The sequence below is a fragment of the Heterodontus francisci genome, chromosome 19, assembly GCF_036365525.1.
Source record: "Heterodontus francisci isolate sHetFra1 chromosome 19, sHetFra1.hap1, whole genome shotgun sequence".
Lineage (NCBI taxonomy): Eukaryota > Metazoa > Chordata > Chondrichthyes > Heterodontiformes > Heterodontidae > Heterodontus > Heterodontus francisci.
In genome coordinates, this window is record NC_090389.1 from 49,848,368 (window position 1) to 50,738,342 (window position 889,975).

The window sequence follows — 889,975 nt, forward strand, 5'->3', positions numbered from 1 at the left end:
TTGGACCACAGAAAGAGCCACCGGATAACGAATGATAAAGGGAGCAACCTGGAGAGTTTTGGTGCACAAATTCAAAGAAGACAAAGGGAGAGACAAGAAAGGAGGAAACACGAGCCGTCTGTGCCAATAGCGCCGGTGGAGAGTAAAGGCCACCCAGACTAGAATATCAACTGCCTTGGTTTTGTTAAGTATAGCTTTTTGCATTCATATATCATCCTTATATCTGGTGTCAACTTGTCTGAATTCTTATTGTCTGGTCCAAGAACAAATGATAAGTAAGGTTCTAAATCTTACACTAGAGACAGCTGATGGGTAAGTGACGGGGGAGTGGTGCATTGAGCAGCTTGAGAGGTTGGTGGAGTGGTGGATAGGAGATATCATATGAATCTGCATTCACTGACCTTGACTACTCATGTGAGGTCATTGTACTTTCTCCTGCACTGAAGCCAGCTTCTTGGGGTCAGAATCCTGGAATTGACCTCCTAGGCCAATTGCTGCCATTCCCTTTTTAGGGTTGTGCCTTGAGGGCTTCCGTTACCCCAGCCGAAACATGGCATCTCTCCTCCTTTCCACGTCCTGTACGAATGCCTCCAGTGCCACATCAGAAAATCTGGGATCCCTCTCTCTTGAGTGTTGCTCCATTTCCTTGCTTTTGTTTCAATCCAAGTCTTCCACAGATCGTCAGCAACAACTCCTGTATAATGAGTGTGGCTCACCTTTAAGAGGTGAAGGCTAACTGAAAATGCGCTAGCCACACACACTGTCAACAGCTTGTTCTGCACTGGCTGTACCCTGAAATCATTGAGATGAGGAGGAATCCGAAGCATGTGCGCTGCCTGCCTCAATGGCACTGGGATCAGGGTGATTGCACATCTTTATCCCTGCACCCGAAAATGGGCCTTGCTGAATGTTTCCCCCTAAGTGACTAATTTCTTTAGAAACTCAAGATATTAGGACGTTATTTTCCGGAAGGTACCTGTACAGAAATCAACTCATTGTCGAAAGCATTTAAACATTACAAAGCTGTATTATCAAAATGGCATTAAAAACATGTTCCATTTTTACGTTCTTACAGAATATTTTTACTGATGAAATCTTAAAACCTAGTTTCTTTTTTCTGATGGATTGGTCTCAATGATAAACTGTAGCCTTTGCTGCTTATAGCTTTTGTTTTTTTCAGCAGCCAACAGTACTTTCGCCAATGCTTCCAGATCTCTGCACAGCTGTGCATTTTGCTCTACTGCTATGAATTGCCTTTTGACAAACTTCCATTTAGCAACTCTGCATTTGGCTTGAGGCACAGCAAGTCATCATCTTGCAGCTTTGCATTTTTTCGGACCACTTCAAGTGTATATTCTTGGAGAATATTTCCATTCTCAAAAACAGCAACTAGAAGGTCCTAGAAACAAGTAAAAAAGTTATGTTAAATATTTATAAGAATGCAATAATATTCTCCCCACAATTTAAAACTTATGCCTTAATTCTGTTGTAACTTGTATTATTAAGGACATTCTATCTTTAGATGCCAGTTTTAGATTAATTATAAAATTTAGTCAAGCAATAATCTCAGAACACATCTCCATATTACAGAAATGTTTAGAGTGAGTAAACCCTTTCGCATAGATTCTAAATGTGCCAAAGCCAGGAAGTGAATACTGAAACTGCCAAACAATAGTAGCAGTACAACAATCTGTTTAGATGGCATTTACAACTAAATATGCTGAGAAAAAAAGAGAGATTAAAGGGATGAACGCATTTCTCCTCCAAGAGACTGAGGTTATCAGATTTCAGTTAGCCTGGGGTCAGGAACACTGCATGGGCTGAATTTTACGCCACCCCAGTGAGTTGGATGGTGGCATAGGGGAGGATGGGGGCGGCGTAAAACTGAGCGGAAGCCTCCGGGAGGCCAACTGCCCAGCTCCCGCCTCCGGTCAATGCACGAAGCATTCGGAATAAAATTAATGAGTTAACAACACAAATAGAGACGATGGGTATGATTTCGTGGCGATTACTGAGACATGATTTCAGGGAAACCAGGTTTGGGAATTGAATATCCAAGGGTACTCAGTATTTCGGAAGGATAGGCAGGAAGGAAAAGGAGGTGGTGTAGTTTTGTTAGTAAAGGAAGTGATCAGTGCTGTTGTGAGAAATGAAAAAGGCACTGGAGATCAAGATGTCGAATCAGTCTGGGTAGAAATAAGAAAGAGCAAGGGAAAGAAGTCCCTGGTGGGAGTAATTTATAGGTCCCAAACAGTATTTCCACAACAGGAAAACCAGGAAATACTACGGGTTTGTAAGAAAGGTATGGCAATAATAATGGGTGATTTTAATATGCATACAGGCTGAATTAATTAAATTGGCAAGGGATAGCCTTGAGGGAGAGTTCATTGAATGTATTAGAGATTGTTTTTTGGAGCAATATGTTCTGGAACCAACTAGGCAGCAGGCTAATCTAGATTTGGTATTATGTAATGATGTGGGATTAATTAATGATATCATAGTTAAGGATCCTCTCGGGAAGCGTGATCATAGCATGCTAGAATTAAAAATTCAGTTTGAGGGTGAGAAACTGGAGTCCCAGACTAGCGGTTTGGAGTTAAACAGAGGAAATTACATCGGCATGAAGATAGATTTGTCCCTAGTGGACTGGGCAGGAAGACTAAAAGTTAGGACAGTTGATGAGCAGTGGCAGATGTTTAAGGAGATATTCAATTCCTCCCAACTAAAATATATTCCAGAGAGGAAGAAAGATTGTAAGAGGGCAAAAAAAACATCCATGGCTAAGCAAGGAAGTTAAGGATAACATAAAGACAAAAACTAAGGCATACCATATTGCAAAGGCCAGTGGCAGGCTGGAAGATTGGGAAACTTTTAAAGATCAACAAAGGGTTATTAAAAAAGTAATAAAAAGAGCAAAGGTAAATTATGAAAGAAAACTAGCACAAAATATAAAAACGGATAGCAAAAGCTTCTATAAGTATATAAAAGGGAAAAGAGTAGCTAATGTGAATGTTGGTCCCTTGGAGGATGTGACTGGGGAGTTAATAGTGGGGAACACAGAAATGGCGGAGACACTAAATCAGTGTTTTGCCTCAGTTTTCATGGTGGAGGACACCAGTACAATCCCAATAGTAACAGGTAATGCAGAGGTTATAGAAAGGGAGGAACTTAGAACAATCATCATCACTAGAGAAAAAGTACTGAGCAAACTATTGGGATTGAAGGCAGACAAGTCCCCAGGGCTTGATGGCCTACATCCTAGGGTCCCTAAAGGAAGTGGCAGCGGAGATAGCAGATCCATTGGTTATAATATTCCAAAATTCCCTGGATGAGGGGAAGGTTCCAATGGATTGGAAAAATGCTAATATTCAAAAATGGAGGGAGGCAGAAAGTAGGAAACTATAGACCAGTTAGTTTAACATTTGTCGTTGGGAAATTGTTAGAATCCATTATTAAGGAAATAATAACAGGACATTCAGAAAGTCAAAACACAATCCATCAGAGTCAGCATGGTTTTATGAAGGGTAAATCGTGTTTGACTAATTTGCTAGAGTTCTTTGAAGATGTAACAAGTAAAGTGGATAATGGGGATCCTGTAGGTGTAGTATATATTGACTTCCAGAAAGCATTTGATAAGGTGCCGCACAAAAGGTTAATATACAAGGCAAGATCATATGGGGTTAGGGGCAATTTATTAGCTTGGATAGAGGATTGGCTAACCAAAAAAACAGAGAGTCGGAATAAATGGGTCCTTTTCTGGTTGGCAAGATGTAACTCATGGGGTGCCACAAGGTTCGGTCCTCGGGCCCCAACTATTTACAATCTATATTAATGACTTGGATGCAGGGATAGAAGGTAACATAGCCAAAATTGCAGAGGACACTAAAATAGGTGGGATAGTAAGTTGCAATAAAGAAATAAGAAATTTACAAATGGATATGGATAGGTTAGGTGAATGGGCCAAAATTTGGCAGATGGATAAGTGTGAGGTTATCCATTTTGGTCAGAAGAATAGAAAGGCAAATTATTATCTAAATGGAGAGAAGCTTCAGAGTGCTTCGCTGCAGAGGAATCTGGGTGTCCTCGTGCATGAATCGCAGAAAACTAGTATTCAAGTGCAGCAGGTAATAAGGAAGGCAAATGGAATTTTGGCATTTATTGCTAAAGGAATAGAGTATAAAAATAGAGAAGTGTTGCTGCAACTGAACAAGGCATTAGTGAGACCGCACCTGGAGTATTGCATACAGTTTTAGTCCCCTTACCTGAGGAGGGATGTAGTTGCATTGGAGGCAGTTCAGAGGAGGTTCACTAGATTGATTCCAGAGATGAGGGGTTTGTCTTATGCAGAGAGATTGAGAGGTTTAGGCCTTTACTCTCTAGAGTTTAGAAGAATGAGAGGAGATCTAATTGAGGTATATAAGATGATTAAGGGGACTGACAAAGTAGACGTAGAGAGGATGTTTCCTCTTGTGGGACAATCTAGAATGAGAGGTCATAGTTTTAGGATAAGGGGTAGCAGATTTAAAACAGAGATGAGAAGAAATTACTTCTCTCAAAGGGTCGTGAGTCTGTGGAATTCACTACCCCAGAGTGCGGTGGATGCTGGGACATTGAGTAAATTCAAGGAGGAGATAGACAGATTTTTAATTAGTAATGGGTTGAAGGGTTATGGAGAACGGGCAGGAAAATGGAGTTGAGGCCGAGATGAGATCAACCATGATCGTATTGAATGGTGGAGCAGGCTCGAGGGGCTGAATTGACTACTCTTACTGCTGTCGCCACTTAACAGCCACTTAAGGGCCATCACCTGCCTCCACGGGTAATTTACCCATGACAAGTTGGTGTGCTGGGGACGTGAAAGGCCGTCCAGCAATAGCTGCCGGCCTTTCCGCGCACCGGGGGGGGGTGGCAGGAAGGCCATGGCAGGAGGGCACATTGAGGGCGGCCTCCACCTTCCAACCCACCCCCGGGACCCAAGACACCCTCCCCCCCGCCCCAAAACAACCACTCACGAGGGCACGACTGATATCACTGGTGCGGCATGCCCAACTTACCTTCCGTCTTGGCTCCATGGTGTTGGCTGGGGTGCAGTCCCAGTAGTGGCCACCGCTCCCGGTGGCGCTGCTGGGTCTAAGAGCTGCCGGCCCGCTGATTAGCCAGCAGCTCACTGAGGTGGGACCTCCTCCCTCAAGCGGGTGGAAGTCCCGCCTTGGGACAATTAAAGACCGGGAACCCGTAAAATGCGGGACGGATCCCCGGGATAGGCAGAAGCGGGTTCTCTGTATACTGTAACTTTTTTTCCTCCAGTACTAGCTTACTAGCATGTTGTTTCTGTATACGATAAAGACTTCTACAGCAACAGCATTTGTTTTCTTTCTGGTAGCAGACACTACCTTTTAGAACTTGGGCAGAGGTCTCCCATGGCTGTGTCCATGGTTGTGTGGAGCACCCCACACAGCAACATTTGAAAGTCACTCCTACATGAAGTTGAACTTCGTATATGTTGTGCTCTACCTGACCCAGAATGCTGACCCTTTTTGCTTTCATGAATGCTTGATCAGATTTAAAGATTTGAGCTGTCCAGGCGGATAATCAGATTCATCTAAAACATGCTGCCAAATTTCACTGTCAAAGAGTTGCAGCTGTTAATCTCGATTATAGGCACATAAACCTTTCCCTTTTTCTCCACCCTGCTATCCATCCCTTTCTCCATGAGAACATGCACCTTTTCAGAAGAAAGTACACAAGAATGGAAGTCATTTGTTCTCCCTACCTCCTCCGGATTCCCCTTCCCTTCTTGTATTGTTTCAATGATTCCATCCGAATTTCTCCTCAGAGTTAGCTGGCCCCTCTTTGAACCTTTGATGGGATCTGTTACTGGCTGTTTATAGACATCCAGCTAATGATAACACACGAGACACACAAATAGTTAAATGTTGAACTATTTACACTTTTGCAAAGCACACACTTGATCAGAGAATAAGCAAAACATTTCAAATCCCATTCATTGCTCTTTAAAAACAGAGAAGTTCACAAACAGTAAACAGGGTTCTTGAAAATAACAGCACTTGCTAAATGATTAATTACATGTGCAAATACAGTAGGATTGATTTTCTGACCAGTGTCATCAATCACCAACAGAAATCAGGTGAATAGGGAAAGGAAAGTCGGGCTGCTGGTGCTTCTGCTCAGTCCCTGTTGAAAATGTGCTCGAGGGCAGTTGCACTCTTGTGAACTTCACTTCTTTTTACTTTGAGCAAGAGCCGAAAACAGCACTCATCCAGCATTCTAAGAAAGCACGTAGGGATGTTTTCTGCTGTTTGGGCAGACCTCCTGATTCTTCTACTCATGAAAGGCAGGTGGTAAAAGAGGAAGTGGAACTCCCATTTTAAATAATGTTCGGACATGCTAAATTGGACAATGGTATTCTCTGGTGAAAGTATGTGCATGCTAGCTAACTCAAAATGTGAGTAGCTTTACCATGCTATGAAGTCTAATAATGTAGAAGGTTTTGAAATCATTCAAGACAGTCAAAGTGTCTTCATAAGTATTTGCAAATATAAATGTAAACCAAAAGATGCAATTTCTGAATTATCTTCAAACCATAAAACAGGCATGCTGTTTCAGTCCTTGAACACAATTTTTCAACACCCACCTTGGGGTAGCACTCATTAGTTGTGTATTCTCAGGACAACAAATTTAAAAGGGAATGTGTCCTGCTGGCAGGGCACCTTGCACAGTCGAAATGCATAAATTAAAAGTCATCAACTCACTGTCCACAGCTTTCTAACCATAAAATTGCATGGTTTGCCAATCATAGGCAGTGTGTGCCCAATTTCCAGTCTGCACTTGTAAAATTATGCCTAAAACTCAATATATTTTAAACATTCTGGTTTAAACCATATCCATACATCAAAAGCAAACAAAACCTGGTGAAATGTGTTATAGTTATTGAGATGACAGATCCACATTCAATGGATTAGCATAATTGTGGGGGATAAAAATGAGACCTAACTTTGTATTCCTCTCATTATAATCACAGGCCAGTCAGCTGATACCTTCTTGCAATATCCATTCACATTCTCAAAGTCTTGATTTGCCACCATCTCTACTCCTTATTTGAGATTTTCTTATTATTTGTAATTCAAGCCAGTAACCATTTTTACCCCTTTTCCATTTTGTTCAACGTAACTGCATTTGAAAGAGCAATTCAGTGTATCTCTGTTGAGCTTTTGCAGAAGAGCACCACCGCATCCAAAACCAATATTTTCTGTACTCCAGTGTTCATTTTTAAGAGCTGTTAGGATCTGGAAGACAAAATAAAATCAGATTTTACATTAAACTTCTGTGGATGAAATTCATTCATGACGCCAATAAAAAATATTGAAAAAAGAATCCATGTACTTTTTCTATGGAATGTAGATTTATTGCATCTCCTTGAAAGAGCCGGATGAAAGATGGTAGTAGCTTATAGCCCTGACAGTTCAAGGTACTTCCAAAGACTTCTTCCAGAATTCTCAGGACCTGCAAGTATGAGAAAATGCTCACTGCTTATTCTTTGCTTAATAGTATTTTAAGACATCAAACTGTGGCCTTTTTGAATTTTAAAGATCTACGTAAAACCTGTACATCACCTCTGCTAGATCTCAGCCATCTTGCCTCATAAATGTTAATGAAGTTAATAATTTAGGCATGACAATAGCAGCAGCTAGCTCTGTAAAAAGCAATGAATTGTTTATATAGTGCTCCAAGAAATATTCTGATAGTGATCTATTTTAAGCAATTTGTTTAGTTTAGAGTTTAGTTTAGAGATACAGCACTGAAACAAGCCCTTCGGCCCACCGAGTCTGTGCCGACCATCAACCACCCATTTATACTAATCCTACACTAATCCCATATTCCTACCACATCCCCACCTATATATTTCCCTACCACCTACCTATACTAGGGGCAATTTATAATGGCCAATTAACCTATCAACCTGCAAGTCTTTGGCATGTGGGAGGAAACCGGAGCACCCGGAGGAAACCCACGCAGACACAGGGAGAACTTGCAAACTCCGCACAGGCAGTACCCAGAATTGAACCTGGGTCCCTGGAGCTGTGAGGCTGCGGTGCTAACCACTGCGCCACTGTGCACACTGATCTGCATGGACCACCCAGGGATAAGTAACGTCCTCATTACTTGCAGGATCTTCCTATCAAAGGATCAATTCCTACATGAAAGTAGATATGGGGGAAGTACCAGAGGATTGGAGAGTGGCAAATGTGACACCCTTATTTAAGAAAGGGTGTAAGGACAGTCCTAGCAACTACCGGCCAGTTAGTTTAACGTCAGTGGTGGGTACATTTTTAGGAACAATATTCAGGAAAAAAAAAATCAACAGGCACTTGGAAAGGTTTGAGTTAATTAAGGATAGCCAGCAGAGATGTGTAAAAGGCAGATCATGCTCAACTAATTAATTGAATTTTTTGATGAAGTAACAGAGAAGATTGATGGAGGGAATGGGGTGGATGTTGTCAATATGGATTTTAAGGAAGCATTTGATAAAGTACCACATAAAAGGCTGGTTAACAAATTTGAGGCTCATGGAATAGGAGGGTCAGTATCCCAATTGGACAAAAAAAAATTGTCTTAAGGACAGAAAACAGCGAGTCGTGGTAAATAGTTGCTTTTCAGACTGGAGGATGGTAGACAGTGGTGTCCCCCAAGTGTCAGTGCTGGGACAGCTGCTTTTTTTGCTATATATAAATGACATGCATCTTGAAATACAGAGTAGAATTTTAAAAATTGCCAATGATATCAAACTTGGAGGAGTGACAAACAGTGAGGATGATATGAACCACCTGCAACAGGACATAGATAGACTAGCAGAATGAGAAAACAAGTGGCTGATGGAATTTAATACTGACAAGTGTGAGATGATGCTTTTTGGCAGAAGGATACAATACGGTGAGGCAATATAGACGTAATGGTGCCATTCTAAAGGGTATGCAGGAACAGAGGGACTTGGGGGTGTATGTGTATCAATCTTTGAAGGTGGCAGGAGATATTGAGAGAGTGGTTAGAAAAGCATATGGGATCTTGAGCTTCATAAATAGAGGCATTGAGTACAAAAGCAGGGGAGTTATGCTGAACACTTATAAAGCTCTGGTTAGGCCCCAACTAGAGTATTGCGTCCAGTTCTGGTCACCACAGTTTAGGAAGGATGTGGGGGTCCTTGAGAGGCTGCAGAGGAGATTTACCAGAATGGTGCCAGTGATGAGGGATATTATTTACAAGGTTAGGTTGGAAAAGCTGGGGTCGTTCTCCATGGAACAAAGGAGATTGAGGGGAGATTTGATAGAGGTGTACAAGATTAGGTGAGTTAGACAAGGAATAACTGTTCCCATTAGCTGATAGTACAACAACTAGGAGACACAGATTAAAAGTTTTGGGCAAGAGATGCAGGGGGAATGTGAGGAAGAATTTTTTTACACAGTGAATGATAATGACCTGGAACTCGCTGCCAGTGAGAGTGGTGGAAGCAGAGACAATCATTGATTTCAAAAGGAAATTGGATGGGCACTTGTGGGAAATAAACTTGCAGGGCTACAGGGATCGCGTGACAAAGTGGGAGTGACTGGATAGCTCAGTGGAGAGCCAGCATGGACTCAATGGCCAAATGGCCTTCTTGTACGTCATAAATGATTCTAAGTATGTTATGTGGGGAGTGGGTTATATTTATATGCTTGGGTTCAAATTCATCCCAGAAAAAATGTGAAAGTAGTCTTATCATTGTGCTCATTCTGGACACCTAAATTTATGAAAAAAAATCATTGTTGAGATGTGGATATCACTGGAAAAGCTGACATTTGGTGCCCATCCCTAAAGCCACCAGAGAGCTTTTAAGAGTCAACTAGGTGGGTGTGGGACTGGAATCACATATAGGCTGGATCAAGGAAGAACAGCAGGTTTCCTTTTCTAAAGTGCATTAGTGAACCAGTTGGATTTTTATGACAATCCAACAGCTTCACCGTCACTGAAATTTAATTTTAGTTTCAAATATTTTGTAAATGAATTTAAATTCTCAAATTACCATGGTGGGATTAGAACTCACATTCTGTAGATTATTAGACCAGGTCTCTAGATTACCAGTCTAGTAACATAACCACTACATTACCATATTGTAATTAAGACTGCGTAGTCTCAATCCACTTCCTTGACAGTATGAGGCTAAAGCATAAAAATGCTGCCAATTGGGTATAAATTGATAATTTCAGGGAGTTTAGAGGTATGGAAACAAGTCATATTCATGTAATAAAGGTGCTTTGCTGAGATTGAGTTTGAGAGATATTGCTGGGTGGAGCAGAGGGAACTTTATTGCTTGATGCCCCAATTGGAAAATGTTCCATTCCCTAGCAGTATCCCCACCTGAACAAGCATAAACAAGGAGAATATTGCTCGGCGATGGGTAGAATAATTTGGCTGCAACATTTTGATCTTCAGGAGCCAAAAAATGTTTTTAAAATCTCTCTTGCCTTGCAGAAGAGCATGAAGCTGCACCCCAAATCCTGCCTTTCAGGTTGTGAAAATATCAAAGAAGCATTCAGCTAACACTGGAGTGTGATTATCTCAATGAATGCAACTGTGATCAGCATCCTTTTTGATCAGGAGCTGCAAATCATCTGCTAATCCATCAGCAGCCAAGCTTTTATTATGTTCATATGGACACCACTAAAGAGTTTTGTCAGATGATATATCTTTGTGCTCAAAAACAAAAGCACAGCACACAATGATGCAATGTAATATATGCAGCTCTGATGCTGGAGGACCTGCTTTTAAAAATCAGCAACACAGCAAGAATATAAATGGAATACCTGCATAACATTGCAACAACCTTATTTGTTTGGCCAATAATTGAAGCACATATGGTCACCACTTCCCATATTATCTACAACAGTAATCATTTTTAATTATGCAAACATCATACTGTTGGTTAAATACACCTTAAAATTATACGGATACACACAATCTTTAACTACAGTACCACTTTTCTTTCCCACTCCCTGCAACACCATTTCCTCAGTCAGCATAACAGAATCTAGCATCTAGCATGTAGGCATCTCCACAGACTCTGCCAAACTTTGACTGATAATCCATGAGGTGCAGCTCAGCCAAGCTCTCCCTCCATATCTCTCTCCTAGCTAGGCAACAAGGCAAAGGCAAAGGCCAGCAGACTTTGGGGTAGTCCATGAATGTCTGCCATGGTCTCCAAGCTTTCTGAAGTACACAATCAATTCAATATATTCTAACCTTCTAGAGAAAAATAATAAAATATCCAAGTAGTTAGATGTGTTAATATAAACTATTTAAAACAACTTCTAAATGTATCAAATGGCAAAACTATTCATGCTAGTCTTTAACATATGTTTTACATTCAGTTCTGCATTTGTCTGGTTAGCATAAGTGAAGTGCACTAAATAATGCCATCTAATTAATGCGAGAAAAAGGTGATTCATTTGCCTCCAAAACTCAAATTTTCATTGTAAATATGCAATAATGGACTGGATGTTTCCTCTGGAGGCGGGGGGAGGGGGAGGGGGGGGATGAGGGAGGTGGGAAGCAGAGGTCGGGACTGTTTCCAAGTCCCAAAACCACCCACGGGGAGAAACAGTCACTAACCAGCATCTTCACAGGGGCGTCCCCTTAACTGGCCTGGAGACAGGTTCGCCATCCTATTAAGTACAGAGAGTGGGCTCTCGAAGTTGGAGGGCCAATCAGAGGCCTTCCAGCTTGGAAGAAGCAGCAGGCTGTAATGGAAGGTAAGTAAGAGAGAGGGCTCTTGAAAATGTAAGCACCCTCTTTCCAACTTTATTGAACGATTAATTAAAAACTAGATTCAGCAGCCAGGCCACAATGTGGGGGAAGGGGGAGGGGGAGGGGGATCCCCTCTACAGGGTGGCCTGTGGCTGCTCCTGCACCCAGGCAGGCAGGGAGGGCCTCTGGGCCTGTCTGGAGTGTGGGCACCCTGACTTGCCACCAGGAGGCTGCCTCCAGGTACCTAAACTGTCCCCCACCCCCTGCGGGAAAGGGGAGGCCGACTGGAAAATTCCAGTTAGCTTCCTTTAATTGGCCTCAATTAGGCTCGTAATGAGCCTGATCAGCTACGTGGATGAGTAGCCCTGCCAGCCCCCTATCCCATCTCCACAAAAATTGCCTGGAGGTGGGATGGAACCAGGGAACCGGGACGCTGGTTGGCGGGGCTATTTTTAATTCCCACCTGCCTCCAATCCCAGCCCGAGGGAGACTGAAATCCAGCCCAATACGTTTACTATGACATGCAGTCACTCACTAAACTGAAATTGTAGTTGCAGAGAGTTTATATCTACCTACAATAGCAGTAGGGAGATAACAGCACATTCAGTACACACGCTTACCTGCACTGGATTCTGGGATATCACATCCAGCGTTTATATGGGAACAGTATTCCAGATGTAGAAGCATAAATCTTGTACAAAATCATAGGCATAATAATAGCATAGATTCCTTAATATTAGTTTCTAAAGTACCTCAATAATGGTCTCTACAGGATCCCCTGAATCAGGGCGAATTAGCAGCATTGAATCCTTGTTCCTTTGTTTCACACAATCTTTAAGATCATCTCCCCAGATTTGCTTACAGGCATTGAAAATGTCATAACTGTCACTGACTACTGAAATAGGAGTGGATGGAAATTGTTTGAGCAAATATTCAAATGCATCCTTTTCCCGACTCCTTCCCCAAGAGATGATAGTACTGTGAAAATAACAAATTGGATGTAAATGTCTCAAAAGTGCAAACATAAATTGCTTGAAATGTGCAAATAAACAAGGTCTGACTTCCAAAACTAAAAGTGTTGTCTTCAAAAGAACAGATGTGTCTTTGGTGTTCGGAACAGTGATTATCTTGATCAACTGAAAAGGTAACGTGTGCCAATATTATATAACTTCATAATAATAGGAAAAGTTTACAGCCACATTAAGTTATGACAGGATTCAAAATTACAAAATCAGACCAAGCAAAACCCCCTTTATACCCCTCCACAAAGGCAGGCGGGGGCCCCATGAATAAACGTAAATTGTGGTCCTCAATGCAATTTTAACACAAAAATGGTGGAAATACCACACAACATGAAACCCACCAGTAAAACCTAAAGAAACTGGTCTTTCAGAGCTACTGAAGCAGTATTTAAACCACACACCTACAGGTAATTGGATTATAGGATCCACGTGCCATTGCACTCTTTGGATTGCCAGGAGAATTATTAGCTTCTTGAATTCTTCTTCCCAATTTACTTTGTCTTATTTGCCCTCAGTAAGCTGCATCTGCTTATCATGGATGCTATTATTGCCACCTTGATTTGGATGGGGGAAGAGGTTGGGCAAAAGGAGCAGCAGCAGCCTCAACAACAAATGCCAACAGAAGCTGTGCCTATTAGAAGACAGCAGGTGAGGAAGGTGGCACAGTGGAGGCCTTACCCAGCATACAGGGTGTACAGGCCAAGAGTTAGTTGCTTGGATCCACCCAAAGAGCAGTGCATTAGCATGCAGTGCTTCTCAAGGCAGGCTTTTGCAGACCACTGCAGCCTCCTTCAACTAAACCTGCTGCCTGGTGGACCATAAGAACATAAGAACATAAGAAATAGGAGCAGGAATAGGCCATATAGCCACTGAAGCCTGCTCCGCCATTCAATAAGATCAGAGCAGAACCGATCTCGGCCTTAACTCCACTTTCCTGCCTGTTCCCCATAACCCTTGACCGCACCCCCAAAACCTATCGTTCAAGAATCAGCTCATTTCAGCCTTGAAGGTATTCAGTGACTCAGCCTCTAAAGCTCTTTGGAGTACAATATCCCAAAGATTCACAACCCTTTGAGAGAAGAAATTGCTCCTCACCTCCATCTTAAATTGGTGCCCCTTATTTTGAAACTATGCCTCCTAGTTCCTCCATGAGGGGAAACAACCTCTCAGTATCTACACTGTCAAGCCCCCTTAGAAGCAGGACAAATCTAACCTGGCCAATTACCGTCTTATCAGTCTACTCTCGATCATCAGTAAATTGATGGAAGGGGTCGTTGACAGTGCTATCAAGCAGCACTTGGTCAGCAATAACATGCTCTCTAATGCTCAGTTGGGCTCTGACAGGGCCACTCAGCACCTGACCTCATTACAGCCTTGGTCCAAACATGGACAAAAGAGCTGAACTCTAGAGGTGAGGTGAGAGTGACTGCCCATTGACCAAGTATGGCATCAAGGAGCACTAGCAAAACTGGAGTCAATGGGAATCAGGCAGAAAACTCTCTGCTGGTTGGAGTCATACCTATCACAAAGGAAAATAGTTGTGGTTGCTGGAGGTCAATCATCTCAGTCCCAGGACATCACTGCAGAAGTTCCTCAGGGTAGTATCCTAGTCCCAACCATCTACAGCTGCTTCATCAATGACCTTCCCTCCATCATAAGTTCAGAAGCGGGGATGTTCACTGATGATTGCACAATGTTCAGCACATTCACGATTCCTCAGTTACTGAAGCAGCCCATGTCCAGATGCAGCAAGACCTGGACAACATCCAGGCTTGAGCTGATAAATGGCAAGTGACATTCACACCGCACAAGTGCCAGGCAATGACCATCTCAAACAACAGAGAATCTAACCATCTCCTTTGATGTTCAATAGCATTACCATCTCTGAATCCCCCACTATCAACATCCTGGGGGTCACCATTGACCAGAAACTGAACTGGACCGGCAACATAAATGCTGTGGTTACAAGAGCAGGTAAGAGGCTAGGAATTCTGTGGCAAGTAACTTACCTCCAGTCTCCCCAATGCCTATCCACCATCTACACGGCACAAGTCAGGAGTGTGATTGAATACTCTCCACTTGCCTGGATACTTGCAGCTCCAACAGCACTCAAGAAGCCCACTTGATTGGCATCCCATTCACCATCTTCAACATTCACTCTCTTCACCCCCAACGCACAGTGGCAGCAGTGTGTATCATCCACAAATTGTACTGCAACAACTCACCAAGGCTCCTTCAACAGCACTTTCCAAACCCACGACCTCTACCAACGAGGACAAGGGCAGCAGATGCATGGGGACACCACTACCTGTAAGTTGCCCTCCAAGCCACACATCATCCTGACGTGGAACTATATCGCCGTTCCTTCACTGTCGCTGGGTCAAATTACGAACATACGAATTAGGAGCAGAAGTAGACCATTCGACCCCTCTAGCCTGTTCCGCCATTCAATAAGATCATGGCTGATCTGTTTGTGATTCGAATTCCACACTCCCATCTACCCCTGACAACTTCTGACCCTGGAACTCCCTTCCTAACAGCACTGTTGGTGTATCGACACCCCAAGAACTGTAGCGGTTTAAGAAGACAGCTCACCACCACCTTTTCAAGGGCAATTAGGGATTGGCAACTGGTAAGAAAGCATGCATTGCTGAATAAGGACTTCTTAAATAATCGGTTGGATACCTACATTAAAATTTTCAAAAAGGAAAACTAGGATCCTACATTTAAATTTTAAAAACTGGCAGCCAAGATGATCACCACAATTTGCATTGAAATACCTCACATTCCAGGACATCAAATTGGAGACGCCTGTCTAACAAGGCTCCCATCCAGGACAATGGCTTGGATAACTGAGTAGTTTATCCAGTATCACCCTTGTTAGCGGGACAATCAAAGCCATATTGGAATGTTCATTAGTGGAGATGTACCTCCAGGGGATAACTGTTGAAACAATGAGATCCGAGAGAGATTGAGAATTCCTTGACTTGAATCTAATTAAATTGTAAACGAGGACACTGGACAATCATGTGACCACCTCCCCATCTGTGAAAAACTAGTAGTCTTTTGCAAAAGGACAAGCTCCTGAGACTTTGACGGTGCAGAGTCCATAGGGGGGTGTCTCTCTCTCTCACTCCCTCCAGGTGACATTGGGCATTCGAAGCTTGACTGCTGGCTGGAAGAGATCCAAGACAAAGACCCCCAGGAGGAAGACCACCTGCTCCACTGTCTCCAAGAACATCTACCAACCAAGAACATCAGGACTCCAGATTCAGCCGCAAGACAGCTGAATTAACAGACACCACAGACTGTATATTATTTTTATTTTTCTGGACTCTAATCCAACCCAAACTATTCCTCTCCACTCTGTAATCTGCTAGTGTGCATGATTCTCGTTGGTGTGAGTTAAGGTGTAGCGTAATTTATTATTTTAACTCGATTGGATTTTGGTTAAGTACAATAAACTCACCTCTTTCTTGTTTAAACTCAAGAAAACCTGTCCGATTGGTTCTTTCATGATCACAACAAAGGTTAAGTACTCACTGAAGTGGTAAGCACATCCATTGTTTAAAAGGGAATAAACCCTGTTGCGGTCAAACAAAGAGAAAAATTTTCTCTGGAGTTTCGAAGAATGAGAGGTGATCTCATTGAAACCTACAAAATACTTAAAGAGATAGACAAGGTAGATGCAGCTAAGATGTTTCCCCTGGTTGAGGAGTATCGAACCAGGGGACACAATTACAGAATAAGGGGAAAGCCACTTAGGACAGAGATGAGAAGAAATTTCTTTACTCAGAGGGTTGTGAATCTTTGCAATTCTGTACCCCAGAGGGCTGTGGAATCTCAATCATTGAGTATGTATAAAGCAGAGATTGACAGATTTCTAAATACAAATGACATAAGGGGATATGAAGATAGTGTGGGAAAAAGGCATTGAAGTGGAAGATCAGCCATAATCATATTGAATGGTGGGGCAGGCTCGATGGGCTGAATGGCCCACTCCTGCTCTTATGTTCCTATGTTCCTATGAAGTGCTAAGCACATCCACTGTTCAAAAAGGAATAAACCCTGTTGCGGTCAAACAAGGAGAAAGACAAGAGGGGAGCCTTGAGACCCCTCCTCACCCGATTGTAACAGCAATAAGTGTTGGCCTAGCCAGCAATGCCCACATCCCACAAGCAAATAAAAAACAGTGTAACCTCACTATTTGAGAAAGGAGAGAGAGAGAAAACGGGGAACTACAGACTTGTGAGTTTGACATTAGTAGTCGGGGAAATGTTACAATCTGTTACAAAGGATGTGATAACTAGACACTTGGGCAGAGTCAACATGGATTTATGAAAGGGAAATCATGTTTGACAAACCTATTGGAGTTTTCTGAGGATGTTACTTGTAGCATGGTGTTATGGCCAGGTGAGGAGGGGGATCTCAGGCTGTCCTCTTGCCCCTTTCTTTTATGTGACCGCAATAGGGTTTATTCCTTTTAAACAGTGGCGGTGTTTTTACCACCTCTTTTTCCTTTACTGTGATCGTGAAAGAACCAATTGGGCAGGTTTTCTTGAGTTTAAACAAGAAAGAGGTACGTTGATTATACTTAACACACTAACCCGATTAAAAATAATAAAAATACGCTACACATTCACACACACACTCACATGAGAATCACACACACACAAATAGATTACAGGAGGGAAAATAGATTTTTTGGTTGGATTAAAGCCCAGAATTAATGGAACTTAAATATAGGCCGAAATTTTACGCCCCTCCCCAAAAGAGCAGGAAGGTGGCGGGGGCGGGGGGGTGTAAAATGCAGCGGGAGGCCCTTCCCGACTCACTCCCTCCTCCGCCACTTTATGCATGGGGCTGTGGAGAAAAATGGCCCGCCCGCCCCAGGCCCATCAAGACCCTTAAGTGGCCACAAAAGCAGATGGCTCTCTGATGGCCTGGGGAGGGGGGGGGGGCCCTCATGATCAGGCAGCCTGTGCCCGATGGACGGCTGCCCCCGCTGCCCCAACCACCCCCAGCACCCAAAATGCCCCCCCACCCGCCGTCCCTCCAATCGACCATCCTTGCCTCGCCGGGGCCCGACCGATCACCCCCAGCGAGGCACCAAAAACTTACCTTGGTTCCGGAGCACCCCGACATCTTCTTGTGGAAGCTGGGATGCAGTCCCAGCAGTGGCCACTACTCCTGGTGGCGCTGCTGGGACAGAATGCTGCCAGCCCTCTGATTGGCTGGCAGCTCCATTAGGCAGGACTTCCTGCCTCAATGAGGTGTAAGATCCACCTCAGACCAATTAAAGGCTTGGGGATCGCAAAGTCTCCCATCCACCAAGGGTAAAATTCCAGACATAGACTATTAAGTGGATGATCCAGTAGTCCTCGGCTGAAGCTATATTCTTGAAGTTCTTAGTTGGTCAAAGGCTATTTTGGCTGGCTTTCTTTGCTCAGGGTTTTCCTGAAGGCAGAATCTGTAGTTGGCTCTCTTCCCCTGGTTTCTGGCTGCAGCAGTCTGTAGGCTTGGCAGATTCCCCCAGTCGCAGACAGTTTTCAAACTTGATGTTTTCTGGGGAGAGAGAAAGGAGAGAGAAAAGGAAGCACGCAGCTTTCTGCTGCTGCACACTCAGTTGCTGCTTGTCTTCTGTCTGTGTAACAAAACTTCTAGTTTCTTCAGAGATGGACAGACAGTCATATGGTTCTCTCAATCCCCTTTGTTTTTCATAAAGTTTTCTGGAACCTTCTAATGAAATTCAAGGTTCCACATGCTCTAGCTTGCCAATTTACACTTGGTGGGGGGGGGGGGGGGAGGGGGGAGGGTAGCGGGGGGGGAGGTGTTGGCTCTTTCAAAGTTAATGTATGAGATTGCCTTGACTGCCATGCTAATGAAGTCATTTTAGGTAATTCAATCACTTAGAGCAAGCCATTGTGCCATTGTCCTCGCTTGGCTTCTTATTAGACTTTCTGGCTCCAGTTCAATCTCCTGGTATTTCAGATGTAAATTGCTGTGTCCATCTTGTCTGTTAGTTTTTTAAAAGTTACTGTAGGATTTTTTCCCATTAAAAGTAAGTTTCCAACTGATGAAATTAATATTTCCCATTTGGCATATAGGATTTTCTTGACAATAGAGAAAGGACAGCAGTGGATGTGGTGTATTTAGCTTTTCAGAAGGCTTTTGTTTAGGTCCCACACAGGAAGTTAGTTAACAAAATTAGAGCACATGGAATTGGGGGTAATATATTGGTATGGATTGAGAATTGGTTAACAGACAGAAAACAGAGAGTAGGAATAAATGGGGCATTCTGAGGATGGTAGGCTATTAGTAATGGGGTCCACAAGGATCAGTGCTGGGGCCACAGCTGTTCACGATCTATATAAATGATTTAGATGTGGGGACCAAATGTAATATTTCCAATTTGCTGATGACATAAAACTAGGTGGGAATATAAGTTGTGAGGAGGATGCAAAGAGGCTTCAAGGGGACCTGGACAGACGAAGTGAATGGCAAGAACATGGCAGATGGAATATAATGTGAATAAGTGTGAAGTTATCCACTTTGGTAGAAAAAACAGAAAGACAGAGTATCTCCTAAATGGTGAGAGGTTGGGAAGTGTTGATGTCCAAAGGAACCTGGGTGTCCTTGTTCATGAGTCACTGAAAGTTAGCATACTGGTGCAGCAATCAAGTAGGAAGGCAAATAGTATGTTGGCCTTCAGCGCAAGAGGTTTTGACTTCAGGAGTAAAGAAGTCTTGCTGCAATTGTACTGAGCCTTGGTGAGACCGCACCTGGAGTATTGTGTACAGTTTTGGTCTCTTCATCTAAGGAAGGATATACTTGCCATGGAGAGAGTGCAAAGGAGGTTCATCAGACTAATCCCTGGAATGGCGGGATTGTCTTATGAGGATTAAGGAAACTGGCCTGTATTCTCTAGAGTTTTGAAGAATGAGAGGTGATCTTATTAAAACATACAAAATTCTTACAAAGATAGGATGTTTCCACTGGCTGGTGAGTCTAGAACAAGGGGACATAATCTCAGAATAAGGGGTAGACCATTTAAGACAGAGATGAGGAGGAATTTCTTCACTCAGAGGGTAGTGAATCTTTGGAATTCTCTAACCCAGAGGACTGTGGAAGCTTAATCATTGAGCATGTTCAAGACAGAAATCGATTGATATCTGGATACTAATGACATCAAGGGATATGGGGATAACATGGGAAAGTGGCATTGAGGTAGATGATCAGCCATGATCTAATTGAATGGTGGAGCAGGCTCAACAGGCTGAATGGCCTACACCTGCTCCTATGTTCCTCACCAATACCCTGTGTAGTTATAGCAAGACTTCCCTACTTTTATCCTCCATCCCCCTTGCAATGAAATCCAATATTCCATTTGCCTTCCTAATTACTTGCTGTACCTGCATGCTAGCTTTTTGTGCTTCATGTATGAGGACACCCAGATCCCTCTGCACTGCAGCATTCTGCAGTTTCTCTCCATTTAAGCAATATTTTGCTTTTCTATTCTTCCCATCAAAGTGGATAACCTCACTTTTCCCCATATTATACTCCATCTGCCAATTTTTTTGGCCACTCACTTAACCTATCCATATATCACTTTGAAGACTCTTTGTGTCCTCTTCACAAGTTGCATCCCCACCTTTCTTAGTATCATCAGCAAATTTGGCTACAATATACTCAGTCCCTTCATCCAAGTCATTAATTTCGAGTCATATAGAGATACAGCACTGAAACAGGCCCTTTAGCCCACCGAGTCTGCGCTGACCATCAACCACTCATTTATACTAATCCTACATTAATCCCATATTCCCTACCACATCCCCACCTTCCCTCAATTCTCTTACCACTTACCTACACGAGGGGCAATTTACAAATCAACCTGCAAGTCTTTGGCTGTGGGAGGAAACCGGAGCACCCAGTGGAAACCCACGCAGTCACAGTAAGAACTTGCAAACTCCGCACAGTCAGTACCCAGAACTGAACCCGGGTCGCTGGAGCTGTGAGGCTGCGGTGCTAACCACTGTGCCGCCCCATAGTATAGATTGAAAAAAGTTGAATCCACAACACTGATCCCTGTGGCACTCCACTAGTTAGTTTGCCAACATGAAAATGATCTATTTATCTCAACTCTCTGCTTGCTGTAAGTTATCCAATCCTCAATCCATGCTAATATATTACCCCCAACACCATGAGCTCTTATCCTGTACAGTAAACTTTTATATGACACCTTATCAAATGCCTTTTAGAAATCCAAATGCACTCTGTCTACTGGTTCCCCTTTATCCAGCCTGTTTGTTATATCCTCAAAGAACTCTAACTAATAAATCTGTCAAACATGATTTTCCCTTCATAAAACGATGTTGACTCTGCTTGATTGTATTATGATTTTCTAAATGTCCTACTATTACTTCCTTAATAATGGATTCCAGCACAGATGTTAGACTAACTGGCCTATAAAAGTATTATATTTGCATTTTTTCAATCCACTGGGACCTTTCCAGAATTAAGGGAATTTTGGAAGTTTACAACCAATGCATCGATCATCCTGCAGCCACTTCTTTTAAGACCCTAAGATGCAGGTCATCAGGTCCTGGACACTTGTCAGTCCAACTGGTTTGTCTAGTACATTTTCCTCTAGTGATAATGATTGTTTTAAGTTCCTCCCACCCTTTTGCCCCCTGACTTTCTTCTACTACTGGGATGCTTTTGGTGTCTTCTATCATGAAGACTGATAAAAAAATGTCTCTGTCATTTCCTTGTTCCCCATTATTAATTCCCTAGTCTTATCCTCTAAGGGGCCATTTATTTTAGCTACTCCCTTCCTTTTTATATACTTGTAGAAGCTCTTACTGTCTGTTTTTATATTTCTGGCTAGTTTACTCTCAATCTATTTCCTCCTTTTTTAAGTCACCCTTTTCTGGTTTCTAACATTTTCACAATCTACTGGCCTACCACTAATCTTCACAACATACAATGCCTTTTCTTTCCATTTGATATCCTTAACTTCCTTAGTTAGCCAAAGATGGTTCATTCTTATCATATGGAATATATTTTCTCTACCGCCTTACCTTTTAATCTATTTTTCCAGTCCACATTAGCCAACTCTGTCCTAATACCTTTGTAATTGCTTTTATTTAATTTAAGATTTAATTTAATTTAATTTAAGAGTTTCAAACACAAGTTTCTGAATGTGGAATTAATTTTATGATTATTCTTCCCTAAAGGATCCTTTACTAAGAGATCATTATTTATTCTTCTTTCATTACATATTACCAGATCTAAAATAGCCTGTTTCCTGGTTGGATTCACAACATATTGTTCGAAGAAACTGTCCCAAATACACTCTATGTACTCATTCTCAAGGCTACTTTTGTCAATTTGATTTGTCCACTCTATATGAAAATTAAAGTTGCCCACAATTATTGCAATACCTTTCTTACAAGCCCCCATCATTTCTTCATGTACACTCTGTCCTGCAGTGTAGCGACTGTTAGGAGCCCTATAGACTACTCCCACTAGTGACTTCTTTCCCTTGATATTTCTTATCTCCACCCAAACATTTTACATTTTGATCGTCGAGCCAAGATCATTTCTCACTCCTGTACCTACCTCACCCTTTACTAACAGAGCAACTCCAGCTCTTTTTTCTTTCTGTCAATCTTTTTGAAATGTCAAGTACCTCTGAATATTCAGTTCCCAGCATTGGTCATCTTGCAACTACATCTCTGTAATTGCTAACAGCTCGCAACACATTTATTTCTATTTGTGGCATCAATTCATCTGTCTTGTTACGAATGTTGCATGCATTCAGAAAAGGAGCCTTTAATTTCATCTTTTTATTATTTTTCCCTACTCTGACCCTATTTGCTGGTGCACTCTTATGCTTGTACACTCTGCCCCTTCCTGTCCCACTCTGGTTATCTTACCCATATTGCTACTCTGCAATATTGCCTTATCCTTTCTCTTTAACTTTCTTAATTTCTCCTCACTTGAACCTTCCCCCCACCACTATTTAGTTTAAAGCCCTATCTACAGCCCTCAATTCATCAGGACAATGGTCCCAGCATAGTTCAAGTGAAGCCCATCCCAATGGAACAGCTCCCTTTCTCCCCAGTACAGGTGCCAGTGCTCCATGAATTGAAACCCATTTCTCCCACACCAATCTTTGACCACGCATTCAACTCTCTGATCTTATTGACCCTATGCCAATTTGTTCGTGGCTCAGGTAGCAATCCAGAGATTAGCTTTGTGGGTCTGCTTTTTAATTTTGCCCCTAGCTGCTCATACTCCCTCACCAGAACGTCTTTCTTGGTCCTACCTAAGTCATTGGTACCTACGTGGACCATGACAACTGAATCTTTTCCCTCATACTCCAAGTTCCTCTCCATGCCTGAGAATATGTCCTTAACAATAGCACCAGGTAAACAACAGTCTTCAGGACTCACATTCGCAACGGCAGAGAACAGCATCTATCCCCCTATGTATACTGTCCCCTATGTTAATTGTGTGACAATTGTTTAATTATATGCAGGTGGAGAGTATTAATTGTGGCTTAGTTGAGCAGTTATAAGGAGATTCTTACTGAGCCTGTGAAGGGTTTTGAGTGAGGAGCTTTTACTCTGTACAATAAATATGAAACTGAATAAATATAGGCACCACCATTATCCTTCCACAACAAGCTTTGTGGAAGTTAACATGGTAGCAGAGGATTGATTAGATTAGAGATACAGCACTGAAACAGGCCCTTCGGCCCACCGAGTCTGTGCCGACCGTCAACAACCCATTTATACTAATCCTACACTAATCCCATATTCCTACCAAACATCCCCATCTGTCTCTATATTTCCCTACCACCTACCTATACTAGTGACAATTTATAATGGCCAATTTACCTACCAACCTGCAAGTCATTTGGCTTGTGGGAGGAAACCGGAGCACCCGGAGAAAACCCACGCAGACACAGGGAGAACTTGCAAACTCCACACAGGCAGTACCCAGAATCGAACCCGGGTCCCCGCAGCTGTGAGGCTGCGGTGCTAACCACTGCGCCACTGTGCCGCCCGATGGCTGCCAAAAGCTAAAGGTTGGAAGCTAGAATTTTTTTTCTACATAGAAAACTAAAATCTCACTGGCTATTGTGGAAAATATGGCAGAAAGCAAGTGTAAATTGTCAGGGTATGATTATGCTCTGATGTTCTCTGAGTCTGAACCATATGACCAGCAGAAGAATGAAGTGGATATGTGGACACGGGTTACAAACCTACCAAAGAGGAAACAAGATATGGCCTTGGTGTTGTCACTTTCTACTAAAAGTAAAATCAGAAGTAACTTGTTTTGTGAACTGGATGCTTGTTAGTTGGATACTGATGAAGGTTTGGATTATCTGTTAGAATTCTTGTATGAGCTTTACAAGAAAGATGACCTACTGAATGCGTATGAGGCACAGTCAGACACTTTAGATTTTGGAAAACAGTTGTTATTCAATGGAAGAATATATCATGGACTTTAACAGATTGTGCAGAAGATTGAGGAAATTCAATTTGGAGATCCCTGGTTCAGTGCTACCATTTACATTTCTAGATTGTGCTAACGTGTAACATATGGACAGGCTATTGTTTCCAACTGGGGTCCAATTCTTGGAAAAAGACTCCCTGTTAGATCAGATGTCTGCTGCCTTAAAGAAATTCCTGGGGAAACTGTCATTTCCTGCAGCCCTGGTAGAACAAACAGGGCATTCTGCGGTGACACAAAGAATGGAGGACTCAATATTTACTGGATTTCGCAATGGTCCAGATACTAGACGCAGGCATAAGTACTATGGAAGCATTAATGACAGGAGGAATGAGGATGAAAGCACCTTTAGCAGGTCTGAATATTACAGTGGAAGACAGAATTGGAACAGCGGTAATAGGCAAGTGAATCCCAGGAATGCCCAAGGAACAGTTAATAGGTGCTTCAGGTATGACTCAAAGTATCATTATGCAATGAACTGCCTAAGCGGAGGGGCAGAGTCTTCCAAATAAAACACAACACAGAGAATTCTGAGGCAGAAGAGGAAGATACTGATGAATCTGAATGAACTGTACTAGTCACAAAGTGGTTCAGTCCTGTGATAAATGTGTTTGTTGTGGATTCATACAACTGTGCTGTATTAGATAGTGCTTGCACATCAACAGCATGTGGAACAGATTGGTTACAATGTTATCTGGATTCACTCAGTTATGAGGATTGATGCAAGGTTAAGGAGTACTACCAGCTTTAGGTTTGGTAAGGACAACACATTGAAGTCACTGAAGAAAGTACTAATTCCATGTAAAATATCTGGAGTAAGCCACTTTATCAGTACTGATGTAGTCTCTAGTGAGATACCTTTACCGTTGAGTAAACCTTCAATGAAAAAAGCACAAATGAAACTTGATTTGGAACATGATAAGACAATTGTTTTTGGAAAGTCAGTGAATTTGCAGTTTACCCAGACAGGGCATTATTGTATCCCCTTAACAAAACCTGATGTTTCTAGTCAGAGTAAGTATTAATGGCATCAGGGGAAAAGAATCAGAGAGATAAAAAAGCAAATTGTCTTAAAGTTACACAGACAATTTTCTCATCCTTCTTGTCAAAGATTAAAAACTCTGCTAAAGGAAACAGGTTTGATTGATGAAGAGCATATGAGGTTAATAGAAGAGATTAGTGAAAAGTGTGAAATCTGTAAAAGGTTATCGGAGGACATCATCGCATCCTTCTGTAAGCCTTCCATTGGCATGTGATTTTAACAAGGAGTTGCCATGGATTAAAAGGTATGGGACAAAGACAAGAATATTTTTATTCTACATTTTATCGACCTAGCAACTAGATTGAGACTTTCTAGAATAATAAATAGCAAGGGCCGAAGGGTGATTGTAGATAAAATCATGGAGAAATGGATAGGAACTGGACTTGGGGCACCAGCTAAGTTTCTGACTGGTAATGGAGGGGAATTTGCCAATGATGAGTTCAAAGACATGTGTGGAAACCTCAACATTATGGTTATGAATACCACAGCTGAAAGTCATTTCAGCAATGGGCTCTGTGAAAGGAATTACGCGGTGATTGATGAAATCCTGCATAAGATCTTAGCTGACCAACGAAACTGCAAGTTGACAACTGCCCTGGCATGGATGGTTCATGCAAAGAATTTGCTTCAGATGGTTGGAGGGTATAGTCCCTATCAATTGGTCTATGGGTGGAATCCCAAAGTGCCTTCTGTACTATGAGACAGTCCTCCTGCTCTAGAAGGTATTACAATTAGTTCCCCTTTTTTCTACACATTTGAATGCTTTACATGCAGAGAGACAGCCTTCCAACAAGGCTGAGGTCTCAGAAAATTCGGAGAGCGCTGAGGCATTGTTTAAGGCCATATGAGGCGGAATTTAATTCAGGAGATTTGGTATATTATAAAAGAGAGGGTCCTAGGGAATGGAAGGGGTCTGTTAAAGTAATAGGTCATGATGTTAAGACAGTAGTTATCAAGCATGGAAATCAAACTGTTAAGGTTCATTCCTCACAATTAATTGGGGTTGATTACAAAATCTCAGAATCTGAGCGGCTGATAGAGGGAAACGAGGCACCTTGTACTAAAAATGATGGTGATGTTTTGTGATGTAGGTCCTGAGGAACAGAGTGAGGCAGATCAAGGGTTGGTGTTACAACCAGGTAGGACGGGTCTAGGGGTTCCCTCTCAGCCTTTCCCTGGATTAACCGTAACAGGGTTTAATTTTAAAACACCATGTCTTCAGCTTCCCCTTAGTGAATCCTTGTTCACTGCTCCAATTGTAAGGCAAAGAAATCAAACAGGTTTCCTTAGATTTAAACAAGAAAGGTAGAAGTTTATTAATCTTAAACTCTAATCCGGTTAACGACTACGAATATGCGATGCAACCACACTAGCATGCATACACAATCGACATATACGCAGATATAGACAGAAAAAAGTAGAAGGAATAAAGGGAAAAGTTTGAGGCAATATCTGGTAGTTACAGCCTTTTAAGTTCAATGTGGAGTTTATGGGTGCCTGTAAGTCTTGCAATTTGTTGGGGTCCATTTCACACTTCAACTTGTTCTGATGTAGGAGTCTTTTCGCTCTTGGGGTTTACGTGTCTTCCGTGGGTCCGGTGGCTTGGGAGAAAGTGAGAGAGAGAGACAGCCGGGTAAGTGTCTTGCTTGATTCAGCTTTAGTTGCACACTGCCTTCTCAATTCAAACTGTCCTGTGGTTAGTTCAAAAAAGCCTGGACCTGCCAGTTAGTCATGTGACCAGCTGGTTTAACCAGTCCTGGCTCTGTGGAGTGTATCATCATAGTAGGGCCTGGCATGCGCTTCCTTACACCTTCAATGTCTGGTGATCAAAATCTATTTGGGGTTAATTGGAGCAGAGGATAGTCCTTTGTCTCCACAAGCAGCATCTCTGAGTCTGTTGTGGTTGTTGGAGGTCAATCATCTGAGCTCCAGGACATCACTGAGGGAGTTCCTCAGGGTAGTGTCCTCGGCCCAACCATCTTCAGCTGCTTCATCAATGATCTTCTTTCAATCATTAGGTCAGAAGTGGGGATGTTTGCTGATGATTGCACAATGTTCAGCACCATTCGTGACTCCTCAGATACTGAAGCAGTCCGTGTAGAAATGCAGCAAGACCTGGACAATATGCAGGCTTGGGCTGATAAGTGGCAAGTAACATTCACGCCACACAAGTGCCAGACTATGATCATCTCCAACAAGAGAGAATCTAACCATCTCCCCTTGACATTCAATGGCATTACCATCGCTGAATCCCCCACTATCAACATCCTAGGTGCTACCATTGACCAGAAACTGAACTGGAGTAGCCATATAAATACCATGGCTATAGGAGCAGCTCAGAGGCTAGGAATCCTGAGGCGAGTAACTCACCTCCTGACTCCCCAAAGCCTGTCCACCATCTACAAGACACAAGTCAGGAGAGTGATGGAATACTCTCCACTTGCCTGGATGGGTGCAGCTCCAACGACACTCAAGAAGCTTGACACCATCCAGGACAAAGCAGGCCGCTTGATTGGCACCCTACCTACAAACATTCACTCCCTTCACCACCGACGCACAGTGGCAGCAGTGTGTACCATCTACAAGATGCACTGCAGCAATGCACCAAGGCTCCTTCGACAGCACCTTCCAAACCCGCGAACTCTACCAACTAGAAGGACAAGGGCAGCAAATACATGGGAACACCACCACCTGCAAGTTCCCCTCCAAGTCACACACCATCCTGACTTGGAACTATATCACCGTTCCTTCACTGTCGCTGGGTCAAAATCCTGGAACTCCCTTCCTAACAGCACTGTGGGTGTACCTACCCCAAATGGACTGCAGCGGTTCAAGAAGGCAGCTCACCACCACCTTCTCAAGGGCAATTAGGGATTGGCAATAAATGCTGGCCTGGTCAGTGATGTCAACATCCCATGAATGAATAAAAATAAAATTCATAAAACTGCCAAAGTAATTTTCAATTTTAATTTTTATCGGGCTAGGAGGAGCAAAAATACTCTTTTTGGGCCCATAAAAAAAAACTTCTCTCTCACAGCCTCTCAGAGAATGGCTCTCCACTTTAGGCTTGAGCTGGATTGCGGCGTCTGTTTGGTGGCTGCAGCTCACTGTTCACATTCATATGAGGCCCAAACCTGAAAATGCAATTCTCCTTTTTGCACAGCAATGACCCGCAATGAGGCTCCATTCAATGAATGACCAGGAAATGTATTTTTTGTCAGTGTTGCTTCAGGAAAGAATATTCATCAGGACAACAGGAAAACACAATGCTCTTCAAATAATATTATGGGGCCTTTAATGTGCACCAATCCACCAGAACAGGAACTCAGTTACCATCTTTTCAACCGGTCAGCACCGCCAACAGGCAGCACTCCATCGGAGCACTGTTAGATTATATGCTCAAATCCTTGTTTGGCTTGAACCTATAATCTTTTGACTCAAGAAGCCAAAAGTGCTACCAACTGAGCTATGCTCAAGATTGCAGCAATTTTAAGATTAAATGATTAGTTTGCAGCAATTGAATTTGAAGTTACCAAAGTGATATTTCAGCAAATTCCTGTAGTGTTAATTTGTGGAACAACTTTCACTATAAAAGCTCGTGATTTTGCACAGCAGTATTACATTCAGTATTACAGCCAATTACAGATGTTGCCTAAACTATGGCAATTTAGAAGAAATAATTACTAAAAGCCAGATGTAAAATACATTTTAAAAAACAAACCTAACTCAGTTACTGATTTAGTTTAGTTTAGTTTAGTTTAGAGATACAGCACTGAAACAGGCCCTTTGGCCCACCGAGTCTGTGCCGACCATCAACCACCCATTTATACTAATCCTACACTAATCCCATATTCCTACCACAGCCCCACCTGTCCTTATATATTTCCCTACCACCTACCTATACTAGGGGCAATTTATAATGGCCAATTTACCTACCAACCTGCAAGTCTTTTGGCTTGTGGGAGGAAACCGGAGCACCCGGAGAAAACCCACGCAGACACAGGGAGAACTTGCAAACTCCACACAGGCAGTACCCAGAATTGAACCCGGGTCGCTGGAGCTGTGAGGCTGCGGTGCTAACTGGTCCCTTCCGTACACTGGACGGGTGCTAACTTCAGCATATAAGAAGAGCAGTGTTATGCCAACTTGCTTTGTAGAATGATAATTTTCTTTAATCCACTGACTGGAAATCTGAATTTATATTTTTTGAAGAAATTAAGAAATTACAGATGTAGGATGACTTGGCTAGTTGCTTAAGATGGCCACCTAGTTTGCAACACTGTATCCTACATTGCAAGACCTGTGAAATGGAGAAAAAAATGTCTGCTCATCCTAGCAGGACCTAAGATCCAAGAAGTTTAAGGGAACTGTTTGTTCTCTTTCTTTTAGCAAGAAGGAATATTGCTAACTACTATGCTTGAATGACGGAGTGACTGTCACGTGACAAGTCCCTCCCCATCTATGGTTTTAAGCTTGTGTTTCTCTGCAGTCGAAAGGAGAAGTTTCTGGACTCTGATACGTGCAGACCCAAATGGGGTCCCTCTGTCTCTCTCTCTCTCTCTCTCTCCAGTTCAGCTTACAAGCTTCGAACTCTGCCTGTTAACTGACCACCTTTGCATACTCCAGCGACAATCAGAAACCTCGTTGGAGGAAATCATTTGCATCGATGTCTCCAACAGACCCATCAAACCAGTCATTTACCTTTGCAAACTAAAAGCCCCAGGACCACCAAATTCAGCTTGAAGCCAGCCGAATCACCAAACCCCACAGACTGTATATCCCTTTTTCCTATGGACTTGAACTCAACCAATCTACCTTTCCCCACTCTGTAACCTATTTGTGTGTGTGTAAACCTCTAGTGTGTGTGTAGGAGTCAAAGTTGGCGCGTAGTATATTATTTTCATTAGTTTGGTTTAGGTACAATAACGTTTCCCGCTTTCTTTGTTAAACGCAAGAAAACCTGTCCGATGGTTCTTGTTATGATCATAGCAAGTAAGTAATCAAACACCTGCTGAATTGGCCAGTACATCCACTTTAAGAAAGAATTAAACCTGTTGTGGTCAAACAAGGAGAGGGAAAAGAGGGAAGCCCTTCAACCCCTCCTCACCTGACCGTAACAACAGATTTCAATTGGTAATGAAATCTGGCTTCCTGGGAAGAGTCACTAGAACAGCGTCAAGATGATACAAACACAGGAAACAGCTAAAACAAAGACCTAACCAGGTACACCAAATGTCATATAGTTGAGCTCTATACCAATGTATTATTGCAGTGACTTGCAAGATATAATAAAATTGCAGTAAAAAAGTTACATCTGCACCTTGTAATGAACACATGGAATCAATAAATGCCTCAAAATCATACTTTACCTACAAACAGGTTTAAAAAAAGTTTATGAAAACAGAAGTCCTAAGTGTAAGATAATGTATGCACAAGCACATTAATGCATATTGTATTCTGCAATAGGAACAAAAATATGTTATGGGAATTAATTAGGTTCTAAGCGGGGCTAAAGTGTGGCGAGTCGAAGAGACTTAGTAGTTGGCAGGAAAAAAGACAGAGGCGCAAGGGGAGAGCCAACTGTGTAACAGCCCCGAAAAACAAATTTTTCTGCAGCACCTGTGGAAGAGCCTGTCACTCTAGAATTGGCCTTTATAGCCACTCCAGGTGCTGCTCCACACACCACTGACCACCTCCAGGCGCTTACCCATTGTCTCTCGAGATAAGGAGGCCAAAGAGAACAAAGAGAAGCACTTGATTTGAATGTATTGTCCCATCATACACTGACTGTAGATTCATCACTTTATATTGCAAAGTGTGTAAAAAATCCCAATTTCAGATTCTGCTGGGCAATCTTTCCCATAATGTTCATTACCTGTGTTCTGCTGCTGGGATTGAAAATCCAGCCATTTGGCAGTTGTAATACTGTTGAGCCATGATAAGCCCTGCCACCGTGTCTGTGCTTTGGAAATTTACCAGATGGGCCGCACCTCCTAGAGCTGCAGACTGTAAGGAAAGTGAAACAACAAATAAAAAAATAACAGTACCAACCAATCAAAATCTGCGCAGAGTCAGGGACACTAATATAGCTTTTCTAAACTTTTAATACTCAACTATTTTTCCGTTTCAATTACAATCATTAGGGTGAATTTTAACGCCCCCACCCTGTAAACCCTGACCCCTGGAGGTGGGTTGACCATTTAAATAGCACAATGAGGTTGATACCTCACATTCATCTGCTTTATGTGATATCATAGAATAGAATTATAGAATGGTTACAGCATAGAAGGAGGCCATTCAGCCTGTCATGTCCATGCTGGCTCTCTGCAACAGCAAATCAGCTAGTCCCTCTACTCCTCTGCCCTTTCCCTGTGGCCCAGTAATTTTTTCTTTTCAGGTGCTTATCCAATTCCCTTTTGAAAACCACAATTGAATCGGCCTCCACCACACTCTCAGACAGTGCATTCCAAATCCTAATCACTCGCTGGATAAAATTTTTTTTCCTCATATCACCTTTGGTTCTTTTGCCATTCACCATAAATCTGTGTCCTCTGGTTCTCAATTCTTCAGCCAATGAGAACAGTTTCTCCCTATATTCTCTGTCCAGACCCCACCCCATGATTTTGAACACCTCTGTCCAATCTCCTCTTCTCTAAGGAGAACAATCTCAGTTTCTCCAATTTATGCTTGTAACCAAAGTCTATCACCCGGAAAGCTTTTTTTATAAACCTTATCTGCACCCTCTCTAAAGCCTTCATAGCCATCCTAAATTGCAGTGCCCAGAATTGCACACAATACTCCAGTTGAGGCCAAACCAGTGTTTTATAAAGGTTCACCATCACTTCTTTGCTTTTGTACTCTATGCCTCTATTTATAAAGCCCAGGATCCCGTATGCCACCTTCAAAGATTTTGCCCATATACCCCCAGATCTCTCAGTCCCTACACCCCCTTTAGAATTGTACTCTTTAGATTATATTTTTCTTCTTGTTCTTCCTACCAAAATGTATCAATTCATACTTATCTACGTTAAATTTCATCTGCCACTTGTCCACCCATTCCACCAGCCTGCCTACGTCCTCTTGAAGTCTATCACTCTCCTCCTCACTGTTCACAAGACTTCCAAGTTTTGTGTCACGTGTAAATTATGAAATTGTGCCCTATTCACCCAAATCTAGGTCATTAATATAAAGCAAGAAAAGTAGTGGTCACAGTATTGACCTCTAGGGAACCCCAATGTACACTTTCCTCTCGTCCAAAAAACAGCTGTTCACCACTATTCTCTGTTTCCTGTCAATCAGCCAATTTCACATTCGTGCTGCCACTGTCCCTTTTATTCCATGGGCTTTAACTTTGCTGACAAGCCTATTATGTGGAACTTTACCAAACACCTTTAGGTGTACACCACATCAACCGTATTACCCTTATCAACTCTCCCTGTTACCTCAGCAAAACACTCAATCAAATTTTGATTTACCTGTAATAAATCCATGCTTGCTTTCCTTAATTAATATGCATTTGTTCAAGCGTTAATTTTGTCCCAGATTTTCATTTCTAAAAATTCTCACCACCAAGGTTAAACTGACTGACCTGTAGTTGCTGAGTTTATCCTTATACCCTTTTTTGAACAAGGATGTAACATTTAAAATTCTCCAGTCCTTTGGAACAACCCCTGTATCTAAGGAGTATTGTAAGATAATGGCCAGTACCTCCACAATTTCTACCCTTACTTTCCTCAGCATCCTTGAATGGTCGAACCCATCTGGTCTTGATGACTTACCAAGTTTAAGTACAGCCAGCCTTCCTAATACCACCTCTTTATCAATTTTAGGCCATCAAGTACCTCAACCTACTTCCTTGTTCACAATGACCTCAGCAGTATCTTCTTCCTTGGTAAAGACAGATGCAAACTACTCATTTAGTACCTTGGCCTCCAAACATATATCCACTTTTTAACCCCAGATCAGCCCCACCCTTCCTCTTACTACCCTTTTACTATATATACCTATAGAATACTTTTAGATTCCCTTTTATGTTAGCTGCTAGACTCTTCTCATAGTTGTTCTTTGTCACTTCCCCTCTTAATTTTTTATATTCAATCTGGTCCTCCATTGCATTATCAACCTGATATCTATCATATGCCCCATTTTTCTGCTTCATCTTACTCCCTATCTCTTTCATCCTCCAGAGAGCTTTGGCTTCGGTTGCCTTACAATTCCCCCTGGTGGGAATGTACCTCATCTGTACCTGAATTATCTCCTCTTTAAAGGCAGCCCATTCTTCCTTTAAAGTTCTGCCTGCCAATCTTTGATTCCAATTTACCCGGAACAGATCTGTTTTCATCACACTGAAATTGGCCCTCCTCCAATTAAGTATTTTGACTCTAGATTGCTCCTTGCCCTTTTCTGTAAATAACTTAAACCTTATGATACTATGATCACTGTTCCCTAAATGTTTCCCTACTGACATTTGATCCATTTGACCCACCTGATTCCCCAGAACTAGATCCAGCAATGCAACCTTCCTTGTTGGGCCAGAAAAATACTGTTCAATAAAATTCTCCTAAATGCATTTCAGAAACTCTTCCCCCTCTTTGCCTTTTACAGAATTACTATCCCAGTCTATATTAGAAGAATTAAAGTCTCCCATTATCACTACTCTATAGTTTTTGCACCTCTCTGTATTTTCCCCACAAATTTGCTTCTTGATATCTTTCCCACCATTTGGTAACCTGTAGAATACACCCAGTAGTGTAATGGTACCTCGAACGTTTCTTAACTCTAACCAAATAGATTCTCTCCTTGACCCCTCCAGAACATCCTCTCTTCAGCTCAACCTAATCTCCTACTGCCATCCCTCCTCCTTTCTTTCCTTCCCTATCTTTCCGGAACACCTTGTATTCAGGAAGATTTCGTGCCCAGTCCTGCCCTTTCTTTGAGCTAGGTCTCCATTATCACCACAACATCATATTCCCATGTGGCTATTTGTACCAGCAGCTCACCAACCTTATTAACCATGCCTTATTTACCACACCTAATACCTTACTACTTCTTACTTCAGATTTCCAGCATCCGCAGTATTTTGCTTTTACTTCTTACTTTATCTGCCTCTCCCAATCCATCATGCGCCTTGTTTCTCCTTTCTAATGCTACATCTTGATGCCCATCCCCCTGGCAAGTTAGTTTAAACCCTCCCCAACAGCACTCGCAAACTGCCCTGCAAGGCAGGTCCAGGTTCTGTTTAATTGCAATCCATCAGCCTGTACAGGTCCCACCACCTCCAAAACCAGTCCCAGTGTCTCAGGTATCTAAAGCCCTCCCTCCTGTACCATCTCTCCAGCCACGCATTAATCTACTTTATCCTTCCATTTCTATACTCACTGGGACATGGCCCTGGGAGTCATCCAACCTGCTTGCTAATCTCTTTCCTAGCTCCCTAAAAGCTGCCTGTTGGACCTCATCCCTCTTTCTACCTACGTTGTTGGTACTGATATAGACCACGACCTCTGGCTTTTCACCCTCCTCACTCAGAGTGCTCTGCAGCCACTCAGTAATATCCTTGACCCGAGCAGCAGCGAGACAATATACCATCCTGGATTCACCTGCAGCCGCAGAAATGCCTGTCTGTTTTGCTATCTATAATATTGCTTAGCACTACTGCTTTCCCAACCTTCCTCCTGCCACCTGTATAGCTGAACCCCCCAGTGCTGTAAACTTGGCTCTGGCTGCACTTACCAGAGGAACCATCACTGGTTGGAGAGCAAGATACATTCAGGGTATTTCTGCATTATTTTCCTGATCCTCCATGACTGTCTGGCGGTCACATATTCCGTCTCTGCCTGCACTCCCTTAAAATTCAGGGTGACCACATCTAGAAACATGCTATCCACATAGCTCAGCCTCGTGGATGCACCACAGGTGACGCCAGCTGCTGCTCAAGTTCTGAAACCTGGAGCTCAAGCTCCTCCAGCTGACAACACTTCCTGCACATGGAATTGTGCACACTCCATGGGACTGAGGTACCCTGCCATGCCTCTATTTGTTAGACGAACTAAACTTCAACAGAAATAAACTGAAGACTTATGAAAGAGTAATCTCAAAAAAGCTCACCAGCTACTCACCAATCAGCACCTTCCCTTGTGCTAACACCACTTTTAGCTTTTTTTAACCTCGCTCCCTGACACTCATTCTCTTTCTAGGCTTTGGCCGCCCTACTGCCCCATCCCCAAACTCCTCCAGTTCTGCAATCCTTACCTATGGGCTTTCCGATCTTGTTAAAGAAAGAAATTACTTCCTATTTACTGACCCAATTTACTCAGCCTCAGACCTCCAACTGCATACTTATTGTGACGTCAATATTGATGTCACTATCAGAATTCCGAGAATCCTCCAGTGTTTGTACTAGACAGCTCCTCCTTCAGTGCTCTGCATTGACTGGGGATTCTCCCTCTCTGCCGTTCCCTTTTAAACTGGCTGGGTCCTCCCTTGGTGCTATCCGCGAACTGGCATTTAACCCTGGCCAGCCGTGTTTCCCAGTTCATGGGAAATCTCGCAGGTCAACTGAGTTGAGGACAGCTTTGGGGAAAAGGTAAGTGCACTTGCAGCACTGCTTGTGGGTCAGAAGTAGCAGGAGTCAAGGTTCGGACATCCACCACAAAGCTTCCACTAGAGGCTACAGGCTCCTTACCTGCAGCTACAGTCTGCTCTGAAGCACTTCCTGCCTGACTGTAAGCCAAGCCTGTCAATCAGGGTGATTCCTGAATGGGGATCCTATCAAAAAATTCACATATTGTGAAGTTAAAAAGCTCCACATCATGTAGGGAAACCCGAATTGCCAGGATTCCCACTCAAAATTCCAAACCCTGCTCACCAAACCTGTCCCTGTCAATACAGGGGCCAGAGAATCACAGAATCTTACCAAACAGAAGGAGTCTGTTTGGCCTATCCACTGCCTGTGCTGGCTCTTGGAAAGAGCTGTCCAATTTAGTCCCACACCCCAGTTTTCTCCCCGCAACCCCAAATAAGTCCTCTTCAATAGTTACTATGGAATTTGATTCCACCACACGTTAAGGTAGTGTATTCCAGATCTTAACAACCCTGTGTGTGAAGAAATTTCTCCTCAATTCCCATTTAGTTCTTTTGCCAATTATTTTAAATCTATGACCTTTAGTTACTGACCCACTTGCCAGAGGAAATAGAGCAAACAGGGAGAATCTATCAAAACGTCTAATTTTGAAAACGTCTAACAGATCACCCCTTAAACTTCTCTGCTTTAAGGACAGCAATGCCAAACTTCTACAATCTATTCACACAACTGAACTTGCTCAGTTATTTGGCTACCAGATTATATACTTTTGCAAATTATGCATTGGATCAGCTGCTATATTATTTTGGTAACTGCAGCCTAGAAATTACTATTGGGCATTTTGGCCAACAAATGATTAGTGCATTTTTATGGCATCCTTTTCATCAGCAACTTTAGCACAGGTATCAACCGACTTAATTCCCCTCTGCACAAATAGCAGAGCTCATTAAGGGTGATGGTGGCGTAGTGGTAATATCAATGAGCTAATAATCCAGCAGCCTAAGCCTAGTGCTCTGGGGTCACTGGTTCAAATTCTACCATAGCAGCTGGTGGAATTTAAATTCAATTAATAAAAATCTGGAATTGAAAGCTAGTTTTAGTAATGGTGCCATGAAGCTATCATCAGTTATCATAAAAACCCATATGGTTCACTAATATCCTTTAGGGAAGGAAATCTGCTGTCCTTAACTGGTGCTATGAGAGTGCTTCTATTTTTTTGTAAAATACTTTTTAAGGACTTACAGTTGAATTATGGACATGGATTCATCTGGAATCTTGGAGAGATGCTGAACTTTGTGTTTTTTGAAAAGAAGTCACCAGAAGGTTCCTGGACTTGGTTTGTAAACAAGTCTTACTGGCAGGCACCTGTCTGTGGATAATCACCCAGCAGCAGTTGTGTTTGACTTGGGGAGATGGTTACGAAGAAGTGACAGGTCAAGATTTTTAGAGGTCAGGAGGCTTGACTTCTTGACTGTTTTTAGTTTCATTTTGAACTGTTACAAAAGACAGTTGTTTTTTTGCCTGCCAGAAGAAGACCCAGCTCATCTCTCTCTCTTGAAAAGAAACCTTGCATACAGTGCCAGTTTCCTATTTCCAACTGTATTTGAAGAAACCCTGTGTATCGAATGTGTGGGAACTGAAACCTTGTTGCTGCATTTCCGCTGTAAGGCCTATCTGAAACCTCTGTAGCTGCATTTTTTGGAACGCCTACCCAAACTGATCTTCAACATTGCCTGGAAAGAACTGTTCTAGGAAGATCCTAGTGACAGATACGCATTTAGGACATCAAACCAAAACCAAGGACAAGTATTTTGCCTAAGTGTTTTTTTAATTTTCTTTGTAACAGTGCTGTAAACAACAATCCTTTTTATTTTTCTGGTTAACTGGGTATATATGCCTATGTGTGTGTGAGGGGCTACAATAAATAAGGGGCTTTAAGATTCCAATTTGTGTGTGTATGTTTTACTTCATTATTGGTTAAGACTTGTTTTATAATAAACTGATCATGTTGTTGTTTATTAAAGAAACCTGGATGGTGTGTTTTATTCTGGGAATAATAGAGTATTTGATTGACCGCCTCGGTAAGTGGGAAAATTTAAATATATGTTATGACGTGTGGAGAAGTGGAACTAGAATAAACAGTGCACTCCTCCTGCCTCGGTTGTAACAGTGGTTTGGCCTACATGTGACTCCAGACCCACAGAAATGTGGTTGGCTCATAACTGCCCTCTGATATGATATAGCAAGCCACTCAGATCAAGGGATGGGATGGGCAACAAATGCTGGCCTTGCCAGTGATGCCCATATCCGATGAAATAATTTAAAATATCACTTGTTAATATCAGCAAACATAATTTCTAGGTCCATATTGGTTAACTTGTCCAGATAAGTAATGGTGAAAGACAACTGTACAAAAAACACTTTCTAATTTTCTGCACTGTGAAGTCGCTCTTGGATAGCCAAATCAAGAATACATATATCCATTCCCTCATGTTCAAATAATATGCTGAATCTCTACATTTTTTATTACATCTCATCCCAATTTTATATTTAGAGTGAGCTCTTATGCCTCAACCTACAAGCACAAGTTGAAGAGATTAAGCGCAATGTTTGTCATCGTTTGCAGGATGAATGTTCAGTCTTTTGGCAAATTGCATAACATTACATATAGTGAATCAAGGATGCCATTTTTCTGGTGAAGTGTGGAACTGTGAAATGTGAGCTCTGCAATTCCAGAGGATATTGAGAAATTGAGAAAAGCCTACAACAAAACTAAAGGAACTTCATTCCACTCAAATTATAATTTTTATGGAAGCATGATAAAATGCATATTTATCAGAGCAACACAGTCATCATTCCTTTCCATTGTAAACACAAGTGCTCCAGAACTTGCTGCACCCCTAGCCAAGTTGTTCCAGTACAGTTACAACACTGGCATCTATCCAGCAATGTGGAAAATTGCCCAGGTATGTTCTGTACACAAAAAGCAGGACAGCTCCAACCTGGCCAATTACCGCCCCATCAGTCCACTCTCAATTATCAGTAAAGTGATGGAAGGTGTCATCGACAATGCTATCAAGCGGCACTTGCTTAGCAATAACCTGCTCAGTGACACTCAGTTAGGGTTCCACCAGGGCCACTCACCTCCATACCTCATTACAGCCTTGGTTCAAACATGGACAAAAGAGCTGAACTCCAGAGGTGAGGTAAGAGTGACTGCCCTTGACATCAAGGCAGCATTTGACCGAGTATGGCATCAAGGAGCCCTAGCAAAACTGAAGTCAATGGGGATCAGGGGGAAAACTCTCCGCTGGCTGGAGCCGTACCTAGAACAAAGGAAGATGGTCGTCGTTGTTGGAGGTCAATCAGCTCAGCTCCAGGACATCACTGCAGGAGTTCCTCAGGGTAGTGTCCTAGGCCCAACCATCTTCAGCTGCTTCATCAATGACCTTTCTTCAGTCATAAGGTCAGAAGTGGGGATATTCGCTAATGATTGCACAATGTTCAGAACCATTCTCGACTCCTCAGATACTGAAGCAGTCCCTGTAGAAATGCAGCTAGACAATATCCAGGCTTGGGCTGATAAGTGGCAAATAACATTTGCACCACACAAGTGCCCGGCAATGACCATCTCAAACAAGAGAGAATCTAACCATCTCCCTTTGACATTCAATAGCATTACGACTGCTGAATCCCCCACTATCAACATCCTAGGGGTTACCAATGACCAGAAACTGAACTGGAGTAGCCAACCAAATACAGTGGCTACAAGAGGCTTGGAATCCTGCGGCGAGTAACTCACCTCCTGACACCCCAAAGCCTGTCCAATATCTCCAAGGCACAAGTCAGGAGTGTGATGGAATACTCTCCACTTGCCTGGATGGTTGCAACACTCAAGAAGCTCGACACCATCCAAGGCAAAGCAGCCCACTTGATCAGCACCCCATCAGAAACATTCCCTCCACCACCGACGCACAGTGGCAGCAGTGTGTACCATCTACAAGATGCACTGCATCAACGTACCAAGGCTCCTTAGACAGTACCTTCGAAACCCACGACCTCTACCAACTAGAAAGACAAGGGCAGCAAATGCATGGGAACACTACCACCTGCAGGTTCCCCTCCAAGTCACACATCCTGACTTTCAACTATATCACCGTTCCTTCACTGTTGTTGGGTCAAAATCCTGGAACTCCCTTCCTAACAGCACTGTGGGTGTACCTACCTCACATGGACTGCAGCGGTTCAAGAAGGCAGCTCACCACCAGCTTCTCCAGGGCAATTAGGGATGGCCAATAAATGCTGTCCTAGCCAGCGATGCCCACATCCCATGAATGAATAAAAACAAACCAACATTATTTTGCAAAAGGATTGCATTCTGAAGGTTGATTTTCACTTTCACAACAAATGTATTTAACTGATCGATCTATATTGTGTTATGTGTCAGTTAGTAAAAATTTTAAGAGTGGTAAGTGGGGGATATTAGACATGAGTGACCTTTGGGTTCAAGTGCTCAGGTTTAAGTTCAGAGACACTAATAAATTTTAGCATGTATGGTACATGATAACTGAAGAAAATTAAATGTTTCCTCAGATGTTGGCATGTCAGGACAGAAAAAGCACTTGGTCGACAAAAAAAAGATAGATTTGCTTCCAAGATGTATTTTAGAAAATATTTTACAGTGAAGTAGATAAACCATGCAACACTAGCTCAACTTCATTCATCCTTTAGTGAGGCAGCAGAAAATGAGACCAAGCTGGTAATTCTATTGGAAAAAATGAACAGGTTTATGTATTTAGCAGAATATGTGACCGATATTAAAGGATTCTGAGACCACCACATTCAACATTTCACATGCACTATTGTAAATTCCCATTAAAATAGTTTAATGAAAATAACCTTTTAAAATTTATATTTACTTTTAATCGGAAGTTACAATTTTTTTTAAAAAGGAAATTGCGCCTCGTATGTTTACAAAACAAGAACAAACAAAATAATTGACATTTCATTGATGGTGTCAGTGGAATTGCTTTGTAGAAATTACAGGCCCAAGAGCATGAGAGAGACAAATAATCAGAAGAATTATTTCCCAGCTCACTTAGATCATGTTAACTTTGCATGTTTGAGAGAGATGCAGCAACATCTAGGATTCTGATCACAAGGGCATATTTACATTTTTAAGAATATGCACAAAAACAAGAAGAAATCTTCAAAGCACAGCATTAAAAACACAAACTACACCCTAAATTATAATTTTTATTCAACAAACCTTTTCTGATGTAAACCACACCACTTATTATAGCTCCAGCTATGTGGTTTTTGTCCAGCCAAAGCCACCAATTCTAAATACGTTATTAGAATGCTGCCTTACACGCTTTTACTAACATTGTGCCTTACTGATAGAGCAGCTTGGCATAGAGGTGGAGTGCAATTTTCTGCGGGGAGGAGGGGCAACAGCAGAGTCTGTGTCGGAGCAGTGAGTGACCGACCATAACTTCAGGATTTCTGCATTAATCTGCACTTGAGCTAAGTCCTGAAGTTTGGTCAGTTTCAGAGGGGTAATGACAGCAAACGGGGAAAGTTTGCCGTAAAAAACCTCGGGCAAGATCTGGGCCAATAATTCATAACAAAAATTGAAGTACATTTAAATTTCTATCTTGAAAAACATGTATTTTCTCCTCACATATACATGATAATACATTTTTTCCTTTATTAAATGAAACCTTGTAGTGTTGATTGAATTCGTACACAAGATTCTGAAGGGCGCTTTCTTACAGAGCCATTCATTTACATAGGGTGAGTCGAGTAAGACTGAGCATCCTGTTTTGGTGAATTTGTAATTTTAAAGCGCAAATTTTTGCTACTGTACCAAGATACCAGCTACTTATTACCTCTTGTTCCATTAGTTTCACCTCTCTAAATTTTGCTGTCTTTGAGACTTGGACACTATTCTCTGCACTGCCAATCCACCAATACCTGCACAGACAATGGACTCACAAGCCTCAAGGATGGCAAAACTGCAAACAGCAAAACCAGTGGAGCAAGTAGTAATAGGTAGCTAGCATCATCGTCAGCACCTTGCACTAGTATGAAATATTAGTCATTAGGAAAAAGGACAGAAACTCCTTCAGCCCCGAATCTTGCTTTAAAATGATCTGATAGTGATCAATACTGACTCAAAAGTGGAACAGTTTTGAGTTTTGAAAGTGCATAAAAATGTACATTGCAGGATACATTTGTTTAATTTGCAAACTGTAAGAATGCACAATGTATTTGAAAGATAAATGTACCAGAAAAAGGTAGCATTATTGCTTTGGGCAGAGAAACAGTTCTAATGTATGCAATTTGCATGGACGCCAGTTCATTCTGATGGAAGGAGATTTTTGTGTTGACCTGGTAGCACTTATTGTGTGGGCTTCTGCATGATGAACCAATAGGTGTGCTACCACCTGTCAACTGTCTTCGGGGGAGGAGAAAGTTGGAACAATCATGTACCCATATTTGTAAATGAAAGTACCCTGGTCGCTGCCACTGATACTAGCTTTTTCTTCAAAATTTCTATTTTATTCAATTGAATTTAAATTCCCCACCTGTCACAGTGGGATTTGAACTCAAGTCTCCAGATAATTCATCCAGGCCTCTGGATTACTAGTCCAGTAACTAGCTACCATACCCCGATGTACATTTCTACATTTAGTTTAGTTCTCTACTGTATTGTGAACACTGCAATAACATAAAGCATTTATTTCTGTCTTATTTTAATCTTTATGGGGGAAAATTGGATAAAGCTAGAAAACGGGCACAGAGATCACAACGTGTGATTAACCCATACCTGTTCATAGCGATGCAGGCAGCACACAAACATCATCCTGCCTGCTGATATAAATAGTACTGGCATACTTTAGAGGGTAGCATAGAGCCGGGATCTGTACATGGTGAGTCACTGGGCATGAGTGGCCTGCAGCCAGAATAGGGAGAAAGGGTTGCGCAGGTGCCAACTTGCCAGAGGGCAAGGTCTGACGAGTTCTGCTGCTGAGGACTCAGATGAGGGCTTCCATCGGGCGCAGTACAGAAAAAGGCTGATGGTCCTGCTCATAGAAATACTTGGTGTATTGGCTGGTCTGCCTGAAAGCCTGCTGTCACTGTCAAGGAGCATGGAGAAGTCCAGCTGCAGCTTGGCACAGGGCTTTGCACAGAGCAGGGAGCCCATTCTTTACAATAAAGAACTCCATGAGAAAAATGAGATAGGATTAATTAGTGACTTCATAGTTAAGGTGCCCCTAGGTAGCAGTGATTATAATATGCTTAAATTTTAAATTCAGTTTGAGGGAGAGAAGAGTGGATCCAAGACTAGCATTTTAAACTTAAATAAGGGCATTTATGAGGGCATGAAAGCAGAGCTAGCTAAAGTGAACTGGCAAATTAGGTTAAGGGATAGGTCAATAGAGATGCAGTGGCAGACATTTAAGGGGATATTTCAGAATACACAGAATAGATACATTTCAATGAGAAAGAAAAATTCCAAGGGTGGGACCCACCATCCGTGGTTAACTAAAACAGTTAAAGATAGTATCAACCTGAAAGAAAAAGCCTATAATTGCGCAAAGATGGGAGGCAGGTCAGAAGATTTGATAGAATATAAAAAACAGCAAAGAATGACTAAAAGTTGATAAGGAAGGTAAAATTAGAGTACAAGAGAAAGCTAGCTAGAAATATAAAGACAGATAGTAAGAGTTTCTATATACATTGAAAAAAGAAAAGAGTTAACAAAGTGAGTGTTGGTCGATAAAAAGTGAGTCTGGGAAATTAATAATGGATAATAAGGAGATGGCAGATGAATTGAACAGGTATTTTGCATCGGTCTTCCCTGTCGAGGAAAGAAGTAACATCCCAGAATTAGCTGTAAGTCAGGAAATGGAAGGGAGGGAGGAACTCAAGAAAATTACAATCAACAGGGGAGTGGTACTGAACAAGTTGTTGGAGCTGCGGGCTGACAAGTCCCCGGGCCCTGATGGACTTCATCCTAGGGTGTTAAAAGAAGTGGCTAGTGAGATAGTTGATGCATTTGTTTTAATTTTCCAAAATTCCCTAGATTCGGGGAAGGTTCGATAGATTGGAAAATAGCAAATGTAACTCCTTTATTCAAAAAGGGAGGGAGACAGAAAGCAGGAAATTACAGGCCAGTTAGCTTAACATCTGTCTTAGGGAAAATATTAGAAGCTATTATTAAAGATGTTATAGCAGGGCATTTAGAAAAATTCAAGGTAATCAGGCAGAGTCAACATGGTTTTGTAAAAGGGAAATCATGTTTAACCAATTTATTGGAGTTACATGTGCTGTGGATAAAGGGTAACCGGTGGATGTATTGTACTTAGATTTCCAGAAGGCATTTGATAAGGTGCCACATCGAAGGTTATTGCAGAAAATACAAGCTCATAGTGTCGGGGGGTAACATAGTAGGATGGATAGAAGATTGGCTGGCTAACAGGAAACAGAGAATAGGCATAAATGGGTCATTTTCTGGTTGGCACGATGTAACTGGTGGTGTGCCACACGGATCTGTGCTGGGACCTCAATTTTTTACAATTCACATAAATGACTTGGATGAAGGGACCAAAGGTATGGTTGCTAAATTTGCTGATGGCACAAAGATAGACAGGAGAGCAACTTGTGAAGAGGACATAAGGGGGCTGCAAAGGGATCTAGATAGGTTAAGTGAGTGGGCAAAGACCTGGCAAATGGAGTATAATGTGGGAAAGTGGGAAAGTGGGAAATTGTCCATTTTGGCAGAGAGAATAAAAAAGAAGCATATTATCTAAATGGTGAGAGATTGCACAGCTCTGAGATGCAGAGGGATCTGGGTGTCCTAGTGCATGAATCGCAAAAGGTTAGTATGCAGGTACAGCAGGTAATTAGGAAAGCTAATAGAATGTTATCGTTTATCGCAAGGGGAATTGAATACAAAAGTAGGAAGGTTATGCTTCAGCCATACAGGGCATTGGTGAGACCACATCTGGAGTACTGTGTAAAGTATTGGTCTCCTTATTTATGGAAGGATGTAAATGCATTGGAGGCAGTACAGAGAAGGTTTACTAGACTAATACCTGGAATGGGCGGGCTGTCTTACGAGGAAAGATCGGACAGGCTAGGCTTGTATCTGCTGGAATTCAGAAGAGTAAGAGGTGACTTGATTGAAACATACAAGATTCTGAGGGGTCTTGACAGGGTGGCTGTGAAAAGGATGTTTCCTCTGGTGGGAGAATCTAGAACTAGGGGTCACTGTTTAAAAATAAGGCGTCGCCCAGTTAAGACAGAGATGAAGAGAAATTTTTTCTCTGAGGGTCGTGAGTCTTTGGAACTCTCTTCCTCAAAAGACGGTGGAAGCAGAGTCTTTGAATATTTTTAAGGCAGAGGTCAATAGATTCTTGATAAGCAAGGGGGTGAAAGGTTATCAGGGGTAGGTGGAAATGAGGAGTGATCAGTTCAGCCATGAACCGATTGAATGGTGGAGCAGGCTCGAGGGGCCAAGTGGCCTGCTCCTGCTCCTAATTTATATGTTCGTATGTTCATATGTTCGTACGTAACATATGCAGGCCCAATGCTGATGCAGTGTCTGATAGCTGATGTCTCAGCTTCCATCATAGCACAAGCAGAAGCCAAGGTGTGAGTGCTGCAATGGAAGCTCAGAATGAGATCATGAAATCGCAGCTTGTTGACGTGCAGGTTCAGACTGATCCCTTCTTGGCTGCAGATACCAGTGCTCAAAGGGGCTTTCAGGGTCCCACAGCAGTCCAGCAATCTGTCCTCCAGCAGATTACAAAGATTGCTGAGGAGCTTCCCTGGGGGGGAGTGACAGTGGCTCCGTGGAGCACAAGCCTGCTGTACTTTCTCAGACTGATGGCATTTGGTCTCTCACCACTGCCACTCCAACAGTGCCCCTACTGTTGCCTCTCACCCAACCGGCCCAGACTGCTGCAGTTCTGATGAAAGGTTATTGACTTGAAACGTCAACTGTTTCTCTCTCCACAGATGCTGCCTGGCCTGCTGAGTATTTCAAGAATTTTCTGTTTTTCTTGCTGAAGTCCATGCTAAGGTGGTGCAGATTGAAGCCAGGCCTTTTAGGCCCAGAGTTTTTCGAAGACATTTTGCAAGGCCATCTACAGTCTCCCCCAGTGAAAGTCAGCAGCCTTCCACCAGCCATGCTGCAGCCTCATGGGTAATACTGCATAGGAGCAACAGGCCAGGCAAAGACACCCACAGGCACTAGGGGAATGCGCAAGGGTGATTAGTTGACCTTTGTATGGAATGCTGGATGTTTTGTTGGATAAAGTTAGTTTGGGGATTGTTTTGTGGTGGCTTTTATTTCAGCATTGCAGCCAAGAGGATGCTATGATGGTAACAGAGGGAATGTAAGGTGTGGAACTGTTTTTGGATTTGGGATTGTGTTCAGTGGAACTATAATCAGATAAAGCGATCGTAGACAGATTGAATAGAAAGGGCATGTGTTGCCCCCTCCCTTCCTCCTGCTCCTCCGCTTTCCCCTCTTCCTCCTGCTCCTGAGCTTGCATATTGCTGGTGGCAAGGGTTGTATCCTCATGATGGCGAGGTTTGGAGGACACAGCAGACCATGATGAATCAGGACATATGCTCTGGTGAGTACTGCAAGACTCCGCCAGAGTTTTCCAGGCAGCTGAGCTATTGCTTCAGCACCCCAATGGTCTGCTCGATGATGTTTCTCATGGTAGTATGGTTCTCATTGTACACAGGCCAAGTGTGGTTGGGTTGCAGAGAGGAGTCATGAGCCAGGTGTTAAGCAGATAGCATCTAGCAGCCACCCTTTGGTTTAATGTGGTGGCTCAAATACTGAGGGAACAGCGGACTGTGTAGAATGAAAGCATCATGACTGCTGGCAGGATAGCAGGCATTCACCAGTATGACTAACAGCTAATGAAGTACTCCCATTGACACAGGACTCAAATAAACCAACACACTGGGCTGACATCTCGTAGGCCCTATTGGAACACACTCCACACCCTATAAACCGACAACAGCCCCACCTCTTGATGGCGCACCTCTTGGTTGACTGCTAACATCATCAATCACAAACTGGTAACTGACCCGTGTGGTGAAGTCACAGGTTTCAACCTCCCATGGAAAATCTGGAGAACCCTCAATCACTTCAGAACCAGTCAGGGAAGATGTGGCCACTTGCTCCACAAATTGAACACGAGGACCAGCTCAAATTGTGACTGTGACTATCCAAGTCGGACCATTGCCCAAATACTGAACTCTTGCCCAGTGGGATCCATTCCTGGCGGTATCACAAGCATTCACACTGCATCAGCTAAAGTCGCTGAGTGGATTGTTAACCTTGACATTGAACTATAACTGCATCCAAAGCCTTACATATATAAAAAAATCAGTAAGATGTGCTGAGCATGGTCGCTCACCAACTACACATTCAATGAGTGGTAAACTTTGTGGTTGCGGCACATCTCAGCATTTAGATGCAGCACCCGCAGGGCCACCTGTGTGCAGTCAATGGCACCCTGTACCATGAGGAAGTCTGCTATCCTGGCAAAGCCATGAGCACATTCCGGCTGCTTCTCTCTGGTCACAGAGAACACAATGTCCTCCCCTCTCTTGGCATAAAGAGCGTCAGTCACCTCTCTGATGTAGCACTGGACGGCAAACTGGGAGATGTTACATAAGTCGCCAGCTCCAGCCTGGAAGGATCCTGGCACAAAGAATTTCAGGGCTACGGTCACCTTCACAGCCATTGACAGTGCCCTCCTTGCCCTGCTCTGAGGTGGCAGAGTTCTGTGAGCACCTACTTCGCAAAACACAGATGATGCACATGCTGCTCCTGGTTTAGGTGGATGTAAGAGAAATGCTCTAGGAAGACCCTAGGTGGATAAGGCCTCAGCTGGAAGCCCTTCTCTCCCTCCTCCCTCTGTGATCAGATTATCCTTTTCTTTCTCTGTTCCATCTCCATCTCATGCTGCAACACAAGGGGAACGGTAACTATAGCATACATGACTGGGAGCAAGTGGTCTGACAAGAACCTTTGAAGTCACAACCAAGGCCTTTTCCCCATGAAGCACCACTCCCTGTCGACTTCATCAACTTTAACCAGCTCTGCAAATCACCAAGCACTTCCATAATCTCAAACAGAGCCAATAGAAATTAATCAGCAACTAACCTGCAAGTCGTTAATGATCCCTTTAAATAGTGCTAGTCTGGGGTGGGGGCATGGAATGCATGTTCAACTGTTGGTGTTAAAAAGAGGGCGTTCGCTGGTGCGATGAGGTTGAAATTGGCAGTGCTGGCATTACACATTGGCTGATGTTTTGATCTGCTTATTCTGCCTGCCCTAACGCCCTCACCAAATGACATTTGACACAGGCTGTGCCGGAAGTGTGTGCACAAGGCGCAGGCATCATTTTTTTTATCAACACCAAAACCACAGATGCAACAGAACCAAAATTTGCAGCCCAGATCTTCAGTCAACCAGGGAGTTCTAGTTTTCATTTCCCTTATTTTCCCCTTCATGGGAATATATCTCCTCCTCTTTAAAGGCCTCCCAGTGTTAAATTATTGTTTTGATTATCAATATTTGATTCTAATCCATCTGGGCCAGATCCATATGCGACTCACTGGAGTTAGTCCTCCTCTGATTAAATATTTTTACACTTGATTGTACCTTGTGTTTTTCAATAAGCATTCTAAACCTGATGATATTATGATCACTGTTCCCCAAATGCTCTCTCATTGAAACATGCTCCACTTCACACCCCAGAACTAGATCCATGACTGCTTTCTTCCTTGTTGGGCTGGAAACACACTTATCGAGAAAGTTCTCTTCTACACATTCAGGAATTGGTCCCCTTCTTTACCGTTTAAACTGTTACTATCCCAATCTATATTAGGATAGTTGAAGTCCTTCATTATCACTGCTCAGTAATTCTTGCATCTTTCTGCAATTTGCCTGCAAATTTGCTACTCTATCTCTTTCCCACTATTTAGTGGACTATAGTATACATTCAGTAGCATAATAGCTCCTCTATTGCTCCTTAATTCTGACCAGACTCTGTCTTTGACCCCTCAACTGCATCATCCTTCTCTAGTCCAGGAAAGTTCTGAATTTCTGAATGATGTCTACCTTTTTCTAAATGAAGATTTCTGTAATGTGTCAATTTATTATTCATCAACTGCATTTAAGGAATAGTGGTTTTACAAACCTGCTATTAGCCAGAATGCAGAGAAAGACCAAATTGCTGACTGGGATATTGTCTCAAAGCACAAGTAATTTCAATAACTACATCTAAATCTGAGATTTGCAAATGCAGTTTAGCACAAAATGCCATCTATAGAAGCTAAGTAACTTTGCATTTTACTAACTTTACGGCTCATTTTAAAAATGTTTGTACTTAGAAGCCACAGGAATCTGGCTTTTAAACTAAAGCAAGTAAACACAAAAGAAGAAATTGGGAAGAATCCTAAATGCAATCCTGTTCAGTAAGTAAAAAGGTACAGCCTTCTATTTTATTTGTTATTCGGATGTGTCGCAGGAAAGGCCAGAATTTATTGTCCATCCCTAGCTGCCTGTGAGCAGGTGGTGGTGGTGAGCCATCTTCTTGAACCGCTGCTGTCTATTTGGTGTAGCTAACACCCACAGTGCTGTTAGGGAAAGAGTCCCAGGATTTTAACCCAGTGGCAGTGAAGGAATGGCAATCGAGTTCCAAATCAGGATGCTGTGCGACTTGTAGGGGAAATTGTAGGTGGTGGCTTTCCCTTGCATCTGCTACCCTTATGTTGGAGGGAAGGTCATTGATGAAGCAGTTGAAGATGATTGGGCCTATGACACCACCCTGAGGAACTCCTGTGGTGATGTCCTGGACTGAGATGATTGGACTTCAGCAACCACAACTATCTTCCTTTGTGCAAGGTATGCCTCCAATCAGTGGAGGGTTTTTCCCCTGATTCCAATTAACTTCCCACTAGAGGGGGAGATGGTGGTATAGTAGTAATATCACTGGACTAGTGATCCTATGGCCTGGGGCACTGGTTCAAACCCCACCATGACAGCTGGTAGAATTAGAATTCAATTAATTAATAAAAATCAGGAATTGAAAGTTAGTCTTAGTATTGGTGCCATGAAATTGTGATCAAAAACCCATCAGGGTCACTAAGGCCCTCACTTTAGGGAAGGAAATCTGCCATCCTTACCTGCTCTCTGGCCTCCATGCAACACCAGACCCACAGCAATGTGGTTGACTCTTAACTGTCCTCTGAAATGGCCTAGCAAGCCACTTGGTCCAAGGGCAATTAGTGATGGGCAACAAATGTTGTCCTTGATAGTAACATCCACATCCCAAGAAAGAATTTTAAAAAGCTTAAATTTTGCTAAGGCTCCTTTATGCCACATTCAGTTGAATGCTCCCTTGATGTCAAGGGCAGTCACACACACCTCACCTCTAGAATTCAGCTCTTTTGTCCATATTTGGACCAAGGCTGTAATGAGGTCTGTAGCCGAGTGGTCCTGGTGGAGCCCAAACTGAGCATCAATGAGCAAGCTATTGCTGATTAAGTGCCGCTTGATAGCACTGTTGCAACACGTCCAAGCAGAATTTTGCCTTGTCTTAGTTCTCTCACCACTTACCGCTGGCCCGGTCTGGCAGACATGTCCTTCAGGACTCAGCCAGTTTGGTCAGTAGTGGTGCTACCAAGCGACTCTTGGTGATAGATATTGATATCCCCTACCCAGTGTACATTCTGTCCCCTTGCTACCCTCAGTGCCTCTTCCAAGTGGTATTCAACATGGCAGAGCATTAATTCATCAGTTAAGGGAGGGTGGTAGTGGTAGGTGGTAATCAGCAGGTCCTTTCCTTGCCTGTGTTTGACCTGATGCCATGAAATTTCATGGATTCTGCAGTCAATTTTGAGGACCCCCCAGGGCCACTGCCTCATGACTGTATACCACTGTACCCCCACCTCTGGTGATGGAGGAGTCCGGGACATTGGCTATAAGGTCTGATTAGGTGAATATGACTACATCAGGCTGTTACTTGACTAGTCTGTGGAACAACTCTCCCAATTTTGGCACAAGATGTTAGTGAGGAGGACTTTGCAGTGCGACTGAGCAGCGTGTGTCATTGTCATTTATGGTGCCTAGATTGATGCCAGGTGGTCTGTTCAGTTTTATTCTTATTCAATTTTTCTGTTGTGGTTTGATACAACTGAGTGGTTTCCTTGGCCACTTCAGAGAGCAGTTAAAAGTCAAGCAAATTGCTGTGGACCCAGGTTCACAAGATGGTAGATTTCTTCCCATGAAGGGCATTAACAAACCAGATGGGTTTTTATGACAATCCTGTAATTTGATGATCACCAACAGTGAGAGTAGCTTTTTAATTCCAGATTTATTAATTGAATTTAAAATCCCCCAGCTACTATGGCAGGATTTGAACTCACATCACCAAAGCATTAGCCCACTCTTCTGGGTTCTTAGTTTAGCAACCTTACCATTATGCTACCAATTGATACCAGGCTACCTTACACCTACCTGACCCAAGCCAAGGTTGCATTATGGTTTGCTCCCAAATTAACTTTTGTAGCTGGCATGAAACAGTAAAATGGATTCAATGCTTTACACACGATGAGCCAAGCTTTTAATGGAGCTTGTCATATGACTTCAGTGAATACTACATATGCGCAATTTCCCTTTTCTTTCCCCTAGTTTTCTCCCCATCATGCCCCCCAACCCCCTAACCCCCCAACATACACACATTTTCTTAACTTGTGGAGACCTTAACCATACAGCACAGACTAACTAATTCAACTAGATCACGCCGTGTGACATGCAGCACCTTTCTTTCATCAATGGCTAGTGATATGAAAAGAATTGAGCTGCGGCAGCAATGATCTTTTCTTCAAAGACATGTGAAATGACTTGGCCAGTTTCATTTGCTACACCCACAGGTGCTAAATCTGCTAAATGACACATCCATAGTGTTGTATGCCAGCGTAGGTAACAGTTTCTGATCCCAATATCAAATTATTGTCAGTTTCACTATTCCTAAATTAAACTAAAATAATTCCAAGTTGATTAACACTGTATTTATACATCCACCAATTCCAATAACAGTTACACTGAAACTGGATTGTGAATAGAGCTAAAACAGCATGAGTCTGCAATTAATAGACTGATCATTCTTACCATGCTGCTTGATCTGAAGAGGAAATTGGGAAGTTATGAATAGGTGATGTCAAACTTGGCTTTTAAAAGCCAGAAAGAGGAAGGAAAGACTGAGAGGGTCAAGAATTTCCATATCGCTTGTGGAAGGATGATTTAGAGTAGGAGACTGTGTACATGAAACTTGAATTCAAAACCAGGAGGGGGAAGATTGTGCAAGGCTGCTAACTTGAAGCTCAGGAAGAATATGATTCAAAGGAATAACAAAATTGTGAAGACTAGAAAAAGGAAGAGAGGGTTGGAGGTTACATGAAGGGATGAATTGGCTAATAGGTTACTGTTGCCATTATATCCTGCCCAGGAGTGCAAGAGAAAGTGTGAGAGTAATTTCCCAAATATGGAAGCAGTATTCCTATGTTGGATGGACTTGGGCATTCTAGAGAGTTGTAATTGAGGTAAACGAAGTGCTTGTTTGGCATGAAAGAAAATAAACCTCTTGGAAATAACTTCTAACATTGAAGGAGATGTGAGAGTACTATTTGAGGCCAGAGGAGTTAAGAGCAAAAATTTTGATTGAGAAAGAGGGAATGTAGCCATCAAAGATGAAGGGCAGTAATTGGTTAGATTCAGAAGAGACATGGCAGCAGATTTTCAGCTTGTTGCCTGGGCATATAACTAACATTGAAGATCAGCTGCACATTATAGAAACCACCCTATTTTTATTTCCATTCCAATCAACAATGCCAACTTTACTCTTGGGTGGCAGTAAAAATCTACCTCATAACCTTGGACGAATTAGAAAACAAAATTTTCACTGTTCCATTGTTAAAGCATTGGAGGATATCAAGAATCAGCCATCGGACTGACAAAGCATCGCACTGGAAGTTGTGAATACGATAGGTGTGTGATATGATAGAAGTTAAGAATGAAGAAAAACTGCAGATAAGGTTTAATGAAGAGCAGCAGTGGCCGTTGATATGAAGAAAGAATAGCATGGGAGAGAACAGAAATATGAAGAGTAATTAATGGAAAAATTATCAAAGGAGGAGCTATCAACTTTAGCACCGATTGCATGGTGTGAGAGAAAATTAGAGGATCATGAGCATAGCTTTGGTGAGCAATCACATGATAAATTGTTTTAAAAGGGACAATGCCAGACCCCAACATGAGCTTTGAAGGTAAAAGTCAAGTTGTTTTTCTTCCTTTTATGTGCGCCTCAGCAGGAATTGTTTGTAAAGAGAATTGTTGAGAGTACTGAGTGTTGGCAGGTGTTCTCAAAGATGGAGAAATGAAGGGATGTGCTCACCTTTGCTGCTACTGTGAGGTGATTGAACCTCTTCCCACATTGAATGCAGGTTCTGGGGGTGATGCTGCTATCACTGACCCTCTCAGTCACCTCTATAAAAATCTGCTGGATATTCTGCCTTGGGATTATTCCTCTGGATGTCGAGGAGCAGTATCGCCATCCACCAAAAAATACAGGGAGGTGTTGGAAAACCTAGGGACAGCTTTTCAACTCATTACTCCCAAGACAATAGTGTCTACACTGATCCAAGATAATAGTGTCTACATTGTTCCAATAAAATGAACCAGAAGGACATGTCACTGAAAAATAGTGTATTGCATATTGTTAATTCAACACTAGCGGGCACCACAACAGCAGTAACTATACTGTAGAATTGCACTCCAATGGATCCACGAATATTGTCTGTTATATAAAGGAGAATATTCCTCAAAGTCTAAAATAAATGGAGCCACACCAATTTTGCATTTCCTGCACATAACTGGGTGAGTTAAAGATGAGATAACACATTGTCATGAAGATTCATTAATGGGTATCCTTGTTATTGAACCTGTTACTAAATTTGCCCATTGCAATTTTGTTAATAATATTAGCATTAGTTGGAAAGCCTCACAGCTCCAGCGACCCGGGTTCAATTCTGGGCACTGCCTGTGTGGAGTTTGCAAGTTCTCCCTGTGTCTGCGTGGGTTTTCGCCGGGTACTCCGGTTTCCTCCCACCACCAAAAGACTTGCAGGTTGATAGGTAAATTGGCCATTATAAATTGCCCCTAGTATAGGTAGGTGGTAGGGGAATATAGGGACAGGTGGGGATGTGGTAGGAATATGGGATTAGAGTAGGGTTAGTATAAATGGGTGATTGATGGTTGGCGCAGACTCGGTGGGCCAAAGGGCCTGTTTCACTAAATAAAAATAAATAAATAAATAAAAAAATAAATTTTAAAATTCCTGCTGGAGTAAATATGTATAAAGACGCTGGATGTGAAATGCATCTCCATAGTACTGTTGGAGGTGGTGCAATGGAGGCTTAGTGCCAACATGCTAGGCTGTGCAGTGCCGCTCGCTGCTTCCAGCGCAACCTGTGTGGCAAGGCCTCTTCAAAATGGAGCCAGCACAAGTGTCCCCAGCCTGTGAGACAGTGCTATCCTGGTGTCACACAGCCCAACCGGCTGATGAAATGCCAGGATACCTAATTTAGACCATGCTGATCCTGGCAACAAATGTGTATATCACTTTGACGTGCAGAGATGCAAGATGAGCCCTTAACTAATGTTTCTTAAAGGGCCAGGCACCCAAATTGCAGAAAAGGTAATTTTTAATAACTTCTGCTATTGCAAAGTGTCTGGAAATACTCGGGATTGTTTTTGAAAATGCTGTAGTGAGTTTCTGGATTTTCCAGATAGTGTTGCTGCATCCTGATAGGGAGGGCAGCAGATTTGGTGACCTGTTCACACAAAGGTTGCAATAGGTATGGGGGTAGAAACAGCAGTGCCTCTGGATCCGCAGCACAACATGTCAGATGCAGCAGTGGCTGCAGAGAGCAGAAGCTCTGCACAATGCCCTCTGCCAGCTTGGAGCAGTCTGGGGAAACCAGATCTACGTTATTATTTTCAGCTTTAACAGATCCAAGGATATAACTTTGTCAGCAGGTAAATGATCATATTAAACCAACAACATTGCTCCCATTGGTTCAGCCTTCAGCAGAATTCGGGGGATTGGAGGAAAAAGGTGCAAAATATTTCCTCCCAGGAAATTAGAATCAGTTGTTCAGGGCTTCTGTTTTGAGGTCTTATATCATGTCAGAAAATGTTATTTAACATCTTGTTCAGAATAATGTTCATTTATGGATAGAAACATGCTGGAGATGAGCTTTAATGGGGTCTGTATGAACAGTCCACACATAAGAGTGTGCATCAACCTTCAGCAGGAATTTAGCTCCTCAAATACAAAAATCAACAAAATCAAAGATTAAGATAGTGTGCTGCTTTATTTATTGATCACTTACAAGAGATATTTATGCCCAAGAAAGCATGTTGCCCATGAAGGTCTTTTTAGGATCATGAGGTGCAAAGCTGCAAGCTTCAGTTGGTTTAGGGGCCAGTTTGTGACTGGGTCCATGATCCGAAGAAGTGAGCATCCAACCTTGTAATGTAGGCATTTAATTACCAGTGTGGAGTCTGAGATTCTCACCTTGAATAGGTCATTCAGACCATCAGATCCAGACAATTGTTCACTCTAACTTTTGAAGATAAATTTCCATCATTTTCACTGAGATGCACTTTGTTACAACACTTAAATGGCCAATTAACTTACAAAACTGATAAGCTAAAAAAATTCAACAAACTGCCAGCAATGTCAACCAAACAGTAACACATTTTCCTCCATGTATTAGGACTCTTTGTGGCAAAGGGAGCACAGAATGGAAGAATTTTAATTCAAAAGCTTAAAAATTAATTCATACAATTATATTCAGAAGCAAACCACCCTGAAAAATGTTAGAATTTAGAGGGAGCAAAGTGAACGTAAACCATATTTATTCGAAAGACATAAAGGAGTGTTCATGAGTCTGCATCCAGGCATAGCCCACAAAAAAAAATTGGGTTCATTTCTGCTAAGGAAATCATCTGATTGTCCTCCATTAATTTAAAATAGAGGAAACAATCTGCCCAATTTTCTGATATTCAGTGCACCTTGGTTCCAATGTATTAGTTGCAGAGCAAGGAAAACTTCTCATCATTGGTCAACACTACACCTTCTGTCATTTTAATTAGAACTTTCTATCTTAGAAGCTAAATTTCTACATTGCAGAAACAAACCCTTTGACTCATGTTAATGCAAAAGAAGTTGTTAAAGCAATTACAGTCTGGCACATTTGAGTGGCAGCCCTGATTCCCTCGCATACAAGACATGGAAGCATTGAAACCCAACATATTTGAACAAATGATCTAAATAAAAACTACCAAATCTTGTTTCATTTGATTGAAACATCTCCAAGTTCACATGTCTGCTATATTTACTGTCCAGACATCACTGCAATCATGTGCATCAGAATGGTTTATTAGTCATCCCAAAACAAAATTACATTATAAAGCACAGAAGGACAATTACATCCAATGTGAAAATGAAATTTAAAATAGTAGTACCTCTTGAGAAGAGACTCCCCTGTAACCAAAGTCATGTAATTTGAACTCCAGACCATCCAAACTTCCTGATGTTTTGTGTAAGTACAGAGCTAGAATCTTCTTAAATTCCCTGGATATGGTAGCAACAGTGATAGGATACCAAACCTGAACCAGAATAGTCTGTTGAGAAAAGCATTTAGATTTATTTTTGCTCAATAATTACTGGAGAAAGCCTAAGCCTTAAGGCCGACTATTCAGCACATTTTAACTCACAGAATCTCAAAGTCTGAAATTCATTACTTGTTTAGGGCCAATATTGTTAAACAGTTGTAATATTTTCAATGTATTTGGGATGCAGAGATTATGGTGGTGGAAATTGGAGCAAGAAGTAGTTGCATCCACTCCTCTACAACCTGGCATCAAAAATGGAAGTGGGATAGCATGAATCACTCGAGTTCCCACTAGTCTTACCTATCATGCTCCCAATATACAGTATGCCTACAACAGGCTGAAATAGGGACCACAAAAGTAATTCAGCCCATCATATGGCTTGGAGCACTGATGAGAAGCAGATTTTGCCACTTATAAAACTGATTTCAATCTTCACTAAAATTTCTAATGCAACCCGCTGCCTCTGCCTCCAAGTATTTAGCCACCACTGTATTTTTCTGACCATCTCCCTCAGTGAGGGGAGAGAGACAGTTGGTGATGTGTAGCTCAAGCATAGGGCAAGGCAAGGAGGCAGGCCTCCATGAACTATCACAGCTGGTACAGGGATTGAACCTGTGCCGTTAGTATTTTTTCTGCATCACACTCTAGCCATCTAAGCTAACCGATACCCCCCTCCCCACCAATACTGTTGCAGACACCTGTTAACATTATGCTAATTGCCTGACCAAGGAATTCTGACAGGATCAGGCATCAAGGTGTAATAATAAGCAGTGAAAACAAACCTCAATGTAGTTTGTCAACCAAAAACAATTGGGATCTGTATTCTCCACTGTAAAAAGGACATTCCCACGAGGAATGATGCTTCCTTCAGGAATGGCTTTAATACGAACTGGTAAATGTCCATTGTGTTTCTGAAGTAAAAGAAGATTGCAAGACACTTTCAGATTACGTTTCAACTAAAGGAGGCACTTTCAGTTAACATGTTTCAATCGAAGAAAAATAAGACTTCATTTTCTTTTCTAGCAATACAAAGCCCTCTTTAGATCTATTTCACTCAATAGGACGTGAAAACCAACTTAACAGATGGGCTGGTAGTGCACTAATGCACTGTGGTGACAAACTGTAGGCTATAAATTCAGATACAGGAAGAGAAAGATTTAAAAAAGACAAAAAAGTCAATCTAAATCAGGTTTGCCAACAGTAAAAATAATGAAAAAAGGTTTCACAGATTTCTGTAGACTTTAGATAAACAGATAACATAGTCAGATTTTTTTCAATCACTGAAAATTTCCAGTTCACTTTGTTATTTGCTGTAGGCCATTAACTTGCTGCAGATCATCAATGTGCTCCAGTGCATGGGTAATATATTTTTAACTCAAGTCACAAAATTACAGTGATCAGGATAATTTTTGGCCTTTAGGATGGATCTTTGACAGAGTGAAAAAAAATTCAATACAAATTCTGGATTATAGGGAATAATACAAGCACAGCTGCTGACAGAGGCGATTCAAAGCCCCAAAACAATAATCCCCTATTGAACAAATTTAATAAGGGCACCCAAGTTCAAGGTGCACGAATAGTGATTGATATTCAAACATGAAATCACATTACTGAAAGCTACATATTTGTATTTACAGTTTAAATGTGAAACTAATACAGAATAAAAATGAAAAAGAAACATTCTGCATCATGAATAGGTTATACTCATAGGCTTGAACCAAATGGAACTACTTATACATTCTAATAAATTTTCTAAAGGAATAGTTTTCTACCGTTATAATGTATCGCCATCCTTCCTCATGAAAGACAGATTGCTTGAAATGAAGCTCATAGATTTGTTTGGCTTGTTGAATCTTTTCCTCTGTCACAACTGAACCTGCATAAGATTTATTAACAAGAAAAATTGGTAATGTGTCAGGGCAAGACCCTAATGGAGAAGGTCTTCCAAAAAACAGATACCCTCAATAGAAAGAGGTAACTCAATAAATACCTGAAATTATTTCATGAATCAGGAAACTTAAACAAAGTTAGGTACTGAGTGTACTCCGCGAGCCACAGGGGGCACAATCTAAATTATGCTGGTTTTGCACCAACCAATTATAAAAAGAAATGGCTACATTTAGGCAAAAAAAATTAAATACTAAAATATGGACAACAATGTAAGCTGCAATCTACTTCAGCCATATTGCTGTTTAACATGCTTCATTCCATATATGTGAAAGTAATAGCAAGAGAGGACACAAGGAGAACAATAAATTTCCTTGACCCTCCCAAATCCCCAGAGCTATTTTGTTGCAATTGCAAATGGAGATTAGGCTGTAATGACCATACAATTTCAGGCAATCGTGATATTAAGCTATTGAATTCCAGTAAAAATAGATTGGATATTATAACAGAGGCAAACTGCAACTGTAATTTGTAGATGGAACCCAGATTACTCTGAAGGCTTGGTAATTTTTCAACTCATTGGAAATGATGCAAGAATGGGCACCAACGAAGTTCATTCATTTTTATTCCTGTTCCACAAGATCACTGGTAAAAATTGGCAAATGTCTGGCAAAACTATGCCGTTATATCAAAAAAAGACTCACATCCTCATCCCCATTGATGTGTAGGAAATGTGGACTCTGTCATTTTCACTGGCTTTTTTACAGGCTGGATTTTAAGAGCCCGCTGCCGATCTGGTCGGCGAGCTCAAAACATGGCGGCCTGCATGTCAAAGAGCAGCTGCAATCTCCCGTGCGGCACCTCATTTAAATAGCTGGGTCAGCCCACTCTCCTAAATACTGTGGAGGTGGCGGGCTGATTGTCGCCGGCAATGGTGTCAGTTGCCTATGCGCAGCTGCAGGTGCCATTTTTAAAGGGCAGCCAGCCCTCCCGGCATATTTAAATGTTGAAAGTCCTAAACCCCAAAATTAAATAAATAAATTTCTAACACCCCTTTCCCACCCCCAATAACAATTACAATAACTATTTGCCCATCCCCCCAAAACACTTTTACATCTGACCTTCCTCCCCAAACTGCGCAAAGTTTAAGGTTCAACCCTTCCCACCATCCCCGACACCCATTACGTGTACTAAACCCTGTCCCCCCCCCTCCCACACTGATAAACTTACCTCCTACCCCCTCCCCACCAGTGTGGCGCCGCATTTTCCCGAACGGGATTTGAAGGCACGGGAGTGCCAGCCCCTGCACTGAAGATCGCGACTGGCCCTCAAGTTCAAGGTAAGTCTATTTAAGTTTATTTATTTTATTGATTTGAATATTTTGATTGAAGTCCCGTCGCCCAGCGGCGGGGAGGTGCGCCTCAGAGCCTCGCCGCCACCAGGAGGATCTGGCAGGGCCCTCACGGCGTCGAGATCTGTGGCGGGCCTCATTCGGAGCCAATTTCAGGCTCCCCCCAGTCCCCCCCGCCACCCACCATGCAACCCAATGCCTGGGGAGAACAAAATCCAGCCCCAGGAATTGAAAATTTAAGAGAGAAAAAGGATAAATAAAGGAGATATAGGAAAGATTACTGTTCCCTTTTCTACTGCTAAAGGGCTGTCTTTAACTCTTTTTGTTGTAAGAATACTGAAGGTATGATTGGACTGTGAGAACTAACATTTTCTTTAGTTTGACTTTTCTTAAGTTTCATAAGAGTCATTTGGAAAGGCACTTGAAGAACGAACAAGAAAAAAATAATGTAATTTATCTTTTTTTTTAAAAAGGCACAGACTATTCTGCTTTGTGTTTGGTTAATAAGTATTGGTCTGAATAGAACCATAGAACCGTAGAAAAATTATGAAATTACGGCACAGAAGGAGGTCATTCAGCCCATCGTGTCTGCGCTGGCCGAAAAAACTAGCCGCCCAATCTAATCACACCTTCCAGCACCTGGTCTGTAGCTTTGAAGGTTACGGCAATTCAGGCACATGTCCAGGTACCTTTTAAATGAGTTGAGGGTTTCTGCCTCCACCACCACCCTCTGGGTGAAGAAGGTTTTCCTCATGTCCCCTCTCATTCTTCTACCAATCACTTTAAATCTGTGCCCCCTGGTAATTGACCTCTCAGCTAGGGGAAACAAGTCCTTCCTGTCTACTCTATCTAGGCCCGTCATTATTTTGTACACCTCAATTCAGTCACCCCTGAGCCTCCTCTGTTCTGAGGAAAACAACCCTAGCCGATCCAATCTTTCCTCATAGCTGCAACTTTCAAGCCTGGCAACATTATTGTAAATCACCTCTGCACTCTCTCCAGATCAATTATGTCCTTCCTGTAATGTGGTGACCAGAACTGTACTCAATACTCCAGCTGTGGCCTAACCAGCGTTTTATACAGTTCCAGCATTACATCCCTGCTTTTGAATTCTGTATCTCAGCCAATAAAGGAATACATTCCATAAACCTTCTTCACCACTCTATCTACCTGTCCTGCCACCTTCAGGGACCTGTGGACATGCATTCCAAGGTCTCTCACTTCTTCTACCCCTCTCAATATCCTCTCGTTTATTGTGAATTAAAGTTGGAATTATTAAGGTGAACTAACCTGTTAAGTAATGTAAACTCGAACTTCATTGATGGCCATAGTGAAATTCTGGTTGTTGTGATAAAGGACGTGGGGGTCTTTAATTCCGGATAATAAGGCTCACACATCTAAAGCTTGGCAGTTTAGAATTTTAGATGGTTAATGGTATGAATTGGAATTTGGGATATTTGAGATGATCCTATTTGTTTATTCATCTCGGTCGTAACAAAAAGAATCCTTGGATTAGAAACCTCTAACAAAAAGATGTTAGAAAGTTTGGAAACAATTGGAGTTTTATCTAAAATGCTGTCTTCTCTGATGGATATGTTTTGCTTTGAAGTTGAAACTGTTAATGATTTTTGTTGTTTTCAATCCCCAAGCATAAATTTGGAAAAAGTTGAAGGAAAATCTACCAAAAAGAATTTTAAAAAACTGTTTCAAAAACTGTTTAAAAAAATGGAGTTTGGTTTGGAGTTTTGTTCTTTATTAATCAGGATTTTTTTTTAAGAAGTTATGTAAAGTGACACAATTGCATGTATATGAGAAGTTTCCTCTGACCCCTTGAAAACAAGCAGAGAAGTTAACCCTTTCTGCTGACAGCTGTTCTCTTCCACACAACTTTTGTATTACTGAGTGTAAATTTATATATTAGGCTTTATTAAATGTTCAGTTTCTAAATTGATAGGTATGTTTAGGCAAATTAACCCATTGGGCTCTGGAGCACAGTGGATTTTTTGTTTTTTTAAACAGGTGTCAATGGATTCCAGGGCCACATGAGTACTGATACCACAGCAATTAAAGAATTTAAGAACTTATCTGCAGACATCAAGGGCTGCATTTTAAAACTCCGCCACCAAAATAGGCGGCAGGCATAAAAAATGCAGCCTGCATGCACGGGGACCATGTTGCTGAGCTGCCGCGATTTCAAATGCGGCGGCTCATTAGCATGGCAGCTGGGCCACCCCCCCACCGATCACGTGGAGGGGGTGGGTGAGCCGTCGCCAGCAATGGTGTCCAGCGCCAATGCACAGGCCCTGGCGCCAATTTTAAAGGGTTTGCAGCCCGAGATGAGCTTTTACATTTTTAAAGGGCCAGTTGCTTTAAAGGTTAAAAAATGAATGGACAAGTCTCCCATCCTCCCCCCACCCCATGGCATATCACAACATTCCTGCCCTCTTCCCCAGAATACCTATATTGAAAATTTGAACTCCCCCCACTAGCACCCCCCTCCCCCCCACCTCCACCAACATTCGGCACCTTTGTCCTTTACCCCTTCCCATCACCGCCCTCCCAGACCAAACTGAGGCATTCTAACCCTACTCCCCCCGCCACACGGAAAAAAAACTTCCATCCCCCCCCTCTCCACAGGGGTCGCACCGTGTTTCCCCAAATGGGGATTCAATGGCGTGGCATCACCAGCCGCCAGAATAAAGATTGCAACATGCTGGAGGAATTGCTGCAGCCTGCATGGTAAGCACCGAGTGGCAGGGGGACCTCCATGAGGTCTCGCCACCACCGAGATCGGTATGGGGCCTGCCGCCGTCAAGGTCAGTGGCAGGTCCGTACCAATCTTCATTACCCACCCCACCCCCTGCTCTGATCTCGGTGGGGGCTCAATTAAATGGAGGGGGCGGAGTGGCCACCCCCGATGACATAGAGGGGGTGGCCGCTCCGTCACCAGCAGTGACATCTGGTGCCACCGCACTGGCGGCATTTTTAAAGGGCTTCAAGCCCTTTGCTAACACTTGCATTTTTAACTGGAACAAACGTTCAAAATTAAAGCTACATATGTAGTAACATTTTCACTCCCCTCATCCACACCCCAAGGACGAATCAATTCATTAATTTCCTATTCCCCCCAAGAAACTTTTATGCAGATTCCGACCTTCCCCCCCGACCTTTATTAACCTTAAACCTTAACCCCTTCCCACCATCCCCCTCACCAATCAAAAGACTGTTCCCCACTCCCCCCCACCCCACCAAGGTGAGAATTTCACTGCTCCCCCTTCCCCACCATGGGACAGCTGTCGAGACCAGGTAGGTATATTTGCATGTTTTTAAATTCATTTTAATATTAAAATGAAGGCCCCGCCACTGAGCAGCGAGGGAGCCACACCGAGGCCTCGCCGCCGCCGGTAAAATGCGGTGGGGCCTTCTCGGCGTCGGGGGTCGAGGCGGGCTCTCCCAGAAGATTTTTCCGGGCCCCCGTGCCACGAGTCCCGACGCCGGAGGGCTTGTAAAATTCAGCCCCTAGATGTTACCTCTAAACTAGTCGCAAGCACTTCTGTCTTTAATGTAAAATGCCATGTTAAACCACCAAGCCTGGGCATAGTTAGTTCTGAGATTTGTATGGATAAAATAAATTGATATGAGTAGCTATTTCAAACACTCAAAGGGAAAATTTACCTGACGTTTAAGGGGATAATCAAATTTTCATTTCAAAAAGCTAGGTGGTTTCTGTAAATATCAAGAAATAAGGTTCTTTTGGGAAGAATTAAATTGAACATTAACAAAACCTCAACAACACTGTTATTTGAATTTGGGATAATTTTGAGATGCAAAAAGTATGCGTAATTTAGCAAGTAACGTTTGAGAAAATAAATTGTCATCTAAGATAAAGAACAAATGAACAAAATATGGTAATGCCTGGAATCAAATGGGAATGTTTGATTTCTGTTTTAAAGATATTATGCGTACTGGACAGTAAAGTTTCTCCAGAGCTCAAAAATGAAATAGCATTGTAATAAATGGGAATTGGAAATTAAATCTAGCTGATGCAAGAGTTAATAAAGGAATTTTGGGAACAAACATTGTCAGAATTAGAATTCAAACTGTTAAATTAATGTAGTGCAGAATTTCCAAGAAGTCCATAACTTTCCAGTGAAAGTCAGGAAAGTGGAGATAAGACTAGTGATTTGATAGCTTTCTCTTGGAGATGGTTATGGCCTTGTGCATGATTTCTTTCATTAAAAGAACCTAATCTGATGATAGTCTGGCCACTACCCGAGACATCAGGACCATGCAGGGGGAAATAAGCAAAGATCTCAAACAGACACCCCCCACCTTTTGATCTTTTGATAAGATCACCTGAAAGTCCAAGAATGGCTTGTATCGGATAGCACATGTGTGGCATGATACTGGGATACCAGTGTAAGTGTGCAGATGTAATGTGTTACATGTGAAGTAACTAACATGTGGGAATGCATGGTGAACCTGCACAGAAGAAAGGGTCTCAGACATGTTCAGCTTGACAACAGGACAACATGAAATGGTTAATGTGGCCAGTAGAGTGAGACAATATTTTAAATCGTCAAAGCATATATACATACTCCATAGAGAAACTGACTTTAAAATAATAAGGATAGCATTAAACCACTATTCACGGTAGGAGGGAGTAAAATTCAAGTAAAAGGAATAAAGAATTTGGATCAGGACAATTGAAGATTAGAAGGGAATAGTATTTAGTAAGTATTATCCACAAGTTGGATACGGGTGAAGAGAGAGCTGGAGAATCTTTTAAGTCCATGCTTGATTGGTTACTTAAATTACATGTACTTATGTGCTAATAGTTTCGAACATTATTAAGTGAGGTGATCAGTCGTTAGGGACTATCATTGTTAAAACTCCAGAAAGCTTGTTGTTGAAGAATGATATGGAGCCCATCTTTGCTCAGTGTTGCAATAATTGTACAGAGTAAAGGGATTATAAACATGTAGCTCCTCACTCAAAACCCTCCACCAGTCTCAACAAGTGTCTGCTTATATGTGCTCAAGTAGGACCTCAATTAACACCCTCCACCTGCTTATAATTAAAAAATTGATACACAATGAACAGATTCCCTTCTTTCTCTTAGATTAATACTTAGTGCTTAACATGCTCAGACATTTCAAAATAAAATCAAAATAAATTCCATATTCTATACAAATTATTACATCGTGAGATGCCCATTCTCTAGGAACCCTCACAATTTCTTTGTACAGGCACTTCTTCTTGTGAAAGCACCGGATAGCGGATGATTTGCATCTACCCATTTAAGTTGAGAGATTTCCTTTCTCTCCCACATATATTTCAATTTAGCAAGGTCAACCCATAGTCTTTTCTCACTCACAGTTTTTGTAGAGTGTACATTATCCCACAAGGAATGATTTTTACATAACATTCAATGGGTATCATCTTCAGTACACCCCTTGTATAGAATCCCACTTAAAATATTTGACAAATAGAACCTCATATCCACTGCCTCCACAAGACCCAGTATTTCCACAGCTAAAGTGCTTTGGACAATTCTTTTTTATTTTCTTAGCTTCCCAAGCTAAAAGGCAACATTTCCCATTTTTACCCTTCAGAAATATTATGAAATCAGCTGCACTTGAATACCCATCAGGAAGATTAGCATGTGAAGCATCACGAAAAATAATTAGCCTCATATTCTTTGGGTCACCTCAAGAAGGGAACTTAAGTATGCATTTCTCCAAATTTAATTTTTTTAATGTTACCTTTGCCCTTAAAATATTCTCAACTTTCGGATGTTTCATTGTAGTTGTTACGCCAATGTGTTTTGTTGAATGATAATTTTCTTTCGTCCACTGACTGGAGATCTGAATTTGTATTTTTTTTAAAGACATTTTTAAAAGACACACTGCCAGCAAATTCATTCTTTCAGCTTAAGATGCTTACCTAGTTCGCTACACAGTGTCCTACATTGCAAAGGATTGTGAGAAGGGAGACAAAATGTCTGTACATATACCAGCAAGAACCAAGACCCAGGAAGTTTAAAGGAACTACCTGTTCTCTTAGCAAGCAGAGAAATACTGCTAACTGCTATGTTTGAATAACTGAGTGACTGTCATGTGACATGCCCCTCCCCCATCTGTGATTTTAAACTGGTGTTTTCTCTGCAGCAGAGGAGAAGCAACTGAACTCTGACATGAGCAGACCCAAAGTGGGGGGGTGGAGGGAGGAGTCCCTCTCCCTCTCTCTCTCTCTCCATTCCAGCTTGAAAGCTTTCAAATCGTGCTTGTTGACTGACCACCTTTGCATCCTCCAGCTACAATCAGAAACCCCATTGGAGGAAATCATCCACATCACTAACTCCAAGAGACCCTCTGAACCAGTCATCTACCTCTTCAAACTAAAAGCCTCAGGACCACTGAATTCAGCTAGAAGCCAGCCAAATCACCAATCTTCACAGACTGTATACGGTTTTTATGGACTCTACCTCAACCAATCTACCTTTCCCCACTCTAACCTATTTGTGTGTGTGTAAACTTCTAGTGTGTGTGGGACGGTGAATGTTGGCACGTTGTTTATTATTTTATTAGTTCGGTTTAGGTACAGTAAAGTTAACCTCTTTCTTTGTTAACAAAAGAAAATGTGTCTAATTAGTTCTTGTTATGATCATAGCAAGTAAGCAATCAAATACCTACTGAATTGGCCAGTGCATCCACTTTAAGAAAGAACTAAACCTGTCGTGGTCAAAAATGGAGGGAAGAGAGGGAAGCCCTTTGACCCCTCCTCACTTGACTGTAACAGTAGTACTTAACTCCAGCACATCAGAACTAGCATCAGGTCTAGTCTGAGTGTACAACCAGTTTAATTGAGCAATCAAGCGTTGCAATTTCTCTGTCTCTTCTTTGGATATATCATCATCTTTCTGTGATGATCGAGCACAATTAACTGGGATGGGAGTAACACTCTCTGAATAGGATTGTTGATTTAACGTTATTCCAAACTTACTCTGCTTAATATCTAAACCAATACAAGCCTGACTCCCAATCTTAAATTCTACTTGATTTTATGAATAACACATTTCTCAAATTCCACAATACCACCCCATGAGAAATCATCAACGTGCATCATAAAGGTGCCTGAAAGTTTTCCTTTATGATACCAATAAAACATTGCAGAATCTGCTTTTAGTTGAACACAATTAATTTTCAGCAACATTGATCTCACCGAGAAATACCACAACCTGGAAACATCATTATGGCCATAGACGCATTTGTTGAGTTTCCAGTTTTCCTTCTGAATTTCTGCCTCTTTGGGCAGTTTCAAAAATGCTTCTCTCTGAAAAGTATCACCCTGCGGAAATGCAACTTTTATGTCAATTGATCTACACTTCTATGAATATGTGGCCAAAAGCGCTAAAAAGATTTTCAAGATTACTTTTCCAGCTGTTGAAGAATCCACTCAAACACCTGTATCACCCAGTCACTCTTCAAAACCCCTCACAACTATCCCTGCTTTAGCCTTATAAGTCCCATCCGGAAGGACCTTTTCAGTACAAATCCATCTATGTGACCAGACTAGCTGTCCCTATTTGGTACCTCAGAATAAACTCCAAACTCTCTCCAGCTCTCTAATTCCTTATGTTTTGCTTTTCTTATTAATTTATTCTCAAGTTTATTGGCAGCCACTAAAACTTCAGGGTCATGAGGACGTCTGCTTCTAGTTTTATTGCAAGACTGTTCTTCAGCCTTCATTTCATTGTGGAATCTGTTCTAACTACGGCCTCTTCTAACACTGTGATGCCTTTCGGGACTGCTGCTGTAAGATCTCCTTCTCTCAATATTGGGGGCTCTTTCTCCAGTATGTGATCGTTTCCCGAAGCAACAGACCCACTATTAGAACTTGCACTGTGCTTTCTTACCCTCCACTCTTTCACCCCATTCTGCCAGTCCATGGACCTTGCTTCTTGGCCATCATCCTGAACATTGAACCAATATTTAAACTTGCCAGTAGACTTTCCTGCACGTCCCACAATTGTATCATCCCTCTCTTCATTAGACTCCTCCGCAATATATGTCACCCGAGTACCCACTCGGGGCAATTGGCCCCTGGATGCGATAGCTCTGTCCTGTGCATCATGATCGCTCACATTACTATCGTAACCTTGATCCACCGTATTCTGTTCCTCAGGACCCGCATCTCAAAAGACATGAACAGTTGAGGTACAAGGCGCCTCATTTCCTTGTAGATCAGCCCTTCAGATTCTGAGATTTTTTTAATCAATCCCAATTGATCATGAGCAATGAACCTTAACAGTTTGATTTCCATGTTTGATAACTACTGTCTTACCAACACGACCAGAGCCCTTCCATTCCCTATGAACCTCTCTTTTAGAATACACCAAATTGCCTGAATTAAATTCTATCTCAGATGACCTTATACAATGCCTTAGAGTGCTTCAAATTTTCTCCGACATCTCAGCCTTGATGAAAACCAATCTCCCAGTATGTAAAGCATTCAAATGTACAGAAAAAATTGAATTAATTGAGGTACCTTTTAGAGCAGGAGGACTGTTGCACATTACAGAAGACAATTTGGGATTTCGTCCATTGACCAAATGATAGGAACTACGCCCACGAACCATCTGAAGTGAATTCTTTGCATGAACCACCCATGCCAGAACAGTAGTCAACTTGCAGTTTGTTTGGTCAGCTAAGATTTTATGCAGCATTTCCTCAATCACCGGGTGATTCCTTTCACAGAGCCACTGCGGACAGGATTTCCAGCTGTGGTATTCATGACCATAATGTACTTGTTTTTACACCATATTTTTACACACCTCTAAACACGTCATTGGCAAATTCCTCTCCATTATCAGTCAGAAACTTAGCTGGTGCCCCAAGTCTGGTCCCTATGCATTTCTCCATGATTTTATCTATAATCACCCTTTTCTTCTTGCTATGTATTATTATAGATAGACTAAATCTGATTGACAAGGCTATAAAATGTAGAATGAAAATATTCCTGTCTTTGTCCCATACCTTTATATCCAATGGCAACTACCTCGTTAAAATCATATGCCAATGAAAGGCTTACAATAGGATGTGATGGTGTCCTCTGATATTTTTTTATACTTTTCACTAATCTCTTCTATTATCCTCAAATACTCTTCACAAATCAAACCTGCATCCTTTAGTAGGGTTTGTAATCTTTGACAAGAAGGATGAGCAAATTGACTGTGTAACTTTAAGACAATTTGCTTTTTATCTCTCTGATTCTTGTCACCTGATGCCATTAATACTTATTTAACATTCTGACTAGAAACATCAGGTTTTGTTAAAGGGGCTACAATAATGCCCTGACTGGGTAAACTGCAAACCCACTGACTTTCCAAAAACAACTGCCTCACCATGCTCCATATCAAGTTTCATTTGTGCCTTTTTCGTAGAGGGTTTACTCAACAGTAAAGGTATCTCACGAGAGACTACATCAGTACTGATAAAATGGCTTACTCCAGCTATTTTACATGGAATTACTACTCTCTTCAGTGACTTCAATGCGTTGTCAACACCAAACCTAAAGCAGCTAGTACTGCTATACTCCTTAACCTTGCATCAATCCTCAGTACTGAGTAAATCCTGATAACTTTTTAACCATTCTGTTCCACATACTGTCGATGTGCAAGCACTATCTAACACAGCACAGCTGAACGAATCTACAACTAACACATTCCTCACAGGACTAAAGCTCTTTGCAGCTAGTACAATTTGCTCAGATTCATTATTATCTTCCTCTTGTGCCTCAGAATTCTCTGTGTCATTTGTCATTTTGAGGACTCTGCCCCTCTGCTTAGGGCAGTTCATTGCATAATGATACTATGCATCAAACCTGAAGCACCTATTAACTGTTCCTTGGGCATTCCTGAGATTCATTCACCTATGACTGCTGTTCCAATTCTGTCTTCCACTGTAATAATCAGATCACCAGTGCTTTCATCCTCATTCATCCTGTCTTTAACTCTTCCATTGTTCTTATGCCTGCTTCCAGTATCTGGACCATTTCGAAATCCAGCAATCATTGAGTCATTGAGTCCTCCATTCTTTGTGTCACCGCAGAATGGCCTGTTTGTTCTACCAGGGCTGCAGGAAATGACTGTTTCCCCAGGAATTTCTTTAAGGCAGCAGACATCTGATTCAACAGGGAGTCTTTCCCGAGAACCAAACCGCAGTTAGAACTAGGGGCCTATCCATATGAGACACCCTAGCACAATCTAGCAATTTAAATAGTAGCACTGAACCAGGGATCTCCAAATTGAATTTCCTCAATCTTCTATACAGTCTGTTCAAGTCCATGATATATCCCTCCATTGAATAACCATCTACTTTCCAAAATCTATCAAAGTCTGACCATGCCTCATAGTTATTAAACAGGTCATCTTTCTTGTAAATTTCTTGCAAGAATTCTAACAAATGATCCAAACCTTCATCAGTATCAAACTGACGAGCATTCCACCTCACAAAATACTTTACTTCTGATATTACTTTTGGTAGAAAGTGACAACACCAAGGCCTTACCTTGATCTCTCTTTAGTAGGGACATAACCTGTGTCCACATATCCACTTCATTCTTCCACTGGTCATATGATTCAGACTCAGAGAACATCAGAGGGTAAGCATACCCTGACAATTTACACTTGCTTTCTGCCATTTTTCAACAATAGCCACTGAGAATTTAGTTTTCTATGTAAAGAAATGTTTTCTTAATTTCCAGCCTTCACCTTTAGACAACCATCCTCTGCGACCATTTTAAATTCCAGAAAGCATGTTGTGGAAGGATGATGCTGGAGCCAATCTTTACTCAGTGTTACATTTATTGTAGAGTAAAAGGATTACAAACATGTAGCTCCTCACTCAAAACCTCCCCCAGTCTCCTTAAGTGTCTCCTTATATGTGCTCAAGGAATACCTTAATTAACACCCTACACCTGCATATAATTAATCAATTGATAGAACAGTAACAGGTAGATACTGATCAAGGTCCCATTTTATAGGAATCATTTTTCCCAGTTACATGAAGTGTTAGGCTTTTGTCATAAACTACAAATCTCACATCACTCACAATCCTCAGGGATAGTGGAAAGGGGAAATAGGATGCTGAAAACAATACTAGAAAACTTATGTACAGATCACCCCACTTAATGGGCTCACATGCTGCCTATGTGTCTCATGGCCAAATGATCCACGCCCCCCCCAAGACAACAAGACTCTCACCCGATCATGTGATGACTAGAAGGTTAATGAGGTTAATTCCAGGACATCGCACCCTCACTGGCACGGTCTCCATGACCAAAGGGACCCTGGAACAATATGTTTGTGTATCCTACACATTCCACCCAACCATCTTAATCCATCGGAATTACACTTGAGATATCCTGAGCCTCGAGCGTTGTTCAGAAAGAGGAGGAATTTATATGTTTCGATGTAATATCAGGAATCCTGGGAAGGCAGCATGCATATTCATTTTAGACAGTGATATGAGTGTCCAGAAGTGGGGAGGGGGCGGGGAGGGCAGGGGGAAGAGCATCAGAGACACATGTACCTACATACAGAAATCTACTGTGTTATCACTAACACTCTGAAAATGAAACATGGAACGAGATGGTTCCCCATCATAGAACCCATGTTCTGCTTCAAACCTACTCAGATTACCCGAATAGGAAGCAGTGTCTTGTTTCCTGTGCCGGTCCACAATATCACCGAATTAAGAATGAACTTCGGGGTGCCAGGAGGAACATTAATAGCAGTAGCTCAATTTGGACACCCCATACCACCTTTGCCTCTAAATCTGAAATCTATAATCGCGAGAATGACAACATCCCAAAAACATCTGGTTAAGATGAGACAGAACAATGAACAAAGCGGAAAAGCGATTTAAAAATTGGGAGTCATAGGTAGGAAACCACATATAACGTGGACAGCAGCCTTGGGTAAGGATGTTGTCCCTGATTCTTTTACTTATCCAGGTGTTTTTAATTCTAGTGGTGGTTGTAGTTATATGCTAGCTGAGATGAACTGATAGAAAACTTAAATTTAGAACTCAAATGCTTAAGAAATTTATCCTAATGAAATGATTAATAGTGACAAATCAATGCTATGCTGCATTTCGTCCTCAAGCTGGGGACTTGTAGGAAATGTGGACGCTGTCATTTTTACCGGCTTTTTAATATCTTTTCATATTATGAATTTTATGTACCTTTTTAACATGTTTTGTATAAGCTTTTGGTCAATGAAAAGTTTTCAGATATGGCAAGCTGAGAAAATACAGCTTGTATAGCTCAAGCTAGTCAAAACCACACAGTCAGGCAGACTGATATCATGAATAGATAAAGGGAAAGAGAAAGAAGAGGTGTCAAAACTATGCAGCAGATGGTAGTCGAAATGTAACAAAGAAGTGGGGTGCGTCTGGTCGGAGATGCATGACCTACGGGGCCCTGAAGTGATAATCATGGGTGCAGAAGTCAGCAAGTCTGGCAAATGTTTGGCTTGAAAGAGGACAGCAATGGACTGCTTGTGCACAAAGGACACCTTGTTTTGCACAAACATACACATGTGTCCAGGTTAAATGTATTCATGAAAGGACTGACAGACAAATGGTGGAACCAATTGAAGTTATGATATGTCACAATTAACCACAGAGCGCGCAAGTAGATCAGAGCACAGAAAGAACCACCGGCAATGAAGAATAAAAGGAGTGTCCTGGAGAGTTTTGGTGCACAGATTCAAAGAAGACAAAGGGAGAGACAAGAGAGGAGGAGTCACAAACTATCTATGCCACTAGCACTGGTGGAGAGTAAAGGCCACCCAGACTAGGATATTGACTGCCTTGTATTTGTTAAGTATAGCTTTTAGCATTAATAAATCATCCTGCTATCACTACATCAGGTGTCTCCTTGCCCAATTCTTTTTGCCAGGTCCAAGAACAAATTATAACAAAGGTTCTAAAACTCTTACAGTGGAGATAGTAGGGGGCAGGGGGAAGAGGAGTACGTCAAACAACTAGAAGGAATCAGATACATAAAAAAACAAATTCTGAAAACAATTTTTACAATGTCAGCAAACAGCATTTTACAAAGGTCTTCTGCCAGGCAGGAGATTTGAATACAGTTCTTGCTGGTATATTATAGAGCCTGATAAAAGGAATTTACAGTATAGCTAAGAACCGAGGATGATTTTCATTTTTTTATTCTTTCACGGGATGTGCACGTTGCTAGCTAGAGATCCCTAATTGCCCTTGAGAAGGTGGTGGTGAGCAGCCTTCTTGAACTGCTGAAGTCCATGTGGTGTAAGGAAGGGAGTTCCAGGATTTTGACCCAGCGACAGTGAAGGAACGGCAATATAGTTCCAGGTCGGGATGGTGTGTGGCTTGGAGGGGATCTTGCAGGTGGTGGTGTTCCCATGTATCTGCTGTCCTTGTCATTCTAGATGGTAGAGGTTGCGGGTTTGGAAGGTGCTGTCGAAGGAGCCTTGGTGCTTTGATGCAGTGCATCTTGTAGATGGTGCACACTGCTGCCACAGTGCATCTGCCACAGATGGTACACACTGCGGCCACGGTGAGTTGGTGATGGACAGAATAAATATTGAAGGTGGTGAATGGGGTTCCAATCAAGCGGGCTACTTTGTCCTGGATGATGTCGAGCTTCTTGAGTGTTGTAGAAGCTGCACTCATCCAGGCAAGTGGACAGTATTCCAACACATTCCCGACTTGTGCCTTATAGATGGTGGACAGGTTTTGAGGAGTCAGGAGGTGAGTTACTCATCACCGAATTCCCAGTCTCTGACCTGCTGTTGAGCCACAGTATTTATGTGGCTGCTCCAGTTCAGTTTCTGGTCAATATTAACCCCCAGGATGTTGACAGTGGGGGATTCAGCGATCGTAATGCCATTGAATATCATGGGGACATGGTTGGATTCTCTTTTGTTGGAGATGGTCATTGACTAGCATTTGTGTGGTGTGAATGTAACTTGCCACTTATCAGCCCAAGTCTAAATGTTGTCCAGGTCTTGCTGAGGTGCCGCGAATGGTGCTGAACATTGTGTAATCATCAGCAAGCATCCCCTCTTCTGACGTTATGATGGAGGGAAGGTCATTAATGAAGCAGCTGTAGATGGTTGGACCTACGACACTACCCTGAGGAACTCCTGCAGTGATGTCCTGGGACTGAGATGAATGACCTACAACAACCACAACCATCTTCCTTTGTACTCGGTATGACTCCAATCAATGGGGAGTTTTCCCCCGATTCCCATTGACTTCAGTTTTGCTTGGGCTCTTGACGACAATTCATTGAATTTGGGCTGCTTAGGGATGTGTTCTACTGCATCCCACCTCCCAGCCGACACACCGAAATAAAAATGATAAGATCAAAAGTTATGCTATATTGTGATTTGTTTACTCAACAGTTTTCAGTCTTGATTTTTTTTAAATCCCTGGTCAACAAATATTTTACCTGATAGATATTTCTTCAGGATATACTGTAATCCGAAGAACACAATTTCTTTGAACTCATCACCTTTTCCTTTACGACATTCAAAATAAGAGTAGATTTTACAAGTGTCTGGTGGATATTGTTTGAAATGAGTAACCTGAGAAAACAAAAAAAAATCTTTAGTGTCAAAGGGTTAGTCAACAGTTTTAAGTTTCAAAATAAAATTTTCCCACACCAAAAAAACACTGCAAAGGCAGCACAGTCATATCTCACAAACTTTTAAAAAGTTGATTGTCATATTGCACAAAGGAAGAGAAAAAGAAAGCCAGTGAAGAAGGAGGAGGAGAAGAGAGAAAGAGAGAGGGGGGGAGAGAGAGAGAGGGAGAGAGAGAGAGAGAGAGAGAGAGAGAAGCAGGAGGGGGGAGTGAGAGAGAGGGGAGGAGGAGAGGAGGAGGATAGAGAGAGGAGGTGGGGAGAGAAAGTGAGGGAGGAGGAGGAGAGAGAGAGGAGGAACGAGAGAGAGAGGAGGCGAGAGAGAGGAAAGAGAGAGGAGGAGCCCATGACCCCATGAAGTCTCATGGCATCAGGTCAAACATGGGCAAGGAAACCTTCTGATTACCACCTACCGCCCTCACTCAGTTAATGAATCAATACTCTTCCATGTTGAACACCACTCGGAAGAAGCACTGAGGATAGCAAGGGTGCAGAATGTACTCAGGGTGGAGGACTACAATGTCCATGACCAAGAGTGGCTCGGTAGCACCACTACTGACCAAGCTGGCCATGCTCCGAAAGACATAGTTGCCAGACTGGGCTTGCGGCATTGTGGTGAGAGAACCAACAAGAGGGAAAAACCTGCTTGACCTCACCCTCACTAATCTACCTGTCGCAGATGTCTATGACAGTATTGGTAGAAGTGACTACACATAGCCCTTGTGAAGAAGAGGACCGTCTTCACATTGAGGATACCCTCCATTAGTTGTGTGGCATTAACACTGTGCTAAATAGGGTGGAATCAGGACAGATCTGACTGCTCAAAACTGCGCATCCATGAGGCACTGTGGACCATCAGCAGCAGCAGAATTGTATTCCACCACAACCAGTAACCTCATGGCCCAGATATCCCTCAATCTACTATTAGCATCAAGTCAGAGGAGCAACCCTGGTTCAATAAGAAGTGCAGGACAGCATGCCAGGAACAGCACTAGGCATGCCTAAAACCTAATGAAGCTACAACACAGGACTACATGCATGCTAAACATCAGAAGCAACATGAGATAGACAGAGCTAAGCTATCCCACAACCAACAGATCAGATCAAAGCTCTGCAGTCCTGCCACATCCAGTCATGAATGGCAGTGGACAATTGAACAACCAACCGGAGGTGGAGGCTCTACAAACATCCCCATCCTCAAAGGCTGGGGAGCCCAACACGTCAATGCAAAACACAAAACTGAAGCATCTTCAACCATCTTCAGCCAGAAGTGCCAAGTGGATGATCCATCTTGGCCTCCTGCTGAGGTCTTCAGCATCACAGACGTCAGTCTTCAGACAATTCCATTCACTTCACGTGATATCAAGAAACGACTGAAAGCACATACAGCAAAAGCTATGGGACCTGACAACATCCTGGCTGTAGTACAGAAGACTATTGATCAAGAACTAGCTGTGCCCCTAGCCAAGCAGTTCCAGTATAGCTACAACACTGGCATCTACCCGACAAAGTTGCCCAGGTATTCCCTGTTCACAAAAAGCAGGTCAAATCCAATCCGGTGAATTCCCACCCTATGAGTCTACTCTCAATTATCAGCAAAGTGATGGAAGGTGTCATCGACAGTGCTACTAAGCACCACTTACTCAGCCACAACCTGCGCACCGATGCTCAGTTTGGGTTCTGCCTGGGCCACCCGGCTCCAGAGCTCATTACAGCCTTGGTCCAAACATTCAAAAGGTGAGGTGAGAATGACTGGCAGCATTTGACTGAGTGTGTCATCAAGGAGCCCTAGCCAAACTGAAGTCATTGGGAATCGGGAAAAATTCTCCACTGGTTGGAGTCATACCTAGTACAAATGAAGATGGTTGTGGTTGTTGGAGGCAAAACATCTCTGTCCCAGGACATCACTACAGAAGTTCCTTAGGGTAGCTTCCTAGGCCTAACCATTTTCAGCTGCTTCATCAATGACCTTCCCTCCAACATAAAGTCAGAAGTGGAGATGTTCACTGATGATTGGTACTGAACATTGTACATTCACAACTCCTCAAATACTGAAGCAGTCTGTTTCCATATGCAGCAAGATCTCGACAACATTCAGGCTTGGGCTGATAAGTGGCAAGTAACATTCGCACCACACAACTGCCAGGCAATGACCATCTCAAACAAGAAAGCATCCGACCATTTCCCCTTCTCATTCAACGGCATTACCATCACTGAACTCCCCTGGGAATTACCATGGACCAGAAACTTAATTGGATGAGCCATATAAATACTGTGGCTACAAGAGGCTACAGGTCAGAGGCTGGGAATTCTGCATTGGGTAACTCACCTCCTGACTCTCCAAAGCCTGCCCACCGTCTACAAGGCACAAGTCAGCAGTGTGATGGAATGCTCTTCACCTGGCTGGATGAATGCAGCTCCAAGCTCCAACAGCACTCAACACCATCCAGGACAAAGCAGCCCACTTGATTGGCACCCCATCCACCATCTTAAACATTCACTCCTTCCACCATATGAGCACAGTGGCAGCAGTGTGTACCATCTACAAGATGCACTGCAGAAAATCGCCATGCCTCCTTCGACAGCACCTTCCAAATCTGATATATCTACTACCTAGAAGGACAAGGGCAGCAGATACATGGGAACATCACCACCTGCAAGTTCCCCTCCAAGTCACACATCATCGTGACTTGGAACTAGATCACCATTCCTTCACTGTTGCTGGGTCAAAAAACTGTAAGTCCCTCCCTAACAGCACTGTGGGTGTTACTACACCAGATGGACTTCAGCGGTTCAAGAAGGCGGCTCATCATCACCTTCGCAAGGCCAATGAGGGATGCGCAACCAATGCTGGCCTTGCCAGCGACGCCCACATCCCATGAACCAATAAAAAGAAAGCCATTTAGCCTCTGCAGCTTGTTGGATACATCGTAATCTGCCCTGACTCCCAAAATGCACCAGGACTCCTGCTGCCAGGTGGTGCACTCTATCGGTTGGCTGCCCAATAGCTAAAATTTAGCCCAGTCTATGTGAAAGGGTGCACAACATCTCATCTCCTTATCAGGGCACCTAACAACACCACCAAATGTACAAGAGCAAAATACTGCAGATGTTGAAAATGTGAAATAAAAACAGAATGCTGGGAATACTCAGCAGGTCTGGCAGCAACTGTGGAGAGAGAAACAGAGTTAATGGGCTGAATTTTGCCAACGGTGATCAAGTCACTTCGTTGGGGCCGAAAGCCGGAGCTGACCCTGTGCTGGTGGGTGTCAGGACCCTGGGGTGGCATTTTATTGGTGACTGCTGCTTAATGGGCCTCCATCCAATGGAAGACGGTGGTCCGCCTCCCAGAGCTGCTGGCCCAATCAGAGGGCCAGCAGCTCAGCAGCACCACCTTGCAGGGTTTTCTTTTGAATTGGCCACAGAGAGTTTGAACTCAATAACACTGTTTGCTCCTGGACTGAGAAGATTTCTCCTCTCTGCTCCCATCTCTTTCTCACAAGTTTCTGAATCCACTGAAGACACATGATCCCAAGAGAGAAATGTCTTCTACAGCAAACAAGGTTTAAGAAGAATACTGGGCCCCAACGAAAAGCAAGATCTACCTACAATCAAGGATTCTACGGTGAGCTCGAAGAACCGTAACAAAAACTCTTCAGATATTGCCTCAAAATTTTCCACTTTAATTTTCTTCTGCTCTTTTCCGTCTCCATTTGCATGTGTGTATCGTGTATGCATGCTAGCATGGGTGCATCATGTATCCTTAGGCGTCAACTGAACTCGAGTTTAAGTTTAATAAATTTCAATCTTTTTTCTTTAAACCTAAGAAAGCCTGTTTGTGCTGGTTTCTTTGCCTTATAATTGGAAAATGGTGAACAAGGATTCACCAAGGGGGAGCTAAAAACACGGTGCGCTTAAAAGTTAACCCTGTTATCGTAAGACCAGGTGAAGGCTGAGAGGGACCCCCAGACACCTTTCTCACCAGGTCGTAACAACTGCTTTCCAATAGTAAGGCAATGAAATCAGACAGGTTTTCTTGGATTTAAACAAGAAAGGTGGAAGTTTATTAATCTTAAACTCTAATTCAGTTACAAATGTGCGACGCTAACCACATTAGCATGCATACGCGATAAACACACATGCAGATAGAGACAGAAAAAGTAGAAAGAATAAAGGGGAAAAGTTTGAGGCAATATCTGGAAGTTATTTACAGTCCTTTAAGTTCAATGTGGAGTCTTTGGATGCCGGTAAGTCTTGCTGTTCGTTGGGGCCCAGTGCACGCTTTAACTTGTTTCGATGTAGGAGTCTTTTCTCTCTTGAGGTTTATGGGTGTTCAGTGGGTCCAGAGGCCTGTGAGAAAGCGAGAGAGAGCAAACCAGGAGAGAGGCTGTCTTGTTCCAGGTTCAGTTACAATCTGCAGTCTGACCCCAAACTGTCCTGTGTCTAGTTCAAAAAGCCTGGACCAGCTGGTTAGTCATGTGACCAGCTGGCTAAACCACTCCTGCGTTTGTGGATTCCAAAGCTCTCGTTGGGGGAGGTTTGGTGCTATCTGCCACCCCGACAAGAGGTGGATCACCATTGCCCAGCCCAATCTCTGTTAATTGAATCAGTGAGCAATTCTTTTGTCTCGCCAAGCACTGTCTCTTAGTATGCAAATGTCCTCCAGCAAAGTGTCTGGTAATCTCTTGTAAAACAAGTCATTTCTTCACTCCAGCAAGTTTAAAATTAATGTTCATATGATAAAAATTAATATGCCTCATTCTTGGCAGGTGGGGGTCCTCATGATAGTAAGATTCAGTATAACAATAAAATTAAAGAAGTGCAGAGTCAGTCATAGTATTTAAGTTAGTTTTCATTAATTAGCAAGAAAACCTGATGTAATGGTTCCCAGGATTCATGCAGCTGCCAAAATAGCATTAACAATAAAAAGATGAAAATAAAATGTCGACATGGTTATAAATGCATTCAAGCAATAATAATACAAGGTTGCAACATTGATTGCTGATGGATAAAATCTTTGCCCTCAGGATTTTAAATCTTCAAGAATTTAAGGATTTTATATATCATTTATATAAATGATATTTATATATCATTGAAAAATATATCATTTAAATATCATTTTATATAAAATGATATGCCAAATAAGGAATATTAATTAATTGGTTGGAAACTTACATTAAACTTTTAGTGGAAAAAATCCTGCAGTTAACTTTGAAAAAACTGGAAGCCAAGATGGCCACCGCAATTTGCATCTGAAACACCTTTTCACATTCCAAGGCCTCCAACCAGAGACAGAGGTCTGAGAATCATGAACCCAGAACAATGGCTTGCTCTAAGTGATTGCATTGCCTAAGATTGCTTCATTAGCACAGCATTCAAGGCAATCATAATGCCTTGCCATTGAAAGAGCAAACCCCTCCAAGTGTAAAAATTGGCATCCTGGGGCCGGGGGAGCCAATTCCAAACCTTGAATCTCATTAGAAGGTTCCAGAGAATACACTGAGACAGACATGTGACTGTCTGTCCATCTCTGTGAAAGCTGGGCATTTTTTTGAGTGCTGTATCTCTAATCTAATCAGAAGTCAAGCCAGTAACTCAGGCTGTGCAGCAGCAGAAAGGCTGTGTGCCCCCCTCTCTCTCTCCAGATAACACAATGTTTGAAAACCATCTACGACTATGGACCTCCAAGCTTACAGACTGAGACAGACAGAGACCAGGGGAAGAGAACCACCTACAAGTCTGCCTCCAAGAAAGCCCTAAGCCAAGCGGGTCAGCCACAAAGTGCACTTTAACCAGCCAAAGACTTCAAGAATACAACTTCAGCCGGAAGACCACCAAATCATCCAAGCTCACAGACTGTATATTTAATTTCTATTTATTCTGGACTCTAATCCAATCACAAAATCTACTTTTCACTCTGTAATCTATTTGTCTGTGTGTGATTCTCGTGTGAATGTGTGCGTGAATGTGTAGCATATTTTTATTTTTTTTAGATCGGGTTTACATTGTTAAATATAATAAACTCACCTTTTTCTTGTTTAAACTCAAGAAAACCTGTCCTATTGGTTCTTTCACGATCACATTAAAGGTAAAAGATAAAACACTCACTGAGTTGGTAAGCACAACCATTGTTTCAAAAGGAATAAACCCTGTTGCGGTCAAATAAGAGGAAGGGAAAGAGGGGAGCCTATGACTCCCCCTCCTCACCTGTTCTTAACTATATATATAATGTATATAGTTATGGCCAGGTGGGTGATGGCTTTGTTCCCAATGTTCACCTCCCAACTAACCACAGCAAGTGTTTTTGTTACTAGTGTTTTAACCCCTCATGTTTTACTTGCCAAAAAGACAGATGACAGTTTTTCTCATAGGTTTAACAACTATTTATTTTAAACAAATCCCGAAATGATCGCAACACCAGTCACGCACGCATTCACTCTCATATGCAAAGTCTATTGTTTCAGGAATAGCCTGTGGGATCCCCTCAGAAGGTGAATTTTTAAAGTTGTAGGCCTGTTTGCTGGTTGTCTGGCATTCGTTGGGCTATTGCAGTCTCCTGGCAGTTCATTTTCTGGGGTTGAAGACAGTGCTGATGACTTAGTTCAATTCTCACCAGTAGAAAAGTCATTTTTGCTAAATGACTCCTTTGTCTCTGCTGTCGTTAGTTTCCAATTTGTCACAACAGGGTTCAACTCTATTGGCTGGAACCGATTTCTCTCTCTCACAGAATCATAGAATTGTTACAGTGCAGAGGGAAGCCATTCAGCCCATCATGTCTGCACCGGCTCTCCAAATGAGCAATTCACTTACTGCCATTCCCCTGCTTTCTCCCCATACCCCTGCACATTCTTCCTTTTCATATAACAGTCTAATTCCCTTTTGAATGCTTCTATTAAATCCTGCCTCCACCACATTCTCAAGTAATGCATTCCAGATCTTAACCACACGCTGCGTGAAAAAGTCATTTCACTCTTTCTTTCTCCTTCCCTCACATGCGCACTCTCACTCTCTTCTTCATGGATCTGTTTTGTGTCCTCTGATCTCTCAGCCTTGCTGAATTCAAGCTGACCTTTGTTGCACTGAGAGCTGAGGACAGACCAGACTGATGTTGCTGTCTCTAGTCCTGTCCTGAAAAGACTCCCTGTTTGTTCCACAAAATGATTATCTTTTAAGGTGAATTTTTTACAAGGGCTGGCTTCACCCTGTGACTTCAGGTTTCAGTCCTAGCTGGGCTGGATAATGGCCTTGATGTTGGCCACATTCTGAGGAGATGAGGGTGGTTCAAACTCCATTGTAATGGAGGTTATTCAGAGACGAGAAGTCTGCGAATGGTCCTGTCTCATTGTGCTTGAGTGTAGCTCACATCCAGGTGTGATGATCTGTCACATTTCCATGCAGGTGGGGCTTAATTGGTTTTCAGTCTTTGTGGACACGGTTGTGGATTTGAGTGGAAGAGATACTGAGGATCATGTGTCTTGCCCTCCATTTTGTTGACAGCACATGTACCAGTCTCTTTAAAACTGTTCCAATTTTTTAAATCACTTTTCAGTTTGATTGTGTATTTTCCTCGCTGCACTTATTGTGATCGTGACAATACTGTATATCCAAACTGGTCATGTAGCATAACTTTGTCATAATCACCTGCTTTTCTTTGTACAGTGGATAGTGAAAATTGCCCTGAGAAAAGGAGCATAACCTTTAATCTAAAGCTACCTAAAGCTACCAGGGCACTGAGGAAATGGCTTATTACCTGCACCAGATTCCACCCCCCCTCCCCCCCCCTTTACCCCCCTTCCACCCCCCCCCACCCCCGTCCCCTTCCCTGCTCCACCCTCTCAGCTCACCCCCTCACAACCCCGTCCCAGCCCGCCCCCCCCCTCGCACCATCTTCACCCCGCACCCCCTTCCCCTGCACCCCCATCCCACCCCCTCCCTCTACCCCTCCCCCTTGCATCCCCTCCTCCCACCGGCACCATCCTACACCTGTGTAGGGGCCCCAACAACCCCACTGCCTTGTGGGCGTCTCGGGAGAGACCAAGGCTAAGGGAGTAAACCCTAACAGAAAATCCGGAGCGGAACCCCGTAGGCGGTCATGTGTCACCTTTGGCATGTTTCCGGCAGTTCCTGCAGCCATACTGGTGCCAAACGTCGTGTCCTGCACTCCTTTGGACCCCACCAGAAAGGCCGAGAGGGGGGTTTTGACGACTGGGCAACTCTCAACCCCCATAAATTTGCCCAGGCATGCGCCATGGAGAGGTCACTCCATAGTTGCCTCACAGCGACTAAAACAACACGGAAGGCAGCAGTTACGGGTTATAAGTCCAGATAAATTGGCGTAGAAACTGGGCGCCACGGGTTGCCTTTGTCGGTGGGAGAGGTCATTGCACCTCACTGGACAGCTACCGCCCGCCTCAAACCGGGCAGCCCCCGGTCAATAAGGTTCTGTCCCGCCACAGTCTGCCTGCTTCAATGGGTGCTTGGAGCTCAGGGTCATTGCCCGAAAGGTGGACTGATACACCGCACCAAACAACATGAAAAAAGGAAAGAAGGTACCAGCCCTTCGCTTTGCAAGCTGGAACGTCAGAACTATGTGTCCTGGCCTGTCGGAAGACCTTACACAAATCAACGATTCTCGGAAGACCGCCATCATTAACAACGAGCTCAGTAGATTCAATGTGGACATTGCAGCACTTCAGGAGACTCGCCTCCCCGCGAGTGGCTCTCTAGCAGAGCAAGACTACACCTTCTTCTGGCAGGGCAGGGATCCTGAAGAACCAAGACAGCATGGAGTGGGCTTCGCCATCAGAAACTCCTTGCTCAGCATGATAGAGCCTCCCTCAAATGGCTCGGAACGCATACTGTCCATCCGACTGCTCACCACCTCTGGTCCAGTACACCTACTCAGCATCTATGCTCCAACACTCTGCTCCGCACCTGAAGCTAAAGACCAGTTCTATGAACAACTCCATAACATCATTAGCAGCATCCCCAACACCGAACACCTATTCCTGCTGGGGGACTTTAATGCCAGGGTTGGGGCCGACCATGACTCATGGCCCTCCTGTCTTGGGCGCTATGGCGTTGGAAGGATGAATGAGAACGGGCAGAGACTGCTTGAGTTGTGTACCTATCATAACCTCTGCATCACCAACTCGTTCTTTCACACTAAACCCTGTCACCAGGTTTCATGGAGGCACCCAAGATCACGTCGTTGGCACCAGCTAGACCTCATTGTCACAAGGCGAGCCGCCTTAAACAGTGTCCAAATCACACGCAGCTTCCACAGTGCGGACTGCGACACCGACCACTCCCTGGTGTGCAGCAAGGTTAGACTCAGACCAAAGAAGTTGCATCATTCCAAGCAGAAGGGCCACCCGCGCATCAACACGAGCAGAATTTCTCACCCACAGCTGTTACAAAAATTTCTAAATTCACTTGTAACAGCCCTTCAAAACACTCCCACAGGGGATGCTGAGACCAAGTGGGCCCACATCAGAGACGCCATCTATGAGTCAGCTTTGACCACCTACGGCAAAAGTGCGAAGAGAAATGCAGACTGGTTTCAATCTCATAATGAAGAGCTGGAACCTGTCATAGCCGCTAAGCGCATTGCACTTTTGAACTACAAGAAAGCCCCCAGCGATTTAACATCCGCAGCACTTAAAGCAGCCAGAAGTACTGCACAAAGAACAGCTAGGCGTTGCGCAAACGACTACTGGCAACACCTATGCAGTCATATTCAGCTGGCCTCAGACACCGGAAACATCAGAGGAATGTATGATGGCATGAAGAGAGCTCTTGGGCCAACCATCAAGAAGATCACCCCCCTCAAATCTAAATCGGGGGACATAATCACTGACCAACGCAAACAGATGGACCGCTGGGTTGAGCACTACCTAGAACTGTACTCCAGGGAGAATGCTGTCACTGAGACTGCCCTCAATGCAGCCCAGCCTCTACCAGTCATGGATGAGCTGGACATACAGCCAACCAAATCGGAACTCAGTGATGCCATTGATTCCCTAGCCAGCGGAAAAGCCCCTGGGAAGGACAGCATTACCCCTGAAATAATCAAGAGTGCCAAGCCTGCTATACTCTCAGCACTACATGAACTGCTATGCCTGTGCTGGGACGAGGGAGCAGTACCCCAGGACATGCGCGATGCCAACATCATCACCCTCTATAAAAACAAAGGTGACCGCGGTGACTGCAACAACTACCGTGGAATCTCCCTGCTCAGCATAGTGGGGAAAGTCTTTGCTCGAGTCGCTCTGAACAGGCTCCAGAAGCTGGCCGAGCGCGTCTACCCTGAGGCACAGTGTGGCTTTCGTGCAGAGAGATCGACTATTGACATGCTGTTCTCCCTTCGTCAGATACAGGAGAAATGCCGTGAACAACAGATGCCCCTCTACATTGCTTTCATTGATCTCACCAAAGCCTTTGACCTCGTCAGCAGACGTGGTCTCTTCAGACTACTAGAAAAGATCGGATGTCCACCAAAGCTACTAGGTATCATCACCTCATTCCATGACAATATGAAAGGCACAATTCAACATGGTGGCTCCTCATCAGAGCCCTTTCCTATCCTGAGTGGTGTGAAACAGGGCTGTGTTCTCGCACCCACACTTTTTGGGATTTTCTTCTCCCTGCTGCTTTCACATGCGTTCAAATCCTCTGAAGAAGGAATTTTCCTCCACACAAGATCAGGGGGCAGGTTGTTCAACCTTGCCCGTCTAAGAGCGAAGTCCAAAGTACGGAAAGTCCTCATCAGAGAACTCCTCTTTGCTGACGATGCTGCTTTAACATCTCACACTGAAGAATGCCTGCAGAGTCTCATCGACAGGTTTGCGTCTGCCTGCAATGAATTTGGCCTAACCATCAGCCTCAAGAAAACGAACATCATGGGGCAGGATGTCAGAAATGCTCCATCCATCAATATTGGCGACCACGCTCTGGAAGTGGTTCAAGAGTTCACCTACCTAGGCTCAACTATCACCAGTAACCTGTCTCTAGATGCAGAAATCAACAAGCGCATGGGTAAGGCTTCCACTGCTATGTCCAGACTGGCCAAGAGAGTGTGGGAAAATGGCGCACTGACACGGAACACAAAAGTCCGAGTGTATCAGGCCTGTGTCCTCAGTACCTTGCTCTACGGCAGCGAGGCCTGGACAACGTATGCCAGCCAAGAGCGACGTCTCAATTCATTCCATCTTCGCTGCCTTCGGAGAATACTTGGCATCAGGTGGCAGGACTATATCTCCAACACAGAAGTCCTTGAAGCGGCCAACACCCCCAGCTTATACACACTACTGAGTCAGCGGCGCTTGAGATGGCTTGGCCATGTGAGCCGCATGGAAGATGGCAGGATCCCCAAAGACACATTGTACAGCGAGCTCGCCACTGGTATCAGACCCACCGGCCGTCCATGTCTCCGTTATAAAGACGTCTGCAAACGCGACATGAAATCGTGTGACATTGATCACAAGTCGTGGGAGTCAGTTGCCAGCATTCGCCAGAGCTGGCGGGCAGCCATAAAGACAGGGCTAAATTGTGGCGAGTCGAAGAGACTTAGTAGTTGGCAGGAAAAAAGACAGAGGCGCAAGGGGAGAGCCAACTGTGCAACAGCCCCAACAAACAAATTTCTCTGCAGCACCTGTGGAAGAGCCTGTCACTCCAGAATTGGCCTTTATAGCTACTCCAGGCGCTGCTTCACAAACCACTGACCACCTCCAGGCGCGTATCCATTGTCTCTCGAGATAAGGAGGCCCAAAAGAAAAGAACCTACACACTGCCAATGCAGCATTGCTGCAAAGAGATTTTGCTCCACAACACTAAAAAGTTGTAGCTTAAATTAGAAGTTAAGGCTCAGCTTGACTCCAGGGAAGTGCAGAGGGAGGCTACCTCAGAGAAATGCAGAGGACTACCTCCACAGAAGTGCGAGGGAGGCTACCTCAGAGAAATGCAGAGGACTACCTCCAGAAAAGTGCGAGGGAGGCTACCTCCAGAGAAATGCAGAAGGGGGCTACCTCCACAGAAATGCAGAGGCAGCCTACATCCTCCTTTACTCCACTTCGGTTGGGTCCTGACTGTGGATTCACACTACCACTGCACCAACATGCAGTTGTCTTTTTTTTTGTTCTTGGAGTGTGGCTTGGCAAGGCCACAGTTATTGCACATGCACAAGCTATATTGTGCAACTTGTTTCTCCAGTTAAAAGATAATAAAATGATCCTACCCTATCAGGCATCACAGTTGACAGTATATTTACGAAGCTAACAGTTAAACTGCAACTCTCCAGAGCATGCTTTCTCAAAAAATATATCGATGTGTTAACATCTAAGTCTGCAGGTGTTCTTTTAATAGAAGAGTTGCAGCAAGTACTGAGTGGGGCACCCCAGAGCATGGTGTTATTGTTTCAAATTTACACAAATGATTTGGATTCAGAATTTCAATGCAAAGTACTCAAATTTGAAGAGTATATCTGCAGAAGTTTAAGTAGAAAAAGGAAACCAAAGGGAGTTCTCACATACAAGTTTGAAGTAACAAATGTAATTTTCTTTAAACTAATATAGTCATTTGAGTGAAAAGGAAATATTTCTGCAAAGTATGAAGTACAGATGCATTTCTTTCTGAAGCATTAGCAAAATAACTTCACACTTTATAAAAACCTATATATACTTCGATTGTGTATGTGAGCAGTGTCACCGATAATAAAAACAAGAAATGCTGGAAATACTCAGCAGGTCTGGCAGCATCAGAACTGATGAAGGGTCATTGACCTGGAACGTTAACTTTGCTTCTCTCTCCACAGATGCTGCCAGACCTGCTGAGTATTTCCAGCATTTCTTGTTTTTATTTCAGATTTCCAGCATCGGCAGTATTCTGCTTTAATTTTAGTATCACCGATAAGTTGGACTTCATCAGTACTTATGATGCAGCAACACTTTTATACAATTGCAAACAGCACTTTTTTTACTTAGATGCTGGCCAGTTTCAAAAAACTGCTAAACAACAACAGTGGCTGTTTGACAAATTGATACTGATCTTACTCTGAACCATCATTTTCAGTGATGTTCCAGATAAGCCAACAAACAGCAACACTCTCTTATTCAACTGCCCACTGGTCTTTTTGTTTGACCAATAAATGCTGCACGGGACAGATACCACAGCTACTTATCGTCTTGTCATTCCAGCTCAGCTATGGCTGGCTGTGTCAGGCAACAGATTCTCCACTTAAACATAGATGTATTTTAAATCAATACCGTACCCTGGTCAAGAAACATTTATTTAAAAGCGTCAGTCAGGATTAAAATGACCAGAATTAGTATTGCACGTGTTTAGATCCAATATATTACATATCACACTTAACAGATAGCAGCCATAAAAAAAGAGCTTCCGCACAGAACATGTCAGTAAGCATTTTCCCAGCTGTTCTACTGCAGTTGCTGTCACTGCCAGTGGTAGACGTGCCAAGTATCACTATTACACACTGTATGGCTATAGCCTGCTCAACCACCCCCTCCCCCCAGTCCGAGACCACCGGGCACAGGTAATAAACAGCACTTGACGGCCGGCTCCGTACACAATGCTAATAGCTGGGAGCTGGCAGTGACACCGGGGCCCTTCACTGTACCTTGTAGGAATCGGTGGCCAACAAGATGTTAAAGTCGAAGGAAGCGTCATTCGCGGCGGCTTCATCCATCGCCCCGCAACTCTGTACTCTGGCTCTCACTGGCAGACTAGGGCTTGGAGCAGGACGGGGACCGGGATCCGACACACTGAACGTCAAGCCGGCCGCAGCGTCACAGCCCAGGGGCGGAGCCAGGACAGAAAGTGAGGGAGTCCCGGAGCAGGGAGTCCCGGTGCAGTGCCCACTCCCGGAGGAGAGAGTCCCGGTGCAGTGCCCACTCCTGGAGGAGAGTCCCGGTGCAGTGCCCACTCCGGGAGCAGGGAGTCCCGGAGCAGTGCCCACTCCTGGAGGAGAGAGTCCCGGTTCAGTGCCGACTCCGGGAGCAGGTAGTCCCAGAGCAGTGACCAGTCCCGGAGCAGGGAGTCCCGGTGCAGTGCCCACTCCCGGAGGAGAGAGTCCCGGTGCAGTGCCCACTCCCGGAGGAGAGAGTCCCGGTGCAGTGCCCACTCCCGGAGCAGGGAGTCCCGGTGCAGTGCCCACTCCCGGAGGAGAGAGTCCCGGTGCAGTGCCCACTCCCGGAGGAGAGAGTCCCAGAGCAGTGACCAGTCCCGGAGCAGGGAGTCCCGGTGCAGTGCCCACTCCCGGAGGAGAGAGTCCCGGTGCAGTGCCGACTCCGGGAGCAGGGAGTCCCAGAGCAGTGCCCACTCCCGGAAAGAGAGAGTCCCGGTGCAGTGCCCACTCCTGGAGGAGAGTCCCGGTGCAGTGCCCACTCCGGGAGCAGGGAGTCCCGGAGCAGTGCCCACTCCTGGAGGAGAGAGTCCCGGTTCAGTGCCCACTCCGGGAGCAGGTAGTCCCAGAGCAGTGACCAGTCCCGGAGCAGGGAGTCCCGGTGCAGTGCCCACTCCCGGAGGAGAGAGTCCCGGTGCAGTGCCCACTCCCGGAGGAGAGAGTCCCGGTGCAGTGCCCACTCCCGGAGCAGGGAGTCCCGGTGCAGTGCCCACTCCCGGAGGAGAGAGTCCCGGTGCAGTGCCCACTCCCGGAGGAGAGAGTCCCAGAGCAGTGACCAGTCCCGGAGCAGGGAGTCCCAGAGCAGTGCCCACTCCCGGAAAGAGAGAGTCCCGGTGCAGTGCCCACTCCTGGAGGAGAGTCCCGGTGCAGTGCCCACTCCGGGAGCAGGGAGTCCCGGAGCAGTGCCCACTCCTGGAGGAGAGAGTCCCGGTTCAGTGCCCACTCCGGGAGCAGGTAGTCCCAGAGCAGTGACCAGTCCCGGAGCAGGGAGTCCCGGTGCAGTGCCCACTCCCGGAGGAGAGAGTCCCGGTGCAGTGCCCACTCCCGGAGCAGGGAGTCCCGGTGCAGTGCCCACTCCCGGAGGAGAGAGTCCCGGTGCAGTGCCCACTCCCGGAGGAGAGAGTCCCAGAGCAGTGACCAGTCCCGGAGCAGGGAGTCCCGGTGCAGTGCCGACTCCCGGAGCAGGGAGTCCCGGTGCAATGCCCACTCCCGGAGGAGAGAGTCCCGGTGCAGTGCCCACTCCCGGAGCAGGGAGTCCCGGTGCAGTGCCCACTCCCGGAGGAGAGAGTCCCGGTGCAGTGCCCACTCCCGGAGGAGGGAGTCCTGCAGTGCCCACTCCTGGAGGAGTGAGTCCCAGAGCAGTGCCCACTCCCGGAGCAGGGAGTCCCAGAGCAGTGCCCAGTCCTAGAGGAGGGAGTCCCGGAGCAGTGCCCACTCCTGGAGGAGGGAGTCCCGGAGGAGGGAGTCCTGGAGCAGTGCCCAGTCCCGGAGGATGGAGTCCCGGTGCAGTGCCCACTCCCGGAGGAGAGAGTCCCGGTGCAGTGCCGACTCCGGGAGCAGGGAGTCCCAGAGCAGTGCCCACTCCCGGAGGAGAGAGTCCCGGTGCAGTGCCCACTCCCGGAGGAGAGAGTCCCGGTGCAGTGTCCACTCCCGGAGCAGGGAGTCCCGGTGCTGTGCCCACTCCCGGAGGAGACAGTCCCGGTGCAGTGCCCACTCCCGGAGGAGAGAGTCCCAGAGCAGTGACCAGTCCCGGAGCAGGGAGTCCCAGTGCAGTGCCCACTCCCGGAGCAGGGAGTCCCGGTGCAATGCCCACTCCCGGAGGAGAGAGTCCCGGTGCAGTGCCCACTCCCGGAGCAGGGAGTCCCGGTGCAGTGCCCACTCCCGGAGGAGAGAGTCCCGGTGCAGTGCCCACTCCCGGAGGAGGGAGTCCTGCAGTGCCCACTCCTGGAGGAGTGAGTCCCAGAGCAGTGCCCACTCCCGGAGCAGGGAGTCCCAGAGCAGTGCCCACTCCCGGAGCAGGGAGTCCCAGAGCAGTGCCCCGTCCTAGAGGAGGGAGTCCCGGAGCAGTGCCCACTCCTGGAGGAGGGAGTCCCGGAGGAGGGAGTCCTGGAGCAGTGCCCAGTCCCGGAGGATGGAGTCCCGGTGCAGTGCCCAATCCCGGAGGAGGGTGTCCCGGAGCAGTGCCCAGTCCCGGAGGAGGGAGTCCCGGAGCAGTGCCCACTCTCGGAGGTGGGAGTCCCAGAGCAGTGCCCACTCCTGGAGGAGGGAGTCCTGGAGCAGTGCCCGCTCCCGGAGGAGGGAGTCCTTCAGTGCCCACTCCTGGAGGAGTGAGTCCCAGAGCAGTGCCCACTCCCGGAGCAGGGAGGGCCAGAGCAGTGCCCACTCCCGGAGCAGGGAGTCCCAGAGCAGTGCCCAGTCCTAGAGGAGGGAGTCCCGGAGCAGTGCCCACTCCTGGAGGAGGGAGTCCCAGAGGAGGGAGTCCTGGAGCAGTGCCCAGTCCCGGAGGATGGAGTCCCGGTGCAGTGCCCAATCCCGGAGGAGGGAGTCCCGGAGCAGTGCCCAGTCCCGGAGGAGGGAGTCCCGGAGCAGTACCCACTCTCGGAGGAGGGAGTCCCAGAGCAGTGCCCACTCCCGGAGCAGGGAGTCCCGGTGCAGTGCCCAGTCCCGGAGGAGAGAGTCCTGCAGTGCCCACTCCTGGAGGAGTGAGTCCCAGAGCAGTGCCCACTCCCGGAGCAGGGAGTCCCAGAGCAGTGCCCACTCCCGGAGCAGGGAGTCCCAGAGCAGTGCCCAGTCCTAGAGGAGGGAGTCCCGGAGCAGTGCCCACTCCTGGAGGAGGGAGTGTCGGAGGAGGGAGTCCTGGAGCAGTGCCCAGTCCCGGAGGATGGAGTCCCGGTGCAGTGCCCAATCCCGGAGGAGGGAGTCCCGGAGCAGTGCCCAGTCCCGGAGGAGGGAGTCCCGGAGCAGTGCCCACTCTCAGAGGAGGGAGTCCCAGTGCAGTGCCCAATCCCGGAGTACTGCCCACTCCTGGAGCAGGGAGCCTGCAGCAGTGCCAGCTCCAGGAGGAGGGAGTCCCGGGACGGTGCCGACTCCGAGAGCAGAGAGTCCCGGAGGAGGGAGCCCTGACTCTCGGAGTGCTGGTGTCCGGGCCGGGTTCCAGCACATGCTCAGAGCACAAGCACCGCTGGCAGATTGCAACAGGTACAGGAATGTGATTTCACCCCCACCACCCGAATTACACCAGCGTGGGGTGAAGATGCCAGTTAGTGAAGATGGATAATTCACCCCGCGGGAGGGGGCGTTCGAGGGGGAGGGACAGGGGCTAGAGAGCGAGAGAGGTAGAGAGGGTTAGCGGGGCTTGATAGAGGGGTAGAAAGAGGGTTCAAGAGAGAAGTGGCTCTAGGGGGTTGAATGAGCTCTGGAGGTGGCTAGGAGCCTGGGATTCGGGTGAATGGGGAGATGAAACAGGGGGTCAGGGAGAGAGCAAGACAGGAATGTGGGTTGTGCAATGGGGTGTCAGAGAGAGGGAGATTGGGGTGTGGATGGAGGGTTGGGAAAGAGTGAGACTGGTAGTTGAGGGGTAGAAAGAGGGAGATTGGGGTATGGGGTGTGTATGGGAACCTGCATTTTCTGCAAAATTCTGAGCAGCAGTAATGTTGTGGGTACGAGTAGAGCCGAGAGGATCAACCAGTAAATGGCTGGGTGAAGAGTGAGGACCTATCTCTGTGTAAGTAGGGATAGATAGGCGAATGTCGAACAAGAGAACAGAGACTGAGGATTCTTATTAGAAGAAGGAAAGTTCTTGAACTGAGGCTTATTAGACCATGGGTTGCTTCACCAGAAATGTCTATTAACTGTAGAACCATAGAAAAATTATGGCACAGAAGGAGGCCATTCAGCCCATCATGTCTGCACCAGCTGAAAAAAACTAGCCGCCCAATCTAATCCCACCTTTCAGCACCTGGTCCGTAGCCTTGCAGGTTCCAGCACTTCAGGTGCATGTCCAGGTACCTTTTAAATGAGTTGAAGGTTTCTGCCCCCAAAACCAATCCAGGCAGTGAATTCCAGACACCCACCACCCTCTGGGTGAAAAGGTTTTTCCTCATGTCCCCTCCAATACTTCTACCAATCACCTTAAATCTGTGCCCCCTGGTAATTGACCTCTCTGCTAGGCGAAACAGGTCCTTCCTGTCTACTCTATCTAGGCCCCTCATAATTTTGTACACCTCAATTAAGTCACCCCTCAGCCTCCTCTGTTCTAAGGAAAACAACCCTAGCCGATCCAATCTTTTCTCGTAGCCGCAACTTTCAAGCCCTGGCAACATTATTGTAAATCTCCTCTGTACTCTCTCCAGAGCAATTATGTCCTTCCTGTAATGTGGTGACCAGAACTGTACACAATACTCCAGCTGTGGCCTAACCAGCGTTTTATACAGTTCCAGCATTACATCCCTGCTTTTGTATTCTATACCTCGGCCAATAAAGGAAAGCATTCCATGTGTCTTCTTCACCACTCTATCTACCTGTCCTGCCACCGTCAGGGACCTGTGGACATGTACTCCAATGTCTCTCACTTCTTCTACCCCTCTCAATATCCTCCCATTTATTGTGTAGTTCCTCGTTTTGTTTGCCCTTCCCAAATGCATTATCTCACACTTCCATTTGCCACTTTTCTATCCACTCAACCAAACCATTGATATAATTCTGGAGACTACAGCTATCCTCTTCACTATCAACTACATGGCCATTTTTTTTGTCACCAGCAGATTTCCCAATCATGACTCCCACATTTAAGTCCAAATCATTAATATATACCACAAACAACAAGGAACCCAACACTGAGCTCTGTGGAACACCGAATGAAACCGCTTTCCATTCGCAAAAACATCCGTCAAATACTATCCTTTTTTTCCTTTCACTGAGCCAATTTTGGATCCAACCTGCCACATTCCCCTGTATCCCATGAGCTTTCATTTGATGTAAACTAGAAATTCATTTAAAAGAGAATGGGATAAATATCAAAAGATCTTGGGGTAGGGGTGTGATTTATAGGAGCGAACACATGCACTGGGGGCCGAATGGCCTCTTCCTGTACTGTCATTTCTATCATTCTATGAAAGCTCTTCTTGGTTTGACTCTAAGCTCAGGGAGTGGGTTAGGTATGTTGATGTTGAGCTGAGTTTGGACAATGTGAGAAGCGGCCCAAGCACTGAGCGACTGCCCCTTTGTGAGATCTTTTGGTTTGGTTCGGGTCAGTCTGTGACATGTGAAGTCCAAATACAGATTGGCTGTGACTGAACTCTCAGTTCAAAATTGTTACCTTCACATATAACCTGAGTCTGAACCAAAGCTCAAGGAGATAGGGAGAGAGATTGGGCCTTTTAAAAGAAACATCAACTGCGGAGTCTGACCGCACCTTATGCAGTGCAGGGGGATTCTGGCTGCAGTTTTAGGATGAAGATCGACGGGTTATAGTGTTAGTTAAAAAGAAAAAGAAAGACCTGCATTTATATAGCATGTTTTACAACCACAGGACGACGCAAAACACTTTACAGCCAATGAAGTAACACTGTTGTAAGGTAGGAAACACAGCAGCTAATTTGTGCATGGCAAAGTCCCACAAACAGCAATGTGATAATGACCAGATAATCTGTTGATTGAGGGATAAATATTGGCCAGGACACTGAGGTTAACTCCCTTGCTCTTCTTCAAAATAATACCATGGGATCTTTTACATCCACCTGAGTGGGCAGGCAGGGCAGCCTTGGTTTAATACTGGAAAGATGGCACCTCCTAGAGAGCAGCACTCCCTCAGTCCTGCACTGGAGTGTCAGCCTAGATTGTCAAGCTGAAGTGGGACATGAACCTCGAACCTTCTGACATAGAAGCGATAGTGCTACCAACTAAAACACAGCTGACACACTATAGGGTATCAAAACTTTACATCTATTACCATCAGTGAGGAATTGTTGGTTATGAAGGGTTACCAGTATTAGTATAAGTTATCGGTGCAATTTTAGTGAGGTACTATTAATTACTCGTGGAATGAAAGGTCTTCCTACCTCTGTTTTCCACTCTGTGAATTGCTTGTCCACCTTGGAGTTCCATTTTTCATCAATTTGTGGGTGGCCTTCTGGTCTTCGAGTTTCTCACATAATAGTCGCTGGCATGAAATCGCGAGCGAAACTACAGATGTCATGTGGCATTGTGTCACGTGATCAAACCTCCTGGAATAACTAGACAACTCTAGTTAAATAAACTGCAAAGTGTTTAATAAAAAAGTGTTTTATGATATAAAAGATAATCAGATAAAAAGATAATAATAGTCAGACAGAAAAGAACAAATGAATGTACAAATAGCGTTGGGTGAAAAAACATGACAAACTGGAGAAAATAGACAAGCAGACCTGCAAATGAACCAGAAAGTGCAAACAAAACACAATGGGGGAAATTTTAACCCCCATAGATAGACTGGGAAGGTGGAAAGCGGAGGGTGGGGGGGGGGGGGGGGGGGGGGAGGTTAAAAATAAACTAATGCAAAACTGGTTTTAACAGGTGGGCAATTAACCTGCTCTCCAGAGGCAAGTCAGTTATTACAATATTTTAATGAGGCTGCGTACCTAAGATTTTGTCTCCATTCCAGATATATTGCTAGGTGGCTGGGTTTCCTGTGCCCTGGGAAACCCAGCAACTAAAGAGCAGTGAACGTGGCGAGAACAGCTGGATGGAACAGGTAAGTGCCTTTCCAGCACAGCCTGTGGGCCAAGAGTGCTTCCCCCAGCCCACCAAGCAAACCTACGTTCATCCCTACAGTCGTTCCCCCTCCCCCAATGCGATTAGACCCTGAGACCTCCCCCCAAAAGTCCGACTACCTCCAACGTCCATCTCTACAAACCCACCACTCCCTCTGCCCCACAACCCTCCCAATATCCAACCTCTGGCTGCAGTTTGGTGCTGTAGATCTACTCATCTGACGACCAGCCAACCTCTCAATCCGGCTGGAAAACGGATTCAAAAAAATTAAGAGATCCTGCCATTAATTTCAGCAGGACATCCAAAAAACCTGTAATACTGGGATTCCTGCCTGCTAAATCTCCACCCCCACCCCGCACTCCCTACCTACTATTATCAGGGCCAATGGATCTACCGAAGAAGAAAAAAAACTGGGTCAACACCAACAACACAGAGCACAACCAACACTGACAAAGGGTCTGCACTAAACATCAACCCACTGCCCTATTCCCAGGCCTCCTTTTCAAAAAGATAGTGTATCTTTTAAATAAATTAAAGATTTTGTGACCTATGATTTATGTGATGTTAGCTTATTAAAATAGTAGATACTCTGTCAATACTGGAACTTTATTTTATAACTGGCCACCTCTCAATCTCTGTTCTATCCTTTCAGTATGTTGCAGTTTGGTTTTCTTTCTCTTACAAGTCATACTTAACTCTGTTTAAAGTTTTAGCAAAAAATAAATGTGAGAAAGCAAACTAAGAGTGAATAATGTGATTCTGGATATTCTCTGTTTGCTAATAGTAAGTTTTCCTCCCACGTGAAAGTTAGCTCCCCAAAAATGTATTTGCGAAGGACTGCAAAAGCCTTGTTAAAGGCTTTTAGTGATACAATTACAGACATTTGCAAAGGGGTAAAAGAAGCAAAAATTAAGTACTTAACTTACACATAACTTTGGGTCTGCCATAGGTACCCTCGCAGGTTCAGTGATATCAATTATTCCTGGAAGGGAATCCCGTTCCTTTCGTGTTCCAGAGTTGACTCATACTGTCTAATGTCTATTTTTATGATAATGTAACCCAGGAGATATAATTATGCATGTTCCTTGACATGCAGCCGAATATATGTCCTTTGTATGTACTGGTGGATGTGGTATCCTGAGATTTTCACAAGGCTTTGATGAAGTCCCCCACAGGAGGTTGGTTAACTAAATTGAAACACATGGGATAGGAAGTAATATACTGGCACGGATTAAGGATTGATTAACAGGCAGAAAGCAGAGAGTAGGAATAAACAGGTCATTCTCACATTGGCAGACTGTGACCAGTGGGGTACCACAGGGATCAGTGCTTGGGCCCCAGCTGTTCACAATATATATCAATGGTTTGGGTGTGGGGACCAAATGTAGTATTTCTAAATTTCCGGATGACACAAAACTAGGTGGGAACGTGTGTTGTGAGGAAGATGCAAAGCGGCTTCAAGGGGATTCGGACAGACTTAGTGACTGGGCAAGAACGTGACAGATGGAATATAATGTGGAAAAATGTGAGGTTATTCACTTTGGTAGGAAGAATAGATGTGCAGAGTATTTCTTAAATGGTAAGAGATTAGAAAGTGTAAATGTACAAAGGGACCTGGGAGTCCTTGTCAATAAGTCACTGAAAGTTAACATACAGGTGCAGCAAGCAATTAGGAAGGCTAATGGTGTGTTAGCCTTTACCGCAAAAGGATTTGAGCACAGGAGTAATGAAGTCTTGCTTCAATTGTATAGAACCTTGGTTAGATTGCACCTGGATTAAGGTGTGCAGTTTTGGTCCCCTTATCTCAGGAAGGATATGATAGCCATTGAGGGAGTGCAACGAAGGTTCACCAGACTTGTTCCTGGGATGGTGGGACTGTCCTACAACAAGAGATTGGGGAAACTGGGCCTGTATGCTCTAGATTTGCGAAGAATGAGAGCTGATATCATTGAAACCTACAAAATACTTAAAGGGATAAACAGGGTAGATGCAGCTAAGATGTTTCCCCTGGTTGGGGAGTCTAGAACCAGGGAATACAATTTCAAAATATGGGGAAGCCACTTAGCACAGAAATTAGGAGAATTTTCTTTACACAGAGGGTTGTGAATCTTTGGAATTCTCCACCCCAGAAGGCTGTGGAAGCTCAGTCATTGAGTATGTTTGAAGCAGAGATTGACAGATTTCTAAATACCAATGACATAAGGGGATATGAGGATAATGTGGGAAAAAGGCATTTAAGTGGATGATCAACTGCAGCCTGTTCTCCAACTGTGTGGCACAATTCAAAAAACTCCAAGTTGGCCAGCAGGTTTGTCATGTGACTAGCTCCTTATTTGGAACAACCTGCCCAGTGAGGTTTGTGGATTTTCCCCCAAGCTTGGCAGGCATTCTCAGTGAGGGGGGGTGGGGGGGGCGGGTGGAATGTTGGCCTTTTACACATTCAATGTCTCTTGATCAAAATCCATCTAGTTAATTGAATCAGGGAGCAGTTCCATTGTTTCTCTTATTCAACTGTCTTTTAGAATGCAAATATGCAGCCATATTTTCAGCCACTGCTGTGGCCTCTTTAAGCAAGTTATTTCAAATCTAATAACAGTTCAAAATGTTCCATATGATGAAATTAATATATCCCATAGTTGGTAGGTGTGGTTTTCGTCACAATCTGCAATTTACTGTTTAACCTTACCAATCTGGACAGAGATTAAAGTAATCACAATTATTCTTCCAATATTATCTTTTTTTTAAATTCTTTCATGGGATGTGGGCATCACTGGCAAAGCCAGCATTTGTTGCCCATCCCTAACTGCCCTTGAGAAGGTTGTGGTGAGCTGCCTTCTTGAATCGCTGCAGTTTGTTTGGTGTGGTTACTTCAACCTACTGTTCGGAAGGGAGTGTATAGCAACAGGCCATACATGAACTAATTTTAGAGGTCTACCTATATTGTAAATGCTAAGAAAGTAGAAAGGCAATACTGTAAAATCTAACATTGTAAGACTGTTGTTGGAAGGGAACAACAAGCCTTAGGAAAGAGTTAGGTCAAGGTACAAGTCGCATTGAATCCAAGACAGAGAAAAACAGTATCCATACCATTTTCCTTTTCCCACCCACCCCCTCCCCCTGCCCCCACCTCATCCCCATTAGTTTAATTCCTCTTCCACAGCTCCAGTTAACCTCCCTGTGAGGTTATTGGTCCGAGCTTTGTCTGGGTGATGGTTGTGCCATTTGTACAATTCACTGCTGTCTGAGAACTGCTTCCAATGACCCAAACATCTAAAACCCTTCCTCCTCCACCACACTGCTAGCATTTATCTCTCTAATCTGGCTGTTTCTGCATTGACTAGCACATTTGATGGTAGTTATCTTGAGAGTACTACCTTTGGGACCTGCTCCTTAATCTACTTCCTAACTCCTGGAACTCTCTTTGTACATGAATCTTATTCTTCTCTATACCATTGGTTCCAATATGAACCATGACTTTTGGTTCATCACCTTCCTTTAACAGATCATCTGCATCTATTCAATTACATTATATTACCCAGACAGCCGGGAGGTAATACACCATTCAAAATTTGCATTTATGGTTGCAAAAGTGATGGCCTATTTTTTTCACTATAAAGTCTTCCACTACTCTCCTTCAGTTCTCCCCTCATGGGCAGCCACTTTTTCCATTGTGTGATGGCTGTCTTCCCCAAGTTGTTATTCCTGGAACAAGTATTGAATATTGAATGCAAACACTATTGAATTCACAGTTCTGACAAAAGTTCATCGACCTCAAATGTCAATGCTGTTTCTCTCTCCACAGATGCTGGCCTACTGAGATTTTACTTACAACATTTTCTGTGTTTATTTCAGATTTACATCATCTGCAGTATTTTACTTTTGTGTTCACTATTGAAAATTTATTTACCAAGGCAATGTACTCAGGATACCAATTTTTTTTCCTACTTCTCACCTTGGTGTATGGTTACCTGATTGCAATCATCATCATCTATCTGCTTATGGGATGATCTCCCCTTGGAATATGCATTCCAGAAGTCCCTGTATATGTGATGGAGTGTCTCCTGCTGTCCCTCAAGCTCAGTAATTTCCAGCTGAGCATATGTAGTTGTAGACACTTTCTGCAAGCATGTTACCCTAGATGCTCACACCATCCAGAAACTCCTATATCCAATGAGATTACAACTGCCATTGTAAACCTTTTAAACTACATCTAGCTTTTGTTGCATAACATATAAAATTTTGAAGCAAGTTCCCACTGCAATCTCTTCCTCTGCTCTGTGCTGCTCTCACTAGTTTACTGCCCACCTAGGCAGCATATTTGTATACACCAACTACTACGTAACTCCTCAATGTGCAAAGAAAGTAAAAGTTTCTAATTTTTCTGTCCATAGCTTCAGACCAGGTGACCCTTCTGCGCTGAATTGGGCCAAAACCCTCCCTTTTAAATGTTTCACACGTTTGTTTTTTATTAAAAATAAAAAGTAACCGGTGTTTCTTTTTTATTGTGTGGAGAGTTTAGTTGGGGGGAAAATGAGTAACCTTTTACCCCAGATAGTTTTCAATTTAATTTAGAGAAGGAGATCATCATCTGTCATTTTAACTCATCATACAAGGCAAGATTACATCATCAATTTCATTACATAGATACATGCCAGGGTTCCCTGCCAAATGTATGGAACAGTTTTGAAAAACTTGATAAATATTTATTTCCTGTGGAAGAAGTTCTTGGGTAAACCATTAAGCAAATAAAGGATAGTTAAATGAAACCATATACACCATGGCTACTTCCGACTGGCAAGGAGCTCGGACAACGGGCTATAGGCCATTTCTTGACTGGACTTCTATCAATCAGTTCCAAATTAATATATTCTAAATGGCTGCCTGGAGCATTTATCCCAACCTCAGTTGTTGGGATTTTTCATTCAATGGCAAAGGAATAGCGCTCACTATTCATTACACTTATAGCTGCCCACAGGTTTTTGGATTTTGTGCAGTATTTCACAGTAATTATAGAGCCATTTCAGTGTGGCATTCTCTACAGCGGATGTGGGACCTATGTGAACAGGGCAGCAACAGTGTGTCCCTTCAACCAATCTGATTGAAGAATCCTCACTGAACCATGCAGAGTCTAATCCAGGAAGTGTAAATTAAAATAATTCAATGCAACATCATGTACATAAAGCTAAATAATGAGAGGGAAAGAAAGATTGGATTAAGACAGAAATAAAACAGACTGGGAAATTGTTTATGCTTTTTTAAAATCTCAAACATGTTATGGACAGGTGGGAAATGACATGACTGGTTTCCACTAATCACCTCTCAACTGACCACAGGTAGTGTTCTTAAATTAGTGTTTCAGCCCCTGTGTTTTGTTGGCCAAATAAGCACAGTGACAGGTTTTCTTGTGAGGTTAAAACAGAAGATTATATATTTATTAAACAATAGTCACCTGAAATGTTTGCAACACCACCTATGCACACATTCGCTCTCTCATGCATACTCAAGAAAAGCTAGATAGAAGGTAAAGTGGTGTTAAGAGTTCATGGTGTAAATGTTTGTGTTATCAGGAAAAATCTGTGGGATCCTCTTTGAAGGTAGGTTTTAAAGTTGGAGGCCTTTTAGTGTGTTGCCTTGCCCTTGCTGGGTTGCTGAAGTCTCCTGGCAATCAACACTTCAGTTTGTATTGTACTGGTATCTTGTAGTTTAATTTTCACAGGTGATGGAGTTGTTCAAAAGGCATTCTCTTATTTCTCTGCTGCAGTTGGTTTCAACTATCTTAGCTAGGACCTCTCTCATGCAAACAGGGTTAATGTGTTCCAGTACTAGCAGACTTGGGTGTGTATTTCAGTACAGGAGAAGTTATGTGTCATTTGATTTTTCCCTCCATCTTGTTGAAGGCAAGTGTACCAGTCTTCTTAAACTGTTCTTTTTTATATAACTCTTTGGTTTATTTTTGTATTTTCATCACTTTCCGTGAGCGTGAGAAACAATATTTAAATTCTGAATGAATGAGACTCCAAGCTTATACAAATCAATTTTCAGTGCCAAGAAGGTGGTTTTGTAGTAATTAAGACTTATCACCAATGTTCTCTATAAGCTGTGTGACCGGCAGCTGCCCAGCAACCCGAAAGTCCCCACGCAGGCCACACACATGTCGGATCCTTTACATTACTGGGCACTTAACGAAATTGCCTGCGCACTCAAAGGAAAATACAGGGAACATTGTTGATTACGCAGTTAAAAATCCAATTACATTTGAATGAATGAAACCTAACCTTTTCTGGTGTGCTTATTTGATGCCTACTGGGTAAGTACTGCAACTACACGCCTTTCATGTGTTATAATGCCAATTCTCTCGGTGAGATACCAGTGTCGCGAAATCTGTGCAGGAACACGGCAAATTACACAGAAACTTCCTGATTTCTGCATTTAATTGTGCATGTGTGGACTCTGGAAGTTTCCATCTGACATAGTGCACAATAATGTCAATAGTGTCATTAGTGTCTCTGTTCTGCTTACTGCAAAATTTGGCTCATAACATCTCGTTGCTTCCTAAAATTTGATTTTTTGGCATATCTGTCTGCTCAGTCAGTGTTAAAATACAATAACAGGAATGTTTGACCTAAATGTTGCTACTTCAATATGCTGCTGCTGTGTGTAAAGATTGTAAAATGAAGAAGGAAAATATATTAGTTACCTTTTTATGATCTTAATTTTTCAAATGATAGCATTCTCCATACAAAGCACTACCTTCTTTCATCCCTGCAGGCTTTGATAAAGGTTTATATCTAGAATTCAAGGTGCATCATCTAGTTAGATAATGTAGCTGTAAGTCAAAGTGAATGAACAGCACAGACACCTGGCCTTCTATAGAGGACAAACCAGTCAGTCACATGTCAACAATGAGGCTTGTGACATCACATTTTGCATGTTGAGTACATAATTCCTGGATCAATAAGATGAAAAGACAGTTCCTGTGGTGTGTAGAGAATGCTTGCATTCAAAGAATTAACAAAGGTAATTGTTAAATATGGTACAATGGAGGGAATGAACTCCATCATCCAAATAGCATCAAAACAAAGAGAACTAACCAGGGGTCCATTAGTGATGACCATCATCCAGCTGGGTGGGACTGCACTCACTTGATTCCATTCTTATCTATCTGACTGTCGCCAGAGAATTGCCTACAATGGCTTTGCTTCCTGTTACCTCTGGTGTCCACTGAGGATCTATCCTTGGCCCCTTCGTATTTCTTATCTACATGCTGCCCCTCAATGACATCATCAGAAAATACAGCATCAATTTTCACATGCATGCTGACAACATCCAGTTGTACCTCATGACCATCTTTCGCGAGTCTTCCACTGTTTCTAAATGATAGGAATGCTTATCCGACATCCAGAAATTTCTTCCAATTAAATATTGGGAAGATAAAAGCTATTGTCTACAAACTCCATTCCCTAGCCACCAACTCCATCGCTCCTCCAGCAACTGTCTGAGGCAGAACCAGACTGCTCGCAACCTTGGTGTCACATTTCACCCCAAGATGAGTTTTCGACTACATATCCATTGCTAACACTGCTTATTTCCACCATTGTATTATCATCCAACTCCACACCAGCCTCAGCTGATCTGCTGCTGAAACCTTAATTCATGCCTTTGTTACCTATAGATGAATCTATTTCAATGCACTACTGGCTAGCCTTCCACATTCTGCCCTCTGTAAACTTGAGGTCATCCAAAACTCTGCTGCCCATGCTCTAACTTGCACTAATTCCCATTCACCTATAACCCCTGTGCTCGCTGACCTACACTGCCTCCCAGTTAAGCAACATCTCAACTTTAAAATTCTCATTCTTGTTTTCAATTTCCTCCATAGCCTCATCTGTAATTTCTCCTAGCTCCACAATCCTCTGAGATAGGTACACTCCTCTAATTCTTGATTCTTGAGCAATCCCAATTTTAATGACTCCAGCATTGGTAGCCATTCCGTCAGCTTCCTAAGCCCTAAGCTCTGGAATTCCTTCCCTAAACCTTCACCTCTCTTCCCTCCTTAAAACGTACCTCTTTGACTAAGCTTTTGGTCATCTGTCTTAATGATTCTTATGTGGCTCAGTGCCAAATTTAACGTTTCTGTGGAGCACCTTGGGACATTTTATTACATTAAAGGTGCTATAAATATACAAGTTGTTGTTATCACTGATATCTGAGACCTTTGAGACAGAATACCTAGCTAGAGGGCTATTTCGTTGCAGATTAATTGACAACCTACAGAATAACCTGACAGAAGAAACATGAGTAATCATTAACGTAATTTCTAATTTTTTTCTGACCCTTGCCACTGACCAATAAGTCGCCTGCAATGTGCAATGTTTACAAGGGTAGGGTGCTATAGTCCAGAGTGATGGATCATGCTTGCTGCCAACATTAATACGAGCTGGAAGATAAATCTTGCTCTTACACAAAGAGTAAGTAAGCATCTTGCAGTACAATTGGAATACCCAGTAGCACTGGGTACATTGTGTCCAAGCAACTTGCTCTTATTGCTGACAGCAAGCTTAACTAGCAGAGTGCTTTTAGATAGTTTAATAAGATCTGTTGATGAAGAAAATAAGAAATTATGTAGGGAAAGAATCCATTTGATTGGTGCAATTATATGTGAATCATATACAACTACTGTCATGGCCTCCAACTGGCCTAATCTAAAATTCCTGCAGAAGGCAACATATACATAGAATTGAATCATAGAATGGCTACAGCACAGAAAGAGGCCATTCGGTCCTTCTGCTCATCGTGTCCATGCTGGCTCTCTTAAGAGCAACTCAGCTATGCCCCACTCTGCCACCCTTTCCCCATAAATCTGCAATTTTTTTTTCTTTTTGGATAATTATGTAATTCCCTTTGGAAAACCTCGATAGAATCTGCCTCCACCACACTCTCAGACAGTGCATTCCAGATCCTAACGACTCACTGTGTTAAAAAAGTTTTCCACATGTTGCCTTTGGTTCTTTTGCCACTCACCGTAAATCAGTACCCTCTGGTCCTCAACCCTCCCGCCAATGGGAACAGTTTCTCCCTATCAGCTCTGTCCAGACCCCCTCATGATTTTGAAAATCTCCATCAAATCTCCTCGCAACCTTCTCTAAAGAGAACAGCCCCTGCTTTTCCAATCTATCCATGTAACTGAAGTCTCTCATCCCTGGAACTATTCTTGTAAATCTTTCTGCACTCTCTTGAATGCCTTCACATCCTTCCTAAAGTGTGGTTCCCAAAATTGCACACAATATTCCATTTCAGGCCAAGCCAGTGTTTTATGCAGGGTCACCATAACCTCCTTGCTTTTGTACTCTAGGGCCAGGATTTTACCCGGGGTAGAGACCCTGTCCACCGGCTTACAAGTCAGGGGTGAGCCTGCCTCCAACAGGACTGGGAGCCACACAGAAAATTTAAGTGTCCCAGGCCACGAGGCCTCGTGGCGGCCCCCCCGCGGATCGGCGACAGGAGCCAAATTTAAATATTTAAATTTAGTTAAATTAATGAATTAATACTTACCTGCTTCCGCTGTCCATTCTTCTGCCCTATTGGTGGCGGCAGCCATCACTCCCAATGCGGGACACTGGTGGGGAGGACGGAGCAGGTAAGTCTTTCAGTGCAGTGGAGGGGAGCAGGATCAACCTAGTCTGTTTGGTGGAGTGGATGGTGGGAAGAGGTTGAAGTTAAAAGTTTGTGAACTTTGGGGGGGTGAAGGTCAGGTACACAAGGTAAGTATTTTTGGGGGGGAGAGAGCAAGAAATGAGAGTATATTTTTTTTGGGGGGGGTAGGACAGGGGCTTGAAACATCTATTTAATTTTTTAAAAATTTAACACTTTAAAATGTAATGATGGGGCTCGAAGCCCTTTAAAAATGGCGTCGTATCTGCACAGTGGCGCCTGACGCCGTTGCTGGGGACGGATCGCCTAATGAGCCATGGGGTTTAATACTGCGGCGGCTCCGTGACAAACGGTCTGCCATAGTTTACGGCCGCGGCCGTTTTCAGCAGCGGCAATGTAAAATCCAGGCCATGGTCATCATATTTAGTATTTAATATGCAATTTAATACCCTTAGTAAAATGAAAAGAAATATACATGGTAATAATTTTGTTTTGAAAGATTTTCTTTAGGTTTTTTTGATAAGCGGCTTTTTACCATAGATGCAGCACAGACTGTGCCTTATTAAACCCAGAAAAAGTGGGCTGTGTGAGATTTAATTTGATCACTACATACTCAGACTGAGACCACATTCACAAGCAATAAATGTTTAATTAAATAAAGTAAATTAAACAAGCTAACAATCTACAGAATGTAATAATAGACTTGCATAACTAGCAGCCTAAACCATTAAACAATCTGCAGTGACTAACTACAAATGGAAGTCAGTTTTGCACAATCACTGAGAAAAAAATTCCTACAAATCTCTAGCATTGCATTGAGCTTTGAAGCTGGCAGGACACAGTGGCCGGAATTTTAAGCACCCTGCGGGAGCGGGCTGGAGACGGTGGGTGGGGGGGAGAGGCGGGCGGGGGTGGCGGTGGCGGGGTTTGGGGTCTAAAATTGGGTGGGAGGTGGGGAGTGCCATTCCTGGCGCCTTCCTACACTCACTGCAATTTTACAAGAGGCGGGGGAGGTGACCTCCCCAGGCCAATTCCTTGCCACTTTAGGGCCTCCTCCTGCCACCACTGGTAAATTACCAGTGGCAACCGGGAACTTCAACACCTGGGGAGGCCGTCCGATAATACCAAGCGGCCTCCTTGCACGACGTGGGGGGTGGGCCCTCCTGATCAGACAGCCTGTGCCCCATGGAGGCACCCCCAGCGGCACAAGTCACCCCTGCTGGAACACCTCCCCTGCCTTCTCAACCAACCTTCCCCTGACTCGGCAGGGCCCAGCTGATTATCCCCGGTGAGGTCCCATGCACACCTTAGTCCCGGGGCCTCCTCCATTACTGGTCCTCTCAATGGCAAAGGAGATTGAGGGGACATTTGATAGAGGTGTACAAGATTATGACGGGCTTAGATAAGTTAGACAAAGAAAATCTGTTCCCATTAACCGATGGTGCAAGGACTTCAGGGCACAAATTGAAGGTTTTGGGCAAGAGATGCAGGGGGAATGTGAGGAAGAAACATTTTTACATAGTGAGTAGTAATGACCTTGTGGTGGAAGCAGAGAAAATCAATGATTTCAAAAGGAAATTGGATGGGCACTATAGTGTTCTGCTGTGTTTTCTTAAGTTTCTATGTAATAATAATATCATGCTTTATATTCAGATTGAACACCAACACTACTTATTGTCTTAATTATCCACATTGTATGATTTCAGGTCTCTGTTTGGTCCGTGTCCGCTCTCTGTGAAGTCATGTGCTGAGTGTGCCTCTCAAAATGGTGTCTCCTCATTATATATGTATGATGATTGTTATATATTGTTATACTATCTGTAACTAGAAACTAATTAGCTACGAACTAGTTGTTATGTGTAAGTGTTCCAGTGGGGCCACATTCACGGCTGCACTGGACAGTCATGTGATATGTAACAGAAAACCAGATTCACCAGTCCAACAGCAGGCAGCATGCTGGCTGAACAAATAAATGAAAAGAAGATGTAACACGGTGGCAGCAAGTGTCTGTGAGTAAACCTAGAACATTTTAAGAGAATTAGATTGGAAAAATTGACCCAAATTAGTGCCAGAGAGAGAGAAAGAAAAACTGAGTGATTCGTGCGAAAACGAAAAACGAAATGATAGCCGGGACAGGAATGAATGTACAGCTACAGCCCATAATGAATTGGGAAGCTGATGATGTAGAGGCATTTGAGAAGTTTAAACAGAAGTGCAGATTGACATTCTGTAGTTTCCCAGAAGGCACAAGTGAAGAGGAGAGGGTCAGCTATATCCTTCTGTGGGCTGGAGATAAAGGATGACATTTATTTAACAGCTGGGACCTAAGTGAAGAGGACAGCAGAAACCCAAACAAAATTTTTGACAGATTCAGCAGCCATCTCCAGCCAAAGTCAAATTATCGGATAGACCAATATGAATTTCAAGGCCTCAGACAGGAACTAGGTGAGCCTAATGGCGATTTTGTAGCAAGATTGAAAAATGCAGGCAGAAAATGTAAATTTAAGGACACAGATGAACAGCTGATAGATCAGCTCGTTTGGGGTTCTGCATATCCTGAAGTACAGAAAGCTCTAATCAGACAGGACAAACTCACAATATTGCAGGCTGTAGACACTGGCAGAGCACATGATGCCACGAGCAGACAGATGAAGACACTGACTACATAAATGGCTAGCCTTCAGTTAAGCCAAAAGAAAGGGAGCAGGGTTGATGCAGTGAAACAACAACAAAGAATGTGCACCAGAGAGAGAGAAAGATGTGCAGAAGCTGTGGACGACCACATGAATTGACAGAGAGAAGGAAATGTCCCACGTATGGATCAATCTGCAGAGCTTGCAGAAAGACCAATCATTGGACAAAGATGTGCAGAACAAGGGCAGAAGGTAGAAGACGAGTCACCAGAGCCAGAGTAATAGGGCGAATGAGTAGGAATAGAAACTACAACGTCCATATCCTGGAAGATGATGATGGGTTTGAGAACATAATAGACATAGGAGCCATACAACTGCATGAAATGTCTGGATGTGATAGTTCCCAGAGAAAAGAAATTCACACAACCATTCATATCAGGAAGAGGGTGAAAAACCACTCAGTGGAGTGAAGCATATGTTCATGTACAACAGCTGTTGGTTATACCACGCAGTTTGTCCTCCAGAACATTTCAACACCTTGGTGAGGCCGCACCTGGAATATTGTGTGCAGTTTTGGTCTCCTTATCTGAGGAAGGATGTTCTTGCTATAGAGGGAGTGCAGCGAAGGTTTACCAGACTGATTCCTGGGATGGTAGGACTGATGTATGAGGAGAGATTGAGTCGTTTAGGATTATATTCGCTGGAGTTCAGAAGAGTGAGGGGGGATCTCATAGAAACCTATAAAATTCTAACAGGACTTGACAGGGTAGATGCAGGAAGGATGTTCCCGATGGTGTGGGAGTCCAGAACCAGGGGTCATAGTCAAAGGATACGGGGTAAACCTTTCAGGACTGAGATGAGGAGAAATTTCTTCACCCAGAGAGTGGTGAGCCTGTGGAATTCGCTACCACAGAAATCAGCTGAGGCTAAAACATTGTATGTTTTCAAGAAGGAGTTAGATATAGCTCTTGGGTCTAAAGGGATCAAAGGGTATGGGGAGAAAGCGGGAACAGGCTACTGAGTGGGATGATCATCCATGATCATAATAAATGGCGGAGCAGGCTCGAAGGGCCGAATGGCCTACTCCTGCTCCTATTTACTTATGTTTCTATGTAACACAGGTCAGTGCATCACTGTCATGAAAACATGCTAGGTCAAATGACGATTTTTTAATCCACCGGCTGGAAACCTGAATATTAAACTGGTGAAGTCAAACCACTCAAACTCTGCAAGCTTTGAACTCTGCCTGCTGACCGTGAGCACCGAGGCATATTCCCTACTGCAGACTGTAGTGTTCAGTGGTTTAATTGATCTGTGTTTGATTGTGTCAGTCTGTTCATTGATCGGTGCTGACTGTGCTTAATTCTTAATACTGAGAATAGTCAAGTTTCCAGAGAGACCAGACAGAGACCCCTTTGAAGGATATCAGCCGCATTGCTACATCCCGAAGAACCTCCAGATTAGAGACCACATCCTCAAACTGGAAGCCTCAGGACCATCAAAGGAAAGTCATGTGACAACCAAATTCAGCCTGAAGCCAGCCGAGTCACCAACCTCCACAGACTGTATACCCCTTTTATTTCTCTGGACTCTAATTCAACTAATCTATCCTTCCCCACTCTGTAACCTATTTGTGTGTGTGTACGTTTGGGCATATTTTATTATTTTACTTAGATTGGTTTAAGTACAATAAAACTAACCACTTTCTTTGTTACACTGGAGAAAACCTGTCCAATTGGCTTTTTTTATGATCACAGCACATAAACAGTTAAACACTCACTTAATTGTCAAGTATATCCACTTTCAAAAAGAAATAAACCTGTTGTGGTCAAACAAGGAGAAGGAAAATAGGGGAGCCCTTTGACCCCTCCTCACCTGATTGTACACAAGCAATAGCAAAGTGCTGTCAAATAATGAAAAATAATGGCCCAGCTTTTGCAGGAGTAATGATGGTTACACTGTCAGCGTTTGCTGCCATTACTCCTTTGAAACTGACAGCAACTTCTGGAGACCACACATGCACAATTAAACACAGAAATCCAGAAGCTGCTGTCAGTGATTCTATGGGCTGAATTTTGTTCTGTCCTTGGAGGCAGGCATGGAGGCGGGTAGGCAAACAAAATGGATGGGGACGCTATTTCCGACATTGTCACTTAAGGGTCTCTTCCCACTCCAGTTCAATTTTGCTGAAGGCGAAGGGCCTACTGCCCCAGGTAAAGCCTGGCAGTCTCCGAGCAGGGTCGGGGGTCCATCCTTTGGGAGCAATCCAGGATTGAATGTCAAATTTCTCTACTATGATAAAATTCCACATATTTTAATTTTATAAAAGGGTTGTTTACAATAATTAAGCTTTTGCCTTAATTTCATGTATATTTCACTCTGTTAAATGCAATTAAAAGTGAAGGATAATCAGTGCATTTTACTTCCTGGTTTGCTGTCAGTGAGAATATTTCAATGTGATTGATGTTCGGTGACATCACTGTTTCTGGATGCCAGGAGGTCCCCTTGAATTGGCGACAGATTCAAATTAAAATTGGGAAAGGGGAAATCTGTGCCACAGAGATTGCTAGATCATTGTGAGCAGCTTTCTTCAAGGTCAGTGGTGGGCACTATCACTTTGCCGCTGACCGCGAAATCTGGACCAACATTAATCTTATTTAACAGAAATCACATATGAAGTAAGAATGCCTCTGACTAAAGGCAACTTTGTGATAAGCAATTGCCACTGTATTTTGGTGCAACAGACAGGCATGCATGATGTTGGAGACAGCAGCAGAAACAGCGATGGACAGTGAACAAAAGGTACATCACAAAAGCTGCACCATTTCAATGTTACCAGAAGATGCATGATATGCTGCTAATCTACATACAGCTGCAGTGCCTGTTATGTACTTAGGTAATCAAGAGGGCACCAAGGACAAACTAATTGCACAAGATACAAAGTCAAATTCCACATAGTTTCCAAAATTGAACAGGAGCAGGCTTGTTGGTTGTCCCCAGCTATAACCACACCCTGATACCAGAATATCTTACTGATACAAACGTGTTTCTCTTTATTGGTCAAATCAGAGGAAGGTGATGATATCTGACGTCCCTGGCAAGAACTAGCAAAATATAAAGTGCTGGAGCTCCTTACAGACCATTTGCAGTGGTCGGAACTTAGTTCCACAATTGCACACAAGCCAAAGGAGTTGGTGCACTTGTACATGCTGCTGAGATAAAACAATTTACTACTTTGATTTACAAAGCATTTCTCAACTAATCGATTACTTTGATGTACAGCCACTTGTTATGCAGGCAAACAGCAGTCAATCTCTGATCAGCTAGGTTCTCGGAACAATAAATAATAATAACCAAGTAACTTATTTTAGATGGTGTTCATTGAGGGATAAATACTGGACAAGGCACTAGGAGAACTGAAAGTGTTCTTGGAATAATTGTGTGAAATATTTTAGATTCACCTGAACAGGCAGGTGGTGCCTCAGATTGACATTTCATCCGAAAGATATCACTTCTGACAATACCGCACTCCCTCAGTGCTGTACTAAATCATCAGCTTAGATTGTCTGCTTAATTCCCTCAAGTGGAGCTTGAATCCATCATTGGCTGATGCAGAAATGAGAGTGCTACCAACTAAGGTAAGAAAAAGGAGAGAAAGGACAGTCGAAAAAATTACTTGCTTTTCATCAATAATACCATTATTCTGAGCCTTGCTCCTATCCTAAAATATATTAATGGAAAACATTTTTTTTCTGATTCAATTCTAAAGGACAATCATCACAAATTCATGCAGAATTGCAGAGGATGGTAATAAAGTAGTCTGGAGGAGGTATGGATGAATTTCCTCAGGGCTGCTCTCACTCCACCATTGTAACTTCAGCAGAAGTTTAGCTCAAACTCCAATTACACACATAACTTCACTGAAGTTATGGCCGCGAAGTGGGATGGCCATGAGGAATCACTTGTAGTATTGCCATTTTTTATTTTTATTTTTTATTTTATTTAGAGATACAGCACTGAAACAGGCCTTTCGGCCCACCGAGTCTGTGCTGACCATCAACCACCCATTTATACTAATCCTACATTAATCCCATATTCCTACCACATCCCCACCTTCCCTCAATTCCCCTACCGCCTACCTATACTAGGGGCAATTTATAATGGCCAATTTACCCATCAACCTGCAAGTCTTTGGCTGAGGGAGGAAACCGGAGCACCCGGCGAAAACCCACGCGGTCACAGGGAGAACTTACAAACTCCACACAGTCAGTACCCAGAATTGAACCCGATTCGCTGAAGCTGTGAGGCTGCAGTGCTAACCAATTTCTCGGAAAAATTGTATTCAGCAAAATTGCTCTCAACCTGCATCTGGATTAGCATTTAAATTGATAGAAAAGGTGGGTTATTGACTCTTTTTATGAGAAAGAGCAAAATATAGCCCAAAGGGCAAAGGAATAACTCAAAAATTTGTCAACTGTAGCTATCAGATTAATATTTTCACTTATCAGAGAGGGGAAAACAGCTGATTTCACAGAATTTAAAGCAGGTATGTAACAATATCAAAAGAAAAACACAAAGGGACAGTTTCTCATCCTCCCACCAGATAGGAAGTGATTGTGACACGGTGAAAGTGGTGGTGCATAGCCTGCCACAGTGCCAATATCACTGTGACGTCGCCGAAGATGCAGACCCATCACACTGTAAACAGTTCCTCTACATTTAAATTGGGGTCCCATCATACAGGTAGAATCCAATCTTCAATTTTAACTTGAAATAAAGAGGAAGCCACTGAGTGTTTGACCTGTACAGGAAGCTGACTGGCCATTTGGAAAAATATTTAAAGGGGCCATGATATGACAGTTTTTGGATCAGTGGATCTTGCTGGAATCTCACCAAGGAATAATGTTTTAGGAGTCTTTGATTCTGCTACAAGGCTGTTACCGGACTGTGCCTCCTGCAGCCAAACCTAGAATCCACAGTGAGGGATAGCTAAGCACTGCCTGTGACTGTCAAGGTACTGATAACTCATAGTGTTTTCACCTCCAGTTCATTCCAAGCTGCAGCAAATGACATGGCATACATCAACCAATCAGCCGTTCACTCCTGCTTCAAGCAGGTGATAGATACTGTCTTCCAAAGGGCCAGTATGTACGTCATGTTCTCCTTGAACAGCAGGAACCAATAGGAGAGGACGTTAGGCTTTGCAGTCATAGTACACTTCATCCAAATGTATTATAGATTGTAAACATGTTGCCATTCGGGACCATGAGCCAGAGCATTCCAGAATGGGAAGGAGTATTATTACAGGTACACATGATAGACTACATTGACAACATCAAATAAATGAAATCTCTTTCAGCAATAGGAAATGATCCCTCTTAATTGGTCCTTGCATATAATATATTTAAATAAAAGTTACATAAGATGCTGATTGACTTGATACAGATAAAGGTGGGAGACCATGAATTAGTTAGTATGTTAAATGTGTAAAGTAATTTACAATGTTTTTTGCAATATATTTTATCACACTTTTATGTCAACTGTTTGTATTAGAAAAGTTTACATTCACATTTATAATGGAAAGTCCAAAGTAAACTTCTCATATGATCTAACCACTTGGTGGCTTTGTGTCCAGTTTATGAACAGCTTCACAGAGCCTCGAAGAAAATTTTTAGTCTTTGTCCACCGTTTTGTTTCTCCTTCTGGTATATATGTGTTTCAAGTTTATCTTCTTCATTTCTCAATTTGCTGAAATTCATGGAGTCTGTCAGCCTGTAGTCTGTTTGTTCCCCTTTTTAATTGACTGGAAATACTATAGTTCGAGTACTTTAGATGGGTCAGTTTTTGTCCAGTGTGTGCAGGAGGGTTTTCTGACACAGTATGTAGACAGGCCAACCAGGGGCGATGCCACATTGGATTTGGTACTGGGTAATGAACCCGGCCAGGTGTTAGATTTAGATGTAGGTGAGCACTTTGGTGATAGTGATCACAATTCGGTTAGGTTTACCTTAGCGATGGGCAGGGACAGGTATATACCGCAGGGCAAGAATTATAGCTGGGGGAAAGGAAATTATGATGCGATTAGGCAAGATTTAGGATGCGTAGGATGGGGAAGGAAACTGCAGGGGATGGGAACAATCGAAATGTGGAGCTTATTCAAGGAGCTTTGATAAGTATGTACCTGTCAGGCAGGGAGGAAGTTGTCGAGCGAGGGAGCCGTGGTTTACTAAAGAAGTTGAAGCGCTTGTCAAGAGGAAGAAGAAGGCTTATATTAGGATGAGACGTGAAGGCTCAGTTAGGGCACTTGAGAGTTACAAGCTAGCCAGGAAGGATCTAAAGGGAGAGCTAAGAAGAGCAAGGAGAGGACACGAGAAGTCATTGGCGGATAGGATCAGGGAAAACCCTAAGGCTTTCTACAGGTATATCAGGAATAAAAGAATGACTAGAGTTAGATTAGGGCCAATCAAGGATAGTAGTGGGAAGTTGTGTGTGGAATCAGAGGAGATAGGGGAAGCGTTAAATGAATATTTTTCGTCAGTATTCACAGTAGAGAAAGAAAATGTTGTCGAGGAGAATACTGAGATTCAGACTACTAGGCTAGATAGGATTGAGGTTCACAAGGAGGAGGTGTTAGCAATTTTGGAAAGTGTGAAAATAGATAAGTCCCCGGGGCCAGATGGGATTTATCCTCGGATTCTCTGGGAAGCTAGGGAGGAGATTGCAGAGCCTTTGTCCTTGATCTTTATGTCGTCATTGTCGACAGGAATAGTGCCGGAAGACTGGAGGATAGCAAATGTTGTCCCCTTGTTCAAGAAGGGGAGTAGAGACAGCCCTGGTAATTATAGACCTGTGAGCCTTACTTCGGTTGTGGGTAAAATGTTGGAAAAGGTTATAAGAGACAGGATTTATAATCATCTTGAAAAGAATAAGTTCATTAGCGATAGTCAGCACGGTTTTGTGAAAGGTAGGTCGTGCCTCACAAACCTTATTGAGTTTTTCGAGAAGGTGACCAAACAGGTGGATGAGGGTAAAGCAGTGGATGTGGTGTATATGGATTTCAGTAAGGCGTTTGATAAGGTTCCCCACGGTAGGCTATTGCAGAAAATACGGAAGTATGGGGTTGAAGGTGATTTAGAGCTTTGGATCAGAAATTGGCTAGCTGAAAGAAGACAGAGGGTGGTGGTTGATGGCAAATGTTCATCCTGGAGTTTAGTTACTAGTGGTGTACCGCAAGGATCTGTTTTGGGGCCACTGCTGTTTGTCATTTTTATAAATGACCTGGAAGAGGGTGTAGAAGGGTGGGTTAGTAAATTTGCGGATGACACTAAGGTCGGTGGAGTTGTGGATAGTGCCGAAGGATGTTGTAGGGTACAGAGGGACATAGATAGGCTGCAGAGCTGGGCTGAGAGATGGCAAATGGAGTTTAATGCGGAAAAGTGTGAGGTGATTCACTTTGGAAGGAGTAACAGGAATGCAGAGTACTGGGCTAATGGGAAGATTCTTGGTAGTGTAGATGAACAGAGAGATCTTGGTGTCCATAAATCCCTGAAAGTTGCTACCCAGGTTAATAGGGCTGTTAAGAAGGCATATGGTGTGTTAGCTTTTATTAGTAGGGGGATCGAGTTTCGGAGCCATGAGGTCATGCTGCAGCTGTACAAAACTCTGCTGAGACCGCACCTGGAGTATTGCGTGCAGTTCTGGTCACCGCATTATAGGAAGGATGTGGAAGCTTTGGTAAGGGTGCAGAGGAGATTTACTAGGATGTTGCCTGGTATGGAGGGAAGGTCTTACGAGGAAAGGCTGAGGGACTTGAGGTTGTTTTCGTTGGAGAGAAGGAGGAGGGGAGGTGACTTAATAGAGACATATAAGATAATCAGAGGGTTAGATAGGGTGGATAGTGAGAGTCTTTTTCCTCGGATGGTGATGGCAAACACAAGGGGACATAGCTTTAAGTTGAGGGGTGATAGATATAGGACAGATGTTAGAGGTAGTTTCTTTACTCAGAGAGTAGTAGGGGCGTGGAACGCCCTGCCTGCAACAGTAGTAGACTCGCCAACTTTAAGGGCATTTAAGTGGTCATTGGATAGACATAGGGATGAAAATGGAATAGTGTAGGTCAGATGGTTTCACAGGTCGGCGCAACATCGAGGGCCGAAGGGCCTGTACTGCGCTGTAATGTTCTAATTAAAACTTTCATATGGGCAGGAGTAGGCCAATCAACACCTCAAGTCAGATCCACCATTCAGTTAGATGATGGCTGATTTGTACCTTAACTCTATTTACCCACCTTTGTTTGATAACACTTGATACCCTTACATAAGAGCATAAGAACATAAGAAATAGGAGTTTGAGTAGGCAATTTAGCTGATCTTCTACCTCAGCTCCACCTTCCCACACTATTCCCATGTCCCTTAATTCCCCTAGTACCCAAAAATCTATTGACCCCCGTCTTGAATATCCTCAATGACTAAGCATCCATGGCTTTCTGGGGTAGAGAATTCCAAAGATTCACAGCCCTTTGAGTAAAGAAATCTCTCCTCACCTCAGTCCTAAATGGCCGACGCCTTATTCTGAGACTGTGACCCCATGTTTTAGATTCTCCTAACAAGGGAAACATTTTCTCAGCATCTACCCTGTCAAGTCCTTAAGAATTTTATATGCTTCAACTCAATCACCTCTCATTCTTCTAAATGCCAGGGAATATAGCTGAAGCCCAAGTACTGATCCTTGTGGTTCCCCACTAGTTACAGCCTACCAACTCGAAAGTGTCCCTTTTATTCCTACTCTCTGTTTTCTTTCCATTAAACAATCCTCAATCCATTTTAATATATTACCCCCCACCCCCAATCCTATGATTCCTACTTTTGTGTAATAACCTAACAAAAATCTATCAATCTCAGTCCTGAAAACTTCCATTGACCCAGCACCACAGCTTTTTAGGGAAGAGAGCTCTAGATTTCCATTACACTTTGTGTGAAAAAGTGCTTCCTGATTTCACTCCTAAATGGCCTATCTTTAATTTTAAGATTGTGCCCCCTTGTTATGAATTCTGGCACCAGAAAATAATTTTTCTGCATCAACTCCATTGAATCACTTCATCATTTTAAGTACTTTGATTGGAATACCTCTCAACGTTCCACACTCAAGGGAATAAAGTCAAGTTTGTCCAACCGGTTCTCACAGTTTAATTCTTTAAGCTTAGGTATCATTTTGGCAAATCTGGTTTGTACTGCTCCAAAGGTCAATATATATTTCCTGAGATTCAGTGCTCAAAACTAAGCACAGTACTCCAAATGGGATTTGACCAGTGTCCTGAAGCATCACTTCCTCACCCTTGAGATCGGGATGAGACACGTCGGACAGGAAGTCCATCTTGACATCCCATCCCAATTTTGTCTATGGTGGCAAATATGGAGACGGAGGTTCGACGGTGATGTGGCAGGCAGGTATTTAAGATAGTTAACAGGCCAATTGAATGTGATTTTCTGCAGTGGATTGAATTTTGTGAATGGTGCACAGGTCTCATGGAGCTTCAGAGGTTCAACTCCTTAAAGGAGGCGACATGGAGGTGGCAGGGCATGGCGGACTGCAAGGCGAGGCCATTGGGAGGGCAACCATCGAGGGCCTGGTGGATGGGAGGGCTGTGTGCATCACGTCAGGAGTGAGGGGAAGGGTGGTTGAGCTGCAGGGGGGCCATTACAAGGAGGGCAACAGGCAAGTGACACCTGGGCAAGGCTCACAAGTGGGGGAAACAAGAGGGGGCTACTGGCAGGGAAGGACTGCTTTTCAGGGATAGGCCACCTATCATGAACCTGATTCATCAAGGCTTCAGGGACCCCATTGAAGAGGTGCCGCAGAGTGGGATGGAGGTCCAGGCGCCTGCAGTGGCAGCACAGCACCCTGTGAGGCCGCAGGAGGGGCAGCAGTGGCCTCCGGATGCTGGAGAAGGGCCCAAAGAAGAGAGAGAGGGGCCTACCCCAAGTAGAAGGTGGTAACCTCCAGACAGAGTGTACAGGTTGAGGCTTAACTACCCACAGTTGTCAGACAGGCAGTGGCAACAAAGTCTACACCTCTCCAGGGAGACTGTTATGGACTTGTGTGCCATGATGCAGGATGTGCTGCACCACAGGGGACTTGTGGGAATCCAATGCTAGTGGCCCTGAAAGGCACCATGGTGCTCAACTTCTACGTCACCGGATCATTCCAGGGATCCACAGGGGACATGTGTGGGATCTCACAGTTAGCGGCCCATCAGTCACCAATGCCTTGTTCAGGAGGGCTGGAAATTATGCGCGCTTCCGCACAACTCCCAACTCACAAGCTGAGAGGGCCATTGGGTTCGGGGCCATCACTGGATTCTCCCAAGTGCAGGGTGTCATTAACTGCACGCATGTGGCATCAAGTCTCCTGAACACCAGCCAGCGGTCTTCATCAACAGGAAGGGCTCCACTCCCTCAATGAACAACTGGTCTGCGACCAGTATGATGGATCCGCAGGTCTGTGCACGTTTCCCGGGAAGTTGCCATGATGCCTATATTTTGAGGCAGTCCCAGGTGCCTGAACTCTTCCGGCCTCCCTCACACCTCCCGGGATGGATCTTTGGAGACAAGGGCTACCTACTGAGGACATGGTTAGTGATGCCTATGAGGAGCCCACACACAGATGCAGAGGAGAGGTATAACGCCTGCTATGGGACAACATCAGCTACCATAGAGCAAGCCTTTGGTCTGCTGAAGAGATTCAGGTGCCTTGATTGGTCCGCTGAAGTCCTTCAGTACGCCCCATGAGAATTTCCTGTATCATCACGGTTTGCTGTGCACTGCAAAACCTGGTCCTGCAGAGGGAAGAGCCGATGAGCAATGAGGAAAGTGAGGAGCGGACTGCCTCCTTGGATGGTGAGGATGCGGAGCGGGAATATGGGCATGCGAGGCCAGATAGAGTCATAGAGTCATTTACGGCACAGAAGGAAGACATTCAGTCCATCAAGTCCATGCAGGCGTTCCAAGGAGCTATGTTGTCACTCAAACTCCTCAGCTCAGTCCCTGTGGCCCTGTAAGTCTATTTCTCTCAGTTGGCCATCCAACTTCCTCTTGAAGTCATTGATCGTCTCTGCTTCCACCACCCTTGTGGGCAGTAGGTTCCAGGTCATTACCACCCGCTACGTAAAAAAGTGCTTCCTCATATGCCCCCTGCATCTTTAGCCCGAAACTTTCAAACTATGTCCCCTAGTCCTTGCACCATTTGTTAATGGGAACAGCTTTTCCTTGTCTAGCTTATCTAAGCCTATCATAATCTTGTATACTTCTATTAAATCTCCCCTCAATCTCCTTTGTTCTAAGAAGAACAAACCCAGATTTTCCAACCTAACCTTGAAACTAAAATCCTCCATCCCTGGAACCATTCTGGTAACTCTCCTCTGCACCCTCTCAAAGACCCTCACATTCTTCCTGACGTGTGGTGTCCAGAACTGGATGCAATACTCCAGTTGGGGTCTAATCATAGCTTTATAAAGGTTCAGCATAACTTCCCTGCTTTCATACTCAATGCCTCTATTTATGAAGTCCAAAATCCCATATGCTTTACTAGCCACTGTCTCAGTATGGCCTTCAAAGATCTGAACACATGCTCCCCCAGGTCCCTCTGTTCCTGTACATGCTTTAGAATTGTGCCATAAAGTATATATTGCCTCCCCCTATTCCTTCTGACAAAATGCATCACCTCACACTTGTCATTATTAAATTCCATCTGCCATCTCTCTGCCCATTCTGCCAGCCTATCTATGTCCTGTTGCAGGCGGTTCATATCATCCTCACTGTTTGCCGCACCTCCAAGTTTGGTGTTGTCAGCAAATTTTGAGATTTTACTCTGTATTCCAAGATCCAAGTCATTTCTATATATCAAAAAAAACGAAGTGGCCCAGAACTGACCCTTGGGGAACACCACTGTGTAACATCCTCCAGTCCGAAAAGCAATCATTTACTACGACTCACTGCTTTCTGTCCTTAAGCCATTGTTTTATCCAATTGGACACTGACCCTCCTATTCCACGAGCTTCAATTTTGTTAACCAGCCTTTTATGTGGTACCTTATCAAATGCTTCCTTAAAATCCATACAAACAACATCCACCGCATTCCCTTCATCAACCTTCTCTGTTACTTCATCAAAAAATTCAATTTGATTAATCAAGCATGATCTGCTTTTTACAAATCCACTCTGGCTATCCTTAATTAACTCAAACCTCTTTAAGTGTCCGCTGATATTTTCCCTGATTATAGTTTCTAAAACCTTACCCACCACTGATGTTAAACTAACTGGCCTGTAGTTGCTAGGACTGTCCTTACACCCTTTCTTAAATCAGGGTTTCACATTTGCCATTCTCCAATCCTCTGGCACCTTCCCCATATCCAGGGAAGATTAGAAGATTCTGGAAACCCCTTCCGCTATCTCAATCCCCAGTTCCTTTAGCAACCTAGGATGCAAGCTATCTGGACCAGGTGACTTTTCTACGCTCAGCATAGCCAGCCTTTTTAATACCTTCGCCCTCTCAATTTTTATCCTACACATTGCCTCTGGTCTCTCTGCTTCTACTGATATTTTGTCAGTCTCCATTTCCTTAGTGAACACTGATACAAAGTACTCATTAAGTATATTAACCTTGCCCTGCACCACTAAGCATATCTTACCATCTCTGTCCCTAATAGGCCCCACACCTCCTCTTACCACCTCACTTACTATTTACATGCTGGTTGAAGATTTTTGGGTTCCTTTTATGTTGACTGCCATTCTATTTTCATATTCTTTCTTTACCAGTCTTATCTTCCTCTTCACCTCTTCTCTCAACATATAGTATATGACCTGGTTCTCACTTGATGAGTTCACCTGGCATGTATCATACAACCTCCTTTTTTGTTTCATCATCATCTCTATTTCCCTCATCAACCAAGGAGCCCTGTTCTTGCTTCCCCAAACTTGCTTCCTTATTGGAATGTTCCTAGCCTGTACCTGGATCATCTTTTCCTTAAAGATAAACAATTGTTCCAGTACAGCTCTTCCTGAAAATGTTTGATTCCATTCTACCCTGGCTAGATCCCTTCTCATTGCATTGAAATTAGACCTCTTCCAATCTAGACGTTTTACCTTATTTCATTCCTTGCTTTTCTGCATTACTAGTCTAAACCTTATGATATGATGACCACTCTTACCCAAGTGCTCTCCCACAGACACTTGGTTCACTTGGCCCACCTCATTTCCCCGCACCAGATCCAGCAATGCCTCTTTTCTAGTTGGGCTGAGAACATATTAATCAAGGAAGTTCTCCTGAACACATTTCAGAAATTCACAGCTGGGGGCAAGGAATACCATCACTCAGAACTCTGAGTCTGCAGGAAGAGAAGACCTTAGACATCATAGGCAGACAGACAAGAGAGTCTGTGAGAAATATTGAGGTTGGAGGTGAAGTGGCATTGAAGGTTGATAAAAGCTGGGAAATGCTTATCATAGGTGGTCTCAGTTTTTAAAATTCATTCTCTGGATGTGGGTATCACATGCAAGGCTGGCATTTATTGTAGCAGTGCATTGCTAGAGAATGCATATAGGTATGGTGTGTGTAAGAATGTTATAAAGCACTATCAAGGGACTGACCTATTTGATAATAATTAACAATCTAGAATCAGGGACATTTCAACTTCTACATGATCTCCATTGATTATTATGCTTGGGCTGAATCCTTGTTTTCTTTACAATACAGCAAAATGGGTTATAAGGTTCTTTGATAATACTTAAGATAGCCAAAAGTCCCAGACATCTCCTGGTAAAGAGTCAGTTACAAGCAAGAGTTGAGGAAATCCCAAATTAATGTGGAAACTGATTCTATTCATCATATCAAACTAGGATTCTTTTTAAAACAATGTTATAAATTGTATCATTGAGTATATTTTTGATTATGAATTATGCATAGTTTTATAGCCTTACAGCTTCACGTGGACTGTGGGTACTAATGTGACTATATAAGGTGGATCATAATTACAAAAATAAAAGTTTTTCACCATTAATTGGAGCTCTTAAGAATTGTGAAATTTGGAGTTAACCTTTGACATTATACCCATAATTTGTTGATAGATCTTTCTAAGTGGTGTTTTATGTGCTAATAGATTTCACTGTACTATTGATTGCCTGGCTGTCTCTTCTATCAAAGCATGTATTATATAAAACTAAAGCTGCAAGCCTGTGCTTGGATGGAATGGGGGTAATTTTCCAATTACATGCTGGCAGTGAAGAGTCTGCCTGCCAGTAGCACATAACAGAAAATTACTCACAGTGTGTTTTTCTGCAGCACTAATTATGATCTGTTTCATATAAGCCCAATTGATATCTGAACTTTTTAGTGTTTTGATCTAATGGGTATACCATAATATACCATAGGTTGCAACTTGCTGCTTCAGACCACAAACACATTACAGCTAGTCATACAGCTAGACCTTCCACTTGGAATTCCTCTGAATATACTCTTTGATACAGGTCAATATTGTAGCAATTTATTTAGACATAGAGCTCCCAGTTTAGCTGTTTACAATGCTAATACAATCGAACATAGCAAATGCACAAGAAAACAGAGTGGAAAATCAGTGTCCCTCTTTCGTAAGGGTGCGTTTTGGGCAATAAAACTGGCAGGTGCAAGAATTTCCTTTATGAAACAGGTGGGAGCATGTAAATCAAATGGAAATGATGCAAAAAAGGCATACAAACATCTTCTTTACATTAACATTGAGCATACTACAGTTTTCAAGAACAACCGTAGATTGGGCATTGAGTTGCTAGGCTGTGCCTTATGGTCAAAGGTTACAGTTTGATGATAAAGCAATTTTGGAGATGCTGTCAGTTACTTGGATAATTTTGAAGCACCTGTGCTGTAGTGAATTGTTAGACTAGCTTTGTGATTGTAGTTTTCAGCTGTCAGCATATCCCTTATTGGTTTGTTGTAAGATATTGCCATATATTCTTGTTGTTAGTACAATTTCAAGGACCAGCAAATACTGAGATGTCTGATAAAATCATTAATATAATTTACTGTATGCAGTGCCCCTGGGCTTGGTACCTAATAATACTCACTGGCAACAGATTGATTGGGTCAAAAGTGTGGCATCTTGATGTCTTATGCTGGCCTAAGCAAGATTAGGTAAAAGTCTCAAAGGGGATCTGGTGTGCTGTATCTTTGTCGGGTTAACTGCATCTCCCTAACCTGATATGTCCCATCTATGTATCTTTAGTTTAGAGATACAGCACTGAAACAGGCCCTTCGGCCCACCGAGTCTGTGCCGACCATCAACCACCCATTTTTTATACTAATCCTACACTAATCCCATATTCCTACCACATCCCCACCTGTCCCTATATTTCCCTACCACCTACCTATACTAGGGGCAATTTATAATGGCCAATTTACCTACCAACCTGCAAGTCTTTTGGCTTGTGGGAGGAAACCGGAGCACCCGGAGAAAACCCACGCAGACACAGGGAGAACTTGCAAACTCCACACAGGCAGTACCCAGAATTGAACCCGGGTCGCTGGAGCTTTGAGGCTGCGGTGCTAACCACTGCGCCACTGTGCCGCCCCTGTATCATTAGTACATAGGTAGGTTTACCTGATATGTCACAATGCCAAGTGATGTTTCAGCTCCTTTGCTGCAATCGCACGTGTATTGCTACTATTCTTCGTTCATTGTTCTCTCTGCATGAAGGATCACAGCTGGTAGACATGCCTTCACTCAGCTATCTCTCTTTGATATTTATTAGAGAGAGGGCTATTCATTCCTTGCATTTCCTTCTACATGCAGATTAGTTGGCACCATTCCTGCTCATTAATGTTCCTTTTCTTACATCTTCCCACACTGTGATACTGACTCCAACTTGTCTTAGCATTTGGGAACTAACCTCGTCCTTCTTAATACTGTTACGACCAAGGCGGGAGTAATGCACTGTTAATTCAGTCCCACTACTCCACGGGTCACAGCATATTAGTAAAGTTTCCCACCTACTGGAAAAATAGCCAAATTAAACACTCTATTTGTCCACCAGAATAAAGCACACCAACGCAGATTTATTCAACAACAACAAAATTAACTATTTATTCATAAATAAGTCTTAAACAATAATGAGATAAATCTATATGTGAAAAAGATTATTTTAAAACTTCTTATTCTTCTAACCCTCATGCACAAACACATACATTAAAAAAAAGGTTAATTGGGGAAAAAGGCTTTTTCGGTTTATAACTGTTTCTTAGGAATAATAAAATAATTGGGTTGTCACGGACTGGTAGGATATTTCCAGGTCAGTGAGGTCTCCCAGAGTCAAATAGTCAGATGCCACTTGAAGTCCCTCCAGGCAAGGTTGAATAACAGTCACTGTTGGGTCAGTATTTATGGCGATTCGTCTGCAACAGGCATCACACAGATCTTTCAGCAAAAGGGTGTAGCAACAGGTCTACTTGGGTTTTGAAGTACACAAGTGGTAACAGGAATCACTCTTGAGGCAGGGATTTTTCAGAGACTGGAGGCAATAGGAATCTGCCCCCTTTTAAAATGCAGGGTTTCCTCTCAGCAAAGGAGCCTTTCTCCATAGAGAGCAGCAACCCCTCTTTTCCTGCGTCTTTTTTCTATCTCCAACGGTCTTTTCCTCTCTCCAGGCAGATCACAGCCACAGCCTCAAATGTAGGATTTCTATTCCCAAGAGAGGCAAGTGTTCTTTTACAGAGAGTAGGTCTTTTCCTCTGGTCTGCAAACAGGTCCCAGCCAGTTCACTGCATGCTGCTGGTCCAGCCCACACTTCTTTCACAATGCAAAGTGAAGCTAAAATCCATAATCAAGTCATGTGACAGTCATAAATCTTCCTGTCATTTCCCTGTTGAGCTGCTTGGTAACAGGTGCCTTGTAGCTTGTGCACACTTCACTCAGTCCACAATTCAAATATCAGCTCTTAAAGCACTTTTTTCAAAGAAAAATAGAAGCACTCACAGAACAATACCTACAACTACAATTTAATGTTAGTTTAATATGTACGAATATAATTATTCTACTTAGTGTGTTTACTTTTACACCCCATGGTACAGTGAGTACCCCCTCTGGAATCTTATTGTACATACTACTTGGAGGAAGAAAAGGACGGCGAGGAAGAACTTATGAACACCAAGGAAATAAGGCACTGTTGTAGGAGGCTGTGGTGGAGGTGGGCTGTAGGTAAAGTTGAAGTATATGGTACAACTTAGTGATTTTTTTTTTTGACACACGGGCTAGGAATTTGATCAACTGAAGGTAGGAGCACCTCGATCTGTACACTCTGCTGTGAGTGCATCAGTGGGTGTATGCTGTGTGTTCTTGGCACCACCTGGCCTTCCTCCATTGCTCCACCTCAACTGCTTCCAAAAACAAAGATAATGGAGAATTCCCAATGGGGAACACATTGTTGCCTTTTTAGAATGGGAGGATGAGAATCCCACAGCAGAAGGAATGAAGATAGGTGGTAAATCAAATGTCTGTAGACAGAAAATAGCCAAATAAGCTTTCAGTGAATGCTTTTAAAGTTTCTGCAGGGCCCTTGAACCTACTTCACCATTTCTGCAACATCTACCAATGGGACATGATTCGTGCTGATCTAAATGATATGATTATCATGGAAAATAATTGCCCAGCGGTCAGCAGTAAAGTGACAGCACTTGCCACTGACCTTAAAAAACTGTCCACAAAGATCTAGTGAGCTCAGTGGCATGGATTTCCCCTTTCTTAATATTAATTGCAATTGCCCAGATTTTGCATTAATAATGGTGACAAAACTGTCAGAGTTTGCCATCTTTACCCAGTTTTCATACTTACGACACCCAGCTCTATCTTACCTCTCTCAAATCCTCCATTGTCTCTAAATTATCAGACTGCTTGTCCAACATCCAGTATGGGATGAACATAAACTTTCTCCAATCAAACACCATTCCCTAGCCACTGACTCCATCACTTTCCTGGGCAACTGCTTGAGGCTGGAACAAACTGGTTGCAAACTTGGTGTCATATTTGACCCTGAGATGAGCTTCTGACCACATACTCGCGTCATCACTAAGCAGTTTTGTATAACTAATTGACTTGCTAGGTCATTTTTTAAATTCATTCATGGGATGTGGACATCGCTGGCTATGTCAGCATTTATTGCCCATCCCTAAATTGCCTTTGAGAAGGTGATGGTGAGCTGCCTTCTTGAACAGCTGCAGTCCATGTGAGGTGGGTACACCCACAGTGCTGTTAGGAAGGGTATTCAAAGATTTTCACCGAGCGACAGTGAAGGAACGGCGATATAGTTCCAAGTCAGGATGGTGTGTGGCTTGAAGGGGAACTTGCAGGTGGTGGCGCTCCCATGCATTTGCTGCCTTGTCCTTCTAGGTGGTAGAGGTCGCAGGTTTGGAAGGTGTTATCTAAGGAGCCTTGGTGCATTGCTGCAGTGCATCATGTGGTGGTGTAAGGAGTGAATGTTGAAGGTGCTGGATGGGGTGCCAATCAGGTAAGCTGCTTTGTCCTGGATGGTGTCGAGCTTCTTGAGTGTTTTTGGAGCTGCACCCATACAGTCGAGTGGAGAGTATTCCATCACACTCCTGACTTGTGCCTTGTAGATGGTGGACAGGCTTTGGGGAGTCAGAAGGTGAGTTACACGCCTCAGGATTCCGAGTCTCTGACCTGCCCTTGTAGCCATGTTATTTATATGGCTACTCCAGTTCAGTTTCTGGTCAATGGTAACCCCCAGGATGTTGATAGTGGGGGATTCAGCGATTGTAAGGCCATTGAATGTCAAGGGGAGATGGTCATTGCCTGGTACTTGTGTGGCGTGTATGTTACTTTCCAATTATCAGCCCAAGCCTGGATGTTGTCCATATCTTGTTGCATTTCTACATGGACAGCTTCAGTATCTGTGGAGTCACGAATGGTGCTGAACATTGTGCAATCATCAGCGAACATCCCCACTTCAGACCTTATGATTGAACGAAGCTCATTGATGAAGCAGCTGAAGATGGCTGGGCCTAGGACATTCCTCTGAGGAACTCCTGCAGTGATGTCTGGAGCTGAAATGATTGCCCTCCAACATACACAACCATCTTCCTTTGTGCTCGGAATGATTCCAACCAGCGGAGAGTTTTCCCCCTGATTCCCATTGACTCCAGTTTTGCTCGGGCTCCTTGATGCCATACTCAGTTAAATGCTGCCTTGATGTTATTGCTAAGAAAGTGCCACTTGAATGCACTGTCGACGACACCTTCCATCACTTTACTGATGATCGTGAGTCGACTGATGGGGCGGTAATTGGCCGGGTTGTCCTGCATTTTGTGTACAGGACATACCTGAGCAATTTTTCACATTGCCGTGTAGATGCCAGTGCTGTAGCTGTACTGGAACAGCTTGGCTAGGGGCGCGGCAAGTTCTGGAGCACAGGTCTTCAGTACTATTGCCGGAATGTTGTCAGGGTTCATAGCCTTTGCAGTATTCAGTGCCTTCAGTTGTTCCTTGATATCACGTCGAGTGAATCGAATTGGCTGAAGACTGGCATCTGTGATGCTGGGGACTTCAGGAGGAGGCCGAGATGGATCATCCACTTGGCACTTTTGGCTGAAGATTATTGCAAATGCTTCAGCCTTAACTTTGGAATGATGTGCTGGGCTCCCCCATCATTGAGGATGGGGATATTTGTGGAACCACCTCCTCCAGTGAGTTGTTTAATTGTCCACCACCATTCATGACTGGATGTGGCAGGACTGCAGAGCTTAGATCTGATCCGCTGGTTATGGGATTGCTTAGCTCTGTCTATCACATGCATATACTGTTTGGCATGCAAGTAGTCCTGGGTTGTAGCTTCACCAGGTTGACACCTCATTTTGAGGTATGCCTGGTGCTGCTCCTGGCATGCCCTCCTGCACTCTTCATTGACCCAAGGTTGGTCCCCCGGCTTGATGGTGATGGTAGAGTGGGGGATATGCCGGGCCATGAGTTTACAGATTGTGGTTGAGTACAATTCTGCTGCTGCTGATGGCCCACAGTGCCTCATATATCACAGAATCTTTACAGTGCAGAAGGAGGTCATGGATGCCCTGTTTTGCATTACTAGATCTGTTCGAAATCTATCCCATTTAGCACGGTGGTAGTGCCACAACAACACGATGGAGAGTATCCTCAAAGTGAAGATGGGATGTTGTCTTCACAAGGACTGTGCGGTGGTCACTCCTACCAATGCTGTCATGGACAGATGCATCTGCGGTTGGCAGATTGGTGAGGACGAGGTCAAGTATATTTTTCCCTCTTGTTGGTTCCCTCACCACCTGCTGCATACTCAGTCTAGCAGCTATGTCCTTTAGGACTCGGCCAGCTCGGTCAATAGTGGTGCTATCGAGCCACTCTTGCTGATGGACATTGAAGTTCCATACCCAGAGTACATTCTGCGCCCTTGCCACCCACAGTGCTTCCGCCAAGTGGTGTTCAATATGGAGGAGTACTGATTTATCAGCTAAGGGTGGGCGGTAGGTGGTAATCAGCAGGAGGTTTCCTTGCCCATGTTTGACCTGATGCCATGAGACTTCATGGGGACTGGAGTCAATGTTGAGGACTCCCAGGGCAACTCCCTCCCGACTGTATACCACTGTGCCACCACCTCTGCTGGGTCTGTCCCGCCGGTGTGGACAGTTAAGAGTCAACCACATTGCTATGGGTCTGGAGTCACATGTAGGCCAGACATGGTAAGGTTGACAGATTTCCTTCCCTAAAGGACATTAGTGAGCCAGATGGGTTTTTACAACAGTTGATGGTAGTTTCATGGTCCTCATTACTGAGACTAGCTTTCAATTCTGTATTTTTATGAATTAATTGAGTTTAAATTCCACCAGCTGCTGTGGTGGGATTTGAACTCCTGCTCTCAGAGTATTAGACGGGGGTCTCTGGATTACTTGTCCAGTGACATCATCACTACGCGGTCCTCTCCTGTGGGTGTACCTGCACCAGATGGACTGTAGCAGTTCAAGAAGGCAGCTCACCACCACCTTCTCAAGGGCAATTAGGGATGGGCAACAAACTCTGACCTTGCCAGCAAAGTCCACATCCCATGAAATGATTTAAAAAACACTAAGACTACCTATTTCCACCTCTGTAAAATTCCCAACTCCACCCCTGCCGCAGCTTATCTGCTGCAGAAACCCTCATGCTTGCCTTTGTTACCTCTAGACTTGAGTATTCCAATGCACTCCTGGCCAGCCTCCCACATTCTACCCTCTGTAAACTTGAGGTCATCCAAAACTCTGCTGTCTGTGTCCTTACTGACACCAAATCCCATTCAACTATCACTTCTGTGTTCACTGACATACAGTAGCTCCCAGGTCGAAGCAATGCCTCGATTTTAAATTCTCATCCTTGTTTTCAAATCCCTTCATGGTCTCATCCCTCCCCATCTTTGTAATCTTCTTCAGCCCTAGAACCTTCCAAGATACCTGCACTCTTCTCATTCTGGACTCTTGAGCATCCCAAATTTTAATTATTCCACCATTGGTGGCTGTTTTCTGCTGCCTAGGTCCTAAGCTCTTGAATTACTCTCTAAACCTCTCTGTTTCTTTACCTCTCTTTTCTTGGATAAGATGAATTGCCTCACTGTAAGACAAAGTATATATCGGGAAATAACGGAGGTGTGGAAGAAGGGTGCTACAATTAAAGGCCTGCTCAGGTCTGCAAAAAACCCCCCAACTTGAGCCCAACAGAACCACATCTGACCCGAGCCCGACCCAGCCCGAGTCCTTCCATTTTTTCCCACGCCCGACCCGACCCGACCATCAGTTAACTTACCTTCCGTTTTTCACTTTGTTGCTGATCTGCATAAACTTAAAATAACTGTAACAAAACCACCTTTCTAGCCAAAAAATTACAATAGCAGTGGAGCCATTTACCTGTGATAGAATGTGTCTGACCCGGCCCGACCCGAGCCCGAACGCCGGACCCGGAAATGCAACCCGACCCAACCTGAATCCGACACATGTCGTCGGGTCCCATCAGGTTCGGGTCGGGTAGCATGCCTTTAGCTACAATTGTCATGGGTGATTTTAATCTGCATATTGAGTGGACAAATCAGATTGGCGGAGGTAACATAGAAGACAAATTTGTAGAGTGCATCAGGGATTGTTACTTAGAGCAATACATTGCAGAACCTACCAGGGAACAGGTTATTTTAGATCTAGTAATGTGCAATGAGGTAGGATTAATAAGAGATATCGTAGTTAAGGATCTTCTAGGGAATAGCGATCACAAGATGGTAGAATTTCAAATTCAGTTTGAGGGTGAGCAACTTGGGTCTCAGACTAGTGTCCTCAACTTAAACAAGGGAAATTACAGAGGTCTGAAGAAAGTGTTATCTAAAGCGGTCTAGGAAAATAGATTAAGCGAAAGATCAGTGGATGAGCTGTGGCAGACATTTAAGCAGATATTACATAACACTCAGCAAAAATTTATCCCAGTCAAAAAGAAGGACTCGTGAGAAGGATGAACCACCCATGGTTAACAAAGGCGGTCAAGGAGAGTATCCAATCAAAAACTAAGGCATACAAAGAGGATTGGGATTTTTTTTAGGAACCAGCAGTGGATGACTAAAAAGCTAATAAAGAGGGAGAAAATTGATTATGAAAGTAAATTGGCAAGAAATATAAAAACAAATAGCAAGAGCTTCTACGGGTATATAAAAAGAAAGAGAGTAGCTAAAGTGAGCATGGGACCCTTAGAGGATGAGACTGGAGAATTGATAGCAGGGAACAGGGAAATGGCAGAGAATTTTAACCAATATTTTGCATCAGTCTTCACGATGAAGGACACTATAAACATCCCACGGATATCAGATAAGCAAGGAGCCAATGGGAGGAAAGATCTTGTAACCGTCTCTATCATGAGGGATAAAGTATTTGACAAACTAATGGGATTAAAGACAGACAAGTCGCCAGGTCCTGATGGCCTACATCCAAGGGGTTGAAAAGAAGTGGCTACAGAGATAGTGGAGGCATTGGTCGAAATATTCCAGAACTCACTGGGTTCCTGGAGGGTACCAACGGATTGGAAAACCACTAATGTGACACCCCTGTTCAAGAACAGATGGAGACAAAAAGCAGGAAACTATAGGCCAGTCAGCCTAACATCGGGAATTGGGAAAATACCAGAGTCCATTATTATGAAAGAAATAGCAGGACATTTAGAAAAGCTTAATGCAATCAAACAGAGTCAATATGGTTTTGTGAAAGGGAAATCATGTTTGACAAATTTGCTAGAGTTCTTTGGGGATATAACAAGCAGGGTTGATAAAGGAGAACCGGTAGATGTAGTGTATTTAGATTTCCAGAAAGCATTCGATAAGGTGCCACATAAAAGATTATTGCACAAGATAGGAGTTCACGGTATTGGGGGTAATATATTAGCATGGATTGAGGATTGGTTAACTCACAGAAGACAGAGAGTTGGGATTAATGGGTCTTTTTCAGGTTTGAATGACGTAACTAGTGGAGTGCCACAAGGATCAGTCCTAGGGCCTCAATTATTTGCTATCTATCTTAATGACTTGGAGGAATTCTGTGTGCAATTCTGGTCGCCACACTACGAGAAGGATGTGGAGGCTTTGGAGAGGGTACAGAGGAGGTTTACCAGGATGTTGCCTGGTCTGGAGGGCATTAGCTATGAGGAGAGGTTGGAAAAACTCGGATTGTTTTCACTGGAACGACGGAGGTGGAGGGGCGACATGATAGAGGTTTAAAAAGTTATGAGCGGCATGGACAGAGTGGATAGTCAGAAGCTTTTTCCCAGGGTGGAAGAGTCAGTTACTAGGGGACGTAGGTTTAAGGTGCGAGGGGCAAAGTTTAGAGGGGATGTGCGAGGCAAGTTTTTTTACACAGAGGGTGGTGAGTGCCTGGAACTTGCTGCCAGGGGCGGTGGTGGAAGCAGATACGATAGCGACGTTTAAGAGACATCTTGACAAATACATGAATAGGAAGGGAATAGAGGGATATGGGCCCCGGAAGTGCAGAAGGTGTTAGTTTAGGCAGGCTTGGAGGGCCGAATGGCCTGTTCCTGTGCTGTACTGTTCTTTGTTCTTTGAAGGGGCAGAGTGTAATATATCCAAATTTGCTGACGATGCAAAAATAGGTGGGAGGACATGTTGTGATGAGGACATAAGGAATCTGCAAGGGGATATAGATAGGTTGAGTGAGTGGGCAAAAACATAGTAGATGGAGTTTAATGTAGGAAATTGTGAGGTCATACACTTTGGTAGGAAGAATCAAAAGACAGAGTATTATTTAAATGGAGAGAGACTTCAAAAAAGTGCAGCACAGAGGGATCTGGGTGTTCTTGTGAATGGCACACATAAAGTTAGCATGCAGGTGCAACAAGTAATTAAGAAGGCAAATGAAATTTTGGCCTTTATTGCTAGGAGGTTAGAGTTTAAAAATAGGGAAGTCTTGTTACAACTGTACAGGGTGTTGGTGAGGCTGCACCTGGAGTACCGTGTACAGTTTTGGTCCCCAAAATTTAAGAAAGGATATACTGACATTGGAGGCAGTTCAAAAGAGATTCACTAGGCTGATTCCTGGGATGAAGGGGTTGACTTATCAAGAATGGCTAAATAGGTTAGGCCTTTATTCATTAGAGTTTAGAAGAATGAGGAGTGATCTAATTGAAACGTACAAGATTCTGAGGGGGCTTGACAGGGTAGATGTTGAGAAGATGTTTCCACTAGTGGGGGAATCTCAAACTAGGGGACATAGTTACAGAATAAGGGGACACTCATTTAAAACTGCGATGTGAAGGAATTTTTTCTCTCAGTGGGTAGTGAATGTCTGGAATTCTCTACCCCAGAGAGTTGTGGAGGCTAGATCACAAAGTATTCAAAGAGAAGGTAGATAGATTTTTGAAATATCGGGGAGTTGAGGGCTATGAGGAGCTGGCACAAAAGAGAAGTTGAGGTCTGGGGCAGATCCGCCATGATCTTATTGAATGGCAGGGCAGGCTTGAGGGGCTGAATGGCCTACTCCTGCTCCTATTTCTTATGTTCTTATGTTCTTATTTTAAGATACTCCTTAAAACCTACCTCTTTGACCAAGCTTTTGGCCATCTTCCTTGATATCAACTATTACTTTACAACGCTCCTGTGACGTTTTATTATGTTAAAGCCGCTATATAAATAGAATTTGTTGTTGTTATTACTCAGTGAAACTGACAGCAATGTCTGGATTTCTACATCTAATTCTGCAAGTGTGGACTGTTACTGGATGCCAGACATCCCCTGCAGATGATGTTGCATGTTGTCTTAACCTCTGACCACTCAAGACGGGATCAGTAATCCAGTAACGTGGACTCTTCATTTAAGAATGGTTCTGCATGTACAAACAGGCTTCACTGCAAAGGTACTTATTTAAGACTTCCCCCAACCCAGAAGTCACATGGTGTGTTACATCACAGCACTTACACTTTTGGCAAGATAACATAGCTACACCTCTTAAAGGTGTACACACAGAGACCCCTTTTTCCCCCCTCAAATAGGTAAAAGCTAACTATATACAATTCAACAACAGTAATAGAAACATGCAAGTACATTAGTCACGGTAATGGAAGGGTGGTTTGAGCAAATGGCCTGATTTAGAAACAGGATAACAGTTCTTAGAATCCGGAGCAGGTGAGTGTGAATTCGGCTCTATGGAAATGGAATGCGTAGACTCTGCCTGGGGAGTTGTCCTCGATTTCATCCAATGGATCTGGGATCATGGACTGTTCTGATCTGATGACCTCTATTCCTACGCAGTGTAGCACCAGTAGAAGTAGTAACTTAGTACGAGCATGGTTCTGGATGAAACCTGGAGACTTGTGCAGTACTCTGTGTACCAGTTACAGGATTCTGTATCATGACCTGTTTTCCTTCCACTAATTTTGAAAGCTCACTCCCAGCATGACTGTCGTGCATTTCTTTCATCTTCTCCTGTTGCTCCAGAAGAACGTCCCTGACTTCAGGGTAGATAGAGTGATGGAAACTAGGAAGATCAGAACAGATCTGGTGCCCTAACATAAGCCCAACTGGGGATGGAATTGTAGAATTGTGCAAATCCTGACTCGTCTGCTGGCATTTGATAATCAGTGATTTGACAGTGCGAATTATACGCTCTGCAAGACCATTTGAACGGGGGTAATGAGGTGAAGATGTGGTACGCCTAACACCCCATTTCAGTCACCTGTCATGAAATGATTTCCCAGTGCGCTGAGGCCTGTTATTGGAAATCACCTCCTTGGGTGCTCCAAATAGACAAAAGATAGCACTGAGAGTGCTCACTACTGTAGAGCTCAATGTGTCATGTAGCCGGCGGATGATTGGATATTTGGAAAAATAATCCATGACAACGAGGTAGTCGCGCTATTAACGTGGAACAAATCCATGGCAATCTTAGCATATGGGACTGCAGGAATCTCATGAGGGAGGAGCGGTTCTTGATTTTGACATGGCTGGTGAGCCTGACACACCTGACATGTTTGAACACCGGATGCAATGTCGTCATGTATCCCCGGTCAATGGACAGTTTCCCTGGTAAAATGCCTGGTACAGTCAATGCCCATGTGTGATCGATGAAGCTGTTGGAGTATGTCAGCCCATGGTGCTCGAGGGATCAGTACTCAGTGTACCAGTTACAGGATTCTGCATCATGACCTGTTTTCATGAAATGACGCTATGCGTGATTCCCAGCTCATCTCTGAAGGTCCAGAATGATCTGATGGGTTCAGCTATGGACTGAATGGAGTCCAGCCAGCCTTCCACTATGGTCTTCCAGAGCTCCTGGAATGTGAATTCCACTGCTGTCTCTGCCCGAAGTGGACCAGGTCGATATACCTTACATCCTCTAGTTCCACGTTGACGAGGTCAGTCTGCCATTAGACAGAAACATCTTCAGTCTCCACCAGATTAGGCAACCAGTTCAGCATGTCAGAGGTGGTCATCAGCTTGTCCTGTTTATACTTCACCTAACAATCATACTCCGGTATCTTCACCAGCAATCGCTGAAGGTGTGGTGATGTGCTCATCAACGGGCTTCCACCAAATCATCTCAAGAGGCTTGTTGTCGGTTTCCAGCACAAAGTGTTTACCGAAGAGGTATGTGTCGAAATGTGTAATGCCGAAAACCAGACAAGGGCTTCCCTCTCGATGTTTGAGTAGTTAGCTTGGGCTGGCAACAAAGCCTTGGATGCTAAAGTGACCAGCCTCCCCTTTTGTAGTAAGCAGGCACCCAAACCCTTCTGTGAGGCATCCACCTCAAGCATGGTAAACTCTGCTGGGTCATAGAACTGCAGAATCAAAGTGTTCCCTGTCAGCGAGGTCTTCAACTGGTTGAAGACATGCTGGTGGTCTTCATATCAGGGGAAAGGAGCATTCTTTTTCAGCAGATGTCTTATTGGGGCTGCTTTCTAAGCAAAACCCAGAATGAATGAGGAAAAGAAATTGAACAGTCCCAGGCATTGTTGGAGGTTTTCCTTGTCCTGTGGGACAGGCATTGTGTAGACATTGTCCAACTTGCCTGGGTCTGGTCAAATGCCTTGGTCGGAGTATATGCAACTGGAGAAATTGATTTGTCAAACATGTATTTCACACTGGCAGCTGTTAAAGACGAGGCCTTCCTTCACTGTCGCACATATCAGAGCATGCAGGTTGCAGTTGTGCTCTGCTCTGGTCATGCCCACCGGAGCAATTTCATTGGTAATACACACACATCCTGGCACCTGACTTGTGTTGTGGTCCATCTATTGCTGGAACACATCTTGGCTAATGGACAAGTGAAAAGGGAGCCACTGGAAGTAGTACCTACCAAAAGGTAAGTGTTTAGCTAAGTGGACCAACCAATAGCCATTCTTGGCATCTAGTTTGGAAAAATAACAAGCACTCACAAACTTGGGGTTCAACTCTTCAAGTGTCGGAATCTTGTGCTGGCATCTTTTGAAAGCCTGGTTCAGCCTGCAGGGGTCCAAACATACTCGCAGGGAGTCGTACTTTTTCACTACTCAGGTGAGGGAGCTGCACCAGTCAGTGAGGTTCTGGACACGCTGTATGATAACATCTGTCTCCATCTTATCCGGAGCTTAGCCTGGATATGGACACTACACTTTCGGGGTTGATTGATGGTGGGTGTGGCATTATCCCAGAGCTGCAGTGTAGCATCCTCCTTGAAGCTGCCTATTTTGTGGAAACAGTTGGGGTAAAATGATGTGAGATCCTCGACAGAGCAGACTGGTTTGTCCTCTATGCTTGGCTCGCTCCCATGGTGATGCCCAGTGCCATGGATGGTTACCAGAGTCAGATCCCTGCATGCCTGTAGTCCAGCCACAGCAGGTCCAGCCCTTTGGATAATGTCATTGTATTTGCATTTAATTTTGATGGATCCTAAACACCAGATCAGGGACCCATTGTATGCGGTTAGTTGAGCGTTCATCGGCGTCACTGTGGCTCGCCATTTACCCGGATACATGCCTTTTAAGATGCTTAGAGGTAAAATATTCACTCTGGCACCTGTGTCCACCTTTGCCCAGAGTGTGCCCCCCTTTCTCGGACATAGAACATGAATAGATGCAAGTTTCAATGAGTTTCATGACATTGACAATGTGAAATGACTGTTCTTCTTGCCCACTTGAACTTGGACTCACACCATCATCATCATCATGTTAATGTCATCTGCAACTTCATGGATGTAACGGTTGTGATGTGAAGTATGACTGCAAAGCTTGTCAGGGCTTGAAGGCTTCTTACAGTCTGTCTGATTGTGGTCAGGACTCTTACCAGCAGCATTTGTCTTGGTTTTCTGACACTGGTGTTTCCAGTGACCCGTGACACCACATGTTTTGCAGATGTCGTTAAATACTGGGCCACCCTTAGGCATATGTAAGAGCCCACACCTTTAACATGTGATAGATGGTTTCCTGTACTTGTAATCCTTACTCAATGCAGCAATGGTATTTGCAGCACCTGACCTGACTATCAGTTAACTTACCTTCTGTTTTTCACTTTCTTGCTAATCTGCACAAGATTAAAATAACTGTAAAAAAACCACCTTCCTAGTCCAAAAATTAAATTAACATTGGAGCCACTTACCTGTGATAGAGTGTGTCCGACCTGGCCCGACCCGAGCCTGAATGCCGGACCCGGAAGTGCAACATGACCCAACCTGAACCCAAAACATATCGTCGGGTCTCGTCGGGTTCGGGTCAGGTAGTATGCCTTTACCGGTAACTCCCAGAATAAAACAGATCAAACCCGGTATCTTTAGACGACAACTAATTAACTATTTATTAAAACTAAATCATAAAGACTTTTAAGATAAACTATGTCTAATGACCTTATAACTTCTTATTTTAATCTAACTCCCCCATTCATACATATACACTCAAAATTAACAGCAGTTAACCAGTTTTAAAAGTGGTGGTTTTTAAAAATTAGCTGTCTCTTAAGAATAAATAAAATATGTAAGCCTTTGTGCGTTTACGTTCCTGATGGATGAGGTATTCTGATGTGGAAATAGTCAAAGGCCACTCGAAGTCTTCATGTGTATTTGATGCAGTAGTCTGTTTTTAATAAGCATTCAACTCTTTGGCTGCAGTAGGCATCAACAGGTCCTTCAGCAATACAAATGATTTCTTGAAAACAAGGCTTATCTTCTTTAGTCAATTAATTTGGCCCGTAGCTCCCTGTAGAACTTTTGCTGAGAGAAAATAGATAGCTATCTTCTCTTCAGTAGCACTCCTCATTTGAGAATCTGTCAAAAGTAACTGGTTCAGACCTTTTTTTGCCAGTTTTACACACGGTCAAATTGAAACATTGAACCATGTGACCTCTCTCTCTCCTGCTGTCACCTAGGGTAACAAATGCAGCTGCTGGCACATTGTACCTTAGAAATTCCAGAACTTTCTCTCCCTTAGAGGTGCACTGTTTTTAACAGAGTCTTAAAGGCACACACTGTTTTTAATCTGAGGAGAAAATAAATACAAGTCCATGACACTAAGCAACAGCGAGAGAGATGTGGTCACATGCCGTATTGTATCAGTTTGTGTGTAAAGACTGGCCAGAACCGATTTGATCTGGCAGACCAGCAAAGCATGCTCGATTTTGTCTTTCACTCAGCAGAAAATCTATATTGGCCTAAAGGCTGTGTTTCACCTAAAGTGGAAAAGCCCCCTGGAAAGGAATCTTTGCATTGTTTGAGGGAGCAAATTCCTTTTTACTTCAAGAAGTCTTTGCCACAGGAGTGACTTTCTGTTGTCTTTTGTGTTTCTGGGAGTTCTGGAATTCTCAGTAAAGTTTCTACTGATAGACTGCTAATTCAAAAATCTAAATAGACCTGTTGTTATACTCCTTGTTGAAAAATCTGTGTGATGCCTACTGCAGCCGAAGAATGTTCATCAACTCGCCTGGAGACTTTGAGAGGCATCTGACAATTTGACTCTGGGACACCTCACCAAACCAGGAATGTAACCCACCAGGATTTAGAACCCAGTTATTTATATTATTCCTAAGAAACAGCTCTAATTTAAAACATCATTTTAAAACCGGGTAACCATTGGTTTTTAAATGTATGTGTGTGTATGAGGGTTAGGAGGAATAAGAAGTTATAAAGTCTTTTCAGACATAGATTTATCTCAGTATTGTTTAAGATTTAGTTTATGAATAGATAGTTAATTTGGTGTTGTTAGAGATACCTGGTTTGGTGTGTTTTATTTTTGTGGGTTAATAAAGTATTTAATTTGGCTAATTTCTGGTAGGTGGGAAACTTTAATAATATGCTGTGACCTTTGTAGTAATGGGACTGAATTGATAGTGCATTATTCCCGCCTCGGTCATAACAATACCCCTGGATTTCTCTAAAAGAGCCCTCTGGTATGCCTTTATTATTGTGGATGCAATCACAAGCTGGATGATGCAGTCTCCCAGCTCAGTCTCAGTGACATCACATTCACGGCCCTTAGCTCAACATCGACTGACAAACTGGTCAATGGATTCAGTTGGCTGCTATCAAAAAGATATGAATTTGAGATGCTGGACCCAAAAATTGAGTGTGACACGAAATTGATCCTCTAATGTGGACCAGATTTTCACAGGATCCATCTGCTCTTCTTCAGTAAGACCAGAAATGTTAAGGCGATGTAAGCCTTCATTGCCAATGGCAATGCATATTTTCACTGCCTGCTTCTGTGGATCCGCGACTGCTAAGTCATCAAACAAAACTCGACACTTTGCTTGAAGAGCTGAAATTCTGATAGCAAGTCAGATGCTTTCCAGTTGATGGTAGGGAACTGTGCTGTTATTCTTGTAATGACTCACTGCCATTGCTTTTAAAAGATATCTCCTGCTGTGCAGGCAAACTGAAATAGCTGTCTGTTTATCCACCTATGAACAGGTGTGGAGGGTGTGGCGCTATCTCCTGCTATGCAGACAGACAGAGAGCTGGCTGCAGTTCCACCTGGAGGATGCGGCATTGTGCCCAATTCACGCACTTTTGTTAGCACCCCCACCCACTCCTCACAAAGCAGTTAGCCAGGGAAAAGGCAATGGCAGCCAAAGCTTTTTTATTTTACTTTTGGCCGGGTCAGAACAGGCTTTGGACAGCATGATCCTGGAGCAACCTGCAGCAAACTTGGACACCGTGATCCTGGACTGACCTGTTTCTTCTTTTGATCACCGGTTCAGCAATTTTAAAATCAGGTACTCACAGCTTTAAAGAAACTTGGCCTTTTTCTTTGTGTGGCTCTTCATGACTTCAGACTGGTTCCTCTCCATGACCTCGCACTGAAGTAGAGCACCACGATCCTGATCTTCTGTTCCAATTTTCGTCTTTACATTTTTGAAGTTCTGCTACGTGGCCTGGCCTTCAAACGTGCACTGTGCCACCATATTCCATGTTGTTTTAACCTCTGTGTCATCTGTAACTATACACAAAGCATTGACCACTCAAGATGGGATCAGTAAGTGGACTCTTTATTTAAGCATGCTCCTGCATGTACAGACAGGTCTTCACTGTACAGGTACTTACTTAAGACTGCCGCCAACCCAGAAGTCACATGGTATGTTCCATCACAGCTCTTACACTACTGACAAGATAACATAGCTACACCTCTCAAAGGTGTGCACACAACAGCTGGTGACAGAATGTAAGGTGAAGTGAATACCATGGAGCTCGCTCGTTCTTTGTGGGCAGCTTTCTTCGAGGTCAGCAGTGAGTGCTGTCACTTCATCACTGACCACAAAATGAGGGCCATAACTTCCCAATGATATTACCACCTCATTTAAAGACACCTGAACAGTTATGAGGGAGCCCTTCCACTATGGACCAGGAATGAAGGTGGACAATTGGGCAAGGGCAAAAACCGATGGTGGGCATGACAACATTTACTGTCCCCTCCCTCCAAAATACGGCCTGAAAATCATGCAGAAAATCCAGCCAAAAGTATGCAAAACTGAGCATGTTTTGAAACACAAGTCACGACGGCTGCTTAATATCATAACTCGCTATGAAAATTGGATTTCACATTTATGAATGGGTCTCCAAAATCCTTTGCACTGCCTGTCATATCATTACTTTGCAGCAGGGGGCGTAGAGTGTAGAATCCGTTAAGAACTACTTTAGACTGAAAGTAATCCAGTCAAATGTTGGGTCGTTTTATGTGAAACCTTTAACAATTGTGTCAGAAAGCACGAAGAAAATTATATAAGGGGATGTTAGGAAAGCAATGCTGCTTGATTTGAATGAAAATTCCAGTGGAAACTTCGTCTGTGTGCAGAAATCCATAATATTACAAAGCCAATCTAATATGAGCCCTAACAAATGCTGTGTATTCGTGGTTATCGCAATGCTGAAAACTTAACTTATTGATCAGTAGTGATCGGGGTATTTTATTGATCAGTAGTGATCGGGGTATTTTATTGATCAGTAGTGATCGGGGTATTTTATTTCAGAGAACGACAGAATTCACAAAATCTTGTTTTATCCTCTGCTTCCAAAATTATAGTTTTTTAAAAAAAAAATGAATACCAGTTTATCTGAATAGTCAGGAAATTATTTTTGTTTTATTTCTTTTTTGTGCATTTATAAATATGATACAATTTACTGATTGTGGCGGTTGAACTTCAATTATACAATGAATCGTTGATTTCTGATGAAACTAATTTATTTAATCAGTTCCATGCATTGTATTTAATGACAATGAAAGGCGGTGAGATGCCTTCCCTCGGGTACAGTGCATGTACAATGTTGTTACATATTGTGAGTCGAATTAAATTTTCAAGCAATATCATCGTTGCAGTTATGAGTTCTCGTCTGCGGCGGTCCTTGTTTGGAGCTTTTATCTGCGTTGCAGACCTGTAGCAGGAAGTGGTGGCCATCGATCACATTTTATTGACAGAATCCGGCAAGCAGAAAGGGATTGTGGATGAATAAAGCCTCGATCCCGAACTGTGCACATCCTTAATACCTTCTGTCGGTGACAGGAGAGTTAAATCGCAAAAACGTAAGCAATCGGCTTCCTGCCTGCTGACAATCCGTGCAAAGCAAAGGAGAGCTCGCTTCCTCTCTGCCTCTGTTTACTTGCACAGTGCCTGTAGCTGCTGTTCCTCTGCTTTATTCTCTGTGTATGTGCCAGAGCGTGAGGGAGTGAGTCTGCAGGTAAGGCACCACGATGTTGGACCCGTCGTCTAGTGAGGAGGAATCGGAGGAGATAGTGGAGGAGGAGAACAAGGAGGTGCAGGCTCCGGCCCCGGGGAGTCGCCTCTCCCCGAGCAGGACCAGCGAGAGCAGCGGGGGTTTACAACCCAGCAGCCGGAGCAGCAGCATCCGACCGTCCAGCCCCAGCCCGTCCGTGGTGAGTGAGAAGGAGAAAGAGGAACTCGAGAGGCTGCAGAAAGAAGAGGAAGAGAGAAAGAGAAAGCTTCAGTTGTACGTCTTTGTGATGAGATGCATCGCCTATCCGTTCAATGCCAAGCAGCCCACAGACATGGCGAGGAGGCAGCAAAAGGTAAGCCAGCCAGGGAGGAGGAAAAAAATCTATGCCCCTCAAGGCATCAGCAACCTTTCTGGTTGGAAGGGGCATCACGTCCTCTGCAACAGCTTTAGCCTCGTGTTAATCAGCTGTTGGCACAAAAAAAAATGCAAGCCTTTTTTGACATTGCTAATGTCTCAGCTCTGCCCGGGGAGATGCTGGAAATTGATCGATCTGAGTGCTTCTTACTGCGGTAGCAAGACTCATCCAGTTCTCGGGTGCCCAGAGCAGCTAGTCTGCAGAGAAACACTTTATTACACTTGGCGTCCTTTAAATAGAACCAATAATTAGCACTTCAAGGTGACTTCTTAATTATGGCGGGGAGGCTAAAAGCAACTTTGCGGTTGTTTTGGATTTGTGGCTCGGTTTCAGAAATTGCAATCAAGCCAAACTCTGCCCAGCTAATGCAAAAACTTGATTTCAAACGCATCGCTACCAAAAGATCTGTGAATTGCCCTTTGTTCTCAGAACTGCGCATATTTTATCATTGACCAACAGTTCATATTGCGATAACGAGTAAAATGGTGCCATTAAATAAACCGATGATCGATTTGCGACGTGGTTTATCTGCTCATTTTGAGGAACACTATCCTAATAGACAAATAATCACACCTGCACTCCGATATACAACATGGGGCGTCATCATCCTCATGTGTTGATCGCTGTCACCGCCAAGTGGCGCTGGCAATGGTTATTACTTCCAGCACATTCAAAATTAACGCGAGTAATAGCTTGTATCGAGCTTAAATGTATGACTTCCAGCTGCTGTATATAAACTAAAGTGTACGTTAGAACACTCCTTAGTTTATGGACCAGCGTTGGGCTGTTACCACAGATCATTTCATGTTGCCCTAGGATAACAATCCTTGCTGCTTTTGTACTGCATACAGTACTCACTGTCCCTACTGGCACACTTGTCATTTGGAAATGTCTGATTTCATTTACGGAATACTATGCTTGGTTTTTTTTGCAATTTAGTTCAGACCCTTATCTCTGAAAGTGGAGAACTGAAAAAGCTTTGCTTTTGTGGATGAATTTCAATCTTCCACACTTTGCGTATCTGAATATTAACTGTAAGCAATTATTTTAGATGATACTTGGAAATGACACATTTTGTAGCGCATGCTGAATTATTTTGCAGTAAAGTAATTTAAATGTAAAACTCCACTAGTCTGAAAGGCTTGAACAATAAATTAGTAATTTAAAGTCACTATAAATCCCAAGCTCTGAAGAAAGAAATAATACACCAATTTACTGCTGTTTGGGTGAAAAAAGGTAATATTGATACAATTAATATTTGTTTAAATCTCTCTTCAAATTAGATTGTTGTGGGTCCAAATGACACAATAATTCAATACTTCCCCATTGTGACTTTGTTTAAAACAATTTTGGTCTGCTTAGAGAATTATGCTGAAACGAAAAGGAGGAATAGTTTATGCATACAAGCGTAGTGATATTTTGTAATTGTACTTAAAAGAATTCTGCAGGTCACTATCTTTAATGGAGGAGCCAGATTTTCAGTCAGAAGCATAATTACTCTACAACTTAAATCTGTGAATTACCTGGACTTTTCATAATAAGGGCATTGTGTCCTGCATGATTTGAAATGAAGTACGAATTTTCTGCACAACAGTAATATCCAATAAACTGCCAGATTAAATGCACATCATATACTCTAGTAGTTGTGTCCGAAATATAACCATGAATTATATTGCTTCACCTGCAAGGCTACGGACCAGATGCTGGAAGGTGAGATTAGATTGGGCGGCTAGTTTTTTCAGCTGGCGCAGACACTGGCGCTGAATGGTCTCTTTCTGTGTCATAACTTTTCTATGGTTCTGAATTGCAGTGTCTCACTGAAGAGTTATAACGTGTAGGAAGTACAGAAAAATCCTGTATACTTAGGTGACCCACATTATGAGGTGACATCACCCAAATTCCTCTCAAAAAAGGGAAAGTCCATGGCTATCGTATAAGATGAAGGTCAATATCATAGAGCTTCTATCCATCAAGCACTCACCTTCATCTCAGCTGGTATTCTGGCATCCAGAAATACATTTTCTCGTTTTATCTAATTTCCACCAGAGTATGCCTATCCACTGTTGCTGAACCCCTTCAGTGCCATTATATTTAAATATCAACTCCCTCCCGTTTTCAATTTAATAAATAAATTAACCTCTTCGTTCTCTATCCTGCAAGGCTGTGTCTGATTTTAAATCAGCAGTGGAAGCTTGAGCTGAATTTGGGAGGGGGGAACAGAGACACCCAACAGTAGCAGCTGATAGCGATGCGATGATATGACCCTTTGCTGCTGAAGTACCATGTTTTGTTCCGAGAGAAATTCAGGGAGAATATGACTTTGTAGAAGACAACACCACCAGCAGAGTCCTTAATTTCTTCGATTTCTAATGAGTGGTGAGAATTATTCATCCTTGGGAGTTGTTAATCGTCGATTAAAACACATTTGTAGTGTAAATATGAACAAGTTGAGTTGAATGACGCAGCGATTCAGGTTTAAATTCTACTTGACCCATAGAATTACAAAAGGCAATGAAACATAATTTAATGCCTTAGTGGTTGAAGCTGTCAGGGCACCCAGCATGCTTAATATCAATCTGTACTTTCATTTTATAAGATAATTAATTTTTCTTTACTTTAATCAACTGCTGCTTACCTCTTGATGTTCTATAATGATAATCTGCCTATCTTCCTGCATCTGACAATCATCACCTGCAATAATTGGTGACACAAATATTTGGTCCTAAAATGAGTAAAAGTAGAAATATCATAGCCTTGATTCTGCATTGAGCAGTAAGCTATAAATTGTGGGAAATACCTTCTCTAGGTACTAATGCTGGCAGAAACATTTACTGCCAAATTGGTGGAATAGGATAATTGAAGGCAGGTCAATGAGATTACTCACCCTTATTCCATTGTTCCAATTTGAAAGTGCCACTGGAGAGAGGGCCAGCTGGAGCTTAATTTCAGCCCTGAGGCATTAGGAGTTTTTTTTAAAAAGATGCTCCACTTCTACAAGGCTGGTATGGGTACGGTAGCATATTGGTTACGCTACTGTGCTAGTAATCCAGACGTCTGGACTAATGATTCAGAGACATGAGTTCAAATCCTTTCATGGCAGCTGGAGAATTTAACTTCAGTTATATAAATAAAAGCTCGAATAAAAAGCTAGTATCGGCAAAGTTCCCACCAAGCTGGGTCTGTGTGCAGCCACACAGCAGCCTGGAGAGTACTGCACAGACCTTATTCCGTGTTAAGTACCACATGCAAAGAAAGTGTAAAAGTACCGCACGTTGAAAAAAAAATTCGCTGTCCGCGTAGAACCAGAAAATTTTAAAGGAATCATTGTATCAGTAATGGTGGCCATGAAACTACTGGGTTGTCATGTTTTGTTAAAAAACTTAGTTCATTAATGTCTTTTAGGAAAGGAAGTCTGCTGTTCTTACCCAGTCTGGCCTATACGTGACTCCAGACTATTAGCAATTCCCTTTGAAATGACCTAGCAAGCCACTCAGTTATATGGCGATGAGCAATAAATGCTGGCCTTGCCAGTGACATCCACATGCTATGAATGATTTATTAAAAAAAAAAGTCCTCTCCTCAAGGAGGCAAGACTCCAGCAAATATATATATTTTTTTCGACAGGATCCCACGAAAGTTCGTCTAAACATTTTCAGAATACCTCTGAACAGGCACTTGGATAGTATAGTAGATGGGTTTTGCCAGAAAATTGAAATTTGGTGCTTGCTATTGAGAGAAAAATCTAGGCTAGATATTCTGGAGAATAAGAAACCTCAGCAAGAGATATTAAAGCAGTAAATTCACTTTGGGGTTTAACTTTGTCAGATTCATGATGTTGCCTGAACTCATTGGTTAAATTATTCCTTTGCAGTTCCTCTCAGTTGTCCATTATTCTCTATTTAACAATGCATATTTTTACATTTTTAGTATATATATTTCCAAAATATAATTTGACTTCTAAATGTACTATATTTGTATTATATTGCATCCACATTATATTCCATACAGTTTCCTGTTGCATCCATTCACGTTGTAGATCTTCCTCTATATTTCAACAAAGAGCAAAGAACAAAGAACAGTACAGCACAGGAACAGGCCATTCGGCCCTCCAAGCCTGCGCTGATCATGATGCCTGCCTAAACTAAAACCTTCTGCACTTCCGGAGACCGTATCCCTCTATTCCCATCCTATTCATGTATTTGTCAAGATGCCTCTTAAACGTCGCTATCGTACCTGCTTCCACCACCTCCCCCGGCAGCAAGTTCCAGGCACTCACCACCCTCTGTGTGAAAAACTTGCCCCGCACATCCCCTTTAAACTTTGCCCCTCGCACCTTAAACCTATGTCCCCTAGTAACTGACTCTTCCACCCTGGGAAAAAGCTTTTGACTATCCACTCTGTCCATGCCGCTCATAACTTTGTAAACCTCTATCATGTCGCCCCTCCACCTCCGTCGTTCCAGTGAAAACAATCCGAGTTTTTCCAACCTCTCCTCATAGCTAATGCCCTCCAGACCAGGCAACATCCTGGTAAACCTCCTCTGTACCCTCTCCAAAGCCTCCACGTCCTTCTGGTAGTGTGGCGACCAGAATTGCACGCAATATTCTAAGTGTGGCCTAACTAAAGTTCTGTACAGCTGCAGCATGACTTGCCAATTTTTATACTCTGTGCCCCGACCGATGGAGGCAAGCATGCCGTATGCCTTCTTGACTACCTTATCCACCTGCATTGCCACTTTCAGTGACCTGTGGACCTGTACGCCCAGATCTCTCTGCCTGTCAATACTCCTAAGGGTTCTGCCAGTTACTGTATACTTCCCACCTGCATTAGACCTTCCAAAATGCATTTGTCCGTATTAAACTCCATCTGCCATTTCTCCGCCCAAGTCTCCAACCGATCTATATCCTGCTGTATCCTCTGCCTTTTTTTTTCTCATCCTATTTAAAATTCTCCTGCTCTCTTCTGCTCAATAGTCATTCAGAAACTGAATCCTGATATCATACCTGAATCACTGGTCATTTCCATTACCACATTTGCTGAAGACAGGACAAAGCTTTACTTCTAATCAAATGATCTAATGATATTTAAGAGCCACAATTACACACGTTACAGTGCATTATTGGAAATTAAAGAACTTCTTGAAGTTTGATTGTTATCTATAAATGTAAGGACATGTGTGCAATGTATTCCAATGATAAATCATTACTTTTCATTTTGCATCTTCAGTTTAAATGTATTTCAAAGTTTTAGTTCAACAGCAATAGAAATCACTTGCATTTATATAGTGCCTTCAAAACTGAGAAATTGTCCCAAGTTGTTTCACAGAGGCATAAAAAAAAGTGCTGAGCCATTGAATGAGATATTAGGAGAGATGATCAAAAGCATGGTTAAGGAAGTGGTTTTTAAGGGGGATTTTATAGAAGAATAGAGAGGATGGAAAGGCTTAGGGAGAAAATTCCATAGTGGGACCCTAGGCAATTGAAGACGTGGGTATCAATGGTGGGGTAAAGTTTAGGGGAGGTCAAAAGAGGCTAGAATCAGGGGCATAGAGAGTTTGGAGGGGTAAGTTAGAGGAGATTAGAGAGGTACGAATGGGAAAAGCCATGAAGGAATTTAAACGTTAGAATGAGAATTTTAAATTTGAGATATTAATGGATTGGGAGCCATTGCAGGTCAGTGAGGGACTTGGTGTGGGACAGGATACAGACAGCAGAATTTTTTATGAGCTGACATTTACAGAGGACAGAAAATGAGAGCATTGGAATAGTGACGAAAGCATGGATGAGGATTTCAGCAACAGATGGACTGATATGAGTGTGGAAGCATCAGTGTTGGCCTTTGTAATGGAAAGGTTTGGAAGCTCAGCTTGGAGTCAGAGGATGCTGACATTCCAGACAGTCTGGTTCAATCAGAGACTGTGGCCTGGAGGAGGATAATATTGCATTTGATGGTGAGGGTGCAGATTTTGTGGAGGGGTCAAAGATGTTTACTTTGATCTTATCAATGTTTAGCTGTAGGAAATTGCATTGTTATTTTTGTCTCTTTTACCTATCACAACTCTTCTAAGAATGCAAAGTGAAAAAAACACAGATATTCTGAAAGTACTACAATCCTTTACTTTTCTCAGATTCCAAGTTAATATGCAAAATATTTCCTCCATTAAATGCCAGAAGAGTTTTCAATGCCTCAGCAATAAAGACTGCAAATTTAGCAGTCCAAAATGTCAAATAACACAGCTGTACGAAAGTTGAATTATTTATCATGTATTTTTGATGGAGTATACTTTTCTCTATCTTTAGCCCAAAGTATACTTATAAGCTTGCCAGCTCTTCCCTTTTAAAATAGTAAACTAAAGAAGCTATCACTATTTTAAAACTGCAAAAGCATTAGTGAGTAACTATCTTCAGCTATGCTAGGAGTAATTACTTCTATAGTTACCATAATGTTATGTTTACAAAATAGTTTAAAGTAAAATAATAGGCACATCTGTAGAATTCAGTGTGCGGATATTGGTTATGTAATCTTTTAAACTGATAAATTTTGTCTCAATACATTCAAGGTGTCATTATATTTGCTTACACAACCACAGTTATAACTTCAACAGTTATCCATTGGTTCTAAAGTTCTTTGAGACATCCAGAGGACATGAAAACCAGTGTGTAAGTGCCCACTCTGTCTTTCCTTTCTTTTCCTTGTTTCTTGCATCATAGAGTCCATTGATTTCATAATAACAATGACGATGTCTATTTATATAGCACCTTGGTAACTTCTGTTTATATAGTGCCATCAATAAAATAAAACATCCCAATGCTCTTGGTAGGAGCATTATAAAACAAAATATGACATGAGCCACATAAGGAGATATTAGGTCAATGATCAAAAGACTGGTCAAAGAGGTAGGTTTGAAGGAGCGTCTTAAAGGAGGAAAGTGAGGTGGAGAGGTGTGGGGAGGGAATTCCGGAGCTTAGGGCCCCGGGCAACAGACAGTGCTCAAGAGGCCAGAATTAGATGAATGCAGATATCTCGGAGGCTGGAGAGATTACAGAGACGTGGAGGGGATAATTCTAAATTTTTACAAACTGAATTTATCATACAAATTTATGCAGTCTAAAATAAGTATAATCATTCATTCATATATAACTGATAGCTGTGAGTGATTACAAAGATGTAATCTAAAGTATTCAGGTAATGACTCAAAGCTTTGAAGGAAAGGTAGTTCATAACTAATCTGTAACCTCGTCTTCATTTCCTTATGTCTGTACCTTTTTATAAAGACACAATATTCTGATCTGGAAGTGGGGTGCTGGGTGGGGGAGAAGAGTTGATTCAGTTCTAATCCATTTTATGCTAGCAGCAGATTACAGTGCACTTCACGTCGTTGATTTGTGATCATATTCATACAATGACAATGTGATATCTACAAATGAATCAGGGAAAATATGTAGTTAGTTGCTGTGTAGTATCTGAAATTAAGATTTTAACATTTAGCATGAATCGTGAAACAGATTAGCTGTAAAATAGAGAAATTCAAAGTGGAAAAAAGCATATTAATGTGCAGACCACTTTGAACTTCAGAAAAACCACAGGAAGTTATGTCAACATTCCTGTTGATCATTATGAACATGGTGCTCGCTCAAAAGCATCAGTTCAGTTCTGAGGAAACCAGGAAAAATCTATGTTTCTATCAATGGGTGTCAGAAACTGCATTGAGCGCACTCACATTTTTGATCCTTAAGAGTGATGCTATTTTACATCTTTCTGCAGAGCTGTGCCCAGCTACCCACAATTCACAGTCACTTCCTATGGTAGACGGAAACATTTTATTAGAACCAAGTTTTCTTACAAACTTTTTAGGTGAAAAATATAATTACAAAACAACTTTGAGGTTGCTTCACACTGATAGGACACTTTATTGAACACAATTAATTCCCTGTCAGACAAAGGATTATAACTAAAGCAAAAATTAAAATGCTGCAACATTGTGCCAGCCCCAGTCTACATAAAAACAGTCATTAAGCTTACTCAGACATTACATTTTTCCCACTTCTTCTACTTGAAGTGATTTAAAGATGATAGAGTTCAAAAATAAATTGATTATTTTTGAAGATTTACAATCTTTTTAATGAAAAACATAGATGAAGGGCTAATACAGAATGCCACCAAGGATTAAAAGTGTGAAATGAAAAGATGATGTGACTCAGGAACTCAGTGTTTCTGAAATTATTAATTAAAATAGTTCTTGGAATTGTAGGCATTTTAATCATGAGGCCAGCAAAATTAGGATTTTTATTAAACATTTATTTTCTCATTTTGACTTGTTCCCCAGTGCTTAATAGTGAAACTATTTTGGAATTGTTCCATTCATAACATACTAGAAATAACAGCAGGATTAAAAATTGCTTTATTGATGAGTATTTAGAAGACTTTTAGCATATTTATATGCTGTCTGGTAGTACTGACTATCCGTTCAGTATAACAGTGATTCATCATGACTAGTCACTATATCAAGAGTGATTTGGCTGATGTCTAACTATCCTATCCTCACAAAAGTACTTGAACGATCATGCATAGTGAACAGGTGTGTCACTGAGTAGCAGATAAGTAGATTGTAAACACGATATTTCTTGGTTATTTGACTGTTATCTGTGTAGAAATATTAATGATCAGTCAAGAAGCAGCTGACCTCAGAATAAATGTATTGAGTTTGTGTAATGTACCAAAACTCATGATTTACTGCCCCAGCACCACCAACTTAAGTATAAACCAAGTGACAATTCATTTGTCTCCATAGTTAGTTCAGGTGGAATTGCATTTGAAGGTCTCTTCCTTTATAGGTGCTGCCATATGTCAATAGTGCAGCTTAAGGTCTTATTCATAGTAAACTATTGAAAATGGTATACTTGCTCATATAAGGCAACAATGCCACGACTTCTGTTTGAATTTTACATGTATTTGATGCAGCATTGAGTGAGGGCTGGGCTTTGCAGTCAACAGTGAAGCAACTGCCATCGCCCCCAAAGAAAGCTGCCCACAAACAATGTTCCCTCTAATCATCTTTTTGGAGTGCATGTGTCATTTGTTTAAGTGCATGGCCCCTTGAAATTTGTTTGTACAGCTGGGCACATGTGGTAACTTAAAGAGGTCAACTTGTGCGGACTTTCGGCATGATGCGGAGCCGTGCAGCTTACTAGGAACATTGCCCATAAAGATCTAGGGATCTCTATGGTGGAGACGTCCCCTTTCCTGACAGCAGCTTAAATCTGGTGCCAAGTCAAGGGGATCTCCAGGTGTCCAGCAGCAGTGATATTAGCAAGCAGGTAAGCAGCCAATACCACTGAGTTATGGTCACAGACAGCAAACCAGGAAGTAAAATGCACTGAATCCCTTCACTTTTAATTTAAATTCTCAGGTCGCAAAATAAATGATTATGATAGGTTAAGATAGAAGCTAAAATACTATAAACAAAACTTTTTTAAAAAATGTAAAAACAGGTGGAAATTTGTGTAATGGAACAATTTGACTTTCTACAAATATAAATTAGCTTTTCAGGTGCAGTGTGTTTAACAGTAATTATGAAGTTAGTATGTTGTTAAAACCCAGTTACATCTCATTCAACAAGGTGTAACTTTTTCAAGGATTTGATTTTTGATATCAATTTGATTGCATAAGGATTGCACTCTTTTTTTTGGGGGGTGGGGGGGACCTCAACAGTGCACCCTCTGGAGGCGTGTAGAATCACTGATAGCAGCTTCTGAATTTCCATGTTATTCTGCACATGTACACTCCTGAAGTTGCTGTTCGTTTCGTTGAAGTAATAACAGTGAATGCTGACAGTTTTGCTGCCATTGCCACTGCAAAGTCCAGGCCGTAGAATTTCCAACATGGAAATTCCAACATTCTATAGCTCTATAGGATATGGGGCGAAAGCGGGAACAGGTTACTGAGTTGGATGATCAGCCATGATCATAATGAATGGTGGAGCAGGCTCAAAGAGCCGAATGGCCCACTCCTGCTCTTATTTTTTATGTTTCTATCAAACAGATCCAGGAAACATCATGTTGGACAGTTTGCTGTTTTTCTTCTTACCTTTAAGCAGTACAATATTTAATCTATCACGTTTTGTGCATTCCTAGTTTCAAGTAATATATATTGTTTTTGTTGAATGTGAAAACAAATATTAAAACACACTTTTAGCTTGATCTGTAAACTTGCATTATTCTGGAATACTGATACAGGAATACCACCATACGAATTAGGAGCATAAGTAGGCCATTTGGCCCCTCGAGCCTGCACTGCCATTTAATAAGATCATGGTTGATCTGTTTGTGTCTCGAATTCCACACTCCCATCTGCCCCCGATAATCTTTGATTCCCTTGCCTAACACGAATCTGTGTACCTCCGCCTCCACCACCTTCTGAGACAGAGAATTCCAAAGTCGCACAACCCTCTAAGAGAAATAAATTCTCCTCATCTCTGTCCTAAAAGGGAGACCCCTAATTTTAAAACAGTGCCCTCTAGTTCTGGACTCCCCACAAGAGGAAACATTCTTTCCACATCCACCTTGTCTAGACTGTTCAGGATCTTATATACTTCAATCAAGTCTCCCTTAACTCTTCTAAACTCCAGTAAAAACAAGCCCAGTCTGTCCAACCCTTCCTCATAAGACAACCCGCTCATTCCAGATATCAGCTCATTCCAGATATCAATCTAGTAAACCTCCTCTGAACCGCCTCCAACACATTTACATCCTGTTTAAACAAAGAGACCAAAACTGCACACAATATTCGAGATGTGGTCTCACCAATGCCCTGTATAACTGAAGCATAACATCCTTACTTTTATTTTCAATTACTCTTGTAATAAAGGATAGCATTCCATTAGCCTACTTTATTACTTGCTATACTAACTTTTTGTGACTCATGCACTAGATCCCTCTGCACCCTGGAATTCTGTAGTAGTTCTCCGTTTAAGTAATACTCTGCTTTTTTATTCGTCCTTTCAAAGTGGACAATGTCACATTTTCCCACGTTATACTCCATCTGCCAGATCTTTGCCCACTCACTCAACCTATCTATATCGGTCTGCAACTTTCTTATGTCCTCTTCACAACATACTTTCCTACCTATCTTTGTGACCTCTGCAAATTTAGATATCATGCCATTATTCCCCTCATCTAAGTCATTGATATAAATTGTAAAAAGTTGAGGCCCTAGCACAGACCTCTGCGGGGCTCCACTTGTCACATCTTGCCAATCAGAAAAGGACCCATTTATGCATACTCTCTGTTTTCTGCCAGCCAGCCAATCTTCTGTCCATGTTAATATGTTACCCCCTCGAGCAAGAGCTCCTACTTTGCGCAATAACCTTTTATGTGGCACCTTGTCAAATGTCTTCTGGAAATCCAAGTACAGTATGTCAGTGGGCTCCTCTTTATCCACAGCGCATGTCACTCCTTCAAAGAACTACAGTAAACTGGTTAAAAATGATTTCCGTTTCACAAAACCTTGCTGGTTATACCCGATTACCTTGCGTTTTTCTATGTGCCCAGCTATAGTCTCCTTAATGATCAATTCTAACACCTTCCCCACAACAGACGTCAAGCTAACTGGTCTATAGTTACCCATTGTCAGCCCACGGCTCCATCAGTTTGCTCAGTTTTATCATGTTTATTTTATATTAATTCATGGGATGTGGGCATTGCTGGCAAGGCCAGCATTTATTGCCCATCCTTAATTGCCCTCGAGAAGGTGATGGTGAGCTGCCTTCTTGAATACAGTTGTGTGCCTTGCTAGGCCATTTCAGAGGGCAGTTTAACAGTCAACCACATTGCTTCAGGTCTGAAGTCACATATAGGCCAGACCGGGTAACGGTAGCAGGTATCCTTCCCTAAAGGACACAGTAAACCAGATGGGATTTTACAAAAGTCTGGTGGTTTCATAGCCACCATTACTAAAAGTAGCTTTTCTCCAGTCACTATGGGGAGAATTTGAACTCATGCCGATAGATCATTAGTCCTGGTTTCTGAATTACTAGTCCAGTAATGCTGCGCTCCGGTTGATCAACGTGTACACCCTGGTTCAATGCAGCGAGTGGCTGACCGTCTTCCAGCAGCTCCCACTGCTGCTGGCGATGTCCAGGCTGGTCATCCTAGGTAACCATCCAACAGCTGGATGATCCGGCAGAGACGACAGCAAACTGGACGCTACGTCCAGATTCCTAATAGAAACAGTTAAAGATGCCAAACTGTATGACGTCTTCAGCAAACCTGCAGACGGAGCGCAGCGCAGATACACATGGTCAAGATCGGACAGGTCTGCCCGTTCCAGGATTGACTTCCTGTTTGTGTCCCATGCTGTCACGGTCAGATCCACTGACGTCAAGTCGGTGTTCTTCTCCGACCACTGCCTCTTACTGGCTGACTGTCACTTACAGGATGACCAGCGGTTTGGCAGGGGGACATGGAAGCTGCTAACCCCAGAGAACGTTGAGGAACTCAAAAGCGATTACAAAGGTTGGAGAACCGCGAAACCCCGTGAAATCACTGGTGGGAAGCGATCAAGGAGAACATCAAGAGGTTCTTTATCCTCAAAGGTGTTCGGAGGGTGAGAGAGAGACAGAGGGAAATGTCCCGACTCCAGAAAGGTATGCAAAATCTGCTCCGGCTGCAGTCGATGGGGGTCGAGGTCAAGGAGGACCTCCAAGAGGTGAAGAGCCAGCAGGCCTCGCTCTTTGCCACAGAGGCTTCCAAGATCATCTTCCAGTCAAGAGTCCGCTCCATTGAGCAGGATGAGATGTGCTCGCGTTACTTCTTCCAAAAGGTACACACAGAGAGCTCTGTTATCAGCAGCCTGAAGGAAGAGGATGGCTTGGTAACGTCTTCGCAGTCCGACACACTAAGGATCAGCAAATCCTTTTATGCTGGGCTGTATGACACGAAGCCCACAGACAGCAGAGCCTCCGAGTCCTTCCTGTCATCTATCACAGAGGTCTTAGATGACAGCAGGAGGGAGAGACTGGACAAGCCGCTAACTCTGGACGAGCTGACAAAGGCCGTCAAGTCCTTCGTGACGAGTAAAACTCCTGGAAGCAATGGCTTACCGGTTGAGTTGTATTCAGCCCTGTGGGACTGGGTCGGCCCGGACCTGCTGGAAGTATACGAGAGTATGCTCCTGGCCGGTAGCATGTCAGAATCCATGAGGAAAGGCATCATCACCCTCATCTACAGGCGGAAGCGGGAGAGGGCAGAAATCAGAAATTGGAGGCCCATCTCACTGCTTAATGTTGACTACAAGATTCTGTCCAAAGTCGTAGCCAGTCGAGTCAAGTCTGCTGTGGAGTTGGTGATCCACCCTGATCAGACCTGTACTGTACCCAGCAGGAAGATCTCCGATAGCCTCGTGCTACTCAGGGATACGATCGCCTATGTACGGGACAGGAGGGTGGACACCTGCCTCATCAGCCTGGACCAGGAGAAGGCTTTTGACAGGATATCGCACACCTACATGGTGGACGTGCTTTCCAAAATGGGGTTTGGGGAGGGAATCTGCAATTGGATCAAACTGCTCTCCACTTTCAAACAAGCGCCAAGAGGGGGTGAGAAGAGCCCTCCCCGTCAGATCCTTCCTGCACACCCGAAGTCTCACCCCCTCCGTACAATGCCCTCGAGGTGGCTGTGGTGGGGAAGAGATGGTTGCCCACCTCCTTCTGGTGTGTCTTTGCAAAGCAGGTGTGGAAAGAGATGCAGTGGTTTTTGTCGAGGTTCATCCCAAGCAGCTCTTTAACACAGGAGTCTGTGATCTACGGGCTGTTCCCAGGGACGCACACCGAGACAAACATCAACTGCTGCTGGAGGACTATCAACTCGGTGAAAGACGCCCTTTGGTCTGCCCGAAACTTGCTGGTCTTCCAGCGCAAAGAGTTGTCCACGACCGAATGTTGCAGACTGGCACATTCCAAGGTCCAGGACTACGTGCTGAGGGACACACTATAGCTTGGGGCAGCCGCAGCAAAGGCTCAATGGGGAAAGACCACTGTGTAAGGTCCTCCCACCAAGCTGAACGGAGGGGCTGGATCCATGGAAAACCCTTCGAACTGTATCGGGAAAATTTTTGTTTGCTGTAAAATGTATATGGCATGAAAAAATAAATGGAAGGGTTGTGAGGCAACTCACTCCTGTATTGAAGGAGACTGACGTCCTTTGCACTGTTCGTATTTTTTTGACTTGCTGCTGTTTGGAACTGTTTTGTCATGTATCTTTTTACAGATTTTTATGAATAAAGTATATTTTAGAAATAAAAAAAAAGTAACATAACCAGTATGCTACCATACACCATGTGACAGATAAGGTTGTTATATTTCTTTGTGACATGGTCACTGTGTTACAGGGTTATTAACTATGCCCTCATATATTAAAATCAGTATTTTTCCCTATTTCTGTAGTGTAGCCAGCAGAGTGTATGCCTGAAAGTGTTTTCTTGTGGATTAGCTACAGCTGTTTCCTTTTGTTATCAGACAGCTAAATCAGTCTTGCATAATTCATGATAACAAGGTGTTTGCACTTGATGATAAAAAAGAAACTGATGTTTAATTTACACAGCTTCATGCAGGATTCATTGGGCTCCCCATATACACTCCCCAAGGACACATTGTACAGCGAGGTCGCCACTGCTATCAGACCCACCGGCCGTCCATGTCTCCGCTTTAAAGACGTCTGCAAACGCGACATGAAGCCCTGTGACATTGATCACAAGTCCTGGGAGTCAGTTGCCAGCGATCGCCAGAGCTGGCGGGCAGCCATAAAGGCGGGGCTAAAGTGTGGCGAGTCGAAGAGACTTAGCAGTTGGCAGGAAAAAAGTCAGAAGCGCAAGGAGAGAGCCAACTGCGTAACAGCCCCGACAACCAATTTTATCTGCAGCACCTGTGGAAGAGTCTGTCACTCTAGAATTGGCCTTTATAGCTCAGTTGCCACTGTGTGGTTACTTTAAAAAGTTTTGTCCTTGGAAGCATTGTATGAGAAATGGAATCCTCATTGAAGTGATGTGCGTGTAGCTGCTTCTTTTGTGTAGATTGGTCTGAAGCTGCAAAGGATGGTTCAGTTACAGCGTGTCAAAGACTGGTGGAACTGTTCTGCAGAGAAGCAAGCAAGACCTATCTTTTGAGAACCGAAAATGCTGGAAATACTCAGCATGTCTGGCAGCATCTGTGTAGAGAGAAACAGAGTTAACGTTTCAGGTCTGTGACCCTTCATCAGAACTGGCAAAAGTTAGAAATGTAACAGTCTTTGAGAAAGTGAAAGGGGGAGGGGTGGAAGAACAGGAGGGAAGGTCTGTGATAAGACTGAGGGAGGAGAGATTAAATGACAGATGTCATGGAACAGAATGCAAATGGAGTGTTAAATAGTTGTAGCGAAAGATAAAGATGCTGCCAGACCTGCTGAATATTTCCAGCACTTTCTGTTCTCATTTCAGAGTTACAACATCTGCAGTATTTTGCTCTTGTATGTTTTGTTTTTATTTTTCGTCCATTAGGGAATTCATTTTAGTTTCCAGACACACACAATATATTTGTGTATGTCACATATACTTTAACAAATGAAGCATAATTTAATTTGTGATTAAATGATGTACTGAGTTCAGATGACTACTAAAAAAAAAAGTCCCTGTTAAGTTGTATGTCAAAATAGCAGATGTGCTCATTGATTGCTGCAATCAGGATTTGAGGTCCTAGACCATGTCTACATTAAAATCAATAAAACCTCAAGGTCAATTAAGACATCTTCTGGACAATAAATTGTTTTTGCACTGTTGAGGGGAAATAGTACATCAAAAGATTTGAAATAATTTCCATAACTTTTTAAAACAAAATGACTTAACAAAATTATAACAGAAATATAATTCAAGCACAGCTTCATAGTATGTCGGTGCTGGCTGAGTTGAGGGACACTGGTGATCTGACTAAAATTCTTTTTCTGCGCCCTAGCATACAAGGCTACAGGCCAAGTGCTGGAAAATGGGATTAGAATAGATGGGTGCTTGATGGCTGGCGCAGACACGGTAGGCCAAAGGGCCTGCTTCTGTGCTGTGTAACTCTGACTCGAAGGCTAGAATGATAAATTGCAGAATATAAATTAAAATTTCTATTTAAAGGAAGAATGTTTACATTTGATGCGACCAAACTGAGATCTCATTTAACAATTTAAGACTTCACATTTAGCACTGGAAATTACACCAGACCTTTTAAAAGGTAGGATAGCTAGTTAGTGAGTGAAATTTAGGGCTAGAGTGGCGATTGCTTTGAAAAGTTATTAGTTGTTTTTTTTAAAATTGGAAATCAGAAATGGCCAACTTGTCAAAAGCCAGCAAAATAAATTGTTAAATTTTTGTGGTTTTTAATCAGTATACTTAGTGGGTTAGGAATCTCCCTAATATTCCTAATGTAACTACAAGTGTACCATGCAAGAAATGTTGAAACTCAGACCATCAATGTGACTTTTGACAAGTTGGCTTTGTTTTCATCAATTTACTTGAAATCTGGATTGCAGGCTCTTAATTCTCTTATCTTCCTGTATTATTTCTCTCTCATATCCCGCTCTCACATTCCCTCTTTCAATGTTTTTTCACATTGCCTCCATGTCTGTAAGTTACTTTTCCTTGCTTCCTCTCATTCCCTCTATCCATGCCTTTTTCCCTGCCTCTCACTTATTCTTCCTGTTGCTTTCTCTTTCACTCTCTCTCTCCTTGTCTTTCCTGATTCTGTTATTTATAGTTTATAATTTCGGTGTATACTCAATTAGTGTGCACCTGAGACATTATCATCTGTCTTTACAGATACTGACACATTTTCAGCTTTTCTTTTTAAAAAAACATGCTAATCATAAAGTGTTTTTTTAGAAACCGAACTGAATTTAGGACCCATCTTCATTAAGATGTTGTGATGTAGCTGAAGATGATACAACGCACCCAGCATTAAGCAGTTAATATATTACAGTTAGTTCAAAGCATATAAGCTTAGAAATGTAAAAATCTCAAGGCTGGAAGAGACCGTAGATCCATATAGTCTATTTCCTTCCATCCTATGCCATACCCAATAATGGCCTGGATTTTATGGCTGAATTAACAGTGAAGCTATCAGTGCTTATTGTTATTTTGGAGTAAATCGGACAGCAACTTCCAGTGTTTGCACATGTCCAGTTAAACACAAGAATTAGGAATTATTTGTGAGTTTCCTGCTCGTCCCAGGAGCTATTCTATACCAGTATCTTGCCAAGAAGCTCAACTTTCAAATATGTGGAATGGCTGAATTTCTGGCACTTACATGTTAGATACACACTAAAGACACCAGGAAATGTTAGGACTTGTTCATTCAAGAGTAAGTGAATTTTTAACAGCATGATAAGTCTTAATCACTGACAAACAACCTCTCATGCATTGAAAAAAATAACTTTTACATGTGTAGATTCTCATTTCTTCTGCTTTAAATCATTTTTTGAAATTTTATAAATATAAAAAACTTTGTTTTTGTATTTTCTTTCTGCCTCTCTCTCTCTCTTTCTTATTCCTGTTGTTCAATTCCTCTGTATTTTGCTTTCTGTACACGATTCACCTTTGATCAAAATATTCTAACTTGCCCTTCCTGGTTTAGACTCTGTGTCTCAGTAAGGATTGTTCAATCTGATCGGTTACGGAGACACCCTGTTGCTTGACTTGTTCACGTAGGTCCCAGATCCCCTGTTTAGACTGCTACTCTCTAATGCAAGTTCCAGATTAATAGCCTCAGAAAATCTATGGACAAGCGTAAGTGGAATGAATGGCCAGTATCGCTGACTGTGAAACCTGTGCCGTTATGTTTTTCTTCAAGCTACTTGCTCCTTCTCCTACAGCCTCTCTTGGTAAACTGTAGTAACCCAATCACCTTCTCGAATGTTTCTCTCTGTAAACTTGAGCTCATTCAAAACTTTGCTGCCTGTATCCTAAATTGCACCAAATACTGTTCACCCATTATCCCTGTACCCCCGATTTACATTGGCTACTGGTTGAACAGTGTCTCAATTTAAAAAATCTTAACCTGGTTTTCAAATCCCTCCCTTGTCCATCCCTATCTGTGTAAGCTCCTCCAGCCCTACAACCCTCAGATGTTTCTGCACTCCTCCTCTAATTCTGGCCTCTTGTGCATTGTTGATTTAATTGCTCCTGCATTAATAGCTGTGCCTTCAACTGCCTAAGCTCTAAACTCTGGAATTCCCTCCCTAAATTTCTCTAGTCCTCTCTCTTCCTTTTTATGATGTTCATTAAAACCTTATTCTTTGTTTTTGGTCACTTGCCCTAATATCTCCTTTTGTGACTTGGCATCAAATTTTGCCCCGTCATGCTCCTGTGAAGTACATTGGAACTTTTTACTATGTTAAAGGTGTTAACTAAGTGCAAGTTGTTGTTGCCCTGCCTGAATCCACCACATCTCAACTCATACTCATGCCCCCTTTTTCTGTTGTCTTATTTCAATATCAGATAGCCTGACTGATCCTCAATATCCCTGAGCCTTATTAATTTTAAAACCTTGAACATATCCCTCCATAATCTTCTACTGTTCAACATTGTGAAATATACTGCCTGATTTGTTGTAGCTAACTGTGGATTTTGTTCTTCTGCACTTTTTAACATCAGGACTGAGTGTATAGTCAGGGCAGCTCATAAAACATTCAAAGAGTCAAACTTCAGTCACAGAAGAGCCACATACAGTTCAGAAGATGCCATTTGTTTGGGCTAATAAAGATTAGCAAGGCATATGCACCCCTCTTTGGCATTAAAAAAAAGCCATTTTCATTCACTGCAAAGCTGGCCGACTATATTAACAAGAGTAGATGCAGTCAGAGTGCAAAGCAAATGTACAACACATGGAATCATACAGCACAGAAGGATGACAGTCGGCCCATTATGTCTGTGTCTCTTTGAAAAGCTATCCAATTAGTCTCACTTCCCTGCTGTTCCTCATAGCCCTGAAAATTTCTCCTTTTTCAAGAGTTTATCCAGTTCCATTTAGCAAATACATAACTGTGCTAAAGACAATTGCCCCTGTAACTGAAGGTGAAATACATTGAAATCTTTTGGGAACTGAATCACTTACTAAGTTCAACACATTTATAGTCAAACAGTTTAACTGAGCTATACTTATTTGAAGTTTCTAAGCATTGATTAGAATTGTATTTATATTTTAAATATAAATCACAGGTAATCAAAAGCAATTTATTAGCCAGACACGTACGGAAGTGCTGTCTTGTTAAATGTTTACCAGCAGCTTCTCGCATCCCAGGAATAAATTAACAAATTGTCTTTCAAAACTGTATAATCTGAGCAACAGTTGTCAGTTGATTAGATAACTACCTGAACAGTCACCATCCAAAAGAGAGAACTTCTTTTTACATAGCTGTTTCGTTTGCTGACAAGCCTTCCACCAGTAGTTTTGTATAATCACATTCTTACTTGTCACCAATATCCCTTGTATAAATAAGACAACTTTTTTTTTAAAATTTGTGTTATTTTAGTCATAAACTTTTTTCCATTGACTTTTTTTTTACTCCTCCCCTCCTAATAGCATTGATTCCCTGCTGGCGTGCAGTTTCTATGTGCACCTTGAGAATAACCAAAGTAGCTGCCCTAAATCAGATTTCGTCCAATTGGCCAATGGGCACTGTTTGGCATAAATGCTAAGATTGCAGTTTGTGGAATTTAAGGGCTGTATTTCAACAAGGTGGACACTTCTATATTCAACAATTTTTTAATTTATACAGCACCTTTAATGTAATAAAATGCCCCAAGATGTTTCACAATTGCCCTATAAAGCAGGATTTGACCTGAGCCACATAAGGCGATAATAGGGCAAATGGCCAAAAGTTTAGTCAAAGAAGTCGGTTTTAAGGAGCATCGTAAAGCAGGAAAGAGAGGCAGTGAGGTGGAAAGGTTCAGGGAGGAAATTCCAGAGTTCAGGACCTAGGCAGCTGAAGACGCGATTAAGTGGTGAAGCGATTAAAATCTGGGATACTCGAGGCCAGAATTAGATGAGCGCAGATATCTGAGAGTTGTGGGGCTGGATAAGATTCGAGAGATAGGGAGGGGTGAGGCCATGGAGGGATTTGAACACAAGGATAAGAATCTTGCTTGACCAGGGAGCCAGTGTAGGTCAGCGAGCATAGGGTGATAGATAAACAGGGCTTGGTGCGAGTAAGGCCATGGGCAGTGTTTTACTCCAGAAAGCCAGTTGGTGAAGGATGGAACTGTCATCAACCTTTACACACTTTTATATTTATTTACAGAATTACACATTACAAGCATACACCTCTTAACCAAACAACCACAGTTTTAGTCTGTGCCTGTTTATAGCAGGCTGAAGTGAATGCCGAGTTAATGGTCACACAATTAAACACAATTACTATACAATTAACAGGCAGCAGAGTTTTGGATAACCTCAGGTTTACAGAATGTGGGAGGCCAGCTAGCAGTGAGTTGGAATAGTCAAGTCTAGAGGGCACAAAGGCATGAATGAGCATTTTAGCAACAGATGAGCTGATGCAGGGGCAAAATTGGGCGACGTTACAGAAATGGAACTGGGCGATCTTGGTGATGGTGTGGTTATGTGGTCAGGTGCCCATCTCGGAGTCAAATGCAACATCAAGGTTGCGATCAGTCTGCTTTGGTCTCAGACTGTTGCCAGGGAGAGCTGCAGAACGGAGTTTGGAGCGGGGACCAAAGAGAATGGTTTTAGTGTTCCCAGTATTTAATTGGAGGAAATTTCTGCTCATCCAGTGTCTGATGTCTGATAAGCAGTTTGATAATTTAGCAACTGTGGAGGAGACAATAAGAGGTGGTGGTGGGGGGGGGGTGGGGGGAGGGGGGGGGGGTGGTGGTAGAGATGGGTTTCGTTAGCATACTTGTGAAAACTAACACTGTACTTTCAGATGATGTTGCCGAGGAGCAGCATGTAGATGAGAAATAGAATGGTGTCAAGGATAAATCCTTGGGGGAAACCCAGAAGTAATGGTGTGAGAGTGGCAAGAGATGCCATTGCAAGGAATACTCTGGCTACCATTAGTTAGATAAGAATGGAACCAGGTGAGAACAGTCCCACCCAGCTGGATGACAGTGGAGAGGCATTGAAGGAGGATGTTGTGGTCAACTGTGCCAAAGGCTGCACACAGATCGAGAAAGATGAGGAGGGATAGTTTACCTTTGCCACAGTCACATAGGATGTCATTTGTATCTTTGCTAAGAGCCATTTTGGTACTGTGGCAGGAGTGGAAACCTGATTGGAGGGATTCAAACATGGAGATCTGGGAAAGATGTGCATGGATTTGGGAGGCAACAACACATTCAAGGACTTTGGGGAGGAATAGGAGAATGGACATGGGCAAGTAGTTTGCAAGGATGGTGGGGTCAAAGGTTGGATTCTGAAGGAGAGGGATGCTGATGGCAGATTTAAAGGAGAAAGGGACAGCACCTGAAGAAGGAGAACCGTTAATAATATCGGCTTAAATGGGAACCAGAAGGGGAAGTTGGGTGGTCAGTCGTTTAGTGGGAATGGGGTCAAAGGAGCAGCAGGTGGGTCTCCTTGACAGGTTGAGCTCAGAGAAGGCATGAGGAGAAATAGGAGAGAAACTAGCAAAGGTTTAGGGTTGGGGCAGTAGGGGGAGCTTTAGAGGAAGTGTAGTCTGGTGGGCTAGTAGAAGAAAGGGATGTGGCAAAGGCAGCTGATTGGATGGTCCTGATCTTAATGACAAAGAAGTCCATGAGCTCCTCATAGGTATTATTGGAGGTGAGGGTGGGGGAGAAAGGATTGAGGAGTTCAAGGAGATGGTTTGCAGTAGAGAAAAGAAGCTGGGAGTTGTCTCTGCATTCTAGGATGATCCTGGAATAGTGAGCAGTTTTAGCAGACAAGAGCAGGACCTAATAGTGCTTTATGTGGTCCAGCCAGATCTGGCAGTGAATGGCTGAACCAGTTGCCCACAATATCCATTCAAAACTATGTCTCTTGGATGTAAGAGAGCGGAGATTTGGGCTGTATCATGGGGAATGGCCAGGGTGAGAGAGAGTAATGGTTTTCATGGGGACAAGAAGATCCAAGGTGGAGGCGAGGGTGTGTTTGAGCAAATTAGCAGCTGCAGAAATGTCTTATTATTCTTACAAATATGGTTTTATGCCCCACATTTTCATGGTGATGTTTAAAATTATGTTCCATATACATTCTCTGCAGATATACTGGATAATTCCACAGTAACGTTTGGTTGTATGCATTAATGTTCACCTGCACTGGCCAGAAAGAAGGTTTCTCAAAAGTTATTTCATATTAGGTCCCAGGCTATCTTTCATAGAATATATGTTTTTAACATAGCCAGATTGTATTTCCAATTGTACTTCATTTACAATTAAATTATACTAAACTACATCACATTAAATTAAGGATATATGTTTCTGTGGACTTTTGGTCAAATTTTATGATTGTATATGGTCAGAAGGATAAATTTCACAGACCTACTGTAAATATCTTAAATTGAAGCCAATCAAGCTGGCCAATTTGGGGTAGGGGGAGCAAAAAACAGAAAGCAGCTTAATACCAACTGAAGAATTCACTTGGAAAAGCACATTTTTAGAACACGGAAAACCTCTTCACATTAGCAGAAGCTCACAGCTGAAATCAGTTGTGATGTATGCAGGCAAGTCATTTAGAAATCCAAATGATGCTTAGTGTCCTCATTAAAGGAGACATATGTAGACTCAGGCTTGTAACATTTGAATGCACATATTGTTACGACCGAGGTGGGAGTAATGCATTGTTAATTCAGTCCCACCACTCCACAGGTCATAGCATATTAATAAAGTTTCCCATCTACCAGAAATTAGCCAAATTAAACACTTTATTAACCCCCAGAATAAAAACACACCAAACCAGATTTCTTTAAACAACAACAAATTAACTATTTATTAATAAACTAAATCTTAAACAATATTGAGATAAGTCTATGTCTGAAAAGACTTTATAACTTCTTATTCCTCCTAACCCTCATACGGTTAACTGTTCTTTTTGTAAACATGTTTTTAAATCAGAGCTGTCTCCTTGGAATAATAAACTAACTGGGTTGTAAGTCCTGGTGGGTTGTTTTCCCAGGATCGATGAGGTATTTCAGACATGAATAATCAGATGCTACTCAACGTCTCCAGGCAAATTTGATGAACAGTTTGTAATGGATATGCATTCCAGGCAACTCGGCTACAGTATGCGTCACACATCTTTTAACAAAGAGCATAGCAACAGCTCCATTTGGATTTTGAATTAGCAGTCTAACAGTAAAAACTTTCCTGAGAATTCCAGAACTCCCAGAAACACAAAACGCAACAGAAAGTCACTCCTGAGGCAGAGACATCTCAGAGACTGTAACCTCCAACAACACAAAGATTCCTTTCCAGGGGTCTTTATCTTCTTTAGGTGAAACGCAGCCTGTAGGCCAATGTAGGTTTTCTGATGAGAGGAACAAATCTTCCTTCAGGGAGAGAAGCTCTTCTGGACGACCAGAACAAACCGGTTCCAGCCAGTTTTACACACAGTCAAACTGATGCAATATAGCATGTGACCTCATCTCTCTTGCAACTGCGTAGAAACAGGCTTGCAGCTCGCACTCACTGTTCCCAGAGAGAGAGAGAGAGAAAAACCTCCTCTCCGTCTTAAAGGCATATAGACCCCCTTAGTTTTTAACAGAAAAAAAACACTCCCATGACACCTCCACCCTTGGCAAAATGAAATGTCATTCTTGAATGTGTTTCATTGCAATGCAAAACAGAAACTGAAAAAAAACTCCAAACATATTTTCACATTCATGCCCCCATTCTGTGTCCGAGGTAGGTCACACTTGCTTTTGCGAATTCACTTTTTGCCAGATTTACCACTAAGTCCACTGCTTGCAGTTTTTTTAAACAGAGTTTCTAGCTGAGTTAAGTGTTCTTTCCAAGTGTTACTTTATATTAGTACTTCATCAAGATACACGACACAGTTGGGAACGCTGGCTACCACCTGATTCATTAATCTTTGAAAAGTTGCTGGGGCATTTTTTTTAGCCCGAATAGCGTCACTCAGCACTGATAAAGGCATACAGACCCCCTTTGTTTTTAACAGAAAAACACCTTCCCATGCTGATCTAGCTACTGTAGATGTGGGTGCACAAATTGCCAGCAGGGACTTTGCTGAATACATTGCTGGCAATTTTAGCAAAGTTTTTGTAATGAGAAATGCTATAGAAATAGAAATTGTGTAGTTCTGAATATCCACTATTTTTATGGTGTATTTTTTAAAGGGCCTTTCCAGTTGTGCAGAATCCATGAAGCCACACAGGTTGTGATACAGCGTAGGTGTGTCAGTTTCTATATTAGTTATAAAATTAAACTGGAGTATGAAAGGATAATTTTACAAATTATAAATTGTATTCTGTTAATTTCATAGTAACTGAAATAAAACAGGTGTGGAAAATCACAATGCACTAGTTGTGATTTACATCATTATATAATACTTTGAAAATATTAGACTTCCATGGTCTAGAACTCCTATTGGCAGCATCTATAGTTATTCTGGCAGAAGTTCACCTGTAAATCAACTGAATTGCTGCCATTACAGTTAAGTAGTATTTCCCCAGAGTGCCAGTAATATCACTGCTCGTCCATATTACCAGTTCATACAAAGAGACCTGAAGACAGCCTGGTTAATAATCTCAACTTTGTGAACGTGATAAACATAAACATGGGGATACTGTCAACACAAGACTGAAAAATAGCAGCATAGCAGGCACCAAATTAGGGCTATTTTTAACATGGTTTGCCCAGTGGAAATGGTGTAGTAGAGGAGTTAAAATTGCAGCAAAGCACTCCATTACCACTACATCATCATGTTTATTGGGGCAGGCTGTGTGGCACCCCCAGGTAGCCTCATAATTATTTGCATTATCAAGTGGCAACTGGGTGGAGCATGCGCTATTCACAATATGCCCAGTTGGACTCGGTGCTGAAAAGGAACACATCTAAAATCATTACTAAACAATTATTTTTGTCAGGCCAGAAGGAGTGGGATGTTTCCACAAGAGTAATGTCAGTTGTTGCCAGTTCCACCTCCCCTACCCCCACCCCACTGCTCCTCCACCATAGTTGGGATTGCCATCCCCTGCTATTGCGGTGGCGAGCAGCAGCAGGGTGCTTAATTGAGGTATGCAGCTGGCCAACACCATGGTGTTAAGGCCCTGTCCATTTCCAGTATTCTGCCTGTTGCCTGCCCGTTCTATTCCTGGATTTAAAATCCTCCCCAAAGCAAAGGAAACAGGCTTCAATTAAAGTATAGTCAGGCTGTTAATGGATGAAGCCCTGAAGCATCACACTAAATCTGTAGGGTTTATAAAACCCTCAAGCTTGCTAAAAGTGCAGTATAGAACTCATTAGGCCAGCAATACAATTTGTCGGATAGAGATCAGTTAGGCACACAAGACAGCTTCTGTTTTTAACTTCATCACTGACATCACCACACAAATGTAGTTAATGTAGGATCGCATTAAATGGGACACCTGTCTATATCTGCAGGAATTCATCAGAACTTTGAAACTTTCCAGCGAACAGGTTTTAAAAGGTCACATCATTTAAGGCAGTCTTTGAAGGTTTAAAAAATAGATGTGCCCCATTTTTCAGGCGTGGGGGCCACGATGTGTGACCTGCCCATTGTGCTGATAATACATGTTGCAAAGACAGCTTGTCCCTCTTAAAGTTGGACTGAATTCAAGGAGGTTGCTGCTGAATACTATTGCTGCAATTCTAAACAAGGAAAATGAAACACTAGGGCAGAGTGAGAGCTCCAGAGTCAGGGATGTGGCGCTGGCGACCTTAGTGGTCGAGTTGGGCTGGAGGAGAGATGCCATGATTCCTTGGGGGGCCAGGACGCCCTCAATGACTGCCCTCGGAAGGGATTGGGAGCAGCGGCCAGAGAGGTCAGCTGCCTGTGTCTGGACCCGATGACCTGGCAGTAGTGTCACAAGATGTCTAATGACCTTATGTGGATGTTCAAGGTCAGGTGAATGCATCTTCACATGATATCTCCTACTCAGCACATCACCAACCCCTTATGTTGCTCAATGCACTATATCCCATCACTCATCCAGCCACAGTTCCCTAGCACTCAGGACTCACTCCTAACATGCAGATACTCCACCTCACTCTCACGTACCTACCAATGCTGCCAGCCTCACACCCACCTCTCGCTGTCTCCACATACATCCAGTTATTCAGTTAAGGCAGGCAAATCACCCAAACACAGTGATACACAATCACTGACATTCTTCCCTCTTTCTTGTAGGGCAGGATGGCACACAATAGAAGGAGGTAAAGCAGAGCCGGTGGGAAACAGGAACGCCTGCATCTCCTGAGACTTATGGAGGAGATGGCTCTCCGCATCAAGGGATCAGCTGCAACAGAGCCTGTGGCATCCGCTGTCACTGAGAACATTGAGGAGGATGCTATGTTCCTGCTTTATGCGCCTGCTCAACTCCCACCTCACCCTCATTCTGTTATCTAGCATGATGAGCAAGCTGCAGATGATGTGACCATGGACCTCCTTGCTTTCCATCCCAAACTTCCCCTTCTCATTTTCTGCTTTCAGATACCCGCAAAGAGCCTCCGTGACCCAAGGAGGCAGAGGGAGAACAACAGTGCAGCACTAGTGAAGAGACCCCATCACTTGATCTGACACTCGCAGCCACCAGCACAGATACTGGCACTGTGCTTACCTTGGAGGCTGGTATAGAGCTGGGATTAGCACATGGTGAGTCACCAGGCATGAGTGGGCTGCAGCCAGGCTGGGGGAAAGGATGGCGCATTTTTCACCTCACCGCAGGGCGAGGTCACAGATGGGTTCTGCTGCAGAGGATTAAGATGAGAACTCCTTGGAAAGACATGCAGGACAGCGCTGATGGGCGTGCACACCAACATGCTGGATGCATTGGCTGGCCTGCCTATAGCTGTTGTAGTCTTTATGTGAACAGGTCTCCAGATCCTCTGCCCTACCTATTAGGATGCAGCAATACTCTCTGCCAAAGTCATGAACTCACCACAATACCTCCAAAACCATTCAAGAGTACTTCCAGCCACCTTGCAGTAGCAGAAGTTCTGCAAATTCACCTTACCTGCAAGTTGGGTGCTGACCTTTTAAATAACATTAATGCTGGGCCCCTCACAGTGGAAAGCTTGATATTCATAGAATTATAGAATCATAGAATGATCACAGCACAGAAGGAGACCATTTGGCCCATTGTGTCCAGCTCTCTGCAAGAGCAACTCACCTAGTCCCACTCCTCTGCCTTTTCCCCGTAGCCCTGCAAATAATTTATCTTCAGTTAATTATCCAATTTTCTTTTGAAGGCCTCGGTAGAATCTGCCTGCGCCACACTCTCAGGCAGTGCATTCCGGATCTTAAACACTTGCTGTATAAAAATGTTTTTTCCCATGTCGCTGTTGCTTCTTTTGCAAATCACCTTAAATTGGTGTCCTCTGGTTCTGGATCCAATGGGAACAGTTTCTCCCTATCTACTCTACCCAGACCCCTCATGATTTTGAACACCTCTATCAAATCTCCTCTCAACCTTCTCTTTAAGGAAAGCAGTCCCAGCTTCTCCAACCTATCCATTAACTGAAGTTCCTCATCCCTGGAACCATTCTCATGAATCTTTTCTGCCACCTCTCTAATGCCTTCACATCCTTCCTAAAATATGGTGCCCAGAACTGCACACAATACTCTAGTTGAGGCTGAACCAGTGTTTTATAAAGGTTCACCATAACTTACTTGCTTTTGTACTCTGTGCCTTTATTAATAAAGCCCAGGAGCCCATATGCTTTATTAACCACTTTCTGAACCTGCTTTGCAACCTTCAATGATTTGGTGTCTTTTACCACCCCCCACCCCCCAACCCCCCCCCCCCCCAGGTCCCTCTGCACCCACATAGCCTTTAGAATTGTACCTTTTATATTGCCACTCTGTTCTTTCTACCAAAATGTATAACTTCACACTTCTGTGCATTAAATTTTATCTGCCACTTGACTGCCCATTCCACTAGCCTGTTTGCCTCTTGAAGTTTATCACTGTCCTCCTCACAGTTTACAATACTTCCAAGTTTTGTGTCATCCATAAATTTTGAAATTGTGCCCTGTACACCCAAGTCTAGGTCATTAATATATATATATCAAGAAAAGCAGTGATCCCAACACTGACCCCTGGGGAACCCTATTATATACCTTGCTCCAGTCCGGAAAAACATCTGTTCACAACTACTTTGTTTCCTGTCATTCAGCTAATTTTGTATCCATGCTGCTACTGTCCCTTTATTCTATGGGCTCTAACTTTGCTGACAAAGCTGTTAAAAGCACTTTATTCAAATGCCTTTTTGAAGTCCATGTCACATGAACTGCATTACCCTCATCAACATTCTTTGTAACCTCATCAAAACACTCCAAGTTAGTTAAAAATGATTTGCCCTTAACAAATCCATGTTGGATTTCCTTTATTAATCCACATTTGTCCAAGTGACAATTCTGGACAAAATTAATAATCATTTCTAAAAGTTTTCCCACCACTGAGATTAAACCGACTGGCTTATAGTTGGACAAGAGTGTAACATTTGCAATTCTCCAGTCTCTGGCACCACACCTAAGGAGGATTGGAAGATTATGGACAGTGCCTCCACAATTTCCACCCTTACTTCCCTCAGTATCCTCGGATGCATCTAACCCTTTCCTGGTGACTTATCAACTTTAAGTATAGCCAGCCTACCGAATATCTCTTTTTTTTCAATTTTTAGCCCATCTAGTGTCTCAACCTCCTCTTTCACCAAGTCTTGGGAAGCATTAGCTTCCATAGTGAAGACAGATGCAAAGTACTCATTTGGTACCTCAGCCATGCCCTCTGCTTCCATGCGTAAATTCCCTGTTAGGTCCCTAATCAGCCCCACTCCTCCTTTTACCACTTTTTTACTATTTATGTTCCGATAGAAGACTTTTAGATTCCCTTTTATGTTAGCCGGGCATCTTGTCTCATACTCTTTCATTGCTTCTCTTATTTGTTTATTCACTTGTCCTCTGAACCGTCTATATTCAGCCTGGTTTCTCACTTGTATTATCCGCCTGACGTCTGTCATATGCGCCCTTTTTCTGCTTCATCTTATTCTCTATCTTTTTTGTCACCCAGGGAACTCTGGATCTGTTTGCTCAACCTTTCCCTCTAGTGGGAATGTACCTTGACTATGGTGAGTCATGTACGCATTTGTAAAATGGATCTGGATGGTCCAAATTAGGACAATGGGCGTCACATTAGCTGGTTGGGGATTGTGTCATCAGGATAGAACCATTTCAGCTGCTTCTGGCACATGCAGGGAGCACCCATGTGAAGCCCTGCTCAAGGTGGAGTGCTGAGCAGACCACGCTGGAAGTGACACACACCCCCAGGAACGTGATTGGATTTTGTTTTGCCGCTGGATGTGACACGATGGAAATTAATTGCATCTCCTATGTATTCTAAAGACAAATGTTGAGCATCTCATTATCTTTGATCTATTTAGATCTTGCATCTCTTCAGGGTACATGCAAAGAAATTTTTCCAACAACATAGGCCAGAATTTTACATCCTGCCCCGTGCTAGGTTAGGTCTTTGATTAATCTGTGTTCAGTTTGTCACAAGCTGGACTTCCTACTCCCTAATGCTGCACACTACGGCAACTAGTATTTATATAGCACCTTTAATATTGTAGAAGGACTCAAGATGCTTCTCTGGCCGTTATCAAACAAAATTTGACACTGAGCCATATAAGGAGATATTAGGGCAGATGGCCAAAAAGCTTGGTCAGAGATAGGTATTAAGGAGCATCTTAAAGGAGGAAAGGGAAGTGGAGAGGACTAGGGAGGAAATTCCAGAGCATCGAGGGCCTTTAGGTGGCTGTGAGGTAGAGCTGAGTGTCATCATTGCATATGTGGAACCTGAAGCTGTTTATTTGGATGATATTGCAGAGGGGCACACTGAGGATGAGATGTCGGAGAGGGCCAAGGATAGATCCTTGGGAATCACCAGAGGTAATGTTGCAGGAGTGGGAAGAGAAGGCATTGCAAGTGATTCTCTGGCTATGACTGTATAGATAAGAATGGAACCAGGTGAGAGCAGTCCACCCAGCTGGACGATGGTGGAGAGGTGTTGGCAGAGGTTGGTATGGTTAACCGTGTCAGACTTTTACAAAGCTTTGTGTAGCCTTGAAGCCATCGATTTAGAGACATCAAGTTCCAATAAGCCTCTCAGTTTTGACGATATCCTTGCATAATGTTGCATCATCTGATCCTTTTGAAATTCTCAGCCAGCCTAAGGTATTTTCTTTAGAGCGGGTATGCTGTACAGTGAATACTATGCAGTAATTCAGGAGGGTATGGTTTTCCTGTTTACTTTTGTTACCACAAAGGAGGCAATGGAATTTGTGCTATTAGCTGGTGTTTTCTATTGTCATGGAATCATCAGCTAGTGAATGCAACCATGATAAAGTAACAGCTTTGGATACATTTCATCCTACTGCAGAATTAACAAGCTAGTTGCTTTATAGTTTATCGAACAATGGGAGAATCTTGCCACCCATAGTTAATGCATAGGAAATAAAACATGTATCAATGAGAACATGAGAATCAGCTGGAAATTGGAGACAGATTGCTGCTATCATGAATACGACCACATTGTTGATTGCAGTTGTACAATTTAATCCCATAGATTTTAGTTTATAGAAGGTGCTGTGAAAGAAGAAAAACACTTAGGAACCAGATTAGTGAATTTCATAACACCATCTTATATGTGGCTAAACAAATGATCCACATTTTATCAAATTCTGAGCTTGGTCCAACTGTTTCATTTTACTTGGAACTCTCCTTTCATTAACTGAGCAAAATTAATGATACTTCGTAGTGGATAAGGTATTAAGTTTGTGACATTTGTACAGCATTGGTACATTATACTTTGTACAATATATTCAGGTGTTAAGAAATATTTGCATAATTTAGAGACTGCACATTATGAGAACCAATATTTCACAGTTTGGATGAGATATTGTTAACGGTATATGCTACCATAGGTGAGCTTTTGTGTTATGTGATTTTCTTTGGTATTTTCTTTTTTTAGTTACCTAACTTTCACTACAGAACTTGGCCAAAAAAGGAAGTGGTAAGTTGTATGGTTTTGAAAATAAGATTAGTGGTATAAAAACAAAATGCTGGAAATACTCAGCAGGTTTGGCAGCATCTGTGGAGAAACAGAGTTAACGTTTCAGGCCTGTGACCTTTCATCAGAACTGGCAAACATTAGACATGTAATATGTTTGGAGCAACTGAAAGTGGGGAGGGAGAAAGGAGACCAAAAGGGGAGGTGTGCGAGAGAGGGGAGGGCAGGACAGATTAGATGACAGAGATGTCACAGAACAAGAGGCAAAGGGCGTGCTAATAGTTGTAGTAAAAGATAAAACATTAGTCCAGAGAGAATGTTAATGGCAGATTATTCTATAAAATTAGTGATGTTTGGCAGTAGAACTATAGCAATTTGTCGTGAAGCTGTGGTGTCAAGTAATCTGTGTGCTAGCTTTATATGATTATAAGATGGGCACAAGGGTCATGTTTATCTGAATGTTTGTTTAGTTTTGCAATTTTATCTCTTTCTGACATCCATACAGCATTGCTGCTCTGTTTGAACTGTGCCAGTACAACAACAACATTTTGTTTATTCAGTGTCTGGGTAATCTTGGATGAATAGACTTGTTCTACCAGAGCTCACAGGTCTGAGTAATGAGTTAGTTGAAGACCTCTGCAAAAGCATTACCAAATTAATGTGCGGTGAAAGCTGCTAATGGATGAGGCAGTTTGCCAGTATTTTGTAATTTCCAGCCTCTGTCCTTCTTTAAAGCATACATTAACCTTCTCTAAAATGCTTCCATTTCTTTTTCTTGCTGATGTGCAAGGTTAGGACAGTTCAGTAATAACCTATTCTGTGGTACTGTAGTTTGATCTGTACAGTATAGAATAAACCTCCTATTGGTGTGTTGTGATCTTATTTCTAAAAATAGAAATAACTGCAGGCAGTGCATTTAATTACCTCAGCACCAGTAATTACAGCAACTGGATCTGTTTCAATACAGTATTAGTTACCTTTTGACAGTCTTCACAGAGATCTAATGGAGCAGCATAAAGCATTATGATTTGCAACAGTTCCTGTTCATTTCAAGTGCGTCAGCATGAGTTACATCTATTCATAGGACATTGAATTAACAGTATATACTGTAAGTTAATTTGATGTATTAGTTTATGAAACACAAACTCTTAAATACTTATTTGGATGGCTGATCCCTTTGGTTGTATGAGGGACATCTACTCATGCTTAACAGAAGTTAACAAACTTTGAAAGGAACATGTATTGACCTATTTTAATAAATTAATCTTCTTTGACCCCATTTTCTAATGGTAATAGAACAGCACCATCTTTGATTATCTCATCTATGATTCTTACAACCTAACTGCAAGCAGACGAGGTAACTTGTCAGTAGTACACTAGGAATTAGCAAGTATCCTAGTGACATTTGCTGTGTATTGTTAATTTTGCTGATGCTGCTCGGCTGTCCAATTTGGCCATTATGGATCTCTTGTCTGTAATATCTATTGGAATGTCACCTATCCATTTGTCAGTTAGTTATTTGAATACGATGAACATGGGTTGGGGACCATCGGCTAACTACTTGAAAAAAATAAGCTCATAATCCAAAATTGATGTCTGAATGCTTAATGCAATCGTGACCTACAGTCCACTTTGACCTCACTGAAATATGCAGTTGTTTGTATGTAGTAAAAAGCTACCTCTCTATTCCTTTTTAAAATCCTTTTAATCTTGGATTATTTTTCTGCTTTTCTCATGTCTTATGTAACATCTGGCAGAGACACTTTTTGGTTTTGCAATAAAAAGGCAGCTTACATTTATTAATTCTGGCTGGGTACTGAATTCACTAACGTCACAAATATGGACCAGTGGTCTATGCAGATACACATGGTGACACCACCCTCCATTCCTGATAAATGGCCAGCTAGAAAATCATCAAGATTGAAAATTAAATGGTAATTAAATCTTCTCTGAGGTGATTAAAGCTCTGTACTGAAGGGCCCTGTATAAATATAGTGAAAGGTTAGCAAATCGAATGACTTCATGCTGCAGTGCTTGGGTCATTTACCAATAGTGAATCATGTCTCATCAAGGAATGGAGCAGTCTGCATTCAAATAATATTTAACTGTACCGCAGACATGTTGACAACTTTACAATGTAGAAGAACTCTGTTCAACCTCATAGTGAAGTGTTCAAACAAGTGGGGAATAGGAGGAGTAAATGGGGGATTTTAACCCTACCTGCCTGGCAAAATCTGGGTGGGTAAGCATTTAAAATCCACAGGGTGACTACGTCCTGGCCAGATCCTGCTGTTGCCAATTATTGCCTGGATTTCTGGGTGGGTGGTTAACTTATTGCCCAAAGCCAGTGGGGTCCTTATTTAAAATGCAGTTTGGGGATCCGGTGCTGTCATTAACTCCAGTCTGAGCGGGAAGCCACTGCAGCGCTCGGCCAAGTGACGGCTTGTCAGAAGAGGATCAGGAGCAAAAGAGACAATTCAAGGCTTGTTTTTCACTTATCTCTGTGGAGCCAGGAGAAGCAGGACTGCAACTCTGGACCCTGCAAGGAATGTTAAGTCTCCCTCTGCTTCAGACTCCAGCCTTTCCCTACCGCAGGACACCCCAATAACCCTTGTCCCCGCACTTAATGAGCATGCCAGAGGCCAACAGGTAGTTAAAACCATTCTGACCACACTTTGTCACATGCAGGTAGAAAATTAACTGACTCCCGCAGTTTCCCACTGCTAGTTAAGATCGTCCCAGCATGTCTTCCTCTCAGGATTGTATTGCAAGGGCCTCTGTTGCAATGTGGAACAAAATCTAAAAGAATGGTATTATATGAGCCTTTATTTCCTTACTGTATCGTACCTTTGAACAATATCTGGATGTTGTACTTCATCATCCAGTTAAGGAATACTCAAAAAACATGTTGCACATTGTCTTTGGCTTTTTGAGTTTTTGTAGTTGTTGTAACTTGCTAACAGTGTGGTAGACATTTTGCTGCAAATGAATTCACACCACTGATTACTGATACAGAAATAAAATACTGCGGATGCTGGAAATCTGAAATAAAATCAGAAAATGCTTGGAAATACTCAGCAGGTTAGGCAGCATCTGTGGGCAGAGAAATGTTTCAGCTTGATAACCTTTCATAGGACTGGGAAAAGTTAGAAATGTGATAGGTTTTAAGCAAGTGAAAGGGGGAGGGTTGGAAAAGGAACAAAAGGGAAGGTCTGTGATAGGTTGAAAGATAGGAGAGATTAAATAACAAAAGGGTTGGTGGTGCAAGGCCAAAGGGAGTGGTAATGCGACCAAGTTGAGAAACAAAAGACATGTCTGGAGGTGGTGTGAATGGTAGAAGGTTGAACAGCTGCTATCCAAAAGAGAAAAACAACACAGTCAAACCAAAACCTGTAAAGAAAGCAGAATCAAAATGGAGTCAGAAATTGTTGTATTCAGTGTTGAGTCAGGAAGGCTCTAAAGTGTCTAATGGAAAGATGCATTGCTGTTCCTTGAGCTTGCATTGAGCTTCAGTGGATACAGAGGCTGAGGACAGGGAGGTCAGCGTGGGAGCAAGGTGGAGAATTAAAATAACAGGTGGCCGGAACCTGCTGGGTCAGGCTTGTGGATTGAATGGAGGTGTTCTGCAAAGTGGTCACCTAATCTGCATTTCACTAATGTAGACTGTGTTGTGAGCAGTGAATACAGTTTACTATTGAAAGAAACACATGTAAATTGCTGTTTCACCAGGAAAGAATGTTTGGGGCCTTCAATGTTGAGAGGAAATGATGCAAAAGGATGGGTGTTGCATCTCCTGTGCTTGCATGGAAAGTTGCCAAGGGAAGGAGTGGGGGTGTAGGTGTTTGAGGAGTCGATCAGAGTGTCGTGGAGGAAACAGTTCGGATGCTGAAAGGGGAGAACAAGGAAAGATGTGTTTGGTGGTAGTGTAATGCTGCAGGAAGAAATGGTGGCAGATGATCCATTGAATACGGAGGCCGATGGGGTGGAAGGTGAGGACAAGAAGGTAGCTATGGGGATCAGTGGGCTTTTAGTGAATATTGGTAGATAGCCTATCTCCAGAAATGGAGACTAGAGAAGTTGAGGAAGGGAAGGGAAGCATTGGAGATCGACCATGAGAAGGAAGCAAAGTTGATGTTGTTTCCCAGTTCAGGGTAAGAGGAGGAAACGGCACCAATACAGTCATCAATGTACTGGAAAAAGAGGTGAGGGAGGGGCCTGAGTAGGACTGGAACAAGGAATATTCCATATATCCCACAAAAAGGCAGGATTTTCTAGGATCGATGTGAGTGCCCTAGCAACACCTTTTATTTGGAGGAAGTGAATGGAGTCAAAGGAGAAGTTGTTCAATGTGAGAAGGAGGATGATCTTGGATGGAAACTGGTCAGGCCACTGATCAAGGAAGAAGCAGAGAGCCCTCAGTCTGTCTTGGTGGGGGATGAAGATGAAAAGAAGACATCCATGGTGAAGAGGAATTGGTTAAGGGCCTGGAAACTGTTAAAATGGCAGAGGGCATCAGAAGAGTCATAGATTTAGGTGGGAAGACACTGGACAAGGGGAGAAAAAAAGAGTCGAGATAGGAAGAAATCCTTTCAATGGGGCAGTAATGGGGTGAAATGATAAGACTGCCCTGGTAGACCTGTTTGTAGATCTTGGAGGTAGTAATGGGCTTTTCAGCATTGGGAACTATGAGGTTGGAGGCTGTGGAAGGAAGATCTCTAGAGGAGTTAAGGCTAGAGACAGTCCTGGAGATGATGGCTTGATGTTCAGTGGTGGGGTCATCATCCAGAGGGTGGTAGGAGGAAGTGTCAGAGAGTTGACATTTGGCCTCTGGAAGGTAGAGGTCAGTTCGCCAGACAACAACAACACCGCCCTTGTCAGCAGATTTGATGATAATGTGAGGGTTGGACCTGAGAGAATGGATTGTAACAATCTGAGGGAGACAGGCTAGAGTGAGTGAGGGGAGCAGAGGAATTGAGATAGCTGATGTTACACCAGCAGTCCTCAATGAAGAGATCTATGGAGGCTAAGAGGCCAGAGGGAGAGGTCCAGGTACAAGAAAAACACTGGAGATGGGTAAAAGGGTCTGCTGTGCGGGGAGAGAACTCCTGGCCAAAGAAGTGAGCGCAGAGGCAATGGAAGAACTGCTCAGCGTGGTACTGAGCTGGAAATTCATTGAGGTAGGAGAGTAAGGGGATGAAGCTGAGGCCTTTTCCTTCTCTCGCCCTGAACTGGAAAATTTCATCCACTTTGCTTGCAATCTTCACCCTTCTTTTACCTCCTTCCCAAGATCCACAAACAGGACTGCCCTGATAGACCTATCATTTCAACCTGTTCCTACCACACTGAATTGATTTCTTCCTATCCCAACTCTATTTTTTCTCCTCTTGTCCAGTCTCTTGCCACCTACGTCCCTGACTCTTCAGATGCCTCAGTCACTTTCAATTTCCAGTTTCCTGGTTCTAACCATCTCCCCTTCACCATAGATGTCCAGTCTCTCTACATCTCCATCCCCCACCAGGATGATCCAAAGGCTCTCTGCTTCTTCCTTGAATAGAGGCCCAACTAATCTCCATCCACCACCCTCTTCCGCCTGGCTGAACTTGTACAACTTCTCCTTTAACTCCACTCACTTCCTCCAAATAAAAGGTGTTGCAATGGGTGCCCACATGGGTCCTAACTATGCCTGCCTTTTTATGGGATATATGGGACAATCCTTGTTGCAGTCCTACTCAGGCAACCACCCTCACTTCTTTTTCTGGTACATTGATGACCGTATCGGTGCCGTTTCTAGTTCTTGCCCTGAACTAGAAAATTCCATCAACTTTGCTTCCAATTTCCATCCTTACCTTCACATGGTCCATCTCTGATTCCTCCCTTCCCTTCCTCCGTTCCTTGACTACTCTATCTCCATTTCTGGCGCAGGCTATCAACCAATATGCATTTTCAGTCCACTGACTCCTATAGCTACCTCGACTACACCTTCTTGCACCCTGTTTCCTATAAGGACTGCATTCCATTCTCCCAGTTTCTCTTGTCTCCATCACATCTGTTCTGATGATGTGTCTTTCTTCTTCCTCAATTGAGGGTTTTCATGCCCCCCCCCCCCACCTCCTGTGGTTGACACGCCCTCAGCTGTGTCTGTTCCATTTCCCGCACTTCTGTTCTCACCCCTTTCTCCCTCCCAGACCATGATAGGGTTCCCCTTGTCTTCACCTTCCACTCCACCATCCTCTGCCATTTCTGCTACCTCCAACATGATGCCACCAACAAACACATCTTTCCCTCTCCTCTCCTTTCAACATTCTGAAGCGACTGTTCCCTCCTCGACACCCTGGCCCACCCTCAGTCACACCCAACATCCCCTCTCCTGCACATGACACCTTTCCATACAAGTGCTGGAGATGCAACATCTGCCCTTTTACGTCCTCCCTGTTCACCATACAAGGCCACAGATACTCCTTCTAGGTGAAACAATGATATATGTGTACGTCCTTCAATCTAATCTAATTTTAAATTTGTCCAATCATAGCCAGAGTGTCAACTGCAATGGATTCTGTTCCTGCTCCCTCTTTATAACTTCTGGTGTCCCCCATGCTGCCTCTCGGCGACATCCTCCGAAAGCATAGCATTAGTTTTCACATGTACGCTGTCACCATCCAGCTCTACCTCACCCCCACCTCTCTCGAATCCTCCACTTTTGCTAAATAATTAGACTGCCTTTCTGAAATCCAGTACTGGATGAGCAGAAATTTCCTCCAATTAAATAGTGGGGAGACTGAAGCCATTGTTTTTGGTCCCCACTCAAAGCTGCTTTCCCCAGCTACCAACTCCATCCCTCTGCCTGGCAACAGTCTGAGACTAAACCAGACTGTTTGCAACCTTTATGTCCTATTTGACCCCGAGGTGAGCTTCTGACCACATATTTGCACCATCACTAAGACAACCTATTTCCACTTCTTTCGCATCGTCCGATTTTGCCCCTGCCTCAGCTCATCTGCTGCTGAAAGACTCATTCCTGCCTTTGTTACCCCCTAGACTTGACTATTCCAACACATTCGTGGCTGGTCTCCCACATTCTACCCTCCATAAACTTGTGGAAATCCAAAACTCTGTTGCCTGTATCTTAACTTGCACCAAGGCCCGTTCACCAATCATCCCTGTGCTCGCTGACCTACATTGGCTCCTGGTCGAGCAACGTCTTGATTTTAAAATTCCCATACTTGATTTCTGATCTCTTCATGGCCTCTCCGTAATTATCTCTGTAATGTCCCCCAGCTCCACAAACCTCTGATATCTACATTCATCTAATGCTGGCCTCTTGAACCTCCCCAATTTTAATAGCTCCACGATTGGTGGCTGCGCCTTCAGTTGCCTAGGCCCAAACTCTAGCACTCCCTCTCTAAATCTCTCTGCCTCTCTACCTTGCTTTCCTCCTTTAAGACACAGCTTACCTCTGACCAAGTTTTTGGTCATCTGACCTAATATCTCTTTATGAGGCTAGGTGTCATTTTATTTTATAGTGCCCCAAGAAGCGCGAGGGATGTTTTATTACATTAACAGTGCTATATAAAAATAAGATGTTTCCTGCTGCTCACAATGCGGCCCCTCTACATTGGGTAGTCCAAACGCAGGCTGGGTGGCCACTTTGCGGAACACCTCTGTTCAGTCCGCAAGCTTGATCCCAAGCTTCCGGTCGCCTGTTGTCTTAATTCTCCACCTTGCTCCCATGCTGTCCTCTCTGTTCTCAGCCTCCTGCAGTGTTCCAATGCAGCTCAACACAAGCTCATCATTCCGTCAGACACTTTGCAGCCTTCTGGACTCTACTGAGTTCAACAATTTCAGACAGTAACCTCTGCCCCAATTGTGCTTTTTTTTCTTTACAGGTTTTGGTTTTACTGCCTTATTTTTCTCTTTCTTTGCTTTCAGGTGGCAGCTGTTCATCCTTCTGCTGTTCACACCTCCTCCAGATGCATTGTTTTTGTTTCTTAACCTATCCCATTACCACTCCCTTTGGTCTTGCACCATCAACCCTTTTGTCAATTAATCTCTCCTGTCTTCCATCCTATCACAGACCTTCCTTTTTATTCCTTTTCCAACCCTCCCTCTTTCACTTGGTTAAACCTATTACATTTCTAACTTTTCCCAGTTCTGAAGAAAGTTCATCGACCTGAAACATTAACTCTGTTTCTCTTCCCACAGATGCTGCCAGATCTGCTGAGTATTTCCAGCATTTTCTGTTTTTATTTCACACCATTGATCATCTTGGGTTGACTCAAAGAACTCGACATAAGCTTTCAAAATTAAAAGGACAATGAAACCAATATTGGCTGAACAACTTTAGTTTGCATACTCAATTCATTGCTGTATTAACATCTATATAAGCAACAATAATTTTTGAAGATTTGCCTTTAAAGGGAGTGGTTTTGTTCAGTAATCTATCACTGAAGCTGACATAGTTTATTTCATTAGAATATATAACCAGTGTTAGAATTAAAAATCCAGTAATCTTCCCCCTTCTGACCTGTTAGCAAAATAATTTTTCTGCTTTTGGCACAGGTAGTCCCATATTGCCATTTTTTGAGTAAGTAATTAATTTGGAGGCTTTTTGAATCTTGGAGGTCCAAAGCAAATGTTATCTTTTTTTTTGTAGGACCTGTGTATTTGATTTGCAAGTTGCAAATAATAGTTTTAAGGTCTTGCAATGTGCCAATCAAAATCTGATAGTTAAAATTTAAAAATGGCTTTTTTTAGACTAGCTCGAATGTTGATAGGATATTAGTGCCTTAGTAAATGTTTCACTTTTGTGTGTAAATAAACTATAAAGTCTCATGATACATTGTTGTAAAAATATTGCAATATATTATTGCTATGCGGAACATATGACACAGTTTGACATAGTTGTAGGTGTCTTGAGGATGATCTGAGTAGTTTGTGTTCATACTTGCCATGTTTACTGCTGGTGGGGTGGGGTTTGAAATGACATTATACTACAGTCTGAATAATTCTTCAGATTCAGCTTTAGTTAGTACAAGATCTTTTTTAGAGTTTAGTCCATCTTCCACAAAGTCTCCATTCATATTAATCAAGTGGTGGTTTCTCTCAGCACATCTAACTGCATTGAAGACAAGGTGTTTGCCCATGTTGGGGATTAATTAGCATCTCTGTAGAGAACTCAGCAGGCAGCTATATGATTTTAATTATGCATATATGCATAAGGACAGTTTTATATAATCTGGTAATAAAAACCTTGTGTCAGTACCATGCGCATATTGATTTATCATTGAGATCCAATTAATTCACTAATGTAGCTTAGGGAAGAAGGTCTGCTGTCTTATCCTGGTCAGGTCTGTATGTTACTCCGATCTCATACATATCTGATTAAATCTTAACTGCCCTCTGAAGTAATCAAGCAAGCTATTCAGTTGCATCAAACTGCAACATAGCACTTCAAGTGAGCAGCCCACCACCACCTTCTCAGGGTAACTAGGGAATGAAGGTGATTGACCTGGAACATTAACTCTGTTTCTCTCTTCACTGATCTGCTGAGTATTTCCAGCATTTTCAGTTTTTATTTCAGTTTTCCAGCATCTACAGTATTTTGTATTTGTAATGGCAGCCAAGAGTGACGTCTCAACTCATTCCATCTTCGCTGCCTCCGGAGAATCCTTGGCAACAGGTGGCAGGACCGTATCTCCAATGCAGAAGTCCTCAAGGTGGCCAACATCCCCAGCATATACACCCTACTGAGCCAGCGGTGCTTGAGATGGCTTGGCCATGTGAGCCGCATGGAAGAGCCCAAGGACGCATTGTACAGCGAGCTCGTCACTGGTATCAGACCATGTCTGCGCTTTAAAGACATCTGCAAACGCAACATGACGTCCTGTGACATCGACCACAAGTCGCGGGAGTCAGTTGGCAGTGACCACAGAGCTGGCGGACAGCCTTAAAGGCGGGGCTAAACAGTGGTGAGGTGAAGAGACTTAGCAGTTGGCAGGAAAAAAGACAGAAGCGCAAGGAGAGAGCCAACTGTGTAACAGCCCCAACAACCAATTTTATCTGCAGCGCCTGTGGAAAAGTCTGTCACTCTAGAATTGGCCTTTATAGCCGCTCCACGCGCTGCTCCACAAACCACTGACCGCCTCTCGGCACTTACCCATTGTCTCTCGAGACAAGGAGGCCAAAGATTCGAAAGAATGAATATTGCCAATGTCAACAAATCCCACATCCTGAGAATGAATTTTTAAGAATCAGCAAAAATTAAAATATTCCAGATGCTGGAAATCTGAGGCAAAAACAGAAAATTCTGAAAACACTTAGCAAGTCTTTCAGCATCTGTAAAGAAAGGAAACTGTTTTGTTGATGGGCTATGTTAATATTCTCCTCTTTCTTTGCAAATACTGCCTGTCTTACTTTTTTTTTAATTCATTCATGGGATGTGGGCGTCACTGGCTATGCCAGCATTTATTGCCCATCCCTAATTGCCCTTGAGAAGGTTGTGGTGAGCTGTCTTCTTGAACCACTGCAGTCCATGTGTGTAGGTACACCCACATTACTATTAGGAAGGGAGTTCCAGGATTTTGACCCAGCGACAGTGAAGGAACAGCGATAGAGTTCCAAGTCAGAATGGTGTGTGACTTGGAGGGGAACTTGCAGGTGGTGGTGTTCCCATGCATCTGCTGCCCTTGTCCTTCTAGTTGGTAGAGGTCGCAGGTTTGGAAGTTGCTGTCAAAGGAGCCTTGGTGCGTTGCTGCAGTGCATCTTGCAGATGGTACACACTGCTGCCACCTTGCGTCGGTGGTGGAGGGAGTGAATGTTTGTGGATTGGGTGCCAATTAAGCGGGCTGCTTTGTCCTGGATGGTGCCGAGCTCCTACAGTGTTGTTGGAGCTGCACCCATCCAGGCAAGTGGAGAGTATTCCATCACACTCCTGACTTGTGCCTTGTAGATGGTGGACAAGCTTTGGGGAGTTGGGAAGTGAGTTACTTGCCGCAGGATTCCTAGCCTCTGACCTGCTCTTGTAGCCACGGTATTTATATGGCTATCCCAGTTCAGTTTCTGGTCAATGGTAACCCCCCAGGATGTTGATAGTGGGGAATTCAGCGATCATAATGCCATTGAATGTCAAGGGGAGATGGTTAGATTCTCTCTTGTTATTGCCTAGCACTTGTGTGGTGTGAATGTTACTGGCCACTTATCAGCCCAAGTCTGGATATTGTCCACATCTTGCTGCATTTCTACATGGGCTGCTTCAGTATCTGAGGAATCGCGAATGGTACTGAACGTTGTGCAATCATCAGCAAACATCCCCACTTCTGACCTTATGATTGATGGAAGGTCATTGATGAAGCAGCTGAAGATGGTTGGGCCGAGGACACTACCCTGAGGGACTCTGACAGTGATGTCCTGGAGCTAAGGTGATTGACCTCTAAAGACCACAACCATCTTCCTTGTGTGAGGTGTGACTCCAACCAGTGGAGAGTTGATTCCCCTAGACTCCAGTTTTGCTAGGGCTCCTTGATGCCATACTCGGTCAAATGCTGCCTTGATGTCCAGGGCAGTCACTCTCACTCTCACCTCTTGAGTTCAGCTCTTTTGTTCATGTTTGAACCAAGGCTGTATTGATGTCAGTAGCTGAGTGGCCCTGGCTGAACCCAAACTGAGCATCAGTGAGCAGGTTATTGCTAAGAAAGTGCCACTTGATTGCACTGTCAACGACACCTTCCAACAATTTACTGATGATTGAGAGTAGGCTGATGGGGCAGTTATTGGCCGGGTTGGACTTGTTCTGCTTTTTGTGTACAGGACGTACCGGGGCAATTTTCCACATTGCAGGATAGATGCCAGTGTTGTAGCTGTACTGGAACAGCTTGGCTCGGGGCGCGGCAAGTTCTGGAGTACAGGTCTTCAGTACTATTGCCGGAATATTGTCAGGACCCATCGCCTTTACAGTATCCAGTGCCTCCAGTCGTTTCTTGATATCACGCAGAGTGAATCGAATTGGCTGAATGGCATCTGTGATGCTGGGGACTTCAGGAGGAGTCCAAGATGGATCATCAACTTGGCACTTCTGGCTGAAGATTGTTGCAAATGCTTCAGCCTTATCTTTTGCATTGATGTGCTGGTCTCCCCCATCATTGAGGATGGGTATAATAGTGGAGCCACCTCCTCCAGTTAGATGTTTAATTGCCCACCTTTATTCATGACTGGATGTGGCAGGACTGCAGAGCTTGGATCTGATCCGTTGTTTATTGGATCGCTTAGCTCTGTCTATCAAATGCTGCTTCTGCTGTTTGGCACGCAGATAGTCCTGTGTTGTAGCTTCACCAGGTTGACCCTTAATTTTGATGTATACCTGGTGCTGTTCCTGGCATGCCCTCCTGCAGTCTTCACTGAACCAGGGTTGGTCTCCCGGCTTGATGGTAATGGTAGAGTGGGTGATATGCTGGGCCATGTGGTTGAGTACAATTCTGCTGCTGCTGATAGCCCACAGCACCTCATGGATGCTCAGGTTTGCATTGCTAGATCTGTTCAAAATCTATCCCATTTAGAACGGTGGCAGTGCCACACAACATGATGGAGGGTATCCTCAATGTGAAAATGGGACTTTGTCTCCACAAGGACTGTGTGGTGGTCACTCCTACCAATACTGTCATGGACAGATGCATCTGTGGCAGGCAGATTGGCGAGGACGAGGTCAAGTATATTTTTCCCTCTTGGTTCCCTCACCACCTGCCGCAGACCCAGTCTGGCAGCTATGTCCTTTAGGACTCGGCCAGTTTGGTCAGTCATGGTGCTACCGAGCCACTCTTGGTGATGGGCATTGAAGTCCCCCACCCAGAGTACCATCTGCGCTCTTGCCACCCTCCGTGCTTCCTCCCCTTTCTGCTTTTGTTTCAATGCAAGTCTGAGGTTCTGACTATTGCTCAACCACTGGTTTTTCATGCTTCGGTTTTTTGTATATTTGTTGCTGTCATCTTGTGCATTTTCCCTGCTGTTCCACATGAATTGACTTGTTTCTCCTGCAGTATTGAGGTGGTTTTCAGCGTGCAGCTGATGCTGAGACCACTATTGGTTTCCTGGCTTAGGGTAGCATTCCTCAGTGATTCATATCAGTACTCACTATTTGTTTGAGGCATTGTTTCTTCAGAAACAAAAAGAAATGGGGGAAACTAACAGAATAATTAATGCTGGGTCACTTTTGTATCTTTGCACTGGCTGCCTTTAATGCTGTCTGACTCATCTACCGAAAACAGTACTTTGATGCATCAAAATGAATGTTGTGTAAGGACAGATAAATAATGAATAATTCACTTTGCTAAACTATGAACCATATAGCTGTTTACAAAATTGCTTGGGGTTATTGATAAAAGTGATGAAAGCTCCTTGACCCCATTACTTTTGGGGGAAAGAGCAATGGGACTTGAAATTGAGAGCACTCATTAAAATAAATATCCATAGCAAAATCATGAGTTCAATTCATTTTAGAATTAGGGTACAATAGAATTCTCCTATATACAAATGACGATATGAACAGGAAATGTTTTCATTTGAATATAACTGAAATAGCAAGTGACAACATAAAGGAACATGCAGGGAAGGAGTGGCAATCCTAGTGGATGTAGGTGGAGAGAAATGCTTTTGGGGCGATGAGGTAGTGCTAAACCTCTCTGTAGGAATTTTCCCTCATTCCCTGCTGAAATTCCATCCATTTACTCTTTACAAGTCTTTTTGACCTGTTAACTTGCAGACATTATTAGTTTTTATAAGAGTGCTCCCTCTTGAGTTTCTTTGTTCATCCAGTGAGGGATATTGGGTCTAGAAATGAAACATTTTTCATTTAGGTTAAGCAGAGAATCTGGAGTTTTGTTGTATTTACCTTTGGGGTATAGAGAAAAACCCTGAAGAATTTTGCATAAAGAAAGTCTAGAAATTATAATGTGCAATATTACCATTTAGATAGTTACTTTTAATGTGAAAGGTGCCTCAAGGTACTCCATAAATGGAAAAATAGAGGAAAGATGACAAGTTATCAAGGGAGGGATTTGAAGGAGTGACTGAAAGCTTGCTAGAAAAGATTGGTTTTGAGAAAGTAGAGGAGATTTAGGAGTTTACATAGGGTGTTTCTGAGAGTATGTCCAAGGCAATTGAAGGTTCTCCCACTAATGGGACAAAGAAAGGGAGAGATGAAGAAAAGTCCAAAGTTAGAGGACCGTGAAAGGATATGGCAGACAACTGGTTTAGCCATCCACCGCCAGACCTGACTGGACCACATAAAGCACTATTGGGTCCTGCTCTCAACTGGTAAAAATGCACACTATTCTAGGTTCATCCTGGAATGCAAAGATAACCTTGGGCTTCTTTTCTCTTCTGCAAACCATCTTAAAGCTGTCTCCACTGTCTCCTCCACCCTCACCTCCAACCATAAATGCAAGGATTTCATGGTCTTTGGGTGGGCTCAGGTAGTGATAATCAACTGCCTCCGCTGCGTCCCTACCTTCCGATAGCCCACCAGGTTAAACTTTCTCTAAAGCTTCCCCCTGCCCTACCCTGAAATCACATCCTTCTCTAGTTTCTGTCCTATCTCCCCTCTCTGAGCTCAGCTGGTCCACAAAACCCAACTCTTACACGTTTGACCCTATTCCCACTAAATGCTGACTGCCCAACTTCTCCTCCTGAACTCCCTGTTAGCTGATATTGTTAATGATTCTCTCTTTTCAGAAAGGGTGTAAGGACAGTCCTAGCAACTACAGGTGAGTTTAACATCAGGTGTGGGTAAGGTTTTAGAAACAATAATTAGGGAAGAAATCAGCAGGCACTTGGAGAGGTTTGAGTTAATTAAAGATAGCCAGCATAGATCATGCTTGATGAATCAAATTGAAATTTTTGATGAAGTAACAGAGAAGGTTGATGAAGGTAATGCAGTGAATGTTGTTTATGTGGATTTTGTGAATGCAAAAGTACCGCATAAAAGCTGGTTAACGATATTGAGGCTCATGGAAGAGGAGGGTCAGTGTCCAATTATATAAAGATTTGGCTTAAGATCAGAAAACAGGAAGTCGTGGAAATGGTGGCCCGCCCACACAGGATACATGCCAAAGAGCTGCCGCGATCTCAAGCATGGTGGCTCATTTAAATAGCTGGGGCGGGCTGCCCCACCACCCCTCCCCCGATCATGTGAAGGGGGTGGGCTGTCCAGTCCGGCAATGGTGTCAGCTGCCTATGCACAGATGCTGACACCGTTTTTAAAGGGCTGTCAACCGTATTGGCTTGTATAAATATTTAATGATATATGGAATAAAATTAAATGAATACATTTATTTTGCCCCTCTCCCCGCATAAATTAATTATTTGCCCTGCCCCCCCCCCAAACACTTACTTTTACCATCTGACCTTCCCCCCCCCCCCCACCACACTACACAACGATTAAACTACAATCCTTCCCACCATCCCTTACACCCACAACGTTAATTTGACACCCCCCCCCCCCTACCCCGCAACCGCATTGATAAACTTATCTCCTCCCCCCTCCCCAACAATGTCATGCCTTGTTTCCCCGGATGGGGATCTGAAGTCACGTGAGTGCCGGCCGCCAGGCCAAAGATCGTGGCAGGCCATCAAGAGGCGACATAAGTATATTTAAATTAATTTAATCGATTTGAATATTAAAATGGTGGTCCTGTTGCCCAGTGGTGGGGCGGCCGCCATGGTGCCTTGCCGCCGCCAGGATGATCGGGACAGTCCCTGCTGGCGTCGAGGTCCGTGGCGGGCCTCATCTGGGGCCATCTTCAGCCCCCCCGCCCCCCACATCCCACCACGGATCCTGATGTTGAGGTTTCCTTAAAATCCAGCCCGTGGTAAATGGTAGCTTTTCAGATCGGAGGATGATCAACAGTGGTGTTCCCCAAGGGTCAGTGCTGGGACCACTGCTTATTTTGCTAGAGAAATGACTTAAATCTTGGAATGGAGAGTAGAATCTCAAAATTTGCTAATGACACCAAACTTGGAGGTGTGGCAAACAGTGAGGATGATGAGAACCACCTGCAACAGGACACAGATAGGCTTACAGAATGGGTGGGCAGGTTTCAGATGGAATTTAATACTCAAGTGTAAGGTGATGCATTTTGGCAGAAGGAATAGGGAGAGGCAATATAGACTTAACGGCATAGTTCTAAAGATTGTGCACAAACGAGGGACCTGGGGCACCATGTATATCAATCTTTGAAGGTGGCAGGACATGTTGAGAGTGGTTAGTAAAGCATATGGGATCTTGGGCTTCATAAATAGAGACATTGAGTACAAAAACAGGGAGGTTATGCTGAACCTTTATAAAGCTCTGGTTAGGTCCCAACAAGAGTATTGCATCCAGTTCTGGTTACCGCACTTTAGGGAGGATGTGAGAGTCCTTGAGAGGGTGCAGAGGACAGTTACCAGAATGGTTCCAGGGATGGGGGATTTTAGATGTTTAGAAAACATTAGATTTAAGGTTTTGGGCAAGAGATGCAGGAGGAATATGAGGAAGAACTTTTTAATGCAGTGGGTAGCAATGACCTGGAACTCGCTGCTCGCAAGAGTGGTGGAAGTGGGGATGATCAATGACCAAGAGGAAGTTGGATGGGCATTTGAAGGAAATAGACTGGCAGGGCTATGGGGATTGAGCAGGGAGATGGGACTGACTGGATTGCTCTGTGGAGAGCAGGCATGGACTTGATGGGCTAAATAGCCTCCTTCTGTGCCATAACTGACTCTGACTGTATGACTACCAGAGAACATTTTCCAGCAGAAACTACAGTGATCTGAACACTATCTTTTCATAAAATGACTTAAAAGGTGGGACATTCAATCCACAAAGTTATATACAAACACAATTTGCAGCACCTGGTCAATGAAACAAAATTTTCTCACTAGTCATTGGGATGCTTTCTTTATGGCAATTATGTATTCCAGAGCTGGATCACCAAATGTTCTGACATTTGAAGCAGTTAGGTGGATCGTTGCCTACTTGAGAAGGACGAAGGTATTGATGCTGCAGGTGCATTGTGATTGACTAAAATTTTAAATTGCCGTGAATAGCATTTAAATTATGTACATTCCATAATTTTGTTGGAAGTCCACTAATTTCAACAAAATGCCGCTATTTATCCCATTTCCTGAGAAATTAGGAACTTTGGTCCCTTACAGCAGAAGAGCAGAGGGGTAGGGAAGCATGGGAAAACTGGCAGAGTTGAAGGCTCCCGTAACCCAGGGATCTGGCAGAAGAAAGACAAGTAGACCCCAGGGTTATGGACCACCCCACTGGCTATATACCAATAGGGGATCCCCACTCCGAGTTCCAGGCCACACCTCCTCCACTCACACTAGTCCATTACCAGCGCCTGTCTGAGAGAAAATGGGAGCGGTGGTTAAGATCTAAAGTTTTTGAACTCGGTGATGAGTCCACAAGCTGTAAAATGTCTAATAGAGAGATGAGGAGCTGTTCCTTGCATCTGCATTGAGTTTTAAGAACATAAGAAATAGGAGCAGGATTAAGTCATTCAACCCTTCAATCCTGCTCCGCCATTCAATGAGATCATGGCTGATCTACTTCAACACCATTTTCACGCACTATCCCCATATCCTTTGATGTTTTTAATGTGTAGGAATCTATTGATCTCAGTCTTGAACATACTCAACGACTGAGCCTCCACAGCCCTTAGGGGCAGAGAATTCCAAAGATTCACCACCCTTTGAGTGAAGAAATTCCTCCTCATCTCACTCCTAAATGGCCCGCCCCTCACTCTGACTCTGTCCCCGGGGGAAACATCCTTCCTTTTTGTGGAACAGTGTAGGAGGCCAAGGGCAGAGAGGTCAGAGTGGAATGGAGAATTAAAGAGGCAAGCAACTGAAAGCTCAGGATCATGCTTGCAGACTGAACGAAGGTGTCCAGCAAAGAGATCCCCAGTCTGTGTTTGGTCTTACCTGTGTAGACAAACCGCATTGTGAGCAGTTTGTTAAATTGGAAGATGTACAAGTAAACCGCTGTTTGATCCAGAAGGAGTGTTTGGGGCACTAGACAGTGGAAGGGAGAAAGTGAAAGGGCAGGTCTTGCATCTCCTCTACTTGCAGGTGCAGGAGGAAGTGGAGTGAGTGTTAGAGTTTATAGAACAGTGGATTAGGATGACACGGAGGAAATAGTCCCTTTGAATGCTGACAGAAAAGAGGAGAGGAAGATGCAATTGGTGGTAGCATCTTGCTGGAAATGATGGAGGATGAACCGTTGAAGGCAGAGGTAGTGGTATGAAAGGTGAGGACAAGAGGGATCTTGTCACAGTTCTGGGAGGGAGGGAAAGCAGTCAGGGCAAAAGTGTGAGAAATTGGATGGACGCCTTCAAAGGCCCCGTCAATCGTGGTAGAGGGCAACCTTCCGCTGATGAAAAAGAAAGACATTTCAGAAGCTCTGATGTAGAAGATACAATGAAGAAACGAGGAAAAAGGAAGAGTCCTTACAGGAAACAGGGTGGGAGAAATTATAATCGAAGCAGCTGCGGGTATCGGGCTTTGAGCAAACATTGATGGACAGCCAAACCCCAGAAATGGAGATCGAGAAGTCCAGGAAGGAATCTCCAATGACCAGCCTTGAGCAAAGTATCAGCCATGGTATGTACCAATATGGTACCTGTCATAGTACACAATACAGAATGGATTACAAAGGGGATGTAGCACCACATTGGGGACAGAGGTAATGGCCCTATTCTACTTTATCTAATTGATTTATTGCGAATTTGTACTGTGTGTTAATTCAATTCTTCAACCTGCTGAAGCTACAACCCAGGACTACTTGTGAGCCAAACAGTGTAAGCAGCATTTGATAGACAGAGCTAAGCGATCCCACAACCAACGGATCAGATCTAAGCTCTGCAGTCCTGCCACATCCAGTCGTGATGTAAACAAGTAAACAACTAACTGGAGGAGGTGTCTCCACAAATATCCCCATCCTCAATGATGGGGGAGTGCAGCACATCAGTGCAAAAGATACGGCTGAAGCATTTGCAACAATCTTCAGCCAGAAGTGCCAAGTGGATGATCCATCTCTGCTTCCTCCTGAAGTCCCCAGCATCACAGATGCCAGTCTTCAGCCAATTCGATTCACTCCACGTGATATCAAGAAATGACTGAAGGTACTGGATGCTGCAAAGGCTATAGGCCCTGACAACATTCCGGCAATAGCATTGAAGACCTGTGCTCCAGAACTTGCCACGCCCCTAGCCAAGCTGTTCCAGTACAGCTATAACACTGGCATCTACCTGGCAATGTGAAAAAATGCCCAGGTATGTGCTGTACACAAAAACCAGGACAAATCCAACCCAGCCAATTATTGCCCCACCAATCTACTCTCGATCATCAGTAAAGTGATGGGAGGTGTTATCAACAATGCTATCAAGTGGCACTTGGTCAGCTATAACCTGCTCAGTGACACTCAGTTTGGGTTCTGCTAAGGCCACTCAGCTCCTGATCTCAAGCCTTGGTTCAAACATGGACAAGAGAGCTGAACTCCAGAGGAGAGGTGAGAGTGACTGCCCTTGACATCAAGGCAGCATTTGACCGAGTATGACATCAATGATCCCTCGCAAAACGAGTCAATGGGAATCGGGGTGGGGCGTAGGGGAATCTCCCCGCTGGTTGGTGTCATACCTAACGCAAAGGAAGATGGTTGTAGTTGTTGGAGGTCAATCATCTGAGCTCCAGGACATCACTGTAGGAGTTCCTCAGGGTAGTGTCCAAGGCCCAACCATCTTCAGCTGCTTCATCAATGACCTTCCTTCAATGATGAGGTCAGAAGTGGGGATGTTTGCTGATGATTGCACAATGTTCAGCGCCATTCGCAACTCCTCATATACTGAAGCTGTCCATGTAAAAATGCAGCAAGACCTGGACAATATCCAGGCTTGGGCTGATAAGTGGCAAGTAACATTCATGCCACACAAGTGCCAGGCAATGACTATCTCAAACAAGAGAGAATCTAACCATTGACCAGAACTAAACTGGACCAGCCATATAAATACCATAACTACAAGAGCAGGTCAGAGGCTAGGATTCCTGCAGCGAGTAACTCACCTCCTGACTCCCCAAAGCCTGTCCACCATCTACTTGGCACAAGTCAGGAGTGTGATGTAATACTCTCCACTTGCCTGGATGGGTGCAGCTCCAACAACACTCAAGGAGCTCGACACCATCCAGGACAAAGCAGCTCATTTTGATTGGTAGCCCATCTACAAACATTCACTCCCTCCACCACCGATGCACAGTGGCAGCAGTGTGTAGCATCTACAAGATGCAGCAACGCACCAAGGCTCCTTAGACAGCACCTTCCAAACCCATAACCTCTACCACCTAGAAGGACAGGGGCAGCAGATGCATGGGAACACAACCACCTGCAGGTTCCCCTCCAAGCCACTCACCTTCCTGACTTGGAACTATATCGCCGTCCCTTCACTGTCACTGGGTCAAAATCCTGGAACTCCCTTCCTAACAGCACTCTCGGTGTACCTAAACCACATGCACTGCAGCAGATCAAGAAGGCAGCTCACCACCTTCTCGAGCAATTAGGGATGGGCAATAAATGCTGTCCTAGCCAGCGACGTCTACATCCCATGGACAAATCATAAATAAAGTGACAACAGTATATACCATTAAATAGCTTGTGCCCTTAAGGGCTTTCTAAAACATTTGCTTTCCTATCCACCATTAGTCTTAAATTATACTCTAAGAAGGTTACGCCAATGCCATGATTCTGTGTTGTTTAGCTATTAGAAAACTTTCATTACTTAATGGCACTGTGCAAGCAAAAGAAAGTGATGTGTGTGCAAATGTGAAAGACCAAAAGACTTAACATATGCTGAGTGAGTAATGCCAAATTGTGTTTCAAATCTAATTTGAAAATTACAATCAATTTGTCAGAGTTCATTATGCAATTAAAATATCTGTCACATGCTTAAAGCTTGTACACTCATCAGTCAAAAGACATTTTATTGGCTTGCTTCTGTTTTTCTATATTCCTACATGGAAGAGTTAAAAGTAATTCTTTATGCCTGTCACTTGTTCTTGTGTGAAGTATTTGATGATTGAAAAGGATATTAAATGGGGAATAATGGATAGCCAGAAGTGATTACAAAACAACAATGTCATTGAAGGAGTCAGTGATGCTGTAAACCCACAGATGAAATTACAACTTTAAATTCATGCCCATATTTCCATTATTTTTATTCTACACTGCCAGATCATCAGTGGTATTGTACACAAAAAGTGAGAGGATGTGACGGTGGATTTTAACTATCAGTTGGCTGGCCAGCGGAGCAGGTGGATCAACTGCCCGATTTCCTCAGGTGGGAGGTCTGGTATCTTTCAAGGACCAGGTCTCAATAAAGTGCTGTCAGTGAGCTGTAAGCCATGAATGGGCAGCCTGCTGCAGTTGGGGAAGTGAGAGTGGAGGAGCCCAGGGTGGAAGTGACCCATGTTGTGGAGCCTGGAGGAGTATTCCAGGCCCCACAAAGTAATTCTCATACTTACATTTTTGGACAGAGCTCAGTAGGCCATCAAATTACATTGGGATCCTACGTACATCACAAGACACTGATTTACATAGTTTAATGAAGCTCCCGCCTAATTCTGGTGGACTCTTTGGCTGCCAAGCACAAAATGACATTGGAGTGGGAATGGTAAGTTCAGAACTTCCATTTTAACTGTATTACTGTCTGCTTCTGCTTAGCGAAGGAGAGATTTTTAAATCCCTAGTTTTAAAATGATGGACGTATTATACAAATTCCATGCTATTTTCAGCATAATTTCAATGTATAATAGGGGAAAGTTACTTCATTTTCATTGTAAAATAGGCTGAAGCCATTTGCTCCCCACACATTGAATCCTGGGTGAGCTTGTAATGAAGGTGAGTAGCATTGCAGCTCCAGGTTTCCTGCTTTTACATCACAATACACTTGGTAATTTAGAATGCGAATTATGAGGTGCAAGTGTTGCCAGGATCAGATGAGACAGGTGGTAGTGAGGAGTTTGTGAGCCTGAAGAGCAAGAAGAGTTGCACTGATGCAGCTGGGACTTTGTGCAGTGTTTTTTCTTTGGCATCTGCCTAGACATAACTGAACTAGCTTCTGAGAGTGTAAAACCATTGGGATATTTTGACCTCTCAATCACCCATCCTTATCAGGAGCAGGTGTAGTATATCCTATGAGCATGCGCCTGTATAATAATAAGGAAGTAGTGGAGGAGTAGAAGCTGCTCAGTCAAGTAACAATTAAGTAGGGTATACCCCACCAGTTATTACCCTCTTCCAAAACAATATACAGGCAACACAGGTCATTTGAGGATCTTAGTGAGAAGTGTATAAGAGTGCACTTCATCAAAGAGGAAGTAGGAGATTTCTGCCACCTATTGCATGAGGATCTGAAGCTAGTCATCCGTCTGTAATGCTCACTGTCTCTCTGGCTTTTCAGGTGTTGACTTCACATGCTTTTATTGCACAGGATTATTTCAGGCAGTCACAGTCAGATAACTGACCCCTTCCCGGGAAAGTCATAGTGATGCAGCACCGAAACAGGCCCTTCGGCCCACCGAGTCCATGCCGATCATCAACCACCCATTTATACTAATCCTACATTAATCTCATTTTTCCTCTCACATCCCCACCTTCCCTCAACTCTCCTACCACCTACCTACACTAGGGGCAACTTCTTTTTTTTTAACAATGGCTAATTTACCTATCAACCCTCAAGTCTTTGGCATGCGGGAGGAAACCAGAGCACCCGGAGGAAACCCAGGTCACAGGGAGAACTTGCAAACTCCGCTGAGGCAGTACCCAGGACTGAACCTGGGTCGCTGGAGCTGTGAGGCTGCGGTGCTAACCACCGCGCCACTGGGCAGTTTGTCACCTTTGGCATCATAACAAGGCAGCAATGAGATAAGGTCATCCAGTTTCAGTCAAAATAGAAGTTGTGAATTTACCATTGCATTCCCACTCCAATGTCATTTTGTGCTAGGCCCACCCTGGCTCCTCTGGAAAGTTCCCTTAATAGGAGCTGCTTCCACTCATTGAATGTACAGATTGCCTGTTGTCACAGGATCCGACACATCAATGCGAGATGTGCTGGAAGTTACGACAATGTATTCATTCTTTTAAAATCATGTCACTGGATAGCTTGTGGGTAAGTAAGCCTGCTCCATGCTTGCATAGATAATGACCCAACCAGGAGTGGCCTGAATAACAGCCAGGGAACACTCTAGTGAGGCATATACCTCTACAATAATTGTCACTGAGGAACACTTTCATTGGCACAATAGGATGAGAGGCACTCTATAGTATGCTGCAGCTTGTGTATCATGCATAGTTGTAGCCTGTTGTGCCCTGCACAACTTTGCCGTACGATATGTCCTAGACTTAGATATTGCTGTTGAGGCAGCCTGTGTGCTTTGGAGGCAGAAGTACATGGAAGAGAATTAAGATGACTGTCAGAACTCCTTAGTAACTACTGCAAGTGGCATTTTAATGCATCTCCTCACTGAAGACTTCTCTTCTGTTTTAACAGTCTACCTTTGACATTAATGCTTTACCTTCTTCATTCTCCAAATTGAAATAAAGGACCAATCCTTCATCCCAGACGTGACCACATATCCAGTCTTCTTTGCTCCATATAAATAACAAACATATGTTCAAATTCTATTTTAATATAACAAAGCACAAAGTGAATACAAGCCAACCTATTCTTTCCTAACACTGTGCTTCTGTCTTTCTTATATTTTATTGCTTCTCCTAGCTGCGAGACCATGTTCTACAAAGAATCATGGCACAAAGGTTGTCCTCCTCTCATGGCAGCTTGCTTCTGTCAGGGAGCCATTTCAGGCTGCATCTTCACAGCTTGTTATTGTGCTGCCTTTATTTTGTTGGGGTGGGGTGCGGAGGTGGTGCAGTGAAGAGTGAGCTGGTGTCCTAGTTAAGGGGTTGAATATTTTCTGATACTGGTCTACAGTCCTCAGCACCAGTACCACCTCCCTCCACATTGCATGAGTGTCTGCTGTAGCAGACGCCCAGTACTGGATCTCTCCTGCATTCTATTTCATACTGCACAGTTTGCAGGTTGGATTTAATGAAATTGTGATACCTATTTTCTTCCCTGTTGCTTTCTTGGCCTGCCTATTCCACAGTCTCCTAAAATCACACAAAAATAGTCATGGGAATTTAGTCAATCTAGCTGATAGTCAGCTCTGAGTCTCACACTATTCCTTGTGACTCTGCTGCTCCTCCGCGCTGCTGCTGCAGACTAAAGCGAAAACTGGCTTTTTAAAGGCCACATTCTAATTTCCATGCAACCCCATTTATTACTTCAATTTCACATGAGTTCTACACCAATCACTATTCCAAAGTATATCCAAATATACTTGCCTGCTAAATTCTTCTCCAGACCTCATGTAGAATTCATTTTCTATTGGCAGTGCAATTCACCAAGTGGAACTTTGTCATCTGTGTGTGTAAATTTCTACATGTTGACCACAAAGCTTACCTGGGTGTTATCATGATTTTAAGTCGTGTTTTCATATCAACATTTAACATTGAAAATTCCTATGTAAACATTTATTATGGGGAAAGCCTTTTCTAAAGATATAATTTCTTCATTTGTCATCCTAGTTTGCTGATGCAGCAATGAAACCACAGAAAATTATTTCTGGGAAATAAAGTTTGTCTGCAATTTAATTTCCCAGTCCACAATAAAGTTTGAAACATAAATAAAATGTTATGTTTCACAATTGGTAAACTAAATTTACATGCAGAATTGTTTGTATCTTTTAATATCTTCATTAAAATGCCTACCTGAAGGAATAGGTTAGGCTCAAAAGCTGAGATGTGACTTGATATTTTCCTCTCAAATCAGTTGGGAATAATTTACATTTGGATTCAGTCTTTGATACTCAAAGACCTGTTCCAAAGTTTTCTGGCCTGGACTTTGCAGTCAGCAACGAAGCAAGGGCACTCATCACTGACCTTTAAGAAAGCTGCAATCAAAGATCTAACGATCTCTCTGGCAGGAATTCCCCCTTTTTTGATGGAAGTTGCGCCAAGTCAATGAGATGTCTTGGCGTTGTTACAGCAAGGTGAGAAGTGGTAGAATGGCTCTGCTCTCTTTCTGCCTCTTGGTTGACCGCAGCAGGCGTTTTAAAAGAATTTGCTTGTCAATTTAGTGAGTGTCTAAATGTGTCTGTGTCTACTTCTTGTAAGGTTTTAAAGGAAAAGGAAATAGCATTTATTGTTCTTAACACTCGATAAATAAAAATAATAAAAAACGCTGCAACTCACGCATGCATCCAAGAGATTCACACAAACACACAGAAGTAGGTTACAAGGAGGGAGAGTAGGTTAAAGTGTTTGAGTGTCCAAAAGAAAGTTAATCATATAGGAATCCTGTAGGTTGATGTGTTGGATGGAGGCCACGTTCGGTGATTTTTTGTGGATTCTGCGCAGAGACGATTCAAAGTCGAGACGGACGATCTCTGTCTTTTCCTCTGAAATCAGCAGCTGTTTGATTAATGTTGAAGAGGCTGCCTGGGGTGTTTGGCTGGGCATATACTGGCAGGGCACACGGTCACAGAATGGCTGGAGAGAGAGGGAGACCACGAGTTCTCTTCTCGCTGTTATCCCCTCATGGTCTGGTAGTTTCTGATTCAATCTGGAGAAGCAGACCTTTTCTAACACAAAGGGTTCGCTTGCTACCACCTGAGCTCTATTCCCAATCGAGCCAGTTACCAAATATGGTCCCAGCAAGCTAGAAAACCCTTATTCCAGATCCTTTGTCTAAAGTGATGAGTTTAACTGGCCCACATCTACCTGAATAAACAGATTATGTCTGTGAGTAGTTCAGGTAATGAGTCATTCACACTCTGTCTAACTGATTGCTCTGGTCGTTCACTTGCTGACAGCCCGTCTCCTTTCTGATAGCTTTGCAATTTGCAAGGTGAACTCCTGTAAATGTTCAGCCATTTACAAACTGCAGTTTAGGCCACTTAAAAATACTGTTTGTCAGTCTTTTTTAAAACTTATCCTGTAGTTTCAACCCACTCAATAAATAAAGCCATTTTTGATGAAGCATGGTTTTATAACAGCATGCAGCAGTAGTGATGGCTGCTTACCCTGCTTGCTGACAATCATGTTGAAGTATTCTCTCAGGCAGCAAGCCAGGAAGTTAAAATCAATTAAAATCCTTCATGTTTAATTAAAATTTTCAGATCGTAAAATAAATATATAACTGTATTAAGATAGAAGCTAAGATAGACAGACTTTTAAAGAAAAAAGTTTTTAAAATTGTGCTTTTTAATCATTGTGGAGTAATTTGATATTCCATGAATATAAAATTAGCTTTTCAGGGCCAGCAAGGGTGTTCCGTAATTATGAAGTTAGTACTGCATTTTTTCCCTCAAATCTGGGTTCAAATTTCTGGCTTCACTGGACATCAAGATCATGCTTCTGCATTGGACTACATTGGAAAAAATGTAAGACTCTGCTTCAGTCTATGATCTGCTGCCTGTTTTGTTTTTCTGATCTATGAGCTGTGGAAAAGTTCTGGAAAAATCTAGATCTAGATCTTCTTTGAAACTTGGCTTCAAATTTCTGGACTTACTCAACATCAAGAAGATGCTTTGGCTCTGGACTACACTGGTTATAAAATAAGACCCAAATTTGTCTCTGACTTGCTGTTCTGTTGTGATATTTTGAAGTAACTTTGATCTGTTTACTGTCCATCACCCATCACTGCTGTGATTGAGAGACTTCAGTCTCCGACTGAGCCTGTGACTGGTCACTGGTTATACTGTTTTTTTCGCTTCAGCCTGTTCCTGGCCAGAAAATCACTCGTTTGTGCTGAGTTCACTCTTAAGCGATGTATAGTCATCTCAGATTGATCATCTGAGGGCGTAGTAGCTGGAGGGGTCGAGGGATGGGGATGCAACCTGGAGGTGGGAAGCAGCGACCTGTAGCTGCTCCCTTCGCACACCTGGAGGACAAGACCTACCTTTGTGCCAACCTTTGGCCCTGCCAGTCGGTGCATTCAACATTAACAACATCGAGAGCTAATGGCTGAGGGAGTAAACCCGACAAACTCTGGAGTGGAGTCCCATTAGGCGGTTAGTGTTTCCCTCAAATTAGGATCTTCTGGCAACTCCTGCAACCGAATAGGCCCCAGACATACATCCTTTTGTGTTTTCTCTAGAAACCGGCCTATGAGGTCGTTGGGGGGGGGCGGTGGGGGTGAGGTGGGTGGTGTAGATGCTAGGCCAGTCTTCTCCACCTAAAACCATGCCTAGGCTATGCAGCAAACAAAGAAAGGTAACCTTTTGGCTTGGAAGCTGGAATGTGAGGACTACGTGTCCTGGAATGAACAGTGACCCACACTGCACAGCAAGTGTACGCAAGACAACCCTAATTGACTTTGAGCTACGCAAGCTTGGTGTCGACATTGCTGCTCTACAAGAAACCAGATTAGCTCATACAGGCTCTATTTGAGAGGCTAATTACACCTTCCACTGGCATGGAAATAGTGCTGAAGATCATTGTGAGCATGATGTAGACTTCGTAGTGAGCAATCAGCTGACACAGTCAATTGAGCCACCAGTAGCAACCTTGGAGCACCTCATCTCCCTGTGGTGATCATCCGATGGGGGCACAGTCAACATCATGTGCGTCGATGCACGCACTCTGAACACCAGCATCTCGGATAAAGAGCATTTCTATGACTCCCAAGATGATGTTCTGAGGAACGTCCCAAATGGCGTGAGGCTATTCATCTGGGGTGACTTCATCGGATGTTTTGGGGGCAGACAGTGATTCATGGCCAACGTTCCTCAGTTGTCATGGGGTGGGCAAGATCAACAATAACAGACCACGCTTTTTTGAGCCTTGAGCCCCGAATGAACTCTGCATTACCAACGCATTCTTTCAGGGCAGACATTGCCACAAGGTATCATGGTGTCACCCAAGGTCAGGTCATTGGCACCAACTAGACCTAATCATCACAAGGAGGCACGATCTGCCCAGTGTTCTCCACATCTACCATAGCTCAGATTGCGACACCGACCACTCTGTTTCAACAGCAGAGTAAAGATGCAGCCCCAAAAGTTCCACAGCTCGAAACATGATGGCCCATCACACATCAACATCCCTTGCATAAAACTCATGGACTGCCTCTCCCATGCCTGTAACTTGTTCTCCTTGACTATTCTCTTTTGGGCCTCCTTATCTCGAGAGACAATGGATACGCGCCTGGAGGTGGTCAGTGGTTTGTGAAGCAGCGCCTGGAGTGGCTATAAAGGCCAATTCTAGAGTGACAGGCTCTTCCACAGGTGCTGCAGAGAAATTTGTTTGTCGGGGCTGTTGCACAGTTGGCTCTCCCCTTGCGCCTCTGTCTTTTTTCCTGCCAACTACTTAGTCTCTTCGACTCGCCACATTTTAGCCCTGTCTTTATGGCTGCCTGCCAGCTCTGGCGAATGCTGGCAACTGACTCCCACGACTTGTGATCAATGTCACAGGATTTCATGTCGCGTTTGCAGACGTCTTTATAGCGGAGACATGGACGGCCGGTGGGTCTGATACCAGTGGCGAGCTCGCTGTACAATGTGTCTTTGGGGATCCTGTCATCTTCCATGCGGCTCACATGACTATAAGCATCAAGAAAACTGTGGTCATGGGACCAGGTGTTGCACCTCCACCCATATCAGACTAACATCCCACTGAAAGTGGTTAGCAAATTCTGCTACTTTGGGTCCATTCTGTCCCTTGATGCACAGCCCGATAGGGATGGCAGCTACCACTTTTGGCCGACTTGCGGAACGCGCATGGTGTGACACCAGCTGACCCTTAGCACCAAGCTGATGGTTTACAAGTCCTGTGTTCTCAGCACCTTGCTGTATGGCTGTGAAACATGAACAACTTACAGCTACCAGTAAATGAAGCTCAATAATTTCCATCTTTGCTGTCATTATGGGTATAACCTGGCAAGACAAAATCACAAATGTGGCAGTCCTCTCAAAGGCAGAGCTCCCAAGTGTGTTGGCACTGATCAAAAGAGGCGGCTTCAGTGGATTGGACATGTCCACAGGATGGCAGATGGTTGCATAACCAAACATCTACTGTATAGTAAAGTAGCCGGGGCCAGACGACAAGTGGAGCGCCCAGAGCTCAGCTTCAAGGATGCTTGCAAGCATGACCTGACGGCCCTAAATGTTGACTATTGCACTTGGGAGTCACTCGCTGGCGAAAGAGGGAAATGGCGGCACATGCTGTGGACTGGTGTGCACTATCACAATGACCAGTTGCTACAGCAGCTTGGCAACAGGCGCCAACTGTCGTATAAAGATGTAAAGGGTTAATACTGAAGACAGAGAGACCCCTCCCACTGTATGAGCGATGATGTAACAGTCATGAAATAGGCTTGAGAAGAAGGTATAGAAGCACAAAGGATGTGAGCTTAGGTGGCTTGAGGAGAGTGTATATAGTAACAGTAAATAATAGAGTTGTTAGTTAACCTTTACCGGCGTCTCAGACTTTCTCTAGAATGCCCTACAATGCTACTAATACAGCTAAACCCAATATGGTGGCAGTGGTAAAACAGCAGTGAAAGTGAACAGGAGAATTTGAAGTTCTCCTTACCTTTGGAAGAAAAACCAGGTGAACAACAGAGAAATTTAAAGATAAATACTGGCCCAGTACAGTAAGGAAACCACTTGCGTGCAGAAGGGGCTGTGAAGAGCTCCGCAGCTGTGGTGAGTCAGAGCACAGAAATACAGGCCACACCACTAACTCGTAGTGGCCTGCAAGTAGAATCCAGCGATCGGGTGAGTCACGATACCGACGGTCTTGGATCGGTTTAAAAGCCCTTTGCAAAGCTTAAAGTAATTTTCTAAAGGCATTGTGCTCAAAAAGTGGGAAAAATCGGGGAAAAACCCAATTGTTCACTTGGGTTGAATGCGAGGGTGAAGAGTAGGAAACCCCCGAGAAGCAAGGGAACTCTTGAAAAGCATGGAAAACTCCCGAAAACATGAAGGCAAGAAAGCCTGAAAAGAAAACAAAGTGACTTTCTCAAAGGGGAAAATCCTGTTAAAACAGCAGGGAGTTCTCAAACAGTTCAAACGCCTCCATTAAGGCAACCAAGCCTCAAAAAAATAAGCTGAATTTCTTGAAGAAAGGGGAGCACCCAAAAAAAGTCTATTAAGAAAGCAAAATAGATCCAAAATTGGAAATGCCTGAAAGTTTTCAACATCAAGAGGGACCCAATCAGATTCAAAATTGGCTATCATGGAGAAAAAGGTTCCCAAGGTTTACAATCACTTCGCAACTCCATACAAAATCTGAAGTGGAACAAGTGAACACCCTCCACTATGATGGATGACAGAATTGTATGACAAGGGATCTACGAGGCTACTGATAAATTCGAAGATATACTCCACGCCTTTGATAAATATTTAATCTCCATACTGTTACGACCAAGGCGGGGAAATGCTCTGTTAATTCAGTCCCACTTCTCCATGGGTCACAGCATATCAATGAATTTTCCCACCAACTGAAGAATAGCCAATTAAAACTCTATTTCTCCCCCAGAATAAAGCACACCAACCAGGTTTCTTGAAACAACAACAAAATTAACTCTTTATTAGAACAAAAAATAAGTCTTAACATCGAATGAGATAAATCTATATATGAAAGCTCCTTATTTCCCTAGTCCTCATATGAACCTACGAATTAGGAGCAGGAGTAGGCCTCTCGGCCCCTCAAGCCTGCTCCGCCATTCAATAAGTTCATGGCCGAACTGATTACTCCACATTTCCACCTAACCTTTCACCCCCGTGCTTATCAAGAATCTATCTACCTCTGCCTAAAAAATATTCAAAGACTCTGCTTCCACCGCCTTTTGAGAAAGAAAATTCCAAAGACTCACAACCCTCTGAGAGAAAAAATTTCTCCTCATCTCTGTCTTAAATGGCGACCCCTTATTTTTAAACAGTGACACCTAGTTCTAGATTCTCCCACAAGGGGAAATGTCCTTTCCACATCCACCCTGTCAAGACCCTTCAGGATCTTGTATGTTTCAATCAAGTTGCCTCTTGCTCTTCGAAATTCCAGTAGATACAAGCCTAGCCTGTCCAATTTTCCCCATAAGACAGGGTGCCCATTCCAGGTATTAGTCTAGTAAACATTCTCTGTACTGCCTCCAATGCATTTACATCCTTCATTAAATAAGGAGACCAGTACTGTACACAGTACTCCAGATGTGGTCTCACCAATGCCCTGGGGAGCTGAAGCATAGCCTTTTGCGTTCAATTCCCCTCACGATAAATGATAACATTCTATTAGCTTTCCTAATTACGTGCTGTACCTACATACTGACCTTTTATGATTCATGCACTAGGACACCCAGATCCCTCTGCATCTCAGAGCTCTGCAATCTCTCACCATTAGATAATATGCTTCTTTTTTAGTCTTCCTGCCAAAATGGACAATTTCCCACTTTCCCACATTATACTCCATTTGCCAGGTCTTTTCCCACTCACTTAACCTATCTATATCCCTTTGTAGCCCCTTATGCCCTCTTCACAAGTTACTTTCCTACCTGTCTCTGTGTCATCAGCAAATTTAGCAACCATACCTTTGGTCCCTTCACCTAAGTCATTTATATAAATTGTAAAACATTGAGGCCCCAGCACAGATACCTGTGGCAAACCACTTGTTACATCTTGCCAACCAGAAAATGACCCATTTATGCCTTCTCTGTTTCCTGCTAGTTAGCTAATCTTCTATCCATGCCAATATGTTACCCCCTACACCAAGAGCTTTTATTTTCTGCAATAACCTAAAATCTAATTAAATAAAACAGAGATGCAGGGCCAGGAGATGTGTTGTACCTGCATGATGTGGGAACTGGTGGACCCCATTGTGGTTCCTGGTGAACACATCTGTAGCAAGTGTTGGCTGCTCGAGGAACTCCGGATCAGAGTTGATGAGCTGGAGTCTGTGCTTCGACACTGCAACACATCAGGGAGGGGGAGAGTTACCTGGACGCTGTGTTTCAGGAGGCAGTCATGCCCCTTAGATTAACTACCTTGAATTCGGCCAGTGGTCAGGGACAGGGGGGTGTGACTATGAGTGAGGCAGCTAGAGGAATCCAGGAGGCAGTGCTGCAGGAGCCTCAGCCATTGTCCTTGTCCAACAGGTTCGAGATTCTTGCTCCCTGTGTGGATGAGAGCAGGGACTGTAGGGAGGATGAGCAAACTGACCATAGCACCGTGGTACAGGAGCCGTTCAAGTGGGGGGAGAAAAGAGAAATGTAGTCGTAATCGGGGATAGTATAGTTAGGGGCATAGACACTGTTCTCTGTGGCCAGGATCGAGAGTCCCGAAGGCTCTGTTGCCTACCTGGTGCCAGGGTTCGAGATATCTCACCTGGGCTGCAGAGGAACTTGGAGTGGGAGGGGAAAGATCCAGTTGTCGGGGTCCACGTAGGTACCAACTATATAGGTAGAGCGAGGTTAGAGGTTCTGTTGAGGGAATTTGAGCAGCCAGGGGCTAAATTAAAAAGCAGAACCAAAAAGGTAGTAATCTCCGGATTACTACCTGAGCCACGAGCAAATTGGCAAAGGGTCAATAAGATTAAAGAGGTAAGTGCATGGCTCAAAGATTGGTGTGGGAGAAATGGGTTTGAATTCATGGGACATTGGTACTGGGGAAGGAGGGAGCTGTTCCGATGGGACGGGCTCCACCTGAATCATGCTGGGACCAGAGTCCTGCCGAATCGTATAACTAGGGCTGTAGATAGGGCTTTAAACTAAATAGTGGGGCGGAGGGTTCAGTTACATGGAAAAACAGGAAGTTAAAGGAGAAGGTAGGAGTGCAGGTTAGTAGTGAGGCTGATTGTTACCAAACTGCAAGAAGTATACTGGTTAAACCAGAAGAGAGAAATAATAAACAGGCAAATAAAGCGTCAGTGCCGAGGGACAGGTTAGGGGGTACAGCCCAAATAAGAGTTCTATGTACAAATGCACGGAGTGTAAGAAATAAACTAGATAAACTGCAGGCACAAATTCGAATGGGAAATTATGATGTGGCCAGTGCGGAGACGACTGCAGGATGGTCGGGACTGGGAACTAAATATACCTGGTTATAAAGTTTACAGGAGGGACAGGGAAAATGGCAGAGGGGGTGGAGTAGCGTTACTGATTAGAAATAATATCACCTCATTGGTGAGGGAGGATATAATGAGGGGAAAGCATCCAGTGGAGACCTTATGGGTGGAATTGCGGAACAGAAAAGGATCTAAAACTGTAATGGGGTGTTGTGTATAGACCCCCTGGCAGCAGTTCTGAGGTGTTAGATTGTATAAATGCACAAATTAGGCAAGTGTGTAACAAAGGCGGAGTAGTATCAATGGGGGATTTTAACTTACACATAGATTGGGAAAGGCAGACTAGCACCTGTCAGAAAGGTCGTGAATTTCTGGAATGTGTCCGGCATAGTTTCCTACAGCAATATGTCCGAGATGTAACAAGAAGACAGGCAATATTAAATTTAGGTATGAGTAATGAGCCAAATTTAATTAGTAGCCTAACTGTACGTGAACATTTATCAAATAGTGATCACAACATGATCGAATTCAAGGTAGCGTTTGAAAGTGAAAAGCGTGGATCAACTACTAGAATTTTAGACTTGGGTAAGGCTGACTTTACCGGGATGAGACAGAGACTGTCCATGGTAAACTGGGTAGATCTGTTAATGGGTCAAACGACTGAAGAACAGTGGAGAATATTTAAAGAAACATTTAATGAAATACAGAGCGAGTATCTACCCCTGAGAGGAAAAAGCTCCACTTCACAGAAAAAACAGCCATGGATAACTAAAGAGATTTGGGATAGCATAAAACAAAAAGAAAGGGCTTACAAAAATGCAAAACGCAGCACAGATCCGGCTGAATGGGATCGATACAAAGACCAGCAAAGGGTCACAAAGCAGCTTATAAGTGCTACTAAAAGAGATTATGAAAGGAAACTTGCAAGGGACATCAAAATCAATAAGAAGAAATTTTTTAGTTACATAAAGGGAAAGCGGGTGGTCAAGAAGAATGTAGACCCACTAAAAGCTGAAAATTGAGATATTGTCATTGATAATGGGGAAATGGCAGACATGTTGAACAATTACTTTGCCTCAGTATTTACAGTTGAAAAGGAGGATAACTTGCCGGAAGTCCCAAAAAAATTAATTGCCGATAGGGGACAGGGACTTAATACAATTAACGTAAGTAAATCATCAGTAACAAGGAAATTAATGGAACTAAAAGAGTGAGAAATTCCCAGGACCTGACGGTTTCCATCCGATGGTGTTAAAGGAAGTAGGGGAGCACATTGTAGATGCCCTAACTATAGTCTTTCAGAGTTCCCTAGATTCAGGAGTGGCCCCTCTGGATTGGAAAGTTGCACATGTCACTCCACTTTTTAAGAAGGGTGACAGGGGGAACCAAGGAAATTACAGACCAGTTAGCCTGACATCTGTGGTGGGCAAGTTGCTGGAGTCTATAATCAAGGATAGGGTGACTGAACACCTAGAAAAGTGTCAGTTAATCAGGGACAGCCAGCATGGATTCATGACGGGAAGGTCATGCCTGACAAATATCATGGAATTTTTTGAAGAGGTGACTAAGGTAGTGGACAGGGGAGTGTCCATGGATGTTATATATGGACTTCCAGAAGGCATTTGATAAAGTCCCACATAAGAGACTGTTAACCAAAGTAGAAGCCCATGGAGTTGAGGGCAAATTATTGACATGGTTGGAAAGTTGGTTGAGTGGTAGGTGACAGAGAGTGGGGATAATGGGTAAGTACTCCGATTGGCAGGATGTAACTAGTGGTGTCCCGCAGGGATCTGTGTTGGGGCCTCAATTATTCACATTATTCATTAACGACTTGGATGATGGCATAGTAAGTCATATATCCAAATTTGCTGATGATACAAAGTTAGGCGGCATTGTAGACAGTCTAGATGATAGCATAAAATTGCAAAGAGATATTGACAGACTAGGTGAGTGGGCAAAACTGTGGCAGATGGATTTCAATGCGGGCAAGTGTGAGGTTATCCATTTTGGACCAAAAAAGGATAGAGCAGGGTACTTTCTAAATGGGAAGAAGTTAAGTACAGTGGATGTACAAAGAGACTTGGAGGTTCAGGTGCACAGATCTTTAAAATGCCACGAGCAACTACAGAAAATAATCAAAAAGGCTAATGGAATGCTAGCCTTTATATCTAAAGGATTGGAGTATAAAGACACAGAGGTTGTGCTGTAGCTGTACAAAACCCTGGTTAGACCCCACTTGGAGTACTGTGAGCAGTTCTGGGCACCACACCTTAGGAAGGATATATTGGCCTTGGAGGGAGTTTATCGTAGGTTTACAAGAATGATACCTGGACGACAGGGGTTAAGTTACGAGGAGAGATTACACAAATTAGGTCTGTTTTCGCTCGAATTATGAAAGGTTAAGGGGTGATCTGATTGAAGTCTTCAAGATATTAACAGGAAAAGACAGGCTAGATAAAGACAAACTATTTCCACTGGTTGGAGATTCTAAAACTGGGGGGCATAGTCTAAAAATTCGGACCAGACCGTTCAGGAGAGATGTTAGGAAGCACTTCTTCACGCAAAGGGTGATAGAGGTTTGGAACTCGCTCCTACAAACAGCAGTTGAAGCTAGAACAGTTGTTAATTTTAAATCTGAGATAGATTTTTGTTAAGCGAAGATATTAAGGGATATGGGCCAAAGGCAGGTATATGGAGTTAGGCCGCGGATCAGCCATGATCTCATTGAATGACGGGACAGGCTCGAGGGGCAAAATGGCCTACTCCAGTTCCTCTGTTCCTATAATAACCTTTGATGTGGCACCTTTATCAAATGCCTTCTGGAAACCTAAGTACAATCCATCCACCGGTTCCCCTTTATCCACAGCACATGTAACTTCCTCAAAGAACTCCAATAAATTGGTTGAACATGATTTTCCATTCACAAAACCATGTTATCTCTGCCTGATTACCATGAATTTTTCTAAATGCCCTGCTATAACGTCTTTAATAATAGCTTCTAACATTTTCCCTATGACAGATGTTAAGCTAACCGGCCTGTAGTTTCCTGCTTTCTGTCTCCCTCCTTTTTTGAATAAAGGAGTTATATTCGCTATTTTCCAATCTAATGGAACCTTCCCCGAATCTAGGGAATTTTGGAAAATTAAAACTAATGCATCAACTATCTCACTAGCCACTTCTTTTAACACCCTAGGATGAAGTCCATCAGGACCCAGGGACTTGTCAGCCCGCAGCTTCAACAATTTGTTCAATGCCACTTCCCTGGTGATTGCAATTTTCTTGAGTTCCTCCTTCCCTTCCATTTCCTAACATACAGCTAATTCTGCGATGTTACTTGTATCCTGAATCGTGAAGACCAATGCAAAATACCTGTTCAATTCATCTGCCATCTCATTATCCATTATTAATTCCCCAGACTCACTTTCTATAGGACCAACACTCACTTTGTTAACTCTTTTCTTTTAAAAATTACCCTCTGTCTCCTGCCACTAAGCCAATTTTGGATCCACTTTGCCAAATTGCCTGGATCCCATGGGCACTTATCATCTTAAGGTCCCAGATGGGAGATTGGTTATCAAAAGCCTTACTGAAGCCCTTGTAGACTACATCAACTGCTTTACCCTCATCTACACATCTGGTCACCTCCTCGAAAAATGTAATCACGTTTGTTAGACCTGATCTGCCCTGACAAAGCCACGCTGACGATCCTTAATTAATCCCTGCCTAAAGTGGAGATTAATCCTTTCCCTCAGAATTGTTTCCAATGGTTCCCCTACCACTGATGTTAGACTCACCAGCCTGTAATTACCTGGTTTATCCCTATTACCCTTTTTGAATAATGGTACCACATTCGCTGTCCTCCAGTCCTCTGGTACCTCTCCTGTGGCCAGAGAGGAAAATTTGTGTGAGAGCCCCTGCAATTCCTCCCTTGCCTCACATAACAGCCTGGGATACATTTCATCTGGGCCTGAAATTTATGCACTTTTAAGCCTGCTAAAACAGCTAATATTTCCTCCCTTTCAATGCTAAAATGTTCAAGTATATCACAATCCCCCTTCCTGATCTCTACACCTGCATCGTCCTTCTCCATAGTGAACACAAATGAAAAGTAATCATTTAAAACCTCACCTATGTCCTTCGGCTCCACGCACAGATTGCCACTTTGGTCCCTAATGGGCCATACTCTTTTCCTGGTTATCCTCTTGCCCTTAATATACTTATAAAACGCCTTAGGATTTTCCAATATCTTGCCCGCCAGTGGTTTTTCATGTCCCCTCTTCGCTTTCCTAATTACTTTTTTAAGTACCCCCCTACATTTTCTATACTCCTCTAGTGACTCTGCTGTTTTCAGTGCTCTGAATCTGCCATAAGCCTCCTTTTTTCCCCTGATCCGATCCTCTATATCCCCTGACTTCCAGGGTTCCCTGGACTTGTTGGTCCTACCCTTCACCTTAATGGGTACATGTTGGCTCTGAACTCTCATTATTTCCTCTTTAAATGACTCCCACTGGTCTGATGTAGACTTTCCTACAAGTAGCTGCTCTCAGTCTACTTTAGCTAGATCCTGTTTCCTGGTTATCAGCTCGTACTTATTTATTTCTATTTGTGCTCTCAGTTCATCTGTTTTGTTTCAAATGCTACGTGCATTCAGATACAGAGCTTTAGTTTTGTCCTTTTATTATTTTTGTAACCTCTAGCCATATCTGTTCATTACTCTTAGATTTGTACACTCTGTCCCTTCCTGTCACAGTCTGTTTATCATTTCCCATATTAATACCTTTCTCTCTTGCCTTGTGAATACTCCTTGATTTACCATATCTTCCCAAATTTGATCCCTTGCCCCCACTATTCAGTTTAAAACCCTCTCTACTTCCCTAGTTATGTGGCTCACTAGGACACCAGCCCCACCACAGTTCAGGTGTCGACCCTCCCAATGGTACAGCCACTACTTTCTCCAGTACTGGTGCCAGTGCCCCATGAACTGGAACCCACTTCTACCACACCAGTCTTTGAGCCACACATTAATTTCTCTAATCTTATTTGCCCTATGCCAATTTGCATGTGGCTCAGGTAACAATAGAGATTATTACCTTTGAGGTTCCCCTTCCTCATGCACACATACATTTTTTAAAAACAGTTAATCGGGAAAAATAGGATTCTGGTTTACAGCTGTTTCATGTGAATAAAAGGAATAATAAAATAATTCAGTTTGTCACGTTCTGTTAGGAAATTCTTTGGTTGGGTGAGGTGTCCCAGAGTCGAATAGTCGGATGCCACTCAAAGTCTCTCCTTACGAGGTTGATGAGGAGTCTGTGATGGGTAGGCATTCAAGGCAATTAGGCCACAGCAGATGTCACATAGGTCTTTCGGCAGGGGTGTAGCAACAAGTCTGCAAGGATGTTGCCAGGACTTGAAAAATGCAGCTATGAGGAAAGATTGGATAGGCTGGGATTATTCTTGGAACAGAAAAGGCTGAGGGGAGATTTGATTGAAATGTACAGAACTGTGAGGGGCCTGGATAGAGTGGAGGTATTTACCTTAGCAGAGAGGTCAATGATTGGGGGGGCATAGATTTAAAGTGATTGGTAGAAAGATTAGAGGGGAGATGAGGAAAAATTTATTTCACCCAGAGGTTGGGGGTCTGGAACTCACTGCCTGAAAGGATAGTAGAGGCAGAAACTCTCAACTCATTTTAAATGTGTCTGGATATGCACCTCAGGTACTGTAACCTGCAGGGTTACGGACCAAATGCTGGAAGGTGGAATTAGGCTGGGGGTCTCATTTGTTGGCTGCGCAGACATGATAGGCCAAATGGCCTCTTCCTATGCCGTAAACTTTCTACGATTCTATATCGTGCAGCTCCAATCCAATAACCACAGTTTCAGCCTGCTCATATATATATGAACACAAATGAATTTCCAGTTAATGCCCACCACCTGAATACAATCAAAGATCCAATTAATATACAGTTAACAGTGTGAGCTGTCAGAGGAGGCTTCGTTGTGATGGGTGCCACTGCCATGTTCATACAGTGGATCACTCACCACATGTTGTTGAGAATGGTTTCCATGCTCTGTTCAAAGCTCCAATACAAGTTCGAGCCGTTGTCCTTCGTGCTCGGAGCTCACTGGCAAGCTGCCCAGTGCACCTAATATTTAGTGTTGTATTCCCATCGGCCCTTTTCAGCAGACGGATACCTCAAAGTCAGCATCTGAGTCCTCAGCAGCAGAGCTAGTTTATGATCTCGCCCTCCAGTGAAGTGGCACCTGTGGAGTTCAACCCCTGCTGTAGCTCTTGCGCACTTGTGGCAGGTGATTCACTATGTGAAGGCTGCTCCTCTAACCTAGCTTATAAAGTACTCGTGCTGCCAGTCCCTTTGCAACTCCCTATTGGGAGTGGAGCTTTATTGGATTTACCGTTATGTTTAATATGTATAATTTGATAATAGGGCCTGGTGCTTGTCACTGTGTGTCATGATATGTCTTACTAAAAGAAGAAAAACATACAAAAATGGAACTAAAGTACCCCCATGAGCTTTTTCTGTATATCTTGTATAAAGTGTAGTATAAGCTGGCATGTGGTTCAAAAACATAACACATTTTAGGATGTTTACGACATCAGTCTTGACATGTTGACATCTCATCACATCCCTCAGCTTCTGTGTCCTAAAGCATATTGTGTTTATTAGAAGCATCTTTATTCCCCCACATTGATAATAGTAGACCTGAAGAATCATGCCAAATCAGTGGGAAAATGCTTAAGACATTGTCATGTGGCCTTTTCTGCTTGAATATTTAAAATATCAATTATCTGCTTTGAACAGTTACTGTGGTAGTCACAAAAAATAGTACAATGTGATACCTTCAGTAAAACGCATCACTTTTTGGCTATTCGGATTGCCTGCTCATTCCATATATGCTTTTATTTTATGGAAAGGGAAGGTTAACAGATGGTTTGACTAAAGTTTTTCATTATAGACCTGGATTTAGTTGCTAATGCTATTATCATGTTTTTTGATTGAGCTAATCAGTTTTTTAAAGGGATGTAGGAACAATTTGATGGTATAATAAAAGAGCTGTTGTAAAGGAACTTTGAAGCAATTTATAAATTATCCATGTGTATCACAAAAGTTGGATCTCTTAAGGGGACATTTTGAACTAAACTATGACTAAACTTAAATATATATTTTGCATAAAAAGAAAAATATTTACATCATTTGTACACAAACGGGTACTTATTGTGGCGAATGATAGAACCTCAGTAATCTGCAAACTGATAGCACTGAAGCATTGTCTAGTTTCCATGCTTCTACATGTCTAAAGCTATTCTTTATTAAATTATTAAATTTATCTGTTAATGATTACAACCACACATGAGAGCTCAGAATCTAATTCATGAATTATTTAATGGTAAAATTTGGGAATGAATTGGAAAGAAATATTTTTGTCATAAAATAGCCAGAAGTCTCGACAGTATCTTCCTCACTGGTTGTTTTATAATTGTTATGAAAGTGCTTCAAATAAAAAAAATGTTTTTTGAGGACTCATGTTTAAAAATTGTGGAAATGGATTCATTTGAAAGACAGAAGAGATTCCATAGATGCTGGACTTTGTTCTTTTTTAAAAAAAAGAGATTTTGTTTAAAAACAAACCCTTACTGGATGTCACATGTCTTAAACTAAGTAAACAGCAGGAGCCTTGGTGACGAGGGGAGTTGTTTACAGAGAAGTGACATGTCAAGATTTATGGTGGTCAAGAGTTGGTTTCGTTTTGGATATTGTTTTGAGTCTGTAGGGGGTATGCCTGCTAAGAGAAAAGCCACCAGCTCATCCTTTTTTCACCTCTTTTGAGAAACCTGAGAATCCAGTGTGATAGCGGAAACCCCTGATGCAGTGATTGTCCTGGAAAGCCTGCCAGACTAATCCTCGACGTTGCCTGAAAAGAACTGCTCCAAAAAGATCCCAGTGACAGCCATCTACGTGCATTTGGACACCAGAAAAAAGGGCCATTTGGGAAAATTTCATATCTTATCCTTTTCCTTCAAGAATTAATAAGTATTTGGCCAAAGTTTTTTTTTTGTCTTTTTTGTAAATAGATCTCTGCAGAGAAAACTTCTTTATTTTTTCTTTAACCTCTATGTGTGTGTGTGTGTGTTGGGGTTAATTTAGAAGGGAACTTTCATATTTCAACCTGTGTGTTAATAAGCTTTGCATCTTTATTGAACAAGTCTTGCTTTATCTTAAATTAATAATTTTGTTGTTTATTAAAGAAACCTGGTTGATGGATTTTACTCTGAAACTAAAATAAAGTATATAATTGGTTGTATTGATAACTGGGTAAAACATTTAAATATATGTTGTGACCTGTGGAGAAGTGGAACTAGAGAAAGAGAGTGCACTCCTTCAATCTTGGTCGTAACATAATGTATGCATCTAGTTGTCTTGTGCCTGCATATTTAGCTATGAAAATAATTCTTTGTTAATTGGGAGTATTCAGATTAGATGGCATAGCATGAAATATGGTTCAAATATTGCACCCTCATGAAGATTTGTATGACTTGCATGGCTGGGGGAGGAAGAGGGTCAGAGGTGATGTGATCAGCAACTGGGTTTTATGATATTCACCACTCATTTGATGTTTAAAATGTATGAGAGCCATCATGGTTACTAAGTGCATTCACAATAAAGGTGTTTACCATGTCGCTGCACATAGGGACCAGAGCAATTTCTCCCTCTGTGTTGTTTTCTTATCCTCCTGGTATGACAATGGTAAACGATGATAATTATGGTAAATGCGTAGGTAAATGGCTTATACATTGTAACGTAGTTATTTTACTATACAGAACAAACATTCCTGGAAGAAGACAGGGTTCACGTAATTCTGAAATATATCATGATCCTTAGTGTACTGAGATACTTTTTAAACATTATTCCAGTAGTGTGCTAAAATTAAACTGCAGCATGTCTTGTTCTGTTTAATCAGATTTCTCGTCAGCTTTCATACAGCACTTTATTCTGGGAGGAAAAGAAGGTTAGAAGATTGTTTGCACAGTATTATTTCATTTTTCTCTTGCATTATTTGACACTTGATAACTGAAGTACAGTCCTGAGCAGCAGTGACACACTGAGGACAGTCATGAAAGAAAATTTACAGTACAAGTAGGAATTGGCTCTAATATAATATAAAATAAAAACAAGAAATGCTGGAAATACTCAGCAGGTCTGGCTGCATTTGTGGAGAGAGAAACAGAGTTAACGTTTCAGGTCAGTGTCCCTTCATTAGTACAAGTAGTAATTGGCTCTTATTGGAACTATATGATATGATATCTATTCAAATGTTGAGCTACTTTTATCTTGCAGCTTATTTTTTTCCTCTTTGGTCCTGAGCAATGGGGATAAAACTCTTCTTGTTTTGGGGATTCAATGGCATAACAGGCTACAGCTACATCCTTTCATCCTTGGAGCATGGATTTGAATCTACCTGGGGAAGCTGGGATAAGAACCTTCTTTCCCTGTCACATGCATGGATCCTGTGTGAAATTAATTTGGGGGCACTCAACCCAGTTCCGAATGAGTGCAGGTGTATGGCACAAACTATCTATAGTCAGAGGAACATACAGGTGATGCTGTGGTCGCAGATATGAATCCAGGATGGTATGCTGCCTCTCTGGTGTCAGGGCCAAAGATGTCATTGAGCCGCTACAGAGCATTCTGACCAGGCGGGAGCGGCGGGTGGGTGGGAACAGCTGGAGGTCATGGTCCATATTGGCAAAACTGACATAGGTACAAAGAGGGATGAAGTCCAGCAGGCAGATTTGAGAGAGCTAGGAAAGAAATGAATAAGCAGGGCCTCAAAGGTAGTAATCTCTGAATTAATCCCGGTTCCAGTGCTAGCGAGTGCAGAAATAGAAGTAAAATACAGATCAATGCATGTTTGGAGAAATGGTGCAGGAGGGAGGGCTTTAGATTCCTGGGGGAGTTGGAACTTGTACAAGCCGGATGGGTTGCACCTCAACAGCACCAGACCAACATCATCATGGGGAGTAAAAACAGAAAATACTGGATATACTTAGCAGAACTGTTCTGATGAAAGGTCATTGACCTGAAACATTACCTCTGTTTCTCTCTGCACAGATACTGCCAGACCTGCTAATTATTTCCAGCACTTTTTGTTTTATTTCACATCTCCAACATCTGCAGTATTTTACTTTTGTGTTGTCAAGGGGAGCTTTGCTAGAGGAGGGTTTAAACTAACTTGGCGTGGGATGGAAAGCTGAGCAAAGATTCAGAAGGGAGAGAAGTGAAGCTGGCAATTAAAGACAGAAAATTAGTAAGCAAGTGTGGAAGGCAGAGAAAACAAAGGCTAGAAAATAGACAACAAAGGAGTTGTTCAGTGAGTAATGGTATATACTTCAATACCAGAAGTCTAGTGAATAAGACAGATGGGTTGAGGGCAGAAATAGACTCTTGGAAGTATGATTAGCTATTACTGAAACATGGCTTAAAGAAGGGCAGGAATGGCAGCTCAACATTCCTGGTTTCACGATTTTCAGACATGTTAGAGAGGCGAATGAAAAAAGGAGTGGTGGGGTCGTAATATTGGCTAAAGAAACAAGTACAGTTCAGAGAAGGGATAATATGCGAGAAGGACAATTAAATGAGGCCTTATGGGTTGAACTGAAGATCAAAAAAGGGGCAATCACATTGGGAGTATAGTATATACCCACAAACAGTAAGAGGGAGATAGTGTTATGACCGAGGTGGGAGGAGTGCACTGTCTTTTCTAGGTCTACTTTTCCACAGGTCACAACACATATTTAAATGTTTACCTAGTTACCTATACCAGGTCCGTACTAGACCTGGTATTGGGGAATGAGCCCGGCCAGGTGGTCGAAGTTTCAGTAGGGGAGCATTTCAGGAACAGTGACCATAATTCCATAAGTTTTAAGGTACTTGTGGATAAGGATAAGAGTAGTCCTCGGGCGAAAGTGCTAAATTTGGGGAAGGCTAATTATAACAATATTAGGCAGGAACTGAAGAATTTAGATTGGGGGCGGCTGTTTGAGGGTAAATCAACATCTGACATGTGGGAGTCTTTCAAATGTCAGTTGATTAGAATCCAGGACCAGCATGTTCCTGTGAGGAAGAAGGATATGTTTGGCAAGTTTCGGGAACCTTGGATAACGCGGGATATTGTGAGCCTAGTCAAAAAGAAAAAGGAAGCATTCGTAAGGGCTGGAAGGCTAGGAACAGACTAATCCCTTGAGGAATATAAAGACAGTAGAAAGGAACTTAAGCAAGGAGTCAGGAGGGCTAAAAGGGGTCATGAAAAGTCATTGGCAAACAGGAGTAAGGAAAATCCCAAGGCTTTTTATACGTATATAAAGAGCAAGAGGGTAACCAGGGAAAGGGTTGGCCCACTCAAGGACAGAGAAGGGAATCTATGTGTGGAGCCAGAGGAAATGGGCGAGGTACTAAATGAGTACTTTGCATCAGTATTCACCAAAGAGAAGGACTTGGTGGATGATGAGCCTAGGGAAGGGAGTGTAGATAGTCTCAGTCATCTCATTATCAAAAAGGAGGAGGTGATGGGTGTCTTGCAAAGCATTAACGTAGATAAGGCCCCAGGGCCTGATGGGATCTACCCCAGAATACGAAGGGAGGCAAGGGAAGAAATTGCTGGGGCCTTGACAGAAATCTTTGCATCCTCATTGGCTACAGGTGAGGTCCCAGAGGACTGGAGAATAGCCAATGTTGTTCCTTTGTTTAAGAAAGGTAGCAAGGATAATCCAGGAAATTATAGGCCAGTGAGCCTTACATCAGTGGTAGGGAAATTATTAGAGAGGATTATACGGGACAGGATTTACTCCCATTTGGAAACAAACAAACTTATTACCGAGAGGCAGCATGGTTTTGTGAAGGGGAGGTCGTGTCTCACTAATTTGATTGGGTTTTTTGAGGAAGTGACAAAGATGATTGATGAAGGAAGGGCAGTGGATGTTATCTATATGGACTTTAGTAAAGCCTTTGACAAGGTCCCTCATGGCAGACTGGTACAAAAGGTGAAGTCACACAGGATCAGAGGTGAGCTGACAGAACTGGCTCTGTCATAGAAGACAGAGGGTGGCAGTGGACGGGTGCTTTTCTGAATGGAGGGATGCGACTAGTGGTGTTCCGCAGGGATCAGTGCTGGGACCTTTGCTCTTTGTAGTATATATAAATGATTTGGAGGAAAATGTAGCTGGTCCTATTAGTAAGTTTGCAGACGACACAAAGGTTGGTGGAGTTGCGGATTGTGATGAGGATTGTCAGAGGGTACAGCAGGATATAGATCGGTTGGAGAGTTGGGCGGAGAAATGGCAGATGGAGTTTAATCCGGCCAAATGTGAGGTAATGCATTTTGGAAGATCTAATGCAGGTGGGACGTATACAGTAAATGGCAGAACCCTTAGGAGTATTGACAGGCAGAGAGATCTGGGCGTACAGGTCCACAGGTCACTGAAAGTGGCAACACATGTGGACAAGGTAGTCAAGAAGGCATACGGCATGCTTGCCTTCATCAGTCGGGGCATAGAGTATAAAAATAGGCAAGTCATGCTGCAGCTGTACGGAACTTTAGTTAGGCCACACTTAGAATATTGCGTGCAATTCTGGTCGCCACACTACCAGAAGGACATGGAGGCTTTGGAGAGGGTACAGAAGAGATTTACCAGGATGTTGCCTGTTCTGGAGGGCATTAGCTATGAGGAGAGGTTGGATAAACACTGATTGTTTTCACTGGAACGACGGAGGTGGAGGGGTGACATGATAGAGGTTTACAAAGTTATGAGTGGCATGGACAGAGTGGATAGTCAGAAGCTTTTCCCCAGGGTGGAAGAGTCAGTTACTGGGGGGCATAGGTTTAAGGTGAGAGGGGCAAAGTTTAGAGGGGATGTGCGAGGCATGTTCTTTATACAGAGGGTGGTGAGTGTCTGGAACTTGCTGCCGGGGGAGATGGTGAAAGCAGGTACGATAATAGTGTTTAAAAGGCATCTTGACAAATACAAGAATAGGATGGGAATAGAGGGATACGGTCCCCGGAAGTGCAGAAGTTTTTAGTTTAGGCAGGCATCAAGATCGGCGCAGGCTTGGAGGGCCGAATGGCCTGTTCCTGTGCTGTACTGTTCTTTTTTCTTTGATATGTTTCATCATATACTCTGCTCTTTATTCCAGAATAAAATACACCAACCAGGTTTCTTTAATAAACAACAAAACCAAGACTTATCCAGTAATGAAGCAAAGCATTAACACAGATTGAAATACAAAAGTCCCTTTTCAAGTACCCTACACACACACTCACACACACTGATTAAAGACAAAAAAAAAGAAATTCTCTCTGCAGAGATCTTTTCCAAAAAAAACAAAGAATACTTTGGTCAAATACTTGTTAATTCTTGAAGAAAACAGAAGAGATATGTTGTGTTGCTCAATGGCATACAGTCTGGCATCCGAGAACACATAGATGGGTCACTGGGATCTTTTCTGGTGCAGAACTTTTCAGGTGACGTTGACCAGCCTTCCAGGAGCGTCTCAGGAGAAATGGGGCACCAGGGGTTTTAGCACTCACACACACTGAACTTTCAGGGCTTTTCAGAGAAGTGAAGAAAGAGATGAGCTGTGTGTTTCTCTGTTGGCAGGCTGATCTCCAACTATTTTCAACACTAGTCCACACCACAACTGACCCAAAACAATATCTCAGAAGCGAAACCAGCTCCTGACCCTCATAAATCTTGACATGCTACTTCTCTGTAAACATCATTACCACAAGTCACCAAGGTTTCTGTTTATTGAGCTTAAGGCATGTGACATCCAGTAAAGGTTTGTTTTCAAACAAGACCTCCCAGTGTCCCTTCTAAAAAAAAATCCATGGATTCTTTTCAGTTTTCCCAAATAAACCAATTTCCATAATTCGAAAATACAAGTCCTCAAAAATATTTTAAAAATAGAAGTACTTTCACAACAATAGAAGAACAAATAGGTAGGCAAATTTCTGAGAAGTGCAAAAACAATAGGGCAGTAATCGTGGGGGATTTCAACCACCCTAATATTAACTGGGATAGAATCAGCATAAAAGGTATAGATGGTGCAGAATTCTTAAAATGCATTCAGGAGAACCTTTTTAGCTGGTACGTAGCAAGCCTGCAACTTATAGCAGGTGTATTAGTATTAATACGATTTGCTCGATTATAAGCAGTGGACAGTAAAACCACAAAGTATTGAATAAAAAAAGTGTCAGTAACCAGTTTTGCTTCCAGCTCTACCTTCTCATATAGGAGCCATCAACATCCTAAAGAGAAGAGAGACACAGTACTTTTAAAGACAATGAAATCTTGCAGGCTGTTAATTGTGTTTAATTATATGCAGCTGGAGGTGTTATTAGGGTCTTACTTGAGTATATATAAGCAGACACTCTGAAACTGGCTGAAGGTTGAGTGAGGAGTTGCATGTTTGTAATCTTTTTACTTTGTAAAATAAATGCAAGACTGAGTAAAGATTGGCTCCAGCATAATCCTTCAACAACAAGCTCTCTGGAATATAACAGGCTGAGCTAAGGCTGGCAAATATATGTGATCCTGTCACTCCGTGGCTGTTTTACTATGTTGCTGATCTAAACATTGGCATTGCAGTATTGACACACTCAACTCTTCAGATGAATAGTTAACAGTACAAACTTAAAGACATTTAATAAACACTTCAATTTTTCTGAAATTAGTGAAGCTCTTAAAATAAGTAGAGCGGATTAAATAATTAAGCCAATTGCATTTTTGAATTGCCCAAAGTAGCCATTGCTCTTAATAAGTAGTGTCTTTGTAATTGATTTACAAACATATGGATTAGAAGCTGGAGTAGGCCACTCGGCCCCTCGAGCCTGCTCTACCATTCAATAAGTTCATGGCTGAGCTGATTACTCCAGATTCCCACCTACCGCCAATAACCTTTCACCCCCTTGCTTATCAAGAATCTATCTACCTCTGCCTTAAAAATATTCAAAGACTCTGCTTCCACTGCCTTTTGAGGAAGCGTTTCTAAGACTCACAACCCTCTGAGAGAAAAAATTTCTCATCTCTGTCTTAAATGGGTGACCCCTTATTTTTAAACAGTGACCTCTAGTTCTAGATTCTCCCACAAGGGAAACATCCTTTCCACATCCACCCTGTCAAGACCCCTCAAGATCTTGTATGTTTCAATCAAGTTAGAGATAGAGATACAGCACTGAAACAGGCCCATCGGCCCACCGAGTTTGTGCCGACCATCAACCACCCATTTATACTAATCCTACACTAATTCCATATTCCTACCACATCCCCACCTGTCCCTATATTTCCCTACCACCTACCTATACTAGGGGCAATTTATAATGGCCAATTTACCTATCAACCTGCAAGTCTTTGGCATGTGGGAGGAAACCCACGCAGACACAGGGAGAACTTGCAGACTCCACACAGGCAGTACCCAGAATTGAACCCGGGTCGCTGGAGCTGCAGTGCTAACCACTGCGCCACTGTGCCGCCCATTGCCTCTTACTCTTCTAAATTCCGGTGGATACAAGCCTCGCCTGTCCAATTTTTCCTTGTAAGACAGCCCGCCCATTCCAGGTATTAGTCTAGTAAACCTTCTCTGAACTGCTTCCAATGCATTTACATCCTTCCTTAAATAAGGAGACCAATACTGTACACAATACTCCAGATGTGGTCTCACCAATGCCCTGTACAGCTGAAGCATAACCTCCCTGCTGTTGTATTCAATTCCCCTCTTGATAATCGATAACATTCTATTAGCTTTCCGAATTACTTGCTGTACCTGCATACTAACTTTTTGTGATTCTTGCACTGGGTCAGCCAGATCCCTCTGCATCTCAGAGCTCTGCAATCTCTCACCATTGAGATAATATGTTGCTTTTTTATTCTTCCTGCCAAAATGAACAATTTCACATTTTTCCACATTATACTCCATTTGCCAGATTTTTGCCCACTCACTTAACCTATCTATATCCCTTTGTAGCCCCTTATGTCCTCTTCACAGGTTACTTTCCTACTTATCTTTGTGGAAGTGGAAAATGGTTCACGCCATTTGCTCGAGGTAGCTGGCTGCCTGCAATAAACATGGATGGCATCAGTGTGGGGGCCATATTAGCAGAAATGAGAGTCCCCGGATTTGTAAGTGTGGCATTAGTTGGTAATTGATTGGGAAATGGGAGCCATAGAGTAGGGATAAAGGGTTAGTTCTCTGATTGGCAGGATGTGATAAGTGGTGTTGCCCAGGGATCTGTACTCGTGCTTCAGCATTTCATTATTCCTTCATCCATGCACACACACATATAGAGAGTTGTAGTTGACACAAAGTCAGGAGGCATTGTAAGTTGTGTGGATGGGAGGAGGCAGTTCCAAAGGGTCATAGATAAAGTAAGTCAATTGGTGAAATTATGGTAGCTGGAATTCACTGTAGGGAAGTGTAAGGTCATCCATTTTGAATGTGAGAAAGAAACATTGAAGTATTGTAATGGTGGATACTAGGAGCTGTGGAGGAGCAGAGTATTTAGGTGTCATGTACACAAATCAGTAAAAGCCCATGAATAGGGCACACTAATCAAAAAAAAAACTGATGGAATCTTGGCCTTTATTTCAAGGGGATTGGAATTCAAAAGTGAGGAAATCATGCGTCAGTTGTACAGAGGCTTGTACAGACCACATTTGGAGTGCTGAGTTCAATTTTGGACATGGAATCTCAGGGTAGATATTTTGGTCTTTGGAAGCTGTACGGTACATATTCACCAAAATGTAACCAGGGCATAAGGGGTTAAATTATAAGGACAGGTTTCATAAACTTGGCGGCATTCCTTTCGAAGATTGATGGCTCATCCAATTGAGATATCTAAAACCTTCAAATGTACATGTTGAAGAAATACTTTGAAGCACAATGTTTGAAATTATTATGGTTTAAAATCCCTGCAGTCATTAAAACACATTTTATTTTTCATTGTTAAACACTTTCCATATCCCTTTCATGATGCACAGCTGGATGATGTCATCACCGTAGGTCACAAGTCAAATTAGTGTCCATCTTCAATTTTAAAATGGATGGTGAAGTCAGGAAAAGTAGATTCTGGCATAATTGTTCAACTTCACAAGGTTAATTTTCGGAGTCGAAAGACATTTCTGTCACTATTTTGAAATACTGGGTTGCTCAGTAGTTGAATACTGTTGCGTCTATAATGCTATAGCTTGTTTATCTGCCATGGCCTCAACAAGAAAATGCAGCAGTCTGGAGTAACTGGTAGTATTATAACTAATTAAATACAACAGGATACCATACCTGTGATTCCTTGACTGTGATATCAGAGAGAGACTGAGTGGAAGACAGACATTTCCTACAGTAAGTGAGCGAGAGATGGGAGGCCTGTTTTTTGAGGCAGCCCTTGCATGCTGTTAGCAACTGGTCTGTTTAATGGAATTGGTCGCATCAAGTTTGCAACCACTTCACTCCAGTACGAAGATGCATGACATAAGGAAATTCAGGCAGGAAGAAATGTGGTTTTTATATTACATCAATGTTAAAACAAGACCATTTGCTATGGGAGTGATTGTTATTGCAGTGCTGTATTACTCAAGCATGAAGGAAAAACCGAAAACATTACACTATAGTTACAGTGATGAACCATGGGGATATTAACACTCCAGTTAAAAAAAAAATCAATGTGTTTAGTTCCAATTGTTTAGCTGAGACTAGCAAACACCCTACCTCAGGGGAATAGTGACTGAAAACACAAGGCAAGACTGGGATTCGAGCTCTGATCTAATGCTTTAGGTAAGAATGATATTAGAAACAACAACAATTTGCATTTATATTGCACCTTTGACATAGACGTGACTGGTGACTTTGAATCCCCAGTTGCATGCAAAGAATAACACACCCGATTCCATTGAGGGAAAGAATAGGGTGGTTCAGTGAGGAGGTTTGTTCGCTGTTCTTGGTGGTGGTGATCGATTGGCGGCTCTCTGTCCTTCTCAAAGTGCAATTTCATTCCTCATACTGCCTTTCGTACTGCCTTAAATTGGAGAAATCCCAGAGGAATAAGCATGCTTTCAAGATTGCAGCTATTGACAGAATATATCAGCCTGTTGAGAAGACCTAATGGTGGTTCAAAAGGCCTGAAACACTGCAGATTTGAATGAAAAGCCCAGTGGACTACCAGCATGAGTTGTTTAGCGAGAATGCCACCAAAAATAGATTTAAAACAAAACTTTTTATATAGCAATATTGATGCAGCAGTTTTCTGCCTCTTCAAACTGAGTAGCTTACAAAACTTTCAATGTTTATGTATAGTTATGTATTCTTCCTGTTTGTCTTTTCTAGATAAATAAGCAGCAATTGCAGACAATGAAGGATCGCTTCCAGGCTTTCCTGAATGGAGAAACACAGATTGTGGCAGATGAGGCCTTTATCAATGCTGTGCAAAGTTATTTTGAGGTAAGATAATTTTGCTTGCAATATTTTGAATGTAAGGGTATTTTTTTCTTTCACCCCGGTCATTACTCACCTGTTAGAAAACAATAAATTGATATTGCTGAATTACGTTATTCGGACATTTTTCCTGAAAATATAACTTCATTTATCCAGATTTGATGGTCGTTTATAAGGTGCCATTAATGATTCTGTTACATCACAATTACTGAGTTCTGATTATCCACCTACTTAAAATGTGCAGTTTTCTATATTGTGGTGCATACCTACTATTGGTATTGCCAGAAATTTCTCATTGCGCCTTTAACTCTTGTTGTCGTTCTCTCTTCTCTCTGAATGCCTCTTACATAATTCCTTTCATTGACATTTCTATACCTCTTGTTTGTCTGACTCTTGTTCTTACTCTTGTACTCCCTCTTTCTGGGAGTCTTTACGAAATCTTTTTGTTCTGTTTCTCAAACTCTTTATGTACCTCTTACACACTTCCTCTCTGTATGTCTCTCATATGTTTCTCATCATCCTCTTTTCTCTCACAGAGCTCTGGAATCTAAGGAGCTCAACCCTAGGATATTTGTAGAAATAATCTTGTCTTTACCTGGCAGTGTGGGCTACCATGCTTTTTTTATTGAGTTTGCTCATATATTTCAGCCTTAGGCCGCAAACCTGTCATTTCAGCCTCCAGGTATCTGGCTACCGCCCCTTCTTTCTTCCCAGTCAGGAGGGAATAAACAGGAAGGCCAGAACCAGGATTAGAAATTGAGGATGCAGGGCTTATGCAAGAAGCAGGGAGTAAGAGGGGACACTGGTCTGCTCGGGTCTGAGAGGGAGCATATAGGGATGGAGTAAGTGGAGAAGTAGGGCTGGATTTTAAAGTCCCTCCGCCGCGGGAACGTTGATCAGTGCAACGGAGGCCCGCCATCGACCCCTACGGCGACAGGCCCCATGCCAATCTGGGCGGCGAGGCGCATGGCAGCTGCCTTGCTGCTCAGCAACGGGACCCCCATTTCAATATGTAATCTAATTTACATACCTGATTTAATAAGGGCCTCGTCGCCTCCTTAATCGCCGCACCGATCTTCATTCGGGTGGCCGACAATGCCGCGCCTTTGAATCCCTGTTCAAGGAAATGTGGCGCGACACCTGTGGAGAGGGAGGAGGAGGGGTTTTTTCTGTGCGGGAAGGGGGAATGGGGTGACATCACTGCAGATTGGTGGGGGGGGGGTGGAGGGTGACGGGGAGGGGTAAAGGGCAAAGGTGTGAAACTTTGGGGTGGGGGGGTGCAGGTCAAATTCTTAAACAAATTCCGGAGGCAGAAAGGGCAAGAATGTTTTGAAATGCCATTGCGGGGGGTGGAGGGGTGAAAATGAATTTAATGGTAATTTACTCTTTTTTGGTCATTGAATTGACCTGGCCTTTTAATTTTAAAATCTCTATTAAGGGCTGTAAGGCCTTTAAAAATGATGCCGTTGCCTGCGATGGCTCGCCCACCCCCTCCATGTGATCACGGGAGGTGGGCGCCGCAGCCATGCAAATGAGTCACTGTGTTTGAAATCACGACGGCTCCGTGACATGGTGCCCGTGTGGGCAGGGCGCATTTTTTTACATCAACCGCCTACTCTGATGGCAGACTCTTAAAATGCAGCTTGTAATATCAGGGAGTAAGTAATAAGAGAGGCTGAAGCCTCCCTGCTTCCCAGAAAGGGTAAGCAGAGATGCTGGAGCCTTTAGGTGCTAAGAAATGGTAGCAATGTGTGAGGCTGAGACGTGGCACATATGTGCACTGTCCCTTCCCCATATCAATATCGGGTAAACTTCCAATGCTGTTGCCATTGGAAAAATGACAGCAACACTGCTTTGATTTTTAATCTAACCAACTCCTCAAAAACCCAGTATGTTATAAAATAGACTTTATGAAATATTTTGCTATGAAACTTGTAATAGACCTCCAATTGATATTCATATTAGGGTCCTCATTTTGCCTCCAGTTCCCAGCCCCATCCTGTCTGCTCATTTCAACAGTGCAGTGAAGTGCAGCATTGGGAGCTGGCAGTGATGAAGTCCAGCACTAGGAATTTGTGGCAGTGAAGTCCAGCATTGGATGAAGATTGGGAAAGACCTGTAATTGAGGGATAGGATCTAAAGCTGGAGAGTGGCAGCAATCAGGCACAGAGTTAGTGAGCAGGACCTGAAGTTTTTAAGACCACAAGGGAACTGGAGCTGGCAGGGGATATAGCTCTGGAGAACAGTGGGAGTGTGGCAGAAAAAAGCATGTTTGGCACAGATTAGCTGAAGGAGGAAAAAAGAACATGGCAGCCACTTAAACTAAAACAAATTATCTGGGCATTTATCTCATTTCCCTGTATCATAGCAGTGACCACACTTCAAAGTATTTCACTGGCTGTGAAACATCCTGAGATCATGAAAAATACTATATAAATGTAAGTTCATCCTTTGGTCTTCTCCTGTCCCCTTCCCTCCCATACTCAGATGATCAATCTCTTCTGAACCCTCTCCAAAACCTCCATGACCTTCCTCGAGTTTGGTGCCCAGAATTGGACAGTAGTGCCATTTTTTTCAACTTTTTTATCTGCTATTCTTAGATCAGTTAATGTTTTGTTGTTGGACATTTGAGAATTTGATTTGAAGTTTTGTATTCCTACAAGTTCTTTTGGTAGTATCTAAAAAAAGATTAATGGCAGTAATTTTTGTTTAAATTACTTCACATATTCTAGGTGTTTCTGAAAAGTGATCGTGTGTCCAGAATGGTACAAAGTGGTGGGTGTTCCGCCAATGATTCTCGAGAGGTGTTTAAGAAACACATTGAAAAGCGTGTTCGAAGTTTGCCAGAAATTGATGGCCTCAGCAAGGAGACAGTCCTGAGTTCGTGGATGGCAAAGTTTGATGCTATATATCGTGGTGAAGAGGATCCACGCAAGCAACAAGCCAGAATGACAGCTAGTGCAGCATCAGAGCTGATCCTCAGCAAGGAGCAGCTGTATGAAATGTTCCAGCAAATCCTGGGGATCAAAAAATTTGAGCATCAGCTACTGTACAACGCATGTCAGGTGAAGGCATTTTTTTTTTTGTTTTCCATTATGGCCTATCCTATTGACTCAATGCACTGGAGGAAAGCAGATTGCTGCTACTGTTTGATTCAGTTACTTGGTAATTTTTTTATGTGATTCCAATTTGTCCAACAGCCAGAGGCAACAGTTTTTAAAGAATGATCATGAGGTCTCATTTGGTTAGGAAATAGAGATAAGGAAGTAGAAAGGATTGGATGTCTGAGAGATGTTAGCAGCCACCTTTTAGAGTGATAGCTCAAGAAAGTTCCATCTCTCAATATTGTTAAAGATGTGCAGGTTTCCAGGGTCCATTGTGTTTGCTGTTGAATGTACTGTCTGTCACATTACTATATATTTTTTCTGGTAGCCAAAGCAAAACAATAGTCACATAACTCTCAAATTTCACTTGTTGAAATAAAAAAATAAAACTTGTGTTGATGGAAGAATATTTCAAAATTTGACGAATCCATGTCAGCACACATTTTTCTTAAGCACAGTGGGTATAAATTTGTGTTGGGTGGAAGTGCAAAGGAATGATAGTGAATCGGCAGCCTGTTTTTCACTCTGCCTGATTTTCTACCATTTGCAATATTAGCAATATAAAGTTTAAGATACTGGTAAGAATCTGAGAGAGAGTCTAAGAGATGAATATATTGTATCTTGTCCATAATGGAGGGTGATGGCAATTGGCTGAGATTTGTTTGCTCAAGACACTTTAAAGCCCCATGTATTACTGTAATGAGAATTAAAAATAATCGCTACCATAAACATTTGATGGCGACAGCAATTAAGCAAGTAAACAAAGTGGGCTGAATTTTACACAATGAGTCGCGGCAGGGGGGGCCCGTAAAATTCAGTAGGGCGAGGCCTGCCTTGAACCCTGCCGTCAAGAAGGGCCTGCCGCATATTACTGGCAGCGGGGGACCTCGGTGCAGCCCGCCTTCATCTGAATATTTAAATGAACAGTAACAAGATGTAAATTAACTTACCTGCAGGTAGTGGCTGTCCCACGCCGATTTTACGGCTACCAAACGCAGCTCACGCGTGAGGCAAGACACTGGTGGGGGGCGGGGGGGGTGGGGAAGGAATAAAATTTTCAGGGTGGGAGGGGTGGGGGAGCAGGGCAAACACTTTTTATTGGCTGTGGGGATGGTGGGAAGGGGTTGAAGGGCAAAAGTTAGAAGGTTGGGGGAATGTTCAGGTAGGGAATAAGGTAGGTTATGTTGGTATCGGGCAATGAAATGATCATTGAGGGGGTTGGGGAAGGGCCTCCATCTCCTCATTATTTATTACAAAAAATTCACGCATACTGCACCTTTAAAAATTTAAATCTCTGCTAAGGGCTTAAAGCCCTTTAAAAATGGCGCCTGCACGGTGGCGCCAGACAATGTTGCCAGGGACGCGTCAGCTGCCCCCTCTATGTCATCGGGTGTGGCCACTCCACCCCCTCTATTTAAATCAGCCCCCGCGTGTAATATCGTGGGGGCTGTGCAGCGGCATTTCCATGTCGGAAGGCCGCCGCTCTCACACTGCGCCGCTGCAGAGCGCAGCACGCTGATAAAATTCAGCCCTGTATTTTAACTTTCAAGTGCCCCTCGGCCCCACCAATTCGTCACAGAAGTTATTTTTAAATAAAGTAGTACAAGCAATGAATTTTTTCACTTGGACAGATGGAAACTAAGCAATGGGAAAGAGATCAAAATCAATTTATATGTTGGGTCATTTAAATGAACAGGCATGGTATCTTGTGTCCTAACATGCACCAAAGTGTGTCCTGTAGTGCAGAGCATGCAGACGGGTTGATGAGTGACATTTTCTTGTGTGATTTTGTTTTTTTAATTCATGAATAAGCTTTGAAACACAAGCATAAAACCACTGCTGTTCTATGTATACATACAATATGTTTTTATCAGAATAATAGTAGTCTAAATACCTGTCATACCAGTACAAATCCCTGTCAAAATACTGTATTTCTCTTAGTGACATCTGCTCTGTTTAGACTGACTCTACAAGTACACTGTTTTGGGAGTCTGATCTAAAATAAATTTTTTGATTGTTGACAATTGCTCCAAGCCTGGAACTTTAGTCAGAAAATTCCAACTTTATTCTCTGTTAATTGAAAGAAATTTCCTATCAAACAAAAAAAACTGCAAATACTGGGAATCTGCAATGGAACGGAAAATAAAGCAGATCAGTCTATAAGAAGGTATGGCAGATGAATGTGCTGGATATGTACCCTTATCAGTTCTGATGAAGGACACGGTCTTGAAAAATCATAACCTGTCTTTTTTCTGCTGACTAACCTGTTCTGTATCTCCAATAATTTTTGTTTTAATTTGAAATTTCCTGTCAAATGTTTCCAATATTGAGTTACAATCCAGTTTCAAAAAAGTATTTTTGCCCAGGGATTTATCCCCATGGTGATGTAGCTGCTTGTGCTTGTGGATTGTTCTTTAAATTTTTTCTTAAGCATTTTGTTCTCTTGACGCAGGTGTTTGCATTGATGTAATTTAGTGGCAAATTTTGATCAGTGCTTAAAAGAGAAAATAGGGTAAAAACATAACTATTACTTTTGCTCCTGTAGTAAATGCAAGTTGCTGCATTTTCTGGAAGAACGTTGAACTCAGTTACAGGATTTAGAGAGTTGGCGATGCTAAAAAAGAAAGAACTTATATTTATATAGTGGCTTTCATGATCCTGAGATGCTCTAAGTTTTTTTTTACAGCCAATTAAGTCCTTTTGAAGTCTTCATTGTAAAATTGGAAATGTGGCAGCCAGTTTGTGTACAGCAAGGTCCTACAAACAGCAATCAGATAATGCCCAGATAATCTGTTTTATAGTGATACTGGCTGAAGGGTAAATATTGGGCTGGACCGGGGGAGAACTCCCCTGCTCTTCTTCCAATGGTGCCATGGGATCTTAGTTGAACATCTTGTTACGACCGAGGTGGGAGTAATCCATTGTCAATTCAGCCCGTTACTCCACAGGTACAGGTGCATATTATTAAAGAGGTCCCACCTACTGGAAATTAGCCAAATTAAACACTCTATTAACCTCCCCCCCCCCCCACCTCCCCAGAATAAAACAGACCAAACCAGGTATCTTTAAACAACAATAAATTAATTATTTATTAATAAACTAAATCTTAAACAATATTGAGATAAATCTGTATATAAAGAGCTTATAACTTCTTCTTTATCCTAACCTTCATGTACACACACACATAAATTCAAAAACCAACGGTTAACCACTTTCAATAAAATTAGAGCTGTTTCTTAGGAATAAATAAATAACTGGGTTGCAAGTCTTTGTGGGTTACGTTCCCGGTTCGGTGAGATGTCGCAGAGATGAACAGTGAGATGCCACTCAAAGTCTGCAGGCGAATTCGATGGACAGTCTTTAATGGATAGGCGTTCAAAGCACTTTGGTTGCAGCAGGCGTCACACAGTTCTTTCAGCAAGGAGTACAGCAACAGGTCTATTTGAATTTTTAAATTGGCAGTCTATCAGTAGAAACTTTACTGAGAATTCCAGGACTCCCAGAAACACAGAAAGGCAATGGAAAGTCACTCCTGAGGCAAAGACCTCTTCGAGATTAGAAGTAAAAAGGATTTTGCTACCTCCAACAATACAAAGATTTCCTTTCCAAGATTTTTTCTCTCCCCTTAGGCAATAAGCAGCCTGTGGATCAATGTAGATTTTTCTGCTAAGAGAGAGAGAACCTTCCTTCAGTGAGCACGCTTCGTTGGTCTCCAGATCAGACTGGTTCTAGCCAGTCTTTTATACACAGTTAACTAATGCAATACCACTGATGGCTTCTCTTTCCTGCTGTTGCCTAGGAAACAGGCTTGCTGCTTGCACACACTGTTCCCAGAGAGGGAACAACTCTCAGTCTTAAAGGTACACTGCCCCCCCTTAGTTTTTAAAACAGAGGAGGAAAAAAAGCTACTCTTCCATGACAATCTCATCTAAAAGATGGATGAAGGCCAAAGGATCGTAATTTAGATTCACTTGGGCCAGTCATTCCAGACCAGGAGCTTCGATTGTAGGATTGTTGAATGGATATTGTGGCATTGAGGTTTGCAGGTGTAAATATGATGCTTCCCTTAACTCTCTGATACTTTCACATTGTGGCTGGATGCAGTCAAGGGTCGAAGCCAAGGGTGGGATAAAGGGTATGTACTGAGGTTAACAAGTTGTGTCAAGTGGTGTTCCCCAGGGAGCTGATCTGGGATCTCGACTTTCACCACATTTATTCATGAGTTGAATGAAGGAATAGAGAGTTGTAGATCCAAGTTTGCAGATGACACCAAATTAGAAGGGTCAATAAGTAGTGCAGATGGGAGCAAAAAGCTGCAAAGAGAATAAACATGAAGTGAGTGGGCAAAACGATGACAGATGGGGAGAAATTTTCTCCCCCACCGTGGGTTTGGAGGCAGGGAGAGAATAAAATCAGCTGGGATGGTGGCGGGGTGGGGTTCCGTTCCCACCACCATCCAGACTCCGTCAAAATTTAGTCCTGGGTGGGAAGGCCTGTGAACGAGCTTCCTGCCCCGCCACCAATTGAGGCCCTTAACTGGGTGATTAGCCCCCAATTGCAGCTGCAATTAGCCATGCAGCTGGCGGCCTTGTCGCCGCACAGGAAGCACAGCATGGAAAACCGTGCAGGCTGCTTCCCAGCTCTGGGGAGGGCCTCATTTAAAGGTACAGTGCCTGAATGAGGGACCCGGCATCGGGAAGGAGAGTGCCCGCTGAGAGCCACCCGCTGTCCTTACTGGTGACCCTCCTCCCCCGTGACCCCCACCCTGTGAGACCCCTCCCGCCCTGAGCTATCTGAGGTCTGGTTCGAGTGACACTCCTTGGCCTCCGGTAGGTACTCCTCCGCGGTGGTGGAGGTGGTGGTGCAACTGCCAGCCTCTGATTGTCTGGCAGCTCTCCAAGAGCAGGACTTCTAATGATGGGGTCCTTGATCCTGTGGAAGGCCCGCCGCTGTCCACTTAAGTGTTGATTCGGCGGGCCTACCGGAGAAGAGTTGACGCGGGGATCTCGGCATTGCTTTTTACGGATGTAGATACCCCCGCCGCCAGGATAAAATTCCCCCCCATGGAGTTCAATGTGGGCAAGTGTGAGCTTATGGGTCACAGTGAGCATGATTCACAAGCAAAGCATGGGCTTCTGATCCAGCAGGAAGCAAGTCCTGTTGCAGGACTCTGCCCAGAGAAGTGCAGACTCCTAATCTACTCCTTCAGATAGAGCCAAGAAAGTGGCTGCTGACATGTATACCCTTGGTGCCAAGTTTGGATTTGTATCTGAAACCCCTTCACCTGCTGCCTCTTAATTGGCTCTGCTGCTGCTCGTGCTGTTCACTGATTTTGCTGCTGATGCTACATCTCTTGCACTACTTCTTGCTCCATCCAAATGAAACTGGTGGTAATAGCAGAAAAGGCTTGCTGAGGGTAAGTAAGGCAGAAATGCCAGAAAGAAGCAATCTGCAAGTTGAAAACTCTCCTGGCAATCCAAACAGCACAACGGTATGCAGATTGTATGATCTAGTTACATGCAGGGTTTCTTTAAGTACTGCTTCCATGGCTCTGAAAGACCAATCCTGCTTCATTTCACTTGCAATTTCTTATTGAAAACAACTTTAGGGTCTTAATTGCATTATAGAACTCTGATTCACATGTATTCATAAGGCCCCTGTCTGCCTTGAGCAAGTTTCTTGGCAGATAGTAACAATGCATGGTGGCCAGCAGGAACTTGTGACTTCATTAAGCCCAGAACAAAACAAAACCAGACAAGAGATGCTGGAGGTACAGTTCTAAATCAGGGGCGACTGTTGAATGGTTTATCATTATTAATCTTTTTGTCATAAAGTTGTGTTGCTCAAATAGAAAATATATGGCCAAATAAGGCATTCCTGTATTTAGAGTATGACTCAAACAAATGGTTATGCTTTATTGTCAAATGGCTCTGGACATTCTGTAGATTTGCTACTTTGTCCTTTGAATTATGAAAGGATTTTTTTCATTAGTATTTCACTCTGTTATCTTGAGAGAGATTAGGAAATTACTGAAGATTCCCCTGAGGTTGCCAGCTCTCTCCCACTCTGGTTTAATGAAAAACATCCTAAAACTTTTGCTGAGCATGGTTGTAGATTGTAGCATGAAGACAGCATCATCAATATATTTCATAAACTTCGAAATTTTTTTAAAATTACACTCTGCTGGATAGCGTCCAATTAATTTCCCAAATTGGTATTGTCAAACTTTATCCTGATTTTAACCATTCCATGGGTCACCATCATTAACACCCTGTAAAAGCCTGAATTTGTAGTTTAGACCCTTAATAGCAAGATGGTCATCAAAACTGACGAGTAAAGGGAATGGCTTTGAGTAATGCAGATTATTTGTTTTGCAATGAAGTGTTTTTTGTAATTTCTGTCGAGAAAAAGGTGTATTAAAGTATATACTGCAGCTTCAGCAAGTGTCATGCTTTGTGAGGCCATCCTCTGTGTGCACTTTCATATTTTTATTTGTATTTGATGCAGGACTGAATTAGCTCAATCTATGCCTACTCATTTGACTTGACAAGTTAGCACATTTTAGGTTGCATTGTATCTAAATCTTAATTTACTTATTTCATAGTTTTATCTATACAGTATAGAATAACTCAGAAAAATAAAACACCATAATGACCAGAGTTCATGGTATATTTCCAGTGCATAGGAAGGAATAAATATGGTACACTCAAGGCCAACACATAAAGTTCAATTTAGTCCTGCCACAGTAATGGCCTGAATTTTGTGACAGGATTAATGGTGAGCATCGCCGTTATTTATGGAGTAAATAAGACAGCAACTTCTGGTGTCATGCACAATTAAACATGGAGACCAGAAGTTGCCGTCAGGGATCCACCACTCCTCTACAGGGTGCATTGTTGCAGTCTTCGCCAATTGACCTGGCATTGAAATAAATACAATGGTGTGAACTTGCCTACTAATTCCCCAATAAAGATGCCATGAAGAGCTAGGTCTGCTGCAATTAGTGGTAAATTAATTTTTAGTGCAATGATAAGTGATAATAACTGCCAAGAAATCTCTCCAGCCCTGAAAATTTAAATTACACTTGTACAGTCTCGTTCCTTCAGAAGTTAGTTCATGTTTGAGATTTAAAAATATATTAAAATAATTTTTGTTTTACATTTTCTGTCTGTCTCTTCTATTCTCTCCCTCATTCTCTTATCTTTCTTTCTCAATCTCTATTTTGCTTTCTCTACATTATGTAAATCTAACTTTTCTTCCTACTTTATACTTCCTGGTATAGATTCTGTGGCGCAGATTTTGACAGGGGTGGATTTTTAAGTGAGTCAGTGGGGAGCTGTTTTGGCCGAGAAACCTGGTGCTATGGAATCTTAATCTGGAAGCGGGTTGGCTGCAACCACCCCCCCCTACCCACCCCCACCCCGACCCCACCCCACAAAACTGGCAATGGGCAGGTTGGAGGCGGGTTGGGGTCAGGGCCAGTAGCTTTACTGACTTAATGGTAGGGGAGGTTAGGGTGGCTTTCTAAAAAGCTTGGACAGTTTGAGATTTGAGTGCAACGTTGAACAAGATACCCAGCGACGGTGACAAATGGTGGTGTGGTGATTATGGTACTGGACTAGTAACTCAGATATTGAAACTTCAGATTTCACCATGGCAATTTACGAACCTGAATTCAATAAATCTAGCAATTTGTGAATTGTTGTAAAAGCCCAATTGGCTTACTAATATCATTCAATGAAGGGAAACTGTCATCCCTACTGGTCTAGTTTACATATAACTCTGGTCCTATGCCATGTGGTTGACACTTAATGCTCTCTGAAGTGGCCTAACAATATAATAAATATGTTGATCAGGTTCTGAGTTTTCTGATTAACCACTGCAGGTGGACACACAGTGCACATTGTCATGAAGCAAAGTTTTGTGTAGTTATTAAGTCCAATTATGCTCGACTCTTTGTGTTTTTATTGGCGCCATTTGGCCTTGGCTTTGTTACGTTTACAGTTACCACGATAGTCCTTTCATAGAAATTCTGGTGGAGAAATGAATGATCTTTATTGTGATAAGTGACACATAAAGTGGAAGGTGTTTTTCCGCCAATTTGAAATTGGTGCAAGTCCAGAGTAAAACTGGAAAGCAGTAAATTTGTCCCAGATGAAATATTTCTTCTCCTTATTTTCCTCTTTACCGAACAATGCAGATTGCAGAGACAGCCTTGGTATCCTTTCTTACACATTATCATTGGAACAATAGTTATTGTGATGGTGAATGTAAATAATTATATCGGCAAGTAAATGCAAAACATTACAAGTTTAGCCTGGTGTATTTGGAATTAAATAAAAGATATTTTATTGAATTGTTTCAAAATGACAAAGGAAGGTACATATTTACTTTACCTCATTCTGTCAACCTTTTCTTGTTCTATTTAATGCTCAAGGATGATTGTGAAGTTCCAGTGCAGTGGCATCATAAATGAGGATAGTGGATTATGAATAGCATTTCTCAATTGTAAAGCAGATTTTGGTGGTGCCACAGGAGGGAGAGAACTACATAGAATGTCCACAGGCAGACAATCTGCAGCCAACATTTTAAAAGTGGGATTTCCACGAGGTGATTAAGGGACAGCAGTAAGTGTGCAGTTATGTCTCTTTGAGATGCAGGCTAATGGCATACTTTTGATAATTCAGTCATTTTCTAGTCTGAAATTTTTAAATTATCCAATACTTTGAATTAAACAATGTATGTAACATAGCAACGTGAGAATTTGGCACTTAATTCAAAATATTAGATAATTCCAAATGTTTAAGTGGTGTTGAATTAAGAGGAATAGACTGTATTGGCAATTCAGCAGATGATACTTGCTCTTTAAAAAATTATTATAAATATGTCACAACTGGCCATTACATGTCGTTATTGTGTTACTATAGTTCACTGGCCCTAATAAAGCTACAGTAAATGAAAACTTGGATCCAGAAAGTGATCACGGGTGCTGTAATTTTATACAAAGGCAGCAGGAGCAATTATCTTCTTCTAGTGTTATCTCAGTAGAAAATTAGAAGCCTTAAAGATTACAATAGAATTAGAATTAGAACATTACAGCGCAGTACAGGCCCTTCGGCCCTCGATGTTGTGCCGACCTGTGAAACCATCTGACCTACGCTATTCCATTTTCATCCATATGTCAATCCAATGACCACTTAAATGCCCTTAAAGTTGGCGAGTCTACTACTGCTGCAGGCAGGGCGTTCCATGCCCCTACTACTCTCTGAGTAAAGAAACTACCTCTGACATCTGTCCTATATCTATCACCCCTCAACTTAAAGCTATGGCCCCTCGTGTTTGCCATCACCATCCGAGGAAAAAGACTCTCACTATCCACCCGATCTAACCCTCTGATTATCTTATATGTCTCTATTAAGTCACCTCTCCTCCTCCTTCTCTCCAACGAAAACAACCTCAAGTCCCTCAGCCTTTCCTCGTAAGACCTTCCCTCCATACCAGGCAACATCCTAGTAAATCTCCTCTGCACCCTTTCCATAGCTTCCACATCCTTCCTATAATGTGGTGACCAGAACTGCACGCAATACTCCAGGTGCGGTCTCACCAGAGTTTTGTACAGCTGCAGCATGACCTCGTGGCTCCGAAACTCGATCCCCCTACTAATAAAAGCTAACACACCATATGCCTTCTTAACAGCCCTATTAACCTGGGTAGCAACCTTCAGGGATTTATGCACCTGGACACCAAGATCTCTCTGTTCATCTACACTACCAAGAATCTTCCCATTAGCCCAGTACTCTGCATTCCTGTTACTCCTTCCAAAGTGAATCACCTCGCACTTTTCCGCATTAAACTCCATTTGCCATCTCTCAGCCCAGCTCTGCAGCCTATCTATGTCCCTCTGTACCCTACAACATCCTTCGGCACTATCCACAACTCCACCGACCTTAGAGTCATCCGCAAATTTACTAACCCACCCTTCTACACCCTCTTCCAGGTCATTTATAAAAATGACAAACAGCAGTGGCCCCAAAACAGATCCTTGCGGTACACCACTAGTAACTAAACGCCAGGATGAACATTTGCCATCAACCACCACCCTCTGTCTTCTTTCAGCTAGCCAATTTCTGATCCAAAGCTCTAAATCACCTTCAACCCCATACTTCCGTATTTTCTGCAATAGCCTACCGTGGGGAACCTTATCAAACGCCTTACTGAAATCCATATACACCACATCTACTGCTTTACCCTCATCCACCTGTTTGGTCACCTTCTCGAAAAACTCAATAAGGTTTGTGAGGCACGACCTACCCGTCACAAAACCATGCTGACTATCGCTAATGAACTTATTCTTTTCAAGATGATTATAAATCCTGTCTCTTATAACCTTTTCAAACATTTTACCCACAACCGAAGTAAGGCTCACAGGTCTATAATTACCAGGGCTGTCTCTACTCCCCTTCTTGAACAAGGGGACAACATTTGCTATCCTCCAGTCTTCCGGCACTATTCCTGTCGACAATGACGACATAAAGATCAAGGACAAAGGCTCTGCAATCTCCTCCCTAACTTCCCAGAGAATCCTAGGGTAAATCCCATCTGGCCCAGGGGACTTATCTATTTTCACACTTTCCAAAATTGATAACACCTCCTCCTTGTGAACCTCAATCCCATCTAGCCTAGTAGCCTGAATCTCAGTATTCTCCTCGACAACATTTTCTTTCTCTACTGTAAATACTGACGCAAAATATTCATTTAACACTTCCCTTACCTCCTCTGATTCCACACACAACTTCCCACTACTATCCTTGATTGGCCCTAATCTAACTCTAGTCATTCTTTTATTCCTGATATACCTATAGAAAGCCTTAGGGTTTTCCCTGATCCTATACGCCAATGACTTCTCGTGTCCTCTCCTTGCTCTTCTTAGCTCTCCCTTTAGATCCTTCCTGGCTAGCTTGTAGCTCTCAAGCGCCCTAACTGAGCCTTCACGTCTCATCCTAACATAAGCCTTCTTCTTCCTCTTGACAAGCGCTTCAACTTCTTTAGTAAACCACAGTTCCCTCGCTCGACAACTTCCTCCCTGCCTCACAGGTACATACTTATCAAGGACACGCAGTAGCTGCTCCTTGAATAAGCTCCACATTTCGATTGTTCCCATTCCCTGCAGTTTCCTTCCCCATCCTACGCATCCTAAATCTTGCCCAATCGCATCATAATTTCCTTTTCCCCAGTTATAATTTTTGCCCTGCGGTATATACCTGTCCCTGCCCATCGCTAAGGTCAACCTAACCGAATTGTGATCACTATCACCAAAGTGCTCACCTACATCTAAATCTAACACCTGGCTGGGTTCATTACCCAGTACCAAATCCAATGTGGCATCGCCCCTGGTTGGCCTGTCTACATACTGTGTCAGAAAACCCTCCTGCACACACTGGACAAAAACTGACCCATCTAAAGTACTCGAACTATAGTATTTCCAGTCGATATTTGGAAAGTTAAAGTCCCCCATAACAACTACCCTGTTACTCTTGCCCCTGTCGAGAATCATCTTTGCTATCCTTTCCTCTACATCTCTGGAACTATTTGGAGGTCTATAAAAGACTCCCAACAGGGTGACCTCACCTGATCAATTGTTGTGCACATCTTGTAATCCACTAAAATAGGCTATTCATATACTTTTTACAGGTGATTGGCACATGCAGTCTGACTGCAGAAGCTTTCATTAACATTTCTACAGACACATTCCATTGCACTCCAGAAAGGAAGCTACAAAATTAAACTGTCTTTTAAGACATGAAATTCAATCATCACCTAAAGCAAATAGTATTGTAGTGTATCTGTACTTGTGCTGCTTACTTTTAGCTTGTGACTGAATTGTTATTATCTAGCTGTTCGGTTCAAGGATTTAAATGAGTGCGTGACTCTATATTGTACGTATGATGCAATTATATTTCTCATCTTTACAACAAATTTGGCCAGCTGCTCATGAAATTAATATCTGCTACTGGTCTTCACTGAGTATGTATTATTTTGAAAGACTTACTTTTCTATCTAAAATTTACAACAAATCTAATATTGTAAGTTCTTGGTATTGATGGTTTATTGGTCATTGAGGAATCTTTGTGCATCATGAAATTATTTTGGTTCAATAACAGATATCATTAGTTTCTTATTTCTTGGAGGAGGGCTATGAATGCATTGGATGACTTTTGTGATTGTAAGCCTTTCTAAAGATTTTTGTTAGACTCAGGGATTACTGGAGAAGTTAGAAAATATACCATTAAATGGCCAATAAGAACATAGGAGCAGAGCAAGAGTAGGCCATACAGACACTCGAGTTTGCTCTGCCATTCAATAAGATCGTGGCTGATCTTCTACTTCAGCTGCAATTTCCAATATTGACTATTAGAACACAGTGGCACTGAAAATTGCTTTTTAAGCAAAATGGCTTTTTCGCAACAGGAAGTTTGGGATATCAAAATAAATGTGGTGGTCCAAAATGTCACAACCACAACATTTGCGGAAGTGTGTCCTTTGGCTGCAGCCCTTTAGCATTCTTCAGTTTGGGAGTAGTGCAGTACTGTGGGAGTGCTGCATTGGTGCAGATGCCATCATTCGAATGAGACATTAAACTGTGGCCCTGTATGCCCTTTCAGGTGAACATAAAAGATCATATGGCAAATATTACTAGCATTAAAGGAAATCCTAAGCTTTTCTATAGGCATATAGATAGTAAAAGGGTGGTAAAAGGAGGACTGGGGCTGATTAGCGACCAGAAAGGGGATTTACACATGGAAGCAGAGGGCATAGCTGAAGTATTAAATGAATACTTTGCATTTGTCTTTACCAAGAAGAAGATGCAACCCAGGCTATGTTGAAATAGTGGGTAAGGCAGACACTAGAGAGGTTTAAAATTGATAAAGAGGAAATATTAGATAGGCTGTCTGTGCTTAAAGTGGATAAAGCACCAGGACCAGATGAGATGCATCTGAGGGAAGTGAGGGTGGATATCGCATGTTAGAGAAACCTATAAGCCTATTTATGAAGAAGACACAGACACTAGGATGCTTTGGTGGAGATTGTTTATTGTTTGTCTGCTTACTTCGTAGATCACTTCTGCTCTCTCAACAACACCAGCCAGTACGGGCTGGCTCTTTTACATATACACACTTGAATACAATTAACTAACTGACACCCAACACCTGTTCACCCTGTTATCTTGAACTACCAGGTATTTATCATCCATTAACAGAACTTCAGACCCTAATATCGCAGAGGCATTGACCATAATTTTTCAGTCTTCCTTAGACTTGGAGGAAAGACGTGAGGGCATTGGAGAGAGTACAGAAAATATTCACGAGAATGGTTCCAGGGATGAGGAATTTCAGTTATAAAGATAGATTGGAGAAGTTAGGATTGTTTTCCTTGGAGAAGAGAAGGCTGAGAGGTAATTTGATAGAGGTATTCAAAAATCATGAGGGGTCTGGACAGTGTAGATGGAGAGAAACAGTTCCCACTCATGAAAGGATCAAGAACGAGAGGGCACAGATTTAAAGTAATTGCTAAGAGAAGCAAAAGTGACATGAGGAAAAACTTTTTCACACTTTTTCAATATATTTATTTTATATTAATTAACTAATTAGTGCGAGACAGCGAGGCCTGGACAACGTATGTCAGCCAAGAGCGACGTCTCAATTCATTCCATCTTCGCTGCCTCCAGAGAATACTTGGCATCAGGTGGCAGGACCGTATCTCCAACGCAGAAGCCCTCGAGGCGGCCAACATCCCCAGCTTATACACACTACTGAATCAGCGGCGCTTGAGATGGCTTGGCCATGTGAGGCGCATGGAAGATGGCAGGATCCCCAAAGACACATTGTACAGCGAGCTCGCCACTGGTATCAGACCCACTGGCCGTCCATGTCTCCGCTTTAAAGACGTCTGCAAATGTGACATGAAATCCTGTGACATTGATCACAAGTCGTGGGAGTCAGTTGCCAGCGTTCGCCAGAGCTGGCGGGCAGCCATAAAGACGGGGTTAAAGTGTGGCGAGTCGAAGAGACTTAGTTGGCAGGAAAAAAGACAGAGGCGCAAGGGAAGAGCCAACTGTGTAACAGCCCTGACAAACGAATTTCTCTGCAGCACCTGTGGACGAGCCTGTCACTCTGGAATTGGCCTTTATAGCCACTCCAGGCGCTGCTTCACAAACCACTGACCACCTCCAGGCGCTTATCCATTGTCTCTCGAGATAAGGAGGCCAAAGAAGTGCTAGACATGACAGTTAGAGGGGTGATGTGCTTCACCTGTGAGATGTGGGAAGTCCGTGACGCTTCCAGCGTTCCGGGCGACTACATCTGCTGGAAGTGTACCCAGTTGCAGCTCCTCACAGACCGCATGGATCGGTTTGAGCGGAAACTGGATGCACTTAGGAGCATGCAGGTGGCGGAAAGCGTCATAGACAGGAGTTTTAGAGAAGTGGTTACCCCCAAGGTGCAGGCAGATAGATGGGTGACCGCTAGAAAGGGCAGGCAGTCAGTGCAGGAATCCCCTGTGGCTATCCCCCTCTCTACAAGTATACCGTTTTGGATACTGTTGGGGGGGGTGGCCTATCAGAGGAAAACAGCAGCAGCAGCCAGAGCAGTGGCACCATGGCTGGCACTGTTGTTCAGCAGGGAGGGACAAAGCGCAGAAGAGCAATAGTTATAGGGGACTCTATAGTCAGGGGCACAGATAGGCGCTTCTGTGGACGTGAAAGAGACTCCAGGATGGTATGTCGCCTCCCTGGTGCCAGGGTCAAGGATGTCTGAACGGACAGAGGGCATTCTGAAGGAGGAGGGTGAACAGCCAGAGGTTGTGGTACACATCGGTACCAACGACATAGGCAGGAAGAGTGATGAGGTCCTGCAGGGGGAGTTTAGGGAGTTAGGTAGTAAGTTAAAAAACAGGATCTCTAGGGTTGTAATCTCTGGATTACTCCCTGTGCCACGTGCCAGTGAGGCTAGAAATAGGAAGATAGTGCAGCTAAACACGTGGCTGAGCAGCTGGTGTAGAAGGGAGGGTTTCAGATATCTGGACCATTGGGCTCTCTTCAGGGACAGATGGGACCTGTACAAGAAGGACGGGTTGCATCTAAACTGGAAGGGCACTAATATCTTGGTTGCAAGGTTTGCTAGCGTCACTCGGGAGGGTTTAAACTAGTGTGGCAGGGGGGTGGGAACCAGAGCAGTAGGATAGCTAGTGAAATAAATGAGGAGGACATAGTAAATAAGGCCAGTAGAACTAAGAGGAAGAGCAGGCAGGGAGATGTTGCTGAGCACAGCGGGACTGGTGGTGTGAAATGCATTTGTTTCAATGTGAGAAGTATAACAGGTAAGGCAGATGAACTTAGAGCTTGGATTAGTACTTGGAAATATGATGTTGTTGCTATTACAGAGACTTGGTTGAGGGAAGGGCAGGATTGGCAGCTAAATGTTCCAGGCTTTAGAAGCTTCAGGCGGGATAGCGGGGGATGTAAAAGAGGTGGGGGAGTTGCATTACTGGTTAAGGAGAATATCACAGCTGTTCTGCAGGAGGACACCTCAGAGGGGTCATGCAGCGAGGCAATATGGGTGGAGCTCAGGAATAGGAAGGGTGCAGTCACGATGTTGGGGGTTTACTACAGGCCTCCCAACAGCCAGCGGGAGGTAGAGGAGCAGATATGTCGACAGATTTTGGAAAGATGTAAAGGTAACAGGGTTGTGGTGGTGGGTGATTTTAACTTCCCCAATATTGACTGGGACTCACTTAGTGCTCGGGGCTTGGATGGGGCAGAATTTGTGAGGGGCATCCAGGAAGACTTCTTAAAACAGTATGTCGATAGTCCAACTAGGGATGGGGCCATTCTGGACCTGGTATTGGGGAATGAGCCCGGCCAGGTGGTCGAAGTTTCAGTGGGGGAGCATTTCGGGAGCAGTGACCATAATTCCATAAGTTTTAAGGTACTTGTGCATAAGGATGAGTAGTCCTCGGGAGAAGGTGCTAAATTGGGGGAAGGCTAATTATAACAATATTAGGCAGGAACTGAAGAATTTAGATTGGGGGCGGCTGTTTGAGGGTAAATCAACATTTGATGTGGGAGTCTTTCAAACGTCAGCTGATTAGAATCCAGGACCAGCATGTTCCTGTGAGGAAGAAAGATAAGTTTGGTATGTTTCGGGAAGCTTGGATAACACGGGATATTGTGAGCCTAGTCAAAAAGAAAAAGGAAGCATTTGTAAGGGCTGGAAGGCTAGGAACAGATGAAGCACTTGTGGAATATAAAGACAGTAGGAAGGAACTTAAGCAAGGAGTTAGGAGGGCTAAAAGGGGTCATGAAAAGTCATTGGCAAACAGGATTAAGGAAAATCCCAAGGCTTTTTATACATATATAAAGAGCAAGAGGGTAACTAGGGAAAGGGTTGGCCCACTCAAGGACAGAGATGGGAATCTATGTGTGGAGCCAGAGGAAATGGGCGTGGTGCTAAATGAGTAATTTGCATCAGTATTCACCAAAGAGAAGGACTTGGTGGATGATGAGCCTAGGGAAGGGAGTGCAGACAGTCTCAGTCATCTCATTATCAAAAAGGAGGAGGTGTTGGGTGTCTTGCAAAACATTAAGGTAGATAAGTCCCCAGGGCCTGATGGGATCTACCCTAGAATACTGAGGGAGGCAAGGGAAGAAATTGCTGGGGCCTTGACAGAAATCTTTGCATCCTCATTGGCTACAGGTGAGGTCCCAGAGGACTGGAGAATAGCCAATGTTGTGCCTTTGTTTAAAAGAGGGGTGGCAAGGATAATCCAGGAAATTATAGGCCGGTGAGCCTTACGTCAGTGGTAGGGAAACTATTGGAGAGGATTATACGGGACAGGATTTACTCCCATTTGGAAACAAACAAACTTATTAGCGAGAGACAGCATGGTTTTGTGAAGGTCGTGTCTCACTAATTTGATTGAGTTTTTTGAGGAAATGACAAAGGTGATTGATGGAAGGAAGGGCAGTGGATGTTATCTATATGGACTTTAGTAAAGCCTTTGACAAGGTCCTGCATGGCAGACTGGTACAAAAGGTGAAGTCACACGGGATCAGAGGTGAGCTGGCAAGATGGACACAGAACTGGCTCGGTCATAGAAGACAGAGGGTATCAGTGGATGGGTGTTTTTCTGAATGGAGGGATGTGACTAGTGGTGTTCTGCAGGGATCAGTGCTGGGACCTTTGCTGTTTGTAGTATATATAAATGATTTGGAGGAAAATGTAGCTGGTCTGATTAATAAGTTTGCGGACGTCACAAAGGTTGGTGGAGTTGCGGATAATGATGAGGATTGTCAGAGGGTACAGCAGGATATAGATCGGTAGGAGACTTGGGCGGAGAAATGGCAGATGGAGTTTAATCCGGACAAATGTGAGGTAATGCATTTTGGAAGGTCTAATGCAGGTGGGAGGTATACAGTAAATGGCAGAACCCTTCGGAGTATTGACAGGCAGAGAGATCTGGGCGTACAGGTCACTGAAAGTGGCAACGCAGGTGGATAAGGTAGTCAAGAAGGCATACGGCATGCTTGCCTTCATCGGTCGGGGCATAGAGTATAAAAATTGGCAAGTCATGTTGCAGCTGTACAGAACCTTAGTTAGACCACACTTAGAATATTGCGTGCAATTCTGGTCGCCACACTATCAGAAGGACGTGGAGGTTTTGGAGAGGGTACAGAGGAGGTTTACCAGGATGTTGCCTGGTCTGGAGGGCATTAGCTATGAGGAGAGGTTGGAAAAACTCGGATTGTTTTCACTGGAACGACGGAGGTGGAGGGGCGACATGATAGAGGTTTACAAAGTTATGAGCGGCATGGACAGAGTGGATAGTCAGCAGCTTTTCCCCAGGGTGGAAGAGTCAGTTACTCGGGGACATAGATTTAAGGTGCGAGGGGCAAAGTTTAGAGGGGATGTGCGAGGCAAGTTTTTCACACAGAGGGTGGTGAGTGCCTGGAACTTGCTGCCAGGGGAGGTGGTGGAAGCAGATACGATAGCGACGTTTATGAGACATCTTGACAAATATATGAATAGGAAGGGTATAGAGGGATATGGGCCCCGGAAGTGCAGAAGGTGTTAGTTTAGGCAGGCATCAAGCTCGGCGCAGGCTTGGAGGGCCGAATGGCCTGTTCCTGTGCTGTACTGTTCTTTGTTCTTTGTTCACACAGAGAGTGGTTATGTTCTGGAATATGCTGCCTGAGAACGCGGTGGAGGCAGGTTGAGTTGAAGCATTCAAAAGGGCATTAGACAGTTATATGAAAAGGAAGAATGTGCAGGGGTATGGGGAGAAGGCAGCGGAATGGAACTGAGGGAGTTGCTCTTTCAGTGAGCTGGTGCAGACACGATGGGCCGAATGGCCTCCTTCTGCGCTATAACGATTCTGTAATTCTGTAAAATATTACATTTTATGTAATACTATTCAAAGAAGAACAGGGAAGTCCTCCTGGTGTCCTGCTCAATGTGTAGTTCCGTGGTTGCACTCTCTCCTCTTAGTCAGAACGTTGTGGGTTCAAGTGCCATTTCAGAGATTATAACACGAAATCTAGGCTGACACTCCAGTGTAGTACAGAGCATTCTGCACAGTTGGACATGCCATCTTTTGTGTCAGACATTAAAACTGAGATAAAAGCAAAATACTGCGGATGCTGGAAATCTGAAATAAAAACAAGAAATGCTGGAACCACTCAGCAGGTCTGGCAGCATCTGTGGAAAGATAAGCAGAGTTAACGTTTCGGGTCAGTGACCCTTCTTCGGATCTAGCAAATATTAGAAATGTCAAAGGTTATAAGCAAGTGAGCCGGGGGTGGGGCAAGAGATAACAAAGGAGAAGGTGTAGATTGGACAAGGCCACATAGCTGACCAAGAGGTCATGGATCAAAGGCAAACACTATGTTCAAACTGAGACCCCGTCAGCTCTTGGGAGGATGTAAATGGTCCTGTTGCACTATTTTGAAGAAGAGCAGGGGAATTCTCTACAGGTATTCAGGCCAATATTTATCCCTCAACTAACATCTCTAGAAAACAGATTATCTGGTCATTGCCACATTGCTGTTTGTGGGTGTTTGCTGTATGTAAATTGGTTGCGCTATTTCCTATATTACAATAGTGGCAGCACTTCACAACTGTTTAATTGGATGTAAAGGGCTTTGGGACATCCTGAGTTCATGATGGGTGCTATACATATACAAACTCTTCTTTCTTTTCAATCAATATCACTAAAACGGATTATCTGGTGATTCATTCCACTTTTTGCTAAAAACCGAAGTCAAAGCTTGGTGCTGAAATTCCCACTTGGGCTGAAGGAACTCCTTCAGTTTCATGTCTACAGTCATATTAGAAACAACTGACATTTCTGTAGTGTTTCTCACATACAGAAGGACATTCACAGGTTGGAGAGGAGAAACAGCTACAAGCTCCTTCGACCACTATCAACTATTTCTTTTAAATAACCTCATATTGACTACTGGCAATATATGCAAGGAATTCATAGGGCTCGGTCTTGACTTTATGCAAGAGCCGAAAATGGGGATAGCAAGGCAGCAGCCCATTTTACGTCTTTCCCGATTTTTATTTCCATGGATGTAAAAATCGGAAGAGATGTAGACAGACTGATAGCTCGCTATCACTCTTTCACACAATCACACAAAGTCAAGATCTACCCCCATCGACTGTCTACATCCAAAATCAGTCATCTGGACAGCTACCTCTGCCTCCTCAGACTCATTAGCAACAACAACTTTCATTTTTGTAGCATCTTTAAAATGGAAAGACATCTCCGGGCACTTCACAGAGGCGCAGTCTAAAAAATGGACACTGAGCCAAAGTTATTAGATGGGGTGATCAAAAGCTTGATAAAAAAGGTGGGTTTGAAGGATGGTAATATAGGACGAAAGGAAAGTGGAGGAGTTTTGGGAGGGAATTAGAGAGTGTAGGGCCAAGACTGCTAAAGGTATAACTACCAATTTTAGGGCAAAGGGAGCAGAGAAAGTTTTCAATGGCAGCAGGGGGATCATTGGACTGGGGAAAGTTACAGATCTAGAAAGCAGAAAAGCCTTGAAGGGATTTAAACATTGAGGCCCGGATTTTCCTCTCAGCATTGAAGGAACGGCATTGGCCATTTACCTCACGTACAGTTTCCATTTTTGCAGGCGTGTCAGCAGAGTTCCTACTAATCCAGTGTCTGTTCCTACAGTGGATGTGTGGCATCTGTGATCAGCAGCGAGACTCTACAACCAATCAGATTGAAGAATTCTGATTGCGACATGTGGCTGACTTTTAACTGTAACAACAGGCAGGTTTAGGTTGGGTGAGGGGGATGAAAGTACCAGAAATCTGTTTCCCAACCCAAACTCACCATCAACCAGCTCATTTCCAGCTATTACTGAATCCGGAAGGTGGGCTGGTAACCAACCTGCTCCAAGGAGGCAGATTGCGGCTTTAAATATGATCATGAGGCTGCGAGCCTCATTATAATTCTGCTTTTGAAATTTGGGTTTCCAGAGCATTGGGAACCTGCAGCTTCCTCAAGGCAAGAACTTGGCAGATTCACAGGGAACATGCCCTCACACATACCCCTGGATCCAAGGACCTGCCTGAGGAGCCTCTGTGATTGGGGCCAGTCCCAGTGGCTTTCCCCGTTAAGCCTCTGACCCCGCCCTTGCTACTCCCATGCCTTCCAGGCCCTGCTACCCCCACACGTAAGGCCCCGATCCCATCTCCCCACTACATGGCCTCCCCGCATCAGGAACCGACATCGCTTGCGCCGCTCACCCCCCTCCAGTGAAAACCCCCTTCCCTCTCCAGTCACCTCCACCAACCCCCTCCAGTCGACTCCTGCCATCCTACACCCAAACCCCGATCACCCCCCTCCTCACTCCAGTAGATCCCCTATTCCTGGTGCAGACTTGCCTGTTGCTGCAGCCATCAGGAACTGGCTCTCTGCCTGACTGAAAACTCGGCTGCCAATCAAGCTGGGTCGCTGGGTGGGGAACCAATCACTGCCATCATTAATTATTTTTTAACGATCTGCAGCATAATTTTCTTAGGGAATTTTTTTCATATTTTTTCATGGAATGTGGGCATGACTGGCAAGACCAGCATTTGTTGATATCAATAATTGTCTTCAAGAAGGTGGTGGTGAGCTGCCTTCTTGATTTCCTGCAGTCCATGTGGTGTAGGTACACCCACAGTGCTGTTGGGGAGGAAGTTCCAGCAAGTGAAGGAACGGTGATATAGTTCTAAGTCAGGTTGAAATGTGACTTGGAGGGGAACTTGCAGGTGGTGTTGGTCCCATGTATTTGCTGCCCTTGTCCTTCTTGGTAGAGGTCACGGGTTTGGAAGGTGCTGTCTAAGGGGCCTTGGTGCGTTGCTGCAGTACAGTTTGTAGATGGTACACACTGCTGCCACTGTGCGCCAGGGGTGGAGGGAGTGAATGTTTAAGGTGGTGGATGGGATGCCGATCAAGCTGGCTGCTTTGTTCTTGATGTTATCGAGCTTCCTGTGTGTTGTTGGAGCTGCACTCATCCAGGCAAGTGGTGAGTATTCTAGCACACTCCTGACTTGTGCCTTGTAGATGGTGGACAGGCTTTGGGGAGTTGGGAGGTGAGTTACTTGCGGCAGAATTCCCAGCCTTTGACCTGCTCTTGTAGCCATAGTGTTTATATGGCTGCTCCAGTTAGGTTTCTGATCAATGATGATACCTAGGATGTCGATGGTGGGGTATATAGCAATAGTAATGTCATTGAATGTCAACGAGAGATGGTCAGAGATCTTGTTGGAGATGCTCATTACCTGCTACATGTGTGGTGCAAATGTTACTTACCACTTATCAGCCCCAGCCTGAATATTGCCCAGGACTTGCTGCATGTGGACACAGACTGCTTCAGTATCTGAGGAGTTAGGAATGGAACATAACATTGTGCAATCATCAGTGCACATCCCCAGTTCTGACCTATGATGGAGGGGAGGTCATTGATAAAGCAACTGAAGATGTTTGGGCTGAGGACACTACCCTGAGGAACTCCTGCAGTGATGTCCTGAGGCTCAGGTGATTGGCCTCCAACAACCACAAGCACCTTTCAGCCAGTAAGTCAGCGGAGAGATTTTCTCCCTTGGATTCCATTGAGTTCAATTTTACTTGTTGCCATACTCAGTCAGACTGTATTGAGGTCTGGAGCCAGTGGCCCTGGTGTAACCCAAACTGAGCTCTTGTGAATGCTTCAGCCTGTCTTTTGTACAGACATGCTGGGCTCCACCATCATTGATGTTGGGAATGTTAGTGAAGCTGCCTCCTCCTTTTGTTCGTTGTTTAATAGTCCACGATCACTCACAACTGATATGATAGGACTGGAGTGCTTTGATCTGATCCATTGGTCGTGGGATTGTTTAGCTCTGTGCTAACATGATGCTTCTACTGTTTAGCATGCACATAGTCCTGTGCTGTCGCTTACTTGGTTGGCACCTCATTTTTAGGTATGGCCGGTGTTGCCACGCTCAACATTTGTAAAATTCATTTTTCAGGAACACAGAGGTTGATCAGCAGTAATTATCAATTATTACGCTGTTACTAACTCACTTACTGCTGAATGCACTCGCCCTAACCTTTTCATCCATCTTAAATGTGAGTAGTGGGTATTTATGCCACCTTCATGCCATGACAGTGATTTTGGTCCTGAATCTACCTGCAGGCATTACAAAAGTGCACCCTGTGCAGGAACTTGATATTTCTGACAGCAACCTCTGATTTCCACGCTTAACTGCACATGTATGGATGCCAGAAGTTGCTGTCAGATTTACCCTGCAATAACAGCGAGAGTGCCAATAGCTTCAGCTTGATTATTACAGCAAAATGCAGGCCGTAGGAACTTTAAATTTGAGGTGTTGGGCCAAGACGAACAGGAGTGATGGATGAGCAGGATTTGGTGTGGAACAGTATGTGGGTAGGAGTGTTTTGAATGCGCTGAAGGTTATGTATGGTGGATGACGGGAGGCCAGCAAGAAGAGCATTGGAATATTCAATTTTGGCCTTGACGAAGGCATTGATGAGGGTTTTTGTGGCCAGTGGAGGTGGCTAGTGTCTTGGAGTTGGAAATAATGGCGGGGAAGCTCAGCTGAGGATCAAGTAGTATGCCCAGATTGTGAATAGTCTCATTCAGCCTGAGACAATGACTTGGTGAAAGGTGGAATCAATCGCAAGGGTATGCAGTTTGCGACCGAGGCTGAAGCTGATGGCTTCAGTGTTCCCAATGTATAACTGGAGCAAACTGTGGCTCACCCAAGACTACATATTAGACAAGTAGTCGGACAATACAGAGCAGTGGAGGGTAAAGCCTGGCTACCCGACCTGAACCCGATGAGACCCGACTATATGTTTCATATATGTTACTATATGTACCCATATGTGTTTCAGGTTTGGGTCGAGTCGATATTCCGAGTCCAGCATGCGGGCTTGGGTTGGATCGGGCTGGAGAGCGCTGCTTCCGGGAAGTCACGGGATCAGGCTTACCCATGATTCCCTACAACTCCATCTGCAGGAATAGCCTGCTGCCGGAACGGATGAACGATATTCGTGTCGGGTCGGGTCGGGCGCGAAAATAATTAAAGGGCCCGGGTCGGGCCCAGGTTGGGTTTTAATTTTATACCCGAGCCAGGCTTTAGTGGAAGGATCAGCACAGGTAGAGCTGGGTGTCGTCAGTGTATATGTGCAAACAGTGCAACGTGTTCAAGTGACCGTGCGTAGATGAGGTAAAGGAGGCATCCAAAGACAAATCCTTAGGGTACTCTGGATATAACAGTGGGGACAGAAAGAGAAGCCATTTTTTAGATATGTTCTGGCTACAATTAAATATTTAAGAATGGAGCCTCACAAAGCCGATCCCACTGAGTTGTACAATGGAGGAAAGATGTTCGGTGAACTTGCTAATTGGTATTAATGCTAAATTATGACATATTTGTGCTGCAGATCCACAATTGCTCAGAACTGGGTTCAGATTCCCTCAGTTTCAGGCTATATATAGCCATCAAAGAGTGGATGTTTCCATTCAATTTCTGTGGACTTTGGTATCTTCTTCAGGTATCTGAGCTGAAAATACAAGTTTTCTGGTCCACTGTTGTTAGCAAGTCTCCGCAAATCTTAATTTCTTCAACATACAGGTATTGTTGTTCTTAGGTTCATTCTGTTATAACATTGCATTTTATGATTGTTCGCCCTGAATTTGTCAGTTCAAGTAGAACTCAAAAATCTTTCTGGCCAAATGCATTAACAGATGGTGCACTGAGCTAACATGTGGCCATGTGTTCGGGCTGAGAGCATGCAGGTACAGCAGATTCATGTTGCAATGCTGTTGAACTAGTGTATGTTTATAAATGAATAGGAATTTTCTTTTACTTCCATTTTAGGGGAGTAGGGAAGGTAAGCTTTAAAAATAAAATGTCAGATAGGATGATATGTTAGCATAACTGTTGTGGTGCATTGCTACACACACCCGTTATGGCATCCTGTCAATGGGAATGTTCATTTAATATGACAATTTACATTGCTGCATGCATTCTAATGAACACTAATGGTTTATAGCAACATTGCCAACATTTGCAATTTTGTTAATTATTTGTTTTGCACTATTGCTTTATTGCATGTGATTTAACAGCTTAGAATTTTTTTTTCATTTTTCATTATATCTGCATGCATTAAAATAGGAATGCAAAAATCAATAAATCATTAATGAAATTCTGTGGGTTGGCAATTTTACGACAGGATTGTGTTTGATGCTTTATGTGTTATGTTTTAAGTCATCGTTTTAAATGATCCATTATCATACTATATTCAAAGCAAAGGTCAGATTACTTACATGCAAAATACAAAGTATTAGAATTGCCTACTCTTCTCCAACCTAAAGAAAACCCTATCTTCACCACCACCGGTAGTTTCCCTCTGCTATTGATAACTACTAACATCACAAAAACTCCCTGGCATAGTGTTTTCTGCTATTTGCCTGAAATTGGCCAAACCAGCATAAAAGATCAAGGATTTTTAGGTCCAAGTTATGTCAAGTTTCCGAGATCGCTAATGCTGGTTTAAAAAATATCATGCTGGAAGCTGGTCCCACCCACAAAAATGACCACACCCCTAGACCAAAATAATTAGCGGACCAAAATAATTAGTGTGGCCCTTTCTCTCGATTTGCAAGTGTTCACAAAGACTCTTCAAATAAACTTTTTAGGTGCAATGGCACTAGTAGCCATATTTTAAATGTTTTTAAAATTAAAAAATATTTAATTTACTAAAAAACTGACTACTGTATACCAATGAAACTAGGAAATGGTTCAATATAATTTTTTCAATGATTTAAAGTCAGGTTACTCACAAGCGAAGAACTAGACACAGATTAAAAATGCTTATTTTTTGTGATAAAACCCATTTTCAGCTGTATAAATAAAATTACACTAGGTTATCTCTCTTAAATGTAATGAATTTTTTTAATGCGAGGTACATAAAATGAACAATTATGTTCTATTATGCCGACGGATTGTCCTGGTTCATAGAACATTTTACCTTTGATTATGTAAATGAATTTGAGCGCAACTTGAACCATAACGTCACTTCAGAAAATCTGTGTAATTTCAAGTGCAATTTACATTCAGATTGCTGATTGCACCCAAAGAGGAAACTCTACCCTCATGTTTATTAAGTAGCTTTCAGTTTTTGATTTCCCAGTAGGGTGGTTTTCATTCAAATAGTTCATGAGGGGATAAATTGTGAGGCAGTGCATTTGGGGAGGGCAAACAAGGCAAGGGAATACAGAATAAATGATAGGAAACTGAGATGTGTAGAGGGAGTAGAGGGACCTTGGAATGCATGCCCACAGATCCCTGAATGTAGATAAGGTGGTTAAAGAAGGCATATGGGATACTTTTCTTTTAGCTGAGGCATAGAGCGGGGAATTTATGCTCGAAATTTAGCTGTGGCCTAACGAGTGTTTTATCGAGTACTGCATACTGATCACCATATTACAGGAAGGGTGTGATCACATTAGACATTTATGAGGATGTTGCCAGGACTGGAAAGGTTTGCTGTGAAGAAAGATTAGATAGGCTATAGATCTTTCCTTTGGAATAGAGGAGGCTGAGGGGAGATTTAAAATAAAAACAGAAAGTGTTGGAAATACTCAGCAAGTCAGGCAGCATCTGTGGAGATGGAAGCAGAGTTCACGTTTCAGGTCTGTGACCTTTCATCAGAACTCTGCTTCTCTCTCCACAGATGCTGACCTGCTGAGAATTTCCAGCACTTTCTGTTTTTATTTCAAATTTCCAACATCTGCAGTATTTTGCTTTTATTTTACCAAGGGGAGATTTAATTGAGGTGTATAAAATTAGGAGGGGCCTAGATAGAGTGGATAGGAAGGACCTATTTCCTTTACCAGAGGGGTCAAAAAACCAGGGGACATAGATTTAAATTAATTGGTGGAAGATTTAGAGGGGAGTTGACAACTTTTTTCACCCAGAGGGTGGTGGGGGTCTGGAACTCAATGCCTGAAAGGGTGGTAGGGGTAGAAACCCACATTGCCTTTAAAAAATATTTGGATATGTACTTAAAGTGCCTTACACTACAGGGCAACAGACCGAGAGCTGGAAAGTGGGATTTGGCTGGACAGCTCTTTTTCAGCTGTCAAGGACACAATGGGCCAAATGGCCTTCTGTGCTGTAAATTTCTGTGGTTTTGTGAAAGTGCCTGGAGAATGAGCGCCGTTTTTAGCTTATGCCTGATTTCAAATTTTGGAATGAAGTTCTTTTAATGAAAAATTACTATTCAGTTACAAATATCCATTTCCTTATTTTGAGGTCTTGGTCCCTTGCACCATTCTCTCAGCATCCTGAGTCCCCGCTCTCCTCTTTATGGCGAATAGACTCCCTCTTTCTGTTTGTTTTCAATTGGTAGCTTGTGGAATAAACAGTACATTAAAATCTATTTGGAGAGCCATCTTTCATTTTGTTAGTTAGAATGCCACAATCACTTCATATGCAAGTATGTATGGTGAGAGACAGATTTCACCACATATAAAAGGAATATACAATTCTGTTACTGAAATACACAAAACAATTCCAAATGCAGATCAAACAGTTAATTGAATTAAAGTCTTCACAATGGGAGTGTCACAGGAAAATCCTATTTGTCAATGAAACCATCTGCAAATTAAATAAATGAAGCCAATCTGATCTAATCTTTGAATATTATGGCCCAGATAGTACACAATACAGACAATATGTGCTCATGCATTTTTGTTAAATGTGAAATATTACAGAAAACAAACTAAAGTGTAATTTTATATTTGTTTTAAAAATACCTATGTATGAATTATAGGACTTGGCTAGAAAATATTTCACTGTTTAATTGCTGGAAAATGTGAATTAAGGTACATTGAGTCCTCTGCACAGAGGATGATCACTGATCTGCATGCACTACATGCAGATGTTGCACTGATATTTCATAATTAAATATAAGGCAAACATGCTGTTCCATTGAACAAAATAAATTAAATTCACAATTATAATGTATTCTGGAGCAAGAGCTGATAAATATCTTCTCAAAGAGTTTCAGAAAGAATTTGATGGATTACATCTGAGGAATAGTCAATTAAATTCAAGAGCAATGTTGAAATGTTATTACTGCTGGATCTACGCCAGTTTACCTGTTAAATTTTAAAGTAAAGACAATGTGATTGGTTTATATTAATATTCAGTGATTATTTGGTAGCTTTTTTTCTTAGTCTAGGGATAGACTATATAAAATATTCTACATAAATATGAATGAAAAAGGCTAAGCTTCCACCCACCATGTACATTATCCCCTCTCAACCTAATTATTTCCAAGGGAAAGTCCTGTATAAGTATGCACTGGTTCCCTAAAGAATATTGTCACATCTCCACTTTTTAACCATGACTTTCTGCCTTTTACAGTCATCAACTGCTCTGTCCACCTCCCAGCCTCATTTGAATTCTTGATCCCAGTGCCAAAGAGCATTGTTTCATCTTTTTAAAATTAAACTAAACGCTGCAAGAATCTCCTCATTAATGAGACGCCAAGTCCAAGAATCATATAACACAAAAGGAGGTTATTTGGCTCTTGTCAAAGGTTGCTCTTTGAAAGATCTATCCAATTAATCCCCCCCCCCCCTTTTCTTTGCTCTTAGCCCTACAAATTTCACCCTTTCAAGTATATATCCAATTCAATTATCCTTGATGCTCTTTTCTGTAGTATAATTCATCTGGGCTGATTTTAACTCTATCTACTCAACGGGAATGGAGCAGACAGGTGGTATAAATGGTGATCATGCACTTTCCTCTCTGTTTCTGACATGCTCCTACTTATTGCCATTTTAACTGCCAGGTTTTTGGTCATATTGGAGGCACCCACCTGCTCGTACAGGCCTCACAAGGAAATCTTGGCGACCACTTACTTTATGTCAGTGAACATCCCATCAGGCACTTGATAGCAGCCTCTTCAGGCCCAAAATCTTGCTCCTGTCCGCTGGACAGGTAGTTATTCCCACTGGATTTGGTGGGAAGCCAATCTCCAAATGGAACTGAGGCCCTGTAATTAAAAAAAACTCTCCTCAGTGGCACAGTCATGTCGGTTTGGCAATGGCCCCAACCCCTCCAAATCACACACGTGCTCTGCATTAATTTTGCGCTATCAATGGCATATGAAGCAGTGTGCCCAAATTTGCAGGCAACATGCCATACAGATGTGACACACCAGTTCTCTATAGATGGTTAGCATAGCTTCTATCAACTTCTATCATGTAAACTAAATTCTTAACTCAAGGACAGATGAGTATTTTCTGTGAAAATAATGAGGACTGTATGTTTGTGGGCTTGTGTAGAGTCTAGAAAAGCCAATTAATTAATTAATATTTCACATTGACTTTAAGAAACAAATTTATAAATTTCCTGGGGCTCCCCTGACTTTGTGGAGCTTCACAGATTTGTACTGCCCTTGCAAAACATTCTTTCTTTTGGTTCCGAAGAAGGGTCACTGACCCGAAACGTTAACTCTGCTTCTCTTTCCACAGATGCTGCCAGACCTGCTGAGTGAATCCAGCATTTCTTGTTTTTGTTTCAGATTTCCAGCATCCGCAGTATTTTGCTTTTATTCTTTCTTTTGGGCCTCCTTATCTCGAGAGACAATGGATACGCGCCTGGAGGTGGTCAGTGGTTTGTGAAGCAGCGCCTGGAGTGGCTATAAAGGCCAATTCTGGAGTGACAGGCTCTTCCACAGGTGCTGCAGAGAAATTTGTTTGTCGGGGCTGTTGCACAGTTGGCTCTCCCCTTGTGCCTCTGTCTTTTTTCCTGCCAACTACTAAGTCTCTTCGACTCGCCACAATTTAGCCCTGTCTTTATGGCTGCCCGCCAGCTCTGGCAAATGCTGGCAACTGTCTCCCACGACTTGTGATCAATGTCACACGATTTCATGTCGCATTTGCAGACGTCTTTATAGCGGAGACATGGACGGCCGGTGGGTCTGATACCAGTGGCGAGCTCGCTGTACAATGTGTCTTTGGGGATCCTGCCATCTTCCATGCGGCTCACATGGCCAAGCCATCTCAAGCGCCGCTGACTCAGTAGTGTGTATAAGCTGGGGGTGTTGGCCGCTTCAAAGACTTCTGTGTTGGAGATATAGTCCTGCCACCTGATGCCAAGTATTCTCCGAAGGCAGCGAAGATGGAATGAATTGAGACGTCGCTCTTGGCTGGCATACGTTGTCCAGGCCTCGCTGCCGTAGAGCAAGGTACTGAGGACACAGGCCTGATACACTCGGACTTTTGTATTCCGTGTCAGTGCGCCATTTTCCCACACTCTCTTGGCCAGTCTGGACATAGCAGTGGAAGCCTTACCCATGCGCTTGTTGATTTCTGCATCTAGAGACAGGTTACTGGTGATAGTTGAGCCTAGGTAGGTGAACTCTTGAACCACTTGCAGAGCTTGGTCGCCAATATTGATGGATGGAGCATTTCTGATGTCCTGCCCCATGATGTTCGTTTTCTTGAGGCTGATGGTTAGGCCAAATTCATTGCAGGCAGCCACAAACCTGTCGATGAGACTCTGCAGGCACTCTTCAGTGTGAGATGTTAAAGCAGCATCGTCAGCAAAGAGGAGTTCTCTGATGAGGACTTTCCGTACTTTGGAGTTCGCTCTTAGACGGGCAAGGTTGAACAACCTGCCCCCTGATCTTGTGTGGAGGAAAATTCCTTCTTCAGAGGATTTGAACGCATGTGAAAGCAGCCCTCGCAAAACATATAATTCTGTTAATAACATACAGTCACGAATGTATTCTGTGTGGGAGACTTCAATGTCGTTCACCAAGAGTGGCTTGGTACCAGCACTATTGACCGAGCTGGCTGAGTCCTAAAGGACAAAGCCGCCAGACTGGGTCTGCGGCAGGTGGTGAGGGAACCAACAAAAGGGAAAAACCGACTTGACCTCGTCCTCGCCAATCTACCTGTCACAGATGCATCTGTCCATGACAGTACTGATAGGAGTGACCACCTTACAGTCCTTGTGGAGACGAAATCCCGTCTTCACATTGAGGATACCCCTCCATTGTGTTGTGTGGCACTACCACCGTGCTAAATGGGATAGATTTTGAACAGATCTAGCAACTCAAAACTGGGCATTCATGAGACACTGTGGGCCATCAGCAGCAGCAGAATTGTATTCAACCACAATCTGTACTCTCATGGCCCAGCAGATCCCCACTCTACCATTCCCATCAAGCCAGGGGAGTGTGGGGCGGGGGGGGAGGTCGGGAACCCTGGTTCAATGAAGAGGGTATGTCAGGAGCAGCACCAGGCATACCTCAAAATGAGCTACAACACAGGACAACTTGCGTGCTAAACTGCAGAAGCAGCATGTGATAGACAGAGCTAAGTGATCCTATAACCAATGGATCAGATCTAAGCTCTGCAGTCCTGCCACATCCAATCGTGAATGGTGGTGGACAATTAAATAACTAACAGGAGGAGGAGGCTCCACAAATATCCCCATCCTCAATGATGGGGGAGCCCAGCATTTCAGTGCAAAAGACCAGGCTGAAGCATTTGCATCCATCTTCAGCCAGACGTGCCAAGTAGATGATCCATCTCGGCCTGCTCCTGAGGTCCCCAGCATAACAAATGCCAGTCTTCAGCCAATCTGATTCACTCCACGTGATATCAAGAAATGGCTGCAGGTACTGGATACTGCAAAGGCCATGGGTCCTGACAACATTCCGGCAATAGTACTGGAGACTTGTGCTCCAGAACTAGCTGTGCCCCTAATCAAGCCGTTAGACAGCATGGTTTTGTGAAGGGGAGGTCGTGTCTTACTAATTTGATTGTGTTTTTTGAGGAAGTGACAAAGATGATTGATGAAGGAAGGGCAGTGGATGTTATCTATATGGACTTTAGTAAAGCCTTTGACAAGGTCCCGCATGGCAGACTGGTACAAAAGGTGAAGTCACACGGGATCAGAGGTGAGCTGGCAAGATGGATACAGAACTGGCTCGGTCATAGAAGACAGAGGGTATCAGTGGATGGGTGTTTTTCTGAATGGAGGGATGTGACTAGTGGTGTTCCGCAGGGATCAGTGCTGGGATCTTTGCTGTTTGTAGTATATATAAATGATTTGGAGGAAAATGTAGCTGGTCTGATTAGAAAGTTTGCGGACGACACAAAGGTTGGTGGAGTTGCGGATAATGATGAGGATTGTCAGAGGGTACAGCAGGATATAGATCGGTTGGAGACTTGGGTGGAGAAATGGTAGATGGAGTTTAATCCGGACAAATGTGAGGTAATGCATTTTGGAAGGTCTAATGCAGGTGGGAGGTATACAGTAAATGGCAGAACCCTTAGGAGTATTGACAGGCAGAGAGATCTGGGCGTACAGGTCCACAGGTCACTGAAAGTGGCAACGCAGGTGGATAAGGTAGTCAAGAAGGCATACGGCATACTTGCCTTCATCGGTCGGGGCATAGAGTATAAAAATTGGCAAGTCATGTTGCAGCTGTACAGAACCTTAGTTAGGCCACACTTAGAATATTGCGTGCAATTCTGGTCGCCACACTACCAGAAGGACGTGGAGGCTTTGGAGAGGGTACAGAGGAGGTTTACTAGGATGTTGCCTGGTCTGGAGGGCATTAGTTATGAGGAGAAGTTGGAAAAATTCGGATTGTTTTCACTGGAACGACGGAGGTGGAGGGGCGACATGATAGATGTTTGCAAAGTTATGAGCGGCATGAACAGAGTGGATAGTCAGAAGCTTTTTCCCAGGGTGGAAGAGTCAGTTACTCGGGAACATAGGTTTCAGGTGCGAGGGGCAAAGTTTAGAGGGGATGTGCGAGGCAAGTTTTTTCACACAGAGGGTGGTGAGTGCTTGGAACTTGCTGCCAGGGAGGTGGTGGAAGCAGATACGATAGCGACGTTTAAGAGACATCTTGACAAATACATGAATAGGAAGGGAATAGAGGGATATGGGCCCCAGAAGTGCAGAAGGTGTTAGTTTAGGCAGGCATCAAGATCGGCGCAGGCTTGGAGGGCCGAATGGCCTGTTCCTGTGCTGTACTGTTCTTTGTTCTTTGTACAGTACAGCTACAACGGTAGCATCTACCCAGCAATATCTGCCAGACTGGGCCTGCAGCAGATGATGAGGGAATCAAAAAGAGAGAAAAACCTATTAGACATTGTCCTCACCAATCTACCTGCTGCAGGTGCATCTGTACATGATCGTATTGGTAGGAGTTACTACTGCACAAGCCTTTTGAAATGAAGTCCTGTCTTCACACTGAGGATACCCACTATTGTGTTGTGTGGCATTACCACTGTGCTAAATGGGATAGATTCAGAACAGTATAATAAAAGAAAAATACTGAAGATGCTGGAAATATGAAACAAAAACAACAAGTGCTGGAAATACTCAGCAGGTTTGGCAGCATCTGTGGAGAGAGAAGCAAAGTTAACATTTCAGGTCTGTGACCTTTCATCAGAACTGATTCAGAACAGATCTGGCAGCTCAAAATTGGACATCCATGAGGCACTGTGGACCATCATCAGCAGCAAAATTTTATTCAACCACAATATCAAGGAACAACTGAAGGCACTAGACACTGCAAAGGCTGTAGGTCCTGATGACATCCCAGCTGTAGTATTGAAGACTTGTGCTGCAGAACAAGTGGGCGGCACAGTGGCACAGTGGTTAGCACCGCAGCCTCACAGCTCCAGCGACCTGGGTTCAATTCTGGGTACTGCCTGTGTGGAGTTTGCAAGTTCTCCCTGTGTCTGCGTGGGTTTTCTCCGGGTGCTCCGGTTTCCTCCCACAAGCCAAAAGACTTGCAGGTTGGTAGGTAAATTGGCCATTATAAATTGCCCCTAGTATCGGTAGGTGGTAGGGAAATATAGGGACAGGTGGGGATGTGGTAGGAATATGGGATTAGTGTAGGATTTGTATAAATGGGTGGTTGATGGTCAGCACAGACTCGGTGGGCCGAAGGGCCTGTTTCAGTGCTGTATCTCTAAACTAAACTAAACTCTAAACAAGCTTTGCCCTAGCCAAGCTGTTCCAGTACAGCTACAGCATTGGCATCAACCTGATAATGTTTAAAATTGCCCAGGTATGACCTGTACATGAAAAGCAGGACAAATCCAACCCGGCCAATTACCGCCCCATCAGTCTACTCTTGATCATCAGTAAAGTGATGGAAGGTGTCATCGACAGTGCTATCAAGCAGCACTTGCTTAGCAATAACCTGCTCAGTGACGCTCAGTTTGGGTTCCGCCAGGGCCACTCGGCTCCAGACCTCATTACAGCCTTGGTACAAACATGGACAAAAGAGCTGAACTCAAGAGGTGAGGTGAGAGTGATTTGCCCTTGATACCAAGACAGCATTTGACTGAGTATGGCATCAAGGAGCCCTAGCCAAATTGAAGTCAATGGGAATCAGGGGGAAAACTCTCCACTGGTTGGAGTCATATCTGGCACAAAGGACAATGGTTGTGGTTGTTGGAAGCCAATCATCTCAGCCCCAGGACATTGCTGCAGGAGTTCCTCAGGGTAGCGTCCTAGGCCCATACCTCTTCAGGTGATTCATCGATGACCTTCCTTCCATCATAAAGTCAGAAGTGGGGATGTTCATTGATGATTGTACGATGATCATTACTCCTCAGATACCGAAGCAGTCTGTGTCCATATGCAGCAAGACCTGGACAACATTCAGGCTTGGGCTAAGTGGCAAGTAACATTCACGCCACACAAGTGCCAGGCAATGATGATCTCAAACAAGAGGGAATCTAACCATCTCCCCTTGACATTCAACAGCTTTACCGTTACTGAAACCCCCACTATCAACATTCTGGGGGTTACTATTAACCAGAAACTGAACGTGAGCAGCCACATAAATACTGTGGCTACAAGAGCAGGTCAGAGGCTGGGAATTCTGCAGCGAGTAACTTGCCTCCTGACTCCCCGAAGCCCGTCCACTATCTACAAGGCACAAGTCAGGAGTGTGATGGACTACTCTCCACTTGCCCGAATGAGTCCCGGGGGGGTACAGTGTATCCCAGCGGGTGTGGGGAGTCCTCCGTGGGCCACAAATTGTCCACAAAGAAGGGACCCCCCCACCCCCCTAAGCCCACAGGGAGGGTGCCTCATTTTCCAGGGAGGGGCCTCCCTCCCGCCACCAGTAAGAACCCAGTGGCGGCAGGAAGAGGACCTTAATTAGCCGTCAATATGCCACTTAAGGGCCACAGTTGGACTCGTGGAGGGAAGGCCAACATCGGCCTATCCCGCCTCTGGGAAGATCGGGTCCGGCAATTCCGGCATTAGGTTCCGTGGTGGCCGCTGCCGCTCCAATTCTGCGGCACCCCCTGCCAATTCTTTCTGTCTACATGATAGATTTGAAAAGGATCATGAATTCCATTGTGTGGGTGTGTGGCAATCAGCACAGAATTCAAGCAACAAATAGCCATGTGATACATGGTGTGTGTATGCTCTGCTGTTATCAGCTGTTTGGTTAAAATACTTTCGGAAAGAGGAAAAGGAATTCAATCAAATCACATAGTGACAGTCCAGGTTACAGCAACCTATATCTATATAGCACCTTTAATATAATAAAACATCCCAAGGTACTTCACAGGAGTATTATAAAAGGTAACCTTTGACGATATCTGTACAGCACTCGTGTGTATATTTATATAATCCTTAACATCAGCAGGGTTGCTCAAAATTGATAGAGACTGTGGTCTAGATTTCTACATTATGAAGAGTTGGGAAAGGAAAGTGAAGAAGGGCAGCTGGGTAAGCAGGCAGCTGAGGTCTTGCTTCAGGAAGAAGTTGCCCAAGAGGATCAATTGCCAGCTGCAAGACAGCTGGGCACAGATCAGAAGGGACACCTTCGTCTAAATACAATTGGTGCTCACTACCAAATTGGTTCTGCCTTGATGATTCCCCCTTGGGCAAATATATCAACCCATTTGTTTGCTGACATGTAGCTCTTTTCCACAATTACCAAGGCTTCGCTGGGAAATGATTCTGCTACTCTTTTTCTCACTGCTATCCCATCCCATCTTGCCCCACATCATTCTGTATGCATCCCATTCGTGATTAGAAATACTTTAATGGAGAGAAATCTGCATGTCTTTATGCTATTTATTTTAACTACAGTGCCTGTCCTTCATGCATAGAAATTGAGTAGACTAGGCCTGTATTCTCTGGAATTTAGAAGAGTGAGAGGTGACCTCATTGAACCATATAAAATTCTTACAGGGCTTGACAGGGTAGATGCTGAGAGGAAAGTTCCCCTGACTGGGGAATCTAAAACTAGGGATCACAGTCTCAGAATAGGGGGTCGGCCATTTAGGGCTGAGATGAGGAGAAATTCCTTCACTGAAAGTTTGTAAGGTTTTGGAAATCTCTTCCCCAGAGAGCTGTGGATGCTCAGTATATTCAAGACCGAGATCAGTAGATTATTGGATACTAAGGAAATTAAAGGATATGGGGATAGTCTGGGAAGCTGGAGTTAAGGTAGAAGATCAATAGGATCATGGTTGATTTTTACTGCTGCTCCTGTTTATTATGTTCATATGTTCTTTCAGTCCAACCTCTCTTTGGTGCACTCTTTGTGGTCGGAGGTTTCAGGTGGCTGGCTGATCCTTTCAGGCAGGAGCTTTAGTGCACTTTATTGGGGTAAATTTTCAATTTAACTCCCAGGCGTAAAACTGGGATAGTGGATTGGCCATCTGTTATGGAAGCTGCCCAAATTTTCATTCCCACAGTGGAATTTTCTGTAATAGATGGCTGATCCAAAATGTTATTTTTTTGTCAACACGGCAAGTTGAAAATTATTCTATTGTCCTTGGTTGTGGGCTGTTTTTCCCTTTAAAAAGCAGGGTGTGCCATGGGCAGCTGCTGTTCATTATATATGATACAACCCAGATGTCATAAATCATTGATTAATGGGGTGAGAACAGGTGCAACAAACAAGGAAATGCATATCAGATGAGTCAGTGCTTCACTACATGTTCAGCAGTGAATGTAGGTGCATTTGTAGGGGAAGGGAAGGAGTTGAAAGGTATTGTGGTGCCTTCTGCAAATTGCTGGTGATTTTTTTTCAGATTTGTTTTTGGGATGGCTAATTTTGTCGTCCGTCCCTAGTTTCTCTAAGAAAGTGCACCTGGGCCTTCTCTTTGTGTTGATTATGTACCCATGTTAGGTAGGGAATTCTAGGATGTTGACCAGTGGTGAAGAAGAAACACCAGTATATGTCCAAGCCAAGATGATATATGACTTTGAAGGAATCTTGCGGGTGACGGTGCTCCCGCGAAATTGCTAATCTAGTCCTTCGCAGTTGGAAAAGACGTAAAATGGCTGCCTTGACCGTTTAAATTGCTATAGCCAGTTTAATGCTATAGCAGCATCAGATTTCCTTTCCTAATGTTCCCCCCAACGTCAAGCTCACCATAGGTGTTGTATGATTGCCTTTAAGAGTGATGTCTCTTTAAGATATTAGTATGCTAATGAGCTGAGTGCCAGGATGTAGTCATGTGACTCAAAGCCAGCATCACTTTGTAACTGTAATACCTAGAGATAGGTCCTGTAAATAGTTAGCTCAGCACTATATATACTTGTTAACTGTAAATAAACAATTGAACTCCAAGCATCTCATTTATGTTGCATCAGACAACATAAAAGGAACTCATTACATGATGGCATCTCCTCATTACATGGTGGTAGCTATGGTGAGAAGACAGAATCCAAGAATTTAAGAACACAGGAAAAGAGCTTTCAAAGCTACCTTCCTATAGCTAAAAGAGAGAAAGTTAAAAAAAAAATACTGGCCCAAATAGGAAAAGAAGAAAACACTTACCTCAAGCTGTAGAAGACAGAGCGCTGAACGACATGCTGCAAATCAATCACTGCAATTGGGTGAGTCATTGTCCCGACGGTCCAGGAGTCCCCGTTGAAAAAAAGCTTTGAGGTTCTTGTGAAGTTGATTTTTTTTAAAGGCTCAGGAAAAGAAAAAAATCAGGGAAGACCCTATCTCAGGCTGATTGATTGTTTTCAAAGGCTCCTCCAGGCTCATTGAGGTCCACGCCATTTCAGGAGGTACCCGACAGCAAAAAGCACTGGAATCCTCCATTCACGCAGCCCACAGCTAAAGCCTTAAAAAGAAAAACGCATTAAATCACTCAGCGTGAAGTGTTTTCATTCACTTAACCAAAGTTTAAAAAACATAAAACCACTCAAGTGTGAATAATTGCCTATTGAATGGCTGTATAAGCAAACTAGCAGGGGAAAAAAGCACTTGAAATGCCTATTGCACAACTGTGTAAACAGACAGACTGGAATGCTGGAAGCTAGATAAACAGACAAGCACTGCTAGACACTTGTTCCTGTCAATCAAAGCAGTGAAGAGAGTTTTTATTAAAAGGGGAAACAGTACAGACTCATAAAATAAGTCTTAAAGCAAGTTTTAAAGCAAAAGAACAGCAGAAGTATGGATACCAAATTTCCCAGCATGAACTGGAAGACCATGGATATCCTATCTGAGTTCCAGCTTTTCAAACAAAGGATGCAGTTATGCTTCACAGACTAAGTAATTGTAGAATCAGAAAAACAGGCTGTAAAAAAAATGATAGCAATTGGAAATGAGGGATTACACAGAATCAATACCTCGGGCATATCTGAAGAGGACCAGAATGATCCCACAAAGATATGGGAAATGCTGGAAGATCGACTCAGATTAAGAATGAATTTTAGAATTCACCACCTGGAACTGATGTTCTACAGGCAACAGCCACAGGAATCAATAGACCAGTTCATCGGTAGATGCCATAGTAAGGGCAAGGAATGCGATTTTTCAGAAGTTGAGCTGTCAGACCAAATAATGGAGTTGGTGATTGTATCGACACACATTGAAGCATTTCAGAAGGACCTCTTGGGAAAAAGAAAGGTCACAGCATTGATGCACTGCTGGGAGATGGCAGGACGTATGAAGCCATTGTACCTGGACAACAGCACTTGCAAGCAGTAGGCGCAACCAACAATATTGGCACCATAACCAAGACAAAAACAGCAAGCAATCTGTGTGGTTGGTCCCACTCAGCACGACACTGTCCTGCATTTCAAGAACTGTGCAAGGTATGCGGTGTATTCCTATGCAGGAATTCTGTCTCCAAAGACGCAGCCAGAAGGCACGGTAGAGCACAAGTAAACAGCAAACAGGGCAACAGCAGCAAGGAAAGCACCAGAGACCTGCGCAAACGCAAGCCAATACATGAGGTCCACAGCAAAACAGACCTGACATTAAAGTCTGGCTTGGGTATAAAGCTAAAACCTGACCCCCATCTCGACCCGACCACAGCTAACCTGAACCTGACCCGGGCCCGATTAGATTTGATTAGAGATACAGCACTGAAACAGGCCCTTCGGCCCACCGAGTCTGTGCCGAACATCAACCACCCATTTATACTAATCCTACACTAATCCCATATTCCCAACAAACATCCCCACCTATCCCTATATTTCCCTACCACCTACCTATACTGGTGACAATTTATAATGGCCAATTTACCTATCAACCTGCAAGTCTTTTGGCTTGTGGGAGGAAACCGGAGCACCCGGAGAAAACCCACGCAGACACAGGGAGAACTTGCAAACTCCACACAGGCAGTACCCGGAATCGAACCCGGGTCCCTGGAGCTGTGAGGCTGCGGTGCTAACCACTGCGCCACTGTGCCGCCCGAGTCGTTTAATTTTTTTTCATGCCCAACCCAACCTGAAAATATCAACCATATCGCTAGTAGAGAAAAAAAACACATCAAAATGTAGATTAAAAAGAAAACAATATAAAACAAAACCTGACCACAGCCAACCCGACCCGAGCCTGAATGCTGGACACAGAATATAGACCCAACCTGAACTGAACCCAACATGTAGTTGGGTTTGGTCAGGTTCAGGTTGGGTAGCCAGGCTTTACCTGAGATCAGATTCAGAGAGAAGCAATTCTCAGACAGAAGATTCCACATAGTGATCCTGACTCACCATGTTGATGAAGTCAAACAACTGGAAGCTTTTGTCACCATTAACATCACGTGCCCAAAGAAAGCTGGAAAACACACATTCATGGTAAAGACTGACACTGGCACTAGTGCAAATATCCTACCAACCCCAATCCTCAGAGATATTTACCTATGATACAACCGACAACTGCCAAGTTATCTGCATACAACGGGTCATTCATCCCTTGCAGTCACACATTAACAATGCAATGCAGATACAGCAAGTTGGCATGGAAACCACAAATGCTCTACCTAGTCAACACGAGCGGACCAGCAGTGGCAGGACTACCAGTGTGTAAGGACCTCAACATCATAACTATCCACAAGTGCATTGCCAAGGGGAAGTCTCCACAGACTGGAATCCGTTCGCAGACTCTGACCAGCATCAAACTGTGCAGTCTGGAAACCCAGCAACAGCACAACTATGCCATATCTTCACCTCTGCTATCTAGAGAACTGCCAGCACCACAATGAGCCAGAACGGACAGGTATCTCCTTGAGACCAAATCCTCCTTCCCTGATAAGTTCTTGACCTTGAGCCCCAAACCTTCAGATGCGGAGAATGAGGTAAGGCAAAGTTCAGGCAATGTCCTGAAGAGGCAGGGGAGGAATGAGTTGAAGCATTGTCTGTTGACTCTTCGAGATGAAGTGCCGGAACTTTCCAAGAATGACAAGGCCTCAAAGGTAGTCATCTTGAGAAAACCAGAGTATGGTAGCAGGCTGAAGGCAGAGCAACAGAGACTGAATGCAGAGAGGGAGAAACTCCAGAAAGCAACAGATGAGACACAAATTCCCGAGCAAGAGTTGTCAAATCACTGAGATGATATATGGACTTTTGAGCCTCTATATTTGTAAATTTCACTATCTCTATCCATGTGTAAATAATTTTGACATCTGATTTTATGTATTTTTACTTTTAGCATACGAGAGTTATCTTTGGAAAGAAAGGGGATGTTGTGTGATTGCCTTTAGCAGTGATGTCCCTTTAAGATCTTGGTATGCTAACGTGCTGAGTGCCAGGATGCAGTCATGTGCCTCAAAGTCAGAGTCACTCTGTAACTGTAACATCTAGAGGCAGATCCTGTAAATAGTTAGCTCTGCACTGTATATACTTGTTAGCTGTACATAAACCTATTTGAGATCTTCAACCAACTGAACTCCATGCATCTCATTTATGTTGCATCAGACAACATAAAAAGAACTCATTACAATAGGAAACGTAAGTAACACTGGAAGCCTGCTGATTATATTAAAATAGTGTTGATAAAGGAAAATAGGACAGGTTTATGGCAGGGTCGCAATGGTGACACACCTCTGGAGGTCAACCTGGCATGGAGGGAATTCTAGGCCCATGGCTTTTAATTTTGTATACAGCAATTTTGGTTTCTTCATTAGTCACTAATAGAACATTGATGAATTGATCTACATAGAGAAGTAGCAGTAGCCCTCATTCCAGAAACATGGGGCTGGATTTTAAGAGCCCGCCATCGCTCTCAGCGGCGAGCTCAAAATGGTGGCCAGCATGCGCAGGCTGTCCGATGCCAGCAATGGCATCAGCTACCTGTGCACAGGTGCTGGTGCCATTTTTAAAGGGCAGCCAGCCCTGCCGGCAAATTTGAATTTTTAAAGTGAACCTGCCAAAATTTACAAAATAAAATTTTAACGCCCCTTTCCAACCCCCGAATAAAAATTTCAGTAAGCTTTTGCCCTTCCCTCCCCAAATCACTTACTTTTGAATTGTGACCTCCCCCTGCACCCCCCCCCCCCCCCAAAGACTGCACAGAATTGAAAGTGCACCCCTTCCCACCATCCCCTACACTGATGATGCTTATTTGACCCCAAAGGTCATGGCGGGCCTGGATGTTTCAAGGTAAATTGATTTAAATTTATTCATTTCATTAATTAAAATATTTAAATCCGGGTCCCATCACTCAGTGGCGAGGGGGCCTCCTCGTCGCCGGGAGGATTGGGCTGGGCCCGCCTGGCGGCAGCCTCCACTTCAGGCCTCTGCCGCAACCATCTTTCGGCCCCCTGCCCCTGCCATGGAGCCCGACGTTGGGGGTTCAGTAAAATCCAGCCCATGATCTAAGCGCTATTCTATTTGCTAGTCTTTTGCCTTGAACGTTTTTTAAATTCATGGCAATATAAGCAGAAAAAGTCATGTAATGAAATGGAAATGGATTATATTGGGGAGGAGAAGGGGGTCAAACTATAACCACCCCATTTGATTTAAGTACTTATCACATGGAGAGAAGGTTCATTTCGAGGTCTGCTACTCCCATTGTGAGCAATCTTCATGCATCTATTTATAGTCACTTGTCAAGAAATTTGTAAAATAGGTCACCCACATCATATGTTCATGCTGATTGCAATTACCTGAAAATCAGATTTTTGCACCATTTCAAATCATTGATTAGCATAAAAATTGCAAGTGTGACCTCAATACGCTGGATTTCATGGTAAAAGAAAGCTACAAGCAGCAGAATTGTCACTATAATAATAATGAACACCAAAGATGTACAGTTAAATCTGAATTATTTTAATTTGGTTGGTTTATGGCCAGATTTAAGTGCATCAGAACTTTTATTTTGGTTCTTAATATTGTCTTGACAGTTTGTGTTGCAAAATATATGACAGTGTTCTGCAAAGGATACATTGAATTCAACACGGATCCTTACAGCACATCCGTGGTTTTCATTTCAATCCAAAAGCCTGAGTAGAATGAATGTTTATTTTGTGGTAGAGATTGAATTTCCTTCTTGGATAGAGGACTGTTAGGAGATCAGAGAGATGGCTGTGTCCTTGAGCTGGTTCATGTTTCAGGATTTTTTTTTCCACAGAAAATATTTGGGAAAAGATCTACTTTTAATAAAGCAAAATACTGCGGATGCTGGAAATCTGAAATAAAAACAAGAAATGCTGGAATCACTCAGCAGGTCTGGCAGCATCTGTGGAAAGAGAAGCAGAGTTAAAGTTTCGGGTCAGTGACCCTTCATCGGAACGATGAAGGGTCACTGACCCGAAACGTTAACTCTGCTTCTCTTTCCACAGATCTACTTTTAATGTTGGGCATTCAAAACAACGGGGATATAAATTTGTCTCGGGCAATAACAAATCGGCAGCCTGTTTTTACACTGTAGCTGATTTTCTTTTCCATTGAATTCTACTACCAGGACAAACTTATACCCATTGAGCATTCTCAAGAGTTCAAAAAGGGCTGGATTAAATGTGGTTTGTATGCTAAACAGAAATTGTTTTCTGCATAGCTGAATCAATAATTAATTCTTAAGCATACCCTGTGCATTGAAAAACACTTCGGGCTGGATTTTAAGAGCCCGCGGTGAATCTCGGCAGTGAGCTCAAAAAATGGCGGCCCACACGGGCCGCACACCAAAGAACCACTGCGATCTTAAGCGTAGCGGCTCATTTAAATAGCCGGGGCGTCACCCACCCCCTCCCCAATCTCATAGAGGGGGTGGGCTGTCCATCCCTGGCAATGGAGTCAGCTGCCTGTGCGTAGGTGCTGGTACCATTTTTCAAGGGCAGCTAGTCCTCCCGCCCAATTTAAATTTTTAAAGTACTACACCCCAAAATTAAATAAATAAATTTCTAATGCCCCTTTCCCACCCCCCCCCCATAACAACTACAATAACTATTTGCCCTTTCCCCAGCTAAAATATTTACCTTTTTACATCTGACTTCCCCCCGCCCCCTGTTCTCCACCCCCCCCCACCCCCCCATCACCCCCACCCTGCATTGTTAAACTTACCTCCTCCCCCCTTCCCCACCAGCGCGGTGCCTCGTTTCCCCGGATGGGGATCTGAAGACGCAGGAGTTCCGGCAGCCGTGCCGAAGATCACGGCAGGCCCTCAAGATCGCAGGCAAGTCTATTTAAATTTTTAAATTTTATTCATTTGAATATTTAAATTGTGGTCCTGTCGGCCAGCAGCAGGGCTGCCGCCATGGAGCCTTGCCGCTGGGAGGATCAGGCCAGGCCCTCCCGGTGTCGGGGTCCGTGGCAGGCCTCATCCGGAGCCATCTTCATGCCCCTCCAGCCCTGGAACCCGACTCCTGTGGGAGAACAAAATCCAGCCCTTCATGTGTATGGTTTCGGGAAACCCTTTGATCTCTGTCGGCCTGTGAAAAAAGAGATAAGAAAAGAGGGACAGAACGGCTTTGAAACAAGAAACCTATGAGGGCAGTGAGGATTGGTAAACAGAAAGTTGTGAGAGCCACCTTTTAGAGAAAAAAAGAAATGCTAGAAGATAGGAGACATATTTAAGCTAAGTAACACTATCCCCACTCGTGGGGAAACATGGCGTATTTTTAATCTGATGTTATTAAACAAAGTGAAGTCACATTGATTAAGTAAGTGAATCTGATCATAGCTGGTGCTTTATATGCACGTGCAGCTTAATGATTCATATCAACTCTTGTGTCAGAGTAATTGAGGAAATAAAAGTTCGAATGGCATAGATCACAAGGAGATGCTATTGTTGCCTACCTGGTTCCCACTATTTATTATACAGGTGGATATAGGGCAGTTTGAATCACCTGCCATGAAACTAAGATGCTAAGACTACATATGGAAGCAACTGTTGTCACTGAATCCAAGAAAGCATTACAGTAGATTCAAATTTGTAACAGACTTCTTTGAGTTCAGGTACTGTGACTCTGGAAGAAGCAAACACAGATGCTACAGTAATGAGGCTGCTGAAAAGTCTGGAGTAGCATTACGACTGTAATAGCAATATAGGACAAATTGGGAACACAAAAAATATTTTAAATTCAAACGCTTTTAATCCATTTGTCATTTCAGCTCTCTTTTTCCCCCATTCTCCTTTCCCAGTGTTACTTCAATTTTTTAACTCTTCAAATTTCTTTTCACTTCATTTATCTTCTGTGCAATACTGCTCTAAAATAAACTGTTTTGAAACCTTTTTAAACAGCTGGATCTAACTGTACTCTTTCGAGGTAGCAGTAGTTTTCAAAAAGTCAGTTGAACTTGGTCTTAAAAAATGTTGGTATCATTTTTTATCAAACCAGAAGGCTCATGGCTCACAGACATCGAGATCAATGTTTGGCATATCTTTACAAATCAAAACGGCAAGGGACTATTAACGAACAAATAATAATTTGTTACGGCCAAGTGAGGAGTGGGGGGGGCTGGGGGTCTCAGGCTCCCCTCTTGCCTTCCCTCTTATTTGACCGCAACAGGGTTTATTCCTTTTAAACAGTGGTGTGCTTACGACCTCCATGAGTGTGTTATCTTTTTCCTTTACTGTGATCGTGAACGAACCAATCGGACAGGTTTTCTTAAGTTTAAATAAGAAAGAAGTAAGTTTATTCTCCTTAACAATCTAACCCCGATTTAAAAATACTAAAACAAAAGCTACACATTTACTGTCACATTTTCATGAGGATCTCACATACACAAATAGATTACAAAGTGAAACGTTTTTTTTGGTTGGATTAAAGTCTAGAATAAATAAAAGTTAAATATACCATCAGTGGGGTTGGATGATTTGGTGGTCTTATGTCTGAAGTTGTACTCTTGAAGTCCTTGGTTGGTCAAAGTGCACTTTGTGGCTGGCCTGCTTTGCTCAGGGTTTTCTTGAAGGCGGACTGGTGGATGGTTCTCTTCTCTGGCTGTAGCAGTCTATAGGCTTGGAGGGTCCACAGGCGCAGATGGGTTTTCAAACTTGATGTTTTCTGGGGAGAGAGAAAGAGACAGGGAAGTACGCAGCCTTCAGCTGCTGCACACACCGACTTACTGCCTGTCTCTAATATGTGTAACGAAACTCCCAGTTTTTTCAGAGATGGACAGACAGTCACATGGTTCTCTCAATCCCTTTTGTTTTTAATGAAGTCCGAAGTCTAAAACCCAAAAGCTCTCTCAGGTGGTGTTGTGATTGTTCATCCCCTGGAGGGATGTCTCCATTTTTGAATGTCTCAGGACGACTTTGAATTTCCCACTAATAAGGATGATCTGGATAATTTACTCAGTTAGCCAAAGGATTGTTCTGGCTGGGCTTCTTGTTAGACCTTTGTCTGCAGTTCGATCGCCTGCTATTTCAGATGCAAATTGTGGTGGTCATCTTGGCTGCTAGTTTTTTTTTTAAAGTTAACTGCAAGATTTTCTCCATTACAAGTCAAATGTAAGTTTCCAACTGATGAAACTAATATTTCTCATTTGACATATAGGGTTTTCTTGACAAATTTGTGTTATGGTTCAAGACATTTAGGCATTAAATAAGCAATAGATTTATGCTACACATATGATGAACTGAACAGTATATGTAACATGTCTGAATGTGAATTAACAGTGTGACTGGATTTACATAATTGCGTAACCCCACTCCTTCACAGCATCCACTCACCCCCAAAAAGATTAAAACCTGTATTTAGCAAAGATTATGAGACCTTCTACTTCACAGAATAAAACTAGGCAACTCAAAATGCAACTTAATAACATAACCTCCATTTCTGACCAGTATTTCCCAGGAAGGTCTCAGATCTAATATCTAAGTTGACCAGTGCCCATCAGGGCAGCATTAGAATTGCTACAAATTGGTCACTGAGTCAGTGAGGGGGAAATCAATCAGTGTTTCTGTTCTGAAGTGCTATGTAGTGACCCCTACTGGATTTTTACATGTGTGGCTGTTGAGTGAGTACGGGATCTTGCTTGGTTACAATGTCCTTCTCGTTGTGACCATCAAGACTCTCACATAAATCGTGGCCATGTATGAGTTACTGGCACATGGAACTGTATCAGGAGAGGAGAAAATTGTAGGAGAGGAATAAATTCAAATGCAACAGTCTGTTCTTGCATAGAAAACCTACTGCGGCTGCAACAGGATCACAAAACAGTGAGAGCACATTAGATTTCTAGGATCTTTATCCTTTTCCACAGCTGTGTGCAAAACAGCTTCCAACATCAATACTTCCCTTCCCCTGCTGCAACAACTGTTTCACTGCATAAAACATAAGAATCCTCAGTAGGAACTACATTTCTAGAAAAGCCAACAGGCTTTTCTGTTTACTGTGGTTCTGTCATCACTATTTATTTTTTGTCTGTATTTGTTGTGTAATGTTATTTAAATATGTAATAATTAAATTTTAATGAGACTCCTGCTGTTCCAATGCAAAGCAGTTACCATTCTTGATTGTTGTACCATAGAGAAATGGCAGTTAAGTTCATAGGTTCATTCCCCTTGGGTATTTTGAAGGATTTTTTTACATATAAAATGAAAAGCAGCCCAGATGTGATCATTACAGCATTGTTTCTTCAAATTAAAAGGAAATTGGACATTGCAACATAGTATTCCCACTTAACCACCATGGTCTGATGTGCGCTGCCATTCAAAATGGTAGTAGCCATAGAAATATATAATGAGGCTGTGGTCCACCCAACAATTTAACTTGTTTCCATGGCAATTGTAAACCCCAGCAAGTGAAGAAAATGCCATTTTTTCCTAAATTTCTAACAGTGTTGAGATGCATTTGCAATGCATTAGATGATAAACACACAATTTAGTTATCGCAAGAAATATCAAAGCAGAGTTCAAAACTATGAAAAAAATTATACAAGAAAAATAAAAACTTGCTGATAAAATATGATATTTTCCCTGAAATCATGCCTTTGTGGATCATGATAATATGTAAGTGGGAGATATTAATCCAACAGTCTGTGTTTAAACCAGTCTGTTCACAACCTTGGTGTCACATTTGACCCTGAGATGAACTTCTGATCACATATTTGTGCCATCACTTAAGACTGCCTGTTTCCACCTCCGTAACGTCGCCCAACTTCGTCTGTGTCTCAGTTCATTTGCTGCTGAAACCCTCGTTCTTGCCTTTGTTACCTCCAGACTTGACTATTCGGAAGCACTTCTGCCTGGTCTCCTATATTTTACCCTCTGTAATTTTGAGGTCATCCAAAACTCTGCTGCCCATCTCTTAACTCGCATCAGATCCCATGACTCTATGACTTCTGTGCTCGCTGACCTACATTGGCTCCTGGTCAAGCAACATCTTAATTTAAAAATTTTCATCCTCATTTTCAAATTCCTCCATGGCCTTGCCCCTTCCTATTTCAGTACCTCCTTCAGCCCCACAATCCTCCAAGATATCTGTACTTCTGTAATTCTGGCCTCTTGATCATCCCCAATTGATGCTGCACCATTGATGTATGTGCCTTCAGTTGCCTAAAGGCCCCACGCTCTGGAATACCTTCCCTACACCTCTCCGCCTCACTTTCTACCTTTAAGAGATTCCGTAAAACCTATCGCTTTGACCAAGACTTCTGACCTAATATCTCCTTATGTGGCTCAGTGTCATATTTTGTTTTATATAATACTCCTGTGAAGCAGATAGGGACGTTTTATAATATTAAAAGCGCTTTATAAATATAAGTTGTTGCGGACTGGATGTAGTAATGAAGTTGCTCATATGATTTGAAAAAGAACAGAAAATATGAATTCATCACATTGTGCTTTACACCTAGCAATGTATATTTTCTTCCAGATCATTTCATGCTATGGTTGATTGGCTCACAATTTGGAGTGTAGCAATGTAAACCACCTTCTTCATACCAGCAAAATCCTTCCTTATTTTCACCCAAATAATTGGATGGCTGCATTGACCCAGTCCATGACCATCCAGTTACAGCACACATGAAGTTAAGCTTCGATATTTACAAGTAAGCAGGGAGGGAACGGCTTCACAGAGAATTAAAGGTTATTGAAGGCAACCGTAAGCCTGATTTAATATATAAAAATGAATAATATAATTTTCCATAATATTTTCATGATAAAATGTGATTATGTTGAGAAAAATGTACTTCATAGATAGGCTTTTGATCTCTTTTCTTGTATGACTTATCAGAAACTCAAATGAACATGAATGTGTTTTAGTCATAATATTGAGATTATTATAGTTGCTTCCCCCTTTGAACTCTGCCTAATTATAACGGTGCTAGGTAGGAACAATATACAATGCATGAGCATATTTTCCCTCCAATTAATTTTGAGTGAAAAAATTTGGTTGTAAGCATAAAATAGGGAAAACATGAGAGTTATAGAGACCATCTGAAAACACAAGTGTATGTATTGAAAGATATTAAAGTCCAATAGAACTTGAATCAACTGTAAGTAAGCAGGAAAGAGCATCAAGATTACATAAAATTACTTCGAATGTACAGCACAGAAGCAGGTGTTACGACCAAGGCGGAGGTATTGCATTGTTAATTCAGTCCCACTCCTCTACAGGTCATAGCAGATCAAATAAAGTTTCCCACCTAGCGAAGAACAGCCAAATTAAACACTTTATTTGTCCCCAGAATAAAGCACACCAAACCAGGTTTCTTTCAACAACAACATCTTTAACTATTTATTAGAAAAGAAATGATAAGTCTTAAACAATAATGAGATAAATCTATATGTGAAAAGATTTTTAAAAACTCCTTATTCTTCCTAGCCCTCATGTGAGCACACACATACATTCAAAAAATGGTTAACCAGGGGAAAGGAATTTTTGGTTTACAGCTGTTTCTTAGGAATAAAAAGGAAAAAATAAAATGATTGAGTTTACCACATTCTGGTAGGATGTTTGTGGTATGGTGAAGTGTCCCAGAGTTGAATAGTCGGATGCCACTCAACGTCTCTCCAGGCAAGGTTGATGAACTGTCAGTGATTGGTAGGCGTTCAAGGCAATTTGTCTGCAGCAGGCGTCACACAGGTCTTTCAGCAAAGGGTGTAGTAACAGGTCTGCTTGGATTTTAAAAAGCAGCATTCTAGCTTTAGAAGCTTTCTTAAGATTTCAGGGTTACCCAAAACACAGGAGGCAACAGGAACCACTCCTGAGACCGGGATTCTTCAAAGACTGGCGGCAATAGGAATCTGCTACCTCTGACATACAGGAGTTTCTACTCTGAAAAGCAGTCTTTGTCTACAGAGCGAAGCAACTTTTTTTTCCCCCTGGGTCGTCCTTCTCGCTCCAGACAAATCACAGCTACCTTTCAAATGCAGGATTTATTTTCAAGAGATGTAAGTCTTCCTTTACAGAGAGAGGTCTTTTTCTCCAGTCTCCAGGCAGATTTCAAACTGGTTTCTCTTTGTCCAACTCACTGGTCTTTTCACAATCCAAAAGTGAAAATAACTTCAACAATCAAGTCACATGGCAATCATAACTCTTGACCTGTCATTCCACTGCTGAGTTGTTTGGAAACAGGTGCCTTGCAGTCAGTGTATGGCACTCATTTTAAACCCACCAAGTTCCAGCAATCAATGTCCACAGAGAAAAATCCTTTCCTCAGTTTTTAAAAATACACAGAATTCTAACCTTTCAATACAAAAACAAAACTCTTGTAACACAGGCCATTCGGCCCAGTGAGTCTATGCCAGTGTTTATGCTCCACAACAACCTCCTCCCATCCCACTTCATCTAACCCTATCAACATAATCTTCTGTTCTTTTCTCCCTCGTGTGTTTACCTAGCTTCCCCTTAAATGCACCACACATTGTGTGATACATCTTACCAATGAATAATGCATTATGGTCGTGACAACGTAACCCCAAAGTATTTGAGGATTACTACATGGTTAATGCACAAAACAGAATTTCAGCAATGAGTAACTTGTAGCAATAATGTAGTAACAAAGATGTCTGATAATGACTGCTCTCAAGGGTTTGAAATGTGTTCCAATCTGTTTAAAAGAAGCAGCAGGGTAATTGTGGCTTATCACTTCTTGAGTTCTTTGATATTTATGATGCTTGTCACTCAGTCAGATCCAGTATTTCTTGTCTTGTTCATTTTCTCTTCCTGCCTGAACAGGGATTTAGAGTGCTGGGCTTTCTAATCTCCCTTGCCTCGTGGGTGTTTTCTAATGGCTCACAGCTGGGTTGTGCTTTTCATTACATGTGTATGATAATTTTAGATAATGGTTGAAGGGAAAACAAGTGCACACCTGCAGCTAGTTTGTTACCTGTAATTGTAAAGGATTAGTGTATAGTTAATTAAAATTAAACAATCCATTTGGGCGAGTTATTGAGCAGTAAGACTTAGATGCCTACATTCAAAACATTATCAATAGATGGATTTTATTTAAGTCCAGCAAAAATGGGCTTCAGCTGGCAGCTTAGTGAGTGTATCATGTCAATTTTCTGATTGGAGTTTTGCGCCGTAATTTGAATAGTCCATTGATGATGCATGAAAAAATTGCTCAGAGAGCTTGGCCTGTAGCACGCTTAGCTGGGGAACAGGAAACTTGGCAAGGCAGCAGCATTTCAAGAGTGGCAACTCAACATTAAAGGACAGGTTGTGGTGGTGACAGAAAAATTGAGTAATTGTTCACAATGGTACAGAAGAGATGTGGGCAGCAGGACCACTTTTGTGGAGTGAAATTGGGATTGGTAGCACCTGTTTTTTGGGTGCCACGGATGCTGTTTGGGGACCAAAATGGCATCCATGGTGCACACGAGCACTCTTAGGGCAAGGCTTGCATGACACCATATTTATGAAGGTGTTAACATGTGTGCAGTGAACAGGCACTGGAAGTGTGCAGAGACACACAGAGCAGGACAAGTTGGTGGAAAAGGGAAGAGGAGTGGAGAGAGAAAGTCTCTCAGCAGGAGGCTATATCTGCCCAAGGTGTTCATGGAGAAATTCGCTTATCTGAACCTCAATGAGGAACAACACTGTGGGAGACATCTATACTTAAGTAAGGATGTATTCACTGAAATCTGCCTTCTGCTGCAGCCACAACTACAACCTCAACAGGGTGGGGCTGTGAAGGTGATCATGGCGCTGAACATTTATGCAGCTGTCTCCTTCCTGGAGCTGGAGATATTTGCAACATCTCACTGCTTATGTTCACTGTTGCACTGATGCTCTCTTCATGGAGATTTTTTTATTTGTTCATGGGATGTGAGTGTCCTTGGCAAGGTCAGCATTTGTTGCCCATCCCTAATTGCCCTTGAGAAGGTGGTGGTGAGCTATCTTCTTGAATTGCTCAGTCCATGTGGTGTTGGTAACACCCACAGTGTTAAAGTGCTAAATGCATTTAATTCTGTCTCTTGACAGAGAGAAGCAGGCAGAGCGAGTGTGCAGCTTTTTTAGGATTGCAGACTTCCCCGTGGCTCAGGGTACCAGTGACTGCATGCGCATTGCTTTACAGGCACCATGTGTCAACTCTGCCCTATATCGGAACTGAAAGGGATTCTACTCCCTCAACGTCCAGCAGGTCAGTGCGTAGTATTCTGCAGTAGTCCGCTGTACCAGTTGCATTTCAACCACCATGGCAAACCAAAGGGTCACTACTGGGCAATGTTAGACTGCTTTCTGCTTTTATTTTCTTTCATTACTTAAACACAGTCGTGGGAGTCAGTTGCCAGCATTCGCCAGAGCTGGCGGGCAGCCATAAAGACAGGGCTAAATTGTGGCGAGTCGAAGAGACTTAGTAGTTGGCAGGAAAAAAGACAGAGGCGCAAGGGGAGAGCCAACTGTGCAACAGCCCCGACAAACAAATTTCTCTGCAGCACCTGTGGAAGAGACTGTCACTCTAGAATTGGCCTTTATAGCCACTCCAGGCACTGCTTCACAAACCACTGACCACCTCCAGGCGCATATCCATTGTCTCTCGAGATAAGGAGGCCCAAAAGAAGAAAAGAAAAAAAAGAACTTAAACACAGCATTTGTTGTAACAACCGCAGAATCAGATCCTTGTCTTTAATGAGCTCAGATTACACAATCCAACATGCATGCTCAGTCAAATCATAGAGCACATTTCCATTTATATGATTCTTTATTATTGAGTTTCCAAATCATTGCAGAACTCAGGCACCGAGCTCAGTTCCAGCCTGACTACAACAAACAGTGGTTTGCTCTGAACACTTATACCAATTCTAGCTTTGATCTGTACATCCCATGCATACGAACATTAATTCACAATACATTAAAAGACACACAATACAGACTTCAGATAACAAGAAGATGCACTCATGTTTATCAAGCTCTCCCAATTATTCTGTTACCATGGTTGCATGATCCACCTGCGCATTTTAATGACTCTATTACTATGAACAGTGACTAACAAATGTCCTAAACCCTTAAGATTTGAATGAGTGACTTCCCCACTTCTTCAGCTTCTTATCCTTCAACAAAACATCCCTGTTCAGCAGAACTGAAAGCAGCTTTTAACCCATTGTGCACTGATCCCACAAACAGAAAATTACATTAAAATACATGGGTAGTGTGAACCCACATTCCCCTGCTTCTTCTCTCTGTTCTTTCTGCCAGGATTTATTCTGGTTGCATTTGTGCAGTCATTTTACCACTTGGTTGATGACTCCAGTGTGCAACCCATGCACAGGCAGGCAGCATGCATACAATGAAAGCCATTCTGTCACATGAAAAGGAGTCAATTACTGCAGTAAGGAGGGATGACATCTTAGAAGGTTCCTCAAATGAGGCCATTTGGGTAGAACTTAAAAACAAAAAGGGGGCAGTCACTTGGCATGTACTACAGGCCTCCAAACAGTCAGGAAGAGATAGAGGAGCAGATATGCAGGCAAATCTCTTAGAGGTGTAAAAATAATAGGGTACTAATAGTAGGCGATTTCAACTTCCCCAATATTAACTGGGATAGTCTCAGTGCAAAAGGCTTAAAGGGGACGGAATTCTTAAAATGCATACAGGAGAGCTTTTTGAGCCAGTACGTAGAAAGTCCTACAAGAGAAGGAGCAGTACTGGACCTAATCCTAGGGAATGAAGCCAGTCAAGTGGGAGAAGTGTCAGTGGGGGAGCATTTCGGGGATAGTGACCATAACTCTGCAAGATTTAAGGTAGTTATGGAAAAGGACAAAGACAGGCCAGAAATAAAGGTACTGAATTGGGGGAAGGCCGATTTCAATATGATAAAGCAGAATCTGGCCAAAGTGGACTGGGAGCAGCTACTTGTAGGAAAGTCTACATCACATCAGTGGGAGTCATTCAAAGAGGAAATAGTGAGGGTTCAGAGCCAACATGTACCTGTTAAGGTGAAGGCCCAGGGAACCCTGGATGTCAAGGGATATAGGGGATTGGATCAGGAAAAAAAAGGCTTACGGCAGATCCCAACTGCTGAAAACAGCGGAGACGCTAGAGGAGTATAGAAAGTGTAGGGTGGCACTTAAAAACGTAATTAGGAGAGCGAAGAGGGGACATGTAAAAACACTGGCAGGCAAGATAAAGGAAAATCCCAAGGCATTTTATAAGTATGTTAAGGGTAAGAGGATAACCAGGGAAAGAGTAGGGCCCATTAGGGACCAATGTGGCAATCTTTGTGTGGAGCCGGAGGACATAGGTGAAGTTTTAAATGATTACTTTTCATCGGTATTCACCATAGAGAAGGATGATGTAAGTGTAGAGATCAGGGAGGGGGATTGTGATATACTTGAACATATTAGCATTGAAAGGGAGGAAATATTAGCTGTTTTAGCGGACTCAAAAGTGGATAAATCCTCAGGCCCAGATGAGATGTATCCCAGGCTGTTATGTGAGGCAAGGGAGGAGATAGCAGGGGCTTTGACACAAATTTTCAAATCCTCTCTGGCCACAGGAGAGGTACCAGAGGACTGCAAAACAGCGAATGTGGTACCATTATTCAAGAAGGGTAGTAGGGATAAACCAGGTAATTGCAGGCCGGTGAGTCTAACATCAATGGTTGGGAAAATATTGGAAAAAATTCTGAGGGACAGGATTAATCTTCACTTGGAGAGGCAGGGATTAATCACGGATAGTCAGCATGGCTTTGTCAAAGGGAGATCGTGTCTAACTAACTTGATTGAATTTTTCGAGGAGGTGACTAGATGTGTCGATGAGGGTAAAGCAGTAGATGTAGTAGACATGAATTTCAGTAAGGCTTTTGATAAGGTTCCACATGGGAGATTGGTTAAGAAGGCCCATCGGATCCAGGGCAATTTGGCAAATTGGATCCAAAATTGGCTTAGTGGCAGGAGGCAGAGGATGATGGTTGAGGGCTGTTTTTGCGATTGGAAGCCTGTGACCAGTGGTGTACCACAGGGATTGGTTCTAGGACCCTTGCTGTTTGTAGTGTACATTAATGATTTAGATGTGAATATAGGAGGTATGATCAGTAAGTTCGCAGATGACACAAAAATTGGTGGTGTTGTAAATAGTGAGGAGGAAATCCTTAGATTACAGGACGATATAGATGGGCTGGTAAGATGGGCGGAGCAGTGGCAAATGGATTTTAATCCTGAAAAGTGTGAGGTGATGCATTTTGGGAGGACTAACCAGGCAAGGGAATACACAATGGATGGTAGGACTCTAGGAAGTACAGAAAGTCAGAAGGACCTTGGTGTACTTGTCCATAGATCACTGAAGGCAGCAGCACAGGTTGATAAGGTGGTTAGGAAGGCATATAGGATACTTGCCTTTATTAGCCAAGGCATAGAATATAAGAGCAAGGAGGTTATGATGGAGCTATATAAAACGCTAGTTCTGCCACAGCTGGAGTACTGTGTACAGTTCTGGTCACCACACTATAGGAAGGATGTGATTGCACTGGAGAGGGTGCAGAGGAGATTCACCAGGATGTTGCCTGGGCTGGAGCATTTCAGCTATGAAGAGAGACTGAAAAGGCTAGGGTTGTTTTCCTTGGAGCAGAGAAGGCTGAGGGGGGACATGATTGAGGTGTACAAGATTATGTGGGGCATTGATAGGTTAGATAGGAAGAAATTTTTTCCCTCAGCGGAGGGGTCTTAAGCCAGGGGGCATAGATTTAGGGTAAGGGGCAGGAGGTTTACGGGGGATTTGAGGAAGCATTATTGCACCCAGAGGGTGGTTGGAATCTGGAACGCACTGCCTGAAGAGGTGGTAGAGGGAGGAACCCTCACTACATTTAAGAAGTATTTAGATGAGCACTTGAAATACCATAGCATACAAGGCTACGGGCCAAGTGCAGGAATATGGGATTAGAATAGTTGTGTGCTGTATGGCCGGCACAGACACAGTGGGCCAAAGGGCCTGTTTCTGTGCTGTATATCTCTATGACTCTATGAGAGCAGACACTTCGCCTGATGAAACAACACTTCCGCTGCCTGGACAGCTTTGGATGAGCTCTGCAGTACTCAGCAGAGTGGATGTCAAGATTCATGGTGGTCTGCTGTATGCTGCGCATCCTCACCATTCAGAGGCACAACCCTTGCCACCAGCTACATGGCGAGCAGCAGGAGGAGGAGCAGGTGCATGAGAGAAGGAAGAGAGGAGGCAACCTAGATAATGCCTTTCTGGCCATGCTGTCTGTTAAGAACTCATCCAAATGCGATACCAGTAAATGCAACCTCAATTCCTCATTCAGCCTTCCCTGCCCTCTGTCACCGACCATCACCCTGCCACTTGGTCACAAAGCAAAAATAAAAGCCACCACAATATAAACATTCCAAACCAAATTTATAATTGAAATTATGCCATATTGCATACAAAGTCAACTATCACCCTTTTGCATTCCCTTAGTGCCTGTCTTCCATGTGCCTTTGCCTGTCCTGGTGCTCCGATGTAGTGTATGCCCAGTGGCTGCAGCGTGGCTGGTGGAAGGCAACTGACTACAAGTTTCCCTACAAGCCACACATGATCCTGACTTGGAACTATATCACCGTTTCTTCACTGTCGCTGGGTCAAAATCCTGGAATTACCTTCCTAACAGCATTTGGGTGTACCTACCCCACATGAACTGCAGCGCTTCAAGAAGGCAGCTCACCATAACCTTCACAAGGGCAATTAGGGATGGGCAACATCCCATGAATGAATAAAAGAAAATATAAGAGCAGGTCAGAGGCCGGGTATTCTGCCTTGAGTGACTCACCTCCTGAGTCCCCAATACATTCCAACATCTACAAGGCACAGATTAGGAGTGTATTGGAATACTCCCCATTTGCCTCAGTGAATGCAACAACACTCAAAGCTTGACACCATCCAAGACAGAGCAACATGCTTGACTGATACCCCATCTACCACCTTAAACATTCAGTCAAACCACCACAGGTGCACCGTGGCAGCAGTGTGTACCATCTACAAGATGCACTGCAGCAAAGCACCAAGACTTCTTTGACAACAACTTCCAAACCCATGACTTTACCATCTAGAAGTCCAAGGGCAGCAGGCACATGCGAACACCGCCATCTCCATGTTTCTCTCCAAGTCACACAGCAACCTGACTTGGAACTATATCGCCATTACTTCATCCTTACTGGCTCAATATCCTGGCCATACCTACACCACATGGACTGCTGTGGTTGGAGGAGGTTCACTACCACCTTCTCAAAGGCTATTAAGGATGGGCAATAAATGCTGGCCTCATCCTGATAATGTATTTTTAAAAAATCAGACAGCACAAAGTTGGCATGCTGCCCATATTGCAGTCAATGAGGTAATCGTACATCTTCCAAACCTGCGACCTCTACCAACTAGAAGGACAAGGGCAGCAAATACATGGGAACACCACCAACTGCAAGTTCCCCTCCAAGTCACACACCATCCTGACTTGGAACTATATCGCGGCTCCTTCACTGTCGCTGGGTCAAAATCCTGGAGCTCCCTTCCTAACAGCACTGTGGGTATACCTACCCCAAATGGACTGCAGCGGTTCAAGAAGGCAGCTCACCACCACCTTCTCGAGGGCAATTAGGGATGGGCAATAAATGCTGGCATAGCCAGTGACGTCTACATCCCATGAATGAATAAAAAAAAAATCTTGATCCCCACCCTGTTTTTGGGGCCATTGAATTGAGTCCCCTTGATATTCAAGGCTTGGAGGGCCCTTTGCAGTAAAAGCACAGGTGCAAACTGCATCTCTCTATCTCTGTAACCTCCTCCAGGCCTACAACGCTTTGAGATATCTGTGTTACTCCCAATTCTGGCCTCTTGTGCATCCCTGATTTTTATCTTTCCACCGTAGACAGCCGAACTTCCAAATACCTAGGCTCAAAGCTCTGCAATTCCCTCCTTAAACATCTTTGCCTCTCTACTTCTGTCTCATCCCTTTAAGACACTGCTTGAAACCTACCTCTTTGAGCTGCGTCTGTGGCTCTGTGTCAGATTTTGTTTGATAATGTTCCTGTGAAGCCCCTTGGATATTTTACTATGTTTAAGGCGCTATATAAATACAAAGTTATTGCTGCATGGAGGAAGGTGACTGACTGAGTCAATGTAGTCATCCACTTTGAAATTGAGGAAGAAGTTTGTTGTTGTTGGCTCTCTAAGAAATATAAGCTGATCGACCAGAGCTTGAAATGAAGTGGGTTCTGAGAAAATGTCTACAATAAAGACAATACAAGTTTGGAATTGCCATGTCTTCTGCAAGGTACCAGTGGACACAACCACCGCCCTTTTACGCACACTCTCAATTCTGCCAAAACTATATGGCGTATTTGAGGAACCCTAAACAGGTGCTGAAGCTTCCACACTGATGTGCTGTTCTCCTTTTAGGGGGTTTTTCAGTGAAGTCAGCTGCCATGAATGCAGAGGATGACTGTTCTGTAAAAGTCATCCAGCTGTTGCACATGAAGGCATCATTTCTGCTTCTTAGATAATGACCCTTAGCATGCATATTGATCTTTGTATGGTCAAATACCACCTGAATTGTAATGATTGTAAACTCTTTTGTGCCATGAGTTGATGTGAAAAGTTCTTATGCCCACTATAACACACTGCATTCGAGGGAACTCAACTCTGTGAAAGCTGTCCCCTCTGTCCAGTTGATGCCTCCTTTACACAATAAAAGTTTACGAAGGTGTTGCCCCAGTTAAACATGGTGCTTGCACCCAAAATTCCACCCATTTTGTCATGTCTGTTTACACCAAAAATTCCTGCCAATCTCTGCCGAAATGTGAAGAGGTCATGCTAAAAAAAACATTGTCTGCTGTAGTAATGCTTACATCTTCACAACATAATTTGTATTGAAGCATAATGTGTGTGCTTGCTGATGAGACGGTAAGTAAGTACATCATGCTGTCCGATGTTCAACCAGAAAGATCTGGGAGGCCTCGGGTTTTATCCCTGATCTGTGCTGGGGTAGCCAATGTGCTTCCTATAATTCTTAAGTTGAGAGGAACTATAAATACTGCTGTGAAATAGGTTTACCAGAGGAGGTTTTTTGTGAGGTACTAATAGTTATTTTTCTCACCTCAGTTAACCTGGAAAAGCCCATATAGCTGTAGATACAGGTGAGAGCTTACAAAATTCATCCAGGTAGGTATGTGATTCTGAGGTTTGTTGAGATTTAGGCTGCGATTTAACTCCCCCAATCTTTCTTTCCCCACCACCCCTTCCCCCTCTCCTGCCAGCCTGGTGAGGCAGTTAAAATGGAGCAGGGACTCGCCCACTCTTTTCCCCACCCTTAACTGACCAACTGCAATATTAAAGGCAGTCAGCTACTAGTAATATGCAATTTGTGATCCTCTGATGTACATAGGGCCCTGATTGTAAGTCGATGGAACAAATGGCTGATGTTTACTTCTACTTTTTTTTGTGGTGCAGGAGGAGAACATTGCTACTCCTGCTCCCACAGAAGAACTCTGGCTTTCTCTTGGCCCTGCAAGGCATAGGAGCCAGCTAATTTTCTGCCTTCTCCAACTGGCTATGTCAGAGCAACAGTTTGGGGCCCACAGTTCACCATAAATGAGGCCCTGGCCTTAAAATAGTTCCAGCCTCACTGGAAACAATGTATGGGTGCCTGAAAATATAATCACCCCATAGTGTATGTTTTACAGTAGATCAATCATTATTCAATCATATTATTTACAAAGCATTCTTCTAGAATTACATTTGCACACCCTCCCATAACCTCCTGCATGTTGTAGAAAAAAGTCTTGAAATCACTGCCTGCATTTAGTGCTACTATAATTTTTCAATTGGATGCTTAAATTCCCTCACTAATTGGTTACCCTTATCCTTTAGTTTGGTAATCACAGGCCGAGATAAGAAAAGCAGTAACTTTAGTGAAAGTTGACTGCAATCTGTTACTTTCTGCAGCCTTGACGTGACTTATTTACACTTTGAGTAGGTGGTGATGAATGTTTTTTCCAAGTTACTGTTCTGACAAATATTTGCCTACAAGATTTACTAGTCAAATTTGTGGACGTCTAGTCGCTAATTTAAAAAACTGACTTTTTGTGAGTAGGTAAATATAAGTTCCTGGTGTTTGAAGCATAAATTTTTAGTTAGCATTATGACAAAGTATACACATATTAAAAAAGGAGCCATTAATAATAAACAATGACCTCATGAATGCTAATAGATTTTCCAGAAATTACAGATAGGCCAAGTAATGAAAAGTGTCAGAAAATTATAAGCCTAGGATAACATAGAAATTGTTCTGTCCTATTTGCAATTAATTGGGAAGTCGAAGTTTGCCGATAAGAGTTGTCCTTTAAACTAACTTTCAGCTTTTAGATCATATCACTCAAAGATCTGCCAATGTAATTTACTTTGCATCGCAACTCTTAAATATGTAGTTAAAAAATAGCCTGGATAAGCTATGATATTCGTGCAGACCTCCATACTGTCATCCTGACCATGGGCGCAAAGCAGCAGAGGCAAGGGGGCGGGGACCTCGAGTTACCACCAGGTCCATTGTTCTTTTAGATCAGCAGGGAGGCAGAAGTCTGCCTTGATAGAGAGAAGTGTATGCCTCTTGCAGCTGGGGGCTCCTCTCAGGGTGTTCCTGGTACGGGCAGCTGCTCCTCTGCCATGGTCACCAGGTCATCCGATATCCCAGCCGAAAGAGGGCAGTACTGCTTCTTTGCAGGAGGCCCACAGCATGACAGGGCTGTCCAGGCCCAAGGCATCCTGAGAACGGTCGCCAATGTCATCTGTAGCCATGAGTCACCAAGGTCAGCAGGCAGCCTCCACCTCAGCCAACAGCACAGGGGCACCACATAAGGGTTCACGCAAGTGAATTAAGATGTGCACTTAGAAAATGCTCAGGTTTTTACAGGTGAGTGTTTGTCTATCATTACACTGTCTGCCTCCATTATGACTGTAAATAAATCTTTACTGCTATGCATGGACTCCCTCCCTTTTCCCTCCATCAAGGGCTTGATCCTTCACTGCATCCCAGCCTCTAGTAAGAAGTTGGAGGCAATCACTGATGCTGTGAGGGCTCAACTCTAGTGCCTCACCTGATCAGCTATGCGCGGATGGACAATGCGTCGTTAAGGAAGGAATAGTGAAAGATGGCTGCATAAAGGAAGGTCTTTATTGGATAAGGTACAAGGACCATAAAGGATCAAATGAAATGCAAATGTCTAAGGGAATTGCGAGCCTCCCTTGCATGTCTCTTATATCCGACGTCATTTTGCCCCTGGGGTTCTTCATCTGGCCCAGCTTGCCCATCTTTCCACTCCACATCCTCATCGTCCGAGGAGGTAGTCCGCTCCTCACTTTCCTCATTGCTCATTGGCTCTTCCCTCTGCAGGGCCAGGTTGTGCAGTGCATTGCAAACCATGACAATACTGAAAACCCTCGCCAGGGCATACTGAAGAGCTTCACCGGACCAATCTAGGCACCTGAATCTCATCTTCAGCAGACCAGTGGCCTACTCAATGGTAGCTCGTGTTGTCCTGTGGCAGGCATTGTACCTCTCCTCTGCATCCATGTGGGGGTTCCTCACAGGCATCAGTAGCCATGTGTCAGTGGGTAGCCCTTATCTCTAAAGATCCATCCCTGAAGGCTGGAGGGAGGGTGGAAAAGTTCAGGAGCCTAGGACTGCCTCAAAATGTAGGCATCGTGGCAACTTTCAGGGAAGTGTGCACAGACCTGCAGGATCTGTTTACGGTGGTCGCAGACCAGTTGTACATTGAGGGAGTAGAAGCCCTTCCTGTTGATGAAGGCCACTAGCTGGTGTTCCGGAGCCTTGAGGCCAGATGAATGCAGTTATGACCTCCTGCACCTGAGGGAATCCAGCGATAACCTCAAAACCAATGGTCCGCTCTGCACATGATTTAGGATCCGTGTGGAAGTGCACATAATCTCCGGCACTTCTGAACAGGGTGTTGGTGATCTCCTTGATGTGCCGATGTGCTGCAGACCGTGAGATTCCTCAAATGTCTCCTGTGGATCCCTGGAATGATTCAGTGGTGTAGACATTCAGTACCACAATGACTTTCTTGGCCACTGGCATCGGATTGCCACCCAGTTCTCTGGTATGTAGCTCATTATGCTTCATTGCGCACAGGTCAGTGATGGCCTTCCTGGAGAGCCGTAGTCTTCATTGGCACTGCCTCTGGGACATCTGCAGGTAGTTGAGCCTCGACCTATATACTGTTTCTAGAGGGTACCTCCTTCTGTGCTGGCCACCTCCCATTCTCTCTCCTCTTCTCCCTTCTGCTGTGTCCAGAGGCTGCTGAAGATCCTCCAGTGGGATCATAGCCCATTGTGGTGTCGCTGAAGTTGCCTGACCCTCCCTCCCTCTCAGGTACACCTCGTCTTCAGTGGGGTCCCTGAAGCCTGGTTGAATGAGGCCCATGATAAGTGGCCTCTTCCTTAAAGGCTGTCTTCCCCTGCCAGTGTTCCCCTCTTGATGCCGACACTTGTGACCCTTGCCCAGTTGTCACTTTCCCGTTGCCCTCTTGAATTGGCCCCCATGCAGCGCAGGCAACCTTCCCCTCACTCCTGACACACTAAGTTCAGCCTTCCATCCACGGTCCTTTCAGGCCCTCAATGTTTGCCCTTCCAATAGCCGCCCCTTCCAGACAGGCATGATCTTCTGCCTCCTTCAAGGAGGAGAGACTCTGAAGCCCCATGAGACCTATGCGCCATTTATAAAATTGCATCTGACAAATAAAATTGCTTTCAGTTGGCCATTTAACTAGCTTAAATGCCTGCCCACTGCATCACCGTCAGTCCTCTGCCCTCCATGTTTTCTGCCATGGACAAAATCAGGATGGGATGTCACGATGTTGGACTTCCTGTCCGTGTCCTGTACTGATTTTATGTCCCCCCGTGCCTCCTTACTTGACCACATTGTTCCCTTAAAATTCAGCCCTTTAAGTCTCTGATTTCACCTGTCCCCAGGTGCTCACTCAGACTAAAGCCTACAGTGTACAACCTTAGGATTCTATTTGACCTGAGCTGAACTTTAAGTCCCACAACGTATGCATCTCAAAGATGGTCTATCTCACAGGATTTTTGAGCACCATCCTACGTAGGCTACAACTCATTCAATGCTTCACCATCTGTATCTTATTTCGTTCTGAACTCTGCCCACCTGTTCCCGATGTCTTACTAGCCTTCATAAATTCCCTTTTGCAAATGTGTTAATTTCAAAATCCTTTTTTTTTTCATTTTTATTTTGCAAACCCTTCCAGCCCTATTGACAACCTTTTTTTTTGATATTCTACATTCAGTTCCTCAGTCCTGTCCTTCATCCTTAATGGCAGAACCAGGCACCATTACAATGTCTGCATTCTAAATTCTCTTTCTACCTTTCTACCTTTTACATATCAATCCACAAGTAAAAATCTCCTTGAAACCTGTCTCTTCAACCATACCTTTGGCTACCTCTCCTAATTCTGAATTTCGACTTTGCATCTGTTTTCCAGACCTAGCTCCCATCATCCACCTTGTGACATTTTGCTATTGCTGTCTTCACCAGTAGTGATAGTCTGTCATGGATGCATAGTATAACAGCAACTTATATTTATATAGTACCTTTAACATAAAATGTCCCAAGGCATTTCACAGGAGCATTATGAAGCAAAATTAGACACTGAGCTACATAAGGTGATATTAGGGCAGATGGTCAAAAGTTTGGTCAAAGAGATATGTTCTAAGGAGTGTTTTAAAGGAGGACAGAGAAGTAGAGAGGTTTAGGGAGGGAATTCCAGGCAGCTGAAGGCACGGCCACCAATAGTGGAGCAATTAAAATTGGGGAATTAGATGAGCGCAGATATCTCGGAGGGTTGCGGGGCTGGAGGGGATCACAACTATAGGGAAGGGCGAGGCCATGGAGAAATTTGAAAACAAGGATGAGAATTTTAAAATCAAGGCATTTCTTGACCAGGAGCCAATGTAGGTCAGCGAGCACAGGAATGAAAGGTGGATGAGACTTGGGACGAGTAAGGACATGGACAGCAGAGTTTTGGATGACCTCACGTTTATGGAGGGTAGAATGTGGAAGGCCAGTCAGGAGTGTGTTGGAAATAGTTATGTATAGTAAAGAAGCTAACAATCGTTTAGCTACTACTGACAAACATCAGTTTTTAAACAAAAAGATTTAAGGTGGACTGGCCTCCTAATGAACATTTACAGTTACACTTTAAAATATTTTCAGCTCATGTTATTATCAATAATTTACTTAATTGTGAAAGTTTAGAAACCTGAAAAGCTAGACTGTAAACTGCTATATGCTTCGCAATCTATTTGTTAGTTAAGAGTATCTATTTGAGTCTCATGGCTGAAGACATAACATGCTGGAAAATAGCCTCCTAGTTATAAAACTGTCAGATTGGTAATTTCCACTGCTGCTGTGGACCATTTCTGCTCTGGAATAACCAGACATTTTTATGTAAAGCAACGTAATACACATACAGAATGTTAACATGGAATTTTGTGAATTACAGTAGGTTTGGTGAATTACCTAAAAATCGAAGGGGCAAAAAAGTTAACAATTGTATATTAGAATAGCATTTAGTATTTGCCCAAACCAAGGATGAAAAACAGCAGTTTACTGAACAAAAAAAAAGACATAAAGCCTAGTGCCCCGATTGTAATCCTGCCTGCCCAAAGGAAACTTGATAGAGTACTGACGGCTGTATTCTTGACACGCTGCCATTCACCACCATTCTAACCATGTACTTTTTGGAGTTGTCTGAGGGAAATGCCAAAGGCAGGTGAGGTCCTCATGAATACATGTAAATTGGGTCCTATAAGTCAATTATAACCCCAACAGCATTTTAACGACAAATTGTAGAAGTCCCGCCCAGTAAAATGTAGTGAGAATGGTCTCTGAGCCACTGACATAGTATTTAAAGGGGCAATCACCTACAAGTAATTGAATTATAGGGTATGCATGCCTTTCTGGTCTTTGGATTGTCAGGAGAGTTTTCAGCTTATAGATCATTTCTTTGTTCAATGCCTTATTGCTGTCAGTAAGATTTTATTTATTTATCTTGCCAATTTCATTTTGTTGGAAAAACAGTTGGAGGAAGCAACAGCTGGGCCCACCAGAATACAGCAGGTGAGGCTGTCAAAGTCACCATAGCCCTTAAATTCTTTGTCACTAACTCCTTCCAACTTGCTGTACACAGCTGTGTGAAGCAGGTCACTATGCCTTAGCAACACAGGTATTAGTAGAGCCAGGGGACCACCAGGATCATTATTGAGCACACACTATAGGGAAGCTGAAACAGAATTTGAGGTGTCCCAACAGGTCTTGTGCTCACTACAATATGACCCACAAAGTGTTGCTGGTATTGTGGTGTGCTGCATTCTGCATGCCCCAGCATTAATGAATTTGGAGGAGGCTCAGCAGCAATCCTCATTGGATAAGGAAGGACTTGGAGAAGACAATGAAGCAACAGAAAGAGGAGGGCCACCTCAGTGCCTTGTGGCAAGAGATGTGAAGGATAAAGTAATTGCACACTGATTCTGGTAATCTGCTCATTTCTCTGCCCTCAAAAATTACTTAGGATCTTTCTGCATTAATAGTTCTTGTTACATCTTTTGTTATTCCCTTAATCCTGCGCTAAAGAACCATTCAGCCAACTTATCAATAGCATACTCCCATTGCTGACTCAACCACATGACAGACCAAAGTGCCAAATCTGATAAATTTAATATAACTAATGTAATAAATGCTGTCAATTCCTTTTGTGAGTCCACAATCTTACTTGAGCTATTTAGAGAGGTCAAGGTCAAATACATAACACTTATATCAAGGAAGGAAATGAAATTTCATTAAAAACGGAGTTATTTCTGCAATTAATAATTCTTGTATAGATAAGACTACTTTTAACTTAGTTATGTTTTAACATTGAGTGATCATGTTTAGAAACTCCCACAGTAGCATCGCATAGTGTACCTGAGTTACCTTTGGAGTACTTTACTGAATTTTACTTCCTTCATAGACAAAGACTTTTCTCCTCAAACAAATATGAATGCATGGGCACATTCAACCAGCTGCAGTTATAGCAAGCATAAAGATCAATTAAACCAGATACCTGGCCAACATATTAAATACAGTGTTACGGCCAGGTGAGGAGGGGGTCTCAGGCTCCCCTTTCTCCCCTTCTCTCGTTTGACCGCAACAGGATTTATCCTTTTTTAAAACAATGATTGAATTTACCACCTCAGGGAGCTCCTGCTCCTGTTCCTCTAACGTGATTGCATAAGAACCAATCAGACAGGTTTTGTCTGCTGTAGGGGGAAGTGACTGATACCCTGCTTTAATAATAAACCCATTATTTTATGATTGAAGATGTATCCATATTTATAGTTGTCAGAATCTGGTGTAATGTTATGCCTTTAGATCTTTATCAATAACATTGTAAATCTTTCACAGCTATATCACAATAGATCTATATTCTGGATCTAAAGAAATTACCAAGTCCACCCTCTCTTAATCACAATCATTTTCCATGGAGTGGTGCTGGATCTTGACAAGGAAGTCAGAGGAGTTGGTTGACCTGTCAAGAGAAAACTTGCTTCAGTAATAGGCACTATAGCTGCAGTCCCTCCTGGTCTACAATATGATTTGGAAATGGAGCACAAACAGCAGAGGGGGGAAGCTGTGAGCAGAGGGAGGAAGAGGAGGAAGGCTCTCAAGAGAAGACTCTTTCGAGAGCTCTTCTCCCACCTCTACTGCAACCAAGAGCAGTATGTGAGGTGCCTACGTTTCAACAAGGAGGAGGTCTGCCATTGAACTATGCCACTCCCTACAACCCGACCTGCAATTTTACAGCAGGGTGAGTACAGCGCTGCTAGCGGCAGTCAAGATCACCGTGGACCTTAATTTCTAAGTCAGTGGATCCTTCCAGGCAGGAGTTGGTAGCATTAGCAACATCTCGCAGTTTACCAGAGGCCTTGTATAGGATGAGAAAAAACTTCATCGTCTTCCCGCTGAGCAGAGAGAAGCAAGAGGAGCGAGCACATGAATTTGTCACAATAGTGGAATTACCAATGGTGTAGTGTGCAATCGACTGCCAACATGTGGTTCTGTGGGCCCCACATGTTAACAGGGAGATGTTCTGTAATCGCAAGGGCTACCACTCTCTGAACATCCGGTTGGTGCGTAACCATGCCAAGGAGATCCTCTCAGTGAATGACTCATTCAGCGTGTGCCAGTCAGCTGTTGCCACCATATTTGGCCCACCACAAAAAACCAGAAACTGGCTCCACATGTGGCTAGTGACACCCCTCCACCACCCAACCATGCGAGGACAGTGTTCCTATAATGACACACGAAGCAATGGTTCTGCTGCCTGGACCACTCGGCGGGTGTGGGGAGGGCCCTCTGGTACTCAATGGAGTGCGTCTCCAGGTTCGTGGTGGTCTGCTGTGTCCTCGATAACCCTGCTAGCCTGAGGATACAGCCCTTGCCACCAGCCGTTCAGAGGCCACCTTGGAAGAAGGAGGAAGAGAAGAAGACAGGGAAGAGGAACTGGGACCCCTCCACTTTGGGCAGTCAGTCTGTGAGCAGATACAGAAACTCCAGGTCACTTGCAATGCCATCTCCACATCACTATTGTTCCATAATTCCCCATCTTTCAATCCATCTGCAACATACCATCACAGCATTTTCTTGGCCCAAATCCTGAACGAAAAGCTACTGACAAAAGAAATTCCATACCACATTTATCCAACATCGCTTCCAATAATATACACATAACTGAACTATTCACCCTAATGCACTCCCTTCGTGCCTGTCTTGCGGGCATCTTTGCCTGTTCTCGTGCTCCTCTGCAGTGCTACCACAGTGGCTGCAGCATGACTGGTGGAAGGCCAGGCCTTATGGGCCATTTTCTGACTGCACTGCCTTGGCATGGACAGTAGCAATATGGGCTGACTGGTTGAGAGGCAACAGCAGGGGCACTGGTGGTGTGGCAGTGGTGGGTGCATGAATGCTGTCATCCTAAGAGAATATAGCAGCTTTGTGCTCCATGGAGCCACTGCAACTCCCCCAGGGTGGAGCCTGTAATCTGCTGCTGTACAGATTGTTGAACTGTTGTGAACTGCAAACCCCTTTTGATCGCTGGTATTCGCAGCCATGATGGCAGCAGTCTGAACCTGCATGGCACCAAACTGGGATTGCATGGCAATAAAGAGAGATCTCATGACCTCAGGCTGAGCTTCTTTTGCAGCACTGAGACATTGGGTGGTTTCTGTCTGTGCTGCAATGGAAGCTGAGACATTGGCCACCAGACGCTGTATCATGGCTGGGTCCGCAAGTTCTGGAGCTGGTCATCACTTCCACACTGGAAAGGGTGGAATCCATGCTCTGTGCGATGCCCTGTCCCAAGTTGGAATTTCACTCCTCCATGCTCCTTGACAGTGACAATACGCTGTCTGCCAGGCCTGCCAATATACCAAGCATCTCTGTGTGCATGCCCATCAGCACTTTCCTGTAGACCACCCCATCAAACTCCTCATCTGAGTCCTCAGCAGCAGAACTCATCTGTGACTCACCTTCCAGTGATCTGGCACACAACTATCCTTTCCCCTTGGTTGGCTGCAGCCCACTGCCGACTCTATACTATCCTTTAAAGTGTGCACAGTATCAGCATCTGAGCTGGTCGCTGTGGGTATCTGATCAAGTGACCGTGCTTCTTCATCAGAGATCTGGTGTAGCTCTCATCCTTTCTGATAAGATAGAGGTCTCGGAAGCAGTTCTTGAGTATCTGAAAGAAGGGGAGCAAAAGCAAATACTGCAGATACTGAAAATCTGAACAGAAAGTGCTGGAACTACTCAGCAGGTCTGGCAGCATTTGTGGAACAAGAAAGAGTTAAGATTTCAGGCCTTTTATGGTTCTGATGAAAGCTGATGCCAGCCATGCATTCTGCTCGGTCCCTTGTTGAACGTGCCGCCAGTCAGCAACACATTCCACGCTGGGCTGCACGTTGAAATCATTTACATGAGCAGACAGCACAACGTTTGCGTGCTGCCTGCTCAACAGGTCCAGGCGCAGGGAAATCCCGCATCATGATCCCAAGCCAGAGAATGGCCCATTATTCCCCTTAGATATTAACAGCTGCTCTTCAGCTTTCTCCAGAAGCTCCAACAGCATTTATACAATGAACAAAATCATATTCGAATGAAAGGGGCCAGGGAATAATTAATTACTGGTTACAAGAAAGTTTTTTTCAGAATAGCAGATTTAAAATAGGAACTTGACATTAATCAAGCATTTGAAGTAAATCTATGGGACAAATTCTATGATCTTGCCGTCCCAGTGGAAAAGCTGCACTCAAAGGTGCATAAGGTTGGAGACAGTGCTGCAACATTTGAGGCCCAAATCACAAATTTATTCCATTACTGATGATAAGTCTAATTCTCCACGTTGAGCATATGTTGGAAAGAGAGATGGGGATATTAACAGTCATTTACTAACAAAAGGAGAAATCATTTGAATTGACCACAAAAGATCCATGGAGAAGATGTTCCATATTTCCAATTTCTTTCGGAAAGAAAATGAGGCTTGTCACCGAAGTTCTGCGCTGTATTATCCTACAATTCAATGAAGAATGACTAAAGGAAACCTACATTTGGTACTTTATTTAATTACAAACTGGAAGATTTTCATAAGATATTCTCAGTAGTCTGCTCACGTTACTGAAATGAATTTCTACAATCTAAAATCAATACATCTTCAACATAGCAATGCTTTTAATCTCCTAAAGCTCCAGTAAAGGAAAATGTAAATCTGCAATTAATTCATGTCAATCAATATTAACCTTCTAATTTTAGGTTGAATACAAAGAAGTGTCAGGATTTATTCTATGATAATTTTGGCTGTTTAAGTGGCGCAGTGGTTAGCACCGCAGCCTCACAGCTCCAGCGACCCGGGTTCAATTCTGGGTACTGCCTGTGTGGAGTTTGCAAGTTCTCCCTGTGTCTGCGTGGGTTTCCTCCGGGTGCTCTGGTTTCCTCCCACAGCCAAAAGACTTGCAGGTTGATAGGTAAATTGGCCATTATAAATTGCCCCTAGTATAGGTAGGTGGTAGGGGAATATAGGGACAGGTGAGGATGTGGTAGGAATATGGGATTAGTGTAGGATTAGTATAAATGGGTGGTTAATGGTCGGCACAGACTCGGTGGGCCGAAGGGCCTGTTTCAGTGCTGTATCTCTAAATCTAAATCTAAACTATACCTGATAACTAAAATCAAAACAAAAAACACTGGAAATAGACAGCATATCTGTCAGCATCGAAATAGAAAAAAGTCAGATTAACATTTCTGGTGTTGACCCTTTCATCTGGCCTGTTCTGACAGGGTTTGCATCCAAAACATTAACTTGTCTTTTCTATTTTCAGATGCTGGCCAAGCTGGTGTACATTTCCATTTTTTTTATTATTTCAAAATTTCAAACTTTTCTTTTTATCTGAATTAGAAAGCCATATTTATCATGAATGTTCTTAGCGATAGTAAAAACCTGCTGTAAAGAACAAGGGTATTCAATGCATTGTATGTTAATATTTAAGTCACAGCCTGAATTCACCCACAAACCATGACAAAGTGCTTCAGTTGCTTTGTCAAATCAAATCCACAAATCTCATCGAGAAGTGACTGTGCAGTTCAGCTCATCAGTCTCATAATATTAATTCATTACGATTATACTGATAAAATTAAAAGAACCCAATCAAAAATTAATCTAATTTTGGGGCGGCACAGTGGCGCAGTGGTTAGCACCGCAGCCTCACAGCTCCAGGGACCCGGGTTCGATTCTGGGTACTGCCTGTGCGGAGTTTGCAAGTTCTCCCTGTGTCTGCGTGGGTTTCCTCCGGGTGCTCCGGTTTCCTCCCACATGCCAAAGACTTGCAGGTTGATAGGTTAATTGTAAATTGCCCCTAGTATAGGTAGGTGGTAGGGAAATATATAGGGACAGGTGGGGATGTGATAGGAATATGGGATTAGTGTAGGATTAGTATAAATGGGTGGTTGATGGTCGGCACAGACTCGGTGGGCCGAAGGGCCTGTTTCAGTGCTGTATCTCTAAACTAAACACACAGGTTTGTTAAATATAAGGAGGCTTATTAACCCTGACACCACTGCACAGATTGCAAAGCTTTTAGTAGTGCTATCACTTCGTGATCGTGTCAGTGCCGAGTGTAGAATTGCCAGAGTCATGTATAGGATCGAACCGGATTGGGAATCAGTAGCAGCAGAGAAGAATAGAACTTCAACTGGGGGAGGATTTTCAACCCAGGTATCTCCTCAGAAGATTAGAGTTTTGTAGAGATTTATAAAGAGCTGGAGCAACAGGGCAGACGTGGTATAAAAACAGAAAGTGCTGCAAATACGCAGCAGGTCAGGCAGCATCTGTGGAGATAGAAGCAGAGTTAACATTTCTAGTCTGTGACCTTTCATCAGAACTGGCAGACTGTGCGCCAGATTAGCATTGGAGACTGTTTGATGATCAGCCCACTCTACATGCTTCCAGCGAAAGCACAGCACACCTGCATTAGCACCCTGTCAGTCAGGCTGCGCCAGAAGTGACCGGAACCATTCGATCTTGGGGCTTTCATAGCACTGGCACCAGCAGTGCTACGGAGCAGAATTTCATGGTCCTAAGGTCCTATCAATTCTAAAATTAATTAAATGGGACTTTGTTTTATTTTACAATGCAAGGAACATGAAAAGTTAGCATACAACTCCCCCTCTTCCTGTGTCCTTTCTCACTTCCATGAAGGAAAAGTGGTAAGGAAACACTGACAAAAAGCATAAAACAAAATACTCTTCCTTGGGGGCCAAGTCTGCTCTATCATTTATGTCCAGTGGCTTAAACAGTATTAACATGCATGTTTACATAGCCAACTACCATGAGGAAGCTATCAATTTGAAACTCAGATCAAATCCTCTAGCTTTCATAGTACATGCCTTGGCTCTGTAGTGGCACGCTTGCCTCTCGGTCAAAAGGTCATGGGTTCAAGTCCCACTTCAGAGACCTGGCCACACAAAACCTCAGCTGGCACTTCAGTACAGTACTGAGGGGGTGCTGCACTGTTGGAGGTGCCATCTTTCAGGTGAGACAGTAAACTGAGGCTACACCTGCTCCCTTAGGCGGAGGTAAAAGATCCCATGACACTATTTGACTAAGAGCAGGGGAGTTCTACTGGTGTCATGGCCAACATTTATCCCTCAACCAGCACCCAAAATCAAAACAGATGATTTGGTCATTTATATCATTGATATTTGTAGCTGTGCACAAATTGGTTCATTCTGAGGTCATTAAAGGTGCTATTTAAATGCAAATTCTTCCTATTCTTTACATTAGTATTGGTGACATTTCTGAAACTGCATCGATGCCAGGACATTTGTCCAGTGAACACCTTCACCACAGTTGGCATTATTGGATCTTCTACTGGATATCACTGCTCTCTTTGAAAGTACAGAAATGACACATCACTATTGGAAAGCGCAGAGATGACGCTATAGGGGTCATCACTGATAGTGTTGCTAGGGCAGTGACCTGTCATCTCCTCAACTGAAGAGGAAAACTTTATTGGGAGGAGGAAAGCTACTCACTAAGAGGTAGTACCATCTTTGAAGGCAGCATCTGTAATTTTGATGCTATGTCCAATTATTTGTCAGTGTTAATGTATTATATGATATTAGGAAAACTGTTAATGATTTTTATAGACTGTCCTACCTAACATTAGAATCAGTCCAACCATGGCCTCTTTATTGGTTACAGCAGAATGAGTCTATAATCCTCAATTTATGCTCTCGCTGTGTTTATTAAGGCATCTGGTTGCATAGGGCTTGGAGAGGCAACCAGGATATCGATTATCATCAGAAAAGCAATGCATTGGCATTTGACAATAAAGTAATGTTAGGCAGCCTTGATTGCACTTTCTTAATTACGTTGATACTGTTCTGGCCTCCTACTACATACATTGCCTTTCTGGGGGCTTATCTTTGTGAATTTAGAGGGGATAGCAGTGTTGTTGAAGGAATGTTCCAGAATAAGCTCCAACAGTGACCTCATCCCTGATTGTTTGTCTGAAAAATACTACTATATTTATGATCTTTTAAAAATAAATGTTAAACTGTTCATTACTTTGAGTAGAGGAGCCAGGGAAAAATAGGATTTAATGCTTTGCCACAAAGTAATGTTTCAATTTCTGTTTTTGAAATAGCAGCTCTAATCAGCACAGCAGCCACTACATGGGAGTTTGTTTAAAAAATCCATTTTTATCTTCCAAATAATTCTGAATCTTGAGAAAAAAAACATTCTAAGGATTAAACTTGGTGTATTATTTTAAAATATCTGTTTGTATTGCACAATATGAATCCCCTCAGTATAACTGATACGGCATTTTTCATTCATTCTTGTGTAATGCTCAGTTTAGCAAAAAAGAAAAATGGGCGCAATGACATATTTAAGGAGTTTGAAGGGAAAAGAAAGGTTTTAGATGACAATAGTCTGCAAAGACAGAGGGTTGAGGGTAGCTTTTTTGAGAAGTGGAGTGATGATGGCAGTATTGAAAGGAAGGAGGTTAGAACTTGTAGAGAAGAAAATAATTTACAATATCAGCTGGTATAGAGACCAGGAAGGAAAGTTAGATGATCAGCAGTCTAATGGGAATATGGTCAAGGGAGAAGGAGACGGGTCTCATTGATGAGATGAGCATCAAGAGGGCATGTGGGGAGATAGAAGAGAAACTATAGAGAGACATGGGTTTATGGAAGTGGGGAACATAGGGTAAGTATTGCTTGGTTGGAAAGAGGAAGAGGGTGAAGCAGCAGAGAAAGCTAGATGGGAGATCTCAATCTCAAAGAAGTCTATGAACTTGTTAGAGGTGAGGGTGGAGGGAGTAGAATAGGGGGCTTAAAGATGATTGTGGAAAAATGAAGCTAAGATTATCTTTGCTGTTCAGGTTGTGTTGTGGTATTGCTTTAACTGCTTGAGTACGAGTAACATACTGTTGAATATGTAAATAATTTAGTATACATAATGACAAGAAGTGATGCAAGCCAACATGTAGTTATAGCAGTTGGAGGAGTATTAGTCAACAGTCAGCACGTTTATCTTAGAGCTCTTCTGTAATTCTACTATTTTGGAATAAAGAACCCTTCATTCAACCTACAATTCAGCCTCAGATTTTTTGGGACGTTTGTGTTGAGAACTCAATAACACAATATTGTGGCAGCAGAACACAACAGTGTAGCAGAGGTGCTCAAAGTGCCAGTGATGTTCGATACGGGACAGTAATCACGAGCATCACACCGAGGACGACGGTTTCTCCCATGGAAAGCCACAAAACTTGGGACAACACAGCAGATCACTGGAGGAAGCGATGGTGCACGACATAGCATCAGATTCGAGGACCTCCCTCAAAGTTGGTACTCTGGGCAAGTGTGAGTAAATGAAGGGGGTTGTTTATTTGAAAGGCAGTAATCAAGCTGAATCAGGCTCAAGAAAAGGAAAGTGAGTCGGTTCGAGTCGGGGCTGCGATATTGCACCACCATTACGCATCGTGGTTTTCCTGCCAAAAGAGCTTCATGGGCGGAGTCTCCCCATGCTAGAGCTACAGAGCTCAGGGAGTGGCAGAGGTCTAGTGGTGCAGGCACAACAGACCTGCATTGTTTTTTCCTTCAAGGAAATCTTTCTTAGAAGAACATAATTAAAGGGGAAAGCTCTAGCAGAGAATTCTTGTAAACAAAAAGTTTGACACCATGACTCAAAATACCCAGCGATGAACTGGAAGGTTCCTGATATCCTCCACGAATTCCAATTCAAACAGCGTCTGGAATTATGTTTTTTAGATCTTACAGTCATAGAACTTGACAAGCAGCAATTAAGATAATGAGTTCGATTGGCAATGAAGGACTCCATTGCATCAACACTTCTGACCTATCAAAAGCAGACCAGAAGGGCCCAATGAAACTCTAGACAACTTTAGAAGACCAACTGAGGGTCGAGGTCAATTTCAGGATTCATCGATTGGAACTGATGGCCTACAGACAATAACCCAAAGAAACTATTGACCAATTTGTCAGTCGATGCTGGGAAAAAAGGAAAGACTGTGATTTTTCAGACTCGGATTTGTCCGAGAGGATACAGGAGCTAGTAATCGCATCAACTCCGATGGAGGTGTTCCAAAAAGATATGCTTGATAAGGGATAAGGATACGAAACTGACAGTCTTCTCAAGGATGGCAGAACGAATGGAAGCAGGCGGTACATAGCAGTGCTTGGAGCAGCAACCATAGGTGAGGTGGCCAAGACACCTTGACAGGGCAAGCCGTGCGGCATGTGTAGTTTGATGCATCAGCTAAGAAACTGTCCTGCATTCAGGGATGCTCACAAGGCATGTGGTCTAAAGGGACACTGGGCAAGACTGTGTAGAAAATCTGGCAATGAAGAAGCAGCCAGAAGCCACAGCTCAATAACAAACAGATACTGCCTAGTGGCAAGAACAGAAAAGAGTTCACCAAATACCAGTTTAAACACAGGCATGTCTGTAGGGTAGGCAAAGAGCTGGACAGCAATGAAGGCACTGAAAGTGAACAAGCTTTACACATTATGACTGTCACATGCCACATGGATGCAATCACACAACTGGAAACCTTCACTACAATTGAAATCATATTTCTGAACAAGAGTGGCAAACACAAGCTACGACTGAAGTTAGATACTGGGGCAAGCACCAACATCTTGCCAATGCAGATACTTAAAGATATGTACCCAGCTAAGTGGGAATCTGTGCTACAGCCAACAAGAGCTAGACTCACTGCATACAATGGTTCACCAATACGCTGCATGGGAGCGTTGACATTGGAGTGCAGATGTGGAAGTTCTGCATAGTCACCACAAGTCTTCCATGTTGTTGACACCAATGGTCCAGTGGTAGCAAGACAACCAGCATGCAGTGGACACCAGATCGTGATGATTCACGAGATCAGTAAAACATCAATGCTATACAATCAAGGCAAATGTGACCCTATTGAGTCCATTCTGGATTTGCAACAGAAGTACCTGGACAGGTTTGACATTGTGGACAGTTTTGTAGGAGATGCTGTTCTTCATTTGAAAGACAACGCAGTTCCCTACTTAGATCCACCATGGAAGTGCACTGTCCACATTAAGGATAAGCTAAAAGCTGAGCTAGACACGATGAAGCGACAAGGGATTATTCACCGTGTTCAGCAACACACTGATTGATACACAGCGGTTATAGAGCTACATCAATCAGAGTATGTTTATTGAGTTATACAGCACAGAAACAGGCCCTTCAGCCCATTATTTCTGTGCCAGCCATCAAGCACCTATCTATTCTAATCCCATTTTCCAGCATTTGGCCTGTAGCCTTGTATGCTATGATGTTTCAATGGCTCATCTAAATACTTCTTAAATGTTGTGAAGGTTCCTGCCTCTACCACCTCTTCAGGCAGTGTGTTCCAGATTTCAACCACTCTCTGGGTGAAAACATTTTTCCTCAAATCCCCTCGAAAACTCCTGCCCCTTACCTTAAATTTATGCCCCCTGGTTATTGACCACTCCGCTAAGGGAAAACGTTTCTTCCTATCTACCCTATCTATGCCCCTCATAATTTTGTATACCTCAATCATGTAACTCCTTAGCCTTCTCTGCTCTAAGGAAAACAACCCTAGCCTATCCAGTTTCTCTTCATAGCTGAAATGCTCCAGCCCAGGCAACATCCTGGTGAATCTCCTCTGCACCCTCTCCAGTGCAATTACATCCTTTCTATAGTGTGGTGACCAGAACTATAGACAGTACTCCAGCTGTGGCCTAACTGACATTTTATACAGCTCCATCATAACCTCCCTGCTCTTATATTCTGTGCCTCGGCTAATAAAGGCAAGTATCCCATATGCCTTCCTAACCACCTTATCTATCTGTGTGGCTGCCTTCAGTAATCTATGACAAGTACACCAAGATCCCTCTGACCTTCCTGTACTTCCTAGGGTCCTACCATCCATTGTATATTCCCTTGCTTTGTTAGTCCTCCCAAAATGCATCATCTCACACTGCTCAAGATTAAATTTTCCACTGCTTCCAATCGCAAAATCAACCCTCGACCATCACCCTCTGCCTCCTGCCACGAAGCCAATTTTGGATCCAATTTGCCAAATTGCCCTGGATCCCATGGGCTCTGACCTTCTTACCCAAACTGCCATGCGGGACCTTATCAGAAGGTTAAATCGAGCACTCAAAAAATGTCTTCACAAAATTTCTACTTTAGAAGATTTAAAGATTTAAAGTTTGCAAGAGCCAAGTTTTTCTTGAAGGTGGACGCGAAACATGGATACTGATCAGTCCACCTTTCTGAAGATTCACAGGAACTAAAAACTTTCAGAACACCATTTGGAAGGTATTGCTATATACGGTGACCATTTGGTTTGTTAGTAAGTCAAGAACTGTTTCAACAGCATATGGATCGGATTACTTCAAGTGTTCCTAGCTGTGTTTGCGTTGCGGATGACATAGTGTCATGCTCTTCCTTAGTACTTCCCATGACCAAGAATCTTAATGGAGACAGACAGCCAGAAGAGAAGGTCTCATGTTTAATAGCAAAAAATGTGCTATTTATGTGAGCCACATCAACCTTTTCAGGTCAATCTACTCTGATACTGGAATATGACTGGATCCCAGTAAAGTTGAGGATGTACAATCAATGCCTACTCAAGACAAAGAAGATTTACAGAGATTTTTGGGTTTGTTTAACTCTTTAGCATCATATATCTCAAATTTCTCTGAGAAAGTATCATCACTGCATGAACTTTCAAGAAAGATACACCATTATTCTTGTGGCATGAAGATCATCAGCACGCATTCGATTCATTAAACAGTCACTTTCTGCAGAAGCATGTTTACAATATTACAACCCAAGGAAAGAAATTATACTTGAGGTAGATTCTTCACAATAGGGTCTCGGAGCATGTCTGTTACAGGAAGGTAGACCAATTGCATTCGGTTCCAAAAGTTTGTCACCACTTCGGCAAACTTTTTGAACATAGAACAAGAAACATTGGCATTAGTGTTCAGTATCACCAGATTTCACACATACCTATTTGGCAAACACTTCGTTGTCCAGACTGATCACAAGCCATTGGCAATGATTTGGCAAAAAAACACTCACCGGCTCGCCACCTCAGCTCCAAAGATTATTAATCAAGGTATAGGGGTACAATTGTGAGGTTCAATATAAACCTGGAAACCTCACGGTTACATCTGACACACTGAGCAGGTTGCCTAACCCTAAGAAATGAGAAGACATGGCGCTAGATGTCCAAGTAGACGAAATAGATGTAGAGTGAGAAGATGTGTACAGTATTGACTGAATGCGATTTGGACAGAAAAATGTGAAGAACTCCGAGAAGAGACTTCCAAAGATCCTGTCTTAAAAGCATTATGGCAGCTCATCATCAGTGGACAGCAAACACAATGCAAGAAGTTCCCACAAACCTCAGAATATTCTGGCCATAGCGTGATAAATTAGGAATATCCATTGGTATCATTTTAAAGGTAGACAAAGTGTTGATTCCAAAAAATGCTTCAATATATCCTTATACAATTGCATCAAGGTCACATGGGCATTGAGAGATCAAGATGACTTGCACGTGAGACAGTTTATGGATATTGTTATCATCAATAACAACATAGAACGAGCAGTGAGGATGTGCGATGCATGTCAAGAGTATCGGCCAAGTCAACACAAAGAGCCACCTCATCCTCATAATGTTCCATCACATCCATGGTCAAGAATAGCTACTGACTTATTTACTGTCAGAGGTGATGATTTGTTTCTTGCATCCTCTGTATGGCTTTGACATTCTTCCTAAAAAGGGTACCCAAAACTTTTCTAACTGTGGCCTGACCAATGATTTGTATGATTTTATCATCATCTCTGTGCTTTTGTACTTGATTTTAGAAAACACAGAATTTCATATGCTTTTTTTAAAAAACACATTTATCAACTGTCCTCTCACTTTTAACGATCTGTGAATCTGACCCCATGAATGTCACTGCTCCCCTTTTCCTTTTAAAGTTTTACCGTTTGTGTACAGGAAACACCTATTCTTCCTCAACGTATCGCTTCACATTTTTGTACATTAAATTTTATCTAACATAGATTCACCATCCCCTGCCCCCCAAACCTTTACATATGTCCTCTTAAAGCCACATAGATTGATCACACACTTGGGAGAATAACTTTAACCCAACCCATTGCACAGGAAACCCACAGGATTTGGTAGATCGCCGATTTTACACTCTGCCCAATGTTAATCTCCACTAACCTCAGTGGAGAGTAAATTCGGGTAGAGTGTCAAACCAGCATTGCACAAAATCCCATCAGTTTCCCAAAGGTCAGGTTGGGTTAAAATTGGCCCCCTTTTTTTGTGTTGTCAACAAATTTGGTACTGTGCGTCCTATACCTAAGTCCAGATTATTTATAAATATTTAAGATGGATGGACAATGCTCCCTACACTGTCCTCAGGGAGACACCACTGTTTACATTGCTGTTGTCCATAAAACATACATTAACCATTACTATCTAACCTTTAACCAACTTACCATCCATATTGCTGCATATTAGTTTATGCCAGGTGCCTTAATTTTGTTAATGTGCGACCTTATCAAATGCCTTTTGAAAATACACTGCATTTTCCCTATCAGTACACTCCATTATTTCCTCAAAGATAGCTACTAAATTTGTCAGACTTGACTTGAAGCTTCCCCACTGCCACCAGATCACAAAATAATTACAGATGAGAAAGACTGTTCAACCCATCTTAGTTCATTCATTCAGAAAAACTCTCAAGTTCTACCATTGCAGCATCTAATTGGCTCCAACATAATTCCAGGATTCTCACCTTCATTCCTCTTTCTGGAAATCAGTTCCACACATTGATCACTCTTTGTATGAAGAGATAGTTCTTAATATCAGTCCTAAATATACCTTTACAAACTTGACCTCTGTTCCTGGTGACCAACTCTCGCAATTTAACTTAAAATAATATTTCAAATTGACTTTTTCCTTAACTATCCTATATGTCTCTGTAAAAAACCCTCTCAGATACTTCCTTTCCTGGCTAAAAAGCCCAACTTTCTCCACTCTTTTCTCCATAACTCAGACATTTAGCACCAGGAATCAGCCTTGTGGCTCTTTTCTGCACTACATCCAGTATTTGAATTATATCCCTTGTGTCTTAACGACCAAACTTAGAGACAGTACTCAAGATGTTATCTGGCCAGAGTACTGTGTAAATTGACCACCATTTCCTCTGACTTTATACAGGTTGATTTCTTGTGTAATAATAACAGATGCATTCTATCCACTAATTTAATGAAGGTGTTAGTGCTTTAAATAGAATAGCAGGCAGTGATATTTCATGAGAGTATCTTTACAGTTTGGGTATTAATATCACTCCGTGCAGTGTCAACTTTGTTCTGTTAAGTTAATAAACTGATGATTAAATTCTGAGAAAGATATAGAAAGGTATCACCAAAATGTGAGTTAGAACTCTTGTGCTAAGCTTGTAAGGTATTTAAAATTTCTATTCAACTTTATCCGGCACAGCCAGTGACGATCAGCATGAAGTACTTCTCACTTAAAAGCTGGGATTTTTGTTAAATTCAGAGAAATATATCTTTCAGGGTTTGTCAACTTTGTAAAAAAAAAAGTGCATCTTTTTGGGCACAGCTTAAGGACTGCAATATATGCCAGTGTTTTTGGTAGTGTTTGTTTACAATGGCTCCTGGCACATTCCTGCCCACTGCCATTCTAGCTAGGGTCAGGTGGAAACTATTTAATGTGATGAAATTGCAGTCCATTAGTGTCATTGGGACTGCAATATGATTTTTACTTGAAATTGTGTGAGTCCTGACAGCACCAAACCCAACAGTTAAACCTAGCGGGACACAGCAGAAGAGCCCAAAGAATCTTTTTTTTTTAAAACAATGTGAACATTCCTTGGAGGCCAGTGCTCCTCTGGGCCCCAAAGGAATCCTTTGGCCTTCCTCATCTTCTCACTCTCTCCCACCACTGGCAACTCTTTGTAGACTTTCTCCTCCCAGCATGAATCCTGTCAGGGAATGTTCCCTTGCGACCCCTGTGGTAATGGCCTCCTGCTCAGCTCCAGCTCCTGTTTGCTGGCTCGGACAGCATTCCTGTGGGCTCGGACAGGAGACCCTGCTGATACATTTAGATGATGCCAGGAAGTTCAAATGACTTGAGCGCAACTTTCCATGGAGGAATTTCAAACCACCTTGCACCCTGTCTGTCCTGATCGCACCCAGAGTTTAAATTAGGACTGCTGAATCCACATTCCCAGTAGCGAGCCAAGATCAAGGGGAGTGTGGATCAGACAGAGGGTTACAACACTTTACTAGCAATTCTCTGACTTGCCCTTACATCAAGTGCAGTTCCACTCTGGAAGCACAGAATCAGTGAATTTATTCTTGTCGGTTAATGACTGGTTGGACTGTGCATCTCTACAGACACGTTAGTCACACCAGCTACATGCTGTTTAATTTCTGCCCTGTACTTTATAGAACGCTATGATTAACTGTCCACGAATTTGTAAGATTGTGAGCCTCATGAGCAATTTATTCAAGTGGCTCTTCCCTGAGGATAATCTGCAGGTTTGGTAAATAGGGCAGGGAGAAAGGCCACTCCTGGTATTAGTTTGAGTTTAACGGATTAAACCAAGGAATCAAACTGACAAGTCAATAGGCATTAGCAAAATTAAATTACAGGTCCCTGTATGTTAGACATAAGTGATGCATGGTACCCTTTTTCTAGATAGTACAATGCATTTATGCCCCTACCTTCAATTTATCAATAAAAGGCCAACTACGATGATCAGTGTTTAATCTATATTTTACCACCTTTTATTATAACTAATTCAGAGAGCAGCTGAGAAAAATTAATTTCAAAATTAGCAAATTAAACAATACACGAGATAATTTAATTGCAGCACTCACCAATAATGAACACATATAACCAATAACTGAATTTATGGCACAGATTATCTAATTATATTCACTCTATCAGTAGTAATTACGATTGCTTTAATCTAATACTTACATCTACCATAGGTCACTCTGATTCAACAATTCCTTCAGGAAAGCTGATCTCTTTCATACTCACAGTAACTCCCAGGCAGTGATTGGAGACAAGCAATACAATCATGTGAGATATCACAGATGAACCCAACCCTTTCCTCCTCTGATAATTCACTAACACACGATTTTCATCTGGGGGTCACAGAATGGAAATAATTAACTATTCCTTCCTTAGTTAGTGATACTAATGCCAATTGTATAGTGAACTGTCAACAACCCCAGCTCAGGCTGGCTAATATAGAGCAGAACAGGGATCAAACCCAGACTTGCCTTGGTCAATAGGTGTGTTTACCCACTAAGCTGTCAGCGGAGGAAAAGTATTCACACATTTAACAACCATAAGTGTATTTTCCCTTTTAGTTACTGTACATTCTTACGTAAACAGCAGCTGTAAAGGGTGCCCTCTTCATAAAATAGGGTACAACAAACCATTTTTCCCTTTTTAATGGTCATGTAACACAATAACCCAAAATTGCTGAAGTGCATCACTGCATCATCTGGATATGATATTAAAGCACATTTTCCAATTGCTTGCTCTTGGCTTGGAGCCTCACCTTCTGGGAGCACATATTGGAAGATTATGCACAAGTAAGATTTCCCAATATGAACTGAAAGCTTGTAATCTGAAAATTTACCTGGGTGTCACAAAAATGATGGTTGGATCTTCTGGTACTTCTCCCTCCCACAGAAAGACTTGTTAAACATTTTCATAAAGGCAGGGGCCCATATCAGGCAATTTTTAAAATCTATCCCTCCCTTCCTGTCTTTCCTATTGGACAGAAACTTGGCTGCCATCTTTTTATGAGACACCAACGATAAATTGTAGCACAAGCTTCAGCATGACTGCAACAGTCCCTTTCTCAGATTTACCAATAACTGCCAACTTGCTCCTCACTTATACCCCAGTGGTCACAGTGGATTCATTCACAGTAGTCTGATCCCTGTTTAGGAACATAGGAGTAGGAATAAGCCATTCAGTCCATCGAACCTGCTCTGCCATTCAGTTAGATCATGGCTGATCATCTACCTCAATGCCACTTTCCCGCACTATCCCATATCTCTGGATGTCATTAGTATCCAGTAATCTATCGATTTCTGTCTTGAACATGCTCAATGATTGAGCTTCCACAGCCCTCTCGGATAAAGAATTCCAAAGATTCACCACCCTCTGAGTGAAGAAATTCCTCCTCATCTCAATTTTACATGGCCTACCCCTTATTCTGAGACTATATCCCTGAGTTCTGGACTCACCAACCAGGGGAAACTTCCTATCTACATCCACCCTGTCATGCCCTGTTAAGAATTTTGTAAGTTACAATGAGATCACCTCTCATTCTTCGAAGCTCTGGAGAATATAGGCCCAGTTTCCTCAATCTCTCCTCATAAGACAATCCCTCTATCCCAGTGGTTAGTCTGATGAACCTCCTTTGCACTGTCTCTATGTCAAGTATATCCATCCTTAGATGAAGAGACCAAAACTGTACACAATACTCCAGGTGAGGTCTCACCAAGGCTCAGTACCATTGCAGCAAGACTTCTTTACTCCTGTACTCAAAACCCCTTGCGTTGAAGGGCCACTTACCATTTGCCTTCCTAATTGCTTGCTGCACCTGTATGCTAGCTTTCAGTGACTCATGAACAAGGACACCCAGGTCCCTTTGGACATTAACACTTCCCAACCTCTCACCATTTAAGAAATACTCTGTCTTTCTGTTTTTTTCTACCAAAGTGGTAGAACATCTGCCATGTTCTTGCCATTCACTTTGCCTGTCCAAGTCCCCTTGAAGCCTCCTTGCATCCTCCTCGCAACTTATATTTCCACCTAGTTTTGTGTCATCAGCAAATTTGGAAATAATACATTTGGTCCTCACATCCGAATCATTTACATAGATTGTGAACAGCTGTGGCGCCAGCACTGATCCTTGCGGTACCCCACTAGCATCAGCCTGCCATCCGAAGAATGACCTGTTTATTCCTACTCTCTGTTTTCTGTCTCTTAACCAATTCTCAATCTATAGCAGTATATTACCCCCAATCCCATGTGCTCTGTGGGACCTTATCAAAAACCTTCTGAAAATCCAAATACACCACATCCACTGGTTCTCCTTCATCTATGCGACAAGTAACATCCTCAAAAAACTCCAACAGGTTTGTCAAAAAGATTTCCCTTTCATAAATCCATGTTGACTCTGCCCAATCATATCATTATTTTCCAAGTGTCTAGTTATCACATCCTTTATAATAGATTCTAACATTTTCCTTCCTGCTGACATCAAACTAACAGGTCTGTAGTTCCACATTTTCTCTCTCCCTCCTTTCTTAAATAGTTATATTACATTTGCTACTTTCCAGTCTGCTGGAACCTTTCCTAAATCTATGGAATTTTGAAAGATAACCACCAATACATCCACTATCTCTATAGGCACCTCCTTCAACACTCTGGGATGTAGCTCAGCTGGTCCAGGGGATTTATCAACCTTCAATCCAGTTACTTTTTTGAGTACTACCTCTTTATTAATAATTTCTTTCAGTTCCTCATTTCCACAAGTCCCTTGGTTCCCTCATATTTCTGGTATATTTTCTGTATCTTCCAGCGTGAAGACAGACACAAAGTAATTATTTAGTTTCTCCGCCATTTCCCTATTCTCCATTATAAATTCTCCTGTCTCCGCCTGTAATGGACCCATATTTGTTCTTGCTAATCTTTTTCTTTTCATATACCGAAAGATGCTTTTACAATCTGCCTTTATGTTTCTTACTAGCTTGCATTCATATTCTCTTTTCCCTTTATCAGTTTCTTGGGCATTCCTTGCTGGATTCTAAATTGCTCCGAATCCTCGGGCTTACCATGTTTTCTGACAAACTTATAAGCCAATTCCTTTGATCTAATGCGATCTTTAACTTCTTTTGTTAGCCACGGTTGATTCATCTTCCTGTTGGACTTTTGTGTCTTAGAGGAATGTATATTTGTTGTAGACCATATAATACTTCTTTAAATACTAGCCATTGCCTGTCTACCATCAAATCTTTTAATGTAATTTCCCAATCCACCAGAGCCAACTTGCCCCTCATGCCTTCATTGTTTCCTTTGTTCAGATTTAAGACCTTAGTTTCAGAATGAACTATATCACTTTCAAACTTAATGTAAAATTCTATAATATTATGGTCACAATTTCCCAAAGGCTGCTTTACAGCAAGGCTATTAATTCGCCCTTTCTCATTACATAATACTTAATCTAAAATATATCGATCCCGAGTTGGTTCTTTAACGTACAGGTCCAGAAACCCATCTCGCACGTACTCTAGGAATTCATCATCCACAGTATTAGTGCTGATTAGGTGTACCCAGTCTATATGTAAATTGAAATCACCCATTATTACTGTATTACCCAGGTTACATGCATCTCTAATATCCTGATTTATACCATGTCCAACATTACCACTACTGTTTGGTGGCCTATAAACAATTCTGACCAATGTTTACTGCCCCTTGCTGTTTCTTAGCTCTACCCAAATTGATTCTACATCTTGATCCTTCGATCTAAAATCCTCTCAATATATTGATCTCATCCCTTATTAAGAGCGCTACCCCACCTCCTTTTCCTTTTTGCCTATCTTTCCTAAATGACGAATATCCTTGAATATTCAGTTCCCAGTCTTGGTCACCTTGTAACCACGTCTCTGTAATGGCAATTAAATCAGACCCATTCACATCTAACTGTGCCTTCAAATCATCTACCTCGTTGCGAATGCTGCATGCATTCAGATAGAGTGCCTTTAATTTTGTCTTTTTAACATTATTCAACATTCTGATCCTATTTGATGCTTGCCTTCGATTCATATGTCCTCTAATGTCACTTACTACTTTTCTACTTCCTGTGACAAGTTTTGCTTCCCTCCAATCTGCCCTTCCTGCCACATTCATTAATGTCCTTTAGGGAAGGAAATCTGTTGTCCTTACCTGGTCTGGCCTACATGTGACTCCAGACCCACAGCAATGTGGTTGACTCTTAAATGCCCTCTGAAATGGCCTAGCAAGCCATTCAGTTGTATCTAACTGCTACGAAGTCAATAAAAAGGAATGAAACCGGACGGACCACCCAGCATCGACCTAGGCACCGGAAACGGCAAACCCAGCCATGTCGACTCTGCAAAGTCCTCCTACTAACATCTAGGGGCTTGTGCCAAAGTTGGGAGAGCTGTCCCACAGTCTAGTCAAGCAACAGCCTGACATAGTCATACTCAGGGAATCATACCTTACATACAATGTCCCAGACACTGTCATCACCATCCCCAGGTATGTCCTGTCCCACTGGCAGGACAGACCCACCAGAGGTGGTGGCATAGTGGTACACAGTAGGGAGGGAGTTGTCCTGGGGGTCCTCAACATCGACTCTGGACCCCATGAAGTCTCATGGCATCAGGTCAAACATGGGCAAGGAAACCTCCTGCTGATTACCACCTACCATCCTCCCTCAGCTGATGAATCAGTACTCCTCCATGTTGATCACAACTTGGAGAAGCACTGAGGGTGGCAAGGGCACAGAATGTACTCTGGGTGGGGGACTTCAATGTCCATCACCAAGAGTGGCTCGGTAGCACCACTACTGACTGAGCTAGCCGAGTCCTAAAGGACATATCTGCTAGACTGGGTATGCGGCAGGTGGCGAGGGAACCAACAAGAGGGGAAAACGTTCTTGACCTTGTCCTCACCAATCTGCCTGCCGCAGATGCATCTGTCCATGACAGTATTGGTAGGAGTGACCACCGCACAGTCCATGTGGAGACGAAGTCCCGCCTTTACATTGAGGATACCCTCCCTCATGTTGTGTGGCACTACCACCGTGCTAAATGGGATAGATTTCGAACAGATCTAGCAATGCAAAACTGGGCATCCATGAGGCGCTGTGGGCCATCAGCAGCAGCAGATTTGTACTCAACCACAATCTGTAACCTCATGGCCCGGCATATCCCCCACATTACCATTACCATTACCATCAAGCCAGGAGTCCAACCCTGGTTCAATGAAGAGTGCAGGAGGGCATGCCAGGAGCAGCACCAGGCATACCTCAAAATGAGGTGTCAACCTGGTGAAGCTACAACACAGGACTATCTGCATGCCAAACTGCATAAGCAGCATGCGATAGAGCTAAGCGATCCCATAACCAATGGATCAGATCTAAGCTCTGCAGTCCTGCCACATCCAGCCGTGAATGGTGGTGGACAATTAAACAACTAACTGGAGGAGGTGGCTCCACAAATATCCCCATCCTCAATGATGGGGGAGCCCAGCACATCAGTGCAAAAGATAAGGCTGAAGCATTTGCAACTATCTTCAGCCAGAAGTGCCGAGTTGATGAACCATCTCGGCCTCCACCTGAAGTCCCCAGCATCACAGATGCCAGACTTCAGCCAATTCGATTCACTCCACGTGATATCAAGGAACAACTGAAGGTACTGGATACTGCAAAAGCTATGGGCCCTGACAATATTCCGACAATAGTACTGAAGACCTGTGCTCCAGAACCAAGCTGTTCCAGTACAGCTACAACACTGGCATCTACCCTGCAATGTGGAAAATTGCCCAGGTATGTCCTGTACACAAAAAGCAGAACAAGTCCAACCCGGCCAATTACCGCCCCATCAGCCTACTCTCAATCATCAGTAAATGATGGAAGGTGTCATCAACAGTGCCATCAAGCGGCACTTGCTTAGCAATAACCCGCTCAATGACGCTCAGTTTGGGTTCCGCCAGGGCCACTCAGTTCCTGACCTCATTACAGCCTTGGTTCAAACACGGACAAAAGAGCTGAACTCGAGGTAAGGTGAGAGTGACTGCCCTTGACATCAAGGCAGCATTTTACCGAATATGGCATCAAGGAGCCCTAGCAAAACTGAGGTCAATGGGAATCAGGGAGAAAACCTTCCGTTGGCTGGAGTCATACCTAGCGCAAAGGAAGATGGTTGTCGTCTTTGGAGGTCAATCATCTGAGCTCCAAGACATCACTGCAGGAGTTCCTCAGGGTAGTGTCCGAGGCCCAACCATCTTCAGCTGCTTCATCAATGACCTTCCTTTAGTCATAAGGTCAGAAGTGGGGATGTTCGCTGATGATTGCACAATGTTCAGCACCATTCGTGACTCCTCAGATACTGAAGCAGTCCGTGTAGAAATGCAGCAAGACCTGGACAATATCCAGGCTTCGGCTGATAAGTGGCAAGTAACATTTGCGCCACACAAGTGCCAGGCAATGACCATCTCCAACAAGATCAGAATCTAACCATCTCCCATTGATATTCAACGGCATTACCATCGCTGAATCCCCCACTATCAACATTCTAGGGGCTACCATTGACCAGAAACTGAACAGGAGTAGCCATATAAATACCGTGGCTACAAGAGCAGGTCAGAGGCTAGGAATCCTGAGGCGAGTAACTCACCTCCTGACTCCCCAAAGCTTGTCCACCATCTACAAGGCACAGGTCAGGAGTGTGATGGAATACTGTCCACTTGCTGGATGGGTGCAGCTCCAACAATGCTCAAGAAGCTCGACACCATCCAGGACAAAGCAGCCTGCTTGATTGGCACCGCATCTACAAACATTCACTCCCTCTACCACCGACGCATAGTGGCAGCGGTGTGTACCATCTACACGATGCACTGCAGCAATGCACCAAGGGTCCTTAGACAGCACCTTACAAACCCGTGACCTCTACCAACTAGAAGGACAAGGGCAGCAAATACATGGGAACACCACCACCTGCAAGTTCCCCTCCAAGTCACACACCATCCTGACTTGGAACTATATCGCGGCTCCTTCACTGTCGCTGGGTCAAAATCCTGGAGCTCCCTTCCTAACAGCACCGTGGGTACACCTAACCCAAATGGACTGCAGTGGTTCAAGAAGGCAGCTCACCACCACCTTCTCAAGGGCAATTAGGGATGGGCAATAAATGCTGGCCTGGCCAGCGACGCCCACATCCCATGAATGAATTAAAAAAAAAATCATATTATCAATTCCCTTATTGCTACATTGCTCTCTTGTCTTCTCCTTTCTCTTGATCAAGTGAGATACAGATAGACATGTCTGTGCAGCATGGCAGGCTACACCCACACAGTGATGTTTGGAGAGGCACTGCATTCTGTAAAATGTTAGTGCAAATTATCCAGCACTCAAAAACAAGAGAATTGAACCCATATACCATGCAGCTAGAGTATTAATAAAATAAAATACATCCTACAGGCTCTAGAAACTAATATTTTCTCAGCAACAACAACTTAGGTTTATATACTGCCTTTAATGGTTAGTATGGAGGTACAGCAAGTGATTCGGGAGGCAAATGGAATGTTGAAGTTTATTGCAAGGGAATAGAGTACAAAAGTAGGGAAGTTTTACTGCAGCTGTACAGGACCTTGGTGAGACCACACCTGGAGTACTGTGTACAGTTTTGGTCTCCTTATTTGAAAAAGGATATAATTACATTAGAGCAGTTCAGAGAAGGTTCATTCGATTAATTATGGGGATGAAGGGTTTATCTTATAAAGAAAGGTTGAACAGGTTGGGCCTATACCCATTGGAGTTTAGAAGAATGAGAGGTGATCTTATTGAAACATATAAGATCCTGAGGGGACTTGAGAGAGTGGATGTTTCCTCTTTTGGGGGAGACTAGAACTAAGGGGACACAGTCTAAGGATGAGAGGTTTCCATATTAAGACAGAGATGAGGAGAATTTTTTTTCTCAAGGGCCATTAATTAGTCTGTGAAATTCTTTTCCCCAGAAAGCGGTGGAGGCTGGATCTTTGAATTTATTCAAGGCTGAGTTAGATAGATTTTTCATAGACAAGAGAGGCAAGGATTATGGGGGGCAGACAGGAAAGTGGAATTGAGACCACAAGTAGATCAGTCATGATCTTATCGAATGGCAGAACAGGCTCGAAGGGCTGAATGGCCTACTCCTGCTCCGAAGTCTCTGGTCCCATGTCCTATGTACCAAGGCACTTCACAGGAGCATTATAAAACAAAGTATGGCACTGAGCCACAAAAGGAGATAATTAGGTCAGATGACCAAAAGCTTGGTCAGAGAGGTAGGTTTTAAGGAGTGCCTTAAAGGAAGAAAGCGAGGTGGAGAGGCAGATAGGTGTTTGGAGGGTATTCCAGAGCTTGCGGCCTAATTCAACTGAAGGCATGGCCACCAATAGTGGAGCAATTAAAATCAGGGATGTACAGAGGTCAGAATTAGAGGAGTGCAGAAAACTTGAAAGATTGTACGAGTGGAGGAGATTACAGAAATAGGGAGGGGTGAGGCCATGGAGGGATTTGAAAACAAGGATGATAATTTTAAAATCAAGTCATTGCTTGACTGGGAGCCAATGTAGGTCAGCAAGCACAGGGATGATAGGGGAATGGAACTTGGTGCGAATTAAGACACGGACAGCAGAGTATTGGATGATCTCAAGTTAACGGAGAGTAGAATGTGGGAGACCAGCCAGGAGTGTGTTGAAATAGTCAAGTCTAGAAGTAACAAAGGCATGAATGAGGGTGTCAGCAGCAGATGAGCTGAGACGGGGCAGAGTGAGGGGGAGGCGGTGGTGTATTGGCCTTGTCGCTGGACGAGTAACCCAGAAACCCAAGGTATTGCTCTGGGGACTTGGCTTCGAATCCCACCACAGCAAAAGGTGGAATTTGAATTCAATTAATAAATTGAAAAGCTAGTCTTATGATGGCCATGAAACCATTGTCGATTGTTATAAAAACCCATCTGGTTCACTAATGTCCTTCAGGGAACGAAATCTGCTGTCCTTACTTGGTCTGGCTTACATGCCCACAGCAATGTAGTTGACTCTTAAATGCCCTCTGAAATGGCCTAGCAAGCCACTCAGTTGTATCTAACTGCTACGAAGTCAATAAGGAATGAAAATGGAGGGACTGCCCGGTATCGACCTAGGCACTGGAAATGACAATGGCAAACCCAGCCATGTCGACCCTGCAAAATCCTCCTGACTAACATCTGGGGGCTTGTGCCAAAATTGGGAGAGCTGTCCCACAGACTAGTCAAGCAACAGCCTGACATAGTCATACTCATGGAATCATACCTTCCAGACAATGTCCTCGATACTGCCATCACCATCCTCGGGTATGTCCTGTCCCACTAGCAGGACAGACCCAGCAGTGGTAGCGGCACAGTGGTATACAGTCGGGAGGGAGTTGCCCTGGGAGTCCTCGAAATTGACTCCAGACCCCATGAAGTCTCATGGCATCAGGTCAAACATGGGCAAGGAAACCTCCTGCTGATTACCACCAACCATCCTCCCACAGCTGATGAATCAGTACTCCTCCATGTTAATCACAACTTGGAGGAAGCACTGAGGGTGGCAAGGGTGCAGAATGTACTCTGGGTGGGGGACTTCAGTGTCCATCAGCAAGAGTGGCTCGGTAGCACCACCACTGACCGAGCTGGCCGAGTCCTAAAGGACATAATTGCTGGACTGGGTCTGCAGCAGGTGGTGAGGGAACCAACAAGAGGGAAAAACATACTTGACCTCATCCTCACCAATCTGCCTGCCGCAGATGCATCTGTCCATGACAGTATTGGTAGGAGTGACCACCACACAGTTCTTGTGGAGATGAAGTCCCACCTTCACATTGAGGAAGCCCTCCATCGTGATGTGTGATACTACCACTCTGCTAAATCGGAGAGATTTCAAATAGATCTAGCAATGCAAAACTGGGCATGCATGAGGCGCTGTGGGCCATCAGCAGCAGCAGAAGTGTACTCAACCACGATCTGTAACCTCATGGCCTGGCATATCCCCCACTCTACCATTACCATCAAGCCAGGAGACCAACCCTGGTTCACTGGAGAGTGCAGGAGGGAATGACAGGAGCGGCACCAGGCATACCTCAAAATGAGGTGCCAACCTGGTGAAGCTACAACACAGGACTATTTGCGTGCCAAATATGCATAAGCAGCATGCGATAGACAGAACTAAGTGATCCCGCAACCAACAGATCAGATCTAAGCTCTGCAGTCCTGCCACATCCAGTCATGAATGGTGGTGGACAATTAAACATTAACTGGAGGAGGAGGAGGCTCCACAAATATCCCATCCTCAATGGGGGAGCCCAGCACATCAGTGCAAAAGATAAGGCTGAAGCATTTGTAACAATCTTTAGCCAGAAGTGCTGAGTTGATGATCCATCTCGGCCTCCTCCTGAAGACCTCAGCATCACAGATGCCAGTCTTTCGCCAATTCGATTCACTCCACGTGATATCAAGAAACGACTGAAGGCACTGGATACTGCAAAGGCTACGGGCCCTGACAATATTCCGGCAATAATATTGAAGACCTGTGCTCCAGTACAGCTACAACACTGGCATCTACCCAGCAATGTGGAAAATTGCCCAGGTATGTCCTGTGCACAAAAACAGGACAAATCCAACCGGGCCAATTACCACCCCATCAGTCTACTCTCAATCATCAGTAAAGTGATGGAAGGTGTCATCGACAGTACTATCAAGCGGCACTTTCTTAGCAATAACTTGCTCACTGATGCTCAGTTTGGGTTCTGCCAGGGCCTGTCAGTTCCTGACCTCATTACAGCCTTGGTTCAAACATGGACAAAAGAGCTGAACTCAAGAGGTGAGGTCAGAGTGACTGCCCTTGACATTAAGGCAGCATTTAACCGAGTATGGCATCAAGGTGCCCTAGCAAAACTGGAGTCAATGGGAATCAGGGAAAACTCTCCGCTGGCTGGAATCATACCGAGCGCAAAGGAAGATGGGTGTGGTTGTTGCAGGTCAATCATCTCAGCTCCAGGACATCACTGCAGGAGTTCCTCAGGGTAGTGTCCTAGGTCCAACCATCTTCAGCTGCTTCATCAATGACCTCCCTTCAATGATAAGGTCAGATGTGGCGATGTTCGCAGATGATTGCACAATGTTCAGCACCATTCGTGACTCCTCAGATACTGAAGCAGTCCGTGTAGAAATGCAGCAAGACCTGGACAATATGCAGGCTTGGGCTGATAAGTGGCAAGTAACATTCATGCCACACAAGTGCCGGGCAATGACCATCTCCAACAAGAGAGAATCTCCCCTTGACATTCAATGGCATTATGATCGCTGAATCTGCCACTTTCAACATCCTGGGGGTTACCATTGACCAGAAACTGAACTGGAGTAGCCATATAAATACCATGGCTACAAGAGCAGATCAGAGGCTAGGAATCCTGAGTTGATTAACTCACCTCCTGACTCCCCAAAGCCTGTCCACCATCCACAATGCACAAGTCAGGAGTGTGATGGAATACTCTTCACTTGCCTGGATGGATGCAGCTTAAACAACACTCAAGAAGTTTGACACCATCCAGGACAAAGCAACCTGCTTGATTGGCACCCCATCCACAAACATTCACTCCCTCCACCACTGATGCATAGTGGCAGTAGTGTGTACCATCGACAAGATGCACTGCAGCAATGCACCAAGGGTCCTTCGACAGCACCTTCCAAACCTGTGACGTCTACCAACTGGAAGGACAAGGGCAGCAAATGCATGGGAACATCACCACCTGCAAGTTCCCTTCCAAGCCACACACCATCCTGACTTCAAACTATATCATCATCGTTCCTTCACTATCGCTGGGCCAAAATCCTGAACTCCCTTCCTAACAGCACTATGGGTGTACTTACCCTACATGGGCTGCAACGATTCAAGAAGGCAGCTCACCAGCAGCTTCTCAAGGGCAATTAGGGATGGACAATAAATGCTGGCCAAGCCAGCGATGCTCACATCCCATGAATAGAAAAAAAAGTTGGGTAATATTATGGAGGTGGAAAGAGGTGGTCTGTGTGACAGTGATGGCACGGATATGAGGTCGAACATTCATCGTGGGGTCAAATGTGACATCATGGTATCGAACAGACTGGCTTAATCTCAGACTGTAGCCAGGGAGAGGGATGGAGTTGGTAGCTCGGGAACGGAGTTTGCCACAGGGACCGAAAACAATGGCTTCAGTCTTTTCAATATTTAATTTGAGGAAGTTTCTGCTCATCCGGTATTGGATATCGGATAAGCAGTATGATAGTTTAGTAACAGTTGTGAAGTCAAGAGAAGTACTGGTGAGGTGGAGCTGAGAGACATCAGCATACATGTGAAAACTAACACTGTGCTTTCAGATGATATTACCAAGGGACAGCATATTGATGAGAAATAGGAGGGGGCCATGGATAGATTCTGGGGGCACTAGAGGTAACGGTGCAGAGCAGGAAGGGCAGCCATTGCAAGTGCTTCCCTGGCTATGATTAAATAAATAAGAATGGATCCAGGTGAGAGCAGTCCCATCCAGTTGGATGACAGTGGCGAGGTGTTGGAGGAGGATGGTGTGGTCCACCATGTCAAAGGCTGCAAACAGGTCATGAAGGATGTAGGGAGAATGTTTCCCTTTGTCACAGCCGCAACGGATGTCATTTGTGACTTTGCTAAGAGCTGTTGCGGTACTGTGGCATGGGCGAAAACCTGATTGGAAGGATTCAGACATGGAGTTCTGGGAAATATGGGCACGGATTTGGGAGGCAACAACATGTTCAAGGACTTTGGAGAGGAAATGGAGGTTGGAGATGGGATGGTATTTTGCAAGCATGGTGGGGTCGGGGTTGGTTTTTTGAGGAGAAGGGTGATGACAGCAGATTTCAAAGAGAAAGGGACAACGTCTGAAGAGAGGGAATCGAACAAAACATATGAACTTATGAATTAGGAGAAAGAGTAGGCCACTCGGCCCCTTGGATCTGCTCCACTATTCAACAAGATCATGGCTGATCTGATTGTAACCTCAACTCCACATTCCCACCTATCCCCAATAATCTTTCACTCCCTTGCTTATCAAGAATCTATCTACCTCTGCCTTAAAAATATTCAAAGACTCTGCTTCCACCACCTTTTGAGGAAAAGAGTTCCAAAGACTCATGATCCTCTGAGAAAAAAAATTTCTCGTCATCGCTGTCTTAAATGGGCGATCCCTTATTTTTAAACAGTTCTAGATTCTCCCACAAGAGGAAACATCCTTTCCACATCCACCTTGTCAAAATCCCTCAGAATCTTATATATTTCAATCAAGTCACCTCTTACTCTTCTAAACTCCAGTGGATACAAGCCTTGCCTGTTCAACCCTTGCTCATAAGACAACCTGCCCATTCCAGGTATTAGTCGAGTAAACCTTCTCTGAACTGCTTCCAACGCATTTACATCCTTCCTTAAATAAGGAGGCCAATACAATACACAGTACTCCACGTGTGGTCTCACCAATGCCCTGTATAACTGAAGCATAACCTCGGTACTTTTGCATTCAATTCCCCTCGCAATAAATGATAACATTCTATTAGCTTTCCTAATTACTAATCCAGAAGCGCTGCACAAAGAACAGCCAGGCGCTGTGCAAATGACTACTGGCAACACCTATGCAGTTGTATTCAGCTGGCCTCCGACACTGGAAACATCAGAGGAATGTATGATGGCATTAAGAGAGCTTTTGGGCCAACCATCAAGAAGATCGCCCCCCCACTCCCCAAGTCTAAATCAGGGGACACGATCACTGACCAATGCAAGCAAATGGACTGCTGGGTGGAGCACTACCTAGAACTGTACTCCAGGGAAAATGTTGTCACTGAGACCGCCCTCAATGCAGCCCAGTCTCTGCCAGTCATGATGAGCTGGACGAACAGCCAATAAAATCAGAACTCAGTGATGCCATTGATTCTCTTGCCAGTGGAAAAGCCCCTGGACAGGACGGCATTACCCCTGAAATAATCAAGAGTGCCAAGCCTGCTATACTGTCAGCACTCCATGAACTGCTTTGCCTGTGCTGGGATGAGGGAGCAGTACCACAGGACATGCGCGATGCCAATATCATCACCCTCTATAAGAACAAGGGTGACCGCGGTGACTGCAACAACTATCGTGGAATCTCCCTGCTCAGCATAGTGGGGAAAGTCTTCGTTTGAGTCGTTTTAAACAGATTCCAGAAGCTGGCTGAGCATGTCTACCCTGAGGCACAGTGCGGCTTTCGAGCAGAGAGATCCACCATTGGCATGCTGTTCTCCCTTTGCCAGCAACAGGAGAAATGCCGCAAACAACAGATGCCCCTCTACGTTGCTTTCATAGATCTCACCAAAGCCTTTGACTTCGTCAGCAGAAGTGGTCTCTTCAGACTACTAGCAACAATCGGATGTCCACCAAAGCTATGAAGTATCATCACCTCATTCCATGACAATATGAAAGGCACAATTTAGCATAGCGGTGCCTCATCAGACCCCTTTCCTATCCTGGGTTGCGTGAAACAGGGCTGTGTTCTCGCACTTACAGTGTTTGGGATCTTCTTCGCCCTGCTGCTCTCACATGCGTTCAAGTCTTCAGAAAAAGGAATTTTCCTACACACAAGATCAGATGACAGGTTGTTCAACCTTGCCTGTCTAAGAGCAAAGACCAAAGTACGGAAAGTCCTCATCAGAGAACTCCTCTTTGCTGACGATGCTGCATTAACATCACACACAGAAGAGTGTCTGCAGAGACTCAGGATTTGAGGAAAATTTATTTCACCCAGAGGGTGGTTGGAATCTGGAATGCACTGCCTGAAGAGGTGGTAGAGGCAGGAACCCTCACAACATTTAAGAAGTATTTAGAAATGCCATAGCATACAAGGCTATGGGCCAAGTGCTGGAAAATGGGATTAGAATAGTTAGGTGCTTGAAGGTCGGCACAGACACGATGGGCTGAAGGGCCTGTTTCTGTGCTGAATAACTCTATGACTGTATTCTTGCCAAAATGGACAATTTCACATTTACCATTGACAATATCAGCTAACATGGGGACCAGGAGGGGAAGTTGGATGATCAGTTTAATGGGAATATGATCGAGGAAGCAAGCGGTGGGTCTCATGGACAAGATGAGCTCAGAGAGGGCATGAGGGGAGACAGGAGAAAAACAAGTGAAAGATGCGAGTTCAGTACTAGAGCAGGGAGCAGTATTTTATAGGAAGTTTGGCCAGGTGGGCTAGTGGAAGGGAGGGATGTGACCGAGGCAGCTGACTGTATGGTCTCAATTGTCGTGATAAGTCCATGAGCTTCTCGCACATTGTTGGAGGTGTGAGTGAAGGGAACAGGGGAAAGGGGTTTAAGAAGATGGGTTGCAGTCGAGAGAAGAAGGTGGGGGTTATTTCTGCATTCTGCGATGACCCTGGAACTGTGAGTAGTTTTAGCAGATGAGAGCAGGACCTGTTAGTGTTTTAAGTGGTCCAGCCAGATATCTCCATAAAACAAATTAATTCTTATATAAACCACCCACTCTCTGTGAACCAAACACTTCAGTCTTTTCAATTTGATTTAGCAACACTTTCTAACACAGTGAAAAACAGCATTCATACTTAAAGTTCTTTGCAATTTCCTACTGTTAAAAGTCTGTCTGCTGACTAAAACTGATTAATAATCATTTTATCTGTCTTTGCATTAATGGTGCTAGCTGGCCATATTTGCTCTTGGTACAGTCAAGTGAGGAGGGGTTGAAGGGCTTCCCTCTTTTCCCTCTCCTTGTTTGACCACAACAGGTTTAATTCTTTCTTAAAGTGGATATACTAGCCAATTCAGTAGGTATTTATAACTTACTTGCTGTGATCGTAACAAGAACCAATTGGATAGGTTTTCTTGAGTTTAACAAAGAAAGAGGTTAACTTTATTGTACCTACCAAACTAATAAAAATAATAAACTATGTACCAACTTTCACACACACACATACACACACAAACCACCAGAGGGTAACACTCACACAAATAGGTTACAGAGTGGGAAAGGTAGATTGGTTGAGTTAGAGTCCAAAGAAAAAGGGGTATACAGTCTGTGGGGTTTGGTGATTTGGCTGGCTTCTAGCTGAATTTGGTGGTCCAGAGGCTTTTAGTTTGAAGAGGCAGATGACTGGTTCGATGGGTCTCTTGGAGACAGCGTGCAGATGATTTCCTTCAAAGGGGTTTCTGATTGTAGCCAAAGTATGCAAAGGGGGTCTGTCAACAGACAGAATTTGAAGCTTGCAAGCTGGCATGGAGAGAGCACGAGAGAGGGACCCCCACTTGGGTCTGAACTTGTCAGAGTCCTGATGCTTTTCCTACCTGCTGCAGAGAAACAGATGGGGAGGGACTTGTCACATGCCAGTCACTCAGTGATTAAAGCATAGTAGTTAGCAGTATTTCGTCTTGCTAAAAGAAAAAGAACAAGCAGTTCCCTTAAACTTCCTGGGTCTTAGTTCTTGCTGGGATGAGCAGACATTTCGTCTCCCTCCTCACAGGTCTTGCAATGTCGGAAACAGTGTTGCAAATTAGGTGGCCATCTTAAGCTGTTAGCAGAGTCATCTTTTATCTGTTCTTTTTTTAATTTCTTTAAAAAAATATAAATTCAGATCTCCTGTCAGTGGATTAAACTCTGAACATCTCCCCAACCAGAACACAGCAGTTTCCCATCTCAGATTTTTCTACTCCACTATCATGTTTGTCACAACCTGTATACATTTAGTTTGTTAGCTTCAATTGTTAAGCAATTATTCCCTCCTGCCACCCAAAAAATTAAACTTAACAATTTTCAACATAGTTGTTCTGAATCTCTCAATGGAAGTCCATTACTTGGTATATGCGCATGTTGAAATGAGAAATTGTCATCCCTGGAGCCTTGTCTATTCAAATATAGCCTCAAGACCCCAGTGTTCTCAGGAGCAAAACCTTTGCCAGCAAGAAATGGTAGCAAGGGGAGTGATTGTCGTGGAGGAACTTGTTTATAAATTACAAGGAAAAGCATACAGAAGGTTAGTTGTGAAAAGGCATGTAACGTGGCTACTGATATTCAGTAATCTTTTCATGCACTAAGCCAATGCTCTGATTCTTTATTGGGAATTTCAACCATCACTTCAGTTTTAGAAAGAGATTGCACGAATCCTGTAGATTTTTCTGGTGAATTTCTTAACTCTATATCCTTGACTGGAATCGCAGAACCTTACTGTCAGTGCCTTCGAAGGTAGTTTTCCCACAAGGGAAAGAAATTCAGCAGATTTTCTTTTGAAGAGTTGCCTCAAGAAGCATTCCTATATGTTGGTTAATTTCAGTGTGCCTTTGTTGGATATTTACTGACACATACTCCAGCCTCTTGTGTTGTAAAGTCGAATATCATTTTAGTTTGCAGCCGTTCTTCACACAAGTGTACAGGTAAAGTTTGCAATTGTGATCATGGTGCTCAAAACATATTGTGTTGTCCTAATGGTTCTGTCTGTAAGTGCACAGCTATTCAAAAACTGAAGGCCCTAAATATGGCAACTTTCTTTTTTGGCCTGTGTTGCTATAGTACTGTGGTCTGAGATTTGTAATTAGTGCTACTAAACTTGAATAAAGGTTGAGATTGGTACATTTCCTAAATTAAAAAAAATGAGGAGTATATTTAATACGAGGACAACTGCGATAAAATACAAGATGACATTGACAAACTTGCAGAATGTTCTTGTAAATGGCAAATTAAATACAATATAGATAAGTATGAGGTAGTGCATTGTAATAGGAAGAATAAGAAGGCCACCTACTCCTTGAAAAATAAGTCTCAATAAGGTAGACACATAATGTGATTTAGGGGTAAAGATTCATAAATCAATAAGAGGAGGAACACAGGTTAACCAAGCCATAAAAAGCACAAAACAAGTGCAAACAAAGAACGAGAGTTCATTTCTAAAGAAGTATAGTTCAAAAGAAGAAAAGTTATGGTAAACTTCCATAGAACCTTGGTTAGATCACACTTGGAATACTATGCACAGTTATGATATCCATATTACAGGAAAGCTATAGAAGTACTGGAGAAGGTGCAGCAGAAACTTACCAAGATGATACCAGAATTGAGAGGATACAACTATTAAAAATGACTGAGCAGGCTGGGACTTTTTTCTCTAGAAAAGAGGTTACGGGATAACCTGATGGAGACCTTTAAGATAATGAAAGTGTTGGATAGGACAGATGTAGAGAAAATGTTTTCACTTATGAAGATCCAAAACTAGGGGCCAAAATTATAAGATAGTAACTAACAAATCCAGTCGGGAATTCAGGAGAACCTTCATTAAACAGAGTTGTGAGCATGTGCAACTGGCTACTGAATGGAGTAGTTGAGGTGAATTTAAGGAGATAGATCCTTTTAAGGGGAAGCTAGATAACTACATGAGAGAGAAAGGAATAGAAGGTGGGGGAATGGCACGAGGTGAATTGCTCTCGCATTCGGAGAGCCAGTGCAGACATGATGGGCTGAATGGCCTTCTTCTGTGCTGTAATAATTCTATGATTCAGTGTTTCTGAGAAGGATATGTTGATAGGGTGAGATAAAGTAAGATTGGAGGAGGCTTGTGTGGAGCATAAACACCAGCATAGACATGTTAGGCCGTGTGTCCTGTTTCTGAGCTGTAAATTCAATGTAAAATTAACAAATAGATGGACTCTGGTCCATTAAACCAGCAAATGTATCAACTGTTCATCAACTTAAGGATGTGCTACAGCATTGCTAATGTACCTGCAGCAAGAAATCTTTCTGCATAGTTTCTGCTGCAGATTTAAAATCTGTGAACTGCGAAATAGGATTTAAATTATTCACCAAAAATATCTGGACTCCGCCTTAAATTGCTCAGATTATCCTTTTGTAATAGTTTTCTGTACACAGCGGAAAGAACTTGATACAAGGACTAGCTGCTGGTATGACAGAAAGGAACAATAAAGTATATTTACTAAGCGGAGAGAATCTATTAGCTACTAGAATAATGGGCAAGGTTAATGGTTTAAATTGATTGCCTGATTACAATGCCATGTCTGTTCACATCTAGGTAATAAAATAGTAAAATGATTTAGTTAGTGGGGAGCTGGTGCTTGCAGAACTTCAAACATAAGGAGTGAAAGTCTTTCATTACTGTTTGGGCAGCCATTAAACAAAGATGTATGAGAATGGCACAGAGCACAGAACGGTGCAACAGTTATTATGGGTATTTCTTTTCTGAAGATATCCCCTTACATCATGAGCACACATCACAGGGAGTGTGCCTGCAATTTCTCACTATGCGATGATGGTGGGCGACGTTCCTCACTAACAGTGTGGACTCGGAGGAATTAGTCATGTGTGTATTTTATGTAAGTGGATCTGACACAAAAATCTGAAAATTATTTTCTTAGACATCTTTTAAAAGGCACAAGAAAGAGCTTGAGCTTGTGATCCACAGGAACATGACGAGTATAAAATGAAAAAAAGTCATCCAGCCCGCATCTTCCATTTAAATGCTAACCAGTCATGGACTCTATACTTTCCAACTAATCTCCTACAAGAATGTCTAACACAATTATTTCCTCAACATAATCAAACACAATTCTCGATTATTTATATCAGCATTATTTAACCTGACATACTGAATGCCACAGATAACTCCTCTCCTTCCTCACCGTTGCATTAGCCCTGAAGCAGACAACTATTTGAGTAGAAACTGACCTTAATTGTCCCTCTTCGGGATGGGAAGTAGGGTAAAAGGACCAATTTCAAGGACACCTGAAATATGTCCAAAGCCATATTCATCTCTCACAATATTCAGGTGATGATCTTAAAAGTGTTAAACCCCTTGAATATGTTAATGAAGGACATAATACCTGTTTAAGGACCTTTTTTGTGCAATTAGGCCAGCTGTTCTTAATATTTGGTTCTTAATGCAGCCTCAATGTAAGTACATTTTTAAAAACTTACCTTTATGTGGAATGAGGGAGCACTCCTTCTGGCTCCTGAAGTTGGCTGCTGGCCCATGATCACCCCCTTCCAGTTGTCCAGCCTTCCCCTTCGGTGAGGTAGCCGGCCCAACTTTGTCTTCATCAAAGCAATGAAATATCTCTGGATGTCTGATTGGCATCTGCTGCACTCTCTGCAGTGAAGGTACTCTTACTGTAATATTGGGTGGAGAGTTCTTGGATTTTGACCCAGTGATGATGAAGGAATGACAAAATACTTTCAAGTCACGATGGTGTGTAACTCGGAAGGGAATATGGATGTGGTGGTGTTATTATGTGCCTACTGCCTTTGTTTGTCTAGGTGGGAGAAGCCAAGGGTTTGGGAGGTTCTGTCAAAGAAGCCTTGATGAGTTGCCTCAGTGCAGCTTGTAGATGTACACACTGCATGCACGGTGTAGCAGTGGTGGAGGGAGTGAATGTTTAGGGTAGTGGATGGGGTGCCAATCAGGCGAGCTGCTTTGTCCTGGATGGTGTCGAGCTTCTTAAGTGTTGCTGGATCCGCACAATGGTGAAAATCCACAGCATCGCCATGAATGCTAAGCCTTCAGACCACAAGGACGACTGCAGACAATCTGGGATAAACAGGAGCAGGTGCTGCAGGAGCTGGGCTACAAACTCAGCGAGTCAAAAATCTAAATCGAGACAATCAAATAAGCCAACAAAGCATTGCAGGGTCCAAGTGGAGACTGATCTGAAGGTCGAGAAGGAGTGGACACATGCACTACAGAATGACCTTTAGACCGAGAGGGACACCATCTCAGAACTGAGAGCACAAATACAGCAACTCAGCACCCTGAAGAAGAAATTCTTCCGATTACAAGAAGACATCGGACAAAAGGTACGAGTCTGAACGTCCAATGGCATGACATAGCATAGCAACCGCTGACAGATTTGAGAAGTTCCAGACCAAGGAGTGCGGAGCAATCCCATTGCCAACAGGATATGTTTGTAGACACAACCCAAACCCAACATTCCCACCGACAGACAAAACTGAGAGACTGTACAACGACTAATCTTACAGTGACCAAGTCGGGATGTTTCATTCGACCTTCAATATGCTTCAGAGACTTGTAAATTTGTTGCTCTATATTTTAAGCATTTAATATCTTTTTCACTCACTGTATTGTAAATAGTTCAAATTATTTTATGACTTTTTATTCAGAAAAAAGGGGGATAAGAACAAAGAACAAAGAACAAAGATAATTACAGCACAGGAACAGGCCCTTCGGCCCTCCAAGCCTGCGCCGATCCAGATCCTCTCTCTAAACATGTCGTCTATTTTCTAAGGTTCTGTATCTCTTTTCTTCCTGCCCATTCATGTATCTGTCTAGATACATCTTAAAAGACTCCATCGTGCCCGCATCTACCACCTCCGCTGGCAATGCGTTCCAGGTGCCCACCACCCTCTGCGTAAAGAACTTTCCACGCATATCCCCCCTAAACTTTTCCCCTTTCACTTTGAACTCGTGGCCTCTAGTAATTGAAACCCCCACTCTGGGAAAAAGCCTCTTGCTATCCACCCTGTCTATACCTCTCATGATTTTGTACACCTCAATCAGGTCCCCCCTCAACCTCCGTCTTTCTAATGAAAATAATCCTAATCTGCTCAACCTCTCTTCATAGCTAGCGCCCTCCATACCAGGCAACATCCTGGTGAACCTCCTCTGCACCCTCTCCAAAGCATCCACATCCTTTTGATAATGTGGCGACCAGAACTGTACGCAGTATTCCAAATGTGGCCGAACCAAAGTCCTATACAACTGTAACATGACCTGCCAACTCTTGTACTCAATGCCCCGTCCGATGAAGGAAAGCATGCCGTATGCCTTCTTGACCACTCTATTTACCTGCGTTGCCACCTTCAGGGAACAGTGGACCTGAACACCCAAATCTCTCTGGACATCAATTTTCCCCAGGACTTTTCCATTTACTGTATAGTTCACTCTTGAATTGGATCTTCCAAAATGCATCACCTCGCATTTGCCCTGATTGAACTCCATCTGCCATTTCTCTGCCCAACTCTCCAATCTATCTATATTCTGCTGTATTCTCTGACAGTCCCCTTCACTATCTGCTACTCCACCAATCTTAGTGTCGTCTGCAAATTTGCTAATCAGTCCACCTATACTTTCCTCCAAATCATTAATGTATATCACAAACAACAGTGGTCCCAGCACGGATCCCTGTGGAACACCACTGGTCACACGTCTCCATTTTGAGAAACTCCCTTCTACTGCTACTCTCTGTCTCCTGTTGCCCAGCCAGTTCTTTATCCATCTAGCTAGTACACCTTGGACCCCAAGCGCCTTCACTTTCTCCATCAGCCTGCCATGGGGAACCTTATCAAACGCCTTACTGAAGTCCATGTATATGACATCGACAGCCCTTCCCTCATCAATCAACTTTGTCACTTCCTCAAAGAATTCTATTAAGTTAGTAAGACATGACCTTCCCTGCACAAAACCATGTTGCCTATCACTGATGAGCCCATTTTCTTCCAAATGGGAATAGATCCTATCCCTCAGTATCTTCTCCAGCAGCTTCCCTACCACTGACGTCAGGCTCACCGGTCTATAATTACCTGGATTATCCCTGCTACCCTTCTTAAACAAGGGGACAACATTAGCAATTCTCCAGTCCTCCGGGACCTCACCCGTGTTTAAGGATGCTGCAAAGATATCTGTTAAGGCCCCAGCTATTTCCTCTCTCGCTTCCCTCAGTAACCTGGGATAGATCCCATCCGGACCTGGGGACTTGTCCACCTTAATGCCCTTTAGAATACCCAACACTTCCTCCCTCCTTATGCCGACTTGACCTAGAGTAATCAAACATCTGTTCCTAACCTCAACATCCGTCATGTCCCTCTCCTCGGTGAATACCGATGCAAAGTACTCGTTTAGAATCTCACCCATTTTCTCTGAGTCCAAGCATAACATTCCTCCTTTGTCCTTTAGTGGGCCAATCCTTTCTCTAGTTACCCTCTTTCTCCTTATATATGAATAAAAGGCTTTGGGATTTTCCTTAACCCTGTTTGCTAAAGATATTTCATGACCCCTTTTAGCCCTCTTAATTCCTCGTTTCAGATTGGTCCTACATTCCCGATATTCTTTCAAAGCTTCGTCTTTCATCAGCCGCCTAGACCTTATGTATGCTTCCTTTTTCCTCTTAGCTAGTCTCACAATTTCACCTGTCATCCATGGTTCCCTAATCTTGCCATTTCTATCCCTCATTTTCACAGGAACATGTCTCTCCTGCACGCTAATCAACCTCTCTTTAAAAGCCTCCCACATATCACATGTGGATTTACCTTCAAACAGCTGCTCCCAATCTACATTTCCCAGCTCCTGCCGAATTTTGGTGTAGTTGGCCTTCCCCCAATTTAGCACTCTCCCTTTTGGACCACTCTCGTCTTTGTCCATGAGTATTTTAAAGCTTACGGAATTGTGATCACTATTCCCAAAGTAGTCCCCTACTGAAACTTCAACAACCTGGCCGGGCTCATTCCCCAACACCAGGTCCAGTATGGCCCCTTCCCGAGTTGGACTATTTACATACTGCTCTAGAAAAACCCTCCTGGATGCTCCTTACAAATTCTGCTCCATCTGGACCTCTAACACTAAGCGAATCCCAGTCAATGTTGGGAAAATTAAAATCTCCTATCACCACCACCCTGTTGCTCCTACATCTTTCCATAATCTGTTTACATATTTGTACCTCTATCTCACGCTCGCTGTTGGGAGGCCTGTAGTACAGCCCCAACATTGTTACCGCACCCTTCCTATTTCTGAGTTCTGTCCATATTGCCTCACTGCTCGAGTCCTCCATAGTGCCCTCCTTCAGCACAGCTGTGATATCCTCTTTGACCAGTAATGCAACTCCTCCACCCCTTTTACCTCCCTCTCTATCCCGCCTGAAGCATCGATATCCTGGGATATTTAGTTGCCAATCATGCCCTTCCCTCAACCAAGTCTCAGTAATAGCAATAACATCATACTCCCAGGTACTAATCCAAGCCCTAAGTTCATCTGCCTTACCTACTACACTTCTTGCATTAAAACAAATGCACCTCAGACCACCAGTCCCTTTATATTCATCATCTGCTCCCTGTCTGCTCTTCCCCTTAGTCACACTGACTTCATTATCTAGTTCCTTACAGGCTTTTGTTACTACCTCCTTACTGTCAACTGACCTCAATTGGTTCCCATCCCCCTGCCACATTAGTTTAAACCCTCCCCAACAGCGTTAGCAAAAGCACCTCCAAGGACATTGGTTCCAGTCCGGCCCAGGTGTAGACCGTCCAATTTGTAATAGTCCCACCTCCCCCAGAACCGGTCCCAATGTCCCAAAAATCTGAACCCCTCCTTCCTGCACCATCTCTCAAGCCACGCATTCATCCTGACTATTCTTTCATTTTTACTCTGACTATCACGTGGCACTGGTAGTAATCCTGAGATTACTACCTTTGAGGTCCTACTTTTTAACTTGGCTCCTAACTCCCTAAACTCTGCATGTAGGACCTCATCCCGTTTTTTACCTATATCATTAGTGCCTATGTGCACAATGACAACTGGCTGTTCACCCTCCCCCTTTAGAATGTTCTGCAGCCGATCTGAGACGTCCCTGACCCGTGCACCTGGGAGGCAACATACCATTCGGGAGCCTCGTTTTCGACCACAGAACCGCCTATCTACTCCCCTTACAATCGAATCCCCTACGACTATAGCCCTTCCACTCTTTTTCCCGCCCTTCTGAGCAGCAGAGCCAGCCACGGTACCATGGACCTGGCCACTGCTGCCTTCCCCTGGTGAGCCATCTCCCTCAACAGTATCCAAAACGGTATACTTGTTTTGGAGGGAGATGACCGCAGGGGACTCCTGCGCTGCCTTCCTGCTCTTTCTCTGCCTTTTGGTCACCCATTCCCTTTCTCCCTCAGCAATCCTAATCTGCGGTGTGACCAATTCACTAAACGTGCTATCCACGACCTCCTCAGCATCGCGCATGCTCCAAAGTGAGTCCATCCGCAGCTCGAGAGCCGTCATGCGGTCTAACAAGAGCTGCAGCTGGACACACTTCCTGCACGTGAAGGAGTCAGGGTCATCAGCCATGTCCCTGAGCTCCCACATTGAGCAAGAGGAGCATGATACGGGTCTGAGATCTCCTGCCATTTTTAATCTTTAGTTTAAACTTAGTTAAATGAAAAAGGAACGAAAAGTTTTTACCAATCACAATAAAACCAGAGAAATCGAAAAAGCCTTACCTTATAAACACCCCACCGAGTCCTTTTTTTTGGTTAGAGGAGGAGGGCGGGTGGGAGACACTACAAGTGTGGTGTCTCGGGTTCAGAAACCGCCCAAATATATAGTGTTTTACTTACCCAGCAGCCCCCTGGCCTCCGCCGAAAAACAAAAGGAAATTAAATTTACTTTCAAACGGACTTTCCCAGCTGCTCACTCGCTCACACGCTGCTCCCGAAAAAGCTGCTGCACTGAAAGGAAAGTTATTTTAAACCGCCCAAATATATAGTGTTTTACTTACCCAACAGCCCCCTGGCCTCCGCCAAAAAACAAAAGGAAATTAAATTTACTTTCAAACGGACTTTCCCAGCTGCTCACTCGCTCACACGCTGCTCCCGAAAAAGCTGCTGCACTGAAAGGAAAGTTATTTTAAACCGCCCAAATATATAGTGTTTTACTTACCCAGCAGCCCCCTGGCCTCCGCCGAAAAACAAAAGGAAATTAAATTTACTTTCAAACGGACTTTCCCAGCTGCTCACTCGCTCACACGCTGCTCCCGAAAAAGCTGCTGCACTGAAAGGAAAGTTATTTTAAACCGCCCAAATATATAGTGTTTTACTTACCCAACAGCTCCCTGGCCTCCGCCAAAAAACAAAAGGAAATTAAATTTACTTTCAAACGGACTTTCCCAGCTGCTCACTCGCTCACACGCTGCTCCCGAAAAAGCTGCTGCACTGAAAGGAAAGTTATTTTAAACCGCCCAAATATATAGTGTTTTACTTACCCAACAGCCCCCTGGCCTCCGCCAAAAAACAAAAGGAAATTAAATTTACTTTCAAACGGACTTTCCCAGCTGCTCACTCGCTCACACGCTGCTCCCGAAAAAGCTGCTGCACTGAAAGGAAAGTTATTTTAAACCGCCCAAATATATAGTGTTTTACTTACCCAGCAGCCCCCTGGCCTCCGCCGAAAAACAAAAGGAAATTAAATTTACTTTCAAACGGACTTTCCCAGCTGCTCACTCGCTCACACGCTGCTCCCGAAAAAGCTGCTGCACTGAAAGGAAAGTTATTTTAAACCGCCCAAATATATAGTGTTTTACTTACCCAACAGCCCCCTGGCCTCCGCCAAAAAACAAAAGGAAATTAAATTTACTTTCAAACGGACTTTCCCAGCTGCTCACTCGCTCACACGCTGCTCCCGAAAAAGCTGCTGCACTGAAAGGAAAGTTATTTTAAACCGCCCAAATATATAGTGTTTTACTTACCCAGCAGCCCCCTGGCCTCCGCCGAAAAACAAAAGGAAATTAAATTTACTTTCAAACGGACTTTCCCAGCTGCTCACTCGCTCACACGCTGCTCCCGAAAAAGCTGCTGCACTGAAAGGAAAGTTATTTTAAACCGCCCAAATATATAGTGTTTTACTTACCCAACAGCCCCCTGGCCTCCGCCGAAAAACAAAAGGAAATTAAATTTACTTTCAAACGGACTTTCCCAGCTGCTCACTCGCTCACACGCTGCTCCCGAAAAAGCTGCTGCACTGAAAGGAAAGTTATTTTAAACCGCCCAAATATATAGTGTTTTACTTACCCAGCAGCCCCCTGGCCTCCGCCGAAAAACAAAAGGAAATTAAATTTACTTTCAAACGGACTTTCCCAGCTGCTCACTCGCTCACACGCTGCTCCCGAAAAAGCTGCTGCACTGAAAGGAAAGTTATTTTAAACCGCCCAAATATATAGTGTTTTACTTACCCAACAGCCCCCTGGCCTCCGCCAAAAAACAAAAGGAAATTAAATTTACTTTCAAACGGACTTTCCCAGCTGCTCACTCGCTCACACGCTGCTCCCGAAAAAGCTGCTGCACTGAAAGGAAAGTTATTTTAAACCGCCCAAATATATAGTGTTTTACTTACCCAGCAGCCCCCTGGCCTCCGCCGAAAAACAAAAGGAAATTAAATTTACTTTCAAACGGACTTTCCCAGCTGCTCACTCGCTCACACGCTGCTCCCGAAAAAGCTGCTGCACTGAAAGGAAAGTTATTTTAAACCGCCCAAATATATAGTGTTTTACTTACCCAACAGCCCCCTGGCCTCCGCCAAAAAACAAAAGGAAATTAAATTTACTTTCAAACGGACTTTCCCAGCTGCTCACTCGCTCACACGCTGCTCCCGAAAAAGCTGCTGCACTGAAAGGAAAGTTATTTTAAACCGCCCAAATATATAGTGTTTTACTTACCCAGCAGCCCCCTGGCCTCCGCCGAAAAACAAAAGGAAATTAAATTTACTTTCAAACGGACTTTCCCAGCTGCTCACTCGCTCACACGCTGCTCCCGAAAAAGCTGCTGCACTGAAAGGAAAGTTATTTTAAACCGCCCAAATATATAGTGTTTTACTTACCCAGCAGCCCCCTGGCCTCCGCCGAAAAACAAAAGGAAATTAAATTTACTTTCAAACGGACTTTCCCAGCTGCTCACTCGCTCACACGCTGCTCCCGAAAAAGCTGCTGCACTGAAAGGAAAGTTATTTTAAACCGCCCAAATATATAGTGTTTTACTTACCCAACAGCCCCCTGGCCTCCGCCGAAAAACAAAAGGAAATTAAATTTACTTTCAAACGGACTTTCCCAGCTGCTCACTCGCTCACACGCTGCTCCCGAAAAAGCTGCTGCACTGAAAGGAAAGTTATTTTAAACCGCCCAAATATATAGTGTTTTACTTACCCAGCAGCCCCCTGGCCTCCGCCGAAAAACAAAAGGAAATTAAATTTACTTTCAAACGGACTTTCCCAGCTGCTCACTCGCTCACACGCTGCTCCCGAAAAAGCTGCTGCACTGAAAGGAAAGTTATTTTAAACCGCCCAAATATATAGTGTTTTACTTACCCAACAGCCCCCTGGCCTCCGCCAAAAAACAAAAGGAAATTAAATTTACTTTCAAACGGACTTTCCCAGCTGCTCACTCGCTCACACGCTGCTCCCGAAAAAGCTGCTGCACTGAAAGGAAAGTTATTTTAAACCGCCCAAATATATAGTGTTTTACTTACCCAGCAGCCCCCTGGCCTCCGCCGAAAAACAAAAGGAAATTAAATTTACTTTCAAACGGACTTTCCCAGCTGCTCACTCGCTCACACGCTGCTCCCGATAAAGCTGCTGCACTGAAAGGAAAGTTATTTTAAACCGCCCAAATATATAGTGTTTTACTTACCCAGCAGCCCCCTGGCCTCCGCCGAAAAACAAAAGGAAATTAAATTTACTTTCAAACGGACTTTCCCAGCTGCTCACTCGCTCACACGCTGCTCCCGAAAAAGCTGCTGCACTGAAAGGAAAGTTATTTTAAACCGCCCAAATATATAGTGTTTTACTTACCCAGCAGCCCCCTGGCCTCCGCCGAAAAACAAAAGGAAATTAAATTTACTTTCAAACGGACTTTCCCAGCTGCTCACTCGCTCACACGCTGCTCCCGAAAAAGCTGCTGCACTGAAAGGAAAGTTATTTTAAACCGCCCAAATATATAGTGTTTTACTTACCCAGCAGCCCCCTGGCCTCCGCCGAAAAACAAAAGGAAATTAAATTTACTTTCAAACGGACTTTCCCAGCTGCTCACTCGCTCACACGCTGCTCCCGAAAAAGCTGCTGCACTGAAAGGCTGTTGCAGTATTGCTTTCGGGGGCGTATCTGACTTTTCTATGGTTCCATCACCAGACAGGATTTGATGTATAGACCCATGTGATCTCTAGGCAGTTGTTGGAAGCAGCTACAGAGACCAAACGTGTAACCTACCTTCCCAGTATTGTTGTACATAAGTCAGTATCTTCAATAAAAAACCCACCTTTTAGATTCGCCAATCTTGTCTGTGTGTTGTCCTTTATAGCAAGAGGATTCAAGTGTAGGAGCAAGGATGTCTTGCTGCAATTATACAAGGCCTTGGTGAGACCGCATCTGGAATATTGTGTGCAGTTTTGGTCTCCTTATCTGAGGAAGGATGTTCTTGCTATGGAGGGAGTGCTAGACTGGTTCCTGGGATGGCAGGACTGACGTATGAAGGGAGATTGGGTCAATTAGGCTTGTATTCGCTAGAGTTTAGAAGAATGAGAGGGAATCTCATAGAAACCTACGAAATTCTAACAGGACTGGATAGACTAGATGCAGGAAGGATGTTCCCGATGGCGGGGGAGTCCAGGACCAGAGGTCACAGTCTAAGGATAAGGGGTAAACATTTAGGACTGAGATGAGGAGAGATTTCTTCACTCAGAGAGTGGTGAACCTGTGGAATTCTCTACCATGGAAAGCAGTTGAGGCCAAATCATTAAATATATTCAAGGAGTTAGATAATGGGATCAAGGGATATGGGGAGAAAGCGGGAACAGGGTACTGGGTTGGATGATCAGCCATGATCGTATTGAATGGCAGAGCAGGCTTGAAGGGCCGAATGGCCTACTCCTGCTCCTATTTTTCTCTGTTTCTATGTGATTGGTGTGTTTGCATCAAGAAAGGGGAAATGCAACATAGCTCTGCGAGCATAGGTGTGATGGGGAAATAGGACTTGATGCGAGTTAAGACATGGACAGCAGAGTTTTGGATGACCTCGGGCTGAATTTTATAAGCTTGCTGCCACTTGGATGAAGGCGTGGTGCACATGCGACCTGTGCATTGCTGAACCCCTGCGATATTTCATGCGGGGCTCATTTAAATGGAGGAGACAGAATGGACGCTCCCTCTGCATTATTGGGGGTGGCCGCTCCGTCCCCGGCAATGGTGTCCGGCACCACTGCGTTGCGCGGCGTCATTTTTAAAGGGCTTCAAGCCCTTACTGGCAATTTACATTTTTAAAGTGACATGCAGTGCAAATTAAAAGTTATAACTTTACGAACAGATCGAAGCCCCTCTCCCAACACCCTCCCCCAACATTCATTTAATGTATTTTACACAGAAAAAACTTTTCTTCCCATCACCAACTTTGTCCCCCGAACTTTGTTACCTTTGCCCTTCAACCCCTTCCCACCATCCTCTCAGCCAGTATAAAGATTTTTCCCTGCTCCTCCACCACCCTAAAAATTTCACTCCTCCCCCCTTCCCACCAGTGTCACATCCCGAATCTCTGAACGGAGATCCGTAGGTGCGGGAGTGCGGGCCCTTGGCCAGAATATTGGTGTGGGACGGCTCTTGGGTCAAGCTAAGTTATTTTGCATTTATTTTAATTTATTTTAATATTTAAATGAAGGCCTCGACGCTGAGTGGCAGGATGCCACACCAAAGCCTCGCTGCAGCCATTAAAATGCGGCGGAGCCTTCCTGGCATTGGAGGTCATGGCGGGCCTCTCCCGGAAGTATTTTCCAGGCCCCCCCGTCATGATCCCCAACGTCAGAGAGCTGGTAAAATTCAGCCCCTCAAGTTTATGGAGCGTAGAATGTGGGAGACCAGCCAGAAGTGCCTTCGAATAGTCAAGTCTAGAGTTAACGAAGGCATGAATGAGGGTTTCAGGAGCAGATGAGCTGAGACAGGGGCGAAGTCAGGAGATGTTACAGAGGTGGAAATAGGCGGGCTTAGTGATGACACGATATGAGGTCGGAAGCTGATCTCGGGGTCAAATGTAACACCAGGATTGTGAACGGACTGGCTTATTCTCAGATTGTTTCCAAGGAGAGGCTGGAGTCGGTAGTTAGGGAACCAAGTTTGGAGCGGGGACCAAAAACGATGGCTTCAGTCTTCCCAATATTTAATTGGAGGAAATTTCTGCTCATCCAGTACTGGATGTCGGATAAACAGTCTGATAATTTAGCAACAGTGGAGGAGTCGCGAGAGGTGGTGGTGAAGTAGAGCTGAGTGTTGTCAGCGTACATGTGAAAACTAATGCCATGCTTTTGGATGATATTGCTGAGGGGCAGCATGTAGATGATAAATAGGGGGCCAGAGAGAATGGTGCGGGAGTAGGAAGAGACGCCATTGCAAGTGATTCTCCCGTAATCCTTGACCTCCCTCGTAGATGAAAACTCTGTGTAATTCAGCCTTGAATATATTCAATGACCCAGCCTCCACTACTCTCTGTGGTAAAGAATTCCAAAGATTAATGACCCTCTGAGAGAAGAAATTCCTCCTCATCTCTGGCTTAATTGGGTGATCCCTTAGTCTGAAACTGCACCCCCTAGTTCTAACTTCCTCCATGAGGGGAAACATCCTCTCAGCATCTACCCTGTCCAGCCCCCTCAGAATCTTGAATGTTTCTATAAGATCACCATCTCTCATTCTTCTAAATTCCAATGTGTATGGGCCCAACCTGCTGAACCTTTCCTCATAAGACAACCCCATCATCCCAGAAATTAGCCTAGTGAACCTTCTCTGAACTTCCTCTAATTCAAGTATATCCCTCCTTAAATAAGGAGATCTGTACTGTACACGGTACTCTAGGTGTGGTGTCACCAACACCCTGCACAGTTGTAGGAAGACTCCCTTGCTCTTATACTCCTTCCCTCCTGCAATAAAGGCCAACTTTCCATTTACCTTCCGAATTACTTGCTGTACCTGCATGCTAACTTTTTGTGATTCATGTACGAAGCCCCCCAGATCCCTCTGTACCTCAACATTCTGTAGTCTCTCCCAATTTAAGTAATATTTTGCTTTTCTGTTCGTCTTCACATTTTCCCACTTTATACTTCATCTGCCAAATTTTTGCCCAATCACTTAACCTACCTATATCCCTTTGCAGACTCTTTGTGTCCTCCTCATAACTTGCCTTCCCACCTATCTTTGTATCGTCAACACATTTGGCTGCAATGCACTGTCCCTTCATCCAAGTCATTAATATAGATTGTAAATAGTTGAAGCTCCAGCACTGCACCCTGTGGTACCTCAGTTGTTAGTTTGCCAACCTGAAAATGACCCATTTATCCTGACTCTCTGTTTCCTGTTAGTTAGCCAATCCTCTATCCATGACAATATATTATTCCCCAACACCATGAGCTCTTGTGCAGTAACCTTTTATATGGCACTTTATCAAATGCCTTTTGGAAATCCAAATACACATCATCTACTGGTTCTCCTTCATCCACCCTGCTCGTTACATCCTCAAAGAGCTCTAATAACTTTGTTAAACACTATTTCCCTTTCATAAATAAAAGGAAAATAGTGCGAATGCTGGAAATCTGAAATAAAAGCAGAAACAGAAGGTTTGGCAACATCCGTGAAGAGAGAAACAACAGCACTTTCTGTTTTAATCCCTTTCATAAAACCAGGTTGACTCTGCCTGATTGCCTTATGATTTTCTAAATGTCCTGTTATGATTTCCTTACTGATGGATTCCAGCATTTTCCCAATGACAGATGTTAGGCTAACTGGCCTATAGTTTTCTGCTTTCTTTCTCCCTCCTTTCTTGAAAAGGGGTGTTATATTTGTGGGTTTTCCAATTTGCTGAAACATTTCCAGCATCTAGGGAATTTTGGAAGATTACAACCAATGCATCCACTATCTTTGCAGCTACTTCTTTTAAGCCCCTACGATGGAGGCCATGGGGACTTGTCAGCCTTTAGTCCCAGATCCTATCCTCACTTGACATTTTTCCTGCAAGAGTTACTGGAAAGTGGGCATGCATGGAAACCCTCGCCAATGTTTTCCCACTTAATTGCTAGTCTGTGCAGTTATTTGATCTTGACTGAGGTCATAATTGACTTCAGCATCAGTGAGTGAGAGGAATAATTAAGCAAGTTTCCTATTCCTGATCCCTTTCCATTGACTCCTGCTGGAAAGTTCTGTTGTTTCAGGACTAGATCAGGCTTGCTCTGAGGCCTTGTAAAAATTCTTAATGCATCAGTATTTGTGCAAAATTACAGTAAGATACTATGTACATTGTGTTTCAAATATTTGAAGGAAGTTCCGATGGTAAAATGAAGATCAGGTCCCTCATTGTGTATATGTGAATGTGAGTTCGATTCCCAGGATATGGTACAGCACTTAGAATCACTTGGAGTAGCTAACAGGCTTTCACCTCAACCATTAATATCAATTATTAATAAAGAAATCCTTGAAGCTGTTAAGGATAAAATCTTATCTTGTATATATTACTCTCTTCCACCTTTTGTTTTGTCTTATAGTTGCAAATGTTCTTACTGTCTCTTTATTTGACACAGGACATTCAGTGATGGTGCTTAACAGGCACATGAGCAAATTACTCATTAGGTTTCACTTCTGCTGACCAACATTTTGCTTGCTCAGAAAAGTTTGTATCTGGATTATGGTTTGTGTCCACATGCATGTCTCAGCATCCTACTACACAGTCTACATTTTAGCATCCTTTTTATCCACCCAGGCACTTGAATTAATTAGGAAAATAATCGATCTCCACCTATACACACTGAATACAGATATATTGTGCTGCACTATACACTCCACACACTTTTTGTCTGGATGCTTGTGGTTATAGTCCAAAGTAATATTCCAGATCTGTTTGAGAGAGAAAAAAGTACATAATCCAAATGTATTCCAAACAGGGCATGTCATTGAAAAATGCATCACCAGTAAATTATTGCTTTCTGTGACTTTTTTAAAATTCGAAGTAACTTGAATGACACGAAGATGTGTAATAGATTCATTCACTGTATCGGCAATTATATCCACTGAATAAAGTAGCAAGAGGCAAAGGTTAAGGAAGAAGTACAATATCAAATTCATTGCTAATTTTTTGCAAGTGGAAAGACCATGCAAGAACTTTCTGCAAAAGCTGGGATTTTGACATTTGCATGCTACAGATTGCTGCAGGCTTTTGACTTTAATTGCTTTAATAATGTTGCACATACAATTTTGGTGTATTTCTGAAAATCTTATTCCTATAAATCTGTATGTTCTTGTGTCAGGACAAGTGCATTCATTCTGCAAATCTGCACCTTTATTTATTCTGCATTTTTGTCAGCTCACATCCATTGATTTTTTTTTCTCAAGATGTGGGCATCGCTGTCAAGAACAGAATTTATTCCTCATCCTTTGTTGCCCTGAGAAGGTGGTGATGGGCCTACCGTTTGAACCGCTGGTAAGCGGATTGATACCAGGGAGTGGCTTTCTATGTTGCTTCAGAGGGCAGTTAAGAATCAACCACATTGTTGTGGGACTGAAAACACATATTGGGCAGACCTAAGGGCACAGGACAGATTATAGGACATGAGGCAGTTGATGGGGCAAGGCCATGAAGGGACGTGTTGAAATTTTGAATTCAGTGTTGCAGGATTGGGAGTCAGTGAAGGTCACCAAGAGTGAGAGTAAATGATTTTTATTTATTTATTGATACAGCACTGAAACAGGCCCTTCGGCCCACCAAGTCTGTGCCGACCATCAACCACCCATTTATACTAATCCTACATTAATCCCATATTCCTACCACATCCCCACCTTCCCTTGATTCCCCTACCTATACTAGGGGCAATTTATAATGACCAATTTCCCTATCAACCTGCAAGTCTTTGGCTGTGGGAGGAAACCTGAGCACCCGGCGAAAACCCACGCGGTCACAGGGAGAACTTGCAAACTCCGCACAGGCAGTACCCAGAATCGAACCCGGGTTGCTGGAGCTGTGAGGCTGCGGTGCTAACCACTGCGCCACTGTGCTGCCGCATGATGAGGGGCACTTAGTGTGGAGCAGGATGCAGACAACAGAGTTTTGGACAAAATGGAGTTTGTGTACAAAAGTATTGAAGAAATTGAATCTGGAGATAACCAAAATGTGAGTATGAGTTTCAGTGGCAATGGGGTATGTAAGGTTATGAGCAGAGGTGGGTGATGTAGAGTCGGAAATAAGCAGGGTGGTTGATGAATAAGTTGTGGGGTTTGAAACTCAACTCAAGGCAACCAATACTCTGAGATTGCTTACCATATAGTTAGCCGGGATGAGCAGCTGGGGAGAGGGATGAGGTTGGGGACAAAAATTATGGAAGTTTTGTTGGACAAAAAGGTGGCTTTGTTCGAACCTATAACATAATGTTAGACAAGCAATCTGAAAAAGTGGAAGTCATTGTGGAATGGAGGTTGGTGGTGAAGAGGTACAGCTGGGTTTCATCGGCATCCATATGAAAGCTGACTCTCTGCCTACAGATAATAAGCGATAACATATGAGGCAACGTAGAGGTACGAATGGACCCCTGAGGTGCTACAGATTGCATGGACGGGCAAAAAAGCCATTCCATAGTTGAGGATGAATTGGCTATGTTGGTACATGTGGGAGTGAACCACAAAAGTGGTTCTGGTTTGTCTTATACGAATGCGTTTCCATTCTTGCTGTGTTGTCTACGTCTCTTCCCTATATCTACTTCAGTTTCTAATGTGCACTAGGTTATCCAGTTGCTTCTATGTTGCCATGCTGTTATAGATCTCCTTCAAGTTATTAGCTGTTCTACTGGTGGATTGTGATTGATTTTGTTAATTAGATATTTTGTCAGGTTATATGAGGATTGCTCCCTTCATTTTCATTTTAAATGGTGATTTCAGCTTGGCAGTTTTATTGAAAGCCTGTCAGAAGTTGAATAAGACACAAGGCAGTGAGTTAAAATGTTTTGGAACAATTTTAACACAGCACAGCTTCCATAGATAAGAAATGTAGCTCATCATGTATAATCCTTGATGCATCAAGAAATGCTTTTTGAACCTATTTTAGACACACACTTCATTATGAATATATATCCCAGAAATATTGACTATAACTAACCCCAACTAACAAAAGGTCTGGTGACCCATGAATTACAGAAGTGACTGAATGTCTATTCGGATCACTGAACCTGAAAACAGAGCACAGTTAAGGGTCACTTCTGTAATCTGAGGGGCAGCAGTTTATTTCATAACATGGTGAATATTTTATTATTCCCTTCGACTGAGATTTGTTTTATAAATGGAAATCCTCTTTCGCGAGTACATTCTATTACATGTGACAACAGTGGCAGTAGTCTGTTATGTTTTGTGATGTCATTATATTATCATAGATTCCAGAACCCATGAAGTCTCATGGCATGAGGTCAAACATGGGCAAGGAAACTTCCTGCTGGTTACTACCTACTTCCCCTGCCTCAGCTGATGAATCCATGCGTCTCCATGTTAAACACCAATTGGGTGAAGCACTAAAGGTAGCAAGGGCACAGAATGCACTCTGGGTGGGGGACTTCAATGTCCATCACCAAGAGTGGCTCAGTAGTACCCACTACTGACCAAGCTGGCCGAGTCCTAAAAGACAAAGCTGCTAGACTGGGTCTGCAGCAGATGATGAAGGAACCAACAAGTGGGAAAAATATACTTGACCTCATCCTCACCAATCTACCTGTCGCAGATGTATCTGTCCATTAAAGGCCTGCTCAGGTCGGGGAAAAGAACCCGATCCGAACCTGACCGAACCACAGCGGATCCGAGCCTGAGTCCCTCCGATTTTGCACCGAGCCCGACTCGACCATCCCTTTACTTACCTTCCGACTCGGAACCTCCAGGAAGCTGCAACACATGCGTGATGATGTCATAGTTTCGTCACTCGCTCAGTGCGCAGATTCAGTTTCGTCCCAGACTCCCAGCTCAGGTAAGTTTTTTACTTTCAATACTTACCGGCAGAGCACTTACTGTGTGTGTCCGGCCCAACCCGACCCAGTCTGGCCTGGACTCGGCCCGACCCGAGCCCGAAAACTGGATCCGGAAGATGGGCCTGACCCAACCTGAACCCGACACATGTCGTCGGCTGCCATTGGGTTCGGGTCAGGTAGCAGGCCTTTACTGTCCATGACAATATTGGGAGGAGTAACCACCATACAGGCCTTGTGGAGTCCCTTCTTCACATTGAGGATATCCACCATCATGTTGTGTGGCACTACCACTGTGCTAAATGGGATAAATTTTGAACAGATCGAGCAACTCAAAACTGGGCATCCATGAGGCACTGTGGGCCATCGGTAGCAGCAGAATTGTATTCGACCACAATCTGCAACCTCATGGCCCAGCATATCCCCCACTCTACCATTACCATCAAGCCGGGAGACCAACCCTAGTTCAATGAAGAATGCAGGAGGGCATGCCAGGAGCAGCACCATGCATACCGAGAAATGAGGTATCAGCCTGGTGAAGCTACAACACAGGACTACTTGCGTGCCAAACAGCAGAAGCATCATGCGATAGAGCTAAGCGATCTCATAACCAATGGATCAGTCCTGCCACATCCAGTCGTGAATGGTGGTGGACAATTAAAAAACTAACAGGAGGAGGAGGATCCACAAATACCCCCATCCTCAATGATGGGGGAGCCCAGCACATCAGTGTGAAAGATAAGGCTGAAGCATTTGCATCCATCTTCAGCCAGAAGTACCGAGTGGATGATCCATCTCGGCCTCCTCCTGAAGTCCCCAGAATCACAGTCTTCAGCCAATCCAATTCACACCATGTGATATCAAGAAATGACTGAAGGCACTGGATACTGCAAAGGCTGTGGGCCCTGACAATATTCCAGCAATTGTACTGAAGACTTGTGCTCCAGAACTAGCTGCGCCCTTAGCCAAGCTGTTCTAGTACAGCTACAACACTGGCATCTACCCAGAAATGTGGAAAATTGCCCAGGTATGTCCTGTACACAAAAAGCAGGACAAATCCAACTCGTCCAATTACCGCTCTATCAGTCTTCTCTCAATCATCAGCAAAGTGATGGAAAGGGTCGTCAGTGCTACCAAGCGGCACTTGCACAGCAATAAAATGCTCACTGACGCTCAGTTTGGATTCTGTCAGGAACACTTGGCTCCTTACCTCAATACAGCCTTTATCCAAGCATGGCCAAAAGGGCTGAACTCTAGAGGTGAGGTGAGAGTGACTGCCCTTGACATCAAGGCAGCATTAAACTGAGTGTGGCATCAAGGATCCCTAGCAAAACTGGAGTCAAAGGGAATCGGGGAAAATTCCACTGGTTGCAGTCATACCTAGCACAAAGGAAGATGGTTGTGGTTGTTGGAGGTCAATCATCTCAGTCCCAGGACATCACTGCAGGAGTTCCTCAGGGTAGTGTCCTAGGCCCAACCATTTCAGCTGCTTTATCAATGACCTTGCCTCCATCATAAGGTCAGAAGTGGGGATGCTCGCTGATGATTGCATTTTTAATGACCTCTTCCTGCATTTAGTTGCATCTGTTTTGTTGGGTAATTTTCCATTTCTGTTTTTTTTTCTCCTTTGATTTTTTTTCTATTAGTTTTAGTTACTGATGGCATTTAAATTCCACCTATAAAGGGTTTCCAAATACTTTGTTGAAATTGAAATGGAGAAGAGGAGTGTGAGGGATCAACAAATATAGGTGCAGCATTCAAATTGAGCTGTTTTGGCCACATCCATCACTATCACATGACCTCCATTTATAGGACCCTCCACATATACCTGGACAATGTACTGTGGACGTTTATTGCACAGAAGGAAAACATTCAACCCATTGAGACTGAAGCAGTTCTTTACTAGAGAAATCCAAAACTGATCCATTGCCTTGTTCTCTCCTCATAACCCTGTATCTTTCTCTGTTTCAAATATATTTCCAATTTTCCCTTAGAAAAATGCAGTGGTGTCTTTCTCAGCCATTCTACAAAAAGTTCTGCTACCCTTTCTCCTCACTCTCTTAATGACAATTTGAAATTGATGACTCATCGCTGACTTCCCAACTCGAGGAAATGTTCTTTCCCTATTCACTCTATCAAAACTTTTGATAATTTTAATAGTCTCATTTAACTTTACTGCAGTGAAAATAGTCCCAGTATTTCACATCTCACCTTAGCGTATTTTCTCATCCTTGGTGGATTAACCTTGTACTGTCTCTAATGGCTTCTATGTCCTTTCTATAATTGAGCACCCAAAGCTACCCACAGAATTCTAACTGTGACCTAGCCAATGTTTGTACAAATTTATCATTTCTTATTATATTCCCAGAATGCTGGTGATTTTTTTTTTATGGCTTTATTTACCTACACTCAAACTTTCAGGGAATTATTTGTTTGGTGTGTGCATTATGGCTGTGATTTAGTACAATGCTTTAGTTCCCAAATTAGGTATGTGTCATGTTTGGTAGGTCCCACAAGAAATGTGTGCAATAGACTACACTTTACTTTCATCCTGATAGATAGAATCAGAGAATGGTTACAGCACGGAAGGAGGCCATTCAGCCGGTCATGTTCATGTTGACTCTCTGCAAGAGCATATTAGCTAGTCCCACTCCCCAGCCCTTTCCCCATAGACCTGCAATTTTTTTCTTCTCTTCAAGTGCTTATCCAATTCCCTTTTGAAAGTGACGATTGAATCTGCCTCCACCACATTCTCAGGCAGTGCATTTCAGATCCTAAACACTTGCTGCGTAAAATAGATTTTCCTCATGTCACCGTTGGTTCTTTTGCCATTCACCTTATATTGGTCCTTGATTCTTGACCCTTCTGCTAATGGGAACATTTTCTCTCTATCTACTCTGTCTAGACCCCTCATGGTTTTGAACACTTCTATCAAATATCCTCTCAACCTTCTCTTTTCTGAGAACAGCCCCAGCTTCTCAAATCTATCCATGGAACTGAAGTCATCCCTCATCCCTGGAAGCATTCTCATAAATCTTTTCTGCACCCTCTCTAAAGTCTTCACATCCTTCTGAAAGTGCATTGTCCAGAATTAGACACAATATTCAAGTTGAGGTTGAACTAGGATTTAATAATGGTACATCATAACTTCCTTGCTTTTGCACTGTATGCCTCTGCTAAAGATTGTAACCACTTTCTGAACCTGCCTTGCCACCTTCAATGATTTGTGTACATACACCCCTCGGTCTCTCTATTCCTACACCCACTTTAGAATTGCACCCTTCATTTTATATTGCCTCTACTCATTCTTCCTCCCAAAATGTATCACTTCACACTTCTCTGCATTAAATTTCATGTGTCTGCCCATTCAGCCAGCCTGTTTATATCCTCTTGAAGTCTATCACTATCCTCCTCACAGTTCACAATACTTCAAAGTTTTATGTGATCTGCAAATTTTGAAATTGTGCCCTTTACACTCAAGTCTAGGTCATTAATATAGATCAAGAAAAGCAGTGGTCTTAGTCCCAACCGCTGGGGAACTGTATGCCTTCCCCAGTCTGAAAACAACTGTTCCCCATTATTCTGTTTCCCCATCACTCAACCAATTTGGTATCCATGTTGCCACTGTCCCTTTTATTCCATGAGCTTCAACTATGCTGGAAAGTCTATTATCTGGCACATTATCAAATACCTTTCGGAAGTGCCTGTACACCACATCAACTGCATTACCCTCATCATCCCTCTCTGTTCTAAAAACAGAAAGTGCTGTAAATACTCAGCAGGTCTAGCAGCATCTGTGGAGATAGAAACAGAGTTAATGTTTCAGGTCTGTGATCTTTCATCAGAGCCCACTCTGTTACTTCATCGAAAAACTCTGTCAAGTTGGTTAAACACAATTTACCTTCAACAAATAGGTGCTCGCTTTCCTTAATTAATTTGCACTTGTCCTAGTAACTGTTAATTTTGCCCTGGTCTATCATTGCTAAAAGCTTTCCCAGCACTGAGGTTAAACTGACTGGCCTATAGTTTCTGGGTTTATCTTTGCATCCTTTTTTTTTGAACAAAGGGGTAACATTTGCAATTTTCCAGTCCTCTGGCACTAGCATACCTGCAAACATCTTCCTTATTTGCAGCCAGGGATCGATGACTGCATTGATTTAGTTGGCCAACTTTTCTCCATTCAGTGGCACCTGTATTTTTTCTGGAGAGTGGCTTTTAGCCCTAAATAGGATCCACCTCTTTTTTCTGCACCTAACTCTACAACATCAAAGTGAGTACTGTTGTCCGCTGCTGTGTCATTCTAAGCAATTCATTTTTCCTTGAAGAAAATATTTTGCTGTTTAATAGTGAGCCATAGTCCTTTAAAAGCTGCTCCCTTGCCAGATTTTGCACTTCCCAGCCGAGTGTGCAACAGGCCAATCTCTCAGACAAGCTTTCCCTGCACCTGTAATCTATTCAAATTGAGTAAAGGGATTCCCATTGCAGAACTGATGCAACCTATCCTTCAGCTGCTGGTGCTTGCACCATGGGTCAGCAAACTCCATTTTTGTCTGGCTTGCAAAATTGGGGCTAATGGTCCTGATTTTGATATAGCAGGGCATCTAACGCCATCTGCCATCAGGGCCTCCAGTTACATGTCCGAGAAGCCATGTGCCCTCTCACTTGGTCATTACTCGGCCCTGAGCCATCCTAAAACATCCTGCATTGTGTCAACCAGCACACTCCACACCTTCAGTGGAAGTGGGTGTGAGGAGCCCATATATATTGTCCCTTGAAAATTGTGTCTAAAATCAGCACTTGATTGATAAACCTGCAAGGGTCCAGTTAGCACCTCCACGCAAGTTCAGATTTGGTAATCAGCAATTAGGACCAAAATTGCCTGCTAAAACCAGACTTTCAATTGGTGTATCTTATTAACACAGCAGCTATTTAGCGTCTGTTTTCTCCTTTTGTCCAAAATAACTCCCATAAACCCGATAGATTGGATCTGTGAAGTTGATTGTTGTCTTGATGGGAAAGAGTTGAGGAAATTTACAGAATCTCACTGAATAATGTCAAGTCCAAACTGTAGAGAATTATAAGTTCCAAAAATATAATGACTGGCTCAGGGCCAATTCAGTTATCTCTGCTTGCTTTCCAGATCAACATTGCACTTACTCTGAGGTATTTCTTGTTTATTGAACTTAGCAATTTTCTCACTGTAAAGCTGAAGACATACACCATAATTACATGATTGTATGACATTTATTAGAAGGCATATAAAATTGTGACAATAAGCATTCAGCAAAGTGTACTGTCTAGAAAATGCACAATAATAAAATTGATAGTTATGAATGTGAAAGCATTAGTTGATTTCAACAACATAAATCAAAGAACTAAATGTTACTATCAAATGGGTGGTTGGGCTTTAGGGTTGAATGGATTTGGAAGAGGAAGAAGATACTACAGGAGTCACTCTTTCAGCCAGTCTTGCTTCTGACTGGTTCTTCAATAGTTGCAGCCCGCTGACTTGAGAACTTCCCATTTATCCCTACTCTTTGCTTCCTGTCAATTAACCAATCCTCCATCCATGTTAATATGTTGCTCCCAACTCCATGAGCCCTTATCTTGCGTATTAACCTTTTGTGTGGCAACTTATTGAATGCCTTTTGGAATGTGTTTATGACACATTGAAACATTTGGATACTGCTGTGTAAGACTTACTGTAACTCAAACTCATACCACAAAGATTCAAAGCTATGGATACAAGTTTGGCACGTAAAAAAAATTGGCTTTGATACAAAAAGCTAATATGCAGTTGGGTATTATAAATGGAAACGCCAAGAAATACATGGAACGACCTGAGGAAATAAATGAGTAACAAATGAGCCATTTGTCAACATGTACAAGATTTCTGCCCTGATCATGCCACTAAGAATGCAGTCATTTATCAAAATTTAAGCAAAGTTGACACAATGTAGTTGTACAAAGAATTATAAATGCATACTGGTATTAAGCCTGGAAAAGTTGGATTTATATTACACAGACCAGGGATTGAACCTGTGACCTACCTGCTCTGTACTGCATAGTACTAGACCAGGTAATTTACTTATCCACTGAACTATTGGGGCAATTCCTTTTTAATTCCTTTTTAACAAGGTAATAGATGAGTGCATTGATTACAGTAGCTTGGTGACACCATTTTGGAAAACTAATACATTGCACAACAGGATGTCTGATTTCCTAAAGGGCAGGGATTTCTTAACCAGACAATCGATAGACCCTTTTTCCACAAGGAGGTAAGTTAAAACTGGTAGGTGAATGACCTAGGCTACCCTCAGCATCACCTACCAGTGAATTCACAGTCCTATTGGCCAGTCACCTGACTCCTCAGGCAAAAATAAATTGATCTAAAAGGGAAAAGCCACTTTAAATTAGAGTTTTTTTTATAATTATACAAAATGCTAAGTATTCTATATGAAGTTTCTAGGAAGTGAGCAGAGTTATACAATTAGAACAGGCTTAGTATCAGGAGAGGTTTGAACATCAGAGTTCTTGTCATTAGATCCCAGTCTTGTTAACATTGCATGTAAAGGTATGTAAAGATATTAATTATTTATTAGAACAAGACTCTAAATTATTGTTGCATTCTACTGATACCTCCAATTTAAAATTCTCATGCTCATGTTTAAACTGCTCATGGCCTGGCCCCTCTCTGTAACCTTCTCCAGCCCTACAACTGTCCCAGAATTCTGCATTACTCTGACTTTGGCCTCTTATAACACTCTCTTTCCACCCCACTTTTGGAAGCTGTACCTCCATCTACTTATGACCCCCTGCTTTGGAATTCCCTTCCCAAATCCCTCTGCCTCTCCACTTCCTTTTCCTCCTTTAAAATCTTCCTGAAAGCCAACTCCTTTTGATCAAACTTTTGATCACCCCTTCTAATATGTGTCTTTGAAGTGCTTTGAGATGTTTAGGGCACTATATAGGCAGGTTATAATCAATAACTGAATATTGTTAAGAGATATTTGATCTAAATATTCTGGATACACAAATGGAAGATCATTGATGTTCTGTTCCTCATTTCCAAGCATGCGCACAAGGTTGTCTACATGTTGTCATGGTGACAGAATGTGATGTCTGGAATTGCAATGGGGATTCACATTTTGTAGCCAGTTTTGCAATTACCCTTTCCTCCTAGAATATGGAAACAGCAGCCCTAGGTTATGTTCACAGACCATATTTGCATTATATACCTGCACAAGTTCATTTAAAATTTCAGTTTAAAAAGATCAAATAATTTTTCTTTTTGCAGAGAAGCATAATCAAGAATCATAGGGATGTTGAGAAAAACAAATTCTTTATAATGGTAAAGAGAAAAAGCAAGTGCTTTGTAATGTTAAAAAGAAAAGCGGAGGTGCTCAGCGGTATTAGTCAGTGGCTCTTGGAAGTTGCAATGGCCCAGTACCAGTGGGTGGGTAGGGAATCCTGTAAGCTGCAATTATTTAAATATTCAAGTCAATAAAAGAGAATTGTGCTTGAGAAGTGAACACACACTAGTTTGTAAGGTCAAATTGCAGACAGTTTGATGTGTTTTTTGTGAGCTCTTAGCAGTGTGTTAGACTTCAAACTTCTTCAACACCAGTTTGCCTCTATCTTTCAATATTTTGCTCATACATTCACCAATTCTACTTTATTAGGAATTTGTAAGCTTGACACCATTGCCACTTTGTGTTCTAATAAAGGAAAACAAAAGCAGTTACTCATCATAGAAGTTCAATTTCTGGATGCCACATTTAATGAATTCCTAATGGTATGTAAAGCTTACTATGTGGGTTGGCTGCCCTGTGTAGTTTGTTTGAGTTCATGTTTTCACAAATTAAATTCTACAGATTTAGACAATTATCAGCTTCATAAATTATTCCTAACTCCTAATATTTTGTTCCCTGTAAGGGTGAGACTGAGTTAAATCTGATCCAAATATTCATGCTTGTTGTTGTGTGTCAGTTGTATTGCATTACTGGCTTTTATTATTAAATCAATAGATTGATTTATTTGGAGTGTTATAGGGTGGATGGTGAAATGGCCTCACTGAATACAGTGCAGCTGCATATAAAAATAAAGGACAGATTTTCCTGCCCCTCGACACCCCTAGACAGGAGCAGGACACCCAAAGTTGTCTCCCACTGTTAAGTCCAGGATTTCCTGCCTGAGCTATTAGCATGGCCCAGGAGCAATCCAACATTGCCCAAATGCCCTAACCCAGAAAGTATGGAACAGTTGCAGGACTCTCAGGCCTGCAGCTGTGTGTCACCTCTCCAGGAGAAGGATCTTCTAACAGTTCATCTCTATCAACAGCTAGAAGATCATTATCATGTGCTAACATTTGGGGATGTGGGGCGGGGGTGTGTGGGGGAGAGGGCGCGTGGTATGAGCAATGGATGGCGCAGTTGTCTTTTGGGGCATCGCTACATCTGGCCAATGCAGCTTGTCTGAGGAAATACCATGTAGTAGCAGGGCCAGGCCAACTGGTTTTGTAGGGGAACATTATGCATTTAATAGAGCAAGTTGTCTTCAAGTGACTGGTATATCAATCACCCTGGCTGCAAATGTCTTTCATCCAATTCCGATGAAGAAGTCACTGCTAACATCAATAAAACTAAAAGAATTGCCCTTTGAGATATTTGATAAATATTATTATGCAAAACAAATAAATATGTCTTTTGTGTTAAGATTGTAGCAAACAACATATTTGTTTGAAGTACAAATATAAGGCATCAGTGCTTCATCATTCTGCATCACTCACACCTTCAGCAGAGAAAACATGAATAATGATGCCCTGTGAAAGATGGGTGAGAATAGTTGCAAGTTCAATACAAAAAACAGCCTTTAGTGCTTTGACAATGGGAAATGATTGATGTAATTTTCATTCTTGAGCAGAAGATTGGAATTTTTTTCTCAGGATATTTTAATAATATCCATTTTAAACTTTTAAACTAAAAAAAAATCTAGGCATGGGCTTTCTGCTTAGTTTTTTCGGCACAGATTAGCATAACCGACAAAAGATTGGGGAATTTTAAGCGTATTTTGTATACAGTGCAACTCAAGTTTCTGTGATCTTTTGTGCTAGTTTTAAATGCATGGCGCTAGAAGAAGGCCCTACCCACAAAGCAGGCCATGCCCCCACAGTGAATTAATCACTATTGGGAGTTTCCGCGAAATGCGCTCATTTGCAAACTTTCAAGAAGGCTTTAAAAATTAAGCTGGATTTTGGGGCCCAAGGACAGTAAAAGGTAAGCTTTAAAAGGTTTTGAATATAAATTTTGTTTTAATTTACTAAGAAACCGACAACTGCACCTCAATGTAACTATAAAATTGTTATTTTTAAAAAGTGCATTTCAGTAATTTATATCATGTTGCTCAGAGATGGTGGATTGACACTGGTTTAAATTGCTTATTTTTTGTGATAAATCAATTTTCTGCTGTTTTAATCAAACTCCACCAAGTTACCACTCTTAAATATTTGAAGGAACATTATTTAAAAACTAGATTGAAACATTACATTTTAAAGTGCTGTCCAGTGATGTTGGCTTAGAACAGATTTTCTTTAGCCTATATACAAATATATTTGAGCGGAAATCTGGGGCAGGGAGGAGAGGCGGGGAAGCATTTCCAAAACTGGCACAATTTGCGCTGTAGTCGCGGATTCCTCCCTAAGCAGAAACTCTGCCTCACAAAATTTAATTTAGTTTCTCTCTTGGCTTAGTCACATAGGGGCTCAGTGACAGCACTCTACACCAAGTCTCAATGCCACAGACTTGAGACAAGCTGGAGCCAAATGTATGCTCCATTTTCTCTTTCCTTCCTCTGCTATAGCTGAGTCATGCTGATTTCCAACGTGTTAATCGAGAAAAAACTAAGCCCTTTGCATTGATAAATACTTAATCTCTGGCACTGGAGCTTGAGGCAGATACAGCACAGCTGGTCCAAGATTACATTCTTACCCTTGGAAAAAGCTGTTCCCTGCATTTTAATATGTCAGGAAATAACTGGAAACTGTTAGCTCATCCATGTAGGAAATAGTCCTTGTAATGAAAAATATAATACTGGATCATAAATGATTGAATATGAATGCATAATACAACAAAGAAAAACATTTCCATAGCTTTTACTAAATTCTGCATAATACCATATTTCTCAACCAGTGAATCATAAGAGGAATGACTGTGGATCTTGAAATGTTACGGAAACTTCTTTTTAACATTTATGCCTACTCATGTACTGATGGTGTAAGGGCAGACAGGTCAGGTTAGGCATAGCAGGCAGCATTGCATACAAAATGTGATTCAACAGTGACCATTAACAGTGACCATTCATGGGTGACTAAATTCGATAGCCCTCAAAAAGGGCTGCAGTTATTGCAATGCATGATAACCCCAGTCTGTTGATTGCAGTGCAGGCAGCAGGCCAACTTTGTGTCACCTGCTCATTGGAATGGTCTCCAGCTAGCACTAACCACGCTGTTCTTTAGCTGGATGCATTAGCAGGGGGTCAATATTGTGAGTGGCTCGTACTACTTAAAGCTAATCTGCATTGCTTAAAGGGGAGGTGCATTTTGGCTGGAGCAGATGCTGGGAGTTGTGGTGGAAAAGAATCTGACTTGGTTAAGGGTGAGGAGTGGCACAACAGGGGAAAGTGGGCTCTAAGTGGCACTGGAGATCTTGATGGAGGAGGTGGAAAGGAGAGATGTTCTGTATCCACAAGGGAAAGGAAGCCCTCCAGGCGACCTGGCCAGGCAGTGGAGGAACACCAAGAAGAGACTGATTATGAAGACACAGCAGCGTTGCTTGATTTCACACTATGTGTAATTTAGCAGAGAGATTAGAGGCAGGATCTGCACATGGTGAGATACTGCGCTCAAGTGGGCTGCAGCCAGGGCAGGGGGCAAGGATAGCACAGGTGCCAGCTCGCCAGAGCTTTCTTCTGCAGAGGGCTCAGGAGAAGATTTTGATGGGGCAACTCACAGAAAAACACTGATGGGTCTGCACAACAAAATGTTTGGTGCATGGGAAGCCTGCCAGAAAACCTGAGGTCAATGTCAAGGATCATGGAGGAGTCACAGGGCTTTTTAGAGCTTGGAGCACATCCTTTCCAGCACAAAAGTGGTGGCCAACTCCATCAGCACACTTGTAGACCAAACTGTGATGCCGTTTCTGATGGCCGATGTCTCAGCTTCCATTGCAACACAAGCAGTAACCACCCAACATCTCAGTGCTGCAGTGGAAGCTCAATCTGAAGTCATACAAGGTCAGACTGCTGTCATCATGACTGTGGATTACACTGTGCAAAAGAACTTGCAGCTATCAAAACAATCCGAGCAATCAGTCCTCCAGTGAGGATTGCTGAGGCACTGCAGCACAGGGGAGTGCAGTGGCTCCATGGAGGTAGCATTCATCCTTAACCCCTGTCACTTCGCCAATGCCCTTGCTGTTGCCTGTCAGCCAGCCACCCTAGACTACTGCTGCCCTTGCCTAGATGGTGCAGTCCGCAACTGGGCTGTTTAAGGTCATCCTCCAAGGCCATCTGCACTCTCTCTCACTGAAAGTCAGCAGCCTTCCATCAGCCATGGTACAGCCACTGGGATAGCACTGTGTAGGAGCACTAAGACAGGCAAAGGCACACGGAAGGCAGGCACTAAGCGAATGGACAAGGGGCATTAGTTGACTTTACTATGCAACATGTATGATTTTGCTTATAAGTTTTGGTTTGGGATGTTTATTTTGTGGTAGTTTTTTTTTTGCATTGTGGCCAAGGAACTGATCTGATGGTTAATCACAGAGTCAAGTTGAGGTGTGGGCCTATTGATGAACAGAGAATTGGGGTTGAAGTTACAGGTATTGCACTCAAGTGAGGTCGTCATGGGCATTCCAGGCAGAAGGGTGCTGTCTAGGTTTCCGACAGCTCCTCAGCTGCTCACCATGTAGCTGGTGGCAAGGGCTGTTCCCTCATGATGAAGAGGTTGTGCAGCCTGCAGCAGACCAGCACAAACAAATCTTGACACTTGCTCCGCCAGGCCCTGCAGGGCTCCTCCAGAGCAGATTGGAAGTGCTGTTTCAACGCACCAATATCCTGCTGTATTGCATTTTGTGTGGCAGCAAGGCTTTCATTGTATGCTTGATGTGCACGCATATGTTGGTGTGCGTTGTGCCCCTGAGTGCCCTTCCTGCTGTTGAACATCTGTTCAGCTATGCCAGGTTAAGAGAGAGTGTTGGTTGGAGTGTTGAACTTCAAAATGGCACTGCTGGCATCAGATCAGCATTACACACTGATTGGTGTCATGATGCTCTGCATACTTATTGCAGATAATTGCATGTGCACTAACACTTGCATCTGACGCAATTTGCCCCAGAAGTGTGCACGTGCAAAGCACATGCCATTTTGGAGCTCTAAGGTGACTTGTACTGCTCAAAACAACTGATGCTAATGAGCCCAGGTTCTTGTCTGTGGGCCCTAATTTCCTTCTGTTTCACAGCAGTGACAGTGAATCTATACTAAATTTAAAATTGTTCTTTTGCATTTACAGCTTGATAACCCAGATGAGCAGGCAGCTCAAATCAGACGGGAGCTGGATGGGCGTCTTCAGATGGCAGATCAAATAGCAAGGGTGAGTAAAAATACAGCACAAAACACCAACAGATTTCTGCTCCATTATTTGCACTATGTTTTACTCCATCTGCTCTTTTTACATTTTCATTTGAGAAATAGTAAGCAATTTACTTTTCATCTCAGTTGAATTTTAGTGAAACATGGAAATTCTGTCGACTGATTTCTGTAAAGCACAAAAGTTTAAAAACTGTGATTCTGCCACTGGCAATTATCCTGAGCAAATAATTGACTCTACAGCAAGTTATATCACTTAGTAGAGTTTACTGTCTACACTGTCTAGATTTATTTCTTGAGTGGTTTCTGGTGAATGCACTGCAAACATATCATGGTTTCAGAGACATCCAGGAGAAATAAATGCATGCTGAGAACGATTATATAATCTAACTGTTAAAATGTAACTGTTAATGGCGAACCTTTATTTTCTTTGTCGAGCTACAGCACGATTTCAACCTGAGTAAAAATAGCTTGTGCCTAATTATATGCGTTTGCAGGGGAAGGTGCCATGGGAAGGGGACGAGGTGGTGGGGGTAATGGAGGAGTGGACCAGGGTGTCGCGGAGGGAACGATCCCTTCGGAACGCTGACAGGAAGGGAGGGGAAGATGCGTTTGGTAGTGGCATCACGCTGGAGGTGGTGGAAATGGTGGAGGCTGATGGGGTGGAAAGTGAGGACAAGGGGAACCCTGTCGCGGTTCTGGGAGGGAGGGGAAGGGGTGAGGGTAGAGGTGCGTGAAATGAGCCGGACACGGTTGAGGGCCCTGTCAACCACAGTGGGGGGGAATCCTCGGTTGAGGAAAAAGGAAGACATATCAGAAGCGCTGTCATGGAAGGCAGCATCATCAGAGCAGATGCAACGGAGTTGGAGAAACTGGGAGAATGGAATGGAGTCCTTACAGGAGGTAGAGTGTGAAGAAATGTAGTCGAGGTAGCTGTGGGAGTCGGTAGGCTAAAAATGGATATTAGTAGACAGCCTATCCCCAGAGATGGAGACAGAGAAGTCGAGGAAGGGAAGGGAAGTGTCAGAGATGGACCATGTAAAGGTGAGAGAAGGGTAGAAATTAGAAGCAAAGTTGATAAAGTTTTCCAGTTTGGGGCGGGAGCAGGAAATGGCACCGATACAGTCATCAATATACCAGAAAAAGAGTTGGGGGAGGGGTCTGAGTAGGACTGGAACAAGGAATGTTCGACATATGTCACAAAAAGACAGGCATAACTAGGACCCATGGCGGGTACCCATAGCAACACCTTTTACTTGAACGAAGTGAGTGGGGTTGAAGGAGAAGTTGTTCAATGTGAGAACAAGTTCAGCCAGGCGGAGGAGGGTGGGTTTTTTTTTATTATTCATTCATGGGATGTGGGCATCACTGACTATGCCAGCATTTATTGCCCATCCCTAATTGCCCTCGAGAAGGTGGTGGTGAGCTGCCTTCTTGAACCGCTGCAGTCTATTTGGGGTAGGTATACCCACAGTGCTGTTAGGAAAGGAGTTCCAGGATCTTGACCCAGCGACAGTGAAGGAACGGTGATATAGTTCCAAGTCAGGATGGTGTGTGACTTGGAGGGGAACTTGCAGGTGGTGGTGTTCCCATGTATTTGCTGCCCTTGTCCTTCTAGTTGGTAGAAGTCGCGGGTTTGGAAAGTGCTGTCTAAGGAGCCTTGGTGCATTGCTGCAGTGCATCTTGTAGATGGTACATACTGCTGCCACTGTGCGTCGGTGGTGGAGGGAGTGAATGTTTATACATGGGGTGCCAATCAATCGGGCTGCTTTGTCCTGGATGGTGTCGAGCTTCTTCAGTGTTGTTGGAGCTGCACCCATCCAGGCAAGTGGAGAGTATTCCATCACACTCCTAACTTGTGCCTTGTAGATGGTGGACAGGCTTTGGGGAGTCAGGAGATGAGTTACTCGCCTCATGATTCCTAGCCTCTGACCTGCTCTTGTAGCCACGGTATTTATATGGCTACTCCAGTTCAGTTTCTGGTCAATGGTAGCCCCTAGGATGTTGATAGTGGGGGATTCAGCGATGGTAATGCCGTTGAATGTCAATGGGAGATGGTTTGATTCTCTCTTGTTGGAGATGGTCATTGCCTGGCACTTGTGTGGCACGAATGTTACTTGCCACTTATCAGCCTAAGCCTGGATATTGTCCAGGTCGTGCTGCATTTTACAAGGACTGCTTCAGTATTTGAGGAGTCACGAATGGTGCTGAACCTTGTGCAATCATCAGCGAACATCCCCACTTCTGAGCTTATGATTGACGGAAGGTCATTGATGAAGCAGCTGAAGATGGTTGGGCCTAGGACACTACCCTGAGGAACTCCTGCAGTGATGTCCTGGAGCTCAGATGATTGACCTCCAACAAACACAACCATCTTCCTTTGCGCTAGGTATGACTCCAGCCAGCGGATGGTTTTCCCCCTGATTCCCATTGACCTCAGTTTTGCTAGGGCTCCTTGTTGCCATACTCGGTCAAATGCTGCCTTGATGTCAAGGGCAGTCACTCTCACCTCACCTCTTGAGTACAGCTCTTTTGTCCATGTTTGAACCAAGGCTGTAATGAGGTCAGGAGCTGAGTGGCCCTGGCGGAACCCAAACTGAGCGTCACTGAGCAGGTTATTGCTAAGCAAATGCTGCTTGATGGCACTGTTGATGACACCTTCCATCACTTTACTGATGATCGAGAGTAGGCTGATGGGGTGGTAATTGGCCGGGTTGGACTTGTCCTGCTTTTTGTGTACAGAACATACCTGGGCAATTTTCCACATTGTCGGGTAGATGGCAGTGTTGTAGTGGTGGTGGATGGGGACTGGTTTGGCCTCTGTTCAAGGAAGAAGCGGAGAGCCCTCAAACCTTTCTGGTGGGGGATGGAGGTGTAGAGAGATTGGACATCCAAGGTGAAGAGAAGGCGGTTGGGGCCAGGAAACTGGAAATTGTCATCATGACGTAGGGTGTCAGAAGAGTCACGGATGTAGGTGGGAAGAGACTGGACCAGTGGAGAAAAGATAGAGTCAAGATAGGAAGAAATAAGTTCAGTGGGGCAGGAGCAGGCTGACACAATGGGTCTGCCGGGACAGTCCTGTTTGTGGATTTTGGGAAGGAGGTAGAAACGGGCTGTCCGGGGTTGCGGGACTATGAGGTTGGAAGCTGTAGAGGGAAGAATGAGGTGTGGATGTTTTTGGCACCTATTCAGAAGAGGCTGAGATGAAGGCTCTCTGGTAGAGTATGCCAGTTACCTGATAAAGGTATGCTGTATTCCACGTACAGTGATATTGGGTCGAACCTAACGCCAAATACATTGCATATATAAAAGCAGGAAACAGAGCTGCAGAAGCACTGCCCCTCGTTACAATAGGGCGGCACAGTGGCGCAGTGGTTAGCACCGCAGCCTCACAGCTCCAGCGACCCGGGTTCGATTCCGGGTACTGTCTGTGTGGAGTTTGCAAGTTCTCCCTGTGTCTGCGTGGGTTTTCTCCGGGTGCCTCCGGTTTCCTCCCACAAGCCAAAAGACTTGCAGGTTGATAGGTAAATTGGCCATTATAAATTGTCACTAGTATAGGTAGGTGGTAGGGAAATATAGGGACAGGTGGGGATGTTTGGTAGGAATATGGGATTAGTGTAGGATTAGTATAAATGGGTGGTTGATGTTCGGCACAGACTCGGTGGGCCGAAGGGCCTGTTTCAGTGCTGTATCTCTAAAAAAAAAAGATGTAAATGAGCTGATTCAGGCAGGCGAATTGCAGGAAGGGCAAAAAAGCCTGAGAGAATTTGGGTGACAATCATTTCTGGAGTTGAAACCTCATGCAAATGGTTCCCCCTCCCCCACCTCCATCCCTCCCCCACCCCTCCATTTTGCTGCTGGAAAACGTGACTTTTCCAGATTATGCCCTGAAATTATGATAAACATGCTTTGGGATTTCTAGGAATGTGTTTTCTTTTAAAACACTGTTCTGAGTATCTGCAATGTACATTTACAATGATTGCAGTTTCTTCTTCATTTAACATATATTCTGGGTTAAGTAGCCAATCCAATGATGATTAGTGTTTCTTTACAGGCTACTTAGCAAGTGCCAAAAGAGCACTTTTTTTTCTCATTTATAAGACCAGTCCTTCTCCTCACCATTGCCAAACTGGGTTATTTTTCTCCAATCGGCTTGAGCACGTTCTCAGATGTATTCCTTCCATTCCCAGGCTGTGGCTTCTTTAATGTTTTTGAGTTTCTGTTTGATTTAAAACTAAACATAACTTTTTTGATTTATGTCAAGCCCAGATTTCTAATTTATCATCACCTGCAGGAAGGCCATTCCGCTAAACAACATTTATATCTATTGCTTTCTTCCAGTCTACCACTTGTTATGTAATTGTTCTGTCAGATCCCATTGGGAAAGCAAATAAAGGTAACAATTTTTTTTAAGCACATCGTTAAAGATGGATAGTCTTGAAAATTGCAGTTGTTGAGATCAAAAAGTACAAGCAGGACCACAAGTCATCCTCTTTCCATTCCCAGCTGTACTTCTACAGGGAGGAGTTAGCCACTAAATAAAGGAAGTGTTTCCTTCGGGTTCAGCTCAGAAGAAAATCTTCCCATGCCAAGTCTAAATATGTTTCTGTTGTCAGCAATCAAGTACCACAATTCATAATAAAGTCAGTTTTTAGAAATGTTATATGCATTTGTGGTCCTCTAAGGAACTGAATTTCTATTGGGGTTCTCCTGATTGTCCACTGTGACCTCTGTGGAAGGTCCGCAGAAACCCTATGTCCTTTCTCCTGGGTTTCTGCGCAGCTTCCACCCATGTTATAGTGGATGATTTGCTGACCCTCACAGAAATTCAACGCCAGTACTGCATTTTCACTAATTGGTAACCGTTATAGCCACTGATTGAAGCTGCCAGTTGCTGCCCTTCATCACCCATCACAGATGCATGGATTATACCTCGGGCCCTACCAAATTCACGGTCAAATTTTACAAATTTCATGGTCATAGTATTTTAAGAATCATGAATTTCATGACTTCACACATTTAAATTGTAAATTTCACATTGTCACAACAAGCAATGAAAATGATCTGTTTAAAACAAAAAAAGATGAGGTTTCTGATTTCAAATGGCATTTATTGAATACTCAGAAACTATCGTAAAAAGCTAACTATAAACAGGTATTTGCTCGTTCTGGAGAAGGGTCATTGACCTGAAACGTTAACTCTGCTTCTCTCTCCACAGATGCTGCCAGACCTGCTGAGTATTTCCAGCATCTCTTGTTTTTATTTCAGATTTCAAGCATCCGCAGTATTTCGCTTTTATTATATAAACAGGTCACATTCTTTACTCACTGAGTCAGTGGTTGAATGTGAGCATGGAGACTCACATGCATTAATCTGAGACTTCATATCCTCACAATGTGTAGCAAAGACCTCCACTAGGTAGTCCTGTCCTAGTTTATCTGCACTTGGCAAGCTACCACCATTTTGCACATTACGTTGAATGAATACCTGTAGCTTTGGGTGATCATAGAAACATAGAAAATAGGAGCAGGAGTAGGCCATTCCGCCCTTCAAGCCTGTTCCGCCATTCACTCTGATCCTGGCTGATCCAACTCAGTAACCAGTTCCCGCTTTCCCCCCATATCCTTTGATCCCTTTTGCCCCAAGAGCTATATCAAACTCCTTCTTGAAAACATACAATGTTTTGGCCTCAACTGCTTTCTGTGGTAGTGAATTCCACAGGCTCACCACTCTTTGGGTGAAGAAATTTCTCCTCATCTCAGTCCTATTTTTCCAATGGTATGTTGACACCTGCAAAAGCATCCACAAGTTCCATTGTAACCAACTGATGATTTCCTGAGCTGTCTGTCGACTTCTAAAAAGAGATGAAATTGTTGCTTTCATTTTTACATATTCATTTCCCAGCAGTGTGGTATCAGATACTCTCTTTTTGCTTTGATGGCTTTTGGGCTCTAAGTGACGTTGAACTGTTGCCCGCCATGTGTGATCCAATGAAACATTGCAGTTTGTACAAAACTGTATACCATCATTGGCATGCAGAATTTGGCTTCAATCGATGTGCTGCAGTAATGGTTGTGGCCATTTTTGATTTGCACATTCAGGCACTCTGACTTGTCTGCTAATACTTGAGACTATTTCTTTCAAAACTGCACCAGAAGGCCTCCCTCATCTATCAATCAGCGAGTTGAGCCTGGTGTCAAATCACTAAAATGCACAATGTTCACAACATGCCCAGCAATCAGCGAGGTGAACCCTGTGTCAATGAATAAAACGCAAGAAGTTCACAAAATGGCCAATTTTACGGAGGACCCGAGACTTCACAGAGGACTCAATAAGACCTGAGATTTCATGGCTCTCTTTTTAAGAAGTCGACAGAGCTCAGGAAATCATCAGCTGGTTACAATGGAACTTGTGGATGCTTTTGCAGGTGTCAACATACCATTGGAAAAACATGATCACCCAAAGCTGCAGGTATTCATTCAACGTAATGTGTAAAATGGTGGTTGCTTGCCAAGTGCAAATAAACTAGGAAAGGACTACCTAGTGAAGGTCTTTGCTACACATTGTGAGGAGATGAAGTCTCAGATTAATGCATGTGAGTCTCCATGCTCACATTCAACCACTGACTTCAGTGAATAAAGAATGTGACTTGTTTATAGTCAGCTTTCTACGATAGATTCTGAGTATTCAATAAATGCCATTTGAAATCAGAAACCTCTCATTCATTTTTGTTTTAAATAGATCATTTTCATGGCTTGTTGTGACAATGTGAAATTTACGATTTAAATACATGAAATCATGAAATTCATGATTCTTAAAATGCTAAGACCATGAAATTTGTAAACTTTGACTGTGAATTTGGTAGGCCCAAGGTATAATCCATGCATCTTGATGGGTGATAGAGGGCAGCAACTGGCAGCCTCGATCGGTGGCTATAATGGTTTTTCTCACAGCTGTGAATTTGTTAGGGCCCTAACTATAACCATAATCCTATATCCTGCACAAAAAAATATACATTGACAGCCTAGTTGTGGTCCTGGATGAGCAGTGATGAGTTCAAATCTCACCATGGCAAATTGTGAAATAAATTCAATAAATCTGGGAATCTGTGGGCTAGCATCAGCTCCCAAATTGTTGTAAAAATCCAACTAGTTCAGTAACCTCCTTCTGAGGAGGAAGCCTGTAACCCCTGCTCAGTTTGCCCTACATGTGACTCCAGTCCATTGACCTTTAATGCTGTCTGAAGAAGCCGAGCAAGCCATTAGTTGTAAGCAATCGTCACGAAGTTCACCATTGCCACAAGGACTGTAGCTGTTCAGTGTGAAGGCCCACTGCCATGTTCTCAGGGCAACTATGGGTGGGCAATAAATGTGGTCTTGTCAGTGTTGCTCACAAAACAAATTTTTAAAGATCTGGAATATTTGAAAGTACCTGATTTTGGTCATGTGTCTCTGATTGTTTTAGGTTGGGCAGTCTCAATAGTGTATGATCTATATATCTCAATAGCTGATATGTCTATGTTGTTGAATGTTACAGTAAGCCAATCTTCACCCTAACTTCCTATCAAGGGTGATAAATTAGCTTCATCTCACTCTGGAATTAACAACGCAATGTAGAATCTAAGAACAGTTATAGCACAGAAAGAGGCCAGTCAGCCTGCTGAGTTCATGCAAGAACAATTTAACCAGTCCCACATCCCGCCCTTTCCCAGTAGCCCTGCAATTTTTTTTCCCTCAGGTGTTTATCCAATTCCCTTTTGAAAGCCATGATTTCTGCCTCCACCACATTCTCAGGCAATGCATTCCAGATCTTGATCACTCATTGCGTAAAACAGTTTTCCTCCTGTCGCCTTTGTTTCTTTTGCCTGTCACTTTAAATCTGTGTCCTCTGGTTCTGAACCCTTCTGCTAATGGGAACAGTTTCTCTCTATCTACTCTGTCTAGAACCCCTCATGATTTTGAACACCTCTGTCAAATCTCCTCTCAACCTTCTCCGCTATGGAGAATAACCCCAGATTCTCCAATCTATTCATGTAATGAAGTTCCTTATCCCTGGAATCCTTTCTGCACCCTCTCTAAAGTCTTCACATCCTTCCTGAAGTGTGGTGCCAGAATTGGACGCAATACCCCAGTGGACACCAAACTCGTGTTTTATAAAGGTTCATCATAACTTCCTTGCTTTTGTACTCTATGCCTCAATTTATAATTTTTCCCATTTTAGATTTTTTCCATTTCATTCCAACCTGTGAAGAAGCATACAATTCAACATGTAAATACTCATGAGTTAGTGTATAGCATCTTTATAATTATTGACTAATTGGACTCAACATTTCTCTTTACTTTGGTTAGGTTGGAATTCATTCCAATGTGGCTATTACTTGAGCCAATTTCGGGCAAGTGCCTTCACCGGATGTTCACAAAGCAACCATTTGCAGTAAACCTCACACCTTCACTTGTGACTGTTGCTCCGATTGGACCACTAAAAAAGACATCACATATAAAGGTGTCCTAACTCTGCCTAGGAGCATATTAACTTCTCCAAAAGGTTGCTGAATTCTACAGGATCTCATGGCAAAAGGAGACAACAATCCAGCACTATGGAACCATTTACTGGGCACTCGAGGAAACTTGAGATTTTCCATGTGGTTAATCTGCCCTTGACTCTGACCGGAATACTAAACAGACTGGCTCTCTTTCCATATACAGATTCATTGCTTGGGCTAGTTGTCCCTGGTCCGTGGATAAGAACAAAAGCAGTAAAATGAAGGTTGTTAATAATTTGAAGTAGAATATTCTAATTTCAAAAAGCTCTTTTCCACATGCTCTGTTTTCTGAGCTTCTCACTTACTGACTTTAGACAAAAGGTCATCTAGATGGTTTTGTGAATATGTTTGCTGTGCTAGCACATTTTCACTTACATTTTTTTTAATGTTCATCTTTGACAATATTCATTCTTCATTCCTGTTAATCATGTTGACTTTCTTTGGCAACAACATAATTTTAAAAAAAGGCTTAATAAGGCTAACTCACCCTGTGTAATGAAAGTGGGATGCTGTGAAATAATTGCCAAACCTTGTACTGAATCGCTTCCTGTTGGAAAAGATCCCTTAATAGGGAATGGAATAGGAAGGTCATATAGACTGTAGAAATTCCTTAAAATGACAAGATTGCTGTGATTTTCTTACTGGTTGGATGTCTGACTCATGATATGTAGGAGGTAACTTTTGTGAAGAATGAGAATTGTTCCATGAAAAGTTAATAGTGCACTCTTTTGCTTTGTGTAATAAATGCAATGATATGGCATAATACTTTTGTCACTCTTTTGTAGGAACGCAAGTTTCTAAAGTTTGTGTCAAAAGAAATGGAGAACATGTTTATTGAGGAGCTTAAATCGTCTGTGAATCTACTGATGGCAAATCTGGAGAGTATGCCTGTTTCCAAAGGAGGCTCGGAATTCAAACTGCAGAAGCTGAAACGCAGTCATAATACATCCATCATTGACATGGGGGAGGAAAATGAAAACCAGCTCTCCAAATCTGATGTTGTGTTGTCTTTTACACTTGAGGTGAGAAGATAGCAGGCATTAGTTTTGTATTGTAAGTTATAAGGCCAAATAATGTAATTTGTCAAATAGGTTTTCTGAGCTCTTCCCATTTTATAGTTTTGTTTGCATCCTAATTAGGTACTGACTAGATAATTGGCATATTTCAGGCCTCGGTCTAGGCAGCTGACATTGTAGTTAACTTGCTTGATATTTTTTTCCTCCTTGCTCCTTAGATAAAATGCTTTACTTTTCTCTGAGTCAAACCTCAGAGGAATACATTGGCTTGGCTTAGTATCTCACTAAATTATTTGGCTAAGAACAGGAACTCATGAAGGAAAACCAAGGGGCTTCCATTCTAGAAAACTGCTCATTATTCCAGAATTATTCTGGATTGCGAAGGTAACCCCCAGCTTCCCATCACCACTACAAACTGTCTTAACTCTCTCTCCTCTACCTCCTCCACCCTCACCTCCAACAAGTGGGAGGAGCTCATGGACGTCTGCTTCCATCCCTCCCCTAAGGTTGCCTCCTGCCCTGTCCCTGAACTTGCATCTTTAATTTCTTTCCTATTTCCCCTCATGTCGTCTCTGAGCTCATCTTGTCCATGAGACTAGCCTCCTGCTCTTTTGACCTTATTATCACCAAATTCCTGACCACCCAATTTCCATTTCTTGGCTCCCATGTTAGCTGTTCATTGTTAACGGTTCACTCTCCTCAGGTACTGTCTCCTGCCCTTCAATCTCTTGTCATTATTCCTCTCTTCAAACACCCCCCCCCCCCCCGACCTCATTGTACTTGCAAACTACTGCCCCATCTCTAACCTCCCTTTCCTCTTCAAGGTCCTTGAACGTGTTGTCACCTCCCAAATCTGCGCCCGTATTTCTAGCAACTCCATGTTTGAATTACTCGCCTGCACACGTCACAGTACTGAAACAGCCCTTTATCCAAGTCACAAATGACCTCCTATTTGATGGTGACCTGAGTAAACTATCCCTCATCATCCTTCTCGACATGTCCGCAGCCTTTGACAGGGTTGACCACGCCATCCTCCTCCAGCGTCTCTCCTCCATCGTCCAGCTGGATGGGACTGCACCTGCCTGGTTCCATTCTTACCTATCTAGTTGGTAGTTAGAGAATCACCTGCAATGGATTCTCTTCCCGCTCCCACACTGTTACCTCTGGTGACCCCAAGGATCTATAATTAGCTATTAGCCTGTCCTATTTCTCATCTACATCATGCCTCTTGACAACATCATCCATAAACACACCAGTTTCCACATGTACACTGGTGACATGCAGCTCTACCTCACCACCTCCCTCGACCCCTCCATGTCTCTGTTTTGTCACGCTGCTTGTCTGACATCTAGTACTTGATGGGCAGAAATTTCCTATCGCTAGATATTGGGAAGACTGAAGTCTTTGTCTACAGCCCTGCCACAAACTCTGTTGCATTAAAGGAAGTTGCATCAAAATAAATGACTGCAAACATGGGGAGAAATCAGTTGAAAATTTACATGGTGAAAAGTTTTGCTGCATTTGTTTAGTGAATACAAAGTTGAAATTGGGAGTTACATAATGCAGCATGTTGGCACACTGTCTTTACATCTCTAGCATCTGGGTTAATTTCATTCAAACTGATGGGATGAAAGAATTCCCTCTCTGACGGCTCTAATAGCCCTCAATTAAAATAAGTTTGCACAATTTCAATACAAGTTCTGATGAGCATGAGCCGATGAATCTACCCAGAAGCTGACATTAATTGCAGTCTTGAGGCTACAAAGCTGGGTAGTGTAGGAAATGCAAGTCACATCCGTGCAGTGGTTGATGTTCTTATGAGATTGGGGGTAAGGCATGTTGCTAATGTACTATATCTGACATGGGAATGCATGATAGTCGGTCCAAAAACTGCAGATATTTCCTCATCACTGATATCTCTCACTTGGATGTTTACAAATAATTTCACCAAAATGAAAAGGAGAAATGCTTTGAAAGATTGAAGTTGCAGTATTAAATTATTTTATTTTGTAGGTAGTGATCATGGAAGTGCAGGGTCTAAAGTCTTTAGCACCAAATCGCATTGTGTATTGCACAATGGAAGTGGAGGGAGGAGAAAAACTACAAACTGATCAGGCTGAAGCTTCTAAACCAACGTGAGTAGCTTTGTAATTCTGTTTTACATGTGCTGTGGATTAAGCCTGTCTTTTTTTCCTAGCTAAGTACAGTATGCCTTCTACAGACTGGGATTCGATATTTCATGATTGGAAAATTCATAAACATACACTGGCACTCCCTGAAAGATTAATGATTTTTATTGACCTTGTGGGTCTGCAGTACAAATTACGCAGAACCTGTGTGCAGTTACTGTTGCTTTCTTTTTGAAGAGATGACTGAAATAGTGAACAGAGGGATATCTATGGATGTTATTTATATGGACTTCCAGAAGGCATTTGATAAATCCCTCATAACAGACCGTTAGCTGAAGTTGAAGCTCATGGAATTGAAGGAAATTATTGATTTGGTTAGAAAATGGACTGAGCGGGAGGAGATAATGAGTGGGGATAATGGCAAATACCCTAATTGGCAGGATGTGACTAGTGGTGTCCCACAAGGATCTGTGTTCGGGCCTCAATTATTCACCCTATTTATTAATGACTTAGATGATGGAATAGAAAGCCGCATATCCAAATTTGCCAATGACACAAAAATAGGCAGTGTTGTAAACAGTGTAGATGCAAGCATAAAATTTACAAAGCGATATTAATAGATTAAGTGAATGGGCAAAACTGTGGATTTCAAGGTAGGCAAATGTGAGGTCATCCACTTTAGAGTTAAAAAGGATAGAACAGGCCCCTTTCTAAATGGGAAAAAGCTATAAACAGTGGAGACTCATGTATGTAGATCATATAATGCTATGGACAAAAAATAATCAAAAAGCTAATGGAATACAAGCCTTAATATCTAGAAGCCTAGAATACTAGGTGGTAAAAGTTATGCTACAGCTCTACAAAGCCCTAGTTAGACCACACCTAGAAAACTGTGAGCTGTTCTGTGCACCACAACTTAGGAAGGATTTATTGTTCTTGGAGGGCATGCAATGTAGATTCATCAAATGTTATATGTACTCCAAGGGTTAAGTTACAAGGAAAGATTACACAAACTAGAGTTGTAGTCACTGGAATCTAGAAGGTTAAGTGGTGATTTGATCAAAGTTTTCAAGATATTAAGGGGAACTGTGACGTAATTCCATATACCCACCTTTGCACCTTATCTCTAATATCTTTGGGTAACAAAAATCTATCTCAGATTTAAAATTAACAATTGACCTAGCATCATTTGCTGTCTGCAGAAAAGAATCCCAAACTTCTATCATGCTTTGTATGTAGAAGTGTTTCCTAACTTCACTCTTGCAAGGCCTGGATCTAATAGACTATGCCCCCTAGCCCTATACCCTAGCAGAAATCATTTCTCTCCATCTACCCTATCTATTAGATCCAATTTGGATTTTAAGAAAGCATTTGACAAAGTACCACATAAAAGACTGGTTAATAAAATTGAGGCTTATGGAATAGGATGGTCAGTGTCAGCTTGGATAAAATATTGGCTTAGGGACAGAAAACAGAAAATCATGGTAAATGATTGTCTAACATCCTTCAGTCTGAAAAACAATGGTGCTCCCCATGGTTGAGTGCTAATACCACTGTTGTTTTTCATATATATAAATGACTTTGATATTGGAATACAGAGTAAAATTTAAAATTTGCTGATGATGCCTAACTTGGAGGTGTGGCAGATAGAAAATGAAATCAATCGACTGCAACAGGACATAGATAGGCTTGCAGATGGAATTTAATGCAGAGAAGTATGAGGTGATTTTGGGAAAATGGGTATGGAGAGGCAATGCAGACTAAATGGTACAGTTCTAAAGAGTGTACAGGGACAGTGGGACCTTGGGGTCCATATGCATAGATTTTTGAAGGTGACAGGTCATGTTGAGAGAGTAGTTGGCAAAGCATATGGGATATTGGGCTTCATAAATACAAAAGCAGGGAAGTTACGCTGAACCTTTATAAAGCTCTAGTTAGGCCACTCCTAGAGTGTTGCTTCCAGTTCTGGTCCTTAAGAGGGTGCAGAGGAGATTTGCTAGAATGGTTGCAGGGATGAGGGATTTTATCTACAAGGTCAGGTTGGAGAAGCTGGGGTTGTTCTCCTTGGAGCAAAGGAGATTGAGGGGAGATTTGATAGAGGTGTACAAGATTTTCACATGTTTAGATAGGGTAGACAAAGAAAAGCTGTTCCCATTAGCTGATGGTATACGGACTCAGGAACACAGATTTGAGGTTTTGGGCAAGAGATGCAATGGGGATGTGAGGAAGAACTTTTTTACGCAGCGAGGGATAATGACCTGGCTCTCACTGCCTATGCAGGTGGTGGAAGCGGAGCCAATCAATGATTTCAAAAGGAAATTGGATGGGCATTTGAGGGAAATAAACTTGCAGGGCTACGGGGATAAATTGGGGGAATGGGACTGACTGGATTGCTCTATGGAGAGCCGACAGGGATTCAATGGGGCAAATGGCCTCCTTCTGTGCCGCAATGACTCTAAAAGTCAAATCAATTTAATTTATCATTTAAAGGGGCTCATGTTTTACTCTTGGGAATCTTTTGTTTGACAGAAATTCAGATACAATTTGCCTCAAAACATGGCATCTCAAAAATGCCATCAATTTGTCAGCAGTTAAGAGCATGGCTACCCGACCCGAACCCGAACCCGACCGCATGTGTCAGTTCGGGTCAGGTCGCTCTTCCGGGTCTGGCATTCGGGCTCGGGTCGGGCCGGGTCGGACACACTCTACCACCACCTCCGCTACGTGGCTCCAATGTTAATGTACCTTTTGTACTTGAAAGGTTGTTTAGTTACAGTTTTTTTAAGCTTGTGCAGATAAGCAACAAAGTGAAAAATGGAAGGTAGGTTAACTGATGGTCGGGCGCGGGAAAAAATGAAAGGACTCAGGCCCGGTCGGGCTCGGTACGGATGTGGTTATATCGAGCTCAGGTCAGGTTTCATTTGCAGACCCGAGCCAGCCTTTACAGCATCTATCAGAACAAAAATAAGGCATCCGTGTTTGGATGTTCTCCCTCCCAGGCATAAAAGACAGCGAGGGGAATTTTAACTGCCCTGGCAGATGGGTGGTTAAAATGGAGTGGGTGAAATACCCACTCCATTCCTACCCCAATCTTGTTTTAAAATGTGGATGAGACTTCTCCCTGTCAGGCCTTCTATAGATATTATTGCCATTGAATATTGACTAAATTCATGCTTCATTATTCTGTTCAGCTGCTTGTTTGCAGACACTGTATATTCTACTTTTATTTTTTCATAGTATGTTGGTAAAAGTTGGGACTTTCAGATTGCATGGAATATTTTTCCCCCCTTTCCTTTTAAAATAGATTTAGTTTTAATAATTTTCTGGATCATAATACCCTTGAATTTTTTACTTAAGTATCAATCTAGATCTATAACAAGTCCAAATGGTTAATGTTTTGGTTACCCCATTTTCATCGTAATACTCTGTTCTGGTAATTTATGGATTTGAAGTACTCTGCAATCTTAACTCTGCTGGATTTCATGTTGATTTAATTAAGCTCTAAACAATTCTGTACAGTAAGAACAGGATCATAAATTTTCAGGTTATTTACAGATTTGTTCCCTTTGTGATTTGAATGCTTAAACTACTGAGACTTTGAGACCAATGAAACGTGGTGAAGACTGAAAATAATTTCTGAAAAATTCAGCTCTGATCATTAAGTGTTGGAATGTAGGAATTAATTATTATCATTTGCTACTTTCCAAATTTGGGTAGTTATAGACTTATTGTGTTTGATTAATGTACGTGACGAAGAGTTTGTAATTGTAGAGACGGAATCACTAACTGAGAGCAGTGTACTGCAGTCATTTTTGATTTAGCCCTGCTGGATCTACATCTAAAACCTGTAACGAAATGTCTGTTCGTCAAAGATTGCATGCTATTGTTTTTATATATATGTAATATACTACTGTGCAGCACTTGAGGTCTACAGTTACAGTTTGAGTTTTTCATAGTCTGTGTCAGGTTGCTCTGCCCTGCCTTTTTGCTCACCTGGTTTTCTCTCCTACTGAGTCTCCGCCTTGAAGGTATGACTAATTGAGAGGGTGCAATGGGCTCCCAAATTACTTCGCTTATGAGCCTTGGCTGTTTGTAGTGTTAGTTTATTCAACCTTGTATGGCACTATAGCAGAACCCATTCCAGTCCCTACCTGATAACCATACAAGTGTACGTCCTGGCTGATCTGTCCTAACTTAGGAATACTATTGCCAATTGTACTGCTTCAGTTGGTGCTAAGTATGCTGGGAATAGTTAATTTAGGCTTCGAATTGAACTAGGGATCTTCCTGGAATGTGTGGCCTATCAACACACTGCTTTAACCAACTGAGCTATCAGGGGAACTAGCAGAACTAACTTGTTCATCAGCACATGCCATAGCAATCTGGTACAATGTAGACCAGCACAAAATGTTTAGGATGCAGATATTCTCAAGATAATATCCTGATGTCGTCTTGGATTCCCAAAAATAATACTAGGCAGTCATTCATCTTTTAATTTCTGTTGTTCATTTCAGAGGGCATATTTATGTCTGTGTTTACCCAGTGAGTAGTTGAACAACGAAACATATTTAGGTGCCACTGCAGTTACTGAATATTTTTAACGCTACATTTTTGATTGTATGTTTATAATATTTGGGGCTAAAATTGCAGACATTCCAGATTAAAGCCATTTCACTCTCTCTTTGGCAGTCAAAGCATGCGCTGCAATGGCTCATTAACTTAAAACTTGTGTGGTAATTATCTGGACCATATAAAATAGAATTGTGAAATGCTTCTTGTGGACTATGTATATTTATATGGTATCTGTAAAGTAACACCAATTGATACAGTGTAAATAATTGATAGCAAGAGATGAAATTTCAGAACCACATAAAAGCAATTTTATACGTAATCAGTATTCTCCCAAAACAGTGTCTTCCTTCCTGACCCCAGCAAAAAAAATCAGTGATAAAGGTTAGAAATTGAGATTTCCACAATCCCCTGGATCTCACCCTCTCTATTATTTGCTTTTTTTAACTCTTGCTCACCACCTCAGAACCTTTCACCTCCGAGACTTAAATAGTGTTAGTGAGATCACCCCAGGTGATTTACAGAGCAGAAGGAAGCTGGAGATGTGAGGAATGGATGCAAATGTGCAGCCCCCAGCAGAGGCTGAAGAGAAGGCTGCTCATGGTTTCAGAGTTGTGACATCCAAAACACTGCAGTAGAAGGATGTGCGAGGAGCATCACACCTACATGCAAGCTCCGAGGTCAGTCTGCAAGGGTGTGTAGCAAATGGCAGCTATAATTCTTGAATTTCCAGCCCTCATTTTCAGTAACGTCAGAGAAGCTTTTTCTTTGTAGGCATCAAAGGCATGTGCGGAAGCTTCATTGGAACCTGCGACAGGTTTCAGAAGTGGCCTGGTACAAGTTGATGCCTTTTCCCCATGGGCGTACACATGCTGCTCTGGTTATAGTAGAGAACACATAGTAATTTTCATACTGGGTTTTAGACCCTGGGGCCAGGTTGTAGGCAGCTGCCACTTGGGACTTTTATCTCATAGCTGCCATTAGACCAACCCAGTGATCAGATGGAACACAGATCCAAGGCCTAGTGAAATAGCGATGGTTAGAGGTGATTTGGTTGAGGCTGCTCAGTACCCATTTCTAAGAACAGCAATAGTTGCCAGGTATTTTGTCTTCCCTTCAGAGCACCAAGACAGTATGGCACATAGGAGCCAACAGTAGGCAGAAGTGGCAGAGATGCAGTCAGCAGTGGCTGCCTGCCAGAAAACATTTAGACACCCAATTATGTCTAAGGAAAGATGATTCATCTTAAGTTCACTCAGGAGCTTGTTGTATTATAGGACAACATGCCCTTCTATTCTTTGTTATTCAGGGAGGTTATTATTGCTATGAATTTGGGTCTGTTGCCTTCAAGGATTCAGTGCCATCAGTGATTCCCTTAAAACTTAAAATGTCTGAACATCTTAGTTTTATGTAGTTGACTCACACAGCCCTGTATCTACTTGTATGTTAGCATAGCCTAGGGATGTAAAAATAACATTTCCTTACATTCGGAACCAGATATGCCTTTTACATGTGGGTTTCTTCAATCTCTTCATAGGTAGAACAAATTCATTAGATGAAGCAAAATATGGTTCAAGTCATAAGCGGCTATATTCCACAGTAAGGTGAAATATAGAGAGCAATAGGTAAGATCAGAGTTGCTTAGTTCAAACAGTACAGCTTGCACTAGAGTACTGCCACTGTAGCTGGCTTCCTGTAGCCACATCATGCCTTGCATCAGTAGAGACTAGACTGCAATCAGTTAATGTCAGAATTCATGAGGGATTAAGAAACGTCATTTGCTCATCGAGGTCACATTACAGGCATGTACTTCACGCCTTGTTAATTGCTGTTTGATAATCATAGTACAATGTCTATTCCTAGTTTATTATTTCCTGTTTGTTAACCATGTTTGTTCCAATGACAAATACATACTGTGGCCTTGATGTGTAATGACACTTTCAGAAGGATATTAATGTCTGAAACTTCATTGCTGCATATTGCCCGATTTTGTTTGGTATCTGAGTGATGGGGAATGCTGTATCAGTGTGCATTATGACTGTTTTCATAGTCATTGAGTTATCACAACATTCAAGTGCAAAGTGGGTGGATTAAGTTGCGTTTAACAGTGTGAGCTTTCAACTGCACATTGACTTGCCTATTAGAAATTTTCCAGAGGTTAGCGTGATCATATTTTTGTCATTGCAGCTAACAGTTTTTGTACATGTTAAAAGCAGCATGCCACTAATCACTGCATCACATTTCCAAACAAAAGGATAAGCACATTTTCAGTGTGCAGAAAATATTAACAAAGGTTGTTGCATTGCCAACATGCTTGAAGGCAGGGTGAGTCACTTCCACTGTTAACAGAGCAACCTTATTATTAATAGTCCCACTTTTGCATTTGTACAATATGCCAAAAGAACAGTAATCAGCACTCAAGGCTATACTCTTACATGCAGCCCACTCTTGCCCTGTTTGTTTTCTGTTTGACATTATAGCAGAAGATTTTGTTCAAAATCTAAACTGAAAACATCACTATATAAGTTAATCTATATTTTCAGTAAGCTGCAATTGGTAGTCTATTTCAGAAGGGTATTAGTCAAGAATTTTGTTTCAATGGGGTATCTGTGGTGGTTTTATATTCTCTACATAAAAGAGACAATTATTCTGAAATGCCCATATTTAATGCCTTTGAATCCTATCTCTTTTCAGGCCAGGTTGTCCGACAGTTCACTTACAAGACTAAGTATTACTGTTAACAATATGAGCAGACTTAAATATAAAATACCTGTATTTGTTAATTTAATGAATAATATATTTAACATATATTAGTTAATTCTTTTGGGCCTCCTTATCTCGAGAGACAATGGATACGCGCCTGGAGGTGGTCAGTGGTTTGTGAAGCAGCGCCTGGAGTGGCTATAAAGGCCAATTCTGGAGTGACAGGCTCTTCCACAGGTGCTGCAGAGAAATTTGTTTGTCGGGGCTGTTGCACAGTTGGCTCTCCCCTTGCGCCTCTGTCTTTTTTCCTGCCAACTACTAAGTCTCTTCGACTCGCCACAATTTAGCCCTGTCTTTATGGCTGCCCGCCAGCTCTGGCGAATGCTGGCAACTGACTCCCACGACTTGTGATCAATGTCACACGATTTCATGTCGCATTTGCAGACGTCTTTATAGCGGAGACATGGACGGCCGGTGGGTCTGATACCAGTGGCGAGCTCGCTGTACAATGTGTCTTTGGGGATCCTGCCATCTTCCATGCGGCTCACATGGCCAAGCCATCTCAAGCGCCGCTGACTCAGTAGTGTGTATAAGCTGGGGGTGTTGGCCGCTTCAAGGACTTCTGTGTTGGAGATATAGTCCTGCCACCTGATGCCAAGTATTCTCCGAAGGCAGCGAAGATGGAATGAATTGAGACGTCGCTCTTGGCTGGCATACGTTGTCCAGGCCTCGCTGCCGTAGAGCAAGGTACTGAGGACACAGGCCTGATACACTCGGACTTTTGTGTTCCGTGTCAGTGCGCCATTTTCCCACACTCTCTTGGCCAGTCTGGACATAGCAGTGGAAGCCTTACCCATGCGCTTGTTGATTTCTGCATCTAGAGACAGGTTACTGGTGATAGTTGAGCCTAGGTAGGTGAACTCTTGAACCACTTCCAGATATTAGTTAATACATCTGTTGAAATAGCAGACAAAGGAATGCCATATGAACCTAATACATATCCATCTGCTAATATCACTAACAGCAATTTGAAACCTATAATATTTAACTCAGAAATAATTTGCATTTACAGATCGAACATTGTGTTGCATATTTCTGTAGTCAGGATATTAAAAAAAAGTTAGGTGCAGGGAATAAGAAAAAGAGACCAGATTTAAGCCAAACTGCTTGAAGTGATTTAACTGAAAACTATTAACTAAATCTATGATTTAATTAGTATGCGGGTGTTAGACTTCTTGCATTCTTATTTGTAAAGCTGAGTTATATCCCAGTAAAATATTTTTCCTCTTTTTCAGTCTTTGATCTGAATTTTCCTCAGCTATTCCATCCTAAATATAGCTCTACCCAAGAGCCGGTACAGACGTGAAGGGCCAAATAGCTGCCTTCTGTACTGTATCTTTCTATGATTCTATGAAATCTGGCAGGATAGTGTCCTGACTAGTAATGATAATCAGTCTGAACTCAATTTCCCTCTCACTGCCCTTGCTAGGACCATTGCAAGCCAACTCTTACCTGTCCTTTTACATGCAAATGTCAGCAGGTGGCAGGGGATGTGGGGCAGGGGCTAGTTTGGTCAGGGGCAGGATATGGATTCCTGGCCAATTTCCTTCCCATCCACACCAGCATATGGCCAATTCCCAAAACTACCTAGGAGGCCCTGGATATCAGCAGGAATGGCTGCAAATGGTGAGGACCTAGTAGAGCCCTCATCTCCTTCCAATTGCCCTGATATCTTACCTTGGCCAAACTCTGCAGTAAAAGAATTGATGCAGTCTTTAGGGCCATGTGGCCCCTTAAGGTTTATTCCTGCCTCAATCTGCAGTTGCAGTGTCAACTGATGGTCACTGGCAGACTCCTATTTCCTGGCAAGGGTCATGGCAGGGTTGCGGCAGCAAGTAGAAGTCCCGCCCTGACCCTATACGGACAAGAAAAGGCAAATTCAGCTTTTTGTTTTACCATTTGTGTAAAAGGGAGCTAAAGAGCTCAAGAATTCATTAGATCCTTTTTTGGCACTTAATTGACAGTGCTGGGAGCATGCCAGAAGCCAAAGGCCTGAGGCTAACTGGAAATTAGTCCTCTGGCCTTATCAACATATTTTCAGCGATGTGCAGGCACCAGTTGGGCACCTGGAGGCAGCTCGGCAGTTTGGCCAGGGTCAGTCCGGTCTGGCTGCCCTGCATGGCCCTCAGATAGTTTGTGGGATGGGGTGGGAAGGGGGGTTCTGGGAAACGGCAGGTGTGAAGAGGAAGATCCTGAGCTAGCAGTGGCTCACAGAAGCACTGTGGAGCCAGGAAGAACGCTGCTGCTTCTAATTCAAAATAAAAGGGCCATGTCACCTGTCCGGCAAGTGAGCATTAGCCTGCAGGATTATGTTTTGTTGCTCACTGACCACCTCATCATTGACAGAATGGAAGTCTGAGATCATGAACACCATGGCATTGTACCTAGGGATCTAGATGGCTATATAGTTTCCATCAATAACCTCTGGCACTGTGGGAATGCTGCACAACAAATGAACTGCTGTGCTCTTCAATTCCCTGCTGTTTTTCTGTTGGGAAAGTAATGAGACGGTTTGCCCTGGTGAACAAAGTATCAGCGGCATGCTTGACTGACCTGTGCACTGAGTATTGACTGATGTTGCAAATACACCTGTGGTAGCTTGTAGCTTGGAAGGAGCCAGCAACATAACAATTCAGAGAGGTGGTGATCTTGATTGCTACCAGCACTGCTGTTCCTATGGTGGAGATGGTCTGCAGGTCAAGTTGCACAGTTGCATCCAGGCAGGCTATATATACTGTGGGGTCCCATTTTAAAGAATGGAATTTTCACCTGATCTCATTTCTACGTGGTTTACATTAAATTGCTGATTCCAATCATTTTCTGATGCATTCAATTTATGCTGGGCAAATAGGTCAGACAATGTAAGTCAAGCAAGGCTCCAATCTGCCCCAAAATGCACCATCTGTATTTTCATTTGGGATGGACCCAAAAAGTTCTGATGAAAGATCACTGACCTGAAACGTTAACTCTGTTTCTCTCTCCACAGATGCTGCCTGACCTGCTGAGTATTTCCAGCATTTCTTGTTTTTATTTCAGATTTCCAGCATCTGCAGTATTTTGCTTTTATTCCAGCAGATTCCTGTCTGATTTCCTGAACCCCATATACCCAAGTGATGTGCAACAAATATTTGCACCAATTGGACAATCTGCCCCAAAATGCACCATCTGTATTTTTGTTTGGGATGGCGCCAAAAAGTCAAAAATTATTATTGCCTGTTGTATCTGCTCTTGCCATCTAGCTGTTTTATGGGGTCTAGTGTTGATTTAACAGAGAACGCAAATGTCCAGCAACCTGAACACTGAGAGCAATGTCCAAACTTGACACATTAAGTTCACTGACTTGTAAATTTTAGATTAACGTGGAATTTAGCTGCACAGCGCCATATTTTCAGTGCTACAGGTATTATTTTGGTTCTAAAATGGAATCTGCACCATGCAGGCACACTTCTGGCTCAGCCTACATCATTTTGGTTTTGGTATGAGTGGGGGCTTTAAGAGCATGCACCAAAAGTGTGCAGAATAGGCAGATCCTTGACGTCAGGCAGTGTGTAAATCTGATTTGATGCCAGCACTGGCATTTTCGTCCTCGCTGCTCCAGCTAACACCCTCTCTTAAACATGCACAGCTGAACATGTGTTCAGCAGCAGGAAGCAGCCCCCTGTGCTTTTTAAAGGGATTATCAACTATTTTCAGGTCTGATGCTGATTGATTTCTACTGACTCTGGCTGAGTTTGTAGAAGTGCTGTGTGTTTGCTGCTGCTTTTAAAGTTGGTGATGTTAACAGGCAGTGGTGTTGCACGTGGTGAAGGCGTTGGCTCTGACTGCAAGGTATCTGGTCACACTGTTTGTTCCCAGCCATGGGTGCTGTAGTTACCCTTCTGCTGCTACATGACAGGAAGATTGAGCAGAGGCAGCACAGAAGAGGTCAGGCTGCTTGCAGAGGGAGGAGTGGTGGGGTGCGGTGGTGGGTGAAGAAAAGCTCTCAGCCTGAAGCTATATCCATCCAGGTCTTCAGGGAGGATTTCACTTAGTTTAGTTTAGTTTAGAGATACAGCACTGAAACAGGCCCTTCGGCCCACCGAGTCTGTGCCGACCATCAACCACCCATTTATACTAATCCTACACTAATCCCATATTCCTACCACATCCCCACCTGTCCCGATATTTCCCTACCACCTACCTATACTTGGGGCAATTTGTAATGGCCAATTAACCTATCAACCTGCAAGTCTTTGGCATGTGGGAGGAAACCGGAGCACCCGGAGGAAACCGACGCAGACACAGGGAGAACTTGCAAACTCCACACAGGCAGTACCCAGAATTGAACCCGGGTCGCTGGAGCTGTGAGGCTGTGGTGCTAACCACTGCGCCACTGTGCCGCCCCAGTCTAAGTCAGGAACAGTATGTGCATCGTCTCCATTTTACGAAGGAAGTGCTCACAGTGATCTGCACCTCTTGTGGGAAGATCTGCAGCTTAAGAGCAGGGCAAAGATGTTGCTGCCAGTAACTGTGAAGGTGACGATGGTCACGAATCTCTTCGCGCGAGCCACTTCCAGGCTGGAGCAGGCAACATCTCTAACATCTCCCAGTTGTCGTCCCCTGCTGTATAAAGGAGGTGGGCTGGCGTGACTGACGCTCTTTATGCCAGGAGAGGGGAGTACATTGTGTCTCTCTGGCTAGAGAGAAGCAGGCAGAGTATGCACGTGGCATTGCCAGGATAGTGGGCTTCCCCATGATGCAGTGTGCCATCGACTGCATACATATGGCTTTGCAGGAGCTGCATCTAAGTGCAGAGATGTACCGCAACTCAAAGGGTTCCACCCCCTGAAAGTGCCATTGGTGTGCGACCATGCCCAGTACATCATGCTGGTGAATTCCTGGCAGTAGTCATGATGCCTTTATTCTTCGCCCGTCTGCTGTACCATCAATATTTGAGTCACCGCATCAAACCAGAATTCACTGCTGGGCGACAAGGTCTATCCACTTAACACCTGGCTCGTGACTCCAATGCGTGACCCAAACACATGTGGCCAGCATGCTTGCAATGAGAGCTATGCTTTCACATGAAACATCATCGAGCAGATCATTAGGGTGCTCAAGTAACAGTTCCAATGCCTGGACCGCTCTGGAAGAACACTGCAGTACTCGCCCAATTCGTGGCTGTATCCTGCATAACTTTTCCGTCGTGAAGACACAGCCCTTGCCCCCAGGGATATGGTGGCCAATTGAGAAGGAGGAGGAAGAGGAGGAGCAGGAGGAAGGGAGGGGCCAATCAACACATCCCCTTTCCACCAGGACTATCCGTGATCGCCTCATCCGAATACTACTGAATACAGCCCCAAATTCCCATTCGACCATACACACACCCTTACCTTCTCTCTTGTCACTGACCATCACACTGTCCGCTAGCAACCATTCCAAACCAGCTTTATCAAACAAACCGCCCATTATTCCATATAAAATTCAACTAATTAACCTTGTGTGCTCCCTTAGTGCCTGGCCTAGGGCTTCTACACTGCAGCACGGCTGATGAAGGCTACTGAGCTTCCGTAGGGGAGACTGCAGATGGCCTTGCAGGATGTTCTCAAGCAGCTCGGGGCCTAGAAAGCCCAGCTTTGACTTGCAGCTTCTCAGCATGGGTGGCAGCAATCTGGCCGGGCAGGTTGGCAGACAATAGCAAGGGCAAATGGCGAAGAGGCTGTGGTGGGAGGACAAATGCTGCCATCACGAGCGAGGACAGCAGGTTCGTGCTCCATGAGCAACTAGCACTCCCCTGAATCAGTGCCTCAGCAATCCTAGTAATTTGTTGGAGACAGATTGCTGGACTGCTGTGAGACCCTGAAAGTCTCTTTGCGAATGGTATCTGCAACCATGGTGGCAGCAGTCAGAGCCTGCGTGGCGACAAGCTGAGATTTCATGACCTCACTCTGACCTTCAACTGTAGCACTCAGACATTCTACTTCTGCTTGTGCTTCAGTGGAAGCTGAGACATAAGCCATCAAACGTTGCATTATGGTCAGGCCTGAAAGTGCTTTTATGGAGTTGGCCATTTCCATGGTGGAAAGGATGGACTCCAAGGTCTGCACCAAACACTGCTAATTTGGAGCTGGACTCCTCCATGCCCCTCAACAATGACAGCTGGCTTTCTGGCAGACTTGCCAATGCACCAAGCATTTTTCTCTGTGCAGACCCATCAGCCTTTTTCTATATGCCTCCCCATTGAAGTCCTCTGCAGCGGAATTCGCCCTCGGGGGAGTTAGCACCTGTGCAACCCCTTTCCCCCTGCACTGGCTGCAGGACACTCGTACCTGGTGATTCACCACCTGCAGATCCCACCAGTATGCTCCCCTCTAAGGAGTGCAGTATCTGAGCTGGTGGCTGCAAGTGCGAGATAGAGTGGCAGTGTTTCATCATCATCAGTCTCTTGCATCCCTTGGACTTGACACTCCTGTGCCATTACCTGGCCAGGTGCCAGTTCTTGAGCAGCTGAAAGAAGAAAGGCACAAGGGCAGGGTTGTCGTGGGAGAAGTGCTGGGGGGGTGGATGTTGCAGGGGTAGCAAGATGTGCATGGTTAGATCAGCTGCAGTTTATAAATCAGAGGAGTTTGTGGAATGAGGGGGAAGTGGATATAAGAAAATGGATTCACTGAGAACGTACAGTCATCTTCTATGGTTTCGGCTCCACCACTGTCTACGGCCTCAGTGATAACAGCTCCAATGTTGGAAAGCACCACCTTCTTGTGGGGGTGGGGGCGGGGGGGGTGGGTGGGACGAGGAAGAGAGGGGAGGGAGCTGTGCCTGCCCTCACCGGTTAGGTGTAGCTATCTGTGGTTATGCACTAACTTTTTCTGCAAGAGTGAGGCAAATGTGTCAGTCAATGTGGTACAATGTGATTGGGTGATGTGTGTGTCATAGTTGAATAGCTAGCAGTGTGTGCAGGCTGAGAGATGTGGGTGTGACGCTTGCAGCAATGTTTAGTATGTGAGGGTGAGGTGAAGCAATGAATGCTAGGTATGAGTAGTTCCGCTCCGCTCCCATGTGAGTGCAACACAGAGGGATCTGGGTGTTCTTGTGCATGAAACACAAAAGGTTCGCATGCAGGTGCAGCAAGTAATTAAGAAGGCAAATGGAATTTTGGCCTTTATTGATAGGGGCTTGGAGTTAAAAAATAGGGAAGTCTTGTTGCAACTGAACAGGGTGTTGGTGAGGCCGCACCTGGAGTATTGCATAAAGTTTTGGTCCCCGTATTAAAGAAAGGATATACTAGCATTGGAGGCAGTTCAAAAGCGTTTCACTCGGCTGATTCCTGGGATGAAGGGGTTGACTTATCAAGAACGGCTAAACAGGTTGGGCTTTTATTCATTAGAGTTTAGAAGAATGAGGGGTGATCTTATTGAAACGTACAAGATTCTGAAAGGGCTTGACAGGGTAGATGTTGAGATGTTTCCACTTGGGGGGAGTCTCGAACTAGGGGACACTCATTTAAAACTGAGATGCGAAGGAATTTGTTCTTTCAGAGGGTAGTGAATGTCTGGAATTCTCTACCCCAGAGAGTTGTGGAGGCTAAATCACTGGACGTATTTAAAGCGGAGGTAGATAGATTTTTGAAATATCGGGGAGTTGAGAGCTATGAGGAGCTGGCACAAAAGAGGAGTTGAGGCCTGGGGCAGATCAGCCATCTTATTGAATGGTGGGACAGGCTTCAGGGGCTGAAAGGAGCAGGAGTAGGCCAATTTCTTATGTTCTTATGTAGATAGAGAATGTTAATAGGTGAGTGAATGAAGCAGTGTGAGAGGCTGGTGGTTTATTTATAAGGATATAGCATTTGAAGGTACATTCACTGGCTGTGACCAGTTGTGAGGTCATTAAACTTCTTCCTGCACTACATCCCGGTCCTCGGGGCTAGACTTGAATTGAATTGACAGCTCCGCCTCCTGAGCCAAGGCCTCCAGTGCTGCGTAAGAGAACCTCGGAGCATGCTGTCTGCCCTTTTCACTCTGCTTCCTGCTCAGAATATCTTCCCCAGCCACTTTCAGCCGGTGCAGACTGGCTTTAAGTAGTGCAGGCCTGCTTTAAGTGGCACTAGCCTTGCACAAACTGGGGCCTCCTGCTGAGGTGTGCAGCCACTCAGCAATGCACTTAACGCCAGGCTGCAAGCTACTTTTGTTTAAATTAGCAGGCAGCATGAAATCTGCGTGCTGCCTTCATTGCAATAAATGGGTGTGCATTATTAGCGCATTGTGATTCCCACTCCCTTTTGTGGGCCTAATCCAATTTTTCCTCCTTTTGTGTTTTTGGACTGATTGCACAGTTTCACTAAAAGCATTCCAGACCTCATTGGTATATTAAATCATTGGTATTTACTCAGAGTGATTAGAATGTGGAACTTGCTACTATATGGACTAGTTGAGACAAATAATGTAGATGCATCAAAGGGAAGCTAAAATAATGCATGACAGAGAAAAGAATAGAAAGATATATTGATAGGACAAGATGAAGGAGAGCGGGATGAGGCATAGGTGGAGCAGAAACCCTGGCATAGACTAATTGAGCCAAATGTCCTGTGTTGGTGCTGGAAATGTTATGTTATGCTATGTAAATACTTCCTTTAACATGTTGTGTTTGAAGTGCCATCCTGGGCTGTAGTTTTGTGTCTGTAAGAAATTATTTTAGAAATGTAGAAGTTTCACTGCGAATGTGGTCTGTTAGATCATGTAAACCATGATTTGTAGCCCCAAGGATCTGATTCTTTTATTGGGAGGTGGAAATGAAGGGTTTGGTATGCCCTAGAGCCATTAATTACAGTGCAATTGTGTACTAGAACTTGGCAAACCAGTACCATTTTAACCAATTTATCTTTGTTATAAATCAGAAAAAGTATTCCTGTCATTCATGATGAGCAAGACAACAATGACAACAACTTGAACCTCAGGTTGCATTTCATGTTCAGAAGTACTACATTTGTCAAGTGACTCATAAAAAAAAAGTGACAGAAGTAGAAAGTGGCTTCAACGCTTGTGGGTCTCGTGGCAGTTCATTCCCTAAAGTCACTGTTTCTCATGGTTTGATTGTACTGTAAAATGCCACTGTACTTACAGATCAGTTATGCTACAGACTAATATCCTGTGGTAAAACCCAGAAAGGGTCTGTTGAATTATATTCCTTAAAGTTTTCAGTGGAAATTATTTTGGTATTTTTTTAAACTCAGCAGTCACTCCTTCCCCACTTCTTATACGTACAGCAACAACAACAATTTGCATTTAAATAGCACCTTCCACCTATAAAAACATTTCAAGCCACTTCACAGGAGCATAATCAGACAATAATTGAACTGAGCCATTGAATGAGATATTAAGGTAGGTGACTAAAGAGCTTTGTTAAAGCTGTACATTTTAAGAAGGGTCTTATCTTAAAGGAGAAGAGAGGGGCAGAGAAATTTAAGATGAAAGGTCATCATCCTGAAACGTTAACTCTGTTTCTCTCCTCACAGATGCTGCCAGACCTGCTGAGTATTTCTAGCACTTTCTGTTTTTATTTTATTTTATATTAGAGAAATGTAGGGATAGGCTGGATGTGGTATTGCTCCAAGACAGCAGCCTCATCCATTCCTACTTCACTCAAACCCTTGCTGTTGGGTTGTCCCTTAGCTGTCCCTTGATTTATTTTTGTGGAATCACATCTATAGGAAGCAGTGAGGTTTGTGAAATTCTATGTGATATCTTTTGCAATCCAATCTACCAACATGTTGAAGCCAGACAAGAGAGCTTGTTGTACATTAGAACCCAAGGCCACCAGAGCAGCAGTCTGAGTGTTCACAAGATTCTGGATTCAGAAGCTAGGGCCGGAATTTTACAGCCCCCCCCCGCAGGGGCGGGCTGGACACGGGAGTTGTAAAATTGAGTGGGAGGCAGGGGATGCCGTTCCTGTAACCTTCCCGCTCCCGCTACAATTTTACGAGGTGTGGCAGTGAGAAACAGCCTGCCCGCCCCAGGCCAATTAAGGTCCTTAAGTGGCCAATTAACTGCCACTTAAGGGCCTCTTCCCACCGCCGCTGGTATTTTACCAGCAGTGAGTGAGCAGCTCAGGCCCCTCAGGAAGGCCGCCCAGTAAAACTGGGCGGCCTCGCGGGCTGGGAGCTGCTCCTCAGAGGGTCCCCCCCACCGAAGCCCCAACTACCCCTACTAAAATAAAGTCCTCCCCCACCCACCCCCCCCCCACAACTGACCCACACCCTTGCCTTGCCAGGGCCCTGCCTATTGTTCCAGGCGAGGCCCCAAAAACTGATTTTGTTTCTGAGGCCAGCATCCCTCTTGCTTCACTCCCTAGTTGCAGTCCCAGCAGTGGCCACCGCTCCTGGTGGTGCTTTTGGGATTGGGAACTGCCAGACCACTGATTGGCCAACAGCCTCAGAGGGCAGAAGTCCCACCCAAGGCCAATCAAGGGCCTGTGCCCGGCAGAGGCAGGCTCGCCCTGACTTCTTGGCTTGTGGGCGGGGTCTCCCGCTCAACGTAAAATTCCAGCCTAGGGCTCAGTTACAGAGGTCACTGGTAATGAAACAGACGGTGATCCTGATGAACAATTTTGCAAAGAATCAGGTAGTGGACTCTTCCAGTCATCAGTGGACCTTTCAGTGTGCTGTGCACAATATAGAAATACTGCAGAAGATCATTATTCTTAGATTGAAAACTTTGATATGCATCAGTTTTGAGATTCTAGAGGAGCACCAACAGAAATGGAAGAGGAAACAAATATATACAGGGCAATACTGTACTATTGTCTTGGAGTGCATGTGTGTGCTTGTATGGGTTATTGTGGGAAAAATAAAAAGGAAATGGATGGTAATAACACTTAGCTTCACCCATCCCCATTAATCAACAATGACTTCCGCAATTGCTTCCTCATAAGCACTTGAAGCCATAAAATTGAGGAACCTATTTCCATATGTATCTGCCAGCAGCAAAGTTGAAATTTTGGAAGTCTCAAGAATACCAATCATACCAGTCAATCTGCATCTTAGTGTGTCCATGAGAAAATGGACTTGGATCCTGCTTTTGTATTGGAAGAAATTCTTCAGGGAACATCTAATTTGATAAGATTTCCAGTTTGAAATTGGGCTCTGTTATGGTATTGGCATAAATATAAAGGAAAGAGAGAGTTAAGCAGTTGTTTTGTGTGCAGTCTCAGTTAATGTGCAACAGCTTCGAAGGAAACACTTTGTGGCATCGATTTGGTATAGGAAATATTGCATAGTCTTACTAGAGCAAATTTGGATGCCTGAAGATGTCTACCTCCATGTGTGGTGCATAGTGGGTTGGCATTCATAATGGCCACAGTCTTCTCCCTGGCATGGTCTGTGGTGATAGAGCACTGGAATGCTGAACAGAGCAGCTCTCTTCACTTTTATAGCTTCAGCCTGTACCCCTTTAACTCTGCAGCAAATGAATTTGCCTTTAAATGTGTGGTGCAGTCTTTTAAATTGCTGTACCAAGCAGGGTTCCCACCTTCCCAACTGTATGAGCGCCTGACAGTAGGCTCAAATTGCATTGGGAACTTGCCATGCATATATAATGAACAAAATTTGAAAGTTACACCTCAACTGAATGTGCCAAATTTGAGCAAGCGCATATTGCACATTGCACAGCTACGGCCACCTCCACACTCAACATATGATATAAAAGTCTACAAACCTTGCTCATGCTGACCAGGTTTGTTAATTATTCTGCACCTCCCAGACATGGGAGAAGGTCTGACTCAATAGATTAGCCTTAAATTTTTTGTCTTGCCTACTGCCCCAGAAACTATTAAAATGTAGTTGTTCAGTAAAAAGACCCAGTACTTCCTACTACATAGACTTACATAGAATTTACTGCAGAGAAGCGAGCCATTTGGCCCAACTGGTCTTTGCTGGTGTTTATGCTCCATACGAGCCTCCTCCAATTGTACTTCATCTAACCCTACCCACATACTCTTCTATTCCTTTCTCTCTCATGTGCTTATCGAGCTTCTGCTTAATCGCATTTATGCTATTTATCAGAAATACTTCAAGTTCCACATTTCAACTGAGTGGTAAAGAAGGTTCTCCTAACTTCTTTATTGGATGTATTAGCGACTATCTTATATTTACAGCCCCTAGATTTGGACTCTCCCACTAGAGGAAACATCATCTCTACATCTACCCTATCAAACACCTTCAAATTTTAAAGGCCTCCATTGGGTCACCCCTCAGCCATCTCTTTTCTAGATGAAAGCCTGTTCAGTCTTTCCTGATAGTTATAATCCCTCAGTTCTGATATCAATGTAAATCTTTTTTCCACCTTCCCCAGTGCCTCTAAATCCTTTTTGTAATATGGAGAACAGAACTGTTCATTGTATTCCAAGTGTTGTCTAACCAAGGATTGACACAAGGTTAACATAACCTCCAATGCAAAAGTAAAATACTGCAGATGAAAGACTGAAACAAAAACAGAAAATGCTGGAAATACTCAGTAGATTTGGCAGCATTTGTGGAGAAACTGAGTTAACATTTCAGGTCAATGACCTTTCATCAGAAACGGGAAAAGTTAAAGATATAACTGATGCTGCTGTTGTCAGGCATATCAACCTCTACCTAGCAGAGGCTGAACGCCTACTCTGACACATCCTGCTACCTCCCCATGGACCATGACCCCAACACTGAACATAAAGCTGTCATTTCCAGGGCTGACCTCATCTCCTGTGGAGATCTTCTCTCCACTGCCTCCAATCTCGTAGTTCCCCAACCCTGAACAGCCTGTTTCTACCTCCTGCCCAAGATCCATAACAGGACTGTTCTGGTATACCTATCATTGCACCCTGTTCCTGCCCCATTGAACTGATTTCTTCCTATCTCCACTCTATTTTTTCTCCTTGTCAAGTCTCTTGCCACCTACATATATGACTCTTCCGATGCCCTCAACCACTTTAACAGTTTCCAGTTTCCTGGCTTTAACCATCTCCTCTTCACGATGGAGATCCAATCTCTCTGCACGTCATCCCACATCAGGATGGTCTGAGAGCTCTTTGCTTCTTCCTTGAACAGAGGCACATCCAGTCCCCATCGACCACCACCCTGCTCTGCCTGGCTGAACTTGTTCTCACATTGAACAACTTCTGCTTTAGCTCCACTCACTTCCTTCAAATAAAGGGTGTTGCTATGGGTACCCACATGGGTCTTAGCTATGTCTCTCTTTTTGTGGGATATGTGGAACATTCTTTTCTCCGGTTCTACTCAGGCACTATCCCCTCACCTTTTTTCCCAGTACATTGAATCAGTGCCATTTCCTGCTCTGGCCCAGAACTGGAAAACTTTGCTTCCAATTTCCACCCTTCTCTCAACTTCATATGGTCCATCTCCAACTCTTCCCTTCCTCGACTTCTCTGTCTCCATTTCTGGTGATAAGCTATCAACCAATATTCACTATTAGCCCACTGATTCCTACAGCTAACTCGACTACCGTTCCTCACACCCTGCCTCCTGTAAGGACCCTATTCCATTCTCCCAGTTTCACTGTCTCCATCACATCTGTTCCAATGCTGCAAACTTGCAGAATAGCACTTCAGATATGTCTGTTCTTTTCTTTGGTTGGCAGGGCCCTCGACCATGGTCATTCCATTTCCTCACTTCTGTTCTCACACTTTCCCCTCCCTCCCAAAAACCAGGATAGGGGTTCCCCTTGTCCTCACCTTCCACCCCACCAGCCTCCATTTTCAAATGGATCATCCTCCGCCATTTCCGCCAGCTCCAGCAGGATGGCACCAAACACTTCTTTCTCTCTCCTTCCTTTTAAGCATTCCAAAGGGACCAGTCACTCCACAATACCCTGGCTACTCCTCAGTCACCTCAACACCCCCTCCCCTTCCCAGGGCACCTTTCCATGCAAACGCAGGAGATGCAGCAGCTGCCCTTTTACCTCCTCCCTTCTCACCATCCAGGGCCCCAAACACTCCTTCCAGGTGAAACAGTAATTTACATGTACTTCTTTCAATTTAGTCTTCTGTATTTGTTGCTCACAATGTGATCTGCTCTACACTGGGGAGACCAAATGCAAATTGGGTGAGCGCTTTGCAGAATACCTTCATTCAGTCCGCAAGTGTGACCCCGAGCTTCCAGTCGCATGTCATTTTAAAACTCCACCTTTCTCCCACTTTGGCCTCCTGAAGTGTTCCAATGACGCTCAATGCGAGCTCAAGGCACAGCTCCTCATCTTTCAACTGGGTGCTTCACAGCCTTCTGGACTCAACATTGAACTCAATGATAACCTTCTTTTTAATTCTATTCCTCAGTGTTTTGTTTGCATTTTTTATGGCCTTGTTAACTTGCATTGCTACTTTTGCTGATTTGCGAATCTGTACCCCTAGATCTCTTCACTCATCTAGCCCATTTAGTCTATATCTCAAAGAGTATGTGGCCCCCTTATTCCTCCTGCCAAAATAAACCACCTCACGCTTACCTGTATTGAAAATCATTTTCCACTTACATTCTCATTCTGCATTTACACGCATGTACTGTACTAGGGTTACCAAATTCCAGCTTTGTAATGATAGGTTCATTCCTGAAATTTTCAGAAGGGAATGGGTGAAACTGTGGCCCATCTGGCAGGAACTGGGCATGCAGGGCAGTTAAAATGAGAAGTACAATTCACCCCTTCCAAACTCAGCCTTCCAGACAGGTCCAAATATTAACCTGCTCTTTTGAACAGACGAGCAAGACACCAGTCCCAAGCTGGCACGGGTCCTATTTTTAGTATATCAACGGGACCTAATCTGCTATTTTAGTCTAGGACCTGAGCAGGTAGCAGTGACAGTTTTCCAGTGAGCCTAAACCTGACTGGAGGGGCATCATGGACCAGAAGAGGCCCAGGAAGATTGAGGTTTCCTGTGGATCAGGAGGAGCAGGAGTGGAACAAACTTGGGGCATATTTCCACAAAAGAAACACAACTCTGAACATTTACTTTAAAAAGCTAGATCCATGCTTTTAAAAATGTTTTTAAAAAAGAGAAGTAGTGACAAACTGCTGCTTCACTGCAAGATCTGTTTTTAGTTATGTGGAAAACCGCTCCATAAATTTTGGTACCTGCAGAATGACAAACCTGTGTAATTGGAAACTGTAATGCCATCTAGAGGTGTATTTCAAAATGACATACCCAGACGATATTATCTATTACTTTGAAACATACAGACGGACTTCTTAGTATTTTTGTATCAGTTGCTAAAAACTGCCTAAAAATTCTGGTTGATGCAGCCCACAAAGTGGGCTGGATCTTCTTGTCCCCCTGGCGTCGGGTTCCGGGGTGGGGGGCCTGAAGATGGGTCCGGATGAGGCCCGCCATGGACCTTGATGCTGGGAGGGCCTGACCTGATCCACTCGGCGGTGGCAGGGCTCCGTGGTGGCCCCCCCACCACTGGGCAACGGGACCACAATTAAAAGATTCAAATGACTAAAAATGAATGAATTAGCATAGACTTACCTACAATCTTGAGGGCCCGCTGCAATCTTTGGCGCAGCGGCCAGCACTCCCGCGCTTTCAAATCCCTGTCCAGGGAAAGGTGACGCGACACTGGTGGGGAGGGGGGGAGGAGGTAAGATTTTCAGTGCGGGGAGGGAGTTTGGGGGGGAGAAGGGGTCAAATGCATGTACTGGGTGTAGGGGATGGTGGGAAGGGTTGAACTTCAAACTTTGTGTAGTTTGTGGGGGGGGAAAGGTCAGATGTAAAAGGTAAGTGTTTTGGAGGAGAAAGGAAAAATAGTTATTGTAATCATTGTTGCGGGGTGGGAAAGTGGCATAAGAAATTTATTCATTTAATTTTGGGGGTATGGGTTTAAAATTTTAAAATTAGGTGGCCGGGCTAGTTGCCCTTTAAAAATGGCACCAGTGCCTGCGCACAGCCAGCTGACGCCATTGCTGGTACGAACAGCCCGCCCCCTCCATGCAATTGGAGGAGGCAGCTGCCCTGGCTATTTAAATAATCTGCTGCGCTTGAGATTGCAGCAGCTGTTTGGCGTGCGGTCCGCATTTTGAGCTCGCCGCCGAGATCAGCAGCGCGCTCTTAAAATCCAGCCCAGTGTGACTAATTGCATTTGTAAGGATCAGCACACTATTAGGATATGGGACATTCAAATAAGAGGTGCACATTATTTGTGCAATAGATGTATGGTGTTAAATAGATGCAAGAAACTGTTGCATGTGTCAAATATTACAGTTATGGCTTTCTAAATCTATTTCACAAAACATTTCAAGGCCTGTCTCAGGCTAAATCTGATTGTTTGCAGTCCCTGTTTCCTATTCAGCTCCAAGCGGAGCTTCCAATCCATGCACCCTTCAGCACAAAGTCTCGCTATTTCTGCCCCTGTAACCTTATCCGCCTCTGCCCATCCCACAGCCTATCTACCTCTAAGCCTCATCCATACCCTTTTCATCTCCAGACTCAACTATAGCAATGCTCTTCTTCCCAGCCAGCCATCTTCCACTCTACGTAAACTTCACCTCAACCAAAACTTTGCTGCCTGTAAGCATCTCACATTATGTTCTACTCACCCATGACCCCTGTCCTTGTTGACTTACATTGGCTCCCAGTCCTCCAACACCTCCAATTTACAATTATCATCCTCATATTTAGACCCCTTTCTGGCCTCACCCCTTCTCTATTTCTGTAACCTTCTCCAGCTCTACAAGTCCTCACTAACTCTCCATTCCTCAGACTGTTCATCCCATCCTGCCTTTGTCCTGTCTTTGGTGGCCAGGCCATCAGCAATCTAGGCCTCACACTCTAGAATTCGCTCCTTAAACCCCTCTGTCTTTCTATGTCCCTCCTCTTAAGACTCACCTATTTGACCAAGCTTTTGATCGCTCCTTATAATATCTCCTTTGCCTTTTCATTCATTTTTGTCTGATTGTGCTTACGGCCTTGGGATGTTTTATGATGTTAACAGCACTAGAACAGTGTAAGTAGTTAAACTTTGTTTCTTTACTGATTCAATGATCCCATATCATAAGTAGGACCAAAAGAAGTAATTTGAAGCAGTCCTGTTTTTTTAATAAATACATATAATGTATAATTAATGAATTATGTTAGCTGAATGCAGTCAGTTATGTGCAGTAAGTGGGTTCCTTCTGTCTTGATTTTAAAGTGGGAAGGGTGAAATATTTATTAAACTACCACAGCAAAAACAATAACAAAACAATACTTATATGTATTTTAAAAATTTCAAGTATTTATTTCTTCAAGTATGTGTTCGTGATATTTTAAAGTGTATGGAAATTAATTTGACTGAGTTTAAATGCACACAAGTTTAAATACACCCAACTTCCACACTTCTGCACTTTCAGTAGGAATCCCAGTAAGCATTGAATCTGGGCAATATCCCCACCACCCTACTTTAATGATAAGTACTGAGACTAATTGTAGCGTTCCTACTGTCATCACAACTGACGTCAGCTAATTCAATACAGACTGGGAAACTATCCTTTGACCTTCTTAGACTATTGGCTCAGCTACTTACTGGATAAATTTGCTGAGCCGTCAGAGAAGGACACTGGTTAACCTTTAACTCAAAGGTAAATAATGCAGATGCTGGAAATCTCAAGTCAAAACAGAAGATGTTGGAAATACTCTGCAGGTCTGGCAACATCTGTGGAGAGAGAAACAGAGTTAATGTTTCAGGTCAATGACCTTTCATCAAAATCTTTTCATGTTAACCAAAATCTGACATGACTCTTTAACTTACACTGTGCACCAGCTATATTGTAGCAACTGCAACATTAGAGCAGTTGAAGACAACAGCATGGAAGTAGTTCTATCTATGGCTGTCGGGTCAGCTCACAATGCCAAATTGCATGGGGTCATAGATCCCTACCCTTTGTATATTTATGAAGTGCTTGCCTGCCTCCAGTGAGCTCCTTGGACATCTCTCGAAACCCTGGAGTGAAAATGGTGTTGGGGTAGAATGTAGTGCAAATGGGCAGGTGAACATACTGCCCCTATTTTAACCCCAATCCTTGCCCCATTCTCCTTGGATGTGGGGGTGGGGTGGGGGCACAAATCGGAGCTGTAGGTTACAAATCCTTGGCAAAGTATAGCCTCACAAAAAAAATGACTATTCCATATATCCAATCAGAACAATTGATGTTTATCCTCCACTCCTGAGTGGATTACGACCCATTCTTGGAACTTAACATATGAAATAGGAGCAGGAGTAGGCCATATGGCCTCTGAAGCTTGCTCCATCATTCAATAAGATCATGGCTGATCTCTGACCTCAATTCCATTCTTCCAGCCAATTCCAATATCCCTCTATTCCCTTGGAGTCCAAAAATCTATTGCTCTCACTCCTGAATATGTTCAACGAATGAGCATCCACCACCCTCTGAGATAGAGAATTCCAAAGATTCACAATCCTCTGAGTGAAGGAGTTTCTCCTAATCTCATTCCTAAATGGTCTACCCCTTGTGAGACCATGGCCCCTAGTTCTAGACTATCCGGCCAAGGAAAACAGACTCTCAGCATCTACCCTGCTAAATCCTCTCAGAATCTTACACATTTCAAGAGATCAACTCTCATTCTTCTAAACTCCAGAGAGTATAGGCCCATTCTACTTGATCTCTCCCCACAGGACAACCTTCTCAACCCAGCAATCACTCTGCTGAACCTTCATCCCCTCTAAGGCTAATCCTTCCTTCGGTATATAGACCAAAACAATACACAGCACTCCAGGTGTGGTCTCACCAAAACTCTATACAATTACAGCAAGACTTCCTTACTCCAGTATTCCAACACTCTCACAATAAAGGCCAACATACCTAATGCCTTCCTAAGTGTGAGCTGTACCTGCATATTAACTTTGTGTTTCTTGTCAAGGACACCCAAATTCCTCAACACCAACATTTGATAGTTTCTTACAATTTAAAAACTATTGTGCTTTTCTCTTCCTACCAAAGTGAATAACCTCACATTTTCCCAAATTATACTCCATCTTCCACCTTCTTGCCCACTGATTTAACCTGTTATCTCTGCAGACTTTTTGAGGAAGAAATTTGTTTTCGTTGCAGTGCTACACAGAGTTACATCAATTCCCCGGGAGCAGGCAGAAATGTGGCCTCCACCTGTGCGGCCTGCACACTGCTCTTCATGAATTGCTCCCCCTTTGTGTCCTTCTCACAGCTTTCTTTCACACCTAGCTTTATGTAAGAAACTTGAATACAGTACATTCGGTCCCTTCATGCAAGTCGTATAGATAAGTAGCTAAGGTCCCAGCACTGATCCTTGCAGCACCCCACTAGTTACAGTCTGCCATCCTGAAAAGGGCCGGTTTATTCCTATTTGTTTTGTATCCTTTAACCAATCATCCAGGCCATGCTAACATATTACCCCAAGCCCTTATCTTGTACAACAACCTTTTGTTAATACAACTTTCAACTTAATGTCTTTTGAAAATCCAAATATACTACATCCACTGGAACCCCTCTATCTACCCTGCTAGTTATATCCTCGAAAAACTAATAAATTTGCCAAACATAATTTCCCTTTCATTAAAAAATGTTGACTCTGCCTAATCATATTATGATTTGCTAAGTGCCCTGTTACCACTTGCTTAGTAAAGGATTCCATCATTTTCCTGACAACTGATGTCAGGCTAACTGGTCTGCAGTTCCCGGTTTTCTCTCTCCCTCCTTTCTTGAATAGCAGTGTTACATTTGCTACCTTCCTATCCACTGGGACCATTCCAGAATCCAGCGAATTTTGGAAGATCACAACCAATACATCCACCCTCTCTGAAACCACCTGTTTTAGAACTCAAGGGTGTAGGCCATCAGGTCGAGGAGATTTGTCTGCTTTTATTCCCATCAATTTCTCCTGTACTTTTTCTTTACTAATTAGTTACTTTAAGTTCCTCACTCTCATTAAACTCTTGGTTCCCCACTAGTTCTGGTATGGTATGGTTTTTGTATCTTCTGTGAAGACAGATACAATTTTTTTGATGTCTCTGCCATTTTCTTATTCCCCATTATAATTTCTCTTGTCTCTGCCTCTAAGGGACCCTTATTTACTTTTGCTATGCTTTCCTTTTTCCATACATGTTGAAACTTTTACAATCTGTTTTTATATTTCTTGCTAGTTTACTGTTATATTCTGTTTTCTCCCTCTGTCAATTTGTTTTGTCATCCTTTGCTGGTTTTTAAAACTTTCCCAATCCTCAAGCTTACTACTCATCTTGGCAAAATTATAAATCTCTTCTTTTAATCTCTTAAGTTATTTAGCCACAGATAGATCACTTTCACATGTAGTTATTATTTCTCAATGGAATGCATATTCATTGACAATTATGAAATATTTCTTTAAATATTTACCATTGCTTAACAACCTTTTAATCTAATTTCCCAATTTACCTTAACCAGCTCAAGCCTCATACCTATGTAATTGACTTTAGGTAAGTTTAAGATTCTAGTTTCAGACTTCAAAATTATGAAATTCTTCATATTATAATCATTCTTCCCCAGAGGATCCATTACTATGAGATTACTAATTAACCCTGTCTCATTACACAAGACAAGATCTAAAATAGCCTCTTCACTGGTTGATTCCATGATGTTTTGTTCTAGGAAACTGTTTTGAATGCATTCCATGAACTTATCCTCCAAACTATTTTTGCCGATTTAATTTGTCCAGTCTATCTGAAGATTAAAAACCCCACAATTATTACATTACCATTGTCACAGGCTCCTCTTATTCCTAGATTAATATTCTGTCCACAATTGTTTTCTGCCCCTTATTATCTTTTCACCCATACTGATTCTACTTCCTGATTTTCTAAGCCAAAATTCCTCACTACTGCCCTTATGTCATCCTTTATTATCAGGGCTAACTGGTCTCCTTAGAAGCAGAGACAGGAGAAACGATCATGGAGAATGAGGAAATGGCAGAGGCATTGAATGAATATTTTGTGTCTGTCTTCACTGTAGAAGACACCGGTTACATACCAGAAATAGAGGATAACTTAGGGGCTAATAAGAGTGAGGAAATCGATGTAATTAATATCAGCAGAGAAAAATACTGGATAAACGCAAGGGAATAAAATCTGACAAATCCCCAGGATCTGATGGTCTACATCCAAGGGTTCTAAAAGAGATAGCTGCAGAGATAGTGGTTGTGCTGGGTATGATTTTCCAAAATTCCCTAGATTGTGGAAGAGTCCCAGCAGATTGGAAGTTAGCCAATGTAACATCGCTATCATGAAAGGAGGGAGAAAGAAAACAGGGAACTACAGGCAAGTTAGCCTGACATCAGTCTTGGGAAAGTGCTGGAATCTATTATTATGGAAGTCTTAACAATGTACTTAGAAAAGCATAGTATGATTAGAACAAGTCAACATGGTTTTATGAAAGGGAAAACCGGTTAATACACAAGATCAGGGTTCATGGAGTTGGGGGTGATATATTAGCATAAATAGAAGGTTGGTTAACGGACCAGAAGCAAAGAGTAGGGATAAATGGGGCATTTTCATGTTGGCAGGCTGTAACTAGTGGAGTGCTGCAAGGATCAGTGCTGGGGCCTCAGCTATTTACAATCTATATTAATGACTTAGATATATTATCTCTGTCTCTCCATCTATGTTTGCTGATGATACAAAGCTAGGTGGAAATGCAAGCTGTGAGGAGGACACAGAGAGGCTGCAAAGAGGTATAAACAGGTTAAGTGAGTGGGCAACAAGGTGGCAGATGGAGTATAATGTGGGGAAGTGTGAGGTTATTGGTTGTAAGAATAGAAAAGCAGATTATTTTTTAAAAGGCGTGAAACGTGTAAATGAGAGACTTGGGTGTACTCACATAAGGCACACAAGAAGCTAGTATGCAGGTGCAGCAAGCAATTAGGAAAGCAAATGGCATGTTGGCCTTTATTGAAAGGGGATTAATACAAGAATAAAGAAGTCTTGCTACAATCTTACGGGGCTTTGGTGGGACCACATCTGTAATACTGTGTGCAATTTTGGTCTCCATATCTTTGGAAGGATATACTTGCATTGGAGGCAGTACAGCGAAGGTTCGCTAGATTGGTCCCTGGGATGAGAGGGTTGTCCTATGATGAAAGGCTGAGTAAATTGGGTCTGTATTCTCTGGAGTTAAGAAGAATGAGAGGTGATTTAATTGAAATATTCAAGATTATGAAGGAGCTTGACAGGGTAGATACTGGACGTTGTTTTTCCTGGCTGGGGAATCTAGAACACGGAGGCATTGTTTCAGGATAAGAGGCTAATCATGTAGGACTGAGATGAGAAGAAATTTATTCACTTAAAGGGTTGTGAATCTTTTAAATTCTCGACCCCAGAGGGTTGTGTATGCACATCATTGAATATCTTTAAGGCTGAGATATATTTTTGGTCTCCCAGGGAATCGAGGGATATGGAAAGCGGGCAGGAAAGTGCAGTTGAAGCCCAAGATCAGCCATGATCATATTGAATGGTGGAGCAGCCTTGATGAGCCATATGGTCTACTCCGACTCCTATTTCTGATAGTCTTGTGTTCCATTTTGTCAATATTTTCAAAACATCAGGTACCCTGGAATATTTAGTTCCCAACTTAGGTCACCATGCAACCATGTTTCTATAATGGCTATTAGATTAAACCCATTTATCTCCATTTGTGCCAGCAATTCATCTGTCTTGTTATGAATGGTTCATGCATTCAGATGCCTTTAATTTTAAGTTTTTACCATTTTCCCCCCGATCTGACCTTATAATGATGCAGTATTACTGTTAAACTTTGTTCCTTCCCATCATACTCTGCTTATCTCTACCCAAATCGCTATGCCACTTTTTTTCTTCTAAAGCCCTATCTATAGCCCTAGATATCTCCTTTCAATTCATCAGGGCAGTGGTCCTCGCCCAATTTAAGTGGAGCCCAACAGAACAGTTCCCCCTTTCCCCAGTACTGATGTAAATGCCCCATGGATTGAAATCTCTGTCTCCCACATAATTGTTTGAGCCACACATTCAACTCACTGGTCTGACCCCATGTCAATTTACACATTGGCTCAGGTAGTAATCCAAAGATTATTACCTTTGATGTTTGGCTCATTAATTTGGACCCTAGCTCCTCAAACTCCCCCAGCAGAACCTCTCCTTGTTCTTCCTATGTTGTTGGTTCCTATATGGACCATGACAGCTGGATTCCTCCCCTTTATGCTGCAAGGAGATATCCTTAACCCTGGCACCAGGCAGGCAACATAGCCTTCGAATTCTTGGTTGCGGCTGCAGAGAACAGTATCTATTCGCTTGACTATACTGTCCCCATCCACTACATTTTACTCTCCCCCCCCACCCCCCCCCCCCCCCCAGTTGAATAGCCTCCTGTATCAGGTGCCATGGTCAAATTGCCCATCCTTCCTGCAGTCTTTGTTCGCATCCATACAGGTAGCAAGTACCTTGTACCTGTTGGAGGAGGTCAAAGGCTAAGGCTTCTCCATCGCTGGATCCTGGGAGCCCATACCTGTCTGATTCAGAGTCACATCCTCTTGTCCCTGGTTACTGACCAAATCTAAACTACTAACTAACCTAAGGGGTGTAACTGGCTCCTTGATCAAAGTGTCCAGATAATTCTTGCCCTTGCTGATGCATCGCAATGTCTGCAGCTCGGACTCCAATTCAACAACTCTGATTTGAAGTTCCTTAGGTTGCAGATACTTACTGCAGATGTGGTCACTCAGGATTTCACTGGTCTCTGCCAACTCCCATATGCTGCAGTTACGACACACCCCCTGCTCTGTCATCCCCATCTAACCCTGTTTAATATATTTAATTAGTTAAGGTTTTTATTCACACTAGTTTTACTTTTATTAACTAATTTGTTTGTGATTTGTTATTGATTTAATAAAGTCAGTTATTTTCTTCCCAGCTCCTAGTTTAAACCACTGCCTCAGCTTGAGGAGCAAAAAAGGTAATGCTCACCAACCAATCACCTATCTGTTGTCCTGTGACATCACTCCTTGATTATTTTTTGCTCTCTCCCCGCTCTCTCTCCTTTTATCGCCACCTCTCAGTCACTGAACCTGCTGTTGCTGTGTTTTCTCTCTCTCTATCTACTCTCTACTCTCCCTCCTTTTTATCTCCACCGTTCTCAGTAGCTGGTCCTGCTCTCGTTGTGTTCGCTCTCCAGGGTGCACAATATTTCGGAAAGACAGACAGAATGGCAAAAGAGGAGTGATAGCCCTGATATTAAAGGATGGCATAAGGACATTAGTGAGGAAGGATCTGGCCTCAGAAGATCATGAAGTAGAATCAGTATGGGTGGAAATCAGGAATAGCAAGAATCAGAAAACATTGGTGGGAGTTGTTTATAGGCCCCCCAACAGTAGTTATACTGTTGGACAGAGCATAAAACAAGAAATTATAGGAGCTTGTAACAAATGCAATGTAATAATTGTGGGGGACTTTAATTTTCATATAGACTGGGATAATGAAATTGGCAAGAGTGGTCTAGAAGATGAGTTTGTAGAATGTTTTCAGGACAGTTTCTTGGAGCAATACGTTGTGGAATCAACTAGGGATAAAGCTGTCTTAGATCTAATGTTGTGTAATGAAGCAGGGTTAATTAGTAATGTCATAGTAAATCATCCACTGGGAAATAATGATCATAATACCATTGAATTCCATGTGAAGTTTGAAAGTGACGTACTCCAATCACAAAAAAAACCCAAACTTATTAATCGAGGCATAGATTACAAAAGCAGAGAGGTCATGTTGGAGTTGTATAGAACTTTGGTAAGGACACAGCTGGAGTTCTGGTCGCCACATTATAGGAAGGATGTGATTGCACTGGAGGGGGTGCAGAGGCGATTCACCAGGATGGTGCCTGGGGTGGAACATTTAAGCTATGAAGAGAGGTTGGATAGGCTTGGGTTGTTTTCGCTGGAGCAGAGAAGACTGAGGGGTGACCTGATCGAGGTGTACAAGATTATGAGGGGCATGGACAGGGTGGATAGGGAGCAGCTGTTCCCCTTAGTTGAATGGTCAGTTACGAGGGGACACAAGTTTAAGGTGAGGGGCAGGAGGTTTAAGGGGGATTTGAGGAAGAACCTTTTTACCCAGAGGGTGGTGATGGTCTGGAATGCATTGCCTGGGAGGGTGGTAGAGGGGGGTTGCCTCACATCCTTTAAAAAGTACCTGGATGAGCACTTGGCACATCATAACATTCAAGGCTATGGGCCAAGTGCTGGCAAGTGGGATTAGGTAGACAGGTCAGGTGTCTTTAATGCATCGGTGCAGACTCGATGGGCCGAAGGGCCTCTTCTGCACTGTATTATTCTGAGATTCTGTGAACTTAAACAAAGCCAATTACATAGGTATGAGGAAAGAGCTGGCTGAGGTTGATTGGGTAAGTAGACTAAAAGGTATGGCAGTAAATAAACGGTGGTAAAACTTTAAAGGAACAATTCAAAATGTTCAACAAAAATTCATTCCATTGATAAACAAAAACTCAGCAAGGAAGACCCATCTGGGCTCACTCAGGAAGTTAAGTATAGTATTAGATTAAAAGAAGAGGCTTACAATGTTGCAAAAAAAAGTAGCAAGTCTGAGGATTAGGAGTGTTTTAGAAACCAGCAAAGGGACACCAAGAAGTTGATAAAAAAAGGTAAAAATAGAATGAGAATAAACTAGACAGTAATATAAAAAGAGATTGTAAGAGTTTCTATAGGTATATAAAAAGGAAGAGAGTAGCTAAAGTAAACATTGGTCCCTGAGAAGCAGAGACAGGAGAAATTATCATGAGTTTCATACCAGAAACAGGCAGTAACCTCGGGGTTAAAAAGAGTGAGGAAATTAAGAAAATTAATATCAGCAGAGAAAAAGTATTAGAGGAACTTAAGGGACTAAAATCTGGCAAATCTCGGACCTGTTGGCTGACACCCTCGGGTTCTAAAAGAGATAGTGGATGCGCTAGCTATGATTTTCCAAAATTCCTTAGATTCGGGAATGGTCTCATCAGATTGGAAGTTGGCAAATGTTACACCACTTTTCAAGAAAGGAGGGAGAGAGAAAACAAAGAACTATAGGCCAGTTAGCCTAACATCAGTTGTTGGGAAAATGCTGGAATCGATTATGAAGGAAATCTTAACAATGCACTTAGAAAAGCACAGTGTGATTAGAACAAGTCAACACGGTGTTATTAAAAGGGAAATCCTGTTTGACAAATTTATTAGAGTTTTTTGAGGATATAACTAGTAGGGTAGGTAAAGGGGAACCAGTAGTGTAGTATACCTGGATTCCCAAAACGCATTCGATAAAGTGCCACACAAAAAATTAATAGGCAAGATAAGGACTCATGGAATTGGGGGTAATATATTAGCATGGATAGAGGATTGGATTAATTGGTTAATTGACAGGAAGCGAAGAGTGGGCATAAACAAGGTATTTTCAAGTTGGCAGGCTGTGAATAGTGGAGTACCACAAGGATCAGTGCTGGGGCCTCAGCTATTTACAATCTATATTAATGACTTAGATGAAGAAACAGGGAGTAATGTATCTAAGTTTGCTAATGATACAAAGCTAGGTGGAAATGTAAGCTGTGAGGAGAACACAGAGAGGCTGCAAAGAGATATAGACAGGTTAAGTGAGTGGGCAACAAAATGGCAGATAGAGTATAATGTAAGGACGTGTGAAGTTATTCACTTTGGTTGTAAGAATAGAAAAGCAGATTATTTGTTTTAAAAGGTGTGAAACTTGTAAGAGTTGATGTTCAAAGAGTCTTGGGTGTGCTTGTACAAGGAATGTAGAAAGTTAACATGAATGCAAACAGGAAGGCAAATGGCATGTTGGCCTTTATTGCAAGGGGATTGGAGTACAGGAATAAAGAAATCTTGCTACAATTGTACAGGGTTTTGGTGAGACTACATCTGGAGTACTGTGTGCAGTTTTGTTCTCCACATTTAAGAAAGGATATACTTGCATTGGAGGCAGTACAGCGAAGGTTCACTAAATTGGTCCTTGGAGTGAGGGGGTTGTCCTATGATGAGAGGCTGAGTAAATTGGGCCTATATTCTCTGGAGTTTAGAAGAATGAGAGGAAATCTCATTGAAACATACAAGATTCTGAAGGAGCTTTATAGGTTAGACACAGATTGTTTCTGCAGGTTGGGGAATCTAAAATACGGTACATAGTCTCAGGATAAGCAGGCAGTCATTTCGGACTGAGATTAGGAGAAATTACTGCACTCAAAGGGTTGTGAATCTTTGGAATTTTCTACCCCAGAGAGTCATGGGTGTTGCATTGCTGAGTACATTTATACTTGGCATAAACAGATTTTTGGTGTCTCAGGGAATCAATGGATGTGGTGAGCTGGCGGGAAAGTGGAGTTGAAGCCTAAGATCAGCCATGATTGTATTGAATGCGGAGCAGGCTCTATGGTCCTATTCTCCTATTTCTTGTGTTCTCTCTCTCTCTGCTCTCCCTCCCTTTTATCCCCACGGCTCTCAGTAGCTGGTCCTGCTCTCGCTGTGCTCTCACTCACTCTATCTGCTCATGCTCCTTTTACCCTACCGCTCTCTGTGCTGGTCCTATTCATAATGTGCACTCTCTCTCTGCTTCGCTGCTTTTATCCCCATGGCTCTCAGTGCTGGTCCTGCTCTCACTGTGCTCACTCAGTATAAATTTCCCTACCACACCTCTGCCTCCCCACTCCACCACTAGCACAGTGAACTATCCACTTACTATGATGGATAATAATTCCAGTTACCATGACAACTAGCTTCTAGGGCCTTCCCTTGCCTACCACTGGTTCCCAGGCTTAACTAAACACGAGAAATAAAGATCAAACAAGTTTCTTCAAAACCTTTGCCCATTTGATCCCAGCACAAGCATAGCCATATGAAGAAGCCTGGATGTAGCAGCATATTCCTATGCAATCAAAATATACAATGATTTCATAAAATATACATCAATATACATTTTCAGAACTCTATTAAACTGCTTAAAAAGTCTGATTTGAAATACAGCTCTGCAATATTAGTCATGATTGCATTAAATAAGTTAGCTCCTTTGTTAAAATTGCAGACAATATTTTTTAATGTTTGTTACTAATTTCATGTAGTGTGATATCAACCCACTTTTGCCCATGCTTAAGTGCTGCTTCAATACTAGTCTACACTTTTGATTTATTAATGAGGGATAGCAGTGCTTCTGTACTATAGAATATATACTATAGAACAATTATTCATGTTGAACATGGTACATTTTCAGGGCAGGATATTCTGTTTATTAGAAATAGTGTAGCATAAATAGGGCTGTACTTTTGCTGTGCCAATTTCTAGTTGAATGAATGATACTATAATCTCAGCAAGCAATGGCCTGTAAATTCCTGAGGCTTCGCTCCACAGTGTACGTTTAGTGGAATGGGGCCCTTCCTCCTCCTTGGTCAAAATTACATTCAATATTCCAGGGATTGGGTTATTTCCATAGCCGGAATGGGGCTTCAGCACCTAAAAGGATGCATCAACGGCAATCATCCCAACCTGAGTTAATCAACCCTTCCAAAGCAAAGAGGAGTCCTGTGGAGGACCAATTGGGTTCAAGATTTTTAAAAATTCCTCAGCTTCCATCAAGCCACTCTGATGAGAGAAGATAATCAATCCCCTACAGGTATGGACCTCCTGGGGCCGAGTCCCCGTGGAATTAATTTAGATTTATTTAAATGATGCTTATGCACCACAATTCCAGAGGTTTTGTTCGCAATGTACCAGTGATGACTAAAGCTAGATGAATGAGGCATACTGTGTCCAGTAACAATTGTCTCTGACTGCCTGAGACACTGAAACCACCAGTTTATTTTTCCCTCCAACCACAGGGAGAGGTTCTGAGGACCAAGTATAACTGGGCATTCCTTTGTTTGCCATTTTAATGCAGGAGGAAGAGAGAATGGAGTATAGGAAGGGGACACTTAACAGGCCATGCAAATCCTATATAGACATTAGTGAGAGCTCTGTGCCAGAAGAGTGCATTTCACAATAGGGAGCTGTGCTAGCTACTACATGATGACCTGCAGCCACGATCATCTGCCAGGCTAGTTCTGCTTATGGCTGTGGGCTCAATTAACTATTGCCAAAACACATTCCCACTTACATAATGAGCCTTCAACCCCTTTGCTGGACACTCTAGCCATTCTTAGCTTTTTAAAGACTGTGCCCTACTTTCCAAGCATTCCCAGCGCACTGCTCTCATTGTACAAGATTGGAACCACAAATGTACATTAAAATTAGCTAACCCACAATTTAAAGCAGGATTAGTGCTGGAGAGCATGAGCAACCTGCAGACCTAGCTCAAGCATGTAACATGTAATTGATCCCTTCGAAATTTGGGTTTTTAACCTGTTGTGAGTTTTGCAATGAAAAGAATAAAGGCCAGTACAGCGAACACGTCGAAGTTATTTAGTCTCGTGACATCTGAGACAATCAGCTACAAATGGTCATTTCTTTGCTTTGGCTGGTGGATAGGATAGATACAGAGAATCTACTTCTGCTGGCGGCAGAATCCAAAACAAAGGGGCAAGATCTTAAAATCAAGAGCTGGGCCACTTTTGAGCGAAATCAGAAAGTACTATTTTTACATAAAGGGTAGTGAAAATCTGGAAAACGCTCCTTCCAAAAGGCTGTGGATACTGGCTCAGTTAAAATTTTCAAAATTGAGATTGATAGATTTTTGTTTGGTGAGGGTATCAAGGGATATGGATCAAAGGCTGATAAATGGAGTAGAGATACAGATCAACTATGATCTAAATCAATGGTGAAGCAGGTTCAATGGAATGAATGACCCAGTCTTGTCCCTATCTTCCGATAATATCTATTATCATGCGAAATAACTCAAATCAGTGTATTTTGTTAGTAACTAACATGAATGGTTCACTAGAGCAGACCGAAATTTCTCACCACTGTCTGCAAGGAATAATTATTATTCATGAATGTATGATGAAAGTATTGTGTTTCTCTTAAATGCTTTCTAAATGACAGATAATAATGAGTATATATTTTCTATTCTGCATTGAAACTGTTTTGCATACTTGTCTGCATTTACATGCAGTCACAAATAGGTTATTCAAAAGAATGATTATTGTACTTTATAATACTGAGTAATGAAGCTGATGAAAAGGGCAACAGTAATCGATTTTCTTCAGAGGAAGATTGCAAATAGAGGAATTAATTTGTACAAGGAAAATGCTGAATTTACTGATGAAGAGGTTGTGCTTTAGGATGTTTTGAACAGTCTAAAAGAAATAAGGTAGAGTACTATTAGGTGCTATGTTGAATGGGTTTGATTGTGATCAAGTGTCCGAGCAGTAACTGACATTCTGGGCTAGATTTTGTGCTGGAGGCGAGACTCCCGGTGCTGGTCCTTCCACACCTCCGCCACCTGCCCCCACCCCCCCCCCAACAACCACACAGTGATCTTCCAGTCTTTGTGTCAAAGTTTTAGAAGGCGGGATCCTTGTCCCTTTAAAGACTTTAAAGGGATGGGAATCCTGCCTCCAAGAGCTGCCGGCCAATCACCGGGCTGGCAGCTCAGCAGTATTGGCAGCGCCACTGGGAGCAGTGGCCACTGCCAGTACTGCAGAGGCCTCCAACCCAGGCCCAGTCCTGGAACCCCAGAGAAGAGGTAAGTGAGGCAGGGTTGCAGGGGCCAGTCCAGGAGGGGGGGTTGGGTGTAATCGTTCAGTCCAGGGCGAGGGGGACCTTGGGGTAAAGTTGTTCTCGGTGGGGGGTGGGGTCTTCCATGGGCCACAAATTGCCCATGAAGTAGAAACATCCCCCAAAGCCCACAGGAAGGGCACCTTGTTTAAAAAGGCATCCTCCCCACGTGGTGCAGGACTCCACTTCCACCAACCCCCCGCCACTGGTAAGATCCCAGCAGTGGGGGGAGGGGTGTGGAGAGGGGGCCCTTAATTTGCTTCTGGGCGAGAAGGCTGTCGTCGGCGTATCCCGCACCCGGGAAGATTGCTGGGTGATGGAGAGATGACAGGCCCGCTGCCACCCCCCCGCCACCTGTCATAATTCTCTGTGCCCCCTCCCCCATCCCGATCTCACCTCAGGTTGGGGGTGGGGGGGGGGACCCGTAAAATCCCGGCCACCATGTGACTGATCTCAATCAACTGAATGTGAAAAATTCGCAGTTGGGTGTTGACTTGATTAAAGACAAGTTATGTGTAACAAAGTTGATTGGGTTCTTTGATGAAATAACAGAGGGATGATAAAGGTAGTTCGGTTGATCTTGTGTATGTGGGCTTTGTTAAAGTGCTACATTATATGGATTTGCCTGAACACAATCCAATATAAGGCAGTTTGCTTGATTGACACTTCGTCCACTCACCTAAATGTCCACCCTCTTTGTCATCAACATGTCGTAACTGCTATATGTACGACCTACAACATATGCTGCAGCAACTTGCCAAGGCTTGTTTAGCAGCACCTCCCAAATCTATGACGTTCACCACCTAGGGCAGCAAGTATATGGAAACACAATCACCTCCAAGTGCCCCTACCCGCCAAGTTTCACGCCATATATTGGCGTTGCTGGTTCAAAATCCTGGAACTGCCTACTTAACAGCATTGCAGGAAAACCTTCATCACATGGACTTAGGTCGTTCAAGAAGAAAGATGACCACGACTTTCCCAAGGCCAACTTGAGATGGGCAACAAATGGCAGCATTGCCAGCGACATCTACATCCTGAAAAAAATAATTTTAAAAAAAATCTCACAGGAGACCATCAGAGAAGATTAAGGACTATGAAATTAGGGGGATGGTACTAAATTGGATTGAAAATTTGTCAGACAGTAAGAAGTCGAGAGTAGGAGTTGAGATCAATTTCTCAAAGTTGTGAGTGGGTAGTGTGCCACCAGGTTTTTTTTTGCTGAAACCACTGCTTTTCACTGTGTACATCAATTAGATATAAGCTCGAGAGAATTGTGCTTAAATGTGAAAATGATATTAAAATAGCAGGCATGGTAACTAATTCTGGGAACCAAAGGAAGCTGCAAGAAAACAGATAAGATGGTGAAATCGACACAAAAAGCAGCAGCTGGAATTTAATGTCAGCAAATGTGAGGTAATACATTGTGTAAAAAAAAGAGTTTACTTTGGGGAAAGGTTGGCTGAAGTGAAAGAGCAGAGGGATTTGGAGGTTCAGATCCCAGGACTTCAAAAGCAATGCCTCAAGTGGTTAAGGCCATGAAAAAAAAACTGATGAAATACTGGATTTTATGGCAAGAGGTATAGAGTGTAAGAGTCAAGTTGTGATAGTAAATCTGCATAAATCGTTTCTAAGAGCACAATTGGAGTACCCTGCAGTTTTGGGCTCTAAACTAGAATGTTCAGGCAATAATTGAGGATACAGTGCAGATTTAATAGGCTGTTGCCTGACATGAAGAAGTTAATACAAAGAAAAACTTTGAAAAAGTGGAGCTGTTTTCATGAGAACAGGAGAGAATAAGGGGTGAATTGGTTATGGTGTTTACAATTCTAAAGCAATGGTACAGAATAGATAGAACTAGACTGTTTCTAGTGATTGAGGGGTCTAGAATGGGGACTCATTGAAATAAAATGAAAGGTAAGAGATTTAGGACAGAGAACAGAAGAAACTTTCTTAAACAAAAGGGTGTGAGGCAGTGGAATATATTACTGAGTTAGTGATTGAAGCAGAGATCTGGGTCAAGATTTAAGAATGTTTGATAAGTCTTTGGGCAAAAGGAGGAAACTTACCTAGTTCCAGGGACCATTCCCCTGTGTTCCTGAACAACCTGATTTTAATGGGTGGGCAGCCACTTCCCACCGACTTTCCAGCTGTTTTGGTCAGGTAGTCTGTAAGCGGCTTGCTAATGAGGCCTGGATGTTAAAATCAGCCAAGCCAAGACTTACTTGCTTGTGCTTCTGACCTGAAAAAAAAAGTTTCAATTATTGAAAATCTGAAAATAAAACAGAAAATGCTGGAAATACAGAGCAGATTTCTGAAAGAGAAATCAGATCAATGCTTCCATTAACACCCCCTCTTAAATGAATAGTCTCATCCAAAACATCAACCTGACTGATGTTGACTGGCCTGTTATATATTATTTTCTGTTTATATTGAGTCACATCTTGGCTGTCAAAATGATGGTGAGGCTAATGCTGCTCCCCATTATTTATGATGAATATTTCAGTAACATCAGACAAGGGAGATGCACGGTTAAATGCAAATATCCAAAAGTTGCTGCCTGAGTTGCACTAAAGGCCGGCTTGGGTCTGCAAATGAAACCCGACCCGAGTCCGACCCGGCCACTGGAATATAATCAACTTTATCGAAGAGGTTGTGCTCTACCTTGGATGGAATCGCTCACTGCAGACTAGTGCAGAGTGTTGCCCGCCTTGACATCCTGGTTGTCATTGTGTCCGGCCCGAACCCGACATGTCATCGAGTCCCATCGGGTTCGGGTCGGGTAGCCGCGCTCTAAGTTGCACTGCTCCACCATTAGCTTCAGGAAAACAGCATTTTCCTGTCCACCTTGTCACTGACTTGCATTGAATGTGTGAACTTGCTGTATTAACACGATGGACATGAACTAAATCTGCTGCAGATATTTAGGGTCAGTAATTAGTAGCGTATGCACCCTTTTAACGACTTGATGATCGTTAATTACTGCCAATCAACCTTTGACACCAAAAATAATTACAAGTGCCAAGTCTCATTCCTTCTGGTTTTCAATTTTTCAGGGAGATTTTAAAATGTCAAGTTTTAAATTTTACATTTTTTTCTTTTCCTTTCTATTTTTTCTCATCTTTAATCCAATTTTTTCCCTCTTTATTTCATTTACTGTACCTAATACGGCATTGAATTTATTCCCTTTAACTCCGTCTCCTTCTCAGTACTTCTGTTTATTGCCTAATCCTTAAATCTCATTGCTTAAGGAGATACCCTGTTGCTTCCCTTGATCACTCAGGTCCCAGATACCCTGTTATCCTTGCTGCGTCTTTATCAGCTCGCACTTCCACCAAATTTGTGGCCAAAGAAATTTGAGTTGAAGGGTGCAGGGGCAAGGCTAACTAACAGCAAACAGGAGATGCGTGGGAACACCACCACCTGCAAGTTCCCCTACAAGTCACACACCATCCTGACTTGGAAATATATCACCATTCCTTCACTGTTGCTGGGTCAAAGTCCTGGGACTCCCTCCCGAACAGCACTGTGGGTGTACCTATACCACATGAACTGCAGGCTCAAGAAGGCAGCTCACCACCACCTTCTCAAAAGGGCAATTAGGGAGGGGCAATAAATGCTGGCCTTGCCAGTGATGCTAACACCCCAAGAATGAATAAAGAAAAGTGCCATTCAATGCCCTGCTACAGCAAAATCTGGCCTAATATGTGGTTCTGCCTGGATTGTTCTTGTGGTGCAGGTTGATGTATGATTAAGTAAACCATCAAAAATGCTTCTTGAATTCCAATTCTCCTCATTATGTCTTTTACTTGTAACCAATAACCTGATCAGTGGCCTTTGAAAGTAATGGGTGGAAAGGGGATGGGTGAGAGTGGTTTTTGAATATATTTAGTTGCATGTTTCAGTTTTAAGTTTAGTGCTGCAACAGTGGTTAACATGCAGTTGTTGAGCCTATTCAATTATTAGCAAATTTATGTAATCAAAAATAGTTACAAATGAGATAGTAAGGCTCGATCAGAACTGACAGGAGATCCTTGTTTTGTATAGTAGGTATTGACAATGTGGTTATGTTAATGAATATCTAACGAGAACTAATTGTATTTTTATTTGATCTTCACATAGTTTCCAATGAACTATGCAGGTATCTATTTGAAAATGCTTTACTGATAAGTATGTCTCCTACCAGTAACCTAGATGTGATTCTGGCTAAATTTAGCAACTACATTGATTTTAAATCCTGTGCACATATGCTGTATATTCTTGATGAATACAAATTAGATTTTTTTCCAGCAGATTCATGGTCCTGTGCTGACTGTTGCTATGACAACTAATGACATCATTCCACGTTCCATTCAGCTTCAAATCCAGTCCTTGAAAGGTTCTTAAATTCTTCAATGACAAATTTTATTTTAAACCTGATATTTTTAGTTTTGGATGTATTTGTATATTTTTGCCATGTTTAAAGTTGCAGTGCAATAGTTACTGTAATTTTCAATGGTTTATGACCTTGAGATTCAATATTTTCTTTTCAAAGGAGGTGCTTTGAAATTACAATGGTTGTCGTGCGTTCCTGGACTCAGTTATGGCATATGGTCTGGTGATCTTCAGCCAATAAGAGATCTGTCACTTTTATATGTAAAACGAACAGCAGCCAGATAAATTGTGCTTGGGGCACATAACTTCATTACTTCAGCTGTTACATTGCGTGATTCCTTCACCAACTCTCATACATTCTGTAGCACTTCACAATTCATTGCCTTTCTTGTAATTAATACAAGTGAAAGAATTTGCCACACTGATTTTGGTTTGATTTTAAAGAGTACTATCTCGTGAAAACACTGTTAAAGACATAGATTGGAATCATTCCCACTCAATACTTGTGTCTAAAAAAAGCCAGATGGTGTCATTAATGCAGCTGAGCAAACTTGATCTGACTGCAGCGAGTGACATCACTCTATCCATAAATTCTGAAAACGAAATTGTTTTTCTGCTTTGTAAACAGGATTTAAGGAAAAGGCTGTTTCTGTATACACTGTGTTGACTTATGGCCACTAGTCTTCAAACTAATCATGATAAATATTAGTAATGTAGCTGTAAACAACTCATTTTAGTTAAAGTGTGATCACAGGACAGGAGGACAAGAACAGAAAACATATTGGAAAATATTTTTTCATATAGGGATTTGTGGAATAGACTCCCAACAAAATCCATGTAGTGCTATATTGACTGATTCTTTCAAAAAAAGGAGCAGGAAATATATTTGGTTAAAAATAGGACCGGAGGTTAAAAGAATAGGTACAGATAGAAATTATGAAATAAGTAATGTATACTGGGCTGCTAATGCTACAGAAATGTCCAAGGGATGCAACCAGTTAGGGTCATAATGCTAAACTATTAATTTTCACTGTTACTTTCAGAATTAAGGAGAAAGTGCATACCATCTTGTTTGTTGTTTGCCAAAAACTCAGTACCCAGATTATCTCCCTGTTTCCCAGCACTTGCTCAGTTCAAATCCGGAGGTGTCCTGCTCAATCTGAGCTAACCTCAATTTTCATAACCAATCCATCAGCAAGACTGCTTCTTTTCACCTTTGAAATGGTGAGCATCTCTCCCCTGGCTCATCTATACTGCCTGTGATCTCTTCTACACCCCTTTGACGCTTACAGGCTCAATTTTCTGATGGCTTCTCAGTCTGTCTCCCAAAACTGGAATGCTTCACTACAGTAAATGCACTATATGAATATAGTTATTGTTATATGATCTCAGAGTCTTACCTATGGCTTTTCACCTGCATTAGTAGTTAAATTGCTTTGAGACAGGTCATGAAATTACAAACAACATCTGCCTTGCTCTAAAGAGCAGACTCAATGAGCTGAATCAACTTATTTTGTTAAAATATTTTTATATTTGAAAGTAAGACATTTATATAGCATCCGTCTTGACTTCAGGACATCAGCGCTTGACAGCTTTTTGAGGTGTGGTCACTGTTGTCATGCATGCAAGTTGGCAGCCAATTTGTACACAGCAAGGTCCCACAAACAGTAATATGATAATATATGGATACTGTTCTAGTGATGTTGGTTGAGGGATAAAAATTGGCCAGGACATCAAGGAAAACTCCTGTACTCTTCTTGATGGGATCTTTTGCACCTGCCTGAGGGGGCAGGTGAGGCCTTGGTTTAACATCTGAAAGACAGCACCTCCAACAGTGCAGCACTCCCTCCGAAATTTAGTCTGATGCTGGAAGACCTGTGAACGGCCTTCCCACGCTGCCACTATCTGAGGCCCATAACTGGGTAATTAACCCCCAATTAAGGGATTTTTCTCACTGCAGCCGCAATTACCAATGTGATGGGCAGCCCTGTTAGTGCCTGAACAAGGGACCCAGCATTGGGAAGGGTGGGGGGGGGGGTGGTGGTGCCTGCTGAAGGCCATCCCCCCTACCCTTGCTGCCGACCCCCCACCCCGTGAGACCCCTCCCATCCTGACCTACCTTAAGCATGGTTCTAGCACCGCTCCTCGGTGTCTGGTCACTGCGGTAGCACTGCAGCTGCCGGCCTCTGATTGGACGGCAGTTCTGCAAGGCCGGGACTTCCAGCAACGGGGTCCTATATCCTCTGGAAGGCCTGGCGCTGTACAATTTAATGCTTGGTTAGCACTAAATTCAGCAGGCCTTCCAGAAAAGTGGGGACACGGGGATCCTGGCATCATTTTCCTCTGACGTTGAGATCCCTGCTGCCAGCATAAAATTCCCCCCATGGAGTCTGTCAGTCATCAAGGCATCATAAATTGTTATAGTGTAGGGTTCATTTACTTTGGAATTTCAACAAGGGTGCAGATCTAAGTAAGAAATGCCAGAATATGCAAATATTCTAATTCATGCTCCACTGAAATTTCCTTTGCTTCAGTGCTCTCGCTGCTGATACATTATATTGGAACCTGCATTAGAATTAGTGGTTAGTTTAGAAAGTAGTGCAAATGATTACAATAAACAGGTAGCCCATGATCTTCTGGTATTCCTTATTCCTAAAACTGGAAGGTTTCAAAAGTTTTTAAAAAAGCGACAGTAACTCAGCTGTCATGGAGAGACATTATGCAGAACAAATGGACTTGTCTCTTTAGAGGGCTATTTGGAAACCTTTTTCTAGAGTCTCTTTGAAGCTTACAGCTCTGCTTTAAGATGGATCCAGTGGATAACCACCAGTGGGAAGCTCAACACAAACTGATCTGTACACACGATATGAGTTAAGTGGTTTTGAAAATCTTGTGTCAAACACTACATCCATATGCTCACTACAAATACTTACCACTAAACGCAAACTTTATTGTATTTTTTAAGGTTTTGCTCAGCTGCTGGATGTTTATGAATATGCAGAGTACAACCTGTTGCATTAACAAAACACATTCTTCATAGGACTCAAACAACATTCATCAGGTTTAAAAGGATTGCCTGTCTGTTGACGAAGCGAGGGATTGATCGTTAATCCAAGGTTGTGCAAAGTGTACAACCTAGGTTTTCTAATTTTTTGTGTTCCAGACTGGAAGTAGGGCAGAGCACCACATGAGTGCTGTCTACTGCAGTAATTTCGACGGTCAGCTTTGCTAAAATGTTTTGGGTGAGCTCCCAAGCATCAACAGCTCCTCTGATTAGGATCTCACCTGTTAGGGAAGGCAGAAACAAGCTTGTTGCAACATAATTTAAAGGTCTGCAGTTGCTCTTGACACACTCCCATCAAAGAGCTATGCAAATACAATCATTGTAATAGAATTTACCTGTATAATGCATGATTACGAACAGCCACACAGAATGGGCTGCAGGATGGTCACATTACTGCCATTAGTGTTCTGTACCTTGAGAATTCAACAGTGTCTTGACTTCAGGCAGCCAGGCAATACTCCTGTTACTGTTTGGTGGGAAAGAAGCTAAAGGTTAGCCATACTGCCCTATGCATCATCCACCTGTTTGATAAACGTTTGGGCAACACATTGGCTCGTACTGCAGATGAATTCTAATCTAGCCTGAAAAGTGGCAAAGGCAAAAGAGTTCAGGGGCAAATTATCTTAATTGCCTTGGGCAGTGCTGTCCCTGTAGTGCAGCCCAACTGCAGGTGTTCTTCCAAGATATAGCACAAACTTTCAACTTGTTCCAGAGCCTGCAAAGCCAGATCCCCATGGTCATTGTCAGAAAGATGTAGCAATGCCTACAGATGCGGTCGGGTGCATTATAGTAGTGTGGCCAGTCTGGTCTTGGTATCTTCTGACTGACTTTTGAAGGACTCCCACATGTCAGATGTTGGTGTTTAAGAGGTATCTTGACAAATACATGAATAGGATGGAAATAGAGGGATATGGACCCCGGAATTGCAGAAGGTTTTAGTTTAGACAGGCATCAAGATTGGCACAGGCTTGGAGGGCCGAATGGTCTTTTCCCGTGCTGTACTGTTCTTTGTTCTTGACGTTCCTTCTTTCATCTTGTACCAATTCAGACATCAAATGCAGTATTTGTGCTTCAAAACCAAGCCCCATCCATTCATTTTAACTGGTCATGTTGATTGTGCCCATCATAATCCTGTCCTTTCTTTAACCCCCTTGAAAGTTTGTATTGCAAGAGCGCTTCTTTCATACCCATTATTGTTTCTGCTAATTTGGTTCAGCTGGCATTGTAAATGCTTCAATTGTAGTTGGCTTTCCAGTTATTAACTGAGAACATTTGGTTATTTAGTTCCACATTTACATTATACACTGTTGAAAGAGCCAAATGCTCCAACATTTTTATTAACGCAACATATATGTATTCCCAGCACCTGTTCTGCTCCAATGCGACTGACGTTAGTGACTATAAAATATATGCTGCTGTATTGTTACATTATTGTTTTATGAGTCAATTTATCTGTGCACATAATGATTCAGCTATCAGGATGTGGTGCTGCACATTCACAAGCCAGGAATGTCATGACATCGCAATGTTTGTAAAATGCTAATTTTTTGATTGGTAACCAAAAACATTATCTGGTGTGACCCTATTTAACAGTAAAGTAGTAATCAAGCCACTGTCTTTTTCTTATTGTGACAGTCCGTGTGTATTAAATGGACCATAAGTGATTTGAAGAGATTGTTGTGTGTTATTTAATTTCCCAGTTAATTAGGTGTTTGCATTGGTGTAGTCCAGTCTTTCGGTAATCTCAAATTGTTAATGCTGTATTTTAGCTGCAGTATAATTGATTCAAAGCCCAAAACTAGTTTTTAAAATCTGAGGCATAAATTCCTACTAATGGCATTAAGATCAGTGACTTATAGGCCCTGATATTTACGGGGAGGCAGGGATGGATCTAGAGGGCGCGGGGTAGGTCATAGTGGCTGGGAAACCCAGAAATGTGGGTAACCCGAAGGTCCTGCCATCATATAAATTTTTGTCAGAATTTTCCTGTAAGTCAGCCAGATTGAGAGACTGTCCGTCTGCCTTACAGGAAAGCTTGGACTGGTAGGCCGCAGCCGGGGAGCAGAGAAAAGGGAGGGAGGGAGAGATCAAAATGGCCTTGGGGAGATGGGAGGATGGAGTAGAAGGGTATCAGCTGATCACAGGGAATGAAGCCGGTTAGCTTGGTGGGCTGGGGTAAGCATTCCTGCTCCACTGGCCCACAAGCAGTGCTGGAAAGTGTCAGATGGATCTGGCTGTTCTTGCCTCTCTCCAGCTGCAGTGTTTCTTGAGCCCTGGCCCGCAGGCATAAAAATAAAACCCTGATGGAGTTTGAGACAGTCAGCCTCATTAGCATTTTGAAATAACTGGCCTGCCTTATGAACAGCTTAGTTGCCGGACACTTAACCAGCTTCTGTTAAAACAGAAAGTGGGAGTGATGGAGGCAGGTTGGAGTCAGGTTTCTGATGTTTGAAATTCACCCCCCAAAGCCTGTCCTTGAGATTTAAAATTCTCATGGTTTCAAAAATCCACTGGGGGTGAAATTGGGCTTCAGCAGTTGTACAAAATGGATAATGGTGAACTGGAAGCCTGTTTTAAACCCTGCCCTATTTTCTTTTCCATTGATGTCGGGTGGGATGCAAGACAAGCTGCCAATTCATTATTGCCTGTTTTTACATTACTATCGAAGACCAATTCCTCTCCCGAAGTCAGATTGTTAAAAAAAAATAGTGGGAGCAAACAGAACCAAATTATGAGTTAGTTGAGCTCCTGTGTGGAGTTACTATTTTTGTAGTACTAGTTGGATTGATGAGGCCTGCATAATGGTAATTAGTGGCAGCCTTTCGCTTGCAGTTTGCTTAATCCATTTTTTCATGCATTAAAGCAATTGTAAGTCTCCCTTTAACATTTTGTTCGGCATCCAAGAAATTATCCCCATGGCAGTTGTTAACCTATTTCCAGGAATCTATTTTTTCCCTTGCTGTCTGTCTTTTTCTCTCTGCGGATTTCATTAATCTTCAGGAAACCCATGCTCAGTCAAGAAGTGAAGCTTATGTAGCATTCATTCTTTTAGAAACCACTGTAGAACTGGAACCATGCCTTGAAATGCTGAAATCTTGTATGCGAGAAAGCATTGGAACATAATGCATTTTCTCATGCAGAGCCTTTCATTTGAAAATCACTGCAAAACAGGATCAAAGCCTTATCCCACAAAGAGCTTTTTCACATCTTTGTTAAAGCCAGCCTTGACCCTGGAGGAAAGGCCATCTTATCAGATTTTAGTATCTGAATTTGCACATCTGTCTTGCCACTTAGCAAAAAAAGTAAGGAAGTCAAGCATTTGAGCTTTAATCAGGTGTCTCACTTTTCTATTATGATTTTTCTTGTGCCATTTTTCTGAACTAGAGTTTGATTCCATGAGCACTTGCTGTCATCAAAGTCACTGTCATGCCAGTAATTTCCACAGTGGTCTCGCAATCTCCCACCATGACTTCAGCAGAAGATCAACATAAACTGTGTATCCAGCCATTTCACACCTTTCCTCCATTGTTTCTGCCAATCAGAGCATTTGAACTACTTGATTATGAACAGTATTATAGCCAATCCTGGTCCTTCCCTTGCTGATGTTCACACATGTGCACTTTGCAGCAAGGATCACAGAAAGAAATTGAGGGCTGGATTTTTTTCTGCCCCAGGCGTCGGGTTCTGTGGCCGGGGTGGGGTGGGGTGGGGGGACGCCTGAAGATGGCTTCGGATGACGCCCGCCATGGACCTTGATGCCATGAGGGCCTGGCCCCATTCTCCCGGCGGCAGTGAGGCTCCGTGGCGCCCCCCCACCACTAGGCAACGGGACCTCAAATAAAATATTCAAATCAATAAAATGGATACAGATAGTCATTTGGTAGTACAAACAACTGTTTATGTACCTGAGACAGAGGTACAACAAAGACCAAAAATGAATACATTTAAAATGGACTTACCTACGATCTTGAGGGCCCACCGCGATTGTCGGTGCAGCAGCCGGCACTCCCGTGCCTTTAAATCTCCGTCCGGGGAAACACTGCGCCACATTGGTGGGGGGGGGCGGGAGGGGGGAGGAGGTAAGATTTTCAGAGAGGGGTGGGGGTAACAGGGTCACATAAATGTAATGGGTTTAGGGGAAGTTGGGAAGGGTTGACCTTTACACTTTGTGCAGTTTGTGGGGGAAGGTCAGATGTAAACGGGAAGTGTTTTGTGGGGGGGTGGGGGGGGAGGAAGGGGTGTTATTTATTTATTTAATTTATTTATTTAATTTTTGGCCTGGCCGTGGGGGGTGGAAGGGGGTTACTTCTTTTAAAATATGCTGGCAGGGCTGGCTGCCCTCTAAAAATGGTGCCAGCACCTGCATACAGGCAGCTGCTGCAATTGCCGGTGACGGACAACCTGCCCCCTCCACATGATTGGGATGGGCGGGCCGCCTCAGCCATTTGAATGAGCCACCATGTGGGCGATTGTGGCCATTCTTTGGCGAATGGCCCGCATGGGCGGACCGCCATTTTTGAGCTCGCCGCCAGGATTGGTGGCGAACTCTTAAAATCCAGCCCCAAGAATGGGAACACTGGTTCAATTTTTCATCCCCTTAGTACTGAAGGCAATTGTACAACCCCCATTAACACTGACAGAAGTCAGGCACCCAGGCACAATCTTGGGATTGAATTTGAGCCCTGTCTTTCAGGGTACTGCCAGGAAAGTAGAGCTTCACTGATAGCAGCTGATGGTTTGAAAAGTTAGGCCCCTGACTTTGAGGGATTGATCTCTGTCTGACCGATTAGGACCAAGGCTCATCTGATATTAGGCCGTAACCTGTATCTATGTTGTTTGAGTTGTTATCTTGCAGGCACTAAGAACAAAGCTTGCAAGTGAAGAGAGTCAAGAGGTAGGACCTATTTGAAAGGAAAGTTTCAATTGCCTTTGATTGAAAATTTCAAATCTTGCAGTGTAATCTGAACTTCGTACACAAATGTGATTTGAATTTCACACCAAATTTGAATTTCATGCCCAAATGCTGGACCATGATCTTTGTATTGTCATGCCCAGTAAAGATGTATCGTATTCCTACTTTTAAGATACGAACTTTATTCAATGTAGACTCTTTGAAATTGCCCATTTTTAAAAAAAGAAAAAGTCAATGTGCTGCTAGATGGCTGCCAAAGGTCAGATGACCTGGCCTGTGTCTTCAAACTGTCTCAAAAGGACAAAAGGATACATTCCAGACTCAGAGGTGTTAACTACACCCATCCTAGAACCATCAAGAGACATTCCTGAATTGAATGGATTTCTTCTGAGACAAAGAAGGTGTGAAGTAGACACATCATAACAGAATGATACTCGTCCAGACATTAATAGATAGCCATGGATTCCACATCCTGGTCCATTTTTTGGACACACCGGGGAGAAGGCCATGTGTCAACTGACAGAAACTCTAATTTAATGGATTTTGACCTTTAAAAAAGGTAACCCTCTGGAGAGAGAAAGAGATCATAGAGAAGGCAGTACAGCCAGGGGCTGGGGAAAGATCCAGCTTAAACAAGAAGCCCTACTGCTAATTCTACACTTCAACTTGGTTCAGCAGAGAACTGAAAAAGTGACTGCCACCTCCAGTCTGAAATCTTAACCACCAGAAATGTGCAACAACTCAACGTGTTCAAGACTAGAAAAAAAACCCAGGCCTGCACCTCAAAGATACTTTCCTACTTAGGAGATTCAACATGTTTACGATAAACCACGCTAAACTGTAAACCATATAAACTGTATTCAGTTTATGATTCATAGAGAAACTATGCCCTCACTCTATCTGGGCCCAGTACCTGGGTACAGAGCAATAAAACTACATGCCCAGAGTACTCAATTACTTTCCTGTGCTTGTCCTCATGCAGTGGTTAGAAATCTAAGGGGGAATGAAGTGCTGTGGGTAACTCTGATGCCTTGGAGGGTAGAAGCAGATAGGCAAGTTAGTATCCAAATTTTACTGTATTTGCCAGCTCCAAAAGCCATTTTCCCAAAGGCCATCACATTGATGCACAGGAAAGCAAATTCTGCCAAAGCCAGAATCCTTTTCCAGTACTAAACCTGGAATAGTAGAGCTTGTTGCAGCTTCTAGATAATACTGTGCTGTGTTTTGTTTGTTTTATCTTCATTTTAAAAGCTTCTGGTTTAGTAGCAATGGATTCTCATCTTCAGTTCTATTAGCATTACGGTAGAGTAGTGGTTATGTTACTGGCCTAGTCATCCAAAGGCCTGGACCAATAATCCATAGTTAAGATCACACTTCGAGTAGTTTGAGAGTTTAAATTCCATTTTATTCTTACATTTAGAAATAAAAAGAAGAAAGGCGCATCGCCAGAGCAATTAGGGATGGACAATAAATGCCAACCTTGCTAGAGTTGCTCACAACCGAAAAATGCTTTGTAAAAAATGATCAACTAATAACAATGACAAGATGAATTATATATCAATCAATATTGTATTACAAATAATGAATCTTTAAAAATAATTACATGTAGGATGTAATCCCGCTGAAGGTATTGTTTTTTTGTTTTCTTAGTAACTGCATGTAGTTTTACCTTTTGACCCTTGTTATTATCTTGTATCTGATTAATTTTGCATGCAGAAAATGCATTCTGTTTTCACTGTGGGTGTTAATAGAGCCAATCTCTGGGACAAAGGTAAATTTACAGCCTCCATAATCTCAAACAGCAGCAAGCTGCCACCTGCACACATTCCCACTGAATGCCTGTGGGCTTAATGACCCTGTGGGCGTTTTACATAAATTTAACTCCACACTTAAATCTGGCAGCAATGTTAAGGCCAGCACAAAGCTTTGTGCACTTAAATGGATCAATCTTCGACTTCTGCTAAAATAGGTGTGAAGCCATTGCAACGACTTGAGGCCTGAGTCATGTTGAGGCTTGGGCCTCATGAACATGCTGCCGATGAGACCCCTGCAGTTCAATGTGTGTAAGTTGTTGGGTGTTGTGGCGGGGTGGGGGTGTTGGTGGGTGTGGGGTTGGCTGGGTCCCAAACTGAGCCTGCCAGCAGGACAGGCCTGGTAGGAGAGGGGTGGTGGGATTGATGGTGCAGGGGTGAACCATAGGTCTGCCTTCAATGGGCCAATAGGGGGTTGAACTTTTCTCCGGGGCACCAAGAGAAGCATACCAACGACCCCTGGATCAGTTGCTTAATGCCTACTCACTGGGCATGGTACAAAGTCTGTGCAGGGCTCAGATTTGCATATTTACACAGCCTCCTGCTTATTTCAGGTGGGCAGGCTGCTTTCCCATTTCAACACCTAAAAATTACAACTGTCATCAGACAGGCCTTAAAGCTGAGGTGCTGCCCCACTCCTCCTTGCACCCCCATTATTCCATGACATGCCACCCATCTTTCAGGTGAGAAATGGGTAGCCGACAGTTGAAAGTCACCTCCAAAGTTTCACTTTTACAAAGAAAACCTGCAAAGTTGCAGTTCTGTCTCCAGCTCAACGTTCACTGTTAACTCACAAAGCAGAATTCATGATTTGCTGATTCATCCCTACCAGCAATGGATTTATAAATATAGGTCAAACTGCTCAGCAGAAATATTCATCTGTACCAACCGAGAAAACTAGGAAAGCCAGTTTCCGAAACACTGGCACAACCCAGAAAAAAAGTTGATGACTCAAATAGCCTTGAATTTAAAATGAAAACAGCAAGCGCTGGAATTACTCAGCAGGTCAGGCAGCATCTGTGGAGAGAGAAACAAACAGTTAATGTTTCAGGTCTGTGACCAGTTCTGATGAAAGGTCACAGACCTGAAACGTTAACTTTGTTTCTCTCTCCACAGATGCTGCCTGACCTGCTGAGTAATTCCAGCGCTTGCTGTTTTTATTTCAGATTTCCAGCATCTGCAGTATTTTGCTTTTATTTTCGCCTTGAATTTAAGCCTTTATAACAGATGAAAAGGCTGAGTGAATTAGGTGAAAAATATCATGGAAACACAGGCATCCTGGAAATAAACTTGAGGTCTGCCCAACATTTGATCACATTTATTGGACAAGATAAAAACTGAAGTGTACATTGTTTTGTAATGATTGATTTACAAGTTACTGAAGGAGGATGTAAATGCTGAAATCGCAGGATTAGTTTTAGGGCCTTGGACCATGCAGTCAGAAAACTGATTCTTGACGCTTTACTTGATTCAATTTCTGATATTTTGCAACCGACAATAATTCTGCTTTTACGTAGAATATGCATCACAGAAATAGGCCATTCAGCCCAGCCGGCCCATGCTGAAGTTTCTACTCCACTTGAGCCTCCTCCCATCCTTGCTTATCTAACTCCATCAGCATAATTCTCTATTCCTTTCTCCCTCGTGTACTGATCCAGCTTCCCCTTAAACACATCTTTACTATTCGCCTCAACTACTCTCTGTGGTAGCGAGTTCCACATTCTTACCACTCTCTAGTGGAAGAAGTTTCTTTTGAATTCCCTATTTGATTTCTTGGTGACCATCTTATATTGATGGCTTCTAGTTTTGCTCTTCCCAACAAGTGGGGACACACTGGGCTGAATTTTCCCAGCCCCGTGAAGATGGGGTTGGAGGCAAGGAGCCACATCAGAACGGCTCTCCGACGCGTTCCTGCCTCTAGGGGACTTTCCCAGGGGCATGCTGGGACCAGGGATGGCCCCACTTAGGGGCCATTTTTTTAAGGTCACCAGTAGTTTCCTGCCACTGGAGCTTCCCCCACCCAAGTGCAGAAACTGCCAGCTCATTGGTGGTGCCTCCTGGCAGCAAACTGGGTGGCCAGAGCCAGAGACTCCAACCTCCAAGGATGGGGCTGCAACTAAGTCCGTCACTACTCCGCCAGAGAGGTCCCCTCCGCCCCGATGGCCCTACTGGCTTCGAGCTTCTGTTTGCTAACTTCTCTGCAGGCAACCTAGGGCATCTCTGTGTTGAGGCACCCTCACACTTGCAAGCCTGCCTCAGCAGTGCCCACTTCTTCCGGTGGGGCTGCTTGCCTGACATTGCTGCAGGCCTGCTGATTGGGTCTCTTGCTTCCCTGGTCCACCTGTCATCATTAATTTGTAATTGGCCACCTCCTGGACGATTGTGCCCGATGATCCGCCACAGCCACTTCCAGGTTCCCGACCCAGAGTGGAGGCTGATGTCGGGATCGCAACCCGTTCAGGAAAATCAAGCCAGCTCTGTCTACTCGATCAAAACCTTTCATAATTTTAAAGACCTCTATTCGGTTACATTTTTCAAGAGAAGAGACCCAGCCCATTCGTCCTTTCCTGATGGGTATAAGCACAGTTTCAGTATCATCCTGGTAAAAAAATTTTCCCACAGTCTCCAATACCTCTATTCTTATAATATGGTGACCAGAACTGCACACAATACTTCCAAGTGTGGTCTAACCAAGGTTTGATATCAGTTTAGCATAACTTCTCTACTTCTCAATTCTGTTCCTGCAGTAATAAACACTAGTGCTTTAATGGCCTTAATGCCTGCATTGCTAGTTTTAGTGATTTGGCCATTTGTATTCCCAGATCCCTTTACTGTCCAACCCTTTTAGATTCTTATTTGCCAAGTGATAGGTTACCTCCTTATTTTTCTTACCAAAATGTAATAAATCAGTTATCTAGGTTGATCTTTCTAACCAAAAATAATTCATCGTGGTTGGATTACAAATATTTTAAATGTACAATAGCTGTACATACTTCAGTCACTTTACAGGAAAGTTCAATTTTCAAATGCAGAAACACAAGTCTATGTTATTTAGAAAAACCTGTCAAAAATCCTACCCTCCAACAGATCTGACTAGTAATATTGGCAACCTTCAATTCCAGTTGTAAAATTTGACTTTTATTGTGAAACTCTAAAGCATAAAGCTAGATTTTGCCAGCCTTCTAGGGACGGGCTGAGAGATGGGTGGGGAGCCATAAAATGGATAGGAAAGGTGGAGTGTGGCATGCCCGTCACCTTCCTGATGCCATGGAATTTTACCAGGGTAGGGGAGGTCGAGCACAGCCTTCCTGTCCAGAGGCCAGTTGAGGTTCTTAAGCGGCCAATTAAGGGTCACTTAAACACCTCTTCCCACTGCTGCTGAGAAGTAAAAAATGGCAGCCTCCCTGTGGGCTCGGTGAGGAGAGGAGCTCTCCTGATAGGGCACCCTGTGGCCCATGGAGGCCCCCCCTGGTGGCAAGGTGAAGAGAGAGTGACTGCTGTTGACATCAAGGCAGCACTTGACAGAGTACAGCATCAAGGATCCCTAGCAAAACTGGAATCAATGGGAATCGTGGAAAACTCTGCTGGTTGGAGTCATACCTAGCACAAAGGAAGATGTTGTGGTTGTTGGAGGTCAATCACCTCAGTCCCAGGACATTGCTGCAGTAGTTCCTCGGGTTGTGTCCTAGGCCCAACAATCAGTGACCTTCCCTCCATCATAAGGTCAGAAGTGGGGATGTTTGCTGATGATTGCACAATGTTCAGCACTATTAGTGACTTCAGATACTGAAGCAGCCCATGTCCATATGCAGCAAGACCTGGACAACATCCAGGCTTGGGCTGATAAGTGTAAGTAACGTTCGCACCACACAAGTGCCAGGCAATGACCATCTCAAACAGGAGACAATCTAATCATCTCCCCTTGATGTTCAATGGTATTACCATCGCTGAATCCCCCACTATCAACATCTTGGGGGTTACCATTGACCAGAAACTGAACTGGACCAGCCACATAAATACTGTGGCTACAAGAGCAGGTCAGAGGCTGGGAATTCTGCGGCGAGTAACTCACCACCTGTCTCCCCAATGCCTGCCCACCATCTACAAGGCACAAGTCAGGAGTGTGATGAATACTCTACACTTGCCTGGATGGGTGCAGCTCCAGCAACACTCAAAAAGCTCGACACCATCCAGGACAAAGCAGCCCACTTGATTGTCACCCCATCCACCACCTTTAACATTCACTCCCTTCACCATCAATGCACAGTGGCAGTAGTGTGTACCATCTACAAAATGCACTGCAACAACTCACCAAATCTCCTTCGACGGCATCTTCCAAACCTGCGATCTCTACCACCAGATGGACAAGAGCAGCAGATGCATGGGAACATCACCACCTGCAAATTCCCCTCCAAGCCACACACCATCATGACTTGGAACTATATTGCTGTTCCTTCGCTGTCACTGGGTCAAAACCCTGGAACTGTTCCTAACACTGTTGGTGTACCTACATCCCAAGGACTGCAGCAGTTCAAGGAGACAGCTCACCACAACCTTCAAGGGCAATTAGGGATGGGCAATAAATGCTGGACTAACTAGCGATGCCCACATCCCAGGAACGAATTTAAAAAAGTGTTGCCTCCACTGAAAGAACCCCCTCCTGCCCTCTAACAATTCTCTTCCCTCTGATTGGCTGGCAACATTTGGGGTGGAGTCTTGTCCCTTTAAAAGGGGATGGCAACCCTGATGGCAGGCAGTAAATTGTCTGCAACCATTGAATTCAGCCCGGGGTCTGACAAATGGCTGAGGAGGGATCACCCCCACTTTCCAGCCTGTCGCTGATACCCCCACCCCCAAAATAAAATCCAGCTCATAGGGCTTGAAAGGCAGTCTGTAAGCTTACAACATTGACAATTTGCATGTCTGATAATAGCCTGGGTGCAGACCAAGACCGATTTTCCATGTGACAAGTCCTTGCACATGGGAAAGAAGACCCATAAAAGGTTAATTCTATTTTGAGTAAATAATCTATTCACATTGCACAATATTAATGATAAAACACTTAGTTTCTTGGTCAGATATTTGATGTGGAGATACTTAATTAGAGGAGACCAACATTAGAACACTCTTCAATGAAATAGGATATTATCCTTCTGTCCATATAAAGTAAAATCTGAGGTGTCTTTATTAAAATTGTACAGAGAAAACAGGAACTCGGCTTCAATGGCAAACCCCTCCCCCCCCCCCAAAAAAATAGAAGTTAAAAAAGCTCATATTTAAGCAATTGATATATAGTTGTATGAATGAATGAAGGGAGGTAGAGCAGGGTCAAGAATGCACATGTAAGCCAGCATTACAGTATCTCATAAGCTTTTGATAGTGAGCCTTAATGAATGTTGGTAGCCAAAGGGAAAATATATGTCAAGGTTTACCTCTGAATCTGATTCGCAGAATTCAGCAAATAGCAATACTACAAAGGCCGGGTTTCATTATAGTATAGAATCATAGAATAGTACAGCACAGAAGGAGGCCATTCAGCCCATCAAATCTGTGCCAGCTCTTTTGAAGAGTAATCCAGTAAGTCCCAGTCTTTCCGCTCTTTTCCCATATCTCTACAATTTGTTTCTCTTTCAAATATTTATCCAGTTCCCTTTTTAAGGCTACTATTGAATCTGTATCCACCACTACCAGGCAGTGCATTCCAAATCCTAACCACTCATTGCACAAGAAGCTTTTCCTACTGTCACCTCTGGTTCTTTTGCCAATCACCTTAAATCTGTGTTCTCTCGTTGATGACCCTTAAGCCAAAGTTTCTCTTCATTTACTCTACCTAAACAGTTCATGATTTTAAACACCTCAATCAAATCTCCTCTTAGTCTTCCCTATAATCCTTATCCCTGGAACCATTCTAATAAATCTTTTCAGTATCCTCTCCAAAGCCTTCATGTCCTTAAAATATGGTGCCCAGAATTGGACGCACTACTCCAGCTGGTGCCAAAGTGGTGTTTAACTTTATTAATCATATAGCTCAGGAGTTTGAACTTTTTTTTCAATTATTTTTTGGCTGCAATGATCTGACCTTTTATAATGCAGTGATGATTCTGGCTCCTCCCCTCTGCATACAGACTGCACTGACTGATGGCAACATACAAATAAAGTTCCTCTTTGCAATCAGTGTGAGACATATGATTCCTTGTGCCTTGAAGTTGTGTAGTTTACAATGTGTACAATTTGATTTACCAATGAGCTTTTCGTACAGTCTTGAATTCTCACACTGGTAATCTGAAATGAAACAGCATTGAGGACTTGCAACCTTTTCAAATGCTGAAGTAATGTGTGTATTTTCAATTGGTCATTTCTATCTGGTGGACTCATATCTGCTTCTATTTTGTGAGCTTGCATTTCACGAATATTCACAACGTAACTGGGATTTGCTGAGAGATGAGAGAAAATAAAGGCCAAGAAAGCAAATAAGTCCCAAACTAAATATGGGTGCAATATTCTTGACTCATCTACAAAAATGCCAGTTTGTGTTATATTTACCTAGATTTTCTCTTCCCTCCTGCCCCACCACTCTCCCTTCACGAGCTTTTTCATGTCTCTTGATCAGCAAGCATAAAGACTACATTACAGTAACTGATTGTGCCAGAAGGAAGGCAGCATGTTTGAGGGGGAGGGGAGGGGTGGGGTGGGGGCTGTGCATTTCCCCTCCTTACTTTGCTGTGACTCTGTGTGGATCTGTTTCAGGTTTAAATGTTGTGACAGTTACCTGCTGTGCTTAGAGCTTTTCTCTTTTCATTTTTTCTATTTGACCTTTCCTGATTTAACTCTATTTCATTCTCCAGCTGTGCAATAAATCTTAGCTTTCAATTCTGAACAATCTAACCTTTTTGCAATTAGCATTTTCTGTGAGGACTTAAATTTAAAAAAAATTATGTTTATGGTTGAGCTGAGATTTTATGTTAACTCAAAGCCCAACTTCAGATGTTAAAGCTATAGGTTAAACGTCATTATGTCAAAGGCTCATTACTTGCTTGATCCAGAATTTTGGTATTTAAAAGAAACTAAATTTACCATTTCTACAATGGTTTCTTTTCTCCAGCTGGGGTACCCAAGGTGACTTTACGAGCACACACCCACTTCCTGCAGTAAAGGTGAAACTCTTTACAGAGAGCACTGGCGTGTTGGCTCTGGAGGACAAAGAGCTTGGACGGGTAAGTGCTTCTTACTTCCTGCAATTAATGATTTATGCCAGTGAAACAGTGCCAAGTCTGTACTGATTGCATTTAGAGTTTGCTGCCAAAGAAGTGCTTTGCAATCCCGAGAGAACACTCATGATATATCAGCCCAAATCTCTTAGAAAACAACAAATAAGTAGAACTGCCTTTATTTCCTATGCTGTTAAAAACATCTTGATTGGAAAGCAAGGGGTGCAGAGATCAGTATAATACTGAACATTGCAGCTGGCAGCCAGTAAATCTGCCTCTCGCATGCTTGTCTGTTTATCCCCTAACCGAAAACCATAGAACCATAGAAATATTTCAGCACAGAAGGAGGCCGTTCTGCCCGTCGTGTCTGTGGCCGGCCACAAAAACTAGCTGTCCAATCTAATCCCACATTCCAACACCTGGTCTGTAGCCTTGCAGGTTACAGCACCTCAGGTGCATGTCCAGGTACCTTTTAAAAGAATTGAGGGTTTCTGCCTCCACCACCATGCCGGGCAGCGAATTCCAGACACCCACCACCCTCTGGGTGAGAAGGTTTTTCCTCATGTCCCCTCTAATCCTTCTACCAATCACCTTAAATCTGTGTCCCCTGGTAATTGAACTCTCCACCAGGGGAAACAGGTCCTGCCTGTCTACTCTATCTAGGCCTTTCATAATTTTGTACACCTCAATTAAGTCACCCCTCAGCCGCCTCTTCTAAGGAAAGCAACCTTGGCCGATCTAATCTTTCCTCATAGCTGCCAAAGCATATTCTGCTCTGTAGAAGAGCCTTTAACAAATTACTTTGTGAACCAGACCACTTTAACTGGGAGATTTGTCTTTAAAATGCCCTGAGCCTCATGCTGCTGCTATCAGAACAGTTTTCTACCTGCCTCGGCCTCCTACCCACGTGACTGCTGTCCAGAGTTAAAACCAGGGCTTTTGTCTCAGCATTGTTAGAGGGTATTGGAAAATAACGCACAGAATCAATATTGGCTTGTTATTTACTCACTGTAAAAATGCCACTGAAATAATTATTGTGAATTGCAACATAATATAATTGTCAAACTCAAGTAGCACTGCTTAGAACTTTCTATATTGGCTAAACAAATGGCCTACAAAAAAGAAATTAAAGGCCCAATTTTAACATGTGGTCCCATTCGAATGAGGCTGTAATCGTTTTAAGTCCCAGCCTCTTGTCCAGATTGATGGTGAGTTTTCTGCCCAAAACTATGAACTATCCTTGGTGTTGTAATTCGGATAGCCAGTTGGTGAAGGTTGTACTGGAGCCAGTCTTTACTCAGTCTTACATTTATTTACAGAGTTAAACATTACTAGCATACACGTCCTAACTCAAGCATGCCATAGTGTCAGTAAGTGTCTCTTTATACCTCTTTTGGAGTAACAAATCAAATAAAGGGACTAGATAATCTTAATGAATGGGCACAAGTGCCACACAGTAAAAAACATAAACTATAAAAGGAAACTTAACTAAATCAAAGTATCATTCCCCGTGGTGATGATGCACTCCAGTCCCTCAGGTGCCCACCAGTCGCCGAAGGCCTCAGGTGTACCGGTGGACACTGCATGCTCTCTCTCCAGAGACACCTGGGCACGGACGTAGCTGCGGAAGAGGGGTAGACAGTCCAGTTGGACGACCCCCTCGACCAGTGTCTCTTTAGACGTGCTCAAGTGAAACCCCCATTACTGCCAACCATCTGCACACAATTAAACACAAATCAATAAACAATTAACACCTAGCTGGTGGGCAGGAGTGGGATTTTGACTATCACCAAGGATGCACAGTAATAGACCCCAGTGGTCTAACCAGTGACTTGCATCTGAAACAGAATGTGTTGTAGTTGTGCATTTACAACTACAGGTATAATTTAAAGAATTAGGACTGTTCTATCCAATGATAAGTACTATTCAGAAGATGTATCTTTTTGTTGTACATATTTATAATACCACTTAAAAAGACTAGTCTTGCAGACACAATAAAGAACTGCAATCAGAAAGGAGTTGTATTATCGTGATTATATAATCACTGATGAGTTGTCTGCACTGCAGATGTTTTGTTGTTTCAGAATCAGTTGCCAATTATCCTCAAGCAGGATAGAAAGGTAACAGACTCAGCCTCCCAGTCACCGGCAGAGGTCTAGTTACCTATCGAGCCATCAGTCACAGGCATAAGCACCCTTTCGCTGAGAAAGCCACGCAGACAGTTATAGTCACTAGTCACAGACAGAACTCCCAGTACATCTATAACAGACATAGCAATAACAAATAGAGAGCCATCAGTGCAGCTGTAAGGGGTAAGTCAGTAACATGCAAAGATGCCAATAACAGAAACATCAGTACAGTTGTAGCAGAGAAGCCAGTAATAGACAGATGCCACTCATAGGCATAGACACAATTGTAGCAGAGACATAAGCTACAGACAGAGGCAGCAGGAACAATAGCAACTGGTATTTATATTGCACTTCTAACATAATAAAAAGTCACAAGGCATTTCATAGAGGCATCATAAAAAAGATTTGAATCCTAACTAAAAAAGGAAATATTAGGACAGATAACCAAAAGCTTGATCAAAGACTAGGTTTTAAGGAGAGTCTTAAAGGAAGAAAATGCAGTAGAGGTTAAATTCTAGAAAGCTGGTTATGGAAAGATAATGCTGGAGCTTATATTTACTCAGTTTCACATTTATTTTGTAGAGTAAAAGGATTACAAACATGTAGCTCCTCACTCAAAACCCTCCACCAGTCTTAGTGAGTGTCTGCTCATAAGTGTTCAACTAAGCCCCCAATAAACACCCTTCAACTGCATATAATCAAACCATTGACGCACAATTAGCAGATTCCCTGTTACAATACAACTTTGATTAACATGTTCAGACAACATTTCAAAATAAATTCCATATTTGAGAACAAAGTATTACGTTGTGAGACACCCCTCCTCCAGCACCTCTAACAATTTTTTTGTACTGGCATTTCTTTTTGTGAAACAATCGGATAGCTGATGACTTGCATCTACCCATTTAGGTTTGGAGATTTCCTTTCTCTCCAGGATTTGTTTCAATCCAGCAAACTCAATACGTAGTCTTTTCTCACTCACACTTTTTGTACATTGTCCCACAAAGAACGATTATCCACATAACATTCAATGGGTATCCTATCTTCAGTATGTCCCTTGTTGAGAATTTCACCCAAAATATTTGACAAATAGAACCCCATATCCACTGCCTCTACAAGACTCAGTGTTTCCGCAGCTAAGGTGCTTTTAACAACCAGTTTTATTTTCTTAGCCTCCCAAGCTAAAGTGCAACATTTCCCATTTTCACCCATCAGAAAAATTATGAAGCCAGCTGTACTTGAATACCAAATCAACATGTGAAGCATCACTAAAAATTATTATCTTCATGTTCTTTGGGTCACCCATGGATGGGAACTTCAGCACACATTTCTCCAGATTTGGTTTTTTGAACATTTTATTTGCCCTTAAAATATTGTCAACTTTTGGATGTTTCATCATCGTTCTTAACTCTAGCACATCAAAACTAACATCAGGCCTAGTTTGAGAGCCCAACCAGTTTAATTGACCCACCAGGCTTCACAATTACTCAGTCTCTGCTTTAGATAGATCATTATTTTTCTGTGATAATCTAATTCGATTAACCGGGATGGGAGTAACACTCTCCAAATAGGATTGTTGATTTAAACTGATTCCAGACTTAGTCTGCTTAATAGAAACGTTGAAAATAGGAGCAGGAGTAGGCCATTTGGCCCTTCGAGCCTGCTGCGCCATTCATTCTGATCATGGTTGATCATCCAACTCAGTAACCTGTTTCCGCTTTCGCCCCATACCCTTTGATCCCTTTAGACCCAAGAGCTATATCTAACTCCTTCTTGAAAACATACAATGTTTTGGCCTCAACTGCTTTCTGTGGTAGCGAATTCCACAGGCTCACCACTCTCTGGGTGAAGAAATTTCTCCTCATCTCAGTCCTGAAAGGTTTACCCTGTATCCTTAGACTATGACCCCTGGTTCTGAGCTCCCCCACCATCAGGAACATCCTTCCTGCATCTACCCTGTCAAGTCCTGTTAGAATTTTATAGATTTCTATGAGATCCTCCCTCAATCTTCTGAACTCTAGTGAATATAATCCTAACTGACTCAATCTCTCCTCATGCGTCAGTCCCACCATCCCAGGAATCAGTCTGGTAAACCTTCGCTGCACTCCCTCTGTAGCAAGAATATCCTTCCTCAGATAAGGAGACCAAAACTGCACACTATATTCCAGGTGTGGCCTCAGCAAGGCCCTGTATAATTGCAGCAAGACATCCCTGCTCCTGTACTCGAATCCTCTCGCTACAAAGGCCAACATACCATTTGCCTTTTTTACCACCTGTTGCACCTGCATGCTTTCCTTCAGCAACTGGTGTACGAGAACACCCAGGTCTCGCTGCATATTCCTCTCTGTTTATAGCCGTTCAGATAATAATCTGCCTTCCTGTTTTTGCTACCAAAGTGGATAACCTCACATTTATCCACATTATACTGCATATGCCATGCATTAGCCCACTCACTCAACTTGTCCAAATCACCCTGAAGCCTCTCTGCATCCTCCTCACAACTCACCCTCCCACCCAGTTTTGTGTCATCTGCAAAGTTGGAGATATTACATTTAGTTCTCTCATCTAAATCATTAATATGAGATTTGATTAGATTAGAGATACAGCACTGAAACAGGCCCTTCGGCCCACCGAGTCTGTGCCGAACATCAACCACCCATTTATACTAATCCTACACTAATCCCATATTCCCAACAAACATCCCCACCTGTCCCTATATTTCCCTACCACCTACCTATACTGGTGACAATTTATAATGGCCAATTTACCTATCAACCTGGCTTGTGGGAGGAAACCGGAGCACCCGGAGAAAACCCACGCAGACACAGGGAGAACTTGCAAACTCCACACAGGCAGTACCCGGAATCGAACCCGGGTCCCTGGAGCTGTGAGGCTGCGGTGCTAACCACTGCGCCACTGTGCCACTAGCTGCGGTCCTAGCACCAATCCCTGCGGTACCCTGCTAGTCACTGCCTGCCATTCAGCAAAAGACCCATTTATCCCTACTCTGTTTCCTGTCTGCCAACCAATCTTCTATCCATCGCAATACACTACCTCCAATCCCATGTGCTTTAATTTTACACGCTAATCTCTTATGTGGGACTTTGTCGAAAGCCTTCTGAAAGTCCAAATAAACAACATCCACTGGCTGTCCCTCATCAACTCTACTAGTTACATCCTCGAAGAATTCTAGTAGATTTGTCAAGCATGATTTCCCTTTCGTAAATCTATGCTGACCCTGCCCAATTCTACTACTGTTCTCCAAGTGTTCTGCTAGAAACTCTTTGATAAAAGACTCTAGAACTTTCCCCAATACTGATGTTAGGCTGACTGGTCTATAATTCCCTGCTTTCTCTCTACCTCCCTTTTTAAATAGTGGGGTGACATTAGCTACTCTCCAATTTGTAGGAACTGTTCCAGAGTCTATAGTATCTTGGAAGATGACCACCAATGCATCCACTATTTCTAGGGCCACTTCCTTAAGTACTCTGGGATGCTTACCATCAGGCCCTGGGGATTTATCAGCCTTCAATCCCATCAATTTCCCCAACACCATTTCTCTACTAATACTGATTTCTTTCAATTCCTCTCTCTCACTAAGCCCTGTGTTCCCCAACATTTCTGGTATGATATTTGTGTCCTCCATTGTGAAGACAGAACCAAAGTATGCATTTAGTTGGTCAGCCGTTTCTTTGTTCCCCATAATAAATTCCCCTGTTTCTGACATTTGTCTTCACCAATCTTTTTCGCTTCATATACCTATAGAAACTTTTACAGCCAGTTTTTATGTTCCCCGCAGGCTGGCTCTTGTACTCTATTTTCCCCTTCTTAGTCAATTCCTTGGTCTTCCTTTGCTGAATTCTAAACTACTCCCAATCCTCTGGTCTGTTGTTTTTTCTGGCAAATCTATATGCCTCTTCCTTGGATCTAATGCTATCTCTAGTTTCCCTTGTAAGCCACGGTTTGGCTACCTTTCCCATTTTACTTTTGCGCCATACAGGGATAAACAATTGTTGCAGTTCATCCATGCACTCTTTAAATGTTTGCCATTGCCTATCCACCGTCATCCCTTTAAGTAACCTTTCCCAATCCGTCATTGCCAACTCGCATCTCATACCTTCGTAGTTTCCTTTACTAAGATTCAGGACCCTTGTCTCAGAATCAACTACTATCTAAACCAATATATTTAAAGGCTCCACAAGCCTGACTCCCAATCTTAAATTCTGCCCTAATCTTAACATTTCTCAAAATCTTCAGTACCACCCCATAAGAAATCAACGTGCATCATGAAGATGCCTGTAGGTTTCCCTTTATAATACCAATAAAACATTGCAGGATCTGCTTTTAATTGAACACAATCAATTTTCAACAAAACAGATCTCACCAAGAAATACTACACCCTGGAAGCATCATTAAGGCCATAGACGCATTTGTTCAGTTTCCATAATTTTCTTTATCTGCTGCCTCTCCAGGTGGTTTCAGATACACTTCTCTGAAAAAGTATCATCTTGCAGAAATGCAGCTTTTATGTCAATGGATCGACACTCCCATGAATATGTGGTCAAAAGAGCCAAAAAAAAATTCAAGAATACTTTTCCAGCTGTGGGAGAGTCCACTCTAACATTGGTATTCCCCCAGTCGCTCTTCAAAACCCCAATACAAATCCATCAGTGTGACAAGGCTGGCTGTCCCCTTTCTGGTACCTCAGAATAAACTCCAAACTCTCTCCAACTCTCTAATTCCATGTGTCTTGCTTCTTATTAGTTTACCCTCAAGTTTTTTGGCAGCCGCTAAAACTTCACAATCATGAGGACTTCTGCTTCTAGTTCTAGTCCGAGACTGCTCTCCAGCCATCGTTTCATTGTGGAATCTGTTCAGACTATGGCCTCTATTAGCACTTTGATGTCTTTCGGGACAACTGCTAGAAGATCTCCCTCGCACTTTATCGGAGGCTCTTTCTCCAGTAAGTGATCGCTTCCTTACGCGAGAGTCACTGCCAGACCCACTATCAAACCTTGCACTGCACTTTCTTACCCTCCACTCTTTCACCCACTCTGCCAGTTCTTGGCCATCACCTTGAACATTTTACCAATATTTAAACTTGCCTGTAGATTTTCCTGCACGTCCCAAAATTATTGCATCCCTCCATTTATTAGACCCCTCTGAAATATATGTCACCCGAGTACCTACTGGAGGCAATTGGCCTTTGGATGCGATAGCTCTTTCCCGAACATCATGATTGGTCACATTACTATCCAACTCTTGATCTACCATATTCTGTGCCTCAGGACCTTCATCACAAAACACATGAGTATTTGAGGTACAAAGTGCCTCTTTTCCCTCTATCAGCTGCTCAGATTCTGAGATTTTGTAATCAACCCCAATGAGGAATGAACCACAAAGTTTGTTTTCCATACTTGATAACTACTGTCTTTCCATCACAATCGATTACCTTACCAAGGCCCTTCCATTCCCTTGGACCCTCTCTTTTATAATACAGCAAATCTCCTGAACTAAAATTCCGTCTCGGATGGCCTTATACAATACCTCAAAGCTCTGCGAACTTTCTCAGACCTCAGCCTTGAAAGCCCATCTCCCTGCATGTAAAGCATTCAAATGTGTAGAAAAAAATGGAACTAATTGTAGTACCTTCTAGAGCAGGAGGACTGTCGCACAGAAGGCAATTTGGGGTTCTGCCCATAGACCAATTGATAGGGACCATATCCTCCAACCATCTGAAGTGAATTCTTCAGATGAATCGCCCATGCCAGGGCAGTTGTTAACTTGCAGTTTGGCTGGTCAGCCAAGATTTTATGTAACATTTCATCAACCACTGCATGATTCCTTTCACAGAGCCCATTGCTGAAAGAGCTTTTAGCTGCAGTATTCATAACCATAATGTTCATGTTTTCACACATGTCTCTGAACACATCATTGGCAAATTCCCCTCCATTATCAGTCAGAAACTTAGCTGGTGCCCCAAGCCTGGTCCCTATCCATTTCTGCATAGTTTTGTCTGTAATCACACTTTTGTCCTTGTTATTTATTATTGTAGAAAGACTAAATCTAGTTGCTAGGTCTATAAAATGTCGAATGAAAATATTATCGTCTTTGTCCCATACCTTTAAATCCATGGCAGCTACCTTGTTAAAGTCACATGCCAATGGAAGGTTGACAATAGGCTATGATGGTGTCCTCCAATACTTTTTACAAATTTCACACTTTTCACTAGTCTATTATCCTCGTATATTCTTCATCAATCACACCTGCATCTTTTAGTTGGGTTTTTAATCTCTGACAAGAAGGGTGAGTAAATTGTCTGTGTAACTTTAAGACAATTTGCCTTTTATCTCTGATTCTTAACACCTGATGCCATTAACACTTCACTAACATTGACTAGAAATATCAGGTTTTGTTAAGGGGATACAATCACGCCTTGACTGGGTAAACTGCAAATTCACTGGCTTCCCAAAAACAATTGCCTTATCATGCTCCATATCAAGTTTCATCTGTGCCTTTTTCATTGAAGGCTTACTCAACAGTAAAGATATCTCATTAGAGACTACATCAGTACTGAAAGTGGCTTTTTTTTACATGGGATTACTACTCTCTTCAGTGACTTCAATGTGTTGTCATCACTAAACCTAAAGCTGGTAGTAGTTTTATACTCCTTAACCTTGTGTCAATCTTCATTACGGAGTGAATCCAGATAACACTAACCAATCAGTTCCACATACTGTCGACGTGCAAGCACTATCCAATAGAGCACAGTTGAATGAATCCACAACTAACACATTCATCACAGGTCTAGAGCTCCTTGTAACTAGTACAATTCGTTCAGATCCATCAGTATTTTTCTCTTCTGCCTCAGAATTCTCTGTGTCGTGTTTTATTTTAAAGACTCTGCCCTTCCGCTTAGGGCAGTCCATTGCATAATGATACTTTGAGTCACATCTGAAGCACCTATTAACTGTTCTTGAGCATTCCTGGGATTCACTCACCTATGATTGCTGTTCCAATTTTGTCTTCCACTATAATATTCAGACCTTTTAAAGGTGCTTTCATCCTCATTCCTCCTGTCTTTAATTCTTCCATCGTACTTATGCCTGCTTCCAGTATCTGGACTATTTCTAAATCTCGTAAACATTGAGTCCTCCATTCTTTGTGTCACCACAGAGTGCCCTGCTTGTTCTACCAGTACTGCAGGAAATGACTGTTTCCCAGGAATGTTTTTAAGGCCACAGATATTTGATCCAACATGGAGTCTTTGTCCAAGAACCAAACCCCAGTTAGAACCAGGAACTTGTCCATATTCAACACCCTAGCACAATATAGCAATTTAAAAGCTAGCACTGAACCAGAGATCTCAATTGAATTTCCTCAATCTTTTATACAGTCTGTTAAAGTCCATGATATATTCCTCCATTGAATAACCATCTGTTTTCCAAAATCTATCAAAGTCTGACCATGCCTCATAAGCATTCAACAGTCCATCTTTCTTGTAAATTTCATCCAAGAATTCGAACAGAAGATCCAACCCTTCATCAGTATCCAACTGACAAGCATCCAGTTCAGAAAACATTACTTCTGATTTTACTTTTGGTAGGAAGTGAGAACACCAAAGCCATACCTTGTTTCCTCTTTGGTAGAGGTGTAACCTATGTCCACATAGCCACTTCATTCTTCCACTGGTCATATGGTTCAGACTCCAAGAATGCCTGAGGGTAATCTTACCCTGACAATTTACACTTGCTTTCTGTCTTGCTTTCTACCATATTTTACACAATAGCCCTTGATATTTTAGTTTTCTAGCCAAAAACTAAATGTCCTATTTTCCAACCTTTAGCTTTAGACAGCCATCCTCTGCTACCATATTAAATTCCAGAAAGCTTGTTATGGAAGGATAATGCTGGAGTCTATATTTACTCAGTTTCACATTTAATGTGTAGAGTTAAAGGATTACAAACATGCTGCTGCTCAATCTAAAACCTCCGCTAGTCTCAGTGAGTGTCTGCTTATGTGTTCAACTAAGACCCCAATTAATACCCTTCACCTGCATATAATCAAACCATTGACACACAATTAACAGATTAACATAGGGCGGGAATTCCGAGCTTGGGGCCGGGGCAGCTAAAGGCATGCCACCAATGGTGGAGCAATTAAAATTGGGGATGCTCAAGAGTCCGGAATTATATGAGCGCAAATATGACGGAGGGTTGTAGGGCTGGAGGAGATTACCGAGGTAGCGAGAGGCCAGGCCATGGAGGGATTTCCAAACAAGGATGAGAAGGTGTTATTTCGTCTGGAGCCAGTGTAGGTCAAGAAGTACAGTGGTGATGAGCGAACAGCATTTGATGTGACATAGAAAGAATGAATCTTGAATGTATAGAGCACTTTTCACGATCTCAGGATGCCCCAAAGCACTTTATACTTTTTGAAGTGTAGTCACTGTAAGAGACAATACCAACAATCCTGTAAGAGAAACCCTTGTAACTGGCAGGGATGCCAGTAATAGGCAGAGACATAAGAATCACCATTTAATTTCACTAAAGCAGAAAGAAAAAATTCAGATAAACACATTAATTATTTGTACCTGTTATTTGTACCTGTAATTTCAGCACCAAGGACACTAGTAAGATAAATATACAAATATAGCTATAACAGACACCAGTAATACAAAGATCCAAAATCCAGGGTCCCCATTCACCACTGGAAGTGTAGCAGAGTGTGCCTTCTGGCCACCTGTTTGAGAGAATATGACCCTCATCCCATTGATGATCAACTAGTATCGTTATAAAAAAATGTTTCGGATATATCAAGCCTGTCATCTGTGTCATAACAGTTGCGGCATGAGGTCAGTCATTTACATTAAATAATGAAAATCTACAATATTGATGGAAAATGCTGGGTAGACATTATATTGCTCAGCATCTTAAAGAGAAAATAGCTTAATTTTGTTCATTTTGTGTAGAATGTACAGTAACAACAACTTGTATTTATATAGCGTCTTTAATGTAATAAAAAGTCACACGGTGCTTCACAGAGGCATTATAAAACAAAATTTGATACCGAGTCACATAAAGAGATATTGGGACAGATGACCAAGAGCTTGGTCAAAGAGGTATGTTTTATGGAGTGCCTTAAAGGAGGAAAGAGAAGTAGAGAGGTGGAGGTTTAGGGAGGGAATTCCAGAGCTTAGAGCCTTGGCAGCTAAAGGCACAGCCACCAATATTGGAGCAATTCAAATCAGGGATCCTTGAAGAGGCCAGAATTGGAGGAGCACAGATATCTTGACACATCAGTAACAACAGATAGACGGCCACACCACGAATGGATAACTGCATAAATACATCTATAACTGACAATTACAACAGTAATAGACAAATGCACATGTGGAACTGTACAGATAGGTGCATCAGTATTAGACAGATACACAAGTGCAGATGCAACAAAAGATATACCAGTGGAGCTAAATGCACAGGTACAACTGTACAGACAGGAATATCAGTAACCAGTACACAAGTTCAGCTAGAACATTCAGGTACACCAGTAATAGATAAATGCTAGGCTAGTAGTAGTGTAAAGAGCAGAGGGGGGCAAGAGTTCCTAGAGTGTGTTCAGGAGAATTTTCCACAGCAGTATGTTTCCAGTCCAACAAGAAAGGAGTCACTGTTAGACCTGGTTCTTGGGAATGAGGTGGTCTAAGTGGATCAAGTGTCAGTGGTGGAACATTTAGGGGACAGTGATCATTGTAGCATGAGGTTCAGATTAGCTATAGAAAAGGACAAGGAACAATCCAGAATAAATATAATGAACTGGGGAAAGCCAACTTTAATGGGGTAAGAATGGATCTGACCCAGATAAATTGGAATCAAAGGTGGGCAGGCAAACTATAAACTGAACAATGGGCTGCCTTTAAAGAAGAGATAGTTCAGGCACAGTCAAGGTATATTCCCACAAAGGGGAAAGGTAGGGCAGACAAATCCAGGGCTCCCTGGCTGATGAAAGAGATAGAGATTAATGAAGAAGTCAAAGTGTGCTTATGACAGATGTCAGGTGGATAATATAACCGAGAACCAGGCTGAATGAAAAAGGTTCAGAGGGGATGTGAAAAAGAAAATAAGAGAAGCAAAGAAAGAGTGTGAAAAGAAACTGGCAGCTAACATAAAAGGGAATCCAAAAGTCTTCTATAGGCATATTAATAGTAAAAGGGTGGTAAAGGGAAGAGTGGGACTGATTAGTGACCAAAAAGGGCATTTACATATGGAGGCAGGGGGCATATGTAAGGTATTAAATGAATACTTTGCATCAATCTTTACCAAGGAAGACGATTCTGCTCAGGTCATGATGAAAGAAGAGGTAATTCAGACACTTGAAAGGTTTAAAATTGATGAGGAGGAAATATTGGATGGGCTGTCTTTACTTAAAGTTGCTATGGCAGCAGGAGTGGATGAGATGCATCCAAGGACACTGAAGGAAGTCAGAGTGGAAATTGCAGAGGCACTGGCCATAATTATCCAGTTGTCCTTAGACTCAGAGGTGGTGCCAGTGGACCGGAGAATTGCAAATGTTGCAGCCTTGTTCAAAAAAAGGATGTAAAGTGAAGCCCACCAACTATAGGCCAGTCAATTTAATCTCGGTGGTGGGGAATCTTCTAGAAACAATAATTCAGGACAAAATTAATAGTCACTTGGGCAAATGCAGGTTAATTAAGGAAAGCCTGCACAGATTTGTCAAAGGCAAATCGTGTTTAACTAACTTGCTGGAGTTTTTTGATGCGGTAACAGAGAGGGTTGATGAGGTTAATGTTGTTGATGTGGTGTGCATGGACTTCCAAAAAACATTTGATACAGTGATGCAGAACAGACTTATGAGTAAAGTTATAGCTCATGGAATAAAAGGGACCGTAGCAACATGGATACGAAATTGGCTGAATGACAGGAAACAGAGAGTGATGGTTAATGGATGCTTTTTGGGCTGGAGGAAGGTTTGTAGTGGAGTTCCCTAGCGGTCGATGTTAGGACCCTTGCTGTTCCTAATATATATTATTAACTTAGAGCTTGGTGTAAAGGGCACAATTTCAAAATTTGTGGATGGTACAAAACTTGGAAGCATTGTGAGCTATGACGAGGATAGTCCAGAACTTCAAAAGGACATAGACAGATTGGTGGAATGACCAGACAAGTGGCAGAAGAAATTTAATGCAGAGAAGTGTGAAGTGATTCATTTTGATAGAAAGAATGCGGAGAGACAATATAAAATAAAGAGTACAATTCTAAAGGGGGTGGAACAGAGGGACCTGGGTGTATATGTGTATAAATCATTGAAGGTGGCAGGCCAAGTTGAGAGTGTGGTTAATAAAGCATACAGTATCCTAGTCTTTATTAATAGGGGCATAGAGTACAAAAGCAAGGAAGTTATGTTAAACTTGTGTAGAGCACTGGTTCGGCCTCAACTGGAGTATTGCGTCCAGTTCTGAGTGCCACACTTTAGGAAGGATGTGAAGGCCTTAGAGAGAGTGCAGAAAAGATACAGAGAATGGTTCCAGGGACGAGGAACTTCAGTTACATAGATAGATTGAAGAAGTTGGGACTGTTTTCCTTGGAGAAGAGAAGGTTGAGAGGAGATTTGTTAGAGGTATTCAAAATCATGAGGGGTCTGGACAGAGTAGATAGAGAAAAACTGTTCCCATTGGTGCAAGGATCGAGAACAAGAGGGCACAGATTTAAGGTAATTGGCAAAAGAAGTAATGGAGACATGAGGAAAAACTTTTCCATGCAGCGAGTGTTTAGGATCTGAAATGCACTGCCTGAGAGTGTGGTGAAGGCAGGTTCAATCAAGGCATTCAAGAGGGAATTGGATTGTTATCTGTAAAGGAAGAATGTGCAGTGCTACGGGGAGAAGATGCAGGTGTGGCACTAGGTAAATTGTTCCTTTGGAAAGCCACCACAGACATGACAGGCCAAATGGCTTCCTTCTGTGCTGTAACAATTCTGCCATTCTGTGCAGTATAACTCGACATATGGGTGTACCAGTAATAGATACATTGGAAAACGTAACAGATACACCAGTGATGGCTATACAAGAGCACTGTAGTAGACAGATATCCCACTAATAAACAGATACACAAGAGCAACTGTAACAGACAAAGATACCAATGAGTGTGATGGAAACTCCATTTATGCACTTAAATGGGGCATTTGGTAAAGTTACTGTGGAGGAGCAGTTGAAAATTCCGTGCCATTAATTTCACACTTAAGCACAAATGTGCCCAACTGATGAAAATAAAATTAAACCAAATTACCTTAACTGACACATTTCTTTTCATTAACATTTTCCATGGTTGAATGTCACTACATTTTGTAGAAATACTTTCCTTTTTTAATTATTAGTGATGAATACCACCTGTGCTGCTTCTATTGTGTTCATCAGATTTCTATGGTCATGCATACCAATGCAGACCTCATCACACAGCTATTGTATATATCTTAGAATCCAAGAAGGAATTAGATATTCCTCTGTTGTGTCACCTTTAGCCAGATCTGTAGCGATCTGAGTGTTAATAACTTTTTGCCTCCCAGTTTGTTTTCCAGGCAAATTAACTGCAGTTATGTGTTTCCCAATGACTGTAATCCATTTCATAGTTACACTACTCCAGTTAGTGAAATACCATTATTTATCTGTTCTTTTTTAGGTTGTCTTGCATCCTACACCCAATAGTCCAAAATCAGCCGAATTGCACAAAATGGTTGTTTCAAAAAACAGTACCGATCAGGATCTGAAAATTAAATTGGCAGTTCGAATGGACAAACCACAGAATATGAAGCACTGTGGGTAAGTATGCAGCCCATAAATTACAGTACTTAAAATAAGGGATGGGAGGATGTTGGTTTAGACAGCATAATATCACTTAAGACTCATGACATTTGGTTGTCTATATATCATATCTGACCTCTTAAGTCATTTGCAAATATTAAAATCAATTCAGACCATCGACAGCACTTCTGTTCATTCTAAATAAGTGCAGGTAAGGTGTTGCTGCATGTCTCAGTTACAAATGCAGTGACAGATTTCAGCTTTCGTTCTGGTGCTAAATATCAGCATGTAGGAATAATGGTCCAAAATTTAAACTTATTTCTAGGGGTTTTATGCCCCAAATTTCATTTTGGCTCATCCTATATAAACTGGTTCATCATTATTTAACTACTGGCTCATCCTAGCCATACTAAGGACTGAACAGAACGCATAATTTGATCTATTACTGTAAATGACTTTATTTCACTGCTTCTGTGACAACTGTATTATCCATGACTACAATGTGGCATTATAAACCGGAACAATAGCTTGGCTTTGTGATTACTGTAACACAGGATTTGCTGTTAACCTAATCACAGCATAACTTAATTCAGAATGTTAGTGTTAACTGAATTCAGCTTAACTGGAATAACAGTAAAATTCCAGTTGATAGTTGGCAGTGTTAATTGTCTGTAGTGCAACAGGCGGCGCTCATACACAGCCTGTTTTGGGTAGGATTCTCCTCCACAAGTGGTGCTAATGACTCTGAGCTCCCTCCATTTTGCCCTGCACTTACCTGCTTTGTGGAACCTGGTCTTGGCCAAGGTGAATCTTAAGGGCACTTTTGCCCCTTTAACAGGCCAGTTGCCCTTTCTGGTGCTGTAATGGTAGACCTACTGTCCCACTGCCAGGATTTTGCAGCCAATAACAGGAACCCTTATGGGAATCCTGCTGGGAGCCCTGTGCAGAGTGAACCTGGACTATGTTGAAGCAGTGTCAGAGGGTCAGGACGAAGTCCCACCCTGTTGGACTATTGCTGCTGGGAGGGCTGGCAGCAACTTCTTTGATCACATCACAATTTCATTGCAGGAGCCTTATTCTGTTATCTTCTTTCTGGTTTAGTAGTCTTTTTCTTGATTCTAGCTAACATTTGTGAGTATTTATACTTTATACTTAATACTTCTCTTAATTTATATTACTAAATTAACTGTTGGTTAACACAATTCTACATACCACTATAAATGACGACAATTGTTGAATTACTTTTTGCATCATACCTGAACACAATCTAATAACATTCTTTAACAGTACTTTTATCTGCAGTTTTCTTCTGTCTAGAAACAAGGCAAAGACCTTCCACTTAAGTCCATTACCTTATCCAAATTAAAACATTCTGATTCACCATTGCTCATCAAAGTAGGAATTCCTACCATAACTACATAAATACATTTGTCCAACTAGCTGCCTTACAGGTGTATAGAGATCCTGGTCAGATTTTATTCTATGCTATCCTCTCAAGTGATGCTTTATATCCCTGTACCAAAAAGGAAAATCTGTTCGAATATTTAAATGTGCTAAATGGTCAGACTGCTTGTCTGGCATCCAGAACTGGATGAGCAGAAATTTCCTCCAGTTAAATAATAGAGAAGCGAAAAGGTATATGCGCAGCTAATCTTTAGATGCTGTTGTGTTGACAGTATTTCCTCTATTTTGTCACGGTTGATGTACTCAGCTCTGTCATTTAAGCAGCGTTCCACACAGAGTTCTACCGCAACAGTCAGTTGTTGACTGCAGCCATGAAAATGATGCAGTGTTTAATCACCATTCTTTCCAGTGCTTGCAATGACAATCATTTCTATTTCCATCAAAAACACAGGAAAATAGTTCATTTAGAGATTGTGCAGAACTGCTTGCAACAGTCAATTTTTCCAGCTGTTTTTTCATATGACAATTTGATCTGATTGTGTACTGAATATAAAATAGAAGGTCAGGACACATATTTGTCCTCCTTTTATACAATTACTTTTTCTAAGTGTATTGCTAAAAGTAATAAAGAGTTTGGTAAACGAATTATGGCAGCTCTTGGCCACGTGATCCTGTTGAAAGATTGACACTGCAACCAACAGTGTAACTTGGAATGAATATCCCCATTTGTTCAAAGAACATGATTAAAGATGTTTTTTTACATTGTTGATATTTAGCATTTTAACTGACAGGATAGTGTTAGAAATCCAGTTAATATGATGAAAAAGTGTATATAATGTGCAAGGGAACATTCAGTTGATCAAAAGATGGACTCAATGAAGAGCACATGAGCAGAATATAAATGACTACAGGAATAACTGGGTCATTGCAGACATACTTCACTGACAATGATGTGTGTGCAAGTGGGGAGCCAGTTGGAACTTGAGAAATGGCTAGGGACCAGGAGAGGAGTGAGCACCAAGGTTTAGCTGCAGTGTAACTGGACAACTGTAATAAGTGATCACATTGGCAAATTGAGCAAATATATGAAGGGACAATAGTAATTGCTAAGAAATGGTAAAAAGACTTGTGTCTGGAACTACCATATACATCTTATTAACACCGCTGACTATTTGACTAAATTTTAGAGCAGTGTAATATTATCAAGAGAGCAGCATCTAGTGCTAATGTATCAGTTTAGTTATGTGCACAAAATGTCACTTGTATTCTGATTGGCCCCAAAAAGGAAAGGAATTCAAATTTATGTGGGTCATTGTACTAAGTTGGTTTACTTTAACTTGCAGAAAATGTCCCATTAAATTTTAGTATCAGTGGTATTTTTGTGTAATACAAACATATTAGACAGACACATTCACAGGAAAATGGTTGGTTTGCATCCTTCCATCTGTGAAAGGCCTCTTTCACTTCTCTTGGTGCACCTTTGTTGATGGCTGTGAAGGCCAATCCTTGAGAGGCAGGTTCTGCCACAAGTGCTGCACGTGAAGCTGCCAAGTGATGCTGTGAGTTGTTTTTGACGTCGGTGCCTGTTGTCAAGCTCCTGTAGCAACTGGTCATCATGGTAGTCCACATCAGTCCAAGATATTATAATCTTTTAAAACCTTCAAACTGACTACACTTACATTTAACATTGTGTATTTTTATCCCCATTTTGGTTAAATTTTATGCCTGGGATTCCCATGCAGACAAGTAGGGATGCCAGTGATATCTGGGAGCCCATGGTTAAATAATACCTGTTAAAATTTTCAAAACCAGTTGCTGGTCGTAGCTGATCTACACTTTTGAAAAACAACACAATTTTCCACCTATGCACTTTGGACTGTGAGCCTCACCACCCCCACCCCCAAGCGGAGCTGCACTGATCGACTGGCCCCGGCTACCTCATCATACAGAAGGTCCTTGGACATGCGACCGCCCTCCATCCTGCGGATGTGTCCAATCCACCAAAGCCGCCTCTGTTTGATTAGTGCCAACACACCTGGGAGCTCTGCCTTTGAGAGGACTGCCGTATTTGTGATTTTATCCTGCCAGGATATATCCATAATGCGCCGCAAATAGCAAAGACAGCTAGTATTGTGCAATGAAAAAGGGCTAATTAATAATCTTGTTGTAAAGGAGCCTTTAGGAAAGAGTGATCGTAATATGATAGAATGTTACATTAAGTTTGAAAGTGATGTAGTTCAATCAGAAACTTAAATCTAAGCAAAGGAAACTATGAAGGTATGAGGGGTGAATTGGGAAACTACGTTAAAAGGTATGACAGTAGACAGGCAATGGCGAATATTTAAAGAACTAATACATAGTTTACAACAAATATACAGTCCTTTAATGCGCAAAAACCTACCAAGGACAGTGTTCGAACCATGGCCAGCGAAAGAAACCAAGGATTGTATTAGAGCAAAGGAAGAGACGTATAAAGTTGCAAAAAAATGGTAAGCCTGAGGATTGGGAGCATTTCAGAATTCTGCAAAGGGGGACCAAGAAAAAGATTGAGAAAGGGAAAATAGAATATGAAATAAACTAGCGAGACATATAAAAATGGAATGTAAAAGCTTCTGTAGGTATGTAAAAAGGAAAGGATTAGCAAAGCAAAATGTGGGTCCATTACAAGTGGAGTCAGGAGAATTTATAGTGGGAAATGGGGAGATGGCAGACAAACTAAGCAAATACTTCGTGTCTGTCTTCATGGAGGAAAATATGAAAAACCTCCTAGAAATAATGAAAAATCAAGGGACTAGTGTAAACGAGGAACTGCAAGATATTTATATTAGTAAAATAATTGTACCTGAGAAATTAATGGGGATTAAAGCAGATAAATCCCCTGGACCTGATGATCTACATCCCAGAGTGTTGAAAGAGGTGGCTGTAGAGATAGTAGATGCGTTGGTGATCATCTTTCAAAATTCTATAGACTCTAGAATGGTTCCTGCAGATTGGAAGGTGGCAAATGTAATCCCACTATTTAAGAAAGAAGGGAGAGAGAAAACAGGGAACTACAGACCAGTTAGCCTAACATCAATTGTAGGGAAAATGCAAGAATCTATAAAATAAAGGATGTGATAACATAACACTTAGAAAATAGTGGTAGGATTGGGCAAGGTCAACATGGATTTATGAAAGGGAAATCATGTTTAACAAACCTGCTGGTGTTTTTTGAGAATGCAACTGGCAGAATAGATAATGGGAAACTAGTGGATGTGGTATATTTAGATTTTCAGAAAACTTTTGATAAGGTACCACACAAGAGGTTAGTAAACAAAACTAGAGCACATGGGATTGGAGGGAATATTCTGGTTAATGGACAGAAAACAGTGAGTAGAAATAAATGGGTCATTTTTGGATTGACAGGCTCTGATTCGTAGGGTGCCGCAAGGATCAGTACTTTATATCAATGATTTGGATGTGGAGATTAAATGTAATATTTCCAAGTTTGCAGATGACACAAAACTAGATGGAAGGGTGAGTTGTGAGGAGGATGCGAAGTCACTTCAAGAAGATTTGGAGAGGCTAAGCGAGTGGGCAACAATTTGGTAGTGGAGAAATGTGATGGGTTATCCACTTTGGTAGGAAAAACAGAGTATTTCTTAAATGGTGAGAGGCTGGAAAGTGTTGCATTTCACAGGGACTTGGGTGTCCTTGTTCATGAGTCACTGAAAGCTAACATGCAGGTACAACAAGCAATGAAGAAGGCAAATGGTATGTTGGCCTTCATTACAAGTGGATTTGAATATAGGAGTAAAGATGTCTTATTGCAATTATATAGAGCCTCGGTGAGACTGCAGCTGGAGCATCGTATGCAGTTTTGGGCTCCTTACCTAAGGAAAGTGTCATTCAAGGCCCCCACCTGCTAAGAATGAGGCATATTAATTTTGTCATGAACATTGATTTTAAACTGTTACTAGCATGAAGAAGACTTGTTAAACAGATCAGCTGTGGCTGGAAAATAAATTTGCATATTAACAGACAGTGTTTGGAAGGACAAAGCGGCCATTCCCTGACATTCAACCCACAATGGACTTTTGATCACCAGACATTGAAGGTGGAGGAGCTCGCATTCCAGGTTGACTGCTAAGATGGCCGAATATACAAACGGACATGGTCAAACCAGCTAGTCACACTACTAACCTGCTGGGCAACTAGAGTTTTTTGAATTTATACGAACAGTTTAGGCAGAAAGCTGTTTGCTCCTGGACTGAGAAAATCTCTCTCCTGTCTGCTCCCATCTCTTTCTCACAAGCCTCTGAATCCACTGAAGACACATGAACCCCAAGTGAGAAAAGTCTCTTACTGCGAACAAGGTTTAAGAAAAATACTGGGCCCCAACGAAAAGCAAGATCTACTTACAAGCAAGCACTCTACAGTGAGCTCGAAGAACCATAACAACAACTCTTCAGATATTGCCTCAAACCTTTCCATTTTATTTTTCTTCTGCTCTTTTCTGTCCCTATTTGCATGTGTGTATCGCGTACGCATGCTAGCATGGGCGTGTCGTGTATCTGTAGGTGTTAACCAAATTAGAGTTTAAGTTGAATAAATTTCAACTTTTCTTCTTTAAACTTAAGAAAGCCTGTTTGTGCTGGCTTCTTTGTCTTATAATTGGAAAGCGGTGAACAAGGATTTACCAAGGGGGAGCTTAAAACACGATGTGTTTAAAATTAAACCCTGTTATGGTAAAACCAGGTGAAGGCTGAGAGGGACCCCCTAGACACCTTCCTCACCTGGTCGTGACAAAAGATATACTTGCCATAGAGGGAGTGCAATGAAGGTTCACCAAACTAATTCTTGGGATGGAGGGATTGTCCTACAGGAAAAATTAAATACATTGGGTCTTGATTTTCTGATCACATTCAAATATGCAAAAATCTCACAGGGCTTGACTGGGTTGATGCAGGAAGGTGTTTCCCCTGGCTGGGCAGTCCAGAACCAGGGGACACACTCTCAGGATAAGAGGCGGCCCATTTAGGACTGAGATGAGGAGGAATATCTTCACTCAGTGTGTAGTGAATCTTTGGAACTCATTGCCCTAAAGGGCAGTGGAGGCTCAGTTGTTGAGTGTGTTCAAGACTGAGATCGATAGATTTCTACATATTAAAAACATCAAGGGATATGGGGATCATGCAGGAAAATGGTGTTGAAATAGAAGATCAGCCATGATCTCATTGAATGGTGGAGCGAGCTCAAAGGGCTGAATGGCCTGCTCCTGCTCCTATTTCTTATGTTCTTATGTAAGATGGAAATTATTGAGCTTCTTTTCCTGGTAGCTGTAAATCGCCCATGTATCACAGCCATACAGCAAGGTGCTGAGAACACAGGCCTTACAAACCATCAGCTTGGTCCTAAGGATCATATTGGTGTTATTCCATGTGCGTTTCACAAGTTGGCCAAAGGTAGTAGCTGCTTTTCCTACGCATGTATCGAGCTCTGCATCAAGGGATGGAGTGTCTCTCACCATGGACCCAAGGTCCAGAATTTGCCAACCACTTCCAGTGGGTTGTTATTTAGTGTGATTAGTGAGATGGAACACCTGGTCCCATGAACACGGTTTTCTTGATACCTTTATTAGCCTTATACACAATTTTACGATTTTCATTGCTCTGTACCTTGCATATGAGGTATGAACTAAACCTTAGGCCAGCTTAGAGTCATAGAGCCATTTATGGCACAGAAAGAGGCCATTCGGCCCATCGAGTCCATGCTGACTCTCCACGGAGCTATTCAGTCGATCTTACTCCCCCGCTTAATCCCCTTAGCACTGTAAGTCTATTTCATTCAAGTGGCCATCTAATTTCCATTTGAAATCATTGATTGTCTCCGCTTCCAACAACCCTTGTGGGCAGCAGGTTCCAGCAGCTGCTGGGTAAAAAAAGTTCTTCCTCATATTCCTCCTGCATCTCATGCCTAAAACCCCCAATCTATGTCACCTTGTCCTTCTACCATTAGTTAATGGGAACAGTTTTTCCTTGTCTAACAGATCTAAGCCTGTCATAATGGCATACATTTCTATCAAATCTCCCCTCAGTCACCTTTGTTCTAGGAAGAACAAACCCCAGCTTTTCCAACCTAACCTTGTAACTAAAATCCTCCATCCCTGGAATCATTCTAGTAAATCTCCTCTGCACCCTCTCAAGGACCCTCACATCCTTCCTAAACTGTGGTGACCAGAACTGGTCGCAGTACTCAAGTTGGGGCCGAACCAGAGCTTTATAAAGGTTCAGCATAACTTCCCTGCTTTTGTACTCAATGCCTCTATTTATGAAGCCCAAGATGCCAAAATGCATCACCTTACACTTGTCAGTATTAAATTCCATCTGCCACGCATCTGCCCATTCTACTAGCCTATCTATGTCCTGTTGCAGATGGTTCATGTCACTTCAGCACTTGACCTTTCCATTGCATTATTGGTCCTTAGTGTTTTGCAAAACAGCACCACAAGTGCAGTGGTTCAGTGCTTTCTTTGGTTATGCTTAGCTTTTGACAGTTCACAGGAAACTCTCTAATGTTATGCAGAGAACACGAGAGGTGGTTAAAAAAAACTAATCAAAAATTGACTCCCCTGGCAATGAATTTATATATGGCATTTTGGTAGTTCCAGTAACAAGGCATTTGAGCCTCAGTGACAGAGACAGATCCTTGTACTGCCAATCAATTTTCTCAACTGACAGTGTTTTGCTTGTTAGAAATGCTTCAGGATGGACTACTGGCTAGAATTGTGGAAGGACTGCATTATCTGACTCAAAAGAAAATAAATGATGGAAAGCAGACTTCAGGGAGAAATGAGAGGAAGCGAGAAGGAAAATATTCAGAAGAGAAAAATAGCTTGAAATTTGGAATATAGGCCAGAATTTCATGTCACCCTGCAAGCGGACTGGTGGTGGGGGGGGGGGGGGGGGGCGGCGGTGGGTGGTGGTGCGGGGGATCAGGGGGTAGGTGTGTAAAATCTAATGGGGGAGGGGGGGTTCCGTTTCCATCACACTTCTGTCATTTCACCAGAAGCGGGGGAGGTTGAAAATGGCCCACCTACGCCAGGCCAATTGAGGCCCTTGTGACAGAAATCACAGCTGCGAAATGGAAGCATATTAATTTTGTCATATGGGACACTACTTGAACTTTTTTTACTGGACATTGCACATAACTTGTTTTTTAAAAAAAACAAGAGCTGAACAGCTGAAAACATGGTTGCACATTTGCATTCTGAGAGACAGTTGAATAGAGAGACAATGGGAGTGCGCATTGACACAAGTAACCAGATTGGTCTAGGCAATAGTGATAATCAACCTTCTTTGTCTAAGAGCCAGAACTCCAACCCCCACCGAGTGTGTCTGGAAAGCTTTGAAATCAACAACCCTCCCAGAAGCTGCTGTTTCACACAAGGAAAGGGTGACATGACCTACCTGCTGGGCAGACTGGGGTCTTTTTGAATTGTGCCACCCAGAAAGGACAGACTGAAATTTGAACAGAAAGGAGAAGGGAAGTCTCCCTCCCTCTCTCTCTCCAGCAAAGTCCCAGGAAACCCACGGTGGCAGTTTCTATGCTTCAAGATGACAGACAAGAATATCTTTGGCCTTCTGGTACCGGAGAAGCAAGCTTGAAATTGTGCACCGGGCCCCAGCGAGAACTCCAAGATCTTAACTTCAATTGAGGACATTGTCACCCAGTAACTAAATTCCATTTATTATAAACTCTACTTCAACCCCCCACCCCCCCCACCCCACAATTCTTTCTCCCCCTCTGTATCTATTTGTATGCGCGTTTATCTTGTATGCATGTTAGCGTGGTTGTGTCGCGTATTTTAGTCATTTTAACCGGGTTAGAATGGTAAGGCTAATTAACTTACATCTTTCTTGTTTAAACCTAAGAAAACCTGTCTGATTGGTTCATTTGCAGTTACAATTAGAAAGCAGTGAGCAAAGACTCACTGAGGTGGTAGCTAAAATCATTGCATTTTAAAAGATAAACCCTGTTACGGCCAAACTACGAAAGGGGCAAGAAGGGAGCCTGCAACCCCTTCCTCACCCGGTCATAACTGACGGTGATGCACCAAAGAAGCCTGAGGATTGCGGCCTAGAGCACTTACCTTCCGGGAGAGCAGCGGAGAGGAGCGGACCTATGGGAAGAACACGGAACAGGGAGCTGATAAATAGAGCCCGAGGATCATGGCCTTGAGCACGTACCTTCCGGGAGAGCAGTGGAGAGGAGTCCAAGCGTGCCAGAGTGAACAGTGACATCGCAGGAAAGCTGCAAGGTGATTGGTTGGTGAGTAACTGCTGTTAGGGAGTATCAGTAAATAGCAGGGTTTGTAACTAAAGTAAAGAGAAAGGTAAGGACTACAGTTTTTTATGTAGTAAGTAGTGCTTTTAAGGGAATCAAGTTCCCTAGTGTAAATAATCTCTAATTTTTGAGTAATTTAAGGGAGTAAATTAAGGGTAAGTCATGGCAGTGCAGCTCGGCAGTGTGGAGTGCTCCTACTGTGCAATGTGGGAAGTCAGGGACACTTCCAGTGTCCAGGGTGAACACATGTGCAGGTGGTGTCTCCAGCTGCAGTTACTCGAAATCCGCGTTTCGGATCTGAAGCAGCAGAGTTGAGATCATCGTGGATAGCACGTAGAGGGAGATGGTCACACCACAGATAAAGACTGCTCGGGCAGAAAGGGACTGGGTGACCGCCAGGCAGAGTAGAAGAACTGGGCAGGTAGTACAGGAGTCCCCTGGGTCCATCTCCCTCTCTAACAGATTTTCCGCTTTGGATACTGTTGGGGGAGATAGCTTCTCAGGGGAGTGCAGCAAGAGCCAAGTCTGTGACACCATGGGTGGCTCAGCTGCACAGGAGGGGAAGAAAAAGAGTGGGAGAGCTGTAGTGATAGGGTATTCTATCCTAAGGGATACAGATAGGCGTTTCAGTGGCCGCAAACATGACTCCAGGATGGTATGTTGCCTCCCTGGTGCTACGGTCAAGGATGTCACGGATCGGCTGCAGGACATTCTGAAGGGGGGGCGGTGAACAGTCAGAAGTCATGGTTCACATTGGTATCAACGACATAGGTAGAAAGATGGATGACAAGAATTTAGGGAGCTAGGTAGCAGATTAAAAAGCAGGACCTCGAAGGTTGTAATCTCTGGATTACTCCCGGTGCCACGTGCTAGTGAGTATAGGAATAGGAGCATAGAGCAGATGAATGAGTGGCTGAAGAGATGGTGCAGGAGGGAGGGCTTTAGTTTCCTGGATCACTGGGTCTGTTTCTGGTGAAGGTGGGATCTGTACAAGTTGGACGGGTTGCACCTGAACTGGAACGGGACCAGCATCCTTGCAGGGAGGTTTGCTAGTGCTGTTGGTGGTGGGTGGGGGGGGTATAACTAATTTGGCAGAGGGATGGGATACAGAGTGGAGGTACAGTAGGGGTGATGCACAGCCAAATATAGAACAGAAACTAAGTCAGTCTGGAAGCAGAGCAAATATAGACCTGTTCAGGCACAAGTGGATAATGCAAGGCAATCTGTGTGTGGAGCCGGAGGACATAGGTGAGGCTTTAAATGATTACTTTTCATCTGTGTTCACTATCGAGAAGGCTGATGTAGGTGTAGAGATCAGGGAGGGGGATTGTGATATACTTGAACAAATTAGCATTGAAAGGGAGGGGGTATTTGTGGTTTTAGCAGGCCTAAAAGTGGATAAATCCTCAGGCCCAGATGAGATGTATCCCAGGCTGCGATGTGAGGCAAGGGAGGAGATTGCAGGGGCTCTGACACAAATTTTCAAATCCTCTCTGGCCACAGGAGAAGTGCCAGAGGATTGGACGACAGTGAATGTGATACCATTATACAAGAAGGGCAGTAGGGATAAACCAAGTAATTACAGGCCAGTGAGTCTAACATCAATGGTAGGGAAACTGAGGGACAGGATTAATTTCCAATTGGAGAGGCAGGGATTAATCAGGGATAGTCAGCATGGCTTTGTCAGGGGGAGATCATGTCTAACAAATTTGATTGAATTTTTCGAGGAGGTGACTAGGTGTGTAGATGAGGGTAAAGCAGTTGATGCAGTCTATATGGACTTCACTAAGGCTTTTGATAAGGTCCTGCATGGGAGATTGGTCAAGAAGGTAAGAGCCCATGGGATCCAGGGCAATTTGACAAATTGGATCCAAAATTGGCTTAGTGGCAGGACGCAGAGGGTTATGGTCAAGGGTTGTTTTTGCGAGTGGAAGTCTGTGACCAGTGGTGTACTGCAGGGATCAGTGCTGGGACCCTTGCTGTTTGTAGTGTACATTAATGATTTAGACATGAATATAGGAGATATGATCAGTAAGATCGCAGATGACACGAAAATTGGTGATGTCGTAAATAGTGAGGAGGAAAGCCTTAGATTACAGGACGATACAGATGGGCTGGTAAGATGGGCGGAGCTGTGGCAAATGGAATTTAATCCTGAGAAGTGTGAGGTGATGCATTTTGGGAGGACTAACAAGGCCAGGGAATATACAATGGGTGGTAGGACCCTAGGAGGTACAGAGGGTCAGAGGGACCTTGGTGTACTTGTCCATAGATCACTGAAGGCAGCAGCACAGGTAGATAAGGTGGTTAGGAAGACATATGGGATACTTGCTTTTATTAGGTGTAGAATATTCAGAGGTTATGATGGAGCTGTATAAAACGCCAGTTAGGCCACAGCTGGAGTACTGTGTACAGTTCTGGGCACCACACTATAGGAAGGATATGATTGCACTGGAGAGATGCAGAGGAGATTCACCAGGATGTTGCCTGGGCTGGAGCATTTCAGCTATGAAGAGAGACTGGATAGGCTAGGGTTGTTTTCCTTAGAGCAAAGAACCAGGGCCCACCTGATTTTTTCCGGTGAGGCCCGAAACCCCAGTCACTTTTCGGTGCCGGAGTCCATGGTCCACTTCTGGATGGGTGCAGTCCAAGCAATGGCAGTGCTCTAACTGAGGAGCTGCCAGCCCTCTGATTGGCCGGCAGCTCCTGGAGGCGGGACTTCCTCCTTCAGAGGGGCAGAAGTCACGCCTGGGGCCAATTAAGTGCTTGGGCCATGCAAAATCATGGCTTCCAGGCCTGGCGGGGGCTGACTCGCCCCCAACTTTTTAGCTGGTGGGCGGGGCCTCCGCCACCATGTAAAATTCTTGCCATAGAATATTGAAACTGTAACTGTTCTGGCAAGTTTAGAGTTAACACCAAGGAATTTTTAAAAATAACAGTCTTCCGCTGTTCTGACAAACGTCAGACTGCAGCACTTACACTTTTGCTAGTGGAGATTAATAGCCTCTGAAATTGCAAATGCAAATTGTCACCAGTACATGTTCCCCCTGCTCCAAAGTCTAGTTCAACTGGTGCCAGCATTGCTATACTACAGACACAGTCAAGGTCATTTCACTGGGACAAGCACAGAGACAAATCCTCTCAGACACATTGAATGATTCCTTACATGACATCGCCTAAATCTTGTCCACAAAATACCCTCTGACATTCTTCCCAGACTACTTGACTTGTAACACAATACATGCATGTATATTTATTACTGGCTTGTACTGGCAAGGTCGTTTCATAATGGCACCATTAGAAGCACAGTTTACCATAGATACAGCACCTTGTCCACTAATTCTGTACACGACTAGATGTTAGGTGGAAGAGACCCAGCGTCGAGACAAAAACTGGTGATTTATTTGCCTTTCAACTGCAATTTAATTCAAGTTTTCTTTTGTTTCATATCTATTACAGGCAAAGTGACGTTAAGCAAAAACAGATTAATGCCCTTTAGAATGGAGACTTAACTGACTGTATACTGACAAGTTTGCAAATAGCTGGCAATTAGCAAAAATGGATGCATCACCCTAGAAAATATGCAAAGATTAGAAGTGGTGTTTGGTTTTTGAAAATGCAGATTACCATTGTAGACTTGTGCTTTCGGCAGTGAAATAGGAATCAACAATGGTTCTTTGGGAAAAAAATTGCCTGAATATAATCAAACAAGCACCAATGATTAAGGCATGGTTTATATCTCCTTGGGTCAAGAGAAGAAGGAGAAGCCGCAATGATTCACTGTATTGGGAAACAATCCAGAACCAAGAGAAATCCTTAAATTACCAATAATTTGCATCAACAATATGTTCATGCATATGGAATACAATTAATTAGTCCAATATTGACAGACCAAAATTATTAGTGAATTAAACTAAATAATCAGAAATTACATTAAATTAAACTCTTCCCTTCAGTCCTGATTACCTGCAGCAATCAAGAGCATTTTGCATGGAATTTGTGCTATAAATCAATAGTTTCAATTTATTTTTGTTATAAAAGTTGAATGTAAATTAATGTTTTGGAAGTGCTTCATAAATTGCCTCTATCAATTTTAAAAGGAAACAATATTTTGTTTGGTAGTGCAGAACTTGAGTATTGCTGAAAATAGAGACATGTGGTTGAAGCTTTTCCTTTTGCACTCATCAGGACAATCCGCAAGAATACCAATGTAAGTGAAAACAACTACTAAGGCCATCAATTTCAGCCCTGAAAAGTGCCCAGTCTACCTCAGATTACCCTGGAAGGGTAATGTATCCCAAAATTTTGAGCAACAGCTGAAGCTAGCTGTTTCACCCTGCAATTATGCAGTAGCAACACGTGTGGTGTTTGCCACTAACAGGATGCTGCCATCAAGCCAAAAAGACATCCTGCCTATCACACAAATGAGCAATGTGATATATTAGATTAGATTAGAGATACAGCACTGAAACAGGCCCTTCGGCCCACCGAGTCTGTGCCGAACATCAACCACCTATTTATACTAATCCTACATTCCTACCAAACATCCCCACCTGTCCCTATATTTCCCTACCACCTACCTACACTAGTGACAATTTATAATGGCCAATTTACCTATCAACCTGCAAGTCTTTTGGCTTGTGGGAGGAAACCGGAGCACCCGGAGAAAACCCACGCAGACACAGGGAGAACTTGCAAACTCCACACAGGCAGTACCCGGAATCGAACCCGGGTCCCTGGAGCTGCGAGGCTGCAGTGCTAACCACTGCGCCACTGTGCCGCCCTATATGAATTTCAATGCCAGTGTAATGCTAGGTATATAGGCCGTACGTCCGAAAGACCGGCGAATCGTATCAAACAACATGTCCCTTCCGCTATTCGCAACAGGAAAGGTACTGTCCGTATCCAACCAGCCCATGCTTGCAAAACTCAAAACACAGTGTCCAACGCTAGATGTGATTGCGCGATTGAACAACATTTGCTAAAGAATCCTCAGTATGCAGAGAATTATGCTGACAACCAATTTAAGATTGTCAGTAGGGCTCGCAGTACGGCGCATTTGCGTGCACTGGAAGCTACATATATTAGGGCCCTGTTCTTTCCACACAGAAAGAAGATGTGCAAACATTGCACCTGTTTGCTAAACAAAATAAGTGACAGCCATTCGCTGGTTCATTCCTTAGGGCAATGCCTTGACCAATCAGAGTCAAGCTGTCTGGTTTAAATTTCAAACAAAGCTTGGCAGTTAACTGTCAGTCATTGTAAACTGGTGCATTCTCCATCGCAACGCCTCTACCAATCAGAGTTCACTTGCCAACCAATCAGCACTCTCCTCATACATTATAAAGTTGTTTTCCCTTATATTGGTATTCTTTCAGATTGTCTTGATGAGGGCAAGATGAAAAGCTTCGACAGCATGTCTACTTTCAGCAATACTCAATATTTTGTTTGTTAATATATATCCTTAAATCATGCCATTTACAAAAGAACAAGGATCTTTTCAATGTGTAAATATATGCCAAATTCAAAATGGCCTGAGAGTGAGAACATTCAGGAACCAACATTCATAGATTTGCAGGATATCTAAGCTCATTTTAGTGTTAACATTTTTACAGAAGACAATTTTACCTGATGCTGTACCACACACTTCCAATCCCATAACTGAATGGAAAAATTTGATGCAGCAAGCTAGATACAGTTTGTGTTTAATGATCAATGCTGCGGAGAGCTTCCTTCAAGAAAACTGTTTCAATCCACCTTATTGCTTACATTGAGGCTTTGATACAATGTGAGTGGTGGGTCAGTCCTAGTGCAACAGTAAGGATGATACTCAAGCCCATCATGTTACTCCTCTTCCAATGTGATGACAAGGTAATGATTTTTCCTGGTGATTAAGTATTGATATAAGAGTGCATAAACAGCTAGAATGGGTTGTCAGGAAGGCTGTTTGTGACCAGGACATTGAATGCACTTAAGAAACAACTGAATACAGTAATGGGAGGATGGTAGATTACATTTTTTTGGAAGGATGAGATGAAAGGGACTGAAGTCTTTTTTGTTTTTTTGCATTAGGGTTTGGAAATGTGTTTACAGGTGGCAAGCTATAGCATTGTGATATTTTGTAGTTAATTGATGGAACTTATTATCATGGGAACCCAAATGTCAAAGTTCTCTGCACTCATCTAATTCCTGGCCTCCTGAGCATCCCCAATTTTAATTGCTGCACTATTGGAGACTGCCTTCAGCTGCCTAAACCCTAAGCTCTGGAATTCCCTCCCTAAACCCCTCTCCCTCTCTTTCCTCCTTTAAAACACTCCTTAAAACCTACCTCTTTGACCAAGTTTTTGGCCATCTGCCTTCTTATTGCCTTATGTGGCTCAGTGTTGAAGTTTGCTTTATAATGCTCCTGTGAAGCACCTTGGGATACATGAGGATACCACGACATACATTTAATGGAAAATAATGAAAGATTGTTGTTTCACTGCATATTTCTAACAAATTATCACGTGTAATTTTAAGCATTCTCTGTGAATAAAATTATCTGTGAAAATCCAAGTATTTTATGAGAAGACTATTAATATCAGTTTATACACCATTTGCACTGACCTATATTAGTTGCCTGTTGTCTTCGTCTTCAAATCTCCGCATGGTTTATAACCCCTCCTTGCTCTGTGATTCTGATCTTCTGTGCATCTTCCCTTCCATCTCCACACGACTGGTGGTGAAGCCTTCCTATTCTCTGGAACTCCCTCTGTAGCCCCTTTGCCTCTCTGCTACACCTTTAGAAACCTTCTCAAGGCTGTCTTTTTGCCCAAGCATTTTGTCTCCGAACCCTCACAACATGGCTCAGCATTTACTCCTTTATTCTGTGCTTCTATTTTGTTTTACTTTTCCCTTATGTAAAGCACTTTAGAATGTTTTCTGCATTAAAAGCATTATATAAATGCAAATTGTTAGCTTTAGAAAATAATTGCCTGAATCCCAGACTTGTGAAGCAAGACTGTTTGCTCTATTAGATGTTTTAATCTAGCATCACCTCCCACTATAATAGTTAACAATCTGGGTGAAGTTACTGGCAATGCCGATGTGTAAATTTAAGGCAAAGCCATTTATCACACTTATACAGAATTATTTTTGTACTGCTGGATTTGTAATTTGATTTTAGCAGAACATGGAAAAGTTTGCTCTCTGCACTGCTACAACAAGAACAGCTTATGCTTATATAGCAACTTTAATGTGGGAAAACATCACAAAGTGCCTCACATAGGGCAGATTGGTCAGTGAACAGTGGTTGGGAAAAGATTAGAGCTGACCATCAAAGAAATATTTCCCTTTGAAAGTGTGGGGAGATGTATCAAAGTAGGTGGTTTTAGAGAGAAATTTCCAGAGATCTTGCTGGGTAAATTTTTCACTTGTACATTCCTGGCATGGAGCCTTTCCCCTGGAAAGTTCATTTTGGGAAATTCCACACGTGTATGTGTATGGGCACTCCTGGATTTTCTATTCATTCATTTTAATGGGTAGAAGATAATGGGCTACACATGCATAACTTCCCAAAATACAATCCTTATAGGTGAGGCTACCGATCCATAGGCACCAGACACCCTCTGGCTATGTACCCAAGTGATCGCTGCTGATTATTTATGTGCAAACCTTGTCAGTGACTGTCAGTGAGCTGTTCAACTGTGAGGAGGATCCTGTCCTCATCTGGTGTCCACTGGACTTAAATGTTCAGCAGGATGATCATCAAAATGGAATATTGTTTGATTTTCCCCTCCTTAATCCAATGCCAAATGTCCCAATTGAGATTAGCTTGTTCAACAGACCTGGGATTATATCTGGGATCTTGCAGATGGTTCAGTAACTCACTGGATTAACCCACTTGGTCAGCAAGCAGTCTTCAGAATTAATCCTTAGTTTATAAAATTTTACTTCAGGGCGTAAGAATTATTTGTTTATTATTTTGCACCTCTGATGTAATTTATATTGTGAATAACTAAGATTTTGGGACTCAAAGTTTTATTTTTAATTTGTTCTTGGGATGTGGGCATTACTGGCAAGGCCAGCATTTATTGCCCATCCCTAATTGCCCTTGAGAAGGTGGTGGTGAGTCGACTTCTTGAATTGCTGCAGTGAGGTAGGTACATCCACAGTGCTGTTAGGGAGGGAGTTCCAGGATTTTAACCCAGCGACAGTGAAGGAACGGCAATATATTTCCATGTCAGTGTGGCTTGGAGGAAAACTTGTAGATGGTAGTGCTCCCATGCATCTGCTGCCCTTGGCCTTCTAGGTGATACAGCAGAGCTGTCCTACCTTTCCAGGCGGAGGGCCGCATTACGATCTTTGCTCTGCTCGGGAAGGCATTAAAAATTTATCTTACTAATAAAAACAACAACAAATATGCATTTTTGTGAAGAAACTTTAAATGAGAAGACTAGTTTATTGACTTATTTTCTCATCACTATATTGAAAACTGATTTAGTGACATACCTGGCATTGTGTTTGCTTGCATAAGTAGTCAATCTCTGCTTGCACACTTGATGTAGCGATGCAGAGTATTCTGGATAGATGTCCCTCTTTCAGGGGAGACCTGAATCTCTCTCTCCCCACCCCTCTCCCCATGCTCTGTGTGTGTCTTGTTCTCTCCCCCCCCCCCCCCCCCCCCCCCCCCACTGCTCCCTTCTAGGACTAGGGGACACAGATTAAAAGTTTTGTGCAAAAGATGCAGGGGAAATATGATGAAGCAGTTTTTTACACAACGGGTGTTAATGACGTGGAACCTGCTGCCCACAAGGGTGGTGGAAGCGGAGATGATCAATGATATCAAGAGGAAGTTGGATGGCCACCTGAGAGAAATAGACATACAGGGCTATGGGGATTGAGCCAGGAAGTGGGATTGACTGCAGAGCTCTGGAGAGATCAGGCATGGTCTCAATGGACAGAATGGCCTCCTTCTGTGCCGTAAGTAAATGACTCTTTGACTCTCTCTCCTCTCCTCTCTGTCTCTCTCTATCTCCCCTCCCTCTCTGTCTGTCTTTCTGTCTCCCTCTCCTCCCCCTCTGTCTGTCTCTCTCAATCTCCCCCCCACCCCCGTCTGTCTTTCTGTCTCCCTCTCCCTCTTCTCTCTGTCTCCCTCTCCCTCCTGTCTCTGTCTCCTTCTCTCCCTCTCTACCCACCCTCTCTGTCCCTCTCCAGCCACCCTCTCTCTCTCTATCTTCCTCTCTCTCCACCCCCCTGTCTCCAGTGATCCCCACTCCCTGCTCAGTGTTCCCCCTCTCTCTGTTCCCCCCTTTCTCACCCCTCTCTCCCCTTTTTGCTCTCTGTGACCCCTTTTTCTCTCTCTCTCTCTGTCCCCTTTTTCTCCCTCTCTCTGTCCCCCCTCTCTGTCTCTCTGTCCCCCCTCTCTGTCTCTCTGCCCCTCTCTCTGTCTCTCTGCCCCTCCTCTCTCTCTGTCTCTCCCGTGTCTCTCTCTCAGTTACAGAGAGTGGAACACTCAGCAGGTGGTTTATAAAACATCACGCTGTCTGTTTCACAGGTGTCAGCTGCTGATATTGGGAAGAGCCGTTTCCCAAAAGACTCGGGGTTTTCCGGTGGGTTCTGACAGCGTGATGTTTTAAAAAGGTCAATCTAAGAAGAAGGCAAATGGAAATTTCTCATCTCCAATCACAGTGAGGATGAGGAACGGCCCCGGGAACAGTTACACCTGTGAGCAGGATGGAAACCTTTGTTGGGCCTGATCCTGTCCCGCGGGCCGTATGTTGGACAACCCTGTGATGTGGTTCTGTCAAAGGAGCCTTGGCGGGTTGCCGCATTGCATCTTGCAGATGGTACACACTGCTACCAATGTGTGCCGGTGGTGGAGGCAGTGAATGTTTAACGTGGTGGATGAGTTGCTGATCAAGCAGGTTGCCTTGTCCTGGATGGTGTTGAGCATCCCATCCACCACCTTATCACTCCCTCCACCAGCGACACACAGTGGCTGCAGTGTGTACCATCTACCAGATGCACTGTAGCAACTCGCCAAGCCTTCTTCAACAGCATGTTCCAAACCTACGACGTCTACTGCTGAGAAGAACAAGGACAGTAGTAGACACATGGGAGGATCATCATCTGCAGGTTTGCCCCAAATTGGAAACCATCCTGACATGGGAATATATTGCCGTTCCTTCACTGTCACTGGGTCAAAATCCTGGAACTCCCTTCCTAACAGCACTGTGGGTGCACCTACAACTCATAGACTGCAGCAGTTCAAGCTGACAGCTCACCACCACCTTCTCAAGGGCAATTAGGGATGGGCAATAAATGCTGGCCTAGCCAGCGATGCCCACAGCCCATGAATGAATGAAAAAAATGAAGATCTCCAGTATACTGGGTCCTGAGTTCGCAATTGCTCATTTTTCTCCAATGGTTTGCTTTTCCCAGTAAATAAACGGAAAGTGAAAAAGGAAAGAACTCCAGTTACATTAGTTACAGTTCGACACCAGATGTTCATCATGCCCACTACAAAGGTGCTGAAAGATACTACTTAACTCAAGTAACTTCATCCATGAGTCTGGAGCCACCTCACCCTTGAGAATGCACCACTTGTACCCACAAATGTTATCGAATGAAGGCAAGACTATATTTGTAGGGATACAAGAATTCTGTTTGGGCAATTTCCCTGAAGAATTGCATAATATTGAAGAGTGCCTCTAGAGAAGAGTTCTCTCTGAACTGGATTAATTAGCTCAGCAATCAAATTACTCTGGTGTATTCTAAGAATTCTTGCTCTCATTTTTCCTTCTTTTAAAATTAGAGGTATGACAGCTTCTCCCTTTAGGTAAATTCACTGACCTTGTGCTCAGCATGGATTTATGCTTGAAGGTAATGAAGCTTAGAATCTGTGTGACCCTTCATTGTGGGTGTTGTAGTTGTATCTCCCATCCAAGCTTCTTTGACTGTAGTTTCCTACTGAGAGTACAGGATTGATGAAGTAAGCGTCAGGCGGTGTGAGGAGAGTGGGCCTGCATTAAATTGCATACTGTGCAGGGGTGTAATCAACCCATACAGAACCTGGATTTTGGCTTGCAACAAACAGCCTGCAGGAGTTGCAATTCCTTCTGTTTGGAAGAATGAATTAGATGAGCTGAATCAGCTGCATCATGTATACGTACCATTGTATAATTGGATGGGATGTTTATGATGTGCTATTGGTCTTATCTAGTTATATATGAAGATCTGCTATCTCCTTCTTGTCAGATGGTAGATATCCCTGCAAGTGCACATTTGGTTAAATGCTGACCTCGCTGGATATTGCAAGCTCAGTTAACGCAAAGGATTGTGACTTGCACAGGGAGCTGGTCTACTGGGAGAGATACTTCAACACCATTCATGGAGTACACGTTACCTTTTTTCCTCTCTATGTGCTGCATTTTACACTCGTCTGCATTAATATGCTGGTCTGTCCACTCTATTTTGTGCAACTCATTCTATAATTTCTGAAATATCCTCCTAATTTGGTATTGTCTGCAAATTTGACCATTTTACCATGAGCTGCATTGAATTTCTGAATCCAGGTAATTTATTGTAACTTAGAAACAATAATGATTTCAACACTGAACTGTAAGGCGCCTCAGTTCTTCCCCTTACTTCAACAACTTGTCTAACGTTGATTCCTACCCTTCAACCAATTTTTTAATCCATTCATAAGGTGCTCTGAAACCCCACAGCTTTGAGTTTAACATACCGTTTCATGTCTCCTTCACACATCTTTGAAGCCTAAGGCCTATAATTTCCTTGAAATACGTTACACTGCTGTTACACCATTAAAACAAAAAAGGTGCTGGGCAGCACAGTGGCGCAGTGGTTAGCACCGCAGCCTCACAGCTCCAGCGACCCGGGTTCTGTTCTGGGTACTGCCTGTGTGGAGTTTGCAAGTTCTCCCTGTGACTGCGTGGGTTTTCGCTGGGTGCTCCAGTTTCCTCCCACAGCCAAAGACTTGCAGGTTGATAGGTAAATTGGCCATTGTAAATTACCCCTAGTGTAGGTAGGTGGTAGGAGAATGGTGGGGATGTGGTAGGGAATATGGGACTAATGTAGGATTAGTATAAATGGGTGGTTGTTGGTCAGCACAGACTCGGTGGGCCAAAGGGCCTGTTTCAGTGCTGTATCATTCTATAACAGTCACTTCAGGAGAGAGTTAGACACATGTTTCCTGGATCTGCTTCCCATTCTCATCCTCATTGGTGCAGGAATTGATGTAAAATCAATGTAAAAAGGATGTCAACAGCCGAACGACCAGGAAACTGTTGTGCAGCCTGCAGGAGCAGATTGGGGCATAAACAGGTTAGAGACCAAGAGTATTTGGCTCTTTCACTTCATTTTCTAATAGCTTCAATGAATGTCTGAGCAATATTTTTATTACACTTGTACAGAATTAGGACCATGCAAGCACCATCTGTGCCCAGGGGACAACTGGGCATGGCATCTAGATAGAGAAGAAGGATGCTCAACATCACTCATTCAGACCTCCACCCTTTCCTAGAAGGCATTGAAGGCAGGCTGTGAGTGCCACCCAGTCATGCAGAAAGATCACTGATGCCACCTGGAGGGAGGTGAAACTGGCACTGACTGCTTATTCCGTCAGTCCCAAGACTACAGAATAGTGCCACAAAAAGTTGCGCATCTCTAACAAGATAACAAACTTGCGCAGCTATCTTTCCTATGTTGGCCTCCACCCACCCACCCCCAAAACACCGGGCATCAGGATACTCTTCACCTTTTGGTTAAGAGGACTCCAGCTCGACCTCTTGCATTATGTCTAGCAGCTCCACTCATAGCTGTTACTTACATTCACAACCCTAAAATAACTTCCTCTGCCTCAAATGCCCACGTTTCACTTCTCCCATGCCACATGGCATGCACACCTCAACTATAATCCTTACCTTCATTCACTGTCTCTTGCAGGCCAAATAGGTACAGGTAGGAGTAGGGGTTGTTTCCCAACCTTTTGTACCTCACCCCTTCTGAGAAGAAGACCACAGTGTTCTTGGGAAGGCACTCGGCTCTTGGCATGGAGGATGGCAAGGTCGACGATATCTTGCTGGCAGCAGTTAAATGGCTGTGAACCTATACTGTTGCCCGCAGAAACAAATTACAACCCCTTCTCTGTCTCTTTCATGGGGAGTATTGTAGTATGGGGGTTACATCGATGGACAAGTAACCCAGAGGCCTGGACTAAGGATCCAGGGAATGTGAGTTTAAATCCCATCATGACAGTTTGAGAATTTGAAATCAGTTTTTAAAAATCTGCAAATAAAAAGCTGGTATCAGTGAGCAACCATGAAGTTGTTGCATTGTCATTGAAACCCAACTGGTTCACTTTACGGAAGGAAGCCTGCCATCCTTAACTGGTCTGGCCTACATGTAACTCCAAGCACCAATATGGTCGACTCTTAACTTCCCACTAAATTGCCTAGCAAGCCATTTAGTTGTATCAAAACTGCTAGAAATGAATATGGGAATAAAACAGGACAGGCCGCTCAGCTGCGATCTAGGTATTGAATCAGGACACAATGAAGAATTGACCCTATCAGGTCCCAACAGAATTGACCCTATAAGTTCCTCCTAACTAACATTTGGGGATTAGCATCGTAGTTTGGAGAGCTGTCGCACTTCCTAGTCAAGCAACAGCCTGACATAGCCATATTTATAGAATTATACCTAACAGCCAATGTTCCAGACTCCTCTCTTACCATCCCTGGGTATGTCCTGTCCCATCAGAGGGGGCACAATATTACACAGCTTCTATAGCACCTACAAGGCACAAGTATGATGAAATATTCTCTACTTAACTGGATGCATGCAGCTCCAACAACACTCAAGAAGCTCGACAGTATCCATTATGACATACTTCACTTCATCAGCACCCCATCCACTGGCTTAAATATCCATTCCTTCCACCATCAGTATACTGTGGCTGCAGTGTACGCTATCTAATAAATGTATTGCAGAAACAAGCCAAGGCTTCTCCCAAATATGTGACCTCTGCCACCTAGAAGGACAGGGACAGCAGGTGCATGGGAACACCATAACCTCCCAAGTTCCCTTCCAGGCCACACACCATCCTGACTCGCCATTCCTTCATGATCACGGGGTCAAAATCCTGGAACTTTCTAACCTATGGAGTAGGTTCCCCACATGGACTGCAGCAGTTCAAGAAGAAGGCTCACCACCATCTTCTCAAAGGTAACAAGCGATGTGAAATCCTGAGAATTTTTAAAATTCCCAAGCGGATGGTACTCACCCACTCTCAACCTCTACCCTCCTTTCTGGCAGATCCACCGCAGCATGGGTGTGTGGTATAGGAGGAGGAAGAGAATGATGAGGGTGTAAGCCACCCAGATGCATGGTGCTGTCATCTCTCGTGTTAGCCGCACATGTCGGGCATTCAGCCATCCCTTCGTAATACTACTTCAGTGGAATGTGGGAAGGACCACCAGGTTGCCAAGGAGCCATCTGCCATAAGATGTAGGCCACCTCAGTCCAGAGCTTTCTGTCGAACATGAGCAGCCAACCACCTCACACAATCCTGGTCCTTAGATGGCAGCTAAAAGGCAAGAGAATAGGTAAAAGAAAGTCACATGTAGGCACCCAGGGGAAGCACAGTGTTAAGAAAGTGTAGGCTGATTGTGTACACTTTGGAATTCATTGTCATAAAACAGAATGTGCACTGATTTGGTCCAATGTTATTGATGAAGATTGGAATCATACAGGAAAAGATGCACTAATGTGGTACTCATATCTTCATTCAGGCAGTGATGATTTGCATAGTCCTGTAGAGGCAAAGAAGACTAATGTGTTGTTACATTATAGGATAGGTATTGGGTTGAGGGAAAGACGATATGAAAGGGGGAGGGAATGAAATAAGGCTCTGCTGTCAAGTGCAGGTTTTGTTCTATAAAGAGAAGGCTTCAGTGATGGCTAGTGATACTTGCAGTAAATGTTGCCTGAGTCTCCTTTGCTCTATCCTGTGATGCTCCTCATCCAAGATCATACCCAAAGGTGATGGCATACGTGCTCATGCAAAGTTCTTACTGTGGTTAGTTGCTGTGGTCTGAAGATCTGTCAGTGTTCTAACCTGATTCAGAGCAAGTGCAGGTGTCTGTAGGCAGAATGGCAAAAAAAAGGTTTTCAGAATTGTCTCCTACCTGCAGAAATCTGTGTTCAAAGGTCACTGGTCTCTTCTGTGCCAGGATCTCCTCACTTCTGCCTTGAACAGCTGATCTTAGGAGCTGCTGACCCTCTTGGAACTCAGTGCAACTTTACTGTGAATACAGGAAACTTGAAGCACTTTGACATATGTAAATGAGGCCAGTGCTGCCTGATGGCAGGAGGGCTGCAGAAGTGAAAGGAAACTTAGGGCTGGATTTTCTGGCGGATTTTGGGACTCCAATGTCAGGCCTAAGTGGGGGTCCTGAGCCTGCCCATGTCAGCAATGTACCCACTGGCGCAAACTTCTGGGAGGCAGACTTCTAGTTGGCTGCCTTCATGCTCACTGTCCTATTAAAGACGGCGGGTGGGCTCCCAGGGCAGCCTGCATAGAAGTGCTCAATTAAAGAGGCCCGAAGCTGCTGGGGATATATTGTTGGAGGGAAACCCCTCCAGAGGACTGTAAATGGATGGGGCCGCAGCCTTTCATCCCAGCAGCCCTGTCATCGGGGCATGGAGCCTCCGGATCCGATGGTCCCAGCCTGCCGCTGGGATGCCACCTTGATTGAGCCGGTAACCTCTGCACACAGCAGCAGGCCGCTCTGACATTGACAGAATACCAGCGTTGGCATTAAATGGCCCCTAAGTGGGGCCTTAATTGGACTAATTGGCTGCCCGCCTACATGGAGCAGGAGGCAGGAATGCATCAGGGAGCCTTCCCCTTGTATTTCTCCACTGTTTTCCTGGCCCCTCCCCCTGCCTTCAATTCCTTCTCCATGGGGCCAATAAAATCCAACCCTTTGTGTCTTTTAAAGATGGAAATTGGGCAGAAACTGCTTCCACCTGAAATTCTGCACTAAATGGATTTATTTTGCTGTTCCTACATGGTATTTACAATGGAAGAGGTGAGAAAATGTACCCCTAAATCTTCACAGTAGTGAAGCAGAGCTGTAACCATCTATAAGGGGGCAGTTCTACCACAAAATATTGTATCTACCTGAAGGTTTGGAGCACAATCGCTACTTCTGTGAGAATACAGTCAAAATCAGTCTGATGATGGAAGGAGAATTAATATTCAGATCATAAGCATTATGTGATATAATCAGTTCTTCTGTTATGTGGAAAGTTCTTCATCATCCAGTATATAGATTTTCAAAATGGGAATCCCTAGGCCCCTGACGTCATTCGGTTTCCATTTATTCATTATCAGATTTTTATACTTTTCTGTATTTGAGTTACTGAAATTTTCGAGCCAATATATGACTTTTCCTGAGAGAAGGAGCAAGAAAACACAGTTTCTGCAGAGTTTATTGTCTTCCATATCATCACAATAGTTCTCTTGGAGAAATGTTCCCACTCCTTCTGAAGGAAGTTAAAAACTTCTATGTCAGTGGGGAGCTAAGTTCTTGCACAGTAAGGGAAATCAGTTTTGCACTGAGTTTGGTGATAAAAGTGGATTAATAGAGTGCTGTGAGAAAGTATCGTGGAACAAGAAACTGTAAAAGTCACTTGGATAGATGTAGTCATAAAGCAGCCTCTGCAAAACAGATGTTCTCGTTAAAAGAGCAATGATAAGTGTAATCAGGATTCTTCTCTGCACTATTAAGCGGGAGAACATTGTTCATGAATCAGATTAACATATACATTATCAATAGAGTCATGTACCTCATACTCATCCTAAAAATATACTAAGAAATATGAAACTGCTCACCAAATAAGCTGAAATCCTTTTATTACTTTTGATCAGGAATTTAAGTATGATGCTGTATCACTGCTACTGCAAGGAAGTTGTTTTATTCCTTTTTATATCCAGCAGAGGGCAGTCTTAGCTTGCTCAGCAGTTGAATGTAAATTCATTCCTTAAATCAAATTCACTGAATCATTTCTTTCTATAATTTTTCAATCAACCCAGCATTTCCTACCTCATATCAAAGTCATTTTGTTTCTGCCTTAGTGCATCATGTGTGAAGAATGACGTGTGAAATGTCGGAATGATTAGTTTTGCTAAACAGGTCAACAATTTTCTGTCAATTTTTCATCCAGAGATTACTGATGCATGTTATTAATTCCTGTGAGCTTTATTTATCATGATCATCCAGAATTTTCAGATTCCGTTCCGGTCTGTGGTATGCCCATAATTCCCAGCCTCAACTGTAATGAGCTTTGTTAGTTCAGTTATTGTTATAATTGTACTAAATTGCACAACTGATCTTTGTTGAATTGACTGAAATGTCACAGAATTTTTAGTTGTAAAACACCAGACTGAATTCTAAGGTACATTTATTTAGGTATATAGTGCTGGAAGTTTCAACAAAGCTTCAGATTGTTGATTTTGACTTTGTCTTTCAAATATCCACCATCAGAAAAGCATAAGAAAGATGGAACAACACGCAACCATCCAGGTACTCTGGCTGATCTTTAGATCTGTGTTATTTAGATCCACATATAGGAGCCACGTGCCTTGCTGCTAACTGGCATCTGTTTAGTAATCTGACCATTTTAGTTTCAAATGGTTCAAACAAATAAATACTCTGTACTAATTGCTGATAATTGTGACCATGGCTTAGTTGGTAGCACTCTTATTTCTAAATCAGAAAGTTGTATTTCGATCATCAGCAAAGTGATGGCAGGGATCATCGACACTGCTGTCAAGCGGCACTTGCTCAGCAATAGCGGCACAGTGGCGCAGTGGTTAGCACTGCAGCCTCACAGCTCCAGCGACCCGGGTTCAATTCTGGGTACTGCCTGTGTGGAGTTTGCAAGTTCTCCCTGTGTCTGCGTGGGTTTCCTCCGGGTGCTCCGGTTTCCTCCCACAGCCAAAAAGACTTGCAGATTGATAGGCCATTATAAATTGCCCCTAGTATAGGTAGGTGGTAGGGGAATATAGGAACAGGTGAGGATGTGGTAGGAATATAGGATTAGTGTAGGATTAGTATAAATATACAAACTGGGTGGTTTTATTTTATTAAAAAAATAGTCAACAGATGAAACTCTCCGCCGAACAAAGGCGGTGGAGGTTAATGGTTGGCACAGACTCGGTGGGCCGAAGGGCCTGTTTCAGTGCTGTATCTCTAAATCAAATCAAAACTTGCTCACTAATGCTCAGTTAGGGTTCCACCAGGGCCACTCTGCTCCTGACCTCATTACAGCCTTGGTCTAAACATGGACAAAAGAGGTGCACTCAAGAGAGGTGAGAGAGACTGCCCTTGACATCAAGGCAGCATTTGATGTGGATGTGCCATGTGTGCCATCGAGTATGGCAACTAGGAGCCCTAGCAAAACTGGCGTCAATGGGAATCAGGGGGAAAACTCTCAGCTGGTTGGAAACATACCTAGCACAAAGGAAGATGGTTGTGGTTGTTGAAGTCAATCATCTCATTACCAGGACATCATTGAATTCCATTTGCCACTGTTCCACCCACCTGACTGATCCATTGATATCTTCCTGCAGTCTACAGCTTTCTTCTTCATTATCAACCACACGGTCAATTTTTGTATCGTCTGCAAACTTCTTAATCACACCCCCACATTCAAGTACAAATCAGTGATATATACCACAAAAAGCAAGGGAACTAGTACTGCACCCTGCAGAACCCCACTGGAAACAGCTTTCCAGTCATACCCTTTCCTTCCTGCGTCTGAGCCACTTTTTGATCCAAATTGCCACTTTGCCTTGGATCCTTTTGTTTATTTGTTTCATGGGATGTGGGCATTGCTGGCAACCGCTACAGTTCAACTGGTGCGGGCACACCCACAGTGCTATTAGGGAGGAAGTTCCAGGATTTTGACTCAGCAACAGTGAAGGAACAGCGATATAGTTCCAAGTCAGGATATTGTGTGGCTTGGAGGGGGACTTGCAAGTGGTGGTGTTCCCACGCGTCTGTTGCCCTTGTCCTTCTAGGTGGAAGAGGTCACAGGTTTGGAAGGTGCTGTTGAAGGAGGTGTGGTGAGTTACAGCAGTGCATTTCATATAGCATACACTGCTGCTTCTGTACGTCAGTGTGGAGGGAGTGAATGTTTAAGGTGGTAGATGGGGTGCCAATCAAACGGGCTGCTTTGTCCTGAATGGTATTGGAGCTGCACTCATCCAGGCAAGTGAAGAGTATTCCATCCCATTTCTGACTTGTGCCTTGTAGATGGAGGACAGGCATTGGGAAGTCAGGCGGTGGGTTACTCACCACAGAATTCTCAGCCTCTGATCTACTCTTGTAGCCATAGTATTTAAGTGGCTGGTCCAGTTCAGTTTCTGGTCAATATTAATAGTGGAGGATTCAGCAATGATAATGCCATTGAATCTCAAAGGGAGATGGTTAGATTCTCTCTTTTTGGAGATGGTCATTGCCTGGCATGAATGTTACTTGCCACTTAGCAGCCCAAGTCTGAATGTTGTCCAGTTCTTGCTGCATATGGACACGGACTGCTTCAATATCTGAGGAGTCGCGAATGGTACTGAATATTGTACAATCATCAGTGAACATCCCCATTTTTCACCTTATAATAGAGGGAAGGTCATTGATGTCGCAGCTGAAGATGGTTGGGCCTACAACACTACCCTGAGGAACTCCTGCAGTGATGTCCTGGTACTGAGATGATTGGCCTCCAACAACCACAACCATCTTCCTTTGTGCTAGGTATGACTCCAATCAGTGGATAGTCTCCCCGCCAATTCGCATTGGCTCCAGTTTCTCTAGGACTCCTTGATTTTAATGTTGGTTCAATGCTACCTTGATATTAAGGGCAATCACTCTCACCTCACCTCATGAGTTCAGCTCTTTTGTCCATGTTTGGACCAAGGCTCTAGTGAGATCAGGAGCTGAGTGGTCCTGGCGGAACCCAAACAGAGCAGGTTGTTGCTGAGTACGTGCCACTTGATAGCACTGGCAATGACCCCTTCTATCACTTTGCAGACGATAGAGAATAGACTGATGGGGCAGTAAATGGCCGGTTTGGATCTCTCCTTTTTGTGGACAGGTCATACCTGGGCAATCTTCCACATTGTCGGGTAGATGCCAGTGCTGTAGCTGTACTGGAACAAATTGGCTAGGGGCGCAGCCGGTTCTGGAGCACAGGTCTTCAGCACTTGTCGAAAAGTTGTCTTTGTAGTATCCAGTGCCCTCAGCCATTTCTTGATATCACGCAGTGTGAATCGAATTGACTGAAGACTGGCATCTTTGATGCTGGGGACCACAGGAGGAGGCCAAGATGGATCATCCACTCGGCACTTCTGGCTGAAGATGGTTGCAAATGCTTCCGCCTTATCTTTTGCACTGATGTGCTGGGTTCCTCCATCTTTGAGGATGGGGATATTTGTGGAGCCTCCTCTTCATGTCAGTTGTTTAATTGTCCACCACCATTCACGACTGGATGTGGCAGGACTGCAGAGCTTAGATCTGATGTGTTGGTTGTGGGATCACTTAACTCTGTCTATCGCATGCTGCATCTGCTGTTTAGCATGCATGTAGTCCTGTGAAGTAGCTTCACCAGGTTGACACTGCTCCTGGCATCCTCTTCTGCACTCTTCATTGAACCAGGCTTTATCCCCCAGCTTGATAGTAATAGTAGAGTGGGGGATATGCTGGGCCATGAGTTTATAGATTGTGGTTGAATATAATTCTGCTGCTGTTGATGGCCCATAGCCCCTCATGGATGCCTAGTTTTGAGTTGCTAGATCTGTTTGAAATCTATGCCTTTTAGCATAGTGGTAGTGCCACACAACAAGGTGGAGGGTATCCTCAATGTGAAGACGGGACTTAATCTCTGCAAAGACTGTACGGTGGTCACTCCTACCAATACTGTCATGGACAGATGCATCTACAACAGGTAGATTGGTGAGAACAAGGTCAAGTAGGTTTTTCCCTCTTGTTGGTTCCCTCACCACCTGCCGCAGACCCAGTCTAGCAACAGTGTTCTTTAGGACTCAGCCAGCTCAGTCCGTAGTGGTGCTACTGAGCCACTCTTGGACATTGAAGTCCCCACCCAGAGTACATTCTGTGCTCTTGCCACCCTCAGTGTTTCTTCTATGTGGCGTTCAACATGGAGAAGTACTGATTCATCAGCTGACTTGGAACAGTAGGTGGTAACCAGCAGGAATTTTCCGTGCCCATGTTTGACCTGATGCCATGAGACTTCATGGGGTCTGGAATCAATGTTGAGGACTCCCAGGATAACTCCCTCCTGACTGTATACCACTGTGCTGCCACGTCTGGTGAGTCTGTCCTATTGGTGGGACTGGACATACCCCAGGATGGTGTTGGTGGGGTCTGGGTCATTGTCTGTAAGATATGTTTCTGTGAGTATGATTATGTCAGGCTGTTGCTTGACTAGTCTGTTGGAGAACTCTCCCAATTTTGGCACAAGCCTCCAGATGTTAGTAAGGAGGAGTTTAGAAGGTCGACTGGGCTGGGTTTGCCGTTGTCATTTCCAGTGCCTAAGTTGATGCCAGGTGGTCTGTCCGGTTTCATTTCTTTTGGAGTTTTAGTCTTGCGAACAGATTGGCTTAATCTCAGATTGTTGGCAGGGAGAGAGGAATGGAGTCGGTAGCTAGGAAACTGAGTTTGGTGTGGGACCGAAAACAATGGCTTCAGTCTTCTCAATATTTAATTGAAGGAAATTTGTGCTCATCCAGTACCGGATGTCGGATAAACAGTCTGATAATTTAGCAACACTGGAGGAGTCGAGAGAAGTGGTGATGTGGTAGAGCTGAGAATCATCAGCATACATGTGAAAACTGATGACTAGCCGAGGGTTGGTATGTAGTTAATCTTTGGGTCGTTGAAATTTCCCACGATTATTGCCCTATTGTTTTTGTACTTCTCTGTTTTGCTTACGTATTTCCTCTTCTAACTCCCTCTGACTGTTTGGGCAGTCTTTAGTACTCTCCCAGTAGTGTGATTGCCCCTTTTTTGTTTTTATGTGCAACCCATATGGCCTCATTTGACGATCCTTCTACCATATCATCATTCCTCACAGCTGTACTTGTTTCTTTAATCAACATTGTGACCCACCCTTTCCTCTTTTATTCCCCTCTCAATCTCATCTGATAACCCCAGGAATGTTAAGCCACTATTCCAGTCCTTCTTTCAGCCATGTCTCAGTAATAACTATATCATACTCCCACATGTCAATCTGTGCTCTCAGCTCATCTGCCTTATTCCCTCAACTTCTTGCATCGAAGTATATGCCATTTAGCACTGCCAAACTCCCTTGTTGTCTATTTTCTAGCCTTTGTTTCCTCTGCCTTTCAAACATGCCTTCCATTTCCAACTTTTCTTCTCTCCCTTCTGAATCTACTCTCGGTTTCCGAGCTTTCTGATAACCTAGTTTAAACTCTTCCCATCAGCACTAGCAAAATCCCCTGCGAAGATATTGGTCCCGGCACTGTTGAGATGCAATCCATTCAGCTTGTACAGGTCTCACCTTCCCCAGAAGAGGTCCCAATGCCTCAGGACTCTAAAGCCCTCCCTCCTGGCACCATCTCTCCTGCCACATATTCATCAGTTCTGTCTTTCTGTTTCTGTACTCACTAGCCTATGGCACCAGAAGTAATCTGGAGGTTACTACCTTTGAGGTTCTGCTTTCAATCTCTCCCCTAGCTCCTTAAACTTCACTATCGAATCCGCTACCACTATTGCTCTTCCACTCTTCTTCCTCGTCCCTTGAGCAGCTGAGCCACCCATGGTACCGTAGACTTGGCACTGCCTGCACTCCCCAGAGGAACCATCACCAGTTGGAGAGCTTGATGCACTCATGGGATTCCTGCCCTACCTGCCTGGCCCTCCTCGTCCTTCTGACAATCACCCATTCCCTGCCCTGCTGCACATTTTTAAGCTGCAGAGTGACCACCTCCAGAAATGTGCTCTCCATGAAGCTCTCAGCCTCAAGGATGCCCCGTAGTGACTTCAGCCACCACTGAAGCTCCGAACTCTGGAGCTCGAGCTGCTCTAGTTGACAATGTTTCCTACACAAGTGGTCATCCAGGCCATGAGAAGCATCCAGGATTACCCACAAGGCACAGGATGTGCATTCCATAGGGCTGAGGTTCCCTGCCATGCCTTTACTTTCTCGACTGTTACCTGGAAACACTTAGCAGCTACTTGCCAATCGTCTTCTTCCTCACAACAGTGAATACATTTCGAAAGTACTGAAGAACTGCAAAGCTTCGGGTCTTCCTGAGGTTGGGAAAGGTGCTATCTAAATGTAAATCTTTCTTTAACACCTCTTAACTCTGACGTTTTTGCACCTCAGCCCCCAAATTCCATGCAGTAAGTTGGCCCCATTGTGTCAATACACCTACTCATCATGTGGAAAGCTGAATGCACCAGAATTTTGTGGGCCAGCTCATTTGCATATCCATTGGTACATAAGTTGGTGCAAATCCATTGTAAAATGAGAGTGATATGCTGCAGTGCTCAAAAATTAGAATGCAGCCTGGAATAAAAACACAGTTCTGGCTAAAGATTGCAGCAGCAGCATGTGAGAGCTACATATCAGAAGCAAAATGTTTGGATCCCTGATTTCACTGTCGGGTAGTTGCACTACATGGCTTATGTGTGTTTGTGTCGCACTTCTCAAGAATGTCTACCACTTCCACATCTGGCACTGACGGCTGAAAGAGGGACGTAGCAAAAAGGAACTGAAGAAGAACACACTATTTCTGTGAGAGTGACCGCCAAATCTCCTCCAAAAGATACAGCATATGAGAGACAGAATGTATGGTCTCCATGAAAGTAATCCATAATAAATTGTGCAGAGGGAGACGACACTGGCATTGAGTACCATCTCTCACCCCCAGAACAGTCCATTTGTGTTGCAAGAAGTTCAATGACTTGACCAGGGCAAGCAAGGTAACACATCAGCCACTTTTTCTTTACTTTCCTGGGCAACAGTATACTCCTTACCTTTAAGTTACGAGCTGTGTAGCTAACTTTTCTTTTATTCATTCATGGGAAGTGGGCATCACTGGCTATGTCAGCATTTATTGCCCATCCCTAATTGCCTTTGAGAAGGTGGTGGTGAGCTGCCTTCTTGAACAGCTGCAGTCCATGTGAGGTAGGTACACCCACAGTGCTGTTAGGAAGGGAGTTCCAGGATTTTGACCCAGTGACAGTGAAGGAACGGCGATATAGTTTCAAGTCAGGATGGTGTGTGACTTGGATGGGAACTTGCAGGTGATGATGTTCCCATGCATCTGCTGCTCTTGTCCTTTGAGGTGGTAGAGGTCGCGGGTTTGGAAGGTGCTGTCTGAGGAGCCTGGGTGCGTTGTTGCAGTGCATCTTGTAGGTGGTACACATTGCTGCCACTGTGCGTCGGTGGTGGAGGGAGTGAATGTTTGTGGATGGGGTGCCAATCAAGCGGGCTGCTTTGTCCTGAATGGTGTCGAGCTTCTTGAGTATTGTTGGAGCTGCACCCATCCAGGCAAGTGGAGAGTATTCCATCACACTCCTGACTTGTGCCTTGTAGATGGTGGACTGGCTTTAGGGAGTCAGGAGGTGAGTTACTCGCCACAGGATTCCTAGCCTCTGACCTGCTGTTGTAGCCATGGTATTTATATGGCTACTCCAGTTCAGTTTCTGGTCAATGGTAGCCCCTACGATGTTGATAGTGGGGGATTCAGCAATGGTAATGCCATTGAATGTCAAGGGTAGATGATTACATTCTCTCTTGTTGGAGATGGTCATTGCCTGGCACTTGTGTGGCGCAAATGTTACTTACCACTTATCAGCCCAAGCCTGGATATTGTCCAGTTCTTTTGGGCCTCCTTATCTCGAGAGACAATGGATACGCGCCTGGAGGTGGTCAGTGGTTTGTGAAGCAGCGCCTGGAGTGGCTATAAAGGCCAATTCTGGAGTGACAGGCTCTTCCACAGGTGCTGCAGAGAAATTTGTTTGTTGGGGCTGTTGCACAGTTGGCTCTCCCCTTGCGCCTCTGTCTTTTTTCCTGCCAACTACTAAGTCTCTTCGACTCGCCACAATTTAGCCCTGTCTTTATGGCTGCCCGCCAGCTCTGGCGAATGCTGGCAACTGACTCCCACGACTTGTGATCAATGTCACACGATTTCATGTCGCGTTTGCAGACGTCTTTATAACGGAGACATGGACGGCCGGTGGGTCTGATACCAGTGGCGAGCTCGCTGTACAATGTGTCTTTGGGGATCCTGCCATCTTCCATGCGGCTCACATGGCCAAGCCATCTCAAGCGCCGCTGACTCAGTAGTGTGTATAAGCTGGGGGTGTTGGCCGCTTCAAGGACTTCTGTGTTGGAGATATAGTCCTGCCACCTGATGCCAAGTATTCTCCGAAGGCAGCGAAGATGGAATGAATTGAGACGTCGCTCTTGGCTGGCATACGTTGTCCAGGCCTCGCTGCCGTAGAGCAAGGTACTGAGGACACAGGCCTGATACACTCGGACTTTTGTGTTCCGTGTCAGTGCGCCATTTTCCCACACTCTCTTGGCCAGTCTGGACATAGCAGTGGAAGCCTTACCCATGCGCTTGTTGATTTCTGCATTTAGAGACAGGTTACTGGTGATAGTTGAGCCTAGGTAGGTGAACTCTTGAACCACTTCCAGAGCGTGGTCGCCAATATTGATGGATGGAGCATTTCTGACATCCTGCCCCATGATGTTCGTTTTCTTGAGGCTGATGGTTAGGCCAAATTCATTGCAGGCAGACGCAAACCTGTCGATGAGACTCTGCAGGCATTCTTCAGTGTGAGATGTTAAAGCAGCATCGTCAGCAAAGAGGAGTTCTCTGATGAGGACTTTCCGTACTTTGGACTTCGCTCTTAGACGGGCAAGGTTGAACAACCTGCCCCCTGATCTTGTGTGGAGGAAATTCCTTCTTCAGAGGATTTGAACGCATGTGAAAGCAGCAGGGAGAAGAAAATCCCAAAAAGTGTGGGTGCGAGAACACAGCCCTGTTTCACACCACTCAGGATAGGAAAGGGCTCTGATGAGGAGCCACCATGTTGAATTGTGCCTTTCATATTGTCATGGAATGAGGTGATGATACTTAGTAGCTTTGGTGGACATCCGATCTTTTCTAGTAGTCTGAAGAGACCACGTCTGCTGACGAGGTCAAAGGCTTTGGTGAGATCAATGAAAGCAATGTAGAGGGGCATCTGTTGTTCACGGCATTTCTCCTGTATCTGACGAAGGGAGAACAGCATGTCAATAGTCGATCTCTCTGCACGAAAGCCACACTGTGCCTCAGGGTAGACGCGCTCGGCCAGCTTCTGGAGCCTGTTCAGAGCGACTCGAGCAAAGACTTTCCCCACTATGCTGAGCAGGGAGATTCCACGGTAGTTGTTGCAGTCACCGCGGTCACCTTTGTTTTTATAGAGGGTGATGATGTTGGCATCGCGCATGTCCTGGGGTACTGCTCCCTCGTCCCAGCACAGGCATAGCAGTTCATGTAGTGCTGAGAGTATAGCAGGCTTGGCACTCTTGATTATTTCAGGGGTAATGCTGTCCTTCCCAGGGGCTTTTCCGCTGGCCAGGGAATCAATGGCATCACTGAGTTCCGATTTGGTTGGCTGTATGTCCAGCTCATCCATGACTGGTAGAGGCTGGGCTGCATTGAGGGCAGTCTCAGTGACAGCATTCTCCCTGGAGTACAGTTCTAGGTAGTGCTCAACCCAGCGGTCCATCTGTTTGCGTTGGTCAGTGATTATGTCCCCCGATTTAGATTTGAGGGGGGTGATCTTCTTGATGGTTGGCCCAAGAGCTCTCTTCATGCCATCATACATTCCTCTGATGTTTCCGGTGTCTGAGGCCAGCTGAATATGACTGCATAGGTGTTGCCAGTAGTCGTTTGCGCAACGCCTAGCTGTTCTTTGTGCAGTACTTCTGGCTGCTTTAAGTGCTGCGGATGTTAAATCGCTGGGGGCTTTCTTGTAGTTCAAAAGTGCAATGCGCTTAGCGGCTATGACAGGTTCCAGCTCTTCATTATGAGATTGAAACCAGTCTGCATTTCTCTTCGCACTTTTGCCGTAGGTGGTCAAAGCTGACTCATAGATGGCGTCTCTGATGTGGGCCCACTTGGTCTCAGCATCCCCTGTGGGAGTGTTTTGAAGGGCTGTTACAAGTGAATTTAGAAATTTTTGTAACAGCTGTGGGTGAGAAATTCTGCTCGTGTTGATGCGCGGGCGGCCCTTCTGCTTGGAATGATGCAACTTCTTTGGTCTGAGTCTAACCTTGCTGCACACCAGGGAGTGGTCGGTGTCGCAGTCCGCACTGTGGAAGCTGCGTGTGATTTGAACACTGTTTAAGGCTGCTCGCCTTGTGACAATGAGGTCTAGCTGGTGCCAACGACGTGATCTTGGGTGCCTCCATGAAACCTGGTGACAGGGTTTAGTGTGAAAGAACGAGTTGGTGATGCAGAGGTTATGATAGGTACACAACTCAAGCAGTCTCTGCCCGTTCTCATTCATCCTTCCAACGCCATAGCGCCCAAGGCAGGAGGGCCATGAGTCATGGTCGGCCCCAACCCTGGCATTAAAGTCCCCCAGCAGGAATAGGTGTTCGGTGTTGGGGATGCTGCTAATGATGTTATGGAGTTGTTCATAGAACTGGTCTTTAGCTTCAGGTGCGGAACAGAGTGTTGGAGCATAGATGCTGAGTAGGTGTACTGGACCAGAGGTGGTGAGCAGTCGGATGGACAGTATGCGTTCCGAGCCATTTGAGGGAGGCTCTATCATGCTGAGCAAGGAGTTTCTGATGGCGAAGCCCACTCCATGCTGTCTTGGTTCTTCAGGATCCCTGCCCTGCCAGAAGAAGGTGTAGTCTTGCTCTGCTAGAGAGCCACTCGCGGGGAGGAGAGTCTCCTGAAGTGCTGCAATGTCCACATTGAGTCTACTGAGCTCGTTGTTAATGATGGCGGTCTTCCGAGAATCGTTGATTTGTGTAAGGTCTTCCGACAGGCCAGGACACATAGTTCTGACGTTCCAGCTTGCAAAGCGAAGGGCTGGTACCTTCTTTCCTTTTTTCATGTTGTTTGGTGCGGTGTATCAGTCCACCTTTCGGGCAATGACCCTGAGCTCCAAGCACCCATTGAAGCAGGCAGACTGTGGCGGGACAGAACCTTATTGACCGGGGGCTGCCCGGTTTGAGGCGGGCGGTAGCTGTCCAGTGAGGTGCAATGACCTCTCCCACCGACAAAGGCAACCCGTGGCGCCCAGTTTCTACGCCAATTTATCTGGACTTATAACCCGTAACTGCTGCCTTCCGTGTTGTTTCAGTCGCTGTGAGGCAACTATGGAGTGACCTCTCCATGGCGCATGCCTGGGCAAATTTATGGAGGTTGAGAGTTGCCCAGTCGTCAAAACCCCCCTCTCGGCCTTTCTGGTGGGGTCCAAAGGAGTGCAGGACACGACGTTTGGCACCAGTATGGCTGCAGGAACTGCCGGAAACATGCCAAAGGTGACACATGACCGCCTACGGGGTTCCGCTCCGGATTTTCTGTTAGGGTTTACTCCCTTAGCCTTGGTCTCTCCCGAGACGCCCACAAGGCAGTGGGGTTGTTGGGGCCCCTACACAGGTGTAGGATGGTGCCGGTGGGAGGAGGGGATGCAAGGGGGAGGGGTAGAGGGAGGGGGTGGGGGGGTGGGTGCAGGGGAAGGGGGTGCGGGGTGAAGATGGTGCGAGGGGGGGGCGGGCTGGGACGGGGTTGTGAGGGGGTGAGCTGAGAGGGTGGAGCAGGGAAGGGGACGGGGGTGGGGGGGGGTGGAAGGGGGGTAAAGTGGGGGGGAGGGGGGGTGGAATCTGGTGCAGGTAATAAGCCATTTCCTCAGTGCCCACCATCGACGTCCGGAAAGCTCATCCACGTCCTTCGGGAGGTGAAGCATCATTTGGCAGACTTAGAGGTGATTACATTTGCTAAGGGTTTTTTTTTGCAGTGGTTTAAATAAAGGCATGCAGCATTGCCGACAGTGCGCTGCAGATGCTCTCCGAGCCATCTCCCGCGGGCGCTTTGAAGTTGCGGCCGGGGGGGCCGTTCGTGGATGTTTTGGGTGTTCGGGGCACCTTTTCTCAGGACTTCTCTCGGGTCCCGCAGCTCCTTCTTCACCTCAATGGACTTACCGCATGCCGTGGCTGCAGACACTCTGGACTGTGAAGACAGCAGGATCGGAGATTGAAGTTTCGGCAGCTGTGCTCGTCAGTTTCATCCGGATCAATTTCATTGAGAAAACAAAGAGCAGGTGTGGCTGGGGGAGGGCAGTGGGCCCAGGTAACATACACTAAACTAACTGTTAACTTTTAGATAGGGCTAAAATGAACTGATTTAAAGAGCCAGGGGAATTTAAACAGTTTAAGAGGGCAGATTGGGGGAGAAAACGTTAGGGATGGGAGCAGATGGCCATGGATAGAGTTGAACAGCAAGGGAGCTTCCTAGGGAGCTTCCAGCACATATTGTCCAGTTCTTGCTGCATTTCTACACAGACTGCTTCAGTATTTGAGGAGTCACGAATGGTGCTGAACATTGTGCAATCATCAGCGAACATCGCCACTTCTGACCTTATGATTGAAGGAAGGTCATTGATGAAGCAACTGAAGATGGTTGGTCCAAGGACACTTCCCTGAGGAACTCCTGCAGTGATGTCCTGGAGCTCAGATGATTGACCTCCAACAACCACAACCATCTTCCTTTGCGCTAGGTATGACTCTAACCAGCAGAGAGTTTCCCCCCGATTCCCATTGACTCCAGTTTTGCTAGGGCTCCTTGATGCCATACTCGGTCAAATGCTGCCTTGATGTTAAGGGCAGTCACTCTCACCTCACCTCTTGAGTTCAGTTCATTTGTCCATGTTTGAACCAAGGCTGGAATGAGGTCAGGTGCTGAGTGGCCCTGTCGGAACCCAAACTGAGTATTACTGAGCAGGTTATTGCTAAGCAAGTGCTGCTTGATGGCACTGTTGATGACACCTTCCATCACTTTGCTGATGATTGAGGGTAGACTGAAGGGGCGGTAATTGGCCAGGTTGGACTTGTCCTGCTTTTTATGTACAGGACATAACTGGGCAATTTTCCACATTGCCGGATAGATGCCAGTGTTGTAGCTATACTGGAACAGCTTGGCTAGGGGTGCGGCAATTTCTGGAGCACAGGTCTTCAATACTATTGGGGGCTGAGGTGCAAAAACGTCAGAGTTAAGAGGTGTTAAAGAAAGAAAGATTTACATTTATATAGCACCTTTCCCAACCTCAGGAAGTCCCGAAGCTTTACAGCTCTTCATTACTTTTGAAATGTATTCACTGTTGTAAGGAAGAAGCCGATTGGCAAGTAGCTGATAAGTGTTTCCAGGTAACAGTCTAGGAAGTAAAGGCATGGCAGGGAACCTCAGCCCCATTGGGTGTACCACACGGCAATCCAGTTAAGTGGGGGGTGGGGGGCACTAAGTCAGGATCTTACAGCGTGGTCTATAAATTTAGCCATGCAGCACCTGTCTTTTGGGTGCTAACTGACATATTAAGCTCCCAATAAGGTGATCAGGCTATGAGCATACATTTCCGGCTCGCTGTGTGCCACCTGCCATATTGGTGAAGGAAGAAAATAGGCATCCAGAGTCTGCACCTGAAGCAAGCATTAAGGCATTAGACCTTTTACATGTGCAAATGAGGGGTCAAATGCCTGCTTGTGGACTGAGGCAGCCAGCATAAAGCAGACATTGGGACAGCCTGCAACCTACAAGGTAAGTTTTTTTTTACATTTGCTCACCTGAATGAGGAGCTGGAGTGTCAAATCCTATCAATAATTTTAAAAGGATGAGCCGTATTCACTGCATAAAGCACAAACTATGTGCCATCAAGAGTTGGTAGTGGAGATAGAAGACGAGCAAGCATCTGTTGGCTCCAGGGACAGCTCAGATACATTCCTCAGCTGGCGAGCTCAAGGATCCCACCCTCACAAGCCCTGTGTTTAAAAGAAGGATGCTGTCTGAAGCACTAACATTTCCTACAGCCATTACAGATTGTGCTGGGAACCCTAGAAGTTCTGTTGACTAGTATGCAGCACAGTGAGACAATCTCTTGTTCACATTATTGAAGTCTTGAACTCCAACTGGTGGCTTCCAATATGCAGGGTTGAAGAAAGCCATTATACATGATCTCACTGTCCTCATTCCCCCCTTTTGTTCTGCTACACAAATCACTGGGCATACTGAGGGACTGAGCAGCTGGAGCAGCATGGCTGGAGAAGGCATTGTTGAGGCTGCCTCCTCTCAGGGTGACGTAATGTCAAGCTTCTCCAGCTTTCCTACTCGAATGACATTAAATGTGACAGAAAGTGAGCAGCAACATTGAATGTGGAGCAAGTAGTTGCACAGCCAACTCATGGCTTAGTACAAGGCGACAGTGATCCACTTCAATCCCAAAGGGGCCCCACTGAGTCCCAGCAGCTAATGATACTGCAACTGGGGGAACACCTAGAAAAAAACACTATGTTAGGTTTTAGAGTGCAGAAATCATACTCGGTCGCCAAAGGGATACACCAGTGTAAAAAAGCACTAAGTGCACGCAATGCAGAATTAAACTTGGTTGAAATTTGTTCATCTGTGTCTAGAAAGTTTTAGGGGATGATGTAGGATATGATTTTGACAGGAGAGGAAAATGGGACCCATGGTTTTCGAATTAGTACAGATACAATTTTCGGGAGAGATTTTTTTGTATTCATTGCATAGTGCAGATTTAGAGAGGAAAGAAAGAAAGCAGAGGAACACTAATATATTGGGCAGATGGTACTTGGTTGAAGGCTTCGGCTATAAGAGCCTGGTGTTTGGCTGTAGCTACCTGCAATATTCTTCAGCAAGAATCTTTTCTGGCTGCTTGTCCTCAGATTGCTCAGGTCCTGGCTGTGACTCCCAGCTCTGTAGTTATACCTCTGGGTGATATATTTGTGCAGCACACAGCATACAACAATAATCTTGGGAAACTTGCCAGGATTGTATTGTAGCACAGGCACCAGATCTGTCCAGCTACCTAAAGCACTGCTTCAAGACACCGGCCATGTGTTCAGTGACAATGACAATCTTAATGGCTACATGGATGCGATTATATTTGCAGTGAAAATCCCCTGTAGATCAAATCTGCAGCACTCAATTTTTAGTTCCTGGTTCTATCATTGCAAAATCATGAAAATCCCTTTAATGCTGACTTCACATAAGTGCCAAAGAGATCTTCCTGTGAAACCCAACTTATACATGTGGTACTAATGCACAACGCATTCTACTCACCAAAAATAGGCAAGAGCTGCAATACAATATTAAAATTACTGTCAATGATATGCATATTGTTTTCTATGATTTTAATATTCTAATGAGGCTCTTCCCTATTTTTAGTGAGAGCTTTACACTTCCCACTCTGCCTCCACTGTGTGTGCATGCGTTGCACAGTACGAGCCGAGACCTAGCAATCAGATCCTTTGCCTATTTCCTGAGCAGCTCCTGAGTGCCCATTCCATGCCAACATCATCAGTGGTGATGATTCAAAAATACGTCCTAATACTCCAAATGGGATCTCCCAAATGCATCTCTGTGCATCAATAAACCTATTTTGGATATTATCTCTGTAAATCACCTCATATGCCCCAATAGACTATTAGGTTTTGGCAACTGCTGCAGAAAATACATTGACAATTTGAACATCTGATAATTATCACACCCATCTCTTTTTCCTGCTTCATAATAATGTTATGCATTGTGCCATCATATTTTTTATTTTTAGTGCAGGGATGCTAAATAATAATTGTTCACCTCACTCAGTTGCAATGCATGACAATCTGTTTGAATGATGCCTATAATCTGCTTTTCTAGACAGCTTTGTATAATCTAAAAAGGTAGATATTCTATTTATAATGCTATCAAGAAGCTTATTAATGAAAAATGCCTACCTTCCAGATAGCTAAGTGTGTTAAAAATGCATCTTAAAGTATGTGTATGGGTTATAAATTGGAATACGTGGTACATATGAATGCTATCCATATGACATTAGCAGAATAGCTGATCAGGATACAGTGCGGATGTGACATTACTCCAGATGTTCACTGATGTTTATCTTCTCTTATCAACACTCGCATTTCTACAGAGTATTTCCAATTTGATGGAATTCAGCTTTATTTGATATCAAATGACTGCTGCCTCACAAATAGGAGGGAAACAGGGAGGATTCAGTGTAACAGAATGAGCCAAAGGTAGGGAACAGCCAAGAAGAAGTGGATTAGTGACACAGAGTTCAACCACGGCATCTCCTGCAGTGATATGTAGTGTTTTAAAAAAATCTAAAACCAAGTGAGTTGTAACTCTCTTTAGAAATCAAGTCGGAAGCCTGTAAAGGGAACTGGATAGGAGTGAGAGTTGAAGGCCTTGTCACAAAGAGCAGTCGGGTGGGTGTTGGCTGTCAGATTCGTTACACACCAGTGCAGTGGTCTGAGATGCTGAAACTGACAAAATAAAAACCCGGAACATAAAGCAGAGCTCCCTGTACCAACATAGCATCATGCCAACAATACGTATTTGAGGTGTGGCATTGTCCTCTGCTGTCTCACAATGGAGTGATGTGAAGTTGAATTTGAATTTGAGATGACTTGCCCTTCTCAAGTTATTCTGAGCCACAGTGTCATTTCTGACACACACGCTCATATGTAAGTACCGAGGTGTGGACTTGAAAGGGCACAACTCCTATTCCAATGAATAAATTTGATGATTTTTAATGGCTATCAGCAAGCTATGGCAAATTAATATTCAATAACCCTGCAGATGATGGTCAATTGTATAAATCATTGTTGAGCCATTTCCTGTTAAGTGTGAATTCCTACCAATGATCTATCTTTCTTATGCCAGATCCTGCAGTAACCTCCTGCTGGAGTCTGAATCACAAACAGAGTGTCAGCAGGCCATAAATTTTGCATTTGACGTTCAGTGTGTCCTCATCACATTTACACCACAAAAGTATTCAGATTTGTAGTATACGAAACAAAATTATCTTGGCAGTGATGCTCGCTTTGGAGCAGGCGCAGTACTGAACGTTGCTAAAGATGTCATAAGGGCCAACTTTAACTCCCTTTGCCTGAAGTAAACAGTTCAAAAATGGCATTGCATTATTTACTGCATATCACACTGCCACTCAGGCCTCCTCTTGTGTGGGGACCTGAGATAGATGGTCTAAGTAGGTGCCTGTTTCAGGTGGAAGGCTACATGTAATAAATAAATTGGAGTCCAGATGAGATACAAATGGTCTGACTATACGCTGCAATGCTCTGCAAATTTTTACCAAGCGGTCATTGTCTAATCAGTGGTCCGTCAAGGAACTGCTGGAGGCCGCTCACAAAACGGGCCAGGAAATGCTTCATCTTATTTATTGGCTGGGAGCAGGAGTGGATCCCCCCAAAAAAGCACCGGGCTTCTGCCAGCCCATAGAAGGCCTCCTCTGCGATTGCCTCATCTGAAGCCCTGCAATGGAAGCCGTCTATTTCCAGCCCTCCCAAACAAGTGAGCTGCAGAGGTTAGCACCTGTAGCTTTTTGGTGGGATATAACTGAGGACCGAACCTCAAAAGGGTTAGAGTTTTATGACGGCAAGAATTGACAGCCAGCTGGTGCACTCTGCCCATGACCCCCCCCAAACCCCCACTCTTCCGCCGGTCGTTAAAATTGGCACTAGACATTCTGTGGCGCAGTGCAGTGTTCTTACTAGTATTAACTGCTGTCATGTTCACTGGGTCTTAGGGCCACTTTCCTGATATAATGAACTCAAACAGATTGTTGCACTTGAATTAATAACATGTAGAATTGCAGGAAGCACTTCTTTTAACATTACTTTTAAGTGTCAGCTGTAGCTCAATGGATCCCACTCTTGCCTCTGAACCATAAGGTTCCTGGTTCAAGTCCCACTCCAAGACTTGAGCACAAAAATCAAGGCTGACTTCGTACATTACTAAGGGAGTACTGCACTGTTGGAGGTGCCATCTTTTGGATGAGATGATAAACCAAGGCCTCATCTGCCTGCTCAGGTGAATGTGAAAGATCCCATGGCACTATTTTGAAGAAGAGCAAGGGAGTTATCCCTGGTTTCCTGGCCTATATTTATCCCTCAATCAACATCACAAAAAACATTATCTAGTCATTATCACATTGCGGTTTTTGGGGGTTTGCTGTGCACAAAATTGGCTGCTGTGCTTCCTACATTACAACAGTGACTACACTTTAAAAGTACTTCATTGGCTGTAAAGCACTTTGAAATAAAGGCTGCTACCCGACCTGAACCCGATGGACCCGACGACATGTGTCAGATTCGGGTCGGCTGAGGTTGCACTTCCGTGTTCGGGTTCGGGTTGGGCCAGGTCAGACACACTCTATCACAGTTAAGTGGCTCCACTGTTAATTTAATTTTTGGCCTCGATAGGTAGTTTTGTTACAGTTATTTTAAGCTTGTGCAGATCAGCAACAAAGTGAAAAACGGAAGGTTAGTTAACTGATGGTGGGGTCGGGTCGGGCGCCAGAAAAAAAGGAAGGACTCGGGGCGGTTCGGGCTCGAGTCGGATGTGGTTCTGTTGGGCTCGGGTTGGGTTTTCTTTGCAGACCCGAGCAGGCCTTTACTTTGAGACATCCGGTGGTCGTGAAAGGTGCTATATAAATGCAAGTCTTTCTCTCTTCTTTCTTTTACATCACTCAGTTTCCCACTCATCAAAAGGTTTTGGGCTCCAAATTGGAGATGTCCTACAGAGAGACAGTGAGGAGAGAAATTGGACAAAATGTAAATCTCAAAAGAAAATCCTACATTTTAATAAATCTCTATGAGCTTGCTACATTTTCAAATCTTTGATCCCTTATCTATCTATATAGCCATCACTTCATCTCTTTCTGTCTGTATATTTATCTATATAACAATATTGAGTCTTTCACATTCAAAAATACAAATGAGAAAAATAAAGGCAGCCAAATGTGTCTCACTTCTAATTTCTGGCATTACAGTCTCCTAATTACAACGATTAGACTTTGTGGCCTGAATGGAATAGGCCTGGCTAAACACGCTAAGCAGCAGCAGAACAATAGGTTATTTTATGACTGGAGTGTAATGCATAACATATTGGGCTGCATTTTGAGAGTCTGCCACCAAAGTAGGTTGCGGACGTAAAAAAAATGCACCCCGCCCACATGGGCACTGTGTCACAGAGCCGCCTTGATTTCAAATGTCCAACCCCCGCAATGACGTGGAGGGGGCGGGCAAACCGTCGCAGGCAATGGCGTCCGGCGCAAATGCGCAGGCACCAGTGCCATTTTTAAAGGGCTTACAGCCCTTAATGAACATTTGAAAATGAAAGGACCAGATAAGTTACATTGCAACAAAACAGAGTTACATAATCTTTGAATGCATTTTCCCAACACCCCCAATGGCATTTCCGACCATTTGTGCCCTTTTCTGCTCCAGAATGCGAATACTAAGTATTTGCCCTTTCCCCCCTCTCCAACGTTCGGCGACTTTGCCCTTTACCCCTTCCCATTACCTCCCCCACCCCTCGACCAATCCGTATCGTTTTAATCTCGCTCCCCCACTCCCTCGCAAAGAAACAAATCCTCCTCCCCTCTCCCCACAGGTGTCGCGCCACGTTTCCCCGAACAGGGATTTGAAGGCACGGCATTGTCAGCCACCCGAATGAAGATTTGTGCTGTGATCAAAGAGGCGATGGGACCCTCATTAAATCAGGTATGTAAATTAGTTTACATATTTAAATGGGGGTCCCATCGCTGTGCGGTGGGGTGGCCGCCACTAGGTCTCGCTGCCGCCGACTTCGGCAAGGGGCCTGTCACCTTCGGTGTCGATGGCGGGCCTCCCCTGCACCGATCTTCATTGCCCACCCCCAGCCAATGTTCCCGACAGCAAGGGGCTTTAAAATCCAGCCCATCATTTGACATGCTGTATACAATTCCAGGGAAGATCTGCTAGTTTGTTTGAAAAATTTTAATCACTGCCTTCTCATAAAGGTGTCCAACACTGGATTGTTAAATGCATACTCGGCATTTAAAATGAAACACTTGCTAACCCTTTCATAGCTTTGCTTCATCTTTTAAAATCTGTTGCTGAATTTACTTTTCTGTGGCTTTTTTCTAGGTATTTATGGACCATCGGTAAAAATGTTTGGAAAAGATGGAAAAAAAGATTCTTTGTTCTCGTGCAGGTAAATGAAAATGAATATTCCAAGTGCCTTTGACTTCATCGTTCTTCAGAATTAAGAACGTAAATTAATAATGTAATTTGCTAAAAACAAACTGCCAAATATTTATTATTTATTAATCCGCCATATCACTTTTAAGTATTTTCATTCACTTGCTCACATTAAAAATGCCATCTGACTGTCAGCTGTAATAGTATGTAGCAAGTATATGGGAACTCAGCTGTGTTTGGCTAAAATTCAAGAATTGTCCACAAGGCTGGCTGCCAGAAACAGTGTGAGGGCTTGGAAGTGCTGTTCTATTGCTAAGAGAGAAAAGTGAGGAAATGGATATCATTGGGATAAGAAAAACATGGTTGCAAACAGGACAGGATTGGCAATTAAATACTGCAGGCTATAATGTATTTTGAAATGATAGGGAAGGAAGGAGTGGTGGGGTAGCTATGTTAATCAGAAATAACATCATGGCAGTAACAAGAAAGGATGTAACTAACAGAGATACAAATGGAATTCTTATGGATTGAGATATTGGCCACACTATTAAGGGTATGCTTCAGATCACCAAATAGTGAACATGAAGTAGGAGATTTTTGTAGGCAAATTTATGAAATAACTAAAGAAAAAACACATAATCCATGATTAGGAGGGAATTCAACTACTCCTATGTAAATTGACAGCGAAAGGTAGTGAAAGGTGCGAAGGGGATGGAGCTTTTTACACAATGTATAAAAAACCCTTTCTGATCCAATATATCAGAAGCCCAACAAGATTGGAAGCACTGCTAGACTTAATAATAGAGAATGAACCAGAGCAGATAAGAGAGAAGTAAGAATGAGAGAACAGCTACAGAGAAGTAATCACAATATAAAGTTTAAGATAATGATTGGGAGAGATCCAGATATTACAAAGACCAAAGTAATAGATTGGATTAAAACTAACTCTGAGGATGGAGATAAAGAAGTTCAACTGGAGAAAAATACTATTGACAAAGAGTTAGAACAACGATGGGAAATATTTAAAGAGAGATCGGTAGAGTTCAGGAGAAATATATTGCATTAAAATAAGAATAAATCACGAGTGAGATAATAAATATTACTAAATCTAAAGAAAAAGACATACACAAAGTGCATAAATAATAAAGGAGAGAATGTGTAAAGGGAATGTGATGAATTGGGAAAGAGGTTAAAAGACAATTAGGAAGGCAACAAGGAAATATTAAATTAAAATGTCAATGAATATAATAATAAATAGTAAAGTGTTCTATAGACTTATACGTAACAAAAGGCGAATTAAAATAGGGATCGAGTCATTAAGGGGTGACCAAGATACACTCACAGGAGATAATACTGAAAGGGCAGCAATACTGAATAGATGCTTTGCCTCAGTTTTCACCAAAGAGGCTGACAAAGAGGAAATAGTAACAGTAGAAGATGTCAGCAGGGATACTACAGTTGTTAAGATAGAAATTAAGGAGATACTAGACACACTATTTAAATCTCAAGAAGGACAAAACACCGGGTCTAGATGGATTGCACCCGTGGATCGTCAAAGAAACTAGGGAGGAGCTAGTAGTCGTACTAGCATCCAGATACAAAATTCAATAGAAAATGGAATGAACAAAAATTGTAATTCCTATTGTTAAAACGGAAGATGCAACTAATCCAGGGAACTGTCGACCAGTTAGCTTAACATCAGTGAACCTTGCCTAAAAGATGAGATAACAGAACATCTCAAGACGGACAATGTAAGAAAAATTGTCAGCAATGATAAGTAAAAGGAAGGTCTTGTTTAATCAATCATATTATTGCTTTGAAGATCTAACATAAATAATAAAGTGTAGTTGATGCAGTATATATGAACTTTCAGAAGGTCTTCAGATAAGAGACTCATGACAGAGAATCGGAAGTGTGTTGTCGGGGGTCAAGTAACAGATTGGATTGAAAGATAGTTACAGAACAGAAAATGGAGGGTAGGAGTTAAGGTAGGTTTCTCAGACTGATAGAGAGTGGGAAGTGGTGCCCTGCAAGAATCCATGCTGTGATCACTGTTGTTCACCATATACATAAATGATTTTCGACAGAATACTTCCGTTTTCTGAGTTAAACTTGTCCACGGGTAGCTAAAAATAACAGCTATTGTGCGGGACTGCATCAAAATACAGGAAGGTATGAACATAATAATATAAAAGCAAAATATTGCAGATTCTGGAAATCTGAAATAAAAACAAAAAATGCTGGAAATACTCAGCAGATCTGGTAGCATCTGTGGAGAGAGAAGCAGAGTTAACGTTTCAGATCAGTGACCCTTCATCAGAACATGACATTAACAGGTGTGCAGAGTGGGTGGATAAGTAGCAAATGAAATTCAATATAATAAACTGTGCCATGCTTCATTTTGGTAGGAAGAATAAGGGGGACACTTATTTCTTGGAAGGCAAGAAACTAAATGGGGTGGAAGAGTATAGAGATTTAAGAATACAGATACATAAATTGCTAGAAGTAGCAACACAAGTTGAAAAGGCCACAAAGAGTGCAAACAGAATGGAATAAAATACAAAAGCAGGGTGTAATGCTAAATTTATGTAGAAGCCAAGTTGCACCACACTTGAGTACTGTGTATAGTTCTGGGCTCCTTTAAACCAAAAGGATATAAATGCACTGGAGAAAGAGCAGAAAAGATTTATAAGAAGAATTGAGGGGATGCAGCTATCAGGAAAGATTGAGTAGGACTCATCTCTTCTCTGGAGAAGGGAAAGCTAAGAAGAGACCTGACAGAGGCTGTTTAAAATTATGAAGGGTTTCAAGAGGGTTGATATGGAGAAACTGTTTTCACTAATTAGTGAATCCAGAAGAAGGAGGCGTAAATATAAGACAGCCACAAGCAGATCAAAGAAAAAATTGGAAGCAATTTCTTTACACAGAGAGGGGTGAGAATGTGGAACTTGCTGCCACATGGAGTGATTGAAGCTGATAGCATTAATGTATTTAAAACGAGGCTTGATGCTTACATGAGAGCGAAGGGAATAGAGGGATACGTGGGCAGGGTGTGAACAGGTAATTAGAGTGAGAAGATGCTTGTGTGGATTGTAAGCACCAGAATAGACCAGTTGGACCAAATGGCCAGTTTCTTTGCTGTAGATTATATGTAATTCTATTCAAGACAAACACTTGAGAACCCTGCAGAAAGCATATCACACACTAACTGTAAGAGCACAGATGAATGATGAAGAGGTGATAATATGGAATTCATTTAATGACATCACTGAGAACATCTAATAGCAATTTCAAAAATAGTTACCAAATTTAACTATGAATTGATTTAGTTCAATCTCCTGTTCAATCACAAACTTATAATACCCCAAAAGAATAATTTATCATTTTCATTATATTTCGGCTTGAATGCAAAAGGTGAGGCAATTTAAGTTTATTTTTTAAATTGTTAATTCCCCTAAATATCATATATTCTGAATGGGTGATTGTGGAGGAGATGGAGCCGAATGCAATAGATGATTTCTATATTTTTTGCAAACTGGTTTTTGCACAGGACACCTCTGGTTTGAGCATAGCCTAGACTGACAGAGTCTTCTCTCTCTGCCAGCTGTCAGGGTCCTAAATGAAATGTGTTTGGGCAGACAACTCTGTTCCTAGTGGGCATGAGCCTACAGCAACAAACTACCCATAACTTGGCATAAATTAAAATGAAATTGGCAATCTCATTTAGCAAGTATGTCAGAACAGCTGCTGAGGAAAATTTAAAAATTAACCCTCCTCCAGTATGGTTGGAATTCTGCTTTTAGGGGTTAAGATTTGTTGCCTAGGAAGAATAGAAGGAGCTGTATCCAGCAGCTGACCAATTCTGTTGCCTAACTGGGAATATCTGATACTGACACTTGATGACGAGGTGAAAAGTCCTCCCATCTGAGCACTGATGTTTCTCATGCTGCTCAACACAAAGGAATTCTGTACAGAAATAGGAGAAGACCTTTGTGTCACTGTTCCATCAAGTGGGCAGAGCAAGCCTGTCCACCTGCCCAATGGAAGCAGTCTGAGGCCCATCATAATGAGGCATCAAAACCATTCCTTTGGCAAACTGATATTTGGAGCAGCTCGTTGATTAGAGGCAGCCAAAGATCCAACGACTCCATCATGGAGTGCAACCAGTCAAGACCAGTTAAATTGGGGAGGAGGCAAACTCAAGGGAGGGTCATGGAAGATTAGGCATTACATGGGTTGATTTTTTGTGAGTCCAGGAATACTCCTGCTGATTCCACAAAAACCATTTAAAAACTTTGTGAGGTTTTTTGAGTGTTCCACAGCATTACTGCTAGTGAACACCCGATAAGCTGCTCATTGCTAAATATCGATGAATGAAGGATGCATGGCACACACCATTGATACTTCAAAATTATATTAGGGTTCTAATTATGTCATAAGTCCCCGATTTGCATGGGCTAGTTAGGCGCCCGCCTCTTCCCAGTAATGTGCCTGGGCAGCTCATTTCAAGGCCCCAACCTAAATGGTTGCAACCCAAACTTCGTCAAGAACGGGGTGGTAAGTGTTGTGCCGCTATTATAATCACACAACTACCCTTTTCCCGTCTGGCAGATGGGATGAAAATTGGCCTCATGGTTACTGTGTTTGCCAATTTCCAGAGGTAAACTTAGGCTTTTTTTTCCATGTCTAAAATACCTTGAAACTAATACCTTTATATAAAGTATCACCTATTAGGATAACTCAGATTTACACAGAACATGCCTTTAATGTGACCTATACCTTTGTTCTGAATTTTAAACACTCTCTTCAGGTCAGATAGTCTGAGGTGAAGTCTAACATACATAACAAAATTTCAAGAAATAGAAAAACAGAAACAAAAACTGCTCTAAACCACCTAGTTCATCTCATACATTACTGTCAACTGCTAGAAAGATGTGAAAAGGAAATTATTACATTATACAACATAGTAAAGAAAAGAATGGCTTTGTTTTCAGGAATTGTTTCATGTGAAACCCAGACTGCTGAACAAATTGATTCCAAACATGACAAATTCTTCACCAGCTGAGTTACTGTAATTATTTCTTATTTTGAATTTTGTTCCAATCTGTTAATTTCAGTCTGGCCATGAGTAAAATGTAAGTCGTTTTTAAAAATTAGACCACGTGACTTTTTCTGCTTTTTAGAGCCCAGGGGAAGAATTTTCAGGTCCCACTGGGGGCAGGAATGGAGGTTGGCAGGGATCAAAAATACCGGAACCAGCTGGTGTGCCGTTTTCCTGACACTGTTACTGGTGCTGGCCAATTTCACCATGGTGGGGGGAGTGTGGCTCCTTGATTCCACCCAGTCCATTACAATGGTCAATTAAGATTGTTAAAGACAAAAGCAAAATACTGCAGATGCTGGAAATCTGAAACAAAAACAGAAAATGCTGGAAATACTCAGCAACAAATTAACAGCGCCCCATGAAAGGTGCAGAGGGGGATACAGGTACCATTGGCTCATTGCAGGTGGTGGGGAGAGTGGGCAGTCAGCACTCAGGCAGTGCAGGAGGTAATCACCCTCCTGGCATCGTGGGGGCATAGGAGGTGGGAACAGGGCTGCCAAACACAATTGGTGAGGGGTTGCAGCCACCTGAGCAGAAGGAAGGCAGCAGCTGACAATGGGGGCACTGCTCTCAGATTTTGGGCCCAGTGGCAATGAGGAGCAACACCCTCCACAGGAAGGGCAGAGGAGATAGACAAGGGGCAGGAAGAACACAAAAGATCTGCCACTGAAGACGGAGCGACTGGAAATGACTGAGAATCAGTGCCACGGAAGACTGTGACTCTCCAGGCAGATAGAGTCAGAGTCATTTACGGCACAGAAGGAGGCCAATTGGCCCATCGAATCCATGCCGGTTCTCCATGGAGAAATCGAATCAGTCCCACTCCCTGCTCGATTCCCATAACCCTGCAAGTTTATTTCATTCAAGTGGCCATCCAGTTTTCTTCGGATATCATTAATTGTCTACTTCCAACACCCTTGTGGGCAGCGAGTTTCAGGTCATTAGCACCTGCTGCATAAAAAAGTTCTTCCTCATATTCCCCCTGCATTTCTTGCCCAAAACCTTCAATCTGTGTCCCCTAGTCCTTCTACCATCAGTTAAAGGGATTAGTTTTTCCTTGGCTAACTTATCTAAGCCTGGCATAATCTTGTACACTTCTATTAACTCTCCCCTCAATTTTCTGTCCTCTAAGGAGAACAACCCCAGCTTTTCCAACCTAAACTTGTAACTAAAATCCCCCATCCCTAGAACCATTCTGGTAAATCTCCTCTGCACCCTCTCAAGGACCCTCACATCCTTCCTCAAGTGTAGTGACCAGAATTGGATGCAAAACTCAAGTTGGGGCCTAACCAGAGCTTTATAAAGATTCAGCATAACTTCTCTGCTTTTGTATTTGCCAATGCTATATTTATGAAGCCCAAGATCCCATATGCTTTACCAACACTGCCACCCCCCCCCCCCCCTTCTCTTTGGCCTCCTTGTCTCGAGAGACAATGGGTAAGCGCCTGGAGGTGGTCAGTGGTTTGTGAAGCCGCGCCTGGAGTGGCTGTAAAGGCCAATTCTCGAGTGACGGACTCTTTCACAGGTGCTGCAGATAAAATTGGTTGTTGGGGCTGTTACACAGTTGGCTCTCTCCTTGCGCTTTACCAACCACTCTTTCAATATGTCCTGCCACCTTTAAAGATTTATGCACATGCACCGCCAGGTCCCTCTGTTCGTGCACACTCTTTAGAACTGTGCCATTAAGTATATATTGCTTTTCCCTACTTCTGCCAAAATGCATCTCCTCACACTTGTCAGTATTAAATTCCATCTGCCACCTGTCTGCCCATTCTGATAGCCTATCTGTGTCCTGTTGCAGGAGGTTCATATCATCCTCACCTTTTGCCACCCCTCCAAGTTTGGTGCCATCAGAAAAGTTTGAAATTTTACTCTGTATTCCAAGATCCAAGTCATTTATATATTGCAAAAGAAGCAGTGGTCCCTGCACTGGCCCTCAGGGGACACCACTGTTTACCATCCTCCAGTCTGAAAAACAACCATTTACCATGACTCGCCGTTTTCTGTTCTTAAGCCAATTTTTTATTCAATTGGACCCTCCTATTCCATGAGCCTCAAGTTTGTTAACAAGCCTTTTATGTGGTACCTTATCAAACACTTTCTTAAAACCCATATAAACAACATCCACTGCATTCCTCTGTTACTTCATCAAAAACTTCAATTAGATTAGTCAAGCATAATGTGCCTTTTACAAATCCGTGCTGGCTATCCTTAATTAACTCAAACCTCTCCAAGTGTCTGTTGAATCTTTTTTTCCCTAATTATTGTTTCTAGAACCTTATCCACCACTCATGTTAAACTAACTGGCCTGTAGTTGCTAAGACTGACCTTACACACTTTCTGGAATAAGGGTGTCCTATTTGCCACTCTCCAATCCTCTGGCACCTCCCCCTGTATCCAGGCAAAATTAGAAGATTGTGGCAAGCCCTTCCGGTATTTCCACCCCCACTTCCTTTAGCAACCTGGGATGCAAGCCATCCAGACCAGATGATTTAGTTACCCTAAGCATAGCCAGTCTTTTTAGTACCCCTATTCATTGCCTCTGCCCTTTCCTCTTCCTTAGTGAACACTGGTGCAAAGTGCACATTAAGTATATTAGCCTTGCCTTGCAACTCTAAGCATACATATTACCCTCTATGCCCCAAATAGGCTCCACTCCACCTCTTACTATCTGCTTACTATTTAGATGCCAGTAGAAGATGTTTGTCTTCCCTTTTATAGTTACAGATATCTGTGCCCTCGTCCCAGAAGACCTCAGACATCACAGTAACATGGAAACATAGAAAATAGGAGCAGGTGTAGGCCATTCGGCCCTTCGGGCCTGCTCCACCATTCAAAAAAGATCATGGCTGATCGTCTAATTCAGTACCCTGTTCCCGCTTTCTCCCCACATCCCTTGATCCCTTTGGCATTAAGAAATATATCTATCTCCTTCTTGAATATATTTAATGACTTGGCCTCCACTGCCTTCTGTGGTAGAGAATTCCACAGGTTCAAAACCCTCTGAGTCAGAGGCTAGGAATCCTGAGGCGAGTAACTCACCTCCTGACTCCCCAATGCCTGTCCACCATCTACAAGGCACAAGTCAGGAGTGTGATGGAATACTCTCCACTTGCCTGGATGGGTGCAGCTCCAACAACACTCAAGAAGCTCGACACCATCCAGGACAAAGCAGCCCACTTGATTGGCACCCCATCTACAAACATTCACTCCCTCCACCACCGACGCACAGTGGCAGTAATGTGTACCATCTACAAGATGCACTGCAGCAATGAATCAAGGCTCCTTAGACAGCACCTTCCAAACCCGCGACCTCTACCAACCAGAAGGACAAGGGCAGCAAATACATGGGAACACCACCACCTGCAAGTTCCCCTCCAAGTCACACACCATCCTGACCTGGAAATATATCGCCGTTCCTTCACTGTCGCTGGGTCAAAATCCTGGAACTCCCTTCCTAACAGCACTGTGGGTATACCTATCCCAAATGGACTGCAGCGGTTCAAGAAGGCAGCTCACCACCACCTTCTCAAGGGCAATTAGGGATGGGCAATAAATGCTGGCCTGGTCAGCGTCGTCCACATCCCATGAATGAATTTTAAAAAAAAGAAATTACTCCTCATCTCGGTTCTAAATAGCATACCCCATATCCTGAGACTGTGACCCCGGTTCTGGACTCCCCAACCATCGGGAACATCTTCCCTGCATCTAGCCTGTCTCGTCCTGTTAGAATTTTATAGGTTTCTATGAGATCTCCTCTCATTCTTCTAAACTCCAGTGAATATAGGCCTATTCGACCCAATCTCTCCTCATACGTCAATCCTGCCATCCCAGGAAGTAGCCTAGTAAATCTTCTTTGCACCCCCTCCAAGGCAAGAATATCCTTCCTCAGATAAGGAGACCAAAACTGCACACAAGACTCCAGATGTGGACTCACCAAGGCCCTGTATAACTGCAGTAATACATCCTTGCTCCTGTACTCAAATCCTCTTGCAATGAAGGCCGACATATTTCTAATTGCTTGCTGCACCTGAATGCTTGTTTTCGGTGACCTGTATACAAGGACACCCAGGTCCTTGCACCTCCCAATCTATCATCATTCAGATAATAATCTGCCTTTCTGTTTTTACAACACATAGCCTCACATTTATCCACGTTATACTGCATCTGCCATGCATTTGTCCACTCACCCAACTTGTCCAAATCACATTGCAGCCTCTTTGGATCCTCCTCACTGCTCACATTCCCCACCTCTCCCCACCGCACCCCCCCCACCCCCAGCTTTGTGTCATCTGCAAACTTGGAAATGTTACATTTAGTTCCCTCACCCAAGTCATTAATATATATTGTCATTAGCTGGGGCCCAAGCACTGATATCCCACTAATCACTGCCTGCCACCCAGAAAAAGACCCATTTATTCCGATCTCTGTTTCCTGTCTGTCAAACAATTTTCAATCCATGCCAGTATATTACCCCCAATCCCATGTGCTTTAATTTTGCACACTAACTTCTTATGTGGGACCTTATCAGAAAATCCAAATACACCATATCCACTGGTTCGCCCTTATCTATTCTACTAGTTACATCCTCAAAAAACTCCAGTAGATTTGTTAAGCATGATTTCCCTTTCGTAAACCCATGCTGACTTTGCCCAATCCCGTTTCTGCTTTCTAGGTGTTCTAGCATTTTCCCCACTACTGATGTAAGGCTAACTGGTCTGTAGTTCCCTGTTTTTTCTCTCCCTCTTTTTTTAAATAGTGGGGTTACATTTGCCACCTTCCAATCTGTAGGTGCCCCAGCTTGCCATGCCCTGCCAGTAGCCATCAAAGTTACGAAGGATCAGCTGTAGACCTAGGTGGTATCTCAAAAATGGTTGCACACCACTGCAACTTGCAGGTCACTGATTCTCTATTTGCCGGGCTGGACAGTGTGTACAGTTCCAGACAGATGTGGCCTTGCAGGCACAGAGGGCAGAGGGTTTTGCCCCCAGTGCTGGATTCCCCCAGGTGCAGGGCATCATCGATTTGCACCCATGTGGCCACCAAGGCACCCAGTGACTGGCCAGTGAGATTCCTCAACAGGAAGAACTATCTTAACTTCTTCAATATTCAGCCAGTCTGCGACCACAACAAGAGCTTCCTGCATATGTGCACTCGCTTTCCTGGCAGCTACCATGACTCCTTCATCCTCTCTACCAGTCCAGGCTGCCACAGCTCTTCACTCCACCACCCAAACACTGTGAATGGATTCTAGAGGACATGGGATATCCCTTGAAGAGATGGTTACTCATCCCTCTACAACAGCCCCAGACATAGGCGCAGAGGCAATACAACCAAAGCCATCTGCTCACCAGGACCACCATTAGGCTTCTGGAGATGTAGTTCCAGTGCCTGGACTGGTTGAGTGGCGCCATGCAATACTGCTGCAAGAGTCTCATTCATTGTGGTCGTCTGCTGCCCACTTCGTAACATGGCCCTCCAGAGAGGTGTGCCCTTGAGGATGGTGAGGCCCTGGAAGGACACAACTCTTTGGAGGAAGAGGCTGAGCAGGATGTGGAAGAGAACGAGGAAGAGGCGGCGGAAGGGGAAGATGCGGAACACCGAGGTGTCTCGGCTGCACAGAGGGGTGCATGAACCTAGCATTGGTCTCGAGGGTTTTCTCAGAATGCCATCAACGTCAGAGATCTTCTGATTCAGGCACATTTCAACTGAGCCCCTCTGACCCGGGATGAATGGCGTGGCCTGGAACTCACTCTGAGCTGCCTGTGCTAACACTTCCTTTGACAATGCAGTCTGGAACATGTAAACTCGTTCCACCAATGAAGCATGCACATCTGTCCAGAGGTTTCACCATAAACGTAGACATACCCTTGCTCGCCTTCGCCACTTCATACCTCTTTTTTTGTCCCACCATTATTAAATGGAGTCTCACACAGCTGGCTTCAAGTGTCAATATTTACATTGTGCTCATAAAGGAAAACGGTAAACAGTTACAGGGAGAAGACACCTCAGTGACCCACTCAGTGCTCTGCCTGACGCAGTGGCCTCCGTGCATGGCCACATATATGTGATGCTGCCCTTGTGGCCTTGGAGGAGAAGAAGGCAGTTTGCTCACTTGTCTTTACCTACGGCTGAGATGCACATGACAGTCGTCCTAGTCAAGGAGGTGCCCATGGGGGCTGGAGGCTGCTGCACCTGAATAATTGCAAGGGCTTTTCCCTGCTGCACAGATGCTCCCTCTGTCAGAGGTGCCAAGGAGGCCAAAGATAATGATGGCGCCCCATGAAGGTTGGCACCCTCATCCTCCTCGGTGACATCCTGAGCCTTTGAATGGTGCTCTGGATGGCTGGAGGGGAGCACTAGCTGGGGTACAACTGGTGTCCCCTCCAAACATCTCTGCACTATCAGTGCCACTGACTGGTCCAGGCTACAGAGTGTGACATGCGTACCATGTGCTTCAGTGTGCAGTTCCTGCATGCTCTCCAGGCGTTGCTACATATGGCGCTCCATGAGGTCAGCCACTCTCTCAATGGAGGAGCTCATGCGCTCATAGCCCTGAGCCATGGTGACGCACATGAGTTGAATGGACTCCTCCATTCTCTGCCCATGACCCTGCACGCTTCAGGGAACTGCAACATGTGGGAGCACATCTCCTGTTGCTGGTCTTGGTAAAGCCTCTTTTCCAGTGGCTCCTGAGGCCTTGCATCTCTGACCAGCTGAGCAGAGCTGTGTCTGTCCTCCCTCCTCCAAGGGGGACTGCCCACAGCTGCCTCTGCCTCTGGCACCTCCTCCTGCACAATCGTGCCATGATCCTCACCCAGTGCCACCCTATCTAACCGCACATGAGGACCCACCGAGGTGACTGTATCTGCTTTGGTGGATGGTGCGCTTGTAAGGCATGACGGTGCTTCTTCGGAGCTTTGCTGCTGCTGCTGCTCTTGGCTCGGTGATCGAGAGGGAGTTGGTCTCCTTGGCTCAATGTCTGCACCTGTGGGAGACACAAGAATAGATCATAAGAGCTAGCCGTGGAGAGCAGAAGCCTCTGCAGTGCTGTGGCTTCCCAATGCAACTCAGTATTCGGCATGCTGTCAGACAAGGTGGAGTGCAAGTCTCCTCTTAATGAGCGCATTGCCCTCTCTAATTACCATATCCACCATGAGTGTCCATCTCACCAGAGCTGACTTTCTCATGGTCTGCGATCCTGGCTATTTCCATCGCTCCCTCCTCCATAAGTGTGATCATGTGAAGGTAGGGCACCCCTCCACCAGTCTGGGCTGTCTCCCTGGCATTATGACCCTGTTTCTCCTGCAAGGACAAAAGAGAGCGTGATAAGGCACTGCTGGAGTCTATGCCAATGCCAGCTGCTCCAATTCATTAGAAGCTGCATGTATTAGTGCTGGCAGATCCTCAGCAGCACTATGGCTGTGGACCATTCTGAGGGATCAGTAAGTGCACACCTTGTCACAGGCCTTCTCTTCTTCCCAGCAACAATTTGAAACTTAATGTCTGTGGCAAAATTAATGTGGCTCATTCTTGGCCGGTGGGGGCCTGCATGACAAGCTCCAGATCTGCATCCGAAAATCTAGGGGCTGCCCTACCCTGAGTTCCAGCCCTCTGGTTCTTCTGAGATATTCTTGCACTCAAATTTTCTGTGCTTTCCAGTAACAGCAGTGAAATGGCCACAGTAATGGCTGCCGTGGACTGTTTCAATCGGGCCCGCACTTAGGTAGCCCCACCTCAGTTCTCGCCCGCCGTGGCCGCTAATTGGCTGCCAAACCTGTATTTGTGCCAATTAAGGGGACGTCCCCATGAAACTTGGGACCAGTGACTCTTTTCCCCCTGCCCTGGGGGTGGTTTCGGGACCCAGAAACTGTCCTGACTTCCTTTTCCCACCCTCCCACAATGAATATCTTGCCCCACATCTCAAGAACTGATAAGATCAAGCTTTTGCTCCCAGTTAAAGGTGGATGTCACTTTTGTGGTAGCCCCAGAAACTCTGAAATGTCCACACTCTGGACTGTCCCATCTTAGTTCAAGGAGAACAGCATAAAAAGTAGCTATAAAACATTTACAATTGCACTTTCTTAAAAGCAACGCATGTTTCCACAGAACAATGCAATCAGTTCATATTTACTATTACTGTCAAATTGCTTGTCTCACATCCAGTCTTGGATAAGCTGTAAATTTCTTCCATTTAAACATTATGAAGACCAAAACCATCATCTACTCACCACCCGACCCCACACCCCCTACTGCCACCGCCCCAGTCCTTCAGTACTCTTCATTCTTTTAATTTGGGCCTCTCCTGCATCTCACCTCCATTTGCTTCACCAATGGCATCTGTCCCTTCAGGCTGCCTCGGATATCAATCTCTATCTCTCTGCTTTCCTCCCTGTCTATAAGACCATTTTTAAAACCCATCTCTTTGATCAATTATTTTGTCACTCCGCATAATCGCTGTATCTTTGGTTCAATGTCTATCCTCCTTACATCTTTGGGAAGTACCTTGAAGTGATTTTCTCTATTACAACTGCAATACAAATGCCATTTGATATTATTATTGTTACTGATTCTGATTGTTCCATTACCAATCCACATTCACCGTGTAGCAAGTAAACAAGCCACAGGTTCCCTTGCCTCCCTTCTCACTACCCCAAACCCTCAGGATTTCAACAAATAGTTAAATTATGCAAAAGCAAAGAAAGTGCCCACTAAGTAAGCTGTTATTTGCAACAGTGCATAATGAACAGTAGGTGGTAGCACTGAATTAATATGGTCAAAACATACTGGCAACCTCTCTAGCTTGTACAGATCTCATAGTATGTTGTGTTACCATATAATGTGCAAATATTATAGGTGTTATTTTCTCATTTAAAAAAATGAACCTTGTATCCCTTCACTAAGTACAGTACCTGCTAGTTACTTTGTTCAGATTATTTTATACTGGATCTTTGTTTCCAATGTCTGTAAGTTATTTTGTGTGGTTAGTACTCTACAGTATAAGTGTGCATGTTCCGTGTGTGGCATTGATCAAAATATGGTTAGCCTTGGCTATATGGAACCGACACTGCTAATGAATTTCCCACCACCAAAAACTATGCCAAGTAATGCACTTCCAGTCCTTTTGGGAAAACATGAGAGCTGATCCTCCATAAAATCGGTAAAATAGTTTTATCACATTTTTATAGTGTCAGTTCAATTGTGTTGCCTCTCTATTAAGCAATAGCATCAGTGTGGCATGCAATAGGCATTAGATTTTGATGCACTGATTTAACTGTAGCATGTCACCTGTTAATGTCAAGTACACTGTATGTTACAAGGATGTTATCAACATATTTCAGTAGCAGGTTGCAACATTTTGCCTTGTAAAATCGGTAGATGGTAGGAGAAGAGTTTTTCTATCTTTTGATGCCTTTAAGAGTTCTTCTGCTCATTTGGGACTTTTATCATTTATTTTTCCTGTCATCAGAGTGGTAGTGCCTTTTCTCAAACTTAGTTTCTGTGTTGCAATTGTTTTTCAGTACAATGTGTTATGATGCCTTACATATTGAAATAGATTTCTTATATGCAGCTTAGATGATTGAGTGCGGCAAGTGGTGTATTTTTATAAGTAGCTTGAGGATGACTGATAGTTTGTTAATAAGTGTCTATTCTGCAGTAATTTTTCTGTGTCTGTCCTTTGATTGCCCCCCACTCCCCTCCCCCGCGCCACCAAACCTCTTTGGATTTTTAATACAATGGATTGTTTCAACATTCGTGCTGTTTATCCCTGATTCTCTTTCAGTACTTGCCTCCATAGCTGAGCTGAAGGTTCCCACACATGTGACTTTTCCAGTGCTTAGACTGCTTTTGCAAGGGCCAGTTGTTCTGCACTGTTTCTACTCACAAATAATAAAACAATTTTATCAGCCATAGTTCTATATCTACTTTAACCCTTCAGGTCTATGATTCTTTCAAAGCTACTCCCCTCCTCCTCTTGAAGACAGTGGTTCATGCTATGGTATTGTTCTAAAGGCACTTGTAGCTCTCTGGTACCTTGCTCTAATGGCCAAACGTAAAGTGTGAACCTTGACAGTGAGCACAGTCAAACTATATGACTGTAGGTGCTATCAAAGCAAAGGCAAATCACTTCATGTCATCACCTAACATCCATGCACATATATATGTACACATATTCCAGAAGGGTTTATTGAATTGTAATCAAGAATGGAATCCCAGTTGGTTTGGTAACATGGTGGTTATGTTGTTTAGTTTAGTTTAGTTTAGAGATACAGCACTGAAACAGGCCCTTCGGCCCACCGAGTCTGTGCCGACCATCAACCACCCATTTATACTAATCCCATATTCCTACCACATCCCCACCTGTCCCTAGATATTTCCCTACCACCTACCTATACTAGGGGCAATTTATAACGGCCAATTAACCTAGCAACCTGCAAGTCTTTGGCATGTGGGAGGAAACCGGAGCACCCGGAGGAAACCCACGCAGACACAGGAAGAACTTGCAAACTCCGCACAGGCAGTACCCAGAATCGAACCTGGGTCCCTGGAGCTGTGAGGCTGCGGTGCTAACCACTGCGCCACTGTGCCACCCAGTTGCTGAGCTAATAATCCACAGGCCAGGGGATGAATGATCCACTGACATGAGTTCAAATCCAATGATGCAGCTGGGGAATTTAAATTGTTACGACCAAGTCGGGAGGAGTGCACTGTCTTTTCTAGTTTCACTTCTGCACAGATCATAACATATATTTAAATGTTTACCTGGTTTGCAGCCAATCATGCACTTTTTTTTATCCCAGAATAAAATACACCAAGCAGGTTTCTTTAATAAACAATAAAATTATCAGTTTATTATAAAAGACTAAACCAGTAACGAAGCACAGCATTAACACGCAGATTGAAATTTGAAAGTTCCGTTTTTAAAATGCCCCCAATTACATTCACACACACTGGAAATAATTACAGAAGTTCTCTCTGCAGAGGTCGATTACAAAGAAAAGACAAAAAAAGACTACTTTGGCCAAATACTTGCTCATACTTGACTCAGAAAACAGAAGGTATGGAAGGAAGTCAGTTGTCCCTTTATTGATCGGGTGTCCGGGGATACGGAAACGGGTCACTGGGATTGTTTCAGAAGCAGTCTGTTCTGGCGATGTCGAGAATTATTCTAGTAGGCTTTACAGTAGAAATGTGGCATCAGGATTTTCCGCCAGCAGACACTTGAATTGCAGGATTTTTTTAAACTTTTCAGGAGCCATGCAACACCAGGGATTTAAGCTTTCCCACACTAGATCTTTGCAGGATTTCTTCAGAGAGGTAGAGAAAGAGGTGAGCTAGGCGATTTCATTTCTTTCCCCCTGGCAGGAAAACACCAACTGTTTTCAAGCAGTTCACACCCCAACTAAACTGAAAACAATGTCCAAACCCCAAACAGAGAGTCAACCTCCGGACCTCCATAAATCTTGACATGTGGCTTCTCTGTAACCATTTTTCCCCAGGTCACCAAGGGTTCTGTTGTTTACTGAGCCCAAAGCACGTGACTTCCAGCACAAGTGATTTTCAAACCGCATCTCAGGTGTTGTTTTGGTGAACTTGGTAAAAAAAATATATCCATGGAATCTTTTCAATTTTAACGCACGTCCTCAAAAAATTAAATGTTAAAAAAAGGGAACACTTTCGTAACACCTCCATACTTGGAGGAATGAAACGCCACTTTTAAATGAGTTTCATTACAAAGAGTAAAAAAAAAGTTGAAACATATTAAAACACACTTACTCACTCATTCTCATTCGCTCTTTACCTATAGCTAATACAGTTTGGCTTTGTACCATCTTTGTACTCTGATAACTCAAAGCAAAGTTAGATTCTAGACAAAGCATTCGCAATTACATTTTCTTTCCACAATGTAGATAATCTTTAAATAATAGGGCTGTAATAGTAAACCCCATTGGAATAGTCTGACATTCTGGTTTTTGAATTTTTGGCAAAGTTTATGACCAAATCAGCCAATTGTGATTTTCTAACAGAGCTTCTAATTGGTTCAAGTGGTCCTTCCAAGTGTAACTATATCAGCACATCATCAAGGTAAACCACACAGTTAGGAACACTTGCTACCATTTGGTTCATTAGTCTCTGAAAAGTGGCTGGGGCATTTTTTAGCCCGTTGGCATCACTCGGCATTGGAAAAGACTGGTATGACAAAGGCCGATATTTCTTTAACTCGGGGTGTTAAAGGAACCTGCCAGTATCCCTTTAACAAATCTATTTTTGTAAGAAATGTGGCACTGCCCACTCTGTCAATACAATCTTCCAAGCATGGAATTGGGTAGGAGTCTGCCTTTGTTTCTGCATTAATCTTTCTGTAGTCTAAGCAGAATCTAGTTTAACAGTCAGGTTTAGGCACTAACACCACTGGGAACTCCAGCTGCTTTAACTGGGTTCAATTAGGTGGTTTTCCAACATGATTTGGATTTCTGCTTTCACCTGGGCCTGTTTCTCTGGACTTAAGTGATAAGGATGCAGTTTTATAGGAAGGGATTCCCCTATATCCACATCATGTCTGACTAAGGTTGTACATCCTGGATTGTCCCTACAGACTTCTTTAAATGCTGAGAGCCTTGTTAGATCTTCTCATTGTCTTGCATCTAAATAGGAAAGCATAGTGTCCAATCTCTCTAACAATTCAGTATTAGCTAACTGGATAGTAGGAGGTTCAATTTGAGAATTGTCTAGGCCTCCTACTGCCTCATCCTCACTATTCCTTTCATCCTTCACTGTCCCTACTACCTGACATATCTGTGCTTGCTTATCTTCCTCCCGGCGATGATATTGTTTCAACATATTGATATGACACAGTCAATTCTTTTTCTGGCAATCTGGAGTGTCAACAAATGATTTACCAATTCCTTTGACCGCTTCATATGGATGACTGAACCGTGCTTTCAGCAATTCACCCTGTAAAGGCAGTAATACTAACACCTCATCCCCTGGTTGAAATGTTCAGGTCTTGACATGCTTGTCTGCCCATTTCTTCATGGTTGTTTGGGAGCTTTCCAGTGTTCCTGAGCCACTTTGCAGGCTCTCGTGAGTCACTCCCGGAACAAGGATACATAATCTCGTACAGAAGATTTGTCCCTCTGTTCTAAAAACTTAACTTTAATTAGTTTCAGAGGACCTCTTATCTCATGTTCATAAACAAATTCAAAAGGACTAAAACCAGTAGACTCATTAGGTAAATCCCCAGTGGCAAACAGAAGAAATTCTAGCCTTTTATCACAACCATGGGGATATTCATGACAGTATGCTCTGATCATCATTTTGAGGGTCTGATGGTACCTTTCTAAAGCTCCCTGTATCTGTGGGTGGTAGGCTGAAGAATGTAACTGTGTTATACCCAAATTATTCAGAACTTACTGGAAAATTTTGGACATAAAATTGGAACCTTTATCCAACTGAAACTCATTGGCACTAATCCATATCTAGTAAAGAACTGGGTTAACTTCTCCACCATTACCTGAACAGAAATTGTTCTCAAGGGAATGGCCTCTGGGAACCAAATAGTCATATCCATAATAGTGAGTATATATTGGTGTCCCACTTTTGTTTTCAGTAAAGGTCCTACACAGTCTACCAACACCCTACTAAATGGTTCCCCAAAAACTGGTATAGGAATTAGAGGTGCTGGTTTTATGGCAGGTTGCAGTTTTCCCACAATCTGGCACATATGGCTCATTTTACAAAACTGCACCACGTCTTTGGTAAGACCTAGCCAGTAAAAATGTCGACCTGTACGTGATTGGGTCTTCCGAATCCCCACACGTCCCACTATAGCAGGGTTGTCCAATATATGGCCCGAAGGTGTAAATTGTTCGTGAGGCCATTCCTCATCCTCACCGTGACCGGAGATAAGAAATTTCCCTTGTCAAATCGACATTTAAACTGTTGTGCTGTCAGTTTCTAAGCTGACAGCTGCTGATATCAGGAACAGCGGTTTCCCAACAGACTTGGGGTTTTCTGGTGGATTCTGACTTTTTCCTAAAAAAAAAGCCTGCCGGAAAACCCCGAGTTTTTTGGGGTACGGCTGTTTCCAATGTCAGCAGCTGTCAGCTGTGAAACTGACCAATCATCTGCTGAGTGTTCCACTGTCTAACTGCGTGTGAGAGAGAGGGAAGGGGAGGGAGGAGAGACAGAGAGAGAGAGGAGGGGGGACAGAGAGAGAGAGAGAGGGGACACAGAGAGAGAGAGAGAGACAAAGGGGGACAGAGAGAGAGGTGGAGAAAGGGGGACAGAGAGAGAGGCGGAGAAAGGGGGACAGAGAGAGAGGGGGAGCGACAGAGAGAAAGAGAAAGGCGAGAGGGAGGGAGAGACAGAGAGAGAAAGGGGACACAGAGAGCGGGGAACACTGAGCAGGGAACTCGGAGGTCTGAGTGGGGAATGAGGAACAAGGATTGGGGATCCCTGGAGACATGGGGGGTGGCGAGAGAGAGGGAGGGAGAGGTATAGAGAGGGTGGGGTGGAGAGGGACAGAGAGATGGCGGAGAGTCAGGAGAAGGAGACAGAGAGAGTAGGAGAGGGAGACAAAGAGATGGACAGACAGAGAGGGGGAGAGAGAGAGACAGAGGGGGGAGAGAGAGTCAAAGAGTCATTTACTTACAGCACAGAAGGATGCCATTCTGTCCATTGAGCCCATGCCTGCTCTCCATGGAGCTATGCAGTCAGACCCACTTCCTGGCTTGATCCCCATAGTCCTGCAAGTCTGTTTCTCTCAGGTAGCCAATCAACTTCCTCTTGAAGTCATGCATCATCTCCACTTCCACCCCCCTTGTGGGTAGCGAGTTCCAGGTCATTACCACCCACTGTGTAAAAAGAAGTGCTTCCTCATATTCTCCCTGCATCTTTTGCACAAAACTTTCAATGTGTCCTCTAGTCTTAGAGGGGAGGGGGGAGGGAAGAGAGAACAAGACACACACACAGAGCACGGGGAGAGGGGGGGAGACAGATTAAGGTCTCTCCTGAAAGATGGACATCGATCCAGAATACTTTGTATTGCTACATCAAGTGTGCGGGCAGAGATTGGCTGCTTATGCAAGCAAAAACAATGCCAGGTATGTCACTAAATAAGTTTCAATATAGTGACAAGAAAGTAAGTCAATAAATTAGACTTCTCATTTAAAACTTCTTCACAAAAATGCACATTTGTTGTTGTTTTTATTAGTAAGATAAATTTTTTATGCCTTTATCTTTCAAAATTTGCTCATTGGCCCCCTGGGCCGAGCAAAAATCATAATGCGGCCCTCTGTCAGTAAAGGATGGACAAGCCTGCGATATAGGAATTTCATAGGCTATCCTTAATAATTCCTGGTGATAGTTAGGCGGTGCTATTATCTGATGAACATTCTTTGTCCGCAGGTCTGTGAGGAAGTCTCTACTTCCTCATCACAATCCCATTTTTAATTTAGTAGCTTCAGCTTCAGTTAGAGCCAATTGTGCCACTTTATTTTACTCAGGATTGGCTTGCTGAGCCTTGATCAGAGAAGGCTAACTAAACATTTCCTTTGGATTATCCAAGTTCCCAAAGAAAGTTTCAGATATTCAGCTGTCTGTCTGTAGTGCCAATTTTACCTCTGACAATGTAATTTGTTTAGCCATTGCTCGGGTCACTACACATGAAGGATAAATTCCTGGAACCTTTTCATGCAACTGTTCTGTCTCCTTAACTTCACTTGGTTTTTCCGTGACTACTGCAGAAGCTACTACCTTCACTCAACCAAATCATTTCCCAGGAGTAGGTCAACTCCATCTACAGGCAAACTATGGACAACCGCTATAGTTGCCGTTCCAGACATTCGGTCACATTCCAGGTACACTCGATGCAAAGGTATGAGTATATACTCCCCACCGATGCCATTCACTAAAACCTTGGCATTCAAAGTGCTCACTGGTGGAAAGGTTATGCCTTTCCCCAGTAAAAGAGTTTGGGTAGTTCCTGTATCTCTAAGTATAACTTTAGCTTTACCTGCCTTACTTGAGGGATAAGGAGGTACTTTTCCTTTTAACAAGAATTCCTTATAACTGTCAGGTATCTCGTTCATGTGCCCCCACACACAGTGGTTTTTTTTGTACTTGGCCTTAGAGCTGCAGTCAGAGCTACAGCCTGATCTGTCATACTCCCGGTCAGGGCCCCTTTCTCTGCATTGGCCTTGTGCACCCCAAGAAGTTCCATGGGTTTATCTCATAACTTCTAGCATTCTGCACAAAGGTGTCCCACCTTGTGACAATGGTAACACTTAGGCTTTCGGACCTCACCTCACCCTCAGCACCTTCCTTTCTGGCTCGAGGAAGAGATCCCGAGGGGTTTCCAGCTGTCCTTTCTTGTCCCCGGCTACTTGCCTTTCTTTCACCCTCCTACCTTCTATCCTTCTTGGGTTTGTGGGGGTGACAGACAAAGGGTTTGGGCTTGTAAACAAGCTCATAATCATCAGCGATCTCAAATGCCTGTCTCGCTGTTAAAACCTTCTGGTTTTCTACATGGGTTCTTACTAACAGAGGGAGTAAATTTTTAAATTCTTCAAGGACAGTTATTTCCCGAAGGTTCTCATACATGGCCTCTGACTTTAGTGCCACATCCAAGGATCAAAATTAATTTGCTTTACCCTCTCAAATTCTATATAAGTCTGCCCAGGCTGTCCCGGAGGTTCCGAAATCTCTGCCTGTACCCTCCAGGGACTAACCCATAAGCAGCGAGAATAGCCTTTTATGTCATCTCATTATCTGCAGAAGCCTCCTCAGAAAGCATAGCATAAAGTTCATGAGCTCTGCCCATCAACCTGCTTTGCATAAGCAGTGTCCAATTTTCTTTCGGCCACCTCATCTGTTTAGCTAGCTTTTCAAAAGAAATGAAAAATGCCTCTACTTCCCTTTCCTGAAACCTCAGGAGAGCTTGCACAAATTTAAACAGCTGTCCACTGGGTCTTGGGCTGGAGTTAGATCTTTCCTCCTCAGAACTTTCACTGTAATCAAAGCCTGCCTTTTGTTTCAGTTCCAGCTTTTTAAATTTGAATTCCCTTTCTTCTCTTTCTCTTTGAAATGCTCTCTCTTTTGCCCTTTCCTCTCTATCAAGTTCCAGTCTTTTCATTGTCAATTCTCTTTCCTGTTCAAGCGTATGTTTTTCCAATTCAAAGTGAATCCTAACTAATTCAACGGTACTACCATCCAGTTCGCCTTTTCCTTCTTCCAATTTCAAATGATGTGCTATTACCTCAATTATATCTGCTTTCTTAGCTCCTGACCTTAACACCAACTTTTCTGCCAATTCCTTTAGCCTAAACTTGGGTACGTTTCTCAAATCACTCAGGGATACATCCTCCTTCTCCAGAAAGGGCGTAACAGCTGACAAAGACATTCCGGTAGAGTACTTTAACGCACATGAAGCCTTTATTTTTACTTTTCCTCTTTTCAATTAGTATTACCCAACTTACAATTGCATGTCGTCAGCTTTGGGTATCCCAGACGAACTCCCAATTATATGTTACGACCAAGGCGGGAGGGGTCCACTGTCTTTTCTAGTTCCATTTCTCCACAGATCACGACATATATATTTAAATGTTTACCAGGTTACCAGTACAGACAATCATACACTTTCTTATCCCAGAATAAAATATACCAACCAGGTTTCTTTAATAAACAACAAAATTATCAGTTTATTAAATTAAATTTAAAAAATTTAAAAATCAAAAATTAAAAAAATATAAATTAAAATTAAAATTTAAAAAAAATTAAATTAAAATTAAATAAATTAAATTTAAAAAATTAAAGTAAAAAATTAAATTAAAAATTAAATAAAAGAAGATTTAATCAGTAACGAAGCAAAGCATTAACACACAGATTGAAATATGAAGGTTCCCTTTTTAAAATTCCCCAGTTACACACACACACTGAAAAAAAATACAGAAGTTCTCTGCAGACAAAAAAAAGATATAAAAGACTACTTTGGCCAAATACTTGCTAATTCTTGACGCAAAAAAGAGAAGATATGGAAGGAAATCAGTTGTCCCTTTTGTGGTCTAGCATCTGGGTATACGGAAACGGGTCTCTGGGATCGTTTCAGTCGCAGTCTGTTCTGGAGATGTTGAGAATTATTCTAGTAGGCTTTCCAGGAGAAATGTAGCAAGAGGCTTTTCCGCCAGCACACACTTGAATCGCAGGATTTTGTTTTCAGCTTTTCAGGAGTTATGTAGCACTAGGGATTTTAGCTCTCCCAGAATAGATCTTTGCAGGATTTCTTCAAAGAGGTAGAGAAGGAGGTGAGTTGGGTGATTTCTTTTTTTCCGTGGCAGGAAAACACCAACTGTCTTCAAGCGGTTCACAGCCCAACTAATGACTGAAAACAATGTCCAAACCCCAAACAGAGAGTCGACCTCCTGACCTCCATAAATCTTGACATGTGGTTTCTCTGTAACCATTTTCCCCCAGGTCACCAAGGGTTTTGTTGTTTACTGAGCCCAAAGCACATGACTTCCAGCACAGGTGGTTTTCAAATCACATCTCAAGTGTCCTTTCGGTGAACTTGGTTAAAAAAAAAACACATCCATGGAATCTTTTCAGTTTTAACACAAGTGGAAGCACTTTCGCAACAAGATTCAGTTAATTAAGTAAATCGGCAATTAAAAGCTGTTATCAGTAATGGACATCATTAAACTACTGAATTGTTGTAATAACCCATCGGGTTCATTAATGTCCTTTTGGGAAGGAAATCTGCCATCCTTAACCAGTCTGGCAAAGATATGACTCCAGACCCACAGCAATGTGATTTACTCTTAACTGCCCTCTGAAATGGCCTAGTAAGCCATTCAGTTGCACAAAAGTGCTCTGAAAAGCAATAGCATCTCATGGAATCATAGAATGGTTACAGCACAGAAGGAGGCCATTTGGCCCTCTGTCTATGCTGGCTTTCTGCAAGAGCAATTCAGCTAATCCCACTACCCTGCCCTTTCCGCATTGCCCTGCAAAATTCTTGTCTTCAGATAATTATCCAATTCATTTTTAAAGTTATGATTGAACTGCCTCCACCACACTCTCAGGCAGTGCATTCCAGATCCTAACCACACGCTGTGTAAAATAGTTTTTCCTCAGGTTGCCTTTGGTTCTTTTACCAATCACCTTAAATTGCTATCCTTTGGTTCTTGGCCTCTGGGTCAATGGGAACAGCTTTTCCATATCTATTCTGCCCAGACCCCTCATGATTTTGAACACTTCTGTCAAATCTCTCAACATTCTCTTTTCGAAGGAGAACAGCCCCAGCTTCTCCAATCAATCTACATCCTTCATCCCTGGAACCATTCTCGTAAATCTTTTCCGTGCCCTCTCCAATGCCTTCACATCCTTCCTAAAGTGTGGTCCCCGGAACTGGACACAATATACCAGTTGAGCCCGAACCTGTGTTTTTTAAAGGTTCACCATAACTTCATTGCGTTTGTACTCTATACTTCTAGTTATAAAGCCCAGGATATTGTATGCCTATTAACCACTTTCTCAAACTGCCTTGTTACAAACTGCCTTGTTACTTTCAACGATGTGTGCACAAACGGCCGTGGGTCCCTCTGCTCCTGCACCTCTCTTAGAATTGTATCCTTTATTTTATATTGCATCTCCTCATTCTTCCTACCAAATGTATCACTTCACATGTCTCTGCATTAAATTTCATCTGCCACCAGCCTGTCTATGTCCTGAAGTCTATCACTATCCTCCTCACAGTTCACAATACTTCCAAGTTTTGTGTCATCTGCAGATTTTGAAATTGTGCCCTGCAAGTCAAGGCCATTAATATAGATCAAGAAAAGCAGCAGTCCTTGTACCAGAACCCCACAGTATACCTTCCTCCAGTCTGAGAAACAACTGTTTACCACTATTCTCTGTTTCCTGCCACTCAGCAAAGTTCATATCCATGCAGCCACTGTCCCTTTTATTCCATGAGCTTTAACTTTGCTGATAAGCCTGTTATGCAGCACTTTATGAAGCGCCTTTTGGAAGTCCATGTACACCACATCAATCGCATTACCCTCATCAACCCTCTCAGTTACCTCATCAAAAAACTCAATCAAGTTATTTCAATAAAATTTGCCTTTAACAAATCCATGCTGGCTTTCCTTAATTAATCCACACTTGTTCAAGTGACTGTTAGTTTTGTCCTGGGTTATTGTTTCTAAAAGCTTTCCCAACAATGAGGTTAAACTGACTGGCCTTTAGTTGCTGGGCTAATTCTTACATCTTTTGTTAAACAACTCCCTCCCTAACAGCACTGTGGGTGTCCCTACACAACATGGACTTCAACAGTTCAATAAGCTGAGGGCAATTAGGGATTGGCAATGAATCCTGCCGTTGCCTGTGACTCCCACATACCGTCAATTAATTTTTAAAAATCATGAGGGAACATGGATGTCAAAGAATTGTCTATCTTATTTCATAAAATCCAGAGCATAATTTTAGATCTTCTCTTGATATTTGACAACCAAATAGAAAGGCATAGGCTTAGTACAAGCAGAATTTGTAATTAGTTATCCATAAGCGGGCATGACGTTACTTAAGCGGGCATGATGTTACTGTGGTCACCATGCGATCCAACAGGTAGTTAGTCATCCTGGTGATTTTCTTTGGCACACATTCACATTTGACAATTGGAAAGTTACTGCTCTAGATCAGGAATAACTGACTGTTTGCCCTTGATGGACTGGAATACTTTTATGTCATTGCCCCCTTCCCATGAGCTCCATGACTTCACTGCCACCACCTCTGAGATAAACCAATTCAGCACACACAAGGGACCAAATATGGAGCATTTCAAGTCCATATTTCTCAGTACCACACCACCTTGTACATTTTCCTATTGAGTCATTTGGGGAATTACAATCTTTTTAAAAATTGCATCTTAAACAGAGTCACTCCATAAAATAACAAAAGTTTATACAGTATTTAGTTCCTCAGAGGTGTTATCCTTGGCTCATTGATAGCACTGTCACCTGCTTCAAAGATTTGAGCACATAATCTAGGCTGACACTTCTGTGCAGTACTGAGGGAATGCTGCACTGTCAGAGTTATCACTTTTTCGATGTGGTATTAAACCGAAGCTCATCTGCCCTCTCAGTTGGACATAAAAGAGCCCATAGTATTATTTAAAGAAGAGTTCTCCTGGTGTTCTGGCTAACATTATCCCTCAGCCAGCATCACTAAAAAATAGATTAGTTGGTCATTTATCTCATTCCAATTTGTGGAATCTTGCTGGGTGCAAATTGGCTGCAATGTTTTCCCACAACAGTGTCTGCACTTTTAAAAATAGTTCATTGACGGTGAACTACTTTGGGAAATATTAAGATCATGAAAGGCACTATATAAGTGCAAATTCTTTCTTTCTTGCTTTCATACAATGTTAAGGTTAGTCATTTATCCTGTCAATCACTTTGATATCTGAAATATATTGAAATCACTTTTTATACAATGTTCTCTGACGACAAGATGAGTAAATAGTGACTGATAGTGGGAGGGACTTCAGTGGAACTGGAAGAGCTTGGAAAGCTACCAAGTTCCTTCTGGTAACTGCTATTAATGAAAATTAAGAGGAGATCCAAAAGAAGTGTCCAAAATTGTGAAGGGTTTTTATGAGGTAAATGGAGCATAAATTAATGATTATCACTAAAAGTATGAAGGGAGAGGTTAGAATTTTTCTTATGCATGAGCCTGTTAGAACATGGAATGTCATACTAGAAAAAGTGACGGAATCAGCATGCATAACAGTTTTTTAAAAAGGGTAATGGATCAATAAATGAAAAAGAAAAAAAATTAAATGGGAATGGGGAAAAGGCAGAGAAATGGATGAAGTGGACAGAGAGCTGCCAGACATGAAGAACCAAATAGACTCCTTTTGTAGTGTAACAAACAATAATTCCACAATCAACCAGATGAAGAAAGAGAACAAAATCTAAGACAATCAGAGGCAAATTACCCAAAGTTAAACCCATAAGAAGTGAAAAAAATGTTTTTTGACAATGGTGATATGTAACTTTACTAATAAGTTTAGATAAGATGGAATGAAACAATGTGTTCAGTGGTTTGTATCCTACCTGAGTCATATATATGTAGTACTAATATTTACCATCTGTTTTTCTGGCCCGCATTTCAGAGCAGGGGTTTAACCACCTTCATAGAATTCAAGACTACAATGTTCATGTGATATGTATATGGCACTTGCTGCCAGCACAACAGGACCCCATTTAGCTGTCCTGATAAATCATTCGAAAAAAAAGGTCTGCAAAATTCTGTTAGAGGTGACTCGTACCTTTTTGCTAAATATCTAGCTAAAAGCTTCAGTTGTTCACAGATTATGCAGAGTGGGAGGCGATTAAAGTGTTAAGTTCTTGATGGGGTTAGTTGCATTCATTCAGTCTACAGAGCTTAAGATGGCACACACTAGGAGTGAGGTAACCCAAAAACCACATGAGGTAATCCAAAGAATGTAATTTGCAGTCGAAGTTAATCGCTATACTTTTGAAATCTTTAATCGGTGGAATGCTGTGTAAGCACCTAGCCTGAAGCATGGAGAATCCTATGTTTTCGAACAGCTTTTGCTTTCAGACAATCCAAAACTTCATTGCCAAATGCTGGCTGGGGTCTGATGCAGCCTGATAGTGTCCTGAAGGCGTATTGAGGCTCACAGAGCCTGAAAGAGACCCTACGGCTCAATGACTTGCATCAAGAACATGACATTGAATTCAAACGTGTTATCCAGAAGCAAACTAAGAGGAATGAGAGCTGCCATTTACAGCAGTTCTGACAACAATTGCTCTGATGACTGAGATTTAAGGATTGCTTAAACATGACTGGTACCAAGGCGGTCAACTCACATTGTTTGTGACAGGATGTCACAACTAACATTTTTTGATCTGAATGATAGAGTGCACGAACAGCAGCACAAACTATAGCCCACCACAATACTATAGGTTAGTTTAGAGTCCTAGCAAGTGCTATCCTGAAGAGAATTCACAAGGTGAGCGGCTGTGCATTATTGACAGTTCTGCCACATAAGTCTTTTACACAACATGAGCAAATTTACAATAAAAGCAAAATACTGTAGATGCTGGAAATCTGAAATAAAAATGATAAGTGCTGGAAATGCTCAGCAGGTCTGGCAGCATATATGGAGAGAGAAACAGAATGAACGTTTCAGGTTGATGACCTTTCATCAGAACATCTGATGAAAGGTCATCGACCTGAAATGTTTACTCTGTTTCTCTCTCCACAGATGCTGCCAGACTTGCTGAGTATTTCCAGCACTTTTTTTATTTATGAGCAAATCTATACAGTATTTTAGAAAGCAATAAGGAAATCAGCATTTATTCACAATAGTGCTTCATTTTGATGTTCTGCCCACCAATTGCTATGCATAGATTATGATTATGTCTGATAGTGGTTAGTATTCAGGAGAATCTTTATCATGCCTGCTATGGCAATTTGTCCAATGTCCTTTTTCAGTTGTGCTTCCCGAGGAATAACCTTGTTTAACTTTGTGATTATATCTATTTTCTTCCTTTCATTCGTTCCCTTTGTAAGTTATTTCTTCCACCAAGGGCAGCACAGTGGCGCAGTGGTTAGCACCGCAGCCTCACAGCTCCAGCGACCCGGGTTCAATTCTGGGGACTGCCAGTGTGGAGTTTGCAAGTTCTCCCTGTGTCTGCGTGGGTTTCCTCCGGGTGCTCCAGTTTCCTCCCACATGCCAAAGACTTGCAGGTTGATAGGTTAATTGGCCTTTATAAATTGCCCCTAGTATAGGTAGGTGGTAGGGAAATATAGTGACAGGTGGGGATGTGGTAGTAATGTGGAATTAGTGTAGGATTAGTATAAAATGGGTGGTTGATGGTCGGCACAGACTCAGTGGGCCGAAGGGCCTGTTTCAGTGCTGTATCTCTAAAAAAAAACTCCTACTGACTGTATTCCTCCATTGCTCTTGAGCATGAGGTGCACTTTTCAAAAGGTAAACATGAATGAAATAAAAAGTTTTCTACAAGGTCAGATCATGCCAGCTAACAAACCAGCTGAAAACTGACAAGAGCATCTCATATATGTGTTGGCAGCCCTATTACTTCCATGATATAAATCTACTACAATAGCAATACAGCATAAGCATTACTATGAAGTATTGTAATGGTTCCTCAATATCAAAAATTCATTTTAAAAGCTTTTTTGTTGCAGGGTAACTATGTTAATCTTTTCAATTAAAATATATTTTAACCCATCTGTTTTGAGTTTATGCTTCATTAGCTTTAAGGAAGTAACTAATTACTCAGTGGGAATTTTTCAAGTATAAATCATTAGTGGGGAACTTCAGCCTTCACCAGAATATCCCTTGTTTTCAAAATCACAGGTAATGCATCTCACATTTCCCGACATTTGCTGACAGCAAATAAGATGCCTCACCACTGGCACATGCTGGAAAAAAAATCAGGAAATGTGTAGATTTTGTTATGAAGCTTGGTAAGTTTAAAGGAAAGCACAATTATCTTCATCTGTTTCTCTTTATTTATTCAGGTCAGCCAGTATACATTTGCAATGTGCAGTTACCGGGAGAAAAAAGCTGAGCCTCAGGAACTGCTGCAACTGGATGGATACACAGTGGATTACACTGATCCACAGCCAGGTGAAAGGCTTCACTGCACAACTATTAAATCAATTCAACACTGACATCTGGGGAAAACGATGTAACATAAAACATGAAACAGCTGCATAGCAGGTGGCTTTTCTTTGGCACTTTCCAACTATTATTTTGTAACATTACCACCATAACTTTAAAAAAGGCTATTCATAATTCTATCACCAATCATCTAGCATGCCACTGTTCATGACAGGGAAGAGATTTTAATCTTCAGTGCCTTGGCAGTAACCTGCCAAGATGGATTATCGCCCTGTGTAGAACCCACCTGGTAGAAGTCCCACACTACCATGCCTATTCTTGGCAATTTCCACTGTCTTCCCATTACCCAGTATGTTGAATTAAAAATTTACAATCCCCTCCACAGTGTCATCTCACTTTGCATCACTCTAACTGTGCATTTCATTCCATATTCTTTGTTTTTTGATTTTTGACCTTTGCATTCCTCTTCCACTTCAGTACTGATGGAGTGCTGCACTGTCAGAGGTGCCGTCTTTCAGATGAGACATTAAACCGAGGTCCCATCTGCCTGCTCGGGTGGATGTAAAAGATCCCATAGCACCTTTTCGAAGAAGAGCAGGGGAGTTATCCCTGGTATCCTGGTCAATATTTATCCCTCAATCGACATCACAAATTCAGATTATCTGGTCATTGTCACTTTGCTGTTGGTGGGAGTTTGCCGTGTGTTTACTGGCCCCGGCGTTTCCTGCATTACAACAGTGACTACACTTCAAAAAGTACTTCATTGGCTGTAAAATGGTTTGGGAAGTCAGGAGATGTCTGAAAACGGCGGCGGACAAAAACATTGGCGGCCCGCACACACATGCCGCACGTCGCGGAGCCGCGATATTAAATGCAGCGGTCATTTAAATAGCCGGGGCAAACTGCCCACCCCGATGACGTGGAAGGGGCGGGCGGTCTGTCCCCGGCAATGGCGTTAGCTGCCTTTGTGCAGGCGCTAACGCCATTTTTAAAGGGCTTCGAGCCCTACATTTCAATTTAAATATTTAAAGAGACATTGATTTTAAAAATTTAAATAAATTGATCTTGCCCCTCTCCCATCCCCCTCCCATTAACCATAGATTAATTACATGCCCTCTACCCCCCCCAAAACACTTAGCTTCTGCACCTGACCTTTCCCCTCCGCCCTCCAAAGTGCAACGTTACACTTTACCCCTTCCCACCATCCCCTACACCAATGAGATGACTGTGACCTTACACCCTGCCCCCCCCCCCCCCACCCCACAGTGAAACTTACCTGCTCTCCCCCCTCCCCACCAGTGTTCCGCCCCGGATCCCCAGTCGGAGATCCGAAGGCGCGGGAGTGCAGGCCACTGGCATGAATATCGCACCAGGACAGATGGCGGGAGCGTAAAGGTAATTTATTTGTTTATTTAAATTAATTTACATATTTAAATTGGCCTCCCGTCACCGAGCTGCAGGGGGGCCACCATGGGGCCTTGCCACCGGCGGCAATATCAGACCGGACCTTCTTGGCATTGAGGCCCATAGTGGGCCTCTCCCGGAGGCATTTTCCAGCCCCCACCCCCATCACGACCCCCGACGTCAGGGGGTCTGTAAAATTCGCCCCAGAGATTTCAGCCTTCTTAGTCCTACACTGGAACTCTGTCCCTGACTACTACTCAGTTTTACGACTTCTGTTACCACATTCAAAGTCCTCCTTGAAACCTATTTCTTTACTGTTAAGATCCTTGTGGAGATCACCAACAAACGAAAAGTATCGAATCCACCAACTGTCCCCAATTTAAGAAACAAAAAATCAAACGGACAAGATCTCACTTTTATAAATTTTACTTTAACACTCAAACCAAAGCCAACATAATTTAAACATGAACTAATAGTTAAATCACAGTCGATAGATATCTTAAAGTTACACGTTAACTATCAGATGCAACAAGATGGTCCTTACAGGTCTTCAGAATAGCCTTATTAGCAAGGTGGTACTGAACAGTCCCAAAGTCCTTCAGGTCTTTGAGCTTTTCCAGTCGATCTCCAAATCCCATCTCTACAAAATGCAAACATTGGCTTCCACTCGATGGCAGCTTCTTTGCAAGCTGAACCTCACCAAAACTACGGAAACAGCACACCCTTCCAGAACCTCTGGGGTTTTTCTCACAATAGTCCTGATGGTGTAGTTTCACGGATAACTCTCTGTCACCGAAGATAATGGTAGCACCTTGTATTTTCCAAGGGTCAGCTGCCAGAAAACAGATTCCAATTCAAAGAGCTTGTCATTTTAAAACCAAGATCTCTCAGCTTTTTCCAATTTAGCAGCCCTGGGAGACTCTTTTCAAACAGTTTTGCAGTTTCTTTAAGCAATCAACCTTCCAGCTTTTTCAACTGGCTTCTTGTGAAGCACTGACAGCCTTTTTACCCCTGTGCTAAAGTCTGTAGAGTTTTTTTGAAACTGAAAATAAAAACTTCCAGTCACATGACCTTGGTAGACAAAACAACTGTTTGTTTTCAATAAAAGCAAAATACTGCGGATGCTGGAAATCTGAAATAAAAACAATAAATGCTGGAACCACTCAGCAGGTCTGGCAGCATCTGTGAAAAGAGAAGCAGAATTAACGTTCGGGTCAGTGACCCTTCTTCTTCAATCTCAGGACTTTTTGTTTGTCTAAACCTGGGTTTGACTTCCAACCTGGAAACCCCAAGCCCCAAATCAGGGACCACCTTAAAAACACAAACACAAGCTGTACAGAACTCAGTTTTCACACAAAGACTTCATTGCATTACCACATATGGTCTCCTCCACTAAATCATCACCAACTACTGCTTGGTGTTCATTTGCACCATGGAACATTTTGGAACATTATTGTTGCTATGTATTTGCAATTTGTCGTTGTAACAGTGTAATGCAAATCAAATTTAATTTGTGAAAAGCAAAAACGTTGACATTTTAGATGGGGTGCATTGATCCTATCAACAGAGAAAAATTTGCTGCCAAAAGGTTTGAAAATCTTGTACGGTGACATTTATTTTTCACCTCATACATCATTCATCTATAATATATAAAATTCTTACATGTGCATGCACTTCCCTGTCTCCAAAATCCTATTTCCTGTTGTCATATATTTGTCACAATTTCATGTCAACTTTTTCATTATAAATTCCTATGGCCACATTAATAATGAAAGTTGACTGTGTAAAATTGTGAATACTGTAATTACATCCTCCCTCCAGTGGTTGTGCTACAGTACTTCAGTTTTGCCCCACAGCCTGCAGTGAAATTCTTAACCTCCAATCTAGTCTACATCTCTGCTTCCTAAATTGCGAGCAGTTCTGATGTTTATCTATAAATAATATCAAATCAAAGCATATTATAAAATTAGGAAAGAATGTATGACTTTAAAATGTGGATTGAATAATGTCTGCATGCCCTGTTGTCATTATTTCTTACTCTTTAATTCCACTTTCATCTCAAGATTACATTTGGTCTTTACTCACTGTGTGCAATACTATGGGAAATAAACTAACAAGATATTAAAGGTCTTGCACATAGCACACATTTCCTGTTAGCATCACAGTTACTTTTTTGTCACACTTTAGCCATCGCACTTCAGATGTCATGTTTTTACTATATCCTCACACTCACAATGCGAAATACCACAGGAGATCTGTTGTCTTCATAAAATATTAATGTTTCAAGAATTAATTTGATGCCTTTATGAGGCAACGAGTGTTATTGGAAGAAGGTAAATGTATAGGTTGACCTATAAAAAAGTACAGGACTGTTGGGTCAGCTCTGGCTTCTGTAGACTAATCTTATTGCTTGCAACTGTACAAGTATAGATGTGCGGTGCTTTAGGTGGAAATAAAACTATTGAATAGATATGCCATATAGAGAGGTGTTGCGGCACATTGGACCAGTAGTGCTTAATGCAGGGGAAGCAGGTTCAATTCTCAATCCCTGCCATGCTGCTGAGGAAAGGCAGAACCAAATGCCAGAAACCAACTTGTAAGTAGAAGGAAAGAAAACTAGTCAAGGAGTCTGTACTGACATGCCTGCTAATGGCTGAGCAACATTGGTGGTGCCTGGGAGCACGTTAGCTGCCCCATTATCTGATGTGCGACCCAGGAAAGAGCAGAAAATCAAGGCAGCAAAAAGATAACAAATCAGAATGAGGGGAAACCTACACTAAGAAGTAAAACGGGATAACTAAAGATATGTTTGTAGAACATTACTGAGCACTGGTTTCATTATTTATCATCTATAATGTAACTAATTAGTTCACTTGCATGTGCATTTCTGGATGAGTATTTTTGAAGTTTTGTCACGTGGCAGCCAATTTGCACACAGCAAACTCCTACAAAGAGCAATGTAATAATGACCAGATAATCTGTTTTTCTGACATTGATTGAGGGATAAATATTGGCCAGGACAGCAGGGTTGGCTTCCCTACTCCTCTTCATAATAATGCCATGGGATCTTTTAAGTCCATCTGAGAGAGCAGAGGGACCCTCAGTTTAACATCTCATTCCGAAAGACGGCCCCTCCAACAATGCAGCACTGTCTCAGTACTGCACTGGAGTGTCAGTCTTGATGTTTGTGCTCAAGTCCTAGAGTGGAACTTAAACCCACAACCTTCTGACTTAGAGGTGAGAGTGCTACCAACTGAGCCATGGCCTATGCACAGAGTTTAGCCAGAATTTAGCGGCTGATTTAAAATTATTCATAAGTACAATTATAAAGTTAACAAGAGTAAATGGACAATGGGTGAATTGAATTACCAACCACTTAGAAAATGGGTGACTGGCCATTAGAAATCTAATGAGGACCTTGTGCACCTATTTAAGAAAGGAGAGAGAGAGAAAACAGGGAGCTACAAGCCTGTAGCCTGACATCCATAGTTGGGAAAATGCTTGAATCTATTATAAAGGAATTGATAACTGGACACTTACAAAATATTGGTAGGATTAGACAGAGTCAGCATGTATTTATGAAAGGGAAATCATGTTTGACAAATCTGTTGGAGTTTTTTGAGGATGTAACTAGCAGATTAGATAAGGGGAAGCTAGTGGATAGGATGTATTTAGATTTTCAGAAGGCTTTCGATAAGGTCCTACACAAGAGGTTAGTAAGCAAAATTAGAGCACATGGGATTGGGGGTAATATACTGATGGATTGAGAATTGGTTAATGGACAATAAACAGAGACTAGGAATAAACGGATCATTCACAAGTTGACTGGCTGTGACTAGTGGGGTACTGTAAGGATCAGTGCTTGGGCCCCAGCCAGTCACAATCCATATCAATGATTTGGATGTGGAGACCAAATGTAATATTTCCAAGTTTGCTGATGACACAAACTAGGTGGGACTGTGGGTTGTGAGGAGGATGCAAAGGGGCTTCAAGAGGATTTAGACAGGCTAAGTGAGTGGGCAAGAACATGGCAGATGGAATATAATGTGGAAAAATGTAAAGCTATCCACTTTGGCAGGAAAAACAGAGATGCAGAATATTTCTTAAGTGGTGACAGATTGGGATATGTTGATGTCCAAAGGGACCTGGGTATCCTTGTTCATAAGTCACTGAAAGCTAACATGAAGGTGCAGCAAGCAATTAGGAAGGAAAATGGTAGGTTGGCCTTTATTGTGAGAGGATTTGAGTACAGGAGTAAAGAAATCTTGCCAAAATTGTATAGAACCTTGGTGAGACTGCATGTTTTCTCGAGAGTTTAGAAGAATGAGAGGTGATCGCTTTGAAGCACACAATATTCTTACAGGGCTCGACAGGGTAGATGCAGGAAATATATTTCCCCTGGCTGGAGGGTCTAGAGTCTCAGAATAAGAGTAGGCCATTTAAAACTGAGATGAGGAGGAATTTCTTCACTCAGAGGGTGGTGAATCTTTGGAATTCTCTATTCCAGAGGGCTGTGAAGGTTCAGTCATTGAATATATTCAAGACAGAGATTAATAGATTTCTAGATATTAAAGATATCAAGGGATATGGGGATAATGCAGAAAAATGAGACTAGTTGAATGATGGAGTAGGCCCACGGGGCTAAATGGCCTACTCCTGCTCCTATTTCCTATGTTCCTATTTCTCTGCCTGAGTCAAATTTTATATTATATATAATATCTATCAAATGGCGTAGTGTTCTTGATCCTTGGTATGTTAAATAAGTGCAAAATAAAAGCAAAATACTGCAGATGCTGGAAATCTGAAATAAAAACAGGAAGTGCTGGAAATACTCAATAGGTCTGGTAGTATCTGTGGAGGAAGAAACAGAGTTGATGTTTCAAGTCGGATATGACTCCACGTAAATAAGTGTTGCACAGTTATTAAAGTCTGTTAAATAAATGATAATATCCATTGCCTGTGTCACACAAGTTTTTATAACCTGCACTATGGAGAATTTTCCATATATTTTAGTGCATCTTATACAGTGGATTCTATGGTATTTCAATTACTAGTTTTTAAAAAGTACTTTCACATTTTTTAAAGGAGTGCTGTCATAAAATTTAGATTTCTTATGCTTGAGCAAGAGTCAATTTGGGAGGGGTATCTCAAAAGTGGCAATAGGTATGTGAACTCCAGTAAATGCACTTTCTGAACTGTTTCAAAGGTACATTTGTTACAGTATGTCTGCTGGTTTAGGAATGCAATTGTATAGTCTTCTCATAATTGTTAAATTATTTACCATCTAGGTTTGGAGGGTGGTAGGGCATTCTTTAATGCAGTTAAAGAAGGAGACACTGTGATCTTTGCCAGTGATGATGAACAGGATCGCATCCTTTGGGTTCAGGCAATGTATCGTGCAACTGGTCAATCCCACAAGCCTATACCTCCAACTCAAGTTCAAAAACTTAATGCCAAGGGAGGAAATGTACCCCAGCTGGATGCTCCCATCTCCCAGTTTTGTAAGTTATTAATCATATTCACTTTGAAATTGCATGTTGCATGACTGTTAGTTGTCATTCTTTTGGTAATAATACTTAATGGGCTCAAAACTAGGATATTTGTTTAAATGTTACTATAGTACAGAATGGGCTTTCCATGTCCCTCAGGTTTTTTTAGAATTTGTGTCTATACTAATATTTAAACTGAATGTTTAGGACAAGAAAATTATTTGAATGAAGTTTTTTTGGTGCTTATAGAGGAAGCATATTTTGAGGAATTGCCCCATAATCATAAATGTTATGAAGGAAATTACCTGAAGCTTTTATTGGTGTTACTCAGTTATTACATATTGTTCCATTTTATGCTTTCAAACCTGATATCCAGCTAATGCTTTGGGTCGAACTCCAACTCCTGTGATATCAACTTCTGTTGACCTTTCTTTCAGAAATCCATGCTGACAATTCTTCTTATATTCTCAGTCAATGTTTTGTTACCTCATCTTTAAGCAAAGACTCCAGTATCTTTCCTACCACTAACTAGTCTGCAGTTCCCTAGATTAATTTTACCTCCCTTCTTGAAGACAGACAATACATTTGCTGATGCCAGTCCTCTAGCACACTTTGTTCTTTTGAATTTTTATATATCGATACAAGTGCCTCTACTATTTTCTCCCTAGTTTATTTGGGTATCTGCAAGTGCAGTCTGTCTGGACTTGGAGTTTTGCCTTCCTTAAGCTCTGGTTTCCATACTACAAAAAAGATATTGAAACACTGTAGAAAGATCAGAAATGATTTACGAGGATGTTACTGGCATTGAGAGAAGGCAGTTATCAGGAAAGATTGAGCAGATTGGGTTATTTTCTTTGGAAAAGCGAAGAATAACAGTAGACCTCATAGAGGTCTTTAAAATTTTGAAGCAGCTCGAGAGGGTGGATGTGGAGAAACTCATGGGAAAGTGCATAATTGGAAGAATATATATATAAGATAGGCACAAACAGATTAATTAAAGCATGTAGGAGGACTTTCTTTACACAGAGAGTGGTTAGAATGTGGAACTTGCCACCATATGAAATGGTTGAAGCAGATAGTATTGATGCATACAAGGGGAGGTTTGATGCATACGTGAGGGAGAAAGGAATAGAGGGATATGGGGACAGGGTGGGAATGGATAATTAGACTAGGAGAAGGCTCATGTGGGTGATAAACATCAGTATAGACCAGATAGTATACGATCAGATAGTAAGGGAATCAAGAAATATGAGGATAGTGCAAGAAGGTGGAATTGGAGTAGAAGATCAGCCACGACCTTGGTGAATGGCTGAACAGACTCGAAAGGCCGAATGACCTACTCCTGATGCTAATTCTTATCTTTTTATGTTCCTCTTTATTAGCCTCTTCAGTGAAAACTGAGGCAAAGTATCTATTAAATATCTCTGCAATTTCAGTGTCATTTCCTGACATTATTCATTAGACTAGAATTTTATGATGTCAGAAGAGAGGAGTTCTATGCAAAAAAATCCAATCCGTTAACTTGTAAAGCAGAAAATGGAACAATAAAAGGCACCAATAAATAGATAGGTATCCCCTTGTATACATTTGTGTTTGGAGAACATCCTTGGAGTATACTCCCCTTGTAAATACTGTAATAGCTGTAAATGGAAAGATACTGCACCTTAATGAAAAAAAGCTGATGGCCTAGATATTGGATCACGCTAAGCTAATTTTACAAGTCAAAAATTGGCACGAAAATTTCCAATATGGCAGGTGGCATGGCTGTGCTCATTCTGCACCGAACGTACAGATTGGGCTTATTATAATATTTAAATAACGATTCTACACTTCAGCCACAACTGGAACCTCAAACAAGGTCATGGACAGCACTTCCTGTGGCTATCAAAGTCACAACAGCCTGTATCCTTTAAATAAAAGTCTCCCAGTTTGCCATTCACCACTTTTATCAGGGAGGTCCCTAAGGCGGCAGTGTGAGCTACCATTGAAACTATCGGCTGTCAACAGAGACTCCATCATGCTGGAGGACACTCTCACGTTTATACAGCTGACCACTTCTTGCATGTTGGACAGAATGGTTTCCATGCACCATGTGAAGTCCTGACACAAGTCTGAGTTCAACTGCTGTATACTGTAAGCCATTGAGCATGAGTTTACTGGCAGGCTGCCCAGTGCACCTTTCCTTGTGTATGTCCATCAGCCTTCTTCAGTAGACTGGTCTTTAAAGTCAGTATCTGAAACCTCTGCAGAGAGCTAGTATATGATCTCACCCTTTGACACCACTGGCAGCTGTGGCATCCTATCCTTTTGCTCTAGGTCCTGCAGATTGTGGCCAGTAATTCATCATTTGAAGACCATTCCTCTAATTAAAGTATGTAGGGTGCCAGTCTCTCAGCTGGCACATGCTAGAGTAAGACATTGCACCTTCAGGAAGGTTGGCATCTTGTTCCTGAAGTGACACAAGGGCCTCAACACTTTCAGCACCTGAAAGAGAGATGAGTGGCTGCTGGAGGCAGCTGAAATTTTTCATGCAGAATTTGTAGGGTGAAATAGAAGTAAGAAGGAAAATAGATAATAAGGTGTGACGAAACCTTGCGTGACATTTCCTCTGGTGTTATCACTCTCCAAAGTGGGAACGCACTGCAGGAAAGGGGTGCAGGCATGTTCAGCCTCCTCCGGTCACCGCCACCTTCCTCATATGTGTGGCCTTTTCCTGCAAGAGGTAAGGATGCATATTAGCCATTTGAGCTGTTTTGAGAATGTGCCTGTCATGGTCATATCGTTTGTATGTTGTGTGCAGGTTATTAGGTGCAGAGTGTGAGAGTAAGAGCAGAAGGAAATGGATTATGGTGCAGTGATTATAAGAGAGTGGTGGAAAATAAGGGAGGTGAGTGTTGTGAGTAGTGGGGGTGCAGGTGTGAGGAGAGAGTAATTGATGTGAGAGGTAAAACTTGACAATTCTGGTGAAGCATTTGAACTTTTACCAGTATCGCAGCCATATCCTGGAAGCTACGTCCTGGCATTGAACTCTCCAGTGACCTCTTCCTACTGGCAGCAGAGGTGTTATCTTGAGGGCTTTCTGTCCCGATGGGGGAAAGAAGGATCTCCCTCCTCCTGTGCACTGCCGTGACCAGGGTCTCCAACACTATATTAGAGAAACCGGGTGCCCTCCCAGAGCCTCTTGCAGGCTTTTCTCCACCTGCAGAATTTCTTTGCCGTCTGCAGCCAGAGTGCACTTCCCCTTTTAGAGGCATTGGCTGCCTTTAAATGGTATCAAACACACGATTTCACCCCACCTCCTGCACCCTCCCCCCCCCAATCAACAAACAGACACACAGCCAATAAGTAGCTTGGGTAGTGCTGGCTGCACGCCTTACTCATTATATTGAGCTGCCTGTGAAAATTTCCATTGTCCTTATGCCCACATGGACAGGCACAGCAACCCTCGATGCAACAATTTTCAGGCGTGATCGAATTTCTAGGCCAGTGTGCCAACAGTTTGAACTGTTGATTTCAAAATCACAAGGAAATAATATCTAACATTGCTAAAAGAAAATTAGAAAATTAATGTTGCTATTTGAAATAAGTGCAGCTACATTCCTAGGCAATATTATTAGGTTTATATGTGATATAACCTTCGGGTTTGTAAAACATTAAATTGTCCGAGATTAAAATAATAGATCCTGCTATTCATGCAAACTAACATTCCAAGTTAAAATGTGCATTTTTGGGACAAGTTTTTTTTGAAAAAAATCAACTGTTCATGTGATGTAACAGTTGGAAGGTGGACTGTGTACTTACTTACTTTACTGAAGTTTGGGTACCTGCAGTTTTTGAGGGAAATTGTACAACACAGTAATTGTTATAAATTCAAAAATAATAATACTTTTGTTGAAGTTTTGATAGTCTGATTATAGGTACAAGTATAGGAGAGATATTTTGAAAGCTGTTAGTTTTAATACACATTTAAACATTCTGCCACTGTTCAGAAGTTTAGATATTTTTAAATTGCCTTATGGGCTGAAGATGTTTATTAGCAGGTAAAATGTTTCCGTTAGTTTACAGTTTAATAGTTATCCATAACAATTTGGCTGTATGATAATATCCTGTCTGTTAACCCTTTGACTGCCATAAAGAAAGGACATGGATCATCCACAAAATTAGGTCCTATTTGCAACAAATTCACTGAGCAGTTTCATGCTCAAAACATTACTATGTAGTGAGTATTTTTGGTATGAAAGTGTGCAATGATTTATGTGGAGATATGGGCCACTTTTTTACAATATCCTTCTGATAGAATACCTAAGGGACATGCTTACACAAAAATAAATTTCAATAAATGTAGCTAACCATAGTAGTCAAAGGGTTAAAAAGGAGGCAATTCAACACACAAGCATTTGATAACCTTTGTAGACTGGGAAAGAATTTGTTGTAAAATATTTTGGAACCTGTACTTGAACTAAGATTGTACTATAATATATGCTGGTCATAGAATTTCTTGATGATGCACTGTCAGATGTTTTTCAATAACCATACAGTAATAATCCTAAAACAATCACAAATTCTCCAGTGTGAATATTATCATACAGTGGTGACACAGAATGGTCTGGCACTTGGTGTCAGTGTAAAACAAACCCACAAATTGAATAAATTCACTACAGTGAAATTAGCATTATATATTATAAGAAATATAACCAATAACTCTGAGTGACTGTGAAGCAGGATCCTAATCAAGGCTTAAGGTTTGCTGCCCTTGTTTTTGACATTATCTGAATATCTGAACTCTCTGATTTGGTCACTGTCTTGTAATTGTTCCTGTTATTCGTTATTCTCAATGTAAACCATGCCTTGGCGCCATTTACTCTGCTATGCCCCTATATGCAGTAGCTTCAGCATTAGACACTTCTTTTGTGGGGACCAGTTAGATGCTTAGTTTAAGCCTGCAATATAATTTAAGTGATTGAAATAGCAGTTGTACTTTGATGACATGGGAGTGAAAGTTATAAAAGATAGACCAAGCAAATCAGGTGAAAAATATATATAGCATGTATTAATAACGTATGTTAATTGTAACTGCAATTGCTGAGAATCTGAAACAAAAATGGAAAATGTTGGAAACACATAGCAGGTCAGCCAGATCTGTGGAGAGAACAGACAAGTTTACATTTTGGTGTAGACCCTTCTTCAGACCAAAAAATAGGAGGTGGACAGTTATATTAATGTAATCAGATAAAGGAAAAGAAATAAAAGGTGTTTATACACACAAACGAGGAGAGGAATCCAAACAGAAACATTAAGACATTAAAGAAACAAAGGATGTGTAAATACCTGAGAAACAACATGATCCCACAAACAAACACATGTTCCTCTTTTCTTTCTGGAGGGCCTGCTCTCTCCACTGCACCCTGGTTCACTCTTCCCACCACCTCTACTTCTAGTTACCCTTCTCAACACACTTTTCTTTGCAAATGCAGGCGATGTAATATCTATCCATTTGCTTCTTCCCATACAGTTATCCAATGTCCTGAACACTCTTTCCATGTGAGAAAGCAACTTATGTGTACTTGCTCTAACCTAGCATATTATATTCATTGCTAACAGTTGGTCTGCTCTGCATTGAGGAAACTGAACGGAGATTAGGTGACTGCTTTACTGAACACCTTCATTCAGTCCTCAAGTGAGATCATGAGCTTCCTATACACTGTCCTGTTAGCTGCCCCTCCTATTCCCACTGTGACCTCTGTCACTGATCTTGCATACAGTTCCTAAGAAGCTCACAACAAGCTTCAAGAACAATATTGCACCTGTCTCCTACGCATCCTGCAACCCCCTGATCTGAACAACAAAAGCAGTAACTTCACAGTTTTGCTATACCTTTATTTGAAAACTTGTTTTAATTTGACGAAGGCTGCCTATTTCCACCTCCACAATATCGCCCAACAACACCCCTGCCTCAGCTCATTGCTGCTGAAGCCCTTATCCAAGCCTTTATTACCTCGAGATTTCTCAATTAGAGTGCACTCCTGGCTGGCTTCCCACTTTCTATCCTCTGTAAACGACTTCATACAAAACTCTGCTGCCGGTGTCCTAACTCACACCAAGTCCTGTTCACCCATCACCTGCTGTGCTCACTGACATATATTGGTCCCCGGTTAAGAAACGCCTCTATTTTAAAATTCTTGTTCTTGTTTTCAGATCTCTCCATGGCCTTGCCCTCTAAAATATCTTGACTTCTCCAATTCTGGCCTCTTGAGCATCCCTGATTTTAATTGCTGCACCATTGGGCGACCATGTTTTCAGCTGCCAAGGCACTAGCCTCTGGAATTTCCTCCCCAAATCTTTCCACCTCTCCATCTCCCTTTCCTCCTTTAAGTCGCACGTTAAAACCTACCTCTGACCAAGCTGTTGGTCATCTGCCCTAATATTTAATTGTGTGGCTCGCTGTCAAGTTTTGTTTGATAACTCTCCTGTGAAGTACCTTGGGCATACAAGAATGTTAAAGGCGATATATAAATCCAAGTTGTTCTTGTTGATATCTGACCCCAGGTTTTCTGTCTCTCACATTTCTCAGGCTGTTCCTTAGCTATTTACCTTTGTTTATATAATTTCTGTCTTACTTGACTGTGATGACTATTCAGTTATTCCTCTCTCTGTGTTTGTTTTACATATATATATACTTTTTATTGTATTAATCTGCGTATATCCATCTTATTTTTCAGTTCTGAAGAAGCATCTGCACCAAAAAGTAAACATATCCGTTCTCTTCACAGATGCTAACTGTCTTGCAGTGTGTTTCCAGTGTTTTTTGTTTTTGTTATAAGTAGTGTATGTTGGATTCAAGTATTTTTTGTACATTATTACCTGGAGTATGTAGGTCCTAGAATCCTTTGCACAATTTCTGCTTTGCCAATTGTAACTCTGACTTTACCTGCCCTGTTGGACCATATGGCCCATGGCACACACGCACATGAGAGTAAATAGTGCTGCTGTGTTTTGATCTTAACAGTGGATTTTCATGAAATGTGTTTAAATGCCCTTTCAACGGAGCAGCAAACACATAATTATACTTACTATTCTATATATAAATAAAAGATTTAAAACAGTAACCTAAATGAAAAAACTCATGGTGAAAGTGCATCTTCAAAGATCAAAAAGCAATTACTGTACATAACCCTCATCAAAACTGAACATTATGTTTTGTGTTAGACTCTGTGTGACCTTTTCTAATACATATTCAGCCAGCTGTCTACTTTTCCTGTTTATTTAATGATAATTAAATTCCTGCATGTAGGCATATTTCACCTTAAAGAAATCTGTTTCAAATGACATCTGTTGTGTTACTAACATACAGATATATAGTGCAGTTGAAGGGTTTCATGCTGCCAATTAGTCATATTTAATGAAACAAGAAAAAGTTGTATCATTTCAAAAATATTTTACATTGAGTTTTGTTTGCTACTCTTCATAGTTTATCAAAGGTTTCCGTGTTGATTTCTGGCCTCCTTTACAGCATACTGTATGTAATAGACCGTCCATACTCATTGATAGACATACAGTAATTTTTTTTAAATCCTGTATTTTGCATAATTTTTGAATTCGGTTTTGGCCAATTCTATGGCAGTTCCACAACAGTAGAAATTATGTTGAGCAATTAGTCGCTGACAAACTGGAGCATTTTCTATGTTTTACATATTATGTATGAAAATTTAATCTGTATGATATAAAATTTCTTCGTGATTTTAACCACAAGAGAAGTGTTTTGCTAGATGTTCTGTTGTCTTTTTGTTTTATTTTTCTTTGCTTGAACCCTAGTACTTTGAATGACACTACCTGCTGCTAGGTTAGGGCTCCTTTCTGCTTTCCTAAGCCTTGTTGCTAGTCTTTATGTTGTTCTGGTTTGTTCCTTCTTACCCTGCTAACTTCTAGCTGGACTAAAGGGTAAGTGCTTCCCTGTAGCTGGCACAGGTCAGATAATCAGCACTGATTATCTATCAAATGAAATGTGTTTTTTCTTCTCAAATCTATCATGTTTAGAATTCTGTAGTTTAATACTCATATTTCCTGAATTTAGGTTTGACATGAAAGCTTCCATACTGCAAATCCAGATGCATGCGGTATTTGCATAATTGCCGTCTCTCTGGCTTTTATATTGTAGTCAAATGCTCCTCTTAGTAAGACTTAGATATTTCTTAACATTTTCTAACCTCCATGCAATGTAAACATGAATTAACATCACAAAAAAGATGTTAGTAATATATTTGTTCAATTATCTCTACAGCTAATTGACTGTGTAATGCTTGAAAACAGATTGTCTTGCACAATGATATCATAATGCCTGTTTCTTCGCAGCAATGATTAGCACCACTGTGGTAATTATAGTCTACTGCCAGGATAAGCACAAATAAACTCCACATTTATATACCAGCTCCGGTTTACTGTATTCTTTCCATACTTATTGAACAACATGTGTTGTATCACATGAATGTTAGTATGTAAAGTGTTACAATGCATGTGGAAACAGAGGTATTATGACATTGCTACAAAATTAGCTTTCGATAAGCATTATACTGAAATGAATGTATTTAAATATATTAATAATACCAATGTTCTTGAATGAGCAGTTGTCATTCAAAAATATAATATAGTTCAGTTCCTATTAGATCATTAATTTTATCCAAGAACAAGCTTGAAATATGATTTCCCATTTAGAACTTATATTAAAAATGGATTGGGGCATCCAAAAAGATTGGTGTTAAAAAGGACATTATTTTGTTAAAATCCACTCTAATGGACTCCAATTACTTTACTGATGTCTATTACAGCGTTTTTACTAAAGCTATGACCTCAAACCTCAAGAGATTTCAGTTTTGGAAGTTACTGCATGGAGTTTAGTTAATGCAGGTTATGCTCATAGGAGACAATAGAAAAGGTTTTGGGAGTTGGCAAATATGTATTTGGAGTATTCCGAATGCAAAACCGAGGAGTAGGTGATATCATCCCTCCTTATCATGAAAAATACTCCTGTTTACTCATAGACTTACCGTTGGATAACAGGCAGAAAATTCCAGCATTTAAGACAGATCTTATTTGTTTCTGTTTGATGCCTGACAAATATTCTGTATTTGTTTTTCTTTTGCTGTAGTGCATTTTTGGTGGAAATACAGGGTAATTGTGAAACTCTGAATGGTGCATCAGACTCCCACATAATGAAAAATACAAAGCAGTATCCATGTATTTGCACCAAACTTTGTTGCTATCCTATTAGATTGGTTTGGTAGTTTTGTATGCTTTAAATGCTACATATTTTATCATCAATACACTGCTGTAATTTTTTAGTATTTTCAAATTGCAATCGCTACATTTGAGGAATGCAGTACCACAATCTAGTGAATTTAATCAATTCACTTAATGTGCATGTTTTTTTCTTAACTGCAGTACACTATAAGCCACTTACTTTCAAGATACCAATCAAATGCATGAGTGACTAATTTAGAATTTTACAAATTCATATAATTCAATTTTTATTGATATTTGTGAATTAAGGAAGGATCTCAAATAAGTTTTACTCAAAATATAGACCAATATTAAATAAACAGTCAGTGCCCTGTTTGTGACTAACTTCGAAAACTGCTGGCTCTCTGACCTGCATCACATTTTAAAAATATTTGTCATTGCTTATTTAAAGCAAAGTGCTTGTAGATTCTTAAAGGATCAAACTAAAAAGATATAATTAGCATTTTCTGGGCCACTAGGAAATGATGGTGTCCTGCAGTATACCCGTCATGTTCTTGTTATGTGCCTTTATCAGAATGCTGGGATGTGACAAGGAGAATGTCATCCAGGCCAACAAAATAGATATTGTATTTTAATAAGGAAACAACAGAAATATGCCATCGTATTTGTGTTTAATTTTTTTTGATTTGTTTGATGAATTTATAAATCTCTAACTATGCTGGTGAAAGTAAAAAGGTACGTATCTTTGATATTAACATTTTAAAATGCTGAAATTAATGTAGATCAGTTTCTCATTAGAGCTTCAGTCCCCACAGAACATTCTCGCAGCTAGTATCTGAAAATGGATAGCTGCCATCAATCATTGTCATTTCTTCTTTTCACTTCTCCAGCTGAGGTTGACTAGTGTCATTGTTTGTTATTGTCCAAAACAGATCTTCATTCTTTTAATGTCAAAGAGATATGACATGTGCGCATTTACCAGAGGACTGTGATAGAAAGTCACCTTTTTCACGTCTGACATCTCATTGTGAACTTTCTGCAGGAAATGTTAATGACTTTGTACGCCAGTATTAATTGTATCTGTGCTGATAAGTTAAAAAGCACTGCAGTGGAGAATTCACTACACATTATTATCTTACATTAGGAAGCTTAATCATTATTCAAATAATGTATAATTTAAAGCCTTCAGATATTGCCACATCCTCTGCAACAGCCAGTGGCTTCCAGGTTGAATTTTTGAAAATGCAAATGTATTATGATCATGTTGTTTCATAAATTTTCAACCTTTAATTCAGAGATCATTCTTCTTGTTTTTAGGGATATATAATTATCAGTGTGATACATTAGATGAGTGGAAAGGATGCTGTCCCATATTGGAGCAACACAGTTAACTTATTGCAGTTTAAAAGATTCTAATTAATTTAAAGAACTCCGTTAAAGTGCAATGATTGTGAAATCTGCCATTATGTAGCCTATGTAGCGATTCTGAGTGAAGTACATGAGGAATTCTAGTATAGCTTGATATTAACTGGTAATTGATGGTGTTTTACAAACATCATCATTTGTAATCTTTATATATAAAATATAATATATAGACACACATGTTTTATATATTGTATATATAATTATAAAACAAATTAAATTTAGACATAATAACAATTCACAGTGCCCCAAAAAATGAACAGATAAGCATTCTAGCAGAGCCACCACACAGATGCAGGCCTGTTTGAGTTTGGGGATTATTTCCAGTATTATTAAAAGAATGGAATGTGGATAATTATAGTAAATATATTTATTGCAGTAATTCACATTCTAAATTTATCTCTTAGAATTAGTGATTTTGTTCATCTTTAAAATGTATCAAACGGTTAATATTAATGATTTTTGAATTTAAAATGCTGAGCATCATTATAGATGTTGGTGCTATGATTCTGCAGGAAATGTTAATGCTGAAAGTTATTTGCTGATTGTTTCCTGTAGATACATAAGCTGTTGCCTCTTTTTATAAATCTTATATTCTGAAGTCAGACTTGCTCCTCAGGACTGAAGTAATATTTCTGCATCAAAATAAAGAACACATGAATATAAATGATTTATTCAGAGATTTATATAAATTAACAAATTATTTACTGTTTCATACATTTTCTAATCTTGCTCAATATTAAATTAGCTATAGATTATTTACCAAAAATAATCTTCACAAATCTTATAGATGCATATTCAGATTTTGAAAGCTGTAAAAGGGAACGTAGCACTCAAAGGATTCATCTTTTCTGAGGTATACTAATAGTACCCATGATCCAGAGAAGTCATACTGTATCACTGGATTAAAATATCAGCTGTAAAATTCTATCTGAATCCAATCAATAGCAAACTTCACTCACATGATTCTATGTCTGATGCGGTAATACATATGAAACTGTACCATTCTTGCTTCTTCTTTGACTGGCACAGAAAGGCTGTGTTTAGTGTGCATGAAAAATCCAGCAATCAAAAATGGAAGGAGAATTTTTTTTTTTTTAAAGAGTGTCTAATTCCCTTGCAATACTAGCTGTGGCTTTATGTGGAATATTAATGGGTCTGTGTCTTTAACAGTAATGTTGTGGTGTAAGCCCGCAGCATTATTGTCCACATTAAGCCAGCAGAGGTTTTTTTTAGTAAAAGCAGCAGTTTGGATTAAACTTCCATATTTATGTGCTCACTCATCACTTAGGTATTTAAATTGCTGGATTGCCTTTGTTATGGTGCTTCTTTATTATCACTTTATTAAAATTATCTTTAACTATCTCTCTATTTTTAAAATGTTAATTTTGCGATATTCTTCCAGTTTTGGATTTAAAATGCTTGCAACAGTTCATTTTTATGTCATTATGAATAGGTAAAGAAACTAAATTGTTAATTTTAAATGCCAATTTTATTCAAAAACATCTGAATGAGAAATAATTAAGTGGAAATATTATAAATGATGGTCTTCAGGACATTGAAAATTAGTTTCATTTAAACAATTGCATGTAACTGATGAATGTTACTTTTTTCTTGATGGGGTATTTGAACCTCTATGGAATAACACTTAAAAACCTTTTTTACAGTTTTCCATTAAAATTTACTAAATAGGATCCAAGCACGAAATGAGAAGAATATAAATCCAATGCCTGCAGTAATACTTCTTGTATTGCATTTTGTTCTTTTAAATTTGCAAACTTAGCACATTTCAAACCCCATTGTTTTATTTATTTTACCTGTGTAATGAAACATTGCTTCATGATGAATTGATTTTCCCTGAACAGAATACTAGTCTTAACCATTAATAACACTCATCAAAACTCACTTGTCTTATGTTTCGCACTAAAGCATCACTACCTTGGAAAAGCAAGTGGATAATCTTGTGGCCTGTATGTAAGCTAAAAGCTAGGGATGTACCAGACAGTGGTAAGAAGGAGAAGGATTTAAAAGAAAAAATCTTGCATTGCATTTGGAGAAAAGCCCATATAATGGGAAACTGACTGTATTGACGGTGAAATCTGTCTTTAATTTGACTGACAGGTACAAGAAAATAGTAGTGACTAGGGTGCATCTGACCACACCCAGGATGGCTTCTGTTTTTGTTTCTTTGGCTGATTATAGTATTTTAGCTATGCATGTTGTGATTAATTAGTTAGTCCCTAGGTGGTTGTGTCTACAGGCTTCAGTTTGAAAAGAAACCATGAATGCTCCTACTTCATTAATTCATAGCAAATAGCAGAATATAACCTTGCTGTGCCAGTCCTTTCTGTCTTTTTGTTTAGTAGCACAGATATAGTGTCAGACTGTTTTCCATCATGAATCCATTTTATTCTGCAATGAAGTATTGTGAATAATTTCATTGCATATATTAACCATCTATGATTTTACATACCCTAACTCATTTGAGTTGTAAAGATGACAATGATCTCTTGGTTTATTGATGCCATTAACTCGATATAAACAATAAATTTTGCGCATTAAAAATGTAATCTGTATGTATTTAAAATGATTTCACTTGATATCATTACTTCCTTCTGTCAATTGTATTGTTACTTCACGCCTGTTTTGTCCCTCCTTCATACAAGTTAGTCCCCATAAACGTACTAACAAATTTGATCAGGTATATGGAATAGACCGGCACAGATGTTGTTAGTGCAGCTCCTCAGTCAATCCACCAGGAGGTGCACTTGAGCAAAAACATCAACATTCAGGTATCTCAGCCTGGACTGGAAGATTTCTCTTACATCCCCTACACTACCCCCTTCACGATGCTTGACATCAACGTTATTGATATGTCCATGTCTTGCCAGTTTATTTGGGAATTTTATATAATTCGAAATAATTAATTTTGAAAGTGCAAATAAGAAACAAAAATATGATACCCTATTTAAACATTCACTAATATTGTTTGAAATCCTGTTTCAGTACAGTTTCCCAAGACAGGACTGGTCCATATTATGGTTCTAATCTTAGTTTTACACCAGCTCATTAGTTTTAAGATGGATTCTATTGTAAAACAATTGTGATCCCAGTTTTGTGATATACAGTATGTACTCTTTCAAATAAAATATTCTCACTTAAATTCTCAATTAAAATTCAATACAAAACTGGTATGACTAAAATGGACCAACATTGGAAACCATCAGTTTTATTAATTTTTCCGGTACCTAATGGCAAAACAATCATTAAATAAAATCTGAATTAGAATTGCATTCTGTGGAATGGCAGAATCTATTGTGAAAATATCATACAGTAAAATATGGTAATTAGTTATCAGTACACTTAGTATGGTGCTTGGCTAGATATAGTTGTTTGTGCAGTTTGCAATTTATTTTACATTTATGTTGTACTGGAATTGAATATTCCAGATACATCTGTTGCATGAAAAGTTTTTAGAAAGCAAAAAATGAGAGATGAATCAAGCCTGGGTAGTTGGGGGGGGGGGGGGGGATAAATAATCCTAAAGAGCTTGCCTGCTCAGTTTGCTTGCTCAATTGACATCTTTGAAGTCTTTCCTTAAGTATACTTTTTTCTGTATATGTGCCTGGTAAACAGATGCAGACAGAGCGCAGAAACATGGGATGGATGAATTTATCTCTGCCAATCCTTGTACGTTTGATCACGCTACACTCTTTGAAACGCTACAAAGGCTGACTCTGGACCACAGACTTAATGATTCCTACTCTTGTTTGGCAAGTATATTGCTCATGTAAAAAATGATAACGCTTTTGAAAACGATGGGAAAGTTATTTGAGCTGACAAATTTTCGTTTTATTTTAAATAGACATAAAGGACCAAAATGTATACACTGAAGTGGAACAACTGAAATTATATGTATCAACTTACTGGCAGCACAAATGTACTCAGTTACTCTTTAGGAGATTTCAGTTCTGTTTCGTGAAACTGTAGCCATTCATTTTTGTTGTAAATCTCTTAGTTTAAATTAGGCTTGAATTTTCCTTCTTTATCCCACACAGGTTGGGAAGGATAGTGGTGGAAATAGAGTGCAAAATCAGGCACATGCCACCGCCTCTCCACCCGGATTTCAAATCTCTTCCTCACCCCTGCCGGGACAGCCATGAGCCGCTCTTCCCTGCCTGCTACATGCAAAAACCAGCAGGGAGGCAGGACCCACGTTGCCAGCTCATGTACTTCCCATCCACCACTTGTACCACAGTTCCCCAGGACCAGCAGGTAAAGCCTGGGGCACTCCAGGCTAGCGGCTGGAAGGCCTAGATGTCTCCTGATTGAGGGAGGTGCCTAGTAATGCTGCCTCTCTCCCTCTGTTTTTCTCTGATTTCTCACTAGCTAAAAACCTCTGGCTTGGCAATGAACTTTAGTAGACAATTTGCTGCAGTCTTCAGGGTACTTCTGTCAATTTAACAAGACCTGACCCCCTCCACCTCTCAGTTCCTGCAGTGGCAGTCTGCCATGAATGCATAATGACCCTGACACAGGAAACTGCACTGGGAGCGGGTGGAAGTCCTGCTATGTCACTGTAGGGAGTGAAGTTAAAGAAGTTCCAACCCTATATCTTTGCTTAAATCATGATCATATATTATTATAAAGTAGCAAATTATTTCTTAAGAAATCATAGAATCATGGAATGGGTACAGCAAAGAAGGAGGTCTTTTGGCCCGTCGTGTCTGTGTTGGCTCTTTGCAAGAGCAACTCAACTAGTCCCACTACCCCTGCCTTTTCCCCGTAGCCCTGAAAATATTTTCTCTTCAGATAATTACCCAATTCCCTTTTGAAAGCCACAATTGGATCTGCCTCCACCACACTCAGGCAGTGCATTCCAGATCTTAAATATCCATTGTGTAAAAAATTTTCCCTCCTGTTGCTTTTGATTTTTTTGCCAAGCACCTTAAATCAGTGTTCTCTAGTTCTTGACCCTTCTGCCCATGAGAACAGTTTCTCCCTATCTATTCTGCCAGACCCCTCATGATTTTGAACACCTGTACAAAATCGCCTCTCAACCTTCTCTAAGGAGAACAGCCCCAGCTTCTCCAATCTATCCATGAAACTGAAGTCCCTCATCCCTGGAATCATTCTCATGAATCTATTCTGTGGCCTCTCTAATGCCTTCACATCCTTCCTAAAGTGTGATGCCCACATTTGGATGCAATACTCCATTTAAGGTCGAACCTGTGTTTTATAAAGGTTCACCATAACTTCCTTGCTTTTTGTACTCTATGCCTCTACAAACCCCAGGATCCCATATGCCTTTTTAACCACTTTCTCAAGCTGCCCTGCCACTTTCAATAATTTGTGCACATATATCCCCAGGTGCCCCTGCTCTTGCACTCCCTTTAGAATTGTATCCTTTATTTTATATTGCCTTTTCTCGTTCTTCCTACCAAAATGTATCACTTCACACTTCTTTGCATTAAATTTCAACTGCCACATGTCTGCACGTTCCACTAGTCTGTCTATGTCCTCTTGAAGTCTATCACTATCCTCCTTACAGTTCACAATACTTCCAAGTTTTGTGTCATCTGAAAATTTTGAAATTGTCCCTGCACTTGCAAGTCTATGGGCAGGATCTTTAGCCCCTGATGGGGGTGAGCTCAGAGGCAGTGGGTACGAAAATTTGAGCCTTTGGCCAGCGTGCCAGTTTGTCAGCGCCATCCCGCCCCCGAGCCATTTTCCAGGAGGTGAGATGTTAGACAGCAGGGCTCTTGAAAGGCTGCTAATCAAAGGCTGACTGGAATTTTCCTGTGAGCCTCTGGGCCCCTCGAGGCACTGGGGACTGGGTCAGCTCCCTAGAGGCAGCCTTCTGGCAGCAAACCGGGAGTCTAGTGCTCCAGGCCGTCTTTGAGGCCCTCCCCACCAGCCTGGCTTCAGCTGCAGCTGTAGGTCGCCCTGTGCATGGGTTCCCCCTCCACAATGGTTGCCCGGCTGCTGAGTCTATTTTTTATTTTAAAGTTTAACAAGTTGGAGAAAGAGCGTCACCATCTTGAGGTGTCCTCCCTCTCTCTTACCTGAAAAGGCAGCCTGCTGCTTCTTCAGTGCTGGAGGACCTCCTATCCTTCTATTGGCACTCCAGCTTTGAGAGTCCACTCACTGTCCTTAATTGGATAGTGAGCCAACCCTATGACCATTAACTGGCCAATTCGGGAAAAAACACTGCCGGGTGACAGCTCCTCACAGAGGGCTGAATTTTATGGGCCCCCCAGGGACGGGTTCATAGGCGGGGGGGGGGGCATAGAATTGCGACGAGAGGTGAGGGGCAGATGGCCTGTCACCTCCCCATCGCAATATGATTTTGTCAAGGGCAGGATAGGCTGAAGATAGCCTTCACACCCAGAGGCCACTTGAGGCCCTTAAGTGGCCTATTACTAGCCTCTTCCTGTTGCTGCTGGGATTTAACCAGCAACAGGGAGTGGCCTCTGTCACATTGGGAAGTTTCCCAGTAAAACAAGGCAATTTCCCTGAGGGCTTGGGGGAAGGCCTCGTCCTTGGGCAATCTATGGCCCACAGAGGGCCCCCGCCAGAAAAAACTCAACCTATGTTAACACCCCTCCCCCTAAACGCCCACCCTCACCGGGGCCTGCCTGCCTGGCACCGGCAACCCCGCCTCACTCACCTTGGGTCCAGACCACACCACCGGGCCTAGGTCTGAGGCCTCTGCAGTACCAGCAGTGGCCACCACTCTCGGTGGCGCTGCCGATACTACTGAGCTGCTGGCCCTCTGATTGGCCGGCAGCTCTTGGCGGCAGGATCTCCATTTTTAAAGGGACAAGGATCCCAGCACTGGGCATTTAAGTGCCTGAGCGCCTGTAGATTGTGCCAGGAGGGGGCTCTGAAAAGCCAAGGCAGGGTTCCTCTCACCTTTTCGCCCCGCTGGCGTGACAAAATCCAGCCCACTTTGTGGGGTTTGACCCCACCCCCCCAATTTGCTTCTAACCTTGGGGTCCTGACACAAAGGACAAAGTCCTGCCCCAAGTCATTAATATTGATCAAGAAAAGCAATGGCCCTAATACAAACCCTGGGGAACCCCACTATATACCTTCCTCCAGTCCAAAAAAACAACTGTTCAGCACTACTCTCTCCTGTCACTCAGCCAACTTCATATCCATGCTGATACTGTCTTTTTTATTCCACAGGCTTCAAATTTGCTGGTAAGCCTGTTATGTGGCACTTCAAATGCCTTTTTTAAGTCCATGTACACCATATCAATTGCATTACCCTCATCAACCATCTCTGTTACCTCATCAAAAAACTCAATCAAATCAGTCAAACATTATTTGTCCTCACCAAATCCATGCTGGCTTCCTTAATTAATTCACATTTGTCCAAGTGACTGTTAATTTTGTCCCGGATTATCAAGCTGAATTTTACCGGCCCCTTGACGCTGCGGGTGGTGGCGCGGGGGCCAGTAAAATTCTGCGGAGAGAGGCCCACCTTGACCCGCGATGTCGAGAAGGTCCCACCACATATTACCGGTGGCGAGGAGACCTCGGTGCTGCCCATCGCCCGCCGGCCGCCTGGCGGCAGGCCCTTCATATATATATGCAAATTGTACCAAATGAGATGCAAATAAACTTACCCGTAGGTGGCGGCGGTCCCATGCCAATATTTCGTCCTTTGCGTGCCTTCAGAACTCTGCATGGAGTTCCGAGGCGAGAACCTGGTTGGGAGGAGGGAGGAATAAAATTTTCAGGGCAGGAGTGGGGAAATCAATTTTTATTGGATGTGGGGATGGTGGGAATGGGGTTATAGGCCAAATGTTAGAAGGTTGGGGCGTAAAGTTCAGGTAGGGAAAAATGTATGTTTTTGTTATTTTGGGGAATTGAAATGACCATTGGGGTGTTGGGGAAGGGCCTGCATATCTTTATTACCTGTTTAATAAAAATGCTGATTATTTTGCCTTTAAAAATTAAAACTTTATCTCAGGGGTTAAAGCCCTTTAAAAATGGCGCCTGCGCGGTGGCGCCGGATGGCGTTGCCATGGACATGGCAGTCACCCTCTCTACGTCATCGGGGGCAGCCGCTCCGCCCCCTCTATTTAAATGAGCCCCCGCGCGTAATATCGTATTGGGCTTCTTGGCGGCACTTCCGTGTCGGAAGGCCACCAAGTTGAAAATGCACTGCCGTGGAGTGCAGGACACGATTAAAATTCAGCCTATCATTTCTAAAAGATTCCCCACCACTGAGGTTAAACTGACTGGCCCATAGTTTCTGGGTTTATCCTTACACCCTCTTTTGAACAAGGTTGCAACATTTGCAATTCTTCAGTCCTCTGGCACCACCCCTGTGTCTAAGGAGGATTGGAAGATTATGGACAGTACCTGCTCAATTTCCACCCTTACTTCCCTCAGTATCCTTGGATGCATCTGATCCGATCCTGGAATTTACCAATTTTAAGTACAGCCAGCCTTTCTAATACCTCCTCTTTATCAATTTCTAGTCCATCCAGTGTCTCAACTACCTCCTTTTCCACTATGACTTTGGAAGCATCTTTTTCCTTGGTAAAGACAGGTACAAAGTATTAATTTAATACCTCAGCCATGCCCTCTACCTCCATGTGTAAATCCCTTTTTTTGGTCTCTAATCAGCCCAACTCCTCCTTTTACTACCCTTTTACTATTTATATGCCTATAGAAGACTTTTAAATTCCCTTTTATGTTGGCTGCCAGTCTCTTCTCGTTCACTCACTTTGCTGCTTTTATTCCTTTTTTTACTTCCCCTCTGAACTTTTCATATTCAGGCTGGTTCTCTCTTGTATTATCAACCTGACATCTGTCATCTACACCCTTTTCCTACTTCATCTTACTCTCTATCTCTTTCATCATCCAGGGAGCTCTGGCTTTGTTTATCCTAGCATTCCCCCTCGTGGGAATGTACCTCGACTCTACCTGAACTATTTCCTCTTTAAAGGTAACCCATTGTTGAATCACAGTTTTGCCTGCCAATTTTTGATTCAAGTTGACCTGGGCCAGATCTGTTCTCACACCATTGAAACTGGCCCTCCTCATTTAATTACTTTTACTTTGGATTGCTCCTTATCCTTTTCTATAGCTGATCTAAACCTTAGGATACTATGATCACTGTCCCCTAAAAGTTCCCCGATTAACACTTCATCCAGTTGTCCCATCTCATTCCCCAGAACCAGATCCAGCAATGCCTCCTTCCTCATTTAGAAAACATACTCATTTAGAAAATTCTCCTGGACATAATTTAGAAACTCTTCCCCCTCTATGCCCTTTGTGTTTTAAAGTTTAATGCGTAAACTGATGTTCTAAATGGTTCTCTCTCCTCCGGTACTGTCCCCCTCCCTTTTAGAACTGAAGTCATCAGCCCCTCCTCTAAAAAAAAACCATCCTTGCATCCTCTGTTCTTGCAAACTACTGCCCATCTCCAACTCCCTTTCATCTCTTAAAGTCCTTAAACATGTTGCATCCCAAACCTGTGCCATTCTTCTTGTGACTCCGCCCACAGCACCTAAACACCCCTAAATGAACAACGAAAAGCTGTGACTGTGACCGTAAAGTATTATTCCTCTTTGATCAATTTGAAGCCTCTGACATGATCAGCCACACACTTTCTTCCAATGCCTATCCTCTGTTATCCAGTTCAGTGGGACTGCAGTTTTTTTTTATTCATTCACCGGATGTGAATGTCATTGGCAAAGCCAGCATTCAGCACCCATCCCTAATTGCCCTTGTCAACCTGATGGTGAGCCGCTGCCTTGTGAACTGAGTGGTATGCTAGGCCATTTCAGAGGGCAAGTTAAGAGTGAACCTCTTTGCTGTGGATCTGGATTCACACATCGGCCAGAATGGGTAAGGACATCAGATTTCCTTCCTAAAAGAACATTAGTGAACAAGATGGATTTTTACCACAATCTGGCAGTTTCATCATCACCATTACTGATGTTAGCTTTTTATTCCAGATTTATTTAATTAATTGAATTTAATTTCACCAGCTGCTGTGGTGGGATTTGAACTCATGTCTCCAGATCCTTAGTCCACAGGTCTGACAGGATTACTAGTCGTATAGCATAATGCATTATGCCACCATTCCCAGTTATAATTAATCTGCTTGGTTCCGGTCTTACCTATCCAATCATAACTACAGCATCTCTACCAACAGTTTCTCTTCCTATCACTGCACTGTAATCTCAGCAGTCTCCTACGATCCATTCTTAACTCTTTCTCCTCTTCAAATGCTACTCCTTGATGACATTATCCATAGATATGTGCCTTGATTTTAGCTACTCTGCCTGGTAGAAACTAGGTAGGGAGTGTGGTTGGGGGTAGAGGGAGAAGATAAAATGTAGATGGGGACTCACCCACTCCTTTCTTGTCCCTGTCCGACACCCATGCATCTGATAATGCACCCATCCCAAGCCTGTGGGGTCCTCTTTAGATCTGGTGATCGGGCTGCAATGAAGTCATGGGGAGCACTGCTGGGGAGCAGTGATGGCTTCCCCGCCAGGCCAAACCTGCAACAAATTGGCAGGGCTAGAAGAGGTCCAGCAAGTTAAATGTTTCAAATTCTTCCCTCCACCCTCCCTGAACTGCAATTCCCCTGCCGGGTTCCACCGATCCACCTATCTTGTGCTGGGGACTGTTCGCCCACATCTCCTGCAGTGGTCTTCTTCTATTCAATTTTAAAAGACGGCAGCCACATCTCGCTGACTTCCTGGCCATTAAAATAGGACAAGTTTGCTTGCTATCGCTCCCAAATGGGCATGTGTTTCCACCGGAAGTTAAAATCGAGTTCTGACATAAGCTTCCACGTGTATGCTAATGACACCAAACTCTACGTCTCACCACTTCTTTCAGTCCCTCCACTGCCTTGGCGTTGTCAAACTGCCTGTCCGACATCCAGTTTGGATAAGACAGAATTTCTTCCAGCTAAATGGAGAGAGTGAACCCATCATCTTTGACCCCTGCCACCAACTGCATACCCTCACCTCACTGTCTCAGACTGAACCAGACTGTTCACAACCTTCACATCCTATTCAGAGCTGGGCTCTGACCCCATATCCATTCCGTCACTACCAACTTCCACCTCTGCAACACTGGCTATCTCCAACTCTACCTCAGCCCATCCGTTGCCGAAACACTGATCCATGCCTTTGTCATCTCCAAATTCAGCTATTCCAGCCGCCCTTGCCCTCACTGATCTATATTAACTCCTGGTCCCCCCAGTGTGTGAAATTTCCAATTGTGTTTCATGTTTTTAAATCCTCTATGACCTTGCCCCCTCTGAATCTCTGCAACCTTCTCCGCACTACACCATCCCACCAAACTCTCCATTCCTCTACGTCGGCCTCTTCTGCATCCTCCCTTCCTTTCCTCCCATCTTTGACGGATTTGCCTCGAGCTCCCTAGGCCCCATGACCTGGGATTCCCTTCTTAAACCTCTTAGAGTTTCACCTCCCTTTCTTCCTTTAAGGCCTATCCTTAAAACCTATCTCTTGAACCAAGCTTTTGGTCACCTCTCCCAATATCTTTTTTCAAGTCAGCATCCATTTTTTCCTCGCACTTCTGCAAAGAATTTTGGAACAATTTTCTCCATTAATGGACTATATGAAAAGCTGTTAACCTTGGTAACACTCTTACCTCTGAGGCAGAATGTTATGGGTTCAAGAGCCACTCCCAAGACCTTTGCACATAATCTAGCCTGATGCTTCAATTCAGTACTGAGGGAGTGCTACGGTGTTAGAGGTGCTGTTCCACAGATGAAATGTTAAACCAAAGCTCTGCTTGCCCCCTCAGGTGGGCATAAAACATCCCAGGACAAGAGCTGGGGAGTTCTCCCAATGTCCTACCCCACACGAGATTGCCACAGCCTATAACCAGTTTCGGGCTCCCAAACTATTTTCAGGTTTGGGCCTCATTTGAATGTATCTGGCAAGTTATGGGCAACAAACAAGCACTTTGCTACAGCTCATCGTTTTGTGGGGGGGGGGGGCAGGAAAGCAGCTCTCTCCTGCACTGAGCAGGTTGGCAGATCGGGCCTGGAAGGGGAATGAAAGCTGATCCCAAGGTGGATAAGCACAGGCACAGGCTGCCACCCCACACCACAAAGTCTCTTCTCTGCCAGCTGTAATCTTCTGGGTGGAATGGGTTTGGATAGTCTCGATCTAGGTTCTCGTGAGCACAGGCCCACAGAACAAAGTTGCTCACGATTTGTCACAAATTTTCACTGATTTGACAATCTCAAAGTCAAAGAGTAAAATGAGCTTTATTTTACAAATGGCTTTGCCATAACAGAGTTTACAGTGCTTGATGCTCTAAGTGATAAATTACTCCATTCCTAGCACCAAATCCCTCACATTATTGAGCACAAGGTGCTCCCCAAAATGTGCTACATTTTGCAGGCAACATAGAGATTTCATTTTGCTAGAAATTTTCATAATAGCTCTGTTCAATAAATGTTTCTGTTTCTAATGTAGGTTTCCGAATGATATTTCAAATGGTATATTAGTTGTAATTATAACCAATTATTGAGTCACATGTCATCTGTATTATAAAAAATGCTCCAGAGAGTCATTAATAACATCAAATCTGTTCATAAAATATTTTCTGAAAAATGTTGCTTTTCTATTCCACAGGGCTGGTTTAGTCCTGGCCAGGTATTCGTGCTGGATGAATATTGTGCACGTTATGGAACCAGAGGCTGTCACAGACATCTCTGCTACCTCAATGATTTGCTTGAAAGGGCAGAAAATGGAGCAATGATCGACCCAACCCTGCTTCACTACAGCTTTGCCTTCTGCGCTTCACATGTGCATGGCAACAGGTAGAGTTCAATAACAATGTAATATCAGAGACCATAATCATTGTGATGAACAAACATTGGGGTTTGTAGTAGTCTTATGCAGGAGAGATGAACATTGACATTATTGTATTTGTAGATGAGAAGAAAATAAATTGCAGCGAACACAAGAGGATCTTTTCCATTCAATGGTTGTACCCATATTTTTCCATTTAACATGCACACATAGGGCTGGTGAAATAAATGGCAGCCCGCACGTGCGAGCCGCATGCCACCGTGATCTTGAGCGAGGCGGCTCATTGAAATATGCAGGGTGGCCACTCGCGCAGCCCCCGCCCCCCCCCCGGCCAATCACATGGTAGGGGCGGCCTTGGCAACGCCATAAATGGTGTCAGCTGTCTCTGCACAGGCGCTGGCACAGGCTGCCAGCCCTGCTCAGAGAATGCAGAGTTGCCCCCATTTCCGCCCCCACCCCTCACTACACTAAAAATAAATGTTTGGCCCATTTCCCCCCCCCCCCCCCCCCCCCGCCACCAATACACTGAAATTGCAGAGTTGTCCCCTTCTCCCCCAACTGCAGTGCAGAGGTCACCCACACTCAAAATGTTGACCCCGTTCTGCACTCCTCCCCCCCACTACACTAAAAATGCTTGGATCCCCCTCCTTCCCCACTTTGGTGGTGCCACCTGGACAGGAAATTGAAGGTGTATGAGTGCCGCTGTTCGCAATGAAGATCCGGATCTGGCGGTAAGAATGTGGCGAGTTGGATTTAAATGTATGCAGAAAGTTAATTTCAATATTTAAAGTTGGGTCCCGTCGCCGAGCAGCAGCGGTGGGGCCACCATGGAGCCTCGCAGCCGCCTGGAAGATTGGGCCTGGCAATCCTGGCATGGCTCCATGGTGGGGGTGGGTGCTGCCGCTGCGATCATCCGCCACCCCCCGAGCCACGGAGCCCGACGTCGGGCGCTCAACAAAATCCAGCCCATAAGGTTGCCCTAGTACACTAATACCCTTCTCTTGTCTTTGTTTTTTTTCCAAACAATATGTTTATCAGACAAGTGAGCTGTATGTATTATCCATGCTATTTAAAGTATTAGATAGAGATGGCACTACCCAAATCAAACAGTAGAAGATTCACTTGAGGTATGGAATGGTCATCTGCTGGGAGCAAATCCCATAAATGCCTTCATTTCTGGAAAAGGAACGATATATATCACTAATAGACCACATTATAGGCAAGTATGCAGACAGCTCTGATGTGTTGAAGTGTACAAACATGTGTTAGTAGTGTAGGCTGCAGAGTACAACAGAAAGGTTGTATTACAAGAATTTGAATTAGGTGATCTCTCACATGCTGACATTTTTAAGAAGCAGTACACACTCCAACATGATAGATAAATGTCATTTCAGTGGGATAGTCTAAGAGGCCCACCATTTTTTTATTTAAGCATAGTTGCATTTAGATTTACTCAACACTTCACGTAGAGATCTGCTGGATGATTTTGCAGAAGATATATGTTGCATTTTAATTTTTTTATAACTGTAACTCATGTTCCAGAAGTGATTTTGTTGGCTTCTGTTTTCCACTTGTTTATTCCTTTTCCATGGTTTCTTTAGTTTGTTGTACTTTGATTTTTCTTTATTTCTTTCACGCTTCCTTGGTTCTGTTTCTGGCTTTCTACAAACCAACTATCCTTTAAAGTGTGAAAGTTCCAGAATTACTTGTGTCACAGCCAAGTGTAGATGGTGAGGGGGATAAATCACTCAATCCCTCAGCAAATGAGCCAGAGAGTGACCTAAAAAAGGACAGAAAGGAGTCTAGAAAAGGTTCTAGAAAGGATTCCAAGTTACAACCAAAACCTGAGCCAAAAAGGTAAGTGCCATTTGTTAAGTGAATAGGAAAAGCTCCACATTTTACATTGTAACAATAGTAGCTAATGTGAATAGAAGTGGCAGCAGGTACCTCTATATGTGTATATTTTCTTTCCTCTCTAATTTTTTTTTCATTATTTCCATTCTTTAATTTCCTCCTTCCCCTTACTATAATATATACCATTTTCTGACCAAGAGACCTTTTCCAAGAACTCTGTAGCTGGCCTTAAGGAGGTGTGTGATTAGTTTCTAATTCACTTGACCTCCAATTCTCTGATTGTCCTTGTGGGTAGATGCCTCATTTTTGTGCAGTGCCTAGTTCTGACAGTTGACATCTCAGAATTGCTATATAAAGAATTACAAATGCAAAGCAGATCCCAACATGGCATATTGATATACCAATTCCCTGAGTCTAAACTACCCAAGCAGGTATTTGATCCACTTATTATGCACTTTTACATATGACTAATATTACTTAAAGTGTTTTATATGTTGTGTTATATAAAAGGTGCTCTCGAAAGATACTTACATAGGATAAAGAAAACCTCTTGTAACTGAAGTCTGTTAACACATCCGAGGCTAGCTAGAAGGGTCAACTAGATCCACGTGCCACTGTTTCACAAGAGATCTTTTGCATTAATGCATCGTAAGAAGTTAGAAGTCCACATTAACAGAAACATGGACTTAAAACACTAAATGACAGGTAGTATTTGATAGACATACCTAAAACTTAAAATCAAAAGAGGTACTAATTTTAATATTGGGATTTATTCAAGTCCTCCGTGATCATTAAAACACAGCTAAGAAAGGAAAAAAAGTTGTTCTTCAAGCATTTGATGGCTTCAGTTGAAATAAAAATGTAGCCTTTTATATTGAAATAAACAGGGTCAAATGTAGGTCTAACTGCATGTAGATTTTAATATGTGCTAGGGATAAACATTATCTTTTCATGTGATGGAGTTGCAGTAAGTTGTCTGTTTGTATTGTGTTATTATTGGGTCAGACAGTGAGACAACAGTAGCTTGCAGTCAGTCAGAGAGTAGAGAGCAAATGTGATTCAGATGTTACAGGACAGCCTGAAGGTCAAGACTGACAGAATGACAAGCTGTCACCAAGAAGAAACTAACTAGCTGGTGTCCTAGGTTCCAGTACACTGAAATGGTCTTGCTATCTGATCAATGTCAATGTAGAAAGTAACAAAGGTTTCTGTACAAAACATGTATGTTATTATTTGCAAACCTTACATGACATATTAAAATTGTTTGATCTATGCAATGCAAAAAATTTCCATGCATACTTTTTTGAGGGAGAGCTTTTAGAAAATTGAAAAGAAATAGGTAAATTTAAAATCATCAAACATGGTGACTATTATGAAGGGAATTGTCAAATGCTGAAAATAATATTGTTTTAGAAAGTAGTATTTCATAACTCCATTTAAATCACCTCTGCAGAATCATTTTTGTAGCAGATTCCACTGTAAAGACAATTGCAAATCTGTATAAAAGGTATTTCCCCCATCCTTTATTTGAATAAATATTGACAGTAGCTCTAATGATGTATAGTATTTTGTTTTGCTATTGCGCTACTTTAGTTTTTAAAATTCAGATTTAATTCTTATCATTCAGTCAGATTTTCATATAATCAAACCAAATGCAACTTTGCAAGCTCAAATACGTTAAAAATTCTCTTTCTAATTTGCCTATCATTGTGTAAGAAAGATCCACTTAGCCACAAAAGCTATAAAAAGTAGCGTAGTGGGGGCTTGATTATTTGTAAATTTTGACAAAAAACATTGGAAATGTTATTATTTGTGACATGGCCCGAGATAGGAGACTGTGAGGAGAGTGAAGCTGACAGAACTGGTGCTAACCACTGTGACAAAGACTTGAAAAGCAACCAACATGACATCTTTCCTATCACGCTGCCGAAAATGTCATCTTTGTGAACGACAGTGAGAAAATGGTTTGCCGAAGTTTTGAAAGGTAGAGTCGAAAGACGCTCATCATGTCAGATGTAATATAGTCCGCAGCTGTTTGAGAAAGGAAATCCTAGTGGCCATGACGGGTTTCAGTTGGCAGGCCCTCCGAGACATCGAAACCACTCCAAAAATGGCTACAATTGACCTGTGGATTGTACTCATCTTGTGGTCAAATGCTCGGCTCCCATCACAGGTTCTGCCACATAATAGCCAGCTGTTAGCATCTGTTTTGAATAAAGGCTTAGATTTCTACAATTATTAGCAACAAATAGAATTTTAAAAAGGAATCTACTTTAATTTTTCAATGTGTTTTATTTTACTTTTCTTTATTAACACACACAGTAGTGAAGATATTATCTTAACTGTTTTAAAAAAGAAAATCCAGTCCAGTCTTTCCATTTTGTGAAAAATGCTATACATGTCATTTTGTGTTACATATTCATCACAGCTTTTATCTCAGGTACCCAAATGTTCTGTAACTGAATGTGCTGGGAGAGGTTCCATTCAACTGTAATATTAAAACAAAATGTATACTCGGCACAGTTTATATTTCTCATATGCAAATATTGATTTTTTGTGTGGCTTTCATTAATATCTTAGTAACGCTTTAATAATTAGCACTTTATTAGCAGGTGAGAATCCCAAATCTCAAACCAAAGGTTTCGTTTAATGATTGAAGATCTTATCCTTTTCTATTTGAATTAAAAAAATGCATCACATGGCACTTTTAGCAGTAGAAGGGACACATATTTAGAGTTGTAAAGCCTTTAATCCAATGTGTTTTTTTGGTTTGTTTACACAAATAAATCTGTACATTATTGAAAAGGTCTTGAAATTATAAGACATATTTATAATGTTATGTTTGTACAATTTTTCTACTGTATTTTGAAAGGAAGGGGGTAGCTTGTTACAATAAGCTTCACCAAAGTAAGTGTAAAAAGAATTTGCTTTTCAAGCTCTAGAGTAGGATTTCATGTGGGATGATTTGCCGTATTAACAGCTTTCTATCTTATTGGTCACTGCAGCACTGCAGTATAGATTGTAATTTCTGAGCCTAAGGTCACAATTGATGCTTGCAAATAAAGAGAAATAAAGCTGACCAATTAACCCCTGACAGGAGGTTTATTAGAGGTTCTGTAATCCCTTATCATGCTTTTGTGTTGCCAAACAGGCTGGTGCTGGGGATTTGCACAGCTTAAAGTGTACACTGAAGGAGGCCTATGGAAAAGGACTGTTTATTCTATTCACAGTCTACTCACACTACAGAAAGGGAGACTGAGCTGGTGTAGACTGGATAGTAAAATACAAATCCCTCTACTTTGCTTTTGACTGAAGAACCTGGTAATGTTGTTTGTCTGGGCTGTTGCTTCCTTTCGTGAAAGGATTAGGTCGGCCTCTTTCCCTCTTATTATGGATTATTGGCTGGTGTAAATATTCAGGAACTATCCATATTGTTTAACCTGAAGTTGTGAAATAATAAGGAAATGCTTATTTGCGCAGGACTGAGTTTGTTCTCTTTTATAAAACACACTTCATCCAAAACTTAAGCCATATGGGAAATAGCCTGGGAAAAGCAGCCTTCTCGTAGTTTTAATAATATGTTCCCTGATTACTAAGTAGAAGAGGTCAAAAAGTGGCACTGAGTATTTAACACAAAGATATTTGAATTGTGCAGTGCAGAAATGTTTTTTTAAACTGCGGTTTGTCATCTTTAAAATCCATAAGGTAAAAAGAAAATGTTTATTTTTTTTTATTTTTGGTTCTTTTTAATTCAATGAAGATGAAATACACTTTAAAAATTTTTAATGCTTTATGATATATTCACAATTTACAAGCATTCTTAAATTACTTCTGTTAGTGCTATCATATTAGTATGAAAATGTTCCAATAGTGTGGGTGCATGTTAGCTTCTGAAGCAAGGATGATATTTTAAGGAGTCAAACTGGGAAGAAATGGCACCGTTAGTTATTAAAAATAGGCAATTTTATGTCACCACGCTTTTCTCATCAGAAAATGGACCGAAATTATAGGACTGCTGCCCAGCAGAACCAGGGCATCAGCAACATGAAAATGAAGTGTAGTAGCTTACTATCCTGTTACTGTCACCGCGGTGACCATTGCTATTTTGCTGAGGTCCTTTGAGTAAGTGTCATGGGCAACCACTTCAAGAGGGCACCGAGCTAATTGAAATATTTAAATTGGGGTCACTAGGATTCCGATGCCAGTTCTGGACTGCACTGGGCGGAGCATGCACCCTTGCAATTCCAGCCCACATCAGCTGGAGCCTGGGCTGAAGAGGAGACAGAAGGTAAGTTACTGCATATCTTTGTGGGGCTGGGAAGAGAGGAGTTCCTCCAGGCACCACAAAGCCAGGCTGGCACTGCTCCTGCTCCGCCTTCCCTTTCTACCTAACATCTTGTAGCCAGAGGTTGGCTAGGCCCAGCTGGTTGGCTGCCCCAGCTGGTTGGCTGCCCCAGGGCACTTGATTATCTGCTGCAGCCCACCGTCCCAATGCTAATGAGACCCGGATCTCAAATGGACCAGGCCTTGTCAGGACTACTGATGGCCTGCTGCTACATCTTGCCTACTAGAGGCCCAAAGCCTGCTTGGAGGGAAAATCCACCTCAAGGTCTTTTTAATAGCCAGAATAACATTATATCAATTTCTAGCCCCAAACTTTGTTTAAAAGCCCCCAAGGACCATGCACCAAACCTTCGTACAATCATAACAAAACATATGGTTTTATTTTGTCTTTTAGCCAGTAAGGTGTTGAACAGTATTCCTACCTCATAACGTGAACACTGTTCCCCAAAATATTTGTCAAATAATTCAGTAACTGATTAAAGGAGACCATCCAAATGAGATTTAGCTTTGCCGGATTGCTGGAGAACTTCAATATAAAAGAACAAAAGTATATAAAATTTATACCACAGCCTTAAGAAGTACAAAACTGAATGCTGAAAAGGTAGAAGGGAGTGAATATTACTTCACTGGTTTCCGGTGTGAATTGAATTATGAAAAAACAGTGCTAAATGTTATTTTCTCTGTTTCCAGGCCGGATGGAATAGGAACTGTAACAGTGGAAGAAAAAGAACGTTTCGAGGAGATCAAGGAGAGACTGCGCTTACTACTTGAGAATCAAATTACTCACTTTAGGTGAATATCAGATAGAATATCAAGCTATTTGATGCACATTTCTACTTATTGCAAGTAAATGTAAGGCTGTTTGATTTTGGGGGTGAGTGCAGAAAAAGATAACTTAATATCTCAGAATACATTCCGATAAGGATCAAATGTTATTGTAGAATCTTATGCCAGCTCTGTATAACTTTGCAAAGAAACAAAGAAAATCATCTGTAGAAATAACGAGTTCTTGACATAAAAACTGAAAATGTTGGAAACTTGCATCAGGTCACAGAGCATCTGTGGAGAAAACAGTGATGGAGGTGGTATTTTAACCCCAAGGATGGGTGGGTGAGGGGTTGAAAAAAGTTAAACATCAATTCCAAGTCTGACTTAACCACTTCTGCTTTACCTGAGGAGGGAGTGGGAAACAGTCAGTTCTCAGAAGGCAGGTCTGTCACTAATATCTTTTAAGGATGTTGCATGCCTCCATTTTGACAGGATTTCTATTTTTAACCCATAGAGGCCAGGTTTTCTGGGACTTGGAAATACCAGCAGGTAAAAAGTGACAAGAAGGGCTGAATCTATGAAGTAACAGAACTGCCTGTGGGCTAGGAGGAACAAGACTGTTTCCTCCAGGCCCAACAAGTCAACCTCCTTACACACCCCGCGATCCTCCCACCCCCACCCTCCCCGATCTCTTACCTGGCATTCGCTGCCAGGCTGCTTTTCCATCAACGGGCAGTCAGCCTGTCAATCAGACTGGCTGTCGGGCAGGAAACCTGCTTTAAAAAAATTGAAAGACATCCCTGTAGCTGATTTCTGCGGGGCCTCTGGGAAGCCCACACTTCCAGGTTTCACATCCAAAAATCCTCCCTCCACCAGGCCAATTTAGCAGATGCAGCATGTGGGCATTCTGGACTAGAAAGGGCAAAAAAAATTTGAGGATTCGAACACCTGGTCTCCAGCCAATGACCTTTCCTAGAAATCCGTACATGAGCATCTCATGAGGACAGTGTCCTCCTCCACAATTGCAAATAGCCTGCCAACACTCACTGCCTATCTTGGACATATTGGATGAGTTACTGAGGAATGACCAATGCCTATGGAGCTATACCCCAGCTTGAGCAGCAGCACGAAAAATGATGATGAAGCCAACATGGTGATGAGGTGATGGTGTTGAACCCATACTGGTCAGCAAATTCCTTAAATTCTCTGGATGTGAATTGGGTGCCATTGTCACATATTAATCTTTCAGGAATCCCTTGCTCAGCAAACAGAACTCATACTGCTGAGATGATTGTTATGGCTCTCAAGTCTTTCACTTTCTGGATAAGAGGGAACTTTGAGTAGTAGTCTGCAACTATGAGATACCGTTCTTGATTATGTGTGAATAAATCGACTCCTACAGTATGCCATGGTCTGGGTGGTGCTTCAGTAACTATTATCTCTTTTTGCTGTGTGTTTCTGTACTTCTGGCATGCATTGCATGTAGACACTATATTTTCAATATCTTTGTATATGCCTATCCAGTACACAGCTGATCTGGCTCTGAGCTTACACTTTTCCATTCCCATGTGGCCTTCATGTATCTTTTGGAGAAGTTCTTCCTGCATTGTTTTGGGTGATTATTCTGGATCCAGCCAGCAGAACACCATCTTCTACTGAGATGTCATCTCTGACAGACCAGTACTGACCTATTACTGGCTGCGTTTGCTGTATCTTATCAGGCCATCCCTGGATCACTTGCTGAGATAGCATCTGTAACTCCTCATCTTTGCTGGCCTCATCTCTAATTTGACTAAGTTTCGGTGCTGTTATATTCACTAGGTGTTGAATGTTTATACCTAGATCTTCTATCTCGTTTCTCCTGTGGTGCAACTGAGATAGGGTATGCGCCAGCACCATTTCTCTTCCTGGCTTGTATTTCAGAGTGAAATCGTAACTCTGAAGCCTCAAGAGTAACCACTGCAGTCTTGCTGGTGCTTTTACATAGATTTATTTTGTAGGTCTGCTCCAGTGAACGATGATCACGCTCTACTGTGAACTTCCTCCCATAGAGATATCTGTGGAACTTCCCACATCCATACATGACTGCCAAAAGCTCTTTTTCTATTATGGCTTATCTTGTCTGAGCTGATGTTAGAGCTTTGGATGCAAATGCTATTGGCTTTTCCTCTTGTACCAGGGCTGCTCCCAGTCCTTTTGAGGAAGCATCTACTTGCAGAGCATCAGTTTCTTTCTGTCATAGTATGACAGACTTGTCTCCTTGCTTACTACCTTTTTTGAGTTTATTGAAACTCCTGTCGTGTCACGCTGACCACTGGTACTCTATATCTTGTTTCATCAGCTCCTGCAGGTTTGCTGTGTGTTCGGATGCGTGGTATGAAGGACTCATGTGTTGGATCAAGCCAAGGAAACTTCTCAACTCTCTCATTTCTTGGGGCTTCCATCCCAGAGATGGCTGAGATTCTTTCAGGATTCGGCTCGACTCTGTCAGGTGTGTACACTATTCCGAAGAACTGTCATTCTGTCACTTTCACAATGCTTTTGTCTGCATTTAGCATAATCCCAGTTTTCCTGGTTCTCTCCATGGCTTCATAAGAACATAAGAACTAGGAGCAGGAGTAGGCAATTCAGCCCCTCAAACCTACTCCGCCATTCAATACGATCATGGCTGATCTCATCTCAGCCTCAACTCCACTTTCCTGCCCGTTCTCCATAACCCTTCAACCCATTACTAATTAAAAATCTGTTGATAAGATGTAGATGGTTGTCATGATCTTTTCCATCTACACCATATATCTGGATATCATCTGCTATGCCGACTGCTCCTTTGCATCCACTGTATGTCTCGTCTACTTTCTGCTGGAGCACATCCTGGCTCACTTTGAGACCACGAGGTAGATGCAGGAATTTGTGCCATCCAAAGGGTGTGTTGAATGTTGTCAACAGCAAAGATTCTACATCTAGCTTCACATTCCAGTAGCCATTTCTGGCATCAAGCTTGCTGAAAACCTTGGTCCCTATCAGTGCTGGTGGGATCTCTTCCAGTGTGGGAATAGGGTACTGATCCCTCTTTATTGCTTGGTTAAGATCTTTGGGATACAGGCAATTTCTTAGCCATCTATTTGGCTTCTCTCTCACCACGATAGAATTTACCCAATCTGTAGGCTCTGTGACTCTGTCTTCTTTTCTTTTCTTCCATTTCTTGGAGCTCTCTTTCAAGCTTTCCTTTTAGTTCTATTGGCACCTTACGTGGGGGATGAATCACTGGTTTCATCGCTGGACCAATAGTGATGTGATACTCAAAATCTTCAAAGCCTCCAACCATCTCATCAAAATACTCTCGGTACATTTGTCCCAGATCTTCTTTGCTTCTGATCGGAGGGCGCTTTTCAATGGGTGTACTGTCTTCAACCCTCAGTGTCGCCTCTTTCACCCCATGGTTTACTGAGATAATCTGCAGCTCTTCACAACTGCTCACCCCCTAGATAGCAGGACCACCTGTTTCAGTGACATAGAACATACAGTTAACATCTTTTCCTTTGTGTGTCCCTCTGAGTTGAGTTGTTCCTAGCTGTCGAATTTCAGTTCCCCTGTATGCTGTTAGCATGATGTTGTTCAGTTTCAGAGCACCTTTCCTTGGATAACCATTTTCTTCCAAATTCTCAGGAAAGACCTTCTGGTATAGTCTAAGCGGGATGATATCACTCTGTGCTCCAGTATCAATCTTCGCCTTCAGGTTTATTGTTGTGGTCTTATTTCTCACCCTTTTCCTGATCTGAACAGTCATGTGAATTTCTTTTCTCTGGGAACTGTTGTATCCAGATATTTCGTGCAGTTGTATGGTTCCTATGTCTATCGTGTTCTCAAACCTATCACCATCTTCCAGGCTATAGATGTTGTGGTTTCTATTCCTACTCATTCACCCTGTTACTCTGGCTCTGGTGACTCGTCTACCACCTTCTTCCCTTATTCTACATATCTTTTCCCAGTGATGGGTCTTTCCACAAGCTCTGCAGATTGTTCCATATGCAGGACATTTCCTTCTGTCTGTGAATTCATGTGGTCGTCCACAGCTCCTGCTCTGTTTGGTGTACATTCTTTCATTGTTCTTTCACTTCATCAGCCCTACTGCCTTTCTCTTAGCTTAACTGAAGGCTAGCTGTTTGTGTAGTGAGTGTCTTCATCTGTCTATTCGGGGTTCATGTGCTCTGGCAGTGTCCACGGCCTGCTATATGTGAGCTTGATCTTTACAATTAGAGCTTTCTGTACTTCAGGATGTGCAGAACCCCAAATGAGCTGATCTATCAGCCTTTCTTCTGTATCTTTACATTTTCTGGCTGCATGCTTCAATCTTGTTACAAAATTATCAATAGGCTCCCTAATTTCCATCTGAGTCCTTGAAATTCGTATTGGTATATCCGATAATTTGATTTTGGCTGGAGATGGGTGCTGAATCTTTCAACAATTTTGTTTGGGTTTCTGCTGTCCTCTTCACTTAGGTCCCAGCTGTTAAATAAATGTAATCCTTTATCTCCTGCCCACAGAAGGATATCACTGACCCTCTTCACTAGGAAACTACTGAATGTCAATCTGCACTTTTGTTTACACCTGTCAAATGTCTCTATGACATCATCAGCTTCCCAATTCATTATGGGCTGTAGTTGTGCCTTCATTCCAGTCCGGCTAACATTTTATGTTTGCACAATTCACACAGGTTTTCTTCTTTCTCTCTGGCACTAATTTGGGTCAATTTTTCCCAATCTAATTCAGCATTAAATTCATTTGAAATATTTTAGGGTTACTCACAGATGCGATGCCACCATATTATGTCTCCTGGTTGTCTTCGGGTTCCCATAAGTTCAAAATTATCACACTTTAGACTTGGAAAGGCTAGAGTCTTTGTTTATTCCATTCAGCTTCCATGTCCCCTGGTATAGGACTGCCCCAGGCTGGTTTCCTGTTGCATGACACATGACTCTCCAGTGCAGCCATGAATGTGCCCCCCTGGAACACTTACACATAACAATTAGTTCCTAGATAATTAGTTCCTAGCACTTTACAGATGCTATAACAATGTATAACAATATATAACAGGTTGAAAGGGGGGCTGGCAATGGCCTGCAACTTTAATGTGGGGTCAGGTAGAGCCTTCCTCCCCTTCCTACCTTCGCATTCAGGTATGTATTTTTTACAAACTTAACTTTTTGAAGGCTGCCTGCCACTGGTTGTACCACATGTAGAACCAGCTTTCCAGATTGCAACCAGTGAGCTGCGTTCCGGGCAACTCAATATTACACAGGACCTCAGACAGGCAACAGGCCCCTTATTTGCAAATTGAAAGGACCTAGGTCTTGTTTCAAGCGTAGGCCCTAGCCGCCTACATTGTTACCTGCTCCAATGTCGTGTACTTCTGGCTCATAATGAAAGTGCACTTTTGACCCACATTTTTGGAGGCTTAAGGGCCAGTTTAGCACCCAAAAGACAGTGTGCGCCATCAAATATCTAGACCAATGACCATACTTAATAGTTTTAAACAGCCCCAAGCACCCCATACAGCTTAGTACTTTAGTATTGTGCTGAGATATGGTAAAGTAACTACTGTTCCACAAGAAGTACTTACAGTTGTTATTTGGGATTGTCTGGAGAAAGCAGCTCAAGTGAGCTACACATGACATTGAGTATGCCAAAACTGAAGGTAAATAACAGAGAGTTTTCTTATGAATGTACTCTGGGTGAGGGACTCTAATGTCCATCACCAAGAGATGGCTCAGTAGCACCACTACTGACTGCACTGGCTGAGCCCTGAAGGACATATCTGTCAGAATAGACCTGCGGCAGGTGGTGATAGAACCAACAAGAGGAAAAATCCTCCTTGACCTCGCCCTCATCAACCTACCTGTCGCAGATGCATCTGTCCATGAGATTATCGGTAGGAGTGACCATCGCACAATCCTCATGGAGGCAAAGTCCCGTTTTCACACTGACGATACCTTCCATCGTGTTGTGTGGCTCAATCACTTAGCTAAATGGGATAGATTCAGAACAGATCTAACAGCTGAAAACGTTGCATCCATGAGATGCTGTGGATCATCAGCAGCAGCAGAATTGTATTCAACCACAATCTGTAACCTCATGGCCTGTCATATCCCTCACTCTACCATTGCCATCAAGCCAGGAGACCAACCCTGGTTTATTGAGGAGTGCAGGAGAGCATGCCAGGAGTAGCACTAGGCATACCTCAAAATTAAGTGTCAACCTGGTGAAGCTACAACACGGGATTATATGCATGCCAAACAGCGGACGCAGCATGCTATTGACAGAGAAAATCAATCCCACAACCAACAGATCAGATCAAAGCTCTGCAGTCCTGCTGCATCCAGTCATGAATGGTGGTGGACAATTAAACAACTAACTAGAGGAGGAAGCTCCAAAAACATCCCCATCCTCAATGATGGGGGAGCCCAACGCATCAGTGCTAAAGACAAGGCTGAAGCATTTGTAACCATCTTCTGCCAGAAGTACCGAGTGGATCATCCATCTCAGCCTCCTCCTGAGGTCCCCACCATCACTGATGCCAGTCTTAAGCCAATTCGAATCACTCCACGTGATATCAACAAATGGCTGAAGGCACTGCATACAGGAAGTGCTATGGGCCCTGAAAACATCCCGGCTGTAGTATTGAAGACTTGTGCTTCAGAATTATCCATGCTCTTAGCAAAACTGCTCCAGTACAGCTACAAAACTGGTATCTACCCGACTATGTGGAAAATTGCCCATGTATGTTCTGTCCACCAAAAGCAGGACAAATCCAATCCAGCCAATTAACGTCACATCCACTTAATCTCAAACATCAGCAAAGTGATGGAACGTGTCATCGACAATGCTCTCAAGCGGCACTTACTCAGCAATAACCAGGCACTTATCAGCCCAAGTCTGAATGTTGTCCAGGTCTTGCCACATGCAAGCATGGATTGTTTCAATATCTGAGGATGTTCTGCAAATAGTGCTGAACATTGAGCAATCATCAGCGAACATCCCAATTCTGACCTTATGATGGAGGGAAGATTATAGATGAAGCAGCTGAAGATGGTTGGGCCTTGGACACTACCCTGAGGAATTCCTGTAGCAGTGTACGGGGGCTGAGTTGATTGGCCTCCAAAAACAACTACCATCATCCTTTGTGATACATATGACTGCTACCTAGTTGAGAGTTTTCCCCCTGATTCCCATTGACTTCAAGTTTGGTAGGACTCCTTGATGACAGACTCAATCTAATGCTGCCTTGATGTCAAAGTAGTTGCTGTCACCTCACTTCTGGAATTCAGCTCTTTTGTCCATGTTTGGACCAAAGCTGAAATGAGGTCTGGAGCTAATTGGCCCTGCAGGAAACCAAATTGACCATCAGTGTGATATCAAAGTTCTGTTGAGGGTTCTGATGAAAGAAAGATTTGTATTTATTTCAATAACATTAGTGCCACACAAGTGCCAGGCAATGACCATCTCCAACAAGAGAAAATCTAACCATCTCCCCTTGATGTCAACGTCATTATCATCGCTGAATCTCCCACGTCAACATCCTGGGGGTTACCATTGACCAGAATCTTAACTGGACCAGCCATGTTAATATTGTAGCTACGAGAGCAGGTCAGAGACTGGGAATTCTGCAGCGAGTAACTCACCTGACTCCCCAAAGTCTGTCCACCATTTACAAGGCACAAGTCAAGAGTGTGATGGAATACTCTCCAGTTGCCTGGATGAGTGCAGCTCCAACAACACTCAAGAAGCTCGACATCGTCAAGCACAAAACTTGATTGATACCTCATCCACCACCTTAAACATTCACTCCGTCCACCACTGCCGCACAGTGGCAGCAGTATGTACCATCTACAAGATGCACTGCAGCAACTTGTCAAGGCTCCTTTGACAGCACCTTCCAAACCTATGACCTCTACCACCTAGAAGAACAAAGGCAGCCGATGAATGGGAACACCACCATCTACAAGTTCCCCTCTAAGTCACACACCATCCTGACTTAGAACCATATTGCCGTTCTTTCACTGATGCTGGGACAAATACCTGGAACTGCAGCAGTTCGAGAAGGCAGCTCACCACCTTCTCAAGGGCAATTAGGGATGGACAAAGAACGCTGGCCTTGCCAGCGATGCTCACGTCCCATGAACAAATAATAATAAAAATATAATTCAATAGATGAAACACTTGGAGATAGATTATTCAACTACCTATCTTCTTTCGTTCAGCCTGTTTACACAAGAACACAAGAAATAGGAGCAGAAGTAGACCATATGTCCCTTCGAGCCTGCTCTGTCATTCTATACGATCATGGCTGATCTTAGGCTTCAATTCCACTTTCCTGCCCACTTGACATATCCCTTGATTCCCTGTGAGACCAAAAATCTGTGTATCCCAGCCTTAAATGTATTCAACAATGGAGCATCCACACTTTCTGGAGTAGAGAATTCCAAAGATTCACACCTCTCTGAATGAAGTAATTTCTCCTTATATCAGTCCTAAATGATCAGCCGCTTATCCTGAGACTATGCCCTCATGTTTTAGATTCTCCAACCAGCAGAAACAATCTCTCAGTGTTTACCCTATCCAGCAAGTTCAGAATCTGGTATGTTTCAGTGAGATTTCCTCTGCTAAACTCCAGAGAATATAGGCCCAGGGACCAGTTTAGTGAAATAAAAACAAGAAATGCTGGAAATACTCAGCAGGTCTGGCAGCATCTGTGGAGAGAGAAGCAGAGATAATGTTTTATGTCAGTGACCTTTCATCAGAACAGGCAAAATATGAAATGTAATAGGTTAATAGGTTTAAAGCAAATAAAGCGGGGGTGGGGCAAGAGATAACAAAAGAGAATGTGTTGATAGGACAGGGTCACAAAGAATAACTGACAAGAAGGTCATGGAGCAAAGGTAAATGGTGTGTTAATGGTGTGCTGAAAGACAAAGCGTTAGTGCAGAGAGGGTGTTAATGGACAGAAAAATGAACAGCCCTGGCCCAAACCACAAACATGAAAAAAAACAGCGGGCAGGCACATGGTAAAAAAAAAGAATGATGAAACGAACTAAAATAAAAGAAAAAAGAAAAAATAACTACAAATAAAAAGGTGGGCCTGTCATGCTCTGAAATTATTGAACTCAATGTTCAGTCCAGCAGGCTGTAGCGTGCCTAATCAGTAAATGAGATGCCGTTCCTTGAGCTTGCATTGATGTTCACTGGAACACTGCAGCAAGCCCAGGACAGATATGTGGGCATGAGAGCAAGGGGGGTGTTGAAATAGCAAGCAACTGGAAGCTCGGGATCATGCTTTCGGACTAGGCGGAGGTGTTCCACAAAGCGGTCACTCAATCTGCATTTGGTCTCCCCAATGTAGAGGACACCACATTGTGAGCAGCGAATACAGCATACATTGAAAGAAGTACAAGTAAATCGCTGCTTCACCTGAAAGGAGTGTTTGGGGCCTTGGATAGCGAAGAGAGAGGAGATAAAAGAGCAGGTATTATACCTCCTGCGATTGCATGGGAAGGTGCCGTGGGAAGGGGACAAGGTGTTGGGGGTAATGGAGGAGTGGACCAGGGTGTCGTGGAGGGAATGATTCCTTTGGAATGCTGACGGGAGGGGAGGGAAAGATGCGTTTGGTAGTGGCATCACACTGGACATGGCGGAGGATGATCCTTTGGATGTGGAGGCTGGTGGGGTGGAAAGTGAGGACAAGGGGAACCCTGTCGCGGTTCTGGGAGGGAGGGGAAGGGGTGAGGGTAGAGGTGCAGGAAATGGGCCGGACACGGTTGAGGGCCCTGCCAACCACAATGGGGGGGAATCCTCAGGAAAAAGGAAGACATATCAGAAGCGCTGTCTTGGAAGGTTGCATCATCAGAGCAGATGCGTTGGAGACGGAGAAACTGGGGGAATGGAATGGAGTCCTTACAGGAGGCAGGGTGTGAAGAAGTGTAGTCGAGGTAGCTGTTCCCAGAGATGGAGACAGAGTCGTCGAGGAAGGGAAGGGAAGTGTCGGAGATGGACGATGTAAAAGTGAGAGAAGGGTGGAAATTGGAAGCAAAGTGGATAAAGTTTTCCAGTCCGGAGTGGGAGCAGGAAACGGCACCGATACAGTCATCTTCTTTGGCCTCCTTGTCTCGAGAGACAATGGGTAAGTGCCTAGAGGTGGTCAGTGGTTTGTGAAGCTGTGCCTGGAGTGACTATAAAGGCCAATTCTAGAGAGACAGACTCTTCCACAGGCGCTGCAGATAAAATTGGTTGTCGGGGCTGTTACACAGTTGGCTCTCTCTTTGAGCTTATGTCTTTTTTCCTGCCAACTGCAAAGTCTCTTTGATTCGCCACTCTTTAGCCCCGCCTTTATGGCTATCTGCCAACACTGGCGATCACTGGCAACTGACTCCCACAACATGTGGTCAATGTCACAGGACTTCATGTCGAGTTTGCTGACGTCTTTAAAGCGGAGACATGGACGGCTGGTGGGTCTGATACCAGCGACGAGCTCGCTGTACAATGCGTCCTTGGGAATCCTGCCATCTTCCATGCGGTTCACATGGCCAAGCCATCTCAAGCGCTGCTGGCTCAGTAGGGTGTATATGCTGGGGATGTTGGCCGCCTCGAGGACTTCTGCATTGGAGATACGGTCCTGCCACCTGATGCCAAGGATTCTCTGGAGGCAGCACAGATGGAATGAGTTGAGACATCGCTCTTGGCTGACATACGTTGTCCAGGCCTCGCTGCCATAGAGCAAGGTACTGAGGACGCAGACTTGATACACTCAGACTTTTGTGTTCCGTATCAGTGCACCATTTTCTCACACCCCCTTGGCCAGTCTGGACATAGCAGCGGACGCCTTTCCCATGCGCTTGTTGATTTCTGCATCGAGAGACAGGTTACTGGTGATAGTTGAGCTTAGGTAGGTGAACCCTTGAACCACTTCCAGAGCGTGGTCACCGATATTGATGGATGGAGCATTTCTGACGTCCTGTCCCATGATGTTCGTTTTCTTGAGGCTGATGGTTAGGCCAAATTCGTTGCAGGCAGCCACAATCCTGTCGATAAGTCTCTGCAGACACTCTTCTGTGTGGGATGTTAATGCAGCATTGTCAACAAAGAGGAGTTCCCTGATGAGGACTTTCCGTACTTTGGTCTTTGCTCTAAGACGGGCAAGGTTGTACAACCTGCCATCTGATCTTGTGTGGAGGAAAATTCCTTCTTCTGAAGACTTGAACGCATGTGAGAGCAGCAGTGAGAAGAAGATCGCAAACAGTGTAGGTGCAAGAACACTGTTTCACGCCACTCAGGATAGGAAAGGGGTCTGATGAGGCACCACTATGTTGAATTGTGCCTTTCATATTGTCATGGAATGAGGTGATGATACTTAGTAGCTTTGGTGGACATCCGATCTTTGCTAGTAGTCTGAAGAGACCACGTCTGCTGACGAGGTCAAAGGTTTTGGTGAGATGTATGAAAGCAACGTAGAGGGAATCTGTTGTTCGCGGCATTTCTCCTGTAGCTGGCGAAGGGAGAACAGCATGTCAATGGTGGATCTCTCTGCTCGAAAGCCACACTATGCCTCAGGATAGACAAGCTCAGCTAGCTTCTGGAGTCTGTTTAAAACGACTCGAGCGAAGACTTTCCCCACTATGCTGAGTGGGGAGATTCCACGGTAGTTGTTGCAGTCACCGCGGTCACCCTTGTTCTTATAGAGGGTGAGAATATTGGCATCGCGCATGTGCTGTGGTACTGCTCCCTCGTCCCAGCACAGGAAAAGCAGTTCGTGGAGTGCTGAGAGTATAGCTAGCTTGGCACTCTTGATTATTTCAGTGATAATGCTGTCCTTTCCAGGGGCTTTTCCACTGGCTAGAGAATCAATGGCATCACTGAGTTCCGATTTTGTTGGCTGTTCGTCCAGTTCATCCATGACTGGCAGAGACTGGGCTACATTGAGGGCGGTATCAGTGACAGCATTTTCCCTGGAGTACAGTTCTCGGTAGTGTTCCACCCAGCGGTCCATTTGCTTGCATTGGTCAGTGATCGTGTCAATTTAGACTTTTTTTTTAGAGATACAGCACTGAAACAGGCCCTTCGGCCCACCGAGTCTGTGCCGACCATCAACCACCCATTTATACTAATCCTACACTAATTCCATATTCCTACCACATCCCCACCTGTCCCTATATTTTCCCTACCACCTACCTATACTCGGGACAATTTCTGATGACCAATTTACCTATCAACCTGCAAGTCTTTGGCATGTGGGAGGAAACCGGAGCACCCGGAGGAAACCCACGCAGACACAGGGAGAACTTGCAAATTCCACACAGGCAGTACCTAGAATTGAACCCAGGTCGCTGGAGCTGTGAGGCTGCGGTGCTAACCACTGCGCCACTGTGCCGCCCTTGAGGGGGGGCGATCTTCTTGATGGTTGGCCCAAAAGCTCTCTTAATGCCTTCATACATTCCTCTGAAGTTTCCGGTGTCGGAGGCCAGCTGAATACAACTGCACAGTTGTTGACAGTAGTCATTTGCACAGTGCCTGGCTGTTCTTTGTGCAGCGCTTCTGGCTACTTTAAGTGCTACGGATGTTAACTCGCTGGGGGCTTTCTTGTAGTTCAACAGTGCAGCGTGCTTAGCGGCTATGACAGGTTCCAGCTCTTCAAAGTCAGATTGAAACCAGTCTGCATTCTGCTTCTCACGCTTGCCAAAGGTGGTCATTGCTGAGTCATAGATGGCGTCTCTGATGTGGGCCCACTTGGTCTCTGCATCCCCTGCAGGAGTGTTTTGAAGGGCTTTTTCAAGTGAATTTAGAAACTTATGGAACAGCTGTGGATAAGAAATTCTGTTAGTGTTGATGCGCGGACGGCCCTTCTGTTTGGAGTGATGTAGCTTCTTTGGTTTGAGTCTAACTTTACTGCACACCAGGGAGCGGTCAGTGTCACAGTCCACACTCTGGAAGCTGCGTGTGATTTGGACACTGTTTATAGAGGCCCGCCTTGTGACAATGAGGTCCAGCTGGTGCCAACGACGTGATCTTGGGTGCCTCCGATACAGTCATCAATATACTGGAAAAAGATTTGGGGGAGGGGGCCTGAGTAGGACTGGAACAAGGAAGATTTGACATATCCCACAAAAAGGCAGGCATAACTAGGACCCATGCGGGTACCCATAGCAACACCTTTTAATTGAAGGAAGTGAGTGGAGTTGAAGGAGAAGTTGTTCAAAGTGAGAACAAGTTCAGCCAGGTGGAGGAGGGTGGTGGTGGATGGGGACTGGTTGGGCCTCTATTCAAGGAAGAAGTGGAGAGCCCTCAAACTGTCCTGGTGGGGGATGGAGGTGTAGAGAGATTGGACATCCATAGTGAAGAGGAGGCGGTTGGGGCCAAGAAACTTGAAATTGTCAAAATGATGTAGAGTGTCAGAAGAGTCGCGGATGTAGATGGGAAGAGACAGGACCAGGGGAGAAAAGATAGAGTCAAGATAGGAAGAAATAAGTTCAGTGGAGCAGGAACAGGCTGAAACAATGGGTCTGCCAGAACAGTTCTGCTGGTGGATTTTGGGAAGGAGGTAGAAGCAGGCTGTCTGGGGTTGCGGGATTATGAGGTTGGAAGCTGTAGAGGAAAGATCTCCAGAGGAGATGACATCAGTGACAGTCTTGTGGACAATAGCTTGATGTTCGGTGGTGGGGTCAAGGTCCAATTTAGTGAACCTTCACTGTACTGCCTCCAATGCAAGTATATCCTTTCTGAAATGTGGAGACCAAAACTGCACACAGTACTCCAGATGTGGTCTCACCAAAACCCTGTACAATTGTAGCAGACTTCCTTATTCCTGTACTCCAATCCTCTTGCAATAAAGGCCAACATGCAATTTGCCTTCCTAATTGCTTGCTGTGTCTGCATGCTAACTTCCTACATTCATTGTACAAGCACACCCAAGACTCTTTGAACATCAACTATTGCAAGTTTCACACCTTTTAAAAAATAATCTGCTTTTCTATTCTTACAACCAAAGTGAATAACTTCACACATCCTTACATTATACTCCATTTGCCATCTTGTTGCCCACTCAATTAACCTGTCTATATCTCTTTCAGCCTATCTGTGTTCTCCTCACAGCTTGTAATTCCACCTAGCTTTGTATTGTCCGCAATCTTAGATACATTACTCCCTGTCTCTTCATCTAAGTCATTAATATAGATTGTAAACAGCTGAGGCTCCGGTACTGATCTTTGCGGCACTCCACTATTCACTGCCTGACAACTTGAAAATGCCTCGTTTATGCCAACTCTTTGCTTCCTGTCAATTAACCAATCCTCTATCCATGTTTATATATTACCCCCAACTCCATGAGCCCTTATCTTGCCAATTAACCTTTTGTGTGGCACCTTATCGAATGCCTTTTGGAAATCCAGGTATACTACATCTACTGGTTCCCCTTTATCCACCCTACTAGTTACATCCTCAAAAAACTCTAATAAATTTGTCAAACTGGAATTTCCTTTAATAAAACCATGTTGACTTGTTCTAATCACACTGTGCTTTTCTAAGTGCATTGTTAAGATTTCCTTAATAATAGATACCAGCATTTTCGCAACAACTGATATTAGTCTAACTGGCCTATAGTTCCCTGGTTTCTCTCTCTCTCCTTTCTTGAAAAGCGTTGTAACATTTGCCAACTTCCAATTTGATGGGACCATTCCCGAATCTAAGGAATTTTGGAAAAGCATAGCTAGCGCATCCACTATCTCTGCAGCTATCTCTTTTAGAACCCGAGGGTGTGGGCCATCAGGTCCCAGAGATTTGCCAGATTTTAGTCCCTGTAAGTTTCTCAAATACTTTTGCTCTGCTGATATTAATTTTTGTAATTTCCTCACTTTTTAGCCCTTAGGTTACTATCTATTTCTTGTATGAAACTTGTGTCTTCTACTATGACAGACACAAAATATTTGTTCAATGCCTCTGCCATTTCCTCAATCCCCTTGATAATTTCTCCTGTCTCTGCTTCTGAGGGGCCATTTACTTTAGCTACTCTCTTCCTTTTTATATACCTATAAAAGCTCTTACAATCTGTTTTTATATTACTAGTTAGTTTACACTCATATTCTAGTTTTTTCTTTTTAATCAACTTCTTGGTGGCCCTTTGCTGGTTTTAAAAACACTTCCAATCCTCAGACTTGCTATTCTTTTTTGCAATATTGTAGCCCTCTTTTAATTTAATGTAATCCTTAACTTTCTGAGTGAGCCATGGATGGGTCTTTCTTGCTGAGTTTTTGTTTTTCAATGGCATGTATTTTTGTTGAACATTTTGAATTGCTTCTTTAAGGTTTCCCACTGTTCAGCTGTTCATTTACTGCCATATCTTTTAGTCTATTTACCCAATTTACCTCTCCATTCTCCCCTCATACCTACATAATTGGCTTTGTTTAAGTTTAAGATTTTTGTTTGTGATTGGAGTATGTCACTTTCAAACTGAACGTGGAATTCAATGATATTATGATCACTATTTCCCAATGGATCTTTTACTATGACATTACTAATTAACATTGCTTGATTACACAATACGAGATCTACGATAGCTTTATCCCTAGTCAATTCCACAATGTATTGCTCCAAGAAACTGTCCCGAAAACATTCTACAAACTCATCCTCTAGACCACTTTTGCTAATTTCATTGTCCTAGTTTGTATGGAGATTACAGTCCCCCACAATTTATTGCCTTTGTTGCAAGCTCCAATAATTTCTTGTTTAATGCTCTGTCCTCTTTACATAAAGATCACATGGATGTGTAAGTATTGGAAGATATTGTAATGTGGAATAACTTACCATTCATTTAATCTATACTAATAAATGAACTGTGCTTTTTGTGGTCTACAAAGTTAACCAGGATGACCATTTTTAAAACATTTTTGTTGGAAAGTAATTAATAAAATCTGTCTTGCTGACAGGTACTGCTTTCCTTTTGGACGACCCGAGGGTGCATTAAAGGCTACCCTATCTCTCCTGGAGAGGGTGAGTAGTTAATATTTTACTGTGTGAATTTCACATATTAGGAGTAATTTATGGTTAATGACATGCATGTTTAAAGTATTATTATCCAGTATCTCTAAGAATTCCTCCTAAATACTGCAGTTAGATATTGTCAGGACCTAATCTTTACTGGAAACATTAATTGCTGTCCAGTCCAACTTTTTCGCGTGTCACAAAAAGTTCCACAAGACAACTCATGAAAAGTGTCAATTTCCCTGTTTCAGGACATACATATTGTCACGGAACTAATTTTTTTCTCCTCTGTTTAAAACAGTGTACCTTTAAGACAGAGAGAGAAGTTTTTTTTAGGTGCTTTGAGAACAGTGCCACAGCCTGCCTGTTCCCTAGGTGTTGTAATGTTTCAATTTTGACTGTGTGCAGGGACTGGCTGAAACCAGTCTGAAGTAGAATCCAACGAATTGTGCTTACTAAAAAGAAGCTGTCTATATCTCAGCAGAGAAAATCTACATTGAGCTTAGACTGCATTTGCCTAAGAAGGAAAAAACCCTGGAAAGAACATTTTCATTGTCTGAGATAGTAAATTCTGTTTTACTTCGAAACTCTAAGAAGTTTCTGCTACAGAAGTAATTTTCTCTATTGCCTGTTTGTGTTTGCCGGAATTCTCAGTAAAGTTTCTTCCAAAAGACTGCCAATTTAAAATTCAAGTAGACCTATTGCCGTACTCCTCGTTGAAAGAACTGTGTGACACCTGCTGTAGCTGAAATACTTTGAATGCCTATCTATTAAAGACTGTCTCGTTGAATTCGCCTGAAGACTTTGAGTGGCATATGATTACTCTACTCTGGAACACTTCATCAACCGGGAACATAACCCAACAGGACCTCCAACCCAGCTACTTATTTTATTCCTAGGAAACCCTATGTAAATAAAAAACGGTTAATCAATAGTTTTTGAATGTGTGTGTGCATATGGGGGTTAGGTTAAATAAGAAGTTATAAGGTCTTTAGACATAAATTTATCTTAATAGTGTTTAAGATTTAGTTTATTAATAAATAGTTAATTTGTTGTTGTTTAAAGATACCTGGTTTGGTATATTTTATTCTGGGGGTGAATAAAGTGTTTACTTTGGCTGTTTTCCGGTTCGGTGGAAAATCTTTAATAATGTAGTGTGCTCTGTTGATTGATGGGACTGAATTGACAGTGCATTGCTCCCACCTCAGTCGTAACTTATTAATTTGGGGCTCATCTCTGGGATCATATTAATTGCTGTCGTCTCTAGGATCATATTAATTGGGTACTCAATTGTCGGGATCCAAATCCAACGCCAATTACATAATTCGTAAGGGGAGTAATAATTTGAGCGAGAAAAAATAAAAGGAACCAGGTTTTTTGTATAATAGAATAAGGGCTATATCATCAGAATAGCATTAGCAGTTGCTGCAGAGTTTCTGGGAAAGGAGAATGTGTCCCTTAGTGACTTGACAACTTTAACCAAAATTAAACTAAAAGATTTGGCAGCAAAGTTGGGGTTAGAATTGAAATCAGGTGCTGAAAAAGCAGAGATAATTGACCTAATAGCCCAATGTTTAAAAGTAGAAGAAGAGGAAGAACAAAAAGACAGTAGGTCAGAGGATGATGCAGTTGAAGTGGTTAGCAATGGAAAAACTCAGGCTTGAACAGGGAAAAGAAATGGCAAAACCTGAGGCTGAGAAAGAATTAAGAAAACTTGAATTTCAGAAAGAAAGTGAAAGAGAAGAGAGGGAATTTAGGTTAAAAGAGATGGAATGAAGACAAAGGGGTAGTCTTGAATCCAGGGAAAATTCTGGTCAGGAAGAAACAGTATTCAGCTCAGAACTCAGTGAAAAGCTGTTTAAACTTATACAAGCTTGAGGAAAGTTTGAGGAAAGGGACGTAGAGGCATTTTTTATATCTTTTGAAAAAATAGTCAAACAAATGAAATGGCCAAAGGAAAGCTGGACACTGCTTATGCAAAGCAGGTTGATAGGCAGAACTCATGAAGTTTATGCCATTCTTCCTGAAGAGGCTTCTGCTAATTATGAGATGGCAAAAAAGGCTATTCTTGCTGCATATGAGTTAGTCCCTGAAGCTTACCATCAGAAGTTTCGGAACCTGTGGAAATTGGCTAGGCAGACGTATGTAGAATTTGAGAGGGTGAAGCAAATTAATTTTGACTGTTGAATACATTAAAGATGGAAACCACATATGAGAACCTTTGAGAGTTGATTCTCTTGGAAGAGTTTAAAAATTCCATCCCTTCAGTAGTAAGAACTCATGCGGCACAGTGGCGCAGTGGTTAGCACCGCAGCCTCACAGCTCCAGCGACCCAGGTTCAATTCTGGGTACTGCCTGTGTGGAGTTTGCAAGTTCTCCCTGTGTCTGCGTGGGTTTCCTCCGGGTGCTCCCGTTTCCTCCCACATGCCAAAGACTTGCAGGTTGATAGGTAAATTGGCCATTATAAATTGACCCTAGTATAGGTAGGTGGTAGGAAATATAGGGACAGGTGGGGATGTGGTAGGAATATGGAATTAGTGTAGGATTAGTATAAATGGGTGGTTAATGGTCGGCACAGACTCGGTGGGCCGAAGGGCCTGTTTCAGTGCTGTATCTCTAAACTAACCTGAAAGTTTTGAAAGCTAGACAAGCAGCAGAAATAACTGATGATTTTGAGCTTATGAATAAGCCAAAACCTTTTGTCCGTCACCCCCATAAACCCGAGAAGGTTAGAAAGTGGGAGAGTGAAAGGAAGGCAAGTAGCCGGGGACAAGAAGGAACAGCTGGGAATGTCCCAGGATCACCTTCTCAGGCCAGAAAGGAAGGTGCTGAGGGTAGAAGTGAGGTCCAAAAGCCAAAGTGTTATCATTGCCACAAAATGGGTCATCTTCGTTCATAATGCTGGAAATTGCGAGGTAAACCCATAGGACTTGTTGGGGTACACAAAGCTAATCAGTGAAAGTAGCTCTGATTGAGAGTACAGCAGACCAGGCAGCTGTAAAACCAAATACAAAAACTAAAGTGAGTATAGAAGCTAAGAATAAGATACCTGAAAGTTATAATGAATTTTTGTCAAAGGGTAAAGTAACTCCATATCCTTTAAGTGAGGCAAGAAAACCAATCATTATACTCAGGGATACAGGAGAAATCCAAACACTCTTGCTGGGGAAAGGTATAACGTTTCCACCAGAGAGCGCCTTGAACACTAAAGTTTAAGTTAATGGAATTGGCATGGAGTATTTACCCGTACCTTTATATAAAGTACACCTAGAGAGTGACTTAATATCTGAGATGGTAACTAAAGGAGTTGTCCACAGTTTGCCAGTAGAGGGAATTGATCTACTCCTAAAAAATTGTTTGACCGGATCAAAACTATCAGTTTCTCCTACAATTACAGATGAACCAAGTGATGTTATAGAAACAGAACAATTACAGGAACAAGGTCCAGGAATATGTGTAGTCACCTGAGCAATGGCTAAACAGGTTCTATTGTCGGAGGTAAAAGTGGCACTGCAAACAGATAGCCAAGTATCTGAAACCTTATTTGGGGATTGAGATAATCCAAATGAGATGTTTAACAGATCTTCTATAATTGCAGCACAGCAAGCTGATCCAGAGTTATACAGAACAGCACAGATGGCTCTGACAGAAGCTGAGGCGAATGGAGTTTCAAAAGGCTATTATATGGAAAATGGGGTTTTGAGGAGGAAATGGAGACTGCCTCATAGACCTGCGGATGAAGACTCCACAGTTGTTGAACAGATAGTGGTACCACCTAACTATCGCCAGTGATTATTAAGATTAGGACATGACATTCCTTTTGCAGGACATAGGGGGATTTGGAAGACTCAATCACGTATAAGCCAGCATTATTACTGGCCATGCCTTACAAAGGATGTGAGACATTTTTGTAGGACATGCCATACATGCCAAATTGTGGGAAAACCGCAGCCTACCATAAAACCGGCACCACTAGTTCCCATACCAGTGATTGAGGAACCATTTAGCAGGGTATTGGTAGAGTATGTAGAACCCTTGCCAAAAACAAAAGCAGGACATCAATACATACTCGAGGACACCACTGCAGGAGTTCCTCAGGGTAGTGTCCTAGGCCCAACCATCTTCAGCTGCTTCATCAATGACCTTCTTTTAATCATAAGGTCAGAAGTGAGGATGTTTGCTGATGATGGCACAATGTTCAGCACCATTCGCGACTCCTCAGATACTGAAGCAGTCCATGTAGAAATGCAGCAAGACCTGGAAAATATTCAGGCCTGGGCTAGCAAGTAACATTCACGCCACACAAGTGCCAGGCAATGACCATTTCAAACAAGAGAGAATCTAACCATCTCCCCTTGACATTCAATGGCATTACGATCACTGAATCCCCCACTATCAACATCCTGGGAGTTGCCATTGACCAGAAACTGAACTGGAGTAGCCATATAAATACCATGGCTACAAGAGCAGGTCAGAGGCTAGGAATCCTGCAGCAAGTAACTCACCTCCTGACTCCCCAAAGCCTGTCCACCATCTACAAGGCACAAGTCAGGAGTGTGATGGAATATTCTCCACTTACCTGGATGGAAGCAGCTCCAACAACACTCAAGAAGCTCCACACCATCCAGGACAAAGCAGCCCGCTTGATTGGCACCCCATCTACAAACATTCACTCTCTCCACTACCGACGCACAGTGGCAGCAGTGTGTACCATCTACAAGATATACTGCAGCAACGCACCAAGGCTCTTTAAACAGCACCTTCCAAACCCATGACCTCTACCAACTAGAAGGATAAGGGCAGCAAATGCATGGGAACACCACCACCTGCAAGTTCCCCTCCAGGTCACACACCATCCTGACTTGGAACTATATCGCCGTTCCTTCACTGTTGCTGGGTCAAAGTCCTGGAACTCCCTTCCTAATAGCACTGTGGGTGCACCTACCTCACATGGACTGCAGCAGTTCAAGAAGGCAACTCACCACCATCTTCTCAAGGACAATTAGGGATGGGCAATAAATGCTGGCCCAGCCAGTGACACCCACATCCCATGAATAAATTTTTTTAAAATACTTACTATCATGGTTATGGCTACTCGATTTCCAGAGGCCGTTCCTTTGAGGACAATTACTGCTAAAATAGTAGTAGAAAAGTTAACCCAATTATTTACGAGATATGGATTACCACTTGAAGTTCAATCAGATCAAGTTCTAATTTCATGTCTAAGATATTTCAAGAAGTCGTAGGCAATTTGGGCATCAGACAGTTGAAATCTTCAGCATATCACCCACAGTCACAGGGAGCTTTAGAGAGGTACCACCAAACTCTCAAAACATGATTAGAACATGCTGTCACGAATATCTGCATGACTGGGATAAAGGACTAGACTTTATTTTACTTGCCACCTGAGATTCACCAAATGAGTCTACAGGCTTTGAACTGGTTTATGGACATGAAGTAAGAGGTCCTCTAAAACACGCCAAAGACAGATTCTTAGAACAAAGGAATGAATCTTCAGTACTAGACTATGCATCTGTGTTCCGAGAAAGGCTCACGAAAGCTTGCGGTGTGGCTCAGGAACACCTTAAAACATCCTATGCCAATATGAAAAAATGGGCAGACACAATGCAAAGACCTGCAATTGTCAACCAGGGGATGAAGTATTTGGTGATGTTACAGTTACAGGGGGAACCATTAAAAGCACGGTTCAGTGGTCCATATAAAGTGATTAAAAGAGTGGGTAAGGTAGATTACTTGATTGACACCCCTGATCACCAGAAGAAGAACTGCTTCTGTCACATCAGTATGTTAAAGCACTATTATCGCAGGGAGGAGGATAAGCCAGTACAGGTATGTCAGGTAATGGGGACTCTTGAGAAGGAAAAGGATAGTGGGGATGAGGCAGAAGGTGGCCTAGACAATTCTCAGATTGAACCTCCAAGTGAATACAGAATGGCTAGGAAAATTGGACAACGTGCATTTGCACTTAGAGGTACAACAATGTGAAGACCTAACCAGGCTCTTCACAACATTTAAAAGAGTCTGTAAGGATAAGCCAGGACAACCTTAGCCACACATGATATGGATATAGGGGAATCCGTTCCTTTAAAGCAACATCCTTACCGCTTAGGTCTGGACAAACAGGCTCAAGTTAAAGCAGAAATCCAATACATGCTGGAAAACAACTTAATCAAACATAGTCAAAGCAGCTGGAGTTCACCAATAGTCTTGGTGCCTAAACCTGACGGGTCAACCCGGTTTTCTATAGACTCCAGAAAAGCCAATGCAGTGACGAAGGCAGACTCCTACCCAATTCCGCTTTTAGAAGATTGTATCGACTGAGCGGGCAGTGCTAGGTTTCTTACCAAGAACGAATTATTAAAGGGAAACTGGCAAGTTCCTTTGACTCCTCGAGCCAAAGAGATATCAGCTTTTGTAACACCTGACAGTCTTTATCAGTGCCAGGTGATGCCTAAAAATTGCCCCAGTCACTTTTCAAAGATTAGTGAATCAGGTGGTAGCCAGTGTTCCCAACTGTGTAGTGTATCTGGATGATGTACTAATATACAGTAACACTTGGCAAGAACACTTAAACCAGCTAAAAATTCTGTTTAAAAAATTGCAAGCCTTGGACTTAGTGATAAATCTGGAAAAAAGCCAATTCGGAAAAGCAAGAGTAACTTACCTCGGACACATAGTGGGGCAAGGACAAGTATTGCCAAAAGCGGTAAAGTTACAAGCCTTAGTAGAGTTCCCTATCCCTAGATCTAATGAGGTTTTTAGGGATGTGCGGTTTTTACAGGAAATTTGTACGGAACTTTAGTACTGTAGCTGCTCCATTAACAGATTTGCTACAAAAAAAGAAAAACAAGGTAGTATGGTCAGATGAATGCTAGGCAGCTTTTGAAAAGCTAAAGGCAATCTTAACTAACGAATCAGTGTTGGCTGCTCTAAATTTTGCTAAACCCTTCAAAATAGCATTTGATGCTAGTTACCTGGGGGGTTGGTGCAGTCCTATTGCAGGATGACGAATCAGGCATAGAAAAGCCAGTAGGGTACTTTTCAAGATAACTAAATTGCCATCAAAAAAAGTATTCCACTGTGGAAAAAGAAACATTAGGACTTTTGCTGACTCTCAAACATTTCGAAGTATATGTCCGCCAAGACTATAAAGAAACACTAATATACACTGACTATAACCCATTAACATTTATGGAAAAATTTAAAAACTGAAATGCTAGAATACTTAGATGGAGTTTGTTGTTACAGCCTTATCATTTGAAAATTGTACATGTTTCAGGGAAAAACGATGTTATCGCCGCACTTTTAACTACGAATCTAACCTTGTTAAGTTACATAAATGTTGATGGTACCAAGAAAAGTTCTCTGAATTATCAGTAGAGTGAATGGGGGTATGAATGTGAAAAAAATGTTTTGAGTGGTTTTTTTTCAGTTTTTATTTTTTGCATTGTAATAAAATGCATTTTAAGAATGGTGTTTCATTTCGCCAAGGGCGGAGGTGTCATGGAACTATTTTTTTCTCCAAAGTGTGCTTGCCAAAAAGAAGCTGTCTATAGCTCAGCAGAAAAAATCTACATTGAGCTCAGACTGCATTTGCCTAAGAAGGAAAAAACCCTGGAAAGAAAATTTTCATTGTTGGAGGTAGTAAATTCTGTTTTACTTCGAAACTCTAAGGAGTCTGTGCTACAGAAGTAACTCTCTCTATTGCCTGTTCGTGTTTGCTGGAATTCTCAGTAAAGTTTCTACCAAAAGACTGCAAATTTAAAATTCAGGTAGACCTATTGCTGTACTCCTCGTTGAAACATCTGTGTGACACCTGCTGCAGCTGAAATACTTTGCCTATCTATTAAAGACTGTCTTGTCGAATTTGCCTGGAGACTTCGAGTGGCACCTGATTGTTCTACTCTGGAATACCTCATCAACCGGGAACGTAAACCACCAGGACTTACAACCCAGCAACTTATTTTATTCCTAAGAAATCCCATTTTTAAAAAAACAGTTAACCGATAGTTTTTGAATGTTTGTGTGTGTGCATGGGGGGCTTAGGATAAATAAGAAGTTATAAGGTCTTTAGACATAAATTTATTGTAACGATTTAATTTATTAATTAGTTCAAAGATACCTGGTTTGGTGTATTTTATTCTGGGGGTTAATGAAGTGTTTACTTTGGCTGTTTTCCAGTTAGGTGGGAAAACTTTAATAATATGCTGTGACCTGTGGAGTGATGGGACTGAATTGACAATGCATTGCTCCCGCCTCGATCGGAACAATATATATAAAATGCATTGTCATTTCTGTAATTGCAAAGGTGCTGATGAAGGATATAGTAACTCCTGTTCCTCAAGAAGAAGTTAAAGTTGTCATTCGGAAATGTCTGGAGAAAGCTGCTCTCGTGAACTATACACGACTTTCTGAGTATGCCAAAATTGAAGGTAAGTAACAAAGTGGTTTCTTATGAATGCAGTTCACTGGATGAAACACTTGGAGCCAGATTATTAAGAAAAATCCATATGTAAATGAGTGTTGATTCAGAAATGTATTGTTTGATAATGTATAGTCTTAAAATTAAAATTTAGATATTTTATAAGCAAATTAAAGACTTCTTAGTGACTTAAAGTTACTAAATATTGTTAATCTATTTAGTTAGAATTTTTTGCTCATTTTCAAAACAAACTTCAGGTTATGGTATTTCTACTGTTGGCTTAGTTTAGCTGTAAGTTAGCAAATATACATTAGCACCAAACGATTTATGAGCTGTGCGTTGCAGATTTGACAGGAGAAGCCGCAGAATGTATTATTAATAGTTTCAGGAAATCACAGCAGCCTACAAGTTTTTTTTTTGTTATAAAATTTGAGAATCAATGACAAATTCCAGAGTATAGTGCTTCAACACACAATATATACAAACTCAAACCACAATAGCTCTAGAATTATAAATTTCTGGCTGTAATGTGATTTATCGCGATCCAATCGTTTAGATTTGGAAATCTCTAAAGAAAGCGACCTTCATTACCAGATAGATTATGCAACAAAATCAGAAATCTCAAGTACAGTTTAAACAACATTTTAGTATCACCAGCAGTTGTGAAAAGAAGGTAAGCTTTTTCTGTACCATCACTGGAATTTGAAAAGTTTCCAAAGGGCTATATGCTATATTGTGCTGCAACGTGAAATAAGACAGAATGATAACATTGGATCAACTGTGAACTATTTTCATGTCCAAGAAGGTCAGAAATATGTAAGATCATATCATGGTGCTGGACCATATTGGAGCATTAATGCACAGCGCCACAGAATGAAGGAACACAGGTTTGTCTTCCCACACTTGCTTAGTTCCTGATTTCAGTTATGTTGTTGTCAGGTGAAGAGAAAGACATTTCCTCAAAAGGGGAGTAAAGATAGGACAGGAAGGCATCGACAGGCCACAATCACACATCATGTTCAGAGCCACATCAGAGAAATATTGCTGGCAGCCTGGGACAGTATCACCCACGGTCCCATCCATGGTCATTTCAGGGCCTGAATAGAGTAAAAGAAATGGGAAGGGAAGAGAAATAAATACAAAGGAAGTGAATTTCCACGTGGGTTCTCCCACTTGTCCACCATAGTTTGTGCAGGAGCTGGAGAACCCCCAGAATTACACAATTTTTCGAGGATTTCTACAGCTCTTCCACTGATGTTCCATCAAGCATGCTAGAGACCCTCATGGAAATTCACCCCCAAACATTTAAAATAGAAAGTTACCCTCAAAAGATGTGACAGCTAAAAGAGAGAATCATCTGAAAAAATGGAAGGATTGCTTTATGCTTTCTAATTCAAATCCGTCGAATAAGGACTAGCTGTACGATGATAATTTAGCAGAGTGTCTATTGAAGTCAAGTTCATATTTGATTTGTTTGTTTTGTTATATTCACAGATTTTTAACCTATTCAAAAGGATTTTGTGAATTCTTATACTGTTGATATGAAGATGGGGAGAGTGTATTTTTTTTACTTTCAAAGCAAGATATTAAAGTGGTATTTGATCTTGCTGACTATGGTCTGTTTATACTGATGTGTTTTAATTTTGGTTTACAAATGTTTAAATACTTGACTTGCTTCAAATTGTTTTTAATGGTCGACCTGTCTATCCTCACCCCCTTGCTTACACCATTACAGGTCTGCAGTCTGTATGGGTGAATCACTAGTTTCTTGTTTCCTGATATGAGTAAGACATTTCTGTTAGTTAAACAGACCTGACACATAGATAAGAATATAAATTATGGTATCTCTTAGTGTTAAGACTTTTAGAATGATTCATCAAATGACACCAGCCACAGTTGTCTCTTTATGGAAACTTCTTGTTTTTGAAGAGGAAAAGTGTGTGAACAGCTGCTTAAAGGTGCTTGTCTCTTGTATATTTTGTAAGGTAACAGTATTCTTTCATCTGGTTGTTGTCGCAATGTTAACTGTGTACTAAATGTCGAGGTTTCATGTAGTGCAAGTAGTTAGACAACAAATAGAGCAAATGTTTTTGAGTTAAGAATTGGGCACTAAAGGCATTTTGTAGCAACACTTTGAAAAATAGGTGAAGAATTTGAAGTTTAATTAATTTTGATATGTTGAGATTTAAAATTATATTTCTATAGTTTTGTTAGTAACAAAGTTGTGGAATAATGTAAAAAAACTAACACCTTTTTATTGTTTGAAAATGTTAGATTCTTACTTAGCTGGTGAGATCTGCAGTTGACTGCAAGTTTAGACAGAGCTGAGTGCATTTCTAGTAAGCTTGAGCACAAGATCGGTATGTGTAAGTAAAAATGCATTCAATTCCAGTGTAGATCCCATAGTGTTTGATTATTTCCCTTTTGTGCCTCAATTCTTTCTGGTTCCGTTAATGTACCCTGTTTTGCACTGTGACTTTTAGGTCTGGGAATACTATGAAGCAACCAAACACTTTTTTTTCCAGCTCTTTGTTCAGAGAAGTAATTCATTCCGCACTACCTGTTCTTTTCTGCTCCTCTCCTTTCTTGTTTTATATTGACTTAGTCACTTTTTTATATTCCTAAAAAAGTGGCTGTAGAAATATTTAGTGGCCAGCATGCAGGGATTGTGGTCTTAGCAACCCAGCATTCACCAACTGCATGTACCAGGCTTCCTTACATGGGCATAGTCCATTCTGTGCTTTATTGAAAATAGCTCAAATACACTGCCTGAAATTTAAAAATAGACTAGTACATTCCCTTCCCAGTTGTTTCATTATTGTTGTACAAGGATTTTATTCAAAGCTGAATTGGCTATGGGTTGGTATCCTTTTCACAATATGGTTTACCTTGTAATAATCAAAATCAAAGAGCAGCTTAATAGTACAGTGGTAGTGACCTAACTGTGGAAGTATCAATTGTTTGGGAATGTGCTTAAGACTATGCCTATGAAGAAATACCTGAGAGTGGTGTAGATACTAAAAGCATCTGCATTTAGTATCTTGTAGCCTAAATCAACAAAATTCTGTTTTCCTTTATTCATTATGTTTTATCATTAACAGATTACAAAATCTGAAGAGATTTGTCAGAATCATGGTCACAACTTCTTTTGTGACTCATGAGCATGCTGAATGGTTAAACCTGAATTATCTACAAATTCAAATATCTTTTTCTGCTGTCCTATGAATATCCCAAACAACACCAAAGCTTTTTATTCTTTCTGACCTAATATAATTTTCCTCTGACCTATGATCTCTTTACTTCTGACCTAAGCTTCTTGCATGCCCAAATCCTCTTTTATAGGGAAAAACAGAGAAATGTATGAGCATCCTGTCTTCTGCTTGGCCTCTCAAGTGATGGATTTAACCATTCGTGAGTACTTAACACATCCTTTCCACACTGTCTCTCGCTCTTTCTGTTGACATGATTTTAACGTCAGTCAAAGCCAGTCCCTGACCAGTTCCACTCTGCACTTTTCCTCCCTCAGTCTCCTTGTCTGTTGCTTCTGTTTGTGATCCCGAATGTTTGAAATCCAGCCAGTTGTTTTTGATCTACACCAGGTTTTTACACATGGCCCATTGTTTGTGATGAACTCAAAATATCTGTAAATTTTTAAGTTACTGTTATTGTCTGTGACTTGAATGCATTTTTACTTTGCTTCTGTGTATTCCTGAGTTGTAAGCACTTGTCACTGGTACACTATACAAAGCCAGGACTCACATATGTAGCCAGTGTCACGGAACTAGCCGTGAAAAATGGGTTGTTTATTAGGCATTCTGTTAGATCTATGTGGATATTTTAACCTTAGTCTGTCTTGTCTGTGACTGATTAAACAAATGTAATCATATACATACATGTTCTTTTTACATACTTTAACCTTTTCTCAATTTCAAGCTGCTGATGGATCATCTGATTTTTTTACATTTTAGGATTCAGTGATTCGCTTCTATCTTGAGCCCATTGCTTGCCTTCATCTCAGAATGTTAATTGCTGACTGTCCATCTGTGTGGTGCACCAGTATTGCCCTTTATAGTAACATCCATTTCTGTTGAGGGTAGTTGGAGGCATTGGGCAAACTTTTTGCAAGTCATTGGTGCCACACATCTAGGGTGTAGCTTTTGGTTCACTTGCTCATTAATCGTGCATATTTGTCTTGTTTTTCTCCCTTTCTCTCCTTGTTGCTCTCTCTCTCATATAGACAATCAAAAGGATCCAGGTGAACTATTGTATTCTACATCTTAATGTAGTATGACAATATCATTAGATTATTTCTATCATTTGAAAGTAATTTTGAGCAGCCTAGCTTCTTCTGAGGTGCTCTTCAGCAGGCTCAATTAATATTTAATGAGTCTCTGGGGTAGAAACACTTAAGGAGTTAATTTGTGCTGTCTATAGAGAGTATGGGATAGTATTAGTAAACAACAACTTAATAGGTTTAGAGGTTAACAACCAGGATTTTCAATTAGTTTGCAAGTTACAGCATCTTCAGAGTTTTTTTAATGTAAAGAAAAATTGATGTATGTACATCAAATTATGTTTCAATGATCAAAATAGCTGTGGCAACTATAGAATGTGATATTTTACTAATACTATTAATCATTCAGTAATTTTTGTTCTTAAATATTCCAATAGTCACATGTTAAAACAATCAATTTTATTACTGACAGTAGCTCAAATATAAATTGGATATACAATTATATTTAACACACACAAATAATGAATATGATATTTCTTACAATAAAGAGTACTACATCTTTGCTGTTTCCTTGTCAATCAATTTAACTACCTTTGATTCCATAATCACTATGAACTTACTGTACACTGAAACATAGCTCTGGAGAGAGTGCAACTTGCAGGTTTTTTTTAAATAGATCACCACTTAATGCATTTATGTGCACAAATTGCAGTGTAGTTTGCTGTACAATGTAATGTTTGATCTGTACAAAAAGAGCAGTTATAATGAAGTTTTCTTTCAGTTGTGTTTTATTTTACTGACATTAGTTTTTAAGGATCTTTGCCTCTTCTCTGAATCATAGTAGTGTGTGTATGTATCATCTGAGCCAAGGAAATTTTTCTTCCTATTGTGGATATAGTAGATTAAAATGCCAAATGTAGCTTTTAAAGCAAAACAATTTGTATAGAGCGTATGTCAGTGCATTACAAATTCATAACAGAACCATTGAGCAATAGTATACTTAACAATTAGCCTAGAAATTTCTGGTAATATTAGGTCTTATTTTAGGACAGGAGTTAAGAAGTTCCTTACATGAAGGCACTCAGTCTAAAACATTTTGAATGCATTGTAATATTCAGGCTATAATGATAACAAGCTATAGAGCACCATGCTTGTCTTATCGTCTGGAGTTAATACAGATTGTACCATTTATGGGCATTAACCAGACAAATCATCACTGTGAGTACTTGTGGAACTACAGTTGTAGGTCTCTGATGTTGTTTGACCTATTCTTGAGAGATGAGTCCCTAAACTCCATGGGCCCAGTCTCAGCATAAGCCAATCGGAAGTTCAGTAGAAGGGGTGGACTCAGTACCCAAATGTGCTGAGTCCCAGTCCAGGCTGCTAATTTTCATTGGGGTCTGCTTGGTGCAGACTCTCAGACTTGGACCCAGCATATAGGTTGGACCAGTGGTTATAAAGAGGGCTCACCTGGGCATCCAGGCCTGGGTCCCAGCAAAAATATTCTTCTCAGCCCCCTTCTAAATGGAACCTATCAGGGCAGTCAAATGACCAGTGACATTAAAAAGCAGGCTAATAGCAGCTGACCAGCACCAGTTGTCCCATCCCCCAGCCCCTCCTTTGTCAGGTGTTCAAGATGTGTCCATATTAATCTGGACACAGTGAAATGACTTCTTCCTGACCCCAAATACTCTGGTGGGGTCATGGGTGGAGGTCAGCCCCCATGCTCTGACACACTTCTGCTGGCAGAGTGTGTCTATTTAATTTCATTGCCATTTTGTCAGTAAGAGTACAAATATGGCTGAGATTACACAATGTAAATACTGCAAAACATAAAATGATGGAAGAAATGATAGACGAAGATTCCTTTAATTTAAAATTCCTTTAAAATATGTTTTTGTATGATATGCTGTCATTGTTAACTTGGCATCATTATACCAGGGTGATAAACATATCATTTTGATTACTATGGTAAAAGATAGAAGCAAAACTCTGCCAGATCCAAGGGAGAAAAATGCCAGCTGTTGTTACAAGTCCATCAACTTCTCTGTAGCGGTCAGAAATCAAGGAGGTATCCTGGAACATTGCTACCTGGATACATTAACAGTTCAAATCATCAACAGTAACAACTTGCATTTATATAGTGCCTTTAATGCAGTAAACTGTCCCAAGGTGCCACACAGGAGCATTATTGCAAAACTGTAGACAAAATACTTATGTGCTAGTGTCAAAAATCCAGTAACAACCTCCATATCTGGTTCATTCAGTAGCTGGGGTCATTCCCATTGTGATGATATCTCCATGTTATATTGCGTTGAGAATAGTTAACATATGAGTTTTCAATTAAATCAACTTAGGGACAGTGACTTAAAGTGAGCATGATCTTCTGATTTCTAAAGTATAATTTAGATATCAGAATTTACTCTTGCAATCTCAGTGGAGCTTTAGTTAACCCTTAACTTACCATTCCAAACTTTGATACAGATGGGTAGAAATAAGATGGATATATAATTTATGGCTTTGAAAATGTAGTCCCTATTATAAGAAACCATTTGTAGACATTATTGGTATTCTTCTGTTTCCTCAGAGGCTCAGATGTTATGTTACAATGATAGAGAATAAGGCGAGGTGTTTAACCTTGGTCTTCTTTAACAGTGCATGTGAACAATTCAATTTATCTCTAAAAAAAAAATGTTAAATCAGGTATTTTGATGAATACATACTTTAAAATATTGAAGTAATTGTTGTACAGGACACTTTATAAGCAGATTTTTTACTGAGCTTATTTTACTTGTGGTTACTTAATTGTAAAATTGTTCACTCTAGATAACTGGAGAAGCAATCTTGTCTCTTGGAGAAAGCTCCAAAAGTTTAGAATCTTAATATAAAAAATGATTTAAAAATACAGTGTCATGTAATTTTATGGATAGTGTTTATATATCTCGGCATCTCAGATACAGACCCTACTACTTATATTGTCTTCAATTGTCATGGACAGCTGCATTTATGCATCGGCAACTGTGCCTTTAGCTATCTGCATCGTGAGTTCTGGAATTCCCTTTCTAAAACTCTCTGTTTATCCACACCTCTCTCCTCCTTTAAGACACTCCTTTAAATCTACCGCTTTGACCAAACTTCGGGTCACCTAACCTAATGGCCAGAATTTTACGCCACCCCAACAAGCCGGATGGTGGCAGTGGGGTGGCGTAAAATGGAGCGGGAGGCTCTGGGAGGCCTTCCCCACCCGCTCCCGCCTCCGCCGCACTTTACATAGGGCCGGTGGGGGGGGCGGGCGGGATGCGAATAACGGGCTGCCCGCCCCAGGACAATCAAGGCCCTTAAGTTGCCAATTAACGGCCACTTAAAGGTCTTCGCCCGCCTCCACACAGATTTTATGTGGGGCAAGCGGGCGTCCTGGAGCCAGGAAAGGCCGCCAGGTAAAATCTGGCGGTCCCAGGTAAAATCTGGTGATCTCTCATCGCCCCGGAGGTGGGCCCTGAAAATCGGGCGCAGGGTGCCCGATTGACAGCTGCTCCCCCTTGCCGAACCACTCCCAGGACCCAACACGCATCCCCCCTCCCCCCAAACAACAACCCTTGCCTCGCCAGGGCCCGACCGATAACCCCCGGCAGGGCAACCAAAGTTCACCTGAAATCCCGGCTCCATGTCTTTATTTGCCGTCGGCTAAGCTGCAGTCCCAGCAGTGGCCACCGCTCCCAGTGGTACTGCTGGATTTGAGAGCTGCTGGCCTGCTGATTGGCTGACAGCTCAATGAGGCGGGACTTCCTCCCACCCACTTGAAGTAAGAAGTCCTGCCTTGGAACAATTAAAGCCCGGGGACCCGTAAAATGTGCAACGGATCCCCAGGCTAGACAGAAGCAGGTTCGCCACCGACTTTTATGTCAGTGGCCAGCTTCCGTCCGCCCAATGTAAAATCCATCCCAATGTCTCCTGCTTTGGCTCGGTGTCAATTTTTAATGATACAAGGGAAATGATGCTTCTTCCAATAATTTACTTGTTAAATAAAGCCTTCAGGTCTTGCATCACAGGTCTAGTATGTTGAGGTCCTAGGTGATGAAATTAGCAATAACCTTGTCTTGCATCATGTAACACCTAAATAAAAATCAGATATTGATCACTGATATAGGTCTGACGTTTCTCAGTTTGGAGAAATGACATGTAAAGCATGTTGTCCAAACTTTTAATGGAATCACTAATGAAATTGGCAAAGTGTCAAATGGCAAATTTATAACGGCAATGAAAAAGCAGAAACATTCATAGTAAAGATTTGTTTATGCTTTGGAAGCAACCATTGAACCACTTGAGCGTTATAAATTTTGAGAATTCAGAATGTACACTGGAATGCAGAATAGTGATGGAAAATGGTTCATTGATGAAAGCACAAATGCTAATTTTGGCAAGGAGCTCTGCTATTTACACATAAAAAGAGATAAAATTAGATGACAACTTTCACAACCTCAGATATTTTGTGATTTTAACAAGGTAGATTTTCTATGTACCTGCCTATAGCAAGGTATCTATATCATTCCACCACCAGCAAGTTTGAAAAATCTTGTGCATGTTGTCTGTGATTTTCCAATGTACATTACAGAAGGTTAGGTGCCTGGTCACAGGTGAGGTTGAGAAACCTTGTTAATATGCTACCTGACTCTGTCTATAAACACTGATTTGATGAAGTACACAATAGCTCAAGCAATGCCAGTGTAGTACCCAAATAGGCGTGTATTTACATATTCATACTGCTCCATCTACTTTTCCACAGATCAAGCAGAACACAGTCAACCACCAGAAGCAGCCATATACACACCTGAACACCATCCATCACCATCTCCATTTGAAGCAGACACCAACATAGATGCACATAGTCATACAGATATTGATATAGATGACAAGGAAGATGAGGAAGCAACAGCTGAGGTGCTCAGCATTAGAGAGGAAGGAATAGCAGTGGTAGTGACACTCAACTTTGGATACAAAGAAAATCAATGCAATCCTCACAACTGGCATCATAAATGATAATGGAGGTAACTCAGAGAAGACTCGTAGTACTTCAACACCTGAAGTGGCTGCCCGGTAATACCAGGCGACCTCCTTGCGGGCTGGGGAGGGCCTTCCTGATCGGGAATCCTGTGCCCCATGGAGCTCCCCCCAGCAGGACTAGCTGCCTCAACTAAAACAACTCGTATCCCAACACCACCCCCACCCCCGGGGCCTAGCTGATTGTCCCCAGCAAGTCCCAATCCCACGTACCTGTTCCCTGGCCAGCATCCATTGTGTATCCTCTTGTTGGGTGGAGTCCCAGCAGCGGCCACCACTCCCGGTGGCACTGCTGGGACTGAAGAGTGGCCAGCAGCTCTTGGAAGTGGGACTTCCTGCCTCGGAGAGGTGGAAACACCAACTGAAGCCAATTAAGGGCCTGAGCCATGCAAAATAGCAGCATGGCTTTCAGGCCGAGCAGAGGCAGGCTTGCCCCTGGCTTTCCAGCCTGTGGATGGGGCCACTGTCTCACCATTAGATTCCAACCATGGTGTAAATTTGCATGGCGTTCTTCCGCTTGTCCACTGTAATTTTGGTGTTTACACCATTTTTCCAGGACTTCCAGGGTTTTAAAGCCTCACCCCTATAGTGGCTTTCCTGATGGACTTGATCCATTTAGTGTTATCTGCAGCCTTACAACTTTTACCTACATCTCAGATTTTCCTGCATATTTAAGGATTTTCTTTGCTTTGGAGAAAAAGTTGGACAGGCTTTGAACTGGCTCTGGTTACCTGTGATTTTTAACCCATGGTAAGGTATAATATTGAGAAGCATGGGCTTGCCAAGGGTTTTCTTCTGTATGCAGTCTTGATCAAAGATGAGGAGAACAAGAGCAAAGGGCAATGAGGCAGTTTAATTGAGGAATGAAGCTTCTCTGTTGTTGTGTCCCACAATAAGTCTGTAGGCTTCAGGGATCTAACAAAAGAATGAGTGAGGAGGTTTGCCTTGTTAGACTTCATTAAGCCCTGGATGACTCATTCCAGTTTCTTCACATTGACCTACACCCCAGATCAACCACCGGAACAGCACTGTGAGTAGCTGTCCAAGTCAGTACAACTGTCAAGGTTTATGCCACTGGCTCCTGCCGAGCTGCAAGCAGCGACCTCAGCAGCAGGAGGCCTGCATTCACCAGGTCGCTGATACCATATTCTGCAAAGCTGAAGAATTCATCCATTTTGGGGTGACTTCTAGGCAACAGCTTTAGAGGACCATGTAGTTCTATTATGTTGCTAGTTTTTGGGAAGTTCAGAGGGTAATGGATGGCATCCACATTGCACTATGGACTTTGAATGTGACCACATTGAGTTTTCTGAACAGAAAGGTATTCCAGTCTCTCAATATTCAAATTATTTGTAACTAGCAACAAAAAAATTCTCCATGCCAATGCAAAATTCGTGGGAGTTGCCACAATGCTTTTATTTTTGCATTTCTAATTTCCTGCCTCGCCGAGGTTTTCCTGCAACAAGACTCACAGCATTATATGATGGTGAGCGTCTGAAGTTTATCTTGCAGGTGGCAGCAGGCAGCTAATATAACAGAGTGCACAGATGCTGGAATGAGATGGTCACAGGAGGGATGGAACTGTAAGGAGCTCCATGCTTTTGAGGGAGCTCCAAACACAGGTTGCAGGTGGAAGAGGTGGAAAGCCACTGAAACAGCATAATGTATATGCCAACTTATTCAACTTCAGAAGGGTGATGAGTTTGGGGTTCCTTTGGTGCCCAAGAGGAGGAAGCAATGGTAGTTCTCTTACATTGTCTACCATCATTAGGCCATTGAACTTCAGTTGATATTGAGTCAACCCGGTAAATTCCAGCGGGGTCAATGGTACTTGCCACCAATGGGTAGAAGTCCTGCCTCTCTGGCACAACTGCAGTGTGGATGACGTCACAGACTTTTGCAGCCAAAATCCCACCTAAAATATTATTAAACAGGAATATTAAATTCCTGGTCCTCTCCAAGCTTAAGTCTCATTATAGCGACCATGTCCTAACTTTCCATAGTTACAAATGCATCTAATTCTCTAATATGTTGGAATATTGACTGTCTTTTCCCTAATTATAATTTTTTTTTGATATCCCTTGCTTTTTGTACAACTATTTCTCATTAGCTTTCATAGCTCTTTTTCTTTCCCTTTTTCTAATAGTACTTTTCTCCTCTAAACCTTAGGTTTCTATTGTAATAGCTTAATTTATCCTGTTCTTTTTCTCAAGTCTCAAACCGAACTCCTCCCTACTCCCCTGTTTATTAATTTTTAAAGGATAGGGATGCTGAGAGTATTGATTCCTTAATTGCTGCTTTCTACCTTTACTCCACCAAGCTATGCATATCTACTTTATCTTAAAGCTCCGTAAACAGGAATGCCAGCTAATTTTCAATGTCACCGCCTCAGTGATAAGCTGGTGGAGCAGATCACACAACCATTGTGGAACCCACCTGATTTTTTTTTTAATTCATTCATGGGATGTGGGCGTTGCTGGCTAGGCCAGCATTTATTGCCCATCCCGAATTGTCCTTGAGAAGGTGGTGGTGAGCTGCCTTCTTGAACCGCTGCAGTCCATGTGAGATAGGTACACCCACATGGCTGTTAGGGAGGGAGTTCCAGGATTTTGACCCAGCGACAGTGAAGGAACGGTGAAATAATTCCAAGTCAGGATGGTGTGTGACTTGGAGGGGAACTTGCAGGTGGTGGTGTTCCCATGCATTTGCTGCTCTTGTCCATCTCGCTGGTAGAGGTCATGGGTTTGGAAGGTGCTATCTAAGGAGACTTGGTGCATTGCTGCAATGCATCTTGTAGATGGTACACACTGCTGCCACTGTGCGTCGGTGGTGGAGGGAGTAAATGTTTGTGGATAGGGTGCCAATCAAGTGGGCTGCTTTGCCCTGGACGGTGTCGAGCTTCTTGAGTGTTTTGGCACTGCACCCATCCAGGCAAATGAAGAGTATTCCATCACACTCCTGACGTGCCTTGTAGATGGTGGACAGGCTTTGGGGAGGCAGGAGGTGAGTTACTTGCCTCAGGATTCCTAGCCTCTGACCTGCTCTTGTAGCCATGTTATTTATATGGCTACTCCAGTTCAATTTCTGGTCAATGGTAACCCCTAGGACGTTGATAGTGGGGGATTCAGCGATCGTAATGCCATTGAATGTCAAGGGGAGATGGTTAGATTCTCTCTTGTTGGAGATGGTCATTTCCTGGCACTTGTGTGGCGCAAATGTTACTTGCCATTTATCAGCCCAAGACTGGATATTGTCCAGGTCTTGCTGCATTTCTACACTGACTGCTTCAGTATCATGAGGAATCATGAATGGTGCTGAACATTGTGCAATCATCAGTGAACATCCCCACTTCTGACCTTATGATTGAAGGAAGGTCATTGATGAAGCAGCTGAAGATGTTGGACCTCGGACACTACCCTGAGGAACTCCTGCAGTGATGTCCTGGAGCTGAGATGATCAACCTCCAACAACCACAACCGTCTTCCTTTGCACTAGATATGACTTCAACCAGCAGAGAGCTTTCCCCCCAATTCCCATTGCCTTCAGTTTTGCTAGGGCTCCTTGATGCCATACTCGGTCAAATACTGCCTTGATGTTTCGGGCAGTCACTCTCACCTCACCTCTTGAGTTCAGCTCTTTTGTCCATGTTTGAACCAAGGCTGTAATGAGGTCAGGAGCTAAGTGGCCCTGGCAGAACCTAAACTGAACGTCACTGAGCAGGTTAATGCTAAACAAGTGCCGCTTAATAGCACTGTTGATAACAGCTTCCATCACTTTACGGATGATTGAGATTAGACTGATGGAGCGGTAATTGGCCGGGTTGGACTTGTCCTGATTTTTGTGTACAGGACATACCTGGGTAATTTTCCACATTGCCAGGAAGATACCAGTGTTGTAGCTGTATTGGAACAGCTTAGCTAGGGGCTTGGCAAGTTCTGGAGCACATGTCTTCAGTACTATTGCTGGAATATTGTCAGGCCCCATAGCCTTTGCAGTATCCACTGCCATCAGTCGTTTCTTGATATCATCTCATTGTTCTCAATGGGATGTATACCAGGCAGGTTCTACAATTTGTGAGCAATCAATTCTGCCATATTATTGACCAAGTGTCCATTGATCCTAGTTGTACACATTGAGGAAATGAACAACAAGCACATATTGAAGAAGTAAATGACGAACAAAATACCTGATTTAACAATAGATTTGAAAGCTATTTTCTAGGGTAGAATTATTTTTAGAATTTTGATTTCCTGTGCCATTTCATTACTAAATTTGGAAAGTTTCTGTAAAGAAAACCGTATAGCTGAGTATTTGAGTGAACTGCACTATTTAACATAACTGGATTAAAATGATCCCAGCAAAAAGAGAGAATTTGGCAGCTTGTGGCATATCTTCAGATTGTGATATTAAGACAAATTTCATGTCTTGTGTTGTGCTTAAAATATCTGCTATATGGTGCATTGTTGAGATCTTTGGAAACATCTAGTTACAACAGTAATTAGCAGTTACAAGATTACCTCTTGAAATGTCATAACTATGAATGTGTTTCTTTCACTCTATGAGTTTTTCGTTACTTGTACCATTGCTCATTCAGTCACCTGCTTGCTTACTTTTCCTGTCTCTTTCACTCATGCATGACAGCACGACGATCTTGGCCTAAACCACCGCTCGCACTTCCACCCATAAAAACGTCGCAAAACATTCTTAGTCAGAGAATCAGAGGCATGCCTAAACAAATACCAAGTACTGTTACAGCTTTCTATTTTAGTTGTTTGATTTTTTTTTGTAGTTTGTTGCTTTTAAACAATCTTTTCCTTTACTTTCCTTGGTTATATTGAGTTTGTTACAGAAATATATGGTCCGAAAGAAACTAATTTTAAAAAATTGCTGTTTCTTTTTTATGATTGGTTGAATTTCAACTTAGAACCTAGAAAATAATACTCTGGCCTTCTTCATTGAGCATTTGGTGCACACAACATTCACAAATATAAATGTCAGCACAAACTAACAGTGTTGCTGCATAACATATTTTAAGTGCTTTTCGTAAACTGTTGTACAATAATTGTTTTTGGCAGCTCATAGTGCTCCAGTTAGATCATTTCTTTGGTGTTCTAGTTCTTTGTTTCAAATCCTGCCTTTTTACCTAAGCTTCTTTTGAAACAGTTGTAGGATTTTTACTGAAGCACACCATTCAAATTCCCCCAAAAATATCAAGAGAAAATTTAAGAATTTACAGGAATGTGAGACTCAACAGAAATTGGATTGTGTCCCCCATATTGATGTCCTACAATAAATTAACATTTTCATTGATTTATCCAATATTTTAAAATCAGAACTGGAGCATGGGTCCTGACCGATGAACTTGAATTGGGATAGAATCCTAGCTGGAGCATTGTACTGAAATAAATGATACAGTATATTTTATCTTTTTTTGTAAAATATTTTTGCTAAGTATGTATTAGGTTAAGAACTTAAAAGCTAAAAGTACAAAGATTTAGAAATTGTCTTAAATGAGAGGGAATGTAATTTGAGGAAAATGTGGTTTATATTATGTTACTCATATTTAATACTATTCACCACAGAAAATGTAGCACAGTTAGTCACTCCTGCCAAAAAGCTGGAAGATACAATTCACCTTGCTGAACTGGTTATTGAAGTGCTACAGCAAAATGAAGAGCACCATGCAGAGGTGAGTGTTACACCTGCTTTGAAGCCATTTTGAGGATCTTGGCACCTAATGAGATAAGATCAGTGTAATAATCCCTTGATGTCTCTCACCCCAATTATTTTTTATACCTTTATTTGCCTGGGGAAAAGATTTCTTCTAGTTCTTACAGTAGCAAGGTGATAAACCCAGCAGGAACATGTCCTCTTGGATGGTATTTCCAGTGAAATCATAAAGCTGTTATTTTATAATCCTGCTCAAAATAACACATCTTTCTGCTTTATTTGTGTTGCCAAAATATAATGACCAGATGAAATCTTACTTACCCCTTAGATGTTCTTCAATAATAAAATGGTTTATATCAAAGTTCCTGGGTCTAAACTGGGTATGGTCATTGACTGTATCACTTCCATTCCTCCCAACGGATATTGTACAATTTGCATATGGATATTATCCAACTTGTTTAATCTCCCAAGGGAGGTGAATCACTGTGGTACAACTTCTGAGAAGATAAAGCACTATGAAATTCCTCATGATCCCCTCCCTACATGCTGTTCTTCGCATGGCTAGCTTTAAAGATTTTAAGTTCTGGAATAATAATAAAGAAGCTTCTCTAAAAAGTACACTATTTAAGTTCTTTAAAAATTGCATGATTGAGAAGGCTACAACAGATTTAGAGTCAGTTGGTCTATGTACATCACTAGTGGTGCTGGATTTAACTATACTAAGCTGTTAGCAAGCCACAGTCTTCTGATCCTCTCCCAGGATCCCAGTGCTGCTTTAAAATTTCTCATGAAATTTGGCATTGACTTGTAATATTTTCTTCAAAGTTAAATATTGAAATAATTTCTGAGTGGAACATAATTGGATCCCAATCGCCTTGGCAGCCCAATGCAATTGAGTAGCGATTTCAAGATCCAATTCCTATAACACTTGTAGGGATTCCATGTTGGAAAATCAGGGCTACGCTGTTGTAGCTCTGACACCAATACTTGTTCCCTTCAAGCTTGGCTTCCCCATTGGAAGCACACAATCTTCCTTACATCACTAGATACTTTGCCTGTGAACATAATGAAAGCAATGGTATTAAATGCTAGGTAGTTCAACAATGGGGTAGCAGGCAGAACAGAAATATATTGTTTGTTTCAGTAAATTCTTCCTCTTTATCAGACTGATGTACATGATAATGGAATATACTGCTTTTTACTCAATCTGAGTATGTGTGAATTCATAGCTTCTGTACATATCATGTAAATTGATTTTTAAAGAAGTTAGCAGATTTAATTACACCACACTGAAACCTGTAAAAGGTATATCTGCCCTCAAGTATTTCTAGTGTGTCTGAAATGTTTCCATCTGTTAAAGCTTTTGTTTCATCTGTGAAATTAAATTGGGTATATTTTTCAAAAAATTACTACAATAAGTAAATTACACAAAATAGCCTCCTTCCTCAATGTCATAACATCAAATATTTGTTATATCATTGTTAACAGAGTCTTTTGTTTTTAAATATTTCTGAATGTTGCTTCATTTTCCACTGTGACTGTCTTTGCTGTTTATTTCTACATTTATGGATTAAATTTAATTTTATATCGAGAGTATGTACATGTTAACCTAAAGAAAAGAGTGTGAAACTGGAATATTGAATCCATAGTGCCTTTATTATATGGTACATAGATAATGCACCGGTCCCAACTAATGCTTGATTTGCATATTCAAATTTCCTCCCTACTGTTCAATCAATATTGGATTACTACAGGGAAAAGAGGTATGTGACTAATCTGAATGAAGTGAGTCACCTCCCCATATGTCTCGTGCATGTCCTAAAGATATCATCTTTCCTAATGGGATTTTACCTGGGTCTTCCCTGCTCTTCCTCTTGTTCCAAGCAGTCTACTACCAACTGCCGACCCAGTGCTCGTGTAAAACTGTTATTTGTAATGAGTAACAGAAATAGTTTGCTTGGGCCAGCTAAACAGCCTCTGCATGTACTATTGGATGCTATATCAAGCACTGAAGTTGCATCCTACCACCATTCTTCACTCTTTGGAAACTTCCCAGAAACGACTATATTTGTCTGCGTAGATTTGATGCCTTTGAGTTCCAGTTATGTTTTATAATGCAGAACGTTGCATCAGTTCTTGTGCAACTGATTATGTTAAAATATTAGTTCTCAAGTATAGAATCATTATGATGTGAATCAGCACTCAGTTTACAAAAAAAGTTTTTAAAAAATGTTATTGTAATTTCTACCGATGTGAATATGGATGATGAGTCATGCATTCCACCATATTGTTGCAAGATTATGTAACTTATTAAAAAAAAAACAGATTTCGGTAGAGAGATGCATGAATTAAACTCAAATGGATTGTAAGAACACCTGGCATAACTGCCTTGAAATTAGGCAGTTTGATTAGTCACAGGTTAGTGCCTCCATTAAAGTACTGCGCATGGGAACTTTATGCGAATGCAATAAGCTATGCTTCCGCTCCCAAAGAAAAAATAGCCCACTATCATTCACTGTCTAGGCTTACTAATGAAGAATGGACACTTAGTGATGAAGATTGGCCACTTAGTTGAGGTACGGAAGACCACCAGCAGATGAACTGTACCCCATCAGAAGAGATGGGGAGGAAAAGGAAAGAAAATACTTACTAAGATTTCTAATAAAAGGTTCATGATGCTATGGTAATTGCATTAAAATCAAGACAGAAATAAATAAACATTATGATTTTAAAAAATGCAATTAATATAATTAAGAAAAGCACTGCACCGCATGTAGCAGCTATACAGCTACGGTGATTTTCTAATATGCATTTTGCTGGGTGAGGCTCCCCACCATTACTATAGAGCAGAGTTGCTGTGACATCCCAATATACCAACTCCGCAGCTGATTTTTCAGACCAAAGTCTGTCCATGATTGTTTCAAAATTGAATGTGGTGAATAAAAGAAACCCCGAAACAGCATATTCAGAAGCTTACGTTGGTGGTTCCTGGGCCCACCACAGAGAAGGAAGTGGCAGTCGGCCTGGTCAGAATTGGTGAAAGTGCTATGGTGTTCCTCCATGGAGAGAGTGTAGACCTGTTAGCAGAATCCTCTTCCTTCATTCCACGCCCAAAACTTACATGTTAATGGTTGCAGTTATGGCCACGCCCTCAATGGGACACCGTTTCCGATCTTTGTGGCATTTCTGTAACACTACCGGGATTGCTCACTTCATATTATTAGGCTGCCTGTTTGGCAGCATGAATCCCATGGCAAGGTGCTATGCATCCCTTGCTATGCATCTAATGACCCCAAACCTGGGGAAATAGGTTGAATTTGGAGTGGAATTGGAGGGTTGGGTGAATGTCCCGCCCTGCTGGAGCTCCATGCTGACAAATCCAGGGCATCATCTTGAGAAACAAATGCACCTCGGGATTTGTTCTCACTTGTTGCTACCTGGGGACATGTTTACAGGGACTGTCCTTTTTTAAGTCGTTTCTGTCCTTACTTGCAATTTTCTGGCCTCCATATTTTGGATTATTCTCATGGGTGAGTCCCAACTTCCTACGTCTTCAAACCTATTTTACACAGAGGGTGGTGAGTGCCTGGAACTTGCTGCCGGGGGAGGTGGTCGAAGCAGGTACGATAGCGACGTTTCAGAGGCATCTTGATAAATACATGAATAGGATGGGAATAGAGGGATACAGTCCCCAGAGGTGCAGAAGTTTTTAGTTTAGGCAGGCATCATGATCGGCGCAGGCTTGGCGGGCCGAATGGCCTGTTCCTGTGCTGTACTGTTCTTTGTTCATGTTCATATCTACACCAGCCTTGATAGATAGGTAAGGTTTTTGGTTATGTGTCCTAATGAAGAGAACTATTTTTATTTGAAGTTGCTGGAATTATCCTACACCTCCAACAGGGACCTCTACCATCTTTGATAATTGATAAGACATCACGGGCTGGATTTTAAGAGTCCACCGCCGCTCTCAGATGAGGGCTGCACACCGCAGAGCCGCTGCAATCTCCCGCGTGAAGCCTCATTTAAATAGCCAGGGTGGCCCGGCCCCCAGTCACGTGGAGGGGGTGGGCTGTCCAACACTGGCAGTGGTGTCAGCTGCCTGTGTGCAGGCACTGGCGCTATTTTTAAAGGGCAGCCAGTCCTGCCGGCATATTTAAACTTTTAAAGAGGTATCCACCCCCCAAAATTTTACAAATAATATTGTAACGTCCCTTTCCCACACCGCCCCCCAATAACAATTACAGCAAGTATATCCTCTTCCCGCCCCAAAACACTTACCTTTGAATTCTGACCTTCCCCCCCGCCCCCAGACGGTACAAAATTGCAAGTTTACCCCTTCCCTTCATCCCTTACAATGATGATGCTTATTTGACCCCATTTTCCCCCCCTCCACCCCCACCTGGCAGTTAAAATCTTAACCCCCCCCCCCGACCAGTATCACGCCTGCTTTCCCCAGCCGGGGAATTGAAGGCGCGGGTGTGCCGGCCACTGCTCCAAAGATCGCGGCGGACCTGGAAGATTGCTGGTACGTCTATTTAAATTTATTCATCGCCTGATTTAAATATTTAGATTCAGTTCCCATTGCCCAGCTGTGGGGGGGTGCCACCACGGAGCCGCACCGCCGCCGGGAGGATCGGGGCAGGCCCTCCCGTCGTTGGTCTCCGTGGCAGCCCTCTGCCGGAACCATCTCCCGGCAACCCCTGCCACAGAGCCGGATGTCAGGGGATTGGTAGAATCCAGCCCCACATTTGCAGACCTCATTTTAGGTCCAAGTTATAAAATTAATTACTTAACAAAATATGAACAAATGAGTAACAAACAGTGATATATTTACAGTAGAAATCCTTCTACGTCACACCTTCAAAAGAAAATAGAAAAAGGCTGCAACTTAATGCCAAACTATTCTTTTATAGAACACTTTTATACACACAGTGTTTCTTGTTTTTTATTACCACTGCAGGAGCTAATACCGGCAAAGACTATTCTCTTGAAAATTGCAAACCAGCTCTAAAATTCAAACAGCTACAGCTCCTTAAATATCTTCCAAACTCGTTACTGGACTTCCTGGATTCGAATCACTGTTGACCACAATCAGAATAACTGTATTCCATTTAGCTGTTGGGATCATACAGCCTTCACTTTTTTTTAAATTAGTTTGGTTGCTCCCTTATGTTTTTGCAGAAAACGGAACAAAAGTTGAAACATCAGTATTCAGTTAAGTTTTGATACAAGGTTCTGGCACATCTGGCTTATGGGCTGTGACTAGATTTAAAGGGACAATCTCCAGGTCAAAATTAGACAACCAACAATGCCAATCCTACCTGGGAATGTCAGAGGCCACTTGCCTTTAGCACTTCTGCTTTACAAGTGACCAAGCTATGCCACCTGTTGCATGCTGATCTACAGAGAATGCCAAGGAATTGGACAGCTCTTCCTGGAGCTTCCATGGTCACTACCATATTAAACATCTATGCCACAGGATTCTTCCAAACCCCGCAGGCAGCATCTGCCAGAAATACCAGTACACAGTTAATTCCTCTATGAAACAAATAATTGATGCCATGTTTGCCAAGGGGAAGCATCTTTATTAATTTCCCAATGGGATGGAGATACCAACAAGCCGATTTATCACCTGACAGGCTTGCTAAGCGTCTCTGGTGTTCTATTTGGGACCTTGTAGCCATCAGTTCACTGTATACATTAACAGAAAGGATAACCACTTTATGAATGTGCAGGCACTTTATGACCTCATCCTGCAGGATATTGCCTGGTATATGGAGAGCTACTGTGATGCTTCCACTCTGGAGCAGGCAATGGTGCCTGAATTATTTGACAGCTTGGGAGAATGATTAGATAAATCTGAGGATATTCAGGCTGGTTTTGCAGCCTGGTTGCTGACCCCAACCAGAAATGCTCCCATAGCAACAAATCACAGATACAATAAGACCCATGCTACTGCTCAAATTACTGTGCAACACACTATGCTCAAGCAATAGTTTCACTGTTTGGAATGTTCAGGCAGGGTGTTTCACTAAATCCAGCCAAAGCTTCCCAAGTTCTGCTTGCAAGCAATGTGCGTGGCATCTCAGATGTAGGCAAAGCTCACTGCCACCACACTTCTAGAATAATTCTCCCCAGTCTGTGAAATTGAGCAGTGATAAAGTACTGTATCTGGAAGCCCAGTGGAGTCAGTCAGTGGTCTGATGAAAGGTCATCATCCTGAAATGTTAACTCTTCGCTCTATCCACAATAGCTACCTGATCTGCTGAGCATTCCCAGCATTTAATACAGATTTAAGGTGATTGGTAGAAGGATTAGAGGGGACATGAGGAAAAACTTTTTCACCCAGAGGGTGGTGGGTGTCTGGAATTCACTGCCCCGATCGGTGGTGGAGGCAGAAACCCTCAACTCATTTAAAAGGTACCAGGATATGCACCTGAAGTGCTGTACCTAGCAAGGCTACGGTGGGATTAGATTGGGCAGCTAGTTTTCGGCGCAGACATGATGGGCTGAATGTCCTCTTTCTGTTTTATGGTTTTGTTTTCTGTTTTCATTTCAGATTTCCAGCAGCATAGTATTTTTCTTTTGTTTCTATGGATTACATTATTTACTTCTCACTTGGGGAAGATTCGCTTTGATTCTAGGTGTAGTGATAGATGGAGTGTGTACAACCTCGGACACTTAGGAAATCTTCCCCATGGTGATTTATTCACAGTGCTACTCACAGCTTAAATACTTAAAACAGTCACACTCCAAAGTAATTTCATTCTACCCTTTAGTTTTATGTCAGCATTATTTATAATTTAAAAATTATTAAATTGATTTCAACAAATCTGGCAATATATGGGCTGGCACCAGAAAATAACGTCCTTCAGGGAGGGTAACCTGCCACCCCTATTGTTCTGGTCTTCATGTGACACCAGTCCCATTTACTAGGTGGTTGACTTTGATGCCTTTAGGGTAACTAAGGATGGGCAATAAATGCTGCCTTGTCTGTGTTTACCACATTCTGAGAGAAGTATATATTTTATACATTGCAATCACGGTTTTGAAACTCAGGGCCAAGTGCACTGTAGAAATAGTGTACACATGTTGAAATAACATGAGATCTGACCTTTACCTTCTCCCGAGGCACCCATTATATCAGAGTGTGTCAGGAACTTCAAAGGCTGTAACTCAAAGATTCTGTTGTAGCCTTGGTATCTTTCGGATTCCTCAGAGCATAAAGCCCTTGTAGATGTTAAACAGAACTGCAGTTTGGACATACTGTCACAAAGTGGTAGGATGCAGGTTTGTGACTGCGAATGCCCACCTGCTGAGTTTCTGGTATTGGCTGTGCTGTCAGAGGAAGGCACCAAGCAGAGTTCAGGAGCTCCCCCGCAGGGAGGAGAGAGGGAACTAAGATTGGAGGATAAGTCACTAGATATTATACAAAGCGTATTGGCAAAGGGCTGGGAGTATACCACCTGTCCACCCTCACTACATGCGCTGTGGGGGGGAGGGTGGGGGTCTGGAGAGAGGAGAATACACAAAAGGAAAAATAAATAGATGCTTCTATTCTGTCTGTGTGCCCCTGGTTAGCTGCAGAATTTTAATTTCCAAAAATCATTTACAGGTCTAATTCTATTACTGCTGTAAAAAATTTTAACTTTTAAAACTTTAACTTTAAAATTGTCACGAGCATCAAAGTCTGTGGAACAAGTAACTTCGATAAGTTAAAACTTTCTGTTTTACAAAGTGCGCTGATTGATGCATGCAAGATGCTATAAATTCCTGACTGGAATGGAGTAAATGGATATATTATCTCAATGTAAAGATAGCTTTTCTAGTGCCTTAACTCATTCTTACTAGAAGAAGACACCAATATTTTCTGGGGTAATGTTTTCTTCCCTCATGCCCTCTCTGAGCTCATCCTGTCCATGAGACCCAGCTCCTGTTCTCTTTGCCCTATTCTTACCAAATTGCTGGCCAAACCAACTTCCCTTCCTGGCCCATGTTAGCTGGCATTCATAATGTTTTCCTCTCCTCAGATACTGCTGCCATCCGTTTCAAATCATCTGTCGTCACCTCCCTCTTCACCCTCGACCCCTCTGTACTTGCAAACTACCACACCAGTTCCAACCTCACTTTCCTCTTCAAAGTCCTTGGACATGTTGTGGTCTCTCAAATCTGTGTCCATCTTTCCTGCAACTCCATGTTTGAAACCTTCCAATTAGGTTTCCACCCTTCCACAGCACAGAAATGACATTTATCAAAGTCATAAATGACATCCTATGTGACTGTGACAAAGGTAAACGTTCCCTCCTCATCTTTATTGACCTGTCTACAGTCTTTGACATGGTTCCCGACACCATGCTCTTCCAAAGTCCTCCTCAGCACTGTGTGTGGGCCAGGAAAACAGGAGTGCGTCCCCCTAACCTCCAAGCTCCCCACTCATCAGATCTCCCACCCCCACCTCAACCAATACAAAAATTCATGGCCATAGTCATCTTCACATCCAGCTGGGTGGGACTGCCCTCCCCTGGTTCCATTCCAAGTCATAACCAGAGAATCACCTGCAATGGTTTCTCTTCCCACATCCGCACTGTTACCGCTTGAGTTCCTAAGGATCTATGCTTGCCCCCTCCTCTTTCGAACTTATATGCTGCACCTTGGCAATATCAGCCAACAATATGAATTAAGGTTTCACATGCACTGTATCAATAGCCAGTTCTAGCTCAACATCACCCACTTCACTATCACTGATTTGTCACATTGCTTGTCCGACATCCAGTATTGCATGAGAAGAAATTTCCTCCAATTTAATATTGGAAAGATCAAAGTCATTGGGCTGAATCTGAACCCCCAAAATGGGTGGGTTAGGGTCAGGTGAGATGTTAAAACATCAAAAATTTCAAACCCAACCCCAACCTGCCTCCAACCTGCCCACTTCTAAGATTAATGGAGGTGAGACAAGGGGCAGGCAGCCAACCTGCTCTCAGAAGGTGCCAGCCTCAGAATTAACCTGTCTCGTAGGTTTAACTAGGCGGGTTTCGCAGGCCTCAGGAATTTATGGCCATAGGCAGCTGAATGGAGGTGAAGACACCATTGGAAAGAAGCTAAGTGCCTTTACAGCACTGTGTGTGGGCCAGGAAAACAGGAGTGCGTCCCCCTGACCCCCAAGCTCCCCACTCATCAGATCTCCCACCCCCACCCCAACCAATACAAAGACTCCCTTTCCCCCGGGGTCGAATATTGGGTGTAATTGGGTTTGCGCACTGGAGTCATGAGCTAGATGGTCAGCGAATAGCCCTTGTTGCCCAGTAATCACCCTCTGGACTTTCTCATTGTAGCACAGATGCTGATGGTACACTGGACTGCCACAGAATAAAGACATCATGACTGGTGCCAGAATGGCAAACACTGATCTGCATGTTGCGCTGAGTATGGTCGCACATTGAGGGATTAGAACACTTTGTGGTTGTGTTAGATCTTCGAATTTAGATGCAGCACCTGCAAAGCAACTTGTATGCAGTCAATGGTATTCTACACCATGGGTAAGCTTGGTATTCTGCATGCTTCACCTGTTTCTCTCTGGAAAGAGAGAAGGCAATCTGTGCCCCTCTCTTTGCATACAGTGTGTCAGCCATCTCCTTTATATGACAGTGGACAGTGAGCTGTGTGATGTTGAAGATATCTCCTGCTCCTGTCTGGGAAGAGCCCAACGCAAAAAAATTCATGGCCATAGTCATCTTCACAGCCATTGGCAGTGCTGTCAGTGCCCTGCTCTGATGCTGCAGATCTGTCTGCAACAGGTGGCAGATATCAGTGAGCATCCGCTTAGTGAAACAGAGACATCTAATACACTGTTATTCACTGAAGCTGAGGTAGGAGAATTGCTTCCTGAAAACCCTGGGTAGATATGGCTTCTTGCAGAAAGCCCTTCTTCCCCTCCTCCTTGGAGCAAACTGTCCTCCTCTGTGTCACCTGAGCTCATTGTTCCAGTCATGCTGCAGGCCCAGGGGGATAGAAACTACAGCACCCATGACTGGCACAAATGGTCTGAGCAGAATCCTTGAAGTCAGAACCAAGGCCCTCACCACATGCCACACTGCTCCCTGTAGACCTCACCAACTTTAAATGACAAGTACAAATGACCAACCACTGCTATTAACTCAGCAGCAGCCATAGAAATCAATCAGCAACTAACCTGAGAGTGATCTCCTTAAAAAGGGCTAGTGCAGTCCTTTCTTCTGCTGCATGCAGGTTCAGCTATGTGAGGTTAAGATAGGGCATTAGCTGAGTGTTCTAGTCAAAAATGGCACTTCTACAGACAATCAGCATTACACGCTGACTACATCACAATCTGCCTATCTGCATACTTCGGCTGTACGCTTCTTGCTCCAGTGCTACCAACCCAGCCAAACTGGTATCCAGTGCAGCCCACACCAGGGCTGGGATTTTACCTGGGCGACGGGAGTCTCGGCCGTTGGCTAAAGTGCCAGCGAGAGCCCTGCATTGCCTCCTCTGGGGAAGGTCCACTGCATTGCGTGCCAATTAGGCACACACACACACTGGTTAACTGGAAAAATAAAAGGGATTTTTGTTTAGAGCTCTGTTTCAGACAAAAAAACACTTGGGCTGAATACTTGTTCATTCTTGAAGAAAACAGCAGATGACATATGTTGTGATCCAAAACTGGCATACAGTCTGGCCTCCGAGTACATGTAAACGGCTCACTGGAATCTTTTAGAACAGTTCTTTTCAGGCGGCATTGAGAATTAATTTAGCAGACTTCTTCAAGGACAGGAGATGAGATGATTAGAGGGGTGCTGGAAAGCTGAGCTGGGTTGTGGTCTTCTGTCCCTCCTTGGGAATTCTCTTCTCTCCTTGGAATTTCTCTTCCTTTTTCTGCAGGCTTTTTAAAGAGATGGAGCAGGCTAGGATGAGCCTTTTTTTATTTAATTTTTTTAAAGCTCCAGCTCCTTTTAAACAGTTCATTCCCAACTCCAACCAATTCAAAAATGAAGCCTGACACAGAAAGTCCACCTTCTTACCTGTCACTTCTCTGCACACTAAGCTAGGGTTGTTTTCATTAGAGCAGAGAAGGCTGAATGGGGACCTGATTGAGGTGTACAAAATTATGAGGTGCATAAATAGGGTAGATAGGAAGAAACTTTTTCCCTTAGCGGAGGTGTCAATAACCAGGGGGCATAGATTAAAGGTCAGGGGCAGGAGGTTTAGAGGGGATTTGAGGAATCTGGAACACACTGCCTGAAGGGGTGGTAGAGACAGGAACCCTCAACAGATTTAGGAAGTATTTAGATGAGCACTTGAAACGCCATAACATACCAAGCTATGGGCCAAGTGCTGGAAAATGGGATTAGAATAGATAGGTGCTTGATGGCCTGCACGGACACAATGGGCCAAAGGGCCTGTTTTTGTGCTGTATAACTCTATGACTCTATAAGTGGACAGTGGCGGGCCTTCCCCGAGATTAAGGACAACGTCAACGGAAGTCTCGTCTGCTGAGAGCTGTTGGCCAATCAGAGGTCGGCAGCTGTTTAACTGAGTCGCGCCACCGCAGCGGTTGCCAGCACTGGACTCATCAGAGGTGCTGGATCCAGGCCACAGGTGAATCAGGGCAGGAGGGGTTTCAAGTGGTGGGGGTCGTGGGGGAGGAAGATGTAGGTGGGTCAGCAGCAAGGGCAGTGGGGTGGCTCTCAGTGGGCCCTCCTCTTCCCAATGTCAGGTCCCTTGGTCAAGCACTAAGTGCCTTTTAACGAGGGACACGCCCCCACCCACCCCTGGAGCCAGCAAACAATCCACATGGGTTTGCTTGGCACGCTCCCTGCGCAGCGACACTCCCGTCCACCGTGGGGTTAATACCGGCGGCAGCAGATAAGGCCCTTAATTGGGCATTAATTCCCCACAAGGGCCGCAATTGGCAGTGGGGTGGGAAGGTTGTCTATGGGCCTTCTTGCCCCAGACTTATTTTGGGTGGAGGCGGGAAGATGGTGGGGTTACTATTGCTACCATCCCGCCCCATTATATGCTCTCCCTGCCTCCAAAGTTGCCGCAGGGGAAAGCATAAAATTTACCCCCACCCACCCCGTCCACGAGAGGGTGAGTGAGACTGATTGAATAGCTCCGAGGGGAGCCAGCATGGACTCGATGGGCCGAATGACCTCCTTCTGTGCCGTAAATGACTCTATGGCACTGTGGCTGGGGTTTTACAGGCCTCCATGAGGCGGGATTGGAGGCGGAAAGGCACGGAGAATCTTGATGGGTGGTGGGATGGGGGCAGCGGTGCAGAGGGCCCGGCACATCCAGGTGGCCCAGCGACGGCAGTCTTCCTGCCCAGAGGCAAATTGAGGCCCTTAAGTGGCCTAGTAACAGCCAATCAGGGGCCTCTTCCAGCTGCTGCTGGGATCTTGCCAGCAGCGAGGGGGGACTCTGCCACGCAGGGAGGACGCCTTGTAAAATAAGTTGCTGGCTTTGGGGAGGGGGTCCTTTCTTTGTGTGCAATTTGTGGCCCATGGAGGACCCCCACCTAAAACCAATTCACCACCTTTCCCCCATCCTGGACTGCACGACCAGTCCCCCCACCCTCCCTTGCCGGGGCCTTCTGGACTGGCCCCAGCGACCCCACCTTTTCTCTGGGGTTCCAGCGCAGGGCCTGGGTCCGAGGCCTCTGCAGTACTGGCAGTTGCCACCGCAACCGGTGGCACTGCTGATACTATTGAGCTGCTAGCCCTCTGATTGGCCGGCAGCTTTTGGAGGCAGGATCCCTGCCGATAAAGTCTTTAAAGGGACGGGGATCCTGCCTCCTATAAACTTTTAACAAAAAAAGACCGGAGAATTGCTTGAGCGGGGGTAAAAAGGGAGAGGCAGGGTTACCCTTGCCTTTTCGGCCCGGCGCTGGGAGCCCTGCCTCCAACACAAAATCCAGCCCTAAGTGTGTGTACACACCGCAGATGCCATTTTGGTCGTGAAACGGCACCCACAGCAGCAAAAATATGGGCGCTAGGGAGCCGAATCTTGCAGCTAAAGTAGCTAATAGGCCTATTAGCATTTTGCAAACTACATTTAACATGGCCTGCATTTCCATTCCACTTCCACTGTGGTGTCAAATTGAAGTGGTGTGAGACTATTTCCTCCAGGAGTTCTGCTACATTACTAAGTCAGCCTCAGCCCTGACTCCAGGTTAACATCGTTAGTTTAACACCACTGTGAAGTGGCAATCACATTGCAATGCCACAAAGTTTGCAGTGTAATTACATTCTTAAATATATATATTAAAAAAATCCCCAGTAAGAGTCAGTTATTTTCTTCTAGCTATCAGCAGGGAAATTTAGTCTTCAAGCACAAGTCGACAAAATAAATCTGTGAGCGCATTGAATTTTGTTTGGTGTCTGTAGGACAAACAGAAAAATTGCAGCTAACAAAATTTGAAAATATCAGGACTGGCAACACCACTACAAACTGTATAAAGAGTAAAACTGGGTTTGCTAACCATTTCTGTGTATCGGGTGGTGTATAAAAATTTGCCTATCGCAGGATTGATCTGTGGATTTGACTCCCATTTAAGGACAAAATAGAGATGGATCTAAAATTGAACTTAAAATGTAAAATACCCTTTTTAAAATGTTCATTACACTAGATAATGGAGTATCTCGATGATTGCTGTTATTAAATGTAGATGTCTGGTTATATTTAGTTATTTCAGTCACATCCAAGGCAATTCTACTGGCCCAAAATGTGCTGGAAAAGTGTTTAATGCTAATACTAATAATACAATGATCCAATCTCCTTTCTATTTCTCTTTTTGTTTATAATTTGCTTCTAATTCACCCTATTTCCTTCTCCATCATTCCTGTTTCTTTCTCTATCCGTAAATCTCATTGGTTAAGAAGATATACTGTTGGTCCTGCTTGTTTCAGATGCCCTGTTTACCGTTGTCAGCTCGCACTTCCAACAATTTGTGGCATAAAATTTATTCAAACTGAAGGGTGCCTCACTCCAGCAAATTCTGGGTCATTTCATTTATTCTAGCTAGATGTGGCCCCACAGTGCCATCCATCAAAATTTTTTTTTTACCATACCTCAGATTGGGAGACCTAGGTTTGAGTCCCAGCCTTGGCTGACTTGGATGTTACTAAAATGTGAAGTACCAATCTTAGGTATGTTGTTGGCCAGCAGCAGTGAGTGGAGGTGAGCTATCAAGCAGACAGAATAGGAAGAGATGTGTTAGAGGTTCTACTTCAGGTTATAATTTCGACCCCTCTACCCCTTGATCTTACAGCAACATTACCAGAAAGCATGAACATGCACACAGTCACTCACTTGTCATCCCAGCTGGATTCCAGAGTAAGCAACCTCAGAAGACTGCAAAACATGAGCATAGAATTAATTCCAAGCAGTTTTTTTGAAAAATACAATCAGTATTTCAAATATAATTTCATATCTAATGATTAGTTATTTAATATGTTATGTTATTTAGTGTCATATTAGGCCGAAAAAACATACAGAGGAAACTATGTTAAATAAGACTGGCATTATGTTGCCTCAGCATATAAAGTTCCATTGCTGGCACCACTCATGTTGCATGTTACTAGCCAGCAACAGATACACGACAAACATGCATGCATTTCAACACATTCACATCTTAGTCACCCAGAATGTGAATGTAACTCCCAAAAACTCATTGGAAGCCTGCCTTAAAGGCTGGAAAGCATGCACAAGTCCTAGCTGCATGATTATCTGGAGTGCAAATTAAAACTGACAAAATACCTAAAGAAGCATTGTCTTGTAGTAAACTGGTAAATGGCATGACTTCAGTGAGTTATTGTTAAGAGAACAGCAAAAAAAAATGTTTACTGTATTTGGATTATTTTGCCTGTATATGTTGCTCAGACTGCAAATGTTTGTAATTTTGGTTACTGTACAAAGTTTGGGAATACAGACTCTACTTCTCCCTCGGAACAAATTGGATTAAGAAAGAGATTTAGAATACCGAGGTCTCATATCATGTTTGTTTCTTTACAATAACTCCTTTGGTTCCATAATATAAACATCTACCCTATAGAGTTAGACCCAATCCAGATTACTGCAGAGCTTTATGAAGTAATTAAGAGATTTTATTTATAATCATTCTTTTTTTCTGTGGATTTGTCCTTCGAAGGCCTTTGCTTGGTGGTCAGATTTGATGGTTGAACATGCAGAAACCTTCCTGTCATTGTTTGCGGTAGACATGGACACTGCTTTGGAGACGCAGGCCCCGGACACCTGGGACAGCTTCCCATTATTTCAGCTGCTTAATGATTTCCTGAGGAGTGATTGTATGTATCACTTTTTAATAAATTGTTTCATGTACTGTTTTACTGTTACTTCCTTGATTCACTCTTAACTTTATTAATTCATTTCTCTATTACAATAAATCTTGATTAGTTTGTATTTTGGCACAGAAGTCCACATGTACTGGGGTTTGAGAATGTGAGGGAGGATGAATAGAGTAAAGGGTGGAGTAATAGGCCCAGAAATTGGACCTGTAGAGGCATAAAACAGGCACAATGAGGGCCAATTTTGGATACTAATGTCATACAATATTGGTCGGACCGTGCTTCAGGTGGCCATCCAAAACAGGGAATAGGCCCTTTTGCATATGCTAATGAATCTAATGCTTGTTTTTAAAACCCTTTTGAGAAATTGAGCTACCCCGAGCAAGTAGGTACTGCATGTTCCCCACTCAGGTTTTCCTGGCGCAGATAATTGGCCACCAGTTGCGCAGCTCTTGTAACTGCTGTTGGCCATAATCGGCTCCCCTTCCACTTTCATCCACCCGTCCTTGCCACTTAGTGGAGGCTGCTGCCAGAATTTGTTCCCACAGAAGGGCAAGCTGCCTGTGGAGGTACAGCAGGCACCAGCAGCTCACCCATATCATTGAGACAAGGCTTGAGGCCCAACGGCAGGCTGATCTTGGGCCTCATGGTTCATGCATCTATTGCAGCTGTACTGCCATCTTCACGCCCGAAACCCGGGTGCTGACAAATTATTACTCCACATTGGTTATAGTAAGCAGCAGATAATCGTAAACTTTTTTAAATATATCCTGTCAATCATTCAGGTCCTTCAGAGAGTACTACCTAATATTATCAAACTGTCCTTAGAGCAGATGAATCACAAATTCACCAGAAAGATACCAGCGTTTAAAAAGGTTAAATAATGAAAGCAGTTAGCGTATACTTGGCTGGAATTCCCTTGAATATAGAAGATAAAGTGCTTAAAATATTAAAAGGGTTTCATGGGGTAAATGCACAGAAATGATTTCCTCTGTTGGGGAATCAAGAACAAGGGGACACAATCTCAAAATACGAGCTAAGCCTTGCAGGAGTGAAATCAGAAAGTACTTTTTCACACAAAGTGTAGTAGAAATTTGGAACATTCTTCCCCAAAAGGCTCTGGATCCTGGACATTGGAGCTTTCAAGACTGAAATAGATTTTTGTTAAGATAAGGGTTTCCAGGGATATGAAGCAAAGATGGGGAAATAGAGTTGAGGTACAGATCAACCATGTTCTAAAGGCATGAGGTGCTGAATGGCTTACTCCTGTTCCTAACCTTCCTATGTTCTTAACAATGCAACTTAATAAACCTGTTTGTTCATTCTCAATTTTAGATAATCTGTTGAACGGAAAATTCCACAAACATCTTCAGGATGTCTTCGCTCCTCTTGTGGTTAGATATGTCGACTTGATGGAGTCATCAATTGCACAGTCGATTCACAGGGGCTTTGACCGAGAATCATGGGAACCTGTAAAGTAAGGGCACCTCCTTTGATGTATTTTGGGTTTAGATGCTGAAGGATGAAGATTTACATAAGTGATGACTAAACTTGCTGCAGATAGTGCCAAGATATCACCTTTTATGTGAAAAAGCATAGTGTTTTTTTTTATTATTCGTTCATGGGATTTGGACGTCAGTGGCTAGGCCAGCATTTATTGCCCATCCCTAACTTCCCTTGAGAAGGTGGTAGTGAACTGCCTTCTTGAACCGCTGCAGTCCATGTGGGATAGGTACACCCACAATGCTGATAGGAAGGAAGGTACAGATCAACCATGATCTAAAGGCATGAGGTGCTGAATGGCTTACTCCTGTTCCTAACCTTCCTCTGTTCCTAATCTTCCTATGTTCTTTTGAACCAGCGACAGTGAAGGAACGGCAATATAGTTCTAAGTCAGGATGGTGTGTGGCTTGGAGGGGAACTTGCAGGTGATGGTATTCCCATGTATCTGCTGCCTTTGTCCTTCTAGGTGGTAGAGGTCACGGGTTTGGAAGGTGCTGTCGGTGGTGAAGGGAATGAATGCTTGTGGATGGGGTGCCAATCATTTGGGCTGCTTTGTCCTGGATGGTGTCAAGCTTCTTGAGTGTTGGAGCTGCACCCATCCAGGCAAGTGGAGAGTATTCCATCACAGTTCTGACTTATGCCTTGTAGATGGTGAACAGGCTTGGGGAGTCAGGAGGTGAGTTGCTCGCCTCAGGATTCCCAGCCTCTAGCCTGCTGTTATCGCCACAGTATTTATATGGTTACTCCAGTTCAGTTTCTGGTCAATGGTAACCCCCAGGATATTGATAGTGGGGGATTCAGTGATCAAAATGCCATTGAATGTCATGGGGAGATGATTAGATTCTCTCTTTTGGAGATGGTCATTGCCTGGCACTTGTGTGGCATGAATATTACTGGCCACTTATCAGCCCAAGCCTGGATATTGTCCAGGTCTTGCTGCATTTCTACATAGACTGCTTCAGTATCTGAGGAGTTGCGAATGGTGCTGAACATTGTGCAATCATCAGCGAACATCCCCACTTCTGACCTTATGATTGAAGGAAAGTCATTGATGAAGCAGCTGAAGACACTACCCTGTTGAACTCCTGCAGTGATGTCCTGGAGCTGAGATGATTGACCTCCAACAACCACAGCCATCTTCCTTTGCGCGAGGTATGACTCCAACCAGCAGAGAGTTTTCCCCCTGATTCCCATTGACTCCAGTTTTGCTAGGGCTCCTTGATGCCATACTCAGTCAAATGCTGTCTTGATGTTAAGGGCAGTCACTCTTACCTCACCTCTGGAATTCAGCTCTTTTGTCCATGTTTGAATCAAGGCTGTAACGAGGTCAAAAGCTGAGTGGTCCTGGCGGAACCCAAACTGAGTGTCACTGAGCAGGCTATTGTTAAACAGGTGCCACTTGATAACACTGTCGACGACACCTTCCATCACTTTACTGATGATCAAGAGTAGACTGATGGGGTGGTAATTGGCCGGGTTGAATTTGTCCTGCCTTTTGTGTACAGGACATACCTGGCAATTTTCCACATTGCCGAGTAGATGCCAGTGCTGTAGCTGTACTGGAACAGCTTGGCTAGGGGCATGGCTAGTTCTGGAGCACAGGTCTTCAGTACTATTGCCGGAATGTTGTCAGGACCCATAGCCTTTGCAGTATTCAGTGCCTTCAGTTGTTTCTTGATATCACGCAGAGTGAATCGAATTGGCTGAAGACTGGCATCTGTGATGCTGGGGACTTTTAGAGGAGGCTGAGATGAACCATCAACTCGGCACTTCTGGCTCAAGATTGCTGCAAATGCATCAGCCTTATCTTTTGCACTGATGTGCTGAACTCCCCCATCATTGAGTTGGGAATATTTGTGGAACCACCTCCTCCTGTCGGTTGTTTAATTGTCCACCACCATTCACTGCTGGATGTGGCGCAAGACTACAGCTTAGATCTGATTCATTGGTTGTGGGATTGCTTAGCTCTGTCTATCGCAAGCTGCTTCTGCTGTTTGGCGTGCAAGTGGTCCTGGGTTGTAGCTTCCCCAGTTTGATAACTTCATTTTGAGATATGCCTGGTGCTGCTCCTGGCATGCCCTCCTGCACTCATCATTGAACCAGGGTTGATCCCCCGGTTTGATGGCAATGGTAGAGTGGGGGATATGCTGGGCCACAAGGTTACAGATTGTGGTTTAATACAATTCTGCTGCTGCTGATGGCCCACAGCATCTCATGGACGCCCAGTTTTGCATTGCTAGATCTGTTCTAAATCTATCCCATTTAGCATGGGACTTTGTCTGCGCAAGGACTGTGCAGTGGTCGCTCCTACCAATACTATCATGAACAGATGCGTCTGCCACAGGCAGATTGGTGAGGACGAGCTCAGGTATGTTTTTCCCTCTTGTTGGTTCCCTCACCACCTGCCGCAGACTCAGTCTAGCAGCTATGTCCTTTAGGACTCGACCAGCTCGGTCAGTAGTGGTGCTACTGAAGCACTCTTGGTGATGGACATTGAAGTCCCCCACCCAGAGTACATTCTGTGCCCTTGCCACCCTCAGTGCTTCTTCCAAGTAGTGTTCAACATGGAGGAGTACTGATTCATCAGCTGAGGGAGGGTGGTAGGTGGTAATCAGCCCATGTTTGGCTTGATGTCATAAGACTTCATGGGGTCCGGAGTTGATGTTGAGGACTCCCAGGGCAACTCCCTTCCCACTGTATACCCCTGTGCCGCCATCTCTGCTGAGTCTGTCCTGCTGGTGGGGCAGGACATACCCGAGGATGGTGATAGCAGTGTCTGGGACGTTGTCTGTAAGGTATGATTCCGTGAGTATGACTATGTCAGGCTGTTACTTGACTAGTCTGTGGGGCAGCTCTCTCAACATTGGCACAAGTCCCCAGATGTTCGTAAGGAGGGCTTTGCAGAGTCGGCAGGGCTGGGTTTGCCGTTGTCACTTCCAGTGCCTAGGTCGATGTTGGGTGGTCCATCTGGTTTCATTCCTTTTTGACTTTGTAGCGGTTTGATACAACTGAGTGGCTTGCTAGGCCATTTCAGAGGGCAGTTAAGAGTCAACCACGTTGCTGTGGGTCTAGAGTCACATGTAGGCCAGACCAGGTAAGGACAGTGGATTCCCTTCCCTAACAGACATTAGTGAACCAGATGGGTGTTTATGACAATCGACAATGGTTTCATGGCCATCATTAGACTAGCTTTTTTTAATTCCAATTTGAACTGAACATCTTGATGCAAAGTTAAATTAAGTATCAGCATTTAACTTAAAGGAAAACTCCAGGTTGTAGAAGTAGAAATGTTTTCAGTTTGCTAAAATTATTTTGTTGATTATGTTTTGCTTGTTTCCACATTGTCCAGAATGTTTGGCATAAATAAACTTTCATTCAATGGATTGCTTTCCCTGCCCCTCTGTTTCTCCTGCCACTCTGTAAGATCTTGGTGTCACAATGCAGAAATTCCAGTGCCTGGACTGAAAATGCTGTGCCAAAACAAAGGCAGTCAAAATCTGTATTTGCCATGAGTGGATGCATAACTGGAGAATTATGCAGTATTTCACTGGTACAGTTGGTGTAATCAGAACACAGGTTGGAATGTCTGGGTGCAGGCATACCAATCAAAATTCACATTATTGTTCGAGGATGTAGAGGGCCGAAACACAACTGCCAGCTTTCCACCTGTGCCCAAAGTGAAAATTACCCCTTATCCTTCCAGTTACATTTTGCACAGTTGAGAATTTGTTCTGTGCTTTATAACATTTCGCAATGTACATTAATATGTCTATGTATCTTGATTCCAGTAAAAGTGTGATCGTGAGTAAAGCAATTCCGAACTTACATTGGCAAATTTCTCCCATTCTCCTCTAATGACTCAGTTGTAAGCAAACTCCCCAAAATGGCCAGCAAGGTCCTAATTCTGTATAAGCAAAGTAGCTTAGTGGTTATGGCAATGAATTAGCAACCCAGAGGTTCTGAGTTCAAATCTTGCAAAATTGGGAAACTGAATTTAATACATCTAATCATTTGTGTCGAGGCAGAGGACATGGCTAAAGTATTACATGAGTACTTTGCATCTGTATTCGCAAAGGAAATGGATGATGTGAAGATTACACTAAAAGAGGAGAGGGAAGTTATGGATAGGATAGTAATCGAAAGATAAGATGTACTAAACGATTATTATTACTGAAATTTGGTAAGTCACCTGGTCCAGATAGAATGAATCCTAGGTTGCTGATAGAAGGAATAGTAGAAATACCAGAAGCATTGGTCACAATCTTCCAATTCTCATTGGATACAGGAGTAATGCCAGAGAACTGGAGGGTTGCTAACATTATACCACTATTCAAAAAAGGGGAGAGGGATAAACCAAGAAACTACAGGTCAGTCAGCCTAACATCAGTGGTTGGAAGTTATTGAAAACCATTATCAGGGACAAAATAAACTTCCATTTGGAAAGGTATGAGTTAATCAAGGAGAGCCAGCATAGATTTGTTAAAGACAAATCGGGCTGAATTTTATTAGCGGGCTGCACATCACGGCGGCACGCTTTGAACTCGGCGGCCTTCCGACACTGAAGCGTCGCCGCTGAACCCCCCCACGATATTTCGCGCGGGGGCTCATTTAAATGGAAGGGGCGGAGCAGATGCCCGATGTTGTAGAGGGGGCGGCCGCTGTGTCCCCGGCCACGGCATCCGGCGCCATTTTTAAAGGGTTGCAAGCCCTTAGGAGAAATTTTAATACTTAAAGATATACTGTGAAGCATTATTTATAAACAATTTAATGAATACTGGTGGCCCTTTACCACCCACGCCCACTATTTGTTTATGGGCATTATCATCAAAAGGAACTTTATCAGCAATCCGCACTTCCCCCCCCAACCTCTTAACATTTGCCCTTCAACCCCTTCCCACCATCCCCACAGCCAATAAAAAAGTGTTTTCCCCCTCCACCCCACCCTGATAATTTAAGTCCTCCCCCTCCCCACCAGTGTCTCGCCTCAGAACTCCATATGGAGTTCTGAAGGTGCACGAGTTGCGGTTGTCGGCCATAAAATCGGCATGGGACAGCCGCCGGGACCAGGTAAGTTGATTAACATCTTATCTTAATTAATTTTAATATTCAAATGAAGGCCCTGCTGCTTGGTGGCGAAGGGGCTGGACCGAGGCCTTGCTGTCGCTGGTAAAATGCGGCAGTGCCTTCTCGGCATCGGGGGCCGTGGTGGGCTGCTCCCGCAAGTATTTTACGGGCCCCCCACCACGACCCCCCGACATCGCGGGGCTAGTAAAATTCAGCCCATGATATCTGACAAACGTGATTGAATTCTTTGACGTGGTAACATCGAAGGTTGATGAAGATCGTGCCTTTCGGAAGGCATTCGTCATAGTGTCATATGGGAGGCTTGTTAAGGAGAAGGGAGCTCATGGAATTAAGGGGAAAGTGACAGTATGGATATGGAATTGACTCAGTGACAGGATGCAAAAGGTGGTGCTGGATAAATGGTTTTCAGACTAGAAGATGGTTTGCATTGGTGTTCCCCGAAGTTTTAGGTTCATTACTCTTCAGTTTCATAAATTACCTAGATTTGGGTGTAGGCTGTAACATTATGAAGTTTGTAGATGATATGAAACTTAGAAAAGTATTAGATAGTGATGAGGATGGTTATGGGCTTCAGGATGACATAGGCAGATGGTGAAATGGGCAAAAGCATGGCAAATGGAGTTCAGTGAGGAGAGGTGTGAAGTGATGCACTTTGGGAGGACAAATGTGGAAATGTAGTATATTATAAGGCATTATTTTGAAAAGTGTAACAGAGCAGAGCGACCTTGGTCTCAACATCCACCAACCCTTAAGGCTGAAACAGCAAGTTGATCAGGTAGTTAAAAAAGCATTTGGGTTACTTGGATTTCTAAGTAGTGTCATAGAATAGAAAAGCAAAGAGATCATGCTAGAACTTAATAAATCACTGGTTAGGCCTCAGCTGGAGTATTGTGGACAATTCTGGGCACCACACTTAGGAAAGATGTAAAAGCCTTAGAAAGGGTGCAGAGTAGCTTTACCAGGATGTTAACAGGGTTGAGAAACTTCAGTTATGAGGAGATGTTGGAAAAGTTAGGACTCTTCTGCTTAGAACAAAGAAGGTTAGGAGGTGACTTAATGGAGGTTTGCAAGATGATGAGACATTTTGATTGAGTAGATAGAGAGAAGCTGTACCCTCTGGCAAGTGGATCAGTAACCAGAGATCATAGATTTAAAATCATTGGCAAAAAATCTAGAGGGGAGATGAGGAGAATTTTTTTCACACAGTGTTATCGGGAACTGAAAACTTTACCTGAAAAGGAAAAAGCTGATTCCATTAAAGATTTTGAAAGTGAGTTGGTCAGGAACTTGGCAGTGAGGAGCTTACAGTGTTATGGGCAACAAGCGAAAATGTGGAAGTAAGCATGACTGCCCTTTCCAAGACCCAGCACAGTCATAATGGACCCAATGGCCGCCTTCTATGTTTTAAGTTTCTATGAATCTGTGATTTGCAGACTAGCATCCAAAGTCACTATGGAAGCTGCTGTTTTGTTGTAAAAATCCAACAGATACACTAATGTTTATCAGGGAAGGGAATCTGCCATTCCCACCCACTGTGGCTTACATGTGACTCCTGTCCATGCTTCATGGTTGATTCTTAATGCTCTCTGGGCAACTGGAGATGGGCAAAAATTCTGACATAAAATTAATGATGCCTAGTCTGCTGCATTTGCTGATCTTATATTGTGTGCTACAGTTGCCCTTCTTGCCCCTTAAAGAGGGGAAGAATCAGCCAGAGTTCCTGCTCATGATCACTATTAAATAATTCCTGTTGCAAGTGTATGTAGATGAAAGCCAAGTAAAGACAGGATTGGGAATTGGCTGAGATTCCTCAATGAATAATAAGCCCACCAGCATTCATTGTCCAGACTCTCACATGAAAAGTAGCCATTTGGATAAGAAAGCAGAGGATGATCAGTGCATGTGGAATCATAAGCTAGCAATTTCATGAAAATAAAGTAAAAAAAACAACCACATTATACATGGCTTAACATTCTACTAATTGTAGACAATGATGCTGAATGATAGCTGTATTGCTTTTTGGATTTTTACTGGTTATACAGCTGTGGTTCAATTATTCACACATGTTGTCAAATGAGAGCTTCACAAACGTGAAAACGTGCATAACAAAATTTTAGCGAATCTACCTTCAGTCTGAAAATAAAATACACTGCTGCCACTTAAAATGGAAATTGCCAAACCCAAGACGTGGATTTTAACTCGCAGCAGGGTTGTGGTAGGAAACCGTGCTGGCAAGTTAATTTTCTATCAGCCTGTGGCAGAACAAGACCATGCTGATTTTAATTGCCATGTCTTATTATCATGCTGTTGGCCAACTTACTTTGGGAAAATCATGTAGCCCTTGGCTACCTACTGACATGACAGTCGGAATGGAGCAGGGGGTGCCATGTGGGTCTCGTGACAGGGATGTGGTGCAGGGGGAGTCCATGGCAGGGGAAGCCGCAACTTCCCTTCTGGGGCCCAGAAGAGGACTCCAGCTCCTCCTGACCCCAAAAAGGAAAGTTTAAAAAATATCAGTTTGGGCCTCCTCATCTTCTTGGTAATTCCTCAGCAGGTGTCAGGCAGGGCTCATTTGGTTGCACTCTTGCTTCATGAGTCAGAAGGTTGTGGGTTCAAGTCCCACTCCAGGAGTTGAGCACAAAAATCAAGGCTGACACTCCAGTGCAGTACTGAGGGAGTGCTGCACTGTCCAAGGTCCGTCTTTCAGGTGAGACGTTACACTGAGGTTCCAGCTACCCTCTCAGGTAGATATGAAAGATTCCATGACGAAGAAAAGTAGGGGAGTTATCCCCGGTGTTCTGGCCAATATATATCCCTCAAACAACATATTACTTAGTCATTATCACAGCACTGTTTGTGGGAGTTTGCTGTGCATATATTGCCTTCCACATTTCCTACATTACAACAGTAATGCCATGCTCACACAAGGAGAAATTATGAACTATATAATGAATTTATGATACACACCCAAAATTGATACTTTTCCTACAAAACAAAATGGAGTCTAGAGGCCAGGTGACCTTATCCTATACTGCTAATACACATGGAAGCTGCAAGAGCCCTGAGCCAATCTTCATGCCTGGACAAACCTTGGAGAAGGCATTAACATGTAAATATATAAATGACCCATTCTGTGTTAATGGCTACTTCTCTCCAACGAATTGGATTACAATGGCATTGCAGACTTGGTGACTCCAAATACAAACTCAAGAGAATTGGTGTGACAAAAACTCCACTTTATCAAGATGGAATGAAGATGAGTGACACCCAGATCCTACTGTCTAACAATGGCCTCACCATCAGACACCATTTATGTAAACAATGAAAGAAAAACTCTGGTCACATGGCAGAAACCATGTTTCTGATAAGGAGTTTTAATAAGACACATTCTGGGCAGACCAAGCCAGAAGAGAAGAGAGAGCGATCTATCTATGCTACTGAACAGACAGGACCCGGCCTAAGATTACCAGCTTTGAACTACATGTAGGCAACGACTGGAGTTTGGCCTTGTAATCCCTACCTGAGAAATAATACTAGGACTTTGCCAGTGACCTTTGGCTGGAATATAACAAAAGCAGTCTGCAGCATTGTATCCATCATCCTTAACCTCCCAGTGAACAAGGGGAAAGTTCCAAGTCTTCAGCCCGGGGAAATGCAAGTTAAACAGAAAACACTTTTAAGTCATCAGACCAAATGTATGTTATCTTTTCACCTGTATCTTTTCTTGTTATGTGTGTGTATCTGTATGCGTGTGAGAATGGGTAAAGTTGCGTACATTTTCAGGTGTTCTAAAATAAACATTTAAATTTCTTTTAAACTTACGAGAAAACCTGTCATTTGTCTGTTTGATTAGATTAGAGATACAGCACTGAAACAGGCCCTTCGGCCCACCGAGTCTGTGCCGAACATCAACCACCCATTTATACTAATCCTACACTAATCCCATATTCCTACCAAACATCCCCACCTGTCCCTATATTTCCCTACCACCTACCTATACTAGTGACAATTTATAATGGCCAATTTACCTATCAACCTGCAAGTCTTTTGGCTTGTGGGAGGAAACCGGAGCACCCGGTTGTCCATTAAAACATGATCAGGGGATAAAACTTTATTTTTTTAAACTGACTTCGGTCAGTTGAGAGGTGAAAAAGGGGAACCCATCCCTATCATCGTTTCCCTGGGGTGAAGACTTGGAATGGTGCAGGCCTGTATTCTTTACCCTTGTTCATTGGGAGGTTAAGGAAGATGGATACGATGCTGCAGACTGCTTTTGTTATATTCCATAATGACTTCGAAAGTTCTTAATTGGCTGTAAAGTGCTTTGGAATGTCCTGAGGTCATGAAAGGTGCTACATAAATGCAAGACTTTCTTTTGATTCTCTTCAGCCTGGCAGAAAAGGCACGGCTACTTCCCTGCTCAGGCATGAGTTAAAATTGCGGTTGGGATTGGCATATTTACAGGAGGCCCCTGCCAGCTTAGTCACCCACTAAAAATGCTAAGTAAAAACTGTGGTCAGTGTGATCTAGACAGCTTTCCAACAGGTAAGTAACCTGTGGCACCTTAACTGCTTACCCACCCAATTTCTGCCAGGTGGGTAGGGCTAAAATTCCGCCTGTGCTGTTGCTATGACAGGAGCTATTATTTTCATGCTGTAGTCATGCCTCAAAGTCACCCACTCCTAATCTGATTTCCTTTGAGAATACAATAGTACCCAAAGTTCTTGATATTTTTACTATTGACTTAAATTGTTTATATACATTCTGGCAAAGTTTTATTTGTGTTCATTTGGTAAGCAAACAGGAAATGATACAGTATATTAATTCATACTTCAACATAAAGTGCAGCTTTTTTGTCTTAAATCTGTATGTAAGTCTAAAGGTTTCAATTAACTGAGCATCAACTGAGTGTTGGCACAAGTACCTAATTGGTTGTAAAGTGCTTTAAGATTTCCAGTAGTTGTGAAAAGCACTATATAAATGCAAGTCTTCTTTCATCTCTACTGTTTTGATCCTGGTGTTTATTTTTGGGAAGTATGCAGTGTGTCTTTAAGACAGCACAGGATCAGTACTGCTTTAAGAACAAACAAGCCTCAAAAGTTAGAGAAGGTGCATTCTGGTTGCCATTGGATACAGCCATACAGAGTGGGAACCAACCAGCATCTTGGTTGCCTTGGACATAGCCACTCAGAGACTGAGAATTGATTATACAATGCTGCAATTAAATTTTGAACTGGCTTTTAGTGGAGACAGACTGTTCTAGCAGACAGACAGCTGGACCAGCATGAATGGAACAGAGATCTCTGATAATTTAAACTGAAGGAAGGTGAATTTTAGACTGATTATTTTTTCACCCCTCAAAATTCAAAAGCCAAATTGATACATTGAAAAGTGGTTGCGAATTGTTGATCTGCCGAGGTCATCGCTGGACGAAAGAGGAGTTGAAAATTCAGATGTTGGACATTCTTCTTCCCTTGTCGGACCCTGGATGGCTGCAAGTGGACTTTAATCAGAGGATTGCTCATCAGGAAGTGTAAATCTGAAAGGACACTTTGTTAAATGTTGTTTATATCTTAGCAGTGTTTAAGAGTTTAGTTGTTCTAATAAACAGTTAGTTTGCTGATCTAAAGACACCTGGTTTGGTTTGCCTCATTCGGGTGTTAATAGATGATTCAATTTGGCTGTGATTTGCTTTAATTTGGAAAGTGTAAAGTGACATGTTAGGTGATCAGTGGAGGGTCGGGACTGAATTGACAGTGCGTTTCTCCCACCGCAATCAGAATCATATATTTTGATTAGAGGCTTTGTCTTGAGCGGTCAGTTGTAACACTACAAATAAGTACAGTTGTAATTTACTTATAGGGTACATCTTCTGATTACATTGCTGAGTATTAGATATCCAGTCAGGCTGATTATGAATCTCACTGTGATGTTACTTTACAACCTGCAATTCCTGTTCAGTTTAAAGACCTGCTGTCACTTTTTTGGCAATACTGAAACCCATGTCATTTTTATATATTTAAAGGGCAGTTGGGACTGTTCTTCTTTGTCCTGCTGCCATTATCACAAATTATTGTAATGCAGAGGAAAAACTGATTCTTTTCTCATTTTGCCTCTAAATGGTACTGCACCCAAACTTCTTCTGATGTCTGTCCCTCACTGTGCCTGAAGAGGGCACAATGATGTAAATTTAATGCAAATGAATGTCAGGGTATTGCAGCCAGACTATCTTCGACAGGTGTAGTTCACAGGCAAACTGTCCCATTTTAAAAAATGATGCTGATGATTCTTGAGTTGCTGGTCAGACACTATTTATCTTAAGAAACAAGCTGACCTTAATATTTGTTTTTTTGAATAAATACTAATTTTGCTAGTTTGGGACCTGTAATGTAAGAGCACAAGGGGCCTAGATTGATCAAGCTGCTCATTATGATTGCCAGTTGAATAGCTTTTCTTTGAACTCAGGGTATAAGTCCAAGGACTTTAGTGTTCATGCAGTGCTGAACTTTAGACATTTTAAATCCAAATACTGAGGTGCATACCATAGATTCACTACACTGGAGTCAATCAGCAAAGTGACATCCATCATTGCCTGGAGACATGCAATCGATGAAAGACTAACTCCAGTGTAAGAGGAGGCACTTTCTAATATAATATCAAAACTGCTATAAAATAATATGGATGGAAAACCCACACTGGCTGAGTTTCTAGAGTGAAAGGTTTCCTCAAAGAAGATACCAGAAGTGTGTCATTTATTAATTGCGAAAGTAGTAATGTGAAAAAGCTACTTGGCTATTCTGGTTCCAATATTGAATCCATTTCTCTTATGACATTTATTGTTTATGTTTTTAAATACCCAGTAAGGTTAAAGGTGAGGGTTGTTGCTAACATGGCTAGGAATTTTGGGGATTTGTATTTCACTCCATTATGATTTATTTGTGGCCTCTTCTGACATGGCGTAGATTCTGATTTTCAGCTATTTCATTATATTATGCAAATGTAACATTTTAAAGGCATTAATTATATTAATTCCAAAGTTTTGTATTTAACTTGCATTTCCACAAACCAGGCATTGTATGCATACAGACCTGTTAAGATTAGTTACCCATTACAAATTAATACACAAAAGATCCTCATTATCCATTTTAGCATGATTATTAAATACATCCTTAACAAAAGTTATTAATTTGATAGTTCTAGAATGAGAGATTTCCTTAGCCTACTTACAAAATAGTGGTTGAGATTTTTTTTCTACACTTGTATACATCTGCACAGTTTTTTTTTGTGGGGGGGGAATACACTTGGGAGCAGACAAACATTTTGGGGTTAAATTTTGCTATGCATATAAAGTGAAATAAAAAATACTTCATTAATCTGGCATGAGGGTGCTTATACTGGCAGAAACTGTGCACACAAATCAAAAAATACTCCACATTCAGCGAAGTTGTGAATGAACAAAAATGATTTTCATTTAGTAATATTTAAATGCAATAACATATTTCATGTCACAAGCTTTTTTTTTTGTTCTGTCAATAATCTACTTATTTGCTTCTAAGCTTTTTGATGTGTGGTATCTTCTTTCTTATTTTCTCTAACTTTGCTCGTTTCTTGCTACTGCAAGACTCAGAAAATTCACAGCAAGCTCACATCTCACATACACATGCATAAATAATATGGTTTTTTTTCATAATTAGTTTTTTATTGCTGTGAATTTTTTGATAGTTTTGCAGATTTATTTAGAGTTATCACTTGCTTCCACATCTGCATCTACATTATCACTGTTATGGTATTTTCTTTCTGTCTGTTTCTTCCACAGGAGTTTAACAAGTAATCTGCCCAATGTGAATCTACCAAATGTGAATCTCCCCAAAGTACCAAATCTACCAGTTAACCTCCCACAAATGCCTAGTTTTTCTGCTTCGTCATGGATCGCCAATATATATGACGCTGAGTGTGTATTCAATACACGTTAGGTCTGCTTTGTCACTTATAGTAACCTGGCATGAATTTGTCCTTTATTTCCTTGTTTTGCAATCAAGAAGTTGGGTAAAAATAAATTAAACCATAAATGCCATTAACCCTTCAGTGGAAATGTCTTTTTTAGATTTCTCAAGAAAAATCACTAATGATATGTATCTATATTTAAATAGTTAATATTGCCCTTTCCTCATTTACAAATAATGATTTTTTAATTAAATTCTGAACAAGCATTTTTTTCTAACATTTTGGAAACAATATCAAAAGAAGCCTGTCGCTTATAAAAATCTAATTCAGGGATGCTTGCATTTATTGGGAGTGGAAAATTCTCTCAGCAGTGTTTTTCACTTTCATGTATATGCTAGGCGATATACAACCCAGCAGGTCTCACAGAAAACTGATATATATTATATCAGATGTTATTAATCACCCACATTTATAAAAATATGCAGTATTAGCAAAGCTTCTGTGTGGTTGTCAGTCACCTCAATGCCATACTTAACATTACTACTCAGTGTCTGACAGATTATCAAAAGTACCTGCAAAAGCTTTACTATTTTATTGGTTATGCTACAGGGAAAATTCAGCACCCCTAAATCTCAGTGAGTTAGACGTGTTACTCAATGGTTTAACTGCACCAATGTTTGGCTGCCAATAGCACTATATAATGAGGAACTAAGAAACTAGATACAAGAAAGAATGGTTTTAGTTTTGGTTCCCAAAGATGGTTGATCCCTTGTAATTTTTGCATTTTTGTAAATGCCCTAATTTGAATTATTTAAAAGGAAACATTTTAACAAAGTGATGTGTAAAGTTGTTAACTGTATGCACATTTAACAGTTTAAATGTGTTTAGATTGCTCAAAGCACATTATACATCACTGCAAAGTGGAATCATTCCAATGACAATAAAAAGCATTTTCATGCCGGGTTGACTATAGGGAAGACTAGATTAGGAAACACACGAAAATAGAAAGCATAAGTGCTTTTCCATTTTCCTCTGTTTGCATGCTTTGTGATAGTTTGGAAAGATATGGATCAATCATTACAGGAAAGCTAAGTTAACAACCACAATAAAAACTTATTAGAGTGCACCCCATCCTCATTACAAGCCTTTCAGTTCTAGAACTATCTCTGACTTTAGACTACTGGATGTTGACTCACAATTTACTTGTGATACATTTTACACTATGTTATGAGACGTTTACTATAACATGCAACTCATTATAACATGCATAATACTTTGGCTGCCAAGGACAGTTATATTGAGGATGGAATGTACTTTTAATGGTGCTTGAGAGAAATTAGGCTGATAACACATATAGCTCGTAATCCTTGGTTGTGTGGTTGTGTTCTTGGTTCTCCAAAAGTAATGGCATTAAACTTCAGTATGCTCACAGAAAGTGCTTTGTTGTGACATGGATATGTTATGTCAAAATTGAGTAGACTACAAAATGCTTGATTCTATATCTTTCCAATGGAACTGGACTATTTCCAACTTCTTTCAAGCAATATTTCCAATCCCTTTCATGCAATAGATAAATTACTTCAACTATAATTTCTGTAGACAACCAATAAGAGTCCCAAAAACAAATGAACCCTTTTAGGAATATGTTCCTGTCACCACAGAGTTTCCACAAGGTGAGGGTTACCTTGGCATGCTGGGATATGGTCTCATCCCACGGTAGCTTTCTCCATGCTCTGAAGCATTCATTACTTCAGTGCAGCTGGCATCCATCATATTGGAAACGCACGCTGCCATATGTTGTTTCTAAAGATGATGCCAGCAGTAATGGTAATGCATGGTGTGTACAACATCTAAAAAAAAGTACAGTGTTGGCATTAGTGGTTTGCGAGGATGCATTACATGAGACAAGAAAATGTGTTTCAAATCTCACAGTGAAGCCAAGCTGCTAGAATTCTGAATTACATGGGTACATTTCATCAAAGGGTATTGGTCGTAACTCGCCTACATATTTTATGCTGTTCAGGATTTTCTGTGGAGAAGCATATTTGAATCTTTCAAAATTATTTAGTCATCATCCCCCAAAATATGACAGCTATTGGCTAAGCGGCCTAAATTGTTACAGGTCAAGGGAACAGCAAACCCTCGCCCACCACTAGTTACCACTAAGCCACCTGATCCCCAGCAGCTAGTTATTCTTGTTTTTGAGAGACATGTTTTAAAGAATGCATGAAATCACAACACAAAATAATCACATACATTCTTGTGGTTATAAACCCAGGTTACTTTTTACCATACACTTTTAATAAACATACTTATTCTCCAGCAATTTCTAAAACTTTTCCTTTGCAGTTGGATGAATTATTAAGTGTTACATAATATGAGACGACAAACCAGATAAGGTGTATGATAAAAAATAAAATCCAGAGTTCTGACTATGGAGACCTTATACCCAACATCTTTCTTTTGCTTAAGACTGCTGTGCACCCCAGTTACAGTCTGCATAATCGGTGACAGTGGCCCGAGACTGACTCTGATGACTGTTTTCCCTGTTTTTTCAGCAATGGCTCAGGAACCTCAGAAGATCTGTTCTGGAAGCTGGATGCTCTGCAGACCTTCATTAAAGATCTGCATTGGCCAGAGGAGGAGTTTGCAAAACACCTGGAGCAAAGACTAAAGCTCATGTCCAGCGATATGATTGAGTCATGTGTTAAAAGGTTAGGCTTTCTACAGCGGGAATGGAAAGCAAACCCAACAAGTATTTGTCTGAGAGCATAATCCCTATTTAGTGGATTATCTGTAAGATTTAATTACAGTTAACGATTGCCAATTTAGAAAGAAAGGAACTCTTGCTGTATTACAGCAGCATGCTTGACATAGCACGTCAACGAATTGTTGTCAACAATTCCATATTATGTTCATTTATAAACATAATCTGAATTAGATATTACATGGGAATGTTCACTGGTAACATAGTTAGGGAGGTGGTGTGAACTATGATGCTAGAATCTCACAAGCTACCAATTTCATTACGGGTAGACGTAAAAAGTAATTGTAATATTTTAGACAGTAATGTACAGAAGAATAGGAAGATATGTTTGGAGGCCATTTGGAATTGCCAATTTTTCTCTAAAGGCATGATAAATACAGAATAAAAATCATAAACATTTTTGAATAGAAAGTACAATTCGTATATTTGTAAACATGCCCCTGACAGATGGCCCCTGACCCTATTTTGTGTTTCAGATTTTTTTTAAATCCTTTCTTTTATAGGACTAGGATTGCATTTGAAGCCAAGTTACAGAAAACAAGCAGGTCAACAGATTTCCGTGTCCCACAGTCAATATGCACCATGTTTAATGTGATGGTGGATGCCAAGACACAGTCCACAAAGCTTTGCAGCATGGAGGTGGGCCAGGAAGTAAGTTAACACTTTTTCACGAAAATAATTATTTCCAATCAGGAGCTTGCAAGATAATTCAGATTCAATTGTAGCACATTATTATCAAATTATAACTTGTAAAGCCAAATATTTACACAAAATATAAAGATGACTTATATTGTGTATAATTGTTTAAACATTACAGTACTTTACAATATATCTGCTTTAACCCTTTTAATATTAAAGCTGTGCTGCGATTTTCAAAAGAGAAATGTTTATTTATTAAAGAGTATCTGCACAGATTAATTTCTCTATAATTTCATTGTGGAATAATATAACGTAGAATTAGAGAAACATCTAAAACTACTTAACATTTCTGAACCGCATTAACGGAATAACATGTTTCAAATAATAGCAATTCCTGTTCTCCTCTCCAGCATGAACTCCACTGGAAGTGTTAAATCAGCCATCATACCTCAAATGATTTTTCTTTTAGCGTTGAAATCTTATTCGATAACTGAAGTTTAATCTGGTTACCCTTAAGGAACAATGTTCTATGAGTGTTTATTTAGCTTTTGTTTGTTGACTGGTTCATTCATATAATTTATTTATTGGAAGCTTTTGTTTGTTGACTGGTTCATTCATATAATTTATTTATTGGAAGCTTTTGTTTGTTGACTGGTTCATTCATATAATTTATTTATTGTTATCTCACTGTATTATCCCTGATATACATGTGGCCTAGGGGGAATGACACACACTTGAAGCAGAACTCAACAACTATCCAAAGCTGGATTTTTAAGTTCAGAATGCAAGCACTTTGAGGCCCGAATTCCAGGCTAAAATGGGTTTCCATACGTACAGGAAATATTTTAATTTTATCGACATTTGTAATTAACAATCATAGAATCATAAAGCACAGAAGTGGCCATTTAGCCCTTTGTACCTGTTCTAGCTCTTTGAAAGAACTGTCCAATTAATTCCCACAACCCAGCTTTTCCCCATAGCAGTGCTAATTAAGTCCTCTTGAAGTATATGTCCTGTTAATAGTTCCTATGGCATCTGCTTTCACCACCCTTTTAGTGAGTACATTCCAGATCTTAATAACCCTCTGGGTGGAAAAAGTTCTCCTTATTTCCCCTTTAGTTCTCTGGTTGCCAGAGGAAACAGTTTCTCCCTACTTGCCCTATCAAAACCCCTCATAATTTGATATACGTTTATTAGGTTTCCCCCAAATCCTCCTCTACTCTAAAGAGAACAATCCCAGCTCCTCCTGTCTCTCCACATAACTGACGTCCCTCCCTGCTATCATCTTGGTAAATGTCCTCTGCACCCTTCCCAATGCCTTGACATCCTTCCTAAAATATGGTGCCCAGAATTGTGCACAGTACTGTAGCTGAGGCCTAACCAGCAATTTGAAAGGTTTATAATGACTTCCTTGTTTTGTTTTCAATGCTTCTACTTCCAAAGGCATATTTACAACAAACATCATAAACTATCAAAGATAGGGGGCTGAATGTTTGCCACTGCGGTGGGAAACAGGAACCGGGTCTGTTTTTGGGTCAGAAACCTGCCTCTGGTGGGAAACTAATGAAAGTTCAAATTTTCACGGGGTGAGCCCTTAACTGATATGGGCACAGTTTCCTGTCCACTTAGAGCCAATGGGGATGGGGATGGGAATGGAGGCGGGTCGGCTGAAGTGTGGGGCTCTTTTAGACACTCCTTGGCAACCATCAATGAGGCTGCTGGCTGTCCTGAGGGAGAGGTCTGCAGTTTGTGCCAAAGCCTTCCACTTCACCAGAGGGAAGGGAGATTTCACAGGAGAGCCAGAGGCCTGGCACCTGGGGCAGGGTGCCCCTCACTTCATTGATGCCAACCTGGATCTAATGCTGAAGGCTGTGAGGAAGAGGAGAAAGGTCCATTTCTAGGGAGTGGCAGGATGAGGCCACCTCATCGTGCAGCAGGGGCACCTCTCTGTTTAGCGTCATCTCCGTCAACCTCCTGTCCCTCCTCTCTTACCTCCTGCTCCTCGCCTGATGAGCTGTCTCCTTCCAGGGCCTCATCGAGCTTAAGATTCACACCTCTCTGGAGGGCTGTATTATGGAGAGTGGTGAAGACCACCACAATGACCAAGACCCTTGCAGGAGGGTATTGGAGGGAATGACCTGACTGGTCCAGGCACCAGAATCTTATCTTCAGAAGCCCGATGACCTATTCATAGTTGTCCTGCGGAGCAGGTAACATTGGTTATATCACCTCTCTCTCTGGGCTCCCATAGAAGGGTCAGTAACCATCTCTTCAAGGAATTTCCCTTGTCCCCGAGGATCCATCCCCACACTTTGTGGGTGAAGAGTAGAGTCAGATGGGACTGGGGAGGATGATGGAGACATGGCAGCTGCCAGGAAAGCGAGCACACATGGAAGAAGCTCTTGTTGTGGTTGCAGACCAGTTGGACATTGAGGAAGTGGAAGCCTTCTTGTTGATGGATCTCACTGGCCGGTCACTGGGTGCCTTGATGGTCACATGGGTGCAACTGATGATGCCCTGCACCTGGGGAAATCCAATGATGGAGGCAAAACCCAATGCCCTCTGACCCTGTGAGAACATGTCTGTCATTAGATGAATGTGCGGTCCAGTTCTGGCAAAGGGGGCATCAATGACCAGTGAGATGCAGTGGTGTGCAGCCATTAAGCGAGATGCCACAAATGTCAGCTGATGATCCTTGGGAGCAAAGTTCAAGGCCACAGTGACTTTGATGGCTACTGGCAGGGCATGGCAACTAGTGCTGCGAAATGTGAGATCTTCAACGACGAGGGCACATATGTCTGTGGCCATCTGCCTGGAGAGTCGCAGTCTCCTGTGGCGCTGGGTCTCGGTCATCTCCAGGTAGCTCCGTCTTCGGTGGTAGATTCTGTGTTAAGGGTTTCCCCTCCAGTGCCTTCCTGCCCCTGTTCCCTCTCCCATGCCCTCCTGATGCCCACAGTTCTGCCCTTCCTGCAAAAGGTTTTGCCCCTCATCGCCACTGAGCCCAAAATCTGACAGTCATGCCCCCATTGCCAGCTGGAGCCTTCCTTCTGGGAAGGTGGCCACCTAATTGTCCTTGGCAGACTTGCCCCCTGCTGTTCTTCCCCACGATGCCGGGGAGTGCTGACCCCATTGAAAGCCCAGGCGCTGTGCCCACTTTCCCTGCCACCTGTGCAGCACCAAGGGCTTCCCCTTACCAAGTGCCCTGTTCTCCTTTGCCCTGCTGACCCTCTTATGGGGCTAGGGTGATGTCCTGGGACAGGCATGACTGGCTTCCCACTGTGTACCCGCTTCCCCTCAGCTGTTCAGAAACTGACAGCTTCTAAAACCCATTCACCCCTTTAAACATTACACCCTCACCCTTCAACAAACTCATAACATGCTTTTTAACAAGGTTAATTGGCCTCAATGGGGAGGAAAATGGGATTCCTGTCCACCACCACCCCCACCCTGGCCCTGGTAATTATTGCCAGCACTGGGATTAGCGCTTAGAAATTGGCCCGCCACCAGCATTTTTGGGGTTCCCCCCCCCCCCCCCCCCCGCCTCCATTCCCAACTTTGGGGGGCCCTGAAAATTCAGCCCAAGGTCTTTGAAATTCCTTGAAATTGGGGGTTCTTACAGTTTCCCAGCAATGGCAAAAAAATGGCTATTTTCATCCAATTACACCTTTTCTCTGGCAGTACTGCAGTCTTCTGCCACATTTACAGTGGGAGACTCAGAAAGGCCCATGGAACTTCAGGACCATGATCTTTATGAAGATGATGTTTTTCATGCATTGTGAATTTATTGAATGATGATCTGTAATCAGATTTACACATCAATCCTTTTACTTTACAAACTAATTACAAATAATTAATAAGGCAATTAAAACATGAGCTGTGCATAAATCAGATGAGAATAAATATGGCTTTATTTCGAAGTAAAAATGTAATAGTGCCAATAGTTCATCTGTTTAATTATAGATTAATTTCTTAGTTGTAAAATATACAGACTGGGGACATTGAACTGTTGTTGGCTGTGCTGGTTGCCTATCAGAAACATGTTTTATATCCTGAAGGAAGTAATTCTCACATTGAAAAGTCCTTTCTGGAAATTAATAGGTAACTCTGCACATGTAACACTATTCCACGGTTTCCTCGATTTATAAATTGATTTGTGAATTATTTAAACATAATTCTGAATGAACTACAGTGATGTATTGTTGAGACAGAATTACTGGGGTAGTTTATGTACAGATGAAGTATAATTTTAGTAAACTAAGACCTGTAATTTTAGAACTTGTGTTTAATGCTTTTTACTGATTTAATACTTACCTGAATTTAGTTCTGTAGGCCGTATTAGCATTGGATAATAGCATACAAATGCCTAAACATGTTTATCTGAAATGCCACTCTACTATTTTATGAGGGACATTACCCATTTAGATTAAATAGGCTTACTCTTTAAGGAAAATACCAGAGGGAGGCAAACACATTAAATATTTGATGCCAGCATCTGACATGGTAACTTCAGGGACAGATACTTTAAGCTGGAGAATAAGAGACGTTCTGCTCTTAGGTCTTTGCCAGTAGTTTTCTGTAACACTGTTAGAGGTGCATGAATGGTGCCATGAGATAATTCAGCCCTGATTTTGTGGGGAAGTACTTACATACAAGGATATGCTCATAGCAAATGCCATACCTGCTCCTGTGTTTGGAGGGTGATCAAGTGGAGGAGAAAATCGTGTACATTTTATTAGGCTAGCATGTTGTTTTAAAAGTGAGTATCCCATTTTGCCCATGTGTTTTTCTGTTTTTTTCAGCGGCAATACCATTCTAAAATCGATGAGTTGATTGAAGAAACTGTGAAGGAAATGATAACACTCATGGTTGCAAAGGTACAGAGCAAAGTGGCTATTAGGACTATGTTTTCGAGATCTGAAATCTTAATTAAGACACACCCTTAAGCAATGCAAAATTTCTTGTGGCAATATTCACAATTGGACATCTTAAATCTCAGATAGAATAGATAGTGGCTAGTTTCATAGATTCATTTCATTGAAAATGTACCTTTCACCTGCCGCTCTCCAATTTCTGTGCATGTTTAATGGAATGGTTACCAAGTAACTGGTTATCATTGTAATCATTGCTAAGTGCTACTTAGTTGATGTCACCATTATAACAGTATTAATGAACCTTCTAGAGTGTAGTAATGAATTAAAAAACCACAAGTGGAGCTATTCCTTTTAGTTGTTTTGATTCAGTTATAGGAAATAGATAGACAGAGAGGCAATTGGCTAATGTAAATGGACAATGGTAATAATATAACTGGTCAAGATTGTATTCATATGAAAATTAATTATCCAATTTGCAGCAATAGTAAGATACATACAGCACTGCATTGGACTATATAAGTAGCAAAACATGCAGTTCATTTATATAAGTTACATATGCTGCAATAAAGCAAGATGTAAGATAAAGCACAAGTTAATTCTTCAACCTTGTCAGGTAACGATTATCTATTTTAAGATCAGAAGAAACAGGACTGTTAAAATGTTAAGAGCCAATAAATTAATTTGCTTCTAATCATTTTCTCTCATTAGTTTGTCACTATTTTGGAAGGAGTACTATCCAAACTGTCCAGATACGATGAAGGGACTCTCTTCTCATCCTTTCTGTCATTCACTGTAAGAAAAAAAATCTTTTTATTGATTTATTTGTCTCAGTATAATTCAGAGAAAATCCAAATAGCCATTTCTTCATGCTCACAAAAACAGATTTGGAAATATTCTCAGTTTTCAGCCAATGTTGCTGCATTTGCTTTACAGGGCATACAGTAGAACCTCTAGTATCCAAATTCCCAATTATCCACTTTCCTGGTTATCTGCCAGAATTTTGTAGAACAAACCTACGTGTGAGATGTCATCTTATTGTACAGCTTGCTAACACCTATCCCCTCTGATGTAAATCAACCTTACAGCAAAAGATTAAATTTAGCTTGTGTTATTTGTTTTGGAGTTCTCTCCATTCCTCTCCATGCCTAATGTATAGCCTAACATGTAGTATCATACATGTCAGACCATGATTATCTGTTAATCCATAAAGTCAGCCAAGGGTATGTGCCTTCTATTATGACTGTTAATGAAGGTTCCACTCTCATCATTTTCTGAAGTACATTTAAGACATTATGGGCTGAATTTTACGCCGCCCCAGCGGGTCGGATGATGGCGTGGGGGTGGCGTAAAATTGAGCAGGAGGCTCCGGGAGGCCTACCCGCCCCGCTCCCGCCTCCGGTGAACTTTACGAGGTCGGGCGGGGGGAGGAAGCGGCCCGCCCGAGGCCAATCAAGGCCCTTAAGTGGCCACTTAACGGCCACTTAAGGGCCCTTGCCCGCCTCCACAGATATTTTACCTGTAGCAAGCAGGCGTGCTGGGGGTGTGAAAGGCCGCCCAGCGAAAGCTGCCGGCCTTTCCGTGCCCCAAAGGGGGTGCCTGATTGAGGGCCGCCCCTGCCTCCCAACCCACCCTGGGACCCAAGATGCCCCCTCCCCCCAAACGACCACCCTAGCCTCACCAGGGTACGACCGATCCCCCTGGTTAGGCATGCCCAACTTACCCACTCTCTTGGGTCCATGGCTTCAGCTGGGCTGCAGTCCCAGCAGTGGCCACTGCTCCCAGTGGCGCTGCTGGGACTAAGAGCTGCCAGCCCGCTGATTGGCCGGCAGCTCACTGAGGCGGGACCTCCTCCCTCAAGTGGTTGAAAATCCTGCCTCAGGACAATTAAAGCCCGGGGATCCGTAAAATGCGGGACAGATCCCCGGGCTAGGCGGAAGCGGGATCGCCACCGACTTTTGCCTCGGTGGCGAATTCCCGTCTGCCTAGGGTAAAATCCAGCCCTATGTTTTACAATATGTTTCTTAAATGTCTCAAAAACTGTACTCACTAAATTAATATATTTTTGTTGTGTGTTTAGTCTAAGGATTTTTTTTTGTCATCTCCCTTCTTTCTATTTTGTTTTAAAGGTGAAAGCAGCTTCCAAGTATGTGGATGTCCCTGTAAGTGTAATTCTATCAACTTCTGAGTTGACATGCAATTTAAATCCCTGAATTTCGAAAGATATAGATGCTTAACCATGCAAGAATAGGTCGCACATTTTTCTTCATTAAAGTTTGTAAAACTCAGGCACCAGGTGTATAGAGAACTAATGAAATAAGCTGAAACTCTGTCATTAAAATTGGTTCAAATTATTGTTTTGTTGCAGCGTTACTAGATTTGAGTTTAGAGAGAAGCAACAATGCCTCCGATATGCAGAAGTATTCAGTAACAGTCAAGTTTAGGCAGTTTTCATCAAATGTTCTAACCTTCTGTCCTGAACATATTGGGAGTGAATGTCTGTGGGGTTTCTCCTGATCATCTAGAACTTTTCTGGAAGAGCCATGCAAACCCCAGACAAACTGGCTGGTATTTCCTCTCCCTAGGCTGGGACGTTGAGGCAATTTACAGCACTCATTATCCACTATTGGACTATAAATGCACTATAAGAAATTTCTTCACTCCCCAAGTTAGCCTTATGGATCAACAGTATACTTCTCCGTTTGGAGTGTGGGTGTGAGCAGCTGTGCTAATAGCATAAATTAAACGGCGATTATGTCTTGAGATTGAAGGTATGCACTGCACTTTGCAGTTATTATCCAGCCATTATTAATTCTCTAATCTACATTCAGCAGCCTATTTTTCCCAATAACAGGTTATACTTATTAGATTTTAGAAATATGTATAGAGTAGCTAAGGAAATTTTTCAGTTAACACAGACTGCTACAGGAATTCAAGTGAATTCTGTCCACAAATCTGAGAACCAAAGTTTCTCTGTGTCCTAACTCTTCTGGATACTGAATCAAAGTGATTAGTACGACATATCTGTTAGCTGTGGAAGAAGACAAACTCACTTAAGATTCCTTGAAAATATTTTAAAAGGCTGCATGATTGCTATTCTCTGAAAAATGGTGTAAATTTTCCACTTGATACAGCGATTCAAGTCTGATTTAAAAAAATTTCTGGACTAGTAGATGTAGATGTTTGTGGCTGCAGAATATTTATGATGAAAGAATATCAGAAAAAGCAGGCTGTCTCTCAAGCTTTCTTCAAAGGAATATATTTCAATTCTGCCAGGAAGCTCAACTGATGAAAGCTTGGGAAATATTCCTCTCTTCTGAAAACTTGTGGTGTTTTAGCATAAATACTGCGAAGTCAATCTATTGACTGTTTAATAAAGGTTTTAATAAACTTGTTTGCTGAGAAAAGCAATAGTAATTTAACGGAATGTTCTGACCATCTAATTAGCGGTAAATAGCTTTGAGAAATAGCATGTACTAAAAACACATTTTCACCTGGTGCATTGTTGAATTATTTCCCCATCATTGGAGCAGCAGGTGAAAATAATACTGCCATGGTCCTGGCAGCCAAATATTATTCCTTTGCTCTGTAATTATTTGCGATAAGCAAACATCTTGCAGGCTTGCTCCTTCCTTAACCATGCTCATTTGCACCCTGGAAACTAGACTGAAGTGCTAACTAACTGCAACTTATAGTGACTGACAATCAAATATTCTAGAGAATGGGTACCTTGTGGTCTTAAATATATGTCATTCGTAAAACCAATTCACAGCAATGGCTTACCAGTATATACTTCAGGTGGAAACTGTAGACATCTGAATGTCAGCACCTTAAAACAGCCTGTATCACAGCCTGCTAATGTGTTTATATTACTTTGTGAACAAGAAAGCTATAAATCTACAAGAGGGTTTGAAGATGACATATTCTGCATTGGTGGAAAAAAAAGGTGATAGTTGATTATCTCTTTCTGACAAAGTTGTGTGAATGAACTGTCTTGTTAAGAAACACAGGAAAATTAAAGTTTCTAATTCTGTCAGTCCTAATAAAAATGAATTATAAGTACAAAGCATCTTATTAACCTTCACAGTCATACCCAATTCTGTCTGTTTAATAAGGTGTGGGTTATACAGCTTAACGTATGTAATTGGCTTAGGTTTTCTGATCATAATTCTGACAATTGCCCATTCATTTTAATTGGGTTACCATATGTATGTAGGCTTGTATCTGCTGCAGTTTAGAAGAGTAAGAGGTGACTGGATTGAAACTTACATGTGGAACGGATGTTTCCTCTTGTGAGAGAATCTTGAACTAGGGGTCACTGTTTAAAAATAAGGGGTTGCCCATTTATGACAGAGATGAGAAAAAAAAATTCCTCTGAGGACCATGAGTCTTTGGACCTCTCTTCCTCAAAAGGGGGTGGAAGCCGAGTCTTTGAATATTTTTAAGGCAGAGGTAGGTAGATTCTTGGTAAGCAAGGGGGTGAAAGGTTATTGGGGGTGAACAGGAATGTGGAATTGTGGTTACAATCAGATCAGCCATGATCTTGTTGAATGGCGGAACAGGCTCAAGGGGCCGAGTGGCCTAATCCTGCTCCTAATTTGTATGTTTGTATGTCTTGTTTTATTGCCATGCTGATGGCTGGCATTTGCCAACAATTGCAATGCACTAATAACAGACAGCTAAATTTGATTTTTTTATTCATTCCTGGGATGTGGGCATCACTGGCAATAACAACTTTTATTGCTCATTCCTAATAGCGCTTGACAAGGTGATAGTGAGCTGCCTTCTTCAACCACTGCAGTCCACGTGGGTAAGGTATTTTTATGTCAGCATGGGGTGTGACTTAAGAGGGGAACTTGCAGGTGGTGGTGTTCCCGTGCACCTACTGCCCTTGTCCTTCTAGGTGGTAGAGGTTGTGAGTTTGAGAGGTGCTGTTGAAGAAGCCTTGTCGAGTTGCTGTAATTCATCTTGTAGATGATGCACGCAGCGGCCACTGAGCACCAATAGTGGAGGGAGTGAATATTTAAGGTGGTGGGTGGGGTTCGGATCAAGCGGGCTGCTTTGTGTTGTTGGTGTTGAGTTTCTCGAGTGTTGTTGGAGTTGCACTCAGCCAGGCAAGTGAAGAGTATTCCATCACACTCCTGACATGGGCCTTGTAGATGGTGGACAGACTTTGAGGAGTCAGAAGGTGAATCACTCAACATAGAATACCCAGCCTCTGATCTGCTCTTGTAGCCACTGTATTTATGTGGCTGGTCCAGTCAACTTTCTAGTCAATGGTGACCCCCAGGATGTTGATAGCGGGGAATTCTGCTGTAATTAGTGGAGTGCCGCAAGGATCAGTGCTGGGCCCTCAGCTATTTACAACCTATATTAATGACTTTTAGACGAAGAGACAGCGAGTTTGCTGATGATACAAAAGTAGCTGGAGATGCAGCTGTCAGGAGGACACAAAGAGGCTGCAAAGAGATACAGACAGGTTAAATGAATGGGCAACAAAGTGGCAGCTGGAGTAAAATGTGGGGAAGTGGGAGGTTCTTCACTTTGGTCATAAGAATAGAAGAACAGAGTATTTTTTAAAAGGCGTGAAACTTGTAAAAGTTGATGTCCAGAGAGACTTGGGTGTGCTCATACAAGGAACACAGAAAGTTAGCATGCAGGTCAGCGACAGGCATCAACATGTTGCACCAAAGACATTTGACAAAATTATTGACTCAGCCATGGACATGCGGGCAATTCATCTACATATAAAGTGTACAGCCAATCTAAGGCCATCAAACCATAGTCCAATTTAAAACACATTTCTCCCTATAAATAAAGTAGTTAAGTGTACAAATGTCTGTGGATAACAGCACAACTGTATTAGCTAGCTATCAAGTAAAATAGTATGCAATCCTAATGCACATTAATTTTTTTGACAGAATAGAGCTAGCTACACTGTGTCATGGGGTGGTAGGTGGACCTTATCGGATGACCTCTGTGGATTCACACTGTGCGCTGGATCTTGTTTTCCCCTAGGCATCGGGTGCTGTGGTGGGGGGTGGGGGGGGGGGGGGTGCGTGGTAGTGCCTGAAGATGATTGCGGAAGAGGCCTGCCACGGATCTCGATGCCATGAAGGCCCGGCCCGATCCTCCCGGTGGCGGCAAGGCTCCATGGCAGCCCCCACTGTTGCTGGGCGACGGGACCACAATTAAAATATTCAAATTAATAAAATAAATGAATTAACATACACCTACCTGCAATTTTGAGGGTCCGCCACGATCTTCGGCGCAGTGGTCGGCACTCCTGCGCCTTCAAATCGCCATCCAGGAAAAGGCGGCGCCACACTAGTAGGAGGAGGTAAGATTTACAGTGTGGGGGGTGAGGATCAAATGCACGTAATGGGAGTAGGAGATGGTGGGAAGGGATGAACTGTAAACTTTGTGCAGTTTGGGAGGAGGTAAAGGTCAGCTGTTAAAGGTAAGTGTTTTGAGGGGGGAAAGGGCAAATAGTTAATATAATTGTTACTGCGGGGGGGGGGAGTGGTAAAGGGGTGTTAGAAATTTATTTATTTAATTTTGTGAAATCTGTCTTTAAAAATTTAAATTAGGCAGCAGGGCTGTCTGCCCTTTAAAAATGGCGCCAGCGCCTGCACACAGGCAGCTGACGCCATTGCCGGGACGGGCAGCCCGCCCTCTCCACGAGATTATGGGGGGGTGGGGCAGGGACAGGTCGCCCCAGCTATTTAAATGAGCCGCCCACTTAAGATTACGGCGGCTGTGCAGGCCGTCATTTTTTGAGCTCGCTGCCGAGATCAGCAGCGGGCTCCTAAAGTCCAGCCCTGTGACAGGAGTGCAAATTCATCCAATAAACCAGGAGACTCAAGGAGAGGATTGTTATTGTGGTTATTGAGGTGAGGCAGTAGAAAAATCAGCAATAGAAAGATGGATCATTTCTCACACTGCTATTGTCACAAGACAGTTTAACCTGTGATGGTCAATGTTTGTGCAACTTCTCCACCTGCTTGTAACATGTGTCTGAAGACAGGGTAGCCAACAAAAGGGCAGTGATCTCCAAATCAGGAGAATTTTATCGGATGGAGCAGATAGTCCTTCAGAAAAGTCATGTAAAACAGAAAAGCAGAGTGGGACAGGAAGGGGCAGAACGATTAATGGTAGGTAGCCAAGACTAGTTCATTCATCTTGACAGGCTGTTAAAATAGGTACTGGATTCTAAAATACAGAAACAGCAGCATCTCTCATGGACAAAATGTCATTTACTCATCAAAGCTAGTGACAAAATTAGATAAACACAGTTACAATAAAAGGCGCCCTTCAGTTCCTTCAATAGAGCAATTCTCTTAAATTCACTTATGTCTATATATCAGTCTATCACTGTCGAATCCGATTCAGCTCTGACAAGATAATTATTAACAAAAAGCTTTTCTGCAAAAAGTTGAGGGGTTGGTACTATATTATATTATGAATATGAATATATTATTCAGTTAGAAAATATTTTGTCACTCCAGACTAACCAATTTATGTCCAAGCCAAATCTCTTACCTGTAAGCAAAGGTGCACTTTGGACATAATGTAATTATACGATGCAGACAACTTTCAAATGACATTGGCCACTCGGGTTATCTGCCCTCAAACTGGATAGTAAATGATGCACATTGCAGTCACCGATCTTTGACATACTTGTAAAACTTGACCTTTAATCCAATTTGCAGTGTTACGGCCACATGGTGTGATGTGGGCGATTCCCAATGTTTAACTTGCCACCTAATTGCAGCAAGTGTATTTGTATTAGAGTTTAGCCCATGGTGTTTTATTTATCAAATAAAAAGATAGAAACAAGTTTTCTTGTAGATTCAAAACAAATGAAGTCAATTGTTTATTGATCAATATGCCTTATTCCGAAATTGTCACAACTGCATCCACTCAGGCATTTGCTCACACGCGCACGCGCATGCACACACACACACACACACACACACACGCACACACACACGAAGAAACAGAGCAGGGAAAGAGGAAGGTGGTTTTTAGTGGGGGGTGGAGTGGATGGTGTATGTGATGATAAACCTGTTGTATTCTCTTGAGAATCAGGTTCTAGATGGATGTAGGCCTGAGATGATTGTAGATTTCTCTCTTGATTGAAGGTTCGGTTGAAGATGGTGGGTTACCTCTAGCTTTCACTGCTGTATACTGTAGATGTCAGATTTTTTCGGCACTGTGCTTTCTGGGTTGGCTGGGACTCAAGCTGTTATAAGTAGCTTCATCTTCTGGGTTGGTCTCTCTCTCCCTGGCTGTTTTTTAAATTAAAACTATGTCACCTCTCACCTCCTGGTAGGAGACATTCTCCTCTCTTCCCCATGGTGATTGTACATTAGCCCAGGACGTGACTACTTTACACCTCCTTTGTTTCAGAAGAAGAAAATATTCAGTTCTGGTATGTTTTTATTTAGGTGTAAGATGAGTTTCATTATCACCTGTTGGCTTTGAAGATTTGTCCTTTGTCTTTGTCAAACAGTTTGACTACACAAAAAGCCAATCCCCGTTTCCTTGGTGGCCATTTTGGACCATTGTTCTCTTTTTAAATTAAAGGTTTATTTTTAAAAGACATAATCCATTTTTCATAACTCTTCAGAGTTAGTCCATGATTGTTGTGATATGCACTACCGGTGTGCATGACAGCAGCAGCAAAAAACTAATCAGTTAATAACTGTTTCTAACATGGTCATTGAAACATCATAAATTTTTGCGATGTGTTCATTGATAGTTTTTAAAATTGCAAATGCAGCATAGATTTTATTACGGAATCATACACAGTTCATCATAGATTAAGGTTTCTTAAAGCTATCCATTACATTGTATTTAGTAACTATTATTTAAGGGTCAGCAGCATCCTGTTTTTGCCCATATCACTCAGCCGCATTACACCATACTCTTGTATTCATGAGGAACCTACGGTGCTGACTTCTGGAGATTCCTTGGATTTTCTTGCCTGTTTTCCCCTCAGTACAACTTCTGGAATGGTATGATTCAATGGATAGCAACAGAATTGCGACACTTGTATCGAAGTAAAAGTCCAGCAACTTTCAATGTGTCACTGAGCTCGTGTCCCAAGTGAAAGTAATGTGTGCCAGAACGTAGAAATCAAGAGATTCTCTAAGTGAGTTTTGCAATTTTAGAATGAGTTTACATAACACAAGCCTTTAAACTTGTGTTTTTAAATAACCTAGCTGCTCGATTATTTTAAAACACAAGGTTAAAGGCTTGGAGCAGGGGTGTCCAACCTTTTCGCATGGGGGGCCACATTACAATTTTTTTCTTACATAGGGGGCTGGTGAGAAAATTTTGGAGAGCTAAAGCCATTATAAATGTATCTGACTATTAATCAAAACAACAGCAAATGTGCATTTTTGTGAACAACCTTTAAATGAGAAGGCTAATTTATTGACATACTTTCTCATCACTATGTTGGACAGTGATTTCGTGAGATACCTGGCATTTTTTTTTTGCTTGCACAAGTTGTCAATGTCTGCCCGTACGCTTGTTCTAGCGATCGAGAGTATTCTGGATAGATGTCCATCTGTCAGGAGTGATCTTGATCGCTCTCTCTCCCTGCCCCTCCCTCTCTCTCTCAACCCTCTCTGTTACTCCCCCTCTCTATGTTAGTTCCTCCTGTGTTGACCCCTTTCTTGCCGTTTCCCCTGCCCCATGTCTTCCCCTAACCTGTGCTGTTCACAGCTCTCCCTGTGTCGTCCCCCCTTCTGAGTCCCCCCTCTCTCTCTCTCTGACCCCTCTCTCTCTCTGGCCCCTTTCTCTCTGTCTTCCCCTCTCTCTTTCTGCTCCCCTGCTCTCTTTCTCTGTTTCCCCGATCTCCCTATGTCCCCACCTCTGTCCCCCTTTCTCTCTTTGCCCCCTTCTCTCTGTACCCCGCTCTCTGTACCCCCTCTCTCTCTCTGCTGCCTCTCTCTCTGCCCACTCTCTCTTGCTGCCCCTTTCTCTGTCCTGTCTCTCCATCTACCCCCCCTCTCTCCCAGCCCCCCTCTCACTCAGCCCCCTCTCACTCTGCCCTGTCCCCCTCTCCTCCCCTCTCTGCCCCCCCTCTCTCTCTGCTCCCCCCATGACCCCCTCTCTTTGACCGTTGCTGAGAGTGGGAGCAGCAATTTCCGAACTTCGGACAGCTTTGTGATTTCCTGGCAGGCTTTTAAAAAAAAAATAGAACCTGCCGGAAAACCCCAAATCTGTCCGAAGTTCGGAAACTGCTGTTCCTGCTCTCCACTCCATTCCTGCTCTCAACACCTGTCAGCTGTGAATATCAAAAGGAGTGTTAATGAGCATTAGATAAAGATCTGAGCTTAGAAATTCACTGACAGCTGCGATTTTTTTAAAACCAGTCTGGTCGGAAAGTAAAAGCCAATGGGAAATTTCTCATCTCTGAAATTACCAGTCATGGACCTCAAAATATTTTTACCACAGACACATTGCCGATCCCAGATGCAGGTACAGCAAGCAATTAGGAAGGCAAATGGCATGTTGTCCTTTATTGCAAGGGGATTGGAGTACAAGAATAAAGAATTCTTGCTACAGGGCTTTGGTGAGACCACATCTGGAATACAGTGTGCAGTTTTGGTCTCCATATTTAAGGAACGATATACTGGCATTCAAGGTAGTAAGGCGAAGGTTGGCTAGATGGGTCCCTGGGATGGGAGGGTTGACCTATGATGAGAAACTGAGTAAATTGGGCCTATATTCTCTGGAGTTTAGAAGAATGAGAGGTGATCTTATTGAAACTTACTAGATTCTGAAAGGGCTTGACAGAGTAAACACTGAGAGGTTATTTTCGCTTAGATTCCAGAGAATCTAAAACATGGGGGCACTGTCTCAGATAAGGGGACTGAGATGAGGAGAAATTTCTTCGCTCGAAAGGCTGTGAATCTTTAGAATTCTCTACCACAGAAGATTGTGAATGCGCTATCGTTGAATACATTTAAGGCTGCTAAGACAGTTTTTTGGTCTCTCAGGAAATCAAGGGAAATGGGAGTGGGTGGGAAAGTGGAGTTGAAGCCCAAGATCAGCAATGGTCATATTGAATGGCAGAGCAGGCTTGACAAGCCGTATGGTCTACACCTGCTCCTATTTCTTATGTTCTCTTACGAATTTGATGATGCCGTTGAATGTCAAGGGGAATATGATTGGACTCTCTTTTTGGAGATAGTCATTGCCTGGCACTTGTGTGCCACAAATGTTACTTGCCAATTATCAGCCCAAACCTGAATGTTGTCCAGGTCTTGCTACATCTGGGCACAGACTGCTTTATTACCTGAGGAGTTGCGAATGGTGTTGAACAATGTGCAATCATCAGCGAACATCCCCAATTCTGACTTTATAATGGAGGGAGGGTCATTCACGAAGCAGCTGAAGATAGTTGGGCCTAGGACACTGCCCTGAGGAACTCCTGCAGCGATATACTCTGGTTCAGATGATTGGCTTCCAACAATCACAACCATCTTCCTTTGTGCTTGGTATGACTCCAATCAGTGGAGAGTTTCCTCTCTGATTCCCATTGACTTTAATTTTACTTGGGCTCCTTGATGTCCACTCTGTCAAAGGCTGCTTTACTGTCAAGGGCAGTCACTCTCACCTCACTTCTGGAATTCAGCTCATTTGGAGCAAGGTCTGGAGCTGAGTGGTCTTGGTGGAACCCAAACTGTTCATCAATGAGCAAGTTATTGCTGAGTGCCACTTAATAGCACTGCCGACAGCATCTTCCAGCACTTTGATGACTGAAAGTAGATTGATTGGATAGTCATTAGCTGGATTGGATTTGCCCTTTTTTGTGGACAAAACATACCTGGATAATTTTCCACGTTATAAAGTGATTATAAGGTGCCATATTGTAACTGTACTGCAGTAGCTTGACTGAGGGTGTGGCTAGTTCTGGAGTACAAGTCTTCAGCATTTACACCCAAGATGTTGTCGGGACCCATAGTGTCGTTCAGTCGTTTCTTGACATCACGTGGCATGAATTGTATTGGCTGAAGACTGGCGTCTGTGATGATTGGGACCTCAGGAGGAGGCCGAGCTGGGTCATCCACCCGATACTTCAGGCTGAAGATGGTTGCAAAAACTTCAGTCTTTTTCTGACATGCTGGGCTCTCCCATCATTGCGGGTGGGGATGTTTATGGAACGTCATCCTCCCATTAATTGTTTAATTGTCCACCACCTTTCATGACTGGATGTGGCAGGACTGCAGAGCTTTGATCTGATTCATTGGTTGTGGGATCATTTTGGTCTGTCTATAGCATGCTGTTTCTGGATTTTGGCATGCATGTCATTCTGTGTTTTTGCTTTACCAGGTTGACACCTTATTTTTTGGTCCACCTGGTGCTGCTCCTGGCATGCTCCTCATTGAATGAGGGTTGGTCCCCTGACTTGATGGTAATGGTAGAGTGAGAGCTGTGCCAGGTCATGAGGTTACAGATTGTGGTGGTATACAATTCCGCAGCTGCTGATAGCTCACATGGATGCCCACTTTTGAGCTGTTCTGAACCTATTCCTTTTAGCCCAGTGGTAGTGCCACACAACATGATGGAGGGTGTTCTCAATGTGAAGATGGGATTTTAGCTCCACTAAGACTGTGCAATGGTCATTCCTACTATCACAAACAGATGCATCTGCGACAAGTAGATTGGTGAGGATGAGGTCAAGTAGGTTTTTCCCTCATGTTGGATCTCTCACCACCTGCTGCAGGCCCATTCTGGCAGTTATGTCCTTCTGGATTCAGCCAGCTGGGTCAGTGGTGGGGCTACCAAGCCACTCTTGGTGAAAGACTTTGAAATCCCCCACCCAGAGTGCATTCTATGCCCTTGCTACCCTTAGTGCTTCTTCCAAATGGTGTTCAACATGGAGGAGCACTGATTTATTAGTTGAGGGAGGGTGGGAGGCGGCATTCAGCAGGAGTTTTCCTTGCCCACGTTTGAGCTGATGCCATGAGACCTGAGTCCCAGAATCGATGTTGAGGACTCCCAGTGCTACTCCCTCCCGACTGTATACCACTGTGCTGCCACCTGTGGTCGGTCTGTCCTGCCAACGGGACAGGACATACCCAGAGATGATGATTGAGGAGTTGGTTGAAAGGTGTGATTCTGTGGGTATAATTATTAATTGTTACGTTGTTGAAGCTGTCCCCTTTTAAAAGAGTTTATATAAATTTTTTACTTTTTTTTACTTATTTTGACCATTTATTAAGATATCATGGTTATGATTCGAACACTTTGGCTGGAATTTTACGTTGGGTGGGAGGCCTCACCCACTGGCTGAAAAGTCAGGGCCGAGCCGGCCACTGCCAGGCCTGGGGAGTCACGCTGGCATTTCCCGTTCCTCAGGCCCTTAATTGGCCTTGGGAGGGACTTCCACCTCCTTGAGGCAGCAAGTCCCACCTATTGGAGCTGCTGGCCAATCAGCGGGCCGGCAACTCTTAGTCCCAGCAGTGTCACTGGGAGCAGTGGCCACTGCTTGGATTACACCCAGCCATCGGAGGTAACAGGAAGGACGGCCCTGAAGTAAATTAAGTTTTTTGGGCCTTGCCGGGATAATTGGCAGGGCCCCGGTGAGGCAAGCGGGTCAGTTTGGGGTGGTGGGGTGGGGGGTGGTAGTGTTGTGCATTGGGGGTGGTTGGGTCTTAGGGGGCAGCCCTCCATGGGGCACAGGGTCCCCGATCAGAAGGCACAATCCCCCCCCAGCCCACAAGAGGGCCGCCAGGTTTTACCTGGCAGTGTTCTTGGGGCCTTTGCCATCCTGCCGCTGCAGGTAAAATACCCGCGGTGGCGAGAGAAGGCCCTTAAATGCCAGTTAATTGGCCACTTAAGGGCCTTGATTGGCCTGGGGCGGGCAGAATGTTTCTCACTGCTGCAGCCCCTCACCACCCCCCCCCCCCCCCCACCCGACTCCGCCGCCTGTCACTTAATTTTACGCGCCCCCCCCCCCCACCGCACCACCAGCCCGCTCATTGGGAGGACTGTCAAATTCCAGCCTTTACTTTTTTTTTATTCAATCATGGGATGTAGACATCACTGGCTATGCCAGCATTTATTGCCCATCCCTAATTGCCCTTGAGAAGGTGGTGGTGAGCTGCCTTCTTGAACTGCTGCAGTCCATTTGGGGTAGGTACACCCACAGTGCTGTTAAGAAGAGAGTTCCAGGATTTTAACCCAGCGACAGTGCAGGAACGGCGATATAGTTCCAAGTCAGGATGGTGTGTGATTTGGATGGGAAATTACAGGTGGTGATGTTCCCATGCAGTTGCTGCTCTTGTCCTTCGAGGTGGTACAGGTCGTGGGTTTGGAAGGTGCTGTCTAAGGAGCCTTGGTGCATTGCTGCAGTGCATCTTGTAGATGGTACACACTGCTGTCACTGTGCACTTGGTGGTGGAGGGAGTGAAGTTTTGTAGATGGGGTGCCAATCAAGCGGGCTGCTTTGCCCTGGATGGTGGCGAGCTTCTTGAGTGTTGTTGGAGCTTCACCCATCCAGGCAAGTGGAGAGTATTCCATCACACTCCTGACTCGTGCCTTGTAGATGATGGACAGGCTTTGGGGAGTCAGGAGGTGAGTTACTCGCCTCAGGATTCCTAGCCTCTGACCTGCTCTTGTAGCCATGGTATTTATATGGCTACTTCAGTTCAGTTTCTGGACAATGGTAGCCCCTAGGATGTTGATAGTGGGGGATTCAGCAATGGTAATGCCATTGAATGTCATGGGGAGATGGTTAGATTCTCTCTTGTTGGAGATGGTCATTGCCTGGCACTTGTGTGGCGCAAATGTTACTTACCACTTATCAGCCCAAGCCTGGATATTGTCCAGGTCTTGCTGCATTTCTACACGGACTGCTTCGGTATTTGAGGAGTCGCGAATGGTGCTGAACATTGTGCAATCATTAGCAAACATCCCCACTTCTGACCTTATGATTGATGAAGCAGCTGAAGATGGTTGGGCGTAGGACGCTACCATGAGGAACTCCTGCAGTGATGTCCTGGAGTTCAGATAATTGACCTCCAACAACTACAGCCATCTTCCTTTGTGCTAGGTATGACTCCAACCAGAAGAGAGTTTTCCCCCTGATTCCCATTGACTCCAGTTTTGCTAGGGCTCCTTGATGCCATACTTGGTCAAATGCTGCCTTGATGTCACTCTCACCTCACCTTGTTTTGTGGCCAATGCAAAGAACTTCCACAGACAATCCCATTCTTCCTATTACCTCAAACTTGACCGTACTCAGAGGGTAATCTGGAAGTTAGCTTCGTCCAGGCAGATGATAAACCTATTTATCTTCAAACACATTTACTTAATTAGGAACAGTAGGAACAGTAACATAGAACCTTCCTGGCTAACAAATAATTAACACTTTGACAGACTGGATTCTCATCTTAGTTACTACCTGTTTTACAATAGATTTGGGGGACCAAACAGAGGAAAATGTGTTCTTGACAGGTTACCACCTCAAATCTGCCACAAAAATTTGCTCCTGAACCCTCCTCCCCAAAAAAATCAGTTCCCTGTAAGGCCTATCACGGCTATTCTGTCACATTTGGACAGAGTAAAGGGGCTTGGCTAACCTGAGGTTTGGGAGCAATTTAGAGTCCAACAAAGGAGGACCAAGAAATTGATAAAGAAAGGGAAAAGAGATTCTGAATCTAAGCTAGCTAGAAACATAAAGGCGGACTGTAAAAGCTCCTTTAGGTATGTGAAAAGGAAACGATTATCAAGGACAAACGTGGGTCCATTGCCGGCGAAGACAGGAGAGTTTGTGGTGATGAATGGGAAAATGACGGAGAGACTAAACAATTACTTTGAGTCTGTCTTCACAGAGGAAGATACAGAAAATCCCCCAGAAATACGAGGGGACAAAGGGATTTGTAAAAATGAGGAACTGAAAGTAATTAGTATCAATAAAGAGGTAGTTCTTGAAAAATTAGTTGGATTGAAAGTTGATAAATCCCCTGGACCAGATGAGCTACATCACCATCCCCGGGTATGTCTTGTCCCACTGGCAGGACAGACCCAGCAGAGGTGGCAGCATAGTGGTATACAGTCGGGAGGGAGTTGTCCTGGGAGTCCTCAACATCGACTCCAGACCCCATGGAGTCTCATGGCATCAGGTCAAACGTGGGCAAGGAAAACACCTGCTGAGTGCCACCTGCTGCCCTCCCTCAGCTGATGAATCAGTGCTCCTCCATGTTGAACACCACTTGGAGGAAGCACTGAGGGTGGCAAGGGCGCAGAATGTACTCTGGGTGGGGGACTTCAATGTCCATCACCAAGAGTGCTTCAGTAGCACCACTACTGACCGAGCTGGCCGAGTCCTAAAGGACATAGCTGCTAGACTGGGTCTGTGGCAGGTGGTGAGGGAACCAACAAGAGGGAAAAACATACTTGACCTCATCCTCACCAATCTGCCTGCCACAGATGCATCTGTCCATGACAATATTGGTAGAAGTGACCACCGCACAGTCCTTGTGGAGACTAAGTCCCGCCTTCACATTAAAGAAACCTTCCATCGTGTTGTGTGGCACTACCATTGTGCTAAGTGGGATAGGTTTTGAACAGATCTAGCAATGCAAAACTGGGCATCCATGAGGCACTGTGGACCATCAGCAGCAGCGGAATTATACTCAACCACAATCTGTAACCTCATGGCCCGACATATCCCCCACTCTACCATTACCATCAAGCCGGGAGACCAACCCTGGTTCAATGAAGAGTGCAGGAGGGCATGCCAGGAGCAGCACCAGGCATACCTCAAAATGAGGTGTCAACCTGGTGAAGCTACAACCCAGGACTACTTGCGTGCCAAACTGCGTAAGCAGCATGCAATAGACAGAGCTAAACAACCCCATAACCAACGGATCAGATCGAAGCTCTGCAGTCCTGTCACATCCAGCAGTGAATGGTGGTAGACAACTAAACAACTAACTGGAGGAGGTGGCTCCATAAATATCCCTATCCTCAATGACGGGGGAGCCCAGCACATCAGTGAAAAAGATATGGCTGAAGCATTTGCAACAATCTTCAGTCAGAAGTGCTGAGTTGATGATCCATCTCAGCCTCCTCCTGAAGTCCCCAGCATCACAGATGCCAGGCTTCATCCAATTCGATTCACATCATGTGATATCAAGAAACTACTGAAGACTCTGGATACTGCAAAGACTATGGGCACTGACAATATTCCGGCAATAGTTCCAGTACAGCTACAACACTGGCATTTACCCGGCAATTTAGAAAATTGCCCAAGTATGTCCTGTACACAAAAAGTAGGACAAGTCCAACCCGGCCAATTACCGCCCCATCAGTCTACTCTCAATCATCAGTAAAGTGATGGAAGGTGTGATCGGCAGTGCCAGCAAGCGGTATTTGCTTAGCAATAACCTGCTCACTGACGTTCAGTTTGGGTTCCGCCAGGGCCATTCAGCTCCTGACCTCGTTACAGCCTTGGTTCAAACATGGACACAAGAGCTGAACTGGAGGTGAGAGTGCTTGCCGTTGACATCAAGGCAGCATTTGACCGAGTATGGCATCAAGGAGCCCTAGCAAAATTGGAGTCAATGGGAATCGGGGAAAACTCTCTGCTGGTTGGAGTCACACCTAGCGCAAAGGAAGTTGGTTGTGGTTGTTAGAGGTCAATCATCTCAGCTCCAGGACATCACTGCAGGAGTTTCTCAGGGTAGTGTCCTGGGCCCAACCATCTTCAGCTGTTTCATCAATGACCTTCCTTCAGTCATAAGGTCAGAAGTGGGGATGTTCACTGATAATTGCACAATGTTCAGCACCATTCGCAACTCCTCAGATACTGAAGCAGTCCATGTAGAAATGCAGCAAGACCTGGACAATATCCAGGCTTGGGCTGATAAGTGGCAAGTAACATTCGTGCCACACAAGTGCCAGGCAATGACCATTTCCACCAAGAGAGAATCTAACCATCTCCCCTTGACATTCAATGGCATTACAATCACTGAATCTCCCACTATCAACATCCGGGGGAATTACCATTGACCAGAAACTGAACAGGAGTAGCCATATAAATACTGTGGCTAAAAGAACAGGTCGGAGTCTCGGAATTCTGCAATGAGTAACTCATCTCCTGACTCCCCAAAGCCTGTCCACCATCTACAAAGCTCAAGTCAGGAGTGTGATGGAATATTCTCCACTTGCCTGGATGGGTGCTGCTCCAACAACACTTGATACCATCAGGACAAATCGGCCCGCTTGATTGGCACCCCATCCACAAACATTCACTCTCTCCACCACCGACGGACATTGGCGGCAGTGTATACCATCTGCAAGATGCACTTCAGCAACGCACCAAGGCTCCTTAGACGGCACCTTCCAAACCTGCGACCTCTATTATCTAGAAGGACAAGGGCAGCAAATGCATGGGAACACCACCACCTGCAAGTTCTCCTCCAAGCCACACACCTGACTTGGAACTATATCGCTGTTCCTTCACTGTTGCTGGGTCAAAATCCCGGAACTCCCTTCTTAACAGCACTGTGGGTGTACGTACACCTCATGGACTGCAGCAGTTCAAAAAGGTGACTCATCACCACCTTCTCAAGAGCAATTAGGGATGGACAATAAATGCTGGCCTAGTCAGCAACGCCCACATCCCATGAATGAATTTTTTAAAAATCCCAAAGTATTCAAGGAGGTGGCCTTGGAGATGGTAGATGCATTGGTGGTCATCTTTCAAAATTCTATAGATCTTGGAAGGGTTCCTGCAGACTAGAAAGTAGCGAATATGACACCACTATTTAAGAAGGGAGCGAGAGTGAAAATGGAGAACTACAGACCTGTTAGTTTGACGGTCAGTCGTAGGGAAAATGTTATAATCTATTATAAAGGATGCAATAATTGGACACTTGGAAAATAATGATATGATTGGACAGAATCAACCTGGACTTGTGAAAGGTAAATCATGTTTGACAAACCTGTTGGAGTTTCTTGAGGATGTAACTTGTAGCATAGATAAAGGAGAACCAGTGGATGTGGTGTATTTGGATTTTCAAAAGGCTTCTGATAAGGTCCCATACAGGAGGTTTATAAACAAAATTAGAGCACGTGGAATTGGGGGTCATATACTGCAATAGACTTAAAACCGACAGAAAGCAGGGAGTAGGATGGCAGGCTGTTACTCGTGGGCTACCGCAAGGATCAATGCTTGGGCTACAGCTGTTCACAATCTATATAAATGATTTGGATATGGGGACCAATTGTAAGATTTCCAAATCTGATGATGAGACAAAACTAAGTCTTATGAACGAACTTGGCAGGCCTCCTGTGAGGAGGATGCAAGGAGGCTTCAAGGGGATTTGGACAAGCTAAGGGAATGGGCAAAAACATGGCAGATAGAATATAATGTCAATAAGTGTGAAGTGATCCAGTTTGATAGAAAAAGCAGAAAGACAGAGTATTTCTTAAATGTTGAGAGGTTGGGAAGTGTTGATGTCCAAAGAGACCTGGGTGTCTATGTTCATGAGTCACTAAAAGCTAGTATGCAGATGCAGCAAGCAATTAAAAAGGTAAATGGTATGTTGGCCTTCATTGCAAGGGGATTTGAGTACAGGGGTAAAGATGTCTTGCTGCAATTGTATAAAACCTTGGTGAGACCACACCTGGAGTATTGGGCTGAATTTTACACCGCCCCAGCGGGACGGATGGTGACATTGGGGCAGATGGGGGCGGCGTAAAAAATTGAATGGGAGGCTCCGGGAGGCCTTCCCGCCCCACTCCTGCCTCCGGCCAACTTTACAGAGGGGGGGGGGGAATGGCCCGCCCACCCGTCCCAGGCCAATCAAGGCCCTTAAGTGGCCACTTAACGACCAATTAAGGGCATTCGCCACCTCCACGGGTATTTTACCCATGGCAAGCGGGTGTGCTGGGGACATGAAAGGCTGCTTAGCAATAGCTGCTGGCCTTTCTGCAAGCCCGGGAGGGTGCCATGGCAGTCAGACACAGGGTGCCCGATTGAGGGCCACCTCCGCCTCCCAACCCACCCCCGGTACCCAAGATGTCCCCCTCCCCACAACCGACTACCCTTGCCTCGCCACCACAACTGACCACTACCCCCGCCCCCACTGCCCCCCTCCCCCCACCCCCCCGACGAGGCAAGCCCAACTTACCTGAGGTCCTGGCTCCATGGGTTCATCTGGGCTGCACTCCCAGCAGTGGCCACCGCTCCTGCTGATTGGCCAGCAGCTCACAGAGGCAGGACCTCCTCCCTCAAGTGGGGGTGATACTCCTGAACCATTGTTTTTTTAAACACTGAGCGCCTGAGATATGGGTCCCTAAGCTCCTCAGTTTAGGTAGTTGTTTATCCTTCTTCCATGGAGGAACAAGGTTCTTCATCTCTTCCATTCCCAGGTCCTCATTCTCACTTGTGCTGAGTGAAGTAAAATGAGTCCAGTAAAATGAAACGTGAAGTCCTAGCAAAATGTATTTAGCAAGAGGAGTTAAGTGTCGTAAATTAGTTAAATTTAAAACAGTAGGTTATAAATTCTGAAACAAAAACAAGAAATGCTGGAACCACTCAGCAGGTCTGGCAGCATCTGTGGAAAGAGAAGCAGAGTTAACGTTTCGGGTTAGTGACCCTTCTTCGGAACTGACAAATATTAGAAAAGTCACAGATTATAAGCAAGTGAGGTGGGGGTGGGGCAAGAGATAACAAAGGAGAAGGTGCAGATTGGACCAGGCCACATAGCTGACCAAAAGGTCACGGAGCAAAGGCAAACAATATGTTAATGGTGTGTTGAAAGACAAAGCATTAGTACAGATTAGGTGTAAATACACTGAATATTGAACAGCAGCAAGTGCAAACCTGAAAAACAACCTGAAAAAAACAGTGGGTAAGCAAACTGAACAAACTAAGATGAAATGAAATAAATGCAAAAAAAGATTGTAAAAAATGTAAAAAAGAATGTAAAAAAAAAGGAAGAAAAAATAACTAAAAATGAAAGTAAAATGGGGGGCTGTCATGCTCTGAAATTATTGAACTCAATGTTCAGTCCGGCAGGCTGTAGTGTGCCCAATCGGTAGATGAGATGCTGTTCCTCGAGCTTGCATTGATGTTCACTGGAACACTGCAGCAATCCCAGGACAGAGATGTGAGCATGAGAGCAGGGGGGAGTGTTGAAATGGCAAGCAACCGGAAGCTCAGGGTCCTGCTTGCGGACTGAGCGGAGATGTTCCGCAAAGTGGTCACCCAGTCTGCGCTTGGTCTCCCCAATGTAGAGGAGACCACACTGTGAGCAGCGAATACAGAATACTACATTGAAAGAAGTACAAGTAAATCGCTGCTTCACCTGAAAGGAGTGTTTGGGGCCTGGGATAGTGAGGAGAGAGGAGGTAAATGGGCAGGTATTACACCTCCTGCGATTGCAGGGGAAGGTGCCCTGGGACGGGGACGAGGTGGTGGGGGTAATGGAGGAGTGGACCAGGGTGTCGCAGAGGGAACGATCCCTTCGGAATGCTGACAGGGGAAGGGAGGGGAAGATGTGACTGGTAGTGGCATCACGCTGGAGGTGGCGAAAATGGCGGAGGATGATCCTTTGGATATGGAGGCTGGTGGGATGAAAAGTGAGGACAAGGGGAACCCTGTCACGGTTCTGGGAGGGAGGGGAAGGGGTGAGGGTAGAGGTGCGGGGAATGGGTCGGACACGGTTGAGGGCCCTGTCAACCACAGTGGGGGGAAATCCTCGGTTGAGGAAAAAGGAGGTCATATCAGAAGCACCGTCATGGAAGGTAGCATCATCAGAGCAGATGCGTCGGAGACGGAGAAACTGGGAGAATGGAATGGAGTCCTTACAGGAGGTAGGGTGTGAAGAAGTGTAGTCGAGGTAGCTGTGAGAGTCGGTGGGCTTATAATGGATATTGGTAGACAACCTATCCCCAGAGCTGGAGACAGAGAAGTCGAGGAAGGGAAGGGAAGTGTCAGAGATGGACCATGTAAAGGTGAGAGAAGGGTGGAAATTGGAAGCAAAGTTGATAAAGTTTTCTAGTTCGGGGCGGGAGCAGGAAACGGCACCGATACAGTCATCAATGTACCGGAAAAAGAGTTGGGGGAGGGGGCCTGAGTAGGACTGGAACAAAGAATGCTCGACATATCCCACAAAAAGACAGGCATAACTAGGACCCATGCGGGTACCCATAGCGACACCTTTTACTTGAAGGAAGTGTGTGGAGTTGAAGGAGAAGTTGTTCAATGCGAGAACAAGTTCAGCCAGGTGGAGGAGGGTGGTGGTGGATGGGGACTGGTTGGGCCTCTGTTCCAGGAAGAAGCGGAGAGCCCTCAAACCATCCTGGTGGGGGATGGAGGTGTAGAGCGATTGGACGTCCATAGTGAAGAGGTGGCGGTTGGGACCAGGAAACTGGAAATTGTCAAAATGACGTAGGGCGTCAGAAGAGTCACGGATGTAGGTGGGAAGAGACTGGACCAGCGGAGAAAAGATAGAGTCTAGATAGGAAGAAATAAGTTCAGTGGGGCAGGAGCAGGCTGACACAATGGGTCTACCGGGACAGTCCCGTTTGTGGATTTTGGGAAGGAGGTAGAAGCGGGCTGTCCGGGGTTGTGTGACTATGAGGTTGGAAGCCGTAGAGGGAAGATCTCCAGAGGAGATGAGGTCAGTGACTGTCCTTTGGACGGTGGCTTGATGTTCGGTGGTGGGGTCATGGTCCAGAGGGAGGTAGGAAGAGGTGTCTGTGAGTTGGCGTTGAGCTTCTGCAAGGTAGAGGTCGGTACGCCATACAACAACAGCACCACCTTTGTCTGCAGGTTTGATGACCATGTTGGGGTTAGACCTGAGAGAACGGAGTGCCTCAAGTTCAGAGGGGGACATTCTACTGACTTCCACATTTGGACTTGACATTTTTCTGTGCACTTTTCAAATTCTCTAACCTTTCAACTTTATTTAGAGGATCAGTAAACAAATGGATCATAGTTCCATGCACATTTAGCTAGGAATTTAATTTCTAGGAGCTGGGTGAGGGTATCCTGTGTTACCCATTACCTCTTTTTCTCTAGTTTTTAATTGGTTTCTCCAGGGCTTTTGTGGCTGAAGTTGCAGCCAGCCATTTGAGAAATTGGAGGCACTTATCACTGTGGTACATTGAAAAGCTTTAACCTTGTGCCATCATGCGGCCTGGCTATTAATGTTGACTGCTGTATTATTGCAGTGAGTCAGATTATGGAATGTGGACTGGAACTGTATAGGGTGTAAGCAGGAAAGAATGTGCCATTTATAAAAATGCTCACTTTATAATGAAAAGTATAGAAACAAGAAGAATAGATATGGGTATATATTTATATACAGAAAGAAAAAGATTGGCTAAATTAGATTATCTGAAAACTTCAGTTTGTGTAAGGACTTTAGAGAGCTTTCTTTTTTGCTTGGAGATTAAATAGCTGAATGCACTTTCTATGGTCAATTTAGGTAATTATAGTGTTGAATAGGCTTTGCTTTTGCTACATGCCAATCACCATCTGAAACCTCATTCACATATCATTAAACTGTCTACTGTTTGGCTGGTGCAGGAAAACTTGCAGTATTTATTGAAGAAAAGGAGTTATAGCCTTAAAAAATGCAAACCATCTAATGTAATTTTGCATTTCTTTTTTTCTTACCAGAAACCTGGGATGGATTTGGCAGATGCCTACGTGACCTTTGTTCGCCAGAGTCAGGATATCCTGCGTGACAAGGTCAATGAGGAGATGTATATAGAAAGGTTATTTGATGTAAGTAAATGCCTTCTCCTCCTTGCTAGTCAGGGAGGAGACCATCCAAAATGTGACAATACGAAAGAAAGAGGGATAAGTCACATTTTGAGACGAATTCAGTGGCTGTTTAGCTCTTTTCTGTCCCTCTGACTCAGGCTCTTCTCTGCCTCTCTCTGTTCTGGCTCTGCACTGTAATCTACCATGTATGTTGTGTCAGCTCCTGGTCTGTCTGCATGTGACTTCTGTCACAGTGCTTTCTTATGAGGAAGTTTTATTGGCTCAAGTCTATGAACAACTTTTGTAAGAGATGGAACAGTATCTTCCCCAGTGCACACAGAATATATATGATAAAGTAATATAAAAATTAGATGCTTGTTTTTATCTCTGTGTAACTGTTAGGTACCCACAAGGCAATATACTTTTGTGTTCTTGAGTCTCATCAATGTATAGAATACCGATAGTCGTGAATCCGTGGTATGGAAGCTAAATGTTCATGTGAACTCTTAATGTAGAGACATTTGTGCAGTAAATGGTAAAGAAATTTATTTTTCGCAATTGGAATAGATAAACTGTGGTTAAGGTTATTATTTGCTGTGAAAGATTAAGACAACTTTGACGGAATTATTAATGAAATTTAGTGCGTTAGTGTATTTAGTTAGATTACCTGTAGAATGTTTAGAACTTATTTGTCCATTGTACCATTTGGTAAACCACTGCTTTCTGTCGTTTTGTGGTTTGCAATGTGCACATAGATTTCATTTTTTTCAATAATCCATTGTTGTTTCCACTCTGTTTTAGAGCTTATCTATTTAGTAAGATTGTTAGCAATATTCTATAGTGTTTAAAGGAATATATCTGGCAGGGCACTTTCCTTCAAAGTATTGTATTACATTTTTAAAGTTGTTTACTATAATGTTTAATTTTTATAGTTTCTACTTTAGGTGGCACTGTTCTGATTGAGGGCTTTGTTTAGTAGAGCAGTTTCATATTATGTTACCTTGCTCATTTGCTTTTATTATGGCTGTGTCAAATGTCCAGTTTCTGTTGACAAAATTCCTTCCTATCCTTTATTCCTTTCTAATTGCTTTCCATCTCTACCCTTTCTTTCATCCATTTTCCAATAATTAAAATGAAACTTATCTCTCACATCCAGTGTTTTGTCACATTGTATCAAGTGGCACGATTTTCAGTCAAATAATCTTCCTGTGTACATCTACTATCATGACCCACATCTTACAAGAATGTTTCATACATGCATAAAGCACATTAGGAGCTCCTCAAAGCTCTATGCATGGATGCCTAACAGGGATTTTAAAGGTTGTAAGAAATGGGGAAAAGATCACCCATCTGGTAGACATTGGAGACATGGTCAATCCAACTAAATGACTAACTTTCAATTACCATTGTACCATGGGAATCACCAATTTTGGTATTGAGTAAATACTGACAGTCAAGCAGTTCAATGGTGAGTCAGTTGTTATGTTGATTGATTCTGTCTAATGTCTAGTTAGTATGCCATTTTCTCCAATTGTGTTGCAATAAATTTCCCTGATGCATTTTTTGATTTTTACTTTATTTCTTCATCCCCCCAAACCTATTATGTCCCTGCCATTGCCAGCTGCCAGTTGGCTGGGTGGTCTCTAGTTGCATAACTTATCCATCACCACCATCATTGGTAGCAATATATCTGGCTGACAACAGATAAAATTCTGTAGGGTGGGGCTAGTCTTTATCAGCTTGTGATCTTCCCTAATAATGTGTATGAGAACTAGTAAAACTCACCAAAGTAAGGTCTCTTGCTTCATTAATAGTACTCTTGAGATTTAAATGTGTGGTCTCCAGTTAAGAGTTCAGCGATCTTCTGCAGAAGCTTCCAGCCCTTTCTTATTGCAATGATTAGTTACTGCATTCCTATGCTGTCATCTTGAACTGCAGAATACTCTGGCCTCTAACACAACTGCAGCCAGAGTATTTGCTGTCTTTATGTTTGTGTGCAGTGTGAACAATAAAACATATATGGGTTGGTCTACAAATAGCAAACAATGCCTACTAGTTGTGTAATTCTAAGTAAACACTATATTACATTTTTAAGATTACAGGACTGGCATTTACATGTCCCTCGATCATCTATTTTGTCATAGCTTACTTTCTGAAACCCAGACAGTTTTTTGATTGCTGTGTTTTGATGCATTGCATTTGTATGCAACCACTTTAAGGAAAAGAAACCCCCAATATCTGAAACTCAAAATAAACAAAAGAAAGAGACCAATTTTGAACAATTTGGAAAAGGTTTCGAGACACTTAGCTACGTTCCTGTATTCACTGATTGAGTACTTCCTTCAAAGCTTTTCTCTTTAAAGGTGGCATCTGAACAATTTTGGAAAATAAATTTTGATTGACAGAAATTAATTAAAGATGTTCACTGGGCAATGTCTTTTCAACTGGGAGCACAGCTAGTGGGAACAGCTTTAATATTTTCTTCCCGTATTGTAATTACAGTTAAATTCAATTAAATTCTATTGTAATAATTTGGGAATATGTGTAAATCAAATTATAAAACTATGCATTGCTTCTGAGAGTATAAACATGTGCACTAAGTACTGACTGATACATTGCAGCATGTTTACTTTTCTAGTTTATACAGTAATCAGAACATAATGACTGGCATGTTTAATTCTTACATATATTAACAGTAATCAACTGGTTTCAGGTTATGATTTGAAATGGTCTTCAGTAGATTATGCTTATATTCCTGATTGATTAAAAAAATGGATGGGTCATATACTAAAGAAATATGTTATACATGAAAAATAATTAGTACAGATACATATCACTATTTTAAGCTTAGTATGAAGAAATATAATTTATTTAGGGTCAATGACTTAAATTGACCTACTTTTCACAATATAAAAATAGGAAATAGCCAGCTTCCTTCATTTGTGAATGGACAGAACTGATTTTCTGTGGGCACAGTTAAAGATAACATAGAAGATAGCTGGCTCAAATTACCCTGAATATAAAATAAACTAGTTAGAATTTGTAGGTATTAATGTGGATGAATTCTAAAATCATAGCATAATTACAGTAAAATGCTGCTTTCTCCCTTATTTTTCTTTCTTTTCCCCTCCACTGCCACTTAGTGTTTACCTTTTGTGATTTACCATCTTTGTTTTCCACATTTAAACAGGGGCGGATGATGTTAGTTCTGTCATGTACCTAAGAATATTTGAAGTAATCCTTCGCTATTCATAAATTCTTTTAATCACTTCACTGTTTTTTTTTATCAAATACGTGTTTAAAAGGGATCTCTAAGCAAGCAGTATTATATATTATTGTACACAATTTTGTTGTATAGTGTTGTTCAGATATCTGTGCCTTCAGGAGATTATGCAGCTTCTAATATTACTTTCCATGTTCTTTATTTAATCTTCTTTGGGAAGGAAATTAGGTGACCAAGTCAACTTTGAAATTCTGTTGTGCCTCATAATTTCATTTCATCGTTGTATTCAGGGTCACAGAAATCACTTTAATACATTGTGCTTTGCTTCAAATATAGGAATGTATTTCATTTCTTTAGAAAGCAGCAGGTAATGGTGTCTGGTAGAATTACTCCAAAAGTATCATTTTCTTTTCCTTTTTAAGGTAGTAGTTGTCTGGAAAGAAGTATAGATATTAAGAGAGTTTGATTCAGTCTTTTAAATAGCTTTGCAGGAGTTAGTCTCCAGTTTCCACACTGTTCAGCATAACTCAGTATTTAACTAGAGGTATGAGACACAGTCAGAGTTTTGGAAAATAATATGCACATATATTTTTTTATTTTATTTAGAGATACAGCACTGAAACACGCCCTTCGGCCCACTGAGTCTGTGCTGACCAACAACCACCCATTTATTCTAACCCTACAGTAATCCCATATTCCCTACCACCTACCTACACTAGGGGTAATTTACAACAGCCCATTTACCTATCACCTGCAAGTCTTTGGCGGTGGGAGGAAACCGGAGCACCCAGCGAAAACCCACACGGTCACAGGGAGAACTTGCAAACTCCACACAGGCAGGGCCCAGAATCGAACCCAGATCCCTGGAGCTGTGAGGCTGCGGTGTTAACCACTGCGCCACTGTGCCGTTTATTAATAAATATCTGTATCCATGTATTAAAAGTTTAACACTGGTGCTGCAGAGCAAGATATTTTGAAGGGATTTCAGGCATGCATATGTAGAGGGGTAATTTTAACCTATCCCGCTGGGCAGGAAAGGGGCATGTTCATACCCTACCCAATTTTGCTCTCCATTGACTTGAATATTTACATAGCAAAAACAGTCCTGATCCAACCTTTAGTCTGCTGATTAATGAGTATTTTATATTTGAAACTGACTACTAGGAAGAAGCTCTTAATAAAATCTCTTCACATCAGTGATTGTGATGCTATGCTTACATCAAGAGCTAATAAGGTGCAATTGACACCAAATTCGGTTGGTTAAAAATGGCAACACTGATATTGCTAAAAATAGTCAATACCTTATAGTGGTGCAAACTTTACTGTAAATCACTATAATCATAGTACCTATAATGTTTACTGTTCAGCAAGCAGTGAACAAATTAAAAGTATTTGATTCCATCTTTTTTAACTGTTATCAGAATTTGCCCATTCCCTCTTCGAGCTAAAAACATTATATTTTACAAATCATTAGCTACGTGTCTTTAAATTACCTATAAATTGCATTTTCAAAGAACTTTTTTTGTGGAACTACTTAAAATGCAATAGTTGGAAAATATGACTTGTTACTGTGTTTGATAACAGTGTTATGCAGTATTTCAGTATATTGGGTGCAGTTTATTGGATGGAAATAACATAAGTGGGAAGAGACTTGCAATGAGTGGCATAATTACAACTGTAAAGACTGTAAGTACTACAATTTTGTTAAACATATTATTACATAATGGCACCAGACTGTGTTTAGACATTTGAGTTGTTATAACTTTCCACTTGTTGGTTTATGCCCCAATTACAGAGGAATGAGCCTTAAATGTTATTTAATGATTCATATTTTTGTTTCAAATGAAGAGTAAATTTTCTGTTTAAATTACATGAAATACATGATATAGAATTTATTTTACTTCAAAAATCCTTTTTAGTACCCTTTCCATGACATGTGGCAAACTCTTTGAAATCTGTTGATCTGAAATCTTAGCAACAGTCACTGCATTAAGTTCAGTTATTTGGTTTGGATGAAGATTATAATAAAAATTTAAGCCATTTTTCACCGATAAGGCATAATTTGGCATACAAAATGAAGCCTTTGACTAGCTCAAATATATAATTCTTCTTATCTATCATATGGCTGATATGCATGTTCCTTTCATAAACCTCTGTTGTGTAGAAGTAACTTAACCTGTGTCTTTCTGTTATTACAAACCTCATTACGCAAAGATAACTTATAAGATTGCAAACAAGTTGTTGCAATTTACCTTGTAGTTATTTGTAATGTACTTTAGGATGTGTCACCTATAGTCTGGTACCAAAAAGGCTTCATGTATTTATGCATATGTTTGCATATATGCTGTGCCATTATATAATGGATTACAAAGTTTCATCATGTGAATGATCTATTAGTTGTACTGTTCTACCCACCAGAACAATTGTTAGAACTTTGGGAGTGAAATTCATCATGGGCAATGGTGCAAAACAGACAGCAGCACATCAGCAGCCCATTTTACATCCTACAGGATTTTCCTTTCCAATTCGATGGGGGTCCTAATAACATCACAGGACCACAATTAATGAGGCTCCTGCCTGAATCAAGCAGGCACCTCAGCCACTTAATAAATGGCCTAGTTAAGGTGATGATAGCCGGGAATTGAGTGGGAATAGGTCGCTAAGTTTTTGGAAGTGATTTTAACTGTGCGCCTGGCCCATTCCTGTCAGGTGAGGTGTGTTAAAAATGCCTCCAGTGTGTTGGATACTACAGTAGCAAATCATTTTCCAGTGTTTATGTTCCTTTCTCTGTTTGCTTCTGTCCACCGTCAGTCAGCTGGTGGCTACACTGGTCTGGTTTCATTCTTATCTATTTAATCATGGTCAGAATATCATCTGCAATGACTTCTCTTCCCACTCTTCAGTGTTACTCTGGCATCCCCCAAGGATCTATCCTTGGCCCATCCTATTTCTCATCTACATGCTGCCCATCAGCAACATCATCCAAAAACACAGCATCGATTTTCACATGTACATTGATGACACCCAGCTGTACCTCACCACCACCTCACTCAACTCCAGCACTGTCACTAAATTATCAGACTGCTTGTCTGAATTCCGGTATTGTATGAGCAGAAATTTCCTCCAGTTAAATATTGGACAAACCAAAGCCATTGTCTTCAGTCCCCGCGACAAACTCCATTCCCTAACTACCGACTCTATGACTCTATCCCTCTCCCCAGCAAATGTCCAAGGCTGAACCAGACTTTTGCAACCTTGGTATCATATTTGACCCCAGGATGATATTGCCTACAATGAGCTTCCGACCACATATCCACACCATCACTAAGACTGTCTATTTCCACCTCTTTTATGGCCAGGTGGGGAGAGGGTCTCAGGCTCCCCTCTCGCTATTCCTTTTTTAAATAGTGATTGTGCTTACCACCTCAGGGAGTGTTTTACCTTTTTACCTTTACTGTGATTGTGAAAGAACCAATTGGACAGGTTTTCCTGAGTTTGCACAAGAACGAGGTAAGTTTATTACACTTAACACTTTAACCCCAATATAAAAACACTAAAAGAAAAAGCTACACATTCATGCACACATTCAAATGAGAATCACACGCACACACACACAAATAGATTACAGAGGGAAAAATCGATCTGATGGTTGGATTAAAGTCCAGAATAAATGGAACTTAAATGCACAGTCTGTGAAATGGATGATCCAGTAGTCCTCAGCTAAAGTTGTATTCTTGAAGTTCTCGCTGGTCAAAGTGCGCTTTGTGGTTGGCCTGCTTTTCTCAGGGTTTTCTTGAAGGCAGAATTGTAGTTGGCTCGCTTCCCCTGGTTGCTGGCTGTAGCAGTTTGTAAGCTTGGAGTGTCCACAGTCGCAGACAGTTTTTAAACTTGATGTTTTCTGGGGAGAGAGAAAGGTAAGCATGCAGTTTTCTGCTACTGCACACTCAGTTACTGCTTGTCTTCTGTCTGTGAGTGTAACAAAATACCTGTTTTTTCAGAGATGGACAGACAGTCACATGTTTCACTCAATTCCCCCTTGTTTTTAATGAGATACAAGATTCAGAATTGGCTCCACAGGTTCCAGGATGCCAATATTTACACTAGGAGGGGTTTTCTCTTTCAAAGTCAATGTGTCAAGATGGCCTGGACTGCCGTGCTAATGAAGCAATGCTAGGTAATTCAATTACTTAGAGCTAGCCATTGTTCTGCGTCCAGGGCTTCTCAGACTTCTGTCTGCAGTTCAATCTCCTGGTGTTTCAGATGTAAATTGTAGTGGGCATCTTGGCTGCTAGTTTTTTAAAAGTTACTATAGGATTTATTTCCATTAAAAGTCTATTGTAAGTTTCCAACCAATTAAATTAATATTTCTCATGTGGCATATGGGATTTTCTTGACACCTCCATAACATCACCTGACTTTGCTCCTGTCTTGATTCATCAGCTGTTGATACCCTCATCCCTGTCTTCGTTACTTCTAGACTTGACTACTCCAACGCACTCCTAGCTAACCTCCCACATTCTACCCTCCGTAAACTTGAAGTCATCCAAATCTCTGCTGTCCATTCACCCATCGCCCCTGTGCTCACTGACTTACGTTGCCTCCCAGTTAAGCAATGCCTCAATTTTAACATTTTCCATGGCGTCACTCCTCCCTATCTCCGTTATCTCCTCCATCCTCACAACCCAATAAGATATCTGAGCTCATCTAATTCTGACCTCTTGAGCATCCCCGATTTTAATCACTCCGCCACTGGCGGCCGTGCCTTCAGCTGTCTAGGTCCTAAGCTCTGGAATTCCCTCCCTAATCCTCTCTGTCTAACTAGCACTCTTTCCACCTTTAAGATACTCTTTAAAACCTACATCTTTGACCAAGCTTTTGGCCAGCTGCCCTAATATTGCCTTTTATGGCTTGGAATCAAATGTCGTTTTATAACATGCCTGTGTAGCACCTTGAGACATTTTATTACTTTAAAGGTGATATATAAATACAAGTTTCTGTTGTTCTTGCTTCTACTTCATTGCTTTTCAGTTATAGCGGTACTTTCAGAAAAATGTAGCTTGGTAGTTAGCATGTATTCATAAAAGGGAAGTTGCATTTAACTTGTTAGCAATTATCTTCAAAAAATACTAACACAATGGTTAGAAAAAATACAGTTGATATTATATGACACTTGGATATTCAGATTCATTGAATAAAGTCCGAAGTATGATCTTTCACAGTTAAATCACTTGGAAACAGGAAATACAGAAGTCATGAGCCAGAACATTTAAAACTGAAAATAGGTTAAATGCAGTGTAGCCCAAATGTTTGACTTTGGACTCTTGATATTTTTAAACTAGATGTGCAATATATTAGCAGCTTTACATATAGTGCACAATTCCTGCCATATATGGGAAGGTCAGGAAGGTATTAGGTTTGAGCAGCTGAGGTTTAAACCTAACATATACTTAGATTATACTTACCTCTCAGCCCTCATCGCTCTCAAGATTTGCAATTCCAAGTTAAGTCGGCACAGGGGTCAGCAACGTGTCCGTTGTAAAAATGTTGAGGTCTGTGGTAATTTTAAATGTCTTGCTCCAAGCCTTTAAAGTTCTGTTTTAAAACACTGGTTTAAAGACTTGGAGCAAGACATTTATAATTATTAGGAGCACAAGTAATTACAAAGGATCAGGGCATCGGACTAGTTCCTACAGCCCACCAAAGTTTTGTATCCTGCCTGCCAATCAAAAGCACGAATGGTTTGCCTGCGCGCAGACCTCCATCCAATCAGAGTGCGGAGGAGGTGGGAAGACTGGTGCCGTCAATCAAGTGCGCCCTGCCCATGTCTGACCTGCAGAATCTGCCACAGAGAGTGTTTCTGTGAGTAGAACAGCAATGATAGAACTGGAAAGGCAAGACTTCTTTGAGCCAGAGCAAGCTGTTTATTTTAGGCAGACAGTCCACATTCTCAGCTCTCCAAACACCCTGGTTTCCCTCAGAGAGCTGGGCTGGTGCTGAGCAGCAATGTGTTTCCGCTCCTGGTGCGTGGTGGACAGGGAGGGGGGGGAGGGGGAGGGGGAGGGAGGGGGAGAGACAGGGAGAGGGGGGAAAGAGAGAAAGGGGAGAAAAAGAGAGGGGGGAGAGAGGGAAAGGAAGAGAGAATGGGAGAAGGGGGAGAGATGGGGGGGAGAGAGATAGAGAGGGGAGGGGGATAGAGTGAGGAGAGGGAGGGGTGCAAGGGTGGACAGGGAGGGGGGCAGGGGAGAGAGGGAGGGGCAAGGGTGGAGGGGAGAGGAGGAAGAAGGAGAGGCATGTGGGACATAGAGGGGAGAGTGTGGGGAGAGAGAAGGGGACACAGAGGGGAGAGTGGGGGACACAGGTGAGAGTTGGGGGGAAGAGAGAGGGGGACACAGAGGAGGGAGAGAGGGGGGACACAAGGAGGAGAGAGAGAGAGAGGGAGAGGGATGGAGAGAGAGAAAGAGATCAGGATCATTGCTGACAGATGGACATCTGTCCGAATTCTCTGGATTGCTCATCAAGTGTGCAGGCAGACATTGACTACTTGTGCGAGCAAAAACAGTGCCAGTTATATCACTACATAGGGAAAAATGATTTTTAGTCATACTGTGTTTTGATGGCATTAGGTTGGCTATACACTTTATATACAGGTTAACTGCACCCATGTCCATGGCTGAGTCAATGGGCTGAAAACAATGGCGGCCCGTCCATGTGGGCCACACATCACGGAACCGCCATGATATTAAGCACTCATTTAAATAGCCGGGGCGGACCGCCCCCCACCCCCACCCGTGATGACGTGGAGGGGGCGAGCTGTTAAGCCCCAGCAATGGCGTCAGCTGACTGTGCACAGGCGCTGACACAATTTTAAAGGGCTTCGAGCCTGACAGTTCCATTAAAATATTTAAAGGTACATTGATATAAAAAAGTTAAATAAATTTATCTTGCCCCTGTCCCGCCCCTCCCCCAATAACCATAGAATTAATTACTTGCCCTCTTCGCCCCCCCCCCCCCCCGCCCCACCAAAATACTTACCTTGTCTAGCTGACCTTCCCCCCTCCCAAGTGCATAAACGTGACACTATAACCCTTCCCACCATCCCCTACACCAATAATATGACTTTGACACCGCTTCCCCCCCGCCATCCCCACACACTGAGAAACTTACCTGCTTTCCTCTCCCCACCAGTGTTCCGCCTCGGTTTCCCCGGACGGGGATCTGAAGGTGCGGGAGTGCCAGCCACCGGCACGAAGATCACTCCAGGACAGATGGCGGGAGCATAACGGTAATTAATTTGTTTATGTTACGCTGCTGGCAAAGTCAAGCCGTGGCTTCCCAGCATCAAGGTCCATGGCGGGCCTCTCCCGGACGCATTTTCTGCCCATCCCCACCATGACCCCCAACGTCAGGGTGTCAGTAAAATTCAGCCCAATAAATTTGTTAAATGTCCGTGGTGCAACATGTTGGTCCCTATCCCTGAGTTGGCATTTTGCTGCACAGTACCATTCGCCTGAGATTTACTGAAATCAGGCAGATTCTGTTTTACAGTTAATGTTAGAATCTTCTTTGACTTTAAACAGAGCAAAAAATCTATTCCAGCTATAATAACTTCTCCGTTTTACCTTCTTTGATTTGTGATTGTCTCACATTTTTGTACTGTTTGTAATTCACTAATCTGATTTGTAAACTTAATTGCGCTCTCCATTTTGGATCACTCTATGTAGCTCACTCTTCGACAATGCTGCCTCTGTTGCCTTCCTGTCTGGTGGTTTTGGTCCCATGCTGTCGGCATTCATTTGTCTTTGCCTATTTCTTTAATCTTACCCTTTCCCACTTGATCCTCTTTCTGCTTGTTTCCCTCTCCTTCATGGCTCCTTCCATCAGCTTTTACTTCAGCTTTACTCCTCCTTCTCCTCTGTCCAGTCAGCCCTGCTTTTTCTCTATTTCTCCAATGCTCCATTTTTCCACAGCTCACTCTGTCCATTTTCTCTTTACACCCCTGTGATTCCTTCAGTCCGCTTAGGCTGTGCTCCTCCATGTCTCCCTCTGTCTGTTTACACATTATTCTTTGTCTCCTTTGGCCTTGCATGGCCTATACTCATCTGTAGCTGCCTTTTCTCATCAGTCCCCCACCTCTATAGCTACCTTTCTTCATTCCTCTCTGATCTTACTCTGTTCCTGTGGCTTTGTTGGTTTCAGCTTTACTTTCTCTACACTCTTCGATGACTTGGTCTCCACTTGGCCTGCCTCTATCCACTCTTTCATGGGCTACATCATCCAATAACTTCCTCTGCCTGATTCCCTTCCCCTTTTTCTCCTCTGATCAATGATTCCTTCTTTCCACTTGATCCCTGCTGTCTGTCCAAGTCCTTTATTCCATCTAAATCTGCTCTGCATCTATGTATTCAGACAATAACTCTTACCATGGTCCCATCCTTCACTCTCTTTCCACCAATTCACCCATACCCACTACCCATCTCCAAAATATGCATGTCCCCCCTTCCATACTCTCACCTACACCTACCCCACCCCCACAAAACCCATTATCATACAAACGTCTTGGCTCTCTCCTCAGATATTTGCTTTCCCAGTATTCACTAGTCAAGTACTGATAATGTCAATATTACTTTTCCCCTATAAATACCAATTACTGCCTGTACAATAACTTCACTTCCTCCCAACCAACTTCTCACTAAACTACATTCTACAGCTACCAGAGTGGGCCATATTTATTTACCTGCAGGCTGCCTAAGTAAAAAGATAGACAGAAAGCAATTTACATAGATTTCAGACTCGACCTATGATTGTACCTGTACCAGAATATTAATGAATTTTTAGCATGTAACCATGCTTCAATTCTTCAAAATGGTTGGTCACTCCAAAAAAACAATTTGGTGTAAAGGATCAAGCTCTGACAAAATCTTTCTCTGCCTTACCTGGCCGCAAATGCAACTTTCAAGACTGGGGATTCATCCAGGAAATGGAAAGAATATTTGATTATAAGATAGTAATATCCATATCAGTTACACTGCAACAATGACTAGAGCTAGGTTGATAGGTAAATTGGCCATTATAAATTGCCCTTAGTATAGGTAGGTGGTAGGGAAATATAGGGACAGGTGAGGATGTGGTAGGAATATGGGATTAATGTAGGATTAGTATAAATGGGTGGTTAATGGTCGGCACAGACTCGGTGGGCCGAAGGGCCTGTTTCAGTGCTGTATATCTAAATCATAAATCTAAAAATCTATAGTTTCAGTTCAACTTCCTGCAGATATAGCCAACAACCCTATACCTTCAACTTCAGATTCCATCATTTGGGTTAGAGTAATCAACTCGGTCTATTTTTTGCATTTTTATCATCCTGATTCCACAGTAGATCAAGAAGGGTAAGGCGGAATTTCATGGTTCTCATTCTAAAGAGGCAATTAATTCCTCTTCCTTGGAGGAAAGATCTTCCTTCCCAGATGGAAGAAAGTTTGGCACCCAAATGTCTCCAGCCTCAAGTTGAATAGGTAGGATAAATGCCTTAGTTTATCAAAAAGGGATAATTGCTTTATGCTCTGTTGTTCGGATCATGAGAAAGGTCTGTCTTAAGCTGTATCCCCGTGATTCTAAAGTATTGAGGTAGTTTTTGTAGAATCTGGACTCAAGCCCAGTTCTGTCAGTATGAACACCACAGCTCCTTCAGCTTGCCATGCCTCAGAGCGAGGAAATGGAGTAAGTATTCATCCCATGCTGTCATACATTTTGTGAAATGAATCTGGATCAGAGCTCCTCATAAGGCCATTGCTTCCTAGAAAAATTGAACGTAGATTTTAATAAGCTCATGTAACCTGCTGTTGAACCCATGGCTCTGTGACCATGTTTAATCTTCAATTTGCATTTTTTTTTAAATTTGAGCTGCAAGCCAGATATGCTTTGGGAGAGATAACACATTTAGTATTAAGTGTTGATGACACTAAAACACATAGGAGAAAGATGAGTTGGTTGAATGAAGGTCATATCTGTAGTTTGCTCTCTGATCACAGACCTGCTGATATTGGTCAGGAGCAGCACATTAAATGCTGTTTAGAATTCTCTTGTTTCCAGTAAAATATGTACGTCATGTCTACCCATTTCTTTGTATGGAATTCTGCCACTGTGGAAGAACAATGTTAAATTGCAATTGTCTAGTTGAAATATAGCTTTTAGTTCTGCTTCAGTACATACATTTGTAATATTTGCCAGTCGGGTGGCTGAAAAGTGAAGGCAGCTTTAGAAAATGCTGACCCATACCAGCCAAAGTTGCTATCCTTTCAAGGATGGAGCTAGTCAGCTCTGACAATTTGCAGACAACTTTAATCAGGAGGGAGTAGTTGTGGCACGAGCAGGATATTTATACTTTGTAGAAAAGGTCATTTACAATGTTACTGGAACAACCACTAGACTCGACACTTCTAAAAGAACAGGTGCACAGTTGGTCTCATTTGAAGTGCTGACTTTCACTCTGTGCTATGCAGACAAGGGGGGAAAGCTCAATAAGACCCACTTTCAGGTGCAGGGATTGCAATGTGTAATTATCCAATGGCCAGTCCTATTGAGGCAGGCAGCACATGACATGCAGCTAACCTGTATTTCTTAAATGCAGTCTGCCCCTCTTAAAGTGGAGGTGTACTCAGGCTACAGAAGCTGCTGGAACAGTTTCAGAAAGGCTTAGGTGGCAGGGAGAAGACTGGTAATGGAGCAACAGGTCACAGGGAGGCTCCCAGGTTCTCGGATGTGACACTGAAGGACTTAGTGAGGTGATGTTTCCACAGGAGGCCCTCAAGGCATATCCTTCAAAGGGAACGGGGACAGGTGCCCCAGAGGTCAATTCTGGCCCAGAGGACCTGGGTACAGTGCCAAAAAAAGTTCAATGACCTCACACATGTGGCCAAAGTTAGTGAATTCATCTTCAAATGACATCTCCAACCCACCAGACTGCAACCTCTCAGGCTGCTCAATGCAGCACACTCCATCACTCACCCATCAGCAATCAGGATTCATGCCTAACATTCAGATGCTCCACCTCACCTCACACATTTACCAACACTGCCAGCTTCATACCCACATCTCACAGCTTTCACACACATCCAGCTATTCAGTTATGGCAGGTACATCATCCAAACACATTGCGACATACTCACTGATATCCTTCCCTTTTGCAGGACAAGGTGGCACATAACTGCAGGAAACAGCAGAGACAGGCACACCTGCATCTCCTGAGCCCTTTGGAAGAGGGTGCTCTGCACCATGGGGCCACCAGTCACTGAGGCTGTTGCATCTGGCATCACCAAGAACATTCAGGATAACAGTATATTCCTGCCTTATGCACCTTCTCAAATCCCAATTTACTCTTCTCCTGCTATCTGGCATGAAGCACAAGCAACAGATGGTGTAACATACGGACATACGAATTAGGAGCAAGAGTAGGCCACTCGGCCCCTTGAGCCTGCTCTGCTATTCAATAAGATCATGGTTGATCTGATTGTAACCTCAACTCCACATTCCCGCCTACCCCCAATAACCTTTCACCCCCTTGCTTATCAAGAATCTATCTACCTCTGCCTTAAAAGTATTTAAAGACTCTGCTTCGACCACCTTTCGAGGAAGAGAGTTCCAAAGACTCACGACCCTCTGAGAGAAAAATATTCTCCTCATCTCCGTCATAAATGGGCCACCCCTTATTTTTAAACAGTGACCTCTAGTTCTAGATTTTCCCAAAAGAGGAAACATCCTTTCCACATCCACCCTGTCAAGACCCCTCAGATTCCTATATGTTTCAATCAAGTCACCTCTTACTCTTCTAAACTCTGTAGATGCAAGCCTAGCCTGTCCAACCTTTCCTCATAAGACAACTCGCCCATTCCAGGTATTAGTCTAGTAAACCATCTCTGAACTGCTTCCAACACGTTTACATCCTTCCTTAAATAAGGAGACCAATACAGTACACAGTACTCCAGATGTGGTCTTACCAATGTCCTGTATAGCTGAAGCATAACCTCCCTACTTTTGTCATCAATTCCCCTCACAATAAACGATAACATTCTATTAGCTTTCCTAATTACGTGCTGTACCTGCATACTAACCTTTTGCGATTCATGCACTAGGACACCCAGATCCCTCTGCATCTCAGAGCTCTACGATCTCTCACCATTTAGATAATACGTTTAATTTTTATTCTTCCAGCCAAAATAGACAATTTCACATTTTCCCAAATTATACTCCATTTGCCAGATCTTTGCCCACTCGCTTAACCTATCTATATCTCTTTGCAGCCTCCGTATGTCTTCTTCACAACTTACTTTCCTACCTATCTTTGTGTCATCAGCAAATTTAGCAACCGTCATCCTTCATTCAAGTAATTTATATAAATTGTAAAAAGTTGAGGCCCCAGCACTGATCCCTGTGGCACACTTGTTACATCTTTCCAACCAGAAAATGACCCATTTATGCCTACTCTCTGTTTTCTGTTAGCTAGCCAATCTTCTATCCATGCCAAAATGTTGCCCCCTACACCATCAGCTTTTATTTTCCACAATAACCTTTGATGTAGCACCTAATCAAATGCCTTTTGGAAATCTAAGTACAGTACATCCACCGGTTCCCCTTTATCCATAACACATGATACTTCCTCAAAGAACTCCAATAAATTGGTTAAACATGATTTCCCTTTCGCAAAACCATATTGACTCTGCCTGATTACCTTGAATTTTTCTGAGTGCCCTACTATAACATCTTTAATAATAGCTTCTAACATTTTCCATGTGACAGATGTTAAGCTCACTGGTCTGTAGTTTCCTGCTTTCTGTCTCCCTCCCTTTTTGAATAAAAGAGTTACATTCGCTATTTTCCAATCTGATGGAACCTTCCCCAAATCTAGGGAATTTTGGAAAATTAAAACCAACGCATCAACTATCTCAATAGCCACTTCTTTTAAGACCCTAGGATGAAGTCCATCAGGATCCGGGGACTTGTCAACCCGCAGCTCCAACAATTTGCTTAGTACCACTTCCCTGGTGATTGTAATTTTCTTGAGTTCCTCTCTCCCTTACATTTCCTGATTTACATCTATTTCTGGGATGTTACTTGTATCCTCTATGGTGAAGACCGATGCAAAATATCTGTTCAATTCATCTATCATCTCGTTATTTTTCTTTATTAATTCCCCAGTCTCACTTTCTATAGGTCCAATGCTCACTTTGTTAACTTTTCTTTTTTAAATATCTATAGAAACTCTTACTATCTGTTTTTATATTTCTCGCCAGCTTTCTCTCATACTCTAATTCTTCCCTCCTTATTATCTTTTAGTCATTCTTTGATGCTTTTTATATTCTGTCCAATCTTCTGACCTGACACCCTTCTTTGTGCAATTCTAGGCTTTTTCTTTAAGTTTGATAATATCTTTAACTTTTTTTAGTTAACCACGGATGGTGGGCCATCCCCTTCTGCACTTTTGCTTTCAGGTACCCAAGATTTGCAGCCTTGCCAGTCGGTGCAACCTCACCCTGAAGGGTGTGAGCAACTGCAGACCTCTGATGAAGAAGCACCATTACTTAATCTGACACTTGCAGCCAGCAGCTCAGATTCTGGCACTACACATACATTAGAGGATAGTATAGATGCAGGATCAGGTTGTGGTGGGTCACTGGGTACATGTGGGCTACAGCCAAGGCACAGGGAAAGGGTGGTGTGTGTGACAGCTGACCGGTGGGCAAGGTTGCACGCAAGTTCTGCTGCAGGGGACTCAGATTAGGAATTTGTTAGCGCAGCGTACAAAGAGCACTGATGGGCATGCACAGCGATTTGCTTGGTGCAGGCCTGCCACAAAACCTCTTCTCACTGTCAAGCAGCATAGATAAGTCCAGCTCCAATGTGGCACAAGTCTTCCCACAGAGCTTGAAGCCCATCCTTTCCAGAGTATAAGTGGTGGCCAACTCTCTAACGGCATCGTAGACACAGCCATGTTGCAGCGTCTGCTGGCTGATGTCTTAGCTTCCATTGCAGCACAGACTGAAACCACCGAACATCTCAGTGCTGCAGTAGAAGCTCAGACTGAAGTCATGTGATCCCAGCTTGTTGCCATGCAGGCTCAGACTGCTGCCATCTTGGCTGCAAATGCCAGTGTTCAAAGGGGCTTACTGGCTCTCACAGCCGTTCAGCAACCTGTTCGCCAGTAGATTACTACGATTTCTGAGGCACCACCCCTGTGGTGTGGCAGTGGCTCCAGGGAACACAAACCTGCTGTCCTCTCTCAGAATGAGAGCATTCATGCTCCCACCACTGCCAATCTGCCAATCCCCTTGCTGTTGCCACTCAGCCATTCAGTCCTGTCACTGCCGCCCATGCTGCTTATGCCGAGTTGGTGCAGTCCAAAGCCGGGCCTCAAGGCCCATAGCTGCTCAAGGGCATCCTGCAAAGCCATCTGCAGTCACTGGGGTAGCACTGCCTCAGAGCGCCAGGACAGGCAAAGGCATATGTAAGACTGGCACTAAGAGAATGCACAATGTTTATATTATTGGAAGTGTTAAAGATCTTTTTTTTTTTGGTGGTGTCTTTTGGTTCAGGATTTTGACCAAGAGAACACTATGATTGTCCACAGCAGAAGGATGGAAAGGTGGAAAATTGTAGAGCATCTGCGATGAGGGGATATGATTTAGGGGTACCAAAATCTGAGTAGCTGAGACAGCCCATCTGGCACAAAGAGGTCCCAAATGCCTTCTCCATTCCTCCTCCTCTTCCTCCTCCACGTACTGCTTCCCCTGTCTGCTGCCTGTGCTCCATCTCCAAGTCATGCTGCAGCCCAAGAAGAACTGCAACTATAGCCCCATTACTGATAGCAGGCTTTCTCTTGACAGGTCTTCCAACTCCTCTGACAGTTATCACAGTTCAGCACCACTCCCTTGTAAATCCATAAACATTTCCAAACTCCTCCAGTAACACTCAACATTGTACTTCCACTCACTCTGCAGCAGCAACAGAAAGATCCTGTGGTGATCTCTTTAAATAACACTCAGGAGTCCCTTGTGCAGTTGAATGGATGTTCAGCTGGCAATGTTTGAGAGGGCATTAACAGGACCTGTGAGGTCCAAAATGGCAAATCTTGCACCAAATTAGCATTAGACTGTTTAACATTACAATCCACCCACTTTGCATGCTTCCAGCGCATGCTTGGCATGCCAGCGCAACACCCTTACAGTCAGGGCGTGCCACACGTGCCACGTATGCTTTTAATATCATCTCCAAAAATGGAGCAATAATGTCTTTAAAAATGAAGTCCATTCATTGTGCTTGACGGTAAAAAGAAAGAATTTTTATGAAAATATAAAGCAAACTTACTGGAAATTGAAATACTCAAATGAATAAAGTTGGAATCTTAAAATTAAATCTATATTTACTTCTAAACACATGCTTTTAATTTTTTTCTAATAATTTCCCCTGATCATGTAATTATGCAAAAATAAAATAATTAAAATTCAGTGAATATACTAAAAAAAGTAAATAGTAGTCCTTGGCTTCTGTTAGAATCTAAAACTGCAAATTTCACTGAGAGCCAGCCAGATGGGCCACAATGGTCTATTCCAGTCTGTACATTCCTGGCTTCTTACATGTTTAACTTTTTTTTTAAAAGTGGTGTTACTTTGAGGCAAAAGATTTGTAAGCATATGTGAACGCTACACCTTCATTCGGTCTAACAATACTCATTGTATTATAGGACATGATCATGAATACCAAAAAGCAGCAATAAATTACAATTTAGCTTGTATTTTACTTTCTTTGTTTCATGCTTAGTTGTCATAAATAATATACCCTCCATAGCATTGATTTTGGAATCTATACAAAAGTATGTTATGTTAAAAAGACACCTGATAGGGAGAGTGTTTTGTATGGATTTCCTATTCATATGAAGCATTGTTCAGTGTGCAATATATAGGCAAAAGAGGATATTAGAATATATTATGGGAAGGTACTACCGAACAGTAATTTGAATAGGTCAGATCATACAATAAAGCTTTTAAGGTTATCGAGGTAATACAAAAATTAATTTCTTTTTGCTTCATGTAGTCTTGGAAGAACAGCCTGTGTAGAGATAAGGACCTAAACAGCTGTGCTAAGCTGTAGCTCATCTGCTTAAATCTAGCAGCCTCCTTGATTACAAATCAAAAACCATCTCTTTAGCTTTCATCAAATACACTGCTATGATCTGTAAGGTAGTTTTCGTATAGGCAAGGTGCCAGTTCGAAACAGACATTCTAAAACTTGACTGGAGATGATACATGGATTAGACAGGTCAATTATATACTTAATCTGCCTTTGGAGGATTAGATGGTCATTGATTTGGTTTCTGCATATGTCTGGGCCTTAACAGTTACCAGATATGGTGGGTTTCCTTGGTCTAGTAAGAATTAATCATTCAGCGATTGGGCTTAATGCCAATATGCCAGGAGTTGAAATATTATAGATAAGCAATCAAGAGACAGAAATAAAATTTTACAGCTTCAAATTTATAAATGCTAATGGATAAAGGCCATGATTTAATTTGAAGCCTTTTTATATACCCTTGAAATTTTCTCACCCACTCCCTCTGTTTTCCCTTCTTCTTATGACGTTGTCTCATGCTGGAGTGCATTTCCACCTGAATAGCCACCCACTGGTGCCTCACTCAAGTAGCCATTCTTTGTGTGTAAGCCTATACAGTGAACGCTGATAAGCTTTTTGACTACAGCTGAGCCCAATCTTGCCCCTTTTGAAATTTTTTTAAAATTATTTTTAAGTTCTGAGAAACAAAATGTCACCCTTCATTATTTCTCACAACTAACATCACACCAAAAAAATCAAGATTAGCTGGCTGTTCATCTTCATGCCATTTGTGGGATGTTGCTGGCACAGAATGGCATTCCAAAAGTAATTCAATATGATATGGTGCTATTTAAATACAAGTATTATTTGTTACTTTTGAAGCATTTAATTATGCCATGCAAACAGCCTGAATTGTGTTTTACTTCAAAAAATGTTATTAAATAGCTAAAATGAAATCTATTATTACCCAGTATAAAATAAATAGGAGTCAAATAGACATTTTGACATGATAAGGTGTTATATAAAAGCAATAATTACCTCTTTAAATTAAAATAATTATTAGGGGCAGTACAGAAGACAATTAGAACAAATTGTGAATCACAAAAGGAAAAGTCAATGTATTTCAATAAACCATGAACATTTTCAGTCTAACACAATATTTAGTTTTGTAACATGATGCTATTATCCTCAAAAACTAAAGTTATGAAAAATCCCTGTTTCCATGTCTTAAGACACAACACATCACTAGAATCTCTCTAATTCTAATCCAGAAGGCATGTGTTCTGTGTATGCAAGCTTAGATATAAGGGGTTCATTTCCCCAGGGGTTCTCCCAATCATCTGCTGTAACTGTGGGAGAAGAGCCATAGAAACCACAGAAAAGATTTGTGGCTTTTCAACCAAAGTTATGGTAGTTGAGTGGGAGAACCCCAAAGGATATTCATCAGACTGTTTAATCCTTATGGATTGTTTTAGTGGTTTAATTTCCTTTTATTTTAGAGGTTGTTCTTTTAATACATTCCAAAATCTTAGATTGTTCCCTGCTTAGAAATCTGTATTTTTTTTTACTTTACCTTTAAGTTGCTGGTTCTCTGTTTGTTTCTCTCCTGTTCTTTTTCTTTCTCCCTTTTTCATTCTTCCTTCTTAGTAATCCTCTCCTTTATTCCTTTTTCTTCTTTCATTTTTTGGGTAGGAGGTGTGGTGCAGGCTGCATCTGCTGCCAGTAGCATTTGTGTGTCATTCCCATCACATTCTACATACCAATTGTGTGCCTCCTCTCCTCTTCTGTTTCACCTTACATCCCTTCCCACTTTCCCTCTATCACTTCAGCTAATGTTTCCAGTCTTCTCCCTTTGTGCCCATAGCCTTTGCATTCCTACTCTTCACACTTCTAACTTCTTTCCCGATATGCCCATATCCTTGCTTATCTTCCACTTTATTTCTTATTATTTTCCTTACTATTCTTCTGCATTCTTTCCTTATTCATTTCTTACTTCTTTGGCCTTAAACTTTAGGCTCCATATCTACTAACCCCCAACATCTGCCATCAATCCTGCTAACTTGATTCCTTTATTCGTACTATCTTCAGCCATCTCCAGATGAATCAACTGCACATCCTCCTATTCTCCCTTCCCTGACTCATGCTTCAACCTTAACCCTCATTCTTTCCCACCCACCAAAATTAACATCCCTTCAACCAACGTCCCTGTCTCCCCCACCTCAACCCACATCCCTATCTCCCCCACCAGTTTTATTCAAAAGTTTTTCAAAGGGTTGCCCACTTGCCCACATACCAATGCCTAAAACCTAATCTTTGTCACTTTCACTTTAAAGTGACCAAGGCCACTTCTTCCTGCTACCCATGTCAGCTGCTTAATCTTCACCAGTTTTAAAAATGGCCTGTGCCTATAGCATCCCACCCCTGCTGTCTAACCCTTACCATTTTGGAAACAGGCATATCAATTTTAAAAGCATTATGCGCACTTGTATTTGCATGTATTTGCAAAGTTGACATATAGAAAAAGCAGATTCATACACACAGGTGGAATTTATTTTGGTTAACTGTGAGAAGCCTGGATATTTCTCATAGGACACAGCTGTACAAACTTCAGCTCTGCACTGACATTTTAAAATTACACTGACTTTCAGATTCAATAATGGGTAGAATTGCAATCAGCACCAACAATTGAAGCAATAATGTAGCACACTCCGCATGATTTCATCTCGTATGTCTTCATCCTTCAGCTGTATTGCAAGGAGAACTCATTTTTACATTATTCTGCAACAGGAGGGTAATGAAGTCTTTTGTTTTGGTAACTAAAAATAATTCTACAGTAGGTTTCACTTTTTCTCCCCACTCCTCAAGAAGAATCTAATTAAATAGCATTTGACATCTCAAAGTTTCAGTATTTCAGCATTATTAAATACAAAATTCCACAATACACCATTAATAAATCATACTTTTGTAGCTACAATTATATTATTCTTGATCCTCAAAAAAGTCACAAGGTTTTTATTCATTTCTTTGCTGCTCATTTCTTGATGTCATTGATCTCTTAGTACCACTGTCTGCACATAATATTGCCTTCTGCTTCCTATTTGGTAGAAAATGCCAGTCATATTTCAATACGCTTATAAGCATCAGAACCCACACCTGCCGAAGTGGCAGTCCTTCTCCCTTGAAACTCTGACTGCATAGAAAATGATGCTTACCATTCCTTGCCTTCGGCTGCAAACGCCAGTCAGAAAGCAGAGCACCACCAATCATGTAAATGGCCAAAGGGCCACACTTGAGAAACGGGAGTGGATATATTAGTTTTTTTTTGCTGCAATTGACAATTTTTCCACCACAGATCTATGGCCTTACTTAAGCCATGTTTAAGCTAGCATTGATACCCACACAGGATCAATTAATGACAAAATGCTAAAATAGCTTTTAACGATATAAGCATAAAAAAGTAAGCTGTTATTTTCTAGTGGGTCATTCATAATTATCATTTTGATGAATGGGTTGGGAGATAATACTTGTATATCTTTCGTCAAAATTTTTTTAAATTATTTCAACTTTAATTATTGTTTTCAGTGTGTTCCTGACAATAGTCTTTGTACATTTATGGAAAGGTAAGAATTTTGCTGATAAGGCAAGGATTTTCTTTCTTTTCCATTTTTCCCCTTCTTCTCCTGCAAACACTGACTCATGCTAGAGTATGGTTCCATGAATATTGTTAGAGCTTGTGCATGTTATATGCCTTGTCTGATCTCTCTCTGACTGGTCTTACCCGCTATACAGGCTGACTGGCTGATTACATGGTTCAGTGAGATTTTCGGAATGAACTTCTAACATGCAAATATTAAATCAGATTTTTTTTGTAACAAACGTGCGAATTTTCATGTATAGAGCGCGTATTAAATTTTGCCCACACTCCACAATTTGGTCCTGGACATAAGCAGATGCAGTGCACCTTTTTTCATGGACTGAGCATTAGCTTGTTAAGTGCTTATTAAGCAGCAATTAAAGAGAAACTTACACATTCACTTAGCAGCAGCTTCATTCGCACAGTGTGCTAAGTACCCACGTTCAAAGCAGATGTCATAGCAGCAGAGGGAGCTGAAGAGTTTGAGTTGGTGAACATCATCAGAGTGAGCTCAATGAATTTTAAAACAAGAAACATAACTGAACATTGCAACATAGGTCTTGTGCTTGTATGCCTTTGATGAGTACTTTAGAGAAGTCAAGTAAACATAACCCAGGAGAATCTGTGGGAACTCAGGTGTGCCAGATATTGAATCTCTCACAGGAACAGTGCGTGCAGAGGCTGCGTCAATCTGAGAAAGTAATCACTAAACTCCTGCAATCAACCCTGCAGCCAACTACAATGGCTTAAACTTACAAAGTGCCTTTAATATACCAAATATCCCAAGACACTTTACAGGAAAACATGAACACTGAGCAGCAAAACAGAGATAAGGTACTGGAGGTGAGGTAGCTGAAGTGAAAGGTTCTGAAGAAGCTTCTGAAGGTGGAAAGAGAGATTTCAAAGAAAAAAGTTCCAGAGTGCAGGAATATGATGGCTGAAAATTCTGCAACCAGTGGTGGTGACAGCTCAGAAGACTAGAGTGATAATAGTGGAAGGTGCTGAAATGTAGGGATGGACAAGACACGGGAAGGGTGATCCATGACTATGGAGGGATTTGAAAACAAGAATGGCAATGAACCTGGAGAAGGGAGCCAGTGGAGATTCATGATGGCAGGGGTGCTTGGTGTATTTGATTTATTATAGGATAAAATGGCAGAGTTCTAGATGAGTTATAGTTAAAGTAGCATGAAATATTGAAGACTGAAGAGCAAACATTTTGAGAAATCAAGACTTGAGGTGACAAAGGAAAGCGATGTAGGGATATTGGAACCAGTAATATAGAAGTGGAAGCAAGCAGTCATGGTAATGGACCAAATGAAGTGCTGGAAGCTCAACTGAGAGTGAAATAAGACATCAAGTTTACACACTGTTACATTTAGCTAAAGAGCAGCTGGGAGGAGGATGGAATCAGCACCTCAGATTCAAAGTTTCATGCCAGTGCTGAATTGGAGAAAGTTCAGGCTATCCAGAAAATGATGTTCAGCAGGCAGTCAGACAGCGCAGTGGCAGTTTTGGTCAGTGATGGAGAAGAAAAGGTAGATATCATCAGCGACATTTGGAAGTTACTCCCAGGTTTACGGATGATATTGAGAAGCAATATGTAAATGAATAAAAGTAGCAGAGTGCAGATAGAGTCTTGGAGTAAATCCGAGCAGCATCTGGTTTTCACTGTCAACTGAAGCCAAAGTCGCCACTGTGCTAAACTTATATACCATTGGGTCCTTCCAGGCACCAGGCGGAAACATTTGTTGGGTCAGACAACACATACTGCTAGAACAACAACAGAAAATTCTGGAAATACTCAGCAGGTTAGGCAGCATCTGTGGAGAGAAAACCAGAGTTAGTGAAATGTTAACTCTGCTTTTCTCTCTACAGATGTTGCCTGACCTGCTGAGTATTTCCAGCATTTTCTGTTGTTACAGATTTCCAGCATCCGCAAGATTTTGCTCTTGGACACATACTGCTGGGCCAATTTTACAAAAGCCCTCACATATATCAGGAAATAAGGTGTATATTCCCCACAGTTTCCCATCTATTAATTTATTGATGTGCGCCCTTGGCTGGAGAGAATCCATGCCAAGATTGAGAGCTTATAAAATTGGCCCTATATCTCCATCAAGTCAATAACAGACACCTGATTTGAACACTCATTCAGCATATTTTAGGATGAATACTGGCATTAGGTTCCAACTGAGGAAGCAGACACAATTGTGCATGTTGTGTGGCATTTCCTGAGTGCACTATTGACTGCACACATGTTGTCATTCATGCAGTTTTTTTATTAATAGAGGTAAAGACACCAAAATGGTATGTGTTCACTGTCAAAAATACAGCATTCAAATGCTCATTTTCTCAGCAATGCTTACAATGGACAGATTCCTCATGGAGTCAAATGTTCCACCAAAATCTGCCTGGGAGAGTAGATTGCAAGGCTCATTCCTGGAAAATAAGGACTACTGGATCCAAAAATGTTGATGAAACCTGTGTGAAATTTCATTCAATAATAAATATTTGTAAGGCAGAAATATCAAATGTACCTTTATCCTTTTAAACCTTGTGTAGTAAGACTGTGAATTATAAAATATTCTACTCTCAACAACAGCCAGCCTTCTTCAGCCTCATTCTGTTCCTATGCCAGTGATCTGTGACTCACCCCATGTTTCCTCTGCCAAGTCACTATGGCCCTCTTGAATGCCTGTGCCTGAGCTGTTGTATGCTATGAATGTTGTAAATGATGCTGAGTTGGACATTGCTGTGCCAAGAAACAGGTTTCATCCTCCTCCTTCTCAGTTTGGGGCTTTTCACTGGAAATAGAAAATCCCACAATATGAGCATACGGTGTAAGCATGTTGCAGTAGCAAAGTGGGTCTGAAATTAAGCAGTCATTTTGGGGCAAAAAGTGTTGTTAATCTGGCATAGAAGGCTGGAAATTGGAGCATAAATTAGATATGCCAGAGTTACATCCATTCGATAATACACAGTAAATTCTGGTAGGATTGGCTGCTGACAAAAGATGAATTTATCACAGGTGGTTTTTTTCTGAGCTGGTGAGTGAGATGACATGATGAGGCTGGTTGTGCAAAGATGGATTACTGCTCACTCCTTCCTTCTCATTGGCAACATGCTTTGGATTTTCTAGAGAAAAAGAAAGTGAAAAAATATTGTAATAGTAGTGGGAGGGAAACTATTGGAAAAAATTCTGAGGGAGAGGATTAATCTTCACTTGGAGAGGCAGGGATTAATCAGGGATAGTCAGAGTGGCTTTGTCAGGGAGAGATCATGTCTAACAAATTTGATTGAATTTTTCGAGGAGGTGACCACATGTGTAGATGATGGTAAGCAGTTGATGTAGTCTACATGAACTTCAGTAAGGCTTTTGATAAGGTCCCGCATGGGAGATTGGCTAAGAAGACAAGAGCCCATGGGATCCAGGGCAATTTGGCAAATTGGATCCAAAACTGGCTTAAAGTGGCCGGAGGCAGAGGGTGATGGTCGAGGGTTGTTTTTGTGAGTGGAAGCCTGTGACCAGTGGTGCAACGCAGGGATCGGTGCTGGGACCCTTGCTGTTTGTAGTGTACATTAATGATTTAGTTGTGAATATAGGAGGCACGATCGGTAAGTTTGCAGATAACACGAAAATTGGTGGTGTCGTAAATAGTGAGGAGGAAAGCCTTAGATTACAGAACGATATAGATGGGCTGGTAAGATGGGCGAAGCTGTGGCAAATGGAAATTAATCCTGAGAAGTGTGAGGTGATGCATTTTGGGAGGACTAACAAGGTAAGGGAATATACAATGGATGGTAGGACCCTAGGAAGTACAGAGGGTCAGAGGGACCTTGGTGTACCTGTCCATAGATCACTGAAGGCAGCAGCACAGGTAGATAAGGTGGTTAGGAAGGTATGGGATAGTTGCCTTTATTAGCCGAGGCATAGAATATAAGAGCAGGGAGGATTTGATGGAGCTGTATAAAATGCTAGTTAGCCCACAGCTGGAGTACTGTGTACAGTTCTGGGCACCACACTATAGGAAGGATGTGATTGCATTGGAGAGGGTGCAGAGGAGATTCACCAGAATGTTGCCTGAGATGGAGCATTTCAGCTATGAAGAGAGACTGGATAGGCTAGGGTTGTTTTCCTTAGAACAGAGAAGGCTGAGGGAAGACCTGATTGAGGTATACAAAATTATGAGGGGCATTGATAGGGTAGATAGGAAGAAACTTTTTCCCTTAGCAGAAGGATCAATAACCAGGGGGCATAGATTTAAGGTAAGGGGCAGGAGGTTTAGAAGGGATTTAAGGAAAAAGATTTTCACCCAGAGGGTGGTTGGAATCTGGAACATACTACCTGAAGGGGTGATAAAGGCAGGAACCCTCACAACATTTAAGAAGTATTTAGATGAGCACTTGAAATGCCATAGCATACAAGGCTATGGGCCAAGTGCTGGAAAATGGGATTTGAATAGATAGGTGCTTGATGGCCAGTACAGACACGATGGGCCTAAGGGCCTGTTTCTGTGCTGTATAACTCTATGACTCAATGACTCTATTAGGTGGGTACCATGATAGTTCCTCTGCAGCTATTGAAGGTGCCCAGTCATGTTTCTTGCCAATTTGTTTGTGCTACCAAACAAAGAGACACGCTCCAAATGGTCCAGACAAACCCCAGCTGCCACTTTCCTTCCTTTGTCTGTATCCCAAACAGGTTTAGCTGAATGGTATCCCAGAATCTCCAAGATTACATCCTCATCAGGGTTCAGAGATCTGATGTCCGGGGCAGGAGCTGATCACCACCCATGACTTGAAATTCCAGGTGATTATGAGCCACCTTATGCTGTGAAGAGAAAAGAAGACATGTGTATTGCAGCAAAGGCTGGGCAAAATCTTTTGGCACAATAGTTTGGCATATAAGGTTATGAGGGACAGAAAGGACAGGTATTGAGTTAAGCAAGACATACTATGAGAGAAAGTGTATTTGTAGGTACAGATGACATAGGATGGGAGAAGGGATCAGAGGTTCAGAGTACAATCATAGAGCAACATGAGACTACATGAATGAAGGAGTGCCACATGTAAAGAGACTATAAGACAGGATTGACAGATCAAGTTAAGATCATAAGACATAGTAACAGGAGTAGACCACATGGCCCTTCGAGCCTGCCTGCCCCTCCTTTCAATATGATCATGGCTGATCTTGGGCTTCAACTTGGCCTGTGCGGAGTTTGCAAGTTTTCCCTGTGACCGCGTGGGTTTTCGCCGGGTGCTCCGGTTTCCTCCCACAGCCAAAGACTTGCAGGTTGATAGGTAAATTGGCCATTATAAATTGCCCCTAGTGTAGGTAGGTGGTAGGGGAATTGAGGGAAGGTGGGGATGTGAGAGGGTAATGGGATTAATGTAGGATTAGTATAAATGGGTGGTTGGTGGTCGGAACAGACTCAGTGGGCCAAAAGGCCTGTTTCAGTGCTGTATCTCTAAATAAATTTTAAAAAATTTAAACTCGACTTTCCTGCCTGCTCCCCGTATCCCTTGATTCCCTAAGAGACCAAAAATCTGTTTACCCCCTTAAATATATTCAACGATGGAGCATCCACTACTCTCTGGGATAGAGAATTCCAAAGATTCACAACTCTTTCAGTGAAGAAATTTCTCTTCATCTCAGTTCTAAATGATTATCCCCTTATCCTGAGACTGTGTCGCTGTGTTTTAGATTCCCCAGCCAGCAGAAACAACCACTCAGTGTCTACCCTGTCAAGCCCGTTCAGAATCTTGTAAGTTCTAATGAGATCACCTCTCATTCTTCTAAACTCCAGAGAATATAAGCCCAATTTACTCAACCTCTCATCATAGGACAAAGCTCTCATCCTAGGAACGAATCTAGTAAACCTTCATTGTACTTCCTCCAGTGCAAGTATACCCTTCCTTAAATATGGAGGCCAGAACTGCACACAGTATTACAGGTGTGGTCTCACCAAAGCTCTGTGCAATTGACGTAATACTTCTTTATTCTTGTATTTCAATCCCCTTGCAATAAAAATCAATATGTTATTTGCAGTCCTAATTGCTTGCTGTACCTACATTCCCAACTGCACCCCTGGCATCTTTGAGGCACTGTAGGCTGGATGTACTGAACCTACACCCCTCTCAGCATTTAAATTATCTGACCATGCAATTTACAGTGGGATCAGCACCATGATGTCACAGCTGGTGGAAGTCCTTGCCCATCTCACTTCCAATGGTGCAACAGTGCTGTCAGAGTTTCAGGCCAGCATATTGCTGTGCTTAACAGTGGCACAAAAGCACTGCAGTACAGTCAGTGGTGCAGGCAGCATATGTGCATAAACCAGGATCATTGTTTTCTCCACCAACATCGCTGTCCTACAAGTCAGTGATTTCCATGCAGGACTCACTGATAGTGGCTAAGGGGTTTCACTTGGTGGATGCCACATCCTGGACTGGATTTTCATATGGAGGTGGGAAACAAGAACTAGGTCTGGTTTTGGGTCAGGAACCCACCTCCTTTGGGAAACTGATTCAGATTGCAATTTTCAAATGGGTAAGCCCTTAATTGGAATGTAGACGGTTTCCTGTCTGCTTAGAGCCAATGGGATTGAAAATGGCCATGGGTCAGATCATGTAGACTCCCATAGCAGCCATCACTGAGGCATCCAGAAGGAGAGATCTGCTTTCCACAGCACCAGAGAGAAGCGAGATGTCACAGGGGAGCTGGATGCCTGAGACTAGCGGCAGGGTGGACCCTCGTTTCTTCAATGCCGACCTGGATCTGATGCTGCAGGTCGTGGGGGTGGGAAGGAGGTCCTCTTCCCAGAGAGTGGCAGGAGGAGGCCACCTCGTTGTGCAGCAGGGGCACCTCGCTGTTATCTCTCTCAGCCCCCTCTTCCTCCCGTGACCTCCTGCTCCTCCCCTGATGAGCTGTATCCTTCGAGGGCCTCACCGTCTTCAAGATCTACACCTCTCTGGAGGGCCATGTTATGGAGTGTGCAGCAAACTACCACAATGACTGAAACCCTTGCAGGAGTGTATTGGAGGGCACGACCCAACCGATCCAGGCACCGGAATCGCATCTTCAGAAACCCAATAGCCTGCTCAATAGTTAGCCTGCTGAGCAGGTGGCATTGGTTGTTTCACCTCTGTACCTCTATCTAGGGCTCCATAGAGGGATCAATAGCCATCTCTTCACAGAGTTTCCCTTGTCCCCTTGGATCCATCCATGCACTTTGGGAGATGAAGTGAAGGACCAAGGCAGCCTGGACTGTCGGAGGGTGAAGGAGTAATGGCAGCTGTCAGAAAAGCGAGCGCAAACATGGAGGAAGCACTTTCTGTGGTCGCGAACCAGTTGGATATTAAGGGAGTGGAAGCCCTTCCTGTTGATGGATCTCACTGGCCAGTCACTGGGTGCCTTCATGGCCACATGGGCCCACATGATGATGCCCTGCACCTGGGGGAATCCAGCAATGGAGGCTGAACCCAATGTCATCTGTGACTGCGCAGGCCCATCTGTGTCAAAGTGAATGCAGTTCCCTGACCTCCTGAAAATGGCATCTGTGACCTGCCTGATCACCTCTGGTTCTTTTGCCAATCACCTTAAATCTGCGTCCTCTGGTCACCGACCCTTCTGCCACTGGAAACAGTTTCTCCTTATTTACTCTATCAAAAATGTTCACGATTTTGAATACCTGCATCAAATTTCCTCTTGGCCTCTCTACTCTAAAGAGAACAACCCCACCTTCTCCAATAATATAAAAGCAAAATGCTGCAGATGCTGGAAATCTGAAATAAAAACACAAAGTGCTGGAAATACTCAGTAGGTCAGGCAGCATAAGTGGAGAGAGAAGCAGAGTTAACGTTTCAGGTCAGTGACCTTTCATCAGAACTGGCAAAGGTTAGACATGTAATAGGTTTTAAGCAAATAAAGTGGGGGTGGGGCAAAAGAGAACAAAAGAGAAGGTGTTGATAGGACAGAGGGTCACAGAGAATAACTGACGAGGAGGTCATGGAGCAAAGGCAAAGACAAGGAGTGTGCTGATGGTGTGGTGAAAGACAAAGTATTAGAGCAGAGAGGATGTTAAAGGACAGAATAATGAACAGTCCTAGCCAAAAGCACAAACATGAAAAAAAAAGTAGGCAGGCACATGGTAAAAAAAAATGAATGATGAAACAAACTAAAATAAAATAAAAAAAGGGCCAGTCATGCTCTGAAATTATTGAACTCAATGTTCAGTCCGGCAGCCTGTAGCGTGCCTAATCGGTAAATGAGGTGCTGTTACTCGAGCTTGCGTTGATGTTCACTGGAACATTGCAGCAATCCCAGGACAGAGATGTGGGCATGAGAGCAAGGGGACGTGTCGAAGTGTCAAGCGACAGGAAGCTCGAGGTCATGCTTTCGGACTGAGCGGAGGTGTTCCACAAAGCGGTCACCCAATTTCCGTTTGGTCTCCTCAATGTAGAGCAGACCGCATTGTGAGCAGCGAATACAGTATACTAAATGGAAAGAAGTACAAGTAAATCGCTGCTTCACCTGAAAGGAGTGTTTGGGGCCTTGGATAGTGAGGAGAGAGGAGACAAAAGGCAGGTATTACACCTCCTGCGATTGTATGGGAAGGTGCCATGGAAAGGGGACGAGGTGTCGGGGGTAATGGAGGAATGGACTAGAGTGTCACAGAGGGAACGATCCCTTCGGAATGCTGACGGGGGAAGGGAGAGGAAGATGCATTTGGTGGTGGCATCACGTTGGAGTTGGCAGAAATGGCGGAGGATGATCCTTTGGATGTGAAGGCTGGTGGGGTGGACAAAGGGAACCCTGTCACGGTTCTGGGAGGGAGGGGAAGGGATGAAGGCAGAAGTGTGGGAAATGGACTGGACACAGTTGAGGGCCCTGTGAACCACAGTGGGAGGGAATTCTCGGTTGAGGAAAAAGGAAGACATATCAGAAGCGCTGTTGTGGAAGGTTGCATCATCAGAGCAGATGCGTTGGAGACAGAGAAACTGGGAGAATGGAATGGAGTCCTTACAAGAAGCAGGGTGTGAAGAAGTATAGTCGAGGTAGCTGTGGGAGTTGGTGGGCTTATAATGAATATTAGTGGACAGCCTATCCCCAGAGATGGAGACAGAGAAATCGAGGAAGGGAAGGGAAGTGTCGGTGATGGACCATGTAAAGGTGAGAGAAGGGTGGAAATTGGAAGCAAAGTTGATAAGTTTTCCAGTTCAGGGCGGGAGCAGGAAACGACACCGATACAGTCATCAATGAAAAAGAATTGGGGGAGGGGGCCTGAGTAGACTGGAACAAGGAATGTTCAACATATCCCACAAAAAGACTGGCATAACTAGGATCCATGCAGATACCCATGGCAACACCTTTTATTTGAAGGAGAAGTTGTTCAATGTGAGAACAAGTTCAGCCAGGCAGAGGAGGGTGATGGTGGATGGGAACTGATTGGGCCTCTGTTCAAGGAAGAAGCGGAGCCCTCAACCCGTCCTGGTGGGGGATGGAGGTGTAGAGAGATTGGACGTCCACCTTCTCCAGTCTCTCCACGTAACTGACGTCCCTCATCCCTGTACCATTCTAGTAAATCTCATGTGCACCCTATCTAAGGCCTTTACATCCTTGGTGGTGCCCAGAATTGAACGCAATACTCCTACTGAGACCTAACCAGTGTTTTAAAGGTTTAGTGTAATTTCCTTGCTTTTGTACTCTATACATGTGTTAATAAAACCAAGAATCCCACATGCGTTTTTTAAAACAGCCCTCTCAACTTGTCCTGCCACTTTCAAAGTTTTGTGTACATATACCCCCAGGTCACTGTTCCTACTCACCTTCTAAAATTGTATCATTTGATTTATGTTACCTCTCCTCATTCTTCCTACAAAAATGTATGACTTCACACTTCTCTGTGTTAAATATCATCTGCCATATGTCTGCCCATTTCACCATGCCCAGTTATACCTGTATTTTGATAAAGAAAGTTGGGAATCTGTCCCACATGAAACTTCTTTCTCAGTTATGTAATCAGTTTTAATCCTTTTCAAATGCCTTCATTACCTTGTGAATATACTGCACTTGCATCAAGTAACTGGATCAATTAGCCTTAACAATGCTGTTCAGTGTATGTACTTAGGCAAGCATGGCTAACACCTGAGAGTTTCTTGGATCGTGAATCCCAGCAATGTAAATAATTACCCAGCATAATCATATATAGTAATGGATATAATTGCCACTCAGTCATTTGCAAATTGGAGATCATCTCACAAACGTACTTCCATGTGTGACAAAGGAATAAATATGGGATTGACCCTCTGGGCAATTGCTTCTCTTGCCTGGTGATTTTTTTTTTTGTGTGGGGTACCCTTCAGACCCATAGAGGAAATTCGAACAATCTCTCACAGTCCACAATTATCTACAGGACTTGCTTTGTGGAGCAACATTTCCAAGTTTGCCTTGTTCCTTCTATTAGAACACACACTCATCCAATGCACTGTTACCCTACCTGTTACTTCTGATGCATCTATAGCTAGTGAACAAGCATTCTTAGAAATGCATACTCCATTTCTTAGTGTTAGCAGTACTATGCCCATGAAAAACGCACAATGTAGAGTCAGCATTATTGTATATATGTCCAAAAAAGAGAGTTAAAATTAATCACCAAATAACATTCAATCAGTGGGCAAAGAAGAAATTAGAAACCCTGATGTCTGCTTACATAAATCTTTCAGCACATCTCACTGGCGAGCAAGCAACAGCAAAGACCTTGGTTGTTTCTTCCTTCCCCGAGCCCTGGTCAACTGAAGCAGCTATACTTCTACCATTTATAAAGCAGCACAAATCAGGAAACAAACTCGGAATCATCCATGATCCTTTATCAGAATTGAAAAGTCCACAAATGTATCTATGTTGTGATCTACGATTGACACATTTTTTTGGATTTTGCTGAGCCCTTTTGAAATCTACAGTAGCTTTTCTGCATTCAAATCAATAAGTGTAGAATTTGTAATTTCATTTAAAGAACACTTTGAATTCAAAAATAAAATCTATAATTTAATACATCCACGAATGGTCACTTAAAAATTGGAAAAGTACAAAATATAATTTTGACAACTGTGATATGAAAACAAGTAGCTATTTTAAATACCATCAGTGTCCATGGTCACAAAGTTACCGTTAGTGACTCATTAGAGGAGAAATTGTTTTCGTCATTGTTTGGGTGAAAATTTTGGATTGTATGACCAATTTCAGGTCACGATCTCTTGTGCCCGATATTTCTCACCAGCTGCTAAATTAAGATCAAGGACATCAAAGTGTCCAGGACACCTGCCTGGAAAAGGCATTAGGCATTTTGAATGCAAATCAGAGTCTAGACACCTGTTTTAGGAATTTTGAAACTTGTCATCAACTTGGCAGAGCATGGACTGCACTCAGTTTTTTGAGCTCTACTGAGGCCTGTAGGAACAGCTGGAGGCTGCCCACAAAAAGTTAAATAAAAAGTTTTTATACTTTAATTTCTGTAAAGTCAGTGAAGCAGGAGTACTCCTGGCTCTATAAAAATACAGGAGATACTGGAGGGGAGTGAGCCTGGACAGCAATACCGAAGTTCACCTCCCACCTCCAAGACCTTTCCTGCTGGCTGACTTGGCTTCATAGTCGGCTGCATTTCCTAAGGTCCCAACCAGCAAGCTGCATCAGGATACCTAACTAGTAACTGCAGCTTACAGTTTTATGAAGATGAGGCCGAAGGCCCAATTTTAAACAAAGCTTGGTCCAATATCTTCGGGCCTGCATTTCAGTGACGATGTCCATTTTGTGCTACACTGATTCCTCCCAATTCTGTTTTAAGTATTTTTACCTTTAATACTAGTTAATGGCCCACCCTTGCACACAGATATAAGGGTTCAACATTCATTGTTGAAGCATCTTGCCTTGCATTTTTCTCAGAAGCCCCTTTCTCCACTCCATGGTTACACTAATTCCCAACTTCTCCAATAGCCCTCCACCTATCACAACACTGTTGATCTATTTCACAATGCTCCCAGCTCTGCTTTTGATGCCCTCATCTCCACTAAATCACTATTTCCCATGCTGCCATTTCCCTGTATAATTCTCACCTTCAATTCCAGTGGATAAGGACAATCCCAGACACCTCAACAATCAACAGCCTCCTTTTAATCCCTTCCCTGTACCCCTTTCTTCATTTTCAACATCAAATATGAACAGCTTAGGGACGTTTATCATCTCAGATTGTGAAAATCCATCTAGCTATCCAGGCCATCACTTCCTCCTTGCTTGTCACCAACCCCACAGCCCCCTCCTTCACCTCTATTATCCCAAACCCTTATGATTCTGTAGCTTTTGCCCACCAGCCCTTATCAGCTTTGTCTCTGAGATCGCCTCCTGCTCCATTGACTCTCTTCACACCCAACTCTTGACCCCCTTTGTACAAACATAATTTCTCTCCTATTTAAAGCTGCCATCAAGAACCCTTCCTCAAAAGCCCACTTCGACCCCTCAGTTGCAGCACACAGTCTAATACATTTCCATTGCCTGAACAAAAGCTTGATACTGTGCCAGCACTGTTCTTTTAAACTCAGGACCCATGAACTCCAGTTCCCTGAGGTCTTCAAACTTCTGATCCGCTGACCAACAATACCTTCCTCCTCGTGCTGCCACCAGCTGCTCCTGCTCAGTTGTGCTCTGTGGGTCACTCAATGCATTTCTGGCTCATTCTCCAATTTGCTTGGGGCTGGATATCTCTGAGCTGGTGCTTGCGAGGGATAGAAAGTCACAGTGTGTGCTGCAAAGTGCTGGGGTGTGGGGGTGGGGGGGGGGGGGGGGCAGGGGGGGCTGTATCTTGCAGTAGCACATCTAGATGAAGAAAAACAAAGAAATTAGAATGTTTTCCTGAGCTGTAGAGTTTACACATCAGTTTAGTTGAAGTGATCTGAGAGTTTCACGGTACAGTTTACTGACAATTAATGCAGGGCACATTTGGAAGAGAAGTAGAATATCATGTCGAACCTTCAGCTAACACGTGCATCCCTGCTTCCCCATCCCAAACTCCCTCCCTTCCCAGATTCAGAATGCTTCTTCCTGATAAGTTGAAGTTCTGAGATTTGGTGGAGGGTGGGATGGGGAAGCTCATTATTGATTATTATGGGCTGTCCTCTTAATGAAAAGGAATGTAAAAAATGAGAATTACTTCTTGGTCCATGATTTACAATAAAACCTAGGTGTCAGCATGCAGTCCACAATTGGTGAGATGACAAGTGTATGTAGCAAGCAATTACAGGATTGATTTTCTGCTACTGGTACAGTTGTTTTTGTGCCATTGCTGGACCAAAACTAGCCAACAGTAACTGCAATTTACTATTTTGGATCGTTTGAGTAATTATTCGTAGCTGCCGAGGAAAGTTGGTGCAAGACATTTTTATGTAAAGTAGCGCATGGAAGAACATGTAGAAGAGTTTTGCATCATTTCTGTCACACATATTACACAGAGTTTACAGCATAAACACAGACTCTATGACCATTCACCCCAACAAGTCTGTACCGGTTTTTAGGTTCTACACAAGCCTCCTCCCACCCCATCTTCATCTCATCCTATCAGCATAACCTTCTATTCCTTGCTCCCTCATGTTTATCTAGTTTCCCCTTAAATGCATCTATATCGTTTGCCTCAACGATTTCGTAATTACACACGTGGGCCATCAGCTTCTCCTCATTGCCAATTCGCACATGCATGACTCAAAATGGACTCTGTTAAATAGTAAATGTTGGGAAGACTGAAGCTATCAGATAAAGAGGAACCTGTGTGTGTGTACTTGGATTTCCAGAAGGCATTTGACAAGGTGCCACATCAACGGTTACTAAACAAAATAAGAGCCCATGGTATAGGGGGTAACATATTAGCATGGATAGAGGATTGGTTAGCAAACAGGAAACAGAGAGTCGGCATAATTGGGTTGTTTGTATTCATTCGAGTTTAGAAGGATCAGAGGTGATCTTATTGAAATATATAAGATCCTGAGGGGACTTGACAGGGTGGATGTGAAAGTGTGTTTCCCCTTGTGGGTGAGACTAAAACTAGGGGGCACAGTTTAAAAATAAGAGATCTCCCATTTAAGACAGAGATGAGGAGAAATTTTTTCTTTCAGAGGGTCATGAGTCTGTGGAATTCTCTTCCCTGGAGAGTGGTGGTGGCAGGGTCATTGTTTTCAAGGCAGAGATAGACAGATTCTTGACAAACAAGGGAGTCAAAGGGTATTGGGGTAGGCAGGAAAGTGGAGTTGAGTCCACAAACAGATCAGCCATGATGGGCTGAATGGCCTCCTTCTGTTCCATAATTTTTCTATGGTTCTATAGTGGAGCTGGCTCGAGGGACTGAATAGCCTACTCCTGTTCCTAGTTCGTATGTTTTCAGTCCCTGCTGCAAACTCCGTTCCCCAGCTGCTGACTCCATCCCTCTCCCTGGCAACGGCCTGAGATTAAGCCAGTCTGTTCGCAACCTTGGTGCCACATTTGACCCAGAGAAGAGCTTCCGACCTCATATTCTCGCCATCACTAAGACTGCCTATATCCACCTCCATAACATCGCCCGACTTCACTCCATCTCAGCTCATCTGCTGCTGAAACCCTCATTCATGCCTTCGTTACCTCTAGACTTGACTATTGCAATGCACTCCTGGCTGGTCTCCCACATTCGACCCTCTGTAAACTTGAGGTCATCCAAAACTCTGCTTCCCGTCTCTTAATTCGCACCATGGCCCATTCACATATCACCCCTGTACTCGCTGACCTTCATTGGCTCCCGGTCAAGCAACGTCTTGATTTTAAAATTCTCATCCTTGTTTTCAAATCTTTCCATGGCCTCACCCCTCCCTATTTCTGCAATCTCCTCCAGCCCCACAACCTCATATCTGCACTCCTCTAATTCTACATACGAACATACAAATTAGGAGCGGTGTTCGCCACTCGGCCCTTTGAGCCTGCTCCGCCATTCAATAAGTTCATGGCTAAACTGATTACTCCACTTTTCCACCTACCCTCGATAACCTTTCAAACCCTTGCTTATCAAGAATCTACCTTCCTCTGCCTTAAAAATATTCAAAGACTCTGCTTCCACTGCCTTTTGAGGAAGAGAATTCCAAAGACTCACGACCTTCTGAGAGAAATAATTTCTCCTCATCTCTGTCTTAAATGGGTGACCCCTTATTTTTAAACAGTGACCCCCTAGTTATAGATTCTCCCACAAGGGGAAACATCCTTTCCACATCCACCCTGTCAAGACCCCTCAGGATCTTATATGTTTCACTCAAATTGCATCTTACTCTTCTAAATTCCAGTGGATACAAGCCTAGCCTGTCCAATATTTACTCATAAGACAGCCTGCCCATTCCAGGTATTAGTCCAGTAAACCTTCTCTGTACTGCCTCCAATGCATTTACATCCTTCCTTAAATAAGGAGACCAGTACTGTACCCAGTACTCCAGATATGGTCTCTCCAATGCCCTGCATAGCTGAAGCATAACCTCCCTACGTTTGTATTCAATTCCCCTCACGATAAACTATAACATTCTATTAGTTTTCCTAATTACATGCTGTACCACCTGTTGTGTGATTCATGCACTAGAACACCCAGATCCCTCTGCATCTCAGAGCTCTGCAAACTCTCACCATTTATATATGCTTCTTTTTTATTCTTCCTGCCAAAGTGGACAATTTCACACTTTCCCACATTATACTCCATTTGCCAGGTCTTTTCCCACTCACTTAACCTATCTATATCCCTTTGGAGCCTCCTTATGTCCTCTTCACAACTTACTTTCCTACCTATCTTTATGTCATCAGCAAATTTAGCAACCATACCTTTCGTCCCTTCATTTAAGTCATTTATATAAGTTGTAAAATGTTGAGGCCCTAGCTCAGATCCCTGTGGCACACCACTCATTACATCTTTCCAACCAGAAAATGACCCATTTATGCCTACTCTCTGTTTCCTGTTAGCTAATCAATCTTCTATCCATGCCAATATGTTATCCCCTACACTATGAGCTTTTATTTTCTGCAATAACCTTTGATGTGGCACCTTATCAAATGTCTTCTGGAAATCCAGGTACAATACATCCACCGGTTGCCTTTTATCCACAGCACATGTAACTTCCTCAAAGAACTCCAATAAATTGGTTAAACATGATTTCCCTTTCACAAAACCATGTTGACTCTCCCTGATTACCTTGAATTTTTCTAAATGCCCTGCTATAATGTCTTTAATAATAGCTTCTAACATTTTCCCTAAAACAGATGTTAAGCTAACTGGTCTGCAATTTCCTGCTTTCTGTCTCCCTTTTTGAATAAAAGGGTTATATTTGCTATTTTCCAATTTAACAGAACCTTCCCAGAATCTAGGGAATTTTGGAAAATTAAAACTAATGCATCAACTGTCCAACTAGCCACTTCTTTTAACACCCTAGGATGAGGTCCAGCAGTACCCGGGGACTTGTCAGCCCGCAGCGCCAACAATTTGTTCAGTACCACTTCCCTGGTTATTGTAATTTTCTTGAGTACCTCCCTCCCTTCCATTTCCTGACTTACAGCTAATACTGGGATGTTACTTGTATCCTGAATGGTGAAGACCCATGCAAAATATCTGTTCAGTTCATCTGCCATCTCCTTATTATCCATTATTAATTCCCCAGACTCACTTTTTATAGGTCCAACGCTCACTTTGTTAACTCTTTTTTAAATATCTATAGAAACTCTTACTATCTGTCTTTATATTTCTAGCTAGCTTTCTCTCGTACTCTAATTTTACCTTCCTTATCAATCTTTTAGACATTCTTTGCTGTTTTTCATATTCTGTCCAATCTTCTGACCTGCCTCCCATCTTTGCACAATTATAGGCTTTTTCTTTAAGTTTGATACTATCTTTAACTGTTTTAGCTAACCACAGATGGCAGGTCCCACCCTTGGAATTTTTCATTCTCGTTGAAATGTATCTGTTCTGTGTATTCTGAAATATCCCCCTAAATGTCTGCCACTGAATCTCAATTGACCTATCCCTTAACCTAATTTGCCAGTTTACTTTAGCTAGCTCTGCTTTCATGCCCTCATAATTTCCCTTATTTAAATTTAAAATACTAGTCTTGGACCCACTCTTCTCTCCCTCAAACTGAATGTAAAATTCAATTATATTATGATCACTGCTACCTACGGGCACCTTAACTATGAGGTCATTAATTAATCCTAGCTTGTTGCACAATACCAGGTCTAGTATAGCCTTCTCTCTGGTTGGCTCCAGGATGTATTGTTGCAAGAAATTATCCCGAAAACATTCTATGTACTCCTCATCTAGGCTACCTCTGCCCATCTGATTTTTCCAGTCTATATGTAGGTTAAAATCCCCCATAATTATCGCTGTACCTTTCTGACAAGCTGCCATTACTTCTTCCTTTATACCCCGTCCGACAGTGTGGTTAATGTTAGGTAGCCTATACACCACCCCCACAAGTGACTTCTTGCCTTTATGATTTCTCATCTGTACCCAAATTGCTTCTACATCCTGGTCTCCTGAACTTAGGTCATCCCTCTCTACTGCGCTAATACCATCATTAATTCTGGTCTCTTGACTATCCCCGATTTTAATTGCTCCACCATTGGTGGTCACGCCTTCAGTTTCCTTGGCCCTAAGCTCTGTAATACCCTCCCTACACCTCTCCACCTCACTTTTCTCCTTCAAGACATTCCTTAAAACCTACCTTCTTGACCAGGTTTTTGGTCATCTGACCTAATAATTCTCCTGTGAAGCACCTTGGGACATTTTATTACATTAAAGACGCTGTATAAATATAAGTAGTTGTTACTGCTGAAAAATCATTTTCCTCAGGGTCAAAAAGTCAGCAGAGCACAGAGTAGCTGTGTATGTGTGGAGGCTGCCGAGGAGAAGGAAAACTCTTACTGGACTGTAGGTTTGAGGCGGGGGAAGGATGAGCTACATTAGGTTGGGATAGAGAAAAAGAAACACAGCATAAAAAAACAATGTGGTGAGCAAACAAGAAGGAACTGCAGCAGGACAGAATGTGAAAAAAATACAAAAGAACAGCAGGTAATATAAAAAAGGAAGAAGGTGAGAAGTGGCGAGGGAAGTAGGTGTGAGGAGAAAAAACAGGGAAAAGACAAGAAGGAAAATTGTGAAGAAGAAAAAACAGAAGGCAGTTTTGATTTTTTTTTAATTGGGTGTCGAAAAGATTCTTCAATGCTGTTGAATGGGATGTGAGTGGACACCAGCACAGGTTCACACGTGTTCGCTACGAGCCCATTGCGGGAGTTGTGTGACTATCTGCTGCACTGGATCAAGTCTTACAAGGAGTCCATTGATGCTCCTGTAACAACCCATCTGTGTGCCAGTGAGTGAGTAGAGAAAAATCCACACTTTGTCAGGAACATACCTTCACTGCCAGTGCTGGGAACCAGCCCTAGCCCTAGGTAATTGTGATTGGCCCAGGAATGTGGCATCATGCTTCAGAAGTACCTACAGTCCAAGCTTTATATCAATGTTAAACTACTGAGAAAGACACAGGGCCTCAAGGTCTGGTGGACATGTCCAACACATACATATGGACTGAGGCTGCAGAGATCACAACAGAAACATGAAGAAGCTAGTTATCCCTCTCTTTAATTCTGCTCGCAGGCAAGTTCAGAATGAAGACACAGGCAGCATGAAAATGTTTCTCCACAGAGCTGCATTCATCCACTTGCCTGGATCAGTGCAGCTCCAACAATACTCAAGAAGCTCGACACCATCCAAGACAAAGCAGCCATTTGATCGGCACCCCATCCACCACCTTAAATATTCATTCCTTCCACGGCCAGTGCAACATGGCTGTAGTGTGTACTGTCTACAAAATGCACTACAGCAACTCCCAAATCCGTGCCATCTACCACCAAAAAGGACATGGACAGCATGTGCATGGTGTTACGACCAGGTGAGAAAGAGGTCTCAGGTTCCCTTTCAGCCTTCACCTGGTATTGCTGTAACAGGGTTTTATTTTTAAACACACTGTGTTTTGAGCTCCCCCTTGGTGAATCCTTGTTCACCACTTTCCAATTATAAGGCAAAGAAATGAGCACAAACAGGCTTTCTTAGGTTTAAAGAAGAAAGGTGAAATTTTATTAAACTTAAACTCTAATTCAGTTAACGCCTCCGGATACATGACGCGCCCATGCTAGCATGCATACACGATACACACATGCAAATAGAGACAGAAAAGAGCAGAAGAAAAATAAAGTGGAAAGGTTTGAGGCAATATCTGAAGAGTTGTTGTTACGGTTCTTCAAACTCACTGTCGAGTCCTTGCTGGAAGGAGGATATTGCTTTTCATTGGGGCCCAGTATTCTTCTTAAACCTTGTTAAATCTTGTTCGCTGTAGGAGACTTTTTCCTCTTGAGGTTCATGTGTCTTCAGTCGGTTTTTGGAGTTCCGTGAGGAAGAGATGGGAGCAGACAGGAGAGGCTGTGGTGAGCCAGCCAGGAGAGGTCATTTCAATCCAGAAGCAAAGAGCTTTCTGCCGGCTCTCAGTTCAAAACTCTGTACAATTCAGAAAAATACCCAGACTGCCAAGCAGGTTAGTCATGTGACTAACTGGTTTGACCATGTCTGTTTGTGGATTGTATTGGAGCAGGGGATAACTCCTTTGTTTAACATTGTCTGTTAATATGCAAAAATGTCTTTCTAGCCAGGGCGGCACAGTGGAGCAGTGGTTAGCACCGCAGCCTCACAGCTCCAGTGACCCAGGTTCAATTCTGGGTACTGCCTGTGTGAAGTTTGCAAGTTTTCCCTGTGTCTGCGTGGGTTTTCTCCGGGTGCTCCGGTTTCCTCCCACAAGCCAAAAGACTTGCAGGTTGGTAGGTAAATTGGCCATTATAAATTGTCCCTAGTATAGGTAGGTGGTAGGGAAATATATGGGTCAGGTGGGGATGTGGTAGGAATGTGGGATTAGTGTAGGATTAGTATAAATGGGTGGTTGATGGTCGGCATGGACTCGGTGGGCCGAAGGGCCTGTTTCGGTGTTGTATCTCTAAACTAAAACTAAACCCCTTTTCACAGGCCTTCTCTTCTTTCCAGCAACAATTTGAAATTTAATGTCCATGTGGTGAAATTGATGTGCCTCATTCTTGGCAGTTGGGAGCCTGCATGACAATGGGAACACCTCCACCTCCCAGTTTCCCTCCAGGTTGCACACCATCCTGATTTGGGCAAAATCATCATTCCTTCATCATCACTGTGTCAAAATCCTGGAACTCTTTACCTAATAGCACTGTGGAAGTATCTTCTCTGCACAGACTGCAGCAGTTCAAGAAAGCCACTCACCACCATCTCTCAAGGGCAATTAGGGATGGGCAATAAATGTTGACCTTGTCAGTGATACCCATATCCTGTTTTTAAAAATACACGATTCAAACTCTGCCACAACCCACAAAATAAGTGGAAGGAAATAGCTTAGCTATTACTAGTCCACAGTCATAATCTTTTCTTGTCATTCTTCAGCAGTTTCTCTTCCAGTTTCTTCTGTTCCTACTGATCTGTTGCTCTTATTGCTGCTCTCTCTTTAAGTCTGTTCCTCTCATTTTTGACACTCTTTGTCCCTCCAAGGTTTTCCTCCCTGTGTCACTGTTTTCTCTTATTCCCAAGGTGGCCTAACCCCTTTCTGTTTGGATTTTTCCAAGCTTATCTTTTAAATTCCAGCCTTTATTTTGACTCGCTGAGATGCTGAGAACCAACTGACGCCTGCCATTCAACATAGCATCAAATAACACCTTCGTTAATGATAAGCTTCTGTCTGTCCATCTTCAAATTTTCTCTTGCCGATATGATATCCAATACATTTTATGTAACTACTATTTGTTTTTATATCTGATAATAGATTACCCACAATAAATTACTACAAACTTAGTAAGTTATAATAATGTGCATGGGTTGTAGTCTGATGTTTGATGATCATGGAAGCTCATTACTCACTTATTTCATCTCATGTTTAAGCAAGAATGTCTTTCAGTTTTATTGCATATGATTTGTTCCCCTGACTTAGTTCCTAGTTCCCAATTCAGTAACATGAGCTTAAAGTTAGAAAAACCGGAACAATTAGCAGCAATCTCAGTATATTGGATTTTAGTAAATAGTTTTTTCCTGTTGGCACAAAGCAAAAACCAATTTTTCAGAGTTTTTAATACAATCGGACTATGATGCGATGATTTTCAATTTGCCAAACACCATTGATTCCAAACAAAAATTGATCTAAGTCCAATAATAGAAATAGACTGGGTGCTTTCATAATGTGGATGAGACACTAACAAAGCACATTCTGCCATGAGCAGTTGTGAGATACCCATTTAATGAAGGATTTTGTTTGAAGGAAATTAAGTTTTTTTTTAATTAGCAAATCATGTGCCAGTTAACCTCCAAACCTCAATTTATGGTGTGGAATTAGAATAACTTGTGTTCAATGAGCTCTATTGTTTCTTTCTCAAACAAATCAGCTAATGTCAGTAAGCACAGTTATCTTCATCACTAAACAGCCTTGCATGGTTAACTGTGTCCAAGGAGACGTAGTGTTTAATATTCAACAATAATATAGAATGTATTTGTTTTGTAATATCTGCTGGAAGGAAGAAAAGATTCTTGTGACAACGATTTACTTTAAGAAACAAGGGTTTCGTTCAGAAATTAAGTGTTCTGTGTACAGTGTGTATCCCTATAGTGTGGTTCTTGCTTGTACAAAGCAGGATATGGTGGCATTTGTTTGATTAACTTGCTCGACAAAAGTGACAGCTGCTGCGGGTGCATGTAGATGAGCTGCACAGTGCGGTTCCGCCTTTGTACATCTGTCAGTATAAAGGGAAAAATAAAGAGTGAAAAGAGACAAATTGGTCCCAAAAGGCAAGCTATTCAACTTAGGAGGTTTCTTCTATTAAGATGCACAGTGTGAATCTCGAGTACTTGGTCGCTTATTTAATTTCATTTGGTCTAGGGGCTGACACCACACATGTTTCATTGAAGTTGTGCTCCTGAACTGAGTTTGGGGAAACTTTTCTTTTACCTCAAACTTACCAGGAAACGATCCAATATGAGGTTGTCTTACTGCAGCTTTTAAGCTGGTATATAATAATATGTTTTTCAAATTTGGATTCCAGTATTGTTACTTCACCAAATTCTTCTAAACTTTAATATACTTCAATTTTTAGAATTTATTTTTGTGATTAAATGAATGGGTGTGCCACAGCAGGAAAGATATTTCAAAAAATAAATTATGCAAAAATTACAGAGAAGAAACAATTAAGGTAATGTAGATTAACAATGTATCTGTTAGTTTTTACTGTAATAATTGGAAGGCTAGTATTCGTATTTGTAGAGCATATGGACAAATTTGATGAGGTTTGCTTTTAATATGAGGCAATGCAATTACGTACACTTACATTTAAAATGTTACTGAAACACATCGAGAGATTAGCTTTCAGTTGTTTCCCACCTACAAAATTCTAGTCCGTACTTCCAGACTGTATTTTTAAGGCCATGTTTGTGCCATATATATGCATTATAAGAAAGGGAATATTGTGTGGAAAATGCAGAAGCTGTTCCAAAAAGCTTACACTGTGACAGCACAATAATCAGCACAGAAACCAATTATTTTACATGTAAATCACCATTAAAATTAAACCCAAGAGTTAAAATGTTTAAAATATTCAAACTTTAAACCTACAAGTCAGATTTCAAATGCATTTATTTGAACGGAGGAAGAAATAAGATTGAGGTTTTTTTCTCCTCTACCAGTTATTTGATGTTTGCACATTCTATGCCTGTAGAAACTATAAAAAAAACTGAATTAACCTCCATGTGCAGCAAATTACTGTTCACAATGGCACCTACACAGGGAGCCTGATTGGCATCATAGACCAGTGTGTGAAAACACTGAAAATAGCAGCATTTTCACAAAAATTGCAAAGTGCAACTGCAAAAACCAGTTTTACAAAAAAGCTCTTGAAAGAAACATCTCTACCTTTGATAAACAGTAGCAATCAAATTAATCACAAAGAATTTCTGACAGACCCCGTTCCATAAAGGTTGGTTTTTGCTGATCAATGTGCCCAAGTAACATGAAACTGTAATATACAAAGTGTACTTCTGAAGGGGTTACACCCATCCTTTTTAGCTCAGCTAATGTTTGCATGGCAAAAAAGTCCTATGTAAGGATGTATGATGTACATTTATTTTAGACTGGGTATTGTGTACACAATAGCTGCCTTTTAGAAATAATTCAGCAAAAGCTCTACTTTGATATTGTAGAATAGTTGGCTTCAGTAAGAGCCGATCATCAAACGATTCCTGTTTTAGAAGTTTGCATTATGCTGTCTTTCTGACAAATTTTATTTGTAACCCCTTTTTCAAGTTGTGTAGTCTCCCCTGCTGATCACATTGTGTCAATGAGGCAATTACAGCAGTTTGAATCCTTTAGCATTTCTCTGACACCTTGGATCCAGAGATTATCTCAAGATGCCCATTCAGCTTTCCCATGCAAATCTATGGCCTGGGTGAGAAGAAACCAGACTGGCCCTGGATTTCCCTAGTGCATTATTTATCACAATTCTAAGTAGATTTGAACTGCTTGGATTGCCTTCAGTTGGATAGAAGATTCTGAAATGAGGGGTCACTGGTGTGGGTTTCTATGGTAATTGAGTAGTATTGCCAATAGTTTTCCTCTCATGAGCAATAAAGCACATAATAATAGACAAACAACAGTGGTTAAAGCAAGCAGGTAGGATTACTATGTCCTTTTGTCGGAAGTATATAATGTGATGTAGTCAGATTTAAAGACTTCTCAACCCCCCAAATCCACCCTACAGGCACCTGCTGTGTCATTTTCTAAGCCTAATCTCCATCCGTTAACTACAGGCCTCTTGCTAATTTGAGGCAAACGGCCAGATTTGCTGCTGAATAGCGTAGTGAAAAGCCTGAACTCATGAAAATCCTCCCAAAAAAATGAGCCAAATATAGCACTTGCATGACAAATCCATGAGATCTTCTAACACAGGATACCATTGACTAACTGCATTTCTTTACCCCCACATTAATAGTTTACAAAAATTGCAGAACTTCCACACTGCAGCAGCCTCCCCCACAAAACTTGTCACTTCACATTGCTGTCAGTCACCACAATAACAATCATTTCATGCCTCCTGCTAATTGCAAGCACAGCTGGGGCCCAGCAGGGTGCTCTTGCACAGTCCCAGGCCTTTATACCAGTCCCAATCTGTTCTGTAGCACGCACACACACATACACACACACACACAAAATTACTAGCAAAGGCAGAAAGAGGCAGAGTCACAGGTTGCTTGTAATCCCTCCACTTCCCCACTAAGAATTCATTCTTACTAGAATTCCTGTTTTTGTTTTAGACTATACAAAAGCTTCAGTGACCTTAAGTCACCAGAATTTATGTTCTGAATGAGAAACACAACTCCTTCAGGTGCATTAAGCTGTGGCACTGCATCTGGCTTGGTGCATTCTGTTTGCGGCACCCCTGGAGTGTGTTGCAGCTTCCTGTAACATGTAAAATATGAGTGTGAACTCAAGGTTCATGGCAGGGAGCAGGGAGGCTGAAGCAGGAGGTCAGACAGCCTTTCAAATCTGGCTGTAGAACAAGGTTGCAGATGTTCCTGTGTAAGTGTAATGACACCAGCTCCCCGAGAACACAGGAACCCAGTGCTTCCTTCTCCTCATTTTCACGAATGAATGCCATAATCAGTATGCTGCTTGCAGATTTATTCAAATCAAGTTTTATTTTACATATTCAGAGATCAGTATGGCATCAGTGGAAGTTATGACGTTTAGTTTAACAGGGTTCACCCTCTACTGAAGTTAAGGTCCTGTGTATTAAAGGAGAACACTTGTTAGATTTTTTTTACCTCACATTTTTATTACCTATGACTCTAACTGTGAACAGTGCTGTGTTAGGAAGATATTAGATTAGATTACTTCTAATTCAGATGCTCCATTCTTTATATTTGTTGATGAGTTGTGGTCATCAATTTTCTCAAAGGAAATCTTTATTGGGAGACTTTATAGAAACCAAAACTCTGCACATTGAATATGTTTTCATTTCAAGCTGACAACATTTTCAAGCCATTTCAGGCAAAAACAAGTTAGTCTTTCACCAAAAGAACTGGTTCAACCACATGAAGCGCTACTGTCGGAACAATTTTAACCCTGCTGTAACAGCACAGACAGGTAATTAAATTGCTATAGAATATTTCCCATTCCATTCCTGCTGTGGTTCCTGCTGGCCACCATTTTAACTGAGTAGTGTTTTTATATAGCTGAAGTGCCCACCTGAGGTAGGCAGGGGCCTCATCAGCACATGCAACTCAGTGTACAATAATATAATTAGTACCCTGACACATTTTTAACACAAAGTCGCAGAAATCTTGCCCAGTAGCCAACCTGCCAGCAAAATCTAGTTCAATTGGTCTGTCAGAGCCACTGAAGATGTATTTAAAGGGGCACTCAACTGCAGATAATTGGATCATGGGATCTGTGTGCCATTGTGCTGCTTGGATTGCCTGTAGAGTTTCCAGCTTCCAGAATGCATCTTTCTGATACTTTTGTGCCTTAGTTACCCGCAGTAGGCTCTCTTTGCTTATCAAAGGTGGTATTATTGCCAGTTTGATTTGGATGGGGGAAGAGGTGAAGCAAGAGAACTAAAGAATCAGTATGTTTAACACATGGCTGAATTTTGTAGAATGTGTGGCTAATGTTGACATACTAGGGATCACAACAATTACATAGAATTGCATAGAATGTACAGCATAGAAACAGGCCATGTGACCCAACTGGTCTATGCAGGTGTTTATGCTTTTTTAAAATTCATTCATGGGATGTGGGTGTCACTGGCATGCCTGGCATTTATTGAGCATCCCTATTTCGCCCTGAGAAGGTGATGGTGAGCTGTCTTCTTGAAGCACTACAGTCTGGGTGTCTGGATACAACCAGAGGGCAGTTAGATACAGAGTTCTATGATTTTGACCTCATTACAAAGAAAGAACAGCAATATATTTCCAAGTCAGGATAGTGTGTGACTTCAAGGGGAACTTGCAGGTAGTGGTGTTTCCATATGCCCGCTGCGCCTGTTCTTCTAGATGATAAAGGTGATACGTTTGGAAGATACTGTCAAATAAGCCTCGGCGAGTTGCTGCAGTGCATCTTGTAGATGGTACACACACTGCTGCCACTGTGCGCCAGTGGTGGAGGGAGTGAATCTTTAAGGTGCTGCATGGGGTGGCAGTCAAGTGGGCTACTTTGTCCTGGATGGCGTTGAGCTTCTGGAGCATTGTTGGAGCTGCACCCATCCAGGCAAGAGCTCTACATGAGTCTCCTCCCCTCCCTCTTCATCTTGACCCAATCAGCATATTATTCTTTTCCTTTCTCACTTGTGTTTATCTAGCTTCCCCTTAAATGCATCTGTGCTTGTTGACTCACCTGCCCCTTGTGGTAACGAGTGCCACATTCTATCATATCTTTGAGTAAAAAAGTTTCTCCTGAATTTGCTATTGGATTTATTAGTGACTGTCTTATGGCCCCTAATTCTGGAGTCGCCCACAAGTGGAAACATCTTCTCTGTGTCTACCCGATCAAATCTTTCAGAATTTTAAGGATCTCTATGAAGTCACCCCTCAGCCTTCTCTTTTCTAGAGAATAAAGTGCCATGGCAATCCTTACCCATTATTGATGAACCCGTCAAGAGGGTGGACATAGATGTTATAGACCCATGTTTGTAAGGAGTCAGTCATGGAAACAATGCATCTTAACCATAAAAGACTGCCCATCTAGGTATCAAGGCTGTTGTTGTTGGGTCAGTGGATGCATGTGTTGTGCACAACACATAGTTCAAAATGTTTATTTCATTTGGGTTTCCAGAAGATATTTTCCTGCTCAGTTGGCTAGTTTTGCATCTCAGATAGTTACTCTTCTGTGGCAACAGTGCCAAATGACTAAGTGTCATCACGGAGCTGCAGACGTTAACATGTAATTATATGGACCTGTCTGTTCTGTACCCTTAGCATGGTTACATCAACCTATTGACAAAAATGCATGCTTTTTCCAATGGGCCATCTTCCTGCAAGGATACAGCATGGTCATTCAACAACTTCTGGGTCACAAGACAAGAATGCTGATTCACTGTTAAGTCTGTAATATATGCAGCTAGATCCCCATGAGCATCCTGTCATTAGGATTACTAAGTATGAAGAGGGCAAGTGATGTGACAATAATGAAGCATTTTTTGTCTATTTTGCATCATAATTTGTCATCTTTATTTCTGTCATATACATGTATATGGAGTCGCTCACAGTAAATGTCTCAACTTGTTTAGATACAATTGCACCAAAATATAGATATTCTGGTCTGAATTTCCTTGGATCTCACTCTGCCATCATAAGTATGGTGGAGCAACACTCTCACCCACTGCTATTCATGCCTTTTATCCCAATCACCTTTCAGGGCTAAGGGTACTTCCCCCTCTGCCATTTGCTAAGCAGTTGGGGAGCCTGCCTTACAGAGGGTAGAGACTGACTGTAGAGCCTTGCTACAGCATTAGGGAAATGTCTATGGAAGAGGAAGAGTTGAAAAGGTGCAAAAACTTGGAAATTTAGTGTACAAAATATGATAAAAGGACACCCAAGTTAATATAGAAAATATTACATGGTCTGGATAGGGTAACCCAGAATATTATACTAAATTGACCATTTAAAACAGAATGTTTGGAATAATCTATCAAGCAGAGTCATAGAATAAAAAATATGGACATTCAAAATGTAATTGGATGTTATTGTAGGAGAGTTAGAGTACTGAAGAGTGCGCTTTAATTAACTGAATGGCCTTCTCTTGATTTTTCTTGTTATTTTTAGCGTTTCCACCCATAAATTCTCTGATGATTCTGGACTGTGGTGGGACAATTGAAATGCCATTGATATGTGCACATGTCTATATTGGCTTTCCTTCCCATTTTTACTCTAACTTTTAGGTTCACTCTCACCACTCACAATGCTCAAACTCTTTCAATATAACTCTTCAGCTGGCCAGTAGATGAAGCACAAAAGCAGTTGCAATGACGCCCCTGCTAATTTTCCTTCACTACCCCTAAGAAACTGTTTACTCTTCACTCAGCACTTCCCCTGGTAGTACAGCCAAAATTCAGAATATACCATATAGAGAACTGTGGGTACACGTCTATATCTTACTCCAAGGAATCACTATTAACACAAAAACAACAGCTCCTAAGCCAAAAAGGGCCAAATGCAGGTGTTTGTGAATAATTCTGGAAGTTATATTTGTACTGCTTAAGGTATCACTAACATACGTTATTTATGTCCAGTTACAGATAACTCAATAGTAAAAGAATGTAAGTGGGCCAGTTACTGGGGGAGAAATTGGATAGCGACCCCATTTTAGTGCAAACTGGATGCAGGGAACAATCCAAAAGCAAAATACTTCAGATGTTGGAAATTTGAAATAAAAACAGAAAATGCTGGCAATCCTCAGCAGCTGAAGCAGCAACTGTGGAGAGAGAATCAGAGTCAATGTTTCAGGTTGATGAGCTTTTATCAGAACTGGGAAAAGTTAGAAATGTAACAGGTTTTAAGCAAATGAAAGGGGGGAGGGTGGGAAAAGGAAAAAAGGGAAGGTCTGTGATAGGGTGGAAGACAGGAGAGATTAAATAACAGAAGGGTTGATGAAGCAAGGCCAAAGGGAGTGGTAATGGGATAAGTAAAGAAACAAAAGATATGTCTAGAGGAGGTATGAATGGCAGAAAAATGAACAGCTGCCATCGAAAAGCCAAAACAAGAGATAAACAAATTTAAACTAAATCCTGCAAACAAAAAGGAAACAAAATGGGGGGCATAGGTTACGATCTGAAATTGTTGAACTCAATGTTGAGTGGAAAACTGTAAAGTGCCTAATCGAAAGATGAGGTGCTGTTCCTCGAGCTTATGTTGAGCTTCATTGGAACACTGCAGGAGGCCAAGGACAGAGAGGTCAGAATGAGAGCAAGACGGAGAATTAAAATGACAGGTGACTGGAAGTTCGGGGTCACGCTTGCGGACTGAACGGAGATGTTCCGCAAAGCGTTCACCCAATCTGCGTTTGGCCTCCCCAGTGTGCAGCAGACCATATTGTGAGCAGCAAATACAGTATACTTAATTGAAAGAATTCAAGTAAATCGTTCTTTCAATTGAAAGGAACATTTGGGGGCTTCGACATTGAGGAGAGAGGAGGCAAAAGGGCAAGGGTTGCATCTCCTGCACTTGCATGGAAAAGTGCTAAGGGAAGGGGAGAGGGTGTTGGGGGTGATTGAAGAGTGGGCCAGGCTGTCGTGGAGGGAACAGTCCCTACACAATGCTGAAAGGGGAGGGGAGGGAAAGATGTGTTTGTTGGTGGCATCACACTGGAGGTGGCAGAAATGGCGAAGGATGATCCGTTGAATACGGAGGCTGGTGAGGTGGCAGGTGAGGACAAGGGGAACCTTATTGTAGTTCTGGGAGGGGGGGAAAGGGATGAGAGCAAAAGTGAGGGAAATGGTCGACGACCCTGTCGACCACAGTAGGGGGTTCCTTGGTTGAGGAAAAAAGACATATAAGAAGTGCTGGTATGGAAGGTTGCACCATCAGAATAGATGTGATGGATAAACTGGGAGAATGGAATGGAATCCTTACAGGAAGTGTAGTCAAGGAAGCTGTGGCAGTCATTGGGCTTATAGTGAATATTTGTGGATAGTCTATCCCCAGAAATGGAGACAGGGAAGTTGAGGAAGGGAAGGGAAGAGTTGGAGTTGGACCATGTGAAGGTGGAAAAGGGTGGATATTGGAAGAAAAGATGATGAGATTTTCAGGTTCGGGGCGAGAGCAGGAAATGGCACCGATAAAGTCATCAATGTACCAGAAAAAGCGGTGAGGGAAGGGGCGCAAGTCAGACTGGAACAAGGAATGTTTCACATATCCCACAAAAAGGCAGGCACAGCTAGGACCCATGTGGGTACCCATCGCAACACCTTTCATTTGGAGGAAATGAGTGGAGTTAAAGGAGAAGTTGTTCAATGTCAGAACCAGTTCACCCAGGCAGAGAAGGGTGGTGGTGGATGGGGACTGGTTGGGCTTCCATTCAAAGAAGAACCAGAGAACACTCAGACCGTCCTGGTGGTGGATGGAGGTGTACAGGGATGAGACATCCATGGTGAAAATTAGGTGATTAGGACCAGGAAATTGGAAACTTAAAGTGACGGAGGGCACCAAAAGAGTCGTGAATGTAGGTGGAAGAGACTGAACAAGGGCAGAAAAAATGGAGTCAAGGTAGGAAGAAATCAGTTCAGTGGGGTAGGAACAGGCTAACAGTCCTGTTTGTGGATCTTGGAGATAGAAATGGGCTGTTTAGGATTGGGGTCTATGAAGTTGGGGGCCGTAGTGGGAAGATCTCCAGAAGTGATGATGTCAGTGACAGTCCTGGAGATGTTCGGTGGTAGGGTAATGGGCCAGGAGGAGGTAGGAGGAAGTGTCAGAGAGTTGGCATTCGGCCTCTGCAAGGTAGACGTCAGTTCGCCAGACAACAACAGCACCACTCTTGTCAGCAGATTTGATAATGTTAGGGTTGGACCTAGGAGAGCAGAGTGCAGCAAATTCAGAGGGAGACAGGTTAGAGTGAGTGAGGGGAGCAGAGAAATTAAGACGGCCGATGTCATGCCAGCAGTTCTCAATGAAAAGATCTAGAAAAGGTAAGAGGCAGAGGGAGGGGTCCAGGTAGAGGGCGAATACTGGAGACAGGTAAAAAGGTCTACTGTGTAGGGGGAGGACTCCTGGCCAAAGAACTGGGCGCAGAGGTGAAGGTGACAGAAGAAAATTTCAGTGTCGTTGCAGGGAACAATCCCTCTGCTTGAACAGTTAAGCCTGAACCCAATCAAAATTGAACTCTGGGCCTAATTTAGGTTAGACTGGTGAGCTGTAGACACCTGCTGTGTTCCCCTGGCCATCTCGCCAGCAAAGCCAACATCAATTTAAGGCCGCTGTGACAGTGGCAGTGGTCCTGTGGTAAGTCCTGGGAGTGGAGGGAGATCATTGAGCAGGGGCCAGTAACGGTCTTCAAATTTGCTGTGGAGCCAAGAAGAGCAGGGGTGCACCTTCCCGTTCTGCGTTTAGGTAGATATTTTTCCCAAAACAAACCTTTTTGGTTGCGGCTGTAAGGACTGCTGGTTAGGCTGCAGGTAGACCTGGTTATCCTGTTTCAGGCATGAGCCGTGGACGCGTATATTGGATCTTTTACCAGCACACTTCTGGAACAGAATGTGTTCGTACAAGCCATATTGGATGCTTTGGTTCCCATTTTCTTCCTGGATTTCTTAAATTTGTCGAAGAACTAGCAAAAATTTTCATATAGAATTATATGTTTAAAGTGTGCTGCGGATGAGTTTCATAAGAAAATTTGGCAATTTTTACAGTGCTGTAAAGCTTCAGATATAAGATGATGTAGGACTGAATGTATTGAATTGACTTCTGCTAAAGCATTTTTAGAAAGTATATAGTTGTTGGAGATTACCTGGGCTGAATTTTACCAGCCCCTTGAAATTGGGGGTCGTGGCGGGGAGGGGGCCCATAAAATACTTGCGGGAGTGGCCCGCCACGACCTCCGACGTCAAGAAGGTCCCACCGCATTTTACTGGTGGCGGCGAGGGCTCAGTGCAGTGGAGGGCCTTCATTTACATATTTAAATTAATGAAGACAAAATGCAAATAAACTTAGCTGGTCCCGGCGGCCGTCCCACGCCTATTTTACGGCCTCCAGCCGCAACTCGCGTGTCTTCGGAACTCAGCGAGACACTAGTGGGGAGGGGGGAGAAGTGAAATTATCGTGGGGGGAGGCCGGGCAGGGAAAACACTTTTTACTGGCTGTCGGGATGGTGGGAAGGGGTTGAAGGGCAAATGTGAGTAGGTTGGGAGGGGAGGTTCAGGTTGGAAATAAAATACGTTTTCTGAATATAGGGCAATAACAAAAAACACTGGGTGTGTTGGGAAAGGGCCTCCATCTTCTAATTAATTTTTGTAAGCAAATGAAATATAATATACCTTTAAAAATTAAAATTTTTGCTAGGGGCTTGAAACCCTTTAAAAATGGCGCCAGTGCCTGCGTGGTGGAGCCGGACGCCATTGCCAAGGATGGAGCGGCCGCCTCCTCTACGCCATCAAGGATGGCCTCTCCGCCCCTCCATTTAAATGAATCCCCACGCAAAATATCGTGGGGGCTCAGCGGCAGCGCTTCTGTGTCAGAAGGCTGCCGAGTTCAAAGCGCTGCTGCCGCGATGTGCGGCACGCTAATAAAATTCAGCCTTTGATCTCATCTCAGTGAGCACAATTTGGTGTCATAAGTGCATTTCAGCAGAAATAAGAGTGAAGTAATAGTAAAGTAATACTAAAGTATTCCTAATACACTGTCAGGCAGCTCTTGGAGGCCAGTATTAATGCTGTACATATGCTAAAACAATGTTATCTTTGGAGGCAGATGATATAAGATGAATCAATTACGAGGTTCAGAGAATTCACAATAGTTTCATTACAATGAACTGCAAGTTCGATTTGATTGTTCCTAACCTGAAGCCAGCTGCATTCATGCGAGGTCACCATAATGGTGCAATGGCCCAATAATGCCATATATATTGACATTATGTTGATACTGATCTGAAAAATGTATGTTTCATTTATTAGTAATTTTTAAATGGATATCGTATAAATGCTATAATAATTTTCTGCAAAGAGAAACAGAAGTGGAAGATTTCATTGCTGTTAATTTCATTATTGTACGTGATTAGAATTTATTATGGGGAGAAAATCCGTGTGAGGAAATATTTCCCTGCATCCAGTTTCCCCACAAACCACTAATGGGGACATATGAAAAACCTACTTTGCTTTGTTTTGTGGATATTCCAAGTGGTCACAACTGGAATTGCACTTGGGAGTGTTAAAGCTTCGGAGTGATCATGCTAACAAATGATAGGGTTAATTGTATGAATCAGCAGCCTGTGAGGGAAACATAAGCAGATCAACTGAAATTGCTCTTCATCTGAAAGTCATTCTGTTGCAGTTCCAGTTAAGCAGTTTTTTACCTCACTGAGATTCCCATTCTTCATGTGTGAAGCCACAATTTAAGTGCCAGCAGCATTTCACTTTGGAAGGTGACAACTGAACCTGATCCTGTCCTTACCCAGTATCCATAGATTTCCAACATTGATATTGGGCAGAAGCCAGGACAGAAACTCGAGCAGACTGTTTTCCCTTGCCTGTCAAAGGATGATTAGCCCAATTGGTATCAATCCCACCATCGTGCCCAGCTAAGACCGCCTAACTCCTCACAGTAATAGGAAATTAAACATGGAATGTTCCTGGTTTATCTACTGAACCATCATGGGAGCTATTGTTAAACAATATCAAAGTATTTGCAACACCAAGTGACCTGCATGTATGAATCTGGGATACTGAAGTTTTGCCACACCAACTACCATGGAATTATTTTGTCCCCCCACCCCCACCCCACCCCACCCCGGCCATTCGCCGTTTTGCACAGTTGAATATTAAAACTAAATCAGTTTATGGTAAAATATAAGCAGAACAATTGGTGTGATCTTACTCCTGTAATTGTGCTCCTATGTTAACCAACATCTCTTGAAAAAAAAGATGTGTTTTTTGGGACTTTGCTGTGCGCAAGTTGGCTGCTGTGTTTCCTACATTATAACAGTGACTACACTTCAAGAGTACTTACTTCTTGACTGTAAAGCGCTTTGGGATGTCCTGAGGTCGTGAAAGGTGTTATATTGATACAAGTTCTTCCCTTCTTTCAAGGTAATTACAGTGCTAGAGTAGTTTGTTTAGATGATTGGAACAGCTGAATATAAATTTTATATAAATTGAAGTTCCGATGCTCTGTTACAACCTAAGTTTTGTTATTTAAAATTTTTTGTGCCTGGAATACCATTCCTGGAGAGTCTTGGACAATGTATTTATCTATTTGCTGCTATCTTGCATGTAATACTGAGACTACTTAAACACATGTGTCAACACTATCTAACCCACTGTAATTCTTATGCTGGAGAGTGTTACCTTTTTTTTCAGCAATGGTACACGAGTTCCATGAATGTGATCTGCACCTGGCTAACAGATCGTATGGACCTGCAGCTTCACATCTACCAGCTAAAAATCCTCATCAGACTTGTCAAGGTGAGAAATTCATTTTAATAAATGTACCCAATAATCTCTGACTTTTATGATAATGAATATATATCCAGAGAACCATGCCACAGTTTTACTAACCTGGTAAACCTGCCAACTATTTCAGGCGGTGGAGAATTGGAAGCACTACAGCATTAACATGATTCACCCATAAACCACTAACGCTATTCTAATTTTTCTATTATAAGTAAATAACTAGAGAGGTAATTTTCCTTTATTTTAAGAGATTTCAGCAACTATGGGCTCAGTTTTGGTTTTTGTGACAGTTTTTGCCACTTGACTTTTTCTGTACTGGCATAACGTATTGGTCCTTTAGCACTGTTTAGGGGCATATTTTCAGTGAATTTAAATATTCTTGAAGCACAAATTGGAGTTCTTATTACTGACTATGGGCCAGCACTATTGTTACTTTTAAATTAAATTAAAGGAATAAGATGCTGTTTCCCTTGTGATTCATGGTAAAGGCAACATGTAACTGAGTAAACAGACCAGAAAGTCCCAGGTTTGATTTCAATCTGCACTGACTGAGTTTTCTGATCTCAGTTGGAGTGACAGTAGGGATGCTACAGTTAGCTTCAATATCCCCAAGGAAAGAATCATAGAATGTTGCAGCACAGAAGCAGACCATTCAGCCCATCATGCCTTTGCTGGCACTTTGAAAGAGCTATCCAATTAGTCCCACACCCCTATAACTGTACAAATTTTTACTTTTTAAGTATATATCCAATTCCTTTCTGCAAGTTACTCTTGAATCTGCTTCCACCGTCCTTTCAGGCATTCTAGATCATAACAACTGGCCAATTATCTTATCTCTGTGTCCTTCCCTTCTGCCAGTGGAAACAGTTCTTATTTACTCTATCAAAACCCATTGTAATTTTGAACATCTCTATCAAATCTCCCCTTAACCTTCACTGCTCTAAGGAGAGTAACCCCAGCTTCTCTAGTCACTTCATATAACTGAAGTCCCTGATCTTTGGTATCATTCTAGTAAATGAGTTGATGCATTGATTTGAATTAAATGAGTTGATTGATTAGTAAATGAATGCCGATGAGTTGAGGGCACAGATAGACACATAGCAACACGATATTGTTGCTATAATGGAAACTTGGCTTAAAGAGGGACAAGAATGGCCACTCAACATCCCTGGATATAGAGATTGCAGGCAGGAGGGAAACAAAAAAGGAGGGGGTGTAGCATTATTAGTTAAGAAATCAGTAACAGCTTTGAGGAGGGATGATATGCTAAATGAATCATCAAATGAGGGCATATGGGTGGATCTCAGATATAAAAAGGGGGCAGCTACATTACTGGGAGTGTACTATAGACCCCCAAATAGTGAGAGGGAAATTGAAGAACAAATATGTAGGCAGATTTCTGAGTGCAAAACTTTAGGGCAATAATATTTGAGGATTTCAACTACCCCAATATCAACTGGAATACAAACAGTGTGAAGGGCACAGAGGGGACAAAATTCTTGAACTGTATTCAAGAGACCTTTTTTAGCCAGCACGGAACAAACCCAACGAGAGGGGCCGCAATTCTAGATTTAGTCTTCGGTAATGAAGCTGGGCAAGTGGATGAAGTAACAGTGGGTGACCATTTTGGAGATAGTGACCATAATACAGTTAGTTTTAGCATAATCATGGAAAAGGACAAAGATAAAACAGAAGCAAAGGTTCTAAATTGGGGGAAGGCAAATTTTACGAAACTGAGAGGTGACCTGGCGAAAGTGAACTGGATACAGCTACTTGAAGGAAAATCAGTGGCAAACCTGTGGGAGGCATTCAAGAGAGAGATACTACGGGCACAGTGTAGGCATGTCCCCACAAAGATTAAGGGTGGTACTGCCAAATCTAGAACCCCCTGGTTATGTAAAAGCTTACAGGGTAAGTTAAAGCAAAAAAAGAAAGCTTATGACGATCACAGATATCATAATTTAGAAAGCCTAGTATGGAAAGGAGTATGGAAAATGCAGGGGTGAAGTAAAAAAGGAAATTAGAAAAGCAAAGAGAGGACATGAAAAATTATTGGCAAGTAAAATCAAGGAAAACCCGAAGATGTTTTATCAGAGCAAGAGGATAACTAAGGAAAGGGTAGGGCCTATCAGAGATGTACAGGGGAGCTTATGCGTGGATGCAGAAGATGTGGGTAGGGTTCTTAATGAGGTTTTTGTCCCTGTCTTGACAAAGGAGAGGGTTGATGCAGACATTGTAGTCAAAGAGGAGGAGTGTGAAATATTAGATACGATAAGCATGAGGGAGGAAGTGCTTGAGGGTCTGACATCTCTGAAAGTGGATAAATCCCCAGGACCGGATGGATTGCATCCCAGGTTGTTAAAGGAAGCCAAGGAGGAAATAGCAGATGCGCTGAGGATCATCTTCAAATCCTTACTAGATACAAGCAAGGTACCAGATGATTGGAGGTCTGCGAACATTGTACCATTGTTTAAAAAGGGTGCGAGAGATAAGCCAGGTTATTATAGGCCAGTCAGTCTGACCTCAGTGATGGGTAAATTGTTAGAATCTATTCTGAGGGACAGGATAAACTGTCACTTAGAAAAGCATGGATTAATCAGGGATAGTCAGCATGGATTTGTTAGGGTAAGGTCATGTCTTCCTAACTCATTTAGTTTTTTGAGGAAATGACCAGGAGGATTGATGAGGGTGCTGCAGTGGATGTGGTTTACATGGATTTTAGTAAGGCATTTGACAAGGTCCCGCATGGCAGACTGGTCAGTAAAATGAAAGCCCATGGGATACAGAATTGGCTCAGTGACAGGAATTAAAGGGTAGTGGTCAACGGATGTTTTTGTTATTGGAAAGCAGTTTCCAGTAGCATTCCACAGGGCTCAGTGTTGGGTCCCTTGCCATTTGTGGTATATATTAATGATTTGGACTTAATTGCAGGTGACATGATTGGGAAATTTGCTGATGACACAAAAATTGGCCGTATAGTTAATAGTGAGGAGGAAAGCTGTAGACTCCAGAATGATATGGTTGAGTGGGTGGAAAAGTGGCAAATGGAATTCAATTCAGAGAAGTGTGAGGTATTGCATTTTGGGAGGGCAAATAAAGCGAGGGAATAACGGGTTGATATTGAGAGGGGTAGAAGAAGTGAGAGACCTTGGAGTGCATGTCCACAGGTCCCTGAAGGTGGCAGAACAGGTGGATAGAGTGGTGAAGAAGGCATCTGGAATGCTTTCCTTTATTGGCCGAGGTATAGAGTATAAAAGCAGGTATGTGATGCTGGAACTGTATAGAGTGTTGGTTAGGCCACAGCTAGAGTATTGCGTGCAGTTCTGGTCACCACATTACAGGAAGGACATAATTACTCTGGAGAGACTACAGAGGAGATGTGCAAGAATGTTGCCAGGGCTTGAAGGTTGCAGCTTTGAGGAAAGATTGGATAGGCTAGGGTTGTTTTCCCTGGAACTGAGAAGGTTGAGGGGTGACTTGATTGAGGTGTACAAAATTATGAGGGGCCTAGATTGAGTAGGCAGGAAGGACCCTGTTGCCCCTGGTGGGGTGGTCATTTACCAGGGGGCACAGATTTAAGGTGATTGTTAGGAGGATTAGAGGGGGCATGAGGGGAAACCTTTTCACCCAGAAGATGGTGGGTGTCTGGAATTCACTGCCAGGAATGGTGGTGGAGGCAGAGACCCTCTTCTTTTAAAAGGTACCTGGACATGTACCTGAGGTGCTGTAACCTGCAGGGCTATGGGCCAGGTGATGGAATGTGGAATTAGTTTGGGTGGATAATTTATTTGGCCAGCACAGACACGAGGGGCTGAATGGCCTCCTTCTGTGCTGTACTTTTTCTATGCTTCTATGGTTCTAAATTTCCTCTGCACCCTCTCCAAGACCTTGCCTTCCTTCTTACAAAATTGGCCACAATATTTAAACTGAGACTTAACCAGTGATTTATAAATGTTTCGTGTAACTTGCTTTTGTACTCCTATGCCTCTTTATATCAAGCCAAGATCTTGTATCCTTGTTTTTAACGGGCTTATCAACCTGTCCTGCCAGCTTCAAAGAGTATAGAAGGGTAAAATCAGACAGGGTTCCTGCTTCTAATTAATATCTATTGACCTTTGTTCTTTCCATCCCCCCCACTTTCTGAAGGAACAGTTTGCCAAAAATCACTGGCTAGGCACACATACAGGAATGGCCACTTGAGTAAGGTATTGGAGGCAACCTTTTTTAAGAGAGATAAGGTCACTCCTTTTTTTACTCCAGTTTCATTGGTCTTCTCAAGTCATACATCTCAGACAAATGTGAAGTACTGCACAAAGAAAGAAAAAACATGAATGACACACGTTTTCTATGAATGTTGTTCTGAAGTTAAAGGAAATGTACGAGGGTAATTTTAACTTCTGGTGAGTATAAAACCAGTGATAATGGATCAGCCACCCCTTATACACCTCGTCCCATTTTCCTTTCCATTAGAAAGGAACTTTGGATGAGGTGTACAACAGGCAGTCAGTCCAATATCGCCCTGGAATAATTTAAGAACCAAATAGATGCTCCAATAGTTTATCTCCAGATGGATGAACCAAAATGCTTTTCTCATCGGTAATTATCTTGTCATCTTCTTGTGATGGTACATGAATCATAAAAGGTTGGTATGCAGGTACAGCAGGTGATTAGAAAGGCAAATAGAATATTGGCATCTATTGCAAGGGGAATCAAGTATAAAAGTGGGGAAGTTTTACTGCAGCTGTACAGGACCTTGGTGAGCCCACATCTGGAGTACTGCGTACAGTTCTGGTCTCCTTATTTGAAAAAGGATACTGTTACGACCAGGTGAGAAAGAGGTCTAGGGTTCCCTTTCAGCCTTCACCTGGTCTTACCATAACAGTGTTTAATTTTAAACACACCATGATTTTAGCTCCCCCTTGGTGAATCCTTGTTCACTGCTTTCCTATTATAAGGCAAATAAACCAGCACAAACAGGCTTTCTTAGGTTTAATGAAGAAAAGTTGAAACTTATTGAACTTAAACTCTAATTCAGTTGATGCCTATGGATACACGCGCCCATGCTAGCATGCATATGCAGTGCACAAATGCAAATAGAGACAGGAAAGAGCAGAAGAAAAATAAAGTGGAAAAGTTTGAGGCAATACCTGAAGAGTTGTTGTTACAGTTCTTCGAGCTCACAGTAGAGTCCTTGATTGTAGGTAGATCTTGCTTTTCATTGGGGCTCAGTATTCTTCTTAAGCCTTGTTCACTGTAGGAGACTTTTTTCTTTTGGGGTTCATGTGTCTTCAGTGGGTTTTGGAGTTCTGTGAGAAAGAGATGGGAGCAGACAGGAGAGGCTGTGGCGAGCCAGCCAGGAGAGCTCTTTTCAATCCAGGAGCAAACAGCTTTCAGTTCAAACTGTACAATTGGTACAGGTTACCAAGCAGGTAAGTCATGTGACTAACTGGTCTGACCACGTCTTGGCTCTGTGTATTGTATCACCTTAACAGGGAATGGAATGCGCTTCCCTGTCTTCAATGCCTGTTAGCATGTAAATGTTTTTTTCCAGCCAAGGTCTGGCAGTCCTTGTAACAGGCCTTCCCAGCAACAATTTGAAATTTAATGTCCATGCTGCATAATTAATATGCCTCAATCTTGGCTCCTGGGAGTGTGCTTGACAATATAATTGCGTTAGAAGCAGTTCAGAGAAGGATCACTTGACTAATTCCAGGGATGAAGGGCTTATTATATGAAGAAAGGTTGAACAGGTTGGGACTATACCCATTGGAAGTTAGAAGAATGAGAGGTAATCTTATTGAAACATATAAGATCCTGAGCGGACTTGATAGAGTGGATACCAGGAGGATGCTTCCTCTTGTGGGGGAGACTAGAACTAGGGGACACAGTTTAAGAATAAAGGGTCTCCGTATTAAGATGGAGATGAGGAGAATTTTTCTCAAAGGTCGTTAGTCTGTGGAATTCCCTTCACCAGAAAGCAGTGGATGCTGGATCATTGAATTTATTTAAGGCTGAGTTAGATAGATTTTTGATAGACAAGGGAGTCAAGGGTTATGGGGGCAAACAGGAAAGTGGAGTTGAGACCACAACCAGATCAGCCTCAGCCATCATCTTATCGAATGGCGGAACAAGCTTGAAGGGCTGAAGGGCCTACTCCTGCTCCTAAGTCCTATGTTCCTATGTTCTGCAAACTAATGAACAAGCTCAAAGGACTAAATAGCCTACTCCTGTTCCTATGTTAAAAGTTACATACAATCTTTATGTTTATGATGCTTGTGTAGAAATTCCAGCAGTGTTTTACAGCCAGTGATTTGTAGACCTTGCTGGTAGAAGTAACAGCCTGAATCCATGGAATGAAGTGCTCCTGAACTAGTGAAAGAAAATTACTGAAATAATTAAAGAAAATCTTAACAGTACATGAAGCAGGGTATGCATTATAAATAATAACATATACATGTATACACACACAGGAAAATAGTGGTGTACAGAAAACAAATGACTGAAGCACTCCAAGTACATTGCTTCAGCCTGTGACAGTGATCAGCTACACAACTCCTGTAATCCTGTATGTATTAATCGTACCTTTATAAAATGCTCTCTGGTTGCTATTTCTAACAATTTTTCTTTACAGGTTCAGTTCAACATCACATAAATTTCATGAAGTCTCAAAGGCTAAATGACTATATATGGGGTTGGTTCAATTATAACATTTCTGTCTCACTCCCATTGTACATTAACTAATGAAAGGGAAATTGCAGTAGTAAATGTTTTTTAAATCTGTGTGTGTGTTTCCAGCACAAATTTCTGAACTTAAGTGTTGCTTAATACTATGATAATCAAATGAAATACATGAATTGTAATGTACACGATCATGCTTGGTGGTGGGATTAGGTGACGGTTGTTTAACCATTGGGAAGTTTAGTTTGGAAGACTGCAGAAAATAAGCAGAACGATTAAGTTAAAAATTGCTTGAAATGGCTAATAGAGAGCTTTTATGAGCTCCTTTACTGACCATCCAAATTATAAATAAAGCAAATGTTCAATTGAACATATTGTATTTTAAAATTCTCACACATACCACACACTTCCTGTAACAGCCCTGGCTCAGTGGTAACACTCTTGCCTCTGAGTCAGTAAGTTATAGGTTCAAGTTCCTCTCCAAAGACTTGAGCACATAATCCAGGTTGACACTCCAGTGCAGTACTGAGTGAGTGACGTGTGCTGACAGGTAAACTCTTTGAAGTAATTCAACACCGTATTTCTGGCCCCAGTATGAGGGACTGGCAGCGGTGCCGTCTTTTGAAGGAGATGTTAGACTAAGATCCAGTCCACCATCTCAGGGAATGTAAAAGATCCCATGGCAATATTTCAAAGTAGGAGTTCTCCCCGATGTCCTGACCAAAACTTATCCCTCAACGTGCAACTAAAAACAGATTATCTGGTCATTATCACATTGCTGTTTATGTGCAAATTTCGTGTCACGTTTCCTACCGTACAACTACAGTCTCTACACTTTAAAAGTATTTAATTTGATGTAAAGCGTTTTGGGATGTCCTGAGGTCATGAAAGATGCTATATAAATTCAAGTTCTTTCTTTCTAGCTATACCACTAATACACTGAAAAGACTTTTTACTCATTTTCGGTCACTATTTCCATCATCCTATTTCTGCAATGTCAAACTACTTTACATAAACTTACTACTTCTAACCCTATTTCTTAAACTTATCTCTGATTGGCTCATTCTTCCACAAGACTTACTTAATTTCTGATCCTCCCAGCTGTTGATTTGCACCTCCAAGCTGCAGGAGGTGCTGTTCTCAACAGGACTGCCTACCTGAGGTCTTTGAACCAACCCAAGTTGCTGCTGCCTCTCCCCGCTACCCAGCTGGCTTCCCATCATGCTGTTAGCCGGTAAGTTCTTTAAAGCGCTTATTACACCATGCTGCTTCTGGCCAACCTGACTGCAACTAAAGTATCGGTTGCCACATCCACCAAGTTCCCTACCCATGCTGCCTTTATACCATAGCTGTCCCTGTGTGCCCACCTCCCCTCCCCTCCCTTGCCATAAATGTTGACCTCTCTGAGGTCCAAAAATGGCTTCCATGTTCGGTTTCTGCTATCAGCTGGGAACCAACTTTCAGTCAGTTTAAGAGCTTAGTGCACTTTTAGTAAGTATGGTCAGGAAACACACAAGAAGTGCAATAAGTATTTAAGCTGACCTGAAAGTGATTCCTGGTTAATGGCTGGAAAATCATCAGGGAGACCACTTCTCAGGCTGTGAGTTGATTATGGGCTGGGGAATGGTGGTCAGTGCTGCAAACACAATGGAGCCAGTGAAAGACACTAAAGGAGCCTAGGGATGATGGGCCATTATCTTTTGAGACCCTTTAATGCTACCAATGTTTTGCCCTTCCCTTTACTCCTTGCCCCTCAATCTGTCATGCCATGACCCCAAAATACTCTTCTAACCTTTTATCCTAATCCTTGGGACCTCCTTCCCCAGTTTTTCCATACTTTCTTCAACAGAACCTTCCAAACTTGCAACCTGTACCCCCTAGGAGAACCAGGGCAGCAGGTGCATGGGAACACCACCACCTGCAAGTTCCCCTCCAAATCAGACACCATCCTGACTTAGAACTATAGCACCATTCCTTCACTGTCATTGGGTCAAAATCCTGGCAATCCCTCCCGAACAGCACTGTGGGAATACCCACACCACATGGATTGCAGTGATTTAAGAAGACGGCTCACCACCATATTCTTGGGGGAATAAGGGATGGCCAATAACACCCACATCCAACGAACAAATAAAAAACGCTCATTGGTAGCATTAGGGGAGTTCGAAGATATGGGTGCACTGAGAGGGTTTGGAAGCAGTGGATGAGGGATCCACAGTCTAGGAGGATTGGGATGGCTGGACCTTGGATCTAGCCTCCTCAATCCTCCCAGAATTCACAATGCTCATGCGTGCTCCCACACCTTTCCAGTGCACCCATTTTCTAAAACTCCCCAAGTGCTTTCAAACCCTGAGACCTACCAGTCTGAGTTTTTCCAGTTGCTGAAACTCCTACACAGTTCTAAGACATGCCTTTAATGCTTAAAGATTTGAAGGATGTCATTTCTAACAAATGACCCTACCCCACCTAAATCTCACAAATCTTCCTACAGTGTTGCCAGAACACACAACACTTCCCACCCCAGTTTGATGTATCACAGAAACTCCAGTTCTGCCAAAAGCCAAGAACCCCTCTATTCTTAAACATTACAGTGCCCCAGTCCTGAACATTCTCAGCATCCTGCACCAAAGTGCTTCCAGGTTCCAGCACACCTTACCCAAGCCTAGGACATCCCCAAGTGCTGCAAAATTAGGTTTGGTACTCTTATTTTTGCCAGAGCAAAATAATATTTTTATCTTTTTCACATTTGCTGGTGACTCAGTCACACAAAATCAATCTCAGCAGTAGGGGCAGGATTTTATTCTGCCCTTGGATACAGGCACAGAGGCAGAGTGGCAATCAAAAAGGCAGAGGGCACCATTCCCGACATTGCCCAGTCCCCCTGCCATTTTGTTCAGGGCAGGGAAGGCTGAGGGTGGCTTTCCTGCCCCAGGCCAATTGAGGCCCATTAGTGGCCACTTAAGGGCCTCTTCCCACCACCACTTCAATTTTATTGAAGGCGTAGGGGCCCACCATCCCCTGGAGATGCTGCCAGTTAAAACCTAGTGGGGTTGGGCATCCCTTCTTTGGGAGCAATCCAGGGTCCCTCCACCAGCCCGGGAAGACCCCCCCCCCCCCCAACCCTCGCCAACCCACACCTCCCCCAGCACCCCATCACTGGGGCCTGCCTGATTCTGCCCAGTAACCCCGACCCCACTCACCTCTCCCGGGGGCTCCTGCAGTCTTCGATATTGCAGGGCCTCCTGCAGTACTGGCAGTGGCCATCGTTCCTGGTGGCACTGCCGGCCTTCCGATTGGCCAGCAGCTCTGTCCTTAAAAGGGTGGTGAGCAGATAATTTGCTGCCCGCTGTGAGATAACCACGGGAGTCCAATGGAGGGCCGAGGCGGGGTATCCCACACCTTCTGGCCTGCTGTTGGACTAAAGTCCAGTCCTAGGTGTCACCTAAAACAATTTAATTCAGTAGTTCAAAAACCTTTTTAATTTTCTTCGCAACTAACTGCATGAAAAAGCTTCCTTGGCCCCTAACGAAGAATGTTGATATTGGTAAGCTTGGAAAAATTATTTTCCTTTTCTCCAAGGGGAGGCAGCTGCAAGGGGAGGCAGCTGATTGGTAAGTAGGAATAGGTGAGTATTTCTATCCATTTTTACTACTTTCAATAGCGGAAGTAAAAGTAAAGGTAGGGAATTTAGATTGTAGTAGGTAGTGTTTGTAGTAGAATAAGGTCCCTATCATAATTAGTACTCTAAATTAAAGGGAGTAACTAAGGAGCTTAATCTAAGGCTAAGTCATGGCAGGAGAGCTCAGCCCCGTGGCATGCTGCTCCTGCACTATGTGGGAAATCAGGGACACTCTGTAAAAATAATAGGGTAATAATAGGGGATTTCAACTTCCCCAATATCAACTGGGATAGTCGGTGCAAAAGGCTTAAAGGGGGCAGAATTCTTAAAATGCATACAGGAGAGCTTTTTGAGCCAGTACGTAGAGAAGGGGCAGTACTGGACCTAATCCTAGGGAATGAAGCTGGACAAGTGGTGGAAGTATCAGTGGGGGAACATTTTGGGGATAGTAACCAGAACTCTAAGATTTAAGGTAGTTATGGCAAAGGACAAAGATGGACCGAAAATAAAGGTACTGAATTGGGGGAAGGCTGATTTTAAGATGATAAAACAGGATCTGGCCAAAGTGGACTGGGAGCAGCTACTTGTAGGAAAGTCGACATCAGATCAGTGGGAGTCATTCAAAGAGGAAATAGTGAGAGTTCAGAGCCAACATGTACCCATTAAGGTGAAGGGTAGGACCAACAAGTCCAGGGAACCCTGGATGGCAAGGGATATAGAGGATTGGATCAGTTTAAAAAAAAAGGAGGCTTATGGCAGATTCAGAGTGCTGAAAACAATGGAGGTACTAGAGGACTATAGAAAGTGTAGGCGGGTACTTAAAAAAGCTGGCTAAAACAGCTAATATTTCCTCCCTTTCAATGCTAATATGTTCAAGTATATCACAATCCCCCTCCCTAATCTCTACACCTACATCGTCCTTCTCCATAGTGAACACAGATGAAAAGTAATCATTTAAAACCTCACCTATGTCCTCCGGCTCCACACACAGATTGCCACTTTGATCCCTAATGGGCCCTACTCTTTCCCTGGTTATCCTCTTGCCCTTAATATACTTATAAAATGCCTTAGGATTTTCCTTTATCTTGCCCGCCAGTGTTTTTTCATGTCCCCTCTTCGCTCTCCTAATTACTTAAAAGTGGATACATCCCCAGGCCGAGATGAGATGTATCCCATGCTGTTATGTGAGGCAAGGGAGGAGATTGCAGGGCCTCTGACACAAATTTTCAAATCCTCTCTGGCCACAGGAGAGGTACCAGAGGACAGCGAATGTGGTACCATTATTTAAGAAGGGTAGCAGGAATAAACCAGGTAATTACAGCCGGTGAGTCTAACATCAGTGGTAGGGAAAATATTGGAAAAAATTTTGAGGGACAGGATTAATCTCCCATTGGAGAGGCAGGGATTAATCAGGGATAGTTAGCATAGCTTTGTCAGGGGGAGATCGTGTCTAACAAACTTGATTGAATTTTTTGAGGCGGTGACGAAATGTGCAGATGAGGGTAAAACAGTTGATGTAGTCTATATGGACTTCTTTAAGGCTTTTGATAAGGTCCCGTATGGGAGATTGGTTAAGAAGGTAGGAGCCCATGGGATCCAGGGCAATTTGGCAAATTGGATCCAAAATTGGCTTAGTGACCGGAGGCAGAGGGTAATGGTCGAGGGTTGTTTTTGCGAGTGAAAGCCTGTTACCAGTGGTGTACCACAGGGATTGGTGCTGGGACCCTTGCTGTTTGTAGTGTACATTAATGATTTAGTTGTGAGTATAGGAGGTATGATCAGTAAGTTCGCAGATGACACGAAAATTGGTGGTGTCGTAAATAGTGAGGAGGAAAGCCTTAGATTACAGGACGATATAGATGGGCTGGTAAGATGGGCGGAGCAGTGGCAAATGGAATTTAATCCTGAAAAGTGTGAGGTGAATCATTTTGGGAGGACTAACAAGGCAAGGAAATATACAATGGATGGTAGGACCCTAGAAGTACAGAGGGTCAGAGGGACCTTGGTGTACTTGTCCATAGATCACTGAAGGCAGCAGCATAGGTAGATAAGGTGGTTAGAAAAGCATATGGGATACTTGCCTTTATTAGCCGAGGCATAGAATATCAGTGCAGGGTGGTTATGATGGAGCTGTATAAAACGCTAGTTAGGCCACAGCTGGAGTACTGTTTACAGTTCTGGCACCACACTATAGGAAGGATGTGATTGCACTGGAGAGGGTGCAGAGGAGATTCACCAGGATGTTGCCTGGGCTGGAGCATTTCAGCTATGAAGAGAGACTGAAAAGGCTGGGGTTGTTTTCCTTAGACATTAGACAACTGACAAGCATAGACTCAGTCCTTGACTACTGGACAGCAGATACCACAAATTCCTCATGAGGGAAATGCTGAGAAGCGCAATGCACCATAAAATGTGTGAGTGCATTCTTTTTGGCCAGAGTGTGAACACACCATAAGCAATTGAATGGTACTTCCGCTAGCTGGACTTCTGGAACTTCAGTAGCAGTTACTTGTCACTATGCATTTCAGTTAAAGTAGCACCAAATGTTGGATATATGAACACTTATTCTCATATCTAATCTTCAAGTAATGCCTTCAAATACTTGCATTCTATGTCTCAGTTGCCTCATCAACTGAATGATGGACACGTGCCTTTAGAATTATGGAAGGACCTTTGCAGCACAGTGTGTTACATGCCCGCCTCTTGAATGTCCTAGAATTTCTAGTGTCATACTGCATATCAGCCTACTCACCATCACCTGTTTAATTCCAGTCTTCATAGACAGGCATTGGGAAATAATTATGATTTCCCTTTCAGAGTACAATGTAGGAGGAAACCGTCCTCCCTGCCGCTATTTCCTCTTTTTTGCCTCAAATCCACAACACAGCTTGGTTCTGGATCTCACACATAGGCCAAAGAAAGCCCTTCCATTGTATGCTAAGAAACTTTGAACCTTAAAGCAGAACTATTTGGGCACATCTTATACACCTTAAACTTAATCTGCATTGGCACTTTACTGTCATTGAAGAAAGACAAGAAAGACTAACGTGCCCTTAGCCTTTCAAAAAATGGTTAACATTAATGTGTCTAGTTGGCATCCACCAGACCCTGAGACATTGATATGATTCAATAATTGGGATAGCTGCCCCTTGTATTTTTCAATTAATACCTATTTTTCTCAGTGGCTATGTTTAATGTTAGGATATCCAAATTAAAATGGGTCAATTGGGACATATTAAGCCCACCCTCAACTCCTCTATGCCTAGGGGACTGTGTGAATTCTAGGGAGACTTCTAAGAAGAGAAAATGAAAGGAAAAGTAAAGATTAGGAAGAAAAGACATTGACCTTATCTACAGGCTGATTAAATACTTTGTTACTTCCCTGACAGACTAATGGTCTGTATTTTAAAATTTATGGATTACTGACCTTTATTTTATGGATTTTTAAATTTAAGCAGAATGGGGTCTGAAAGATTTAACATTGAGCGGCCTTGGAATTTTGTGCCAGTAACTTATTTATTTATTTGTTATTTTCTCCTTTTAGTTTGAAGTTTGAGTCAGCCTCGCTAAACTCCCATCAATATTTGTGATGATGTGCTCAGCCAATTGTGCCAGCTTTTCCTCGCAGCGTTTCTCTGGCAGCCTAGCCAAGAATTAGTGAAACTTGAGGAAAGGGATGCTTGAGTACCAGTGAAGGCTAAATTTGAATCTGGTTGGGCATTAGAAATTCTTCTGTGACAGGCTTCAGCAGGAATAACCTTTGCAGAGACGTTTGATTCAAAATTGCATTATGTGATAAACCCACATTAATGGGTTTACATGAAGGCATTACATATTTATTTGAAATGTGCTAATGCCTATATTACAATACCAGACAGCAGAATTGCATGTGAATGTAATCATTTTTAATATTGCACAGTGTTATCTTAACCTATTTGTATGAAATGTATTCTACAGCCAATACTGACCTTGAAACATTTGTTGCAATCCTTTAAGAACAATTAAAGAATATAGAGGTAGATCTGCTTGTGGCGAGTCAGTGAGTGCACAGTTTTATAATAATGGGGTGCTCGGCCCTAAAACATACATTGTATTATTGTGAGGGCAACTTATTTATGATCATATTGCATTTTCTTTAATAAACTGCATACTAGAATTTTCATTGATGTTTTGAAGGTCAATTGCTGAGATTCTGTCCAATGTTCTGTGAATAATATAAATCAGTGCATTAATTATATAATAATAAAAACAAGAAATGCTGGAAATACTCAGCAGGTCTGGCAGCATCTGTGGAAAGAGAAGCAGAGTTAACGTTTCGGGTCAGTGATCCTTCTTCGGAACTAGCAAATATTAGAAATGTCAAAGGTTATAAGCAAGTGAGGTGGGGGTGGGGCAATACATGAGCCAGATGGGTCTGCAGTGCTCCAGGGAAATTTTGATGACTGAAAAAGCCAATCAAGCACATTAATGAAACCTGAACAGGTGGATCAGTCATTGGGAGCTGGGATTCCAAAACTAAAACAGAGGGCTGGGAGCATATTGTCCACTTGCCATCTCAAATGCAAATATTTCATAGAAAAATGCTGGAAAAAATAATCTAGAAAGGTGGTGTACTTGACATTGGAAGAAGTAATATATTTCACATATGTACAATTTTCCTGTGGATATTTACCTGATGGGCCCAAATATTTCCTTACAACTTTTTCCATAGCATAGTGAAAATTGTGCCCAAATTGAATTAAATTATCCCTATATGCACTCTTTCCAACACCCTTGGTGCCATAAACACTGTGTTTGCACTTGTGTTTACACTAGGTAGGGGATTCTTTCAAATTAGCATTGAAGTAAGGGAAAGTAAGTGCATAGATAGTTTAGGTTTAATATTGACCCAGATAATTACAATCAAGACACTTACATTTTTGCCATCCAGTGAGAAACATCTTTAGGAGTCACTTCATATAAAAATCTGTGTAAGCATATTGATAATACTTTATAACTTTTATGATGATGCAGTGCATAAGATTAAGTTTACTGTATGAAGACAATTTAAACTGCTATTGTGTGACTAAAATTATTGTGCATTGTCCAAAATAGTATTAGTATAAAGTATTATTCTTAATATATAATGATGCTTCTGCTAGTTAATGAAAGTCAAGTCCTTTTTAAGTATTGAAGTAATATTTTACAGCTGTTCCTATTTATATATCTTTGGACTCTTGTAGAAAGCTTATCGAGACTTTCGGCTGCAGGGAGTACTGGATTCAACCTTGAACAGTAAGACCTATGAGACAATTCGGAACAGACTGACTGTAGAAGAAGCCACAGCATCAGTTTCTGAAGGTGGTGGTCTCCAAGGGATTACAATGAAAGACAGCGATGAAGAAGATGAGGAGGAAGATTAGATCACATATAGATTTAGAGGCTGAATTTTGGCATAGCCTTGTAACAAATGCATGTAACTGTTATTCAGTTAGCCACGATAGGATCTTGTTTTTCAACTCCATGTAATTGAAATGAGGGAACTGTTATCAGTCAGATTGAAATTTTAGTTATGTCGAAAATTTAGCACTTATTTAAACATTGATTTCTAAATTAATTTCTATATGTTCATAAGCAATATGGAGTAACCATTGTTTGATAATGTTAAGTGAGATATGTAGGAATATTGCTAGGTGTGTCCCTGTTAAATGCAGAACCTATTTGGCGCTTCATCAATGTAATGTATATATATATATCTTGATGGTAAAATGTTGTGGAGATGAGTGAGTTAGGTAATTTTATTTATTTATTTATATTTCTTTACTGGCTGCCAACTGCTTAAAAAGAAAATGTCCTTGTATTAGTGTGATTATATAAGTTTTATTAATAACCCAAATACATTTTTGTTTGACATTCATTTTTCATTCGTGTGTATTTCCTTATTAAATTCCATCTTGAATGTATTTCTTTGTATGCAGAAGAGGCATGTAGAGGAAGGTAATGCAACAGTTTTATTTTGTTCCTGAACTGAGTTTTTCCTTTTGCGATCTTTTGGAAATGGTACATTTATGCTGAAAGTAAAAACACCAAGTTCTATTTGTTTTCTAAAAAGTAGTGTAATGCGATTATATATTGGATAATCCTAATGCAGTATCTCCAAAAATCAAAAATGTGCTCAATTTGTTCATCTGTCTTTTTATTTTAAGCCACAGTGAAAATTTTATTTAAATGCTCTCCACTGAACAACTTTCTTTTCAAAGGCTTCATTTCAGTAATGTGAGATATCTTGTTGTTTGTCCATTTCTTTCACACATTTTGTTTCACAGTAGGTTTCTTGTATATATAATGCTGTATAATGCATTTGGAGAAGTAGCTGCATGACAAAGGGATCTCCTTTTCCTCCAAAGCTATTAGTTTCTGTGTGAAGTAGCTGGTGGTGGAACGAACCATCTCGCTTTGGCCTTATAAAAGCCCACAGCTGTAACATGGAAAACTGTGGATTCTTAGTAAATTAATTGTACAAACATCTATCACTTGTGCTTTTTAAATTGTGTTATAGATATGCTATCTGTACCATCACAATGCCCTTACACAATATTTTTGCCGTGTGCTCAAAATTGAGAATGAAACTGACTGACTAAAACTTAGGGTTTAAAAGAAGGCGCGGCGCATGCGATGCTTGCGCGACGCTGAGCTCCTGCAATATTTCGACCTGGGTCTCATTTAAATGGAGGGGCGGAATGGCCGCACCCGATGACATAGAGGGGGCGGCCACTCCGTCCCCGCAACAGCATCTGCACCACCATGCAGGCGCCGGAGCCAATTTTAAAGGGCTTCAAGCCCTTAGGAAAAAATTGCATTTTTAAAGTTACATTACTGTGCATTTTCTTTAAAAAAAAAATTAAACGCTGGGGATCCTTTCCCAAACCCCAGCCCCAATGTTTTTTTATATTGGCCTATATCCCGAAAATTAATGTTATTCCCAACCTGAACTCCCCCCCCCCCCCACCTCATCATATTTGCCCTTCAACCCCTTCCCACCATCCCCACAGCCAGTAAAAAGTGTTTTTCCCGCAACACCCTGATAATTTCACCCCTTCCCACCAGTGTCTCACCACAGAAGGCGCAGGAGTTCCGACCATCAGCTGGAAAATCGCGTGGGACAGCCGTCGGGACCAGATAGGTTTATTTGCATGTATTTAAATTAATTTTAATATTAATCTGAAGGCCCTGCAGCCAAGCGGCGGTGGGTGGGGGGGCCACACCGAGGCCTCACCTCTGCCGGTAAAATGCAGCGGTGTCTTCTCGGCATTGGAGGTCGTGGCGGGTCTCTCCCGGAAGAATTTTCCGGGCCCCCCGCCACGATCCCTAATGTCAGAGGGCTAGTAAAATTCAGCACACAAAGTACAAGGGGGAATATTGGAATAAAAACAAGAAATGCTGGAACCACTCAGCAGGTCTGGCAGCATCTGTGGAACGGTCACATCTGAAGAAGGGTCACTGACCCAAAACGTTAACTCTGCTTCTCTTTCCACAGATGCTGCCAGACCTGCTGAGTGGTTCTAGCATTTCTTGTTTTTATTTCAGGTTTCCAGCATCCGCAGTATTTTGCTTTTATTTTAGTGGAATATTGGAATATTGAGTTCAAGCCGACTTACTACTATCATGTTTAAAAGGTTTTGTGACTAATCATCTACCAAATCTTACTTTGGAATAATGTCAGCTGTGGGTGAAAGTCCTGTGCAAACAGTGACAAAAACTGAAGCATTTTATTTCAAAGTGACACTGTCCATTTGTGCCTAAGATCCAGTAAACAAAGATGATATGACATTTGCCTTTAGGTCCTTTTTCACACAATATTAAACATCCAGGAAATTCACTGCAAAAAATCAATTGACCACTTATATTGCAAAATAGAACCCAGAGCGTCTGTATAAATATGTATATCACAAACATATGAAATTATATCAATGCACTATAGTAATAATATGGATTATTGGCAGAAGTGCCACAGGGACCTCGATAAAATGGAGTTATCATGGCAGTTTTAACACGGTATCCATGACTTCCACCAAAGTTACAAGGGACAAATGGGAAAACTGTTGTGGCGATCATCTCATATGTCTATAATATATTAAAAGGCTTTGATATAAGCACACACTACCTGTCACATTTCTTTCCATTGTTCTCATCAATCATGCTTCTCACTCATTTTTAATTATAATCACATTTATTACAATTAGTCCCAACTTTATTCTAATCTAATTTTATAATTTTATTTGCCAGTCATCCACTCATTGTTCCATATGATGCTTATCCTCCCAAATGTAACTGACTCACCATCAAGAAGAAGTTTCCATCTACTTTAAGGCCCTGTTTCTTCCACCTGGACCTCAGCTTTTCAAAACTTAAACTATTTAGAAATGTTTTTCCTGTACTTTTGTGACATTTCCCCTGGCTCACTAGGGTAAATTTTGGAAGGCCCAGCTGGAGAAACTTACAAGCAGCCAGTGTATGTCAGCAAATCACACACGTGCTGCCCCTGTGCAGGCCCTTGCAACAGTTATCCTTCTAGGTATGAGCTTCACTGACTCCTGCCCAGTCCTATCGACAGAACTTCTGTCAAACTGCCCAACCCAAAATAGCACCATCCCTCGTATAACAACTGCAAGCTGACACAACAATGCACCTCTGCAATGAATCACTTAATCCTCAGTAATTAATTACCTCCTTCCAATAGTTTTCAGCAGCACCCAAATGCCTTAGCCATCATCTTTTACCTCGTCTCCTCAGTATTTCTCTGAATGAGACTAAGGGGCCACATCCACCAAGTGTCAAAGTGACCAAGCAACCACATCTGCAACATAAGCAAACGGGCAAATGTCTAGTACGCCACTCTAGCAAACTCAGGGTCTACACACCAGCTGTGATAAGGGATATGTGGCATAGTGGTAATGTCACTGCACTAGTAATCCAGAGGCCCAGGCTAATATCCTGGGGACACAGGTTCAAATCCCACCAGAGGAGCTGGTGGAATTTAAATTCAATTAATTAATAAAAATTTGGAATTGAAAACTAGTCTCAGCAATGGTGCCATGAAACTATCATTGTTGTAAAACCCATCTGGTTCACCATTGTCCTTTAGGGAAGGAAATCTGCCATCGTTACCTGGTCTGGCCTACATGTAACTTCAGACCCACAGCAATGTGGTTGACTCTTAACTGCCCTCTGAAATGGCCCAGCAAGCCACTCAGTTCATAGAGAAAGGCAACAAATGCTGGCTTTGCCAGAGACTCCCACATCCCATGAAAGAATAAATTTTAAAAATTCAGGCTAAAACCCTTTCCGTCCTAATACTAGAACTGTACAGTTTTAGTTTCTGAACTACATTCCTTGATATTATTCATCACAAATATATCAGTACTACATCTGTGATCAGTTCTATTTACATTGTTTTGTCTATTAATGCAAAAACTAGCCTATCTGTTCCTGCCTAGATGTTACCAATAACATCTTTCCAGATCACCTCCAGTTTTCATCTCCACAAGTTTGCCACTCAAACTGTCATCTATTATAGTGTACTTCTATAATGTTATGTACTCCAGATGCATTGGAGTGAATTTTAACCCCACCCTCTCCCTGCAGGAGTGGAACAGTGGCAGGGCGTTGGTTAACTTGTATAAAAATGGGAAATCCAATCCCAACCCACCGCAGATGTGGCTACTTCCTTTTTAACCACTGAGGGTTGGCGGTCAGGGGAGTAGCCTGCTCTCAAGTGGCAGGTTAATATGTATAATATGTCAATGATGCTACATGCCTCAGATTTTAGCAGTGATTTCAATTTCACCACTGCAGTTTGGGTTTCCCAGGTCTTGGGAAATCCAGCAGCTAAAGGAAGATGAGAACTTCTGGATATAACAAGTAAGTGCCTTTCCAGCACTGCTTGTGGGCCAGGAGGAGCAGAAGTGCTTCACCCTGGCCCTCCCAAGCTAATATGCTCCCCTTCCCATGATCTCCAGAGCCCCCACCATAATCAGCTGGTGCAGTCCCCGCAATCCTATCTCCAGGCAACCCCGCCTCCACTTACAATCTTTCCCTCACTCTTCTCCATTCCTCAGCTGTGGCCTTGTAGTCACCAGCAGCAAACTGCCTCTTAATCTGGCTGGCTGCCAGATAGAAACTGAGTTCAACAACTCTAATAAGGTCCTGCCGTTACATTGGGCAGGACCTCTGACTTTTCTGTATTTATGGATTTCACGGCTGCTGATAGATGCCCCCGCTTCCTCACCACCTCCTCATAAATATCAGAGCCATGCGGATGGTTTCTCTTCGATCCATGCTTGCACGTATAAACACACACATACAACTGATCAGACTCGTAACATGCCAACATGCTCTGCTAACACCTCCATTATAGAAACTTAACAGAATGCAACAAAAAATCCATCTAATAATCCATCATTCATTCATTCTTCTATACCATTCACTCCTCACCCAGCATTTCCCAACCCAACTTCCAAACCTTATTCCAACTTGTTCAACAAGCCTTTTTTGGCTGTGGTCACAACATGGGAAATCAATATATCTTGCTGGTAAAATGTTACTGATATGACTGAATTAGTTACAGTAAAGGGGGCAAAAATAAACATATACACCAACTTCAGAGAAGCCACTGCCCTGCTGTTAATATATGCACTCCCAAACCTAAATAATTACCTTTACCTTGGCCAAAACATAGGCTCATTATGAAACTTGTGTCCCAGAGACCTCTTTATGCCTTGCAGCCAGATAAATCAGCCAATCCCAATTTTCTGCTCCTAAGGGTTAGAATTTTGAATTGATTGATTTAACTGGCTGAAAACGTGGACAAGCAGGTTGCCAGCAAGCCCCACTAAAAAGAATGATCAGGATAGTCTATGAAACAAAGAACATTTGAATTAATACTCAGCTGCCACCTGAGAAATATCTTTCATGCCCAAGTTCTGTTGAAGTGAGGAAGAAAAAGAGAGACAGACCAATAGGAAACCGTCAAAGGGAAGAGACAAACTACAGGGAATCAAATGGGCAGGCAGATAGGGAAAGACATGCAGAGCATTGGGATTTGGGTGGACCACAAGAGGTAAGCTTCACAATCAACTAGTCTGGAGGACAGGGAAAGCATTGAAAATTGGTTGGACAAATGGAGAGGAAGGTAGAAGCTAGGGCGCATTGGAAATTGGGCAAGGAGAGACAGATACAGTATCAGTAATCAGACAGGCAGAATTAATAGTTGGGTGCTCAGAGGCAATGCATGCACTTTAGCTCTGTTTCCCCAGTGTATCACCCAAGTTGATACCAACGCAATAATTCAATGTGTTTATACCATTCATAATTGTGTAATGCATCAGATGCAACAAACATATAGACCCAGGGATTTAAGCCAATCTGCCTTGCATCAACATTTTAAACATTTAATAATCTTTGCTATTGCATTCAATTATTTTTTACCAGTTTTTTTCTGCATAAGTGATATTATTGCTAGGGCTAGAACAATTTCCAATTTGGACACTTCCAGATTACAGGTGGCATTGTTTGATTTAGAGTATCATGTGCCATGGATTTGTACATATTGGAAACTGGATTGAGAGTGTCTAAATTAATTTAATAGAGGATTCTTACAAACAATAGATAATGAGGATTCTCATCCCTTCAGACTGAGTTAGATTTGAATCCAGATTCCAAAGGTGAAAAGTCATTGTCTAACCAAATGCAATGCCCAATCATTGCACTATTAAGTTTTTTTGATATGTGAGCCTGAGGCTTTTCAGTGTGCTGTATTCCCAATAGTATTATAAAAGTTATGTAAAATGTCAGAATGACCACGGTAAGGAATAGGTTTAAGAAATTGTTGACCTTAATTTCCTTTAATCAGAATAAAAGTTCAGATGAGGAGAGGGGTTTGGAGAGGAGAGAAATAAGAGTGAGAAGGTGTAGGCTGGAAAGTAATTCCTGTTACTGTCTAAAGACACAGCTCCTGTGAGTGAATAAACCTTACTTGTTTTAAGCTCTAGTCTGTGCATCTAATTGACCACTGGGTCCTGGGCCTGCTTCAACTTGTTACATTATAAACAGAACAAGAACATGTTGACCTGTGTTCTTCTGTGCCACAGGACGATGCAATGTTTCCTCACTGAATTCATCAACTGCCACAGAATGGTATCACATTACAGCAATTCTGTCAGAAAGCATAGCCTTCTGCCATGCTTAACATATACTAAACAAAATTGTTTGATTTTTTCTATATTTAAGACAAAATGCTTAAACTCAAACTCAGGGATGGACAATAAATGCTGGCCTTGCAAGTGATACCCACATCCCTTTAAAGATTAAAAATAAATATAGGCATAAATGGGGGATTTTAGGGGGATAAGTTGGCACCATGAACTTGGAAAACCAGCCACTTGATACAAAACAAGATATGTCACAAAATGTAATTTTTTCAGAAAAATGAACCATTAGTAAGGCAAGACTCCATCACTATTATTATTAGTCAAGTGTCACTTTTTTTTTGCTAAGCCATTGAATACTGTCATGTATTCTTTATAGAGTAAATTCAAAGGAAGTACAGTTGGAGAATTAGCAGTGCTGTAGCCCTATTTTTGTCTTTCTGAAGAAGTGCTGGAAGATTGAAGTTACCCTTATATTTATAAGCTTACACACAACTTCAACCTTGTCACTTGGCAATTGAATTATTTAAGATTTGAAAATGATATTAAAGCATGAAAATTATATTCTTGTATCTGATCAGTTTCTTGAGCTGCAAGGTGTTAATAATTTTAATTCATGAATGTTTGAACAAATGAATCTATGGACAAACTTGACTATAGTTTCATTTGTTATGCTTGTGTGCATAGCACAAGAATGGATGTGTTTCACTTTATACACATTGACAGCATTGAGCTGTCTCAGTTCAGATAAAGCAGAGCACACGTCAGATGCAATGTTCATATTGTGTCAAGAATGGACCTCAGAACAGAAATTGCCTATTATGCTTCTTTTTAAGTTACATTTTTTTTTAATTTTTGATTACCAATAAGTTCCTTTTTCCCACACAGTTCCTTTGGACAGACTGTTCCTTGGTTAGGTCAAGTTAAATTTTGGGATATTGAAATCCTGCCAAACATATCAGAGTCAAGACCTAGCTGTCAGGCAGCAGAGAGTTTTATTCCATCTGTTCTGGTTGTCTTCAAACACATGCCCCAAACATAACGGACAGTGTCCTGACATAGTAACATTTCATCTCAATAATCAATCCAAATTTCAAACTTTTAACATACACACTCCCTTTCACTTTAGGTCTCATTCACACACTATTATTCTTCAATCACAGTGAGCTAATCCCTTTCCCCTGTTGTGCTGCAGATAGCTTCCTATACTGCAGCATAGTCAGAATTCTTTTTTTTTCTGAATGGCACACCACCAGAGGATTATTATTGAATGTATTTTAAAATAAAAGTCATAAATTGCCTTTTTGGCAATGCTCCACTCACAAGGGGAAAGGGGTATTTCATAGTTTATGTAACACTGGAGAGACATCAAACCTTCAATTGTTGCAGAAAATCCATTTAAAGAACTGACCTCTACATCTGCTGCCTGAAGCTCCTACGCTTGCAACATAGCATGGAAATTTACTGACACTTTTCTGTCCTACATGCCTGCTGGAAGAAACAAGAGAAATGTATTAACAAGATGAGAGTGTCACCCTCCCATCTGGGTGACATTTTATCCCATAGGGATCTCCGGAATGCCAGCTAAGACCAAAGGGGAATCGCTTTCTCAATCAAATGTTGCTCCACAAGTTGACTTCCAAGAAGGAAAGTAAAGACAGTGACTTCACTGTGAAATGTCAAGCTTTGCTCTTCCCATCCAAAAAAGATACAGACACTTGTGCCTCACAACCAGTTATCCAGAATAATTTGCATCCGTTAGACCCTACAGCTCTTTGAAACTCAATTCTTTCAGCATGAACTGAAACTCAGCCATCACACAAAGCACCATCTTTGCCAAGAACATTGTGGGGCATTCTAGCTGGATAGAAAACTTGCTAGTACTGTGTGCTGGTTTGTTCCATGATTTTAGCAGGTTAAACTCCTGCAGTGCACTGATGTTTGCTTGGGTTTGGCTAAGGCTTGGGTCTTGACAGCCTGCACCTAAATTCTCTATACTTCGGTAAGTAAAATGTGATAAGCTACACCATATATCAGGCAAATAGAAATGCAATATGAATTTCTCAATAGTTTTATTTGGAGTTTCAAACATAGCAACAGGAGAACATTGGAATAGGAATAAGCTTTTCAGCTCATCAAGCCCGTTGTGCCATTCAATTAGATTAAGAATAATTTGTACCTGAACACCACTTACCTGCTTTTGAACCATATCCCTTGATACTCTCATGTAATAAAAATATGCTGATCAAAGTCTTGAAAATTTAAATTGACCAACATGTACAATCTTTTGGGGAAGAGAAATCCAGATTTCCACTACCCTTTGTGTGAAAAAGTGCTCTTGGTTTCACTCCTGAATAGCTGAGCTCTAATTTTAAAATAGTTCTGGATTCCACCACCAGAGGAAATGGCTTCTCTAAATCTACCCTCACTTTAAACACCTCAATAACATCATCTCTTAACCTTCTAAATTCAAGGGCATGCAAGCCAGGTTTTTACAACCTGTTCTCACAACGTAACACTTTAAGCCCTGGCATCATTCTGGTGAATCTGCGCAGTTCTCCCTCCAAGGCCAATGTACCTTTCCAGTGGCTTGGTGTCCAAAACTGAATGCAACACTCCAGATGGAGTCTGACCTAGGCTCTGTACAACTGAAGTATCATTTCCTCCTCTTTGTATTGCAACCTCCCACCTTGAGACAACAGTAGCATAGAGGCAATGTTACTGGACTAGTAATCCAGAGGCCTCTTCTAATGCTCCAGAGACATGAGCTGAACTCTCACCAGGGCAGCAAGTGGAATCTAAATTCAATTAATTAATAAATCTGGAAATAAAATGCTAGTCTCACTAACAGTAATCATAAGACCACCGGAGTGTCCTAAAAAACCATCTGGTTCACTAAAGTCCTTCATTGGAGGAACGCTGCTGTCCTTACCTGGTCTGGCCTACATGTGACTCCAGACCCACAACAATGTAGTTGACTCTTAACTGCCCTCTGAAATGGCCTAGCAAGCCACTCAGTTCCATCAAGCCGCTACAGAAAAGTCAAATAATAATAAAACCAGTCGGATCACCCGACATCGACATAGGCACTCGAAACGACAAAGACTCTGCAAAGTACTCCTCACCAGCATCTGGGGATTTCTGCCAAATTAGGAGAGCTGTTCCACAGAATAGTCAAGCAACAACCTGACATAGTCATACTCACTGAATCATACCATACAGCCAATGTTCCAGGCTCCTCCATTACTATCCCTGGGTATGTCCTGTTCCACCAGCAGGACAGAACTATCAGAGGTAGTGGTATACAGTCAGGAGGGAGTGGACCATGGAGCCCTCAACATTGACTCCAGACCTCTTGAAGTCTCATGATATCAGGACAAAGCTGGGCAAGGAAACCGGATGTTTTTGCGAATGTAAAGCAGTTTCCAGTGGCATACCACAGAGTCTCTTGCTGTTTGTGGTATATATTAATGATTTGGACTTAGATGTGGGAGGCATGATTGGGAAATTTGCAAATGATACAAAAATTGGCTGTGTAGTTGATAGTGAAGAGGATAGCTGTAGATTCCAGAATGATATCAGTGGTTTGGTTGAGGGGGCGGAAAAGTGGTAAATGGAATTCAATCCTGAGAAGTGTGAGGTACTGCATTTGGGGAGGGCAAATAAAGCGAGGGAATACACAATAAACGGGAGCATATTGAGAGGGGTGGAAGAAGTGAAAGACCTTGGACTACATGTCCACAGGTCCCTGAAGGTGAAAGGACAGGTAGATAGAGTGGTTAAAAAGGCATATGGTATGCTTTCCTTTATTGTCCGAGGTATAGAATACAAAAGCAGAGATGTAATCCTTGAACTGGATAAAACACTGTTTAAGCCACAGCTGAAATGTTGCATACAGTTCTGGTCACCACATAACAGGAAGGACTTAATTGTACTGGAAAGAGTGCAAAGGAGATTTATAATAATGTTGCCAGGGCTTAAAAGTTGCAGTTATGAGGAAAGATTGGATTGGCTAGGGTTCTTTTCCTTAGAACAGAGGAGGTTGAGCGGTGACTTAGTTGAGGTGTACAAAATTATGAAGGGCCTAGATAGAGTAGACAGAGGGTCAGAGGGACCTTGGGGTGCTTGTCCATAGATCACTGAAGGCAGCAGCACAGGTAGATAAGGTGGTTAGGAAGGCATACGGGATGCTTGCCTTTATTAGCCGAGGCATAGAATATAAGAGCAGGGAGGTAATGATGGAGCTGTATAAAACGTTAGTTAGGCCACAGTTGGAGTACTGTGTATAGTTCTGGGCACCACACTATAGGAAGGATGTGATTGCAATGGAGAGGGTGCAGAGGAGATTCACCAGGATGTTGCCTGGGCTGGAGCATTTCAGTTATGAAGACAGACTGGAAAGGCTGGTGTTGTTTTCCTTGGAGTGGAGAAGGCTGAGGGGGTCCTGATTGAGGTATACAAAATTATCAGGGGCATTGATAGGATAGATAGGAAGAAACTTTTTCCCTTAGCGGAGAGGTAAATAACTAGGGGACATAGATTTAAGGTAAGGGGCAGGAGGTTTAGAGGGGAGTTGAGGAAGAATTTTTTCACCCGGAAGTTCGTTGGAATCTGGAACAAAGGGGTCGTACAGGCAGGAACATTCACGACGTTCAGGAAGTATTTAGATCAGCACATGAAATGCTATAACATACAAGCCTATGGACCAAGTGTGGGGAAATGGGATTAGTTAGGATGGGTGCTTGATGGTCGGCGCAGGTGTGTTGGGCCGAAGGGCCTATTTCTGTGCTGTAAACCTCTATGACTCTATGACCTGTTTCCCCTGGTGGAGAGTTCAATTACCAGGGAGCACAGATTTAAGGTGCTTGGTAGAGGGGACATGAGGAAAAACTTTTCACCCAGAGGGTGTTAGGTGTCTGGAATTCACTGCCAGGAATGGTGGTGCAGGCAGAAACCCTCAATTCTTTTAAAACGCACCTGGACATGCACCTGAATTGCTGTAACCTGCAAGGCTACGGACCAGGTGCTGGAAAGTGGGATTGGATTGGGCAGCTAGTTTTTACAGCCGGCCCAGACACAATGGGGTGAATGGCCTCCTTCTGCGCCATAACTTGTCTATGATTCTATGATTACCACCTACCACCCTCCCTCAGCTGATAAATAAGTATTCCTCTCTGTTGAACATCACTTGAAAGAAGCATTGATGGTAGTCAGGGCACAGAATGTACACTGGGTGGAGGATTTCAATGTCCATCACCAAGAGTGCCTCAGTAGCACCACTACTGGCTTGGTCCTGAAGGACTAAATACGCGTAGCTAGTTGTCACTGGAATCTTTCTAGAACAGTTCTTTTCAGGCGACGTTGAAGATCAGTTTGGCAGACTATCCAGGAGAAATGCAGCATCAGAGGTTTCTGGCAGGCTTTTCAAGAGAAATGCAGCATCAGTTTCTCTATTTCTTACACCTGATTCTCAGGAAGTTCTCAAAGAGATGGAAGAGGGTGGTGATGGTGACTGCTCTCTTGGCTGGTTTTCTCCAACTGCCCTCAAAACAGTTCACACCCCAACACACTGTCCAAAACAAAACCAAGAACAATTTCTAGAATCAAGCTTCCTGACCCCTTTCTCTGTAAACATCTCCATCAAGTCAAAAGACCCCTGCTGGGTATTTATCTGAAGACAGGTGACTTCCAGTAAATGTTGTTTCCAAACAAGACCTCTCAGTGTCCTTTCAATGACCCCAGTGAAAAAAAGCCATGGAATCCTTTTCAGTTTTCCCAAATAAAACAATGTCCATAATTCTAAAGTACATGAGTCCTCAGAAAAAAACTTAACAAAAAATATAGAAGCATCATCATAACAATATGAGTAGATAGCACCAAGAGATCATGGGCATGATTTTTCCAAAATGATGATATTGATCTCTTCTTGCTCCATCTCAACTTCAACCTGGATTTTAAGTTTCTTGATAGGCCAGTGGGTAAAGATACCGTACAGTTGAAATTAAAGCTTTGACTCAAGTTTAGTTCCATGACTTTGCAAAATTAGGGCAGCAATGGAAATAACCTCAACACCCTGGCTAGCAAAGGGAAAATTAGACAGGATTTCCATTCCCGATTACTACCAAGTTACCTGTAGTGATGCTCTCTATGTTAGAATAATCTGCTGCACATTGTTTAAATTAACATATGAAGAATATTTATTTCAATAAAAGGCCTGCAGCAGTCTCTGGAACCAGGTCCCAGCAACAGTCAGCCTCTTTAGGCAAGAAGAAGTTTATAAACAATTAACCAATATTAAGAGGTTTAGCATCTTTGAAAGCAAATAACGAGGCCCAGATAAACAAGCAAGAGACGAAATAGCAGAGTTTCTGACCATCATTTTGCAATCCTTTCTAGCTACGGTCATAGTACCGGAGGACTGGAGGACTGCTATTATTATATAGTTGTTTAAAAAGGGAGAAAGGGAGACCAAATATTGCAGGCCAATCAGTCTAATCTCGGTGATGGACAAATTATAAGAAAAAAATTCTGAAAGTATTAGTCGTAATTTTAGAAAGGTACAGGCTAATCAAAGACACTCAGCATGGATTTATTAAGGGAAGGTAATTTCTGACTAACCTGATTGGATTTTTTGAGGAGGTAACAAGGAAGGTCAATGAGGCTAATGCATTTGATGTAGTCTACATGGATTTAGCAAGGCTTTTGATAAGGTCCCACATGACAGATTGGTCAGAAAGGTAAAAGCCCATGGGATCAAGGGAAAGTGACAAGTTGGATCCAAAATTGGCTCAGAGGCAGGAAACAAAGAGTAATGGTCAATGGCTGTTTTTGTGACTAGAAGGCTATTTCCAGTGGGGTTCTGCAGGGCTCAGTACTAGGTCGCTTGCTTTTCATGCTATATATCAATAATTTAGACTTAAATGTGCGTGGCATGATTAAAAAGTTTGCAGATGATACAAAAATTGACTGTGTGGTTGATGAGGAAGAAAGATGTAGATTGCAGGAAGATATCAATGGACAGGTCAGATGGGCAGAAAAGTAGCAAATGGAATTCAATCTGGAGAAGTGTGCGATAATGCATTTGGGGAGGGCAAACAAGGCAAGGGAATACACAATAAATGGAACGATACTGAGAAGTGTAGAAGAGCAGAGAGACCTTGGAGTCGACAGATCACAAAAGGTAGCAGAACAGGTATATAAGGTGGTTAGGAAGGCAGAGGGGGATACTTTCCTTTGTTAGCCAAGGCATAGAATATAAGAGCAGGGAGGTTATGCTGGAACTGTATAAAATGCTAGTTAAACCATTGCTAAAGAAAGGGAGAAGCAAGTAGACAGAGATAGAAATGCATATACAGACAGACCTTTCCAAGAACCAATCACAAACACCAAATGTAATGTTAGTAGATATTTCTTAGTTGTCCTGCAAGAGTTATGATGCCCCCACCCCTACAGTTCTCTTGAGCTCTTGCCTGCCCCTCAATATTATCAGACACAGGGGCTACGCTAATGAACCAAACCTCAGACACCATCCAAACTGCCAAGCCTCAGGCTCTCCCTCCATTGTTCTGCCAGTTTTCCCCACCACACAGGAACACAAGACATAGGAGCAGAAGTCGACCATATGGCCCATTGAGCCTGCTCCGCCATTCAATACGATCATGGCTGATCTTGGGCTTCAATTCCACTTTCCTGCCTGCTCCCCAAATCCCTTGATTCCCTACGAGACCAAAAATCTATTTATCAGACCAAAAATCTATCTATCACAGATAACAATATATTTTTACATATCTCTAAAATGTACTTTCTCCCAAATCGATACTATTAATCAGCAACTAAACTATTTAAATAGTAAAGAGGTTAAGGCCTCCATTAAAATTACATAGAGGAATTTGATACAGGTGCATTCCACTTTCAAAGGCTAGAGTTGCAAACAGTCATTTCTAATTTACAGTATCAATAACCAATATATTGTTTTTACCTTTAATAACACAGTTCCACATTGGGCTATTGCCATTACTACCAAAGGTGCACAGGAAAGGACCACTCAGCCACAGGGTCACTGATCACTGGACCTACCTGCTCATACTTCTTTTCTTCTTCCATCTTTAAGTTGATTATATTGCAACCGTTACTCTCCGGATCGCAGAAAGCCTACACCACAGTGATGCTAAACCAAAGCCACCATACCACAAAGTTCCAAACTTCAGGACCCTTCCAAAGCCACATTCATTCCCCATTGCTATCAAAGGGCAGGACCTCCCTATTCCCTGCCCCTTTCAGTCCAACCAAAACTCAGGACCATCCCCAATACTGCCAAAACCCTAACTACCTCTAACCAGTACTGTAAATATCAGGTAGCTGAAAATTTACAGTCGTTTGGCGCACTACCAACATAAAGCAGGTGAACCAAGCTACAGAATAGTGGATGTAGACCCCACCTAAGGCCAAGTTCTAGATCGTGCCCTAAATCCCAAACAAATAAAGTAAAAATAAAGTAAGGCTATAAAAAATGTACTTAAATGCATCATTGTTACTAGGTGGGGCAGGGCGGGATGTTGATTGGGGTACTCAATGTTCTTTCTGTGGGGAAAATCCTACCCTGTACCAGAAACAAATGGCCAATTTTCCAACATTTGGGTGGAGGGTGTATGCCCTAAACGTATCCCAGTAGCGTGGGTGCCCATCAATGGCAGTTAATTTAAAGAATCTCCCCCAACCCTTTCGATGCTGGTACAGTCAGACCCAGAGCAACCAGGCAGGCAGATCCCAACATTTACACTGGGAAGTGCCCCTGCAGATTTTTGGCCCCCAGGTATCTCGCTTCAGCAACGAAGAAAGAAAGGTGATATATGTCCAGGTCAGGGTGGTGTGTGACTTGGAGGGGAACCTGCAGGTAATGGTATTTCCATGCACCTTATCCTGTTAGGTGGTGGAGTCTACAGATTTGGGAGGTGCTGCTGATAACGACCTGATGAATTGCTGCAGTGCATCCTGTGGATAGCACACACTGCAGCCACAGTGTGCTGATTCTTAGCTTTAAAACTTGCAAAAACTGTTCATTTTCAGTTTTCATAGAAAAGTCAACAGTTTCATGAAATTCAATTCCCAAAGCATCATTAAAAATCCCAGAATGCTACCTAATAAAAATAGAATTGGACTTTTTCAGTCTCTGTAAATTGTGACACAATGATGTTCTTCTGCACGCAGTATACGTACTTCTATAGTTACGTAAATAATAAGCAGGTAGTAAGAGCCGGGTGGGGCAACGAGGGCCAAAGAAGGCGATATATGCTTAGAGGCACAGGGCAAGGCTAGAATACTTAATGAGAACTTGGTATTGGTGTTTACTAAGGAAGAGGATGCTGACAAAATATCAGTGGAAGTGGAGATGGTAGAGGTAATGGATGGGGTGAAAATTAATAGGCAGGTTGTGCTGGAAAGGCTGGCTATGTCTAGAGTGGAAAATTCACCTGGTCCAGATGGCCTGTATCCCAGGTTGCTAAGGGAACTGGGGGTGAAGATAGCAGAAGGGCTTGCCATAATCTTCCAATCTTCCCTAGATACCAAGAAGGCGTCGTAGGATTGTAAAGTGGCGAATGTGATATGCTTGTTCAAGAAAATGTGATGGAGTCCACAGTGCAAGACTGGTGGAGGAGCATCTGCAGACTATTATCTGAAGAGATGTCTTGCTAAATGAACTGTTAGGTGCTATGACTTTGGATTCAAAGCTTGTGATTTTTTCTGAGACAGTCATTTACTGGAAAACAAAACTTTAAGCTTCAGAGTTCTGGGAAGACCAAATGGGTCCTATCCAGTTTAAAGCACAGGTCACAGAGTCATGTGAGAGAGGTGTAACCAGGGCTATTCAAGGCTCAGATTACAGATCAGTAAAGGTGCAGTGTGTGTGTGGAAGAAGAAAGAAAGCAGTTGTTTTAAAAAGACAGGCTGCAGTCTGAGGAAAGTGAAAACTGAAAGCTGACCATTGGTGAATACAACTTATGGCAGCTGTTTCTGGTGACTTAAATAATTACTAGTGGGACCACGCCATCAAGACTGTTGCGAGCAAGGCTGAGGTTGTTCAAGAGGAGACACGACCAAATCGTTAAAGGGAAGATTGCATTGCTCGCTATAGACGGGACATCAGTACTTCTGTATCTGCATCCTGGAGGAGAGGACTTGGAAAGCTACCTCAGGGAGTTCCTGATTTTGAAGAACTTTGTGATGGTTTGCTGCCGCCATGCTGATAGGACTGCTCAGAGGACTTGTGAGAATGATCTTTGTTGCATCTGATAATTAATGTGCAACATTTAAAAAATATATATATCAATTGTGATTTAACTGTTAATTCATGTTTAATTTATGTTGGCTTTAGTTTAGTTTAGTTTAGTTTAGAGATACAGCACTGAAACAGGCCCTTCGGCCCACCAAGTCTGTGCCGACCATCAACCACCCATTTATACTAATCCTACACTAATCCCATATTCCTATCACATCCCCACCTATCCCTATATATTTCCCTACCACCTACCTATACTAGGGGCAATTTATAATGGCCAATTAACCTATCAACCTGCAAGTCTTTGGCATGTGGGAGGAAACCGGAGCACCCAGAGGAAACCCACGCAGACACAGGGAGAACTTGCAAACTCCGCACAGGCAGTACCGAGAATCGAACCTGGGTCCTCTTTAATGACTTCAGGACATGCCAAAGCGCTTTACAGCATACTTGAAGTGTTGTTACTGTTGTAATGTAAGGAAACAAGCCAGCCAATTTGCACACAGCAAAGTCACAAAAACAGCACAAGATAATGACCAGATAATTTGTTTTTAATGAGGCTGTTTGAAGGATAAGTATTAGCCAGGTTACTGTGGAGATCTCCTCTACTCTACTTCAAATAGTGCCATGGGATCTTTTATGCCCACCTGACAGAGCAGATGGGGCATCAGATTGACATCTCATCTTAAAGGAGACAGCTCCAACACTGCAACACTCACTCAGTACTGCACTGGACTGTCAGCATGGGTTATGTGCTCAAGTCCTCAAATGGGTACTGAACTCACAACCTTTTGAGCCAGCTGACGAGAACTGGATCTGCCTATGCCAACTTAAGGTTCGAGTGTTAATGTAAAATTTATAAAAGTGAAATCTTGCCCGTTTGGTTTTTGTTTCCCAAATTGGTGTAAGTTGGTGGAATTGATTTTTTTGGTTTGTTGGTGATCTCCGCGGGGACCATAACAAAATGGTTCAGGCTATTCCTAGTAACAGCAGGCCTGTCAGTTTAACATCAATGGTGGGTAAGGTTTTAGAAACAATAATCAAGGCAAAATAAATGGACACTGGAGAGGTTTGAGTTAATTAAAGAGACATAGTACGGATTTGTAAAAGGCAGAGCACAGCTAACTAAACTAATTTAATTTTTGGATGAAGTAATAGAGAAGATTGATGGATGTTGTCTATATAGATTTTAAGAAAGTGTTTGACAAAGTACCACATAAAAGGCTGCTTAGCAAAATTAAGGCTCAAGAAATATGAGTGTCTGTGTCAGCTTGGATAAAAAAAATTGACTTAAAGACAGAAAACAGTGAGTTATGGCAAATGTTTGTTTTTTTAGACTAGAGGAAGGTAGACAGTGGTGTTCCCCAAGGGTCAGTACGAGGATCACTGTGTTTTCTGATATATATAAATATTGTTATGACTAGGTGAGGAAGGGGGTCTCAGGCTCCCCTCTCGCCCCTTCTCTGATTTGGCCATAACAGAGTTTATCGTTTTAAACACAGTGATTTTAGCTTACCACCTCAGTGAGCCCTTGCTCCCTGCACTCTAATTACAATTGCAAATGAACCATCAAGCAGGTTTTCTTGGGTTTAAACAAGAAAGATGTAAGTTTATTAACCTTATCACTCCAAACCAGTTAAAATTACTAAGATAAGTGATGCATCCACGCTCACATGCATACGGAAGACACACACATACAAATAGATATAGAGGGGAAGAAAGAATTGGGAGGTTGAAGTAGAGTTGGTAATAAATGGAATACAGATACTGTCCTTAATGTCCTTAAGGTAATGTCCTTGATTGAAGTTAAAGTCTTGGAGTCTGCGCTGGGGCCACGTGCACAATTTTAGGCTTGCTTCTGTGGTACCAGAAGGTCGAAGAGAGGTTTTGTCTCTCTTTTAAGTGGTCGTCTGGAAAGTTCTGCAAACTTGAAGTTTAGAAGTTGCCACCATGGTTTCCCTGGGACTTTGCTGGAGAGGGAGACAGAGAGAGAAAGACTTTTCTCTGCCAGTCCAGTTGCAGTCTTTTGTTCACTGTCTGGCACAATTCAAAAAACCTCAGCCTTACCCCAGCAGGTAGGTCATGTGACCATCTCTTTGTTTGAAAGTACAGTTCCTGGAGGGGTGTTGGAATTTCAGAGTCTTTCCGACATTCTCGGTGGTGGATGGAGTTTGGCTCTTACAAAGTCAAAGGGGTGTTGATGTCTTTTGTCTACCCCTATTGACAAAACCAATCTTGCTAATTGAATCAGGGAGGCCCTTTCATTGTTCCAGCTAGACTGGTTAATTTCCTTCTGTCTCTCAGCCAGCCCTTGTCTTCTCAGAATGCAAATGTGCAACCATTTTTTTCCAGCTGTTCAGTTCTGCTTTTTAAAACGTTATTTGCAATGTCCAGTAAAGGTTTCAAGCAGTGTTCCGTATGATGAAATGAATATGTTTCCATTTGACAGGTATGATTTCCGTCACAATATAAATATACATATATATGACTTGGATGTTGGAATACAGAGTAAAATTTCAAAATTTGCTGATAATATCAAACTTGAAGGTGTGGCAAATGTTGAGGATGATACCAGGACACAGATAGGCTAGCAGAATGGGCAGACAAGTAGAAGATGGAATTGAATACAAAGATATGTGAGATGATGCATTTTGGCAGAAGGAGTAGGGAGCAGCAATATCTAATCAATAACACAGTTCTTAAGAGCATGCAATGATAGATGGACTTGGGAGTTCATGTGCATAGATCTTTGAAGGTGACAGGATTATTGAGAGAGTGGTTAGCAAAGCATATAGGATCTTGGGCTTCCTTAAATAGAGGTAATGAGTACAAAAGCAGGGAAGTTATGCAGAACCTTTAAAAAGCTCTGGTTTGGCCACAACTAGAATATTGCATCAAGTTCTGGTCACCACACTTTAAGGGCTGAATTTTATTCTCCCACTGATGGGAGAGGTAGCAGGTGAAAAAAATGGAAAAAAATGGCAGCTCACACACATGGGCCAGGCACCACAACACCCCCGTGATCTAGTGCACAGCGGCTCATTTAAATTCATAGGGCAGGGCATGCCCCCAATCACCTGGTTCTTTGAGGATATAACAAACAGAGTGGATAAAGGGAAACCGGTAGATGTAGTGTATTTGGATTTTCAGAAGGCATTTGATAAGGTGCCGCATAAAAGGTTATTAGACAAAATAAGAGCTCAGGGTATCAGGGGTAATGTGTTGACATGGATTGAAGATTGGCTAACACACAGAAGGCAGAGAGGCAGGATCAATGGGTTTTTTGCAGGTTGGAAAGCCACAACTAGTGGGGTGCCACAAGGATCGATCCGAGGGCCTCAACTATTTACTATCTATATTAATGACTTAGAGGATGGGACAAAGTGTAGTGTATCCAAATTTGCTGATGATACAAAAATAGTTGGGAAGGCATGTTGTGATGAGGACACAAAGAATCTGCAATAGGATATAGATAGGTTAAGTGAGTGGGCAAAAACTTGGCAGATGGTGTTCAATGTGAGAAAGTGTGAGGTAGGAAGAATAAAAAGGCAGATTATTATTTATATGGAGAAAGACTACAAAATACTGCAGTGCAGAGGGATCTGGGTGTTCATGTGCATGAAACACAAAAGGTTATCATGCAGGTGCAGCAAGTAATTAGGACGGCAAATGGAATTTTGGCCTTTATTGCCAGGGGGTTAGAGTTTAAAAATAGGGAAGTCTTGTTACAACTGTACAGGTTGTTGGTGAGGCCACACCTGGAGTACTGCGTACAGTTTTGGTCCCCATATTAAAGGAAGGATATACTAGCATTGGAGGCAGTTCAGAAAAGGTTCACTAGGCTGATTCCTGGGATAAAGGGGTTGTCTTATCAAGAACGGCTAAACAGGCTAGGAGTTTAGAAGAATGCGAGGTGATCTTATAAAAATATATAAGATTTTAAGGGGGCTTGACAGGGTAGATGTTGAGAAGATGTTTCCACTAGTGGGGGAATCTGGAACGAGGAGACATAGTTACAGAATAAGCGGACACATGTTTAAAACTGAGATGCAAAGGAATTTCTTCTCTCAGAGGGTGATGAATCTCTGGAATTCTCTACCTCAGAGAGTTGTGGAGGCTAGGTCACCAAATGTATTTAAGGAGGAGGTAGATTTATTTTTGAAATCTTGGACAGTTGAGGGTTAGGCAGAGCAGGCCCGTAAGAGGAGTTGAGGCCTGGGACAAATCAGCCATGATCTTATTGAATGGCGGGGCAGACTTGAGTGGCTGAATGGCCTACTCCTGCTCCTGCGCAGGCGCTGGTGACATTTTTAAAGGGCTGCCAGGCCTGCCACGGAAAATGCAGAGTTGAACCCCGCCTTCCCCCTTCCCCACGACACTGCAAATAAATTGTTGCCCCGTTCCCCCCACCCCAAGACGCTTACATTGCATAGTTGCCTTCTCCCCACCCAAAACGCTTAAACTACTGAGTTGACCTCTACCCCACAACTACACAAAGTGCAGAGGTTACCCCTACCCACCCCCCCGCTACACTAGAAATGCAGAGTTGACCCCCCCCCACCCCCACTACACTAAGAATCCTAAGTTCCCCACTTCCCCAACTTGGTGGCGCCAGCTTTCCCTGGATGGGAATGTGAAGGATCATGAGTGCTGTCTGTCGCACAGAAGATCCCGGGCAGCCAGTAAGATCATGGTCAATGGTATTTAAATTGATTCATTGCTTTTATTTAAATATTTAAAGTTGCCAAGTACCGGAAAGATCGGGCCCAGCCTTCCCGGCGTCGGACTCCATGGCGGGTCACTGCCGCTACAATCGCCCAGCCCCCCCTCCCCCCGCCACAGAGCCTGACGTCAGGAGCTCAACAAAATCCCAGCCTAGGAAGGATGTGAGGGCCCTTGAGAGGGTGCAGAGGAGATTTAGCACAATTATTCCAGGGATGAGAAGCTGGGGTTGTTCTCCTTGGAGCAAAGGAGATTTAGGGGTGATCTGATAGAGATGTACAAGATTATGACAGATTTAAATGAGGTAGATAAAGAAAAGCTGTTCCCATGAGCTGATGGTACAAGGGACATAGATTGAAGGTTTTGGGCAAGAGATATGGGGGGAATGTGAGGAAGTTTTTTTTACAAGTGATTGGTAATGACCTGGAGCTCATTACCTACAGGGTGGTGGAAGCAGAGACACTCAATGATTTCAAAAGGAATTTGGATGGACACTTGAGGGAAATCAACTTGCAGGGCCATGGAGATACAGCAGAGAATGGGGATGACTGTGATTGCTCTCCAGACAGCAGGCATGGACTCGATGGGCCAAGTGACCTGCCTCTGTGCCATAATGACTCTATGGCTCTATGACAGGCTGTCGATTTGATTGCGGCCATTTTATACACAAAGTCAAAATGACCCCCAATAAGAAGAAAGTTATCTTGTGAAGAATTAAAATTGTGTCAGTGTTAGATTGGAACATCTTGAAATTGTTCTTAACAAGTAAATTATAGAAACGTTTTTACAAAGCCAACTGTGAAAGAAATTAACAGTTCAATTAATATTTATGTTGAGCTTCACTTGACAGGACAGTGAGAATTTGTTATTGATCTTTGCAACATGCATATAGTTTTTTTTAATTTGGAAAACTGACAGAATTGCTATGGTTCAATTTAGACAGCACCATTAATTAGTGTGTTTCACTGTTCACTGGTGATAATAACCAAACATGACCTGAGTCTGATTGGAGCTAGAGTTTTAAGAGATTCTTGATTAACCACTTTATTTCAAATTGATGCCTTGTCAACAATGGGCCGTATCCATTTGCACATTTCTTACTATGCAAAATGACCTTATGTTGCTGAAAGGCCCAGAAACAAAAGTGTCATTCATTGCACTTCAATTGAGAGAGCTGAATTGGCCTACTGAGAATGTGTTGCAATGGGTCAGTGCCAGCCACTTCGGCTACGGATGGAATTGTACTGACAGGAAACAAAATAATATATAAAATATTTATTAAGATCCTATTTGACATCAGTGCTAAAAATATGTAGAAGTACAGAAGTATTTTCAATCTTTGCAACAAAAACAGTTTCCACTTTGACAATATCCCCACCGACACTATATGCAAGTTAAGACATTCTCATCGAACACACAGTGAAATAAATCTTAATATCACTTATGTTTGTATTATGTGACACAATTAGAGGAGACATCCATCCCTTGTTAACTGACATGACCTGGAAGGAAAACACATTGGGTGTGAGGTGTGTGCTGTGGAGCTGCCGCGATATTTAGCACGGCAGCTCATTTACATTGATGAGGCAGACCGTTCCCCCCCCCCCACCCCTGCATCACCCTGATGACATGGATGGGGCGGGTGCTCCGTCCCCTGCAATGGCATCTGGCGCCAGCACCTGTGCGCTGGCGCCATTTTTGAAGGGCTTCAAGCCCTTACTTGTAATCTAAATTTGTAAAGTGAAATGCAGGTTAGATTTAGATTTTAAAAATTAATAAAAGAGAGAAGGCTGTCTCCTACCCCCCCCCCCCCACCCCCCAATGACCAAACAATTTATTTATTGCCCTCTCCCCCCAAAAAAACTTACCTTTCAATCCCGACTTTCCCCTCCCCAAACTTTATGAACTTTCACCTTCAACCCTTTCCCACCATCCCCTCCGCCAATCGCAATGGCTTTCCCCGCTCCCTCCACTGCCCTGAAAACTTACCCCCTCCCCACCAGTGTCCCGCATCGGACCTCTGTTCGGAGATCAGACAACGCGGGAGTGCCAGCCACCAACAGGAATATGGAAGTGGGATGGCCGGCATGACGAGGTAAGTAATTATTCCTTGATTTTTATAAAATTAATATATTTTAATGATAATCCCATCGCTGAGCAGCGGGTGGGCCATTACGAGGCCTCGTTGCCGCTGGCAATATTGGGCAAGGCCTTCCCGGTGTCAAGGCCCGTGGTGGGCCTCTCCTGGAGGCATTTTCCGGGCCCTCTGACCACAACCCCCAATGTCAGGGGGCTGGTAAAATCCAGCCCACGGTCTCTCCTTTGTAGCGTCCCCCGATAATGTGGCCATTGTCAAGAGCTCACTACATAGGAGTTCACTATGGTATATCCATGTCCCACCATACTGCAGCACAGCCTATTTATAAATCAACACACAGCTTTGTTTTTTTTTGAACTGGCATTGTTTTCCAACATTGCATGGAATGTAAGGAACTAAAATGAAGGCATGTCATCATAAATCATTTGCAGATAGTCAACAACACAGTACTGAGCTTACTAAGCAAACTAAACTCTATAAACAGACATGGGATTTATTTAATTTTCTGATTTCCCAAGGCTGGTCTTATTACATATGCACACTTTGGACTTCCAGCAGGTGCTGACTATCAGCAAAGGGCAGTAAAATAGACATAACTGCTACTCTTAAAAGCTCTAGCTGCTATTTAGAGGTACTGTTTCCTTATTGCTGCACAGAAAATTTGAAATAGCTGGACAACAACAGAGCATCTACATTTTCAGAGCTGCTTTGGAAGAAGGATAACAAAAGATGCCCTTTTGGGGACCCCAGGGTCATCTACCTAAGGAAAAGCATATTGTCTGCTTTGCATGAGAAGTCAGACACAGTAAATGCTGCATCCAATAGCCAAAGTATATGGGTACAGATGAAAAAGATGGTTATTAGCCTTGAGAAATCTTTCAAAATAAGGCTAGCTGGTATCTCATTATTTCAAGTAGATGGCATATCATACTTACCATAGTGTGTGCTCTCATCCTGTTAATCTATGACTGCAGTTGCATGGTAAGCCCTCAGTAAAACAGTTCTTTCCAAGCTTCATATATATGTCCATACTGCAACAGGATACATATTGTCATTGTCACTTCAAACTAGAACTGTTTATTGTATCTCTGTTTGAAAAGATGGACCCACAAACCAACCTTACAACATAAACAATCTGTACAATGCATGTACATTTACTTACACAGGAGCCGGGATGCAGGGTTTGATCCTTGGATATATATGATACAACCATTGTTTTTAGTTTTTGTTTTAGACGTACAGCACTGAAATAGGCCCTTCGGCCCACCGAGTCTGTGCCGACCATCAACCACCCATTTATACTAATCCTACACTAATTCCATATTCCTACCATATCCCGACCTGTCCCTATATTTCCCTACCACCTACCTATACTAGGGGCAATTGCTAATGGCCAATTTACCTATCAACCTGCAAGTCTTTGGCATGTGGGAGGAAACCGGAGCACCCGGAGGAAACCCACACAGACACAGGGAAAACTTGCAAACAGGCAGTACCCAGAATTGAACCCGGGTTGCTGGAGCTGTAAGGCTGCGGTGCTAACCACTGCGCCACTGTGCCGCCCTGTGTCTGGGATGGTGGAGTAAGTCTCAACCAACAGTTAGCACAAGCTGGGCATCAGCTCACTCTCCAACTCCTTCTAAAGTCCAAGTGCCTGACTGATTGAGAGACACCTTCTCAATGATGCTTTCAGCAGTCTTTCCATGTGGTTGCCCCAGTACTGTAGGAAGTAGAAGGGAAAAAACTGTTGCAATTGCAAAAGTAAGGCATAGATAAGAAAGCAAAGAAAAAAAGAAAGCTGGAAGTAAAAGGAGAAAGGAAAACAAATGAAAGAGAGAAACAAAGGTGAAGGGGGAAGAGAAAGAAGTTAGGCAATTTTAGCCTAACCCACAGGATTGGGCAGGTTTTACACCCGGCCTGATTTTACTTTCCAACGGAGGATAATATTGGGTGGGATGTAAAACCAGCATTCCACCCAATCCTGTGGGCTTCCACCCAGTGTATTAGATTTAAATTACTCCCATATATTTCCAAAACATTCAAAAGAAATGCTATCAAAGATAAAGCACAAACACTGCGCTTCTTTTTGCCGAATCTGAATAACATTGTGTCCCTCTTTATGTACCACTGGCACTACCTTATAAGACTGCTCATTACAATTTTTTCAATTCCAGGTGGAGAGGGTTCTGGCACGTAAGTGAAAGGATGCAGTGGCCCTTTACAATGCTATATTCCATGCCTGTCCCAGGGAAGTCTTGTAAGAAGTTCCTAGGCTTTTATTGGTATCATAAATGCTGTCATGCTTCCCTTATACCTCAGGCAGACCAAGTACTTGAAGGTTATTGAAGTTGCAATATTCCAAAGTACCTCGGTTCATCAGTAACTGCATGTTTCTTTGCAGCAGGAACTTTGACTTGACCATAAGTTCTTTGATGCATTTGTCTTCGTGATCTCTTTGATTTACCAAGCCTTTTTTGATTCAGTTGAGTTAATAACATCTTAAGACACTTAGCATCAGATTTTACTGAAGCATCAGCAACTGTAATGTTAGTTAAGGCACAGAACTTCAATGTGAGCAAGAAGACAATTTCAGAACAGTGACAGATAATAACAGGCATAGTGTCACATATGTAGTAAAGGATGAATTTATGGTGAGGAGATAAATTTCTTAGAGCCACTTTTTTCTTCATAAATCTTGGGAATTCTCTTAGCTTCAGATCATGGAGTTACACAGAATAAAGCAGCACGTTCAAAAACTTTCAAGGAATATAACTTGACCATGTTGTTGGGCCAAAGTTAATGTAGTCAGAGTTCACTTAAAGCACTGCCGTGCAAGGTTGCATTTTAAAGAACATTGCTAGTGAATGATGATAGGGTAATTTAGGAACAAGGGTTGCGTGGTGCATCAGTCTTGGTAGCTTCTCCTGAAACATCTGAAAACTGTGTGTGTGGAGTGAGGAATTTTATTCTCATTTTTCCACAGAAAAAATTGTTAAAATGGGCATAATTGATGATTAAAGATTTGTTTCCAGTACATAACTAAAGCTGGAATTATAATACAACATGGGCTGAATTTTACTAGCGCATCGCAAATCGCGGCTGTGCACTTTGAAGTCAGTAGCCTTCAAGCGCGGATGCGCCGTCGCTGATCTCCCGTGATATTTCGTGCAGGGGCTTATTTAAATATAGGGGGTGGAGCGGCCATCCCTGATGACATAGAGGTGGCGGCTGTTCCGTCCCCAGGTGGTGTCCGGCACCACCGCGCAGGAGCCAGTGTCATTTTTAAAGGGTTTCAAGTCCTTCAGTACCATTTAAATGTTTAAAGAGACCGGGTTGTTACAAAATTGAAATAAAATTTTATTTACACTTCCAATCCCCTCTCCCACCACCCCCAATGAATAATCCATTGATTGTTTGTCCTATCCCCCCCAAAAAAGTGAGTTTTCACTCACAACATTTCCTCCCCAAACTTTATTCCCTTTGACCCTAAACCCCTTCCCACCATCCCCGCAACCAATCGAAGCAGTTTCCCCACTCACCCCTGGCCAGAAATTTTCACTCCTCCCCCCTCCCCACCAGTGTCACGCCTCAGAACTCCGAATGGAGTTCCGAAGGCACACGAGTTGCAGCCAGCAGCTAGAATATCGGCGTTGGATGGCCGCCAGGACAAGGTAAGTTAATTTGCATTTATCTTACTTCATTTTAATATTTAAATGAAGGCCCTGCCATAAAGTGGTGGGGGCGGGGGCGGGGGGTGGGGGGCAGTGCTGCACTGAGGCTTTGCCGCCACCAGTAAAATGCAATGGGACTTTCTCGGTGTTCGGGGTCATGGCAGGCCTCTCCCAGAGAATTTTCTGGGCCCCCCAGCCACGACCCCGACACCAGAGGCCTCATAAAATTTATCCCATGAATCTGCACCCAGTAACAGTAGAGTGCAAAGCAAGACACCAGCAAGATCATAGCTATAGTACAAGCAATGACAGACAGTCTGCATGCCAAGAAAGAGCTTTGTACGTGTGTGCTTCTATGCATTCACAAAGCTCTGCTTCCTAGCCCAATTTTGTAACATTTGTTTTTTTTTATAATATTAAGGAGATTGAATGCCATTTTTATAAAGCAATCCCATGGGGCATCTGAGCACTTTTTAAACCTGGTTTGACATCACACCAGAATTATATCCAACTCAATATGTAACTCAAATGCTATGAGACAGCCATGTGGAAGGGGTTTAATGCCCTTCGGCTTTGGTGCACTCAAGAGTCAGGTCAAGATCTGAATTTCAGTTGTACTTATATAAGAACAGCCATTGCATTGCAAAGTTCCTTGTAATGTGAATCACTTTAAGACATTTCTGAGAGATGTGATAAGGCAGTATATAAATATATCTTTATACTGCCAGTTTTGTGTTGATGCGCAACCAAAATTTCACATCAATGCAAAAAGGCAGAATATGTGCAGCCTAAATCACTGTGGTAAAACTAAGTTCTCTCCTATTTACCTATTTTGATTAAACTATCCAGTTGAGCAAAGTTCAGGCCTCCACACTCCATGCAACTCTGCAAGAATACTTAGTTATAAAATATTCATGGATTTGTGTAAATGCAAACATAAATATATATTGATTCACTTTACAACTGTGAAAACACAAAGATCACAATCTCAGATCATCTGTATTGTTTGAATGGATTTTTAAAGTTACTGCCTTTCATTTCCAAACAGTATTTCTTTCTAAGTTTCATAAGTTTCAAAAAAAATCAGAAAATGTAATAATCCATTAATTCAAATGAACAGCTTAAGGCCATGATTCAGTTTTTGGTCTTTTTTTTTTGTTAGTTATCCAGTGCAAATGTAAACTTCGACTGCAACTGACTTCCAGATCTTTAATACACAATAGCATTTACAAGACAAAACACAATTATAAAAAGTACATTTAAAATGAATTTCTAGGAAATTCTATGTGCAATGTATGTCATTTAGAGAGCTCTGGGTGTCGTGGAGTTGATACAACTAAGGCAGCAATGCATATTGGTTCAAAAACAAGAAATGCTGGAATCACTCAGCAGGTCTGGCAGCATCTGTGGAAAGAGAAGCAGAGTTAACGCTTCGGGTCAGTGACCCGAAACGTTAACTCTGCTTCTCTTTCCACAGATGCTGCCAGACCTGCTGAGCGATTCCAGCATTTCTTGTTTTTGTTTCAGATTTCCAGCATCCGCAGTATTTTGCTTTTATTTTAATGCATATTGGCTATTACTTATCCAAAATGAAAAAATACTCAAACATGTAAACATCTTCGTAGTGCACACAGACCTTTTAGACATTTATCTAATATTTAACTTTTAATGTTGTAAGTATCTTCTCCTTTTCTTGTCCTATGTCCTGTGCTGATGAAGAAATAGGTTTGGATTAAATTAATTCCATGGATTAAAGATATTGCAATTTGGTTTTTTTTGACCAGACAGCGATTGCAAAAATGAATTTAAAGATGAAATACAATCTGGTGGTGGATTTCCTTAGACTGATTAAAATCATTTGAGGTCAAATGAAGAAACATCTTGAACAGAAGTTAGTCCAAGATTAAAATATAAAGTGTGTAGATCAGAAGATTAACTGTGTCACAATAAAGCTGAGTCAAATGCATATACAGAAGGGAAAAGTCACATGGTAAAATGTTTCTTAGTGATTTATGTATAGATCATTATTGCTATAGACCAAATATTGGGATACTGTTCTTTAAAGGCTGACATGTTACTAACATGTGATAGTAACCAAACTTTTCAGATTCGACTCTGCGTTAATTTCACTCATTGAGTAAAATGTACATCAATCGTGATGAAATAAACGTTAGAATATGGTATATATGTGCCTTTATATTCTATTAAAAATTGATTCTTATAATTGTAACTTCAAATATTAAATTTTACAAAATGTACATATTTTAACATGCAAACGTGTTTATGGAGTTAATTGTCACGAATGGGCCAACAAGCCATCATTGGTTACATAAAAATTTGGAAGTATTGGCTAAGCGGCGAATGTTGTCCTTAATGGGTGATAGAAATGGCAATGCATTAGAGATTTCCGGGTAATACAGATGGCGTTGCGTGAAGATAGAAAGAGTAAATTGGAATTGTTTCTTGTGTGTCAAACACACTTTTTGTATTTTATAGGTAAGTTCTAATTTGATGTAGTTTCAGAGCCTTTATTACAAATGATTTATTCTTAATCAAGAATCCTGACAACTCCTTCTCAGAAACTCGAACTGAAGTAGAAATGTTATATCTTTAATTTCCCACATCATCCACGCCTGAATGAAATAGCGCTTGAGGAGCACGTATTCACGTCAGATTAATGGGAGAGGAGATTAGATGATCACGATCTGAGCTGGTTCATCTTTTAAATCGCTTTCTCCCGACCTTTGGGTGGGGGTTGTACTCATATTGAATATTGGGTTCAGATACTGAAATAAACATTTTTTAAATGTCCCACATTTACGATTGTATGTCTGAAAACAAAATCTGATATCAAATACATTCCTACATTGTTGCCCCTGGTGCATCTCTCTTCATCGTGTGTTTGCTATTATTTAAATAGATGCTGATGTGCATCTCATCGATGCTTCTAAATATATGCTTATGTAAGTGATCGTGTACCAGCCTTGTTTTCAACACTGCCATCAATAATCCGGGAATTGTTTTCCGCTATTATTTCTAGCCAGTATGCAAACAAATTGGTAAAGGGTAGAGGATTTCAAGAAACCTACAGGAAACTGATAATCCATTCATATTTCCCCTTTAGACTTCCCTTGCTGTTAAAATATAAACTGGTAACTGTTTCGTGACTTTAAAAAAAATCAAGCAGCCAGTTAACAACGAGCACCTCAAGAAACTGTTCCATGTTATGGTAAACAGAAACTACACAAAACGCCATCTGTAGCGCCTCTCTTGTAATGGTAATTGATTGTAAGTAATTAATTCATACATACAGGAAAACGTGTCCCATTAAAACAAGCTTCGAACACACTTTTTACTCGATTGCATTAAAACAAATGGTTCATTATTCAATTTACACAAATCACCACTTAATTGCAGATGTTATTAAACACATGAACACATCCACTTCTTCACACACAATCCAATTCCAAATAGGCACATCAGATCTTCCCTAGCGCAGCTTTTTCTTTTAGAATACAAGTAAATGGTGCAATAGGGTTAGAGATGGTTATCCTACAAGCTGGTGGTGTACTCATCTCTCACACAACTGGAGAAATGTGCCAGATAGGAGACTTAGCTTCACTAGCTGATTCCAGAGTCTTCGAAATGAAGTTGTGATTGGAAACTATCATTTGCCCTGTTACATAATAGACACAAATGCCTTCATATAAACAGTTCACATAGAACTACAGTTATATAAACCGTCAGAAAGTAGGCGTTTGGCATTTGCTGAAATGCTTTTACATTCGTAAGGCGTTAGAAAATTTGGCAAAAACTTGTACTTAGAAAGAAGTCTAGTTATCTAGTTTGAAGCGATTTGTTGGAGGTTGGAACTCTCACACGTACGGGGTGATTCCATACAGCCTCTCATTGTGTTTGCTTTTATCGTCACTTATTTTTTACTTTCTAAGTGCAATATCTATAAAACAGTTCGGCCGTGTTTAACAATAGAAAGTGAGTCTTTGTTGATAAGTAGATAATGCGAAAAGTTCACACAATTAGAGGTAAATTACATCTATTTAATTTCTGCTTTAAATTGCTAATGTTAATGGTCGACCTTGGATATTTAATTTAAATAATTTAAAATAAACTCAACAAATGAGTCTAAGGATCTAGGAACTCAGGTAGTTAAGTGGCGTTTTGCAGACGAGGAGAGGAATATTTAGTGCGTAAGTTATAATTAAATTTGACGATTCCTTCATTACTCGATTAGAGTTCTTCAGAGTTTTTTTTATCAATGCCGAATTCCCACTTTCTAGTTATGCTAGTAACTTTACAGGAACTTTCGAATTTGAAATAGTTTTATTCTGTGCAACTGGCAATAGAACTCCAAATGGACTCACTCAAAAAGTTATGTCCTTCTGCAATTGATGGTTGGCAATGAATCGTGTGATTATCGGGGTTACCTCTAACAGTCGTGATACTGAACGTTCTCCGTTGCATTGGTAAGTTAGGACAATGTTGTTTGAATAGAAAGCTTTCCATCCATATCCAAAAAGCACAGCTCATGCCTTTACCTGATCAGAGATAAATGTCAGATCAGAGCTTTGTCAAGTTTTAATTTATTTCAAAATGTATTTAAAGAGAAAAAAACAAATTCAATGTGTTACAAAGATTATGGTTGCATGACCAATTCAATAAATTAAAGAACGTTTCAGTTTATAAACGTTTATATAAATGTTGTAGTTTGTGTGATGCCCTGAGTGTAACAGCCCCGACAACCAATTTTATCTGCAGCGCCTGTGGAAGAGCCTGTCACTCTAGAATTTGCCTTTATAGCCACTCCAGGCGCTGCTCCACAAACCACTGACCACCTCTGGGCGCTTGCCCATTGTCTCTCGAGACAAGGAGGCCAAACATGAAGATGAATAGGCAATCACTGGAGACAGCTCTTGCACATCTCCCAGCAGCTGGTTAGAGAATGCCATTTGTGGAGGCCTCCGTGCAAGTTTCCAACCCATCTCCTCAACCAAGAAAGATGGCTTGAGTTGAGACAGAAGGAACAGGCCAAATAGAACATTATCTCTTTTTTAAAAGTGTTAAATATTCTAAAATTGAGAACCAGAGCTATACAAAAAATGTTGAAATGTACTAAATTTTCAATCATTCATCACAAAACAGGGCACTCATGAGCTCAGAATCAATCCACCATGCACATTAAGTATATCAATCAAATAATTACAAGTAAAACAAGTTTAAATGCAAGTTATAAGCAAGTTATTACCGAGGCCAATGGGACATGATGTCCCTCCCATACATGGTTCATGGTCAGTACTCATTTGGGACTCCTTATTGATAGGATATCAAGTCAGCCCATTCATAGGACATAAATCATGCTCGCAGATCTAACACACTGTTCCTTTAAATATATAATCAATATTTAATGTAATATTCACCATAGAAAGAAACATTCCCACTTGCAAAAAAGTTAGCAGACCTGTAGCTACTGATGCCATTATTTAATGATTGGAATTACCTGAACATTTAGGAGTTCTGTGTGCTTGAAAGCTTAATTTCCTTCAACAAGGAAAAAATGTTAATTGATACAGAACAAACTGGTATGCATCTAATCAGAGATTAAAAGACACTATTTTGTGAAATTATTATTTATAGAGCTTCCTGTATGTTGCCATTACCAGCATACAATGCAGCATCGTCGTCTGGTTGCAAAAGCCAGTTTATCCCCAAATCAAACCAACTTCCAACCCCAACTAGAAAACATCGATCCACTTTGATATTATTTCTACAATGTAGTGTATCAGGAATTATATAAACTGACGCAGTGGCGGATCGATATATTGGATTAGTGCTTTTTTCATTAAACATGTTTGGAGTCAGAAGCGTTTCTTTAACCATTGTACAACGTTTTGTGTTCACTTGCCATGGTCCCACAAGGTAATTCAGATGGGATCATGCACATCACATGAGATTTCTAATACTTCGTGAGGGTATGAACCACGAGCTGCAGATGATTTAATTCAAACCTGTCCAGAATCACACTTGCATCTCACTAAAATCCCAGGCTGCCTCTCGCTGACTATAAACTAATCATTAAATGTTTTCAGCTGGTAGGCAACGCTATAACACTCAATGATATCGTTTGATATATTAGAAAAACGAATTATAGAACACGTTGATTTGAATGTTGCCTCATTTTGTTGGTATATTTACTTATGGTTGCATTCAGCGTAGCATTATGTCTCGTTTGACAAGGCTGAGAGTCACTGCTATCCCGAACACGAAAATGCCCATTTTGATCGTGCACTATATAAACTGACTCAATGTCAGAACTACATTGTGGATTAGCGTTTTGTGAACTGAATATAATTCATTTATTTGGAGCTAGAAGTTGCGTGGCTTGAGATGTTATCTCTGAGATGGCATCCTTCCATCTATGAAAGATAACGTTATCTGTCGGTCAAACCCAAATCATCTACCACATCAAGTATCCCAGGCCACTTTCATCTTTAGGCAATTTGATCACAGGATATAATATAGAACATTTTCTTATCATAACTTCTGGTGGGATTTTACTTTATGATGGCACATCTTACTGCTTTGTTGTGAAACTCAAATAATCATCAGAATGTTTGTGCCAGTCCTCTATGTTCGACATTCTATCATGTTAGCACCAACACTTTAATTTGATCCGATCAGATTTCATGATTAGAATGGAGTCATTAGTATCTCCCTTTGCTCCACAGTGGCTTGCGCGCTACTTTTCTAGTGCCCTCGCGTGAAACACCTATTGGAATTCAGATTGTGGAGGAGTTCGCTGCCGAGAACGCTCCACACTGCAAAACAAGTACGAGAATTGTATCAGCACGGATCATATGCAGTGCTGTCATTCACCTTTATTTGTTTCTCTAATCTCTCTGCAGCTTGCCACCACTTTAAAGAACAACTTGCGGACGAGCAGCCTCGAATTTGCTCTCAGCCCTGCTGTTAAAGCTCAATTAACTCGGGTTGAGGATTCTCCAAACCTATGGATTGAGAGCGAAATGTGCATCAGGCCAGCGCTGCAGAGTTAACACCCAAACAGGCTGTTCCTTACACGTGTCTGTTAACAGACTCCATGGAGTGAGATTAGGTTGCCAATTTCCAAATTATTAGACCAAAAAAAACCCCCGAATCTTGGAACTGTCTGCCTCTGTAACACGGGGAAGCTTGCGAACTGGATTCTGTGCACTTCTTGCAAAATTAACTAGTTTTCAATACAATTTTCGAGGTAAAAATACTTATATTTCTAAGCTTATACATTCTTGTAATAAAATTACTTAGATATGATTCATGAAAAGTGGAATAATGGTTCATAATTGTACTAAGTCTTGAATCCAAGATATATGTGCCCACTTCTGTATCGATCCGCCTGCTCTAGCTAGAGTTAGTAAAGTTTTTAATACGCCGAAAAACAAACTAAAATATTACATTTATTTAATATTCTCTGTATTGCAGAACAGGAGCAGTACTACTTCCTTAAAAAATGCTGTCATTCTGTAAACAAGTTGTCGAGGGGCCTCAGGATTACCCAAGATATAAATTCTAATTGTGAAGACCAAGATAATTCATTATTCACAAATCAATTTAAATATATTTTAATCTGCGTCCGTACAGAGGTAACGGGCTGCAGTGTTCAGTGCAATACTTCAGTGACAGTTCTTTGCTGAAAGCAGCGCGGCATCCTTTTCAACAGATCACAAAGAAGCCATTGAACATCAGAGGCGATAACTCAATGGAGGAGATACTTTTTCCTCACCTCCAACGTAAGGAGATCGCTCTGTACCCATTGAACATCAGACCAGATAGCTCAAGAGATAAGGTCAATCCTAATGTTAGGGGCTGGGTCGTTGATAACCAATTCTACAACTTTTTAAAATTCTAAAAGGAAGGCAGGCACAGATATGTTAAAACATTTTTGTAACTGTCCATACCTTTTAATGCTTGAAATAGTTACAAGTGCTATTTATATCTAAATCTGTCTATTTTATACCTTAAGATGGCTTGGCATACCCATATTATTGTTTAAGTAATACAATTCTATCAGTCGACGGTCCTAAATTATTGTAGTGAGATTTCATTACCTAAAAACAAATATTGAATTAGCGATGAACATCAGCAACCCCCCACCCCCGCGTATTGAAGGAAGGGTCAGCATCACGAAACGTTAACTCTTTCATTCTCTCCTTTTTTTCAGATTTCCTGCATCTGTGGGGTTTTTATTGTTGATTTTTGTACAATCTACCACATTCAGCAACGGAACCCTGGCCACTAGGCCATAAGCATTGAATGAATGGGCTGCTGAAGATATACTGCGTTGTAAGTTTCTTTCAGAGTTCGAAGTGTGCAAAGGGAAGACTATACATCATTTTGGATTTCTCAAATCATGTATCTGTGTCAATACTTTCAACAGCTTAACCACACGTCAGTACGTAATTAATGTTAAAAACATTTGTTTACAGTCGTATTCGTTTACTCCATCCTTGGAGAATTTGGCAGGTTTAATTTCGGAATGCTTGTGGGAATTAAACAATTGATCACTGGGTAGGTCCACCACCATGTTCAACAACAGCATTAAAACAGAAAGGAGTATTGTAAGAGGACAAGGAGCTGCTATGTAACCGAGAGCTGGTGTTAGCAGAATGTTGTGGAAAGGGTACATGGACTGCACCTGCTGCTTCCCCGATTGCTAACAGACTACGCTCACTGAGTTCACCTCTATGAAGGAGAATAAAGACAACCTCATACGTAGCCCTAACCTGTGTGCTACACACTAATAACGAGCAAGAAATGCTTCCATATGGCACAAAAAGCCACATTTCAAGTCTAGCAAAAGGCATACAGTGAAAGCTTACCAAAAACAAACGGATCAAATCATGCTATTAGCATGACTTGAAATATGTAAACAAAGGCAAAGGCAATATAGTTAGACAATGTTCTATTGGGGGAAGAAGATGTAAGATCATACAGAGTAGCCAAGTGTAGCATCCACAATGTTAAGAAATTTAAAACATTGCAAATGGAAAGAGGTAGCCCAAAGAATGTGAAGTTTGCAAATATCTTTGATGGATAAAGTACAATAGTCGTTTTACTTTCTTACTGCTCCGAATCTCACAGAATCGATTTCATACCACAGTGTTGTATTACATGAGCTCCGCCTTACAACTATGGTCAGCACAGCGACAGAAAATATTGACAAATAACAGCGAAGCTACTGAATGAAAAGGTCGCGAATTCCTACTGTTCCGCTGAACTCTGCTTCGTCAACACTGATTATTTCCACATATCTTCATTTTAGTTTTGTATGCAGTAATAATAGTTAAATTGTGACCTATGAACGTCCTATTCCCTAAAACCCAAATACTGTCGAAACAGAAAACGTTATGTTTAAAATGGGTGCATGATGTTAACGTATTATTTAACATATACCTCACATCTCAGGTCGCATGAATTTATGGGATTATCCCAAACTCGAATTTTGGCATAATCCACATGAAGCAGCTTTGTATCCCGAGGGGGTGGGTGGGGGGACTTTCTTATTTGCAATAATGGTGAGTGCCGAAGTTGCTTAATTAATGGACGTGGTAAACGTACATGATCCATGTAGCCCAACCCGTTCTTGAACAAACTGTAATTGGAATAGAGAGAGATTAATTAACATACAACTGACATGGGGTGAAATACAGTTTCGAATCCTCCGAAGAATGTGATGCAGGTGTAGGGTTTTTTGTGCACCATGAAAATTCTGATTGATGCTTCTCCAGTTCTACAATTCCATTAAACATGCCCTGGGACTGAGGCTATAGTTTTAACACCAGTTTCTCAATACTTTCACCCAATCTGTTTGAAAGCATAGTTTTCTCCATTTATAGGCTCCAGTGTGAGACTTCATAGATGGCAACCTTTGTTCAGTGGTAGTCCTCTCGCCTCTGAGTCAGAAAGCCCTCTGTTCAAGTCCCAGTCTGAGACTTGAGCACATAGTCAAGGCTGGTACCTCAATGCAGCATTGAGGTGCTATCCTTTTGATGATCTCTTCAAGCGAGGTCCTATCTGCCCTCTCAAACAGCGGTAAAATATTCTGCTGTACTGGCCAACATCTATCCCTCAGTCAACACCTAAAACATATAATCTGGTAATTTATCTCATTGCTTTCTGCGGCAACATTGGCTGCCTACAATAGTGACTACACTTCATTGGCTGTGAAACGCCGCGTTGGGACATCCTGAGGTGGTGAACGGGACTACATAAATGCAAGTTCTTTCTTTATACAATCAAATAAATTCCAACTCTGATACGGGAACACAACCACTATAGCCGTTCTATGATACAAAAGAAGAACTGCACGTTGTCAATAAACCACCTGCCAGTTTCCCCGAATTGTTCCAAATATCCTCTGGCCAAAGAACAAGGATTTTGTCAAAAGACGTCGTTTGTGACCAATCTTTGCTTAAATTATTATTGTGACTTTTTTCCTCACACTCAACATGTCAATTTGAGTATTTATATTAAAATAACCAAGTAGTGAGACCCGTCTGTTTAATTTCAGCAGAAGAGTCTCTCCTTAAACACATTTTTATGTAGATTCTGTAATTGTGGTAAAGTTTAAAAGGACAATATCGAAGTAACTACAAAAAATAGAACAGGGACCTTGTACTTTTATTTATTCTTGCGACTTAAATAGATTCATACAAAAGCAAAAATCAGGATTAGGACAACGTTGTCCATGTTTTGTTCGAAGATTCCTGTGGTCCTTTTCTGGCCCTTTTGCTGCTCTTTGCCAGGACCAGGCTAATGCTCTGCAGGAATTTACAATTCTAATACAGAACAAACAACCCGCCCCTTAAATTAGTGCAACAGAAAGAAAAAAGGGTCAGACAGCATCACTGATTAATCATTAACCCTTCGAATGCCGCTGCAACATTCCTGCAATCACATTCCACAAGTACTGTAGTTTTATTGCACTTAAATGTGGCAATACAGTTGATCTTCCTTTTTCTTACTATTCAATTTAGTTAGGGTCTTTAAAAATAGGTTATCTCTAAAGTTTAGCAATGGCGACCCACTTCTACACGGCACCGTATCGCACAATAGTATTAAACGCATTTAATGTAGCATCGATTTCTATATGATTCTGTCAAACCACGTACCATTTACACGCAACCAAAGCGAAAGGTAGCAGGGAGCGCACCACATCATACCAATATTTACAAGATACATTGTATGTATTTCATGTTCTCAGAAGAAGATAAACAATCTAAGAAATGTTTCCACCATGCAGCTCCTTTTTGAATTCTCATCTGCTTTTCTTCTAATTCTTTCAGTCCTACAATTACCTCAGAAAGGAATATATCTCATTCTCATTGCACTTTAAACCCCCAAACCGCTCTCTTCCCATTCTGCTAAATCTCAAATTGCCTTTAGCCAGTAATATGAAATAAGGTACAACATAGGACAGACGGAATTTGAGAATATAATATCCTCGTTTAGATTTCAAAACAAGAATATTAAAAGGACCAAGGGCAAGTGCAAGCGCGATGGTCCGAAAATCGCTTGTTAAGCTCTTTTCATGATTACTTTTGATGCTGTCTAGTTGTTTAGCCCGTTTTGATATAGCTTCAATCAATTCTGCGATAATAATTTGTTGTGCTTCTCAGGTGAAATCGTCTGCAAACAGAAGAATTAAACGGCCTCAAATGAACAGGCACTTGGCCATTGTAGAGAGAACATAGAACTTTTGGGAGTAAATTCCAGAAACTTTCTAAAAAGGTTTGGTAAAAAGAAGTCTTTTCATTGCTCGCTTTTACCTCTGGCCAGGCGCAGTCTTTTTTCTTCGGTTCCTAATCCGCATCGTAACGCGCGTTTTTTTTTCTCTACAGAAAAAGAACACAAAACCGGGTTCCACGCGGTGCTTTAGTGGCTAAAATTGAAAGGGCCGCTTTACAAGGGCACAACAGTATGAATCGCTTTGGAAAATTGGCTGCTCTGAATAGGTGAAGGAGGAAAACGTTTAATCGGGTCCTGGGGAGATTCTGAGATTGCAATCTGCTATTGCCACAGGTGGAATCTGGACCCCCCCCCCCCCCCTCCCCACCCCCCTTAAGTATGCAAATAGTGAGTATTGAATCAGAAAGAAATGTATGTATTTAACTTTTGTAACATATGTACAAGTTTTAGTTGCTTGCTACGTAACCATGTAGCGAGAAATAAATCGGAGATAATTTTACTGAGGAAACCGCCTTCAAAATCTACGCAGTACGGTTTGCAGTATCTGCACTTCGATGTGCTAGAATAACCCACAATTTTATTTTAGAATCATATAATCATAGAAAGTTTAAGGCACAGAAAAATGCCACTTGGCCCATCGTGTCTGTGCCCGCCGAAAAACGATCCCCCTATTCTAATCCCACCTTCCAGCAGTTGGTCTGTAGCCCTGCAGTTTACGGCACTAAACTCCTTTTGAATGAGTTGAGGATCTCTGCCTCATCTACCCTTTCAGGCAGACGATCACCACCCTCTAGGTGAAAAAGTTTTTCCTCATCTCCCCTCTAATTTTTCTACCAATCACTTTAAATATATGCCCCCTCGTCACTGACCTCTCTGCGAAGGCGAGTAGACCCTTCACTTCCACTCTATCCAGGCCCCTCAAAATTTTGTACATTTCAATCAGATTTTTGCTTTGCAACTTCCACTGGGAATGGGGGTGAGGGCAGGATGTTCCAAATTAATAAACGCCGACTGTTTAAGGAACGTCGAAATTGCCTGTTTGTTGCGTGCCTTATATCAGAAACGCTTCATTTATTATTCATTAAAGATTTTTTCTCAAGTCCTACGCGGAACCTGAGTGAAGAGACGGAGTTCAAATGAATGTTTCATTATTTTAAAAAAACTTTGGAAAATTATCCTTTCTACGAAGTAGTTACAATAATTAATAGTGAGGCTGCGATATTCAATCTGCCTATTTTCTAACCATTTAAGAAGGAGCCCATAAGCGATGTAAACAGACATAGCGATAGATTAAAACACATTAAATGCACAATTATTTTTTCATATCCCCACAGCCACTTCGCCCACGAGCATTGTGGGTGCTGGTGGGAGATTGGAATGGGCTGATGCTATTTGGATGTCACCTTGCTAAGTGACTTCATGTGATGTCAGCTAAATGCAACAGACAGTGATCTCACACTGATGAGGATGTGTGCTATCAAAATGTGACAGTATAGCCACACGCAGTCCTTGGATAATCTTCTCCGCTCTCTAGTAAATGTAGAACCCGTTAGGAATAGACGGTGGCGTCTGGCACATCACTCCTCAGTAAGTTAGTAATCGGAATTTCCAGTATCAAACTGGTGACTTGTGCATACAGTATAGCTTTTAAAATCTATCAGCAAAGATTTTCGCTGTCCTTGTAATTCGTTCTTTTGTGCTACTTAATGAGCATTAATCTGGTGCCCCTCGGTGCCATTGTTCATGGAGATGTTGATTTGAATGTAAATGAGTGACATGCCAAACGCAAGGTGCTTATTAAATTGATGTGTGTCTTGGCTTTCCTGGAATGCAGGGGAGATCAGAGCGGCTCTAGTCAGCGGCTGCTCACACCAAGTCCTGGGATGGCAAGCTCTGGTCACTTGGAGACAGTTGTGTCCTGTCCCAGGCAGACGGCAAGGAATGGAGCCTCCGCAACTACCTGCAATGGAGCTACCCCAAAGGCACTGGCCTTCTCCATCGAAAGAATCATGGCCAAAACCTCAGAACCAAGGAGCCATACTGAACAAAGACAAAGCTTGGAGAAAGCAGAAGGCAAAAAGGTTGGGAAACTGTGCTCTCCTGTCCCGTGTATGCTTCCTATCCAACCATTTCCTTATGACTTGCAAGCTAAAGCTCTCTTGAACTATTCTGAGGTATGGAAGACTAACCTGAGGGGGTCACTTTGTACTTCTGCGGCTATGTGTAAATCAAACTGTGGGATGTGCTGCAAAACTGACTTAACTTTAGGCCCTTCTATGATGACGGCTAACAGACTGATCAAACCCCAAGTCATAAACCAAACGGTCGCTATGCCTGCCAACGGCTCCCTTTATTATTTCAACTATGTGGACACTAGCTACCACCCTTCAGAGTTGCTGCATGGACATCACATCTTCCCATCTCACATCCTCGGCTCTCAGCCCCCAGCCTCACTTTCTGCTCACCAGAAACTTCTTTTGTTGGAAAATGCTAAATTTGCTAGCTTGGCTGCAGAGAAATATCCAACCCCACAATTTCCTCACAAAGAACGTATCCCAGGACAGCTGGACCAAGTGATCAAAGAAAACAGCAGTTTTCCAGTCGAAAAGAATGTAATTAAAAATCATCAAAAACTGAACAACACCTCAAACGATGGCAAACCCAAAAACTTTACCTGTGAAGTTTGTGGAAAGGTAACATGAAGATTAAAACGCAATTCCGCCACAGTGTTTTTCACTGATAATGGATACTGTGCTCGTGAAAAAGAAAAAATCTAGATCGACATCGGCTCCAAAACAAATTACTGTTCATGTCTTATTTTTCTTCCTTTTCCAGGTCTTTAATGCACATTATAACTTAACACGTCACATGCCAGTTCACACTGGGGCCAGACCGTTTGTGTGCAAGGTCTGTGGGAAAGGTTTTCGACAGGCTAGTACCCTGTGCAGACATAAAATAATCCACACACAGGTACGTGCTCACGACTTCACTCATTATCCAGCAATCTTTAACAGCAAGCAATTTATTAATTCTTTATTAGCCGCTTCATTATCTAGTTACATAGTTTCAGTGCTACATGGATGCTAACATGCGTGCATTGTATATAGACAATGCATGGTTTTCTATTTAAAAAGTATCAGCTGTAATTTCAGTTTTTACGTTGTTACCTTTTTAAATCTCCGTGTAAATGGTTTAAATGTAATACAACAGTTTCTGAATGTACAGCTTTGGTATAAAAATTCGCGCATGCATTGTGCCTTTGCTGAATGAATGTGATTGCCTCAGTTCAATTTATTTCTGCTTAACTATGTTTATCCGACCGTCAGTAGTCAATGATTTCTGCGATTTGTTTTCAGGAGAAACCTCATAAATGCAATCAGTGTGGAAAAGCTTTTAACCGAAGCTCCACTCTCAACACTCACATTCGGATCCATGCTGGCTACAAACCTTTTGTTTGCGAGTTCTGTGGGAAAGGATTTCACCAAAAAGGTACTTCTCAAAGTAGCATCTACTTTAATTTGAATTAGTCTTCACACGAGTAGGTATCCATTTGGCTCCGTGCATCCATCATATTTAACCCTTAGGTCTTGCTGGTGCTTACTATGAATGCGTGTCATTTTCACTGAATACGGTTAATATATTTCTAAACTAATACAACATTCATGATTCCGTTTTGACTACTTTTTACTGTAATTTACTTTAATAATTTAACATTTATTAATTTAACCTGACAAGTTCCAATGGTGAACATTGTCGCATTATACAGTAATGGAGAACTATAAAATAAATAGGACTATAGAACTCAGCTCTATAAAAATTGTCAGCGGATTGCAGACACGTTCACGTTATAAAAGCCTAGTATTCCATATTTAAAAACCAAAATCATCGGAAGTAATGGTGCCATTAAGAAACGTTTTTCTGCAACATGTCTGAGGTATAGCTGCCAGACTGAATTTAAGGTATTTCAAATCAGTCGTGTCATTTTGAACTAACCCTCTTCTAATATGGCTCCTTAATTTGGATTGTGGGTCAGAAGCTTGACCTCTATCTAATTCCTAATCTGACAGTTTTATGCAATCCTTACTTGATTGAGACAAAGTTTGACAACTTCTTGACTCACATACGCGCACACTAACACAAGACTGCTTAATGAAGCTTTACTTCTTATCATAGAAATTCCCTCATCTGAAATGAACTTAATTGTGAACTCCTGACCCTAGTGGGGGAAAACTTTCACTAACTTCGATTTTCTTTTTCTTTTCTGCTAGGAAACTACAAGAATCACAAACTGACTCATAGCGGAGAAAAACAGTTTAAATGTAATATTTGCAACAAAGCATTCCACCAGGTCTATAATTTAACGTTTCATATGCATACTCACAACGACAAAAAGCCCTTCACTTGCGGCACTTGTGGGAAAGGATTTTGCAGGAACTTTGACTTGAAGAAGCATATAAGAAAACTACACGATGGTAACTCCGCCACAGCCCCGGCGAACGAACGTTCAAGGGTGGGGCAAAGTTAGTTTTACAGACTTCGATTTGGGATTTTTGGCGGACAATCATTTCTGTACATGGCATTTTGAAGTATGTTCTATTTGAGATTTTTCGATGCACTGCAATGCTCTTTACTTCACACACAGTTATGCAACAGTAGACAATTCATAACTTTTCACACTTGAATTTGTATGTTTAAACGGATTGAATTTTGTTTGCAGAAAAATATTGAGAAGCGACAGCATGTCTTGGCCCTGCAATATTCCAAAAGTGTTGTGAATGGATCGTAATGTAAATATTCATGTTACTTAAATGTCTTATATCATATTTTTTCTGTATTGTAGTATTTTATATCTGAAACTTACCGTGAATTGGTAAATCTGAAAATTTAAAGTATTTGTTAGGACGTTGCTTCGTTTGCATTTCTGTAAATTTAAATCCTGTTGTAAAAATTGAACGTGTCTACCTGCAAAATAAAAATAAAGTTTCCAATTATGCGCTTATCTGAATCGCACAAATTCGCAAATAAATAGAACGGGGCGATAGCTGCTCTGTTTATTCAAAAGGAAAGCCTATTACTTTGGGCAAAGGTATAGACTGTTACCAAGTTATATCATTTGATGAAATCTAACAATAACATATGTCTGTTGAAATGTTATGTTTATTCTGAAATGCATTTTTACACAAAGCAGTAGAGATCAGGAGACATTCGGCCTGTTTGCAATAAATGCGGCATAGAACAGTTTCAAAGAACAACTACCTATTACTCCGTTACTTTTGCTGGCAACCCAAAAGTGCCACCGAGTCGTGTTTGTGCCAGAAAAACAAAAGCTGTTAATCACGTCTCCACGCAGAGCAGATGGGCGAATTCGACGGTTTTAACGTGAAGATTGGTCAGTGGATTTCTTCCCAGTATTTGTGTTCCCTAAACATTCCACTGCCCAAATAAACGTCGCAAACCGATTGCTTCTCAACACTTAAGCTTTTAATAAAGTTCACTTGTTAAAACAGGGATATAAAAGTGTGATTTGCAAATGTTAGCCGCATTAATTGAATTTTAAGCAAACATACTTGATCTTTAAACAAAAGAAACGGGAAGCTTAACGCAATCGAAAAATATACACCTATCCGAAGAACAGCTTTAGCAATGTGTCCCAACGTATGCGTCAGAAGTCTAATTAACAAGGCAAAACAGACTTCTTAAAATTCAATTTAATCGCTCGAGATGGAAACGCTGAACCTCGACTTCGCACTTTTTATAAAGTTCTAATGTATCTGTTATCATGAAATATCTGGATGGCGCTTTCAGCAACTTCGTGACCTTTTAGGGCAAAAAGTGCATTTTGTAGTACGTTTACTGGGAGAAGACTGGTGAAGGGAGTTTAATTATTCATGCGCAATTCGGGAACAGAAGCCATTCGTAGTATTTGCTGTTATTATATTTGAAGTAAAATCAGGTGGAGAGAATTTAGATTTCATTAAAGTAGAAAAGCCTCTACTGGTTTCTCCAAGTTTCCTTGTGAACAGCCTCACGCAATGTAGTTGGAATTGGAGGCTATTAGTGCGACCAGATATTTTCTAGGCGATTGATTACGAAATTACCCAGTTTGTGTAATTGAACTTTTTACTCATGCAGATTAAGTGTCTCTTCTCGACCTGCGGCCGGCAACAAATTACTATGTTATTTTTAGAATATAGTGATGAAATGATCCCACACTTGATCCACAGAAAATGATCAAATCAAAAGCAGAAACAGTACGCTTTCAACAGTGCTAACAGTAATCAGGCAAGCTCTCTCAGGAGAAGGCATTTCCATATTAGCCAATTTGATGTAACAGTGGATAATAAAGTACTTAGGGTTTTCAAAAACTCCTTTTCCCATGTCTCGCTCCTTTTAATACGGGATAATTTATTCTCCCCACGTCGAGACGAACAATATTATTACAGTGTACCAACAAAATTCTGATTTCAGCTCAGCTGCGTGCTGCTCACTCCACGTTTCTCAATGAAATTTAAATTAACCGTTAACAGTAAACGGTGAAACTATCCAGGGACTGATTAAAAGGCCAATAATTTGAAGAGAATTGCATGTACACCTTTTTACAGTTAATTGAGTGGGTAATCTTAGCGGCTCGAAGGCTGGGTTACATAGATACCGTCATGTGCTTTTGGGGGAAATGTGTTATTTTAATTAAAAACGAAACAAAAGCGGTTTGCTAATTATATTAAAGAACCTTGTTAGACACAAAAGTCTCCACTACAGCTCGATCTATTACAGTTTGTTGCACGTTGATGATGGAAATTGCAATTATAAATTATTTACTATGTTATGCACAAGGCAAATCCTCACTGGGGCTTTCTAGGCTCCTTCGTGGTCATAACGCCTCATTGTACCTCACAACATTTTCACTGCTTCTTGCAGAAAAAAGTTACTGTCTTTCATACTTGATTCTTTCAACAACCACAGGGACTGAAATACTTGCTTCAATACACGATCAAAAAGCGAAATTCTAAATACTCATAACTAATTCTGCAAAGCGTCGTGTCCTAGTAGGAAAACTGTCGACAATTGCCACATCCTGAAACAAGCAAGTGCCTTATCTTTTCTGCACTACTGGAACATAACGGTCGTATCCACAATCAATGTATTAGCTTTCAAAGACCAAACTTAATGGGAACAACTGCGGCTTCTAAACATGCTCTAACTTTCTTTTGTACTTTCGTCATTGGTGGTGAATACACACTTAATTCTGCTTTTTATTTGAACTATTGACAATAAAGGCTCTGAAAGATGTCACCTCTCAGAGGCCTGTAATACTAATCAGAAATTGTTCTCTCCAACTCATCGTAGTTATCCCATGATATCTTAAATTCTAAGAAACTATTTCAATGCTGGACCTTTCAGGTGCAGCAGCTACCAGCCAGCTGCAAATAGATATGGTTCTCTGTTCCAGAGTACGTTTCCATGTCTTAGCCATTTGTAAGAGCGAAAGGAACGTATTTTTAAAAAAGTTACATGCATAAAATATAAATATGTTCTCACGCGTACATTTCCACGTTATATGCATATAAAGATGTCGTTCAATGGAATATTACTGTGACAGTTCACGGATGTTGCTTTCCATAGTGAGAGGAGTGCAAAACTTATGTATAAACTAAGTGACGCTACAACACTTTCAACTGACCAAGACATGCTTGAAAATTCATCGAACTGTTACTTACAAATAGTAATGTTATGCTTTGTGGTTAGTTACAATATCGTGAGTTACATTGAAGGTAACTTTCAAAAAGACATTACTGTCCCTTAGCGACATTAATAAAACTTAAAGTACGCTTCACTTGTACAGTGAAGTTTGAAAATTTAAACCGAATGACTGCTGTGTGTTTAAATTTACCTCAGCCAAGCATCATAAGATTCGTTAAACAAGTAAGCGCAAATTGGGAAACTTGTCACAGCAGGTCAGGGTGGATGGAAGGAATAAACATGCCCAGATTTATTTACAGGCCTAGCTACACCATATTCATAAATACAGCTGACTGACACCTCATGTTTTAATTAGCAATTGGGAGATACTTTTGCTTCCTGGGGAGATAAAGCCAAGAGGAAACTTGGAGAGACTACAACCTGCAAAAGACAAAAAAAAACTTACTGCATCCATCCGCATCCCAAACATGCAAACGCAACCTTAGTGTACATGCACATACACGCAATTGCTGTACATATATACCTGCTTTGTATATCCATATAGCCGTATGCAATCCCACCCACAGGTATTCATATATTTCTGTTATTCCTTTTATAAATACTCCTACCAGGTTATAATGTCAGCATTAAATATGACTTTTTGCAGATATCTACAATTTACTAATTTTCTTCTTCACAATCACCAAGAAAAGTTTGTTCTGCTAAATTCCAAGCAATTGGAGAGACATTCGATGTAAATTCCTTCAAATGTCGATTTGTTTTCTTCCAAGATTCATTTAGTACTGGGTTGCTTTGATATTATGTCGATGAGAAATGTAGCATCAATACAATAGGATTGTTTTTTTAAGTTCTCAGGAGCCAAAACTAAGTTAAGCATAGAGGAGCTAAATCATTTTTATTTTGTTTTGATATAACTCCACATTCGTTGACAATCACAAAAAATCAAACGGTTCGCAAGTGTCAACTTGAAAATACCGAAGTCAGTGTAGTAGATACTACTATCTAAAAGGGTATATATTTTTAATAATTCATTTAATCCCAGAAAGAATTCGAATGATTCCGCAAAGAAAAACAATGAAATTTGACTTAACGTTGTGAAGAATTAACTTTTGTTACAATATATCGTGTTCATTATTTTCACTGGAATATTTACAATGCATTCTTCTGAATTATTTTCTCTTAATGATTACTGATAACAGGTTGATCTGTACTTACATCCCCCGCACTCAGACAAACAGAATTAAATATGTTTGATTTTGCATTGATTTTTTATTCAGTTTATTTCTTTAAGAAAATCCGCACTTATCTTTTTGATCAGAATTCATTTATAATCTCAATTCCATTTCAAGTAAATGGGTTTCTTTTTAAATCTACTTGCAATATGAGCATAAAAAACTGTTAACGACTCTAGTCCGATTTATACATTTCTTTAATACCTGAGGACAAACCATGGACATTTTTACTGGCACTAAATATTAATTTATGATGCCAGAGTGCTCAGAGTGATCATTTTTTAATCTGCGTAATTGGCGGGTGTTTAAAATTAACAATGATAACATCTTTTCAAATCAGATGAATAATATTTGAACAGTATAAAATACAATATTTCAAAAAATATCTATTGGGATCAGATGTACCACAATGCCGCTCTTGGGTTTGCAAACTTCACTAAAAACTTATTAAATATTTCTGACGAAGGAAAAATTTAGCAACGATATCTCCTGAATGCAATAACTAACTGCACACGTTTACTTCTCTCATTCAAAATACAGAACTTGTTGAGTTGTATTGTTAGACTGTGTGTTGCCGCTGTTAACATTTCTTTTACTTTATAATTACAGAAGCGGTTGTGATACTGGTCCTTGCGGAGGTCTAACCCTCGCAACTATCAGCATTTCCATAACTGAAAACAAAAGTAAAACATATCACATATGAACAGTTTAATCGTTGGTAAACATTACAAAATAATTAAAACGAAAAGGTGGAAACCATTAAATAACCATATTACTGTTGCAACAATTATTAGATTCTTCTCATTCTAAGGATTGCAGCATTGTATTTGTGTCCGACTGACTTGCTGAAAATCGACATTGTGTGCTCGATTTAGCCGGGCCGTTCTCACTGAATGTTGTTTTCAGGTGACGATTTTCGGAGGACAGGAAGTTTCCGGAGGAGGTACCACCCACACTACACAGAAGTCCAGTTGCAGGCTATCACTGTAACCCTTTTAAAACAAACTTTACGTGATCATGAAGATGATAATGATCCCCCAATATCAATAGAGGAAGTAATTGTAGCTAGGGTCATCCCGTGTCCCAGTGTCTTTTTAAAAAAAGATGCAATGGAGCCTAGATTATCAATTGCTTATTGTAGGCAATAGACGCATTGCTGCAGGAGACCTATCCAAATGCGTTATGAACCTGTCAGCGCACCAAGCTATAATTCGGAGTTAATTGCACCTTAAAGAGCTGGTAAAACTGATTAAGATCCTGCCTCTGTGTAATATTTAATACGCTTAATAGTCTAATCAGAACTATTTAAAGAAGTTCGCTTGCGCTGCAACTCCAAGAAGATTAGTGGAAAGGGTCTTTTTCAGCTGCCTAAACTTCACACATGTAAAACACAGTAAACAGCAGAAAAATCATCCTAAATTATAAACAGTGGGTTTAAAATCGAATAACTCTGAGGGGTTGTAAGTCTAAAGATTTGCCAATATTATGAAATGGAACCAAAGACAAATTACAAGCGACGGCCCTTTAAAACGGATGTTATATTCAGTATGCCTCCTGTACCAAATCGTTTGCCATTGCTCCCTGTTGATGTTAATTCATCATGCACTAGGACCGCGCGGAACACCCGGGTCAGTGACAGGACTGGCAGTAACCTGGTGCATTGAGAAAGTGCTGGGAAGTAAACAACCTCAAGACAGCGCGTTGCCCTTTTCTCTGCGCTTCTTGTTAAAACATCTGAGCAACCAGTTTTGCTCCTAGAAACATGTTAATTGACAACGGAGCTCATTATTGTATGCACATGCAAAACACAGAGAGAATGATTAAATGGACAAAAGCGCAATAATGAACTGTCAACAATCGAGTACATCTATACTACCAGGATCACTTAATAATAGGGCATTTAAACTCAACAAAGGATTGTCTGGAACAGGAAGAAAGAACGACCTATACTTTTGTTTAGTCAACACAATTGATTACAAATGAGGGATTAGTAGAGTAGCTTCAAATTTTAAAGGGGAAAAAGAAAAGTCCAATTAAGTCCACCAAATGTTAACTACAGGGCCTTCCAGCTCAGTACAAATGAAATTCTCATCAAAACATCCCTCGCGATCTTTTGGAAAGTAATTTGTTTCCCCGAACGAGCAGAAAAAGCGTCGCATTAGTGAAGAGAAAGCGCCAGAGCTTGGCACAATGAGCACAGCAGACACATTGCGAGCGCCAAGGGGAAGTTAATGAGTTTCAGCATCTGACAAATCGTTTGGATGTATTCCTAAAAAATGCTAGATAAAGGATATATTGCCCAACCATTCTTTATAAAATACAAAACCCCGGGGATTCTCAGCACCACTGAACATTAAATATTTTGCTAAGCAAAATGATACAAGCCGCTATCGAACTTTTTGAGACGCAGTTTCAATTTCCAATGATTTACTGACTAATTTCAGATCCGTCTCATAACCAAATAAGCAGCGAAATCAGGTTCCCCGGCTGAAAGGTTGCAAAACAGTTGCAGCAATTACACAAAAATAACACATTAAAGAAAACCAACTGGTTAAACAGCTAAAATTACAAATTGCAAGGTTATTTCATTATAAATTTAATACAATATGGACCAGTAAGACCCCGTAAAGGAAGTGCAATAATCCAACTTACATAATAGTTTTACAAAAGAATCGTTTACGAAAATAGCGAAAAGTTAAATTGTTTAGGCACTATCCAACTACATTTATAGAAACGTATAACCTAATATCAAATTTTTATGCTTGCTGATTTATTCTTTCTAAAAAAAAATTAACAAACGGTTGTAATATGATTATTCACAAAATAAGTTTATGGGAAAAAACAAATATGATTGTAAGCAATTCTCATAACGCCTTCCAGTTCCAGGGCAGTACGACACTCCAATTTGCCACCCCGAGGCCACAATTAGGAATATAGGGAAAAGAACATGGCGATAGTAGGCCATTCAGCCCCTCGAACCCGTTCCGTCATTCAATTAGATCATCTCCACCTTAAGAATATAAGAAATAGGAGCAGGAGTCGTCCATATCACCCTTCAAGCCTGCTCACCATTCAATATGGTCATGGCTGATCATCTACCTCAACTTCAGTTTCCCGCGCACTCCCCATATCCCTTGATTCTCTGAGAGACCAAAAGTCTGTCAATTTCAGTCTTAAATATACTCAATGATGGAGTATCCACAACCCTTTGGGACAGATGTTTCCAAATATTCACAACTCTTTGAGTGAAGAAGTTTCTCCTCATATCAGTCCTAAATGATCAACTTCTTATCCTGGGACTGTGATCCCATGTTCTAAATTCCAAAGCCATTGGAAACAACCTCTCAGTGTCTACCCTGTCGAGCCCCTTCAGAATCTTGTATGTTTCAATAAGATCACCTCTCATTCTTCTAAACTCCAGAGAATATAGACCCAATTTAGTCAGCATTTACACACCTTTCTCCATATCCCTTAAATACCCTTATCTATCAAATGTCTATCTACCCCAGTTTTGAAGTTTTCAACTGACCTAACTTTAACAGCTTTTTCAGGGTGAGATTTCAAAATTTTCACTACCCTTAGTGGGAAGAAGTACTTTCTGAAATCACCTTGACTACCTAGTTCTAATTTTAAGGTTATGCTCTTTTTAAGTTATAGTGCACTATCACTCTGAGACACCAGTTATTTTTGTGGACTGTTAATTGCACTCATGCTCCAGGTATCTGTATATTTGCAGAGTTCCCCTTTCTGAGCGATATTTTTTAATGTTAGGAAAGAGCGGATTTAAGCTTCAGCTTTCTCATATCATTCAGAACCTTTATTAAAGTTTATAAAATGCTCAATTGGTCCTAGGAATTGCTTCCCGGGTTTCACACTGTATTGGAATTAGATGCCATGCGGCATGAAGCCCATCTGGGGTCAGATTGGGACATAACTCTGGAACTATGCTATTACCTTCACAATGATACGTACTAGAAATCACTTAGCATGAAAATGTGTTATCTCTGCAGCCCAAGTGAGTAATCAGTTCTCCATGGACAGCTCAGTGCTAGCTTTAAAAGCAAGTCTGTGAATAACATGCTTACCATGATACTTCTTCGGTGGGGAATCAAATATTAAGATGGAGGATACTGGAGAGAAAACATAAATCCTAGCTACCTGAATAAGAACAGCAATAGGCCATTCAGTCCCCAGCTCTGTTCCACCATTCAAAGAGTTCATAACTGATCTGGCTTGCAATTCCATACCCTGCCTTTGTTCCATATGCCTGGACACCCTTACCCATTGATCTTAGTCTTGAAATTTTCAATTGATCTTGCATCCACAGGTTTTTGGGGAGTTCCAGATTTCCATTACCCTTTGATGAAGCAATGCTCCCCGATTTCACTTCTAAATGCTTTAGCGCTAATGTTAGTAGTATGTCCTCTCACTCTGGATACCCCCACCAGAGAAAATAGTTTCCTTGTATCTGCTCTATCAAACCTCTTTATCATTTGAACACCTTGATTGGATCACCCCTCAATCCTCTAATCGCAAGGAAATACAAACCAAGGTTGTGCAACCCTTTATGCCCTGGTACAGGCTGGGTGAATTTGCTCTGTACCCCTTTCAATGCCAATATATTCTTCCTGAAGTTCATGCCACAAACTGAACCACAGTTTTTACAGCTGAAGGAAAACTAAGATGTGTTTGTTGGGGAATTGAGGAATAGCTGTAGTGGGGTGGGGTGGTGGTGGTGGTGGGGGGTGGGTGTTGTGTGCTGCTTCATGTTGTACCTTCTGCAGTATGACTGGGTCCTGAAGGAAGTGTTTACTTTATTTGTAGTAGGACTGGTCATTTCTGGAGAACTGGAATTGGTGAATTGCTGAAAGCCAATAATCTTGCCCTTGTTGAAGAGCTGGCCAACCACGCTGATGCCTTTTCTATGCCAGATTCAGAATCTACCTATAGTAAATGTGTCTGGCAGTTCTGCATTGTGTCATATTCAGGAGGGGGAATGTGGGGTCTGACCAAGGCTCTGTACATCTTAAGCATCACTTCCTCCCCTTTGTATTCTAGCCCACTTGATGTAAAGGTCAACATCCCATTTACGTTTTTGATTAGTTTTTGTATCTATGCATTAACTTCTTGGAAAAGGTTGAAGCCTCTGAGTCTAAATGTTAATGAAAATACTTAAAGATACAACATACAGACTAGATCTAAGTTCAATAATGCCATTGTAAAATACATAATTTTTGATAGCTTATGTTACAAACATTATTTTTGGAATTAGAAATTTCAGTTACTGAGAAAAATGATGGATGAAAGGATTTTGGCCATTTATTTGAGTGGTTTAATTGGTTCATCTTTTGCTCACCTTTTTGATAGATTTTGAAAAATAAAAAAAAGTCCTCTGTTCAATCCTGTATAAAGCAAATGATTAACACTTTTTTTTTGCCAAGGGAAGACCATTATCACCTTTCTTAGTAGAAAAGAGACACAAACTGCAGAGGGCACAAATTGTTCACTGTCTGGCATGCTTCTCAAGGATCCAAGACAATACAAATGACTACTAGGCCTACACATGTTAATTCAAATGTATACATCAACAGAAAGGGATACCACACCATAAATATTTGGGTGACTTCAGACAACAATAACAACAATGTGTATTTATATAGCAGCTTTAATGTAAAAATGTCCCAAGGCACTTCACACTGCAGAAAAATTATCATGCACATTAATGCCTATTATCCAAGGAGCAGTCTGGACACTTTTTTCTGCAGCATTATTTAATAGTCTTGAGGGGATGAACAAATATCCCTTGGGAGACCAAGGCCATTTTTACAGTGATGGCTCAGGATCCTAATTAGACACCTCCACAGAATGGCAAAGTGTGGTTTCAATGAGGTCTATGCCACCACCTAGCTTTCTGTCAAGCACACCATAGGAATACTAAAGCTACAATTCCAGTGCTTGGACACCTAAGACATGGTGTTTCTTTTGGGCCTCCTTATCTCGAGAGACAATGGATACGCGCCTGGAGGTGGTCAGTGGTTTGTGAAGCAGCGCCTGGAGTGGCTATAAAGGCCAATTCTGGAGTGACAGGCTCTTCCACAGGTGCTGCAGAGAAATTTGTTTGTTGGGGCTGTTGCACAGTTGGCTCTCCCCTTGCGCCTCTGTCTTTTTTCCTGCCAACTACTAAGTCTCTTCGACTCGCCACAATTTAGCCCTGTCTTTATGGCTGCCCGCCAGCTCTGGCGAATGCTGGCAACTGACTCCCACGACTTGTGATCAATGTCACACGATTTCATGTCGCGTTTGCAGACGTCTTTATAACGGAGACATGGACGGCCGGTGGGTCTGATACCAGTGGCGAGCTCGCTGTACAATGTGTCTTTGGGGATCCTGCCATCTTCCATGCGGCTCACATGGCCAAGCCACACCATAGGAATACTAAAGCTACAATTCCAGTGCTTGGACACCTAAGACATGGTGTAGCTCCAAGATTATCACCATCTGCTGCATGCAGCATAATCTTTCCATCCAAAGATATGCGAGCATGTAATGGGAAGAGGAGCAGTCTGACAGAAGAGCATGAGGAAGTAGAGGGTGGAACCATGGACAAAGGTGATATACTGGAAGGGCTGTTGGTGAGGACTACTTCCAGAAATGGTCTATTGCTGCTACTCAACAACCATCTGTTTCCAAAGAATTCCCACACTTTGTCACCCCAAGAATGTTCAATACTAGTCAAGCATTAATGATACAAGAGTTCACCTACCTAGGCTCAACTATCACCAGTAACCTGTCTCTAGATGCAGAAATCAACAAGCGCATGGGTAAGGCTTCCACTGCTATGTTCAGACTGGCCAAGAGAGTGTGGGAAAATGGCGCACTGACACGGAACACAAAAGTCCGAGTGTATCAGGCCTGTGTCCTCAGTACCTTGCTCTACGGCAGCGAGGCCTGGACAACGTATGCCAGCCAAGAGCGACGTCTCAATTCATTCCATCTTCGCTGCCTTCGGAGAATACTTGGCATCAGGTGGCAGGACTATATCTCCAACACAGAAGTCCTTGAAGCGGCCAACATCCCCAGCTTATACACACTACTGAGTCAGCGGCGCTTGAGATGGCTTGGCCATGTGAGCCGCATGGAAGATGGCAGGATCCCCAAAGACACATTGTACAGCGAGCTCGCCACTGGTATCAGACCCACCGGCCGTCCATGTCTCCGTTATAAAGACGTCTGCAAACGCGACATGAAATCGTGTGACATTGATCACAAGTCGTGGGAGTCAGTTGCCAGCATTCGCCAGAGCTGGCGGGCAGCCATAAAGACAGGGCTAAATTGTGGCGAGTCGAAGAGACTTAGTAGTTGGCAGGAAAAAAGACAGAGGCGCAAGGGGAGAGCCAACTGTGCAACAGCCCCAACAAACAAATTTCTCTGCAGCACCTGTGGAAGAGCCTGTCACTCCAGAATTGGCCTTTATAGCCACTCCAGGCGCTGCTTCACAAACCACTGACCACCTCCAGGCGCGTATCCATTGTCTCTCGAGATAAGGAGGCCCAAAAGATGGAGTCAAGCATTAATGATACTGGCTTCAAAGGATATAGCAAACTTTACTCATACATCAGTTCTTGCTTGAAGGCAGACCAATCCAGGTGATATGAGGGAACAGCTGAGCACACTGAATAAAACAAAGGCTATGCACTCCAACAGCATTGTTGTAACACTGAAGACCATTCCTCTAGCCAAGCTGTTCCAGTACAGCTACAACAATGTGGAAAATTGGTCAGATATGCCCTGAGATTGCATCCACTGGTAAGTGAGATGACAACAGGAAACATAAATTTACGATAATTACGAGAAGGATTAAAAGGGTGTTAGAATACATTTCCTTACACAAGGCACCGATAGAATCTGGAATTTTCTGCCACAAACCTGTTGAAGCAGAGGCCATAAATCAATATTAAAAGGGAACAAGAGATTGAGATTAGATTGAGTGGCTCATGGAGCAAAGGCTAGCAAAGAATTAATGGATCAAGTGGCCTGTTTGTGCATTGTAACATTTTATACAATATTCATTCTAAAAGTTGTGCTGTTCAATATTTAGCCCATAATCTTTTTGTTTCTATGAATAACTTTTAATTGTAAATAAGTCTGAGCTGTTGTTTAGCCTGTACAAAGTGGCATAGCTTTCTAATATTTTCTGTCGTCCCAATGTACAGAAATGCAATAAGAATTCAATGTGTTCTCCATGAATCAACTTACTACTCTTGGGTTAACAGTTAAATCTGGGCAGTGCCAACATAGTACAGCACAGAGTAAAATACACAGCTTTCTATTTATAAGCCTACTAACATAGCCTTTACATAAGAGACAGATGTCAGATAAAGTGTGAATTATAACAGACACATGAGGAGGCAACTCCTAGACAGCACTTATGTCTCGGTGCATGCAATTCTGACAGACAATTCCCAGAATGCTGTAGCATAAGCATGACACTTTCTACTCAGTCTAATACAGTACTGGACATGGAGGGTGGGGCTTATGAATAAGAAGTTAAAGTACTTTCTGTTATATTCCAGAAAGCTAGCTGGTGAAGGATAGAACTGGAGCCAACCTTTACAGATTTACACGTTAAAAGCATACACCTTCTAACCCAATAACCAGTTTCAGTTTCTGTTTATTTATAGGGATTCAACTTAATCAGCAGTTAATGCATACCACCTGCATACAATTAATATATAATTAACACATGCTGTCAATGGATAGTATTACTCCCAATCATCAAACTAATTCACATTCTTAATGTCTGATAGGCCAAACATTTCTTTCCCTGGGTACTGACTTCTGATTGGGAATCATATCCAATGGTTGTTTTTCATGTCTCATAGTTTGTTGTAGCTCCAATGCTATTTAACAGGTAAGCCCCCCTTCTCTTGAAACTTCGAGTTTTAATTTTAAAATTCTCAATTCTGGTTCCTTCTGCTGTGCAATACTCCCTGGCTTAAAATGGAACCATGGTAAATGCCATAAGCACAGTCCAAATGTCAGACTACTATGAACAATACAACAGGTAATCAGTTGAACATACATACGTATGTACGAACATATGTACGAACATACGAACATACATATTAAGAGCAGGAGTAGGCCATTCAGTCCCTTTAAACCTGCTCTGCCATTTGATAAGATCATGGCTGATATGATTGTGGCCTTAACTCCACTTTCCTGTCTACCCCCATAACATATGACTCCCTTGTCTATCAAGAATCTAACTCAATGACCAGCCTCTGCATCTCTCAGAAAGTAAATTCCACAGACTAACAACCAGTTGAGAGAAAAAAATTCTTCTCATCTCTGTCTTAAATGGGAGACCCCTTATTTTTTAAACTGTGTCCCCTAGTTCTAGTCTCACCCTTCCGGCATCCACCCTGTCAAGTCCCCTCAGGATCTTTATTATTTCAATAAGATCACCTTTCATTCTTCTAAACTCCAATGGGTATATGTTCAATTTGTTCAACCTATCCTCATAAGATAACCCCTTCATCCCAGGAATCAGTCGAGTGAACCTTCTATGAACTGTTTCTAATGCAATTTTATCCTTTCTTAAGTAAGGAGACCAAAACTGTACACAGTACTCCAGATATGGTCACATGAAGGTCCTGTACAGCTGTAGCAAAACTTCTCTCTTTTTATATTCTCTTTTCCTTGCAATAAATGACAACATTCCATTTGCCTTCCTAATTACTTGCTGTACTAACTTTCTGTGATTCATTTTCCAGGACACCCAGATCCCCCTGTACTGCAGAGTTCTGCACTCTCTCTCGATTTAAGTAATATTCTGCTTTTCCATTCTTCCTGCCAAAATGGACAAGTTCACACTTTCCCACATTATACTCCATCTGCAAAATTTTTGCCCACTCATGTAACCTATCTCTATCCCTTTGTAGACTCTTTATGTCCTATCATTGTGTCATCTGCAAATTTAGCAACTATATATTTAGTCCCTTCATCCAAGTCATTGATGCAGATTGTAAATAGTTGAGGCCCCAGCACCAATCCCTGTGGCACTCCACTAGTCACACCCTGCTAACTCGAAAATGGCCCATTTATCCCTCCTGTCTGCTTCCTGTTAGCTAACCAATCTGCTATCCATGCTAATATATCACCCCTACACCATGAACTCTTATTTTGTGTAGTTGCAACCTTTGATGTGGCACCTTATCGAATGTCTTTTGGAAATCCAAGTACACCACATCTACAGGTTTCCCTTTATCCACATTGGTTGTTACTTCCCCAAAGAACACTGATAAATTAGTCAAACATGATTTCCATTTCACAAAACCATGTTGATTCTGCCTGATCTCATTATGATTTTCCTTCTCCTAGAGTCTTTCTTTCTCATTGGAATATATCTTTGCTGAGAGATGTGAAATATCTCCTTAAATGTCTGCCACTGTTTCACTACTGTCCTATATTTTAACATATTTTCCCTTTTCACGTTGGCCAGCTCTGTCTTCATACCCCGTTTTAGGGCCCCCCTTTTTATTTTAGTTTTAGTTCTTTTTTGTTTATTTTATTTTAGTTTGTTTATACTGTGCGTACCCACTGTTTATTTTCATATTTGTGCTTAGGGCCAGGCTGTTCATTTTTCTGTCAATTAACACCCTTTCTGCACAAACGCTTTGTCTTTCACCACACCGTTAACATACCGTTTGCCTTTGCTCCATGACCTTCTGGTCAGTTATTCTCTGTGACCTTGTCCTATCAACACCTTCTCTTTGGTTATCTCTTGCCCCGCCCCCACTTTATTTGCTTAAAACCTGTTACATTTCTAATATTTGCCAGTTCTGATGAAGGGGTCACTGACTTGAAATGTTAACTCTGCTTCTCTCTCCACAGATGCTGCCAGACCTGCTGAGTATTTCCAGCATTTCTTGTTTTTATTTCTGTCTTCATACCCTTGTATTTGCCCTTATTTACATTTAAATTAGACCCACACTTCTCACCTTCAAACTGAATGTGAATTTCTATCATGTTATGATTACTGTTGCCTAGAGGCTCCTTTACTATGAGGTCATGAATTAATCCTGTCTCATTGCACATTACCAGGTCTAGAAAGGCCTGCTCCCTGGTTGGCATTAGAACGTACTGCTCTAAGTAATTGTCCCAAATACACGCTATGAACTCAACTTCCAGGCTACTTTTGCCAATCTACATCCAATCTATATGTAGATTAAAATCACCCATGATTATTGCAGTACCTTTCTTACAACCCCCTATTATTTCTTCCTGTGTACTGTGTCCTACAGTGTAACTACTGTTAGGGGACCTATAAACTACTCCCACAAGTGATTTCTTTCCTTTGCTATTTCTTAATAACTACCAAAACTGATTCCACATTTTGATCCTTTGAACTAAGGTCATCTCTCGTAACTGTACTAATGTCATCCTTAATTAACAGAGCTACCACCTTTTCTTAGCTTCCTATCCTTCTGAAATGTCAAATCCCATTGAATATTCAGGTCCCAGTCATGGTCACCTTGCAACCACATCTCTGTAATGGCTATCAGGTCTGTCTTGTTACGAATGCTGCGCACAGTCAGATACAGAGGGCTGAATTTAATGAGTCCTCCGGCGATGGGGATCAGTGGGGGGGGGCCCGGAAAATTCTTCCGGGAGAGGCCCACCACGACCTCTGACGCCAAGAAGGCCCTGTCGTATTTTACCGGCGGCGGTGGCCTCCATGTGGACCCCCGCTGATTGGCAGCGGGACCTTCATTTTAATATGAAAATTAAGTTTAAAAGATGCAAATTAACTTACCTTGCCCCGGTGGCCATCCCACGCCAATATTCCAGCCGCCAGCTGTAACTCCTGCGTCTTCGGAACTCCATTTGGAGTTCCGAGGCGTGACACTGGTGGGGAGGGTGAAGCAGTGAGATTATCAGTGCGGGGGGTGGGGGGGAGCGGGGAAAACACTTCGTATTGGCTGAAGGGGTGGTGGGAAGGGGTTGAAGGGCATAAATTTCAGCCTAGAGCCTTCATTTCTGTCTTTTTACCATTTTTGCAAAGTCTGGCCTTATCTGCTTGTGCACTCTTAAGCTTGTACACTCTGTCCCTTCCTGCCACGCTCTGGTTATTATTACCCATGTTGCTACCCCGCACTATTTTCTTGTCCTTTCCCTTTAATTGACCATATCTCCCCTCACTTGATCCCTCCCCCCAAATATTTAGTTTAAAGCCCTCTCTACTGCCCTAGTTATATGACTCGCCAGAACACTGGTCCCAGCATGGTTTAGGTGAAGACCGTCCCAATGGTACAGCTCTCACTTTCCCAGTACTGGTGCCAGTGTCCCATAAATTGATAACAATTTCTCCCCTCACTTAATTTCACCAAATGTGACACAGAATTGTTCTAAGTATCGAATATTAATCTGTATTCAGTTAACACCATATATAGAATAATTGTTCCAGTATCTACTATTAATTGTGTTATTTTTACCTTAAGTGTGAAGCAGAAATGTTCTAGAATCTGTTAAAGTGTATTAATTCTATCGTGAATATATGTCCAAAACTTCACATATCTAATGTTAAGCAATATGACTATTGCCAAGTGGGGTTTAGAATTGCCCTCTTGTCTGATGTTAATACATTTGTATACATTTTACTGCATCTGTAGTTAACCAATAATACACAACCAATCATACTTCCAAATCTCAACTGCACAATTTTCATCTCTGAAGACCAGATTAAATTCTAATATTGATCCCATTTACTGACAGGGTTTACTATGAACAAACAGATTTTGTCATCCGATAGTGACCCCTAGTGAGTAAAAGAAATAGAAACATAAAATGACAGTACTTACATTACAAAAATTCGGAATTCCATGTTATGAAGTTCCAGTTATAAAGAAATTAAGACAGATTTAACTATGAGCACTATTTAAACTATCAATTATAAATTTACCAATGCTATTAAAAACCAGGATACAGTAATAAGTATAACGTTTAATGTAATGTATATAATGTAGTTTTTAACAGGAGTTCCATCATGTCACAACCTGGAAAATTTCTGTATATCTTTCTTAATTGGTGAATTTATATAAACGGAAAGATGAGCTTTAAAGATTGGCTACAAGGAGATCTATTTTTGGTATTGGAAGAGAAAACAATAGACAAAATTGTTTAAAGATTTTGGCCTAGAATTTGCTGCCAAAATAATGAGTTTAATGAAATTCAACATTAATTAGTAATCTCATAGTAAAGATCCTCTGGGAAAAAATGGTTATGCAACTGAATTCCGTATTAAGTTTGACAGCAACATACTCCAGTCCCAAACAAGAATCTTAAACTTAAATAAAGCCAATTACTTAGGTATGAGGGGAGAGGTGGCTAAAGTTGATTGGGTAAATAGACTAAAAGGTACAGCAGGAAATAAACAGTGGGAAATATTTAAAGAAATGATTCAAAATGTTCAACAAAAATACATTCCACTAAAAACCAAAAACTCAGCGAGAAAGATCCATCTGTAGCTTACAAGGGAAGTTAAGGATAAAATTAGATTAAAAGAAGAGGCCTGTAATGTTGCAAAGAATTGTAGAAAGCCTGAGGAATGGGAGAGTTTTAGAAACCAGCAAAGGGTGACCAAAAAGTTGATAAAACGGGAAAAAATAGAATGAAAGTAAACTAACCAGGAATATAAAAACGTGTTATAAGTATATAAAAAGGAGAGTAGCGGAAGTAAACATTGGTCCCTTAGAAGCAGAGATAGGAAAAATTATCATGAGGAATGAAGAAATGGCAGAGACATTGAACAAATATTTTGTGTCACAGTAGAAATTACCTGCCAGAAATAGAGGGTAACCAAGGGGCTAATAAGAGTGAAGAACTTAAAGTAATTAATATCAGCAGAGAAAAAGCATTGGAGAAACCTAAGGGACTAAAAGCTGACAAATCCCCAAGACCTGATGGCCTATATCCCAGGGCGGCTGCAGAGATAGTGGATGCACTGGTTATGATTTTCCAAAATTCCCGAGCTTCTAGAATGGTCCCAGTGGGTTGAAAGTTAGAAAATGTAACACTACTATTCAAGAAAGGAGGGAGAGAGAAAATAGGGAACTAGAGGCCAGTTAACCTGACATCAGTCATTGGGAAAATGCTGAAATCTATTATTAAGACAGTCTTAACAATTTCTTTTCTTTTTTTCTTTTGGGCCTCCTTATCTCGAGAGACAATGGATACGCGCCTGGAGGTGGTCAGTGGTTTGTGAAGCAGCGCCTGGAGTGGCTATAAAGGCCAATTCTGGAGTGACAGGCTCTTCCACAGGTGCTGCAGAGAAATTTGTTTGTTGGGGCTGTTGCACAGTTGGCTCTCCCCTTGCGCCTCTGTCTTTTTTCCTGCCAACTACTAAGTCTCTTCGACTCGCCACAATTTAGCCCTGTCTTTATGGCTGCCCGCCAGCTCTGGCGAATGCTGGCAACTGACTCCCACGACTTGTGATCAATGTCACACGATTTCATGTCGCGTTTGCAGACGTCTTTATAACGGAGACATGGACGGCCGGTGGGTCTGATACCAGTGGCGAGCTCGCTGTACAATGTGTCTTTGGGGATCCTGCCATCTTCCATGCGGCTCACATGGCCAAGCCATCTCAAGCGCCGCTGACTCAGTAGTGTGTATAAGCTGGGGATGTTGGCCGCTTCAAGGACTTCTGTGTTGGAGATATAGTCCTGCCACCTGATGCCAAGTATTCTCCGAAGGCAGCGAAGATGGAATGAATTGAGACGTCGCTCTTGGCTGGCATACGTTGTCCAGGCCTCGCTGCCGTAGAGCAAGGTACTGAGGACTGAGTCTTAACAATGCACTTAGATAATCATAGGTTGATCAGACAGAGTCAACATGGTTTTACAAAAGGTAAATCATGTTTAATAAATTTATTATACTTTTTTTAAGAATGTAACTAGTAGGGTAGATAAGGGGGAGCCAGTATACCTAAAGCACATAACTAAATTTAATAAATTAAACAAGGTTATTACCAAGATTAAAAACTATAAGTAGACAATTGAGTGATATTTCAAAATTTGAAAACCTAATTAGTTAAACAAAATACAATAGAGATGGCAGGACAGCTGACGTGTTGCAGCTGTAGCATATGGGAGCTGGTGGACACCAGTGTGATCCACAACAACCATATCTGCAGTAAGTGTCTGCAGCTTGAGGAACTTTGGCTCAAAGTTAATAAGCTGGAGTCTGAACTTCAGATACTGAGTTGTATCAGGGAGGGAGGAAGTTACGTGGACACTTTTGTTCCAGGAGGCAGTCACACCCCTTAAGTTAAATACTTCAGATTTGTTCTGTGGTCAGGGACTGGAGGGTGTGACTATAAATGAAGTAGGTATGGGGATCCAGAAGGTAGCATTTGAGGAGACTCAACCTTGCAGTAGTCCAACAGGTATGCGGTTCCTGCAGCTTGGGTAGATGAGAGCAGAGACTGCAGGGAAGATGAGCAAACTGACCAAAGCACCATAGTACAGGGGGCCATTCAAGTTGGGTGAGTAAAAAGGAATGTAATAATGGTAGGGAACAGTATAGTTAGGGGGATAGATACTGTTCTCTGCAGCCAAGAGCATGAGTCCCGAAGGCTATGTTCCTTGCCTGGTGTCAGGGTTAAGGACATTTCCACGGGGCTGGAGAAGAAAAAGGAGTGGAGGGGAAAGATCCAGTTGACATGGTCCACCTAGGTACCAACGATATAGGTAGGACTAAGAAAGAGGTTCTGCTGAGGGAGTGTGAGCAGCTAGGGGCTAAATTAAACAGCAGAACCACAACGGTAATAATCTCTGGATTACTACCAGAGCCATGAGCAAATTGTCATAGGGTAAATAAGATCAGAGAGTTGAATGCATGGCTCAAAGATTGGTGCAGGAGAAATGGGTTTCAAATCATGGGGTACTGGCACCAGTACTGGGGAAAAAGGGAGCTGTTCCTTTGGGAACAGTGTCCTGGCAAATCGAATAACTAGGGCTATAGATAGGGATTTAAATTGAATATTTTGGGGGGGGGGGGTGTGGTGTGGTGGGGGAGGGAGGAGGTTTTAACTCAGGGTAAATTTAGAAAGTTAAAGAGAAAAGAGATGACAATGGTGCAGGTTAGTGATATGGGTAATGATAACCAGAGTGTGATAGGAAGGAACAGAGCACACAACCATAAGAGTACACCAGCAAATAGGGTCAGTGTAGGGAAAATGGTAAAAAGACAAAATGAAAGGCTCTTTATCTGAAAACATGCAGCATTCATCAGAAGATAGATTAATTGCTGCCACAGACAGAAAAAAAATGGCTATAGCCTGAAAGCCATTACAGAAATGTGGTTGCAAGGTGACCAAGGCTGGGAACTGAATATTCAGGAGTCGTGACATTTCAGAAGGATAGGCACAAAAGAAATGGAGGTGGGATAGCTTTGTTAATAAACAATGAGATCAGTACAATAGTGAGAAATGATTTTGGCTCAGAAGATCAAAATGTAGAATCAGTTTGGGTGGAGATAAGAAATAGCAAAGGAAAGAAGTCACTGGTGGGAGTAGTCTATCGGCTCCCTAACAGCAGCTACACTGTAAGGCAGAGTATAAATCAAGAAATAATGGGGGCTTGTAAGAAAGGTACTGTAATAATTGTGGGTGGCTTTAATCTTTATTTAGATTGGACAAATCAAAATGGCAAAGGCAGCCTTGAGAATGAGTTTCTAGTGTATTTGGGGCAGTTTCTTAGAACAATACATTGTGGAATCCACTGGGGAACAGGCTATTTTAGATCTGTTAATGGGTAATAAGACTGGATTAGTTAACTATCTCATAATAAATGATCCTCTGGGGAAGAGTGATCATAATATGGTAAAGTTTCACATTCAGTTTGAGGGTGAGAAATCAGAGTCTGAAACTTAATGTCCTAAACTTAAATTTATTGGCTATCCCTCACAGGTGAGGATGATTGTCTTCCATGAGTCCAAAGATGGCTGATGAGGCCAATTTGGGATCTACAGTCTTTGTGGCACATAGGGCATTTGTTGTTATGTGGGATGTCTGGTTGTGTATTATTAGTTTGTATCATGGCTTGTTCTTTTTGCTGCTCTCGCTTTTCCTCTTCATTTTGTTGTCGTTGGGTCTCAAAATGCTGGGATCCTTCCCACAGACTCTGCCTCCATTTGGTTTGGTCCAGGGCAATGGTTTCCCAGGAGTTGATGTCAATGTTGCATTTATTCATGTTGGTTTTCAGCACATTCTTGAAGTGCTTCTTTTGTCCCCCTCTGCTGCGTCTGCCCTGACTGAGCTGGGAGAAGGAGACCTGCTTTGGGAGCCTGGTATCTGACATCCGAACTATATGAGCAACTCAACGAAGCTGATGGTGGATAATCATAACCTCGATGCTTGTGGTGTCTGCTTGTGAGTTGACACTGATGGTGGTGCGCCTGTCCTCCCACTTGATATGTAGGATCTTCCGCTGGTAGCATTGATGAAATGACTCCAGTGCTTTGAGGTGCCTCCTGTGCATTGTCCAACTTAAATAAAGGCAATTTAAAGGTATGAAGATAGAGCTGGCAAAAGTAGACTGGGAAAATTGATTAAAAGGTAAGATAGCAGATAAGCAATAGCAGACATTTAATGAGTTATTTCATAATTCTCAACAAAGACATATTCCATTGAGAAAGACAGACTCTACCAAGAGGATGAACCATCTGTGGCTAACGAAGGAAGTTAAGGATGATATCAAATTAAAAGAAAAGGCATACAATGTTGCAAAGAGTAGTGATTGCCCAGAAGATTGGGAAAATTTTAGAAACTAGCAAACGATGACTAAAAAATGTAAAGAGGGAGAAAATAGATTATGAGCTTAAACTAGCCAGAAATATAAAAAGAGCTTCTAAAGATATACAAAAAGGAAGAGTGTGGGTAAAGTAAATGTTGGTCCCTGTGAAGAAGAGACTGGGGAATTAATAGTGGAAGACAAGAAAATGGCAGAGACTGAACAAATATTTTTTTATCTGTCTCCATGGTAGAAGACAATAAAAGCATCCCAATAATATTAGAAAATCAGGGGTCAAAAGGGAGGGAGGAACTTAAAACAATCATTATCACTGGGGAAAAAGTACTACGAAAACTAATGGGACTAAATGCTGATAAATCCCCTGGATCTGATGGCCTGCATTCTAGAGACTTAAAAGGAGTGGTTGCAGGGATAGTGGATGCATGGTTGTAATCTTCCAAAATTTCCTAGATTCTGGAAAGGCCCCAGCAGATTGGAAAATCGCAAATGTAATGCCCTATTTAAGAAAGGAGGGAGACAAAAAGCAGAAAACTATGGCCGGGATGTTGTGGAGACGGTGGGACTCATGGTGCCAGGTCGAAAAGGTGGGCGAAACCCTGCCTTGTCCGTTCAACGCTCTTGCCCCACTCCGTTGTTCCGGAGGTGAAGTTTCCGGCGCCGGGATCTCTGTCCCTTTAAGGATGGAGATCCCACCTCCAAGAGCTGCCAGCTAATCAGAGGGCCGGCAGCTTAGCAGCATCGACTGTGCCACCAAGAGCGGTGGCCACTGCCGGTACTGCAGAAGCCTTGGGCCCAGGCCCAGCACTGGAACCCCAGAACTTAGGTAAGTGAGGCGGGGTCACAGGGGCCAGTTTGGAAGGCCTCGGCGAGGGAGGTGGGGGCAGGGCATAAAGTCCAGGGGGAGGGAGGTCCATGGAGGTGGAGGTTTTGCCAGCGGATTCCTCCATGTGCCACAGATTGCCCATGGAAGAGGGACCCACCCAAGCCCGTAGGGAGTGCCCTCATTTTACAAGGCACCCTCCCTACATAGCACAGGCATTCTGCCGCTGATTAGATCCCAGCGGCAGGGGGAAGAGGCCCTTCACTGGCCATTAATAGGCCACTTAAGGGCCTCAGTTGGCCTCTGGGTGGGAAGGCTGTTGTTGGCCTATCCCACCCCCGGCAAAATAGCTGGCTGATGAGGCAGCGATGAGCCCTCCACCTCACGCCGCCCATTGCGATTCTATGAGATACCTGCTACCAACCCTGGTCTCAGAGGAACCAATAAAATTCAGCCCTATAGGTCGGTTAGCCTAACATCTATCATTAGGAAAATGTTGGATTCCATTATTAAGAAATTAGTAGCAGAACATTTAGAAAATCATAATAAAATCAAGCAGAGTCAACATGGTTTTATGAAAGAGAAATTGTGTTTGACAACTTTATTAGAGTTCTTTGAGGATGTAACTAGCCAGGTGGATAAAGGGGAACCAGTGGATGTAGGGTATTTGGATTTCCAAAAGACATTCGATAAGGTACCAAATAAAAGGTTAATGCACAAGATAAGAGCCCATGGCGTTGGGCATGGAGTCCAGCTCGATGGAGTACTGCTTCGACAGAGTACTTTATCCGGGGAATTTGGTGAGTGAGGGAATTTTAAAGGTTGATCTCTGTTTGAAATCTAATCAAGTTTTGCATTTAGCATTTACCTTACCATTAACTTTGACTTGAAGTTTCATTCACGGGGGTAGTCACTGCCTGCTAGTGGGAGCTGCACAGTTAATTAGATGGCTAGTTAGAACTAGTTACCTGGTCAGTAGGGACTGACTCAGGTCTTTGGAATTTTTGCTAGCATAGATAAAGGAGGATTTTGATTACATACTGCTTCAACAGAGTAGTTAACTTGGGGAAATTGGTGAATGAAGGAATTCGGCACAGTGAGGGAAGGGGTGCTGTTCTGGTATTTTACAAAACAAGGAGCAGTCCAAGTGAGGAAGCATGAGACAGCGAGACCTGCTACCTGAAGTCTAGAGGCATTAATTAGGTAAGCCTTATTACATTTATCTATATTACAAAGTGACTGACCGGCAGCAGTGGCAGCAGCGGACCTGGGTGGAGACCGAGTGCAGCAACCGAGGAGTTAAAGCAGGGGAGAAAGCCTCCAGTGGAATCTCCAACAACAAAGCAATATCTGCAAAACAGAAAGTAAAGACATGGCAGGGAACCTCAGCCCCATGGAATGCACATCCTGTGTCATGTGAGTCATCCAGGATGCTTCTCATGGCCTGCATGACCACATGTGCAGAAAATGTCGCCAGCTAGAGCAGCTTTAGCTCTGGATTTTCAAGCTTGAACAGCAGCTGGAGTCACCAAGGGGCATTCGCAAGGCTAAGAGCTTCATGGACAGCATGTTTCTGGAGGTGGTCACCCTGCAGCTTAAAAACATGCAGGCAGAGAGGGAATGGGTGACCATCAGAAGGACAAGGAAGATCAGGCTGCCAGGGCAAGGATCCCATGAGTGGGGGGGGTGGGGGTGTGTGGAAAAAGAGTGGAAGAGCAATAGTAATAGTGGATTCAATAGTGAGGGGAACAGACAGGCACTTCTGCAGTCACAGACGTGACTCCAAGATGGTATGTTTCCTCTCTGGTACCAGGGTCAAAGATGTCACTGAGCAGCTGCAGGACTTTCTGAGGGGAAGGGTGGACAGCTAGAGGTCATGGTCCATAATGGCACCAATGACATAGGCAGAAAGAGGGATGAGATCCTGAAGGCAGAGTTTAGGGAGCTAGGAGAGAGATTGAAAAGCAGAACCTCAAATGTAGTAATATTAGGATTACGCCCTGTGTCATGTGTTTGTGAATACAGAAATAAGTAGATAGAGCTGATGAATACGTGGCAGGAGAGATGGTGCAGGAGGAAGGGCTTTAGATTCCTGAGGCATTGGGACCACTTTTGGGGGAGGTAGGACCTGTACAAGCTGGATGGGTTGCACCTCAACAGGACCAGGAACAATATCCCCACAGTGAGTTTTGCTAGTGCTGTTGGGAAGGGTTTAAACTAGCTTGGCAGGGGAATGGGAACCTGAGAGTAGATTTAGAAGGGAGAGAAGAAAAGTTGGAAATGGAAGGCAGAAAATTAGTAAGCGTGTTTGAAAGGCAGAGGAAACAAAGGCTAGAAAATAGACAACAAGAGTGTTTGACAGTGCTAAATGGTGTATACTTCAATGCAAGAAGTCTAGGAAACATGGCAGATGAGCTGTGGGCACCGATTAACACGTGGGTGTAGGATATTATAGTTATTACTGAGACATGGCTGAAAGAAGGGCTGGAATGGCAGCTCAACTTTCCTGGTTACAAGGGTTTCAGACAAGATAGATAGAATAAAAAGGAGTTGGGGGGGTGGGGTTACACTATTGATTAAAGAAACAATTATAGCTGCGAGGAGGGATGATATGGTAGAAAGATCATCAAATGAAGCCATATGGGTTGAACTGAAGAACAAAAAAGGTACAATCACGCTGGGTGTGTACTATCAACCCCCAAACAGTCAGAGGAAGATAGAAGAGCAAATATGTAGGCAAATCTCTGAAAAGTGCAAATTCAATAGGACAGTAATAGTAGGGGATTTCAACTACCCTAATATTTACAAGGATAGAATCAGTGTAAAAGGTATAGAGGGAGCAGTGTTCTTAAAATGCATTCAGAGATTTTTTTTAGCCAGTACGTAGCAAGCCAACAAGAGAAGGTCCAGTTTCCAGTGAAGTTCTGCAAGGCGCAGTACTATGCCCCTTGCCTTTTGTGGTATATATCAATGATTTGGACTTGAATGTAGGGGGTATGATTATGAAGTTTGCAGATGATATAAAAATTGGCCATCTGGTTGATTATGAAGAAGATAGCTGGAGCGTGCAGGAAGATATCAATGGACTAGTCAGGTGGGCAGAACAGTAGCAAGTGGAGTTTAATCCGGAAACATATGAGGTAATGCATTTGGGGAAGGCTAACAAGGCAAGGGAATACATAATAAATGCTACAATACTGAGAAACGTAGAGGAACAGAGGGACCTTGGAGTGCAAATCCACAGATCCCTGAAGGTGTCTGGATAGGCAGATAAGGTGGTCAAGAAGGCATACGGGATTCTTGCCTTTATTAGCCGAGGCATAGCATATAAGAGCTGGGAGGTTATTCTGGAACTGTATAAAACACTAGTTAGGCCACACCTGGCATATTGCGTGTAGTTCTGGTCACCATACTATAGAAAAGATGTGATTGCACTAGAGAGGGTACAGAAGAGATTTACAAGGATGTTGCCTAGACTGGAGAATTTTAGTTATGACGAAAAAGTGGATAGGCTAGGGTTGTTTTCTTCGGAACAGACAAGGCTGAGTGGAAATCTTATTGAAGTGCATAAGATTATGTGCGGTCTAGATAGAGTGCATAGGAAGGCCCTATTCCCCTTGGTTGATGGGTCCATAACCAGGGGTGCATAGATTTAGGGTAAGGTGTAGGACGTTTAGAGGATATTTGAGGGGAACGTTTTTAACCCAGAGGGTGGTGGGGATCTGGAACTCATTGCCTGAAAGGGTGACAGAGGCAGAAAGCCTCATAACATTTAAAAAATACTTGGATATGCACTTGAAGTGTCGTAACCTCCAAGGCTACGGACCAAGAGCTATAAAGTGGGATTGGCTACTTGTCGGCCGGTGTGGACATGATAGGCTGAATGGCCTCCTTCCATGCTGTAAATTTCTATGATTAGCATGGATAGAGCATTGGCTAACCATTTTCGGGTTGCAAATGATAATTAGTGGGATGCCACAGGGATCAGTACTGGGGCCTCAGCTATTTACAATTCATATTAATAACTTGGAGGAAGGGACAGAGTGTAATGCAGCTAAACTTGCTAATGACACAAAGATAGGTAGGAAAGCAAGTTGTGAGGAGGACACAAAGAGCCTGCAAAGGGACATCGATAGGTTAAAGCAGTTGAGGCCAAAACATTGTATATTTTCAAGAAGGAGTTAGATATAGGTCTTGGGGCGAAAGGGATCAAAGGATATGGGGGGTAAGTGGGAACAGGTTACTGAGTTGGATGATCAGCCATGATCATAATGAATAGCGGAGCAGGCCTGAAGGGCCGAATGGCCTACTCCTGCTCCTATCTTCTATGTTTCTATGTTAAATGAATCGGCTAAAATTTGGCAGATGGAGTATACTGTGGGAAAATGTTAGGTTATCCACTTTTGTAGGAAGAATCAAAAAGAAAAATATTATTTAAATGGAGAAAGACTACAGAATGCTGCAGCACAGAGGGATCTGGGTGCCCTCATACATGAAACACAGAAAGTTCGCAGGCAGGTACAGCAATTAATTAGGAAGGCAAATGGAATGTTGGTTTTTATTGCAAGGGGGATGGAGTATAAAAGTAGGGAAGTCTTGCAACAACTGTACAGGGGTTGGTGAGACCACACCACCACACAGTGTACAGTTTTGGTGTCCTTATTTAAGGAGGGATATATTGCATCAGAGGCAGTCAGAGAAGGTTTACTAGGTTGATTCCTGGGATGAAGGGGTTGTCTTATGAGGAAAGGCTGAGCAGTTTGGGCTGCTACTCATCGGACTTTAGAAGAATGAGAGGTGATCTTGTCGAAAGATACAAAATTCTGAGGGGACTTGATAAGTATGTACCTGTGAGGCAGGGAGGAAGTTGTCGAGCGAGGGAGCCGTGGTTTACTAAAGAAGTTGAAGCGCTTGTCAAGAGGAAGAAGAAGGCTTATGTTAGGATGAGACGTGAAGGCTCAGTTAGGGCGCTTGAGAGTTACAAGCTAGCCAGGAAGGATCTAAAGGGAGAGCTAAGAAGAGCAAGGAGAGGACACGAGAAGTCATTGGCGGATAGGATCAGGGAAAACCCTAAGGCTTTCTATAGGTATATCAGGAATAAAAGAATGACTAGAGTTAGATTAGGGCCAATCAAGGATAGTAGTGGGAAGTTGTGTGTGGAATCAGAGGAGATAGGGGAAGTGTTAAATGAATATTTTGCGTCTGTATTTACAGTAGAGAAAGAAAATGTTGTAGAGGAGAGTACTGAGATTCAGGCTACTAGGCTAGATGGGATTGAGGTTCACAAGGAGGAGTGTTATCAATTTTGGAAAGTGTGAAAATAGATAAGTCCCCTGGGCCAGATGGGATTTACCCTAGGATTCTCTGGGAAGCTAGGGAGGAGATTGCAGAGCCTTTGTCCTTGATCTTTATGTCGTCATAGTCGACAGGAATAGTGCCGGAAGACTGGAGGATAGCAAATGTTGTCCCCTTGTTCAAGAAGGGGAGTAGAGACAGCCCTGGTAATTATAGACCTGTGAGCCTTACTTCGGTTGTGGGTAAAATGTTGGAAAAGGTTATAAGAGACAGGATTTATAATCATCTTGAAAAGAATAAGTTCATTAGCGATAGTCAGCACGGTTTTGTGACGGGTAGGTCGTGCCTCACAAACCTTATTGAGTTTTTGGAGAAGGTGACCAAACAGGTGGATGAGGGTAAAGCAGTGGATGTGGTGTATATGGATTTCAGTAAGGCGTTTGATAAGGTTCCCCACGGTAGGCTATTGCAGAAAATACGGAAGTATGGGGTTGAAGGTGATTTAGAGCTTTGGATCAGAAATTGGCTAGCTGAAAGAAGACAGAGGGTGGTGGTTGATGGCAAATGTTCATCCTGGAGTTTAATTACTAGTGGTGTACCGCAAGGATCTGTTTTGGGGCCACTGCTGTTTGTCATTTTTATAAATGACCTGGAAGAGGGTGTAGAAGGGTGGGTTAGTAAATTTGCGGATGACACTAAGGTCGGTGGAGTTGTGGATAGTGCCGAAGGATGTTGTAGGGTACAGAGGGACATAGATAGGCTGCAGAGCTGGGCTGAGAGATGGCAAATGGAGTTTAATGCGGAAAAGTGCGAGGTGATTCACTTTGGAAGGAGTAACAGGAATGCAGAGTACTGGGCTAATGGGAAGATTCTTGGTAGTGTAGATGAACAGAGAGATCTTGGTGTCCAGGTGCATAAATCCCTGAAAGTTGCTACCCAGGTTAATAGGGCTGTTAAGAAGGCATATGGTGTGTTAACTTTTATTAGTAGGGGGATCGAGTTTCGGAGCCACGAGGTCATGCTGCAGCTGTACAAAACTCTGGTGAGACCGCACCTGGAGTATTGCGTGCAGTTCTGGTCACCGCATTATAGGAAGGATGTGGAAGCTATGGAAAGGGTGCAGAGGAGATTTACTAGGATGTTGCCTGGTATGGAGGGAAGATCTTACGAGGAAAGGCTGAGGGACTTGAGGTTGTTTTCGTTGGAGAGAAGGAGGAGGAGAGGTGACTTAATAGAGACATATAAGATAATCAGAGGGTTAGATAGGGTGGATAGTGAGAGTCTTTTTCCTCGGATGGTGATGGCAAACACGAGGGGACATAGCTTTAAGTTGAGGGGTGATAGATATAGGACAGATGTCAGAGGTAGTTTCTTTACTCAGAGAGTAGTAGGGGCGTGGAACGCCCTGCCTGTAGCAGTAGTAGACTCGCCAACTTTAAGGGCATTTAAGTGGTCATTGGATAGACATATGGATGAAAATGGAATAGTGTAGGTCAGATGGTTTCACAGGTCGGCGCAACATCGAGGGCCGAAGGGCCTGTACTGCGCTGTAATGTTTCTAGTTCTAATAATGTTCTAGTTCTAGTTCTAGACAGGGTAGATGTTGAAAGGATGTTTCCCCTTGTGGTGGAATCCAGAACTAGGGGGCATAGCTTTAGAATAAGAGGTCACCCACATTTAAGACAGAGAAGAGGAGAAATTTCTTCTCTCAGAGGGTCCTGAATGTTTGGAATTTTCTACCCCAGAGAGCTGTGGAGTCTAAGTCATTGAATATATTCAAGGCTGAGATAGACAGAGGGAGTTAAGGCTTCTGGGGAACTGTCAGGGAAGTCGAGGTCAAGATCATACCAGCCATGATCTTATTGAATGGTGGAGCAGGCTCAAGGGGCCGTATGGCCTACTGCTGCTCCTATTTCTTATGTTCATATACTTGGATTTCCAAAAGGCATTCGATAAGGTACAACACAAAAGGTTACTATGCAAGATAAGGGCACATGGAATTGGTGGTAATAAATTAGCATGGATAGAGGATTGCTTAACAGACTGGAAGCAGAAAGTAGGGGTAAATGGTGCATTTTCATGTTGGCAGGTTGTTACAGGTGGAGTGCCACAAGGATTAGTGCTGGGGCCTCAGCTATTTACAATATGTTTTAATGACTTAGATGAAGACATCGAGAGGAATTTATCCAAGTTTGCTGATGATACAAAGCTGTGAATATGAGTTGTGAGGACATAAAGAGGCTGCAAAGAGATATAGATAGGTTGAGTGGGCAACAAGGTGGCAGATGGAGTATAACTTGGGGAAGTGTGAGGTTATTCACTTTGAAGAACAGAGAAGCATAATTATTTTTTAAAAAAAGACATGAAATTTCTGAATGTTGATGCTCAGGGAGACTTGGGTGAACAGCAAGTCACCAGTTCTGATGAAAGGTCATCAACCTGAAACGTTAACTCTGTTTCTCTCTCCACATATGCTGCCAGACCTGCTGAGTTATTTCCAGCAGAATCACAGAATTATTACAGCCCATCTGGCCAATTGCATCTGCACCAGCTCTCCGAAAGACCATTTCATCTCCACCGCCTTCTCCCCATAACCCTGCACATTCTTTCTTTTCATATAACTGTGTAATTCCCTTTTGAATGCTTCAATTGAACCTGCCTCCACCACACTCTCAGGCAGTGCATACCAGACCTTAACCACATGCTGTGTGAAAAAATTATCCTCATGTCACTTTTGTTTCTTTTACCAATTACTTTAAATCTGTGCCCTCTCATTCTCAATCCTTTAATGAGTGGGAGCAGTTTCTCTCTATCTACTCTGTCCAGATCCCTCATGATTTTGAATACTTCGATCAAATCTCCTCTCAACTTTCTTTTCTACAAGGAAAACAGTCCCAACTTCTCCAATCTATTTTCATAACTGAAGTTTCTCATCCCTGATTCTCATGACTCTTTTCTACACCCTCTCCAACACCTTCACATCCTTCCTAAAGCACGGCACCCAGAACTGGACGCAATACTCCAGCTGAGGCCAAACTAATGTCTTATACAAGTCTTATACAACTTCAGCCAATTCGATTCACTCCGCGTGATATCAAGAAATGACTGAAGGCACTGGATACTGCAAAAACTATGGGCCCTGACAATATTCCGGCAATAGTACTGAAGACCTGTGCTCCAAAACTTGTGGAACTCCTAGCCAAGCTGTTCCAGGACAGCTACAACCCTGGCATCTACCCTGCAATGTGGAAAATTGCCCAGGTATGTCCTGTACACAAAAAGCAGGACAAGTACAACCCGGCCAATTACTGCCCCATCAGCCTACTCTCAATCATCAGTAAAGTGATGGAAGGTGTCATCAACAGTGCCATCAAGCGACACTTGCTTAGCAATAACCTGATCAGTGACGCTCAGTTTGGGTTCCGCCAGGGCCACTCAGCTCCTGACCTCATTATAGCCTTGGTTCAAACATGGACAAAAGAGCTGAACTCAAGAGGTGAGGTGAGAGTGTCTGCCCTTGACATCAAGGCAGCATTTGACCGAGTATGGCATCAAGGAGCCCTAGCAAAACTGAGGTTAATGGGAATCAAGGAGAAAACCCACCACTGGCTGGAGTCATACCTAGCACAAAGGAAGATGGTTGTGGTTGTTGGAGGTCAATCATCTGAGCTCCAGGACATCACTGCAGGGGTTCCTCAGGGTAGTGACCTAGGCCCAACCATCTTCAGCTGCTTCATCAATGACCTTCCTTCAATCATAAGGTCAGAAGTGGGGATGTTCGCTGATGATTGCACAATGTTCAGCACCATTCGTGACTCCTCAGATACTGAAGCAGTCCGTGTAGAAATGCAGCAAGACTTGGACAATATCGAGGCTTGGGCTGATAAGTGGCAAGTAACATTCGCGCAACACAAATGACAGGCAATGACCATCTCCAACAAGAGAGAATCTAACCATCTCCCCTTGACATTCAATGGCAGTACCATCTCTGAATCCCCCATTATCAACATCCTGGGGGTTACCATTGACCAGAATCTGAACTGGAGTAGCCATATAAATACCATGGCTACAAGAGCAGGTCAGAGGCTAGGAATCCTGAGGCGAGTAACTCACCTCCTGACTCCCCAAAGCCCGTCCACCATCTACAAGGCACAAGTCAGGAGTGTGATGGAATACTCTCCACTTGCCTGGATGGGTGCAGCTCCAACAACACTCAAGAAGTTCGACACCATCCAGGACAAAGCAGCCCGCTTGATTGGCACCCCATCTACTAACATTCACTCCCTCCACCACCGACGCATAGTGGCAGCAGTGTGTACCATCTACAAGATGCACTGCAGCAATGCACCAAGGCTCCTTAGACAGCATCTTCCAAACCCGCGACCTCTACCAACTAGAAGGACAAGGGCAGCAAATACATGGGAACACCACCACCTGCAAGTTCCCCTCCAAGTCACACACCATCCTGACTTGAAACTATATTGCCGTTCCTTCACTGACGCTGGGTCAAAATCCTGGAACTCCCTTCCTAACAGCACTGTGGGTATACCTACCCCAAATGGACTGCAGCGGTTCAAGAAGGCAGCTCACCACCACCTTCTCAAGGGCAATTACGGATGGGGAATAAATGCTGGCCTGGCCAATGACGCCTACATCCCATGAATGAATAAAAAAAACCCTCCTTGCTCTTGTACTCTATGCCCCTATTAATAAAGCCCAGGATACTGTATGCTTTATTAACCACTCTCTCAACCTGTCCTGCCACCTTCAAGGACTTATGCACATATGCACCCAGGTACCTCTGCTCTTGCACCCCTTTTAGAACTGTCCCCTTTATTTTATATTGTCTCTCCATTATGTTCCTACCAAAGTTCACATTTCTCTACAGATAACATCATCTGCCACCTGTCCGCCCATTCCACCAATTTGTCTATGTCCTTTTAAAGTTCTACACCATCCTCCTTACGGTTCACAATGCTTCCAAGTTTCATATCATCTGAAAACAGAATGTTCACATGTGTATACAAGCCATTAGGGAGGGGGCAAGTACCATGTTGGCCTTTATTGCAAGGGGATTGGATTACAAGAAAAAGGAAGTCTTGCTACAATTGTATAGGACTTTGGTGAGACCACATCTGGAGTGCTGTACACAGTTTTGGTCTCCAAAAGAAGGATATACTTGCATTGGAGGCGATACAGTGAAGGTTCACTAGATTATTTTCTGGGGAATTAAAGCATTGTCCTATGATGAAAGGCTGAGTAAATTGGATCTATACTCTCTGGAGTTTAAAAGAATGAGGGCGATCTCATTGAAACATACATGATTCTGAATAGGCTTGACAGGGTAGACACTGAGAGGTTGTTTCCCCTAGCTCTGGAAACTCGAACATGGGGGCACAGTCTCAGGATAAGGGGTCTATCATTTAGGACTGAGATGAGGGGAAATCTTTTCAGAGGGTTGTGAATCTTTAGAATTGTCTACCCCAAAGGGTTGTGGATGCTCCACTGTTGAGTATACTTAAGGCTGAGAAAGGCCAATTTTTGGTCTCTCCGGGAACTAAGGGATGTGGGCAGCTGGTGGGAAAGTGAGGTTGAAGCACAGAAGACCAGCCATGATCGTATTGAATGGCAGGGTAGGTTCGAGGGACCGTATGATCTACTTCTGCTCCTATTTCTTATGTTGTTATAAAGCTGAAATCTGTTACCATTCAGAGCAGCAAGCTTGGGGAAAAGGGATAGTATTCACAGTGTATGTGGGTGCTGGGGTGGGAGGGAAAAGGGGAGTCTGAATCTGAGACCAGTTTAGGGCAATCTTCATCCTAAGTCACTGATTGGGGTCTCACAGCTTTCAAAAGGTTAAAGTGTGACTGCAGACAGGATGCGGAGAGAGTTGACACCTACAGACTGCAGATTTTCGACTACGGTCATGGCCGTACAAGTATGAGCAGGAAGTCTGGGGCTTGAGTCTTAAATGTGCAAACAAGCACTGAAGGACACTGCACATGTGCAGGTGTCCCAAAAAAGCCATGTAGGGACTAGAGATTTATCAACAGTTAACGATTCAGCAACAATTCAGAAGGCAACCCCAAGGTCCCTGTGGAAAGTTGTTGGAACAATTTGAAACATTGAGTTGAGAGGTTGTGACTTATTTTCAGAATTGTTTCTATATTACAAATTTATCTTTTATTTTAAAAATTTTCAGGTTTGATTGATTGCTGGTTCTTATTAACTACTTTAAAAAAACATTGATTGGTTTTAGACTTTGACTTTAGGCTTTTGAGTCAATCAGCATACTGTCAAGAAAAAAGGATATGCCAAATAAGGAACATTAATCAATCAGTTGGAAACTTACTTTAAACTTTTAATGGAAACGTTAAAAAACTTTTTAAAAAAACTAGCAGCCAAGATGGCCACCACAATTTGCATCCGAAATACCTTTACACATTCTAAGGCTCCAACTGGAGACAGAGGTCTGAGGAGCATGGACCCAGAAAAATGGCTTGCTCGAAGTGATTGAATTACCTAAGATTGCTTCATTAGAATTGCCTTGAATACTGTGCTAACACCTAGATTTTGAAAGAGCAAACCCCTCCAAGTGTAAATATTGGCAGCCGGGGGCCTGGGGAGCCAATTCCAAACCTTGAATCTGATTAGAAGGTTCCAGAGAATACACTGAGGCAGTGTATATGTGACCATTTGTCCATCTCTGTGAAAGCAGGGAATTCCCTTGAACAAAGGGTCAAGCCAGTAACTTAGACTGTGCAGCAGCAGAAAGGGTGTGTGCCTCCCCCACTCTTTTGACCCAGATAACACAAGTCTGAAAACCATCTGTGAATGTGGACCCTCCAAGCCTACAGATCGCTACAGACAGAGATCAGGGCAAGAGAGTCACCTACAGGTCTGCCTCCAAGAAAATCCTGAGCCAAGCAGGCCAGCCACAAAGTGCACTTTGACCAGCCAAAGACTTCAAGAATACAACTTCAGCCAGAAGACCACTGAATCATTCACCTCACAGACTGCAAACTTCATTGCCATTTATTCTGGATTCTAATGCAACCACAATATCTACTTTTCACTCTGTAATCTAATTGTGTGTCTGTGATTCTCGTGCGAATGTGTGCGTAAATGTGTAGAACAGGCTTGTCTAACATCCCGCCCGTGGGCCAGGATCCAGCCTGCCAAACATTTCCATCTGGCCCGCAGGTGTAAACGGTTCCCGGGGCCATTCCTCATCCTCACCATGACTGGAGATGAGAAATTTCCTTTTGTGAGAACCAGCTTTTAAACTATTGCGCTGTCAGTTTCACAGGTGACAGCTGCTGACTCTTGCACAGTTGCAGAGAGTGAAAACACTCTTTTAAGGTTCTTCCAAAAGTCAATTCTTTTGAAAAAAAGATCATTGTCAGTTTCACAGGTGACAGCTGCTGTCATCGGGAACAGCCATTTCCCAACATACTGCGGGTTTTCAGGCAGGTTCTGATTTTTTTTTAAAAGCTGGCAGGAAAACCCCGAGTCTGTTGGGAAACAGCTGTTCCTGATGTCAACAGCTGTTGGCTCTGAAACTGGCAACAATCATTTCTAAAAGAGCTGACTTTTAAAAATAACTTTAAAAGCACGTTCCACTCACTGCAACTGTTTGAGAGAATGGGAGAGTGGGAAAGACAGAAAGAGAGAGAGAAAGGGGGATGGAGAGAGAAAGAGAGAGAGAGAGAGAGAGAGAGAGAAAAAGAGAGAGAGCGGGCAGAGGGAGAGAGAGAGAGCGGGCAGAGGGAGAGAGAGAGAGCGGGCAGAGGGAGAGAGAGAGAGCGGGCAGAGGGAGAGAGAGAGAGCGGGCAGAGGAGAGAGAGAGAGCGGGCAGAGGAGAGAGAGAGAGCGGGCAGAGGAGAGAGCGAGCAGGCAGAAGAAGAGAGCGAGCAGGCAGAAGAAGAGAGCGAGCAGGCAGAAGAAGAGAGCAAGCAGGCAGAAGAAGAGAGCAAGCAGGCAGAGGGAGCGAGAGGGAGAGAGAGGGAGAACGGGCAGAGGGAGACAGAGAGCGCGGGCAGAGGGAGACAGAAAGAGTGGGCGGAGAGAGACACAGAGAGCGGGCAGAGGGAGAGTGAGAGTCATTTACTTACAGCACAGAAGGAGGCCATTCGGTCCATCAAGCCTATGCCGACTCTTCATGGAGCTATGCAGTCAGACCCACTCCCTGGCTCAATCCCCATACCCCTGCATGTCTATTTCTCTCAGGTGACCAGCCAATTTCCTCTTGAAGTCATTGATCATCTCCACTTCCACCACCCTTGTGGGCAGCGAGTTCCAGGTCATTACCACCCACTGCTTCCTCCTATTCCCCCTGCATCTTTTGCACAATACTTTCAATCTGTGTCCCCTAGTCCTAGAAGGGGGGGAGGGGAGGTGGGGGGAGGGAAGAGAGAATGAGACACATACACACAGAGCGTGGGGAGAAGGGGAAGAGATCAAGGTCTCTCCTGAAAGGTGGACATCTATCCAAAATACTCTGCATCACTATATCAAGTGTGCAGGCAGAGATTGTCTACTTATTAAAGCAAAAACAATGCCAGGTATATCAATAAATCAGTTTTCAATATAGTGATGAGAAAATAAGTCAATAAATTAGTCTTCTCATTTAAAGCTTCTTCACAAAAATGCACATTTGTTGTTGTTTTTAATTGTAAGATAAATTTTTAATGCCTTTACCTTTCGCAATTTGCTCACTGGCCCCCCTGGGCCGAGCAAAAGTCGCACTGCGGCCCTCCACCTGAAAAGGTTGGACAACCCTGGTCTAGCATATTTTTTTTTTTAGATTGAGTTTAGATTGTTATGTATAATAAACTCACCTCTTTCTTATTTAAGCTCAAGAAAACCTGTGATTGATTCTTTCATGATCACATTAAAGGTAAAAGGTGAAACACTCACTGAGGTGGTAAGCACAACCACTGTTTAAAAAGGAATAAACCCTGTAGCAGTCAAATAAGAGCAAGGGCAAGAGGGGGGCCTGGGACCTCTGCCCCCCTCACCTGGCCATAACAGAAATTTGGGGGTTATAGTCCGCGATCGTAACCCAACAACAAATGAGAGATTGGAAGTGGGAAACCAAATTGATCCCTATAAAAAAAATTAAAAACTTTAATACACGTTTTCTTGTGGTTTTCACTGCTAGAATACTAACATGTCCACATTCGAGGCTAGTACCTTCCTAAGCCAGAGTGAAGTAACTTAGGACAGGTTAAAGGTCTTATCTATTGAAGACTTGAGGGATGTAGCTGAGCAGTTAAGGATTACTCTCTCTTCAAAAGCTAGGATATCCGAAATTCTAAGACTTGTGGCCAACCATTTTTCACTTGAATCTGAAGATTCAGAACAGGGTTAGAGTCAGAAACAGACAGGGTAATATTGGCAAAAATACAATTAGAACAGAGGAAACTAGAATTAGAATTCCAGAGAAAGAGCAGAGAGATTGTCAAGAAAGGGAAAAAAGAGCTTTCCAGAAGGAGGAGGAGGAAAGAGAGTTAAGGTGCCTCAAATTAATTATGGGAAGACCCATTACACCCAGTGAAGAAGCTACCCCTAGCTCAGGACCATGTGCTGAGCTCTTAAAGTTCTCCCAGTTGATTCCAAAGCTCAATGAGGGGTATGTGGAAGCATTTTTCGTCACTTTAGAAAAACTTGCAAAACAGCTGAAATAGCTGGCTGAGAGCTGCATGCTGTTGTTACAAAGCAAACTAACAGGAAAAGCCCATGAGGGTTATTCACTGTTGCCAGATGAAAGTTCAGATTATGAGGACGAAAAATGCTATCCTGGGACAATATAAGCTAGTATCAGAAGTATACCACCAGAAATTCCAAACCCTCTGGAAGCAGCCTGACCAAACTTAGCTTGAGTTTGAAAGAGTTAAGCAGCTTGATTTCGACCAGTGAATACGGGCACTTAAGATACAGCCCACATATGAAAACCTCAGAGCGGTGATCCTTCTTGAAGAGTTTAAAATCGTACTTCCCCTTTCTACTAAAATCTATGTAAAGGAACAAAATATTCAAAAAGCCAGGCAGGCTGCAATTCTGGCTGATGAATTTGCCCTTATACACAAGCCCTTACCCCAAGGGAAACCCTTCCCTAGTCACCCCCACAAACCTGAGGAGGATAAAAGATAAGAGGGTAATAGGAGACTGAATAGCCATGGGCAAAAAGGACAGTGCTGAGCACTGGAGCGACACCCGAAGACCTGTGTATCTCCACTGTAACAAGGCAGGTCACCTTTGAGCTGACTGCTGGAAATTATGGGGAAAACCTGCAGAATTAATCAGGGCAGACCAGACCAGTGAAGGAGCAGGGGCCCTGATGGAAAGCACAGCAGACCAGGTTGTGGCTTTAACTGCAGCAGGAAGACCCAGTAAACCTACTGCTGAGAGTGCAGGAAACTATCAAAATCCCTGCATGATACTAGGATTTTGTATCCCAAGGAAAAGTGACTCCATATCCCTCGAGTGGGGCAAACAAGCCCATAGTCATACTTAGGGATACAGGGCCACCAAATCCCTTCTCCTGGGAAAAGGGATGACCTTTCCCCCAGAGATTGCAGTGAATGCTAGTGTTATTGAATGCTATTGGAGGTCGGTGTATGCTCACACCTTTATATTGGGTGCACTTAGAGTGCGACCTAGTTTCAGGACCAGTAACAGTGGGGATTGTCCCTAATCTAACTGTGGACGGCTTCGACTCGCTCCTTGGTAATGATCTGGTAGGGGCAAAGGTGGTAGCTTCTACAGTAGCTTTAGAGAGGCAAAAAGAGGTCAGGGAGACAGTTGCAGGAGAAGGTTTCCGCATTTTCCCTTTGTGGTGACTCGATCCATGGCCAAACAAGCTCCATCTGAACTGGCACCGCAGGCAAATGGCCCTGTATCTGGTTATTTAAAACCTTTTTGGGAAGTTGGAGGACTCAAAGGATATGTCAAGCATTGCTTCCTTGGTAGAGGCTCAGCAAGCCAACCCAGTATTAAAAGAGTTAGCACAACTGCCCAAACTGAAGCAGAGGGAGTCCCAGAATGCTATTATTTAAAGAATGAGGTGCTGATGAGGAAATGGAAACCTCCTTACAGATCTGCTGATACAAGAGTGGTGCCACTGAGGTACTGTAAGGAAATACAAAGAATAGCCCACAAACTCCCAATGGCTGGACATGTTGGTGTACGAAAAACCTAAGCCCGCATCAGATAGCATTTTGACAGGCCAAAACTCCACAAAGATGTGGTGGAGTTCTATAAAACTTGCCACACGTGCCAGGTTGTGGGGAAGCCCCAACCTGCAATAAAACCTGCACCCCTAATTCCCATACCAGCTTTTGGGGAACCCTTCAGCAGAGTGCTAGTGGATTGTGTAGGATCTCTGCTGAAAACAAAAAGGGGGCTACCAGATTCTTCTCACCATTATGTATGTGGCTACCCGATTCCCAGAGGCCATTCCGCTAAGAACTATCTCTGCCAAGGTAGTGGTGGAGGGGCTAACCCAACTCTTTACCCAATATGGGCTGCCTGCCGAGATCCAGACAGACCAGGGCACAAATTTCATATCTGGGATCTTTTGAAAAGTCATGAGTAACCTGGGTATAACCCAGCTAAAGTCCTCAGCCTACCACCCACAGTCACAAGAGGCATTAGAATGGTACCACCAGACCTAAAGACAATGATCAGGGCATATTGCTACAAGTACCCTCATGACCAGGACAAAGGGCTGGGATTTCTCCATTTTGCCACACAGGACTGACCCAATGAGTCTACTGGTTTTAGTCCCTTTGAATTAGTTTATGGACATGAGGGGAGTGGTCCTCAAACTAATCAGAGACGTTTTTGGGACACAGGAATAAGTCTTCCATTTTAGACTGCATTTCCATGTTCTGCGAGCAGCTCACTAGAGCCTGCGCAGTGGCTCAGGAGCACCTAAATACCTCCTAGGCAGCTATGAAAAAGCAAGCAGACAAACACGCCAAGGCCAGAACATTTTTGCCTGGAGACCATGTATTAGTATTACTCCCAATTCAGGGTGAACCCCTGAAAGCCTGGTTCAGTGGCCCACACCAAGTGGCAAAAAGGATTAGCCAGGTAAATTATTTGATTGACACCCCAGACTGAAAAGAAAAAACAAAGGCTGTGCCACATTAACACATTAAAACAATATCACAGCCGGGAAGGGGACAGAGAAGCACAGGTTCTGTTAGACAGTCAGGCAAGACGGACATAGATAGGAAGAAACTTTTTCCCTTAGCAGAGATGTCAATAACCTGGGGGCATAGATTTAAGGTAAGGAGCTGGAGGGTTAGAGGGGATTCGCGGAAAGATTTTTTCACCCAGAGGGTGGTTGGAATCTGGAACACACTGCCTGAAGGGATGGTAGAGGCAGGAACCCTCACAACATTTAAGAAGTATTTAGATGAGCACTTGAAACGCCATAGCATACAAGGCTACAGGCCAGGTGCGGGAAAATGGGATTAGAATAGATAGGCTTGATGGCCGGCATGGGCGCAGTAGGCCTGTTTCTGTGCTGTATAACTCTATAAGGGGACGAAAGAGACAGTGAGGACAGGTTAGAGGGGGGCTGGGAGGATTCCCAAATGGAACCCGTTACTGTCCAGTTAACTAATACTAAAATGTTAAAAAAGTTAGACCCCACACTCCCCTATGTAAATGCAGGCCAAAGAGGCACCCTACCAAGGCTGATAACAGCAATTAACAAAACCTGCAGGGACAAGGAAAGTTCCCAAAAAGGCAAATGAACAGTGAGAGATGCCTCACCAAGCTGAAGTGCCGCAGGGGTATGCAGTGAAAGCTGGACAGACACCTGCAAGTGGTAATGTCCCAGAGGACATGGGGTAGATTAACAAAGGGACCCTCCCCACAGTAAAGGGAAAAGGGAAGGAAAAATGCCCCCAAATTAAACAGCACTTGTGTGACTTACTAGAAAACTAAAAGTGAGGTCAGTATGGATCAACACACTGAAGAAAGTAATGACCAGATCCCAAACCCAAAGCTATTCAAACCCAACAATTTCAATCGCAGACATCTCACAGGGGCTAAAAAAAAACAATTTATTACCCACTGCCTCTATAGGGAGAAAAATTTGCAAGGTGCACGAACCTGGATGGTTAAAGCTGCATTGCATGAAAAAAAACAATGTAATCGCTGACGGACTGTCGAGGGTCTAACCCGATACATAACCATCCCAGACAAACTAAAAAAAAATTAAATCAGCATAGCTGCTACAGACAAAGCCAGCTGCAGCAATTCTAAGATTAATAAGTGAATTTGAGGAACAAGTGTTGAGAATTAATGTTTTCTTCTTTTTCTTTTCCACAACTTTATGAAATGCACCTATTGTCATATTTCATTCCAAATTGTGTGGTGATGTCAAGAAAAATGATATGCCAAATAAAGAATATTAATTCATCGGTTGGAAACTTACATTAAAGTTTTAATGGAAAAAATCCTGCAGTTAACTTTGAAAAAATAACTATCAGCCAAGATGGCCCCCATAATTTACATCTGAAACACCCTTTCACATTCCAAGGCTCCAACCAGAGGCAGAAGTTGGAAGAGCATGGACCCAGACCAATGGCTCGCTCTAAGGGATTGAATTACCGAAGATTGCTTCATTAGCACGACATTCAAGACAATCCTAACACCTTGACTTTCAAAGAGAAAACCCCTCCAAGTGTAAATATTAGTATCCTGGGGCCTAGGGAGCCAATTCCAAACCTTGAATCTCATTAGGGTCCAGAGACTACACTGAGGCAGTCATGTGACTGTCCATCTCTGTGAAAGCTGGAAATTTCCTTGGAAAAAAGGCCAAGCCAGCAACTCAGACTGTGCAGCAGCGGAAAGGGTGTGTGCCTCACTCTCTCTCTTCCCCAGATAACACAAGTCTGAAAACCGTCTGCGAATTTGGACCCTCCAAGTCTACAGATTGCTTCAGAGACAGACCAGGGCAAGATAGCCACCTACAGGTCTGCCTCCAAGTGGGCCAGCTACAAAGTGCACTTTGACCAGTCAAAGGCTTCAAGAATACAACTTCAGCCAGAAGACCACCAGATCATTCAACCTTACAGACTGTATTTAATTTCTATTTATTCTGGACTCTAATACAACCACAATATTTACCTTTCACTCTGTAATCTATTTGTGTGTGTGAGATTCTCGTGTGAATGTGTTGCATATTTTTATTATTTTTTAGATTGGGTTTAGATTAAGTATAATAAACTCACCTCTTTCTTGTTTAAGCTCAAAAAACCTGTCCAATTGGTTCTTTCATGATCACATGAAAGGTAAAACACTCACTGAGGTGGCAAGCACAACCTTTGTTTAAAAAGGAATAAGAGGAAAGGCAAGAGGGGAGTCTAAGACCACCCCCACCTCACCTGGCCATAACAATACTTCATGTTGCACAGATTTTATCATTTCCCATATATTACAAATGCAATATTTGACTCAGAGATATACTGACATAGTAATTTAGCAATCTAAAGACAGTACCATTGCCAGAGGATTTTACGTGAGAGTCTTAGGCAAATACATTTGTAAATTAATATATTTTAATCAAGCACAATTTTGAATAAAACATATGGTCCCAGAATTTACTTTGGTGGCTTGTAAGAAGCATAAATCATCCCATTAACAGGTTTCTTACGCCATGAAATAGTAGCCCCAACTTTCTAGGCGAGTTTGATTTGTATTTATGGTGCAAATCCAGCAATGTCACGACATGCATGGGGAGGATGACAGCAAGCTCCCATTTTTGTGAGGCAAACAGCAATTTGTGGCATTTCACAACATGGTCTCTCTTTTCCTTGCTACAAACTGCTTTTTTTAATGCATTAATAACAGTATTTGCTGTAAACTAGCCATTTCTTTTCCATCAAATTCTGAGCCGTGATGTTTGATCTAGCAATTGTAAAGTACATATATCATAACTCAAACAAGTCAAAAAAGTGGGATACAAAAAACCATAAGTCAACTTTTGTAAATACCAGGATACAAATTTTCTAACTGGCATTCCTCATCAGCACAGTTTAACCCATTTTCCTTCATTTAAGGACTGCCGCATTTTTTGCAGCAGTACAGATATTTTCATGTTATCACTGCAGCTCAGTATTGATGTAATACTGAAGTATAACTGAATATTTGACTTTTTTTTCTCCTTGCATCCATCAATTTTCTTACTTCCCCTATTTGCAGTGTCAACCATATCAAGAAATAAAGTAATTTGACAGCAAACTCCTTCAAGTAAAGGAAACACTATTACAACTATAAGTTCCAAAGATTTAAAATATTATATTTGTTAATATCATCACTCTCCCATTATTCTCTTCAACTTGAGCATCCTCAATTTTAATCACTCCACATTGGTGGCCATGCCTTCAGCTGTCTAGGCCCTAAGCTCTGGAAATCTCTCCCTACACCTCTCTACCTTGCTATCCTACTTTAAGACACTCCTTAAAACCTACCTCTTTGACCAAGCATTTGGTCATCTGACCTAATTTCTCAAGTGGCTTGGCATCATATTTTGTTTTATATTGCACCTGTGAAGTGCCTTGGAACGTTTTATTACGTTAAAGTGCTATCAAATATAAGGATTCATCCTGAAATGTGGCTTCACTGCTGTCAGCAGGCCTCTGCAATCTTACCTAAGTGCTCATTCTTCAACAATGAGCCTAGACCCTAAACAATTTGACATGGGCAGCAGAAGCCAATTCCGCACAAACCTAAAATTCACAAATGTCCTTACCAGCATGCATCACTGGACAATGAAAAGTGAGAGATTTGGCTTAATTTTTTCATTATCCCATGGCCACAGAGGTCAATAATAGTACCCCAGCACTGATTAGCTAAGTAAACACAGCCTAGGAGTTTCCCATTCTGCGCGGTTCATTATCATTAACCTACTGGTCATTTCAGTACTCATTTATAGTCATACATTTATAAAAAATATACTAATTGATAATCTGCTATGTCTTTGGTGTAAATATATTGCCTTTATCCTTAAATATTATAGTGTTATTCTCCCAAACATTGCGCCTCAAAACGTGTGAAAAATCAGGTTTGCATTAAAAGTAGGTTTCCTCAACCAACAGAATCCAAATAAATAGGTATATTTGACAACCGAAAACAGTAAAAATAATCCATAATGGGAATTCAACTCATCCATTATAGCAATTTAACCATCTAAGCCTAGCACCTAATCAATTCAAAACATACACAAAAATTAGAGTTAGTGACGCTAGCACTCAAATATGCTCAGAAAGCTGCATTTTCACTATCTTTGGGAATTTCTATGCAAAACTCAAATATTCAAAACAGTAAACCATGCACAAAAAGAGTAGATATCCCCAGAATGTTTCCCTGGATGTTGCATCATGCTAAATCACCTGCCCTGACTATAAATTCAGTATTTCCTTATTTAGATAACTAAGCTGAGGGGTAGAGTTTCCACTTTGGGTGCAATTTTGAAACTGGGTACAAATTGCACTTGAAATTACGTTTTTCCGAAGTGAAGTTATGGTTCAAGTTTCCGCCCAAAGTATTTGCACAATCTTAAACTTAAAATATTCCATCAACAGTACAATTGTAAGTAATTTTTTTCCTACGCTTTAACAAAGTTTGTTGATTTTGTAACCCAATACAATTTTATTCATATAGATAAAAACTGATTTATCACAAAAAATTGGCATTTTAATAAGTGTTGCGCCTTCTACCTGTGAGTAACCTGATTTTAAATCACTGAAAATGACATGAAAATAACTATGCTGAACCATTTACTAGTTTCATTGGTGTACATAAGCCAATTGCTTAGTAAATTAAATAGTTAACATGTAAAAACTTTTTAAAAAGTGCCTACTAGCACCTGCACGCCTAAATAAAAGAGTTCAATGTGAAGAGCCTCCTCTAGCAGCCACAATCCGTGAAAACTTGTCATCCTCATTATTTTGATCTGGAGGCGTGACCAGTTTTGTGGGCAGGCTGGCTTCAGGCAAAATTTTTAAACCAGTGCTAAAGATTTCAGAAACTCAGTTTACACTTGATGTAATTTACGCATAGAATCCCCTGATCTTTTGTGCTGATTTGGTCAATTTCACTTACTTTGTGCTGATATAGATTTCTCTAACTTTATTTTATAATATCCCATAATAGAAGGAAAAAACATTTGCTGGTTCTGTTTTGGGAAATTTTGAAAACAGTCATTTAGCAGTCAAAGGATTAAATTATATCATGCAAAAATACCATGATCTATTCAGTTAACAGTAATTCTGTCCTAACAAATTTTTTCAAAGTTTAATTGTTAACAGAAGCACTTTCTAGATTATCCATCTTTTTAAAAATAAGCTTTTGTTCCTTTTTGTTTTTCTGAGTGTGGAGACTGAGGAGGTGTCTTGAAAGCAAATGCGGATGGGGGTAAATTACTACTTTTAATGGTAACTTTATCTTGAGGTTCTTTCTTCTGTGATTTTTTGTGTCTTGAATTCGTCACTCCAACAGGACTATTTGTTTTCCCCAGTAAAAACTGTTCCCATTTAGGCAGTTGTCCTTCAACGGATGTCCAGTATCTGGTCTGCATAGAACAAACAGAAGTTTCACAAATAGCAAATATAATTGTATTCTAGTCAACTATATTCTCACGAACATTACAAACTCCTTCCGTTTGCAGGCAAAGCACATCAATCTTCAGAATAGAATAAAAACTTTGCTCTTTTATTCTTGCACTGTGCATTTCTTCTCATTGTTTCCTCCCTTTCCATTTCAGGTCTCTTCACCCAATTTATCATTTACAAACCAACCTGTGTCTAGGACTCTGCCATTGCTAACATGTAAAGGAGACGAGTTTTTAAAAAAAAAAAAGACTTTTCTTGAGATGTGGACAAAGTTGGCAAGGCCTCATTTATTCCCCATTCTGAAGTGCCCTGAGAAGCTGGTGGTAGCCTTCTTTGTGAACAATGGCAATCCTTCAGTGATGCTGCTCTAACAAATGGTAGATAAGGAATTCCAGGATAGTTTCTTGTCTCAATTCCCCCCTCACTTTTTTATGGTGTGGTGACCAAAGCTGACTCAATATTGCAAGTGTAGCTTAACTGGTACATTCTGAAGTCCAAATACAACTCTTCTTAACCTGTATTCTATTGGTGTGTCTATATGTTCTAGCATCCGATTAGCTTCTATAATTGTCTTGTCACATTGACTGGGCACTGAAAATGACAAGTCCCCTATATCATTCGAATTATAAGATTATACTAAATAAATAGAGGCAGGAGTAGACCAGTCAGTCCCTTGAGCATGCTCTGCCATTCAATAAGATCATGGCTAATCTGACTGTGGCCTTAACTCCACTTTCCTGCCGGCTCCCCTAAATCTTGACTCCTTTATAGATCAATAATCTGTCTAACTCAATGACCCAGCCTCCGCTGTTCGCTGTGGAAGAGAATTCCAAAGATTAACTATTATTTTTAACATGAAAATCCAAGATGGAAAATAAACCACATGAGCAAGTTGCTATTAAAGGGGGCTGCCAAGTTTTTTTTCAACTGTGTACAATCATCAAGCTGCAGCATATTATTCATCAAGGGCAACAAGTGAACTGTGAAAGTGAATTATTGTGCGTTTTCTCCTTTTGTAACAGAAGGGAAGAAATTATAGATTATGATTTGAGGTTCTATAGAACTTCTATAAAACGTAGAAGTAAATAACAGTAAAAGACCAGAATTGGATTTTTTGGCAAGCGTGTTAGGTCGTTACCTTTACCCTCTCAAGTTCACGTCACTCTGCATCACACACCATCCAAAGGCAAGAAGCCATGCAGACAATCTGTTCCCTTGCATCTCTCCATGTCGCTTTACAGACAGCCATAAGAAGGTACAAGGAATGCTGTTTTGCAGAAGAAAACTGCAAACAGCAGCTGATTCTACTGGAATCAGAATGTAACGCCTTTTGTCACACACTGTACTATGCAAGTTACAGCATGGATGTGCCAAGTTTGATTTTTTATTTACAATTGAGGCATGCATCAGAATATTGACTACATGCTTCTGATATGAGCTTACATGCTAAACAATACCATTTTAGCTTCCCTCACTCCAAAAAAGTTAAATTTTTAAAAATTATTTCCCCTGCAAGCTTTAATCTTCCTCACATACACTAGGGGGCTCTGTACTCCAGCTCAAGAAAGTCACTCTACACACTCCCCTATAATAATGATTATTCACATTTTCAAAATCAATAAGCTGAATTAAAATGCTGGTGCAACAATGATACTCAACAGCACAGGAAGTGGGCATGTACCTCAAGGCTGATAACAGTAGGATGCAAATGCATGTGTGCTCTGGCTCTTAATTTTTCCTCTGCTATTTCCAAATCCTACAAAAAAAAAACATCCTTAACAAAGATTCAGTCAAACATTTAAGTCACTATCCTTTATTACTTTCAAAATACATTCATAACCTTAAGATTAAAATTCTCATTTCAGTGTTTGTCTAAAAATTAAACCGTTAACATTTACACTGATTAGCATGACAAATAAAGTGTGCGCCTTTCAACTAGCAGGTCGCAGATCCTAGCCTGTACATCTTTGGTCCTTTGCATTAGACTCAACTATAGTGAATCTATATTTCATAAGGTCTGAAGAGTTTAAGGGGTCACTCCCTATCTAGGGAAAATGCTATATACAAGACAGCTTGCTAATGTAGTACGTGTGTGTGCCCGAGCAGGGAAATATGCATTTTTAGCACATCGGTTCCTTCTTCTTTCACGGCCTCCCAATTCCTCACAAGTAAGCTAGGAATAAGTTTGTTTTAGAGTTGAACAAAAATGTAAAGGAAAACTGGGTTAAATATCAACGATGAAACAGTTGGAATGGTTCAGTAGGTTTAATAACCCCGGGAGGGTGGGTGATGAGGCAAGTTAGAAACTCAGCCTCTGCATCAGAAAACAGGCAAGATATTTTAACCTCCAGGCCTCATCAACAGGAACTGCTGGCTGGCATCCTCCAGAGAAATCGGGCTGCCCTTGGCCACCTAACATCATAAAGATAGATATGGGCAAGGGAATTCCAGGATAGCCTCTTGGGAATGGCTGCGTTGGGGCAGGAGAGGCCATGACTTTCCTTATGGGGGCTAGCCCTGGCAGATCCGGACTCTCGTTAGCCTGTTGGAAAAGCCACATACCAGAGTTAAAAATCGCAGTCCGGACCCAATGATGCCATCAGGTCACAACTGATAATATTTAAAAGAAGGAACCTAGTGGTTTTGGGCAGGCAGCTTAGCCACCTTTCCAGAAGCCAGTATATAAACAGCAATCAGCAGGATCCAGGAACTTTTCCAGCAGATAAGTAACCCAGGGGCATTTTAACTGCCCACCCACTCCGTTTCCGCTGAACAGATAGGGGTACAACCTTCCTTGATGAGTTCCTGAGCCATACATATATACATACATAGATACCACAACTTGTATTCATATAGTGCCTTTAACGTAATAAAATGTCCCAAGGCACTTGACAGGAGTGTTATAAAGCAAAATTTGACACCAAGCCACATAAGGTGATATTAGGGCAGATGGCCAAATGCTTTAAAAGTTTTAAAGAGCTTTTTAAAGGAGGAAAGACAGGTAGAGAGGCAGAGGGGTTTAGGGAGAGAATTCCAGAGATAAGGGCCGAAGCAGCTGAAGTTATGGCCACCAATGGTAGAGCAAATAAAATTGGGAAGATGGGTGAACGGGGCTTGATGCAACTAAGAACACGGGCAGCAGAGTTTTGGATGACCTCAAGTTTACGGAGGGTAGAATGTGGGAGGCTGGCCAGGAGTGCGATGGAATAGTCAAGTCTATAGGTAGCAAAGGCATGGATGAACATTTTGGCAGCAGATGAGCTGAGGCAGAATCAGGCAATGTTACAGAGGTGGAAATAGATGGTCTTATTGATGGTGTGGATATGTGGTCACAAGTTCATCTCAAGGTCATATGACACCAAAATTGTGAACAGTCTGTCTGAGCTTCAGATAATTGCCAGAGAGAGGGATAGAGTCAGTAGCTAAGGAATGGAGCTTGAGGTGGGGACCAAAGACAATGGGTTCAGTCTTCCCAATATTTAACTGGAAGAAATTTCTGCTCATCCAGTACTGGATGTCAGAAAAGCAACCTGATAATTTAGCAACAGAGGAGGGAGAGAGATGGTGGTGAGCAATGCTCCCTCTTGGGTGCATGCTGTGCAGCAACCTGGAAGGCACTGTGCGGAAGTTGCGCCCTTTAAGATACCAGATGTGCACAACCAGGCAAAAAAAATTAAAGGTAAATTTAAAGGCACTTAAATGAATAGACCACTCACAACAAAAACAAAATTAAAGGGTCTCCTGTGGTGAGATGGAGCTGGGTATTGTCAGCATATGTGTGAAAACTAACACTGACGTTTTTGGATGCTATTGCCGAAGGGCAGCACGTAGATGAGAATTGGAGGGTGGGCGGGTTTAGCCAAGGATAGATCACAGAGGACATCAGAGGTAACAGTGGGGGAGCAGGAAAAGAAGCCATTGCAAGTGATACAAGGCTACCATTAGATAGTTAAGAATGGAACCAGGTGTGTTCAGACCCACCCAGCTGGACAACAGTGGAGAGGCATTGGAGGAGGACTGCGAGATCTCAGATTTAATATTTGATCTGTGCTATTAATTGATCTCTAATGCACCAATAGTAACACTACAATTGGTCTCAGCTAGAAGTGCTCAAGTGTGCATGTCAGCTGAAGGCAGGACCAGGTTCAGCTGCAATGCTACTAGCTGTTGAATAGCTACTAGCTTGCTGAAATTACCAAGGCTCATCCATGAACATCTGTAGAAGTGAACTCAAATAATTCACAGTAGAAAATTGGCAAGAGAAAAAAAAAGCTGCTTCGTAACAATATTTTCAAGAACTCTCCAAAAGGAAGAATATTCGACCTGGAGAAAACTGCAGCATGTTTTGAAACTGATTTTATGGCATAAATATAGTACCGTTTTTGCATAAAGGTGAGGAAGAAAGTCACACCAGCTTCCCATGAACTTAATATTTGCAAAGATTATCTGAGTCATCACTTCTTAATTTAAAAAAATGCAGAACACTGCATATCTAAACAAGCAAATTTGCAAAACCTGCATACAGTGCATAGCTCGGCTGACCAAAGTATGACGTGGAGTCACTAGAACAAGTCTACACCAATATTCCTCATAGGCTGCAGCCGCACAGCAACCTGGAAGATAATGCGTAAACTGCTCATAAGTTGCCCTCTTTAAGATATCATGCATGTGTAGTCACGTGCAAAAATTTAAAGGTACCATGCACTGAAATGAACAGGCTGTGTACAGCAAAAAAAAAGAGGTACATTGGTCTATACTTCCAACCGCATGTTGCTTTAAGTCTCAAACGATATCCCATTAAAATAGACAATTCCTACTTAAGGCTTCATAAAACTTCAAAGAAGCAAGATTTCATTGCAGATCCAAGACATCAAAAAGTGCATCATAAAAAGCTAGAGAAAAAGCAAATTCAACTTTCCAGACAAGGAACACAAAGGGCAAAAGGGAATTTTTGAAACTAAATCAACTGAAGATCATAAAAGAGGAAAAAGAAGTGACACGATAAGTTAGTTGCGATTAAAAGCGAGATGACTGTATGTGAAAGGTTAGACTGCAAGAACTAGAGAAACTCAAAAGATTTGAGGTTATGGGATAGATGGATTAAAGTCTCGATTTCAGCACCATAAGGATGCAATGTATTATAGAATTTTAATAGCACAGGAGGCTCCTCAGCCCACTGTACCTGTGCCAGTTCTCTTTTCGTTCTTTTGGTAATGAGGTTAAATTTATGGTTGCATCTCTGACAACGAAACTGCGGGGAGTAAACTTATCGGAAATGCGCACTTTATACCCTCTAATCACTAACTCACTGACCAGTAGGAAAGGTTTTCCTGATTTACCAAAAGCTCCAAATTTTCAACACTTCTATCAGATCTCCTCTTAACCTCCTTTGTTCTAATGAAAAAGTCCCAGTTCCTCTAGTCTTTCTTTGTGTCTCATCGCTCAGTGAATCTCTTTTGCACCCATTCCTAATCTTCCTAAACAAATTGCCATATTTTCATCTTAGAAAGAACGAGAGAGAGGAAAATTCCAAAGTGCTAAATAAAACAGGTTAATGGCTCTGTTAAAGTTGTCATTATACAAAGACATTAAATGTTTTGTTACGACCAGGTGAGGAAGAGGTCTAGGGGTCCCTTTCAACCTTCACCTGGTCTTACTGTAACAGGGTTTAATTTTAAACACACTGTTTTTAGCTCCCCCTTGGTAAATCCTTATTCACCGCTTTCCAATTATAAGGCAAAGAAACCAGCACAAACAGGCTTTCTTAGGTTTAAAGAAGAAAGGTTGAAATTTATTAACCTTAAACTCTAATTCGGTTAACGCCTACGGATACATGCCACTCCCCACGCTAACATGCATACGCGATACACACATGCAGAAAGAGACAGAAAAAAGCAGAAGAAAAAATAAAGTGGAAAAGTTTGAGGCAATATCTGAAGAGTTGTTGTTACAGTTCTTGAAGCTCACTGTAGAGCTCTTGATTGTAGGTAGATTTTGCTTTTCGTTGGGGCCCAGTATTCTTCTTAAACCTTGTCCACTGTAGGAGACTTTTCTCTCTTGGGGTTCATGTGTCTTCAGTGGGTTTTGGAGTTCCATGAGAAAGAGATAGCAGACAGGAGAGGCTGTGGCGAGCCAGCTAGGAGAGGTCTTTTCAATCCAGGAACAAACAGCTTTCAGTTCAAACTGTACAATTCAGAAAAAAACCCAGACTGCCAAGCAGGTTAGTCATGTGACTTACTGGTTTGACCACATCTGTTTGTGGATTGTATTGGAGCAGGGGATAGTTCCTTTGTTCAAAGCACTGTCTGTTAATATGCAAAAATGTCTTTCCCAGTAAAGGGGATTTAGTGCCCTGTGCCCCTGAGAATCACTGTGGGCTTGCTTGCCCCACACAAGAGGTTACTTTCCCTTCAGACACAAAACCCAGATAACCTTCAGGAATCCTATTAAATTTTCCTGCACTTGCAGTAGTAAGCTACCTGGGTCTCACTCTTACTGCAGTTAAAGCCACAGCTTGTTCTGCTGTGCTTTCCATCAGGGTCTCTTTCTTCACTGAGCGGGTGTGATCTGATTAACCCTACCGATTTTCCCTTTAGTTTCCAGCAGTCAGCTTTTAAATGCCCTGCTTTATTACAATGGAAGCACACAAGTCTCCGGGTCTCACTCTTGCTCACAGCACCTTCCTTTTGGTTGGCGGAGGGCCCCGTCTCTCTTGCTTTTCTTTCTCTCCCAGGACTGCCTGGGCGGAAATCACCTTCCCACCCTTTGTCCTTTTCGGATTTGTGGGGGTGATTAGGAAAGGTTCTCCTCTGGGAAACCGACTTATAAATTAAAGCAAACTCATTGGCCAGAACGGCCGCTTATTGGGCTCCCTGAGCCCGTTGCTCCTCTACATAGGTCTTTATTGAGAGTGGGAGAGAGTGTTTAAATTCCTCTAACAGAATTACTTCTCTGAGATTCTCATAGCTGAGCTGTACTTTAAGAGCCCTCAGTCACTGGTCAAAAGCCAGCAACTTACTTCTTTGAAACTCCAGATAAGTTTGATTAGCTTGCTTCTTGAGGGTTCCAAACTTTTGGCAATGGGTTTCGGGTACTAATTCGTATGCCCCGAGGATAGCATTTTTGGTCAGTTCATAATTTGATGAACTCTCATCTGGCAACAGGGAATAAACCTCATGGGCTTTTCCAGTTAACTTGCTTTGTAGTAAAAGAGACCATGTCTCAGCTGGCCATTTTAGCTGCCTTGTCAGTTTCTCAAAAGACCACAAAAAGATTTTTCTACATCTTCCTCATTGAATGTTGGGATTCGATTAGCTAGTTTTAACAATTCTGTATCCAGCCCTGAATTATGCTTCTCCATATTGGCCATGCTTTCATGGTGTTACTCTGTTACCCCTAGTTAACTCAAGCCGCTTCAGCTCTCTTCCTTTGCATTCTTTCTGCAATATTCTCTCTCTCTCATTCCTTCTCCTGTCTTTCTTTTTCTCTCTCTCTCTCTCTCCTCTCTTTTTCTTCTCGTTCCTTCTGGAAGCCTCTCTCTTTCCCTGTCTTCTAATTCAAGTTTCCTTTGTTCCAATTGCATCTTTGCTAGCAGTATCCTGTCTGGGTCTGTTTCTAACCCTGTTTCGGCTTCTTCGGATTCAAGGGAAAAATGGTTAGCCACTAGCCTTAGGAGTTCATACTTCCTGGCCTTGCCACGTACCGTGATCCTACACTGCTCAGCCATTTTCCTCATTTCCTCCACAGACAGTGCTTTTAACTTATCCCAAGTAACTTCACCCTGGCTTGGAGAGATTCTAGCTTCAGTCGCAGACATGTTACTATTCAAGCACACAACCACGAGAAAACCTGTACTGAAAACTTGCTTTTTTTTTTTGATTGGGAACAATTTGGCTTCCCACTTCCAATTTCACTCGTTTGTCTGTAGGTCAATTCCGGACGCTAGTATCCAAATTTCTGTTACGACCAGGTGAGAAAGAGGTCCAGCGGTCCCTTTCAGCCTTCACCTGATCTTACTGTAACAGGGTTTAATTTTAAACGCACTCTGTTTTTAACCCCCCCTTGGTAAATGCTTGTGCACCGCTTGTCAATTATAAGGCAAAGAAACCAGCACAAACAGGCTTTCTTAGGTTTAAAGAAAGGTTGAAATTTATTAATCTTAACCTCTAATTTGGTTAACGCCACGCCCCACGCTAGCATGCATACGCGATACACACATGCAAAAGGAGACAGAAAAGAGCAGAAGAAAAAATAAAGTGGAAAGGTTTGAGGCAATATCTGAAGAGTTTTTATTACAGTTCTTCGAGCTCACTGTAGAGTCCTTGATTGTAGGTAGATCTTGCTTTTCGTTGGGGCCCAGTATTCTTCTTAAACCTTGTTCACTGTAGGAGACTTTTCTCTCTTGGAGTTCATGTGTCTTCAGTGGGTTTTGGAGTTCCATGAGAAAGAGATGGGAGCAGCCAGGAGAGGTCTTTTCAATCCAGCAGCAAACAGCTTTCAGTTCAAACTATTATCAACAGTAATTTCCCATCATATGGAAGAAAGAAGATTTCTGTTACCCCATTCAACAGCTTAAAGGTAAATATAATCCAAAGATGTAGCCATGGCAGTGCAAAAAGAATGACAAATGATTTGATGTTGTTACGTACAAAGTTGTAGAGATATGAAAAATATGCAATAAAATCACCAGCCAATACCTGTGACCTAAACTATACTAGCAAAGATTATAACAAGCATTTTCTCTTTGAATTTTTGCATGCATTATGTTCATTCTAAAAATTCAGAGAGGAGAACAAGGCATCAGAAGTTTATGTAAACTCCTGATTAACAAAATTAGGTGCAATAGAAGTAAGCAGATTCAGAATTTTGCCCAAATTTTAAAGACATGCAAAGATAAACAACTCAAGGCCTTGGGCAATGATGACTTACTTTTAAAAGTGATGTATTTCTTTCATTAGCTAACTCAAACTCAACTGCTTGCAGTTTTTTCTCATTCATCTGACATTCAAGCTGGTCTTCCATTTGCTGAAGCAGCGCAGTTCTCAGGCTTAATCTAGACAGAGAAAGAAATGGAACACAAAATTGCACTGATTCTGATTCCCATACAATTTCAAATAAAAATGTTCAAAAAAAACCCGCAAGAAGTCAATAACAAGAAAAGGCACTCAGCTAATAGCTCAGCCTGCTAGTACCCAAGTTAATATGGTAAACTTTTAAATAATTAATTCATAATTCACAATTATACATTCCCTTAAGGAAATAAAACCCAACTTTGGCTAACAAGAGAAATTAAAGATAATATTAAATTAAACTTATAATGTTGCCAAAAAGAGCAATAAGGCTAAAGATTGGAAGGATTTTAAAATTCAGCAAAAAATGACCAAGAAATTGATTAAAAAAAAAGGAAATAGGATATGAGAATAAACTAGACAGGACAGAAGAACAGATTGTAAAAGTTTCTATAGATATGTAAAAAGAGATTAGCAAGAATAAACTTGTCCATTAGAGGCAGAGACAGGAGAAATGATAATGATAAGGAAATGGCAGAGACAGTAAACAAATACTTTATAACTATCTTCACAGTAAAAGACAAAAACATTCCAGAATGAGTGGAGAATCAAGGGTCTAGTGAAAATGAGGAACTTAACGATATTAGTACTAGTAAGGACATAGTACTGGAAAAATTAATGGGACTAAAATCTGACAAATCCCCTGGACCCAATGGCCTATACTGTAGGGTTTTAAAAGTGGCTAGAAACAGTGGATGCATTTGATTATGATCTTACAGAAATCCCTAGATTCTAGATCATTCCTGTGGCTTGGAAGGGAGCAAATGTAATCCTGCTTTTCAAGAAAGGAGGAAGAAAGAAAACAGGGAACTGTAGACCAGTTAGCCTGACATCAGTAGAAGGGAAAATGCTAGAATCGATTATTAGGGATGTGATAATAGGGCACTTAAATCATAACATGATTGAGAAGAGCCAACATGAGACTGATGAAAAGGAAAGTGTTTGATAAATCTAATAAGAACTTTTTGTTGAAATAACTGGTAACATTGATAAGGGGGAACTAGTGGGCATAACGTATTTAGATTTTCAAAAGAAATTTGTTAAGATGCCACAAATGAGATTATTACATAAAATTAAGGCTCATCTGATTGGGGGAAATATTAGCATGGATTGCGGATTGATTAACAGAAAGAAAATATGAAATACGAATAAACGGGCCATGTTTGGCTGTAACTAGTGGGGTATCACAAGGATTAGTGCTAGCAACTCTGCTATTTACAATCTATATCTTAGATGACAGATAAGGGGACTGCGTGGTAACATATCCAAGTTTGCTGACGATAGGTGGGAAAGTAAGCTGTGAGGACATAAGAACAGAAGAACTAGGAGCAGGAGTAGGCAATTCAGCCTCTCAAGCCTGCTCTGCCATTCAATACGATCATGGCTGATCTCATCTCAGCCTCAACTCCACTTTCCTGCCCGTTCTCCATAACCCTTCAATCCATTACTAATTAAAAATCTGTCTCTCTCCTCCTTAAATTTACTCAATGTCCTGGCATCCACCGCACTCTGGGGTAGTGAATTGACAAAGTAGACGTAGAGAGGATATTTCCTCTTGTGGGGCAATCTAGAACGAGAGGACATAGTTTTAGGATAAGGGGTAGCAGATTAAAAACAGAGATGAGAAATTACTTCTCTCAAAGGCTCATGAGTCTGTGGAATTTCTGGAATCAATCTAGTGAACCTCCTCTGAAACTGCCTCCAGTGCAACTACATCCCTCCTCAAGTAAGGGGACCAAAACTGTACACAATACTCCAGGTACAGTTTCACTAATGCCTTGTACAGTTGCAGCAATACTTCCCTACTTTTATACTCTATTCCTTTAACAACAAATGCGAAAATTCCACTTACAATGCATAGAGGCTGCAAAAGGAAACAGACAGGTTAAGAGAGTGGGCAAGAACATGGCAGATGAAATACAATGTGAGAAATGTGAAGCTATCCATTTTGGCAGGAAAAATAGAAAAGTAGAATTTTTTTTAAATGGTGTGAGATTGGAATATATTGGTATTCAAAGGGATCTAGTGTCCTTGTACATAAATCACAGGAAATTAACATGCAGGGATAGCAAGCAATTAGGAAAGCAAATGATAAGTTCGCCTTTATTACAAAGAGATTGGAATATCAGAGCAAGGATGCATTACTGCAATTGTATAGGGCCTTGCGAGAACTCACCTGGAGCAATGTGTACAGTTTGGTCTCCTTACTTAAGGAAGGGTATATTTGCCTTAGAGGGAATGCAATGGTTCACCAGACTGATTCCTGGGATGAGGGGATTGTCCTATGAGAAGAGATTAGTAGACTAGGCCTATTTTCCCGAGAGTTTAGAAGAGAGGTGATCTCATTGAAATATATAAAATTCTGAATGGGCTTCACAGGATGGATGCAGGGAGGATATTCCCCCTAGCTGGGGAGTCTTGAACTAGGGGGTCACAGTCTCAGAATAAGGGGTCAGCCATTTAGGACCAAGATGAAAGTACATTTAAAAGAAAGCGCTGGAAATACTCAGCAGGTCTGGCAGCATCTGTGGAGAGAGAAACAGAGTTAACGTTTTTATTTAAGATTTCCAGCATCCGCAGTATTTTGTTTTTATGAAAGTACATTTATTCACTCAAAGGGTTATGAACTTTTGAAATTTTCTACCTCAGAGTTGTGGATGCTCAGTCATTGAGCATATTCAAGCCAGAGATTGATAGATGTTTGAATATTAAGGGAATCAAAGGATATGGGGATAGTCCGGCAAAGCGCAGCTGAGATAATCAGTCATGATTTTACTGAATGGCAGAGCAGGCTCAAGGGGCCGAATGGTCTACTCCTACTCCTTTTTCTTATACATTTTAGCTCCAACTACATTATTGGGCAGCCCAATGTATTTGGGAAAAAAAATCTGTGCCCTTCCCACAAGCCCAGCAGGCAATGGCAGAAGGGATGCAAATTATGTGGGGATTTGGGCTCCCCTCTGCAGAGCTGGAACTTTTCTAACCTATCTTTATAATTCATCCTCATTCCACATAGGAGCAGTCTTGTTGCTTTTTTTTTCTCTGCACAGTGATCAGAATTGAACACAGTGCGAAAGTATAGTCTGACCAGCGTATTGTATGCAAAGCATCAGCATAACCTCAAGCCTTGTATTCTATTGCCCCTAGCATCTTTTAGCATTGTTATTACTTTTGTCACAATGTCTAGATATTGAAAGTTATAGATCTTCTATTACCTCCAGCTGTATTTATTGTATGTCTTCATATTTTTGCTCAACCAATGTGTAATACTTTATATTTCTCAACTAAAACTCCTGTGTTATTTGTCTATCCTACTACACAACCAATCTAAATTTTTCTACAAGTATTTTATTCTATCTTCTTTTTGTGCTGCTTTCTCTATTGTTTGGGAGGTAGGAGATAGTATAGGGATAAAGGGCTTGTTATTTGATTGGTAGGATGTGACAAATGGCATTCGCCAGGAATCTGTACTGCGGCCTCAGTTTTTCACCATATATACTTATGGGCCAGTTTTTGCTCCGATTGGCAAATAAATGGCGACAGCAGCTTCTAGATTTCCTTGTTTAACTGCATTCACGGGTAACTGGAAGTTGCTGTCACATTTCCACGTGAATACTAGTGAGCTCTGTTAGCCTCACTGTTACTGCTACAGCAAAATCCAGCCGAATAACTTGGATGAAGGAATAGAGACTTGTATATTCAAGTTTGCAGACAACACTAAGGAGGTACGGTAGATTATGTGGATCGCAGAAGGAAGTTATAAAGGGCGCAGACCAAGTAAGCAGGCAAACTATAGGAGATAGAGTTCAATGTGGGGAATTGTGAGACCATCCATTATGGAGCGGAGAAACACAAATCAGAATATTTTCTGTGGAGGAATAAGGGGATTTAGTAGCCCATGTACACAGCTTACTAAAGGCTAGTCTCCAGGCACAAGAGTTGATTGGTAGTCAATAACACTTCACTGTTTAAAAGATGCTTTCCACAAAACTTTCTGTGGCAAATTTAATGGACAATTAATGGGAAAATACAGCAAGTCACTAAAAGAAAGGCGAAGCTAAGGGCAAGGTGTTGTTTTCAGAAAGCTAACGGTGGAACAGCACAACTCAGACAACTACTTTTGGAAATTCACATTTAACTGTGGTCTGTTGCCCGCTTTAAGTTGTTGTACCATTTACCCATAAATAACAGCGCCCTGCCATTATCTTGACAGCAAATTCTGGCCCTTTTCTGTTATTCCAATTAAACTGAAATTGATAAGTTGAATGGTAATGGAATAGTACAGCTTTCATTTCAGGTTTTAAATCTGTGATTACATTTCCCTGATATACCACAACCATAATGCTGCCACACATGGATGATTCTTGTGGTAAGTATAGCTATGATTCTATTGATCAGTGGTCTAGCATCCATCCAACTGTTTACTATATTTAACCTTTTTTTAAATTGAGGGGCAGAAGAGCATTTTTGTATTCCCAAAGAGTCCAGAGACAGTTATACATCTGGTGGTTGAATACATTTCCCCTCTAGGAAGGGCTATATATTTGAATTTATATTGTCTTGCTATTAATTCCTCAGAAGCTCCTGAAGAACAACACATGTCCCATATGTATATCCATTTTAATGTAAAATAAATCCACTTAATTTGGTTTGCTCTGCATAAACAATCATCAGTATAACTGACTTTTGTAAGCACTGATGGAAATTTATTTGAACAAATGCAATATGCAGTTCACTGGGATGCCAAATGATACACGGCAGGCAGAGAAAAATATGGGATAATTGACAGCAAATTCCCCACAATGCAAGTTCCCATTAAAGGCAAGGTGTACATGCCTAAAAAGATGAGAAAATCTGACAAACTGGTTTGCTCAACTACACCAATACAAAAGCAAAATACTGCAGATGCTAGAAACCTGGAATAAAAATAGAAAATGCTGGAAATACTCAGCAGTTCAGGAAGTATTTGTGGAGAGGGAAACAGTTAACGTTTCAGTTCACGAATACAAAAGCAAAATACTGCAGATGTTGGAAATCAAACAAAAACAGCAAGTATAATACTCAGTTCCCACTTTTTTCTTTGCTGGTTGCCCTCCCATTTCTTTCTTAATTCCTTTACTTGGGATTACTCAAAACAGCTGTTAGCCTGCCACTTACATCTCATCCAGACACATCTTTTGTTTCTTGTCCCATTACTACCTGCTTTGTCTTTGTACCATGAAACCTATTGTCATTGAATCTTTTCTGTCCTCCACCCTATCACAGACCTTCCCTTTTGCTCTTCTTCCCCCTCCCCTCTCTTGCTCAAAACCGAATACATTTCTAACTTTTGCCAGTTCTAATGAAAGGTCACAGACCAAAAACGTTAACTATTTCCCCCGCCACAGATGCTGCCTGAGCTGTTAATTATTTCCAGTATTTTCTGCTTTTGTTAACATTTCAGATCAATGACCTCAGATAAATTGGTGCAAATTTAAACTGGAATCACACCAACTTATTCTCTAGTCAAAGTTAAACACGACTTTGATTTATTGAGCAATACTCAAAAGGTACAAGAGAATTTAGTTTACCCCAACTAATTTGTTATTGACTTACATTTCTTCATGACGCTTGCTCAGTTCAACTTCATGGGCTAAATAGGACATTTTCATTTAATGAAGCTTGTGCTTTCTTGTATTGTAAGTGACCCAGCTTTTTATTGATGTGTCTCAACACATTGAAATGCGAGTAGGTATCTACTGGTGTAAACAAAACAGCAACAGTTAACTGTTCTCCGCATTGCTCATGACAGCATGGACGTGTAAACTCCCCACCCCTACCATATGGTGAGTGCCCCGCAGAGGACGGGACACCCCCGGTTTTAAAAAACATTAAACAATTCCAGCAAAGTGATAAAAGTAAGCAGTCTAAGGGAGCTGTTTCTGTTTTGTTTGACGCCCCGCATCACCAACTGACAGCCCAGGAGTCGGGGCCGGCCGTGATCCTCTAACCACCAGTCCAGCTCGGCCTCACCTACCAGCGGAGACGGCGCCACTGACCAGTAAACGGGCGCCGCCGCGCTTGGAATGCTGGGACAGCAATGCATCATGGGGACTTATCACCATGGCAACTGGGTTGGTGATGGCAGTTCGATCCACTCTGTTTTAAATTTTAATTCTGGGTCATTCTACAGAAGTTCTTTCCTTCCTCCCATGAAGTTGTGACCTCTGAATCCTCCTGAACTCACCCAAACTGGGCAGAATGTTTCTGAGCTGTTCGATCATGGGGAGAAGGGTCACAATCAAGACTGCTCCTTTCCTGGATGGAAAGCTGCTGTATTTGGTAAAAAGACCCCGTTATTAAGCACCAAATCCAGCAGAAGAGATTTGAAATGTTTGACTTCCTGACCAACTCTTAACTCCCCTGACCAACTGCAATCTCTCAGCTTGACGACACAGCAAACATTACAAGATCACAAAATAATTACTGATGAGGAAGGTGAGTTGGCGCTTCTCAATTCATCAATCAGGAATTCCTGGAGGTTTAATCATGTAGGATTCTGACAATGTGATTTCTGATCATGCCATATCTGATCACGTGGCATCTGCGCATTATAGCATTTAGCTTATAGTTGGGTGGTAATTGCGTATCTTTGCTTGTAGATTTGCACCAACACCCATGGTAGGAGAAGTTCCAAAAATCAAGAGACCACCCATGAGCAGACAACGAAGGGAAACCAGAGGGGTGGGGGGAGATTGGCAGAGGAGAAACCAGAGATGGGAGAAACTTTAATTACAACAGTAACAAGCAACAATACTATAATAGCCTCTATATTAGTGCAAAGGCAGGTTCCAAGCGAGGTGAATTGATCATTTTCCTGTGCAAAACCTGTAAGAAAACTCTGAGGGTCAGATTCTCCAACTTCAAGTTGATTGTCTCATTAAATTTTTCCTTCTAGTTTTGCATCGCCACAATCTGCAGTAGGCATGATGTGCATGCACAAGGTGCAATCTCAAGTCGTCCATTTAAAGGGACAATGCAGAAATGGAAGTTGGATGAGCCAGGAGGTTTTGGAAGGAAACAGCGAGAGGTATTTAACATGGATTCATGACTAGCAAGACCAGCACCCAGATTTTATGATGCTTCCCTTGGATTATTATTGTGTGCAGTCAGAAGCAGAAGGGAGATAATTTTCCTGAGCAATATGAGGAAGAAACCTACAGCTGCTACCAAGAAGGTGTGGTTGGAGGTGGCTGAGAAGGTCAGCAGCAGGAGCATTGTGCCTGGAACTTGGAGCAAGAACTGATTTAATGACCTAACCAGGTCAGGAAAGTGAGTACAGTTATTAATTTACCTGTATCCTGTGGTGTACAACATTTCCCCCGCCCATTCTGTCTTGCTAAACATATTCCATCATATCACTCCTCACACACATTTAAGTTTCAGCAGCACCCATTCTTCACTTTCTGCACACTTTCTCAACTGCCATGTATCCACCCACTGCTGCCATTCACCCCAGCCCTCATGCAATATGATGCATCTTTTTGATAGTCACTTTCACTGAATGCACTGCATCAGTGGGGTGAACATGTGATTTTCAGTCACTCACAGATCTGTTCTTTTGTCCTTTGTAGGCAAGAGAGTGCAAAATGCTATGGAGAGGGAGAGGACTGAAGGTGGCCCAGCACAAATTGTGCAGCACCCAGAGGCAGAGGAGGAGGTCATGGAGATAAGTCGCACATCTGTATCTCTGTCAGTGGAGATGCAGACACTGGGAACTTGCAGATGCCTGGTGACACAATTAGAAATATCTATGACACACATACTGACTGTATTTCATCAGCATCTCAACTATAAGAAACCTGAATATAGTGATTGTCAAGATTATTACTATGCCAGGATTAATTCATATCCGTTTGTTTTGTCTTCCATGTATAGAGCATGAGTCTGTGGGCATACATGACAACGATTCCTCAGGGGTCCTCATTCCTTCTGAGAGTGCTCCATCACAAGATGTACAGCCATGTAGCAGCCCAAATAATTGCACTTTGGTGGTTCCAGTTAGTGAGTTAGTTGGTTATCACCTGGTGATTCACAATTCAGTAAGCATAAGCAGAAACCGATGATAGGGACAGATGTGGAGAGTCCACATCGAAAGGCAGTCCCCTCCAAACTCTGCTCAGCTGGACACAGATGCAGAACCTTTGGGGCCATCGTTGAGAAGGAGAATGATAAAAGGTAGAGCAGCAGACGTGCCATGCTCACTTACCACAATAGCAGAGAGGATGGAGAAGTCCAACAGTAGTAGATTGGTGCCAAAGGTAATTGCAAGAATGTCAGCCATGGAGAGAGTTGCCGCATGTTGTGGAGCTACAAGCGTAGCTCTCAAATGAGTCTGTGTAGGCCCTGACCATGGCCATGCAGGAGATGCTACTGCCTTAAATGACAGATACTTTATCCATGGCTTCAAATCACGCCATTGATTTTCACCAAGCTGTTGTCTGGTAAAGTGGTAGGAGTGATGTGGTGCTGGCCCAGGAGTGGAATAATGGCAAAGGAGGACATGGAAATGGGAACGCCACTTAAATCGCTCTCCCTTCTCACCCGTTGTCTGCCGCATCTACAGTACCTGAGGTGCTGCCTCGTCTCTCAATGTCTGTGTCTGTCCCTGCAAAGGTACAGGTGGAGCAGTCTTTGGCCGTGCCCTCGGGGGCTCTGAGATCCAGAGGTCATAGGCGAAAAGCAACTCAGCAATCAGGGCAGGGATTTGAGCAGCCTGCCTGTACCTCCGTGTATTCCTTTGCCTTGTTTGACCTCCCCAAGTGCATCACCTCACACTTCTCCAGGTTGAATTCCATTTGCTACTTTTCTACCCATCTGACCAGCCCATCAATATCTTCCTGCAGCCTACAGCAATCCTCCTCACTATCTACCACACGGCCAATCTTTGTGTCGTCTGCAAACTTCTTGATCATGCACCCTACATATACGTCCAAATCGTTAATAAAGACCACAAAAAGCAGGGGACCCAGTACTGAGCCCTGCAGAACGCAACTGGAAACAGCCCTCCAGTCGCTAAAACAGCGTCAACAATTACCCTTTGTTTCCTGCCACTGAGCCAATTTTGTATCCACCTTGCTGCATTTCCCTGGATCCCATGGGATTTTATTTTTTTAACCAGTCTGCCATGTGGAACCTTGTCAAAAGCCTTGCTAAAATCCATGTAGACCACATCAACTGCACTACCCTCATCAATCCTCCTTGTTATTTCTTCAAAAAATTCAATCAAGTTGGTCAAACAAGATCTTCCCTTAACAAATCCATGCTGACTATCCTTGATTAACCTGTGCCTTTCTAAGTGACAGTTTATCCTGTCTCTCAGAATAGATTCCAATAATTTGCCCACTACTGAGGTTAGACTGACTGTCCTGTAATTATTCGGTCTATCCTTTGCTCCCTTTTTAAACAGAGGTACAACGTTAGCAGTTCTCCAATCCCTTGGCACCACACCTGTATCCAGTGAGGACTGGAAAATGATGATCAGACCTTCTGCTATTTTCTCTCTTGCTTCTTTTAACAGCATAAGATACATTTCATCTGGCCCTGGTGATTTTTCAACTTTCAAGGATGCTGATCCCATTAATACTTCCTCTCTCCCTGTGTTTATCACATCCAATACTTCACACTCCTCCTCCTTAACTATAATATCTGCATCGTCCCCCACTTTTGTGAAGACAGACACAAAGTATTTATTGAGAACCATACCAACATCTTCTGCGTAGGTTACATTTTTGGTCTTTTATGGGCCCTACTCTCTCCTTAGTTATCCTCTTACTCTTAATGTATTGATAAAACATCTTTGGGTTCACCTTGATTTTGCTTGCCAATATTCCTTCATGCCCTCTCTTTGCTATCCTGATTTCCTTTTTGATTTCACCCCTCCACTTTCTATAGTGTTTATAGTGTCATTAGCTTTCCTTTTCTGCCTTATCTTACCCTGTAGGCTCCTTGACATCCATGGGACTCTAGATTTGGCCGTCTCACCTTTTTTCTTTGTGGGAACATGTTTACTCTGAACCCCTTACATCTCCCATTTGAATGCCTCCCAGTGTTCTGACACTGATTTATCTTCAAGTAGTTGTTTCCAGTCCACTTTCACTAAATCACTCCTCAGTTTAGTAAAATTGGCCTTACCCCAAATGAGAACTCACACTCCTATCTCTGGCTTTTCCATAATTATGTTAAAACTGACTGAGTTATGATCACTACCACCAAAATGCTCTCCCACTGCCACTCCTTCCACCTGCCCATCTTCATTTTCTAAAACTAAGTCTAAAACTGTGCCCTTTCTTGTTCGACTTGCTACATACTGGGCAAAAAAGTTCTTCTGAATGCACCTCAAGAATTCTGCTCCCTCAATTCCTTTCACACTAAAACTATCCCAGCTAATATTGGGGTAGTTAAAATCCCCTACTATTACTGCCTTATTGTTCTTGCACCTCTCAGAGATTTGCTTACATATCTGCTCTTCTATCTCCCTCTGACTGTTTGGGGATTGTTTGGGGGTCTATGGTACACTCCCAGCATTGTGATATTAGTTACGGTTCTGTTAAGCTGTAGCCCGTCCATCTTGTACAGGTCTCACCTGCCCCAGAACCGGTCCCAATGCCTCAGAAATCTGATGCCCTCCCTCCTACACCGATCTCCAGACATGTGTTCAATCGACCAATGCTCCTATTCCTATGCTCACTAGCATGTGGCACTGAGAGTAATCCTGAGATTATTTCTTTGGAGGTCCTGCTTTTTAATTTCCTTCCTAACTCTCTAAAATCTGCTTTCAGGACCTCATACCTCTTCCTACCTGTCATTGGTACCAATGTGGACCATGACCTCTGGCTTTTCACCCTTCCCCAGAAGGATGTCCTGCAGCCGTTCCATGACATCCTTGACCCTGGCAAAAGGGAGGCAACACACCATCCTGGAGTCACATTTACTGCCACAGAAACACCTGTCTGATCCCCTGACTACTGCTCTGGCTGCACCCCCCGCAAGGAACCATCGCTTTCACCATTATCCAAAATGGAAAACCGATTAGCAAGCAAGATAGACTCAGACAACTGCCTGGTTCTCTTAGACTGCCTGGCAGTCACCGATTCCGTCTCTGACTGCATGCTCCTAACCTGTAGTGTGACCACCTCCCTAAATGCGCTATCCACGTAGTCCTCTGCCTCGTGGATGCACAACAGTGACTGCAGCCGCCGCTCGAGTTCCGAAACCTGGAGCTCAAGCTTCTGCAGCCGGTGACACTTCCTGCAGATGTGTTCATCTAGGACATATGGTGTGTCCATGACTTCCCACATACCGCAGCGCGTACATTCTCCTTGGCTAAGCTGACCTGCCATACTGTAACTTTAAAAACTTTTTGTTACAATGAGAAGTAAAATAACTTTCCAGTTCCTCACCAGTCAACTTCTTCCCCTGTACCGAAGAGACAGGCTGGAGGCTGAAAAAAGGTAGCAGAAAGAAAGGAGCCCCTCCCTCATGCACCAAACTCCCACTTTACACTCTGTGCACTCAAATTTATTTTCTTCTTAATTTATGTTGCCCTCCTTACCAAACACCCTCAATTACCAAACTCCCTTAACACTCTGTGCCCTCCAGCAGCACTCAATACAGACCAGCAGCACTGAGAGTCCCCTGAATTTATACTCTGAAACAGTGCTGTGTTAGCTCTGCTAGAGCTCTGCTACAGCTCAGAAACCAGTTTAAGCTAGCTACCTAATTAACTAGCTACAGCTATTCTCAGAGAGTTAGTATACCCCTGTTTAAAACTGCAAGAAACCTAACTTACCTCTTAACTGAAACAGGAATTTCAATTAATTTCTAGATGTAAACAAAACAAAAACTAGTCTTGAGAGATTAATCCTTAAAATTCACTCACTTACCAAACTCCCTTCTTCACACTCAGTGCAGTTGGGATGGGGGCAATTTTTTTCCAAAAATATACAGTATTCATAAAATTTGTAAAAATACCTGACCTAAGAGTTCAAATGTGACATTACATGAAGTGCTATCCAGGTCAGTTTCTTTCAATACAGTACATGAAGTGCCTCACTACACGTGCCATTACAGGTTATATTTACAATGTACATTTATATTTCGTGTCAAACATTCTCTGGTGCATACAGCCCGACGGGTTTTACATGGTTTCCAGCCCCTCGGTATACTATGGTGGGAGGACCTTACACAGTGGCCTTTCATCACTGAGCCTCTGTGGCAGCTGCCCTAAGCTTTAGTGTATCCCTTAGCATGTAGCACCTTGGAATGTGCCAGTCTGCAACACTCAGGTTGTTGAAAGCTTTTTGCACTGGAAGAGCAGTTTTAGGCAGACCAAACTGCGTCTTTCACCAAGTTGATGTTCTGCCAGCAGCAGTTGATGTTTATCTTGGTTTGCGTGGCTGGGAACAGCCTGTAGAGTCCTGCGTTGCAGAGTTGCTCGGGATGAACCTCAACAATAACCATTGCTTCTCTTTCCAGATCTGTTTTGCAAAGGCACATTCTAGAAGGAGGTGGGTGATGGTCTCTTTCCCACTGCAGCCGCATCGAGGGCAGTGTGACACTTAGGTAAGTAAAGTGCAGTGATTGAAACTACAAGAACTCAACTGAAGAGTTCTAAAATTAAAAATGATCTTTTCTTTTTAAACAAAGCGGACGATGTGTTTAAAATAATGGCTGCAAACCAGAAAGAAAGGCGCCCTGCTGTGAATTCTACGTTTCAACCTGTGCAGCAGAGATTTGGAAGTGATCCCCTGTCTTCAAACTGAACTTTCAATCAACAGAGAAATCTACAAACACCTCAGGCCTGCAGCTAAAGAGAACTTGATCTCTGAGCAGGTTTACCGTGAACCCCGAAATCCTACCCCACTGCAAACAACTTACCCTTTTCTTCTCTATCTGTCTCTGTATATGTACATTGTGTGTGTGTTTGTGTGAATGCTTGAGTGGGTGCGGTTGCAACAATTTTGGGGTAAGGCATATTGCTCAATAAATAATTAATCTTATGGTTTAAACCTACAAGAAAACCCTGCGCTGTCTGTTTATTTGACAAAACACAAAGAGGTTAGAACACGAATAACAAAACACACTCGGTGTAGTCATGTGGGAGTTGAACAATTGGAACCACCCAGCCCCCTCACCTTGTGGTCGTTCCAGCAGAAACCTGGTTGTGGAGACAGTGAGACTCCTGGTGTTTTGGAAGGATCTGACGGGGAAGGCCCTTCTCACTGCCAGCCAAGTTACATCTTGATGCTTGTTTGAAAGTTCTGGTAATAAGGCATTCTGCCAAATGAGTTTGACTGTCTGCTCGGGGAACCATCTGACAGGATCTACCATCTCTTTTTCCCGCAAGTCCTCGCGGACGTTACATGTGGACCACTGCCTGATGAACTTGTGGTCAAAGGTGTTCTTCTGCTGTTACTACTGAGGCAGGAGGAGTGCACTGTCTTTTCTAGTTCCACTTCTCCACAGGTCACAACATATTTTTTTAAATGTTTACCCAGTTACCGATACAGTCAATCATATACTCTGCTCTTTATCCCAGAATAAAATACACCAACCAGGTTTCTTGAATAAACAAGAAAATTATCAGTTTATTATAAAACAAGTCTTAACCAGTAACAAAGCAAAGCATTCACACACAGATTGAAATATAAAAATTCTTTTTTAAATTCCCCACACACAAACTCAAACACACACTGAAAAAGATACAGAAATTCTCTCTGCAGAGGTTTGTTACAAAAAAAAGGCAACAAAAAAAAACTTTGGCTAAATACTTGCTAATTCTTGTAGAAAAAAGAGAAGATATGGAAAGATGTCAGTTGTCTCTTTTTGGTCTGGTGTCCCAAAATACGCATAGACAACTATCACTGGGATCTTTCTGGAGCAGTTCTTTTCATGCGACACTGAGGATCAGTTTGGCAGGCTTTCTCGAGAAATGCGGCATCAGGGGTTTCTGGCAGGCATTTCAGGAGAAATGCAGCATCAGTTTCTCTATTTCTTACACTTGACTCTCAGGAAGATCTCAAAGAGATGGAAAAGGGTGAGCTGATGTTGGCTGCTTTCTTGGTTGGCTTTCTCCAACTGTTTTCAAAACAGTTCACTGTCCAAAGCAAAACCAAAAACAATATCTCAGAAGTCAAGCCTCCTGACCCCTATAAATATTGACCTGTCACTTCTCTGTAAACGTCTTCCCCAGGTCACCAAAGTTTCTCTTGTTTATAAAGCACATGACTTCCAACAAGGTTGTTTTTAAACAACATAGTGTCCTTTCAATGAACAGTCAACAAAATGATGTCCAGCTTCTATGAAATCTTCAGTCTTCCAATGAATCCATCTCTGTTGGGGGAAAATTGTGGCCAATGCAGCTAACCTTATATTCTCATAGACCAGATGAAAGTGTAGCCACATATTGTTACAAAATGAAGTATATACCCAAGGCATTGTGGGACCAGATTGGCTAAGTCACATCCCTGAGAATGGTACTGCTAGCCTGACCAAGGAGGGCCCCTCATATCAGTGCATAAGACAGCTGCCCTGTCTAATTGCAGACTGCACAAAGCAACTAGGAATGCAGGCCTGATAAAGGTAGAAGGATTCATTGTGAAGACTCAAGGATAGTTGGTCAGGGAGCTTGGTCAGGGGCGTACCATGAGCTATCCCCACAACCACATGATGCGTAATTAGTAATTTTATTGGTAATGAATATAATGTATGTAATCAATAACTGTTATGATTGGATTGTGTCCAGTCGGGATGGGCTGAGTAACTGTATGTCTGTTGTGGATGTTCCTTTGTTCAGTGGAGAAGCGCATGGTGAGCCCAGTGTCTTGCTCCCCGCTGGTGTAAAATCAATAAACCATTTGATGATTGGAACAGACCTGAGTATTGAGTGGTTCATTTAGTTATCCCACTTGAACAATTTCCGCAATCGGCAGGATCAGGTGTAGGTCAGCTCTTCTGTAACCCCACTATCCCAATCACCCAGCCTGAGTCTGAATTAAGAGGACTTAGTCCCACCTGACGGCCAGGATCAAGTGGGCGAAGGGAACTAAGGGCCCAAGGGGGAATTGGCCAGAGCCTGATTCCGAACTTGGGACGAACAGGATATTGAAGAGCGCCCACCATCGGCGGAGTACCGGGTGAGTATGTTTATTCATTCTCCCTGGGACCAGGTGGTGGTGTTCAGCGACTAGGATATCCAAATTGTAGAGGGGTCTGACCAGTCGTCAAACAGTGGACGCATTATCGGGCATTGTATAAAGTATTATCATAAGTTTGCTTATGTAAGGGTTTTGCATTAGTAAAGGTTGTGACAGACTTGTGATCCGATAGTCGGCGGGTGATGTGACGGTTTACTACAAGTAGTGCTGGACTGAAAAGCGGACCTCTGAGAGTAAACTTTAAAACGGTACTAATCCTACCCAAGCATGGCCAGTAAAAGAGCAGAGCTCGAGTGGGGACCAGAGGTTTCCCTTACGTGCCATTTGGCAACTAAGAACAAGTTACTGTGTCTTTTGATTCGAATGTGTGAATGTTGGAAGCCTCCACGAGCGAAATGAATGCCCTTGGGATGTGCAGCTTGTGTTCTGTAGAACTGGCTGTTGTTAACTCCTTGTTGTCTGGCTTTGATGTTGAAAGCATGAGTCTGTTAAGCTGTCTGGAATTGAATGAGTGTGAAAAGTAATTGTTGAGTGTGTTCATTTCAATTTAAGATTGTGCACCCAGGAATGGGATATAAAATTGAATTATATTTTAAGTTAAAGTTTTATTTTTATTTTTTAAAAGTTGGTTTTGCAACTGTGAAAAGGCAATGAATAATTTTCTAAGAGATAAGCTTCAGCCTTGAAGGTCTGAAGATGGCTGGCAGAAATCCAATTTGAAGTTTAAAACACTGCTTTAATTGGAAACTTTGCTATTGCTTTATTTTGCAGTCTAAACTTGAAGACATGTTTTACTGACAGTTTTTAAGTAGCAAATGTAAAAAAAAATGGATATTGTTTTAAGGGAGAGAAGGATAAGCAAAGGAGATATGGGAAAGATTAAAGTTTGTGTAAGAAGCTGGTGTTAACTCTTTTGTTGTAAGAGTGTTAAATAACTTTTTCTTTAGTTTTTGGCTTTATCACAATCATTTGAAAAGGCGCCTGAAGAAAGAACAAGAAAAATGATGTAATTTACCTAACTTTTAAAAAAAGCACGTGCTATTCTGTTCTGTGTGTAGTTAATAAGTATTATAAGTTAATAAGTCTGAATTAAATTTATACTGTTAGGGTTAACTAACCTGTTAAGTTGAGGAAAACTTTTAAATGTTTATTGACGTGAACCGGAATTTGGAATCATCTTGATCGTATAAAAAAATCCTCGGATTAGAAATCTCTTACAAAAGATGCTAAAAGTTTGGAAACAATTGGAGTTTAATCTAAAATGCTGTCTTTCCTGATGGAGATGGTTTCCTTTGAAGTTGATAATGTTACTAAAGATTTTGTTGTTTTAAAACCCTAAGGATACCAAAAAAACTTTTAAAATGGAGTTTAGTTCTTTTCAATAAGGAAAAAAAGGTTTACTTAAAGCAATGCAGCTGAGAATGCTTTGCTCTGCCCCCTTGGAGACAAGCAAAGAAATTAACCTTGCTGCAGCTATTTTTATCAATGAGACAAAGTGCTTGATAAGGAGAGATAGTTGCAAGCACTATCACCAAGTCTGGACATAAGAAATTGGAATCGATAAACAAAATTAAATTGATATGAGTGTTTATTTAAAGCACTTAAAGGGAATTTTACTGTTATTTGAATTTGGAATAATCTGAGATGTTGAAAATCCGGTTTAATTTAGCAAGTTATTTAAGGAATTAAAATGTCATCTAAGAAAAAGAAACAAACAATATATAGTAATGCCTGGTATCAAACGGAAATGTTTGATTTCTGTTTTAAGGAATTATGAATATTGATAGTAAAGGTTCTCCAGGGCTCAAAATGAAATAGAATCATAATTAATGGGAATTGGCAATTAGATATGGCTGATGCAAGAGCTAATAAAGGAATTCTGGGGATAAACAATGGTGAAATTAGAATTCGAACAGCTAAATTAATATAGTGTGGAATTTCCAAGAAGCCTAGAATTTTCCAGTGAAAGTCAGGAAAGTGTAGATAAGACTGGCAATTGATAGTTTTCTCTCGGAGTTATGAGTTTTTAAGAGAGCTACATTTGAAAGTCTGGCCATTTTTGATCTTTTGATAAGATCACCTGAGAGTTGCGAATATGTGGCATGACATTGGGATACCTGTGTAAGCCTGCAGATGTGATTTGTTGCATGCAGAGCAACTAACATGCAAAATGCATGGTGAAATGCACTGGTGAACGGGTCTCAAACATGTTTACTGACTTGAGAAACAGCATGGCATGAAATGGTTAATGTAGCCTGTAGGGTGAGACAATATATTACATTATCAAGCTATTGGCACACACTCACACAGAGAAAATGAATAAAATAATCAGGATAAATTAAACACATTAATAACAACAGGAAGGGCAATGAGGTTGCTAGGGGATGTCGTAACAGGTAGTGAGGAAATAGGACCTGCAAGAGAAAGGGTTAAAAGATTTTTAAAGGAGTTGTACAGACAACTGCATGAGGTGAGGCAGGAGGTTCTATAGAAACAGACATGAAAGAGGAACAGACAAAGGTGCCTGTTGTGGGAGACAAAGTAATGGTAAAGGGAAGGGCCGATGGAAACATTGGTCCCAACTGAAGATATATAAAGACAACAGCAAATGACAGACCCCGAAATAAACACCACCTGGTACGCAAAGAGATACCGGGAATGGAAGAATACACTTTAGAATGGACTATTCGGGGGGCTGGGAATAATGGTAGTATTGATAGGCATTTGGATTATTATTAGATGTACTATTAACTGGTCAAGGATTGTGGGGAAAGAAACCCGAGCACGACAGACCCATATAGATATTTTCGAAAGAGTGGAGATGATAAGAATATAAATTAACTCCTGGATTCACCAGGACGTGTTCACAGGTAGACATGTATCCCTCATCAGGGGATACTCACAACATGGAGAAGTACTAACACCTGTTGACTACCAGGTCGGTGTGTTTAAATTACAGGTATAACCACTAGTGGAGAATGGGAAGGAACGGACTACCATGGCTGTGGGGCCTGATGCTAATATCCAGAGGCTTGGGACAACAACCGGAGAGGAAGAACAAAGACCCGGTAACGGATGCACAAAGGATTAATGAAAGGAGTATTAATATGGACTATATGAACCATGGGGTATTGTACAACATGTCGGATGGGAAGTGTACATATGTTTTCCCCCTGATCTGACAACACCTCGCCCTTTAACACTGTCCACAACCCCTAAAGAACTTTGTCTAATAGCAAAAGGACCCAACAATGGAATAGTCCTGTTGAATGAGGGAGAGATTTTGTACGATAATGTAAAGCATGAAATTGTGCCCGTGCTGATCAATGTCTCAGGCATCCGGATGCCGGAACAGTGTTCAGAGCAGGCCAAGAATATGTATAATATGTTAACTGATGTTGTGATGTCAAGCTGCTGATGCCACAGGGGCCACTAGGTTAAGGGGGCATACCCATTTCATAGATACAAGAGAAAAATATTAAATGATGTAGTAACAGGGATCAATACTGGGACTTCTTTAATCAATTCTTTAGAGATACAAGGGGTGAAAGAAAAGGTGGAACAGCTCAGAGGAGTAATAAGAGACTTCATGGCACAGGTTGAGGGGACCCAATTGGCTCAAACAGGTCTGGGGCAGAGAACAATGGAAATTCAGTTATATGGGATAGCTGCGCTCGAGGCACATGCCAAGACAATTAATCGCCTAATCGACAGAGAACGAAAGGATGCAGGAAAGCTCCGGCACGGACAATTGTGCCACGCTTATGGGCTGTGGATGGTGGAACAAATGAGACACAACCTCGATCAGATCCAAAGGGGGAGGTACCAGATTGGATCGATAGTGCACGGCTGGCCCGGTTAGCTGGACTCAGGGGAATACTGGATAACTGTACTCGAAAAGGTTTGACCAGGGTATATCCAGTGGTCCCTCATGATACCGGGCCATACCTCCACTTATACAGGGCAGTACCTCCCTCCGATATTATCTGACAGAGACTTATGTGGTACGGAAAAACCAGACTCTGTATGGAGTCTCCCTTACCGGGTGTAAGCACCTAAGTGGCATCACCATGTGCCCTCATCCGGTGGGACAGGGGGAATTGGATGAATGTGGATTTAATTGCACGGAAGGGTGCGTCCTGGAAATTGTCCCCGCCCCCCCTACACTTTGCAAGGTTGGGTTACCAGGGAAAAGGCAAGTACTGCGTGTCCACCACTGAAATATCATACCGCTACGGAAGTTTACGTTGCCCCATACCATACCCAGACCTCTGTTTTACCCCTCAACGACCAGTCACTATAAGACAAGTCCGGATAGTTTATATCCAACAGTGGGGGCTGGAAACCATTAATGCAACCGATCAGCTCCATGATCATCTTCAAGACTATAAAGAGCCGGAGCAGGCCCCATTCCCACAGCTAGTGGAAGAGCTGAGTGAGTTAACGGACAGAGTAGGTCAGTCAGTGAAGCTCTACCACCAGCTGCGGAGTAAAATAAAGGTTCTCAAAGAAGATACTGAATGGGAATTTCAAAACCCAAGATGGTGGGAGAAAGTATGGGATTGGGGGATGAACGTCAACATCCAGCCTTGGATTAGGATAATATCACACGTGTTGGTGGGGGTGCAATTGATACTGGCTCTCGCCTGGGGAATATTGGCTTGTAGGTCATGCAGACGATACACCCTGCAGAAGAAGGCAAAGGTTGTGGTGAGGGAACAACGGAAGAAGCTAACCTCAAAGGGACATGATAATTTGGGACATATTGATTTGATCTAGGTGACCGGGATTCCTGAAATCGCATGACTGGCCAGCATGTGGAGGCAGGGAATACCGGGCGGTACCAAATTAGGGATAACAAAACAGGTGAGGTATGTCAGTTAATAGGACTACGGGCAGTCCTTTACCGAAAGGGGGGATTGTTGGGGGGAAATTGTGGCTGATGCAGCTAACCTTATATACTCATATACAAGATGAGAGTATAGCTACATATTGTTACAAAATTGAGTATTTACTCAAGGCATTGTGGGACCAGATTGGCTAAGTCACATCCCCGAGAATGGTACTGCTAGCCTGACCTAGGAGGGCCCCTGATATCAGTGCATAAGACAGCTGCCCTGTCTTAATTGCAGACTGCACAAAGCAACTAGGAATGCAGGCCTGATAAAGGTAGAAGGTTTCATTGTGAAGACTCAAGAATAGTTGATAAGGGGGCTTGGTAAACATCCTGAGATGGTCAGGGGCGTACCATGAACTATCCCCACAACCACATGATGCATAATTAGTAATTTTATTGGTAATGAATATAATGTATGTAATCAATAACTGTTATGATTGGATTGTGTCCAGTCGGGATGGGCTGAGTAACTGTATATCTGTTGTGGATTTTCCTTTGTTCTGTGGAGAAGCTCATGGTGAGCCCAGCGTCTTGCTCCCCGCCGGTGTAAAATCAATAAATCATTTGACGATTGGAACAGACCTGAGTATTGAATGGTTCATTTAGTTATCCCACTTTAACAATCTCCACAATTTAAATATAAGTCCTCAAAAACATTCTTCTTCTCTGGCCTCCTTGTCTTGGGAGACAATGGGTAAGCGCTTGGAGGTGGTCAGTGGTTTGTTGAGCAGCGCCTGGAGTGGCTATAAAGGCCAATACTAGAGTGACAGACTCTTCCACAGGTGCTGCAGAAAAAATTGGTTGTCGGGGCTGTTACACAGTTGGCTCTCCCCTGGCGCTTCTGTCTTTTTTCCTGCCAACTGCTAAGTCTCTTCAACTCGCCACACTTTAGCCCCGCCTTTAGACAGCTCTGGCGATCGCTGGCAACTGACTCCCATGACTTGTGATCAATGTTACAGGACTTCATGTTGCGTTTGCAGACGTCTTTAAAGCGGAGACATGGACGGTCGGTAGGTCTGATACCAGTGGTGAGCTCGCTGTACAATGTGTCCTTGGGGATCCTGCCATCTTCCATGCGGCTCACATGGCCAAGCCATCTCAAGCGCCGCTGACTCAGTAGTGTGTATAAGCTGGGGATGTTGGCCGCTTCGAGGACTACTGTGTTGGAGATGCGGTCCTGCCACCTGATGCCAAGGATTCTCCGGAGGCAGCGAAGATGGAATGAATTGAGACGTCGCTCTTGGCTGACATATGTTGTCCAGGCCTCGCTGCCGTAGAGCAAGGTACTGAGGACACAGGCTTGATACACTCGGAAGTTTGTTTTCCGTCTCAAAAACCTATACTTAACAAAAAATATGGAAGCACTTTCACAATACTGTACAAACTTTTCCACGAGGGACAGATGGTATGGCACAGTCCATGGAGCGTTCTGTGGCAAGGTGGCCAGACTCATCCTTCACAACATCGGGGACAGATGGAACCTCAGCAAATAGTGACACTTGGTGTTTGCATACCGAGGATCTCCACACAGTTTGATGCAGTCACACATAAAGGTGGCCATCAGGATGAGGGCAACGTTGGGTATGTTTTTTCATCCTTTATCTAGTGTTCTGAATATCGTGTTCCTTCGGACCCAATCCATTTTTGATCTCCAGATAAAGCAGAAGATGGTTCGGGTGACTGCCATGGCACAGGAGCGGGGTATGGTCCAGACCTGCGCCACATAGAGCAACCGGATGAGGGCAATTACCAGAGGACAAGCAGTGGCCCGCAGTTGTAATGTGAGGCCAGGTGGAAGACTCTAGCTCTCCTGACTCCACTTTCAGATAAGTAAAAAAATTTTTTTTACTTATATTTTTGATGGGGACTTCCAGCAGTACTTTAAAGACTGCTGGTTTGGCTGCTGTGTGACCAAAAACTGACCTCAATGAAGGGTGCATACTGCTATCAGTCATGAACCAGTTTCAGAAGGAGGCCTGAAACAGGTTGTAAGCCCATAATTTGCATAGACAATGAACTAATTCCAGTCTCAGGTGGCGCCCTGGGTGACCACAAAGTGCTCTAACCAATATGGTGTGCTGTGCAGTTCCAGCATGGAATGATTGCTTACACACCATTTGCCTTATGAAACAATTCAGCAACTGTCTATATCTGAAAAATGGGCAATGCAAACAAATTATTCGACCACAGTTTCTACTTTTGCTTAAAACTTAGTTTTGACATTGGCCTGGATTATGCACTAGTATTGACAGCAAAACGGTTAGCATTCACTAACATTACTCCTCTGAAATTGACAGCAACTTCTGAAATCCGCACATGCACAGTTAAACAGGGAAATCCAGAAGTTGCTGTCAGTGATTCTGTGTGGACCCGGGTTCAATTCTGGGTACTGCCTATGCGGAGTTTGCAAGTTCTCCCTGTGACTGCGTGGGGTTTTGCCGGGTGTTCCAGTTTCCTCCCACAGCCAAAGACTTGCAGGTTGATAGGTAAATTGGCCATTATAAATTGCCCCTAGTATAGATAGGTGGTAAGGGAATTGTGGGAATGTGGTAGGAATATGGGATTAATGTAGGATTAGTATAAATGGGTGGTTGATGGTCGGCACAGACTCGGTGGGCCGAAGGGCCTGTTTCAGTGCTGTATCTCTAAAATATAAAAAAATATTTAAAATATCCTGTTGAAGTCTCCACAGACTGCAATCAATTAGAAATCACTGAACTGCTGAGAACGTTCCTTCTTAGATTGTAATATTGCTGTTAAAATCTCCCAGAAAAGTTATGCCTTGTTACTGAAGCGTGACTGGGATTTAAACAGCATACAAATTCAGAACTACTGCTGAAGAACCTCTGATCCTGGAAACCTAATTTTATATTTGTGTAATGTAAAATGTTTCCATTCTGATAAAAATCTTAAAAGTTTTTTTAAAGTTTGTTTATGATATTTCAGCTTCTAATGTGTATGTACCAATCATTTATTTCGCTCTGTAAATTTTTTGTAGTCGTTCGTGGGATGTGGGCGTCACTTGCAAGGTCAGCATTTTGTTGCCCATCCCAAAATGTCCTTGAGAAGGTGCTGGTAAGCTGCCTTCTTGAACCACTGCGGTCCATGTGATGTAGATGCACCCACAGTGCTGTTAGAATGGGAGTTCCAGATTTTTGACCCTATGACAGTAAAGGAATTGTGTTATATTTCCAAGTCAGGATGCTGTGTGGCTTAGCAGGGAACTTGTAGGTAATGGTGTTCCCATGTGTCTCCTGTCCTTGTCCTTCTAGCTGGTAGGGGTCATGAGTTTGGAAGGTGCTGTCAAAGGAGCCTTGGCAAGTTGCTCAGTACATCTTGTAGATGGTACACACTGTTGTCACAGTGCGCCGGTGATGGAGGGAGAGAATAGTTAAGGTGGTGGACAGGGTGCTGATCAAGCGGGATGCTTTGTCCTGGATGTTGTCGAGATTCTTGAGTGTTTTTAGAGCTACATTCATCCAGCCAAGTGGACAGTATTCCATCACACTCCCAACTTGTGCCTTGTGGATTGTGGATAGGCTTTGGTGGTGGTGGGGGGTCAGGAGGTAGTAACTCGCTGCAGAATTCCCAGCCTCTGACCTACTATGAATTTAATAAAGGTGAAGGATGATATGTGCATTTTACTTCCTGGTTTGCTGTCTGTGAGAATCGTTCAATATGATAGGGTGCTTACCCTGCTTGATGGCATCACTGTTGCTGGATGCCTGGAGATCCCCTTGAGTTGCGCCATATTCAAACTAACACGGGGAAAGGTGAAATTCATGCTAAAGCCTGGCTCGGGTATAAAATTAAAACCCGATCCGGGCCCAACCCAACCACAGTCAACCCGAACCCGACCTGAGCCCTTTAATTTTGTTTCGCGCCCAACCAGACCCGACCTGACACGAATCTCCTTCATCTGTTCTGGCAGCAGGCTATTCCTGCAGCTGGAGTTGTGGGGAATCATGGGTAAGCTTGATCTTGTGACTTCCCGGAAGCAGTGTCCAGCCCGACCCGACCCGAGCCTGAATTCTGGACTCGGAATTTCGACCCGACCCGAACCCGACACATAGTCGGGTTCAGGTCGGGTAGCCAGGCTTTAATTCACGCCATAGAGATCGCTAGATATTTGTGGGCAGCCTTCTCTGAGGTCAGGACTGCAAAATCCAGGCCTTTATTTCTTCCATTGTCACAAAGAGGCCATCAGATGGCGCTGTCATAATACTTGCATAAATAAGTGGCTAGGTTATTGCTGGTACAATGTAAACAATGTCTGTAAGATTGGACAGAGAGTCTATAAACTAGAGAATGGTTGAAGTGAACGAAGTCAATGTTTTCAGATGTTCCTGTAAGTGATAAGCCTGCTCATGTATAGATTAAAAATATTTAACAAATTTTACTTCGGAAAAAATTACACACAATACACTGAACAAGACAATTTGTACATGATGCATAGAAATTTATTCAATTCTAGCCCAGATGATCAGAGAATGTTTCCTTGTTTGAGAATGTTTCTCTTGGCTATGATCCCGCAATGAAATTAGTTCATAGCTGCCACAAGAATCTATAATTAAAGAAACTGCTAACATTGCCTACAATAATTTTTAGGATTTACTTTAAATAGGTTAAATCTTCTCCTAAAACATGAATCATAAAATGTCTAAAACGCTAAAGGTTCATCTGTTAATGTTACTCAGTCATTTCTAAGATTCGGTGTCCAAATTTAAAGTTGTCCATTCTCCAGTACTAAGCATGATGAGCACAACAACCCCTAAAGCACCTATCATTTCAGATTTCCAGCATCTGCAAAATTTTGTTCCGTTATGATTAGCATAACAAGTATTTAACATCACTCAATGCTGCCAGCACTTCTGTATAAAATTAATTCTGCTGGGAGAACTTGGAGTAAATGTGATAAAATGTAAATTTGTGGTACAGTTAAATGGAAATTTATTTGATGGCGAAATCGTCCCAATTTATTGTGTCACCAATATGCATCTGCAGGAGAAGTATTAAAGTGGCTAAACATGGGAAATAAGGAAAGGAAGATTGGCCATGTTATGGCAGTCAATCCAATATTGCCTGTTTTACATCTTTGTGGAAAGTTATTTCCATCATTTTTCTAATTACATAAAATACCCTTACATGATCCACATATTCATAGCAGTACCATTCTGGATTTCTCAGCTGGAATTATCATGCTCACACAATAAGCAATTATGAACTAGAAAAAAATGAACTAATGAATTAATCTTCCATAAAAACGGACATACTTTTGCTACCAGACAAAATGGAGTAAGAGGTCAGGTGACCTCTCCTGCACTGTGATTATACATAGTGACTGCTGGAGACTGAAACCATCATGATGTCTGGACCAGCCTTGAAGAAAGCATTAGAAATGCTAATGGCCCATTCCATGTTTATGTCTACCTTTTCAACCATTTGGACTAACAATGACCTTTGCAGACATAGCGTCTCCAGGCCCTAACTCTGGATAATAGGTGTGACCAAACACCACTTTATCAAGATGAGCCACATTCAAACACCTTTGTCGAACAATGGCCACACATTCAGACATTGTATGAAAACACCAGGGGACAGCAACTTTGTTAATCTGATAGAAACCAAGCCTGAAAAGGTTTCTTCTAAAAAAATACTTTTCTGTGCAGAAAGCCAGAGAGCAGGAGACAGAGAAGCCAGTAAACAGGAAGGCTGAGAGAAAGACCTGGACCAGCCAAGAAGGAGACCCTGCTGAATACCATCTTAAAAACTACCAAGAGGCAGAGACAAAAAGGTGACCTTTGAGAAACTCCCCATCTGAGAGATTGAAACAAGATCTTCGTCATCGGACTGTAACTGAGATTTAACCAAAGAAGTCTGCAGCCAAGCATCCATCCATCTGAAACTCTCCAAAGCTTGACTCCAATGAACCAGGAGAAAAGGAAGAACAGACCTACACCGTTTAAATTCTCCTCCTGGGAAAATGAACAAGTTTTCACAATGAACTGTTTTAAAAAAAACACCAGACCTAAATGCATGCTATCTTTTAATCGCTATCTTTTCTCATGTGTGTGCATGTGTGTGAAGTTGCAAATTTTCAGGTTTTTGTTTAATAAACATTTTCTTTAAACCTGTGAGAAAACCTGTCATTTGTATTGGTTGACCATTAAAACGCTCAAGGGGTTAAAACAAAATTCAAATAAAAACACTGTCTGCAGTCTGTCGCGAGGTGAAAAGGGAAACCACCCCTATCATTTCTTACCTGTCCGTAACAAAATGCACATTAGATTGTCTGAAATCTTCTTAATTGTTTGCAACCTTGGTGTCCTATTTGACCCTGAGCTGAGCTTCTGGCCCCATATCCACTCCATCACCAAAAGTGTCAATTTCCACCTCCATAACATTGCCAATCTCTGCCCCATTTCAGCTCATCTGCTGCCCAAACTGTCATGCATGCCTTTGTAACCTCTTGACTTGACTATTCCAATGCTCTGGAGGTAGGCCTCCCACCTTGCACCTTCCACAAACTTCAGCTCATCCAAAATTCTACTGTTCATATATTAACTTGCACCAAGTTCCGTTCATCCATTACCTCAGTGCTCGCTCACCTACACTGGCTCCTGGTCAAGCAAAACCTTGATTTTGAAATTCATGCCCATGTTTTCAAATTCCTCCATGACTTCATACCTCCCTATCTCAGTAACCGCCTCCAGTCTAACAACTATCCGAGATCTCTGCACTCCTTCAATTCTTGCCTCTTGCACATCCCCGATTTTCATCACGCCACCATTGGAAACCAGCCTTCAGCTGCTTAGGCCCCAGGCTCGGGAATCCCCTTCATAATAATTTCCACCTCTCTATCCTCTTTTAAGACATTCCTTAAAACTTAAATCTTTGACCAAACTTTTGATCATCTACCGTAATAGCTCCTTGTGTGACTCCTTGTCAAATTTTGTTTGATAACATTCCTGTGAAGCACCTTAGGACATTTTGCTAAGTTAAAGGTGCAATTTAAGTGCAAGTTGTTGTTGTTGTTAATTCATTCCCAAGTATGTTATTCCTTATTTAACTGATTGTCGCCTACAGTTTGTAACTGGAGAAGTTAAGAATCTACATAATGCTCTTCTGAGTGTAATATCATATGGATTGATCAAATGATCATACTTCATTAGGTACAAAGCAATATTTCATGAAGGTGAGATTAAGGATCAAAATAAATATGTAACAGAGACTTCTTAGGATCTCAGTAGAGACTGCTAACTTTAAAATAAGAGAAATGAACTTCCCAGCGACTGCTTGAAGTATTACACGACAAGATTTCACATTTAAGACTTTTATTAGAGCAACTAAGCTAAAAATCAACATTAATTAAATATTACTTAAATAGTACTTAGTAGGTAGCATCAACACGAGCAGAATTTCTCATCCACAGCTGTTACATAAGTTTCTAAATTCACTTGAAAAAGCCCTTCAAAACACTCCTACAGGGGATGCAGAGACCAAGTGGGCCCACATCAGAGACGCCATCTATTACTCAGCAATGACCACCTATGGCAAACATGTGAAGTGGAATGCAGACTGGCTTCAATCTCACTTTGAAGAGCTGGAACCTGTCATAGCCGCTAAGCGCATTGCACTGCTGAACTACAAGAAAACCCCCAGCGACTTAACATCCGTAGCACTTAAAGCAGCCAGAAGCGCTGCACAAAGAACAGCCAGGTGCTGCGCAAATGACTTCAGGCAACACCTATGGAGTCATATTCAGCTGGCCTCCGACACTGGAAACATCAGAGGAATGTATGATGGCATTAAGAGAGCTTTTGGGCCAACCATCAAGAAGATCGCCCCCCTCAAATCTAAATCAGGGGACACAATCACTGACCAACGTAAGCAAATGGACCGCTGAGTGGAGCACTACCTAGAACTGTATTCCAGGGAAAATGTTGTCACTGAGACCGCCCTCAATGCAGCCCAGTCTCTGCCGGTCATGGATGAGTTGGACGTACAGGCCAACAAAATCGGAACTCAGTGAAGACATTGATTCTCTAGCCAGCGGAAAAGTCCCTGGGAAGGACGGCATTACCCCTGAAATAATCAAGAGTGCCAAGCCTGCTATACTTTCAGCACTCTACGAACTGCTTTGCCTGTGCTGGGACGAGGGAGCAGTACCACAGGGCATGCACGATGCCAATATCATCACTCTCTAAAAGAACAAGGATGACCGCGGTGACTGCAACAACTATCGTGGAATCTCCCTGCTCAGCATAATGCGGAAAGTCTTCGCTCGAGACGCTTTAAACAGACTCCAGAAGTTGGCTGAGTGTGTCTACCTTTCGAGCAGAGAGATCCATCTTGCTTTCATTGATCTCACCAAAGCCTTTGACCTCGTCAGCAGACGTGGTCTCTTCAGACTACTAGAAAAGATCGGATGTCCACCAAAGCTACTAAGTATCATCACCTCATTCCATGACAATATGAAAGGCACAATTCAGCATAGCGGTGCCTCGTCAGACCCCTTTCCTTTCCTGAGTGGCGTGAAACAGGGCTGTGTTCTCGCACCTACACTGTTTGGGATCTTCTTCTCCCTGCTGCTCTCACATGCGTTCAAGTCTTCAGAAGAAGGAATTTTCCTCCACACAAGATCAGGTGGCAGGTTGTTGAACCTTGCCCATCTAAGAGCGAAGACCAAAGTACGGAAAGTCCTCATCAGGGAACTCCTCTTTGCTGATGATGCTGCATTAACATCTCACACTGAAGAGTGTCTGCAGAGACTCATCAACAGGATTGTGGCTGCCTGCAACGAGTTTGGCCTCACCATCAACCTCAAGCAAACGAACATCATGGGACAGGATGTCAGAAATGCTCAATCCATCAATATCGGCGACCACGCTCTGGAAGTGATTCAAGCGTTCACCTACCTAGGCTGAACTATCACCAGTAACCTGTCTCTCGATGCAGAAATCAACAAGCACATGGGAAAGGCTTCCACTGCTATGTCCAGACTGGCCAAGATAGTGTGGAAAAATGACGCACTGACACGGAACACAAAAGTCCAAGTGTATCAAGCCTGTGTCCACAGTACCTTGCTCTACGGCTGCCTCCGGAGAATCCTTGGCATCAGGTGACAGGACCGTATCTCCAACACAGAAGTCCTCGAGACGGCCAACATCCCCAGCATATACACCCTACTGAGCCAGCGGCGCTTGAGATGGCTTGGCCATGTGAGCCGCATGGAAGATGGCAGGATCCCCAAGGACACATTGTACAGCGAGCTCGTCACTGGTATCAGACCCACCAGCCGTCCATGTCTCCACTTTAAAGACGTCTGCAAACGCGACATAAAGTCCTGTCACATTGATCACAAGTCGTGGGAGCCAGTTGCCAGTGATCGCCAGAGCTGGCGGGCAGCCATAAAGGCGGGACTAAAGTGTGGCGATTCGAAGAGACTTAGCAGTTGGCAGGAAAAAAGACAGAAGCACAAGGGGAGAGACAACTGTGTAACAGCCCCGACAACCAATTTTATCTGCAGCCCCTGTGGAAAAGTCTGTCACTCTAGAATTGGCCTTTATAGCCACTCCAGGCGCTGCTTCACAAACCACTGACCACCTCCAGGCGCTTACCCATTGTCTCGCGAGACAAGGAGGCCAAAGAAGAAGGTAGCTAATACATTAAATTACAGAGAAATGTATTTCCCATTAACTTAATAACACACTTGAAAACCCCACACCACATTTATATATTACAGTGTTCTCAGTGGAAAAGATATCCTTACAGTTATAAGTCCCAAACTCCTCTCAGCTGCAGTGGGTTGGATCTCCCAGTGTCCTTTTCAAAGCCAACGTCCTCTTCGCTCACTTTGTCTGAGCCTATTCGACTGAACTTCTGTTAAATAAGGCAATCTCTGGTGACCCCGTTGGTCTTTGCTCCTCTGCAAACCTCGAGCCTTCAGACTGGCTTCAAATCTTAGCAGCCTTTTTCGGTATTGGTGATCTGAGAGCAGCTGTCTCCCCAGAAATAGCCCACTTGTCTCTCTCTCTTTTTAGGCTGTGCAACTGACGACTGGTCTTGGTTTCTTCTTTTCAGCCTCCAGACCTGGGAAAGCCTCTTGAATTTATCCAGATCAAAAGTCAATCGTTGTTTGCCTTTGACAATTCGAAGAAATTGTGGCCAGGATTTTATTAGTCCTGCATTGTTCCCGGGACCAAAAGTTGCCATAACATTTGCTTCTGCCGCATTTTCAATTTCACATGTGATTTTATATGGAAATTAACCGTGCGGCGACAGGCACAATGGACACGTGGGATCATTCAACAGGGGTGGCCTTTCATTGGTGGAACCCGCCATCACTGCCCCGAGCACCATGATTGCCCGAGATATAAAACATTCTGTGCTTAGAGCCTCAAGAATCATAAGTCTTCCTTTCAAGTAAGTATCTTCAGATTAACCTAAATTGAAGCTTTTACTTAATTCAAAATGTTTTTGCCTCCCTTATTTTGTGAAAGACACCACCATTTATTTTACCTGTAGACAAAGTGAGTCAGATGTCAGCTAGCAGGCAGAGACCAGCCCCACGGTTCAGTGATGCCTCCCTGCAGGTTCTCCTCCAACCCAACAGGGAAAGACAGGAGGTCCTCTTTCCTGCAGATGAAGTGCGAAGTCCCTCTCGCCTCACTGAGGCAGCCTGGATGGAGGTAGCAGACGAGGTCTCGAACCGTGGGGGTGACACACGAACATGGGTGCAGTGCTGCAAACGCATCAATGAATTTCTCAGATCAGCAAGGGTAAGTGGTCTTGGCAAAGCAGATCCATTATTTTCTTTCATGGCTCCGTGCCTTTAAGGCAGAGGGAACACAAGGAATTCAGTGGAATGCATGAGCAGCCTTGGTACCATTCATCACATGATTTTGCAGCAAGATGAAACATAGAAACAGAAAAATAGGAGCAGGAGTAGGCCATTCGGCCCCTCGAGCCTGCACCGCCATTCAACTTGATCATAGCTGATCATCCAAACTCAGTACCCTGTTCCCGCTTTCTCCTCGTATCCCTTGATCCCTTTAGCCCTAAGAACTATATCTAACTCTTTCTTGAATATATTTAATGATTTGGCCTCAACTACTTTCTGTGGTAGAGAATTCCACAGGCTCACCACTCTCTGGGTGAAGAAATCCCTCCTCATCTCAGTCCTAAATGGCTTACCCCTTATCCTTAGACAGTGCCCCTGGTCCTGGACTCCCCCGCCATCAGGAACATCCTTCCTGCATCTAGTCTGTCCAGTCCTGTTAGAATTTTGTAGGGTTCTATGAGATCCCCTCTCAGTCTTCTAAGCTCCAGTGAATACAAGCCTAATCCACCCAATATCTCTTCTTACGTCAGTCCTGCCATCCCAGGAATCAGTCTGGTGAACCTTCACTGCCCTTCCTCCATAGCAAGAACATCCTTCCTCAGATAAGGAGACCAAAACTGCACACAATACTCCAGATGTGGTCTCACCAAGGCCTTGTAAATTGCAGCGACATCCTTGCTCCTGTACTCAAATCCTCTCGCTATGAAGGCCAACATACCATTTGCCTTCTTAACTGCCTGCTGCACCTGCATGCTTACTTTCAGCGACTGGTGCACAAGGACACCCAGATCTTGCTGCACCTCCACCTTTGCCAATCTAACGCCATTCAGATAATAACCTGCCTTTCTGTTTTTGCCACCAAAATGGATAACTTTACATTTATCCACATTATACTGCATATGCCATGTATTGCCCACTCACTCAACCTGTCCAAATCACACTGGAGCTTCACTGCATCCTCCTCACATCTCCCACTCCCACCCAGCTTTGTGTCGTCTGCAAACTTGGATATATTACTTTTAATTCCCTCATCTATATCATTAATATATATTGTAAATTTCTGGGGTCCTAGCACTGATCCCTGCAGTACCCCATTTGTCACTGCCTGCCACTCGGAAAAAGACCCATTTATTCCTACTCTTTGTTTCCTGTCAGTCAACCAGTTCTCTATCCATGTCAGTACCCCCAATCCCATGTGCTTTAATTTTGCATGCTAATCTCTTATGTGGGACCTTATCGAAAGCCTTCTGAAAGTCCATTGTTTATATTGTCATGCTAGGTTCCCACCTGCCAAGAATGAGACACATTAATTTTGTCACGGACATTGATTTTAAACTGTTACTGGAGTGAAGAAAGGACTTGTTTCACAGATCAGCCGTGTCTGGGAAAGACATTTGCATATTAACAGTCGGTGCTTGGAAGGACAAAGGACCATTCTCTGACACATTCAACTCACAATGGACCTTGATCACCAGGTATTGTGTGTAAGAGGAGCATTCCAGAGACTGCTAAGGTGATACAATCCAAGACATGGTCAGACCAGTTAGCCACATAACTAACCTACTTGGCAACCTGGGTTTTTCTGAATTGTACAAACAGTTTGAACTCAGAAAGACTGTTTGCTCCTGGATTGAGAAGATCTCTCCGATCTGCTCCCATCTCTCTCTCACAAGCGTCTGAATCCACTGAAAGACACATGAACCCCAAGAGAGAAAAGTCTCCGACAGCGAACAAGGTTTAAGAAGAATACTGGGCCCCAATGAAAAGCAAGATCTACCTACAATCAAGGGCTCTACAGTAAGCTCAAAGAACCATAACAGAAACTCTTTAGATATTGCCTCAAACCTTTCGCTTTATTTTTTCTTCTGTTTTCAGTCTCTATTTGCATGTGTGTATCACGTATGCATGCTAGCGTGGGTGCATTGTGTATCTGTAGGCATCAACCGATTTAGAGTTTAAGTTTAATAAATGTCAACCTTTCTTCTTTAAACCTAAGAAAACCTGTTTATGCTGGTTTCTTTGACATTCAATTGGAAAGCAGTGAACAAGGATTCACCAAGGGGGAGCTAAAAACACGGTGTGTTTAAAATTAAACGTTGTTACGGTAAGACCAGGTGAAGGCTGAAAGGGACCCCTAGACACCTTTCTCACCTGGTCATAAAAATGTGCTTGGACGTGTCATGCGAAAGCCACTACAGAATGAATGATGTTGATGCATGTATGTAATGGTTGTGATGCATCATTTGCCAGATCATTAAATTTGCACTGTCTCCTGAAGGATAAACACACCGACAACCAGTGCGAGCATGCTAGAATATGAGGAGGAGTCGCTGACATCAGTGCGCTGACCATGGCTGAGGAGGAGGCGTCGGAGATCGTGAGAGAGGAGGAAGGCAGGGCGAGCAGAGATGGTGAGGCAGGAGCTACAAGGCATAAGGATGAAGTGTCATCTCCACTCTTGCAGCCATATGTGGAAACCAAAGGAAATTGTGTGAACTCATGTGAATCAGATACTTCAAGTGCCTCTGTTTGTGTCTTTGCCCAAGGTGCCCACACTTGGGTCGTGGACTGCTGCTTGGCCCAAGACTGCTCTTCTGGGGACGAAGAGGAAGTCAGTGCCCCAGAAGGTGCACTATCACCTGCCTCTTCTTCCACCTCTGCCAGTGTAGCTGCATGCGCACGTCCCAGCAGCTGAGGGAGCAGGTGCCAGCCGGGTCTCCTGACAATCGGAGGATTGCTGCGGACCAGGCCCCTGTTCAGCCCCACATTCATGATGATCCTCTGTTTGTAGCTACACGAAGTCTGCTGGATGTGCAGCAAAGCCATGAAGAAAATATGTCAGAGATGCCTGAGGTCGCGTGTGGTTTTGCACATGCTATGGAGGGAATTTCTTTTATTCTTCCATGGGTTGTGGGCATTGCTGGCAGGCCAGCATTTGTTGCCAATCCCTAATTACCCTTGAACTGAGGGTTCAATTGGCCATTTCAGAAGGTTGTTAAGAGTCAACCAAATTGCTGTGGGTCTGGAGTCACACGTAGGCCAGACCAGGTAACGATGGCAGTTTTCCTTCCCCAAAGGGCATGAGTGAACCAGATGGGTTTTAACAACAAACAATGATAGTTTTCATGGCACCATTCTTGAGACTAGCTTTCAATTCCAGATTTGAATTTAAATGCTACCAGTAGCCATGGTGAGGCTTGAACCTGTCTCTAGGGCATTAGTCTGGGCCTCTGGATTACTCGGCAAGTGACATTACGACTACGCCACCATCTCATCTTGCAGCTGAAGGTGAGTGAAGTGCTGGGTGGGTGAAGTGCCTTCCAAGATGTTGGCAATCACCTGTCAAGTTGTGAAAGCACTCTCTGAGAGAAGTGGTTTGAATAACAGCCTCTCAATGGCCATGGCAACTTATCAGAGTCTTCACAGCTTGTCAGTTTCACTGAAGAAGCTCTTCCCGCTGTGCACTCACCTCGCTGACCCTGGTAAGTTGCTGACAAGTTGGAAAATAGGTCCCCTGGCTGGGAAATCCAAGATTCAGGGATAAAACAGGTCCTAATTGCCTTCATAACTTCCTAATTACTTACCCAATAGATCCAAGGGGGTTCCTTGCTCACTTTCAATTCTGCCCTGGGGAAAGCCAGCTGGATCCTGACCCCAGATCAATTTCCAGGACTTTCTCACCCCGAACACACCTTCATCGGGCCGGGAGAATTCCACCCTTGGTCTGTGCATGTGCAGTGAGTGCCTGTGCTAAACACTCTTAGCTGAACGGGTAGTCAGCAGCATAAAGATCCCCCTGCCCTCCCTCAACTCACCCACACTACTGTTATTTAAAGTGCCAAACATTCAACTAGCAAGTGAGGTGCTTTTGACTTACTTTTGCTGTGGCCAGGTTTGTGGAAGTGCAGCCCCTTGTTTATGGAGGTTTTGTTGTGAGTTGCTGCATACATTCAGGGAGGCTAGAGTATTTGGTGACCCAACTCTGCATGAGGTAGTGGGGGCTGTGCTTGCAGTGCCTCTGGGTCTACAACAAGACCGAGAAATGGAACAGAGGCTGCAGAGAGGGGAAGCTCTGCAAAGAGTGAGGAGGAGGACGATTTTGCACAAAAGGCACGACCCACCATGATTTTTTTGATAGTATTTCTCTTACCTTTTTTTATTCATTCATGGGATGTGGGCATCACTGGCTAGGACAGCAATTATTTCCCATCCCAAATTGCCCTTGAGGAGGTGGTGGTGAGCCACCTTCTTGAACCTCTGCAGTACATGTGGGGTAGGTACACCCACAGTGCTGTTAGGAAGGAAGTTCCAGGATTTTGACCCAGTGACAGTGAAGGAACGGCGATATAGTTCCAAGTCAGGATGGTGTATGGCTTAGAAGGGAACTTGCAGGTGGTGGTGTTCCCATGCTTCTGCTGCCTTTGACCTTCTAGGTGGTAGAGGCCGCAGGTTTGGAAGGTGCTGTCTAAAGAGCCTTGGTGCATTGCTGCAGTGCATCTTGTAGATGGTACACACATCTGCCACTGTGCATTGGTGATGGAGGGAGTAAATGTGTGTGGATGGGGTGCCAATCAAGCGGGCTGCTTTGTCCTGGATGGTGTTGAGCTTCTCGAGTGTGTTCGGAGCTGCACCTATCCAGGCAAGTGGAGAGTATTCCATCACACTCCTGACTTGTGTCTTGTAGATGGTGGACAGGCTTTGAGGAGTCAGGAGGTGAGTTACTCGCTGCACATTCCTAGCCTCTGACCTGCTCTCGTAGTCTTGGTATTTGTATGACTACTTCAGTTCAGTTTCTGATCATTCGTAACCCTCAGGATGTTGATAGTGGGGGATTCAGTGATTGTACTACCATTGAATGTCAAGGGGAGATGGTTAGATTCTCTCTTGTTTAAGATAGTCATTGCCTGACACTTGTGTGACGCGAATGTTACTTGCCACATATCAGCCCAAGCCTGGATATTGTCCAGGTCTTGCTGCATTTCTACACGGACTGCTTCAGTATCTAAGTCTCGAATGGTGCTGAACATTGTGCAATCATCAGTGATTGCTGATGGTCGTTGATGATGCAACTGAAGATGGTTGGGCCTAGAACACTACCCTGAGCAACTCCTGCAGTATGTCCTGGAGCTGAGATGATTGACCTCCAACAACCACAACCATCTTCCTTTGACCTCCACTTAACCCAGAAGCAATGCCTGAGGTGGCTCAGGTTCACCAAGGAAGTGGTTACTGAACTACATGTCACCTCCTTCATCACAACCTGGCGCCTCACAACAGGAGGAGGACAGTGCTACCAGTGGCCATAAGGTCACAGTGGCATTGAACTTCTATACATTCACATCTTTCCACGTTGGAGCAAGTGGCATGTTGAAAAAACGCTTCCAATCCCTGGACTGCTCTCCAGTACATGCCAGAATGGATGTCCAAGTTCCTGGTGGTCTGCTGCATCCTCCTTAACATCACCATCATGAGGGCATAGCCATTGCCACCAGGAATCGGAGGCCATCTCAGGAGGAAGAAGTGGAGGAGTCAGGAAGGATGCATCCTGGACCCTTTCCCTCAGACAGGCTGTAAGAGAGCACCTGCTTGGACTCTAGTTTCCATTGGACAACTTCCTTTTACCATCATGGATCCAGCATTACATCTGTCTGAGATGCGCTATCAAAGCATACCCGTGACCAACCTACAATGAAAGCCGCCAACAAAAACCTTTCTATTAACATCTTTAGCCAACAACGCATCCAATTATAGAAACAAAACTGATCTCTTCACCTTTGTGCATTCCCTTAATGCCTGTCTTGTGGATGCCTTTGCCTAACCTAGTGCTCCGATGCAGTGCTCCCCAAGTGGCTGCAACATGGCTGGTGGAAAGCTGCTGACTTTCAGTGGGGGAGACTCAGATGCCCTTGCAGGACAGCCTCAAGAAAGTTTGGCCTTGAGGGCTTGGCTTGGACAGCACCACAGCATGGGCAGCAGCAGTCTGGGTTGGGCTGGCTGACAGGCAACGGCAAGGGCACTGGTGGGTTCGCAGTAGTGGGAGCACGAATGCTGTCATCCTGAGAGAGGACAGTAGGTTCATGCACCACAGTGCCACTGTCACTTCCAAGGGGCAGCACTTCAGCAATTTTAGTAATCTGCTGGAGCACAGATTGCTGTACTTCCTCGAGAGCTTGCAAGCCCCTTTGAGCACTGAGATTCGCAGCTATGATAGCAGCAGTCTGAGTCTGTATGGCAGCAAGCATGGATCTCATGACCTCCATCTGAGCTTCCACTACAGCACTGAGATGTTAAGTGGCTTCCGCCAGTGCCGCAGAGGAAACTGAGACAGCGGCCACCAGACCTACATCACGGGTGGGTCCGTAAATGCTGTTATGGAGTTCGCCACCACTTCAATGGTGAAAAGGGTGGTCTCCAAGTTCTGCTTGATGCACTGTGCCACGTTGGAGCTGGACTCCTCCATGCTCCTCGACAGTGACAAGGCTGTGTGGCAGGTCTCAGTATCTCAGTGTGCATGTTCATAAGAGTTCTCCTGTATGCCACCCCATCAAAGTGCTCAACTGTGTCCCCTGCAGCAGAACTCATCTGCAACCTCGTCCTCCAAGGAGCTGGCTGACAAACAATCTGATCCCCTTTGCCTGGCTCAACCCTCCCGGGTCTGGAGGCTCACCAGATGCAGATCCTGACTCCATACTAGCCTCTAAAGTTTGTACAGTGTTAGTGGCTGCATGTGTCACATCAAGTGACAGTTCTGCTTCATCAGTGTGGCATTGCTCTCACTCTTGCTCCTGAGGCTGCTGCGACTGGCCAGGCAGCAGATCTTGGGGACTTGAAAGCATAAGATCAAAAGGGAAGGTTAGGGTGAGGGAGGAGTGGGAGGCTGTGGTGTAAAGCAAGAGATCCATGATGATACCATCTGCAGCTTGCACTTCATGCCACATAGCAGGATGAGGGTGAGTTGGAAATGGAGAAGGGGCATAAGACATATGATCATCTTGAATGCTCTCGGCGATGCTGGATGCTACAGGCTGTGCCGCAGTTGGCTTCATGATACAGAGCACCAGCTCCTCCGTGGAGCTCATGGAATTAAGGTATGTCTCGCCAGTGCCTGTTCTCTGCTGCTCCCTTGTATTTCACACCATCTTGCCTTGCAAGAGAGAGAGGGCAGAATGCCAATAATTGTGTTGCACTATGTTTGAGTAATGTGCCTGCCATAGCTGAATAGCTGGAGGTATTTGGAAGCAGCAAGATGCATGTGAGGCTGGCAACATTGGAAGGTCTGTGAGGGTGAGGTGGAGTATCTGAATATTAGGTGTGAGTTCTGAGTGCTACGGACTGCTGAAGGGTGAGTGATATTGCTGTGATGCATTGAGCAATGTGAATGGTGGTGCAGTGCATATGATCTTGATCATCTGCTTGAGGTAATTGAACTTCTTCTGGCACTGCTGCCAGGTCCTTGGGGCCAGACTCTGGGAGTTGAGCTCCCTGGCCACCTGCTCCCAATCCCTTCAGAGGACGGTCCTTGAGGTCCTCCTGGCTCACTGTGGAAACATGACGTCTCTCCTCCTGTTCACCTCCTAAGATCTCCAGTGCTGCATCTGTGAACTGCAGAGCCCAGTCTTTGCCTTGGTACTCCATATCCATTTCCATTCTCTCCAATTGCAGCCGGGACAGTCAACGGCAGCCTCGTTTGATTCAGTACAGCTTCTTTTTAAGAGAGACAGACTGCCTTTAAGAGCTTGAGCCTAGCTAGAACACATGCTAACCTCGCATCCAGTTATGCTATCTATTGTGTATGTCTATTGTGTATGCAGCCAGCCAGCAGCGCGGGTTACATTATGCTGCACACAGAAATCATGGAACTGAGGAGGCAGCATGAAGTTTGCGTTCTGCCTTCCTCAAAAGGAAGGGTGCAGGCAGATTACAAATTACGAATCCTGTGCCTGTAAAATGACCTTAATGAATTTTTAGCCCCAGCAAGGGAAAATAGATCTTTCCATGCTGCTGTTAACCTCTTTCTCCCCTCTTGAACATCCCCTTTGTGTAAATAAACTTCCTGATTTTTTTCCTGTTATAAATGTTATTTTCAGGAGTAAACTTTGATGTGAGTTTGAATATTTAGGATATTGTGACGGAAACCTCACGTCAAATGGAAAATATTAATTTTGTTGCATGGAACGTTGCCTGAGACTCTTTACTGGAAATTACAAATAACTTTTAAAAAGCAGAACAGAACCACTAAAGATGGCCACACACAATTTGTATATGAGAAGTTAAAGACTGGCTGGGAGACAGAGGTAATTATCCAGTGTACCTATAACAATAGGGGTGTGCTCTGATTCAATTACCAAGAATGGTTTTTGTCAATAGTGGTTGTCAAAATCCTCGACACTCATTGACTTTGAAAGAGCCAACCCCCCTCGCCCCCCACCCTACCAAGTATGTTTGCACAGCTTGAGAGAAGAACTTTGAATTTCAAAAACCTTCCAGAAACTTCTGTTTTCAAACAAAGAGGTGGTCACATGACATACCTAACTGTGTAACTCTTGAGTTTGTGAATTGTGCCTCAGAAGGGAAAAAGACAATAACTGACCTCCAAGAAGCACCTCTTTCTCTCCCTCTCCAGCAAAGTCCCAGGAAGGTCTCAGCTGCAGCTAAACCTCAAATCTACAGATCCCCACAGGCAACAACCAAGAAGACAGATAAAGCCTCTCTTTGGTCTTCCAGAACCAGGGAAGAAAGCCTGAGTTGTGCATGGCCCAGCGAGGGTCTCAAGACTTTAATTTCAACGAAGGACACTGAAACTCAGTGTTTGAATTCCATTTATTACGGAATTTACTTCATCCTCCCAACTGTTTTTCCCCTCTGTATCTATTTGTGTTTGTATGTGCCTCTCGCATGAATGTGAGCGTGGATGCGTCACGTATTTTAACAATTTTAACCGGTTTAGAATGATAAAGTTAATAAACTTACATCTTTCCTGTTTAAACACAAGAAAACCTGTCTAATTGGTTCATTTGTACTTATGTTCAAGGAACAGTGAGCAAGGGCTCACTGAGGTGGTAAACTAAATCACTGCATTAAAAGAATAAACCCTGTTGCGGTCAAACCAGAGAAGGTGCGAAAGGGGAGCCTGAGACTCCTTCCTCACCTGGTCATAACAATATACAAAGTCTGTCTTTGACCCATCCATTTGGCTGTCAATGCACTTTATGCTTTCATGTAAATTCTGAAGCTACACCCCGCTCTTATCTGTGGTTGTTTTCATTGCTGCTCCCCATAGACAACAAGGTAACCATAAAAAAATTTAAATTGCCCACCTTCCTGGGCCACTTCTGCCCCCACTCCTGCTTGCTACTAGGTTTCACTGGCAAGTACAACGCTCTGCAATTAGTACAATTCCGAATTAAAATTGTGTTGGGCTCTCAATTGCATCAAGCATTCCAACTTTTACGTATTAATGAGGCGTCTGCCTGTTGGGAGCAGGCACCTGTCCTTAAACCAAAAATTTTACATTTAAAAATGGCCTTGGACAGAGGTGCACTGTGAATACAATGGGAAACGCACCATCACCTTTATAACAACTCACTTGCCCCCATGCCTGTCAGGTGAGCAAGGTTATAATCAGGCCATAAAAATCAGGCTTCTTTGAAATTGTGGGTGAAAAGAGTGATTTTACAAGGGTTTGCAAACATTTTTTCATCAGGTAATATGTGATTTGTGCACTTTAAGATTTGGAAGATTAAGACACAATGGCTGCATGCATATGGAGAGCATAGGAAAAATGAGGAAGAACTTTTAGTAACCACATTTGCATGTTAAAGGAAGCTTGCCCTTCTTTTTTTGCCAAATGTCTCTTTCGACTGACATCTGGTTCTGTTCTTCAGGATCTTTCTTCTGCTCTTTGTGTCCCCTTAAGGCACGTGGAAGCCTTCCTCCTCCAGAGGTTCCACAGTAATGTCTCTTTGCAAGGCAAAGTTGTGTAGTATGGAGCATACAAGTCCTCAAACCATAGCTGGACTGTAGTGCAGGACACCCCCAGTTCTATCAAGGTATCTAAAGCATTCTTTCAACATGCTGATATCGTGCTCGATGATTACTTTGGTGAGTGGCAGCACCTTCGTACATCTATGCACAGCTGTTTTCCTGAGGTACCACATGCCATGGCTGCAGAGTAGTTCTGATCGCCAGGAGCATCCTGAGGCTTCCTTTTATGGGTCAAATAATGGTTGGATGGTGGACTTCCTTAAAATGAAGTTATTGTGACAGCTGTCTGGAAAATGAAAATTTGTATATATAACCTGGTGCTGATGGTTGCAAACATGTTGTGCAGTAAGAAAGTGGATTCCTTTCCTATTCATAGACGTAGTGGTGGCATTATGTGGCAGAGCATGCAGGATCACCTGGATATGGTACATACACCCTGGACTTTTGGGAATCCTGTCAATCTACAACATTTGATGTGCATGGGGAAAGAGATTAATTCTCTTGTTCAAGCAAATAAATAATTGGCTACTAGAGTTAAACATCTATGGACAGCTGATTAGCTTATGTAGCTGATGTCTTCAGGGGAAGTCTAAAATGAAAGGCAAGCATAAAAGTTATAGGCAATTGTGACTGACAGCCACTGACAGTGTTTTGTCTTTGGTAGAGCTTGACTGCAGTTCCGCTTAGAGCACATGGCATAACTCAGTGATGGGTGTCCTTGTAAATTGCAGTTGTTACTGGCACTGCTTCTCTGACAAATGGAAGTATGTGCGCTTTCAGCTGTAGATTGCTGTGGTGCATGAGTGCCAGTAGATGAGGACAGCACACCTATACTGAAGACTGACCTACCTGGCATTTATCCATTGGTCTTCCTCTTTCTTCATAATGCAGATAGAGAGATTCGCATGAGAAGCATGTTATGGCATTATTGCAGCTTTGGGAAAAAAAAGGCTGCATCACACTAATTATTACATTGGCTGTTCTGCATCAAGAAACAGATATGGATTGAAATTATCATTAAAGAACTTGTCCATCCTTTCCCGACTTAAAAGGGCTTTCAGGTTAAGATATTTTAAGATAGTTGCTCAATCAAAGAAAATCAAAGTACTGCATGATATTTTGATCACCTGTGGTGGTTATTCCAGCTGAGAAGGAGCCTGCTGTGTTAAATGACTTTTTTCTCTTTTCTTAGTTAAACCTAAGTCAGCAACAAAAAGTACACAAAAAACAGTAAAGAGATTGCTTGAAATTGTTGAAAGAATGTTCTTTATATGTACTTCAATAAACACTATCATCCCCAGCAAACATGGACACCCATTTTGTATGGGTGGGCATGTCATTGGTTGGAATGAACACACAAAAGTTCAGGAAAATTGCACAGATGCCAAATAAAACATCATTTGAAAATTTCAGGTGATCTTTTCCTGGACCAAGTTATCCCCCCTACCCGCCCGCCAGAAATACATATAATCTTTATCATTAGATCCAGGTGTTCCCGCTTAATTCCCAAAGAAATCAACGTTACAAATTGTAGATCTTATCCTAAAAAAACAAATTCTTCAAGTGACAGAAATTTCACTAATGCATACTTTAAAAGAAACTATATCTACTGTAAATCTTGCCACAGGCATTATTTAAATAAATATACTGCTTGGCATGGCTACATACTCTGATCTTTTTACTTGATTAGAAAGACACTTCATTCTTCATTTGGCTGGTCTCAGTAATCTTCCATAAGACTCCACATGCATCTTAGAGAAACGGCAATTGGTGTTGATGCTCGGAAAGAGATATAAAAAGGGTACAAACACATGAAAGAAACTTGTACCTCTATTTCAGATGCTGATTCCTGTTGGATACAGATCATTACTCAATGTTAACTGAATAATAGAAAATATATTTTAAACTTAAACTGATGTACATGTTCCAAACTATAAATACAGCCTAATGTTGACATTTTTACCTCATATAGAATTAAACTGTCTATCACCTTGTCAAGAACCTGATAGAGACTGAAATCATTAAAAAACCTGACCACCCTTTACATACTTGAAAAGACTTTCAGTTTGATGCTTATGATATTTGCTTTTAATCAAAGTGAATCAAAGTACTGCATTTTGATCATTCTGTGACAGTTATTATTCCAGCTGAGAAAGTACCTGCTGTATGCACAAACTCAGAATGAAAGGATTTTTCTGTTCTTAATGCTGTCATATGGACATCAAAGGTTGGTTTGAGTCACCTGTTTTGTCTGCCTGACTAGTGACAAGTGAGCAGTGCACTGATTGGTTGCAAATTGCTGCTACTGCCGATTATTTTTTATGCTGCGATGCAACCTCTTCAATTTACATACCTAGAACTCTTTCATCAGTTTACAAAAATAAAATCCATAACTCTGTCATAGAGAGATACAGCACTGAAACAGGCCCTTCGGCCCACTGAGTCTGTGCTGACCATCAACCACCCATTTATACTAATCCTACAGTAATCCCATATTCCCTACCACCTACCTACACTAGGGGCAATTTATAATGGCTAATTTACCTAACAACCTGCAAGTCTTTGGTGGTGGGAGGAAACCAGAGCACCCAGTGGAAACCCATGTGGTCACAGGGAGAACTTGCAAACTCCACACAGGCAGTACCCAGAACTGAACCCGGGTCGCTGGAGCTGTGAGGCAGCGGTGCTAACTGTGCACCACTGTGCCACCCTGTAGTTCTTCCCTCGCACTTGTTCATTCTACATAGATTTATTAAGACTGCTATGTATTCCGATCATCAGTTACTCTGATTTGCTTTTCAGTGAGTCAATGCACTGCCATTTAAAAAAAAAACGTATTCTATTGTTTCATTTCTAGGCCTCTAGAGCTGGATTTGTCAAGTATGGAGTAGATTTTCAACTTGCTATAAAACAGGCATTGCCTATTGGTTGTCGTTATGGAAATGAAAGTCAAACTGTTTCTATAAATAGCAGATGATCACAACACCAATTTTACACCTGAGGGGCAGATTTCCATCTTGCCACTAAGTGTCTTAAATAGGACATTTCTGCTTTAATGCTGTATTTATCTTTTATTCTAAGGCATGATGGCCAGGGAATTTGTCAGAAGCGACGAAGTCAGTATAATGACTGCCCTCTTCATTAACACACTTAAGGACCAAGTTGGAAGATGCAGATATTCTTTCCACAACATCTTTGCATTTTGTTCATTCAGTGCTTCTCCTACCCTCACATGACGTGTCCCTTGTCAAAACCATGAGCAGTCACATGCCAGATGTTGGGGCCACCATGATTTCTTTGGCCTCCTTGTCTCGAGAGCGCCGAGAGGTGGTCAGTGGTTTGTGAAGCAGCGCCTGGAGTGACTATAAAGGCCAATTCTCGAGTGATAGACTCTTCCACTGGCAAATGTTCATCCTGGAGTTTAGTTACTAGTGGTGTACCGCAAGGATCTGTTTTGGGGCCACTGCTGTTTGTCATTTTTATAAATGACCTGGAAGAGGGTGTAGAAGGGTGGGTTAGTAAATTTGCGGATGACACGAAGGTCGGTGGAGTTGTGGATAGTGCCGAAGGATGTTGTAGGGTACAGAGGGACATAGATAGGCTGCAGAGCTGGGCTGAGAGATGGCAAATGGAGTTTAATGCGGAAATGTGTGAGGTGATTCACTTTGGAAGGAGTAACAGGAATGCAGAGTACTGGGCTAATGGGAAGATTCTTGGTAGCGTAGATGAGCAGAGAGATCTTGGTGTCCAGGTACATAAATCCCTGTAAGTTGCCACCCAGGTTAATAGGGCTGTTAAGAAGGCATATGGTGTGTTAGCTTTTATTAGTAGGGGGATCGAGTTTCGGAGCCACGAGGTCATGCTGCAGCTGTACAAAACTCTGGTGAGACCGCACCTGGAGTATTGCGTGCAGTTCTGGTCACCGCATTATAGGAAGGATGTGGAAGCTTTGGAAAGGGTGCAGAGGAGATTTACTAGGATGTTGCCTGGTATGGAGGGAAGGTCACGAGGAAAGGCTGAGGGACTTGAGGTTGTTTTCGTTGGAGAGAAGGAGGAGGAGAGGTGACTTAATAGAGACATATAAGATAATCAGAGGGTTAGATAGGGTGGATAGTGAGAGTCTTTTTCCTCGGATGGTGATGGCAAACACGAGGGGACATAGCTTTAAGTTGAGGGGTGATAGATATAGAACAGATGTCAGTGGTAGTTTCTTTACTCAGAGAGTAGTAGGGGCGTGGAACGCCCTGCCTGCAACAGTAGTAGACTCGCCAACTTTAAGGGCATTTAAGTGGTCATTGGATAGACATATGGATGAAAATGGAATAGTGTAGGTCAGATGGTTTCACAGGTCGGCGCAACATCGAGGACCGAAGGGCCTGTACTGCGCTGTAATGTTCTAATTCTAATTCCACTGGCGCTGCAGATAAAATTGGTTGTCGGGGCTGTTACACAGTTGGCTCTCTCCTTGCACTTCTGTCTTTTTTCCTGCCAACTGCTAAGTCTCTTCAACTCGCCACACCTTAGCCCAGGCTTTATGGCTGCCCACCAGCTCTGGCGATCACTGGCAACTGACTCCCATGACTTGTGGTCAATGTCACAGGATTTCATGTCGCGTTTGCAGACGTCTTTAAAGCGGAGACATGGACAGCCGGTGGGTCTGATACCAGTGACGAGCTCACTGTGCAATGAATCCTTGGGGATCCTGCCATCTTCCATGCGGCTCACATGGCCAAGCCATCTCAAGCGCCGCTGGCTCAGTAGGGTGTAGATGCTGGGGATGTTGGCCGCCTCGAGGACTTCTGCGTTGGAAATACGGTCCTGCCACCTGATGCCAAGGATTCTCCGGAGGCAGTGAAGATGGAATGAGTTGAGACATCGCTCTTGGCTGACATACGTTGTCCAGGCCTCGCTGCCGTAGAGCAAGGTACTGAGGACACAGGCTTGATACACTCGTACTTTTGTGTTCCGTGTCAGCATGCCATTTTCCCACACTGTCTTGGCCAGTCTGAACACAGCAGGAGACACCTTTCCCATGCACTTGTTGATTTCTGCATCAAGAGACAAGTTACTGGTGATAGTTGAGCCTCGGTAGGTGAACTCTTGAACCACTTCCAGAGCGTGGTCGCCGATATTGATGGATGGAGCATTTCTGATGTCCTGTCCCATGATGTTCGTTTTCTTGAAACTGATGGTTAGGCCAAATTCTTTGCAGGCAGCCACAATCATGTCGATGAGTCTCTGCAGACACTCTTCTGTGTGAGATGTTACTGCAGCATCATCAGCAAAGAGGAGTTCCCTGATGAGGACTTTCCGTACTTTGGTCTTCACTCTAAGATGGGCAAGGTTCAACAACCTGCCACCTGATCTTGTATGGAAGAAAATTCCTTCTTCTGAAGACTTGAATGCATGTGAGAGCAACAGGGAGAAGAAGATCCCAAACAGTGTAGGTGCGAGAACACAGCCCTGTTTCACACCACTCAGGATAGGAAAGGGGTCTGATGAGGCGCCGCTATGCTGAATTGTGCCTTTCATATTGTCATGGAATGAGGTGATGATACTTAGTAGCTTTGGTGGACATCCGATCTTTGCTAGTAGTCTGAAGTGACCCCATCTGCTGACGAGGTCAAAGGCTTTGGTGAGATCTATGAAAACAACGTAGAGGGGCATCTGTTGTTCACGGCATTTCTCCTGTAGCTGGCAAAGGAAGAACAGCATTTCAACGGTGGATCTCTCTGCTCGAAAGCCGCACTGTGTCTCAGGGTAGACACACTCAGCCAGCTTCTGGAGTCTGTTTAAAATGACTCGAGCAAAGACTTGCCCCATTATGCTGAGCAGGGAGATTCCACGGTTGTTGTTGCAGTCACTGTGGTCACCCTTGTTCTTATAGAGGGTGATGATATCTGCATTCTGCTTCTCACGTTTGCCAAAGGTGGTCATTGCTGAGTCATAGATGATGTCTCTGATGTGGGCCCACTTGGTCCACCATGATAGTGCAGCAACTTGTTAAAGGGTTGTGAATTGTTGCAGGAAGACATGCAAGCCTTCCTGGAAGAGGTGGAAGACAAGGGATAGACTCCAGGATGATGTTACACTGATTCCTTATGGCGCCTTGAAATAAATTCGGGGAAGACATCATTTTCATAGTGGTAGACTGTGCAGCGAGGCTGTAAATCTTGATAAAGAAGGTCACACAAATGTACATTTGTCGCTTTAGACAATTGCATCTTTTGAACACAGATTTTCTCCAATAAGTCCTAAAAGGACCTGTGGTGCCGATAGACATGCTAGGCAAAATCGTACCTGGAGAGTTGGTATTTTCTGTCATGCTGCTTCCATACATTGCTAGTCCTCCTCCTCCACGACAATAACTTATATTTGTATCGCACCTTTAATGGAATAAAACATCCCAAGGCGCTTCACAGGAGCATTGTAAAACAAAGTATGACATCAAGCCAAATGAGATATTAAATCAGATGACCAAAAGCTTGGTTGAAGAAGTAGGTTTTAAGGAGGACAGCAAGGTGGAGAGTTGTAGAGAGGGTATTCCAGAGCTGAAGGCACAGACACCAAGGGTGGAGCAATTAAAAATGGGAATGCTCAAGCGTCTAGAATTGGATGAGCGCAGATCTCTTGTAGGATTGTGGGTTGGAGAAGATTACAGAGATAGGGAGGGGTGAGGCCATGGAGGGATTTGAAAACAAGGATGAAAATTTTTAAATGAAGAATTTGCTTGACCGGGAGCCAGCGTAAGTTGGCGAGCACAGGGGTGATAGGTGAACGGGACTTGGTGCGAGTAAAGACATGGGAAGCAGAGTTTTGAAGGACCAAGTTTAAGAACGTTAGAAATAGGAGCAGGAGTAAGCCATATGGCCCATCGAGGCTGTTCTGCCATTTACTAAGATCATGGCTGATCTGGTCTTGGCCTCAACTCCACTTTTCTGCCTGTTTCCCTTATCTCTTGACTCCCCTTTGGTTCAAAAAGCTGTCTATCTCAGTCTTGAATATATTCAATGACTCAGCCTCCATAGCTCTCTGGGTTAGAGAATTCCAAAGATTCATGATCCTCTGAGAGAAGAAGTTCCTCTTCATCTCTGTCTTAAATGAGATACCCCTTATTCTGAAATTATGCCCCTTAGTTCTAGATTCTCCCATGAGGAGAAACATAATCTCAGCAAATATCATGTCGTGCCCCCGCAAGATCTTATGTTTCAATAAGATCACCTCTCATTCTTCTAAACTCCAATGAGTATAGGTCTGACCTTTCCTCATACGATAACCCCTCCATCCTAGGAATCAACCTGTTGAACTTGATCTGAGCTGCCACCAATGCAAGTAAATCTCTCCTTAAATAAGACGACCAAAACTGTACGCTGTACTCTAGATGTGGTCTCACCAACCCCGAAATAGTTGTAGCAAAACTTCCTTAACTTTATACTCCATCCTGCTTGCGATAAAGGCCAACATTCCATTTACCTTCCCAGTTACTTGATGGACTTTCATGCTAACTTTTTGAGTTTCATGTACAAGGGCCCCCAGATCTTTCTGTAACTAGCATTCTGTGATCTCTCTCTATTTAAATAATATTTTGCTTTTCCCTTCTTCCTACCAAAGTGGACAACCTCACATTTTCCACATTATACTCCATGTGCCAAATTTTTGACCACTCACTTAACCTATCTCCCCTTTGTAGACTCTTTGGGCAAGATTCAATTTGATAGCATCCTTAGCTTCCTTAGTTAGCCACAGATGATTCATCCTCATAGAATCTTTCTTTCTCTGGAATATATCTTTGCTGAGCATAATGAAATATTTCCTTAAATGCCTGCCACAGATTATCTACCGTCTTACCTTTTAATCTATTTTCCCAGTCCACTTTAGCCAACTCTATCTTCATACCTTTGTAATTGCCTTTATTTTAAGTTTAAGGCCAGAATTTTACAGCAGGGTGGGCCCCGTCCACCGGCAGAAAAGTCGGTGGTGAACCTGCCTCCTCCGGGCCTGGGATCCAGATGGATTTTATGCTCCCCAGGCCCTTAATTGGTCTTAGGTAGGACTTCCACCTCATCGAGGCAGGAAGTCCCACTTAATAGAGCTGTGTTGGCCACTGCTGGGACTACACCCAGCTTCAGGATGAAGATGAAGGCCAGCCCCGGATAAGGGGTAAGTTTTTAGGGCCTCGCCAGGGACAATCGGTTGGGCCCCGGTGAGACAAGAGGGGTCTGTTAGGGGGCGGGGTTGTGCGTTGGGGCCGGTTGGGGCTTTGGGGGCAGCCCTCCATGGGCACAGGGTGGCCGATCAGGAGGGACCCCCCAGCCCACAAGAAGGCCACCAAGTTTCATTAGACAGGCTTTCTGAGACCTCAGCTGCCCGCCTGCCAAGCATAAAATACCCATGGCAGTGGGCGGAGGTCTTTTAGCGACAATAAATTGGCCACTTAAGGGCCTTGATTGGCGTGGGGCGGGCAGGCTGTTTCTTGCCGCCCCACATAAATTGGCAGCAGAGGCAGAAGCAAGTCGAGAAGGGCCCCCCCACCAGCCTGACACTCCATTTTACACCCCCACGCCCCACCCCACCGCACCACCAGCCCGCACTTTTGGGAGACGAAAAATTGCGGCAAAGACACTAGCTTCAGAACCTGATTTCTCACCCTCAAACTGAATGAGAAATTCTATCATGTTATGAGCACTCTTCTCTTGAGGATCTTTACCATGAGATCATTAATTAATCTCATTACACATTACCAGATCTAAAATATCCTGTTCCTTGTTTGGTTGCACAATATATTGTTATAAAAAACCGGTCCCGAATACAATCTATGAACCCATCCTCAAGGCTATCTTTGCCAATTTGATTTGTGCAATCTATATGAAGATTAAAGTTTCCTATGATTATTGCAGTACCTTTCCTACAAGCCCCGATTATTTCTTGATTTACATTTGCAAAGGGTGGAATATGGGAGACCAGTCAGGAATTTAAAGGGGATCAACGGGGTAAATTTTTCACACAAAGAATAGTGGATATCTGGAATGAGCTGCCAGAGGAGGTGGTGGAAGCAGGAACAGTAGCAACATTTAAGAGGCATCTGGACAGGTACTTGAATGAGCAAGGCATAGAGGGATATGGAATTAATGCAGGCAGGTGGGATTAGTATAGATAGGCATTATGGTTGGCATGGACGCGGTGGGCCGAAGGGCCTGTTTCTATGCTGTACGACTCTATGACTCTGAGTGCATTGGAATTGTCTAGGACAGGGTTGTCCAACATATGGCCCGTGGGCCAGGATCCGGCTTGCCAAAGGTTGGCATCCGGCCCATGGATGTAAACTGTACCCGGGGCTGTTACTCATCCTCACCAGAGGTCCGTGACTGGAGATGGAAAATTTCCCATTGTCAGACCACTTTTAAATGATTGCACTGTCAGTTGCACAGCTGACAGCTGCTGGCATCAGGCACAGCCGTTTACCAACAGAATCGAGGTTTTCCGGCGGGTTCTGAAAGTCTGTTGGGAAACAGCTGTTCCCGATGTCAGCAGCTGTCAGCTGTGAAACTGACCGATCTTTTTCAAAAGAATTGACCAACCACCTGATAACCGTTCTGCTCTCTGAAACTCTGAGAGAGGAAGAGAGAGGGGCGGGTGAGAGAGGTGGGGAGATAGAGGGAGAGAGGGGGGAACAGAGAGAAAGGGGGGAACTGAGAGAGAGAAAGGGACAGAGATAGGGGCACAGAGAAAGAGAGAAAGGGGGAGAGGGAGAAAAGGGGAGAGACAGAGAGGGGGGAAACAGAGAACGGGGAGGACAGGGAGAGAGGAGGGGGGACAGAAAGCACAGTGGACACTGAGCGGGGAACACTAAGCAGGGAACCGGGAAGACTGAGCGGGGAGCACTGAATGGGGAGCGGGGAACACTGGAGACACAGTGGGTGGAGAGAGAGGGAGACAGAGAAAGAGGGGGAGAAGGAGACAGAGAAGGGGGGAGAGAGAGTTGTAGAGTCATTTACTAACAGCACAGAAGGAGACCATTCAGCCCATCAGGTCCATGCCAGCGCTCACAGGGTTTATCTTTCCCCGAGGGCAGTAATGACATAAAAGCTGGAAGTTCCTGGGCACAATGCCATCAGATGGGTGGTGCCCCTATGCCATTGAGCCCCACAGGGCTTGAGCAGGCCAATTGACAAAGTTGGTAAAAAGATCGAGCAAACTTGCATCTAACTTATTAATGTTACACAAGTGGTATAATGGATAAATGTGAGGTTGCTCAATCATTTTTAGCACAATGATGGCATAATAACAGTGTTAAATACTAAAGCTAATGCAGAAATTCAGGGTCTTGCAATGTCACAAGAGATCAACTAATTGCATTGTGGAAGCAAACTATAGATAGTGAGAAAAGAACATCAAACTTTTCTTTAATTTTCTCTCCTTGAATTTAATTTTGGATTCTGAAAATTTGGTATTGTGAAGTTAAGTGACTCCAAGATCTCAGGGTCCTATATACAGTTTCAAATATACAATAAATTCCCCTTAAAGGAGAAAGTTCTTGTCACAATTGTTAAAACCTTGATGACTTGCTTACAGCTGGGCCCTTGGAATGGTAATCTCAGCAATGAAAGTTGGCAGATCCTGGTTGATGGAACATCTCCATTTCCATTTGCCATGTTTTCGGATTTTTAAAATCTTTTATTTCATAGAAAGGGAATATGTCCTGTGTTTTAAAATAAAGTGAATTTGCACAGGTTTGAAACCACAGGCCGCAATGACTGAGACAAGGAGGGGATTGACCTGTTAAATAGAATTACATAGAATTTCTGCAGCACAGAAATAAGCCGTTTGGTTGAACCAGTCTATGCTGTTGTTTATGCTCCACTTGAGCCACCTCCCATCCCATGTTAGTTAGCTAGCTATCCTTCTCGTTTTCCACAATGACTGAGGACATTAAGCAATTTGTTATTTTTTTCTCAGAAGATCTAACAAAACATGCAGACCAATAATGGTACTGCCTGTGTGGAGTTTGCAAGTTCTCCCTGTGTCTGCGTGAGTTTTCTCCGGGTGCTCCGGTTTCCTCCCACAAGCCAAAAGACTTGCAGGTTGATAGGTAAATTGGCCATTATAAATTGTCACTAGTATAGGTAGGTGGTAGGGAAATATAGGAACAGGTGGGGATGTTTGGTAGGAATATGGGATTAGTGTAGGATTAGTATAAATGGGTGGCTGATGTTCGGCACAGACTCGGTGGGCCGAAGGGCCTGTTTCAGTGCTGTATCTCTAATCTAAAAAAAAAATCTAATAATGGTGGCAATAATTCTATTTGTGTGATGTATTTGCTGACAATATACTCTTGGCAGAGGAAGGTTTGGTTGATAGCTCTGCTGATGAATCCCTGAATGACAAAAGAGTTGGAGGCATCACCTTTCTACTTCCTGGGAACACAGGGAGAGAAAAGAAAGAGTGTCACATGGACAATCAGCCAGATTTAGACAAGAAACTGCAAGGAGCAGGCCTCGAAGCTAAGATACAGGAGGTCAGTTTTTGCAATTAGTTGTCTACAAAGGGAATGTCAAAAGCAAATCACTCCACAAAATCGACAGGCCATTTGGTTTATAGCTTTTTTTCCATTTTCAAGTAGAGAAATGTAATTCAGTGGAGAAACTGAATTCGTTGAAAACTGTTACACTCCATATTTATTTGCCATCTTTGCATTAGGTCTCATCTCTCTATAGGGTGTTTACAGTAAACCAGCTGAAAGATTGGAGAAGTGCACTTGAAAAATGCAATAGCCAGTTTGGAACACAAGGGTGTCCTATTGCTACACTTTCAGATTTTACTATCGTTACTGGTTTAGGCAAGAATGTAAAACATTCAGCCTGCTCCTGGGAATGACCAAGCTGCTGCACCTGAGAGAATATCTAAAGCTGACATGAAATTTGTATCAATATTATAAACAGCTATCTGAAACAGGAAATACTGCAGAAAAAGGACATGCAACTTCTGACTTATCCTATTTTCATGTCATTGGTTTGCCCTCTTATCCAGTGGATTTTTTCTGATTTGTAAAATTTGAAGGTACAATAAAGTACACAGTATTTTTTAAGACACTTCAAATAACCAGTGGGCACAAATTTAAGGGGATTGGCAGAAAAAAGAGGCAACATTAAAAAGCTTTTTTATGCAACGAGTAGTTAGAATTTGGAATGCACTACCCGATAGGGTGGTGGATACAGATTCAATGGTACCTTCAAAAGAGAACTGGATATGTACTTGAAGGTGAAAACATTCCAGGGACATGGGAAAAGAACAGGGGAGTGGGACTAACTGAATTGATCTTTGAAAGAGCTGGTGCAGACTCAAAAGGCCAAATGGCCTCCTTCTGTACTGTATTATTTTATGTTTCTATGAACTCTAAACGCACAAAAACTTATATGCAGATCCAATCCATGCCACTGCATAACACCAATGCAAACACTGAATATTGGACTTTGTGTTGGCTTTTTGAAATATGACAGTGCCTTTAACGGCTATTTATTTTTTGTTATGAGGGACTATATTTGACCCCAACATAGTTATAAATTGTGTCATTATTATTGCACACCTAGCTTCGTACAGAAAATAACTAGTAATATATATGTCTTACTCCTTCACTATTATTAATGGAGTTTGCTTCATTTTAAAATTTTCTTCTAAGAGGCACTGTATTTTTGAGCATATGCCACCCTCCAACTTCTCCCCCTTTCTGGTCTATAAGACCACACAATTCCAGCAAGCAAATCAGAAAGTGTGTGAGCTGCCCCTGGCCTTCACTGCTATAACTCTTAAGCCAATTACTTGCAGCGTACCAAGGAGCAAACATTCCTCTTGAGATCCTTTCCCTGACTGAGAGGAATCATTTAGTTTCCTTTGGCTACCTTTCTAAAATGAAGCAGCTGAGATTGGGAATTGAGCAGAATGAGATAGAGCCATGTTTTATAACCCTAGGTTTTGTGACTCATTTGGACTCCAAACTCACACCACCCAGAATGCATTGAGTAGTAGGAAAAAGAGAATGCTTAAACCATCCATAACTTTCAAGAGATCAATCCACTTTCTGAAGAGATGCTTAATGCTCAATGAGTTGCAATGAATGAGCTCCCTGGCCTGTGCTAGAAAATGCGTATGTCGGGAGGCTAGGTAAAGACAGGGTCAGATGCAGCTGTGATGCCTTTCATGTTTGATGTCCAAATATTCCCTGAATAGGTGTACATGTGAAAGATAATTACTTGAGTGTAGTACTGGTAAATTGCTGGTGCGCATAGACCCATACTGAGGCATTGCTTTCAGGGGAGGAGAGAAAATTTGAAAAAGAAACATTAAAAAAAACCCATGCAAAATCTCAGTGAACATCAATTCAACTACAGCTAGTATGTTTCCTTTTGTGATGTGGATTTAGTCAGGGTTACAAGATGTTACACAGTAGGAAAAGGGCAGGCTCAGGCATTCTGATCATTGAAGCAGTAAAAGTATGCAACACCCAATGATCTGAGTCTCAACTGCGTGAAAGGCACAGCTGGCCAGCGTATTTAAGTAATTTTGGTTGTTGAGTGCGTGTCTGTTCAACATGCAAATCAATTCCTTCTCTACATTTAGATTCTGTTACAGACTCAGGTGCAAGCCATTGTGCTTGTGAATAGGAAAGTGCTACTCTAATTAGTGCTACTTGAAATGAATTAGTGCTGAAGGCAATTCGCCAATTGATTTTATCCATCCACCAATGCTTTCACCAGTATCAAATTTTAAGGACACATCAACATGCAGTAGAGCTGCAGAAAATATCTCTGTTAGAGAGATTACAAATGTATAAGTATTGTGTATGAAAAGTTTAATGAAAAAGTTCTTTCTTTCTTTTGGGCCTCCTTATATCGAGAGACAATGGATACGCGCCTGGAGGTGGTCAGTGGTTTGTGAAGCAGCGCCTGGAGTGGCTATAAAGGCCAATTCTGGAGTGACAGGCTCTTCCACAGGTGCTGCAGAGAAATTTGTTTGTTGGGGCTGTTGCGCAGTTGGCTCTCCCCTTGCGCCTCTGTCTTTTTTCCTGCCAACTACTAAGTCTCTTCGACTCGCCACAATTTAGCCCTGTCTTTATGGCTGCCCGCCAGCTCTGGCGAATGCTGGCAACTGACTCCCACGACTTGTGATCAATGTCACACGATTTCATGTCGCGTTTGCAGACGTCTTTATAACGGAGACATGGACGGCCGGTGGGTCTGATACCAGTGGCGAGCTCGCTGTACAATGTGTCTTTGGGGATCCTGCCATCTTCCATGCGGCTCACATGGCCAAGCCATCTCAAGCGCCGCTGACTCAGTAGTGTGTATAAGCTGGGGATGTTGGCCGCTTCAAGGACTTCTGTGTTGGAGATATAGTCCTGCCACCTGATGCCAAGTATTCTCCGAAGGCAGCGAAGATGGAATGAATTGAGACGTCGCTCTTGGCTGGCATACGTTGTCCAGGCCTCGCTGCCGTAGAGCAAGGTACTGAGGACACAGGCCTGATACACTCGGACTTTTGTGTTCCGTGTCAGTGCGCCATTTTCCCACACTCTCTTGGCCAGTCTGAACATAGCAGTGGAAGCCTTACCCATGCGCTTGTTGATTTCTGCATCTAGAGACAGGTTACTGGTGATAGTTGAGCCTAGGTAGGTGAACTCTTGAACCACTTCCAGAGCGTGGTCGCCAATATTGATGGATGGAGCATTTCTGACATCCTGCCCCATGATGTTCGTTTTCTTGAGGCTGATGGTTAGGCCAAATTCATTGCAGGCAGACGCAAACCTGTCGATGAGACTCTGCAGGCATTCTTCAGTGTGAGATGTTAAAGCAGCATCGTCAGCAAAGAGGAGTTCTCTGATGAGGACTTTCCGTACTTTGGACTTCGCTCTTAGACGGGCAAGGTTGAACAACCTGCCCCCTGATCTTGTGTGGAGGAAAATTCCTTCTTCAGAGGATTTGAACGCATGTGAAAGCAGCAGGGAGAAGAAAATCCCAAAAAGTGTGGGTGCGAGAACACAGCCCTGTTTCACACCACTCAGGATAGGAAAGGGCTCTGATGAGGAGCCACCATGTTGAATTGTGCCTTTCATATTGTCATGGAATGAGGTGATGATACTTAGTAGCTTTGGTGGACATCCGATCTTTTCTAGTAGTCTGAAGAGACCACGTCTGCTGACGAGGTCAAAGGCTTTGGTGAGATCAATGAAAGCAATGTAGAGGGGCATCTGTTGTTCACGGCATTTCTCCTGTATCTGACGAAGGGAGAACAGCATGTCAATAGTCGATCTCTCTGCACGAAAGCCACACTGTGCCTCAGGGTAGACGCGCTCGGCCAGCTTCTGGAGCCTGTTCAGAGCGACTCGAGCAAAGACTTTCCCCACTATGCTGAGCAGGGAGATTCCACGGTAGTTGTTGCAGTCACCGCGGTCACCTTTGTTTTTATAGAGGGTGATGATGTTGGCATCGCGCATGTCCTGGGGTACTGCTCCCTCGTCCCGGCACAGGCATAGCAGTTCATGTAGTGCTGAGAGTATAGCAGGCTTGGCACTCTTGATTATTTCAGGGGTAATGCTGTCCTTCCCAGGGGCTTTTCCGCTGGCTAGGGAATCAATGGCATCACTGAGTTCCGATTTGAAAAAGTATACACAAGTAAACAATTGAACAATATGGTAATGGACCTTTTTTCCCAATTTTATTGCTACTGAGTCTTGTTTCCATGACAAAATGAGTTTATAAAAATTAGCTCAAAAAAGGGATGTTTAAGGGCTGTCAAGAGAAATTTGTGGAATTTATTTGTGAGATAAGAGATATAAATACAGAAATTAAGTTTATTACTAACAGTCATCCTTGTGAGTTAGTTGCCCAAAATTGGGCAAGATTCCAGAACTTTGATAGATTATTGACAGAACGAAATGGCATAGTGGTGTTTTGTCCTGCAAATTACATAGAGGGACACAACTACCCCATACAATACAAGGTCGCAAGGACTGGGAATTTCCTCAGAGCGGAGTGTGCTCCATTGACGGAACATTGCTGCATGGTGGAAACCCCATTTAAAGGTAAAGGTCATTTCTGCTGCACATTGGGTGAAGTTACGGTGGCAGACTGTGAATAGCTCTAAAGAAAACCTTGACCAAGATAATTATGGATGACAAAGGTCATTGAGCCCATTGATTCATCCATCCAGAGAGCTTCTAACATCCCCCCAAGTGTAACATCTAATTGTTTCATGAATGATTTCAAGGTAATGTTCTGGGTTAACTTAATATATACCCTAAACAATCTTAGATACTTTTATAATCTCACCTTTCAGACATCTTCCAAATGAAAAGCATAAGTTTTTCAGTTGTTATTCATAACTAAGACTTGTGCTACTGAAGATTAGCCAGATGCAGCCATTTGGAGCAGAATAACTGGAGAAATAAAAATCAAAACTTAAAAAGCACCGCCTGAGAATCTTTTAAACTATAGTGATTCTTTTTAGTGTGAGCCGAATTGATCATGGATTCAGTAAAACTCTGTTCTCTAGCTAGATCCCACAGTCAGCAGTATAACCTAGGTCTGCCAGCCCCATATTACTCTTAGTCAAATGCCACTCTGAGGTATTTTTAATTAATCTTTGTTATAGGGATATACACCCTACTAAGCCAGCGGCGCCTGAGATGGCTTGGCCACGTGAGCCGCATGGAAGATGGCAGGATCCCCAAGGACACATTGTACAGCGAGCTCGTCACTGGTACCAGACCCACCGGCCATCCATGTCCCCGCCTTAAAGACGTCTGCAAACGCGAC

At 42.7% G+C, this 889,975-nt stretch overlaps 4 protein-coding genes and 1 long non-coding RNA gene across 13 annotated transcripts; 3 read left to right on the forward strand and 2 right to left on the reverse strand.

Annotated features, from left to right (window-relative positions):
• Nucleotides 1–1,036: 1,036 nt before the first annotated feature.
• nampt2 (nicotinamide phosphoribosyltransferase 2) lies at nucleotides 1,037–88,490 on the reverse strand. The gene is made up of 11 exons (XM_068052314.1): nucleotides 88,319–88,490; nucleotides 74,494–74,629; nucleotides 58,526–58,629; nucleotides 57,536–57,664; nucleotides 56,604–56,762; nucleotides 31,262–31,392; nucleotides 12,552–12,777; nucleotides 7,405–7,524; nucleotides 7,167–7,307; nucleotides 5,774–5,899; nucleotides 1,037–1,399 (listed from the first exon to the last, which is right to left on the reverse strand). The coding sequence occupies exons 1-11, from the start codon at nucleotides 88,385–88,387 to the stop codon at nucleotides 1,244–1,246; spliced, it is 1,497 nt and encodes a 498-aa protein (XP_067908415.1). The 5' UTR covers nucleotides 88,388–88,490; the 3' UTR covers nucleotides 1,037–1,243.
• A 52,623-nt stretch (nucleotides 88,491–141,113) lies between these two features.
• cadpsa (Ca2+-dependent activator protein for secretion a) lies at nucleotides 141,114–734,566 on the forward strand. 5 transcript variants are annotated; one of them, XM_068051590.1, is made up of 29 exons: nucleotides 141,114–141,705; nucleotides 224,542–224,655; nucleotides 227,382–227,714; nucleotides 358,835–358,915; nucleotides 368,239–368,475; nucleotides 370,483–370,604; nucleotides 429,875–429,986; nucleotides 444,804–444,943; nucleotides 491,939–492,005; nucleotides 521,673–521,781; nucleotides 528,468–528,680; nucleotides 542,961–543,097; nucleotides 551,978–552,165; nucleotides 559,046–559,147; nucleotides 575,089–575,152; nucleotides 583,473–583,596; nucleotides 597,520–597,621; nucleotides 598,461–598,567; nucleotides 613,712–613,868; nucleotides 615,204–615,345; nucleotides 628,273–628,407; nucleotides 630,959–631,114; nucleotides 631,671–631,818; nucleotides 636,606–636,680; nucleotides 637,386–637,469; nucleotides 638,804–638,836; nucleotides 660,340–660,447; nucleotides 717,580–717,684; nucleotides 733,192–734,566. In XM_068051590.1, exons 1-29 carry the CDS (start codon nucleotides 141,370–141,372, stop codon nucleotides 733,369–733,371), a joined length of 4,011 nt encoding a protein of 1,336 aa, XP_067907691.1. In that variant the 5' UTR covers nucleotides 141,114–141,369; the 3' UTR covers nucleotides 733,372–734,566. The 5 variants fall into 5 exon arrangements, with proteins under 5 accessions (XP_067907691.1, XP_067907692.1, XP_067907694.1 ...); XM_068051591.1 differs by having other exon boundaries at nucleotides 636,609–636,680; XM_068051593.1 differs by lacking the exon at nucleotides 628,273–628,407.
• Nucleotides 734,567–774,522: 39,956 nt separating this feature from the next.
• On the forward strand, nucleotides 774,523–777,206 carry fezf2 (FEZ family zinc finger 2). The gene is made up of 4 exons (XM_068052315.1): nucleotides 774,523–775,374; nucleotides 775,517–775,651; nucleotides 776,038–776,170; nucleotides 776,950–777,206. Exons 1-4 carry the CDS (start codon nucleotides 774,565–774,567, stop codon nucleotides 777,204–777,206), a joined length of 1,335 nt encoding a protein of 444 aa, XP_067908416.1. The 5' UTR covers nucleotides 774,523–774,564.
• Nucleotides 777,207–820,104: 42,898 nt separating this feature from the next.
• Nucleotides 820,105–838,319, reverse strand: cep15 (centrosomal protein 15). Of its 4 annotated transcripts, none has more exons than XM_068051595.1 (5): nucleotides 838,263–838,319; nucleotides 837,842–837,981; nucleotides 832,107–832,230; nucleotides 824,860–824,934; nucleotides 820,105–823,138 (listed from the first exon to the last, which is right to left on the reverse strand). In XM_068051595.1, exons 2-5 carry the CDS (start codon nucleotides 837,895–837,897, stop codon nucleotides 822,902–822,904), a joined length of 492 nt encoding a protein of 163 aa, XP_067907696.1. In that variant the 5' UTR covers nucleotides 837,898–837,981; nucleotides 838,263–838,319; the 3' UTR covers nucleotides 820,105–822,901. The 4 variants fall into 4 exon arrangements, with proteins under 4 accessions (XP_067907696.1, XP_067907697.1, XP_067907700.1 ...); XM_068051596.1 differs by having other exon boundaries at nucleotides 837,842–837,984; nucleotides 838,263–838,317; XM_068051599.1 differs by lacking the exons at nucleotides 824,860–824,934; nucleotides 838,263–838,319 and having other exon boundaries at nucleotides 837,842–838,254.
• Nucleotides 838,320–838,358: 39 nt separating this feature from the next.
• Nucleotides 838,359–847,492, forward strand: LOC137380053 (uncharacterized). 2 transcript variants are annotated; one of them, XR_010976960.1, is made up of 5 exons: nucleotides 838,359–838,723; nucleotides 839,184–839,557; nucleotides 839,860–840,546; nucleotides 844,763–844,849; nucleotides 844,934–847,492. It is a non-coding gene; the product is annotated as an uncharacterized lncRNA (long non-coding RNA). The 2 variants fall into 2 exon arrangements; XR_010976959.1 differs by having other exon boundaries at nucleotides 839,860–844,849.
• The last annotated feature ends 42,483 nt before the right edge of the window (nucleotides 847,493–889,975 follow it).

Coding starts and splice junctions, on each gene's coding strand:
- nampt2 (XM_068052314.1), bottom strand. CDS start 88,387: ATGGATGAAGCCGCCGCGAATGACGCTTCCTTCGACTTTAACATCTTG. Junction 74,630..88,318: donor TGGCCACCGATTCCTACAAG/GTACAGTGAAGG, acceptor TTGTTTTCTCAG/GTTACTCATTTCAAACAATA. Junction 12,778..31,261: donor ATCCCAGCAGCAGAACACAG/GTAATGAACATT, acceptor TTATTTTCACAG/TACTATCATCTCTTGGGGAA.
- cep15 (XM_068051595.1), bottom strand. CDS start 837,897: ATGAAAATGTCCTATTTAGCCCATGAAGTTGAACTGAGCAAGCGTCAT. Junction 832,231..837,841: donor AGCAAGCGTCATGAAGAAAT/GTAAGTCAATAA, acceptor TTCTCTGTCTAG/ATTAAGCCTGAGAACTGCGC. Junction 824,935..832,106: donor GAAATACATCACTTTTAAAA/GTAAGTCATCAT, acceptor TTTTTTTTGTAG/GATTTGGAAATAGCAGAGGA.
- cadpsa (XM_068051590.1), top strand. CDS start 141,370: ATGTTGGACCCGTCGTCTAGTGAGGAGGAATCGGAGGAGATAGTGGAG. Junction 492,006..521,672: donor GATTCTTTGTTCTCGTGCAG/GTAAATGAAAAT, acceptor TTATTTATTCAG/GTCAGCCAGTATACATTTGC. Junction 528,681..542,960: donor TGCTCCCATCTCCCAGTTTT/GTAAGTTATTAA, acceptor CCTGGTAAACAG/ATGCAGACAGAGCGCAGAAA.
- fezf2 (XM_068052315.1), top strand. CDS start 774,565: ATGGCAAGCTCTGGTCACTTGGAGACAGTTGTGTCCTGTCCCAGGCAG. Junction 775,375..775,516: donor CCTGTGAAGTTTGTGGAAAG/GTAACATGAAGA, acceptor TTCCTTTTCCAG/GTCTTTAATGCACATTATAA. Junction 776,171..776,949: donor GAAAGGATTTCACCAAAAAG/GTACTTCTCAAA, acceptor CTTTTCTGCTAG/GAAACTACAAGAATCACAAA.